The 1,153,433-nt window shown below is 46.4% G+C and overlaps 3 protein-coding genes across 10 annotated transcripts; 1 reads left to right on the top strand and 2 right to left on the bottom strand.

Moving 5' to 3' along the window:
• Window positions 1–213,838: 213,838 nt before the first annotated feature.
• On the top strand, window positions 213,839–236,392 carry LOC147117241 (cytochrome c oxidase assembly factor 1 homolog). The gene is made up of 5 exons (XM_085989353.1): window positions 213,839–213,963; window positions 233,873–234,024; window positions 234,348–234,424; window positions 234,565–234,637; window positions 236,077–236,392. The coding sequence occupies exons 1-5, from the start codon at window positions 213,870–213,872 to the stop codon at window positions 236,173–236,175; spliced, it is 495 nt and encodes a 164-aa protein (XP_085845479.1). The 5' UTR covers window positions 213,839–213,869; the 3' UTR covers window positions 236,176–236,392.
• Window positions 236,393–247,247: 10,855 nt separating this feature from the next.
• LOC147117240 (serine/threonine-protein kinase 17A-like) lies at window positions 247,248–368,012 on the bottom strand. 8 transcript variants are annotated; one of them, XM_085988052.1, is made up of 9 exons: window positions 367,708–367,796; window positions 357,808–357,894; window positions 313,899–314,111; window positions 281,137–281,181; window positions 278,051–278,195; window positions 259,821–259,947; window positions 256,903–256,951; window positions 256,633–256,812; window positions 247,248–249,508 (listed from the first exon to the last, which is right to left on the bottom strand). In XM_085988052.1, the coding sequence occupies exons 3-9, from the start codon at window positions 314,042–314,044 to the stop codon at window positions 249,211–249,213; spliced, it is 990 nt and encodes a 329-aa protein (XP_085844178.1). In that variant the 5' UTR covers window positions 314,045–314,111; window positions 357,808–357,894; window positions 367,708–367,796; the 3' UTR covers window positions 247,248–249,210. The 8 variants fall into 8 exon arrangements, with proteins under 8 accessions (XP_085844178.1, XP_085844179.1, XP_085844175.1 ...); XM_085988053.1 differs by lacking the exon at window positions 367,708–367,796 and adding an exon at window positions 362,905–362,986; XM_085988049.1 differs by lacking the exon at window positions 357,808–357,894 and having other exon boundaries at window positions 367,708–368,012.
• Window positions 368,013–369,708: 1,696 nt separating this feature from the next.
• hecw1b (HECT, C2 and WW domain containing E3 ubiquitin protein ligase 1b) lies at window positions 369,709–1,142,997 on the bottom strand. Its single transcript, XM_085988048.1, has 29 exons — window positions 1,142,937–1,142,997; window positions 1,117,480–1,117,780; window positions 1,072,697–1,072,804; window positions 964,984–965,078; window positions 895,806–895,881; window positions 884,837–885,006; window positions 872,097–872,239; window positions 827,043–827,143; window positions 822,412–823,815; window positions 774,703–774,804; window positions 709,984–710,134; window positions 666,283–666,362; window positions 663,637–663,758; window positions 643,540–643,725; window positions 638,835–638,969; window positions 637,106–637,211; window positions 636,113–636,209; window positions 609,461–609,544; window positions 563,791–563,900; window positions 562,485–562,605; window positions 561,624–561,737; window positions 556,001–556,153; window positions 481,998–482,096; window positions 447,814–447,943; window positions 433,685–433,831; window positions 423,882–423,996; window positions 412,558–412,643; window positions 411,882–411,994; window positions 369,709–374,831 (listed from the first exon to the last, which is right to left on the bottom strand). Exons 1-29 carry the CDS (start codon window positions 1,142,961–1,142,963, stop codon window positions 374,720–374,722), a joined length of 4,788 nt encoding a protein of 1,595 aa, XP_085844174.1. The 5' UTR covers window positions 1,142,964–1,142,997; the 3' UTR covers window positions 369,709–374,719.
• Between the last annotated feature and the right edge of the window lie 10,436 nt (window positions 1,142,998–1,153,433).

Here is a 1,153,433-nt window from a genome sequence, read left to right as displayed (position 1 = left end):
ACATTTTCCAATAGAGCTTGCATTATAATGTACTATGTGTTGTGTTTTTGTAGCTCTGTGTATACCTGTGTGGGAGTTAATGAGAAGTGTAACCAATCATAGGAAGTTATGCTAAATCTATATAAAACACTAGTTTGGCCCCAGCTGGAGTATTGTGTCCAATTCTGGGCAGCACACTTTAGGAAGGACATGAAGACTTTTGAGAGGGTACAGAACAGATTTACTAGAATGGTTCCAGGGATGAGGGAATACAATGGATAGACTAGAGAAGTTGGGATTGTTCTCCTTGGAACAGAGAAGACTAAGAGGAGATTTGATAGAAGTGTTTAAAATCATGAAGGATCTAAATAGAGTTAATAAAGAGAAACTATTTCCAATGGTTGAAGGATCGATAACCAGAAGGCACAGATTTAAGGTGATTGGCAAAAGAACCAGAGGCGACAGGAGGAAAAACCTTTTTATGCAATAAGTGGTTAGGATTTGGAATGTACTGCCTGATAGGGTTGTGACTACAGATTCAATAGTAGCCTTCAATAGGGAATTGGATAAATGTTGAATGAGAAAAAAATCATATGGATATAGGGAAAAGGCTGGGGAGGTGGGGGACTAACTGGATTGCTCTTTGAAAGATCCAGCACAGACTCAATGGGTCGAATGGCCTCTTTCTGTGCTGTACTATTCTATGATCTATGATTCTATGTGCATTATAATATTTATTCCTTTTCTATCATTGTAGGCCTGAAACAGGATCAAACCAGCACTGGCTGTTGCCCAGGACAAGAAGACACCTCATCCTACATCCCTCTGACCATTTGTGAGCAGCAGCACAGATACACACATCTTGGAGGGGGCAAATAGGGGGCTTGAAGTGTTAGCACCAGGTGAGTCACAGGTGAGACAGAGCAAGTGATGCTGACAGAGAAAGTGCAGGAATCTGGTGCCTGGATGGGCACACTGTCATTATTAGTGACTGTTCTGCTTCGAGAAAGACAGCAGCGTGCTGCCATTGGGCAGCTTTGTCTTTCTCCTGTTGTTATTCAGTGAGAAAAGATATGGAAGGGCTGGTCATGCTGACCAGTTTATAAACCATCTGTTTGATACATCTGTGGCGGGTGATGGTGACCTTACTTCGCTACATTAGAGGCTGATTATAGCTCATGTTGCAGCTGGTAACACAGCTGTGGAACTGGCTTAGTGGTGACCTGAAGCCAGTCATTGCCATGGAGATGTGCCAGAGCCTGTAGATATGGTTGGTGTAGAGCAGGCAGTCCCACTCTGGTACCTGTTGATCTCCCTCGTTTGCCTTCCTTCATCTTGTGCCATTACAGCCATGAAATAATGCAGATGGGGTGCTTTCAAAACAATCCGCAACATTCATTTTAACTTGTGCTGCCAACTAGCAGGGGTCTCTGCAGCTTGAATTAGATAGTTTCTTGTTCCCTGAGCTGGAGTGAATAGGGTATTGTAATTGATCCTTTTCACATCTGCTCTTCTACCATTTTCCTGTTGTGCTATTGGAAAAGCTTCAATAACAACAGGCTTCCTGTGGACTTTGCAAAAAGTATTTGAATTATTTTCCCCCCACAGAAAAATTCTAACCATGTTCTGATGCCCAAATACGAAGCAAAAAACAAAACACACTGTGAAAAAAAGACAAATCGAAAACAGCAGTAAAAACCAGGAAAAAATCAATTCAAAACGCCTCGACCCTTCAAGCGCTCCTGGACATATCAAGCACCTCTTTATGCCCTCTACAGAAGAGTGAGCTAAGCACACAGTGGGTTCACATAAATGATGAGAAATTGTGGGTGCTTCATTTACATATATTATAGGCTCACTAAATACTCAAATTAAATTCTCATACAAAATGTGCAAGATCGATCAGTGTAGGTATTAAGTCTGAATGGAAAGTCGCAGGCAACAGGATTCCAGCAGGGACCAAGTGGGAATTTTTTTTATTGCTGAATTCCCTGGACCCCACCCACCTGATTCCACTGACCGGAAAATCTCTCCTAGGATAACCAAACTTCATCATGATGCAGATGCAAAATATGTTGATGCAAAAGCACATGCTAAGTGTTGTGTGTCTATTCGGCTATATCAAAGAAATACAATTCAGCTTGGAACCTGCCTGTAATTTGAATTTAATATTAATATTTCATGATCTATTTATATTAATTTTTGTAGCTACTTTGTGCTATACAATTGCCTTTCAAAAGAACCAAATGAAAGTGCTGTTTAAGACAATTGTTAAACCACAATATCAATAAATATCAATCATTAAACTAATTCATCAATGGGCCATAACGTGCTGTGCCAGGACACCTAACGCTGTCGACTGTTAATTAGACTGGCCCTTGCACGTTTAGGTTTTTAACATTTTTTGCGTGGCAAGTTGCTGAAAGTGCGAGCTGGATGGCGCAATGAGGGAGACCGGGCATCTGGGACCTGAGTGAACAGGCCAAGCAACCGTGTATCTCCTTAACCAATCAGAGTGAATGATTGTGAAATCACTAGTGCACAGACTGAGAAGGAAGTGTAAATTAGAGTGGGTGAATTCAATGTCAAATCAGGTAAAGAAAGAGAAATAAAGGGAGGAAAAGAAAGATTGGATTAAGAGAGAGAGAGAGAAAGACAGAAAGTAATAGTAAAAATAAAATTACATTTTAATTTTTAAAATCTTCAACAACAATGAGAGTCCACACTTGTAATAGTTAATTTTCAGTGCCAGAGAGATTGACTGGCAGTAATGAACACTTATCACACCATTAAAAGGGTACTTAGATCGCAATGGACTTTCTGTGGCGAGTTTAGTTCATATCTACCGCGCAAATACAGTAACGTCACGCCACTCAATGCATTTCAGTGGTGAGCCAAATGCTTAGATGCTGTTTCCTCAAAGCTAATGGCGGAGAGGCGCATCTCGGACAGCAACCTCTTGATTTCTGCGTTTAATTGCGCATCTGCCCTTGACCGAAGTTGCTGTAGCATTTGCACATAAATAACAGGAGGCACCATTCGTCTAACCGTTACTTTGACAGCAAATTATAGGCCATTAAATCTTTTAAGTAGTAACATCCTAGTTTGTGAATAAATTTTGCAACAGTAGTTTTATTGTGTGAATTGGAATAACAGATTAAAGAGGCAATATTCTTCATTTATGGATTACAATGTGGCTTATAACAGATGCATTGTCCACAAGTAAAGCAGCCAAGAATCTCACATCCACATCTGTTTCTCTTGTGAAATGAATATGATTTTCAGAAACACTTAAAGACCATTGGTTACAAAGATTAGATGGTGTTTCTTGGCACACTTTTACAATAATGTAGAGCAGTATTTAGTAATTCACAATACAGCTGGAAGACATTAACCCTTGAACATCCCCCTGTGGAGTTTGAGCAGGATGGCTGTTCAGATCCTTGCATTGTGCAACCATAACATTTACTCGCACTAAGGCACAAATTTTATCTACACTCTACTCTTCATTCAAAGTCGCTTAATGCAAATTATCCTATAAATCAAATGTACAGCATTAAATTCTTACTTTGCTCTGTTGGTTTACAGTGCTTAATTTAATTTATTAATTCAAATCTTTTTAGTGCAAAAAACAACTTTGTATTATTAGGTGTAGACTATAGTGGAATGAGCAGTCTGCCAGGTCAGTTCTTTGTGGTTTTGTGGCAAAGTGCAAAATAGGCACTGACGCCTTCCTGAAACTCTAAGGTACAATGATTGAATTTGCCTGTGACAGTTTTCCTGATTGAAATGCTATTCGAAGAATTAGCCTCCTTTTCAACTCCAGGGCTTCACTGTAAAATGTTACTTGAATGGCTACCTCATAAATGCCTTGGAAATGTGGATATGAGCAACTACCTCAAGAATATTTCATTTGCACTGTAATTCGTACAAAATTGGCTGAAGTGCACCATTACCTACAACAAAAACAATTTATTTATTTATTTTTTAAAATATCACTGCATTTTTAAATATTACCTTGCTAAAAAAAAAAACTAACATGGTCATCTATGGCCAGTACAGTAGAAGGAATTTGGCTGCACGTTTCTTTCTGATGACTTTCAATGATGTTTCATGATCGGCCACTAAAAGTACTATTTGGTTACAGTTTTCTGAGGCCTCACACTGCTGGTGGGGTTTCAAACACCACCGTCAACCATCAGAAAGTCAGGCCTGGTACCTAGAGCACTGGATGAGCTGTGTGACTGATTTTCTGATTTGAAATTTAAGATTTTTTTTTGGAGGCCATGTGATGGACTCTTAATTGCATGTAATTGAGGGCTCATTGAGCTCTAGCATGATTTATTGACTTCAGGTGAGGCTCTGCTTCCAACGTGAAACTAACCCAGAACAATTGGGTGTAGAGTATCTGAAACTGGCAAAGAAGTCACAGCAGGGGACGTATATCATGCCAACCAGTCTGCAGTCCATTCTTATAATGAGCTGTTCATCCATTTCCAAGTAGATAGGAGCAGCAATTGGAGAAAGTGCAGTAGTTTCCCCTGAGTCCAGAGCACTATAGCTGCTACCCACGTAGTCATCATGGTTCCTCACTTGAACCCAACTGCCGACATCAACACAAAAGGCTGTCATTCCCTCAATTTGTGCATTGTGTCTGATCACCAGAATGTCATCCTACATGTAAATACACAGGGGGTGATTTTAGTGTCACTGTTTGTGTCTAAAAATGGGGCAGTAGCGGGGCCAAAATGGTGAGGGAAACAGAAATACTGACTTACTGGCAAGTTCCCACTCAGTTTTTCCCACTCAATCCTGGTGGCCAGAGCTCTAACTGGAAACAGGCACGAGCTTAATGAATATATGTTAATCGGGGTCAAATGATGTAGTTATGACCCCCAATGCCATTTTTATTTCTGCCTGTCAGATTACCACCAGTTCCTGCTCCTGCCCAACAAACATCGACAGTACAAGTCGGGAGGTAATCATTTTGAGCTTCCATTAAAGAGATCCTCAGCTACATTCAGGGAAAGCTGGAAGGAGGTTTTGCACACTTTCTTTAATGCTAGTCACTTGTGCGTTTTGAAGCTTAAACGCTTCCACATTTAATGTCCTTGCTCTGTAGGCACTGCAAAAATGTTGCCTGCTGCTCGAAACTAGTGCTTCCTTTCACTCCCGATGCTTCCACCCCTCCTTTTTAAGGTCCTGCTGTAGGCCCTTCAAATTCAGCTGCCCCACCCGATTTCCTGCCTCCGGATTGGCGAGCTTCCTGTACGGAGCGCGTTTCATGCTGGCAGCTCACCAAATGAATGCAAATTAGGTCTGACCATGAAAATGGCATGGGCTCAAACTGACTCCTTCAGGTTGGTGCAGCACATGCCTCATCCAATATACGCTCCACTTGAAAATCGGCTCAACGGTTTCCAGGAAGCATGCACAATGCATTCATTCTTCAGCAGTCTGCAGTGCCTGCATTATTTGAAAGGACATAGCCTGGTCTTTGTGGAGGGTGCAGTGAGAGACAACAGGGCTTGCAAGTGTATGTTGGAATGGAACACTGTGAAAGGGAACTGCACCTTGTCTAACATGCAAGAGAGCTGTGGAAAAGGCCAGAAACGTTATTAATGCTGCACCTCTGGGAGGCCAAATTGTTAATACATCTTGTGTGCTATGCCTTCCATAGAGAAAGAAGCAGCATGTGAGGAAACATGAATGCCTATATCTTGACATTTTGACATACGGCAGAAAGCCTTTTCTGCATCTGCTCCAAGCTTGCTGGACTCGGGAGAATTCATTGACGCACACACCCTTCCATGGAACTTGCTCACTGAGCTTGACAGGAGGGTGGCTCTTTGCCCCAAACAGAGCCATCCTCCTTTGGTGTATCTGAGCAAAACTTCTAGGGCTTCTTCATTGAAAGGGGCAGCCTTGGGCTCATTGCTCCTTCTAACCATACTTCCTCACTCCAACTGTTGCTTCTGACAGCTAAAAAGAATCTCCCCTTTGAGGATTCACCAGAATGATACTCGGGCTTAAAGTGTTAATTTTTGAGGACAGGTTGCATAAACTTCTTTTGTACTCCCTGAGTTTAGAGGGTTGAGGGGTGCTCTAACTGAGCTCCTTAAAAATCATAAAGGGGTTCAATAGGATAGATATAGAGAAACTATTTTGTCTGGTGGGGGAATCTAGAACAAGAGGGCATATTCTTAAAATTGGAGCTAAGCCATTTTGGAGTGAAATCAGGAAGAATTTTTGCAGACAGGGGTAGTGGAAATATAAAAATTGCTCCCACAAAAGAGTGTAGATACTGGGTAAAATTATATTTTCAAAACTGAGATCGACAGATTTTTGTTAGGTAAGGGCATCTCGGGATATGGAGAAAAGGTGGGTAAATGGAGTTGACGTACAGATCAACTATGATCTAATAGAATGGTGCTACAGGCTCAAGGGGCTGAATGGCCTAATCCTGTTCCTATGTACTCATGAGGCTGAGCATCCTTTCTTTAAATGCAGCTGGCCAACCCAATTTTGTGATTGACAACCAATCAGCTTTCAGGCCTGACTCCCTGCATGCATTTTTTTTGCCTTATGCTGAGAACTTAGTCATGGGAGGGGTAAAGTCTGTCTTGGAACCTGTGACGCAGACTGCCTCTGTGTTATGGGTGTGGGAGTGCCTGTACCACAAGCACGTGCAGCCTACATATTTGTGTTAATGGAAAACTGTTCCCAAGCTTACTCTACAAGATAAAATCTTGTGGAATTAGTGGGAAGCTGCTACAGTGGATTAACAATAGACTGCATGCCTGTAGGCAGCGAGTTATTATCAATGGCTGTGGATCTGTTTGGAAACTGGTAACCAGTGGTATCCCACAGGGTTTAGTGTTAAGGCCTTTGATGTTTACTATTTTGATTAATGACCTAGGGGGAATTTCAACCTAAAAAACAGGTGGGGTTGGAGTGTGGGGGCAGTTAAATTGTTAAAAATGAGATTCCCGACCTGATCCCACCTCCAACCCGCCCACTTCCGGTTTTAACAGAGGCGGGACGGGGACAGAACAGGAGGGGGGGAGCGGGCAACCAACCCGCTTCCAGGGGGCGGAACATCAAGTTAAATATTATAATGAGGCTGGATGCCTCTTTTTTCTCCTCCATTTTGTGTTTAACTGCATGGGGACAGGTTTCACACAATTCGTGAAACCTGGCAGTTACAGCGAGGCGGGGATTGCTGGATCCAGGAGGTAAGTGGCTTTATACCTACCTCCTGGATCCAGGGTCCCTGTCTAACCCAACCCCCGCGATCGGAGACCCCCTCATGAGGCCACCGAGCACCTCTCCAGGCCTCCTCTTCCCCGCCCCCCTCCACCAGGCCTACCCCCCCCAACGATAATGCTGAGGCTGCCCACGATCCTCCGGTGGCCAGACCCGATCTACTCTTCACCTACCCCGATTATCTCTGCCCGACCCCCCAATCCTTCCCCAGCCCCTGATCCCCAGCCATCTTTCCCCACCTCCCCCACCCCAATCCACTGCCCGGCCCCAATCCCCGGTCCTCTTGTCCCCCTCCGATCCTTCGCCAGCCCTGAACATTCATCCTCTCTCCTTGCCCCCGATCCATAGCCCAGCCCCGATCCCTGGTCCTCGGTCCCCACCCCCCGATCCATAGCCCGGCCCCGATCCCTGGTCCTCTCCCCACCCCCGATCCATAGCCCGGCCCCGATCCCTGGTCCTCTCCCCACCCACCCCGATCTATTTAACGCCCAGCCCTCATGCAAACTCTCCATTTGAGCTCCGTGCGGCCGCAGGCCTACCCGCCCACAGCCAGCTAGCCTCTGAATCTGGTTGGCTGTGGGCGGAAAACCGAGGCCTCACATGCAAATCAGGCCCTGCCGTTAAAGTCGGCAGGACCTGCGGGAAACCTGGCCTCCCAGGTTTCCCGACCGCATCGGAGCCCTCCCGCCCCCAACCCGCCTTCCTCCAGAAAATTTCGGCCCTAGATGTAGGTGTTAGAGGAAGGTTCTGCAGGTTTGTGGATGATACAAAGATTTGTGCAGGTGTTAAGACTGTGGAAGAGACTAAACTACTGCAAGTAGATTTCAATGTGTTGGGGGAATGAGCTCGAGTTTGGAAAATGGTATTTAACTTAAGTGCATTCTTATGCATTTGGACAGGACCAATGCTAAACACACATACACTTTATAGGGAATAGAACAAATGTCTGTGGTGTAACAGAAAGATCTTGGTATCATAGTTCATAACTTGACCAATGCTGTGAACTATATCGAAAGCAAATATGTACTTGGCTGCATGTACAGGACTGTTCAATATAAAACAAAACATACCATTTTGACCTTGTACAGAACCTTGGTTAGGTCCCATTTAGAATACTGTGTACAGTTTTGGTTCACTCACATGTTGGATAAAGTGGAACTTTGGAAAAGGTTCAGAGAGAGGCACAAGATTGATTCCCAGTTTAAAACACCTTAGCTACCCAGATAGGCTTAAAAAGCTAGGTCTACATTCGAGAAGAGTAGACTCGGGCAATTTGATTGAGGTCTATAAAACAACGAAGGGACTAGATTGTGTGCATATTGACAATTAGATAGATTGGGGAGGATCAGGGGTGATGGAAGTTACACAAGGGTAGAACTGGGTTAGATGTCAAGTGGCTCTCCTTTTCCCAGGGAATACTAGACCTATGGAACACATTGTCAGCTTCTGCGGTGAGTACTGATTAATATATACCTTCAAGAGAAAGTTGGACCAGTTCCTGGCTGTCCATTGTAGTGGTTTAATGTAATTTTTCACTTAATTTACTTGTACCTTTTTTTCTGAGTTAGAAAGTTGTAGGTTCAAGTCCAATTCCACAGACTTGAGCACAAAGGGCTCGATTTTGTCAATGGGGAGCTTTTGGAGGCGGGACTCCCACCTTTTGGGTTGTAGTCCCGCCTCCATCGACTTGTGGCCAACCCACGCTACTTTCCCTTGATTGACCTTGTTAAGCCCGCCCAGCGGGCTCAGCAGGCCAATTAAGGGACACTTGGTTACTGGTGACGTCAGCGATTGACATTTCATCTGTCAAGAGCTTTTGACAGATGAAAAATCAGCGTTTGACGGCTCTGTGAAGCTGTCAAACACGGACAATCTGTCTTCTAACTTGAGTCCTTCTACTCAGACTCAGTTAGAGAGCTCTCCAGACCAGAAAGCAGAGGCTGCAGCTTTTGACAGTTCAGCGGCCATTCTGCTTTCTGTGTCGGTGAGCTGAGGGACTCCTGAGAACTGAAGGAAGGAAGCCTGCAGGAGAAAGTAAAGGTAAATAAAACTTATTAAAACACTTTACACTTACCTCACACACTTACCCCTGCACACACGCACCCATCACTCACCTGCACACCGGACATCTCGACCCCTCCAACCCCTGCAGACCGACGGTCCGCCTTGCTAACTTGGCGTGGTTCGGAGCCGTTGGACAGCCCACACTTCAGGGCTAAAGATAGGAATTAGGCAAAAAACTGCCTGTTAACTATCTGTTAACAGGCAGTTAATTGGCACTAATCCCCTTCCCGCCTCGGGGAGGTGGCTCCCAGCACAGGTCGGGTACCCGCCTCCTGAGACATTGGCACAGAGGCGGGTTGGGGCGGGATGGGTTCCTGCCCCCCGATTCTGCAATTTTCCCACCACTCCTGCCTCCAAATCGAGCCCAAAATGTAGGCTGACACTCCATTGCAGTACTGAGGGAATGTTTCAACAGTGACACAACCTTACACAAGACTCTCTTTGTTGCATAACCCACTAACACTGATTCCCTCCTATGCGTACTTGCCTTCATTCTTGTGCCTAGGTATTGCTGTATGTCTAAGGCCAAAATTTGACGATTCTCAATTTTCCACCAATTTCCATTCTCCATGGGGGTCCCTACTTATCATGGATAATAGATGGTCTACTGTATTTCTTCCAACCCAGTTTTACTTTGTGTTGACTCTTTTTTGATATTTCTTTTATCTCTTACCTAACTTGTCATTCATTTTGGTCCATTTTTAATTAATTACCCCATCTCTTTAGATTCATCACCATCACAGGCCATTACCTGCTAAGTGATAGCCTCCCAGGTCTCTGTGATCTTGTTTATAATAAACTGCTGGGAAGTGTGAGAAAAAAAACCCTCAAGTGACTTCATGTGACTATCCTTCAGACTTTCTTTCCCTTCATATGCAGAATTACCAGGCCTACTTATAGCCTGATGGCAGGATTGAACCTTTATCTTACCATTCTGTGGCAGTCCATCGTAACATCACCACACTGCCCGTAATTTTTTTTAAATTTCCTCACTATTTTATTTGTGCTTTGTATTTCTTTTGAAGTCTTGGTTTCTCGTGCTCAGATTTCTGGCTGGGAAAGTGCAGGTTAACAAGATGTAGACAAAGGATCTGAATTCAAAGTCAATGTATCACAGTGCATCTTGGACTCTATTCCTGCGACTGGATGTTCTACTGTGTTCACTAGGGGCACCTAACCCCAGGGATCAAAATTTGTACCATACAATGTCATTAATTCTAAGATGTACAGTAAAAAGGTAACAACTATTCTTGAATTTAGATGAGGGCTAATTAATCTAAATAAGGTTGACAGCAATTTCATTGAAATAAAATCAGAAAATGCTGGAAATACTCAGCAGGTCAGGCAGTATCTGTGGAGAGAGAAACAGAGTTAACGTTTCAGGTCGATGACCTTTCGTCAGAACTCTCTCCACAGATGCTGCCTGATTTGCTGAGTTCCAGCATTTTCTGTTTTTATTTCAGATTTCCAGCATCCTCAGTATTTTGCTTTTTTATTAGCAATTTAATTGACGTAACTGCACGTCTGAGTAAAACAAATATGTTAAAATGATTAAATTCACTTAACTGGATCCTCCTTTTAATGTTAAATTATCAAAACCTATTAATGAGAAGAGTAAGTCAGCAATTCGGTCAGAGGATTTTCTGTTCTATTATCCATCCAGCTCAACTCTAAAGTGTTGTAATCTTTCTTCAGTTACAAATATTCAGCCTCCTGATTAGATCTGAATTATTCTTCATCAAAAAAGATGGCTAGAAAAATTGGGAATCTAACTTGTCACCATTGGGAACTATAGCAAAGTGGTAATGTTACTGGACTAGTAATCCCGTAGACCTGGACTGAATGATCCGGGGACGTGAATTCAAATCCCACAGCAGCTAGGGAATTTAAGTTCAGTTAATTTGTAATAAAAATCTATCAGTATCAGTAATGGTGACCATGAAACTATCGGATCGCCGTAAAAATCCATCTGGTTTAGGATATCTGCTGTCCTTGCCTGGTCTGGCCCATATGTGACTGCACATCAATGACTCTTAATTGCCCTCTGAAATGGCCCAGCAAGCCACTCAGTTGTAACAAACCACTACGAAAAACAATAATAGGAATAAAACCGGACGTATCACCCGGCATCGACCTAGGCACTAGCTTCGGAAATGAAAATGGTACACCCAGCCCAGTCGACCCTGCAAAGTCCTCCTTACTAACATCTGGGACAACAGCCTGACATAGTCATACTCACAGAATCATACCTTTCAGCCAATGTCCCAGATTCCTCCATCACCACCCCAGAGGTGGCAGCACAGTGGTATACTGTCGGGAGGGAGTGGCCCTGGGAGTTCTCCACATTGACTCTGGACCCCATGCAATCTCATGGCTTCAGGTTAAGCATAGGCAAGGATACCTCCTGCTGATTACCACCTACCACCCTCCCTCAGTTGATGAATCAGTACTCTTCCATGTTGAAAACCACTTGGAAGAAGCACTGAGGGTAGCAAGGGCATAGAATGTACTCTGGATGGGGGACTTCAATATCCACCACCAAGAGTGGCTTGGTAGCACCACTACTGACTGAGCTGGCCGCATCCTGCAGGACATAACTGCCAGACTGGGCCTGCGGCAGGTAGTGAGTGAACCAACATGAGGGAAAAACCTACTTGACCTCATCCTCACCAATCTACCTGTCGCAGATGCATCTGTCCATGATAGTATGGTAGCAGTGACCACCGCACAGTCCTTGTGGAGACAAAGTCCCGTCTTCACACTGAGGACACCCTCCATCGTGTTGTGTGGCACCAGCACTGTGCTAAATGGGATAGATTCAGAACAGATCTAGCAGCTCAAAACTGGGCATCCATGAGGCGCTGTGGGCCATCAGTAGCAGCAGAAATGTATTCCACCGCAATCTGTAACCTCATGGCCTGGTATATCTCTCACTCTACCATTCCAATCAAGCCAGGGGACCAACCCTGGTTCAAAGAGGAGTGCAGAAGAGCATGCCAGCACAGCAGCAAATGTACCTAAAAATGCAGTGTCAACCTGGGGAAGCTGCAACACAGGACTATATTCATGCTAAACAGTGGAAGCAGCATGCTATAGACAGGGCTAAGTGAACCCATAATCAACAGATCAGATCAAAGCTTTGCAGTCTTGCCACATCCAATCGTGAATGGTGGTGGACCATTAAACAACTAACAGGAGGAGAAGGTTCCATGAATATCCCCATTCTCAATGATGACAGATCTCAGCACGTGAGTGCAAAAGACAAAGCTGAAGCGTTTGCAACCATCTTCAGCCAGAAGTGCCGAGTGGATGATCCATATTGACCACCTCCTGAGGTCCCCACCATCACAGAAGCCAGTCTTCAGCCAATTCGATTCACTCCACGTGATATAAAGAAATGGTTGAGCGCATTGGATACAGCAAAGGTTATGGGCCCTGCCAATATCTCTGCTATCATGCTGAAGACTTGTGCTTTGGAAAGAGAGGTAGAGAGGCAGAAAGGTTTAAGAAGGGAATTCCAGAGCTTAGGGCTTAGGCAGCTAAAAGCTCAGCCGCCAATGGTGGAGCGATTAAAATCGGGGATGCGCAAGAGGCCAGAATTGGAGGAACGCAGATATCTTGGAGGGGTGTAGGGTTGGAGGAGGTTGCAGCGATAAGGAGGGATGAGGCCATGGAGGGATTTGAAAACAAGGATGAGAATTTTAAAATTGAGGCATTGCTTAACTGGGAGCCAATGTAGGTCAGTGAGCAGAGGGGTGATGGGTGAATGGGACTCGGTGAGATTTAGGAAACGGGCAGCAGAGTTTTGTATGACCTTAAGTTTTTGGAGGGTGGAAAATGGGAGGCCAGCCAGGAGTGTGTTGGAATAGTCAAATCTAGAGGTAGCAAGGCGTGGATGAGGGTTTCAGTAGCAGATGAGCTGAGGTGGGGCTGAGTCGGGCGATGTTACGGAGGTGGAAATAGGTGGTTTTAGTAATGGCGCGGATATGTGATTGGAAGCTCATCTCAGGGTCAAATACCCTGGTTGCGAACAGTCTGGTTCAGCCTCAGACAGTTGCCAGGGAGAGGGATGGAGTCAGTGGATAGGGAAAGAAATTTGTGGCAGGGCCAAAGACAATGGCTTCGGACTTCCCATTATTGGAGAAAACTAGATGTCGGACAAGCAGTTAGAGACCGTGGAGGGGTCAATTCTAGGTCTAAACAAAATACCAATGGCAAAGCTTCATATATCATTCCTTCTGTCTGTAGAACCCTCTTCCAGACAATGGGCTGGATTTTCTCAATGGAGACGAGTTGGAGACGGGATTGCTGCTTGTCGGGTAAATGTCCCGCCTCCATCATCTTCTGACCAACCAGAGGGATTTTCCCCTGATTGACCTTGTTAAGCCCACCCTGCGGGCTCAGCAGGCCAAATAGGGAGGCAGTCACTGACAGAGTGCCATCTGTCAAGACTTCTTGAAAGAAGATATGTCAACACTTGACAGCTCTGTGAAGCTGTCAAACACTGATATTCTCTGTAGTTCGATGAGTCCTTAGGGGCTCAATTTTAACTCAGCCGTCAGGCGGGCTTTGAGGCGTGTGGGGGGTTAAAATCGCAAAACCTGGGGGTCAGGACCCCCACCACCTGGTTCCCGACACCTAACCATTTTAACCCAGGCGTGTCTGATGGTCCCGAATCAGTCCCGCCTCCAACAGGCGGGACTGGTCTTTAGGGCCCTTAAACAGCACTCATTGGCCTTTATAATCCCATTTTAACAGGCCCTTGCCTGGTTAACCTTGTTAGTCCTTGCGGGCTCCGTGCGTACCAGCAGCTAAGTGTTCTTTGCTGCTTGGTGCGCTCGGCTCGTTAAGGAAAAAGCATTTCACTGACTGGATTTCACTTGTTGTGTTTGGTTATGTGACAAATATAATTGAAATTGAAATTAACCCTTTTCACACGTAAAACACGCCTGGTGGGGATCACGCCTGTGAAACCTGGCGTGAGCACTATTGGCTTGCTGACTATCAGCTGCAGGTCAACCATTAAAGAGGAGATTTGATCAGTCATCATTTGCAGGTGGCAGGACTTTGTTGTCTCAGGCCTGGGGCAACTTTTACCAGGCTTAACCACACCTGTGGAAGGTTGGAGCCTCACACACTTCTCCAGTGTGACCCCTGCGAAACCCCTCTCGCCACCCTCAATCAGCGCTTCCTCAACTGAGGCATCTACCAGAAGCATGGGAGGCCTTTTTTTCCTTCCCTTCTTGGCATTAGAGGACCTCCAGCCCCATTTGCGAAATGACACATGCTACAACTGCAGAAGTTGCCATCAGAATTTTTATGCGAAACAAGCAACTGATGGCATTTTTACAAAATATACAACATTTCACCCAAGTGACTACCCTTGTGACTATTTGTGCATTATTTTCCTCTTACGCGTGCTCCTACGTAGTGGTTCCCCTGTGGCTTCAGCAGATGTGGAGGCCCCTTGCTCACTTTCCTGCTGCTCCTGTCTCGACACCTTTGGCGGGCGTCCTCTGGGGTGGCGAGCCTGTGAGGGCTCGTCAGCAGTCTGCTGCTCCTGCGGCTGTGCAGGGCTTGAGACTCCTATCTCACTGGGGTGTGGACTGCGGCGGGGCTCTGACCGAGGGCTCGCAGTAGCATGGAAGTGTGAGCACTTGGAGAGGAGCCCCCACTTCCTTGAGGTCTGCCACCAACCTCACTCTCATGGGTCAGGTCCCCCTCAGTGCCTGAAAGTGGCTGGAGAGCACCTTGCTGCACTTCAGGGGGCCCTTCCATGAAGGACTGGTTTCACTGTTCAATAAATGCCCATCGCTCCTCAAGAGATGTCACTCTATTCTGAACACTCACCATGTTTTCCATACTCTGGCGGCTAACCTCCTCCATGGCCGTAGCCCTCCTCTGCCCTACCATAGCCCTCCTCTCCCCTACGGTAGCCAGCCTTACTATGGAGGCAGCAATCATTTCCACGGAGGTAGCCAACCTTTCCATGTTGATGCGTTCATGCGCCACTGACTCCACAAAGGCTCTGCTCATGTTCGCTATGGACTCTTCCATTCGCTCCACACTCGCAGCGACCCTGGAGACAAAACCTGCCAGAGACTCCTGCATCTGTGCATGGAGTTCCATCACCTCTGAACTTATGGATGGACCCAGAGGCAAAGGGTCGACATGCAGCTGAGCCGAGCTGGCAGAGTCCTGCGCCCTCCGACGAGGACTCTCCACTGCTGTCCCTGTCTGCACAATCTGCTGATACTCACTTGTGAGCTGTGATACACCAGGTGACAACTCTACTCTATGTCCCAAAGGTCCCACCGAGGTGTGAGTGTCTGCGCTGGTGCTCGGTGCACTTATTTCTGCTGACGCTGCGCCCTCAGAGGTTGCAGATTCCTCTGAGGAGTCTGGCTTCTCAGGCTCTTCCTCCTGCAGAGTGGGGACGGGAGCTCTCGATGGTCCTGTGGGGAGTCAAGGAAAAAGTTAGAGATGTGATGCCAAGGTTACATGCACATTGCATTTTGCAGATGATCATAAGTCCATATGATATAGCTTCAGAATCATTATCAGCGACTCATGCAATGCCAATGAGAGAGATGGAAAACTATTCTGTCACCAGCTTGTGGGGATGCACCTGTCTGTCCTTCCCCAACTTCCGCATCTCTGTCAGCCCCGACAATCTCCAGGACGGCTTCCTCCCAGGGGGTGAACTGGGCTAATGAGGGCGGCCCTCCTCCTTTTCTGGCTTGCTCTCTCCTGTTGTGAGCTCTCTTTTCCTGCAATGAGGGAGACAAGTGGAGGTTGATTGAGAAGGAAGGAGTGAGTGCAGAGATTGCATAGCATAGATACTTAGAAGGAGACAAAGATGGAGTGAGGTTGCAAGACCAAGGGCCCTCCCTGTGTGTTGTCAGTTGTGTTCAAAGCATCAGAGTGAGAGGGAGTGTGAGGGCTGCATGGTGGAATAGTTATGTGACTGTGAGCATAGAGAGAGAGGGAAAGAGTAAGGGTGCATGGATGTGAGTATCAAGTGGGATGTGGAGGAAGAGATTGCTAAAGCTGAGTGCTGGTGAGGAAAGGCAATGGGGATCAGATTGAGGGTGATGGAAACTTCATACAGTACTTAATTTTCCAGTGCGATGAAGGTCATGGAATCTTTTCCTGCACTGCATCCAGGTGCGCCGTGTGAGCCCCAAGGAGTTGACTTCCCCAGCCACCTGTAGCCACACAGCCTTGGTCTGACTGGGAGGCCTCTTCCTCCCTGAAGAAGGGAACAGGACCTCCCTGTGGGCCCTAGCACCATCCAGCAATGCCTGGAGTGAAGCCTCATCAAATTTGGAGGCAGCTCTTGCCCTCCCACTGGCCGCTGCTCCTGCAGGCTCCTGTGCCATCCTAATGGTAAAGTTTGGAAGCCTGCAGAAGAAGCAAGGCTTGCTGTGGACCTTAAAAGCAGCAGCAATGATGACATCATATTCTGCGACTTTCTGACTGGAAATACTCAATTGCCAAGACTTTCCACATGTTGGAAATCAATTGGCCAATTGAGTTAAAATTGCATCAATCTCACAGACCCATTTGGATTCGTGTGGGAAACACTAAATTCGGGGAACCCGCCAATTCCCCGCACCTGAGTTAAAATTGACCCCTTGTGTTCAGGACTCATCAAACCTTTCAACTTTGTAGATTTCAGATGGCTGTTGGGTCAGAGGATCCAACAGCCAGTCTGTGAAATCGACAAGGAAGATGTCGGGTCTCCTGATCTAGGGTGGATGAAGGCTGTAGGCAAAAAACAAGGTAAGTGAACATTTTTTAACACTTTACACTCACCTTCCATACTTACCACTCCACACTTGCACCCATCACTCACCTCTACATCTTACTTTCATGTCCCTCTGACCCCTGCAGACCTCCTTCACGTCTCCTCCAACCCAGCGGGGTTCTCTGGAGTCGGGAAGCCTTCACCTGAATATTTCAGATACATATTAGTATACAGACCCGATATTAATTCATTTATTGTTTGTTAAGTATCAAGGAACATGAAACCATCATATTGCTGCCACTAATCCCAAGGTGCTCACCCACATGTAATTCATCTATCTGATCTATTTTGTTATTCATAAGTAGATCTAGCAATGTCTCTCCTCTTGTATGCATATGAGGAAAGAGTTTTGTACACAAATTAAGAATTCTATTCCCTTTTTGCTACCTAGGGGGAGTGTTTGCTAGTGCTGTTAGGGAGGGTTTAAACTAAAATGGCAGGGGGGTGGGAACTTGTGCAGGGAGACAGAGGAAAGGGAAGCAAGGATCGAAACAAAAGACAGGAAGGAAAAAAGCAAAAGTGGAAGGCAGAGAAATCAAGGGTGTAAATCAAACAGGGCCACAGTAAATAATAATTCTAAAAGGACTAAGAGTGTTAAAAAAACAAGCCTGAAGGCTTTGTGTCTTAATGCGAGGTGCATTCGTAATAAGGTGGATGAATTAGCTGCACAAATAGATGTAAACAGATTTGATATAATTGGGATTACGGAGACATGGCTCGAGGGTGACCAAGGCTGGGAATTCAACATCCAGGGGTATTCAATATTCAGGAAGGACAGGCAAAAAGGAAATGGAGGTGGGGTAGCATTGCTGGTTAAAGAGGAGGTTAACACAACAGTAAGGAAGGATATTAGCTCTGATGATGTGGAATCTGTATGGGCAGAGCTGAGAAATACCAAGGGGCAGAAAAAGTTAGTGGGAGTTGTATACAGACCCCCAAACAGTAATGCTGAGGTTGGGGATGGCATTAAATGGGAAATTAGAGATGCATGCAATAAGGGCACCGCAGTTATCATGGGTGACTTTAATCTACATATAGATTGGGCTAACCAAATTAGTAACAATACTGTGGAGGAGGAATTCTTAGAGTGTATACGGGATGGTTTCCTGGACCAATATGTCGAGGAACCAACTAGAGATCAGGCCATCTTAGACTGGGTATTATGTAATGAGAATGGATAAATTAGCAATCTTGTTGTGCGAGGCCCCTTGGGGGGGAGCGATCATAATATGATAGAATTCTTCATTAAGATGGCGAGTGAAGTAGTTGACTCAGAGACTAGGGTCCTCAATTCAAATAAAGGAAACTACGATGGTATGAGGCACGAGTTGGCTAGGATGGATTGGGGAATGTTACTTAAAGGGTTGATGGTGGATAGGCAATGGCAAACATTTAAAGATCACATGGATGAACTGCAGAATTTGTTCATCCCCGTCTGGCATAAAAATAAAACAAAAAAGGTGGCTCAACCGTGGCTAACAAGGGAAATTAGGGATAGCATAAGATCCAAGGAGAGAACATATAAATTGGCCAGAAAAAGCAGCAAACCTGAGGATTGGGAACAGTTTGGGATTCAGAAAAGGAGGACGAAGGGATTAATTAAGAGGGGGAAAATAGATTATGCGAGTAAGCTTGCAGGGAACATAAAAACTGACTGTAAAAGCTTCTATAGATATGTGAAGAGAAAAAGATTGGTGAAATCAAGTGTAGGGCCCTTGCTGTCAGAATCAGGGGAATTTATAATGGGGAACAAAGAAATGGCAGACCAAGTAAATACATACTTTGGTTTTGTCTTCACAAAGGAGGACACAAATAACCTCCCAGAGATGTCGGGGAACATAGTGTCTAATGAGAGGGAGGAACTGAATGAAATCAGTATTTGTAGGAAAATGGTGTTAGGGAAATTGATGGGATTGAAGGCCAATAAATCCCCAGGACCTGATAATCTACATCCTAGGGTACTTAAGGAAGTGGCCCTAGAAATAGTAGATGCATTGCTCCTCATCTTCCAAAATTCAATAGACTCTGGAACAGTTCCCATGGATTGGAGGGTAGCTAATGTAACCCCACTATTTAAAAAAGGTGGTAGAGAGAAAACTGGTAAGCCTGACATCGGTAGTGGGGAAAATGCTAGTGTCCATTATAAAAGATGTATTAGCAGAGCACTTGGAAAACAGTGACAGGATCGGACAAACTCAACATGTTTACAAAAGGTAAATCATGCTTGACTAATCTACTGGAATTTTTTGAGGATGTAACTGGCAGAATAGATAAGGGAGAACCAGTGGATGTGGTGTATTTGGACCTTCAGAAGGCTTTCGATAAGGTCCCGCATAAGAGATTAGCGTGCAAAGTTAAAGCACATGGGATTGGGGGTAATGTACTGACTTGGATAGAGAACTGGTTGGCAGACAGGAAGCAAAGAGTTGGAATAAACGGGTCTTTTTCCGAGTGACAGGCAGTGACTAGTGGGGTACCGCAGGGATCGGTGCTAGGACCCCAGCTATTAACAATATATATTAATGATCTAGACGAGGGAACGAGATGTAATATCTCCAAGTTTGCAGATGACACAAAGCTGGGTGGGCATGTGTGCTGTGAGGAGGATGCAGAGAAACTCCAGTATGATTTGGACAGGTTGGGTGATTGGGCAGATGCATGGCAGATGCAGTATAATGTGGATAAATGCGAGGTTATCCACTTTGGTGGCAAAAACAGCAAGGCAGATTATTATCTGAACGGCAATAGATTGGGAAAAGGGGAAGTGCAACAAGACCTGGGTGTCCTTGTGCACCATTCGCTGAAGGTAAGCATGCAGGTGCAGCAGGCGGTTAAGAAGGCAAATGGTATGTTAGCCTTCATAGCGAAAGGATTCGAATACAGGAGCAAGGATGTCTTGTTGCAGTTGTGAGACCACACCTTGAGTATTGTGTACAGTTTTGGTCGCCTTACCTGAGGAAGGATGTTCTTGCCATGGAGGGAGTGCAGCGAAGATTCACCAGACTGATACCTGGGATGACAGGAATGATGTATGAAGAGAGATTGGGTCAATTAGGCTTATATTCACTAGAGTTTAGAAGAATGAGAGGGGATCTCATTGAAACCTATAAAATTCTAACAGGACTAGACAGACTAGAATCAGGAAGGATGTTCCCGATGGCGGGTGAATCCAGAACCAGGGGTCACAGTCTAAGGATAAGGGGTAAGCCATTTAGGACTGAGATGAGGCGGAATTTCTTCACCCAGTGATTGGTGAACCTGTGGAATTCTCTACCACAGAAGGCAGTTGAGGCCAATTCATTAAATATATTCAAGAAGGAGTTAGATATATTTCTTAATGCTAAAGGGATCAAGGGATATGGGGAGAAAGCAGGGACAGGGTACTGAATTTGGATGATCAGCCATGATCTCATTAAATGGCGGAGCAGGCTCGAGGGGCCGAATGGTCTACTCCTGCTCCTATCTTCTATGTTTCTATGTTTACTCACTGTCTGTCCCACTTGATGAGTGGGTAAATAAAATCTCCTAGCATAATTGATTTTAACTCCAGGCAGATTTTGGGTGAATGGGTGGGTAGCGAAATGAATTGGAAACTCACTGGCTACTTGAGAAATGAGGCCCGGGCTATTTTAATTAATGCATCTTATTAAATGGTAATAAAACTCTGGAGGTTTTTATAATGAATATTTGATCTGCAACGGTCGACAAGTTGAAAATCTACCCCATTCTTTCTGCAGCTGGCTTAATTTCATGAGGTGTTACATATAATTAGTTAAGTGGCTGTTAAGCCACCTCAGAAGTGTGAAACCAACATTGTCAAATGCTTGGCATTCTTCTTTTAGGCAGTCCCTCGGAACCGAGGATGACTTGCTTCCACATTAAAAATGAGTTCTCAGGTGACTGATGAGTCCAATGCGGGACCTACAGTCTCTGTCACAGGTAGGGCAGACGGTGGTTGAAGGGGCGGGTGGGTGGGGTGCTTGGGTTGATGTGTGCTCCTTGCGCTGCCTGCGCTTGGCTTCCGCTTGCTCCCGGCAAAGAGGCTCGAGGTGTTCAGCGCCTTCCCAGATGCTTCTCCTCCACTTTGTGCAGTCTTGGGCCAGGGATTCCCAGGTGTCGGTGGGAATGTTACACTTTTTCAAGGAGGCTTTGAGGGTGTTCTTGAAGCGTTTCCTCTGCCCACTTGGGGCTCTCTTGCCGTGCCAGAGCTCCGAGTAGAGCGCTTGTTTTGGGAGTCTTGTATCAGGCATGCGGACAATGTGACCCGTCCATCGGAGCTGATTGAGCGTGGTCAAAGCTTCGATGCTGGGGATGTTGGCCTGAGCAAGAGCACTGACGTTGGTGCGCCTATCCTGCCAATAGATTTGCAGGATCTTGCGGAGGCAGCATTGGTGGTACCTCTCCAGTGCTTTGAGGTGCCTGCTGTACATGGTCCATGTCTCTGAGGCATACAGCGGGGCGGGTACCACTCCTGCTCTGTAGACCATGAGCTTAGTGCCGCATTTGAGTTCCTGGTCTTCAAACACTCTCTTCCTCAGGTGACTGAATGCATTAACATTAACACCAAAGTGCTGAAAGATTCCTCCCAATTGAAAACTTGTGAGATTTTACACAGAAGAACCTTGGCATTAATAAACCCAAAGAAATGAAGTTAAGCAGCTCCTAGACCCAAAAGCGGAAAACAGTTTGGCAGTGTCTTTTTTATCTGAGGGCTAAAGTGCCCTTTGAAAGGTATTATCTCTCCTTTCCTTTTCTTGGATAATTTAAAATAAATGCAGTTAATGGGAAGAACTGTTTTCTACGGAGAATTGAAGCTGCACTTTGCAGTTTGTTTAATGTGCACCAGTAAATAATTGATAAAATACTGATACCATTCATAATAGATTGGATTTTATGTTATCATCGTGCCTTCTAGTTTCAGGGTTCAAGTTTCCCAAACCAAACATAATATTAATCATGCTCCACTAACTAACGTGCAAACAGATCAACGGAGGATGCAACCACAACTGCTCTACACTCGGCTCTGAATCACTTAGATGGTAAGGAGACCTACATCAGAATGCTGTTCATAGACTACAGCTCAGCTCAGCATTCAACACTATCGTCCCCAACAAGCTGGCCACCAAACTCCAAACTCTTGGCCTGAACACTTCCCTCTGCAACTGGACCCTGGACTTCCTAACAAACAGACCCCAGTCTGTCAAATTAGGTAACCACACCTCCCCCCCCGACCCTAAACACGGGGGCCCCACAAGGATGTGTGCTGAGCCCCCTCCTCTACCCCCTCTTCACCCATGGCTGTGTGGCTGTTCATGGTTCCAACACCATCATCAAGTTTGCGGATGATACCACGGTAGTAGGCCAGATCACCAACAACGATGAGTCAGCCTACAGGGAGGAGGCCCAGCATCTCGTGAAGTGGTGCGCCGATAACAACCTGGTCCTTAACATCAAGAAAACCAAAGAAATCATTGTGGACTTCAGGAAGTCTAAAGGCGGAAGTCACACCCCCATCCACATCAATGGGGCTGTGGTGGAAAGGGTGGACAGCTTTAAGTTCCTCGGAGTCCACATCACAGAAGACCTCTCCTGGTCCCTCAATACCTCCTCTCTGGTGAAGAAGGCCCAGCAGCGCCTATATTTCCTAAGGAGGCTGAAGGGATGTAACCTGGCACCCCTGATCCTCTCTAACTTTTACCGCTGCACAAGAGAGAGCATCCTGACGAACTGTATCACAGTATGGTATGGCAGCTGTAGCTACTATGACCGGAAAGCCCTGCAGCGGGTAGTCAAAACTGCCCAACGCATTACTGGCACCCGGCTACCGACCATAGAGCACATATACCAGAAACGCTGTCTACGGAGGTCATGGTCCATTGTCAAAGACCCTACCCACCCCAGCCACAGTCTGTTCGCCCTCCTGCCATCTGGGAGACGCTACAGATGCATTCGCACCCGTACGACCAGATTTAGGAACAGCTTCTTTCCCAGGGCTGTCATCCTACTGAACTCCACAAATAAACTCTAAAGCCTGCACATCTGCCAATGCACTTTATTATGGTCATGTTTATGTTAATGTATTACAAGCCAAATGTATGTTGAATGTTTAAATGTCTTAATCTAAATGTACACTCTCGGGAGCTGCAAGCCTACGTTTCGTTGTACTGCACTTGTGTACTAACAATGACAATAAAAGTTGATTTGATTTAATGCTGTAGATTTTGGAGCTGGAGGTTTCATAATGGAGACTTCTACACATCTTAGAAAGCAGGATGTACATTACAACAGGTGGATATATTCCAGCAGTGGAAAGGCTTCTAATGTTGTGCACTGTTACCCTTTGGGAGACATAAAGAACATATCTAAAATGCACGCCACTGCAGTATTACCATTCGGGTAGTGAACTTCTTTACCAACATTCATTATTACTCATGGGATGCTGCAGTGTCAGTAATTAAGCAATACATAAGGAGACAGCAGCTCGTACAAACTGACTAAATGGGTAAACTGTAGTGAAGTGATGTTACTGAGCAACAAAGACATATAAACATGCTGCCACTCTTACCTCCACCTTGTTGCTGTGTGTTATTCTTACAAAGGCCCACAAATTAAGCCACGTGTTTTGGACGGAATGATGTGAACTCTGTACCTTTACTGATCATAGATGTCCCGGCCATCAAGTTCAAGGTTCACCAGCCATTGGGGTAAGGATGGATGACTGGAAGACACACCTCGAACCAGTAACAGGAGGACAAGAGATATCTTCACCCGGGGAGTAGAGTGAGCCAAAATGGTCTGGTATGCTGTACTGGGTTTTAACCTCAGTGGGTACCATATAGTACTGCTTCTTGTTAGCACTATGCAGGATGGTTTTTGCCGAGAAGCCAGTCAGACCAAAGAAGGGGCAGAATCTTCAAAATTCTACGTTTTAAACTGAGCAGCAGCTGTTACAGGTGCACTGTGGTCAGTCTTTTCAATGAAAGTCCAGAGAGCGATCCCATTCCAATGCCGTGAAACCCACCATTTAGAGCCACATGTGCATACTGCACGTCATACCTGCTTGGCACTGGTAGCCGCAGACAACAGAAAATGACTGAAGACCTCTTACTGTGAGTTGCAGCTCTCAGGGCTCAGGCATGACCAGGTCCTCCACTACTGCCCGTAATTAATGTGAGCGGGTTGCCAAACACCAGTGATGTATATTAAAGAGCACTGGTTATTTTGAAGCTTTGTATGTCTTTATAAAATAATGTGTTATTCTTTGGGCTCCGTGTGGATAATATTGTACCTGAGATCTGACTGTCAGAAGGCCCTCCATTATGACCTGTTTACCTGAGCTGTTTTGAATGGAAAATGAGGCCAGTCTTTCATCACCTTTGTGAAAGCTGTTCTCAAACCCCAACAGGTTTCAAAACTGCAAAAAGTACAGCCTGCTTACAATGAAGGTTGATTGCTGCTTTGTGGAAACAGAAAAAAATGGCTTCTCTTTAGTGTTAATTTGGGATTTTATTATTTCAAGTATTTTAACTCAGTACAAGAATGGCTCAGCTGTTCAAGCCCACTTTATGATTTAAGGCTATAACCTGGGCTGATACTTCAATGCAGCACTGAAAAAGTGTTATGTTGTGGAAGGTGCATTCTTTTGAAAGAGATGTTAATCTCCAGTAAGTGGTGTTTCCGGGTCCAAAAATCCTGGGCTGCGGCCTGTATTTCCTACAAGTGCCACCACTTGCTAGAAGCATCAGATTGCAGAATCAACCTTTAAAACCAAGCTTCCATGTGCATGTTCAGGTGGATGTAAAAATCCCATGCCACTGTTCAAATAAGAGAAGGGCAGTTTCCTGGTATTCTAACCAACATTTCTCCCAGCATTTCAGCAGCACCAAAAAACAGGTTATTTGGCCATTCAATCATTTGCTATTTATGGAACCTTGTTATATGCAAATTGGTTGCTCTGTTTGATTACATTTTTAACAAGTTTACATCGGCCATTTTCATTTTAAATGTGGACAAAGGAAATTATGATTGTTAATGAACAGAGAAGTGTAACTGCATTTTAAAATATAATGCATTGGTCGTAATTGGACCGGAATTTGCAGTGGATAATAACAGCAAATGAACAGCAGAAATCCTGAAGTTGCGGTCAGTCATTTACTGCTCTGACACTGGCTGTGCTGTCCCCCCTACCCCCCCCCCCCCCCTTGCAGGTAATCAGTGTAATCAGGGAAATCAGTGAAAATGATGAAAACTTGGGCTTTTCCGCAGTAATAGCGCATTTAAATACCCCATTAAAAATGAGACCCTTTTGGATTAGGTGTAACTGGGGTTTTAACAGCGTTTTGACTGCTAAGCAAACATTATGGCCCTGGAAATCTAATTTTAATTTTATGGAGTGTCAAATTTATCAATTTTTTATAAAAATAAAACATTTTAAGAAACTTAAAAGTTTTTTTTTCCAAGTTTGTTCACCTTTATTTCAAGTTTACCTTTTCCCCATGTGAGAGCCCCAATCTTTGTTTTGCTCTCTCTAACATTTTTAAAAAGTTAGAATTAAAGAAGCTTACTCACTTCCTGCTACCCGGTCCGTGAGAATTCTGCACTGTGATTGGCTGCTTAGACGCGCATTAGGGATTCCCCATTAGCTTACACTGATCTCAACTGAACGTCGGAAAAGCCGAACTTCTTGCCACAGAGATCGCGAGATCTTTGTGGGTTTGTGGGAAGCTTACTTCGGGGACAGCAGTGAATACCTTTGCTTCACTGCTGACTGCAAATTATGGGCCAATGTGCTTTGTGATGTCCTGCAAATGTGATAAGGCACTATATATCTGCAGGTTCATTTTTTCCTTTATGATTGATGTTGTGGGAACACTATATAATTCCTGAAAAAATACACACAACAAATTGGAAAAGTGTTAAATCTGAATCTCAACACAAAACCATCTCCAATCTCGGGGTGAATGATTGTTCGCTCAGTTAAAAAGGAGTGGGACCAAGGCTGGGACCATACCGTGGACAGCCTGAAACTATATCAAGTACATTCTTTTTTTCAAAAGGTACTTCACTATAAATATATTTGGATAGTTTATTACTAAAGTTTCTATGACTTGACAGAAAACTTTTCAGGAAAGTAATTTTCCCTACACAATTTGGTAATGAGGTCTAATTCAATGTGAATATTCCTGAAATGCAAAAGATCAATATCATTGTACCTGTACATATTTTTTTAAATTTGTTTTATTATGGGATGTGGGCATTGCTGGCAAGACCAGCATTTATTGCCCATCCCTAATTGCCCTTGAGAAGGTGGTGGTGAGCCGCCGTCTTGAACCGCTGCAGTCCGTGTGGTGAAGGTACTCCCACAGTGGTGTTAGGTAGGAAGTTCCAGGATTTTGACCCAGCAACGATGAAGGATCGGCGATATATTTCTAAGTCAGGATGGTGTGTGACCTGGAGGGGAACTTGGAGGTGGTGGTGTTACCATATGTCTGCTGCCCTTGTCCTAGGTGGAAGAGGTCGCGGGTTTGGGAGGTGCTGCCGAAGAAGCCTTGGCGAGTTGCTGAAGTGCATCTTATAGATGGTACACACTGCAGCCACGGTACACCGGTGATGGAGGGAGTGAATGTTTAACTTGGTAGATGGGGTGCCAATCAAGCAGGCTGCTTTGTCCTGTATGGTGTCGAGCTTCTTGGGTATTGTTGGCACTGCATTCACCCAGGCAAGTGGAGAGTATTCCATCACACTCCTTATTTGTGCCTTGTAGATGGTGGAAAGGCTTTAGGGAGTCAAGAGGTGAGACACTCGCCACAGAATACACAGCCTCTGACCTGCTATTGTTGCCACAGTATTTATGTGGCTGGTCCAGTTAAGTTTCTGGTCAATGGTGACCTCCAGGATGTTGATGGTGGGGAATTCAGAGATGGTAATGCTATTGGATGTCAAGGGGCAGTGGTTAGACTCTCGCTTGTTGGAGATAGTCATTGCCTGGCACTTCTTTGGCGCGAATATTACCTGCCACTTATAAGCCCAAGCCTGAACATTGTCCAGGTCTTATTGCATGCGGGCCTGGACTGCTTTTTTATCTGAGGAGTTGTGAATGGCACTGAACACTGTGTAGTCAAGAGCGAACATTCCTTTATATATATGCAAATCTATTTCTTATTAAAAATCTTAGGGGCTAGAAATTGCGGTCAGAGCCGTACCTCCGGAATACGGCTCTGACCTGTGAAACCTTTACGAATCTACCTCCAGGCACCCAGGCTTTGCAGATTTGCAGTCTCGGGCCTCCAGGCATACAGCAGCGTAAAGGCCCACAGATCCCAAGGATGCAGGTGGTTCAGAAGTGTCCCTGGGATCATGTGGGCCACATCCTCCAATCACAAAGGAGGATTACATAGAAACATAGAAGATAGGAGCAGGAGTAGGCCATTCGAGCCTGCTCCGCCATTCAACGAGATCATGGCTGATCATCCAAACCCTAGCACCCGGTCCCTACACCGACAGCCATCCCACCCAAGCCCTATCCCCGTAACCCCGTAACCCCACGTATTTAATCCCCCCTAACACTAAGGGTCAATTTTTTTATCATGGCCAATCAACCTAACCCGCACATCTTTGGACTGTGGGAGGAAACCGGAGCACCCGGAGAAAACCCACGCAAACACGGGGAGAATGTGCAAACTCCACACAGACAGTCACCCGAGGCCGGATTTGAACCCGGGTCCCTGGCGCTGTGAGGCAACACTGCTAACCACTATGCCACCGCTATTGCAATCATTTACGAAGGGAATCCCCTAATGATATGCCATGGAATACCCAAATAATTATACAATTTACAGAATTCTAATAATTATAAATGTACTGAATTGCAATTTTATTCATAAGTCCCTTCATTGCACCAAACTCAGTAAAAATTTACATTTTTGATAAATAATTTTAAACATCTTAATCCGGGCCAATATTTGCATAAACTCATTTAAAGTGTATGTGCATTATTTTGGATTTTTAAATGTTTTATTTAAGCCTTATATATACACTTACGCTGATGAAAGCAGGCCCTATGCCTGCTTTTACCAGTCGTAGGTGTTGTGTGGGCAATTGTTGGGCAGTTGTTGGGTAAGTAGCCCAACTCTGCACCAGCAATACTGAGTTTCCATGTGGTTCGGATGATCTGTCAATGCAAGTGCGTGCGGAAATCCGGAACTTACGGTACCTTTCAAATAGATTACGACAGCATACTCTGAGAGTACGCCATCACAGAGACCACAATTTCAGCCCACTTATCTCTGAATACAATTTCTGTCTACAAAACCTCATTTCATGTTGTCACATTTTAGTCACACTTCTCTGTCAATTAACTATCATAAATTCCTTTGTCCACATTTAAAATGGAAATGGCCTATGTAAACTTTAATTACACCCTCTCACTGGTGGTGGCAGGGCAGTACCTCAATTTTGCATCTCCCAGCCCTTCATTCTGTACTGCACAAAAGCTCCTATGCTCCAACCAAATCTACTTCTCCGCTTTCCAAATTGTGGTAACTTTTTCTATTTAACTATATATAATAATCAGCTGTATGCACTTCCTGTCTGTACAATATGATTTCCTGTTGTCAAATTTTTGTCACACTTTTTGTGTCAACTTTTTCCCATTATAAATTCCAATTTCACATTTGAATGTGTTTTGCTTATGTAAACTCGTAATTAATTGCGCAATCTGGCCACTGGGTTCCCACCAATATATATTGATATAATAATCAGCATAGTTTGGCTTATACAAGATGTTGGGGTAAATTTTCATCTTCACTACGTGAGCGGTAATCTAGCAGAGCAGATCACCTACCCAATAGCACCTATCGATTTTCATTCCATGATTAATACCCATGTACTGAAAGTGACAATTTATGCCATTATTTTTAAAGCCTAAGCAGTTGCTGCATGTTAACTTTCTGAGGACCAGTTGAAGAACAGACTTTTGGCAAACTCACTATTATGAATCTAAAATATTTATTTATAGCCACAAACTACAGCCAAATTAATGTGGAAAAATGAGTAATGTGGTTCTATTTTGTGACTATAAGATCAAATATTAAGGCCAACCAGAATTTTTTTTAAATCCACTTTTGATTAATTCCAAATGGTGCTCACAGAACATGTGGGAGTGAACTTTTTAAAGACATGTTTTATTTATTTATTCACAGGTTGTGGTCGTTGCTGGTAAGGCCATCATTTATTGCCCATCCCTAATTCCCCTTGAGAAGGTGGTGGTGAGCCACCTTCTTGAACCACTGCAGTCCGTGTGGTGAAGGTACTCCCACAGTGCTGTTAGGTAGGGAGCTCCAGGATTTGGGTTCCAGCGATGATGAAGGAATGGCAATATATTTCAAAGTCATGATGGTGTATGACTTGGAGGGGAACTTGGAGGAGGTGGTGTTTCCATTCAGCTGCTGCCCTTATCCTCCTAGGTGGTAGAGGTCGCAGGTTTGGGAGGGGCTGTCGAAGAAGCCTTGGCGAGTTGCTGCAGTGCATCTTGTAGATGGTACACACTGCAGCCACTGTGCACCGGTGGTGGAGGGAGTGAATGTTTAAGGTGGTAGATAGGGTGCCGATCAAGTGGGCTGCTTTGTCCTGGATGGTGTTGGAGCTGCACTCATCCAGGCAAGTGGAGAGTATTCCATCACACTCCTTACTTGTGCCTTTTAGGAGGCGGAAAGGCTTTGGGGAGTCAGGAGGTGAGTAACTCATTGCAGAATACTCAGCTTCTAACCTCCTCTATTAGCTACTGTATTTACATGGCTGGTCCAGTTAAGTGGTCAATGGTGACTCCCAGGATGTTGATGGTGGGGGATTCGGTGATGGTAATGCCATGGAATGTCAAGGGGAGGTGGTTAGGCTCTCTCTTGTTGGCAATGGCTATTTCCTGGTACCTGTGTGATGAGAATGTTACCTGCCACTTATTAGCCCAAGCCTGGATGTTGTCTAGGTCTTGCTGCATGCAGTCACGGACTGATTCATTATCTGATCAATTGCGAATGGAACTGAACACTGCGCAATCATGATCAAACATCCCCAATTCTGACCTTATGATGGAGGGAAGGTCATTGATGAAGTAGATGAAGATGGTTGGGCCTCGGACACTGCCGTGAGGAACTCCTGCAGCGATGTCCTGGGGCTGAGATGATCGGCTTCCAACAACCACAGCCATCTTCTCTTACATAAGAAATAGGAGCAGGTACAACAATCAATTAGGAAGGCAAATGGCACATTGGCCTTTATTGCAAGGGGGTTGGAGTACAAGAGTAAGGAAGTCTTATTACAATTTTCAGGACTTTGGTGAGATCACACCTGGAGTACTGTGCACAGTTTTGGTCTCCTTATCTGAGAAAGGACATACATGCCTTCGAGACAGCGCAACAAAGGTTCACTAGATTGATTTCTGGGATGAGAGGGTTGTCCTATGATGAGAGATTGAGTAGATTGGGCCTATATTCTCTGGATTTTAGAAGAATGAGAGGTGATCTCATTGAAACATATAAGATTCTGAGGGGGATTGACAGGGTAGATGCAGAGAGGTTGTTTCCCTAGCTGAAGAGTCTAGAACTAGGGGACATAGTCTCAGGATAAGGGGTCGGCCATTTAGGACTGAGATGAAGAGGGTGAATCTTTGGAATTCTCTACCCCAAAGGGCTGTGGATGCTGAATCGTTGAGTATATTCAAGGCTGAGATAGATAGATTTTTGGACTCAGGGGGAATCAAGGGATATATAGATCGGGCAGGAAAGTGGAGTTGAGGTCGAAGATCAGCTATGATCTTCTTGAATGGCGGAGCAGGCTCGAAGGGCCATATGGCCTACTCCTGCTCCTAATTATTATGTTTTTATGTAAACCTCAGTAGGTCAAAGGCCATAGGAGCTGAAACAAAAAGTGAGAATAAATCTTCAAAGCTGTATTGACATGATTATCGGTCATAGTAAGTTCTATACAAAGTACAATCACTGGTGGATTGAATGATTGGAATGAGGAACTATTATGTAATGTTATCTTAATAACGTAATTACGAGTCTCCCAAGCAGCTGTAGTGGAGTGCCATTTATTCAGTCCTGACTCTGTGTCTCCTAGTACAGTACCTCAAGCATGGTCAAGATGGCGTCGGATCCCGCCCCCGGATATGACGTCAGCCGTCAACCAGCTGTCAATCAAACCCCGCTGTCTTTACGGCAGCTATGGTTATCCGTACATCTTTCCCCTTCAATGAAGACATAACACAGTAACAACATAACACATAGAACATTTGTTAACATCATATAGAAACAGTCAGTGTAACTACACCGTTGAACTAATTGCAGGTAGGTATAAACCTTACCCACACCCAGGAGTCCATTAGCTGTTTACAGTCTTATCAATCCCTGTCTACAGGTCAAGTTTAACTACAGGCTTTCTGGTGCGCTGTGACCTGCGTGGCTGAACGGGTGTTTGCTGAATCACCCCAGTTGTATCCCTTAAGTTCATGTCAGTACCACACAGGTCCCTTGTCACATTATCACTACTGTGTCCTTCGTCACTTTGTGGCATTTCCCTCATCTCGTCTCTTTGTGGCATTTCCCTCATCTTGTCATCCTCTCCGTCCTCCTGAGGCTGAAAGGTCTCTGTGGTTTTCAGTAGGTGCCTCCTGTTTCTGCGAAACACATTGCCGTTCTCTGTCATGACACTGTATGATCTGGGGCCGACCTGTTGTAGAACAGTGGCTCTTTTAGGCCATGACTCAGGCCCTTCAATGCGAACTATATCTTTCTCCTGTAGAGGCACTAGTGTAGTGGCTGTGCGGTCATGAAGTGTTTTTTGTTTCTGTTGTAGTTTCCGAGCCTTGTCTGCCCACACCTCATCTCTGTGGTCAGGTGTGACAGAACTAGGAAGTCGTGTACGGATTTTCCGACCCAGTAAGAGCTCAGCTGGAGACTTGCCACTTGCTAGCGGGCCCACCTTGTACGACATCAGGGCCAGATATGGGTCAGTGTTGCTGTGTGCTGCTTTCTTTAATAGTCTTTTCACAATCTGTACCCCCTTCTCTGCTTTTCCATTAGCCTGAAGATAGAGCGGACTGGAGGTTACATGATTAAACTCATACTCTGAAGCAAATGACTGAAACTCATGACTGGCATAGGGAGGGCCATTATCAGAGACCAGGGTTAGAGGGATGCCCTGCCTGGCAAAGATTGACTTCAGGTGAGTTATCACAGCTCTTGATGTGGTACTGGACAAGAGAGCAATCTCTGGATAATTGGAATAATAATCAATAACTAACAAATAGTCTTTTCCTTCATAGTGAAATATATCAGTTCCGACCTTTTCCCAAGGTTGTGATGGCAGCTCTGTGGTAATGAGGGGCTCTTTTGTTTGCTTGTAGTGATACTCCTGACATGTAGCACACTCGCTGATCAACTGATCAATATCAGAGTTCATGTTTGGCCAGTAGAGTGCCTCACATGCTCTCCTTTTTGACTTTTCTGCACCCAGGTGCCCTTCATGTATCCTGTTGAGCATTTCTCGTCGCATAGAGGTGGGCACTACTATCCTGTCACACTTAAGCAGCTGTCCATTGACCACAGAGAGCTCAGACTGAATGTGATAATATTGTTTACATGACCCTTTCTTCCAGCCCTCTTGAAGATTTCTCATTACTTTACTCAGGACTGGGTCCTTTGATGTCTCTGTGACTATCACTGTTAGTTGTTCCTGTGTGGCGGGCAATGCTGTGTAGACCATATCCACATGAAGAGCCACATCCTCTTCTGATTCACTGTTTTGTGTGGCATATGGCGCAGCCCTGGATAGTGTGCCTGCAATGAACATTTGTGTCCCTGGCACATATGTTAGCTCAAAATCGTAATGTTGAAGTCTCATCATTAGGCGTTGTATCCGTGGTGACATGTCACACAGATTCTTCTTTGCGATCCCTAGCAGTGGCTTATGGTCCGTTTCTAGGATAACCTTGGGAAGACCATAGATGTAGGTATGAAATTTTTCACACCCAAATGCCAAGCCAAGGCACTCCTTCTCGATTTGCACGTACCGGCATTCTGTAGCCATCATGGAGCGTGATGCATACGCCACTGGTCGCCATTCTCCTTCATCTTCCTGTAGAAGGACAGCCCCTAACCCATTCTTAGAGGCATCTGTGGACACTTTTGTCCTCTTTTTAGGGCAGAAGAACTTCAGTAGGGGTTCACTTGCTAGAATGTGTAGCAGCCTCTTCCATTCTCTCTCATGTTCATGTCCCCATTGGAACTCTGTCTCTTGGTGCAGCAGTTTTCTCAGATGAACAGTTTTCACTGCTAGATTTGGAATGAATTTTCCTAGGTAGTTAACCATGCCAAGGGCCCGCTGTACCCCTTTCTTGTCCTTTGGTTTCTCCATGTCATGTATAGCCTTTACCTTTGACTTGTCTGGCTGAATCCCCTCTGTAGAGATCTTGTCTCCGAGGAATGTGATTTCATTGACACTGAACTGACATTTGTCTTTATTTAGTTTGAGTCCATACTGCTGTATTCTCTGAAGTGTTTTCCCCAGTCTGGTGTCGTGCTCCCCCTGAGTGGAGCCCCATACTACCAGATCATCCACGTACACCCGCACTCCCTCCAGGCCCTCGATGATTTGCTCCATTGCTCTGTGAAAGATTTCTGGGGCGGAGCTAATACCAAAGGGCAGACGCTGGTAGGAGTGTCGACCAAACGGGGTGTTAAAAGTGCACAGCTTAGCACTTTCTTCATCAAGTTTTAACTGCCAGAAACCATGCGAGGCGTCCATCTTGGAGAAGACTTTCGCTTCTGTCATTTTGCTGACTATTTCCTCTCTCTTTGGAATTTGGTAGTGCTCTCTTTTGATATTGGCGTTAAGGTCCGTGGGATCCATGCAGACACGCAATTTATCAGTTTTCTTTGAATTGACGCAGACCATGGAATTTACCCAGTCAGTCGGTTCCTCAATCTTCTTTATGACAGCTAGTCCCTCCATGCGGCCTAGCTCTTTCCTCAGTTTTTCACGGAGAGCCACTGGAACTCTCCTGGGTGCATGAATCACAGGTTGTGCATCCTCTCTCAGTTTGATGGAGTATGTAAAGGGCAGTGCTCCTAAACCCTGAAATACATCTGCACATTTGTGTGCTATAGTCTCATGAGTCAGATTTGTACTATCTTGGGGGGCACTCTGCACACAGTTCAGTTCATTGATAGTATAGACTCGTTTTACCAAGCCCAAATCCACACAGGCCTTATTCCCCAACAGTGACTCATGTCCTTCAGGCACTATAACAAAGGTCAAAGGGTGAATGTGATTTTTTACCTTAACATTCAGCCTACACGTTCCTTTTGTTTCAATGCTTTGTCCATTATATGCCTTCAAAGACACTGTCTTGTTCAGTATTTTAGGTCGCACTTTGAAATTCCGTGTATCACTCCAATTTATGAGGTTTGCCTTAGCACCTGTATCTAGCTTAAAGGGAACAATGGTGCCATGTACCAGCAAGGGAGCTATCCAAACTTCAGTCTTTGGTCCTACAGAGTGCGCTTCATTAGCATTTTTGCCCTGTTTTGACTCATTTTGCACCATTCCAACAAACAAAGTCTCTGCTCCTGTCTCTTCAGTCTCAATAGCATGCACTGTCTTTTTACCTTCAGTTTTCTCTTCCCAAAAACACATCTTGGCAAAGTGATTCCTGCCTTTACATTTTGCACAGTTCTTCCCATAAGCAGGACACTGTCTGGCTACGTGTTTATTACCGCACTGTCTGCATTCGTAAGGCGTCATCGTCTTGAACTCCGTGGGCCCTCTTGTGTCCCTTTTGTGTACCACATCCACCGGCAGGCTTTTCAGCCCCAGGGCGCTCCTGCCTGCTGCTGTGCTGCTCCCTTCGAAAGTTTTCGTGTACATGGCTGAGAGTTCACTAGCATGACATATTTTTACTGCTGCATCCAAATTTAGGTCATTGTCTCTAAGCATTCTCTCCCTCACCTTCTTGTCGAGTATTCCAAAAATGACTTGATCGTGTATCATCAATTCCTTCAGGTCCCTAAAGTTGCATGTTTGTGCTTTTATTTTCAAGTCCGTCAAAAAAAATCAAAGGATTCTCCTTGCTTTTGCACGCGGGAGCGAAACACGAATCTCTCATACTTTTCATTCTTTTTTGGAGTGCAGTATTCGTCGAACCGTTCTATAACCTTGTCCAGATCATTTTTATCATCTTTGGTTGCAAACGTAAATGTATTAAACAGCTCGATTGCCTGCGAGCCAGCTACTGTTAGCAACAAAGCTACTTTACGTGTTCCAGAGCTAGTCGAAGCGTCAATCGCTGTGAGGTAGAGAAGAAAGCGTTGCTTGAAGACACGCCAATTTTCATCCACATTTCCTTCTAGTTGCAGGCTAGCCGGAGGTTTTATTCCTTCCATTGTTGTAGTATGTCCTTATCGTGAGTTCTATAAATCCTGGTACCATGTAATGTTATCTTAATAACGTAATTACGAGTCTCCCAAGCAGTTGTAGTGGAGTGCCATTTATTCAGTCCTGACTCTGTGTCTCCTAGTACAGTGCCTCAAGCATGGCCAAGATGGCGTCAGATCCCGCCCCCAGATATGACGTCATCCGTCAACCAGCTGTCAATCAAACCCCGCTGTCTTTACGACAGCTACGGTTATCCGTACATATTATATTAATAATTCCTGATGATTCAAGATTTATTGTAATAGGTATATCTAGGCTATGAAGATCCAGACAAAGATAATTAGATTAACTGATTGATTCCTTGTATATATTGAGAATTTCTGTTTAAAGACTGTAAGTATTAAGTACCTTATCTGCACCTTGCCCGTTTGAAGCGTTAGAAAATTACTTGGAGGGCTTCTTTAGAGCTATAAAACACCCACCGTGTAAATGGAAACCACCAAGAAATTGTGTTCCTGCTGCAGCGCCAATAGTGCAGTTGGGTGAGACATCTGCTGCCTCATTTGCCCTCACCTTGACCCCAAATCACAGAGGCAAGCTCATTTAAATAATAGGGGTGGGAGCATGTGCCAGTACTGGCACTACTGGGATGCACGCTCCAGGGATTCACCAGGATTTCAGAGTGACACTGTGCTTGCTGGGAGGAGGCGCAGGCCAGTCTGGTTAAGGTTTAAAATGTCGCAGATCCCCCACCGATGTTGTGTTCTCACTGCTTCCGCCGCATCCAAGTGGCAATTGCTGTCTCTTGGATTGACAGCTGTTTGAATCCGGCATGTGGAGCCCACATCTGGCCCTGCTACGGAAAGTACACCTGCACGAACAAACCGCTGGCTGTACGGGAGGCAGAACTGGTGGGATTTCCAATGGAAGCCCAGGACCCTGCCAGTGCCCTGCCCTAAAGTGACGATGGGGAGATGGTGGGGAGGGCGGAGAACTGGTGGAAGAAGAACCTGCCCCCTTCTTCCGTTGGAATTTGTCTTCAGAGTTAGGGATGGAAACTAGTCGGAAACAGGTTCCGCCCAAATTCCCGCCCTTCTGCTCACTTTGCCACAGATTTCTGCCCCCAAAACAGTCCAATTTCGATTTTTTTAAGTAACTGCATCAGTCACATCTGCAGTGATGATGAAACTCTTAAATGCAGAGGTCTGGATTTCAGATACCAAAGTTACGGTCACATTGCCCTTGGCTGTACCAGCTATTTTAGCATTAACTAAAGAACAAGGGAACAGCAGCCAAAAATGTGCAGAATACAAATAGGGTCCTAAGACTGTTGCAGTAAACTGGTTATCATTAACTGATACTAGTGCAAGATAGCAGATAGCCTGCAGGACCATTGAGATTAACATTTTGCACTTGGCAGTAAGTTTAAGCCTTGATATTAGGGTCAAAAAATCGGTCCTAAGATTATAATGCATCAGCTATTAGTCATGATTGACGTAGGGTTAAATACTACTACCAAGACACTCTCACTGTGCTTGTGACCGTAGAAATATCTCATGTGAGTGAAGTGTTAAATTTGGTCTTTTTTCAGTAAAGTAGACTGGATGCAGGAAAGAGGGAAATGAGTGCAGCAGGACAGATTATTCTCTCCAGAGAATTTGCTGATCAAGAACTAGCTACTAAGCCTTGCCTGAGTTATACAGTGTGCTCTGATTTGATCTTACCATTAATGTGTGTACTGATGGCTATTACATACTAAATGACTATCTGAGATCCCTCTGACAGTCACTGCACTAGCAGGAGCAGTGAAAGTAATTACAGCTAACAATGTTTACGTTCCAAGAGCCAGAAAGGCTTACTCTATTATTGCACAGTCCACTTTGTCCCATTATAGCCAAGAAATAATAGATATTATTTTCACATGAAGAGGAGAATTCATATATTTTTCTTGAACCACAGATTGCTGGTAAACAATGCTTTTATGCAATTATTGACTTTCCACTGGTTCCGGGAGTCTTGACTCAGTTCTTTAAAGGAGGAGGACTGAGGGAGCGTCTCGTTTCTACATGATAGTAATTACTGACTTTCCACTGGTTCCGGCAGTCTTGCCTCAGTTCTTTAAAGGGGGAACTGAGTGAATGTTTGGTTTCTACATGACAGTAATTATAATCACTTGTGCATCATCCTGAAAGCCCAGAAGAGCAATTTTTCAAAGAGGTGCAGAAATCCCCTAGAACATCCACAGAGCAAACCTTCAGCATACACAAACAATTTCCGTTATCAATTTTGTCCTGGAGGTACTGATTCACACTGGGACACTGGTCCATGGCATCGGCAGCCTTCTGCTGCCATTCTTGCTGTCTCAGCTTAGACACAGGAGTGTCAGCGAGCTATTCAATGATAGTGGCATAACAGCTGAGCCCGATCCTGCCCTCCGCACAAAAGTACTTCCCAACAGAGGTTACTGGATATTGATTAGGAGTAAGAACCTGGCTGCTCTTACCCTTCCCTCAGCCAGAGGTACTGAAGATAACTGTAGTGCCCCAATTGTCACCCAAGCTAAGATCAGCTAACTCAGTGCAGATCGAGAATTAAACTTGATGCCTCCGGGCTTGATACTGTAAACACGAGGTACAGACTTTGCCCACTGTGACAGTGGGGGAGGTTTAAGTAATGAATTAAAGGTTTGGATTCCTCAGTGGCATCCTCCAATACACATTACATGCAGGTGTGCAAAATTTATATGGGAGATTTTTCTGCACCCCCCCCCCACACCACCACAATCCATTGCTAAACAAGAGCAGCACACCAAAGTACACTACTCCTGCCCAGGCCTCAGGTGTACCAGGATATCCTGTACTAAGCCATTAACATGGCCCAGAGGCACCCCTGGCAGGGCCTACAGCTGCCTGTGAGGCCACAGGGATTGGAACCTTCTGGCTGCCAATGATCCTGTTGGGGTGTTTAATGTTGCAAGAATGGATCTACCTTTTAAGTCTCCTGCCTGTCTCTGATGCCCCCACAAACTCAGCTGCTCAGTGAAGGTTTGGGGCAGGCTGCAGTGCCATGTTTTCTGGGCACCTCTGCACTGTGGCTCCCAGCAAGCGTTGGTCTCAGAAAATAAGGTGGACAGCCATGAATGGTTCCTGTTGTTTTAAACAATCTAACATTGTTCACTTGAGTAGTAACAAATACAGTTTTATGGTTACAATCACTTTATCTTTTCTACTTTAACATAAAAATAATCTAAAAGTGAAATATAATTTCTTCAGAGTATAACGCAATTTACAAGCGGAGTTTTGATAGCAGATTTGAACGTAGGTATATGTTCATCCTTGTACATTTCTCTCTTCTCAAACTTAACAAAAAAGTTTATTTTTTATACACTATTTTTCTCCTTATCAAACTGGAACTGGCATTGCCTTATCTGGTCAATGCACAGTCCTTCAGTCGATTCTTATGCACACAAGTTTACATTTCTCCACAACATACGTACATCAACAACCTTTCATGTAAGTTGCAGTGTCCTTGTTGTTGTGACCATAACAGTTATAATCTAAGCATTCTATTATGGCACTACTATATTTTGGAGGAGAGAAAACAATTCACTGCTATAAATGACCAAAAGCCCCAGAAAAGGTTTCCCTGATAGTGGCAAAAAAAAATTCATAACAATTTAATTACACTTTTAATATAAAATATGACTGCTGAAATCTACAGCTGATTCAAACCTTTAATAAACAAATGTTACCAACACATGAAATTTGAAATCCAAAGGAAACAACATAACAGCAGTCACCTTTGTTCTAGTAACGAAAATAAAAAGTATATACAGGTCAGCCTGGCCATTCTTTGTGGAGCACTGGCAGGAAAGTGTACAATACAGTGCGAGAGCCACAGGTGAAGGGATTGGACCCGCCCCGGTGCAAGTCCTACATGTACAGATGCTGAATTTGTACTGCTGCATGTAGAGAACCTACCAACTTCATCTCATGAAAGGATTCAAACACGCCTGCTATTATTGGGTTTCGCAATGTGTTTTGATGATTCCAATATTAGACCCAAGTAGGCTTGTGGAAACAGTAAAAAGTCTTACATGTGGTAAAATATAAATGAAGCCAATTTTAAAGCATAACCTGACACAGAGAGGGGATGTTAATAAAGACCTTCTTTATATACAGTAGAACTCAATCTTGATTAGGTAAAATGAGTACATATCACTAAATTAATAGAGTGGTAGATTTTTACAGCTGCATTATCTTAAAATTAAAAAGAAAATTAATTCAGAAAAATTAGTATTTTACTGTATATATAAAATGCAAATTTTTCTGAATTAATTTTAATATATATATATAATTATATAAAAATCATATATATATATATATAAATGATATAAATTATTTTAGCATCTGTTCTGAGTCAGTTGTAGCTGTGAGTGCATGTTAGTATTAGCTTTGACACTGGTCACATATACAGGTTATGTAAAATTATCCCAAATAAATTCTCTAATTTCTTTCTTAAACATTCAATGCTCACTTTGGTTTGCCTTCTTGAAATAATGTACAAATTAATTATAGAATTAAAGTACCATAATCCCCATTTCCAATGCTTTTTTAGATATGCATTAAAAATTGAAAACTCAAATATAATAGCAGTGTAGTAGCTCAGGTATAGTGCTTGACTCCCAAATGCCAGGTCAGGAGTTCAAGTGTGAAGGATGCTTGTCACTTGAATTTACTTCTTGTTCAACTGTGTGGATTTGTTGCTCCTGTCCTTCCTTAACTTCTACCTCCATATAAACTCTCATACCCAATCCTAGAACTTGCCATTTCAAGTGGCCTCTTTATTCCATCTTCTCAATTACAGGCAAGACCAGCACAGATCACTTCCTTATATCCCTCACCACTCACATCCCTCTTCCCCTTCCAACCTCACTTCCTTCTGCATCCGCCCCTTGAAAACCCTCTTCCCCAAATCATTTGCAATGGCACTTTCCAACTCCCAATTGGTTAGCCTTTGCCCTCCATTTTCCACAATACTTCTACAGCTGTCAATCTGCTCAAGCACACCCTTGGCTCCACTTTTGATGCCCTTGTCCCCAATAAAACTCTTAGGCCGCGATTTTCCCAGCGGAGCCGGGTTGGAGTCGGGTTGGAGTCGGATTGGCTGGTCAGCGGGTTCTGGTCCCGCTGCTGGTTTCAGCCATTCTGAAATAACGATTTTCATTTAACTGGGCTTATTAAGCCTGCTGTGCACGCTACCCAGCCCAATCAGTGGGTGCGGGTGTACTGCTCGCCTCTGCTGATGTCTTCGATTCAGGTGCATTTAAGGGGCCCATGTAGCCTTTGGATTTCATTTCCTTTCTGATGCTCCTGATAATTGGTCTTTGGAAGATGACTGCTGCAAGAGCAAAGGCTGCTCCTCGATTTGATGATGACTCCCTCCATGCTCTTGTGGAGGGAGTAAGAGGGTGCAAGGCGGTTCTGTTCCTTTCCAATGGCCGGAGGAAGCCTCCTCCGCACACAAAGGCAGTTTAGCTGCAAATTGCTGAGGAGGTAAGCGTTAGGTCATTGTGTTCACGCACCTGGGTGCAGTGTCGAGAAAGGGTTCAATGATCTGCTATGCTCAGCAAAAGAGAGTTTGACATCACACTTACCTTCAATCTGCTTCCCATCTCTTCTCATCACCAGCACTCTGCATTGTCAACCTACTCCTCCACATCCCAACTTACCCTTACATCCCTTGCATCCTTAACTATCCCTCTCTCTCAATGTACAGAATCACTTCACCATCCTACTATGCACCACTCACTCTCACTGTTATGCAATGACAACTAACAATGCACAGGGAGGCACCTTGGCATTGGCACCTCACTCCATCTTTGTCTCCCTCTAAGCACCTATGTTATGTAATCTTTACACTCACTCCATCAATCTCGCTGAAACCCCACTTGTGTCCCTCATTGCAGGAAAAGAGAGCCCACAATAAGAGGGAGAGGGACAGGACAGGAGGAAGCCCACCTTTGATGGTGTACTTAACAAATGCTGAGCAGGCTCCTCTCGACATTGTCGGAGGTGCAGAGGAGCTGAAAGTGGGGGACAGAGAGACGGGAGAGACATTTGCAACCCTCTCATTTAGATTTCATGAGTGACTGAGATGGCATCTGGGCCTAGAAATTCACTGGCCTTAGCGCCGCTTTTGAGGCGCTAGAGGGCCTAGCGCCGAAGTTATGGCCAGTTTAGAAATTGACAGGGGCCCTAAATCGGCGTTAGGCCGGTAGCGCTGCGCCGGCACCGATGACGTCATCGGTGTGCGCAGCGTCCCGGTTGCCATGGTAACCCGCCCGAACTCGGAAATTGAGTTGCGGCCGCCTCGCCCGTGGCAGCCGCAAGCAACGTTCTGGCAGAGGTGCCTTACAGAACTTTGCGCCGGCGCATTAAAGGCCCCGCGGCGGCCGGCCGCTTTCCCGCCGGCCGCCTGGCCGCAGCTCCCTCCCCGGACTTCCCCCCCCCTCCCCCCGGAACAGAAGCAAGCCCGGCACTTGTCCGAGGTGCTGGGCTCATTTTTAAAAAGATTATCGCGGGCCGCGGCCGGGTGCAGGCAGCTCCTCCTTAACGGAAGGAGGAGGCCTGCACTTCCCGAGCCTGCCGCACCGCAGCGGGCGCCACAGTGCCGGAATAGCGCCGCAATGCGGCGCGTGGCGCCAGTTTTGAGGCGCTGAGACCCCTCAGTAGCGCCGGCAGCCGTTTGGGCGCGGCGCTACTGAATTTTTGGCGCGCGCAGGGGGACTTAGCGCCGGCACTAACTTCTGGTGCTAAAGCCCTCGCTGCACCAAAACCGAATTTCTAGGCCCTGATGTTCATAGAGATTGACTTCTGATCATCTGCACAATAGGATGTGTCTGCTACCTAAATATCACATGTCTAACTCATGCCTTTACTCCCCAACAGGACCATCAAGTGCCCCCCTCCCCACTGTCCAGGAAGAAGAGCCTGAAGACTCCTCAGAGGAACCTGCAGCCTCTGAGGGAGCAGCGTCACCAGAAATCATTCGCGACATAGAGTAATGTTGTCACCTGGTGTATCACAGCTCACAAGTGAGCATCAGCAGATGGTGGAGACAGCGACAGCACAGGTAAGTCCTCATCGGAGGCCGCAGGACACTCCTGCCACTGATAAGCTGCATGTCGACGCTGTGCCTCTGGAGCCATCCAGAAAGAGAGCGGTTCTGGAACTCCAGGAACAAGTGCAGGAATCTCTGACAGGGTTCGCATCAACTGTAACTCCAAGTGTGCAGAGAATGGAGGAGTCCATCTCAAACATGAGCAATGCTGTGGTGCACTCAATGGCGAATGTAGGTGCCACCATGGAAAGGATGGCAATTTCCATGGAGGACATAAATCGCCAGACTCAAATGAACATGGTGACTCTTCTAAATTGATAGTCTGCTATGGAGGATAGATGGGCATCTATTGAGAAGAGGAACCAGAGGTACATGAACGTCCCCGTTATGAGGACTGTCAGTACAGAGACAAGTCCTCATGTCCCCACTGATGTGCAGCGAGGTGTTCTCCAGCCACTTGCTAGCAGTGAAGTGCGGGTGACCCATGAGAGGGACAGTGATGTACGAGCACAAGGAAGTGGGGGCTCCTCTCCAAGCGCTCACACTCCCATGCCACTGCAGAGCCCTCAGTCAGAGCCCCAGATTCCTCACCCAACTGAGATGGCTGTCTCAACCCCTGCACAGCCGCAGGAGGAGCAGACTGTTGTGGAGCCCTCCCAGGCTCCCAAACCCAGAGGACACCCGCCAAAGGCGTCTAAGCAGTGAGCAAGGTGCATCTACATCTGCTGAAGCCACAGGGGAAACACCATGATGTAGAAGCACACGTAAGAGAAATTTAACACACAAATAGTCACAAGGGTAGTCACTTGGGTGTTTTGATCTCATACAAAGTAATGCTTGTCATCGTGATTTTAAATGTATTAAAGAAATGTGATGGCAAAGATTCAAAGAGCTGGCCAATGTGTGCTCAGAAATGGAAGTTGCACAGTGAGGGCTCAGGTCGCCTTTCATCTGTAATGATGGTAGTGAGAGGGATAGGAAACCACAATTTATTGTACAGATACTGTATGGTGTGTTAAGAAGGTCGGCCAGACATTCATTTCCATGTACCAGCCACATGTGGTTGATGCATAAAGTTACACGAATCTGGCATGGATTAATGTATAATCCATGTTTCAGGGGATGGCCCTTGTCTCCAAGTTGCCATCCGGAAAGTTGGGTTGGTGGATTGAAGAGCTGAGGCACAGTAGACTACCGCAGGATGAACGAGTCATGGCAACTGGCAGAGAACTTGACGCAAACATGCATAATGCTCTTCCTGTGGTTACACACCAGCTGGACGTTAAGGGAGTGGATGCCCTTGCAATTGACAAATACAGCTGGGTTATGATGGGGTGCCCTAATGGCCACATGTGTGCAATCTACAACGCCCTGCACCCTTGGGAAGCCTACCATATTTGCAAAGCTAACATCACGTGCAGTTACACTTGCTTCATCCGTGGAGAAGTGGATGTAATTGTGCGACTTTGCAAAGAGGGCATCAGTAACCTGTGTGATGCAAGTGTGTGCGGCCAACTGGGAGATGCCGCTGATGTCTACTGATGATCCCTGGAAGGAGCCCGAAGCAAAGAAGTTGAGTGTGGTGGTGACTTTGACAGCCACTGATAAGGAGTGTCCACCCACTCCTCTGGGCTCCAGTTGTTGGTGCAGCATTGTGCAGATGTCAGCGACTACCTCTCGCGAAAGTCTCAGCCTCCTTTGGCACTGCTGCTCACTCATGTTGAGGAAGCTCATCCTCGGCCTGTAAACCCTGTGTTGGGGGTATCTCCTGCGGCGAGCTGCAGCCCTGCGCTTGTGCCTTGTGCAGCATCAGGTGGCTGAGGAGAAGGTTGGTGCTCTTGTTGTTGCTGCTGCTGTTGTGCCTAGTCCTGCTGCTGCCATGGCTGCTCTTCCTCCGATTCTGAGGACCAGGATGAGAGGGTATAAATGGTTCCCATTCTGCTGGTATATATCTCTTGCTGAACCCAACACAATCAGCTGGCGTGTTTGTTGCACAATGGGCAACATGCTGAAAATGTACTAAAATGGGAATTGTTAAATCTGTGAGTTGTTCAAGTAATTAATACTCAGACTTAATCAGTAACAATAAAACAGGACTTTACTGGTTGGAGGTAGGGACTATACGTAGGTCTTTACTTCATGCCCACAGGCGGGAACTGAGGGGAGATCAGTACCCACAGTACTATTTATACCCCTACGGCCAGGAGTGGTACTGCGTATCACTACGCCCAACAAGTAGTGCAGTCCTGTCCATAGGTTCAAAGTAGCACACATATTACATACACAACATTCCTCCCTTCCTAGCTTTACAGTCATCTCCCCATTTAACATAACGTAATAACATATATACATATATAACTTCAGGTTTACATAACAGAATAACATAGATACATAGATAACTTCATGTCAAAACAGATCACAGATTCAGTCTCTGCGGAAAACAGTTCACAGATTCAATCTCTGTGGTGGAGTCGGTTCACGTTGCTGGAGTGACTCATTCAATAGTCCTTCCATGGATTTAACAGTTTGAACTTCCGAACTGAATTGGCTCCGTTCGGAGGGACCACGTGTGTGATCTGGTAGAGGTGATAATGGTTCAGATGGGTCATCTTCTGTTTTTACTTTTCCTTTTCTGCTTCTTGGAGACTCTCTGGGCTCCATTGTCAGCTGCCACAGCTGCCAGCTGCATGCGCAGTTCCTCCTTCTCTTCCTCCTGTTTCCGTCGTAGAGCCAGCTTCTCCCGATGTTCCGTAGACTTTTGGTGCTCCTCCATGATTTCTGCACTTTGGGAGTCGAAGTTACAAGCTGGGCAGGACAGGACATCGTAATATTCGGTGTCGTCCACCAGGTCATGGTAATATTCGGTGTCGTCCTGAGCTAGACCAGTGAGAGGGTCGTCTATTTCCTCCATACCCAGCTGGACGTTAGCCAGCTCTTGTTCCAAATCCAGACATCTTTCCTGAAGAGACTTCTTCATGTGTACCTCTGCATCCAGCTTTTTCTGGGCTTTCAGCAAGTCGTTTACTAGTGACCTCATTTGTGATTTTAATACTTCAACTTCCTTTGGAGATTGATTGATCGGACTATGCAATCCCTCTACCGGAGCAGCTGTTTCAGCGGTCTGTTGTTCTACGTTGACGTGAGTCAGCGTACTTTTGGCATCCAAGGGCTGCTCTGTTGCAGTCATCTCAGTCTGTGTTGCCACCTCAGCTCTTCCAATAACCTTTGAGAGCTCCGAACCCCTTTCGTTTGAATATTGAAGTTCGTGTTCAAGTTTTTCCCATTTCAGAGTCCTGTCCTTCAGCATATGCAGGAGTTGGCTGACCGTTAACTCCTCTGACATCAGACGTTTTGTGTGCTCCTGTTCCATTTTCTCCATCAGCTGCTTCTGTTGTCTTTCCAGATTCTCCAACTCTATATCAAAGAACTCTTTCGTTGCATTCAACTCTTGCTCACAACGGCGAAGCATTTGTTCTAATTGCTGTTGTAGTTTGAAATGGAGTTGAGTTCGAGCCCGGTGTCCCTCAGAAATGGGCACATCAGTAGACTTGCCAGACTCAGAATCCACAGTTAAACTATGTTGTTGTTGCTCAGTGGAATTCTGTGCTGAAACTTTGTCTTTTGCACCTGAGTTGGGCTTACCATCATCCGTTCCAGAGTCTGGGCCGACTATCTTCACCGAGTTCTCACTCGTTATTGTTTGTAGGAAATGCCAGTCCATATTCATTTTCCTAATCCACTCCCGTCCTAGTAGTGGAGGACCTCCTTCAGATATCACATATAAGTCCATTATTTGACTGTCTTCGCCCTTGTGGACCACTGCAACCTCTATTTTCCCGATGGGGTACACTCTTTGCCCCGTGTATGTTTCCAATATAATCCCCGTATCCTGTAGGGGAATATGTTGGAATAACTTTCCGTAATCTTTCTTATTTATGACCGTCAATGCCGATCCAGTGTCCAATTCCAGTTTTACTTGGACTCCTTCTATCTGAAGAGTGACCCAAATTGTCTGGAGGTCTGCACCCTTACCAGCGTTGAGTACTCTTAAGCTAGCCAGTTCATTACTGCTAGCGTCTGAATCGGACTCCTGTTCGGTCACCTTGTGTACCTTTGCGTATTTTCCTTGCGGTGACTTCTTGTTGCTGGTCTTCTTCGCTGACCTGCATACTCTAGCTATATGTCCAAGCCTACCACAAGTTCTACATTCTTGGTTTTTAAACCAACACTGGTTCTGATCATGCGTTGTCTTTCCACAACGATAACATTTGCCAGAACTCACACCCAATTTGTGTGCACTGAGCTCCGGTGACCGTAGCTGCATTACTGCCGTGCCTCTCGCTGCGGCTTCGTGTGCTGCTGCCATAGTGACCGCCTTCTCAAGCGTCAGCTCATTCTCCTCGAGCAGTCGCTTTTGTGTATCCTGTTTAAATAAACCACACACAAATTTGTCTCGAAGTGCCTCTGTCAGTCCCGTTCCAAACTGGCAATATTTCGCTAATTTACGCAATTCCAGCAAATAATCAGCATTGCTTTCATGCTGTAGCTGCCTTCTGTCGTAAAATTTAAATCGTTCCGCTAGCATCAGCGGCGTGGGGTTTAGATGATCTTTCAGGACAGTAACAATCTCATCGAACGTCTTATCCGCCGGTTCATCTGGTGATAACAGGTGTTTCAATTGCCCGTATGTCTTCGCACCCATTAAATTTAATAATGTTAGAGCTTTATCTTGGTCACGAATTTTATTGGCCTTTTTTTTTTACTGCTATCCAAGATGGCGGCTTCCCGCTCTTGCCGTCGTCCTCCGCCCACAAAATGGCGGTTTTCCCACGCTTGGCGGTCTTCACCCGTCCCCCAACGCCGTCTCCCTTCAGCCCCCGAGTGCGGCCCTTATCTTCGCCGCGATCGCCCGAGTGCGGCCCTTATCAGCGGATGCGATCGCTGGATCGCGAAGCGGCTCTCGGCTCTTATCAGGAGATGCGATCGCTCCGTTGAAACGCCTCCCGCTCGAAGCGGCTCTCGCGCCCTATTCCTCCAGCTCCCCCAGCCCCGTTCGTGCGGCCAACGCGGTCGACTGCCTGTCGCGTTGCTGCCCGGCTCAGACAACGGCTTACCCACCACCAAGTTGGAGAAGAAGCTGACGGTCGCCGATGGAGGCTCCGAGGTCAGGATGTCTTCCAGTGGGGTGGAGAGGGTGGAAACCTCTCTGCAACGTCCTGGCTGTGGACGAAGCTGCCGTGGAGTGACTGCCGCAGGGTCCGAATCAGACTCGTCGCCAGTGTTAAATCTGTGAGTTGTTCAAGTAATTAATACTCAGACTTAATCAGTAACAATAAAACAGGTCTTTACTGGTTGGAGGTAGGGACTATACGTAGGTCTTTACTTCATGCCCACAGGCGGGAACTGAGGGGAGATCAGTACCCACAGTACTATTTATACCCCTATGGCCAGGAGTGGTACTGCGTATCACTACGCCCAACAAGTAGTGCAGTCCTGTCCATAGGTTCAAAGTAGCACACATATTACATACACAACAGGAATAGGCAGTAAAAATGGGATTATCTAGGCAGTTAACAAGCTGTTAACTGTCTTAAATGCCTCTCCCACCATTTGGTGTCGGGTCTGATCAGGACTTGCAGACCCGACACCTTGCAAAGTTACGTGGAGGTGGGATGGCGGTGGGTTCATGTGATGCCATCAATCATTTGGATTTTAACTCCTGACCCGCCTCCAAACCCGCCCTCTGAGCGCAGGCAAAATTGCGGCCTGACTCTCTCCTACCCTGGTTCCCCCCCTGGTATGGCCCCCATCTTCACTCCCAAAGTCCAAGGAATGCAGACTTGAACATATATAGCATACACTTAGTTTAGCCAGTCAGTGCCAGATCTGGCTGGACCACATCAAGCATTATCGGGCCTTGCTCTCCTCTGCCAAAACTGCACACTAGTCCAGGATCATCCTGGAATGCAAAGATATTTCCTCCTTGCTCAGCGAGCACAGGGATAATGGGTGAACAGGACTTGGTGCGGGTTCGAATAAGGGCAGCAGGTTTGGATGAGCTCAAGTTTATAGAGGGTGGAAGATGGGAGGCCGGCCAGGAGAGCATTGGAATAATTGATTCTGGAGGTAACAAAAGCAGATAAGCTGAGGCGGGCCAGAGATGGATGATGTTACGTAGGTGGACGTAGGTGATCTTTGTGATGGCAGGGATATAAGAGCCGAGCTCAGCTTAGAGGAAAGTTTGTGGCAGGAGCTGAAGACAATGGCTTTGGTCTTCCCAATGTTTAAATGTAGAAAATTGCAGCTCCTCCAGGGCTGGATGTCTGACAAGCAGTCTGACAACACAACGATAAAACCAACGATAAAAGTGAATATTCACCCCACACCTCTTTTTAATTCTGATAAAATATATTAGTTGTTGTAGTATATCAAACTTGGCTTCAGTTTAATACTGCAATCCTAAAATGGAATGTGTAATATAACACAAAAATATATTAAATCTGGTAAGCAGGTTACTGCAAATTGGGAAATTGCTAAACTTCGAGTACATCTGTAAATTTAGTGTGCAGAAAATGTACAGCTTCAAGATCACAGGGGTCACTTCCAGGATCCGCTGTTAGACAGTCGAGTTAAAAAGACAGGTCTATAAAACATTGAAATTGTAACATTTCAGTTAGAAAGAAAGAGCTTGAATTTATACACACCTTGTAATTTCTCTCAGAGACATCCCAAAGTACATCACACAGTTAAATATTTTGAAGTGTAGTTATTGTTGTTACATAGGGGAACAAAGATTCTGCGAATTTCACTAGTTTACATAAGAACATAAGAAATAGAAGCAGGAGTAGGCCATTTGGCCCCTTGAGCCTGTTCCAGTATTCAATAAGATCATGGCTGATCTGATCTTGGCCTCAACTCCACTTCCCTGCCCGCTCTCCATAACCCTTGACTCCCTTATCGTTCAAAAATCTGTCTACCTCCATCTTAAATATATTCAATGACCCAGCCTCCACAGCTCTCTGGGGAAGAGAATTCCAAAGATTCACGACCCTCTGAGAGAAGAAATTCCTCCTAATTTCCGATTTAAAAGGGTGCCCCCTTATTCTGAAATTATGCCCCCAGTTCTAGATTCCCCCATGAGGGGAAACATCCTCTTAGCATCTACCCTGTCAAGCCCCTTCAGAATCTTATATGTTTCAATAAGATCCCCTCTCATTCTTCTAAACTCCAATGAGTACAGGCCCAAGCTGTTCAACCTTTCTTCATAAGACAACCCCTTCATATCCGGAATCAACCTCGTGAACCTTCTCTGAACTGTCTCCAATGCAAATATATCCTTCCTTAAATAAGGAGACCAAAACTGTACGCAGTACTCCAGGTGTGGTCTCACCAACGCTCTGTAAAGTTGTAACAGGACTTCCATACTTTTATACTCCATTCCCTTTGCAATAAAGGCCAACATTCCATTTGCCTTCCTAATTACTTGCTGTACCTGCATGCTAACTTTTTGTGATTCATGTACAAGGTCCCCCAGATCCCTCTGTACCTCAGCATTTTGTAATCACTCCCCATTTAAATAATAATTTGCTTTTTTATTTTTCCTACCAACGTGGATAACCTCACATTTTCCCACATTAAACTCCATCTTCCAGATTTTTGCCCACTCACTTAGCCTATCTATATCCCTTTGGAGATTCTTTGCATCCTCCACACAATTTGCTTTCCCAACTATCTTTGTATAATCAGCAAATTTGGCTACATTACACTCAGTCCCTTCATCCAAGTCATTAATATAGATTGTAAATAGTTGAGGCCCCAGCATCGATCTTTGCGGCACCCCACTAGTTACAGTTTGCCAACCTGAAAATGATCCATTTATCCCGACTCTCTCTTTTCTGTTAGTTAGCCAATCCTCTATCCATGCTAATATATTACCCCCAACTCTTACCTTGTGTAGTAACCTTTTATGTGGCACCTTATCGAATGCTTTCTGGAAATCCAAATACACGACATTTACTGGTTCCCCTTTATCCACCCTACTCGTTACATCCTCAAAGAACTCCAGCAAATTTGTCAAACATGATTTCCCTTTCATAGAACCATGCTGACTCTGCTTGACTATGTTATGATTTTCTAAATGTCCTGCTATCACTTCCTTAATGATGGACTCCAGCATTTTCCCAATGACAGATGTTAGGATAACTGGTCGATAGTTACCTGCTTTCTGTCTCCCTCCTTTCTTAAATAGGGGTGTAACATTTGCAGTTTTCCAGTCCGCTGGGACCTCTCCAGAATCCAGGGAATTTTGGTAGATTACAATCAATGCATCCACTATCTCTGCAGCCACCTCTTTTAAGACTCTAGGATGCATGCCATTGGGTCCAGGGGACTTGTCCACCTTCAATCCCATTAGTTTGCCTGTTCCAGTACAGGTACAACACTGGCATCTACCCAACAATGTGGAAAACTTCCCAGCTGTCTTTTCCACAAAAAGCAGGACAAATCCAATCCAGCCAATTACCGCCCCATCAGCCTACTCTCAATCATCAGCAAAGTGATGGAAGGTGTCCTCGACAGTGTTATCAGGTGGCACTTACTCACCAATAACCTGCTCACTGATGCCCAGTTTGGGTTCCGTCAGAACCACTCAGCTCTAGACCTCATTACAGCCTTGGCCCAAACATGGACAGAAGAGCAAAATCCCAGAGGTGAGGTGAGAGTGAATGCCCTTGACGTCAAGGCAGCATTTGGCCGAGTGTGGCATTAAGGAGCCCTAGTAAAATTGAAGTCAATGGGAATCAGGGGGAAAATTCTCCACTGCTGGAGTCATACCTAGCACAAAGGAAGATGGTTGTGGTTGTTGGAGGGCAATCATCTCAGCCCCAGGACATTACTGCAGGAGTTCTTCAGGGCAGTGTCCGAGGCCCAACCACCTTCAGCTGCTTCATCAATGACCTTCCCTCCATCATAAGGTTAGAAGTGTTCCATTCCAATCGCAACTCCTCAGATAATGAAGCAGTCCATGCCCGCATGCAGCAAGTTGTGGACGACATTCAGGTCTGGGCTGATAAGTGGCAAGTAACACTCGCACCACACAAGTGCCAGGCAATGACTATCTCCAACAAGCAAGAGCCTAACCACCAACCCTTGACATTCAACGGCATTACCATCGCCAAATCCCCCACCATCAACACCCTGGGTGTCACCATTGACCAGAAGCTTAACTGGACCAGCCACATAAATACTGTGGCAATAAGAGCAGGTCAGAGGCTGGGTATTCTGTGGCAAGTGTCTCACCTCCTGACTCCCCAAAGCCTTTCCACCATCTACAAGGCATAAATCAAGAGTTTGATGGAATACTCTCCACTTGCCTGGATGAGTGCAGCTCCAACAACAATTGAGAAGCTCAACACCATCCAGGACAAAGCAGCCCGCTTAATTGGCACCCTGTCCACCACCTTAAACATTCGCTCCCTCCACCACCAGCGCACCGTGGCTGCGCTGTATACCATCTACAAGATGCACTGCAGCAACTCACCAAGGCTTTACACTAAACATCTGTAAGACAAAGGTCCTCTACCAACCTGCCCCCACCACACAGTATTGTCCCCCAATTATCAAAATCCATGACGAGCCCTTCGACAACGTAGATCACTTTCCATACATCGGGAGCCTACTGTCAACAAGGGCAGACGTCGATGACGAAGTCCAAAACCGCCTTCAGTGTGCCAGTGCAGGCTTCGGTCGCCTGAGGAAGAGAGTGTTTGAAGACCAGGACCTCAAACCCAGCACTAAGCTCATGGTCTACAGAGCAGTAGTGATACCCGCCCTCCTGTATGCTTCAGAGACATGGACCATGTACAGCAGGCACTTCAAAGCACTGGAGAGGTAACACCAACGCTTGTCCGCAGGATCCTGCAAATCCATTGGCAGGATAAGCGCATCAACATCAGTGTTCTCACTCAGGCCAACATCCCCAGTATCAAAACTCTGACCATGCTCGATCAGCTCCGATGGACAGGCCACATCGTCTGCAAGCCCGATACGAGACTCCGAAAACAAGCGCTCTACTCGGAGCTCCGACACGGCAAGAGAGCCCGAGGTGGGCAGAGGAAATGCTTCAAGGACACCCTCAAAGCCTCCTTGAAAAAATGCAACATCCCCACCGACACCTGGTAATCCCTGGCCCAAGACCGCACAAAGTGGAGGAGAAGCATACGGTAAGGCGCCGAACACCTCGAGTCTCTTCACCGGGAGCAAGCAGAAGCCAACTGCAAACAGCGGAAGGAGCACACATCAACCCAAGCACCCCACCCACCCGCCCCTTCATCCACTGACTGTCCCACCTGTGACAGAGACTGTAAGTCCCGCATTGGACTCATCAGTCACCTGAGAACTAATCTTTAGTGTGAAGCAAGTCATCCTCGGTTCCGAGGGATTGCCTAAGAAGAAGAAGCACTGCAGCAACTCGCCAAGGCTTCTTCAACAGCAACCCCCAAACACGCGACCTCTACCACCTAGAAGGACAAGGGCAGCAGGCGCATGGCAACACCATCACCTGCAGGTTTCCCTCCAAGTTACACACCATTCTGGCTTTGAAATATATCGCCGTTCCTTCATCATCGCTGGGTCAAAATCCTGGAACTCCCTCCCTAACAGCACTGTGGGAGTACCTTCACCTCGAGGACTGCAGCGGTTCAAGAAGGCGGTTCACCACCACCTTCTCAAGGACAACTAGGAATGGGCAATAAATGCTGGCCTTGCCAGCGACGCCCACATCCCGGAATGAATAAAAAAAACACATCTGCTGTTACATGCAGAATGTTCCTTTCCTATTATTGTATAACTGTAAAAATGTGAACTTCTTACATCTGCTTCTCTTCTTATAGGATAAGGTGCTGCGTTACTGCTGAGAACAGATTGGCACAGAAGGAGGACCACATAATTACCAACCTCTCAGTTCTTTGACACTCACGCTGCCTATCACAGAGTGCAATTTTGGAGCCTAGTCCCCCAAGCTGAAATGTGTACCATTTTTATCATCTGCTTTATCTCTGTGGTAAACCACTGTTTGTATTCCACTGTGTACATGTCTGTACATGCCTCGGCTGACTCCTCCCACGAGTCCAGGTATAAAGGTGACTGCTCCACAGTCCCTCTGTATTCTGGACTGGTCGACCACTCGAGGCACACCTTCATTCTCTTGTTAATAAAAGCCTGTTAGTTACTCGCTTAACCTCAGTCTTTTGAGTGATTGATAACGCATCAATTTTATTAACAAGATTTTTTATAATGGAGAAGATCCTCACACCAGCATGCCTAGACTTAGACCATCGGGAGGCGGATGCATCCACCAAGTTTGCTCACTGGCTTAGGTGCTTTGAAAAATTCCTGATCGCCTCCGCTGCAACGGTCAAATCGGATGAGGACAAACTGGATGTCCTGACCTCCAAAGTGAACCACCGAGCGTACTCGGTCATCCAGGAAGCGACCTCGTACACGGCTGCTATCAAGCTCCTCAAGGACCAGTACACGCGTCCAGTGAACGAGGTGTACGCCAGGCACCTCCTGGGGAGTCGTAAACAACAATCTGGGGAATCAACCGAGGAATACCTTCAGGCACTGTCTGTGCTTGGCCGGGCCTGTGGTTGTAAGGATGTAAAGGCCACCGTGTACACAGAGGAACTTATCCGGGACGCTTTTGTAGCGGGCCACAGGTCCAATTACACCCGACAGCGACTGTTGGAGCAGAGTGACCTCGACCTCAACAAGGCCTCTGAACTCGCATTATCATTGGACGCAGCCTACCGGGGCATGGATGCCTACTCCTCTGCACCGTGGACGCCGCGGGGAACGACAGCCTGGGACACGGTAGGACCGTCTCATAGCGCCGTGCCACCCCAGCCACATCCCAGCAACGGCCCAACTACCGCAGCAGTGTCCCAAGGCCAGAAATGCTACTTCTGTGGTCAGGCCAAACACCCCAGAGCGCGCTGCCCGGTGAAAAATGCAATCTGCTCGGGCTGCGGGAAGAAGGGACACTACGCCAGCGTCTGCAGGGCCAAAGCCACCCCGAACCCCAGCAGCGCCGCATGTGGGCCGTGCGGGCCGCTATCTTGGGCCTCCCCAGCCATGTGCGAACCACCGGAACAGCAGCCATTTTGGACGCCTCCAGCCACATGGGGATCATGGACGCTGCCATCTTGGACGCCAGCCGGGACGCAGCAGGCCCCCAACACCGCCTCATCTGATACCCGCAACGACACACCGACCCCTACACTGGCCTCCGTTACGCTGGACCAAGCGAGACCGCACCAACTGGCCCGGTCCACAATGGACATTAAGGTAAATGGTCACGAAACAATCTGCCTTTTTGACTCTGGGAGCACGGAGAGCTTCATCCACCCCGACACGGTGCGGCGTTGCTCTCTCCCAGTCCTGCCTGCGCACCAGCGGATTTCTATGGCCTCCGAGTCCCAGTCAGCGGACATTGGCGGCTACTGCGTGGTGACACTCTTAGTAGACGGGACTGTGTACGATAATTTTAAACTTCTGGTCCTGCCCCACCTCTGTGCTGCCGTTCTACTGGGGTTAGATTTTCAGTGCCACCTTAAAAGTGTTACGATGGCGTACGGTGGACCCCTCCCCCCACTCACAGTCCACAGCCAGCAGCTTCCAAATTGCCCGCCGTGCACCAGGTGCAACCTCTCCACACTCAGAGTCACCCCCCCCCCACTGTTTGCTAACCTCACCCCCGACTGTAAGCCCATCGCCACAAAGAGCAGGCGATACAGTGCTGGAGACAGGGTTTTCATTAAAACCGAAGTGGAGCGGCTCCTGAAGGAGGGGATTATTGAGGGCAGCACCAGCCCCTGGCGAGCCCAGGTTGTGGTCGTTAAGACCGGCGAGAAGCAGCGCCTGGTCATCGACTACAGCCAGACAATAAATCGCTACACCCTGCTGGACGCTTACCCACTCCCCCGCATAGCTGATATGGTCAACCAGATCGCGCAGTACCGCGTCTTCTCGACCATTGACCTGAAATCAGCGTACCACCAGCTCCCTATCCGCCCTGAGGACCGCCAGTATACTGCCTTTGAGGCAAACGGCCGCCTCTATCACTTCCTTAGGGTTCCCTTTGGCGTCACCAACGGGGTCTCCGTCTTCCAAAGGGAGATGGACCGGATGGTCGATCAAAATGCATTGCAGGCCACTTTCCCAAATCTGGACAATGTGACCATCTGCGGCCATGACTGTTAAGTCTGTGAGTTGTTCAAGTAATTAATACTCAGACTTAATCAGTAACAATAAAACAGGTCTTTACTGGTTGGAGGTAGGGACTATTCTGAATACAAGATTACTGCACAGTGCTTATATACCGGTGTGTTCACCCCCGGTATTACGTCTACAGCAGCCTGAGAAAGTAGTACATCTCTTAAGGTGGAACAGGCTTAAGCTCTCTTAAGGTGGAACAGGTTACATACACAACACTCCTCCCTTCTTAGCTTTATAGTCATCCCCCCCATTTAACATAACGTAATAACATATATACATATATAACTTCATGTTTAACGTAACATATCACAGATTCAGTCTCTGCGGAAAACAGTTCACAGATTCAATCTCTGTGGTGTAGTCGGTTCACGTTACTCATTCAATAGTCCTTTCATGGATTTAACAGCTTGAACTTCCGAACTGATTTGGCTCCGTTCGGAGGGACCACGTGTGTGATCTGGTAGAGGTGATAATGGTTCAGATGGGTCATCTTCTGTTTTTACTTTTCCTTTTCTGCTTCTTGGAGACTCTCTGGGCTCCATTGTCAGCTGCCACAGCTGCCAGCTGCATGCGCAGTTCCTCCTTCTCTTCCTCCTGTTTCCGTCGTAGAGCCAGCTTCTCCCGATGTTCCGTAGACTTTTGGTGCTCCTCCATGATTTCTGCACTTTGGGAGTCGAAGTTACAAGCTGGGCAGGACAGGACATCGTAATATTCGGTGTCGTCCACCAGGTCATGGTAATATTCGGTGTCGTCCTGAGCTAGACCAGTGAGAGGGTCGTCTATTTCCTCCATACCCAGCTGGACGTTAGCCAGCTCTTGTTCCAAATCCAGACATCTTTCCTGAAGAGACTTCTTCATGTGTACCTCTGCATCCAGCTTTTTCTGGGCTTTCAGCAAGTCGTTTATTAGTGACCTCATTTGTGATTTTAATACTTCAACTTCCTTTGGAGATTGATTGATCGGACTATGCAATCCCTCTACCGGAGCAGCTGTTTCAGCGGTCTGTTGTTCTACATTGACGTGAGTCAGCGTACTTTTGGCATCCAATGGCTGCTCTGTTGCAGTCGTTTCAGTCTGTGTCGTCACATCAGCCATCTCAATGACTTTTGAGAGCTCCGAACCCTTTTCCTTTGAAGATCGCAGCTCGTGTTCAAGTTTTTCCCATTTCAGAGTCTTGTCCCTCAGCATATGAAGGAGTTGGCTGACTGTTAACTCTTCTGACACCAGATTATGGCACGCACCTTCAGAACCTGAATCAGCTTTCATTCGTTCGGCCTCCTCGCGCAGATGGTTGGTGTGCTCCTGCTCCATTTTCTCCATCAGTTGCTTCTGTTGCCTTTCCAGATTCTCCCACTCTGTCACAAAGAACTTTTTTATTTCATTCATCTCTTGCTCAAAACGGCGAATCATTTGTTCTAATTGCTGTTGTAGTTTGAAATGGAGTTGAGTTCGAGCCCAGTGTCCCTCAAAAATGTGCATATCAGTAGACTTGACAGACTCAGAATTCTCTGTTAAACTATGTTGTTGTTGCTCAGTGGAATTCTGTGCTGAAACTTTGTCTTTTGCACATGGGTTGGTCTTACCATCATCAGTTCTAGAGTCTGGGCTGATTATCTGCACCGAGTTCTCACTCTTTATGGCTTTTAGCGAATGCCAGTCCATATTTATGTTTCTAAACCACTCCCGGCCTAGTAGTGGTGGACCTCCCTCCGGTAGCACATATAAGTCCATTATTTGACTTCCTTCACCCTTGTTGGCCACTGCAACCTTTATTGTCCCGATGGGGTACACTCTCTGCCCCGTGTAGGTTGTCAATATAATCTCCGTATCCTGTAGGGGAATATGTTGGAATAACCTTCTGTAATCTTTCTTATTCATGACCGACAATGCCGATCCAGTGTCCAATTCCATTTTTACTTGGACTCCTTCTATCTGAAGAGTAACCCAAATTGTCTGGAGGTCTGCACCCTTACCAACGTTGAGTACCCTTAAGCTAGCCAGTTCAATACTGCTTGCGTCTGAATCGGACTCCTGTTCGGCCACCTTGTGTACCTTTGCGTATTTCCCTTGCGGTGACTTCTTGTTGCTGGTCTTCTTCGCTGACCTGCATACTCTAGCTATATGTCCAAGCCTACCACAAGTTCTACATTCTTGGTTTTTAAACCAACACTGGTTCTGATCATGCGTTGTCTTTCCACAACGATAACATTTAACAGAACTCACACCCAATTTGTGTGTACTGAGCTCCGGTGACCGTAGCTGCATTACTGCCGTGCCTCTCGCTGCGGCTTCGTGTGCTGCTACCATAGTGACCGCCTTCTCAAGCGTCAGCTCATTCTCCTCGAGCAGTCGCTTTTGTGTATCCTGTTTAAATAAACCACACACAAATTTGTCTCGTAGTGCATCTGTCAGTCCCGTTCCAAACTGGCAATATTTCGCTAATTTACGCAATTCCAGCAAATATTCAGCATTGCTTTCATGCTGTAGCTGCCTTCTGTCGTAAAATTTAAATCGTTCTGCTAGCATCAGCGGCGTGGGGTTTAGATGATCTTTCAGGACAGTAACAATCTCATCGAACGTCTTATCCGCCGGTTCATCTGGTGATAACAGGTGTTTCAATTGCCCGTATGCCTTCGCACCCATTAAATTTAATAATGTTAGTGCTTTATCAGCCTCACGAATTTTATTGGCCTTACAATAATTTTAAACTCGTTCAACATATATGGCCCAATCTTCGATGTCACTATCAAAGTTGCTAATATTCCCGTGTTTAGGCATTGTAGTACTTTATCAGATTTGCAATTTCTCAGATTTTTTTTTTTTTTACTGCTATCCAAGATGGCGGCTTCCCGCTCTTGCCGTCGTCCTCCGCCCACAAAATGGCGGTTTTCCCGCTCTTGGCGGTCTTCACCCGTCCCCCGACGCCGTCTCCCTTCAGCCCCCGAGTGCGGCCCTTATCTTCGCCGCGATCGCCCGAGTGCGGCCCTTATCAGGAGATGCGATCGCTCTGTTGAAACGCCTCCCGCTCGAAGCGGCTCTCGCGCCCTATTTCTCCGGCTCCCCCAGCCCCGTTCGTGCGGCCAACGCGGTCGACTGCCTGTCGCGTCGCTGCCCGGCTCAGACAACGGCTTACCCACCACCAAGCTGGAGAAGAAGCTGACGGTCGCCGATGGAGGCTCTGAGGTCAGGATGTCTTCCAGTGGGGTGGAGAGGGTGGAAGCCTCTCTGCAACGTCCTGGCTGTGGACGAAGCTGCCGTGGAGTGACTGCCGCAGGGTCCGAATCAGACTCGTCGCCAGTGTTAAGTCTGTGAGTTGTTCAAGTAATTAATACTCAGACTTAATCAGTAACAATAAAACAGGTCTTTACTGGTTGGAGGTAGGGACTATTCTGAATACAAGATTACTGCACAGTGCTTATATACCGGTGTGTTCACCCCCGGTATTACGTCTACAGCAGCCTGAGAAAGTAGTACATCTCTTAAGGTGGAACAGGCTTAAGCTCTCTTAAGGTGGAACAGGCTACATACACAACAATGACTTGCAGGACCATGACGCAAACCTCGAAAAATTCCTCTGCACCGCCCAACTCCTGAACCTGACGTATAACAAGGAGAAGTGCATATTCCGCACAACCCGCCTCGCCATCCTTGGCTGTGTTGTGGAACACGGAGTCATCGGTCCCGACCCCGACTGGATGCGTCCCCTTATGGAACTCCCACTGCCCCACTGCCTCAAGGCCCTGAAGAGGTGCCTAGGGTTTTTCTCCTATTACGCCCAGTGGGTCCCCTACTATGCGGACAAGGCCCGTCCGCTGATCAAGTCCACCTCTTTTCCCTTGACGGCAGATGCCCGCTTAGCCTTCCACCGTATCAAGGAAGACATTGCCAAAGCCACCATGCACGCAGTGGACGAATCCATCCCCTTCCAGGTGGAAAGCGATGCGTCCGACTTTGCCCTGGCCGCTACCCTTAATCAGGCGGGGAGACCCGTGGCCTTCTTTTCACGAACCCTCCAGGGCCCGGAGACCAGACACTCCGCTGTTGAGAAGGAGGCCCAGGCTATTGTGGAGGCTGTGCGTCATTGGAGGCACTACCTGGCCGGAAAACGATTTACCCTGCTCACTGACCAGCGTTCAGTTGCTTTTATGTTTAACAACAAGCAGAGGGGCAAAATCAAAAACGACAAGGTCTTGAGGTGGAGAATCGAACTTTCCACCTACAATTACGAGATCTTGTACCGGCCCGGGAAGCTCAATGAACCCCTGGATGCTCTATCGCGTGGCATCTGCGCCAGTGCGCAGATCGATAGACTGCGGGCCCTCCACAATGACCTCTGCCACCCGGGGGTCACCAGGTTCTTCCACTTCATCAAGGCCCGCAACCTGCCTTACTCCATTGAGGAGGTCAGGACCATGACCAGGAACTGCCAAGTCTGCGCTGAGTGCAAACCGCACTTTTATAGACCAGACAGGGCTCACCTGATAAAAGCCACTCGCCCCTTCGAGCGCCTGAGCGTTGATTTTAAAGGGCCTCTCCCCTCCTCCGACCGTAATGTGTACTTCCTCAACATTATTGATGAGTACTCCCGTTTCCCGTTCGCCATCCCCTGCCCGGACATGACCAGTGCCACGGTCATTAAATGTCTGAACGACCTCTTCACCCTGTTCGGTTTCCCCAGCTATATCCATAGCGACCGGGGCTCATCGTTTATGAGCAACGAACTCCGCCAGTACCTGCTCGCTAGGGGTATTGCCACAAGCAGGACCACCAGTTACAACCCCCGGGGGAACGGACAGGTGGAAAGAGAGAATGCGACAGTTTGGAAGGCCGCCCTGCTAGCCTTAAAGTCTAGGGGCCTTCCGACCTCCCGCTGGCAGGATGTGCTCCCCGATGCGCTCCACTTTATTCGGTCACTGCTCTGCACTGCCACTAACGCCACCCCTCATGAGAAAATGTTTGTCTTCCCAAGGAAGTCCACATCGGGGACATCGCTACCGCCATGGCTGACGTCCCCAGGGCCGGTCCTACTGAGAAGACACGTGAGGACCCATAAAACGGACCCCCTGGTCGAGAGGGTCGACCTCCTCCACGCCAACCCCCAGTACGCTTACATTGCGTACCCGGACGGGCGGGAGGACACAGTCTCCATACGAGACCTCGCACCCTCAGGGGCCCCAGTAACCCACTACCCACTACCACCCCCACCACGATCCAATATCCAACCCCAGCAGACGGCACGCCTGGGCCCCGCGACCCGCTCGACACCCACGAGGACTACACACCAGTGCCCCAGCCTACGCGGGACTCGACACCGGAAGCTCCACTACCCCTGCCGTCGCCACGTCGATCACAGCGGCAGACAAGACCTCCGGAGAGACTCCAATACACAAACTTTTAATACACTTCACCCCACCGGACTCATTTTTAAACAAGGGGTGAATGTGGTAAACCACTGTTTGTACATGCCTTGGCTGACTCCTCCCACGAGTCCAGGTATAAAGGTGACTGCTCCACAGTCCCTCTGTATTCTGGACTGGTCGACCACTCGAGGCACACCTTCATTCTCTTGTTAATAAAAGCCTATTAGTTACTCGCTTAACCTCAGTCTTTTGAGTGATTGATAGCGCATCAATCTCACCCTATCTACTCCCTCACACACTGACTGCCACCAAAACATGCACATTAACACACGAATGTGTGGCAATTTCTCCTGGAGCTGCTTTCGCACGCATTTTACCCATTGATATATCTCTTCCTTCTCTAGGTGCGAAATAGGAACAATTTCACCTGGGCACTGTGCTGGTCCAGCCAAGCACTTGACAGCAACCAGTTTCACTCTGTCCTAACCTCCTAGTGCCAGCTCACATACATTCACCCCATGGGAGTTTCCTTATTGACAATGATGAAGATGTATTAAGTGACTCACAAAGCACAGGTGAGCAGGAGGACTAGTGATGGAGGCAACGGAAGAACAGGAACCTGCTGTCCAAAGGTCGAGCTTGTTTTATCCCTCAACTTAGAAGCCAAGGATTGCAGACCTCACAGGACTTGCTTTTAAAAGAAGGATGTTTTCTGATCACAGGAGCATAATACCTTCAGTGGACACTGTGCCCAGCAACCTGGAAAAGGCCACTGTAGAGGAGTCTGTAAACTGCATTTGTACAGGGATGAAGAATGCATTCAGTTCACTGCAGGGGCATCTGCAGTGCAGTCACTGCAAGTAGAAGTTTTGGGCTCCACTATACAATGGCCCGTATTTTCCGATCGCAGGCCTCTCGTGGGCAGAGGCCTGCGATCTGGAAAAATCTGCGCCCTTACCTGAGGGCTCCCGGGACTTGACAGATTCTTGACAGATTGCTGTGCATGCCTGAAACCGGCATTTCCGATGTCCCTATAGGTGGGGACACAGCACGTACACACCCGTAGGCATCAGAATATCTGGGCCAATGTGTTCTTCACTGGTTTCCAGATGCTGGCTAATTGGACTGACCAAGGTTTTGCCAAGGGCCTCATAAATCTCAATGGTGTCATCAGGTTTGCTGTCACACAGATCAGTGGGCACGATAAGCCAAGACCCAACAGCAAGAGCTTGGGTGGAGCTGGCATGGATAAAGGTGCTGTCTCTCTGGACAACTCCTTTGACCCCGCTCTGTTGACTGTGCATGTGGCAGAAAGCATGCAGCACCATATAGCCCCTACAGCCAAAGATGTTTGTAGAGCCAGTACTAGGCCAACTCAAAAGTTTTCTCATGGAGGTAGAGGACCACCTCTGTCACAAGATCTCCAATTCTGACTTCAACCACTGATAGAGTACATAAAAGAAGTCAAAGTAATGCAAGGTCACCTCATTTAAATATTCTTTGGTGCTTCTGATGCACAATGCATTTTTTCAGAGTGCTTTGGGATGTGGGGAACAAGACCCAGCATTTTGGGCCCCAATGTAGAACTGCTGGCTGCCCAAACATTGTCACTATTTTCTTTCCAATTTCAGCCTTTGGAGACTGAAGTCCCCATGAAAGAAAAAAACTGCAGCAGTAATGAAGGGTGGTTTTATTCGGGCCCACAATCAGCAATGTGATAATGACCATATAAACTGTTTTAGTGATATTGATTGAGGGATAAATGTTGGTCAGGACACCAGGGAGAACTCCCCTGCTCTTCTTCGAAATAGTGCCTTGGGATTTTTTATGTCCACCTGAGAGAGCAGACGGGGTCTCGGTTTAACATCTCATTTGAAAAACAGCACCTCCACCATGCTCAATCTATGACCTCCCTGGACTGGAGGAATTCCTGCCATGCAATAGACATTCACTGTGGAATCATACTGTTGCTGACTGTGAGGAAAATCAGTTGGCTGACTTTAGTAGTGCATCAGTCATATAGTGTATGCAGCTATGAACAGCAGACTGGCAGATGTGGGTGATGTCCTTTCTGGGCACCTGAAAGGATCCTGATGCATCAAAATTGAGGGCAGTGGTAACCTTCATTGCCACTGGCAGTGCCATGCCTGTGGAAGAGGATGGCTGGAGATCTACTTTGTCTGTCACTGTTTGTCTGCTGAAGTGCAGTCCTCTGAGACACTGTTTCTCAGGCAAATTGAAGTATGATTGCATAGTAGTTGGTGCAGTAAATGCACTTGAGGTGTAATCTGACTATCCAACTGACGCCCAGTTTGGGTTCCGCCAGGGACACTCAGCTCCTGACCTCATTACAGCCTTGGTCCAAACATGGACAAAAGAGCTGAACTCAAGAGGTGAGGTGAGAGTGACTGCCCTTGACATCAAGGCAGCATTTGATCGAGTGTGGCATCAAGGAGCCTTAGCAAAACTGAAGTCAATGGGAATCAAGGGGAAAACTCTCCATTGGTTGGAATCATACCTAGCACAAAGGAAGTTGGCTGTGGTTGTTGGAGGTCATTCATCTCAATCACATGACATCACTGCAGGAGTTCCTCAGGGCAGTGTCCTAGGCCCAACCATCTTCAGCTGTTTCATCAATGACCTTCCCTCCATCATAAGGTCAGAAGTGGGGATGTTCGCTGATGATTGCACACTGTTCAGCACCATTCGAGACTCGTCAGATACTGATGCAGTCCGTGTCCATATGCAGCAAGACCTGGACAACATTCAGACTTGGGCTGACAAGTGGCAAGGAACGTTCGCACCACACAAGTGCCAGGCAATGACCATCTCCAACAAGCGAGACTCTAACCATCTCCCCTTGACATTCAATGGCATTACCATCGCTGAATCCCCCACTATCAACATCCTGGGGGTTACCATTTATCAGAAACTGAACTGGACCAGCCATATAAATACTGTGGCTACAAGAGCAGGCCAGAGGCTGGGAGTTCTGCGGTGAGTGTCTCACTTCCTGACTCCCCAAAGCCTTTCCACCACCTACAAGGCAGAAGTCAGGAGTGTGATGGAATACTCTCCACTTGCCTGGATGAGTGCAGCTCCAACAACACTCAAGAAGCTCGACACCATTCAGGATAAAGCAGCCCACTTGATTGGCACTCCATCCACCACCTTCAACATTCACTCCCTCCACCACCGGCGCACTGTGGCTGCAGTGTGTACCATCTACAAGATGCACTGCAGCAACTCGCCAAAGCTCCTTCAACAGCACCTTCCAAACCCGCGACCTCTACCACTTAGAAGGACAAGGGCAGCAGACGCATGGGAACATCACCACCTACAAGTTCCCCTCCAAGCCACACACCATCCTGACTTGGGCCTGCATCGCCGTTCCTTCACTGTCGCTGGGCCAAAATCCTGGAACTCCCTTCCTAACAGCATTGTGGGTGTACCTACACCATATGGACTGCAGCGGTTCAAGAAGGCGGCTCACCACCATCTTCTAAAGGGCAATTAGGGATGGGCACTAAATGCAGGCCTAGCCAGTCAGCGACGCCCACATCCCATCAATGAATTAAAAAAAACTATCCTTCCTTTGCTTATCCTCCCCTTTCTCCATTCTAGCACTTTAAATGTAAGAAGTTAATAGGTGTAAATTGCACCAACCCTGAGCAAAAGGTTTGTAGAGAACAAACAACTGAAAAATATATTTTCCCAAAAATTGCTCCAAAATGCAGACGTGTCACACTGGGTATTGCAGCCTTTAAGGGAAGCCTGCACTCTCTGCTTTTCAAAATGATCAATGACATTTTCAACACGCATTGTTTACACTGAGCTTACTTTGGTGCAACATCTGGAGCTACACCTGCTGCCTTCGGCAGTCCATTATGTGACTCATGATAATTTTAAAATCAGCGTCTTGCTGATTTCAGTGAGACAGCTGAGCGTTGAATTCATGCCTGATTGAAACGGGTGGGGAATCAGTGTCTGCCCATTCTCCTGATCCCTCAGTGCTGACTTTCTCAAACAACTATTGCCCCAAATCAGGGCAGAGTCTTAAACGTAGAAGAGCGAGGGTGAAAACTGAGTTTAGGCTCTATGCAGAGGGCAGTGAACGTATACAATGCATTGACAAAAGAGGTTAATGTATCAGCAATTACCAAGGAAAATAACTGATAGAGGGGCATGACAGGTAAAGTGGGCTATGATATTTCCTAGACACTCAGACTGGCCAGATGGACCACAGTGGTCTGTTCCAGATGTGGATTGCAGTACAGCTGTGGCTCAGTGAGTAGAACTCTCACCTCTGAGTCAGTAGCGTGCCGCTGTTGACCTTTATCAGGATCACCATTGAGAGCCCCAGGAGGAAGCCTGCTGAACCCAGTTCAAGACAGGTTTTACCAGGAGAGCTGGTTGTTTGGTCACACCCAGAAGATGAGCAGCAAAATTGCTAAAAATAAATTATTGCAGGTGCTGAAAATCTGAAACAAAAACAGAAAATGCTGGAAATATACACAGGTTTGTCAGCATTTGTGAAGATAAATGAAAGGTTAATCTTTCAGCTGTAAACTCTATTGGCAGAACTGGAAGCTGAAAGATAAGCAAACCCTTTTACAGGATTGAAGAAAATGAAGGGTGGGATACAATAACAAGTATAGAATTATAGAAATCATAGCATCATACAGCACAGAAGGAGGCCATTCGGCCCATCGTGTCCGTGCCAGCTATTTGAAAGAGCTATTCAATTAGCCCCATTCCTCAGTCCTCTCGCCGTAGCACTGCAAAATTTTCCATTTCAACTATAAATTTTCCTTTTCAGGTAAAACAGTCAGGGCTAAAAATTGGATATGGCCACAAAATAGGCAGTTTCATGGGCCAACTATGTTAAGCTGCGCCAGGTCAAAATGGTCTAGGTAGCAAGCAAAATTTGTGCTCAGTCCTCATTAACATGGTTATAGTCTTGATCTTAGCGCTAAAACTGCTGCTCATTGGCTTACCGCTCAGCAGGTGGGCCAATATCGGGTCCTGTCTAATTCCCAGTCATGTTTAGCACAGACTTTATTCATTACTTAAAGGGGAGGTGCATTGATGTTACAGCACCTCATTGTCAATCCAGTTCCAACTTTACCTGAAAGTAGATGGCTGAGCCACAGCACATGTCGGGGGTGGTGTGGGGTGGCGCGTACGCCCAGTCAGTTATGCCCCTGACTGTTTATGAGTGGTTCGAATCGCTCCCATGCCCCTGGGTTCTAGACACCGGACTTAGGTACAGGCGGCGATACAGAAAAGACTCGAGTAGACAGGTGGTTTGGATGTGAGAAAACCAAGATTTTATTGAACAGAAAATAACACAATGTTACGAGAAGTTACTGGTATAAAAAATTACAGGCAAATACACATAACTATACTTATACAGGGAATGGGGAACACACAGCACATCGAGGGAAAACAATTATCTTAACAATCCCCTTATCCTTATCCCACCCCTTATACCTAACTAGATTAAGCTATGAGGGGCCAGAATTCATGCTCACCAATCAAAGATCTGCTGAATTCAAAACAGCGATGGGGCTTGGGGTTCACTCTTTGTGCTCTCTGGGGCCTGCCGTCGTCACGTGGTCTTGGGGTGCTGCAAGGGCGTCGTCCAGGTACAAGTACCCCAAAGTTAAAGTCTCTGCTTGGGTACTTTACCTCGCAGGGATGATGGTTCCTCTTCCTCGGCCGGCAGTTGAAGTTTGCATGAAGATAGTCGAAGGTCAGCTGGACTGAAGGCCCGATTATTCGAAGCATTTCTTCAATTGTCTTCCCAATTCGTCTTCCTCACCACCTCGCCTCGTCTCGTCCCGCCTCGCCTGGCCTGATTTGTCCGTGTCCGCCTGGTGCAAGGCCGGGCGTTCCTGATGAGATGGGAAAGGCACGGGCAGTGGCCAGGCAGCAAGCGCGGGACGGGGGAAGAGCAGCAGCCACGAGGGCGAGGGGCCGGTGCAGGAGCCAAGAGCAAGGGCAGAGAACAGAGAGAGAGTCAGTTGCCAGTGGGCCTCTAAAATTATACTCCTTCGGATGGCCCTTATCTGCGCGCCAAATCAGGTTAGTTCTTTAGGTCGTTTTCCGAGTGGCAGGCAGTGACTAGTGGGGTACCGCAAGGATCGGTCCTAGGACCCCAGCTGTTCACAATATATATTAATGATCTGGACGAGGGAATTGGATGTAATATCTCCAAATTTGCAGACGACACAAAGCTGGGTGGGAGGGTAAGCTGTGAGGAGGATGTCGTGAAACTCCAGTATGATTTGGACAGGTTGGGTGATTGGGCAGAAACATGGCAAATGCACTATAATGTGGATAAATGTGAGGTTATCCACTTTGGTGGCAAAAACAGGAAGGCAGATTATTATTTGAATGGCAATAGATTGGGAGAAGGGGAAGTGCAAAGAGACCTAGGTGTTCTTGTGCACCAGTCGCTGAAGGTAAGCATGCAGGTACAGCAGGCGGTTAAGAAGGCAAATGGTATGTTGGCCTTCGTAGCAAGAGGGTTCGAGTACAGGAACAAGGATGTCTTGCTACAGTTGTACAGGGCCTTGGTGAGACCGCACCTTGAGTATTGTGTGCAGTTTTGGTCGCCTTACCTGAGGAAGGACATTCTTGCCATGGAAGGAGTGCAGCGAAGATTCACCAGGCTGATACCTGGGATGACAGGAATGACGTATGAGGAGAGATTGTGTCGATTGGGCTTATACTCACTGGAGTTTAGAAGATTGAGAGGGGATCTCATCGAAACCTATAAAATTCTGTCAGGCCTGGACAGACTAGATGCAGGAAGGATGTTTATGATGGCCGGGGAGTTCAGAACCAGGGGTCATAGTCTAAGGATAAGGGGTAAGCCATTTAGGACTGAAATGAGGAGGAATTTCTTCACCCAGAGAGTGGGGAACCTGTGGAATTCTCTGCCACAGAGGGCGGTGGAGGCCAGTTCATTAAATATATTCAAAAAAGAGTTGGATATATTTCTTAAGGCTAAAGGGATCAAGGGATATGGGGAGAAGGCAGGGACAGGGTACTAAATTTGGATGATCAGCCATGATCTCATTGAATGGCGGAGCAGGCTCGAAGGGCCGAATGGCCTACTCCTGCTCCTATCTTCTATGTTTCTATGTTTTGTCCCAATCTTGGCGGGCTAGTTTAAATAATTGTAGCAATCTAAACTAACTGTTTTTAGGTGGCCGGTAATCGCACCCACTGACCCAATGTCTGAGTTGTTTTGTTATTAATACATCTTAATCAGCCTGACCAGCCTTGATGGCTTCCCTAAGCTGTTTCCGATTATTTATGCAAACAACTTGATGGCCTTAAGTATAGGCCTAACTGGTTTTGATCTGTCTCCGATTTGACTTAATGCATATTCAAAGTCCTGTCTGCTTTTCAAAACACAAAAGCCTCTCTTCACAGAAACTGCAGCTTTGGTTTTGATTTCTCCACAAGCTGCTTGTGCCACAGAGTCCAAGCTTTTTAAATCTTGCAGGCTTTTGGCCACGAGGTGCAGACGCCATCTTTGGGTACCCTTTTAAAAATGTTTATGCAGGGTCCCTTTTATTAATAATAACCTTTGGGGAAATGTGGAACTTTTGTGAATCTTACACACAGGAAGAGAACCTGCAGATTCTCAAACGCGGCTCTTGAGGCACTGGTGGTGGCCGTGGAGAGGAGGCGGGCTGTCCTCTTTCCACAGACTGACAGGAAGCCCTCACCCCATATATCTCAAATCTCTGGCAGGAGGTAACTGGCTATGTGACGGCCAGCACTGTGGTCCCCAGGTCGGCAATCCAGTGCCAAAATAAGTTTAATGACCTCACACGGCTGGTCAAAGTGAGTGAAGGCTTCAACAAATGCCTTATCCCACCATCTGCACCACAAGCCTCACACACTGCTCAATGCCACACCACCAGCACTCACCTACCAACAATCTCTACCTATCACCACTCAGACCTCACAATCATAACTTCAGTTCACCCTGACAACCTTACAACTGCAGCAAAACTCACACCCACATTTCACACCTTGCACACACTGACAGCTATTCAACTATGGCAGGCAACTCACTCAAACACATTGCACCACACTCACTCACACACATCCCTTTCTCTTGCAGGCCAAGGTCGCGCATAACAGGAGGGAGCAGTGGCAGACAGGTGTGGGGCAAACTGCCATCCAGGACCTCAGCCAACTGGAGGAGCAAGTGCTGGAGATCATTGGGTGGTAGATCATGGAGGCCGTGGCAACTGATGAGGTTGAAGCCCTTGGGGACAACAACGGTATCCTCTTTCCTAATTCTTCTCCTCACATCCCACTTCCCTCTCATCCCACAATCTCTTCTCACTTTCAAGCTGCTAATGCTGTATGCCTGCATATCTTGCTTTCCCCACCCCTCCCCCATAACCCGACTCTTGTGCCTTTTTGCTTTCAGCTAATCAAGAACAAGCACCAAACCAGCCTGTCCCCGAGGCGATGGAGGAGAGCGAGGGAGGAGAAGAAGAAGGCTCAACATCACTGCATCTGTCACTCGCAGACACCAGCTCAGAAACTGGCACTGCGCATACTTTAGAGGCTAGTGTACAAGCGGGATCTGCATAGGTGAGGCACTGGGCATGAGTGGGCTGCAGCAAGCCCAGGGGTAAAGGGTAGCTCAGGGGCCAGCTCCCCGGAGGGTGAGATCATGCGCAAGTTCTGCTGCACAGGACTCAGATGAGGACCTCGATGGGGTGGCCTTCAGAAGAAGGGTAAGGGGCATGCACACCAAATTGTTAGGTGCCATGGCAAGCCTGCCAGAGAGCCTCTTGGCAATTTCAAGGAGCATGGAGGAGTCCGCCTCCAACATTGTATAGGCCGTTGCGCAGAGCTTGGAGCCCAGGATTTCCAGGCTGGAAATGCTGGAAAACTCCCGAAGAGAGTGTGTCAACCCAGACATGATGTATGATGGGCATGTGTCGCAGCTGCCATTCCAGCACAGGTGGAAGCGACCCAACATCTTAGTGCTGCAGCGGAAGCGCAGACCGCTCTCATGCAGTCTCTGTTTGCACGTAGAGCCGTGCAATTCAGTAGTAGCGCCCCAAGCATGAGTTGGGGCACTTTCCAGTAGCGCCCCAACTCCTGCTTGGGGTGCTACTACTGAATTTACGGTGGAGGGGCACTAACTTTTTTGGGGCGCTAGCGCCCCGGCGACGTTAGTGCCCCAAAATGGGGGCCACCCAATTTTTCCCCCATAGTCCCTAAAGAGCCTCAGAGACCTCCCAGATTCAGCGATGCATGGTGAACTGGGAGATGTTAGCTATGTCTCCTGCTGAGGGGCATGGTGACCTTGAGGGCTACTGGGAGAGCCCTGGTCACTCTGGTCTTAGGCTGACAGTCTGGATGCAAGAGGTGGCAGAGTTCTGTGACCATGTCCTTAGTGAAGCAGAACTCCCTAATACACTGCTCCTGGATTAAGTGGACATAAGCGACGTGGTCTCGGAAGACCCTTGGTGGGTAACGCCTCCTGTTGAGAGCCCTCCTGGCCCTCCTCCTCCACCCTGTGTGCGCATCTTCTCATCTTCTTCGCTGCCTCCGCTCGCTCTCCCGAAGATATTCGAGAGCGAGGGGTCTGCTAGTAGAGTCCCAATGGCTGTGAACAAGTGTTGTGAGCAGAAGCCTGAAAATAAGAATGAAGGCGTTCTCCACTGCAGCAACACTTCCTGTTACCTTAGCACCTTGAAAGAAGTTTATAAAGCTGCTGGAGTTGCAGCAAGTTGCACAGACCCAGTAAAACTGCAGAAACAGGTCAGGGGCAAGTTGTTGCTGATGATCCCTTTAATGATGCAGGAGCCTCCTTCCTGCTCGTCAACGTTTGCTCAGCTGGTCGCACTTAATGCATGCCGATAAGTGGAGCGGTGAAGTCGAAACTCTCAGATCGGGCGTCAAGTGAGCGTTACACACTCACTGACATCACGATCTGGATCATCTGCATAATTTTGGTGAGCGACCTGAAAATGGCAGCCTCCGCGGGACCCACCATTTTCCCCCCCAAATCTGGTGGTAACGAGTGGCGCTAAACCCCCAAATTTTTAGCCCATAGTGTGACAGTAATGAGGTAAATGGGTAGAAAATTAGGGAAGAGGTGAAAACTTGTGGACGATGAACAAAAATCACCTTAGTGAAGCAATGAAAAGCTATTCAAAATGAAACGGTTTGAAAATGGCTGACTAGGCATGGAGTGGGAGAACCACTGTGGAAATTCAGCTCCAATATTCAAGCCTGAGAGCTGCAAAGTGTCCAGGAGAATGATGAGATTATGGGGCAAATGGAAAGTCAAGAAATTTTGTGGGGTACAAACCTGAATTTATGATCCGCACTTCTGGTAGGCGAGGTTCTCTACCAGGAGCGCTGACTTGTAAAATTAGCACTACTGTTCCTGAAGTTTGCATTGAGCCTGGTTGGAATGTTATAGGAAGCCAAGGACAGAAAGGTCAAATGGGAATGGGAAGGGGATTTGAGTTGCGAGCCATAGGGAGGCCAGGATCATATTTACCGGGAATGGTAGCATAGTGGTTATGTTACTGGGCTAGTAATCCAGAGGCCTGGACTAATAATCAGGGCAGCTGTGGAATTTAAATTCAGTTAATTAAATAAATCTGGAATAAAAAGCTAGTATCAGTAATGGTGACCATGAAACTACTGGATTTTCATAAAAATCAATCTGATTCACTAATGTCCTTTAGGGAAGGAAATCTGCTGCTCTTACCTGGTCTGGCCTATATGTAACTCCAGACCCACAGCAATGTGGTTGACTCTTAACTGCCCTCTGAAATGGCCTAGCAAGACATTCAGTTGTACACAAATTCTACAAAAACAATAAGAAGAATAAAAATGGACGGACCACCTGGCATCGACCTTGGCACCAACTTTGGACATGACAACGGCACAACCAGCCCAGCCGACACTGCAAAACCCTCCTCACTAACATCTGGGGACCTGTGCCAAAATTGGGAGAGCTGTCCCACAGATTAGTCAAGCAACAGCCTGACATAGTCATACTCACAGAATCATACCTTTCAGCCAATGTCCCCATCACCATCCCTGGGTACGTCTTGTCCCACCGGCAGGACAGACCCGCCAGAGGTAGTGGTATACAGTCAGGAGGGAGTGGGCTTGGGAGTCCTCAACATTGACTCTGGACCCTATGAAGTCTCATGGCATCAGGTCAAACATGGACAAGGAAACTTCCTGCTGATTGCCACCTATCGCCCTTCCTCAGCTGATGAATCAGTACTCCTCCATGTTGAACACCACTTGGAAGAAGCACTGAGGGTAGCAAGGACATAGAATGTACTCTGGGTGGGGGACTTCAATGTTCATCACCAAGAGTGGCTCTGTAGCACCACTACTGACCGAGCCGGCCGAGTCCTGAAAGATATAGCTGCCAGACAGGACCTGCAGAAGGTAGTGAGAGAACCAACGCGAGGGGAAAAAAAAAACTATTTGACTTCGTCCTCACTAATCTACCTGTCACAGATGCATCTGTCCATGACAATATTGGTAGCAGTGACTACTGCACAGTCCTTGTGGAGACAAAATCCCGTCTTCACACTGAGGGCACCCTCCATCGTGTTGTGTGGCTCTACCACCATGCTAAATGGGATAGATTCAGAACAGATCTAGCAGCCCAAAGCTGGGCATCCAATTGTCGCTGTGGGCCATCAGCAGCAGCAGAATTGTATTCCATTTCAATCTGTAACCTCATGGCTCGGCATATCCCTCACTCTACCATTAACATCAAATCAGGTGGCCAAACCTGGTACAATGAGGAGTGTAGAAGAGCATGCCAGGAGCAGCACCAGGCATACCTAAAAATGAGGTGCCAACCTGGGGAAGCTACAATACAGGACTACATGCATGCTAAACAACGGAAGCAGCATGCTATAGACAGTGGTCCCACAACCAACAGATCAGATCAAAGCTCTGCAGTCCTGTCACATCCAGTCGTGAATGGTGCTGCACCATTAAACAACTGACAGGAGGAGGAGGCTCCAAGAATATCCCCATCCTCAATGATGGCGGAGCCCAGCACGCAAGTGCAAAAGACAAGGCTGAAGCGTTTGCAACCATCTTCAGCCAGAAGTGCCGAGTGGATGATCCATCTCGGCCTCCTCCTGAGGTCCCCACTCTCACAGAAGCCAGTCTTCAGCCAATTCGATTCACTCCACGTGATGTCAAGAAACTGCTGAGCGCACTGGATACAGCAAAGGCTTTGGGCCCCGACAACATCCCGGCTGTCATGCTGAAGACTTGTGTACCAAAATTAGCCGTGCCTCTAGCCAAGCTGTTCCAGTACAGCTACACACTGGCATCTACCTGACAATGTGGAAAACTGCCCAGGTTTGTCCTGTCCACAAAAAAAGGACAAATCCAATCTGGCCAGTTATTGCCTCATCAGTCTACTCTCAATCATCAGCAAAGTGATGGAAGGTGTCGTCAACAGTGCTATCAAGCGGAACTTACTCACCAATAACCTGCTCACCGATGGGTTCTGCCAGGACCACTCGGCTCCAGACTTCATTACAGCTTTCTTCCAAACATGGACAAAAGAGCTGAATTCCAGAGGTGACGTGAGAGTGACTGCCCTTGACATCAAGGCAGCATTTGACTGAGTGTGGCATCAAGGAGCTCTAGTAAAACTGAAGTCAATGGGAAGCAGGGAGAAAACTCTCCACCGGTTGGAGTCATACCTAGCACAAAAGAAAATAGTTGTGGTGGTTGGTGGTCAATCATCACAGCCCCAGGACATTGCTGCAGGAGTTCCTCAGGGCAGTGTCCTAGGCACAAACATCTTCAGCTGCTTCATCAATGGCCTTCCCTCCATCATAAGGTCAGAAGTGGGGATGTGCGCTAATGCTTGCACAGTGTTCAGTTCCATTCACAGCTCCTCAGATAATGAAGCAGTCTGTGCCCACATGCAGCAAGACCTGGATGACATTCAGGCTTGGGCGGATAAGTGGCAAGTAACATTCGCACCACACAATGACCAACTCCAACAAGAGAGAGTCTAACCACCAGCCCCTGACATTTAATGGCAATACCATCGCTAAATCCCCCAACATCAACATCTTGGGGGTCACCATTAACTGGACCAGCCACATAAATACTGTGGCAAAACTAGCAGGTCAGAGGCTGGGTATTCTGCGGTGAGTGTCTCACCTCCTGACTCCCTAAAGCCTTTCCACCATCTACAAGGCACAAGTCACTGTTGTTCACAATTTACATTAACAATTTAGGCTTTGGAATCAAAAACACAATTTCTGAATTTGCAGATGACACCAAATTGGGGTGATAGTCAATACTGAGGAGGACTGCAACAAATTACATTAATAAACTTGCAGAATGGGCATATAATTGGCAAATTAAGTTCAACACAGATAAATGTGAGGTATTATATTTTCATAGGAAGAATAGGGAGGTCACTTTCCACCATCTACAAGGCACAAGTCTAGGTGGGTAGAGGAACAAAGGGATCTCGGAGTACAAATACACAAATCACTAAAAGTTGCGACATAGGTTAGCAAGGCCATAAAAAAAGCAAACCAAGCATTAGGGTTTAATTCTAGAGGGATAGAATTGAAAAGTAGGGAAGTTATGCTAAACCTGTATCAAACCTTGGTTAGACCACACTTAGAGTACTGCGTGCAGTTCTGGTCGCCATATTATGAAAAGGATATAGAGGCACTGGAGAGGGTGCAGGGAAGATTTACAAGGATGATACCAGGAATGCGAGGGTATACATATCAGGAATGGATGAACAGGCTAGATCTCCTTTCTCTTGAAAAAAGAAGGCTTGGGGTGACCTAATAGAGGTCTTTAAAATTCTGAAACATTTTGATAGAGTGGATACAAAGAGAATGTTTCCACTTGTGGGGAAGAGCATAACTAGAGGCCATCAATATAAGATAGTCACCAAAAAATCCAATAGGGAATTCAGAAGAAGCTTCTTTACCCAGAGAGTGGTGAGAATGTGGAACTCGCTACCACAGGGAATGGTTGAAGCGAGTAGTATAGATGCATTTAAGGGGTGGTTAGATAAGCATATGAGGGAGAAGGGAATAGAGGGCTATGCTGAAAGAGTTAATGAGGAAAGACGGGAGGAGGCTCGAGTGGAGCTTAAATGCCGGCATGGATTGAGTGGGCTGAATGGCCTGTTTCTGTGACATATATCCTATGTATGTAATCCTATGTAAGTCAGGAGTGTGATAGAATACTCTCTACTTGCCTGGATTAGTGCAGCTCCAACAACACTCAAGAAGCTTGAAGCCATCCAGGACAATGCAGCCCGCTTGATTGGTACCCCATCCACATTAAACATTCACTCCCTCCACTACCGGATCACTGTGGCTGCAGTGTGTACCATCTACAAGATGCACTGCAGCAACTCACCAAGGCTTCTCGACAGCACCTTCCAAACTCACGACCTCTTCCATCTAGAAGGACAAGGGCAGCAGGCGCATGGGAACACCATCACCTCCAAGTTCCCCTCCAAGTCACTCACCATCCTGACTTGGAAGTATATTGCCGATCCTTCATCGTTGCTGGGTCAAAATCCTGGAACTCCCTCCTTAACAGCACTGTGGGAGTACCTTCACCACACGGACTGCAGCTGTTCAAGAAGGCTGCTCACCACCACCTTCTCAAGGGCAATTAGGGATGGGCAATAAATGCTGGCCTTGCCAGGTATGCCCACATCCCAGGAATGAATAAAAAAAAAATTGTGGTCAGAATTGAGGTTTTTGGTTAACTGTCACCTAACTAATCTGCGGTTGGCCTCCCCAGTGTGGAAGAGACTGCACTGTGAGCATTCAATGTGGTGTACTAGGTTAGAAGTACGTGTAAATGTTTGACACCTTGGACAATGATATGGGAATGAGAAAGCATATCCTGCAGGGAATGGTCCTTCTGGGAGCAGAGAGGGGAGAGAAAGGAAGGTGAAGAGGAAGGAGATGGGTGACAGTGGAGACATGGGAAATGCAGTCAAGGACCCTGTCAATTACTGCTGAGGCAAAACCTCAGCTGAGAAAAACAGAACATTTCAGAAGCTCTGGTGTCTACAATGGAAGCATTCGAGCAGATATGATGTGTGCAAAGTTGTCCCTTTCTCATCACACCCTTTCCATCTCTAGTGTATCAGTATTGCATGGAGGAAACTTGTGGTATGTATAATGATGTGGACTGAATCTGTTCCTCTTTCAGTTTGTTGCAGGTGGAGACTGTGTGCCTTGCTTTGCTTGTCAGCAGGCAGAGCTCTTCCAAGGTCACTTTCCCAGGCTCTTTTTACTGTGTTTGTGCTTTCTAAGCATGTGGTGTTACAAATAGTGCCCCCCCCCCACCCCCACCTAGCTAGTTTTATCTTTCTTTGTGGTAGGATAGGAAGGTTTCCAGTGTGTGAGTAGTTGGGCATTTTTATCCCACTTAGCCCGAATTGACAGGAAGTGATTCCTTTGTAAGTATTGGAAGAAGGCACTTGAGTGAATTGTCTTTTAACTCTGTCATCTGTTTAGGCTTCAATGCCAATGAGTTATGTGGGTCATTAATGTCTTTGTCACGTCGCAACTTGAAGCCCCCACCCTAAGGTGCTGACAGAATGTCTGGGATGTGCCACAAATGCAAATTCTGGTGAATTATGTAATCACCGTTAAAAGGGATTTAAGTGCTAGGAAGCTGAGCATTTTCTCATTTTGGTCACACAAGTTACTCAAGGGCAAAGAAGCGATAGGTTTAAAATATTCCACCCATTAGTACCCGCAGACAATTACTACATACAAGATGGACAGACAGAGTCAATGAACCTAATAAGATTTAAATGCCTGACTAACCATAGTGTTGAATGCTTCCTTGGAGGTTTCACCATCACAATATCATGCTTTCAGTGTCATTCCATGAATGAAAGCACACTCAGGTGATCAGCCTGAATACCCTGATTAACCACAGCTGCCAAGATGCCACCATCCATATCTGCAGGCCTTGGCGAATTCAGTGTGGCCCTGTCTTCACAGTATCCAGCTCATCAGAGACTAGATGCAGAGCTGTGGCCATCTGTCTGAAGGAGGCCTGCAACTACGATGCAGCACAGAGTTGGCAGACAGTGACAGTAACGGTGGGCTGTGGCCTGAAACTTGACTCTACATCCTGGCAGGCATGATGCCATGGGACTGGTGCCATGGGAAGACATGGAGACAACCCTACTCAAAACCCTCCTCAGTGAAGGGATAATTACAAGTCCTAGCCCTGTCTTGGGCTACCCCAGATCAGGCGTATTCCCCAGACGTTCACCTTCAACTTAAGTTAGAGATAGCTGAATTCCATAAGACACTTAAATGGGTCTAAAGGTTCAGGCTATCTCTCCCTAAAGGAAAGGAATGACTGAAGACAGGAGGGAGCTGTTCCGTTGGGACGGACTCCACTTGGCCAGTGCTGGGACTAGAGTCCTGGCGAATCATATAACTAGGGCTGTTGAGAGGGCTTTAAACTAATTAGTGGGGGGGAGGTTTCTAGAGAGCAAATAACAGAAATGACAACGGAGAAGGTCATAGACTTAGGTAGCAGTGGGGAAATGAAAAAACAGAACGTGTCAGGAAGGGACAGAAGGTATGGAGTAAAAGGTAAAGTAGTAAAAGGGGAAAAAACAGGAATTAAGTGTCACAAAACATATTTGAAAGTTCTTTATCTGAATGCACATAGCATTCGTAACAAAATGAATGAGTTAACGGCACAAATAACTACATATGGGTATGATCTTGTGGCCATTACAGAAACATGGCTGCAAGGTGACCATGACTGGGAATTGAACATACCAGGTTATTTAACAATCAGGAAGGACAGGCAGGAAGGGAGGGGAGGTAGGGTGGCTATGTTAATAAAGGAAGGAATCACTATAATACAGAGAAATGATATTGGGTCAAAGGAGCAGAATAGTGAAACAGTTTGGGTAGAGATAAGGAATAATAAGGGGAAAAAAACACTAGTGGGCGTAGTCTATAGGCCTCCGAACAGTTGCAACTCTGTTGGACGGAGTATTAATCAGGAAATAGTTGAGGCTTGTAATAAGGGAACAGCTATAATTATGGGGGATTTTAACTATCATATTAACTGGACAAATCAAATTGGGCAGAGCAGCCTTGAGGATGAGTTCATTGAGTGTATTAGGGATGGGTTTCTTGAGCAGTATGTAACTGAACTGACCAGGGGGCAAGCAACCTTAGATTTGGTCCTGTGTAATGAGACAGGATTAATTAAAAATGTCCTAGTAAAGGATCCCCTTGGAATGAGTGACCATAACATGGTTGAATTCCATATTCAAGTAGAGGGTGAGAAGGTTGGATCTCAAACAAGCGTGCTGAGCTTGAATAAAGGAGACTATGAAGGTATGAGAGTGGAATTGATTAGAGTGGACTGGGAAAATAGATTAAAGGGTAAGACGGTACATGATCAGTGGTGTACATTTAAGGAGTTATTTTACAACTTCCAAAAAAAAAATATTCCACTGAGGAAAAAAGGGTGTAAAAGAAAAGATAGCCATCCGTGGCTAAGTAAAGTAATTAAGGATAGTATCCGACTAAAAACAAGGGCATATAAGGTAGCCAAATCTAGTGGGAGGATAGAAGATTGGGAAGTCTTTAAAAGACAGCAAAAAATAACTAAAAGATTAATTAAGAAAGGGAAGATAGATTATGAAAGTAAATTAGCAAAAAATATAAAAACAGATAGCAAAAGTTTTTATAGTTATATAAAAAGAAAAAGGGCGGCTAAAGTAAATGTTGGCCCCTTAGAGGATGAGACCAGGAAATTAATGGTGGGAAACATGGAGATGGCAAAAACGCTGAACAAATATTTTGTATCAGTCTTTACGGTAGAGGACACTAAGAATATCCCAACACTGGACAAACAGGGGGCTCTAGGGGGAGAGGAGCTAAATACGATTAAAATCACTAAGGAAGTGGTACTTGGTAAAATAATGGGACTTAAGCCGGATAAATCACCTGGACCTGATGGCTTACATCCTAGGGTCTTGAGGGAAGTGGCGGTAGGGGTTGTGGATGCATTGGTAATAATTTTCCAAAACTCCCTGGACTCAGCAAAGGTCCCGGCAGATTGGAAAACTGCTAATGTAACACCCTTATTTAAAAAGGGTAGTAGGCAGAAGGCTGGAAACTATAGACCTGTTAGCCTAATATCTGTGGTTGGTAAAATGTTAGAGTCCATTATTAAGGAGACAGTAACGAGACATTTGGATAAACATAATTTAATAGGACAAACTCAGCATGGTTTCATGAAGGGGAAGTCATGTTTGACAAATTTGCTTGAGTTCTTTGAGGAAGTAACATACAGGGTGGATAAAGGAGAACCAGTGGACATAGTGTATTTAGACTTCCAAAAGGCATTTGACAAGGTACCACACAAAAGATTATTGCTCAACATAAAAAATCACGGGATTGTTGGTAATATTCTGGCATGGGTGGAGGATTGGCTCTCTAACAGAAAGCAGAGAGTTGGGATAAATGGTTCATTCTCAGACTGGCAATCAGTAACTAGTGGTGTTCCGCAGGGGTCAGTGCTGGGTCCCCAACTCTTTACAATCTATATTAACGATTTGGAGGAGGGGACCGAGTGTAACATATCAAAGTTTGCAGATGATACAAAGATGGGAGGGAAAGTAGTGTGAGGAGGACACAAAAAACCTGCAAAGGGACATAGACAGGCTAAGTAAGTGGGCAGAGATTTGGCAGATGGAATACAATACTGGAAAGTGTGAGGTTATGCACTTTGGCAGGAAAAATCATAGAGCAAGTTATTATCTTAATGGCAAGAAACTGGAAAGTACTGTAGTACAAAGGGATCTGGGGGTCCTGGTGCACGAAACTCAAAAAGTTAGTATGCAGGTGCAGCAAGTGATCAAGAAGGCCAATGGAATGTTGGCTTTTATTGCTAGGGGATAGAATATAAAAACAGGGAGGTATTGCTGCAGTTATACAAGGTATTGGTGAGACCGCACCTGGAATACTGCATACAATTTTGGTGTCCATACTTAAGAAAAGACATACTTGCTCTCGAGTCAGTACAAAGAAGGTTCACTCAGTTAATCCCAGGGATGAGGGGGTGGTCATATGAGGAGAGGTTGAGTAGATTGGGACTCTACTCATTGGAGTTCAGAAGAATGAGAGGCGATCTTATTGAAACATATAAGATCGTGAAGGGGCTTGATCGGGTGGATGCGGTGAGGATGTTCCGAATGATGGGTGAAACTAGAACTAGGGGGCATAATCTTAAAATAAGGGGCTGCTCTTTCAAAACTGAGATGAGGAGAAACTTCTTCACTCAGAGGGTGGTAGGTTTGTGGAATTTGCTGCCCCAGAAAGCTGTGGAAGCTGCATCATTAATTAAATTTAAAACAGAATAGAGAGTTTCCTCGAAGTAAAGGGAATTAAGGGTTATGGGGAGCGGGCAGGAAATTGGACATGAGTCTAGGTTCGGAATGGTCATGGCCCTGTGGGTCGTGGAGCGGGCCCAGGGGCTGTGTAGCCTGGTTCTGCTCCTACTTCTTGTGTTCTAATTCTGTGTTAGATTTCAGGAGATGGTTTTATTCCTGTTCCTGTCTGGGGTGGAGATCGCCTTTACAGAAGGTAAGTACTGTAGAAAATATAGGGACAGAGTGATCTCCTGGAAGAGTTTCGATCGCCTAGATGGGTCGGAGAGGAATTTCCCAGATTTTTTCTCCCAAATTGGCCATTGGGTTTTTTATCTGGTTTTTCGCCTCTCCCGGGAGATCACATGGGTTCAGGTGGGATGGAGAGTGATAGAAGATTTGAGGTTAGGATCAGATCAGCCATGATCTTATTGAATGGTGGAGCAGGCTCGAGGGGCCGATTGGCCTACTCCTGCTCCCATTTCTTATGTTCTTATGTTGTTATGTTTACCATCCTCCAGATAGCACTTTTAATAAGTTGAACTAGACTGTAACCTTCCGGATATTATGAGGGTCCGGAATACCCCCCCAGAATTCTGCAACTCCTTACAAAAGTGTGTACAGAAATTGGGTTCGTGAGTTTATACAGAAATACTCTTTGAGACAATTCTAAAAATATATCGTTTTATTTAAGAGCCGACATTCAGTTAACAGCTGTTGAATCAGTCGCAACATTAACAATTCAAAATACAAATAGCTTACATTTCTTATTTCTCAGAGATCCTTATTCTCAAATCTTTACTTCGTTACATTTCTACATTTCTTACTTATTTCTAAATCCAGAACATCCACCAAAATGAAATTTCCTGATTACCCGAGACTCAATGTTAAAAACTTACAGATGGTGCCTGTGAAGTTAAGAAATGCTTGGCCCGTACAGTGAGTTCTGACTTTCTGTTTGAAAAGCTCTTGGCCTAGAAATTGAGTTTGCGCTGCGCCGGGGCTTAACGCAGGAAATTTAGCGCTGGTGCTAAGTCACGCTGCGCGCGCCAAAAATTCAGTAGCGCCGCGCCCAAATGGCTGCCGGCGCTACTGAAGGCTGTTTGCGCCTGAAAACTGGCGCTACGCGCCGCATTGCGGCACTATTCCGGCGCTGCGGCGCCCGATGCGGTGCAGCAGGCTCGGGAAGTGCAGGCCTCCTCCTTCAGTTAAGGAGGAGCTGCCTGCACCCGCCCGCTGGCCGGTTAAATCGCCACAAAAATGAGCCCGGCACCTCGGGGAAGTGCCGGGCTCGCAGCCGAGAAGCATCTGTTCCGCGGGGGGGGGGGTGGGGGAGTCCGGGGAGGGAGGTGCGGGCAGGCGGCCGGCGGGAAAGCGGCCGGCCGCCGCTCCACCTTTATGCGCCGGCGCAAAGTCGTGTAAGACTCTGTTGCCAGAGTCTTAGTTGCGGCTGCCACGGGCGAGGCGGCCGCAACTGAATTTCGGCGCTGGGGCCCGTCACCACGGCAACCGGGACGCTGCGCACACCGATGACGTCATCGGTGCCGGCGCAGCGCTACCGGTGTAACGCCGATGTTGGGCCCTAGTCATTTTCAAAACCGGCTGTAAGTCCAGCGCAATGCCCTCTAGCGCCGCAAAATGGCCGCTAAGCCCACTCAATTTCTAGGCCCTTATCTTTATACCCTTTTGCAGTGGTTTATTCTTTGAAGTTCTCTGCTGAAGTAAGCTAATTGTCTTTATTCGTTCCTCTGTTGAATGTTTTCTATTTTACTGTCAATTCAACTATTGCATGCATAATTATGTCTCTACCTTTAGCTGTTCCAAAAACTATCATAAAAACACTATGACAGCAATGGTTTCTGTTTGATGCCATTCTTACAAAATACTTTCATTCAATTCTTAATATTGGTTTTACTGGTTTTAGCAGACGTTGAGTGTCCTAACTACTCCAAGTTCAATACAAACACAATGTAATTGCTTGGTGTATCTATTGAAGTCATATCTTCAAAGTGTTCTTTTTGGTATCATATTTACTATGCATACATTAAAGACACTTTGACTGAGAGTTTCATTCATTTCTAGCTATCTCAATTGGTTGCATATTTAATCTTATGTTTCCTGTCTTCCAAGTTTAACGTAAAAACTATTTGACCAGCAGGTGTTTCTTTTACTTGACATCATCTTTTCAAAGGCACATGCCTCTTTTAATGTTTGTGTTTCTGTTCAATGTGTTAGCTTATAATACCTTAAACTGGGTCTTCCATTGTGTTATTCTCAAACTCCAGACCCTCTGGAATCGCCAAACTGACATTTCAATAGGGTCATTGTTTTAGTATATTTAACTAATTCCCATTTCAAAGCTTGTTTGGTTTTTACAACTTTGTTATCAAACCATCCCATCTCAGAAGCCTGTTTTCGGTTTGCAGCCTGTGTCTCCAAGGCTTTCCAGACTTTTAAAACCAGTATATCATTTATTAATAAATATCAGAATTATGGTGTATCTTTCTGAAATATGGCTTATCCCCTCACATCAGAACCCTCCTCAGCACCACTTGCATTTCATCAAACAAGGGGATTGGTGCTGGCTGCTCTGTTATTGCCTGCAGATTCACCAGCGTTGACTAAATATACTTTTGCAGATGACTTACTGGCACATAGTTTTTGCTTAATACTGCATTTTAAAATTTGTTCAGAGATCAATTGATAAACCACATTTTGGAGAGCCACAGAACTGCTGACTGACTCTCTGATATGGCATTCCGCACTTATGACAAATGAACATACTTCTAATTTCAATGTCAATCATCATGGAAATTCTGTTTTTTCACACACATTCATTTAAGTGTGAAAAAGCAATGCTTGCATTTATATAATATATTATTACATCTCTCAGAAATGTCTCACACACAATGAATATTTTTACGTAGGCAAACACAGCAGCCATTTAGCACAAAGCACGATCCCACAAACAGCAATACAATGAATAGCCAGTGAATCTGTTTTGGTGGTAATGGTTGAGGGAAGAATATTGGCAAGGACACCAAGAGAACTTACTGTTTTTCTTCAGAAAGTACCATGAAGTAGGTTGGGACCACAGTTTAACATCTCATCTGAAGAGATGGCAGTTCTGACAGTGCCATATTGGAGTGTTACTTTGGATTATAAACTCAAACTCATGGTGTAGGCCTTGTACCCACAATCTTGGCACCCAGTGGCAAGAGTGTTACCAAATAAGCTAGAAGGACATATTGGTGAGTAGTTAAACATAGAAAAGGTTCAAAAAGTGGATGGAATAACAACATTCTGCAGATTTGTAGCAAACAAAAACATGTTAGAACTGCATGACTTGTTCGTAAGAAAAAGCAACACATTTTCCAGAGCAATTGAGTGATTAAAAAATTGGATCCAGTCTGCTGCTATTTATGTTGGCTCCATATTAGATTCAGCATGATGAAAGAGTTACCCAAATATTTCCTTGTTTGGATACTGTCAAAATGCAGCTGCATCTAATTGGTCTTCAAAAGAACAATGTCCTTAAGCACCGCAGGAATGATTTTTCGTTGGAAGAGTTTGGAGCCAAACATACCATTTATAAAAAGCATTCTGCCTCACGATGAGTGGTTTGGGTCTTCATTTTCCAGCCATGAGTACTTTGAAGAACAACTCAGTGGAGGGTTACCTGCAGCATTACCTTCATGTTGCTGGAAAAAAATACTTGAATTTTGCACCCTTCCTTCTCATTAATTATGTATTTTATTATATGGAACAGTATCAATTCTCAACTTGGTTGCCAAATGCACTTGATTATATAGATTTTAATACGGTAGATATGTCTAAATTACAGCAGCAAATACTATATTGCATATTCTTTTCACTCCATTTTTATGTTGTAACAAGGATAGAAGTTGTTCTTTATTTCTTTCTTTCAGGACTGGAAACTAAATATAAGGTCTACAGGAAAGATAAGGAAAATGGCAAAGGAGGAGGAGTAGCCTTAGTGATTAAGGGTGAAATCATTTCAATGATAAGAGAGGATATAAAGAGAGGTAAGCAGGCAGTGGAGACTTAATGGGTAGAATTAAGAAAGAGGAAAGGATCTAAGACTGTAGTGGGAGTTGTGTATAGACCCCCTGGTAGCAGCTGTGAAGTGCTAGATTGTATAAATGCAGAGATTAGACAAGCGTGTAGTAAAGGCAGAGTGGTTTTAATGGGAGATTTTAACTTTCATATAGATTGGGAAAAACAGACTAGCACCTGTCAGAAAGGCAGTGAATTTCTTGAGTGTGTCCGGGATAGTTTTCTACAACAATATGTCTGAGAGGCAACAAGGTGGCAAGCCATATTAGATTTAGTAATGAGTAATGAGCCAGATTTAGTTAACAGCCTAACTGTGCATGAACATTTATCCAATAGTGATCATAACATGATCGAGTTCAACGTAGCGTTTGAAAGGGAGAAATGCGAAACAGCTACTAAGATTCTAGACTTAGGTAAGGCCGACTTAAATGGGATGAGGTGGAGACTGTTTACAGTAAACTGGGCAAATCTATTAATGGGTAAAATAACAGAAAATCAGTGGGAGATGTTTTAATAAGAATTTAATGTGATACAGAACCAGTTTATACCCCTGAGGGGCAAGAGCTCTACTTGCCAAAAAAAAACAGCCATGGACAACTAAAGGGGTAAAGGACAGCATAAAACTAAAGGGGTAAGGGACAGCATACAACTAAAGGGGTAAGGGACAGCATACAACTAAAGGGGTAAGGGACAGCATACAACTAAAGGGGTAAGGGACAGCATACAACTAAAGGGGTAAGGGACAGCATACAACTAAAGGGGTAAGGGACAGCATACAACTAAAGGGGTAAGGGACAGCATACAACTAAAGGGGTAAGGGACGGCATACAACTAAAGGGGTAAGGGACGGCATACAACTAAAGGGGTAAGGGACAGCATACAACTAAAGGGGTAAGGGACAGCATACAACTAAAGGGGTAAGGGACAGCATACAACTAAAGGGGTAAGGGACAGCATACAACTAAAGGGGTAAGGGACAGCATACAACTAAAGGGGTAAGGGACAGCATACAACTAAAGGGGTAAGGGACAGCATACAACTAAAGGGGTAAGGGACAGCATACAACTAAAGGGGTAAGGGACAGCATACAACTAAAGGGGTAAGGGACAGCATACAACTAAAGGGGTAAGGGACAGCATACAACTAAAAAAAAACATACAAAAATGCAAAAAATAGCACAGATCCTGGCGAATGGGAAAGATACAAAGAACCGCAAAGGGTCACAAAACAGATAGTATGAGCTACAAAAGAAACTTGCAAGCGATTTCAAAATCCATATGAAGAATTTTTACAATTACATTAGGAATAAAAGGATAGTCAGGAGCAATGTTGGCCCCTTAAAAACTGAAAATGGTGATATTGTCACGCACATAGGTTCTTCATGATTAATACTTTAAAGTTATCGTATACAGTTCCGTTAACGCCCAATTGTACCGTGCAGTAACCCAGAATGGTCGATGTCTGGGTTTTATCAGCCATAGAGATGGTACCCTGAGTAGGGACCACCTTTAGGGAGAGTTGTTGTGCCAGTTCAGGGTGGATAAAACTCTCCGTGCTTCCACTGTCAATTAAACATTTAACCCTGCACCCGTTTACCTCGATGTCCACCATTGATTTGGATAGCGGGTGCGGCCTGGTCTGGTCCACTGTGACCGATGCCACTGTAGGGCCCTGATCGATACAAGATGGCGTCCACGCTGTCTGCTCATAAGATGGCGGACCCCACGAGGTTGGGCAAGATGGCGTCCAAGATGGCCGCTCCCACGGCGCACACGCGGCGGTGGCGGGTTTTCCGGCGGTTGGTTTTCCGGCGGGGTTCCCTCTGCACACCTTCCCGAAGTGCCCCTTCTTACCGCACTTAAAGCAGGTGGTGCCTTTCACCGGGCACAGGTTTCTGGTGTGTTTTGGCTGCCCGCAGAAGTAGCAGTTGGGTCCCTGACGCGTCGCGGCTGTCATAGGGCTTCTGGGGGGAGAGCGGGGCCCCGCCGGTGTCGGGCTGCTGGGCGGGGAAGATGCCTTCCAAGATGGCGGCGCCCTCGGTGCACACGTGGCGGCGTGGGCTGAAGAGTAGGCGTCCGAGTTTCTCTGGGCCACATCCAGTGATCGCGCGGTGTCTGCAGCCTGTTTCAGGTCCAACCCCGTTTTTTCCAGCAGTCTTTGCTGGATGTAAGTGGAGCTGAGGCCTGTGATAAAGGCATCGCGAACAAACTCGTCAGTGTACACTGCGGCTTTTACATCTCGGCACTTGCAGTCTTTGCCAAGCATTTTCAGGGTGCTTAGGAACTCCTCCACCGATTCCCCAGGTCGCTGTGCGCGAGTAGCGAGTAGATGCCTAGCATACACCTCATTCGTAGGCTGCTGGTAATGCGCCTTTAAGATGTCGCAGGTGGCCAGGTACGTATCGGCGTCTTGGATGAGGGGGTAAACCCGGTGGCGTACCCAATTCCGCAGAATTCCGAGTCTCATCCTCGCAGCGTCCGTAGCGTCTTTGACGGCTGCGGAATTGTCCAGGAAGAATTCCATACACTCAAACCAGTGTCCGAAGCGTGCTGATGCGTCCGGAGCATGTTGATCCAAATCCAAACGTTCGGGTTTCAGGAGTTGATCCATAGTGTTGAAAAATAAGTTAATAAAATTGATGTGCCTCAATAATTCCGAGACTCGATGTTAGCGAAACAAAACAAGGCTTTTATTAACTTAGAAAGTAAAACGTAAGAGAGAGAGGTATCTTCCTTCTGGAGACTGAGGCCAGACTGAGCTAGCTTACAAAAGGGGCCAGGTATGGGCGGAGCCCTACACACACAGCACATTCCAGCACATTCCAATAAACAATACAATGAGGACTGGGGGAAGGGAAATGACACTGAAACCGACCACAGTCACAGGCAGTGATGAATGGAATATTTCATCACATTACCTGAATTGGTTCATCTGCCGCTGCGTGTTGGGTCTGCTCAGCACTGACAGACCTGCCATTGGAAAAGGCGCATGGTGGCGGGTTGACAGCGGGTTCCTAACCCGTTGTCAAAAATATCAAATTTCCCACCCGACCCGCCACCAATCCCACCCGCTGACCCTTCAGGAAATTCCGGCCGTGCTGTTCTGCAGGGATCTGTGTTGGGACCTCAACTATTCACAATATTTATTAATGACTTAGATGATGGCATAGAAAGTCATATATCAGTTAGAATTCAGTTAGAAAATCAAAAAATAAAAAGCTGGTATCAGTAAAAGTCACCATGAAGCTGTCGGAATATTCTAAAAACCCATCTGGTTCACTAATGTTAACCAACAGCCTGTTGACCATCGTACTGTCCTAGTGGAGACCAAGACCCATCTTCACTCTGAGGACAATTTGCATTGTATTGTGTGGCACTACGACCGTGCTACGTGGGATAGATTAAGAACAGGTCTATCAGCTCAAAACTGGGTATTCATGAGCTGCTATGGTTCCATCAGCAGCAGCAGAATAGTATTTCACCACAATCTGTAACCTCATGGCCCGGAATATTATCTCACTCCCCCATCACCATGAAGCCCGATGACCAAACCTGGTTCAATGAGAAGTGTAGAAGAGCATGCCAGGAGCAGCACTAGGCATTCCTGAAAATGAGTTGCCAACCTGGTGAAGCCACAACAACAACAACTTACATTTATATAGCACCTTTAACGTAGTAAAATGTCCAAAAGCACTTCACAGGACTGATTATCAAACAAAATTTGACAGCGAGCCACATAAGGAGATATTAGGACAGGTGAATAAAAGTTTGATCAAACAGTTAGGTTTTAAGGATGAGAGAGGTAGAGAGGTGGAGAGGTTTAGGGAGGGAATTCCAGAGCTTATATAATGCTTGGTTATAAATAATAGGGAGAAGTTGATATAAGTTATTTAAGCAGCTGAAGACATGGCCGCCAATGGTGGAGCAAAGAAAATCGGGGATGTGCAAGAGGCCAGAATGCCCATTTGCATGAAGTATTGAGCAGGCCCTCACTACAGGACCCAAATCCCAGTACAAATTGTTACATCCTGGAGAGAAGAGGTCATGGGAAGGTGGGAGGGGAAATGTTGGAAAAGATATTTTAAAAGTGAGTTGTCTAAAATCTTTTAGGATGATATTTCAGGAAGTTTTATTGAAAACATTTGAAAGAGACCTTTAGCAATTAACCATATTGGTAACTTTGGGAATAGATAATTTGCCAGATTAATCCGTATCAGAACAATTTAGGCCGCTGCATACTTCAATATCCATATTAGAAAGAGCCACCCTGTGGCACTGGAGGTCATCAGACCCCTCCAATCCAACTTGAATAGAAGGTTCTTTCCGAAGAGCCACCAACAGCCATTCCTTTTGGCTGCTGCTCTGAATTTCTTTCAGATGAAAACTGGTCCTCAAAAGGAAAACCAAAAATTAGTCAGATCTTAATGAGGTCTGGAACATCTCAACCTTCCGAAAGAAAATTCTGGGAATCCAAAAAGTCAGCCATCTGGCTGTAATATGACCAGTTCAGGACTAATCCATCATTGACGGGACCATTAATGGAACACACAGTTCCATGTAACATTCCAGAACAGTGGAGGGGCTGTGACCATTCTTTCTCCCAACTTTTTCCTTCCAGCTGATTGGAATGCAGCTGGTGTTTAAAGCTGTTGGGCAGGCTAAGATACGCAAATGAGGTTAGCGGCTTATCTAGACTGAAGTATCTGACTGTATTCAGAGACCACTCGTTACCTTCCCTGAAATTCACACAACATTGTTTTGAGCCTGTTCGGGTGGATTTGACTATATAGGCTTCTAAATACAATTAAATATTAGTCAGCTTTCGTGTCACAACTATTTGCCGTGCCATTGGGATTTGTAATCCTAACTCCTCACACACCACCCATAAGGTCTCCCTATACTGTGTTACAAAATTCATATGTGCAGGGAGTGAATATGTTTGCAGCTCTGCATATTACTCATTTGTTTCTTACTTTAAAAGAAAAATGCCTACATTAGCTGCTTAGCTTATGTCCACTTCTCCCCATCATTTATAACCAAGCCCACTTGTATGAAAATCAGCTTGGGGTTTTTGAAAGAAGTTTAATCTCTAGCTCAACAGTTATTCAATATTCACGTGATCTTGTTTTGCTATCAAACTGGACTATGCTAAGATTAATTCTTTATTGTGCTGTACACTTTAAATCAATGCACATGTACATGTGTTCATATTTTATATTAAATATATTGTAAAATATTTTTATTAAATTATGTAAGAGAACTTGTTTATGGAGAAGCCACCAGACAAGCAGAAATAACTTTTTTTTTTAATTGAGGAACCTAGGTGAAGGCACATAGGACAGAATGCCACCACAGAAGAGTAGGAGAGAAGATGGTAAATCAAGAAGTAGTGATTTGATGACATCAAGCCTGGGTTTTAACAGGTTCTAGATAGTAGAGAGAAGGTAAAACTGAGGGAGATGATATTGAGGGTAAATGTCATTGGCTATGTGTTAAAACAAATGGAAAGCTAGGAGCTGGGCTTCAAAGTTTAGAGCACGGTTCAGAGAATTTAACTAAGAGTTACTACTATTTCTTAATGCTATACCAACTCAAAAGCGACTGAACTTAAGTTGCAATTGGAGCTCCCGACATTTTAATTTCTTATCTCACTTTGTTTAACATTCTCTTTTGGTTCATGTAAAGATTTTGTAATAAAAACTGACGTCTTTTACCCACACTTTAGGAGTCAGGTTACTAATAAATTTGAAACAAATTGAAGATAAAGAAAGTAAAAAGAAATAAAAACAGAAAATGCTAGAAATACTCAGTAGGCCAGGCAGCATCTGTGGAGAGAGAAACAGAGTTAACGTTTCAGGTCAATGACCTTTCGTCAAAATAAAAAGAAAGTTGCCGACTACAATATATATTCAATCAATGTGAGTTAAAGAGACCACACACTCATGATCAAGAAATCTAAATTATGCAGATTTACTTCCATTTATGAAATAAACATTGTATACAATAATTTCCTTTGAATATTCTATTTTTACAACAAATGTGTCTGAATATCACATTATTTTGTTAAAAAATTGAGATAAACTTACCCTTTAATAATGAACTCTTGATCTGGAATTGTGGGCTCTTTTTGTGAACAATGTAGACCACCAGGAAGCAGTGCCATGGTTTCCAGGGTAATAGGATGATCGCAGATGGTGAAAGCCAGCATGAGGGTGCTCAACTGTGTTGGCTGTATGATGCCAGCATGCTTTGCTTGTTCTACTGATGCCAAGACAGCTCAGCGAGTAGTTATTTGGCATTACTTGTTATTGTTACAGCTGTGCAGTCATTGATGGTCGGTGCACAGCTGTTAGAATTTATTTTTAATTGCTGGTGGCTCCTAGGAAAGTAGTTCTGGTCAAGTTATTACCTTACATACATGGCGTGAATTCCATATCCCACATACATAGAATAACAACTGTTGTCCAAGTGGTGCTTTTGGTGACAGACATTGTACAACCTTTTCATTTGATTTTTAAAATGAAGATAGCTGGATAACGTTTACTGGGTGAGGGCATGATTATTAATGCAATGTAAATCAATCCTCTGAGGACTCTTTCACTAACACTTTTGAAGGTTGAATCAACTTTTCTCAAAACACAGTTTGCATTTCTAAAAATGTTGCTGAATCTTGCAGAATCATTATTGGCAAAGCTCTTATCAAAATTGTTGTAGATCTGAAGTCAGGTTGAAAAGGAATAATAATAGGCATGGTAATAATATGGAAATAACGATTCTAGAGGGACTTCTCAGATCACATAGTGTGCTGGCTTTGCTGAAATCAGCAAAATAGCTGCTGCTGAGTCCAGAGAAAGAGCAACATATTTTACAGTGATTAGTTCAATATCCTCATCTCTGAAGTCACCAGCTTCCATAATGAGCTCTTCGGCCTTGCTAATTTCAGGCCTTTTGCAGGAAGAGACTGCTGTGAGATTTTCCTGGAGATCTGTCAATAAGTCATTGCAGCCAGTCAATAAAAGAAGTCATGACAGCCAGCGAGAAAGTTAGAATGACCTGAAAAAGTGTATATGGTCAGGTCAGAAAGGGCCTACTAAAATGATTATATGATACTTTTTCACAATTTGTTAAAACAATATTTAATAATTGACAGACTACAAAACATGTTATATGAGCTACCAAACATAAGGAGCAGATAACCAGAGTGGCTAGCAATGATAAAAAGTTCATTTGTATCTACAAGTAATGAGAGGTTGGAGTGATTTCAAATTTGTGGTTGTGTGCCAAATTCTGGAAAGTTGATTTGAGACACATTTAAACAGTCCTAGGACACTGTGCTATCATTGAGAAAAATACATAGGGATCGTTCTTCTGATGAGACAACAGAAAAACATGGACACTTGGCTACTGTCAGCCATGCCACCCACAGGCAGCTGCAAGGAGGTAGAGGCAAAAACAGGAAATGAAGGTGCAGCCTTTAACTGGCTTTGACATAGTATGAATTCTTATAATGGACGAACCACGATTCTCATGAATCAATGCCAGAAGAACACTTCTGTGTCTGTGTTCCAGTTCATGAACTCTGGAACAGAATTTACTCTTGGGGATTTCCATAGCTTTTCCCAACTTGTTGCTTTCCCTGCAGTTAGTATGGTAATGCCACACAATTGGGGATGTAACCAACATCAATGCTGAACATTTTGGCCAAAGGTTGAAAACAGGCACTAAATGGGTGCAGTGCTAATAAGACTAGCTGTTTGAAAGTCTGGATTTAGCACATAATTTTAGTTCTAATTGCTGATTACCTTAATTTGAACTTGCCTAGAGGTGCTATAACAGTCACTTGCAGGTTTAGCACTCAAGTGCTGATTGGACACAATTTTCATGGAGCAGTCTATGTGGGCTCCTCGCACCCACTTCCACTGAAGGTGTGGAGTGCTCTGGCTGGTACACAGAGGTACGTTGCAGAATGGCTCAGGGACTGAGGGAGAGGGGGCACAGGATAGCCTGTACCCGCAGGGGGAGAAGGACCCCATCTCAGCCTATTCGGCCTCCTTTCCTTCTCTCCTGCAGCAGCTGGTGCTGTTCTGCCTGGCCTCATGTCCTCCTCCCATTCCTCCTCCAGATAAAGGGGGACCCCTAGCAAGATGCCCATGACCAAGCACTCCCTTTCTCCTGGTGGCTTCTATAATGTGTCCAATAAGATGGAGTAGCACAGCACTCACTTACTCTTTTTAGGTGAAGTCCTCAGAGAATTTCCGGAATGAATGTTGCTCAATTGTTGGTGAAGATTAAAGTGCCCCAGAAAGTCTTCCGCTGTGTTTCAGAGGTCCTCTTCACAGCTCCAGCAGCAAGTGAACATTAAAAGGTGAGTATCCCTTTAAGTGGTGAGTATCCCTTTAAGTAGCGCTTGAAATTGACATCAATGCCGTGTTTACTCCCAGACAGCTGGTCACTGTTAGGAGAGGGCGTTAATTGAAGCGTTAGCCACCAAAATGCCGTGCAGCCTCTCTAATGAGTGCTAGAGGCATTTTAAGTGATAATCAGCTGTTTAACAATCCTCCGTGCAGCCATGCCTAGCACTGGCTTCAACTCCTTTACCAACTCATTAAAAAAGGACAAAAAAATTATGAACAAAAAAAGTCACACAGTATAGTACTCTCTAGGGTTACTATAATAGGTAGTCATGAGTAGCAAGTGCACCTGAAGGGCTGGATTTTACCAGCCCTGAGGAGGTGGGTTTGGAGACGGGACTGCTGGCAAAATGGGAAGAATTGGGAGCGGGTCCCAACCCCGCTCCCAACCCGCCTCCAAACCATCTTCCCGGGAGGCGGGTCCCCAACTCGTGCAGGGACCCCTCTCCTCGAGGCGGGAAGGGGATTAGAGCCAATAAATTGCCTGTTAACAGGCAGTTTTGAGGCTTTTCCCCATTTTACCCCTGCAAGTGCGGGCTTCCCGACAGCTGCGAACCTCACCAGGGTCAGCGAGGCGAGCAGTGGGTCTGCGGGGGTGAGAGGGGTTGAAATGTCCGCTGTAGAGGTGAGTGATGGGTGCAAGTGTGGACAGGTAAGTATGAGATGTGAGTGTAGTGTTGGAAAAAGTTTCCTTACCTTTGCTTCTTTCTGCAGGCTTCAACCCTTGGGGATCCGTAGGTGCCTCATCTCAACGGCAGAGATGACAGAATGGCTGCTGCATTCTCAGATGCAGCAGCCATCTGCTTTCTGCTGAGGAGAGAGGTCTTGGTGAGCCTTCTGTGCAAGGGCTCACCTTAGAACAGAGATTGCCAGTGTTTAACAGCTTCTCAAAGCTGTCAAACGCTGACAATTCATCTGTCAAAAATTTTACAACAGATGAAACGTCAAATGCTGACATCCTCTGTCACCAGCTTTCCCTTAATTGGCCAGTAAGCCTGCAGGGCGGGTTTAACAAGGTCAATCAAGGGAAAATAGCGTGGGTTGGTCAGACGTCGTTGGGGGTGGGACTGAAACCCGAAAACCAGCAATCCCGCCTCCAACGCGCACCCATTGACAAAATCCAGCCTGAAGTATCTGCAATAGACACTGGGAAGTACCAGTGGCAGAGAAGATAAAGCTGCAGTTACTTTAATCACCAGGAGCAGAGGATAACTACACAGGTTAGCACTTTTGTGATCTTTACATAGACAGCAGGAAAATTGATATTATATTTAAATAAATGGTGCCTGTGATTTGCTGGCAGAGCTCAGAAAGTGACTTAGATTTATCAGTTTGGACAGAGCGCTGTTCATGTTGTCTTTTATGCCTTGTGTGAAATGAATAAGCATAAACTAATCACACACCAAGAAGTTTAAAAGGTAACATTGAGAGGCTTCACTTGCAGCCTTTGAGTCCAGTGTAATTGTCATTTTGAACTTTTATTTGTGATCACCTTTTCAATAGCAACCTTTTAAATATCTCTAACAAGCAATTCTTATTTTGCTGTTGCAAGTACAGCCCGTGAACATTGTGAGAGTACTAGCAGCAGACCAGATGAAGATCAGGTTCCATTTGCATACAAAAAAATCCACATGACACTGAACAGCAAAGCAACACCACCACCCCTCCGCCCCCCCCCCCCCCACCCAACCACCCCGACCCTTCTCGCCAAAAAAAGCCCATTGTCACGGTCAGCAGCAGCCACGTTCTCTAATTACACTTCGCACAATCTCATGTTTCCCCAGAGAAAAGAATGTTCCTGGCACCAAGACTTGCATCAAAGGGAAAACATGCTCGTACATGTGTCTTTACATAGTAAGCCTCAACATGTGTATCATCTAATAATGACACCAAAGAGGACTAGTAGCATTAATTGGAATAGCAAACAACAATATAGCAGCACATCTGACAACTGCCCTGCAAATAATTACCACTAATCCTACAATCAGATAGTTCCAAGTGTCTCTTCTTATGTTGCCAGTCACAGGTGTATCTCTTACAGAGTGGGTATGTTGTATTTGCCGGACTCTGATATAGCCACATGTCTGGTATCTGCTCCTGATGTATCTGATTGATACTGATTGGTACCATCATTCCCTGAATCCAGCATTCGCAGTATTTTGCTTTTGTATTCCCTGAATCTATTTTGCTTTTTAATGATGATTAACTTAATGCACAATTTGCATCACGGACCAACTAAAAACAATGGGGAGTTATATTTCTACCCACACAACCTGTTACTGCTGTCAGTTCCACCAATGCTAGACCTGAATTGTGGCTTGATTTGAGCACTATTTTATATTGACCATTTCAAAATCGAATGTCAAGAACAAAAACAAAGCAACATTTATTTGCACTGTAATTTTACACTTCTTCCAGATCATTTAGCTCAAGACTTTGTGCATTCCTAAGAACACCAGAACATAAAGGGTGCCTGAGAATGAAGAGTGTTAGCACCATATTTCAGAAGGTTCCATGCAAGGTTTCTCTCCAGGGAGCAGACATCCATATTGTTCAGTCACAACCTGATAGAAAAATCAAAACCAAGAAAAAAGAGAAAAATCAGAAACTTGGTTGCAGCTGTAAATTTGTAAAATAGGTTAATTCACTTTACTACTGGATCAACATTAGAGCATGCAGTGCATATCCCTCATGCATAGTTTTAAAGTCGTTAATACACAGCTGGATCAAATACTTTCTCAGTCAGTTCTTTGACTTTGTCCCATGTTGCTTGGCTCAGAGGTGAATGTATGGTTTTTGGCAACAATTGATTAAATGATGTTGGACAAATAAATCTACTTCCATATTTGTGCTGTGGCCAAACACCAGACTCAGTAGTTGAAGCTGCTGGTGCTCGAGTGGAGTAACCTGTTGGTATGATATACAGTATTGAGATAGATCCATGTCTGTAAATTTAGCCCTAATTTTAACTTAACCCGCCCAGAGGGAAGGGACAGATTTGGGTCAGATGCCCATTTTACACCCCGCCCGATTTTAAAATCCTTTGAAGCCAATGGAGCGTAAATTCAGGCCGCATAGGTTAGGTTAAAATCTGGGCTTTTATTTTTTCATGCATATTCATTCATTGTGTGTACGTGCCCACATCAGGCATTGTTTTTAGGTATATGACAGATGTGGTATGTATTTATAAGCAAACATTGCTTTTAGGGAGGGCAAGAAGGATGAAAAGGCAAGTCAGGACAATGAGCACATGTCTGCTTAGAAGTTATACTCACATGTATTTCTAGTTATCAGTACCACTGATTCTACCTGCATAATTTGGCTAATTAACAACATTTCAGCCAGTTTGGTAAATGTGATAAAGGAAAGAAATCTGAAAAAAAGCTTTGTTTTACATACAGATAGAAGTTTTCAAAATTAGTAAAGGTTTTGAGAAAATAATTAGTGAAAGTTTGTTTCCACTGGTTGGTGACTCAGTAACGAGGGACATAATTTGAGGATAATCAGCAGAAGGATTCTATTTTGTGCTATCACTTCAATTTGGTGATGCATATCATTCTCACTGCTTCATACATTTGCTCACATATTCATTGCTCTGTTAATGTCAGTGAACTTGATACATTACTAGACAAACAATGTGTTATCTAATACAGGAATTCCACTTACTTATTAAGCATAATATTGAAATGTTACCTGAGTAGCTTAGCTGAAAAATTGTACAATAAGTTGATGCTATTAAGCTTAGATGTGCCATGATTCTCATTTCTCCCTGCCCACTTCATTCATAGAATCATAGAAATTATAGTGCAGAAAAATGTCAGTCAGCCCATTGCAGCTGTGAAACTGGATCTATCTACTATAATTCCATTTTCCTGCACTTTCCTGTAACCTTTTATATTCTTTTTTTTCAAATACTTAACCCAATTGCCTTTTAAATAATGTTCTAACCTCTGCATTAGTGGCCACTTATAGTAAGTCATTTCATGTTCTGTATGAAAAAAACTCTTAAATCCTCCCCTTTGTTCTTCTGCTGATTATCCTCAAATTATGTCCCTCGTTACTGAGTCACCAATCAGTGGAAACAAACTTTCACTAATTATGTTCTCAAAACCTTTCATAATTTTGAAAACTTCTATCTGTTCTCCTTTTAACCTATTCTCCAATGTAAAAAGCCCAATTTTTTGCTTCTTTTCATAACTATAACTTTTAATTCCTGGCATCATTCTAGTGAATCTTCACTGTACCCTTTCCATGTCTCTAATATCCTTCCTGTAATGTAATCAGCGCCATATCTTGCATCCTCCTGCAGGAAATCTTGTTTATAGAAGAACCTTGTTCTTCTGTTTATTAGATGAATTGTACAAACATATTAACAGTCATTGGCAATTTCTAAATCATGATATATGTGACGAACTACAAAATCAGGCAATTGATCATTTCAAAGGTTGTGAAATTCGACACCTTAGCACCGGTTGGAGGCCGGTTTCAGAGAAAAAATGGCAGCTGCCTTACTTCTGCCTACTTCTGGCGGGTCCCACAGCAGCCACCATTTTGGGCATGTCGGCAGCCTGGTGTTGCCTGCGCTCACTGGAGAAATGGTAATGAGGCAGATTGTGATGTCAATCAGTGTGCAAATTTGATTTGACCTGTAAAGCCTGTGGGTTGTACGGTTAATAATGACACAGACTTCAGGAGTAACAAACAAACAGGTCTTTACTATTCGAAGGTCAGGGCGAATCTGCCCCAGCAATCCTGCCACAACACTTATATACTGGTGTGGTCACTATCGGTATTACAGTATACAGAAGCCAAACAAATAGTGCCACACCTAAAGTAGTTCTCTTAAAGGTGAACGGTTACATTCAATAGTTCCCTTAAAGGTAGACGGGTACATACACTACAATCCTCCCTTTTTAGCTTATTACTTACAGAGTCCCCGTTAAACATACATATCTTCAACTTCCTATAAAACAAATTACAGATATAATCTCGGTGGAGTCAATGTCATATAAAACAATTTACAGATATAATCTTGGTGGGAACAGTTCACAGGTTCAGTCTCTGCGGAAACAGTTTATAGATTCAGTCTCTGACCTTGACTTGTTCCAAACAACATCTCTTTGGTGTAGCCGGTTCACATGGCTAGCGTGACTCCTCCATAGCCTTTTTCTTGACGTAACAGCTTGAACTTTCGTCCTGTTGAACCAGCAGTGCGGACTTTTACAACCAACTGGCTGTCTTGATATTTTCCAGTTTTTCAACTAATTTAGTTCCTTTCGTAGTGTCCCGCCTGAGATGGTAGAAGTGCCAATATTTTAGACAGTTATTATCTTCTGCTTCTTTTTCTTTTCTGCCTTTTTGACACTCTCGGAGCTCCTTTCTCGGCTGCCAGCTGTAGCGCCACCAACTCTCTATGTTCCTTAGACCTTAAGTGCTTCATCCGGATTTCAGCACTTTGGGAGTTTTCATCACAAACTGAGCAGACCAGATCCTCGTAATATTCAGTGTCACTCAACAGGTCATGGTAATATTCGGGGTCGTCCTGAGTTAGGCCAGTGAGAGGCCCTTCTACTTCCTTCTTATCCATCTGGACGTTAGCCGACGGTGGTTCCTTCCCTAACCATCTTTCTTGAAAAGACTTCTTCAAACATTCATATTCATTCCGCTCTTCCGGGGATGTCTGCCATTCCTTCACTACTGGCCTCATTTGTGAGTTCAATACCTTCCCTTCCATCGGGGATTTCATTGTCAGGCTATTTAATCCTTCTACTGGAGTATCTGTTTCCACCCCCTTCTGTTCCCCTTGACGCAATTCAGCGTACTTTTGGCATCCTTGTAAAAGCTGTGTTGCCACCTCAGCTATCTCCGTGACTTTTGGAAGCTCCGAATTCTTTCCCTTTGAACCCTGAAACTCGTGTTCCCATTTTGGAGTCTTGTCCCTCAGCGTGTGTAAGAGTTGGCTGGCCGTTAACTCTTCTACGGGGACACTGTGGATTAGAGTCTTCTCCATTTCATCCACCTTTCCCTCCAATGTTTTCACCTTCCTTTCCTCCGGTACTTTGGTTTTAAGCGCTTGAAGAAGTTGCGCCTTGATGTTCTCTAACTCCTGTTCAGGGGCCATTCCTACTGTCTCTGTGATCCTTCCAGTTGCCTTTCCTTCCACTGCCCGGATTCCTAGTTGAATATGTTCTTCAAGTTGTTGAACCTCGGCCATTGCCGCCTCATATTTGTCCTGGGTTGCCTTCAATAATTTAATGAGTTCTTGGACATCTTGAATTTCATGTTCTGCTATGTCTTCCACCTCTAATTTTTCATCGATGGATGGAATCTCTACCGATGAGTCTGTCTTGGCCTGGAGCTCATCAAACATTTCCTGCAGCTTTTGTAATTCTCGCTCATGTTCAACCTTTAGCTGTTCAGATGCTTTCACTAAAACTAGCTTTTCGGAGGTTGCCGAGTTAACCCCTTCCAGGATTGTAGTCTGGGCCTGTTCATACTGTTCTTTCAACTTGTTACACTCTGCTTGCAACGAGTCGTAGAGATGAACTGGGATAAAATCCTGGCTTCCTGAAGATTCCTCTTCCTTTGGTTCGTTCTGTAAATATTCTAGTTCCTGAACAGCATCAGGGGAATGTGATTGGTATTTGGCCACGATGGCTCTATGGTCGCTCTCTGCTTGAGCTAGCTGTCTCTGTTGTCTTTCCAGGTTCTCCCATTCGGTGTCCCAGAACTTTTCCATATTTTTCATCTCTTGTACGAGACGGTCACTCAACTGTTCTAATTGTTGTCGTACTTTGACATAAGTTTGAGTCCGAACTCGGTGTTCTTCCGTCGTGGATGAATCCTTTGCTTGAACAGGCTCAGAATTCTCTGTCAACCTGGAGTTCTGCTCTGCAGCTTTATTCTTCTTGGTAACATAAGTCCTTCTGCATGTCTTCGTTTCCTTCCCCATCGTCGGCAAGTCCCTTTTAGCCTTGTCTTCCATATTTGAATTGGTCTTATCGTCATCCATTTCAGAATCTGAGCTGATAGCTTGCACCGAGTCCTCCCTCATTATGGCTTTTAGGTAGTGCCATTCCATATCTATTTTCTTAATCCACTCCCGTCCTAGAAGTGGTGGTCCTCCTTCAGGTAATACGTACAAGTTCATTCTTGGGTGTTCTTTACCCCTATCTCTCACCTTGACTCTTATTTTCCCCATGGGGTATACGTTATGCCCCGTGTATGTCTGTAATACGAACTTGGTATTTCTTAAAGGTATGTGAGAGAATAGCCGGTGGTAGTCCCTTCGGTTGATGACTGATAGAGCTGATCCAGTGTCCAGCTCCATCCTTACTTGGACTCCAGCTATTTTTAGTATGACCCAGATGGTTTGTAGATCCGTTTCTTTACCCACATTGTGGATTCTCAGACTACCCAGCTCCTGGTTGTTTGGGTCTGAGTCTGAATTCTGTTCGTCTGAACTCTTCTCAGCCACCTTGTGTACCTTGTTGTACTTTTCTTGTGGTGGCTTCCTTTGATTGTTGGTCTTCTTCCCTGACCGGCATACCTTCGCGATGTGACCCAGTTTGTCACATTTCCTACACTCTTGGTTCTTAAACCAGCATTGATTCTGGTCATGCGTTGTCTTCCCACAACGGTAGCATTTTGTTGTGCTTGAAGTAATTTGGTCCACCCCGAGTGCCGCCGCCTTTAGTTGCATTTCCGCTGTTCCTTTCGCTGCGGCTTCGTGCGATGCAGCTATAAGGACAGCCCTGTCCAGTGTGAGGTCGTTCTCTTCCAGTAGTTGCTTCTGCGTCCCTTCTTTGGACAATCCGCATACAAACTTGTCCTGCAGTGCTTCTGTCAGATTCCCTCCGAACTGGCAGTATTTCGCTAGCCTACGCAGTTCGACCAAGTACTCCGCATTGCTTTCGTCTTTCCTCTGCGTTCTTGCGTAGAATTTGAATCGTTCAGCCAGCATCAACGGTGTGGGGTTCAAGTGGTCCTTCAGCACAGCCACAATCTCTTCGAAGGTCTGATCCGCTGGTTTATCTGGTGCTATTAGATGCTTCAAGAGCCCGTATGTTTTTGCCCCCATCGAGTTTAGCAATGTTATCGCCTTGTCGTCTTCCTCTATTTTGTTGGCTTCGCAATAGATCTCTATGCGTTCCACGTACGTGGCCCAGTCTTCTATTTCAGAATTAAAGTCGTTAATATTCCCTCACTTAGGCATCTTTCTTCCCTTGGGAGCAGCACCAGTATTTCTTTAAGTATTCTTATTTATTTGTTTATTTCTAAGATGGCGGTTTTCCCGCGAAATCGGCGGTTTCCCGCTCTTTCCTTCTCTCCCCGCCCACTTCAATGGCGGTATGTCAGTTAAGATGGCGGTTTTCCCACGAAAATGGCGGTTTCCCGCTCTTCCTTTCTCTCCCCGCCCACTTCAATGGCGGTTTCCTGCTTCTGTCGTCTCCTCCACCTAATGGCGGCTTCCCGCGTTTCTTCCTGGTGGAAGGGGTATGCTTTCCCCACAGCGGACAGGTTCAGCCGCTGGGCTGGCTCTCGCACAGCTCCCCTTACTCGGCTCTGTCTTTTCCTCCCGCCCGCACGGCTCTACCGGCGCTAGGTACACCCCGTTAACGGAGAACAGTTCAGCCGCTGGACTGGCTCTCGCGCAGTCTCTCTCTCCGTACCCAGCTCTGTCGCTCTCTCTCCCGCACATTCGGTTCTACCGGCCCTGGGTACCCCGTTGGTGGAGAACAGTTCAGCCGCTGGACTGGCTCTCGCACAGTCTCTCTCCCCTTGCTCGGCTCTGTCTCTCCCTCTCCCGCACGTTCGGTTCTACCGGCTCTGGGTACCCCGTTGGTGGAGAACAGCTCAGCCGCTGGACTGGCTCTCGCGCAGTCTCTCTCCCCTTGCTCGGCTCTGTCTCTCTCTCCCACCCACACGGTTCCTGTTCGCCTCCCAGCCCTCTCGCAGACCGGTGTTTCCCTCCCCGGCTGCAGCTGGGTTTCTCTTCCCGTGCCTACTCCCAGTCTCAGCGCTTCGTGGCTGCGGTCGCTGCCCGGCTTTTCCCGCCGATTGAGGTCCGACTGTCTCACGACGCCGTTGGACCCGACTTTCTGACCGGCTCCGTTCCCCCTCGACCGTGGTCGAGTGCACAGCCCTTATCCTCCAGATATTCTCTACACCTTCCCCTACTCACAGTCTCCGCGGCCGTCTTGTTTCCTGCTGATCGGCTCACTCCGCACCGTGGTAAAAGGGTAGTCAGTGCCTGTTGTAGATGGAAGCTTTTATTGCTAAAGTCTTCCTCCTTCCTCCTGCTGCAGCCTCGTGTTTTCTTTCAGCAGCACGACGAGGGCGGTTGCCTCTCTTCGACGCTCTTCGTTGCTTTGGTAGTCTTGCCGCAGGGTACGATTGGACTCGTCGCCACTGTAAAGTCTGTGGGTTGTACGGTTAATAACGACACAGACTTCAGGAGTAACAAACAAACAGGTCTTTACTATTCGAAGGTCAGGGCGAATCTGCCCCAGCAATCCTGCCACAACACTTATATACTGGTGTGGTCACTATCGGTATTACAGTATACAGAAGCCAAACAAATAGTGCCACACCTAAAGTAGTTCTCTTAAAGGTGAACGGTTACATTCAATAGTTCCCTTAAAGGTAGACGGGTACATACACTACATGACCCACGACCGGCCATTTTGGACGTCGCCGCTCCATTCAACGCCCTCTCCAAATCACGAACAACTGAACATGTGTTCAGCAGCAGGAAGGACACCCCACCAGCAGAGGCAGCGAAGAAGAGGGCAAGGAGGAGGGGCAGGAGGGCACTCAGCAGGAGGCTTTACCCACCTAGGGTCTTCCAAGAGCACTTCTCCTACCTCCAGTTAACCCAGAAGCAGCGGATTAGGAGGTTCTGCTTCACCAAGGAGGTAGTAACAGAACTCTGCCACCTCCTGGAACCAGAGCTGCAGCCTCAGAGCAGGGTGATGATGGTGCTGCCAGTGGCCCTCAAGGTCATCGTGGCCCTCAGTTTTTTCGCCACCGGATCCTTCCAATCTGGAGCTGGGGACATAGCTAACAGCTCCCAGTTTGCCATCCATCGCTGCATCTGGGAGGTCACAGAGGCACTGTACTCCAGGAGAAGGGACATCATCGTCTTCTCTCTAAACAGGGAGAAACAGGAGGAGCGCGCATGTGGCTTTACCAGGATATTGGGCTTTCTCATGGTGCAGGGCGCCATCGACTGCACATACACAGCTATGCGGGCACCGCATATCAATCCTGAGATGTACCGCAAGCGCGAAGACTACCACTAACTTAAAGTGCAGTTGGTGCGCAACCACGCCTAGCACATCATGATGGTGAATGCCTGGTATCCTGGCAGCAGTCATGATGCCAGCAATCTTCCAGCCACCAAGTCAAACCCGAGAAACAAGGACTATCCGCTCTGCACCTGGCTGATGACTCCCCTCCACAACCCATCCACTCATGGCCAGCAATCATATAATGAGAGCCATGCTGCCGCGAGGAACCTCATCGAGCAGACCATCAGGGTTCTGGAGCAATGGTTCTGCTGCATTGACTGCTCGGGAGGAGCCCTCCTGTATTCACTGGAGCGGGTGTCCTATTTCATGGTGGTCTGCTGCATCCTCCACAACTTGGCCATCATGAGGGCGCAGCCCTTGCCACCACGGGTTCTTCAACCACCTCAAGAGGAGGAGGGAGAGGAGGAGGAGGAAGAGGAGGCAGAGGAGGAAGAGGGGAGGAGGCAGGCAGCAGATCCCCATTCCGGATGGGCTGTCCATGTGCGCCTCATCAGAATCTGGTTCCCCTGAATCAAACCCCAGATCCCTGTTGCTCATCACTTCCCCATCTTACCATCCCTCTGATATCACGGAACATCACAGCGTCTTCCTGGGCACAAAGCTGAAATGAGAGCCATCACAAAACAAACATTCCAAACATAATTTATAAATTAATCAATGCCAATCTACACAACATCAACTAATCACCATTGTGCATTTCCTTAGTATCTGCCTTTCGTGTACCTTTGCCTACTCTAGTGATCCTACACAATGCTACCTCAGTAGCTGCAGCATAGCTGGTGGAAGGTTGCTGACTTTCCATGGGGGAGACTGCAGATGGCCCTGCAGGACGACCTTGAGCAGCTCTGGGCTAGAAGGCCTGGCTGTAGACTGCACACTTCAGCGTGGGCGGCAGCAGTCTGGGCTGGCTGGCTGGCTGGCTGGCTGACAAGCAGCAGCAAGGACACTGGCGGAGTGGTAGGGATGGGAGTAGGAATGCTGGCCTTTTCCGAAATTTGGGATTTGTCACCTTGACAGCAGCAGACAGCCAATTGGCTTAGGTGGCATATATCCCTAGTGTAGCCTGTGACAAAGAAGTTGAGCGCCATTGTCATTTTAACAGATGCACTTAGTGCTGTGGCTATGTTAGATGAAGGCTGTAATTCTAGGGCACAATTCTGTTATTGTCTTTTTTGGAAACCGCAGCCTTCTGATGCACTGGTGTCTTGGCAAGTTGAGGTATGAATGCTTTGTTCAGCAGATGTGGTGCAGCAGCTATCTGCAGACTGGTGCCAACCTATGCCTATGATGGCTTACCAACCTGGCATTCCTCTGGACTTTGTAATGTATATACCTTTAAGGGGGGAACTACTTTTTACAGCTCATGTATACTGTAGTACCGGCAGTGACCACACCTGTATATAGCACTGAGTAGTAATCTGTACAGTTCAGTTCCAGAGTGAGCCACGTTGAGTAAACACCTGTTGTACCGTTCTCCTGCAGTCTTGTGTCTTACTACTGATGGACACAACATTGGTGACGAGGCAAATTGGATCCTACCTGCAACTCTGCATCACCTCCCAGGGATTCGTTCCTGGAGACCAGTAGATTGGAGGTCAAGGCCAGAGACACAGGCGTCGACCACGGGCAACCACCCAGTCATCCAGCAGAGACTCGAGAATTGTGGGGGAGGCTGCTGAGAGCCAGGCTTGGCTTTCCAGTCGTGGTGGTCCAGCGAAATGGGCTGGCAACAGGTAGTGCGCAGACCCTTCCCGGACAGCGACGGGCTAGAGCCCGACCGAGCGGCACAGCAAAGGGCCGAGCAGTGTCGACGGGAGGGAGAGAGAGAGGGCAGAGCGCACAGGGTGCAGCCGGTGTTCAGGGGCCGAGCAGCGTCGAGGAGAGGGAGAGAGACGCGCAGAAACCGCGAGGCGCCGCCATTGCCACGAGGACCGCCGAGAGCGGCGTTGGCAGCAGTGCAGGAGAAGCGCGCGAAACCTACAGGGCGCCGCCATTGCCACGAGGACCGCCGAGAGCGGCATTGGCAGCAATGGGGGAGGAAGGAAAGCGCAGGAAACGCCATTTTAAACCACACCCAAAATGCCAAAGAGTGGCAGTATCACCGCATTTGACAATGAAGTCGAAGATTGGACTACATGTGTCAAACGAATAGATGTATACTGCAAGGCAAATGAGGTGTCAGATGACAAGAAAGCGCCGGTATTGTTAAATTTAATGGGTGCAAAGACGTATGGCTTATTACGAAATCTAGTAACTCCAGCGAAGCCAGTGGAAAAGAGTTTTGGAGACATAGTGATGATACTACAGGAACATTTAAACCCCACACCGCTGCTGATAGCAGAAAGATTCAAGTTTCACAAACGGAACCAGCATAAGGATGAAAGCAATGCTGAATATTTAACAGAACTGCGCAAACTATCGAAACACTGCCAGTTTGGAACGGGACTGGCAGATACCTTAAGGGACAAGTTTGTGTGTGGGCTTCAAAGTGAAGGAACCCAGAAACGGCATTTATCTGAAAAGGACCTTACACTGGACAAAGCTTTCAGCATTGCGGTATCATATGAAGCAGCAGCACGGGGCGCTGCAGAGATACAACAGACACCGCAAGAATATGGCACAAACGAAATGTCATACAGAACAGAGAAGTGCTATCGCTGCGGCAGAACAACACACGACCACAATGATTGCTGGTTCAAAGACAAAGTGTGCAGACAGTGTGGAAAAGTAGGACACATAGCACGAGTCTGCAGGTCGGGAAAGAAAACCAGCAATAAGAAATCTCCAAAAGAAAAGTACAAGAAGGTACATAAGGTGACGGAGAATAGTTCAGATGAACAAAAGAGTGATACCGACTCTGAAAGCAGGGAGCTGAGTTGTCTGAAACTACATAATGTGATCAAAACGGAGGATCACCGAACCATTTGGGTCACTCTCAAGATAGCAGGAGTCCAGGTAAAAATGGAATTGGACACAGGATCAGCCCTAACAGTCATAAACCGACGGGACTACGAGCGGCTATTCTCACACATACCCTTGAGAGACACAAAAATTATTTTGAAGACGCACACGGGGCAAAAAGTCTACCCCAAAGGAAAAATAAGGGTGACCGTTATATATAATGGTAAGGAAACACCAAAACTAGACCTGTATGTATTGCAAGATGGAGGACCACCATTATTGGGGCATGAATGGATCCGGAAAATAGAGCTGGATTGGCATTCCATACAAGCACTGACTGTGGCTGCCAAAAAGGATGACGACGTCACGCCTGGGCAACTGTCAAAGATCCTAACCGACGCGCAAGGAGTGTTCCAGCAAGGACTCAGAACACTAAAACGCATGACAGTGACGATTAAAATCGAAGAAAACGCAAGCCCAAAATTTTTTAAGGCCAGACCGATACCTTATGCGATCCGTCCAGCCGTCAAAGCAGAGCTGGAGAGTTTGGAACGTTCAGGAGTACTGTCCAAGGTAGACTGGAGCGAGTGGGCTACACCCATCATCCCTGTGATGAAAAAGTCGTTGAGCAGCACACCTGGGGAACCAAGGAAGGTTCGCATCTGTGGGGACTTTAAGGTAACAGTGAACCCAGTCCTTCACACCATGCAATATCCACTTCTGCGGATTGAAGATATTTTCGCCTCGCTATCTGGAGGGAAACACTTCACTAAGATTGATCTGGCCCAGGCGTATCTGCAAATGGAGGTAGAAGAAGCATCAAAAAAATACCTCACAATCAACACCCATAAAGGTCTCTACCAATACAACCGGCTGGTATTCGGGGTAGCATCAGCTCCGGCTGTTTGGCAAAGGGCAATGGAACAAGTCCTGCAAGGGATCCCAGGGACCCAGTGTTATTTGGACGACATCCTGGTCACGGGCGAAAATGACAGTGATCACCTCGCCAACCTGGAGCAGGTGCTCACTAGATTGAAGGAATATGGGCTCCGAGCTAACCGCCCCAAATGCGAGTTTTTTAAAAAACAGATCTCGTATTGTGGCCACGTTATCGATAAAGAGGGGTTACATAAGTCCCCAGAAAAGATTGAGGCAGTAGCCAAGGCTCCAGCACCGGAAAACGTGTCACAACTGAGGTCGTTCCTCGGGCTGGTAAACTACTACCATAAGTTCTTGCCAAATTTGTCTACAATACTACACCCACTGAACACCCTACTGCAAACTGGAGTGCCATGGAAGTGGAGTGATGAATGTAAACGAGCTTTCCAGAAGAGCAAAACACTAATCACATCGAAAGAGGTATTGGCCCATTTCAACCCAGCACTACCAATTCGGTTGGCGTGTGAGGCTTCACCCTACGGCATTGGAGCGGTGCTGTCGCACAAATTCTCGGACGGCTCAGAGAGGCCAATTGCTTTGCGTCACGATCACTAACCTCAGCCAAGCATAACTACGCCCAGATTGACAGGGAGGCCCTCAGCCTAGTGTGGGGAGTGAAAAAGTTCAATCACTATCTGCACGGGCAGAAATTCACCTTGCTGACTGACCACCAGACTCTTGTCTCCATTTTTAATCCGAAGAAGGCCGTTCCGGTGATGACTGCGCAACGACTACAAAGATGGTCACTCTTTCTAGGGGCGCACCACTATGAGATTGAATATAAGGGCACGAAACAGCATGGAAATGCTGATGGGCTATCATGCCTGCCATTGCCTACTGCGGAGGAAGCACCAGCAGTGGATCCTGTCGAAATATTTCATTCGACTCTAGTTGAATAACTACCGGTAACTAACGCTCGTATAGAAAAGGAGACCCGAAATGACCCGACACTATCTCGGGTATATGATTTGACGGTGAAGGGATGGCCAGCACATGGCAACTCACTGTTGCCAGCATTCTCGACAAGAAGAGAACAGCTGTCAGTGTGCCGGGGGACCTTGATGTGTGGATCCCGAGTGGTAATTCCACCCAAGTTAAGGGATAGAGTGCTCAATGAGCTTCATGAGGGTCATCTGGGATGGGTAAAAATGAAAAGCCTTGCCAGGGCTTATGTGTGGTGGCTGCGAATCGATAAACAAATCGATGACCTGACCAAGAGCTGCTCAGGATGCCAGAAAGTCCGAAATGCACCACCACATGCCCCTCTACACCCATGGGAGTGGCCCTCATCTCCATGGCAATGGGTGCATATTGATTTTGCTGGTCCATTCATGGACTCAATGTTTTTAATAGCTGTGGATGCGCACTTGAAATGGCCTGAGGTCATCAAAATGTCCTCCACCACCACGGAGAAAACTATTGCAGTCCTACGGACCATTTTTGCCAGGAACGGCTTGCCAGAACAGATTTGCTCCGATAACAGACCACAGTTTGTGTCCGAAGAGTTCCGGAGGTTTATGAAGAAGAATGGGGTAAGGCATTACACATCCGCCCCGTATCATCCAGCCACAAATGGATTGGCTGAGAGGTTCGTACAAACCTTTAAGAAGGCAATAAAGGCTATGTACAATGACAACATTCCGCTGCAGCATAAGGTGGACAATTTCCTGTTCGCCTACCGGAATGCGACACATGCAGTCACCAACCAGGCCCCGGCCATGATGTTCTTTAACCGAAGGTTAAGATCTCACCTGGATTTGCTCAGACCAAACGTACGAAGAGATGTTGAGAGTAAGCAATTCCAGCACATCCATGAGAAGCCAACAAGGAGCTTCAATGTAGGGCAACCAGTCTTGGCCCGCGACTACCGAACAGAAAAATGGCAGCCAGGAACGATATGCACACAGCAGGGCCAACTAATGTACACAGTGGACGTTGGGGAAAACATCGTGAGACGCCATGCTGACCAGATCCTAGAGTCACAGGAACAAGTCAACCCCATGCCTCGCCCATACATACCTGGTGAGGAACCCGACGTACAGGTCGTATCTACCCCAGAAACAGTAGCATCGGAAGCTGATGACCCAACCGACGACAGGGTGCCAAAATCGCCTCCGCACCAAGAGCGAGACACTCAGGAAAGGCGCTATCCAGAAAGGATCAGGAAGCCTCCCCAAAGACTGAATATATAAATGGACTATTTTCAGCTAACGTTGTATGTTAAAAGTGTTAATTGTAATTAGTTTGATATTTAATTGTTAAATGAGTGTTATGGTACTGTTAATCTAAAAGGGGAGGAATTGTAATGTATATACCTTTAAGGGGGGAACTACTTTTTACAGCTCATGTATACTGTAGTACCGGCAGTGTCCACACCTGTATATAGCACTGAGTAGTTATCTGTACAGTTCAGTTCCAGAGTGAGCCACGTTGAGTAAACACCTGTTGTACCATTCTCCTGCAGTCTTGTGTCTTACTACTGACGGACACAACAGACTTCATCCACATCTTCCTCTGAACAGCAGTTTCCTGCTCTTCACCTATCACCACCAACTGCTCCAGCTATTGTCTTTGTCTCTCACAATGCACTCCCCTCTTCCTCACTGTCTAAGTCCCTGGGGTATTTGTATCTGAGTTGGTGCTTGGGAAGAATAGAGTGAGTACTTTGGACTGAATATACACCAGGATGTGAATGAAGGAACACTTCCAAGGGAAAGATGTCAATGCTAAATGTACCTTGTAGATAAGACAATAATGGAAAGCATTGAAAGCAATTTAAGTCTGAGAAGGAGTGTTAAGTGTGGTAGCTGCTTAGGATACTATATTAATGGAAGGTAACAGTACCTTGACTGATCTGGTAAGGTCATTAAAAGTCTCTTCCCATGTTGCCTCCAGGTATGTGGGATTTTCTCACATCATTCATGCTGGTTATCTCCTCATGGCATTTTTGATAAGCAGCATGCCTGTGATTTAAGGATGTGACTAAAGGAACAATTATTAAACTTAAATAATAACAGAAAATGCTGGAAATACTCAGCATGTCAGACAGCATCTAAGGAGAGCAAAATAGAGTTAATGTTTCAGATCGATGACCTTTCATCAGAACTGGAAGAAATTAGAGATGTAACAGTTTTTAAGCAGTTTGTCTAGCCACTGGATCAGTTGATAGCACTCTTGCCTCTGAGTCAGAAGTTTGTGGGTTCATAGTCCCACTCCAGAGACTTGAGCACAAAAATCTAGGCTGACGCTCCAATGCAGTACTGAGGGAGTGCTGCACCGTCGGAGGTACCGTCTTTCAGATGAGACGTTAAACCGAGACCCTGTCTACTCTCTCAGGTGGATGTAAAAGATCCCATGGCACTATTTCGAAGAAGAGCAGGGGAGTTCTCCCCGGTGTCCTGGCCAATATTTATCCCTCAATCAACATCAGTAAAACAGATGATCTGGTCATCACCACATTGCTGTTTGTGGGAGCTTGCTGTGTGCAAATTGGCTGCCATGTTTCCTACATTACAACAGTGACTATACTTCAAAAAGTACTTCATTGGCTGTAAAGCGCTTTGGGACATCCGGTGGTCATGAAAATCGCTGTAGAAATGCAAGCCTTTCTTTTTTCTTTCTTAAGCAAGTACAGAGGCAGGAAAAGAAGGGGGGGTGAAGGAGGGGAGGAAAGAACAAAAGGAAAGGTCTGTGATAGGGTGGAAGGCAGGAGAGATTAAAAGACAAAAGGGATGATGGTGCAAGGCAGAAGGAGATGGTAATGGGGCAAGTCAGAAAATAAAAGATGGGTCTAGAGGAGGTGTAAATGGTAAAAGCAGAATTATTACCAGCACCTGTAGGAGCAGTGGTTATGACCTGAGTCAGTTATTAAACTTACCCTTATCCCTTTCTTCCAAGCTCCTGTGCTGCATACTGACTGTGAGATCCATATTCTTTAAAATTAGCCTGAAAACTAGTTCCAACTGAGGCTTAGGTGTTCAAAGACTGATGCAAAAATATCAGGTACACGACATCACACATGGAGAGCCTTAGACTGATTTTTTTCAAAATCTTGTTTGATTAGATCGAGCTTTCACCCTCACTGGAAGCTGTGGTCATGATAAATGCTTATGACAAATCAGAAGTTGTTTTGATCCAGTCTCATTAATTGGTGAAGTTGCTGAAATCTGTGGGCAAATTACCTAAAATTCTATTTTCCTTCAAAGAGAAAATAGGCGCAGAAAAAATACAGCTGGAAGGTTTGCCTTGCATAACGGTTAATTTCTTTAAATCACAGTGACAGCTGAAATCAATTCCGATCAACTCAGAAAACATCAGTCAGTGATCCTCAGTGATGTGGAAACCTGCACAACAAGAAATTCAAAGGCAAGCAGTGGGCTGCCGAGGAACAGAAATGCACCAGTGCGTTCACACATCAACAACAACTTGTATTTATATAGCGCCTTTAATGTAGTAAAACGTCCCAAGGCACTTCACAGGAGTGTTATAAAACAAAATGTGACAGAGCCGCACAAGGAGATATTAGGGAGATGACCAATAGCTTGGTCAAAGAGGTAGGTTTTAAGGAGCGTCTTAAGCATTTATATAGCGCCTTTCACAACCACCGGCCGTCCCAAAGCGTTTACAGCCAATGAAGTACTTTTTGAAGTGTTGTAATGTAGGAAACGTGGCAGCCAATTTGCACACAGCAAGCTTCCACAAACAGCAATGTGATAATGACCAGATAAACTGTTTTTGTTATGTTGATTGAGGGACCATTGGCCAGAACACCGGGGATAACTCACCTGCTCTTCTTCAAAATAGTGCCATGGGATCTGAGAGAGCAGACGGGGCCTCGGTTTAATGTCTCATCCAAAAGACGGCACCTCCGACAGTGCAGCACTCCCTCAGCACTGCACTGGAGTATCAGCCTAGATTTTGTTTTGGAGGAAAGAGAGGTAGAGAGGTGGAGAGGTTTAGGGAGGGAATTCCAGAGCTTAGGACTTAGGCAACAGAAGGTGCAGCCACCAATGGTTGAGCAATTAAAATCAGGAATGCTCAAGGGACCAGAATTTGAGGAGCGCAGATATCTTGGAGGGTTGTGGGGCCAGAGGAGATTACAGAGATAGGGAGGGGCGAGGCCATGGAAGGATTCAAAAACAAGAATGAGAATTTTAAAATTGTGGTGTTGCTTAACTGGGAGCCAATGTAGGTCAGCGAGCACAGGGGTGATAGGTGAACGGGACGTGGCGTGAGTTAGGATATGGGCGGCAGAGTTTTGGATGACCTCAAATTTACAGAAGGTAGAATGTGGGAGACCGGCCAGGAGTGTGTTGGAATAGTCAAGTCCAGAGGTAACAAAGGCATGGATGAGGGTTTCAGCAGCAGATGAGCTGAGGCAGGGATGGGGTTGGGTGATGTTACGGAGGTGGAAATAGGCGGTCTTAGTTATGCTGTGGATATGTGGTCGGAAACTCATTTCAGGGTCAAATATGGCACCAAGGTTGCGAACAGTGTGGTTCAGCTTCAGACAGATGCTAGGAAGAGGGATGGAGTCGGTGGCTAGGGAACGGAGTTAGTGGCGGGAACCGAAGACCATATGGTCCCAGCAATTCGGGTCGGGGGCTTCCCGCGGGTGTAAGCCCCCGATCTGCACTTACCTTGCGCATCGGTCGTTGAGCTGTGGGCCCCCGTGGAATTCCGATCCGGGGCCTGGTCCAGCTGCCGGCGCGCAGTGTTTGCATATCCCAGGGGCGCAGTTAGTTCAATGCGTCCCCTGGGATCACATGGGCCATGGGGAACCAATCGGAGCAGGGAATGCTCCATTCATAAGCCTGACAGGAAGTGCTGTCAAGACTTATAAATACTATGGCCCCAAAACAACACTGAATCTTCAAATAATTTTTTTATTTTAATCACATTTTTTAAATCTATATATATAAAGCGGCTCTTCTGTCTGTCTGTCCCGATGTCTGTCTGTCTGTCTGTCCGCCTGGTCTCTATACGTTTGGAAGTTACAGGGCGTACCGACGCGCACGTCGCCTCAAAAGAAATCTTGTGATTCCGGACCGGTCATAGGCGTATTTACGTTTCGGCTGGACAAAAATCCCGCCCGCGGTATCCCAAAAAATTTCAGCGTTCCGCTCATTAGCATCTCATTAGCGACCGTGTGACGTCGAGGTCTTCCTACAGTTGAGTGTCGAGTGACTCGACGATTGACCAATCCTACGCTTCGGTGACCTGACCGGTCGACCAATCGGTGCGTGTGTGGGCGGGCCTTATCCTTCTGAACCGAGGTGAGTGGCCGCCATCTTGATTTTCCACGATTTTTCCCCCCACACTTTCTGTGTGTTAGGGAACTAAGGTAAATATTTCAATTATGTGTTAGGCAATTAATTAACAATTTATTTGAGTTTTATATTGTGTTTAGCAACCCCCGCCCTCACCCTCGCGCAGGGGGGACTCGGGGCCTGAAGCTGAAAAAATTTCTCTCTCTCTCTCTCTTTCTTCCCTCTCTCTCTCTCCTTCTCCTCTTCCCTCTCTCTCCTTCTCCTCTTCCCTCTCTCCCCTTCTCCTCTTCCCTCTCTGTCTCTCTCTACTTCCCCCTCTCAGGTGTCGCGGACAGAGCGCGGGCGCGCCGCCCGAAGTTTCCCGCTCGCTAACGGCCTTGCCGGCTCCTGCGGGCCGCTCGCACTGACCGCGCATGCGCCGCCCGCACTCACCGCGCATGCGCTGCCCGCCCGCCCGCAGCGGCCGTCCATCAGCCGCGCGATACGCGGGGGACCTCAGCAACGGCACCGGACCTCAGGTGCTAGGCAGGGGGAGGGGCCGGAGAGAGGGACAGAGGGGAGTGGGGGAGCGGAGGGGTGTGGGGGGAGAGGGAGACAGGGGAGGGGAGAGGGAGACAGGGGAGGGAGAGAGGGGAGGGAGGGATAGGACAGGGAGAGGACATGACACGGAGAGGGGGGACACACAGGGGCAGGGAGACCAAACGCCCCAAAATTGCCCTTGCGCCCCAAAATTGCCCTCGCAACGCGGGGCTCCCCAGCTAGTAAATTATAAATTACATGAAATAACTATTTTAAACAATAATTTAAATTTTTGAATTTTTATTTTTTATTTTCTAACGGGGCTAAAAATAAACTTACCTTGCTTAAAGTATTTAAAAATAATAAACCTGTGGGAAAAATGTTTTAATTTTAATTAATTCACCACTTGCCTTGTAAAAAGCAGGCCTTACGCCTGCTTTTTAAATGTGTAAATTCTGCAGACTTACCTTCCCGGGAAAACCTGTAAAAAAAAACGAAATTCGATGCGCATGCGCAGCCTCCCCCGTGCACGCGTTCGACCTCTGAACCTCTTCGTTCAGAGGAACTGAAGTGCCGGTTTCCCGCGCATGCGCAGTGCATGCAGGAAACTGGCACTTCCATTGGGCCTACAGGTGAGTACCCCGTGCGTACTCACCCGTGGAGACCCGAATTTCTGGGCCATTAATGACCAAAGACACACAGGTTACAATGCAACATTAGATAATAAAGAACAAATTTAGAACTACCGCTTTTTAATAAAAGATATCCTTCCAGCTTTTACAGCAACTTAGGAAAGCTAATGTGTGTCAGTCGCATACATAGAAATAATGTATCTGTAAAAAATGATTTATGGGAAAGGGGGTTTACACATCTGGTTCCTGGCACTTTGATTCATAAGTTCACAAAAGTTTCATTGTGCTGTAAATCGGAAACAGCGAGTTGTTACACAACACCCACATTTGGAAAAACAGAACAATCAATCTGAACAAGACTTGAAATCAACATACAAATGATCTAAATAATCCTGTTCAATTTAACTTTGCATTTTTTTCCTGAAATGCTGATAAAATCAACCATAGATTTTATGAAAATTAATTTATTAACTTTTTTAACATTAAACTAACCAGTGTCCATTGTCTCTATGATCCAATTGTTCATTCTGGATGGGGTCCCAATTACAACTCATGACTTGCACATCTGATGCAACCAGATCAACTTTTGACTGTTGCTCTGAGCCACATTTAAAGAGCTACTTCTCTAGCAATGATCTCAACCGCAGTGCTCTGAAAGAAAATAGTACTGACAAGAGTTACATTATATAATTTTATACTCAGCAGACTGTTTGATAATGTTGCAATAAATCCCTGAGCATAAAACAAATGATATGATTCTGAACTTCCAAATTACCATAGAATGTGTTTCACAAGATAAACATAGATGACGAATACCATTTAGCCCATCTTAGCTTATCTGTCCAAAGGAATAAATCTGCAGACCACCATCACAGCATCAACTGGCTCTTGAATGACTCTACGCTTGTCAGCTCCACGACTCTAAGTAGTTTATTCCAAGTGTTGATTACTCTTTGTGTGAAGAATCATTTCTTGACCTCAATTTTTCACCTTTCATCAGTTTGAACCTATACTCCTTGACCTGCTGTCATGGCGTATCATGAAACAGTAATCAGATTTACCTTTTTTATAATTAATATTGTACAATCCTTTAAGGCCCACTTTCTGCCACCTTTTAAGGCTAAAGCACCCAGTTCCTCCAGTCTTCATGTCTCCATTGTCTGATGTTGGGAATCAGTCGTGCGGTTTGTATATTGTTTTAAATTATACACAAGGGTGTTTATGGCAATTAATTAACTGAAGTATTTGAAACATTCTAACAAGATTACCAAGTAACCAGTAATCAATCAAAATAATGCATTGAGCAGGATTTATTCTTTAACAAATCTAAAGAAAGATATCAGAGAAATGCTGCCACCTGCCTGTAGGATTTTGATACATTGGGGAACCAGTTAATAGGACATCAGTATTGTTTAACTAGGTGTCGAAAAGATTTGGTCACCCACATTATTTTAGCGACGAGTCACCTTTTTTAGTAAATAACTTGTAGTCATTTTTGAGTCACTAATAAATGGAACAGTTGTCTAATTTTTCAAATATTTTAGGTGCATTTACTCAAAAATACTTGAAATAGCCTGGTTTGATTTAAGCCTAGATGAAAGGATAAATTCTCAGGGCATAAAATTTGGATCCGAAGTGCCTGTTTTTGGGTGCTATGAGTGCCGTTAGAGATCCAAAATGGCGTCCGCAGTGCGTGAGCATAGTCTGATGCGAGTTGCACCGGACGCCATATTGGTGAGGGCATTAGGGCTCGCGCATTGAATGCCCACCAGAAGTACGCAGAGTAGGCAGATCATGACATCAATCAGCCTGGAATGCTGATTGACACCAGCAGTGTAAGTTTGGAGCTCAACGCTCCAGCTAACACCCTCTCTTAACCTCGCAGAGCTGAACAGCCGGATCACAGGCCTGCCACAGTTAAATCCGCACAGCAGGTTAAATCAGATGCATTATAATATTTAAAGTGCCAATCCGCCTCCTGGGAGCGGGTTGACTACCCGCCCCCTATCCCGTCTCCGCTAAACCCGGAAGTAGGCGGGTTGGGGTCAGGATTCACAACCACAACCTACCCGTTTTTTGGGGTTAAAATTCCCCCCAGTGAGTCTAACCACCACCCTCTACCATTCAACGGCATTACCATCGCCGAATTCCCCACCATCAACATACTGGGTGTCACCACTGACCAGAAACTTAAACTGGACCAGCCACATAAATACTGTGGCTACAAGAGCAGGTCAGAGGTTGGGTATTCTGTGGCAAGTGACTCACCTCCTGACTCCCCAAAACCTTTCCACTATCTACAAGGCACAAGTCAGGAGTGTGATGGAATACTCTCCACTTGACTGGATGAGTGCAGCTCCAGCAACACTCAAGAAGCTCGACACCATCCAGGACAAATAGCCCGCTTGATTGGCACCCCATCCACCACCTTAAACATTCACTCCCTCCACCACCAGTGCACTGTGGCTGCAGTGTGTACCATCTACAAGATGCGCTGCAGCAACTCACCAAGGCTTCTTCGGCAGCACCTCCCAAACCCGCGACCTCTTCCACCTAGAAGGACAAGGGTAGCAGACGCATGGGAACACCACCACTTCCAAGTTCCCCTCCAAGTCACACACCATTCTGACTTGGAAATATATCACCGTTCCTTTATCTTCGGTGGGTCAAAATCCTGGAACTCGCTACCTAACAGCATAGTGGGAGTACCTTCACCACATGGACTGCAGCAATTCAAGAAAGTGACTCACCACCACCTTCTCAAGGGCAATTAGGGATGGGCAATAAATGGCAGCGATGGCCACATCCCATGAATGAATAAAAAATCTCTATTAATCTCAGCTGTGAAAATTTCATTTGACCCAGCATCCACAGCCTTTTGGGGGAGCCAGTTCCAGATTTCCAAAAACCTTTGCATGAAAAGGTGCTTCCTGTTTCACTCCTAAATGGCCTAGCTTTAAATTGTAAGATTATGCCCTCTTGTTCTGGATTCTCCCACCTGATAGGGTCTGACCAAGGCTCTATACAACTGACGCACCACTTCCTTAATTTTGAATTCCAGCTCCCTTGAGATAAAGGCCAACATTCCATTACCCTTTCTGATTACTTTTTGCGCCTGCCCATTAGATTTTAGTGGATTGGCTAAAATTAGGAACAAAGGATCGAGGAAATAAACTCACATCCCACTATTTCACAACAGTGCAAACTGGTACACTGGGTGCCACCAAGTCATCTGTATTTTAATGGCCACAGCATTAAATTGTCTACATATTAATTCTGAATCATGACATTAATGTATAATGAATTTAATGGACACAGCTAACAATCCTTGCATCTTCCTTTCCAGGTATGAGAAAGAGTGACCGTGATAAAATGGAGTGATTCCTTAGTGAAAATGTGTGTTTTAATTGTATAAAAACAGAAAATGCTGGAAATACTCAGCAAGTCAGGCAGCATCTGTGGAGAGAGAAACAGAATTAACATTTCAGGTCGATGACCCTTCGTCAGAACTGGAAAAAGCTGGAGATCGAACAGATTTTTAAGCAAGTGCAGGGGCAGGGAAAGGGGGGAGGGGAGGAAAGAACAAAAAGGAAGGTCTGTGATAGGATGGAAGGCAGGAGAGATTAAGAGACATTAAGAGATGGTGCAAGGCAAAGGGAGATGGTAATGGGATAACTTAAGAAACAAAAGATGGCTCCAGATGAAGTGTAAATGGTACTGGCAGCTGCCATGTGGGAGAGAGAAAAAAGAAATAATAATAATAATATTTCCAACACAAGTAACTTAATAAATGACTGTTTAACATTAATAAATAGTTTCTATTAAACTACAGCTTTATAAACCACTTACTGATGTTGTGTCCGGCCACGTGTAATTTCAAGGTTTTCAAAAACCTGAAGATCTGTGTAATTATCTGGCCAATTTTGAATTAACAAATGCCCTGTGAAAAGAGAAGTATATTAAAAATGAATTACATAATGTTTGTGAAATTTCATATCATGAGTACACGTTGAAGAAACGCGAGAGATGTTACTGCATCGAGCTAGAGTTCATAACCAGCTCATCACTGATCTGTGCTCTCCAGCTGGATTCCCTCTTTTCCACATTAATTTTCATTAAAAAGTAAATCAAATCCAATTAAAAATAAAATGCAGTTTTCTTAAAACTGAATCATGTAGCCAGTGTTCTGTATCCACACCTTTCAGAGAAATCTGAGATGTAACACTGTACTTTAGGAACATGGGAAGGGTGGGTGTACTTGAAGCTGGTTGTCACGGAGGAGGAAACTACTCGGGTAGGGACGGTGCTGTTTATGATGAAAAGAGAATATAAAGACATTACAAAATAGTTAAAAAGTGACACGTGTATTTTTAAATAAAGAAAGACTTGCATTTATATAGTTCATGACCTCAGGATGTCCCAAAGTGCTTTACAGCTAATGAAGTAGTTTTGAAGTATGGTCACTGCTCAGTAATGTAGGAAATGCGGCAGCCAACTTGCGTACAACAACATCCCACAAACAGCATAAGATAATGACCAGGTAATCTGTTTTAGTGATGGTGGTTGAGAGATAAATATTGGCCAGGACACCTGGGAAGAACTTCCCTGCTCTTCTTCGAAATAGTGCCAGGGGATCTTTTACGTCCACCTGAGAGGGCAGACAGGGCCTCAGTTTTAAAATCTCATCCGAAAGACAGCACCTCAGGTAATGCACCACTCCCTCAGTACTGCACTGAAGTGTCAGCCTAGATTATGTGCTCAAGTCTCTGGAATGACCTAATGCCTGCTTCAGATGAAGGTAAACAACGCCTCTTTCTTTGCCTTCACCAATATGGCGTCTGGCGTGTACCGCGCTGGAAGTGGGCGGGAGCAAGGCAGATGCCTTTTTTCCCACAAAACCGGCCTTAACAGCTGGTGCTAAGTTGCCAAATTTCAGGCCCTATATTTGAAGAGAAAGTGAATTGCACCTTTGTTATTTTGCATGACAAGGAATGTACAGAAAATATATCTCATTGTGAAAACCGTGTATTGCCATTCATCTATCTTATATAAATAAACCATTTGTTGGTTCAAAAACAATGTCTTGACTTAGTAGCGAGCTTGTCCAGTGTGCCCTCTCTAAAGAGAGGAAATTCATGTGATGCATTCCAGTCGCCAGCATATGGAATAAGGGTTCTGTTACCATCCACAGGTCATGCTTTCATTTATTTAGATACCGGGCAGAAAATGTGCACTTCAAATTGTAGGAGATGGAAGGTGCACTTATGGGAGAGACCAGTGAGTGAAGTTGTGATAACATCAAATGTAAAAACCAAAAAAAATGACAGTAACCTTTGCAGCTCTCTACTGTGCATGTAAATGCATTCAGCAAGCTTCAGATTAATTCAGTGGGCACTGCATTAATGCATTTAATATAGATTATTAACAGTATGTGTTGCATTAAATTACTATCCATTGTGATATGGTTCTTATCTCCTTAAAGCTGTGCAGTGTACTGTAGTTTGTAGCACACAAGAAATATTTCAGGACGGCCGTGCGTTCAAGTGATTTTGAATAAGGCAGGGAGTTTTGGAGCTGCAGTTGCTGAGAATTTTTGATGATGCCATAAACCATGAAAGCTGCACTCAAGCAATCTGTGAATGTCAGCAGAACCACAGGACAGAACTACTACCATAGATATACAGCTTGACATTTGTGATTTTGCAGTTTCCTTTGATCAATTTCCATTTTCCTTTCCATTTTATTTTGCCAAAATGATTGTTTTTGACTTCCTTAGCATTATTGCTGCAAAGTCTTAATGTAGCTGAAAGATTTATAAAATGAGGAGTAACACAAGGCCTGAAAGTATATGGCTGTTACATTTTTTGATCTTTTCTACCCTTCTATTCTAGATTTTTTTCAGTCTTTGTACTTTAGATCACTTTTATATGTGAGTCCCAACTCCTTATGCCTTTGGGAGGATCTTCACTAGCCTTGATATCAAGGCAAGCTTTTGGTGGCATGCCCAGGATATCGAACAGAACAACCTTTCTGATTATTTTTATGCCTTCATAGGAACTCTCTCCTGCCTTTGATGAGCGATAGAACAAAATTTGAAGTTGTGATGCTCGAAGCTTAAGTTAATAAGTGAATTTATATTACCAAAGATGAACAATGGAATAGCTAACAGTCATAACATATTATATACCTACAGCAGTAATCCTACAAAAGAAAACAATAAAAGGTCACAATTTAACACAAACTTTTCTTTTGTAGAATATGTTTATATGAAGAGTATTTCTTTCTTTGTTGTATTTTTCACCGTTGCGGGAACTGGTGATCGCTTAAAGTACTCTCTTGAAAATTCTCCTAAAAATGTAAGGAGCTGTATGATTCTATAAGGTTGATAGCTTTCTGTTACAAGGAATACCATGTGTAGCTTTGGGACTTAACTTCTTACTTTCTGATTCTAGTATTACAAAAATACAATGGCCTAGAACTTGGTGTCGGGGGCTTGCCGCGCGTGCAAGCCCCCGATGTGCACTTACCTGGCGCGCCGGCATCTGAAACCTGGCCCGCAGTGGATTTCCTGTCAGTGGCCCGGTTCTGATGTCAGCGCGCTGTGCTAACCTGACCCAGCGGCGTAGTTAGTGTGATGTGCCGGCTGGGATCAGGTGAGCACTGTTCAGCCAATCAGGGGAGGGGAAACTTCATTCATAAGTTTGAGAGTAAGAACTGTCAAACTCATGAGAAGTACTGCACCCCAAAACACTACTTAAACTTTAAATAAAATTTTAAAAAACATCCCAATCATTAAATTAAGTATAAATAAGTTAAAAAAAATAATTTAAACAATAATTTTGAAAAAAATAAATTTTTAATAAAAAGGGTCTAAAACTAAACTTACCTTATTGTAGATTCTTTAAAATAATAAACCTGTGGGAAAAAAAATTCTAAATTGCACTAAAACACCACTTACCTGTAAAAATAAATACTTACGTGTGCTTTTTACAAGCGTAAAGACCGGAGGCCTTTACACATGCGCAAATCCCCCAAAACAGAGGAAATCCAAGACGCACACGCTGCCCCCTACAGCGCACGTGCTAGCCTCTTCACCTCTTGGGTTAGAGGAGAGGAAATGCCGGTTTTCAGCGCATGCGCTGTGCATGCTGAAAACCGGCATTTCCTCCGGCCAGACGCATGAGTACCCCTTCCGTACTCACGCGTTTGGGGAGGAATTACTGCCCCAATATGAAAATCAACACAGACAAGAAACCATTTTGCCACAGTCATAATGTACGTTATACATAGCTTACCTCTATATGACAATGTCAAACTGTTTTCACTTTTCACAGTAATATCTGGCTATTTTTGGTTAATAATTGTTCTATATCAGCCTTGGCTCAGTGGTAGCACTCTTACCTTTGAGTCAGAAGGTTGTGGGTTCAAGAACCAGTCCAAAGATTTGAGCACAAAATCTAGGCTGACACTCCACCGCAGTACTGAGAGAGTGCTGCACTGTTGGAGAGGCCATCTTTTGGATGAGACGTTTAACTGAGGCCCCTTTCTTTGCATCATTGGCTCCCACATGGACCACAATGATTGGTTGCTCGCCCTCCACTTGCAAAATATTTTGCAGTCATTGCGATATGTCCCTTACGTTAGCGGCTAGGAGGCAACAAAGCATCCGGGACTGCATTCCAAAAGGATGTGTCAGTCGCTCGAATTATTGAATCCCCTATCACCTTCTGCATTTCTAGCCATGTTGCTAATCAAACCCTTTCCCCACCCAAACAATCTCCTGTTGGTTGGTGCCATTGAGATTTGCTTGATGGCTCTGCCCAGAGTTCTCATTCTTCTCTCCGGAAGCAAGCACTTAAAATCTGTTTGAGAGCATAAGTTGCTCTGGACATTCCTCTTTTAACCGTTCCTTCCTGTCTTTCCCCTCCCCTCAGATAGTCCCCCATCTTTCCATCGCCTCTACCTGCTCCCTAACTTTCATCGGTGTGGACTACTTGTGAAGGAATCAGCCATATAACCTATTCAGAAAAATACATTATCTTATGAAAGAATTTTGGCCTTATTAAAACATGACAAACTGGGTTTGGAAATTTAGAAACCTAACTATGAAATGGCTGCGAAAGCATTCTGGCTATTGAGATAAGGCAGTTGTTGACCCTGAATAAATAACCTTATTGAAACAGAAGGTGAAGGGCTCCGACAGGCTGACCTTTAGGAACAAAAACAATGGTTCACCCTGGATAAGGTGTTCTAATTTAAACTTCGTAAAGATGGCACATAAGATAAGGAACATCTGTCCTCGTAAAGATGACATAAAATAAGGAACACCTGCCTTTCACACCGTTCTATATGGTGACCCTAGAACACCTGGAGATGAGACAAGATTCTGGCTGATGTAGCAGTAAGAATTGTGGAGGTCGGCAGAAAGATGAATAGGGATAATTAACTTGCATCAACAGAAAACCTTAAAGGAAATACCACTGGAAAAGGGTATAAATATTGAACTCTCAAATGGGATATCAGACTTGCTTTAATCGGGCAAAGTGATTCTCGGCTTCAGAGGTGACTCTGTAGTCTCCAACTCTTTGTACCTTGGGGACCAAAAGTATTTGATATTGATGGATATCCTGAATAGAAACGTTTAAGAACTGTAATACTGTAGCGAAGTTAAAATTTAAAAGTAAGATTCTCTGTTAAAAAGATAGAATGTTTTCTCTTTTTAGAACTATTAAAGTTGCAATTAACTGATTCACCAACTGTAAATTGCATGTCGGTTCTTTTAATAAATCTCTATATATTTTTAGAATTGTCTCACATAAGTCTCGCGACCTCAATCTCTGTACACTCTTTGATGAAGAGTTACATTTCTGGGGGAGTTTTCCGGACCCTCATAATATCCGGGACGTTACAGTCTAGCTAAACTTATTAAAAGCGCTATCTGGAGGATGGTAACATTCTCAGGTTGTTCCTTTCCTTTAGGGAGAGATAGCCCGGACCTTTAGACCCAATTAAGCGTCTTTAGGATTCGGCTACCTGAAACTTTAGTTTTGAAAGTGAACATCTGAGAAATACACCTGATCTGGGGTGGTCCTAAAGGGGCTAGGACTAGTAAAAATCCCTTCATACTCTCAAACTCTCACTCCAAAAACTGCTTTTCCTCCCTGATGTTTTGGATTCTATCCATCTCCTTCTCAAGTTCTGAGATTTTGAGCTCAAGCAATGTGAGTTGGTGACACTTTCGACATATATGTCTGCCCAGTCAACACCTGGTGCTCAAAAATCCCACATTTTTGCAGGAATTACACATCACTGTCCTTTCCTGTGCTGAGATTTGTAGGTTTGGTTAGTTCGTTTTGCTTTAAAGTTTATATTACTTGTCTATAATTCACCTGGTTTACTTAGCACCACCTTCCCCCTCTGCAACTAATTCCCACACTTCCCATTTTAGAAGATTTTGCTCTGTCTGTTTCCACCTCACTCCACAATATGCTCTTGGGGTGACCTGGTAACGGAGTGAGGTGCTCTGGATATCTGTAAGGTGACTTATTATGCCCTTTTATTTAATTTGCAGTTTCAGAATATTATAGGTAATTTTATGAGTCCACCGATCACTTTCTGGCCTTTAACTGGGAATAGTACATTGGATTAGATCAGGTGGCCACCTATGGCAGACTGGGCCCAAATCTGGACTTCCAAATGGTTCTATGGAAATACTTAACAGGCTTAATTATACACATCCTAGTTACTTACACATTAGGTGCAAAATTCTGATCTGTAGCCCCCATTTTTTGGGCGCTATGAGTGCCCTTAGAGGTTCAAAATGTTGTCCGCGGCATGCATGCATATTTCTGGTGCAAGTTGTGCTGAATGCCTTATTGATGAGGGCGTTAGCTCTCAAGCAGTGAGCGTCCGCAGGAAGTATACAGAGTAGACAGATCATGATGTCAATCAGCGTGCAATGCTGATTTGACGCCATTGCTGCCATTTTGGAGCTCAACGCTCCAGCTAACGCCCTCTCACGCAGCTGAACACGAGTTCAGCAGCAGGAAGGACTATTAAAAAGGAGGGGGAGGAAGGGAGGAGGCAAACTAAACAGCCTCTTTCTTGCCGGGCAGTCCATGAAGAACTCATCCGACTGTGATACCAGTAAACACAACCCCAATTCCTCATTCACCAACAGTCCCACACCTTACCTTCCCATCACTGACCATCACAGCCACAATGCAAAAATAAAAGCCTGAAGGGATAATTACAGTCCTAGCCCTTTTGGGCTACCCCGATCAGGCGTATTCCCCAGACATTCACCTTCAACTTAAGTTAGAGATAGCCGAATTCCATAAGATGCTTAAATGGGTCTAAAGGTTCAGGCTATCTCTCCCTAAAGGAACGGAATGACTGAAGATGTTACCATCCTCCAGATAGTACTTTTAATAAGTTGAACTAGATTGTAATCTTCCGGATATTATGAGGGTCCAGAATACTCCCCAGAATTCTGCAACTGCTTACAAAAGACTGTACAGAATTTGTGGGTTCGCGAGTCGATACAGAATTACTCTTTGAGACAATTCTAAAAATATATAGTTTTATTCAGTTAACATCTGTTAAATCAGTCACAACATTAACAATTTAAAATACAATTAGCTTACATTTCTTATTTCTCAGAGATCCTTATTCTCAAACCTTTACTTCATTACATTTCTTATTTCTTACTTATTTCTAAACCCAGAACATCCACCAAAATCAATCACTTTGACTTCCCGAGACTCATAGTTAAAGACTTACAGAGATGCCTCTGAAAAGTTGAGAAATGCCCTGCCCGTTCAGTGTGTTCTGATTTCTGTGGTCGGTGCTGGGTCCCTTGCTGTTTGTGGTCTACATTAATGACTTGGATATGAATGTAAAGGGTATGATCAGTAAGTTCGCGGATGATACAAAAATTGGTAGGGTGGTAAATAGCGAGGAGGGTAGCCTCAGTCTGCAGGACGATATAGATGGGTTGGTCAGATGGGCGGAACAGTGGCAAATGGAATTTAACCCGGAAAAGTGTGAGGTGATGCACTTTGGGGGGACTAACAAGGCAAAAGAATACACAATGAATGGAAAGACCCTAGGCAAGACGGAGGGTCAGAGGGATCTGGGTGTGCAAGTACACAGATCCCTGAAGGCGGCGGAACAGGTGGATAAGGTGGTAAAAAAGGCATATGGGATACTTGCCTTCATTAGCCGAGGCATTGAATATAAGAGCAAGGAGGTTATGATGGAGCTGTATAAAACACTGGTTAGGCCACAGCTGGAATACTGTGTGCAGTTCTGGTCGCCACACTACAGGAAGGATGTGATCGCGTTAGAGAGGGTGCAGAGGAGGTTCACCAGGATGTTACCAGGGCTGGAGCGCTTCGGCTATGAAGAGAGACTGGGCAGATTGGGTTTGTTTTCCTTGGAGCAGAGGAGGCTGAGGGGGGACATGATTGAGGTGTACAAAATTATGAGGGGCATAGATAGGATGGATGCTGAGGAGCTTTTTCCCTTAGTAGAGGGGTCAATAACTAGGGGGCATAGATTCAAGGTAAAGGGCGGGAGGTTTAGAGGGGATTTGAGAAAGAACTTTTTCACCCAGAGGGTGGTTGGAGTCTGGAACTCACTGCCTGAAAGGGTTGTGGAGGCAGAAACCCTCACAACATTTAAGAAGCATTTGGATGTGCACTTGAAATGCCATAGCATACAAGGCTACGGGCCAAATGCTGGAATATGGGATTAGATTAGGCAGGGCTTGATGGCCGGCGCGGACACGATGGGCCGAAGGGCCTCTATCCGTGCTGTATTACTCTATGACTCTATGACTCTATGCTACCAGTCATAGTGAAAGAGGAGGTAGTTGAGATAGTGGATGGGATAAAAATTGATAAAGAGGAGGTACTATAAAGGTTGGCTGTACTTAAAAGTCACCAGGACCAGATGGGATGAATCCTAGGATGCTGAGGGAAATAAAGGTGGAAATCGCAGAGGTACTGGCCATAATCTTCCAATCCTCCTTATATACGGGAGTGGTGCCAGAAGACTGGAGAATTGCAAATATTACACTCGTACTCAAGAAAGGGTGTAAAGATAAACCCAGCAACTACAGGCCAGTCAGTTAAACCTTGGCAGTGTGGAAGTTTTTAGAAATGATAATCCGGGACAAAATTAACAGTCACTTGGACAAGTGTGGATTAATTAAGGGAAGCCAGCATGGATTTGTTAAAGGCAAATCATGTTTAACTATCTTGATTGAATTTTTTGATGAGGTAACAGAGAGGGTTGATAAGGGTAATGTGGTTGATGTGGTGTACATGGATTTCCAAAAGGCGTTTGATAAAATGCCACATAATAGGCTTGCCAGCAAATTTGAAGCCCATGGAATTAAAGGGATAGTGGCAGCATGGATACAAAATTGGCTAAGTGACGGGAAACAGACGGGAGTGGTGAACAGTTGTTTTTCGGACAGGAGGAAGATATACAGTGGTGTTCCCCAGGGATTGGTACTAGGATCACTGTTTTGCCTGATATATATTAATGATTTGGACTTAGGTGTACAGGGCACTATTTCAAAATTTACAGATGACACAGAACTTGGAAGTATAGTGAACAGTGAGGAGGATATGGATAGACTTCAGTTCCGTGGATAGACTGAAGCGGCTGGGGTTGCTCGCCTTAGAGCAGAGCAGGTTGAGAGGAGATTCAAATGTATCCCAGGCTGTTAAGCAAAGCAAAAGAGGAAATAGCATAGGCCCTGACCATCATTTTTCAATCCTCTCTGGCTTCAGGTGTGGTGCCGGAGGACTGCTAATGTGGTACCCTTCTTTAAAAAGGGAGAAAATGATAGACCGAGTAATTACAGGCCAGTCAGCCTAACCTCGGTGGTGGGAAAATTATTAGAAAGAATTCCGAAGGACAGGATAAACCTTCATTTAGAAAGACACGGATTAATCAAGGATAGTCAGCACGGATTTGTTGAGGGAAGGTCGTGTCTGACAAACTTGATTGAATTTTTTGAGGAGGTAACAAGGAGGGCAGATGAGGGTAGTGCATTTGATGTAGTGTATATGGACTTTAGCAAGGCTTTTGATAAGGTTCCACATGGCAGACTGGTCACAAAGTTAAAAGCCCATGGGATCCAGGGCAAAGTGTCAAGTTGGATTCAAAACTGGCTCGGAGGCAGGAAGCAGAGGGTAACGGTTGATGGGTGCTTTTGTGACTGGAAGGCTGTTTCCACTGGGGTTCCGCAGGGCTCAGTACTAGGTCCCTTGCTTTTTGTGGTATATATCAATGATCTAGACTTGAATATAGAGGGTATGATTAAGAAGTTTGCAGATGATACTAAAATCGGCTGTGTGGTTGATACTGAAGAAGAAAGCTGTAGACTGCAGGACGATATCAATAAATTGGTCAGGTGGGCAGAACAGTGGCAAATGGAATTCATTCCAGAGAAGTGTGAGGCAATGCATTTGGAGCGGGCTAATAAGGAAAGGGAATACACATTAAATGGTAGGACACTGAGTAGTGTAGAGGAACAAAGGGACCTTGGAGTGCATGTCCACAGATCCCTGAAGGTAGCAGGCCAGGTAGATAAGGTGGTTAAGAAGGCATACGGAATGCTTGCCTTTATTAGCCGTGGCATAGAATACAAGAGCAGGGGGGTTATGCTTCAACTGTATAAAACATTAGTTAGGCCTCAGCTAGAGTACTGCATGCAGTTCTGGTCACCACATTACAGGAAAGATGTGATTGCACTATAGAGGGTACAAAGAAGATTTACAAGGATGTTGCCGTGAGTAGAGAATCTTAGCTATGAGGAAAGGCTGGATAGGCTGGGTTTATTTTCCTTGGAACAGAGGAGGCTGAGGGGAGACGTTATTGAGGTGTATAAAATTATGAGGGGCCTAGATAAAGTGGATAGAAAGGACCTATTTCCCTTAGCAGAGGGGTCAAAAACCAGGGGGCACAGATTTAAAGTAACTGGGGGAAGGTTTAGAGGGGATTTGAGGGGAAATGTCTTCACTCAGAGGGTTGTGGGGGTCTGGAACTCACTGCCTGAAAGGGTGGTAGAGGCAGGAACCCTAACCACATTTAAAAAGTACTTGGATGTGCACTTGGGATGCTCTAACCTGCAGGGCTACGGACCAAGAGCTGGGAAGTGGGATTAGGCTGGATAGCTCTTTGTTGGCCGGCACGGACACGATGGTCCGAAATGGCCTTCTTCTGTGCTGTAACTTTCTATGATTCTATGATTTGATAGAGGTGTTCAAAATCATGAGGAGTCAAGACAGAGTAGACGGAGAGAAACTGTTCCCATTGGCGGAAGGGTCGAGAACCAGAGGACACAGATTTAAGGTGAGTGGCAGAAGATGCAAAGGCGACATGATGAAAAACCTTTTTACGCAGCAAGTGGTTATTATCTGGAATGCATTGCCTGAAAGTGTGGTGGAGGAAAATTCAATCATGGCTTTCAAAAGGGAATTGGATAAGTAGCTGAAGGAAAAAAATGCAGGGCCATGGAGAAAGGGTGGGCGATTGGGACTAGCTGAAGTGCTCTTGCAGAGAGCTGGCACGGGCTCGATGGATCAAATGGCTTCCTATTGTGCTGTAATGATTCTATGATTCTAGATAAGGACATGCAGGTGTGCCTGTCGCCCGTCAGTTAGGCCCTGCTGCCTCCGATTGTGCGCCACCTTGTCCTGCAAGAGAGAGGGAAGTGTGTCAGTGAGTGTCGTATAATCTGTTTGGGTGATGTGGCTGTCATGGATGAATAGCTGGCAGTGTGTGCAAGCTGTGAGATGTGGGTGTGAGGCTTGCAGCAGTGCTAAGTGTGTGAGGTTGAAGTGAAGCTATGAATGTTAGATATGAGTCCTGATTGATAGACATTGTTGGTAGGTGAGTGATGGTGTGGTGTATTGTGCCGTTTCTGAGACTAGTAATACAGTTGGTGGGATTTGGAATTTGAAGATGCATTCACTGACCTTGACCACTCATGTGAAGTCATTGAATATCTTGCGGCGCTGCATCCAGGTCCTTGCAGGCTTGATGCCTAGCATTGACCGCCATGGCTATCTGCTCCCACTGCCTTCTGAGTGTTTGTCTGGAGGGCCTCCTGGCACCCTATGGATACAGCACCTCTCTCCTCCTTTACACCTCATCCACCAAGGACTCCAGTGCAGCATTGGAGAACCTTGGAACCCTCTGTCACCCATGTTGTTGAGTGTTTCCTAGGTCAGAATCAGTTGAAGAATGACTTCTACCACCTAATCTAGCCACAATGCACCTCTCCCTTAAGAGGTGCAGGTTGGATTTAAGCAGTGCAGGCTAGCTTTAGATGGTGTTAACCTCTCATGATTTTGGAGTCCTACTGAGGCTGGCCGCACACTACAATCATGGAAATATGCAGGCAGCTCGAAGTTGGCATGCTGCCTGCATCACATTGAATGGGTGCGGGTTAATCACACATCGTGATCTCCGTGCCCATTTTTGGGGGGCTATCAAAATTAGCCCCCAGTATCTTTATTTCACACAAGCATCCTAAATTTCCCTTAAACGTGCTTCCATTATAGAACTGCGCTCTGCACTGTGTTTGAGAAACACTGAAATTGGCACTGCTTTCACTGTAGTACAGAGTACTTAAGGAGCTTAAACAGGTTCTCTCAGCCTAGTGTGACTCCAGCAGGATGTGATACTGTGTATACACTGGTTGTTACCAGACATCACCTGCAGAGGGCACTGGTTGACTGAAAACAAGAGTGACAATGTGACTGGGAGACTGAATGTTCAAAATTAGCAATATATTCTCTCGGCAGACATTCCCTGCCACAGTTCCAGCAGTAAGCAGCTATGAACAGGATAGCAGGCTCTGAATTAACGGTAGATGTGGTTGAAACAGAAATATAAGATTAAAATCACTACCAAACTGTGTAACATTGAAATGTTAAATCATATTCAAGTAACCTACTGTCCTTCATAAGTGTGTATTTTTCTCCTCTTATTTTTCTTCCCCCTCTCCTGAAGCCAGTGATTGGTGTTGTTGACTGTCTGCTCCCCTAGGCTCACTTACTAAACTCATACATTCTGTACGTGTGAGCTTACACAGTGTGTGTGTCTCTGGGCAATTTTTTTTATTCATTACTGGGATGTGGGCGTTGCTGGCAAGGCCAGCATTTATTGCCCATCCCTAGTTGCCCTCGAGAAGGTGGTGGTGAGCCGCCTTCTTGAACCGCTGCAGTCCGTGTGGTGAAGGTACTCCCACAGTGCTGTTAGGGAGGGAGTTCCAGGATTTTGACCCAGCTACGATGAAGGAACGGCATTATGTTTCCAAGTCAGGATGGTGTGTAACTTGGAGGGGAACTTACAGGTGGTGGTGTTCCCATGCGCCTGCTGCTCTTGTCCTTCTAGGTGGTAGAGGTCGTGGGTTTGGGAGGTGCTGCCGTGGAAGCCTTGGCGAGTTGCTGTAGTGCATCCTGTAGATGGTACACACTGCAGCCACAGTGCGCCGGTGATGCAGGGAGTGAATGTTTAAGTTGGTGAATAGGGTGCCAGTCAAGCAGACTGCTTTGTCCTGGATGGTGTTGAGTTTCTTGAGTGTTGTTGGAGATGCACTCATTCAGGCAAGTGGAGAGTATTCCAACACACTCCTGACTTGTAGATGGTGAAAAGGCTTTGGGGAGTCAGGAGGTGAGACACTCGCCACAGAATACCCATCCTCTGACCTGCTCTTTTAGTCACAGTATTTATGTGGCTGGTCCAGTTAAACTTCTGGTCAATGGTGACCCCCAGGATGTTGATGGTGGGGGATTCAGCGATTATAATGCCATTGAAAGTCAAGGGGTGGTGGTTAGATGCTCGCTTGTTGGAGATAGTCAAAACCTGGCACTTGTGTGGCGCGAATGTTACTTGCCACTTATCAGACCAAGCCTGAATGTTGTCCAGGTCTTGCTGCATGCGGGCATGGACTGCTTCATTATCTGAGGCGTTGCGAATGGAGCTGAATACTGTGCAATCATCAGCGAACATCCCCACTTCTGACCTACAATAGAGGGAAGGTCATTGATGAAACAGCTGAAGATGGATGGGCCTAGGACACTGCCCCGAGGAACTCCTGCAGTGATGTTCTGGGGCTGAAATGATTGACCTCCAACAACTACAAACATCTTCCTTTGTGCTAGGTATGACTCCAGCCAGTGGAGAGTTTCCCCCCGATTACTCTTGACTTCAATTTTGCTAGGGCTCCTTGATGCCACACTCGGTCAAATGCTACCTTGATGTCAAGGGCAGTCACTCTCACGTTACCTCTGGAATTCAGCTCTTTTATCCATGTTTGGACCAAGGCTGTAATGAAGTCTGGAGCCGAGTGGTCCTGGCAGAACCCAAACTGGGCATCAGTGAGCAGGTTATTGGTGAGTAAGTGCTGCTTATAGCATTGTCGTTTGACACCTTCCATCACTTTGCTGATGATTGAGAGTAGACTGATGGGATGGTAATTGGCCAGATTGGATTTGTCCTGCTTTTTGTGGACAAGACATACCTGGGCAGTTTGTTGTAGCTGTACTGGAACAGCTTGGCTAGATTGGCGGCTAGTTCTGGAGCACAAGTCTTCAGCATAACAGCTGGGATGTTGTCAGGGCCCATAGCCTTTGCTGTATCCAGTGCACTCAGTCATTTCTTGATATCACATGGAATGAATTGAATTGGCTGAAGACTGGCTTCTGTGATGGTGGAGGAGGCCAATAGGGATCATCCACTCAGCACTTCTGGCTGAAGATGGTTGCAAAACGCTTCAGCCTTGTCTTTTGCACTCGCATGCTGGGCTCCATCATCATTGAAGATGGGGATATTCATGCAACCTCCTCCTCCCGTCAGTTGTTTAATTGTCCACCACCATTCACGACTGGATGTGGCAGAGGTTTGATCTGATCCATTGATTGTGGAATCACTTAGCTCTGTCTGTCGCATGCTGCTTTTGCTGTTTAGCATGCATGTAGTCCTGTGTTGCAGCTTGCCCAGGTTGGCACCTCCTTTTTAGGTATGCCTGGTGCTGTCCTGACATGCTCTTCTGCACTCCTCATTGAACCAGGGTTGGCCCCCTGGTTTGATGGTAATGGTAGAGTGAGAAATATGCCGGGCCATGAGTTTACAGATTGTGGTGGAATACAATTCTGCTGCTGCTGATGGCCCACAGCACCTCATGGATGCCCAGTTTTGAGCTGCTAGATCGGTTCTGAATCTATCCCATTTAGCACAGTGGTAGTGCCACACAACACGATGGAGGGTGTCCTCAGTGTGAAGATGGGATTTCATTTCCACAAGGACTGTACGGTGGTCACTGCTACCAATGCTTGTCATGGACAGATGCATCTGCGACAGGTAGATTGGTGAGGACGAGGTCAAATAGATTTTTCCCTCGTGTTGGTTCACTCACCACCTGTCGCAGGCCCAGACCAGCAGCTCTGTCCTTCAGGACTGGTCCAGCTCGGTCAGTAGTGGTGCTACCGAGCCACTCTTGGCGATGGACATTGAAGTCCCCCACCCAGAGTACATTCTGTGCCTTTGCTACCCTCAGTGCTTCTTCCAAGTGGTGTTCAACATGGAGGAGTACTGATGCATCAGCTGAGGGAGGACGGTAGGTGGTAATCAGCAGGAGGTTTCCTTGCCAATGCTTGACCTGAAGCCATGAGACTTCATGGGGTCCAGAGTCAATGTTGAGGACTCCCAGGGCCACTCCTTCCTGACTGTACTGCCACCTCTGTGGTGGTGATGGAGGAATCTGGGGCATTGGCTGAAAAGTATGATTCTGTGAGTATGACTATGTCAGGCTGTTGCTTGACTAGTCTGTGGGACAGCTCTCCCAATTTTGGCAAAAGTCCCCAAATGTTAGTGAGGAGGACTTTGCAGGGTCGACTGGGCTGGGTGTGCTGTTGTCGTATCACGAAGTTGGTGCCAAGTGGTTCGTCCATTTCTTTTCTTATTATTGTTTTTCATAGCAGCTGTGCACAACTGAATGGCTTGCTAGGCCGTTTCAGAGGACAGTTAAAAGTCAACCACATTGCTATGGGTCTGGAGTCACATGTAGGCCAGACTAAGTAAGGACATCAGATTTCATTCCTAAAGAACATTAGTAAACCAGATGGGCTTTTATGACAATCCGATAGTTTCATGGTCACCATTTACTGATACTTGCTTCTTATTCTAGATTTATTTAATTAACTGAATTTAAATTCCCCAGCTGTTATGGTGGGATTTGAACTCACATCAGCTAGAATTATTAGTCCAGGTTTCTGGATTAACTAGTCCAGTAACATTACCACTATGCTACCGTTCCTGGTAAATGCTATCACAGAAGCTCCAAGAGCTGGGCTGGTCTGTGTCCACACACGTAAACTTCCACCAGGGGTCACTGGATGGTGATCAGAAGCCAGAAATGTGGGCAGCAGGAGGAGACCTGGTCACATGATGCAGATTGCAATGATTAAACATTGTGTGTGACAGAGTGCTATCATACTAGGCACAGTGATTGTAGACAGTATTTATGATGATGTTGGAAGAAGGGGATGTGTATGCTGAATGGGAAGGATGCTGTTCAAAATAGAGCCACCCGCTGACCGATGCATTGCATGCGTCAACAGAGCAGCTGCCTTCTATTTGGGAAATGTGATGTGGCAGATCTCCGGAATGCTGGCCCCCTACAGCAGATTTAGAATTTAACTCAACAGGTTGGAATGTCTCTTTTGAATTTTCACATTTATGGAGGGAATAAATACTGAAGTATTTAATTTCACCTTCTCTCACCCTTATTTTGATTCCTCTCTAATCAACTGCTCCAGTGGAAATCGGCTGTGCGCGGGGATGAGTTCTGCCCTTCAAGTTTGTTTCTTATGTAAGATTACAGCCAAGTCACAATACAGTAGTTTGTGATGCAGGAGGTAGAACATCTGCTGCAGTTTGAGCTAACCACTGGCCCAGATAGGGAGACTTCAATAGAATGTGTGGAGCGACCTGTTCCAGGAGTCTAACTGCTCCCCCTGGCATTGTCACTGGCACTTTAATGGGTTTAGATTCTATCTAGAGAGACGCTATTTCGGTAGAAGACTGGAATGGAATTAACACCGGTGGTCTTTCATTTTAATTTGTGTTTCACTGCAGTTTGTTTTCATCCTTTCCCTCACTCCGTAACTTCAAGTGCATCCTGATCAGCAGGGTGGGTGGGGTGCTGCAGCCTGTGGGGATCTCAACAGATGCTTCCGTCAGGGCACTTTGTGGTTGACCCCTCACGAGGTGTGTCTGAGGGGTGTGGCCCGCTGGTTGTAAAGAGCCAGCAGCAGTTTTCCTTTTTTCTCTTTGCAGGAATATTATAGATTATGACTATTCCTAGTGGCATCCTCGCTGCTTCCTGCTTCTGGGGTGTGTTGCTGCTTAACACGCATCTTAAGACCACTCTAAAGCAGGAAAGTGCTGGGCTGTTTGGCTGGTTTATTGCTCCCTCCCATGTTAATCACAAAGGATCACTTGTTGAGGATGCAGATAACAAACACTAAAGACGCAGCATTGACATCAGTGGAATTAATTCTATATTTTGTGCACTGAACATTCTGGGAGTGCCTTTGCTCAGCAGTTGCAAAGAGTACTTGTGTCCTATTAATTACACAACATTAAGCTTTGCGGCAAGGAATGGTGCTGATTAAACTAACAAGATATGTGCTACCGTTTCATTGTGACTCGTCTTTCATTATGTGAATCGACAGTATTGAAGTGTCTGAAATGTTTTGATTAATTCAAAGTAGGGCTTGGCAGTTGTTCAAGCAAACTCTTGATTGCACTTTTCATGGGTGTAGGTGGTCTGTCTAATGATGACTTGTGAAGCTTGTGTCCATAGCACCTTTTTGTGGTTCCTATCCTCACCCCCATCAGAGAAGATTTTTATCCCCCTCTGTTGCTGTTTGCATTAGGTCAACCTGGGGAGAGGAAATTCACTGCTCACTATATGTAACAAAGCCGTAAATGCCAGTGTAAAGAACGTATTTCAAATTTCACCGCGAATAATGCACAGGAGGTTCACCCCCACCTGTGTCATTCACCAAGCAAGAGGGAGATGGCAAGTCATTGTGTGGCCTCTTCCTCTTGAACCAATTCAACTAGAGAGTATACAACGGCGGTTTGAGTTAACACTCTCTCTGAAATATGAGTCTGGCCTAGATCTGAATGCTAATCCCCCGCTGCAACATTCAATCTCTTTGAGTGAGTTCCCATTTAATATTTTCATGGGTTTCTCATATTTATCCTGTGGAATGCTCATTAGGCAGTTCAAAGTGGGTGAAATTGGGTGCCTTTGCTCCTCCCGTTAGCGTCCCCAGGGGCGCTAAAGGGGGCGCAAATGGCTTTGTGACCGGATGCAGCGCTGACATTGACTCCTGCCATATTCAGCGGGAGTTTTGTGGCGGCACTATGGCGTTGCACCCCGATCTCCTTCGCCTGGAGATCGTGACGTCATCACTGTGTGCATCGCCCCGGTAGCACCCCGGACCCAAAATTGACATCCCCCCCCTGCAGCAGCGCCGGGCAAAAACACTGACAGCTGCACGAGGTGGCCGGCTGCTCCGGGGGTGATGATTAAAGGCGAGGTGGCTGAGGTAAGTGGAAAAAAACTTACCTCACCTGTTCTAGTTTTTTTCATGATTCCTGCCCGTGATCGATCAGCTCGGCACTCTGCTTGAGTGCCAGGCTGATTGCACGGGATCGCAGCTGCCTTGGTGAACAGATTGGTATGTTTATATTTCAGAGCCTGCAGCGATGGCCCTTCCCTTTAAGGGAGGGAAGGAGCCTTGGAACGCGGCAGTGATGCACGGCCCAGTGTGCAGCGCTGCCGAAGTCTCCGCCCCGCTCTCCAACATTAGTGCCCTAAGAAGAAAGTGGAGTGCTTGATTTAGCGCTCCACTTCCCTCTTGGGGTGATAAAACTCAATTTCGCAGTCGTTGGCGCTAATTAGCGCCGGGCGCTAAAGTTGGCGCCCAGGCGATGTTAGTGCCCCAAAATGGTTGATACCAAATTTTTCCCCCAAAATGTTTTCTGGATGCTCAGAACGGATGCCCGATATCGACAGTAATTGCCTGAAGTCAGGGTCGTGGCCTCACACTCTCCCCGTTAGTGCAAGATCTCTGAGCACTGCCTCAACTTGGCTGCTTTGAGTCCTGGGATGGAATTTATTATAAAATCAGAACAGAAAAATCTGGAAAACACTCAGCAGGTCAGGCAGCATCTGTGGAGAGAGAAACAGTTAATGTTCCAGGAATTTATAACACTGGCTCATACTCCACATTCCATTCCCTGTGTTGTACGCAAAATGCTTACCTTGTTGTCAGTTTGGATTGTAATTTATATGTAGTGTTTTAATTTTGATATGTTCAATCCAATTTATATCAATGTTAGCCTCCTGTTTTTATACAGCTTTGAAGCATTTACCCAAAACAAAAATGCTTCAGAATTTCAGTAATTAGCTCTGAAGGGCACAATTTCTATTGGAGTATCTGAGATTGATCTGATCCTAATTTTCGATGCTTCCTTTTCGAAAATCCTCTGTGATGGGAATTCAGCGGTAAGAGGTTTAACCTCAGGCATGCTTGGAAATCTGATTACCAGTGCTGAAGCTTCAGTACAGTATATAAAAAACCAACAGAAACCAGTGTTTCCAATGAATCTCCAAACCTCAGCCTCTCCAAGGGACATATTTGCCATTCCAGGAATACCGCAGGCCTGTGTGGGATCAGAGTGATAATATCTGGATGCTGTCTGCTTTTAGATCCTGATTTTGTTCATTGCTCTCCTCGGGCAGTATGACCTAAAGGAGACCTGCTGATCAACAACTATTCAGACATCCAGAGATTCAACTGGATTTTGTTTAGTAAACTAAAGGAATGGTCTGAGCAATATCTCTGATGTCCCTACATCATGATGAGACAATAAACCGAGGCCCCGTCTGCCCGCTCAGGTAGATGTAAAAGATTCCATAGCACTATTTTGAAGCAGAGTCAGGAAGTTCACTGAGCCAATATTTATCCCTCAACCAACATCACTACAAATTATTATCTGGTCATTATCACCTGGCTGTTTGTGGGATCTTGCTGTGTGCAAATTGGCTGCCGTGTTTCCAACATTACAACGGTGACTACACTTCAAAAAGAACTTCATTGGCTATAAAATGCTTTGGGACATCCTGATATCATGAAAGGTGCTATATAAATGCAAGTCTTTCTGTTTCTTACAATTTCTCTCCCTTCTTGTGGGGGAAGCACTCACGTTGCACTCAGTTCCCCTCTCACGCATAGCTTAACAGCTCAACGTGTTGGAGATTTTATGGGCACAAACCATCCTAGCACTAAGACACTAGGGGGGAGAAATTCATTATAGCCCAGGAATGGGCGGTAACTTCAGAAAAGTTAGTGATTTAGTGCCAGGCGCTAATGAATCATGCTGCATGCTAAATTAAGTCTCATCGCTCTAAGAAAAGATCGGAGCACTAAATCAAGTGCTGACGACCGAGCTCAGTGGCGTTAACCAATTTCAGGTGCAGTTTAATCGCAAAGTCATCATTGCCACAGGCTCTTTCCAGTTCTTAAAGGGGCAGTACGTTGATGCTGCAGAACCTCATTCTCAGCATTGCTGGCTGTGAACCTGTGTCAGCAAGCAAGAGAACACCAAGGAATCAGACGACTCACCCAGCTCTCATGATATCAGATCCACGCTCCAGGGAGAGAGCCCGCAGATTCTCGGACCAAGCATTGGAGGAGTTGGTGTCCGCTGTGGAGAGACGGAGGGCAGTCCTGTACCTGGCAAGTGACAGGAGGCCCTTGCCGCAAGTCTTCCGCGCCATGTGGAGGGAGGTTGCCCATCATGTCTTGGGCAGCACTGTGGTCCCCAGGACCCACACAGTGTAGGAAGTAGTATAACGACCTCACCCGGGTGGTCAGGGTGAGTCAGTGCCTCAACATATGCTACATACCACCGTCTGAACCACAGTCTGCACACACGGGCCAAAGCACCACACCCCCAGCACTCACCCACCAACAATCTCTACTGACCAACACTCACACCCACATCTCACACCCATATCTCACACCGTGCACACAATAACAGCTATTCAACTATGGCAGGCACATCACCCAAACACATTGCTCCACACTCTCACACACTTTCCTTTCTCCTGCAGGACAAGATGGCACATAACAGGAGGGAGCAGGAGCACACAGGCGGGGGGCAAGCCGACACCCAACCACTGTTGGAGCTCGAAAACAGAGTGTTGAACATTATTGGGCGCCAGATGGTAGGCGCCGTGGCCACCGGCGACGTTGACACCCTTGATGGCAACAATAGCATGTTCATCCCTACTCCTTCTCACATCCCACTTCCCCCTCACCCCAGAAACCTTTCGCACTTTCCAGCTAATCATGCTGTGTGCATGCCTTTCTCTATTCCTGCCCCTTTTCCCTCACCTTAAGCCAACTCCTGTGCATTTATGCTTTCAGATAATGATCAAGCACCTGAGCAGCCTGTCCCTGAGGGCACCATTGAGAGCGCGGCGGGAGAAGAGGAGGAGGAAGAACACACGTCACTGCATGTCTCACCCGCAGGCACCAGCTCAGATACTGGCACTACACATTCTTTAGAGGCTATTATAGTAATGGGATCTGCACAGGGAGATGAGTGGGCTGTAGCAAGGCCAGGAGGAAAGGGTAGCTCGGGGGCCAGCTCCCCAGAGGACACATTCGCTCATGAGTTCTGCCGCACAGGACTCAGATGAGGACCTTGATGGGGAGGCCTTTAGAATAATGGTGATGGGCATGCACACGGAGATGATAGGTGCAATGGCAAGGGTGCCCGAGAACCCGTCGGCAATGGTAAGGAGCGTGGAGCAGTCCGCCTCCAACAATGCACAAAGTTCTGCGCACACCATGGAGCCCATCATGTCCAGTCCGCAAAGGATGGTAGACTCCCAGAGAGACCGTGGTGACCCAGACCTGATGCCATGTGTGATGGGCGATCTGGCAGCTTTCATTGCAGCACAGGCGGGAGCGACACAATGTCTTAGTGCTGTAATGCTGTCTATGGTTGGTGCCATCCAATCTCAGACTGCTCTCATGCAGTCTCAGCTTGATGCCACGCAAGCTCTGACTGCTGCCATCGTGGCTGGGTCTACCACCGTCGACCGGGGCTTTCACGGTGTTGCAGCAGCCCAGCAATCTGTGCTGCAACAGATTGATAGTGATGCTGAGGTGCTGCCCCGGGGGATTGGGAGTGGGTCAGTGGAGCAGGAACCTGCTGTCCTCTTTCAGGATGACAGCATTCCTGCTCCCACCACTGGCACTCCGCCATTGCCCTTGTCACTGCCTGTCATCCAGCCAGCCCAGACTGCTGCCGCCCATGCTGAGGTGGTGCAGTCTACAGTCGAGCCTTCCAGTCCCAAAGCTGGTCGAGGGCGTCCTGCAAGGCCATCTGAAGTCTCCCGCATGGACACTCAGCAGCCTTCCACCAGCATTGCTGCAGCCACTGGGCCAACACTTCGTAGGAGCACTAGAGTAGGCAAAGGCACAGTAACGAGAGACAATAAGGGATTGCACAAGGGTGAATAGTTAATATTGGTGTTGTAAATATGTGTTAACTGATTATTGATAAATTTATTAATTCAGTTTGGATTATTTTGTGGTGTGTCTCATTTCAGCTTTGCGCTGTGAAATGGCCTGCGACAGGGATGGAATGATGGGGATGTGGTGAGCAATGGGGATCTGGGATTTAATTTATTGGAACCGCAGTCTGATGAGGCGGTCACGGACTGCCATTCCGGAAGGCTGATTGAGTGGCTGCCTCCTCCCTCGCTCCTGTTCCTCTTCCTCCTCCTTCTCCTGGTCTTTCTCTTCCTCCTTGTCCTCGTCCTCTCCATCTTCCTCCCCTGATGTGGTCCTGCAATCCCTGGTGGCAAGGGCTGGGCCATTGTGATGGCCAAATTGTGGAGCATGCAGCAGACGATGACGAAATGGGACACCCGCTCAGCCAAGTACTGGAGAGCTCCTCCTGAGCAGTCAAGGCTACGGAACCATTACTTGAGTATCCCGATGGTCTGCTCGATGATGTTCCTGATGGCGGCATGGCTCTCATTATATGAGTGCTGGGCAGGAGTGTTGGGGTTGTGGAGGGGAGTCATGAGCCAGGTGGAGAGTGGATACCCCTTGTCTCTGACCAGCCAGCCACGAGCTTCATGTAGTGGCCGGAAGAGTGCTGGCACAGGATAAAGGCATCGTGGCTGCTGCCAGGTTAGCAGGCATTCACATTGAGGATTCGCTGTCTGTGGTCGCACACCAAATGCACATTAAGTGACTGGTAGCCTTTGCGGTTATGGAAGATCTCAGGATTGTTATGCGATGCCTGCAAAGTGACGTGGGTGCAGTCAATGGCACCCTGCACCAGGGGCAATCCCGCTATCGTGACAAAGCCACATGCATGCTCGACCTGCTCCTCTCTGGTGATGGGGAAGGAAATGTAGTCCCTTCTCCTACTGTAGAGAGCCACAGTGATCTCCCGGATGCAGCAATGGATGGCGAACCATGAGGTGTTAGCTATGTCTCCTGTTGTAGACTGGAAGCATCCGCTGGTATAGAAATTGAGGACCATGGTGACGTTGACTGCCACTGAGGGAGCCGTGCTTGTCCTGATCTGAGGCTCGAGGTCTGGTTGCAGGAGGTGGAAGAGTTCTGTGATGACATCCTTGCTGAAGCGGAGCCTTCTAATACACTGCTCCTTGCTTAGTTGAAGGTAGGAGAAGTGCTGTCGGAATACCCTCGGAGGGTAAGGCCTCCTGTTGAGAGCTCTCATGACCCTCCTCCTCCCTCTGGCCACATGTTCCAACCTTTCTCGCTGCCTGCGTTCCCTGGAGGGCGATGTCGACTGCCAGTACAGCACCCAGTAATTTAACAAAGTGTAGCACTTTGATATGTTGTCAGAATAAATGTAACTAAGTTTTAGTAGACACAACACTCCGAAGACTAAGGAACCTTTAAAAGACTGAATGAAACTGTTCCACAATGTGAAACTGACCAGGAAGCAGAGAAACAGAAGTACCCTGAGAGCTGTGACTCATTACTCATAATCCCTTTAAGTAGCACCCCTGGAGCTGGCATCCACCTACTTCACGCCTCCTCACCCTGTCGCTGTCGCGGTGAGGCGCGAAGGCGGGGGCGATAATCAATTTGGCAGATCAGGCGCCCAGTGAGCGCTGCAAGCTCACTGACGTCATGATCTGCCTGGCGCTGAAGTCCCCGGCGCTAACTCGTAGTTGCGGCACTGGGGGGGGGGGGGGCTGAATTTGGCGTGTGGCACTGAATTCGCCTCATCTCAGCGCTATTGCCTCAACGCCCCATTAGCACCCCCACCAGGCCCTAACTGGAGACGCTAACCAAACACATTTTTCCCCCCTAGGAATTGCTACTCTTCAGACACTATGGCCGTGATTTGCTGACCTCGGTGGGTCCATGGCGGGTGATGTCAGTAGTGGGTCCTGACCCTGTTGCTGGCTCCATCCCGCTGTCTGAAATGAATTTACTTTGATTGGGCTTGTTAAGCCCGCCCAACGCATTTCCCGGCCAATTGGTGGAAGCGGGTCTGCTGATATAATTTGATGACATGTCATCAGCTGGTTTCCTTAAAAGGACCATGGCCAACTTTATTTTGACATTTCTGCTGTCAGTGTTCTACAGCATTGAGGTGCTGCAAGCACTGACAAGCACTGCACAGAGGTGCACGGCTGCACCCAGGCTCTCCCATGATTCCCTCCATATGCTTATGGAGGGAGTCACAGTACACAAGGAGGTCCTCTTCCCTTCCTAAGGATGGAAGAGACCTCCCCAGGAAATCAACACAACCTGGTTGCACATTAGAGAGGAAGGCATAAGCAGGGGTGTGGTCAGGAGGACCTGGGTGCAGTGCCGCAAACATTTTAATGCTCTCAGTAACAATGAAACGTTAGTACAAAGCCACGCTCAACCTCATCCTGCTATGCTACTCGTCACATCCCCATCACTCTGCCTTCCCTACCCTACTCCTGCACATCCTTACTCACACCAACTTACCTTGCACCTCCACCCATCCCTCTCTATCTATATTATCACATCCCCATCTCACTAGCCACCCCTCACACTCACCCTCATCCTAGTGCAATCATACCAACTAACAACACACAAGGGTAGGCTTGGGTGTTTTATGCAATGTTTATGTAAAGTTTCTGTTAATGTGGTGTCAAACATTGAAATCTTTATTTTCAACACTTTGCGTTCTTGGACAGATTTGTGTGCACCTTTGGAAGTGGCCTAGTGAGTTGCAGTGAATGGTAGGACGTAACGGTACCTCCCTGCAATGGCGATGAGTGTGAAAGGAATGGCTTGGGCATTGTAGGGATGCTTTATATTGTTAGTGTAGGGTGGTGCCAACCTGACGCATCATGTGGCAGCCAGGGTGCACAGCGTCAAGTGAAGTAAATTTGGCCATGGTGAGGCCATCCCTGGCCTCCCAGGCAGCAATGTTCTTGGGTGCTGATGCCCGTGTCCTGTGCAGCATCAGTTGATTGCGGAGAAGGTTGGTATTGTTGTTGGTGCTGCTGGTGTTGGGGCTGATCGTGGTGGGATTCTGAGGACCAAGGTGAGGGAGTATAAAGGGCACCCATGCTGATGAAATAGATGGTAGGTGAAGTAGAGGTGACAGAAGCGATCTGTCAATGGTGAAAGAGGTAATGAGGTCAGACTGGATGGAGACTTGTGTAAAGACTTGCAGCATGGTGAATGTGTTGTGGAAATGCTGTGAAGAACAGCTTGTGGCTGAGGGAAGATATCTCTGTAAGGTGGGAGCTATTACTTTACATTTGAAGCTGTCAACTCAACAGCTGATTCAATGGCTACTGAACTCCCGCCTCAGCTTAACAGATGTGATCCCCGAGCAGTGAGGACTCCGTGGGCGAGCATGTAAAATCAAAAGGTGAGCTCAAATGTATTCTTAGGCCGTGAATTTAATAGACCCCAGAGGGTGGGTTTGGAGGCGGGTCAGTAGCGAAAATTGGAAACGTTGACGGCAAAATGCGAACCCGCCTCTATCCTGCCCCTACGCTACTTTGGCAGGTGTTGGGTCAGCAGCTCCCGACTGGACCCAACACCAAACGGAGGGAGAGGCACTTACTGGATAATGTTATTTTAACTGCTTGATCAGATTTTGCAGCTTTTTCAACATGCCTCCCACCTTCAGAAAGACACGCCAACTGCATTGTGCCGGGTTTAGCGAGGTCCTGAATTGTTGGCAGCTGCTCGATCAGCTTAAAAGCGGTCCGGCAATCTCTCATAGTTTCAGATGCCACAACTTAGTGCTTTGAGGTTTGGGACACTTTTTGCTGCTCTACTAATCTTGTGTGTGTTCATGCTGAAATCCACCTGCAGTGTGACCTCCTAGGAAAACACTCTGGCCACTTTGTCTGAGCACAAACAACCTCTATTCCTCGACTGAGATATATACCAGCGGAATGGGATCCATTTACATCCTCTCATCCTGGTCATCAGATTTGGAGGAAGAGCAGCCGTGGCAGCAGCACAACCAGGCACAGCAGCAGCACCAACAACAGGAGCGCCAACCTTCTCCTCAGCCACCTGATGCTGCACAGGGCAGAGGGCGTCAGCGTAAGGCTGCACCTCGCCACAGGAGAAACCCCCAACACCGGGTTTACAGGCAGAGGATGAGCTTCCTCAACATGACTGAGCAGCAGTGCCAAAGGACTCCGGCTGAGACTTTCGCGAGAGGTAGTCGCTGACATCTGCGCAATGCTGCACCAACACCTGCAGCCCAGAGGAGCGGGTCGACACTCCTTTGCCAGTGGCTGTCAAAGTCACCACCGCTCTCAATTTCTTTGCTTTGGGCTCCTTCCAGGGATCAGCTGCAGACATCAGCGGCATCTCCCAGTCGGCCGCACACGCCTGCATCACGCAGGTTATCGATGCCCTCTTTGCAAAGGCGCACACTTACATCCACTTCTCAACGGATGAAGCAAGTGTGACCGCGCGTGCGATTGGCTTTGCAAATGTAGAAGGCTTGCCAAGGGTGCAGGGCATTGTAGACTGCACACATGTGGCCATTAGGGCACCTCATCACAACCCAGCTGTATTTGTCAACTGCAAGGGCTTCCACCCCCTTAACCTCCAGTTGGCGTGTAACCACAGGAACATCATCATGCATGTTTGCACAAAATACCCTGGCAGTTGCCATGACTCCTTCATCCTGCGGCAGTCTACTGTGCCTCAGCTCTTCAATCTGCCAACACAACTTTCCAGATGGCTACTTGGCGACAAGGGCTATCCCCTGAAAAAGTGGTTCATGACACCAATGAGGAGACCATCAAACGAGGCTGAGGAGCGGTACAGTTTGAGCCACATTTCCACCAGAAGCATCATCGAGCAAACCATCGGCTTGCTCAAAATGCGATTCTGATGCCTCGACAGATCTGCTGGAGCCCTGCAGTATGCACCAGTCAGGGTGTCCAGAATCATTGTCGTCTGCACAGCACGGTGGCATAGTGGTTAGCACTGTTGCCTCACAGCGCCAGGGACCCGGGTTCAAATCCGGCCTCGGGTGACTGTCTGTGTGGAGTTTGCACATTCTCCCCGTGTTTGCGTGGGTTTCCTCCGGGTGCTCCGGTTTCCTCCCACAGTCCAAAGATGTGCGGGTTAGGTTGATTGGCTATGATAAAAAAAAATTGACCCTTAGTGTTAGGGGGATTAAATACGTGGGGTTACGGGGATAGGGTGGGATATGTGTCGGTGCAGGCTCGATGGGCCGAAATGGCCTCTATCTGCACTGTGGGGTTTCTGTGATTTCTGTGATTTCTGTGTGCTGTGCCCTGCACAACATCGCACAGCAGCGTGACTTGGTGCTGTCTGAGGAACAAGTGGCTCAGCGCACAGCCTCCTCGGAAGAAAAGGAGGAGGATGAGGAGGAGGACGAGGATGAGGAGGCACGCCTTGCGGGTTAGGATGTGGCCAATGCAGCAGCACGCGACCACATTGCTGCCCGTCAGGCAAGGGATGCACTCATCCATGCCAGATTCACGTAAGCTTATGCTTCAACCACAGGTGGCTGGCATATGACTATTATTAAATCCGTGTGTTAATGGAGACACGGAATGCAGGAGTTGATTTAACAAGTCTTTACTGAATGGAGACAATCGGGGACTGAAACTACAGAAGGTTGCTAGCGCCTTTTTATACAGGGGTGGTCACTGCCGGTACTGCAGTCTGAGACCAGTTATTCTCTTAAAGGTACACATACACAACAATTCCTCCCCTTTTAGATAAACAGTACATAACATTCATTTAACAACTAAATGATAACTAATTATAATCACAATTACGGTTGCTAGATGCATTGGTTGAGGCTAATCAATTATAAGTTCAGTCTTTGAGAAGGCTTCCTGATTCTGTCTGGATAACGCCTCTTTGGGGTATCAGGTTCTTCTGGCAAGGTTGAGTTGGGATCAATGTCGTTGTTTGGTTCATCTGCTTCCAATATCACCGATTCTGCGGTAGATGCAATTGGTACTTCGGTTTCATCGCCAGGTGTATCAGATCATGGTGTGGAGTTGACGTTTTCCCGTGACTCTAGAATCTGGTCAGCATGGCATCTTACAATGCTCTCTCCAATGTCCACGGTATACATGAGAGGTCCTTGCCGTGTACAAATCGTTCCTGGCTGCCATTTCTCTGTGCGGTAGTCCTGGGCCAAAACTGGTTGACCGATCTTAAAACTCCTGGTCGGCCTTTCATTCATATTCTGAAACTGCCTGTTTTCCACATCTCTTCTGATGTTCGGCTTAACCAAATCCAAGCGGCATCATAGTCTTCGATTGAAGAACATCATGGCAGGAGTTTGGTTGGTAACTGCATGTGTCGCATTCCGGTAGGCAAACAAGAAGTTGTCCACCTTGTGTTGTAGGGGTATATCTTCATTACACATTGCCCTGATAGCCTTCTTGAATGTTTGAACAAACCTCTCGGCCAATCCATTAGTGGCTGGATGATATGGGGCAGATGTGTAATGCTTAACACCATTGTTCTTTAAGAACCTCCGGAACTCTTCAGACACAAACTGTGGTCCATTGTCAGAGCAAATTTGTTCAGGCAGCCCATTCCTGGCGAATATGGTTCGTAAGACAGTAATAGTTTTTTCTGCAGTGGTTGAGGACATTTTTATTACCTCTGGCCACTTTGTGCATCCGCTGCAATTAAAAACATCAAGTCCATGAAGGGACCAGCAAAATCAATGTACACCCTTTGCCATGGAGATGAGGGCCACTCCCATGGATGTAGAGGGGCTTGTGGTGGGGCGTTTTGGACCTTCTGGCATCCTGTACAGCTCTTGGTCATCTCTTCGATTTCTCTATCGATTCCCGGCCACCACACAAACGCTCTAGCTAAGTTCTTCATTTTTACCCCTCCCAGATGGCCCTCATGAAGCTCATTGAGCACTCTATCCTTCAATTTGGGTGGAATTACTACTCTGGATCCACACATCAAGGTTCCTCTGCACATTGACAGCTGTTCTCTTCTCGGCGAGAATGCTGGCAGCAGTGTTTCGGCATGTGCTGGCCATCCCTTCACCGTTAAATCATAGACCCGGGATAGTGTCGGGTCATTTTGTGTTTCCTTTTCTATGTTTGCATTCGTCACAGGGAGACATTCGACTATGGTCGAGTGGAATATCTCCATTGGATCCACTGCAAGTTCTTCTTCCACCATCGGCAACGGTAGGCGCAACAATCCATCAGCATTCCCATGCTGTTTAGTTCCTTTGTACTCGATGTCATATTGGTGTGCCCCTAGGAAAAGGGACCACCTCTGTAGCCGTTGTGCTGTCATTATCGGTATGCCCTTCTGAGGGTTGAAAATGGAGACAAGAGGTTGATGATCAGTTATTAGAGTAAATTGTTGACCGTGCAGGTAGTGATTGAACTTCTTTACCCCCCACACTAGGCTGAGGGCCTCTCTGTCAATCTGGGCGTAGTTACGCTCGGCTGAAGTTAACGAGCGTGATGCAAAAGCTATCGGCCTCTCAGAACCATCAAGGAATTTATGTGACAGTACCGCCCCAATGCCGTAGGGAGACGCATCACATGCCAGTCTTATCGGTAGTGATGGGTTGTAGTGAGCCAATACTTCTCTTGAAGTGATTAGGTCCTTACTCTTCTGAAAGGCCCGCTTACATTCACCGCTCCATTTCCATGCTACTCCCGTTCGTAGTAGGGCATTCAGTGGATGCAGAATTGTGGACAAATTCGGCAAAAACTTATGGTAGTAATTCACCAATCCGAGGAATGACCTCAGTTGCGACACATTTTCAGGTGCTGGAGCCTTAACTACTGCTTCAATTTTGTCAGGGGACTTATGTAACCCCTCTTCATCAATCACGTGGCCACAATACGATATCTGTTTCTTAAAAAACTCGCACTTGGGGCGATTGGCTCGCAGCCCATGTTCACGTAGTCTAGTGAGCACCTACTCTAGGTTGGCAAGGTGTTCACTGTCATCTTCACCTGTCAACAGGATGTCGTCCAAGTAACACTGAGTCCTCGGAATCCCTTGCAGGACTTGTTCCATCGCTCTTTGCCATATCGTCGGAGCTGATGCTACTCCGAATACCAGTCGATTTTACTGGTAAAGACCTTTGTGAGTGTTTATCGTAAGATGCTTCCTAGAGGATTCTTCAACCTCCATCTGCAAATATGCTTGTGCTAGGTCAATTTTTGTAAAACGCTTCCCTCCAGACAGTGAGGTGAAGATATCTTCTATCCTTGGAAGAGGATATTGTACTGTGTGAAGGACTGGGTTCACTGTCACCTTGAAGTCCCCACAGATGCGAACCTTCCTTGAGTCCTCAGACTTATTGTTTAACGTTTTCTTCATGACAGGAACGCTGGGTGTTGCCCACTCGCTCCAGTCTACCTTAGATAACACGCCTGCATTCTCCAGATTCTCCAGCTCTGCCTCAACGGTTGGGCGAATTGCATATGGTACCGGTCTTGCTTTGAAAAACTTGGGAATTGCATTCTCCTCTATTTTTATCGAGGCGGTTACGCCTTTAAGAGTGCCCAGTTCTTGTTGAAATACCTCTTTGGCGTCAGCTAAGATTGTTGACAATCGTCCAGGAGTGACGTCGTCATCATTTTTACCAGCCACCGTCAGTGCCTGAATAGAGTGCCAGTCTAAACTTATCTTTCTGATCCATTCACGTCCCAATAACGGTGGTCCACCATCTTGCAGAATGTAGAGATACAATTTCCATATTTTCTTGCCGTTGTATTCGACAGGCACCCTTATTTTTCCTCTGGGGTATACTTTTTACCCCGTATACGTCCTCAAGACAATGGATGTCTCTCTCAAGAGTATGTGTGAGAATAACCGCTCGTAGTCTCGTCGATTCATGACGGTTAGAGCTGATCCTGTATCCAATTCCATTTTGACATGGGTCCCTGCTATCGTGAGGGTGCCACATGGTTCGGTGATCCTCTTTTGCGATTACGTTGTGAAGTTTGAGACAGCTTAGTCTCTTGTTCCCAGATTCACTATCGCTCATCTGGTCTTCGGAACTACTGTCCGTCATCTTTTGTACTTTCCTGTACGGTTCCTTAGTAGCCTTTTTATTGTCGTTGGTCTTCCTCTCAGACCTGCAAACTCGTGCAATGTGTCCCATCTTTCCGCATTGCCTGCATATTTTGCCCTTGGACCAGCAGTCCTTCTGGTCATGGTTTGTTCTGCCGCAGCGATAACATTTTGCAAATCCCCGTGTCATTTCGTGGGTGCCGTATTCCTGTGGCTTTTGTTGTATTTCCGCAGCTACCCTTGCTGCTGCTTCGTATGATACTGCCACGCTGAAAGCCTTATCTAACGTCAGCTCTTTCTCTGAGAGTAACCTCTTCTGGGTTCCTTCACTCAGGAGTCCACAGACAAATTTGTCCCGTAAGGTATCTGCCAGTCCTGCTCCGAACTGGCAGTGCTTTGATAGCTTGCATAGTTCCGTAAGGTAATCAGCATTGCTCTCATTTTTATGCTGATTTCTCCTGTGGAATTTAAATCTTTCTGCTATCAGCAGCGGTGTAGGATTTAGGTGTTCCTGTAGGATAGCAACAATTTCGTTAAAACTCTTCGCCTTCGGTTTGGCTGGAGTAATCAGGTCCCGCAATAGGCCATACATTCTTGTGCCCATTACATTTAGCAATACCGATGCCTTTTTCTGCTCGGCTATTTCGTTTGCCTCGCAATATACCTCGACTCTTTCCACATACGTGGTCCAGTCTTCTATTGCATTATCAAAGGCAGTGATATCACCAGTCTTTGGCATCTTGAAAATCTAAGATGGCGCCTCCCGCGCTTTGCCTTCTTCCCCGCCGAGTTAAGATGGCGCCTCCCATGCTTTCCCGCCGCTGCCGCTGCTGTCAACGCCGCTGTCTGCGGTATTTTTATTTTTAACCGTTCCCATCGTGGAGCGGACCCTCTGGGACACTTCCCTCCCTCTTCTTAGGTCCGAACGCTGCCCGGCTGCGAAGCACCAGCCGCGCGCTGTGTGCGCCACCCTCTCTCTCCCTCTCTCTCTTCACTTCCCGACTCGCTGCCCGGCCCCGTTGCAGAGCCACCCGATTGAGCTCTAGCCCGCCGCAGCCCAGGAAGGATCAGTGCACTACCTGCCACCAGCCCGATTGGCTGGGAAACCACAGACTGGAGACCAAGCCTGGCTCTCGACAGCCTCTCCTGCACTTTACAAGTCGATGATTTGGAGGGCGGTTGCCCACGGTCGACGCCCGTTTCTCGAGTTTCTGTGGATTATTTTTTTATTTTTCTCTCTTCTGGCTTCAACCGTCAATAACGTCGTCTGAGGTGCTGCCGAGTTGCAGGTAAGTTTGTTTCTTACTCGTCGCCAGTATTAAATCCGTGTATTAATGGAGACACGGAATGCAGGAGTTGATTTAACAAGTCTTTACTGAATGGAGACAATCGGGAACTGAAACTACAGAAGGTTGCTAGCGCCTTTTTATACAGGGGTGGTCACTGCCGGTACTGCAGTCTGAGACCAGTTATTCTCTTAAAGGTACACATACACAACAACTATGAATGTGTGGACGACCTTCTTAACATGCCATACATCATCTCTGCAATAAACAGCCCTTTCCTATCACTCGCAGCACCATCATTACAAATGCAAGTCGCCCTGAGACCTCACTGTGCAACTTCCATTTCACAGAACACATAGGCCAGAATTTTAATTCTTTGACATAACGTGTGAGTGCTTGGAGAGGAGCCCACACTTCCTTGTTGTGGACCACCAACAACCCTCTCATGGGTCACCCGCACTTCACTGCTAGCAAGAGCCACTTGCTGCACATCAGTGGGGCCATGAGGACCCATCTCTTTAGTGACAATCCTCATAACGGGGACATCCATGTACCTCTGGTGTCTCTCCTCAATAGATGCCCATCTATCCTCCATAGCAGACCATCTATTTAGAAGAGTCACCATGTTCTCCTAAGTCTGGCAACTTATGTCCTCCATGGAGGTTGCCACCCTCTCCATGGCAGCACATTCATGCACTATTGCCTCCACAAGTGCAGTGCTCATGTTTGAGATGGACTCCTCCATTCTCTGCACACTCACAGTTACCCTGGATGCAAACCCTGTCAGAGAGTCCTGCACTTGTTGCTGAAATTCCAGCACCGCTCTCTTTCTGGATGGCCCCAGAGGCACAGCGTCTACATGCAACTGAGCAGAGCTAGGAGCGTCCTGCTGTTGTGTCGGTACCTTTCTACCTAGACACAATTTAGGACTCAGAACTCAGAGATTCAAACATGAAGTGCTTTATTGGAAGGAAAGGAAGTTCTGGCAAGTTCCGAACAAAGAGAGCTAAACTTAACCGAGAGAATACCCAACCATTTATCTCCTGTGACAGCACCACCACAGGTGGGAGGAGAACACACAATACATAACATTTCCTCCCCTCTTAAATGGAAGGTCCACATTATTCCTCAATAGGTAAGTTACTTTCAATACACTCAACTAACCTAGGGTAGAGGTAGACTGCCTCAAACCCTGACTTTACCCTGGGGTTTATTCTGCCCCAGTCTTGTGGGTAAGTCACTAAGCCTACAGATCCAAGCATCTTGGAGGCCGCCGCTCTCTGACAGGATACCGGCGGTCATCGCTGGCTTCCACAGCAGTAGGCATTGACACAGGTCTAAATGGAGAAGGTGCCTGTGTCAGTTGAAAGTCAGGAGTTTGCACAGGTGGAACAGTCTCTTTGACTTCCTGTGTTGGAGAAGAGCACTGTGGCAAAGGATGCTGGTTTGCAGTATCATTCGGAAACAGTTCAGGCCAACCAGCCGTTGGAGCCTCTGTGGCTGTCTCTGCTCCTAGCAACAGTTGATCTGTGTGTCTTCTCCAGACGACGTCCTCAGCAGTCTCAACCGTGTAAGACACAGGGCCCGTCTGCGCGATCACCGTAGCAGGAACCCATTTCGGTCCAGTGTTGTAGTTTCGAGCTAGGACGTGCTCTCCTGGATGAAACCGTCTATCCTTGGCTCTTTTCTCTCTCTTTTCAACTTGAGCTTGTTGTTGACGATGGACAACCTGCTCTGCCCTTGGAGGTTTGAGTAAGTCAAAACTTGTCCACAACTGCCTCTTCATCATGAGCGAAGCGGGGGAAGTTTTGGTTGTGGCATGCGGCTCGTTCCTGTAGGACAACAGGAAGCTGTTCAGACGTTGGTGGATTGAGCCCTGACCTTGCGATGCCTTCAAGGCGTGCTTCAAAGTTTGCACGAACCTTTCTGCCTGGCCGTTAGTAGAGGGATGATAGGGCGCAGACCTGATGTGTTGGACACCATTCACATGCAGGAAGGTTGCAAACTCCTGTGATACAAATTGTGGACCATTGTCACTTACGAGTTGTTCCGGTGAGCCATAACGGCTGAACATCTCACCAAGTTTCTCAATTGTTTTCTCTGCCGTGGTAGACCTCATCACAGCGACCTCCGGCCACTTGCTACTAGCGTCCACAACCACCATAAACATCTTCCCTTCGAAAGGACCGGCGAAGTCCACATGTACTCGCTGCCACACTTCTGCAGGCCAATCCCAGGGGTGTAGGGTTGCCAGCTGTGGAACATTCCGGACCCTTTGACATGGGGAACATGTTTTGGCTTTCTCCTCAATATTCCCATCGAGACCTGGCCACCAGAAGTAGCTTCTTGCCATTTCCTTCATCCGAACCATCCCACTGTGGCCTGTATGAAGTTGTTGCAGTATAGGTTCCCTCAGAGGTGGCGGAATGATGACACGGCGTCCCCAAAGAAGACAACCTGCCTGGACGGAGAGCTCATTTCTTTTTGAAACGTAAGGTTTCAAACTAGGAGAATCTCCTATCGCTCTCCCTCGAATGACATCGTCCATTACCTCAGACAGGACTGGATCGTTGTGGGTGTACCTTCGCACCTGAACTGCAGTGACAGGTGCTCCCTCCACTTGTCTAAAGTAGAAGATGTCTATCTGACGAGGCTCTGGGGGAGTAACAGGCAAGGGTAGCCTCGAGAGACCGTCTGCGTTGCCGTGCAAGTCTGATTTGCGATATTTGATGTCGTATGTGTCCTGACAACAGTAAAGCCCACCTTTGCATCCTGCTTGCAGCGAGAGACGGAATTCCGGTGTGGGGCCCGAAGATTGAAGTCAATGGACAGTGGTCTGTCAGGAGTGTGAACCTTCTCCCAAACAGGTACTGATGAAATTTTCGAATTCCAAAAACGATTCCCAAGGCCTCGTGCTCGATCTGCGCATAGTTACTCTCGGCCTTGTTCAAGGTGCGTGATGCGAAGGCGATAGGTTTCTCTTCACCCGAAGGCATGATGTGGGATATGACTGCTCCCACACCATATGGTGACGCATCACATGCTAGCTGCACGGGTAGCTTTGGGTCGAAGTGTGTCAGGAGCTCCGAATTCAGCAATGCTTTCTTTGCTTGGGCGAAAGCTTCGTTGCACAGTTCAGTCCATTTCCATGTTTTGCCTTGACATAGCAACTGATGTAACGGCTTCAGCAATGTTGCTAAGTCTGGAATAAACTTCCCATAGTAGTTAAGTAGCCCCAGAAATGAACGTAACTGGCTCACATTCTGGGGTGCTGGGGCCTCCACGGTCGCCTTGACCTTTGGCGGCGCCTTATGCAGGCCAGTAGCATCAATCACATGCCCCAGGTACTCAACTGAAGACTGAAAGAATTCACATTTGTCTTTACGAACTCTGAGTCTGTACTCTTTCAGTCGTTGTAGTGTCGCATCCAAGTTCAGAAGATGATCCTCCTCATTTGTCCCAGTGACAAGGATGTCGTCCAGGTAGCACTGGACTCCTGGCAGTCCACTCAAAATCTGATCCATTGCCCTTTGGAATAGAGCAGGGGCCGACGTAATTCCAAACGGAAGGCGGCAGTACCTGTATAGCCCCTTGTGTGTCACAATTGTCAGCAGCTCCTTTGATTTGTCATCGACATGCATTTGTAGATAAGCCTGGCATAAGTCTATTTTGCTGAACTTTGCCCTCCGGCCAGGCCCGTAAAAAGATAATCAATGAGGGGAAGAGGGTACTGTTCCACAGACAGGACCGGGTTAATAGTCACTTTAAAATCCCCGCAGATTCGAACAGATCCATCCTTTTTCAGGACAGGAACAATGGGTGTGGCCCATTTGCTCATGCTCACAGGCTCCAGGACTCCATTCTCAACTAAGGCCTCCAAGTTAGCCTCAACTTTTGGCCTAATTGCATAGGGTACAGGCCGGGCTTTGTGAAACTTCGGCTTGCTGTCAGGTTTAATGTCCAGTCTCACGCTGATCTTTTTCATGCTCCCAAGTTCCCCATTGAAGAGTTCTGCATGTTTGTTTAACACTGCAGTCAGACCTGACTCCCCTTTTGACATCATGCGGACTGCAGGCCAGTCCAGCATGATTTTCTCTAGCCACGCACGTCCCAGTAGCGATGGGTAATTTCCCTTTACCACATATAGTGGCAGTTTTGCAGTCTGTCCGTTCAATTTAACTGTCACCTCAATGATGCCTCTCATGGCCACAGGTTCGCCGGTAAACGTCTTTAGCACAATGTTTGTTGGCTGAAGGGTAAGATGTTTTAGCATTTTGTTGTAGACAGTGTCTGAAACAAGGGACACAGCCGCGCCTGTGTCCACCTCCATCCGCACTGATTGTCCCTCCACCAGTGGTGACACCCAGTAGCCATTTGAACCACCTGCAACCGTCAGTATATGCACCTCTTCCTCCTCAGAGGTGTCGCTCCCCTCTGTTTTGCTTGTTCCATCATACTGCATTGAATGAACACTCTTTTTCCTCTCTTGTCCAAATACAGACATTTTGCTTCCATGCTTCCCAGCTCTGTCTGTTCTTTTTTTACCTCTACAGGCGCGTTCAATGTGACCCTTTTTGCCACAATTTCGGCATTCCAGCTCCGTACACCAGCAGTCATTAGCGTGATGGCCCGTTTTCCCACAACGGTAACATGTGCCGTTCCGCGCACCTTTAGGCTCAGACGACACCTTGTGAACTCTCCCTGTTGAACTCAACTGGTGAGCCTCCTTTTCCGCCATCTCCATGGAGACACTAACTTCAATGGCCTTTTCAAGAGTAAGGTTGTCTTCAGTAAGAAGGCGCTTCAGTGTGGCTGCATTTTGCAGACCACACACAAGTCTGTCTCTAATGGTGTCATTCAGCACCTCCTTGAACTGGCAGTGTCCGACAACCTTTTTAAAGCAGCAATAAACATTGTCACTGATTCCCCCTCCTCTTGATTCCATTTGTGAAATCTAAATCTCTCAGCAATAACCAGAGGTTTTGGTGAAAAATGTGCTCCAAGAATTTCCACTAGTTGCTTATATGTTTTAGTTCCTGGCTTATCTGGCTGCACGAGGCTGCGAAGTAAATTGAAAGTCTTCGGCCCGATTACACTCAAAAAGGTAGGTACGACCTTTTCATTTGCCACCGCATTCGCCAATACAAAATAGTCAAAACATTCCGTATAAGCGCTTGATTGCTCCACATTTTCATCAAAATCATCAATGTTTCCTAATATAGTAGCCATCTCACGTTTCAAATTAAATTTTCTGTTTACTCACTGCACCCGTAACGTACGCAGATTCATCCGCTCCTCGTTGCCACTTGTTGTGTCGGTACCTTTCTACCTAGACACAATTTAGGACTCAGAACTCAGAGATTCAAACATGAAGTGCTTTATTGGAAGGAAAGGAAGTTCTGGCAAGTTCTGAACAAAGAGAGCTAAACTTAACCGAGAGAATACCCAACCATTTATCTCCTGTGACAGCGCCACCACAGGTGGGAGGAGAACACAAAATAGAACACACAATACATAACATTCATGTTCTCCTAAGTCTGGCAACTTATTTCCTCCATGGAGGTTGCCACCCTCTCCATGGCAGCACATTCATGCACTATTGCCTCCACAAGTGCAGTGCTCATGTTTGAGATGGACTCCTCCATTCTCTGCACACTCACAGTTACCCTGGATGCAAACCCTGTCAGAGAGTCCTGCACTTGTTGCTGAAATTCCAGCACCGCTCTCTTTCTGGATGGCCCCAGAGGCACAGCGTCTACATGCAACTGAGCAGAGCTAGGAGCGTCCTGCGACCTCCGACAAGGACTCTCCTGTGCTGTCCCTGTCTCCACCATCTGCTGATGCTCACTTGTGAGCTGTGATACACCAGGTGACAACACTACTCTATGTCGTGAAGGCCCCACCGAGGTGTGCGTCTCTGCGCTGGTGCTGAGTGCGCTGTGTCCTGGTGACGCTGCTCCCTCTGAGGCTGCAGGCTCCTCTGAGGAGTCGTCTGGCTCTTCCTCCTGCACAGTGGGGAGGGGGACTCTCGATGGTCCTGTGGGAGAGTAAAGGTATGAGTTAGACATCTGATTTTTAGATAGCAGACACATCCTTTTGTGCAGATGATCAAAAGTCAATCTCTATGAACATCATATGCCATTGCAGTCAATCATGAAATCTAAATGTGAGGGTTGAAAATCCATTCTGTCACCAGCTTTTTCTAGTGCGCCTGTCTCTCCATCCCCCACTTCCAGCTCCTTGCCACCTCCCACGATCTCGTGAGCAGCCTCCTCAGCACTTGTCGATGTCGCCAGGGTTGGTGTGCCTACTCCTGTTGATGCTCTCTCCCTCTTATTGTGGGCTATCTTTTCCTGCAAGGAGGGACACAGGTGGAGTTTCATGGAGATTGATGGAGTGAGTGTGAAGAATCCATAACATAGAAGCTTAGAGGGAGACCAAGATGGAGTGAGGTGCCAATGCCAAGGTGCCTCCCTGTGCGTTGTTAGTTGTTGTCATTGTATAACAGTGAGAGTGAGTGTGAGGAGTGCATAGTAGGATGCTGAAGTGATTCAGTACAGAGAGAGAGAGGGATAGGTAAGGGTGCAAGGGAAGTAATGGTAAGGTGGGATGTGGAGGAGCAGGCTTACAAAGCAGAGTGCTGGTGACGAGAAGAGAAGGAAAGCAGATTGAAGGTAAGTGTGATGTGATACTCACTTTTGATGATTGCAGAAGAGCACTAAACCGTTCCCGGCATTGGACCCAGGTGCGTGAGCATAAGGACCTTGCGCTGACCTCCTCAGCAATGTACAGCCAGGCTGCCTTTGTCTGCTGAGGAGACTTCCTCTGGCCATCGGGAGGGAACAGAATCTCCCTGTGCCCTCTTACTTCCTCCACAAGAGCTTGGAGGGAGTCCTCATTGAACCTTGGAGCAGCCTTGGCATTGGCAGCAGTCATTGTAGCCTGGGCCATGGTTCCTGGAACTCAGGATCCCAACAAATGCAAGGAGCATAGAAGAAGGACGAGGGGAAGAGCAAACAACCACTTACACCTGCAGGGAAATCAACAATACAAACTGCAATGTAACTGAAGAATTTGTATAGGAGAATAGTCAGAATCGGCAGCTTTTGATAAAGGGCCATTTTCTTCTCGTTTTAAAGTTATTGCAGTCTTTTTCTTCCTACCCCTCTTCTCCTTTCATTCTTTATTCTCCTGAGTTCACAGCATCATCTGTTTGCATCGACAGGAGACATGGATTGGAGATGAGGAATAGATTATCCTTGGCAGATACATTGAAACATCTAACAGGAGCACAAACAATATATGATGGTTGTATTACAAATATTTCTAATCTACCACATTGAGTCAATTGTAAAGCTAATGTAGTCCAGATTTGGTGCAAAGTCCAAACTCCTTCAATGACTTTTGAACTCAGTTGTTGTGCATGCAGTAATGCCAAATCTTGCAATTTAATCATAAGACAGGCGAGTTTTAATGAAAATTCACCCCCACCAACTCGTGATCTTGCGATTTAACTCAGAAAACACGCAAGTTGAACGGTTCACTAATTCCAAACCAGAACTTATTATTTATTGTCCATCACTAATTGGCCTTGAGAAGGTGGTGGTGAGCTGCCTTCTTGAACCGCTGCAGTCCGTGTAGTGAAGGTACAGTTCCGTACAGAATAAAAGCGAACTCTGCCTGCGTGCCCCATGCGCCTCTAGTCTATATATAATGGGTGAAAAATTGTGGTCCGCAGCATATACGCCGCCAACCTGCGAAAAGAGTATGAACCTACCTGATGAGGGTCGCCAACTTGCTGTCTGACACTCTGTACTGGAGGGCAGCGTAATGGCCCACGGATCCCAGGGGCGCAGCCTGTGCGGAAGCGTACCTGGGATCATGGGGGACTGGTCCTCCAATCAAGAAACAGATTGTCTTTCATTCATTTAAATTACTACATTACTTCATTACTACAGCCTTTAAAATACTTGCAGATTTAGCTTTTATCGTGGGAATCCAATTCATTACTCAATTCCCATTTCTAAACAAATACTGTGCACTGTGCAGAAAGTTATGAAATGTAAACCTTATTTTTTTTAAACCTGCAGCTTTAACATACACTAGGATTGCTTCTCATTAAAGCTTGTAATGTTCCTGGATGTCATTTAATTTTTAAAAAAGCATTTTTTCATTTCAGGTATCCTCTTACGCTGTGGAACCAGGCCCTGCGCCTGTGTCCACCAGCCATAAAATTTTCATACATAATTGCTGGGCAGTTGGTGGGCAATTAGCCCAACTCTGCACTAGCAATGAGGTTTTCGGTGGAGGTGCGGAAGGCCTGTCAACGTTGACAAACCATAATTTCTAGATTTAGCTGTGGATGAAGAAATCCCAAACTTGCGGTGGATTTCGGAGAGTACGCCGTCATACCCACCGCAAAATCCGGACCAGGGCTCCAATTCCAAAAGGGGACGGGCTCCCGTTACCTGGACACTAATTGATTGACAGGTACATTTCGATGGAATCTTCGCAAAGCATAAAGGAGGCGTGATCGTGCCAGTAAGACACAGACTGGTGTCAGGGGGAAGGGGGCAGGGCTAACTGCTTGTCCACTGGTTGAGGAGTTTTGATCTTTCTTATATAATAGCAAATTTTCAATGTGGGTTAAGTATGTGGCATGTAAGATGGGTGTCAGAACAGTTTGTTATGGTTCAAAACTACTAAGTGTGAAACAGAAGGGTTCCTTTAAAGCATGTGTGAAATCCAGAAACTAGGCTGTGAGGGAAGTTGTAGCAACAGTTTATGAAGGTAGGTGTAGGAAATAATAACACTAAATCCTGCACAAAGGCCACAGTATATAGAAATATTGTATTGTTCAAAGGCATCAGACATTAATTTTCTTAAATTGTCTTGACTCCATTTTGGCTAAAATTGCACAGTGTGTATTAAGCTGGTTTTTCATGGTGGGGCGAGAAGCAAGAGGTGGAGGGGCTTAGAGAGGGAGTTCCAGAGAAAGAGACAAGGCAGCTAAAGATTCTGCCACCAATGGTGAGGCGAAGGGACTGGGAACACAAAAGCCCAGAGTCAAAGGCTAAAGGATGCAGGAGGTGGTATAAAACTGGAGGAGGTTGCAGAAAGTTGGGTTAAGGTCATGAAGGGATTTGAAGAGACCGACAAAGATTCTAAATTTTAAAAGTGTTGGGGCACTCGCAGCCAAAGTTAGTTTGTGAAAATGGGGATAATAGGTGAACAGGCCTGAGTGCAGAAAAGAATAAAAGTGGCTTAGATTTTGGACGAGTCAGAAATTATGGAGGTTGGAGAGTCAGAGCCAGAAAGAGGGCAGTGGAGAAAAATATTCTGTCGGTGACAAAAGCATGGATAAAGGGTTTCAGCAGTGCAGGAGTTGAGCTAGGAGCAGAAACAGGCAGTGTTACAGAGATGGAACAAGGGGTTGTGGGGATGGGTAGGATGTGGTGTTTGGAGCTCCGCTCTGGATCAAACAGAGTCAAAGGACTCGCACTGCCTGGTTCAGCCTGACTGAGTGGCTGGGGAGGAGGATGGAGTCAGTGACAAGGAGCAGAGTTTATGGTGGTGGCCAAAAACAACAATAAAATGTATTGTTACTTCTGGACTATCTCAGACACAGCATGTATAAAAGAGTAGGTTTTGGTTTTGGTTCACAGGAGAGTTGCAGCTTGATTTTAACATCAGGCATCAAACAGGCGGGCAGTGGACGGAATGCTTGCCTCTTCCTGTTGGCAGGTGGCCCAAGCCAAAAATACATATGCTTAATTTTATAACTAATTTATATTCATCATCGCAACCTTAAACTGAGATACATGGTAGCGTGGTGATAACAGGTAGGACTTTTAAAAAGTTTTTTGTAAAGCATTTTCAGATGCAGTAATATAGTTTTTGTAAAGAGCTGTGATCTGTTAAAGATTAAAATAAAGCCACTAATGAGGTTTATAAACGAACTGTCAATCTATATTGGTTTATGTTTGAAAAAAAATAGCAGCTCATGATTTTTAAGAGTTTGTCTCATGATATATGAAACAGTGGGGTTGGCGTTTCTAGGCTAGGTCAATTGAAAGTTTCAATTGTTAGGCAAAGGTAATAAGGGTTACGGAACCAAGGTGGGTAAATGGGGTTAAGATACAGACCAGTGATGATCTAATTGAATGGCGGAACGGGCTCGATGGGCTAAATGGCCTGCTCTGGTTCCTATGATGTCTTTCTACAAGCCGTCACATCCTCTTTAACGTGGCTAGTTCCATTTGTTGCCCATCTGCCCATTGTTCTGCCCATTGTTCTTCCCATTGTTCTTCCCTTCTCTGTTGAAGGCATTGACCCTTCTTGTGTCACAGTTCCAGGGCTGTTGACTGTCCTCTGGTACCTCGCCCAAGTGGCCATTCTTCATTTTCTCATTGAAAGTGTTTCCACCTGCAATTACTTACTGGTGAACAGTTATATAACTGAAAAACAAATACAAATACAGATGAACAAAAGAAAGGTTAAGAAAATTAAAAATATCAGGAAAAAATTGGTTAGACAGAGATGTGTTTCTATGGACAACAGGTTACTCATTAAAGTCCACCCTTGCTGTTTATTGGAGGGCTTGTAGTTAAACAGGAAAATATATTCTACAGAATTTGCCCAATATCCTAAATGTTATAAAGAGAAATGCCTGTACACGTATCAGGTGCATGTCTTATGCTTTTTAACTCCTGGTTAGAGACAGTTTGGAAGCTGTACCTTATCCCTGTAACCATTTATATAGTGCCTTATCACTGTGACCATTTATATAGTGCCTTATCACTGTGACCATTTATATAGTGTCTTCTCACTGTAACCATTTATATAGTGCCTTATCACTGTGACCATGATGCATTATCAATCTTTGAGCTCACCATACTGTTTGGTACAGTTGATCATGCCATCCTCTTCCATTGCCTTCTCTGCACTGACCCACTTCGTGGAATTGCATTCACCTGGCTTCACTTATATCCTTGACATAGCAAGCACTTCACTAGAAATTGCTTCACTTCCTGCCCCTATATCACCACCTGATGTGAACCCCACACCCCCATAAGGATATTTTCTTCCTCTTCTTGCTCCTTGGTGACGTTATCCATAGGAACAAAGTCAGCTACCACATATGTGCTGATAACAGCTAGTTCTACCGCTCCACCACCTTCCTCGACTATTACACCACTTCTGTGCTGTCAGGATGGTTATCTGATACCAAGTTATGAATGAGTCGAAACTTCCAACAGAATGTTGGGATGAATGGTGGGCCAGCCGTAAACTCTGCAATAAACTCTTGCCACGACCTTCAACCCCCACCCCAGCCACTTGTTCAGACTGTAAAACTTTGGCATCCTGTTCAATCCAGTACTGAGCTTCAAACCCCACTATCCATCACCAAGACCATTGCAGTTAATGGAATGTTTCCTCCTGTTGGGTGGCTAATTTGGTTATAAAATGTTACACAACTGAAGGATCCTTTGGACATCAAACAATACAGGGAACGTATTGGTCCATTTAATTTTATGTATTTTAATTTTTTGGGTAGTTGAAATTTTGTGCTCGCTAAGGTCATTAATGCTACTTTTTGCACCCACTACTTCATATGATACAGTAAGACCAGCTCCATCCTCTGTCATGCTCCTAACTTGACTCAATCTCAGAATGGCACCTACTAAATTTCTGTTTCCAACATCAGACATTAACATTATCTTTGAGTGAGGTTGCTGATCTTGTGCCTAATTTCAAGCAGTATTTTGCTGTGGAGCTGGAGTTAAACTTCCCAAACTCATTTTACTAGGACTCGTAATGATGGCATTCCATCATGGATTGGATTCAAACTTAGGATAGTGCGCTAACCCACCGCATCATCCAATCCCTTATTGTGATTAGTTGTTTTCATGGCAAGTGACTAATTACCTACAATGCATTGCAGCCAAATTATTCATCATATTTTCTGGAACAATCTCCAGTAATATCCATGCATCTTGACCTCTAGAGATCCTATCCATGCAGCTTGACCTCTAGAGATCCTATCCATGCATCTTGACCTCTAGAGATCCTATCCATGCAGCTTGACCTCTAGAGATCCTATCCATGCAGCTTGACCTCTAGAGATCCTATCCATGCAGCTTGACCTCTAGAGATCCTATCCATGCATCTTGACCTCTAGAGATCCTATCCATGCAGCTTGACCTCTAGAGATCCTATCCATGCAGCTTGACCTCTAGAGATCCTATCCATGCAGCTTGACCTCTGGAGATCCTATCCATGCAGCTTGACCTCTAGAGATCCTATCCATGCAGCTTGACCCCTAGAGATCCTATCCATGCAGCTTGACCTCTAGAGATCCTATCCATGCAGCTTGACCTCTAGAGATCCTATCCATGCAGCTTGACCCCTAGAGATCCTATCTATGCAGCTTGACCTCTGGAGATCCTATCCATGCAGCTTGACCCCTAGAGATCCTATCCATGCAGCTTGACCTCTAGAGATCCTATCCATGCAGCTTGACCTCTGGAGATCCTATCCATGCAGCTTGACCTCTAGAGATCCTATCCATGCAGCTTGACCTCTAGAGATCCTATCCATGCAGCTTGACCTCTGGAGATCCTATCCATGCAGCTTGACCTCTAGAGATCCTATCCATGCAGCTTGACCCCTAGAGATCCTATCCATGCAGCTTGACCCCTAGAGATCCTATCCATGCAGCTTGACCTCTGGAGATCCTATCCATGCAGCTTGACCCCTAGAGATCCTATCCATGCAGCTTGACCTCTAGAGATCCGATCCATGCAGCTTGACCTCTGGAGATCCTATCCATGCAGCTTGACCTCTAGAGATCCTATCCATGCAGCTTGACCTCTAGAGATCCTATCCATGCAGCTTGACCCCTAGAGATCCTATCCATGCAGCTTGACCCCTAGAGATCCTATCCATGCAGCTTGACCTATAGAGATCCTATCCATGCAGCTTGACCCCTAGAGATCCTATCCATGCAGCTTGACCCCTAGAGATCCTATCCATGCAGCTTGACCCCTAGAGATCCTATCCATGTAGCTTGACCTCTAGAGATCCTATCCATGCAGCTTGACCTATAGAGATCCTATCCATGCAGCTTGACCTCTGGAGATCCTATCCATGCAGTTTGACCTCTGGAGATCCTATCCACGCAGCTTGACCTCTGGAGATCCTATCCATGCAGCTTGACCTCTGGAGATCCTATCCATGCAGCTTGACCTCTAGAGATCCTATCCATGCAGTTTGACCTCTGGAGATCCTATCCACGCAGCTTGACCTCTGGAGATCCTATCCATGCAGCTTGACCTCTAGAGATCCTATCCATGCAGTTTGACCTCTGGAGATCCTATCCATGCAGCTTGACCTCTAGAGATCCTATCCATGCAGCTTGACCTCTAGAGATCCGATCCATGCAGCTTGACCTCTGGAGATCCTATCCATGCAGCTTGACCCCTAGAGATCCTATCCATGCAGTTTGACCCCTAGAGATCCTATCCATGCAGCTTGACCTCTAGAGATCCTATCCATGCAGTTTGACCCCTAGAGATCCTATCCATGCAGTTTGACCCCTAGAGATCCTATGGTTCCATTGCAGAAACAATGGACATTATGCCTGCAACAGCCAGTGGTTGTACATTAATTTCAAATATAATGGTTAAGGAAGTGTAGGTGAATTCATGCTGTATTCTGTCACTTCTGAAAGGTGTTTGAGATCTTCAGTTATTTGCAACAAGGTTTTAGCTCCAGAGCAGGGCAACTTGTTTAAAATCAATTTTCTTTTGATTAAAGTATCAAACACGTATACCTTGCTCTCATTATAAAGCTCTCAGTGTAACAACAGCTTAGTTACAAAGTCTTCGCTAAGCACTTCTCCCTATTCCACTTCATGCTGTATTGTGAGGGCATTCACTTTATCACACACCTTGTTGTAACATGCAACATGTATTGCTCCTGAGGGTCTTGGTAAAATGAGGGTGGAGTATATGCGGGGAAGCAGCGTTAAGGACAAGGGTAATTTTAAGGTTTTGAACCTGTTTGAAGTTGCTATAACTACAAAGTATACACTTCACTAAATGGCACATATAGTTGGCCAGGCAGTCAGCTACAGTATAATCCCTTTCCATAGTTACAGGCTATGGGAGATTAGAAGTAAGCATTTGTCAAATTTAAGGCTATGATTTTCCGAAAATGGGAGTAACTGCAAATCATGGGTTTAAATAGCTGACTCTCAGAAATTGCTTTAAATTTGAGCACCTGTTGCAGCCGCGGAAGAAGCTGAGCTTTAATTGAGGCCTGCAGGGGGTACATCTAAAACGTAACATCATGTAATTCAGCCGCTCTGAATGTTTGTCCGTTTGATAAATTACCACAGCTGTTGGACAGGAGTAAAGCTTGCAATAACTCAGGGTTTGAAGAAACTACATCAAATCTAGTAGCTGTAGGTTGGACCTCATTGGTCGAATTTGAAACACTTGGCAATGACGTAAATTCATCGAGAGGTCTCGCATTTCTTTTGTGTGTTTTAATCTAATGAGGGTGGCCCGAGGCATTTTAGGTCCCATATAACAAAAACAGAAATTATTTAGTGGAACTAAAACAGCCTCCTAGTGCCCAGTTCAAAGTCCTTGGAGAAGCAAAGCATGCTGTCTTTGGAGTTGAAGTGACTCCAAGATGACGAGCCTGGCGATTGAAGTTCAGAAGCAAGTCAGCTCTCTGGCAGACTCAGTAGTCCAATACCTGAGCTGGGCAGGTCACCAGTATTCGAGGGCACTGCAGCTGATTGTCCAGCCAGCCTGGCTCAGTAATGGAACCAGGAGGTTTTTTGTCTGTCAATTGGGGGCTGGGATTCTTCCCATTCTACTTCAAATAACCTTACAAGCCCTCACAGCTCATGTGCTCCTGACTGGACGAGTAGTGGGAAGCTTAGCAGTGCTCTGTGCAGTTTTAGCTGGTTAAACTCCAGCAATACCCATGTGTACATTTTGGGGGGAGCCCTAAGCCTTGGATCTACCACAGCTCTCTGGACTTAGTTAAGTGCGGTGTGTCCCTATAGGGAGATATGCACTCCATATTGTGCAAACAGAAATTCTACCTGTGTGTATATGTCACAGCAGCTTCACTGTGGTGACGTGCTTGCATGTGTCAGACACTCGGCTGACCAAAATTAAAAGTTTAGAGAGGCACCGAGTACACCCCCTCAGTCAAAGGTAATGCATGACGCAGGGAGAAAAATGAAAGATGATGGAGAGAATTTAGTTTAAAGAACCAGAAAGCTTCCCTTCAAATTAAATGATAATATTGGGAGGAGATTCTTTTACAGCGCACAGTATGTTGAGGAAAAAATCTATAGCTGCAGTGGGCTTAAAGTAGCTGTCTGAATTTGCATGTTGGTAGTCAAATGTTGTTTGTCCTGAATTTCTATATATTAAAAAATGCCTTCTGGATTGCAATGTTTCGTGGATCCTGGGTACGTGAGTGAAGCTGCAGCTGTCAGTCACTGATACCACTTGTTTGCTGTTGGATGAGCTGGTGTTGCTGGAGACTCCAAAAAAAAACCCCAGAGATGGAATGTAATATCATAGCGCACAGAAGGAGGCCATTTAGCCCACAATGCCTGTGCCGGCTCTTTGAAAGAGCTATCCAATTAGTCACGCTCCCCTGCTCTTTCCCCATAGCCCTGCAAATTTTTCCATTTCAAGTATTTTGCCAATTCCCTTTTGAAAGCTACTATTGAATTTGCTTCCACCACCCTTTCAGGCAATGCATTCCAGGTCATAACAACTCGCTGCATAAAAAAAAATTCTCTTCATCTCCCCTCTGTGATATGCACTGTAAAAGGAAAGATTTATCAGCTCCCAGCTTATAGGACAGTTGACTCTATGTGAACAGTTGACTCTATGCAGTAGCTCCAATAAATGTTCAACCTCTGCAGCTGACCGCTTGTGTTTCTGTTAACGTTTTTTTTACAAAATGAAAAGCTTTAATGTAATTTATATTTTTTCCATTATCAACATTTAAAGCTGGACACCCCTAGCTACCCTACTTTTAATAAAATCCTGATACAGATGATTGAACTGAAGCAGTTGACCTGTTCAAAAACATTTCTTCCTAGAACTGTCTGCTTTGAGAGATTCACAGATGCATGTTTTCTGAAAAATTTGTTTGTAATGTAACATTATTTTTTCTGGCCTAATAATAGGGTTAATAATGAATACTTCGGAGTTGCGGGGGGGGGCGGGTCGAAGAACTGTTGTCAGTGGTAGAATATAGTCTAGATGTCGTAGACATTGTGGGGGCAATTTTCCCCAGATACTTTAGGCGTTAAAGAGCCTCTGAGGTGGCCAAGTTGGGGTCGGTGATTTAGCACAAGACGCCATCTTGGTAAAGAAGTTGAAGCACGCGTTAGGAACAGCTGCCCGGAGGATCATTAAGGGGTTGATTGACAATTAAATTGGCTGCTAGCGCTCATTAAAGAGGCTGTACAGCAGTTTGGTGGCTAGCGCTTCAATTAATGACCTCTCCTAACAGCGACTAGCTGAACAGGAGTAATCAAGTTGTTGCTGAGGATTTTGAGTGCTACTTAAAGCTATGCTCAGCTTTCACTGTTCAATTGCTACAGGAGGTTTGAAGAGGACTTTTGAGACACATCGGGAGACTTTCCGGGACACTTTGTCAAGACTTCACCAACAATCGATCAGCATTTATTCCAAAAATTCTCTGAGGACTTCATCTAAAGGGATTGACTGCTGTGCTACTCTATTAGAGACTTTATAGGAGCCACCAGGAGAAAGGGAGTGCTTGGTCATGGGCATCTTGCTAGAGCTCCGCCTTGGTCTGGAGGAGGAATGGGAGGAGGACATGAGGCCAAGCAGAGCAGCACCAGCTGCTGCAGGAGAGAGGGACAGGAGGGCGAGATGGACTCCTTCCCCCCTGTGGGTACAGGATATCCTTCCTCCTCTGGATCTCCTCCACCAGGACCTCCAGTGCTGCGTCCGAGAACCTGTGCACCCGCTCGCTCGGTCCCTGAGCCTTGCTGAAACGTTCCATTGTGTGTCAGCCAGAGCACTCCACACCTTCAGTGGAAGTGGGTGCATGGAGGCTGCAAATACAGCTTCACCAAAATTGCTTCTAACCAGCGCTTGAGTGCTAAACCTGAAGGTGCCTGTTTTAGCGCTTCCGGGCACGTTCAGGTAAATCATGGTAATCTTCAATTAGCCCCAAAGTTGAGGCTAAAAACAGACTTTCAAACAAGCGTGTCTTATTGGCACAGCATCCATTTAGCACCTGTTTTCACCCTTCCACCACAATAACCCCCTAAATCTTTCCAAGCTGGTTCCATTGGCCCCGATATGGACAGGGGCGGGTTTCGTAGGCAGGGAAGCGGAGTTTCGGATGGGAAAACCTGGATGCTGTGGAGTTTTAGCATGCAACTTTTTGTTTTAAAAGTATCCCCACTCAGATGTCAGCCTGATTGACAGTCTTGGCTTCCAGTAGGGCGGGGAGCACTCCGGAGCAGGCCGCAGGAGCAGTTAGGGAGCCTACAGCTGCTACTGGGAGTGTGGGGGTGGGGGGGGTCTGATCCCTGACCCAGGTGGGGTCTGAACCTGGGGGGGATGTGGGTCTGACCCCGGGGAGATTCTTTGTATGGTGGGGCAGTACATAAGAACATAAAAACATAAGAAATAGGAGCAGGAGTAGGCCATTTGCCCCCTCGAACCTGCTCTGCCATTCAATAAGATCATGGCTGATCTGGTCTTGGCCTCAATTCCACTTTCCTGCCCACTCTCCATAACCCTTGACTCCCTTGTAGCTCAAAAATCTGTCTATCGCCACCTTAAATATATTCAATGACCCGGCCTCCACAACTCTCTGGGGTTGGGAATTCCAAAGATTCCTGACCCTCTGAGTGAAGAAATTCCTCCTCATCTCCGTTTTAAATGGGCGGCCCCTTATTCTGAAACTATGCCCCCTAGTTCTAGATTCCCCCACGAGTGAAAACATCCTCTCTGCATTTACCCTGTCAATTCAATTCAATTCAATTCAATTCAATTCAATTCAATTCAAATCGCTTTATTGGCATGACAAGTTACATCTTATGTTGCCAAAGCATCGGAAAACATTCATGTTTGTTCACAAAAATACAGATCTATCCATACAGTGTATAAACAGATATATCCCTGAGTGTATAAATATATACTTTCATATAATTTATATGTACTCTTTTCTTATATTTACTGGTTGTCCCTCTGTTTATGGCAAGCTGTAACATAGTGTGCCGCTAGTGTTACACAATTTCTCTCTCCCCCTAGTAGGTATGGGAGTTTTTGGTCGTCATTCAAATTTCTGAATTCCGTCATATTTTTGTGAATTTTGGGTAGAAATTCTCCCTTATGCCCTGATATTTTCTACAAGCTGTGAGGAAGTGCATCTCTGTCTCCACCACTCCCTGACTGCAGTGAGAGCATATCCTGTCCTCTCTTGGTAGGCGGGTCTGTCTGTGTCTACTTTTTCGATCGCCAGGTTATGTTCACTAAGTCTGTACATTGTCAAAGTTTTTCTCAGTTTGCTATCCTTTACCATGGTCAGGTAATCAGCCATGTTGTATTGTCTGTTTAGGGCCAAGTAGCAATTGAGTTTGCTTTGGGTTTTTGTTGTTTCTGCCCAATATGACAGATATTTTTCCTTTTGCTTAGCGGCGATTGTGTTGGGTCGAATTCTTATCAGAATCTTATATGTTTCAATAAGATCACCTCTCATTCTTCTAAACTCCAATGAGTATAGTCCCAATCAGCTCAACCTTTCTACAAAAGACAACCCCTTCATCTCCGGAATCTACCTAGAGAACCTTCTCTGAACTGCCGAAGAGATCGCAAAGTCTCTGTTTGAAGAATGGACTCAGTCGAGAATATTTTTGTGGACTTTATGAGCTGAGGGTGTTTTCCGTGTGGTGGGATTGGCCTGTGCAGTTGCGTGGGGGACTGGTTTGTTAAAATTCCAGAGAACGCATGGCAGTTGGCTGTGACAAAAGAACTGTCAGTCGTCCAGAATGTATGGGTTCGCCCGACAGTCCTGGAAAAAGGAAGGGGGCCATTGAACTTGAACTTATTAGAAAGCCACTCTAATATGCAAAAGCACTTCTCACCTCCATCTCAGAAGAGAAGCAGAACAATGAACCCACTGACCTCAGCCAGCTGAAAAGGAGCCAGTTTTTTTCCCAACACAAAGACTGAAAGATATGTCCTAGATTAAGGACCATTAATCCAATCATGAAATACTCACGGGTCCGAGGATGACCCATCACTGATTAAGCACCGGAGTGCTTAGAAACAAAAGGATTTTAAAGATTGGCGGGAAAGATAGGGGTAGCCAGACTCCTATAAAAGATAAAGGCCTAGAAATTCAGTGGGCTGCGCCACCCGTTAGTGCCCAAAGAGGGCACTTAGTGGGTTTTGCGCCACTGGCCACGCCTCCCGCTAAATTTAGCGGGGCGCTAATGGCGGCGCTAGCCGTTAGCGCTGCGCCGCCACCGATGACATCATCGGTGTGCGCAGCACCCCGCTACTGCCCCGATCACCAAACTTGGTAGCGCCCCCTACTTTAACGTCGGTCGCAATTTGCAACCAGTTCAGGGGGGCCTACCTGCAGTGGTAGAGGCGCTGAGGTGCGCGGCGGCCATTTTTTTTGCTGGCCGCCTGCCAGCACCTCTTCGCACCACCGTCCCTGGCCTCCTGAGCCCCCCCCCGCGTTGTGCCGGCTGTGTCCCAAGAGCCCGGCACTTCTCCTCGGTGCGGGCTCTTTTGCCGGCACTCGCGATCACTGATCGCGCTGCAGCAGGCCCCTCCCCTTTAAGAAGGGGAGGAAGGTCTGCAGTACCGCAGCACGCCGTGCCGCAGCGTGTGGTGCTGCGGCATGTTGCGCTGCGATTTTCAGTTGCAGCGCCCCAAGAGGAATGCGGGCCGCCTCGAGTAGCGCCACGCTTCCGTTTGGGGCGCTGAAACTGAATTTTTGGCGGGCGCTCGCGACTCCTTCCGGGGCGGTACTTCCGGCGCCCTGGCGAGACTGGCGCCCCAAACTGGGCGCCACTGAATTTCTAGGCCAAATTCTTTTCCACCATTCTCTCTCGCTCCCGCTCCAACAAGTTCAACCTAACAAGACGTACCAGAGAAGCCGCCGAGCGGAGCGATCAAAACCGACCGCGTGTGGGGATAAGCATAGTCTCAAGTGTCCCAAGCCGGTAACCTGTGAGCTGTAAGGGCTCAGAGTTTTCTCAGAAGTGAAGTTTTTGGGCTATTCCGAGGGTGGGAGCTTCATTTGGTTCAGCCAGGTGAAGGGGTTTATGTGACTGGGTAATTTGTTGGTAGGGGTGGAATTAGAGTCCACCATAGCAACAAGAGAATTACTGCTTGTTATAGTCCCCAGTTTTGTACTGTATGTATGTTGTTTGTAACCTGCATTTTATTCTCCACAGAGACAGTGATTTCATTTAGTAGTGCATGTTTTAGCCAGTGTATGTTAGATGAAATAAATATAAGTATAATTTTTCACCGAAGCATTCCTGTCCGTTACTTATTTCATTTACACTCTGAATAATAATTCTCGAGTATAGAACTTTCGTAATGCGTGGGTGATTCGAACCGTCCGTCTAGCAATTGGGCTAGGATCAAAAACCGCTTTACATCTCCTCCAATGCAAGTATATCTCTCCTTAAATAAGGAGACCAAAACTGTACACAGTACTCCAGGTGTGGTCTCACAAATGCCCTGTACAGTTGTAGCAAGACTTCCCTACTTTTATACTCCATTCCCCCTTGCAATAAAGACCAACATTCCATTTGCCTTCCTAATTGCTTGCTGTACTTGCATGCTAACTTTTTGTGTTTCATGTACAAGGACACTCAGATCCCTCTGTACCGCAGCATTCTGTAGTTTCTTCCATTTAAATAATAATTAGCTTTTTCATTCTTCCTACCAAAGTGGATAACCTCAAATTTTCCCACATTATACTCCATCTGCCAAATTTTTGCCCACCCACTTAACCTATCTATATCCCTTTGTAGTTTCTTTGTGTCCTCCTCACAACTTGCTTTGCCATCTATCTTTCTATCATCAGCAAATTTGGATACCTTACACTCGGTCCCTTCATCCAAGTCATTAATATAGATTGTAAATAGTTGAGGCCCCAGCACTGATCCCTGTGGCACCCCACTAGTTACAGTTTGCCAACCTGAAAATGATCCATTTATCCCAACTCTCTGTTTTCTGTTAGTTAGCCAATCCTCTATCCATGCTAATATATTACCCCCAACCCCATGAGCTCTTAACTTGTGCAGTAACCTTTTATGTGGCACCTTATTGATTGCCTTCTGGAAATCCAAATACATTACATCTACTGGTTCCCCTTTATCCACCCTGCTCGTTACATCCTCAAAGAACTCTAGCAAATTTGTCAAACATGATGGGCTGGATTTTCATTGAGGAGTCGGGTAGGAGGCGGGACTACAACTTTCGGGGTTGTAGTCCCGCCTCCATTGAGTTCTAGCCAACCCACGCGATTTAGACTTGATTGACCTTGTTGAGCCTGCCCAGCAGGCTCAGCAGGCCAATTAAGGGCCACCCGGCAACAGGTGACATCACAGATTGATATTTCATCTGTCAAGACCTTTTGACAGATGAAATATTAGCGTTTCACAGCTGTTTAAAGCTGTCAAACACTGGCAATCTGTACTCTAAGTTAATTCCTTCCTCTCAGGATGATTTAGCGATCTCCCCGGAACAGAAAGCTGAATGCTGCAATTTTTGACAGATCGCGGCCATTCTGCATTCTGTGCCGGTGAGATGAGGGACTCCCGAGACCTGAAGGAAGGAAGGCTGTAAAGGTAAGTAAAGGTATGTAAAACTTCTTTAAACATTTTACACACACCAAACACACTTACCTTTGCACTCATGCACCCATCACTCGCCTGAACACCGGACATCTCGACCCCTCCAAGCCCTTCATCCCGACGGTCCGCCTCCTCTAACTTGGCGTGGTTTGGAGCCATCGGGAATCCCACACTTCAACATTAAAAATAGTGATTAGGCTAAAAACTGGCTGTTAACTACCTGTTAACAGGCAGTTAATTGGCACTAATCCCCTTCCCGCCTCAGGGAGACGGGTCCCAGTGCGGGGCGGGTACCCGCCTCCTTTGAAACTGGCATGGAGGCAGGTTGGGGACGGGATGGGGTCAGGACCCCTGATTTTGGGATTTTAACCCCCCACACACCTCCAATTCCGCCTCCATGGCCCAATGAAAATCCTGCCCCATTTCTCTTTCATAAAACCATGTTGACGTTGCTTGATTGTATTATGATTTTCTAAATGTCCTGCTACTACTTCCTTAATAATGCCTCCAGCATTTTCCCAATGACAGATGTTAGGCTAACTGGTCTATAGTTGCCTGCTTTCTGTCTCCCTCCTTTCTTGAAGAGTGGTGTAACATTTGCAGTTTTGCAATCCGCTGGGACCTCTCCAGAATCCAGGGAATTTTGGTAGATTGCAACCAATGCATCCACTATCTCTGCAGCCACTTCTTTTAAGACCCTAGGATGCAGGGCATCAGCTCCAGGGGACTTGTCCACCTTTAGTCCCATTAGTTTGCTTCGTACTTTTTCTCTAGTGATAGTGATTGTTTTAAGTTTCTCCCTCCCTATAGCCCCTTGATTATCTATTATTATTGGAATGCTTTTAGTGTCTTCTATCGTGAAGACCTTTATAATATATTTGTTCAAAGTCTCTGCCATTTCCCTGTTTTGAATTATTAATTCCCCAGTCTCATCCTCTAAGGGACCAATGTTTACTTTAGCTATTCTCTTCCTTTTTATATACTTGTAGAAGCTCTTACTGTCTGTTTTTATATTTCTTGCTAGTTTACTCAAATAATTTATCTTCTCCCTCTTTATTATATTTTTAGCCATCCTTTGCTGGTTTCTAAAAATTTCCCAATCCTCTGGCTTACCACTAATCTTTGCAACATTGTATGCCTTTGTTTTCAATGTGATACCATCCTTAACTTCCTTAATTAGCCACGGATGGTTCATCCTTCTCTTAGAGTCTTTCTTTTTCACTGGAATATATCCTTGCTGAGCATTAGGAAATATCTCCTTAAATGTCTGCCACTGCTTATCTACCGTCTTACCCTTTAATCTATTTTCCCAGTCCACTTTAGCCAACTCTGTCTTTATACCTTTGTAATTGACTTTATTTAAGTTCCAGGCACAAGTTTCTCACCCGCAAACTGAATTTGAAATTCTAACATGCTATGGTCACTCTTCCCTAGAGGATCCATTACTATGAGATCATTAATTAATCCTATCTCATTACACAATACCATATCTAAATTGCCTGCTTCCTGGTTGGTTCCACAATGTATTGTTCTAAGAAAACATCCCGAATACACTCTATGAACTCGTCCTCAAGGCTACCTTTGCCAATTTGATTTGTCCAATCTATATGAAGATTAAAATTGCCCATGATTTTTGCAGTACCTTTCTTACAAGCCTCCATTATTTCTTGATTTATACTCTGTCCTACAGTGTAGCTAATGTTAGGGGGCCTATAGACTACTCCCACCAGTGACTTCTTTCCCTTATTATTTCTTATCTCCACCCAAACTGATTCTACATCTTGATCTTCTGAGCCAATATCATTTCTCACTACTACACTGATCTCATCCTTTATTAACAGAACTACCCCACCTTCTTTTCCTTTCTGCCTATCCTTCTGAAATGTAAAATACCCCTGAATATTCAGTTCCCGGCCTTGGTCACTATGCAACCACGTCTCTGTAATGGCTATCAGATCATACCCATTTATTTCTATTTGTGCCATCAACTCATCTATTTTGTTATGAATGCTGCATGCATTCAGATAAAGAGCTTTTAATTTTGTCTTTTTATCATTTTTCCCTACGCTGACTTTACTTTCTGGTGCACGCTTATGTTTATAAGTTCTGTCCCTTCCTGTCACACTCTGGTTATCATTACCCCTATCGCTACCCTGCACTTTTGCCTTCTCCTTTCTCTTTGACTTTTTAAATTTCCCCTCACCTGAACCCTCTCCCCCACTATCTAGTTTAAAGCCCTATTTACAGCCCTAGTTATTCGATTCACCAGGACACTTCAAGTGAAGCCCGTCCCAACAGAACAGCTCCCTCTTTCCCCAGTACTGGTGCCAGTGCCCCATGAATCAAAACCCATTTCTCCCATACAGGCAATTAGGCCTGTTAGAAGACAGCAGGTGAGGGGGCTGCTTGTAGAAGGCCTTATCCAGCCTATAGGCTCTACAGGTCAAGGGTGAATTACCTGGATCTATCTGTGGAGCAGTGACTTCTCCAGCTAGGCTGTCACTGATTTTTTAATTAATTTTCATAATTTGGGCATCGCTGGCAAGGCTGAAATTTATTGCCTACCCCTAGTTGCCCTGAGAAGGTGGCGGGCCACCTTCTTGAACTGCATGTGGTTTGATACAACAGAGTGGTTTGCTAAGCCACTTCAGTTGCTGTGGGATTGCAGTCACATACAGGCCAGACTGGGTAAGGATGGCAGATTTCCTTCCCTAAAGGATATTAGTGAACCAGTTGGGTTTTTACAACAATCTGACCGCTTTCATGGACACTTTTACTGATCCCGGCTTTTATTTCCAGAATTTTAAAACTGAATTTATGTTCTCTGGATTATTAGTCCAAGCCTCCTGATTACTAGTCCAGTAACATAACCACTACTGACTGTAGCAATTGTAGGAGCCTCTTAGAACAAGGCCTGCTGCTTGCTGGACCAGGTAGCCTTGCTTTGGCTGTAAAAGGCTCATTCCAAGTTCCCCCTCTAATCTCTCCCTATCTGACTTGGCCACAGTTTTTCCTTTTGCCTATCTGTGAAGCACCTTTTACATTAAAAGTGCCATATAAATGCAAATTGTTATTGTTGTGGCTATACATCCCATTGTTCTATTTTTTTTTCATTGTTGTGTACATTGTCCAGATATTGTAAGTGATGAACCCATCATGACACTCGGGTTCCTCTATATATCTCCCCTTGCCAATTCAGTTCAATTCATTGCAAACTTATAATGCTCATGTTTTTGAACAATTTGCAAAACTTTACATTTATGAGCATTACATTTTATTTGCCGTTTGTCTACTCAATTGTTAATATAAATTCTCCTACAAATCTTTTGCTGCATCTCCTGTCTCTGCTGCTTTCACTATTTTTGTATCATTAGCAAATTTGACAACTTACATTTGGTTTTGAGATCCAGGTTATTAATGGAGATTATAAACAAGCACTGAATAAAACCTGAAATCCTAGCACCAATTCCCGAGGGACATTATTTGTCACTGCATAACCAGTCCAAGAATGTCCCATTTCATCCCAAATCTCTGCTTGCTATCTTCCAAACAGTTTCCTATCTCCATTTCCAGATGGCTCATTTCAGCTAGTAATCTCTTGGGCGGAGCCTTATCAGCTACCTTCTCAATATATATATATATGTCTTCCATTGATTCTAGATGAGTATTCTGTTTGCTATTAATTGACCAACTTATCCATTCCATATTCTGTCCTGGATTCCTGTAGCTGTTAGTTTTATTAGTAGTATTTCTTGTGGATTTTTTTTCTGAAAGCCCACATAAATTGTATTGTTAGGGCTTTTGTCTGTATATCCTAAAGAAGCCAAGGAGGTTTGTGAGGCAGGAGTACCCCCTTTCTAAATCCATGCTGGTTGTTACTGTTAAACATACAAATGTATCAAGTTTAACACAGTGAAGAGGGAGCCAAAGTCTGAGTCAAGTCCTTTAACTGAACAGAAAAACATTCTGTGACTGGAATTATCAGCTTCAGTGGTCAGTATCTCATACATGGTGGGAATGCCTCACTTTGCTGGAGCAAAAATCTTTATATTTTTCAAATTCCTCTTCACACATGGGGTGTTCACATGACATGTCCATCCTTGATGGCAAATGACCAAAAACTGTCTAACTCTGTTCCCCTGCATCTTTAGTTTCCTCTGTTTCTGTGATTTTCACTCTCTTCCCCCCACTGTTTGTCTGTGGCTCTGTCTCTGTGAACTTTTAAAAAAAATTGTAGTTCTCTCTATATTTCGACTGTGTGTGTATCTATGGTTTTCTCTCTCTGCCTCTATTATGTCTCTGAATTCTCTCTCTTTCTGTCCCTCAGTGTGTCTATGGTTCTCTCTCTTTCTGTCCCTCAGTGTGGCTGTGGTGCTCTCTCTCTTCCTTTTTGTATGTCTGTGGATCTATTTTTCTGTCTCTGTGTGTATCTCTTTCACTGTCCTTGTGTATGTCTGTATCGGTCAAGATGACCCTGAATGTATCGGTTATATTCTCTCTCTCTGTCTCTATGTCTGTGGTTTTCTTTCTGAAGCAACTCATGCAAGTCTTTGTCATAATACTATTTCCAAGTCTCATTACTGTCAAAATGGTGCTGCAACACTTAGTAATTCATTAGGATATGGTAGTGTAGTGGTAATGGTACTGGGCTAGCAGCACAGACATTACGGGGAGGTGGGGAAAGAGCGGGAGCAACTGTCAGCGGCCAAGAAACCCGGAAATACGGGAAAGACGGAGGTCCTGCCGAATTCAATGGCAGGGTCTCATTTGAGTTTTTGTACAAAGTTACCTGCACGGCAACCAGTCAGATTGAGAGGCTGGTTGGCTGTCGGGTGGGAAAGTCTGCTGTACAAGGCTGCAGCCAGGGACCAGAGAGGATGGAGAGGTCATGGGTTTGGGGAGGGGGGCGGGAGGTTGGGGAGACAGCAGATTACGGAGAGGGCTCTGGAGATCGTGGGGAGGGGGTTCTTGAGAAGGTGGGGAGGTTGACCAATCGCGGAGAGGGGTGTCTGGAGAAGGTGGGGAGGCTGGCCAATCGCGGGAAGTGGGGTCTGGAGAAGGTGGAGTGGCTGGCCAATCACGGGGAGGGGTGTCTGGAGAAGGTGGGGAGGCTGGCCAATCGCGGGGAGGGGTGTCTGGAGAAGGCAGGGGGGTTAGCCGATTGCGGGGAGGGACGCAGATCACAGCAGGTTAGCTTGGGCGGTCGGGAGAAAGCCCTGCTGCTCATTGTGGTCCACAAGCAGGGCTGGAAAAGCACTTATCTGCTGGATCTGACAGTTTCCGCCTCCCTTTAGCTGCCGGGTTTCCCGAGCCCTAGGAAACCCGGCCCACAGCTGTTAAATCCAAATGGCTGCTAAAATCTGAGGCACGCAGGCTCATTAACATATTATAATTACTAACCCGCCTCTCAAAAGCAGGTTACTCGCCTGACCCCAACCCATAAGAACATAAGAACATAAGAAGTAGGAGCAGGAGTAGGCCATACGGCCCCTCGGGCCTGCTCCGCCATTCAATAGGATCAGGGCTGATCCGAACCTAGATTCACGTCTGTTGTGTATGTAACCTGTACCACCTTAAGAGACTACCTTAAGAGATGGACTACTTTCTCTTGGCTACTGTATATTGTAGTACCGGTGGTGACCACACCGGTATATAAACTCTGTGTAGTAATTTGCTAAGCAGTTCAGCCCTGACCTTCGATTAGTAAAGACCTGTTTTAGTTATTCTTGTTGTCTGTGTCCAGTGATTTATATTAAGCATATTTGGAACACTCAGACTCAACAGTGGTGACGAGTCCGATCTTACCCTGCGGCAGTTTGCATCCAAGGCAGCTTCGTCCCCAGAACGGGCGTCGAGAAGAGGCATCCGCCCTCATCATCCTGCTGAGCACCGCATTCGCACGGGAGGCATCGAGAACCCAGGGAAATAACTGACCACGAAGTCCTCCATCAGCGACAGGCAGTGATCATCCTTCTACCACGGTGGTGGGTAAGCCAATCTAGCGACACGGGCAGAAAGTCGGCCGCATTGTCAGTGGAGAAGGGGAGGGAAACCGGAGGAAAAAGGGCAGAGAACTCGACCGCAGCCGGTGAAAAGGACCGGGCTGCAATCGGGGCCGAGAGGCGCAGCGACATGGGCAGCGTTAAGGCCACGAGAACCGCGGAGAACTTGACCACAGCCGGTGTAAAGGGCTGGGCTGCAATCGGGGCTGAGAGGCGCAGCAACGAGGGAAGCGTTGATGCCCACGAGAACCGTGGGGGAGCAAAAGCAGCGTCGGGGGAAAGTAAGAACCGCTGGGAGGCGAGAACGGCAACAGCGCGGTCAGCGCCATTGTAGCCAGCGGGGGAAGAAGACAAGCGCGGGACAAGCCGCCAAGCACGGGAAGCCGCCATTGTAGTCGGCGGGGGAAGAAGACAAGCGCGGGAAGCCGCCATCTTAGGAAAATAAAATAAATAAATAAATAAATAAAAATTCAAGGATGCCTAAACACGGTAACATCACTGCTTTTGATAGTGATGTTGAAGATTGGGCCACATATGTAGAACGCATTGGAGTTTATTGTACAGCAAATGAAGTACCAGATGATAAGAAAGCAATAACATTATTAAACTCAATGGGGGCGAAGACGTACGGGTTATTGAAGCATCTGATAACACCAGATAAACCGGCGGATCAGACTTTCGCGAAAATTGTTACGATCCTGCAAGAACATTTAAACCCCACGCTGCTGATGATAGCGGAACGATTTAAATTTTACAGCAGAACGCAGCTGAAAGAGGAAAGCAACGCTGAATTCTTAATTGAACTGCGTAAGCTATCAAAGTACTGTCAGTTTGGTACAGGACTAGCAGATGCTCTGAGAGATAAATTTGTGTGTGGATTATTAAAAGAAGGAACACAAAAGCGTCTGCTAGAAGAAAAGGACCTTACGCTTGAGAAAGCTGTCACCATTGCAGCATCGCACGAGGCCACAGCAAGAGGCACCGCGGAAATGCAACTAAGGTCATCGGAACTCAGCACCAATCAAATGGCATTGGGTGCAGTAAAGTGTTATCGTTGCGGAAGGACAACGCATGATCAGAATCAGTGCTGGTTCAAAAATCAGGAATGCAGAAAATGTGGCAAGCTCGGTCACATAGCTAAAGTATGCCGGTCAGGTAAGAAGACCAGCAGCAAAAAGTCACCGCAGGAAAAGTGCAAAAAGGTACACAAGGTGACAGAGAACAGTTCGGATGAACAGAAGAAGGATTCAGACTCCAGCAGTAAGGAACTGGGTTGTCTAAGAATACATAATGTGGGTAACACAGCAGACCACCAAACTATCTGGGTCACACTTCAGATAGCAGGAGTCCAAGTGAAGATGGAATTGGACACTGGATCGGCATTGACGGTCATGAATAAGCAAGATTACAAAAGGTTATTTCCACACATTCCCTTAAGGGATACAGAGATTGTTTTGAAAACATACACGGGGCAAAGAGTATACCCCATTGGAAAGATAAAGGTAAAGGTGGTCCACAAGGATAAAGAAAGCCGAGGAATGGACTTATATGTGTTACCTGAGGGAGGTCCACCATTACTGGGATGGGAATGGATCAGGAGAATAGATATGGACTGGCATTCCTTAAAAGCACTAACTGTAGATTCCGGCAAAAAGGAAGATGTCAAACCTAAACGACTGTCCAGAATATTGGACGATGCTAAAGAGGTGTTCCAGCAGGGACTGGAAACACTGAAAGGAATTACGGCAAACATCAAAGTTGAAGAACATGCAAATCCGAAATTTTTCAAAGCCAGGCCGGTACCTTATGCGATACGACCTACTGTGGAAGCTGAGCTGGAAGGACTAGAACAGTCCGGAGTACTGTCAAAGGTGGACTGGAGTGAATGGGCCACGCCCATTGTTCCCGTCATGAAGCGTTCATCGAGTAACAAACCGGGGGAACCGGGGAAGGTTCGCATCTGTGGCGATTTCAAGATCACTGTTAATCCGGTGCTTCACACGGTGCAATATCCGCTTCCACGGATTGAGGATATCTTCGCTTCGTTGGCTGGTGGGAAACACTTCACCAAGATAGACCTGGCGCAGGCGTATTTACAGATGGAAGTTGATGAAGCGTCACGCCAGTATCTCACGATCAACACGCATAAGGGCTTATATCGGTATAATAGACTGGTTTTTGGAGTAGCATCGGCTCCAGCGATTTGGCAAAGGGCCATGGAGCAGGTATTACAGGGAATTCCAGGCACACAATGTTACCTGGACGACATTCTGATTACAGGAAATGATGATGAGGAACACCTTGCAAATTTGGAACAGGTGCTCAACAGATTGAAAGAATATGGACTTCGAGTTAATCACCAGAAATGTGAGTTCTTTCAGAAGCAAATCTCGTACTGTGGTCACGTCATTGACCAGGAGGGGCTTCACAAGTCACCTGACAAGATCGAAGCAGTTGTGAAGGCTCCCGCTCCGGAGAATGTATCCCAGTTAAGGTCGTTCCTAGGGTTGATTAACTATTACCATAAGTTTCTGCCAAATTTATCCACGGTGCTACACCCGCTGAACGTTCTTTTGCAGAAGGGAGTGCCATGGGAGTGGAGCGAGGACTGTAAGCGGGCCTTTCACAAAGGCAAGGCATTGATCACCTCTAAGGAAGTGTTGGCTCACTTTAACCCAACGCTGCCTATTCGGTTAGCTTGTGATGCTTCTCCATATGGTATTGGGGCAGTGCTCTCACATAAGTTGCCAAATGGCTTGGAAAGACCAGTCGCATTCGCATCCAGATCATTGACCTCCGCTGAGCGCAACTATACTCAGATAGATAGGGAGGCTCTCAGCCTTGTGTGGGGAGTAAAAAAATTTAATCATTACCTGCAAGGGCAAAAGTTTACGCTGCTGACAGACCACCAGCCGTTGGTTTCCATTTTTAACCCTAAGAAGGGTGTTTTGGTGATGACAGCGCAGAGGCTCCAGAGATGGTCCCTTTTCCTAGGGGCACATCAATATCAGATTGAATTCAAAGGTACAAAGCAACATGGTAATGCTGATGGGCTGTCGCGCCTGCCACTAACTACAGTGGAAGAGGCACCGACAGTTGACCCTGTTGAGCTATTTCACTCGACCATCATCGAATGTTTACCAGTCACCAATGCAAGTATTGAGAGAGAAACCAGGAACGACCCGACACTGTCTCGGGTCTACGAATTGACAGTGAAAGGATGGCCAGCTCATGGTGAACCACTGTTACCGGCATTCTCAGCCAGACGAGAACAGCTGTCCGTCTGTCAAGGAACATTGATGTATGGAACACGGGTGATTATTCCTCCTAAATTAAGGGAGAGAGTTCTAAAGGAACTGCATGAAGGTCATCTGGGGGGAGTCAAGATGAAAAGCCTTGCTAGGGCTTATGTGTGTTGGCCAGGCATCGACCAACAAATAGAGGATCTGACTAAAAGCTGCTCAGGGTGCCAAAAAGTTCAAAATGCACCTCCAATTGCACCGCTGCATCCATGGGAATGGCCTTCAACCCCATGGCAACGTGTACATATTGACTTCGCAGGTCCATTCATGGACTCCATGTTTTTAATTGCGGTAGACGCACATTCTAAATGGCCAGAAGTGATTAAGATGGCGACCACTACCTCGGAAAAGACGATCGCAGTGCTAAGAATGATATTCGCAAGAAATAGATTGCCAGAATAAATATGTTCAGACAACGGACCGCAGTTCGTGTCAGATGAATTCCAGAAATTCATGAAGAAGAATGGGGTGAAACATTATACCTCTGCCCCATATCATCCGGCTACAAATGGGTTGGCTGAGAGATTTGTACAAACATTCAAAAAGGCGATAAAGGCCGTGAGCGAAGACCAGATTCCACTACAACACAAGGTGGACAATTTCCTAATGGCATATCGAAATGCCACTCATGCAGTGACAAATCAAAGCCCTGCCATGATGTTCTATAACAGGCGGTTGCGGTCCAGGTTGGACTTGTTAAAACCAAATGTGCGGAGGGAAGTAGAAAACAAACAGTTCCAGCATATAAATAACAAGACCACTCGGAGTTTCGAAATAGGACAACCAGTGTTAGCCCGGGACTATAAGAATGAGAAATGGCAATCTGGAAAAATTCGTGCCAGACAAGGACCCCTGATGTACACGGTAGATATTGGTGAAAACGTAATACGACGTCATGCTGACCAACTTGTAGAATCGAGAACAAGGGTCGAACCCATGACTACGACAGAGACACCAGTGGAAGAAGTTAGTGAACCTGAAGCATCTACCTCAGACGCCAATGTATCTGATGATGTCCAATCCATAAGAGATCAACTAGATGAGTCACCCCAGCAACGAGAACCAGAGACCCCTGAAAGGCGTTATCCAACTCGGATCAGGAGGCCTCCTCAGAGACTGAATCTTTGAACAGATTTGCATGAAGTTGTATATATGTTATCCATGTTATGTTTAAATTGGGATGTATACTGTTAAGCTAAAAAGGGAGGAATTGTTGTGTATGTAACCTGTACCACCTTAAGAGACTACCTTAAGAGATGGACTACTTTCTCTTGGCTACTGTATATTGTAGAACCGGTGGTGACCACACCGGTATATAAACTCTGTGTAGTAATTTGCTAAGCAGTTCAGCCCTGACCTTCGATTAGTAAAGACCTGTTTTAGTTATTCTTGTTGTCTGTGTCCAGTGATTTATATTAAGCATATCTGGAACACTCAGACTCAACAACGTCCACTTCCCTGCCCTCTCCCCGTAACCCCTAATTCCCTTATCTGCTAGGAAACTGTCTATCTCCGTTTTAAATCTATTTAATGTTGCAGCTTCCACAGCTCTCTGGGGTAGCAAATTCCATAGATTTACTACCCTCTGAGTAAAGAAGTTTCTCCTCATCTCAGTTTTGAAAGGGCAGCCCCTTATTCTAAGATTATGCCCCCTAGTTCTAGTCTCACCCATCAGTGGAAACATCCTCACCGCATCCACCCGATCAAGCCCCCTCACAATCTTATATGTTTCGATAAGATCGCCTCTCATTCTTCTGAACTCCAATGAGTAGAGGCCCAACCTATTCAACCTTTCCTCATACGTCAACCCCTCATCTCCAGAATCAACCAAGTGAACCTTCTCTGAACCACCTCGAGAGCAAGTATATCTTTTCTTAAATATGGATACCAAAACTGTACGCAGTATTCCAGGTGTGGCCTCACCAATACCCTGTATAATTGCAGCAAGACTTCCCTGTTTTTATACTCCATCCCCCTTGCAATAAAAGCCAAGATTCCATTGGCCTTCCTGATCACCTGCTGCACCTGCATACTAACTTTTTGTGTTTCATGCACCAGGACCCCCAGATCCCTTTGTACTGTAGCACTTTGCAGTTTCTCTCCATTTAGATAATAACTTGCTCTTTGATTTTTTCTGCCAAAGTGCATAACCTCACACTTTCCAACATTATATTGCATCTGCCAAATCTCTGCCCACTCACTTAGCCTGTCTATGTCCTTTTGCAGGTTTTTTATGTCCTCCTCACTCACTGCTTTCCCTCCCATCTTTGTATCATCGGCAAACTTGGATATGTTGCACTCGGTCCCTTCCTCCAAATCATTAATGTAGATTGTAAAGAGTTGGGGTCCCAGCACTGACCCCTGCAGAACACCACTAGTTACTGATTGCCAGCCCGAGAATGAACCATTTATCCCAACTCTTTGTTTTCTGTTAGATAGCCAATCTTCCACCCATGCCAGTATACTACCCCAATCCCATGATTTTTTATCTTGATCAGTAATCTTTTGTGTGGAACCTTGTCAAATGCCTTTTGGAAGTCCAAATACACTACATCCACTGGTTCCCCTTTATCCACCCTGTATGTTACGTCCTCAAAGAATTCGAGCAAATTTGTCAAACATGACTTCCCCTTCATAAAACCATGCTGACTCTGTCCTATTAAATTATGTTCATCCAAATGCTCTGTTACTGTTTCCTTAATAATGGACGCCACCATTTTACCAACCACAGATGTTAGGCTAACTGGTCTATAGTTTCCAGCTTTTTGTCTACTTCCCTTCTTAAATATGGGTGTTACATTTGCAGTTTTCCAATCTGCCGGGACCTTTCCTGAGTCCAGGGAGTTTTGGAAAATAATCACCAATGCATCCACAATCCCTACCGCTACTTCTCTCAAGACCCTAGGATGTAGGCCATCAGGTCCGGGGGATTTATTCACCTTAAGTCCCATTATTTTACCGAGTACCACCTCCTTAGTGATTTTAATCGTGTTTAGCTCCTCCCCCCCATTGCCCCCTGTTTGTCCAGTGTTGGGATATTTTTAGTGTCCTCTACTGTAAAGACTGATACAAAATATTTGTTCAGCGTCTTTGCCATCTCCATGTTCCCCACCACTAGTTTCCCGGTCTCATCCTCTAAGGGACCTACGTTCACTTTAGCCACCCTTTTTCTTTTTATATAGCTGCAGAAACTCTTGTTATCTGTTTTTATATTTTTTGCTAGTTTACTTTCATAACCTATCTTCCCTTTCTTAATTAATCTTTTAGTTATTCTTTGCTGGATTTTAAATGCTTCCCAATCTTCTATCCTCCCACTCGATTTGGCTACTTTATATGCCCTTGTTTTCAGTCGGATACTATCCTTTATTACTTTACTAAGCCATGGATGGCTGTCTTTTCTTTTACTCCCCTTTTTCCTCAGTGGAATATATTTTTCTTGAAAGATGTGAAATATCTCCTTGAATGTAGACCACTGCTCTTGTACCATCTTACACTTTAATCTGTTTTCCCAGTCCACTTTAGTCAATTCTACTCTCATACCTTCATAGTCTCCTTTATTTAAGCTCAGTACGCTGGTTTGAGATCCAACTCTCTCACCCTCAAACTGAATTTGGAATTCAACCATATTATGGTCACTCATTCCAAGGGGATCCTTTACTAGGACATTTTTTATTAATCCTGTCTCATTACACAGGACCAGATCTAAGATTGCCTGCCCCCTGGTTGGTTCAGTTACATGCTGCTCAAGGAACCCATCCCTAATACACTCTATGAACTCTTCCTCAGGGCTGCCATGCCCAATTTGATTAGTCCAGTCAATATGAAAGTTAAAATCCCCCAGGATTATAGCTGTTCCCTTATTACAAGCCCCAACTATTTCCTGATTTATACTCCGACCAACAGAGTTGCAACTGTTCGGAGACCTATAGACTACGCCCACTAGTGACTTTTTCCCCTTATTATTCCTTATCTCCACCCAAACTGTATCACTATCCTGATCCTTTGACCCAATATCATTTCTGACTATTACAGTGATTCCGTCCTTCTTTAACATAGCAAACCCACCTCCCTTTCCTTCCTGTCTGTCCTTCCTAATTATCAAATACCCTTGTATGTTTAGTTCCCATTCATGATCATCTTGCAGCCATGTTTCCGTAATGGCCACCAGATCATAACCATGTGTAGTTATTTGTACCATCAACTCGTCTATTTTGTTACGAATGCTGCATGCATTCAGATAAAGAACTTTCAAATGTTTTCTGACAATTTATTCCTGTTTTTACCCCTTTTTCTACTTTACCTTTATCATCATACATTCTGTCCCTTCCTGACACGCTCTGGTTATTAATTCCCCCACTGCTACCTTGCTCTATTGCCTTCTCCGCTGTCATTTTTATTTTTCGCTTTCTTAAAACCTCCCCCCCACTAATTAGTTTAAAGCCCTCTCTACAGCCCTAGTTATTCGATTCGCCAGGATTCTAGTCCCAGCACTGGCCAAGTGAAGTCCATCCCAACGGAACAGCTCTCTCCTGTCCCAGTACTGATGCCAGTGTCCCAAGAAGCAAAACCCATTTCTCCCACACCAGTCTTTGAGCCATGCATTTAACGCTCTAATTTTATTTAATAAACCGGAAGTAGGCGCATTCACGGGGGCGTTGGTTCCCCCCTCCTGCCCGTCCTGGGGGGCGGGGGGTTAAAATTCCCCTTTTTGAATTCAAATTCCACCATGTCAAGTTGTGAAATTGAATTTTAAAATCTGGTAATTTGTGGTCTGGTCCCAGAAACTGTGACCACAAGAGCTGACAGATTGTCATAACAATCGAACTGTTTTGCTAATGAACCTGCTACTCCTACCTGGTCTGGCCAACATGTGAATCTATGGCTTGACTCTTGAAGCCTCTGAAGCAAGCCACTCAGTTATACAAACATTTGCCAGCATTTTCCATGTCCCAAGAGTAGATAAAAACAAATTATGCAATATTTCAGTCAGATTGTCAATTTTGATGGTTATCACTCAGTACAGTACATACTGAACTATGCCAGAATGAAAAAATGTGAATCTTTTATCTCATCTGAAAGATGCCACCTCCAAGATTGCAGTGTTCCCTCAGTACTGCACTGAAGTGTCATCCTAGAGTATGTGCTGAAGTCCTGGAGTGGATCTTATACCTACAACCTTCTGACTCTCATAGACTGTAACAATGAAACTTAAAACAAAGATATACAGTATTCCTTAAAAGACATATGTTTATGGAGTACGGAGGATGGCAGGTGAGCATTGGAATAGTTGAGTCTGGAAGCGACAAAGCAAAGGATGAGTGTTTCAGCAGCAGATGGGCTGAGGCAGGAGTGATGTTACAGAGCTTGGAAGCTCAGCTGGGGTTGAATATGATGCCAAGGTTGCGAACAGTTTGGGTCAACCTGAGACAGTGGCCAGTGGTGAGGCTATGGAGTTTGTGGCGGGGGACGAAGACAATGGCTTCAGTCTTCCCAATGTTTAACTGGAGGAAATTGCAGCTCATCCAAGACTGGATGTCGGACCAGAAAGAAAGAACCTGCACATATATGGGCCGTCCCAAAGTGCTTTACAGCCAATGAAGTATTTTTGAAGTGTAGTCACTGTTGTAATGTAGGAAACAATTTGCACACAGCAAGGTCCCGCAAATAGCAATGAAGTAAATGACCAGCTCGCCTGTTTAAGGTGTTGGTTGAGTGATAAATGTTGGCCAGGGCACCAGGAGAACTCCCCCGCTCATCTTTGATTTGTGCCATGGCATCTTTAATGTCCACCAGAGAGGGCAGACAGCGCCTCAGTTTACCATCTGATTTGAAAAATGGCACCTCTGACAGTACAGCAATCCCTCAGTACTGCATTGATGTGTCACCCTAGATTATGTGCTCTCAAGTCTCTGGAGTGGGGCTTGAACCCATGACCTTCTGACTCAGAGGCGAGAGTGCTACCACTGGCCAAGGCTGGCACATATCAGACAAGCAGTCTGACAGCACAGAGGCAGTAGAAGGATCGAGAGAGGTGGTGGAGATCAGAGCTGGACGTTGTCAGTGTACATGTGGATGTTGCTCCCATATCTTCAGATCATGTTGCCAAGGGTCAATGTGTAGATGAAGAGTAGAAGGGGGCCAAGGATAGATCGGAAAGGTCAACATACAAAAAAAATGCAAATTTGAACAAGGATGCTCACTTATGACACATAGGAATAAAATAACTTGTATACTCTCTGTCCACGGGGTGGGGGTTCAGATTATTCCATCGATTTCTTTTGTGAATACAAGTTACTTATTTTCTAACTATTACATAGAAACATAGAAGATAGGAGCAGGAGTAGGCCATTCAGACCCTCGAGCCTGTTCCGCCATTTAATGAGATCATGGCTGATCATCCAAATTCAGTACCCTGTCCCTGCATTCTCCCCATATCACCACTCTCTGGGTGAAGAAATTCCTCCTCATCTCAGTCCTAAATGGCTTACCCCTTAACCTTAGACTGTGACCCCTGGTTCTGGACTCCCCCACCATTGGGAACATCCTTCCTGCATCTAGTCTGTCTAGTCCTGTTAGAATTTTATAAGTTTCAATAAGATCCCCTCTCTAAACTCCAGCGAATATAAGCCTAATTGACCCAATCTCTCCTCATACGTCATTCCTGCCATCCCAGGTATCAGTCTGGTGAATCTTCGCTGCACTTTCTCCATGGCAAGAACATCCTTCCTCAGATAAGGTGACCAAAAATGCACACAATACTCAAGGTGTGGTCTTACCAAGGCCCTGTACAACTGCAGCAAGACATCCTTGCTCCTGTACTCGAATCCTCTCGCTATGAAGGCCAACATACCATTTGCCCTGCTGCACCTGCATGCTTACCTTCAGCGACTGGTGCACAAGGACACCCAGGTCTCGTTGCACTTCTCCTTTTCCCAATCTATTGCCATTCAGATAATAATCTGTCTTCCTGTTTTTGCCACCGAAGTGCATAACCTCGCATTTACCCACATTATACTGCATTTGCCATGCATCTGCCCAATCACCCAACCTGTCCAAATCATACTGGAGTTTCTCTGCATCCTCCTCACAGCACACACACCCACCCAGCTTTGTGTCATCTGCAAACTTGTTTCATCTAGTTCCCTCGTCTAGATCATTTATATATATTGTGAATAGCTGGGGTCCTAGCACCGATCCCTGCGGTACCCCACTAGTCACTGCCACTCGGAAAAAGACCCGTTTATTCCAACTCTTTGCTTCCTGTCTGCCAACCAGTTCTCTATCCAAGACAGTACCTTACCCCCAATCCCGTGTGCTTTAACTTTGCATGCTAATCTCTTATGCGGGACCTTATCAAAAGCCTTCTGAAAGTCCAAATACACCACATCCACTGGTTCTCCCTTATCTATTCTACCAGTTACATCCTCAAAAAATTCCAGTAGATTAGTCAAGCATGATTTACCTTTTGTAAATCCATGTTGATTTTGTCCGATCCTGTCACTGTTTTCCAAGTGCTCTTCTATTATATCTTTTATAATGGACTCTAGCATTTTCCCCACTGCCAATGTTACCAGTCTATAATTCCCCATTTTCTCTCTACCTCTTTTTTTAAATAGTGGGGTTACATTAGCTATCCTCCAATCCACAGGAACTGTTCCAGAGTCTATAGAATTTTGGAAGATGACCAGCAATGCATCTACTATTTCTAGGGCCATTTCCTTAAGTATCCTAGGATGTAGATTATCAGGACCTGGGGATTTATCGACCTTCAATCCCATCAATTTCCCTAACACCATTTCCCTACAAATACTGATTTCATTCAATTCCTCCCTTTCATTAGACCCTATGTTCCCCAACATCTCTGGTAGGTTATTTGTGTCCTCCTTTGTGAAGACAGAACCAAAGTAAGTATTTAATTTGTCTGCCATTTCTTTGTTCCCCATTATAAATTCCCCTGATTCTGACTGCAAGGGACCTATGCTTGACTTCACCAATCTTTTTCTCTTCACATATCTATAGAAGCTTTTACAGTCAGTTTTTATGTGCCCTGCAAAATACACTCATAATCTATTTTCCCCCTCTTAATTAATCCCTTTGTCCTCCTTTGCTGAATCCTAAACTACTCCCAATCCTCAGGTTTGCTGTTTTTTCTGGCCAAATTATATGTCCTCTCCTTGGATCTTATGTTATCCCTAATTTCCCTTGTTAGCCATGGTTGAGTCACCTTTTTTGTTTTATTTTTATGCCAAACAGGGATGAACAAATTCTGTAGTTCATCCATGCGATCTTTAAATGTTTGCCATTGCCTATCCACCATCAAACCTTTAAGTAACATTCCCCAATCCATCCTAGCCAACTCATGCCTCATACCATCATAGTTTCCTTTATTTAAATTCAGGACCCTAGTCTCTGAGTCAACTACTTCACTTTCCATTTTAATGATGAATTCTATCATATTATGATCGCTCCTCCCCAAGGGGCCTCGCACAACAAGATTGCTAATTAATCCTTTCTCATTATATAATTCCCAGTCTAAGATGGCCTGATCTCTAGTTGGTTCTTCGACATATTGATTCAGGAAACCATCCCGTATACACTCTAGGAATTGCTCCTCCACAGTATTGTTACTAATTTGGTTAGCCCAATCTATATGTAGATTAAAGTCACCCATGATAACTGCTGTGCCCTTATTGCATGCATCTCTAATTTCCCATTTAATGCCATCCCCAACCTCAGCATTACTGTTTGGGGGTCTGTATACAACTCCCACTAATGTTTTCTGCCCCTTGGTATTTCTCAGCTCTGCCCATACAGATCATCAGAGCTAATATCCTTCCTTACTATTGTGTTAATCTCCTCTTTAACCAGCAATGCTACCCCAGCTCCTTTTCCTTTTTTCCTGTCCTTCCTGAATATTGAATACCCCTGGATGTTGAATTCCCAGACTTGGTCATCCTGGAGCTATGTCTCCGTAATCCCAATTATATCATATCCATTTACATCTATTTGCACAGCCATATTTACAGCAGTAGAGGAAGAAAAGTAAGGGTTCCATAGGAATGCCCAGGACAAGGCATGCAATAAAAATGTGGTTTCAGAGGACATGGACTTGGCTTTAACATACAGTGTAGATGTGGAAATATTAATGGAAACTCCTGACCATGGAAGACTTGTGTCTGTTCCTGTGTACCAAGTGTCCAGCTGGCTGTTAGTACAAGCTTACCCTTTCACCACAAAGATAGCCGGCTGGATTTTGTCAATGGGGAGCTTTTGGAGGCGGGACTCCCACTTGTTTGGTTTTATCCCTGCCTCCATCGACTTGTGGCCAACCCACGCTATTTTCCCTTGATTGACCTTGTTAAGCCCGCCCAGCGGGCTTAGCAGGCCAATTAAGGGAAAGCCAGTTACAGGTGATGTCAGCGAGTGCCGTTTCATCTGTCAAGAGCTTTTGACAGATGAAATGTCATCATTTGACAGCTCTGTGAAGCTGTCAAACACTGACAATCTGTCTTCTAAGTTGTGTCTTTACTCAAGACTCAATTAGAAAACCTTCCTGACCAGAAAGCAGAAGGCTGCAGCTTTTGACAGTTCAGTGGCCATTCTGCTTTCTGTGCCAGTGAGCTGAGGACTCCCGAGGCCTGAAGGGAGGAAGCCTGCAGGAAGAAGTAAAGGTAAGTAAAACTTATTAAAGCACTTTACACACACCTCACACACTTACCTCTACAAACATGCACCCATTACTCACCTGCACACCGGATATCTCGGCCCCTCCGACCCCCGCAGACCGACGGCCCGCCTCGCTGACCCTGGCGAGGTTCAGACCCGTCGGGAAGCCCACACTTCAGGGCTCAAAATAGGGTTTAGCCAAAAAACTGCCTGTTTACTACCTGTTAACAGGCAGTTAATTGGCATTAATCCCCTTCCCGCCTCGAGGCGGCGGGACCCGGCACGGGTCGGCTACCCGCCTCCTGGCAAGATGGCATGGAGACGGGTTGGGCACCCGCCCCCAAATTCTGACATTTTCCTGGCAGTCCTGCCTCCAAACCCACCTCCCCAGGGCTGGCAAAATCCAGCCTGTATTTGCTGGGAGTAGAAAGTTAAAACAACAGACCATTTTCTGCAGAGTTTGCAGTAAACTCTGGTTACTTACCTCTTTATGTATGACATTGTCCCCAGTACAAATGCACCTCCTGTCAGTTGAAATTATGTGTCTCCTACTTGAGGCACAATGCAACTAAATGCGAAAATGAACACTTATTTTAAAATATTTACACATGGCAAGAGCAAATTAGTTTGTCAACGATGTTAATCCTCAGCACTGTGTAGCATGATTGAAATTGGGAATCAGTATAAGGAATCTCTGGAATCCCAGCACTCCATAACACGTCCACATGGAGTATACCTGGGAGTGGTCCTCAAGTAAGGCACTGCTTACTATTGTGGTTTTCAACAATAAATGAGTGGGTTAACAGTGCTCTGTACCAGCTCTGCCCAGCACTTACAGGAAGCAGTGACACATGCTCTGGCAGGAAACAAATGTTTATCAAAACGTCATGTCTCTCAATGATTATCACTTTGTCTAAGCATTTCTAAGGGACAATCAGAATGGGTAGTTACATAATTCTGAAAGCAAAGCAATAATTAAAGGGTTGCGAACTGTGCCACATTGTTTCTGGGCATGACTGGTTTAACTGTGCCATTCAGCAGAAGAAAAGCCACAGGAAGATAAGCAGCACATGTTATACTTTAAAGTTTTCAATTTTCTAACCCTTCCAGTCAAGCGTTTTCTTAATGTATGATAAATTGAAGCTCATTTGGTCCATACTGGTAGCCATTTGCAAACGTGCATTTAGCATTCACCCGACAGTATATAGTTATATTTTATTGAGCTGACTGATGTGCAGAAATTAGTGTTATTGAGACTTGAGGGTTTACGGCCCTGATTGCTTCAGTTTTCTTGTTCTTTGAAAATCTGTAGTCTGGTTTATGAGAAAAGGGTTGGCTAGTTAACGTCGGGTGGCTGATGCCCCAACTATACTACACATTCGGCATTGGTGACATCTTTTACATTGCAGTGATTGTAATGTATATTTAAGGGGGGAACTATGTTTTACAGCTCATGTATATTGCAGTGCCGGCAGTGACCACACCTGTATATAGCACTGACTGGTAATCTGTACAGATCAGTTGCAGTGTGAGCCATGTTGAGTAAACACCTGTTGTCCCGTTCTCCGCAGTCTGTGTCTTATTATACATGGACGCAACATTGGCGACGAGGCAGGTTCGAACCTACCTGCAACTCTGCATCACCTCCCGGGGATTCGTTCCTGGGGATCAGTGGATTGGAGGTCAAGGCCAGAGAGTCGGGCGTCGGCCACGGGCAAACGCCCAGTCATCCAGCAGAGACTCGAGAATTGCGGGGGAGGCTGTCTAGAGCCAGGCTTGGCTTTCCAGTCGAGGTGGTCCAGCAAAACGGTCTGGCAACAGGTAGTGTGCAGACCCTTCCCGGACAACGGCGGGCTAGAGCCCGACCGAGTGGCACAGCAAAGGGCCGAGCAGCGTCGACGGGGGAGACAGAGAGATGGCAGAGCGCACAGGGCGCAGCCGGTGTTCAGGGGCCGAGCAGCGTCGGAGAGAGGGAGAGAGAGACGCGCAGAAACCCGCGAGGCGCCGCCACTGCCATGAGGACCACCGAGAGCGGCGTTGGCAGCAGCGCAGGAGAAGCGCGTGAAACCTACAGGGTGCCGCCATTGCCATGAGGACCGCCGGGAGCGGCGTTGGCAGCAGTGGGGGAGGAAGGAAAGCGCGGGAGACGCCATTTTAAGCCATTGGGAGACGCCAGTTTAAACCACACCCAAAATGCCGAAGAGTGGCAGTATCACCGCACTTGACAATGAAGTCGAAGATTGGACTACATATGTCGAACGAATAGAGGTGTACTGCAAGGCAAATGAGGTGTCAGATGACAAGAAAGCGTCGGTATTGTTAAATTTAATGGGTGCAAAGACGTATGGTTTATTACGAAATCTAGTAACACCAACGAAGCCAATGGAAAAGAGTTTTGAAGACATAGTAACGATACTAAAGGAACATTTAAACCCCACACCACTGCTGATAGCAGAAAGATTCAAGTTTCACAAACAGAACCAGCATAAGGATGAAAGCAATGCTGATTATTTAACAGAACTGCGCAAACTATCAAAACACTGCCAGTTTGGAGCGGGACTGGCAGATACCTTAAGGGACAAGTATGTCTGTGGGCTTCAAAGTGAAGGAACCCAGAAACGGCTTTTATCTGAAAAGGACCTTACGCTGGAAAAGGCTTTCAGCATTGCGGTATCATATGAAGCAGCAGCACGGGGCGCTGCAGAGATACAACAAAGACCGCAAGAATATGGCACAAACGAAATGTCATATGGAACAGAGAAGTGCTATCGCTGCGGCAGAACAACACACAACCAGAATGATTGCTGGTTCAAAGACAAAGTGTGCAGACAGTGTGGAAAAGTAGGACACATAGCACGAGTCTGCAGGTCGGGAAAGAAAACCAGCAATAAGAAACCTACCAAAGGAAAGTACAAGAAGGTACATAAGATGATGGAGAATAGTTCAGACGAACAAAAGAGTGATAACGACTCCGAAAGCAGGGAACTGAGTTGTCTGAAACTACATAATGTGATCACAATGGAGGATCACCGAACCATTTGGGTCACTCTCAAGTTAGCAGGAGTCCAGGTAAAGATGGAATTGGACACAGGATCAGCCCTAACAGTCATAAACTGACGGGTCTATGAGCGACTATTCTCACACATACCCTTGAGAGACACAAAAATTATTTTGAAGATGTACACGGGGCAAAAAGTCTACCCCAAAGGAAAAATAAGGGTGACCGTTATATATAACGGTAAGGAAACACCAAAACTAGACCTGTATGTATTGCAAGATGGAGGACCACCATTACTGGGACGTGAATGGATCCGGAAAATACAACTGGATTGGCATTCCATACAGGCACGGACTGTGGCTGACAAAAAGGATGATGACGTCACACCTGGGCGACTGTCAAAGATCCTAACTGACGCGAAAGAAGTGTTCCAGCAAGGACTCGGAACACTAAAAGGCATGACAGCAATGATTAAAATTGAAGAAAACGCAAGCCCAAAATTTTTTAAGGCCAGACCGGTACCTTATGCTATCCGCCCAGCCGTCGAAGCAGAGCTGGAGAGTCTGGAACGTTCAGGTGTACTTTCCAAGGTAGACTGGAGCGAGTGGGCTACACCCATCGTCCCTGTGATGAAAAAGTCATTGAGCAGCACGCCTGGGGAACCAAAGAAGGTTCGCATCTGTGGGGACTTTAAGGTAACAGTGAACCCGGTCCTTCACACCGTACAATATCCACTTCCGCGGATTGAAGATATTTTTGCCTCGCTATCTGGAGGGAAACGCTTCACTAAGATTGATCTGGCCCAGGCATATCTGCAAATGGAGGTAGAAGAAGCATCAAAAAAATACCTCACAATCAACACCCATAAAGGTCTCTACCAATACAACCGGCTGGTATTCGGGGTAGCATCAGCTCCGGCTATTTGGCAGAGGGCAATGGAACAAGTCCTGCAAGGGATCCCAGGGACCCAGTGTTATTTGGACGACATCCTGGTCACGGGCGAAAATGACAGTGATCACCTCGCCAACCTGGAACAGGTGCTCACTAGATTGCAGGAATATGGGCTCCGAGCTAACCGCCCCAAATGCGAGTTTTTTAGAAAACAGATCTCGTATTGTGGCCATGTTATCGATAAAGAGGGGTTACATAAGTCCCCAGAGAAGATTGAGGCAGTAGTCAAGGCTCCAGCACTGGAAAATGTGTCACAACTGAGGTCGTTCCTCGGGCTGGTAAACTACTACCATAAGTTCTTGCCAAATTTGTCTACAATACTACACCCACTGAACACCCTACTGCAAACTGGGGTGCCATGGAAGTGGAGTGACGAATGTAGACGAGCTTTCCAGAAGAGCAAAACACTAATCACATCGAAAGAGGTATTGGCCCATTACAACCCGGCATTACCAATTCGGTTGGCATGTGATGCGTCACCCTACGGCATTGGAGCGGTGCTGTCGCACAAATTCTCGGACGGCTCAGAGAGGCCAATAGCCTTTGCGTCACGATCACTAACCTCAGCCGAGCGTAACTACGCCCGATTGACAGGGAGGCCCTCAGCCTAGTGTGGGGAGTGAAAAAGTTCAATCACTATCTGCACAGGCAGAAATTCACCTTGCTGACTGATCACCAGCCTCTTGTCTCCATTTTTAATCTGAAGAAGGGCGTTCCGGTGATGACTGCGCAACGACTACAAAGATGGTCACTTTTTCTAGGGGCGCACCACTATGAGATTGAATATAAGGGCACGAAACAGCATGGAAATGCTGATGGGCATATACGCCTGCCACTGCCTACTGCGGAGGAAGCACCAGCAGTGGATCCTGTCGAAATATTCCATGCGACTATAGTTGAATACCTACCGGTAACTAACGCTTGTATCGAAAAGGAAACCCGAAATGACCTGACACTGTCTCGGGTATATGATTTGACGGTGAAGGGATGGCCAGCACATGGCGAATCGCTGTTGCCAGCATTCTCGACAAGGAGAGAACAGCTGTCAGTGTGCCGGGGGACCTTGATGTGTGGATCCCGAGTGGTAATTCCACCCAAGTTAAGGGATAGAGTGCTCAATGAGCTTCATGAGGGTCATCTGGGAGGGGTAAAAATGAAAAGCCTAGCCAGAGCTTATGTGTGGTGGCCGGGAATCGATAAACAAATCGAGGACCTGACCAAGAGCTGCTCAGGATGCCAGAAAGTCCAAAATGCACCACCACGGGCCCCTCTACACCCATGGGAGTGGCCCTCATCTCCATGGCAACGGGTGCATATTGATTTTGCTGGTCCATTCATGGACTCAATGTTTTTAATAGCTGTGGATGCGCACTCGAAATGGCCTGAGGTCATCAAAATGCCCTCCACCACCACAGAGAAAACTATTGCAGTCCTACGGACCATTTTTGCCAGGAATGGCTTGCCAGAACAGATTTGCGCCGACAACGGACCACAGTTTGTGTCCGAAGAGTTCCGGAGGTTCTTGAAAAAGAATGGGGTAAGGCATTACACATCCGCCCCGTATCATCCAGCCACAAATGGATTGGCTGAGAGGTTCGTACAAACCTTTAAGAAGGCAATAAAGGCTATGTACAATGACAACATTCCGCTGCAGCATAAGGTGGACAATTTCCTGTTCGCCTACCGGAATGCGACACATGCAGTCACCAACCAGGCCCCAGCCATGATGTTCTTTAACCGAAGGTTAAGATCTCTCCTGGATTTGCTCAGACCAAACGTACGAAGAGATGTTGAGAGTAAGCAATTCCAGCACATCCAGGAGAGGCCAACAAGCAGCTTCAATGTAGGGCAACCAGTCTTGGCCCGCGACTACCGAACAGAAAAATGGCAGCCAGGAACGATATGCACACGGCAGGGCCCACTAATGTACACAGTGGACGTTGGGGAGAGCATCATGAGATGCCATGCTGACCAGATCCTAGAGTCACAGGAACAAGTCAACCCCATGCCTCGCCCATATGTACCTGGTGATGAACCCGACGTACAGGTCGCATCTACCCCAGAAACAGTAGCATCGGAAGCTGATGAACCAACCGACAACAGGGGGCCAGAATCGCCTCCGCACCAAGAGCAAGACACTCGGGAAAGGCGCTATCCAGAAAGGATCAGGAAGCCTCCCCAAAGACTGAATATATAAATAGACTATTTTCAGCTAATGTTGCATGTTAAAAGTGTTAATTGTAATTAGTTTGATATTTAATTGTTAAATGAGTGTTTTGGTAGTTAATCTAAAAGGGGAGGAATTGTAATGTATGTACCTTTAAGGGGGAAACTATCTTTTACAGCTCATGTATACTGCAGTACCGGCAGTGACCACACCTGTATATAGCACTGAGTAGTAATCTGTACAGATCAGTTGCAGTGTGAGCCACGTTGAGTAAACACCTGTTGTACCGTTCTCCGCAGTCTGTGTCTTATTATACACGGACGCAACAGTGATGCCAAATTTACAGTATTATAGTCCTTCTTTTGCAGAAATCAGCAATTTGGTGCTGGTCGTAAGTCCACCAGAGAAAGGTAGCTTCTCATAAGCTGCAGAATAAACGTAGCAGGTGCTTATTTATTTTTGTTAAATAAGCTCACTGTGGCATCTTTTAATTATTAATGATTGAAAAGAGCTGTGGTCAGTTTTTTTTCTCATTTGGGACCTCGCCGGTGCTCTCTACCATTCACAGACCTCGGCCTTTCCCATCTCACAAATGAAAAGGCTCTATTTCATCAAAAGTGTAAATCCTTATTTTTGGCAGTAAAAGAAACAAGAGAGAAGAGGTCCATTATTTTTATCATAGTGATCTTATGCGAGAGATATGATGATGTTTTGGCATGTTTTATCCTATTTTGCCGCGCGCTTGTAACCAAATGAAGAAAAATTTATTGAACACATTTTTGTGAGGACGCTGCCCCTTTAAGAGTCGCTGCGCTCTAGCGCCATCAACCTGGTCTATAATGTTATAATTAAAACAGTAAGGACCACATTCAAAGAATGGGTTGCTTTTGGTTGGGATACAGCCTAAGGCCAGATACAGTCAGGGTACAGTAATGAATGAAATAACTGTAGTTGACTATTATATAATTAATAGTCTACTTGTGACCTCAATGTATTGCTTTGTATTCATGTCATGTGACTTTTATAACTGCAGGAAATTCTTTGGTATCCGACACCGACGGGACCGGCGTGTTGCTGGTTGATCAAAAATTCTGGATGACGGAGAGGGTTATCTACCGAGGCTATTTTTAACAAAGACAAATTAAAAAATCAAGAAATGTGCAGTATACAGTAATTGGGTACTCACCTACAGAATGTTGTGTTAAATGGATGGTGGAAGATGCTTGATTAAGTACAGTACTGCCAGTTGAGGGTAATGCAATGCAATGACTACCAGCAGCGTAGGAGACACACAGTACCCCTGTAAAATGGCGGATCAGAAGAGACTACCGGCAGCGCGGGAGAGTCAGACTCCTGTTATTGAGGTGTTCCAACTTCCGACAGCGCCAAGAAGCCGAGTAGTGGCAGTTTGGAGAACTACCCCCACTGACTAACTCGGTCACCGTGGGAGACTCGGACTCAGCAACATTGCCGGTTATTGAGGTGTTGTTTTCGGAGTGAGAATTTTGCCGGTTAATAGAGAATTCCGTTTAAACGAGAGTTTCCTGTATATGGTGCAAATGATTGTAAACCATTCCCGTCAACACTTTTTTTCTTGTTAATTTATTTTGGCTCTTCCTCTCCATCCCAGCTTACTATTTGTGTGTGCCTCCAGGGTAAATGGTATAGAAATTCAAAGTGTTATCAGCATAATATCATATCTATGATATGATTCTATGATATTGCTGAACATTTTGATCTCAAACCAAAAGTTGTGATTAGTTTCTTATTGAAAACAAACTGCACTGAGAAGGGGGCAGATGGTTTGGCAGTACTGGGATGGGTTCTTTGAGTTTTGCAGTCCAAGAGTATGGGAGCACTTGGAGGGAAGTCCAAAGGAGGTAGGGTCCAGGAGCCCAGGAGGACTGAGGAAGGGGGTTCTAGGAGCAATGGGAGAGCAAGAGTTTGGCAGTATTCGGAGATTGCTGGTATCTGGCAGTATTTGGAGGGGTGCTTGTGGGTTTTCACAATCCAGCAACCTTGTGGGGGAGGTGGACACAGGAGGATGGAATCCAAATCTCTTCAGACTTTTAGGCAACACTCATCACTACATTCCCACCTCTCTGTTGACCCTTTTGTACCAATAGGTAGCCCCTCTATTCTACTCTTCCTGTTGTCACTGTGTGAATTTATGCTGAAAAATTGAATTTTTATTTTGTTTAAAATATTGGTTTGAACATGAGAAACTTCAGTTACTGGGTGAAAGGAAGTGATCTGTGTGATGCTGGTTCATCGCTTTTTTCCCCCTTGGTCGGTTCTCCTGACTGATAATTAAAGCATTGGTTGTTTTCCTAAGTTCTTAGCACTTTCTAATTGGCACTTTTCTCGTCACTAACCTTGCTTTTGATTTATTGCTGTTTTACTTTGAGCCAGTCAACAGTGTGTAACAATGAAAGTGTTGATGACCAAAGCATGATGGCAAAAATGCGACTGAAAGATTGTGACACTGGAAGTAAGGTTAATGCCTGGTTGAAGCAAACTTACTTTATTTGCAGATTTCTGTATCATTGCTCCCAGTGAGTTTTGCGTAAATTGCCTGCTGGGTTTTCTATATTACAACAGAGATTACACTTCAAATGTACTTAACTGGATGTAAAGCGCTTTGGGACAGCCTAATGGGGAAAGGAGGAGTGTGGATCAATGGGTATTGGGTGGAGTTAGGGTTTGTGAAGTTGGGGGTGGGGTCACAATGTGGGTGCCAAGGTGATATGCGCGACTAATGAGGATGTAAAACTGGAGTGCGGGGTAAATGTAGGAAATGACCCCAAAGCTGATCTAGCCGTAGGAAATGGGTCAAGCAAGTGGGTCCGAGTGCTAGACTCAAGGCAATCCCACTACTCCTGAGGAAAGAAAATGAGGATGGTGGGGAGCAGGTAGGCTCTGACCCAAGATTCAGAATCAGACAGCTGCAAACAGGTCAGATGAGTAAGGGGGGACTCTGGCTGCCCTGAAAAGCATGTGAAAAACCCCAAATTGGCCAAAACACTGGTAAAATGGGCTTAAATAACACCTGAAAATCAGGTGTGAAAGATAAAATGATGGGCAGATCTGGATCACCCGGGCAGCAGTGCAACCTGGTGGAGGGAGGCTTGCAATTACAGCATGTCAGGCAATTATTGACATGATGGGGGAAAAATTGGCTCACGCCCCCTTTGGGGTGCTAACTTCACCGGGGCGCTACTTTTAGCACATCAAAAAAGTTAACCTCCCCGTGCCAGAAATTCAATGGTAGCACCCCAAGCAGGAGGTGGGGCATTACTGGAAGTGCTCCCGCTCCCTCTTCAGGCGTTCCCATTGAATATCGCGGCGGTACGTGCCGCAGCATCAGATGCGCCGGCACGTACTGCAGGTCTCCCTCCCCTGATTAAAGGGGAGGGGCCTAATGCAGCATGCACCGGGGCCCTGCTGGATCACCAGAGAGTGGGGTGCCGGCAAAAGAGGCCAGAGGGGGCAGATGCTGGCAGGCGGCCGAACAAAAAAGGCTGCCCGGCACCTGCCCTTTAATTATCGGCGCCCCTGTTGCAAACACGGCACCCTGACCCTGTCGGACATAGCATCTGACGGTAGGTCAGGGGGCGCGAGCCAAGTTTACGGTCAGGCCGCTGCGCACGGTGATGATTTCACGCCGGAGGCGTAGCACCGCTGGGTGCTACCGGCTGCCGCCGCTACTAACCTCCTGCTGAATTTTGCAGGGCGGTAACATGAGGTGCAAAGCAACCCAATTTTCCCCCCATAGACTTTTCTCATTATAAAATATTGCTCTTAGAGTTCCCCATTATAAAATGTTAAATTAACTTAAGGTTTTCCCATTATAAATATTGACATAAAAAGCGTGACTCAAAAAACTGTTGCACAGGAAGTACGGTTAATGTAGAGAAGAATTACATGCCATCTGCAAAATATTATTATAGGTATATATTCAGAAACCTTTTTATAGCATGAGGAAATCATGCTGATGCATTTTGCGACAGTTTCCACGCTACATATGCTCAAGCTGTGGCATCCTGGAGATTACAGGTATAAATGTCAGCTGACTAAGTGATACTGCAGGGAAAAGTATCAACTTCACACTCTGACCTCCAACAGGAAACATTAATGAAGGTGCTCAAAGACACAAAGGGAAATTTTATAAGTAAGTCTAGTCACAATATTGTGAAATATATCATTTAAAAAATGTTTTTTGTTATGTTAGTCGGTAACTGATGGGGGAAAATGGCGCCAAAAAGCATTTTGAGCGATTTGACAGGTTCGTTTTTCTGTTTTTGTGTGGTATAATTTCCTGTATATTCATATTTGTATTTTTTTTTAAGGTAAGCCAATCAAACAGTTCAGGTCAGTGCTATTATACCAAGAGCCAGAGAGACACTGCCACTAGCACTGTGTGGATGAGCCATTGGCACAGATTGAGGCAGACCCTGATACTGTGTTAACGGGCACTGAGGTGGAGAGACAGACACTGGGGTAGGACTGGGTGAGAAAAACAATGGATACAAAGAACTCAAGTACTGAGTGAGAGAGAGAGAGAGAAACTCTGTTACTGAGTGAGGAAGAGCCTAACACTGACATTTTGTAGAAGAGGCATAGGCATTGTGTGTAAGACCCCAACACTGGCACCTTGAGAGAGGACACCTCGATTTTAAAATTCTCATCCTTGTTTTCAAATCTCTCCATGGCCTTGCCCCTCCCTATCTCTGTAACCTCCTCCAGCCCTACAATCCTCCGCAATCTCTGTGCTTCTCCAACACTGGCCTCTTGAGCATCCCCGATTTTAATTGTTCCACCATTGGCAGCCATGCCTTAAGCTGCCTAGGCCTAACCTCTGGAATTCCCTCCCTAAACCTCTCCGTCTCTCTACCTCTCTCTCCTTCTTTAAGACGCTCCTGAAAAGCTGCCTCTTTGACAAAGCTTTTGGTCATCTGTCCTAATATCTCCTTATGTGGCTCGTTGTCAAATTTTCTTTGATAACACTCCTGTGAAGCACTTTGGGATGTTTTACTACGTTAAAGGCACTGTATAAATACAAGTTGTTGTTTTGTTGAAGTTACAATGAGTGCGAGACACCCTGCCACTGTGTGAGGGAGAGCCTGGCACTTTGTATATGTGAGCAAATCTGGAGGACATCACTACTATATATATTTAAAAAGTTGGTTTAAATTTCAGGTAGTCCTGCTTTAAGAACTGTTAAAATAATTATCTGAAAATTTATGCTATGGGCCTTGCACAGGTGACTGGCTATTGTGGCATTACCATGTATAACAAATTCTAAGAAGAACCTTTGTAACACTATAATGGTAATGGGTATTCTGATATTAGTTCATCAACAGCCCTTGCTGGAAATTGGAACCAGGTGAATTTATTTAAATTTTACATACAGAATTACATAGAATATACAGCATAGAAACAGGCTGTTCGGCCCAACCAGTCCATGCCGGTGTTTATACTCCACTCGAGCCTTCTCCCATCCTTCCTCATCTAACTTATCAGCATAACCCTCTCTTCCTTTCTCCCTCATATGCTTGTCCAGCCTCCCCTTAAATGCATCTATACTATTCGCCTCAACTACTGCCTGTGGTAGTGAGTTCCACATTCTCACCATTCTCTGATTTCTTGGTGACTCTCTTATAGTGATGGCCTCTAGTTTTGCTCTTCCCCAGAAGTGGAAACACTCTCTCTGTGTCTCCTCTATCAAAACCTTTCATAATTTTAAAGACCCCTATTAGTCACCCTTCAGCCTTCCCTTTTCAAGAGAATAGAGACCCAGCCTGTTCATCCTTTTCTGATAGGTATAACCTCGCAGTTCTGGTATCATCCTTATAAATCGTTTTTGCACCCTCTCCAGTGCCTCTACATCCTTTTTATAATAAGGTGATCAGATCTGTACACAGTACTCCAAGTGTGGCCTAACCAAGGTTCAATACAAGTTTAGCATAACCTCTACTTTTCAATTCTATCCCGTTAGAAATAAACCCTAATGCTTGTTTTTTTTTATGGCCTTATTTAACCTGCGTCGCTACTTTTAGTGATTTGTGTACTTGCACTCCAAGGTCCCTTTGCTCCTCTACCCCATTTAGATTCTTATTTTCCAAGTAATATGTGACCTCCTTATTTTTTTTTACCAAAATGTAATACCTCATCCTTATCTATGTTGAAATTAATTTGCCAATTATATGCCCATTCTGCAAGTTTATTAATGTTTTCTTATAATTTGTTGCAGTTCTCCTCGGTATTGACTATCCCCCCTTTGTGTCTAATTCCCTAACCTAAAGGTTTTGTTGCCGATCGTTACTTTTGTACCTTGTTACACCCAGTTGTGTGTGATTTAAATTAAACATGTTGTGTTTTCTGTTTCAATTTACAGATTTTGAAGAGGAATAGATTTGTAACGTGGCTGAGATACACCCTTACTTACCATCTGAAAATAAGCATTATCATTGCAGCAAAGTTTAAGGTCAGTCACTTGAAACAACACGGGTTAATTTGCATAGCTGGCGCCAGGAGTGGGACATACCCAAAGCTGTACAGAGACAAACATGGAGCCGTTTGTCAGGATTGCCCTGTACATCATTCATATGTAAATTATTTCTGACCTGAAGTTATAAAGTTCTGATGGGTAAATACAAGTCAGATAGTCACTGACAGATTCCATGGCATTGTCAATGTATGTAGATAGATAATGCCAAAACTCTGTGTAGAAACAAGAATGATTGCCCGTGCCCATAAACTTCCCATGAGCTTTTGCACGGCAAGTTGCTGTAAATTAGAGAGCCAAACAGCACGGTGCCCTCTACAGGGCATCTGGGACCTGTGTGAACAGGACAAGCAACTGTGTATCTCCTTAACCAATCAGATTGAAGAATTGTTAATGAGCTGCGCAGAGTCTGAACCAGGAAGTGTTAGTTAGAATAGTAAATTCAATGTCAAATCAGACACAGAAAGCAAAATAGAGAGCGGGAAAGAAAGATTGTATTAAGAGAGAGAGAAAAAAGAGAGAGAAAGAAAAAGGAAAAAAAGTAATTAATTAAAAAAAAAAAATCTACAACAATTAAAATCTTGTAAAAGTTAATTCTCAGTGCCAGAGAGGTTTTTGGCAGGAGGTAAGACATATCATGCCATTAAAAAGGGTACTTACACTGAAATGGACAAGCCCTAACTTTCTGAGCGAGTTTAGTCGGTATCTACCACGCAAGTGCAGGAACTTCACAGCATCAGTACATTTGAATGGGGAGCCAGACAGCAAGATGCTGTTTTCGTGCAGTTTACAAAGGAGTGGCACATCTTGGAGAGCAGTGTCCGGATTTTCGTGTTTAACTGCATATCTGCGCTTGCCTAAAGTTGCTGTCCGATTTGCGCATAAATAACAGTGACCGCCGTTAGCCTCATCGTTATTTTTACAGTAAATTCTGGCCCGATATATTGTGCTGTGTATAATTGTAAAGCTAAGACTGTGAAACGTGTAAGATGGCCACCTGGCTGCAGCATGTGTCTTTGATTTCCATACAGTATTCATGTGCTAATTAAACTAGGATGGTATTGGTTGGGTAATGTGAACAACACCCTCTTGTGGATCATTTAACCGGACTAACATTCCCTGCTATCAGGAGAAGAATCTCATTTACAAAATCAGCCTTTACTGCTGCCATTGTCCATAACCATGTGGTGTTCTGCAAATATCCTGCATGTTTATTTGTGTTGATAATGCCACCTTCCAGAGTGGCTGGGAGAGAACTACGGTTCAGCGGGTGTTTGCAATCTAGGATTTTATGAGTCCTAAAGGGTGTAAGGGGCCGAAAACCACAGGACTGCAGCTTCTGGTTTCTAGAGGACATGCAACGAGATTGTTGCAAGAGGGAAAAGCTATTAAAATACCTTAAAGTCACATCACACTGGTGGCAGCGAGTTGTGATGGAGACCCATCCTGTACCATTTGCTGGCAGTAGTTGGAGGTTATCACATACTGGCGTGAACAGGCTGTTTAAAACTAATTCAGATTATTTTATTACCAGGAGATAATATGAGCCGCACAAAAAAGTAAATAAGATACCCTGAAATTGCATTATACTAGTGAGAGTGAGCTGTCAGAGCTGCTTGTCTCATACAGTCACTTTATTTAGTGGGGTATTTGTTAGGGGAAATGAATAAGCAGGAAACGGGACAGTTTAAAAAAAAGATTTAGTAACAATATTGATTTTTGTTATATTATTGTTACAAAAGTAACACTATAGTTAATAATTACATAAGACAGGTGTCACTCATGTTATAACATGGCTAAAATATAACACGTGTATAGAGAATAATGCCATATTAGTGCTATTTGGCTACAGTTCTTTGTAATGCACATGTGTGGACAGAATCAGGCTGACTCGATTCCCTTCAGTCACACTCACTGGCTGGGCTCACACCTGAAGAATGGCTACCTGTGCAAGGTATTGGAAAGTCATTGGTCCCATTGAACCGTATTCCAGCAGGACTTAATGTCAGGTTATCGCACTTTAACGAGGTGCAAACAGCTGCTTGAACTGCCCGAAATAATCGGCGTGCTTAATACAGTTTAAGCGACACCTTTATAATTGATGCCTATGTTAATGGGAAATGGTCAATGCCATTGGCCCGATACAGGGGGCTGTCTGGGAAAAATGGGGATAGTTTAATTAGTGGGGGCTGTATTATAGCAGTTTGCTGCCAGTCCAGATAGATCATTGCCTGAATTTATATCTGCACTGATCAGCTATTTCAAATTGAAGGGAGAGGTATTGGATTTGCGCTGGGAATTGGCATGAAGTTGGCAGTGCATCTGGAGTGCATGGCCGAAGACGCGGGCTCAAGGCACACTCAAAACTGGGCCTCGGGCTTCATTTCCATAATACCAACGAGCTACAGATGCCAGTTGGGCATCCCGATGCAGCGCGCCAGTCAGGGCCTTTCCTAAATGGCCCACAGTAAGTCCGGGGTGGAGGGAGTGACTGGGAGTGAAGCGATCCACAGTACTCCTGCTCCTTCTGACGCCACAATAAGATAAGTAAAAAAACAAAAACTTGCCTGATTTTGGTGGCCTCCACCAATCCTTCGAAGGACCACTGGTTAGGCCGCATTAGACCTGGAAAATTGAGCGGATCCTGTCAGTTTTTGCTGAATTCGGCATCGAGATTCTAAAACTGGCCATAGGCCCCTGATTAACATATTCAAAAATTGCAGTAAAGCTCAGCATTTACATCATTGTTGGGTGAGGACAGAATGGGCTTGGAAATTATGTTTTCCCTGTGAATAGCTTTCCTCCATTCACTGTAAAGCTCATACACGAAAAGTGGGCACTAAGTTACGGGCAGGTGACCAACAGGCATGGAACCCTACCCATTGAAAGAGTCGATGACTTCAAGAAAGGAGGAGGTGAGAAATGCAGTGAAAAAAAGAGAAGGAAAAGGGAAAAATCAGTCTGTTAATTTTCCCCACTTGACTCATGGCCTGTTAAATGCTTTTTCTGGTTAAATTGTAGGTTTGAGGAGAGCTGACTCTATTTTATACAGCTATTTCCTTTAACTGCTTCAGGCTGTTAACAATTTTTTTTAATCTACTGAATTTGTGGGAATCTGGAAAAGTGCACACCTTGAAAACACCTGGCTATCAGAATCTTCTTGCCGGAAAATCGTAAGTCCCCTTTAAAGCCCGCCAGAACCCTGCTCTGCTGCAATCAAATAGGATCAAGTGGGCACTGGTGTAAGGTATCCATGAGGCGAACACTGCTTAAAGAAGGCACGATGGGCCGAAGGGCCTCTTTCTGTGCTGTAAAACTCTAAGGCCACTTTATTTGCTGCAACTGAAAATTGGTGTTACTTTGCCTATATATCTATCTATTTAGTGCTTTGGGCAATGCTGTTTTCCTGGTGGAAGTGAGCTACGGGTCTTCAGGTGGCAGTTGACAAACCTTCCCAATAGCCTCTTGGGGGAAGCACCGCCTTCTGAAGCAATAACATTCAGGAAAATCTCAGTTAAAACCTTCCTGGTCTGTGAAGCCTGTGAGTGGACATTTTCATGTCAGGAGGAGCATCCAATCTAGCCTCTTCCATCTCCTCATCCTCCTTTTCATAGGAAAGAGAACTCCATGTCCTCAGTCAAAAACTACTTTTTGCAGAGCTTACTAAAAGTAGCAGCAAAATTCCTGACAGAAACTCCAAAGGTGCTACTGCCATGAATGTCTTTACCACAGGATCCTTCCAGGGGCTAAAATCAACTATTGCCATATTTATTGGGCAGCAGTTCCCCACTGCATCAAGATGGCCACTGATACTCAATTCAAATCCTTCCCAATGTCCAGTTTTCCAGACTGGCAGGCTTCCTACAGGTGCAAGGAGCAATTGATGGAATACAAGTAGCACTCAAACCCCTATATGACAACCCCCTCCATTTTATGGGCAAGTAATTGTTGTGTATTTTGAATGTTGTATTTGAATTGTCCCACATAGCTTACCGTAGTTGTGATGTGCAATGCACTATGGGAAATAGAGTGCATTTAGTTGAGAAGATTCTCTGGAAAGGTGGGCTGTTAACTGAACTCTGTCTCCTGTGTACTCTTTTAATTTTTATACAAGCAAGGTTATTAAACTTTTGAGATTTAACAAAAGTGGCGACGAGGACGTCTGAACTTACGTGGCTCTGCTGTGCGGAAGATAGTCGGGTTTTACGTGTTTAAAACTGTTATTTTTGCCATGGACAGTTAATTAAAGTGAGGCTGGCTCGAGGATGAAGGAGCTTGCAATGGCGGGAAGACGAGACGGCGTATAAGGTACTAACAACTTGAGGAAGGGGAGGAAAAAGCAGTGAGTAAATCGGGAAGGACATTTATTCAACTGTGAAACGATCTGTGAATTGAAGCACTAAATAACTGATAGTGATTTTAGTTGAGTTCAACATTGGAAGGATCCTTAGTGAATGATAATTAGGAGCCTGAGAGAAGGAAAATGGCTGGAATTATCGGTAACATTGGACCGTTTGATGAGAGTGTTGAACAATGGAGCTCACAGAACGATTTGAATACTTCACACAAGCAAATGACATTGGAGGGAACAAAGTAGTACCTACATTGTTAAGTGTGATGGGACCAAAGACTTTCAATCTTTTGCGTACTTTAGTGCATCCAGATAAACCAGGGACTAAACAATATAGCGAAATTGTGGAGCTACTAAAAGGGCATTTTTCACCCAAACCCCTAGTCATAGCTGAGAGGTTTAGGTTCCACAGGCGTAACCAGGAAGAAGGAGAAACAGTGACCATGTTTGTAGCTGCACTAAAAAGACTATCAGAGCACTGTGAGTTTAATGACGTGCTAAATGATACTATAAGAGACAGGCTAGTGTGTGGTATGAGAACTGAAGCCATACAGAAGAGACTATTAACGGAGAGTAATCTGACTCTACAAAAGGCCATTGAAATCAGTATTTCCATGGAATTGGCAGCTAAGGAAGCTCAACAGTTGGGTGCAACAGAAAAAGTGCACAAAGTAAGAACAGAGAGCCAAGGGCCATGCTTCCGTTGTGGCAAAATGGGGCATCTTGCGTCTGCATGCCGGTGTGTGGACATGGGTTGCCACAGCTGTGGTAAAAAGGGACATATTCAGCACACATGCAGAAATAAAAAGGACACAGAGAAAACGTCAAAGACGGAAGGAAGAAAAAAAACATTCAGACAAAAGATAAAGAAGCATGTCCGCTCTGTAGAACAGGACAAAACAGAGGCAAGTGACACTTAGAGGAGGAACTATCACTGAACGTGTTGACTGTAGCTGGGGATTCGCATGGCTACTGGGTCTCATCCTTGCTAGAGGGGCAGCCTGTGCAAATGCAGATCGATACCGGGGCAGCAGTATCTCTTATGTCAGAGACAGTCTACAAAAAGACATTAAAGCACCTGAAAATATCAGCCAGCTGCGTTCTTTTCGAGGGTTACTGAACTATTATGGACGGTTCATACCGAACCTAGCCTCGATGTTGAGGCCGCTGCATTGGTTGCTATGTAAAGACAAGAAGTGGGAATGGACTAACAAGTGCCAGGAGGCGTTCATGACAGCAAAGGACATGCTCCTGAAGTCAGAGGCTTTGACGCATTTTAACCCTTCATTACCAATACAGTTAGCTTGCGATGCATTGTCATATGGTGTGGGAGCGGTTGTTTCTCATATCATGTCAAACGGAGAAGAGAAGCCGATAGTATTCGCATCTAGGACTTTGAACAGAGCTGAAACTAACTACGCCCAAATAGAACGAGAAGCACTGAGCATCGTTTTTGGTGTTCGCAAGTTTCCCCAATATTTGTACGGGAGACAGTTCACCCTACTAACAGATCACCGCCCTCTCACGACCATCTTCGGGCCACACACAGGGATTCCGTCACTTGCTGCGAGCAGAATGCAAAGGTGGGTGCTGCTGTTGTCTGCACACACATTTGACATTAGATATCACAAGTCTGACCTGTACGGCAATGCCGACAGTCTTTCCAGGTTGCCGCTGCCTGTCACCAAGCCTATGACGCGTAGCATGGACATTTGCTATTTTAGGCAGGTGGAGAACGCGCCTGTTACTTCGACACAGGTCCGACAAAACACCAGAAACGACCCAGTGTTGTCTGCAGTGCTGGACATTATCGTCAGGGGCAAGCTTGACAGCGATGACCCAAACCTGAAACCATATCTCTTAAGGAGAAATGAACTGTCGGTGCAGTCTGGATGTTTGCTGTGGGGGAGGAGAGTGGTTATTCCACCATCGCTACGGAAACCAGTGTTACAGCAACTACACTCCGGACACTGCGGAATGGTTCGTATGAAAGAAATAGCGAGGAGCTACTTCTGGTTGCTGGGTATGGATGGACAGATTGAGGACAAAGCTAAAACCTGTTCCTCATGTCAGGGAGTTCATAATGTGCCACAGCTTGCACCGCTTCACCCCTGGGACTTTCCGGAGGAAGCATGGCACCGCATTCATGTAGACTTTGCTGGTCCATTTGAGGAATGTTCCTGGTGGCTGTTGACGTGCACAGTAAGTGGCCAGAGGTTGTTATAATGAGGTCCACCACCGCTGAGAAGACCATCGAGAAGTTAGGTGAGGTGTTCAGCCGATTTGGATCTCTGATACAACTTGTCTCAGACAACGGTCCACAGTGGGTGTCACAAGAAATGGCTACATTCCTGCAGGTGAATGGCGTACAACATATCAGGGCTGCACCATACCACACTGCAACCAATGGTCTAGCTGAGAGGTTTGCTCAGACCAGGAAACACTCTCTAAAGGCATCGCAAGGCCAGGGAACGCTTCATCAGCGCCTGAATAATTTCCTGTTGAGTTACAGGAACACACCACACGCGACCACAAAAGCATCACCTGCCACTCTACTGCTCAAAAGAGAGCTACGAACCAACTTCAACCTGCTGAAACCGCCAAAGGTGAAAGACGTGGTCCAGTATCAGCAGGACAAGCAGATCAAGCGACCTGAACAATGCTCCAAAGACAGAGTCTTCAGTCCAGGTGAACATATGTTGGCACGGAACTACAGCGGTGGACCTATGTGGGTTCCTGCTACTGTCATTGCACAGACTGGTCCAGCATCCTACACTGTACAGACACCCGAGGACATTGTCTGGAAGAGACACACTGATCAGCTTCTATGAAGTGCAGCAACACCCACTGAACCGCCAACAGCAGTTTATCTGCCATTGGGTGACGCTGTGGGTCATCTGCCTTCTACACCGAGTGGCTCACCTTCTGAAGAAGCAGCTGCTTCAGCCCTATCTCATCAGCAAGGGAGACCTGTATACAGGTACCTCAGCCACCTACACCTGTGTTGACGTCACCTGTGAGAAACAATGAGCTGGAGAGCCAGGTTGACCGCCGGTATCCTACCAGAGAGCGGCAGGCTCCTATACGTTTGAACTTATAGTTCAGAGGCTTACCCTTTATCTGGGGCAGAATAATGCCCATGGGTATAGCCATGGTTGGAGGAAGTCTACCCTCACTTCCAGGTTATTGTGTTTTAAAAATGTTGTGGTTTTATTGGGACACCTAATGTAAGAGGGGAGGAGATGTTGTGTATTTTGAATGTTGTATTTGAATTGTCCCACATAGCTTACCGTAGTTGTGATGTGCAATGCACTATGGGAAATAGAGTGCATTTAGTTGAGAAGATTCTCTGGAAAGGTGGGCTGTTAACTGAACTCTGTCTCCTGTGTACTCTTTTAATTTTTATACAAGCAAGGTTATTAAACTTTTGAGATTTAACAGTAATGTGTAACTAGTGTGCAGTGCCAACCACGGTATCTTGCATTGAATGTCCGATACCAAAGAAGCCATTATGAAGTTTTCATCAGGCAATAATCTACCACACCAGCTCTCTTGACTCAAAGCCATGTTTCAGAATGGTTGCTTTGGTGATCAAGGCTGTCTCCTGCAGTCGTGACTAATGATGCCAATGAGGCTTCCACAGAAAAAGGGAGACAACAGATAATAGTGAGGCCCATGCAACTACTAGAAGTGTCACCTCCCTCCATATAGCCTGAAAGCCTTTTCTGGATCTTCCTAATCTCTATGCCCAAGAGTCTATCCCTTCTGGCCCTGGCTTCAGCCAGAAACTCCTCCACTGATGCATCTGAACATCTGGGAGCCTTTTTTCCCGCTGACCCCTTGGAGACTGCTGCTCCTCGAGAGATCTGGCACTCTCGGTTGCTGGTAAAAAAGACAAGCCCCTTTAACTGGCCTTTTAGAGGCTGCACTAATACTGAATATCCCTCCTTCCCAGTGGCCCACCCTGCATAGCAAATGAGGGTGGAATACCTGGCAGGTTAGCAACAGAGTCATATAGGTAAAGAAAGGAAGGAGAAAGAAAGAACTTGCATTTATGTAGTGTCTTTCACGACCTCCGGATGTCCCAAAGTGCTTTACAGTCAATCAAAGTACTTTAAGTGTAGTCACTGTTGTAATGGAGGAAAGCCTGGCCAATAATTTGTTCACACAAGGTCCCACATGCAACAATGAGACAAATAGCCAATTAAACTGTTTTAATGATGTTGGCCAGGACACTGGGAGAAATCCCCTGCTATTTTTTGATTAGTGCCATGGGATATTTTATGTCCACCTTAGAGGACGGATGGGATGTCGATTTAACACAGGCACTAGTCTTATCCTACTGCTAATTGGAGGAAAATCTAGCCCTTTATGTCTGAAAGAATATAAAATGGCTCACTGGCTTTAAACAGTGGATAGCTGAGCCTTATTGAACAGAAAGATTTGCCAAGCACTTCCAGTGAAGGTAGTGCCCTTTTAAAAGCAGTGCACACTCAGAATGGGGGGCAGTCACATTTTTATATTGCAAGTGCATTTAAAGCTTGTTCAGATTGACCTGTTTTGGTGATGTGGCAGATACTTCACTGGTTTTTACTGTGTAGCAGGCACTTAAAATATATGTTTTGCTTGAATTAAAAATACAGTCTTTATGTGTATGTGTCCATATGTTGGGTCCTCCTTCTTTCCCGTCAAGCACCAGTTTTAATGTTTGAACTGTCCATGTCCCAGAATTTCACCACAAAATCTGTAAAAGAATTTTTGGATATAAAGACATACTGGATACACTCCACAAATTTATTCCAGAGTTTTGCTCGTGCGTGGAAACACACCATCTTATTAAATCTAAGCTCGGCACCACGGGAAGGACTGTTCGCCAGCCTAAAATAAAAACAGAAAACGCTGGAATCGCACAGCATGTTTGTCAGCAGCTAGAAGAGAAAAATAGATTCATGCGTTTTATGTGATCCTTCTGCAGAATTCCAGTTCTGATGTAAGATGTGGACCTGAAAGATAACCTGCCATTTCTCTTTCCTTTACTGATGGCCCTATTGTGGATTTCCAGAATTTTCTGTTTTTATTAAATATCTAGGATTTCTTTATATCTCTGTTAATTAGCCCAAATGTGAGATTATGAATGTATCTGAACCCGTATTTTATTGCCGTGTAATTTTCCTTCTGTTAGGCTTTGTGAAGCTTGGACGATGCCAGTTTCAACGCGTGGTTTACAACAGATGGCTATATACTTGGGAATAGTGTCTGGAGGAGGGTGTGCAGTAATGTATTACCTTATGCAGCGTAAGTACACACAAACACAACTTGTTAAACCTATTTCTAATTCCAAGACCTCTTTTCCCACTTACATGCAGTAAGTATCCAGTAGACAAATACTGTACTCGTCACACGCACTGTCTATTACTTGAACCCGCCCTCCATCCTATTTGAAAATGGCCAAAACTAGATTGTAAATAATGGAAATTCTTAAACTGGCTAGAAACCAAACTTATTATTTCAATCTATTGTGATGCTATGATTGTGGTCATTTTATTCCTGTTAACATTTCTATTTGTTGTGTCACTGAGAACTGGTATTTCCTGGTTAAAGCCCAGGATCTTTGCTCTCGTATTGATTTGTAAAAGTGTCGTGTGGCACGGCATGCTCGCCTGCCAGATGGTGTACTGCGGAGTGAGAGAATGCAGCTTCATATTCACTGTAGTGTATGTAACCTGTACCACCTTAAGAGGATACCTTAAGGTGATGGACTACTTTTTGATGGCTCCTGTACATTGTAGTACCGGTGGTGACCACACCGGTATATAAACCCTGCAGAGCAAAGTGTATCCCAGTTCAGCCCTGACCCTCAATCACTAAAGACCTGTTTACTTACTTCTGTAGTCTGTGTCCTGTTATTCAGTATAACTGCAATTGAAACCACAGACTCAACAGTGGCGACGAGTCTGATCTTACCTTGCGGCAATTTGGCATCAAAGGAAGCTTCGTCCTCAGGAACAGGCGTCGAAAAAGGGCATCCACCCTCAACATCCTGCATCGCATGGGAGGCCATCGGAAACCCGGGTTGGTTTGCTGACCACGAAGTCAAGCATCAGTGAGCATCCCTTCTACGACAGCGGCGGGTAAGCCCGGTCGAGCGGCACGGGGGGGAAGTCGGCCGAATTGTCAGGGGAGAAGGGGAGGGAAAACAATGAAAAGGGCAGAGAACACAACCGCAGCCGGTGTCAGGGGCCGGACTGCAATTGGGCAGAGACGCGCAGCAGCCAGGAAAGCGTTTATGGCCACAGGGACCGCGGGAGCGGTGGGGGAACAAGAGCAGCAATGCAGGGGAAAATAAAGGACCGCTGGGAGGCGTGGACGGCAACAGCGCGGAAATCGCCATTTTGAGTCGGCGGGGGAAGAAGACAAGCGTGGGAAAAGCCGCCAAGCGCGGGAAAAGCCGCCATTTTGAAAAAAAATAAAAATAATAATAATAATATCCAAAGGGGAAGGAGAAACTCAGCAAGGATGCCAAAAATGGGTAACATCACTGCTTTTGATAACGATGTGGAAGATTGGGCCACTTATGTGGAACGCATCGAAGTTTACTGTACAACGAATGAGGTACCGGAGGATAAGAAAGCACTAACCCTATTAAACTCAATGGGTGCGAAGATGTACGGGTTATTAAGGAACCTTGTAACACCAGACAAACCGGTAGGGAAGAGTTTCGCGGATATTGTTACTATCCTGCAGGAGCATTTAAACCCCACGCCGCTGCTGATAGCGGAACGATTTAAATTCTACAAAAGAATTCAACTTAAAGAAGAAAGCAACGCTGAATTCCTAACAGAACTGCGCAAGTTATCAAAGTACTGCCAGTTCGGAACAAGACTAGCAGACGCACTGAGAGATAAGTTTGTGTGTGGGCTCCTAAAGGAAGGAACCCAGAAGCGACTGCTGGAGGAAAAGGATCTTACGCTGGACAAAGCTTTCAGCATTGCAGCATCCCACGAGGCAGCAGCACGAGGCACTGCAGAGATACAGCAAAGGCCATTGGAATTCAGCACCAATGAAATGGCATTGGGCACAGTAAAGTGCTATCGTTGTGGAAGGACAACGCATGACCAGAACCAGTGCTGGTTCAAAGATAAAGAATGCGGGCAATGTGGCAAACTTGGTCACATAGCGAGAGTATGCCGGTCAGGAAAGAAGACCAGCAGCAAAAAGTCACCGCAGGAGAAGTACAAAAAAGTACACAAGGTGACAGAGAACAGTTCGGATGAACAGAAGACGGATTCAGACTCCAGCAGTAAGCAACTGGGTTGTCTGAAAATACATAATGTGGGTAACACAGCAGGCCACCAAACTATCTGGGTCACGCTTCGGATAGCAGGAGTCCAAGTGAAGATGGAATTGGACACTGGGTCGGCATTAACGGTCATGAATAAGCAAGATTACAAAAGGTTATTCTCGCACATTCCCCTGAGGGATACGGAGATTGTATTGAAAACATACACGGGGCAAATAGTATACCCCAAAGGAAAGATAAAAGTAAACGTGGTCTACAATGGTAAAGAATTTCAGAAAATGGACTTGTATGTGTTACCTGATGGAGGTCCGCCACTACTGGGACGGGAATGGATCCGGAGAATAAATGTGGACTGGCATTCCATACAAGCACTGACTGTAGGTGCCTGTAAGGAGGATGACATCAAACCTAAATGACTGTCCAAAATCTTAGACGATGCTAAGGAGGTGTTCCAACAAGGACTTGGAACACTGAAAGGAATTACGGCAACCATCAAGGTTGAAGAACATGCAAACCCAAAATTTTTCAAAGCCAGACCGGTGCCTTATGCGATACGACCTGCTGTGGAAGCAGAGCTGGAAGGGCTAGAACGTTCAGGGGTACTGTCCAAGGTGGACTGGAGTGAATGGGCTACACCCATCTTTCCTGTCATGAAGCATTCGTTGAGCAACAAGCCGGGGGAACCTGGGAAGGTTCGCATCTGTGGCGATTTCAAGATCACTGCTAATCCGGTTCTTCACACGGTGCAATATCCGCTTCCGCGGATTGAAGATATCTTCGCTTCGCTGTCTGGCGGGAAACACTTCACTAAGATAGACCTGGCGCAGGCGTACCTACAGATGGAAGTTGATGAAGCGTCACGTCAGTATCTCACGATCAACATGCATAAGGGCTTATATCGGTATAATAGACTGGTTTTTGGAGTGGCATCGGCTCCAGCGATTTGGCAAAGGGCCATGGAGCAGGTATTGCAGGGAATTCCAGGCACACAATGCTACCTGGATGACATCCTGATTACAGGAGATAACGATAACGATCACCTCGCGAATTTGGAGCAGGTGCTCATCAGATTGAAAGAATATGGGCTCAGAGTTAATCGCCAGAAATGCGAGTTCTTTCAAAAGCGAATCTCGTACTGCAGCCACGTCATTGACCGGGAGGGGCTCCATAAGTCACCTGACAAGATCGAAGTGGTTGTAAAAGCTCCTGCACCGGAGAATGTATCCCAGTTGAGGTCGTTCCTCGGGTTGGTTAACTATTACCATAAGTTTCTTCCAAATTTATCCACGGTGTTACACCCACTAAACACTCTTTTGCAAATGGGAATACCATGGAAGTGGAGCGATGATTGTAAGCGGGCTTTTCAAAAGAGCAAAGCACTGATCACCTCTAAGGAAGTGTTGGCTCACTTTAACCCAACGCTGCCTATTCGCTTAGCTTGTGATGCTTCTCCATATGGTATCGGGGCAGTGCTCTCACATAAGTTTCCAGATGGCTCGGAAAGGCCAGTCGCTTTCGCATCCAGATCATTGACCTCCGCTGAGCGCAACTATGCTCAGATAGATAGGGAGGCTCTCAGCCTTGTGTGGGGAGTGAAGAAATTTAACCATTACCTGCAAGGCCAAAAGTTTACGCTGCTGACAGATCACCAGCCGTTGGTTTCCATTTTCAACCCTAAGAAGGGTGTTCCGGTAATGACGGCGCAGAGGCTTCAGAGATGGTCCCTTTTCCTAGGGGCACATCAATATGATATTGAATTCAAAGGTACAAAACAACATGGTAATGCTGATGGGCTGTCGCGCCTGCCACTACCTACAGTGGAAGAGGCACCGGCAGTTGACCCTGTAGAAATATTTCACTCGACCATCATCGAATGCTTACCAGTCACCAATGCGGGTATTGAGCGAGAGACCCGAAATGACCCGACACTGTCTCGGGTCTACGACTTGACAGTGAAGGGATGGCCAGCACATGGCGAACCACTGTTACCAGCATTCTCAGCCAGACGAGAACAGCTGTCCGTATGTCAAGGAACATTGATGTATGGAACAAGGGTGATTATTCCTCCAAAATTACGAGAGAGAGTTCTGAAAGAATTGCACGAAGGTCATCTGGGGGGAGGCAAGATGAAAAGCCTTGCTAGGGCTTATGTGTGGTGGCCAGGTATCGACAAACAAATAGAGGATCTGACTAAAAGCTGCTCAGGGTGCCAAAAAGTTCAAAATGCACCTCCAATTGCACTGCTGCATCTGTGGGAATGGCCTTCAGCCCCATGGCAACGTGTGCATATCGACTTTGCAGGTCCATTCATGGATTCCATGTTTTTGATAGCAGTAGACGCACATTCTAAATGGCCAGAAGTGATTAAGATGTCGATCACTACCTCTGAGAAGATGATCGCAGTTCTAAGAACCATATTTGCAAGGAATGGGTTGCCGGAGCAAATATGTTCAGACAACGGACCACAGTTCGTGTCAGAAGAATTCCAGAAATTCATGAAAAAGAATGGGGTGAAACACTATACATCTGCCCCATATCATCCGGCTACAAACGGCTTGGCCGAGAGATTTGTTCAAACGTTCAAAAAGGCGATAAAGGCCATGAGTGAAGACCATATTCCACTACAACACAAGGTGGACAATTTCCTGATGGCGTATCGAAACGCCACGCATTCAGTGACAAATCAAAGCCCTGCCATAATGTTCTATAACAGAAGGTTGCGGTCCCGGTTGGATTTGTTAAAACCCAATGTGCGAAGGGAAGTCGAAAACAAGCAATTCCAGCATGTAAATAACAAGGCCACTCGTAGTTTCGAAATAGGACAACCAGTGTTGGCCAGGGACTATAGGGATGATAAATGGCAACCTGGAACAATTCGTGCACGACAAGGACCCTTGATGTACACGGTAGACGTTGGAGAGAACGTAATACGACGTCATGCTGACCAACTTGTGGAATCGAGAACAAGGGTCGACCCCATGTCTACGGCAGAGACACCAGTTGAAGAACTTATTGAGCCTGTAGCATCTACCTCAGACTCGAACGTACCTGATGATGTTCAATCCATAGGAGATCAAGTGGATGAGTCACCCCAGCAACGAGAACCAGAGACCCCTGAAAGGCGTTATCCGGGCCGGATCAGGAGGCCTCCTCAGAGACTGAATCTTTGAACAGTTGTGTGTAAATTGTATATATGTTATCCATGTAATGTTTAATTTGGGGTGTACACTGTTAAGCTAAAAGGGGAGGAATTGTAGTGTATGTAACCTGTACCACCTTAAGAGGATACCTTAAGGTGATGGACTACTTTTTGATGGCTCCTGTACATTGTAGTACCGGTGGTGACCACACCAGTATATAAACCCTGCAGAGCAAAGTGTATCCCAGTTCAGCCCTGACCCTCAATCACTAAAGACCTGTTTACTTACTTCTGTAGTCTGTGTCCTGTTATTCAGTATAACTGCAATTGAAACCACAGACTCAACATTCACAATGTGCCCACATGATCAGTTACTGACCTCAGCTGTGGTGCCATCGTGTGGATAGGTGGCTTTTTAACGGAGTAAATTAGATGGAGATTTAATGCTCTTGCACACCTCTTAGGATCAGGGAGTGCAAGACTGCTAATGTGCAGCCTGAAGACTGACAAGTCCATGTATGTCTGAAACATACCCTGACACTTTTTGTCTGTTACTGGCCAATACAATATAATATTGGACTTTTAGACCGTGGAATGTGGTGGTGCTTATTGGGAGCTAACCTCACCAATTTCCTTCCCATGACGTTCACCCCTCCCACTACCATCCCACTAGCCTCAGCCAGCAGATCAACTATCATCCTCCTCTCTGCATTTTCCTCCAAAATGTCCTCTCACTTAAACTAGTGGAAAATCCAGAACAAGGGTGCACAATCTTAAAATTAGAGTTAGGCCATTTAGGAAGCACTTTATCACACAAAGGGTAGTGGAAACCTGGAACTCACTCTGCCAAAAGGCTGGGGATGCTGGGTCAATTGGAATTTTAAAGACCGAGATCGGTAGATATTTGTTAGGTAAGGGTATCAGGGGATTGTGGTAAACCACTGTTTGTATTCCTGTTTGTCCTGTTTGTATTCCACTGTGTACATGCCTGGACATGCCTCGGCTGACTCCTCCCACAGGTCCTAGTATAAAGGTGACTGCTCCCCAGCCCTTAGTATCATGGACCGGTCGACCACGCGAGGCAGACCTCCATTCTGTTGTTAATAAAAGCCTTTAGTTACTCTTCTAACTCTCAGTCTTTTATGAGTAATTGATAGCGCATCAATTTTATTAACAACATTTTTATAATGGAGAAGATCCTCACACCAGCATGCCTGGACTTAGATCATCGGGAGGCGGACTCATCCACCAAGTTTACTCACTGGCTTAAGTGTTTCGAAAAATTCCTGACCGCCTCCGAAGCAATCAAATCGGACGAGGACAAACTGGATGTCCTGACCTCCAAAGTGAACCACCGAGTGTACTCGGTCATCCAAGACGCGACCTCGTACGCGGACGCTATCAAGCTCCTCAAGGACCAGTACACGCGCCCAGTGAACGAAGTGTACGCCAGGCACCTCCTGGGGAGTCGTAAACAACAACCTGGGGAATCGACCGTGGAATACCTTCAGGCACTGTCTGTGCTTGGCCGGGCCTGTGGTTGTAAGGATGTAAAGGCCGCCGTGTACACAGAGGAACTTATCCGGGACGCTTTTGTAGCGGGCCACAGATCCAATTACACCCGACAGCGACTGTTGGAGCAGAGTAACCTCGACCTCAACAAGGCCTCTGAACTCGCATTATCGTTGGATGCAGCCTACCAGGGCATGGATGCCTACTCCTCTGCACCGTGGACGCCGCGGGGAATGACAGCCTGGGACACGGTAGGACCGCCTCATAGCGCCGTGCCACCCCAGCCACACCCCAACAACGGCCCAACTACCGCAGCAGTGTCCCAAGGCCAGACAGCAGTGCCCCAAGGCCAGAAATGCTACTTCTGTGGCCAGGCAAAACACCCCAGAGCGCGCTGCCCGGCGAAAAACGCGATCTGCTCGGGCTGCGGGAAGAAGGGACACTACGCTAGCGTCTGCAGGGCCAAAGCCACCCCGAACCCCAGCAGCGCCGCGTGTGGGCCATGCGGGCCGCCATCTTGGACCTCCCCGGCCATGTGCGAATCACCGGTACAGCAGCCATTTTGGACGCCTCCAGCCACATGGGGATCATGGACGCCGCCATCTTGGACGACAGCCGGGACGCAGCAGGCCCCCGACACCGCCTCATCTGATACCCGCAGCGACACACCGACCCCTACGCTGGCATCCGTTACACTGGACCAAGCGAGACCGCACCAACTGGCCAGTTCCACAATGGACATTAAGGTAAATGGTCACGATACAATCTGCCTTTTTGACTCTGGGAGCACGGAGAGCTTCATCCACCCCGACACGGTGCGGCGTTGCTCTCTCCCAGTCCTGCCTGCGCAACAGCGGATTTCTATGGCCTCCGAGTCCCAGTCGGCGGACATCGGCGGCTACTGCGTGGTGACACTCGTAGTAGACGGGACCGTGTACGATCATTTTAAACTTCTGGTCCTGCCTGACCTCTGCGCTGCCGTCCTGCTGGGGTTAGATTTTCAGTGCCACCTTAAAAGTGTTACGATGGCGTACGGTGGACCCCTACCCCCACTCACATTCCGCAGCCAGCAGCTTCCAAACTGCCCGCCGCGCACCAGGTGCAACCTCTCCACACTCAGAGTCACCCCCCCCCAACTGTTTGCTAACCTCACCCCCGACTGTAAGCCCATCGCCACAAAGAGCAGGCGATACAGTGCCGGGGACAGGGTTTTCATTAAAACCGAAGTGGAGCGGCTCCTGAAAGAAGGGATTATTGAGGGCAGCACCAGCCCCTGGCGAGCCCAGGTTGTGGTCGTTAAGACCGGCGAGAAGCAGCGCCTGGTCATCGACTACAGCCAGACAATAAATCGTTACACCCTGCTGGACGCCTACCCACTCCCCCGTATAGCTGATATGGTCAACCAGATCGCGCAGTACCGCGTCTTCTCGACCATTGACCTGAAATCAGCGTACCACCAGCTCCCCATCCGCCCTGAGGACCGCCAGTACACTGCCTTTGAGGCAAACGGCCGCCTCTATCACTTCCTTAGGGTTCCCTTTGGCATCACCAACGGGGTCTCCGTCTTCCAAAGGGAGATGGACCGGATGGTAGATCAAAATGCGTTGCAGGCCACTTTCCCATATCTGGACAATGTGACCATCTGCGGCCGTGACTTGCAGGACCATGACGCAAACCTCGAAAAATTCCTCCGCACCGCCCAACTCCTAAACCTGACATATAACAAGGAGAAGTGCATATTCCGCACAAACCGCCTCGCCATCCTTGGCTGTGTTGTGGAACACGGAGTCATCGGCCCCGACCCCGACCGGATGCGTCCCCTTATGGAACTTCCACTGCCCCACTGCCTCAAGGCCCTGAAGAGGTGCCTAGGGTTTTTCTCCTATTACGCCCAGTGGGTCCCCTACTATGCGGACAAGGCCCGTCCGCTGATCAAGTCCACCTCTTTTCCCTTGACGGCAGAGGCCCGCTTAGCCTTCCACCGTATCAAGGAGGACATTGCCAAAGCCACCATGCACGCAGTGGACGAATCCATCCCCTTCCAGGTGGAAAGCGACGCGTCTGACTTTGCCCTGGCCGCTACCCTCAATCAGGCGGGGAGACCCGTGGCCTTCTTTTCACGAACCCTCCAAGGCCCGGAGACCAGACACTCCGCTGTTGAGAAGGAGGCCCAGGCGATTGTGGAGGCTGTGCGTCATTGGAGGCACTACCTGGCCGGAAAACGATTTACCCTGCTCACTGACCAGCGTTCAGTTGCTTTTATGTTTAACAACAAGCAGAGGGGCAAAATCAAAAATGACAAGATCTTGAGGTGGAGAATCGAACTTTCCACCTACAACTACGAGATCTTGTACCGGCCCGGGAAGCTAAATGAACCCCCGGATGCGCTATCGCGTGGCACCTGCGCCAGCGCGCAGATTGATAGACTGCGGGCCCTCCACAATGACCTCTGCCACCCGGGGGTCACCAGGTTCTTCCACTTCATCAAGGCCCGCAACCTGCCTTACTCTATTGAGGAGGTCAGGACCATGACCAGGAACTGCCAAGTCTGCGCTGAGTGCAAACCGCACTTTTATAGACCAGACAGGGCCCACCTGATAAAAACCACTCGCCCCTTCGAGCGCCTGAGCGTCGATTTTAAAGGGCCTCTCCCCTCCTCCGACCGCAATGTGTACTTCCTCAATATTATTGATGAGTACTCCCGTTTCCCGTTCGCCTTCCCCTGCCCGGACATGACCAGTGCCACGGTCATTAAATGTCTGAACAACCTCTTCACCCTGTTCGGCTTCCCCAGCTATATCCATAGCGACCGGGGCTCATCGTTTATGAGTGACGAACTCCATCAGTACCTGCTAACTAGGGGTATTGCCACAAGCAGGACCACCAGTTACAACCCCCGGGGGAACGGACAGGTGGAAAGAGAAAATGCGACAGTTTGGAAGGCCGTCCTGCTAGCCTTAAAGTCTAGGGGCCTTCCAACCTCCCGCTGGCAGGATGTGCTCCCCGATGCGCTCCACTCTATTCGGTCACTGCTCTGCACTGCCACTAACGCCACCCCTCATGAGAAAATGTTTGTCTTCCCAAGGAAGTCCACATCGGGGACATCGCTACCGCCATGGCTGACGTCCCCAGGGCCGGTCCTACTGAGAAGACACGTGAGGACCCATAAAACGGACCCCCTGGTCGAGAGGGTCGACCTCCTCCACGCCAACCCCCAGTATGCTTACATCGCATACCCGGACGGGCGGGAGGACACAGTCTCCATAAGAGACCTTGCACCCTCGGGGGCCGCAGTAACCCACTACCCACTACCACCCCCCCCCCACGATCCGATATCCAGCCCCAGCAGACGGCAGGCCTGGGCCCCGCGACCCGCTCGACATCTACGAGGACGACACGCCTGTGCCACAGCCTACGCTGGACTCGACGCCGGAAACTTCACTACCCCTGCCGTCGCCACGCAGATCACAGCGGCAGACAAGACCTCCGGAGAGACTCCAATACACTAACTTTTAATACACTTCACCCCGCCGGACTCAATTTTAAACAAGGGGTGAATGTGGTAAACCACTGTTTGTATTCCTGTTTGTCCTGTTTGTATTCCACTGTGTACATGCCTGGACATGCCTCGGCTGACTCCTCCCACAGGTCCTAGTATAAAGGTGACTGCTCCCCAGCCCTTAATATCATGGACCGGTCGACCACGCGAGGCAGACCTCCATTCTGTTGTTAATAAAAGCCTTTAGTTACTCTTCTAACTCTCAGTCTTTTATGAGTAATTGATAGCGCATCAGGGATATGGAACAAAGGTAGGTAATTGGAGTTGAGGTAAAGATCAGCAATGACCTAATTGAATGGTGGAACAGGCTCAAGGGTTGAACAGCCTACTCCTGTTCAGATAGCACTTGCCATCCACAACCTTATTGTGGAAGATTATATTGACATCCTAGCAATGACTGAAACTTGGCTCAAAGATAGCCACACATTCCCTTTACTGGACGCCCACACCTAGTTATACTTTCCACCACCAGCCCTATTTAAATCACGGCAGGTGGTTGTTCCTTATCACCAACTCACACCTTGTCCTTTCTTTCTACTCCTCCAGCACCTTCTCCTTCGAGCACCTTGCTTTGTTGCACCCTTTGCACTTCTCCTTGCTGTCTACCTCACCCAAGTCACATCCTGAGTTCTGCTCCAAGAAATCCTCCCTTCTTTATTTCACGGAGTGACTTATGATCCTTGGCAATTTCAACCATTACCTCAGATCTCCTTGCCCACTTCCTCTGAATTCACCATCATTTCTTAAGCTCTCCTTTCATGTCCTGTAGACGCTAGCCCTGTGGTCCTGATCAAGGACAAGGCTAACTCTGGCCACTTCCTCACCACCCACAGTTCTTCTATTTCAACCCCACTTCTTTCAGTATCTGGCCATAGAAAAAAGCCAAAGTGCCTCCAACCATGTTTGCTAATTCCCAGCTGCCGAGCTTTTGTTCCTCCATCCTTCGTCATGATACTTCTGTAGCTGGTAATTTTCTTAATCACTCCCTTATCTCTACTTTTGATACCTTTGTTCCCTTCACTGTCTCCTATCCTGCTCCTTTCCCTGATACAGTCCCTGTCTTCACTGTCTCCTATCCTGCTCCTTTCCCTGATGATACAGCCCCTGTCTTCACTGTCTCCTATCCTGCTCCTTTCCCTGATACAGCCCCTGTGTCTCCTATCCTGCTCCTTTCCCTGATACAGCCCCTGTCTTATTGTCCAATCTGGTTTACTACAGAAAGCTCTACTGGACCTTACTGTCCTCTGCCAAAACTGCCCACTACTCTAGGATTATTCTGGAAAGCAAAGATAACCCGAGACTCCTTCTCTCTATTATTATCTGCCTCCTTAAACCCTTCTCCCTGCCTCCTCCACTCTCACCTTTAACAATGTGAGGACTTCATGGATTTCTTTGTCTCAAAGGTCAAGACTATCTACTCAGCTGCCTCAGCTGCTTTCACCTTCCGCTTGTCACCCAAGTCAAACCCCCGAGTTCCCCTTCCACTCTAGCTCTGAATTGCCGTCACTCTAGTTTTTCCTATCTCCCACATGCCCTCTCCAAGCTCATCTCGTCCACAAGACCTGCCTCCTGCTCCCCCAATCTGATTCTCACTAACTTCCTAACCACCCAACCTCCCTTCCTAGCCCCATGTTAGCTGACATTGTAAACGGTGCCCCTTCCTCAGGCATTGCACACTTTCCCCTTCCAAATTGCTGCCATCACTCTTCAAAACACACATCCTTGATCTGTCTGTTCTTGCTAACTGCTGCCCCTTCTGCAACCTCCATTTCCTTTCCAAGGCCCTGTTGTTGTCACAGGTCCATGCCCTTCTCTCCCTGTTTGAATCCCTCTAATCCAGCCTCCACCCCTCCAATAGCACCGAAGTGGCCTGCTGTAGTTTGCAGCATTTCTGCTACTGCATGGACAGTCTAATCCTGCATACCTTCGTACATATGTGATGGCATTGGAAGGGGCTTGTGGGAGGACCTGAATGTGCTGGTGATTTTAGGGACAGTCATCATCTGTACCCATTCAGCCATAACACTACTACTATTGGGTACTGCCTCACAATGGGCATGGTCTGCATGAAACCAGACCTAGTGGTCCCAAGGAGATCACTGAAGTCCTTCCTCTTTGTCTGCAATTGATCCTTAACATTGTTGAGGCTGAAAGAAGTGACCTTTTCCCATCTGGCACCCCAACCCTCTATGTGAGTAACTGTGTAAGAAGTGTCCATTGGCCTTAGGCCTCTGCCATGGTGAGGTCTATTGCAGGTGTCTCTGGAGTTGTCACATGCTCCATGGTAGACTGTAGTTTGTAAATCTGTCCTGCACGGTATTGCATATGCAGCTATTAGACTCCTCCACCTGAGCTGCCATTTGCAGCACGTGGTTTGTTATGGCCTCATTGCCTGTAAATCTTCTTATTTTAAAAGCAGGACCTGTGAGATCCAGGCTCAACAGCTGAGTCTCAATGCAAACTGACCCTCTGGACAGCAAGTTCCTCCTCGTGCTAACTGCTCCTGCTCACTCATGTTGTGTATCTTGCCCAGTGCACACCCTTCTGGTTCACATTCTAACTGCCCTGGGGTACATGTCTCTGCGCTGGCCCTTGAGAGGGATAATTTGAATGTTTGCAAGGCTGGATGGACTGAGGCCTGGCTATCCATCCTCTATTACATCTAGCAATAGAAAAGAAGAGAAAGGCAGGTTACATGGTGTCCTGATAAGCAGCCTTTATATGTAGCTCACAGTAAGAGGACTGATATGGTGTACAGCTTCAGTATATGCTACATAGATACATAGATACATAGAAGATAGGAGCAGGAGTAGGCCATTCGGCCCTTCGTGCCTGCTCCGCCATTTAATGAGATCATGGCTGATCCTTTAATTCAGTATCCCGTCCCCGCCTTCTCTCCGTAACCCTTAACCCCTTTTGCCCGTAGAAATATATCTAATTCCCTCTTAAATATATTTAATGAGCTGGCGTACACTGCCCTCTGTGGCAATGAGTTCCACAGGTTCACCACTCTCTGAGTGAAGAAATTCCCCCTCATCTCTGTCCTAAATGGTTTAGCCCTTATCCTTAAATTATGTCCTCTAGTTCTGTTTTCACCCGCCAAGGGAAACATTCCTTCTGCATCCAGTCTGTCTAGACCTGTCAGAATTTTATACACTTCTATGAGGTCCCCTCTCAATCTTCTAAACTCCAGTGTGTACATCCCTAAACTACATAGTCTCTCCTCATAGGTCATTCCCGCCATTCCTGGTATCAGCCTGGTGAATCGCCGCTGCACCCCCTCCATGGCAAGAACATCCTTCCTCAGATGAGGCGACCAAAACTGTACACAGTACTCGAGGTGTGGTCTCACCAGTGCCCTGTACAGCTGCAGCAAGGTATCCCTGTTCCTGTATTCTAACCCTTTTGCTATGAAGGCCAGCATACCGTTTGCCTTCTTGACCGCCTGTTGCACCTGCATGCTCGCCTTCAGTGACTGGTGTACAAGAACACCCAGGTCTCTCTGTACTTCCCCCTCTCCCAATCTATTGCCATTTAAATAATAATTTGCCCTCCCGTTCCTGCACCCAAGGTGGATAACTTCGCACTTGTCCACATTATAGTGCATCTGCCATTTATCCGCCCAATCGCCCAGTCTGTCCAAATCGCTCTGGAGCTTCCTGGTCTCTTCCTCTGAGTCCACCCCACCTCCTAGTTTAGTGTCGTCTGCAAATTTGGAAATGCTGCATCCGACTCCCTGATCTAGGTCATTAATGTAAATTGTGAACAGCTGGGGGCCCAGGACAGATCCCTGTGGTACCCCACTTGTTACTGCCTGCCATTCAGAAAATGAGCCGTTTATTCCAACTCTCTGTTTTCTATCTGACAGCCAGTTCCCTATCCACGCCAAAACTTTCCCCTTTATCCCATGAGCCTCAATTTTCCATGCTAATCTTTTATGTGGGACCTTATCGAAGGCCTTTTGGAAGTCCAGGTACACCACATCTACTGGCTCTCCCCCATCTATTCTACCAGTTACTCCCTCAAAAAATTCCAATAGATTAGTCAAGCACGATTTACCCTTTGTAAATCCATGTTGACTCTGTCCTATCCTGTCCCCATTTGCTAAGTGCTCCGCTATTTCATCCTTAATGATGGACTCCAGCATTTTGCCCACAACTGATGTAAGGCTTACAGGTCTGTAATTACCTGCTTTTTCCCTACCCCCCTTTTTGAATAGTGGGGTAACGTTAGCTACCCTCCAATCCATCGGCACTGTTCCCGAGTCTAATGAATTCTGAAAAATCATCCTTAGTGCATCCGCTATCTCTAGGGCCACCTCCTTCAGTACCCTAGGATGCATGTTATCAGGCCCTGGGGATTTGTCCACCTTCAATCCCTTTAGCTTCCTTAACACCATATCCTTAGAGATATTGATTTGCGTCAGTTCCTCCTTTGCCAATGTCCCTATTTTTCCCGATATCCCAGGGAGGTTTTTTGTGTCTTCCTTCGTAAAGACTGACCCAAAGTATGCATTTAGTTGATCTGCCATTTCCTTATTTCCCATTATATATTCCCCCGTATCTGACTGCAATGGACCAACTTTGGTTTTCACCAGTCTTTTCCTTTTGATATATTTATAAAAGCTTTTGGAGTTAGTTTTTATATTTTCCGCCAGCTTGTTTTCGTAAGCTATTTTGCCCCTCTTGATCATGCCCTTTGCCCTCCTTTGCTCTATCTTAAACTGTTCCCAATCTTCCGCTCTGGCGCTTTTTTTGGCTATTTTATACGCCCTATCTTTGGATTTTATGCTGTCTCTAATTTCCCCTGTTATCCACGGTTGAGTCACCTTTTTAGATTTCCTTTTATGCCAGATTGGTATAAACAATTTTTGCAATTTTGTCATTCTATCTTTAAATGTTTGCCATTGTTTATCTACCTCCAGTCCTCTCAGGAACGTTGTCCAATCAGACCTACTCAGTTCCCGTCTCATGGCATCATAATTCCCCTTGTTTAAATTCAGGACCTTAGTCTCTGAGTCAATTTCTTCGCTCTCCATTTCGAGTGAGAAATCGATCATGTTATGATCGCTCTGACCCAAGGGTCCCCGTACAACAAGATTACTGATTAGTCCCTTCTCATTGCACAGTACCCAGTCCAATATAGCCTGTTCCCGAGTTGGTTCCTCGACATATTGATCCAGATAACCATCCCTTAAACACTCAAGGAATTCCTCCTCCTCATTATTTTTACTGATTAGGCTAGTCCAATCTATATGTAAGTTAAAGTCACCTATGATGACAGCTGTGCTCTTATTGCACGCTTCTCTAATTTCCCTCGTGATGCCCTCCCTAACCTCTATTTTACTATTTGGAGGCCTATATACCACTCCTATTAATGTTTTTCGCCCCTCGCTATTTCTTAGCTCCACCCATATAGATTCTGTATTAACTGAGTTAATATCCTTCCTTTCAATTGCATTTATCCCCTCTTTTACTAGCAATGCTACCCCTCCTCCCTTTCTTTTTTGTCGATCCTTCCTAAATACTGAATACCCCTGTATGTTAAGCTCCCAGCCCTGCTCACCCTGCAACCATGTTTCCGTAATCCCAATTAGATCATAATTATTAACCTCTATTTCCACAGCTAATTCATCTACCTTGTTCCTGATGCTTCTCGCATTAAGGTATAAAACCCTCAGGCTTTTTTTATGCTCTGTTGGTACTTAGTAAACAATAGAATAGGAAGCAAAGGGCAGCAGAATGATCAATGAACCCTGACCTGTTGGCTACTCTTACCTCCCTGTCCCAAGCATCCTTGATGGCCTCCTTCCTAAAGATTTCAAGAGCTTCTTCCTCATATTGGGTAAGAGGTCAGTTGTTAGGGGGGGCTGAGGGGTGGGTGACTACCTGTTGCTCTTTTTGTTGTTGCAGTTTGTATTCTCCTTCAAGAAGAGTAAAAGAAGTAAGAATTTCAATTATTACGATAACATGCAGCAATAATCAAGTTTCCACATGCAGCCCATAGTGGATCTGAGGACATATACATGCAAAAGTCAGCGATGTTAGATGAGAGGATTTTCGTGGATTGAGTACTGTAAGGTTCGAAAATTTCTGCACAACCCTAGAACACAAGGAAAGTCATTTTTAAAATGATTTTTGGGAACATCACAGAAGAAATCTGAAAAAGGGGTAAAAGTGTGGTTGGGCCAAACAGAAGATTTCAAAGAGTTGATTAAGGAAGAGACTTTTGGACTGTTTTAAAGAGTTATTGGGCAAAAGGGATTTAAAATAAAATCCCAGGAAGTTTGGCTGGTTTAAAAAGACATGTTCAGGCTTGCAAAAAGGCTGGGACAAAGGGGAGGAGAGTGGGCCCCCCCGAGTTTGGATATTGGACTGTCTAAGGAATGTCCAGGGCCGCCTCAGTTTTACATAAGGAGAGTGAAGCCTGTTTTCCTGCCGAGAAGTCGCAGAGCCAGGTATCGAATAAACTGGACATGCCCAGGAATACAAAGGAAGGAACATTAGCCCTACAGGTTACCACAAACAAACCACAGTCCAAAGTCAATTCAAAGAGATTGACAAACGTTTTGCATTTTTAAACTGGTTTCAAGGCAATCCCGAACCAGTTAAAGGCCGATTAAGATTGGATGAGCCATCCCCTAAACTCATTAAGTTTGGATGGGTCATCCCCGAAGCTCGTTAAAGTTTAAATCACATTAAAAATAACGAACCCACCAAATTTAACAAAGAAACCCGAGATTTGGCGGTCAGATAAGCCAGGCCCCAAATTAGTATAACTGAAGCCTGCCTTTTCAGTTCAAACAGCACAAGTCGGTCAGTCAGCTCGCCAGAAGGTCAGCGAGAGCACAGTACAGCTCAAGAGAGAGATCATCATTGGAGACTCGAAGGAAGAAAGAAGAAACAGATCGCGGCAACCAAAGGCCTACAGAAACCAACAACCGTCAATATTACCACCAACCAGGTAACATTGGGCCACCGCAACCAACAAGAAACCAACCGCCGAAAAACTCACGAACCAAAGACTTGTTTCCACTCTACAGGCTAGTCTGACTTACCCCTGGGTAAGATTTGGACATAAAAGATCCTAAAACTGGCCCTAACCAAAGAAAATTGGGTACTTACCCGATAGATCCAACAGCGCGACTAACCGCATCTGCGGACAAACCCAAACTGAAGACCCAATGCAGGTGCAGTCTTCTACCACGTCCGAGGTACGGCAGGCCCCAACCGCCACAACTAAAGAGAACCCCGAAATCGCGAACCTCTACATCTGTCAAGAAAGTCATTTTGGTGAGCATTTCCTGGTCCTCTGGATTCCAGCCTAGCTAGTGTAGTGGGGTTGGGAGGGTCAGGGTTTTTTTGTGTATTGTAATTCTCCCTCGCTTATTTCCGAGTGTTCCCCACCCTTTTAAAGTATAAGTTTTATTGTATTGTATATTTTCCTGTCTCAAAATAAAGATCTGAATTCTTTTGACTAACCCAGGTGTCTGTTGCAAGTTTACTACAACCCCCAAATAAGTCCAAAGTCTCGAACAAAAGGGAGTGGGAGCAATTCAAACCGCTCAAAGGAGTCAGAGGTGAAGCTGACAAACAACACCCACACACCACCCCTTACAGTACATGTAATGATGTGCGTGAAAGCTGGGGTTAGAAAGGGCACCTGAGTGCCTCATGGGCATTAATGGTGAGGTCTGAAAGTACTTTAAGACCATGTGAGGTGGAGGTAATTGTAAATGCTGCGCATGCCTAGTTCATTGCATTAATGGAAGGTCATGGTGGGTCCTCCTACCTTGGCTAATCAGCTAAGATCATCAAACTTCTTACTGCTTCCATGGGTGCAGAGTAGGGAAGTGGCATAGACAGAAGTGGCCACTACCTCCCATTCCCCTGGGCAGTTTTTTTTATGGGAACCTACATCATGCTGCACTGAAGAGGATCTCCCTGTGCCATCTGTAAACTAGGTGTTGTCTCTACCCTCCTGCACTCCTTGCAGGCAAGGTTTATTTACTTCGTTCTTGGGAAGTGGGTGACACCGACGAGACAGTGTTTATTCGATAGCAAAATACTGCGGATGCTGGAAATCCAAAATAACAACAGAAAATGCTGGAAAAACTCAGCAGGCCAGGCAACATCCGTGGAGAGAGAAATAGAGTCAATGTTTCAGGTCGAAACCCTTCATCAGGAAAGTATATATTGCCTATCCCTAGTTGCCCTGAAGGCATTAAGGCCTAGAAATTCGGTGTGTAGCGCCAGCAGTTAGCACCTAAAGAGGGCAGTCAGTGGCTGTAGCGCCACTGGCCGCGCCTCCCGCGATATTTATCGGGGGCGCTAATGGCAGCCTTAGCCTGTAGCGCTGCGCCGCCACCGATGACGTCATCGGTGTGCGCAGCGCCCTGCTACCGCCCCGATCGCCATATTTGTTTGCGTCCGCCTCCGCTACTCTGGCCGCAAATCGCGCCCAGTTCACGGGGCCTACCTGTGGCGGGAGTGGCGCAAATTAAGGTGGAGGTGTGGGGCGGCCATTTTTTTCGGCGGCCGCCTGCCAGCACCTCCGTCCCCGGCCTCCTGATCTCCCCCCGCGGCAGTGCCGGCTGTTTTCCGAGAGCCCGGCACTTCTCCTCGGTGCCGGGCTCTTTTGCCGGCACTCGCGATCAGAGATCGTGCTGCAGCAGGCCCCTCCCCCTTAAGAATGGGAGGAAGGCCTGCAGTACCGCAGCGCGCCGTGCCGCAGCGTGTGGCGCTGCGGCACGTTGCGCTGCGATATTCAGTTTCAGCGCCCTAAGAGGGACGCGGAGCGCCTCGAGCAGCGCCCCGTGTCCCTCTTGGGGTGCACAAGATGAATTTCTGGCGGGCGCAAGCGGCTCTGTGCGCAGCGCAAATTCCGGCGCCCAGGCGAGCTTGGCACCCCGTTTGGGCCTCCACCAAATTTCTAGGCCTAAGAGTCAGTAGACTGGAGTCGCTTGTAGGCCAGATCAGGTAGGAATGTTAAGTCTCTCCCTGACAGACGTTAGTGAACCATTTGGGTTTTTCCGACAGTCCGGCAGTTTTCAGGCTACCTTTTTTTGATGCCAGCCCACAAATTTCCAGATTTATTGAATTCAGTTTCACATGCCATGGTGAGATTCGAGCTCTGGGTTGCTGTCTAGTACCATAACCACCAGGCTATTGTGCCCTAATGGTATTGAAACAACCTAGCTGTTTTTCAAAGCAATGGCATGAAGTCATGTTTTATGGCATGACGCTTTGCATCTTTGAATTTTATCGAATGTGTGTGATTAAACCTACCAAAAAGATATTTATTTCAAAGGTGAGCTATAAGGGACTCAAAAGAATTCCAAATGAAAGATGGAAACAACAGTTCATTAGAAGATTAACTAAGTGATTACAGTCAGTGATTTGATATTTGATCTTGGCAAAAATGTTAATAGCTAGAATACAATGAAGGGATGTTCAACAGTTAAAAAGATATATAAAATGAGTGAAGCCTGGAAAGTTCTAGCAAAGCAACAAAAGAAAAGAAAAAATAATAAAAAGAGGACAAGTAATGTTTGAACCATGTGAGTAGCTGAAATCTTGAGATGTTTACATTTGATTTCCAGAATGATTTTGATGCTGGACTAGGGCTCTGGACAGTGTTTGCTAAACTAGAGCACGGATTTGGTGCAGATCTTTATGAATATTTGGTTTTATAGAAAACTTTGCCAAGTCAGAATACTACAAGTTGGCAATCGAAGAACTCAACAAACATGACACAGCACTAGACGTCCTGGGAGCTCCTCCTCTGCAGGTCCGAAATATCAAACTCAGTGACAGGAACAATCGTGTGGATGGAATCAGTGCAAGGGTACAGTATTCATTTATTATTTCTTTGCTTAGCTCTGCTTTTGCACCCGAATTGTAGGTTCTTTGTATGTGGAGCAGGAATCCCATGAAGCCGTTTTCTTCTACCATGTATACATTGTAGTTTTCATATACTTTGATTCAAGCTCTCACCTTACTCAGAGTTTCCCTGTTCCCATTCATGGTGTTACATTAGGGATTACACATTCCCTTTAAAGAATAATGAATGGGGCTCTGGGTGGATGTATAATTAGAATAAATCCATGCCAGTCTATGGAATCCAGATATACCCACGCTACTAAATAATTGTGCGGCATTGGTTTACAGATCAAAATCCCAGTATGTGGAACAAAATCAGCCGGATATCTCCACACCTATTCTGTCAGAGACAGTGTACAGAAAAGGTAACCTACACACCTGTATCCAACTAATTGAATGCTGAATTGCCTTTTAAAAAATCAGCTTGAGTTTATAAATGTGTTCATTTTTTGTTCTATTTAAAAGTGTTATGATGTATGAAAAAATCTGAACATTATTATTTTAGCCATCAGCTTCAATCCATATTTGTACACATTGAGTTATCTAAGCTTCCTCAAATTGCCCTGGAAGACATAAATGTTTGATTTGAAGGAAGATACTGGCTGTATCCGAGAAGGGTGGCAGTTAACCGAATTGTTTCACTTTACTAAGGCAGGATTTAAGACACTCATTCTACTCCCCTTGGAAGAGTGAGTGGAGGACCTGAGTTATATTGGTGAGGGAAGATGTGATGGAGTTCTGCAGAAGTATATTTCAGTGTAACCACGGGCTGTGATTTACGCTGCCTCCGAAACTGTCTTTGCTTTCTTCTGCTTGAAAGTTTGAGGCGACAGAGAAACAACTTGAAAGGAATCAGAGAAGGCAGTATAATTTTAAACCACAATTATGGGTGTTATGTAGCACTTAGAATAAAACCACTATAAGATCACCTCTGGCTGCAGTAAATCTGACTTCTGTGTCAGAATAAGAACAATCAAAACATGGCAACTACCCGGTTCAAAGGTGTGATGTAACAGAGGAACTAAATAAATGTGGAATCCTGTAATATGATTGATTGGGGAAATGGAAGCATTTTGCTTATAATGGTGACCAGTCATTAGAAGTATTCAGTAAGAATTATTTGGGTGACTGAGATTTGAATGTATTTTGTAAAATAAAGTGCCAGTAGGAAGGACAAAACTCAACAATGGGAACTGAAATGTGTTTTATATTTCAGTCAAATGTCTAAAACATTTCTGGTCAAATTTTTGTATTCCATGTTATATATAGTTTACTTAAATTAGATTTTGTACAAACTGCCCGAAATTATTATTTTTATTTTTATTATGTGTGTTAGACTAAATAGTTTTCCATTTTGTCTGATTCTTTTTGAAAATCCTGTCTGTGCAAAGCAAATTGTTTTGGACCAAACATCAGTCAACATGGAGGGCTCTAAGAATTGCCTTGATGATTCATTGGTTAAGTTCACCGCATGGTGTCTGCACCTCAACTTGCCTTGAAAAAATGTATGCGGAAATTTTGTTTTTCTTGTCCATATTTCAATTCTTGTCTTGCCAAGATTTTTTTCAAAATTTTCTTTAAAAATAGCATTCAATTTCAGTCAATGACTATTTTTCTCAACACTGGACTGTGTGATACTCAGCCAGAGGTCCCAGGTTTAATCCTCAGTCTAGAGTTAGCTGATGTCAGCCAAGGCAGTTTTAAGTTCCGACCTCGGTGCTCCTGGGTGGGGAAGGGAAAAGTTAGTCAGATTCCTACTCCCTAGTCAATGGCTCCCACTGGAAAGTGTGCATGTGTGATGTCAGGGGAGGACAGGATTGAGCTTGGCTGTGGGGGCCCTCCATGGATAAATAGCCTGCTGACATTCATTCATTAAGAACAGCCACTTGGATGAGGTACCAGAGGATTGGCAACACCTGTGGCACTGTGACCCAACAAAACTCATGCTTTTGAGAGAAAGTGAGGATGTTAGGAAGGAAAGGAATTAATGACTTCTTTACCTGTGTTGTTCTTGTAGAAACTATCTAACAAAAAACAAGAAGCTGTGTTGCAATTGCTGGATGGCCAGCAAGTTTCAGTTTACCCCTCGACCAAGGATGAAGACCACCAATCTTAATAAGTGTTCAAAGGCTTCTGAAAATGCCTCTAGGACATTATCAAACCTGTACAGTCCGTAGGTCACACAAGTTGTCTTTTTCTAAAAATGACATTCTTCAAGATACAATTCAATTCCTGATGCTATTTTTAAAAACAATTTAAAAACATTGATTGGTGGAGCTTAAGCTCTCACAATTGTACCAAAATATGGTTCACCCAACAAATTCAGTAAAAGAATTGTGTGAAGATCACATTTTCCAGTCAGTTTGATGTAAGGATAGATAGATCTTGTCCTGTGCCCCCAAGCCATATGCATACCCCCCCCCAGCAACAGATGATAATTCTTGTGAAGTGCCGAAGTTACTTCAAATCAGTAAACCCAGCTATAGGTTAAACTGACTTGAGATTCATAATTATTGTGAAAATGAGAAAGTACTTCAGCGGCGTGTTAATATTGAGTGAATGCAAAGAATACATGGCTTAAAAATATGCATTTTTATTCTATTTGCAGAGAATGTCAGATTGCCTACCTGTAGTTTAACTTCCAAATAGGAAATTGTTTTCATCCTACAGGCCCCAAACATCAGAACATGGTACCTTTAAGATCTTTGGTGTGCTTGCAGCGGGTGCTATTCCTGTCACCATATATAGGCCTAGAAATTCAGTATAGCCACGTTCGGGGCGTTAAAGTCGGGCGGCCGCTAAAGTTTGCGCCCGGCGCAAGTTCGCGCCACCTTCGCCGATATTCAGTCGCATCGCCCCAAGAGGTTGCTGCTGCGCTAAAACAGGCGATGCACGACTATCATTAGGCGCTAAGCCGGCGGTCCGGGGCGATACCCCCGAGGGCGGGCGCAGCGCCGGTGCGGCGAGTTGCTGATTGACGGCAGACACTCTGGCACCGGTCAGCTCTTAAAGGGGGAGGGTGGATTTGTTTGCCTGCCACGCCCTGCACACTGCAGCCCTCAAGCTAGGCCTGACCACTTCTGCTTCATCTGTGCAATGCCCAGGGCTATGGAGAAGGCCAGGGAGAGAGTGCAGCGCTTCAGCGAGGGCGACCTGAGGGTGCTGGTTGGCGGAGTGGAGCGCAGGCGCCATGTTCTGTTCCCTGAAGGTGGCAGGAGGCCGCTGCCCAGCGCCTACCGGAAAGCCTGGAGGGAGGTCTCAAACAGGGTGACTTCCAACAGCATGGTTGCCAGGACTCCTGTGCAATGCCGGAAAAAGTTCAACGACCTCACTCGGGTTGTCAGGGTGAGTACCCTTTCCAGTGTCCTCCTCATCCCTGCATATGCACCTCAGTTTATGGGCAAAGGGACCTGAAAGCCCTAATGGCCAGCCCTCATCCAGCAGCTATGGGACTGTCATGAAAATCACTTGCACATTCAGCACTTTACACACTGTACAAGCTATTCCATCATGGGAGGCAGTGCAGCCAAGATCAGGGCTTCACACTGTCAGGGCCAGTCCACCATGGGAGGCAGTGCAGCCAAGATCAGGGCTTCACACTGTCAGGGCCAGTCCACCATGGGAGGCAGTGCAGCCAAGATCAGGGCTTCACACTGTCAGGGCCAGTCCACCATGGGAGGCAGTGCAGCCAAGATCAGGGCTTCACACTGTACTTAGAGGCCGTCCTTACTCTTGCAGGCCAAGGTGGCGCACAACCGTAGGAAGCAACGTGAGACCGGGGGAGGCCGTCCTGACGTCAAAGAGCTCTCCAACCTCGACCAGCGTGTGGAGCGCATTATGGCAGGACGGCTGATTGGCCCCATCGCCAGTGGAGATGCCGACCCTGTTCTGGGCACCAATGGTAAGGGCATCACCTTTTTGACCTCTCTCTTTCCACTTGCACCTCAGATCAGCATCCTTTGCCACTGTCCGACCAATGCAGTGCATGGCAGCACTCATGCCTCCCTCGCTGCCGCCCTGTCCTCACTCTAAAGCAACTCTTGTGCCTCCCTGCTTTCAGATGGTGAATCGCCAGGTGAGGAGGCAGGCCCTCAAGCTGCCACTGTCAGCGATTCCGAATTCGAGGAGAAGGAAGAGGAAGCCGGCCCATCAGTGCCACCCTCAGCCGCGCCAGCCCATGGCAACGAAGGAGACACGTCTTCCCTGGAGGGGAGCCGGGGGGAAGGGTCGGAGGAGAGTGAAGCTCCGGGGCCCAGCGGCCTGCAACAACGCGGGAGGGGTGGGGAAGCTCGGCGGACTTCTCCCCAGAGGGTGAGTGCAGCCTCCAGTCCTGCGACGGTGAGCGCAGAGGAGGTGCGGCTCCTGGAGGAAATGGCCGTCCAGGCTGAGCGCAGGCACAATGAGCTCATGGCTGCAGTGGCAAGGATGCCTGACTCCATTGAGTCTCTGTCAAGGAATGTGCAGGAATTCGGAACAGCACAGGCCAGGAGTCTGCAACAATTCAGTGCAGCACAGGCCGGGAGTCTGGAACAATTCAGTGCAGCACAGGCCAGGAGTCCGCAGGACTTCGCGGCAGCACAGGCGGCTTCTAGCCAAGTGCTCAGTCGTGCCGTTCATTCACTGGCTGGTGTCATGCGGACACAGGCCAGGGCCACACGGGCACTAACTGCTGCCACCCTCGCTGGATCGGCCAGGCATCGCCAGGGCACTCGCCGCGCAGCAGCAGCCCAGCAGTCTGTTCTTCAGCTGTTTGCTGCGCATGCTGCAGTGCTGGCCCGTGCGAGTGCCAATGTCTCAGGCGACCAGGGAGTACCTGCGATCTGTCAGGTTGGCACCATTCCTGCAGCCGACACTGCCACTCTGCCATTGCAGCTGCCACGAGCCGCTGGACAGACTGCTGCCGCCCAAGCAGAGTTGGAGCAGTCAGCAGCCGGCCCCTCCAGGGCCAGAGCTGGTGCAGGCCGACCCCCAAGGGCATCTGCCGTCTCGCCATCTGACCCTCAGCAGCCTTCCCCCAGCCTTGCTGCAGCCACTGGGGTCCCATTGAGGAGGAGCTGCAGGGCGGGCAGGGGCCAGTCACGGATGCGAAAGGCATCGCCCTCGCAGGGCAAAAAGTAGAAGGTCTGGCCAAATGCTTTGTGTTTGTTGAAAGGCCGAGACTGGTGTAGTTGTGTTTTTGTAAGGCCGAGACTGGTGTCTTTCTTTTTTTGATAAGGCCGAGACTGGTGTCTTTCTTTGTTTTGTAAGGCCGAGACTGTTCGTTTTGTGTTTTTGGAGGGGGCTTCTCTCCATTAGTTTGTAATGTGGGAAGGGCAGAGGTTTCCAAGTAATAAATGTTCTTAAATCGCACTGCTTATGCTTTATTTTGCAAGTCCTGGTTGCCCTGCTCGGCTGAGGGCTTGTGGAGCGGCTACATTCATTTGGTGACATTGGCACAAGCCATTCCCTGAGAGGGGGCCTAGAACCGACGTTCAATAAGCCGCTGACGGGCGGCCCTTGCACTTTCTGCCTCCCTCCTGTGCTGGTCCTCCAATCTCTGGTGGCAGTGGCTGAGTCCTGCGGATAGCCAGGTTGTGCAGCATGCAGCACACGACCACGCAATGGGAGACTCGCTGCAGCGAATATTGTAGGGCTCCACCGGAACGATCCAGACAGCAGAACCGTTGCTTCAGGACGCTGATTGTTTGCTCAATGATGTTCCTGGTTGCTTGATGGCTGTCATTGTATCCCTCTTCAGCAGGGGTGATGGGCGCACGGAGCGGGGTCATCAGCCAGGTACAAAAAGGATAGCCTTTGTCCCCGAGAAGCCATCCTCGTGGGTGAGGCTGGGCCTGAAACATGTCTGCCACAGAAGTCTGGGGCAGGATGAAGGCATCGTGGCTGCTGCCTGGAAAGCGGGCATTGACAGCTAGGATGAGCCGCCTGTGGTCACACACCAGCTGAACGTTGAGCGAATGGTAGCCCTTCCCGTTGCGGTAATCCTCAGCATTCTCCAGAGGTGCCCGCAAAGCCACATGCGTGCAGTCAATGGCGGCCTGCACCATGGGGAAGCCCGCGAATGCTGCAAAGCCCATTGCACGCTGTTGCTGCTTGACAAGGGCCATGGAGAAGGAGATGAACTGACGTCTCCTTCTGAAAAGGGCATTGGTCACCTGGCGGTTGCAGCAATGCACGGCGAACTGGGAGACGTTGGAAATGTCCCCAGTAGCAGATTGGAAGGAGCCGGTGGCATAGAAGTTGAGAGCCACCGTCACCTTCACTACCACCGACAGAGATGTCCTGCTCCTCAGACGTGGCTGCAGATCACCGACAAGCAGGTGGCAGATCTGAGTGACCACCGCCCTTCGGAATCGCAGCCTCCGAACACACTGCTCGTCAGACATGTTCAGATAGCAGAACTGCTGGCGGTATACCCTGGGTGGGTAAGGCCTCCTTTCCAGACGCCTGTTGCCCCCTCTCCGTCTGGCCAGGACTGCCACTCTCTCACGGCATCTGTGAGCCCTTTGAATGCAATGGAGAAGGCCAGCGTTTGCACCAATTGCAGCCCCCATTATATGTTTGCAAACAATATGACACTGAAGACAAAGACAAGTGGAAAGCTGTGGCCTGAAGCCACAAGTACCTGTCCGAGTGTTGAGCCAAAGCAGAAAGCTCTCTACCTTTGTCTCTCTGCAAAGATCCGTCTCTCAAAAAGGAGTGCTGCGAAATGGCAGCCTTTTCTACTGCAGGAGATGTGCCCTTTAATTTGCGCCCCCCGCGCCCTGCATCGACTGAGAACTGTTCCCCTCTACCAGTCGCTAGGGGCGCCAGGCGCACAATAGGGCGTCGCCACTGAATTTCCGGTTTGGGGCGCACAAAGGGCGTTGCGCGAGGAAATTACGTCAGGATCTGCGCGCGCAGCTGAGCGCGCGCAAAAACTTTGCACCGCCGCTAAATCTTGAGTGAAGTTGGGAGAGGCGCAGATCGCGCTGCGCCCGGCCGCTAGCCGCCTAGCGCCCAACATCTCCTCCTCCTAAGGCGCTACCGGCTGGCGCAAGCAACTGAATTTCTAGGCCATAATGCCTTGTTGTGAGCTCTATCCTTAGTTGCTGACTGGAGGGGTAGCAGAAACATTTGAGTATTAAATAACAAATTCAAATTTAATAAAGTTTCAGGCAGCATCAGATTCAAAGAGGAGAAAGCATGGGACGTTTTCATGTGGAGGTGAACTACACATATAGAATGAGATTTTCCTAGTCTACATAGATAATCCAACATTCATTCAACTCCAGATATAAACACCCGATAGATTCTGGCAATAGGATTCTGAATACTCATTTGTGCAGATCAGTTTGGAGCACAGCACGACAGCAGCATTTGTTAGACCGAGCCGCCAAATTAAGATGCTAATGCTTAGTGAAAGCATACTAAGTTACTCCATATAGCAGCACAATGCCTCTTATTCTTGTGGAAGAGACCCATCAGTCTGGGTCAACTTGAGCAGTAGAGTGATAGCTGTTTCAGCCAAAATAGTTACAATCTGATGATGTTAATGGAGGCATTTGAACTGATTAATTTCCCCATTTAAAAAAAATTCTCAGGATGTAGGCAATACTGGTGTCCATCATCTCTAGTTGCCCTGAAAAGGTAGTGGTGGGCGTTCTTGAACCGCTGCAGTCGTCCTTCTGATCGTACGCCCACAATGGTATTAGATAGGGAATTTCAGGATTTTGACCCTGTAACAATGAAGGAGTGACAATATATATCCAAGTCAGGATGATGTTGAACTTGGGATGATGTTGACATTACTGCTTTCGTCCTTCTTGGTAGGGGTTACAGGGCTGGAAGGTCCTGTTACAAGTTAAGTCGATACGTTTCTTTAGTGTATCTGTAGATACAACCACAGTACACCCGTGTTAGGGAGCTCAGTCCTAAAGGATGTTGAGATATAGGTTGAACAGAGAGAGGACATGATGTCAGCTAACTTCTAGATATTGCTTGGCCGATGATGAGACAGTTACAGTTCTGAAAGAGTGCTGACAAACTGGGGTCTCTTGCTCTACAGTCAAGTTGGTAATCTGATCAGAGCTGAAGTATTGAGTACAGTAGTACTTGCAGCAATCTGTGTCATTTGAAGTATATGCCCAAGCATTGCTCAAAGAATTCAATATTTGTCACCTGGGATATTCTGGTGTTGGTTAGCTTCAATTGTTGCTGGAACTCTGCCTGGCCCTGATGCAAGGTTTACAGGCGAATCCTCTGTAGGTCACTCCTGAGAACAAACAGCAACCTGAAACTTTCTGACCTGGAACTGAAGATCTGCTGCTCATGGTTTTTTGTTAAGGCAAATTGAGTTAGGATACAAGCCTTTTAAATTCACACAGACTTTACAGGGCTGGAAATTGTGGAGACAGGTCACATTTAAAACACACCTGGTGACAAGGTGACAGCAGCAACCCTATTCCAAGTTTAGTCAACAGAGGATCCACAGTAGAAGCCTTGATAGAATGTTACAGGATGGTGAGCACACACCAGCTGGTCAGTTGTGGGAGATCATTTTGACTTTGGGGGGATAGTGTAAAATGGCCAATATTGGTTCAGCCGCCTGTTATCCATCTCTCCCAATTTTCATTTCATTTGACTTGAGGGAGATAAAATTGCGGGAGAACAGAAGGAATGCACCTTCTATACGGCTCTTCTGTGTTGAAATCGAGAAGCACCTGATGCATGCAAAGGGTCAGTGCTCCAATGTTTTCCCCATATGATAACACATAAGAAATAGGAGCAGGAGTAGGCCAATCGGCCCCTCGAGCCTGCTCCACCATTCAATAAGATCATGGCTGATCTGATCCTAACCTCAAATCTTCTATCACTCTCCATCCACCCGAACCCATGTGATCTCCCGGGAGAGGCGAAAAACCAGATTTAAAAAAACCAATGGCCAATTTGGGAGAAAAAATCTGGGAAATTCCTCTCCGACCCATCTAGGCGATCGAAACTCGTCCAGGAGATCACTCTGTCCCTATATTTTCTACAGTACTTACCTTCTGTAAAGGCGATCTCCACCCCAGCCAGGAACAGGAATAAAACCATCTCCTGAAATCTAACAGAATTAGAACACAAGAAGTAGGAGCAGAACCAGGCTACACAGCCCCTGGGCCCACTCCACTACCCACAGGGCCATGACCAGTCCGAACCTAGACTCATGTCCAATTTCCTGCCCGCTCCCCGTAACCCTTAATTCCTTTTACTTCTAGGAAACTATCTATTTCTGTTTCAAATTTATTTAATGATGTAGCTTCCACAGCTTTCTGGGGCAGCAAATTCCACAAACCTACCACCCTGAGTGAAGAAGTTTCTCCTCATCTCAGTTTTGAAAGAGCAGCCCCTTATTTTAAGATTATGCCCCCTAGTTCTAGTTTCACCCATCATTGGGAACATCCTCACCGCATCCACCCGATCAAGCTCCTTCACAATCTTAGATGTTTCAATAAGATCGCCTCTCATTCTTCTGAACTCCAATGAGTAGAGTCCCAATCTACTCAACTTCTCCTCATATGACCACCCCCTCATCCCCGGGATTAACCGAGTGAACCTTCTTTGTACTGACTTGAGAGCAAGTATGTCTTTTCTTAAGTATGGACACCAAAACTGTATGCAGTATTCCAGGTGCGGTCTCACCAATACCTTGTACAACTGCAGCAATACCTCCCTGTTTTATATTCTATCCCCCTAGCAATAAAAGCCAACATTCCATTGGCCTTCTTGATCACTTGCTGCACCTGCATACTAACTTTTTGAGTTTCGTGCACCAGGACCCCCAGATCCCTTTGTACTACAGTACTTTCCAGTTTCTTGCCATTAAGATAATAACTTGCTCTATGATTTTTCCTGCCAAAGTGCGTAACCTCACTTTCCAGTATTGTATTCCATCTGCCAAATCTCTGCCCACTTACTTAGCCTGTCTATGTCCCTTTGCAGGTTTTTTGTGTCCTCCTCACACTACTTTCCCTCCCATCTTTGTATCATCTGCAAACTTTGATATGTTACACTCGGTCCCCTCCTCCAAATCGTTAATATAGATTGTAAAAAGAGTTGGGGACCCAGCACTGACCCCTGCGGAACACCACTAGTTACTGATTGCCAGTCTGAGAACGAACCATTTATCCCAACTCTCTGCATTCTGTTAGAGAGCCAATCCTCCACCCACGCCAGAATATTACCCCCAATCCCGTGATTTTTTATCTTGAGCAATAATCTTTTGTGTGGCACCTTGTCAAATGCCTTTTGGAAGTCTAAATACACTGGCCTAGAAATTCACTATAGCCACGTTCGGGGCGCTACAGTCGGGCGGCCGCTAAAGTTTACGCCCGGCGCAAGTTCGCGCCACCTTCGCCGATATTCAGTGGCATCGCCCCAAGAGGTTGCTGCTGCGCTAAAACAGGCGATGCACGACTATCATTAGGCACTAAGCCGGCGGCCCGGGGCGAAACCCCCGAGGGCGGGCGCAGCGCAGGTGCGGTGAGCTGCTGATTGACGGCAGACACTCTTGCGCCGGTGAGCTCTTAAAGGGGGAAGGTGGATTTGTTTTTTTGAAAGGCCGAGACTGGTCGATTTGTGTTTTTTGAAAGGCCGAGACTGGTCGATTTGTGTTTTTTGGGGGGGCTTCTCTCCATTAGTTTGTAATGTGGGAAGGGCAGAGGTTTCAAAGAAATAAATATTCTTAAATCACACTGTCCATGCTTGCTTTTGGAAGTCCTGGTTGCCCTGCTCGGCTGAGGGCTTGTGGAGCGGCTACATTCATCTTGTGCCATTGGCACAAGCCATTCCCTGAGAGGGGGCCTAGAACCGACGTTCAATAAGTCGCCGACGGGCGGCCCTTGCACTTTCTGCCTTCCTCCTGTGCTGGTCCTCCTCCTCCTCCTCCTCTGGTGGTCCTCCAATGTCTGGTGGCAGTGGCTGAGTCCTGCAGATAGCCAGGTTGTGCAGCATGCAGCACACGACCACGAAATGGGAGACTCGCTCAGGCGAATGCTGTAGGGCTCCTCCGGAACGATCCAGACAGCGGAACCGTTGCTTCAGGACGCCGATTGTTTGCTCAATGATGTTCCTGGTTGCTTGATGGCTGTCATTGTATCCCTCTTCAGCAGGGGTGCTGGGTGCACGGAGCGGGGTCATCAGCCAGGTGCACAAAGGATAGCCTTTGTCCCCGAGAAGCCATCCTCGTGGGTGAGGCTGGGCCTGGAACATGTCTGCTACAGAAGTCTGGCGCAGGATGAAGGCATCGTGGCTGCTGCCTGGAAAGCGGGCATTGACAGCTAGGATGAGCTGCCTGTGGTCGCACACCAACTGCACGTTGAGCGAATGGTAGCCCTTCCGGTTGCTGTAATCCTCGGCATTCTGCAGAGGTGCCCACAAAGCCACATGCGTGCAGTCAATGGCGCCCTGCACCATGGGGAAGCCCATTGCACGCTGTTGCTGCTTGACAAAGGCCATGGAGAAGGAGATGAACTGACGTCTCCTTCTGAAAAGGGCATTGGTCACCTGGCGGATGCAGCAATGCACGGCAAACTGGGAGATGTTGGAAATGTCCCCAGTAGCGGATTGGAAGGAGCCGGTGGCATAGAAGTTGAGAGACACCATCACCTTCACTGCCACCGACAGAGACGTCCTGCTCCTCAGATGTGGCTGCAGATCTCCGCGAAGCAGGTGGCAGATCTGAGTGACCACCGCCCTTCGGAATTGCAGCCTCCGAACACACTGCTCGTCAGACATGTTCAGATATGAGAACTGCTGGCGGTATACCCTGGGTGGGTAAGGCCTCCTTTGCCGACGCCTGTTGCCCCCTCTCCGTCTGGCCATGTCTGCCACTCTCTCACGGCGTCTGTGAGCCCTGTGAATGCAATGGAGAAGGCCAACGTTTGCACCCATTGCAGCCCCCATTATATATTTCCAATCAATGATATGGCTCTGAAGTTAAAGACAAGTGGAAAGCTGTGGCCTGAAGCCACAAGTACCTGTGTGAGTGTTGAGCCAAACCAGAAAGCTCTCTACCTTTGTCTCTCTGCAAAGATCCGTCTCTCACAAAGAAGGAGTGTTGCAAAATGGCTGCCTTTTCTACTGCAGGAGGAGTGTCCTTTAATTTGCGCCCCCCACGCCCCGCAGCGACTGAGAACCGTTCCCCTCTACCAGTCGTTAGGGGCGCCAGGCACACAATAGGCCGGCGCCACTGAATTTCTGGTGTAGGGCGAACAAAGGGCGTTGCACGATGAAATGATGTCAGGATCTGCGCGCGCAGCTGAGCGCGCGCAAAGGCTTGGCGCCGCCGCTAAATCTTTACTGAAGTTGGGGAGAGGCGCAGATCGCGCTGCGCCCGGCCGCTAGCCGCCTAGCGCCCAACATCTCCTCCAAAGGCCCTACCGGCTGGTGCAAACAACTGAATTTCTAGGCCACTATGTCCACTGGTTCCCCTTTATCCACCCTGTATGTTACTTCCTCAAAGAACTCAAGCAAATTTGTCAAACATGACTTCCCCTTCATGAAACCATGCTGAGTTTGTCCTATTAAATTATGTTTATCCAAATGTCCCGTTACTGTCTCCTTAATAATGGACTCTTAACATTTTACCAACCACAGATGTTAGGCTAACAGGTCTATAGTTTCCAGCCTACTGCCTACTACCCTTTTTAAATAAGGGTGTTACATTAGCAGTTTTCCAATCTGCCGGGACCTTTGCTGAGTCCAGGGAGTTTTGGAAAATTATTACCAATGCATCCACAATCCCTAACGCCACTTCCCTCAAGACCCTAGGATGTAAGCCATCAGGTCCAGGGGATTTATCCGCCTTGAGTACCATTATTTTACCAAGTGCCACTTCCTTAGTGATTTTAATCGTATTTAGCTTTCCTGTTTAGATGTGGAATTGAACAAAGTAGGAAATGACAATTAACCAGATGCAGGTGTGGACAATACAGTAGGATTTCTTTTAAAGAATCATGTATTAGCTTGAATTAGTAAACACCACTGATTATAAAATGCATTATATTGGATACCTATGCTTTTTACGCTATAGCCTAATCATAAATGGCACTAAGGTATAAGTCACACCTTCTGGTTTGTAGGAATGTTAGAAACCACATATTATGGACCAATCCCTCAAAGTTGAAGTTTGGTCATTTACTCAGCAATGATCCTAGAGTACAAAATCAATAAGCAAGCATCCAGATATGTTTAATAAAGGAATTATGTACATCTTTATGATAAAGGATACAAAAACTGTTTTTTCCCTGGTGGAATAAGGTGTATACAGCATCCCAGGTAAAAGCCAGCAGTTGTTAATTTTACAGTATAGTCCTGAAAACAAAGGCAACACTGTCAAAAGTTCAGTTTAAGATCATTTAGAGAAAGGTACATTTCACAATATAATTAAGAAAACATGGCTATCTCAAACTCACCAGAGGGAAATTTACATCAAAAACACTGGCTAACTTTTTAAATACAGAAACAAGCGAGAAATATCTTTTCAGTAGCTACAGGATTGCTCTTTTAACTGACATTGCATTCCATTTAGCACCATTTGCAGGTGAATCCTGCAGACTGGGTGAAGAAAAAACATACTCCTGATAAAGTTCTTTCTGGGCTTTGAAGCAGGTTAAGCATTACTTTTATCTAATACCCCCCATTAAGCCTTTAAAGGGCTAGTAATATCGGTGTTAACTGGATGGAGTTGCTTTCTTTCAAAAGGTTAATATTTGCATGAAATTGTGCAGTAATTTATTGGGGGGGGGGGAAAAGAGAAGAAATCAAAAGAAAACTGTGTGCAAGATAAACTTGAGATACAAGACTAAGATTACTTTTTAAAAAAAACTTTACTTGGTAAAAACAATTATAACTAAAATATATACGTATGACAACATTCAGGGATCCCTGAGTTAATTTGTTTTAAAAAGGGAGATTTTTGTCCTGCAAACATTTACACTTCTGTGCCGTAGAATTACAAATTGGTGTAAATTCTGAATACAACAATCAGCATGAACACCAGCTGCTGTCCAGAACTTGGTTCTGTTCTTCGATTACAAAACGTTTGTTCTAATCCCTCGAGACAACCCACAGTGCAGCGACTCTGTTGCACATTACAACAAAATACAGCCCTCTATTCTACTGACTGCACACTGCGATATGGATCGTTGTCCCCCAGCATTCAATTTTAAATAATTGTTTTATAAATGGATTTACAAAAATGTCATTTTATAGCAGCTTTTTAACTAGTCAGAAAGCCAACAGAATTTGTTTACCGTTACAAAAAGTTAACCAGGTTATCAATATTAAAAAAAGAATTCCTGTACATTTAACTAAATTAATTTTGCAGTCCTTTGCATAATGAATTCTATATAAATTTCTAATCTGTAAGGCACAAAAAGAGTAACATCTATCACTGTCCATTGTGCAGCAGTTTTACTGAACGGGTTAATCCCATTCTGGGAATCTTAAGCAGTTATTTCTGATCACAAAAATACTCACATGAACATATAAAATACATATACAAATACAATATAATTATTCAAAAATAGTGAAATAAATCAAGTATGACAAAAGCTATCGAGAAAAACAACTTTTGACTTGTATAATTCATACGTTTAAAAAAAAGGAATGTTGCAAATAATTCTAGATAGCAATAACAAACTCAAACATGTGCATTATTTGTGAATAAAGGCTGCTGTAATTTGTTGGGGGAAACAGGTATTTTCAGATTCTAAACTAAATGTCAAAGTGCATTATTCATAAGTACTGCACATTTTAAATTTATTGCTGACAGTACAATGGCTTAAAGGATCAATTCAGAACTAAAGAGCTTCCCCCCCCCCCCCCCCACCCAGTGTGCAAATAAAACTGATATTCCCCAATAATGAAACAAATATCGGCTCGGAACTGTGTACTGAAGGAATGTACTTCAATTATCACGACCCTTTACTGCTCTCTGCTTGGCTTAAGTTTGAACATTGTTCACACATTGAATCCAGAAGCTTGGCACAACAGCTCCTGGCATGGAGACATTAAACTGTTTCTATTTGAATATCTGTAGAGGAAATAGAGGCTCACAAAACAATTGTTTTTTCAGTGTCCATTAATAAAAAAAAACTCTGTAAAATGTAGTGTGTTTCCATCCCATAATTCAATAGATAAACTCTCCTGAAATCTCCTGTAAGGTGTTGAAGGGCTCTTCAAATTTGAAGCGTTTGGAGATGGCCTTTTGGTCAGTTTTTAGGTTTTCTTTCTCAGACTGTCTGCACTGTCCCAATGTATATGATGCCATGACAATGAGCTCCTCTGTTTCTTGGCTTTGCTTTTCCGATTCTTCTGAAACTGTAGATTCAAGGGTGTCGGTTGAGGTTTCAGTGACAAATTCGGTTTCATCGCATTCATGTGCCAACCACGGGTGCCCGAGACACTCCTCAGCTAAAGCTCGTTCTCTGCCAAAGAAAGCAGATAATTTACTAAATAATGGTAGCATGGGCAAAAATCCCTTTAAATTAAACCATGCTACAGCCACTGGGTGTGTAAATTCAGGCGTATGGGATGAGAAAATGTAGCAGCATGACAGACATGAAACAAAGTGGGTGGTCACTATATGGCTGTTGCTTAGACTGGAGAAGGGTTGGCAAGGACCAGTACGGAGATGATTTGGATTTGAGCATAGGGAACAATCTTGAAATTTGCTAATGACACAAAAGTAGGAGGTTTGGTAAACAGTGAGGAAGACTTTAAAAGACTCCAGAAAGACAAGGACAGGTTAATGTGGGAAGACAGGGGACAGGTGCAATTTAATGTTGATATAGGAGAGGTAATACATTTTGGGAAGAAAAATAAGGAATGACAATACACTCAATGAAATGGTGTGGAAGAAGAGAGAGATCAACGAGTTCAAATACATAATTTCCTGAAAGTGCAAGTAGATAAAACCATAATAAAAGCTAACAGCATTTTATGTTTTATAAACAGGGGGAATAAATTACAAGATTAAAGTAATGATAAATTTGTACAAAATATTAGTTAGGCCACAGTAAGAATTATGCGCAATTATAGGGCACTCCATTATAGAAGGATTAAAGCCATTGAGAGCATACAGCGTAGATTCATCAGGATGATGCCAAGGATGACAAACTATAGTTATGAGGATAGTTGCGAGATACTGGGATTATTTCCATTGGAGCAGAGAAGGCCAAGAGAAGATTTCAGAGGTTTTTGAAATTATGAAGGGTTTTGAAAGAGTGCATAGAGAAAGTCTACTTCCCCTGGTCAGTGACAGGGGATCAACAATTTAAAATTCAGAGAATCATAGAAATTTACAGCACAGGAGGCGGCCATTTGGCCCATTTTAGCCATGCTGGCCGACAAAGAGCTGTCCAGCCTAATCCCACTTTCCAGCACTTGGTCCGTAGCCTTGTAGGTTATGGCACTTCAAGTGCCTATCCAAGTACTTTTTAGAAACATAGAAGATAGGAGCAGGAGTAGGCCATTCAATGAGATCATGGCTGATCATCCAAATTCAGTACCCGGTCCCTGCTTTCTCCCCATACCCCTTGATCCCTTTAGCCTTAAGAAATATATCCAACTCCTTCTTGAATATATTTAATGAATTGGCCTCTACTGCCTTCTGTGGTAGAGAATTCCGCAGGTTCACCACTCTCTGGGTGAAGAAATTCCTCCTCATTTCTGTCCTAAGTGGCCTACCCCTTATCCTTAGACTGTGACCCCTGGTTCTGGACTCCCCGACCATCAGGAACATCCTTCCTGCATCTAGTCTGTCCAGTCATGTCAGAATTTTTAAGTTTCAATGAGATCCCCTCTCATTCTTCCAAACTCCAGTGAGTACAAGCCCAATCGTCTCAATCTCTCCTCATACATCATTCCTGCCATCCCAGGTATCAGCCTGGTGAATCTTCGCCGAACTCCTTCCATGGTAAGAACATCCTTCCTCAGATAAGGCGACCAAAACTGCACACAATACTCAAGATGTGGTCTCACCAAGGCCCTGTACAATTGCAGCAAGACATCCTTGTTCCTGTACTCAAACCCCCTCGCTACGAAGGCCAACATACCATTTGCCTTCTTAACCACCTGCTGCACCTGCATGCTTACCTTCAGCGACTGGTGCACAAGGACACCTAGGTCTCATTGCACTTCCCCATCTCCCAATCTATTGCCATTCAGATAATAATCTGCCTTCCTGTTTTTGCCACCAAAGTGGATAACCTCGCATTTATCCACGTTATATTGCATCTGCCATGCTTTTGCCCAATCACCCAACCTGTCCAAATCATCCTGGAGTTTCTCGGCATCCTCCTCACAGCACACACGCCCACCCAGCTTTGTGTCGTCTGCAAATTTGGAGATATTACATCTAGTTCCCTTGTCTAGATCATTAATATATATTGTGAATAGCTGGGGTCCAAGGACCGATCCCTGCAGTACCCCACTAGTCACTGCCTGTCACTCGGAAAAAGACCTGTTTATTCCAACTCTTTGCTACCAGTTCTCTATCCAAGTCAATACCTTGCCTCCAATCCCATGTGCCTTAACTTTACACGCTAATCTCTTATGCGGGACCTTATCAAAAGCCTTCTGAAAGTCCAAATACACCACATCCACTGGTTCTCCCTTATCTGTTTTACCAGTTACATCCTCAAAAAATTCCAGTAGATTAGTCAAGCATGATTTACCTTTTGTAAATCCATGTTGACTTTGTCCGATCCTGTCACTGTTTGCCAAGTGCACTGCTATTACATCTTTTATAATGGACTCTAGCATTTTCCCCACTACCGATGTCAGGCTTACCAGTCTGTAATTCCCCGTTTTCTCTCTACCACCTTTTTTGAATAGTGGAGTAACATTAGCTACCCTCCAATCCATGGGTACTGTTCCAGATTCCATCGAATGTTGGAAGATGATCAGCAATGCATCTACTATTTCTAGGGCCACTTCCTTAAGTACCCTAGGATGTAGATTATCAGGCCCTGGGGATTTATCGGCCTTCAATCGCATCAATTTCCCTACAAATACTGATTTCCTTCAGTTTCTCCCTTTCATCAGACCCTATGTTCCCCGACATCTCTGGTAGGTTATTTGTGTCCTCCTTTGTGAAGACAGAACCAAAATATGTACAGGAAACTTTGTGCTATCCGGAAGTTGCATGTCCGGCAACTTTGATCTAACGGCAGAAATCAGCAGCCATTTTGGTTAGGTTTTTTTTCTGCTTTTCACAGGCAGGCTCTGGAAAGCATCTTTGTCGCTTAGCAACAGCTTCAGAGATGCTTCCAAGCTACTGGGCCGAGTGTTTACAAGCTGTTGCTGAGCAACAGTGTTTGTGGTCAGACATGGCAGGCTCTAGAAAGCGTCTCTATCTTAGCAACAGCTTCAGAGATGCTTCCAAGCCATGGGCCGAGTGTTTAAAAGCTGTTGCTGAGCAACAGTGTTTGTGGTCAGATACTGCGATGAAAAGCTCCTATCTGTTAACATTGACGCTGGTCTATCCGGAGCTTTTAAAAAAAAAAACGGCAGTAGCTCGGTCCCATGGGTGCCGGATAGCACAAAGTTTCCTGTATTTAATTGGTCTGCCATTTCTTTGTTCCCCATTATAAACTCCCCTGATTCTGACTGCAAGGGACCTACGCTTGACTTCACCAATCTTTTTCTCTTCACATATCTATAAAAAGCTTTTACAGTCAGTTTTTATGTTCCCTGAAAGCTTACTCTCATATTCTATTTTCCCCTTCTTAATTAATCCCTTTGTCCTCCTTTGTTGAATCCTAAACTGCTCCCAATCCTCAGGTTTACTGCTTTTTCTGGCCAATTTATATGTCCTCCATTTAAATGTGATGAGGGTCTCTGCCTCCACCACCCTTTCAGGCAGTGAGTTCCAGGCCCCCACCACACTCTGGGTGAATGAAATTCTCCTCAAATCCCCTCTAAACCTCTGACCAATTACTTTAAATCTATGCCCCCTGGTTATTGACCCTTCTGCTAAGGGAAATAGGTCCTTCCTATCCACTCTATCTAGGCCCCTCAATTTTATACAGCTCAATTTGGTCTCCCCTCAGCCTCCTCTGTTCCAAAGAAAACAACCCCAGCCTATCCAGCCTTTCCTCATAGCTAAAATTCCCCAGCCCAGGCAACATCCTCGTAAATCTCCTCTGCACCCCCTCTAGTGCAATCACATCCTTCCTGTAATGTGGTGACCAGAACTGCACACAGTATTCTAGCTGCGGCCTAATTAGTGTTTTATACAGTTCAAGCTTAACCTCCCTGCTCTTATATTCTAAGACTCGGCTAATAAAGGCAAGTATCCGGTATGCCTTCTTAACCACCTTATCTACCTGTCCTGCTACCTTCAGGGATCTGTGGACATGCACTCCAAGGTCCCTCTGATCTTCTGCACTTCTCAGTGTCCTACCATTATCAACCACACGGCCAATTTTTGTATCATATGCAAACTTCTTAATAATACTTCCTACATTCAAGTCCAAATCATTGATATATACCACAAAAAGCAAAGGACCCAGTACTGAGCCCTGTGGAACCCCAATGAAACAGCCTTCCAGTCACAAAAACACCCTTCGACCATTACCCTTTGTTTCCTGCCTCTCTGAGTCAATTTTGGATCCAATTTGCCACTTTGCCTTGGATTCCATGGGCTTTTACTTTCGTGACGAGTCTGCCACACGAGACCTTATCAAAAGCCTTGCTAAAATCCATATAGACTACATCAAGCGCACTACCCTCATCGACCCTCCTTGTTACCTCCTCAAAAAGTTCAATCAAGTTAGTTAGACACGACAATCCCTTAACAAATCCATGCTGACTGACCCTGATTAATCCGTGTCTTTCTAAATGAAGATTTATCCTGTCCCTCAGAACTTTTTCAATAATTTTCCCACCACCAAGGTTAGGCTGACTGGCCTGTAATTACTCAGTCTATCCTTTCTAAACAACGGTACCATGTTAGCAGTCCTCCAGTCCTCTGGCACCACATCTGTAGCCAGAGAGGATTGGAAAATGATGGTCAGAGCCTCTGCTAGTTCATCTCTTAGTTCTCTTAACAGTCTGGGATACATTTCATCCAGGCCTGGGGACTTATCCACTTTCAAAGATGCTAAACCCCTTAATACTTCCTCTTTCACCATGTTTATTTCATCTAATATTTCACACTCCTCCTCCCTGATTGCAATTTCTGCATCATCCCTCTCTTTTGTGAAAACAGACGCAAAGTATTCATTAAGAACCATACCCTTGTCTTCCGCTTCCACACACAGGTTACCTTTATGGTCCCTAATAGGCCCTACTCTTACTTTAGTTATCCTCTTGCTCTTAATGTATTTATAAAACATCTTTGGGTTTTGCTTGATTTTACTTGCCAATATTTTTTCATGCCCTCTTTGCTTTCCTAATTTCCTTTTTAATTTCACCCCTGCACTTTCTATACTCCTCTCGGCTTTCTGCAGTATTGAGTCCTCAGTGTCTGTCATAAGCTACCCTTTTTTTCTTTATCCTACCCTGTATGCCCCTTGGCAGCCAGGGAGCTCTAGATTTGTTGTCATTAAGAGAGTAAGGAGAGAAGCTAGCAGACATTTCTTTATATGGATTTGTTGGTATATGAAGTGCTTTGCTTTAGGGAGTGGTTAAGGCAGAGACTGTCGCATCTTTTAAGGGAAAAAATTGGATAAATATTTGAAGCGGAGGAGGATACAGGATTATGGGGAGACAGCTGGGCAGTGGGATTAGTTTTGGAATCCTCTAGTCAGCACAGACCTCCTTCTGTAGAGTAAGGTTCTAGCTAGAATGTGTAAATAAGCTATTCAGATTCTTACTGATACCTGAAATTGCAACACACGTGAACATAGGAACGTGGTAAAAGCTGCTCGACAGCTTCAAAAAAAGCTGACACAGGTCCCTAAAAGCTGACAACTGGAGAACAGCCCTTGTGTGAAAACAAGTAGTTACTTGGGCTTTGTACCTTAAGCAGTCAGTATACACAATACTGCTTCACTTGTATTGGAGGAAAATAAATAATGGGGCAGATTTTGCGGTCGGCGGCATTCCTACGGAGTACGTTGCCGGTATCCGAATAGAATACGATCTTAGCTGATGGAGTCTCTCCTTCGTGAACTTGCTGTCTGACGCTGCGTACTTGAGGGCACCATAATGGCCCACGGATCCCAAGGCACAGTATGTGTGGAAGTGTACCTGGGATCACGTGGGCCGGTGCTCCAATCAGTATACCGAAGGAAAACTGTCTACCGCCAATATAGGTAACGTTCTTACTTGCATTTCAAGAGAAAGTTCCTGCTTACAGGTATTTTTCCCCCACATCAGTAAAATTAGCTTCCCTAAGTTAGAATCTTCAGCATTCATTTATACAGAATGTTGAAAATGTCATTACTTTATTAAAATCAAAGGCTAAATTATGTTAATTTTGAATCACAACAAAATTGCACTTTTGCTAGAAATTAATAAACTTCTCTTTCCACCCTCTACAGAAAACCACCTTATCTCCTAAAGTTTCATCCAGTCAGATATCAAATATACATAAAAATATTAAAGATCCATCCTGTTTGCACCATGAGGCAGCTTCCTGCTTGGACGTATCGCTGAAATTCAAGCATACGGATGGAAAATTCCCCAAAGTCTATGATAATGATCTAACAGTGATGAAGATGATCTAAATCTTCAATTGGTTCCTACAAAAGGGACACAGATTCAAGCTCAGAAGGGGGAAGGTGAACAGACAGTTCAGATTTAACTACCGTACACAGAGGGTGGTCAATACATGGAGCAGATTTCTGGGGAAGACAGTTGGGGTAGATAATGTTGGCAAATTCTAAGGGGGACCTGGATAAATATTTGGCAGAGAATAGGTTTGAGTGGTGCGAGAAATACGACAGGTTTTGAACTGTTGGCTTTCTGACTAGTTAAAAAGCTACCATAGTCTTGTCTGGTCCTGAACATTTCTGTGAATACTGCAGATGCACAAGTTTAAAAAGAGTTGAAAAGGTGACTAATGTCTAATGATTAATTAATAAAACAATCAAGTTATTTAGTACTAATCAAGGTAACAAATTAGTCATTCCATTACAATGAAGACACACAAAACTCAGATTTAGAAATACCTGTGGCACTCAGAACAATTAGAAACACCAATTACAAAACCCAAGTCCCAAACGATGGACAGCAAAAAAGACAGAACAGACATGGTGAAGGAAAAAATATTTATAAAAGAATTGTATAATGTCGGTTTAAAAAGGTAATTATTATGAAAATGCAGTCTGAGGGAACACCCTCCAATTCATTAAAATATATACACAAGCAAAAACAAATTCAGCCATAGCTTTACTTGATCTACATATGCACAAGATCAAGGAGTTTAAACATTTTGAACTTGCTGGCTCAGCCTTTTAACAGTAATATCAATCCATCCCATGACCAGGAGATGCAAAATACAAAATAAGCATCAGAAGTTACTAATGACCAAGATGGCCTCTCAAAGTTTTGCAGTGAGATTAGTAAATAAATAGGAAACAAGATGAAATCAGCAACTTACTCAGGCTCCTTAACAAGAAGTGACTTAATGAAGTCTATGGCCTGTTTGGAGATGTTGTCAAAATCTTCTTCTGTGAAGCTGAGATTTATCTGAGAAATGTTGAGGAAAGTTTTTTGTTTGTCATCACCCAGGAAAGGAGATATCCCCGTCAGCATGACGTACGCAAGGACACCTATACTCCTAAACAGAGAGGGAAGTCGATGTAAGAAGCTGTTCCAACCAATTTAATTGCAGCACTGCTGTTAAAAGGACACACCTGGATTAACTTACCACATATCTGTTGCTGTGCTGATTGGCTCATAATTTAAAATTTCAGGAGCTGAAAAAGGAAGAAATTAATATACATTTAAAGGTGAATTTATTGGTCATCACAAATAGCCATGGTGCACTGCATGCATCAATGACCTTCCTAACAATATTCCACAGAAACCAATATTAGTCTTAGAGAAGTATGTTACCAAATCTCTTGAATTTAAAACTTACTGTTATCTTTCCATAGGGTATTTTTTTTCCCCCAAAGTTGGTATACTCTGGGTAACTGGACTGTGGTGCTGTCTCCAGGGCAGGCACAGTTTTAGAGGTGTGACTGTGAAGTCTGATCACATAGGACAGATTTCCTTGAAACTAAACCATACTATACATAGAAAAGGAGGGAATGTGTGTCTCAGGCCACCAATGTTGAAAATAGACCAGCTGCTAGTGTAGCTGCAGCAATTGCTGGTTCGAAGGAAAATTTAGGAGCACTTGGAAATCATCAACTAGTGGTAGTTAGTAAACCACAATATCATAATTCTGGTACATTAAAATTAATCAATCCTGCTTAAATATACTGGTCCTTTATTCCAATGATGACAATTTAGTCTATAAATAATGAGTTAAAGATATAGAAGGTTGCTCAAAGTAAAAAAAATGGTTTGTATAAATAATGGGTTTCTTAAATCTCATTGGGCCAACATTTGCGATTGGAGGCTTCCTGTGGGCGGATGCCTCCGACCTGCAAAATTTCTACAAAACTGGTGGCCCGAGAGGTACGGAGGCTTGCGATCCTGGGCCTCTCCGGGTCTGCACGGGCAGAGCCACGTAGCCCAGGGGTGCCTGTGGTTCATAGGCGCTCCTGGGATCACGTGGGCTGGCCCAACCAATAAAAGAAGAGAATCCCCATTCATACTTTTGACAGGTCCGTATGTACAGAACTGTCAAAAGTATGAATGGGGATCACTTAAAAAATACACCAACACATGAAATAAATGTTTTTTAAATTACATTTAAAATGCCATTTAATTAAATATTTTAAATATTTAATTTTTTTGAAGAAAAAAGTTAAATGATTTTACAGGGCTAAAAATAAACTTACCTTTTTGAAGAATATTTTTAATTTATAAATGAGTGGTAACATTTTATTTTTCTATTTTTTAAAACTTATGCTGGTGAAAGCAGGCCTTACCAGGTGCAAGAATTTAACAGGCTTTCAGTGGGCGGAAGTTGTGCAAATAGCGCAACTCTTCACCCGCAGAGGCACTTTTCTTGGGCATGCGGAGGATCTGTCAAGAGAATTCTTGAGTGCCGGGTTTCAACGCATGCGCTTCACACGCCTAAACCCGGCATTTGCACGGCCCCTACGGGCACTTACACACCTCGTACTCACCCGTAGGGGTTGCAAAATATGGCCCATTAACTTTGCTAACCACGCCAGGCCAAGTCAGATTCAATGTACAGGCAGCTTGGTAGCTGTCATTAAATTTAAACAGGATGATTTGAGGATTTGAATCCCCGCCTTGACTAATATTCAAACTATTTTTCACCGAGAGCCTGGCTGCACATTAGAATTAGTTCCAGCCTGGAGAACTGCAGCTCTGTTTGGCTGGTCACCAAGCAGCACTGAAAACAGCGGAGAAAACCCTTCAGCCCAGACCATAGGAAAGGACAGATGATACAAACCTCAGAAACGGAGTAAACAATGAGGAGGATAGTAACAGACTTCAGGAGGACAGACAGACTGGTGAAATGGGCAGACACATGGCAGATGAAATTTAACATCGAGAAGTGTGAAGTGATACATTTTGGTTGGAAGATTGAGGAGAGGCAATAGAAAGTAAATAGTACAATTTTAGAGGGAGTGCAGGAACAGAGAGTCCTGGGGGTGTATGTACACAAACCTTTAAAGGTGGCAGGACAAGTTGAGAAGGCTGTTAAAATGCATATGGGATCCTTGGCTTTATTAATAGAGGAATAGAGTACAAAAGCAAGGAAGCTATGCTAAACCTTTATAAAACACTGATTAGGCCTCAGCTGGAGTATTGTGTTCAATTCTGGGCCCTATGCTTTAGGAAGGATGTGAATGCCTTAGAGAGGGTGCAGAAGAGATTTACTAGAATAGTACCAGGGATGAGGGACTTCAGTTATGTGGAGAGACTGGAGAAGCTGTGTTTGTTCTCCTTAGATAAGAGAAGGGTAAGAGGAGATTTAATAGAGGTGTTCAAAATCATGAATGGTTTTGATAGAGTAAATAAGGAGAAATGATTTCCAGTGGCAGACGGGTCGGTAACCAAAGGACACAGATTTAAGGTGATTGGCAAAAGAACCAGAGGTGACATAAGGAAACTTTTTTTTTTTTTTTTTATATAAACATAGCGAGTTGTTGTGATCTGCAATGCACTGTCTGAAAGAGTGGTGGAAGTAGATTCAATAGTAACACTCAAAAGAGAATTGGATAAATACCTGAAGGGAAAAAAACACAGGATTATGGGGAAGAGCAGGGGAGTGGGACTAATTGGATAGCTCTACCAAAGAGCTGGCGCAGGCATGATGGGCCATATGGCCTCCTTCTGTGATGCATCATTCTATGATTCCATGACAGAAAGAAATATAAAAAGAGAAAAATGTGAATAATGATCAAGTAATGCTATAATGATATAGCGAACAGAAATGGGACTATTCAGATCCTGTGAACTGCAACACCTTAAAATCACAGAACCTTTTAATAGATATCGACATTACCATCACAGATTTAAACCCTGCTAGCGAGATATCCTGTTGGATTTGGAATTTCTTTTAAAAAGCACATTATAGGAGATGCTCATTTATTGGTACCCATTGTGAGATTTTGCAAAATTCACACATTCTTCTCAGAGTTATGCAGCTTTAAAACTAAACAAGTTCAAATAGGAGTGAAACTTCAGATTACCTACCCACGTATTCAGGTGTCCCCATGATTTCTCTTAGCTCTTCGTTATTATTGACTCTTCTAGAAAGGCCAAAGTCAACTATCTTAATATCTCCCAGAGGTGCCTCATTCGTCAGAAGAATATTTTGTGGCTGGGATGGAAACAAAAAACAGAATCATCAGGCAGTGGTCATGAGACGATTACCTGTACTAACAGAAACACAACAACAAATGGTACAGGAAACTTTGGTTTATCCGGAGGTTAACTGTCCGGAATGCTCGAGCCACCGGCAAAAATCAGGAGCCGTTTCGTTAGGTTTTTTTTCTTTTCATAGGTTTTTTTTCTTTTCGTTGCTTTTTCTTTCCACCAGTCAGGCTCTGCAAGGTCTCGCTGAAGCTGTTGCTAAGCTACAGAGACGCTTGCAAGGTACGGCCGACTGTTTAGAAGCTGTTGCTAAGCAACAGGGTTTGTTGCCAGATACGGAGCTCAAAATCTCCGTATGTTTCAACATTAGCGCTGGTTTGTCTGGCAGTTTTGATGGGACGGCAACAGCTCGGTCCCGTCGGTGCCGGATAGCACAAAGTTTCCTGTATTCATTTTACAGCTGTACTTTAATTATACAATATCTAAAGTCAGTTTAGCATAGCATGCTATAGCATAAGCCAAAATGAACTGAACGCTGAAAGCAAGTTTAACTTTGTCACATCACCACAATTTAAGAAATATTATCAGTCTCTTTTTTATGAAAAGCAGGCCTGAAAGGCCCAGCCATAGCTGGCTTCTAATCAATATAAATGGAGAATGTTGTTACATTATTTCTTCTGAGTGTGTCTTGTCAGGAGGATTTGGAAGCTTTATTGTATAAATACTCCTTGGAATCACTGCTGAATTAAAATATCTCTGCTATCGTTATTTTTCCCAAAATGCATTTGGAATATGGTTCTCTGGTCTCCTCCTACCCCCATTCAAATTCAGAAGTTCTGGACATTGATTGGCTCTACTACAAACCAGCAATGTAAATTGGTTAGTCTACTGAACCTAGCCAAGGATTTATTTCACTGCTAAGCCCAGATTAAAGTGCCTGGACTGAGAAGATAATGACTGCGCTTTACATACACAAAATGTACATATAAAGCACACTGCATAGCAACTATGGCATATACCTAGGTTTTACTACAGCTTAGAAACTTCTTTCACCACTGACACTAGATACTGGCAGATATTCCTTTGGAGAAGATTATCTAAAGTTATAAATAGATTCTTGGTATTTTTAAGTAAATACTTTGCTTTGAGAACATGACTATGGAGATACTTTACTAATTTCCACTAAATCATCCCAAATAAATTGCATCACTGACTTCTATACGCATTTTTTTCCTCAGTTCTTAAACTTAAGCTTCACGGAGGACCTCAAAAGTGACAGTGACTGACAGTAGATGCCAACAGCAACCAAGCTAGCTTCCCTTGGAATGTGACATTTATATTCATGTCTTTTAGTGACATCAAATGAGATGAGTCTATTGTCAGAACTTAAATGTACTTTTAAAAAAAAAGGGGCTTAGCAATTTGATTTTGTTGGGTTCTACATGCTTGAAGTGTACAAAAAAAATCTACTTAAAACAAAAAAGATACAAGCAGTCTCTGAGTGCTAAAGAATATGCATCAGAGATCCTGTTAGAAGACTGAAGCTCAATCGATAGTTTACAGTATCATGGGCATAATATGCCAAGTGTGTGCTGGTGTTGGGGAACCTTGCCCGTCACCAATATATGCGGAAAATTATCCCCGAATCCCATCCCATCTCCAGTGTATGCTGGAGGTGGGGGGAAAGAGTTAGAGAAGATGGGTAAAGGAGGGAAAGGAGACATATAAAGTGGCTTAAATTGATAACCTTTTCTTCTTCCCTTTTATGTGCTATAACGGAGTATTCCTGTAACAGCTGATCTTGCGATATAATGCAAAATCAGTTAATGTCAATAAATTCCATGTGCTCCCGGTGTTCAGTAGCTGAATCACTGCCAGTGGCTTTTGAGGTGAAAGCTCAGAGATGTGCTGTAGTGGCCCAGGGTAACTCTCCTTGAACAGGAAAGTCTCTAACCTCCACTCTCTGCCCAACCTGATCCTATGATGTATACCAAGCACATCAGGCCCAACACACCATATAGTCAACTTTGCACTCAACCTGATATATGCCTCAACAATAGTGCAAGACACTATTATCAGGCCTTGCTAACAGTTTTGCATACATACACACACATTATAAAGCCAATGGGCTAATTGCCAGATTCATGCCAGAGAAGTGACTTTTCATAATGGTTAGGAGGGGTTTACATTGTCAGCTTTTTCTGGAATGGAATTGCTAGATCGTTCAGTATACAATACATGGCTCTGTATAAGGGCTGGATTTTATCAATGGGGGCGTACCGGAGGCAGGATTTCTGGTTTCCGCGTTTCAGTCCCTCCCCCAACGACGTCTGACCAACCCACACTATTTTCCCTTGATTGGCATTGGTAAGCCCACCTACCGGCCAATTAAGGGAAAGCCAGTGACAGCTGATGTCAGCGTATGATGCTTCATCTGTCAAAGCATTTTTGACAGATGAATTGTCAGCTTTGAGAAGCTGTCAAACACTGACAATCTCGGTTCTAAAGGTTAGCCCTTGCACTGAAGGCTCACCAAGACCTCTGTCCTCAGCAGAAAGCAGATGGCTGCTGCATCTGAGAATGCAGCAGCCATTCTGTCATCTCGGCCATTGAGATGAGGCACCTCCAGATCCTCAGAGGTTGAAGCCAGCAGAAAGAAGCAAAGGTAAGGAAACTTTTTCCAACACTTTACACTCACCTCTCATACTTACCTGTCCACACTTGCACCCATCACTCACCTCTACAGCTGACATTTCGACCCCTCTCATCCCCGCAGACCCACTGCTCGCCTCGCTGACCCTGGCGAGGTTCGCAGCCATCAGGAAGCCTGCAATTGCAGGCATAAAATGGGGAAAAGTCTCAAAGCTGTCTGTTAACTACCTGTTAACAGGCAGTTAATTGGCTCTAATCCCCTTCCCGCCTCGAGGAGATGGGCCCCTGCGCGACTCGGGGGCCCGTCTCCCGGGAAGGTGGTTCGGAGGCGGGTTGGGAGCGAGGTTGGGACCCACTCCCAATTTTTCCAGCAGTCCCACCTTCAAACCCACCTCCTCAGGGCTGGTAAAATCCAGCCCTAAGCATTGATAACATAGATTTTAAAGTTTTGCTGCTTTATAAAGGCTCAAAGGACAACACAAGAACTAGGACAGATTTGTCATGGCCTGAACTTAGAAAAACAAATAACCTCGTAGAAACCTACTCAATAACTGAAAAAACAAAACCAGGGCTTGAATCTGGCCCATATTTATAGGATGAAAGCTTGTTCTGGTTCTCTCAGCAGTAAGTGAAATGAGTCGGAATACTCTTGAGGGGTCAATAACGAGGTACCAGTTGCAAAGAGCCGGGATCACTAGCTGTGACTGCAGGGCAAACAGCTGACCTTGCGATATAATGCAAGGTCCGTTAATTTAAATAAATTCCATGTGCTCCCGGTGTTTAACATCTGAATCACTGAGAATGCATCATGACAGGGGCTACATAATGAAGCACAACCCAGCAGACCTTAAAGACTGCTAGAAAAACAATTGAAAGGGATGCAGAATCTCTCTTTTAAATTTCTTTAAATGTTTTCCTTCATATTGGTCAGCCTTTCCAAATGCTGCATGTGGGGAGGCAAAAAAAGTGGCAAGGGGACAAAAACAACCCAGTATTAAGGCACAAAACAAAATCTATGGGCAAGAGATGGAGCAGCGCTGACCCCAACTCCCAGTTTGACGGCAGGCACAGTGGACATGAGGAGAATGTGAGGTGGTCACTTCAGGACTCAGGAGATCCTCCCAACAAGACTGCAGTCCACCATGCCTGGCAGAAGGTGCAGACAGGCTGAACATTGCATACAATGTCTGCAGGACCCAGGAATAGATGTGGGAGAACATGGCATACTATAAAAGGAACCTGACATGGCAAGACAACCAACATTACCATGTACCAGGCTGATGATGAATGATTACATGCCACAAAACATTGCCTTTCAACCTGCAACACAATCTCTCCACAATCGTACAGCCCTTTCTTTGCATTTCATGCACACCCCTTCAGCAGGGCACACATTCAAACTGCAAATCTTCCAAGGGCTTCGCTACCAGAAATGTGGTCATGTACTGCCACCCAGGATGGGTTTCAGGTCAGGCATATGGCTGCCATTATTAACCTCTTGTACCCAGGGAAATGAAGCAGTACGGTGACATTCGGCAGCTGTGTCACTCCATACAGTGGAAAAGGAGATGAACGTGCAGGCCATGCTGACCAATGCATCAGGAGCCTGTGATCTGTGAGCAGCACTTTAGCTGATATTGCAGTGCTGAATGAGAATGAGCCACAAGCATCACCATTAATGGAAGTGCCCCCCTGCCCCCCCACCCCCCCCGCATGTTACAATTTGCCTGCAGGTGTGCTCACTACAGATGACAAAACTGGTACCCTGCAGACCCACAGAATTTGAGGCTGTTTGCCGTGGTCCTTGATGGGTAAGCATGCCAAGGTCTGCACAGATACCCTGGGACTTGCTGATGCCAGGCATCCTTCGTTTATCTTATACCATCTAAACCACTAAATACTGGGGTAGAATTGTGTCTTCACTGCCTGGGTGGTAATCTGTCAGGGTAGTTCACACGCTCTTGAAAGAACCCGTCTGATTTTTATTCCATTGAAATTAATCTAATGAAAGTCAGGCGAGCTCTATAAAGGGCGTGCAAAAGACACATACAGAAGAGAAATAAAGCAACAAAGAAGGAAAACGATGAAAGGGAAATGAAGCAGAGAGACTGCCATTTAATACGATAGCAAAATACTGCAGATGCTGGAAATCCGAAACAACAGAAAATGTTGGAAAAACTCAGCAGGCCAGACAACATCCGTGGAGAGAGAAATAGAGTCAACATTTCCGGTCGAAACCCTTCGTCAGGACTGAAAAAGCACAGGAAATGAAACAGATTAAAAGGCCAGTTTGGGGGCTGGGAAATGGGGATGAGAGAACAAAAGAGAAGTGAAGAGACATTAAGAGGTATTCAAAACGAGACGAGATGGTGATAGGACTAGTGGAGAGACAAAAGACGGCTCTGGATTAGGTGTGAAATGCGCTGGCAGAGAGACAGCTGCCATGTGGGAGAGAAAAAAGGGGGGGGGGGGAAGGGCCAAAACAAAGGTGTGGATAAAAAATATATGTAAAAATGTAATAGGGGCCAAGGCTATGATCTGAAATTGTTGAACTCGATATTGAGTCCGGAAGGCTGTAAAGTGCCTAATCGGAAGATGAGGTGCTGTTCCTCGAGCTTACGCTGGGTTTCCGTGGAACAATGCAAGAGCCCGAGCACGGTGAGGTCAGAGTGGGAATGGAGCGGTGAATTAAAATGACAGGCGACCGGAAGCTGGGGTCACCCCTATGGACTGAACGGAGGTGTACCGCAAAGCGGTCACCCAATCTGCGTTTGGTCTCCCCAATGTAGAGGAGACCACATCGTGAGCAGCGAATACAGTATATTAGATAGCAAAAAGTACAAGTAAATCGCTGTTTCACCTGGAAGAGGTGTTTGGGGCCCTGGACAGTGGGAAGGGGGGTGGTATAAGGGCAGGTGTTGCATCTCCTGCACTTACACGGGAATGGTTTAAAAAGGAAATACAGGTTCAGATTGTGGGAAAAGAAAAGCCTTTAATGGCTCTTTTTAATAGAAGTGTCCCAAACTCTGCATTCCAAACAGCATCAGAGACGGACATGCTTGTGTACTCCATGGACTGCTGAGTCTCCTGTGCCTATCTCGTAGGTGTGCATACATGGCTCGGAGCGTCCATGTGATGATATGTCCATTTGCAGGTCAATGCACATCATGTTGATACATAATATGTACAAAGAATGATTTAGAAATCAGTGTATCACAACATAATAGTGCATCGCAACACATGCATATCTAGCTTTCCATATTTATATGCATATATCATAATTCCCAGGCCTTTCTGTTTTATGGTACATAGGTGATCACATGAAGCTATGGCTGGTACAAACATTGTAAAGACACAACAATCTTCTACTAGAGTGTAATTGTTTCTGATCAACAAAAGGTATAGGATTATGGGATAACTAATCTTAGGGCTGAATGTTATTACATTATGACACAACCAAATTCATGCATGCCCAGTCAGGAAATCTGTGGACATGGGCAATGCACAGGTTTTCAAGCAGAACTGAAAACACCAATGGAGCAACAAGAGAAGTGGCAGTTTGCAAGGTAAATCAGGGGAAGTGACACAGGTCAGTTAACATAAAAGTGCCCTGTAATACACACAGCATCGATCCTCGCACTCTGATTTATAAAGGAAAATACAGGTTCAGATTGTGGGAAAAGAAAAGCCTTTAGCTACCTGGTACTCATAGGCAGAAGTTTATAAGCACATGTACCTGTAAAGTACACAGCACACATAGCTAGTAAATATCCTGAGGTCTGCTATAAATTAATCTGACTTAACAGTCCCAACAAGATAACGGTCAGTGTCCATTGCATTTTAAAAGGCCAGGACTAATTAAGGAATACAACTGCTTCTGTGGTGCGTCAATTCAAGTAACAACTGGAAGGTTTATTTAAAGTTAAAATGGCAAGGAGAGAAACAAAATACATCCTTTAAATTGTAAACCTTTCCTCCTCATTGGAAATGTTCTCATGTTCACCTAGCCCCAAGAAAAATGATGCTCTTCCTGTTGTAACTACAGTCCTATTGCTCTTATACTGGCACTTTCTAAAGTTATGGAAGCAACTGTTTACTGCCAAATTATCCATCATCTCAAAAGTTCTTGTCTAATCCAGGACAGTATGATTTTTGACATGGTGGCTCCACTGGTGATCTTGTTGCCTATGTAATGCACTCCTGTAATTTCAAAGATTCTATACTGCTGAGACTGTGTGGCCAGCACAAGTGACTCGGGTATAACAAACCACTCAGTACATCTTTAATACACCCAGGTGTATAGTTTATTCTTCCACTAATAGCTTTTGAAGTGCACTTGTTGTATTGTCTACAATTGCATTTTCTACATTTTGTATAATAACTTGGAAGATACAGTATTTCACATACCAAATTTGCTATCAAACCCTAAAGCTCCAAGACATTCAATCACTTTATTGAACTGGATAGTATAGCAGCATAACACAGTTAATTTGAACTTTAGAAGTTCTTCTCGATGTCTACCTCGACAGACAATTTAAAAATTCAGTCAAAGGAGCATTTCTTTCTTGGGTCCTTCTTAGACCAGTAGAACAAGCTGTTGGAACAGATATTAAACTTTTTCCATGCCCAGATTCATCTTTACTACCCTCAAAACAAGAGAGACTTGATATATGGAGCAAATGCACCTTCATGTTAAATGGTAATTTCCACAACCATTAAAAACAAGAAAAAGGCTTGTAGCAATTATACATCATTCACTAAGAAACACAAGGCAATTAAATGCTCTCATCTGTAAAAGGATTTCTCGTCTGGCCCTTTTGTTACAATAGATGTTGGCCTAGAAATTCAGTATAGCCACGTTTGGGGCGCTACAGCCTGGCGGCCGCTAAAGTTTGCGCCCAGCGCAACTTCGCGCCACCTTCGCCGATATTCAGTGGCATCGCCCCAAGAGGTTGCTGCTGCGCAAAAACAGGCGATGCACGACTATCATTAGGCACTAAGCCGGCGGCCCGGTGCGAAACCCCCGAGGGCGGGCGCAGCGCAGGTGCGGCGAGCTGCTGATTAACGGCAGACACTCTGGCGCCGGTGAGCTCTTCAAGGGGGAGGGTGGATTTCTTTTTTTGAAAGGCCGAAACTGGTGTATTTGTGTTTTTTGAAAGGCCGAGACTGCTCGATTTGTGTTTTTGGGGGGGGGGGGGGGGGTTCTCTCCATTAGTTTGTTATGTGGGAAGGGCACAGAGGTATCAAAGTAATAAATGTTCTTAAATCGCACTGTCCATGCTTTCTTTTGGAAGTCCTGGTTGCCCTGCTCGGCTGAGGGCTTGTGGAGCGGCTACATTCATCTTGTGCCATTGGCACAAGCCATTCCGAGAAGGGGCCTAGAACCGACGTTCAATAAGCCGCCGACGGGCGGCCCTTGCACTTTCTGCCTCCCTCCTGTGCTGGTCCTCCTCCTCCTCCTCTGGTGGTCCTCCAATGTCTGGTGGCAGTGACGGAGTCCTGCGGATAGCCAGGTTGTGCAGCATGCAGCACACGACCACGAAATGGGAGACTCGCTCAGGCGAGTACTGTAGGGCTCCTCCGGAACGATCCAGACAGCGGAACCATTGCTTCAGGACGCCGATTGTTTGCTCAATGAGGTTCCTGGTTGCTTGATGGCTTTCATTGTATCCCTCTTCAGCAGGGGTGCTGGGCGCACGGAGCGGGGTCATCAGCCAGGTGCACAAAGGATAGCCTTTGTCCCCGAGAAGCCATCCTCGTGGGTGAGGCTGGGCCTGGAACATGTCTGCCACAGAAGTCTGGTGTAGGATGAAGGCATCGTGGCTGCTGCCTGGAAAGCGGGCATTGACAGCTAGGATGATCTGCCTGTGGTCACACACCAACTGCACATTGAGCGAATGGTAGCCCTTCCGGTTGCGGTAATCCTCGGCATGCTCTAGAGGTGCCCGCAAAGCCACATGCGTGCAGTCAATGGCGCCCTGCACCATGGGGAAGCCCGCTAATGCTGCAAAGCCCATTGCACGCTGTTGCTGCTTGTCAACGGCCATGGAGAAGGAGATGAACTGACGTCTCCTTCTGAAAAGGGCATTGGTCACCTGGCGGATGCAGCAATGTACAGCAAACTGGGAGATGTTGGAAATGTCCCCAGCAGCGGATTGGAAGGAGCCGGTGGCATAGAAGTTGAGAGACACCGTCACCTTCACTGCCACCGACAGACGTCCTGCTCCTCAGTTGTGGCTGCAGATCTCCGCGAAGCAGGTGGCAGATCTCAGTGACCACCGCCCTTCGGAATCGCAGCCTCCGAACACACTGCTCGTCAGACATGTTCAGATATGAGAACTGCTGGCGGTATACCCTGGGTGGGTAAGGCCTCCTTAGCCGACGCCTGTTGCCCCTTCTCCCTCTGGCCATGACTGCCACTCTCTCACGGCGTCTCTGAGCCCTTTGAATGCAATGGAGAAGGCCAACGTTTGCACCCATTGCAGCCCCCATTATATGTTTCCAATCAATGCTATGGCTCTGAAGTTAAAGACAAGTGCAAAGCTGTGGCCTGAAGCCACAAGTACCTGTGCGAGTGTTGAGCCAAACCAGAAAGCTCTCTACCTTTGTCTCTCTGCAAAGATCCGTCTCTCACAAAGAAGGAGTGTTGCAAAATGGCTGCCATTTCTACTGCAGGAGGAGTGCCCTTTAATTAGCGCCCCCCCGCGCCCCGCAGCGACTGGGAACCGTTCCCCTCTACCAGTCGCTAGGGGCGCCAGGCGCGCAATAGGCCGGCGCCACTGAATTTCCGGTTTGGGGCGCACAAAGGGCGTTGCACGATGAAATGACGTCAGGATCTGCGCGCGCAGCTGAGCGCGCGCAAAGGCTTTGCGCTGCCGCTAAATCTTTACTGAAGTTGGGGAGAGGCGCAGATCGTGCAGCGCCCGGTCACTAGCCGCCTAGCGCCCCACATCTCCTCCTCCTAAGGCGCTAGCGGCTGGCGCAAACAACTGAATTTCTAGGCCGTTATCTTTTGCGTGATTAATATTGTACCCATAAACGTGAGACGTGTCAGTTCTGGGAATAGAAGGCTTTTCTTTCTGGGGGCTAAGTGCCAACAGTCCCAGGTGAGATATTATTCTCAAATAAACACACAGAAGCGTGCCCCAATTGCATCAATGTGAATTCTTCAATTTCCAATGGCCTCAGTGCCGATTGGTGCAAAATTATAGCAATTTTGTACAGTGTACTTAACGGAACAAGGAACTAGATTGAGACCCCTCAAATATATTTCACCCAAGATCTTGATGGCCAATTACAGGCATCAAACTGGGCCACAGCATAGGGCTGGCATACCAGACAGAGTAAAAGTAAGCCGTGCCCTCAAGTCCTCTTTCTTTACCTCCTTTCAGACATGCTGCAGGAGCAAAGGTTCACTAGATTGGCAAGCAAGTCCACCCTCTGGCTACCACCTCAATCTGTACCATGTCTACTTTGCTGGCCATCAAATAAGGGGTTGGAGCGTTGTGTCACCATCATTTGGCCATAGACTCTGTTTTCTGCCTCCATATTTGCTTTTGCCAGGTAGTTTTGTTATTCAAACAATTAAACTATATGCAAAGGTTACTGACATTTTTATCCCCATATCTTTAAGTAGCTGCATCCCTTTATGCTTAACTCGTCACCTCTTGTAAGAAACCCTTGAGGGCTGATTACACACAAGTTCCCATCCACTCTAGTGATCTCCCAACACCAAGCCCTATATGGGATGGGAGCACACCCACACTATATAAATGAAACTAATGCCACAAAAATACTAATGGTCGGGTGGTGCTAATAACTCACCATCTGACTAACCCCCAAACAGAAAATTTACACCTTGAGTTGTTCAGATACTTGGGTGGCACATGTTAACACAGTGCGTGGACTCTGGCAGTGGTTCTGAGGAAACATGCAGATGGGTATTCTTAATCGGAAGATTGGGGTCACGTGGAATGGTGTTGAGCTAATTCTTCAGCTCCTGGTTAGTCAATTCATACTGGCATATAACTCACGGTGTCCTATTGTGATTTATTTGGGGGGGGGGGGGTGAGAGGAAGAATGGGGGGATGATTCTTCTCACTACTTGCAGCATAAGCTGTTTTCATCTGTCTGTCATGGGAGTGTTATATCTTCCTGCTAAAGTACACAGTCAGGATGGGATGGGAAGAGAACAAAGGCATTTATGGTCTTTGCAATTTACAGGGCCATCATCTTTGGATGTGGAGGCATGACAAGTGCAGCAGTACATGCTTTTGGCTATAGCCCGCCAATATCCTCACCCCTGCTCTCCCCCACCCACCCCTCCCATTCTCATGAGTTCTCTCGTGGCATGTATTGCCAGCAGTTCACAATTGCACTAGCTAGTGGAACAATCCATCGTACCAATGAGGTTCCTAGTACTAAGGGCTGCTCTCGTCTGCTTTAGGCAGGCTGTTGGGGAAAATGGGAAATTGTAGAAGTAGCTGCAGCTCAGCAGTTAGTCAAGAGTTTGTGGGGAAATCACAAAAAAAATCCAGATTTGCTCCATTACACAGCAGTGTCCGAGTTTGAGAAGCCAAAGCTTCCTCCTTGCATACTTGTGGTCCTTTGCCGGCATATAAAACATATAAGATGGGTTAAAGTCTCTAAACTTAGTAGTCAGGTACAAAAAAAAATCAAAAAGGCTAATGGAATGTTGGCCTTTATAAGAACATAAGAAACAGGAGCAGGAGTAGGCCATATGCCCCCTCAAGTCTGCCCCATCATTCAATAAGATCATGGCTGAGCTTCTACATCAACTCCACTTTCCCACCCTATCCCCATATTCGGATTCCCTTGGTGTCCAAAATCTATCAATCTCAGTCTTGAATATGCTCAATGACTGAGCAATCACAGCCCTCTGGAGTAGAAAATTTCAAAGATTTATAACCCTCAGTGAAGAAATTTCTCCTCATCTCAGTCCTAAATGGCCAATCCATTATCCTGAGACTGACCCCTAGTTCTAGACTCTCCAGGGGAAACAGCCTCTCAGCATCTACCCTGTCAAGCCTTATAACTAGAAAACTAGAATATAAAGCAGAGGAAGTTTTGCTACAGCTATACAAAGTCCTGGTTAGACCACATTTGGAGTATTGTGTATAGTTCTGGTCACCCCACCTTAGAAAGGACATATTGGCCTTGGAAGGAGTGCAGTACAGATTCACCAGAATGTTACCAGGGCTCCAAGGGTTAGATTATGAGAAATACATAAACTAGCTATATTCCCTGCAATATAGAAGGTTAAGGGGTGATTTGATTGAAGTTTTTAAGCATTTCAAAGGAATTTATAGGGTAAATAGAGAGAAAAAAGTTTTGCTGGTGGGGGAGTCAAGGACAAGGGGACATAACCCTAAAATCACAGCCAGGCCATTCAGGGGAGAAGTTATGAAACACTTCTTTACGCAATGGGTGGTAGAAGTGTGGATCTCTCACAAAAAGCAGTAGATGCTAGCTCAATTAATAATTTTAAATCTGAGATCGATAGATTTTTGCTAGCCAAGGGTATTAATGGATATGGAGCCAAGGCGGGTGGATGGAGTTAGGATACAGATCAGCCATGAGCTCATTGAATGGAGGAACAGGCTCGAGGGGCTGAATGGCCTACTCCTATTCCTATGTAACTGTTGTGTCCTGATGTGGGTGAATAGCACATAGCGATTCAAGCAGAATTTTTCAAGAGGGAGTACTCAACATCCACCCCTGATGCTTTCATATCCTTTAATCCTAGCCTATGTTTCTTACTCACACAATGTAAAAATGCTATCTCTTCTCTTTTCCCTCCCACCCCTCACAACTCCCACCCCCATAACAGCTGAACTGGTGGAAAATGAAAAACTAGAACTTTTTATGGTATTTATAGGCTTTTAATTCCGATTTGCCATCACAAAATGTATCTTCTGTAGGTAAAGTTTAAAAAATGTGCTAATGATGAATTTGTCCTGAAAGCTTGACAATTTTCTGGAGCAAACAGAAAAACACTACATACTTCATTATTTAATCATTTTGTACCTTATCCTACTATTTCAGCAGTTTATAATTAGCAATATTGAATTAAATGCTTCATGTTAATGACTGCATTCTGCAGAGAAAAACAATATAAATACAAGGATAAATATGACTGTTGAAAACCATTTCTAAGAAATGCATAAATCAAGTCAGAAGATTTGCACTTGGGCTACAGAAGACTACACTTAGTAATTTTGTGTTTGATTAAGAGTTGGGACTCAAACTTAGTGTGGGAAAGGAGAGAGAGTGCGCAGCAGGAACTAGGAGCTTTCCAAGCTGTGAACTTTTCAGCATGCCCAGGTCTCTCTCTGCCAAGAACCCAGCAGCATGTTAGGGCTGGAATGCTGTACGAGGGCATTCTGGCCTATTTTAACCATTGGCAACTTACAAAAGAGACAACAGAGGCAGAAGAGTACTTTCACTTGTATTGAATTTGCTTTTCCCAGACCAAATGTGGACAGCTTATTCCATGTGTTTAATTTCGGGTATAGTTTGGATGGTGGCAGGGAAGGTGCAAGAGATGAAAGTTTGTTTTTTCTGGGCTGCGAGTTTAGGTGTTACACTTAGGTACTTGAGGCCAGTTTCTGACTTCACAAGCTTCATGAAAAAAATCTCTATATTTATGCAGCGGTCTCACAGGCAAGGGATATGGTCATTATAGAATGATTATGTTTATATTCCCAGTCAGCCAAATTCCTGAAGATTTTGGAATATAGAGAAATTAGTCACTTACTCAGATCATCCGTGAAGCAATATTGTGTATATGGTTTCACCAGCCTGCACTCTATGAGCATTAGGTTTGCTCTTGTAGTCACCACCAGAGACTCCAATACCAAGTTGAAGAATTTTAGAATCACAGATTATTATAGAACAGAAACAGCCTGTTCAACCCATCAAGTCTGCCAATGTTTTTCTCTACATGAACCACTTCATCTAACTCCTGCTCACTCTCCACACCCTTAAATGTTCTCTTTTTCAAGCAAGTATCTAATTCCATTTTCAAACAAGTTATTGATGTTGTTTCTATAACTGCGGCAGAGAATTTCACATGCTAACCACTTTGTGAAAAACATTTTCTTCTAACTCTGATTATCTTAAATTGGTACCCTCTTGTTAACCAGTGAAAACAATTCAGCACTATTTACTTTATCATAACCCTCAATAATCTCAAAGACCCCCATCAGCTCCTCCTTAACCTTCTCAGATCTAGCAAAAAAATCCCCTACTTAATTTTCTCTTCATAACTATAACTCCTCTTATTGAATCTATGCTGTATCTTTTCCATTGTATTATTTCCTTTCTATGATGGGATACACAAAACTGTACACGGTGCTTGAACTGTGGCCTAACTAAGAAAGAAAGAAAGAAAGAACTTACATAGCACCTTTCACGACCTCAGGACATCCCAAAGCGCTTTACAGCCAATAAAGTACTTTTTGAAGTGTAGTCACTATTGTAATGTAGGAAACGCAGCAGCCAATTTGCACACAGCAAGCTCCCACAGACAGCAATGAGATTAACGACCAGACTGTTTTAGTGATGCTGGTTAAGGGATAAAAATGGGTAGGACACCAGGGGGCAGTTCCCTGCTCTTCTTCGGATAGCGCCATGTGATCTTTGACAACCACCTGAGAGCAGGCGGGGCCTCGGTTTAATGTCTCATTCAAAAGGTGGCACCTCCAACAGTGCAACACTCCCAGCTGGAATTTGTACTGACGTCTCTGGAGCGGTGCTTGAACCCACAACCTTCTGACTCAGAGGCAAGAGTGCTACCAACTGAGCCATGGGCGACACCAAGTTCTTGCACAAGTTTAATATTTCCTCCTTACAAGGGAGAGGCTCCTCAATGGATTAGGCGCATTGTTGGTAGAGGTGTGGTTAATTAAGTGTCTCCTGTGAACTATCTTGTTACTGTCCCACAATAACACAAAGGATAGCAGGGACTGGATTCTTTTTGTGGAACGGGAGAAGCTGTGACTGTAGGAAGGTTTGGAAGTCCAAGTCACCAAAGAGGGAGAAATTAGGGGATCAACATCTGGGTGATGGGATAGATTGTTCAGGGAGAGCTCAAGGTTAATGGTGTATAAGGTCTGTTGTTACAGTTCTCCAGCCTTGAAAGGTGTGGTTACTTCAAGAGGCAGTTATGTACTCTGGATTATGTGGGTTTGCGAAAAATGTGAAGGGTTCTTAGCCTTAATTATCCAAAAAGACTGGCTCATTGTTAATGAATTGTTGTTCCTGAATGTTTAAAGTTATTTGCAGACTCGCACTCACTTTCATCTCATAACTCCAACCTGACAGATTTCTCTCTATTTCTAAAACAGTATTCTTCCCTGTCAGCTTGCTGCAAAGAAAACCCTCCTGTCAACCAAAATTGTATTGCATTCCTGTGATGTAACACTGGTTAGCATTGGATTTCTCCTCAGATAGCAACCAGACAACAGTAAATGTTTGGGGGGGGGGGGGGGGGGGAGAAATTCAGTATCGCCCCGTTTGGGGCGTGATTATCGGCTGTGCGCAAAGTTTAGCGCCTGCCGCTAATTATCACCTCCGACTGCAAACTTGGCTTTTATCGCCCCTGGAGGTGATTGGAGCGCTAAATCAGGCACTGCACACCTGTCTTAAGGTGCAAAGGCCGAGGAGCGAGGCGCTAACTCAGAGCGCTGGCAAAGCTCATGTGATGTCAGTTAGCAATGGAACACAGACACACTGGTGCTGGCCAGTTCTTAAAGGGGAGGGTCAATCTTGCTCTCCATCCACACCCTGCTCATTGCAGCCTTGAATCTAGGCCTGGAGAGACCTGTACATCAAATCTGTTGGAAAGAACAATGGAGAGGCCCAGGGAAAGAGCTCAGAGTGTAGCCCCCATAGTCTCTTCTAAATCGATGCAAGGAAAATTAAATAAAAAAGAACCTGCAAAGTGCTGCTCAGTACCCAAAACACCTCAACACAGCTTTGAATATCTCCTGCAGTCTCTCTCTCTCTGAATTGTGGTGAAACAATTGCACCGACAAAAAAGGCAGGAAGCGGTTGCCTTTAAATAGCACTCCCCCAGCCCCTTCCCGACTGCAAAACGCTCCCATCAACCTGTCGTTGCTAGCAGCAGGCGGTAAGACAAGGGGCGCCACTCAATATCCGGCCCAGGGCACTACACGCTCGACTGACGTCATGATCTGCGGGCGCAGGAGAGCTGCCACAAAATGTCTAGTCAATTTCGTGAGCGGTGCAAACATCACCGCGCGCGGGTGCTAGTTGCTTTGTGCCCCATTAGTGCCCTCTTAAGGCGCTAACAGGAGGCGCAAACCAACCAAATTTTTCCCCCTTGATGTTTAAAAATGTAAAAAGAGCAGTCAGATAACAATGGGTTCGTTTCCCACAACGGAGGTCCAACATGTTTCAGAATTTAGACTGAGTGTATATGGCACACAACTCGTTGAACCATCCACTGCCAGATCTGGCTGGACCACATCAAGTGCTATTGAGCCTCCCTCTCCTCTGCTAAAACCACCCACTACTCCAGGATTAAGCTGGAGAGCAAAGAAAACATTTTCTTCACCACCAACAATCTCCTTAAACCTCTCTCTCTGCCACCTTCAATAGCTCTATCCTTGGCTCCCTCCTCTTCATCTTGCCCCTTGGCAACATCATCTGAAAACAGGGTGCAAACCTTGACATGTACACTGACTACATCCAGCTCTATCTTTCCACCATCTTTCAACCCTTCCACTGCCTGTGTTGTCAGACCACTTGTTTGATATCCAGTCTTGGATCATCCGCAAAGACCTCCAGTTAACATTGGGAAGATCATAATCATTGTCTTTGGCCTCTGCCACAAACGCCATACCCTCACCAACGATTCCATCCCTATATCCAACCTGTCTTAAGGTTGAACTACACCATTTGCAACCTTGGCATCCTATTTGACCCCAAGCTGAGCATCCAACCCAACATCCTCGCCAACTCCATAACCGTGCCTGCTTCTCCCCATCTGCTGCCGAAACCCTTGCACTGTTAATCCTCGCAAAGGTTTTTAATTTTGAAAAACTCTTTATTAGCACCCCCTTCGATATTCTACTGAAAAAAGCCCCAATTTTGTGAAGCATCAATCCCAGCTTCGTTCTACTGAATCTTTGCTGTACCTTTTCCATGGATCCTATATCCTTCCTATAATGGAGGGCCCACAATTGCATGCAATACTCCAACAGCGGATTCACCCATATCTGGCATAAATTCAACATCACTTCCTTGCTGTTAAATGTAAAAAACGTCGATTGCCATTTGTCTTTTTATGGCCTTTTCTACTTACATGCCCCTTGAAAATCACTGTTCCTCCACTCTTAAAAATCTGAACATTTAGCATATACTTCCTTTCACGGTTCTGTTCCCCAAAATTTACTACTTTGCATTTTCTGTATCTGCTACCTATCTGCCCACCCTATTAACCTGTCTATGTCCACCTGCAATCCTTCTCAGCTTGCCATGCCCCAAACTTCAATATTATTCCTCTTATGCCATTGTCCAAATCATTTATATAAATGGAAAACAAAGAGGTCATTGTACAGATCTCTGAGGTACACTAATGCTCATCTGAAATGTATATACCCTTACTCTTTGCTTTGTCGCCTAACCAACCTTCTATCCAGGTTCCTTTAATACCATATGCATCAATTTCCATAACAAGCCTCTTATGTAGCAAATTATCAAGTGGCTTCTGAAAGTCCATGTCTATAACACCGTATACCCTTTATCTACACACTTATTTAACTGAATTTTTGAGAAAATAAGTCAATCCCAGCCTACTCTATACAAATCGATGTTGATTGTCCCTTTCTACGTGTTAACTAATTTCATCCTGTATTGTGGACTCTAGAAATTTATCCACAATGGGGATAGGACTAACCAGCCTAAGATTTATTTACTTATCGCTCTTTCCCCATCCTTGAACAAGGTGCAATATTTACCACCCTCCAATTCTTTGGCATTCTTCCCATTTAATTATGTTTAGTGCCACCGGTATCTCCTCCCCGACTAAGGAGACTTTAATTTCCATTAGTCTGGGCTACATTCAAATTCAGCTCTTAGATGTGCAAGGAAAGTTACCATCGAAATCACACAAGGGCGAAATTTTAAGAGGGATCGGAGCTCCATAGCTATATCTGACCCATGTAACACTGGACAGTAATTGGTGCTGGATATGAACAACTTATCTATAAAGGAAAAATTTTCATTCACAAAAATGGCTATTCCTTATCTTGATAGAGATATATATTACACATACCACATAAAAAGCCAAGTGACTTTTAATGTGAATTCGCTGCACCCTGTTCAGCTGCCATCCAACTTCCTGGTATGTAACAACTGTTAAAATGGAAAGGGTATTATACAATTTTAAAACAAGAACACGTAACACTTACTTTTAAATCAAGGTGGACTATGTTATTTCTGTGCAAGAAAGCAACACCCTCTAATATCTGCCTCATGAGCCGTTTGACGTCTTTTTCTTTGAAGGCCTCTTCCCTCTCAGCTACACATTGGTTGAAAATCTCACCACCAGCAGCACTGTGGATGAGAGAGTGGAAATTAATGTAACACAGTTTAAATATGTTAGTACTGATCGAAGCCACAGACACTAAATGGTTCCAAAGGTTGCTCCGCACTTCCTTTGCTGAGCCCAAAAAGATGCACTTCAGAATAAAGCCCCACCATGGCCTTATGGAGTATTATTGTAGAAAATCCCATTTTCCTTTACAGTAACAAAAATGATCATGTAATGATTGTTCTCTCAATTGGGCACACCATGATCATAGGCCTGAAACATGACACTACTTCTTTGCACTTTATTCCCAGCCAAAAAAAAACCACTAAAGAATGATTGTTTTCCATGGTGTGCATATATAATCTACATACACACGAGGAGAGGACCAGTGTGGAAACTTACAATTGTAACCTGCCCTTAAAAAAAATACTAAGCTAAATATAGAAACAAAATAATTTACAATGTCTTTTGGCAAAAGTTTCAAGTTAGTCGCGCTTTTATCATTTGCAAGCAATCCAACGCCATAAGCTGTATTGAAAATAGATCAGTGCATCATTTGACTGACATCCTAGCAAAAGCTGTGCACTACTCTTCTTCCACAAACCAAAAGGGTTTGCAAATTCCTTTTTCATGATGGCGGTGTGTCCCTTTAAACTACATTACATGATGATGCCTGGTGCAATGTAGCACTAGATTTCTAACTTGAGTTTCAGCAATTATTGACATCATCATACATTCTCATCTGCTTCCAATTACAAACATCTACATATTGAATTCAAAATATTTAAACTAAAAAAAATTCATAAAGCTAACCGCACCTCTCCATTATGCACAATATGTGTGAGGAATAAAGATTGGTTTGTGGAATTGAATAGTAAATCAAAATTGATTCCATCTTTTTTACTTTGTCTACTGCGATACTGTTACACTGGCATGAATAAGAATAAGCAATGATATATACATGAAAAGGATCTACTGTTTAGGCTACTGACTACATCAGTGATTGTGTCAGAGGGAATACTGGGGGAAGTGGGGGAGGGGGAAGAAGATTTACTATGCAAGTTTAAATGCACTAGATGAATGTTAAAATTCAAATTGTGTTTTTAAATTTCTGCAGCCCGATATGAATGTCAGTAAAGTAGGTTTCCATTTATATTGCAACAAGTGACCAAACCCATAATTTGTACAAAAACTGAAGTAACATCCTATTTAAATTTTAGAATAGCTGCACAGTTTTTTTTGTGGGTTTGCAGTTACCTTTCAGAAGCCCAATCATGTGCTTACGACCTTAAGCAAGGAAAATGCAAACTAGCCTATTTAGGAACAAGTCTTGCTGCAAATTCTGCCAAAAGTTCAGAGGAATGTAACAGTACTGACTTATTCAAATAAAAAAGTAAATTCAAAATTATATTCAAATACACATTCACAAATAAGATACAAGCAAAATTCAATTCATTCCCAATTCAGTACTGCTGCATAGAAATTACAATATGGAAACGCAGCCCAACCAGTCTCTGTTGGTGTTTATCTTCCACATGAGCAGCAGTCCTAATCCCATCTTCCTGCTCTCTTTTCATATCCCTTTATTCCCCTTTCCTTCAACCACCTATCTAACTTATTGTTAAATGTGGAGATGGTCTCTGCTTCAATCATGAATTCTGGTAATGCATTCCACAGCCTCACAACTCTTGATGTAAAAAAAAGTTTCTCGCTCTTGGTTCTAAATCCCTCATCCACTGGAAACAGTCTGTTTCTATCTACACGGTCCCAGCCCATCATAATTTTAAACACCTCTATCAAATCACTCTGCAATTTCCTCTGTTCGAACAAAAACAGCCCCAATTTTTCAAGTCTTTCTTCATATTTGGATTTTTTCCACCGGCAGCATCCTACTGAATCCATGCTGTAATCTCTCTATTGCCTCAACACCCTTCCTATAATGTGGAACCAAAAACTGCACATAGTACTCCAACAAGCATGTCCCCACTTTTTCCTTCCATTGTGCAAGATCTTGCACTTATCTGCATTGAGTTTCACCTGCCATAGTTCTGTCCACTTGTGTCCATTGTCTAGCCACTTCTACAACTCCTTTGCTGCTCCGTCGGACTTTCCTGCTTCCACTCCCTGCTATCCTTTATGTAACCACAAGGAGACACAGAATAGTGACCCAGTGATGAGATTTGCCTCCAGTTTTTTTTTTGTTCCTCCTGTAGGAAGCTGCTGAGTAGAGATCACAAATTCAGAAGAACAGAAGAGAACTAAACAGGCACGCCTCCATTCTGTGGTACTACATGCTGGAGCCCCAACGTGCTGAACCACTGTGCATTTTAAAATCTTAGGACAAAAAAATACCGGTGCCCTCAAAGTATTAATAGATAGCTATGGTGGATCCAAAATCCAAAAATTGTAGAATGAACTGACCATTTAGCTGGACTTTCTCAGATTAAAATTTAAATAGACATTTACCATACAGTGAATTATGGCTGAAGAACTGTAGTTTTTCCTTTTCAATAATGCTCCCAAGTAAATAATTCCAGTACTGTATTGGAAGTGTTTTACTATGTTAAATATCCATTAGAAACTGTAACATTCAAGTAGTGAGTGAGTTCTGCCTTTTAATAGACTTTCGGTACATGTTTCTTTAAACCTGAATATAGACATTTTAGACAAGCTGTTGAGTAAAGTGGAACAAAGGACAAAGGTTATGACCCTGTTATCTCTATGGGACAGGCACAGTTACAGTAAATGCAGCAGGCATGATTTTTAATAGTTCCTGGAACTGCTGGTTTTGAAAACTGCTGTAGCAGTGGCCACTTTGACAAGCCAATGTTGCAGAGGATCTATTACAGTAATAATTTTCTGTTTTTTTAAAAATATGTTTTATACTGTTATTGAAAAATAAATTTGAAAAACCAAAAAGAGCTACAAGAAGTCATCATAGCATCTTTGTTCTTTTCTACTTACCAATGTGCTAAATGATCCGAGATTAGGCACAGAATGAGACTGCCACTTGCAATATAAAATGTAAAAACAAAAATCATGTTTGCTATTTACAAACATACATTACATTTAAAGAAGCAACTTACATTTATACACCACCTTGCACATCTTCAGGATATTTAAAAGGTGCTTCACAGCCTATGACTTATTTTGGAATGTAGGCAAATTCTGCAGCCAATTTCACATAGTGAGGTTCTATGAACTGCAAACGAGATAAATTACGTTAATCTGTTATGGTGGTGTTTGTGGAGGAAGGGATTTTGATCAGGACACAAGGAGAACACCCTGCTGTTCTTTAAATAGTGCCATGGGATCTTTTATGTCCACCTTAACAGGCAGATAGGGTCTCAGCTTAATGTCTCACCATAAGCAAGAGAAACGGGAATTCAGTACAATAACTCGCCTCTTTGGGTGCATCAAAACCTCCAAATGCTGTTCACAATAAACGCTCTCATAACGGAGGTGTCTGAACCACACAGCACATTAGCTCCATTGAATAAGTTGGTTACAAAACTGTGAAGTGGCTTACACTAGATTCTTTTTAAAAATAGAATTGTATTAGCCGTGTGATTTATCTTGTAGCTGGCACATGGTAAATTTTTCAAAACATGTTGAAAATACTCCAAAAAAAATTGCAGTCATTTACATAAACTGTACTTCTTTAAAGTATGATATAACAGCAGATTCCATAGTCTCACTGGTCACTTAGAAATTTACTGCACTGCAATTCTCTCTAAAATACTGCAGCAATGAAAAACTGTCCAATGCTATGCAGCCTGTTTTTTGGACGAGACATTAAACTGAAGACTGTCTGCCTTTTCAGGTGGACATAAAAGATCCCATGGCACTATTCGAAGAGTGGGCAAATTTTCCCAACATTTATCCCTCAACTAACATCACTATATTGCTGCCGCTTGTGAGTTCTCGCTGTGTTTGCCTACCTATCAACAGTGACTACACTTCAAAAGTAATAAATTGGCTGTGAAGTGCTTTGGGACATCCTGAGGATGTGAAAGGTGCTACATCAATGCAAGTCCATGCCTTTCCTTTAACCTGAAATGAGATAAAACCAGTATCACTGCAGCGCAGATTATGTGATAAAACTGTGGAAATTCAATATCCATTGCTCTGTAGGGCACATGTAGCAAAAAAAATCTTGCTAAAGACAGAACAAGACTGGCCCCATGAATTCCAACTGGTTTGTAATGTCATCTGAACTTCTCAATACATTATTTTATATCACACCCCACAGATCTAATGCTGGTGGTTTACTGTTGAAACCGGTTATGTTTGATGACTAAAATCGCACGTTACATGATGTGTGCGCATGCACACATCCAGTATTAGTTGCCTTTTAAACTCTCCTCCCTTATGTGAATTTTTTTTTTTTTATAAAACAGTTATAATTCTTGAAGCTTTAAAAAAAAAGTGCCTGCTCTTTTCATAATGCTCTGTGGTATGCATACAAGCCAGTTTGTCTTCACATTGAACTGTCAAACAACCTCAGTCATGGTACATCAGCTATAACAGAACATGCAACAACCTTCCACCACAGAATGAAGACATATGTTATCTCACAATGTGGTGTATAAACCAGATACACAGCAGGACTTAAATAGCAGCAGCAATGGCCTGGGGTTGATTGCTCACACACTCTGCTTGCGAGTCTCTTTCCTTACCCCTTTAGTGTGTCCTCTATGCTATGCACCCAACCCAATGTATATTGAATATTTTCCACAGCAAATTGTCAACTCACAGTAAGCTACAATGAAATGCTAAAAATAATTTCCAACAATAAATATTTCCTTCAGAACATAAGTTTCAGTACTTTAGCCAAACCCACACTAAAATATAGCATAAACCTTGCAATTGCTCACATTGGAAACACACCAGATACTCAACCACATGACAGACACAGCTGTATACAATTTAAGGCTGCTTAGATATATTCTTTGGATTTTTAATAAACAGCTGACATTAACTAGGCCTATGTTTTTGCTCCCCAAAGGCTTAGCTGTATACGACCTTGAGTAGCTGAGTCTTACAGACCAGGAAGATGCCAGGTTTGACTTCTGGTTAAGTTCGATCTTAGGCAGCAATTGAGGTGCCATGAATGGGTAGGGGCGGAAATAGTAAGGGGCGGAAAGGAAAAGGTCCATGGTTTCCAATCCCGACACTACTGAAAGTGTGTAGGTGTAGATGTTGGATTAGAACAAGATTGGGCTTGGACTCTGGCTCAGTTGTGATGTCGCCACTGTTGAATAGTCTACCAACAATGCCATCGAGGCTCACCTTTGAACATTGGCTATTTGTGCAAGGCTCCAATGGGCTCCCATAGAATTGTATCCAGCAAGGAGTGGATTAATTAAGGAAAGCCAGCATGGATTTGTTAAAGGTAAATCATGTTTAACTAACTTGATTGAGTTTTTTGATGAGGTAACAGAGTAGATAGAGAGAAGCTGTTCCCATTGGCGGAAGGGTCGAGAACCAGGGGACACAGATTTAAGGTGATTGGCAGAAGAACCAAAGGCGACCGGAGGAAAAACTTTTTTACGCAGCGAGTGGTTAGGATCTGGAATGCAATGCCTGAAAGGTTGGTGGAGGCAGATTCAAATCATAGCTTTCAAAAGGGAGTTGGATAAGTACCTGAAGAAAAAAAAATTTGCAGGGCTATGGGGAAAGGGCAGGAGAGTGGGACTAACTGAAGTGCTCTTGCAGAGAGACAGCACAGGCTCGACAGGCCGAATGGCCTCCTTCTGTGCTGTAACCATTTTATGATTCTATTCAGGAGAAGAGCTTGGTTGTGGGGGAAATTAGTGGAACAGAAAAAACAGGTATCCTGTATTTTAATTCCAACAGGAAAAATAGCCTAAAAATGCCCCTAGATAACATAACAGTTAAATAAGGAGTGAAAAAGCTAATTTCGGCCTATCACCCCTCTATTGCTTTAACTCTCCTATCATAGCTTCAAATTGTATCAATGAGCCCTTCCCTGAACTATCTTCTTCGCAAACTGTAAAGCCTAAGTTCCTCTAATCTTTCCTCTTCCCTCCTCTCTCTTTACACTTGGGATCAGTATTACTGCCCTTTGCTAATCTAAGTAGGAGATGATTTATCTGTGATGTTTCCAGGAATACCCATTTCCTGGGTGGAAAGCTCAGGGGAAAATGGAGTTACACCGAGTCTCTACCCCTTTCAGGTTGCCCCAGGATTGCCAGGGCTTCCCGGGGGGTGGGGGTTGGGTTTTGGGTGGAGCTGGCTTCACGCCTGCAATGCTTGCTGCGACACATAGGGAGCAGCACTTCAGTTTAACCTAGATTCCAAGGAACACAAATTAATCAGGTTGTTGTGTTTGGTACCCAGTCAATGGAAGGGAAGAATGGACGGCTGGAAAGAAAGAAGGAAGGAAGGTTGGAAAAAAAATCACTGGCCCAGATAGTTATTTGGGCCGGGAAAGATTTTCAGATGGGCAACCACGATTTTCAGACGGGAAAGTATGACGTCCTGCAGAAAGTAACATTATTAAAAGGTTTCCCGACCGACAGCTAGCCAGATCTCTTATCGGGCTGGAAAGCACCCAGGGAGTGGATGCCAGGTAAGTCTGATATTGGGGAGGGAGGGGGGGGGGGGGGGGCAGGGGCAAATTAAACAAAACTTGTTGGGCTTGGGGAAAACATTCCTGCACCTCCTGGCCCACAAGCAGTGCAATAAAGGCATTTGCCTCATGGATCCAGCCCTTCTCGCCTCCTTTTACCTGCTGATATTCCCGAGGCCTGGGAATCCCAGCCTCTGTTTTAAAAATAAAAATCCAGTTCAAATGGAGACACGCAGCCGCCTTAAATGATTTCAGGGACCAACCCGCCTCCCGAGATCGGGATAATCAGAACCATAACAACATAAGAATTAGGAGTAGGCCAAATGGCCCTTTTAGCCTGCTTCACCATTCAATAAGATCATGGCTGATCTTCGACCTCAACTCCACTTTCCTGCCTTATCCCCATATCCCTTAATTCCTCTGGAGTCCAAAAAATCTATCTATCTCAACCTTGAATATACTCAACAACTGAGCATCCACAGCACTTTGGGGCAGAGAATTTCAAAGATTCACAACTCTGAGTGAAGAAAGGTCAGCCCCATATGCCCCCTAGTTCTAGACTCTCCAGCCAGGCGATACAATCTCTCAGCATCTACCCTGTCAATCCCCCTCAGAATCTTATATGTTTCAATGAGATCACCTCTCATTCTTCTAAACTCCAGAGAGTATAGGCCCAATCTACTCAATCTCTCCTCATAGGACAACCTTCTCATCCCAGGGACCAATCTAGTGAAGTTTTGTTGCACCACCTCTAAGGCAAGTCTATACTTCCTTAAATAAGGAGACCAAAACTGTGCACAGTACTCCAGGTGTGGTCTCACCAGAGCCCTGTAGAATTGTACTCCAACCCTCCAGCAATAAAGGCCAGCATGCCATTCGCCTTCCTAATTGCTTGTTGTACCTGCATGCTAACTCTCGTTTTTTGTACTAGGACACCCAAAACTCTCTGAAAACCAACATTTAATAGTTTCTCACCATTAAAAAAAATTCTGTGTTTCTAATCTTCCTACCAGTGAATAACCTCACATTTCCCCACATTATACTCCATCTGCCACCTTATTGCCCATTCACTTAACGTGCCTATATCCCTTTGCAGGTTCTTTGCGTCCTCACAGCTTACTGTCCCACCTAGTTTTGTATCATCAGCAAACTTGGATACATTGCACTCAGTCCCTTCATCTAAGTCATTAATATAGATTGTAAATAGCTGAAATAACAACAGAAAATGCTGGAAATACTCAGCAGGTCAGGCAGCATCCGTGGAGAGAGAAAAGCAGAGTTAACGTTTCAGGTCTGAGAACCTTCGTCAGACCTGAAACGTTAACTCTGTTTTTCTCTCTCTATGGATGCTGCCTGACCTGCTGAGTGTTTCCAGCATTTTCTGTTGTTATTTCAGATTTCCAGCATTCACAGTATTTTGCCATTGTAAATAGCTGAGGCTCAAGCACTGATCCTTGCGGCACCCCACTAGTTACAGCCTGCCAATCTGAAAATGACCAGTTTATCCCTATTCTCTGTTTTCTGTCAGTTAACCAATCCTTTATCCATGCTAATACCTTACCCCCAACCCCATGTACCCATATCTTGCTTAACAACCTTTTATGTGACACCTTACCAAATGCCTTTTGGAAATCCAAATATACTACATCCACTGGTTCCTCTTTACCTACCCTCCTAGTTACATCCTCAAAAGCTCTAATAAATGTCAAACACAATTTACCTTTCATAAAACCATATTGACTCTGCCTAATCATATTATGGTTTAAGGACCCTGTTACCACTTCCTTAATAATGGATTCCAGCATTTTCCCGACGACTGATGTCAGGCTAACTGGCCTGTAGTTCCCGGTTTTCTCTCTCCCTCCTTTCTTGAATAGAGGGGTTACATTTGCTACCTTCCAATCCGCTGGGACCTTTCCTGAATCTAGGGAATTTTGGAAGATCACAACCAATGCATCCACTATCTCTGCAGCCACCTCTTTTAGAACCCGAGGATGTAGGCCATCATTTTCAGGGGATTTGTTGGTTTTTAGTCCCATTAGTTGCTCAAGTATTTTTCTCCACTGATATTAATTACATTAAGTTCCTCGTTCTCATTAGGCCCTTGGTTCCCCACTATTTTTGGTATACTTTTTGTGTCTTCTACTGTGAAGACAGATACAAAGGCCGGGATTTCACCTACCTCGGCGGGTCCGGTGTGGCCGGGGTGCGACCCCATTACTGGTTCCAGTCCGCGCTGTGAAATGATTTTACGCTCATCGGGCTTGTTAAGCCCACCCAGCGCGTTTGCCAGCCAACTGAATGATGCGGGTCTGATGGCGTCACTTGATGATGCGTCATCAGTCGTTTTCCTTAAAGGGACCATGCGCAAATTGATTATGATAGTTGTGGTGTCAGTGTTCTACAGCATTGAAGTGCTACAAACAATGACAAGCACTGCACAAAAGTGCATGGCTGCAGCCAGGCTCTCTCATGACTCCCTCCAATCATACCAAGTAAAAACACACAAGGGTAGGCAACTTGGGTGTTTTAGCCAATGTTCATGTGAAGTTTCAGTTAATGTGCTGTCAAACATTTAAGTCTTTATTTTCAACACTTTGCATTCTTGGACAGATTTACGTGCACCTTTGGAAGTGGCTTAGTGAGTTGCAGTGAATGGTGAGACATAATGGTACCCCCACAATGGTGATGAGTATGAAAGGAATGGCTTGGGCATTGTAGGGATGCTTTAGGATGTTGGTGTGGGGTGGTGCCAACCTGGCACATCATGTGGCAATCAGGGTGTACAGCGTCAAGTGATGTAAATCTGGCCATGGTGAGGCCGTCCCTGGCAGCAATGTGGTCGGGTGCTGATGTCCTGTGCAGCATCAGTTGATTGCGGAGAAGGCTGGTGTTGCTGGTGATGGGATTCTGAGGACCAAAGCAAGATAATTTCAAGGGCACTGATGCTGATGGAATAGATGGCAGGTGAAGTTGAGATGACAGAAGCGATGTCAACTGTGAGAGGTTGTTCCAATAAGGTGACACTGGATAGAGAGTTTGCTCCAAACACTTGCAACCTGCATAAAGCTCAATCTGTCTTCCAAACGCAGTAAACAACAGTTTCGATCCTTGGAAAGTGAACAGCTATGAAATGGGAGCTTTTATACACCATTTGTAGCTGTCAAGTTAAGAAATCATCCTATGCTGACATAACTCCCGACCTCCTTACCTGACCTGATTCCCCGAGCAGCGGGGAAGAGGTGGGCGAAGTCTTAAAATCTAAAGCTGAGCTTAAAATAGTTTTTTAAGTGCCTGTTATCAAGCACTTAATAATCTAAATTGCCTCCCCCGCCACTTGATATCGGGTCTGTTCAGCGATGACAAACCCGACATCTGGGAAACTAGCGTGGAGATGGGTTGACAGTGGGTTCCCTACCCGGTCCAAAAAAAATATTTCGCACCTGACCCGCCACCAAACGCACCTGCTGACCCTCTGAAAAATTCCCCCCAAAATATTTGTTTAAAGCCTCTGCCATTTACTTGTTCCCCAACATAATTTCTCCTTGACCCGCCTCCTGAGATCGGATTGGTCACCTGATCCGCCTCTGTTAAAACCAAGTGGGCAGAAGAATTTTTACATTTCCATCTGCCCTTGGGGGTTAAATTTCCCCCACTGTGTTGCAACACACTGATTTAGGTATTTATAAAGAGCTTTAACAATTTCAAGCATGAAGCTAGTTTAGAATTTAGGTAGGTAAATCTATTACGGCAAGTGCAAGGAGTCCACACAGGAGCTACAAACACATGTGCCATCAGACTGCTCAGTAATGAATACAAAGGACATACTGTGGGATAGCAGTTGGATAGGAGGTCAGAGTGTACCGTATTCAAATACACCTTGGAGAACTGAACATCTAACTAACTGTTTTTAAGCTAAAACACTCGGGATGGGGAGGGGTGTAATTTTAACTCAACCTGTCTGATTGTTCGAATTGGCCTTCTGTTTTACACCCCGCCTGATTTTCCTCTTCGTTGAAGTCAAAGGAAAGTGAAATGGAGTGGGTTGTAAAAAGGGCGTCTGATCTGAACCGCCCGTTTCCTGCTCGACAGGTTTGGTTAAAATGATCCCCTTTGTTTCGGCACAATTAAAATTCTGAAGATGTCAGGCACCTCCTTTTCTAAAGAGTTTTTTTGAAGTAGAATTCATGTGCCATCCAAATGATTAAGTAATAGAGCTAGGAGCAGCTGGGAAGGGGCAGGGCTTGAAAGAGAACACTGACACTTATCTCACTAAGAAATGTATAATCTGAAGCCTACAGGACATGGAATTTTAATCTGTGCAGTTTCATTTGTTGAGTCATCTTCAATGTTTCTGGAGAGATGAAATCTCTTTCTGTGATCAGAATGGAAGAACACATCTCCCTGTGTCATGACGGGTGAGGAGAATAGGAGCATAGCAATTGCTACACAAATAAAGACCAAGGTCCATCTAGTTTGCCTTCTACCATCCTGGTAGTCGCATGATTCAACAATAATGGAGTGGTTGACTAATCATAGGAATCAATCGCTATCAATTAGTCTACAACAGACCCAGAAATGATACGAGGAAAAGCCCAGTGGTGAAGAACTTTCGGAACCATAGGTCTAAAGTCAATTTTTTCCCTCCCAAGCATGCTACACTTACCACATCATGTCTCAAATTACTCATATACTGCATCCCAAAATGTTATTTTCTGAAAAAAAATCTATCCAATTTGCATTTGGATCAATACTAACTGCTTCCACTGTCTCCGAGTCTGCTCCATAGATTGACTGCTCCCTCACTGAAATATTGTTTCCACAGATTAGTTTTGAACTTGCTCCCCTTCAAGCGCAGGCCGTGTCTTCCTGCTGCATTAAAATGAAATTTATCTCACCAGTTTTAGTAAAGTACGTTTAAACAACAAATTTATATCCCAAAAGCTTTCTGGCAACGATGGACACAAAACTACACATGAATCACTCAAATACTCAAATTATAGGTTGTAGAGACCATACGATATAGTTCAGTAAACCATAAAACACACAAGTGCAAATAAACACATGAAAAATAAATGAGGAAATATAAATCACAAGGGAGCAGGAGGGTGAAAATTACCTCATGTGAAATTCGATTTCATTTGAAGAAAAACTACATCTAAAAGGCACAATTTTCCTTCACTTTACTGGAAGGTACTACTATAATGATTCCACAGTACTGCCTCACAGGGAGTATGGAGGATGTGTCTGTCTAGGATCAATAGCAAAGCTGTGCACTGCTCTCTTCAATTACACCTCTGAGCCGAGGCAGTGGCAATTGCTGCAAATTTGCAATTTACTCCAAGTAGCTGCACTCTTGATATCTTGGAATACCACTTGCACAAGATTAGTCCAGTTTGTCTCTACTGTTGGAGTAGGGAGCCCTATCAAGCCAGCTTCTTAAAAAATGTTCTTGGCATGTAAGCTATGCTGGCAAGGCAGCATTTATTGTCCATCTCTAGTTTCTCTGAGAAGGTGGTGATGGGCCTTCTCCTTGAACAGCTGCTGTCCTTGGGCGGACAGTGCTCCCATAAGTTAGGTAAGGAATTCCAAGATTGTGATCCAAACAATGAAGGAATGGCTTTTGTACAACCTGGAGGGGAAACTGAAGGTGATTGCGTTCCCACAATATTGCTGCTTTTTTGGAAATTTCTGGGGGGGCATTTTCTTCTTGGTGGTAGAGGGAGCAGAGGAGGAAAGTGTTGTCAAAGTAAACTTGGCAAGTTGCTGCAGTGCACCCTGTAGATTATACATACTACAGGCACAGTAGCAGAGGCACCAATCATTCAAAATATTCTGTCCTGGATGGTGTCAGGCTTCTTGTGTGTTTGCGGCCACACCCAACCAGGTGAGTGGTGAGTATTCCATCATCACTCCTGACTGGAGTCTTGTAGATTGGTGGAGAGGCATTGAGGGGTTAGGAGGTGAATACACAGCCTCTACCCTGATCTTGTATTCAAGGTGTTGATATGGTCAACCCAGTTCAGCATCTGGTCAATGATGACCCACTGATGGTGGGGGACCCAGCAATGGTGGTGCAAATGAAAGTACAGGTGGGATGACTGGGCTTTCTCTTGAGATGGTCACTGCCTGGCACTTATGTAGTGCTAATACCATCTGTCACTTGTCAACCCAAGCCTGAATGTTATCTAGTTACTTCTGTAGCCTGGCATCGGCTGCTTCATTATTGGAGACGTTTTGAATGAAATTGAACCGCACCAGCCCTATGCCTGATCTTATGATGGAGGGTGATGTGCCTCAATAAATCCGAGACTCGATGTTAGCGAAACAAAACAAGGCTTTTATTGACTTAGAAGGTAACACACAGAGGAGAGGTATTTTCCATCCAGAGGTCTGCCGTACTGGATGTGATGCAGGCTGGGCCAGCTTACATAGGGGCCAGGTATGGGCGGAGCCCTACACACAGTACAATACAATGGTGAGGAAACGGAACTGAGGTAAGGGAAATGAAACTGAAACCAACCACAGTCACAGGCAGAGAATACCAATGAGTGATGAATGGAATATTTCATCACATTCACCCCTTCTATAGATTTAGTCTGTTCGGGGGTTTGATAGTCCTCTGCGACCGACGTGGCTGTTGTGGTGCCGCGGGTGTCGGCTGGGTGTCCCCGGTGGCCTCCTGGGTCTCTGCCGGGGGTGCCGCCAGGGTTGTTGAAGGGGTAGTTGGTGGGGGTACCGTTGGTCGATGTTCTTCCGGGGGTGATGAAAGAGTAGTGGGTGGGTAAGAGTTGCTGTGATCGTTGTTGCTGCTGTTGTCGTGGTTGTTGTCGTTACCGGCTTGGGCGACATCTTTTATGGACACGGTGTCCTCCCTTCCGTCGGCGTGCCGGACATACGTGTATTGGGGGTTGGCGTGGAGTAGGTGCACTGACTCCACGAGAGGGTCCGTCTTGTGGCCTCTCACATGCCTTCGCACGAATACCGGACCCGGGGTGGAGAGCCATGACGGCATGGATACGCCCGAGGTGGATTTCCGGGGAAAGACAAACATTCGCTCATGAGGCGCGGCATTAGTGGCAGTACACAATAGCGACCGTATCGAATGGAGCACATCTGGGAAGACTTCCTGCCAGCGGGAGATAGGGAGGCCCTTGGTCCTTAGAGCTAGAGTGACTGCTTTCCATACTGTCCCGTTCTCTCGCTCCACTTGACCGTTACCCCGGGGGTTGTAGCTGGTGGTACGGCTTGTGGCGATCCCCCTGGACAGCATGTACTGGCGTAGCTCTTCACTCATGAAGGACGCCCCCCTATCCGTATGGATGTAGCTCGGCATACCGAACAGGCAGAACAGGCTGTTGAGGCATTTAATGACCGTGGCGCTGGTCATGTCTGGGCAGGGGAGGGCGAATGGGAAACGGGAGTATTCGTCCACAATGTTCAGGAAGTAAACATTGCGGTCGACGGACGGGAGGGGGCCCTTGAAATCTAAGCTGAGCCGCTCAAAGGGCCGTGTAGCTTTGATTAAGTGGGCTCTATCTGGGCGGTAGAACCGAGGCTTGCACTCGGCGCAAGTGCGGCAGTTCCTGGTCAGGGACCGAACTTCCTCAATCGAGTAGGGTAAGTTGCGGGACTTTATGAAGTGGAACAGCCGCGTGACCCCTAGGTGGCAGAGGTCGTTGTGGAGGGTCTGTAGCCGATCCCCGGTGGCGCTGGCACACATCCCTCGTGAGAGGGCGTCGGGGGATTCGTTAAGGGCCCCTGGCCGGTAAATGATGTCATAATCGAAGGTGGAGAGCTCGATCCGCCACCTAAGAATCTTATCATTTTTAATCTTCCCCCTCTGTTTATTATTGAACATAAACGCTACCGACCGCTGGTCGGTAAGTAGGCTGAAGCGTTTGCCGGCTAGGTAGTGGCGCCAGTGGCGCACTGCCTCCACGATGGCTTGGGCCTCCTTTTCCACGGAGGAGTGTCTGATCTCGGGCCCTTGGAGGGTCCTCGAGAAGAAAGCTACGGGCCGCCCCGCCTGGTTGAGGGTGGCCGCCAAGGCAAAGTCAGATGCATCACTTTCCACTTGAAAGGGAGTGTTCTCGTCCACTGCCTGTAGCGTGGCCCGCTCAATATCCCGCTTAATGCTTTTGAAGGCGGCGTGGGCCTCAGCAGAGAGCGGAAAAGAGGATGCTTTCAAGAGGCTTTGTCGGAGTAGTTGGGGACCCATTGGGAATAATAAGAAAATAACCCCAGGCACCTTTTCAGGGCTTTGGGCAGGGGCAGCTCCCGTAGGGGGCGCAATCGGTCGGGGTCTGGTCTGATTTCCCCATTCTCCACCACGCTGCCTAGTATGCAGAGGCGCGTGGTGTTGTAAACGCACTTGTCCTCGTTGTAGGTGAGGTTGAGTTTTTGTGCGGTTTTCAGGAACCTCTCGAGGTTCGAGTCGTGATCCTGCTGGTTGTGACCGCAGATGGTGACGTTGTCGAGGTAGGGGAAGGTTGCCTGCAAGTGGTGGTCATCGACCATGTGGTCCATCTCCCTCTGGAAGACCGAGACCCCATTCGTCACCCCAAAGGGGACTCTGAGGAATTGGTAGAGGCGTCCGTTCGCCTCGAAGGCGGTGTACGGGCGGTCCTCTGGTCCGATAGGGAGCTGGTGGTACGCTGACTTGAGGTCGATGGTGGAGAACACCCGGTATTGGGCGATTTGGTTCACCATTTCTGATATGCGGGGTAGCGGGTAGGCATCTAGTTGGGTGTACCTGTTGATCGTTTGGCTATAGTCGATCACCATCCGTTTCTTCTCGCTACCCCTTACCACTACCACTTGGGCGCGCCACGGGCTGTTGCTGCGTTCAATAATGCGCTCTTTCAGGAGCCTGTCTACCTCGGTCACGATAAACCGCCTGTCCTCCCAGCTGTACCTCCTGCTTTTGGTCGCTATTGGCCGGCAGTTAGGGGTAAGGTTCGCGAATAGCGAAGGCGGCTTTACCTTCAGGGTAGCCAGACCGCACACTGTGAGGGGTGGCTGGGACCCACCGTAATTGAGCGTGATGCTTTGGTGGTAGCACTGGAAATCCAGGCCCAAGATCACGCTCGCACATAGATTCTTCATGATTAGTACTTTAAAATTATCGTATACAGTTCCGTTAACAGACAATTGTACCGTGCAGTAACCCATAATGGTCGCTGTCTGGGTTTTATCAGCCATAGAGATGGTACCCCGAGTAGGGACCACCTTTAGGGAGAGTTGTTGTACCAGTTCAGGGTGGATAAAACTCTCCGTGCTTCCACTGTCAATTAAACATTTAACCCTGCACCAGTTTACCTCGATGTCCACCATTGATTTGGATAGCAGGTGCGGCCTGGTCCGGTCCACTGTGACCGATGCCACTGTAGGGCCCTGATCGAGACAAGATGGTGTCCACGCTGTCTGCTCATGAGATGGCGGACCCCACGAGGTCGGGCAAGATGGCGTCCAAGATGGCCGCTCCCACGGCGCACACGCGGCGGGTTTTCCGGCGGGGTTCCCTCTGCACACCTTCCCGAAGTGCCCCTTCTTACCGCACTTAAAGCAGGTGGTGCCTTTCGCCGGGCACAGGTTTCTGGTGTGCTTCGGCTGCCCGCAGAAGTAGCAGTTGGGTCCCCGACGCGTCGCGGCTGTCGTAGGGCTTCTGGGGGGAGAGCGGGGCCCCGACGGTGTCGGGCGGGGAAGATGCCTTCCAAGATGGCGGCGCCCTTGGTGCACACGTGGCGGCGTGGACGGCGCGGGCTGAAGAGTAGGCGTCCGAGTTTCTCTGGGCCACATCCAGGGATCGTGCTGTGTCCGCAGCCTGTTTCAGGTCCAATCCCGTTTTTTCCAGCAGTCTCTGCTGGATGTAAGTGGAGCTGAGGCCTGTGATAAAGGCATCGCGAACAAGCTCGTCAGTGTACACTGCGGCTTTTACATCTTGGCACTTGCAGTCTTTGCCAAGCGTTTTCAGGGTGCCTAGGAACTCCTCCACCGATTCCCCAGGTCGCTGTGCGCGAGTAGCGAGCAGATGCCTAGCATACACCTCATTCGTAGGCTGCTGGTAATGCGCCTTTATAGATGTCGCAGGCGGCCGGGTACGTGTCGGCGTCTTGGATGAGGGGGTAAACCCGGTGGCTTACCCAATTCCGCAGAATTCCGAGTTTCATACTCGCAGCGTCCGTAGCGTCTTTGACGGCTGCGGAATTGTCCAGGAAGAATTCCATACACATAAACCAGTGTCCGAAGCGTGCCGATGCGTCCGAAGCATGCTGGTCCAAATCCAAACGTTCGGGTTTCAAGAGTTGATTCATTGTGTTGAAAATTAAGTCAATAAAATTGGTGTGCCTCAATAAATCCGATACTCGATGTTAGCGAAACAAAACAAGGCTTTTATTGACTTGGAAGGTAACACACAGAAGAGGTATCTTCCATCCAGAGGTCTGCCGTACTGGATGTGATGCAGGCTGGGCCAGCTTACATAGGGGCCAGGTATGGGCGGAGCCCTACACACAGTACAATACAATGGTGAGGAAACGGAACTGAGGTAAGGGAAATGAAACTGAAACCAACCACAGTCACAGGCAGAGAATACCAATGAGTGATGAATGGAATATTTCATCACAAAGGGAACTGTTGTGTCCATCAGTAGTAAGACACAGACTGCAGGAGAATGATACAACAGGTGTTTACTCAATGTGGCTCACTCTGGAACTGAACTGTACAGTTTTTACTCAGTGCTATATACAGGTGTGGTTACTGCCGGTACTGCAGTATACATGAGCTGTAAAAAGTAGATCCCCCCTTAAAAAAGGTATATACATTACAATTCCTCCCCTTTTAGATTAACAGTACCATAACACTCATTTAACAATTAAATATCAAACTAATTACAATTAACACTTTTAACATACAACGTTAGCTGAAAATAGTCCATTTATATATTCAGTCTTTGGGGAGGCTTCCTGATCCTTTCTGGATAGCGCCTTTCCAGAGTGTCTCGCTCTTGGTGCGGAGGCGATTCTGGCACCCTGTCGTCGGTTGGGTCATCAGCTTCCGATGCTATGGTTTCTGGGGTAGATGCGACCAGTACGTCGGGTTCCTCACCAGGTACGTATGGGCGAGACATGGGGTTGACTTGTTCCTGTGACTCTAGGATCTGGTCAGCATGGCGTCTCACGATGTTCTCCCCAATGTCCACTGTGTACATTAGTGGGCCCTGCCGTGTGCATATCGTTCCTGGCTGCCATTTTTCTGTTCGGTAGTCGTGGGCCAAGACTGGTTCCCCTACATTGAAGCTCCTTGTTGGCTTCTCATGGATGTGCTGGAATTGCTTACTCTCAACATCTCTTCGTACGTTTGGTCTGAGCAAATCCAGGAGAGATCTTAACCTTCGGTTAAAGAACATCATGGCTGGGGCCTGGTTGGTGACTGCATGTGTCGCATTCCATTAGGCGAACAGGAAATTGTCCACCTTATGCTGCAGCGGAATGTTGTCATTGTACATAGCCTTTATTGCCTTCTTAAAGGTTTGTACGAACCTCTCAGCCAATCCATTTGTGGCTGGATGATACGGGGCGGATGTGTAATGCCTTACCCCATTCTTCTTCATAAACCTCCGGAACTCTTCGGACACAAACTGTGGTCCGTTATCGGAGCAAATCTGTTCTGGCAAGCCGTTCCTGGCAAAAATGGTCCGTAGGACTGCAATAGTTTTCTCCGTGGTGGTGGAGGGCATTTTGATGACATCAGGCCATTTCGAGTGCGCATCCACGGCTATTAAAAACATCGAGTCCATGAATGGACCAGCAAAATCAATATGCACCCGTTGCCATGGAGATGAGGGCCACTCCCATGGGTGTAGAGGGGCATGTGGTGGTGCATTTTGGACTTTCTGGCATCCTGAGCAGCTCTTGGTCAGGTCCTCGATTTGTTTATCAATTCCCGGCCATCACACAATCCCTGGCAAGGCTTTTCATTTTTACCCCTCCCAGATGACCCTCATGAAGCTCATTGAGCACTCTATCCCTCAACTTGGGTGGAATTACCACTCGGGATCCACACATCAAGGTCCCCCGGCACACTGACAGCTGTTCTCTTCTTGTCGAGAATGCTGGCAACAGTGAGTTGCCATGTGCTGGCCATCCCTTCACCGTCAAATCATATACCCGAGACAGTGTCGGGTCATTTCGGGTCTCCTTTTCTATACGAGCGTTAGTTACCGGTAGGTATTCAACTATAGTCAAATGAAATATTTCGACAGGATCCACTGCTGGTGCTTCCTCCGCAGTAGGCAGTGGCAGGCGTGATAGCCCATCAGCATTTCCATGCTGTTTCGTGCCCTTATATTCAATCTCATAGTGGTGCGCCCCTAGAAAGAGTGACCATCTTTGTAGTCGTTGCGCAGTCATCACCGGAACGCCCTTCTTCGGATTAAAAATGGAGACAAGAGGCTGGTGGTCAGTCAGCAGGGTGAATTTCTGCCCGTGCAGATAGTGATTGAACTTTTTCACTCCCCACACTAGGCTGAGTGCCTCCCTGTCAATCTGGGCGTAGTTACGCTCGGCTGAGGTTAGTGATCGTGACGCAAAGGCTATTGGCCTCTCTGAGCCGTCCAAGAATTTGTGCGATAGCACCGCTCCAATGCCGTAGGGTGACGCATCACACGCCAACCGAATTGGTAGTGCTGGGTTGAAATGGGCCAATACCTCTTTCGATGTGATTAGTGTTTTGCTCTTCTGGAAAGCTCGTTTACATTCGTCACTCCACTTCCATGGCACTCCAGTTTGCAGTAGGGTGTTCAGTGGGTGTAGTATTGTAGACAAATTTGGCAAGAACTTATGGTAGTAGCTTACCAGCCTGAGGAACGACCTCAGTTGTGACACGTTTTCCGGTGCTGGAGCCTTGACTACTGCCTCAATCTTTTCTGGGGACTTATGTAACCCCTCTATCGATAACGTGGCCACAATACGAGATCTGTTTTTATAAAAACTCGCATTTGGGGCGGTTAGCTTGGAGCCCATATTCCTTCAATCTAGGGAGCACCTGCTCCAGGTTAGCGAGGTGATCACTGTCATTTTCGCCCGTGACCAGGATGTCGTCCAAATAACACTGGGTCCCTGGGATCCCTTGCAGGACTTGTTCCATTGCCCTCTGCTAAATAGCTGGAGCTGATGCTACCCCGAATACCAGCCGGTTGTATTGGTAGAGACCTTTATGGGTGTTGATTGTGAGGTATTTTTTTGATGCTTCTTCTACCTCCATTTGCAGATACGCCTGGGCCAGATCAATCTTAGTGAAGTGTTTCCCTCCAGATAGCGAGGCGAAAATATCTTCAATCCGCGGAAGTGGATATTGTACGGTGTGAAGGACTGGGTTCACTGTTACCTTAATGTCCCCACAGATGCGAACCTTCCTTGGTTCCCCAGGCGTGCTGCTCAACAACTTTTTCATTACAGGGACGATAGGTGTAGCCCACTCGCTCCAGTCTACCTTGGACAGTACTCCTGAACGTTCCAAACTCTCCAGCTGTGCTTCGATGGCTGGGCGGATCGCATAAGGTACCGGTCTGGCCTTAAAAAATTTTGGGCTTTTGTTTTCTTCAATTTTAATTGTTGCTGTCATGCCTTTTAGTGTTCCGAGTCCTTGCTGGAACACTTCTTGCGCGTCGGTTAGGATCTTTGACAGTCGCCCAGGTGTGATGTCGTCATCCTTTTTGGCAGCCACAGTCAGTGCTTGTATGGAATGCCAATCCAGCTGTATTTTCCGGATCCATTCACGTCCCAGTAATGGTGGTCCTCCATCTTGCAATACATACAGGTCTAGTTTTGGTGTTTCCTTACCATTATATATAACAGTCACCCTTATTTTTCCTTTGGGGTAGACTTTTTGCCCAGTGTACGTCTTCAAAATAATGTGTGTGTCTCTCAAGGGTATGTGTGAGAATAGCCACTCGTAGTCCCGTCGGTTTATGACTGTTAGGGCTGATCCTGTGTCCAATTCCATTTTTACCTGGACTCTGCTATCTTGAGAGTGACCCAAATGGTTCGATGATCCTCCGTTTTGATCACATTATGTAGTTTCAGACAACTCGGCTCCCTGTTTTCGGAGTCAGTATCACTCTTTTGTTCATCTGAACTATTCTCCGTCACCTTATGTACCTTCTTGTACTTTTCTTTGAGATTTCGTATTGCTGGTTTTCTTTCCCGACCTGCAGACTCGTGCTATGTGTCCTAGTTTTCCACACGGTCTGCACACTTTGTCTTTGAACCAGCAATCATTGTGGTCGTGTGTTGTTCTGCCGCAGCGATAGCACTTCTCTGTTCTGTATGACATTTCGTTTGTGCCATATTCTTGCGGTCTCTGTTGTATCTCTGCAGCGCCCTGTGCTGCTGCTTCATATGATACCGCAATGCTGAAAGCCTTGTCCAGCCTAAGGTCCTTTTCAGATAAAAGCCGTTTCTGGGTTCCTTCACTTTGAAGCCCACACACAAACTTGTCCCTTAAGGTATCTGCCAGTCCCGTTCCAAACTGGCAGTGTTTCGATAGTTTGCGCAGTTCTGTTAAATATTCAGCATTGCTTTCATCCTTATGCTGGTTCCGTTTGTGAAACTTGAATCTTTCTGCTATCAGCAGCGGTGTGGGGTTTAAATGTTCCTGTAGTATCGTCACTATGTCTCCAAAACTCTTTTCCACTGGCACCCATTAAATTTAACAATACCGGCGCTTTCTTGTCATCTGACACCTCATTTGCCTTGCAGTATACCTCTATTCGTTCGACATATGTAGTCCAATCTTTGACTTCATTGTCAAATGCGGTGATACTGCCACTCTTCGGCATTTTGAGTGTGGTTTAAAATGGCGTCTCCCGTGCTTTTCTTCCTCCCCCGCTGCTGCCAATGCCGCTCTCGGCGGTCCTCGTGGCAATGGTGGCGCCCTGTAGCTTTAGCGCACTTGTCCTGCGCTGCTGCCAACGCCGCTCTCGGCGTTCCTCGTGGCAATGGCGGTGCCTCGCGGGTTTCTGCGCATCTCTCTCCCTCTCCTCGACGCTGCTCGGCCCCTGAACACCGGCTGCGCCCTGCCCTCTCTCTCTCTCTCTCCTGTCGATGCTGCTCGGCCCTTTGCTGTGCTGCTCGGTCGGGCTCTAGCCCGCCGCTGTCCGGGAAGGGTCTGTGCACTACCTGTTGCCAGCCCGTTTCGCTGGACCACCTCGACTGGAAAGCCAAGCCTGGCTCTCAACAGCCTCCCGCGCAATTCTCGAGTCTCTGCTGGATGACTGGGCAGTTGCCCGTGGTCGACGCCCGTGTCTCTGGCCTTGACCTCCAATCTACTGGTCTCCAGGAACGAATCCCTGGGAGGTGATGCAGAGTTGCAGGTAGGATCGAATTTGCCTCGTCGCCAATGTTGTGTCCGTCAGTAGTAAGACACAGACCGCAGGAGAACGGTACAACAGGTGTTTACTCAACGTGACTCACTCTGGAACTGAACTGTACAGATTACTACTCAGTGCTATATACAGGTGTGGTCACTGCCGGTACTACAGTATACATGAGCTGTAAAAAGTAGTTCCCCCCTTAAAAAGGTATATACATTACAGGAACGTTATTGATTAAGCAGCCGAATGTGGTTGGACCGAGGACACTTAGGAACATAGGAACAAGAATAGACCATTCAGCCCCTCAAGCCTGTTCCACCATTCAATTAGATCATGGCTGAGCTGAATCTCAACTCCATCTACTCGCCTTGGTTCTGTAACATTTAATACCCTTGCCTAATTTCCCTGACGAACTCTTGCAGTGATTAGCTCTGGCTACAATAACTAGTCTCCAACAACCACCTTCCTTTGCGTCAGGTATGACTCCAGCATTGAGTTGAGTGAATTCTGTTCGGGCTCCTTTGTGCCATACTCAGTCAAACGCTGCCTTGATGTCAAGGGCAGGTCCTGCCATACCAGCTGATGGAATAGCAGGAAGCACCTAACCAACAATTGAGTTCCAAGAATGATGGCTTGTGTTCTTCCTGGCAAAATTCCAATGACTTAAAAAGCAGAATGACTAGGAGTTGCACTTAGTGACCATCGGTAGTCAAGAGGGGTTAACTAAAGCCAATGCAAAATCATAAACCTGTATTAAGAATGGCCAGAGAATTGCAAATACAGAAAAGAAAACATTACGGGCAGGTTACTAATTAAGGGTTTTGTGCAGCACAAGTCGTGGTCTCGACTCTCACGTTATCTTTTCACAAGGAATCCACACACAGAGTTTGAAGTCAGAGGTACGCAAAGTGCATTCAAATTCTGCAACAAAAAGACAAAAGAAAATCCCAAAGGGCACCATTCCCACACATCTGTTTCATTTGAACTTCTGGCATAATTGCTCTCAAACACATTGGATTCTAACCTTTCTGATCAACTATATTCCTGTTAACTACGCAACTGAAGTAAATTATGTGAATAGGCTGTTGACGTCATGCATGATTACTCAGTCACTGATGAAGAATGGGATTGAATAGTAAGTGAAAGCAAACAGTTTTAAAAAGGTGGCGGGTGACAGCCTGAACAGAAACTAAACTAAAGCAGAAGAGTAATGGATCACAGCAGTAGAAAATAAAGCATTCTGATCGGCTGAGTGGCATGTTTAAATTTGATTCAAGTCTGTCAGTCCAATTGAGGACAGCCTCTTGGACACTACAACAAGGAATTGCAACAACCAATGGCCCATGTTACATTGACGGCATAACGGAGAGTTGAGAGTTAAAAAATTGATTTTATCCAAAAATTTGTATTTATATTCCAGGAAGTCCCCATTACTTATCTACAAAATATTGTGACTGAACACGATTATTAAGCAGGTGTTCTGGGAAAAGCATATCAAATGAGTTTTACAACTAGTAACATAATCGTCTTAATATACTGGATAAATAATTAATTCCCAATTTTTACTAATTCAGAATCCATTTTGCCATCATCAGTGGATTTGTGTTTGCCTTGATCAAATTTACAAAATGCTCTTCAAATGTGAAACATAATCCAATAGCGAAAGAGAATACACAAACCTATTGAGATTTTCTTCTATGGGTTTTATTGTCTACGCTTTAAAAAGTGGTCCTTTAATCACAAATTGGGTAATCCAGAGTCATTGATCATACAACGCAGATTCCAAAACAAAAAGGTTTGCTCATTTTGGCATGAATTAAGAACTGAACTCTAATTCTATAAAAGTAGCCCTCACAAACCCACTGTGGAAAAATAAAATCTAACTTCCCCTTATGAAAACAATTTGCACTCAAGTGAAAGTTTTACTATGAATAGCATCCTGCCCTAACTAAACAGTGAGCCCCTGGTAACTGAAGGGTCCTCTTTAGTCAAAGCAGCTTTAGGCCATGAACAAGGACCGTCACGTGCAGCTGAAAGCACAGTGACATAAATGAATTCACAGCAGGAAACCAGTGAGCAATGAGGCCAAGTTTATGTGCCAGATGTAATGCTACTTTTGATCTCCAAACAGCCATTAAACTACATGACTGTGCTGTCTAATTCCTCTATAAAATCTATTACTAGTCGAGTAGACTCAATGGCTTAAACGGGAAGAGATATTTTCCATGCTTTCCGTTATAATTCTGTGCAGGGTCCTGCAAATACAAAAGCTGCATTATTCATTGTAAATATCCAAAAAGATATTAACTAAACTCTACACAATACATTTATTACACTTCAGACCGACTACAAAGTTTGTTAATGAAAAGACATGTTTTGTGCCTTTTGTTTTTCTGCAGGAAAACTTCTGACAGGGCTTCCTCAATCCTAAAATAATGTGAACAGAGGCTTATGCAAACAATCTGGTTAGCTGCAGCCTCCATTTAAATGAAGAGTGGAATTAACCCATTTCTCACCCACCCTCCCCTCAAAGAAAAATCAGCCGTACCACTGCTGCTACAACATATGAGACACCAAGAAATCAAGCCCTGTCCACAGTGCTCAAACAATGAACGCTTTGAGCATTTATCAATTTAATCCCCATGGAGATGGGGTAATAAACTGTGAAAGGAGTTCTTACAATACACATCAGCAAGCACAAACAACACAGCAGAAAACCTCATGCAACCACATTATGATTAAAACATATTTTCAAATAAATGCGTCATGTTTATGCAGAAAACACTCAGGAGAAAACTCATGACTTGTTTGCACAATTAAATGTTGTTCAGTACATCAGGTCGTGTTTGCATGAGTATTGTTGCCAATTCCCTTCACACTCAGGCTTTTCCAAAGTTTTACTTTTTTTTGTTAGCTGCACACGGCATGCTTTATTCAAATTATCTCAATTCAAATTTTACTAAGTTCCAACTTTGCTGTGTTACTTATATTGCTGAATTCAAATGATTGGATAACTGAATTTGTTTAGTGCCAAAAAAAGGGCTTCAAATTATGAGTAGACTATGCTCATACTTTTTGCTTACACATTTTACCATACCAATGGGACAAATATTTTCCAGTTACAACTAAGCTCCCGACACATGTAAAGCAACTGCTTAACCTGTCCAGAATTTTTTTAGTGCTGGCATTCAGTTTAAATAATCAATAAAAGAAAAAAAAACTTTTGATGCACTGACTAAACATTACTTGTGGACAGGACAGAATATAATGCCGTATAACATTACAATTCTTACTCGGACAAACTGTACCTGCTCCCACAAAGTTGTATTCTGGGACCATTTCACCTGGGAGGTACTCAGTAGCCAAGGAATGCCAAAAAAGGGTACTTAGGTGCAAAAAAAAAGTCTTAATTTTAACCTCACCAATCCTGGTAGGAAAGTGACAGGATCAGATCGGCTGCCCAATTTACACCAAGTCAATGGAAAGTAAATCAGGGCAGGGTGTAAAACGGGCGACTGATCCGATTACTTCAGTTTCTCGCCAGGCGGGTTAGGTTAAAATTACTCCTGAATTCTATGTTGCCTTGGAGGGGGAAATCCTTCGGAATGACCAACACATTTTTAGGGAAATACTGTAGGAACGTGGGTTCCTAACTAAAAGACTGAGTTCTACTCAGGCGATCAAACAAAACGAACTTTAATGAAACAAACAGGTTTTAACAAGAAACTGCAGGATAACATCGAATGTAGGTCTGCTCTCTTCGGAGGCTCCACGAGGACTGCCCCGGCAGTCCCGTGGCTGACGTCATGACATCATCACGTTTTCCCGCCAGTGGGGAATCACGTGATAAACGGCGTGACGTTATCATGTTTTAGCCGCGCTGTTAAAGTAACCACGCTCTGTACAGTTAAACAGCATAAATAAAGATACAGACTCAGGCTGCAGCTAACATGTTGTTAAAGGAATTATATACAAACGATCTGAGTCCTTTGGTGGCTCCGCCACATGCGCCCCCCCCAGAATTGTCTTTAACAGCAAAAATAAGGCGTCGAGGAGGCCTGACAAATTTGTCCGAGCGACTTCGGTAACCCTGCAGAGGAAGCTGATGGACGGTGGTCGAGCTGGCGGGCGGCTGTGGTTGAGCTGGCGGGCGGCTGCGGTTGATCTGGCACGGCAGCTGCGGGCGGTCAGCCATGTTTCGGCGGTTGAGCGATGACGACTGGGCGGTCCAGGTCCAAGTGAGCCGGCTTCAACTGGTCCACCGAAATGTGATCCGGCTTTCCTCCGATGTCGACCGAAAAGGATTTGTCTCCCGATTCGATGACGCGGAAAGGACCAGTGTAAGGGGGCTTGAGCGGATCCCGGTGAGCGTCGTGGCGGATAAATATGTACTCGGCGTTCTTCAGCTCAGCCGGCACGTGGGAGCTCTGTAGGCCATGATTTGATGTAGGCACCGGAGCGAAGCATCTGGCCACTTCCTGGTGGCTGACGAGTTGCTGGGAGGCGGACCATGGCTCTGGGAGAAGGGAGGAAATCCCCTGGTACTTGGAGCGGCTGGCCATAAAGCGCTGGAAAGCCTGTGCTGCGTTCTTCAAGCCAAACGGCATCCGCAGGAACTCAAAAAGGCCAAAAGGGGTGATGACTGCGGTTTTCAGGGCGTCTTGCGGGTGCACGGGAACCTGGTGATACCCCCGGACGAGGTCGACTTTTGAAAAGATGGAATGTCCCGCCAAATGGGCTGAGAAATCCTGAATATGCAGGATCGGGTACCGATCAGAAGTACTGGCGTCGTTCAGGCATCAGTGGTCACCGCATGGCCACCAGCCACCGCCCGGTTTCGGAACAATGTGGAGAGGCGAAGACCAGGGACTATTCGACCGGTGAATAATCTCCAGCCGCTCCATCGTGTCAAACTCCACTTTCGCAGACGCAAGCTTGCCGGGTTCAAGCCTTCTAGCCCGTGCATAAACCGGGGAGCCAGTAGTGGTGATATGATGTTCAACACCATGCTTCGTGGCCAAGGAGAAAGTGGGCCTGGTCAGCTCCGGGAACTCTCCGAGGAGCCGAGTGAAGTCATCCGGAGATGGGAACGCGCAGGCGATAGAGCGCGACACGGTGGTACCGTGGTGGCACGGAATCGAGTGGAAGGTGGCCGCGTTGATCAACCGGCGGTGCCGGACATCGACGAGGAGGCCGTTGGCACACAGAAAATCCGCCCCTAGGATGGCCTGCGAGACTGTGGCCGTGACGAATCCCCAATGGAAGCGCTGACCGCCGAAACACGCTTGGACCCACCGCTTTCTGAAAGTTTGAATGGCTGCGCCATTAGCCGCCACGAAGGAAAAACCGTGGTCCCCAGCTTGCATATCGAGATTCGACGCAGGTAGGATGCTACACTGCGCCCGTGTCACAAAGGAAACGTTGGCCCGATAGGGAGTCGGTGATGTAAAGAAGTTTCCCCGAAGATCCGATGGCCGTCGCAGCCGCGGAGCGCCCGTTAGACCCGGTCTTCCTTCGCCAGGAACGCTGCAGGAGCTTTGTTTTTTTTGGGGCGAAAAGCTGCAGGGAGAGCGGCAGCATCGTGCTTTCGCGCCAAAACAGGCGCGGTAGGAGCACCAGCCCGCTGCAAGAGGAGCTGGAGCCGCGTCTGTGGGGGATGGGCGTCTCATGGCAGCGCAGCACTGCTGGGTTACTGTGAAAATCTTAACTGCTTCGGCAGCAAGCTCTGCGCAGTCTGTGACCTCGGACCTGGCTGGGGCAGCCTGTACCTGCTCCGGCAGTTGGCAGAGGAATAGCTCCCGGAAGAGGAAGCATTCCGGTTCAGCACCTAAGAGCGTGAGCATTTGGCTCATGAGCTCGGGCGGTCTGGAGTCCCCGAGGCCGGGCATAGCGAGAAGCCGGCGAGCGCGTTCTGACTTCGAGAGCCCGAAGACTTGTAGCAACCGCGCCTTTAACGTATCATACTTGCGGTCAGTAGGAGGACTACCGAGGAGGCTGACGATCCGCGAGGCAGTGGCGCTATCGAGGGCGGAGACCACATAGTAATAACGGGTCTGATCCGCGACGATGTTCCTGATGGCAAACTGGGCTTCAGCCTGGATAAACTACGCGGCTGGTTGTTGCTCCCAGAACTGTGGCAGTTTCAGAGTCACGGCGTTCGTTTCCATGCTGAAGATCTTCTGCGAAAACCGTTCGCGAAAGTCGGGGTCACCAATGTAGGAACGTGGGTTCCTAACTAAAAGACTGAGTTCTACTCAGGCGATCAAACAAAACGAACTTTAATGAAACAAACAGGTTTTAACAAGAAACTGCAGGATAACATTGAATGTAGGTCTGCTCTCTTCAGAGGCTCCACAAGGACTGCCCCGGCAGTCCCGTGGCTGACATCATGATGTCATCACGTTTTCCCACCAGTGGGGAATCACGTGATGAACAGCGTGACGTCATCACGTTTTAGCCGCGCTGTTAAAGTAACCACGCTCTGTACAGTTAAACAGCATAAATAAAGATACAGACTAAGGCTGTAGCTAACATGTTGTTAAAGGAATTATATACAAACGATCTGAGTCCTTTGGTGGCTCCGCCACAATACCATCAAAACAGAAACCCTCTTGACAAATCACACATCGCCAACGGATTGGCAATAATCTATGCCCACTGCCCGTTAGTTTTCAGCTATGAAGTTGCTGTGGTGGAAGTCTTAATGATTGAATCACAGAATATTACAGCACATAAAATAGGCCATTCGGCCCACCAAGTCTGTGCCAGAGTATTTCTCCACATGAGCCTCCTTGTTTCATTCCACTCTCCCCACACTAATAGTCCTCTTCTCCAGCAATTATTTAATTCGATTTCTAATGCATTTATGAATATTGCTCCAGTTTGTGGCAGTGAATTCCACATTTTATCCACCCTCTAAGTAAAGAATGTTCTGTAACTTCCCCATCAATTCTTTGTGATTCACTTAAATTTGTACCCTCATCACTATGTCACCAGCCAGTGGAAATAAAACATCACCAATTGCCCATTCATAATCTTTAATAATCTTGAAGCCCTCCATCAAGTTGCCCTTTAACCTTTTCAGCTCTAGTGAAAGGAAAAAAACATATTTCTCAAGTCTCTCTTCATTTCTGGTAATATCTTGGGTTAATCTACACTGCACATTTTCAATTTATTTTATGTCATTCCTAAAATGTATAGCTATTGCCGATGTGCACTTATAATGTTACCTGCACAAAGTGAAGCTATGTGAAGCCTGATGAGAAGGTGCCCTTAGTCATTAGGGGGAAACTGCATTTCTACCTGTCCATCCTTGTTCTTTTATGGCCTGGTACATTGACAACTGCTGTCAAAATTTGCTGGCTCAGTTTGCATTTGGTGGGTACCAATAGGCAAACCTATCAACCTTGCTTGAACATCCTAAATACATTAAATTATAAATAGTTAGCGGCATGGCCTGGCTTGAGCACCTAATCTGAAACCCAATTTGCAGATAAAACTTTATTGTTTTCACAGCATTTAAAAGGTGAAACAGGCAATGCTCAACACCCAAGTGGTAAAGACAAAAATCTACAAGGCTGTTAAGATGAAAGAAACTGAAGGCGTATCTGCATGGAAGATTTTAGCACTTTTTATTTCAACTAAGTGAAATATTAGAGATGCCACAATTATTAACTTTCACCCCACCTATTGTGGAATAGTTTCATAGCTGGAATGTTGTGATTTCTGCTAAAGGGGTATCACATACTCGGATAGAAAGACGAAAAACCAGATTCAAGGAACTTAGAAACTTAATTATATCCAAACAAATTTTACTAATGATCATCTTCTACACTTACATCAGAACCAATTTCAAGACGACTGTGGGGGGAATTTAAACCCCAAAAAACTGGTTGCCTTACAGACATAAGCGAAAAAAATCTTTATTTCCCTCCATTCTGTAATTTAGAATGCTCCACTAGAATGTGACCTCGGTCAAAAGTAATGTTAAGATGTATGAGAGGTATCGATAGGGATAATGACAGAGAAAAGATGGAATGCACATAACAAGCTGTGTAGATAACCTGGCTTCTAATTTTGGTGAATTGTTTCCTTTGATTATCAAACACAGTGGTTTCCAAGTATTTCTTCAGAACACACTGCCAGAAACCCCTGCCTTAAGTTCCAAAATACAGTACAAGCCACCAAAAGATAAACAGTGTTATTGCAGAAAAATTACTTTTAATTGTATGCAGCAACAGAAATATTTACCAGTAAGTCAACATATGCATAAAAATACAGAAATGAGATGACCTTCTCCTCCCCCCCCCCCTCCCCTCGAAGTGGAAACTTCAGAAAACATCAAACATTCCTGCCAATTAGTGCACACAGATTTGTTCCCCCTCTATCTTTCCTTTCCACTCCAACACACCCAATTTTTCATTTCCCCCCACTTTAGGTCATTCAAGGGCAGGGGAAAGAGAGTAGAGGAAGTCTATAGCACAGACTTACCTCCACAAGCACTAGTTGACAGGTTCGGTTTTTTCTAAAGGGCGTAGTTTCAATGCAGTAGCCCACAATTACACTGTGCTGTTACCATATCATACCAGTACGAGAAACAGCCAGGGAAATGAATTCGCATAATTGCTAGGAGAGGGTTTCTCTGCCAGGTTTTTTGCTGGAATGGAGTCAATATGTCATTCAGTATAGAATCATAGAATGGTTACAGCACAGAAGGAGGCCATTCATAGAAACATAGAAGATAGGAGCAGGAGTAGGCCATTCGGCCCCTCGAGCCTGCTCCGCCATTCAATGAGATCATGGCTGATCATCCAAATTCAGTACCCTGTTCCTGCCTTCTCTCCATATCCCTTTAGCCTTAAGAAATATATCCAACTCCTTCTTGAATATATTTAATGAATTGGCCTCGACTGCCTTCTTTGGTAGAGAATTCCACAGGTTCACCACTCTCTGGGTGAAGAAATTCCTCCTCATCTCTGTCCTAAATGGCTTACCCCTTATCCTTAGACTGTGACCCCTGGTTCTGGACTCCCCGACCATCGGGAACATCCTTCCAGCATCTAGTCTGTCTAGTCCTGTTAGAATTTTATAAGTTTCAATGAGATCCCCTCTCATTCTTCTAAACTCCAGCGAGTACAAGCCCAATCGACCCAATCTCTCCTCATACGTCATTCATGCTATCCCAGGTATCAGCCTGGTGAATCTTCGCTGCACTCCTTCCATGGCAAGAACATCCTTCCTCAGATAAGGCAACCAAAACTGCACACAATACTCAAGGTGTGGTCTCACCAAGGCCCTGTACAACTGCAGCAAGACATCCTTGTTCCTGTACTCAAACCCTCTCGCTACGAAGGCCAACATACCATTTGCCTTCTTAACCGCCTGCTGCACCTGCATGCTTACCTTCAGCGACTGGTGCACAAGGATGCCCAGGTCTCGTTGCACTTCCCCTTCTCCCAATCTATTGCCATTCAGATAATAATCTGCCTTCCTGTTTTTGACACCAAAGTGGATAACCTCGCATTTATCCACATTATATTGCATCTGCCATGCTTCTGCCCAATCACCCAACCTATCCAAATCATACTGGAGTTTCTCGGCATCCTCTTCACAGCACACGCGCCCACCCAGCTTTGGCCCGTCGAACCCACACTTTTGTCCTCTATACCTCTATTCATGAAGCCCAGGATCCCGTAAGCCTTTTTAACTGCTTTCTCAACCTGCCCCGCCACCTTCAACGATTTGTGCACACATACCCCCAGGTCTCTGTTTGTGCACCCACTTCAGGATTGCACCATTTAGTTTATATGTCCTCTCCTCATTCTTTCTACCAAAATGTATCACTTCACACTTGTCGGCGTTAAATTTCATCTGCCACGTGTCCGTCCATTGCAGCAGCCTGTCTATGTCTTCCTGAAGTCTATCACTCTCCTCCTCACTGCTCACTATACTTTCAAGATTTGTGTCATCTGTAAATTTTGAAATTGTGCTCTGTACACCCACATCCAAGTCATTAATATACATCAAGAAAAGTAGTGGTCCTAGAACTGACCCCTGGGGAACACCACTGTAGTCCTCCAGTCCAAAAAACAACCGTTCACCACTGCTCTCCGTTTCCTATCACTTAGCCAATTCCGTATCCATGCTGCCACTGTCCTTTTTATTCCATGGGGTTCAACTTTGTAGTACAGGGTCTGGCTGTGTTATGGTGACATACTGCATTGCCAAAGCATTCTATTTTCTCAGATCCTTTTTTGTACTGATAATAAGTTCAAGGGCTTTGACAAGGCTCACACCATAAGAAAATAACTGGGACAGGGTTGGCAGGAGCCAGAAGCGGAATAATTCATGCAAGATCAGAGCAATAGAGGACATGCTATTGAGACTGGGGGAAACCAAAGGAGTTTTACTCTTCACTTATCCGCTGTGCTATCCATAGGCTGAAAGCACTTGATGCCGATACTGGGTGATAAAAGTGGAGAAGTATTTCATGGCCCACCAATGGTATCTTTCACCTTAACAGCACAAAAATATCACTAAAAGAAAAGTAATAACCCAAGTAAAGGACAGCTTACGGAGTGTGCTATATATGTTGTTTGTTGTTTTAACAATCTTAGTCCCGAGAAACTTGGGACAGAAATGGATAGCAATGTTCATGAACTGATTAGCAAGAGTTAACTGGGTAGGGGGGGGGGGGGGGGGGAAGGGGGGGGATTTTGACTCCTCAATAATGAGTGGGTTTGGGTCAGGTGGGATGTGAAAATTTAAAAAATCTCAAACCTGAACCCAACCCACATTGAACCCACCCACTTTCAGTTTTAACAGAGGCAGAGTGAGGGGGGCGGGCAACCAACCCATTCCCAGGAGGCGGGTTGGCCATTTAAATATTATACTGAGGCTGCATACTTCAGATTTTATCTGTTGTCCAGGTTGAACCCTGGCCGGCCTGGTTTCCTGGGTCTTGGGAAACCTGGTAGCTAAAGGGAGGCGAGGACAGCTGAGCGGAAAAGTTAAGTGCCTTTCCAGCACTGCTTGTGGGCCAGGAGGAGCAGGAGTGCTTCCTCCCCAGCCCCCGGAGCTAACCTGCTTCCCCCCTCCTCCAAGATTCAAACCCAACCCCACCCTACTGCTAGCCCAGCTGCAGGCTCCCAGCTGCTCATGGGCTGCGGCCTCCTCTGGAGCGTTTCCAGCCCAACAGGGAGCCAAGCCTGTCAAATCAGACTGGCTTCTGGGTGGGGAACCTGCTGGAAAAAAGAGACACGCTGTGAAGTTAAAACTCCACAGCGCGCGGGAACCCGAACTCCCAGGTTTCCCGACCTCAACTCCTCCCCACCCACTCGGAAAACCCACCCCAGTCAAGATCGGGGTCAATGTCTTCAAATTAATTTTTAATACAGATAATGACCTTTAACGCAACTTATTTTTATCCTACACAACACTTACAAGAAGTGTGCAACACCTGCTTCATACAAAATTCATTCATTCCAAAAGCTTTTTAACAATTAGCCGATTTTAACTGGGATTGAAATATCCCGAGTTCAGATTTGGTTGGACCACAGTTATAACAATGAAACAAAGCCAATACTCCAGTAGTTAGAAAAGAAAACATTTAACCTATACTTAGTGAAATCAGTTGAGGCATTTTTGACAGTCCCTTCCAAAGAGAAAGTTCAGGAAAGAGACTGTAGGACTGTTAACAACTCACAAAATAGTCAAGGTTTATAAGATGATTCAGAGGGTTCTCTCTCAAGGGATGGAAATGCCATGTTCCCAGTATTCATTCAGCTGATTAAAATCTAGACCATGTGTACAATTGGACAATATTTACATTGGGAGAAGCCAAAGAGTTACAACAGACAAAAATAGAACACTCATGGATAGATTGAATAAAAATTTCTCAATTTGATCAAACACCAACATTAACCTAAAACCATCTTACAGTTAAACAGAAAATGCTGGAAAAACTCAGCAGGCCAGGCAACATCCGTGGAGAGAAAATAGAGTCAACGTTTTGAGTCAAACTCTTTGTCAAGACTGGAAAGGCACAGGAAATTAAATAGATTGAGAGGCCAGGCTGGGAGAGAACAAAAGAGAAGAGACATTAAGAGGTATTCAAAACGAGACGAGATGGTGATAGGACTAGTGGAGACAAAAGACGGCTCAGATTAGGTGTGAAATGTTCTGGCAGAATGAGAGACAGCTGCCATGTGGGAGAGAAAAAAAGGGGGGGGGGGAAACCCAAAACAAAGGTGGGGATAAAATATAAGTAAAAATGTAATGGGGGCCGAGGTTATGATCTGAAATTGTTGAACTCAATATTGAGTCCGGAAGGCTGCAAAGTGCCTAATCGGAAGAGGAGGTGCTGTTCCTCGAGTTTACACTGAGCTTCCGTGGAACAATGCAAGAGGCCGAGGACGGTGAGGTCCAAGTGGGAATGGGGCGGTGAATTAAAATGACAGGCGACCGGAAGCTCGGGGTCACCCTTACGGACTGAACGGAGGTGTTCCGCAAAGTGGTCACCCAATCTGCGTTTGGTCTCCCCAATGTAGAGGAGATCACATCGTGAGCATCGAATACAGTATACTAGATTGCAAGTACAACAAGTAAATTGCTGTTTCACCTGGAAGGGGTGTTTGGGGCCCTGGACAGTGGGAAGCAGGGAGGTATAAGGGCAGGTGTTGCATCTCCTGCGCTTGCACGGGAAGGTGCCGGGCGAAGGGGAAGGGGTGCTGGGGGTGATAGAGGAGTGGACTAGGGTGTCTCGGAGGGAGCGGTCCCTACGGAATGCTGAAAGGGGAGGGGAGGGGAAGATGTGTTTGGTGGTGGGATCACTTTGGAGGTGGCAGAAATGGCGGAGTATGATCCGTTGAATGTGGAGGCTGGTGGGGTGAAAGGTGAGGAGAAGGGGAACCCTATCGTGGTTCCGGGAGGGAGGGTCAGGGGTGAGGGGAGAAATGCGGGAGATAGAACGGACACGGTCGAGGACCATGTCAACCACGGTAGAGGGGAATCCTCGGTTGAGGAAAAAGGAAGACATGTCGGAAGCACTGGTGTGGAAGGTGGCATCGTCGGAGCAGATGCGGCGGAGACGGAGAAACTGGGAGAATGGAATAGAGTCCTTACAAGAGGCGGGGTGGGAGGAAGTGTAGTCCAGGTAGCTGTGGGAGTCAGTGGGCTTGTAGTGAATGTTGGTCAATAATCTATCCCCAGAGATGGAGACGGAGAAGTCGAGGAAGGGAAGGGAAGAGTCAGAGATGGGCCATGTGAAGGCGAGAGAAGTGTGGAAATTGGAGGCAAAGTGAATGAAATTATCTAGTTCAGGGCGAGAGCAGGAAACGGCACTGATAGTCATCAATATACCGGAAAAAGAGGTGAGGGAGGGGACCCGAGTAGGACTGGAACAAAGAGTGTTCCACATATCCCACAAAAAGGCAGGCATAGCTAGGACCCATGCAGGTACCCATAGCAACACCTTTGATTTGGAGGAAATGAGTGGAGTCAATGGAGAAGCTGTTCAATGTGAGAACAAGTTCAGCCAGGCGGAGGAGGGTGGTGGTGGATGGGGACTGGTCGGGCCTCTGTTCAAGGAAGAAGCGAAGCGCCCTCAGGCCATCCATTACAGTTACACACCTCACATCTACACAGTGCTAAAATCAGAATGAAGACAGTGACCGATTTAAAATGCTTAACATGCTAGAGTTAAAAATAAAATCAGGAGAAAAGTTAGGGGTAAAAAAAAAAGAAAATTATACTTACTATTCCAAAATCAAGATCATTTCTGATGCTGTCTCATACACCTCATACAGGTTGATGACCCAAGGATTGGATTTAGCCAATTCTAACACGGCAATCTCATGAATAATTTCCATTCGGCAGTCTTGACCCTTCCTTCTTTTCCTCATAAATTTGGCAGCATACTCTTTCCCTGTAGCCTTTTCGGTGCATTTTTTCACAACTGCAAATTTACCTCTGCAAACAACCACCAAAAGTTTCCGTATTTTAATGGACAGCACTCATTCAAGACTTCATTATATCTCCAGATACTTTAAATAGTTAATCTGTTCACTTAATCCTAATCCAAAGCAGCAATTAAAATAGTTAGCAAAGGCAATTTCAGAAAATACTTTTCACTGCTTAAAACCTGGGATCAAATCCAGGAATCAGAAAAAGTTGGGCATACAACCAACAATTGGGGTTAATTTTTTTTTTGTTGCTCTCCATTTAGTTTCCAGAGAACATAGGTTCAAAACATCAAAGTATGGCCTGCTTAATATTTAACAGTCATAGCTCTGCAAACTATAGTAATGGGTGAAATTAGCAACATGATGGACCTTTCCCAATGGCTAGCACAGAAGGTGTATTAACACAACAATGACCTGGTGCAGTAATGTTGACAACAACCACTGAATGGAATATTTTAAATGAGTACAGTTCCTCTCTCTGTTGCCATCATTCTTCGCCTTCAAATAAATTTAAGTAAGCTATACACAATATTGAAAAAAGGTAGAGATTTGGGATTATAACAAACTACAATTAAAAAGAATTCTGTTTGCAATTTAGGTCGCAATTTAAATTTAATGAGCACAAAATATTCCGTATTACAGCCCTTAGGTCTAGTTTAAAATCTGTGCTAAAATGACAAAGTATATAACCCCTTATCAAGTGAATTCGAAGCCATTATAGAATATGACTTGTGGGAACCCATAATTAATCTACACAGCAGCATCTGTGAGTGGCAACTGGGCATAGGAAGAGAGACACACAAAAATATGAATCTAGAGGCATTCAGGTTAATGATCATTGAAGTAATTGATCAGCTAGCCACAATACAATTCTTTTAAAAACTGGAAATTTAAATGGAAGTTAAAAGTGAACACATTTACTAACAACTGCCAAGACTGTATTTCATGATGTACTCTTCGGACTTGGAACCCAAAATGTACATGCAGTTGCAATTACTCAGATTGACAATTTACAAAAAGCTGCAAATGCTTGGATTTTCCTGTTTAGATCACTTCCCCCCAGGGAGTACTTGTGCAATAGTTTTAAAGCAGTGACCAGGTTAGCAGCTTAACATCACAATTGTGCTCCACATCCCTGACTACCTGTGAGCAACACTGTGGGAGAGCGACTAGCAAATCTAAAAGAAAACTTCTGTTACACCCCATGGCTTTATTTAATTCAAAAAGCTGAACATTCTTGGTCTTCTGGAAGATGGACCAAGATTTACTCTGGCATAGCTAAATACAGCTGCAAACAATTTAGCTTTGTTTTTCTGCCACTGAGACTCCTTTTTTGCAAAATAGTTTCTGACCACATCTGAATAGTTAGCTGAATATTTTCTGTATTACTTAGAGTGGAATTCACTAGGTTTCAATCATAAGGAGAGGAAAGAAAAAAGAGAAGTTTGGTACATGGATCATAAACCGCATTTTCCAAATTTAAATTTCCCATGTGTTTATTGCATTACTATACTTTCCTAATATAGTCTCATGAGATGGAGTAATGGACTCAATCACTGGGACTTATGTCATGACAGGATGGTGCTCTGCTTCTCAATTATGAGCTCATTTCCCATCTTGGCACGTTATCAAAAGGAAATGGACTACCAGGCTGAGAACAACATTGACAATGTGGACTAGCCTTGTTTTTAGATACCAGTCCAACTGGAATGTCATTTTCCACTGTCAATCATGAGGATTGTAACCAAATTGCCTCGAGACCAGAGTCCTTAAAAAGGTGCAACAATGGTCTTTTCACAACTGTGGTATTATTGTTGGCAGACGCCAATAACAGAAACATGGGGACTGAACAATTCTTTCAGTCCAGACTGGCTCAAATGATCCTTTGAAGGTGAACTTTATCAGTAAAAATTCTAAGTACATGAAATAAATATATAAAATTCATGAGAGCGGGCATGTGTGTATGCACAGATCTCCTGTGGCATTGCTTAGTGAGTCAGTGGATATGTTTTACCATAAATAGGGGTATTATACCAGAAGGTATTACCATAAATAGATATTATACCAGAAGGAGCGGACCTGAGCAGGAGCGAATCGAGAGCTGAGTGGGGATAAAGAACACAGCGAGAGCAGGCACGAGACCAGAAGGAGCGAACCTGAGCGGGAGTGGAGCAAGAGCTAGGAACAACTCAACACAGGCAAAATTTGAAAGAGTGACGTCAGAGTAAAAAACCTAAAGTGATGTCAGCACAAGGGAAGGAGCTGATTTAACTACTCACCAGAGAGTTTTTTTTAAAAGTTTATTTCTGCTAAGTTCTGCTAAAGAGCGCGGTCAGAGGGGGGCTCTTCAATATAGGGGCCGGGGTTAAATAGCTGGTTAGGGATAAAGCAGGAGTTTGGAGATTAGTAACTGTTAATACTATATTAAATTAGTAACTGTTAATCTATTATATTAATAACTTGAATTAGATACATCTTAGTCGTAAGTTTCTGAAAAGTTAGTTAATAGTCGAATAAATAAAGGCATGGCAACTCAGTCCCGCGGAATGTGCATCCTGTGCCATGTGGAAAATCCAGGATGCTTCCAGTGTCCTGGACAACCACGTGTGCAGGAAGTGTTTTTTTGTATTTGTTCATGCGATGTGGGCGTCGCTGGCAAGGCCAGCATTTATTGCCCATCCCTAATTGCCCTCGAGAAGGTGGTGGTGAGCTGCCTTCTTGAACCGCTGCAGTCATGTGGTGAAGGTACTCACACACTGGTGTTTAGGTAGGGAGTTCCAGGATTTTGGCACAGCAACAATGAAGGATCGGCAATATACTTCTAAGTCAGGATGGTGTGTGACTTGGAGGTGGTGATGTTCCGATGCGCCTGCTGCCCTTGTCCTTCTAGGTGGATGAGGTTGTGGGTTTGGGAGGTGCTTCCGAAGAAGCCTTGGTAAGTTGCTGCAGTGCATCTTGTATATGGTACACACTGCAGCCATGGTACACTGGTGGTGGAGGGAGTGAATGTTTAAGGTGGTGGATGGGGTGCCAACCAAGCGGGCTGCTTTGTCCTGGATGGCATCAAGCTTCTTGAGTGTTGTTGGAGCTGCACTCATCCAGGCAAGTGGAGAGTATTCCATCACACTCCTTACTTGTGCCTTGTAGATAGTGGAAAGGCTTTGGGGAGTCAGGAGGGGAGACACTCGCTGCAGAATACCTAGCCTCTAACCTGCTCTTATTGCCAAAGTATTTATGTGGCTGGTCCAGTTAAGTTTCTGGTCAATGGTGACCCCCAGGATGTTGATGGTGGGGGATTTGGCGATGGTAATGCAGTTGAATGTCAAGGGGAGGTGGTTTGACTCTCGCTTGTTGGAGATAGTCATTGCCTGGCACTTCTGTGGCGTGAATGTTACCTGCCACTTATCAGCCCAAGCCTGAACGTCGTCCAGGGCTAGTTGCATTCAGGCATGGGCTGCTTCATTATCTGAGGAGATGTGAATGGCGCTGAACACTGTGCAGTCATTAGAGAACATTCTCATTTCTGACCTTATAGTGGAGGGAAGTTCATTATGAAGCAGCTGAAGATGGTTGGGCCTAGGACACTGCCCTGAGGAACTCCTGCAGCAATGTCCTGGGGCTGTGATGATTGACCTTCAACCACCACAACCATCTTCCTTTGTGCTAGGTATGACTCCAGCCAGTGGAGTGTTTTTCCCTCGATTCCCATTGACTTCAGTTTTACTAGGGCTCCTTAATGCCACACTTGGTCAAATGCTGCTTTTATGTCAAGGGCAGTCACTCTCACCTCACCTCTGGAATTCAGCTCCTTTGTCCATGTTTGGACCAAGGCTGTAATGAGGTCGGGAGCCGAGTGGTTTTGGCAGAACTCAAACTGGGCATCAGTAAGTGCCGCTTGATAGCACTGTCGATGACATCTTCCTTCACTTTGCCGATGATTGAGAGTAGACTGATAAGGCGGTAATTGGCCAGGTTGGATTTGTCCTGCTTTTTGTGGACAGGGCATACCTGGGCAATTTTCCACATTGTCAGATAGATGCCAGTGTTGTAGCTGTACTGGAACAGCTTGGCTAGAGGCACGGCTAGTTCTGGAGCACAAGTCTTCAGCACGATAGCTGAGATGTTGTCGGGACCCATAGCCTTTGCTGTATCCAATACGCTCAGCCATTTCTTGATATCACGTGGAGTGAATTGAATTGGCTGAAGACTGGCTTCTGTGATGGTGGCGACCGCAGGAGGAGGCCGATATGGATCATCCACTCGGCACTTCTGGCTGAAGATGGTTGCAAACGCTTCAGCCTTGTCTTTTGCACTCACATGCTGGGCTTCACCATAATTGAGGATGGGGATATTCATGGAGCCTCCTCCTCCAGTTAGTTGTTTAACGGTCCACCACCATTCACGACTGGATGTGTCAGGACTGCAGAGCTTTGATCTGATCAGTTGATTGAGGGATCACTTAGCCCCATCTATAGCATGCTGCTTCCACTTTTTAGCATGCATGCAGTCCTGTGTTGTAGCTTCCCCAGATTGGCACCTCATTTTTAGGTACGCCTGGTGCTGCTCCTGGCATGCTCTTCTACACTCCTTATTGAACCAGGGTTGGTCCCCTGGCTTTGTGGTAATGGTAGAGTGAGGGATATGCCGGGCCATGAGGTTACAGATTGTGGTGGAATACAATTCTGCTGCTGCTGTTGGCCCACAGCACCTCATGGATGCCCAGTTTTGAGCTGCTAGATCTGTTCTGAATCTATCCCGGTGAACGGTGGTAGTGCCACACAACACAATGGAGGGTGTCCTCAGTGTGAAGATGGGACTTTGTCTCCATAATGACTGTGCGGTGGTCACTGCTACCAATACGGTCATGGACAGATGCATCTGCAACAGGTAGATTGGTGAAGACGAGGTCAAGTAGGTTTTTCCCTCATGTTGGCTCTCTCAGCACCTGTCGCAGGCCCAGAGTGGCAGTTACGTCCTTCAGGACTCGGCCAGCTCGGTCAGTAGTGGTGCTACCGAGCCACTCTTGGTGATGGACATTGAAGTCCCCCACCCAGAGTACATTCTGCACCCTTGCCACTCTCAGTGCTTCTTCCAACTGGTGTTCAACATGGAGGAGTACTGATTCATCAGCTGAGGGAGGGCAGTAGGTGGTAATCAGCAGAAGGTTTACTTGCCCATGCTTGACCTGAAGCCATGAGACTTCATGGGCTCCGGAGTCAATGTTGAGGACTCCCAGAGCCACTCCTTCCTGACTGTATACCACTGTGCCGCCACCCCTAGTGGGTCTGTCCTGCCGGTCAGTGGGACAGGACATACTCGGGGATGGTGATGGAAGAGTCTGGGACATTGGCTGAAAGGTATGATTCTGTGAGTATAACTATGTCAGGCTGTTGCTTGACTAGTCTGTGGGACAGCTCTCCCAAATTTTGGCACAAGTCCCCAGATGTTGGTGAGGAAGACTGTGCAGCGTTGACTGGGCTGGGTGTGCCGTTGCCGTGTCCGTAGCTGGTGCTGAGGTCGATGCCAGGTGGTCCGTCCGGTTTATTCTTATTATGTTTCGTAGTGGTTAGTCACAACAGAGTGACTTGCTAGGCCATTTCAGAGGGCAATTACGAGTCAACCACATTGTTGTGGGTCTGGAGTCACATATAGGCCAGACCAGGTAAAGACGGCAGATTTCCTTCCCTAAAGGACTTTGGGGAACCAGATGGTGTCGTCAGCTGGAGGAGCTCGAGCTTCGGAGATTGAGCAGTAGCTGACATCACTGTGGTGTATTCACAACGCTGAGAGCTACGTGAATAGCACGTTTCAGGAGGTGGTCACCCCGCAGCTAAGGAGTGTGCAGGCTGAGAGGGAATGGGTGACCGCCAGACAGAAGGAGGAGGACCAGGCAGGTAGTGGGGTGGGGCGGTAGGAGGAAGATAGGGAAAGCAATAGTGGAAGGGGATTCAATAATGAGGGGAGCAGACAGGCGTTTCTGCGGCCGTAGACGTGACTCCAGGATGGTATGTTGCCTCCCTGGTGCCAGGGTCAAGGATGACACCGAGCGGAGGCAGGACACTCAGAGGGAGGGTGAACAGCCAGAGGTCGTGGGTCATATCAATATCAACAACATAGATAGAAAGATGATGAGGTCCTGCAGGCAGATTTCAGAATGCTAGGAAAGAGATTAAAAAGCAGGACCTCAAAGTTAGTAATCCCAGTGCCACACGCGAGTGAGTATAGAAATAGGAGGACAGAGCAGATGAATGCATCATTGGAGACATGGTGCAGGAGGGAGGGCGTCAGATTCCTGGGGCATTGGGGCTAGTGGGACCTATACAGGCCGGACAGGTTGCACCTCAACAGAGCCGGTACCAATATCCTCGCGGGGAGGTTTAAACTAAGTTGGCAGAGGGATGGGCACCAGGATGTAGCATTAGAAAGGAGAAACAAAGGGCACAAAGGATTGGGAGAGACAGATAGCACTAAAGTAAGAAATAGTAAGGTATTAGGTGGGGTCAGACTAAGAGAATACAGGATGGTCTAAGATAGGTTTACAGTGTATGTATGTGAACGCACGAAGCATAGTAAGCAACATTGGTGAGCAGCAGGTGCAAATAGCTACATGTGAACATGATGTTGTAGCAATAACAGAGGCCTGGCTCAGAAAAGGGTAGGATTGGGTATTAAATATTCCTGGATACAAGGTGGTCAGGAAAGGTAGGGAAGGAAAAATAGGAGGTGGTGTGGCAGTATTGGTTAAGGAGAATGTTACAGTGCTGGAGAGAGAGGATGTCCTGGAGGGGTCAAGGACAGAATCTATATGGCTAGAGTTCAGAAAGAATAGAGGTACCATTACACTACTAGGTGTATTCTATAGACCACCAACTAGTGGGAAAAATATGGAGGAGCAAATTTGCAGAGAAATTACAGAGAGATGCAAGAACTACAGAGTAGTGATAATGGGGGACTTTAACTATCCTAATATGGACTGGGATAGTAATAGTGTAAAGGGTAGAGAGGGGGAAGAATTTCTGAAGTGTGTTCAGGAGAACTTTCTTGATCAGTATGTTCCAGCCCAACGAAGAAGGAGGCATTACTGGATCTAGTTCTGGGGAATGAGGTGGGACAAGTGGAGCAAGTTTCAGCAGGTGAACATTTAGGGAACAGTGATCATAGCATCATAAGGTTTAGATTAGCTATGGAAAAGGACAGGGAGCAATCTAGAGTAAAAATACTTAATTGGAGGAAGGCCAATTTCAGTGGGATGAGAACGGATCTGGCCCGGGGATATTGGAATCAAAGATTGGCTGGCAAAACTGTAATGGAACAATGGGCTGCCTTTAAAGAGGAAATAGTTTGAGTACAGTTGAGGTACATTCCCACTAGGGGGAAAGGTGGGGCAACTAAAGTCAGAGCTCCCTGGATGATGAAAGAGATAGAAAGATGAAGCAGAAAAAAGAGAGCGCGTATGACAGATGTCAGATCGAGAATACATCTGAGAATCAGGCTAATTATAGAAAGTTCAGAGGAGAAATGAAAAAGAAAATAAGAGGGGCAAAGAGAGGGCATGAGAACAGAATGGCAGCTAACATAAAAGGTAATCCAAAAGTCTTCCATAGGCATATAAATAGTAAACGAGTAGTAAGAGGAGGGGTGGGGCTGATTAGGGATCAAAAAGGAGACCTATGCTTGGAGGCAGAGGGTATGGTTGGAGGTGCTAAATGAGTACTTTGCATCTGTCTTCACCAAGGAAGATGCTGCCATAGACATAGTGAAGGAGGAGGTAGGGGAGATACTGGATGGGATAAAAATTGATAGAGGTACTAGAAAGGCTGGCTGTACTTAAAGTAGATAAGTCACCAGGACCAGATGGGATGCATCCTAGGACGCTGAGGGAAGTGAAGGAAGAAATCACGGAGGTACTGGCCATAATATTCCAATCCTCCTTAGAAACGGGGGTGGTGCCAGAGGACTGGAGAATTGCAAATGTTACACCCTTTTTTGAACAAGGGTGTAAGGATAAACCCAGCAACTATAGCCTAGTAGGTTTAACCTCGGTAGCGGGGAAGCTTTTAGAAACAATACTCAGGGACAAAATTAACAGTCACTTGGACAAGTGTGGATTAATTAAGGAAAGCCAGCACAGATTAGCTAAAGGCAAATCGTGATGAGGTAACAGAGAGGGTTGATGAGGGCAATGCGGTTGACATGGTGCACATGGATTTCCAAAAGGCATTTGGCAAAGTGCCACATAATAGGCTTGCCACTAAAGTTGAAGCCCATGGAATAAAAGGGACAGTGGCAGCATGGATATGAAATTGGCTAAGTGGCAGGAAGCAGAATGTAGTGGTGAATGGTTGTTTTTTGGACTGAAGGTATACAGTGGTGTTCCCCAGTGGTCGGTTCTAGGACCACTGCTTTTCTTGATATATATTAATGACTTGGATGTGGGTGTACAGGGCACAAAATTTGCAGATGATGCAAAACTTGGAAGCATAGTGAACAGTGAGGAGGATAGACATAGGGCTGGATTTTGTGAATGGAGACATGTTGGAGGCGAGTGTCAGTCCCATCATGTTCTGGCCAACTGGAGGAATTTTCCCGATTGACCTTGTTAAGCCCGCCCTGCGGGCTCAGCAGGCCAATTAGGGGGAAGTCACTGACAGAGCACGCCAACGTCTGATGTGCCATCTGTCAAGACTTCTTGAAAGAAAAAATGTCAGCGTTTAAACACTGACATTCTGTGTAGTTTGAGGAGTCCTTGTGTTCAGGACTCATCAAACCCTTCAACTTTGTAGAAAGCAGATAACTGTTGGTTCCGAGGATCCAACAGCCAGTCTGTGAAATCTACAACGAAGATGTCAGGACTCCGGAACCACCGCAGCTGAAGGCTGTAGGCAGAAACAAAGGTAAGTGAACATTTTCTAACACTTAACACTCACCTCACATACTTACCACTCCACACTTGCACCCATCACTCACCTCTACATCTCACTTTCAGGCCCCGCCAATCCCTGCAGACCTCCTACTCGACTCCTCCAACCCGGCAGGGTTCTCAGAGGTCAGGAAGCCTTCACCTGAAAAGGTAAAATGGGACTAATCCTTTTTTCTGCCAGTTAACTACCTGTTAACAGGCAGTTAAAAGGATTTAATCCCTTTCCCGCCTCGAGGAGACGGGACCCGGGGCAGGACGGCTTCCCGCCTCCTGGCAAAAGGGTACAGTGGCGGGATGGGGGCGGGTTTGCCAACTGCCTTCAAGAGGACATAGACAGGCTGGTGGAAAGGGTGGACACATGGCAGATGAAATTTAACGCAGAAAAGTGCAAAGTGATACATTTTGGTAAAAAGAATGGAGGGGAAATATAAACTAAAGGGTACAATCCTAAAGGGGGTGCATGAACAGAGAGATCTGGGGGTATATGTGCACAAATCGTTGAAATTGGCAAGGCAGGTTGAGAAAGCAATTAAAAAAGCTTATGGGATCCTGGGCTTCGTGAATAGAAGAACAGAGTACAAAAGCATGGAAATGATGGTGAACCTATATAAAAAAAAACTAGTTCAGCCTCAACTGGTGTATTATGTCCAATTCTGGGCACCGCACTTTAGGAAGGATGTGAAGGCCTTCGAGAGGGTGCAGAAAAGATTTACGAGAATGATTCCAGGGATGAGGGACTTCAGTTACGTGGATAGACTGCTCTAGAAACAACCCCAGTTTCTCCAAAGAAGATGGAGAGGAGATTTGATAGAGGTGTTCAAAATCAGGAGGGGTCTGGACAGAGTAGATAGATAGAAACTGTTCCCATTGGCAGAAGGGTCAAGAACCAGAGGACACAGATTTAAGGTGATTGGCAGAAAAATCAAAGGCAACATGAGGAAAAACTTTTTTACTCAGCGAGTGGTTAGGATCTGGAATGCAAAGTCTGAAAGGGTGGTGAAGGCAGAATCAATCACGGCTTTCAAAAGGGACTTGGATAAGTACCTGAAGGAAAAAGATTTGCAGGGCTATGGGGAAAGGGCGCGGGAGTGGGACTAGCTGAAGTACTCTTGCAGAGAGCTGGCACGGGCTCGATAGGCCGTATGGCCCCCCTTCCGAGCTGTAACCATTCTACGGATTCTATGCTACGTAACGTTCCATGTGTTATCATGGCCACCGATGTATAGTGACTGAAGAAGTCAAATTCTGCTCTTACTGCATCGTACTCTGGCATTATCAGTGTTTGAGGATCGAGTTCCAAAACTGTTCATTTTTTGTTAAATTGTCACTCAGCAGCCTTGATTATTATACTGATAAATGAGTGGCCTTATGTATTTTACTTTTATCCTGTACCTTTTTAAAAAAAAAAAAAGCTGAGGATACAATCTATATTAACGATTTGGAGGAAGGGACCGAGTGCAACATATCCAAGTTTGCCGACGATACAAAGATGGGAGGGAAAGCAGTGAGTGAGGAGGACATAAAAAACCTGCAAAAGGACATAGACAGGCTAAGTGAGTGGGCAGAGATTTGGCAGATGCAATGTAATGTTGGAAAGTGTGAGGTTATGCACTTTGGCAGAAAAAATCAAAGAGCAAGTTATTATCTAAATGGAGAGAAACTGCAAAGTGCTACAGTACAAAGGGATCTGGGGGTCCTGGTGCATGAAACACAAAAAGTTAGTATGCAGGTGCAGCAGGTGATCAGGAAGGCCAATGGAATCTTGGCTTTTATTGCAAGGGGGATGGAGTATAAAAATAGGGAAGTCTTGCTGCAGTTATACAGGGTATTGGTGAGGCCACACCTGGAATACTGCGTGCAGTTTTGGTTTCCATATTTAAGAAAAGATATACTTGCTCTCGAGGTGGTTCAGAGAAAGTTCACTCGGTTGATTCCAGAGATGAGAGGGTTGACGTAGGAGGAAAGGTTGAGTAGGTTGGGACTCTACTCATTGGAGTTCAGAAGAATGAGAGGCGATCTTATCGAAACATAAGATTGTGAGGGGGCTTGATCGGGTGGATGCGGTGAGGATGTTTCCACTGATGGGTGAGATGACAACTAGGGGGCATAATCTTAGAATAAGGGGCTGCCCTTTCAAAACTGAGATGAGGAGAAACTTCTTCACTCAGAGGGTAGTAAATCTATGGAATTTGCTACCCCAGAGAGCTGTGGAAGCTGCAACATTAAATAAATTTAAAATAGAGATAGACATTTTCCTAGCAGATAAGGGAATTAGGGGTTACGGGGAGAGGGCAGGGAAGTGGACGCGAGTCTAGATTCAGATCAGCCATGATCCTAATGAATGGCGGAGCAGGCCAGAGGGGCCGTATGGCCTACTCCTGCTCCTATTTCTTATGTTCTTATGATACACGGCAAGATACTCCAGGCTAGAGGTACACAGGGGAGGAATTGGGACTATGGGGCTTAGCAGCACTGTGGGCGGCCATAGAACCTTAGAATGATTGGCCACTTTATGTGCGCGTTCAGCCCATCGTGCCTGTGCTGGCCCTTTGAAAGAGCTATCCAATGAGTCCCACTCCCCCGCTCTGTCCCCATAGCCCTGCTAAATTTTCCTCTTCAAGTATTTATCCAGTTCCCTTCTGAAAGTTATTATTGAATCTGCTTCAATCACCCTTCAGGCAGTGCATTCCCGATCATAACAAATCGCTGCATAAAAAAATGTTTCCTCATGTCACCTCTGGTTCTTTTGCCAATTACCTTAAATCCATGTCCTCTGGTTACCAACGCTTCTCCCACTGGAAACAATTTCTCCTTATTTACTCTATCAAAACCATTCATGATTTTGAACATCTCTATCAAATCTCATTTTAACCTTCTCTGCTATAAGGAAACCAATCCCAGCTTCTCTAGTCCTAGCCTTTGGTGGCAGGGAAGGAAAATGGGTGGGTTCCTGGAGCTTCATAGAAATTGGCTGGAAGGCTTAGAATGGTGTATCCTGTGGTTTGTCAGCACAGTGGAAGGGGAACCTGGGGCTTGGCAGAGGGGTTTGGAATGGGAGATTTGGTTCATTGATGGAGTCTTGGCGTCTGTTCAGGAGTGGGGAGAAGAAAGGCAACAAGCTGACAGCATTGGGAGAGGATGGCTCTGGGAGCACTGGTTTGTACTTACCTGGCAGAGCTCTGCAAACATAGAACTGTTTTATGATTGGCTCCTGGAAAATACCATTTTCTTTTGATGTACAAGAGTCTTACGCATTACATCTGAATGTAATCTTCCTGACAAATTTTTTCATTATAAATTGCTATGTTCATATTTATAATGGAAACTGCCTGCGACAACATCACGAGGTAATTAAACTCTCCAGGCAGTGGTGGTACTAAATATTTTTTTAAAGGAAATATATAAAGAGACAGAATGAATATCTAATATGGGCACTGAACTCAGTCTGCATGCTCTGGTTTAATTTTCCCCTGATCTGTAACCCTGCTTCATCTGAAGGCTAAACATGGGCTATTTTAATAAAATGTTATTTTTATATTCCACTCAGTCATTTTTGTATCTCTTGGAAAGTGCATGGAAGGGGGTGGGGCTTACAACCAACATCCTATGTATATGGCTAGTGTTCCTGTAAATCAAACATTTTCAGAAAACCTACTCAAATTCATTGTCTAGTTTGTATTCAAATCACTTCAAAAACAAACTGAAATACTATTCTGCACAGCGACACAATGTCTTCAACAAGTGTGTAATCAGTCGAGTCCAATCTATTTGGAGTCGGTTTTCACAAGCATGTGCGTGCACACACTCACACAAACAGCTTCTGTGCTTTAAAAAGAAAACTATGTAAACTGAATAAAGCTTTTTAAAATTTGTCTTCTAATTTTTCTTCAAATAATTTTGAAAAACAACCATAGTGTTGGAGGCTGAAGAGAAATATTTTTGTAGTTGGTGTAATTTTATTGCATTATTACTGATGTGTCTTGGGGAAACTATACACACTGCACATGCTCAAACTGCAGAATCTGTCTTCTGTTGTCCTGCACTGCCCATGGAGTGGTGTGGTCAGGCTCCCCAGTTGATGCCACTTTTAACAGGCCTCATCTCTCTCCCTATCTCCTTTGACTCTGGTTTGGACTCGGGCTCTGTGTGAAGACGCCACCTCGGACCTGGGAGTTTCAGTCGGAGCAGATCTGTACTTGGACTTCACACCTCAAACCTGGCTGGCATAACCAAACCAAGGGATTGCACAAAGGACAACGGGCTCGCTGCTTGGGGCACTTCTCACAGGACACATTGTCCTAAACTCAGCTCAACATCATTTCTAAACTGTTCTCTGGGACTCAATAAAGAAAAATTTTCATAGAAATTACAGCACAGAAGTAGGCCATATGATGCTGACGCTCTCTCCTGTAACCCCTTTTCCTCCCAGATGCTTTTCCAAATACTTATCCCATTTCTTTTTAAATGAGTTTCCAGTGTCTGCCTCCATTGCCACCTGTGGTGATGCATCCCAAGGTCTAATAGCTCTCAGTGCAAAATCCTTCCTTCCCCCCCCGCCCGGTTCATCCAGCGAAAATCCTCGGTCTTCATCCCCTTGTTCCCCATGTGGAAACAATCTTTCACTATTCACCCAGAGTAAAGTCCCCAGGTTTGACTCTCCAGTTTACGGGCTGCTCCTCTCGGTGCCACTCCCACTCACCACATTGCTGCTGCTCCCGGCTCTGCAGGAAATGCGGAGTTTCACGCCCACCCCATTTAAAGGGCAAAGTTCTCCAGGGCTTCAAGCAGCAGTGCCTGGACAATCCAAGAGGGTTGGCAACCCTAACTGAAGGGGAAAGGGTGTTTTTAAAAACCAAACTAAGTTAGAACTAGGTATGTCAGCCTTCAAATAAAATTCAGACCTCAAATACAGTAAATAGTTGCAGTGAGCTAAACAAACTGATGCTAGTATGAAACTAAGACGCAAGCCAGGGTGAGGGGCAACTGGGTCAGCCCTCAGTATTGCCTGATTTCCTCAACAAAAATGAGGCGAACTGTGTTAGATCCGTGGTTCAGTGGATAAATAATTACACGGATGCTGTACATAAACAAATAACAGGTCTTTACTGGAGGAGGGTCATCTCTAGACTGGGGTACAGAGGCATGCGCACAGCTTATATACCGGTGTGGTCACTGCCGGTACTACAGTATACAGGAGCTGTAAAAAGTAGTTCTGACTTAAAGCACATACACTACAATTCCTCCCTTTTTAGATTAATACCCCCTTAATATTCAAATAACAATTACATTTTTACATGTACATTCAATAACAAAAGTCCATTTATAGATTCAGTCTTTGGGGCGGCTTCCTGACCCTTTCGGGATAGCGCCTTTCCGGAGGTTCTTGTTCTTGGTGCAGAGGCGATTCTGATCCCCTTTTCATCGGGTAGTTCATCAGGTTCCACTGCTACTGGGTCTGAAGTAGATGCTACCAGTATGTCGGGTTCATCCCCAGGTACTCGAGACATGGGGTTGACGCCTTCCTGTGACGCTAAGATTTGATCGACGTGGCATCTCACAATGTTCTCCCCGACATCCACTGTGTACATTAATGGCCCTTGCCTTGTACATATCATTCCGGGTTGCCACTTCTCTGTTCGATAGTCACGAGCCAAGACTGGTTGCCCTACACTGAAGCTCCTCGTCGGCTTTTCGTTGATGTGCTGGAATTGTTTGTCCTCAACATTTCTTCGCACATTTGGTCTGAGCAAGTCCAGACGAGATCTCAACCTTCGGTTAAAGAACATCATGGCCGGGGTCTGGTTGGTAACTGCATGTCTCGCATTTCGGTAGACTAATAAGAAATTGTCCATCTTATGCTGTAGTGGAATTTCCTCGTCGCACATGGCCTTTATCGCCTTCTTAAAGGTTTGTACGAACCTCTCAGCCAATCCATTGGTGGCTGGATGATACGGGGCGGATGTGTAATGCCTTACCCCATTCCTTTTCATGAATTTTTGGAACTCGTCGGACACAAACTGTGGTCCATTATCAGAGCAGATCTGCTCTGGCAAACCGTTTCTGGCAAATATGGTCCGTAGGGCTGCAATAGTTTTCTCTGTAGTGGTTGAAGACATCTTTATCACCTCAGGCCACTTTGAATGAGCATCCACTGCTATTAAGAACATTGAGTCCATGAATGGACCAGCGAAATCAATGTGCACCCGTTGCCATGGAGAGGAGGGCCACTCCCATGGGTGTAGAGGGGCATGTGGTGGTGCATTTTGGACCTTCTGGCATCCTAAGCAGCTCTTAGTTAGGTCTTCGATTTGTTGATCGATTCCCGGCCACCACACAAGCCCTAGCAAGGCTTTTCATTTTCACTCCCCCCAGATGACCTTCATGTAGCTACTTTAGCACTCTCTCCCTTAACTTGGGTGGAATCACCACTCTGGATCCACACATCACTGTCCCCTGGCATACTGACAGCTGTTCTCTTCTGGATGAGAATGCTGGCAACAGTGAGTCGCCATGTGTTGGCCATCCCCTCACCGTCAATTCATATACCCGTGACAGCGTCGGATCATTGCGGGTCTCCTCTATATCCGCGTTTGTTACTGGCAATCGTTCAATTATCGACGAATAAAATATCTCGATAGGGTCCACTGCTGGTGCTTCCTCTACCGTAGGCAGTGGCAGGCACGATAGCCCATCAGCATTCCCATGCTGTTTCGTGCCTTTATATTCTATTTCATATTGATTCGCCCCTAGAAACAGGGACCATCTTTGTAACCGCTGTGCAGTCATTATTGGCACGCCCTTCTTAGGATTAAAGATGGAGACAAGTGGTTGGTGGTCAGTCAGCAAGGTGAACTTCTGCCCATGCAGATAATGGTTGAATTTTTTTACTCCCCACACTAGGCTGAGGGCCTCCCTGTCAATCTGGGCGTAGTTGCGCTCGGCTGAGGTTAGTGACCGAGACGCAAAGGCTACTGGCCTCTCCAACCCGTTTGGGAATTTGTGCGACAGCAGCGCTCCAATGCCGTAGGGTGATGCATCACATGCCAAATGAATTGGTAGTGCTGGGTTGAAATGGGCCAACACCTCTTCTGATGTGATCAATTCTTTACACTTCTGGAAAGCTCGTCTACGTTCGTCATCCCACTTCCATGGTACCCCTGTTTGCAGTAGGGTGTTCAGCGGGTGTAATAGCGTAGACAAATTTGGTAAGAACTTGTGGTAATAGTTTACCAGCCCGAGGAACGACCTCAGTTGTGACACATTTTCCGGTGCTGGAGCCTTGACTACTGCCTCAATCTTTTCAGGGGACTTATATAACCCCTCTTCATCGATGACGTGGCCACAATACGAGATCTGTTTCTGGAAAAACTCGCACTTGTGGCGATTAGCTCGTAGCCCATATTCCTTTAATCTGGCGAGCACCTTCTCCAAGTTAGCAAGGTGATCACCGTCATTTTCGCCCATGACCAAGATGTTGTCCAAATAACACTGGGTCCCTGGAATCCCTTGCAGGATGTGATCCATCGCTCTTTGCCAGATAGCCGGAGCCGAGGCTACTCCAAACACCAGCCGGTTGTATTGATAGAGACCTTTATGAGTGTTAACATAAGAAATAGGAGCAGGAGTAGGCCAATCGGCCCCTCGAGCCTGCTCCGCCATTCAATAAGATCATGGCTGATCTGATCCTAACCGCCAATCCACTATCCCAGAACCATCTCCTGAATCTAACAGAATTAGACACACGAAATAGGAGCAGGATCAGGCTACACGGCCCCTGGGCCCGCTCCGCTACCCACAGGGCCATGACCAATCCGAACCTAGACTCATGTCCAATTTCCTGCCCGCTCCCCGTAACCTTTAATTCCCTTTACTTCTAGGAAACTGTCTATTTCTGTTTTAAATTAATGTAATGATGTAGCTTCTACAGCTTTTTGGGGCAGCATATTCCATGGACCTACCACCCTCTGAGTGAAGTAGTTCCTCCTCATCTCAGTTTTGAAAGAGCAGCCCCTTATTCTAAGACTATGCCCCCTAGTTCTAGTTTCACCCATCATCGGGAACATCTTCCCCGCATCCACCCGATCGTAAGGTAATGTTTCAAAGCTTCTTCTACCTCCATTTGCAAGTACGCCTGAGCTAGATCAATTTTGGTGAAGCGTTTACCACCAGATAGCGAGGCGAAAATATCCTCAATTCGTGGAAGCGGATATTGCACCATGTAAAAGACTGGGTTCACCGTCACCTTAAAATCCCCACAGATGCGGACCTTCTTTGGTTCCCCAGGCGTATTACTCAACGAACTCTTCATTACAGGAACGATGGGTGTAGCCCACTCGCTCCAGTCCACTTTGGACAGTACTCCTGAACGTTCCAACCCTTCCAGCTCTGCTTCAACCGCTGGTCTGATCGCATAAGGCGCTGGTCTGGCCTTCAGAAACTTTGGGCTTGCATTATCCTCTATTTTAATTGTTGCTGTTATTCCTTTTATAGTGTTTCTAGTCCCTCCTGGAACACTTCTTTTGCGTCAGTTAGCATTTTTGACAGTCGTCCAGGTGTGACGTCGTCATCCTTTTTGGCCTCCACCTTCAGTGCCTGTATGGAATGCCAATCTAAATGTATCTTCCGGATCCATTCACGTCCTAGCAGTGGTGGTCCTCCATTTGGCAATACATATATATCCATTTTAGGTATTTCCTGACCTTTATATGTCACTTTCACCCTTATTTTTCCTTTGGGGTAGACTTTTTACCCCGTACACGTCTTCAAGACAATCTCTGTAGCTTTCAAGGGTATGTGTGAAAATAGCCGCTTATAGTCTTTGATTTATGACCATTAGAGCTGACCCTGTGTCCAATTCCATTTCCACTTGGACTCCGTCTATCTTGAGTGTAACCCAGATAGTCTGGTGATCCTCCATTTCGGTTACATTATGTAGTTTCAGACAACCCAGCTCCTTGCTTCCGGAGTCTGTCTCACTTTTCTGTTCGTCTGAACCACTGTCCATCACCTGGTGTACCTTTTTGTACTTCTCCTGTGGAGATTTCTTACTGTTGATTTTCTTCCCAGACCTGCAGACTCTTGCTATGTGTCCTGCTTTCCCACACTGTCTGCACACTTGGTCCTTGAACCAACAATCTTTCTGGTCATGTGTTGTTCTGCCGCAGCGATAGCACTTCCCTGTTCCATAGGTCATTTCGTTGGTGCCATATTCTTGCGGTCTCCGTTGTATCTCTGCAGCGCCCCTTGCGGCTGCTTCGTGTGATACTGCCATATTGAAAGCTTTGTCCAGCGTAAGGTCCTTTTCTGATAGAAGCCATTTCTGGGTTCCTTCACTTTGTAGCCCACACACAAACTTGTCCCTTAGCGTGTCTGCTAGTCCCACTCCAAACTGGCAGTATTTCGATAGCTTGCGCAGTTCAGTTAGGTACTCAGCATTGCTTTCGTCTGTGTTGGTTCCTTTTATGGAACTTAAATCGTTCTATCAGCAGCGGTGTGGGGTTTAAGTGGTCCTGTAGGATTTCTACTATGCTTTCAAAATTCTTGTTTACCGGCTTCTCTGGGGTTATTAGATTTCGCAGTAACCCATAAGTTTTTGCACCCATGGAATTTAACAGAACCAGTGCTTTATTAGCATCTGGCACTTCATTCGCCCTGCAGTACACCTCAATACGTTCCACATATGTCGCCCAATCTTCGACTTCATTGTCGAATGTAGAGATACTACCACTCTTCGGCATCCTTGGTTGTGCGTTAACTATCCCCAATGGCACCTCCCCTTCTTCTCCGCTGGCACAAAATGGCGTCTCCCGCGCTTTCCTTCCTTCCCGCGCTCGCCCATCTTCTCCGCTGCGGCTTCGCAAAATGGCGTCTCCCGTGCTCTTCCTTCTTCTCCGCGGCTCAATGGCGCCTCCCGCGCTCTCCCTGCTTCTCCGTGGCTCAATGGCGCCTCTCGCGCTCTCCCTGCTTCTCCGCAGCTCAATGGCATCTCCCCTTGCTTCGCCCCGCGGACCCTGATCAGCCCGTGATCCCTGGCCGTGCTCTGCGCGTTCTTCTCTTGATATTTGCCGACGCCGCTCCGTCTAGAACCCGGCTGTTTCTTACCCTCTCTCTCTCCGGTTTGCAGTATTTTTCCTCGACGCTGCTCGGTGATCAACCCCCGGCTGCGCCCTGCTCTCTTCACCCTTTCTTACCCCGTCGACTCTGCTCGGCTCTCTCTCTGCCGTCGGTTGGCTCCAGCCGCCGCTGCTCGGGAAGGGTCTGCTTTGGACCCGTCGTCGGTCTCTTACTGCTCGTTGTGGCTGGGGAACCAAGCCCGGCTCTCCACAGCCTCCCCAGCGAAGTTGGATCTCTGCCTGACTGCTGGGCGGTTGCTCACAGTCGACGGCCGTGTTCCTGGACTCGACTATATATATTTTTTATGTTGCAGGTAGATTCGCATCAACACTCGTCGCCACTGTTAGATCCGTGGTTCAGTGGATAAATAATTACACGGATGCTGTACATAAACAAATAACAGGTCTTTACTGGAGGAGGGTCATCTCTAGATTGGGGTACAGAGGCATGCGCACAGCTTATATACCGGTGTGGTCACTGCCGGTACTACAGTATACAGGAGCTATAAAAAGTAGTTCTGACTTAAAGCACATACACTACAAACTGCAGGTTACAAACAACAAAAACAACTGAACCGCAACACAGTTGCTGATGACACATTTTACAATGGGATGACAAGAGTTGTACTTCTGCAGAGCAGAAATGCTCCTTCTACATTTTCCCCCAAAGATCATTTACCTTATTCATCCCCCCCAAAAAATGTATCTCTAGTTTATTTACTGGGACTGGGGCCAATAGGGATTAGAAGGGGGAAATGGCAAGAGCAGTAGAGTGAACGCAAGCACACAGTGCACCCATTTGGTCAATTCAAATCCGTGAGTGGACAAGCAGCTGCGAAGTACTGATACATAAGCTTCATAATAGTACAGCACATTACTTAATCCGCTGAGATGGATTGCGTTCCAAGTAAATCCCTGCTGTCAAGTCATGTATTCTACAGTCAAATTAGCAGCAGAGGTTTGCTTAACGGCATCAAGAGGCAGAGGACAGAACTGAATACTTTTCACCGATACAGACAGTACATGGATCCAAATGCTCAGAGTTTCCTGGTGTGAAGGCAAATCATTTCCTGGCCTGACTTGAACTCGAGGCCACCAGCTGGATGCAGTAACGTGCTGTTGCCCTGAATCTAATTTTAACATGTACCCTCCCAAAAAAAATTCTAAATCAATTCTTTTATGTGACTACATTGCTAACAGATGAAGTCATTCTCACACTGCACTTCTCTCTTTCTACCTCTCCCCAGCCAAATACAGTGACCCATTATGTGAACATATATATATATATAGTCGCAAGAGGGTTTGACGAACATGGTGACAAAAAAAAAAAGTTTATATATCTATCACATAAGTCTAAAAGGGGGAAAAAAATGTTCCCTTTGAACATATTCAGGTTTCATTGGACAGGTTACTTCTCCCTAGACAACAATCACCAGCCTATATATAGTAGTATGCATTCAATTTGCTTGTACATTGAATTAAAAGCTGTCAGCTAAAGCAGGTGGAGTGAACAAGTCTGCACTTCAGTTTTTCCTAGGACTGCAAGCTGGAATAAAGGAGTTGAGTTTTGCAGTAAAATGCTGGTACTGGCTCCAAAGTCTGAACTAAAACAGCATCAGTATAACGGCAACTTCATTATACAGGATAGTAATACAAGTCACGGAAATATGTGAAAGTACCGAGCAACTCCCCATACTGAAAAAAATCCATCTGCAGCAAAAGAAAACTCGAACCACAAATTGCAAACAAACGTAGAATGTGTGTTAATTATAGAGACAATTCAACACCACTGTGAAAAAGAAAACCCACAAAAAAGAGAAGCCATGATCGTAGTCTTTGCAAGAGAACCAACTACAAAAGTAAAACGGATGAGGAAAAGATTGCATAAAGCGTTGCATGCCCCGTGACTAAATTAAATCTGTCAATGGACAGATTAATACCTCTACCTGTCAAACAAGAGATCAAAATAAATATAGAGCAATAGCAACAAGACTACACAGTCAGAAATATTAATACTTCCTTTAGTTCCTGCAGAACTGCTTCTATAATGTGCTGGGGCTCTCACTGCTGTGTAAACTGCCCAGTTTACCTTGCAGGGCAAATTCCACAACAGTCAACTATAACAAGCAACTATGCATGTGCAGATATTTAGAAAGGCTGTTTTTATTTTCCAGCCATGGATCTGGCCTGATGACTGGGGAAGGTTCTTGCAGAACAGCAAGTAGGAAACTGCATTGTTGGACTTGAGTACTGGAGTCAACCTGCGGTCAGCACCGCTTTTTAATTTGCCACCCATGACACAACTGCCTCCAAAAGGAACCTTGGAGAAGCAACTTACAAAGTTGCTTCGGTCACGTCTGGTGGCAGTGACACTACCTCGCTCAACATAACCGCACTGCATCAGGGTTGGGATTACTGTTCGCACAAGTGCCGCAATATAAAACGGTGGCATTAGCGTTCCTCCTCAACCACTGAACTGGATTCTTCCACAATGGATAGCAGGCAGGGAATGTAAACAATCAGCACTTCACCAAGAAAAACATAAATATTCCTGTGAAGTGGTCTAGATTTACCAACGATATGATTCTATGAAGAAGCTGAGTGAATGCCAACATGGAGCAAGAAACAAAGTCACTATCAATCTAACATTCACATCACGAGAACTGCGCGTTCCCCAAAAGGAAGGGATTCCTACCTTTGGAACAAAGTGATTGACATGGCTAGACTTATTCTTCTCTCATTCAGAAGTCTGCAAAGACTGCTGGCTAAGACCAGATGGTTCTGTTGATTTGCATACGAATCAAATCGTCGTCAACAATAGGGACCACAAACTTTCAATACTCGAGAAGGCTCACATAAAAAATATATATTTGCGCGCTTTAATTCAGTCAGTCACTAAAGGCATATATTGCAGCAGTTCAGCACTGCTGCCAATGAGGTCCTAAAGCGTGGGTCTTGTGCAGCCACCTGCAAGGCAAATGTTAAGCTGCCAGGAGGCCCCATTTTCCGTGGATCTTCCAGGCCACTGTTTTTAAAGAGTCCTGGCCTGTAGTTGGCCACACAGGACTGGTGACACTTCATAAAAATCACCTTAAGCGGCTTCCATAAAAAGATAGTAGAATCATAGAATGGTTACAGCACAGAAAGAGGCCATTCAGCCCATGCCAGCACTCTGCAAGCACACTTCAGCCAGTTCCACTCCCCTGCCCTTTCCCTGTAGCCCTGGAATTTTTTTTCCCTTCAGGTACTTATCCAATTCCCTTTTGTAAGCCACGATTGAATCTGCCTCCACCACCCTTTCAGGCAATGCATTCCAGATCCTAACCACTCGCTGCGTGAAAAAGCTTTTCCTCATGTCGCTTTTGGTTCTTCTGCCAATCACCATAAAAATTTACTACCGTGTTGTTTCAGTTTTATTGGTCACTAAGGGCTGTACTTAGCAACCGAGATTACAATTGCTAGTCTTCCTGTATTTGGAAATGAGATGGGAGTACAGGATGCTGAGTTCTCGTATTACAAACTTCACTGCTGAGCTAATAGATGAACTAAAATAAAATACAAGACAAGTTACCCATCCATTGGAGGGTCCTTTTTAATTTTTCATCACATAGAAAGAGTAAAGTTCTCCACTGGGACACCAGTATATTGCATCCATAAGCCACTGCTCATTTAAAGAACAGAGTCATCACAAGGAGTAATTAGTAAGGATTTAGAAACAACAGGTCATGGCTCACTAATCTAATGGAATTTTTTTGGAAGAGGCAGCTAAACTAGTGTTTGGTGGATATCCACTGAATAGAAATTGCTTGGATTTTCAGGAGGCAGTTGATGAGATTTCGTAAGTGAGACTGAAGAAATTTATGGCTCATGGAATGAATCTCAAATTAGCTAGCTGGGTTCAAAACTGCTGTACAACAGGAAACAGATGATGATAAAACAAAAATGCTTCTTGGGATTTCAGAGACATTGGTTTTGGTGCTCTGTTGTTCACACTATTCACAACTAATATTGAAAAAAAGTACTGCTTTTAATATAAACTTTGCAGCGATTACAAAATATGACAGGTGACAAGTATATGGCAGATTGAAAGCAATCAAAGAAATCTGAATTAATTGCACAGATGGACTTTAAATGTAGGTGATGTAGTGTCCGCGCCTTAATAATACACGGACTGCAGGAGAACAATAAAACAGGTATTTACTGAACAGAGGGTAACTTAAGACTGAAGTACAGAAGCCTGCTATGGCTTTATATACAGGGGTGGTCACTGCCGGTACTGTAGTATAGAATCAGTTCTTCTCTTAAAAAGGTACATACACAACAATTCCTCCCCTTTTAGATAAACAGTACATAACATTCATTTAACAACTAAATAATAACTAATTACAATTACAATTTTCTCTGTACTATATACATCAACTGAAATAATAATTTAAAGGTCAGTCTTTGAGGAGGCTTCCTGATCCTGACTGGATAGCGCCTTTCTCGAGTGTCCTGTTCTTGCGGCGGAGTTGATTCTGGCTCATTGTCATTGGTTGGTTCGTCAGCTTCCAATACCACTGCTTCTGAGGTAGACACAATCTGTACTTTGGGTTGATTACCAGGTGCACCTGCTCATGGTATGGGTTTGGCTTGTTCCTGTGACTCTAGAATCTGGTCAGCATGGCGTCTCACGATGCTCTCTCCAACGTCCACTGTGTACATTAGTGGTCCCTGCTGTGTGCATATCGTTCCTGGCTGCCATTTTTCTGTTCGGTAGTCGCGGGCCAAGACTGGTTGCCCTATCTTGAAGCTCCTGGTTGGCTTCTCATTTATGTGCTGGAATTGCTTATCCTCAACATCTCGTCTTATGTTTGGTTTGAGCAAATCCAGGCGACATCTTAGCCTTCGGTTGAAGAACATTGCGGCTGGAGCTTGGTTGGTGACTGCATGTGTCGCATTCCGGTAAGCAAACAAGAAATTATCCACCTTGTGTTGTAGTGGTATGTTGTCATTATGCATTGCCTTTATGGCCTTTTTAAAGGTCTGAACAAACCTCTCAGCCAATCCATTTGTGGCTGGGTGATATGGGGCAGATGTGTAATGCTTCACCCCATTATTCCTCAGAAACCTCCGGAAATCCTCTGACACAAACTGTGGCCCATTGTCGGAGCAAATCTGTTCTGGCAAGCCATTCCTGGCGAAGATGGTCCGTAGGACTGCAATAGTTTTCTCCGTGGTGGTGGAGGACATTTTGATGACCTCTGGCCATTTCGAATGGGCGTCCACGGCGATTAGAAACATTGAGTCCATAAATGGACCAGCAAAATCAACGTGTACCCGTTGCCATGGAGATGAGGGCCACTCCCATGGATGTAGCGGGGCCTGTGGTGGAGCGTTTTGGACCTTCTGGCATCCTGTGCATCTCTTGGTCATATCCTCAATTTCTTGATAGATTCCCGGCCACCACACAAACGCCCTGGCTAGGCTCTTCATTTTTACCCCTCCCAGATGACGCTCATGAAGCTCATTGAGCACTCTACCTCTCAACTTGGGTGGAATTACCACTCGGTATCCACACATCAAGGTCCCCCGGCACACTGACAGCTGTTCTCTCCTTGGTGAGAATGCTGGCAACAGTGAGTCGCCATGTGCTGGCCATCCCTTCACCATCAAATCATAGACCCGAGAGTGTGTCGGGTCATTTCGGGTTTCCTTCTCTATACTTCAGTTTGTAACAGGTAGACATTCGACTATGGTCGCATGGAATATCTCAACAGGGTCCACTGCAGGTGCTTCCTCTACCGTAGGCAACGGTAGGCGCGACAGCCCATCAGCGTTTCCATGCTGTTTTGTACCCTGGTACTCTATGTCGTACTGATGTGCCCCTAGAAAAAGTGACCATCTTTGCAGCCGTTGCGCCGTCATCACCGGAACGCCCTTCTTTGGGTTAAAAATGGAGACCAGGGGCTGATGATCAGTCAGTATGGTGAATTTCTGCCCGTGTAGATAGTGATTGAACTTCTTCACCCCCCACACCAGGCTGAGGGCCTCCCTGTCAATCTGGGCGTAGTTACGCTCGGCTGAGGTAAACGAGCGCGACGCAAAGGCTATTGGCCTCTCTGAACCGTCAAGGAATTTGTGTGACAGCACCGCTCCGATGCCGTAGGGAGACGCATCACATGCTAACCAAATCGGTAGTGTTGGATTGTAGTGGGCCAATACTTCTTTTGAAGTGATTAGGCATTTACATTTCTGAAAGGCACGCTTACACTCATCACTCCATTTCCATGTTACTCCAGTTTGCAGTAGGGCGTTCAGTGGGTGCAGAATTGTAGATAAATTCTGCAAGAACTTATGGTAGTAGTTCACCAACCCGAGGAACGACCTCAGTTGCGACACATTTTCTGGTGCTGGAGCCTTGACTACAGCCTCAATCTTGTCCGACGACTTATGCAACCCTTCCTCATCAATCATGTGGCCACAATACGAGATTTGTCTCCTGAAGAACTCGCATTTGGGGCGGTTGGCTCGTAGCCCATATTCCTGTAATCTCGTGAGCACCTGCTCCAGGTTGGCAAGGTGTTCAGTCATTTTCGCCCGTAACCAGGATGTCGTCCAAATAACACTGGGTCCCCGGGATCCCTTGCAAGACTTGTTCCATCGCCCTCTGCCAAATAGCCGGGGCTGATGCTACCCCGAATACCAGTCGATTGTACTGGTAAAGGCCTGTGTGAGTGTTTATCGTGAGGTATTTCCTAGATGCTTCTTCCACCTCCATTTGTAGATAAGCTTGGGCCAGATCAATCTTTGTAAAGCGTTTCCCTCCAGATAGTGAGGCGAAAATATCTTCTATCCGTGGAAGTGGATATTGTACTGTGTGCAGGACTGGGTTCACAGTTACCTTGAAGTCCCCACAGATGCGAACCTTCTTCGGCTCCCGAGGCGTGCTGCTCAATGATTTCTTCATTACAGGAACGATAGGTGTGGCCCACTCGCTCCAGTCCACCTTGGACAGCACACCCGAACGCTCCAGACTCTCCAGCTCTGCTTCAACGGCTGGGCGGATCGCGTAAGGTACCGGTCTGGCCTTAAAAAATTTTGGGTTTGCGTTATCTTCGATTTTTATCGTTGCCGTTACTCCTTTTAGAGTCCCAAGTCCTTGTTGGAACACCTCTTTTGCGTCAGTTAGAAGTTTTGACAGTCGTCCAGGTGCGACGTCATCATCCTTTTTGTCAGTCACAGTTAGCGCCTGAATGGAATGCCAATCCAATTGTATTTTTCGGATCCATTCATGTCCCAATAATGGTGGTCCTCCATCTTGTAGTATATATAGATAGAGTTTGTGTGTTTCCTTGCTGTTGTATTCAACTGGCACCCTTATTTTTCCTCTGGGGTAGACTTTTTGCCCCGTGTATGTCTTCAATCCAATGGATGTGTCCTTCAAGGGTATGTGTGAGAATAGCCGCTCATAGTCTTGTCAATTCATAACAGTTTGGGCTGATCCTGTGTCCAATTCCATCTTTACTGGGGACCCTGCTATCATGAGGGTGACCCAAATAGTTCGGTGATCCTCCTTTGCGATCACGTTGTGTAACTTTAGACAACTTAGTATCCTGCTCCTGGAGTCCTTATCACTCTCCTGATCTTCCGAACTACCTGATCTTCCTGATCTGTCAATTTCTTTACTTTCTTGTACTTTTCCTTAGTAGTTCTTGTAGTGTTGGTTTTCTTTCCTGACCTGCAGACTCTTGCTGTGTGTCCCATTTTCCCACATTGCCTGCATACTTTGTCCTTAAACCAGCAGTCCTTCTGATCATGGGTTGTTCTGCCGCAGCGATAGCACTTTTCTGCTCCATACGCCATTTCGTTAGCGCTGTATTCTTGTGGTTTCTGCTGTATTTCCGCAGCTCCCCATGCTGCTGCTTCGTAGGATACTGCCACGCTGAAAGCCTGTTCTAGCTTCAGGTCCTTTTCCGAAAAGTAGCCGTTTCTGGGTTCCTTCACTCTGGAGCCCGCAGACAAACTTATCCCATAAGGTGTCTGCCAGTCCTGCTCCGAACTGGCAGTGCTTCGATAACTTGCGTAGTTCCGTAAGATAGTCAGCATTGCTCTCATCTTTGTGCTGGTTTCTTTTATGGAACTTGAATCTTTCTGCTATCAGCAGCGGTGTAGGGTTTAGGTGTTCCTGCAAGATATTAACAATCTCTTCAAAATTTTTCTCCATTGGTTTAGCTGAGGTAATTAAATTCCGCAATAGGCCGTACGTTCTCGCGCCCATCAAATTTAATAATACCGACGCCTTCTTTCCATCAGCCACCTCATTTGCCTTGCAGTACACTTCAATTCTTTCCACATACGTGGTCCAGTCTTCTACCTCGTTGTCGAAAGCAGTGATACTGCCACTCTTCGGCATCTTGGGTGATTTAAAATGGCGCCTCCCGCGCTTTTTCTTCTTCCCCAATGGAATAAAATGGCACTTCCCGTGCTTTTCCTTCTTCCCCAATGGAATAAAATGGCGCCTCCCGCGCTTTTCCTTCTTCCCCTTGCTGCCACGCTGCTCCTAGCGTTCTGCAGGGTAATGGCGGCGACCCGCGGCTTCGGCACGTCTCACTTTTCCTTCCCCTGGTTTTATTTTCGCTACGCTGCCTGGTTCTTGAGCACCGACCGCGCCCTGCGCGCTCCACCCTCTCTCTCTTTTTCCTCCCGACGACGCTGCACGGCCCCTTTGCAGAGCCGCTCGATCGAGCTCGAGCCCGCCGCAGTCCAGAAGGGTCAGCGCACTACCTGCTACCAGCACGATTTGCTGGAACACCTTGACTGGGGAGCCAAGCCCAGCTCTCCACAGCCTCTCCTGCAACTCTCCGAACTCCGAGGGATCCTTGGGCGGTTGCCCGCGGTCGACGCCCGTTGCTCTGACTTCGACCTCCAAGAAGCTTCTTCTCAGGGAAAGATCCCCGTGAGGTGATGCAGTACTGCAGGTGAGTTCGAACCTGTTCGTCGCCACTGTAGTGTCCGCACCTTAATAATACACCAACTGCAGGAGAACAATAAAACAGGTATTTACTGAACAGAGAGTAATTCAAGACTGAAGTACAGAAGCCTGCTATGGCTTTATATACAGGGGTGGTCACTGCCGGTACTGCAGTATAGAATCAGTTCTTCTCTTAAAGGTACATACACAACAGGTGAATGTAGGATATTGTACATTGGAGGAGGAAACTTTAAGAGTGTGCATGATGAATGGATCCTATTTGAAATAGACCAATAAATGTAATTACTAAACAAAAATGTCAACAAAGTTAGTCAAATACTAATATGCATCTCAAAGGGATTTGACTACATGTAAAAGCAAGTTATTCTAACCTTATATAGACCAGTTAGTCCATATTTAGCATATTATGGTCAATTTTGCCAGACCTTGCACCGTTGCTGGGACCTCACACAGCCAGTGTGCTGCGGTTTTCCAAAATACAATGATTACATACCAGGCTCAGCTGGAAGTGCAAGGTCTTGCAACATTTATCTTATTGTGTGCATTTTAGGCAATTTCCCTTCAAAAGAATTGTAACACATTGGAAAGGATTCAGAGAAATGTAACAAGGATGATTCTAGGACTTGGGATTCCAATTTATGAAGAGAAACTCACGGAACTGAACTTGGGAAGAGAAACACAATCCAAGTTTTTAAAATGCTCAATGACATAGATGATGCAGATGTCAGCAGGTTACTTGATTTGGACTGAGCACAGCACTAGAGGATACAGATTTAAAAATCAACAAGCCCCTTGCAAAATTAGAAGAATTTACCCCCACGACCCTTCAAAAAGGAAAATCCGGAGCAGGCTCCCAGCAAGTCCAGATTCCCTGCATGCTAAATTGACACGTTTTAAAGTTGTAAACAAGCTGTAGACTTAGTGGCCTAACATATTCCTATCTAGCATTGCAGGGGATTACTACAAAGTAGGACACACCTGGCAGCATAATTCCACTAAGTCAACAGGAGACAAACACAACCACTCAGTAACAGCACTGATGACAAAACAGCTTTGAAATCGCATTATATAGAATAGCCCTTGGAACATACACAGGCACCAATTGCAAAATCCATTGGCAGTTTAGAAACTGAATGTGTTCTGTCAAAAGAATACTGTCAGTTATTAAAAAGCACACAGCCGGGGGGGGGGCTCAGCTCTGCAGCTCCTCAACCTACACTGCAGAGAAACGCCTAGGTTCCAACCAACTCTACTTTTCTGCTTCCTAAATTGAAGTTGCTATTTAACTATAAATCAAATGAAATCAAATCAAAGTATTACATTAAATGAAGGACAGAATATATAACTTTAAAATGGGGACTGAATTACATCTGCACACCTTGGTCCAATTATCCCTCACCTGAAGACTAAACCTCATCTTGGCTCCCCATGTGGAAAACCATGGGAGATTAATTGAATGATCTCAAGTTAGAACAAGCAGATTTTTTTTTTTTTTAAATCTACACCGTATGAATTCAAATGTCCCTTCTGCACTAAAATCTATATTTTTAATTACCAATTGATTTCTTCATCTGTGCACTCAATTTGCTACAACACTGGCCGTATTTAGGATAAGAAAACAACGGGAAAAATTACTTTCCATGCCCCCCCCCCACCACCCCCCCTCAATTTTCTCTTCTCCCGAAGGCACTGGCTACGTTCCAGTTCCCTACCAAATCAACTATTCTTTATTAGCAACTCTCAACAGTAAGTGTTAAATTAAATGAGAGTGCATTGCAGAGGAGCTCCATCCAGTCCTCACCCAATGTCCACATCTAGCAGGTCACTGGATAGCAGTCAGTAGTGAAAACCCTGGGTGATTTTCAACTCCTTTCTAACCCAGGGCCACTGAGGCAATTGCAACAGTTCCATTAATTACTGTGCTAGCTGACATCCACTAACTCAGCACAGGCAAAAGGACTGAAGTTCGGTCCTTCCTGGGCTACATGGATCTGCATTGCATCAAGCAGTGCATTTCCCAACTGATCGGCGGGAACTCAGCGGCAGCAGCAGGGCTATAAAAGTCCCAGAGACCAGGTAAGGTGTACCAATCTCCAGTCTGGGAACTCGGAGGGAAGGAGGTGTAAAAAGTAATCCAAGTGTGACATCACCAGAAAGCGGGTAAGTGATTGGTTGGTAAGTATTTCTCTCTAAGCTTAAATCTCTTTGGTTTATAGTTTCTAAGGTGTGATATTCACCATCTAGAATTGGGGCAGAGGGTATTTAAGAATAATATTAATAAATTTAATTAATTACATAGAATGGGAGATCAGGTGATGTGTTGCTGCTGCAATATGTGGGAGCTGGTGAACACCATTGATGCTCACGGTGATCACATTTGCAGTAAGTGTTGGCTGCTCGAGGAATTCTGGCTCCGTGTTGAAGAGCTGGAGTCCGAATTTCAAACGCAGACACATCAGGGAGGGGGAGAGTTACCTGGACTCTGTGTATCACGAGGTATTCACACCAATTAGATTAATTAATTCAGATGTAGTCCGTGGCCAGGGTCAGGATGGTGTGACTAGAAGTGAGGCAGGTACGGGGATCCAGGAGGTAGTGTTGGAGGAGCCGCAGCCCTTGCACTTGTCCAACAGGTTCGAGGCTCTTACTCCCTGTGAGGATGGGAACAGGGACTGCGGGGAGGATGAGCAACCTGGCCACAGCACCGTGGAGCAGGGGGCCATTCAAGTTGGGGGGGGGGGGGGGGGGGGGGAGTTAAAAGAAATGTTGTAGTGATAAGGGATAGTATCGTTAGGGGGATAGATAGAGTTCTTTGCAGCCGAGAGCAAGAGTCCCGAAGGCTGTGTTGCCTGCCCGGTGCCAGGGTTAAGGACATCTCCTCTGGACTGGAGAGAAACTTGGAGTGGGAGGGGGAGGATCCAGTTGTCGTGGTCCATGTTGGTACCAACGACATAGATAGGACAAGGAAGGAGGTTCTGCTGAGGGAGTTTGAGCAGCTAGGGGCCAAATTAAAAAGCAGAACCACAAGGGTAATAATCTCTGGATTATTACCTGAGTCACGAGCGAATTTGGCTAGGACAAATAAAATTAGATAGTTAAATGCGTGGCTCAAAGACTGGTGTGGGAGAAATGGGTTTTGCTTCCTGGGACACTGGCACCAGCACTGGGGCAGGAGGGAGCTGTTCCGTTGGGACGGGCTTCACTTGGCCAGTGCTGGGACTAGAGTCCTGGCGGATCATATAACTAGGGCTGTAGAGAGGGCTTTAAACTAACTAGTGGGGGGGGGGGGCGGGGGGAGGTTCCTAGAGAGCAAATAATAAAAATGACAACAGAGAAGATCATAGACTTAGGTAGCAGTGGGGAAATTAAAAACCAGAGCGTGTCAGGAAGGGGCAGAAGGTATGGAGTAAAAGGTAAAGTAATAAAAAGGGCAAAAGCAGGAACTAAGTGTCACAAAACATCTTTGAAAGTTCTCTATCTGAATGCACGTAGCATTCGTAACAAAATAGACGAGTTAATGGCACAAATAACTACATATGGGTATGATCTTGTGGCCATTACAGAAACATGGCTGCAGGGTGACAATGCCTGGGAATTAAACATACCAGGTTATTTAACGATCAGGAAGGACAGGCAGGAAGGAAGGGGAGGTGGGGTGGCTATGTTAATAAAGGAAGGAATCACTGTAATACAGAGAAATGATATTGGGTCAAAAGATCAGGATAATGAAACAGTTTGGGTGGAGGTAAGGAATAATAAGGGGAAAAAAACACTAGTGGGCGTAGTCTATAGGCCTCCAAACAGTGGCAACTCTGTTGGATGGAGTATCAATCAGGAAATAGTTGAGGCTTGTAATAAGGGAACATCTATAATTATGGGGGATTTTAACTATCATATTAATTGGACAAATCAAATTGGGCAGGGCTGCCTTGAGGATGAGTTCATTGAGTGTATTAGGGATGGGTTTCTTGAGCAGTATGTAACTGAACCGACCAGGGGGCAAGCAACCTTAGGTCTGGTCCTGTGTAATGAGACAGAGTTAATTAAAAATGTCCTAGTAAAGGATCCCCTTGGAATGAGTGACCATAACATGGTTGAATTCCATATTCAATTAGAGGGTGAGAAGGTTGTATCTCAAACAAGCGTGCTAAGCTTGAATAAAAGGAGACTATGAAGGTATGAGAGCGGAATTGAGTAGAGTGGATTGGGAAAATAGATTAAAGGGTAAGACGATACATGATCAGTGGTGTACATTTAAGGAGTTATTTTACAACTTCCAAAAATATATATTCCACTGAGAAGAAAAGGGTGTAAAAGAAAAGACAGCCATCCGTGGCTAAGTAAAGAAATTAAGGATAGTATTCGACTAAAAACAAGGGCATATAAGGTAGCCAAATCTAGTGGGAGGATAGAGGATTGGGGAAACTTTAAAAGACAGCAAAAAAATAACTAAAAGATTGATTAAGAAAGGGAAGATAGATTATGAAAGTAAATTAGCAAAAAATATAAAAACAGATAGTAAGAGTTTTTATAGTTATATGAAAAGAAAAAGGGTGGCTAAAGTAAATGTTGGTCCCTTAGAGGATGAGACCGGGAAATTAATGGTGGGAAATATGGAGATGGCAAAAACACTGAATGAATATTTTATATCAGTCTTTACAGTAGAAGACACTAAGAATATCCCAACACTGGACAAACAGGGGGCTAAAGTGGGGTGGAGGAGCTAAACACGAACAAAATCACTAAGGAAGTGGTACTTGGTAAAATAATGGGACTCAAGGCGGATAAATCACCTGGACCTGATGGCTTACATCCTAAGGTCTTGAGGGAAGTGGCGGTAGGGATTGTGGATGCATTGGTAATAATTTTCCAAAACTCCCTGGACTCGGCAAAGGTCCCGGCAGACTGGAAAACTGCTAATGTAACACCCTTATTTAAAAAAGGGCAGTAGACAGAAGGCTGGAAACTATAGACCGGTTAGCCTAACATCTGTGGTTGGTAAAATTTTGGAGTCCATTATTAAGGAGACAGTAACAGGACATTTGGATAATCATCATTTAATAGGACAAAGTCAGCATGGTTTTATGAAGGGGAAGTCATGTTTGACAAATTTGCTGGAGTTCTTTGAGGAAGTAACGTATAGGGTGGATAAAGGGGAACCAGTGGACGTAGTGTATTTAGACTTCCAAAAGGCATTTGGCAAGGTGCCACACAAAAGATTATTGCTTAAGATAAAAAATCACGGGATTGGGGGTAATATTCTGGCATGGATAGAGGATTGGCTATCTAACAGAAGGCAGAGAGTTGGGATAAATGGTTCATTCTCAGACTGGCAATCAGTAACTAGTGGTGTTCCACAGGGGTCAGTGCTGGGTCCCCAACTCTTTACAATCTATATTAACAATTTGGAGGAGGGGACCGAGTGTAACATATCAAAGTTTGCAGATGATACTAAGATGGGAGGGAAAGTAGTGAGTGAGGAGGACATAGAAAACCTGCAAGGGGACATAGACAGGCTAAGTAAGTGGGCAGAGATTTGGCAGATGGAATACAATACTGGAAAGTGTGAGGTTATGCACTTTGGCAAGAAAAATCGTAGAGCAAGTTATTATCTTAATGGCAAGAAACTGGAAAGTACTGAAGTACAAAGGGATCGGGGGTCCTGGTGCACGAAACTCAAAAGGTTAGTATGCAGGTGCAGCAAGTGATTAAGAAGGCCAATGGAATGTTGGCTTTCATTGCTAGGGGTATAGAATATAAAGATAGGGAGGTATTGCTTCAGTTGTACAAGGTATTGGTGAGACCGCACCTGGAATACTGCGTACAGTTTTGGTGTCCACACTTAAGAAAGGACATACTTGCTCTCGAGTCAGTACAAAGAAGGTTCACTCGGTTAATCCCGGGGATGAGGGGATGGACATATGAGGAGAGGTTGAGGAGATTGGGACTCTACTCATTGGAGTTCAGAAGAATGAGAGGTGATCTTATTGAAACATAAGATTGTGAAGGGGTTGGATCAGGTGGATGCGGGGAGGATGTTCCCGATGATGGGTGAAACTAGAACTAGGGGGCATAGTCTTAGAATAAGGGGCTGCTCTTTCAAAACTGAGATGAGGAGGAACTACTTCACTCAGAGGGTGGTAGGTCCATGGAATATGCTGCCCCAAAAAGCTGTCGAAGCTACATCATTACATAAATTTAAAACAGAAATAGACAGTTTCCTAGAAGTAAAGGGAATTAAGGGTTATGGGGAGCGGGCAGGAATTTGGACATGAGTCTAGGTTCGGATCGGTCATGGCCCTGTGGGTATCGGAGCGGGCCCAGGGGCCGTGTAGCCTGATCCTGCTCCTATTTCGTGTGTCTAATTCTGTTAGATTCAGGAGATGGTTCTGTGATAGCGGATTGGCGGTTAGGATCAGATCAGCCATGATCTTATTGAATGGCGGAGCAGGCTCGAGGGGCCGATTGGCCTACTCCTGCTCCTATTTCTTATGTTCTTATGAACCTTCAAAAGGAGCACTTGGAAAAAATAACTTGTGCAAAACACTAAACATTTAGCTGGATAAGTTATTTCAGTGTATCGAGTTGCTCATTAGTTGGGGGCTTGAATGTGCACAATTGACCACTCATTCATCTGTAATTCATCCCAACTTAGTATTCAGGAGGATTCTGTTTAGATATACTAATTCCTTCACAGAAACATTATAAATTTACTGTGTGTTCTGTCACTTACTAAAATAATCACTTACGATATTCACACAAAAGCAGCACTGAAGGCTTGTGAACTTGTGCAGTGGTCATGCATGCAAGCTCAGTGCAGTTGAATTCATGGCCATGGGTCATGAATTGCTGATCTGTGATCTAGAAACTCCATTCCATGTTCTCTTTAATTGGGTCGCCTCCAGTAATAAGCAGTGATCTGGAAACATTACATTTTATAATGAAGCAGTGTAGCGCTTAAAGCAAAACATGAGTTTTAAAGGACAGCAGAAGGCTGATCTGATAAATGCTGGCAAGGCTACTGCCTCCAGTGATTCCCTGCGGCTGTGTCCTGACACAACACAGTAAGCCACTAAAGGTCTTTCGTCCAAAACCAGGTCAATTAGTACCAAACTAGACTGCGATGATTTTCATTATCGAATGTCTAAGGTTTTGACAATTACGCTAAATGCTTTTCAAGGTTAAACTATAGACCCAAGAGATGTACACACAGAAATATACAAGATTGCATTATATTCCTATGATTAATTACCTTAATGTCAGAATGTGTCATTTTCAACTTTATTCCTAGCTCCTGGATTATGCCGGTTTAGATCATATAGAAACGAGGGTTTATGCCTTTATCAGCAACCCAATCATCCTACTGGTTATACTGGTGTCCTTACACATGTCCTAGCAATGCAAAACCAAGAATATCTGGAAGAACTTGTCACAAATGAACAGTTAACCACAGCAGAAAGTCAATCAGAAGCAACCGTATCTTGGAAAACCATAGAATATCAGGTTTTTTTGGTCACCTGACCTACTTTTCTTCAGTCGGAGGTTAGTGCACCTGAATTGAGCAATTAATGAAGTAATATTTGGAGTGCATAGTTGCTCAGCAGTACTGTAACATGCAAGATCATACCTGTAACTCTGCACAAAGTCCCAGTCATGTATAATTGTGATAAAGCTCAAAGTACAGGCCAGGTGCTTCCATGCAAAATTGGAAAAAGTTACTGCCAGCTGCTCTGATGCACCTCCAAGCAGCTGGTTATACAGAAAAATTGGCAGAAGCCTGGGATTAAATTACTTGCCAATTCTCCATGGCTAGGAATGTGTATGGAGGCTACAGTGAAAAATTCCTTACAAAAAATGTTTATTGTATCTGTAGACTGGTCTCAAGCAGAAGTCCTATCCACAAAAACAGTTTAGCTCCACCCCAGGCAATTACCATCCTATCAACCACCTAAATACTGGAAGGAGTCATCAATAGTGCCATCAAGTGACATCTACTTCCCAATAAACTGCTCACTAATGCGCAGTTCAGGTTTTGCCAGAACCACTTGGCTCCAGATCTTATCACAGCCTTGATATTAGCACAAGTGTGGAATGCCAAAGGAGAAGTGCAAGTAGCTGCCCTTGATGTCAAGGCAGCATTCAACCTAGTATGGCAGCAAGGAGCCCTTGCAAAACAGAATCTAAAGGGGTCTGAAGAAAACTCTGCAGTGGCTGGAATCAAACCAAACATACATACAGCTATGATTGTTGGAGGCCAATAATTGCAGCCCAGGGACATTGCTGTAAGAGTTCCACAGACTGTGTCCTATGTTTAATCAGTGACCTCCCCTCTATCAAAAGGTCAGGAGTGAGGCTACTTGTTGACGATTCCAGTGTTCAACTCCATTCAAAACTGATAATGAAGCAACACATGTTAGCCTACCACAGGATTTGAACAACATCCAGGCTTGTGCTTTTAAGTGGCAAGTAACATTCATGCCACGCAATGACCATCTCCAATGACATAAAACCCACCCACCTCTCTTCAGTGGCACTTCTATTGCGGATTCCCCGACCATCAACATCTTGCAGGTCACAGAGACCAGAAGTTTAAATTAAACCAGCCATTTCAACACCTTGGCTACAAGAGCACCGCAGAGGATGGGTACTCTGCCACAAAAAAACTCAAGTAACTTCACACCATCCAAGACAGGGCAGTCCATGGTCTCCACCACCAGAACATTGTGGCTGCATAATGTACTATCGACAGGATTCACTGCAGCAACTCACTTACTTTGGCAGCACCTCCCTGCCCTGTGACCTCTACCACCATAAAAAAGAGCAGCGACATCATGAGAACATCACCTCCTCCAGGTTACATACCAACCCGACTTGGTCATATACCACCATTTCATCAATTCTCTACCTATCACCATCAGGGACCGCCATCACCACAAGAACTGCAGTGGTTCAAGGAGAAGGCCCATCACCACTGCCTTCTCAGGGCAACGAGGAATGGGCAACAATTGCAGCCTTGCCAGCATCACCCGCAACCCAAGCAAACATTTAAAATAAAATCAATTTTGTAAAGGCCAGAGGAGTAGTGCACAAATGACTTAATTAATTAACACATATGCTGCTGCAGTGGAATGCCTACGTAGCGGCATGCTTGCCTGGCTTCTAACTCTCTGGAGTTATCATTCCCACTCATTTTCTGTGGCCCTGAACTAGACTATATTAGCATAGCCTCATAACCTGGAGAACGCTAGTTATAATCTGAAGTTTGTGCCATCAGCACACAACCAAACTCAGTTCTGCTGCCCCCAGACATGGCTAATGGCGAAACTATTCATTTTACTTTTTTTTCAGTCCATTGCTGTGCAATGCCTACTGCACTGTTCAGTGTTATATTCAATTTTAAAAAAATATTATAATGGAAGGACAAATTGATCCTGTATGTGCCAAGGTCCAGCTTAGCAGTGAACACATTCATGCTTTGCTATTCACAATATATTTAAAAAAAATTAAACACAGCAGGACTAAATTGGTTTCCCCACCATCCCCTACCCCCCTGTAACCTACAGATACGTTGGAGGACAACAAGCTACAAATATGCTAGGAAGTAAAAGACTCGATCCTACCAGGGTGCCTGTGAAAATAACCGGCATTCTAAATCAGTTGGGGAATTCATTACTTCACAATTAACAAAATGAACTACCTAGCAGCTATAACTGACTGACATGATGATACTATTCAAAGCAGTCAAGTGTAGAGATGCACCTGTATACATTCTCAGGCAGTATGTTGACAGCATCTTTTCCTACTGATCTCAGCATTTCAAAGGAGCACTCGTCTTGTGACTTTTCATATTAAACATAGTTCAGTACAAGCCCAGAAAACATACCACAGAAAGCAGAGTTAACTTTAGTGGCATAAAAACAAATCAGTCTGTATTGACTTGTAGTTTGATGGTCCACAGACGAGGGATGTTAAAGGGGCATGTCACTGCTATCACCAACAGCATAAATATTGCATTTAGTACCATTCAAAAAAATTCCCATGATCCACCTACCTTTAAGTGGTCAGCCAATTTCAATATCTTTCTTTCTATGCCCAAGTCCAAATCATCTATATATCGAAAACACAAGTGGACCTAGTAGTGACCCCTGGAGTACACCACTTCCAACCCTTCTCCAAACCGAACACTCATTTACCCTAGCTCTTCACTTGCTGTTAGCTAACTTTCTATCCCTGTATTTCCTCTTATACCATATGCCTGAATATTTGTAACGAGCCTCCAAGACACTAGTTGAAATATCATCTGAAAATCCACATATTCTACATCTAATTCAAAAAATTCTATTAAATTTGTCAAACATGACTTAGCTTTAGGCTGGCAGTGGTTGACTATCTCAGGCATTGTTAAATACTTCCTGATACTCACCATTCCAGTCATGAATGGTGGTGGACAATTAAACAACTAACGGGAGGAGGCGGCTCCATGAACATCTCTATCCTCAATCATGGCGGAGCCCAACACGCGAGTGCAAAAGACAAGGCTGAAGTGTTTGCAATCATCTTCAGCCAGAAGCAGTCCATACCCGCGTGCAACAAGACCTGAACGACATTCAGGCTTGAACTGACAAGTGGCAGGCAACATTCGCGCCACAGAAGTGCCAGGCAATGACCATCTCCAACAAGCAAGAGTCTAACCACCGCCCCTTGACATTCAACGACATTCAACAACATTACCATCGCCGATTTGTTAAAGCTAAGTCATGTTTGACAAATTTAATAGAATTTTTTGAATTAGATGTAGAATATGTGGATTTTCAGATGATATTTCAACTAGTGGCTTGGAGGCTTGTTACAAATATTCAGGCATATGGTATAAGAGGAAATACAGAGATAGAAAGTTAGCTAACAGCAAGTGAAGAGCTAGGGTAAATGAGTGTTCGGTTTGGAGAAGGGTTGGAAGTGGTGTACTCCAGGGGCCATTACTAGGTCCACTTGCGTTTTCCATTTATGTCCTGTCCACAAAAAGCAGGGCAAATCCAATCCAGCCAATTACCGCCCCAGCTGTCTACTCTCAATTATCAGCAAAGTGATGGAAGGTGTCGTCGAAAGTGCCATAATGCAGCACTTACTAACCAATAACCTGCTCATCAATGCGCAATTTGGATTTCGCCAGAACCATTCAGCACCAGACCTCATTACAGCCTTGGTGCAAACATGGACAAAAGAGCTGAATTCCAGAGGTGAGGTGAGAGTGACTGCCCTTGACATCAAGGCAGCATTTGACCAAGTGTGTCATCAAGGAGCCCAAGTAAAATTAAAGTCAATGGGAGTCAGGGGGAAAAGTCTCCACTGGCTGGAGTCATACCTAGCACAAAGGCAGATGGTTGTGGTTGTTGGAGGCCAATCATCTCAGCCCCAGGACATCGCAGCAGTTGTTCCTCAGGGCAGTGTCCTAGGCTCAACCATCTTCAGCTGCTTCATCAATGACCTTCCCTCCATAAGGTCAGAAGTGGGGATGTTCTCAGATGACTGCACAGTGTTCCGTTCCATTTGCAACTACTCAGATAAAGCAGTCCATGATCGGATGCAACAATACCTGGACAACATTCAGGCTTGGGCTGATAAGTGGCAAGTAACATTTGTGCCATACAAGTGCCAGGCAATGACAATCTCCAACAAGCGAGAGTCTAACCACCACCCCTTGACATTTAACAGCATTACCATCGCCAAATCCCCCACCATCAACATCCTGGGGGGGGGGGGGGGTCACCATTGACTAGAAACTTAACTGGACCAGCCACATAAATAGTGTGGCTACAAGAGCAGGTCTGAGGCTGGGAATTCTGTGGCGAGTGTCTCACCTCCTGACTCCCCAAAGCCTTTCCACCATCTACAAGGCACAAGTAAGGAGTGTGATGGAATACTCGCCACTTGCCTGGATGAGTGCAGCTCCAACAACACTCAAGAAGCTCGACACCATCCAGGACAAAGCAGCCCGCTTGATTGGTACCCTATCTACCATCTTAAATATTCACTCCTTCCACCACCGGTGCACTGTGGCTGCAGTGTACACCATCTACACTGCAGCAACTCGCAAAGGCTTCTTCAACAGCACTGCCCAAACCCGCGACCTCTACCACCTAGAAGGACAGGGGCAGCAGGCACATGGGAACACCACCACCTCCAAGTTATACACCATCTTGACTTGGAAATATATCACCATTCCGTCAAAATCCTGGAACTCCCTCCCTAACAGCACTGTGGGAGTACCTTCACCACAGGGGCTGCAGCGGTTCAAGGCGGCGGCTCACCACCACCATCTCAAAGGTAATTAGTGATGGGCAATAAATGCTGGCCTTGACAGCGACGCCCACATCCCAGGAACAAATTTAAAAAAATGATTCATCTCAAATTATAGATTCTATAAAAGAGTATGCCCACAATTGACATTAGACTAACTAGTCAAGAGTAACCCGGTTTAACCTTTTCTCCCTTCTGGAAGAGAGGTAGTGTGTCCCTGGCATAATTTGCATATCTCCTCTCTACATTCTTTAAACAGTCTAGGGTTTTGAGATCAAGACCCAGCAACTTATTCACCGAGTTCTGCTATTCCTTCAGAAGCAATTCTTTTCCTAGTTACCTCTTTTTAAAAAAAAACATCATGTCCTGTTGTACTAAACCTCACTTCCATCATCATTTGTAAAATCTAAGGCAATATATTGAATCTTTCTGTTGTAGCTTCATCCTCCACAACTGGAGTTCGCCCTTCATCTACAGATAGCTGATTTGTACCACAAATCCATTTACTTGTCTTTGCTCCATATCCCTTAATATGCTTAGCAAACAAGAATCGATCAATCTTAGTGTTGAATTTTTCAATTGACCTAGTCTCAACTGCTTTTTGAGGGAGTGTCCTAGATTTTACTACCCTTTGTATGATGAAGTGCTTCCTGACATCAACCCTGAACTGCATAGCTCTAATTTTAAGGTTATGCCCTCTTGTTCTGGACTCCACAAGAAATAATTTCTAGTATCAAATTCTTCAATCATCTTAAACATCTTAATGAGATCACCCCTTAATCTTCTATACTTGAGGGAATACAAGCCTAGTCTATGCAACCTGTCCTCATAATTTATCCTTTTTAGCCCGGTATCATTCTGGTGAATCTGCGCTGCACCCCACTCAAAGGCCAATATATCCTTCCCGAGATGCGGTGACCAGAACTGAACACAGTCCTCCAGATGGGGTCTAACCAGAGTTTTATACAACTGCAGCATAACCTCCACCCCTTTGTATTCCAGCCCCCATAAGATAAAGGCCAACATTCTATTGGCCTTTTTAATTATTTTTCGTACCTGTCTACTAGCTTTTGGTGATTTCTGTACCGGTTTCCTAAATCATCCTACCATTTAGAAAATATTCTGTTCTATCCTTCTTGGGTCCAAAGTGACCTTACACTTTCCCACATTGAACTCCATCTGCCACAGTTTCGTCCACGCGCTTACTCTATCAATGTCCCCTTCATTTTTTGGAATGAACAAGTGATAGAACTTGACATAAATGTCTCTCAAACTACATGCCCAAGGATAACAAGTAATTTTATAACCATCTAAGAATAACCAAAGTACCTTGTGAAGTACTAAGTGTACCCAAACAGTACTGTAACATTGGGCAAGTAAACATTTAGTGATCTGAAGACTGAAAGCAGTAGTTCTTGGATGACAGGACATGTACAGGAATGTGCTGGATTTGTACTTATTAGTAAAAGAGAAGAATTTGCATTTCTGTAGCACCTTTCATGCCTTGTGACGTGCTTCACAGTCAATGAAGTACTTGTCAAATGTAATCACTGCTGTAATGTAGGGAATTGAGCAATAAGTTGAATATCAATATACAAAGTTCACCTCGGACAATGCTGCTGGTGTTAAGGACACTGGTATAAATTAGCTTTAAAATCTCCATACAAGGCACTTACTCATCAATTATTCTTTAGAGTTGATTTACTCCATCTGAGCAATTCCAATATATTGATCCATAGCTTCAAGTAGAAACAACAGATCACACAAAATTTCAGTTATACTGAATTTAGAAATATTTCTAAACCAGATCCTCTCACATTACTTCAACTGGCCTCTAAAATATTCATCATTATATCTCACTACATTTACAGTCAAATATAAACATGACTACAGTCTTAATTTGAAGTTCCTTTATTTGAATTAATTATCTGTTAATTCAAATTATGCAAAAATAAACTCCCGTTGAACAACGGTTGCTTACTTTGAACCTCTTAATACAAATTATTGGTCCAATTTGAATTTGAATTCCTACCATAAATGGGTCCTGACCAGCAAAATCTACTGCTCAACTCAGATTCAACCTGGTTCAAGCAGTCCGGAGCAGCTAACCTTCCTGCGATAGCTGATCATCTCTCGCTGGAAAGGCAAATTCATTTACCAAAGAAATTAAAACTGATCTTGTTCCTGCATCGTGGATCAGAATATTCAAAAACCATCGTGCAATCAAGTCCAAGTACAAAAAAAGTGTCACGAACTGGGTATGTGATAAAATTCCTGAAGTTTTATCTGATTATAAGCTTGAAGACATCTTTTAACTGCTGGTGAAACTGGCCTTAGTTTACAAGCTGCACCCAAGCAGAATGCTAGCTTTCATCAACAAAAAACGGTCAGGTGGGTAAACAGCTAAGCAGCAAATCGCCGTCATGGTTTTGCACCAGGTTGACTGGCAATTCTAGAAACTGCAGGTTTTTGTGATGTCGTTACTCTGCCTATAATCAACAGAAACAAAAATCATGATGGCTGCTGATCCTTTCTGGAGGACTGGCTGAGAAACTCGGACTGAAGCGTGCAAGGCAGAAGAGGTGCCAGTTTCTGGCATGGTAAATTCATCCCACCAGCAGAGGCTACATCTAACACGGTCAAGGATCCCACAACCAAGTCTGGGGGCGTGAACGTCTGAGCGCGAGAGTTCACTGCCAGGAGACATGACGCTTGAATCCAAGGTCAGCATTGATGAGGACGTTCTGATGTCCAGACTGCTGACTGACATGGAAATTGTTGATGTTGTGCGGGAGTATGCTGCCACTAGTGAGACCGCAAGAATGAGGAAAAGGCTGCAGCGACTGGATCCAGCAGACGGATGAACCAGCCCCCACCGCGGCCATGGGATTCAATTCTGTGCAATTACTTAGGAAGTGGCTGACAACCAAGCCAGATGTCCAATGAAACTTTCACTGCGCTGAATATTGTATGATTTTTGAATTGAATCCTGCCAACGGGATTGTAGGGCAGGCTTGATTGACCAGCTGCTCTTTTCCTGCCCGTCATTTTTGTCTGCTCGTATGTTCATAACAGCACATTCGTCCAAAGTATTTTGTGAAATAACAGCTTTGCGTTGTGCAGCTCAGCTCAAGTTTTGATCACAAGAATATAAAGAGTTGCCTTCATCGTTTATTGCTGTTTTAAGTGTTCCTTTTGCTGTGCTATTTCATTAAATTGCTTCATTTGCATGGCTGTATAATTCTAATTCTTTTCAAGCAGAAACAGCTTTGAATTGACAATAGGCAGCAGTAGACTGTACTGAATAGTACCTCAAGGAATCAAAATTTTAATTACATCAGCTGCTAACTTTTTGGGCCAAAAAGAGTGACCCCCTTTTTAGAACATGTGGAAAACTCACTTTTTTAAAAACAGAAACAGCTCGCAGTCTAGCCTTCACTACTTTTCAATCAGCTATTCCACTGTTGCCACCAGTGTCACACTCAGCCTGCAACATACAAACAGAAGTTCATTTGCTTCATACAATATGTAAAAATGCTTACAGTCTGACAACACAAGTTGACTGTAGTTCCGGGTTGTTCAATACATTAGCCACTTGCCACAAGTGGCTAAATGCATTTTTGATTAGTAAGTTAAAAATGAGCTTCAGATACCGTTGTTGGGCATGTGGTGTCAATGCTCATATTCGCACAGCCTATGCATGCATACTTTTTAACCTTTTGTATGTCTGTTGGTATAATGGTAAGATGAAACACAGAGTAGGTGAGTGCTTTTTGACTGTTGGGTGTGTTTTACTCCCTTGGTTCCTGCTTATTGGTTATCTGCTAAGATGGTGTTTAACACGGCTGAAACGCCAGACTTCAGTGCCATGGAAACACCAGCAACATTGTATGGAGACGGGAGCGGTCATCATGGACAGCTTGACCAATCAGAATAACCGCTGCAGGGTAGCAGAAGAAAGCAAGTCGAACCAATAATGAGCAACTCCAACAGGGCACATCATGGCAAAGAGCAAGCGGCATACAATCACGATCTGGGTGGTGATCAGTGGCGGGTCTGGCACAAGCCAAGGTATCGCTCGCAACTGCTGGGCAAAACCCTAGAAGCTGCACTAAGATGTGCTGTTCCTGATAAATTCATGCCTGAATTCCAAACTTTGGTGAAAGAGAAAGACAGCAAAGTTTCATACTGAAGAATGGTAGATGTTGGTTAAGTAAATAGACAGGTGAAGTACATTTACCGGCATTGTGTGCAAGGCATTTTCTACTAAAGTTAGTTCCTGTGGCTAAAATGGTGTCACCATAGTTAGTCAGCGATTTCTAATGCACAACGCTTACTGTAGTTATCAATTTTGATTTTTATTGGCAGAATTGAAGGTGCTGTAAAACTGCAAAAATTCACATTTATATATATTTTTTTAAAAGCCCAGAGAGGTCGTTGCTAGATATTCAAAAGCACTTAGGCTCATCAGTGTAAATAATGGCAGTAAAGTGGTAAATGCACCGACCCGGGAAAACACAATGGCCTAGAAATTGGGTTTTGGCGCAGCGACGGCTTTAGCGCCGGAAGTTAGTGCCGGAGTTGAGTCGCGCTGGGAGGGCCAAAAATTCACTAGTTCTGCGCCCAAACGGCTGCCGGCGCTGCTGAAAGCTGTTTGCGCCTGAAAACTGGCGCTACGCGCTGAATTGCGGCGCTATTCCGGCGCCCGCTGCGGTGCGGCAGGTTCGGGAAGTGCAGGCCTCCTCCTTCCCTTAAGGAGGAGCTGCCTGCACCCGGCCGCGGCCCGCGAAAATCATTGTAAAAATGAGCCCAGCACCTCGGACAAGTGCCGGGCTTGCATCTGTCCCGGGGGGGGGGGGGGGGGGGGGGGGAGAAGTCCGGGGAGGGAGCTGCGGCCAGGCGGCCGGCCGCCGCGGGTCCTTTAATGCGCCGGCGCAAAGTCCAGTAAGGCACCTCTGCCAGAACGTTGCTTGCGGCTGCCACGGGCGAGGCGGCCGCAAGTCAATTTCGGAGTTCGGGCGGGTTACCATGGCAACCGGGACGCTGCGCACACCGATGACGTCATCGGTGCCGGCGCAGCGCTAACGGCCTAACGCCGATTTAGGGACCCACTCAATTTCCAAACTGGCCATAACTCCGGCGCTAGGCCCTCTAGCGCCTCAAAAGCGGCGCTAAGCCTACCGAATTTCTAGGCCACGAGGTTACACTCAGACTCCAGCTCTGCACCACTTTGAGAGAAATTAGCTGCCCCACCCCCATCACTTTGTCACTTCACACAAGGCTATGGACGGAGCCCTGGTTACAATGTATCATGATTTCTCTGACTCTGTTTACTGTACAGGAATTCATGATTCATTTGCCTTTTTTCTGAATCATGCTTGTCTTTTTTTTTAAATAGTACTTGGTCTCTCAACATTAGCAATTGCCTGCTTGCTTACTGCTTTATCTCTTGCGTTTGCATTTACTGTAGTATGTTTCTTTTAAATGATTGTGAAGTTGGATCAAGAAGGAAGCCAATTGGAGTTTGAACATCCCACAGTACAGCAAAGGGTGTCATTTTTTTAATTTTTTTATTTGGCGCATAATGAAATGAAGACCAAAATTTTGCTTTTGTCTTGACTAAATAAAAGGTAATGTGTATAACCATACATATGAAGCTAATGATCACAAACTAAGGGGGAGGGGGATCAGCCAGTTGTCGTGGTACATGTAGGTACCAACGATGTAGGTAAAAAGAGGGAGGAGGTCCTACAAGCTGAATTTAGGGAGTTAGGAGCTAAATTGAAAAGTAGGACCTCAAAGGTAGTAATCTCTGGATTGCTACCAGTGCCACGAGCTAATAAGTTTAGAGAGAGTAAGATAGATAAGCTAAATACGTGGCTTGAGCAGTGGTGCAAAGGAGAGGGATTTAAATTCCTGAGGCATTGGAACCAGTTCTTGGGGAGGAGTGACCTGTACCAAGGGGACGGTCTACACCTGAACTGTGAGGGAGCCGATGTCCTCGGGGTAATATTTTCTAGGGCGGTTCGGGAGGATTTAAACTAATTTGGCAGGGGGATGGGAACCTAGGTAGTGGAAAAGAGGGAAGTCATATGAAGTCAGAAATAGATGGTAGAAAGGTGAGAAGCAATAAGCAAAGGAGAGAAACACAAAGGGCCAAACTAATTCATAATGAGAGTGTGAAAAAAGCAAGTCTGAAGGCTTTGTATCTTAATGCTAGAAGCATTAGGAACAAGGTGGATGAATTAGTTGTGGAAATAGAGGTAAACAAGTATGATTTGATTGGGATTACAGAAACGTGGCTGCAGGGTGGGCAAGGCTGGGAACTTAACATCCAGGGATATACAATATTTAGGAAGGATCGGCAAAAAGGTAGGGGAGGTGGGGTAGCATTGCTGGTAAAGGAGGGGATTAATGCAATGGAAAGGAAGGATATTAACTCGGATGAAACGGAATCTGTATGGGTAGAAATGAGAAATAGCAAGGGGAGGAAAACGTTAGTGGGTGTGATATATAGGCCTCCAAATAGTAATATGGAGGTGAGGGAAGGCATAAAAAGGGAAATCAGAGAAGCGTGCGATAAGAGCACAGCTGTCATCATGGGTGACTTTAATTTACATATTGATTGGACTACCCAAATTAGTAAAAATTCTGAGGAGGAGGAATTCCTGGAATGTTTTCGGGACGGTTATCTGGACCAATATGTCGAGGAGCCGACTCGAGATCAGGCCATTTTAGACTGGGTATTGTGCAATGAGAAGGGACTTATCAGCAATCTTCTTGTACGAGGCCCCTTGGGTCAGAGCGATCATAATATGATCGAGCTCTCAATCGAGATGGAGAGTGAGGAAATTGAATCAGAGACTAAGGTCCAGAACTTAAATAAAGGGAATTACGAGGGTATGAGACGGGAATTGGGTAAGATTGATTGGGTGGTGTTTCTGGGGGGATTGACAGTGGATAGACAATGGCAAGCATTCAAAGATAGAATGGAAGAATTCCAGAACATGTTTATACCGGTTTGGCATAAAAATAAACCTAAAAAGGTGACTCAACCGTGGATAACGAGGGAAATTAGGGACAGCATAAAATCAAAAAAAAGGGCATATCAACTGGCAAAAAAAAGCACCAGACCGGAAGATTGGGGGCAGTACAGGATACAGCAAAAGAGGACAAAGGGATTAATCAGGAAGGGGAAAATAGAATACGAAAGTAAACTTGCAGCAAACATAAAGACAGACTGCAAAAGCTTTTATCGGTATATCAGGAGGAAAAGACTGGTAAAATCCCAAGTCGGTCCCTTGCAGTCCGATTCGGGAGAATATATAATGGAGAATAAGGAAATGGCAGACCAATTAAACTCATACTTTGGTTCTGTATTCACAAAGGAGGACACAAATAACCTCCCAGGAATATCGGCAAACATAGGGACTAATGAGAGGGAGGAGCTGACAGAAATTAGTATCTCTAGGGATATGGTGTTGGGTAAGTTGAGGGGACTGAAGGCCGACAAATCCCCGGGGCCTGATAAACTACATCCTAGGGTACTTAAGGAGGTGGCCCTGGAGATAGCAGATGCTCTAAGGATCATCTTCCGGAACTCCATTGACTCGGGAACAGTACCCGTGGATTGGAGGGTAGCTAATGTTACCCCAATATTTAAAAAGGGGGGTAGAGAGAAAGCAGGGAATTATAGACCAGTAAGCCTTACATCGGTTGTGGGCAAAATGCTAGAGTCCATTATTAAGGATAAAATAGCGGAGCACTTGACAAATGGGGAAAGGATCGGACAGAGTCAACATGGATTTACAAAGGGTAAATCGTGTTTGACTAATCTGCTGGAATTTTTTGAGGAAGTAACTGGTAAAATAGATGGGGGAGAGCCAGTGGATGTGGTGTACCTTGACTTCCAGAAAGCCTTCGATAAGGTTCCACACAAAAGATTATCATGCAAAATTAAGGCTCATGGGATTGGGGGCAAAGTATTAACGTGGATAGAGAACTGGCTGGCGGATAGAAAACAGAGAGTTGGAATTAACGGCTCGTTTTCGGAGTGGCAGGCAGTGACCAGCGGGGTGCCGCAAGGATCTGTCCTGGGACCCCAGCTGTTCACAATATATATAAATGATCTGGATCAGGGAATTGGATGCAATATTTCCAAATTCGCTGACGACACTAAACTAGGAGGAGGGGTGGGCTCTGATGAGGATGTCAGGAGGCTACAGTGCGATTTGGACAGGTTGGGGGAATGGGCGGATACGTGGCAGATGCACTATAATGTGGATAAATGCGAGGTTATCCACTTTGGGGGTAAAAACAGGAGGGTAGATTATTATCTAAATGGCAATAGATTGGGAGATGGGGAAGTGCAGAGGGACCTGGGTGTTCTTGTGCACCAGTCACTGAAGGAGAGCATGCAGGTGCAACAGGCGATTAAGAAGGCAAATGGTATGTTGGCCTTCATATCAAGGGGGTTCGAGTATAGGAATAGGGATACCTTACTACAGCTGTACAAGGTGCTGGTGAGACCGCATCTGGAGTATTGTGTACAGTTTTGGTCGCCCCATCTGCGGAAGGATGTTCTTGCCATGGAAAGAGTGCAACGGCGATTCACCAGGCTGATACCTGGAATGGCGGGAATGACCTACGAAGAGAGATTAAATAGTTTGGGCTTGTACTCACTGGAGTTTAGAAGATTGAGAGGGGATCTCATCGAAACATATAAAATTATGGCAGGCCTGGACAGGCTGAATTCAGAGAGAATGTTTCCAATGGCCGGGGAGCACAGAACCAGGGGCCACAGTCTAAAAATAGCGGGCAAATCATTTAAAACAGAGATGAGGAAGAATTTCTTCACTCAAAGAGTGGTGAGCCTGTGGAATTCCCTGCCACAGAGGGCTGTGAAGGCTAATTCAATAAATATTTTCAAGAGAGAATTGGATATATTTCTGAAGGCTAAGGGGATTAAGGGTTACGGAGAAAAGGCGGGGACGGGGTACTGAACTGGTAAGATCAGCTATGATCTCAGACGAAGATCAGCCATGATCTCATTGAATGGCGGAGCAGGCTCGAAGGGCCGAATGGCCTACTCCTGTTCCTATCTCTATGTATCTATGTATAAGTTACGAATGTCAATCAAGTTTGTTGCAGTACCTTAGCACGCTTAATTGAAATTGATCCAGTAACCTGCTGTAATTGTAACACAAGGGGGAGGTAATAAAGATGCTCGAGAAGAGATACAGCAGGCCAAAAAAGAAACACCTTGAAAGATGCAGAAAATAAAATGAGGACTGACTATAATTAAAAAAACATATAAAGCTGATAATTACAATACATACAGTCAGCTCTCAAACATTGTAAAAACATTCAACATGTGAAGTATTTTACTCAGGTAAGCTAAAAAGCAGCATGTAATAGAAGGCAACAAATGCAGTCAGGCAGTCAAGATGGATGGCAATAATGGATGTGAATAGCTGGGAGCTAGTACACAGCATAGGTGACATGCACATTGGAAGGAAGTTTATACACTCCTGTTTGACAATTAAAATGACCTATCTTGGCTACGCAATTATATTTCAGCAGATGCAAAACAGAAATTGTGCTGGACTGCAAAATGTACTGTATTATCCGAGCAGTCACAAGATGCCCAAATGTGCACATATACTTACTTTTCTTCTTGTTACACATACGCTAGAACCCCAGGAGCAGCAACAAGCCTCACCACAGCCAACCAACAGCATCACTACTTAAGCAGGCACCAGTCCAGAGACACACATTTGAGTGTTTTACTGATTTAAAGAAAAAACTTGCATTGATAAAGTGGATATCAGAAATGTCCCAAAAATTATGTTTTTGAAGTGCAGTCACTTGCATGGGCAAACACTGCAACCATCTTGCACCGAGCAAAGTCCCACAGACAGCAATGAGATGAATGATTAGTTGAATCTATTTTTGTATGGCGTTAGCCGTGGGAAAAATGTTGGGCCGAACACCATGAGAACGCCCAACTCTTCTTCAAATAGATCCATGGAAATGAGTATTTACCTAAATCACTGGAACAGGCAAATGGAGCCTCAGTTTAATGTCTCATCTGAAAGACAGCAATGCAGCGCTCCTTCAGTATTGCACCAAAATGTCAGCCTAGATTATCTCCTCAACTCCTTGAATCCGTGACCTCCTGAGTAACAATGTTAACAAGTGAGCCAAGCTGACACTTGGAGAAGGGAGAAGCACAGGGTACAGCACTCCAAACAGATGTGAACGGGGCAGAGGTGGGGTTAAAGAAGGACTGGTTGTTGCCAAGTGCTCATGGTTCACATCTCATGGGACTAGCTATGAAACAAAGGCTACTTTAGCAACACAAAAAAAATCACTTTCCTCCTTGCAGAGAATGATGCAACAAGAGTTTGCTACAGTTAATATCTAACTGGGCAATGGCAGGCAGCACAGGCTCTCTGTTCTGTAGACTGGCATTTAGTGGAATGCACCAGGGGATTGGCAGGGGGAACCTTAGGCATGCAGGCACTGAGCACAGTTGGAGCATCTCCCAGGAATGCTCCCACTCATGTTGTTGAGATCCAAAATCTGGAGCACAAGACAAAAGATCTCCAGTGAACCGTGAGTGAGGGATTCAGAGACCCTGTGGCAGTGCACAGGTCTGTGCTTAAGCAAATCTGTGGCCAGCACGAGGACTTGGCCTGCACCTGGATGAGAAACAGCAGAAGTCTGCCAAAGCTAGCAACCCCTGCAGCCACAATAGAACAGGCTATTTCTGGCACACAGGCAACATGAATGAAACAGGCAGAAATAAGCAGCCATCTGAGTAACAAGCAGGCCTCTCAGGAAACCTCCATACCTATTCCTGGGAGGGATAGGAGGTGGGAGTGGAAAGAAAATTTAGCAAATGCTCAGTCAGTTACTGCTAAAACAAAATTCCCACACAAACATATAGCGGAATCTGCCTCCTTAAAGAACTTTACTTACAGAAGAGGAACAGCAAGACATTACTAACTGACCACAAGAGAAAATGATTAAACATATTCTGTGGTTGCAATACAGGAAGATTGGAAGGATCACCTGGATAAAATATTCATAGCAAACAAGGACATTCCACCTCGACAGTCGAGTCGTTGCCAGTGGAGTTGCATATTGGCACTACACTTCACTGGTTAAACATCAATTCTTGAATAAACATTATTTGATGAACTTTCAACTTGATATTGAAGAGCCATACTTCATGAAATCAAACCAAACAATATATTTGCCTGCACTGAAGTGTAAATGTGAAGAACCTTGTATGTTTTCCTGTCAAATCTTTGCATCTTGTTATAACAGACAATCTGCAGTACACAGAGTACTGTAGCAACACACACTTATTTCATGATTAAGTAGTAATTGCCAGTCTGAATCAGAGGCACAGTGACTTTGCTGCCCCAAGTGGGCTTACTATATACTAACTGAGCAATGCTTCAGCACACCATCATGCAGTAAATTCACTGAAAGTAGGGCTTATACTTGTAAGGGGACGCAGTCCAGGAGTAAGATGAAGATTTTTTTCAAATTGTTGTAGTACAGCTGAGCAAAGACATCAAAAAGAGGAATAAAACCAAATAAATGATCTTTAGCTTAAGAAGCTTTGGCTCAAAAATGTTATTTGAATGAGTTGGGCTCATTTTGCATGAGCCTAAGATACTGATATACAAGCGAGTGCTTTTAACCAGGCCACGATAGTAATATATTCTACTTCATTGGCACATATTTAAATAAATGATTAAGTGTACGTAAGGCACAGCCTTTCCGTCCCACCCAAGTTTGCTAAATTAAATATAAAATTGATGCCTCTCATTTCCCAAGGACTTTAACAGGCTTTGATTCATTAACCTTTAATGAAGTTATAGTTTCCTAAATCTTTGAATGGGTGGGTGGTGGAAGCAATATTTAATTTCAAAACAAAGTTATATATTGCAACAGAACAATTTCACTTTTTAAAAAAAAGTTAAATATTTGGTCAGTTTCAGAAATTAATATCTAATGAATAGTTGTAAATAGATTAAAATGTTACATTTTGGATGTTTTGTTAATTTTCTCTTGTCCCATCTGGATTTAATTTACATAAAAGTGTTATTCCACCAACTAAAAGTAGGTGGTCTTGGGAGCTACAAAAAATGTTTACGTCAGAAACTCCAGCTTTACTTACCAGAATGTGTCAATGTCAGACAATTTACAGGATTCCCTTTTCTGTTTAACAAGCAAAAGTGTTTAAATATAGGTGAAAGCAACCAATCCCTGACTGAGGTTTCTTAAGCCTGTTTTGTGCAAGAGGTGCCAGGGCATCCAAGAGTTACTTACACATTCATTGTGTACAACTAGAATCACTTTACTAGCACCAAATCTGGAAAAAGTAGGACTTGGCAAAAGAAGTATTCACATCACAGAATTTACTGCAATTCACAATCAGTTGCTTTTTCCACTAGTGAAAGTTTTATAAGAGGTGTGTGAAATATCACCAGCCCAAGAAAGTATGGGTTTCCATTAAAGTTTCTAATAAATTACCAGGTTTTGTTTATACAAAAAAACTAAGTGATAAATATAGTACACTAAATGCTTTGCCAGAGGTGCATTTAAAAAACTGTAAAAACAATTACAGGGGATATACATTTACAGTGAAAAGTACCAATGCTCCAAATATCAGCAATTTTATTTCATCTGATCTCCAAAATCATGATTTATCAATAATTTAATAAATAACACCCCAGGACTTATAATTTCTATTGTGGAATTAAACGTAGTGAACAGATAAACTCTCAAAATAGCAACGGATCGCCCAGATATGCAGAACAAGCCTCTCAGGATATCTGCCTCAGTCACAGTCTCCCTCGCTGACGAACTGTCTTCCCTCAGTCACCGTTAGGGTTTCTGTTCCACGGGTCAGTCTGTTCCTCAACTGTGTAGGTCACTATATAAGATTGTCAGCTTCGAAAGAGGCAACAGAATCTCTTCCTTCCTCACCCCATCTCAACATTGAGAATTTCCCTCAGTAATACTGTTTGCAGTTGGGGGTACATTTCTCCCTATTTCACTATGTGGGGGAATACCCTCAATCACTTTGTATGTCAGTCACACTGTGTGTGTGTCTCTTCACCTCACGTGTCCCTCACGCTATTACCGTGTACAACAACAACCTGCATTTATATAGCTCAGTCTTTTTTGTGTGAAAGGATCTCTCTCTTTCTCTTCCCCGGCCGTCTCTCTGTTTGCGCCTCTCCCTGGCTGTCTCACTGCCCGAGTCTCCCTCTGTTACCTGCCGAGCTCTTTGCCCACCAGTGTGTAGCAGTTGCTGAAATTGTCGCTGCAGATTCGGGTCTGGATGTCCGACAGCAGCCCGCTCCGTGGTTGGGTCATGGTCGGTACAACGCGCCCGGGGCTCGCCTGTCTGCTCCGGACCAGGAGGAGGAAGAGGAGGCAAGTGGTTCCGAGCCGGCGGATCTAGGTGCAGCGCTGTCTCTGCTCAACCGCTGCCGGCTCTCAGCAGCGCACTCCTCCGCTCGGCTCATTCACAGCCAGCCCCGCCACACCGTCACCATGGAGACTCCCCGCTGATTGACAGCTCGGAGGCAGTGCACCCTGCCAGTTCAAACGGCAATGGCTGAATATTCTTAAAAAGGCAACACAAGGGCATTTACAGATGAAGGTCAATTCACTGGGTTTTTCTCCCTTTCACCAGCTCCCTGGAAATAATTCACGCTCTTTATTAAATTAAAATTTTACACTGCTCAGAAGTGAAGACATGCAAAAAAGATATATAGAGGCACTGGAGAAGCTGCAAAATAGATTCGTCTGAGGTCGTGAAACTTCTTTGGGCACTGGAGCCAGTCCTGGGGGTGACACTGCTGGCAGTACCAGCCTCGGTGATCTAGTCCCACATCTTTCTGGAGGGCCTCCCGGCCCCCTATGGGTAGAGGACCTCTCTTCCAGTGTTGACCCCTGCACAAAGCTTGAGTGCTGCGTTCGAGACCCTTTCCCTGGCCTATTGAGCCATTTGTGATAGTGTTGAAGCACTTTTAAATTTTTGATCAGCAGAAGGCTGCTCACCTTTAAGAGGTGCAGACTGCCTAGTGCTGAAGCACTTTAACATTTTTTTTATTTTAACACAAGTTAATGTGCTGCCTGTGCTTTTTGAACGGCGCGGGCATATCTCACAAAGCAGTGCTCACGCCCGTTTTCTTGTGCTATCAAATTTCTAGGCCAAAGTATCTTATTTCTCTTTATCATGCTAATAATTAAATCTGGATATCACAGCAGTTTGTGGAACACACTTAGAAACCTGCCACAGGTTTTTCCAAATCCAAGTGGTAACAATCACTTAAGAAATGTCAAAATAAAGAATAAATCCTTAAATTTGTTTATATTACAAAAAATACACAGTTTGGACAAAATTTAAAAGTAATAATCTCAGGATCAAGATGACATTAATAAACTGCTCAAGCTTCTAATTACATATATTACTATTAATATCTTTTCATTTTTTAAAATGTTTCCTGTTTCCGTCTTACAGTAATGAATCAATCCCTCAGGAGTTGGTTTGAAATGTTCTCTTCAGAGTTCATTGGTGGAAGAAGAAACATAAATTCAGATTTTGCACGACTGACAAAATCTATGCTGGGAATGCCTGCAAGCCGAGCCCCGGCCAAACTGGCCCACAGCACACTGAACTGTCTGTGCCTCGTTTTCTGAGGTCATCTCATCTGAATAATTAGTATAAGCTCTCAGCACAGCTTTGGCCTGCACTGGCAAATAGACTAATGGGGGTGAGCAAAATCTAGCAACAGCTTTAAAGAGATGCGCATGCTTAAACGTAAGTGGCTGCATATTGAGCCAAGTATTTCTTCAGCTTTTATAAAGCTTCCAAATGGATGTTAAGTAGGGGTTGGGAGGAAGAAGTGCCAGGCAAAAATTAAGTGAAAGGAGGCATGACATGGAGTTTTTGGGCATGCGGTGGGGCAGTGCAACACGAGATACCCTTTTTGATGACCAGCCAGGTATATGTAGTACTGCATAGGCTGGATGCGGGGAGTGTTGTCCAGTGTGGCGCTGCATGGCACCATTTCCAGAGGGCAGCAGTGCATCTTGTCTCATCAGGAGGTGCAGTACATGGGTGTCCGCATTCCTGAGAAAACTGGCACCTGGGAAACTCTATCTGCCCCGGCGAGCTGATGGCTCCTTCCCACAGGGAAAGTAATGCTTTGTGCAAATGGTTATACATGGGCAGAAGACTGACTAAATTAGCACATGAGGTCTTGGAATGATCTGGTGACATAAAAGTTTAATACCTATCCTTGATTTTTTTCTGTCTGGGAGTCAATCCAACTATGTGACAGCCTCTCTTGCGAGGTGGAGGTGACAGATTTCCTGTGACATGGCAGGTAGGTGTGGCAAGGTCTGTAAAAAAACAACCTTTAGGTAGTGACAGGAGTAGACAAAATGGTTTCTTGGCACCTGCATTTGTTACCCCCTTGTAAAATGGTGTTCTGCATCATGATATTGGACCCCCAAAGGAATTCCCATCTCACACACTTTGTTTGAAATTATTTAAATTGCAGCAGCAACCAACATTCCTGAAGGAAAACATTTTCAAAATGAGACAAAAATGCAAAAAGGGCACATTTTGCAGCAATTACAACAAGCACATGGAGCAAAAATGCAAATAAATATAAATGCTAACTGAAAACAATTTCAGTAACAGATATCTCCCTTTAAGAAAACTACTTGACGTGGCCAGGTCACAGGATCAGTCATGTGGCCATTTTACATGGTATGACCAGCATCAAGGCTAGAGATTGCCCCCAAAAATGTAAACTCACTATACAACCTCTCCAACATCCTGAGATTTCTTTGTTGCAAAATGCAGCAAGGCTGATTCTCAGGGGCTGGTCCGATTTTACAGTTCTATCAATGCCACTGCAAGGCTCCATCCAGGGAGCAAAGACTCGCAAAATCAGCCTTATGAGGTGTCCTGCAATTGAGCCAGGCTTACATCCACATATGAGAGTTATGTTTTCCTGTTGGCTGCTACAATTAGAAAACACGGCAGCAAGAAGTAAATGGTGCTGTGACATTGTGGTTCCAGTCATTTGTGTCTTTGCACAGAGGTGAAATGGCTACAAGAACAAATGTTTGAGTAAAACAAAATATCCAAAGATTTTAGACAAATAGGCTGGTGTGTCTGACCTTTCTAAATAGCTCTGTGCTAGTTTCCCAGTACTAGGGCTAGTAGAGGGAGAAAAGTTCAAATTTTAGCATTAGTGCTAAGACAGAGTATGAATGCTTTTGTGACCAAGAGAACATCAGGTACTTTGTATGAATAGGCCTGGTCACAGCTGGTAGCTTACTTCAATTTACTTTTTACTCGAGTTATCACTTTATAGAGAAACATTAGATTACAGTAAAAGAAAGTAAGAGCTTGTGATGCCTTTCACATCCTCAGGATGTCCCAAAGTGCTTCACAGTCAATGAATTACTTTTTGAAATGTGCTCACTGTAGACAAACATGGTAGACAATTTTCACACAGCAAGGTCTCACAGATAACAGTGACATAAATGGCCAAATAACCTGTTTTGGTGGTGTTATTTGAGGGATGACAGTTGGCCAAGATACTAGAAGTACTCCCTGCTTTTCTACAAATAAAAGTGCCATGGGATCTTTTACATCCACCTGAACAGGCAGCTGGGAGCCTAGGTTTAATGCCTCATTCAAAAGGCAGCACCTCCTACAATACAGCGCTCCCTCAGTACTATACTGCAACCACCAGCCTGGAAGATGTGCTGCAGTAGGGCTTGAACCCACAGCTTTGCTCATTCAGAGGTGAACCTCTGAGCCAAGTAGTCTCCTTGCAGATCCCAGTAAATTCCAAGTTACTGAAGGTTGCCTAATTTTTCTGATATTTGAGCCTGAAACAGTATTGTCATTGGCTGCAAATCAAGAATAAAACATGAAAGATTTATATTAATTATTCTATATTCATATCTATATTCAAATTTGTGGGATTTTGATTACCACCATGCTACAAATGCCCAATATTTTGATGTACTGCTATTTTAACCACAGATAGTAAGTCAAGTCACCCAATAAGAAATTAGTTGAACTTACTCAAATTTTCATCAGTCAAACATGAGCCACTTGATCTATTTAATGATAATGGCTTCCAGCCATATTCTGATGATAAAAGGAAGAAAATGACAAACAAAGCAAAGGTAGAGTACAGCAAATGAATGGTATCTATTGGCAAAACATACATAAAGATTCTTTTTCAGTATCACAAACAATGTTGGCTGGAACAGAGTGCTGGCCTATAATTGTACCTGTAGGTCTCGAACCTTACAATTAGAGCTAGGCCATTCAGGGGTGATGTCAGAAAACACTTCTTCACAAAGTGTAGTGGAAATCTGGAAAACTCTCCTCCAAAAAACTGTTGACGCTAGGTCACTCGAAAATTCCAAAACTGATATTGATAGATTTTTGTTATGTAAGGGTATTAAGGGTTATGGAACCAAGGCGGGTAAATGGAATTAAGATACAGAGCAGCCATGATCTAATTCAATGGCCTATTCCTGTTCCTATGATGCTCAGACCTGCAGAGAATGAATCAATTATTTGAAGGATGTTCCTAGTCTAAAATAGCACATGCTGGAAATAGATCACTGATGGGTAAAGAATTCTTCCAAAAAAATAACAGACGTGAGTAGAAACCAAAATATCCAACCTGGTATCACATCCTGGGACATGGAGAGGACACAACCTCTTTTGACGCACTAAGTTCTTCCAAATGGCGCAGTTTTAAAACAAAGTTGGAAATAATGAATAGCAGCAATTTTCACTATTCATTCAATAGTATGCTTGCCAATTAAATTTAATAATTTACAAATCTCACATTTGATATTCATTATCCATAGAAATTTGGTGTGTGCGAAGTAAACTAATTAAATATCGGTTCCCTTTCTTGAGGCCAGCATCCAAATTCCACTGTGACTGAAGTGGCACTTCATCCAGAGAGTGACCCTACAGCCTGAATGTTCCACTGCCCACCGTCCGTTGTAGTGGTGTTCATTAGATTTGTACATATTTTTAAAGTGGTGCACGTCTTCATTTCAAATATTACAAAGATATTAGTGACCATTTATGTTTATTTCATGTTAGAAGTTAATTACATTTTATGTGACTATGTTTTAAATGCAAGATTTATTTACCTGTTAAATATAGTATCGTATTATTTGCCATGGTTTTTTTTCTGTCTCTTCTTTGTCGAGTGCTTTGTACATCTTTCATGTTAGTTGTCCTTTATCATTTCATATATAGGAAAGAAACCTGCAGTCTACTGACACTTTATCCTCCTAGGTGAAATTCTAATGGCATCTTCTGTCACATGTGACACTCTTTTATCCTCCAGTTCCTGTTTTCATGGCTTGTACCAGTTAAACCATATACATTTAAGGAGTTATTCAATGGTCCCTTGCTCCGAATGGGGATCCACACTCTCAGGACATGTGTTGGAGATAGGGCTACAACACTGCAGCCATGATTCACTCACCCGTGCTCCCTGCAAGTGAAACTCCATTCTGGAAGTACAGAACCATGGAATCACCCCTTTGCTTTCTCTCCAAGGCCTTGGTTCAGTGGTAGCACTTTCATCTCTGAGTCAGAGGGTCTTGGGTTTAAGCCTCACTCCAGAGACTTGAGCACATAATCCAGTGCCATACTGAAGGAGTGCTGCAGTGTCAGAGGAGCTGTCTTATGGATAAGATGCTAAACCGAGGACTCATCTGCCCTCTCAAGTGGACGTAAAAATCCCTTGGCACTATTCGAAGTAGAGTAGGGGTGTCTCCCAGTATTCTGGTCAACATTTATCCCTCAATCAGCACCACCAGAAACAGATTATCTGGTCATTTATCGCATTGCTATTAGAGGGACCTAGTGTGCAAATTAGCTGCCGCATTTTGCTACATTACAACAGTGACTACATTTCATACAACACAATTGATTGGCTATGAAGTACTTTGAGACATCCCAATCATGAAAAGCACTATATAACTGAAAGTTCTTTCTTATTTTCTCTACAAAAAGTATTTCCATTGCAAAGTTTGTCTATTCAGAACACTGCAAGAATACAATATAATGTTAACATATCCATTAAATGTATTAGGCTAAAAAACGATGTTGGAAAAATCATTTACAATATTTTATGATGAATTATAACACATCAGTAAGGCTAAAAAGTCATTCTATATTGCAAATTAGTCATACTAAATAAATTGCCTCTGTTGATAGTATAAAAGCTTGTTTGAATTAAAATAAAGGCACTGCTTACATAAAATAATGGAAAATAGTGAACCAGTTTAAGTACACTGGCTACCCTAGTGACTTTGGTTCAACAGCTGGAAACTTTTAGTTCAATGCTAAATCCACATCAGAAAATAGGATGTAGAAATGTGGTGCAACAAAAAATATTAAACAAGCAGCTCTTTCAGTAAAGCCAATAATAAATAGAACAGAACAGTTTTTGATAATATGTATCTTAATTCCCATTGTAGTTTTTAAAGCAATAATTTTCTAGTGCGGTCTGCAATGACCCAACATCATCATTGTCTGTCTGTACCTGACATTGATAATAGCCATTGCATAGGCAACTGATTAGGACAATTTGAGGAGGGACTGCCTAACGAGAAGACCATAAATATTGTGGCATAACAAATTAGTTTTATTGACATTCTTATACAGCAGCATGATTGTACAGGAAGTGCAGCCTGAGTATCATGTGACTTTCAAACCAGCCAATCAGCTAATTAATATGTACTTGTCCGACAGTGAAATTCCATAAAATATTTCACAAATCAAAGGTAGATCCTCTTTGTGAATTTGCAATTGAATCTGAATACAATCCATGGCTCTTACACATTAATTTGTGAAAATGTGCTAATGAGGTTACATTAGTTGCCTTTAACATTAAGTGGCCCTGCCAAGAAAAAGATGGCTTTAATTACATGAGATTGTCTATAGTCCATTCATTTGGGAGAAATGTTTATTTACAAAAATTAAAAAAAATGAAACCAAGCAGGAAATAGTTACAATGGTTCAACATCAATGTTTTTTTTTCTTCCTTTCCCAGTCAATTCAGAAATCAGGAAGTGCTGTCCATAATACTTTACATATGAGGCATCCTCTTTGCACATGCACATTTTGTGCTTCTCATGTTGTACAGACAAGGATGCCCCTTGTTCACTGCAGTAGTGCAACTCCTCATGAGAAGTGACCGTTTCTTTCACTCAAGTCCAAAAGTGCTGGTTTCTTCCACTGCCGTGAGCAGCTTTTCATATAGCATAGAATACGATGGATATGGTGGGAGGTCCAAGCGATTGAAACATGTGTGTGCCCTGGAACAGTACAGTAAAAAAAAACAGTATTAACAATATTAACATATTCTTACATATCAGTCAGTAGCACATTCTAGAGATAATGAAAGTACACTTCCCACTCTCCCAATAGCCTAGTATTGTCATAGTGTTATGTCATTGGGATAGGCACTGACCTGCATATAACAAGCAGCGCCACCCCATTTGGCTGAGAAAACCCAAGGCGCAGGAACTAATGGGGCAGAGACCCAGCATAACCAGGTCCCACCCTTCCACCTCTGCCCGTCACTATTGCGCCCACCACATATGCCCTGAAAGCACTGTGGGGAATAATTTCTTCAGGGGTTCCATTGGGAATCAGCAAGGTTCCCATTGATTCTGGTATTTCCCAGTCAACCTTGTAAGGGGCAGAACCATGCCTACCTTTTACAAGCACAGTAATGCTGGGGATGGCCCTAGGGGTGGACCTGGGGGAGCGTTTCCCTACATGGGGAGCTCCCACTTCCTCTGCTTATTCGGACTCGGCATGCTACTGGAGGCTCATACACAGAGAGATGAGGTGTACGAGATTCCAGCAGGCCACAAATGGCTTCCTCTGGAGGATCCAGATGAGGGGAGTGGCCTGGACCCCAAAGAAAAGGCATGTCTTTTTTTATTATTGAGATTGACCCCATTACACTGGGGCCTGAGGGGTGCATTATGGGGCCTCAGGAGGTGGGAGTTTGGTCACCGCCATGTTGATGGTGTGCAGTCACTGGGTTTTACAGCCACATGCGGCAGATGACCACCAGAGATCCACCCGTTTTGGCACCGGTACCCACTGACCCCATATAAAAAATGTGCCCTTCCGCTGTGACTCTGCCATCTCCAGCGTGGTCAGTGATGGAGGGCACCGGCAGAAACAATCCTGGTGTAACCACCTGGTTTTCAGCCTGCTGATTTTTGGGGTTTTTGGGGCCTCTTATTTGAAGGCAGATTCCAACAGATTTTCATACTACCTGTAACATCATTTTATAACACTTCAGTTTTATTATTAAGTTCCATGTGTTTTGAAGTTGATCCACAGATTATTATTTTTTTTTTCTTCCTTCATTTTCTGATAATTTTCTTCTCTTGGTTTTTCCACTCCTTTAAAGCCTTAACTTCTGCTGGGCTCTGGTTCCACATCTGCTGGGCATCTACTCAAGTAAATGTTCTTCATGTGTGAGCCTCCAGAAACTGTTAGCAGGCCACTTGACCATGAGAGCATAATAACTGAGCATGATCCTGTCCTCAACAGATGTTCACATACACAAAGAAAGAGCAGCTTGTATTTATACAGTGCCTTCACAACCTCAGGACGTCCAAAATTGCTTTGCAGCCTTCCAAAGTTGGCGTCGGTCGGATCAGGGGCAAGAAAAGGGCGTCAAGCTTTTCCCCACTATTTTAGGGGTGCTAGTGTCATGTTTCTGCCCAGCAGCATCAGTAAAAATCTAACCTCAGGAGTGGAACTCTGATGGATAAGTGATAGGTCGGAGAGACCCCAGGTAAATGATGTAAACAGTGCTCCATTTATCTTTACAACATTAGACTAGTTGAATCGTTTTGACTACATACAGTAAGTACTTAGATGTAAGCACATGTTATTTCACCTAAATTATATGTCCAAACATCTGTTTAACGTTTAGTCTACTCATGTCGAATTTTACTAGGTATTCAAATGTATTTTCAGCAGGCTAAGGCCAAAGGAGTGCTCGGCCTTCACTGCTGTCATCAGCAACAGAACCAATGGGCTGGATTTTGTCGGCCCCGAGGAGACGGGTATGGAGGCGGGATTGCCGGTAAAGTTGCAGAATTTGGGGGCGGGTGGCAAACCCACCCCCATCCCGCTTCTGTGCCCTCTTGCCAGGAGGCGGGAAGCCGTCCTGCCCTGGGTCCCGTCTCCGCGAGGTGGGAAAGGGATTAAAGCCTATTAACTGCCTGGATTATCCCCATTTTTCATTTCGATGTGCAGGCTTCCTGACCTCAGGGAACCTCGCCAGGGTGGAGGAGCTGAGTAGGAGGTCTGCGGGGGTTGGAGGGGTCTGAAAGTGCAATGTAGAGGTGAGTGATGGGTGCAAGTGTGGAGTGGTAAGTATGTAAGATGAGTGTAAAGTGTTAGAAAATGTTCACTTACCTTTGTTTCTGCCTACAGGAGTCCCGACATCTCCATTGTAGATATCACAGACTGGCTGTTGGATCCTCTGATTCAACAGCCAGGTGATTTCTGCAAAGTTGAAAGGTTTGATGAGCCCTGAACACAAGGGCTCATCAAACTACAGAGAATGTCAGTGTTTGACAGCTTCACAGAGCTGTCAAACACTGACATTTCTTCTTTCAAAAAATCTTGACAGATTGCACGTCAGACGTTGACGTGCTCTGTCACAAATTGGTTGGGTCGAAAGCCCTGCTTCCATGCTGTAATTTTTTTTAAAGAAGTACTTTAAAGTTTTCTTTTAAGCAATTCTTCTTAAGTTTAATCTTGTAGACTGAGCCTTAACAACCGTTGGGACCTCCCATAGGCTTTCACCCATTCGCTTGCTTTGAGAAGGATGAATAGAAAGATCAGGGGGGAGAAATTCGCTATTGCCCCGCTTGGGGCGCAATTATCGGCCGGGCGCAAAGTTTAGCGCCTGGCGCTAATTATTGCCTCTGACTGCAAACCTTGCTTCTATCGCCCCTGGAGGTGATTGGAACGCTAAATCAGGCACTACACACCTCTCTTAAGACGCTTATGCCGAGAAGCGAGGCGTTACTTCAGAACGCTGGTGAAGGTCATGTGATGTCAGTCAGCAATGGAACACAGACACACTGGTGCCGGCCAGTTCTTAAAGGGGAGGGTCGATCTTACTCTCCATCCACACCCTGCTCATTGCAGCCTTGAATCCCAGCCTGCAGAGACCTGTACATCAATTCTGCTGGAAAGAACAATGGAGAGGCCCAGGGAAAGAGCTCAGAGTGCAGCCCCCATAGTCTTCTAAATCAATGCAAGGAAGGTCAAATCAAAATGAACCTGCAAAGTGCTGCTCAGCACCCAAAACTCCTTCACACAGCGTTGAATCTCTCCAGAAGTCTCTCTCTCTCTCTCACTCAGAATGCATGGTGCAAAAATGTCGCCAACAAAAGAAGGCAGGAAGCGACCACCTTTAAATAGCGCTCCCCCATCTCTTCCCGACTGCAAAACGTTCCCCTCTATCTGTTGTTGATAGCGGCAGGCAGAAAGGCAGGGGGCACTGTGGTGTATGTGCCTTTAAGAGCAATTATGGTGTATGTGCCTTTAAGAGCCCCAGGTGTGCGTAATGCCGGTAATTGCCACTTGGGCTATATAAGCCTGTGTATTGTGTATATCCTTTAGAAACCCCCCCCCAGACTTGCTTAGTAAATACCTATGAACCAACTCCTGTCTTCAGTGTCTTTATCTACACACGGACACTACAGTGGCGACGAAGTGGAAACGGACTTACCTGCAATTCGGCAGCACCTCAAGGACATCGATTCCTCCAGCGTCCAGAAGACTCAAGGAAGTAAGAGAAACTGTGGTTTCACCAGCTGGCCAAGCTGGTGACAGGTACTGCGCTAATCCTTCCTGGGCGTCAGGCTGGAGCTCCAGCGGTGGGCTCTACAGCTGAGACAGGCAGCGAAATCGGAGGCAAGCAATAACGGACTGGGAGGGTGCACTCGAGAGACGGCCGGTGCGGCAAGCAGGTCAGCGTTTAGACCTGCGTCGGGAACGAGTCTCCAACAGTGAATAAACGGAAACCACAGTAAAACAGCGTTGTTATCGGTAGCAGCGGCGGGAAAGCGCGGGAAGCGCCATATCGTTGCTACAGAGAGAAAAAAAAAGCGCAGGAAGCGCCATATCTTTTCTGAAATGCCTAAATCTGGTAATATTGAGGCTTTTGATGGTGAAATAGAAGATTGGACCACATACGTGGAAAGAGTAGAGGTTTATTGCACTGCAAATGGAATAACAGATGAAAAAAAAGCTTCAGTACTTCTGAACTTAATGGGCGCGAAGACATACGGGCTGTTACGAAATGTAATCACTCCAGCCAAACCAAAGGACAAGACTTTTAAAGAAATTGTTGATACACTGCAGGAGCATTTAAACCCAACACCGCTGCTGATAGCGGAACGATTCAAGTTCTTCAAGAGAAATCAACACAAGAATGAAAGTAATGCTGATTACCTAAATGAATTAAGAAAGCTATCAAAGTACTGCCAATTCGGAGCAGGACTATCGGATTATCTTCGGGACAAATTTGTTTGCGGTCTCTTAAGTGAAGGAACACAAAAAAGACTGCTTTCTGAAAAAGATTTAACATTGGACAAAACTTTCAGTATGGCTGTATCATACGAAGCAGCAGCAAAAGGAGCTGCAGAGATACAACAAGAGACACAGGACTTCGGCACCCATAAAATGACACAGGAGTTCGGAAGATGTTATCGCTGCGGCAGATCCACCCATAACCAGAGGGACTGCTGGTTCAAGGGCAAAGCATGCAGGCAATGTGGTAAGATTGGACACATTGCACGGGTATGCCAATCTGGACAAAATAAATCCACTGACAGAAAACAAAAAATCAATAAAGAAAAGTACAGGAAGGTACAAATGATGACGGACAATAGCTCCGAAGACCAGAATAGCGATAGCGACTCCGGAAACAAGAGACTAAGCTGTCTCAAATTACATAATGTACTTGCCAAAGAGGATTACCAAACCATTTGGGTTACCCTCACAATAGCAGGGTCCCCAGTTAAAATGGAGCTAGATACAGGATCAGCTCTAACCGTAATAAATCGACGAGATTACGAGAGGCTATTTTCGCATATACCTCTAAAAGACACATCCATTATCTTAAAAACATATACGGGGCAGAAAGTCTACCCCAAAGGAAAAATAAGGGTGCCTGTGGTATACAACGGCAAAGAAATACAAAAGTTGTATTTATACATTCTACAAGATGGTGGTCCACCGTTGTTGGGACATGAATGGATAAGGAAGATACGTTTAGACTGGCACTCCATTCAGGCACTGACGGTGACCAGTAAGGAAAAAAACAATGATGACATCATACCTGAATGATTAAAAGACATCTTGGCCAACGCCAAAGAAGTGTTTCAAGAGAAACTAGGAACCTTGAAAGGCATCACCGCCTCAATAAAAGTGGAAGATACAGCAATTCCAAAATTTTTTAAGGCAAGACCGGTGCCATACGCAATACGTCCGGCAGTCAAGGCAGAGCTGAAGAATTTGGAAAAGGCAGGCGTATTATCCAAAATAGATTGGAGCAAATGGGCAACACCCATCATTCCAGTCATGAAAAAAACATTGAAAAATAACTCTGAGGAACAGAAAAAAATTCGCATCTGTGGGGACTTTAAGGTGACTGTAAACCCGGTCCTTCACACGGTACAGTATCCTCTTCCGAGGATAGAAGATATTTTCGCCTCACTATCCGGAGGGAAACGTTTCACAAAAATTGACTTGGCACAAGCATATCTACAGATGGAGGTTGAGGAGACCTCTAAAAAGTATCTCACAATAAACACACACAAAGGCCTGTACCAGTACAATCGACTGGTTTTTGGAATAGCATCAGCTCCAGCTATCTGGCAAAGAGCTATGGAGCAAGTCCTGCAAGGGATTCCGGGGACTCAATGCTACCTAGACGACATCCTTATAACAGGAGAAAACGACAACGAGCACCTTGCCAATTTGGAGCAGGTGCTCACTAGGCTGAAAGAACGGGGCCTACGAGCAAATCGCCCCAAGTGCGAATTTTTCCAAAATCAGATATCATATTGTGGCCACATAATTAATAAGGAAGGGTTGCATAAGTCACCTGAAAAAATTGAAGCAGTTATAAAAGCCCCAGCACCTGAAAATGTATCACAATTAAGGTCCTTCCTGGGATTAATAAATTACTATCATAAATTTTTACCGAACTTATCAACTATTCTACACCCTCTTAATGATCTTCTACAGACAGGAGTGATTTGGAAATGGAACGAAGACTGTAAACGTGCCTTCCATAAATGTAAAGACTTAATCACATCCGAGAAAATTTTGGCTCATTACAACCCATCACTACCAATCAGACTGGCGTGCAATGCATCCCCTTACGGCATAGGAGCAGTATTGTCCCATAGATTCCCTGATGGCTCGGAACGGCCGATAGCTTTTGCGTCACGCTCATTGAACTCAGCTGAGCGTAACTATGCCTAGATAGACAGGGAAGCACTCAGCCTGGTATGGGGAGTGAAGAAATTCAACCATTACCTACATGGACAAAAATTTACCTTGCTGACTGACCATCAACCCCTCATCTCCATATTCAACCCTAAAAAAGGTGTCCCCATTATGACGGCACAAAGACTACAGAGGTGGTCCCTTTTTCTAGGGGCACACCAATACAACATTGAATACAAAGGGTCAAAACAGCATGGGAATGCTGACGGTTTATCACGCCTACCGTTGCCAACGATAGAAGAGGCACCTACAGTAGACCCAGTAGAGATATTCCACTCTACCATAGTGGAATGTCTACCGGTGACAAATTCTGCCATTGAAAGGGAGACAAGAAATGACCCTACTCTCTCACGGGTCTACGATTTAACAGTGAAGGGATGGCCAGCACATGGCGAACCACTGTTGCCAGCATTCTCGCAAAGAAGAGAACAGCTGTCAGTGTGCCGAGGAACCTTGATGTGTGGATCCAGAGTGGTGATTCCACCAAAACTCCAGGATAAAGTACTAAAGGAGCTTCACGAGGGGCATCTGGGTGGAGTGAAAATGAAGAACCTAGCTAGGGCCAGGTATCGATGGAGACATCGAAGACATGACCAAGAGCTGCCTAGGATGCCAGAAGGTCCAAAATGCTCCGCCACATGCCCCTCTACATCCATGGGAGTGGCCCTCATCTCCCTGGCAAAGGGTGCACATCGACTTTGCTGGTCCATTTATGGACTCAATGTTCTTAATCGCAGTTGATGCACACTCCAAGTGGCCGGAGGTAATAAAGATGTCCTCCACCACCACGGAAAAAACCATCACAGTATTAAGGACCATATTTGCCAGGAATGGGCTGCCGGAGCAGATATGTTCTGATAATGGACCGCAATTTGTGTCCGAAGAATTCAGAAAGTTCTTAAAGAACAATGGGGTAAAGCACTACACGTCCGCCCCATACCATCCCGCCACCAATGGATTGGCTGAAAGGTTTGTCCAGACCTTCAAGAAGGCCATCAAGGCCATGGGTAATGAAGACATAAAACTTCAGCACAAGATGGATAACTTCTTATTTGCATATAGGAATGCAACGCATATGGTTACTAACCAAACTCCCGCCATGATGTTCTACAATAGAAACCTAAGATGCCGGCTGGATTTGGTCAAGCCCAACATCCGAAGGGACGTGGAGAACCGGCAGTTTCAGGGCATGAATGAAAGGCCAACTAGGGCCTTCCAGATAGGCCAACCGGTTTTGGCCCGGGACTACCATACCGAGAAATGGCAGCCTGGAACTATCTGCACATGATTAGGACCACTGATGTATACCGTGGGCATCGGAGACAGCATAATAAGGTGCCATGCTGACCAAATCATCAAGTCATCCGAAAAGGGACAACCTACACCACCACTCTATACATCTAACGATGAAGTAGAGATACCCATATCTACCTCCGATCCGGTGATACTGGAGCCCGATGAACCCGACACTGGCCTTCAAGCCGAATCAGCCTTGCCAGAAGAACCTACTACACCACCAGAAACTACTACACCCCCGAGGCGTTATCCGGACCGAGTCAGGAAGCCTCCTGAGAGACCAACTTATAATTAATTAATACAGCAATGTATATTATTTTGCATATAACATGTAATTAATAATTACTTAAAATATGATGTACTAGTTAGCTAGAAGGGGAGGAATTGTGGTGTATGTGCCTTTAAGAGCAATTATGGTGTATGTGCCTTTAAGAGCCCCAGGTGTGCGTAATGCCGGTAATTGCCACTTGGGCTATATAAGCCTGTGTATTGTGTATATCCTTTAGAAACCCCCCCCCCCAGACTTGCTTAGTAAATACCTATGAACCAACTCCTGTCTTCAGTGTCTTTATCTACACACGGACACTACAGGCACCACTCAATATCTGGTCTGGGGCGCTACCGGGGCGTTGCATGCTCGACTGATGTGACGATCTGCGGGCGCAGGAGATCGTGGCGGTAGTGTTTAGCACCGCCGCAAAATGTCTGGTCAATTTCGTAAGCAGTGCAAACATTGCCGCGCCCGGATGCTAATTGCTTTGCCCCTCATTAGCGCCCTCTTAGGGTGCTAACGGGAGGCGCAAAGCAACCAAATTTCCCCCCCCAGATAGCCACTGCAGGGATTCCAGGCTGAACAAGCACTGTAGGCAACCTCTAACCACATGGCCACTGGTACTCATGCCTCCCTGTCTGCAGATCCAGGCACAAATACTTCATCATGACACACCCACCCCTGCAATGCTCGAGAAGGCTGCACTTCCCAAAGCAATAGCCCAGCTGCCTGACAGCTGCGGGCACAGCTCATAAATGAGACTTTCAGCTGATCTCAGCCCACTGCCAAGTGTGCCTTCCCATCATGATCCCCTTTCAGCAACATACTCAACTCAGTTGCTTGCTGACATTGAACTTTCCTCTGCAACTGCGAAAGCCTCCATTTGGAGATCATTCTGCTTTGTGCAGGCACCCTGCCACCTGGCTCGAAATGAATCTGCACCTGTCTCATCAAGTGAAAAAACAATGGGTCGGACTTTGCAGGTGCATGTGGAAATCCCGAAGTTTCAGTCTGTCAATGACAGCTCCGAAACTGGCTGGCCGCAAATTCCGGGCCATTATCACTGACAACAAATTTGACAACTTTCTTTCAGAAGGCATTATTTAATGGGGGTGGGGGGAGGGGGGGGAGATGGTACTCACTACCAAGGCCTTTTCCTTCCATAGGCTAAAAAGCTGGGCCCTCCTTTGCTAATTTACAATTAGTAATACCTCAATTGAAGAATCTTTAAATTTGGATGTTTAGTGCCCTGAAGAAGCGCAAGCCTCAGACATTGCTGTGAGCCACACTGATACTGATACAAAAAGGCAGTCTTGGCCCTTCTGGCTGTTGCAGCAGCTCTGAATTTCCCCCCCCCAGCTTTTAATTATTACCTGAGTTTTGTTGATAGAAAATGTAAAAATTCTAATTACCGATTAAGACAGACAGAAAGAAGCAGAGAGAGAAAGATGAGAGAGACAAAAGACAGAGAAAGAGACTTACAGGGGGGAATTTAAACAGGTGGGTTGGGGTCAGGTGGGAGGTTAAAGTGTTAAAACTGAAGCCTGACGCCAACCCGCTCCCTTCTGGTTTTAACGGGGGGGGGGGGGGGACGGGCAGCCAACCCGCTCCCAGGAGGCGGATTGAATATTTAAATATTATAATTAGGCTGGCGTGCCTCATGGTGATCCACCATTACAAATTTAACTCTGGCTGGTCAGGTTTCCCAGGCTTTGGGGAACCCGCCAGCTAAAGTAAGGCGAGGACTGCTGGATCCAGGCGGTAAGTGTCTTTACACTTACCTGCTGGATCCAGCATCCCTGCCTCACCCACCTCCCACCATCAGACAACCCCCCCAGCCTGAGGCCTCCGAACCCCCGCCGAAGCCTCCGATCTCCCCCATGCCCTTCCCCCCAGTCCTCCGATCCTCGCCGCGAGACCCCTGACCTCCCCCCCCCACCAACCTCCTCCCCCGACCCCGAGGCCTCCCATCCCCCCATTGGCCCCTGATCACCTTCCCGGACTCCTCCCTCTAGCTCTGATGCTCCTCCGGCTCCCTAGTCCCAAACAACACCCCCCACCCGGATGCTCCTCTTGCTCCCGATGCTCCTCGGCCCCCAGGGCCACAATCACCCCACAAACCCCACCGATGCTCCTCGGGCTCTCGAGTCATGACCACCCCCCTCCTGATGCTCCTCCTGCTCCTGAGTCATGACCACCACCCCCCGTGATGCTCCTGCAGCTCTCGGCCACCCCCTCCTCCGATGCTCCTCCATCTCCCAAGTCACAACCATTAAATTCGGCAGGGCCTGCTGGAAGCCTGTTCTCCCGGGTTTCCCGACCACTTTCTAGCCCCCCCCAACTCCCAACCCGCCTCCAGATTAAAATTCCAGCCAGAGTTTCTTTCCTTGTCTTTGTTTGAGTTCTTTATTTAAAAAACCTAGAAGTTGATTTTGAGAGCAAATAAAGCCTCTAATCACCTTGTAATATTTTGTTTCTCCTCACAGTGGAAAAAGAGGCTATTAAACCATAGGTACAGAGAAGACTGAAGATGAGCAAATGGGAAAATATCCGGGAATTAGTATATGAACAGAAACATTGGATAAGGCCACAAATTTTAAGAGGAAGTCCAATCAAAGAATAATTGACACACCAGTCTTCCTGACTGCACATCTCATGCATTTTGGGTTCCTCATCTCCTTCCTCCTCTTTGAATGATTACACTCTGAGACTTCTGGCTGAAAGGTTGTCCCTCTTTGTGTTGGAAAATTTGCAGGATACAGCAGATTCTGATAAGTCTCACAGCCATAAAGCTAAATCTCTGTTTCAATTATGTATTCCACCAGGATTCAGGTAGAGGCATGAGCCTCATTTCATTTCCTTTCAGCCTCTGTTCAGGGTGCCGCACTGGCATTAATATCCAGAGCTCCAGGAAGTAGCCCTGGTCCCCTAGCATCCAGTCTGCCTGTTCCCTTGAAATAATGGACTGGTGCAAAGATATTGTGGCTATTCCTGAGGTATTACACATTGACCTACATCAATAAGTCCCTGCAATTCAGGGAAGCTTAGCACCTGGCAATAGTGCTGCACTCTTTGGTGCTTATTTTCTATTACCTGCGGTGTCCTAGCCAATATTTATCCCTCAACCAACATGACAAAAACAGATTATCTGGTCATTGTAACATTACTGCTTGCTGTGTGCAAATTAGCTTCAGCGTTTCCCACATTAAGGGTTGGATTTTGCCGGCGCTCAGAGTGTGGGTTTGGACGCAGGTCCACTGTCAAAATAACAAAGATTGACAGCAGGTAGGAAACCCGCTGTCAACCTGCCTCCACGCGAGTCTCCCAGGTGTCGGGTCTGTCTGCGCAGAACTGACCCGACACCAAGCGGCGGGGGAGACAATTGAGCTCATTAAATGGCTTGTTAACAGCCAATTTAATGATATTTTGAGCCTACCTTCTAATTTTACGTGCTCCCCCATGGGTTACCCGCTGCTCGGGGAACACGCCAGCTCACCCTGTCATGAGTTGAGTCTGCTTTGATTTATTTGATAACCTGACAGCTGCAGAAGTGGTGTAAAGGATGCCATGTTGCAGCTGTTCAGTTTCAGAGCTCAGAAACTGTTGGTTACTGCATTTGTAAGACATATAGAGATTTCTTTAGCTTGCAAGTGTTTAGAGCCAACTGTATATCTAGTGCCACCTCATTGGGAGAACCTCTCTCACCATTGACAGCTCGCTTCTGTCACCTCACCTGCAGCTGCCATCTATTCCAGCAACATCGGCGCCCTTCAAAATATAAGACCTTGGTCTTCTGAATCCTTCCATGATCAGCCCCAACACCAATATCATCAGGCACACCAACGTCACCAACAGCATCACCAACCTTCTCCACCATCACCTGATGCTGCACAGGGCATCAGCCCCTGACAACATTGCTGCTCGGGAGGCCAGCGATGGCATCACCATGGCCAGATTTACTTCACTTGATGCTGTACACCCTGGCTGCCACATAATGCACCAGGTTGACACCATTCCACACCAGCACCGTGAAGCATCCCTTTAATATCCAAGCCATTCCATGCACACTCATCACTATAGCGGGGTTGGGAGGGGGCGTAAGTTATGTCTCAACATTCACTGGAACTCAGTAAGACATTTCTCAAGGTGCGCACAGATCTGTCCAATAAGGTGAAGTGTTGAAAATATAGATTTCATTGTATGACAACACATTACCAGAAACTTCACATGAGCATTGGCTAAACCTCTCAACTGCCTACCCTTGTGTGTTGTTAGTTAGTATGCTTGCAGTAGGATGAGGGTGAGTGTGAGTGGTGGCTAGTGAGATGGGGAAGTGATAATGTAGATAGAAAGGGATGGGTGGATGTGCAAGGTAAGTTGGTGTGAGTAAGGATGTGCAGGAGTAGGGTAGGGAAGGCAGACTGATGGGGATGTGATGAGTGGCATAGCAGGGTGTGTTTGAGTGTGGCATTGCAGTAACGTTTCGTGATCTACTGAGATCATTGAAAGGTTGGTGCCACTGCAGCCAGGTCCTCCTGATAACATCCCTGCTTGTGCCCTCCTGTGCAATGTGCAACCAGATTGCATTGATCTCCTGGGAAAGGTCTCCTCCACCCATGGGAAGGGAAGAGAATCTCCCTGGGTGCTTGAGTCATGCATGAGCCTGGGTGCAGCCGTGCACCTTTGTGCAGTGCTTGTCAGTGTTTGCAGCACCTCAATGCTGCAGAGCACTGACAGCACAACTGTCAAAATCAATGTGGCCATGGTCCCTTTAAGGAAACCGGCTGATGACGCGTCATCAAATGACGTCATCTGATCCGCTTCCTGTTAATTGGCCAGGAACCCCGCAGGGTGGGCTTAACAAGGCCAATCTACGGAATTTTTTTTGAGAGAACAGCTGCAGATGGGAGCGGGACCGGAACCTGGAAACCAGATCTCCCGCCGCCATCCCGACTCTGCAGGGAAAATCCAGCCCTAACACAGTGACTGCACTTCAAAAGGGCATCATTGGCTGTAAAGCGCTTTGGGATCTCCTGAGGTCATGAAAGGTGCTATATAAAGGCAAGCTCTTTCTTTCTTTCTATTTATTAACAAGAATGTTCCCACAGGGGAAAAAAACCTTCTCACAGCTGCTTTACGAATCAGCAGACCAATCCTGACCAATGTGGCAAATGTCACCAGCGATGATTTGAAAGCAACCAGTGGCTCTGGTGACATTCACAGCAACGGCAGAACTGTCCATCTGAGATTGCGTCTGTAGATTAGACTCCAATAGATGGCATAACTTGGTGACACCCTTCCTTGTGAACTATAGTTGACAGAGACAGTTCTCTTGGACACGTCCAAGTAGGTGTGCTTGGGTCTGAATATATGAGCCCTGGGCTGAGTTTCAGTGGGTTCCAGACTCCTGAGGTGCATGCGCGTCTGCCTTTTTTTTCTTTGTCTAAATTCCTCTTTCTCCTCCAAATCCATAATGGTCATTGGCAGTCCAAGTGGAATGTCCGTGCTAAGCACTGTGGTCACTGGTGAGGAAGCAGCTGTTATATCAGCAGCAGTGCTATGGGAAAACGTCTCTTTCAGAATGCGTCTTATGTTTCTGAAAGGCATAGGTAACAGCAGCAGACAGTAATGCAAAAAGATCATGCATAAACAAAGAAACCAAACACATTCACACTTCCAAAGCTATCTCAATTGTCAATCACACCTTTAGGAATTCTAATTCTTAAACGCAAAGAACAGAAGTTCAGAAGCAACCATTTTTTCTGGGCAAGCACCTAGTGTGCACAATTAGGCAACCATCTGTGTAGATTTGGGTTCTATTCCCTGTAGATAAGGAGGTAAAGGAGTAATCCGACTGAAATGTTTAAAACAAGAAGAGAATTTGGTGGGATAATTAAGGGATATGGAAAGGCTGAGGAATTGGAACCAAATGGTTAGAGATGCTGTGACCAACAAAATTGTAGCCAACATTGTTGGCATGCAAGGCCTACTCCTGTTCCTATGTTCCTAACTCTGTAGCTAGATAGAAAAAGCTTTCTTTTGATCCTTGTTGCTGCAATCAATACTCCTTCCTATTACTCAGGAGAATGGGACTGAAGCCAGGACAGTGAGGCTCACATCAATAAAATAAGCAACAACAGGGAGAGAAAAACAGAAGCAGTTGCCAGGACAGAGAGCCACATGCCAGGAGAGTGAGACATAAGACACAAGATTGAGACACAAACCACAGGAATGAGGCACAAGCCAAAGAAATGAGTCAGACCTGTAATGCAACACCTGTCAGGACAGCAAGACATAAACTGGGAAAGGGAAAAGTAATGTTGCTGTCTTTGGTAATGACAGCACCCACTGCTGAGTGGTTACCCTTCCACCCACCATTTGATAATTAAGCAACAACTGAATCACTACACGACGATATAGACAGAACAGATCTATCAGTGGAGAAGTGATGTCTTAGGTTCAGCACTGAGAAGATCAAGTCAATAACTTAAGAAATATTTGCATGAAGCTACCTAACCATTGCTGCATTATAAAGCTTGCCATCTCTGTTTGGATACCAGTATTTAGCTCAGCTTAGAAATGGGGGTAGAAGTCCTGAAGAGTTCTTCCCATTATCTGCCGTAACTTCAGAGGAGTATCGGTGGAAACCCTGCAGAAACGGTGGAAACGGCTGTTAAGGCCGAATATTGGGAATACCCCTGCCAAAATTCCAGGTGCAGATCCCATTCACACTGTAGCAAACAATCGGCAAATGCCACCAGAAAAGCTGGTAGAAGAGGGGTTATGATAGAGTAGATCTGGAGAAACTGTTTCCACTAGCAGGAAGGTTGGTAACCAGAGGACACAGGTTTAAGAGAATTGGTAAAAAAAGCTAGGCAGGAGATAAGGAGAAATATTTTTACTCAGTGAGCTGTTATGATCTGAATGCACTGCCTGAAAGGCTGGTGGAAACGGATTTAATAGTAACTTTCAAATGGGAAGTGGATATAAACTTAAAATTTGCAGGGCTACGGGGAAAGAGCAAGGGCGCGGGACTAATTGGATAGCTCTTTCAAAGAGCCGGCAAAGGCACAATGGGCCGAATGGCCTCCTTCTGTGCTGGATGATTCTATGATTCTAAGAGTGAGAATGATCAAAGCTTGGGCTTATTGTCACCACTGGCAACTATGTTCTACCATGCCTGTGTCTGTTCAGTGACACAATATTGTAATCCTGTTTGGCAGGTTGCGCAGGAAATCCATCGACTGGTCTTGGACTCAATATTATGTTCGTGGATCCGATAGGATGGCGTACTGCAATCCAGGGTCCATCCTCCCTAATCCTGAAGAGATAGGCTGGAGTATTCTATGATTCTATCTCTTCAATAGTGGGACAAGAAATGTCAAATAAAATTTAAAAAATTCAATTAATTTGAAAGAGAGAATTGGCACCTCTCTACATGATCTATCCAAGTCCAACCCCACTCCCCATAACTTTTAATAGTCCTCTTTTTCAAGCAACTATCAATTTTCCTTTTGAAAGAATTTATGGACTGTTTTAGCAATGATTTGTGTCAGAGAATTCTACATCCTAATCATCCTCTGGAAAAGGATTTTTTTTGATCCTTCCCTTTAATTCATTTTGTGATTATCTTAAATTTATGCCCGCTCCTAACTGGCTTGCCAAACAATGGAAACAATCTATTAATATTTACCTTCTTGTAACTTTTCCTAATGACCTCTTATCAGGTCACCACCCGACAAGACTAACAACTTCTATTTATACAGAATAACAACAGAAAATGATGGAAAAACTCAGCAGGCCAGGGAACATCCGTGGAGAGAAATTAGAGTTGACGTTTCGGGTCGTGTGATGAAGTAACTGTGTTCTGATATTTGTACTTGCACTTGTAATGTCTGGAATTCACAGACCTAGTTCACAGAAACCCCACAGTGCAGATAGAGGCCATTTCGGCCCATCGAGCCTGCACCGACACATATCCCACCCGATCCCCGTAACCCCTACACCAACACATATCCCACCCTATCCCCGTAACCCCACGTATTTAATCCCCCTAACACTAAGGTCAATTTATCATAGCCAATCAACCTAACCCGCACATCTTTGGACTGTGGGAGGAAACCGGAGCACCCGGAGGAAACCCACGCAAACACGGGGAGAATGTGCAAACTCCACACAGAATGTTCCACTAGGGGGAACCACTAATGCTCCTCCCTGGCCCCGCCCCTCTTCTGGTGTGTTCTACCAAGGGCTCGGTCGATGATGGACTCTGTTAACTCTGCCATGATTCTTATTTAATAAAAGGCTTCAGTCTTAAGCTTTAACTTCGGATTCGGGCAGTTATTTGGCACATCAATTTTATTAAATAACTACTTTTGGAAGATGGATCGATTTTTGAAACCAGAGCGTCTGGATATCGATCCCCATTCGGCAGATGCGTCGAAGAAATTTACGCATTGGCTCCGATGTTTTGAACACTTCATCGCATCATCGACCGATCCGACAGTTAACAAGTTGGGTCTTCTAACCAACTTGGTAAGTCATCAAACTTACTCTATAATTGAAGATATTACTACATATGAAGAGGCCCTCGCAGCTCTTAAAGCCCAGTACCTTAAGTCGGTTAACGAAGTATATGCCAGGTATCTCCTGTCTACTCGCAGGCAATTACCCAAGGAATCTCTGGACGATTTCCTGCAGGACCTTAAGGCTTTGGCTAAGGGTTGCAACTACAAGGCTGTCTCTGCCATAGTGTATCAGGAAGAAGCCATCCGCGATTCTTTCATATCTGGCCTCCGATCTAATTATATTAGACAGAGACCCCTCGAGAATGACTCGTTAGTTTTAAAAACGGTTGTCGCTGCTGCTCGATCGTTAGATGTAGCCCAGAAGAATTCAGAAGTGTATGCATCAGCCCATGCATCTCTCTCAGCCTCGTGTGTTCCGAGTATGGAGGCATCCATAACACCAATGGAGCCCCCACTTAATCCTATTGTTGCGGCTGTGCCCCATGGGTCTAAGTGTTATTTTTGTGGCCAATCTAAACACCCCAGGCAAAGTTGCCCAGCCAGAGAGGCTACCTGTTTTAAATGTAAGAAACGGGGACATTTTAGTAAAGTGTGTAAGGGTAATCCTGTACCCGATGTCATCTCTGCTGCCGCCTATCGTTTTACTCTAGCCTCGGCTACGGTTGACCAGACCATACCGTGTTCCTTGTCAAAATCTATGATGGACATTAAGATTAATGGTCGTCCTACTGGGTGTTTGATAGACTGTGGCAGTACTGAAAGTTTTATACACCCCAACCTTGTTAACTCCTGTTCACTGAAGGTGTATCCTACTCGAAGTGAAATTGCGATGGTGTCCAATCCCTTACTTCAGAGGTAACTGGATATTGTAAAGTCACATTGACCGTTAAGGATATGGAGTATAAGGATTTTAAACTCCTCATATTACCTCAGTTGTGTGTGAACTTAATATTAGGCTTGGACTTCCAGTGTCAGCATGAGAGCGTTACCCTTAAGTATGGTGGATCCCAGCCTCCGCTCACAGTCTGCGGCCTTTCTACTTTAAACGTAAGCCCGCCTTCTTTGTTTGCGAACCTTGCTCCTAATTGTAGACCTATAGCGACTAAGAGTCGACGGTATAGTTCAGAAGATAAAACATTTATAAAAGAGGAAGTGGAAAGGCTTCAACGGGAGGGAATCATCGAACACAGTGGTAGCCCGTGGCGTGCCCAGGTGGTGGTGGTTAAAACTAATGAAAAGAAAAGACTTGTGGTCGATTATAGCCAGACTATAAACTTGTATACCCAATTAGACGCCTATCCTTTGCCTCGTATTTCTGAGATGGTGAACCAGATAGCTCAGTACCGCGTGTTCTCCACCATTGATTTAAAGTCTGCCTACCATCAACTCCCCATCAAAATAGAAGACCGACCTTATACGGCCTTCGAAGCTAATGGGCGCCTGTTCCAATTCCTTCGGGTGCCCTTTGGAGTGACGAATGGGGTATCCGTCTTCCAACGGGAGATGGATCGTATGGTGGATGAATACACGTTGGAAGCAACATTCCCGTACCTGGACAATGTTACCATCTGTGGGCGTGACCAACGGGAGCATGATCAAAATCTCGCGAAGTTCCGAGAGACTGCAAAGAGGTTAAACCTGACCTACAACGAAAACAAGTGTACCTTCAATACTACACGTTTGTGTATTCTTGGTTGCGTTGTGGAGAATGGGGTAATCGGGCCAGACCCTGAAAGATTGCGCCCACTTAAGGAATTACCTTTACCTCACACTGTAAAAGCCTTAAGAAGGTGTCTGGGATTCTTCTCGTACTATGCCCAGTGGGTGGCTAGCTACTCAGATAAAGTCCGACCTCTTATTAAGTCGACGTCTTTTCCGCTATCGGTGGAAGCTCAGGAGGCTTTCCTTAATATCAAACGGGACATTGAGAAGGCAGTGGTATGTGCCGTGGATGAGAAGATCCCTTTTCAAGTGGAAAGTGATGCATCTGATTTTGCGTTGGCAGCAACTCTTAACCAAGCTGGTAGACCAGTAGCCTTCTTCTCTCGTACATTGCAAGGACCAGAAGTTCGACATTCTTCAGTGGAAAAGGAGGCACAGGCAATTATTGAAGCAGTCAGGTATTGGAGACATTATCTCGCTGGCCAACGTTTTACGCTCATTACTGACCAGCGATCTGTGGCCTTTATGTTCAACACTAAGCAGAGAGGCAAGATCAAAAATGATAAGATTTTAAGATGGCGAATAGAACTGTCAACATATGACTATGATATTCAGTACAGGCCTGGAGTATTTAATGAGCCATCGGATGCTTTGTCACGAGGAGTATGTGCTAGTCTAGGTACAGATAAGCTTCAAAGTCTCCACGACGCACTCTGCCACCCTGGGGTTACCAGAATGAACCACTTCATTAAGTCCCACAATCTACCCTACTCTATTGAGGAGGTCCGGACAATGACCAGAACCTGTCATGTTTGTGCTGAATGCAAACCCCGCTTCTATAAGCCGTCCGAGCCAGCTCATCTTATTAAAGCAACTCAACCATTTGAGCGTTTGAGTCTTGATTTTAAAGGTCCCCTTCCATCGAGCGACCGTAATGTCTATTTTCTTAATATTATAGACGAGTACTCTCGGTTCCCTTTTGTTATCCCCTGTCCGGATGTGACTAGTGCTGTTGTAATTAAATGCCTCTGCCAACTGTTTTCCTTGTTCGGCATGCCTAACTATATACATAGTGATAGGGGTTCTTCCTTTATGAGCGAAGAATTACAACAGTTTTTGCTATCGAAGGGGATTGCAACGAGTAGAACTACCAGCTATAACCCTCGTGGTAATGGGCAGGTCGAGAAAGAAAATGCGACAGTGTGGAAGGCTATCGTACTGTCTCTGAAGTCACGAGGCCTGCCGACCTCTCGCTGGCAGGATGTCCTGCCAGACGTGCTGCATTCCATAAGGTCTCTTTTGTGTACAGCGACGAATGCCACCCCTCATGAAAGGATGTTTAGTTTTCCAAGAAAAGCTACTAATGGAGTATCGTTACCCACATGGTTGACGACCACGGGCCCTGTGTTGTTGCGCAGACATGTGAGAGGCCACAAGACTGATCCACTGGTGGAGGAAGTACAACTCCTCCATTCTAATCCCCAGTATGCGTATATTCAATATTCGGATGGGCGAGAGGATACGGTCTCTATTAAAGATCTTGCACCTGCTGGAGCTCGAAAAGAGTTTGACTCTGAGAGTAGAGTTTTCAATCGTGGTATTGGACCTTCAGAGACACAAACCCTCAGTGTGGAAAATACTGATGATTCTGGGAATTCGAATGAACCGGAGTTAGTACTCCGGGAGGAGCCTCAGCAAGAGTTACGTCGTTCCCAGAGGATTATCAGACCACCTGACAGACTGAATCTATAGCAGGGGGTGAATGTGATGAAATAACTGTGTTCTGATATTTGTACTTGCACTTGTAATGTCTGGAATGTTCCACTAGGGGGAACCACTAATGCTCCTCCCTGGCCCCGCCCCTCTTCTGGTATGTTCTACCAAGGGCTCGGTCGATGATGGACTCTGTTAACTCTGCCATGATTCTTATTTAATAAAAGGCTTCAGTCTTAAGCTTTAACTTCGGATTCGGGCAGTTATTTGGCACATCAGGTCGAAACCCTTTTTCAAAACTGGAAAGGAAATAAAATAGATCGAAGGCAGGGCTGCGTTAGAACAAAAGAAGTGAAGAGACATTAAAAGGTATTCAAAACCAGACGAGATGGTAATAGGACAGTGGAGACAAAAGACGGCTGAGATTAGGTGTGAAGTGTACTGGCAGGATGAGAAACAGCTGCCATGTGGGAGAGAAAAAAAAGGAAAGGGGGGGGTGCGAAGGGAAGACCCAAAACAAAGGGGTGGAAAAAAATAGAAGTAAATATGTAATAGGGGCCGAGGTTATGATCTGAAATTGTTGAACTCGATATTGAGTCCGGAAGGCTGCAAAGTGCCTAATCGGAAGATGAGGTGCTGTTCCTCGAGTTTACGTTGAGCTTCCGTGGAACAATGCAAGAGACCAAGGACGGTGAGGTCTGAGTGGAAATGGAGCGGTGAATTAAAATGACAGGCGACCGGAAGCTCGGGGTCACCCTTACGGACTGAACGGAGGTGTTCCGCAAAGCGGTCACCCAGTCTGCGTTTGGTCTCCCCAATGTAGAGGAGACCGCATCGTGAGCAGCGAATACAGTATACTAGATTGCGAGAAGTACAAGTAAATCGCTGTTTCACCTGGAAGGGGTGTTTGGGGCCCTGGACAGTGGGAAGGGGGGAGATATAGGGGCAGGTGTTACATCTCCTGCGCTTGCACAGGAAGGTGCCAGGCGAAGGGGAAGGGCTGTTGGGGGTGATAGAGGAGTGGACTAGGGTGTCTCGGAGGGAGCTGTCCCTACGGAATGCTAAAAGGGGAGGGGGGGGAGGATGCATTTGGTGGTGGGATCACTTTGGAGGTAGCAGAAATGGCGGAGGATGATCCATTGAATGTGGAGGCTGGTGGGGTGAAAGGTGAGGACAAGCGGAACCCTATCGTGGTTCCGGGAGGGAGGGGCAGGGGTGAGGGCAGAAGTGCGGGAGATAGAACGGACACGGTCGAGGGCCGCGTTATACAGGACCTAATGACCTCTACCGCCTTGAAGGACAAGGGCAGCAGGTGCAGGAGAACACCATCACCTCTAATTTGCCCTCAAAGTCACACACCATTCCAACTTGGACATATATCGCTCTTCCTTCATCGTCACTGGGTCAAAAACCTGAACCCCCTAATGAACAGCACTGTAGGAGTACCTTCACCACATGGATTGGAGCAGTTCAAGGCGACGGCTCACCACCACCTTCTCATGGGCAACTAGGGATGGGCAATAAATGCTGGTCTTGCCAGCGATGCCGTATACCAGGATTTTTTTCAATCACTGAGAATTGCTTGATTTGGGGAAGAGAAACGGGAACACATCTTGGTCGGTAAGTCAACGTAGGGTTTATGGAAAATAAGCATTTTAAGAGCTGCATAGAGAATGGAAGAAAGTGAGGTGCTCAAAAGAGAAGACTATTCCAGAGTAGTCGGGTGAGAGGCCAAGGTGAGATATGGTGATGAGGAACTTGCATCGTCACACTGGTGTTGGCAGGGCTTGTGGTGAAAAATATAGCTAGTTGGAGAAGCTTCTGTAGGAAGGAAGGAGTTATTGGTCAAGAGCTAAGTTTCTGCCAATGTCAAGATGTCATCTTCTAGAATTAACCTGCTCAGCAGCAGCAAACAATACCCTAGCTTATCAGGTCTCTTCACATTCCTGGTAACAACCTAGTGAATCTATGCTGCACATTTTTCATTACTGTAATGGGATTTTCAAAATTCTACACAATACTCCAAGTTCATCATTACCTTCTTTTATATCCTATGCCTCCAGATACGAAACAAAAGATTCCACTTGTCTTTTTTCTGGCATGATTTACTGCCACCTTCAATGGCCTGTTTATCTGCACACCAAGGACTCTCTGTTCCACGAGCTCATTTCAAATGTTCAAATTCTCCATTGAGCCTCAACTGCCTGCCCTGCCTATCTATGTCCCCAAGCAGTCTTTTGCAACCTCTGTCACAATTTTCCATCCACCTCAGTTCGATGTCATCAGCAAATTTTGATATTGTATCCTCAATTATTAAGTCCAGAACATTTATGTATATATAGTATATAGTAAATAGAAGCAGCCTCAATATAGGCACCCGTGGAGCAATGCTTACCACATCTTTCCATTCCATGAAGCTTGCTTTTACCTCAATGTTTAGCTTTCCATTTCTATCCACATGGCCACATTTCCAGTAATGCCATTTGCCATTATGTTTGCTATAAATTCTTATATAGTATTTTATAAAATGCTTTTTGAAAATCCATATAAAGCACACATATTGTACTTCCTTTATCTATCCTTTGTTATTTCTTCAAACAATTCTATAATGTTGGTCAAGCACAATCTGTTTTTTAGAAATCTATGCTGACACCCCTAATTAGCTCATGTTTCTCCAAAGGCTTGGTAATTTATCCCATATTTAACCCTAGCGTCTGGATTTTTCTGGTAATACTGCCAATTATCCCTGTTCAATTTTATGGCCATCCAATTTTCAGCTATCATTTCTGACAGATGACAGAAGCACCCTGCTTAAAATGGGCAACATATTTAACTGAAATGATAATGACATGGTGACGTCACATGTACCGTTTTCTGTCACAACCACCTAATTTCTATTGGACATAGGAACATAGGAATAGAAGTAGGCCATTGAGCCCCTCGGGCCTGTTCCACCATTCAATGAGATCATGGCTGATCTGCGACCTAACTCCATATGCCTTTGCCCCATATCCTTTGATATATTTGATTAATAAAAATCTATCATCTCATATTTAAAATTAACAATTGATCTAGCATCTTTGCAAAACAGAGCCCAAAACTTCTACCACTCTTTATGTGTAGAAGTGTGTCCTAATTTCACTACTGAAAGGTCTGATTCTAATTTTTAGACTATGTCCCCTAATCCTAGACTCCCCAACCAGTGGAAATAGTTTTGCTCTATTTACCTTTCTGTTCCCTTTAATATCTTGAAAACTTCAATCAATTCACCCCTTAACCTTCTAAATTCCAGGGAATACAACCCTAGTTTGTGTAATTTCTCCTCGTAATGTAACTCCTGGAGTCCAGGTATCATTCTGGTAAACCTACGCTGCATATCCTTCCTAAGGTGTGGCGCCCAGAACTGCTCACAGTACTCCCGGTGTGGTCTAACCAGGGCTTTGTATAGCTGCAGCATAACTTCTGCCCCCTTGTACTCTAGTTCTCTAGATATAAAGGCCAGCATTTCATTAGCCTTTTTGATTATTTTCTGTACACATTCATGACATTTTAATGATCTATGTACCTGGACCTCCAAGTCTCTTTGGTCATCCACTGTTTTTAGCTTTTCACCATTTAGAAAGTATCCCGTTCTATCCTTTTTAGGTCCAAAGTGGATGACCTCACATTTGCCTACATTGAAATCCATTTGCCACAGATTTGCCCATTCACTTAATCTATCAATATATCTTTGTACTTTTATGCTTTCATCTACACTGCCTACAATGCCACCTATCTTTGTGTCATCGGTAAATTTGGATATGTGGCTTTCTATGCCATCATCTAAGTTGATAATATTGTGAATAGTTGAGGCCCCAGCACAGATCCCTGTGGGACACCACTAGTCACATCCTGCCAATTAGAGTATCTACCCATTATCCCTACTCTCTGTCTCCTGCCGCTCAGCCAATTTCCTAACCAGGTCAATAATTTGCACTCAATTCCGTGGGCTTCTACCTTAGTTAACAGTCTCCTATGAGGGGCTTTATCAAATGCCTTCTGGAAGTCCATATAAATAACATCCATAGACATTCCCCTGTCCACTACTTTAGTCACCTCTTCAAAAAATTCAATTAGGTTCGTCGGGCATGATCTACCTTTTACACATCCATGCTGGCTCTCTCTGATCAACTGAAAATTTTCAAGGTGTTCAGTCGCCCTATCCTTAATTATAGACTCTAGTAATTTCCTGACAACAGATGTTAGACCAACTGGTCTATAATTCCCTGGTTTCCTGCTCTCACCATTCTTAAATAGCAGAGTGACACGTGCAATTTTACAATCTAAAGGAATGTTCCTTACATCATACCCATATAAATGGGTCTGTAGCATTTCTAGGCAGTGAATCAGATGTAGAAGCTAATTTTAAAGAAGATCGGGGCCAGGACCAGCATGGGGAAGGGGGTTGGGTGAAGCTCAGGGGCCGGAGGAGCGGAGGTGGGAGAGTCGTTGAAGATCAGGGGCCGGAGGAGCATGGGGGCAGGGGAGGCCTCGTGGGGGGATTGTAGGCCTGGGGGGGTTGGGGGGGGTCTCTGATCACGGGGGTGGTTTAGGCAGGGACGCTGGATCCAGGAGTTACGTGTAAAGGCACTTACCTCCTGGATCCAGCACTCCTCATCTTGCATTAGCTGACAGGTTTCACAAGGCCTGCAAAACCTGCCCAGCTAAAGTTAAATACAAAATGGAGGTTAAAGCAGAGGCTCATTATAATATTTAAATAGACAACCCGCCTCCTGGGAGCGGGTTGGCTGCCCGCCCCCCTGTCCCGCCTCCATTAAAACTGGAAGTGGGCGGGTTGGAGGTGGGTTCTGGTCGGGATTCAGATTTTTAACACTTTAACTTCCCACCCGACCCAAATGCATCCATTTTTAAAAATTAAAAGTTCCCACTAGATCTTTTCATTGGGAACTGCTGGCGTGACATTGGCCATCTCAATTTCTCTGCTCCCCTCACTCACTCCAACCTACCTCCCTCTGAACTTGCAGCACTCCATTCTCTCAGGTCCAACCCTAAAGTTGTCATTAAAGTTGCTGACAAGAGTGGTGCTGTTGTTGTTTGATGAACCGACCTCGACTGTGCAGAGGCTGAACGCCAACTCTCTAACACCTTCTCCTATCTTCCCCTGGACCATGACCCCACCACTAAACATCAAGCCATCGTTTCCCAGACTCTCAATGATCTCATCTCCTCTGGAGATCTTCCCTTCACGACCTCCACCCTCATAGTCCCTCAACCCTGCATAGCCTGCTTCTCTCTCCTTCCCAAGATCCACAAACAGGGCTGCCCTGGTAGACCCATCATTTCAGACTGTTCTTGCCCCACGGAACTGATTTTCTCCTATCTTGACTCTATTTTTTCTCCCCTTGTCCAGCCTCTTCCAACTTACAACCGCGACTCTTCCAATGCCCTCTGCCACTTTACCAGTTTCCAGTTTCCTGGCCCTAAGCATCTCCTTTTCACCATGGATGATCAATCCCTCTACACCTCCATCCCTCACCAGGACGGCCTGAGGGCGCTCTGCTTCTTCCTTGAACAGAGGCCCAACCAGTCTCCATCCACCACCACCCTCCTCCGCCTGGCTGAACTTGTTTTCACATTGAACAACTTCTCCTTTGACTCCACTCACTTCCTTCAAATAAAAGGTGTTGCTATGGAAACCCACATGGGCCCTAGCTATGCCTGCCTTTTCGTGGAATATGTGGAACATTCTTTATTCCAGTCCTGCTCTGGTCCCCTCCCTCACCTCTTTTACCGGTACATTAATGAAGATATTGCTGCCATTTCCTGCTGTCGCGCCAAACTGGAAAATTTCATAAACTTTGTTTCCAAGTTCCACCTTTCCCCTGCCTTCACATGGAACATCTCTGACTCTTCCCTTCCTTTCCTTGACTTCTCTATCTCCATTTCTGGGGATAGGCTATCGACCAGTATCCACTATAAGCCCACTGACTCCCACAGCTACCTGGACGACACTTCCTCTCACCCTGCTTCCTGCAAGGACTCTATTCCATTCTCCCAGTTTCTCCATCGCATCTGTTCTGGTGATGCCACCCTCCATACCAATACTTCCGATAGGTCTTCCTTTTTCCTCAACTGAGGATTCCCCTCCACTGTGGTTGATAGGGCCCTTGACCGTGTCTGTTCCATTTCCCGCACTTCTGCTCTCACCTTCCTCCCAGAACCACGATAGGGTTCCCCTTGTCCTCAGCTTCCGCCTCACCAGCCTCCACATTCAACGGATCATCCTCTGCCATTTCCGCCATCTCCAGCGTGATCCCACCACCAAACACATCTTCCCCTCCCCACCTCCTTTCAGCATTCCGAAGGGACTGTTGCCTCCGTGACACCCTGGTCCACTCTTCAATCATCCCCAACACCCCCTCCCTTTTGCCTGGCACCTTCCTGTGCAAGCGCAAGAGATGCAACACCTGCCCTTTTACCTCCTTCCTTACCACCGCCCAGGGCCCCAAACACTCCTTCCAGGTTAAACAGCAATTTACTTGTACTTCTTGCAATTTAGTATACTGTATTCACTGCTCACAATTCGGTCTCCTCTACATTAGGGAGACCAAATGCAGATTGGGTGATCGCTTTGTGGAACACCTCCGTTTAGTCCACAAGCGTGACCCCAGGCTTCTGGCCGCCTGTCACTTTAAGGGCTAGATCTTCGGGGAGCCGTCAGGCGTGTGAGGGGGGAAAATCCCAAATTTGGGGGTCCCAACACCATCCCGCCCAAAACCCCGCCCAACGTAAGTTTCAGGGGTGGCGGGTACCCGCCCCGCACTGGGACCCGCCGAAACCAGGCGGGAAGGGATTCGTGCCAATTAACTGCCTGTTACTTACCTGTACTTAGCTTAACAGCCTTTCTTCCTGTAGCTGTCGGGAGCGCATCACTCAGCCGGAACTGAAAGCTGAACGGCTGCGATCTGTCAAAAGTGACAGCCTTTAGCTTTGAGTGCCGGTGAGAATTCTAACTGAGTCTGTGCAGAATGACTCAGCTTAGAACTCAGAGTGTCAGTGTTTCACAGCTTCAAACAGCTGTGAGACATTGATATTTCATCTGTCAAGAACTCTTGACAGATGAAATTTCAGTCTGTGACGTCACCTGTTGCCGGGTGGCCCTTAATTGGCCTGCTGAGCCCGCTGGGCGGGCTCAACAAGGTCAATCAAGGGAAAATCACGCGGATTGGCCGGACGTCGAAATAGGCGGGTCAGAAACCTGAAAGGGGAAGTCCCGCCTTCTTCCCGACAGGTTCGGCAAAATCTACCCCTAATTCTCTGCTTCACTCCCACTCTGACCTCTCTGTCCTCGGCCTCTTACACTGTTCCAATGAAGCTCAACGTAAGCTTGAGGAACAACACCTCATCGTTTGATTAGGCACTTTATAGCCTTCCGGACTCAACATCGAGTTCAACAATTTCAGATCATAACCCCTGCCTCATTTTTTCCAGACAGCAGCTGTTGATGATTCTGCTGTTCCCATTTACACCTCCTCTAGAGTCAACTTTTGTTTCTTTTCTTGTCCCATTACCATCCCCTTTTGCCTTGCATGATCATCCGTTTTGTCATTTAATCTCTCATGCCTTCCACCCTATCACAGACATTCCCTTTTGTCCTTTCCTCCCTGTAGTGTATGTACCTTGAAGAAGGAACTATATTCTGCAGCCCCTGTATACTGCAGTACCAGTAGTGACCACCCCTGTATATAAGCCTGTGTAGTAACTTTGTATAGTAGTTCCAGTTTTGTCTCCATTCAGTAAACACCTGTTATAACCAACTTCTGCAGTCCGTGTCTCAATTACACATGGATGTTACACTGGCGACGAACAGATTCGAACTTACCTACAGTTCTGCACCACCTCACGGGGATCCATCCCTGAAGTGAAGTTGTTAGAGGTCGAGGCCAGAAGGAAGAAATCCAAAAAGATTTTTAAAAAACAAACAGAAGAAACGGGCGTCGACCGTGGGCAACCGCCCTCTGATTCATCGAATTCGAAGATTTGCAGGAGAGGCTGTCGAGAGCGGGGCTTGGTTATCCAGTTTATGGTGTTCCAGCTAATCGGGCTGGTGGCAGGTAGTACACTGATCCTTCCTGGGCTGCGGCGGGCTAGAGCTCGATCGGGTGGCTTTTCAACGGGGCTGAGCAGCGTTGTTGGGAAGAGGAGAGAGAGAGAGAGGGTGGAGCACACAGGGCGCGGCCGGTGGTGTGAAGCCGGGCAGCGTACAGACCCGAGAAGAGGGAGGAAAGTGTCCCATAGGGTCTGCTCTGACGACGGGAACAGTAATTAAAATAAAAGAAATTAGAAGTGCAGAAAGCCGCGAGGAGCTGCAGTTTGCCACGGGGGCCGCGGAGAGCGGCGTTGGCAGCAGCGCGGGGGAAGTGCGCGAAGACCATAGGGCGTCGCCATCAAGGCATAAAAATGCCAGCAACAGCGCTGGCAGCAGCGAAAAAGGCAGAAAGCGCGGGAGGCGCCATCTTAATCCAGCGGGGAAGGCGGCAAAGCGCGGGAGGCGCCATTTTGTTCAATCGGGGAAGAAGGCAAAGCACGGGAGGCGCCATCTTAGATCTTCAAGATGCCGAAGACTGGCAATATCACTGCCTTCATAATGCAATAGAAGACTGGGCCACGTATGTGGAAAGAGTCGAAGTATATTGCAAGGCAAATGAAGTAGCCGATGAGAAAAAGGCATCGGTACTACTAAACTTAATGGGCGCAAGAACGTACGGCCTATTGCGGAACCTGATCACTCCAGTCAAACCGATGGAGAAGAGTTTTAATGAAATTGTTGATATCCTACAGGAACACCTAAATCCTACACCACTGCTGATAGCAGAAAGATTTAAATTCCACAAGAGAAATCAGCATAAAGATGAGAGTAATGCTGATTACCTTACGGAACTACGCAAGCTATCAGAGCACTGCCAGTTCGGAGCAGGACATTCAGATACCCTACGGGACAAATTTGTCTGTGGACTCTTGATTGAAGGAACCCAGAAGAGGTTACTCTCAGAGAAAGAGCTGATGCTAGATAAGGCTTTCAGCGTGGCAGTATCATACGGAGCAGCAGAAAGGGGAGCTGTGGAAATACAGAAAAAGCCACAGGAATACGGCACCCATGAAATGACACGGGGATTTGAAAAATGTTATCGCTGCAGCAGAACAACCCATGACCAGAAGGACTGCTGGTCCAAGGACAAAACATGCAGGCAATGCGGAAAGATGGGACACATTGCACGAGTTTGCAGGTCCGGGAAGAAGACTGAGTTTGCAGGTCCAGGAAGAAGACTAACGACAACAAAAAGACTACTAAGAAAAAGTACAGGAAAGTACAAAAGATGACGGACAGTAGTTCCGAAGACCAGAAGAGCGATAGTGAATCCGGGAACAAGAGACTAAGCTGTCTCAAACTACACAACGTAATCACAAATGAGGATCACCGAACCATTTGGGTCACCCTCATGATAGCAGGGTCCCAAGTCAAAATGGAATTGGATACAGGATCAGCCCTGACCGTCATGAATCGACGAGACTACGAGCGGCTATTCTCACACATACCCTTGAAAGACACATCCATTGTCTTGAAGACATATACGGGGCAGAAAGTATACCCCAGAGGGAAAATAAGGGTGCCTGTCGAATACAACGGCAAGGAAATACAGAAATTGTATCTGTACATACTGCAAGTTGGTGGACCACCGTTATTGGGACGTGAATGGATCAGAAAGATAAGTTTAGACTGGCACTCCATTCAGGCACTGACTGTGGCTGGTAAAAAGGATGACGACGTCACACCTGGACGATTGTCAAAAATCTTGGCTAACGCTAAAGAGGTATTTCAACAAGAACTGGGAACTCTTAAAGGCGTAACCGCCTCGATAAAAATAGAAGAGAATGCAATTCCCAAGTTTTTCAAAGCAAGACCGGTACCGTATGCAATTCGCCCAGCCGTCGAGGCAGAGCTGGAGAATCTGGAGAATGCAGGCGTGTTAACTAAGGTAGACTGGAGCGAGTGGGCGACACCCATCGTTCCTGTCATGAAGAAAACGTTAAACAATAAGTCTGAGGAGCCAAGGAAGGTTCGCATCTGTGGGGACTTCAAGGTGACTGTGAACCCAGTCCTTCACACAGTACAGTATCCTCTTCCGAGGATAGAAGATATTTTCGCCTCACTATCTGGAGGGAAATGTTTTACAAAAATTGACCTAGCGCAAGCATATTTGCAGATGGAGGTTGAAGAATCCTCTAGGAAATATCTCACGATAAACACTCACAAAGGTCTTTACCAGTATAATCGACTGGCATTCGGAGTTGCATCAGCTCCGGCTATATGGCAAAGAGCGATGGAACAAGTCCTGCAAGGGATTCCGGGGACTCAGTGTTACTTGGACGACATCCTAGTGACAGGTGAAAATGACAGTGAACACCTTGCCAACCTAGAGCAGGTGCACACTAGACTAAGAGAACATGGGCTACGAGCCAATCGCCCCAAGTGCGAGTTTTTTAAGAAACAAATATCGTATTGTGGCCACGTGATTGATGAAAAGGGGTTACATAAGTCCCCTGACAAAATTGAAGCAGTAGTTAAGGCTCCAGCGCCTGAAAATGTGTCGCAACTGAGGTCATTCCTCGGATTGGTTAATTACTACCATAAGTTTTTGCCGAATTTGTCCACAATTCTGCACCCACTGAATGCCCTGCTACAAACTGGAGTAGCATGGAAATGGAGCGATGAATGTAAGTGGGCCTTTCAGAAGTGTAAAGGCCTGATCACTTCAAGAGAAGTATTGGCTCACTACAACCCATCACTACCGATAAGACTGGCGTGTGATGCGTCTCCCTACGGCGTTGGAGCAGTACTGTCACAAATCCCTTGATGGTTCAGAGAGGCCGATAGCTTTTGCGTCACGCTCGTTAACTGCAGCCAAGCGTAACTACGCCCAGATTGACAGAGAGGCCCTCAGCCTGGTGTGGGGGGTGAAGAAGTTCAATCACTACCTGCACGGACAGAAATTTACTCTACTAACTGATCATCAACCTCTCGTCTCCATTTTCAACCCTAAGAAGGGCGTCCCGATAATGACAGCACAACGGCTACAGAGGTGGTCCCTTTTCCTAGGGGCACACCAATATGACATCGAGTACAAAGGAACTAAACAGCATGGGAATGCTGATGGATTGTCGCGCCTACCGTCGCCGACGGTGGAAGAAGCACCTGCAGTGGATCCTGTGGCGATATTCCACTCAACCATAGTCAAATGTCTACCTGTGACGAATGCAAACATAGAAAAGGAAACACGAAATGACCCGACACTCTCCAGGGTCTATGATTTAACGGTGAAGGAATGGCCAGCACATGGCGAACCACTGTTGCCAGCATTCTCGCCGAGAAGAGAACAGCTGTCAGTGTGCCGAGGAACCTTGATGTGTGGATCCAGAGTAGTAATTCCACCCAAATTGAAGGAGAGAGTGCTCAATGAGCTTCATGAGGGTCATCTGGGAGGGGTAAAAATGAAGAACTTAGCCAGAGCGTTTGTGTGGTGGCCGGGAATCGATAGAGAAATGGAAGAGATGACCAAGAGCTGTACAGGATGCCAGAAGGTCCAAAACGCCCACCACAAGCCCCTCTACATCCATGGGAGTGGCCCTCATCTCCATGGCAAAGGGTACACATTGATTTTGCTGGTCCATTTATGGACTCAATGTTTTTAATTGCGGTGGATGCACATTCAAAGTGGCCAGAGGTAATAAAAATGTCCTCAACCACCACAGAAAAAACTATCACAGTCTTACGAACCATATTCGCCAGAAATGGGCTGCCTGAACAGATTTGCTCTGACAATGGACCACAGTTTGTGTCTGAAGAGTTCCGCAGGTTCTTAAAGAACAATGGTGTTAAGCATTACACATCCGCCCCATATCATCCAGCCACCAATGGATTGGCTGAGAGGTTCGTTCAAACATTCAAGAAGGCTATCAAGGCAATGTGTAATGAAGACATACCCCTACAACACAAGGTGGATAACTTCTTGTTTGCCTACCGGAATGCGACACATGCGGTTACCAACCAAACTCCAGCCATGATGTTCTTCAATCGAAGACTAAGATGCCGCTTGGATTTGGTTAAGCCAAACATCAGAAGAGATGTGGAGAACAGGCAGTTTCAGAATATGAATGAAAGGCCAACCAGGAGTTTCAAGATAGGTCAACCAGTTTTGGCCCGGGACTACCGCACAGAGAAATGGCAGCCAGGAACGATCTGCACACGGCAAGGACCTCTAATGTATACCGTGGACGTTGGAGAGAGCATTGTAAGACGCCATGCTGATCAGATTCTAGAGTCACTGGAAAATGTCAAATCTACACCACGACCCTATACACCTGGTGATGAAACCAAAGTACCAATTGCATCTACCTCAGAATCGGTGATATTGGAAGCAGACGAACCAAACAATGACGTTGATCCCGAATCAACTTTGCCAGAAGAACCTGATACCCCAAAGAGGCGTTATCCGGACAGAATCAGGAAGCTTCCTCAAAGACTGAATTTATAATTGATTAACTTCAGCTAATGTATATAGCAACTGTAATTGTAAATATGTTATTTAATTATTAATCGAATGTTATGTACTGTTTAGCTAAAAGGAGAGGAATTGTCGTGTATGTACCTCGAAGAAGGAACTATATTCTGCAGCCCCTGTATACTGCAGTACCAGTAGTGACCACCCCTGTATATAAGCCTGTGTAGTAACTTTGTATAGTAGTTCCAGTTTTGTCTCCATTCAGTAAACACCTGTTTTAACCAACTTCTGCAGTCCGTGTCTCAATTACACACGGATGTTACACTCCCCTCCCCACTTTCCCTGCCTCTGTACTTGCTTAAAACCTATTACCTCCAACTTTTTCCCATTCTGATGATAGGTCATCGACCTGAAAGTTAAAAGTTAACTTTGTTTCTCTCGTCACTGATGCTGCCGGACCTGCTGAGTATTTCCAACATTTTCATTTTTATTTCAGATTTTCAGCATCTGCAGTATTTTGCTTTGGTATTTTATTATATTGTTTTCCTAATATATTATATATACAGTTCATATCATACAGATAAGTGCACTTCTATATATTATCTAATTTATCAAAACGCTGATAAATGATATTCAAGTTCCACTAAATGATTGCGCACACAAATCTCTACAGTCTTACGTTTCCTTTCTGAAAAATGTGAACTCTGATCCTTTTAATCCAATCAGCCACATACCTGGCGCACTCATCCCCAGCAGCCCCACTTTCTTGCTTGTTCTGTCTTGTTTTTCTGCCTCACTTTTAGCTACTTCAGCTCATATATCATTACTCAGGTACTGTTGGTGGTAGAGGAGGAGGGTTCACAGTATTCACTATGACCACAATACTTTATGGATCAGTTGATATGTCTGCTTGCAAACCAGCAGCCAACTGATAGCTCCCCACATGTATGTTTAGCAGATTTGGGTGTTAGCTTTAATCCACACCTAGTGCTGCAAAACAAGACTCTTAAGGCACTTCTACATTATTGTTGTTTTGTCATCTCCTGACATGCAGGTTTTGTGCAGTAGACAGCACTAGCAAATCTGAAAGTTTCAGGGGAAGAAATACGCCAATGACCATTTTGGGTCGTTACTATCGCCTGGGTGCTAAATTTAGTGCCCAGCGAAAAATAGCGCAGGCAATCACTAAATTCAGTTTTAGCAACCCAAGAGGGAGGTGGAGCGCTAATTGAAGTGCTCCACTTCCTCCTTAGAGCGCTAACCCCCAATATCGGGGTGGTGCGTTCTGCAGCGCTACGCACTGGGCCATGTAGCGCTGCCGCATCGAAGGCTCAAGCCCACAACTCTGCAGGGCCCTACCTGGACCACCGGAGAGCAAGGGGCTGTGCCAGCAGCCTGGCACACAAGAGGAGTGCCGGGCTGCCAGATCGCGCCATGGACCCTGTGTTCAAAGGCGCAACGGGACAAGTAAATTGGCTGATTTTTTTCCCTGCCCACTACCTCCCCTTTTCTTAGCGTCCCGCGAGCCTCCTGCTGCTTCGTTCCCGCCCCCTGAATCGGTTGCTGTCATCACCCAGCGCAGATTCTGGGGGCGCGGGCCAGCCAATTTTGCAGGTGGGGCGAAAATCGGGCGCAGTGCACGGTCATGACATCGTCATCGCCTGCGGAGTGGGGCACTACCGGCTTACCGCCGCCACTAAACTCCCGTTGAATTTAGCGGGAGCCGCTAACGGCACCGCGCCCAGGCCAAAAGACGGCGGCGCTAACGAGAGGCGTAAATGCACCAAATTTCTAGCCCTGATCAGCCTCCATTCAGCTGATGGCCTACATTTTGCCGGGTCTTCTCATCTGCTGCTAGACCTACAACCTCCCCCCCCACCCTCCATTGGCCTTTATACAGCGCTCGCTCAGTACAGTACACTAGTGTGCTTATGTCGTGACACAAAGTAACTCCCTGATGCAAGCCTGCTATTGCATGGGACTGGCTCAGTGTCAGAAGTTCCCATCCATGCAGGAGCAGTGCTGAAAAGGTCACAGTGTCAGTACACTCTGCCTGCTGGAGCCAGTTTACATGAGGCCAGAATCGCTGAGTAAATACAGGAGAGTGTTGCACTTAGGTTGCTCTTCCAAGATGTGGACCTGGATCTGCAGTAATGTAAAAGCCCCTTTTAAGCACTAAATACATGACTTTCTGCATGATTTTCTCCTATTTATTCATCCCTTCAAACTATCTCTGCCCACACATAACCAAAAGCAATTGCTTCTATCACTTCAGCTGCATCTTATCTGCTCTTTGATGGCTTCCTTCTTTTGACTGCTGTATGTGTCCTGTTCTAGCTTAACTGCCAACCCTCATACTGTGAACATATAGTTTCGATATATTTAACTCTTTGGACTTCTCTACAGTAATTATATCAGCTTTTGAAATAAATACCTCTGATCTTTCATATTAAAACTACAGGGTCAAAATTCTTGGGTTGGAGAGGGCAGAAAAAGTGCTGTCATCCTGGGAAGAGCCGGATCTGCTAGATCTTCATCCCATCTTTTGCTTTGTACCAAATTCTGGCTGGAAGCCTGCTCGCTCCTTTTCCATACGACAGAAACTTTGGGATATGTCTGGGGGCATTCCCCGAGGCCTGACACAGGTTCTGTACTGGGCCTTAAGAAGGTCCCAAGACTGCTGTGACACTAAGGTAATTGATATCAGAGGGGATCGATTACCTTTAAAATGATGGCACTTCTACAAAAGAATTTGCCAGTTATCTTTGGCCCTTCCAGAGTCCCCATCATTGTGACTGGCACAATGGGGTGAGCACCTCAGATGCACCTGTACAGGTGCAGGCCGCCTGGCTTGACTATGGAAATGCCGCCTCCCCTGCGCTTTGGCTGATGGTGCACAGGAGTCCCGCTCTGCCACACTTCTGGAGACAGAGCTCAGACCCTGGAATTTCAAATGTACAAAGCAGAGTTGGAAAAATTAACAGAACCTTAGCATATGTTTCTAAAGTGTTAGCAATCTTGATTAAAACAAAAAAAATACTTCCTTATACTTCTAATTTAGCTACGGAAATGCTACTGTGATCAGTGAAGGCTTAGCAGTTTTATATGTATTTTGAAATAAGCCATACTCTTATGTCCCACCCTGTAAAATGCTGGTGCTTTAATTAAACATTTGTCATTTTTCAAACATAAAAGCCATGTATTTGTATTAGTCAGCATTTAGTTATGAGGCCATTGCATGTGCAATATTGTTTACTGTGTTCCATGATCCTTAGCTGCTTGTGGGGTCTGGTTCTTCAAACTCAATTTCGGTATCATTTAATTTCCTCAATTTGTTCTGCTCTGTAAACCTGAATAAGTAGCTGTCATCTCTCAGTAATCTTTTCCCTCTTTCAGTCATTGTCTTAATCCCTGTGCAACTGCCAATGGAGATTAGCAAGTGCACTCAGCATACAGAAAAGCAAACTCCAGCCTAGATTTACAATTTGTTGTAAATGAGAAACTAAAGTCTAATTTGCCTTCAGGTTTTACTTTTAAATTAAAACAAAAACAATTCTGTACTAAAAGCTTGAAAACTGGTGGTGCAAGTGCAGTGGAATGGAACTGCCCCCCCCCCATCCCACCCCATCCACTCAAGCACCAAAATGTACTCCCCATCCAAAATTACAAGCACAGTGTCATTTCAATGGTAGGCTGCCAACACTTGTAAGGGTCCTTCACTGGCGTCGTCAAGATCCCACAGCCATTCCATCTGAGGTACCCACAGGCCAAAGAAAAGTGTTTAGCTTCGCCAGGAAACATTCCGCCTCTGGACAAAAGGTATCTGTCCCGTCTGGGATCAATGACTTTAGTTGGGCCAACCTGCTGGCCCCCATCTCCTTGCTGACATAAGGCCATCAGTTTGAGAGATGGGACTTCCACTTTTACCCGTCCACTGCAGGAATTCCCACAGTGATGTCTTCGAAGTGGAGACTCGGTATTTATAAATCCTGCCTGATTATCTGCAGCGCTGGTCCCATCCCTTTAACATCAGAACTCTGCCCCAGGCCCTAAGGAAATTGCGGGTCCATTTATTGATGTTCTTAAGATATTTACTTGTATTTCTCCTTTGATTTGAAGATTTAATGAAGACTTAAGATGGTCACTGATGCAACTGATACTGGAACTTTCTAGGGATTTAATTACTATTTTTTGTGTGCTGTTTGATGGGTTTGTACTAAATTCCCATTTGTACAATTTTAATGTAGCCATTAAGCCATTTATTCTAAACAGATTTCCAACTGTGTTAAAAATAGTGCAGGGAGGGACTTAGTGCAGATGTGTTAACTCATTCACTAAAAATAGGGCACAGTAGAAATTAAATTGCGCATCTCGTTAAAATTAGTCGTCATATAGCTGTTACTTTTTCTGTAAACTTGCAAAAGTCAGTTCTTGCAATAAACCTAAAAGATCTGTTGCTTTTCTTCCCTACTTATTTCAAGACCATTGAAAAGCAAATTGGTTAAATGGCTGATTGGAATCAGTCCTGGGCACAGACTACAATTCCTTCTTGGAGGGAGAGGGAGGGACGGGGGGACAAGGAACCAATATTGTGCAAATCATGTCTCCCAGCAAATAAATACAAGCAGCACTGATTCAGGGCTTCAAGAAGTCAGTAGCTCTTATCATCTCGCCCATACAGCTGAATTCTGAAGTGCAAAGCACCCGGGTTATTGCTACACATTGAAGAAATATCTGTTCATTTATTTCTTGTTATTCCCTGACAAATACCTTGGCAGTGATGTCACTTTGCCCCATTTCTCGATGCAGAATCGCCTCAGTCCATTGCTCCCTCTGAGTGCAGCAAAGCCTTCATAAGGTATGCTGGATGTCCCCGTCACAAACTGTTAAAGAAAAGAAAGAACTGTCTCCCAAATAAACCAAGCACACATATATTTCTGCTATGAAAACCATGGCGGCTTGCAATGTGTAAAATCTGCTTAATGGGCTGGATTTCATTATAACTTCATTTTGTACAACTGAAGGGTCTGTCTGCATGGCATCATCTTGCACTGATATTCAGACAGACCAGAACTGGTCTCGAGTCAATATTTCATGTTGCTTTTTATTTAATAATTGTAAAATGTTCTAATCAGCAAACATTTTTTTCTGTTGTAATCTATGGTATATTGTGATTGTGCCTTAACATTCTAGGCTACAAATTACCATTGGCGATAAGAGTGGACAAATATTTATTGCATTCTTATAACATCCTTCGATCCGTTTCTTTAACAGAGGTGCTAACCTGTTTAAAATAAGCAGATTATTGCCTCTTTTAAAAAGAACTATAAGAAAGTTATACAAATGCATTAAAAGCATCTGTCGGCCAATATTACCAACACTAATCTTCAACCTTCTGAGACATGTGATATTAAAGAAAGATTTTGCAATTATCAGTATTATCTACCTGTAAAAGCCGGAGCCGCTGCTCATTGTTGAAGTGCTCCACAGCTGTCCAGAACCACTTTATTACGATGTGACCATCATGGTAACCTGAGGAAAGGGCACAATCATTAAACACAAGAGCAGATTGTCTACAACTACACTTTGTAGCATCAATCAGCAGGGTTGTCCTGGTAGACCTGAGCTTTAACAACAGTCTTGACTAACATTTCCACTTGGGGTTTTCCTAAGAGGACTGAGTTGGCATATGTGTGAGGGACAGAAGATTCTAATGTAAACAAACCTATATGCTGTTTTGTACAAGAATAGATTTAATTGATAATAAACCTATACTAGATGCTTAGGAAAATTAATTAAATCAAAACATTATGGGGGAGAAATTGAGTATAGCCCCGTTTGGGACGCCAGCCTCGCCAGGGCGCTAAAAGTAGCGCCCCGGAAACATTCACGCCCCCGCACCGGAAATTGAGTGGTTGCGCCCCAAAGGGAAATGCGGCGCTACTGGAGGTGCCCCGCATCCCTCTTGGGGCGCTGCGAGTATTGCAGGCCTTCCTCCCCTTCTTAAAGGGGAGGGGCCTTGTGCAGCGTGATCTGGGGCCCAGCTGGGCCCCCGAGGATCGGGAGTGCAGGCAAAAGAGCCCGGCACCGAGGAGAGATGCCGGGCTCTTGGAGCGCAGCCGGCACTCCGCGGGTGGGGGGGGGTTCAGGAGGCCGGGGACGGGAGCGCAGGCAGGTGCTGGCAGGCAGCCAACAACAAAAATGGCCGCCCCGCACCTCGCCTTTAATTTGCGCCTCCCCGGCCGCAGGTACGCCACCCTGACCCTGTCGGACATAGCATCCGGCGGTAAATCAGGGGGCGCTGCCAAATATCGCGGCCGGGGCGTCAGCGGGGCACTGCGCACACTGATGACGTCATCAGTAGCTGTGCAGCGCTAACGGTTAGCGCCACCACTAACGTCCTCTTAAGGCGCTAACGGGTGGCGCAGCCAACTGAATTTCTCCCCCTATAGATCCAAACAACTACATTTTATGTGTCAATGGAAGTAATTTAGGCATCTTTATTACAGAGTATGCGTTTCAGGGCCAGCACGAGAAGGATGGCAACTTGCTAAAATAGCAGCATAATCCCCTCACAGCAAAAGACTTGCCGTGATGGTGATGACTCATGGGATTAAGAGAGATGTAGCAAACATATCATGAAAGAGAAATCAATGTGGTGAGTGGCAATGGCCATTATACTGTGGAGATACAGAAGAATTAGTATTACTGTATGTCCATTGCTCATCCTGCCTCTGTTAATCATCATGAAAATGAGGTAGCAGTAAGTTGGTTATCAATTTGAGAGTAAATTGTGTAGAAAGCCATAATATATTGCAGATACAGTTGCTATTTAGAAGATCTAGTGAGATTGAGCACTTGAGCAAATAATTGGTAAATTACCTTTAATATAGGGGCGAGTTGGCTAAGGTAGATTGGGAAACTACATTAAAAGGTATGATGGTAGAGAAGCAATGGCTAGCATTTAAAGAATTAATACATAATTTACAACAAATATACATTCCTTTAAGGTACAAAAACCCCACAGGAAAAGTGGTCCAACTCTGGCTAACAAGAGAAGTTAAAGATAGTATTAGATCAAAGGAAGAGGCGTATAATGCTGCCAAAAAGAGTAGTAAGCCTGAGGATTGGGAGGATTTTAGAATTCAGCAAAGGAGGACCAAGAAATTGATAAAGAAAGGGAAAATAGAATATGAGAGTAAACTAGCGAGAGACATAAAAACAGACTGGAAAAGCTTCTATAGGTATGTAAAAGGGAAAACATTAGCGAAAGTAAATGTGGGTCCCTTACAGGCTGAGACAGGAGAAATTATAATGGGGAATAAGGAAATGGCAGAGAAATTAAACAAATACTTTGGGGGCGATTTTGCCAGCCCTGGGGAGGTGGGTTTGGAGGTGGGACTGCCGGGAAAATGGCAGAATCTGGGGGCGGGTACCCATCGTCCATCTTCCCAGGAGACGGGTACCTGACCCGCACCAGATCCCGTCTCCTGGAGGCGGGAAGGGGATTACAGCCACTTAACTGCCCATTAACAGGTAGTTAACAGGCAGTTATGAGGATTATCCCCATTTTTCCATCATAGGTGCGGGCTTCCCGATGTCGGGAAACCCCGCTAAGGTCAGCAAGGTGAGCAGTGGGTCTGCGAGGGTCGGAGGGGTCCAAATGTGCGCTGTGGAGGTGAGTGATGGGTGCAAGTGTGGAGAGGTAAATATGTGGGGTGAGGGAAAAGTGATAGAAAAAGTTTCCTTACCTTTGTTTCTTCCGGCAGGCTTCAATCGTTGGGGATGCGGAGGCTCCTGCATCTCAATGGCAGAGATGACAGATGGCTGCTGCATTCTCTGATGCAACAGTCATCTGCTTTCTGCTCACAAAACAGGTTTGGTGAGCCTTGAGTACAAGAACTCACCAAACAATGGAGAATGTCAGTGTTTGACAGCTTCTCAAAGCTGTCAAATGATGACAATTCATCTGTCAAAAATTTTTGACAGATGAAACGTCATACGCTGACGTTCTCTGTAACCGGCTTCCCCTTAATTGGCCTGCTAAGCCCACTGGTCAGGGTTAACAAGGTCAATCAAGGGAAAATAGCGTGGGTGGGCCACAAGTCAATGGAGGTGGGACTAAAACCCAATAAGCAGTAGTTCCGCCTCCAACCCGCCCCCATTGGCAAAATCACCCCCTTTGTGTCTGTCTTCACGGAAGTTGCAAAAAACTTCCCGGAAGTAGTGGAGAACCAAGGCTCTAGTGAGAATGAGGAACTGAAAGAAATTAGTATTAGAAAAAAAACAGTACTGGAGAAATTAATGGGACAGAAAGCCAATAAATCCCATGGACCCGATGGCCTACATCCTAGGGTTTTGAAAGAGGTGGCTATAGAGGTAGTGGATGCATTGGTTGTCATTTTCCAAAATTCCATAGATTCTAGAACAGTTCCCGTGGATTGGAAGGTAGCAAATGTAACCCCACTATTTAAGAAAGGAGGGAGAGAGAAAACGGGGAACTACAGACCAGTTAACCTGACATCACTAGTAGGGAAATTGCTAGAATCTATTATTAAGGACGTGGTAACAGGGCACTTAGAAAATAATAATAGGATTGGGCATAGTCAACACGGATTTATGAAAGGGAATTCATGTTTGACGAATCTGTTAGAGTTTTTTGAGGTTGTAACTAGCAGAATAGATAAGTGGGGAACCAGTGGATGTGGTGTATTTGGATTTTCAGAAGGCATTCGATAAGGTGCCACACAAGAGGTTATTAAATAAAATTAGGCTCATGGGATTGAGGGTAATATATTAGCATGGATTGAGGATTGGTTAACGGACAGAATACAGAGAGTAGGAATAAACAGGTCATTTTCGGGTTGGCAGGCCCTAACTAGTGGGGTACCGCAAAGATCAGTGCTTGGGCCTCAGCTATTCACAATCTATATCAATGATTTGGATGAGGGGACCAAATGTAATATATCCAAGTTTACCGATGATACAAAGCTGGGTGGGAATGCAAGTTGTGAGGAGGATGCAAAGAGGCTTCAAGGGGATATAGACAAGCTAAGTGAGTGGGCAAGAACATGGCAAATGGAATATAATGTGGAGAAATGTGAAGTTATCCACTTTGGCAGGAAAAATAGAAAAGCAGAGTATTTTTTAAATGGTGAGAGATTGGGAAATGTTGGTGTTCAAAGGGACCTGGGATTCCTTGTACGCGAATCACTGAAAGTTAACATGCAGGTACAGCAAGCAATTAAGAAAGCAAATGGTATGTTGGCCTTTATTACAAGAGGATTTGAGTATAAGCGTGACGTCTTACTGCAATTATATAGGACCTTGGTGAGACCACACTGGGAGTATTGTGTACAGTTTTGGTCTCCTTACCTAAGGAGGGATATACTTGCCAAAGAGGGAGTGCAACGAAGGTTCACCAGACTGATTCCTGGGATGGGGAGATTGTCCTATGAGGAGAGATTGAGTAGACTAGGCCTATATTCTCAAGAGTTTAGAAGAATGAGAGGTAACCTCATTGAAACATACAAAATTCTTACAGAGCTTGACAGGGTAGATGTTTCCCCTGGCTGGGGAGTCTAGAACCAATGGTCACAGTCTCAGAATAAGGGGTCAGTCATTTAGGACTGAGATGAGGAGAATTTTCTTCACTCAGAGGGTGGTGAATCTTTGGAATTCTCTACCCCAGAGGGCTGTGGAGGCTCAGTCGTTGAGTATATTCAAGACAGAGATCGATAGATTTTTGGATATTAAGGGAGTCAAGGGATATGGGGATAGTGCAGGAAACATAGGAACAAGGAAGATAGGAGCAGAAGTAGGCCATTCGGCCCCTTGAGCCTGCTCCACCATTCAATGCGATCATGGCTGATCATCCAAATTCAGTACCCTGTCCCTGCTTTCTCCCCATATCCCTTGATCCCCTTAGCCTTAAGAAATATATCTAACTCCTTCTTGAATATATTTAATGAATTGGCCTCAACTGTCTTCTGTGGTAGAGAATTCCACAGGTTCACCACTCTCTGGGTGAAGAAATTCATCCTCATCTCAGTACTAAATGGCTTAACCCTTATCCTTAGACTGTGACCCCTGGTTCTGGACTCTCCCACCAACAGGAACAGCCTTCCTGCATCTAGTCTGTCTAGTCCTATTAGAATTTTATAAGTTTCAATGAGATCCCCTCTCATTCTTCTAAACTCTAGCGAATATAAGCCTAATCGACCCAATCTCTCTTCATACGTCATTCCTGCAATCCCAGGTATCAGTTTGGTGAATCTTCGCTGCACTCCCTTCATGGCAAGAACATCCTTCCTCAGAAAAGGCGACCAAAACTGCACACAATACTCAAGGTGTGGTCTCACCAAGGCCCTGTACAACTGCAGCAAGACATCCTTGCTCCTGTACTCGAATCCTCTCACTATGAAGGCCAGCATACCATTTGCCTTCTTAACTGCCTGCTGCACCTGCATGCTTACCTTCAGCGACTGGTGCACAAGGACACCCAGGTCTCATTGCACTTCCCCTTTTCCCAATCTATTGCCGTTCAGATAATAATCTGCCTTCCTGTTTTTGCCACCAAAGTGGATAACCTCGCATTTATCCACATTATACTACATCTGCCATGCATCTGCCCAATCACCCAACCTGTCCAAATCGTACTGGAGTTTCTCTGCACCCTCCTCACAGCACACACGCCCACCCAGCTTTGTGTCACCTGCAAACTTGGAGATATTACATCTAGTTCCCTCGTCTAGATCATTAATATATATTGTGAATAACTGGGGTCCCAGCACTGATCCCTGCGGTACCCCACTAGTCACTGCCTGCCACTTGGAAAAAGACACGTTTATTCCAACTCTTTGCTTCCTGTCTGCCAACCAGTTTTGTATCCAAGTCAGTACCTTACCCCCAATCCCATGTGCTTTAACTTTGCATGCTAGTCTCTTATGCGGGACCTTATCGAAAGCCTTCTGAAAGTGGAGGTGAGGTAAAAGATCGGCCATAATCTTAGTGAACAGCGGAGCAGGCTCGAGGGGCCGAATGGCCTACTCCTGCTCCTATTTCTTATGTTCTTATAGATAATTGCACGGCAAAATAAAAAGCATATTTCAGCTTGCAACTTTAAAGATGATTATGCAATATCGTGGGAGGAGAATTTCTTTCAGAAGGTGGAATATAAATTGGGTTTGGCAACCAAGTTGGAAATTGAAATGATCTCACCCATATCATTTAGCAATAACTAAAGACTTTACCTTACCACGTCTCTTAGAAACATCCTAAAGCGCTTCACATACAAAGAATTACTTTTTGAGTGGAGTTACATTTATTGACCAGGTAAACGCGGCAGCTATTTTGCGGATAACAAGATCTCGTGAACAGCATTGAGATAAATGACCAGTTAAACTGATTTGGTTGAGGGAGGAATATTGGCCAGGACAGCAGCAGAACTCTGTGCTCTTCTTCAAATAGTGCCATAGGATCTTTAACATTCACATGAACTAATGGAACAGGCAAACGCAGTCTAGGTTTAATGTCTCAGCAAAGGACAGCATTTCTGACAATGCAGCAGTTTCTCACTACTGCACTGCAGTATGAGGTACGGGAGTGGGACGTGAATCCATTCTGATTCAGAGGTGAGTGAACTACAAACTAAAAAACTGAAGGAGAAAACACAAAGTGAAGCACTAGGTTTAAGTCCAAATAAGATATGGGACCAATGGAGCAGTTGGCTAGAACAATATCCTTTCATTTCTAGGACATGTGTGCTAATCCAGCCAGTCTGACCGGTTTAAAGTTGCCACTCTCTCTTTGATACTTAGTGGATCCTACATAAAATGTTGGGCAGTCTCAATCTGGTTCCTTTGGATATGAATCCACAGGACAAAATCTGGCACAAATTCATATTAGATGAAAAGAAGAAATGTGCAAGTGGTGGAAATGGAAAATGCTAAAAATGCAGGTCTATCAACAACTGAAAAAAGTGAATGTTTCATGTGACGACCCTTCATCAGAACCAAAATGAAAACGGAGACAGGGTGGGAAACAATGGGTGAAGGTTGTGGGCAAATATGCTAAATTCTAATACTTTCCTGTTTTGTACTCAGCAAATTTTCATTAAAATTAGCAACAGGAAGAATTTCACCTCCTTAGTTTTCAAATTTTGCGAGGGGTCAGCGGGTCTGATCGGTGGCGGGTTGGGTGGGAAAGTGTTTTTTTCCCCAGCGGGTCGGGACCCCGCTGTGACCCCACCACCACATGCCTTAACCAAATGTTGGGTCTGTCAGCGCTGAGCCAACATGACACGCAGCGGCGGGGGAGGCAATTCAGGTCAGTATGACCTTGTTTGGAGATCATTAAGAATACATTTGAGCTCTCCTTTTGATTTTATGTGCTCGCCCACAGGGTCCTCGCTGCTTTGGGAGCACTTCTGTCAAGCTGAGGTGCGAGGTCAGTGGCCATTGAATCAGCTGTTGAGTTGACAGCTTCAAATGTAAAGTAAAAGCTCCCACCGTACAGAGATATCTTCCCTCAGCCACAAGCTCTTCCTCACTGCATTTCCACAACAGATTCACCACGCTGCAAGTCTTTACACAAGTCTGCATCTAGTCTGAGCTCATTACCTCTCTCACCATTGACAGATTGCTTCTGTCATCTCTACTTCATCTGCCATCTATTCCATCAGCATGGGTGCCCTTTATACTCTCTCACCTTGGTCCTCAGAGTACCAGGCACACCAGCAGCACCAACAACACAACCAATCTTCTTCGCAAGCAACTGATGCTGCACAGGACACAGGGCATCAGCACCCGACCACACTGCTGCCCGGGAGGCCAGGCACAGCCTCATCATGGTCAGATTTACTTCACTTGACGCTGTACACCCTGGCTGCCACATAACGCGCCAGGTTGGCACCACTCCACAACAACGACATAAAGCATCCCTACAATGCCCAAGCCATTCCTTTCACACTCATCACAATTGCAGGGGGTACCATTATGTCTCACCATTCACTGCAACTCACTTCCAAAGGTGCACACAAATCTGTCCAAGAACGCAGTGTTGAAAATAAAGGTTGCAATGTTTGATACCACGTTAACAGAAACTTTACATGAACATTGGCTAAAACACCCAAGTGCCTACCCTTGTGTGTTGTTAGTTGGTATGATTGCACTAGGATGAGCAGGCCAGACTGCCGCCGCCCAGCCTGAGGTGATGCATTTTACAGCCCGGCCTTCCAGGTTCAGAGCTGGTCGAGGGTGTCCTGCAAGGCCATCTGTAGTCTCTGGCACAGACACTCAGCAGCCTTCCACCAGACCTGCTGCAGCCACTGGGGACAGACTACGTAGGAGCAGTAGATTAGGAAAAGGCACTGTAAAGAGGGGAAGTTAGGGTTTGCACAAGGGTTAGTAGTTAATATTGTTGTTTTATATATGTGTTTATTGAATATTGATAAGTTTATTAATGGAATTTTGCTGATTTTGTGCTGTCTGTCATTTCAGCTTTGCGCTGTGATATGGCAAGTGAAATGGATGGAATGATGGGGATGTGGTCAGCAACTGGGATGTGGGGTAGAATTTATTGGAACTGCAGTCTGATCAGGCAGTCATGGACCTTCCAGAAGGCCAATTGAGTCACTGCCTCCTCCCTCGCTTCTGTTCCTCCTCCTCTCACTCTTCCTCCTCCTGAAGTGGTGCCGCTATGCCTGGTGGCAATGGCTGGGCCCTCATGATGGCCAAGTTGTGCAGCATGCAGCACACCACGACGAAAAGGGACACCCGCTCAGCTGAGTACTAGGGGGCTCCTCACGAGCAGTCAAGGCAGTGGAACCGCTGCTTAAGCGCCCCGATGGTCTGCTCGATGATGTTTCTGGTGGCAGCATGTCTCTCATTATATGAGTGTTGAGCAGCAGTGTTGGGGTTGCGGAGGGGAGTCATGAGCCAGGTGGAGATCGGATAGCCCTTGTCTCCGACCAGCCAGTCACAGGCTTGGTCTGGTGGCTGGAAGAGTGGTGGCACACTGGTCTGGCACAGGATGAAGGCATTGTGGCTGCTGCCAGGATAGCGGGCATGGACGGTGAGGATTCGCTGTCTGTGGTCGCACACCAACAGCGTATTAAATGAGTGGTACCCTTTGCGGTTATGGGATACCTCAGGACTGATACGGGATGCCTGCAAAGCCACGTGGGTGCAGTCAATGGCGCCCTGCACCATGGGGAAGCCCTCTATCCTGGCAAAGCCACATGCATGCTTGTCCTGCTTCTCTCTGGTGATGGGGAAGGAAATGTAGTCCCTTCCCCTTCTGTACAGAGCCTTTGTGACCTCCTGGATGCAGCAATGGACAGCGAACTGCAAAATGTTAGATATGTTTCCTGCTGCAGACTGGAACAATCCGCTGGCGTAAAAATTGAGGGTGACGGAGACCTTGACTGTCACTGAGAGAGCCGTGGTGGTCCTGATCTGAGGCACAAGGTCTGGTTGTAGGAGGTGGCAGAGCTCCTTGCTGAAGCAGAGCCTTCTAAGACACCGCTCCTCAGTTAAATGTATGTAGGAGAAGTGCTCCCGGAATACCCTGGGAGGGTAAGGCCTCCTGTTGACAGCCCTGTTGGCCCTCCTCCCTATGGCCACGTTGTCCGATCTTTGTCTCTGCCTCTGATGCCTCAGACGTTGATGCTGGCGGGTGAGGTCGACTGCCAGTACAGCCCCCATTAACGTATCCAAGTGTAGGAGTCCAAAATCTCAGCACAATGAAACTGACAAATTTTTAGCAGGCAGAACGCTCCTGAAAGTAAGAAATGTTTAACTCACTGAAAACAGCTGTTTCCCTGTATCAAACTGAGAAGGCAGCATTGATTGGCGACTAAAATGAAACCGGATGTTGATCTCTTTAAATACCGCTCTGACAGCAGCCATCCGACTGCATCATGCCTCCTCTTCCTGCCGTTGTTCACGCCAGGTACTCAGGCAGGGTGGCGGTAGTCAATTTTGCATCTGGGCCGTTAATGGGCCATTCCACATGCGTTGACGACACGATCTGGCAGCCACTAAAGGCATAGGCGCTAAATGTTATTGGCAGCGCTAAATCCCGGGTGAATGTCGCATGTGGCGTTAGATTCGCCGCGCCAAGCCGCAAACCCATTCGCGCCCCCACACGTGCTAACGGGAGGCGCTAAAATGCCAAATTTCTCCCCCATTTTGAGCCGTGTTACACCCATTTATCAAGTGGGAAATCAACATTGGAGAGAATGAAATTCGGCACCCAATCTCCTGACGAATTGTGGTGACTGATAATTTGATGACTTCCAAATGTCCAGGGTGCCAGCCTGAAACAGACATTAAGCCTGTTGAGTGTGCTAATCAGGGCCTAATGTGGCATAAGCCGTGTGGAGCATGTGCCAAGCATGCTCTGCTCAGTTTTTCCAGGTTTACTGAGACCTAACCAGTGGTCCTTAAAGGGACCACTGGAGGCTGTCGAGAAAAATTAAGTAAAATCCTCCTGGCTCCACAGCAATACTGCGGGCTACTGTTGGTGCGGGCTCGGCCCCAGGACTTACCTGAGGGCCTCAGAGCCAGACGAATTTTCCAGGGTCCCAACCAGCAACCTACATCGAGATGCTTGATTGGTGTCTGCAGCTCACCGGTTTTAAGTAGATGAGTCGTCAGACCCAATTTTCAGCAAACCTCGGACCAGAGTCTTCGCATGTGCATTGCAGGCCACTTCACGCAGTGTTCCGCCGATAGGCCAACTTCTGCCCCTTTCTGAACTCAAGGGCTCGATTTTAACTCATGGGTGAAAACCTGGCAAAGCAAGCGCCATGCCAGTCTGGGAATGGCAGCAGGCAGGCTCAGCCAGACCTCATTAGAATGCCGCTTACCAACTTCCCAACCAAAAAGGCTACAAGTTTGGAACTCACTGCCTGAAAAGGTGGAAGAGGCAGAAAACCTCAACGCATTTAAAAAGTATTTGGATATGCAGTTGAAGTGCTATAACCTACAGGGCTACGGACCAAGAGCTGGAAAGTTGGGCTAGGCTGGATAGCTCTTTCGGTCGGCACAGATACAATGGGCTGAATGGCCTCCCCGTGTCGTAAATTTCTACGATTCTATAATTAAATCTTCTCCGACCTAAGTTTAGTTTCCACTGAAACAATGATGGTTTCAACATCCATGAATCTCCTCCGAAGCTCCTGCCCATTACTGGCTCAGTCTACCTCTGTCCAAACCACGAAAGAAAGTTCACCTGAAAGGGTACTGAAGAATTGTGAAGTCGTCCGTCAGTTAAATGCGCACTTTGGCAAGAACAGACTGCTACATTCCTATTCCCATGTGGGAAAAGAACAAAAATGAAGGGACCTTTATTGCAATATTCATATATTTTTGCTGTGCCCTGAATAATGCGCCTTGGCCTTTCACCTGGTTTCTCAAAATAGATACAACAGAGATGATTTCCTCTGGTCTCTATTGGTAGTGAAATCATAAACCTGTTCTCCATTCACATGTTTATGATTTTGCTACAAATAGCAAATAGAAGAAATGTTCCTGCAATGTTTCATCAAATCTGTCCTCTAAATTATTGTTACTTTGCAAACTTTTATGATCGCAGCTTCCCCAGAAGAAGAAATCAAGTGTATAAGTTTATATCTTGCATTTTGTTAAGTTTGCATTGTACAATATAAAACTGCTGGAATTAGTGAGCTGCTGAGTTGAATGTATTGACTAGAAAAAGAGTGTTAACTGTTGCCTCCTAAGGACTGAGAAACAAAGTAATACTCACCACTTCGGTACTCTGTATTATTGCGCCAGTCATTCAGGTCAATCTCTGCTGTGCCTGCGATAACCAGTTCTAGCTCTCGGGCATCAAATACTGATACTAGCCGTGAATCCACCACCTGTAACACAAATTAACTATTAGCTCCCTGGAAATCTTTAATAGCAGGTTTGCACCACATGCGGCAACTTTAGCAGTTCATCAGTGGAGAATTATTTTGCACTCTCAATCAAAGTAGAATTGCAAAAAATTATGTATAGGACATAGCTCATTAAATATGACGTGACTGATTTTGCAAGTGTAATACTTATGATTTGATTTGTAGAATCAGAGAATTTTGCAACACAGAATGAGGCCATTCAGCCCATTGCCCTTGTGCTGGTTTTCATGAAAGAGCTACCCACTTAATCGCATTCCCCTGCTGCCTCCCCATACCCTTCAAAACTTTTGTTTTTCAAATATTTATCCACTTTGCTTTTAAAAACTATTATAGATTCTGCTTCCACCATTGTTTCTGGCATTCCACGTCCTGGCCTTCCCTTGCATAAAAAGTTCTCCTAAATGCTACCTTCATTCTTAAATTTATCCCCTCTGGTTACTCAGTTAACTTTCTGCTCCTAGACCTCGAGTTGGAAGAACTGGGAAAGTAACATGGGTTGATTCACTTTCACCCTAGGGTGAGGGGAAATCATCTTGTCTCTGTTTGGCATTCCATCATGACAGCCAGGCTGATATTAGGAATTCATTATGTGGGAACCATGGGCTTGAAACAACATCCTACTCCGTCCTCAAAAGATAAGTTTGAATTAATTCAATAAATCTGGTCATTTGTGGGCGAGCAGCAGAAAAATCTGGCTGTAAAAGCATAACATAACAACCCAATTGTTTCACTAATATCCCTCAGAGAAGGGAACCTGCCACCCCTGCCCAGCTTGGCCTACATGTGACTGTAGTCCCACTCAACATGGTTGACGCTTAATGTCCTCAAGGCAACTAGGGATGGGCAATAAATATTGCTTTGCCAGTGTCACCCACATTGCAAGAACGAATTTCTAAAAAAGAATAAGACTGAGGCTAGAAATTGCCTTGGAGCTGCTCCTGCGCTGCTGCCGTAACCTCACTGGAAATCATAGAATCATAGAATGATGCAGCATAAGGAGGCCATTCAGCCCATCGTGCCTGTGCCGACTCTTTGAAAGAGCTATCCAATTAGTCCCATTCCCCTGCTCTTTCCCCATAGCCCAGCTAATTCTGCCTTTTCAAGTATTTATCCAATTCCTTTTTGGAAGTTGATGGGCCTTCAATAACCACAAAACTAGAAGTTATAGACTTAACCAAGTTGGCTTTTAATCACTAAGATCAGAGCTAACATCTCAACACGCCGACTGGTTCACAGGAATGAGTCATACAGATCCTGGGATCTTTATGTGAGAGAAGTCAGGGGCGGAGCCAAGAGCTAAGACCTGGAACCTCCCAGGTTAGTCGGGAAAGAGGAAGTGAAACTATACACAGTGGGGGAGGGTAATATACATGAGTGCAAAACGAATACAGGATCAAGACAAACAGATTTCATTACATTCACCCCTTCTATAGATTTAGTCCATCGGGGTGATGTTTCTTAAAAGTTGGTATAAGTGAGTCTATCAGGAGGTTTTGCAGTTCTCAGTGATCGGCGCAAAGCCGGTTGGGGTGCCTCTAGGGGAGTGGATTCTGGTTCCTCCGCTGTCCGGGCCTCCGCAGTGTCTGCCAGGTTATCTGCAGTGTCCTCCAGGTTAAAGTTGGGTATTGATACCTCTGGGCGTCCTGTCTCTTTGTAGTGTAGGTCTTCATCGGGTAGTCTCCCATCGTTCTCTCCGCTCCCCGAGGGAGCGAGGTCTTTCATGGAAACAGTGTCCTCTCGCCCGTCAGAGTATTCGATATAGGCGTACTGAGGGTTTGCATGGAAGAGCTGTACCTTTTCCACAAGGGGGTCCGTTTTATGGCCTCTCACGTGCTTCCGCAATAGTACTGTCCCCGGAGACGTCAGCCACGCGGGTAGAGATATGCCCGAGGTGGATTTCCGGGGGAAAACGAACATCTTTTCATGAGGGGTAGCGTTAGTGGCAGTACATAACAGAGACCTTATGTAGTGGAGCACGTCTGGGAGGACTTCCTGCCAGCGGGAGGTCGGAAGGCCTTTTGACTTTAAGGCTAACGTGACAGCCTTCCAAACAGTAGCATTCTCCCTTTCCACTTGCCCATTACCCCGGGGGTTGTAGCTAGTGGTTCTGCTAGTGGCTATCCCCTTCGAGAGCAAGAGCTGGCGCAGCTCGTCACTCATGAATGACGTCCCCCTATCGTTGTGTATGTAGTTCGGCATGCCAAACATGCAGAATAGATTACAGAGACACTTGATGCCCGTGGCACTGGTCATGTCTGGGCAGGGAATGGCGAAGGGGAAGCGGGAATATTCATCAATGATATTGAGGAAGTATACGTTACGGTCGGCAGAGGGAAGGGGTCCCTTGAAGTCCAGACTTAGGCGCTCGAATGGCCGTGTGGCTTTGATAAGGTGTGCACGGTCAGGCCTGTAGAAACGAGGCTTGCATTCCGCACAGATGCGGCAGGCTCTGGTCATTGCCCTGACCTCCTCGATGGAGTGGGGCAGATTGTGGGACTTTATAAAATGGTATAGTCGGGTGACAGAGGTCGTTGTGGAGACCCTGTAATTTGTCCGTATGAATGCTGGCACACATTCTCCGCGATAGGGCGTCTGGGGGTTCATTAAGGGCTCCCGACCTGTACATAATATCACAGTCGAACGTGGATAGTTCGATCCTCCACTTGAGTATTTTGTCATTCTTGAATTTCCCCCTTTGTTTGTTATTAAACATGAAAGCCACCGACCGCTGGTCGGTGAGCAGGGTGAAACGTTTGCCGGCTAGGTAGTGTCTCCAGTGCCGCACTGCCTCCACTATAGCCTGTGCCTCCTTCTCGACAGAAGAGTGCCTGATTTCCGGTCCCTGAAGGGTTCGGGAGAAGAAGGCCACAGGTCTCCCAGCCTGATTGAGGGTTGCAGCTAAGGCAAAGTCTGACGCATCGCTTTCGACTTGAAAGGGAATGCATTCGTCCACTGCACACACTGCAGCCCTTTCAATGTCCTGTTTAATACTGGTGAAAGCCTCCCGAGCTTCAGCTGATAGTGGGAAGGACGTCGATTTAATGAGGGGTCGGGCCTTATCAGAGTAATTGGGCACCCATTGGGCATAATACGAAAAAAATCCCAGGCACCTTTTTAAAGCTTTGGGATTGTGTGGCAGGGGCAGTTCCTTTAGGGGGCGTAATCGGTCAGGGTCCGGTCCAATTACCCCATCTTCCACCACACAGCCGAGGATACAGAGACGGGTTGTGTTGAAGACACATTTGTCTTCGTTGTAGGTTAGATTCAGCTTTAGGGCAGTTTTTAAAAATCTCGCGAGATTTAGATCGTGGTCTTGCTGGTTGTGCCCGCAGATAGTGACATTGTCCAGATAGGGGTAGGTAGCTTGTAGTTTATTCTCGTCAACCATGCGGTCCATCTCACGTTGGAAGACCGAGACCCCATTTGTTACCCCGAAGGGCACTCTGAGAAAATGGTAGAGGCGCCCGTTCGCCTCAAAGGCGGTGTATGGGCGGTCCTCCGTTCTAATGGGGAGCTGGTGATACGCGGATTTGAGGTCGATAGTCGAGAAGACTCGGTATTGCGCAATCTGGTTGACCATTTCTGATATGCGGGGTAAAGGGCAGGCGTCCAGCTGGGTACAAATATTAACAGTCTGGCTGTAGTCAATTACCATCCGTTTCTTTTCGCTATTTTTAACTATGACTACTTGGGCACGCCACGGGCTGGTACTGCATTCAATAATGCCTTCCCGCAGGAGTCTGTCCACTTCCGCCTTAATAAAGTGTCTGTCTTCCAGACTGTACCGTCTAATTTTGGTCGCTATGGGCCTACAGTTCGGAGCGAGATTAGCGAATAAAGAGGGCGGGCTGATTTTTAAGGTTGATAGGCCACAGACTGAGTGGCGGCTGGGACCCGCCATATGCTAGCGTGACACTTTCATGGTGGCACTGGAAGTCCAGGCCCAAGATTACATTAACACAGAGTTCTGGCATCACGAGGAGTTTAAAATCCTTGTAGTCCGTGCCTTTTACAGTCAGTGTTACCACACAGTAGCCCAAAATGTCCGAAGTGTGGGGCTTAGCAGCCATAGCAATTCTGCTCCGTGTAGGGGTTACCGTTAATGAGTGCCGCCGTACCAGGCTAGGGTGGATAAAACTCTCGGTACTCCCACAGTCAATTAAACATTTCGTTAAATTCCCGTTTACCTGTATGTCCATCATGGATTTTGTCAACGGGTGTGGCCTGGATTGATCCACCGTGATCGAAGCCACTGTTGGGCCCTGGGCGGCCGTTGAGTCGGGAAAAGATGGCGGATCCCAAGATGGCGGCCCGCACAGCACGCACGAGGCGGTGACGGAGTTGGAAATCGGATTCCCCCTGCAGACTTTGCTAAAATGCCCCTTTTTCTTACATTTGAAGCATGTAGCGTCCTTCGCTGGGCATCGTTGTCTGGGATGCTTGGCCTGGCCGCAGAAGTAGCATTTCGGGCCTCGAGACATTGCCGCTGTAGTAGGACTCCTGGGTGAACTTCTGTGTGGGGACTCCGGCGGCGTAGAGCTGGTCTGAGACCTGGATGGGGAAGATGGCTGATTCCAAGATGGCGGCCCCCTCGGTGCGCACGAGGCGGTGAAGGCCGCATGGCCGGAAGAATAAGAGTCAGAGTTTCTCTGGGCCACGTCCAGCGATCGCGCAGTGGCCACTGCCTTTTTTAAGTCCAGGACCTCCTTCTCCAGCAGTCTCTGCCGGATATAATTCGATTTGAGGCCCGTGATGAAGGAATCGCGGACCAATTCGTCAGAGTACACGTTGGCCGTCACGGCCTTGCAGTTACAGTACCGGACCAGGCCCTGTAAGAAATCGTCTATTGATTCCTCTGGTCACTGCCTGCGTGTAGCCAGCAGATGTCTGGTGTACACTTCGTTTACCGGCCTCTGGTATTGGGCCTTCAGGATAGTGATGGCCTCCGTGTAAGAGGTGGCGTCCCGGATGAACGAATAAATCCGATGAATTACGCGAGTTTATCTACCTCGCTAGCGGATGAGGCCCCCGCGAAGAGTTCGAAGCATTTGAGCCAGTGTCCAAATTGATTTGATGCTTCAGCAGAATGTGGATCCAAGTCCAGACGCTCTGGTTTTAGTAGTCGATCCATCCTAGTATTCTTTAGTGATTAAAATTGATGGGCCTTCAATAACCACAAAACTAGAAGTTATAGACTTAAACAAGTTGGCTTTTAATCACTAAGATCAGAGCTAACATCTCAACACGCCGACTGGTTCACAGGAATGAGTCATACAGATCCTGGGATCTTTATGTAAGAGAAGTCAGGGGCGGAGCCAAGAGCCAAGACCTGGAACCTCCCAGGTTAGTCGGGAAAGAGGAAGTGAAACTATACACAGTGGAGGAGGGTAATATACATGAGTGCAAAACGAATACAGGATCAAGACAAACAGATTTCATTACAGAAGTTATTATTGAATCTGCTTCCACCACCCTTTCAGGCAGAGTTTTCCAGATCATAACAACTCACCTCTGGTTCTTTTGCCAATTACCTTAAATTTGTCCTCTGGTTACCTTCTGCCACTGGAAACAATTTCTCCTTATTTACTCTTATCAAAACCCTTCAAAATTTTGAACACCTCTATCAAATCTCCCCTTAACCTTCTCTGCTCTAAGGAGAACAACCCCAGTTTCCCTAGTCTCTCCGAATAACTGAAGTCTCCTCGTACCATTCTAGTAAATCTCTTCTGCACCCGCTCCTGTGATGCCCAGAATTGGCCACAATACTCCATCTGGGGTCTAACCAGTGTTTTATAAAGGTTTAGCATAATTTCCTTACATTTGTACTCAATTCCTCTATGTAAAGCCAAGGGTCCCATATGTCATTTTAACAACCTTCTCAACTTGTCCTGCCACCTTCAAAGGCTTGTTTACGTAGACCCCCGAGTCTCTCTGTTCCTGCACCCCCTTTATAATTGTGCCATTTAGTTTATATTGACTCATGTCATTCTTCCTACCAAAATGAATCACTTCACACTTCAAATTTCAGCTGCCAAGTGTTTGCCCATTTCACCAGTCTGTCTATGCCCTCCTGAAGTCTGTTACTATCCTCTTCATTGTTTACTATGTTTTCAAGTTTCGTATCATCTGCAAACTTTTAAATTATGCTCTGTCATTAATATATCATTAATATATCAAAAGGAAATGTGGCGGAAACCCCCCCCCCACCGCCATGTACATGTGTAAACAGATTTTCTACCACAATTCCGGCAAAATAATGGTGGTAGAGCGGGAGTAGCTCCAGGAAAATTCCCAGCATAGGATGCTATGAATGAATAATCGAATTAAATTTAAATCTAAAAAAAATGTGCTTATGTAGGATTGGAAGCTGGCAAATATAATTATTCGCTTCTAATAAGGAGTTGTAGATAAACCAGAAAATCATCGTCCAGATTTTGGTAAATTACAAAACCTAGATTCCCCTCTTTTGGCATAGTTTCTATCAGAATGGCGATTGGAGGGTTTTAGATGGACTCAACTGTGGGCTGTTTCAATTCTGCCAGGTCAGCTCAATAGCATAACTTTAAGTGTAGATTTAGATGGATCTAAAGAGCAGACCAATGGTGGAAGTGGAACAACAGGAGAGGCAAAAATTTGACAAACCATTGAAGAGCCTCTGAAGGGTTCTATATCCACTAGCAGCCTTTGCCAAAGCTGAAGGAGCAAAGGACTAAGGAAAGACCGGCAAAAATGAGATAGTTAAAGGACAGAAAGCAAAGGATGGGAGTAAAAGACAGTTTCTCGGATTGGAATATGTGATGAATGGTATTCCACATGGGTCTGTGTTGGCGCTGCTCTAATTTACTATGTACATAAATGAACTAGAGCTAGGAATTGAGGGAACAATATTGACATTTGTTAATGATACCAAATTGGCAAATGATAACTTGCATCAAGGATTGTGAAAAAGTGCAAGAGGACATAGATAGGCTAGTGGGATCGACAAATAGGTGGCAGATGCAATTGCATGCAGAACAAATATGCAATAATATGTATCATTCTATTTCCATTCACATAATGGAGGGAAGGGGTTAGCTACAGTAGATGTGTGGGGACTGCCAAAGAGTAGGCATTCACCTCAGGGTAGTAACTGTGATTGATAGCTCAGTGGACCGAGTCCCCATTTCATTGACTTAAGGGATGGAGGAGGGCAGTTCCCAGAGAGCTTGCCTTTTCTCTCTTGGACACAGATGCTGATCTGTGTTCCTGCAGCAACAGCAAGAAGCTGTCTCTGTTTTAAGTGTCTGGACCAGCTTCCGAATCTGATCTAGAGAAGGTGAGCCCTTGTTCAAAAGCTAGTGAGTTAGGCCTTTATTGTTTTACATATTTGTGACGTGTAGAGAAATTGATTGTTCTCACTGTTGAATCTGTAATACTCTCCATTCATGTATTTTATATAAATAAACAAGTTGATGGTTTGAAGCTGGGCCTTATCTTGGTAAAGTACTATTGCAGCCCACCTTCCGTATAAAGATGAGAATTCATGTAGGTCATGCTATCGGGCAGAAAAAAGTTGCACTCCAGATCGTAGGAGACGCAAGGTTCCCTTACAGGAGCAACTGGTGACACTGAACCCAAGAGATTTTCTTGCAGAAAAAAAACGGGAAATTGTGGCAATGCGTGTCTGCTCATTAAAGCCTTAAGGCTGTCACAGCCAGAAACAGACCCCGTTAACTCTGGTCTCCAGCTGATACCATGGCTTCCTTTACCTTGATTACTGTCTGTTATTTCTGTTCCTTCAGCTTTGGCAAAGGGTTGAGTGCCTTCTGAACTTTTCTATAGCCGTTTGGAAATTTTGACACACTATCTATTTTTTGAGAGCATTTGTTACATGGCTCAGCACTATCTATAAAAAAAACTGGTAATAAAAGTAGCAAATCATATGACGCAACTCCCAGACTTGTTGGAGTGTTACATTTTTAAATATTTCATGTTTTTACGTTACAATCGTATAACATCATGTCAAAGAAAACCACCAAAGTGAATTGATAGACTGATGCACTTTGTGTCAGAAATTCACTTGTGATTCATAACTTCCATTAGTCATAACTGTCATTAGATCACCACACAATCAACTTCAGAATTCCGAATGGGAATCGCTGCATTATAAAACATTTTGGGGTAGATTTTCATAAAGCTGTCGGGAAGGAGGCGGGACTACAACTTTCGGGTTTTAGTCCCGTCTACATTGACGTTCGGCCAATCCACGCAATTTTCCTTGATTGACCTTGTTGAGCCCGCCCAGCGGGCTCAGCAGGCCAATTAAGGGCCACCCGGCAACAGGTGACGTCACAGCCTGAAATTTCATCTGTCAAGAGGTCTTGACAGATGAAATATCAGTGTTTCACAGCTGTTTGAAGCTGTCAAACATTGACAGTCTGACTTCTAACCTGAGTCCTTCTACACAGACTCAGTTAGAAGTCTCACCGGCAATGAAAGCTGAAGGCTGTCACTTTTGACAGCTCGCAGCCATTTTGCTTTCAGAGCCGGCTGAGTGATGGACTCCCGAAACCTAGAGGAAGAAAGGCTGTTAAGGTAAGTACAGGTAATTTAAACTTCTTTACACACTTTAGACACACCAAACACACTTGCCTTTGCACTCATGCACCCATCACTCACCTGAACACCGACATCTTGACCCCTCCAAGTCCTTCAACGTGACGGCTCGCCTGCTATAACCTGGCGTGGTTTGGAGCCGTCGGGAATCCCACACACCCCTCAAAATAGGGATTAGGCTAAAAATTGCCTGTTAACTACCTGTTAACAGGCAGTTAATTGGCACTAATCTCTTCCCGCCTCGGGTCGGCGGGTCCCAGTGCAGGGCGGGTACCCGCCTCCCCTGAAACTTACGTGGAGGCGGGTTTTGGGCGGGATGGTGTTGGGACCCCCGAAATTGCGATTTCCCCCCCCCCACACGCCTGAAACCCCGCCTGACGGCTCCAGGAAAATCAACCCCTTTGTTTAACATTGACGTTTTCACTTAGAAGTTGCTTTACAAATCATTTTTTCCTCTCTATTCCCACCATAAACTGACTGAGAGGACTGCTGGCAACCTGCTGCTGATCCTGGATAACTGAATGCCTGAAGGTTCCAGGCCCAGTCCTTGGTTTGTGCTGCATTACCTGATCACAGTCAAGACAGCAGTTAGCCTCTGTGTCCCTGGGGAAGGGTGGGGATAAAAACCAGGCTGGATTCCTGCACCTGATTCCTATCCAGTGACACCCGTTGGATCACACAATAAGAACTTGGTCGAGGGACTGAAGGGCAGCCAGTGCCTGTGGAACTGTACCACCCAGGAGGAAATGCCTTCAGAAAAGGAGGACATCGTTGGGGTCGGGGGGGGGGGGGGGCGGGTGCGGGTGCGGGTGGCAGTTGGAAAAAAAACCTCAAATAAAAATTAGAATATCCTCAATCATAGAAGAGATTATGTTAGCAATCACAACTGTATTCAATAAAACAAAAAGCAAAATACTGCAGATGCCTAGAAATCTGAAATAAAAATAGAAATTTCCAGAAGCACTCAGCAGGTCAGGTGGCTGCTATTGCTTTTCTGATCCATGCAGCTTTACACGCAGGTATTCAAATTACTAGTCTGGAGACTTCCATCTACCTCATAGAAACCTCGGACCAAGGCTTCAGTCTGCTGAACGACACCTCTTTCCACTCTCCACTTCACCATACGCTCGATGTATTCCTTTTTGTTTTTCTCTGATACTTGAATATTGGCCCCACCTGTCTTGAGTTCTCGTTCTGTGACCTATGAGAAGCAGATTTATTACTTAAAGAAAACAGTGCCAACAATGAGGGAAAAACAATCAGCATTGTTTGAATTTGTAATAACAGAATCAAAACTTGATTCTGTATCATTAAGAGTTTGTCTGTGTATTTCTAATAAATGGGGTTTTCTTATTCTGATGGCTCCTTAGGGCCGCAGCTGCCCTTTCCTCTTTAATTGTTGGCATGGTAAAAGTATATTCCCATGATGCATTGCAGGAGTGGAGTGTGACGGCTCCGTTAAGTCACCAGAAGGGGAGCAGCGGAAGACAGAACTGCCCCCGGGGAGTGATTATTGTGGGCAGCTTTGCCACCATACTAAGTACCGTTGAAGAAATTGAGTCAGATTGTGCTGATGCTGGATCACACATCAGCTGCTATTCCCTGCTGGCAAAGGTTCAATTGCATTTCTGAAGTTCTGGACCATGCCACTTGCATGAGTGACAGAAAGAATGTGAGTGAGACAGTGTGAAAAAAGGGACTATGTGTGAAAGAGAGAAAGATAAAAGAACAAAACAACATGTTGGCCCGGAATTTGCAGTCAGCAGCCAAGCGAAGGCGTTCGCCGCTGGCCCCGATGTACGCTTCGGCCAAGGATCTCGTGATGCCTGTGTTGGGAACGTCGGGTTTTCCGACATTCAAATCAAATCAACAAAGTATACTATGGATCTCCTTGTGCAAGCTGCTGTGACATCAACAGGCTTCTCACAGAATTCTCACAGACAGCGAACAAGAAAGTGGGCAAGCTCTTAAAAATCTAACATTTTGAAAATGTTAGAGAGAGCAAAACAAAGATTGAGGCGCTCAGATGGGGAAAAGGCAAATTTGAAATAAAGATGGGCAAACTTTAAAAAAATGAAAAAAATTTTTTTTGGAAACGTTTCTTAAAAAGGTTATTATTTATTAAAATGGACACATTTCACACTGCACAAAATTAAAATTAGTTTTCCAGGCCCGTAACATTTGTTTAGCAGTAATAACACTGTCAAAACCCAAGTTACACCTAATCCCTTTGGGTCTAACTGTTAGTGGGGAATTTAAGAGTGTAATTACTGCAGAAGAGCCAAAGTTTTCATCAGCTTCCCTGATTTGAGTGAATACAGATTGCTGGCTCTGCAGTGGGGTGGGGATGCGGTCACAGCGCAGCCTGTGTCAGAGCTGTCAATGACAGACCGCAACTTCAGGATTTCCGCATGCGCCTGTATATGCACCAAATCCCGAAGTTGCGGTCAGTTTCAAAGGTGGAATGATAGCGAACGCAGCCAGTTCGCCGTCATCCTGACCGCAAATACAGGGCCGTTGTGAAAGGGAGCTCCTCCTTGTCAGAGACTCCCTAATAATGCAGCATTACCTCTTTTATTTTCACAGTGATGAGTAAAAAGGAGGCCAAAAGAAATAAGAAAGCTCCGAATTGTTTCAATAGTGATTGAATCTCAGCTGTGTGCACCAGACCTTTAGAAAGATCTCCGCAAAACTTTTCAGACAACACGAAAGTGTCTGCCGCACAGCAGTTGTGAGCATTTGTAACAGGTAACACACAAGTGAACACTGGATTTTACGGCCTAGATTTTCCATTGCTGCAGGGCTTCCACCCACCACAAAGATGTGGCCCTGATCTCAACTGATTCTCCTGCCTCAAGGTCATTTGAATATTGGAGGCAGGTCACCTGGCCTCCGCTGGGGAGTCCCTTCAAAAGGTGGGGTGGGTGGTGGGGGTAAAGAGATCTTGAACATGAGGGTGCAAGCAGCCTTTGTGCTGCCTGTGAAATGCACAATTTTTTAAGCATAAATTTTCAACTTACCTTTTGCACCTGTGCACTCCATTGCCCTACGAGCGATTGCATTGGTCTTATCATCTTATCTCCCCCACCAACCTTAGAATGCTACGGCCTGGAATTTCTACTCTGGGTGCACCACAGAAGTTAGACCTAAAAGTGCGCCTATTCCGTGCCCGTTCTGCCAATGTCAAGTTACGCTCAAATTTCCTTACAAATCTCATTACAATACGCCAAACATAAAATGGGCGGAAATCAGCGTAAACAGTTGGGGCTCAAGGAAAGCGCTGAACTCACACCATATATTTCTTTTTTAAGTAAGAAAATTAAAGTTTCAATTCATTTAACCATCATTTATGCACATCTGGGGTGTTGTGTATGTACCTTTAAGAGAGAACTGCTTTTATACTGTAGTACCGGCAGTGACCACACCTGTATATAAAGCCGTAGCAGGCTTCTGTACTTTCAGTTCCAGCATACCCTCTGTTCAGTAAACACCTGTTATTATTGTTCTCCTGCAGTCCGTGTGTTATTGATACGCGGACACTACACTGGCGACGAGCAGGTTCGAACTCACCTGCAGTACTGCATCACCTCACGGGGATCCATCCCTGAAAAGAAGCTTCTTGGAGGTCGAAGTCAGAGCAACGGGCGTCGACCGCGGGCAACCGCCCAGTGATCCATCGGAGTTCAGAGAATCGCAGGGGAGGCTGTGGAGAGCTGGGCTTGGCTCCCCAGTCACAGTGTTCCAGCAAATCGTGCTGGTAGCAGGTAGTGCGCTGACCCTTCCGGACTGCGGCAGGCTTGAGCTCGATCGAGCAGCTCTGCAAAGGGGCCATGCAGCGTCGTCGGGAAGAAAAAGAGAGAAAGAGGGTGGAGCGCACAGGGCGCGGTCGGTGCTCAAGAGCCGGGCAGCATTAGAGAAAATAAAACGAGGAGAAGGAAAAGAGAGACGCGTCGAAGCCGTGGGGCGCCGCCATTACTCTTTAGAACGCTAGGAGCAGCGTTGGCAGCAAGGGGAAGAAGGAAAAGCGCGGGAGGCGCCATTTTATTCCATTGGGGAAGAAGGAAAAGCGCAGGAGGTGCCATTTTAAACCACCCAAGATGCCGAAGAGTGGCAGTATCACTGCTTTCGACAACGAAATAGAAGACTGGACCACGTATGTGGAAAGAATTGAAGTGTACTGCAAGGCAAATGAGGTGGCCGATGGAAAGAAGGCGTCGGTATTATTAAATTTGATGGACGCGAGAACGTACGGCCTATTGCGGAATTTAATTACCCCAGCTAAACCAATGGAGAAAAGCTTTGAAGAGATTGTCAATATCTTACAGGAACATCTAAACCCTACACTGCTGCTGATAGCAGAAAGATTCAAGTTCCATAAAAGAAACCAGTGTTGAGATACCGCGGCAAGCGTGGGAGTCGAGACCAGAGTTGATGGAACACAACTGCTTTAATTTACATCATGGCAAAACAAGTGGTGAAAAGCCCGCGCAACCACTTAAATACTCCCCAGACAGGAAGTGCTCCCGGCAGCCTGTCCCTACGGGAAACAAGCTGCCGGAGGAAAGGGCCCACAGCTGGGGGCGGCTGCTGCCGGCAGTGCGTCTGCGTAAACTGTCCGTGCCGCCGTGAGCGGATTATGTCCAATGGTGGCATGTCGCCACAGAGCTCCCCCCAGAATCCGCTTAGGAGGAGTAGACGAGTCGTGACGGTGGTCTAATGGTTCTGCCGGAGCGGCTCTGAGTGGCCGCCGGTCTAGTTGGTGGGGCCGGGCGGTTCGCCGCCGGCTGTGCTAGCTTGCTGGCGGGACGGCCTCTAGTTGGAGGTCGGGCCAAGGGGACCTGTTCCCCTGGTTCTGTGTGTGCTGGTTTGAGTCGGTCGATGGAGACCATTTCGACCCTGTCGCCGAGTCGCAGCTTAAAGACCTTGTCCCCGGTTTGTAGTACCTTGTACGGTCCATCGTACGGGGGTCGCAGGGGTCCGCGGTGTGCGTCGTGTCGCACGAAGACGAAGCGTGCCTGCTGTAAGTTTGGTGGGACGTAAGGTGCAAGTTCGTTGTGTCGGTTGACCGGAAGTGGGGCGAACTGTTGAGCGGAAGAGAAAGAATTGAGCCGCTGCTGTTCGGCCAACCAAGGCGTGGTAGCCTCCGGAAGGAATTCGCCTGGTACGCGCAGCGGTTGTCCGTAGACTAACTCCGCTGCTGAGGACTGGAGGTCTTCCTTGACCGTGGTACGTAGGCCTAGTAGCACCCACGGTAGGTGGTCAGTCCAGGTACTGTCCTGCAGGCTGGCGCAAAGTGAGGCCTTGAGTGACCTGTGGAAGCGTTCACACAGCCCATTGGCCTGCGGGTGGTACGCCGTGGTTCGGTGGAGCGTCACCCCAAGGTTGCGTGCTGTGGCCATCCAAAGTTCGGAGGTGAACTGGGCGCCTCTGTCGGAGGTTATGTCGGCCGGTACGCCGAACCTCGTGACCCAGGTGTTAACGAATGCCCTGGCGATGTCGGCTGTGGTGGTGGAGGTCAGCGGCACTGCCTCAGGCCAGCGTGTGTAGCGGTCGACCATCATGAGAAGATAAGTTTGACCTTGCGATGGCGGCAGAGGACCGACGATGTCGATGTGTATGTGGTCGAAGCGGCGGCTGGGTACCTCGAAGTCTCCCAGGGGTGCTTTTGTGTGCAGCTGCACCTTAGCCCATTGGCAGGCGAGGCAGGAGTTGGCCCAAGTCCGAACATCTTTGCTGAGGCCGCGCCAGACGAAGCGCTGGGAGAGGAGTTTAACGGATGCGCGGGAACCCGGATGGGAGAGCCTGTGGAGCGCGTCGAAGATGCGGCGGCGCCAGGTTGCAGGGACAACCGGCCTGGGTTGGCCGAGTGAGACTTCGCAAGTGACTGCCGTGGCTTCAGGCCCGTGCGCGACCTTGGCTAGGCGTAGCCCTGGAAGGCTGGTAGCCGCTGAGAGGAGGTCTGGGTCCGTGAGCTGGGCCGCTGCTAGGTGCGCGTAGTCAACCGCTAGGTGATTCGCGCAGATGGCAGGACGGGAAAGGCAGTCGGCGACAATGTTGTCTCTACCGGAGACGTGCTGGATGTCCGTGGTAAACTTGGACACGGCCGCGAGCTGGCGTTGCTGCCTAGCGAACCAGGGGTCGGTGTTCTTGGCCATCGCGTATGTGAGCAGCTTGTGGTCCACGTACGCGGTAAAGGGGCGGCCCTCCAGGAGGAACCTGAAATGGCAGACCGACAGGTGGAGCGCGAGGAGCTCGTGGTCAAAAGTAGAGTATTTGACCTCCGGGGGGCGCAGTTGGCGGCTGTAGAAGGCAAGTGGCTGCCACGCACCATTGACCCACTGCTCGAACACGGCTCCGACCGCATGGTCGGAGGCGTCGGTGGTGAGCGCGACCCGGGCATCAGCCCTTGGGTGCGCGAGCAGGGTGGCGTCGGCGAGCGCGTTTTTAGTGGCATCGAAGGCGGCTGACGTGTCCGCGGTCCAGGCTACGGCCATCTTGCCGGATTTACCTCGGAGGGAATCGTATAGGGGCTTCATGAGGGCTGCAGCTCTGGGGATGAACCTGTTGTAAAAGTTCACCATCCCGAGGAACTCCTGGAGGCCCTTGATGGTTTTAGGGCGGGGGAATTGCTGGACGGCCTGCACCTTGTTAGGCAGGGGGACGGCCCCAACAGGAGTGATGTGGTGGCCGAGAAAATCGATCTTGACTAGGCCGAATTGGCACTTCACCGGGCTGAGGATAAGCCCATGTTGGGCTAAGCGCCCGAACAGGATGCGAAGGTGTTCGAGGTGTTCCTGTTTGGAGGAGCTGGCCACGAGAATGTCGTCTAAATAGACGAATAGAAAGTTCAGGTCCCGGAGGACTGAGTCCATAAGGCGCTGAAAAGCCTGGGCTGCATTCTTGAGGCCGAAGGGCATCCTCAGGAACTCGAACAGGCCGAATGGGGTGATGACGGCCGTTTTGGGGATGTCCGCGGGGTGTACGGGGACTTGGTGGTAACCGCGCACCAGGTCGACCTTGGAGAAGATGGTTCGTCCGGCCAATCGGGCCGAGAAGTCCTGGATGTGCGGCACCGGGTATCGGTCGGGGGTGGTGGCATCGTTGAGGCGGCGGTAGTCCCCGCAGGGGCGCCAGCCTCCGCCTGGCTTGGGGGCGATGTGGAGGGACGAGGCCCAAGGGCTGCTGGAGCGGCGGGTGATGCCGAGTTGCTCCATGGTGGTGAACTCGGCCCGCGCGATTTCCAGCTTGGCCGGGTCGAGTCTGCGGGCGTGGGCAGCGACCGGGGGGCCGGTGCTGGGGATATAGTGCTCCACACCGTGTTTGGCGGCTTTGGCCGAAAAGGTCGGGTTAGTGAGGGCGGGAAACTCGACTAGTAGTGCCGAGCAGTCGTCCGTGGCTCTGGCGAGGCAGTAGGTCGTCAGGCCAGCCGAACGGCCCGGGGTGACTGCGCCAGGGATGGGGGCCATAGTGTTGATGTCGACGAGGCGGTGCCTCGGAATGTCGACAAGGAGGCCGTGGGCGCGTAGGAAGTCGGCGCCGATGAGTGGGCAGAGGACCTTGGCTGTGAGGAACTCCCAGCGGTAGCGGCGGCCTGCGAGGTTGAGCGTGACCATGCGGGTGCCGTATGTGCGGATGTCAGAGCCATTGGCTGCAGGCAGCGTAACACCCCGTGCACCGCGTTGGATTTCGAGGGCGGAGGCGGGGGTGATGCTGTGCTGGGCTCCTGTGTTGCACAGGAATCGGCGGTTGGTGCTATCGTCGATGACGTACAGTAGGGGCCCCTTTTGCCCTGCGGTCATCGTGGGGGCCGGTGCAGGGAGGGGTTTGAAAGTGCACGGTAGCGTGCAGCATTGGGCCCTAGTGCCAAAACGGGTGTGGTAGTAGCAGTGACCCGGAGTGGAAGGGCAGTCGGGCCTAGTGAGCTGGGGGGACCGCGTGGTCATTGCCGTGAGGTCGGGCGCGACGTCGCGGGCGGTCTGCGCGGAGAGCAGCCGGTCGGCCTTTTCGGCTATCTCGTTCAGGTCCATGGAGCCAGACTCCACAATGAGCGGGCGGATGCTGGTGGGGAGCTGCCGAATGAAAAGCGTGCGAAAGAGGGCGCCGGGTTTTTTGTCGTCCGAGAGGGACAGCATGTGGGAAAGCAGGTCTGATGGTGAAGCGTCACCAAGGCCTGGAAGGTCGAGGAGTTGGCAGTTGCGCTGGTAAGAGGACGCCTGAAATTTTTTAAGGAGCGCGGCCTTCAGATGTTCGTACTTGCCTTCCTCTGGTGGATCCTGCAGCGCTGCCCAAACCTTAGGGACTGTGGCGCAGGTGAGAGAGGCGACGAGGTAGTCGTACTTCGTAGCGTCGACTGTAATACTTCTCAGCCAGAATCTGGACTCGGCTTGAATGAACCAGGCCTCAGCCAGGTTCTCCCAAAAGTCCAGTAGTTTAACCGTGACTGCGTTTGTATCCGCCATGCTAGCTTAGGATTCGTCCTGAGCGTCGGGGTCACCAGTGTTGAGATACCGCGGCAAATGTGGGAGTCGAGACCAGAGTTGATGGAACACAACTGCTTTAATTTACATCATGGCAAAACAAGTGGTGAAAAGCCCGCGCAACCACTTAAATACTCCCCAGACAGGAAGTGCTCCCGGCAGCCTGTCCCTACGGGAAACAAGCTGCCGGAGGAAAGGGCCCACGGCTGGGGGTGGCTGCTGCCGGCAGTGCGCCTGCGCAAACCGTCCGTGCCGCCGTGAGCGGATTATGTCCAATGGTGGCATGTCGCCACACCAGCACAAAGATGAGAGCAATGCTGACTATCTTACGGAACTACGCAATTTATCGAAGCACTGCCAGTTCGGAGCAGGACTGGCAGATACCTTAAGGGATAGGTTTGTCTGCGGGCTCCAGAGTGAGGGAACCCAGAAACGACTACTTTCGGAAAAGGACCTGATGCTAGAACAGGCTTTCAGCGTGGCAGTATCCTACGAAGCAGCAGCACGGGGAGCTGCGGAAATACAACAGAAACCACGAGAATATAGCACTAACGAAATGGCATATGGAGCAGAAAAGTGCTATCGCTGCGGCAGAACAACCCATGATCAGAAGGACTGCTGGTTTAAGGACAAAGTATGCAGGCAATGTGGGAAAGTGGGACACATAGCAAGAGTCTGCAGGTCAGGAAAGAAAACCAACACTAATAGAACTACTAAGGAAAAGTACAAGAAAGTAAAAAAAATGACAGACAGTAGTTCAGAAGATCAGGAAATTGACAATGACTCCGGGAGCAGGAGACTAAGTTGTCTAAAGTTACACAACGTGATCGCAAAGGAGGATCACCGAACCATTTGGGTCACCCTCATGGTAGCAGGGTCCCAAGTAAAGATGGAATTGGACACAGGATCAGCCCTAACTGTCATGAACCGACGAGACTATGAGCGGCTGTTCTCACACATACCCTTGAAGGACACGTCCATTGTATTGAAGACATACACGGGGCAAAAAGTCTACCCCAGAGGAAAAATAAGGGTGCCCGTTAAATACAACGGCAAGGAAACACAGAAACTGTATCTATATATACTACAAGATGGAGGACCACCATTATTGGGACGTGAATGGATCCGAAAAATACAATTGGATTGGCATTCCATTCAGGTGCTAACTGTGGCTGACAAAAAGGATGACGACGTCACACCTGGACGACTGTCAATAATTCTAACTGACGCAAAAGAGGTGTTCCAACAAGGACTTGGGACTCTAAAAGGAGTAACAGCAACGAAAAAAATTGAAGATAACACAAACCCAAAATTTTTTAAGGCCAGACCGGTACCGTACGCGATCCGCCCAGCCGTTGAAGCAGAGCTGGAGAGTCTGGAGCGTTCGGGTGTGCTGTCCAAGGTGGACTGGAGCGAGTGGGCCACACCCATCGTTCCTGTAATGAAGAAATCATTGAGCAGCACGCCTGGGGAGCCGAAGAAGGTTCGCATCTGTGGGGACTTTAAGGTAACTGTGAACCCAGTCCTGCACACAGTACAATATCCACTTCCACGGATAGAAGATATTTTCACCTCACTATCTGGAGGGAAACGCTTTACGAAGATTGATCTGGCCCAAGCGTATCTACAAATGGAGGTGGAAGAAGCATCTAGAAAATACCTCACGATAAACACTCACAAAGGTCTTTACCAGTACAACCGACTGGTATTCGGGGTAGCATCAGCCCCGGCTATTTGGCAGAGGGCGATGGAACAAGTCCTGCAAGGGATCCCGGGGACCCAGTGTTATTTGGACGACATCCTGGTTACGGGCGAAAATGACAGTGAACACCTTGCCAACCTGGAGCAGGTGCTCACTAGATTACAAAAATATGGGCTACGAGCCAACCGCCCGAAATGCGAGTTTTTCAGGAGACAAATCTCGTATTGTGGCCACATGATTGATGAGGAGGGGTTACATAAGTCCCCAGACAAGATTGAGGCAGTAGTCAAGGCTCCAGCACCAGAAAATGTGTCGCAACTGAGGTCGTTCCTCAGGATGGTGAACTACTACCATAAGTTCTTGCCGAATTTATCTACAATTCTGCACCCACTGAACGCCCTACTGCAAACTGGAGTAACATGGAAATGGGGTGATGAGTGTAAGCATGCCTTTCAGACATGTAAATGCCTAATCACTTCAAAAGATGTATTGGCCCACTACAATCCAACACTACCGATTCGGTTGGCATGTGATGTGTCTCCCTACGGCATTGGAGCGGTGCTGTCACACAAATTCCTTGACGGTTCAGAGAGGCCAATAGCCTTTGCGTCGCGCTAGTTAACCTCAGCCGAGCGTAACTACGCTCAGATTGACAGGGAGGCCCTCAGCCTGGTGTGGGGGGTGAAGAAGTTCAATCACTATCTGCACGGGCAGAAATTCACCCTACTGACTGATCATCAGCCTCTGGTCTCCATTTTTAACCCAAAGAAGGGCGTTCCGGTGATGACGGCGCAACGGCTGCAAAGATGGTCCCTTTTTCTAGGGGCACATCAATACGACATAGAGTACAAGGGTACGAAACAGCATGGAAACGCTGATGGGCTGTCGCGCCTACCGTTGCCTACGGTGGAGGAAGCACCTGCAGTGGACCCTGTTGAGATATTCCATTCGACCATAGTCGAATGTCTACCTGTTACAAACTCAAGTGTAGAGAAGGAAACCCGAAATGACCCGACACTCTCTCGGGTCTATGATTTGACGGTGAAGGGATGGCCAGCACATGGCGACTCACTGTTGCCAGCATTCTCACCAAGGAGAGAACAGCTGTCAGTGTGCCGGGGGACCTTGATGTGTGGATCTCGAGTGGTACTTCCACCCAAGTTGAGAGATAGAGTGCTCAATGAGCTTCATGAGGGTCATCTGGGAGGGGTAAAAATGAAAAGCCTAGCCAGGGCGTTTGTGTGGTGGCCGGGAATCGATAAAGAAATCGAGGATATGACCAAGAGATGCACAGGATGCCAGAAGATCCAAAACACTCCACTACAGGCCCCGCTACACCCATGGGAGTGGCCCTCATCTCCATGGCAACGGGTACACATTGATTTTGCTGGTCCATTTATGGACTCAATGTTTTTAATCGCCGTGGATGCACATTCGAAATGGCCAGAGGTCATCAAAATGTCCTCCACCACCACGGAGAAAACTATTGCAGTCCTACGGACCATCTTCGCCAGGAATGGCTTGCCAGAACAGATTTGCTCCGACAATGGACCACAGTTTGTGTCCGAGGATTTCCGGAGATTTTTGAGGAATAATGGGGTAAAACATTACTCATCTGCCCCATATCATCCAGCCACAAATGGATTGGCTGAGAGGTTTGTTCAGACCTTTAAAAAAGCAATAAAGGCGATGTATAACGACAACATACCACTACAACACAAGGTGGATAATTTCTTGTTTGCTTACCGAAATGCGACACATGCAGTCACCAACCAAGCTCCAGCCATAATGTTCTTCAACCGAAGGTTAAGATGTCGCCTGGATTTGCTCAAACCAAACATAAGACGAGATGTTGAGGATAAGCAATTCCAGCACATCAATGAGAAGCCAACCAGGAGCTTCAAGATAGGGCAACCAGTCTTGGTCCGCGACTACCGAACAGAAAAATGGCAGCCAGGAACAATATGCACACAGCAGGGACCACTAATGTACACAGTGGACGTTGGAGAGAGCATCGTGAGACGCCATGCTGACCAGATTCTAGAGTCACAGGAACAAGTCAAACCCATACCACGAGCATGCGCACCTGGTGATGAACCCGAAGTACAGATTGCGTCTGCCTCAGAATCAGTGGTATTGGAAGCTAACGAACCAACCAATGACAATGAGCCAGAATCGACTCCGCCGCAAGAACAGGATACTCGAGAAAGGCGCTATCCAGTCAGGATCAGGAAGCCTCCTCAAAGACTGAATTTATAAATGATTACTTCAGTTGATGTATTTAGTACAGAGAAAATTGTAATTGTAATTAGTTATTATTTAATTGTTAAATGAATGTTACGTACTATTTATCTAAAAGGGGAGAAATTGTTGTGTATGTACCTTTAAGAGAGAACTGCTTTTATACTGTAGTACCGGCAGTGACCACACCTGCATATAAAGCCGTAGCAGGCTTCTGTACTTTCAGTTCCAGCATACCCTCTGTTCAGTAAACACCTGTTATTATTGTTCTCCTGCAGTCCGTGTGTTATTGATACGCGGACACTATATGGGGCATCGTGTTTAAGATGATTGGAGAAGCTTTTCAATTTTTAAAGTGGCTTATAAGGGGTGCTAATGGGGTGCAGAGCAACTAGCGTCCAGGCACAGTGCCACTAACGCCTCCCGAGAAATTCAGCGGGAGGTTAGCAATGGCGGTAGCTGGCAGTGCCCCGCGGCGCTGCCCCTCCAGCGATGACATCATCGCCATGCGCAGCACCCACCTTGTGCCCCAGCTGCAAACTTGGCTCGCGCCCCCTGACCTACCACTGGACGCTATATCCAATAGGGTCAGGGTGGCGTTTTTGCGGCCGGGACAGCGATAATTAAAGGGCAGGTGCCGGGCGGCCATTCTTTTGGGGGGCCGCCTGCTAGCACCTGCCCCCTCTGGCCTCCCCCTGCGGGGTGCTGGCCACGATCCGTCAGCCTGGCATACCTCTTGAGTGCCGGGGTCTTTTGCTGGCACTCCATTCCCTTGTGGTCCAGCAAAGCCCCGGTGCGCGCTGCGCTAGGCCCCTCCCCTTTAATCAGGGGAGGGAGGCCTGCAGTACCGTGGTGCTACCATTGAATTTCGGACACGGGGGCACTAAATGTAGGTATTGCCCCAAAGGGGGCACAAGCCAATTTCCCCCCCCACAAATGTTTGTTCCAGGCAGACGCCTGCACACCTAGAAGTTGCCCGTTTCCAATTTGGTAGCCAGCACACTTTTGGGGACATCAGCCGCAGGAGTTCACAACCCAAAATTTACCCAAAATGTTGATGTAATGCATTAAAAATGGATACAACACTGATGATTTTTCTCCATTTGTCAGTTTTACATTTCCCTTATAGATTCAGTATTCTTGTGTTTATATTTTCCGCAAACTTTTTTTCAAAACAGTTTTCTAAGTGTTACTGTGGTTTTAGTGCAGTACATCCCCGAGGAAATCCAATTTTGCATTAGGACCAACCCATCATCAAGCCAAATTTCTCTGTACTGTGATAAATTTGACACACTATTAGGTTTTAACATTGTAACAAAAGGAATTTCTGATTGCTGTTGCTGCTTTAATAGGAATGCATCCTGTAGGAAAAATGAATTGTGTTGAATTTTGTAACTTATAATGGCCCAGTAATTCGGGTCCCAACGCGTGAGTACGGACGGGGTACTCACGCGTGGGCCCGATGGAAGTGCCGGTTTTCAGCATGCACAGCGCATGCGCGGAAAACCGGCATTTCCTTTCCTCTGAACCAAGGGGTTCAGAGGTCGAACGCGTGTGCGCAGGAGTCTGCGCGTGCGCGCTGAAATTCCTTCTTTTTTTAAGCTTCGCCCGTGCGTGAAGGCCTCCGGTTTTTACGCGTGAAAAAAGCAGACGTAAGGACTTAGTTTTAAAAGGTAAGTGGTCTATTAATTAAAGTTAGAACATTTTTTCCACAGGTTTATTATTTTTAAAGAATTTACAGTAAGGTAAGTGTATTTTTAGACCCGATTTGTTAAAAAATTATTTTTTTCAAAAATTTGAATAATTGTTTAAAATAATTTTTTACAGTTATTAATAGTTCATTTAATTAGTGGGATTTTTTAAAACTTTTATTTGAAGTTTAAGTACTGTTTTGGGCACCCGGAGTTTTCATGAGTTTGACAGTTCTTACTATCAAACTCATGAATGAACTTTTGCAACCTCCGATTGGTTGCCCAGTGCTCACGTGATCCCAGCCGGCTCATCGAACTAACTACGCCGCTAGATCATGCAAGCACAGCGCGCCGGGAGCTGAACCGGGCCACAGAGAGGAAATCCACGCAGGGCCAGGCTTCAACTGTCGGCGTGCTATGTAAGTGTCGGTCAGGGCCTTGCACCCGCGGGAAGCCCCCGACACCAATTTCTGGGCCATTATATTTCTACTGTTAGAAACAGCATGCGAAGGATTTATATCAGCATTACTAAAGGCACTTCAGAAAGGAGAACAAATCAATTCAGTCCCAGACATATGGGCAAAAGCATTTCTTACATATGTAGATTGATAAAAATGAGAATAATAGGACACTTCAGGGTAACGGTCACATTCATTGGCAAACATCTTAGGCCATTAAAAGGGATTACTTTCTTTCAACATTGATGAATGGTGAATTTGGTTTAATTATTTAATGAGTGGTATCTTGTCCACTGCCTTTGTTTCAAGATTTGTAGTGAGGTGTTCAGAAACCCCCTGCTCATAGTTCAAATGGTAGTGACTTTGTCGATTATTTTTTGAGTTATTTGAAAAGAGGGCAGGGTTCCTTATTGATTAGAGCCTATCTGAAAATGTAGGGGCACAAATAATTTTAAAATGACAACTATAATTGAACATTATGTACTAGCTGTGAGACTCTAAATTACATCAACTTATTGAGCTATACATAAAACTGTCTCCCTTTCAGTTCTTAATAATACCTTTGTGTTTTACTGGTTTAGGCTTGTTACTGCTTTAAGACAAACCACACAAACCTGCCCAAACACCTCCTCGTTAACTGTAAAGGTGAGGTCGAGAATATCAGTGATGTCATTGTCCTTCATCCACTGTAGACTCTGGTGGAACTCTTCATCCAGATATTCCAGGTCACTCAGGTCACATGGTCTGAAAGGAAATAGCAAATAATTGAAATTACCTTGCTGTTGGTTAACCCTCAGAATAATTTATGATTACATTTTACCACTTGTAAATCTGTTTTAGAAACGTGGAAAGTACAGGACCAGAAAGAATATGCAGTTCATCTGTTTGGTCCCTGAAGTTAATACGTGTTAATCGTCTACCTCCTCAAATATCTGTCCAATTCTCCCTTAAATTTTTCCTCACTATCTGCCTTCACTGTCTCCCTGGGCAGCCTGTTCCACACGCTGTGTAAAGTTGTTAAATCTAAACTGTCTGTGTGCCTTCCCTCTTCTGAGTTTGAGCCAGTTCTTGAGTAAGTAGCAATCTCAAACATCATCAGGATTCAAATGATTTATTGGCATGTATTATCCGATCAGAGGCTTCCTGTGTGCAGAGGCCTCCGATCTGGAAAAAAATCTACGGACTTACCTGAGGGCTCCCGAGGTGCATATACTTCCATTCCTGGGCCTCTCCAAACTCGAAATGTGCAGGGCCCAGGTATTCCAGGGGCGCATACGGTTCGCAAGCGTCCCTGGGATCACGTGGGCCATGGGGAGCCAATAGGAGAAGGGAATCTCCCTTCATACACTTGACAGATAGACCCCAAAAACACTGAAACATTAAATATTATTTTAAATCACATTTTTAAAATGAGTTGAAATTACAATAAATTAAATATTTTAAACAAAAATTTAATTTTTTGAAAAAATAATTAAAGTTTTTTACAGGGCTAAAAATAAACTTACCATTTTTAAAGTATTTTTAAATGATAAATAAGTGAATTTTTTTTTTTTTACTTTTTTCAACTCTTATCCTGGTAAAAGCAGGCCTTACGCCTGCTTTTACCAGGCGTAAGATTTCTATGAGTTTTCTGCGGGCGGAGGGTCTCCAGAAAACGGAACTATCTGCCCACAGAGGCCCTTCTCTAGGGCAGGCATCCGATCTATCGAGAGCATTCTTGACAGATCAGAAATGTCAGTTTTCAGCGCATGCACTGTGCATGCCTGAAACTGGCATTTATGATGTCCCTACGGGTATGTACACAGCACGTACACACTCTTAGGGATCGGAATATACGGCACATTGGCCTAGAAATTCAGTTGCGTTCACCAGCCGTTAGCGCCATAAGAGGAGTAGATTTCGAGCGCTAGGCACTTAGCGCCCGGGCGCAGACCGATCTGCGCCTACGCCCAACTTCAGTTGACATTTAGCGCCGGCGCAAAGTGTTTGCGCGCGCTCAGCTGCGCGCGCAGCTTATGATGTCATTTCGTCGTGCAACGCCGTTTGTGCACCCCAAACCGGAACTTCAGTGGCGCCCGCCCAATGTGGGCATGGCGCTGTTAAGAACTGTGAAGTGGAACGCAGCAGAGGCCCTGCGGGCCTCGGGGAGCGCTAATTAAAGGGCACTTAGACTGAACTATAAAGGCCAGCCATTTTGCTGCAATGACTTTAGTGCTACGGATTTCTGGACAGAGACCAAGGAAGAGACCTTACTGATTTGGGCCAACATAGGAGAGGTATTTTTGGCTTCTGGCCAGAGCTTGGAAATTTGACTCATTGTGATTTCACTGTTTGCAAGTATATTATGGGGGCTGCATGGGGTTCCAACCCTCAGTTCCAGCATTATGTGCGAAGGGCTCGCAGACGCTGTGTGAGAGGGGCAGCCATGCCTAGACGCAGAGGGGCCATCAGGCGTCGGCAACGTAGGCCTTACCCACTCAGGGAATACCGCCAGCAGGTGTCCTATCTCACCATGACTGCCGCGCATTGTGTTAAGAGGCTGCGCTTCAGAAGGGAGGTGGTTGCAGAGATCTGCCAGCTGCTTCACAGAGATCTGCGTCCACAGCTGATGTGCAGGACGTCTCTGTCGGTGGAAGTGAAGGTCACGGTGGCTCTGAACTTTTATGCAAGCGGCTCCTTCCAAGCCGCTGCTGGGGACATAGCGAACATCTCCCAGTTCGCCGTGCATCGCTGCATCCGGCAGGTCACCGATGCCCTTTTCGCAAGGAGACACCAATTCATCTCCTTCCCCATGACCCTAGAGAGGCAGGAGCAGCGTGCAGTCGGATTTGCCAGGATCGCCGACTTCCCCATGGTGCAGGGCGCCATTGACTGCACGCATGTGGCTATGCGGGTACCTATCGACAATGCCGAGGATTACCGCAACCGGAAGGGCTACCATTCCCTCAATGTACAGCTGGTGTGTGACCACAGGCAGCGCATCCTAGCTGTCAATGCCCGCTTTCCAGGCAGCAGCCATGATGCATTTATCCTGCCCCAGACTACTGTGGCTGACATGTTCCAGGCACAGCCTCCCCCAAGAGGATGGCTTATCGGGGACAAAGGCTATCCTTTGTGTACATGGCTCATGACCCCGCTCCGCGCGCCCAGGACCCCTGCTGAGGAGGCATACAACGAAAGCCATCAAGCCACAAGGAACATCATAGAGCAAACGATTGGCGTCCTCAAGCAACGGTTCCGCTGCCTGGATCGTTCCGGCGGATCTCTACAGTATTCGCCGGATAGAGTCTCCCAGTTCGTCGTCGTTTGCTGCATGCTGCACAACCTGGCTATCTGCAGGACTCAGGCACTGCCACCTCACGTTGGACCACCACCTCAGGAGGATGAGCAGGAGGACCATGAGGAGGAGGAGGAGGAGGAGGAGGAGTACCAGCCCAGGAGGGAGCCACAAGGTCCAAGGGCCGTCCGTCGGCGGCTTATTGAACGACACTTCTAGGCCCCCTGTCAGGGAATGGCTTGTGGCAATGAAGGCACATGAATGCAGCCGCTCCGCAAGCCCTCAGCCGGTTAACGCAACAACCACTTGAAACATCACACATGGACAAGCTGAATAAATAAAAAGCTTTATTGAACAAACTCAGGGCCCTTCCCACATGAAACCCAAAAACAGACAAGACCCCCAAAAAACAGTCAAAAACATATCTCACTCCCACAACCTGGGGAGGAATAACAAAACTTGTCCATCCAAATGGCCTTCATCCTCGGCCTTACCAAGACAAACCCCCCCATACAGAACACAAACACCCCCATATAAAAAAACATTTGCCTTCATCTTCGGCCTTACCAAAATAAACCCCCCCCCATACAGAACACAAACACCCCCATATAAAAAAACATTTGGCAACACACTCTACTTTGTGTGCCGAGAGGGCGAGTCCTTGTCCAGGCTTTTCCAGCCCCTGGCCGACCTGCTGCTCCGCCTCAACCTGGGCCCTGTGGGTGTTGCAAGGCTGGGGGAAGGCTCCTGAGGGGCACAATGCGTGACGGCGGATGCCCTTGGGGGTCGGCCTAGACGAGCTCCGGCCCTGGAGGGGCCGGCTGCTGACTGCTGCAGCTGTGGCTGGGCAGCATCAGTCTCTCCAGCAGCTCGTCGCAGCTTTGCTGGGGGAGTGGCAGTGGCGGCTGCAGCAATGGGGGCAAGCTGGCTGATGCCAGGCGCTCGCTGGTCGCCAGAGACACTGGCAGTCGGCCGGGCTGGCACTGCAGCAAGCGCAGCAATCTGGTGAAGGCCAGACCGCTGTGCTGCAGCAGCGCGGTGGGTGCCCTGGCGATGCGTGCCTGACACAGCGAGTGTGGCAGCAGTGAGTGCCCGTACTGCCCTGGTCTGTGCCCGCATCAGACCAGCCAGTGACTGCACGGCACCACTCGTCAACTCTCCACTCGCTGCCTGTGCTGCCCTGAATTCGGACCGACTCGCGTCCTGTGATGCCCTGAATTCTGCCCGACTCGCGTCCTGTGATGCCCCAAATTGTTCGAGACCCCTGGCCTGTGCTGCCGCGAGTTGCTCGAAACCCCTAGCCTGTGAGGCCCTGAAATCGGCCACACTATGAGCCAGGGACTCAATGGCCTCAGGCAACCGTGCCACAACCCCCATGAACTCGGTGTGGCGACGATCCGAGTCCGCGGACATTTGATCAAGGAGGCGCACCTCCTGGGCGAGGACCGTCTCCGGACTGGAGGCCGGACTCTCCCTCTGGGGAGAAGGCCGCCGAGCTGGCCGACCCTTCCCGCGTGGCTGGACGCCCCTGGGCCCAGCAACTGCACTCCCCTGCAACACTTCCCCCCTCTGGGGAGAAGGCAGCCATGCTGCCCGACCCTTCCCGCGTGGCTGGACGCCACTGGGCACAGGAGCTACACCCCCCTGCAACACTTCCCCCTGGCTCTCCTCCAGGCAAGACGTGTCCCCTCCATTGCCATCCCCTGGCGCGGATGAGGGTTCCCCCGATGTGCCGCCTTCCTCTTGCTCCTCGTCGTCCTCCTCTTCCGAGGGACTGACACTCGCAGCTTCAGGGACCTCCTCCTCACCAGCTGAAAGCAGGAAGGCACAAGAGTAGCTTTAGAGTGAGGACAGGGCGTCAGCGAGGGAGGCATGAGTGGTGGCATTATGCGCATTGGTCGGACAGTGGCAAAGGATGTAGATCTGAAGCGCAAGGGGAACGAGAGAGGTCCAAACGGTCATGTCCTTACCATTGGGGCCCAGCACAGGGTCGGCATTTCCAATTGCAACGGGGCCAATCACCCGGGCACCCATGAGTCGACCCACGCGCTCCTCCAGGTCACTGAGCTCCTGGAACTGGGCACGGCCTCCCCCGGTGACAGTCCGGCTCTTCAGATTCTCGGCCAGCTTGGCCTGCAAGAGAAAGGACGGCTTCTAAGTACAGTGTGGTGCCCTGTTGTTGTGTGCACTGCCTCCCATGGTGGAATAGCTTGGCCAGTGTGGTGCCCTGTTGTTGTGTGCACTGCCTCCCATGGTGGAATAGCTTGGCCAGTGTGGTGCCCTGTTGTTGTGTGCACTGCCTCCCATGGTCGAATAGCTTGGCCAGTGTGTAAAGTGCAGAAAGTGCTATTGATGTTCATGTGAGTGCCATAGCTGCTGGAGGAGGGCTGGCCATTAGGCCTTTGAGGTCCCTTTGCCCATAATGTGAGGTGCACATGCAAGGATGAGGAGGACACTGGAAAGGGTACTCACCCTGACCAACCGAGTGAGGTCGTTAAACTTTTTCCGGCATTGGTCACCAGTCCTGGGGACATCGCTGTTGGCTGTGACCCTCTGGCCGATTTCCCTCCAGGCTCTCCTGTACAGCCTCTTGGGAGCCTTCTTGCCACTGTCCGGGAACAAGATATCTCTTCTCCTCTCCAAAGCCCTAACCAGCACCTTTAAATCATGGGCAGAGAAGCGCTGCGCTCGCTCACGGGCCCTCTGCATCCTTGCTGGCGCTATTTCTCTCCAGCAGCAGTGTTTAGGCCTAGCTGGAGGGCTGCAGTTTCCAGGGCGTGGCAGCAGACCAAGTCGACCCTTCCCCCTTTAAGAGCTGGCCGGCGCCAGGGTGTCTGCTGTCAATCAAAACATGACCGCACCTGCGCTGCGCCCGGCCTCGGCGGTATCAGTCTGCACCGCCGGCTTAGCGCCTAAAGATAGGGGTGCAACGCCAGTTTTAGCGCTCGAGCAAACTCCTTGGCCAAAACTACTGAATATCGGCGAAGTGGCCTCCACTTTCCGGTGGGCGCAAACTTTAGCGCCCGCCCGACTTTACCGCCCCAAAAGTGGCTATACTGAATTTCTAGGCCATTGTCTTTAGTGTCTTGAATATTTCAGTATCTCCTGAGCCTTCTCTTCTCCGCAATAAACAATTCTAGTCTCTTCAGCATCTCCTTAAAGCTAGGTATCAGTTTAGTTGTCCATTTCTGCAATTCCTCCAAGCCTCGATTTCCTTGCTGTACAGTGCCCAGAAATGTACACAGTACTCCAGGCACAGCTACACCAGTGTCTTGTCAGACTCACTATCACTTTCTGGGGTTTATGTTCTATCGCTCTGGCTATATATCCCAGGTTCAGACAGTTTTTCTTATGGCTGTTGCGCAATGGGGAGCCTTGCCTGCTGGTTGTGCTGATAGATGTGGCTACCCACCAACAGCACGTACTTGGACATTAGCCACTCATTAGCCCACCTTCCAAACCTATCCAGATTTTTGTACTTGTACCCTTCCCTACTGTTTGAATGCCTCCCATAAGAAAAGAGCCGGCCCAGAAACGATGGACTGGATGATATCGTTCTATGCTGTGGTTCTATGATTCATAAACCTATAAACTATTGATTCTCTCTTACCATACCATACCTAACCCTTCTTTAGAATATCTTCTAAAACTTTACCTGCAATGGATGTTAGGTTTGTTGGCCTGTAATTTCCTGGGTTGACCCTGCATCCCTTTTTAAAGATTGATATTACATCTATATATATAAAGCGGCTCTTCTGTCTGTCCCGATGTCTGTCTGTCCGTTCTCTATACGTTTGAAAGTTACAGAGCGTACCGACGTGCGCGTCACCTCAAAAGAAAGCTTACGATTCCGGCATATTTAGGCATATTTACGTTTCAGCCGGACAAAAATCCCGCCCGCGGTATCCCAAAAACGTTCAGCGTTCCGCTCATTAGCATCTCATTAGCGACCGTGTGACGTCGAGGTCCACCAATCTATTCCACAGTTGAGTGTCGAGTGACTCGACGATTGACCAATCCTACGCTTCGGTGACCTGACCCGTGTGTGGGCGGGCCTTATTCTTCTGAACCGAGGTGAGTGGCCGCCATCTTGATTTTTCACAATTTTTTCCCCCACACTTTCTGTGTGTTAGGGAACTAAGGTAAATATTTTAATGATGTGTTAGGGAATTAAATAACAATTTAATGGGGGGGGGAGAGACTTGGGAAATCGCGCGGGGGGGGGGGAGAGCCTCGGGAAATCGCGGGGGGGGGGAGAGCCTCGGGAAATCGCGGGGGGGGGAGAGCCTCGGTAAATCGCGGGGGGTGGCGAGCCTCAGGAAATCGTGGGGGGCTCGCGCCGCCCGCACTGACCGCGCATGCGTCGCCCGCCCGCCCACAGCGGCCGTCCATCAGCTGCGCGATACGCGGGGGACCTCAGCTCCGGACCTCAGGCGCTAGGCAGGGGGAGGGGCCGGAGAGAGGGACAGAGGGGAGTGGGGGAGGGGAGGGAGTGGGGGAGGGGAGGGGGTGGGGGAGGGTAGGTGTGGGGGTGGGGGAGGGAGGGAGGGAGACAGGGGAGGGGAGGGAGGGAGAGGAGGGGAGGGGAGGGAGGGAGAGGAGGGGAGGGGAGGGAGAGGAGGGGAGGGGAGGGAGAGAGGGGAGGGGAGGGAGGGATAGGACAGGGAGAGGACATGACAGGGAGAGGGGGGACACACAGGGGCAGGGAGACCAAGCGCCCCAAAATTGCCCTCGCAACGCGGGGCTCCCCAGCTAGTTAGCTATATTCCAATCGTCAAGCACTAATTCCATTTCTTGTGATTCCCTAAAGGTTGTAGCAAGGACATTACCGATTTCACTGGACACTTCTTAAAATACTCTTGCACGAAATGTTTGGTGGCTTGTCTTCATCTTCTCAGGCTACCAGTGACTGCCTTATCTGAAATTTTAATTCTTTAAATACTTTTGCTTTTTAAAGATGTTTTTTCCCATTAAGTTTATGTACTGATTTTCCATAAATGGCTTAGCCAGTTCAACCTCTGAGTAGCTAAACCACACAGATCTAGAATGTACCAGATTTGATCCTCAATATGTATCGAGTCAGATGATCTCAACAGTGATAACAGTAAATGTACTACAATTGGCTTAATTGGCAGTAGATTGAGGAGAGGGAAATTGCCATGGTATGTCTACCGAATGATGTCCAACAACCCATGCTGGGAATGAGTGCATATCAATATGAAACTGCTCCTCCCCCAAGAACCCCTACTAAGGTTACAGCTGTCAAGGGTAAAACTGCCCCTCCTCCCATCACAGCTGTTTTTCCCCAAAGGCTGTCCCATACAGCCACGAAGGTTTTGGTAAATGGACACATTTTGAGCGCACTAATCGACTCATGCAGCTCTGACAGCTTCATTAGTGAGCTGGCTGTCAGTAAGTTAAAACTGCGTATTTACCCCTCAGACAGGGAAATTGCAATGGCTTTTGTCTTGTCGACCTTATTCTCAATGGCCGCACTTATTTCTCCACCCGGCTCGGGGTGCTCAAAAACCTATGCAGTGATGTGTTCCTGGGACAGGATTTCCAGAAACAACACAAAAGACTCACTTTCGAATTTGGAGGGTCAAAGCCGGAGCTTACTATTTCCAAAGTACCATTTTGTGCGCTTTCGGCGGCTTCGCTCGACGAGCCCTCCTTGTTTGCCAATCTTTACCCCCGATGTAAGCCCATAATCACTAAATCACGACGTTTCAGCCAAGATGATCGATCCTTTATCAAGGCAGAAATCTCTCTCCTTCTAGCTGATGGTATCATTGAGCCATGTTCATCTTCCTGGCGGGCTCAAGTCGTCGTAGTTAAAAATCCTCTGAAGCAACACAAGAAACGTCTTTGCATCGATTACTCACAAACTATTAACCAGTATACCGACCTGGATGCCTACCCACTACCACGCATCGATGACATGGTCAATAACCTTTCCAACTACAAGGTATTTTCAACTTTTGATTTAAAGAATGCATATCATCAAGTACCGTTAAAGGACTCTGACAAAAAGTATACGGCCTTTGAGGCCAATGGTCGGCTTTACCAGTTTTGTCGCCTTCCATTTGGGGTCACCAATGGGGTGGCCGTCTTTCAACGGGCAATGGATAGCCTCGTCAAACAGGAGAACTTAACGGACACTTCCATATCTGGATAATATTACCGTTGCTGATCATGACCAGAAGGAGTATGAAGCCAATCTCCAGAATTTTTTTGACGTTCTCTGTCATCTCAATTTAACCTTAAATGAGTCCAAATCTGTGAAATCAGTACCATCAGTCAACATCCTTGGCTACTGGGTGGGCAACGGTGTCATCAAACCGGATCCGGAGCGACTACGTCCGCTTCAGGAACTCCCTCCCCCTACGAATCTCGGCTCTCTTCGTCGGGCACTCGGCATGTTTGCCTATTATGCGAAATGGATGCCCCGCTTCTCCGACAAGATCCAGCCCTTGCTTCACGCAAAATCATTTCCATTGGAGGCAACGGCTATTTCAGCTTTCAACCTCCTCAAGCGACAACTGGAAAAAGCCACGCTTCGTTCCATTGATGAAAATCTTCCCTTCGTGGTCGAGTGTGATGCATCGGATGTGGCGATCTCTGCTACCTTGAATCAAGGTGGTCGACCCGTTGCATTTCTGTCCAGAACTTTGCAGGGTAGCGAGCTCCATTATCCTCCTGTCGAGAAGGAGGCTACGGCCATGATTGAAGCTGTACGTAAATGGAGTCATTTTCTCGCTCGTCACCATTTCACACTTATAACTGATCAGCGCTCCATGGCCTTTATGCTGGATAACTGGAAACGCACTAAGATCAAGAATAACAAAATACAACTCTGGAGGATGGAATTGGCTGCCTTTGGATACACCATACATTATCGATCCGGCAAAGAGAATGTGGCCCCGGATACCCTCACGCAGGCATTCTGCTCTTCTATGTCAACTTCGACTCTTGCGGATCTTCATACTGACTTATGCCATCCTGGCGTTACCCGTATGTTGCACTTTGTGTGATCTAAAAATCTCCCATTTTCTACGGAAGATGTGAAAAGAACATGCTCCTCCTGTAGAATTTGTGCGGAATTAAAACCGCAATTCTTCCGTCCATCGGATGGTTCGCTCATACACGCTATGCAGCCTATGCAGCGACTCAGCATTGACTTTAAAGGGCCATTGCCTCCCTCAACACGAAACACCTACTTACTTACTATCGTGGACAAATATTCACGCTTTCCCTTTGCTTTCCCCTGTCCCAATATGCTTACTTCCACAGTGATCAAATGCCTTGATCAAGTCTTTTCCCTTTGCGGTACGGCCAATTTTATCCACTCTGATCGTGGTCCCTCCTTCATGTCAAGCGAACTCAAAAGTTATCTTTCCCAACAGGGAATCACCACAAGTAAAATGACACCATACCATCCCATCGGTAACGGACAGGTTGAGAGATACAACACTATCATTTGGAACGCTGTTCGTCTTGCACTCAGGTCACGCAACCTACCAGACCAGCAGTGGGAAACTATGCTCCCTGACGTGTTGCATTCCATCAGGTCTCTTCTTTCTACGTCCACCAATGTCACACCTCACGAGCGATTCTTCAGTTCCCAGCATCGCTCCACTCATGGGACGTCCCTACCGGCATGGTTGGCAACTCCCGGCCCCGTGCTGCTCCGAAGATTCGTCCGATCTTCTAAAAACGATCCCCTCATCGACGAGGTAGAACTCACGGACATCAATCCCACGTACGTGCATGTGCGGTACCCTGATGGCCAGGAGTCCACCGTTTCGCTCCGGGACCTGGCTCTCTGTCCAGCCGGTTCCACGGACCCAACTGATAGAGGGGCCCACGGTGATGATGCCGACACTCTGCGCTCCCTCGAAGATGACGCCCTACCTGGAACATCGAGAGATCTGCTGGTTGCTCCTCCAGATCCACTTGGGGAGCTGAGCGCTCCCCGTGGGATGGCCACCCGAGGCCAGGACGCCGGTCAATCCCCAGCTATCCAACAGGATGAAGCCAGTTCTGCACCTGTGCGGGGACCCACACCCGGAGTCACGATCTCCCCAGTCTCCCTCGGGTCGATCAGGGCAACACGGACCCTGTCAATCCACCGGTACGGATCAAGTGGCCCAGGGACCAAGACACAGTCCGGGGAGATGTGCCTTCTAGCCATAAACAAAGCTCTAAAAGACTGTGGCTATTCATGGTCCGCCTAATCCGTTAAGAGGAAGTTGTTGGACTTCCAAATCTTTTAGGCAGGAAGAATGTTATAAATCTCATCATCATAAAGAAACTACTCATGAAATAACACTGGATGGCCAGCTGGTGGCGCCGTCCAAGGAGTATAAATACTTGGGCGTGGGCCCAGCTTACCAGGGACATTTTGTAAGACAGGAGCTAGTGAAGTACTACTAGACCTCCATGTTCTGAAACAAGTTGATTAAAGCCTTGCTTTATACTCAAACCAAGTGCGTAGTGAGTTTGGCTTCCCCAAATTGTCTAGTGTAACTTCAGTGGAAGAGGCACGGAACTCCAAGAAAAACAACATAAACAGTGTTCTTGCCATTTTTCTGGCAGATGAATGGCAGAGGCCCTGTGGAAATTCAGCCGTATGGTGCCTTATTATATCTCTTAGAAATATCCCAAAGCACTTCACATACAATGAATTCCTTTGATGTGAAGTTATTGTTGCTATATATGTGCATGGAGGTGTCTTCTTGCACATAGCAAGGTACTACAAAGAGCAAGGAAATTAATGAGCAGAAAAATTTTTTTTTTTGGTGAGTTTACTGAGAGAGGAATATTGACCGTAACAAACCAGAAGAACTTCTTTCTTTTCGTCATCCAGTGCAATGAAATCTGTAACATCCACCGTAACAGTGGAGCCTCATGTGAAGGAGAGCACTTCCTACAGCACATCACCCCCTCAGACCTAAAATGAAGTGTCAACATAGGCAATGTGCTTAAGACCTGGACTGGGGCTTGAATTCACAACCTTATGAATCAGAGCTGAATCAAAATGGAACATTCAAAGTGGAAGGTAGAGTTAACTTACTTTTTGTTTCTATTTACAATTGCATTTCCTTTAAAATAAATAGTAACAGCCATGCTACAGCATAGTAGGATGTCAGCTGATCCTCTTTAATATTGTGAGGCCACCCAGACAGTAGTTAGGGAAAATCAGAGGAGGAATTAATTCACGGAGTTCTTGTGCACTCGGTTGGGAGGGTCAGGGTGAATGCGAGCAAACCCCCTCCCACGTTCTGTCCCACCAACGGCATCCTTGTTTCCTTCCTCCTCCTTTTCCTCCATACATGCCAAGTACAGTGGTATACCTAGAGGGAGCTCCATAGTGAAAAGGGTAGGCAGCTTGCAAGAGTGGCCTCACTGCTGCAAACCCCCGTCACACACTGATGCCTTTAATTGTCACAGAAACAATTATCTGTAGTCAAAAAATGCAATGTTCAACAGTGCCAGCCATCTGCTGCTGGACTATTTAAGAAATGTTAGGTTTAAATCTGAGTTAAGCAGATGCTCATGGTTTGTGGGCAGAATGAGGAAATGGTGTATTGAGAACATAAATGACACAAATTTGCATCAATGTGTTAAAGATGTCACTTAACCCTACACATGAAGCTCCCGCTTGCTTTGGAATGGTGCTTCCTCCACCTGCCCCGAAGCCCAGGTGGAAATCAGGAGGGAATTTCTCCACAAGTTATGCCTTGTGTGAGCCTGAAGTTGACATGTAACAGATACCAAAATTAGTCAATTCAGTGCAATAACATGAATTGCATCCAAAGGCATTATCAGGTCACCTGCATGTGAGATCTCAGTGACAAACAGTACAAGGAGAAGATTGCCTGTTTGCTTTTTGCAGTAAAATCATAGTGAAAGAGTTTATAATATCACCTCGAATAACAAAGAGAGGAAATCTTACCCCAATGTTTCTTTTGGCTCTTCTCCAAACAAAAATAAATTTGCCAAACAGTTTTTAATGAAGATTTCAAGAAGGTCACGTGATATCACATCAGATGTGGGACGTCATTCTGACAATCTTAATTTATCCAACAACAGCAACAAAAACTTGTATTTATATAGTGCCTTTAACATAGTAAAACGTCCCAAGGTGCTTCACAGGTGTGTTATAAAACAAAATTTGACACTGAGCCATATAAGGAGATATTAGGGCAGATGACCAAAAGCTTGGTCAATGAGGTAGGTTTTAAGGAGTGTCTTAAAGAAGGAAAGAGAGCTAGAGAGATGGAGAGGTTTAGGCAGGGAATTCCAGAGCTAAGGGCCATGGCAGTTGAAGGCACGGCCACCAATGGTGGAGCAATTAAAATCAGGGATGCTCAAGAGGCCATAATTAGCGGAGCGCAGATATCTCAGAGCATTGTCGGGCTGGAGAAGATCACAGAGATAGGGAGAGGTGAGGCCATAGAGAGATTTGAAAACAAGGATGAGAATTTTAAAATCGAGGCGTTGCTTAACCGGGAGCCAATGTAGGTCAGTGAGCACAGAGGTGATGGGTGAATGGGACTTGGCGAGATTTAGGACACAGGCAGCTGAGTTTTGGATGACCTCAAGTTTACAGAGGGTAGAACGTGGGAGGGCAGCCAGGAGTGCGTTGGAATAGTCAAGTCTAGAGGTAACAATGGCATGGCTGAGGGTTTCAGCAGCAGATGAGCTGAGGTGGGGCGGAGTCGGGTGATGTTCCAGAGGTGGAAATAGGCAGTCTTAGTGATGGCACAGATATGAAGACAGAAGCTCATTTCAGGGTCAAAGAAGACACCAAGGTTGCAAACAGTCTGGTTCAGCCTCAGACGGATGCCAGGGAGAAGGATGGAGTCCTAAGGAATGGAGTTTGTGGCAGGGACTGAAGTACTTGTCTGACATCCAGTACTGGATGTCGGACAAGCAGTCTAACAATTTAGAAACAGTGGAGGGTTTATGAGAAGTGGTGGTGAGGTAGGGCTGGGTGTCGTCAGCGAAACTGACTCTGTGTTTTCGGATGATGTTGCCGAGGGGCAGCAGGTAGATGAGAAATAGGAGGGGGCCAAGGATAGATCCTTGGGGGACACCAGAGGTAATGATGTGGGAGGGGGAAGAGAAGACATTGCAGGTGATTCTCTGGCTATGATTGGATAGATAAGAATGGAACCAGGCGAGTGCAGTCCCACCCAGCTGGACGATGGTGGGGAGGTGTTGGAGGAGGATGGTGTGGTCAACCGTGTCAAAGGCTGCAGACAGGTGGAGAAGGATGAGGAGGAATAGTTCACCACTGTAACAGTCACATAGGATGTCATTTGTGACTTTGATAAGAACCGTTTCAGCACTGTGGCAGGGGTGAAAACCTGATTGGAGGGATTCAAACATGGAGTTCCGGGAAAGATGGGCACGGATTTGGGAGGCGACAACACATTCAAGGACTTCGGAGAGTAAAGGGAGGTTGGAGATGGGACGGTAGTTTGCAAAGATGGAGGGTCAAGGGCTGTTTTTGTGAGAGGGGTGATGACAGCAGATTTGAAGGAGGGGAGAACAGTACCTGAGGAGAGAGAACCGTTATCAATGTCAGTAACATGGGAGCCAGAAAAGGAAGTTGGGTGGTCAGCAGATAAGTGGAAATAGGGTCGAGGGAGCGGGAAGTGGGTGTCATGAACAAGATGAGCTTGGAGAGGTCATGAGGGGTGATTGGAGAGACAATGGAGAAAGATGTGAGTTCAGGGCTAGGGCAGGAGAGAACCTTAGAGGAAGTTTGGCCTGGTGGACTAGGGGAAAGAAGTGAAGTGGCAGAGACAGCTGATCGGATGATCTCAATCTCTCCAAAAAAATTCCTCCCCACTGTTCATCTAATTGGATGTTTCATAAATCTAAAGGTTTTGCCTCCACTACTTAATTTGGAACATTTCAAGTGTTTTTGACTTTTTGTGTGATACCTGTCCTAATTTGTCCTTTCATCAGTTTTAACCTCTACGTTCTTATTCTAACATTTTGTTTTACCTGAACTAGTGCTCTCTATTTACCGTATCTATTCCACTTAATATCTCGTCCCCAATTTAGAACCGTCTGTGAATTTAAGCAATCCACATTTGGTTCTGAATCCAAGTTGTCAATGTTGATTAGAAATTGTTAGGCTCCCAGCAGCAATCCCTGGGCTTGCCACTCACCCTTCCTCCCACCCAACATCATTTCTCTAACAAGTACCTTCTGCTTCCTTTCCTTCAGCCAACTTCTGATCCATTTCCAGGTTTTACTTTGAATTCCCACTGGCTCTAGTATCAGTAGTAGACTTTTGTGAGTAATCGCATGCACTACAGCTGATTATAGACAATGAATATTATCCATCTTACTTTACAATATATTTTTGGCATGCACCGGCAAATGCATTTATTATTTCTTAAGGCATTCTTTAAAAACACAGGGGGAGAAATTCAGTATCGCCCCGTTTGGGGCGTAAGTATCGGGTGGGCATGAAATTTTGCGCCCGGCGCAAATTATCGTCACCTACTAGTAAATTGGTCTGCTTCACCCCAGGAGGTGCTTGGAGCGCTAAAGCAGGCGCTGCACGACTGTCTTAAGGCGCTAAGCCGGAGGAGCGAAGCGCTACCTCCGAGGGCGGGCGCAGCGCAGGTGCGGCCAGTTAGCGATTGGACACAGACACACTGGCGCCGGTCAGCTCTTAAAGGGGAGGGTCGATCTGGACTTGCAGCCACACCCTGTGCTTCGGAGCGCTGAATCTCAGCCTGGACAGACCTGTTGCCACATCCTTAAGCCAAGGACCATGGAGAGGGCCAGGGAGCGAACGCAGCGGTTCAGCGAGGGGGCCTTGGAGGTTCTGGTTGGCGCGGTGGTGCGCAGGCGATCTCTCCTGTACCCAGACAGTGGCAGGAGGCCGCTGCCCAGCGAATATCGAAAAGCTTGGAGGGAGGTGGCTCACAGAGTGACCTCCAGCAGCATGGTGCCTAGGACCCCTGTGCAATGCAGGAAGAAGTTCAATGACTTCACTCGGGTCGTCAGGGTGAGTGCCCTTTTCAGAATCCTCTTCATCCCTGCATGTTGACCTCACTTTATGGCCAAAGGGTCCTGAAAGCCCCAATGCCTAGCCCTCATCCAGCAACTATGGCCCTTTCAGGAAACTCACACGCACTTTCAGCACTTTACACACTGTAAGGGCTATTCCACCATGGGAGGCATTGCAGCCAAGATCAGGGCTGCACACTGTAAGGGCTATTCCACCATGGGAGGCATTGCAACCAAGATCAGGGCTGCACACTGTAAGGGCTATTCCACCATGGGAAGCTTTGCAGCCAAGATCAGGGCTGCACACTGTACTCAGAGCCCGTCCTTTCTCTTGCAGGGCAAGCTGGCGCATAACAGGAGGCAGCAGCAACGGACCGGGGGAGGCCGGCCTCACCTTCAAGCCCTGACCGATCTGGAGCAGCGAGTCTAGCGGATTATGGCAGGCCGGATGATTGGCCCCGTCGCCACTGGAGATGCCGACCCCGTTATGGACAGCAATGGTAAAGTCATCACCATTTTGACCTCTCTCCTTCCACTTGTTCCTCACACCAGCATCCTTTGCCACCTTCGAGCCAAATCAGTACATTGCAGCACTCATGCCTCCCTTGCTGCCACCCTGTCCTCACGCTAAAGCCACTCTTGTACCTCCCTCCTTTCAGATGCTGATTCACCAGGTGAGGAGGCAGGCCCTGAAGCTGCCACGGTGAGTGATTCTGAAGGCGACGACAAGGAGGAAGCCGGACCATCAGTGCCACCCTCAGCCGAGGCAGCCCATGGCCATAATGGGGACACGTCTTCACTGGAGGGGAGCGGGGGGAATGGTCTGATGAGGGTGAAGCTCCAGGACCCAGTGGGCTGCAGTAACGCGAGGGGGGTAGGGAAGCTCGGCGGCCTTCTCCCCAGAGGGAGAGTCTGGCCTCCAGTCCTGCTACAGTGAGCGCAGAAGAGCTGCAGCTCCTCGCTGAAATGAACACCCAGGTGGAGCACAGGCACACTGAGCTCATGGCTGCAGTGGCAAGGATGCCCGAATCCATTGAGTCACTGGCAAGGAGTGTCCAGGACTTCGGCGCAGCACAGGTAAGGAGTCTCTAGGACTTCGACACAGCACAGGCAAGGAGTCTCCAGGACTTTGGCGCAACACAGACGGCTGCCACGCAATTGCTTAGTGCTGCAATGCAGTCAGTGGCTGGTCTCATGCAGACGTAGATTGAGGCCACACGAGCACTGACTGCTGCCACCCTCACTGGATCGGGCAGGATTCGCCAGGGCCCTCATTGCGCCGCAGCAGGCCAGCAATCTGTGCTTCAGCAGATTGCTCCGCATGCTGCAGTGCTGCCCCGTGGGAGTGCCAGTGTGTCGGTCGAACAGGGAGTTGCTGTCCTCTCTCACGATGACAGCATTCCTGCTGTCAGCACTGTCACTTCTCCACTGCAGCTGCCAGCACCTGTAGGACAGACTAGTGCCGCCCATGCAGAGTTGGTGCAGTCAGCAGCCGGGCCCTCCAGGCCCAGAGCTGGTCCAGGCTGTCCCTCAAGGGCATCTGCAGTCTCAGTTTCTGACACTCAGCAGCCTCCCCCCAGCCTTGCTGCAGCCACTGGGGTCCCATTGCGGAGGAGCTGCAGGGTGGGAAGGGGACAATCTCGAAAGCGAAGCAGATCACCCTCAAAGGGCAAAAAGTAGGAGGTGTGGCAAAATGTTGTTAATTGTTTAATTGAAGGCCGAGGATCGTGGTCATATTTTTGTTACTGTTTTGATCATTGTCTCCAGGTTGTGAGAGCCAGTTATGTGACTGACTGTTTTTTTGGGGGTTTCTCTCTGTTACTTTGTCATGCGGGAAGGGCACATAGTTTGTTAAATAAAGAAGTGTCTTTATTCAGAATGTGCATGTTTGCTCTTTGAACTATTTGTTGCCTTGACCGGCTTAGGGGTTGCGGCACGGTTCCATTCATGTTCTTTGAATGGCAGAAGCCATTCCCTCAGAGGGGGCCTAGAAGTGACTTGCTATAAGCCGCTGACAGACGGACCATGCACTTTGTGCCTCCCTCCCGTCTTGGTGCTGCTGCTCCTCCTCCTCCTCCTCCTCCTCCTCCGCTGCTGGTGCTCCAATGTCTGGTGGCAGTGGCTGAGTCCTGAGGATTGCCAGGTTATGCAGCATGCAGCACACAACGAAATGGGAGACTTGCTCAGGTGAGTACTGAAGGGCTCCTCCGGAATGGTCCAGACAGCGGAACCGTTGCTTGAGCATGCCGATTGTGTGCTCAACGATGTTCCTGGTAGCTTGATGGCTCTCATTGTATTGTTCTTCAGCAGGGGTGCTGGGTGCACGGTGCGGGGTCATCAGCCAGGTGCACAGAGGATAGCCCTTGTCCCCGAGAAGCCAGCCTCCTGGGTGAGCCGGGGTCTCAAAAAGGTCTGCCACTGAAGTCTGGCGCAGAATGAAAGTGTTGTGGCTGCTGCCTGGAAAGCGGGCATTGACAGCGACTATCAGCTGTCTGTGGCCACAGACCAACTGGACGTTCAACGAATGGAACCCCTTCCGGTTGCGGTAATCCTCGGCATTCTCTTGCGGCGCCCGCAAAGCCACATGCGTGCAGTCAATGGTGCCCTGGACCATGGGGAAGCCCGCTATTCTTGCAAAGCCCATTGCGTGCTCTTGCTGCTTGTCCAGGGTCATGGGGAAGGAGATGTACTGACGTCTCCTTTTAAAGAGGGCATTCGTGACTTGATGGATGCAGCAATGCACAGTGAACTGGGAGATATTGGCAATGTCCCCAGTAGCGGATTGAAAGGAGCCGGTGGCATAGAAGTTGAGAGCCACTGTTACCTTCACTGCCACCGACAGAGACGCCCTGCTCCTCAGTTGAGGCTGCAGATCTGGCTGAAGCAGGTGGCAGAGCTCAGTGACCACCTCCTTGCTGAATCGCAGCCTCCGAAAACACTGCTCCTCAGACATATTGAGGTATGAGAACTGTTGGCGGAAAACCCTAGGATGGTAAGGTCTCGTGTGCCGACGTCTGTTGGCCCTCCTCCGTCTGGCCATGATTGGCACTCTCTCTCTGCACCTTCTCAATTTAATGGAGAAGCCCAACGTTCGCACCCATTGCAGCCCCCATAGTATGTGGCCACTCAAGGTTATGCCGGTGAAAAAGCAAAGCAACTACAAAGTTCTGGTCAGAAGCCAAAAGTACCTCAGCGAGCACTGACTCAATGCAGAAAGCTCTCTCCCTTTGTCTCTCTGCAAATCTCTCTCTCTCTCAGAAGGAGTGGTCCAAAAATGGCTACCACAAAGAAGCCAGGAAGAGCCCCCTTTAAATAGCGCCCCCCCCCAGCCCCCAGCGACTGGGAACCGTTCCAGTCAACCAGTCGTTGGGAGCGACAGGCGGAAAGGAGGGGGGCGCCACTGAATTTCCGGTCCGGGGCGCCCCAAGGGCGTTGCACTCTGAAATGACGTCAGGATCTGCATGCGCAGCTGAGCGGGTGTTGCGGTTTAGCGCCGCCGCTAAATGTCCGCTCAATTTCGTGTGAGGCGCAGGTCTCGCTGCGCCCGGGCGCCAGCTGGCTCGCGCCCCACTTATCGCCCCCTTAAGGTGCTAACGGGTGGCGCAACCAACTGAATTTCTCCCCCACAGTCTATAAAACTTACCAGAATGGGAGGTGTTGCAGGAAATGTTGGCTACCTCACAAATAAGATGAAAAAAGTGGCTATTCTCATCACGTGTCAGATTTAAAAAAAATATAACATTTGGGTGTTTGCTTTCACTGATGCCCTTTTTTTTATTAGAAGCACCCTTGATGAGAACCATACACTCGAGGTTAATTATTTGTTTTGTGCAGTCCTCTATATCACACGTGGCTTTGAAAATGACAAAAAAATTCCAGGCTTTCTAGCAGGGTTATGTGGTTGAGAGCTTTGTTGGTTGTGCCAACAAATGTATTTGATAATTTTGATAAATTCTTTAACAAGAAGATGCAACTGCAACTCTGTTAAAAATGTTGACTTGCTTCCAAGTTGTTATTTTCTGATGTTTACCGCCAAAGCTTAATAAGTCTCAAGTTCCATTCGCAAAGGTCAAGCAGCCTAAAGCCAGTTGTTGGAGTTAAATGTAATTAATTCCAACTAAAATTAAAATAATTTAAACTTACCTATCAATAACTTAACTTTCCACTGCTGGTAAATGGATGCACAATATTGAAGAAAATAAAGCGTAGATTATTTTAGGGTCTTAATGTTGAAGTAATTACCTTAAGGCATATTTATTGGAAAATAGACCCCTGTAAAGTTAGGTGGAAACATCTTCATAATAAAGAGATTTTAAAATCAAATGGTTCATTTCCATCCCAAGGTACTTTAGCCTTAAATTCTAAACAATTAACAAAAAAGACTTAATATTAGTTTTGTGCAAACTGCAGAATCCTTAAAGGAATACTCCAGGAATAGGCTCTTTAATGGCTTTATTTGACTTTCCTAAAGAATTTTATAGCCTGTAATAAATTATATAAAAGATGGCTGAATTACACTGGATTCAAAAGGGGAGTCTATATTTGGACTGTCAGTAATTTTTATGTCAATCTGCTGTGTGGTAGAACAGATGTTACAGATAGTTTTAGTGGGACTTTAAAAATATTTTTAAAGATTTTTCCTTAAAAAAAACTTTTAGATAGCAACATCCAATGGATTAAATGTACAAATTGAGCTAATTATTCGAGGGTGGATCTAATTGAGTGAAGTCATGCTAAACTTTGAAATGGCACAATTCATCAGTACTGTAAGTGTCATTCAAACCGCTCTATACTATCACATAAGGACTTATGCTAATAAGGCTCAAGTCTTCGTTCAATGTCTGAAAAAATCTGTACTATAAAATGAATACATACGTTATGCTGAAAAATTTTACAGGTAAACAAAATGTTTTAAAACCAACATCCATATCGGTATAATTATATTCACTGCAATATTTGTTGTGAATAATTGGAAGAAAAATAAAGAGACATTTTGTGGCTGAAATTCCAACTCCGCCAGAGGATGTGTGGCAGAGTAGGCCTTGAATCTGCCGATCCCATATCACATTGTGGGGGCATGGACGATAGCATAGTTGGGGCTGGCTACTGGCGCCTGCAACGGCACTTCAGTGGCACCCGCCCTGAACTACCCTTGAAAGGCAGAGCTATCCACAGTCGCTGCACCATAAGCTTCCCACTTTCCTGGGCCTAAAAAACAGTCGTGGAACAAATATTCTACTCCAAAGGGAGCCATTTGCAGGCACAACAAATGTAATTGATCCCCTCTGGCATCAATCACCCTCATATGCAAAGCTTCTGAGCCTTTCTAAAAGCCTCAACAGAACAACTCTCAACTGAGTAGAAGATCCATCTATGCCACTCTCCCCCCCCCCCAACCCCCCAATGCAAAATGGCAGGACCTAAGAGACGGGATGGAATCCTGTGGGAATTGAGTTCTACCCTTTTCCTGCTTCTTGATCTGGAGAGCCATTGGGTTTCCACGTCGACCCTGACTGTAATTTTGTGGCCTTTTTGCATAATATTTGCAATGCCACAGTAATTCTGTTCTGAACTGGAACAATATATGCAATAGTAAAAGAGTTATTAACAAAACTAGAATACTGTTTCATCAATTTATGTTTAAGTATGATTCATGTTTTAAAACTGTTATTTTGTTCTAATCACAGATTTGCTTTAAGTATCCACCACAGAGCAGTAGTCTGGAGCAAGAGCCACCTCAACCATTGGAGAACCTGATACTTATACCAGAGAAAGTTCCTCTGAGGACTCAACTGAGCTTGAAATGGGAACGTACTGTTGGGAACGGTAGTATAGTGGTTATGTTACTGGGCTAATAATCCAGAGGCCCGGACTAATGATCCAGAGATGTGAGTTCACATCCCACCAGCTGGGGAATTTAAAATCAGTTAATTAAATAAAAAATCTGGAATATAAAGCTAGTATCTAGTACCAGTAATGGTGACCATGAAACTATCGGATTGTCGTAAAAACCCATCTGATTCAATAATGTCCTTTAGGGAAGTAAATCTGCCGTCCATACCTGGTCTGGCCTTTACATGACTCCAGACACACAGCAATGCAGTTGACTCTTAACAGCATGAAATGGCCTAGCAAGCCACTCAGTTGTAAACAACCACTACAAGAAATAATAATAAGAATAAAACCGGACGGACCACCCGGCATCGGCTTCGGACACGACAATGGCACATCCAGCCCAGTCGACCCTGCAAAGTCCTCCTCACCAACATCTGGGGGCTTGTGCCAAAATTGGGAGAGCTGTCCCACAGACTAGTCAAGCAACAGTCATACTCACAGAATCATACCTTTCAGCCAATGTCCCAAACTCCTCCATCACCATCCCTGGGTATGTCCTGTCCCACCGGCAGAACAGACCCACCAGTGGTATACAGTCAGGAAGGAGTGGCCCTGGGAGTCCTCAACATTGACTCTGGAGCCTATGAAGTCCCATGGCTTCAAGTCAAGCATGGGCAAGAAAACCTCTTGCTGATTACCACCTACTGCCCTCCCTCAGCTGATGAATCAGTACTCCTCCATGTTGAACACCACTTGGAAGAAGCACTGAGAGTAGCAAGGACACGGAATGTACTATGGGTGGGGGACTTCAATGTCCATCACCAAGAGTGGCTCGGTAGCACCACTACTGACTGAGCTAGCCGAGTCCAGAAGGACATATTGCCACTCTGGGCCTGTGACAGGCGGTGAGAGAACCAACACGAGGGAAAAACCTACTTGACCTCGTCCTTACCTGTTGCAGATGCATCTGTCCGTGACAGCATGGGTACCAGTGACAACCACACAGTCATTATAGAGACGAAGTCCCGTCTTCACATTGAGGACACCCTCCATCGTGTTGTGTGGCACTACCGCCGTGCTAAATGCGATAGATTCAGAACAGATCTAGCAGCTCAAAGCTGGGCATCTTCAGCTGCTTCATTAGTGACCTTCCCTCCATCATAAGTTCAGAAGCGGGGATGTTTGCTGATGACTGCACAGTGTTCAGTGCCATTCGCAACTCCTTAGATAATGAAACAGTCCATGCCCGCATGCAACAAGACCTGGATGACATTCAGGCTTGGGCTGATAAGTGGCAGGTAACATTTGCGCCACACAAGTGCCAGGCAATGACTAGCTCCAACAAGCGAGAGTCTAACCACAGACTCTTGACATTCAACAGCATTACCATCACCGAATCCCCCACCATCAACACCTTGGGGGTCACCATTGACCAGAAACTTAACTGACCAGCCACATAAATAGTGTGGCAACAAGAGCAGGTCAGAGGTTAGGTATTCTGCGGCGAGTGTCCCACCTCAAAATGCACTGCAGCAACTCACCAAGGCTCCTTCGGCAGCACCTCCCAAACCCGTGACCTCTACCACCTAGAAGGATAAGGGCAGTAGGCGCATGGGAACACCACCACCTCCAAGTTCCCCTCCAAGTCACACACCATCCTGACTTGGAGGTATATCGCCGTTCCTTCATCGTTGCTGGGTCAAAATCCTGGAACTCCCTCCCTAACAGCACTGTGGGAGTACCTTCACCACACGGACTGCAGCGGTTCAAGAAGACAGCTCACCACCACCTTCCCAAGGGCAATTAGGGATGGGCAATAAATGCTGGCCTTGCCAGCGACACCCAGATCCCATGAACGAATATAAAAAAAATATATCAGGGGAAGTGCTGTTGGTTTTGCGCATGAGTAGATTGACAAGAGAACCAATCTGCTCCACCCACTGTGTCCAACTGGATTGCATACTATCCAGTGTACATCTGGGATTTCTAGCCTGGACATTTGCAGGACGTTTCAATGACCTGATGAAGAAGGTGTGTACCCTCCCTATGCAGATTTAGGATGGTGTTGTTGGTGTTAGAAGTCTTATGTGGTTAGTTGAAGCTGACCCTGCAGCTTCAATGGTATTCACCAGGGGAGGCTCAATGGAAGGGCCAGGGACAGATGAAGAGTTTTTCCACCACCTGGAGGCACAGTGTGCATTAGTAGCATATCTTCAGTTGCAACTGTTGATTTCCACATCCCTAGTAGATTTTGTGTCCTCCAGCTCCCCATCATTGTTATCTGAGATGATAATTGCTTCAGAGTTGGATTCATCAAGTCTGGGTGAAGATGACTTATCTGTGAAGATAAAAAGGACACTGTCCGATTAGTGACTTTGGACTACACATCCATTGCAAATGCAGAAAGCTTACTGCAGTCGCCAAAAAGACATTGAATAATTTATGACATTCAAGTGCAGCACAGGAATATGGAAACTTGGTATCAGTTTACAAACTGATATTTGCAAGCAGATTAAGCAAGAAATTATGAATAGTACCATAATACCACTGCTGAGTTATGAGATAATCTATTGTATATATTAAAATCCGTAGGTGAGTCTCCGCATTTTTTTCAATTGCACTGAAAACTCCTATGTCGCCTGATCTCAATGCGAAAATTAGTAAGTGTTCACGTGCACTTGCCTGTAGATGCTGTGACAGGCATTTAAAGTGTTAAGAACATAAGAACATAAGAAATAGGAGCAGGAGTATGTCATTCAGCCCTTCGAGCCTGCTCCACCATTCAATGAGATCATGGCTGATCTTCTGCTTCAACTCCATTCACCGGCCCTGTTGCCATATCCCTTGATGCCCTTACTAGTCAGCAATCTATTGACTTCTGTTTTGAATATACCCAATAACTGAGCCTCCACAGCCCTCTGGGGTGGAGAATTCCAAAGATTCACCACCCTCTGTGTGAAGAAATTTCTTCTCATCTCAGTCCTGAATGGCCTACCCATTATATTGAGGCTGTGGCCCCTGGTTCTAGACTCCCCAGCCAAGGGAAATATTCTCCCAGCATCCACCCTATCAAGCCCTGTAATAATTTTGTATGCTTCAATGAGATCCCCTCTCATTCTTCTGAATTCAAGAGAATACAGGCCTAGCTTACTCAATCTCTTCTCATACGACAGTCCCGCCATCCCAGGAATCAATCTCATGAACCTTCATTGCACTCCCTCTATGGCAAGTATATCCTTCCTTAGGTAAGGAGACCAAAATTGTACACAGTACTCCAGGTATGGTCTCACCAAGGCCCTATATAATTGGAGTAAGACTTCTTTACTTCTATACTCAAATCCTCTTGTAATGAAGGCCAGCATATCATTTGCCTTCCTAATGGCTTGCTGCACCTGCACATTCACTTTCAGTGACTCATGTACAAGGACACTCAGGTCCCTTTGAGCATCTGCATTCCCCAATCTTTCACCATTTAGGAAATACTCTGCCTTTCTGTTTTTTCTACCGAAGTGGATAACTTCACATTTATCCACATTATATTCCATCTGCCATGTTCTCGCCCACTCACTGAGCCTGTCGAGATCCCCTAGAAGCCTCTTCACATCCTCTTCACAACTGACACTGACACCTAGCTTTGTATCATCAACAAATTTAGAAATGTTACATTTGGTCCCCTCATCCAAATCATTGATATAGATTGTGAATAGCTGGGGCCCAAGCACCGATCATTGCGGTAACCCATTAGTCACAGCCTGCCATCCTGAAAAAGACCTGTTTATCCCTACTCTTTGTTTTCTGTCTGTTAACCAATTCTCAATCCATGCTAGTATATTACCCCCAATTCCATGTGCCCTAATTTTGTTCACCAACCTCTTGTGTGGGACCTTATCGAAGGCCTTCTGAAAATCCAGATACACCACATCTACCAGTTCCCCTTTGTCTACTCCACTAGATACATCCTCAAAGAACTCCAATAGGTTTGTCAAACAGGATTTCCCTTTCATAAATCCATGTTGACTCTGCCCAATCTTACTATTAGTTTCCAAGTGCCCAGTTATTGCATCCTTTATAATAGATTTCAACATTTTCCCAACTACTGATGTGAGGCTAACAGGTCTGTAGTTCCCCGTTATCTCTCTCCCTCCTTTCTTAAACAGCGGGGCTACATTTGCTATCCTCCAATCTGCAGGAACCGTTCCAGAATCTATAGAATTTTGGAAGATGACAATCAATGCGTTCACTATCCCAATGGCCACCTCTTTCAAAACCCTAGGATGTAGGTCATCCGGTCCTTGGGGTTTATCGACTTTTAGTCCCATTAATTTTGCTAGTACTTTTTTTTACTAATAATAATTTCTTTAAGTTCCTCATTCTCACCACACCCTTGGTTTTCTCGTATTTCTGGGAGGTTTTTTGTGTCTTCCTCCGTGAAGACAGAAACAAAGTATTTATTTAATTTCTCAGCCATTTCCTCATTCCCCATTATAAATTCTCCCGTAACTGACTGTAAAGGACCTACATTTACCTTGGCCAGTCTTTTCCTTTTCACATACCTATAGAAGCTTTTACAATCGGTTTTTATATTTTTCGCTAGTTTGTACTCATATTCCATTTTCCCTTTCTTTATCAATTTCTTGGTCCCCCTTTGCTGATTTCTAAAAAGATCCCAATCCTCAGGCTGACCGCTTTTTCTGGCAATTTTATAAGCTTCCTCCTTTGACTTAATACTAGCTTTAATTTGTTTTTAGCCATAGTTGGATCACTTTTCCTTTTGGGTTTTTATGCCCTAGAGGAATATATGTTTGTTGCAAATTATGCATTATTGCCTTGAATGTTAGCCATTGTATGTCCACCTTCATACCTTTTAGTGCAGTCTCCCAATCTACCATGGCCAACTTGTCCCTCATACCCTTGTAGTTTTCTCTGTATAGATTGAAGACCTTAGTTTCAGTTTGGACTACATTACTCTCAAACTTAATGTAAAATTCCATCATATTATGGTCACTTGTCCCTAAAGACCCCTTTACCACAAGATTATTGATTAGCCCTTTCTCATTACACAGTACCAGAATGAGTAACTGTTAGTTCCAGAAACAATAACTGTCACTATATATAGTGAGCCAACATGCAGTGACACACAGAAACTATTACATGCCTTTTCAGCAATATCATGTTCTATATCCAAAAGCAACTGATTTGTGAGCACCATTCATAAGTCAAGTATCAATTATAGTAAACAATTTTGGGGCACGCGGTCTCCCTGCCCCTGTCTGTCCCCCTTCTCTCTCCCTCTTCCCCTCTCCCTGTGCTGTCCTCTCCCTCCCATGTGACACGCGCTGTCTGCTTGTACGTGGATAGTTATTTTGGTGCGGCACCCTATGCTTGAGACCATTGTGGTGATTATTCTTGTTTTATAAGAAGCATTGTAATTGGTTGCCTGTTTTCCTGCCTTGAGATATATGCTGTAAACTTATTGGTTAGTTGATTCCATGTGACCTGTGGTGGCCATCTTAAATTCAGTTCTCTACAGTTTGGTTGAGACTGGGTGCTTAACATGTACTGCTGGTTTTTTAAGGTTAATAAAGCCTAGCTTTTGAAAGGCAAGCTACTCTTTATTTCAATTTATTAACCTTTTGCTATAATGGAACGATATCTTCGACCGGAACGATTTAATGCTGACCCTAATTCTGCAGGAGTGGATGATCAATGGAAACATTGGTATCGTACATTTAAAAACTTTTTGGGCGTGTTGGATCAGCAATCTCTGAATAAGTTGGATATACTAATCAACTACATTGCTCCGGATGTGTATAAGTATATTTTGGGCTGTGAAACTTATGAATTGGCTATTGCTACGTTGGAAATTTTTTTTGTTAAACCCAAAAATGAGGTATTTGCACGTTACCTTTTATCTGCCCATAGGCAGCAGGCGGGAGAATCCTTGGATGCTTATTTACAAGCACTCCGGCGCCTTGGTGCTAATTGTAATTATAAGGCCGTGTCTGCAGAAGAACATAAGGAAGAGTCGGTACGGGATGCATTTATTAATGGATTACTGTCTAGATCAATTCGTCAGCGGATATTAGAAAATAAGACCTTGGATCTTAAGAGTGCTTTTGAGCAAGCCTCTACATTGGATTTGGCTCAGAGAAGTTCGGATTCTTATGCTCTTTTTGATCGGCCTGCGACCGTGGTTTCGGCAGTTCCGGATGAAAGGGAGTCACGTGGATTTAATAGGAGTGGTTTATCAGATTCCGAAACAGTTTCTACTTTGGCAGCTGTTGCCTCTAGGATTCAGAAGTGTTATTTTTGCGGGAACGCCCGGCACCCCCGTCTGAAGTGCCCTGCCCGGGAGGCTGTGTGTAGTAAATGCGGCAAGAGAGGTCATTATGCACGTGTTTGCAAATCGGTTGCCTCCTCTGCGACCATTCAGCCTTTAGATAGGGCGTTTATTGCATCAGTTTCTGCCGCCTTTTCCCATGGCCTAAACAAAGCTATAGTTATGGCCCAAGTTAATGGGTTAGAAGTGAAGGCCCTTATAGATACGGGCAGTACTGAGAGCTTTATAAGTCTTCAGTTTGTGAGGGAGAAGCATTTGAAAATTTCGCCTGCTTCCTATCAGGTGTGTATGGCTCAGACGACTCTCACCTCACAAGTAGCTGGTTGTTGCCTTGTGAAATTAATTCTCCTAGGTAATATGTATACTGATATACGCCTATCCGTTCTGCCTAATCTCTGTGCGGACATTTTGATTGGTCATGATGTGCTTCAATTACATGAGTCCCTCAGTCTTTCTTTCGGAGGAACTAAGCCACCTTTGTCTATTTGTGGATTAACTTCTTTATTCATTTCTCCATTATCACTTTTTTCCAATTTGATGCCGGACTGTAAGCCAATTGCTACCAAGTCAAGAAGGTATAGCAGTCAGGATAAAGAATTTATTAATTCTGAAGTTCAACGTCTTTTATCGGAAGGAATCATTGAACCTAGTTTTTCGCCCTGGCGGGCACAGGTAGTTGTCACCACTAATGAGAGACATAAGAAGCGAATGGTGATAGACTACTCTCAAACTATTAACAGGTATACTCAATTAGATGCGTACCCCCTGCCTAAGATTGATGAGCTTATCAATAAAGTATCTCAATATAAGGTTTTTAGCACTATTGACCTAAAGAGTGCTTATCATCAGATTCCTATCGTTAAGAGGGACAAACCATATACGGCCTTTGAAGCTGGCGGAAAACTGTACCAGTTTTGCCGAGTACCATTCGGTGTTACTAACGGTGTCGCCTGTTTTCAACGGGCAATGGATGCTTTTATAAGTGATAACTCTCTCTCTGACACCTTCTCATATTTAGGTGACATCACGGTGTGTGGCAAATCAAGGGTGGAGCACGATTTTAATCTAGAAAGATTCCTTCAAGTTGCGGAAAAAGTTGGCTTAACTTTCAATAAAGAGAAGTGTATCTTTTCGACCACCGAGGTAAATTTACTGGGGTATATTATCTCGGGAAACAAGATTAAACCAGATCCAGAATGGCTGCGACCACTGATTGAGTTACCTTGCCCTACTAATTCTAAGGCCTTGCAACGAGTTGTTGGACTGTTTTCTTATTATTCTAATTGGATTGCAAATTTCTCGCAGAAGATCCGGCCCCTTATTCGGGTTACGACATATCCTCTATCATGGGAGGCCAGGATGTGTTTTGATAATCTTAAAAAGGATATCCTTGGAGCAGTTGTGCATGCTATTGATGAGCAGGTTCCCTTTGTGATTGAGACGGACGCTTCCGATTTTGCAATTGGGGCTACCCTGAACCAAAATGGAAGACCTGTGGCCTTTTTCTCACGTACTCTGAGCAATAGTGAGCAGAGACATTCATCAATAGAGAAAGAGGCGTACGCAATAGTAGAAGCACTGCGTAAATGGAGACATTATTTATCTGGGCGACATTTTACGTTAGTAACTGACCAAAAATCTGTGTCCTTCATTTTTGATATCAAACATTTCGGAAAGATTAAGAATGATAAAATAATGAGGTGGAGGATCGAGTTGGCATGCTATCATTTCGATATAGTCTATCGTCCGGGGAAGGATAATGTTGCCGCTGATGCGCTGTCGAGGGCTTATTGTTCTGTGCTTCACGGAGATACGCTTATTAATCTTCATAATGCTTTGTGCCATCCTGGTGTTACGAGGATGATACACTTCGTACGCAGTAAGAATTTGCCCTTTTCAGTTGAAGACGTCAAACGGATGACTTCATCATGCTCTGTCTGCGCCCGGTGTAAACCAAATTTCTTTAAGCCTCAACGAGCTCATCTTATAAAGGCTACTTCTCCCTTTGAACACCTGAGCATTGATTTTAAGGGGCCTCTTCCTTCAACGACTCAGAATCGATATATATTTACTGTTGTGGATGAGTTTTCAAGGTTCCCTTTTGCTTTTCCTTGTGCAGATGTATCAGCTGCTACAGTTATTAAATGTCCGACTCAACTTTTTGTCATCTTTGGGATGCCTGCGTATATCCATTCGGATCAGGGAAGTTCTTTTATGTCTTCCCAGTTGAAGGAATACCTCCAGAGTCGGGGAATTTCTACTAGCAGAACTACCCCGTATAATCCCCAGGGTAATGGACAGTGCGAACGATACAATGGGGTGATCTGGAAGGCAGTTACGTTGGCTTTGACATCCCGGAACCTTAAGAATACACAGTGGGAAATGGTACTGCCTGATGCACTGCATTCCATTAGATCATTGCTTTCAACGGCTACTAATGTGACCCCCCATGAAAGGCTCTTCAACTATCCGCGGAGATCCTCTACGGGATATTCGGTACCTTCATGGCTTACTATGCAGGGACCTGTGCTGCTCCGACGCCATGTTAGACTGTCAAAGTATGATCCTTTAGTGGAGGAGGTGGAGCTATTGGAGGCAAATTCCCAATATGCTCATATTCGATTCCAAGATGGGAAAGAAAGTACGGTTTCAGTTAAAGACTTAGCTCCTTGTGGTGGCCAGCCCTCTCCTGAGGACATTAATAATAGCCATAATTCAGATAATGTTGATGTCGTCACAGATACTACGAACATTTCCAATCCTATTGCAGACACTTACAATTCTCTCAGTCTGCCCCCGATGGATGTTCATGACCCTCCCAGTCTACCTTCTAATGGGACTTCCAATCCGGAAACCGTTGATAATCGGGATATTGATAGCCTCCCTGCAGAAGATATTTCTGTGTCTCCTGGTGTGGGAGGGCAAGGAATTCCACCAAGGCTAAGAAGGTCGACACGAACAAGATATCCGGTCGACCGATTAAAAATGGACTTTTAAAATAATTAATAATTTAATAGTAAAATTTTAAAATTGTTGAAGGCATTATACGTGTATTGCTCTAGTCATAAATAACTAATTGTAAACTGTAAAGGCTACCTAGGTTGAAGTATATTTTAAAAGGAGGGGTGAATGTGGTGATTATTCTTGTTTTATAAGAAGCATTGTAATTGGTTGCCTGTTTTCCTGCCTTGAGATATATGCTGTAAACTTATTGGTTAGTTGATTCCATGTGACCTGTGGTGGCCATCTTAAATTCAGTTCTCTACAGTTTTGTTGAGACTGGGTGCTTAACATGTACTGCTGGTTTTTTAAGGTTAATAAAGCCTAGCTTTTGAAAGGCAAGCTACTCTTTATTTCAACCATGCACTAGCAAAGCAAAGTAGGGTATGAGAATAAGCGGCCACAAAATGTTAAAAAATAAGAAAAATGACTGTATATCACACTTACTTGGATTCCGAGGAGGCATTTCTCTCTTGTTGAGTAGAGTGGAATGTTTGGTAATCATCTTCTCAGGTGAACAAATGTATTTTTAAAGACTTCACGGCTTGCTGTGATGTAGACCATTTGTTATTGTATTCCACCATCACCTTTGACACTCTTTTGAAGTCACGGGTTTGGTAAGCTTGTGCACTTTGTGGAATTGTTGAATTCATACGTGCTATTGTAGGCTGAGCCTTCCTGTGTTCTTCATGAAGTTCATTTTGTGGTAAAAATGCATCATTATGACAATAATTACCACTCATATTCAATAAAACCCAGGTACCTTTGCACTTTCACCTTGATCTCCATGTTCTGCCTTTTATGACATCATATTCAACAGCAAAGGATAAACATCTTGGGCTAGAAATTCGTGACCATAGCGTCACTCCGTAGTGCCATTAAATGGCGGTAAAACGGCCGCCACTGCTCTTTTGCAATCTACTGGCAGTTCCTGCGGCAGCCGTCGTTTTGTCCTTACCTTTGCACTGCTGGTAACTGGCAGCCCATAAATTGGTGTGCAACACTGACTTTACATCACAAGCGTGAACTTTGACCCTCGCGCTGAATTCGCCGCTGAATTCCAGGTTAACCTGCCGTGCAAGCAGGCTGACAGTGACGATGTCAGCACCTCTTAAAAAGACACACATCATTCAGGTAATTTTGAACATAAGGGGTTTGGACTGTTTTTTTTTATTTTATTGAAGTGGTGGATTGCTGCAATAGATGTGAAAAGTTTTTTAAGTGTGTAAGGAGTGATGCTGGACGCTTGCAAGGGCTCGGACGGTAAATGAAAGCCTTTGAGAAGTCAGAACATGCTGAGAATATTCAGCAGGTCACGCAACATCTGTGGAGAGTTCACGTTTCAAGTGGACATGCTGCCTGACCAACTGAGTTTTTCCAGCATTTTATGCTGTCATTTTACATTTACAGCATCCACTTGCAGAGGGAAGAGGAAGATGCAGAAGAGGAGGAAGCCGAAGAGGAGGTATCAAATGGAAGGATGCATCCCAGACAGCCCCTTTGTGGCCGGAATATCCAGGATGGAATCATCCGCCTGCAATCTGCCTCTCCTTGTTGACCCACTGGGCAGGCTGCATTTCTTGGTGTGTGTGAAAAGAGGATGGCACAAGGGTGGAGTTGTGCTAGCGGGAGGGCTGGAAAGTATGAGGTGCATGCCAGAAGGAGGATAACGTACGAGGATACCAACAACTTGTATCCTTTCAGCCCTGCCGCTGGCCAAGGGCTCAACCATGCCCCTGCCAAGAATGGCCTGCACCGTCTCCTCCAAGTGGATGAGGTGAGGCTAGGAATGGGAGATGTGCCTCGTCATTGGTCCAGATTGTTGGTAGGTGAGTCATGCATTGAGCAGTGTGTGAGGCTAGTGGTGCAGTTGGTAGGAGATGGCTTTTGAAGATGCATTCACTGACCTTGCCCAGTGGTCTGACGTCATGTAGCTTCTTTGGGCACTGGATCCAGGTGGTGGGGGCAATACTGCTGGCAGTGATGGCCTTAGTGATGTACTCCCACATTGTTCTCTCTGGAGGGCCTCCTGGCCCCTGTGGGTGGAGGGCCAGTCTTGCAGTGTTGACCCCCTGCACAAAGCTGGAGTGCTGCATGTGACACCCCTTCCCTGGCTTGCTGAGCCATTTGTGTTAGTGCTGAGGCAGTTTTCCCATTTGTTGAGGTTAGGAAGGTAATTCAGCTTTAACAGCTGAATATTCACATTTGGAACTTCTTTTAAATGTTGAATATTTTTTAAAAGGCAGAAAGGGTTGAAAAATGTATTGATTCACTGCATTTTATTTTATATTGCTTCAGTGTGCATGGCCCCTTTAAATCACACACCTCGTCATTACCCACAATTCCCTGTGAGCACCACAGCTTCACTCCCAGAGGCTGTGGGAAGCTGCAACGCCGCACCTGGACACAAACTTTGTCCCGGATCCCTCCAGCAACACCACAGGACGATGTTGCACGACAGGTTAGCGCTGTGCCACCTAGCTCCATGTCCCCCAGACCAATTTCACTTGGTTAGCATTGCAGCCATTTCCAGAGGCCATTAACTGTAGTTTCTGGTGAACACACATTCTTTCCCCCACTTGTTTCCACTCACTACTGAGGCATATTTGAATAATTTTTTAAAAATCTGACTGTGTGTATTAATGTACTGCTGGCAGTTAGTTAAAATGCCATGGACTATAATACTCAGTGCTCATGGCTTTGAGTGGTAAACTCATATACGTTCTGCTGTTTAACTGTTCAAAGTGACTTAACTTCAAAACAGTCCAACACAGCCCCCAAAGAATGATTAAAAATTAAGTTGCAGTATTCACTCAGTCACTAAAGTCATCATGACAAAATCTTATAAACCTGCAAGTCCTTAACCTTCTGATTCCATAAAAATTATTATGCCAGTGGGATTCTTTATAATAGTAATTGATGCAACTCTGAGTTATGTCCTACTTGAAGAACCTCATGGTGGTTCTGAGGTACTCCATGTGTAACACTGAACAGCAGGGCAGACTGGGAACTGGAGGCATTGCAATGTTAGCGGTAGACTTTACATTCTGTGGAATCACAGAAATGGCACCTTTGATCTGGTTAGCCTCAAGCAATGGAATTTTTATGGTTTTAAAAGTCATAAAGACTCATTCTGAAAAAATACATTTGAGGGCTATAATTTTCACAAGATGACTATAATGTCATCAAGGAACCTTACTCTGAAGTATATTCCGATAATATTTATTCTGAAGCAATATGTGAGCAGTGCAATGGTACATAAATCTGGCAGCCGTGTATGCAGTTTGGAAGAGTTGTACACTTACAGCCTTAGTAGTGCCTTATAGAATGGTCTGGTGAAGAAGGCATCTAACAGGTACTGGTGAATCAGAGCAAGACCCAGGATACGACCACTGAACCTGAACCTGAAAGGAAAATAATATTTTCTGTGAGAAATGAAATGGGTTTCATAAGTAACCAGTTTAAGTACCATCTGTTAATGATAGATTAACCACTTCTGCCATTCACAATTTGCCAATTTAATCTAAATTAAAAAGCTACCCCTATTATCATTGGCACTTCAAAAATGTTGGAGTGGCATGATATGGGTTTGTTCCTAATCAACCATGCTATCGGGGAATGCACAGAATAGAGGCCCTGCGCCTCCTACAGAGAGCGAGGAGACAAACAGAGAGGGGCCTCTCACTCCAGGTTATTCTTATGGACCTACTAGGTTTGAACAAAGAATGGCATTTGGGGTGACCTGAAAGTTGGTTTGCTTTCCATCCTCTTGGCCTGAAGCTGGCTGGAGAGCTAGAGAGGTAGAGAGGCTTAGGGAAGGAATTCCAGAGCTTAAGGCCCAGGCTGCTGAAGGCACGGCCACCAATGGTGGAGCGATTAAAATCGGGGATGCACAAGAGACCAGAATTGGAGGAGTGCAGAGGTCTTGGAGGGTTGTAGGGCTGGAGGAGGTTACAGGGAGGGGCACAGCCATGGAGGGATTTGAAAATAAGGATGGAAATTTTAAAATTGAGGCGTTGCTGCACCAGGAGCCAATGTAGGTCAACAAGCAGAGGTTTTTCAAAAAATTCATTTTATGGGATGTGGGCATTGCTGGCAAGGCCAGCATTTATTGCCCATCCCTAAATGTCCTTGAGAAGGTGGTGGTGAGCTGCCTTCTTGAATCACTTCAGTCCGTGTGGTGAAGGTACTCCCACAGTGCTGTTAGGGAGGGAGTTCCAGGATTTTGACCCAGCGACGATGAAGGAACGGCGATATACTTCTAAATCAGGATGGTGTGTGACTTGGAGGGGAACTTGGAGGTGATGGTGTTCCCATGCGCCTGCTGCCCTTGTCCTTCTAGGTGGAAATGGTCGCGGGTTTGGGAGGTGCTGCCGAAGAAGCCTTGGCGAGTTGCTGCAGTGCATCTTGTAGATGGCACACACTGCAGCCACGGTACACCGGTGATGGAGGGAGTGAATGTTTAAGGTAGCGAATGGGTTGCCAATCAAGCGGGTTGCTTTGTCTTGGATGGTGTCAAGCTTCTTGGAGCTGCACTCATCCAGGCAAGTGGAGAGTATTCCATCACACTTCTTATTTGTGCCTTGTAGATGGTGGAAAGTCTTTGGGGAGTCAGGAGGTGAGACACTTGCTGCAGAATACCTAGCCTCTGACCTGCTCTTGTTGCCATAGTATTTATGTGGCTGGTCCAGTTAAATTTCTGTTCCATGGTGACCCCCCAGGATGTTGATGGTGGGGGATTCGGCGATGATAGTAACGTTAAATGTCAAGGGGAGGTGATTAGGTGATGTGTGAAAGGGATTTGGTGCGCGTTAGGATATGGGCTTGAGAGCTTTAATGAGTTCATGTTTACGGAGGGTGGAAGATGGGAGACCAGCCAGGAGAGCATTGGAATAGTCAAGTCTGGAGGTAACAAAGGCATAAATGAGCTGAGGCAGGGGCAGAGACGGGCAATGACGGGGAGTAGGCAGTCTTGGTGATGGAGCAGATATGTGGTCGGAAGCTCATCTCTGGATCAAATAGGACTCCCTAATGTTTTCCTTAAAAATGTAATGAAGGTAGGTGAAAGTACAGTAGTGTTCCCACCACTTTGCCATATTTCTGATGTGGGTGAGCTCAGCAATCTGTTTTTGTCCCTCTCTATGTCAGACAGGACAGAACTAACGCAATAGACTCACTACTCCATCAGTTACTGGAACTGGCCAGGTGACTGGACAGAAGCTGATAGAGCTAGCTGAATGGATACGGCATTATTTAAAAGAAAAAATCATTTGAAGGCTTTGATGAATATTCTTGTCAGAGTATTTATACTAGTGCCCTTATCAGATTAGGGAAATTCCTGCGAAAATGTTATCCTTAGTGTCTGTGCTCAGCAGGATAAAGGGTTAAAACCCCAATGAATGAATGCCATGTGTGAAATACATAGCACAATAAGACACGGTTTAATATAAGAAAGGAAAATTGTCTAGAAGAAGGGTTTTCCAATCAAAATATATAAAAATAAATGGAACATATATCAGGAATAAATGGTTCATGAAAAAGTACAATATTCCTGTCTGGATGGGTTGAGAAAAAAAGTTGTGTTGAAGGCTCAATGAAAATATGAACCACCAAAATAAACACACGTGTTGTACAAAACATATCGGTGTTTTTTTGTGTGGCGGGTAAACGCTGCCACAGACTGGTTGGGCCAAATGGCCTGTGTCCATGTTGCAAATTCTATGTATTTCTATGAGTCATGCAGGTCTGTGTAGACAGTAGCCAACTTCATAACACCATCTACATCATTGAGCTGGAAAGTGGCATGGCCACATATATTAACTAGTAACTTTACACCATGCTGATAATGGGGACATTGCAGTGAGATGCATGCTATGGCAATGTCCTGTGGAGCGTTTTAGTAAGTACAATGTTATAGGATGGATGGACTCCACGTAAACAGCTTGTAATTCATCTGTATGAGACAGAGCTGCAGAAAAGGGTGTGCTCTAGTGACATTTATGAGAAAAAATCTGTGTGAAAACACAGATGAATCATTTTTTTTGAGTATTTACAATCATAGAAAAATCTAAAGCATCATCATAGAAGGCGAAGCAATAATTGCAAAATTGCAGCATAGCACTTTCTAACTTGCCGTTTCTAGTTTTAGTTCACACCAGTAGAATGAACTACAACCAATCCTATAAAATTGAAAGCAAGTTAATAGGAAACTTTTAAATATTTGCTTTCCTTGTATTACCTTAACACGCCACACGTAATTCAATAAAAGAGTTAATAATAACTTTTATCCCACTGGTGTGAAACCATATGACAAGCACAAGCGCTAAGACTAGAACTTTTAAGAGGTAATTTTACAAATTCGAGTTCCTTACATGGTGCTTTGCCCGCTGGGATGTAAGCTTCTCAAAATTCCCACATTCCCCAGAGTTATTAATAAAGGGACCCTGAAGGACGAAGTTATAAGGGTACCCTAAACAAAATGGCTTCTGGACCTCGTGGCAGAAGCCTGCAAGATTGAAAAAAAACAGGTCCCTGCAAAACGGCAGGTCAGATGACATGCCTGGGTCTGTGAGGGACTTGTTATTTCTGAAGCCAGACATTAGATAATGCAGAATATGCATTCTTCGTTTTGAAACCAATCAACTCAGGAAACATAGAAACATAGAAACATAGAAGATAGGAGCAGGAGTAGGCCATTCGGCCCTTCGAGCCTGCTCCGCCATTCAGTGAGATCATCGCTGATCATCCAAATTCAGTACCCTGTCCCTGTCTTCTCCCCATATCCCTTGATCCCTTTAGCCTTAAGAAATATATCCAACTCTTTCTTGAATATATTTAATGAACTGGCCTCCACCGCCCTCTGTGGCAGAGAATTCCACAGGTTTACCACTCTCTGGGTGAAGAAATTCCTCCTCATTTCAGTCCTAAATGGCTTACCCCTTATCCTTAGACTATGACCCCTGGTTCTGGACTCCCTGGCCATCATAAACATCCTTCCAGCACCTAGTCTGTCCAGGCCTGACAGAATTTTATAGGTTTCGATGAGATCCCCTCTCAATCTTCTAAACTCCAGTGAGTATAAGTCCAATCGACACAATCTCTCCTCTTACGTCATTCCTGCCATCCCAGGTATCAGCCTGGTGAATCTTCCAGACTTAATCTTCAACCCATCAAACCTATTGCATAAATAATTGGTTACAGTTCGAAGTAGCCACCAAGCCAGGAAAACGCCGATTAAACATGATGAATAACAAACACCGAGACATTAAGGAACATTTAACAACGGGGCAACCACCCAAAAAGCAGTTAAAGTGAACGACTATAATCACTTTAACAAGCCCGCCAAAATTAGACAAAGAACTAACCCTGACTTGGCGCGCAGATAATGAACCTCCGAAATAGTATAATTGTAGGCCCACCGGTAACCGAAAATGGAACAGGACTCAAGACAGGACTCAAAACACGCAGGACAAACGGGGCAACAAGCGGGCAGGCGAGATGAGGCGAACGGCAAGGCCGATAAGCAGTGAAGGGCAGCGTAGAGAAGCGTTGGGGACAAGCGGGCACACACCCCGGTCCAGGCATAAGCTGACGTACAAAGCAGGGGTAGAAGAAGAAGCCGACGACCACGAGCACCGCGGTAACAAAGGGCCGGGTAAACTATACCTTCGGATCATTACCACTGCACAGGTAATGATCTAGGCCACCGCGACCAAACCAACACCGAACCCCAACTGCAACAAAAACTTCGACGACCAGACCACCACCAGAAGAACAAAACCCGAAGTTTCCATTCTGCAAGGTAAAGTACCCAACAAAGACTTTACTCCCTATCCTAATGGAGGAAAAGAGGGTACTTTACTCAGACGACTCCACCGCCGCGCCCTGGGACCACGTGACGATGGCAGGCCCCAAAGGACACCAAGAGCGAACCCCAAAACCCCAACCGGCCCAATCGACAGGATTCGACCTGTCCAGAAACCCTTATTGGTGAGCATAATCCCTGGCCCCTCACAGCACAATTAGTTAGATATTGGGGGTGGGACAAGGTTAAGGGGATTAATACTGTGATTTTTCCCTCGATGTGCCGTGTGTTCTCCTTCCCTAATTAAGTGTACTCTTGTATGCCTGTAGCTATTCCAGTAATTTTTCCAGTGTTGTAATTTTATTGTGCCTTTTAATAATAATACGGTTTTCTTGTACCAAACCAGTTGTCTACTCCAATTCTGTATCACCGCCTGTACCTATGTCCGGTGTCTAGAACCCAGGGGTGTGGGAACGATTCGAACCACTCGGGAACCCAGTCAGAGGCGAGCTGACTGCACACACGCCACCCCCTACAGAAATGGCGACTGCGGCAGGACTCCGGCAACAGGGGTGCGATACAGTAGACACTGATTCGGGAGAGCAAACCGTAATGGACGAGAGGATTTCTGACTATGTATTCAGTAAAGTGAATATCACTAAGAAGTGGATCACTAATCTGTTAAAGGCTGGGTGTCCGGTAGATGCTGCAGCTAAATGGACAGAAGGGAAGGATCATAGGAAATCCATAGAAAAGGCAGTCTGGCTGATGTGCTTCAAGAAACAGATCCAGCTTCTGGACAGGCTCGTTGAAACACAGGCAGCCGAGATATGGGAGTCAGCCCTGGAAGTCCAAGACAGGACTCTAGCAGGGGAGAAGTTACTGGTAGCATTGCAGGCCCTGAATCAGGAAAGGGTACAGTTAATGGGGGAGCTTAAGGCCAGGCTGGAATATCTACAGTGCCAGGTCACCGAAGCCAAGAGCAATGAGCTGAGATTGCTGGAGAAGAATGCCCGCCTCGCGAGGCAAATAAGAGAGCAGGAGGAGAAAGTAAAAGACATAAAGGCAGCCTATAAGTTAGCAAGCGAACAGGGGTTTGAAGACGCAGATCATGGCCCCTGCAAGGAACAGATAGAGAATCTGAGCCTTGCACTAAGGAAGGCAAAGGGCATGGTGTGCCTCATAAGCCCGAAGGCAGCCCAGGTCGACTTTACAGGGAACCTGGGGAGAACGGTTCAAACACCACTGGTAGTGCCAAGGGACGACCCAGTTGAGGAGCAGGAGGTCCCACGACCACCACCCGTAGTGCCAGGTTTCAGCGAGGTCTGGCAGCAAAGGTGGGTGGAGCTAGGGGTAGAAGCGGAGATGGAACAACCCCCGCAAGAGAGGCTGGAACCGGGGCCGATGTGCCCGGCCCGGTAGCGAAGGTTGGGCCCACCCGCTCGTGATGGGGAGGAGGGACCCCATCAAAACCAGTTCGTAGTTCCCTACGGCACCCAACAGCTTAGGGCCACGGTAAGCCATATACCAAAGCTCGCAGAGAATGGGGACCCCTCGGTCCACTTCAGGGAAGTGGAGCAGGCAGCCAGCATCAACGAGTGCGATGATGCTGAACAGGCCAAAATGCTGCTATTTTCCCTGGAAAGTAAGCTCCTCCAGTCCCTTTCTGACCAGTGTAAGAAGGGACAGTGTGAGTATGGGGAACTTAAGGAGGAAGGTCTTGAGGCCATGGGGATGAATGAGGGAAGTCCTTTCTCCCCAGTGGAGAAGACAGTGCAGATCGCAGGGGAAACCCCGCAGGCTTTCGCGGATTGGTTTTGGCCGGTGTATAGGAGTGCCTGCACAGGGGCACCTAACCGGGCGTTCCTGGACCAGGATCAGCTGGCCCACTGGCTCCGTTGCCTGGTGGCAAACAGCTTGCCACAAGTCAGGGCCAAGGCGGAAGTCTGGTTTGACCCTAAGAATCCCCTGACCACCGAACTCACGGTGATCAGACAGTTGACCCTAGCCTACAGGAATGGTAGGGGAACCGATGCACACCCACCTAAGGGGAAGGTGCATGAAGCAAAACCCGGACAGGATAGGAAGGAGTGGCATCAGGAAGGGAATAACCCTTCTGGCACAAAGTTTAATTGTTACGGGTGTGGGAAGGATGGACACTGGAGGAAGGAGTGCAAAAACCCTCGGCAGGATAACAAGGGAAAGAATTCCTCAGCCCCAGCCCAAAAGACAGAGTTAGGGATCCCTCCCACCACAGTCGAGTCATTTTTGGACGCAATGAGGACCCTATTGACTGGCCCTGGGAGGGTAGCAGCCACTACAGGTGCGCTGACCCCCCTCAGCCCCATCCAACCCACAGCCCTGACTAGAGCCAGCGCAGCTTGTTTAACTATGTTCCCTGCAGTACGACTTATGGAAGAGACCCCTCATCGAGATGGAGGTAGAAAAGGTAAAGGGGACCTATCTGTTGGATACGAGGGCATCATGCACCATGATCCATTCAGATAACCCCACCACCTCACCTCTATCTAGCGGGGTCCCATACAGTCTGTCGGGATTCACAGGTAAAGAACAGGCTGGCTCATTTTCCATCCCGCTGTCCATTCATTTGGGTACACTCCACTCTAAGTGGACCTGTATCCTAATGAAGTGGGAAGTGGAGGGTGGAAAAGGGATCCTGGGAGCCGACTTTATTGTAGGCCACGGGATCCTGGTGGATTTAAGGAATCATTGCCTATGGGGGGCAAGTACAGGAAAGGAAGGCGGAGTAGTAGTCATCCCAGGGAAAGAGGGGAAGGGGACCCTGTGCACCATGAAGCCTAAAGATGGTTATAACCTCGAGCTCATGGTCAGTAACACCCCAAAGGAGTTCCAGGCATTTGTGCAAGCCCACCTAGCCACATTTGCCACACACAAGCACGACTGTGGGAGGGTCAACGGGTTTGAGGTCAGCGTAGACGGGGACCCCATGGCCCGACCACAAAAACAGTATAACTTCCCCAGGGAAGCGGAGCCAGACATGGAAGCAGCCATGTCCTCTTTGGTACAACACGGGGTCCTGAGACCGATAGCCACCCACGTAAACTCTCCACTGTGGCCAGTTAGAAAGCCGGACAACTCCTGGAGGGCCACGGTGGACTATCGGGTGCTCAACAGTAACATCCCAGCCTGTGCACCCAGGGTAGCAGCAGTTGCCGACCTGATAGGAAGTATCCCAGCATCCGCGACCACTTTAACGGTGCTGGATATTTCCAACGGGTTTTGGTCCATCCCTTTAAGGAGGAAGAATCAGTACAAGTTTGCCTTTACATTTAAAGGGCAACAGTACACCTGGAACTGTTTGCCTCAGGGCTTCCACAACAGCCCTAGCATTTTCCATCAATGCATGGCAAACAATTTAAAGGGCTTCAACCAGCCCAGGCAGCTGGTACAGTATGTGGATGAACTGCTCCTGTTCATGGATTCAAGAGAGGAGCATGGCCCTATTATGTCCGTGTATAATTAAGACACGGACTGCAGGAGTTGATTATAACAAGTCTTTACTGAATGGAGACAACCTGGAAACTGAAACTACAGAAGCCTGCTAGGGCCTTTTATACAGGGGTGGTCACTGCCGGTACTGCAGTCTGAGACCAGTTATTCCCTTAAAGGTACATACACAACAATTCCTCCCCTTTTAGATAAACAGTACATAACATTCATTTAACAACTAAATAATAACTAATTACAATTACGGTTGCTAGATACATTGGTTGAAGTTAAGCAATTATAAGTTCAGTCTTTGAGGAGGCTTCCTGATTCTGTCTGGATAATGCCTCTTTGGGATATCAGGTTCTTCTGGCAAGGTTGAGTCGGGATCAATGTCGTTGTTTGGTTCGTCTGCTTCCAATATCACCGATTCTGCGGTAGATGCAATGGTACTTCGGTTTCATCGTCAGGTGTATCAGATCGTGGTGTGGAGTTGACGTTTTCCAGTGACTCTAGAATCTGGTCAGTATGGCGTCTTACAATGCTCTCCCCAACGTCCACGGTATACATTAGAGGTCCTTGCCGTGTACAGATCGTTCCTGGCTGCCATTTCTCTGTGCGGTAGTCCCGGGCCAAAACTGGTTGACCTATCTTAAAACTCCTGGTTGGCCTTTCATTCATATTCTGAAACTGCCTGTTCTCCACATCTCCTCTGACGTTTGGCTTAACCAAATCCAAGCGGCATCGTAGTCTTCGATTGAAGAACATCATGGCTGGAGTTTGATTGGTAACCGCATGTGTCGCATTCCGGTAGGCAAACAAGAAGTTATCCACCTTGTGTTGTAGGGGTATATCTTCATTACACATTGCCTTGATAGCCTTCTTGAATGTTTGAACAAACCTCTCGGCCAATCCATTAGTGGCTGGATGATATGGGGCGGATGTGTAATGCTTAACACCATTGTTCTTTAAGAACCTCCGGAACTCTTCAGACACAAACTGTGATCCATTGTCAGAGCAAATCTGTTCAGGCAGCCCATTCCTGGCGAATATGGTTCGTAAGACTGTGATAGTTTTTTCTGTGGTGGTTGAGGACATTTTTATTACCTCTGGCCACTTTGAATGTGCATCCACCGCAATTAAAAACATCGAGTCCATAAAGGGATCAGCAAAATCAATGTGCACCCTTTGCCATGGAGATGAGGGCCACTCCCATGGATGTAGAGGGGCTTGTGGTGGGGCGTTTTGGACCTTCTGGCATCCTGTACAGCTCTTGGTCATCTCTTCGATTTCTCTATCGATTCCCGGCCACCACACAAACGCTCTGGCTAAGTTCTTCATTTTTACCCCTCCCAGATGAACCTCATGAAGCTTATTGAGCACTCTATCCTTCAATTTGGGTGGAATTACTACTCTGGATCCACACATCAAGGTTCCTCTGCACACTGACAGCTGTTCTCTTCTCGGCGAGAATGCTGGCAGCAGTGGTTCGCCATGTGCTGGCCATCCCTTCACCGTTAAATCATAGACCCAGGAGAGTGTCGCGTCATTTCGTGTTTCCTTTTCTATGATTGCATTCGTCACAGGGAGACATTCGACTATAGTCGAGTGGAATAACTCCACTGGATCCACTGCCAGTTCTTCTTCCACCGTCGGCAATCCATCTGCATTCCCATGCTGTTTAGTTCCTTTGTACTCGATGTCATATTGGTGAGCCCCTAGGAAAAGGGACCACCATCTGTAGCCGTTGTGCCGTCATTATCGGTACGCCCTTCTGAGGGTTGAAAATGGAGACGAGAGGTTGATGATCAGTTAGTAGAGTAAATTTCTGACCGTGCAGGTAGTGATTGAACTTCTTCACCCCCCACACTAGGCTGAGGGCCTCTCTGTCAATCTGGGCGTAGTTACGCTCGGCTGAAGTTAACGAGCGTGACGCAAAAGCTATCGGCCTCTCTGAACCATCAAGGAATTTATGTGACAGTACCGCCCCAATGCCGTAGGGAGACACATCACACGCCAGTCTTATCGGTAGTGATGGGTTGTAGTGAGCCAATACTTCTCTTGAAGTGATTAGGTCCTTACTCTTCTGAAAGGCCCGCTTGCATTCATCGCTCCATTTCCATGCTACTCCCGTTCGTAGTAGGGCGTTCAGTGGATGCAGAATTGTGGACAAATTCGGCAGAAACTTATGGTAGTAATTCACCAATCCGAGGAATGACCTCAGTTGCGACACATTTTCAGGCGCTGGAGCCTTAACTACCGCTTCAATTTTGTCAGGGGACTTATGCAGCCCCTCTTCATCAATCACGTGGCCACAATACGATATCTGTTTCTTAAAAAACTCGCACTTGGGGCGATTGGCTCATAGCCCATGTTCACGTAGTCTAGTGAGCACCTGCTCTAGGTTGGCAAGGTGTTCACTGTCATCTTCACCTGTCACTAGGATGTCGGCCAAGTAACACTGAGTCCCCGGAATCCCTTGCAGGACTTGTTCCATCGCTCTTTGCCATATCGCCGGAGCTGATGCTACTCCAAATACCAGTCGATTATACTGGTAAAGACCTTTGTGAGTGTTTATCGTGAGATACTTCCTAGAGGATTCTTCAACCTCCATCTGCAAATATGCTTGTGCTAGGTCAATTTTTGTAAAACGCTTCCCTCCAGATAGTGAGGCGAAGATATCTTCTATCCTTGGAAGAGGATATTGTACTGTGTGAAGGACTGGGTTCACCGTCACCTTGAAGTCCCCACAGATGCGAACCTTCCTTGGCTCCTCAGACTTATTGTTTAACATTTTTGTCATGACAGGAACGATGGGTGTCGCCCACTCGCTCCAGTCTACCTTAGATAACACGCCTGCATTCTCCAGATTCTCCAGCTCTGCCTCAACGGCTGGGCGAATTGCATATGGTCTTGCTTTGAAAAACTTGGGAATTGCATTCTCCTCTATTTTTATTGAGGCGGTTATGCCTTTAAGAGTGCCCAGTTCTTGTTGAAATACCTCTTTGGCGTCAGCTAAGATTGTTGACAATCGTCCAGGAGTGACGTTGTCATCCTTTTTACCAGCCACCGTCAGTGCCTGAATGGAGTGCCAGTCTAAACTTATCTTTCTGATCCATTCACGTCCCAATAATGGTGGTCCACCATCTTGCAGAATGTAGAGATACAATTTCTGTATTTTCTTGCCGTTGTATTCGACAGGCACCCTTATTTTTCCTCTGGGGTATACTTTTTGCCCCGTATACGTCCTCAAGACAATGGATGTCTCTCTTAAGGGTATGTGTGAGAATAGCCGCTCGTAGTCTCGTCGATTCATGACGGTTAGAGCTGATCCTGTATCCAATTCCATTTTGACTTGGGACCCTGCTATCGTGAGGGTGACCCAAATGGTTCGGTGATCCTCTTTTGCGATTACGTTGTGAAGTTTGAGACAGCTTAGTCTCTTGTTGCCGGATTCACTATCGCTCATCTGGTCTTCGGAACTACTGTCCGTCATCTTTTGTACTTTCCTGTATGGTTCCTTAGTAGCCTTTTTGTTGTCGTTGGTCTTCTTCCCAGACCTGCAAACTCGTGCAATGTGTCCCATCTTTCCGCATTGCCTGCATATTTTGTCCTTGGACCAGCAGTCCTTCTGGTCATGGTTTATTCTGCCGCAGCGATAACATTTTGCAAATCCCCGTGTCATTTCGTGGGTGCCGTATTCCTGTGGCTTTTGTTGTATTTCCGCAGCTCCCCTTGCTGCTGCTTCGTATGATACTGCCACGCTGAAAGCCTTATTTAGCGTCAGCTCTTTCTCTGAGAGTAACCTCTCCTGGGTTCCTTCACTCAGGAGTCCACAGACAAATTTGTCCCGTAAGGTATCTGCCAGTCCTGCTCCGAACTGGCAGTGCTTTGATAGCTTGCATAGTTCCGTAAGGTAATCAGCATTGCTCTTATTTTTATGCTGATTTCTCCTGTGGAATTTAAATCTTTCTGCTATCAGCAGCGGTGTAGGATTTAGGTGTTCCTGGAGGATAGCAACAATTTCATTAAAACTCTTCGCCTTCGGTTTGGCTGGAGTAATCAGGTCCCGCAATAGGCCGTACGTTCTTGCGCCCATTAAATTTAGCAATACCGATGCCTTTTTCTCATCGGCTATTTCGTTTGCCTCGCAATATACCTCGACTCTTTCCACATACGTGGTCCAGTCTTCTATTGCATTATCGAAGGCAGTGATATCGCCAGTCTTTGGCATCTTGAAAATCTAAGATGGCGCCTCCCGCACTTTTCCTTCTTCCCTGCCGAGTTAAGATGGTGCCTCCCGTGCTTTCCCGCCGCTGCCGCTGCTGCCAACGCTGTTGCTGGCGATATTTATTTTACTACCCTGTAATGGCGACACCCTATGGTCTTCGCGCCTCCCCGATCGCTGCTGCCAACGCCGCTCTCCGCGGTATTTTTATTTTTCTATCGCGCTTCAATATTTGCTCCGTTAATTGAAGAACCGTTCCCGTCATGGAGCGGACCCTCTGGGACACTTCCCTCCCTCTTCTTAGGTCCGAACGCTGCCCGGCTTCGAAGCACCAGCCGCGCCCTGTGTGCTCCACCCTCTCTCTCTCTCTTTGCTTCCTGACTCGCTGCCTGGCCCCGTTGCAGAGCCACCCGATCAAGCTCTAGCCCGCCGCAGCCCAGGAAGGATCAGTGCACTACCTGCCACCAGCCCGATTAGCTGGGAAACCACAGACTGGAGAACCAATCCGGGCTCTCGACAGTCTCTCCTGCAACTTTTCAATTCGATGATTTGGAGGGCGGTTGCCCACGGTCGACGCCCGTTTCTCGAGTTTCTTTGGATTATTTATTTATTTTTCTTTCTTCTGGTTCTGACCTTCAATAACGTCGTCGGAGATGCTGCCGAGTTGCAGGTAAGTTCGTTTCTTGCTCGTCGCCAGTATTTTGTCCGTGTACAATTAAGACACGGACTGCAGGAGTTGATTATAACAAGTCTTTACTGAATGGAGACAACCTGGAAACTGAAACTACAGAAGCCTGCTAGGGCCTTTTAGACAGGGGTGGTCACTGCCGGTACTGCAGTCTGAGACCAGTTATTCCCTTAAAGGTACATACACAACAGGCCCACTACTGGCCGAACTGCTGGAACTGCTCAGGTAGGAGGGTTTTAAAGTAAACCCAAAGAAAGCGCAGATCGGCCAGCAGGAGATGAAATTCCTGGGCCTGACCGTATGCGCTGGGGAAAGAGCCATAGACAAAGCTAGAAGGGAAGCGGTACAGGAGTTACCAGTCCCCAACACAGTCACGGGAGTGCGATCTTTTCTAGGGCTAACCGGGTACTGCAGAGATTTCATTGAGGACTATGCAGCCACAGCAGCCCCTCTGCTCCGACTCCTACACAAGGGAGTGGAGTGGGCTTGGGATGAGGGTTGCCAGGCAGCATTTGTCAGGCTCAAGGAAGATCTGCAGACCGCACCAGCTCTAGGGGCTATAGATGGGGGGAAAGAGTTCTTCCTGGAGGTAGCAGCCAGCGGGGACAGCCTGAGTGCTGTGCTGCTCCAAGAGCGGCATGGCAGGCTGAGGCCGGTGGTCTACTCCTCCAGGATACTCATGGATGTGGAGAAGAGCTACTCCAATTGTGAGAGGCATCTTTTGGCCACACATTGGGCTGTGAAAAGATCACCTCTCCCATCACCCTCCTCACCCATCACACGCCCACCCAGATGCTCCTGGACGGGAGAATCAAGGATGGGACAGTGAGCAGTGCCCGCATTGCTCGCTGGACCCTGCTTCTCTCACAGATGGACATAAAGGTGAAAGGTCTCTGTGAGCTAAGGCTCGCAGCTAACCTGGGATATCCTGGAACAGTCCACCGGTGTTCCATAGAAGGGGTTTGGGAAGTGGACATAGGTTTGTGGGCCGGGATACACCCCACAGGCCGCGAAATCTATGTGGACGGCTCCAGTACGGTATCTGCTGGCGAGCGAATCATGGGGTGTGGAGTTTATGACCCAGCGGCAAACATTGCCCTGGCAATTAAGCTCCCCAACACCATGAGCGCCCAGCAGGCTGAACTGTCTGTGGTAGTGTACGTCGTTACACACCCCGAAATCATCCCCACCCCATACACGATTTGCTCGGACAGCATGTTCACGTGCAATTCGTGTACGGAGTACCTGGCCATCTGGTCCCGCTGCGGATACACCTCCGCTGACGGGAGACCCCTCACAGTGAAACCCCTGCTGGAGAAAATCTTAGCAGCAGTGGGGGAGGAAGGGGAGTTTTTCATCCATAAGGTGAAAGCCCATTCCTCCGCAGAACCCCGTAGTCAGGGCAACCAGCAGGCCGATGTGCTAGCTAAGGAGGGTGCCCACACAGGCACTTTCTGGGACCCATATGGGTCCAGTCCTATAGCAGCAGTCAGGGTTAGGAATGGGACACAAGGGAGTGCAGGGGTAGCTTTAGCCCCGGACCTTAAGATGGTCCAAATCCAAGACCCCGTCCTCAAGGCAGTCCTCAGTGCAGTGACAGGGAAAAAGGGTAGAGGGCCCTTACGGCACAGCAGCTCTCTCCGTCAAGGAAGGCATGCTGTTTAGGGGAGAACAATGGGTGGTACCACAGCAGCACCGAAGGGAATTCCTTTAACTGGCCCATGAGGGTCCAGGAGCGGGGCATCCTGGGCATGAGACCACCTGGCAGCGGGTGGAACAGGCGGGATGGTGGCCAGGACTCAGGGAAGATGTCCGCGAGTTCTGCGTCAGCTGTCTGGTGTGTGCTGCTAACAAACCTGACCCCAACAAAAGGAAGGTACCTATGGGACACATCAGGAGGGTAGAGGGACCATGGCAGTCGATCCAGGTCGACTACATCGGGCCCCTACCCACCGCCCAGGGAGGCTATAAATACTGCCTAGTCCTGGTAGATGTGTTCATGAAATGGGTAGAAGCCTTCCCCTGCCGAACAGCCACAGCTCTGGGCACAGCCAGGATCCTGGTCAGGGAGGTGTTCTCGCGATGGGGGCTACCACTGTTATGTCCGTGTATAATCAGACACAGACTGCGGAGAACGGTACAAACGGTGTTTACTCAACGTGGCTCAGACTGCAACTGATCTGTACAGATTACTACTCAGTGTTATATACAGGTGTAGTCACTGCCGGTACTACAGTATACATGAGCTGTACAAAGCAGTTCCCCCCCTTAAAGGTATATACATTACAATTCCTCCCCTTTTAGATTAACAGCACCATAACAATGATTTAACAATTAAATATCAAACTAATTACAATTAACACTTTTAACATGCAACATTAGCTGAAAATAGTCTATTTATATATTCAGTCTTCGGGGAGGTTTCCTGATCCTTTCTGGATAGTGCCTTTCCCGAGTGTCTTGCTCTTGGTGCGGAGGCGATTCTGGCCCCCTGTCGTCGGTTGGTTCATCAGCTTCCGATGCTACTGTTTCTGGGGTAGATGCGACCTGTACGTTGGGTTCATCACCAGGTACATATGGGCGAGGCATGGGGTTGACTTGTTCCTGTGACTCTAGGATCTGGTCAGCATGGCGTCTCACGATGCTCTCCCCAACGTCCACTGTGTACATTAGTGGGCCCTGCCATGTGCATATCGTTCCTGGCTGCCATTTTTCTGTTCGGTAGTCACGGGCCAAGACTGGTTGCCCTACATTGAAGCTCCTTGTTGGCTTCTCACGGATGTGCTGGAATTGCTTACTCTCAACATCTCTTCGTACGTTTGGTCTGAGCAAATCCAGGCGAGGTCTTAACCTTCGGTTAAAGAACATCATGGCTGGGGCCTGGTTGGTGACTGCATGTGTCGCATTCCGGTAGGCGAAGAGGAAATTGTCCACCTTGTGCTGCAGCGGAATGTTGTCATTGTACATAGCCTTTATTGCCTTTTTAAAGGTTTGTACGAACCTCTCAGCCAATCCATTTGTGGCTGGATGATACGGGGCGGATGTGTAATGCCTTACCCCATTCTTTTTCCAGAACCTCCGGAACTCTTCAGACACAAACTGTGGTCCGTTGTCGGAGCAAATCTGTTCTGGCAAGCCATTCCTGGCAAAAATGGTCCATAGCACTGCAATAGTTTTCTCCGTGGTGGTGGAGGACATTTTGATGACCTCAGGCCATTTCGAGTGCGCATCCACAGCTATTAAAAACATTGAGTCCATGAATGGACCAGCAAAATCAATATGCACCCGTTGCCATGGGGATGAGGGCCACTCCCATGGGTGTAGAGGGGCCTGTGGTGGTGCATTTTGGATTTTCTGGCATCCCGAGCAGCTCTTGGTCAGGTCCTCGATTTGTTTATCGATTCCCGGCCACCACACATAAGCCCTGGCTAGGCTTTTCATTTTTACCCCTCCCAGATGACCCTCATGAAGCTCATTGAGCACTCTATCCCTTAACTTGGGTGGAATTACCACTCGGGATCCACACATCAAGGTCCCCCGGCACACTGACAGCTGTTCTCTCCTTGTCGAGAATGCTGGCAACAGTGAGTCGCCATGTGCTGGCCATCCCTTCACCGTCAAATCATATACCCGAGACAGTGTCGGGTCATTTCGGGTTTCCTTTTCGATACAAGCGTTAGTTACCGGTAGGTAGTCAACTATAGTTGAATGGAATATTTCGACAGGATCCACTGCTGGTGCTTCCTCCGCAGTAGGCAGTGGCAGGCGTGATAGCCCATCAGCATTTCCATGCTGTTTCGTGCCCTTATATTCAATCTCATAGTGGTGCGCCCCTAGAAAAAGTGACCATCTTTGTAGTCGTTGCGCAGTCATCACTGGAATGCCCTTCTTCAGATTAAAAATGGAGACAAGAGGCTGGTGATCAGTCAGCAAGGTGAGTTTCTGCCCGTGCAGATAGTGATTGAACTTTTTCACTCCCCACACTAGGCTGAGGGCCTCCCTGTCAATCTGGGCGTAGTTACGCTCGGCTGAGGTTAGTGATCGTGATGCAAAGGCTATTGGCCTCTCTGAGCCATCCGAGAATTTGTGCGACAGCACCGCTCCAATGCCGTAGGGTGACACATCACATGCCAACCGAATTGGTAATGCTGGGTTGTAATGGGCCAATACCTCTTTCGACCTGATTAGTGTTTTGCTCTTCTGGAAAGCTCGTCTACATTTGTCACTCCACTTCCATGGCACCCCAGTTTGCAGTAGGGTGTTCAGTGGGTGTAGTATTGTAGACAAATTTGGCAAGAACTTATGGTAGTAGTTTACCAGCCCGAGGAACGACCTCAGTTGTGACACATTTTCCGGTGCTGGAGCCTTGACTACTGCCTCAATCTTCTCTGGGGACTTATGTAACCCCTCTTTATCGATAACGTGGCCACAATACGAGATCTGTTTTCTAAAAAACTCGCATTTGGGGCGGTTAGCTTGGAGCCCATATTCCTGCAATCTAGTGAGCACCTGCTCCAGGTTAGCGAGGTGATCACTGTCATTTTCGCCCGTGACCAGGATGTCGTCCAAATAACACTGGGTCCCTGGGATCCCTTGCAGGACTTGTTCCATTGCCCTCTGCCAAATAGCCGGAGCTGATGCTACCCTGAATACCAGCCGGTTGTATTGGTAGAGACCTTTATGGGTGTTGATTGTGAGGTATTTTTTTGATGCTTCTTCTACCTCCATTTGCAGATACGCCTGGGCCAGATCAATCTTAGTGAAACGTTTCCCTCCAGATAGCGAGGTGAAAATATCTTCAATCTGCGGAAGTGGATATTGTACGGTGTGAAGGACCGGGTTCACTGTTACCTTAAAGTCCCCACAGATGCGAACCTTCCTTGGTTCCCCAGGCGTGCTGCTCAACGACTTTTTCATCACAGGGACGATGGGTGTAGCCCACTCGCTCCAGTCTACCTTGGACAGTACACCTGAATGTTCCAGACTCTCCAGCTCTGCTTCGACGGCTGGGCGGATCGCATAAGGTACCGGTCTGGCCTTAAAAAATTTTGGACTTGCGTTTTCTTCAATTTTAATCGTCGCTGTCATGCCTTTTAGTGTTCCGAGTCCTTGCTGGAACACTTCTTTCGTGTCATTTAGGATCTTTGACAGTCGCCCAGGTGGGACGTCGTCATCCTTTTTGTCAGCCACAGTCAGTGCCTGTATGGAATGCCAATCCAGTTGTATTTTCCGGATCCATTCACGTCCCAGTAATGGTGGTCCTCCATCTTGCAATACATACAGGTCTAGTTTTGGTGTTTCCTTACCGTTATATATAACGGTCACCCTTATTTTTCCTTTGGGGTAGACTTTTTGCCCCATGTACGTCTTCAAAATAATTTTTGTGTCTCTCAAGGGTATGTGTGAGAATAGCCGCTCGTAGTTATAGAAACATAGAAGCAGGAGTAGGCCATTCGGCCCTTCGAGCCTGCTCCGCCATTCAACGAGATCATGGCTGATCATCCAAACCCTAGCACCCGGTCCCTACACCGACAGCTATCCCACCCAAGCCCTATCCCCGTAACCCCATAACCCCACGTATTTAATCCCCCCTAACACTAAGGGTCAATTTTTTTTATCATGGCCAATCAACCTAACCCGCACATCTTTGGACTGTGGGAGGAAACCGGAGCACCCGGAGGAAACCCACAGAGAATGTGCAAACTCCACACAGACAGTCACCCGAGGCCGGATTTGAACCCGGGTCCCTGGCGCTGTGAGGCAACAGTGCTAACCACTATGCCACCGTGCTGCCGTTGGTTTATGACTGTTAGGGCTAATCCTGTGTCCAATTCCATCTTTACCTGAACTCCTGCTATCTTGAGAGTGACCCAAACTGTTCGGTGATCCTCTATTGTGATCACATTATGTAGTTTCAGACAACTCGGTTCCCTGCTTTCAGAGTCATTATCACTCTTTTGTTCGTCTGAACTATTCTCCGTCATCTTATGTACCTTCTTGTACTTTTCTTTGGTAGGTTTCTTATTGCTGGTTTTCTTTCCCGACCTGCAGACTCGTGCTATGTGTCCTACTTTTCCACACTGTCTGCACACTTTGTCTTTGAACCAGCAATCATTCTGGTCGTGTGTTGTTCTGCCGCAGCAATAGCACTTCTCTGTTCTGTATGACATTTCGTTTGTGCCATATTCTTGCGGTCTCTGTTGTATCTCTGCAGCACCCCGTGCTGCTGCTTCATATGATACCGCCATGCTGAAAGCCTTTTCCAGCGTAAGGTCCTTTTCAGATAAAAGCCGTTTCTGGGTTCCTTCACTTTGAAGCCCACGCACAAACTTGTCCCTTAAGGTATCTGCCAGTCCCGCTCCAAACTGGCAGTGTTTCGATAGTTTGCGCAGTTCTGTTAAATAATCAGCATTGCTTTCATCCTTATGCTGGTTCCGTTTGTGAAACTTGAATCTTTCTGCTATCAGCAGCGGTGTGGGGTTTAAATGTTCCTTTAGTATCGTTACTATGTCTTCAAAACTCTTTTCCATTGGCTTCGTTGGGGTTACTAGATTTCGCAATAACCGATACGTCTTTGCACCCATTAAATTCAACAATACCGACGCTTTCTTGTCATCTGACACCTCATTTGCCTTGCAGTACACCTCTATTCGTTCGACATATGTAGTCCAATCTTCGACTTCATTGTCAAATGCGGTGATACTACCACTCTTCGGCATTTTGGGTGTGGTTTAAAATGGCGTCTCCCAATGGCTTAAAATGGCATCTCCCGTGCTTTCCTTCCTCCCCTGCTGCTGCCAACGCCGCTCCCGGCGTTTCTCGTGGCAATGGCGGCGCCGTGTAGGTTTTGCGCGCTTCTCTCTCTCCCTCTCTCCGACGCTGCTCGGCCCCTGAACACCGGCTGCGCCCTGTGCGCTCTGCCCTCTCTCTCTCTCCCCCGTCAACGCTGCTCGGCCCTTTGCTCTGCCGTTTGGTCGGGCTCTAGCCCGCCGCTGTCCGGGAAGGGTCTGCGCACTACCTGTTGCCAGCCCGTTTCGCTGGACCACCTCGACTGGAAAGCCAAGCCTGGCTCTCGACAGCCTCCCCCGCAATTCTCGAGTCTCTGCTGGATGACTGGGCGGTTGCCCGTGGTCGACGCCCGAGTCTCTGGCCTTGACCTCCAATCCACTGATCTCCAGGAACGAATCCCCGGGAGGTGATGCAGGTGACATGGGGGACCGTACAGCTGACTGGGTACGACTAGGTTCGAACCTGCCTCGTCGCCAATGTTACGTCCGTGTATAATCAGACACAGACTGCGGAGAACGGTACAAACGGTGTTTACTCAACGTGGCTCAGACTGCAACTGATCTGTACAGATTATTACTCAGTGTTATATACAGGTGTGGTCACTGCCGGTACTACAGTATACATGAGCTGTACAAAATAGTTCCCCCCCTTAAAGGTATATACATTACAACCACAGTATGTGGAGCCCGACCAAGGGAGTCACTTTACCGGACAGGTCATGCAGAATACCCTTATGGTGCTCGGCATTGAGGGGAAGTGGCACGTTGCGCACAACCCACAGTCCTCGGGGATTGTGGAGAGGATGAACAGGACCTTGAAGGAAAGGCTGAGGAAAGAGACGGTGGACTCACCTAGAAAATGGGCAGAGGCCCTACCGTTGGTCCTGATGGGGATCCGAGCCAGCCAGTAAAAAGCACGGGGTTCTCCCCGCACGAGCCGATGACTGGCAGAGTTATGCGGATCCCCACCCATGTACTAGCCCCGGTGCTCACGGAAGGTCAGCTCAGGGAGGTAAACCGGAACAGGTTCGCCAGGAACCTCTTCGAGCACCTTAAACAGGTCCGTGAGCAGGCGGCTGGGAATATGGGAAGGCATCGTCGGAGTAATCGATTGCTGTTAGAACCTCAAAAACACCACGAGTGGGAGCTAGGGGATCAGGTTATGGTGAGGAATTTTGCTCGGGTAGGAAGTCTAGAACCGTTATACATGGGGCCCTACAGCATTGTAGACAAGGCCAGCCCCATGGTATATGCCATAAAGATGCCTCGGCGCATCAAATGGTTCCATATTAATCAATGCAAATTGTTTAAGCCCGAGAAAAGAGAACAGCCAGTTGGGGCAAGGTCTGAGGACAGAAATCCTCAGCCTGCAGCAGGGGAAAACCCAGAGACTGCACAGGCAGGTGCAGTGGCTTGTTTTAGGGGAGGAGCCATCCCGCCCACCATTTGGGACACTCCCCCACTCCTCTGGGATTTAGAGGAGGTGGGACCTGAGGGTGAAGACCCTGCCCCGTACCCAGATTTGGGACCTGAGGGCGAGGACCCTCAGCCTGCAGCAGCAGGCTGCGAAGAGTTGCCTGCCCCTAGCACAGGTTTAGGAGAGGAAGAGCCTGAGGATAAAAATCCCCAGCCAGCGGCAGTGGAAAGCCCACAGACCGCACCGGAGGGGGCAGAGGCTCGTATTAAAGAACCACCAGCCAGAAAAACCCCACCAGCCAAAGTCCGTAGAAGGTCCCCACGAACGCCACGGCCAAGAAAACCCTGGTCACCGGCTCCCCAGTTTAAAAGGGCAGCCTCTAAGGTCAGGGATCGGTCTGAGGACAGAGGTCCCCAGCCAGCAGCCACAGGCTGCGAGGGACCAAAGGGACAGGACAGAGCAGCCACACCGAAGGGAGTAGTGTGCTGCAGCCCGAACAGGGATTAGCCTGGCCGCCCAGAGACGGGCGGCGGATGTACATAGCTTCTGTAATGTAATTTTAGTTTAAGTTAAGTTTGGGTGTTTTAGTTTAATTTAAATAAGGTGTTTGGTAGTTTAAGTGTTATTGTTAAAGAGTGTTTGTATTGAGTCGAGATCACAAGACTCGACTATGCTTCACCCAAGCCAGAGAATCTTCTCGGGACATGGCTATATGCTCTTGTGTCTCTTTACGGAAGGGATTTCGAGATGAAGGGGGGCGTACTCCTACTCGCCCTGATAGGGATGAGCACTGGGAAGCGAGGTGACGTGGAGGACTCCCACATCTATGGGTGTTCAGGAGAGAGAGCACCGGTTGTGACTGCTGGGGGCGGCGAACGAGGCGTGGAGGAGCTCGCTATCTATTCCCATGAGGGAAGATGGCCAGGGTGGCTGGGATCAAACTCCACCCGGTACTCCAGCCAGACCGGGTTCACCTACGGGGAGGCCTCCCTCCCCTGCCCCAGCATACAGGTTGTGGCCTCACGGGTCGGGGTCACTGAGGGGAAACGCGTGTGCCTGACTTGCAGAGGACAGATTCCCCTGGGAAGGTGGTGGTGGCTCAGAAAGCTGAGCAAAGACATGGGGGACCGTACAGCTGACTGGGTACGAATAGGGAACTGTACTGTATGTGCCTTTAAGTCAGAACTACTTTTTACAGCTCCTGTATACTGTAGTACCGGCAGTGACCACACCGGTATATAGGCTTTGCGCATGCCTCTGCACCCCAATCTAGAGATTACCCTCCTCCAGTAAAGACCTGTTATTTGTTAATGTACAGCATCCGTGTGATTATTTATCCACTGAACCACGGATCTAACAGTGGCGACGAGTGTCGATTCGAATCTACCTGCAACATAAAAGAAAAAAAAAATAGTTAAGGCCAGGAACACGGGCGTCGACCACGAGCAACCGCCCAGCAGTCAGGCAGAGATCCAACTTCGCTGGGGAAGCTGTGGAGAGCCGGGCTTGGTTCCCCAGCCACAACGAGCAGTAAGAGACCGACGACAGGTCCAGCGCAGACCCTTCCCGAGCAGCGGCGGCTGGAGCCAACCGACGGCGGAGAGAGAGCCGAGCAGCGTCGACGGGGTAAGACAGAGGGTGAAGAGCGCAGGGCGCAGCTGGGGGTTGAACACCGAGCGGCGACGAGGAAAAATAAAGCAACCTGAGAGAGAGAGGGTAAGAAACAGCCGGGTTCTAGACTGAGCGGCGTCGAAAAATATCAAAAGAAGAACGCGCAGAGCACAGCCAGGGATCACGGGCTGATCAGGGTCCACGGGGTGAAGCAAGGGGAGGCGCCATTGAGCCGCGGAGAAGCAGGGAGAGTGCGGGAGACGCCATTGAGCCGCGGAGAAGATGGAAGAGCGCGGGAGATGCCATTTTGAGAAGCCGCAGCGGAGAAGAAGGGTGAGCGCGGGAAGGAAGGAAAGCGCGGGAGACGCCATTTTGTGCTAGCGGAGAAGAAGGGGAAGCGCGGGAGGCGCCATTGCTGATAGTTAACGCACAACCAAGGATGCCGAAGAGTGGCAGTATCTCTACGTTCGACAATGAAGTCGAAGATTGGGCGACATATGTGGAACATATTGAGGTGTACTGCAGGGCGAATGAAGTGCCAGATGCTAATAAAGCACTGGTTGTGTTAAATTCCATGGATACAAAAACTTATGGGTTACTGCAAAATCTAATAACCCCAGAGAAGCCGGTAAACAAGAATTTTGAAAGCATAGTAGAAATCCTACAGGACCACTTAAACCCCACACCGCTGCTGATAGCAGAACGATTTAAGTTCCATAAAAGGAACCAACACAAAGACGAAAGCAATGCTGAGTACCTAACGGAACTGCGCAAGCTATCGAAATACTGCCAGTTTGGAGCGGGACTAGCAGACACGTTAAGGGACAAGTTTGTGTGTGGGCTACAAAGTGAAGGAACCCAGAAACGGCTTCTATCAGAAAAGGACCTTACGCTGGACAAAGCTTTCAGTATGGCAGTATCACACGAAGCAGCCGCAAGGGGCGCTGCAGAGATACAACAGAGACCGCAAGAATATGGCACCAACGAAATGACCTATGGAACAGGGAAGTGCTATCGCTGTGGCAGAACAACACATGACCAGAAAGATTGTTGGTTCAAGGACCAAGTGTGCAGACAGTGTGGGAAAACAGGACACATAGCAAGAGTCTGCAGGTCTGGGAAGAAAACCAACAGTAAGAAATCTCCACAGGAGAAGTACAAAACGGTACACCAGGTGATGGACAGTGGTTCAGACGAACAGAAAAGTGACACAGACTCCGGAAGCAAGGAGCTGGGTTGTCTGAAACTACATAATGTAACCGAAATGGAGGATCACCAGACTATCTGGGTTACACTCAAGATAGACGGAGTCCAAGTGGAAATGGAATTGGACACAGGGTCAGCTCTAACAGTCATAAATCAAAGAGACTACAAGCGGCTATTTTCACACATACCCTTGAAAGCTACAGAGATTGTCTTGAAGACGTGTACGGGGCAAAAAGTCTACCCCAAAGGAAAAATAAGGGTGAAAGTGACATATAAAGGCCAGGAAATACCTAAAATGGATATATATGTATTGCCAAATGGAGGACCACCACTGCTAGGACGTGAATGGATCCGGAAGATACAATTAGATTGGCATTCCATACAGACACTGAAGGTTGAGGCCAAAAAGGATGACGATGTCACACCTGGACGACTGTCAAAAATGCTAACTGACGCAAAAGAAGTGTTCCAGGAGGGACTAGGAACACTAAAAGGAATAACAGCAACAATTAAAATAGAGGAAAATGCAAGCCCAAAGTTTCTGAAGGCCAGACCAGTGCCTTATACGATCAGACCAGCTGTCGAAGCAGAGCTGGAAGGGTTGGAACGTTCAGGAGTACTGTCCAAAGTGGACTGGAGCAAGTGGGCTACACCCATCGTTCCTGTAATGAAGACGTCTTTGAGTAATACGCCTGGGGAACCAAAGAAGGTCCGCATCTGTGGGGATTTTAAGGTGACAGTGAACCCAGTCCTTCACACGGTGCAATATCCGCTTCCACGTATTGAGGATATTTTCGCCTCGCTATCTGGTGGTAAACACTTCACCAAAATTGATCTAGCCCAGGCGTACTTGCAAATGGAGGTAGAAGAAGCTTCGAAACATTACCTTACAATCAACACTCATAAAGGTCTCTATCAATACAACCGGCTGGTGTTTGGAGTAGCCTCGGCTCCGGCTATCTGGCAAAGGGCGATGGATCAGGTCCTGCAAGGGATTCCAGGGACCCAGTGTTATTTGGACGACATCTTGGTCACGGGCAAAAATGACGGTGATCACCTTGCTAACTTGGAGAAGGTGCTCACCAGATTAAAGGAGTATGGGCTACAAGCTAATCGCCACAAGTGCGAGTTTTTCCAGAAACAGATCTCGTATTGCGGCCACGTCATCGATGAAGAGGGTGTAATGATATCAGCAAATAGAGATGGTATTTGCCTATTCGATTATGATGCCTTAATAGCATGTTTGCAGGTATTGATTGCTTGTGCCTGACCAGCAGAGGTCATGTGACCGAGACAAGCAAGGCAGTGCAGTTTAGTTTCAGTTTCATTCTAGATGCATCACTAGCATAATGGTGTCCCCTGAATGCTGTATAAAGAGTTGAACAGACTTTAGATTAAAACTCATTCTCTTTCATAAATGTCTCATCATTGAACCCACAAAGAAATCAAAACAGAGGGGTTACATAAGTTCCCTGACAAGATTGAGGCAGTAGTCAAGGCTCCAGCACTGGAAAATGTGTCACAACTGAGGTCGTTCCTCGGGCTGGTAAACTATTACCACAAGTTCTTACCAAATTTGTCTACGCTATTACACCCGCTGAACACCCTACTGCAAACAGGGGTACCATGGAAGTGGGATGACGAACGTAGATGAGCTTTCCAGAAGTGTAAAGAATTGATCACATCAAAAGAGGTGTTGGCCCATTTCAACCCAGCACTACCAATTCGTTTGGCATGTGATGCATCACCCTACGGCATTGGAGCGGTGCTGTCGCACAAAATCCCAGATGGGTTGGAGAGGCCAGTAGCCTTTGCGTCTCGGTCACTAACATCAGCCGAGCGCAACTACGCCCAGATTGACAGGGAGGCCCTCAGCCAATATGAGGAGTAAAAAAATTCAACCACTATCTGCATGGGCAGAAGTTCACCTTGCTGACTGACCACCAACCACTTGTCTCCATCTTTAATCCTAAGAAGGGCGTGCCAGTAATGACTGCACAGCGGTTACAAAGATGGTCCCTGTTTCTAGGGGCGAATCAATATGAAATAGAATATAAAGGGACAAAACAGCATGGGAACGCTGATGGGCTATCGCGCCTGCCACTGCCTACTGTGGAGGAAGCACCAGCAGTAGACCCTATCGAGATATTTTATTTGTCGATAATTGAACGATTGCCAGTAACAAACGCGGATATAGAGAAGGAGACCCGCAATGATCCGACGCTGTCACGGGTATATGAATTGACGGTGAGGGGATGGCCAACACATGGCGACTCACTGTTGCCAGCATTCTCATCCAGAAGAGAACAGCTGTCAGTATGCCAGGGGACAGTGATGTGTGGATCCAGAGTGGTGATTCCACCCAAGTTAAGGGAGAGGGTGCTAAATGAGCTACATGAAGGTCATCTGGGGGAGTGAAAATGAAAAGCCTTGCTAGGGCTTATGTGTGGTGGCCGGGAATCGATCAACAAATCGAAGACCTAACTAAGAGCTGCTTAGGATGCCAGAAGGTCCAAAATGCACCACCACATGCCCCTCTACACCCATGGGAGTGGCCCTCCTCTTCATGGCAACGGGTGCACATTGATTTCGCTGGTCCATTCATGGACTCAGTGTTCTTAATAGCAGTGGATGCTCATTCAAAGTGGCCTGAGGTGATAAAGATGTCTTCAACCACTACGGAGAAAACGATTGCAGTCCTACGGACCATATTTGCCAGAAACGGTTTGCCAGAGCAGATCTGCTCTGATAATGGACCACAGTTTGTGTCCGACGAGTTCCAAAAATTCATGAAAAGGAATGGGGTAAGGCATTACACACCCGCCCCATATCATCCAGCCACCAATGGATTGGCTGAGAGGTTCGTACAAACCTTTAAGAAGGCGATAAAGGCCATGTGCGATGAGGAAATTCCACTACAGCATAAGATGGAGAATTTCTTATTAGCCTACCGAAACGTGACACATGCAGTTACCAACCAGACCCCGGCCATGATGTTCTTTAACCGAAGGTTGAGATCTTGTCTGGACTTGCTCAGACAAAATGTGCGAAGAAATGTTGAGGACAAACAATTCCAGCACATCAATGAGAGGCCGACAAGGAGCTTCAATGTAGGGCAACCAGTCTTGGCCCGTGACTATCGAACAGAGAAGTGGCAACCCGGAACGATATGTACAAGGCAGGGGCCATTAATGTACACAGTGGATGTCGGGGAGAACATTGTGAGACGCCACATCGATCAGATCTTAGCGTCACAGGAACGCGTCAACCCCATGTCTCGAGTACCTGGGGATGAATCCGACCTACCGGTAGCATCTACTTCAGACCCAGTAGCAGTGGAACCCGATGAACTACCCGATGAAAAGGGGTCAGAATCGCCTCTGCACCTAGAACAAGAACCTCTGGAAAGGCGCTATACCAAAAGGGTCAGGAAGCCGCCCCAAAGACTGAATCTATAAATGGACTTTTGTTGTTTAATGTACATGTAAAAATGTAATTGTTATTTGAATATTAAGGGGGTTATTATTAATCTAAAAGGGGAGGAATTGTAGTGTATGTGCCTTTAAGTCAGAACTACTTTTTACAGCTCCTGTATACTGTAGTACCGGCAGTGACCACACCGGTATATAAGCTTTGCGCATGCCTCTGTACCCCAGTCTAGAGATTACCCTCCTCCCCTAAAGACCTGTTATTTGTTAATGTACATGTGGTAAACCACTGTCATACCTGTCTGTGTCTGTATGTGTATTCCACTAGGTACAGGTCTGGACATGCCTCGGCTGACTCCTCCCACTATTCCAGGTATATAAGTGACTACCTCCCAGTCCCTTAGTATTCTGGACGGGTCGACCACTCGAGACAAGACCTTCATTCTTTAGTTAATAAAAGCCTGATTGTTACTCGCTCAACTTCAGTCTTTTGAGTAATTGATGGCGCATCAGTACAGCATCCATGTAATTATTTATCCACTGAACCATGGATCTAACAGGAACGACACCTACCGGACGGTCACAGGGACCCAAGGGGGGACTAGAGTATGCTGGGATAAGTGGTGGGAGTCGGAACAGGGAATTTATGTCTGCATGTGGGGGTCGCAAAGGGCCTGCCCCACAGGCATATCCATCATCTTCTCCGCATCATGGCAGGATAAGGGGGAGGGGGTGGAATGGGATTCCCACCTACACACTTGCATAGTCCCACGCTCTCCTGCTCCAGTTAAAGCCACTGAACTAGTGGCATGCGCCCGAAAGCCCCTGCCCATGACTCAGGCAGCAAGGACACACAGAGAGGGGTGCCCTGCCACCACCAAGTGACCAGGGAATGGGCTAGAACTAGTGCCGGCGGAAAAGGTGCTATACCAGGGGGTACACTACGCAGTAGCTTCCGTGATCCTGAACCTCACCGAGGTACACTTACCGGAGTGGTGCCCCAGAGAGACAGAGGAGCTATACCAGGCCCTGTTAAAAGAAATGTTTAGGAAATTCTACTAGTTCGATTTTGCCAATGTAGACAAAACCGAACTGTGCACTACACAGTGAGTACTTTAGCAACACGGGGAGACAAAGAAGGGGAGCCTGGAATGATGTTTTCACAGCGTTTAACACAGGGTCCTCTGTCATCAACAGCCTGGATGACATAGAATTACAGACACAGATAAACAGTTTGAAAACGCAGTTGCGAAAAATCTTAATGGATGAAAATACAGTAGTAGGCTCAGAGTTGCATGAGTACCAGGCTATGATGGTCCATTTAAAAGAGATAATTGCTGAGCTGGAGAAGCATGCAAAGACTGTAAATGCCCTCATAAGAGAGGACAGAAATGCTTCAGACCAGGCTGCACAGAACGAGGTGTGCGTACTGTACGGGGCATGGTTGCTAGGCGAGGGCCGCAATAACCTGGAGGATTTAAAACAGGGTTTAGTCCCCTCCTGGATCAGCAACAAGCACCTCGCAGCCCTCCATCCATGCATTGAGCCCGTGTCAACTCCGGCTAGCTTCTGAGGCCTACCCTGTCCCAGTAGATTGTGGGCGTTCTAACCACACTATCATGGGGATAGTAGTGAGGATGCCGGTCATGGGTGGAACAGCCTGACCCGCACCGGTATACAGGATAGAGAACATTGGAGTCATTCAAGGGGGTGCACACATCTGTTTCATAGCGGTCCCACCTTATGTCATAAAGTGGGAGCACGCTATGACAGGTACTGACCTCTCAGGGTGCCGGAGCCGGGGAGCACACATAATACTGTCTCCCCAGCACTTGAATGCCTATTCAAAACCACAGTGCGGGTTTAACGCTGCAGGCGCAAAACCTATAAACTGTACCATGGAGGTAATGGCACAAGACCATGTTCCCCCACAGGTAGCATAGATAGGAGGTGGGACATATTGTGTCACCACAGGTGCGCCCCACTACCAGCATGGACAGCATAGCTGGTGTCCGGTAAGTGACAGCAGTTTCTGTTTTAAACCCGAGGCAGAAGTTCAAGTGGCCCAGGAATGAATTGTCCCCATTCCTGAACCTTCCACTGTTCACCTCACTGTAAAAGAGAATTTCACCAACCTGCCAAAATATGTAGCACATTTCAGCTACGAAATCCCCCCTCTCCCAGAACATCTGACCAAGATACTAAAAGCAGTAATCGTCTCACAAAAACATTTCTACACGTTAGAGCAGAAGACAGTAGAGATAGGGGCCAAGATATTGGACATTGCAGTTCCACCTTGGTGGGACATTTTTGAAAATATAGAGGTCCCTTCATGGGTTAGAATGGCTTCCCACATCCTCGTGGTTTGCCAGCTGGGAATAGTATTGTACCTAGTGTGCACTCAGTGCAAGGGAAAAGGCCAAATACTAGAATTCCGAAACCAAAGGATGTGAAAAGAGCATTATGTTAAGGTGGAGGGAGATACACCTGTTTGAGTCTTTTATTTTGTATTTTTGAATAAAGATTGTCGTTTTTTTGTGTTTTTGTTATTTTTTTTAATAAAGGTTTTGACGTGTTCTTTTTAATAAAGATGTGTATGTACCAAGTGGTGCAGGGGTGTGGGAACCCCTCCATGCTTGGATGTGTGTAAATAATTGTATTTTTGCCTATGTATGTTTATGTACACTACATTTTCGAAGAATGGGAAATGCGTGTGTCATGGGATTATAGATAAGTAATTACGGGGAAGATTGGCTGTGGAGGGTCGGAATTTTGCTCGCCTTCGTAGCTATGATACTTAAAGTGAGTTTAGTATCAACAGGGGGGAGTGTAGGGTTCTCAAAATTCCCACATTCCCCAGAGTTATTAATAAAGGGACCCTGAAGGACGAAGTTATAAGGGTACCCTAAACAAAATGGCTTCTGGACCTCGTGGCAGAAGCCTGCAAGATTGAAAAAAAACAGGTCCCTGCAAAACGGCAGGTCAGATGACATGCCTGGGTCTGTGAGGGACTTGTTATTTCTGAAGCCAGACATTAGATAATGCAGAATACGTATTCTTCATTTTGAAACCAATCAACTCAGGAAAGACTTAATCTTCAACCCATCAAACCTTTTGCAAACATAATCGGTTACAGTTCGAAGTAGCTACCAAGCCAGGAAAACGCCGATTAAACATGATGAATAACAAACACCGAGACATTAAGGAACATTTAACAACGGGGCAACCACCCAAAAAGCAGTTAAAGTGAACAACTACAATTACTTTAACGAGCCCGCCAAAATTAGACAAAGAACTAACCCTGATTTGGCGCGCAGATAACGAACCTCCGAAATAGTATAATTGTAGGCCCACCGGTAACCGAAAACTGAACGGGACTCGAGACACGACTCAAAACATGCAGGACACACGGGGCAGCAAGCGGGCAGGCGAGATGAGGCGAACGGCAAAGCCGATAAGCAGAGAAGGGCAGCGTAGCGAAGCATTGGGGACGAGCGGGCACACACCTCGGTCCAGGCATAAGCTGACGTACGAAGCAGGGGTGGAAGAAGAAGCCGACGACCATGAGCACCGCAGTAACAAAGGGCCGGGTAAACTATACCTTCGGATCATTACCACTGCACAGGTAATGATCTAGGCCACCGCGACCAAGCCAACACCGAACCCCAACCGCAACAAAAACTTCGACGACCAGACCACCACCAGAAGAACAAAACCCGAAGTTTCCATTCTGCAAGGTAAAGTACCCAACAAAGACTTTACTCCCTATCTCTAAAGGAGGAAAAGAGGGTACTTTACTCAGACGACTCCACCGCTGCGCCCTGGGACCACGTGACGATGGCAGGCCCTAAAGGACACCAAGAGCGAACTCCAAAACCTCAACCGGCCCAATCGACAGGATTCGACCTGTCCAGAAACCCTTATTGGTGAGCATAATCCCTGGCCCTTCGCAGCACAATTAGTTAGATATTGGGGGTGGGACAAGGGTAAGGGGATTAATACTGTGATTTTTCCCTCGATGTGCCGTGTGTTCCCCATCCCTAATTAAGTGTACTCTTGTATGCGTGTAGCTATTCCAGTAATTTGTCCAGTGTTGTAATTTTATTGTGCCTTTTAATAAAATTACGGTTTTCTTGTACCAAACCAGTTGTCTACTCCAATTCTGTATCACCACCTGTACCTAAGTCCGGTGTCTAGAACCCAGGTGTGTGGGAGCGATTCGAACCACTCGGGAACCCAGTCAGAGGCGAGCTGACTGCACACACGCCACCCCCTACAGGAAGAACATATTGAGAATTTTGGTGCCATTTTAATAGATGGAGAATGGTGGGGAAGGAGTGCCAAATTCCCAATACGTGCTCCTGGTGGGCAAAACCCTGTGGCAAGAGGGCAAATCTGAAAATGATCCCTTCATTATTTTAAGAGTTAGAACAAACTATTGCCACAGTTAGTAGAATTTTAAAGGCAAAGCGTTGTGCTTGATGTTTGTGTAGAGAAAACATCATCATTCATTTGACTGCCCCAAACTCCCCGCCACACACCGGTTCGACTGCACCTCCAACACTTCAGATTCCAACAGTGACTAGTGAGATTGGCTACCAGAATTCTTGTTCATTGATCTCATATGGTCCATGACAAATTATGTGACTTATGGTACAGAATTTTAAAAAACTAAAATCACTATTTAAATTGTTCAAATCTGTGCAGTGTCAAATACCTTATTCATAAGCAGAAAGGCATGCTTCATACTCTGACTCACTTTCATTGCACTGTGAGGAAGGATCACTCCACTAATTTCAAACAACATTTATTGTACTTCTAGGCCTAGAAATTCAGTTGGCTGCGCCAGCCGTTAGCGCCTTAGGAGGAGTAGATCTCGAGCGCTAGGCGCTTAGCGCCCGGGCGCAGCACGATCTGCGCCTCGCCCCAACTTCAGTAGACATTTAGCGCCGGCGCAAAGTCATTGCGCGCGCTCATCTGCGCGCACAGATCATGATGTCATTTCGTCGTGCAACGCCCTTTGTGCGCCCGGAACCGGAACTTCACTCGCGCCGCCCCATTGTGCGCCTGGCGGCCCGAACGACTGTGAAGTAGAACGGTACACAGCCGAGGCGGGCCACGGGGAGCGCAAATTAAAGGGCACTCCTGCAGTAGAAAAGGCAGCCGTTTTGCAACACTTCTTCTTTGGGAGGAGGAGGAGGAGGAGGAGGAACAACAACAAAGTGATGGAGAGAAGCCCTCCCCAAAAACACAAATACACTAGTCTCGGCCTGTCAAAAAAACAAATCCACCCTCCCCCTTTAAGAGCTCACCGGAGCCAGAGTGTCTGCCGGCAATCAGCAGCTCGCCGCACCTGCCCTGCACCCAACTTCCGGTGTTAACGCCCCGGGCTGCCGGCTTAGCGCCTAATGATAGTCGTGCATCGCCTGTTTTAGCGCAGCAGCAACCTCTTAGGGCGATGCAACTGAATATCGGCGAAGTGGCCTCGACTTTGCGCCGGGCGCAAACTTTAGCGGCCGCCCGACTTTACCGCCCCAAAAGTGGCTATAATGAATTTCTAGGCCCTAGTCTCTAAAATAGTCTCAAAGCAAATTCACCAAAAATCTGTGCAAGAATATTTTCCCATATTTGTATTATTCTGACCTCCTGCGATCCTTTTTCACAAACACAGTATCACAGTTTCACCAATGTATGCAAGGAAAGGAAAATGTTGGACAAAATGCTGTTGGGATTCATTAACCCACCCACCTCTCTCTGCAATGGCAGTGGTTTATTATTCATAATCGTTCGAAGTTCCCCACCCCCAAGTAATGTGTTCAACAGTATGTTATGTAATCATAGACGCACCTAGGAAAGGCAACAAAGAGACTTTTGATGCTGTGACTAATAGGTGGTGAATAATGATTCCAACAGCACATGCCAATCATTTCATTATCTGTTCTTGGGCACAACAGAATGTGGGAAAGACAGTGGATCAGCTTTGTACATGACTTTGGAAGTTTGCAAAGAAGTATGAGTTTTAGAATGTGGATTGTGAGGTCCGAGTGAAGGAAATCTGCAATCAGATCAGAGAGATAAGTCGGAATAACAAAATTATTGTTCTGGGAGATTTTAATTATCCACTTATCGATTGGGACAGAGAGGGAGCAAATGGGGGAAAAAGAATGGAATTCCTATAATGTGTACAGGACTCCTTCCTCAAGAAGTGTGTTAGTCGGCCTACGCGGACGGAAGCATTGCTGGATCTGGTTATGAGTGATGAAATAGATCAGGTAGATGAGCTAAATGTGGGTGAGCACCTTGGGAGCAGTAACCACCAAATTATACAGTTTAGAAAGAGAACTAGGCAGTTCAAAAACTGGAACACAAAATTGGACTAGGGTAGATTTTAGAAAGATGATGCATGCGCTCCGGTGAGGTTAAGGGAGAAATTGGCCCACAGGACTGTGGAGTGAGACGTTTTAAAAAAAAGGGATTGCAAGGGTACAGAATAATAAATACACTCCATTAAAAAAAGAAACAAGCAGTTTTAGGATGCCATGAATAAATAAAAAAAGTTGGAAACCAATTAAATTTGAAGAAGGGGGTCTATAAATTTTAAGAATAATGAGAAAAAAAGGAAAATATAAGAAAATAAGAGGTTAAGAGTAGGATAAGGAGAGCTAAGGGGGAACATGAAGCAAACAGTTCAAAAAACATCAAAAGGAGCAGTGAAGTCTTTTACAGTAAAAAGAGAATTGTTAAAACAAGGTGAGACCCCTGAAAGGAGATGATTGTCAATTTGCAGATGATGATCAAAAAATGGCAGAGAAATTTCATAAGTGCTTTGCTTTGGCCTTTAATGAAACGAAGGATATCGGAGACGAGGGGCTTGATTTTAACTCAGCCGTCAGGCGGGCTTTGAGGCGAGTGGGGGGTTAAAATTGCAAAACCTGGGGGTCGGGACCCCCCCGCCTGGTTCCCGACACCTAGCCATTTTAACCCAGGTGTGTCTGATGGTCCCGAATCAGTCTTGCCTGCAACAGGCGGGACTGGTCTTTAGGGCCCTTAAACAGCACTCATTGGCCTTTATAATCCCATTTTAACAGGGCCTTGCCTGTTTATCCCTTTTCCCACGTAAAACACGCCTGGTGGGATCATGCCTGTGAAACCTGGCGTGAGCACTATTGGCTTGCTGACTATCAGCTGCAGGTCAACCATTAAAGAGGGGATTTGATCAGCCATCATTTGCAGGTGGCAGGACTTTGTTGTTTCAGGCCTGGGGCAGCTTTTACCAGGCTTAACCACACCTGTGGAAGGTTGGAGCCTCCTGCGAAACCCCTCTCGCCAGCCTCACTCAGCGCTTCCTCAACTGAGGCATCTACCACAAGCATGGGAGGCCTTTTTTTCCTTCTCCTCTTGGCATTAGAGGACCTCCAGCCCCATTCGCGAAATGACACATGCCACAACTGCAGAAGTTGCCATCAGAATTTTTATGCAAAACAAACAACTGATGGCATTTTTACAGAATACACAACATTTCACCCAAGTGACTACCCTTGTGACTATTTGTGCTTTATTTTCCTCTTACGCGTGCTCCTATGTAGTGGTTCCCCTGTGGCTTCAGCAGATGTGGAGACCCCTTGCTCACTTTCCTGCTGCTCCTGTCTCGACACCTTTGGCGGGCATCCTCTGGGGTGGCGAGCTTGTGAGGGCTCATAAGCAGTCTGCTGTTCCTGCGGCTGTGCAGGAGTTGAGACGTCTATCTCAGTTGGGTATGGACTCTGGTGGGGCTCTGACCGAGGGCTCTGCAGTGGCATGGAAGTGTGAGCGCTTGGAGAGGAGCCCCCACTTCCTTGAGGTCTGCCACCAACCTCCCTCTCATGGGTCAGGTCCCCATCAGTGCCTGCAAGTGGCTTGAGAGCACCTTGCTGCACATCAGTGGGGCCATGGGGACCCGTATCTGCAATGGCAGTCCTACTCAGAAGGACTTCCATGAAGGTCTGGTTTCTCTGTTCAATGGATGCCCATCGCTCCTCAAGAGATGTCATTCTATTCTGAACAATGACCATGTTTTCCATACCCTGGCGACTAACCTCCTCCATGGCCGTAGCCCTCCTCTCTTCTACCGTAGCCAGCCTTACCACAGAGGCAGCAATCATTTCCACGTAGGTAGCCATCCTTTCCGTGTTCATGCATTCGTGCGCCAATGACTCCACAAAGGCTCTGCTCATGTTCGCTATGGACTCCTCCATTCGCTCCACACTCGCAGCGACCCTAGAAACAAAACCTGCCAGAGACTCCTGCATCTGTGCCTGGAGTTCCATCACCTCTGATCTTACGGATGGACCCAGAGGCAGAGGGTCGACATGCAGCTGAGCCGAGCTGGCAGAGTCCTGTGCCCTCCGACGAGGACTCTCCACTGCTGTCCCTGTCTCCACAATCTGCTGATGCTCACTTGTGAGCTGTGATACACCAGGTGACAACTCTACTCTATGTCCCGAAGGTCCCACCGAGGTGTGAGTGTCTGCGCTGGTGCTGGGTGCGCTTATTTCTGCTGACGCTGCGCCCTCAGAGGTTGCATAGCATAGATACTTAGAAGGAGACAAAGATGGAGTGAGGTTGTAAGACCAAGGGCCCTCCCTGTGTGTTGTCAGTTGTGTTCAAAGCATCAGAGTGAGAGGGAGTGTGAGGGCTGCATGGTGGAATAGTTATGTGAATGTGAGCATAGAGAGGGAATGGGTAAGGGTGCATGGATGTGAGTGTCAAGTTGGATGTGGAGGAAGAGATTGCTAAAGCTGAGTGCTGGTGAGGAAAGGCAATGGGGATCAGATTGAGGGTGATGGAAATTTCATACAGTACTTACTTTTCCAGTGCGATGAAGGTCATGGAATCTTTTTCTGCACTGCATCCAGGTGCGCCGTGTGAGCCCCAAGGAGTTGACTTCCCCTGCCACCTGTAGCCACACAGCCTTGGTCTGACTGGGAGGCCTCTTCCTCCCTGAAGAAGAGAACAGGACCTCCCTGTGGGCCCTAGCACCATCCAGCAATGCCTGGAGTGAAGCCTCATCAAATTTGGGGGCAGCTCTTGCCCTCCCGCTGGCCGTTGCTCCTGCAGGCTCCTGTGCCATCTCAATGGTGAAGTTTGGAAGCCTGCAGAAGAAGCAAGGCTTGCTGTGGGCCCTAAAAGCAGCAGCAAAGTCATATTCTGCGACTTTCTGACTAGAAATACTCAATTGCCAAGGCTTCCCACACGTTGGAAATCAATTGGCCAATTGAGTTAAAATTGCATCAATCTCACAGACCCACTTAGATTCGTGTGGGAAACACCAAATTCGGGGAACCCGACAATTCCCCGCACCTGAGTTAAAATCGAGCCCGAGGTGAATCCTGAAGTGGTTGAGAGCAAGTTGAACGATACTTTGATGATAAAAGGAAAGTTTTAAATAAGTTCGTTAGGCTCAAGAAAGAGAAAGCACCAGAGCCCAATGGGATACAGCCTAGGATAATGAGGGAGGAAATTGCTGAGGCCATAGAATGATAGCACTGATTTTAACTTGGGATGTGAAGCGGGCAGGCGGAGGGCAAGGTGGCAATATGAGGCCTGGGCGATTCTTGGGCCTCATCTGCATGCCGCCAGTCATTTTCCCACCCGAGTCTGGGTGGCAGGAGGCTGCTGCCGAAGGAACGGTCCCTGGCACTCAGGTAATTCATGGCGAGGGGGTTTCAGGAGGTTCTTGCGATTGGTGGGGAAGGGGAGCGTGGGGCAGGGGAGGCCTAAACTTTCCTTTTGGGGCCCAGAGGAACAATCCTGCTCCTGCTGTCCCCACAAAGAAAGTCATAAATGTTTAAAGAATGTATCCCTTTAGGCCTCTTCTGTCCCCGGCGCCTCTTTCCACTAGGTTGATCTGGCTGGAAAGCCACGACTGCTTCCGCATTCAGGCCCATGGTTAAAATAGCAGCTGGACCTCGATGATTTAATCGGAGCCAATTTACATATTTAAAGAAGGACCCTACCAATTTCCAGCAGGTGTCCTTCTTGCCTGCTCAGAAGAGCAGGTTAAAATTGTAACCTGCAGGAAGAGAGTGGGCCATCAATGAGCCCCAGGGGTGATTTCAACTGCTCATCCGTCCAGTTTCTGCCAGACGGGTAGGGTTAAAATCGCTTCCCATATTTCAGGGCCCTAGCTTCTGTTGATGTGTGCCAGAGGACTGGAAAGTGGCCAGCGTAGTGGCCATTTTAAAAAAGAGAGACAGAGCTAATCCAGGTAATTACAGCCAGTTAGCTTAACATCTGTGAAAGGGAAATTTTAGCGTCTCTAATTAAGGATGAAATTATTGTGTATCTAGATGAAGAGAAAATAGTTAGAAATAGTGAAGAAAGATTTCAAAAGGGAAGATCGCTCATGACAAAACCTCATAATTTTTTGTGGAGATAACAGACATGGCGGATGGGGTAATTGCAGTGGATGTGGTTTACACGGAGGTTAGGAAAGCCTTTGAGAAGTTAACTAGAGAAGATTATGCGGTATGTAATTGGGGGAAGATAGCAAGGTGGATTAGCAATTGGTTAGAAGGGAGTAAAGAGAGAGTTGAGGGCCCATTTTAACCCTTGCACCCGACGAGAACGGTGCTCTTCCGTTTGGCTGCACAAAAATCAGTGGCACAACTTTGGTTTAGGGGTTTTCTGAGCTGCCTGCAGCAGTCCATTTAAGTGCCGTTGGTTTGGCCGCTCATCACTCAACTCCATCAAAATTGCATCGGGGTCCTACACAAGGCACAGGACCTCGGCTTAAATACTTCAATGAGGCCTGTTTCGGGCAGTGGCGCCAGAAGCTTATTTCGGGGCCCGCTCAAAAATTGAGTTTGGCGGGTTTCGAGCAGCAAGTGTGCAGCAGGTTTTTAAAAAAATTGTCTGCCTACTGTCCCGTTCACGCTGGGAAAGGGGGGCGGTAGACAGAGAAAAGTCACCCCTGCTGTTTTTATAAAGCTCGAGTGTCAAATATGTTTAGAGGTTTTGAAGTATGTTGCTATAGCTTTCAGCACAGACTTCCTCCAGTGACCAATAATTGAATTTAGCATCAGACAATGGGAGATTCTGAATTCCAATCTCAAATCCAATCTTGCTAATCATTCAGACTCAGTTCCCCTCACTGACTAAGTTTTGTCAGCTTTTTGGCTGTGTTGCCAGATGGAGCCCTTCATGGGACTGACATTTTGGGTAGGGAGAGGGAGGGAGGAAGAAGAAAAAGACTGAATAGGGAGTATCAATTGACTATTGAATGAGAGTTTACCACCTCCTTGGTGAATTGCTGGTCAGGCTTAGATCTTGAAGCAGACAGCTCCATAGGCGAGCTGCCATGGTGCGAGCTGGTGCTGTAGAAGACACTTTAACTCAAGAGCTAGCTCCTTTAAAATAGAATTAAAATAAAATATTGTTAAGTCCTTCAATATACTTCTCAATCTATATGTTATCTAGCTGCAATCTAATTGTAAGCTACTTTTAGAAAAGTGTTGTGGCTGAAAGCCATGTTCTAACAGTGGACTTATTGTGCTGGCCGTACAGCTGTTTCCATGTTGGCAACAAAGAGTAGCTGTTGAACACATTTAAACTCTCATATATGCGCTTGTGTTGAAGTGCGATTCTTTCAGCAACAAACGGTTAGACGGAAACCATCTCAATAGGCGTACAGTACAAGCCTTCTCAAGCTAGACAAGTGAAAATGCTTCATGAGCTCAGCGTGGATTCCGTGCCTCTCCAACATGCTGCTGACATCTTTGTCTGAGACGCTCCTTATGCTGAACTGCAATTTTTTGTATCCTTTTAAAAAAGGAAGCAAAATAAAAACAAAAAAAACAAAAGCGCACACACACAGAAGCTCGAAACATGCTGTGACGTTCTTTTTTCAACTTAAGAGCAATTGCAATTTAAATCATTTTGGATTTGCTGCCTAAATTATTACTGTCCTGAAAGTGAAAGTTAACCTGCAGGTACAGAAAGCAATTAGGAAAGCAAATGGTATGTTGGCCTTTATTACAAAAGGATTGAAGTATAAGAGTAAAGACGTCTAACTGCAATTATATAGTGCCCTGGTGAGACGGCCGCCAATGCTGGAGCGATGGAAATCGGTGATGCTGTAGAGGCCAGAATTGGAGGAACGCAGATTTCTTAGCGGTTTGTAGGGCGGGAGGAGGTTACAGAGATATTTGGAGAGATTTGAACACAAGAATGAACATTTTATATTTGAAGTGTTGGTGAACCGGTGGCCAATATAGGTCAGCGAGCACAGGGGTGATGGGCAATGTTCCTTGTGACTTTTTTTGGGCTGCGCAGCCCATTTAAAATTCTGTGCATGTGCGGTTTTTCTATTTAAAAGCCGGCACACCGGCGGCGCGGAACCTCCAGAGTGCTGCACGGTCGCACACCCCGCGCAGCTTAAAGGAAACATTTGTGATGGGCGAACCGGACTTGGGGTGTGTTAGGATACGTGTGGTGTATGTAACCTGTTCCACCTTAAGAGAACTTAAGCCTGGTCCACCTTAAGAAAGGTACTACTTTCTTTGGCTGCTGTATACGTAATACTGGTGGTGACCACACCGGTATATAAGCACAGTGTAATAATATTGTATCTATATATATAAATCGGTCGGTGTGTCTGTCTGTCATTCTGTCTGTCATTCTGTCATTCTGTCATCGCGTGTGCGTCTGGCGAGCTATGCGCTCGAAAGTTACAGGGCGTAACGTGTTACCTCCAAAGAAAGCTTACGCTTCCGAGACGGTTTTAAGCGTATTTACGTTTCGGCCGGGCTAAAATCCCGCCCGCGGTATCCCAAAAACCTTCAACGTTCCGCTCATTAGCATCTCATTATCCGCTCATTAGCGACAGAGTGACCTCGAGCTCGACCAATCGTATGCTGGGTTGCTGGCGTGTGCCGCCGGGCCAATCGGTGCACGTGTGGCCGGGCTTTATCGTTCTGAACCGAGGTGAGTCGCCGCCATCTTGATTCCAAACTTTTCCTTTCTTTTTCCCGCTTTCTGCGTCTTAAAAAAAACCGTTGCTTTTAAAACACATATTGTTTTTAAAAAAAATGATTTACAAAGTGATAAACTTATCTAATCTCATTAATTTTCCTACCTTTCCCCGTTTTTCCAGGTAGGCCTAGAAGCCTCGGCGTCTCCTCCGCACCCATGCCCGAGCTAGGCACCTCCCGGCCCCACTCGAAGGCTGGAGGGCCGAGCCTCAGCCCAGCGCCGCTAGGGTGCGCGCACAGCAGGAGCTGAGACGCGGCGTATCGCTCTGGCTAGCGTCCAGCGTTACCCTGGCAAACGGGCCCGCCGGACGTCTGGCACAGCCGCAATCGGCGGTCTTCACCTCGGGGGGGGGGGGCCGCGACCTTCGGGGGGGGGGGCCGCGACCCTCGGGGGTGGGGCCGCGACCCTCGGGGGGGGCCGCGACCCTCGGGGGGGGGGCCGCGCGCGCAGCAGGAGCAGCTGAGACGCGACGTCTCTCTCTCTGCTCGGCCGGGGGGCGGGGCTTGGTCAGCGTCACGGTTACCCTGGCAACCGGGCCCGCCGGCCGAGCCAGAGACGCCGCGTCTCAGCTCCTGCTGCGCGCACAATCGGCGGTCTTCACCTCGGGGGGGGGGGCCGCAACCCTCGGGGGGGGGCCACGACCCTCGGGCGGCCACGACCCTCGGGGGGGGGCGCGGCCCTCGTGGGGGGGGCCGCGACCCTCGTGGGGGGGGCCCCGACCCTCCCTCCCCCGCTCCCTTCCCCCCTCCCTTCCCCGCCGCCCTCCCTTCCCCCCTCCCTTCCCCCCGCCCTTCCCCCCTCCCTTACCCCCCTCCCCTCCACCCTCCCTTACCCGCCCTCCCCTCCCCCCCTTCCCCCCTCCCCCCCTCCCCTCCCCCCCGCCCTCCCTTCCCTCCCCCTCCCCCCCTCCCCTCCCCCCTCCCTCCCCCCATCCCCTCCCCCTCCCCCCCTCCCCTCCCCTCCCTCTCTTCCCCCCAGTCGCTCTCTCTCTTCCCCCCAGTCGCTCTCTCTCTTCCCCCCAGTCGCTCTCTCTCTTCCCCCCAGTCGCTCTCTCTCTCTCTTCCAACAACAACATGCCCTCGAAAAAGCCTCGGCACCGCCGGGCACTTCAGCTAGTTCAGTATAGTCCGACCTCCAACCAGTAAAGACCTGTTGAATTTACTCTTGTGGTCTGTGTAGTAATTCTCACTATAACACACAGACTTAACAGTGGCGACGAGTCCGATTCTTACCCTGCTGCAGTAATTTCCACGGCGACTTCGTCCACAGACAGGACGTCGAAGAGAGGTTTCCACCCTCATCACCTACGGGAAGACACGTCGAGCGGCAGGCATCGAGCAACCAGAGTGCAGAAGACATCCTGACCTCGAAGCCTCCATCAGCGACTGTCAGCTTCTTCTACTACCTCGTGGTGGGTAAGCCGGGCAGCGACGCGACAGAAAGTCAACCGCGTTGGCTGTACAGACGGGGCTGGGAAGACGGAGGAATAAGGGCGGTGAGGTCGATCGCGACCAGAGATAAGGGCCGGGCCGCTTTCGAGCGAGAGGCGCAGCACGGGACATCGATCGCGACCGGAGATAAGGGCCGCATTCGGGCATAAGGCGCAGCGTCTGGGGAAACTGAAGGTGCGAGAGCCGCGGTGAAGCGGAGACAGCGTCGGGGGACGGGTGAAGACCGCCAAGCGCGGGAAAACCGCATTTTGTGGGCGGAGGACGACGGCAAGAGCGGGAAGCCGCCATCTTAGATAACATTAAAAATACGATAAATTGCTACGATGCCTAAACATGGGAACATTAATGCCTTCGACAGTGATATAGAAGACTGGGCTATGTATGTAGAACGCATACAAAACTATTGTAAGGCAAATAAAATTCCTGAGACAGATAAAGCACTAACATTACTAAACTTAATGGGTGCGAAGACATACGGGCAATTGAAACACCTGTTATCACCAGATGAACCGGTGGATAAGACGTTCGAACAGATTGTTACTGTCCTAAAAAATCATCTTAGCCCCACGCCGCTGATGCTAGCGGAACGATTTAAATTTTACGATAGAAGACAGCGGCAAAATGAAAGCAATGCTGAATATTTGATGGAATTACGTAAGCTAGCAAAATATTGTCAGTTTGGAACGGGACTGACAGAGGCACTTCGAGATAGATTTGTGTGTGGTTTATTTAAACAGGATACACAAAGGCGACTGCTCGAGGAGAATGAGCTGTCTCTCGAGAAGGCGGTCACTATGGCAGCAGCACACGAGGCCGCAGCGAGAGGCACGGCAGTAATGCAGCTACGGCCACCGGAACTCGGTACAAACAAATTGGGTTTGAGTTCTGTCAAATGTTATCGTTGTGGAAAGACAACGCACGATCAGAACCAGTGTTGGTTTAAAAACCAAGAATGCAGAACGTGTGGCAGGTTTGGCCACATAGCTAAAGTATGCCGGTCAGGAAAGAAGACCAGCAATAAAAAGTCACCGCAAGGAAAATATGCAAAGGTACACAAGGTGACAAAGAACAGTTTGACTGAACAGAAGTCAGATTCAGATGCTAGCAGTAATGAACTGGATAGCTTAAGAATACACAACGTTGGTAAGGATACAGACCTCCAGACAATTTGGGTCACTCTTAAGATAGCAGGAGTCCAAGTAAAAATGGAATTGGACACTGGATCGGCATTGACAGTCATGAATAAGAAAGATTACAGAAGGTTATTCCAACATATTCCCTTACAGGATATGGAGATTATATTGAAAACGTACACGGGGCAAAGAGTGTACCCCATCGGAAAAATAGAGGTAGAAGTGGTCCACAAGGGCGAAGGAAGCCAAGTAATGGACTTATATGTGCTACCTGAAGGAGGTCCACCACTACTAGGACGGGAGTGGATTAGGAAAATGAATATGGACTGGCACTCCTTGAAAGCACTAACAGTAGATTCCGGGGAAACAGCTGTCAAACCTAAACGATTGTCCAGAATATTGGATGAGGCTAAAGAGGTGTTCCAGCCGGGACTGGGAACACTGAGAGAAATTACGGCAAACATCAAGATTGATGAACATGCACAACCAAAATTTTTTAAAGCCAGACCAGTACTCTATGCAATACGACCTGCGGTTGAAGCGGAGCTGGAAGCACTAGAATGTTCAGGGGTACTGTCTAAAGTAGATTGGAGTGAGTGGGCTACGCCCATTGTTCCCGTTATGAAATGTCCTGCGAACAATAAGCCAGGAGATCCAGGGAAGGTTCGCATCTGTGGAGATTTCAAGATCACCGTTAATCCGGTGCTTCACACGGTGCAGTATCCGCTTCCACGGATTGAGGATATTTTCGCTTCACTGTCTGGCGGGAAACACTTCACCAAGATAGACCTGGCGCAGGCGTACTTGCAGATGGAGGTTGGAGAAGAGTCACGCCAATACCTCACGATCAACACGCATCGAGGGTTGTACCGGTACAATAGGCTGGTTTTTGGTGTGGCATCGGCTCCAGCAATTTGGCAGAGGGCCATGGAGCAGGTATTACAGGGAATTCCAGGCACACAATGTTACCTGGACGACATTCTGATCACAGGTGATGGTGATGAACAGCATCTCGCTAACTTGGAACTGGTGCTCAACAGACTGAAAGAGTATTGACTTAGGGTAAATCGGCAGAAATGTGAGTTCTTCCAGAAGCGGATCTCGTACTGTGGTCATGTCATTGACCGGGAGGGGCTTCATAAGTCTCCTGACAAGATAGCGGCAGTTGTAAAGGCTCCCGCTCCGGAGAATGTCTCTCAGTTGAGGTCGTTTCTAGGATTAATTAACTACTACCATAAATTTCTGCCAAATCTATCCACGATGCTGCATCCGTTGAACGCTCTTTTACAGAAAGGGGTACCATGGGACTGGGGCGAAAACTGTAAGAAGGCATTTTGCAAAAGCAAAGAATTGATCACCTCAGAGGAAGTGTTGGCTCACTTCAACCCGACACTGCCTATTCGGTTGGCTTGTGATGCTTCTCCATATGGTATTGGGGCAGTACTCTCACATAAATTGCCAAATGGCACGGAAAGGCCAGTCGCGTTTGCATCCAGATCATTGACCTCCGCTGAGCGCAACTATGCGCAGATCGATAGGGAGGCCCATAGCCTTGTATGGGGAGTGAAGAAGTTTAATCATTACCTACAGGGCCAAAAATTCACACTTCTGACGGACCATCAACCGTTGGTGTCCATTTTTAACCCTAAGAAGGGTGTTTCGGTGATGACAGCACAGCGTCTCCAGAGATGGTCTCTTTTCTTAGGGGCACATCAATATCAGATAGAATTCAAAGGTACGAAACAGCATGGCGATGCTGATGGCCTGTCGTGCCTGCCACTACCTGAAGATGAAGACACGACGGAAGTTGACCCTGTTGAGTTATTTCATTCGACCATTATCGAGTGTTTACCTGTCACCAACGCAAGTATTGAAAGAGAAACCAGGAACGACCCGACACTGTCCAGAGTCTACGAGGTGACAGTGAAAGGATGGCCAACACGGGGTGATCCTCTGTTACCGGCATTCTCGGCAAGGCGAGACCAGCTGTCCGTCTGCCATGGTACTTTGATGTACGGGACAAGAGTGATTATTCCTCCCAAGTTAAGGGAAAGAGTTTTAAAAGAACTACATGAAGGTCATCTGGGGGGAGTTAAAATGAAAAGTCTTGCTAGGGCTTACGTATGGTGGCCGGGTATTGACCAACAGATTGAGGAGTTAACGAAAAGCTGCGCTGGGTGTCAAAAAGTGCAAAATGCACCTCCGATAGCACCGCTACACCCATGGGAATGGCCTTCAGCCCCATGGCAACGTGTACACATTGACTTTGCTGGTCCATTCATGGACTCCATGTTCCTAATCGCGGTGGACGCACATTCCAAATGGCCAGAAGTCATCAAGATGAATACCACTACTTCAGAAAAGACAATTGCGGTGTTAAGAACAATATTCGCAAGGAACGGATTGCCAGAACAGATCTGTTCGGACAACGGACCACAGTTTGTGTCGGAAGTATTCCAACAATTCTTAAAGAAGAATGGAGTTAAACATTATACCTCTGCCCCATATCATCCGGCGACAAACGGGTTGGCTGAAAGATTTGTCCAGACATTCAAAAAGGCTATTAAGGCCATGAACGATGATCAGATTCCACTGCAACACAAGGTCGACAAGTTCCTGATGTCATATAGAAACGCCAATCATGCAGTGACTAACCAAAGTCCTGCTATGATGTTTTATAACAGGAGGTTGCGGTCCAAGTTGGACTTGTTAAAACCAAATGTGCGGAGGGAAGTGGAAAACAAACAGTTTCGGCATATTAACAGCAAGACCACTCGAACTTTCGACGTAGGACAACCAGTGATGGCAAGGGGCTATGGAAACGACAAATGGCAGTCCGGAACAATCCGGGCCAGACAAGGACCTCTGATGTACACCGTAGATATTGGTCATAATGTGATAAGGCGTCATGCGGATCAACTGGTAGAGTCGAGAGCAAGGGTCGAACCCATGGTTGTGACAGAGACAGCTGTGGAAGACGTTCATGAACCTGAAGCATCTACCTCGGCCGAGAATGTATTTGATGATGATGACACCCAATACATTGGCAACCAACTAGAGGAGGCACCTCAACAACAAGAATCAGAGACCACTGAAAGGCGTTATCCAAGCCGAATCAGAAAGCCTCCTGAGAGACTGAACCTTTGAACTGTTATACCTGAAGTTATATATGTATATATGTTGGCCTAGAAATTCAGTATAGCCACTTTTGGGGCGGTAAAGTCGGGCGGGCGCTAAAGTTAGCGCCCGCCGGAAAGTGGAGGCCACTTCGCTGATATTCAGTAGCTTTGGCCAAGGAGTTTGGGCGAGCGCTGAAACTGGCGTTGCACCCCTATCTTTAGGCGCTAAGCCGGCGGTGCAGAGTGATAATGCCGAGGCCGGGCGCAGCGCAGGTGTGGTCATGTTTTGATTGACAGCAGACACCCTGACGCCGGCCAGCTCTTAAAGGGGGGAAGGGTCGACTTGGTCTGCTGCCACGCCCTGGATAGTGGAGCCCTCCAGCTAGGCCTGAACACTGCTGCTGGACCCAAATAGCGCCTGAAGCCATGCAGAAGGCCCGTGAACGAGCGCAGCGCTTCTCAGAGCATGCTTTGAGGGTGCTGCTTAGGGGTTTGGAGAAGAAAAGAGATATCTTGTGCCCGGACAGTGGCAAGAAGGCTCCCAAGAGGCTGTACAGGAGAGCCTGGAGGGAAATCGCCCAGAGGGTCACAGCCAACAGCGATGTCCCCAGGACTGGTGACCAATGCCGCAAGAAGTTCAACGACCTCACTCGGTTGGTCAGGGTGAGTACCCTTTCCAGTGTCCTCCTCATCCTTGCATGTGCACCTCACATTATGGGCAAAGGGACCTCAAAGGCCTAATGGCCAGCCCTCCTCCAGCAGCTATGGCACTGGCATGATCATCAGTAGCACTTTCTGCACTTGGCACACTGGCCAAGCTATTCGACCATGGGAGGCAGTGCACACAACAACAGGGCACCACACTGGCCAAGCTATTCGACCATGGGAGGCAGTGCTCACAACAACAGGGCACCACACTGTACTTAGAGGCCGTCCTTTCACTTGCAGGCCAAGCTGGCGCAGAATCTGAAGAGCCGGACTGTCACCGGGGGAGGCCGTGTCCAGGAGCTCAGTGACCTGGAGGAGCGCGTGGCTCGACTCATGCATGCCCGGGTGATTGGCCCCGTTGCTATTGGAGATGCCGACCCTGTGCTGGGCCCCAATGGTAAGGACATGACCATTTGGACCTCTCTCGTTCCCCTTGCGCTTCAGATCTACATCCTTTGCCACTGTCCCACCAATGCGCATAATGCCACCAGTCATGCCTCCCTCGCTGACGCCCTGTCCTCACTCTAAAGCTACTCTTGCGCCTTCCTGCTTTCAGCTGGTGAGGAGGAGGTCCCTGAAGCTGCGAGTGTCAGTCCCTCGGAAGAGGAGGACGACGAGGAGCAAGAGGAAGGCGGCACATCGGGGGAACCCTCATCCGCGCCAGGGGATGGCAATGGAGGGGACACGTCTTGCCTGGAGGAGAGCCAGGGGGAAGTGTTGCAGGGGGGTGTAGCTCCTGTGCCCAGTGGCGTCCAGCCACGCGGGAAGGGTCGGGCAGCACGGCTGCCTTCTCCCCAGAGGGGGGAAGTGTTGCAGGGGAGGGCAGTTGCTGGGCCCAGTGGCGTCCAGCCACGCGGGAAGGGTCGGGCAGCACGGCTGCCTTCTCCCCAGAGGGGGGAAGTGTTGCAGGGGAGGGCAGTTGCTGGGCCCAGTGGCGTCCAGCCACGCGGGAAGGGTCGGCCAGCTCGGCTGCCTTCTCCCCAGAGGGAGAGTCCGGAGACGGTCCTCGCCCAGGAGGTGCGCCTCCTTGATCAAATGTCCGCGGATTCGGAGCGGCGCCACACCGAGTTCATGGGGGTTGTGGGACAGTTGCCTCAGGCCATTGAGTCCCTGGCTCATAGTGTGGCCGATTTCGGGGACTCACAGGCCAGGGGTGTCGAACAACTCGCGGCAGCACAGGACGCGAGTCGAGAGTTCATGAGTGGTGCCGTGCAGACACTGGCTGGTCTGATGCGGGCACAGACCAGGGCAGTACGGGCACTCACTTCTGCCACACTCGCTGTGTCACGGACGCATCGCCAGGGCACCCGCCGCGCTGCTGCAGCACAGCGGTCTGGCCTTCACCAGATTGCTGCGCTTGCTGCAGTGCCAGCCCGGCCGAGTGCCAGTGTCTCTGGCGACCAGCGAGCGCCTGGCATCAGCCAGCTTGCCCCCATTGCTGCAGCCGCCACTGCCACTCCCCCAGCAAAGCTGCGACGAGCTGCTGGAGAGACTGATGCTGCCCAGCCACAGCTGCAGCAGTCAGCAGCCGGCCCCTCCAGGGCCGGACCTCGTCTAGGCCGACCCCCAAGGGCATCTGCCGTCACGCTTTGTGCCCCTCAGGAGCCTTCCCCCAGCCTTGCAATACCCACAGGGCCCAGGTTGAGGCGGAGCAGCAGTTCGGGCAGGGGCCGGAGAAGCCTGCACAAGGACTCGCCATCTCGGCACACCAAGTAGAGTGTGTTGCCAAATGTTTTTTTATATGGGGGTGTTTGTGTTCTGTATGGGGGGGGGTTTATTTTGGTAAGGTCGAAGATGATGGCAAATGTTTTTTTAGATGGGGGTGTTTGTGTTCTGTATGGGGGGGTTTGTCTTGGTAAGGCTGAGGATGAAGGCCAATTGGATGGACAAGTTTTGTTATTCCTCCCCAGGTTGTGGGAGTGAGATATGTTTTTGGCTGTTTTTTGGGGGTCTTGTCTGTTTTTGTGTTTCATGTGGGAAGGGCCCTGAGTTTGTTAAATAAAGCTTTTTATTTATTCAGCTTGTCCATGTGTCATGTTTCAAGTGGTTGTTGCGTTAACCGGCTGAGGGCTTGCGGAGCGGCTGCATTCAGGTGCGTTCATTGCCACAAGCCATTCCCTGACAGGGGGCCTAGAAGTGTCGTTCAATAAGCCGCCGGCGGACGGCCCTTGGACCTTGTGGCTCCCTCCTGGGCTGGTACTCCTCCTCCTCCTCCTCCTCCTCCTCATGCTCCTCCTGCTCCTCCTCCTGAGGTGGTGGTCCAACGTGAGGTGGCAGTGTCTGAGTCCTGCGGATAGCCAGGTTGTGCAGCATGCAGCAAACGACGACGAACTGGGAGACTCTATCCGGCGAATACTGTAGAGATCCGCCGGAACGATCCAGGCAGCGGAACCGTTGCTTGAGGACGCCAATCGTTTGCTCTATGATGTTCCTTGTGGCTTGATGGCTTTCGTTGTATGCCTCCTCAGCAGGGGTCCTGGGCGCGTGGAGCGGGGTCATGAGCCATGTACACAAAGGGTAGCCCTTGTCCCCGATAAGCCATCCCCTTGGGGGAGGCTGTGCCTGGAACATGTCAGCCACAGTAGTCTGGCGCAGGATAAATGCATCGTGGCTGCTTCCTGGAAAGCGGGCATTGACAGCTAGGATGCGCTGCCTGTGGTCACACACCAGCTGTACATTGAGGGAATGGTAGCCCTTCCGGTTGTGGTAATCCTCGGCATTGTCGATAGGTGCCCGCATAGCCACATGCGTGCAGTCAATGGCGCCCTGCACCATGGGGAAGTCGGCGATCCTGGCAAATCCGACTGCACGCTGCTCCTGCCTCTCTAGGGTCATGGGGAAGGAGATGAATTGGTGTCTCCTTGCGAAAAGGGCATCGGTGACCTGCCGGATGCAGCGATGCACGGCGAACTGGGAGATGTTCGCTATGTCCCCAGCAGCGGCTTGGAAGGAGCCGCTTGCATAAAAGTTCAGAGCCACCGTGACCTTCACTTCCACCGACAGAGACGTCCTGCACATCAGCTGTGGACGCAGATCTCTGTGAAGCAGCTGGCAGATCTCTGCAACCACCTCCCTTCTGAAGCGCAGCCTCTTCACACAATGCGCGGCAGTCATGGTGAGATAGGACACCTGCTGCCGGTATTCCCTGAGTGGGTAAGGCCTACGTTGCCGACGCCTGATGGCCCCTCTGCGTCTAGGCATGGCTGCCCCTCTCACACAGCGTCTGCGAGCCCTTCGCACATAATGCTGGAACTGAGGGTTGGAACCCCATGCAGCCCCCATAATATACTTGCAAACAGTCAAATCACAATGAGTCAAATTTCCAAGCTCTGGCCAGAAGCCAAAAATACCTCTCCTATGTTGTCCCAAATCAGTAAGGTCTGTTCCTTGGTCTCTGTCCAGAAATCCAAAGCACTAAAGTCATTGCAGCAAAATGGCTGGCCTTTATACCTCAGTCTAAGTGCCCTTTAATTAGCGCTCCCCGAGGCCCGCAGGGCCTCTGCTGCATTCCACTTCACAGTTCTTAACAGCGCCACGCCCACATTGGGCGGGCGCCACTGAAGTTCCAGTTTGGGGCGCACAAACGGCGTTGCACGACGAAATGACGTCATAAGGTGCGCGCGCAGCTGAGCGCGCGCAAACACTTTGCGCCGGCGCAAAATGTCAACTGAAGTTGGGCGTAGGCGCAGATCGCTCTGCGCCCGGGCGCAAAGTGCCTAGCGCTCGAAATCTACTCCTCTTATGGCGCGAACGGCTGGATGGCTGCAGGATGAATTTTTTGGAAACTGGCATCTAAATGTCGATACAAGGCTTCAAGGGGATATAGACAGGCTAAGTGAGTGAGCAAGAACATGGCAAATGGAATATAATGTGGAGAAATGTGAAGTTATCCACTTTTGTAGGAAAAATAGAAAAGCAGAGTATTTTTTAAATGGTGTGAGATTGGGAAATGTTGTTGTTCAGAGAGACCTGTATGTCCTTGTACACAAATCACTGAAAGTTAACATGCAGGTACAGCAAGCAATTAAGAAAGCAAATGGTTTGTTGGCCTTTATTACAAGAGGATTTGAGTACAAGAGTAAAGACGTCTTATTGCAATTATATAGGGCCCGTGGTGAGACCACATCTGGAGTATTGTGCACAGTTTTGGTCTCCTTACCTAAGGAAAGATATACTTGCCATAGAAGGAGTGCAACGAAGGTTCACCAGACTGATTCCTGGGATGGGGGGATTGTCCTATGAGGAGAGATTGAGTAAACAAGGCCTATATTCTCTAGCGTTTAGAAGAATGAGAGGTGATCTCATTGAAACATACAAAATTCTTACAGGGCTTGACAGGGAGGATGTTTCCCCTGGCTGGGAAGTCTAGAACCAGGGGTCACAGTCTCAGAATAAGGGGTCGGTCATTTAGGACTGAGATGAGGAGAAATTTCTTCACTCAGAGGGTGGTGAATCTTTGGAACTCTCTACCCCAGTGGGCTGTGGAAGATCAGTCGTTGAGTATATTCAAGACAGAGAGCGATAGATTTTTGAATATTAAGGAAATCAAGCGATATGAGGATAGTGCAGGAAAGTGGAGACGAAGTGGAAGATCAGCCATGAAGGGCCAAATGACCTACTCCTGCTCCTAGTTCTTATGTTCTTATGAATTTCCTTCCCATATTGTCAGTTCTGGCCAACTGTGTATTTACTGCCATACCAGGTACACATTTACAGCATTGCACAAAAGTGTATTCTAGGTATCCCTTACGTTATCAGTATGAAATGTCATCCCAGTGTGATCCAATTTGAACATTAAAACCTCCCTGAGGAATGATAGTTGAACTTCATTTCAATGATCTGGAGGTGGTGTAGGGTGTGGGAACTCAGGCTGACTTTTTCCTTTTCTTAGACTAGGTATGTTGAAACCAATTATTTTTAACATTCCCACTGCCACCCTGGCTGAGATCAGCTGATTCATCACACACCAGGATCCTGGTCTGTATGACTCAGTCCCACACACTCAGCACAGCTACTGTTGGGGAGTGAATGTGAAATTTGTCGCAACTAATGAATCATAAAATTACAACAGGAGATTTTATAATTCATAAATAAAAACCACACACCATTTCCCACCACTGGTTGTCATGTGTATATAAAATATAAAGGGGGAGAAATTTGTGTGTTTAGCGCCATACGTTAGCGCCATGAGATGGCGCTAAAATGCCATTCAGAGCTCTACCATCAGCTGATGGTACTTCCAGCACCACACGCCATATCCGTCTTGCCGGTAGCGCTGCCGGTAAACTCAATCACCAGGGACATCGAAATCACGAAGATCATGACGTCAGCGAGTGTGTAACGCTCACTTGACACCCGATTTCCCAACTTCATTTTGGCCACTGAAATTATCAGCTGGAGAAAGCAACGACAGGTTAGCAGGAAGCCAGTTCCAGCAACGCTTTTGCCAGATTTTTGTTTTCATGTGGCATGCCAAGGAGCTAACCTGATGGGACTGGATCTTTTCACTGACCTGGGTTTTTCTCTCTTGGACACCGGCGGGTCTGCGATTCTGCACGTCGCCTCACTGTGGCGCCAAACATGGCCAGCACTCTTCGAGGGTCTGGGCTGCCTGACTGCCTTCACCCACCAGCCCATGGTTGACTCCACCGTTACCCCTGTCATTCAGCCACTGCGCCGCATCCCACTTGCTCTCCGTGACGGGGTCACAGCTGAACTAAAGCAGCTACTGGAAGCCGGCATCATCGAACCAGTTGATGCCTCCCCATGGGTCTCCAACCTGGTGGTTGCAACGAAAAAGTCAGGTGGTCTATGCGTCTGTGTCGATCTTCGAGCAGTGAATAAGGCCGTAATCCCTGACAAGTATCCACTGCCCACGTCAGAGGAACTCACAGCGCAGTTCTATGGTTCCATCCTATTCTCGAAACTGGACCTTTGACAGGGCTATCTACAGGTTCCCCTCCACCCCAGCAGCAGGGACCTCACTGCTTTTGTGACACATGCTGGCATCTTTCGGTACACCAGGATGCCATTTGGACTTAGCTCTGCACCCAGCTGCTTACAAAAGGTGATGTCCTCTGTGCTTGCGGGCATTCCTGGGGTGGCCATCTACCTGGATGACATCGTCGTGCATGGGCCTTCGACCTCCACCCACAACGAATGCCTTCACAGAGTTTTCACGGCTCTAGCAAAACACAAGCTCACACTGAATGGCGAAAAGTGTGTCTTTGCTGTTTCAGAGATTGAATTTGTGGGGTTTCGGTTGTCGGCTGACGGTATATCCCCACTCCAGTCAAACGTGGATGCCATTCACAGCATCCCAGAACCCAGCTCTGCAGCACAGGTTGCCTCCTTCCTTGGCATGACTGGGTACTACTTGAAGTTTTTGCCCCAGTACTCAGCCACCACAGCCCCACTGCGCCAGCTCCTGCGAAAGGATGAGCCCTGGGTGTGGTCACAAGCCTGTACGGAAGCTGTTCGCCTCCTCAAATCACAGCTCACGTCACCTCTAGTGTTGGCTCACTTTGACGTCGCCAGCCCCACCCTCATCACCTGCGACGCGTCCGCTGCAGCTGTGGGGGCGGTATTATCGCAGATACAGAATGGAGTGGAGAAACCAATCGCCTTTGCCTCCCGAGCCCTTAGCCCCACCGAACAGAAGTACTCAGTAGGCGAGTGTGAGGCGCTGGCTTGCGTCTGGGCATGTGAGCGGTGGCACCTGTACACGTATGGCCGTGCCTTCACCCTGCGAACCGATCACCATGCTCTCACTGCCCTGCTGTCGACATCCGGCACGGGCCACAGACCACTGCATCTACACCGCTGGTCTGACCGCCTCCGCCAATACAATTTCAGTCTCCAGTTCACACCAGGACATGACAATGTTGTTGCAGATCTGCTCTCCCACACTGTCTCTGCCCCAGCCCAACTTGTCGGGTCTGAACATGTGGAACAGGATATCGTCCAGATGCTGCACATGCCTCTCCAAACCACAGCCTCTCTCCAAGAGCTCAAAGAGGCCTCTGAACAGGATCCGGCCCTCTCCCAGCTGTGCACCTTCATCAGAGATGGCTGGCCTCGCAAGGTGCCTGAGGAACTGTCTGCCTACTCCAGAGTTAAAGAGGAGCTCTCCTGCTGGAATGACTCCTGTGTTGCACGTGGGCTCTGCACTGTGGTCCCAACTGCCCTTCATGCACGTGTTTTATCCATGGCGCATGAGGGCCACTTGGGCATAGTGAAGCTCAAACAACGGTGCCGAGACCTAGTGTGGTGGCCGGGTATCGACAGGGAAATCGAGGCCCTGGTCAAGGACTGTGCAGCCTGCCTTGTAAGTGGCAAGACTGGCCACCAAGCTCCCCCACCCCTGCAACCCCTTGCCTGGCCCTCTCAGCCCTGGGAGCACCTGCAGCTGGACGTCTGTGGGGAGATCCATGGTGTCCCCCACCATCAACGGTTCCTAGTGGTGACCTATGACCTGCACTCAAAATGGCCAGAGGTCACTGCCGTGGGCTCCGTCATTTCTCGGGTCATCATTGATATCCTTGAGTCCCTCTTTTCATGCTGGGGGCATCCAAAGGCCATCACCACAGACAATGGCCCCCAAATGTTCTCTTCGGAACTCTTCTCTTGCCTTGAGAGCAAGGGCATCTGTCACGTACTACCACCCCGAGTCAAATGGGGGGGTAGAGCGTTTTAACCAGTCACTGAAAAATGGCCTCAGAGCACACCTATCCCAGGGGTGTGCGTTTGACAAGGCCCTCCTCCACACACTGCTGCACTACAGAGCCTCCCAGCATTCCACTATAGGGGTCTCACCTGCATCCCTCATGCTAGGCCGTGAGCTCATGCTGCCCCTTGGCAGGCTCCGCCCCTCGCTAGCTCAGAGCCCTGCTCCACCGGCTCAAGCCACAGTCGTTAGACAGCAGGAGAAGATGAAACTCCGCTTCGACCAGTCGAAGAGGGCCAAGGCGCCCAACATCTCAGTCTCCGATTGGGTCAGAGTCCGCAGGCCTCACCGCAACAATAAGATGGCATCATTCTGGTCCTCCCCTCTCCAAATCAGCCGCCAACTTGGACCAGCCACTTTCTGCCTCACTGACGGCTCTCGGTGGCATGCCAGCCGCCTTCGGAAGGTGCCAGCACCCCCTGATGCGGGATTATACGGACCTAATCCCCAAGCCTTACCCCCAGAGTGGCGGGATGCACATGTGACTCAGCCAGCCAACCCCCAAGCAGATGTTGTGCCTCAGCCTGCTCCTCAGCAGTCCCCACTTCGGCCTGTTCGTACACGTTCTCGCCCTGGCCACCTACAGGACTTTGTCACTACATTTCATGTTTGGAATTCTGTGAGGGGGGAGGAAATGTTATGTCTGACATTGGTGATAGGTACTCGATTGCCTTGGCCTGAGCACATGGAGTTTGATAATGCTGTTATCATTGTATTGTGTATAGGTATTCGATTGCTTTTGCCTGGGAGTGTCTGTGTGTGGCAGCCATTAAAAAAGCAACATGAACTGAACTCTGCTTACGGTCTCTGGATTATCTTTGCAAACGCAACAACTTGCTAAAAGTCATGGTGGCTGTACTGGCAGTGGACCTCGCCCTCCAGGATCTATGGTGGAGGGAGCGGAGGCTGTGAGACAATCGGCCTTCCAGATGGGCTGTCCGTGACTGGCCCATCAGACTCTGATTCGCATGAATGAAACCCCAGATCCCTGTAGCTCACCACATCCCCATCATACAATCCTTGTCTCACGCCATATCACAGCGTCCTCCTGGGCACAAAGGTGAAATGAGAGAGACCACAAAATATTCCAAACACACTTAATAACTTTATCTATAAACATATCACACATATCACATGAATTCTAATAACTAATGACCCTTGTGCCTGCCATAGTTGAATAGCTGTCATTGTGTGCAAGGTGTGAGGTGTGGGTGTCAGTGTTGATAGGTAGAGATTGTTGGTGGGTGAGTGATGGGGGTGTGGTGCATTGAGCAGTGTGTGAAGCTTGTGGTACAGATGGTGGTATGTAGCATTTGTTGAAGCCTTCACTCACCCTGCCCACCCGTGTGAGCTCGTTAAACTTCTTCCTGCACTGTATGTGGGTCTTGGTGACCACAGTGCTACCCATGATGTGGTGTGTCATCTCCCTCCACATAGTCTGACAGACTTGTGGCGAGGGCCTCCTGCCAGTTGGCGGGTACAGGACCGCCCGCCTCCTCTCCATTGCTAAAACCAATGCCTCCAAAGCTTCATCCAAAAACCTCCGGGCTCTCTCTCTGGGGCGGCGATCTGCCATCAGGATTTGTAAATAAGTGCTCCTTCTCTTTGTCCTTCTTCTTATGGTTGTTGAAGCAGCTGCACAGCCAACAATGCTGAGAATGAGGTGCTGCAGCATCAATGAACCTCTCCTTTAAGCAGTGAAAAAGTCTGTGGCAATCATTACAGGTAGACTACCCTTTATCCGGACTTCCGAAAACCGAAACCCTCTAAAAACCGAAGGTTTTTTTGGTCAGCGTAAGTCCAGCGTAAGTCGGGCGCACAACCCCCCGCGGACCCCCGCCGGCCCCGACCCCCGCGGACCACCCCGCGGACCCCCGCCGGCCCCGACCCCCGCCGACCCCCCCCCGGCCCCGACCCCCGCCGACCCCCCCGCGGACCCCGCCGGCCCCGACCCCCGCCGACCCCGACCCCCGCCGACTTACGCTGAGCGTCAGCGTAAGTCGTGCGCCCGACCCCCCGCCGACCCCCCCGCGGACCCCCGCCGGCCCCGACCCCCGCCGACCCCCCCGCGGACCCCCCGCCAACCCCGACCCCCGCTGACTTACGCTGTCGGCGGGGGTCGGGGTCGGCGGGGGTCCGCGGGGGTGTCGGCGCCGGCGGGGGTCCGCGGGGGGGTCGGCGGGGGTCGAGGCCGGCGGGGGGTCCGCGGGGGGTCGGCGCCGGCGGGGGTCCGCGGGGGGGTCGGCGGGGGGGTCGGGGCCGGCGGGGGTCCGCGGGGGGGTCGGCGGGGGGTCGTGCGCACGACCCCCCGCGACCCCCCCGCGGACCCCTGCCGACCCACCTTCCGAAATCCGAAATTCTCCGAAAACCGAAACACGGCTGGTCCCGAGGTTTTCGGATAAAGGATAGTCTACCTGTACTTGCATTTAGACTGCCCCCGATATTGATCCATCTTTTCAGTGTAGCACTAATGAACTTGAGTTTTTAGACTAGATTTATGGCTCCAATCATTTTAATGAGGAGTAAGAATGAATTTTGTGTGCAGCCTAGATGATTTTCAACTGGCGATACTTAACTATCTTTAGTCTAATCACTGCCCATTTCTTGGCTATAACGAATTTCTAGCCCTTTAAAGGATTGCTACCATCAGGAAAAAGTATTTGTCAATACTTTTTCATTGTTTCCATACAATGATCCCATTCAAAAAATAACTCACTGATATACTCCACCCTTAAAGAATAAAAACAAGTTTACTACTCACATAGATAGGAGGGTGAAATTTCCACCCAGTTCCGCCCACATTGACAGCTTAAGCAAAGATGGAGCTTGCAATTATGAGAGGACAACACTCTTGCCAGATATCTGCCCATTCAGCAGAGCCTGGCAACTTCTGGTAGCACTGATTCTGCTTACAACATCCTGTCAGGCATGTTGCCCTTCTGTCCTCTGTCTAAGGTGCCCGATTAGTGGCAAACAAGGTTAGCTGCTTGCACCTGCCTCATGGTGCGGCACCTCCATTTTGTCATTCGTCAACTAGAGGGTTTTGAATGGTGTGTAGCACCTCATCACCCAACTGCCTCTGTTTATTGACTCCACATTTACTTCCCAAGCCAATGGGTATTGCCAGATACTCTTTTGCCACAGATAACCTTTGGAAAAGTTCAAATATGCATTGAAAAGTATTGAAATTATAAAATTTGAATGTGCTGGTGCACTATTCCTCCTCGACCTCTCTGCAGCCTTTGACAGTCAACGACCCCATCCTCCTCCAACACTTCTCCTCCATTGTCCAGATCAGTGGGATCACTCTCGTTTGATTACAATCCTACCTATTCAATTGTAGCCAGAACATCTCCAGCAATGGTTTCTCTTCCCACCCCCACACTTACCTCTGGAGTTTCCCAAAGATCTATCCTTGGATCCCTCCTATTCCTCATTTACATGCTGCCTCTTGGTGAGATCATCCAGAGACATGGAGAGTAATTTTAACCCGCAAAAATGGGTGGGTTTGGGTCGGGTGGGAGGTTAAAAAGTAAAAAGTCTGAAACAGGATCACATCCCGCCTCGAATCCACTCACCTCTGGTTTTAATGGAGGTGAGACAGGGTGGACGGGTGACCAATCCACTCTTAGGGGGCGGTCAGTCATTGAAACCTTTTAAGGAGGCTGTGTGCCTTCATTTTAACAGGGTTTCTTCTTTTAACCACAGTTGGCTGGGTTTCCCGGGCCTTGGGAAATCCAGCAGGTAAAAGGAGGCGAGAAGGGTTGGATCCATAAGGTAAGTGGCTTTACAGCATTACTTGTAGGACTGCTTCCTCCCAGCCCATCAAGCTACTCTGTAAATCCCCCCCCCCGTGATCTGTCTGCTCCTCCCCCCGCAATCCCCCCCGACCACCACCTCGCCCCCCCCCCGCCCCGACCACCAGCTCGCTCCCCCCCCGCCCCGACTACCAGCTCGCCCCCCCATGATCTGTCCGCTCCTCCCCCCGCAATCCCCCCCGTCCACCGCCTCACCCCCCGACCACCACCTCACCCCCGCCGTGATCTGTCTGCTGCTTCCCCCGCAACCCCCCCCGACCAACACCTCAGATCCCCTGACCACCACCTCCCCCCCCGACCACCACCTCGCCCCCCCCAACCACCACCTCGCCCCTCCCGACCACCACCTCGCCCCCCCCGACCACCACCTTGCACCCCCCCGTGATCTGTCCGCTCCTCCCCCCGCAATCCCCCCCGACCAACACCTCAGACCCCCCGACCACCACCTCGCCCCCCCCTCGACCACCACTTTGCCCCCCCAACCACCACCTCGCCCCCCCGACCACCACTTCGCCCCCCCCCTGTGATCTGTCCGCTCCTCCCCCTGCAATCCCCCCTGACCAACACTTCCCCCCCGACCACCAACTCGCCCCCCCCCGACCACCACCTCGCCCCCCCCCCCGACCACCACCTCAGACACCCACCCCCCGACCACCACCTCGCCCCCCCCCCACCCCGACCACCACCTCGCTCCCCCACCCCCCCCCCGGCCCCGACCACCAGCTCGCCCCCCCGTGATCTGTCCGCTCCTCCCCCCCGCAATCCCCCCCGTCCACCACCTCACCCCCCGACCACCACCTCACCCCCCGACCACCACCTCACCCCCCATGATCTGTCTGCTCCTCCCCCTGCAATCCCCCCCGACCAACACCTCAGACCCCCCGACCACCACCTAGCCCCCCCCGACCACCACCTCGCCCCCACCCGTCCACCACCACCTCGCCCCCCCTCGCCCACCACCACCTCGTCCCCCCTCACCCACCACCTTGCTCCCCCCCCGCCCCGACCACCACCTCGCCCCCACCCACCCCCGACCACCACCTTGCCCCCACCAGTCCACCACCTCGCTCCCACCCCGCCCTGACCACCACCTCGCCCCCACCCACCCCCGGCCACCACCTCGCCCCCCCGACCACCTCAGATCCCCACCCCCCGACCACCACCTCACCCCCCCCGACCACCACCTCGCCCCCACCCACCACCTCGGACCCCCACCCACCCCCGACCACCACCTCGCCCCCCCCAACCACCACCTCGCCCCCCCCAACCACCACCTCACCCCCCCCAACCACCACCTCGCCCCCCCCCCGCCCCGACCACCACCTCGCCCCCACCCACCACCTCGGACCCCCACCCTCCCCCGACCACCACCTCGCCCCCCCCCGACCACCACCTCGCCCCCACCCATCCACCACCTCGCTCCCCGCCCCGCCCCGACCACCACCTCGGACTCCCACCCACCCCCGACCACCACCTCGCCCCCCCCGACCACCACCTCAGACCCCCACCCCCCGACCACCACCTCGCCCCCACCCGTCCACCACCTCGCCCTCCCACGACCACCACCTCAGACCCCCACCCTCCGACCACCACCTCACCCCCACCTGTCCACTACCTCGCTCCCACCCCCCCTCGTCCACCACCTCACCCCCACCTGTCCACCACCTCGCCCCCACCCCCCTTCATCCACCACCTCACCCCCACCCACCACCTCGGATCCCCACCCCCCCTTGTCCACCACCTCGCCCCCACCCACCACCTCGGACCCCCACCCCGCCGTCCACAACCTCGCCCCCACCCCACCCCCCCGTTCACCACCTCGCCCCCCACCCCCGACCACCACCTCGCACCCCAGCCCCCGTCCACCACCTGGTCCCCCCACTCACCCCTGACCACCACCTCACCCCCCCAACCACCGTCTTCCCCCCTACGTAATCTCATCCCCCCCACCCTTACTAGAGCTCCCTGACCACATTCTCTCTCTCTCCCTACCTGCTTCTCCACTGCATCCTTCTGTTGCAGGCTTTTCCGCTCGACTGGCAGCCAGCCTGTCAATCAGGTTGGCTGTCGGGCGGGAAACATGGAGAAAATTTTTTTTGAAGACCGTACTTACGGGTTTCCTGCCCATAACTCCTCCCCAACCCCCCCTCCACTCCAAACGTGCAGCCATGGTGCCAGGTACCGCATATATGCTGATGAAACCCAGCTCGACCTCTCTACCACCCCTCCACTGCCTCTGTGTTGTCATGCTGCTGGTCATTCAGCCCTGGGAGAGCCAAAATTTCCTCCAGTCAAGCATTGGGAAGATCAAAGCTGTTGTCTTCAGCACCCGCGCTCTCCACCTCCCATAAACTCCGTCACTTGCCACCAATTCCATCTCCCTCTCCAGCCATTGTCTCAGGTTGAAGCCAACTGTTTGCAACCTCAGCTATTTGACCCCGAGCCGAGCTTCCAAACCCCATATCCTTTCCATTCAAAGACTGCTTACTTCTACCTCTGTAACATCGCCCACCTCTTTATTGAAACTGCACAGAAACTGATATATGAAGAAAATGTAGAGCATTTGAAACTGAAACAGGTTTCATTTTTCCCAAGAATGTTTCCATGCTTTGGGCTGCAGGTTTCTTTTGCACCATTGCCACTAACACTCCACATTGCCCATCAGAGAGTGTGGTTCAGGCCAGGTGAGTAGACAATACTACTTCCCTTCCACTCTACCCACACACTCTCGTGCCTTGGCTCTATTTGATGCTCTATCTACAGGCCAGTCTAAGAAATAAAACTTAAGCAACAAAGGTGAGTGAGCTCAAGAGTGAGGGAGAAGCTGTTTAATGATTAGATAGATAAATAGATTTTTGGGCTCTAGGGGATTCAAGGGATATGGGGATCAGGCGGGAAAGTGGAGTTGAGGTCGAAGATCCGCCATGATCTTATTGAGTGGCGGAGCAGGCTCGAAGGGCTATATGGCCTACTCCTACTCCTAATTGTTATGTTCTTATGTTCTTATATTTTTACATGTATGGAATGCAACCAGATTAAAAAGGAGGAAACAACTGCCTAGAAATTTGAAACAACATTCTTCATCAGAAGTTCTTCATCAGAACTGCCAATTCCGAGTATCTCCACCTGAAATGTTAGCCTATCTTTTCAGAGAGCAATGGACCTGCTGCCTATTTCCACGATTCGTAGCTTTTCTTTTAATATGGAATCAAATGTTCATATCTCTTGCATTTTCATTTTTAGAAAATTATCGCCTACATACGCCATTTCAAGTTATGCTCAGGAGAAACTGGATAATTCTAAATCAAGACCAGGCATAGATAGTGACATAATTTAGTCTGGTGGCTGGGGACAGATATAAATCAGCTTTTTGTGAGGGAGTGATCAGTGGAAATGCTGTTTAAAACAAAATGGAGTCCACAACCCCCAGAAGGCCTTAGTGAGACATCAGTAAAGGCCTCTGTTTCTTTATCTTGATCATATATAGTATACAGAGGCCAGACCATTCTTCAAATTTCCAGGAAAATTGTTGTTTATTTAAAAGAGACTCGCAATTATCTTAAAAGGTCAGGTTAAATTCCCTGTCAGGGGACTGGAATTTTTGACATCTGTCATCCATTTCTAAACATTCTGAAAACTTGAACTGTGAAGACAAGTACTCATTTCCAGCACCACTGCCTAATTAGTTACTGGATAGAGAGATTGAGGCCTTTATTCCCAGTTTCTTGATTCTGAGTAACTTCGTATTTAGAGCCATTGAATGGGCTGCACTGGAATGGCGCTATCAGGAAACACTCGACAGATGATGGTCAGCTATTTGATTTGAGTCTGAAGAGCACCTTCCATCCTGTCTCTCTATTAGTGGCTCTGAGCTTGTGAGCTGTTAGAATTAGGGCAAGATTTGCTGATCATGGCTCAGGTGATGAATTTCATAAGTAAACTTTATTTTACAGTACTATATAAAGGGGTACTATCATCAAAGGTTTTGTATACATGTATTAATAGTTATGTCATCTGCAATGCAGCAACACCATTTTGTTCACTAATTCTGTCTCTCAGACACCTCGGGGGGAAAATTGAGTCATGTCCCCTTTGGGGTGCTAACTTTGCCGGGTTTTGGCGCCCTGAATAAATTAGCGCCCATGCGGCCGAAATTCATTGGTAGCGCCCCAAGAGGGAAGCCGGGTGCTACTGGAAGCGCCCTGCCTCCCTCTTGGGGTGCTGTGAGGGAATATCGCAGCGCTACGTGCCGCAGCATGTCGCACCGCGGTACTGCAGGCCTTCCTCCCCTTCTTAAAGGGGAGGGGCTTTATGCAGCGCGACCTGGGGCCCAACTGGGCAAACAGGGATCGGAGTGCCGGCAAAAGAGTCGTCGGACATAGCGTCCAGCAGTAAGTCAGGGGGTGCTACCGAAGATTGCGGCCGGGGTGCTGCGCATGGCGATTACGTCATTGTCAGGGGTGCTAACGGTTACCACCGTCGCTAACCTCCCGCTGAATTTCGCGGGAGGCATTGGCGGTGCTGCGCCCGGGCACTAGTTGCTTTGCGCCCCGCTCGCGCCCTCTTTGGGTGCTAACGGCAGGTGCAAAGCAACCGAATTTTTAAGGCCCTCCTTTCTCGGCTGCAAAGCCCGTCACTCTAGTTGTTCTTCATATCTTGGATTCCTGAACCCAAGGATCAGCCTTGTGTCTTTGCGACCATAACAATGACAACTTGCATTTATATAGCGCCTTTAACATAGTAAAACTTCTCAAAGCGCTTCACAGGAGCTTTATCAGACAAAATTTGACACCGAGCCACATAAGGAAATAATAGAACAGGTGATCAAAAGCCTTTAAGGAGGAGAGAGAGGTAGAAAGGTGGAGAAGTTTAGTGAGGGAATTCCAGGGCTTAGGGCCCAGGCAGCAGATGGCACGGCCACCAATGGTGGAGCGATTAAAATTGGGGATTTGCAAGAGGCCAGAACTGGAGGAGTGCAGAGATCTCAGAGGGTTGCAGCTGGATGCAGTACTCAAGGTGTAGTCTGATCAGAGCACTGTACAGTTTGATCATGATTTCCTCTGGCATATATTCAACAGCTATTTAGTTCAACGTTCTATTCACTTTGTTGATTGTTGCTCTGCATTGGTTGTACATGCTGAGCATTGAGTCTACTCAGAATCGTGGATCTCTTTTCACTTTATCCTTAGCTATTTCCAAACCATTCATGGACTATGTGTTCCTTATTTTTCCTTTCTAAGCACAGTACTTTGTATTTATCTGCATTACTATCAGCTGCCATTGATCTGCCCACATAGTTAATTTTGTGCAACTCACTCTAATTTTTGAGCTGCTTCCTCTGATTCCATTGCTACTCTCATTAAGTATCAGAAAATGTAATCACTTTGCATTGAGTTTCTGAGTCTAGGTCATTTATATAAATGGGAAACAGCAGTGGTCCCAGCACTGAGTCCTGGTAAGTATTTTACTTTTAAAAGTGTTGATGAACTAACTAGGCCAATCTATCTGCTTTAGTTGTTCCCTGAATTTCAATGAATTTTAAAGTTATATGCCAGGCTTCTGGCATTGGGTATATCTTACCCCCAGATCATGTTAAGCATTATAATACTCTGTTTGCTATTCTCCAGAGAGTGCTGCAACTTCCATTTCCTGTACATTATCTAGAACCATTACAAATTCCAGGTCAAGATGAGCACTGCCTCTTGCTGCTTCCTTGATGCACTGAGTCATAAAACAGTGGTGTATTCCATTTATGAACTCTGAATCTAAAGTACTTGGGTTTCCCTAGTTAATATCTGGCTGATTGAAATCTCCTTTTCAAATAACTGTCCTGATCTCTCACCCCCTTCCTATCTCTTCACAGAGCAATTTGTTCTCCTTCTGATGCTGGCCTTGGAGTCTGCAGCATGCTCCTAGTGTTAGGTTGGATTTCTTCCGCACTAGAGGTCAAGTACAAATAGCTCTGCCGCACCCTGCTGCTGTAGTACCTGCCTCATTTATTCTGTGGAGCAGATCACAGAGCGACAGACAAATAACTGCCCTTGCGCAAGCTTGTACATATATAAAGTTGTCCCAACCCGTGACTTCATTTCTGGCTACTGACCTCCCGGATGGCTGAGTGAAGTCAGTACAAGCCAAAGCTGCATGGGCCCAAAATAATGGCAGTGGGTAGTAATTGCATTTCCTGCCACTGTCAGCAGTGCTGCCTCTGGAGGCACCAGAGGAAACCATCTCCGCAGGAGGTGTCAGCACCTCAAGAGGTAGTAGTGTTAGCTTGTTTATTTTACAGCGCTGCTGCCAAATTTGAAGCTGATGTCAACACAATCACCGTCATGTAAAAAGGAGCCTTAAGATTTAAATGGGAACAAATAGTACTTCCGGCACAGCCACCATCTATTACTGGTATGTGCTGAATGCTTCTATTTATAGGAACACCTGGGCCATGTAACAAAATGCACTGGACAACAGTTCTTTTATTTTACAAAACCCGAGACAGAAATCTGAAATGTCACCAAATCTCTGAAATGGCAGAAAAGTCTCTGAATAAATTTTTTCAACATAAATAATAAAAAGCCTGCCTCTCCTTTATTTAAACTGACCTCCATATTAGAATAATTCAATATTGCAGCTATGTAATGATTAAAAGACTGTCATAAGAGAATTCTCTTATTGGGCGGAAGTGACTCACAGGGGTGAATTTTCCTGCGTCTGATTCTATCAGATGGGAAGCTGGCATCATGAGCACGACCAAAGGGCAAGACCCGAACCATTTCCATGGGTGGGTCTCATTTGAATTACCTTGCTGAGCTGCCAGTGCTGAACCAGCTCTGACAGGCAGCTCGTGATCGGGGGACGAGAGGCAGGAAAATTCAATGATCCTTTGGAGAGCCGAAGCCAGGTGCGGAGCCATCAGCCAGGAGGAGGGGGGATTTATGTGGGGCCAGGAGTAGCATTAATGATCTTCCCAACCACACAAAAATCATTTTAATAACTTTTACTCCATTTTTTTTTGAGTGGCCTGCAGTGGTCCCTGTAAGGGCGCTGGTTAGGCTGCTCTACGCCAAATACCAATGAGCACGCACTGCACCCACTGGTACCTAAATATTGCATCAGAGTCCTATGCACATGTCCATAGGTCCCCGATTTGCAAACCTTATGGTAACTGCCTGAAACAGATGGGCAGTCTAGTGGTTGGGTGGAAATGGTGGTGGGAAAATCGGCAGTGGGAACAAGGCAATAAGTAGTGCCATGTTCCCTGTGCTACCTCCCTGTTCCCGCACAAAATCGAGGATGAAAATCAGTCCCATAGTTTGTTTGTGACTGAACTCAACCCTACATCTCACAAAACTGTCTTTCTTCAGGAAAGTAAGGGCCTAATACACATTGATGTTCCTTGTATCAAGGGTGGCTTGATCATCAGAAGTTTCTCAGGTCTTGGTGATTAATAAACCTGATGCCAAAACACATCTTGTGGCATTGGGCCTAGCATAAGATGGTCTGGCTGAAGGCAGGCGGTAGTGTGGTTTTGCAGGTCGCTACCTTTCTGCTTAACTTTGACAGGTATTCGTTTTTGAAATGAGGGACACCAGGACACAACAAGGTGTATCATCATGGCTTATCCAGGGCCACAACATCCGATTTATCAGTTGAAATGCTGCATTCCTTGTTTTTAAGGTGTTGTTGTACGACTACTTCTGCCTACCACAGGTACACTTCCTGCTTTTACCTCACAGTAGAACACTTGCTTCAGAAGCCTACTATCTGACATCCAAATGATGCGACTGTACCAGTGAAGTCTGGTTTGCTGAACATCACTTAAATGCAGTTGTACTGGCCCTTGGCAGGACTTGGTATTGGTGGTTCTATTTTGTCACTTAAAGGCCTACAAAGAGACGGTGTTGTGTATCATATTTCATGCCCACAGCAAAAGTAACCAGCTGTTGAAGTGATAGTAAAGCAATGTTGACTTCAAAATTGCTTGCTTCTTAAGACATTACAAAACCTGACTTCTTACAATAATACAGAGTCTGGAGAAGCAAAACTCAGGATACCTAAATGTCAGAAAGCATGGAGTGAAAAATGGCCTTGTACAACAACAACTTGTATTTATATACTGCCTTTAACGTAGTAAAATATCCCAAGGCGCTTTACAGGAGCGTTATCAAACAACATTTTGACACCAAACCACATAAGGAGATATTAGGGCAGAAAAGAGGTAGGTTTTAAGGAGTGTCTTAAAGGAGAAGAGAGGCAGAGAGGTTTAGGGAGGAAATTCCAGAGCTTAGAGGCTTGGCAGCTGAAGGCACGGCCACCAATGGTGGAGCAATTAAAATCGGGGATGCTGAAGAGGCCAGAATTGGACAAATGCAGTTATCTCGGAGAGCTGTAGGGCTGGAGGGGATTACAAAGATAGGGAGGGGCAAGGCCATGGAGGAATTTGAAAACAGGGATGAGACTTTTAAAATCGAGGTGTTGCTTAACCGGGAGCCAATGTAGGTCCGTGAGCACAGGGGTGATGGGTGAACAGGACTTGGTGTGAGTTAGGATATGGGCAGAGGTTTGGATGACATCAAGTTACGGAGGATAGAAAATGGGAGGCCAACCAGGAGTGCGTTGGAATAGTCAAGTCTAGAGGTAACAATGGCATGGATTAGGGTTTCAGCAGCAGATGAGCTGAGGCAGGGGCGCAGAATGAGGCCATGTGAAAGCTACCCTTTCATGGACTCTACTCCACCCATTTAATCTCCTGTGGAAATGTTCTGTAGAATTACTCCCCGATCCCAAAAGTAATAGCAAGGCTCCAGAATATTCATCAATCCTCACATCGCCACTCTTCAACCCTGAACATCTCAGCCATTTGGTCATTCTAGCAAAGAAGCACAAACATCCTCTACCATTCCATGGACTCATCGACCATAAATTCAGTGGTGAACACACAGCGCATCAATCCTCATTACTAAGAACTTGCAATTTTCACAAATGAAAAAAATCAATTTAAACACGGGTGGCACCACATAGGGAATGCAGTTGACAATTCCAACTTAAGAATATTCCAAAAATAAATACAATAGCGTGCTCCTAAGCTTTTGTTTTCAATTGACTTGGAAATCAGCTAATTTAGAGTTGCTGCTTCAGTGACATGTAGGAGGCAAACTAGCAGCATACTGTGATCTCAGGCCAAAGACACGAACATCAGTGTGGTTTGCTCAGCAGCTTGGTAATCACAGAGCTCTGTTTTCTTCTTAGTAGCCAAGAGCTACAGTACAAATAAACAGAGGAAAAAGAGGACATGGATTTGTAAAGTTCAGAAAAGAGTCTCAAATGAGTTTTATCACCTGTTATGATGTGATAAATGTGCTTTCGCTGGCTCATCTTTAAAAGCCATTTCACATGACTCCACAGAGTATTAAAGTATTCACTGGTCTTAAGATAGTTCTGACTAACTGTGAGTAGAAAAATATTTTTAAAACAAATACTTTAATGCAATACCAATTTAATCTGCTTACGAGGGTGACCTTGATGAATCATTCAGGTCTTTACTTTTCATGTGGAACGCAGTTTACCTCACTCATGGGGCAAATCAGTCTTCTGTGATTATTGAAGTAGTTGGGAAATCTGAATGTATGTGTACTCCGTACTTTATTTTAGTTAGCTGCCAAGAACCTCATAGGTTAAGGCCCGATCTGTAGGGCAACCAGCAGATGGTGAAACTGAACACTGACTAATATATTGAGGTTAAAATAAATATATATATTTAAGAAGTCCAAAGCTGTCAAAACCTTTGAAGTCTTTGTTTTCAAATCTCTGGTTCTGCAACAAAAATTTATTTTAAAACTTCCTTCTCTCGAACCCCTAAAACCTAGCGGGAGCGACTTCCTGTTCAGGTTTTCCTGTAACTTCGGCACGCGAACAGCAGAAACCCCGTACACGGCATTCCCACCATTTTCCTGGGGTTACTGCAGCTCTTCCGCCAAAGTTACAACAAACTATCGGGAGTACCCCCGCCGAAATTCACCCCCATAAGTTTATTCCAAAAATTAACAGCACTCTCAAAATGACATGACACATAAAAGTGACTCAAACCTAGCCTATTTTGAGTTTAAATTAAAGTACTAATACTGAGGAGATTGTAATGTATATACCTTTAAGGGGGGAACTATCTTTTACAGCTCATGTATACTGCAGTACCGGCAGTGACCACACCTGTATATAGCACTGAGTAGTAATCTGTACAGACCAGTTCCCGTATGAGCCACGTTGAGTAAACACCTGTTATACCGTTCTCCTGCAGTCTGTGTCTTATTATACACGGACACAACATGGGCGACAAGGCAAGTTCAAACCTACCTGCAACTCTGCATCACCTTCCGGGGATTCGTTCCTGGAGATCAGTGGATTGGAGGTCAAGGCCAGAGACTCGGGCGTCGACCACAGGCAACCGCCCAGTCATCCAGCAGAGACTCGAGAATTGCAGGGGAGGCTGTCGAGAGCCAGGCTTGGCTTTCCAGTCGAGGTGGTCCAGCGAAACGGGCTGGCAACAGGTTGTGCGCAGACCCTTCCCGGACAGCGGCGGGCTAGAGCCCGACCGAGCGGCACAGCAAAGAGCCGAGCAGCATCGACGAGGGAGAGAGAGAGAGGGCAGAGCGCACAGGACGCAGCCGGTGTTCAGGGGCCGAGCAGCGTCGAAGAGAGGGAGCAAGAGATGCGCAGAAACCCGCGAGGCACCGCCATTGCCATGAGGACCGCCAAGAGCGGCGTTGGCAGCAGTGCAGGAGAAGCGCGCGAAACCTACACGGCGCTGCCATTGCCACGAGAACCGCCGGGAGCGGCGTTGGCAGCAGCGGGGGAGGAAGGAACGCGCGGGAGACGCCATTTTAAGCCATTGGGAGACGCCATTTTAAACCACACCCAAAATGCCGAAGAGTGGCAGTGTCACCGCATTTGACAATGATGTCGAAGATTGGACTACATATGTCGAACGAATAGAGGTATACTGCAAGGCAAATGAGGTGTCAGATGACAAGAAAGCGTCGGTATTGTTAAATCTAATGGGTGCAAAGACATATGGTTTATTACGAAATCTAGTAACCCCAATGAAGCCAATGGAAAAGAGTTTTGAAGACATAGTAACGATACTACAGGAACATTTAACCCTACACCACTGCTGATAGCAGAAAGATTCAAGTTTCACAAACGGAACCAGCATAAGGATGAAAGCAATGCTGATTATTTAACAGAACTGCGCAAACTATCGAAACACTGCCAGTTTGGAGCGGGACTGGCAGATACCTTAAGGGACAAGTTTGTGTGTGGGCTTCAAAGTGAAGGAACCCAGAAACGGCTTTTATCTGAAAAGGACCTTCCGCTGGAAAAGGCTTTCAGCATTGCGGTATCATATGAAGCAGCAGCACGGGGCGCTGCAGAGATACAACAGAGACCGCAAGAATATGGCACAAACGAAATGACATATGGAACAGAGAAGTGCTATTACTGCGGCAGAACAACACACGACCAGAATGATTGTTGGTTCAAAGACAAAGTGTGCAGGCAGTGTGGAAAAGTAGGACACATAGCATGAGTCTGCAGGTCGGGAAAGAAAACCAGCAATAAGAAACCTACCAGAGAAAAGTACAAGAAGGTACATAAGATGACGGAGATTAGTTCAGATGAACAAAAGAGTGATAACGACTCCGAAAGCAGGGAACTGAGTTGTCTGAAACTACATAATGTGATCACAATGGAGGATCACCGAACCATTTGGGTCACTCTCAAGATAGCAGGAGTCCAGGTAAAGATGGAATTGGACACAGGATCAGCCCTAACAGTCATAAACCGACGGGACTACGAGCGGCTATTCTCACACATACCCTTGAGAGACACAAAAATTATTTTGAAGACGTACACGGGGCAAAAAGTCTACCCCAAAGGAAAAATAAGGGTGACCGTTATATATAACGGTAAGGAAATACCAAAACTAGGCCTGTATGTATTGCAAGATGGAGGACCACCATTACTGGGACGTGAATGGATCCGGAAAATACAACTGGATTGGCATTCCATACAGGCACTGACTGTGGCTGCCAAAAAGGATGACGACGTCACACCTGGGCGACTGTCAACGATCCTAACTGATGCGAAAGAAGTGTTCCAGCAAGGACTCAGAACACTAAAAGGCATGACAGCGACGATTAAAATTGAAGAAAACGCAAGCCAAAATGTTTTAAGGCCATACTGGTACCTTATGTGATCCGCCCAGCCGTCGAAGCAGAGCTGGAGAGTCTGGAACGTTCAGGTGTACTGTCCAAGGTAGACTGGAGCGAGTGGGCTACACCCATCGTCCCTGTGATGAAAAAGTCGTTGAGCAGCATGCCTGGGGAACCAAGGAAGGTTCGCATCTGTGGGGACTTTAAGGTAACAGTGAACCCGGTCCTTCACACCGTACAATATCCACTTCCGCGGATTGAAGAAATTTTCGCCTCGCTATCTGGAGGGAAACGCTTCACTAACATTGATCTGGCCCAGGCGTATCTGCAAATGGAGGGAGAAGAAGCATCAAAAAAATACCTCACAATCAACACCCATAAAGGTCTCTACCAATACAACCGGCTGGTATTCGGGGTAGCATCAGCGCTGGCTATTTGGCAGAGGGCAATGGAACAAGTCCTGCAAGGGATCCCAGGGACCCAGTGTTATTTGGACGACATCCTGGTCACGGGCGAAAATGACAGTGATCACCTTGCCAACCTGGAGCAGGTGCTCACTAGATTGCAGGAATATGGGCTCCAAGCTAACCGCCCCAAATGCGAGTTTTTATAAAAACAGATCTCGTATTGTGGCCACGTTATCGATAAAGAGGGGTTACATAAGTCCCCAGAGAAGATTGAGGCAGTAGTCAAGGCTCCAGCACCGGAAAATGTGTCACAACTGAGGTCGTTCCTCGGGCTGGTAAACTACTACCATAAGTTCTTGCCAAATTTGTCTACAATACTACACCCACTGAACACCCTACTGCAAACTGGGGTGCCATGGAAGTGGAGTGACAAATGTAGATGAGCTTTCCAGAAGAGCAAAACACTAATCACATCGAAAGAGGTATTGGCCCATTACAACCCAGCATTACCAATTCGGTTGGCATGTGATGCGTCACCCTACGGCATTGGAGCGGTGCTGTCGCACAAATTCTCGGATGGCTCAGAGAGGCCAATAGCCTTTGCGTCATGATCACTAACCTCAGCCGAGCGTAACTACGCCCAGATTGACAGGGAGGCCCTCAGCCTAGTGTGGGGAGTGAAAAAGTTCAATCACTATCTGCACGGGCAGAAATTCACCTTGCTGACTGATCACCAGCCTCTTGTCTCCATTTTTAATCCGAAGGAGGGCGTTCCGGTGATGACTGCGCAACGTCTACAAAGATGGTCACTTTTTCTAGGGGCGCACCACTATGAGATTGAATATAAGGGCACGAAACAGCATGGAAATGCTGATGGGCTATCACGCCTGCCACTGCCTACTGCGGAGGAAGCACCAGCAGTGGATCCTGTCGAAATATTCCATCCGACTATAGTTGAATACCTACCGGTAACTAACGCTTGTATCGAAAAGGAAACCCAAAATGACCCGACACTGTCTCGGGTATATGATTTGACGGTGAAGGGATGGCTAGCACATGGCGACTCACTGTTGCCAGCATTCTCGACAAGGAGAGAACAGCTGTCAGTGTGCCGGGGGACCTTGATGTGTGGATCCCGAGTGGTAATTCCACCCAAGTTAAGGGATAGAGTGCTCAATTAGCTTCATGAGGGTCATCTGGGAGGGGTAAAAATGAAAAGCCTAGCCAGGGCTTATGTGTGGTGGCTGGGAATCGATAAACAAATCGAGGACCTGACCAAGAGCTGCTCAGGATGCCAGAAAGTCCAAAATGCACCACCACAGGCCCCTCTACACCCATGGGAGTGGGCCTCATCTCCATGGCAATGGGTGCATATTGATTTTGCTGGTCCATTCATGGACTCAATGTTTTTAATAGCTGTGGATGCGCACTCGAAATGGCCTGAGGTCATCAAAATGTCCTCCACCACCGCGGAGAAAACTATTGCAGTCCTACGGACCATATTTGCCAGGAATGGCTTGCCAGAACAGATTTGCTCCGACAACGGACCACAGTTTGTGTCCGAAGAGTTCTGGAGGTTTTTGAAAAAGAATGGGGTAAGGCATTACACATCCGCCCCATATCATCCAGCCACAAATGGATTGGCTGAGAGGTTCGTACAAACCTTTAAGAAAGCAATAAAGGCTATGTACAATGACAACATTCCGCTGCAGCACAAGGTGGACAATTTCCTGTTCGCCTACCGGAATGCGACACATGCAGTCACCAACCAGGCCCCAGCCATGATGTTCTTTAACCGAAGGTTAAGATCTCGCCTGGATTTGCTCAGACCAAACGTACGAAGAGATGTTGAGAGTAAGCAATTCCAGCACATCCATGAGAAGCCAACAAGGAGCTTCAATGTAGGGGAACCAGTCTTGGCCCGCGACTACCGAATAGAAAAATGGCAGCCAGGAACGATATGCACATGGCAGGGCCCACTAATGTACACAGTGGACGTTGGGGAGAGCATCGTGAGACGCCATGCTGACCAGATCCTAGAGTCACAGGAACAAGTCAACCCCATGCCTCGCCCATACGTACCTGGTGATGAACCCAACGTACAGCTCGCATCTACCCCAGAAACAGTAGCATCGGAAGCTAATGAACCAACCGACGACAGGGGGCCAGAATCGCCTCCGCACCAAGAGCAAGACACTCGGGAAAGGCGCTATCCAGAATGGATCAGGAAGCCTCCCCAAAGACTGAATATATAAATAGACTATTTTCAGCTAATGTTGCATGTTAAAAGTGTTAATTGTAATTAGTTTGATATTTAATTGTTAAATCAGTGTTATGGTACTGTTAATCTAAAAGGGGAGGAATTGTAATGTATATACCTTTAAGGGGGGAACTATGTTTTACAGCTCATGTATACTGCAGTACCAGCAGTGACCACACCTGTATATAGCACTGAGTAGTAATCTGTACAGACCAGTTCCCATGTGAGCCACGTTGAGTAAACACCTGTTGTACCGTTCTCCTGCAGTCTGTGTCTTATTATACACAGACACAACAGAGATGTTGACCATCTGAGCTGACTGATATCTTTCTCAAATGGCATAGGTGGATATTACCCCAAAGGCAATATGACAGGTCACCCCTCCACCACAATCCCCCACTCCCACAGCCAGACTGTTCAAGGCAGCATAGGCAGGCAGACTGACAACCTCCCTCAGGTGGGTACCAGTGCATGGAGCAAGGACAGCTGAAGAGATTAATGAGAACAGAGGAAACGTCTATATAATTTTTTTTGGTTAAAAAGATGCTCTTATGTAAGAAGAATGGTCAATGGGGCGTCACCCTGGAGGGGCTGCCACTTCCCTGAGCATGAGTCACAAGATAAATCAGAGGGAGAACTGGAAGAATAAAAAAAGGATTCTCACCATCTGTTCACAATGGATATTTAAAGGTGGCTGTCAATCATATTGTAGTTAATTATTCACCAGTGACATTTTTTGAGTACAGTTACTTTCTACAATAAACATTGTGGGAAGCGTAACTTTAATGGCATTTTTCTTGGAAGCAAGCAGGGGGCAGAAAGGGTGAAAATTACCATTCCAGATGATTTTCTACAAATGCTGACATCGGACTGATCTGCACAGTATAGGTGTCATTGGCTGAGTACTCAAACAAGCCGTAGTAGGGATTGAAAAGTTCTTGCGACAAGAGGAAGAAAAACTCTCTTGATGGTCCACTGTAATCCAGACTGCAAAAGAAATAAACAAAGAAATAAAGCATAATATACAGGTAGGAGGAAACATACCGTAGTAGTCACACATTCAATGAGTTTAAATGCTAAACATAAAGCTGGGTGTTTCACAACTTGCAAAGATGTATTATTAAGAGAGTAACAGTAGAACCCATGACAGGGCAGATTGTACATGGTCTGTGGAAGATGTGGGCTTGATGGGCCAAATGACCTTTTCTCTTTCCAGGCTTTCTTATCATCTTAAAGCGGTATTGTAGAAATGCCATCATAATCTAGCTGAAGAAACTCACAGCAAGTTCTTTTTAATCAATCACAGGACCAAAACTTGATGCCATTTCTATGTTACTGCTTTCTATGGCAACAAACTCAGTAACACAAGCTGCAGTTGGCCAGTGTTCTGCCTTCCATCAAAGGTTCCCTTTTAGCTATTTTAAAACCCTATGGCACTGTTGATGTCACATCAACCATTAGTCAAAATGATTCAAACTTTTACAGATAAGGTAAGATGTTTCTGTCTACATACTGGCCTATAGATGATATTTTCTATAATTTTTTTTACAAAAGCACATGTATGTAGCACCTTGTCACATCCTGGAAACATCTCAAAGTGTTTCACATGACAAATACTTTTGAAATGCAGTGACGGTTGTCACATAGTTAAATGTAGCTGCCATTTTCACACATCAATTCGAATGGAGGGTTTTGACTGATTTCTGTTTGTTGATTAACTGTTTGCCACAGCCTTATTCAATTCATCTGGAACATTTTCTTAAGTACTGTAGTTGGCAGTGAAATATTAATGTGTGTTTGTGTGTGTGTCTCCTGTATGAACATTTCTGAAATAACTGTAATTTCAATGATGATTCAATATGCAGTCGAAGGCAGTTAAACGCACATTTTATGTTACATAATTCTGAGGTAGACACAAAATTTCTCTGTGCTAAATCACTTATCATTCTTTCATATTGAAATACCTAATTCAAGCACATCACCCAAATGCAAATTCCTAATTCAAGTACAGGTAGACTATCCTTTATCCGAAAACCTCGGGACCAGCCGTGTTTCGGTTTTCGGAAAATTTAGGATTTCAGAAGGTATTTTATAAGACTGGGAAATTTGTCGGGGGTCGGGGTCGGCAGGGGGGTCGGCAGGGGTCGGCGGGGGTGGGTCGGGGTCGGCGGGGGTCAGCATCGGCGGGGGAGTCGGCGGGGGTCGGGTCGGCGGGGGTCGGCGTCGGCGGGGTGTCGGGGTCGTGCGCACGACTTACGCTGAACGAAAAAACTTTCGGTTTTCAGAGGATTTCGGTTTTTGGAAGTGCAGATAAAGGATACACTATCCCTTATCCGAAAGGGTGGGGGTCGGGGGGGGGAGAAAAGAATATCAGACAGGCCGCTGCAGCTATTGGACGGGCCACTGTATTGTTGGGTTCACTCTCCTGGTATACCTCCTTCACACTGCCCGGCTCGGCCTGCAATCTCCTACCCAGGAGGGAACTCAGTGACCCTCTGCCCTGCTCAGCGTAAGTCGTGCGCCACTCTGGTCATGTCGTGCGCACGGCTTACGCTGAACGAAAAAACTTTCGGTTTTTAGAGGGTTTCAGTTTTCGGAAGTTCGGATAAAGGATAGTCTACCTGTAGAAGATAGCCTGCTCATCTTCTATAAAATACTCTGCACATTGTAGAATACAATGGTTTGTTAAAATTATTCCAGTTTTTTGCCTCTACTATTATATCTGGAAGTCTATTTCACATGCTGGTCACTCTTATCGTACAGAAGAATTTCTTGATAATCTGTCTTAAATTTACCGTTACTAGTTTGAACCTGTGTCTCCTTCTTCAACTCTTGCAATTTAATTTAAAGTCATATTCTGGGTTTACTTTTTCCATTCCCTTAACAATCATATATTTCTACAAGATCACCTCTCAGATGTTTACTTTCGAGGCTGAAAAGCCCAACTTTCTCCAGTCTTTCCTCGTACCTCAGACAGGAGAGTTCAGCCTCACGGTTCTTCTCTGTACTGCCTGCAGCACTTGAGTATCTCCCTTGTGCCTCAACCACCAGAACTGAAGGTAGCATTCAAAGTCTGGTCTGACCAGAGTACTAGAACATTTGTTCACTACCTTTTCTGATTTACATTCTACTCTTTTGGCCATGGAGTTCAATATTCTATTGGCTTTGTTGATTGCTGCTCTTCATTGGTTGGGCATGATTAGCATGAAGCCTACTAAGACTCTTTCAATTTTGTCCTTAGCTATTTCAACACCTTTCATGGGGTATGTGTGCTGCCTATTTTTTCCTGCTTTGTGCACTACACTGCACTTGTCTGCATTTTGTCCAACACATTCTGTAATTTCTGAACTGCCTCTTCCAATTTCACTGCCACTTAGTTTCTGAATCCAGGTCATTTAGGAAGATTTGAAACATTTGTGATCCAGCACTGGGCCCTAAGGTGCCCCACACAGTACCACCCCTCACCTTGCTATGACTCTTCCAGTGAATACTCATTGGACTGATTCTTAACTCCCAAAAATGGGTGGGTTGGGGTAGGGTCAAAGGTTAAAATGTAAAAAGTCTGAAACAGGAACACAACCTGCCTCGAACCCGCCCACTTCCGGTTTTAACGGAGGTGGGATGAGAGGCAAGTGACCAATCTGTTCAAGGGAAGCGGGCTGTTCATTTAAATATTATAATGAGGCTACCTGCCTTCATTTTAACAGTCATTCTATTTTTAACTCATTTCGGCCGGGTTTCCCAGGCCTCGGGAAACCCGGCAGGTGCAAGGAGACGAGAAGGGCTGAATCCACGAGGTATATGCCTTTACAGCACTGCTTGTGGGCCAGGAGAAGCAGGAGTGTTTCCTCCCAGCCCAACAAGCTACTCAGTAAATCCCAACCGCGCCCCCACCCTGCGATCTGTCTGCTCCCCGCGACCGCCATCAGACACCACTCCCCCCCACCATCAGGATCCCCCACACAATCTCTCTCAGTCCCCCCACTACACCTACCTGTTCTCATAGGTTGCAGCCTTATGAAGCAGGCTTCCCGCCCAAAAGGCCTCTTGCCTGTCAAGCAGGCTGCCTATGGGCTGGAACCCGACAGGAAACAATTTAAAGGCGCCTTGCAATTAAAAACTGCAGGTCATTTGGGAAACCCGTTCTTCTGGGTTTCCCAACCTCACAACAATGCCCCCATGGAACTCGGCTACAGGCTAAATCCAGGGCATTGTTTTCTACCCCTTCACCATTCCCAAGGTTCACTCTGAATCCAGCTTTGAGTTTAACTATTAGCTATTCATATGGAATTTTGTAAAAAAACACATCATAAGGCTTTCCACAGTCCAGTTGGGTTGTCACTTCCTCAAAGTTGAGGAGGTGGGTCAGGCAGGATCTACCCCTTCTGAATCAATGTTGACTTCTGTTTACTAGCACTGGAATTTCCTTGGGGTTTCTCCAGCTCCACTGCCGTAACTTCGATGGAAGTTTGCTAAACCTCCACCAAACTTCAGGTGACAGAGCGGGAGAAGCACCAAGGAAATTCTTGGCACAGGCTATTATTGTAGCGATAATGTTCAATTTACTTCGGATAACCAATTCCATTATTTCACCTAAGGGGCCTATAGTTGCCTCTGGCTGTTTCGACATTCGTATTGAAGATTGGCACCATGTTGGCATGTTTTCAATTGTGAGATATGATACAGCAATTTGTCAAATGACTACTTTTATGTGCAATTTGCAGATCCAACCAAAATATTTATCGGTGAAGTCATTTTGCATTTCTCATGATTAAACTGTGCTCAGGATGTTCCTATTGGTGCCATTTTTACATTACCGAACTAATTCAAGTGGGAGCATGACATGCTGGGCCTCCCGGTGCTATGCAATCTGCCACATTTACAGTGCACCAGTAGCAACATTAAAGAAAAGTGCACAGGTACAATTGTTGGAAAGCTGCAAATGTGACTTGCATTTCTAGTCAGCGAATGATCACTGGTGGTTGAGAAATGTCAGCGCAAGTCAGCAAATAGAAAATGGTACAGGATGCCTGGGCATTCAGCTCGCCTGCAGTCTGCAGAAATGCTGGACTGCACTGCTAATGGAGCAGGCATACATCACCTCTTGCCATTTACATTACAGCACTGGCACTAAAGTCTGGGCTGTCAATGGCAGTAGCATTGTAATGTAAGGAAGGTAGGTGCATTGCCCTGAAATTCTTTGGCACGTGATCCCGTGGTTGGACCAGGACTGCGCCTGCCAGTGCCCTCCTGCACTGACCCTGCCGGAGTTTGTGGGCTCCGTCGTAACTTACCTAATTTGTATGAGGCAGGCGGGTACAAGTGCCACTACAAGCATGTGCCTGCCCCAAGTGGCTGGCAACTCTAGTGCCCGCCCCATTTGGGGGGATTGCCCAGGTCCTTTCCTGACCCTGTCGGCCCTCTGTGAAAGGGGGTCAATCTGTTTGTTCTTAAAAAAAATAAGCTCTTTCTTTGGAAGTCCAGGTTACTTCATTGGACCCCACCACTGTTGTTCATGTGGAGTCTGGTACACTTCAACACATTCGGCCTACAGGCCTCCAGAGATATGCTGGGTCCCAACTCAGCCAGAATTCTCAGCATAGGGAATCCCCAGACTTGCTCTACTCCCTTTATAAAGGGTGGCCAGAGGTTCCATACCTTACAAGGCAAATTGGACACTCCCATAATCAGCAGAGACCCGGTACAACCAGGTCACCAACACTTCCCAAGAAGGGGGGCTGCTGCTGGTTTCCTGCCAGAGTTACAGTTACCGATGGAACTTGAGTGAAATTTCGGCCCCAATGTCTCCAGCAAGAGAAAATATTTCCATTTGATGCAAAAGGTCAGGAAAGGTTACAAAAAAAGTCTCTTAGAACCAGACTTTATAAAACAGGACTAGCTTTGACCAATCATTAATGCACAAGGAGTAAACTGTTAAAAATCTGCTGATATCAGGAGAATACGGGAATGAGACTGCATGCCTGTGGATTTGTCTGGAATTTATATTATAATGAATGGATTTATAAAGTATATAAACTGTTCAATTATAAAGTATATAAACTGTTCAATTATAAAGTATATAAACTGTTCTGTTATCTCAACAGAACTTCTTGTTATTTGGTCAATTTCAAATCATATTGTACACTGAAGCTGTACAAAGCATGCTGTGTAGAATGTGTATTAATATGATTAGACACATAATGAGGGCATAAAGTGTTTTCTTACTGGGAATTTGCAACCTTTATCAGGAATCAAATGGATTAATCAGTCTTAGGAACACTTTGCAATAGGGCTTTAATGATTAAAATCAGCTTTTCTATAAAAATTACTTTGACAAGCTGACTGTAGCTTTCCCTAAGTAATGGTTAACGAGGGAATCAGTCAGTGTTTTTGGTATAAGGCAAGGGGGAACTGAACAATATCCAATCAGCATCAAACACATGGAGAAACTCCATACCCTTCTTCTCCCACGAACGTGACATACAGCTTGTTTCGTTGCAGATCTTTGCGTGAATAGGCCATAACCTGATTGAAGGTACCTTCCAGCAAGTGGTCCCGGCGTATAATTAACCTGCAAAGGATAGAGCGGAGTTAGAGTGAGGCAGCAGAGGCAGCTGGATGGGCTGCAGTGCTGCCAGCTGGATTTTTATGCAAGGAACTTTGTTTTTGTAATTGAAAGCACATGTAAACTATATTTAGGAAGTCCCAAATTATTTTTCTTGGAGAATACGTGTACATTTTTGAATCGGGTTATTCACTTACTAACAAGTCTCTTAAATGGGCCTCATCTTCACAAGACACTGTTATTTTTGGAAATACACAACACAATGGCCTAAACCACAATAAAATGCATCATTGTGTCATTAGTTGTGATGGAATTGAGGCATCTTTTTTCTCTTTCCCTGAACAAAATGCTTTTTCAGCAAGGGAGTGCCTTTTTGGAAAGGAAGAAAAAATATGCTTTCATGTCGCATCTTATCATGCCCTCAGGATGTCCAAAAGGGCTTTACAACCAATGAACTAAATTATGGTTATTCATGTGTTCAGTCTATAGGGCAGATTTAACAAATTTGTGCTCATGCCAAGGAGCTTGTGTGCCGGGAGCATATATCAAGAATTTGGGTGGAAAGGCCAGCTGCTATACAATATTTTCCATCCATTAATTTTCATGTACAGTAAATCCTGTGGGCCCCATTGACCTTCATGCCCAAATTTCTATGTGGTTCTGGTTCGCGAAGCTCTCATGTTGCTGGTGCGAGTTAGTAAAATGTATTTAATTGGCAATATCATGAAGAAATTATAAAAACGGTCTCCTTACTTGATTTTTCCTGGTCCTTGCCCATAACCTTTGGCCTCAAGCTTTCTGTAAAAGTTTCTCAGCTTAGCTTCAAAATCTCTCCTGTATGGTGCAGGAGCCCTTGCACTTGCTCGCTGCATGCCTATCAAACAAAAGTGTGATCATGATGAATATATTCCTGAAAAATTCATTTGCAGTGCAGTTTTTGAAAAACCTTTCAGATTACGACACTGACTAAAATCAGTTCTTTCAGCACAGGCCTTCCTCGTCTGCGTGTCGCAGCCACTGATGGTGCTCTGTCTGTGCTGCAACCTTGAATGCGGGACAGACTGCAATAGACAACACAACTCCATCATGTGAATTGAAGCCTTTCTACAAAGAGAGTCTTAGACAAATCCAAGTAAGGGCAGCTCTGCTGGTGTTAGTGGGTGTGAACGGTAATGTTAATTGTGAACAGTCCTCAAGTGCCTGGCATCCCTCTTCCCTTCTCTCAAAGACATCAACATTGCAAGTTTCCAACAGAGAAGCCCATTGTTCACATTTCCAGAACCAATGCAAAAGATGACAGTGACGTATGCTATGGAACAAAGTTTTACCTGCAACTAAGTGGTTTCAAAACTTTGAACAGAAAAAAGTAAAAATCTTCATAATTGTTTCAAAACCTGCACTTTGCAGTCCCCTGACCCTTTCTCTGCTCCAGGACGCCCATTGTGTGTGGGAATTGTTAGGAATCCATTTGGAACCAGTGCAAATGACCCAGAATCATGGGGATGCTGAAATGATGCTATTTGTACCCCATTAAAATCATAATGAAGCACCTGCTGGAAATAAATGTAAGGGGCAAAATGGATGGAGGTCCAGTGTCACTGATCTCTAACCACCTACGTACTCGGTTATGCCGCAGGTGTGTCTATTTATGGGGTGTAATCGAGACAAAAATCAGCCTATTTGGGTTAACCAGGAGTTTATGGCATCATTTTAACCAATCACAGTACTGGTATGAATCCCTCAATCTCACTCACCATGAGCTATGTGAGTTTTGATACTGAGAAAGGATAACTGCAATTTTTGGCACAGTCTTCTACTGGACAAAACCAGCCGAGGCTGCAGAGTTCCAGCTGAAAGGCAAGATGGTCCCTTTATTAAGGGTTGGTGATTTTCTTTTAACAGAAAATGACCAGCTTGAATGCAAGGTACTTTTCCGATTGCTTTTAGAACTCACTCCAGCAGTCTGACCTCTGCTGGGCTATTTGTCTCAGGTTACATTAATGATAGAATAAGATTCTATGCAGTTCTAATGCTAAGCCCAAAGGTCAATCCAATTTACCTGGGGAGTTCTGAGGTGAAGACCCAGGGGAGCAGCGGGGAGAGTAGCTGTATCCCGGGTGAAATGAAGCATGTATTGGAACGTAGGACATAATCTCATCTTCAAAGAGGCTAAAAGAAAATAGAGCATGGTAAGTAAATGCTTGATCGAGTTGGCAACCAATGGCAGGAAAGAGTCCGCATTACAGTGACCTGGTTAATATTGACTAAACCATTTTCTTTTAAGCATACAGTATGACCTTTAAACTGGATTATCATGAAAGATTTCATACTCAGAAATATAACTGAAAGAGACTGTCTTCTCAAAGAAATGCTTGCCAGACCTTTCTCTCATATTTGCAAACATAAAATGCGATGATGCATCATTGCGCTCTTGCATGTGCTGTCACTCTGATGCAAATGATGTATGTCTCCTCCCTCCCAAAATAAAGCTTTCCAATTACTTATTAATAAAGAAAATTCTCCTTTAAATTACATTATATGGTGACTATAAAACAGATGTCTTTATTTCAGTACAAGAAAGTATAATTTTTATTTATTAAAATAATATATCACTTAGGGTAGGAGGGGAAAGAAGATCCATGAACAGCTTTATGTGATGATGGCCCGGCACGGGCTCAATGGGCCGAATGGCCTCCTTCTGTGCAGTAACCATTCTATGATTCTATGATAACATATAGCGGTTGGATTTTCTAAATCATATTTAATCTGATTGCGTGGGGGCTGCAAATAGCAACCAGGTGGTTCCAGGGATGCACACCGAAAATGAAATAGGTTAGAAACATTTGCTGTATTCCAGCTTTGCAGTATTCGATATTGCCATCTTACTGCATCGTATCGCAGAACTTTACAGCAACAGGCCATTTGGCCCATCAAGTCGCAGTTTTCAAGAGTCTTTTACTTCTGGACGAAAATTACTACCATTGATGAGTTTTCACAATGTCAACTATTGTAACATACTATATATTTATTTTATTATTAGGCAAAACAAATAAGAACAATTGAAATTAAAAGCACTGGGGTTATGACTGCACAAAATGCAACCAACAGCAATCTCTCAAACTGCAATTACAAATTGGTTTCAGATTTTAGATTAAATTCCATTATGCATTAATTAGGACAACAAGAATATTTACACAAGTGGTCAGAAAAATAATCAAACTCAAATTTATACAAGAGAGGGGCCCTAAATTCTCCCAATCACCTGCTGGAATTTGTGAAAGGTCAGTAATTGGTTGGGAGGTAAGGGACAGAGAGTAGGGGTAAAAGCTTAATTCTCTGATTGACAGGATGTGACAAGTGGTGTTCCCACGGATCTGTACTGGGACCTCAGCTTTTCATCATATATATTAATGGCTTGAATGAAGAAATAGAGATTTGTACACCCAAGTTTGCAGATGAAGTTACGTTAGGAGGCACAGTAAATTGTGTGGATGGGAGCAGGAAGTTACAAAAGGACATAGACAGACTAAGTGAGTGAGAAAATTTGTAGCAGGTGGAGTTCAATGTGAGGTCATCCATTTTGGATCGGAGAAAGACAAATCGGGATATTTTCTTAATGGCGAGAGGCTAAGAGCAAAGGGATTTAGGTGTTCATGTAGACAAATCATTAAAAGCTAGTGCACAGGTACAAAAAGTAATCAAAAAGGCAAATGGAATGTTGGCCTCTATCTCAAGGGGGCTGGAATTCAAATTGAAGAAGTGATGCTGCAGTTGTACAGAGCTTTGGTCAGACCCCATCTGGAGTTTTGGGCGTCGAACCTCAGGAAAGATATATTGGCTTTGGAAGGGGTGCAGTGCAGATTCACCAGAATGATACTAGGGCTTAAAGGGTTAAATTATGAAGACAGGTTGCATAAACATGGCTTGAATTCCTTTGAGTTTAGAAGTTTGAAGGGTGATCTAATTGAGGTAAATAAAGTGATTAAGGGATTTGATAGTGTAGATACAGAGAAACTATCTCCTCTGGTGGGGGAATCCAGAAGAAGCAGGTATAATCTTAAAATTAGAGCTAGACCATTTAGGAGTAACATCAGGAAGCACCTTTTCCACACAAAGGGCAGTGGAAATCTGGAACTCGCACCCCCAAAAGGCTGTGGGTGCTGAGTGAATTGAAATTTTCAAGACGGATTAATATATTTTTGTTAGGTAAGGGTATCAAAGGATATAGAAAAAAGGTGGGTAAATGGAGTTGATCTACAGATCAGCCATGAGCTAATTGAATGGTGGAACAGGTTTGCGGGGCTGAATGGCCTACTACTATCACAGAAATCACAGAAACCCCACAGTGCAGATAGAGGCCATTTCGGCCCATTGAGCCTGCACCGACACATATCCCACCCGATCCCCGTAACCCCTACACCAACACATATCCCACCCTACCCCGTAACCCCACGTATTTAATCCCCCTAACACTAAGGGTCAATTTATCATAGCCAATCATCCTAACCCGCACATCTTTGGACTGTGGGAGGAAACCGGAGCACCCGGAGGAAACCCACGCAAACACAGGGAGAATGTGCAAACTCCACACAGACAGTCACCTGAGGCCGGATTCGAACCCGGGTCCCTGGCGCTGTGAGGCAACAGTGCTAACCACTATGCCACCGTGCTGCCCATGTTTCTAATTTGGATGGGAGATCAAGGGAAACCCTGGAGAAACAGCGTAAACGCCCATTTTCAGCCATTAATGCCACTTGTCAGGATTCTGCTGATCAGAAGATCAGGATCTTTATCTGTTTTAAAACAAAATCATCCAGAACCCTCTTAATTGTTAAATTTAGAAAAAAATATATACAACAGGAACCATTTCAAAATTAACACATTTTTCCCCAAAGTGTAACCTATGTGCACAATCACGTGTATTCCATTACTCACAAAATGCTTTCAATGCGTATTTCCTTTGGTATTAATAAACCACACTTGGAATGCTTCCAGAAAAGACCACCATTGTTGAATTGAAGAATTTCCATGTAATTAGCCATTTTTTTCTATGTTGAATATTTTGAACAATGAGAACAGTTATACTAGTCTAATCCTACCTTCGTGCTCAGTCTCACCATCCTTTAATATTCCTATTTTTCAAGCTTCTTTTACTAATCATCTTTTAAAATAATTTGGGGACTCTGCTTCAACAATGGTTTGAAGGTGGTTTCTTTCCCCACCCTCTGTGTAAAGAACATCTTTTCAATCTCCCTCCATTTATTTTTGTGATTCTCTTAAACATGTTCCCTCTCTTCACTCTCTTGCAAACCAGTGAAAACAGTTTATTGCTATATACCTACCTCTTTGTTATGACTTTGGAGAACAGTCCACACAGAAGAGGTTATGCAATCTATCTTTCTGAAATAAATTTTTTGTGGGGAAGGATTCCTTTTCTATGCCACTGTGACACCCTGACTCATCTCAGTATAGCTCTTGTGGGCTGAATGAGAAGGGGACCAGTAACTACTTTCAATCTTGTTCTTTTTTTCCATCTGGTTCTGGGGAATGGGGTGGGTCAGGTGGATTACGTTTCAGTAGGGGATCATTTAGGGAACAGTGAACCTAGCATCATAAGGTTTAGGTTATCTATGGAAAAGGACAGGGAGCAATCTAGAGTCAAAACACTTAATTGGAGGAGGGCCAGTTTCACTGGGTTGCGAATGGACCTGGTAAATTGAAATCAAAGATTGGCAGGCAAAACTGTAATTGAACAATGGGCTGCCTTTAAAGAGGAGATGGCTCAGGTACAGTTGAGGTACATTCTCACGGGGGGGGGAAAGGTAGGGCAACCAAAACCGGAGCTCCCTGGATGACGAAAGAGATAGAGAGTAAGATAAAGCAGAAAAAAGGGGCGTATGACAGATGTCAGGTTGAGAATACAAGTGAGAACCAGGCTGAACACAGAAAGTTCAGAGAGGAAGTGAAAATGAAATAAGAGGGGTGAAGAGGGAGTTTGAGAATAGACTGGCAGCTAACATAAAAGGGAATTCAAAAGTCTTCTATAGGCATATAAAAAGTAAAGGGGTAGCAAGAGGAGGGGTGGGGCCGGTTACGGACCAAAAAGCAGACCTACGCATGGGGGCAGAGGACATGGCTGAGGCACTAAATGAGTACTTTGCATCTGTCTTTACCAAGGAAGAAGATGCTGCCAAAGTCATAGTGAAAGAGGAAGTTGTTGAGATACTGGATGGGATAAAAATTGATAAAGAGGAGGTACTAGAAAGGCTGGCTGCACTTACAGTAGGTAAGTCACCAGGACCAGATGGGATGCACCCTTGGATGCTGAGGGAAATAAAGGTGGAAATTGCGGAGGTAATGGCCGTAATCTTCCAATCCTCCTTCAATACGGGATGGTGCCAGAGGACTGGAGAATTGCAAATGTTACACCCTTGTTCAAAAAAGGGTGTATGGATAAACCCAGCAACTACAGGTCAGTCAGCTTAACCTTGATGGTGGGGAAGCTTTTAGAAATGATAATCCAGGACAAAATTAAGAGTCACTTGGACAAGTGTGGATTAAGGGAAGCCAGCATGGATTTGTTAAAGGCAAATCATGTTTAACTAACTTGATTGAATTTTTTGATGAGGGAACAGAGAGCGTTGTTGAGGGCAATACGGTTGACGTGGTGTACATGGCCTTCCAAAAAGCATTTTTGATAAAGTGCCACATAATAGGCTTGCAAGCAAAGTTGAAGCCCATGGAATAAAAGGGATAGTGGCAGCATAGATACGAAATAGTGACAGGAAACAGGGAGCAGTGGTGAACGGTTGTTTTTCGGACTGGAGGAAGGTACACAGTGGTGTTCCCCGGGGTCGGTACGAGGACCACTGCTTTTCTTGATAAATATTAATGATTTGGACTTAGGTGTACAGGGCGCTATTTCAAAATTTGTGGATGACACAAAACTTGTATAGTGAACAGTGAGGAGGATAGGGATAGACTTCAAAAGGACATAAATAGGCTGGTGGAATGGGCGGACACGTGGCAGATGAAGGTTAACGTAGAAAAATGCGAAGTGATACATTTTGGTAGGAAGAACAAGGAGAGGCAATATAAACTAAAGGGTACAATTTTAAAGGGGGTGCAGGAACAGAGAGACATGGGGGTATATGTGCACAGATTGTTGAAGGTGGCAGAGCAGGTTGAGGAAGCGGTTAAAAAAACATACTGGATCCTGGGTTTTATGAATAGAGGCATAGGGCAGAAATATAGCAACATAGAAGATAGGAACAGGAGTAGGCCATTCGGCCCCTCGAGCCTGCTCCGCCATTCAATGAGATCATGGCTGATCATTCAAACTCAGTACCCTGTCCCTGCCTTCTCCCCATATCCCTTGATCCCTTTAGCCTTAAGAAATATATCTAACTCCTTCTTGAATATATTTAATGAATTGGCCTCAACTGCCTTCTGTGGTAGAGAATTCCATAGGTTCACCACTCTCTGGGTGAAGAAATTCCTCCTCATCTCTGTCCTAAATGGCTTACCCCTTTTCTTTAGACTGTGACCCCTGGTTCTGGACTCCCCCGCCATCGGGAACATCCTTCCTGCATCTAGTCTGTCTAGTCCTGTTAGAATTTTATAAGTTTCAATGAGATCCCCTCTCATTCTTCTAAACTCCAGCGAGCATAAGCCCAATCAACCCAATCTCTCCTCATACGTCATTCCTGCCATCCCAGGTATCAGTCTGGTGAATCTTCGCTGCACTCCCTCCATGGCAAGAACATCCTTCCTAAGATAAGGCGACCAAAACTGCACACAACACTCAAGGTGTGGTCTCACCAAGGCCCTGTACAACTGCAGCAAGACATCCTTGTTCCTGTACTCGAAACCTCTCACTACGAAGGCCAACATACCATTTGCCTTCTTAACCGCCTGCTGCACCTGCATGCTTACTTTCAGCGACTGGTGCACAAGGACACCCAAGTCTCGTTGCATTTCCCCTTCTCCCAATCTATTGCTGTTCCGATAATAATCTGCCTTCCTGTTTTTGCCACCAAAGTGGATAACCTCGCATTTATCCACATTATACTGCATCTGCCATACATCTGCCCAATCACCCAACCTGTCCAAATCATACTGGAGTTTCTCGGCATCCTCCTCACAGCACACACACCCACCCAGCTTTGTGTCATCTGCAAACTTGGAGATATTACATCTAGTTCCCTCGTATAGATCATTAATATATATTGTGAATAGCTGGGGTCCTAGCACCGATCCCTGTGGTACCTCACTAGTCACTGCCTGCCACTCGGAAAAAGAGCTGTTTATTCCAACTCTTTGCTTCCTGTCTGCCAGCCAGTTCTCTATCCAAGTCAGTACCTTGCCCCCAATCCCATGTGCTTTAACTTTACACGCTAATCTCTTATGTGGGACCTTATCGAAAGCCTTCTGAAATTCCAAATACACCACATCCACTGGTTCTCCCTTATCTATTCTACCAGTTACATCCTCAAAAAATTCCAGTTGATTAGTCAAGCACGATTTACCTTTTGTAAATCCATGTTGACTTTGTCCGATCCTGTCACTGTTTTCCAAGTGCTCTGCTATTACATCTTTTATAATGGACTCTAGCATTTTCCCCACTACCGATGTCAGGCTTACCGGTCTATAATTCCCCGTTTTCTCTCTATCACCTTTTTTGAATAGTGGGGTAACATTAGCTACCCTCCAATCCATGGGAACTGTTCCAGAATCTATAGAATTTTGGAAGAGGATCCATAGAATTTTGGCAGGATTTTCATTGGGCCATGGAGGCGGGATTGGAGGCATGTGGGGGTTAAATCGGGGGGCACAAACCCATCCCGCACCCAACCCACCTCCATGCCAGTTTCAAAGGAGGCGGGTACCTGACCCGCACTGGGACCCGCCTCCCCGAGGCGGGAAGGGGATTAGTGCCAATTAACTGCCTGTTAACAGGTAGTTAACAGACAGTTTTCAGCCTAATCCCTATTTTTAATGTTGAAGTGTGGGATTCCCGATGGCTCCAAACCACGCCAAGTTAGAGGAGGCGGACCGTCGGGATGAAGGGCTTGGAGGGGTCGAAATGTCCGGTGTTCAGGTGAGTGATGGGTGCATGAGTGCAAAGGTCAGTGTGTTTGGTGTGTGTAAAGTGTTTAAAGAAGTTTTACATACCTTTACTTACCTTTACAGCCTTCCTTCCTTCAGGTCTCAGGAGTCTCTCATCTCACCGGCACAGAAAGCAGAATGGCTGCGAGCTGTCAAAAATTGCAGCATTCAGCTTTCTGTTCCGGGGAGATCTCTAAATCAGCCTGAGAGGAAGGAATTAACCTGGAGTACAGATTGTCAGTGTTTGACAACTTCAAATAGCTGTGAAACGTCGATATTTCATCTGTCAAAAGGTCTTGACAGATGAAATATCAATCTGTGATGCCACCTGTTGCCAGGTGGCCCTTAATTGGCCTGCTGAGCCCGCTGGGAAGACTCAACAAGGTCAATCAAGTCAAAATCGCGTGGGTTGGCTAGAACTCGATGGAGGCGGGACTACAACCCCGAAAGTTGTAGTCCCGCCTCCTACCTGACTCCTCAATGAAAATCCAGCCCATAGAGTACAAAAGCAAGGAAGTTATGATGAACCTTTAGAAAACACTGGTTCGGCCACAACTGGAGTATTGTGTCCAATTCTGGGCACTGCACTTTAGGAAGGATGTGAAAGCTTTAGAGAGGTTGCAGAAAAATTTACAAGAATGGTCCCAATGATGAGTGATTTCAGTTACGTGGATAGACTGGAGAAGCTGGGGTTGTTCTCCTTAGAGCAGAGAAGATTGAGAGGAGATTTGATAGAGGTGTTCAAAATCATGAGGGGTCCAGACAGAGTAGATAGAGAGAAACTGTTCCCATTGGTGGAAAGGTCGAGAACCAGAGGACACAGATTTAATGTGATTGGCAGAAGGTCCAAAGCCAACATGAGGAAAAACTTTTTTATGCATTGAGTGGTTAGGATCTGGATGCACTGCCTGAAAGGGTGGAGGAGGCAGATTCAATAGTGGCTTTCAAAAGGGAATTAGATAAGTACCTGAAGGAAAAAATTTGCACGGCTATGGGGAAAGGGCAGGGGATTGGGAATAGCTGAGGTGCTCTTGCAAAGAGCTGGCATGGGCTCGACAGGCCAAATAGCCTCCTTCTCTGCTGTAATGATTCTATTCAATAATTCTTTACCCCTTTCCCTTTTCAGTCTAGTTGCCTGCAATATTGGTCTCTCACCTCCTTCCTGAAGTTATTCATGTTTTTGGATTTTCATTTAGGTGCATGGCCGCTTCTCTTTTCATATTTTAAGAAAGTTTTTCTCAATTTATGGTGGGTATGAGTTTGGCCTGGGCCTCAGTTGGTTCGTAATCCTTGCTTCCTTGTTGTTCTGAGGACCCTATAGCCTAATCTTCGATGCTCGCTGGCTACTGCTTCAGGCCTGATAAGTTTAGACAGTAATCAATTTAGACCAGTCTGTTTTTATGACTTCAAGTTCTGAATTCTGTTCTATGTCTATCCTGCAATTCGTCGGTACAAAGTAGGAATGTGTGTTACCATGACGACCAACATAATTAAATGAAAGTAAGACCCTATATTCAGTTTTACGGTTAATTTTTTTCAGCACTTAAGGGTAAGGCAAATAAAAACATTAGGGGCATATTAAAAGTTGTTCAAGGGAAAATGAAACATGTCAGCAATAAGAGGCTCATAAAGTGAACTGGGCTCACAGTTTAAATTCTGATCTGTCACGGAACTACTGATATCAGCATATAGAACTTCTCAAAACAACTCAGAAGGAATCAGTTACAAATTACATCGTTTTGTGAGGAAATAAATGGAGTTGATACAGAAGAAAAGCACCTCATTGTGTCATTGTCTGATCAACCTGAGCTTCCTCAGAGTAGTGAAAATCTGGAACTCTTCCCCCTCAAAAGGCTGTGGATGCTGGGTCAATTGAAATTTTCATCCTGAGATTGATAGATTTTTATTAGCTGTGGGTATCAAAAGATATGGAGAAAAGGCAGGTAAATAGAGTTGAGGTACAGAGCAGCCATGATCTAATAGAATGGCGGAACAGGCTTGAATGGCTGAATGGCTTACTCCTGTTCCTATGTTTCAACATCTCCCAGTTTGTTAATACTCGCTACCTATGGGGAATATCATGTTTTGTGGTCTGACCAATGTTCATATCATAAAAAAGGGTTTGATCTGAAGTATTCAAGTTGGCAGCATTATTTTTTTTTAAATGTATGTGCTGGTGGCACAGTGGATCAATCTATTGGGAGTCCAACAGCTATGTGGTCAAATTATACATCATCTGTTCATATCACGAGGAGGCACAGAGTCAAGGCCAGGTGTTGGCCCACAGGAAATTGAAGGAAGAGTCGCTCAGGCTACTCTTCAGCACTATTGGCTGGTTACAGAGCATTATTAGTGGAGCAGCGTTACTGGCCAGGGTGTAGTGTATATTATGGGGAGATTTTAAGGATGGGGAGTAAATGAGAACCAACTTTCTTACACTTTCCTGGATGAGTGCGGCTCCAACAACACTCAAGAAGCTCGACACCATCCAGGACAAAGCAGCCCGCTTGATTGGCACCCCATCCACCACTTGAAACATTCACTCCCTCCACCACCGACATACCGTGGCTGCAGTGTGTACCATCTACAAGATGCACTGCAGCAACTCGCCAAGGCTTCTCCAAAAGTACTGTCTACGAGAAGTGGTGTGGCAGCTGCTGAAGGACTTTATCCTGACTTCAAGGCTTCTGCACAAACCACTTGCTCCCAAACATGAGTGCACTAGTAGGCATTCCCCTTGGAATCCAGCATGACTGGGAGAATGAGCAGAGGTGACACAGAACAGGGCAAGCTGCTAGAAGAGGGAGGAGGAGGAGGGGAGAAAAAAAAAGAAAGACTTGCATTTATATAGCGCTTTTCACAACCACTGGATGTCCCGAAGTGTTTTACAGCCAATGAAGTACTTTTTGTAGTGTAGGCACTTGTAATGTAGGAAACGCGGCAACCAATTTGCACACAGCAAGCTCCCACAAACAGCAATGTTATAATGAGCAGATAATCTGCTTTTAGTGATGCTGATTGAGGGATAAATATTGGCCAGGACACCGGGGAGAACTCCCCTGCTCTTCTTCGAAATAGTGCCATGGGATCTTTTACGCCCACCTGAGAGAGCAGGCGGAGCCTCGGTTTAACATCTCATCTGAAAGATGGCAGCTCTCAGCAGGAGGCCATATCCACCCAGGTGTTCAGGGAGCAATTCTCCCACCTGAACCTCAGAGAGGAATGGTGTGTGAGACGTCTGCACTTCAGTAAGGACATTATCATTGAAATCTGCCACCTGCTGCAGCCACAACTGCAAACTTCAAGCAGGGCGAGGACCATATTGCCAGTGGCTGTGAAGGTGACCACGATCATGAACTTTTATGCGTCAGGCTCTTTTGAGGCTGGAGCAGGAGATATTTTCAACCTCTCGCAGTTTGTCATCCACTGTTGCGTAAGGGAGGTCACCGAGGCTCTGTATGTAAAGAGAGCTGACTACATTTAATTCCCAGAAAGCAGCAGGCAGAGCGAGCACGTGGCTTCACGAGGATTGCAGGCTTCCCCATGGTGCAGGGTGCCATTGACTACACGCACATTGCTTTGAGGGTGCCTGCATGTCAACTCTGAAAGGGATTCCACACCCTCAATGTTCAACTGGTGTGTGACCACAGGCAGAGAATCATGCAGGTCAATGCCCGGCATGCTGGCAGCAGTCATGTTGCCTTCATTCTGCAGCAGTCTGCTGTGCCATCTGCATTTGAGCCACCACATCAAACCAGAGGGTGGCTACTGGGCGACAAGGGCTATCCGCTGACGACGTGGCTCATGACTCCGGTGCATAGCATGCATACAATGAAAGCCATGCTGCCACATGAAATGTGATAGAGCACACCAGTGGCGTGCTGAAACAACGTTTCCACTGCCTGGACAGCTCTGGAGGAGCCCTGCAGAACTTGGCAGAGCGGCTGTCAAGATTCGTGGTGGTCTGCTGCATGCTGCACAACTTCACCATCATGAGGGCACAGCCCTTGCCACCAGCTATATGGTGAGCAGCTGAGGAGCCGAAGGATTAGCAGCAAGAGGAGGAATGGAGGAGGCAACCTAGACAGCTCTTTCTGGTTGGGCCGTCTGAAGAACTCATCCAACTGCAACCCCAATTCCCCATTCACCAACAGTCCCACACCTTGCCTTCCCTCTGTCACTGACCATCAAGGCAATCAGTTGGAGGACAGATTGCGGAACTGCTGTGATACCCTGCAAGCCCCTTTGAACACTGGCATCCGCAACCATGATGGCATCAAGCTGCACTTGCATGTGAGCAATCTGAGTTTGCATGCAGCAAGCTGACCTTTCATTACAGAAATCTGAGCTTCTACTGTAGTACCCAGATGTTGGGTGACTTCTGCTTGTGCTGCAATGGAAGCTGAAATATCAGCTATCAGATACATCATGGTTGAGTCCAAAAGTGTGCTCATGGAGTTGGCTACCACTTCTGGAAAGGATGGGCTCCAAGCTCTGCACAAAGCCCTGTGCAAAGTTAGTGCTGGCCTCCTCCATGCTCCTTGACATTACACGTAGGCTTTCTGGCAGGTTTGTCAGCACCAAGTATCTCATTGTGCATATGCATCAGCCTTCTTCTGTAGCCCACCCCATCAAAGTGCTTATCTGAGTCCTCTGCAGCAGAACTCATGTGAAACCTTGCCCTCCGGGGAGCTGGCACCTGCACTACCCTTGCCCCCTGCCCTAGCTGCAAGCCACTCATGTCTGTGTCTCACTATATGCAGATCCCACTTCTAAGCAACCCTCTAAATTAGTGTCTGTATCAGAGCTGGTGACTGCGAGAGTGAAATCGAGTGATGGTATTTCTCCATCATTGCTGTCTTCTTGCTCTTCAACCACTGCCGGGCCAGATTGCAGTTCTTGGGCATCTAAAAGGAGAAAGGCACAAGGGTCGGGTTGTGTTGAGTGAGGGTGGGCGTGGGAGGAGGTAACAGTTGCATGCTTACACAATCTGCAGCTTGTAAAGCAGAAGAGATTGTGGGATGAGGGGGAAGCGGGATGTGAGAAGGAGGATTAGGTATGAGGATACTGTCGCCTTCTATCATTTCAGCCCCACCGTTGGCCCCGGCCTCAGCAACGGCCACTCCAAAAACGTTGAGCACCGTCTCTTCCATGGGGTAAGGACATGCAGGAGTGCCTGCCCCCTGCTGGTTAGCTCCAGCTGCCTCTGGTTGTGTGCCACATTGTCCTGCAAGAGAGAGGAGAGAGTGTCAGTAAGTGTGGTGCAATCTGTTTGGGAATGTGGCTGTCATGGCTGAATGACTAGCAGCGTGTGCAAGCTGTGAGATGTGGGTGTGAGGCTTGCAACAGTGCTAAATGTGTGAGGCTGACTGAAGCTATGAATGTTAGGTCTGATTGATAGAGATTGTTGGTAGGTGAGTGATGGTGTGTGGTACAGTGAGCAGTTGCTGAAGCTAGTGGTGCAGTTGGTAAGATATGGCATTTGAAGATGCATTCACTGACCTTGACCACTGTGTGAGGTCATTGAACTTTATGCGGGGCTGCATCCAGGTCCTCGGGGCTTGACCCCTGGTTTTGACCACCATGGCTATCTGCTCCCATTGCCTTCTGAGAGTTTGGGGGAATTTTCCAGGGAGTCAACGGGCACGATCGGTGGTGGGTCGGATGGGAAAGTGTTTTTTTTTGACAGAGGGTCGGGACCCCGCTGTCAATCCTCTACCACGTGCCTTTACCAAATGTCAGGTCTGTCAGCACTGAACAGACCCGACATGCAGCAGTGGGGGAGGAAATTCAGGTCAGTATGACATTGTTAACTGAGGATTAACAACAATTTTGAGCTCACCTTTAGAATTTACCAGCTCGTCAACGGGGTCCACGCTGCTCGGGGAATCACGTCTGTTAAGCTGGGTGGGAGTTGAATGGCCATGGAATCATCTAATTATTTGACAGCTTGAAATGTGCTATAAAAGCTCCTGTCTCACAGCTGTTTACTTTCCAAGATTAGAAGCTGTTGCTTACTGCATTTGGAAGACAGATTGAGCTTTAGGCAGGTTGCAAATGTTTGGAGCAAACCCTTTATCCGGTGTCACCTCATTGGAACAACCTCTCTTACCATTGACAGATTGCTTCTGTCATCTCAACCTCACCTGTCATCTAATCCATCAGCATGGCTACGGTTTATACTCTCTCACCTTGGTCCTCAGAATCTGACCATGATCAACCGCAATACCAGCAGCACCAAGAACCACACCAACCTTCTCCGCAATCACCTGATGCTGCACAGGACAGAGGGCATCAGCACCCGACCACACTGCTGCCCGGGAGGCCAGGGATGGCCTCACCATGGCCAGATTTACTTCACTTGATGCTGTACACCCTGGCTGCCACATGATGCACCAGGTTGGCACCACCCCACATCAACACCATAAAGCATCCCTACAATGCCCAAGCCATTCCTTTCACACTCATGACCATTGCAGGGGGTACCGTTATGTCTCACCATTCACTGCAACTCACTAAGCCACTTCCAGAGGTGCACACAAATCTGTCCAAGAATGTAAAGTGTTGAAAATAAAGATTTCAATGTTTGACAGCACATTAACAGAAACTTCACATGAACATTGGCTAAAACACACAAGTGCCTACCCTTGTGTGTTGTTAGTTGGTATGATTTGACTAGGATGAGGGGGAGTGTGAGGGGTGGCTAGTGAGATGGGGAAGTGATAATGTAGATAGAGAGGGATGGGTGGAGGTGCAAGGTAAGTTGGTGTGAGTAAGGATGTGCAGGAGTAGGGTAGGGAAGGCAGAGTGATGGGGATGTGATGAGTGGCACAGCAGGGTGAGGTTGAGTGTGGCATTGCAGTAACGTTTCGTGATCTACTGAGATCATTGAAATGTTTGCGCCACTGCAGCCAAGTCCTCCTGATGACATTCCTGCTTGTGCCCTCCTGTGCAATGTGCAACCAGGCTGTGTTGGTCTCCTGGGGAGGTCTCTTCCACCCATTGGAAGGGAAGAGAACTTCCCCGTTTGCTGTGACTCCCTCCATAAGCATATGGATGAAGTCATGGGAGAGCCTGGGTGCAGCCATGCACCTCTGTGCAGTGCTTGTCAGTGTTTGCAGCACCTCAGTGATGTAGAACACTGACAGCTCAAATGTCAAAGTAAATTTGCGCATCAAGTGACGACATCAGACCCGCTTCCTTCAATTGGCCAGGAAACTCGCTGGATGGGCTTAACAAGCCCAATCAAGGGAAAGTCATGTCGGAGGCCGAGATAGAGCCAGCAGCGAGGCTGCGACCCGCCACCAACCTTGCCCGCCACGGACCCACCGAGGTAAGCAAAATCGCAGCCATTGTGTGGCGGTCCTGCTGGCTTCCTGTGGATAGAGCACATCTCTCCTCCTCTCTACCTCCTCCACCAAGGCCTCCAGTGCAGCGTTGGAAAATCTTGGAGCCCGCTCTCTTCCATATTGTACAATTATTACGTCTTTTTCCACATCAGAATGAATTCCACAACGACTTCCACCACCTGCTCCAGCACCTCACCTTTAAGAGGTGCAAGTTGACTTTAATTAGTGCAGAATAGCTTTGAACCTCTTGCAATTTTGGACCCCCCTGCTGCGGTATGCAGCCACTCAACAGTTAGCGCTGGCTGCATATAATTACATGTAGACTCGAAATAGAACGGTGGGAAAGCTGAGATGCATTGCCTGCAATTCCTGCGCCATTTGGGAACTCCAGAACACTTCAAATGTCCTGGATAACCACGCATGCAGGAACTGCCTCTGGCTGCTCGAGCATAGGGTTTCTAAGCTTGAAGAGCAGCTGGAGTCGCTGCAGGATATATGGGAGGCTGATAATTTCTTTGATCATATGTTCCAGGAGGTGGTCAGCCCACCGCCACAGGGAATCCTAGGTTACTGAGGGAAGCAAAGGTGGAAATTGCCGAGGCTCTGACCACAATCTTCCAATCCTCCTTAGATATGTGGAAAGTGCCAGAGGACTGGAGGATTGCAAATGCTACACCCCTGTTCAAAAAAGGGGAGAGGGATGAACACAGCAATTACAGCAGCCAGCCTAATGTTGGTGGTGGAGAAACTTTTAGAGGCAATAATCCAGGAAAAAATTAATTGGCACTTGGGAAAGTATGGGCTAATAAATGAAAGTCAGCAGGGATTTGTTAAATGTAAATCGTGTTTGACTAGCTTTGTTGAGTTCTTTGATGAAGTAATGGAGAGGGATGATGAGGGCAGTGCGCTTGATGTGTATATGGACTTTCAAAAGGCATTTGAATAAAGTACCACATAATAGACTTGTTAGCAAAATAAAGCCCATGGGATTAAAGGGACAGTGGCAGCATGGATACAAAATTGGTTAAGGGACAGAAAGCAGAAAGCAATAGTAAACGGTTGTTTTAATGACTGGAGGGATGTATGCAGTGGTGTTCCCCAGGGGTCAGTATTAGGACCACTGCTCTTTTTGATATACATTAATGACCTGGACTTGTGCATACAGGGCATAATTTCAAAGTTTGCAGAAGATATGAAACTCAGAAATGTCATTAACAGTGAGGAAGATAGTAACAGACTTTAGGAGGATATAGACAGACTGGTGAAATGAGCAGACACATGGCAGATAAAAATGAAAAAAAGTGATACACTTTGGTAGGAAGAATGAGGAGAGGCAATATAAACGAAATGGTACAATTTTAAGTGGGTGCAGGAACAGAGAGTATACAAATCTTTGAAGGTGGCAGGACAAGGTGAGAAAGCTGTTAAAAAAGCATATGGGATCCTTGGCTTTATAAATAGAGGCATTGAGTACAAAATCAAGGAGGAGTATTGTGTTCAATTCTGGGCCCCACATTTTAGGAAGATGTCAATGCCTTAAAGTGGGTGCAGAAGAGATTTACTAGAATGGTATCAGGGATGAGGGACTTCACTTGTGTGGCGAGACTGGAGAATCTGGGGTTGTTCTCCTTAGAGCAGAGAAGGTTAAGTGGAGATTTGATAGAGGTGTTCAAAATCTTGAAGAATGTTGATTGAGTAAATAAGGAGAAATTGTTTCCAGTGACCAGGGAACGCAAAATTAGGAAACATTTTTTTATGCAGTGAGTGACGTAATAAAACTCACTACGCACTTGGTTTGAGCATAAAGCAAGGCTTTAATCAACTTGTTTCAGAACATGGAGGTCTAGTTGTACTTCACTAGTTCCTTGTCTTACAAAATGTCCCCGGCAAGCTGGGCCCACACCCGAGTATTTATACTCCTTGGACGGCGCCACCAGCTGGCCGTCCAGCATTATTTCATGAGTAGTTTCTTGATGATGAGATTTATAACAGTGAGTTGTTGTAATCTGGAATGCATGCCTGAAAGGGTGGTGGAAGCAGATGCAATAGTAACTTTCAAAAGGCAATTGGATAAATACTTGAAGGGGAAAAAAAAGTTCAGGGCTATGGGGAAAGAGCCGGGAAGTGGGACTAATTGGATAGTTCTACCAAAGAACCAGCAGAGGCATGATGGGCCGAATGGCCTCCTTATATGCTGTATCATTCTATGATTCTATGATAATACTTGTGTGAAGCACCTTGGGACATTTTTCTACATTAAAGGCGCCATATAAATGCAAGTTGTTGTTGTACAATATCAGGCATTTTCAGTCAAATCAATGCAGTCAAAATCTGTGTGATGAAAGATAGATTTTTTTCCAGGCAGGATTTAGTCTAATCACATTTAAAGCCCTGCTTAGAAAGCTGTGGTCATAAAACCCTCCCGTGTTATTCTTAAGGTCACAGCGCTGCATTCTGATAACAAGGTGGGTTGAGCCAACACCAGGCTCTCAGTTCTGCTGTAGCGAGTATGAAAAGCTTGTTTTAGTAACTGATGAATCGAGAAGCCACTCACTTAAGAGTGATCATAGAGAAGAGTCCCCTCAGTCAACTAGTCCTGGGACTCAGTGAAGTAACTACCAGCACTCCTAATAATAACCAGCCCCAGGACAGTGACATCCTAGCACAGAGAATTCGACCCAACACAATTATCACTAAACAGAAGGAAAAATATTTGACCTATTGGACAGAAATGACAAAGACCCAAAACAAACTCGATTGCTATTTGGCCCTAAACAGACAATACACCATGGCTGAATACCTGACCATGGTAAAGGATAGCAAACTGAGAAAAGCCTTGACAATGTACAGACTTAGTGAACATAGCCTGGCCATCGAAAAAGGCAGACACAGGCAGACCTGGCTGCCCAGAGAGGACAGGATATGCTCTCACTGCAGTCAGGGAGTGGTGGAGACAGAGATGCACTTCCTCACAACTTGTGGAAACTATCAGGACATAAGGGAGAATTTCTACCCAAAATTCACAAAAATATGCCCTGAATTCAAAAATTTGAATGACCACCAAAAACTCCCATATCTATTGAGGGAACAGAGAAAATGTGTAACTATAGTGACAAACTATGTTACAGCTTGCCACAAGGAGAGGGACAACTAGTGACCATTAAATCTAAGAAAAGATTATATGCATATTATATGTGTGTATATCTATGTATACATGGGTATACTTGTCTATACACTGTATGTCTAGATCGGTGTTTATGTGGTCAATCATACATGTATTTCTGTGCTTTGGCAACATAAGATGTATCTTGTCATGCCAATAAAGCAATTTGAATTGAATTGAATTGAATTGAGTGCCCTCTACTGGCTGACCCCAGTCAGTTATCAGTCATTATATCTTGTGCTTGTTTATTATCATATCTCTTTTCATCCAGTCTGGAAAAGCAAAAAAAAAATCTGTGGGCTAGAGAAAGGGAAAGCACGTTCTTGCCTTTACTGTGTTGATTCAGGTCAGGTTTTATCACTGTTGGCTTGGGAGCCCCAGGATTGATATCTGGACTAACGACATGGGTAGGAAGAGGGATGAGGTCCTGCAGCAAGAATTTAGAGAGCTAGGTAGCAGATTAAAGAGCAGGACCTCAAAGGTTGTAATCTCTGGATTACTCCCGGTGCCACGTGCTAGTGAGTATAGGAATAGGAGGATAGAGCAGATGAATGCGTGGCTAAAGAGTTGGTGCAGGAGGGAGGACTTTAGTTTCCTGGATCACTGGGTCTGCTTCTGGGGAAGGTGGGACTTGTACAAGTCGGACGGGTTGCACCTGAACCAGAACGGGACAAATATCCTTGCGGGGAGGTTTGCTAGCACTGTTGGGGGGGAGGGGTTTAAACTAACTTGGCAGGGGGGTGGGATACAGAGTGGAGCTATAATAGGGGGTGATGTCAGCTTGGAAGGCAGAGCAAATGTGTAACAGCACAAGGGAGTAGGGCAAGGCTGGATGGCATTTATTTTAATGCAAGGAGTCTTGCGAATAAGGTGGATGAACTGAAGGTGTTGAAGAACACATGGGAATATGATATTGTTGCTATCACGGAGACATGGTTGAGGGAGGGGCAAGACTGGCAGCTCAATATTCCAGGGTATAGAATCTTCAGGCGAGACAGGGGGGGGGGGGTAAAAGAGGAGGGGGTGTCGCAATATTAATTAAGGAGTCAATTACTGCTGTAAGGAGGGATGATATATTAACAGGTTCCTCTAATGAGGCCATATGGGTAGAACTTAAAAACAAAAAGGGGGCAAGCACTTTGCTGGGAGTGTACTATAGGCCCCCAAACAGTCAGGGGGAAATAGAGGAACAGATATGTAGGCAAATCACAGAGAAATGTGCAAATAATAGGGTAATAATAGTGGGGGATTTCAACTTCCCCAATATTAACTGGGATAGTCAGAGTGTGAAAGGTTTAGAGGGTGCAGAATTCTTAAAGTGCATCCAGGAGAGCTTTTTGAGCCAGCATGTAGAAAGCCCTACCAGAGAGGGGGCGGTACTGGACCTAATTCTAGGGAATGTGGCCGGGCAAGTGGTAGAAGTGTTAGTAGGTGAGCACTTTGGTGACAGTGACCATAATTCAGTGAGATTTAAGGTAGTCATGGAAAAGGACAGAGATGGACCGGAAATAAAGGTTCTAAATTGGGGGAAGGACGATTTTAATATGATAAGGCAGGATCTGGCCAAAGTGGACTGGGAGCAGCTACTTGTAGGAAAGTCCACATCGGAGTAATGGGAGTCTTTCAGAAAGGAAATTGAGAGAGCACAATGGCAACATGTTCCCGTAAAGGTCAAGGGTGGGACCAACAAGCCCAGGGAACCTTGGATGTCAAGGGATATACGAGAATGGATTAGGAAAAAAAGGGGGGCTTTTGGCAGATACAAATGACTAAAGAAAGAGGAAGCCCTAGAGGAGTATAAAAAGTGCAGGGGGATATTTAAAAAGAAATTAGGAGAGCGAGGAGGGGCCATGAAATAACACTGGCGAGCAAAATAAAGGAAAATCCTAAGGTGTTTTATAAGTATATTAAGGGCAAGAGGATAGCTAGGGAAAGAGTCGGGCCCATTAGGGACCAAAGTGGCAATCTGTGTGTGGAGCCAGAAGATGTAGGTGGGGTTTTAAATGAATTTTTTGCATCTGTGTTCACTATGGAGAAGGACGATGTAGACATAGAAATCGGGCAGGGGGACTGTGATATACTTGAACATATTAGCATCGAGAGGGAGGAGGTACTAGCGGTTTTAGCAGGCTTAAAAGTGGATAAATCCCCAGGCCCGGACGAGATGTATCCCAGGCTGCTGTGTGAGGCAAAGGAGGAGATTGCAGGGGCTCTGACACAAATTTTCAGAACCTCTCTGGCCACAGGGGATGTGCTAGAGGACTGGAGAACAGCTAACGTAGTACCATTATTCAAGAAGGGTAGTAGGGATAAACCAGGGAATTACAGGCCAGTGAGCCTAACATCAGTGGTAGGGAAATTATTGGAAAAAATTCTGAGGGACAGAATTAGTCTCCACTTGAAGAGGCAAGGATTAATCAGGGATAGTCAGCATGGCTTTGTCAAGGGAAGATCATCTCTGACCAATTTGATTGAATTTTTCGAGGGGGTGACTAGGTGTGTGGATGAGGGTAGTGCAGTGGATGTGGTATACATGGATTTCAGTAAGGCTTTCGATAAAGTCCCGCATAGGAGACTGGCCAAGAAGGTAAGAGCCCATGGGATCCAGGGTGCCTTGGCACATTGGATCCAAAACTGGCTTAGTGGCAGAAGGCAGAGGGTGATGGTCGAAGGTTGTTTTTGTGACTGGAAGCCTGTGTCCAGTGGGGTACCGCAGGGATCGGTGCTGGGTCCCTTGCTGTTTGTGGTCTACATTAATGATTTGGATGTGAATGTAAAAGGTATGATCAGTAAGTTCACAGATGACATGAAAATTGGTGGGGTGGTAAATAGCGAGGAGGGTAGCCTCAGTCTGCAGGACGATATAGATGGGTTGGTCAGATGGGCGGAACAGTGGCAAATGGAATTTAACCCTGAAAAGTGTGAGGTGATGCATTTTGGAGGGACTAACAAGGCAAGGGAATACACAATGAATGGTAAGACCTTATGAAAGACAGAGGATCAGAGGGACCTTGGTGTGCATGTACATAGATCCCTGAAGGCAGCAGAACAGGTGGATAAGGTGGTTAAAAAGGCATATGGGATACTTGCCTTCATTAGCCGAGGCATAGAATATAAGAGCAGGGAGGTTATGATGGAGCTGTACAAAACGCTGGTTAGGCCACAGCTGGAATACTGTGTGCAGTTCTGGTCACCACACTATAGGAAGGATGTGATTGCTTTGGAGAGGGTGCAGAGGAGATTCACCAGAATGTTACCTGGGCTGGAGCGCTTCAGCTATGAAGAAAGACTGGACAGGCTGGGGTTGTTTTCCTTGGAGCAGAGAAGGCTGAGGGGGGACTTGATTGAGGTGTACAAAATTATGAGGGGCATAGATAGGGTAGTTAGAAAGGAACTTTTTCCCTTAGTAGAGGGGTCAATAACAAGGGGGCATAGATTCAAGGTAAGGGGCAGGAGGTTTAGAGGGGATTTGTGGGAGAACTTTTTCACCCAGAGGGTGGTTGGAATCTGGAACTCACTGCCTGAAAGGGTGGTAGAGGCAGGAACCCTCACAACATTCAAGAAGCATTTGGATGAGCACTTGAAATGCCATAGCATACAAGGCTATGGACCAAATGCTGGAAAATGGGATTAGATTAGACAGGGCTTGATGGCCGGCGTGGACGCGATGGGCCGAAGGGCCTCTCTCTGTGCTGTATAACTCTATGACTCTATGACTTGGCAGATTAGGTTAAACAAAGGAATATATACCAGCTAAATGAAAAATTAAGCACATTTCCTGATTCCTAAGACTTTCAATCCCATATTTCTGCCAAGAAGAAAATTGCACTTAAGTGGTACTTTCAGCAGTGCTACTGTCACTGTGCATATTTGAACACAGGTTTACCACAGCAGTAAATGATTACTAGTGAAATAAAAACACCAGTTTAGCTAATTATTAATGGATGGGTTGCATTGATTTTACTCTCTGGCACATTATGGTATGAAAAACCCCTGGTACCACAATATTATGAACCACAATCCAAACAGCTTTTATCACTATTAACAGACTTAAGTCAATAGGTTTACAAAAAATGACAGAACTTTCAATATGAAATATTTAAACCTTATAAATGATGAAGCAGTGTTTTTTTTTTACTTTGCCATGTGGTTGAATATGGTTACAGTTCTACTAGCATTACAATACACCGGTTCATTGCCCGTTATGACCAATTTTGTGGGGGAAGCCACACCACCTTCTACATGAATATACCAGTAGTAAATTGAGAAGCAGTGGATCTGAATATTGGGCACTGGTGGTTCAACAGCAATTGAATGGAGTTCATGCCCATTAAGTGCCTTTACACCCATAGATCAGCATAGTGACTTTCTACAGTGGTTGCACAGTCCAATTTTAAAATGTTGTGGTCAATTTTCCTAACATTTGCTCCTGGGAAATGTCCATTCCTCAGAAGCAATGGTTAGTCGAAAAGAAAATTAGTCCCATAATATTTGGAGTGAATTTTAATGTTCATCAAGGTGATTGATATTATAAGTGGGCAAATGTTATCTCCATTTTTTGAACCCAGTGTAAACACCCAGTAATCAAGCACTCCCAGATCAGATAGGACTTGGTATTCGGGGCATAGAAAAACCTCTTCTAATGTGCCAGAGCTTCAGTTTCAATTTCAGGAGAGCCTATTATATTAGTGAGCACTCTGCCACTTCCCATGATAGCTTGGGAATATAGATTCTTTGAAGCAGACTGACAATTTAGTGGTGATTTCCATCAGATTATGGTAACTCCGTGGACTAATCCCAAATTCATTTCATGTAGGAGATTTACAGCCAGCAGAGAATAAAAAACTTCAAAATAACAACAGAAAATGCTGGAAAAACTCAGCAGGCCAGGCAACATCCGTGGAGAGAGAAATAGAGTCAACGTTTCAGGTCGAAACCCTTCAATAGAAAACTTCATCCTGGGCAGGATTTGAACCTAGTCCCAGAGGTGAAAGGACACTGCTACATCCAATCCCCTGATCATGGGGTGTTCTTAAAGTCAACTGCAGACAGGCACAAGAAAGCCATTGCAGTCAGCACAATGATAGCAATTTTACAAACTAAACTTTTCTTATGGGTACCATCCAGGGATTAGCATTAGAAGGACATTTTTATTCTGTTCCAGAATCGGTCACATCATGGGACCATTTTCTAGATCATTCCTCAGTAAAGTTGAATTTTCATGATGTTCTCACTCAGTGTAAATGTGATTTCCAGGATTGTCAGTCACATCGCAATCAGTCTGCACCTCCAGAGGAAAGTTGACAGCAACGTGGAACCAAGCTAAGTAGCTGCAGTGTGGCAATGTTTAGACTGCCTATGGAATGGACTGAGCTGTAGTAGCTTTGATTCAATAGTGTACGTGCTCCTCTTGGCCCACATTCTGCTCTGGAAAGTGAGCTGGAACAGGCAATGGTGACAAGGAAACTAACATCATCATAGTTATGGAGATAGTGGCTGCAGGTGAGGGATGGTTAACTGTGGGTTGACTAATGTGCATTATAAATGCTTTCAGTGTGGGAACTGAGTGACATATTCACACAAGATAATTAGTCATGAATCATAAAATCATAGAATCATACAGAGCAGAAGGAGGAAATTGGGTAAATTGTGCCTGTGCTGGCTCTTTGAAAGAGCTACCCAATTATTCCCACTCCCCTGTGCTTTCCGCATAACCCTGCAATGTTTTCCTTTTCAGGTGTATAATGTAATCGTAATTATATTTTGAGCACCCTGACAAGAGTATGTGAAAGATCAATGTGCGGTATTACTCATCAGACAACTAAATTTTACTTGCAAGACTGATTACATTACACTGCACTTAAAAAATTATAATTAACTGTTACTTAAGCAGCATTATAGAATTAATCTTTGTCCATTGTTCATTGATGCGCCTTAGGGAAGGGAGCATCGTCCTTCATACACTGTCATTTTAAGCTCCTCGAAAGTAGTTCATTGTCTTGGTAAACTTTCCCATTGCATCTCATATTTCATGGTAGACTCTACACAGGTACCCTGAATCCATCTAGATAGCAATGTTATTATACAACATATCAAAACACTTCAAAACTAAATGGTGACAATAAGAGCATAGGCATCACTAAAGGCAAGCTCTAGAATTGCCTTTGACCAATTTAGTAAGGAAGCAATTCTGCACACCTTTAGAAAAACACACACTAATTTAGGTTTTCATCCCCCATGATTAACGTTCTAGCCATTTTACAGGCCTCTCTGATTGTGCAAAAACATTTCCCTGTCCTTCCTTTCCTCCTCTACAGCAGCTCCATAAAAAGCCTTGAATTTATAAAGCACCTTTTACATCCTCAGGATGTCCCAAAGCGCTTTACAGACAATGATGTACTTTTGAAATGTATTCACTGTTGTAATGTAGGAAACAGTAATTAACAATTAAGTTACTGTATTAATTAATAATTCTGTCCTCTTGTGCATCCCTGATTTTCATCGCTCTATCATTGGTAGCCGTACCTTCAGCTGTCTAGGCCTTAAGCTCTGGAATTCCTTCCCAAAACCTCTCCTCCTCTCTATTTCTCTCTACTTCTTTAAGTCGCTCCTTAAAGGTTACCTCTTTGATCAAGCTTTTGGTCCCCTGTCCCAATGTGGCCCGATGTCTAATTTTGTCTGATAATCGTTCCTGTGACACAACTTGGGATGTTTTTACGATGTTAAAGGCACTTTATAAATGCAAGTCTTTTAGCTGTATTCACTGTCTCTGCTGCATCATATAACTCACTTATCTATACAATTAAAAGTCTTGTGTATTACTATCACAAGATAATTACAGATGAGGAAAGGCATTCAGCCCCTCTTAGCTCATTAATCCATATTGGCCCTAAAGTCTCCCACTGCAGCAACTTAAATGATTCCAGGGCTCTTGCCTCCACTGCTTCCTCTGGGATTACTAAATGTGTGGGTACCACATTAAATCTATCTGTAATGAAAATAATCAAGTGTCACACTTCTCATTGGTTCAAATAAGCAACTTAAGCATCTTGACTCAATGAGATATAGACAGGCAAAGATCTCATGGAAATCCACTGAAATGTAACTAATTGAAAGTTAGAAGGGCCACCCGAATTTCAGCAGGCAGGCAGCCGCTTCCTGATCAATTCCCGCCTGGGATGGGCAGGCTGTCGGCCAGTGGCATATTAATGAGGCCTGTTGTTTAATGGCAGCTGGGGGATTTAAAGTCAATTAATTAAATAAATGTGGAATTAAAAAAGCTAGTATCAGTAATGGTAACCATGAAACTATTGGATTGTCGTAAAAGCCCATCTGGTTCACTAATGCCCTTTAGGGAAGGAAATCTGCTGTCCTTACCTGGTCTGGCCTATATGTGACTCCAGACCCACAGCAATGTGGTTGACTCTTAACAAGCCACTCAGTTGTAACACAATAAGAATTAAAAAAATGGACGGACCACTCGGCACCGGCTACGGACGTGACAATGACACACCCAGCCCAGTCAACCCTGCAAAGTCCTCCTCACCAACATCTGGGGACGTGTGCCAAAATTGGGAGAGCTGTCCCACAGATTAGCCAAGCAACAGCCTGACATAATCACACCTTTCAACCAATGTCCCAAACTCCTCCCACAGGCAGGACAGACCCACCAGGGGTGACAGCACAGTGGTATACAGTCGGGAAGGAGTGACCCTGGGAGTCCTCAACATTGACTTCGGACCACATGAAGTCTCATGGCTTCAGGTCAAGCATGGGCAAGGAAACTTCCTTCTGATTACCTCCCTCAGCTGATGAATCAGTACTCCTCCCTGTTGAACACTATTTGTAAGAAGCACTGAGAGTAGCAAGGACACAGAATGTACTTCAATGTCCATCACCAAGAGTGGCTTGGTAGCACCACTACTGACCAAGCTGGCCGATCCCTGAAAGACATAGCTGCCAGTCTGGGCCTGCGACAGGGGGGGAGAGAACCAACACGAGGGAAAAACCTACTTGACCTCGTCCTCACCAATCTACCTGTCGCAGATGCATCTGTATTGGTAGCAGTGACCACCGCACAGTCATTATGGAGACGAAGTCCCTTCTTCACACTGAGGACACCCTCCATCGTGTTGTGTGGCACTACCACCGTGCTAAATGGGATAGACTCAGAACAGATCTAGCAGCTCAAAACTGGGCATCCATGAGGTACTGTGGGCCATCAGCAGCAGCAGAATGATATTCTGACACAATCTGTAGCCTCATGGCCCGGCGTATGCTCACTTTACCATCAAGCCAGGGGACCCAACCCTGGTTCAATAAGGAGTGTGGAAGAGCATGCCAGGAGCAGCACCAGGCGTACCTAAAAATGAGGTATCAACCTGGGGAAGCTGCAACACAGGACTACATGCATGCTAAAAAGCGGAAGCAGCATGCTATAGACAGGGCTTAGCAATCCCACACTCAATGGACCAGATCAATGCTCTGCAGTCCTGCCACATCCAGTCATGAATGGTGACGGACCATTAAACAGTTAATGGGAGGAGGAGGAGGCTCCATGAATATCCCCATCCTCAATGATGGTGGAGCCCAGCACGTCAATGCAAAAAACAAGTCTGAAGCATATGCAACCATCTTCAGCCAGAAGTGCCGAGTGGATGATCCATATCGGCCTCCTCCTGAGGTCCTCACTATCACAGAAGCCAGTCTTCAGCCAATTTGATTCACTCGCTGTGATATCAAGAAATGGCTGAGCGCACTGGATACAGCAAAGTCTATGGGCCCCGACAACATCCCAGCTGTCGTGCTGAAGACTTGTGCTCCAGAACTAACCGCGCCTCTAGCCAAGCTGTTCCAGTACAGCCACAACACTGGCATCTATCCGACAATGTGGAAAACTGCCCAGGTATGTCCTAGAAAGAAGAATCAGTGAAAGTTACAGCATGGAAGGAGGCCATTTTGGCCCAATGTGTCCACGCCGGCCAACAAAGAGCTATCCAGCCTAATTCCACTTCCCAGCTCTTGGTCCATAGCCCTACAGGTTAGAGCATCCCAAGTGCACATCCAAGTACTTTTTAAATGTGGTTAGAGTTCCTGCCTCTACCATTCTTTCAGGCAGTGAGTTCCAGACCACCACAACCCTCTGGGTGAAGAAATTCCCCTCAAATCCCCTCTAAACCTTCCACCAATTACTTTAAATCTGTGCCCCCTGGTTTTTGACCCCTCTGCTAAGGGAAATAGGGCTAAAACTTCGGTGGCGCCGCGTTTGGGGCGCCAAGCTCGCCTGGGCGCCGGAATTTGCGCTCCGGCCAGAGCCGCTTGCGCCCTCCCGATATTCAGTGGGAGCGCCCCAAGAGGGACTTGGGGTGCTGCTCGAGGCTCCCCGCGTCCCGCTTGGGGCGCTCAAACTGAATATCGCCGCGCTACGTGCCACAGCGCCACATTCTGTGGCACGGCGCGCTGCTGTTGTGGTGTATGTAACCTGTTCCACCTTAAGAGAACTACCTTAAGAGATGTACTACTTTCTCTTGGCTGCTGTATACTGCAGTACCGGTGGTGTAGTGATTTACTGGGCAGTTCAGCCCTGACCTCCGAATAGTAAAGACCTGTTAAAAGTTATTCTTGTGGTCTGTGTCCAGTGATTTATAATAAGCATAACTGGGACACACAGGCTTAACAGTGGCGACGAGTCCGATCTTACCCTGCGGCAGTTTTACATCCAAGGCAGCTTCGTCCTCAGAACGGGCGTCGAGAAGAGGCATCCGCCCTCATCATCCTGCTGAGCACCATCGCACGGGAGGCATCGAGAACCCAGGTTAAAAAGAAAAATTCTGACCACGAAGCCCTCCATCAGTGACAGGCAGTGATCATCCCTTCTACCACGGTGGTGGGTAAGCCGATCAGCGACACGAGCAGAAAGTCGGCCGCGTTGACTGTGGAGTGGGGGAGGGGAAACGGAGGAAAAAGGGCGGAGAACTCGACCACGGCCGGTGAAAAGGGCCGGGCTGCAATCGAGGCCGAGAGGCGCAGCGACTGGGGCAGCTTAAGGCACGAGAGCCGCAGAGAACTCAAACGCAGCCGGTGTAAAGGACCGGGCTGCATGCGGGGCTGAGAGGCGCAACAGCAGGGGAAGCGTGAATGCCCACGGGAACCGCAGGGGAGTAAAAGCAGCGTCGGGGAATTGAGAACCGCTGGGGAGGCGAGAACGGCAGCAGCACGGCAATCGCCATTGCAGCCAGCGGGGAAAGAAGGCAAACGCGGGAATCCGCCATTGTAGTCGGCGGGGGAAGAAGACGAGCGCGGGAAAGACTGCCAAGCGCGGGAAGCCGCCATTTTAGTAGGCAGGGGAAGAAGACAAGCGTGGGAAGCCGCCATTTTGAGAAAAAGAAAAATTTAAAAACTTGCAAGGATGCCTAAACATGGGAACATTAATACCTTTGATAGCGATATTGAAGATTGGACCACGTATGTAGAACGCATGGAAGTTTATTGTAAAGCAAATAAGGTACCAGATGATGAGAAAGCACTAGCCTTATTAAGCTCAATGGGTGCGAAGACATACGGGCTATTGAAGCACCTTCAATCACCAGATAAACCGGCGAATCAGACTTTCGCGAATATTGTTACTGTCCTGAAAAATCATTTAAACCCCACGCCGCTGATGATAGCAGAACGATTTAAATTTTACAGAAGAACGCAGCTGAAAGACGAAAGCAACGCTGAATTTTTAATTGAACTGCGTAAGCTATCAAAGTACTGTCAGTTTGGAACAGGACTAGCAGATGCGCTGAGAGATAAATTTGTGTGTGGATTGTTAAAAGAAGGAACACAAAAGCGACTGCTTGAGGAGAATGATCTTACGCTTGATAAAGCTGTCACTATTGCAGCATCGCACGAAGCCGCAGCGAGAGGCACTGCGGAAATGCAGCTACGGTCACCGGAACTCAGCACCAATCAAATGGTCTTGGGTACAGTAAAATGTTATCGTTGTGGAAAGACAACGCACGATCAGAACCAGTGCTGGTTCAAAAATCAGGAATGCAGAAAATGTGGCAGGCTTGGTCACATAGCTAAAGTATGCCGGTCAGGAAAGAAGACCAGCAACAAAAAGTCACCGCAGGAAAAGTACAGAAAGGTACACAAGGTGACAGAGAACAGTTCGAACAAACAGAAGTCAAATTCAGACTCCAGCAGCAATGAACTGGGTAGTCTAAGAGTACACAATGTTGGTAATGAAGCAGACCTCCAAACAATCTGGGTCACACTTCAGATAGCAGGAGTCCAAGTGAAGATGGAATTGGACACTGGATCGGCATTGACGGTCATGAATAAGCAAGGTTACAAAAGGTTATTCACACATATTCCCCTACGGGATACGGAGATTGTATTGAAAACATACACGGGGCAAAGAGTATACCCCATCGGGAAGATAGAGGTAAAGGTGGTCCACAAGGGCAAAGAAAGCCGAGGAATGGACTTATATGTGCTACCTGAGGGAGGTCCACCACTACTGGGACGGGAGTGGATTAGGAAAATAAATATGGACTGGCATTCCTTAAAAGCACTAACGGTAGATTCCGGTAAAAAAGATGTCAAACCTAAACGATTGTCCAGAATATTGGACGATGCTAAAGAGGTGTTCCAACAGGGACTGGGAACACTGAGAGGAATTACGGCAAACATCAAGGTTGAAGAACATGCAAACCCGAAATTTTTCAAAGCCAGACCGGTACCTTATGCGATACGACCTGCTGTGGAAGCTGAGCTGGAAGGGCTAGAACGTTCAGGAGTACTGTCTAAGGTAGACTGGAGTGAGTGGGCCACGCCCATTGTCCCCGTCATGAAGCGTTCATCGAGCAACAAGCCGGGGGAACCGTGGAAGGTTCGCATCTGTGGAGATTTCAAGATCACTGTTAATCCGGTGCTTCACACGGTGCAGTATCCACTTCCGCGGATTGAGGATATCTTCGCTTCGTTGTCTGGCGGGAAACACTTCACCAAGATAGACCTGGCGCAGGCGTACTTACAGATGGAAGTTGAGGAAGAGTCACGCCAGTATCTCACGATCAACACGCATAGAGGCTTGTACCGGCATAATAGACTGGTTTTTGGAGTGGCATCGGCTGCAGCAATTTGGCAGAGGGCCATGGAGCAGGTATTACAGGGAATTCCAGGCACGCAATGTTACCTGGACGATATTCTGATTACAGGAGATGATGACGAGGAACACCTTGCAAATTTGGAACTGGTGCTCACCAGATTGAAAGAATATGGACTTCGAGTTAATCGCCAGAAATGTGAGTTCTTTCTGAAGCGGATCTCGTACTGTGGTCATGTCATTGACCAGGAGGGGCTTCATAAGTCTCCTGACAAGATCGAAGCTGTTGTGAAGGCTCCCGCTCCGGATAATGTACCCCAGTTGAGGTCGTTCCTAGGGTTGATTAACTATTACCATAAGTTTCTGCCAAATTTATCCACGGTGCTGCACCCGCTGAACGCTCTTTTGCAGAAGGGAGTACCATGGAAGTGGAGCGAGGACTGTAAGAGGGCCTTTCGCAAAATCAAGGCATTGATCACCTCAGAGGAAGTGTTGGCTCACTTCAACCCAATGCTGCCTATTCATTTGGCTTGTGATGCTTCTCCATATGGTATTGGGGCAGTACTCTCACACAAGTTGCCAAATGGCCTGGAGAGGCCAGTTGCGTTCGCATCCAGATCATTGACCTCCGCTGAGCGCAACTATGCTCAGATAGATAGGGAGGCTCTCAGCCTTGTGTGGGGAGTAAAGAAGTTTAATCATTACCTGCAGGGCCAAAAGTTTACGCTTCTGACAGACCACCAGCCGTTGGTATCCATTTTTAACCCTAAGAAGGGTGTGTCGGTGATGACAGCACAGAGACTCCAGAGATGGTCCCTTTTCCTAGGGGCACATCAATATCAGATCGAATTCAAAGGTACAAAGCAGCATGGTAATGCTGATGGGCTGTCGCGCCTGCCACTACCTACAGAGGAGGAGGCACCGACGGTTGACCCTGTTGAGTTATTTCACTCGACCATCATCGAATGTTTACCAGTCACCAATGCAAGTATTGAAAGAGAAACCAGGAACGACCCGACACTTTCCCGGGTCTACGAAGTGACAGTGAAGGGATGGCCAGCACATGGTGATCCACTGTTACCGGCATTCTCAGCAAGACGAGAACAGCTGTCCGTCTGTCAAGGAACATTGATGTATGGAACAAGGGTGATTATTCCTCCTAAGTTAAGAGAGAGAGTTCTAAAGGAACTGCATGAAGGTCATCTGGGGGGAGTCAAGATGAAAAGCCTTGCTAGGGCTTATGTGTGGTGGCCGGGTATCGACCAACAGATAGAGGATCTGACGAAAAGCTGCTCAGGGTGCCAAAAAGTGCAAAATGCACCTCCGATTGCACCGCTGCATCCATGGGAATGGCCTTCAACCCCATGGCAACGTGTACATATTGACTTTGCTGGTCCATTCATGGACTCCATGTTTTTAATTGCGGCGGACGCACATTCTAAATGGCCAGAAGTGATTAAGATGACTACCACTACCTCGGAAAAGACGATTGCGGTGCTAAGAACGATATTTGCAAGAAATGGATTGCCAGAACAAATATGTTCAGACAACGGACCGCAGTTCGTGTCAGAAGAATTCCAGAAATTCATGAAGAAGAATGGGGTGAAACATTATACCTCTGCCCCATATCATCCGGCTACAAACGGGTTGGCCGAGAGATTTGTACAAACGTTCAAAAAAGCAATAAAGGCCATGAGCGAAGATCAGATTCCACTACAACACAAGGTGGACAAATTCCTACTGGCATATCGAAACGCCACTCATGCAGTGACAAACCAAAGTCCTGCCATGATGTTCTATAACAGGAGGTTGCGGTCCAGGTTGGACTTGTTAAAACCAAATGTGCGGAGGGAAGTTGAAAACAAACAGTTCCAGCATATAAATAACAAGACCACTCGGAGTTTCGAAATAGGACAACCAGTGTTAGCCCGGGACTATAAAAACGAGAAATGGCAATCTGGAACAATTCGGGCCAGACCAGGACCCCTGATGTACACGGTAGATATTGGTGAAAATGTAATACGGCGTCATGCTGACCAACTGGTAGAATCGAGAACAAGGGTCGAACCCAGGGTTACGGCAGAGACAACCGTGGAAGAAGTTAGTGAACCTAAAGCATCTACCTCAGAAGTGAATGTACCTGAGGATGATGTCCAATCCATAAGAGATCAACTAGATGAGTCACCCCAGCAACGAGAATCAGAGACCCCTGAAAGGCGTTATCCAACTCGAATCAGGAGGCCTCCTCAGAGACTGAATCTTTGAACTGTTTTGCATGAAGTTGTATATATATATATCTATATATGTTATTATGTTATGTTAAATGGGGATATAACTGTTAAGCTAAAAAGGGAGGATTGTGGTGTATGTAACCTGTTCCACCTTAAGAGAACTACCTTAAGAGATGTACTACTTTCTCTTGGCTGCTGTATACTGTAGTACCGGTGGTGACCACACCGGTATATAAGCGTTGTGTAGTGATTTACTGGGCAGTTCAGCCCTGACCTCCGAATAGTAAAGACCAGTTAAAGTTATTCTTGTGGTCTGTGTCCAGTGATTTATAATAAGCATAACTGGGACACACAGACTTAACAGCTGTACTGCAGGCCTTCCTCCCCTTCTTAAGGGGGAGGGGCTTGCACCAGTGCGATCACCGATCGCGAGTGCCAGCAAAAGAGCCCGACACCGAGGAGAAGTGCCGGGCTTTTGGGACACAGCCGGCACTGCCCGGGGGGTGGATCAGGAGGCCGGGGAGGGCGGCGCGAGGAGGTGCTGGCAGGCGGCCACCGAAAAAAATGGCCGCCCCGCACCTCCACCTTAATTTGCGCCACTACCGCCACAGTTAGGCCCTGTGAACCGGTCGCGATTTGCGACCGGCGTTACAGAGGCGGGCGCGACCAAATATCGCGATCGGGGCGGGAGCGGGGCGCTGCGCACACCAATGATGTCATTGGTGGCGGCGCAGCGCTATAAGCTAACGCCGCCATTAGCGCCCCGCTAAATATCGCGGGAGGCGTGGCCAGTGACGCTAAAGCCACTGAGTGCCCTCTTTGGGCGCTAACTGGTGGCGCAGCCCACTGAATTTCTAGGCCATAGGTCCTTTCTATCGACTTTAACTATGGCCCTCATAATTTTATACACCTCAATAAGGTCTCCCCTCAGCCTCCTCTGTTTCAAGGATAACAGACCCAGCCTATCCAGTCTTTCCTTATAGCTAAGATTCTCTACTCCCAGCAACATCCTTGTAAATTTCATCTGAACCCTCTCTAGTGCAATCACATCTTTCCTGTAATGTGGTGACCAGAACTGCACGCAGTACTCTAGCTGAGGCCTAACTAGTGTTTTATACAGTTGAAGCATACCACCCCCCCCCCATCTTGTATTCTATGCCATGACTAATAAAGGCCTCCATTCTGTATACCTTCTTAACCACCTTATCTATCTGGCCTGCTACATCCAGGGATCTGTGGACATGCACTCCAAGGTCCCTTTGTTCCTCTACACTATTCAGTGTCCTACCATTTAATGTGTATTCCCTTTCCTTGTTAGCCCTCCCCAAATGCATTACCTCACACTTCAACGGATTGAATTCCATTTGCCACTGTTCTGCCCACCTGGCCAATTTATTGATATCTTCTTGCAGTCTACAGCTTCCTTCTTCAGTATCAACCACACAGCCAATTTTAGTATAATCTGCAAACATCTTAATCATACCCCCTATATTCAAGTCTAGATCATTGATATATACCACAAAAAGCAGGACAAATCCAATCCGGCCAATTACCACCCCATCAGTCTACTCTCAGTCATCAGCAAAGTGATGGAAGGTGTCATCGACAGTGCTATCAAGCAGCACTTACTCACCAATAACCTGCTCACTGATGCTCAGTTTGGGTTCTGCCAGGACCACTCGGCTCCCGACCTCATTACAGCCTTGGTCCAAACATGGACAAAGTAGCTGAATTCCCGAGGTGAGGTGAGAGTGACTGCCCTGGACATCAAGGCAGCATTTGACCAAGTGTGGCATCAAGGAGCCCCAGTAAAATTGAAGTTAATGGGAATCGGGGGGGGGGGGGGAACTCCCCACTGGCTGAAGTCATGCCTAGCACAAAGGAAGATGGTTGTGGTGGTTGGAGGTCAATCATCACAGCCCCAGGACATCGCTGCAGGAGTTCCTCAGGGCAGTGCCCTAGGCCCAACCACCTTCAACTGCTTCATCAATGACCTTCCCTCCAACATAAGGTCAGAAATGGGGATGTTCGCTGATGACTGCACAGTGTTCAGTGCCATTCACAACTCCTCAGATAATGAAGCAGTCCAAGCCCGCATGCAACAAGACCTGGATGACATTCAGGCTTGGGCTGATAAGTGGCAGGTTAACATTCGCGCCACACTAGGCAATGACTATCTTCAACAAGCGAGAGTCTAACCGCCACCCCTTGACATTCAGCGGCATTACCATCGCCGAATCCCCCATCATCAATATCCTAGGGGTCACCATTGACCAGAAACTTAACTGGACCAGCCACATAAATACTGTGGCAACAAGAGCAGGTCAGAGGCTGGGTATTCTGCAGCAAGTGTTTCACCTCCTGACTCCCCAAAGCCTTTCCACCATCTACAAGGCACAAGTCAGGAGTGTGATGGAATACTCTCCACTTGCCTGGATGAGTGCAGCTCCAACAACACTCAAGAAGCTCGACACCATCCAAGACAAAGCAACCTGCTTGGTTGGCACCCCATCCACAACCTTAAACATTCACTCCCTCCACCACCAGCATACCATGTCTGCAGTGTGTAGATACAAGATGCACTGCAGCAACTCGCCAAGGCTTCTTCGGCAGCACCTTCCAAACCCGCGAAGCAGAAGGCACCCAATGTCTGAGTGCTGCAGTGGAAGCTTAGACATCTGATGCAAGCTCAGACTGCTGCTATTGTGGCTTTCCCTCTCCAGTGTGGAAAGGGGCTTGCAGGGTGTCACAGCAGTCCTGCAATCTGTCCTCCAAAAGATTACTAGGAATGCTGAGGCACCACCTCGGGGGAGTGGCAGTGGTTCTGTGGAGCACAAACCTGCTGATCTCTCTCTGTATGACAGCATTCGTCCTCCCCCCACTGCCACTCCACCAGCGCCCTTGCTGTCAGCCAGCCAGCCAGCCCAAACTGCTGCCACCCATGCCAAGGTGGTGCAGCCTACAGCTGGACTGCATTTCTAGGCCCAGAGTTGCTCGAGGTCATCCTGAAATGCCATCTGCAGTCTCCCCCACTGAAAGTCAGCAGCCTTCCACCAGCCATGCTGCAGCCACTGGGGTAACACTTCATAGGAGCACTAGGACAGGCGAAGCCACACTAAGGGAATGCACAAGGGTGATTAGTTGACTTTGTTATGTAATATAGGATGGATTGATGTATAAAGTTGGATTGGAATGTTTATTTTGGGGTGGCTTTAAATTCAGCATTGTGGCCAAGAAGACGCTGTGATGGTCAGTAACAGAGGGAAGGTAAGGTGTGGGGCTATTGTTGAATGGGGAATTGGGGTTGCATTCACTGGTACCGCTGTCGGATGAGTGAATCACGGACAGCCCGGGGAGAAAGGGGCTGTCTGCGTTGCCTCCTCCCTTCCACTTCCCCCTCCTCCTCATCCTCTTCCTCCTCATCAGCTAGTCGCTGTATGCCTGGTGGCAAGAGCTGTGCCCTCATGATGGCAAGCTTGTGGATCATGCAGCAGACCACGTTAAATCTTGAGATGTGCTCTGGTGAGTACTGCAGGGTTCCTCCAGAGCGGTCCAGACAGCAGAAGTGTTGTTTAAGGATGCCAATGGTCTGCTCTATCAGATTCTGTGTGGCAGTATGGCTTTCGTCATATGCATGCTGCCCAAGTGTGATTGGGTTGCAGAGCGGAGTCATAAGCCAAGTGGTCAGTGGATAGCCATTTTCGGTCAGTAGGCACCCTCTGGTTTGTCGTGATGGTTCAAAGACTGAGGGAGCAGCAGACTGGCACAGAATAAAAGCATCTTGACTGCTGCCAGGATACTGGGCATTCACCATCATGATGTACGCCATCATGGTCGCGCACCAACTGCACGTTCAGCAAGTGGTAGCCTTTGCGGTTGTGGTATATCTCAGCATTTAGATGTGGCGCCTGCAAAGGCACGTGAGTGTAGCCGATGACGCCCTGCACCAAGGGGAAGCCTGCTATCCTGGCAAAGCCACGTGTACAACCCGCCTGCTTCTCTCTAGTCAGAGAAGAAGACAATGACCACCCCTCTCCTGGCATAAAGAGCGTCTGTCACCTCTCTTATGCAGCAGTGGATGGCGAACTGGGAGATGTTACAGACGTCGCCCCCACTCTAGCCTGGAAGGATCCAGATGCAAGGAAGTTGAGGGCCACGGTCACCGCCACAGCCAGTGGCAGCACTGTCCTTGTCATGGAGGGAGGCTGCAGGTTTGGTTGCAAGAGGTGGCAGAGTTCTGTGAGCACCTCCTTCGTAAAGCGTAGATGCCTCACACACGGCTCCTAGCTCAGGCTGAGGTATAAGAATTGCTCTCGAAAGACCCTAGTTGGGTAAGGCCTCCTGCTGAGAGCCCTTCTCCCCCTCCTCCACTTCCCTCTGTGAGCAGCTTATCCTCTTCTTTGCTGCCTCTGCTCCATCTCCCTGTCATGTTGCAGGCCAAGGGGTTAACAACTAGAGCACCCATGACTGGGAGCAAGTGGTCTGACCAGAACCCTTAAAGTCAGAACCAAGGCCTTCTCCACTTATAGCATCACTCCCTGTCACCTCACCAACTTTAAACAACTCTGGAAAGCTCCAAATACTTCCATAAAGTTAAACAGAGCCAGTAGAAATTAATCAGCAACTAACCTTAGAGTGGTTGCTGATCCCTTTAAATATCACTGTTGGGGGGTCCTTGCTGCTGCTGAATGCATGTTCAGCTGTGCGAGGTTAAGACAGGGTGTTAGCTTCAGCGTTGAGGAGGAAAATGGTAGCACTGGCGTCAAATCAGTGTTGCACGCTGATTGATGTCACAATCTGCCCACTCAACTTACTTCTAGCGCACGCCCCTAACGCCCGCCCTACTACCCTCATCAAGATGGCGTCTGGCGTGGAATGCGCCAGAAGTGCATGCGGCGGCGCGGATGCCATTGTTGTCGCAAAGTGGCACCCATAGCACTGAAAAATTGGGCATTACGGCGCTGAATTTCTAGCCCTCACTGTTTCCCTGAACGTCCAGAGGCAATAAGCAATTTGTAATCTTGCTTTAGACTATCAGTAGACTATCTATGTGAAATGGTATTCTTGGGTACCTAGCATGGTGGCTGTCTGCTGAGATTACACCCTGGGGAAAGAGGTAGCTGGTTTGGGTTACAGACACACTGGCGAAGACCTGAATAGAGAACAATAGCAAAATACTGCGGATGCTGGATATCTGAAAGAACAACAGAAATGCTGGAAACACTCAGCATTTTCTGTTGTTGTCACACTGCTGCCTGACCTGCTGAGCGTTTCCAACATTTTCTGTTGTTATTACCTGAATAGAGAAATTAGCCTTTCTATTTCCTGGAAACACCAAAAAAAAGAAAAAAAGCTCACATATAATGTCAGTCAGCCCAGTGAGTTCTGGGCAGGGGTGCTTGGCCTACCGAGGGAGAAATCACTCATCATGCTTGACTAATCTACTGGAATTTTTTGAGGATGTAACTGGTAGAATAGATAAGGGAGAACCAGTGGATGTGGTGTATTTGGACTTTCAGAAGGCTTTCGATAAGGTCCCGCATAAGAGATTAGCATGTAAAGTTAAAGCACATGGGATTGGGGGTAAGGTACTGTCTTGGATAGAGAACTGGTTGGCAGACAGGAAGCAAAGAGTTGGAATAAACGAGTCTTTTTCCGAGTGGCAGGCAGTGAATAGTGGGGTACCGCAGGGATCGGTGCTAGGACCCCAGCTATTCACAATATATATTAATGATCTAGACGAGGGAACTAGATGTAATATCTCCAAGTTTGCAGATGACACAAAGCTGGGTGCGAGTTTGTGCTGTGAGGAGGATGCAGAGAAGCTCCAGTATGATTTGGACAGGTTGGGTGATTGGGCAGATGCATGGCAGATGCAGTATAATGTGGATAAATGCGAGGTTATCCACTTCGGTGGCAAAAACAGGAAGACAGATTATTATCTGAACAGCAATAGATTGGGAAAAGGGGAAGTGCAACGAGACCTGGGTGTCCTTGTGCACCAGTCGCTGAAGGTAAGCATGCAGGTGCAGCAGGCGGTTAAGAAGGCAAATGGTATACTGGCCTTCATAGCGAGAGGATTCAAGTACAGGAGCAAGGATGTCTTGCTGCAGTTGTACAGGGCCTTGGTAAGACTACACCTTGAGTATTGTGTGCAGTTTTGGTCGCCTTATCTGAGAAAGGATGTTCTTGCCATGGAGGAAGTGCAGCGAAGATTCACCAGACTGATACCTGGGATGGCAGGAATGACATATGAGCAGAGATTGGGTTGATTAGGCTTATATTCGCTAGAGTTTAGAAGAATGAGAGGGGATCTCATAGAAACTTATAAAATTCTAACAGGACTAGACAGACTAGATGCAGGAAGGATGTTCCCGAACAAATATTTTGTATCAGTCTTTACAGTAGAGGACACTAACAATATCCAACACTGGACAAACAGGGGGCAATGGGGGGGGGGGGGGGGAGGAGCTAAACATGATTAAAATCAGTAAAGAGATGGTACTCAGTAAAATAATGGGACTTAAGGCGGATAAAATCCCCCGGACCTGATGGCCTACATCCTAGGGTCTTGAGAGAAGTGGCGGTAGGGATTGTGGATGCATTGGTGATCATTTTCCAGAACTCCCTGGACTCAGGAAAGGTCCCGGCAGATTGGAAAACTGCTAATGTAACACTCTTATTTAAGAAGGGAAATAGGCAAAAAGCTGGAAACTATAGACCAGTTAGCCTAACATCTGTGGTTGGCAAAATGTTGGAGTCCATTATTAAGGAAACAGTAACAGAGCATTTGGATAAACATAATTTAATAGGACAGAGTCAGCATGGTTTTACGAAGGGGAAGCCATGTTTGACAAATTTGCTCAAATTCTTTGAGGATGTAACATACAGGGTGGATAAAGGGGAACCAGTGGATGTAGTGTATTTGGACTTCCAAAAGGCATTTGACAAGGTTCCACACAAAAGATTACTGATCAAGTTAAAAAATCACGGGATTGGGGGTAATAGTTTAAACAGGAAGTAGAATCCAGGTATAAAAGGGGAGGGGCTAGTGCGGTGCACGGAGTGCTTTGTGCATTGAGTGCTGCTGGAGTTTTGCTAAGTGGGAGAAAAATCATTTAAGTGTATTTTGTGAATTTTAGTGTGTTAAGAAGTCAATTATTTGAAGTAAGTTTAATTTTTTAAGGGTTTTTTAAACTCTTGGGCAGTTTAAACAGGAAGTAGAATCCAGGTATAAAAGGGGAGGGGCTAGTGCGGTGCACGGAGTGCTTTGTGCATTGAGTGCTGTTGGAGTTTTGCTAAGTGGGAGAGTTCGGATAAGTGGGAGGTGAGGGTGTGTTTTTTGCTCTGTTTTATTCCCCACTCCCAGGCTTAGACAGCACTGCGGAGGCGGAGCAGCGAGACGAGTCAACCAAACAGGCTCCACAGACAGTATTCAAGGAGGAGGTTGGTGATCAGCTGGTTGGTTGGTTTTCTTCCTTCTCTTCTCTTTCATACCTTTAAGTTGGTAAGTCCTATTGAATAGTGGTGTGATATTATCATATATATCCGGGCAGGGTCTTCATAACTAATAATAAGAAATTTAATTAATTATATAGAATGGAGCAGGTGATGTGTTACTGTTGCGAGATGTGGGAGCCGGTGAACCCCATTGAGGCTAACGGTGATTACATCTGCGACAAGTGTTTGCTGCTAGAGGAACTCAAGTTCCATGTTATGGAGCTTGAGACCGAGCTTCGGACACTGCGACACAACAGGGAGGGGGAGAAGTTCCTGGACTCTATGTTTCAGGAGATGGTCACACCTATGAAGTTAATTACTGCAGATGTAGTCCGTGGTCAGGGACAGGACGGTGTGACTACGAGTGAGGAAGGTACAGGGATCCAGGATGTAGTGTTGAAGGAGACGCAGCCCTTGTTCTTGTCCAGCAGGATCGAGGTTCTTACTCCCTGTGAGGGCGGGAGCGGGGACTGCAGGGAGGATGAGCAACCTGGCCACAGCACCGTGGTACAGGGGGCCATTCAAGTGGAGGGAGTAAAAAGAAATGTTGTAGTGGTAGGGGATAGTATCATTAGGGGGATAGATAGGGTTCTCTGCAGTCAAGAGCGGGAGTCCCGAAGGCTGTGTTGCCTGCCTGGTGCCAGGGTTAAGGACATCTCTTCTGGGCTGGAAAGAAACTTGCAGTGGGAGGGGGAGGATCCAGTTGTCGTGGTCCATGTTGGTACAAACGACGTAGATAGGACAAGGAAGACGGTTCTGTTAAAGGAGTATGAGCAGCTAGGGGTCAAATTAAAAAACAGAACCTCAAGGGTAATAATCTCTGGGTTATTACCTGAGCCACGAGCGAATTTGGCTAGGATAAATAAAATTAAAGAGTTAAATGCGTGGCTCAAAGACTGGTGTGGGAGAAATGGGTTTTGCTTCTTGGGACACTGGCACCAGTACTGGGACAGGAGGGAACTGTTCTGTTGGGACGGACTCCACTTGGCCAGTGCTGGGACTAGAGTCCTGGCGAATCATATAACTAGGGCTGTAGAGAGGGCTTTAAACTAATTAGTGGGGGGGAGGTTTCTAGAGAGCAAATAATAGAAATGACAACAGAGAAGGTCATAGACTTAGGTAGCAGTGGGGGAATTAAAAAACAGAATGTGTCAGGAAGGGACAGAAGGTATGGAGTAAAAAGTAAAGTACTAAAAAGGGAAAAAACAGGAACTAAGTGTTACAAAACATATTTGAAAGTTCTTTATCTGAATGCACGTAGCATTCGTAACAAAATGAATGAGTTAACGGCACAAATAATGACATATGGGTATGATCTTGTGGCCATTACAGAAACATGGCTGCAGGGTGACCATGACTGGGAATTAAACATACCAGGTTATTTAACAATCAGGAAGGACAGGCAGGAAGGGAGAGGAGGTGGGGTGGCTATGTTAATAAAGGAAGGAATCACTATAATACAGAGAAATGATATTGGGTCAAAGGAGCAGGATAGTGAAACAGTTTGGGTGGAGGTAAGGAATAATAAGGGGAAAAAAACACTAGTGGGTGTAGTCTATAGGCCTCCGAACTGTTGCAACTCTGTTGGACGGAGTATTAATCAGGAAATAGTTGAGGCTTGTAATAAGGGAACAGCTATAATTATGGGGGATTTTAATTATCATATTAACTGGACAAATCAAATTGGGCAGAGCAGCCTTGAGGAAGAGTTCATTGAGTGTATTAGGGATGGGTTTCTTGAGCAGTATGTAACTGAACCGACCAGGGGGCAAGCAACCTTAGATTTGGTCCTGTGTAATGAGACAGGATTAATTAAAAATGTCCTAGTAAAGGATCCCCTTGGAATGAGTGACCATAACATGGTTGAGTTCCATATTCAATTAGAGGGTGAGAAGGTTGGATCACAAACAAGCGTGCTGAGCTTGAATAAAGGAGACTATGAAGGTATGAGAGCGGAATTAATTAGAGTGGACTGGGAAAATAGATTAAAGGGTAAGACGGTACATGACCAGTGGTGTACATTTAAGGAGTTATTTTACAACTTCCAAAAAAAATATATTCCACTGAGGAAAAAAGGGTGTAAAAGAAAAGATAGCCATCCGTGGCTAAGTAAAGTAATTAAGGATAGTATCCGACTAAAAACAAGGGCATATAAGGTAGCCAAATCTAGTGGGAGGATGGAAGATTGGGAAGTCTTTAAAAGACAGCAAAAAATAACAAAAAGATTGATTAAGAAAGGGAAGATAGATTATGAAAGTAAATTAGCAAAATATATAAAAACAGACAGTAAAAGTTTCTATAGTTATATAAAAAGAAAAAGGGTGGCTAAAGTAAATGTTGGTCCCTTAGAGGATGAGACCGGGAAATTAATGGTGGGAAACATGGAGATGGCAAAAACACTGAACAATTATTTTGTATCAGTCTTTACAGTAGAGGACACTAAGAATATCCCAACACTGGACAAACAGGGGGCTCTAGGGGGGGAGGAACTAAATACGATTAAAATCACTAAGGAAGTGGTACTTGGTAAAATAATGGGACTCAAGGCGGATAAATCCCCTGGACCTGATGGCTTGCATCCCAGGGTCTTGAGGGAAGTAGCGGTAGGGATTGTGGATGCATTGGTAATAATTTTCCAAAACTCACTGGACTCAGCAAAGGTCCCGGCAGATTGGAAAACTGCTAATGTAACACCCTTATTTAAAAAGGGTAGTAGGCAGAAGGCTGGAAACTATAGACCTGTTAGCCTAACATCTGTGGTTGGTAAAATGTTAGAGTCCATTATTAAGGAGACAGTAACGGGACATTTGGATAAACATAATTTAATAGGGCAAACTCAGCATGGTTTCATGAAGGGGAAGTCATGTTTAACAAATTTGCTTGAGTTTTTTGAGGAAGTAACATACAGGGTGGATAAAGGGGAACCAGTGGACGTAGTGTATTTAGACTTCCAAAAGGCATTTGACAAGGTGCCACACAAAAGATTATTGCTCAAGATAAAAAATCACGGGATTGGGGGTAATATTCTGGCATGGGTGGAGGATTGGCTCTCTAACAGAAAGCAGAGAGTTGGGATAAATGGTTCGTTCTCAGATTGGCAACCAGTAACTAGTGGTGTTCCGCAGGGGTCAGTGCTGGGTCCCCAACTCTTTACAATCTATATTAACGATTTGGAGGAGGGGACCGAGTGTAACATATCAAAGTTTGCAGATGATACAAAGATGGGAGAGAAAGTAGTGAGTGAGGAGGACATAAAAAACCTGCAAAGGGACATAGACAGGCTAAGTAAGTGGGCAGAGATTTGGCAGATGGAATACAATACTGGAAAGTGTGAGGTTATGCACTTTGGCAGGAAAAATCATAGAGCAAGTTATTATCTTAATGGCAAGAAACTGGAAAGTACTGTAGTACAAAGGGATCTGGGGGTCCTGGTGCACGAAACTCAAAAAGTTAGTATGCAGGTGCAGCAAGTGATTAAGAAGGCCAATGGAATGTTGGCTTTTATTGCTAGGGGGTTGGAATATAAAAACAGGGAGGTATTGCTGCAGTTGTACAAGGTATTGGTGAGGCCGCACCTGGAATACTGCATACAGTTTTGGTGTCCATACTTAAGAAAAGACATACTTGCTCTCGAGTCAGTACAAAGAAGGTTCACTCGGTTAATCCCGGGGATGAGGGGGTGGTCATATGAGGAGAGGTTGAGTAGATTGGGACTCTACTCATTGGAGTTCAGAAGAATGAGAGGCGATCTTATTGAAACATATAAGATTGTGAAGGGGCTTGATCGGGTGGATGCGGTGAGGATGTTCCCAATGATGGGTGAAACTAGAACTAGGGGGCATAATCTTAAAATAAGGGGCTGCTCATTCAAAACTGAGATGAGGAGAAACTTCTTCACTCAGAGGGTGGTAGGTTTGTGGAATTTGCTGCCCCAGAAAGCTGTGGAAGCTACATCATTAAATAAATTTAAAACAGAAATAGATAGTTTCCTAGAAGCAAAGGGAATAAAGGGTTACGGGGAGCGGGCAGGAAATTGGACATGAGTCTGGGTTCGGAATGGTCATGGCCCTGTGGGTAGTGGAGCGGGCCCAGGGGCCGTGTAGCCTTGTTCTGCTCCTACTGTGTTCTAATTCTGTTAGATTTCAGGAGATGGTTTTATTCCTGTTCCTGGCTGGGGTGGAGATCGCCTTTACAGAAGGTAAGTACTGTAGAAAATATAGGGACAGAGTGATCTCCTGGAAGAATTTCGATCGCCTAGATGGGTCGGAGAGGAATTTCCCAGATTTTTTTCTCCCAAATTGGCCATTGGGTCTTTATCTGGTTTTTCGCCTCTCCCGGGAGATCACATGGGTTCGGGTGGATGCAGAGTGATAGAAGATTTGAGGTTAGGATCAGATCAGCCATGATCTTATTGAATGGTGGAGCAGGCTCGAGGGGCCGATTGGCCTACTCCTGCTCCTATTTCTTATGTTCTTATGTTCTTAATATACTGGCATGGGTGGAAGATTGGCTATCTAACAGAAAACAAAGAGTTGGGATAAATGGTTCGTTCTCAGGCTGGCAATCAGTAACTAGTGGTGTTCCGCAGGGGTCAGTGCTGGGACCCCAACACTTTACAATCTATATTAACAATTTGGAGGAAGGGACCAAGTGCAGCATATCCAAGTTTGCCGACGATACAAAGATGGGAGGGAAAGCAGTGAGTGAGGAGGACATAAAAAACCTGCAAAAGGACATAGACAGGCTAAGTGAGTGGGCAGAGATTTGGCAGATGCAATATAATGTTGGAAGTGTGAGGTTATGCACTTTGGCAGAAAAAATCAAAGAGCAAGTTATTATCTAAATGGAGAGAAACTGCAAAGTGCTACAGTACAAAGGGATCTGGGGGTCCTGGTGCATGAAACACAAAAAGTTAGTATGCAGGTGCAGCAGGTGATCAGGAAGGCCAATGGAATCTTGGCTTTTATTGCAAGGGGGATGGAGTATAAAAACAGGGAAGTCTTGCTGCAGTTATACAGGGTATTGGTGAGGCCACACCTGGAATACTGCGTGCAGTTTTGGTTTCCATATTTAAGAAAAGATATACTTGCTCTCGAGGCAGTTCAGAGAAGGTTCACTCGGTTGATTCCAGAGATGAGGGGGTTGACGTATGAGGAAAGGTTGAGTAGGTTGGGCCTCTACTCATTGGAGTTCAGAAGAATGAGAGGCGATCTTATCGAAACATATAAGATTGTGAGGGGGCTTGATCGGGTGGATGCGGTGAGGATGTTTCCACTGATGGGTGAGATTAGAACTAGGGGGCATAATCTTAGAATAAGGGGCTGCCCTTTCAAAACTGAGATGAGGAGAAACTTCTTCACTCAGAGGGTAGTAAATCTATGGAATTTGCTACCCCAGAGAGCTGTGGAAGCTGCAACATTAAATACATTTAAAATGGAGATAGACAGTTTCCTAGCAGATAAGGGAATTAGGGGTTACGGGGAGAGGGCAGGGAAGTGGACGTGAGTCTAGATTCAGATCAGCCATGATCCTATTGAATGGTGGAGCAGGCCCGAGGGGCCATATGGCCTACTCCTGCTCCTATTTCTTATGTTCTTATGATGGCGGGGGAGTCCAGAACCAGGGGTCACAGTCTAAGGATAAGGGGTAAGCCATTTAGGACAGAGATGAGGAGGAATTTCTTCACCCAGAGAATAGTGAACCTGTGGAATTCTCTGCCACACAGGGCAGTTGAGGCCAATTCATTAAATATATTCAAGAAGGAGTTGGATATATTTCTTGAGGCTAACGGGATCAAGGGATATGGGGAGAAAGGAGGGACAGGGTACTGAATTTGGATGATCAGCCATGATCTCATTAAATGGCGGAGCGGGCTCGAGCGGCCAAATGGCCTACTCCTGCTCCTATCTTCTATGTTTCAATGTTTCTATCTTAAGCTAAAGGCCAGTGAGAACCGACAGAATGACCAGGAAACGTTAAACTAGCCCCACTAACGAGGGATAGTGTGGCATGGTTTATTACTTATTTTGCTTCTTCGATAGGAGGGGTTTTAAGTTAAGTGAAACAAGTGAGTTTTGATTATAACTCTTACTTTATATGTTCACCTGCTATCTGTAAAATAAAGCAGCTTAAGGATTTATATCGCACCCATTTTCCTCAGATAATATTTAATATATTCCTGTACATGGTGCATTCACAGAACTGTGTCACTTCCCTATAAAGGTGTGATCAAACAAAAAAAGACTAAGGGAAAATAAATAGATTTTAAAAAATTGCTTTACCTCAACAAAATAACCAAATCTGCATCACACGACAGCTTTTCAAGGCCAAGCGTTCCTTCTGTCCGAATATAATGGATTTTCTCCCTGAAATCAAAAAATACAGAAATACAAAAATTTGTAAAGGAACTCAATAACTTACTGTTTTCAGGTACATTTCCCATTAAAGAGGTTTACCCTTTCCAACCTATTACAGATAGACTATCCTTTATCCGCACTTCCGAAAACCGAAAACCTCTAAAAACCGAAAGTTTTTTCGTGGAGCGTAAGTCATGCGCACGACATGACCCGAGTGGCACCAAACATGACAGGAGTGGTCCGGGAGCTCTGCATTTCCCTGTGAGCAGGGCAGAGGGTCACAGAGTTCCCTCCTGGGTAGGAGATTGCAGGCTGAGCCGGGCAGTGTGAAGGAGGTACCGGGAGAGTGAACCCAACAATACAGTGGCCCGTCCGATAGCTGCAGCGGCCCGTCCGATAGCTGCAGCGGCCCATCCGATAGTCTTTTCTTCCCCCCCCCCCGACCTGATTTGCGGGCCAGCTTAGTGTAGGAGTCAGCCGATATCCAGCTTTCCCACAACTGGCGGTGGCAGTCTAGCCCCAGACCCCCGCTAAGTCAAGGAATTCAGATACGGAGCAGGGGGAGCCGGAAACCTCGATCTAATGGCAGAAATCAGCAGCCGTTTTGTTAGGTTTTTTTTCTTCCCCAAGCATTTTTTTTCTTCCCTTAGCAGTTTTTTAAACAGTCAGGCTGTGGAAAGAGTCTCTGTAGCTTAGCAACAGCTTCAAAGACGCTTCCAAGGCAGGGCCCGAGTGTTTACAAGCTGTTGCTAAGCAACAGTGTTTGTTGTCAGATACGGAGATGAAAACCTTCTGATATCCGAAAAATTCTGAAAACCGAAACACAACTGGTCCCAAGGTTTTCGGATAAAGGATAGTCTACCTGTAATGGAAAACTAGCTTTAATTAACTGCGATACACATTAGAGGTAATTCTCTAAATTTGAGCTACTGGCGGGGATCCTCACTCAGAAGTAGCACATACTAGAAATTTGGTAGCATATATCGGAAACTCAGGCATGCACATAGTCAGAAAATGACCTGCATTTTCCCCATGGTATGGAATGGCCCAAGGTTTCTATTTCCTGCTTGTGATCTAAGTGCATGTGTAAATATATAAATATATACACAATATTAATGGGCCAGAAATTCGGGTCCCCACGGGTGAGTACGCGCTCTGTACTCACCCGTAAGGCCAATGGAAGTGCTGGTTTCGTGCATGCACTGCACATGCGCTGAAAAACGGAACTTCCGTTCCCTTGAAGGAAGGGGTTCACAGGTCAAAGGCGAGCACCGGAGAGGCAGCGCGTAGACCTGGAACTTCCGATTTTTTTTTTTACAGGTTTCTCCGTGAGGGTAAGTCTCTAGCAGCTTCGCGTGAAAAAAGCTGGCGCAAGGCCTACTTTTAACAAGGTAAGAGGTTAATTAAGTAAAATTAAAACATTTTTTCCACAGGTTTATCATTCTAAAATTCTTTAAAGAAAGGTAAGTTTATTTTTACCCCCGTTAAAAATTTTAATAAATTTTTTCAAAAATTTAAATTTTTGTTTAAAATAGTTAATTATGTAATTTATAGTTCTTTTAAAACTGTGATTTAAAAATTTTTTATTTGAAGTTTTACTTAGGTTTTGGGGCCAATCTCTATTCATAGATTTGACAGGTCTTCCTGTCAAATCTATGAATGGAGATTCCGTATTCTGAAGGCTCGCCATGGCCCACATGATCCCAGGGGACGCTGTGAACTAACTTTGCCACTGGGATACGCATGCCCTGCACACCGGCAGCTGGAGGCGGCCCAGGATCAGTGTAGTGTATGTGCTTTAAGTCAGAACTACTTTTTACAGCTCCTGTATACTGTAGTACCGGCAGTAACCACACCGGTATATAAGCTGTGCGCATGCCTCTGTACCCCAGTCTAGAGATTGCCCCCCTCCAGTAAAGACCTGTAATTTGTTTATGTACAGCATCCATGTAATTATTTATCCACTGAACCACGGATCTAACAGTGGCGACGAGTGTTGATGCGAATCTACCTGCAACATTAAACAAAAAAAAACAAAAAAATAGTCGAGTCCAGGAAGATGGGCGTCGACCGCGAGCAAATGCCCAGCAGTCAGGCAGAGATCCAACTTCACTGGGGAGGCTGTGGAGAGCCGGGCTTGGTTCCCCAGCCACAACGAGCAGTCAGAGACCGACGACAGGTCCAGAGCAGACCCTTCCCGAGCAGCGGCGGCTGGAGCCGACTGACGGCAGAGAGAGAGAGCCGGGCAGCGTCGACGGGGTAAGAAAAAGGGTGAAGAGAGCAGGGCGCAGCCGGGGGTTGATCACCGAGCGGCGTCGAGGAAAAATACTGCAAAACCGGAGAGAGAGAGGGTAAGAAACAGCCGGGTTCTAGACTCAGCGGCGTCGACAAATATCAAGAGAAGAATGCGCAGAGCACAGCCAGGGATCACGGGCTGATCAGGGTCCGCGGGGTGAAGCAAGGGGTACGCCAGAGAGCCGCGGAGAAGCAGGGACAGCGCGGGAGACGCCATTGAGCTGCGGAGAAGCAGGGAGAGCGCGGGAGGCGCCATTGAGCTGCGGAGAAGAAGGAAGAGCGCGGGAGATGCCATTTTGCGAAGCCGCAGCGGAGAAGATAGGCGAGCGCGGGAAGGAAGGAAAGCGCGGGAGACGCCATTTTGTGCCAGCGGAGAAGAAGGGGAAGCGCGGGAGGCGCCATTGGTGATAGTTAACGCACAACCAAGGATGCCGAAGAGTGGCAGTATCTCTACGTTCGACAATGAAGTCGAAGATTGGGCGACATATGTAGAACGTATTGAGGTGTACTGCAGGGCGAATGAAGTGCCAGATGCTAATAAAGCACTGGTTCTGTTAAATTCCATGGGTGCAAAAACTTATGGGTTACTGCGAAATCAAATAATTCCAGAGAAGCCGGTAAACAAGAATTTTGAAAGCATAGTAGAAATCCTACAGGACCACTTAAACCCCACACCACTGCTGACAGCAGAACGATTTAAGTTCCATAAAAGGAACCAACACAAAGACGAAAGCAATGCTGAGTACCTAACGGAACTGCGCAAGCTATCGAAATACTGCCAGTTTGGAGCGGGACTAGCAGACACGTTAAGGGACAAGTTTGTGTGTGGGCTACAAATTGAAGGAACCCAGAAACGGCTTCTATCAGAAAAGGACCTTACGCTGGACAAAGCTTTCAGTATGGCAGTATCACACGAAGCAGCCGCAAGGGGCGCTGCAGAGATACAACGGAGACCGCAAGAATATGGCACCAACGAAATGACCTATGGAACAGGGAAGTGCTATCGCTGCGGCAGAACAACACATGACCAGAAAGATTGTTGGTTCAAGGACCAAGTGTGCAGACAGTGTGGGAAAGCAGGACACATAGCAAGAGTCTGCAGGTCTGGGAAGAAAACCAACAGTAAGAAATCTCCACAGGAGAAGTACATAAAGGTACACCAGGTGATGGACAGTGGTTCAGACGAACAGAAAAGTGAGACAGCCTCCGGAAGCAAGGAGCTGGGTTGTCTGAAACTACATAATGTAACCGAAATGGAGGATCACCAGACTATCTGGGTTACACTCAAGATAGACGGAGTCCAAGTGGAAATGGAATTGGACACAGGGTCAGCTCTAACAGTCATAAATCAAAGAGACTACAAGCGGCTATTTTCACACATACCCTTGAAAGCTACAGAGATTGTCTTGAAGATGGATACGGGGCAAAAAGTCTACCCCAAAGGAAAAATAAGGGTGAAAGTGACATATAAAGGTCAGGAAATACCTAAAATGGATATATATGTATTGCGAATTGGAGGACCACCACTGCTAGGACGTGAATGGATCCGGAAGATACATTTAGATTGGCATTCCATACAGGCACTGAAGGTGGAGGCCAAAAAGGATGACGACGTCACACCTGGACGACTGTCAAAAATGCTAACTGACGCAAAAGAAGTGTTCCAGGAGGGACTAGGAACACTAAAAGGAATAACAGCAACAATGAAAATAGAGGATAATGCAAGCCCAAAGTTTCTGAAGGCCAGACCAGTGCCTTATGCGATCAGACCAGCGGTTGAAGCAGAGCTGGAAGGGTTGGAACATTCAGGAGTACTGTCCAAAGTGGACTGGAGCAAGTGGGCTACACCCATTGTTCCTGTAATGAAGAGGTCGTTGAGTAATATGCCTGGGGAACCAAAGAAGGTCCGCATCTGTGGGGATTTTAAGGTGACAGTGAACCCAGTCCTTCGCACGGTGCAATATCCGCTTCCACGAATTGAGGATATTTTCGCCTCGCTATCTGGTGGTAAACGCTTCACAAAAATTGATCTAGCCCAGGCGTACTTGCAAATGGAGGTAGAAGAAGCTTCGAAACATTACCTTACGATCAACACCCATAAAGGTCTCTATCAATACAACCGGCTGGTGTTTGGAGTAGCCTCGGCTCCGGCTATCTGGCAAAGGGCGATGGATCAGGTCCTGTAAGTGATTCCAGGGACCAGTGTTATTTGGACGACATCTTGGTCATGGGCGAAAATGACGGTGATCACCTCGCTAACTTGGAGAAGGTGCTCGCCAGATTAAAGGAATATGGGCTACGAGCTAATCGCCACAAGTGCGAGTTTTTCCAGAAACAGATCTCGTATTGCGGCCACGTCATCGATGAAGAGGGGTTACATAAGTCCCCTGACAAGAAAGAGGCAGTAGTCAAGGCTCCAGCACCGGAAAATGTGTCACAACTGAGGTCGTTCCTCGGGCTGGTAAACTATTACCACAAGTTCTTACCAAATTTGTCTACGGTATTACACCCGCTGAACACCCTACTGCAAACAGGGGTACCATGGAAGTGGGATGACGAACGTAGACGAGCTTTCCAGAAGTGTAAAGAATTGATCACATCAAAAGAGGTGTTGGCCCATTTCAACCCAGCACTACCAATTCGTTTGGCATGTGATGCATCACCCTACGGCATTGGAGCGGTGCTGTCGCACAAATTCCCAGATGGTTTGGAGAGGCCAGTAGCCTTTGCGTCTCAGTCACTAACCTCAGCCGAGCGCAACTACACCCAGATTGACAGGGAGGCCCTCAGCCTAGTATGGGGAGTAAAAAAATTCAACCACTATCTGCATGGACAGAAGTTTACCTTGCTGACTGACCACCAACCACTTGTCTCCATCTTTAATCCTAAGAAGGGCGTGCCAGTAATGACTGCACAGCGGTTACAAAGATGGTCTCTGTTTCTAGGGGCGAATCAATATGAAATAAAATATAAAGGCATGAGACAGCATGGGAACGCTGATGGACTATCGCGCCTGCCACTGCCTACTGTGGAGGAAGCACTAGCAGTGGACCCTATCGAGATATTTTATTCGTCGATAATTGAACGATTGCCAGTAACAAACGCGGATATAGAGAAGGAGACCCGCAATGATCCGACGCTGTCACCGGTATATGAATTGACGGTGAGGGGATGGCCAACACATGGCGACTCACTGTTGCCAGCATTCTCATCCAGAAGAGAACAGCTGTCAGTATGCCAGGGGACAGTGATGTGTGGATTCAGAGTGGTGATTCCACCCAAGTTAAGGGAGAGAGTGCTAAATGAGCTTCATGAAGGTCATCTGGGGGGAGTGAAAATGAAAAGCCTAGCTAGGGCTTATGTGTGGTGGCCGGGAATCGATCAACAAATCGAAGACCTAACTAAGAGCTGCTTAGGATGCCAGAAGGTCCAAAATGCACCACCACATGCCCCTCTACACCCATGGGAGTGGCCCTCCTCTCCATGGCAATGGGTGCACATTGATTTCGCTGGTCCATTCATGGACTCAATGTTCTTAATAGCAGTGGATGCTCATTCAAAGTGGCCTGAGGTGATAAAGATGTCTTCAACCACTACAGAGAAAACGATTGCAGTCCTACGGACCATATTTGCCAGAAACGGATTGCCAGAGCAGATCTGCTCTGATAATGGACCACAGTTTGTGTCCGATGAGTTCCAAAAATTCATGAAAAGGAATGGGGTAAGGCATTACACATCCGCCCCGTATCATCCAGCCACCAATGGATTGGCTGAGAGGTTCGTACAAACCTTTAAGAAGGCGATAAAGGCCATGTGCGACGAGGAAATTCCACTACAGCATAAGATGGACAATTTCTTATTAGCCTACCGAAACGCGACACATGCAGTTACCAACCAGACCCCGGCCATGATGTTCTTTAGCCGAAGGTTGAGATCTCGTCTGGACTTGCTCAGACCAAATGTGCGAAGAAATGTTGAGGACAAACAATTCCAGCACATCAACGAGAAGCCGACAAGGAGCTTCAATGTAGGGCAACCAGTCTTGGCCCGGGACTATCGAACAGAGAAGTGGCAACCCGGAACAATATGTACAAGGCAGGGGCCATTAATGTACACAGTGGATGTCGGGGAGAACATTGTGAGACGCCACGTCGATCAGATCTTAGCATCACAGGAATGCGTCAACCCCATGTCTCGAGTACCTGGGGATGAACCCGACATACCGGCAGTATCTACTTCAGACCCAGTAGCAGTGGAACCCGATGAACTACCCGATGAAAGGGGATCAGAATCGCCTCTGCACCAAGAACAAGACCCTCAGGAAAGGCGCTATCCCGAAAGGGTCAGGAAGCCGCCCCAAAGACTGAATCTATAAATGGACTTTTGTTATTGAATGTACATGTAAAAATGTAATTGTTATTTGAATATTAAGGGGGTATTATTAATCTAAAAAGGGGGGAATTGTAGTGTATGTGCTTTAGGTCAGAACTACTTTTTACAGCTCCTGTATACTGTAGTACTGGCAGTGACCACACCGGTATATAAGCTGTGCGCATGCCTCTGTACCCCAGTCTAGAGATTGCCCTCCTCCAGTAAAGACCTGTTATTTGTTTATGTACAGCATCCGTGTAATTATTTATCCACTGAACCATGGATCTAACAATTAGAATCCCATGCGGGCCCACAGCACAACAGCAGGCGCACTATGTAAGTGCAGGTCGGGGGCTTGCGCCCGTGGGAAGCCTCCAACCCAAATTTCTGGCCCATTGTCTAATCAGGAGACTAGAGACTATAAATTAGCATTGATGATAATGGATGAATGCTTAATGTGTTCATATGATATTCTTCTGTCTGATGGTCTAACAAAGGGAATAACGGATTTATAAATTGGTTAACACCTCCGTTACATTTGTAGACAGAGGAATGTCATTCAAGCATAGATTAAGGTGTAAGACGGTACATGAGCAGTGGTGTACATTCAAGGAGATATTTCACAACTTTCAAGAAAAATATATTCCACTGAGGAAAAAGGGGCGTAAAAGAAAAGACAGCCATCCATGGCTAAGTAAAGTAATAAAGGACAGTATCCGACTGAAAACAAGGGCATATAAAGTAGCCAAATCTAGTGGGAGGATAAAAGATTGGGAAGCATTTAAAAGCCAGCAAAGAATAACTAAAAGATTAATTAAGAAAGAGAAGATAGATTATGAAAGTAAACTAGCAAAAGGTATAAAAACAGATAGCAAGAGTTTCTACAGTTATATAAAAAGAAAAAGGGTGGCTAAAGTGAATGTTGGTCCCTTAGAGGACGAGACCGGGAAATTAGTAGTGGGGAGCATGGAGATGGCAAATACGCTGAACAAATAATTTGTATCAGTCTTTACAGTAGAGGACACTAAAAATATCCCAACAACTGGACAAACAGGGGGCTATAGGGGGGGAGGAGCTAAACATGATTAAAATCACTAAGGAGGTGGTACTCGGTAAGATAATGGGACTTAAGGCGGATAAATCCCCTGGACCTGATGGCTTACATCCTAGGGTCTTGAGAGAAGTAGCGGTAGGGATTGCGGATGCATTGGTGGTAATTTTCCAAAACTCCCTGGATTCAGGAAAGGTCCCAGCAGATTGGAAAACTGCTAATGTAACGCTCTTATTTAAAAAGGGAGGTAGACAAAAGGCTGGAAACTATAGACCAGTTAGCCTAACATCTGTGGTTGGTAAAATGTTGGAGTCCATTATTAAGGAAGCAGTAACAGGACATTTGGATAAACATAATTTAATTGGACAGAGTCAGCATGGTTTTATGAAGGGCAAGTCATGTTTGACAAATTTGCTCGAATTCTTTGAGGACGTAACAAACAGGGTGGATAAAGGGGAACCAGTGGATGTGGTGTATTTGGACTTCCAAAAGGCATTTGACAAGGTGCCACACAAAAGATTACTGCACAAGATAAAAAATCACGGGATTGTGGGTAATATACTGGCATGGGTGGAAGATTGGCTATCTAACAGAAAACAGAGAGTGGGGATAAATGATTCATTCTCGGGTTGGCAATCAGTAACTAGTGGTGTTCCGCAGGGGTCAGTGCTGGGACCCCAACTCTTTACAATCTATATTAACGATTTGGAGGAGGGGACCAAGTGCAACGTATCCATGTTTGCCGACGATACAAAGATGGGAGGGAAAGCAGTGAGTGAGGAGGACATAAAAAATCTGCAAAAGGACATAGACAGGCTAAGTGAGTGGGCAGAAATTTGGAAGATGGAATATAATGTTGGAAAATGTGAGGTTATGCACTTTGGCAGAAAAAATCAAAGGGCAAGTTATTATCTAAATGGAAAGAAACTGCAAAGTGCTACAGTACAAAGGGATCTGGGGGTTCCTGGTGCATGAAACACAGAAGGTTAGTATGCAGGTACAGCAGGTGATCAGGAAGGCCAATGGAATCTTGGCTTTTATTGCAAGGAGGATGGAGTATAAAAGCAGGGAAGTCTTGCTTCAGTTATACAGGGTACTGGTGAGGCCACACCTGGAATACTGCGTGCAGTTTTAGTTTCCATATTTAAGAAAAGATATGCTTGCTCTCGAGGCAGTTCAGAGAAGGTTCACTCGGTTGATTCCGGAGATGAGGGGGTTGACTTATGAGGAAAGGTTGAGTAGGTTGGGCCTCTACTCATTGGAATTCAGAAGAATGAGAGGCGATCTTATTGAAACATATAAGATTGTGAGGGGGCTTGATCGGGTGGATGCGGGGAGGATGTTTCCACTGATGGGTGAGACTAGAACTAGGGGGCATAATCTTAGAATAAGGAGCTGCCGTTTCAAAACTGAGATGAGGAGAAACTTCTTCACTCAGAGGGTAGTAAATCTATGGAATTTGCTACCTCAGAGGGCTGTGGAAGCTGCGACATTAAATAAATTTAAAACGGAGATAGACAGTTTCCTCGCTGATAAGGGAATTAGGGGTTACGGGGAGCGGGCAGGGAAGTGGACGTGAGTCTAGGTTCGGATCAGCCATGATCCTATTGAATGGCGGAGCAGGCCCGAGGGGCCGTATGGCCTACTCCTGCTCCTGCTTCTTCTGTTCTTATGTTCTTATGTTAAACTTTTGCTTGCTACTATTTCCAGTGGTAATTTTAGTTTCATATTTTTGCTAAAACGATATGGCCACCAGAAAACTATGTTCACTATTTTGTGTTTACTCCATTCAACTTTTTAATTAAAATAAAAACAAAATTTCCCCCCTCCTTCCGTTTGAAGATGTTGGCTCATGTTGGAGTATAGCTGCAAAGCATTCTTCTGTATCTCTTCCAAGTGCCTATACTTTATTGTAGTGCTGAAAGTTTATTCAGCCTTGGCGTCCAGCCCACCTGAGTAGATCCTGTCCTTACAGACCACCAGAGAATCATAGAAATTTATGGCACAGAGGGAGACCATTCGACCTATTGGGCAGGATTTTCATTGGGCCGTGGAGGCGGCATTGGAGGCGTGTGGGGGGTTAAAATCCCAAAATCAGGGGGCACGAACCCATCCCGCACCCAACTCGCCTCCATGCCAGTTTCGAAGGAGGTGGGTACCCGACCCGCACTGGGACCCGCCTCCCCGAGGCGGGAAGGGGATTCGTGCCAATTAACTATCTGTTAACAGATAGTTAACAGGCAGGTTTTAGCCTAATCCCTATTTTTAATGTTGAAGTGTGGGATTCCCGATGGCTCCAAACCACGCCAAGTTAGAGGAGGCAGACCATCAGGATGAAGGGCTTGGAGGGGTCGAGATGTCTGGTGTTCAGGTGAGTGATGGGTGCATGAGTGCAAAGGTAAGTTGTGTTTGGTTTGTGTAAAGTGTTTAAAGAAGTTTTACATACCTTTACTTACCTTTACAGCCCTCCTTCCTTCAGGTCTCGGGAGTCCCTCATCTCACCGGCACAGAAAGCAGAATGGCTGCGAGCTGTCAAAAATTGAAGCATTCAGCTTTCTGTTCCGGGGAGATCTCTAAATCATCCTGAGAGGAAGGAATTAACCTGGAGTACAGATTGTCAGTGTTTGACAGCTTCAAACAGCTGTGAAACGCTGATATTTCATCTGTCAAAAGGTCTTGACAGATGAAATATCAATCTGTGACTTCACCTGTTGCTGGGTGGCCCTTAATTGGCCTGCTGAGCCCACTGGGTGGGCTCAACAAGGTCAATCAAGTCAAAATAGCGTGGGTTGGCTAGAACTCGATGGAGGCGGGACTACAACCCCGAAAGTTGTAGTCCCGCCTCCTACCCGACTCCTCAATGAAAATCCAGCCCATTGTGTCTGCGCCGGCCGAAAAATAGCTATCCAGCCTATTACGGCTTTCCAGCTCTTGGTCGGTAGCCTTGTAGGTTACGGCACTTCAAGTGCACATCCAAGTACTTTTTAAATGCGATGAGGGTTTCTGCCTCTACCACCCTTTCAGGCAGTATGTTCCAGACCCCCACCACCCTCTGGGTGAAAAAAAGTTCTCCTCAACTCCCCTCTAATCCTTCTAACAATTACTTTAAATCTATTCAGGCCATTGTCGGGAGCGGTGAGAGCAGAGTTTCAGTGAGTATTTAAATCACTTTTGGGGACATTTTTACAGAGGCCATTGTCAGGAGCGGTGAGAATGGAGTTTCAGTGAGTATTTAAACTCACTTTCGCGGGCTTGTTTTCACAGGCCATTGTCGGGAGCAGTGAGAGCGGAGACTCATGAGTATTTAAACTCACTTTCGCGGGCTTTATTTCACAGGCCATTGTTGGGAGCGGTGAGAGCGGAGTTTCATTGAGTATTTAAACTCACCTTCGCAGGCTTTTTTACAGAGGCTTACCAATCTCAGACCGGTGGCGGCGTTCCAGAGCCAAGTCACAATTCAAAACGTGATGCGGGCAGGAGGAAGCAGCTGATTGGGTGAGTACGGCCAGGTGAGTATTTATACTACACTATAGTTTCACCGTTAAGGTTCATAGTTTATAAAGTTTAGAAGGTCTTAATTTTGTGGTTATAGTTTCTAAGGTCTCTGTTGTGTAGCAGGGAGTGCTAGGAAACAAGGTATTGAATTAATTTAAATTAATTAAAGGGTAAGTCATGGCAGCAAAGCTTGGCCCCGTGGCATCCTCCTCCTGCACTATGTGGGAAATCAGGGACACTTCCTGTGTCCCTGATGACCATGTGTGTGGGAAGTACATCCAGCTGCAGCTACTGGCAGGCCGCATTGCAGCGCTGGAGCTGCAAATGGATACATACTGGAACATTCGCGATGCTGAGGACGTCATGGATATCACGTTTAATCAGTTGGTCACACCGCAGGTAAAGGCTGCACAGGCAGGAAGGGAATGGGTGACCACCAGGCAGAGTAGCAGGCGCAGGCAGGTAGTGCAGGGATCCCCTGTGGCCATCCCCCTCTCAAACAGATATACCGCTTTGGATATTGTTGGGGAGGATGGCTTATCGGGGTAAGGCAGGAGCAACCAACTTCCTGGCACCATGGGTGGTTCTGCTGCATGGGACAGGAGGAAAAAGAGCGGGAGAGTTATAGTGATAGGGGATTCTATTGTAAGGGGAATAGATAGGCGTTTCTGCGGCCGGAAACGAGACTCCAGGATGGTATGTTGCCTCCCTGGTGCAAGGGTCAAGGATGTCTCAGAGCAGCTGCAGGGCATTCTGGAGGGGGAGGGTGAACAGCCAGTTGTCATGGTGCATATAGGTACCAACGTATTAGGTAAAAAATGGGATGAGGTCCTAAAAGCTGAATATAGGGAGTTAGGAGGTAAATTAGAAAATAGGACCTCAAAGGTAGTAATCTCTGGATTGCTACCAGTGCCACGTGCTAGTCAGAGTAGACATAGAAGGATATTTCAGATGAATACGTGGCTAGAAGAATGGTGCAAAGGGGAAGGATTCAAATTCCTAGGACATTGGAACCGGTTCTGGGGGAGGTGGGACCAGTACAAACTGGATGGTTTGTGATGTAAGAAAAAGGAGACTTACCATCAAGTAACTTTAAAGTAAGCTTTAAGTAACTTATAAACACACTATATACAAGAGAGGTCTTTACCATGCCTCTGGTAGAAGCCTCTTACAATACTGAACAGACCAGTATTTATACCAGTCCAACAGGAAGTCACATATGACAGGAAGTGAGGTATGTACACAGTTCATAGTTCATAGTTCATAGTTCACAGTTCACAGGAAGTGATGACATAACTTCCCGGAAGTTATTATTTTTATCACATTCTTCCCTCCTGCAGGATTAGGAGGCTGTGGTCTACCTTTTGGTCCGCAGCCGCCGAACAAGGAAGAGTCGCACCCGTTTGGATTCCCATCGTAGAGGGTCGCTGGTCCGCTTACATGCGGTTGGCCATTGGTCAGAGTCTGTGTGGCCTGGATTGCCCTGTGAAGGGTCGGGGAGATCATGGCTTCGAGTACGAGCCCCAATAGGTTCCAAGTCGGACTGCCTCTGTTCAGAGGGAGGTGCAGAGCTGGTCTGTGGCGGATCAGTACTTTCATGCGCGGTACTGGGAGGGTCGCAACCTTGAGCACGGGGTTCTACCGGCACCAAGCTAGTTGGTGTCCGATCAGGATCCTGGAGAGGGGTACCCGATAGGTCCCAAGAATTTCCTGGTGAAATGCCATCACCCGATGTCCCACTAGGTCCTGGTGGGCAGGGAGCCAGATCCCGTAATGATACGGTAGATTCTCGGCCGTCGGAATATCGTATGTTTGCATAGGTGGGGTTGGCATCGGTTAGTTCGACCTCGTCTACAAGAGGGTCATTTTTAGACGTCCGAACGTATCTTCGGAGTAATACAGGTCCAGGAGTAGTTAGCCATGACGGGAGTGATGTCCCATGAGATGAGCGACGCTGGAATCCAAAGAACCGCTCATGAGGTGTAGTATTTGTGGCTGTAGAAAGCAGGGACCGTATAGAGTGCAATGCATCCGGAAGCACTGTTTCCCATTGCTGGTCTGGTAGGCCCCGAGATCTTAAAGCGAGACGTACGGAATTCCAGATGATACCGTTATACCTCTCTACCTGCCCATTTCCGATGGGATGGTATGGTGTTGTTTTGCTTGTAGCAATTCCCCGTTCTGAGAGGTAGTCCTTGAGTTCCCTTGCCATAAAGGATGGACCCCGATCTGAGTGAATATAAGCCGGCATGCCACAGAGAGAAAATACCTGCTCAAGGCAGCAGATTACTGTGGACGCCAGCATATTGGAGCAGGGGAAGGCAAACGGAAAACGTGAATATTCGTCGATCATGGTGAGCAAATATGTGTTCCGAGTTGAAGAGGGCACTGGCCCCTTAAAATCGATGCTAAGTCGTTGCATCGGTTGGGTTGCATGTATGAGTATACCATCTGAGGGGCGGAAGAACTGAGGTTTTAATTCCGCACAAAGCCGGCATTCTGAGCATATTTTCTTTACATCTCCAGTGGAAAAAGGGAGATTCCGTGATCGTACGAAATGTAGCATGCGCGTAACGCCAGGATGACACAAACCATTGTGGACATCCATGAGAGTGGAGGATGACATAGTGGAGCAGAATGCCCGTGTGAGGGTGTCCGGGGCCACATTCTCCTTGCCAGGCCGATAGAGAATGGTATAACCAAAAGAGGCCAGTTCCATCCTCCAAAGTTGTATTTTATTATTCTTAATTTTGGTTCGTTTTCGATTATCGAGCATGAAGGCGACTGATCGTTGGTCCGTGATCAATGTAAAGTGCTGGCGAGCTAGAAAATGGTTCCACTTCCGTACTGCCTCTATGATGGCTGTGGCTTCTTTCTCAACCGGAGGATAATGTAGCTCGGCACCTTGTAAGGTCCTGGACATAAATGCTACAGGACGACCTTCCTGATTCAGAGTAGCCGAGATCGCCACCTCCGAGGCATCACATTCAACCACGAACGGGAGATTCTCATCAATGGAGTGAAGAGCCGCTTTCTCCAACTGTTTTTTGAGAAGGTTAAAGGCTGCAACAGCCGCTGTTCCCAGTGGAAATGATCTAGCATGCAGCAAGGGTTGGATTTTGTCCGAAAAATGAGGAATCCATTTAGCGTAGTATGCAAACAGACCGAGAGCCCGACGTAAAGAAGCTGGATTCTTAGGTGACGGGAGCTCTTGGAGCGGGCGAAGTCTTTCTGGGTCTGGCTTAATGATACCATTGCCTACGCAGTAGCCAAGGATGTTGATGGTCGGTTGCGACTCAACAGATTTGGATTCATTCAGGGTCAAATTACGGCGATGGAGGGCATCCCGAAATTTTTGGAGGTTGGAGTCGTGTTCCTGTCGATCGTGACCTGCAATGGTAATGTTATCAAGATAGGGAAAAGTGTCCCTTAGGTTTTCCTGCTTAACCAGGCCATCCATTGCCCGTTGAAAGACAGCCACTCCATTAGTAACCCCGAATGGGAGGCGACGAAATTGGTACAGCCGTCCATTAGCCTCAAAGGCTGTGTACTGCTTATCTGAGACCTTCAAGGGTAACTGATGATAGGCACTTTTTAAATCGTAAGTTGAGAACACTTTGTATTCGGCCAGTTTATTAACCATATCATCAATGCGTGGCAATGGGTAGGCGTCCAAGTCGGTATATTGATTGATGGTTTGCGAATAATCGATGCATAGTCGCTGTTTGTGAGGTTTTAGAGGGTTCTTGACAATGACGACTTGAGCCCGCCAGGGCGACGAATATGGTTCAATGATATCCTCTGCTAGAAGTCGAGAGATTTCAGCCGCAATAAAAGATTGGTCTTCCTGATTAAAGCGCCGCGATTTCGTTATTATCGGTTGGCATTGAGGCGGAATACTGGCAAATAATGAGGGTTCATCAAGTGAAGCTGCTGATAATGCACAAAATGGTAATTTAGACGGTATATTAGAAATAGTAAGTCCGGGTTTGGATCCACCAAACTCAATGGTGAGTTTCTTATGCTGTTTTTGGAAGTCCAGCCCTAAGAGGAGATCACTACATAAGTCTTTGAGCACCGAAAGCCGGGTGGAGGGATACATACGACCATGAAGTGTCATATCAACAACACAAAAGCCGGAGATTCTGGTATTAAGTGATGACTGGGCCATCGCAATTGCCTGGTCCGATGGGAAGACATGTAGTTTCAATTTCGCAACAATCTGTTCCTTAATGAAACTATCAGTACTTCCTGAGTCAATTAAGGCATCTAAGGTATGCCCTTTAATTGAAATTTTTGTGGCTGCCTGAGACAGGTTCTGTGGGCAAGCAGCTGTAATTGGTGTCGTTGCACAGAGAGTGGCTAAAACTCTCGGTGTGCTTCTTCGGGAGAGAGCTCGAGAGGAAGCTTGATAGGTCCTAGCTGGAGCATCTTGATAGGCCCTAATTGGGGCAGTTCGGTAGGCCTTAGCTGGATTGGCCCTCGTAGAGGCCCTTGATAGGCAAACTTTAGCAAAGTGTCCTTTTTTCCCGCAATAACTGCAGATTGCATTGCGAGCAGGGCAGGTTTTCCTAGGGTGAAAAGCATCTCCACAAAAGAAGCATTCCTTCCTAGATTGCCAAGAGGCTGCTAAAGTGGGGTCGTCCTCCTCTTCTTCATCAGAATTATCAGAATTAGATTCCCCCATGATAGGGTTCACCTGAGACCGCTTGAATTGTCTGGTTGCAGCTACAGCAGCAGATCGAGATCTGGGCAGCTGATAGAGGTCTGCATTTCTCTTTGCCAAATCCAGTGAACAAGCTAGGTCAAAAGCTTTTTGTAGCTCAAGTGTTTTACTTTCTAGTAGACGCTGGCGTATAAATGGAGAGGCAATCCCGCAGATGAAAGCATCACGAATCATTTCTTGGCGGTACAGCTCAGCTGAGGCTGCCTGAAAGTTACAATCTACGCTGAGCCTGCGAAGTTCTTGCAGGAATTCGTCAATTGATTCCCCTGGCCCTTGTCGGGCTGTGGCCAGTAGATGTCTAGCATAGACCTCATTTGGGGTCTTCGCATACAGTTTCTTAAGTGCCCGAATCACCTCTTCGTAATTATCCCATTCATCAACATATTCGAACACTTTTGGGGTCACATAATTGACAAGTATCTTCAATTTAGCAGGAGCATCCACTTTACATTCATCCAGAAAATTCTCAAAAGTACGATACCAATGCTTCCATACCCTGCCAGCTGCTGGTGTATTCGGGTCCAAGTCCAGACGAATAGGTCTAAGGATTTTCTCCATGATGGGTGGTTCCCTGGATCCTTAACTTCCGAGTTTGTCTGAAGGTCTAGTATTTGTCAGTGTAAATACTAAGTTACTTAAATTGATGTAAGAAAAAGGAGACTTACCATCAAGTAACTTTAAAGTAAGCTTTAAGTAACTTATAAACACACTATATACAAGAGAGGTCTTTACCATGCCTCTGGTAGAAGCCTCTTACAATACTGAACAGACCAGTATTTATACCAGTCCAACAGGAAGTCACATATGACAGGAAGTGAGGTATGTACACAGTTCATAGTTCATAGTTCACAGTTCACAGGAAGTGATGACATAACTTCCCGGAAGTTATTATTTTTATCACAGTTTGCATCTGGGCAGGACCGGGACCGATGTCCAAGGGGAGTGTTTGCTAGTGCTGTTGGGGAGGGTTTAAACTAAAATAGCAGGGGGTTGGGAACCTGTGCAGGGAGACAGAGGAAAGGGAAGCAAGGATAAAAACAAAAGACAGGAAGGAGAAAAGCAATAGTGGAAGTCAGAGAAATCAAGGGTGTAAATCAAACATGGCCGCAGTAAACAATAATTCTAAAAGGTCGAGGAGTGTTAAAAAAACAAGCCTGAAGGCTTTGTGTCTTAATGTGAGGAGCATTCATAATAAGGTGGATGAATTAGCTGTGCAAATAGATGTAACGGATATGATATAATTGGGATTACGGAGACATAGCTCCAGGGTGACCAAGGCTGGGAATTCAACATCCAGGGGTACTCAATATTCAGGAAGGACAGGCAAAAAGGAAAAGGCAGTGGGGTAGCATTGCTAGTTAAAGAGGAGATTAACACAATAGTAAGGAAGGATATTAGCTCTGATGATGTGGAATCTGTATGGGTAGAGCTGAGACATACCAAGGGGCAGAAAACATTAGTAGGAGTTGTATACAGACCCCCAAACAATAATGCTGAGGTTGGGGATGGCATTAAATGGGAAATTAGAGATGCGTGCAATAAGGGCACAGCAGTTATCATGGGTGACATTAATCTACATATAGATTGGACTAACCAAATTAGTAACAATACTGTGGAAGAGGAATTCCTAGAGTGTATACGGGATGGTTTCCTGGACCAATATGTCGAGGAACCAACTAGAGATCAGGCCATCTTAGACTGGGTATTATGTAATGAGAAAGGATTAATTAGCAATCTTGTTGTGTGAGGCCCCTTGGGGAGGAGCGATCATAATATGATAGAATTCTTCATTAAGATGGAGAGTGAAGTAGTTGACTCAGAGACTAGGGCCCCGATTTTCGGGCAGCTGTCGGGCGGCTTTTCATGCAGCCGTGGTCCGAAAATCGCGGAAAAAGTGGGTCGGGACCCCCCCCCCGCCTGATTCCCCACCCTGTCCGACTTTCGGACCGCCGTTTCCACGCGCCCCGCTTCAGTCCCGCCCGCCGCTGGCGGGACTGTTCGTCGGAGCACTAATCACCAATGATCACCTTGTTAAGGATGATTTTCCCGTGCCGTTGCGACTTTGGGGCTTTCCCCACCTGAAACCCACCTGCGGGGAACCCCGCCGATGAGAGCTGGCGTGAAAACAGCTGGCTTGCTTGCTTGCAGCAGCAGGTCGCTGAGGGCTGAAGAGATTTAAAGAGGCAGCATTTGCAGGCTGCAGGACCTTGTTGATCAAGGCTTGGGGGAACTATTTGAAGCCTTAGGAGCAGCTGCAGAAAGTTGGAGCCTCACACACTTCTTCAGTGTGAGCTCCTGGGAAGCCCCTCTCACCACCCTAACTCAGGACCTCCTCAACCGAGGCATCTGCTAGAAGCATGGGAGGCCTTTGGCACCTTCCCTTCCTGGCATTAGAGGATCTCCAACAGCAGAGGTGGCAGCAGCAGAACCAGGAACAGCAGGATGATTACCAGGAGCACCAGGCTGCTGCTCACTCACCTGAAGCTGCACAAGCCAGAAGGGGCCAGCGCTTGGAAGTGGCTTGAGAGCACCTTGCTGCGCTTTAGGGGGCCAGTGGGACCCGTTTCTGCACTGGCAGTCCTACTCAGAAGGACTTCCATGAAGATCTGGTTTCTCTGTTCAACAGAAGGCCAACGCTCCTCAAGAGATGTCATTCTCTTATGAGCACTCACCATGTTTTCCGTATGCTGGCGAGTTATCTCCTCCATGGAGGTTGCCAACCTTTCCATGGTGCTGCGTTCATGCACCAATGACTCCACAAAGGCTCTGCTCATGGTCGCTATGGACTCCTCCATTCGCTCCACACTCGCAGCGACCATGGAGACAAAACCTGCCAGAGACTCCTGCATCTGTGCATGGAGATCCATCACCTCTTCTCTTGCGGATAGACCCAGAGGCAGAGGGTCGAGATGCAGCGCAGCTGAGCTGAGCTGGCAGAGCCCTGCGCCCTCCGACGAGGACTCTCCACTGCTGTCCCTGTCTCCAGTATCTGCTGAGGCTCACTTGTCAGCTGTGAAACACCAGGTGACAACACTACTCCATGTCCCGAAGGTCCCCCCGAGGTGTGAGTGTCTGCGCTGGTGCTGGGTGCGTTTACTTCTGCTGACGCTGCACCCTCAGAGGTTGGAGCTTCCTCTGAGGAGTCTGGCTGCACAGCCTCTTCCTCCTCCACAGTGAGGACGGGGGCTCTGGATGGTACTGTGGGGGAGTGAAGGAAGGAGTTACAGATGTAATGCCAAGGTTCCTCTGGTGACTCCCAGCGAGTTGGCATCTGCTGACACCTGCATCCATGCAGCATTGGTCTCAGTGGGAGGCCTCTTCCTCCCTGACCTAGGGAAGAGGACCTCCTTGTGGGCCCTAACCCCATCCAATAATGCCTACAGTGAAGCCTCGTCGAATTTGAAGGCAGCTCGGGGTCTGGCACTGGCCACAGCTGCTGCAGGCTCCTCTGCCATCCTGTATGGTTCATTTGGAAGCCTTCAGAGGATGCAGTGCTTGCCATGGACCTTGAAAGCACCACGAATGATGACATCATACTGTGGGGATTTCTGACTCGATTTAGACAATTAGCAAGGCTTCCCACATGCTGGGAATTAATTGGCCAATTGAGGGAAAATTGCGTGGGGCTGGCTGACACTTTTTTATGTGTGTCAGAAACCCCACATTCGGGGAAATCCGACCATTCCCCACACAAGCCGAAAATCGGGGCCTAGGGTTCTGAATTTAAATAAAGGAAACTACAATAGTATGAGGTGCAAATTGGCTAGGATGGATTGGGGAATGTTACTTAAAGGGTTGACGGTGAATAGGCAATGGCAAACATTTAAAGATCGCATGGATGAACTACAGAATTTGTTCCTCCGTTTGGCATAAAAATAAAACAAAAAAGGTGACTCAACCGTGGCTAACAAGGGAAATTAGGGATAGCATAAGATCCAAGGAGAGGTCATATAAATTGGCCAGAAGAAGCAGCAAACCTAAGGATTGGGAGCAGTTTAGGATTCAGCAAAGGAGGACAAAGGGATTAATTAAGAGGGGGAAAATAAAGTATGAGAGTAAGCTTGCAGGGAACTTAAAAACTGACTGTAAAAGCTTCTATAGATATGTGAAGAGAAAAAGATTGGTAAAGTCAAGCGTAGGTCCCTTGTAGTCAGAATCAGGGGAATTTATAATGGGGAACAAAGACATGGAAGACCAATTAAATACATACTTTGGTTCTGTCTTCACAATGGAGGACACAATTAAACTCCCGGAGATGTCGGAAAACATAGGGTCTAAAGAGAGGGAGGAACTGAATGAAGTCAGTATTTGTAGGGAAATGGTGTTAGGGAAATTGACGGGATCGAAGGCCGATAAATCCCCAGGGCCTGATAATCTACATCCTAGGGTACTTAAGGAAGTGGCCCTCGAAATATTAGATGCATTGCTGGTCATCTTCCAAAATTCTACAGACTTTGGAACAGTTCCCATGGATTGGAGGGTAGCTAATGTAACCCCACTATTTAAAAAAGGTGGTAGAGAAAAAATGGGGAATTATAAACTGGTAAGCCTGACATCAGTAGTGGGGAAAATGCTAGAGTCCAATATAAAAGATGTAATAGCGGAACATTTGGAAAACAGTATGTTTTGGATCAGACAAAGTCAACATGGATTTACAAAAGGTAAATCATGCTTGACTAATCTACTGGAATTTTTTGAGGATGTAACTGGTAGAATAGATAAGGGAGAATCAGTGGGTGTGGTGTATTCAGAAGGCTTTTGATAAGGTCCCGCATAAGAGACTAGCCTGCAAAGTTAAAGCACATGGGATTGGGGGCAAGGTATTGACTTGGATAGAAAACTGGTTGGCAGACAGGAAGCAAAGAGTTGGAATAAACGGGTCTTTTTCCGAGTGGAAGGCAGTGACTAGTGGGGTACCGCAGGGATCGGTGCTAGGACCCCAGTTATTCGCAATATATATTAATGATCTAGACGAGGGAACTAGATGTAATATCTCCAAGTTTGCAGATGACACAAAGCTGGGTGGGCGTGTGTGCTGTGAGGAGGATGCAGAGAAACTCCAGTATGATTTGGACAGGTTGGGTGATTGGGCAGATGCATGGCAGATGCAGCATAATGTGGATAAATGCGAGGTTATCCACTTTGGTGGCAAAAACAGGAAGGCAGATTATTATCTGAACGGCAATAGATTGGGAACAGGGGAAGTGCAACGAGACCTGGGTGTCCTTGTGCACCAGTCCCTGAAGGTATGCATGCAGGTGCAGCAGGCGGTTAAGAAGGCAAATGGTATGCTGGCCTTCATAGCAAGAGGATTCGAGTACAGGAGCAAGGATGTCTTGCTGCAGTTGTACAGGCCTTGGTGAGACCACACCTTGAGTATTGTGCAGTTTTGGTCACCTTATCTGAGGAAGGATGTTCTTGCCATGGAGGGAGTGCAGCGAAGGTTCACCAGACTGATACCTGGGATGGCAGGAATGACGTATGAAGAGAGATTGGGTCGATTAGGCTTATATTCGCTAGAGTTTAGAAGAATGAGAGGGCATCTCATTGAAACTTATAACATTCTAACAGGACTAGACAGACTAGATGCAGGAAGGCTGTTCCTGATGGCGGGGGAGTCCAGAACCAGGGGTCACAATCTAAGGATAAGGGGTAAGCCATTTAGGACTGAGATGAGGAGGAATTTCTTCACCCAGAGAGTGGTGAACCTGTGGAATTCTCTGCCACAGAAGGCAGTTGAGGCCAATTCATTAAATATATTCAAGAAGGAGTTGGATATATTTCTTAAGGCTAAGGGGATCAAGGGATATGGGTAGAAAGCAGGGACAGGGTACTGAATTTGGATGATCAGCCATGATCGCATTGAATGGCGGAGCAGGCTCTAGGGGCCGAATGGCCTACTCCTGCTCCTATCTTCTATTTTTTTATTCTCCCTGATTATTGACTTCTCTGCTAAGGGAAATAGATCCTTCCTATCTCGACCCCTCATAATTTTATACACCTCAATTAAGTTTCCCCTCAGCCTCCTCTGGGCAGCACGGTGGCATAGTGGTTAGCACTGTTGCCTTACAGCGCCAGGGACCCGGGTTCAAATCCGGCCGCGGGTGACTGTCTGTGTGGAGTTTACACATTCTCCCCGTGTTTGCGTAGGTTTCCTTCGGGTGCTCCGGTTTCCTCCCACAGTCCAAAGATGTGCGGTTTAGGTTGATTGGCCATGATAAAAAATTGGCCCTTAGTGTTAGGGGGGATTAAATACGCGGGGTTACGGGGATAGGGTTTGGGTGGGATGGTTATTGGTATAGGGACCGGGTGCTAGGGTTTGGATGATCAGCCATGATCTCATTGAATGGCGGAGCAGGCTCGAAGGGCCGAATGGCCTATTCCTGCTCCTATCTTCTATGTTTCTAAAACAGCCCCAGCCTATCTAATCTTTCCTCATAGCTAAAATTCTCCAGTCCTGGCAACATCCTTGTAAATCTCCTCTGTACCCTCTCTAGTGCAATCACATTTTCCTGCAATGTGGTGACCAGAACTGTACGCAGTATTCTAGCTGCGGCCTAATTAGTGTTTTATACAGTTCAAGCATAACCTCCCTGCTCTTGTATTCTATGCCTTGGCTAATAAAGGAAAGTATCCCATGTGCCTTCTTAACCACCTTATCTACCTGGCCTGCTACCTTCTCAGTATCCTACCATTTATTGTGTATTCCCTTGCCTTGTTGGATCTCCCTAAATGCATGACCTCACACTTCTCCAGATTGAATTCCATTTGCCACTTCTCTGCTCACCTGACCAGTCCATTCCTGTAGTCTACAGCTTTCTTTCTCACTATCAGCCACACGGCCAATTTTTGTAATTCTGCAAACTTCTTAAACATGCCCCCTACACTGAAGTCTAAATCGTTGATGTATACCACAAAAAGCAGGGAACCTAGTATTGAGCCCTACAGAACCCCACTGGAAACAGCCTTCCGGTCACAAAAACACCCGTCGACCATTACCCTTTGCTTCCTGCCACTGAGCCAATTTTGGATCCAACTTGCCACTTTCCCTTGGATCCCATGGGCTGTTACTTTTCTGACCAGTCTGCCATGTGGGACCTCGTCAAAAGCCTTGCTAAAATCCATGTAGACTACACCAAATGCCTTTTTAAATGACGATTAATACTGTCCCTCAGAAGTTTTTCCAATAATTTGCCCACCACCGTGATTAGGCTGACTGGCCTCTAATTACTCGGTCTATCCTTTTCTCCCTTTTTCAACATCGGCACAACATTAGCAGCCCTCCAGTACCACACCTGTAGCCACAGAGGATTAGAATACAGACTTTCCCACAGGGCTGACTGGATGGGGATAAAGAGTGGGAACTCTTCTTCAGTTTTTGCTTCTTAACCCAGAATAGTGAAACTCATTGTAGCATCTCTGGTTGATCAAGTTTACTCAGCACAGTCCAGGGATTGGGCCTGGGTCCTTCTTAGCCTGTTCCACAGCCCATGGATCGGACCAGGGTCCTTCCTAGCGGTACCACTCAGTACCAGAACTGGTGACACATTTACTCACGGAGCTATTGTGTGAATTATGAGACAAAGCCTTAACATAGGGTTAATTTCTCTAATTTAAAATGATTAGAATTTGTAATTTCTGCCCCATGGCTTCAGTAATGGTTACAGTTAGTCAGAGAATGTGACTATCATATCCGATTAAGATGCAGTATGAATAGTTTTTTTAAATAAAGAAAACCAATCATATTTAAAGTTAGAAAATTGATTTACCTCCTGTGCTTTCTACATGCCTTACATTCATAAGTGCCAAGTGGCCACCATGATACAAGGATTTAAATCAGCCTATTTTTCACACATTGCGCTGGTGGAGGAGACATGAGCTAAAGATGATTGCTGGTCTGCGACTCACACGGAGCAGCCATCAGTAAAGGGGGGGCGGGGTTGGTAATCAGCTTTGTTACTTCTTCAGTCAAAAGCCTCAACCAATGAAAAATAACCACAAAATGAACCTTCAAACAAATTCAGAGAAGCAGACTTCGGGGCTTTTTGTACTTTTCAAACTAAAAACAAATGGCAGGAACATGACCCAGTGATGGCAGGAACAGATATCAGCCATCTCTTGAGAGCGCTCTATAAAATGAACACAACATGTGGATTCAAGCAGCGTTTGTTAGAGTCTGGAGGCAATCAGTGCAGTGGTGTTGCTGGATATTACTGTCAGTCAGTGCAATAAAACAGCAGCATTTGGGGAAGAAATCAAATGAAACACGGGTTCTCTTCTGGTCTCAGAATAACAGATAAATCATCCTTTCCCAGCTTAGCTGATGCCCCCTTTTTAAAAGCATTCCATTTATTCAGAGCAATCCGTCTCTCTCCATTTCCCCGCTGGTGATTTGTTTCTGTAATATTTAGTGCATTTTGACTCAACAGTTTACAATTTCCTAAACTGAAACAGACAACCATTCAGATCAAATCTGAGATCATTCTGTTTTGCAGCAGCTACCATAGTCCAGTTACTTAAAAAAAAGTCATTGAGACCAGCATCAAAATATCATGGGCTCCACCTCCCTCCCCCATCAAATGCAGTGAACAGCAAATCAGATGTTGTACAGTCTGTCATTTACAAGGTGCTGGGAGATTAGCCTTTACTTGCATCTTTAAAATATCTAGTTTAGCATTAATGAGGGGGTCCTGCATGTTTAGAAAAATAAAATGTTTCTGATGCTGGTAAAGAGGGCAAGACTCTTATTTCCTTACTCAACACATCGACCGGGAATTCCCTGGGAGCTGCTCCCGCTCTGCCGCCGTTACTTCACTGGAAACCCAGCATGTAAACTGGAAACCCAGCATGTAAAGAGAGTTTCGGCCACGCCTCCGGAAAAGGTACAGCGGTGAAGCAGGAGCAGCACCAAGGGAATTCTCGACCGTAGCTGATGGCTTATTGTTTCGCTGGGGATGAGCAATTCTGTAAAGTGGATTCAAAAGAGAGAGGATATCCTTTTATTATAAATAGTTTTAGAAAAAAAAATTCTTGCCAAATTTCCTCCTTTCCTCTCCACACCAGTTCGATGGTCACTGGTCAATTTGGTACTTAGGAACAGTAAACTTCTTGAGCCTGTTCCACTATTTAGTTCGATCATGGTTGATCTGTATCTCAACTTCATTTATTCGCCATGGTTCCGTATCCCTTAATACCCTTACTTAACAAAAGTCTATCAATCTCAGTTTTGAAATTATCAATTGACCTAGCCTCATTTTCACCCAAGTAGCCATTATTCTTGTATGGGCCATGACAGCAATTTTCATAAGGTTGCTCAACTGCAGGAGGGGTCAGAGTTGAGCCTGATTCTGTCTTCAGACAACATCCACACATGTACACTTCTGCAGGTGTCGCTGAATACGGATCAGGAGCAGGATCCCTAGCTGATGTTTCCTCTTTGTAACGCAGGCACTGAGGTCAACTGCAACATCCCACCACCGCCCTGGTTGAGATCAACTAACTAAACACAGGCCAGGAATCAAACCTGTGACCTTTCTGCTCTGTAAACATCAGTCACTTACTGCCTAAACTTACTGAGCCACTGGGGGCAAATATATATTTTCACAGAAAATTATTTTTGCAGATGTTGCTGAATATGACTTAACACACGTGTCTTGAAAACTGCAAAGTCCATTCAAAGGTTAAGATATTTTTCAATAAGATCAGTATTACTGTTGTCCATTCTTCAGTTACTTGTACTGCACTTTGCTGCTTAAAATTCTTTTTCGTTAAATGGAACTGATCTTATGCAGTCACATGATGCAGCTGATAGATTTTGCGCTCTCACGTGATCGCACTGGGATTCATCTTTTGGTCAGGATCAATACTCTGCAGGTTTTCTAAGATTGTCTACAGGTCAGGATTCTGTATTAGTGCAGCCTAATTCAATTTCAAAAATGGGGAAAAGCAAAGGCTGGTTGAAGAATGGATGCTCACAGGAATGCATAGTAGAGTATGGTAGTGCAGCAGTTATTTTACTGGACTAGCAATCCAGAGGCTTGGGCTAATAATAATAATAAAGTATGGGCAGGCTCAGCTCTGATGGCCCTCTTGGCCAAATTGCCCACCGACAGGCAAGGTGCAGCCCTGGAATAGTACTGCCATGTGTGGGACCATAGCCATCAGAAGATAGAGGGATAATGGGGGCAATTTTAACGCTACTCGCTCAGCAGAAACCTGGCGGGTGGGCAGTTAATATCGCCCTGGCTCTTACCTGTCTGAAAGCCACAATGATTGGAACATCTGCAATTTTAACCTGCTCTCCTGAGAAGGCAGCAAGGACACACACCCGGAGCCAACAGGGTCCTTCTTTACATATGCATGTTGCGGCCTGATGACATCATTGAGCTCTAACTGTAATTTTAACTCAGGCCTGAGCGGGGAATCCACTTGGATTTAAAATCGTCGCCAATGGGAGGGAAAACTAAATGTACCAAGTCACAAAAGAAACCCTTACCTCCTCAATGCAGTAATTTCAGTCTCTTGACCAGTAGGGCAGACCTTGGCTGCTTGTATTTTGTAAATCTAGGATAAACATCAATCTCTCCTATGTTGTGAAATAAAAGCCATGAGTGAACTCAGCTGATGAAGTGTGCATTACCTGAGCGTATGATTTCGTCCTAGGCTGGGCTGTCGCTCTTGAAGCGTTTCAAATATGTTTGACTGGCGGAGGAAAGCTACAATCTTGTCATTGTATGCTGTAATTGGGAAATAAATTACAATGACAAATGAGCGTTACAATCTTTTTGTTGGCTGATTTGTAGGTTTGCTCTTTCTTCCAACTTTTTTTTCCAGAAGGCACTAACACTTGATGGAGCACGTGTCCACGAGTACTGACAGCCCTTCCACACCTCACCCAGGAGGCCATTCTTCACTCATGTGCCTCAACAGTGAATGTTAACAGTCGATTCATCAGTGGGGCAGGGGTGTCACAGCCAGGCCTGATCATGTTCTCGCCCACTGTCCGCACACAAATGCACTTTCCAGCAGCACACACTGGATAGCAATCAGGAGCACAAATACTGACTGATTGTTCACCTTTTTAATCGTAGGCCCCTAGTAATGGCCCTGCTGTTGCCCTGATTGAGATGAGCTAACCCAGCACGGGCTGGATATTGAAGCTGGACCCTTCTTGGCCTGTATTGCTCAGTACCACCATGAGATGGTGAAAGGTTTGCTTTTTTGGCAATTTTTGTTCAATTGAAGGCTATGCTTAAGATTTTTTGGGACACCAAAAACTTTAGGGAAATTCAGGACCCAGCATAATGGTAGGTTTGTGGTGGAAGGGCTGCAGATTTCCGCCCTCCCCACACCCTGGCTTGCTTATTGAACAACACTGGTTCCCTCCTAAATCCAAGTTTTTACAAAGGATTTCACATCCCCAAAATCTTTACAATGGCACCAAACAGACTCTCCAAATGGCACCGTGGAACCCCAAAAATTGAAGCTAGGGCCCATGGTTATATTTGGCTGCAGAAATGCATGGAAAGCTCATTGAAAATCAGAATAATCTTTCACAACATGCTTTAGGCAGTAACCATTGTGCTTCTTGTTACACCAAAAAAAAATTAAAAAATAATCGTCATCTTCTTACCCACTGGCACGGCATCTTGTTGGTGTTGACTGCGAATGGCTGCCACCAGAGTGTTGGTGGGTCTGGCAAGCAGTGAGGATCCCCGGACACGTGAAACATCAGAAGCCTGCGACAGCAATGCATGGAATAGTGTTTAATCACTGGGATTGGCAACACTTTGGATTTTAGTGACTCTGTTGTCCAACAGAAATTGTTGACTAACCACAGGTATGGCTACAGCATCACAGTTTTAACCACATGCACTACTTTTAGTAGAGAATTTTGTATGCACAATACAGGTAAAATGTACCTCAATGTATATTTACTTTAACAAACATCTATCACCATTCAGTAACAAGGGGAGTAAAACACTCACAATGATACAAAACACTTGCACACTGCTTTTCATCTTACCATTTTACCAACAAATACACAGAAAGGTTAAAGTACACGTGCATAGGCCATGTGAATGTGAGTACTGAGATCACATGCCCAATGACTGTGCCTATTACTCATTTTTTTCTTTACTAATCAGAAAAGCAATTAACCACATCTAAATTCTTAATTAGCTGCTTGTGCCAAGGAAGTAAATTGTAATTTCTTCAGTTTAATACATCCTTGCTAGCTTTTTCAGAGAAGGGAGTAAGGTCCCATCAAGAACAGTGTAGTGAGAGAGCTTGGAATCGAGCAATACTTTGTTTGGAAATAACAACAGAAAATGCTGGAAAAACTCAGCAGGCCAGGCAACATCCATGGAGAGAAAATAGAGTCAACGTTTCGGGTCAAACCCTTTGTCAAGACTGGAAAAGCACAGGAAATGAAATAGATTAAGAGGCCAGGCTGGGAGAGAACAAAAGAGAAGTGAAGAGACATTAAGAGGTATTCAAAACGAGACAAGATGGTGATAGGACTAGTGGAGACAAAAGACGGCTCTAGATTAGGTGTGAAATGCGCTGGCAGAATGGGAGACAGCTGCCATGTGGGAGAGAAAATAATGGAGGGGGAAAAGGGCCAAAACAAAGGTGTGGATAAAAAATAAGTAAAAATGTAATGGGGTCCGAGGTTATGATCTGAAATTGTTGAACTCGCTATCGAGTCCGGAAGGCTGTAAAGTGCCTAATCGGAAGATGCGGTGCTGTTCCTCGAGCTTACTTTGTTTACTTTGTTTGGGCCTGGCCCAAAGCAAACTGATACATTCAGATTCCTGCTCTGGCACTGCGCTTAGCTTTAAAATTTACAGCTCATTTCCACAGGTGCCCAGGGAAGAAGCAAGTGACAGCGCATTCTTATTTTCAATAGAACTGCTTCATCTCAATCTTGTTCCAACTGCCTCCAACCACCCCTCTCCCCATTATAAATCCTTGCAGAATCTGTTTAGAAATTTATATAATGTAGCATTGCTACCATAACTCCAATATGGTCAGTTTGCTCAGAACAGACTGGACAATGAGCCCAAGATCATCTGGTCTGTATACCTCGGTTCCACACTGGCCAGTGCACTTATGGACTCAGCCCCTGGGGAGCCTTTACTTGTGGTTTTGTTACCTGTGAGTTATACTTTTGTGGAATATAAACTGTAGCGGTCGAGTTCTCATGCCCTCTACAGTACTGATCTGGCCTTGGCTGTGCTGAACAGTTTAATACTGCACAGCCACCTGCACCTGTCCCATTTCACAACACTAACTATATTCTTACAAATTGCTTATAATAGTTCTCCATAATTATGTATAGAAGTCCAGTACACACTTACCTCCCCTGCACTGTAACTGCGCAGACGCTGCAGATGTTGTCTATGTGTTAAATGGTTCGGCAGACGACCATTTTGCAGTGGAAGCCTAGGATCAATAAATGTTGTTGCACGACTGTTGTGATCAACGAAAAATGACTGGAATAGAGAATATTTCCATTAGGAGAGCGGTATTCCTCATCAACAAACCGCCCATCATATTAATTCAGATATGTTACATAGTATGGAACCCACAATATTCAGAAAAACATATAGGCCCAGAAATTAGGTTCGGGGGCTTGCCGCGCATGCAAGCCCCCGATGTGCACTTACCCGGCGCGCCGACAGCTGAAGCCTGGGCCTGCTTGGAATTCCTGTCACTGTCCCGGTTCAGCTGTCGGCGCGCTGTGCTTGCCTGATCCAGCGGCGTAGTTAGTTCGATGTGCCGGCTGGGATCAGGTGAGCACTGGGCAGCCAATCAGGGGAGGGAAAACTTCATTCATGAGTTTGATCGTAAGAACTGTCAAACTCATGAAAACTACGGGCGCCCAAAACACTACTTAAACTTTAAATAACATTTTAATAAACATCCCACTAATTAAATGAACTATAAATAACTTTAAAAAACTATTTTAAACAATTAATCAAATTTTTGAAAAAAATAATTTTTAAAGAAATCGGGTCTAAAAATAAACTTACCTTACTGTAAAGTCCTTAAAAACAATAAAGCTGTGGAAAAAATGTTATAATTTTAAATAATAGACCACTTACCTTAAAGAATCAAGTCCTTACGTCTCCTTTTTTCATTTCTAAAATGTTGAGGCCCTTGCACACAGGCAAACCTGTCAAAAAGAAGGAAGTTCAACGCGTGCGCGTAGAGTCCTGCGCGCACGCGTTGGACCTCTGAACCCCTTGGAGGAAATGCCGGTTTCCCGCGCATGCGCTGTGCATGCTGAAATCCGGCACTTCCAACGGGCCCGTCCGTACTCACGTGTTGGGACCGGAATTACTGGGCCATAATTTCTTTAAACCATCACAATATATCAAGATGCATTTTTCATATGTAATTTTTGTTATGGCAGAATACGCATTAATTTAGAGGTGGAGAGAAAGAAAAGCAGACAGAAAATTTGAATTTGGAAATAGTGAGCAATGTTATTGTATGCATGCTCAAGCCTTTATCAAATTCCTCTTTCAGCCATTATAACGGAGGAGTTAACCTGTTTGAAATAAGTGGATCAAAGCCTCTGTTAAAGTAACAGAAAGAGGGGTATCATATGAATGTGATAACATTGCACAGAGTTAATACAGAGAATTACATATTACATAACATTTACAGCACAGAAATAGGCCATTTGCCCCAACTGGTTTATGCTCCACACGAGCCTCCTCCCACCCTACTTCATCTAACCCTTTCAGCATATCCTTTTATTCCGTTCTCCCTCATGTACTTATATAGCTTCCCCTTAAATGCATCCAAGCTACTCACCTCAACCACTCCATGTAGTAGCAATTTCCACATTATAACTTAGTCTTAGGAGCATCAACGCTCATCAACTTCCCTAGATTTTGGTCTACTTTGTGTAGTTTGGGTTAATATATACATATCTAGACATTTGCATATACACACATACAAGTATGTATGCACATACATATATACATTCTATAAATCCTTTCCCATTTAAACTCCTCTCAGATGTGTTCTACCAATCTATCCAAGATACCACATTATCACTGCCCGATACACCTCTTTAACTGTCTGCAGCGTTTCTCTTCAGTTTTTTTCCCCAAATAATTTGATGGCATGTAAAGGGCACCCTATACTACAGCATGCCCTTTTTATTCCTTAGCTGAATCCACAGAGACTGTATGCTGAAAACCCTTCCTTATTAACAATTATGATCCCTCTGTTTTTGGTTTCTAAATTCTTCTAAAAATGTTATAACACAGAGGGCTCGATTTTCCAAGCCCCGAGGAGGCGGGTTTGGAGGTGGGAGTGGTGGGAAAATTGCAGAATCGGGGGGCAGGAATCCATCCCGCCCCCAACCCGCCTCCATGCCAATGTCCCAGGAGGCGGGTATCCAACCTATGCTGGGAGCCGAGCCGAGGTAGTTAACAGGCAGTTTTTTGCCTAATCCCTATTTTTGGCCCTGAAGTGTGGGCTGTCCGACGGCTCCGAACCACGGCAAGTTAGCGAGGCGGACCGTCGGTCTGCAGGCGTTGGAGGGGTCGAGATGTCCATTGTGCAGGTGAGTGATGGGTGCATGTGTGCAGAGGTAAGTGTGTGAGGTAAGTGTAAAGTGTTTTAATAAGTTTCACTTACCTTTACTTTCTCCTGCAGGCTTCCTTCCTTCAGTTCTCGGGAGTCTCTCAGCTCACCGGCACAGAAAGCAGAATGGCCGCTGAACTGTCAAAAGCTGCAGCCTCTGCTTTCTGGTCTGGAGAGCTCTCTAACTGAGTCTGAGTAGAAGGACTCAAGTTAGAAGACAGATTGTCTGTGTTTGACAGCTTCACAGAGCCGTCAAACACTGATTTTTCATCTGTCAAAAGCTCTTGACAGATGAAATGTCAATCGCTGATGTCACCAGTAACCAGGTATCCCTTAATTGGTCTGCTGAGCCCGCTGGGTGGGCTTAACAAGGTCAATCAAGGGAAAATAGCGTGGGTTGACCACAAGTCGATGGAGGCAGGGCTACAACCCAAAAAGTGGGAGTCCCGCCTCCAAATGCTCCCCATTGACAAAATCGAGCCCAGAATGTTTAGTTTCCAGTCACGCTCTGGGTGGAGCCAAGCTTCATTTAAATCAGTGATATTATTCTACTGCAGTCATTGCTGTTAGCTTCCCAATTTCATTTGTTATGCTTCTTGTATTAGTGTACATAGACTTTAGCCCTTTTTCTTATTTGCAGACAGTATCCTTCACTACTTCTCTTCTTTTTCTACTGTCATTTCCCCCCTTCCCTTTGTTGCTCGTGAAGCCTTTTTCAAAATCTAAAGTTAACATCTTGGGAGCATCAATGCTCATCAACTTTCCTAGTTTTTGGTCTACTTTGTGTGTCCTCTCTCCTTCCATACAAGTTTAAATCTTCCTCCTCCCTCCAATTAAACCTCTCCACAAAAAGAACATTGGTGCAATTTCAGTACGGGTCACCTCTGTACAGCTTTTGCCTTTCACAGGATTTTCCCAGTACCCCAGAAATCCAAAATCCTCCATTCTTCATGATTTCTTAAGGCATGCATTTATGCCTCTAATCTTCCTCTCCCTAATTACCCTTGAAGTTTTACTCTTCAGCTTTGATCCTAACTACTCAATCCCTACGTTGCACTCGTTCTTCTGTCATTGGTTCCAACATGCACCGTGGCTTCTGGCTGGTCATTCACACTTTCCAAAAGCTTTCCTGGAAGCTCCATATGTCCCTTACTCTAGCAGCTGGGAGGCAACTCACCTTTGGGATTCCCTTTTGTGGCTGCAAAATAGGCCATATATTTCCTAATTATATAATTGCCCCACCACTACCACTCACCTGTTCTCTATTTTCTCTATTCGCCCTGGGTAACAACTTGTGTCATGGTTTTATTGTGGCAACCCTACCCTTCTTAGTTCACCTCAAGGATGTCAAGTACAAGGTACTTATTAGACAAATCAAGACTTACAGTAAAAGTCAGTAAAATGAATCAAGGGTTCATTTTACTGACTCCCCCTGCAGTTGATCACCCATTTCTCTACTTCCCTTATCCTCGCAATCTCTGAAATGTACATCTGTGGGACCTTTCCTTCTCCTGTGCACACTGTGGAGTGTGGTTAATGGGCCAAACTTCCCTTACTTGTCTTACACATTTGTCTTTTAACCAAAAAATAATAATAAAAAGGCGAGAAAAAGAATTCAGCAATGGATTGTTGGAGATTTAGCAAAGAAAAAAAAGTCACTTTGCCTGCCCTTACCTTCTGCTCACTCTGATTCCTTATACAAATTATGCAAGCAAGCTATTTGAGTGTTAAGGAAAAATTCCAGCATTCATCTACTCAGCTCCTGTCAACCCTGGAATAAGACTACAGGAGGGTGAAATTAATCTTCAGCGACAGTGCAAAATGGGCAATAGCGAATCTGCAGCCCGTTTTACATGCTGCCTGGTTTTCTTTTCCATTGAACAGCAGGGTGTAAAGCAGGCTGCCGATACATTATCACCCATTTTGTGCAATCATAGAAGACCAATTTTACCCCCAGATCTTTTTACCATTTGACTAAGTGATTCCTTATGCAAGTTTTGTAAATGAGATTTCTGAATGCTAAAGGTAAAGTGCAGCATTCATCTGCTCTTAAATCCTGTCCAACACAAGACAAAAAAGTATATGAATACCATGGGAGAGTCAGAGGATCACTATCTGCAAAGTAGCAAGGTTAAGCTAAAATTGTACAATTTATCTGCACTGTGAGTCATGCAGTAAGGTAGCACCGTCGACTGAACTGCACCAGAGAAGGAGTTACGCACTATCTGGATTTTAAATTGTAAAGATGTCACACTCTTAGTGAATGCAGAAATATGGTGGAAATTAAACTTTTTGAAAGAGCGGTTTGAGTAGGGGGAGGCAAATTAGACACTCTGAGGCTCTTTGTTGCTTGATTGGGTAGCAAAATTACAATGAATAATACAAAAAATATATCAGCTATTCATTTACTGACACTGACCTGAAGAAATATTCCATTCTCTTGTGCCTAGCCTTTCTTACCTTGCCCTGTTGATCTGTTTTTATCTCCCATCCTCGAGGAAGTTCTAGCTGTGTATCTGCAAACATGTTCAGGAAAGTCACCAAGTCCCTATTATGCTGATACCGCTCAAAATTCCGGGCATCCCTGCGGATCTTCAGTATCATATGCTTCAGGCAAGTACTGTTGGTAAACATTCGATAGGCACTCTGCGAATGGAAGAAGAAGTTTGAGCAGGTCTATTTATGTTACTCTCTGAGGGCAATAGCAAATCATTACGGTGGTGTACTGTCAAATCATGTTCATTTTCCAGAAGATAACAGATGCTTAGGAGTGTTTTATGTAGAGAACAACATAAATTTTGGGATGTGTTATATGGCAATAAGGTAATATGGTTTAAGAAAGATAGGAAGAACTTGCATTTACATAGTACCCTTCATGTTCTCATGACGTCCCAAAATGTTTCACAGTCAATTGAGTACTTCTGTAGCCACTGTTTTAATGCAGGAAAATGTGGCAGCCAATTTACGCACAGCAAGGTCCCACAAACAGCAATGAGATAATGACCAGATAATATGTTTTGACTTTGGTTAAGGGATAAATGTTGGCCAGGACACCGGGAGAACTCATCTTCATGAGTCACAGTGCGGAGCTTGTCTACCATGTGATTCAGGCTACAGAGGTACTGTACTGCATGATTTGTCTTATCAATTTTTAGCATCATTACAGGAAAATATCATACTTTGTTTATATTATCTGGGGAACAGAAGATGGTAGGTGTCAGGTGAAATAAAGTGTGAGCAGTTTCTGAATATTATCTGAGCCCAGAGATGTGTTACAGTCTCAAAGCACTGTGCTGTTTTCTATTCTATTTGATATACGTGACCACCAGATGTGTTGCTTTTGGCTGATGAGGTACTGGTGAACATAACTGAAAGCAAATAGCAGTCAGGAACTAACTGGGCACAATGGGAGACGGGGACAATCTGGACATTGCAGTGTAGGAAGGGATTAACTAACTGTACTATGTCACAATCTAAACCCAGCATGCCATTTGTGATAAGTGCCCATAGGAATGGTAATGGGTTTATTGGGAGAAGGGGAAGTGCAAAGAGACCTGGGTGTTCTTGTGCACCAGTCGCTGAAGGTAAGCATGCAGGTGCAGCAGGCGGTTAAGAAGGCAAATGGTATGTTGGCCTTCGTAGCGAGAGGGTTCGAGTACAGGAACAAGGATGTCTTGCTGCAGTTGTACAGGGCCTTGGTGAGACCGCACCTTGAGTATTGTGTGCAGTTTTGGTCGCCTTATCTGAGGAAGGATGTTCTTGCCATGGAAGGAATGCAGCGAAGATTCACCAGGCTGATACCTGGGATGGCAGGAATGACGTATGAGGAGAGATTGTGTCGATTGGGCTTATACTCACTGGAGTTTAGAAGATTGAGAGGGGATCTCATCAAAACCTATAAAATTCTGTCAGGCCTGGACAGACTAGATGCAGGAAGGATGTTCCCGATGGCCAGGGAGTCCAGAACTAGGGGTCATAATCTAAGGATAAAGGGGTAAGCCATTTAGGACTGAGATGAGGAGGAATTTCTTCACCCAGAGAGTGGTGAACCTGTGGAATTCTCTGCCACAGAGGGCGGTGGAGGCCAGTTCATTAAATATAATAATGATAATAATAATAATCAACTTTATTGTCATTTTTAGTGCACAAGTGCAGCACAACGAAATGTAGGCTTGCGGCTCCCGAAAGTGTACATTTAGATTAAGACATTTAAATATTCAACATTCATTTGGCTTGTAATACATTAACATAAACATAACAAAGTGCATTGGCAGATGTGCAGGCTTTAGAGTTTATTTGTGGAGTGCAGTAGGATGACAGCCCTGGGAAAGAAGCTGTTCCTAAATCTGGTCGTTCGGGTGCGAATGCATCTGTAGCGTCTCCCAGATGGCAGGAGGGCGAACAGACTGTGGCTGGGGTGGGTAGGGTCTTTGATGATGGTCCGTGACCTCTGTAAACAGCGTTTCTGGTATATGTGCTCTATGGTCGGTAGCCGGGTGCCGGTAATGCGTTGGGCAGTTTTGACTACCCGTTGCAGGGCGTAGCTACAGCTGCCATACCATACTGTGATACAGTTCATCAGGATGCTCTCTATTGTGCAGCGGTAAAAGTTAGAGAGGATCAGGGGTGATAGGTTACATCCCTTCAGCCTCCTTAGGAGGAGTTGGATATATTTCTTAAGGCGAAAGGGATCAAGGGATATGGGGAGAAGGCAGGGACAGGGTACTGAATTTGGATGATCAGCCATGATCTCATTGAATGGCGGAGCAGGCTCGAGGGGCCGAATGGCCTACTCCTGCTCCTATCTTCTATGTTTCTATGTTATGTTCCTGTAGCCCTTGATTGGAGTTCAGTGCAGGGCAGTGGCACTCAGCATCATTAATGGCAACCTTCTACACACACATATAGGTTTAAAGGGTCCTGCATAATGCTGGAGTCTTACCCTGAGAGATACTGCACTACAGCCATGTTAAATAAAAGCAACAGGATGTCATTTACTTTTTATTTTTTTAAATGGTGATTCTGTTCTATGTTTTACTATGGGGCCAAGTATTCCGCTATAGATGTGCCAACAGAATGCATTTTTCAGAAATTAAATACTTGAACACTGCTGGCAGTAAAATTTAAATTACCCTGATTCACTACCCTAACAAGAGAATCAATGTAACAGAGCAAATATATAGGTAACAGGTACTCTAACTCATCTTGGATGATAGCTGGCATTTATAAATACTACATTGCAAAATGTATAATGGGTCAGCATTAAAGGGATGAGCTCAATTTATTTTAATTTCTTGAATGGGATTTTGCCTTGTTTAGAAACATAGAAACATAGAAACATAGAAGATAGGAGCAGGAGTAGGCCATTCGGCCCTTCGAGCCTGCTCCGCCATTCAATGAGCTCATGGCTGATCATCCAAATTCAGTACCCTATCCCTGCCTTCTCCCCATATCCCTTAATCCCTTTAGCCTCAAGAAATATATCCAACTCTTTCTTGAATATATTTAATGAACTGGCCTCCACCGCCCTCTGTGGCAGAGAATTCCACAGGTTCACCACTCTCTGGGTGAAGAAATTCCTCCTCATTTCAGTCCTAAATGGCTTACCCCTTATCCTTAGACTATGACCCCTGGTTCTGGACTCCCCGGCCATCAGAAACATCCTTTCTGCATCTAGTCTGTCCAGACCTGACAGAATTTTATAGGTTTCGATGAGATCCCCTCTCAATCTTCTAAACTCCAGTGAGTATAATCCCAATTGACACAATCTCTCCTCGTACGTCATTCCTGCCATCCCAGGTCTCAGCCTGGTGAATCTTCGCTGCACTCCCTCCATGGCAAGAACGTCCTTCCTCAGGTAAGGTGACCAAAACTGCACACAATACTCAAGGTGCAGTCTCACCAAGGCCCTGTACAACTGCAGCAAGACATCCTTGTTCTTGTACTCGAACCCTCTTGCTATGAAGGCCAACATACAATTTGCCTTCTTAACCGCCTGCTGCACCTGCATGCTTACCTTCTGCGACTGGTGCACAAGAACACCCAGGTCTCTTTGCAATTCCCCTTCTCCCAATCTATTGCCATTCAAATAATAATCTGTCTTCCTGTTTTTGCCACCAAAGTGGATAACCTCACATTTATCCACATTATAGTGCATTTGCCATGTTTCTGCCCAATCACCCAACCTGTCCAAATCGTACTGGAGTTTCCCGACATCCTCCTCGCAGCTTACCCTCCCACCCAGCTTTGTGTCATCTGCAAATTTGGAGGTATTACATCCAATTCCCTCGTCCAGATCATTAATATATATTGTGAACAGCTGGGGTCCTAGGACCGATCCTTGCGGTACCCCACTAGTCACTGCCTGCCACTTGGAAAATGACCCGTTTATTCCAACTCTTTGCTTTCTGTCCGCCAACCAGTTCTCTATCCAAGTCAATACCTTGCCCCCAATCCCATGTGCCTTAATTTTGCACGCTAACCTCTTATGCGGGACCTTATCAAAAGCCTTCTGAAAGTCCAAATACACCACATCCACTGGTTCTCCCTTATCTATTTTACCAGTTACATCCTCAAAAAATTTCAGTAGATTAGTCAAGCATGATTTACCTTTTGTAAATCCATGTTGACTTTGTCCGATCCTGTCACTGCTTTCCAAGTGCTCTGCTATTACATCTTTTATAATGGACTCTAGCATTTTCCCCACTACCGATGTCAGGCTTACCGGTCTATAATTCCCCGCTTTTTCTCTGCCACCTTTTTTGAATAGTGGGGTAACATTAGCTACCCTCCAATCCATGGGTACTGTTCCAGAGTCTATCGTGTTCTGGAAGATGACCAGCAATGCAGCTACTATTTCTAGGGCCACCTCCTTAAGTACCCTGGGATGTAGATTATCAGGCCCTGGGGATTTATCGGCCTTCAGTCCCATCAATTTTCCTAACACCATTTCCCTACAAATACTGATTTCTTTCAGTTCCACCCTTTCATCAGACCCTATGTTCCGCGGTATTTCTGGGAGGTTATTTATGTCCTCCCTAGGGTTGCCTACTTTCATGGATTGTGTTGGAGTATCCCGGAATTACAGATAAATCTCCCAGAGACTCCTGCGAGCAATCTGGTAGAAAAACCATAAGGATATTTTCTTCTCCCATTTCACTCCGGCCGGACTCTCAATAAACATCAGGTCCGCAATGTGTTCAGGATGTATTACAACATTACAACAACGCCTACACGTCAAAAAGTATTTCATTGCCTGTAAAGCGCTGTGGGACGTCCTGAGGTCATGAAAGGCACTATATAAATCCAAGTCTTTCTTTCTTCTTTCTTTCTAGTGTGGCCCTGGCAAAATCACACAACGTAGAGTGGTCTCTGGAGTGCGGAGGATTGTGGGCATCTTGGTCGCCGTTATTGACCAATTGCCACGAGGATTGACATGTTGGGTGACCAATGGCGGGAGCATGGGGGTGAGGCAATTGGAGGTGGGAGGTCATGTGATGAAACCTCCCAAATACGGTCCGATCAGGGTTGGCAACCCTCCCTGTTTACTCTACCTAGTGCCAATATCTAAAGGGCTTTGTCAGGAAATTATGGGACAAACAATATTAATCATATCTCAGTGAGTGTGTACATATGAATTTGAAAGATAACATTCAAATGCTCTTTTGAAGGTATAGCAACTAACAACTGGATTCCAAAACAGCAGCATAGCTTAGAAAACAAGCTGTGGGATTTTTGGCAGGATCATATTGTGCACTCCTGGTGGTGCCACTGTCTGAAGGGATAATTCAATTGATAAGATTGATTTTACTTCAGTGATTAAAGATTTAGAAAGATGAACCCTTGTCTGAAACGTAACTACCTTTTTGAAGGACATGGGACACTGTAGGATATTTTCCAGTCAGTTCTTCTGGTCCAAATTTAAAAAAAACATTTTTGAGCTCGTCACTTAAGTAAAACATCTGACACTATCAGTTTTAAACTAAACACATATGTATCTTTATTGTATACAGTCAATTTTGGGATATTAGGTTTTAACATTGAAGCGAAAAACAACCTAAGCCTGACAGACTTCAAGTTTAACTTACAATTCTCACATTTAAGTTTATCTGTTGGCAATAACTGGCTTTTGAATGATATGCACAGGGACATTATGCTTGATCTGTATCGATTGAGAATGTAAAGGGGTATTCATGATTATAAAGAGCTCTGACAAATATCGGTCAATTGTTTTCACTTGTTGGCAAGAGCTAACAAGAAGCCACAAATTTATCACTACAAGGATAATTAGTGGGGAAGTTAGAAACAAATCTTGGTTATAATGTGGCATTCTATGCAACAGACAATCACTTAGGCAGAATTCATCAAATCTTTTAAAAGGAATTTACATAGTTGCTTGAAAAGAGGAATATTAAAGAGTAAGGTGTGGGGGACTACGGTCTCCCGCATAAAGAAATAGGCAACACAGCGAGCTACAAGAAATAGGTCTTTACTCCAACTCTCACAATACAGTACTGAATTTGTGAAGCCCGCGAACCTGTGATGACTCACGGATTGGTCACCTGCTGGAACCTGATTGGTTTTCCTTCTATCAGCAGCAGGCAAGTCTGAACGTGCCTTATTCCTCTCAGCTTGCAACTGTCTTGCGGGGGGAGGGGAATACAGCAGTTAAAAGGGGATTATACAGGTTTATCTACATACACACAGTGTTTCCCCAATGTGGCAACGCCACATACGCCCCCCCAGAATCCTCGTTAACTGTAAAAGTCAGTCTCTGCGGAGGTTTGACCAAGTGGTCGTAGCGGCTGTAGTAGCCATCTGGCGTGTGAGGAGGGCTGTCTGGGAGGTCGACCGGTTGGTTCGTCGGCTGGTCTGGCGGCTGGTCTGCCGGTGGGCTGGCTGGACGGGCTGCCGGCGAAGGTGGGGCGGCGGCCGGAAAGTAAGGTTCTGGCGTGTCTTGGTCCTCTTGTGGGGCCGCCGCCAACGTGGGAGGTCTGCCCCGCCGTGGGGGAAGAGCCGGCCGAAATGGGAAGCTAAGGTCCAGGTGCGCCGGTTTGAGGCGGTCTACTGAAATAAGGTCCGGCTTCCCGCCGACATCGATAAGAAAAGCTTTGTCCCCCGTCTCCAATACTGGGAAGGGGCCGGTGTATGGTGCCTGCAGCGGGCCTCTGTGCGCGTCCCGGCGCACGAAGACGAACTCCGCATGTCGTAAGTCTCGAGGCACGTAGGACGGCTGCGGGCCGTGTTGCGAAGTGGGCACTGGACGGAATTGCTGGGCCGCGTCCTGGTGCAGGGAAAGCTGTCTGGCGGCCGACCACGGCTCCGTTGTCAGGGGGAGGAAGTCGCCTGGTACTCTGAGTGGTTGGCCACAGACCTCGGCCGCAGAGGCACGGAGGTCCTCTTTGGGCGCGGTATGCAATCCCAGGAGAACCCAGGGTAGTTTGTCGATCCAGCTGGTATCGACCAGGCTGGCGCAGAGAGAGGCTTTCAAAGAACGATGAAAGCGCTCGCAAAGCCCGTTGGCCTGCGGGTGGTAGGCTGTTGTCCTGTGCAACTTGGTGCCGAGGCCGGCGATGATGGCATTCCACAAGTGGGAGGTGAACTGGGGGCCTCTGTCCGAGGATATGTCGGTCGGCACGCCGAACCGGGCCACCCATGTCGAGACGAATGCTCGCGCGACGTCGGTCATGGTGGTGGAGGCGAGGGGAACCACCTCGGGCCATCTGGTGGTGCGGTCGATGATCGTGAGCAGGTGTGTAAAACTGTGCGACGGCGGCAAGGGGCCTACCAGATCGACATGGACGTGGTCGAAACGCCTCTCGGGCACCGGGAAACACTCCAATGGCGCCTTGGTGTGCTGCTGGTCCTTAGCGCGCTGACACGGCACGCATGTGTTGGTCCAGTCTCTCACATCCTTGTGGAGTCCAGGCCAGACAAACTTGGCGGACATAAGTTTCTGAGACGCACGCATCCCTGGATGTGAGAGGCCGTGGATGATGTCGAAAACTCGCTTGCGCCAGGTGGATGGAACGACCGGCCTAGGTGAAGGGACTGAGACGTCGCACAGGAGGGTTGTGCCGGCTGCGTGGAAGTGGATGTCGGCCAGGGTGAGACTGGTAGTTGACGTCCTGAGGGCCTGGATCTCCGCGTCGGCAGCCTGGTCTCTCGCCATGCTGGCGTAGTCGACGCCCAGGTGCACTGCGTGGAGCGAGGGTCTTGAGAGGCAGTCGGCCACCAAATTATCCTTGCCGGCGACGTGGCGGATGTCCGTAGTGAACTCCAAGATGAAGTTGAGTTGGCGCCGTTGGCGCGCGGACCAGGGTTCGGTTACTTTGGCCATGGCGAAAGTGAGCGGCTTGTGGTCCACGAATGCGGTGAACGGCCAGCTTTCCAGAAGGAAACGGAAGTGCCGGATTGCCAGGAACAGGGCCAGGAGCTCTCTGTCGAACGTGCTGTAAGCCTGCTCGTTCTTGCGCAGCTGTCGGCTGAAAAATGCCAGTGGCTGCCACGCGCCTTCGACCCACTGTTGCTGGACGGCGCCGACGGCGTAATCCGAGGCGTCCGTGGTGAGGGCGGTCTTGGCGCCCGGGATGGGGTGGGCCAGTAGTGTGGCGTTGGCCAAGGCGCTTTTGGTCTGGTGGAAGGCTGTCGCCATCTCGCTGGACCAGGTGAGTTGCTCTTTGCCCGTTTTGCCCCTGGTGGCTTCGTAGAGGGGACGCATGAGTGCGGCGGCCTTGGGCACGAACCGATGATAGAAATTGACCATCCCCAAAAATTCCTGCAGCGCCTTAACCGAGGTGGGCTGGGGAAAGTCCGCCACCGCCTGCACCTTGGAAGGTAGGGGAATGGCTCCCCTTGGCGAAATTCTGTGGCCGAGAAAGTCAATTTGGGCTGCTCCGAACTGGCATTTGGCCGGGTTGACAATTAGCCCGTGTTGGCTGAGGCGCTGGAAAAGGGAGCGCAAATGCGCGATGTGCTCGGCCTTGCTGGTACTGGCCACGAGGATATCGTCCAGATAGACGAACAGGAAGCTCAGGTCCTGTAGGACGGAGTCCATGAGCCGTTGGAAGGCCTGTGCGGCGTTCTTAAGCCCGAAGGGCATGCGCAGGAACTCAAACAGTCCGAAGGGGGTGATGACCGCCGTCTTCTGGATGTCTGCGTGGTGGACGGGGACCTGATGGTAGCCGCGAATCAGGTCGACCTTGGAAAAGACGGACTTTCCTGCTAGGTGTGCCGAGAAGTCTTGGATGTGCGGAATGGGGTATCTATCGGGCGTGGTGGCGTCATTGAGCCATCTGTAGTCGCCGCAGGGGCGCCAGCCACCGCCCGGCTTGGGCACAATATGGAGGGGGGACGACCAAGGGCTGTTCGAGCGGCGGATGATGCCCAGTTTTTCCATCATGGCGAATTCTTCCTTGGCCACCGCCATCTTGGCTGGGTCCAGGCGTCTGGCTCGAGCGAACACTGGTGGTCCCATAGTGGCGATGTGGTGCTCGACCCCATGCTTGGCTGCCGCGGCTGAGAAGGTCGGTTGTGTGAGCCTCGGGAAATCTGCGAGTAGGCAGGCGTAGTCGTCATGTGCCGGGGCGGAGCAGGACCCGACGAGGGCCGGGCTGTTGCTCTGCTGGCAGGCCAGTGAAGCGAAAGTTGCTGCGTCGATCAGGCGCCTGTCGCGGACGTCGACCAGGAGTCCGTGGGCGCAAAGAAAATCAGCGCCCAGCAAAGGATGTGCCACCGAGGCCGTCACAAAATCCCACGTAAATCGCTGGCCATTGAAACAAACCTCGGCCCGTCGCTTTCCAAAAGTAGCGATGGCTGCGCCATTTGCTGCCACGAGGGGTGGGCTGTTGCGGCCTGCCTGGATGTCGAGCTGGGAGGCAGGAATTATGCTGCATTGGGCTCCAGTGTCGCAAAGGAATCTGCGCCCTGAAAGAGAGTCGGTTATGTACAGCAGTTTACCTGCGGTGCCAATGGCCATCGTGGCGGCGGGGGTGCGGTCAAGCGGGCCTAGGCGGCGGCGCGGGGCTGGTGCGTTGGGCCGGGCGGCCATCTTGGTTTGATCGAAAGAGCAGGGTGCTCTGCAGCATTGGGCCTTGTGGCCGAAACGCGCGTGGTAGTAGCATAGTTCTGCGGCCTGGCATGACGGCGCGCGCTCGGTGGTGTCGGGGAGCCTCGCGGCTGCACAGCCGAGTTGGGCGACGGTGAAAACTTTGTCCGCGGCGGCTGCCAGTTGTACGCAGTCCGTGATCGGGGACCCCGCGAGGGCAGTCTGTAGCTGCTGAGGAAGCAGGCTGAGGAAAAGGGCCCGAAACAAAAAGCACTGCAGTTCAGAGCCCAGGAGCGCAAGCATCCGGCTCATCAACTGGGTCGGGGTAGAATCGCCGAGGCCTGATAGTGAGAGAAGCCTGTGGGCCCTCTCCTCCTTGGACAGGCCGTAAGCTTGCAGCAAGCGGCCCTTAATGGTTGAGTACTTGCCGGTCTGTGGTGGGTTCCCCAGCAGGTCGAGAACTTCGGCGGTGGTAGAGCTCGCTAGTGCTGAGACTACGTGGAGGTACCTTTCTTCATCGTCTTGAACCTTGCGAAGGGTGAATTGGGCCTCCGAGTGCGTGAACCAAGCTGGTGCTTGGTGTTCCCAGAAGGTGGGGCGCTTCAAGGACGCGGCGCCGACCGACATCAAGCTGCTGCTGGTTGCCATCAGGTCATTGCTGGCCTCTGTAGGGCTGCGTGAGTCGGGGGCTTCGGCCACCGACATTCGGGGTCACCAATGTGGGGGACTACGGTCTCCCGCGTAAAGAAATAGGCAACACAGCGAGCTACAAGAAATAGGTCTTTACTCCAACTCTCACAATACAGTACTGAATTCGTGAAGCCCGCGAACCTGTGATGACTCACGGGTTGGTCACCTGCTGGAACCTGATTGGTTTTCCTTCTATCAGCAGCAGGCAAGTCTGAACGTGCCTTATTCCTCTCAGCTTGCAACTGTCTTGCGGGGGGAGGGGAATACAGCAGTTAAAAGGGGATTATACAGGTTTATCTACATACACACAGTGTTTCCCCAATGTGGCAACGCCACAAAGGTGAGCGAGCAGGAGAGTGGGATTAGACTAGGTGGCTCCTGTGGAGAAAAACCCCGGTGCCAACTTGATCGGCCACATGGTCTATTTCTGTGCTGTGACATTCTATGATTCAATGATTTGATTTACAATAGACCTAATGTGTGCCTTGTTACAGTTACAGGGTCACATGCTGTGGTGCAAACCAGAATGGTCAATACGTATTTTACCCAGCAACACAATTATCAGCTTCCAGGCCTGACGTGTGATCAGACCCCTGCTGGTAAGTAGCTTGGATGGTTTCATTACACTTCTTAATGTTGAATGCCGTGATGTGTATTGGTTTCTAAGGTGCTAAGAGGCTCCAGCTGTTGCATCCCAGTACAGAGTCATCTCCAATTTACTCCATTCTATATCAAGAGTTTGCACTGATTTTACACTGTTATAGAAGTAAATTCAACAAGAAAATCTACCACAGCAGAAAATTAAACAAAAACTTGTAATAGCATTACACTTGAGAATCCATTATCAAACTAAATTTTAATATTTACGTTATATTCCCCTGAAATATTGTTTTAATCCAGTGCCCCCTTGACTGGGGGCGACATTCCTACATATTTCCAATGCGATGGTTTGAGATATATGGGGGGAAAATTTTGAAACTTTGCCCAAAACAGGTGCAAAGTGTATGGGGCGTCCGCTGCACTCGCCCGATGGTTGCAGCAAGGTGATTATTTTTCTTTATTTATCCTGATGTATTTATCATACCGTGTCCTTTAAGCTGTTTTGAGCTATGATTATCTAATATTTGTTTACTGTTTCCCATTGCTTGTTATAGTGGCCCTTTTCTTCCCTCTTTGCTTCAGGTTTCCCCTCTGCTTCAGTTTTTCTCTGTGGTTGTTTTTTCTCTCTCCTGCTTTATTTACACTCTTTTCTTTCCTTCATTTTGCCGTCTTTCCCTTTAGTATTTCTCTCCCCCTCCTATAAATTATCCTATTGTATATTTTCTCTGAATTTTTTGGTAGCTGTCATATTAAAAGCTCTCATAAGGCACGCAAGTGGGGACAACATTTTCAAGCGCCTTTATTACAGTCTCCAAGGAAAAAACAGTTCTGGAGACAGCCAGAATAATTTCAATGCATGCAGATCTAGATTAGGCCTTATGGTAAAAGCAATAGGAAACCCGATAAGAAAGAAACTTTCAACATCTCATTTGTTTTAACAAAGCTGGTATCAGAGAGGTCACTTGTAAGTCATTTCTTTATTGAGATTATAAGTCAGCGTTAATTAGCACAAAAGCATAAGTATCATCGAGATCACTTATCAAATGAACTTCACAGTTTGACGGTAAAGAGTTTCTTAATAGAAATGGTTTGTCAACGACCAGAAAGACCAGAGAGCACAGGAAAGGACAGAACATGGGAATGCAGAGAAGAATGTAAAGAAAACAGCACACAGGTGCAAAGGACGTGTAATATTGAGAATGCAGTAAAGATCAGAGCAAAGCAATGCAGAATGTATTATAATACAAAAGGTGCAACAATGTTGTAGTGTATGTACCTTTAAGAGCCCCTGTGTACTGTAATACCGGTAGTGACCACTCGGGTATATAAGCCTGTATAGCGTCTTGTATCTTTTAGTTCACCTTCAGACTTTGTTCAGTAAACACCTGTTAAACCAACTCCTGCATTCCGTGTCTCCATTAACACACGGATACAACAGTGGCGACGAATTGGAAACGGACTTACCTGAAATTCGGCAGCACCTCAAGGAGATCGATTCCTCAGACGAAGGTCGAAGAAAAAAAAAAGAAAGAAAAAACTGTGGTTTCACCAGCTAGCCGGGCTGGTGGCAGGTACTGCACTAATCCTTCCTGGGCGGCGGGCTGGGGCTCGATCGGGTGGCTCTGCAGCGGGGCCGAGCAGCGAGTCGGAAGGCAGAGGCAAACAGAGACGGAGGGTGGAGCACTCGGGAGATGGCCGGCGCTGCAAAGCAGGTCGGCATTCGGACCAAGCAGAGGGAGGGAAAAGACCCAGAGAGTCCGGCGGGAATGAGTCTCCAACGATTAAAAATATCTGTGTAAATAAAAACCGCGGAGAACAGCGTTGTCAGCAGCGGCAGCGGTGGGAAAGCGCGGGAGGCGCCATTTTTTCTCGGCAGGGAAGAAAGGAAAGCGCGGGAGGCGCCATTTTTGATTTTCAGGATGCCTAAGACTGGCAATATTACTGCTTTCGATAGTGATATAGAGGATTGGACCACATATGTGGAAAGAGTGGAGGTATATTGCACAGCGAATGAAGTAGAGGATGATAAAAAGGCATCGGTACTTCTAAATCTGATGGGCGCAAGGACATACGGGCTGTTACGAAACTTAATCACTCCAGCCAAACCGATGGACAAGAATTTTAAGGAGATTGTTGATACCCTACAGGAGCATGTAAACCCAACACCGCTGCTGATAGTGGAACGATTCAAAGTCTTCAGGAGGAATCAGCACAAGAATGAAAGTAACGCTGATTACCTCACCGAATTAAGAAAGCTGTCAAAGCACTGCCAATTTGGGGCAGGACTGGCAGATTCTCTACGAGACAAATTCGTCTGCGGTCTCCTAAGTGAAGGAACACAGAAAAGGCTACTTTCTGAGAAAGATTTGACACTGGACAAGGCTTTCAGTGTGGCTGTATCATACGAAGCAGCAGCAAGAGGAGCTGCAGAGATACAGCAAAAGCCACAGGACTTCGGCACCCATGAAATGACACGGGGTTTCGAGAGATGTTATCGCTGCGGCAGATCCACCCATGACCAGAGGGACTGCTGGTTCAAGGACAAAGCATGCAGGCAATGCGGAAAGATGGGACACATTGCACGTGTATGCCGATCTGGAAACAAAAAATCCACTGACAGAAACAAAATCAATAAGGAAAAGTACAGAAAGGTACAAATGATGACGGACAGTAGCTCCGAAGACCAGAAAAGCGATAGCGACTCCGGAAACAAGAGACTAAGCTGTCTCAAATTACATAATGTAATTGCCAAAGAAGATTACCAGACCATTTGGGTTACCCTCACGATAGCGGGGTCCCCAGTTAAAATGGAGCTAGATACAGGATCAGCTCTGACCGTCATAAGTCGACGGGATTACGAGCGGCTATTTCCGCATATACCTTTGAAAGACACATCCATTATCTTGAAGACATATACGGGGCAGAAAGTATACCCCAGAGGGAAAATAAAGGTGCCTGTTGTATACAACGGCAAGGAAATACAGAAGTTGTATTTATACATTCTGCAAGATGGTAGTCCACCGTTGTTGGGATGTGAATGGATCAGGAAGATACGTTTAGACTGGCACTCCATTCAGGCACTGACGGTGACCAGTAAGAAAAAAAATGATGATGACGTCATACCTGAACGATTAAAAGACATCTTGGCTAACGCCAAAGAAGTGTTTCAACAGGAACTAGGAACCTTGAAAGGCATCACCGCCTCAATAAAAGTGGAAGATGCGGCAATTCCCAAGTTTTTTAAGGCAAGGCCGGTGCCATACGCAATTCGTCCAGCAGTCGAGGCAGAGCTGGAGAATTTGGAAAAAGCAGGCGTGTTATCCAAGGTAGATTGGAGCGAGTGGGCAACACCCATCGTCCCAGTCATGAAGAAAACGTTGAATAATGATAAATCTGAAGAACAGAGAAAAATGCGCATCTGTGGGGACTTCAAGGTGACTGTAAACCCGGTCCTTCACACGATACAGTATCCTCTTCCAAGGATAGAAGATATTTTCGCCTCACTATCCGGAGGGAAACGTTTCACCAAAATTGACTTGGCACAGGCATATCTACAGATGGAGGTTGACGAGGCCTCTAAAAAGTATCTCACGATAAACACACATAAAGGCTTGTACCAGTACAATCGACTGGTTTTCGGAGTAGCATCAGCTCCAGCTATCTGGCAAAGAGCTATGGAGCAAGTCCTGCAAGGGATTCCGGGGACTCAATGCTACCTAGACGACATCCTTGTAACAGGAGAAAACGACAACGAGCACCTTGCCAATTTGGAGCAGATGCTCACTAGGCTGAGAGAATGGGGCCTACGAGCAAATCGCCCCAAGTGCGAATTTTTCCAGAAACAAATATCATATTGTGGCCATATAATTAACGAAGAAGGGTTGCATAAGTCACCTGAAAAAATTGAAGCGGTCATAAAAGCCCCAGCACCTGAAAATGTCTCACAATTAAGGTCGTTCCTGGGATTGATAAATTACTATCATAAATTTTTACCGAACTTGTCAACTGTTCTGCACCCTCTTAACGCACTGCTACAAACGGGAGTAATTTGGAAATGGAGCGAAGACTGTAAACGTGCCTTCCATAAATGCAAAGGCTTGATCACGTCCAAGGAAGTGTTGGCTCATTACAACCCATCATTGCCAATCAGACTGGCGTGCGATGCATCCCCTTACGGCGTAGGAGCGGTATTATCGCATAGATTCCCTGATGGCTCGGAGCGGCCGATAGCTTTTGCGTCACGCTCATTGAACTCAGCTGAGCGTAACTATGCCCAGATCGACAGGGAAGCACTCAGCCTGGTGTGGGGAGTGAAGAAATTCAACCATTACCTACACGGACAAAAATTTACCTTGTTGACTGACCATCAACCCCTCGCCTCCATATTCAACCCTAAAAAGGGCGTTCCCATTATGACTGCGCAAAGGCTACAGAGGTGATCCCTTTTCCTAGGGGCACACCAATATGACATAGAATACAAAGGATCAAAACAGCATGGGAATGCTGACGGTTTATCGCGCCTACCGTTGCCAATGGTAGAAGAGGCACCTACAGTAGACCTAGTGGAGATGTTCCACTCAACCATAGTAGAATGTCTACCAGTAACAAATTCTACCATTGAAAAGGAAACAAGAAATGACCCGACTTTCTCACGAGTCTACGATTTAACGGTAAAGGGATGGCCAGCACATGGTGAACCACTGTTGCCAGCATCCTCGCAAAGAAGAGAACAGTTGTCAGTGTGCCGAGGAACCTTGATGTGTGGATCCAGAGTGGTGATTCCACCCAAACTCCAGGATAAAGTGCTAAAGGAGCTTCACGAGGGGCATCTGGGTGGAGTGAAAATGAAGCACCTAGCCAGAGCGTTTGTGTGGTGGCCAGGTATCGATGGAGAATTCGAAGAAATGACCAAGAGCTGTCTAGGATGCCAGAAGGTCCAAAACGCCCCACCACAAGCCCCTCTACATCCATGGGAGTGGCCCTCATCTCCATGGCAAAGGGTACATATCGACTTTGCTGGTCCATTTATGGACTCAATGGGCTGGATTTTGCTAGGGCCGGGGAGGCGGGATTGGAGGCGTGTGGGGGATAAAAATCGCAAAACTGGCATGCGGGCCCAAACCCGCCTCCATCCCGCCTCCACGCAATTTTCCTAAATTCGTGTCTGCTGGTCCCGACTCCGTCCCGCCTCCAGGAGGCGGGATAGGCCCTTAAGGCCCTTAACAAACCCTCAATTGGCTCTATAATCCCATTTTCCTAACCAGTTGCAAGTTTAATCATTTTCCGACGTGAAACACGCCTGGTGGGAAACACACATCTGAAACCTGGCGGGAGCACAACTGGCTTGCGGAGTAGCAGCTGCAGCTCAACCATTAAATGGCAGATTTGAACAGGCTTTAATTGCAGGTGGCATAACTTTGCTCTCTCAGGTCTGGGGGATCTTTCAGAAGGCATACCCACAGCTCTGGAAGTTTGCAGCCTGACAACCATCTCCAGTGTGACCTCCTGGGAAACCCCTTTCGCCACCTTCACTGAGCGCTTCCTCAACTGAGGCATCTACCAGAAGCATGGGAGCCATTTTTGTCCTGCCCTTCTGGATATTACATGAGGCCGCCCAACAGCAGCAGCAACAACAGTTGCGCCAAGCTGCTGCTGCCCCACCTGAGGATGCACAGGCCAGAAGGGGCCAGCGCATGGAAGGCCGTCGGCGCAGGAGATACCCCCCAAACAGGGTCTACAGACGCAGGGTCAGCTACCTCAACATGTCTGAGCAGCAGTGCCAAAGGCGGCTCTGACTTTCGCGAGAGATAGTGGCTGACATCTGCGCAATGCTGCAGCAAGACCTGGAGCCCAGAGGAGCAGCTGGACACCCCTTATCAGTGGCCGTCAAAGTCACCATCGCACTCAACTTTTTTGCCTCAGGCTCATTCCAGGGATCAGCGGCAGACATCAGCGGCATCTCCCAGGCGGCCGCACACACCTGCATCAAGCGGGTAACCGATGCCCTCTTTGCCATCGCGCACAATCACATCCATTTCACCAAGGATCGAGCAAGTGTCATGGCGAGAGCGGTTGGATTTGCTAATCTTGCAGGCTTTCCAAGGGTGCAGGGCATCGTTGATTGCACACATGTGGCCCTTAAGGCTCCCCATCGCAATCCTGGTATTTTTGTCAACCGCAAGGGCTTCCACTCCCTCAACGTTCAGCTGGTGTGTGACCACAAGAAGGAAATTTTGCATGTTTGTGCCAAGTACCCTGGCAGTTGCCATGACTCCTTCATACTGCACCAGTCTACTGTGCCTCCGCTATTCAGTCCGCCACACCAACTTAACGGATGGCTACTTGGAGACAAGGGCTATCCCTTGAGGACGTGGCTATTGACGCCACTGAGGAGGCCAGCCAACGCAGCTGAGGAGAACTACAACTCCAGCCACCTTTCCACCAGAGCCATGATCGAGCAGACCATTGGTCTGCTGAAGATGCGCTTCAGATGCCTGGATAGATCAGGTGGAGCCCTGCAATACTCAGCAGCCAGGGCCTCCAGAATCGTTGTGGTTTGCTGTGTGCTTCACAACATGGCACAGCGTCGTGGCTTGCAGATGGCCGAGGACCAAATGGCTCCTGACATATCCTCCTCAGATGAGGAGGAGGAGGAGGGGGAGGAGGAGAGCGAAGACGAACATCTTGCAGAGGCTCATCAACCAGCGGCAGCAGTGCGTGAGAACATTGGTGGCCGGTATGCAAGGAACGCGCTCATATTGGGCAGATTTGCTGAGCCTCGCCCATGAGGGACTATTGCCTCGCATCCTTTTACCTGAGCACTGACAATAGCCAGGAACCAGCTGACTTCTAGCGATGTGACCACCATACTGACCTCAAAGTGAAAGTCCCATTCGCGAAATGACACACGCCACAACTACAGCAGTAGCCAACAGATGATTTATTACCATTATTCTGATGGCTTTCAACCATAACACATTAAATTCCACCCAAGTGACTACCCTTGTGACTATTTGTGCAGTTTCTTTCTCTTATGCGTGCTCCTATGTAGTGGTTCCCCAGTGGCATCAGCAGATGTGGAGGCCCCTTGCTCACTTCCTTGCTGCTCCTGTCTGGACACCTTTGGCGGGCGTCCTCTGGGATTGCGAGCCTGTAAGGGCTGCGCAACAGTCTGCTGCTCCTGCGGCTGTGCAGGGGTTGAGACGCCGATCTCACTTGGGTGCTGACTCAGGTGAGGCTCTGACCGAGGACTTGTCAGTGGCATGGAAGTTTGAGTGCTTGGAGAGGAGCCCCCACCTCCTTGTTCTCTGCCACCATCAGCCACACAGCCTTGGTTTGCTGGGGTGGCTTCTTCCTCCCCGAGGAGGGGAAGAGCACCTCCCTGCTCTCTGTCGCTCCCTCCGCCAATGCCTGGAGGGCTGCCTCGTCAAATCTGTGGGATGCCTTACTCCGATGTGTCGCCATGATTGATGATGGTAGCAGCAGCTGCCAGGGCCAGAAGCTTGGCAGTCTGCTGAAGTGAGCGAGGCTTGTGGAAGCCCTTAAATGAAGCAGCAGTGATGATGTCATCGGAGGCGAGCTTCCCACCTGAAAAGCTCTCCGGCTAGGGGTTCCCACACGTGAGGAATCAATTGGGCTATAAAATCAAAATTGCATCAATTTCCCACATCGTTCAGGATTCGTGTGGGAAACACGAAATGTGGGGAACATGACCCCAACCCGCCCCCGTAGCAAAATCCAGCCCAATGTTCTTAATCGCGGTTGATGCACACTCCAAGTGGCCGAAGGTAATAAAGATGTCCTCCACCACCATGGAAAAAACCATCACAGTATTAAGGACCATATTTGCCAGGAATGGGCTGCCTGAACAGATCTATTCTGATAATGGACCGCAATTTGTGTCCGAAGAATTCAGGAAGTTCTTAAAAAACAATGGGGTTAAGCACTACACGTCCGCCCCATACCATCCCGCCACCAATGGATTAGCTGAAAGGTTTGTCCAGACCTTCAAGAAGGCCATAAAGGCCATGGGTAATGAAGACATAAATCTACAACATAAGGTAGGTAACTTCTTGTTTGCATACAGGAATGCAACACATGTGGTTACAAACCAAACTCCCGCCATGATGTTTTTCAATAGACGACTAAGATGCCGGCTGGATTTGATCAAGCCAAACATCAGAAGGGACGTAGAGAACCGGCAATTTCAAGGCATGAATGAAAAGCCAACTAGAACCTTCCAGATAGGTCAACAAGTTTTGGCCCGGGACTACCATACTGAGAAATGGCAGCCTGGAACTATTTGCACACGACTAGGACCGCTGATGTATACCGTGGACATTGGTGAAAGCATAATAAGGTGCCATGCTGACCAGATCATAGAGTCATCCGAAAAGGGACAACCTACACCACAACTCTATACGCCTAATGATGAAGCAGAGATACCCATAGTATCTACCTCCGATCCGGTGATACTAGAACCAGATGAACCCGACACTGGCATTCAAGCCGAATCGACCTTGCCAAAAGAACCTACTACACCACCGAAAACTACTACACCACCGAGGCGTTATCCGGACCGAGTCAGGAAGCCTCCAGAGAGACTGACTTATAATTGATTAACTGCAGCAAATGTGTAGATTATTGTTCTTGTAAACATGTTAATTAATGATTACTTAAAATGTTATGTACTAATTATCTAAAAGGGGAGGAATTGTAGTGTATGTACCTTTAAGAGCCCCTGTGTACTGTAATACCGGTAGTGACCACTCGGGTATATAAGCCTGTATAGGGTCTTGTATCTTTTAGTTCACCTCCAGACTTTGTTCAGTAAACACCTGTTAAACCAACTCCTGCATTCCGTGTCTCCATTAACACACGGATACAACAAATGTAGCAACACAAAAGTAAGGAGAAAGAGCACAGCAATGTAAAGCACAATGATATGGAGGAAACAATAATGCAGAGAACATGGATGTAGAATGGACAGCACAGTGAATTTAGATCATATGGGAAAGGAAAGCATGGACCACTAGGAATTTAGATCATACAGGATAGGAAACCATAGAACAATCCAAGAGAGCAATGCAGAAATCATAAGACAATTATGAGCACAGCAATGCCAAACAATGCAGAACCATTATATGTAGGTATTTACTGCTTTTCTGAGTTTTAAGTTACCAGGAATACCAACAAGTGCAAGGATTAAAAAGGGTACTTACATTGTTTGAATGTAGCACAGTGAAGAACTCAGGGTTTGTGATAAATTTGACAGTCGGAGACTGCAATAACATGTTAATTTTCTGAGTATTCACTGGAGACAAAGAGCCTTCCCGTCTCAGTTCTAGTAAAAATGAGGAGATAAGATATTATTCCTTAAGTACAACATCAATGAGAAATCTATTCATTTTGAAGATAAAAGGATTTTAAATTAATAAAATGTATCTGCATTTTATTTTAAGGTACTGGGTGTGTATAAGATAACCTAACTTTACATCCAAACTCATGGGGTGTTTCTTGAGCAGGCAAAGGGTCATAGCTTTCCCTGGAAGCAAAAGCAACTTTCATTTACAACAAAGGTGGGGAACACCAGCTAAAGGGGACTTTGCCGCTTTGTGTTTTATTGCTGGAGGAGGTTTCTTTTCACTCAGTCTTCACACACATCACTCTGATTGCAGAAACTTAAAACAGGTCAATAATCTACAATTAGTATGTGAGAAATCTGTCACTGCTCATTTGATCTGAACAGAGCCTGCCTGTGCTTAACCTTCTACCAGATCAGTGGTTCCAATAATGTAAGGAAGAGGCAATTCTTAAAGGGACCACATCACTAACGTCAGAAGTGGGGATGTTTGCTGATAATTGCACAGTGTTCAATATGATTCACAATTCCTCAAATAATGAAGTGGCCCGTGCCCGCATGCAGCAAGACCTGGACGACATCTAGGCTTGGGCTGATAAATGGCAAGTAACATTCGCGCCACACAAGTGCCAGGAAATAACCATCTCCAACAAAAGAGAGTCTAACCGCCGCCCTTTGACATTCAATGGCATTACCATCGTCAAATCCCCCACCATCAATATCCTGGGGATCACCATTGACCAGAAACTTAACTGACCAGCCACATAAATAGAGTGGCTACAAGAGCAGGTCAGAGGCTGGGTATTCTGCAGTGAGTGTCTCACCTCCTGACTCCCCAAAGCCTTTTCACCACCTACAAGGCACAAGTCAGGAGTGCGATGGAATACTCTCCACTTGCCTGGATGAGTGCAGCTCCATCAACACTCAATAAGCTCGACACAATCCAGGACAAAGCAGCCCGCTTGATCAGCACCCCATCCATCACCTTAAACATTCACTCCCTCCACCACTGGCACACCGTGGCTGCAGTCTGTACTGTCTCCAAAATGCACTGCAGCAACTTGCCAAGTCTTCTTCGACAGCACTTCCACCACTTAGAAGGACAAGGGCAGCAGACGCATGGGAACACCACCTCCTCCTATTTCCCTTCAAGTAATTAGCATCTATTCAGGACAAACACTTACAGCTGACCAACAGTTAACTGCCACTGGCAGGCAGTTTCTGTTAGCTACAGATTTTAAAGTTCAGTTAAATTCAAAATGTTAAACTAAATTTCACTTTTACAGCTAATATTTACCCAGCAATTACCAGAGACTCCATCTACCACCTTAAATTTTGACACCCCATCTACCACCTTAGACATTCACTCCCTCCACCACCGGCGCACCGTGGCTGCAGTGTGTATCATCTACAAGATACACTGCAGCAACTCACCAAGGCTTCTTCGCCAGCACCTCCCAAACCCACGACCTCTTCCACATAGAAGGACAATGGCAGCAGGCGCATGGGAACACCACCACCTCCAAGTTCCCCTCCAAGTCACACACCATCCTGACTTGGAAATATATCACCGATCCTTCATCGTCGCTGGGTCAAAATCCTGGAACTCCCTCCCTAACAGTAATGTGGGAGTACATTCACCACACGGATTGCAGCAGTTCAAGAAGGCGGCTCACCACCACCTTTTCAAGAGCAATAAATGCTGGCTTTGCCAGCGACGTCCACATCCAATAAATAAATAAAATACAATGGAGATTTTTCAAACAGGTTGTGTGCTTATGGAAAAATCAAAAATAAAAATGCATTGAGAAAGATTCACACTGTACCAGATAAAATATTTGTTGGGTCAAGCACTTACTACAGATGCCAACATAGTGTGATGTTTGGAGCCCTAACTCCCTCATGAATATGTATCAACCTTTTACACATTAACATTTCTGCAGATCAGTTCTCTGCTCTGTGCTCTATGTATCTAGCACCTTTGTACCAATCAGTATTCAAACGCTTCAGTCATCAGTACATATGTTACAGGGTGTAAGACAGCTCTGAAGCATCTATAGAGACTGTAAAATGCAAGTGATTGATTCCAACTGCTGCAGTTCCAGGCCTGTCAGTATGTGCACTAACCCACACGAGGTACTAAGAGAAACAAGCAGCTTACATTTCCCCTGTGATCACTTTGATCTTTTTGTCCATTCTGTTTCCAAGCCTGCAGTAGTACTATTTTTCTTTCCAACCCAGCACTGTCTTTTGGTAATTAACACAGTTTTATTGATTTCTTCACATAACGGTGAGTTACTTTTATGTAATGAAGATTTAGAGAAAAAAAATCAGATAAAAATACTGTTAATTACTTCAAACAATCAAATGAAAGATCACAACAGCCACAGCAAAGGGTCTTGTGAGATTCCAACTGATGCCTGAGGGAATAAGGTATCTGGATGTTATGCTTGGAGTTGTGTCAAGGCTTTGCTCTCACAAATATATTTCTGATAAATGTACAAACCTGTATTTGATTGTGAAATCTCTGCAGTGGCCTCATCTTCTGACCTGTCTGTTGCAATTGTCCGCTGGATGTTCTGATATCTGTTATCAAAGCAGAATGAAAAATGGTTACATTGAAATGCTGAAGGTCTAACCGTATGATATGTTATATCATGGAGTGAGAAGAGAAATAGTGTCATTTCAGTAACAGCTTGGAACAAATTAAACCATTACCATGGCAACATAGTCTGTGTTGTAAATCATAGATAACACTGGTGACTGAAGCAGTAACCATCATAGAAATGTATTTCAGCATTGATTGAGCAAGTAATTTCGCCTGCCTTTGACATAGTGTCGGCAGGCAGGGGACATGCTCCCAAAACTCTGCTATTTCTGCTTTTGAATCAATTATTAAGGGATGCACAAGAGCAGAAGAGATTAACCCTTCTCTGATTCCTTTCTCTCTTTCCTAGGCACTCCTATTTAGTCTAAATAAAATGAGAGTGAGAGTGTATGTGCTTTCCCTCTTAGCCCACATATTTTTTGTCTTCACTAATTTCACACATACACGGTTGAAATCCCGGTCATTTTTACCAAGGACTCTTTTGATCTTTGATCCTTTAGACTAGATTTAAGCTTGAATCTTCAGAGGTGAAAGGCAATGAGAATTGACAATCCCTTGTAAAAGCACAGGATTTGAGAACAGTCATAAATTGAGTCCAAGTCACTCCTATTCACATTCAAAAGGGTAAATAATGTTTTGATCTTCATTGCCTTTCATCTCCAGAGACTCAAGCTTAGATCAACCACAGGGCCTGACAGTGAAGACCACATGTCACTTTGCAAGGAGAACAGATTATTAGCTTTCTTAGCCTTTCCCACGTGCACAATGTGCCTCCGACTTTTTCCCTGAAATAAAGCCTTTTCATTCTCAAAGATGTTTAATGCTTTAAGAACCGTTAAATAATTAAACCATTACCAAGATGTTGAGTTACGCCACATCTATTTGTTTTGACAATTTCCCTTGAATTTTTAAACAATACGTGCTCATAATATAGATGAGTTGAGAAGTTCTAAAGTACGAGGGAGCTGAAGTAAGAAATACATGTTGAACCACGCTTTGGTTTATGTCTGTGTCTCTACTAATGACAAATCAGCTCCCTAAAAGTCAACCCTCAGTAATTCCTTTGAGCCAGCACCCCTGATGATACTGGCTCAGATTTTGCGGTCAGCGGACAACGAAGGGCGCCAGCCGTTCATTACACTTACATTTGCCCACAGACTTTCTATGAGCTTTTGTACTGGAACTTGAGGTGATTAGAAATCCATTTCGGCACAGCACCCTCTACAGGGGGATCTGGGGCCTGTGTCAACAAGGCAAGCAACTGTATATCTCCTTAGCCAGTCAGATTGAAGAATCCATACTGAGGCACGCAGTCTGAACCAGGAATGTAAGTTACAATAGTTAATTCAATGTCAAATCATGTATAGAAAGCAAAATAAAGAGAGGGAAAGAAAGATGGGATTAAGAGAGAGAGATAAAAGAAAGAGAAAGAAAAATTTAAAAAAAATCTCCAACAATAATTAATTAAAATCTGAAAGAATGAGGCTCCACATTTGTAAAAGTTAATTTTCAGTGCCAGTGAGGTTGTTTGGCAGTCTTCTTCTTCTTAGGCAGTCCCTCGGAACTGAGGATGACTTGCTTCCACATTAAAAATGAGTTCGCAGGTGACTGATGAGTTCAATGCGGGACCGACAGTCTCTGTCACAGGTGGGGCAGACGGTGGTTGAAGGGGCGGGTGGGTGGGGTGCTTGGGTTGATGTGCGCTCCTTGCGCTGCCTGTGCTTGGCTTCCGCTTGCTCCCAGCGAAGAGACTCGAGATGTTCGGCGCCTTCCTGGATGCTTCTCCTCCACTTTGTGCGGTCTTGGGCCAGGGATTCCCAGGTGTCGATGGGGATGTTACACTTTTTCAAGGAGGCTTTGAGGGTGTCCTTGAAGCATTTCCTCTGCCCACCTGGGGCTCTCTTGCCATGTTGGAGTTCCGAGTAGAGCGCTTGTTTTGGGAGTCTTGTATCGGGCATGCGGACAATGTGACCCGTCCATCGGAGCTGATTGAGCGTGGTCAAAGCTTCGATGCTGGGGATGTTGGCCTGAGCAAGAACACTGACGTTGATGCGCCTATCCTACCAATGGATTTGCAGGATCTTGCAGAGGCAGCGTTGGTGGTACCTCTCCAGTGCTTTGAGGTGCCTGCTGTACATGGTCCATGTCTCTGAGGCATACAGCAGGGCGGGTATCACTGCTGCTCTGTAGACCATGAGCTTAATGCCGGGTTGGAGGTCCTGGTCTTCAAACACTCTCTTCCTCAGGCGACCGAAGGCTGCACTGGCACACTGAAGGCAATGTTGGACTTCGTCGGCGACATCTGCCCTTGTTGACGGTAGACTCCCAAGGTATGGAAAGTGGTCCACGTTGTCCAAGGCCTTGTCGTGGATTTTGATAATCGGGGGGCAGTACTGTTTAGTAGTAATCAAGACTTATCACACCATTAAAAATTTACTTACACCTGAATGGACAAGCCCTAATTTTTTCTGGCGAGTTTAGTGTGTATCTATCACGCAAGTACAGCAACATCACGCCGCTCCATGTGTTTCAATGCCGAGTCTCTCGGCGAGATACTGTTACAGCGAAGCTTCTTGAGGAGCAGGACAACTTGAACAGCAACTTACTGATTTCCACATTTAACTGCACATGTGCAGTTGCCGGAAGTTGCTGTCCAATTTACACTTTAATAACGGTGAGTTGATAGCCTCACCTTTATTTTTACCGCAAAATCTGGGCTATTATCAATGTTTAGGCTAAATTTTAAAAACAAATACAGAATTGGACAAAACAAAAGAATTTAATGGTCAAAATAATTCTTTACAGCTCCTTTCTTTTGACGAAGGTGCTAACTTATTTTTGAGTTCTATATTGATCTTACCACCTGGCCTATCATTTCTGGCATTCTTTTCATACATCTAGCTCAATTCTCACTAGGATCGAAAACAAATGAGGATGATTCAATTTCCCAGACAGAAAATCATGGACTGTGTGCCCATGACTTCCTGTGATACACTTCCTGTGACCGCCACACCCACCGGGAGCACAGGAGCAGGAAATTGGCCTTCATATATCTATTTCTTCCTTAAATAGCTTAATATATCATATTCAAGTACACATCTAGAGTTACAATGTATTATTTGCTAACGTATTCATATACCATTGATTATCCTGTTTCTGTCTACATTTCCTGCCAATTTTAAGTACAGTAGATTGACATATGCACCAGCAACATTATCATGTCAATAGTTCAGAAAACACACTTAGGACTCTCCAAGTTAAACCAAAGTTTTACAATATTCCGTTATTAGCTACAAAGAAAAGACTTAATTGTAAAAATTCATGCCTGTATCCAATAATTATTTGAGGAGTTTTGAATTTATTGAAGCGGTGAATATTGTGTGATTTTTGATTGCTTTTGATATAAATGTGGAATATTTTGCAAAACAAAATTTATTTACATGATATTAAAACAGATTTTACCAGAAAGATTAATGAACTGATAAATGTTAGTGATTATAAGCATTTTATTTGCTAACTTAGATAATTTAATGTTTCAAATATGATCAGCACAGTTACAAATAAACGTAATTGTTCATAATTGGACTTTGATAACCTACTTGGTTGAAATATTAGAAATTTGAATTTCATGGAAAGAAATTAATGATTTTGAATTTGTTCAGGATTACTCAACCCTCACAAAGCCATCTGGGTAGGTTCCAAGGGACAGAACATGCCAACGTTTCTTATGTATTTATACAGTCTGGAAATTATGTACTAATCTCCCGAGGAATTCTGAGACAGAGTATAAAAAGCAGCCTGGATCTGTTACAATACACTGAGACTAAGATAGTCATTAATAGTCTTTACATTCTGCAGATAATTCAAAGCGGAAACCCTGGGATGCAGGAACATATTCAAAAGTTCGCGTTAATGGAAGTTTCCACATTAGAAGTTAAGGAACTTTGAAGTGGAATTCCACTGAGAAGGGAGGAATTCCACAAATTCTAAATAGTGTTCTGCAGTTCAATAGAGGAAGTGGGAAGTGGAAAATATGAGCAGCCAAGGGCTTGGTGCTTTGTGTCTAATTAGACCGATGAAGACATTCAGCTTCAGCAAAGTCTCTCAACTCAGAAACATTTCACAGATATATAAAGTTATATTTTTAACTGCTGAAAAGTTTGGTTGGAGCTTTTTGTATCATCACTTTAATTTGGGGTTATTATTAAGGTTGTACTTTTAATGATATTGATTAGTTATATAAACTTAACACTGTCTAGCTAATATTCTGTGATCAAAAGGCTTTCTCTCAAATATTAGAAAACAGCCAGCCTTTAGACCTCAGTTTATTAAAGGGGACCCCACCATAGTCAATGATAGTTGTGTTTGCAGTTTTAGTACCATTTCAATTGCCGTGGAAATACTGGACAGAAACTGTTTGTTAATGCAGCTTGCACAGCTCTGTATTCCCTAATCTACCATTTTATAATTCCATCAGGGAAGAATTGTTTTAGGAATCCCTGTTAGTAAAAAGGTCAATCCCCTTAAATTACTTTTGTTGCTACAAAATAAATGAGGCCTAAAGTTAAAAAGCCCAGAAATTACTGATGATGATATTAGTGGAAGAATGCTTCATGGGTTTGTATGACACTTCTTTGCTATTTTAGTGGAGGCGTTAACCCATTTGAATACACAGATTAAAATAGCAGACAAAGAAACATCATACAGATGCGTTAAACATTTGTCACCTAATATTGCCAACAATAATTCCTAGACTTGTATCAATGTCTATCTCTTATCTAATTCTACAAAAAGGGAACCAAAGACTAATAACACAGTCATGCCCATCATTACTTCTCACATCAAGAAACGGCTGAGCACACTGGATACAGCAAAGGCTATGGGCTCCGACAATATCTCAGCTATCGTGCTGAAGATTTGTGCTCCAGAACTAGCCGTGCCTCTAACCAAGCTGTTCCATTATAGCTACAACACTGGCATCTACCCGACAATGTGGAAAACTGCCCAGGTATGTCCTGTCCAGAAAAAGCAGGACAAATCCAATCCGGCCAATTACCGCCCCATCAGTCTACTCTCAATCATCAGCAAAGTGATGGAAGGTGATCTCGACAGTGCTATCAAGTGGTACTTACCAATAATCTGCTCACCGATGCTCAGTTTGGATTCCGCCAGAATCACTCGGCTCCAGACCTCATTACAGCCTTGGTCCAAACATGGACAAAAGAGCTAAATTCCAGATGTGAGGTGAGAGTGACTGCCCTTGACATCAAGGCAGCATTTGACTGAGTGTGGCATCAAGGAACCCTAGTAAAATTGAAGTCAATGGGAATCAGGGGAAAGACTTTCCACTGGCTGGAGTCATATTTAGCACAAAGGAAGATGGTTGTGGTTGTTGGAGGTCAATCATCTCAGCCCCAGGACATCGCTGCAGGAGTTCCTCAGGGCTGTGCCCTAGGCCCAACCATCTTCAGCTGCTTCATCAATGACCTTTCCTCCAGCATAAGGTCAGAAGTGGGGATGTTCGCTGATGACTGCACAGTGTTCAGTTCCATTTGCAACTCCTCAGGTAATGAAGCAGTTTATGCCCACATGCAGCAAGACCTGGACGACATTCAGGCTTGGGCTGATAAGTGGCAAGTAACATCCGTGCCACACAAATGCCAGGCAATGACTATCTCCAACAAGAGAGCATCTAATCACCACCCTTTGACATTCAACGGCATTACTATCGCCAAAACTCCCACCATCAACATCTTGGGAGTCACCATTGACCAGAAACTTAACTGGACCAGCCACATAAATACTGTAGCGACAAGAGCAGGTCAGAGGCTGGGTATTCTGCGGCGAGTGTCTCACCTCCTGACTCCCCAAAGCCTTTCCACCATCTATAAGGCACAAGTCAGGAGTGTGATGGAATACTCTCCACTTGCCTGGATGAGTGCAGCTCCAACAACACTCAAGCTTGACACCATCCAGTACAAAGCAGCCCACTTGATTGGCACCCCATCCACCACCTTAAACATTCACTCCACCACCGGCGCACAGTGGCTGCAGTGTGTACCATCTACAAGATGCACTGCAGCAACTCACCAAGGCTTCTTCGACAGCACCTCCCAAACCCACGACATCTACCACCTAGAAGGACAAGGGCAGCAGGTGCATGGGAACTCCATTACCTCCAAGTTCCCCTCCAAGTTACACAACATCCTGACTTGGAAATATATCGCCGTTCCTTCATCGTCGCTGGGTCAAAATCCTGGAACACCCTCCCTAACACCACTGTGGGAAAATCTTCACCACACGGACTGCAGCGGTTCAAGAAGGTGGCTCACCACCACCTTCTCAAGGGCAATTAGGGGTGGGCAATAAATGTTGGCCTTGCCAGCGATGCCCACATCCCCAGAACGAATAATAAAAACAATTTAACTGCCTCTGCATAAAGCTCATGTATAAAACTAATAATTTATGACCTCATCTGGGGCTAAAATGAGAGAAGGTTCATCTTACATACAAGGTCATACCCACCCCCAGGTTTCCTTAGTAAAGCAATTCTGCCAGAGAAGGCAATCCCAGCAACAGTACCATATCAGTGCATTCAAATTAGCCATTGGAGTTCTTTGTTGCTCTACTTCTCCAGCACTGTGATATTTAAATGGTAACTTTCCCTCCCAACTCCTGACTTCAATCCAAGCTTACACTGCTGATTAAGGTCAGAGACATCGCAGAAGGATAGATACTGAGAGATGAGATCTGAGGTGTAATTTTCTGACTTTGTGCTACTCGTGAAAGGCTACACTCGCCAGGAGCTCATAGCAGAAAGTTGGATGTGCGCTGTGCTTGATTTTCTGACCATTTACACTAATGGTTGAAAAATCATGCGTGCCGCTACCCAAATTGCTGCTGTGTGCAGTGGGAGCAAACCAACATGAAGGTGAGAGTTGTGGTGAATAGAAGTGCTGTAATGCTAGCCCTCATATGAGAATCATTTTTTGGAGTGAAATCTTGGAGTGCTGCAGTTACCTTATTTCTGGGCTGTCTTAAATGTGAACAAATACAGTTGCCCTAATTCTGTGATTCAAATAAATCTGAAGCTGCATGTGTGCTGGTAGTTCAGTGGGGGAGGAAAGTGGGCCATGCCAAGGTTTGCACTCCAAGGCTCAGTCTTTAATTTGCATGTGTGCATGGCGTCAGGCCTGCAAGCTGATTGTCTGCCAGTCCCAAAATCTAGCCAGCCAGCAGCATTTAAAAACAGGATGCTTGCCCTTAAAGCAACACATGACTGCAAGGAACAACCTGGAACAAAATTAATTCTTTAGCTGACAAAGCCCTAGATGTCCTGCTGCAGAACGTCCAACAAAGATGGGTAGATCCTGCAAACATGGTAGTGCAAAAAGGTGGCAGAGCCTGTCAACGTGGCCTATCCGGTTCAGTGGAACTGGGAGCACAGGCATTCACGTAAGTGCCAAGATAAGCGGACTCTCCTTTGCCAGCATGCTACCTCATCTCTCCATGGAAGGCTGGTACATAGGATTTGGTGGTTCCTGCCTCCTCAGGGATACAAGGATGAAGAGAACATGTCTTCCTTCATACAGGGAACAACTGTAGTGCAGCATCATTACATCTTTCACTTAGTCCTTACAAGTTTTGCTCTAACTCGGAACTGCCACCATGGAGAGCATGCTACCTCCTTTGGAAAAGGTTGGCCCTAGGAGGAAGACATTATGGTTATTTGATGCTGTTTGAAGGCCTGTATTATTTGCTCTAACGATCTTCACTTGGTTCTAATAGCATAACAATTGGACAGGAGAAGGACCCGGTAACCCTCAGTTCCTATAAGGAACGACTCAGTCTATTCCACACAAAAGTGTAAAAGGCATTGTGGAGACATGGTGCCATTAGCCAGAGCATCCTTCATTTTTCAGCTCTTTCTTATATTCCCTGTCTTCCTCCTCCCGAGGCTACACTTACCAAATATCTGTATCATGCTCTTAAGAGTCTTGGAATTGTAACATGCTATCCTTTCCTCGTCCTGTTCCCTAGCCACCAACTCCATCCTCTCCCTTGTCACTGTCTGAGGTTGCACCAGACTGTTCGCAACATTGGCAGCCTATATGACCCCGAGATGAGCTTCCAACCACATATGAGCTCTATCACCAAGACTGCCTACTTCCATCTCCGTAACATCACCCTTCTCCACCCCTGCCTCAGCTCATCTGCTGCTGAAACCCTCATCCATGCCTTTGTTACCTCTAGACACGACTATTCCAATGCTCCCCAGGCCAGCCCCCCATCTTCCACACTGCATGAACTTGAACTCATCCAAAACTCTGCTGCCTGCATCTTAACTCCCACCAAGTCCCACGTCCCACTCACTCATCACCCCTGTGCTTGCTGACCTACACTGGCTCCCGGACCGGCAACACCTTGACTTTAAAATTCTCATGCTTGTTTTCAAATCCCTACATGGCCTTGCCCCTCCCTATCTCTGTAAATTCCTCCGAGATCTCTGCACTCCTCCAATTCTGGCCTCTTGTGTATCCCCGATTTTAATAACTCGACCATTGAAGGCCGTGCCTTCAGCTACCTGGGACTAAGCCTCTCTACCTCTCGACCTCGCTTTTCTCCTTTAAGATGCTCCTTAAAATCTACCTCTGTCCTAATATCTCCTTACATTTTTTTATTCATTCATGGGATGTGGGTGTCACTAGCAAGGCCAGCATTTATTGCCCAACCCTAATTGCTCTTGAGAAGGTGGTGGTGAGCCGCCTTCTTGAACCGCTGCAGTCCGTGTGGTGAAGGTACTCCCATAGTGCTGTTAGGGTGGGAGTTCCAGGATTTTCACCCAACAACAATGAAGGAATGGCGATATACTTCCAAGTCAGGATGGTGTGTGACTTGGAGGGGAACTTGGATGCGGTGGTGTTCCCATGCGCCTGCTGCCCTTGTCCTTCTAGGTGGAAGAGGTCGCGGGTTTGGGAGGTGCTGCCGAAGAAGCCTTGGCATGTTGCTGCAGGGCATCTTGTAGATGGTACACACTGAAGCCACGGTACGCTGGTGGTGGAGGGAGTGAATGTTTAAGGTGGTGGATGGGGTGCCAATCAAGCGGGCTGCTTTGTCCTGAATGGTGGCGAGCTTCTTGACTGTTGTTGGAGCTGCACTCATCCTTATGTGGCTCGTTGTTTGAAAACGTTCCTGTGAAGCACCTTGGGATGTTTTACTATGCTAAAGGTGCTATATCAATGCAAATTGTTGTTGTTGTAGGTGTGTGCTGAGAAGAGGACCCAGGAGCACCACGATCTCACGCATATCATATTACATTGTGTCCAACATGCCCAATGCCCCAGCACCAGCCCATCTATCAGCACCCCACAGCTGGCAATTAGTAAGTTTGGGTGAAGCATTATTCACTGGTGAGCAGACGCAAGTGCAGGAGAAGAAGAATAAATATCTGGCTCGGCTGCAAGCCCACACCATGGCCGTGATTTTCCCAACCTGGGCGGGTCTGGTGCCCTCGGGGTCCGTGGTGGGCCACGAGCCTGTTGCTACCTGCATCCTGCTGCAAAAAATGAATGTTCGATAATGGGGCTTGTTATGCATGTTACCCGGCTCAATTAAAAGGTATAGGTCTGGTGACGTCAGCGATGGCGCGTTTGGTGCCGGTATATTTAAGAGAGACATGGCCACATTGCATTTGAAGGTTCATCTAGGAGTGTGGACGCTATCTTTCACCCTTTGGTGCAGATGAGTTCCCACAGGCAGTGGGCTGCACTCAGGTTCTCCGATGACTCCCTCCATTTGCTTGTGGAGGGAGTCCGAGCACGCAGGGAGGTCCTCTTCCCTGCCAGTGGCCGCAAGAGACCTCCTCAAGACACCAAGACAGCCTGGCTCCAGATAGCGCAGGAGGTGACCAGCAGATCTGTGGTGATGAGGACCTGGGTGCAGTGCCGCAATCGCTTCAATGATATTGTGAGATCAGGAAAGGTGAGTCAAAAACCACGCTCACCCTCATCCTGCTGTGCCTATCATCACATCCCCATTACTCTGCCTTCCCAGCTCTACTGCTGCACATCCTTACTCACACCAACTTACCTTGCACCTCCACCCATCCCTCTCTATCTACATTATCACATCCCCATCTTACTAACCACCCCTCACACTCACCCTCATCCTAGTGCAATCATACCAACTAACAACACACAAGGAAGCCACTTGGTATTGCCACCCCACTCCATCATAGTCACCCTCTACACATGTAACACTTACATTCCTTACACTCATTCCATCACTCTCACTCAACCTTCTCTTCTTTCTCTTCTTTCCCTCCTTACAAGAAAAGAAAGCCCACACACGAGGGAGAGGCAGAGAATGGGAGGAGGGCCTCCATCACTTGCGACCCACGCCAGTGCAGAGGAGACTGCCCTGAAGGTCTCTGGAGCGGGTGACCAGCTGGCAGTGGGGGATGGGGAGAGAGGCTCATTACAATAACCTGGTGACAGAATCCGTTTCATGGCATTCATCAGTCACTCCTATGGGGGCTGATGTCAGGAGACATTGAATGCTCATCATGTGCATAATGGTATCTGTATGCAATCTACATATGATATATCTAACTGATCTCTTTACTCTCCCACAGGTCCATCAAGAGGCACCCCCCCCCTCCTCCCACTGTTCAGGAGGAAGAGTAAGATGACTCCTCAGAGGAGCCTCCAGGCTCTGAGGGAATAGCATCACCTGAGACAAGGCCAGCCAGTACCAACACAGAGAGGTACACCTCGGTGGGGCCGTTGCGAGATAGAGTAGTGTTGTCGCCTGGTGTCTCACACAGCACACGTGAGCAAGAGCAGATAGTGGAGACGGGGTCAGCAGTGAAGACTCCTGGTCGGAGGGTGCAGGAGTCTCCTAGCTCTACTCAGCTGTATGCAGATGCTGAGCCTTGGGGGCCATCCAGAAAGAGGGCGATCCTGGAGCTGCAGGAACAAGTGCAGGAGGCTCTGACAGGTTTTGTGAGTGCGGTGACTGCGAGTGTTCAGAGAATCGAGGAGCCCTTCTCCACATGAGCACCACAGTGACGCAGGCAATCACGACTGTAGGTTCCTCCATGGATAGGATGGCCACCTGCATGGAGGACCTAATGCGCCAGTCGCACGAGCATATGTCTATGCAAAATAGATAGGGATCTATGGAGGATAAAAACCAGAGGCTCATAGCCGTCCTTTCTAGGAGGGATGTCAGTGTAGATGTGGGTCCTCATGGCCCCACTGATGTGCAGCAAGGTGCTCTCCAGCTCATTGCTAGCAGGGAAGCGCGGGTGGCCCATGAGAGGGATGTTTTTGGAAGGGGACATGGAAGTGGGGGCTTCTCTCCAAGCACTCACACTTCTTCCCCCTTGCCAACCCCTCAGTCAGAGTCCCAGATGCCTCCCCTGACAGTGATGGCCAAGTCTGCCCCTGCACAGTTTCAGGAGGAGCAGACTTTGGCGGGGCCCTCACAGGTTCCAAAACCCAGAGGGTGACCGCCAAGAGTGTCTAAGCAGTCACAGCAGGGAAGTGAGGAGGCTGCCTCTACCTCTGCTGAAGCCACAGACGTACCACCATGTAGAAGCACACAGAAGCGAAAGAAGCCACACGAGTAGAGTCACAAGGGTAGTCACTTGTGTGGTGTATGTAACCTGTTCCACCTTAAGAGAACTTAAGCCTGTTCCACCTTAAGAGATGTACTACTTTCTCTGGCTGCTGTATACGTAATACCGGTGGTGACCACCGGTATATAAGTACTGTGTAGTGATATTGTATTTAGTATAGTCCTGACCTCCAACTAGTAAAGACCTGTTGAAACTTTATTCTTGTAGTCTGTGTCAGTAATTAATCTTAATACAACTGGAACACACAGGCTTAACAGTGGCGACGAGTCCGATTCTTATCCTGCGGCAGTTTATATCCACGGCGGCTTCGTCCATAGAACGGGTGTCGAAGAGAGGCATCCACCCTCATCACCCTGCTGGAAGACACGTCGCGCGGCAGGCATCGAGAACCCGGAGTGCAGAAGACATCCTGAACTCGAAGCCTCCATCAGCGGCAGTCAGCTATCTTCTTTCTACCTCGGTGGTGGGTAAGCCGGTCAGCGACGCGAGCAGAAAGTCGGCCGCGTTGGCTGTACAGACGGGGAGAGGAAGACGGAGGAATAAGGGCGGTGAGATCGATCGCGACCGGAGATAAGGGCCGGGCCGCTTTCGGGCCAAAAAGGCGCAGCGTCTGGGGCGACTGAAGGCGTGAGAGCCGCGGTGAAGGCGAACGCAGCCGGTGCTAATAACCGGGCTGCAAGAAGGGCTGCGAGGCGCAACATCGGGGAAGCGCGAATGCCCGAGGGAGCCGCGGTGAAGCGGGGACCGCGTCGGGGGAGTTACTAACCACTGGGAAAGGGGAGCAGCAGCGGCACGCCAAACGCCATTGCAGCCAGTGGGTGAAGACCGCCAAGCGCGGGAAAACCGCCATTTTGTAGGCGGAGGACGAAGACAAGAGCGGGAAGCCGCCATCTTGGGATAAAATTTAAAAAAATAAAAAATAAAAAAATTAAATAAATTGCAACGATGCCTAAACATGGGAACATTAATACCTTTGATAGCGACATCGAAGATTGGGCCATGTATGTAGAACGCATACAAAATTATTGTAAAGCAAATAAAATCCCAGATGCAGAGAAAGCACTAACTTTATTGAACTTAATGGGTGCGAAGACATACGGGCAATTGAAACACCTTTTATCACCAGATGAACCGGCGGATAAGACATTCGAGGAGATTGTTACTGTCCTGAAAAATCATCTAAACCCCACGCCGCTGATGCTAGCGGAACGATTTAAATTTTACAGCAGAAGGCAGCTGAAGGATGAAAGCAATGCTGAATATTTAATGGAATTGCGTAAGCTAGCAAAGTACTGTCAGTTTGGAACGGGACTAACAGACGCGCTAAGAGATAAATTTGTGTGTGGATTATTAAAAGAAGATACACAAAAGCGACTGCTCGAGGAGAATGAGCTGACGCTTGAGAAAGCGGTCACTATGGCAGCAGCACACGAAGCCGCAGCGAGAGGCACGGCAGTAATGCAGCTACGGTCACCGGAACTCAGTACAAATAAATTGGGTTTGAGTACTGTAAAATGTTATTGTTGTGGAAAGACAACACACGATTAGAACCAGTGTTGGTTTAAAAACCAAGAATGCAGAACGTGTGGCAGGCTTGGCCACATAGCTAAAGTATGCCGGTCAGGAAAGAAGACCAGCAACAAAAAGTCACCGCAAGGAAAATACATAAAGGTGCACAAGGTGACAAAGAACAGTTCGAACGAACAGAAGTCAGATTCAGAAGCTAGCAGTAATGAACTGGGTAGCTTAAGAGTACACAACGTTGGTAAGGATGCAGATCTCCAGACAATTTGGGTCACTCTTCAGATAGCAGGAGTCCAAGTAAAGATGGAATTGGACACTGGATCGGCATTGACGGTCATGAATAAGAAAGATTACAAAAGGTTATTCCAACATATTCCCCTACGGGATACGGAGATTATATTGAAAACATACACGGGGCAAAGAGTGTACCCCATCGGAAAGATAGAGGTAAAAGTGGTCCACAAGGGTGAAGAAAGCCAAGTAATGGACTTATATGTGCTACCTGAAGGAGGTCCACCACTACTGGGACGGGAGTGGATTAGGAAAATGAATATGGACTGGCACTCCTTAAAAGCACTAACGGTAGATTCCGGGGAAACAGATGTCAAACCTAAACGATTGTCCAAAATATTGGATGGTGCTAAAGAGGTGTTCCAGCAAGGACTGGGAACACTGAAAGGAATTACGGCAAACATCAAGATTGATGAACAAGCACAACCAAAATTTTTCAAAGCCAGACCGGTACCCTATGCAATACGACCTACTGTAGAAGCGGAACTGGAAGCGCTAGAACGTTCAGGTGTACTGTCTAAGGTAGATTGGAGTGAGTGGGCTACACCCATTGTTCCCATTATGAAACGTCCTTCGAGCAACAAGCCAGGAGAACCAGGGAAGGTTCGCATCTGTGGAGATTTCAAGATCACCGTTAATCCGGTGCTTCACACGGTGCAGTATCCGCTTCCGCGGATTGAGGATATTTTTGCTTCGTTGTCTGGCGGGAAACACTTCACCAAGATAGACCTGGCGCAGGCGTACTTGCAGATGGAGGTTGAAGAAGAGTCACGCCAGTACCTCACGATCAACACGCATAGAGGTTTGTACCGGTATAATAGGCTGGTTTTTGGAGTGGCATCGGCTCCGGCAATTTGGCAGAGGGCCATGGAGCAGGTATTACAGGGAATTCCAGGCACACAATGTTACCTGGACGATATTCTGATTACAGGTGATGGTGATGAAGAACACCTCGCAAACTTGGAACTGGTGCTCAACAGACTGAAAGAGTATGGACTTAGAGTTAATCGGCAGAAATGTGAGTTCTTTCAGAAGCGGATCTCGTACTGTGGTCATGTCATTGACCGGGAGGGGCTTCATAAGTCTCCTGACAAGATAGAGGCAGTTGTAAAGGCTCCCGCTCCGGATAATGTCTCTCAGTTGAGGTTGTTTCTGGGATTGATTAACTATTACCATAAGTTTCTACCGAATCTATCCATGGTACTGCACCCGCTGAACGCTCTTTTACAGAAGGGGGTACCATGGGAATGGAACGAAAACTGTAAGAAGGCATTTCGCAAAAGCAAAGAATTGATCACCTCAGAGGAAGTGTTGGCTTACTTCAACCCGACACTGCCTATTCGGTTGGCTTGTGATGCTTCTCCATATGGTATTGGGGCAGTACTCTCACACAAGTTGCCAAATGGCACGGAAAGGCCAGTCGCGTTTGCATCCAGATCATTGACCTCCGCTGAGCGCAACTATGCGCAGATCGATAGGGAGGCTCTCAGCCTTGTATGGGGAGTGAAGAAGTTTAATCATTACCTGCAGGGCCAGAAATTCACACTTCTGGCAGACCATCAGCCGTTGGTATCCATTTTTAACCCTAAGAAGGGTGTTTCGGTGATGACAGCACAGCGACTCCAGAGATGGTCCCTTTTCCTAGGGGCACATCAATATCAAATAGAATTCAAAGATACAAAGCAGCATGGCAATGCTGATGGGCTGTCGCGCCTGCCACTACCTGAAGCGGAAGAGACGACGAAAGTTGACCCTGTTGAGTTATTTCATTCGACCATCATCAAGTGTTTACCAGTCACCAATGCAAGTATTGAAAGAGAAACCAGGAACGACCCGACACTGTCCTGAGTTTACGAGGTGACAGTGAAGGGATGGCCAACACATGGTGATCCTCTGTTACCGGCATTCTCGGCAAGGCGAGACCAGCTGTCCGTCTACCATGGTACTTTGATGTACGGGACAAGAGTGATTATTCCTCCCAAGCTACGGGAAAGAGTTCTAAAGGAACTGCATGAAGGTCATCTGGGGGGAGTTAAGATGAAAAGTCTTGCTAGGGCTTATGTATGGTGGCCGGGCATTGACCAACAGATAGAGGAGTTGACAAAAAGCTGCGCTGGGTGCCAAAAAGTGCAAAATGCACCTCCGATCGCACCACTACACCCATGGGAATGGCCTTCAGCCCCATGGCAACGTGTACATATTGACTTTGCTGGTCCATTCATGGACTCCATGTTCCAAATTGCGGTGGACGCACATTCCAAATGGCCAGAAGTGATCAAGATGAATACCACTACTTCAGAAAAGACAATTGCGGTGTTAAGAACAATATTCGCAAGGAACGGATTGCCAGAACAGATATGTTCGGACAACGGACCACAGTTCGTGTCGGAAGAATTCGAAAAATTCTTAAAGAAGAATGGGGTGAAACATTATACCTCTGCCCCATATCATCCGGAGACAAACGGGTTGGCCGAGAGATTTGTCCAAACATTCAAAAAGGCAATAAAGGCCATGAACGATGATCAGATTCCGTTACAACACAAGGTGGACAATTTCCTAATGGCATATCGAAACGCCGCTCATGCAGTGACTAACCAAAGTCCTGCCATGATGTTTTATAACAGAAGGTTGCGGTCCAGGTTGGACTTGTTAAGACCAAATGTGCGGAGGGAAGTGGAAAACAAACAGTTCCGGCATATTAATAACAAGTCCACTCGAAGTTTCGATGTAGGACAACCAGTGTTGGCAAGGGGCTATGGAAACGAAAAATGGCAGTCCGGAACAATTCGGGCCAGACAAGGACCTCTGATGTACACAGTAGATATTGGTAACAATGTGATAAGGCATCATGCGGATCAACTGGTAGAATCAAGAGCAAGGGTCGAACCCATGGTTGCGACAGAGACAACTGTGGAAGACGTTAATGAACCTGAAGCATCTACCTCGGCAGGGACTGTACCTGATGATGACGTCCAATACATAGGAAACCAACAAGAAGAGTCACCTCAGCAACAAGAATCAGAGACCACTGAAAGGCGTTATCCAAACCGAATCAGAAGGCCTCCTGAGAGACTGAACCTTTGAACTGTTTATACCTCAAGTTATATATGTATATATGTTATTATGTTATGTTAAATGGGGATATGACTGTTAAGCTAAAAAGGGAGGATTGTGGTGTATGTAACCTGTTCCACCTTAAGAGAACTTAAGCCTGTTCCACCTTAAGAGATGTACTACTTTCTCTGGCTGCTGTATACGTAATACCAGTGGTGACCACCGGTATATAAGTACTGTGTAGTGATATTGTATTTAGTATAGTCCTGACCTCCAACTAGTAAAGACCTGTTGAAACTTTATTCTTGTAGTCTGTGTCAGTAATTAATCTTAATACAACTGGAACACACAGACTTAACAACTTGGGTGTTTTGTTCAATGTTATTGTTAAGTTTACGTTGAAATAACCTTTTGTATAAAATCATTTATTTTCAAAACTTGAAACATGAAAATTTGTGTGCACAATTGGAAGTGGCAGAGTGAATTGTCAGAGCTACCTTAAGTTCTAGCAATGATGGTGATTGTGAAAAGAATGGACTGGTCATTGTAAGGATGCTTTATGGTATGGATGTGGGGTGTAGCCAACCTGGCGACGCATGTGCCAGGCACATGGCTGTGCTGCGTAAAGTTAAGTAAATCTGGCCACGATGAGGTCATCCCTGGCCTCACAGGCAGCACTGTGCTCGTGTACTGGTGGCATCTAGATCACCTGCTCCTCCAGGTCTTCCTCATCCTCATCTTCCACCTGATGTTGCTCCTCCTCCTCCTCCTCCTCTGAAGAGGCTGTGCGCACTGCGCCTTGTTCCTCATGCAGTGCTAATCCCTGCTGATGCACTATGTTGTGCACGGTGCAGCAGACCACTACGATTTTGGAGACCCTGGCTGGTACGTACTGAAGGGCTCCTCCAGATCTGTCAAGGTCTCTGAACAAGCCTATTGTCTGCTCTCTGACACATCTGGTGGAGATGTAGCTTTCGTTATAATGTTCCTCAGCCTCATTACTTGGCCTCCTCAAAGGTGTCATGAGCCACGTCTTCAGTGGATAGCCCTTGTCTCCAAGCAGCCAGCCAGTAAGTCTGTTTGGCAGTGCGAAGAGCTGAGGGAGGGTGGACTGTGTCATGAGCCACGTCTTCAGTGGATAGCCCTTGTCTCCAAGCAGCCAGCCAGTAAGTCTGTTTGGCAGTGCGAAGAGCTGAGGGAGGGTGGACTGGCGTAGGACGAAAGAGTCATGACAGCTGCCGGGGTACTTGGCGCACACATGCATGATGAACCTCCTATGGTTGCAGACTAGATGCACATTGAGGGAGTGGAAGCCCTTGCGGTTGACAAAAGCTCCTGGGTTTTGATGGGGTGCCCTGATGGTCACATATGTGCAGTCGATGATGCCCTGCACCCGTGGGAAGCCAGCCAGAGAGCGCACGCCCAGCAACATTGGCTTCATCGGTGGAAAAGTTGATATCATTGGCTGACTTGTCAAAGAGTGCATCGGTGACCGGTGTGATGCATCTGTGGGCAGCCGACTGCGAGATGCCGCAAATGTCTGCTGCAGATCCCTGGAAGGAGCCTGAGGCGAAGAAGTTGAGGGCAGTGGTGACTTTGACAGCTGTCCAAAGGCGTGTCCACCCATTCCTATGGGCTGCAGGTCTTCCTCCAGTAATGTGCAAATGTCTGCGACGAACTGGCATGATAGCCTGAGCCTCCTTTGGCACTGCTGCTCAGTCACATTGATGAAGCTCATCCTCTGTCTGTATACGCTGTGTTAGGGGTATTGCCTCCGGCGCGGTGCAGTCCTGCGCTGATGCCCTCTGCCCTGTACAGCATCAAGGCATTGAGGAGAAGGTTGTTGGTGTTGCTGATGTGCCTGGTGCTGCTGGTGTCAGGGCTGATCATGGTCAGATTCTGAAGACCAAGATGAAACAGTATAAACGGTACCCATGCTGATGGAATAGATGGCAGGTGAAGTTGAGATGACAAAAGCAAGCTTCCAATGGTGAGAGAGGTTGTTCCAATAAGGTGGCACTGAACACTTGCAGCCTACATAAAGCTCAATCTGTGTTCCAAATGGAGTAAGTAACAGCTTCTGCGCTTAGAAAGTGAACGGCTGTGAGGTGGGAGCTTTTATAGCACATTTCAAGTGGTCAACTAATCAGCTGATTCAATGGCCATTCAACTCCTGCCTCAGGATTACAGATGTGGTTCCCGGGCAGCGTGGACCCCATGGCAGTTAAAGTGAAAAGGTAAAGTTAAAATCATTATTAAGGGTCTGTCAACAACCCAATAATTGATTTAATTGGGCCATCCGGCTCTGCAGGTTGGATCGGAGATCACACATGTGCCATTGGGAAAGGCGCGTAGCGGTGGGTTGACAGCGGGGTCCCAACCATCGCCATCGACCTTGCCCGCTGACCCCCCGGATAATTGCCCCCCGTGTCTCCAGTGCATTGGCAAAGGATTGGCATGCTACTGGACCTGCCTTTAGACACGAGTTGATGCCGGAACACAAGGCATTAGTTTCATACTTAGTGTCTTCCATGAGCAGCACAGCACCTTGGACATTACTTAGAATCATAGAATAGTACAGCACAGAAGGAGGCTATTCGGCCCATCGAGTCTGTGCTGGTTCTCTTGAAGACCAATCCAGTAAGGCCCACTCCCCCTCTCTTTCCCCATATCCCTGTAATTTTTTCTCCTTCAAGTATTTATCCAATTCCCTTTCGCAAGCTACTACTGAATCAGTTTCAATCCCATCAGGCAGTGCATTCCAAATCCTAACGACTCATTGCCGAAAAAAGTTTTTCCTCATGTCGCCTCTGGTTCTTTTGCCAACCATCTTAAATCTGTGCCTTCTGATTAGCAACCCTTCAGCCATTGGAAACAGCTTCTCTTTATTTACTCTATCTAAATCCTTCATGATTTTAAATACCTCTATCAAATCTCCTCTTTGCCTTGTCTGCTCCAAGGAGAACAACCCCAGCTTCTCCAGGCTATCCACATAACTGAAGTCCCTCATCTCTGGAACTATTCTAGTAAATCTCTTCTGCACCCTTTGTCTCTTTTGAGACAAAGGCCTAGAAATTCGGTGGGCTGCGCCACCAGTTAGCGCCCAAAGAGGGCACTTAGTGGGTTTAGCGCCACTGGCCACGCCTCCCGTGAAATTTAGCAGGGCGCTAATGGCGGCGTTAGCCTGTAGCGCTGCGCCACCACCGATGACGTCATCGGTGTGCGCAGCACCCCGCTACCACCCCGATCGCGAAATTTGGTAGCGCCCCCCGCTGTAACGCCGGTCGCAATTTGCGACCGGTTCAGGGGGGCCTACCTGCGGCGGTAGAGGCTTTCGTTTGGGGCGCTGAAGCTGAATTTCTGGCTGGTGCTCGCGGCTCCTTCCGGGGCGGTACTTCCGGCGCCCAGGCGAGACGCGCCACCGAATTTCTAGGCCAAAGCCTTCACGTCCTTCCTAAAGTGTGGTGCCCAGAATTGGACACAATACTCCAGCTGGGGTCAAACTAGTGTTTTATAAAGCTTTAGTATCACTTCCTGGATTTTGTACTCTATGGGGGAAAAATTCAGTATCGCCCCGTTTGGGGCGCCATTATCAGCCGTGCGCAAAGTTTAGTGCCTGGCGCTAATTATCGCCTGACGGCAAACTTGGCTTTTATCGCCCCTGGAGGTGACTGGAGCGCTAAATCAGGCGCTTCACACCTGTCTTAAGGCGCACATGCCGAGAAGCGAGTCGCTACCTCAGAGCGCTGGCGAAGCAAGGAAAAGCAAATCAAAATGAACCTGCAAAGTGCTGCTCAGTACCCAAAACACCTTCACACAGCGTTGAATCTCACCAGAAGTCTCTCTCTCTCTCTCTCTCTCTCAATGCGTGGTACAAAAATGTCACCAACAAAAAAAGGCAGGAAGCGGTCGCCTTTAAATAGCGCTCCCCCAGTCCCTTTCTGACAGCAAAACGCTCCTCTCAACCTGTCGTTGCTAGCAGCAGGAGGTAAGGCAGGGGGCGCCACTCAATATCCGGTACGGGGCACTACCAGGGCGTTGCGCACTCAACTGGCATCACGATCTGCCGGCGCAGGAGATCGTGGTGGTAGTCCTTAGCGCTGCCGCAAAATGTTTAGTTAATTTCGCGAGCAGCGCAAACATTGCCGTGCCCGGGCACGAGTTGCTTTATGCCCCATTAGCGCCCTCTTAAGGCGCTAGCTGTTGTATCCGTGTGTTAATAGAGACACTGAAGGCAGGTGTTAGTTTCACAGGTGTTTACTGAACAAAGTCTGGAGGTGAACTAACTGATACAACACAATATACATGCTTATATAGCCCGAGTGGCCATTACCGGCATTACAGTACACAGGGGGCTCTTAAAGGCACATACACTACAATTCCTCCCGTTTTAGCCAACCAGTACATAATATTTTAAGTAATCATTAATTACATGTTACAAAAACAATAATCTACACATTGCTGCAGTTAATCAATTATAAGTCAGTCTCTCTGGAGGCTTCCTGACTCGGTCCGGATAACGCCTCGGTGGTGTAGTCGTTTCTGGTGGTGTAGTAGGTTCTTTTGGCAAGGCTGATCCGGCTTGAATGCCAGTGTCGGGTTCATCTGGTTCCAGTATCACCGGATCGGAGGTAGATACTATGGGTATCTCTACTTCACCATTAGGCGTATAGAGTTGTGGTGTAGGTTGTCCCTTTTCGGATGACTCTATGATCTGGTCAGCATGGCGCCTTATTATGCTTTCTCCAATGTCCACGGTATACATCAGCGGTCCTAGTCATGTGCAAATAGTTCCAGGCTGCCATTTCTCGGTACGGTAGTCCCGGGCCAAAACTTGTTGACCTATCTGGAAGGTTCTAGTTGGCCTTTCATTCATGCCTTGAAATTGCCAGTTCTCCACGTGCCTTCTGATGTTTGGCTTGATCAAATCCAGCCGGCATCTTAGGCTTCTCTTAAAGAACATCATGGCGGGAGTTTGGTTTGTAACCATATGTGTTGCATTCCTGTATGCAAACAAGAAGTTATCTACCTTACGCTGAAGTTTTATGTCTTCATTACCCATGGCCTTTATGGCCTTCTTGAAGGTCTGGACAAACCTTTCAGCCAATCCATTGGTGGCGGGATGGTATGGGGCGGACGCGTAGTGCTTAACCCCATTGTTTTTTAAGAACTTCCTGAATTCTTCGGACACAAATTGCGGTCCATTATCAGAACAGATCTGTTCAGGTAGCCCATTCCTGGCAAATATGGTCCTTAATACTGTGATGGTTTTTTCCGTGGTGGTGGAGGACATCTTTATTACCTCCGGCCACTTGGAGTGTGCATCAACCGCGATTAAGAACTTTGAGTCCATAAATGGACCAGCAAAGTCGATGTGTACCCTTTGCCATGGAGATGAGGGCCACTCCCATGAATGTAGAGGGGCTTGTGGTGGAGCGTTTTGGACCTTCTGGCATCCTAGGCAGCTCTTGGTCATTTCTTCGATGTCTCCATCGATACCTGGCCACCATACAAACGCCCTAGCTAGGTTCTTCATTTTCACTCCACCCAGATGCCCCTCGTGAAGCTTCTTTAGCACTTTATCCTGGAGTTTGGGTGGAATCACCACTCTGGATCCACACATCAAGGTTCCTCGGCACACTGACAGCTGTTCTCTTCTTTGCGAGAATGCTGGCAACAGTGGTTCGCCATGTGCTGGCCATCCCTTCACTGTTAAATCGTAGACCCGTGAGAGAGTCGGCTCATTTCTCATTTCCCTTTCAATGGCCGAATTTGCTACTGGTAGACATTCCACTATGGTAGAGTGGAACATCTCCACTGGGTCTACTGTAGGTGCCTCTTCTACCGTTGGCAACGGTAGGCGCGATAAACCATCAGCATTCCCATGCTGTTTTGATCCTTTGTATTCTATGTCATATTGGTGTACCCCTAGAAAAAGGGACCACCTCTGTAGCCTTTGCGCTGTCATAATGGGAACACCCTTTTTAGGGTTGAATATGGAGATGAGGGGTTGATGGTCAGTCAACAAGGTAAATTTTTGTCCGTGTAGGTAATGGTTGAATTTCTTCACTCCCCACACCAGGCTGAGTGCTTCCCTGTCGATTTGGGCATAGTTACGCTCAGCTGAGTTCAATGAGCGTGACGCAAAAGCTATCGGCCGTTCCGAGCCATCAGGGAATCTATGCGATAATACCGCTCCTACGCCATAAGGGGATGCATCGCACGCCAGTCTGATTGGCAGTGATGGGTTGTAATGAGCCAAAACTTCCTTGGACGTGATTAAGTCTTTGCATTTATGGAAGGCACGTTTACAGTCTTTGCTCCATTTCCAAATTACTCCTGTTTGTAGCAGTTCATTAAGAGGGTGCAGAAGAGTTGATAAGTTCGGTAAAAATTTATGATAGTAATTTATCAATCCCAGGAACGACCTTAATTGTGAAACATTTTCAGGTGCTGGGGCTTTTATGACCGCTTCAATTTTTTCAGGTGACTTATGCAACCCTTCCTTATTAATTATGTGGCCACAATATGATATTTCATTCTGGAAAAATTCGCACTTGGGGCGATTTGCTCATAGGCCCCGTTCTCTCAGCCTAGTGAGCACCTGCTCCAAATTGGCAAGGTGCTCGTTGTTGTTTTCTCCTGTTACAAGGATGTCGTCTAGGTAGCATTGAGTACCCGGAATCCCTTGGAGGACTTGCTCCATAGCTCTTTGCCAGATAGCTGGAGCTGATGCTACTCCAAAAACCAGTCGATTGTACTGGTACAGGCCTTTGTGTGTTTTTATCGTGAGATACTTTTTAGAGGCCTCTTCAACCTCCATCTGTAGATATGCCTGTGCCAAGTCAATTTTGGTGAAACGTTTCCCTCCGGATAGTGAGGCGAAAATATCTTCTATCCTCGGAAGAGGATACTGTACCGTGTGAAGGACCGGGTTTACAGTCACCTTGAAGTCTCCACAGATGCGAATTTTTCTCCCTTCTTCAGATTTATCATTATTCAACATTTTCTTCATGACCGGGACGATGGGTGTTGCCCACTCGCTCCAATCTATCTTGTATAATACGCCTGCCTTTTCCAAATTCTCCAGCTCTGCCTCGACTGCTGGACGAATTGCGTATGGCACCGGCCTTGCCTTAAAAAACTTGGGAATTGCCGCATCTTCCACTTTTATTGAGGCGGTGATGCCTTTCAAGGTTCCTAGTTTCTCTTGAAACACTTCTTTGGCGTTGGCCAAGATGTCTTTTAATCGTTCAGGTATGGCGTCATCATCATTTTTTTTCTTACTGGTCACCGTCAGTGCCTGAATGGAGTGCCAGTCTAAACGTATCTTCCTGATCCATTCACGTCCCAACAGCGGTGGACCACCATCTTGTAGAACGTATAAATACAACTTCTGTATTTCCTTGCCGTTGTATACAACAGGCACCCTTATTTTTCCTTTGGGGTATACTTTCTGCCCCGTATATGTTTTCAAGATAATGGATGAGTCTTTTAAAGGTATATGCGGAAATAGCCGCTCGTAATCCCGTCGATTTATGGCGGTCAGAGCTGATCCTGTATCTAGCTCCATTTTAACTGGGGACCCTGCTATCGTGAGGGTAACCCAAATGGTCTGGTAATCTTCTTTGGCAATTACATTATGTAATTTGAGACAGCTTAGTCTCTTGTTTCCGGAGTCGCTATCGCTCTTCTGGTATTCGGAGCTACTGTCTGTCATCATTTGTACCTTTCTGTACTTTTCTTTATTGATTTTTTTTTTCCTGTCCGTGGATTTTTTTTTTCCAGATCGGCATACCCGTGCAATGTGTCAACTCTTTCCGCATTGCCTGCATGCTTTGTCCTTGAACCAGCAGTCCCTCTGGTCATGGGTGGATCTGCCGCAGCGATAACATCTCTCGAAACCCTGTGTCATTTCATGGGTGCCAAAGCCCTGTGTCTTTTGCTGTATCTCTGCAGCTCCTCTTGCGGCTGCTTCGTATGATACAGCCATACTGAAAGCCTTGTCCAGTGTCAAATCTTTCTCAGAAAGCAGCCTTTTCTGTGTTCCTTCACTTTGGAGACCGCAGACGAATTTGTCTCGAAGAGAATCTGCCAGTCCTGCCCTGAATTGGCAGTGCTTTGATAGCTTTCTCAATTCGGTGAGGTAATCAGCGTTACTTTCATTCTTGTGCTGATTCCTCTTGAAGAATTTGAATCGTTCCGCTATCAGCAGCGGTGTTGGGTTAAAGTGCTCCTGTAGGGTATCAACAATTTCCTTAAAATTCTTGTCCTTTGGTTTGGCTGGAGTGATTAAGTTTCGTAACAGCCCGTATGTCTTTGCGCCCATTAGATTTAGAAGTACTGACGCCTTTTTATCATTTTCTATTCCATTTGCTGTGCAATATACCTCCACTCTTTCCACATATGTGGTCCAGTCCTCTATATCATTATCAAAAGCATCAATATTGCCAGCCTTAGGCATCCTGGAAAAAAATGGCGCTTCCCGCGCTTTCCTTTCTTTCCTGCAGAAAAAATATGGCGTTCCCCGTGTTTTCCCACCGCTGCTGCTGCTGACAACGCTGTTTTCTGCATTTTTTTTTTTTACAGGTGGAGACTCGTTCCCGCCGGACTCTCTGGGACTTTTTCCCCCCTCTCTGCTAGGTCGGAACGCCGACCTGCTTTGCAGCGCCGGCCGTCTCTCGAGTGCTCCCCCCCGTCTGTTTCTGCTTGCCTCCGCCTTCGCTGCTTGGCCTCGCTGCAGAGCCAGCCGATGGGGCCCCAGCCCGCCGCCCAGGAAGGATTATTGCAGTACTTGCCACCAGCTCGGCTAGCTGGTGAAACCACAGTTTTTTTTTGGTTTTTTTTCTTGCTTTTCTTCGACTTTGGACGTCTGAGGAATCGATGTCCTTGAGGTGCTGCCGAATTGCAGGTAAGTCCGTTTCCAATTCGTCGCCACTGTTGTATCCGTGTGTTAATAGAGACACTGAAGGCAGGAGTTAGTTTCACAGGTGTTTACTGAACAAAGTCTGGAGGTGAACTAACTGATACAACACAATATACAGGCTTATATAGCCCGAGTGGCCATTACCGGCATTACAGTACACAGGGGGCTCTTAAAGGCACATACACTACACTAACGGGAGGCGCAAACAACTGAATTTTTCCCCCATGCCTCTAGATATAAAGCCGAGGATCCCATATGCTTTATTAATTGCTTTGTTAACCTGTCCTGCCACGTTCAAAGATATGTGCACAAACACCCAAGGTCTCTCTTTTCTTGCACCTCCTTTAAAATTGTGCCATTTAGCTGAATTGTATCTCTTCATTCTTCCTACCAAAATGTATCACATCACACTTTTCTGCGTTGAATTTCATCTGCCATGTGTTCAACATTCCACCAGCCTGTCTATGTCCTCTTGAAGTCTATTACTATAAGAACATAAGAAATAGGAGCAGGAGTAGGCCATACGGCCCTTCGAGCCTACTCTGCCATTCAATAAGATCATGGCTGATCTTCGACCTCAATTTCACTTTCTCACCAGATCTCCATATCCCTTGGCCCTGATTTTCCCCCAGCCGTCGGGCGGGGTTTCAGGTGGGCGGGGGCTGAAAAATCGCAGAAATAGGGGGTCGCGACCCCCCGCCGCCCGATTCCCCGTCCCGCCCGACTTTCGCCCCCGTGTTTCAGCGCAACCCGAATCAGTCCCGCCTGCAGCAGGCGGGAAAGGTCGGCAGGAGTCTAATGATCAATAATTGGCATGTTTAATCCTATTTTCAGGGTCCCTTGGAATTTTCAGCCTTTCCCCACGTAAAACATGCCTGGTGGGAACACCGCTGATGAAACCTGGCGTGAACAAAGTTGGCTTGCTTGCTTTCAGCTGCAGGTCAATCAGGACTGAAGAGATTTAATCAGCCAGCATTTGTAGGCTGCAGGACCTTGTTGCTGAAGGCTTGGGGCAACTTGTTGAAGGCTTAGGCACAGCTGTGGAAGGTTGGAGCCTCACACACTTCTCCAGTGTGAGCTCCTGGAAAGCCCCTCTCACCACCCTAACTCAGCGCCTCCTCAACGGAGGCATCTGCCAGAAGCATGGGAGGCCTTTTGTTCCTTCCCTTCCTGGCATTAGAGGATCTCCAACAGCAGAGGAGGCTGGAGCAACTCCAGCAACAGCAGCTCCAGCAACAGCAGCAGCACCAGCAACAACAGCAGCACCAGCAACAACAGCAGCACCAGCAACAACAGCAGCACCAGCAGGAGCGATAGGCTGCGGCTCAGCCACCTGAGGCAGCACAGGCCAGAAGGGGCCAGCGCATGGAAGGCCGTTGGCGCAGGAGGTACCCTCCAAACAGGGTCTACAGACACAGGGTGAGCTACCTCAACATGACTGAGCAGCAGTGCCAGAGGCGGCTCCAACTTTCGCGAGAGGTTGTGACTGACATCTGCGCAATGCTCCAGCAAGACCTGGAGCCCAGAGCACCAGGTTGACACTCCTTACCAGTGGCCATCAAAGTCACCACCATGTTAAGTCTGTGTGTCCCAGTTATGCTTATTATAAATCACTGGACACAGACCACAAGAATAACTTTAACAGGTCTTTACTATTCGGAGGTCAGGGCTGAACTGCCCAGCAAATCCCTACACAGCGTTTATATACCGGTGTGGTCACCACCGGTATTACAGTATACAGCAGCCAAGAGAAAGTAGTACATCTCTTAAGGTAGTTCTCTTAAGGTGGAACAGGTTACATACACCACAATCCTCCCTTTTTAGCTTAACAGTTATATCCCCATTTAACATAACATAATAACATATTATAGATATATATATATATACAACTTCATGCAAAACAGTTCAAAGATTCAGTCTCTGAGGAGGCCTCCTGATTCGAGTTGGATAACGCCTTTCAGGGGTCTCTGATTCTCGTTGCTGGGGTGACTCATCTAGTTGATCTCTTATGGATTGGACATCATCCTCAGGTACATTCACTTCTGAGGGAGATGCTTCAGGTTCACTAACTTCTTCCACGGTTGTCTCTGCCGTAACCCTGGGTTCGACCCTTGTTCTCGATTCTACCAGTTGGTCAGCATGACGCCGTATTACATTTTCACCAATATCTACCGTGTACATCAGGGGTCCTTGTCTGGCCCGAATTGTTCCAGATTGCCATTTCTCGTTTTTATAGTCCCGGGCTAACACTGGTTGTCCTATTTCGAAACTCCGAGTGGTCTTGTTATTTATATGCTGGAACTGTTTGTTTTCAACTTTCCTCCGCACATTTGGTTTTAACAAGTCCAACCTGGACCGCAACCTCCTGTTATAGAACATCATGGCAGGACTTTGGTTTGTCACTGCATGAGTGGCGTTTCGATATGCCAGTAGGAATTTGTCCACCTTGTGTTGTAGTGGAATCTGATCTTCGCTCATGGCCTTTATTGCTTTTTTGAACGTTTGTACAAATCTCTCAGCTAACCCGTTTGTAGCCGGATGATATGGGGCAGAGGTATAATGTTTCACCCCATTCTTTTTCATGAATTTCTGGAATTCTTCTGACACGAACTGCGGTCCGTTGTCTGAACATATTTGTTCTGGCAATCCATTTCTTGCAAATATCGTTCTTAGCACCGCCATCATCTTTTCCGAGGTAGTGGTAGTCATCTTAATCACTTCTGGCCATTTAGAATGTGCGTCCGCCGCAATTAAAAACATGGAGTCCATGAATGGACCAGCAAAGTCAATATGTACACATTGACATGGGGTTGAAGGCAATTCCCATGGATGCAGCGGTGCAATCGGAGGTGCATTTTGCACTTTTTGGCACCCTGAGCAGCTTTTTGTCAGATCCTCTATCTGTTGGTCGATACCCGGCCACCACACATAAGCCCTAGCAAGGCTTTTCATCTTGACTCCCCCCAGATGACCTTCATGCAGTTCCTTTAGAACTCTCTCTCTTAACTTAGGAGGAATAATCACCCTTGTTCCATACATCAATGTTCCTTGACAGACGGACAGCTGTTCTCGTCTTGCTGAGAATGCCGGTAACAGTGGATCACCATGTGCTGGCCATCCCTTCACTGTCACTTCGTAGACCCGGGAAAGTGTCGGGTCGTTCCTGGTTTCTCTTTCAATACTTGCATTGGTGACTGGTAAACATTCGATGATGGTCGAGTGAAATAACTCAACAGGGTCAACCGTCGGTGTCTCCTCCTCTGTAGGTAGTGGCAGGCGCGACAGCCCATCAGCATTACCATGCTGCTTTGTACCTTTGAATTCGATCTGATATTGATGTGCCCCTAGGAAAAGGGACCATCTCTGGAGTCTCTGTGCTGTCATCACCGAAACACCCTTCTTAGGGTTAAAAATGGATACCAACGGCTGGTGGTCTGTCAGAAGCGTAAACCTTTGGCCCTGCAGGTAATGATTAAACTTCTTTACTCCCCACACAAGGCTGAGAGCCTCCCTATCTATCTGAGCATAGTTGCGCTCAGCGGAGGTCAATGATCTGGATGCGAACGCAACTGGCCTCTCCAGGCCATTTGGCAACTTGTGTGAGAGTACTGCCCCAATACCATATGGAGAAGCATCACAAGCCAAATGAATAGGCAGCGTTGGGTTGAAGTGAGCCAACACTTCCTCTGAGGTGATCAATGCCTTGCTTTTGCGAAAGGCCCTCTTACAGTCCTCGCTCCACTTCCATGGTACTCCCTTCTGCAAAAGAGCGTTCAGCAGATGCAGCACCGTGGATAAATTTGGCAGAAACTTATGGTAATAGTTAATCAACCCTAGGAACGACCTCAACTGGGATACATTATCCGGAGCGGGAGCCTTCACAACAGCTTCGATCTTGTCAGGAGACTTATGAAGCCCCTCCTGGTCAATGACATGACCACAGTACGAGATCCGCTTCAGAAAGAACTCACATTTCTGGCGATTAACTCGAAGTCCATATTCTTTCAATCTGGTGAGCACCAGTTCCAAATTTGCAAGGTGTTCCTCGTCATCATCTCCTGTAATCAGAATATCGTCCAGGTAACATTGCGTGCCTGGAATTCCCTGTAATACCTGCTCCATGGCCCTCTGCCAAATTGCTGGAGCCGATGCCACTCCAAAAACCAGTCTATTATACCGGTACAAGCTTCTATGCATGTTGATCGTGAGATACTGGCGTGACTCTTCCTCGACTTCCATCTGTAAGTACGCCTGCGCCAGGTCTATCTTGGTGAAGTGTTTCCCGCCAGACAACGAAGCGAAGATATCCTCAATCCGCGGAAGCGGATACTGCACCGTGTGAAGCACCGGATTAACAGTGATCTTGAAATCTCCACAGATGCGAACCTTCCCCGGTTCCCCCGGCTTGTTGCTCGATGAACGCTTCATGACGGGGACAATGGGCGTGGCCCACTCACTCCAGTCTACCTTAGACAGTACTCCTGAACGTTCTAGCCCTTCCAGCTCAGCTTCCACAGCAGGTCGTATCGCATAAGGTACCGGTCTGGCTTTGAAAAATTTCGGGTTTGCATGTTCTTCAACCTTGATGTTTGCCGTAATTCCTCTCAGTGTTCCCAGTCCCTGTTGGAACACCTCTTTAGCATCGTCCAATATTCTGGACAATCGTTTAGGTTTGACATCTTTGTTACCGGAATCTACCGTTAGTGCTTTTAAGGAATGCCAGTCCATATTTATTTTCCTAATCCACTCCCGTCCCAGTAGTGGTGGACCTCCCTCAGGTAGCACATATAAGTCCATTCCTCAGCTTTCTTTGCCCTTGTGGACCACCTTTACCTCTATCTTCCCGATGGGGTATACTCTTTGCCCCGTGTATGTTTTCAATACAATCTCCGTATCCCGTAGGGGAATATGTGGGAATAACCTTTTGTAATCTTGCTTAGTCATGACCGTCAATGCCGATCCAGTGTCCAATTCCATCTTCACTTGGACTCCTGCTACCTGAAGTGTGACCCAGATTGTTTGGAGGTCTGCTTCATTACCAACATTGTGTACTCTTAGACTACCCAGTTCATTACTGCTGGAGTCTGAATTTGACTTCTGTTCGTTTGAACTGTTCTCTGTCACCTTGTGTACCTTTCTGTACTTTTCCTGCGGTGACTTTTTGTTGCTGGTCTTCTTTCCTGACCGGCATACTTTAGCTATGTGACCAAGCCTGCCACATTTTCTGCATTCCTGATTTTTGAACCAGCACTGGTTCTGATCGTGTGTTGTCTTTCCACAACGATAACATTTTACTGTACCCAAGACCATTTGATTGGTGCTGAGTTCCGGTGACCGTAGCTGCATTTCCGCAGTGCCTCTCGCTGCGGCTTCGTGCGATGCTGCAATAGTGACAGCTTTATCAAGCGTAAGATCATTCTCCTCAAGCAGTCGCTTTTGTGTTCCTTCTTTTAACAATCCACACACAAATTTATCTCTCAGCGCATCTGCTAGTCCTGTTCCAAACTGACAGTACTTTGATAGCTTACGCAGTTCAATTAAAAATTCAGCGTTGCTTTCGTCTTTCAGCTGCGTTCTTTTGTAAAATTTAAATCGTTCCGCTATCATCAGCGGCGTGGGGTTTAAATGATTTTTCAGGACAGTAACAATATTCGCGAAAGTCTGATCCGCCGGTTTATCTGGTGATAGAAGGTGCTCCAATAGCCCGTGTGTCTTCGCACCCATTGAGCTTAATAAGGTTAGTGCTTTCTCATCATCTGGTACCTTATTTGCTTTACAATAAACTTCCATGCGTTCTACATACGTGGTCCAATCTTTGATATCGCTATCAAAGGTATTAATGTTCCCATGTTTAGGCATCCTTGCAAGTTTTTAAATTTTTCTTTTTCTCAAAATGGCGGCTTCCCGCGCTTGTCTTCTTCCCCCGCCTACTAAAATGGCGGCTTCCCGCGCTTGGCGGTCTTTCCCGCGCCCGTCTTCTTCCCCCGCCGACTACAATGGCGGATTCCCGTGTTTGCCTTCTTCCCCCGCTGGCTGCAATGGCGATTGCCGTGCTGCTGCCGTTCTCGCCTCCCCAGCGGTTCTCAATTCCCCGACGCTGCTTTTACTCCCCCGCGGTTCCCGTGGGCATTCACGCTTCCCCTGCTGTTGCGCCTCTCAGCCCCGCATGCAGCCCGGTCCTTTACACCGGCTGCGTTTGAGTTCTCCGCAGCTCTCATGCCTTAAGCTGCCCCAGTCGCTGCGCCTCTCGGCCTCGATTGCAGCCCGGCCCTTTTCACCGGCCGTGGTCGAGTTCTCCGCCCTTTTTCCTCCGTTTTCCCTCCCCCACTCCACAGTCAACGCGGTCGACTTTCTGCTCGTGTCGCTGATCGGCTTACCCACCACCGTGGTAGAAGGGATGATCACTGCCTGTCGCTGATAGAGGGCTTTGTGGTCAGAATTTTTCTTTTTAACCTGGGTTCTCGATGCCTCCCGTGCGATGGTGCTCAGCAGGATGATGAGGGCGGATGCCTCTTCTCAACGCCCGTTCTGAGGACGAAGCTGCCTTGGATGTAAAACTGCCGCAGGGTAAGATCGGACTCGTCGCCACTGTTAAGTCTGTGTGTCCCAGTTATGCTTATTATAAATCACTGGACACAGACCACAAGAATAACTTTAACAGGTCTTTACTATTCGGAGGTCAGGGCTGAACTGCCCAGCAAATCCCTACACAACGTTTATATACCGGTGTGGTCACCACCGGTATTACAGCAGCCAAGAGAAAGTAGTACATCTCTTAAGGTAGTTCTCTTAAGGTGGAACAGGTTACATACACCACACACCACACTCAACTTTTATGCCTCAGGCTCCTTCCAGGGATCAGCAGCAGACATCAGCGGTATCTCCCAGGTGGCCGCACACACTTGCATCACGCAGGTAACCGATGCCCTCTTTGCCCTCGCGCACAATCACATCCATTTCACCAGGGATCGCGCAAGTGTGAGGGCGCGAGCGCTTGGATTAGCTCAGCTGGCAGACTTTCCAAGGGTGCAGGGCGTCATTGACTGCACACATGTGGCCCTTAGGGCACCACACCGCAATCCAAGAGTTTTTGTCACCCGCAAGGGCTTCCACTCCCTTAACGTTCAGCTGGTGTGTGACCACAAGAAGGTGATTTTGCATGTTTGTGCCAAATACCCTGGCAGCTGCCATGACTCCTTCATACTGCGCCAGTCTACTGTGCCTCCGCTATTCAGTCCGCCAAATGAACTTCAAGGATGGCTACTTGGAGACAAGGGATATCCCCTGCGCTCTTGGCTAATGACGCCGTTGAGGAGACCAGCCAACGAAGTGGAGGAGCGCTACAACTGCAGCCACATTTCCACCAGATGCATTATCGAGCAAGCCATTGGATTGCTGAAAATGCGCTTCAGATGCCTCGATAGATCAGGTGGAGCCCTACAATACTCATCAGCCAGGGTCTCCAAAATCGTCGTGGTATGCTGTGTGCTTCACAACATGGCAAAGTGTCGTGGCTTGCCGATTCCGCAGGACCAAGAGGCTCCTCACAGAGCCGCATCGGATGAGGATGATGCTGAGGATGATGCTGAGGAGGAGGAGGAGGAGGAGGAGGACGGAAACGAGCATCCTGCAGAGGCCCGCCAACCAGCGGCATCAGTGCGTGAGAACATTGCTGGGCGGAATGCAAGGAACGCACTCATCCTGGGCAGATTTGCGTAGCCTGGTACATCAAACACTGCAGCCTCAATGTTTCTTAACTGACCGTGGACAGTGGCCCATGCCTGCGCATTCCTACCTACTTGACCAGCTTGCTGACATCTGCAAGTTATCCTAAGGCCTCTATGTGATATCCCCATTCGCCAAATGACAGATGCCATAACTGCAGCAGTTGCCACCAGATTTTTAATGTACAGGAAACTGAAGGCATTAAAACTATTTGCAAGACTTTTCACCCAAGTGACTACCCTTGTGATTGGTGGTGCTTTATTTTTCTCTTACGCGTGCTCCTACGTAGTGGTGCCCCTGTGGCTTCAGCAGATGTGAAGGCCCCTTGCTCATTTTCCTGCTGCGCCTGTCTCGACACCTTTGGCGGCGTCCTCTGGGGTGGCGAGCCTGTGAGGGCTCGCCAGCAGTCTGCTGCTCCTGCGGCTGTGCAGGGCTTGAGACTCCTATCTCACTCGGGTGTGGACTCTGGCGGGGCTCTGAGCGAGGGCTCTGAAGTGGCATGGAAGTGTGAGCGCGTGGAGAGGAGCCCCCACTCCTTGAGGTGTGCCAACAACCTCCCTCTCATGGGTCAGCTCCCCCTCAGCGCCTGCAAGTGGCTGGAGAGCACCCTGCTGCACATCAGGGGGGCCATGGGGACCCGTCTCTGCACTGGAAGTCCTGCTCAGAGGCACTTCCATGAAAGTCTGGTTTTGGTGCTCAATAGATGCCCATCGCTCCTCAAGAGATATCATTCTATTCAGAGCACTCACCATGTTTTCAATACCCTGGTGACTAAGCTACTCCATGGCCGCAGCCCTCCTCTCCTTGGCCTCAGTCCTCCTCTCCTCGGCTGCAGCCCTCCTCGCCTCGGCGGTAGCCAGCCTTACCACGGAGGTAGCCATCCTTTCCGTGGTGATGCTTTCATGCGCCAATGACTCCAATAAGGCTCTGCTCATGCTCGCCATGGACTCCTCCATTCACTCCACACTCGCAGCGACCCTGGAGACAAAACCTGCCAGAGACTCCTGCATCTGTGCATGGAGATCCATCACCTCCTCTCTTGCGTATGGACCCAGAGGCATAGGGTCGACATGCAGCTGAGCTGAGCTGGCAGAGGCCTGCGCCCTCCGACGAGGACTCTCCACTGCTGTCCCTGTCTCCACAATCTGCTGATGCTCACTTGTGAGCTGTGAAACACCAGGTGACAACACTACTCTATGTCCCGAAGATCCCACTGAGGTGTGAGTGTCTGCGCTGGTGCTGGGTGCGCTTACTTCTGCTGACGCTGCACCCTCAGAGGCTGGAGCTTCCTCTGAGGAGTCTGGCTGCAAAGCCTCTTCCTCCTCGGCAGTGGCGACAGGGGCTCCGGATGGTCCTGTGGGGGAGTAAAGGAAAGAATTAGAGATGTGATGCCAAGGCTACTTGCACATTGGATTTGGCAGATGCTCATAAGTCCAAATGATGTGGCTTCAGAATCATAGAAACATAGAAACATAGAAGATAGGAGCAGGAGTAGGCCATTTGGCCCCTCGAACCTGCTCTGCCATTCAATGAGATCATGACTGATCATCCAAATTCAGTACCCTGTCCCTGCCTTCTCCCCATATCCCTTGATCCATTTAGCCTTAAGAAATATATCCAACTCCTTCTTGAATATATTTAATGAACTGGCCTCCACCGCCCTCTGTGGCAGAGAATTCCACAGGTTCACCACTCTCTGGGTGAAGAAATTCCTCCTCATCTCAGTCCTAAATGGCTTACCCCTTATCCTTAGACTATGACCCCTAGTTCTGGACTCCCCGGACATCGGAAACATCCTTCCTGCATCTAGTCTGTCCAGGCCTGACAGAATTTTATAGGTTTCGATGAGTTCCCTCTCAATTTTCTAAACTCTAGTGAGTACAAGCCCAATCGACACAATCTCTCCTCATACGTCATTCCTGCCATCCCAGGTATCAGCCTGGTGAATCTTCGCTGCACTCCTTCCATGGCAAGAACATCCTTCCTCAGATAAGGTGACCAAAACTGCACACAATACTCAAGGTGCGGTCTCACCAAGGCCCTGTACAACTGCAGCAAGACATCCTTGTTCCTGTACTCGAACCCCCTTGCTATGAAGGCCAACATACCATTTACCTTCTTAACCGCCTGCTGCACCTGCATGCTTACCTTCAGTGACTGGTGCACAAGAACATCCAGGTCTCTTTGCACTTCCCCTTCTCCCAATCTATTGCTATTAAAAAAATAATCTGCCTTCCTGTTTTTGCCACCAAAGTGGATAACCTCACATTTATCCACATTATAGTGCATTTGCCATGTTTCTGCCCAATCACCCAACCTGTCCAAATTGTACTGGAGTTTCATGACATCCTCTTCACATCATACCCTCCCACCCAGCTTTGTGTCGTCTGCAAATTTGGAGATACTACATCCAATTCCCTCGCCCAGATCATTAATATATATTGTGAACAGCTGGGGTCCTAGGACCGATCCTTGCGGTACCCCACTAGTCACTGCCTGCCACTCGGAAAACGACCCGTTTATTCCAACTCTTTGCTTTCTATCTGCCAACCAGTTCTCTATCCAAGTCAATACCTTGCCCCCAATCCCATGTGCCTTAATTTTGCAAGCTAATCTCTTATGCGGGACCTTATCGAAAGCCTTCTGAAAGTCCAAATACACCACATCCACTGGTTCTCCCTTATCTATTTTACCAGTTACATCCTCAAAAAATTCCAGTAGATCAGTCAAGCACAATTTACACTTTGTAAATCCATGTTGACTTTGTCCGATCTCATCACTGCTCTCCAAGTGCTCTGCTATTAGATCTTTAATAATGGACTCTAGCATTTTCCCTACTACCGATGTCAGGCTTACCGGTCTATAATTCCCCGCTTTTGCTCTACCACCTTTTTTGAATAGTGGGGTAACATTATCTACCCTCCAATCCATGGGTACTGTTCCAGAGTCTATCGAGTTCTGGATGATGACCAGCAGTGCATCTACTATCTCCAGGGACACTTCCTTAAGAACATAAGAACTTAAGAAGTAGGAGCAGGAGTAGGCCATATGGCCCCTCGGGCCTGCTCCGCCATTCAATAGGATCATGGCTGATCCGAATCTAGACTCACGTCCACTTCCCTGCCCTCTCCCCATAACCCCTAATTCCCTTATCTGCTAGGAAACTGTCTATCTCCATTTTGAATTTATTTAATGTTGCAGCTTCCACAGCTCTCTGGGGTAGCAAATTCTATAGATCTACTACTCTCTGAGTGAAGAAGTTTCTCCTCATCTCAGTTTTGAAAGGACAGCCCCTTATTCTAAGATTATGCCCCCTAGTTCTAGTCTCACCCATCAGTGGAAACATCCTCACCGCATCCACCCGATCAAGCCCCCTCACAATCTTATATGTTTCGATAAGATCGCCTCTCATTCTTCTGAACTCCAATGAGTAGAGGCCCAACCTATTCAACCTTTCCTCATACGTCAACCCCCTCATCTCCGGAATCAACCGAGTGAACCTTCTCTGAACCGCCTCGAGAGCAAGTATATCTTTTCTTAAATATGGAAACCAAAACTGCACGCAGTATTCCAGGTGTGGCCTCACCAATACCCTGTATAACTGCAGCAAGACTTCCCTGTTTTTATACTCCATCCCCCTTGCAATAAAAGCCAAGATTCCATTGGCCTTCCTGATCATCTGCTGCACCTGCATACTAACTTTTTGTGTTTCATGCACCAGGACCCCCAGATCCCTTTGTACTGTAGCACTTTGCAGTTCCTCTCCATTTAGATAATAACTTGCTCTTTGATTTTTTCTGCCAAAGTGCATAACCTCACACTTTCCAATATTATATTCCATTTGCCAAATCTCTGCCCACTCACTTAGCCTGTCTATGTCCTTTTGCAGGTTTTTTATGTCCTCCTCACTCACTGCTTTCCCTCCCATCTTTGTATCGTTGGCAAACTTGGATATGTTGCACTCGGTCCCTTCCTCCAAATCGTTAATATAGATTGTAAAGAATTGGGGCCCCAGCACCGACCCCTGCGGAACACCACTAGTTACTGATTGCCAGCCCGAGAACAAACCATTTATCCCAACTCTTTGTTTTCTGTTAGATAGCCAATCTTCCACCCATGCCAGTATATTACCCCCAATCCCATGATTTTTTATCTTGATCAGTAATCTTTTGTGTGGAACCTTGTCAAATGCCTTTTGAAAGTCCAAATACACTACATCCACTGGTTCCCCTTTATCCACCCTGTTTGTTACGTCCTCAAAAAATTCGAGCAAATTTGTCAAACATCACACTTCCCCTTCATAAAACCATGCTGACTCTGTCCTATTAAATTATGTCTATCCAAATGCTCTGTTACTGTTTCCTTAATAATGGACTCCAACATTTTGCCAACCACAGATGTTAGGCTAACTGGTCTATAGTTTCCTGCTTTTTGTCTACTTCCCTTCTTAAATAAGGGTTTTACATTAGCAGTTTTCCAATCTGCCGGGACCTTTCCTGAGTTCAGGGAGTTTTGGAAAATAATCACCAATGCATCCACAATCTCTACCGTCACTTCTCTCAAGACCCTAGGATGTAGGCCATCAGGTCCGGGGGATTTATCTGCCTTAAGTCCCATTATTTTACTGAGTACCATCTCCTTAGTGATTTTAATCGTGTTTTGCTCCTCCCCCCCCCCCATTGCCCCCTGTTTGTCCAGTGTTGGGATATTTTTAGTGTCCTCTACTGTAAAGACTGATACAAAATATTTGTTCAGCGTCTTTGCCATCTCCATGTTCCCCACCACTAGTTTCCCGGTCTCATCCTCTAAGGGACCAACGTTCATTTTAGCCACCCTTTTTCTTTTTATATATCTGTAGAAACTCTTGCTATCTGTTTTTATATTTTTTGCTAGTTTACTTTCATAATCTATCTTCCCTTTCTTAATTAATCTTTTAGTTATTGTTTGCTGGCTTTTAAATGCATCCCAATCTTCTATCCTCCCACTAGATTTGGCTACTTTATATGCCCTTGTTTTCAGTCGGATACTATCCTTTATTACTTTACTAAGCCATGGATGGCTGTCTTTTCTTTTACTCCCCTTTTTCCTCAGTGGAATATATTTATCTTGAAAGATGTGAAATATCTCCTTAAATGTAGACCACTGCTCTTGTACCGTCTTACACTTTAATCTGTTTTCCCAGTCCACTTTAGTCAATTCTACTCTCATACCTTCATAGTCTCCTTTATTTAAGCTCAGTACGCTGGTTTGAGATCCAACTCTCTCACCCTCAAACTGAATTTGGAATTCAACCATATTATGGTCACTCATTCCAAGGGGATCCTTTACTAGGACATTTTTTATTAATCCTGTCTCATTACACAGGACCAGATCTAAGATTGCCTGCCCCCTGGTTGGTTCAGTTACATACTGCTCAAGGAATCCATCCCTAATACACTCTATGAACTCTTCCTCAAGGCTGCCATGCCCAATTTGATTAGTCCAGTCAATATGAAAGTTATATCCCCCATGATTATAGCTGTTCCCTTATTATAAGCCCCAACTATTTCCTGATTTATACTCCGACCAACAGAGTTGCAACTGTTAGGAGGCCTATAGACTACGCCCACTAGTGACTTTTTCCCCTTATTATTCCTTATCTCCACCCAAACTGTTTCACTATCCTGATCTTTTGACCCAATATCATTTCTGACTATTGCAGTGATTCCATCCTTTATTAACATAGCAACCCCACCTCCCTTTTCTTCCTGTCTGTCCTTCCTAATTGTCAAATACCCTTGTATGTTTAGTTCCCAGTCATGATCATCTTGCAGCCATGTTTCCGTAATGGCCACCAGATCATACCCATGTGTAGTTATTTGTACCATCAACTCGTCTATTTTGTTACGAATGCTGCGTGCATTCAGATAAAGAACTTTCAAATATGTTTTCTGACAATTTATTCCTGCTTTTACCCCTTTTACTACTTTACCTTTATCATTATACATTCTGTCCCTTCCTGACACGCTCTGGTTTTTAATTCCCCCACTACTACCTTGCTCTATTGCCTTCTCCGCTGTCATTTTTATTTTTCGCTCTCTTAAACCTCCCCCCAACTAATTAGTTTAAAGCCCTCTCTACAGCCCTAGTTATTCGATTCGCCAGGATTCTAGTCCCAGCACTGGCCAAGTGAAGTCCGTCCCAACGGAACAGCTCTCTCCTGTCCCAGTACTGATGCCAGTGTCCCAAGAAGCAAAACCCATTTCTCCCACACCAGTCTTTGAACCACGCATTTAACTCTAATTTTATTTACCCTAGACAAATTTGCACGTGGCTCAGGTAGTAATCCAGAGATTATTACCCTTGTGGTTCTGCTTTTTAATTTGGCCCCTAGCTGCTCAAACTCCCTCAGCAGAACCTCTTTCCTCGTCCTATCTATGTCGTTGGTACCAACATGGACCACGACACTTGGATCCTCCCCCTCCCATTCCAAGTTTCCTCCAGCCCAGGGGAGATGTCCTTAACCCTGGCACCGGGCAGGCAACACAGCCTTCGGGACTCTCGCTCTCAGCTGCAAAGAACCCTATCTATCCCCCTAACGATACTATCCCCTACCACTACAACATTTCTTTTAACTCCCCCCACTTGAATGGCCCCCCTCCATGGTGCTGTGGCCAGGTTGCTCATCCTCCCCACAGTCCCCGTTCCCATCCTCACAGGGAGTAAGAGCCTCATACCTGTTGGACAAGAGCAAGGGCTGCGGCTCCTCCAACACTACCTCCTGGATCCCCGTACCTGCCTCACTTCTAGTCACACCATCTTGTCCCTGGCCACGGACTACATCTGAATTAATTAATCTAATTGGTGTGACTACCTCCTGAAACACAGAGTCCAGGTAACTCTCCCCCTCCCTGATGTGTCTCGGTGTTTGAAGCTCGGACTCCTAGGATGTAGATTATCAGGCCCTGGGGATTTATCGGCTTTCAGTCCCGTCAACTTCCCCAACACCATTTCCCTACAAATACTGATTTGTTTCAGTTCCTCCCTCTCATTTGTCCCTATATTCCCCGACATCTCTGGGAGGTTATTTGTGTCCTCCTTCGTGAAGACAGAACCAAAATATGTATTTAATTGGTCTGCCATTTCTTTGTTCCCCATTATAAATTCCCCTGATTCTGACTGTAAGGGACCTACGCTTGACTTCACCAATCTTTTTCTCTTCACATATCTATAAAATCATATCAGCAACTCATGCTATGTCAATGAGAGAGATGGGAAACTATTCTGTTAGCAGCTTGCGGGCTTACTCCTGTATCTCCTGCCCCAGCTTCCACAGGCACGTCAGCCCCAGCAATCTCCATCACAGCTTCCTCCCAGGGGCTCAGGTGGGCGATTGAGGGTGGTCCTCCTCCAGTCCCCGCATGCTCTCGTCTATTGTGAGCTCTCTTTTCCTGCAATGAGGGAGACAAGTGGAGTTTGAGTGAGAGTGCAGGAGTGAGTGTAAAGATTGCATAGCATAGATACTTAGAAGAAGACAAAGATGGTGTGAGGCTGCAAGACCAAGGGCCCTCCCTGTGTGTTGTCAGTTGTGTTCCAAGCATCAGAGTGCGAGGCAGTGTGAGGGCTGCATGGTGGAATAGTTATGTGAATGTGAGGATAGAGAGATAGGGAATGGGTAAGGGTGCATGGATGTGACTGTGAAGTGGGATGTGGAGGGAGAGATTGCTGAAGCTGAGTGCTGTTGGGGAAAGGCAATGGGGATCAGGTTGAGGGTGATGGAAACTTCATACTTACTTTTCCTGTACGGTGAAGGTCATGGAAGCGCTTCCTGCACTGTATCCATGTCCGTCGGGTGACTCCCAGAGAGTTGACCTCTGCAGCCACCTCCATCCAGGCAGCCCTGGTCTCTTTGGGAGGCCTCTTCCTCCCTGAGCTAGGGAAGAGGACCTCCCTGTGGGCCCTTACCCCATCCACCAATGTCTGGAGTGACGTCTCATCGAATTTGGTGGCAGCTCGGCCTCTGCCGCTGGCAGCAGCTGGTGCAGGCTCCTCTGCCATTCTGTATGACTGGTTGGGAAGCCTGCAGAGGTTGAAAAGCTTGCTGGACACTTTAAAAGCACCACGAATGATGACATCATACTGTGGGGCTTTCTGACTGGAAATGGACAATTAGCAAGGGTGCCCACACGCTGGAAATAAATTGGCCACTTGAGCGAAAATTGCGTGCAGCTGGCTGACCCATTTAGATTCGGGTCAGAACCCGACATTCGGGGAATCCGACAATTCCGCGCATCTTCGGGAAAATCGGGGCCCTTGATTTCCCTAGAGTCCAAAAATCTATCTATCTCAGCCTTCAATATACTCAAAGTCTCAGCATCCACAGCCCTCTGGGGCAGAGAATTCCAAAGATTCACAATCGTCTGAGTGAAGGAATTTCTGCTGGAGTTCTTTACTGTTTACTACACTTCCAAGTTTCATGTCGTCTGTAAATGTTTTGCTAATGGAGGGATTTGTACCAATGCAGAGTGCCATGGAGTGAGTGGCACCTTCACAGCCAACAGCAGGGGAGCCCCAAAGCAGTGAGGGACCAATCATAGAACAGCATTCTCTTACAAATTTTCTGACTGCTGCCTTGAAGAAATTGGGCACAAGTCCATCATTGCTGCCTTCGAAAAAATAGGAGATGGTTTAGAGAGAGTAATGTCCACACGCTTCACCCACATTTAATATGTACATTTTACATTTGTTCCTGTTTCTCTGACCTCATCACTGTGCTGATTGTTTAGATGATTTAGGTTCTAATTGTATCTACTTGCTGAGAACATGGGGTAAAATTTACACAGTGGTTCTCCCAACCACACGTAACTTCAGCAGAAACCCCAGAAGAATGGCCAAAGCCAAGGCAGGAGATCAGGAGAACTCCGGCGGAAGTTTTACCTTTGTGTGTACATCATGTTGCCATGGACCCACAGCTTCTGCATAAGGCCAATTCTGTGATAATGTTTCAATTGAGATGTTGAAGCTGATAATCCTGAATAGAGAACCACTATTCAATTAGCACTCATAATATAGGTCAGTTGTGGCTTGCCTCCGATTCACATGTAGCCTTGGCAGACTTGATGCACCTTGTGTCTCTGAGCATTTACATCCTGTTTGGCTACCAAATGCTGACAGATCTGGAATTCAATGCTGTTCCCTTTCCTTCTCTTGCTCCCCAGTGAAAGCAGGGGATGGTATTCGGAGGCAGTTGACTACAGTATCTACAGAACAAGTTATATTGCTGTATGGAAACCATAGAATCTATCATTCTAATTTATCCTGTAGTGCTTTTTTCTCTTCCTGTGAGAAGTGCCTAAGCCTGCTGTAAAACAATGGCCCAGAAATTCGGGTCGGGGGCTTCCGCGGGTGCAAGCCCCCAACCTACACTTACATATCGCGCTGACATTTGAAGACTGGGCCTGCGTGGATTTCCGGTCTGTGGCCCGGTTCAGCTCCCAGCGCGCTGTGCGTGCGTGATCCAGCGGCGTACTTAGTGCGATGAGCCGGCTGGGATCACGTGAGCACTGGGCAACCAATGGGAGTTTACAAAAGTCCATTCATGAGTTAGACATAAGACCTGTCAAACTCATGAAAACTCCGGGTGCCCGAAACACTACTTAAACTTTAAATAAAAGTTAAAAAAACATTCCAATAATTAAATTAACTATTAATAACTTTAAAAAACTATTTTAAACAATTATTAAAATTTCTGCCAAAATTTTTTTTTCAAGAAATCGGGTCCAAAAATACACTTACCTTACTGTAAATTCTTTAAAAATAATAAACCTGTGGAAAAAAAATTCTAACTTTAATTATTAGACCACTTACCTTTTAAAACTAAGTCCTTACGTCTGCTTTTTACATTCGTAAAAAGTGGAGGCCTTCACGCACGGACAAACCTGTCAAAAAAACCGAAGTTCAACGCGTACGCGCTGCCTGAAATGTCGCAGGCGAACCGCCTCTTAACCCCTTGGTTCAGAGGAGAGGAAATGCCGGTTTTCCGCGCATGCGCTGTGCATGCTGAAATCCGGCACTTCCAACGGGCCCACGCGTGAGTACCCCGTCCGTACTCACGCGTTGGGACCGGAATTACTGGGCCATTAAGTGTTAAACTGTGGATGTAGAACTCATCACTCTGGTGCAGAAGAGTGACCTGTAAACAAGATATTGCTTAGCATTGAAGCCCTCAAAAAAAGTTAGTGACTTACACTGCTCCCTCCACTCAGTGAAAGAAGCAATTGCCATAAATAAGTACGCACAGTGTTTTGACCAGAGAAACAATAAATACTCAAAAGCAGTCACAAGAAAAGAATGAAAGACTTTTCAGTCATATTTCTCTCTTAACATATTGCACCGCCCTCATGCCGATTTAGATGGGTAGACAACTTTTGCCAATGCCCCAATTGAATGTATCACGTACCGTCGGTTAAGTTGTTCCATTTGCTGGATGGAGCTGGACCGGCGCAAACCATCAAGTGTAGCAGCCGCTGTAGGTCGCTGCCATGTTGTTGTGCGGTTTACGTGATCCACGTAAAAAACTCTCCCATGACTATCAATCCGTGCTTCCCAGTCTGGAATTCAACAAGATGTATCGTTAGCTTCCAACTACGGAAATCTAAGAATTTCACTTTCATGGACAAATAAAACTGGAAGATCATAAAAGCGTGACATTTTGTGGAAGTCTAGTTGGTTTGTAAATGTTAGTAGTATGAGAGGTAACATTGTAAAATGCCACAGAGAGCAAACATTAAGATTGTAAGAAAGGGGGCATTTTCAATGGAAGAGAAACAAATCAAACATGAGCCCAGATTTTCCAATCGCTGTTATTTTAATGCTGCTGGTAAAGCTCCAAAAAACATAACTTACTGGCAGCATTAAAATAATGCTGATCAAAAAAAATCTAGGCTTAGTCTTTTGAATAAGATGCTACTGTAGTAAGTTACTTTGTCAATGGAGGAAGGTTTTAAATAGGCCATGAAACAGGGTGCACAAAGTCCTATATTGCACAACTGGGGCCAAGAAGCTCATTGGAGAAATACATCTTGCTGCTCGGTTATGGATTTTATTTCCTTTCTCCATTGCTGTGGTGATGTCCTTTGGGAGATGTAGTACAGGAGAATAAATCCCTGTCCTGATAAGAGTCTGATTGGAATCCCAGAGTACAGTCTGATGGAAGAACCCAGAGTACAATATTGCAAATACACTTTCAAACTCATGACTCTTTCTTCTCACTCGCTCTGCTCTGCGACAACAGCCTCCAAAATTGGTTTCTAGAATGGAAACAGCAGAGGCAGACCAAGCATCTGCTATGGGCAGAGCTTAGGGTGGGTGTGGGGTGGGGGGGGGGGGCGGGGGGTGTGAAATGAGAGAAAGCCTGGTCATTGAGGTACACTTACACACCTCTAGCAGGTTTCAAAGCAGGGTGTCCATCATCTTGGCCACAGCAAGTATGTGGCTTCGGGAAACCAGAAGAAGGGTACAAAAGCAAGGTAAACAATTAGACGCGTAACATACCCTAAAAACACATGAATTAAATCAGGATACAGGAGTATGAATCAGTAGCACAGCTGATAAAGGTTCATGGACATATGTGATGAGCCAATTCAACCCTATTAATTTGAATGGTCTTAAAAGCCATTTGTTTCCTTTAATACAAAAAATACAAGGGCAGAAATTCAGTTGTTAGCGCCACCCGTTAGCGCCATAAGAAGGCAATAAGTGGGGCATGATGCGACTAGCGCCTGGGCACGGCGAGACCTGCGCCTCTCGCAAAATTGAGCGGTCATTTAGCGGCGGCGCAAAACTGCAACGCCCGCTCAGCTGCGCGTGCAGATCCTGATGTCATTTCATGGTGCAACGCCCTTGGGGTGCCCCGAACCGTAACTTCAGTGGTGCCCCCCTCCTTTCCGCCTGACGCTCCCAGCGACTGGTTGACTGGAACGGTTCCCAGTCGCTATGGGGCTGGGGGGCGCTATTTAAAGGGGGCACTTCCTGGCTTCTTTGTGGTAGCCATTTTTGGACCACTCCTTCTGTGAGAGAGAGAGAGATTTGCAGAGAGACAAAGGGACAGAGCTTTCTGCATTGAGTCAGCTCTCGCAGAGGTACTTCTGGCTTCGGCCCAGAACTTTGTAGTTGGTTTGATTTTTCACTGGCATAACCTTGAGTGGCCACATACTATGGGGGCTGCAATGGGTGGAAACGTTGGGTTTCTCCATTGCATTGAGAGGGCTCAGAGACGCCGAGAGAGAGTGCCAATCATAGCCAGACGGAGGAGGGCCAACAGGCGTCGGCACACGAGACCTTACCGTCCCAGGGTATTCCGCCAACAGTTCTCATACCTCAACATGTCTGAGGAGCAGTGTTTTCGGAGGCTTCGATTCAGCAGGGAGGTGGTCACTGAGCTCTGCCATCTGCTTCAGCCAGATCTGTAGCCTCAACTGAGGAGCAGGACATCTCTGTCAGTGGCAGTGAAGGTGACAGTGGCTCTCAACTTCTATGCCACCGGCTCCTTCCAATCCACTACTGGGGACATTGCCAATATCTCCCAGTTCGTGGTGCATTGCTGCATCCACCAAGTCATGAATGCCCTCTTTAAAAGGAGACGTCAGTACATTTCCTTCCCCATGACCCCGGACAAGCAGCAAGAGCACGCAATGGGATTTGCAAGAATAGCGGGCTTCCCCATGGTCCAGGGCGTCATTGACTGCACGCATGTGGCTTTGCCGGCGCCGCAAGAGAATGCCGAGGATTACCGCAACCGGAAGGTGTTCCATTCGTTGAACGTCCAGTTGGTCTGTGACCACAGACAGCTGATACTAGCTGTCAATGCCCGCTTTCCAGGCAGCAGCCACGAAGCCTTCATCCTGCGCCAGACTTCTGTGGCAGACCTTTTCAAAGCCCCGGTTCACCCAGGAAGCTGGCTTCTCAGGGACAAGGGCTATCCTCTGTGCACCTGGCTAATGACCCCGCTCCGTGCGCCCAGCACCCCTGCTGAAGAAGGATACAATGAGAGCCATCAAGCGACCAGGAACATCATTGAGCACACAATCGGTGTGCTCAAGCAACGGTTCCGCTGTCTGGACCATTCCGGAGGAGCCCTTCAGTACTCACCTGAGTGAGTCTCCCATTTCGTTGTAGTGTGCTGCATGCTGCATAACCTGGCAATCCTCAGGACTCAGCCACTGCCACCAGACATTGGAGCACCAGCAGAGGAGGAGGAGGAGGAGGAGGAGGAGCACCAAGACGGGAGGGAGGCACAAAGTGCAAGGGCCGTCCGTCAGCGGCTTATTGCAAGTCGGTTCTAGGCCCCCTCTGAGGGAATGGCTTGTGCCATTGAAAGAACATGAATGGAACCGTTCCGCAACCCCTGAGCCGGTCAAGGCAACAAATACTTTAAAGAGCAAACATGCACAATCTGAATAAAGACACTTCTTTATTTAACAAACTGTGTGCCCTTCCCGCATGACAAAGTAATAGAGAGAAACCCCCAAAAAAGCAATCAGACACATAACTGGCTCTCTCAACCTGGAGACAATGAACAAAAGAGTAAACAAAAAATGACCACGATCCTCGGCCTTCACTAAAAAAATTAGCAGCATTTTGCCACACCTCCTACTTTTTGCCCTTCGAGGGTGATCTGCTTCGCTTGCGAGATTCGCCCCTTCCCACCCTGCAGCTCCTCCGCAATGGGACCCCAGTGGCTGCAGCAAGGCTGGGGGAAGGCTGCTGAGTGTCAGAAACTAAGTCGGCAGATGCCCTTGAGGTACGGCCTGGACCAGCTCTGGGCCTGGAGGGCCCGGCTGCTGACTGCTCCAACTCTGCATGGGCGGCACCAGTCTGTCCTACAGGTGGTGGCAGCTGCAATGGAGAAGTGACAGTGTTGGCAGCAGGAATGCTGCCATCCTGACAGAGGACAGCCACTCCCTGGTCGGACGACACACTGGCACTCCCACAGGGCAGCACTGCAGCATGCGGAGCAATCTGCTGAAGCACAGACTGCTGGCCTGCTGCGGCGCGGCGAGGGCCCCGGCGATTCGTGCCCGATTCAGCGAGGGTGGCAGCAGTCAGTGCTCATGTGGCCTCAATCTGCGCCTGCATCAGACCAGCCACTGACTGCATTGCACCACTAAGCACTTGCGTGGAAGCCGCCTGTGCTGCCTGTGCTGCACCGAAGTCCTGCAGACTCCTTGCCTGTGCTGCACCGAAGTCCTGCAGACTCCTTGCCAGTGCTGCGCCAAAGTCCTGGACACTCCTTGCCAGTGACTCAATGGATTCAGGCATCCTTGCCACTGCAGCCATGAGGTCAGTGTGCCTCTGCTCCGCCTGGGCGCCCATTTCAGCGAGGAGCTGCGCCTCTTCTGCGCTCGCTGGCAGGACTGGAGGCCAGACTCTCCCCCCGGGGAGAAGGCCACCGAGCTTCCCTACCCCCCCCTGGGTTGCTGCAGCCCACTGGCCCCCGGAGCTTCACCCTCCTCAGACCCTTCCCCCTGCTCCCCTCCAGACGTGTCCCCATTATGGCCATGGGCTGCCTCAGCTGAAGGTGGCACTGATGGTCCGGCTTCCTCTTCCTCCTCACCTTCAGAATCACTCACAGTGGCAGCTTGAGGGCCCGCCTCCTCACCTGGCGAATCACCATCTGAAAGCAGGGAGGTACAAGAGTTGCTTTAGCGTGAGGACAGGGCAGCAGCGAGGGAGGCATGAGTGCTGCAATGCACTGTATTGGTTCGATAGTGGCAAAGGATGCTGGTGTGAGGCACAAGTGGAAGGAGAGAGGTCAAAAAGGTGATGACCTTACCATTGCTGTCCAGAACGGGGTCAGCATCCCCAGTGGCGACGGGGCCAATCATCCGGCCTGCCATAATCCGCTGGACTCACTGCTCCAGATCGCTGGGGTCTTGAAGGTGAGGCCAGCCTCCCCCGGTCCATTGCTGCTGCCTCCTGTTATGGGCCAGCTTGCCCTGCAAAAGAAAGGACGGGCTCTGAGTACAGTGTGAAGCCCTGATCTTGGCTGCACTGCCTCCCATGGTGGAATAGCCCTTACAGTGTGAAGCCCTGATCTTGGCTGCACTGCCTCCCATGGTGGAATAGCCCTTACAGTGTGAAGCCCTGATCTTGGCTGCACTGCCTCCCATGGTGGAATAGCCCTTACAGTGTCAAGCCCTGATCTTGGCTGCACTGCCTCCCATGGTCGATTAGCCCTTACAGTGTGTAAAGTGCTGAATGTGCGTGTGAGTTTCATGAAAGGCCCATAGGTGTTGGATGAGGGCTGGGCATTGGGGCTTTCAGGACCCTTTAGCCATAAAGTGAGGTGGACATGCAGGGATGAAGAGGATACTGAAAAGGGTACTCACCCTGACGACCCGAGTGAGGTCGTTGAACTTCTTACTGCATTGCAAAGGGGTCCTAGGCACCATGCTGCTGGAGGTCACTCTGTGAGCCACCTCCCTCCAAGCTATGCGATAGTCATTGGGCAGCGGCCTCCTGCCACTGTCCGGAAACAGGATAGATCGCCTGCACTCCAGTGCGCCAACCAGAACCTGCAGGGCCCCCTCACTGAACCGCTGTGCTCGCTCCCTGGCCCTCTCCATGGTCCTAGGCGTTAGAATGTGGCAGCAGGTCTGTCCAGGCCGAGAATCAGGGCTCCGATGTGCAGGGTGTGGCTGCAATCCAAGATCGAACCTCCCCTTTAAGAGCTGACCGGGGCCAACGTGTCTGCGTGCAATCGCTAACTGGCCGCCCCTGCGCTGCACCCGCCCTCGGTGGTAGCGCCTCGCTTCTCCGGCTTAGCACCTTAGGACAGTCATGCAGCGCCTGTTTTAGCGCTCCAAGCACCTCCTGGGGCGAAGCAGGTCAATTTAGCAGTAGGTGGCGATAATTTGCGCCGGGCGCTAAATTTCACGCCCGCTCGAGTATAACGCCCCAAACGTGGCGATAATGAATTTCTCCCCCACAGACTCTTGTTAAACACCAATTAGCTTCTTAGCAGCTTTATATACTGATTTCCACACAAAGGAGAAGCCAGTACTGGATTTTACAAAACAGGACGTGTGGTTCAGAGCCTTTCTGCATAATTGCAGATTAGGAATTAAATCGCTTTGCACAAGCCTTACGTAAGATTAGTGTGGTGCATTTAATAAAAAGCTACTTCAACCTGAAGCAGCAAAATAATTTTGCCATATTCTCGTACTTGAGAAATAAAGTTCACCTATTTCTGTTTGCAGGCATCACCTGTCCATCAACATAAGAGCATAAGAGATAGGGGCAGGAGTAGGCCATTTGGCCCCTCGAGCCTGCTCCGCCATTCAATAAGATCATGGCTGATCCTCTAACTTAACTCCACTTTCCTGCACTATCCCCATATCCCTTGATTCCCTTAATATCCAAAAATCTATCGATTTCTGTCTTGAATATACTCAATGACTGAGCCTCCACAGTCATCTGGGGTAGAGAATTCCAAAGATTCACCACCCTCTGAGTGAAGAAATTTCTCCTCATCTCAGTCCTAAATGTCCGACCCCTTATTCTGAGACTGTGACCCCTGGCTCTAGACTCCCCAGCCAGGGGAAACATCCTCCCTGCATCTACCCTGTCAAGCCCTGTAAGAATTTTGTATGTTTCAATCAGACCACCTCTCATTCTTCTAAACTCCAGAGAATATAGGCCTAGTCTACTCAATTTCTCCTCATAGGACAATCCCCCATCCCAGGAACCAGTCTGGTGAACCTTCATTGCACTCCCTCTATGGCAAGTATATCCTTCCTTAGTAAGGAGACCAAAACTGTACACACTACTCCAGGTGTGGTCCCACCAGGGCCCTATATAATTGCAGTAAGACATCTTGGGGGAGAAATTCGGTTGGTAGCGCCAGCGATTAGCGCCTAAAGAGGCCGAGAAGTGGGGCGTTAGCCAATTTTCAGCCGGGCGCAGTGAACCCAGCGCCTCCTGCCATATTGAGTGGGTTTTAGCGCCGGCGCTAAATCTTAGCGCAGGCAGATCATGACGTCATTTCAGTGTGCAACGCCTTTTTGGCGCCCCGGACCGGAAATTCAGTGGTGCGCCCCTTTGTTCCGCCTGGCGCTAATAAGGACAGCTTACTGGAACGTTCCCCAGTCGCTCTTGGGCTTAGGGGGGCGCTCTTTAAAGGGGACTGCACTGGTATAAAAGCGGCAGCCATTTTGGGAGCACAACTTCTTTGAGATTTTCACAGAGTTGCAGAGTTGCACTCTGAGAGCCATATCACTAGTGACCCAGCGCTGCCAGAGGACCTTCAGCGTTCAGACCATCACCCTGCTGCTGGTGAGCGTTTACACCCTGTATAATTTCTTGTTACCTATTATTATGGGGGCTGCTTTGGAGGGGAACGTCCTGCTGCTCAACCATCTGGAAAGGGCACAGAGACGGAGGGAGAGAGGGCCAGGAATGGCCAGACGGAGGAGAGGCCAACAGACGTCACCACACCAAACCTTACGCTGCCAGGGTATTCAGGCAGCAGTTCTCTTACCTCAACATGTCGGAGGAGCAGTGTCTTAGGAGGCTGCGATTCAGAAAGGAGGTGGTGACTGAGCTGTGCCATCTGCTTCAGGCAGATCTTCAGCTGCAGATAAGGTGCAGGACCTCTGTCGGTGGCTGTCAAGATTACAGTAGCGCTGAATTTCTATGCGACCGGCTCCTTTCAGGCAGCAACTGGGGACATTGCCTACATCTCCCAGTTTGCGGTGCATAGCTGCATCCAGCAAGTAACAGATGGCCTGTTAAAAAGGCGGCGGCAGTACATCTCCTTCACTGCGACACCGAAGAAGCAGCGGGAGCGCGCAGAGGGCTTCGCGGCAACAGCGGACTTCCCCATGGTGCAGGGCGCCATTGACTGCACGCACGTGGCTTTGCGGGCACCTGTTTTGAATCCTGAGGACTTCCCCAACCGCAAGGGGTTCCACTCCTTGAATGTGCAGCTGGACTGTGACCACCGGCAGCTGATCCTCGCGGTCAATGCTCAGCTCCCAGGCAGCAGCCATGGCGCATTCATCCTGCGCCAGACTTCAGTAGCAGACCTATTCGAGGCCCCGGCTCACCCAGAAGGCTGGCTTCTCAGTGACAAGGGCTATCCTCTGTGCCCATGGCTGATGACCCCACTCCGTTCGCCCAGCACCCCTGCAGAAGAGCACTACAACGTCAGCCATCAGGCAACGAGGAACATTGTGGAGCACACAATCGGTGTGCTGAAGCAGCGGTTCCGCTGTTTGGACCACTCGGGAGGCGCCTTGCAGTACTCACCAGAGCGAGTCTCCCACTTCGTCGTTGTCTGCTGCATGCTCCATAACCTCGCCACCCTGCGCACCCAGCCAATGCCAGCAGACATTGAAGGACCAGCAGAGGAGGAGGAGGAGGAGGAGGAGGAGCAGGAGGAGGAGGAGGACCAAGACGGGAGGGTCCCAGAAACTGGAAGGGCCGTCCGTCAGAGGCTGATAAGGAGTCGGTTCTAGGCCCCTCTCACGGAATGCTTGGTGCCAATCGAAGACCAGGAATGGAACCATTCGGATAAGCCAAAGCCTATGAAGGCCAGTATGAATGTAAATAGCAGACATGGCCAATGTCAATAAAATAATTTGTTTATTTTGAAAACTGTGCTTCCTTCCAACATGACAAAGCAATGGCACCAGAAAGCTTAACTAACAAACTAACACATAAGTGGCTCGCACACCCGGGAGACTATCCAAAACATTACTAACATTCAGACCAAGTGTTTCGCACACCCGGGAGACTATCCAAAACATTACTAACATTCAGACCAAGTGCTTCACACACCGGGGAGACTATCCAAAACATTACTAACATTCAGACCAAGTGTTTCGCACACCCGGGAGACTATCCAAAACATTACTAACATTCAGACCAGCATCCACGGCCTTGATTTCTAGAAATAAGACGTCTCAGCAGCACCTTCTACTCTTTCCCCTTTGATGGTGATCTACTTCTCTTGCGAGAACGGCCCCTTCCCTCCCTGCAGCTCCTCCGTAATGGGACCCCAGTGGCTGTATGAAGGCTGGGGGACGCCTGCTGACTGTCCGAAAGCGCAGATGCCCCTGAGGGACGGCCTGGACGGACTCTGGGCTTGAAGGGCCCGGATGCTGACTGCTCCAACTGGGCATGGGTGGAAGCAGTCTTTCCTGCAGGTGATGGCAGCTGCAGTGGAGACGTGCCAGCAGTGGCATCAGGAATGCTGACATCCTGAGAGCGGACACCTGCTCCGTGGTCGGCCGACACACTGGCACTCTGACGGGGCAGCACCGCAGCATGCGAACCAATCGGCTGGTCCACAGATTGCTGACCTGCTGTAGTGCTGCAAGGGCCCCAGGTAATCCTGCCTGATCCATCGAGGGTGGCAGCAGTCAGTGCTTGCGTGGCCTCAATCTGCCTCTGCATGAGGCCAACGAGTGACTGCGTGGCAGCACTCAGCACTTGCGTGGCAGGTGCCAGTGCTTCGGTGAAGCCCTGGACAGTCCTTTCCAGTGCTTCGGTCAAGCCCTGGACAGTCCTTTCCAGTGATGTACCGAAGCCCTGGACAGTCCTTTCCAGAGATGTACCGAAGCCCTGGACAGTCCTTTCCAGTGATGTACCGAAGCCCTGGGCACTCCTTTCCTGTGCTGCCCCGAAGCCCTGGGCACTCCTCGCCTGTGCTGCCCAAAGTCTTGCACACTCCTTGCCAGTGTCTTGATGGATTCAGGCATCCTTGCCACTGCAGCCATCAGCTCAGTGTGCCTGAGCCGAGCCTGGGCGCTCATTTCTGCGAGGGAACGCACCTCTTCTGCGCTCTGTGCAGCAGTCATCGTGGCCTGACTCGCCCTCCAGGGAGACGGCTCCCGAGCTTCCCTACCCCCCTTGCGTTGCTGGAGCCCGCTGGTTCCTGCAACTGGTTCCTCTTCAGAGCCATCCTCCCCGCTCCCCTTCAGGGAAGCACTATCCCCAGTCTGCAGATGGGCTGGCGCGCCTGAGGGTGTTACGGATGGTCCGGCTTCCTCCTGCTCGTCGCCTCCGGAGTCAGTGTCCCTGGCAGCTTGATGGCCCGGCTCCCGAGCTGGTGATGCAGCATCTGAAAGCAGGGAGGTTGAAGAGTGGCTTTAGCGAAAGGACAGGGTGGCAGCAAGGGATGCAAGAGTGCTGCAATGCTCTGACATGGATCCAGAGTGGAAAAGCATGCTGGTGGGGAGAACAAGTGGAAGGAGGCAGTTCAAAAAGGTGATGACCTTACCATCGCTGTGCACAATGGGGTCGGCAGCTCCAGTGGTGGCAGGACCACTCATCCGGCCTCCAACAATCTGGTGGACTCTTTCCTCCAGGTCCGTCAGTGTCTGCAGCTGAGGAGGGCCTCCTCCAGTACGAATCTGTTCCCTCCGGTTCCTGGCCAGCTTGGCCTGCAGGAGAAAGGACGGGAAGTGATGAAACATGCTGCCCTGAGTTGTCATCTCATGCCCCCCATGGTGGAACAGCCATTACAGTATGCCCTGAGTTGTCACCTCATGCCCCCCATGGTGGAACAGCCCTTACAGTATGCCCTGAGTTGTCATCTCATGCCCCCCATGGTGGAACAGCCCTTACAGTATGCCCTGAGTTGTCATCTCATGCCCCCTATGGTGGAACAGCCCTTACAGTATGCCCTGAGTTGAATGTGCATGTGCGTTCCCAGAAAGGGCCATGGGTGCTGGCTGACAGATGGCCATTGGGGCATCGCGCACCCTCTGGCCATAAAGTCAGGTGCAGATGGAGGGATGAAGAAGATTGCCAAAAAGCCACTCACCCTAACGACCCGAGTGAGATCGTTGAATTTCTTCCTGCATTGCACAGGAGTCCTGGGCGCCACGCTGCTGGATTTGACTATTTGCGAAACTTCCCTCCAAGCTCTGCAGTACTCGTTCTGATGAGGCCTCCTGCCATTGTTAGGGTACAGCACTGCTCGCCGGCACTCCACTGCACCAACCAAAGTAGCCAATGCCCCATCGGCAAAGCGCTCCGCTTTCTGCCTCACCCTCTCCATCTGGTCAAAGTTTGTAATGCCACAGAATGCACAGCGCCAATTTTGAGGCCTACAGGGCGATGAGTGTGGCTGCTGATCCTAAATGACCCACCCCTTTAAGAGCTGGCCGGCGCCAGCATGTCTCGTGGTCATCGATTATTGACAGCGCCTACGCTGCGTCCGGCAGCCCAGATATTGAGTAGCGCCTTAGGAGTCCCGTGCAGTGCCTGATTTTACGCCGCAATCACCTTTAGGGGCGATGCAACCCAATATCGCTCGAGGTGGTGATAAGTTGCGCCTGGCGATAGAATTTGCGCACCGCCAATTCTAGCGCCTCAAGCAGGGCTATACCCAATTTCACCCCCCTTTACTCTTATACTCAAATCCTCTTGTAATAAAGGCCAACATACCATTTGCTTTCCTAATTGCTTGTTGTACCTGCGTGTTAACTTTCAGTGATTCGTATACAAGGACATCCAGGTCCCTCTGAACACCAAAATTTCCCAATCTCTCACCATTTAAAAAATACCCTGCTTTTCTATTTTTCCTGCCAAAGTGGATAACTTCACATTTCTCCACATTATTTTCCATTTGCCATGTTCTTGCCCACTCACTTAGCCTGTCTATATCAGCTTGAAGCCTCTTTGCATCCTCCTCACAACTTATATTCCCATCCGCCTTTGTATCATCAGCAAACTTGGATATATTACATTTGGCCCCCTCATCCAAATCATTGATATAGATTGTGAATAGCTGAGGCCCAAGCACTGATCTTTGCGGTACCCTGTAAGAATTCGCAATAATTTACAGCTCCGAAGATTAATTTCTTTGATTAAAGAATCCCTGGGTTATGTGCCTTTAAAAGATTTCAAGGATCAAAAATGGCCGTCAGACTGCATGGCCGAAGACAGGACTTGGAAAACAGCTTTCTGTGTCTGTGAAGAAAGGGTCAATGGCAGTCAAATCTGTCAATCAAAGGGGAGTTTCCCCCGCCCTGCAGCAGGACAATCGATGCCTGTTTACAGAACGTTCTACAATGTTGACTCTAAGATCAAGTGCTTGAAACTGCCAGCATGAACAAAGGAACTTTGTTTGCTAAGCACTCAAGACTGTCAATCAATTGCGGTTCCAGATGACCACAGGACAATGCTTTGTTTACAAAGAAATTGAATGCTATTAGCATTTGTTTGTATATCAAGTGGACACATCCAAACTGAGGAGAAACTGTTTAAATGAATGGGAGAACACATTCAAACCCATTACTGGACAATGGGGCAGTTGGATCCCTTTTGTTTTAGCCCAGAAACATCCAGATCTGGGCGGGCCCCAAAAGGGGGTATAAAAGATAGCTTCCCAGAAGCATCTCTCTCTCTGGCCTCGCCTCCGTGTCCCTCTACAGCGTGGGAGTCTGCCTGTAGAAGCGAAACACCAGCAGTTTACTTTTAAAACACTGGGGTGTTTTTCACTTCGGGGCAGTGAAGATCTAAGTTCACAGGACATGGAGCAGGCATTTCCAGTGGTGAGCATACGTTTTTCTGGTCTTCCACAAGGCAACTTAGAATAGGTATAGGGGTGGGAGTAAAGTGGGAATTTCGTTAGAATTGTGACTTTAGTCGATTTCCTTCGTTGTGTCCATTTCTCCTCCCCTATTTAAGCAAGACAGTGTTGCACCTAGCAGAGAAGTGCAATAGTGAACATTGAATTCTGTATTTAAAACTGTATTAAAAGGAGTAGCTGTTTTAAAGTATTGTATTTAAAACTGTATTAAAAGGGGTGTTGCATCAAGCTAAGTGCTGTGGTGAACACTGTTAGCTGTTTTTAAAGTAACTGTATTAAAGTGCTGGTTTTAATGTAAAAGCCACTAAGCAAGAGTTGCTGTAGTGAGCAAGGGGTTTCTATTTTAAAAGTGCTGGATTTTAAAATAAGGTAGTGTTGCACTGAGCAGGGAGCCCTCTAGTGGACACTAAGTGTACTGCATTTAAGCAAAAGTGTTGTACCAGGCATAAGAGCTATATCGATTTTTCTAAGTTGTTTCTTTCTTTTGTTTTTAATAAATACTGGTCTGTTTTGCACCCAAACCATGAGTCACGTTGTTTTCTGTCTACATCACTACCGAATAAGTCCGACGGTCAGAACTCAAGAATAGGGGAGCGCTTCGAAACCGCAAGGGGGTCCTTGGAGCAGCTCAGAGGCTTCTGACTGGCCAGAGACAAATAACCCCAACCCCGCTAGCATGTGTGGCTAATTCCTTACAACCCTACTAGTTACAGCCTGCCAAACCGAAAATAACCCGTTTATTCCTACTCTCTGTTTTCTGTCCGTTAACCAATCCTCAATCCATGCTAGTATATTACTCTCAATCCCATGAGCCCTAATTTTGTTTAATAACCTCTTGTGTGGCACCTTATCGAATGCCTTCTGAAAATCCGAATACACCACATCCATTGGTTCCCCCTTATCTATTCTGCTAGTTACAAATTCAAAAAACTCTAAGAGTTGTCAAATACGATTTCCCTTTCATAAATCCATGTTGACTCTGCCCAATCCTATTATTATTTTCTAAGTGCCCTGCTACAGAATGGGACTGACTGGATTGCTGTACAGAGAACTGGCACAGACTCGATGGGCTGAATGGCTGCCTTCTGTGCCGTATGATTCTATGACTCTATGTTACCATGTCCTTAATAATAGATTCTAGCATTTTCCCTACTAGTGATGTCAGGCTAACTGGTCTGTAGTTCCCCATTTTCTCTCTCCCTCCTTTCTTAAATAGTGGGGTTACATTTGCTACCTTCCAATCTGCAGGAACTGTTCTAGAATCTATGGAATTTTGGAAAATGACAACCAATTTATCCACTATCACTATAGCCACCTCTTTCAAAACCCTAGGATGTAGGCCATCAGGTTCAGGGGATTTATCGGCTTTCAGTCCCATTTATTTCTCCAGTACTATTTTTTTCCTGATGGGACAGCCGGGCCCCGTGATATGCTCCTCCTGCGATATGTGGGAACTCAGGGACACTTCCTGTGTCCCTGACAACTACATGTGCAGGAAGTGCATCCAGCTGCAGCTACTGACAGACCGCATTGCGGTGCTGGAGCTGCGATTGGATGCATACTGGAGCGTTCACGATGCTCAGGACATCGTGAATAGCACATTTACGGAGTTGGACACACCGCAGGTAGAGGTTGGACAGGAAGAAAGGGAACGGGTGACCAACAGGCAGAGTACTAGGCACAGGCAGGTAGTGCAGGAGTCCCCTGTGGCCATCCCCCTCTCCAACAGATACACCACTTTGGGTACTGTTGGGGGGGATGGCTTATCAGAGGAAGGCAGCAGCAGCCAATTTCCTGGCACCAGGGGTGGCTCTGCGGCACAGAATGGGAGGAAAAAGAGGGGTAGAGCTATAGAAATAGGGGATTCAATTGTAAGGGGAATAGACAGGCGTTTCTGCAGCCGCAAACGAGACTCCAGGATGGTGTGTTGCCTCCCTGGTGCAAGGGTCAAGGATGTCTCCGAGTGGCTGCAGAACATCTTGGAAGGGGAGGGTGAACAGCCAGTTGTCATGGTGCATATAGGCACCAACGATATAGGTAAAAAGCGGGATGAGGTCCTAAAAGCGGAATATAGGGAGGTAGGAGATAAATTAAAAAACAGGACCTCAAAGGTAGTAATCTCAGGATTGCTACCAGTGCCATGTGCTAGTCAGAGTAGAAATAGAAGGATACTTCAGATGAATACGTGGCTAGAGGAATGGTGCCAGGGGAAGGGATTCAAGTTCCTGGGACATTGGAACCGGTTCTGGGGGAGGTGGGACCAGTTCAAACTGGACGGTTTGCACCTGGGCAGGGCTGGATCCGATGTCCTAGGAGGAGTGTTTGCTAGTGCTGTGGGGGAGGGTTTAAACTAAAATGGCTGCGGGTTGGGAACCTGAGCAGGGAGACAGAGGAAAGGGAAACAAGGATAAAAGCAAAAGATAGGAAGGAGAAAAACAAAAGTGGCAGTCAGAGAAATCAACGGTTTAAATCAAACGTGGCCACAGTAAATAATAATTCTAATAGGTCTAAGAGCATTAAAAAAACAAGCCTGAAGGCTTTGTGTCTTAATGCGAGGAGCATTTGTAATAAGGTGGATGAATTGGCTGCGCAAATAGAGGTAAACAAATACGATTTGGTTGGGATTACGGAAACGTGGCTCAAGGATGGCCAAGACTGGGAACGCAACATCCAGGGGTATTCAATATTCAGAAAAGATAGGCAAAAAGGAAAGGGAGGTGGGGTAGCATTACTGGTTAAAGAAGGGATTAACACAATTGTAATGAAGGATATTAGCTCTGATGAGGTGGAATCTGTATGGGTAGAATTGAGAAATACTAAGGGGAAAAAAACGTTAGTGGGAGTGGTATATAGACCTCCAAACAGTAAGGCGGAGGTTGGGGATGGCATTAAAAGGGAAATTAAAGAAGCGTGCAATAAGGGCACAGCAGTCATCATGGGTGACTTTAATCTACGTATAGATTGGGTTAACCAAATTAGTAACAATACTGCGGAGGAGGAATTCCTGTAGTGTGTACGGGATGGTTTCCTGGACCAATATGTCGAGGAACCAACCAGAGATCAGGCCATCTTAGACTGGGTATTATGTAGCGAGAAAGGATTAATTAGCAATCTTGTTGTACGAGGCCCCTTGGGTCGGAGTGATCATAATATGATTGAATCAGCAGCGGGGAGAGAGGTAAAACGTAATCCGAGTGTGACGTCACCAGGGAGCAGGTAAGTGATTGGTTGGTGAGTATTTCTCTTTTTTAAACTTAACTCTGTAGTTTATAGTTGCTAAGGTCTTTTCTGGTGTAGCAGGGACTGTTGGTAAACCATACAAGCGCCTTAGAGTTTATCTTTAATTGGTGATAGTGAATTAATTTTAATTAATTAAAGGGTAAGTCATGCCAGGAGAGCCCAGCCCCGTGTTATGCTCCTCTTGCTCTATGTGGGAATTCAGGGACACTGCCGGTGTCCCTGATGACCACGTGTGCCAGAAATGCATCCAGCTGCGGCTACTAGCAGACCGCATTGCAGTGCTGGAGCTGCGGATGGATGGGCTTTGGAGCATTCATGATGCTGAGAGGGTCGTGGATAACACGTTTAGTGAGTTGGTCACACCGCAGGTAAGGGCTGCACAGGTAGAAGGGAAATGGGTGACCATCAGGCAGAGCAGTAGATGCAGGCAGGTAGTGCAGGGGACCCCTGTGGCCATCCCCCTCTCAAACAGGTATACCGATTTGGATACTGTTGAGGGGAATGACTTACCAGAGGAAGGCAGCAGCAGCCAACTTCCCGGCACCAGGGGTGCTTCTGCTGCTCAGGAAGGGAGGAAAAAGAGTGGGAGAGCAATAGTGGTAGGGGATTCTATCGTAAGGGGTACAGATAGGCATTTCTGTGGCCGTAGACGTGACTCCAGGATGGTTTGTTGCCTCCCTGGTGCCAGGGTCAAGGATGTCACTGAACGGCTGCAGGGCATTCTGAAGGGGGAGGGTGAACAGTCAGAGGTCGTGGTTCACATTGGGACCAATGACATGGGTAGGAAGAGGGATGAGGTCCTGCAGCAAGAATTTAGGGAGCTAGGTAGCAGATTAAAGAGCAGGACCTCAAAGGTTGCAATCTCTGGATTACTCCCGGTGCCACGTGCTAGTGAATATAGGAATAGAAGGATAGAGCAGATGAATACGTGGCTAAAGAGTTGGTGCAGGAGGGAGGGCTTTAGTTTCCTGGATCACTGGGCCTGCTTCTGGGAAAGGTGGGACTTGTACAAGTCGGACGGGTTGCACCTGAACCAGAGCGGGACAAATATCCTTGCGGGGAGGTTTGCTAGCACTGTTCGGGGGGGTTTAAACTAAAATGGCAGGGGTTTGGGAAGCTGAGCAGGGAGACGGAGGAAAGGGAAACAGGGATAAAAGCAAAAGATAGGAAGGAGAAAAACAAAAGTGGCAGTCAGAGAAATCAACGGTTTAAATCAAACGTGGCCACGGTAAATAATAATTCTAATAGGTCTAAGAGCGTTAAAAAAACAAGCCTGAAGGCTTTGTGTCTTAATGCGAGGAGCATTTGTAATAAGGTGGACGAATTGGCTGCGCAAATAGAGGTAAACAAATACGATTTGGTTGGGATTACGGAAACGTGGCTCAAGGATGGCCAAGACTGGGAACGCAACATCCAGGGGTATTCGATATTCAGGAAAGATAGGCAAAAAGGAAAGGGAGGTGGGGTAGCATTACTGGTTAAAGAAGGGGTTAATACAATTGTAATGAAGGATATTAGCTCTGATGATGTGGAATCTGTATGGGTAGAATTGAGAAATACTAAGGGGAAAAAAACATTAGTGGGAGTGGTATATAGACCTCCCAACAGTAAGGCGAAGGTTGGGGATGGCATTAAAAGGGAAATTAAAGAAGCGTGCAATAAGGGCACAGCAGTCATCATGGGTGACTTTAATCTACATATAGATTGGGCCAACCAAATTAGTAACAATACTGTGGAGGAGGAATTCCTGGAGTGTTTACGGGATGGTTTCCTGGACCAATATGTCGAGGAACCAACCAGAGATCAGGCCATCTTAGACTGGGTATTATGTAACGACAAAGGATTAATTAGCAATCTTGTTGTACGAGGCCCCTTGGGTCTGAGCGATCATAATATGATTGAATTCTTCATTAAGATGGAGAATGAAGTAGTTGACTCAGAGACTAGGGTCCTCAATTTAAATAAAGGAAACTACGATGGTCTGAGGAGCGAGTTGGGTAGGATTGATTGGGGAATGGCACTCAAAGGGTTGACGGTGGATAGGCAATGGCAAACATTCAAAGACCGAATGGATGAGCTACAGACTTTGTTCATCCCAGTTTGGCATAAAAATAAAACAAAAAAGGTGACTCAACCGTGGCTAACAAGGGAAATTAGGGATAGCGTAAGATCCAAGGAGAGGACATATAAATTGGCCAGAAAACGCAATAATCCTGAGGATTGGGAGCAGTTTAGGATTCAACAAAGGAGGACAAAGGGATTAATTAAGATAGGGAAAATAAAATATGAGAGTAAGCTTGCGGGGAACATAAAAACTGATTGTAAAAGCTTTTATGTGAAGAGAAAAAGATTGGTGAAATCAAGCGTAGGTCCCTTACAGTCAGAATCAGGGGAATTTATAATGGGAAACAAAGAAATGGCAGACCAATTAAATTCATACTTTGGTTCTGTCTTCACAAAGGAGGACACAAATAACCTCCCAGAGATGCCGGGGAACATAGGGCCGATGAAAGGGTGGAACTGAAAGAAATCAGTATTTGTAGGGAAATGGTGTTAGGAAAATTGATGGGACTAAAGGCCGATAAATCCCCAGGGCCTGATAATCTACATCCCAGGGTACTTAAGGAAGTGGCCCTAGAAATAGTAGATGCATTGCTGGTCATCTTCCAGAACTCGATAGAGTCTGGAACAGTACCCATGGATTGGAGGGTAGCTAATGTTACCCCACCATTCAAAAAAGGTGGTCGAGAAAAAGCGGGGAATTATAGCCTGACATCGTTAGTGGGGAAAATGCTAGAATCTATTACAAAAGATGTAATAGCAGAGCACTTGGTAAGCAGTGACAGGATCGGACAAAGTCAACATGGATTTACAAAAGGTAAATCATGCTTGACTAATCTACTGGAATTTTTTGAGGATGTAACTGGTAAAATAGGTAAGGGAGAACCAGTGGATGTGGTGTATTTGGACTTTCAGAAGGCTTTCGATAAGGTCCCACATAAGAGGTTAGCGTGCAAAATTAAGGCACATGGGATTGGGGGCAAGGTATTGACTTGGATAGAGAACTGGTTGGCGGACAGAAAGCAAAGAGTTGGAATAAACGGGTCATTTTCCGAGTGGCAGGCAGTGACTAGTGGGGTACCGCAAGGATCGGTCCTAGGACCCCAGCTGTTCACAATATATATTAATGATCTGGACGAGGGAATTAGATGTAATATCTCCAAATTTGCAGACGACACAAAGCTGGGTGGGAGGGTAAGCTGTGAGAAGGATGTCGTGAAACTCCAGTACGATTTGGACAGATTGGGTGATTGGGCAGAAACATGGCAAATGCACTATAATGTGGATAAATGTGAGGTTATCCACTTTGGTGGCAAAAACAGGAAGGCAGATTATTATTTGAATGGCAATAGATTGGGAGAAGGGGAAGTGCAAAGAGACCTGGGTGTTCTTGTGCACCAGTCGCTGAAGGTAAGCATGCAGGTGCAGCAGGCGGTTAAGAAGGCAAATGGTATGTTGGCCTTCGTATCAAGAGGGTTCGAGTACAGGAACAAGGATGTCTTGCTACAGTTGTACAGGGCCTTGGTGAGACCGCACCTTGAGTATTGTGTGCAGTTTTGGTCGCCTTACCTGAGGAAGGACGTTCTTGCCATGGAAGGAGTGCAGCGAAGACTCACCAGGCTGACACCTGGGATGGCAGGAATGACGTATAAGGAGAGATTGTGTTGATTGGGCTTATACTCACTGGAGTTTAGAAGATTGAGAGGTGATCTCATCGAAACTTATCAAATTCTGTCAGGCCTGGACAGACTAGATGCAGGAAGGATGTTTATGATGGCCGGGGAGTCCAGAACCAGGGGTCATAGTCTAAGGATAAGGGGTGAGCCATTTAGAACTGAAATGAGGAGGAATTTCTTCACCCAGAGAGTAGTGAACCTGTGGAATTCTCTGCCACAGAGGGCGGTGGAGGCCATTTCATTAAATATATTCAAAAAAGAGTTGGATGTATTTCTTAAGGCTAAAGGGATCAAGGGATATGGGGAGAAGGCAGGGACAGGCTACTGAATTTGGATGATCAGCCATGATCTCATTGAATGGTGGAGCAGGCTCGAAGGGCCGGATGGCCTACTCCTGCTCCTATCTTCTATGTTGGTATGTTTCTAATTCTTCATTAAGATGGAGAATGAAGTAGTTGACTCAGAGACTAGGGTCCTCAATTTAAATAAAGGAAACTACGATGGTCTGAGGAGCGAGTTGGGTAGGATTGATTGGGGAATGGCACTCAAAGGGTTGACGGTGGATAGGCAATGGCAAACATTCAAAGACCGAATGGATGAGCTACAGAATTTGTTCATCCCAGTTTGGCATAAAAATAAAACAAAAAAGGTGACTCAACCATGGCTAACAAGGGAAATTAGGGATAGCATAAGATCCAAGGAGACGACATGTAAATTGGCCAGAAAAAGCAATAATCCTGAGGATTGGGAGCAGTTTAGGATTCAACAAAGGAGGACAAAGGGATTAATTAAGAAAGGGAAAATAGAATATGAGAGTAAGCTGGCAGGAACATAAAAATTGACTGTAAAAGCTTTTATAGATATGTGAAGAGAAAAAGATTGGTGAAGTCAAGCGTAGGTCCCTTGCAGTCAGAGTCAGGGGAATTTATAATGGGGAACAAAGAAATGGCAGACCAACTAAATACATATTTTGGTTCTGTCTTCACAAAGGAGGACACAAATAACCTCCCAGAGATGCCGGGGAACATAGGGTCTGATGAAAGGGTGGAACTGAAAGAAATCAGTATTTGTAGGGAAATGGTGTTAGGAAAATTGATGGGACTGAAGGCCGATAAATCCCCAGGGCCTGATAATCTACATCCCAGGGTAATTAAGGAAGTGGCCCTAGGAATAGTAGATGCATTGCTGGTCATCTTCCAGAACTCGATAGAGTCTGGAACAGTACCCATGGATTGGAGGGTAGCTAATGTTACCCCACTATTCAAAAAAGGTGGTAGAGAAAAGGCGGGGAATTATAGACCGGTAAGCCTGACATCGGTAGTGGGGAAAATGCTAGAGTCCATTATAAAAGATGTAATAGCAGAGCACTTGGAAAGCAGTGACTGGATCGGACAAAGTCAACATGGATTTACAAAAGGTAAATCATGCTTGACTAATCTACTGGAATTTTTTGAGGATGTAACTGGTAAAATAGATAAGGGAGAACCAGTGGATGTGGTGTATTTGGACTTTCAGAAGGCTTTCGATAAGGTCCCGCATAAGAGATTAGCGTGCAAAATTAAGGCACATGGGATTGGGGGCAAGGTATTGACTTGAATAGAGAACTGGTTGGCGGACAGAAAGCAAAGAGTTGGAATAAACGGGTCGTTTTCCGAGTGGCAGGCAGTGACTAGTGGGGTACCGCAAGGATCGGTCCTAGGACCCCAGCTGTTCACAATATATATTAATGATCTGGACGAGGGAATTGGATGTAATATCTCCAAATTTGCAGATGACACAAAGCTGGGTGGGAGGGTATGCTGTGAGGAGGATGTTGTGAAACTCCAGTACGATTTGGACAGGTTGGGTGACTGGGCAGAAACATGGCAAATGCACTATAATGTGGATAAATGTTAGGTTATCCACTTTGGTGGCAAAAACAGGAAGGCAGATTATTATTTGAATGGCAATGGATTGGGAGAAGGGGAAGTGCAAAGAGACCTGGGTGTTCTTGTGCACCAGTCGCTGAAGGTAAGCATGCAGGTGCAGCAGGCGGTTAAGAAGGCAAATGGTATGTTGGCCTTCGTAGCAAGAGGGTTTGAGTACAGGAACAAGGATGTCTTGCTTCAGTTGTACAGGGCCTTGGTGAGACCGCACCTTGAGTATTGTGTGCAGTTTTGGTCGCCTTACCTGAGGAAGGACATTTCTTGCCATGGAAGGAGTGCAGCGACGATTCACCAGGCTGATACCTGAGATTGCAGGAATGACGTATGAGGAGAGATTGTGTCGATTGGGCTTATACTCATTGGAGTTTAGAAGATTGAGAGGGGATCTCATTGAAACCTATAAAATTCTGTCAGGCCTGTACAGACTAGATGCAGGAAGGATGTTTCTGATGGCCGGGGAGTCCAGAACCAGGGGTCATAGTCTAAGGATAAGGGGTAAGCCATTTTGGACTGAAATGAGGAGGAATTTCTTCACCCAGAGAGTGGTGAACCTGTGGAATTCTCTGCCACAGAGGGCAGTGGAGGCCAGTTCATTAAATATATTCAAGAAAGAGTTGGATATATTTCTTAAGGCTAAAGGGATCAAGGGATATGGGGAGAAGGCAGGGACAGGGTACTGAATTTGGATGATCAGCCATGATCTCATTGAATGGTGGAGCAGGCTCAAAGGGCCGAATGGCCTACTCCTGCTCCTATCTTCTATGTTTCTATGTTTCAGTTCCTCATTCTCGCTGGAGTCTTGGTTTTCAACTATTTTCGGGGAGTTTTTTGCATCTTCTTCTGTGAAGACAGACACAACAGGCTGCATTTTCTCTGCTCCGAGGAGGCTGGTATGGAGGCAGGACTGCTGGGAAAGTTGCAGAAATTGGGGGCAGGTGGAAAACCTTCCCCCAACCCACCTCCATGCCCTCTTGCCAGGAGGTGGGAAACAGCCCTGGCCTGGGTCCCATCTCCTTGGAGGCGGGAAGGGATTAAAGCCTATTAACTGCCTGTTAACAGGTAGTTAACAGGCAGAGAATAGGATTACCCCTATTTTTCATGCTGATGTGCGGGCTTCCCAACCTGGGTAAACCCCGGCGGGGTGTAGGAGGTGAGTAGGAGGTCTGCGGGCGTCGGAGGGGTCTGAAAGTGCGATGTAGAGATGAGTGATGGCTGCAAGTGTGGAGTGGTAAGTATGTGAGGTGAGTGTAATGTGTTAGAAAATGTTCACTTACCTTTGTTTCTACCTACAGCCTTCAGCTGCTGTGGAGCCATAGTCCCCGACATCTCCATTGTAGAGATCACAGACTGGCTGTTGAATCCTCTGATCCAACAGCCAGCTGATTTCTGCAAAGTCGAAAGGTTTGATGAGTCCTGAACACAAGGACTCATGAAACTACACAGAATGTCAGTGTTTGACAGCTTCACAGAGTTGTCAAATGATGACATTTCTGCTTTCAAAAGTTCTTGACAGATGACATGTCATACGTTGACGTGCTCTGTCACTGACTTCCCCATAATTGGCCTGCTGAGCCCGCCGGACGGGCTTAACAAGGTTAATCAGGGGAAATTCCTGCTGGTTGGCCAGAAGCTGATGGAGGCGGGACTGAGACCCGGCACACAGTAGTCCTGCCTCCAAAAGCTTCCCAATCAGCAAATCCAGCTCAAAGTATTTGTTTATTTTCTCAGCCATTTCCTTATTCCCCATTATAATTTCTCCTGTCTCAGTCTGTAAGGGACCCGCATTTACTTTCGCTAATCTCTTCCTTTTTACATACTTATAGAAGCTTTTACAGCCTGTTTTTATGTCTCTCGCTAGTTTACTCTCATATTCTATTTTCCCTTTCTTTATCAATTTCTTGGTCCTCCTTTGCTGAATTCTAAAATTCTCCCAATCCTCAGGCTTACTATTCTTTTTGGCAACATTATAAGCCTTTTCCTTTGATATAATATTATCTTTAACTTCTCTTGTTAGCCACGGTTGGACCACTTTTCTTGTGGGGCTTTTGTGCCTTAAAGGAATGTATATTTATCGTAAATGATGTATTAATTCTTTAAATGCTAGCCATTGCTTCTCTACCATTATACCTATTAATGTAATTTCCCAATCTACCTTAGCCAACTTGCCCCTCATACCTACATAGTTTGCTTTGTTTAGATTTAAGACCCTAGTTTTGGATTTAATTAATCACTTTCAAACTCAATATAAATTCTATGATATTATGGTCACTCTTCCCTAAAGACCCTTTTACTACAAGGTTATTAATTAACCCTTTCTCGTTGCACAATACTAGATCTAAAATAGCCTGCTCCCTAGTTGGTTCCTCAACATAGTGATCTAGAAAACTATCTTGCATACATTCCATGAATTTGTCCTCCACTCCATTACTGCAAATTTGGTTTGCCCAGTCTATATGTAGATTAAAATCCCCCATGATTACTGTATTACCCTTGTTACATGTGCCTCTAATTTCCTGATTTATACTTTGCCCTACATTATAACTACTGTTTGGGGGCCTATAAACAACTCCCACCAATGTTTTCTGCCCCATGCTGTTTCTTAGCTCCACCCAAACTGATTCTACTTCTTGATTTTCGGAGCTAAGATCCTTCTTCTCTATTGTCTTTATCCCATCCTTTATCAGAGCTACCCCTCCTCCTTTTCCATTTTACCTATCTCTTCTAAAAGTTAAGTATCCTGGAATATTTAGTTCCCAACCTTGGCCACATTGCAAACACATCACCGTAATGGCTATTAGATCAAACCTATTAATTTCTATCTGTACTATTAATTCATCTATTTTGTTGCGAATGCTTTGTGCATTCAACTATAATGCCTTTAGCTTTGACTTACTTTCCCTGATGTCACTTTAGTCACTGATGTCTTATTACCTTTGTTACTCTCTCTGTCCCTTCTTGACCCACTCTGCTTATTTTTACCCAAAACTCTACTCTGCTCTAGAGCCTTGACATTTCTCTCGCTGCTTTTAAATTTACTCTTTCCTGAATCCTCCCACCCCCCCTTCATTTAGAGCCCTGTCTACTGCCCTAGTTATTCGGTTCGCCAGCAACTTGGTTTCCTCTGACAGATTTGTGTCCTGAAAATTTGATAATTTTGCTCAGCTGAAATCAATCAATCATTGCGTATCTGTAGTGTCAGCTGTGGCTCAGTGGGTAGCACTCTCGCCTCCGAGTCAGAAGATTGTGGGTTCAAGTCCCACTCCAGAGATTTGAGCATGAAAATCTAGGCTGACACTCCAGTGGAGTGCTGCACTGTCGGAGGTGCCGTCTTTTGGATGAGATGTTAAACCGATGCTGTCGCAAGTGGATTTAAAAGATTGTGTGGCACTATTTTGAAGAAGAGCAGGGGAGTTGTCCCCGATGTCCTGGCCAATATTTATCCCTCAACCAACATTACAAAAACAGATTGGCCTAGAAATTGGGTTTTGGCTTAGCCAGGGCTTTAGCGCCGGAAATTAGTGCCGGCGCTAAGTCCCCTGCGCGCGCCAAAAATTCAGTGGCGCCGCGCCCAAACGGCTGCCGGCGCTACTGAAGGGTCTTAGCGCCTGGAAAAGGGCGCTAACTGCCGTTTCGCGCCGCAATTCCGGCGCTGCGGCACCCGATGCGGTGCGGCAGGCTGGGGAAGTGCAGGCCTCCTCCTTCCGTTAAGGAGGAGCTGCCTGCACCCGGCCGCGGCCCGCGCAAATCTCCTCAAAAATGAGCCCGGCACCTCGGACAAGTGCCGGGCTTGCATCTGTTCCGGGGGGGGGGGGGGGGGAGAAGTCCGGGGAGGGAGCTGCGGGCAGGCGGCCGGCGGGAAAGCGGCCGGCCGCCGCGCCTCCTTAAAGCGCCGGCGCAGACTCCGGCAGCACTCGTTTGCCGGAGTCTTAGTTGCGGCTGCCACTGGCGAGGCGGCCGCAACTGAATTTCGGCTTGGGGCCGGGTTACCACGGCAACCGGGACGCTGCGCACACCGATGACGTCATCGGTGCCGGCGCAGCGCTACCGGTCTACCGCCGCGGAAGGGCCCCAGGCAATTTAGGAACCGGCGCCAATTGCAGCGCTAGGCCCTCTAGCGCCGCAAAATCGGTGCTAAGGGCACTGAATTTCTAGGCCATTATCTGGTCATTATCACACTGCTGTTTGTGGGAGCTTGCTGTGCGCAAATTGACTGCCACGTTGATATGCCTATCAATTAGTCCAATAAAAGGCGACGAGTTAAGAACGTAACTGAAGGTTTTTATTGGCTAAATAACAGAGCCCACCCTCGTGGGTGATCCGATCCAACAGGGAGGAATACTAGCCAGTCAGCTACCTTTATACCTGGGCAGGTAATGGGCGGAGTCGGAGGTGGTCAGCCCAGGTATAACAGTGCGACAAGAGGCGACCTCGTGTAGTGATGTGACAGTGAGAACAGTGAGAACAATATACAGTGATAACTATAACAGTGGTTTACCACATTCACCCCTTGTTTAGATTAGAGTCCGGCGGGGTGAAGTGTATTACCAGCTCTGGTATGTCAGTCTGTCCGGAGGCTTCGTTAGCCTCTCCGATCGTCGCAGCGGCGGTGTTACATTATCCGGTGTTAAAGCTGGTGTCTGTGTAGTCGGCAAAGGCTCGTGGGGTTCCGGCATGCCGTCTACCTCGGCTGGACTCGGGGGGTTGGGAGGGGGGGGTGAGGGTGCGAGGTCTCGTAAGGAGACAGTGTCCTCCTGTCCGTCTGGGTAAGCCACATAGGCGTACTGGGGGTTGGCGTGCAGGAGGTTCACCTTCTCGACCAGGGGGTCCGTTTTATGGGCCCTCACGTGCTTTCGCAGCAAGAGGTCAGCCAGGTTGGTAGGGTGGTTCCCGTAGTCGACTTCCTGGGGAAGACAAACATTCGGGCATGGGGGGTGGTGTTAATGGCAGTGCAAAGTAGTGACCGGATGGAGTGCAGCGCAATCGGGAGGACCTCTTGCCAGCGGGAGGTTGGGAGGCCCTTAGACTTTAAGGCTAAGAGGGTGGCCTTCCATACCGTCGCGTTCTCTCTTTCCACCTGGCCGTTCCCTCGGGGGTTGTAGCTGGTGGTCCTGCTTGCTGCAATACCCCTCTCCAATAGGAACTGACGGAGTTCCTCGCTCATGAAGGAGGCGCCCCGGTCACTATGTATATAGTTCGGGAACCCGAACAAGGCGAAGAGTTTGTTCAGGCATTTAATGACCGTGTTACTGGTCATGTCTGGGCAGGGGAAGGCAAAGGGGAAACGGGAGTACTCATCAACGATGTTGAGGAAGTACACATTACGGTCGGATGACGGTAGGGGCCCCTTGAAGTCGATGCTCAGACGCTCGAAGGGGCGGGTGGCCTTGATCAGGCTTGCTCTGTCCGGCTTATAGAAGTGCGGTTTGCACTCAGCACAGATCTGGCAGTTCCTGGTCATGGTCCTGACCTCCTCGATGGAGTATGGCAGGTTGCGGGCCTTAATGAAATGGTAGAGTCTGGTGACTCCGGGGTGGCAGAGGTCATTGTGGAGGGTCTGAAGTCTATCACTTTGCGCGCTGGCGCATGTAATGCGTGAAAGAGCATCAGGGGGGTCGTTCAGTTTACCGGGCCGGTACAAGATCTCATAATCATAGGTGGAAAGCTCGATTCTCCACCTCAAGATTTTGTCGTTCTTGATCTTGCCCCTCAGCTTGTTATTAAACATGAAGGCAACCGAGCGTTGGTCGGTGAGGAGGGTAAATCGTTTGCCTGCCAAGTAGTGCCTCCAGCGCCGTACTGCCTCCACAATTGCCTGGGCTTCCTTCTCGACCGACGAGTGTCGGGTCTCGGGGCCCTGTAGGGTCCTTGAGAAGAAGGCTACCGGCCTACCCTCCTGGTTAAGGGTAGCGGCTAGGGCGAAGTCGGATGCATCGCTCTCCACTTGGAAGGGGATTGACTCATCCACTGCGTGCATTGTGGCCTTGGCTATGTCTCCCTTAATGAGGGAGAAGGCCGCGCACGCCTCTTCCGTGAGGGGGAAGGATGTGGTTTTCAGGAGGGGTCTGGCTTTGTCCGCATAATTGGGTACCCATTGGGCATAGTAGGCGAAAAGCCCCAGGGTTCTCCTAAGTGCTTTTGGACAGTGGGGGAGGGGTAGCTCCATGAGGGGCGCATTCTTTCGGGGTCGGGGCCGATGACTCCGTTCTCTACTACACAGCCAAGGATGGCAAGGCGCGCTGTGTTAAACACGCATTTCTCCTTATTGTAGGTGAGGTTCAGCCGTTGGGCCGTACGGAGGAATTTCTCCAGATTCACGTCATGGTCCTGCCGGTTGCGGCCGCAGATGGTGACGTTATCGAGATAGGGGAAAGTGGCCTGTAGTCCGTTCTGGTCAACCATCCGGTCCATCTCCCGTTGGAAAACCGAGACCCCGTTGGTGACACCAAAGGGGACCCTAAGGAATTGGTAGAGGCGGCCATTCGCCTCGAAGGCGGTGTACTGGCTGTCCTCCGGGCTGATGGGGAGTTGGTGGTAGGCCGACTTGAGGTCGATGGTCGAGAATACGCGGTATTGTGCAATCTCATTGACCATGTCCGATATGCGGGGGAGGGGGTATGCGTCCAGCTGGGTGTATCTGTTTATGGTCTGGCTGTAGTCGATAACCAGGCGATTTTTGTCGCCGGTCTTGACTACCACCACCTGGGCACGCCAGGGGCTGCTGCTCCCCTCAATAATGCCCTCTTTCAGGAGTCGCTGCACCTCAGAGCTAATGAAGGCTCTGTCCCCAGCGCTGTACCGCCTGCTCTTAGTAGCGACAGGTTTGCAGTCGGGGGTGAGGTTAGCGAACAGGGAAGGTGGCGGTACCTTGAGGGTGGATAGGCTGCAGGTGTTACGCGGTGGGCGGTTTAACTTTCGCTGGTTGTCGACTGTGAGTGGGGGGAGGGGTCCACCGTATGCTAGGGTTACACTTTGGAGGTGGGATTGGAAGTCCAGCCCTAGTATGACGGCAGCGCACAGCTGGGGGAGTACGAGGAGTTTAAAATTTTTATACTCTGTCCCTTTAACCGACAATGTCACGACACAGTAGCCGCTGATGTCTGTGGCGTGCGACCTCGATGCCATCGAGATGCGGCTGCGCGTTGGCAGGACGGGGAGGGAGTAGTGGCTCACCGTGTCTGGGTGGATGAAGCTCTCCGTGCTTCCGCTGTCGAACAGGCAGGTCGTGGCGTGGCCGTTGACTTTGATGTCCATCATTGAGCTGGCCAGGTGGTGCGGGCGGGCTTGATCCAGGGTCACGGAAGCTAGGGTGTAGATGAGCGCGTCGTTGTCATGACAAGATGGCGGCGAAGATGGCGGCCCCCGTAGTTCACATGAGGCTCTGTTTAAATCGTTTGCCCCGCACAAAGATGGCCGCCCCTGCTGTTCCCATGAGGCTCTGCAGGCTTCGGCTGCCCCGCACAAAGATGGCCGCCCCTGGTTTTCCCATGAGGCTCTGCAGGCTTCGGCTGCCCCGCACAAAGATGGCCGCCCCTGGTTTTCCCATGAGGCTCTGCAGGCTTCGGCTGCCCCGCACAAAGATGGCCGCCCCCAGGGTTCGCATGAGGCACTGCTGGCTTCTGAGGATTTGCTTCTGCAGGCCTTGGAGAAGTGGCCTTTCTTGAGGCAGGTTTTGCAGGTCGAGTTTTTGGCTGGGCAGCGCGACCTCGGATGCTTCTCCTGGCCGCAAAAGAAGCAGCCAGCGGCCCGATCGGGGTTGCCTGATGTCGGGGCCGGTACCGGGGCTAGCGGGCCCGGTCGGATCCGTGATGCAGACGCTGAGGTAGGTCCCGGGGGCAGCGCTGTGAAGGGTGGTGGGGTGGGGGTCGGGCCCGAGTCCCAGGGTCGCGAATAGTACCTGGCAAACGCTTCCTGGTCTTGCTGGGTGGCCTCTAGGGTGAGGGCGAGGGCTTCGGCCTTGTCCAGGTCTATGTCCTTAGCTTCAAGCAGTCTTTGCCGTGTGTAGTCGGAACGTAGGCCTCTCACCAAGGCGTCGCGGACATTGTCTTCCATGTTCGCAGTAGCCGTCACCGCTTTAAAGTCACAGTTCCTGCCGAGTTGTCTCAGCGCTCGTGAAAATTCAGCTATCGATTCTCCTGGCTGTTGCTGGCGAGATCTTAAGAGATGCCTAGTGTACATGTAGTTTACCGGGCTCCGGTACTGCTGTTTCAGTAGGTTGATGGCGTCGTCGTACGTAGTCATGTCCTGGATGAGTGTATATACTCTCGGGCTCGCTTGGGCTTTCAGGACTCTTAGTTTGGATCTCTGAGGGACGACGGCTTCCTCCAGGTACGATTCGAAGCAGTCCAGCCAGTGTTTGAAGTCGTTGGCTGAGTTTGGTGCCTGTGGGTTTAGATCCAGGTATGGTGGTTTCAAGGCTTGCAGCCAAGCCGGCTGGTGTGGCCCGTTGTCTGGAGGCTGCTGTTGCTGTGCTGCTGGGTGAGCTCCTTGCTGTTGCTGTTCATTATCAGACATCTTTAAAATTTAGTCAATAAAATTGATATGCCTATCAATTAGTCCAATAAAAGGCGACGAGTTAAGAACGTAACTGAAGGTTTTTATTGGCTAAATAACAGAGCCCACCCTCGTGGGTGATCCGATCCAACAGGGAGGAATACTAGCCAGTCAGCTACCTTTATACCTGGGCAGGTAATGGGCGGAGTCGGAGGTGGTCAGCCCAGGTATAACAGTGCGAAAAGAGGCGACCTCGTGTAGTGATGTGACAGTGAGAACAGTGAGAACAATATACAGTGATAACTATAACAGTGGTTTACCACACACGTTTCCTACATTGCAACAGTGACTACACTTCAAAAATACTTCATTGGCTGCAAAGCACTTTGGGATGTCCGATGGTCGTGAAAAACGCTATATAAATGCAAGTCTTTCTTTCTAAGGTTCATATTTATACTTCAAAAATGGAGTTAAATATACACCATTCCTTCAGAACAGATAGTGCAGTGAGGTACAGTAATCAGAATGCACAGGGAAGAAATACTTACACTGCTGGGAAGGCCTGGTTTTCGAAATGTGGTCTCACTATATTATTAGAAAGAAGTACCATGACTTAAGGATTGTAGCCAAGGTAATGAAGAAACGGAACTGCAAATTCTGCAGCCTTTAGTATGGACTATATGCAAATAGTTGAATGTAGCAACTTAAGGTATTTCAGATTTTGCTACTGGAAGTCGTGCTTAGTTCATTACTGACACACATATAATTGTGCAAAGCTGTCCTAATCAAAATGTTGTTTTTTTAAAAGTGGTCTCACCACATTTATACAGTGCATGTCATGATAATACAGAAAAAGCTAATGCAACATTAGTATAGTTTAATTAAACAGATCCTGCCATAAATTTGCTTTAAGGAAAGAGGGCGCATTGAGTAACAGGGTCCACAATGACACTGGAGGAGAAGTGACACAATGAAATTCCTGACAACCTTGTACTTCTTGCAATCTAGTATACTGTATTCGCTGCTCACGATGTGGTCTCCTCTACATTGGGGAGACCAAACGCAGATTGGGTGACCGCTTTGCGGAACACCTCCGTTCAGTCCGTAAGGGTGACCCCGAGCTTCCGGTCGCCTGTCATTTTAATTCACCGCTCCATTCCCACTCGGACCTCACCGTCCTTGGCCTCTGGCATTGTTCCACGGAAGCTCAACGTAAACTCGAGGAACAGCACCTCACCTTCCGATTAGGCACTTTGCAGACTTCCGGACTCAATATCGAGTTCAACAATTTCAGATCATAACCTCGGCCCCTATCACATTTTTACTTAATTTTTTTCCCCACCCCTTTGTTTTGGGTTTTCCCTCCCCCCCTTCCTCTTTTTTTTACATGGCAGCTGTCTCTCATTCTGCCAGTACATTTCACATCTAATCTGAGCCGTCTTTTGTCTCTTTACTAGTCCTATCACCATCTCGTCTCGTTTTGAATACCTCTTAATGTCTTCACTTCTTTTGTTCCCTCCCCAGCCCTGCCTTTCAATCTATTTCATTTCCTTTCCAGTTTTGAAAAAGGGTTAGACCCGAAACGTCGATGCTAATTTCTCTCCACGGATGTTGCCTGGCCTGCTGAGTTTTTCCAGCATTTTCTGTTGTTATTTCGGATTTCCAGCATCTGCAGTATTTTGCTGTCGTTTGAATAAATTATGCTGACCTTCATCGACATGGTGACAGTCAAAATCAGGAGGCAAGAGGGAGGCACATACCAGCTGGTATGTAAAAGATTCATGCTAAGTTCTCCACATTGGCAGAGCAGGTAAGATGAATGGGTCTGTGCTCTCACACCAAGAACCACAATTTTGCAGATCATTGCAATAAAGAATTGGAGAAGTGCAGTAATGCATTCATAAATGTACCTTCTGCTCTCCTTACAGATGATGATGCAGGAACCAGGGATCCACAGTGAGGTTCAGACCAGAGAGTAGACTGGAGCACTAATGTCATTACTTACACTGAGCTCCAGACCAGAAGCTAGCATTTTGGAATTAACAAAGAGCAATGGGGCATGAGGAAGAACTTGGTGTCAAAAAGCAGTGGTGAGAAGTGGCAGAAGAAATGGGGATGAACCAGGGGCCAGCCAAGTGTAGTGACAGTTGTCCCTGTCTCGGGTTCTCGGCTGCAGTGTTTTATCTTCTTGCATTGAATACTTGGACAGTGTGGAGATTAAAATAGATTTTCAGTAAGTAATACATATAAATATTAAGTTATATGAACAAAGTAATAAATATAAGTAATAACCACACATTATTGGAATTTCTATAGGAATCATATTCAACTCTTCAATTGCTGATGCAAAGACAATTTGGCCGTACCACAGAAATGCCCATTGTGCTCCTAACTGTCATAGGGTTTAAATGATAGGATATAGCCAAATTACAACATGGCAGACATTTTAGTGTGACATGGGCTCTTGCTTTGTACTGCAGTAAACATGGGGAAGGGGAGATTTTTGCAGCAAAATCTGAACTTACTACAAATAACAAATAGAACCAATCTTCCAAGCATGTCTGAATTATAGAAAACTCTTAAGAGGTAGTGATCGAGGAAGAACAAACACATTTCCCACAATATACGTTATCAAATGGTATTTCTACTGAAGAATCTAGGATTGCATTTAAATATGAACAAACAGAGATATCGCACAAGAGAGTTCCACCGACTGAAAAACAATGGACATGCTGGGAATCTTTTAACATCTTCTGCCTTATGTTTTGTTGCTGCTTGTCCCATACGTTTGGATGAGAACGAAGCAGACTGCGTAACGGCTATTGAATGCACACAGACTACTAACTTCAGTCTATCTCACCAATTCAAGTTGCAGCACCATAAAATTCTGTCAAAACTAAATTTATGTAGTTAACATTTGAGGTGAAATGGACCGGTGGCTTTGTAAATGGAGTAATATTTGATTGCATATAGCTTGAGTCTAAGAAAACCTCCCACTGGGGTCTTACAGATCTGGCCTTCTGTATATTATATTGTCTTTGGCAATCTCTCAAATCTTTTTACTTTACAAATTTAGCTTCTTGTACATTTATTAGGTTCTAAGAGATTTCCATGAAAGTATTTAGTGAAGAAGGTTTATGATGATGATCTCATCTGGGCTCAATGGCACATATTATGTTAAGGATTTGTAGATTCTTTCCACATACCTTAGCCATTAGAAGAACTTTAACTAGTTCCTTATGGTAACACGTACTCAAATGGTAATCCCACCTGCAGGTTAGAGACTTGTACAAGAGTGTGTGACTAATTGCAAAGATGTTCCTTAAGCAACATTACCACTGATCCTTTAGTAGCAAAAGCAGTTAGAAGAGGTTAACAAATATAGAGTGAGTACGAGTATGGTGTGAAAAGGAGACAACAGTATTTTTGGAGACGAGATTCTAGGAAAAAGGTTATCAAGTGTATATCTCAATTATTTTTATATTGCACTATTTAATTTCTGTCACTGCACACACACCAGCATCTATTTCTGACAAAAGGTCATCGACCTGAAACGTTAACTCTGTTTCTCTCTCCACAGATGCTGTCTGACCTGCTAAGTATTTCCAGCATTTTCTGTTTTTATTTCAGATTTCCAGCATCCACAGTATTTTGCTTTTGTATCTATTTCCCAGTTGGTTTCATCAACAGATCACAAATCTAGATATTCCAATCAAGTCAAAATTTATACCTCACCCATTAAGTTCTTATCCCATAGTGCATATCACCATGCAAAATGATAATACATAAAGGGCATGACGTAGCCATTACAGAGACCTGGCTAACCCCATAGCATAATTGGGAGCTAAATATTCCAGGCTATAGGATCTTTAGAATGGACAGGGAAATTTAGAAAGGAGGGGGAGTAGCAATATTGATAAAAGACACAATTATCGCAGTAGAAAGAAAGGATTTTAGTAAGGGTGATAAGGCAGTGGAAACAGTATGGCTACAGTTAAGGAATAGTAAAGGATTCAAGACTCTGGTAGGAGTTGCCTACAGCCCTCCTGATAGTCATGATGTAGTGGGAGGATCTATAAATATGAAAATCAGGGATGCATGAAGCAAAACCAACGTGGTTATAATGGAAGATTTTAATTTTCACATAGACTGGAGAAGCATAATCTCTCAAGTAGTAAAGGCAAGGGGGGAAAAATTTGATTGCTTTGCGCCTCCCGTTAGCGGCCGGCGATTGACCGGGGCAGGGGGCGGGCTGGGGGCCGGCCTCATCATCATGGTTGTGGGGGGAGGCCTGGGGAGTGATCAGAGGCCTTGTGGTGGGGGGGGTCTCCAATCGTGGAGGGTGGGTTAGGTAATGACCCTGGATCCAGGAGGTAGGCATAAGCCACCTGCCTCTGTTTATCTGCCGGGTTTCACGAATTGTGTGAAACCGTCCACAGGCAGTTAAACACAAAATGAATGGGGAAAAAGAGGCTTTCAGCCTCATTACAATATTTAAATTGAGGTTCCGCCCCCCCTGGGAGCAGGTTGGTCGCCTGCCCCCCGTCCCGCCTCCGGCAAATCGGAGGTGGGTGGGTTGAAGGCGGGATCAGGTCAGGAATCCCATTTTTAATACTTTAACTGCCCCCACGCTCCAAACCAACCTTTTTTTTTAGGGGAAAATTCTGGCCAATGTTTTAGAATCAACAAGGGAACATACTGGAGATAGTGATGAGTAACAACCCAGAATTAGTTAACAATCTGACGGTAAGAAAAAAATCTTGCGACTAGTGACCATAATATGATTGAATTTGATATTAGGTTCAAGAGGGAGAAGGGAGAGTCACAAACCAAATTTTTAAATTTAAGTAAGGCAAATTTCGAAAGGATGAGAAATACATTGCCCACAGTAAACTGGGCTCACCTGTTAATGGGTAAACCTACAAACATTGGGAAGTATTCAAATAACTATTTGGTATGATACAAAACCAGTACATACCCCTAAAAGGTAACGGCTCAATTTCTGCAATTAAGCAACCATGGTCAACAAGTGAGGCAAGAGACAGTATCAAGCTAAAAGAAAAGACTTGGGCAAATACAAGGAAAAGTAGAAATCCAATGCACTGGGAGAGCTATCAAAAGCAACAAAGGGATACAAATAAAATAATAAGAAGTGCTAAAAGGGAATATGAAAAAAATTACAAGAGAGCGATCAAAGCGAACAGTAAAAGTTTTTATAAATACTTTTAGGGAAATAGAGTGGTAAAGAGGAATGAGGACCTATTAATGATGGATGCAGGCAAGATTATAATGGATAATAAGGAAATGTCAGACTTGTTAAATGAGTATTATGTATCCATTTTCACAGTGGAGGAATAGAACCAAATACCAGGGGTACAAGGGAACCTAAAAAATAAATCAAGGGGGGGAACTTAGTGGGTTTGATACAAGTGAAAAAAAAGGTAATGCAGAAAATAATGGGACCTAAGACAGAAAAATTTCCAGGACCTGAGAGTTTCCACCCCAGGGCATTATAGATGCATTAGTCATAATTCTCCATAACTCTCTAGATTTGTTAATTGTGCTTTAGCACTGGAATATTACAAATGTCACAAGTTACTGGAACCTATAATCAGAGACAAGGGGGTCAAATTTCCTGGAGCCGTCAGGCAGGGTTTCAGGCGTGTAGGGGGGGAAAATCCCGATTTCGGGGGTCCCGACACCATCCCGCCCAAAACCCGCCTCCACGTAGGTTTCAGGGGAGGCGGGTACCCGCCCCGCACTGGGACCCGCTGACCCGAGGCGGGAAGGGATTAATGCCAATTAACTGCCTGTTAACAGGTAGTTAACAGGCAGTTTTTAGCCTAATCCCTATTTTGAGGGGTGTCGTGTGGGATTCCCGATGGCTCCAAACCATGCCAGGTTCGAGGAGTCGGGCCGTCGGGTTGAAGGACTTGGAGGGGTCGCGATGTCGGTGTTCAGGTGAGTGATGGGTGCATGAGTGCAAAGGTAAGTGTGTTTGGTGTGTCTAAAGTGTGTAAAGAAGTTTAAATTACCTGTACCTACCTTAACAGCCTTTCTTCCTCTGGGTTTCGGGAGTCCATCACTCAGCCGGCACTGAAAGCAAAATGGCTGCGAGCTGTCAAAGGTGACAGCCTTCAGCTTTCATTGCCGGTGAGACTTCTAACTGAGTCTGTGTAGAAGGACTCAGGTTAGAAGTCAGACTGTCAGTGCTTGACAGCTTCAAACAGCTGTGAAACACTGATATTTCATCTGCCAAGACCTCTTGACAGATGAAATTTCAGGCTGTGACGTCACCTGTTGCCGGGTGGCCCTTAATTGGCCTGCTGAGCCCGCTGGGTGGGCTTAACAAGGTCAATCAAGGGAAAATCGCGTGGATTGGCCGAACGTCGATGTAGGCGGGACTAAAACCCAAAAGTTGTAGTCCCGCCTCCTTTATGAAAATCGCCCCAATGACTGGGCACTTGACAAGCCTCAGCTGATCAAAGAGAGTCAGCATGGATTGGTGAAGGGTGGGTCATGTCTGACTAAACTGTTTGATTTTTTTGTGGATGGTGGATAGGGGCGTGTTATGGATGTTGTCTATATGGACTTTCAAAAACAATTAGTAAAGTTCCAGAAAATAAATTATTCGCAAAAGTAAAAGCGCATGAAATTGGAGGTAACCATGTGACATGGATCGGTAATTAGTTGGGAAGTAGAAGACAGAGATCAGAGATTGGCCCTTAGTGTTAGGGGGGATTGGTTACGGGGTTACGGGGATAGGGCTTGGGTGGGATGGCTGTCGGTCTAGGGACCGGGTGCTAGGGTTTGGATGATCAGCCATGATCTCGTTGAATGGCAGAGCAGGCTCGAAGGGCCGAATGGCCTACTCCTGCTCCTATCTTCTATGTTTCTATGTAAAGGGAACATTCTCGGATTGGTGAGATGTGACAAGAGTGTTCCCCAGGAATCTGTACTTCAGCTTTTCACCATATATATATTAATGATTAGATGAAGGAATAGAGAGTTAGTATCCAAGTTTTTAAATGACACTATGTTAAGAGGTTCAGTAAGCTGTGTCGATAGGAGGAAGATGTTACAAAGGGACATAGACAGACTAAGTGAGATTAGCCAAAACTATGGCAGGTGGAGTTCAATGTGGGAAAGTGTCGGGTCATCCACTTTGGATTGAAGAAAGACAAATTGGAATATTTTCTTAATGGCAAAAGACTAGGAGCTGAGCAAAAGCAAAGAGATTTAAATGTCCAGGTACTCAAATCACTAAAAATGAGTAGGTAGGTACAAAAAGTAATCAAAAAGGCTAATGGACTGTTGGCCTTTATCTCAATGGGGTTGGAATTCTAAAGTGAGGAAGTTGTACAGAGCCTTGGTCAGGCTGCATTTGGAGTACTGCATTCAGTTTTAGGCACCGCACCTCAGGAGAGATATATTGGCCTTGGAAGGGGAACAGCGCAAATGCACCAGAATATCGGGGTTAAAGGATTAAATTATGAGGACAGTTTGTATAAATTTGGTTTGTATTCCATTGTGTTTAGAAGATTGAGGGGTGCTGTAATAGAGGTGTTCTAACTGATTAAAGGATTCAATAGGGTAGATGCTATTACTGGAGAGAAACTATTTCCTCTGGTGGGGGGTATCCAGAATAAGAGGGCATAATCTCAAAATTAGACTTAGGGCATTTAGGAGTGAAATCAGGAAGCATTTTTTCATACAAAGGGTGGTTAAAATCTGCCCCAGAAGAATCATAGAATCATACAGCACAAAAGGAGGATATCCAGCCCATTGTGCCTGTGCTGACTCTTTGAAAGAGCTGTCCAATTAGTCCCACTCCCCTGCTTTTTCCCCATAGCCCTGCAAATTTTTCCTTTTCAAGTCTTTATCCAATTCCCTTTTGAGTGTTATTAATGATTCTGCTTGCGTCACATTTTCAGGCAATGTATTCCAAAGCGTAACAGCTCGCTGCGTTAAAAAAAAATTCTCTTCATCTCCCCTCTTGCAATAGTGGCTCAAACTTTCTTTGTAGGGCCTGGAGGAGGACTCCTGCTCCACATGGTCCCACAAAAATAAAGCCCCCACTTCTTGCCCGCCAGGTTTATCGGAGTGGGCATCCGCAATGGACACGCCACCCAATAGGCCATTAAAATAGCTTTGGGATCCTATTTACATCATAGGACCCCAATTTACATGTACTCATGACACTCCTGTCTGATACAGGTGGGTGCCTCAACTCCCCAAGAAAACAGTGGTGCTAAAATGGCCAAGGGCTGGTCAAAGAACAGTAAATGTACATCTTGGATTTTAACTCCTGCTCTGCCTGGTTACTGCTGGGCAGAGGTAGTTAAAATTCCCACTTAATCTCAGCTGATCAGTCAGCTGTGAAGTGACTCATCACTCAGGTTCCCTCACCCCAGCTGCATTAAGAATAGTTTCACATTTCTGTTTTTGAAGCAGCTCATTAGCTGCTTAAAAAGTGTGGCATTATTGGCCAATTTTCAGTCGTTACTACTTATGAATTCACAAATGAATCATGCAAAAGAGCAAAATGACCGGTAACCACCTTTTTAATTCACAGCCATTAAATTATAAAGGAGAAAAAACATTACTTTTCTTCCGCTTAAGATCAAAACACTGCTAGTGAAAATCACTGGGTCTCCATGAACAACTATTGCAGGTTAATGGTAAATAAAGTGTTTTGTCGCACAGCAAAATGTTTGAAACACACTCCCTCTTGTTCAAATTTTTATCAGCTCTTGGGAAAGCCCCATTATTGTTTCTTTACTTTGATCAAACTGTCTTTTAAGCATGGTATGTATAGGAATTCTAATACTGTGATTACTTTCTGAATGCAACCATAGAAACGAAATGTATCGATAAATAAATCCATCAGTATTTACATTTTGAACTGTGGTATGAAATGAGGAAATTATCTTCTCCATTCGATGGAATACGAATCAAAACTTCAGTTTTAGGTTTGTATCGACACACTACTGAGGATGCAGATCAATGAATAGTTTGACTCGTGCAAAGGTATGAAAATAACCTCATCAACTGGGAAATAATGCGAACACCATCTTGCTTTTCCAACTCCTCCAAATCTACTGTGCAAAGCTTATTTAGCAAAAAATAGGTTAATGAATGTTGATGACTGCCACTATTGTTACTGCTCTCACTGACACTGTGCTGAATTTTACTGTGCTAAGCACCGACATAAGCCAATACTGGCTAAAACTCGACTAGCTGTTGCTCAGTTCTCCATCCTGGTCCTGTGCATCCTACCTGTACGTACCTGTACTGTGAGCGCCGTCAGCAACATCATTCTGGCTGGTCATGTCTTTGCTGCTCACTGTGCAGTTTGTGTCTGAATCGTCAATGCAGCTGAGATCTTTACCAGGGAAAATTGTCTGTTGATCTAACAGCGCTGACAGAAAATAATGTGGCAGACACACAGACACTGCATACCTAATCAAAATACTGCAGACCAGCAAAATACGGCACACCTTATTAATGGAACATTTAGCAGAGATGGGAACTGAAGATGCCCTCTGGTGGACATAAATTGTCAGAACATTTTTGTTTCATTATTTGCTCTTCAGAAAGTATGTAAAAGAGGGAAAATGTCTAAATGACAAATGGAGGAGTGTGTCCAGCTGGCACTGCTAACTGCTGTATTCAGTGTCCATGTGCAAAATTATTAATGCCACAGCCCCAGTTAACTTGTTTGGATAGCTTCTTCCCTTTGCTAGTCTTTGGCCAAGTAAAGCAAAACTGGCCTGTTGAATTATTTCTGGATTTTCAAATGGAAGCGACATTGGTGCCCAGATGCCCAGAATAAAGAAGCACTGGTTGGTAACTATAAACTGCCTGGAAGCAGGAAAAGAGCAGCTCAGTGGTGAGGACAGCAAGAATAGTGGGACATTGTCTTCTGATAGATCTGCTGCCTTTGGTGAATTGGGGCACATCTCCAGCAGGGCAGAACTTCCATTTGCCACAGAAATGTGCTCCTGACCTCGACTGACCTCTTGGCTTCAGCATCATGTAAGTATTCACACCAGAGTCCAGCCAGATTGGGGCAGGGTTTTGCTGCAGGAGGTCGCAGAGGTCTGCCACAGTGTCGTGGTACAGGCAGCCTCAGCTTTTGTCTTTGGCCTGAGCAATTCATTGCTCTGCTTTTGAAATTAAAAAAAAAATTGGTGGCTTGGCTCTGCAATTAACTGCACAGGCTTTGGGGATTTTAATATGTTAAACCCACCCTCCCACCTGCTAGCAGAGTAATGCTAGATGAACAAGTATCTCCTGCGTGTAATGTTGCTGTGGGTCAGGGAGGGAGGGCGGAAGATCCTGGCCTGTATGTTCATACACAGACATTCACTAAATGAATACCGAGGTGCATCTCTGTTCATAATAGGAATATTTTGGTGACCGGATGCTCATGATTTGGATTTTGTTCCAGTGTTAACGTAGTAAAACGTTCCAAGGTGCTGCACAGGAGTATTTTAAGACAAAAAAAATGATACCAAGCCACATAAGAATAAATTAGGACAAGTGACCAAAAGCTTTGTCAAAGCGGTAGGTTTTAAGGTGCGTCTTAAAGGAGGAAAGAGAGGTAGTGAGGCGGAGAGGTTTACGGAGCAAATTCCAGAGCTTAGGGCCTAGGCAACAGAAGGCACGACCACCAAAGGTTGAGCGATTATCATTAGGGATGCTCAAGAGGGCAGAATTAGAGGAGCGCAGATATCTCGGGGTGGGGGGGGGGGCGTTGTGGGGCTGAAGGAGATTACAGAGATAGGAAGGGGCGAGGTCATGGAGGGATTTGAAAACAATGATGAGAATTTTGAATTCAAGGATCTGCTTAACCGGGAGCCAATGTAGGTCAGCAAGCACAGGGGTGATGGGCGAACGGGACTTGGTGCAAGTTAGGACACAGGCAGCTGAGCTTTGGATCACCTCAAGTTTACATAGGGTAGAATGTGGGAGGCCAGCCAGGAGTGTGTTGGAATAGTCAAGTCTAGAGGTAACAAAGGCATGGATGAGGGTTTCAGCAGCGGATGAGCTGAGGCAGGGCGGAGACAGGCGATGTTATGGAGGTGGAAGTAGGCTGTCTTTGTTATGCTGTAGATATGTGGTCGGAAGCTCATTTCAGGGTCAAATATGACACCAAGGGTGCGAACAGTGTGGTTCAGCCTCAAACAGATGTTAGGGAGAGGGATGGAGTCAGTGGCTAGGGATCGGAGTTCGTGGCGGGGACCGAAAACAATGGCTTCGGTCTTCCCAATATTTAATTGGAGAATATTTTTGCTCATCCAGAACTGTATGTCGGACAAGCAGTCTGACAATTTAGACACCGTGGAGTGGACGAGAGAAGTAGTAGTGAGATAGAGCTGGGTGTCGTCAGCATACATGTGGAAACTGATGCTGTGTTTTCGGATGATGTCGTCAAGGGGCAACATGTAGATGAGAAATAGGAGGGGCCAAGGATAGATCCTTGGGGGACACCAGAGGAAATGATGTGGGAGCGGGAAGAGAAGCTGATGCAGGTGATTCTCTGGCTACAATTAGATAGATAAGAATGGAACCAGGCGAGTGCAGTCCCACCCAGCTGGACGATGGTGGAGAGGCGTTGGAGAAGGATGAAGTGGTCAACCATGTCAAAGGCTGCAGACAAGTCAAGAAGGACGAGGAGGGATAGTTGACCTTTGTCACAGTCACAAAGAATGTCATTTGTGACTTTGATGAGAGCCGTTTTGGTACTGTGGCAAGGGCGGAAACCTGATTGGAGGGATTCAAACATGGAATTGCGGGAAAGATGGGCACGGATTTGGGAGACGACAACACGTTCAAGGACTTTGGAGAGGAAAGGGAGGTTGGAGATGGGGTGGTAGTTTGCAAGGACGGAGGGAGCAAGGTTTGGTTTTTTGAGGAGAGGGGTAATGACGGCAGATTTGAGGGAGAGGGGGACAGTACCTGAGGAGAGAGAACTGTTAACAATATCAGCTAACATGGGAGCCAGAAAAGGAAGCTGGGTGGTCAACAGTTTGGTGGGAATAGGGTCGAGGGAGCATACCTCGGGAGCCTACTGTCAACAAGGGCAGACGTCGATGACGAAGTCCAACACCGCCTTCAGTGTGCCAGTGCAGCCTTCGGTCACCTGAGGAAGAGAGTGTTTGAAGACCAGGACCTCAAACCCGGCACTAAGCTCATGGTCTACAGGGCAGCAGTGATACCTGCCCTGCTGTATGCCTCAGAGACATGGACCATGTACAGCAGGCACCTCAAAGCACTGGAGAGGTACCACCAACGCTGCCTCCACAAGATCCTGCAAATCCATTGGCAGGATAGGCGCACCAACGTCAGTGTTCTTGCTCAGGCCAACATCCCCAGCATCGAAGCTCTGACCACGCTCAATCAGCTCCGATGGACGGGTCACATTGTCCGCATGCCCGATACGAGACTCCCAAAACAAGCGCTCTATTCGGAGCTCCGGCACGGCAAGAGAGCCCCAGGTGGGCAGAGGAAACGCTTCAAGGACACCCTCAAAGCCTCCTTGAAAAAGTGTAGCATCCCCACCGACACCTGGGAATCCCTGGCCCAAGACCGCACAAAGTGGAGGAGAAGCATCCGGGAAGGCACCGAACACCTCAAGTCTCTTCGCCGGGAGCAAGCGGAAGCCAAGCGCAGGCAGCGCAAGGAGCGTACGTCAACCCAAGCACCCCACCCACCCACCCCTTCAACCACCATCTGCCCCACCTGTGACAGAGACTGTAGGTCCCGCATTGGACTCATCAGTCACCTGAGAACTCATTTTTAATGTGGAAGCAAGTCATCCTCGGTTCCGAGGGACTGCCTAAGAAGAAGAAGAAGGGTCTCATGGACAAGATGAGTGCAGAGAGGTCATGAGAGGAGATCGGAGAGAAACTGGAGAAAGATGTGAGTTCAGGGCTAGGGCAGGGGGAACCTTAGAGGTAGTTCGGCCCGGTGGGCTAGAGGAAGGAAGGGAAGTGGCAGAGGCAGCTGAACGGATGGTCTCAATCTTAGAGACAAAGAAGTCCATGAGCTCCTCACACTTGTTATTGGAGGTGAGGGTGGAGGAGACAGGGGAGAGAAAACGGTTAAATGAATAATGATTTTTCCAAGTAATTTTATTTATTTAGCCGTCTATTCTTTTATCTGTTTTAACTATTTTATCAAGTTTGACAAGAAGCTAACAATGGAAAGCAAACTGGATTACAATCCTGTAAAAACGGTTACACGGTTGTTATGTAGGGAAAAGTGTATTATATCATTTGCTTCATTACAATATTCAATAAATCTTTAAAGATGGACTTATGAAATCTTTGTAAAAAGTGACCTTTAAAAACAGATTAATCACATTTAGCAATGCCGCACAGTATTTAACAGTTACTCATTAATATGGGTTAGAAGCAGCACAAAGCTTGATCATTAACACCTCATGAGGCGGTTTTCACACCGAAACAAAAGCACTCGTCACATTGATTGCCAAAGTGCTTGACCCTCACACCTGGTGAGGTGAAGACTGAAACTTTGCTGAGTTGGTTACTAGGAAATTTTCACACCTAGCCAACAACACTTGTAAAGAACTTAACACATTGATTGGCAAAAAGAGTTCAACACGTCGGCTTTAGTGAGGCAATACAACGCTTAAATGAATAAATCCAGACTTTATGCAATTCATTTAAACGTTTTATTTCTTTAACGGCTATTCATTTAATAAGGACAGCTATCGTTGGAAAAGATAAAAAAGTGATTTGTGCATGGAGATTTTATTCTCTTAAATATTTATTGTTTGATCAGTTACTTATGCAAGTGGGCTTGACTATACCAGCTTTTTATTTCCAACTGAAATCAAATTGTCAAACGACCATAGTGGGATTTGAAATCACATTCACTGAGTGCGAACAAGGGGCTTTTCCCGACCTGAAACATTATTCCTCAGGGTGTGGTATAATGGTAAACAAACAGCAGTTCTTGTGATAGGAATCGTATGTCCTCACCCAGGTGCAAGATGGGGAAAGAGAAACAAAAATCATCAAAAAGGGAAAGAATAGAGTGAAGGTAGAAATGAAGCGAAGGAGAGGAAAACAAAAAAAAAGGTAAAAGAGGGAAATGGTTGTAAAATAAGGAATGTTTTTTTTTAAAAAGCTACATGGGAGAGGTTCCGTAACTGTAGAAAGTCCTCCTGCATCAGTTCCTTTTTCACTACTTTAGCTGCTTTAGTCACTCCAAGTACATTAATTTGCTTTAGAAATGGAATTTGCCCAATGGCTAGTGTAAAATATAAGGGGGGGAAAATTCAGTTGGTTTGCGCCTCCCGTTAGCACCTTAAGAGGGCGATAATGGGGCGCAAAGCAACTAGCGCCCGTGCAAATTAACTAGACATTTTGCGGCGGCACTAAACACTACCGCCACGATCTCCTGCACCGGCAGTTCGTGACGTCAGTCGAGTGTGCAACGCCCCGGACCGGATATTGAGTGGCGACCCCTGCCTTACCGCCTGCCGCTGGCAACGACAGGTTGAGGGGAGCGTTTTGCAGTCAGGAAGGGACTGGGGAGCGCTATTTAAAGGCGACCACTTCCTGCCTTCTTTTGTTGGTGACATTTTTGCACCACGCATTCTGAGAGAGAGAGAGAAACTTCTGGAGAGATTCAATGCTGTGTGAAGGAGTTTTGGGTACTGAGCAGCACTTTGCAGGTTCATTTTGATTTGCCCTTCCTTGTATCGATTTAGAAGAGACTGTGTGAGCTGCACTCTGAGCTCTTTCCCTGGGCCTCTCCATTGTTCTTTCCAGCAGATTTGATGTACAGGTCTCTCCAGGCTGAGATTCAAGGCTGCAATGAGCAGGATGTGGATGGAGAGCAAGATCGACCCTCCCCTTTAAGAACTGGCCGGTGCCAGTGTGTCTGTGTTCCATTGTTGACTGACATCACATGAGCTTCACCAGCGCTCTGAGGTAACGCCTTGCTCCTCGGCTTTTGCGCCTTAAGAGAGGTGTGTAGCGCCTAATTTAGCACTCCAATCAACTCCGGGGGCGATAAAAGCCAAGTTTGCAGTTGGAGGCGATAATTAGCGCCAGGTGCTAAACTTTGCGCACGGCCGATAATCGCGCCCCAAACGGGGCGATATTGAATTTTTCCCCCAAGAAGTTAACCAATTGCTTCTGATGTTCACAGCTGCTTCAAGTTCATACTGTGTATGTGAAAAAATAAGTAATTAACAAAATAAAAATAGCAGACCGACAGGCATCTAGGTAACCATGGCCCAAAATTTGCTGCAACGAGGCATCTCGCAGCATACCCCATTAATTAGATTATTCCCTCACCCTTCAGCTCGAACATTTGGTGAATGACGGGACCAAGAGTCGATCTCCTTAACCAATGAGATTTAAGCATAGAGGAAAGAAACAAAGGCAGAGGAATGACGGAGAAGAAAATAGAGTTCATTGGAGTCAAATACTGAAAGAGAAATAAAGAGGAGGAAAGGCAGGTTGGATTGAGAGAGAGATAAAATAAGACACAGGAAAAGTAAGAAAAAAATCTCCTCCTCGCCATGAATGACTGGGTTATTTCTACACTAATAACAGTGTGCACATTAAACTTGCAGTTATTACCCCAGCAAATTCTGGGCCAATATGTACTGCTGTAACTGCTGGACTCTTCAAATACCCTCAAATCATGGTTCAGAGATGGAACAATAAATCACTAGTCCTGAAATTTAAAAAAGTCAGTCGAACTGTACAAAAGATGTGACACAAGCGTTCGCATTGGACAGCTAACATGTAAAAATGATGTTCCTCCCGAGATTAAAGAACACTACCGTTTCCGAGCTTAACTGCCTGTTCAAGATTAGAAACTGTTCAAAGGGTCATCATCCCTTGAGACAGGAGGACGGTGGCATAGTGGTTAGCACTGTTGCCTCACAGCGCCAGGGACCCGGGTTCGAATCCGGCCTCGGGTGACTGTCTGTGTGGAGTTTGCACATTCTCCCCGTGTTTGCGTGGGTTTCCTCCGGGTGCTCCGGTTTCCTCCCACAGGCCAAAGATGTGCGGGTTAGGTTGATTGGCTATGATAAATTGACCCTTAATGTTAGGGGGATTAAATACGTGGGGTTACAGGGATAGGGTGGGATATGTGTTGGTGTAGGGGTTATGGGGATCGGGTGGTATATGTGTCGGTGTAGGCTCGATGGGCCGAAATGGCCTCTATCTGCACTGTGGGGTTTCTGTGATTTCTGTGATTGTGACACAGATATACGGAAAATTAACTCTATCCATATTTGGGTTGAAGAATGTCTTACAAAGCCAAAAGATACTGGGCAGCATGAGTTCTGAAATAAAAGGCAGCGGGCTAAATTTTCTGATTAAACCCCACCATTGATGGGGCATTGCATGCAGTAGAAGGCGTATTGGAAATTGTGCTGTATCGCAATCCTCTATCCATTGAAGTCCATGAATGCATTTTCTGATAAGCTCCCGGCTGAATGGAAAGCCCTGTGAGTGTCGTGCAGTCTCAGAACATTTCACCCTACATCTCTTCATGTGGTATTTGTATTATCCATCGCTATTCATAGATCATGAAACCACAGAGGGAACAGTGACTTAAGTCCTGAAACCAAGAAAACTCAAAAGGGCTGGGTTTTGACACAGTTACACCCCATGTGCAACAGTTTAGGAGACAAGTAAGGCCAGAAAAGGGTGGAGAACTGAAAACCAGGGGGTAGGTATGACCCATCTGGCAGCACACTGCCAGAGTGCGGCCAGGCCTCATTAGCATCAGGCTGGTGGGCTGCACGTGCAAATCTAGCACCCTGGGGCAGGCCACTGACTCCAGGCCATCACATGATCGAGTGCCCAAGCCAGCCTCCGGGCCAGAAGGATATAGGTCCCTGGGAACTCTGATCTTGGGAGTGGGGAGGACCCCGAGTGGCAGCGGCCCAGTCCTGTTCCTCTCGGTCCCACAAAAATAAAGACAGATATACCTGTGGGCTCGTCTTTGGCTGGACTGTCAACTGACACTGGTAGGAGCGTGCACACTCCGCCCTGTACATCCCTAAAATGGCAATAAGATTTGCCTGTCTCGACCTTCTTCCAGCCATGCTATAATCCTATTAGTTCCTGGAATCTGGGCGTCACTGGCAAGGCCAGCATTTATTGCCCATCCCTAGTTGCCCTTGAGAAGATGGTGGTGAGCCGCCTTCTTGAACTGCTGCAGTCCGTACTCCCATAGCACTGTTAGGGAGGGAGTTCCAGGATATTAACCCAGCGACAATGAAGGAACGGTGATATATTTCCAAGTCAGGATGATGTGTAACTTGTAGGGGAACTCGCAGGTGATGGTGTTCTCATGCGCCTGCTGCCCTTGTCCTTTTAGGTGGTAGTGGTCACGGGTTTGGGAGGTGCTGCTGAAGAAGCCTTGGCGAGTTGTTGCAGTGCATCTTGTAGATGGTACACACTGCAGCCACGGTGCACCAGTGGTGCAGGGAGTGAATGTTTAAGGTGGTGGTTGGGGTGCCAATCAAGCGGGCTGCTTTGTCCTGGATGGTATCAAGCTTCTTGAGTGTTGTTGGAGCTGCATTCATCCAGGCAAGTGAAGAGTATTCCATCACACTCCTGACTTGTGCCTTGTAGATGGTGGAAAGGCTTTGGGGAGTCAGGAGGTGAGTCACTCCCCATAGAATACCCAGCCTCTGACCTGATCTTGTGACCGCATTATTTATGTGGCTGGTCCAGTTAAGTTTCTGGTCAATGATGACCCCAGGATGTTGATGGTGGGGGATTCGGCGATGGTAATGCCGCTGAAGATCAAGGGGCAGTGGTTAGACTCTCACTTATTGGAGATAGTCATTGCCTGGCACTTGTGTGGCGCAAATGTTGCTTGCCACTTCTCAGTCCAAGCCTGAATGTTGTACCGGTCTTGTTGCATGCGGGCATGGACTCCTTCATTATCTGAGGAGTTAAGAGTGGAACTGAACACTGTGCAATCATCAGCGAACATTCCCACTTCTGACCTTATGATGGAGGGAAGGTCATTGATGAAGCAGCTGAAGATGGTTGGGCCTAGGACACTGCCCTGTGGAACTCCTGCAGTGATGTCCTGGGGCTGAGAGGATTGGCCTCCAACCACCACAACCATCTTCCTTTGTGCTAGGTATGACTCCAGCCAGTGGAGAGTTTTCGCCCTGATTCCCATTGACTTCAGTTTTACTAGGGCTCCTTGATGCCGCACTCGGTCAAATGCTGCCTTGATGTCAAGGGCAGTCACTCTCACCTCACCTCATCATGGGGTGACAAACAAGGTGATTCTCTCACAACCAACTCATGTAGCACAACCTTCACTTCAGCAGTCATCAAATTGGGGGAGGGTGCTGGCCTGCTCTGTCATTTGCCTGCAGATTCATGCCTGCACTCTTGGGTTTCCTTCCTCCTCAATTTTTCCTGTCACTTCCTAGCCTTGGTTCTAGCTGGAAGTCACAGGCTTTGTCAGCCCTGTTTTGCACCTTAACCACAGGTCTCCTTGTAGCAGATCAAATAGCTCTGTTTCTGCTTCTCTGTGCACCTGGAGCCTGTGGATATTATTTCCCATGGCTGGGTACCAGGAAGGTGTGCCAATGCCTATGGATAAAATTGGCAACAGCTCGACGGTTGTGGCCAATCAGGCTATGTTGATTGATGATCATCCTGGCATGCCTTCTTTCATGCACTACCGATGAAAGCATGATATACATTGAGGTGCCAATTATTAGCCACATAGCATTCGGGTTAGTCTAACTGGGGATGGTGAGAAAAAAAATCTCAGAACAATTGGCACAAAGGCTCATGAGAACCTAAATGCCACCAGAAAAAAGACCAAAAAAATGCAGAAATGACTTTAAAACTGTTGAGTGAATCTTTTCATTAGTCCAGTTATACTTATTTCTGTATAGCACTCAGCACCCAAGAACCCTGGACATCAATTCCATGCGGGTATGATGAGGAACAAATGTGGTCATGCTATAAACCATACAAAATCACCTAGATGTCTAAATGATTTCACTTACTGCTCATTTGTATGTAGCTCCTGCCTGCTTAGAGCAGGAGCTTATGTCGCCCATGCAACGTCCCACAGAAACTCAGGAAGTGCGCAAACTGGGTGGAGAACATTTGGGAATGACTATTCTTCCACCAGTTCTTAACCATTTAGAACAGAATTACACCAGGATAGAAAAAGTCAGGAATCACCACTATCTCAAATAAAAGAAGAGATAATCAAGAGATAGACTGATCAAACCTCGGGCAATTGTGCTCAGATTAATATACTATCGAAAAAGGAAGTAATTCTAAAGCAACTTGTAGCTCTCCTGGCAAAACCTCCATATATTGGGGGTTTGTTTCCCTAACGTACTGAGCTACCAATAGGAATTTGCTAAGATCAAGCAAACCTTTAGTGAGGAGGCCAACGATATGCTATGTTTTATCCTGTATGTCTCTGTATTGATCACCTAAGTGATCTAAGTGCGGTTTCCTTATTTCCTTGGGACATTTTCTACATTAAAGGTAATACAAAAATGTAAGTTGTTGTTGGATTGTTAGTTAAATTGATATGGCAGTTCTTTATCTAATGGGAAAGGCATTATTATGGTTAATAAGATATACTGGTTTGTTGTAATACTGTTGATATCTTTGATATGAGAAGACAAAAAAGAGAATTTTGATATTAAAAAAAGTACAGTACAACATTTGTGGGAGTTTGCAAATTTACTTTCAAGCCTAAGGTATCCTTACAGTTTGTTGTTAGTGCCTAACACGTAGTGTAATCTTATACTTGGCTTTACTCTGCTTCTGTCATGTAAGAACATTTCTCCTGAACAGCTGTAGACTTGCATTTTTCTGTCCTGGCTAGATATCCTACTATTCCATTAATGTTTTAATTCTTTGTCTGGACAATTCAAGTGTTGTATTTGCTGGCATTCCCCATTCCCTTTCTAACCCTCTGTACTAATTTAATTAAATTAATTCTATACTTATGTCCCACATTTTTTACCCATGTGTAATGTTTCACATTCAGTGGTGTTAATTTTCATTTATGTTCACCCAATTGCAGAACCAATTTAAATTCTTTTGAAAATCTTTAGCTGTATCCTTTATTGAGCATACCTCAGCAGATAAACAGGGCCACGACATTCCAGTCTGCCCTTTCAGCTGGTACACCCATTACGTTAATAAAATTTGACTCTCCCACTTCTATCTCTGACCTTTCTCTTGTTCTGGCCCCATGAAAATGTTTTACAACAATTGCATGTGATGATTTCAAACGCATTCTTAATCCTCGGCTGGATAAGTGGCCCAGCATCATGGCTCCTCACTCTCAAAAGGCTCTGGCTTTATGTCACAAATGTAAGGATTTAAGTGTTGGTAAAGGTGTGCTGAAGGTTTAGCCTGACACCTTCGGATTACACGGTTTATTCTAATCCCCTCTACCAAGGACTGAATTTCTTTTATTCCTGAGCTTCTGATTTCTGAGGTACAACTGCAGCAAGCACCCTTGCTTTGTTCATACAAATGCCATCATGAGGGAAAAATATTTGGAAGGGGACATTATTAAGTAAGATAAGATGAGACAGTCTATTTGAGATAAGACTGTAGGGATGTCAAAGAGCCAGAGATCATACAAAAGACCATAAATAGAACATTTATGGTTATGTCCTTGCGAAAAACACAAAACTGGCAAACTACTTAATTTATACACAGGACATAGCTGCCTGTGTCAAACCAAACTAAAGGCAAAAATTAATTATTTGTTTTTGTGGGAAAATAAAGGGGATTAACTGAAGACAGATATAGTGAGGAGACAAGGGATACAAACACACCATCAAAAGTATGTATCAGCTACACCTTTCTCCAAGTCACTGATGAGATGGAATTTCTTAGAGCTGAGACAATCTAGATAAATGGCTGTCAACAATCAGACCCAAGAAATATTTCTCCCTTTGCAGCTGTGGCTCAGTTGGTAGCACACTCGCTTCTCAGTCAGAAGGTTGTGGGTTCAAGTCCCACTCAAGAGCACAAAAATCCAGCCTGACTCTCCAGCGCAGTGCTGCGGGAGTGCTGTACTGTTGGAGATGCTGTCTTTCAGATGAGATATCCCTGTCTGTTCTCTAAGGCACTATTTCGAAGAAGAGCAGGGGAGTTATTCAGGAGAACTTTCTTGATCAGTATGTTTCTGGCCTGATGAGGGGAATGAGGTGAAAATTTAGGGAGCAGTGATCATAGTATCATAAGGTTTAGATTAGCTATGGAAAAGGACAGGGACCAATCTAGAGTAAAAATGTTTTACTGCCAATTTCAGTGGGATGAGAATGGATCTGGCCTGGGTAAACTGGAGTCAAAGATTGGCAGGCAAAACTGTAGTGGAACAATTTAAAGAGGAAATAGTTCAGGTACAGTTGAGGTACATTCCCACTAGGGGGAAAGGCAGGGCAACTAAAGTCAGGGCTCCCTGGATGATGAAAGAGATAGGGAATATGGTGAAGCAGAAAAAGAGTGTGTGTGCATATAACAGATGTCAGGTTGCAAATATATCTGAGAATCAGGCTATATATAGCAAGGTCAGAGGAGAAGTGAAAAAGAAAATAAGAGGGGCAAAGAAAGGGTATGAGGATAGAATGGCAGCCCACATAAAAGATAATCTAAAAGTCTTCTATAGGCATATAAATAGTAAAAAGGTAGTAGGAGGGGTGGGACCAAAAAGGAGACCTACGCATGAAGGCAGAGGGTATGGCTGAGGTACTAAATGAGTACTTTGCATCTGTCTTCACCAAGAAAGAGGATGCTGCCATAGACATAGTGAAGGAGGAGGTAGTGGAGATACTTGATAGGATAAAAATTGATAAAGAGGAGGTATTAGAAAGGCTGGCTGTACTTAAAGTAGATAAGTCACCAGGAATGGATGGGATGCATCCTAGGATGCTGAGGGAATTCAGGGAGGAAATCACAGAGGTACTGGCCATAATATTCCAATCCTCCTTAGATACGAGGATGGTGCCAGAGGACTGGAGAATTGCAAATGTTGCACCATTGTTCAAAAAAGGGTGTAAAGATAAACCCAGCAACTACAGGCCAGTCAGCTTGACCTTGGTAGTGGGGAAGCTTTTAGAAACAGTAATCAGGGACAAAATTAACAGTCACTTGGACAAGTGTGAATTAATTAAGGAAAACCAGCACGGATTTGTTAAAGGCAAATCGTTTTTAACTAACTTGATTGAGTTCTTTGATGAGGTAACAGAAAGGGTTGATGAGGATAATGCGGTTGATGTGGTGTACATGGATTTCCAGAAGGCATTTGGCAAAGTGCCACTTAATAGGCTTGTCAGCAAAGTTGCCCATGGAATAAAAGGGACAGTGGCAGCAAGGATACAGAATTGACTAAGTGACAGGAAACAGAGAGTAGAGGTGAACGGCTATTTTTCAGACAGAAGGACAGTATATAATGGTTTTCCCCAGGGGTCGGTTCTAGGACCACTGCTTTTCTTGATATATATTAATGACTTGGACATGGGTGTACAGGGCACAATTTCAAAATTTGCAGATGACACAAAACGTGGAAGCACAGGCTTCTCAAGGGCAATTAGGGATGGGCAATATTGCTGGTTATGAGATCTTAATTTACACAAATTGGCTGCCATGGTTGTCTACACAATAGCAGTTTCTGCATTTCAAAAGTAAGTGAGAAGCGCTTTGAAATGTTTCTGAGAGACATGATGAGGTGCTACAAACACCTTTTTTGCTATGGATGGTTTAGCATTGCAATGGGCGATATATAAGCAAGCAATGTGATTTATCCAGCTTTAATTCCAATTGAAGACCCAATTGGCATCACAATACTGAGTGGCACTGCACCATTGACCTTGCTAATATGCATTGTCCATTGTTCACAAAGCTGGGAAAGCGTTCAGTGATAATGCTTCTTTAAACTATTCAAAGTGAAGACCTAAATAACAACAGAAAATGCTGGAAAAACTGGCAACATCCGTGGAGAGAAATTTGAGTTGACGTTTCGGGTCAAAACCCTTCTTCAAAACTGGAAAGAAAAGAAAATAGATCGAAGGCAAGGCTGCGATCGAAAACTGATCCAACCGAATGCAATGAAACTAAAAGCAGTCGCTGAACTGAGATACTGCTGGCTGTCATCTTGTAGTTGATAAATAAGAAACAGGATGTGACTTCTACAGCTCAACAGACTATGTGATCTGGACAAGAATCAAGAGCAATGAGATGTAAGCCTGAAGGTGATTGAGGACTGGAATTTAGTTTTTTTGCTCCGTGTTTTACATAAACTGAATTAAGGAAGGAAATCTGGCCTAGAAATTCGATAAGGCCCAAAAATGGGCGGTGCCACCGCAGGGCAAGATTTGCTCGTACCAGTAAAAAGATCACAGGCTGTACCGTTATTTTGGTGCTGCCTGCTGATTTCAAGGATTGTAGCACACAGCCGAGTGACCAACGTGCTCTTCAGGCTGTGCACTCAGCAAGAGGCCCAATTTAGCGTTCCTGTATGAAAACACAGCATCAGCTTCCACATATAAGCTGACAACACCCAGCTCTACCTCACCACCACTTCTCTCGACCCCTCCACTGTCTCTAAATAGTCACACTGCTTATCCGACATCCAGTACTGGATGAGCAGAAACTTCCTCCAACAAAATATTGGGAAGACGGAAGCCATTGTCTTCAATCCCCGCCACAAACACCGTTCCCCTAGTCCCCAACTCCATCCCTCTCCTTAGCATCTGTCTGAGACGGAACCAGACTGTCCGCAACCTTGGTGTCATATGTGACCCTGAAATGAGCTTCCGACCACTTATCCATGCCATAACTAAGACCGTCTATTTCCACCTCTAACATCGCGTGACTCCGCCCCTGCCTCAGCTCATCTGCTGCTGAAACCCTCTCCATGCCTTTGTTACCTCTGGACTTGACTATTCCAATGCACTCCTGGCTGACCTCCCACATTCTACCCTACGTAAACTCTGCTGCCCGTGTCCTAACTTGCACCAAGTCCTGTTCACCCGTCACCCCTGTGCTTGCTGACTTGATTTTAAAATTCTCATCCTTGTTTTCAAATCCCTCCATGGCCTTGCCCCTCCCTATCTCTAATGTCCTCCAACCAACCCCCCCCCCCCCACGAGATATCTGCGCTCCTCTAATTCTGGCCCCTTGAGCTTCCATGATTTTAATCGCTCAACCATAGGTGGCCATGCCTTCAGCTGCCAAGGTCCAAAGCTCTGGAATTCCCTCCCTAAACCTCTCCACCTCTCTTTCCTCCTTTAACACACTCCTTAAAACCTAAATAACAACAGAAAATGCTGGAAAAACTCAGCAGGCCAGGCAACATCCGTGGAGAGAAATTAGAGTCGACGTTTCGGGTCTAACCCTTTTTCAAAACTGGAAAGGAAATGAAATAGATCGAAAGGCAGGGCTGGGAGAGAACAAAAGAAGTGAAGACATTAAGAGGTATTCAAAACCAGACGAGATGGTGATAGGACTAGTGGAGATAAAAGACGGCTCAGATTAGGTGTGAAATGTTCTGGCAGAATGAGAGACAGCTGCCATGTGGGAGAGAGAAAAAAAAGGAAGGTGGGGGGAAGGGAAAAAACAAAACAAAGGGATGGATAAAAATATAAGTAAAAATGTAATAGGGGCCGAGGTTTTGATCTGAAATTGTTGAACTCGATATTGAGTCCGGAAGGCTGCAAAGTGCCTAATCGGAAGATGAGGTGCTGTTCCTCGAGTTTACGTTGAGCTTCCGTGGAACAATGCAAGAGGCCAAGGACGGTGAGGTCCGAGTGGGAATGGAGCGGTGAATTAAAATGACAGGCGACCGGAAGCTCGGGGTCACCCTTACGGACTGAACGGAGGTGTTCCGCAAAGCGGTCACCCAATCTGCGTTTGGTCTCCCCAATGTAGAGGAGACCGCATCATGAGCAGCGAATACAGTATACTAGATTGCAAGAAGTACAAGTAAATTGCTGTTTCACCTGGAAGGGGTGTTTGTGGCCATGGACAGTGGGAAGGGGGGAGATATAGGAGCAGGTGTTACATCTCCTGCGCTTGCACGGGAAGGTGCCAGGCGAAGGGGAAGGGGTGCTGGGGGTGATAGAGGAGTGGACTAGGGTGTCTCGGAGGGAGCGGTCCCTACGGAATGCTGAAAGGGGAGGGGAGGGGAAGATGCGTTTGGTGATGGGATCACTTTGGAGGTAGCGGAAATGGCGGAGGATGATCCGTTGAATGTGGAGGCTGGTGGGGTGAAAGGTGAGGACAAGGGGAACCCTATCATGGTTCCGGGAGGGAGGGGCAGGGGTGAGGGCAGAAGTGCGGGAGATAGAACGGACACGGTCGAGGGCCGTGTCAACCACGGTAGAGGGGAATCCTCGGTTGAGGAAAAAGGAAGACATGTCGGAAGCACTGGTGTGGAAGGTGGCATCGTCGGAGCAGATGCGGCGGAGACGGAGAAACTGGGAGAATGGAATAGAGTCCTTACAGGAGGCGGGGTGGGAGGAAGTGTAGTCCAGGTAGCTGTGGGAGTCAGTGGGCTTGTAGTGAATATTCTCTTCACTTCTTTTGTTCTCTCGCAGCCCTGTCTTTCGATCTATTTCATTTCCTTTCCAGTTTTGAAAAAGGGTTAGACCCGAAACGTCGACTCTAATTTCGCTCCACGGATGTTGCCTGGCCTGCTGAGTTTTTCCAGCATTTTCTGTTGTTATTTCGGATTTCCAGCATCTGCAGTATTTTGCTATCTCCTTAAAACCTACCTCTTTTGCCCTAATTTCTCTTTATGTGCCTTGGTGACAAATTTTGTTTTATAACACTCCTGTGAAACACCTTGGGATGTTTTACTACGTTAAAAGCGCTATATAAATACAAGTTCTTGTTGTTGTTGTTGTAGCGTCCCTGGAGTGAGGCTGCTTTTACCTAAAGCAAGGCTGTCATTTTAGAAAGCAGCCACGAGCCCTTAAAGGGGAAATGCCCCCTGAAAAAAATTAAATATCATTTAAAAATAGGCAGTCTCTAGCCCTTAGAGCTCAACTGCCTTCTGAAAAAAAAAATCATTGCAAACTAGGAAGTCTTCAGCTCTTAAAGCTGATCTGCATTCTGCACATGAAAAATGGAAAAAATGCTTCAGCACTAACACAAATGACTCAACAGGCCAGGGAAAGAGCATCCAGCTTTATCCAGGGCATCAAAAGTGGAAGAGAGGTTCTCTACCCATAGAGGGGACAGGAGGCCCTCCAGAAAGAAGGATGTGGGACTGGATCGCCGAGGGTGCACTGCCAGCAGTGTCGCCTCCAGGACCTGGCTCCAGTGCCCAAAGAAGTTTTAGGACCTCAGACCAGTAGTCAAGGTCATTGAATACATCTTCAAAAGCCGTCTCCTATCAACTGCACCACTAGCCTCACACACTGCTCAATGCACGACCCGCTCTCCACCACCCGCTTCCCCCCCCCAATCACTCACCTATGAACAATCTTTACCAAACACAAGGCACACCTCCCATTCCTAGCTTCACTTCACCCCCTTGGAGGAGACGGTGCTGGCCATTCTTGGCAGGGGCATGGCTGAGCACTTGGCCAGTGGTGGGCTGAAAGAATACAAGACGCTGATATCCTCGTACGTTATCTTCCTTCTCACATCCCATTTCCCCCTCATCCCACAATCTCTTCTGATGTACAAGCTGTGCATGTTGTAAGCATTTATCTCTTGCTTCCCTGGTTTCCCCTCACACAACTCTACCCTTGTACCTTTGTCACTTCAGACACCCAAGAAATCCAGCCTGCCCGGCCAGTGGTTGACCAAGAAGGAGAGGAGAGTGAAGAAGAAACACCGTCATTCGATTGACACTCCCATCCTTGAGGTCATCCTGCAAGGCCATATGCAGTGTCCCCCACTGAAAATCAGCCGCCTTCCACCAGCAATTCTGCAGCCACTGGGGTAGCACTGCGTGACATCACTTGGATAGGCAAAGGCACACGCAAGACGGTCACTAAGGGAATGCACAAGGGTGATCAGTTGATGTGTTGATGTCATATTGGATGCATATATGCATAAAGTTGGATTGGAAAGTTTGCTTTGTGGTGGCTTTTATTTCAACATTGATCCCGGATATTATGGCCAGAAAGGGGCTGTCTGGGTTGCATCCTTCCTTCCACTTCCTCCACTTTTGCGTCTTCCTTGTCTGCTTCTTCATCTCCCCTCTGCGAGCAGCTTGTCCCCTTTGCTGCCTTTGCTTCATCTCCATGTGCCCCACCAGGACTGTGAGCAAGTGGTCTTCTCAGAGGCAAAATGCTGCAGATCCTAGGAATCTGATGTAAAGACAGAAAAATTTGGAAGTACTCAGCAGGTCAGGCAGCATCGTGACCTGAAACGTTAACTCTGTTTCTCTCTCCACCGATGCTGCCTGACCTGCTGAGTATTTCCAGCATTTTCTGTCTTCTCAGAGGCCTTCCTTTAACATCCAAAGGAGAGGACGTTATGGCGTGCAGCGACATCCAAAATCGAAGCATGTGTCAATTCAGGCATTGCATGCTGATTGATGTCACGATCTGCACATTTGCATTTGAGAGGCGAGCGCTGGCAATGGCAGCGCTATTGACCTCTCCATAATGGTGGCCATCGTGTCCCATGCCAGAAGCGGGCGTAAGGGAGGCGGCCACCATTTTTTTGCAAAAATATGGCATTAATGGTCAGCAGTAAGGTGGGGAATTTTCCAGCCTAAGTTTCTCATTAAGATTTAATGGTTAAAATTAACAGGCTTGTTGCAGTGAGGTATGTGTGGCTCAAACACTGCAAATAGCTACAGAACATTTTTAGTTTTTCCGTTCTCGTCACTGACATAAATTTCAACCTTTTATCTTGCTTCATATCAGTTTAAAAATGTTTGCTGCGTGATTTTCTAAATGTATTTTATTCCCTAATAAACCTGCTCAAAGCAAAGTTAGCTGAAAGAGCGTAGTGTTCTAGAGCGGTTAGTGGCTGTTAACTGGTTTGTATAAGTTTATGGGATCAAAAGCACAGTATAAAACTCTCACAGCTAATCTTTTTAGGTTGGCAGAGATATTAAACGTTTATATTTGTCAAAAGTCAATTAAACATCAAACAATGTTTCTGAATGAGGTTTCAACTGCATGAATAGAACTTCAATTTAAAATGGGGGGATGTAAAATTGAAAAGAACTCCTACTCACTCCCAAAGAAGATGCTTATGGAATGTATTGTTCCCATACATGCCAGCTTGCAAAACTCATAAAAGGATTCATATTACAGACAGCTCCAAAAAAACAGCCCTGAATATAGGATTATGACTAAGGTCACTGCTTTAAGGCGATTGAATAAGGTAAATTCATTTTTATTATATTGGATTTCAAGATTTGTATTAGTCTTTTGGGATCGCAGTTCACAATCAGTTTGAGTTCTTGTGTTAGACTGAATCTCAGTGGGCCTCACAATTGACATATGAAAAGAAGTAGGTACAATGGGAGTGGTGCAGGACAAGGACTTGCCATGACTAAGCTGTAGGTACAGCCAGTATTCCATCAGTTGTATTATAGGATAAGAAACTAAGGTACAGAAAAGTGTCATTTTTGTAGTGTCTTACACAGGAAATCAAAACACTAATACAAATTTTGAAATTTGAAATTTTTGAAGGGAAAGTGAGCATTAATGTCATGCTACCCTCCCTCCCACCGAACCCGCAGCATGCTTTGTTTTTTTTTTACACTTTTTCAGTGCATTTTCCAGCATTTTGTAGTCTACTAAAATTCTGCCTTTGAAGCAAAAACTGATGGTGAGTAGAGCACCCAGATCCGCAGAGAAAGTCCAACCACCACACATTGCCATCTGTGACAAGGAGCACATTTCAGAAATTACCAGCACTCTGAGGCCTTCGCTTACGATGCCATCTAACGTATGATTGATGAAGACCTTGAATAGGATGGGTAACAGTGGACAACCTTGTAACAATCCTCCTTTGAGAGAGATAGGTTCAGTGAGTCTCCCATCTACCCTTGTATGGGTATAGATGTTAAATCTTTAACTTCTTCCAGTTCTGATGAAAGGTCATCAACCTGAAACGTTAGCTCTGTTTCTCTCTCCAAAGATGCTACCTGACCTGCTGAGAATTTCCAGCATTTTCTGTTTTTCTTACCCTTATATTGGTCTGAGAGCTGGAGTAGACATCTGAGAAAAAATCCAAAATTTGGCCATATACTCCCACATCAGTTAGGATCTCCATGAGGCACCAGATCAAAAACCTTACAAAAATCAATGGAGCTAATCTGAAGTAATGTAACTGGTTTCCCGAGCCTTACGACACTACAATCCCATATAAAACCACAATCTGCTTTGCACATTCCCCAATCTTGTATTTAGATATTGTGTGGTACGAGCACGTCTCTCAATGTAAAACATTCAGACCACTTACATGAGTGACCTGTACCTGAGAATATCTCGGTTTTGTAACAGGAGGTGCGATATAATCGTATTAACAGAGTTATGGCTTTGGCTAGGCAGGACTGAGAACTGAACATACACAAATCTTCAAAAGTGGAAGGACAAGTTGATAAAGCTGTAAAAAAAATTATGGGATCTTAGGCTTTATAAATAAGGGCATAGAGTACAAAACCAAAGAGGTAATGCTAAACCTATACAAATCATTGGTTAGGCTTAGTGAATATTGTGTTCACTTTAGGAAGGATGTCATGGTGACAGAGTGCAGAGGAGAGCCATTTCTGTAGGATGGTAGGGGCCAGAAAATATCTAGAAAGGGGGCTAGAAAATACCAGGAGGACAGGCACAGACCTGGTGTAGGAACAGGATATAAAATTTGCTGCTGCTTAAAGGTGCAATAGCACCACTGGAAGAAGCAGGCAATCGGGGCACAATGGATGGTAGCCAGATCAAAGAAATGAGTGGCAAACCTCAGAGAGTCAGACCTGCATGTCCTTGTAATAGAGATATGGAGTAGGAGAGTCAGCTTGTTTGGGGCAAAGTGCTGGAGACCCGCCAAACATGTGGTACTCACTCTGTGGAGGAAGGTGGCTGTGGCAGCGAGTGTCACCTCCTTGAACTCCAGGACTCATTTTCAGTGCAGGAAGAGGTTTAATGAATCCACCACAGCACATAAAGTAAGCTACCTGCACCCCCTGACCCTTCCTGGCAGTCTCTTTATACTTGTGGCACTTCTTTATTCATTACCATCATGGTGCCAGAGATACGCGAGGTGAAAGTAAGTCTGACAGTGAGATGAGGAACATCCACAGAAATCAGCCCCTGGCTCCCAAGCCTAGGCTCTATAAGTAACTGCATGCAGTACAAAACCAAAGAGGTAATGCTAAACCTATGCAAATCATTGCTTAGGCTTAGTGTATCTTGTTTTCACTTTAAAAAGGATGACCCTTCCTGGCTGTCTCAGATCTCTGGGGTCCTGCTCTAAAAAAAATACTGGATGAGCATTACAGTCACTGAGAATCTTCTCAGTGTCAGGATTCAACACAATGCAGCATTACCAAGAGTGGATAGTGGCACCATGAACGTTTGCATCTATGCCTCTTGATAGAGGGGCCTCCAATAAGTCAGTGCATCCAAAGTGGATCCTTTGACTACTAGCCTTCAGGCTTTGGGAGCCCTGTTTGGAGACAACAATGGAAAATGGCTATCTAGAACTTCAGGGGGGTCATCTCCCAGGGTTTGCAGGAACAAACTGATACCATCAGTGGGAACTCAGATCCAGGACCCAGCACAAGTGGCATGGCTAGAATCTGCCATCATGGTACTGTTTGCTCTCCTGGTGATGGATCATGTGACTTTTCCAGACAGCCCCCTCCGATATCCACTCAGGTAAATATCAGAATGCAGGACCAGGTTGTCTACACACCTGCAGTGGCGATGCTACCTGCTGAAGAGTTCTCCAGGGACTCAGTACCCCCGGGAAAAGAGCCACCTCAGTTCCACGACACTCTTGATACCACAGCACAGCCAAGTACTACTGGTGTGCCTGGCCAACATCTTTTGGACTGGGTCATGTAGGACAGTTCAAAGTGAGCTAATTTAGACATCATATATGAAACCCTAGACATAAATGGTAAATTCCAATCCATTTTCCTGATGTATAGTGGTGAAAGGAAAGAAGGTATGTTTTATACCCTTTAAGAAATATTGAGGATATACTAGAATTAAAAATTAATTTTCCTACACAGTGAGTGTCATTCTGGTTTTTTATGATTCAATTTTTCCTATATTGTGAGCACAGAAATACATCAAAGTTGCAACACAGAAACAGGGCATTCGGCCCAACCAGACTGTGTCAGCCTTTACCTTTACACGAGAAAATAGTTCTAATCGCATTTATCCACCCTGTTCTCATATCCCTTCAACCCATTTTCCTTCATATGCCTATCCATAGATTCTGCCTCAACCATTAACCCTAGAAGTGAAGTTCACAGTCTCACAACTCTTTGTGTAAAGAGATTCCTCCTGCCCTTTGTTCTAAATCTCTTGTATTTAATCTTGTATAAAAGGCCCCTTATTCTTGACCTCTCAACTATTGGAAACAAGTGTTTCCATCTACAATGCCCATCATTTCATAATTTTAAACACTTTTATCTAATCACCCTTAATCTGCGTTGTTCTAATGAAAAACACCCAATTTTTCAAATCTTTTTATTTGTATTTCCTCATACTAGACAGCAGCAGTGAGTCTGTGCTGTAACCCTTGCTAAAGCTTCATAGGAACAGGAGTAGGCCATTCAGTCCCTCAAGCCTGTTCCGTCATTCAATTAGCTCATGACTAATCTGTATCTTAACTCCATTTACCCGCCTTGTTTACATATTCCTTAATACCCTTACCTAGCAAAAATCTATTAATCTCAGTTTTGAAATTTTCAATTGACCTAGCCTCAACAGCTTTCTGGGCTGAGAGTTCCAGACTTTCACTACCCTTTGTGTGATGAAGTGCTTTCTGACATCACCCTTGACCAATCTAGCTCTAATTTTAAGGTTATGCCCCCTTATTCTGGACTTCCCCAGCAGAGGAAATAGTTTTTCTCCATCTACCTTAACAATTCCTTTAATCATCTTAAACACCTCAATGATATCACCCCTTAATCCTCTATACTCAATATCTTAAATATCCTTCCTACAGTGTGAAGCCCAATACTGCATAAAACTGAAGTCTTATTAAAGTTTTATACAGGCTCATCATTAGCTCTTGAAATTTATATTCCATGGGCTAGAAATTTGTTATAGCCAAGGAATGGGCAGTGTTAGGACAAAAGATGGTGAATTAGCACCAGGCGAAAATGCACACAAAATTCATCTTCACTGCTCAATAAAATGATTGGAATCTTAAATCAAGTCTAAAAACCCAAGCTGATTGGCATTACACTTAAAGGCTGGACCAATATCGGGTGCAGTCTATTCGCAACTCATGATTGCCACAGGCTTTTTTTGCTACTTAAATGGGAGGTTCATGATGCTGCAGCACCTCATTTTCAGCATTGTTGGCTGTGCAGCTGTCTCAACAACCATAAGAAGAAGGATAAGGAGAAGGAGCACTTATTTACAAATCCTCACGGCAGATCGCCGCCCCAGGGAGAGAGCCCACAGGTTTTCCCATGAAGCTTTGGAGGTATTGGTTTTAGCACTGGAGAGCAGGCGGGCAGTCCTGTACCCACCAACTGGCAGGAGGCCCTCGCCACAAGTCTGCTGTACTACATGGAGGAAGGTGGCACACCACATCACAGACCACCCATCTGGAAGCCCGATTGTCCGACTGCCTCCTCCCTCCCTCCTGTTCCTCGTCTTCTTCCTCCTTGTCCTCCTCCCTCTGTGCACATGTTCCCATCTTTCTCGCTGCCTACGCTCCCTCTGCCGTAGATCCTGGCGGGTGAGGTGGCATGCCAGTACAGCCCCCATTAATCTTACCAAGTGTTGCAGTTTGAATCTTTGAAGAATAAATGTAGCTACTTTGCACTTGCCACAAGACTCCTGATACAGAAGAACTTTGAAACTACTCAATGAAACTGTTGCAGTAGCTGAAACTAACAAAAAGCCACTGAAGCTGCACTAATGTGACAGGTGTGAGTGATTATTGATGATCCCTTTAAATAACGTCCCTGCAGCTGGCTTCCTGGTGCTGCACGCCAGCTCTCCTTGTCAGTGTTTACTCCAGGTGGTGAAGTAAGTGGCTAAAAGCAATTTGGGAAATCGGGCATTCAGTGAGCATTGCATACTCACTGGTGTCCTGATCTCCGTGGCGTTGAGGTCCCCGGCGATAGCTGTTACCGGCAGCACTACGGGGGATCCTGAGTTGGCATGCGGCGCTGGATTCGCCTCGCCCTGTTGGTAGTGGTCTCAACACTGCATTAGCACCATCTACTGGCACTAATGGGTGCCTCTAGGGCACTAATTTTTCTCCCTATATCTCGTGATAAAACCTAGAATTCCATTCGTATTTTTTACACCCTGATCAATCTGAGGTGCTACCTTTAATGTCCAATGTACCTGTACCCCCAAAACATTCTGCTCTTCCACAACACCGAGCCTACTTTAAGTCAGGATTTAGCATTCTTAGTTCCTACACTGTGAATTCTTAAATGCCAGTCTACAAAACTCAGAAAAGCCAATGAACAGCTTCAAAAAGTCCAACACCAAAATGATGACAGCTCAATAAACAACGTACTACTGAAAAACAGCTCTGAATAAAGGAACATGGCCAATAAAACTTCTTCAAGGTGACTGAATAAGTTAAAATCCTTTTGATTACATTGGATTTCAGAATTACTATTAGTGTTTTGGAATCAAATTCCACAATTCAGTTTGTTTTTCTGTGAAAGTGGAAACCATGTAGCCTTGTGTATGGCATATAAAAATAAATGCTGTAGTTAGAGTGAGAGTGCAATGGGACATAAACTTGTCATGACTTAAACTGCAACTACACCCAATATTTAATCAATTATATGATGGGGTAAAAACTGAAGTACATGAAAGTGTATACCTGTAGTTGCATACTGTCCACTTTTGAACCATTTTTTTGTGCTACTGTTTGCGCCACTTGCACAACGTCTACTAAAATAGCTTTTCTGACTCCGGTTGACTATCCTGGAGAGAGTGGTTTTTGACACGTAGGAGAATGTGGGTAACATAAGTTGCCATTGTTCCCCATTTTAAAATGCCAAATGTTGAATGGCAGCTGGAATCCTCCAATCCGGTGAGGCAGGGGTGTCTGTTTGGCTCGGATTATAGAGGCACATTGTCAGTCAATGGATGGTGAGGTGCAGCAATGCACAGGTCAGGTGAGGGCCATGGGGGGTTAAATTTTCAGAGCCTCTGGGAAAGTGACTGAGTGAACCAAGTCCTGGGATACAATTAGAGACAGACCAGGAGAATGAATGCACCAGGTTACCTCTTAATCAACAGTAGCAGCCAGTCCAAGATTCAAAGGTTGAATCATACAATCATAAACAAGCTCATTCATGCTGCTCCCCCTGAGCGTATCTCTCAAACTAGCAATAAACCATGCAGTGAAATGAAAATATATTTCACATGCCGTTACCACATGGAGATCTAAGCAAACCATGCCTATTCTAGTGATCTCTACTGAGTAAAATAAATTACCAGCTAGGCTTCCAACTTCTGAAGATTCAGGGCCAGAGTAATGCTTTGCTAGCTTGAGAACAGAATACTGTTATGAATTGGATTCATTGTTGAACTCCAGGGGCCTGTGTAAATGTGATCACCATGTAATGCGGAACAGACTAATTCATCTTGTGTGTACATTTTTTCACAATTTGTCAAACTGCCCAGTTTGCAAATCAAACAGCCACTTTTGCACATTTTACTCATTTTGTTTGTGAAAATGTGTTGCTGTTTGCCAAACAATTTGATATTCTGCGCATAACACACATCTTCATATGTCTGATATTCTGATGTATTTGATGAAAGAAATGGAGATCCCTTACTCAACGTTGGTCTTCGCTCGAATCTATCTCTTGTAAAGAACTGCAAGACGTTTTCTTCATCATTTTCTAATTAACCAGTTCAAACGATCATCTCTTGATGAGTTGATTCTGAACTAATAAGCTCAATATGTTTCCTGCACTGACAACACAACAGAATGATTTCAAATAAAACAAAATCTTACTGGGAGGAAGGGGCTCATCGATGGTAGGGTAACGGTTGGTGTCTTGTCTCAAAGAGGGCAGCTGACTTATTGTCTGAGCACAGCGTGGTAAAGGGTTATCACCTACAAGAGGAAAGATGTATTTAAAAGAAATCAATCATTTTGTTTTACATTACAGCAATAAACAACTAAAAATTTTCTCTGTCCCACTAATGTTATTAAAAAAAATTGATGCGAGTGCAAATCTGGGAAACCATATTCATACTGAATATTTGCTAACATTAGCGAGCAAAGGAAAGCATACCCTAATATCGCAAATCGGCAGCATTTCAATGTTTATTTTAATTGACATGGGACTCATAATCTTAGAATTAAGGGAAAATGGGCAAGCAAACTTATATACAGTGCAAACACTGATAGTCACAGTCTATATTGGGCCAGAGTCCATTATCTATTATAGGCCTAAACCTGTTCATAGTCAAACATTCTAATGCTGTGCTAGTCAGCTGGGCTTTGCAGAGAGAAAATCAAATGGTAGACAACATAGGATATCTTTCATATACCTCCAAGCAGTAATTTCCATACTGGCACCGATAGGAGACTACAAGTAGCTTACATGCCTAGTCTCTTTACAGGAAGATGGCACAGGAAGACCAAATGATAATCAATAATATTATTTTATTCTATTTGAACAATTATTTAAGTATTTAAATATCTTAAACTATATTAAAAATGAATTAAGTGGGGGAGAAATTGGTCCCCATTACACCTGTATTTTGGCAGAAAATTTAGCGTTGGGTGGGAAGCAGTTTCTGGGCTGGATCTTTCACACCTGATCTACTCCGGAAGACGGCCAAATTGGAATCCACCGACTTTAAAGTGTCCAGGGCAGCTGTTTGAAACAGGCATTGGGCCCCCTGAATATACAAATTAGAGTCCTAACGCCACTTTTAGAATTCCTCAACTGATTGGAGCATGCGTGGCCAACGTCTTCAGGTGCAAGTTCCAGGGAGCCAGTTCAGGGCACCCCAATATTGAAGAGGTGGCATAAACAGGCGGTAGGCCCCTTATTTGAAAAGACAAAAGGCCTAACTTGCTTTTCACAGCACCTTTAAAGCAGAAAAATTTGCAAATGCATTTTCCTGGGATGAAAAATAGACAGTGAATCGGAGCAGAAGAGTTAGGGGAGGTGAGCAAAAGCAAGATTGAAGAGTTAAGTTTCAAAGAGGCTTTTGAAGGTGGTAGAGAGGTAGCAAGGTGGAGGAATTTAGTGGGAGAGACAGGCAGCTGAAGGTTCTACCACTGATGGTGGAGTGAGGGTGGGGAGACACAAAGAAGGCCAGTCAGATGAAAGGAGGACATATTGCTGACATTAAGGAATGGAGGAAACTGCAGAGCTAGAAAGGGGTGAGATGTGGAGAGATTTGTAAGCAAGGGTAATTATTTTGAATTTAATACATTGGAGGACAGGAAATCAATGGAAGTTGGTGAGAATGAACATAGTGAGGGAGATTACACTGGATGGAATTTGCGAGGCTGGCGAGGACAGCGTTAAAAACGGTGTGCTTGGAAATTGATGAGGGTTTCAGCAGTGGTGGGGGGTTCAGGGCAGATGTAGGTGATGTTACAGAGCTGAAAATAGGTGCTGTTGGTACTTGGGGTGTTTTACTACGTTAAAGGTGCTATATAAATGCAAGTTGTTATTTTTGGATAGGATATGTGGTTTGAAGCTCAGCTCTGGGTAACAGAAGGCTGCACACTGTTGGTTTTAGTCCGAACGGGGTTCTGATGAAGAGCTCTACCCCAAACGTTAATCTGTCTTTTCTCTCTACAGCTGCTGTCTATTTCCAGCATTGTCTGTTTTTGTTTTAGATTTCCAGCATATGCAGCTTTTCTATCTTTATTTAATTGGATCATAGATTAGTAATAGTGGAGGGTCCTGCAAAACGTGCTTTATTGATGCTTTTTTCACAGGGACAAGTTTAAGATACTCTTCTTGGAGAAACTGGTCTGTTATGTTCACAAGTGTAAGGTGGTTGTAACATAGAATCGAAGAATAGTACAACACAGAAGGAGGCCATTCGGCCCATCGCGTCTGCGCCAGCTCTTTCAAAGAGCAATCAAGTCAGTCCCACTCCCCCTCTCTTTCCCCATATTCCTGCAATTTCTTTCCTTCAAGTATTTATTCAATTTACTTTTGAAGGCTCCTATTGAATCTGTATCCACCACCCTATCAGGCAGTGCATTTCTAACTACTCGTTGAGTAAATTCTTTTCCCTATCACCTCTAGTTCTTTTGCCAATCACCAGAAATCTGTGCCCTCTGGTTATCGACGCTACAGTCATTGGAAACGATTTCTCTTTAATCCTTCATGATTTTAAACACCTCTATCAAATCTCCTCTTAGCCTTCTCTGCTGTAAGGAGAACCACACCAGCTTCTCTATCCATGTAACTGTAATCCCTCATCCCTGGAACCATTCTATTAAATCTCGTCTGTACCCTCTCCAAAGCCTTCACGTCCTTCCAAAAGTATGGTACCCAGAATTGGACACAATACTCCAGCTGAGGCCGAACTAATGTTTTATTTAGGTTTAGCATAACTTCCTGGCTTTTGTACTCTATGCCTCTATTTATAAAATTCAGGATCCCATACGCTTTATTAACTGCTTTGTTAACCTGTCCTGCCACCTTCAAAGATTTGTGCACAAGCACCCCCAGGTCTCTCTGTTCTTGCACCCCCTTTAAAATTGTACCATTTAGTGTGCATGGTCTCTCCTCATTCTTCCTACCAAAATGTATCACCTCACATTTCTCTGCGTTGAATTTCATCCGTCATGTGTCCACCCATTCCACCAGCCTTTCTATGTCTTCTTGAAGTCTATTACTATCTTCCTTACTGTTTACTACACTTCCAAGTTTCGTGTCATCTGCTAATTTTGAAATTGTGCCTTGTACCCCAAAGTCTAAGTCATTAATGTATATCAAAAACAGTAGTGGTCCTAGTACCAAAACTTGGGAATGTCACTGTGTACCACCCTCCAGTCCGAAAAATAGCCATTCACCACAACTCTCTGTTTTCTATCCCTTAGCCAATTTTGTATCCATGCTGATACAGCAACCTAGGTTGCATCCCATCTGGTCTGGGTGGCTTATCCATTTTAATTACCACCAGCCTTTTCTAGTACCTCCTCTTTATCTATTTTTATTATCTCATCAGTATTCCAGCAACCTCCTTGTTTACCATTGCTTTGGCAAAGTCCCCTTCCTTGGTAAACACTGATACAAAGTATTCATTTAGTACCTCCTCAATGCTGTCTGCCTCCAGCAATAATTCTCCATTTTTGTCCGTCATCGGCCCCACCGCTCCTCTGACAACCCTTTTACTGTTAATATACCTATAGAAGACCTTTGGATTCCCTTTTGTGTTAGCCGCCAATCTATTCTCATACTGTCTCTTTGCCCCTCTTATTTCCTTTTTCACTCCTCCTCTGTACTATTATATTCAGCCTGATTTTCCCTTGTATTATGAAGCTGACATCTGTCATTTTTCCGCTTCATCCTACTCTCCAATTCCTTTGTCATCCAGGGAGCTCTGGCTTTGGTTGCCCTCCCTTTCCCCCCCTGTAGGAATGTACCTAGACTGTACCTGAACCATCTCCTCTTTAAAGACCGCACTTTGCTCCATTATATTTCTGCCTGATAGTCTTTGACTCCAATTTAGCCGGGCCAGATCCCTCCTCAATTCGGTGAAATTAGCCTTCCTCTTGTTTGTTAGAATCACGAGTGACATAACATAGAATATGTTCTCAATTAATTTTGAATCAATCAACCTCATCTAGCCAGTTGAAGGAATTTCATTGAAAATTGTGATAAATATATTTGTTTGTCAGCATCACACTACTTCCCAGCACAACCTGCAGAGTGAAAACGCAACACACCGACGGTTTACCCATTGCATTGCAGGTGAAATGCAGACCATGACATCTTGTGACAATGACTTGCTGGACAAGACAGATTATGTGATGTGGCACAACCAACGTCCTGAACTCTCTCATGTCAGTACTATTATTGAGCTCTCGAAGGCAGATTTTTAAGAGTATATGAAGCACTTGATATCCCCAAGCAGAGTGCCATAAAGCTCACAATAGCCCGATTAAATTTCAGACTTGTGGCTCACTTACCGGATTTCCTGCCCATAACATTAAGTGGTCTCATAATAGTAAATGTAGAAGGGTACAAAAAATGAACTGAATTAACAACTTGCACTTATATAGCATCTTTACAGTAGGAAAACATCCCAAGGCGTTTTCACAAAACTGTTTTAAATGAGAAGAAAATAAAAGGCTCCCTGATGGTTTAGTGAGTAAATATAATGGGCCAGTAATTCCGGTCCCAACGCGTGAGTACGGACGGGGTACTCACGCGTGGGCCCGTTGGAAGTGCCGGATTTCAGCATGCACAGCGCATGTGCGGGAAACCGGCATTTCCTCCAAGGGTTTCAGAGGTCCAACGCGTGCGCGCAGGACTCTGCGCGCACGTGTTGAACTTCCTTCTTTTTGACAGGTTTGCCCGTGTGCAAGGGCCTGAACTTTTTACACATATAAAAAGGAGGCGTAAGGAGTGGATTCTTGAACGTAAGTGGTCTATTAGTTAAAATTATTACATTTTTTCCACAGCTTCATTGTTTTTAAGGACTTTACAGTAAGGTAAGTTTATTTTTAGACCCGATTTCTTAAAAAAATATTTTTTTCAAAAATTTTATTAATTGTTTAAAATAGTTTTTTAAAGTTATTTATAGTTTATTTAATTATTGGGATGTTTTTTAAAATTTTATTTAAAGTTAAACTAGTCTTTTGGGCGCCTGTACTTTTCATGAGTTTGATAGCTCTTACTATCAAACTCATGAATGAAGTTTCCCCTCCCCTGATTGGCTGCAGAGTGCTCACCTGATCCCAGCCGGCACATCGCACTAACTACACCACTGGATCAGGCAAGCACATCGCGCCGACATCTGAACCGGGCCAGTGACAGGAATTCCAAGCAGGCCCAGGCTTCAGATGTCGGCGTGCCGGGTGAGTGCACATCGGGGGCTTGCACGCGCGGCAAGCACCCGATCCTAATTTCTGGTCCATTGTATGGTGTGATACAGAGCTATACTCATAAGGAAATCCTTGGCTTAACCTTCGTCTAAACTGTCTATCTGAACTCAGCTCAGGGGGTCAAGAATTGACCTTAGCATGCCGGAGATAGGAAAAGGAAAATATTAATCATAATAACTCCTGCTGATCACTATCCAGGGCAGGGAAATGCATGTTCTTGGGTGTCAGGCAATGGTCGGATCAGGCTTGGCTGGTGATCCCCTCCACAATCGAATGGCCTGCCGACACTCCCTGACTAGACTCATTAGGCTCATCAGGAATGGCTAATTGGATGAAATACCAAAAGCGGTGGGTGCTCATGGAACCATAGTCTCAGCATGATTTATTGCCTTCAGTAGAGTAGGGAAGAAAAATTGAATGGGAGGGAAGCATGTAATAATGTTTGTGCACCCGAACCAACAGGTGAGGATTACCAGTTACAGACCAGAATTTAGTTGGACTTACCAGTTTTAGTCTTATGTAAAAGACTGAGGAAAATGTTCTATTTTGTTGCAACAAATGTGTGACTGGAATTTCCGAGGGGTTCCCCGATTTTCAGCGGAAACCATGGAGAAGTGATGTAAATGGTCATTTACATCATTCCTCTGGGGTTTCTGCTGACCTTCCGCCGAGATTGAAATAGGAGACCTGGGAACCCATGAGGGAATTCTACCCTATGATGTGCAATAAAAATATTCTGCTGACTAAGGAATACTTTCATAATAAAGAGTAAAAAGACTTAGGAACCAATCCAGTATGACTTAAAATATTACACGCCAAGGATAATTTTTGAAATCCTTTCCATTTTATATTTTTATACAGCACTCTTGGGGCAACATTTGCTCCCTTCTGCACCAATACCAAGTCTAGTTAGTATAACAATGTCTAAATTTAGGGACTTTACAGTTTGCAGAGACAAGAGGTGTACATGGCTTTTTAAATTAGTAAGAATTCTTTTTGTGTGTGCTCATTAAAGAACGAAAGAAATACTTGCATTTATATAGTGCCTTTCATGACTTTAGGATGTCCTGAAATGCTTGGCAGCCAATTAAGTACTTTTTGGAAGTACAATCACTGTTGTATTGTAGGAAACAAGGCAGCCAATTTGTGCAGAGCATGCTCCCACAAACAGCATTGTGATAATGACCAGATCATCTGTTTTAGTTACATTGATTGAGGGATAAATGTTGGCCAGGGCTCAGTGAGAACTCCCTTGCTCTTCTTCGAATAGTGCTGTGGGATATCGTCCAACTGAGAGGGCAGATGGGGCCTCGATTTAACGTCTCATCTGAAAGACGACACCCACAACAATGCAACACTCCTTCAATAGTGCATAAACATGCCAGCATAGGTTATATAGGCCTAGAAATTCAGTATAGCCACGTTTGGGGCACTACAGCATGGCGTTCGCTAACTTTTGCGCCCGGCGCAACTTAGCGCCACCTTCGCCGATATTCAGTTGCATTGCCCCAAGAGGTTGCTGCTGCGCTAAAGCAGGCGATGCACGACTATCATTAGGCGCTAAGCCGGCGATCCGGGGCGCAAACACCGAAGGCAGGCGCAGCGCAGGTGCGGCGAGTTGTTCATTGAGGGCAGACAGTCAGGCGCCGGTCAGCACTTAAAGGGGGAGGGTGGAATTGTTTGGCTGCCACGCCCTGCATACTGCAGCCCTAAGGCAAGGCCTGAACACTGCTTCTGGAACTGCTCCACGCCCAGGAGAGTGGAGAAGGCCAGGGAGAGAGCGCAGCGCTTCGGCGAGGGTGTCCTGAGGCTGCTGGTTGGTGCAGTGGACCGCAGCGCCATATCCTCTTCCCTGAGGGTGGCAGGAGGACGATGCCCGCCGAATATCGGAAAGCATGGAGGGAGGTGGCAAACAGGGTCACGTTCAACAGCGTGGTTGGCAGGACACCAACCCAATGCCGGAAAAAATTCAACGACCTCACTCGGGTTGTCAGGGTGAGTACCCTTTCCAGTATCCTCCTCATCCCTGCATGTACACCTCACTTTATGGCCAAAGGGGCCTGAAAGCCCTAATGGCCAGCTCTCATCCAGCAGTCAAAGGACTGTCATGAAAAGCACTTGCACATTCAGGACTTTAGACACTGTCAGGGCTATTCGACCATGGGAGGCAGTGCAGGCGAGATCAGGGCTTGACACTGTCAGGGCTATTGACCATGGGAGGCAGTGCAGGCGAGATCAGGGCTTGACACTGTCAGGGCTATTCAACCATGGGAGGCAGTGCGGGCAAGATCAGGGCTTGGCACTGTACTTAGAGGCCATCCTTTTTCTTGCAGGGCAAGCTGGCACATAACAGAAGACAGCAGCGACAAACCGGGGGAAGCCGTCCTGACCTGAAACAGCTGAGCGACCTCGAACAGCAAGTGGAGCGGATCATGGCAGGCCGGCTGAGTGGCCCCGTCACCACTGGAGATGCTGACCCTGTTCTGGGCACCAATGGTAAGGTCATCACCTTTTTGACCTCTCTCTTTCCACTTGCGCCTCACACCAGCATCCTTTGCCACTATCGAACCAATGCAGTGCACAGCAGCACTCATGCCTCCCTCGCTGCCGCCCTGTCCTCAGTCTAAAGCAACACTTGTGCCTCCCTGCTTTCAGCTGGTGACTCGCCAGGTGAGGAGGCAGCCCCTCAAGCTAGCTCTGTGTCCGAGTCAGACATAAAGGAGGAGGAAGAGGAAGCCAGCCCATCAGGGACACCCTCAGCTGAGGCAGCCCATGGCCATGATGGTGACACATCTTCCCTGGAGGGGAGCAGGGGGGAAGGGTCGGAGGATAGTGAAGCTCCGGGGACCAGCGGGCTGCAGCAACGCGGGAGGGGTGGGGAAGCTCGGCGGCCTTCTCCGCGGAGGGTGAGTGCGGCCTCCAGTCCTGCTACGGTGAGCGCAGAGGAGGTGCGGCTCCTAGCGGAAATGGACGCCCAGGCTGAGCGCAGGCACACTGAGCTCATGGCTGCAGTGGCAAGGATGCCTGACTCCATAGAGTCACTGGCAAGGAGTGTGCAGGAATTCAGGGCAGCACAGGCCAGGAGTCTGCAACAATTCAGTGCAGCACAGGCCAGGAGTCTGCAGGACTTCGCGGCAGCACAGGCTAGGAGTCAGCAGGACTTCGCTGCATCACAGGTGGCTTCTAGCCAAGTGCTCAGTTGTGCTGTGCATTCACTGGCTGGTGTCATGCAGACACAGACCAGGGCCACACAGGCACTAACTGCTGCCACCCTCGCTGGATCGGCCAGGCATCGCTGGGGCACTCGCCGCGCCGCAGCAGCCCATCAGTCTGTGCTTCAGCAGATTGCTGCGCATGCTGCAGTGCTGGCCCGTGCGAGTGCCAATGTATCAGCCGACCAGGGAGTGCCTGTGATCTGTCAGGTTGGCAGCATTCCTGCAGCCAACACTGTCACTCCTCCATTGCAGCTGCCACCAGCCGTTGGACAGACTGATGCCGCCCAAGCAGAGTTGGAGCAGTCAGCAGCCGGCCCCTCCAGGCCCAGAGCTGGTCCAGGCCGACCCCCAAGGGCATCTGCCGTCTCACCATCTGACCCTCAGCAGCCTTCCCCCAGCCTTGCTGCAGCCACTGGGGTCCCATTGAGGAGGAGCTGCAGGGCGGGTAGGGGCCAGTCATGGAAGCGAGACGGATCACCCTTGCAGGGGAAAAAGCAGAAGGTGTGGCCAAATGTTTTGTTTTATTTATAAAGGCCGAGACTGCTGTATTTGTTTCAGATATAAAGGCCGAGACTGGTGTATTTCTTTTATATTTAAAGGCCGAGACTGGTATATTTGTTTTATATTTAAATGCCGAGACTGGTATATTTGTTTTATATTTAAAGGCTGAGACTGGTATATCTGTTTTATTTATAAAGGCCGAGACTGGTGTATTTTTGTTTTTGGGGGGGGTTTCTCTCCATTAGTTTGTCATGTGGGAAGGGAACAGAGGTATCACAGTAAAAAAAATTCTTAAATCGCACTGTCCATGTTTTCTTTTGGAAGTCCTGGTTGCCCTGCTCGGCTGAGGGCTTGTGGAGTGGCTACATTCATCTTCTGCCATTGGCACAAGCCATTCCCTGAGAGGGGGTCTAGAACCGACTTGCAATAAGCCGCCGACGGGCGGCCCTTGCACTTTCTGCCTCCCTCCCGTGCTGGTCCTCCTCCTCCTCCTCTGGTGGTCCTCCAATGTCTGCTGGCAGTGGCTGAGGCCTGCGGATCGCCAGGTTGTGCAGCATGCAGCACACGACAACGAAATGGGAGACTCGCTCAGGTGAGTACTGTAGGGCTCCCCCGGAACGATCCAGACAGCGGAACCGTTGCTTCAGCACGCTGATTGTTTGCTCAATGATGTTCCTGGTTGCTTGATGGCTGTCATTGTATCGCTCTTCAGCAGGGGTGCTGGGCGCACGGAGCGGGGTCATCAGCCAGGTGCACAAAGGATAGCCTTTGTCCCCGAGAAGCCATCCTCGTGGGTGAGGCTGGGCCTCGAACATGTCTGCCACAGAAGTCTGGTGCAGGATGAAGGCATCGTGGCTGCTGCCTGGAAAGCGGGCCCTGACAGCTAGGATGAGCTGCCTGTGGTCACACACCAACAACACGTTGAGCGAATGGTAGCCCTTTCGGTTGCGGTAATCCTCAGCATTCTCTAGAGGTGCCCGCAAAGCCACATGCGTGCAGTCAATGGCGCCCTGCACCATGGGGAAGCCCGCTAATACTGCAAAGCCCATTGCACACTCTTTCTGCTTGTCCACGGTCATGGGGAAGGAGATGAACTGACATCTCCTTCTAAAAAGGGCATTGGTCACCTGATGGATGCAGCAATGTACCGCGAACTGGGAGATGTTGGAAATGTCCCCAGTAGCGGATTGGAAGGAGCCAGTGGCATAGAAGTTGAGAGCCACCGTCACCTTCATTGCCACCGACAGAGACGTCCTGCTCCTCAGCTGTGGTTGCAGACCTCCGCGAAGCAGGTGGCAGATCTTAGTGACCACTGCCCTTCTGAATCGCAGCCTCCGAACACACTGCTCCTCAGACATGTTCAGATATGAGAACTGCTGGCGGTATACCCTGGGTGGGTAAGGCCTCCTTTGCCGACGCCTGTTTGCCCTTCTCCGTCTGGTCATGACTGGCACTCTCTCACGGCATCTCAGAGCCCTTTGAATGCAATGGAGAAGCCCAAAGTTTCCACCCATTGCAGCCCCCATTATATGTTTCCAATCAATACTATGACACTAAAGTTAAAGACAAGTGCAAAGCTCTGGCCTGAAGCCACAAGTACCTGTGCGAGTGTTGAGCCAAACCAGAAAGCTCTCTACCTTTGTCTCTCTCCAAATATCCGTCGCTCACAAGAAGGAGTGGAGCAAAATGGCTGCTATTTATACTGCTGGAGGAGTCCCCTTTAATTAGCGCCCCCTGCGCCCTGCAGCGACTGGGAACCATTCTCCTCTACCAGTCGCGGGGGGCGCCAGGCGCACAATAGGCCGGCACCACTGAATTTCCGGTTCGGGGCGCACAAAGGGCGTTGCACCATGAAATGACGTCAGGATCTGCGCGCGCAGCTGAGCGCACGCATGGGTTTTGCGCCGCCACTAAATCTTAACTGAATTTCGCGAGAGGCGCAGATCGCGCCGCGCCCGGGCGCTAGCCGTTTAGCGCCCCACTTCTGCTCCTCCTAAGGCGCTAGCGGCTGGCGCAAACAACTGAATTTCTAGGCCTATGTGCTCAAATCTCTTGAGTGCGGCTTGAAGCCATAACCTTCTGACTCAGAGGCGAGAGTACTACCACTGAGCCAAGGCTGACACCTACATTAGAGTCATAGAGTCATAGAGTTTTACAGCGCAGAAAGAGGCCCTTCGGCCCATCGTGTCTGCGCCGTCCATCAATCCCTGTCCAGTCTAATCCCATTTTCCAGCATTTGGTCCATAGCCTTGTATGCAATGGCATTTCAAGTGCCCATCCAAATGCTTCTTGAATGTTGTGAGGGTTCCTGCCTCTACCACCCTTTCAGGCAGTGAGTTCCAGCTTCCAGCCACCCTCTGGGTGAAAAAGTTCCTCCTCAAATCCCCTCTAAATCTCCTGCCCCTTACCCTGAATCTATGCCCCCTTGTTATTGATCCCCCTACTAAGGGGAAAAGTTCCTCTTTATCTACCCTATCTATGCCCCTCATCATTTTGTACACCTCAATCAGGTCCCCCCTCAGCCTCCTTTGCTCCAAGGAAAAAAACCCCAGCCTGTTTAGTCTTTCTTCATAGCTGAGGCGCTCCATCCCAGGTAACATCCTGGTGAATCTTCTCTGCACCCTCTCCAAAGCAATCACATCCTTCCTATAGTGTGGTGACCAGAACTGCACACAGTACTCCAGCTGTGGCCTCACCAGCGTTTTGTACAGCTCCATCATAACCTCCCTGCTCTTATATTCTATGCCTCTGCTAATGAAGGCAAGTATCCCATATGCCTTTTTAACCACCTTATCTACCTGTTCCGCTGCCTTCAGGGATCTATGTACATGTACACCAAGGTCCCTCTGACCCTCTGTACTTCCTAGGGTCCTACCACTCATTGTGTATTCCCTTGCCTTATTTGTCCGTCCAAAATGCATCACCTCGCACTTTTCCGGGTTAAATTCCATTTGCCACTTTTCCGCCCATCTGACCAACCCGTTAATATCGTCCTGTAGCCTGAGGCTTTCCTCCTCGCAATTTACCACCCCACCAATTTTCGTGTCATCCGCGAACTTACTGATCATACCCTTTACATTCTCATCCAAATCATTAATGTAGATCACAAACAGCAAGGGACCCAGCACCGATCCCTGAGGTACCCCACTGGACACAGGCTTCCAGTCACAAAAGCAACCTTCGACCATCACCCTCTGCCTCCTGCCACTCAGCCAGTTTAGGATCCAACGTGCCAAGGCCCCCTGGATCCCATGGGCTCTTACCTTCTTGACCAGTCTCCTATGCGGGACTTTGTCAAAAGCTTTACTGAAGTCCATGTAAGCCACATCCACAGCATTTCCCTCATCCACACACCTAGTCATCCCCTCGAAAAATTCAATCAGATTGGTCAGACATGATTTACCCTTGACAAAGCCATGCTGACTATCCCCGATTAATCCTTGCCTCTCCAAGTGGAGACTAATTTTGTCCCTCAGAATTTTTTCCAATAATTTCCCTACCACAGATGTTAGGCTCACTGGCCTGTAATTCCCTGGTTTATCCCTGCTACCCTTCTTGAATAATGGTACTACGTTAGCTGTTCTCCAGTCCTCTGGTACATCCCCTGTGGCCAGAGAGGTTCTGAAAATTTGTGTCAGAGCCCCTGCAATCTCCTCCTTTGCCTCCCACAACAGCCTGGGATACATCTCGTCCGGGCCTGGGGATTTATCCACTTTCTGGCCTGCTAAAACCGCTAGTACCTCCTCCCTCTCGATGCTAATATGTTCAAGTATGTCACAGTCCCCTTGCCCGACTTCTATGTCTACATCGTCTTTCTCCATAGTGAACACAGAGGCAAAACATTCATTTAAAACCCCACCTACTTCATCTGGCTCTACACACAGCTTGCCACTTTGGTCCCTAATGGGCCCTACCCTTTCCCTGGTTATCCTCTTGCCCTTAATATACTTATAAAACATCTTAGGATTTTCCTTTATTTTGCTCGCCAGTGTTATTTCATGGCCGCTCCTCGCCCTCCTAATTTCCTTTTTAAGTATGCCCCTGCACCTTTTATACTCCTCTAGGGCTTCCTCCGTCTTTTGTCTTTTGTAACTGCCAAAAGCCCCCCTTTTTTTCCTAATGCATTTTTGTATATCCCTTGTCATCCAAGGTTCCCTTTGCTTGTTGGTCCCACCCTTGACCTTTACAGGAACATGTTGGTGTTGTACTCTCTCTATTTCCCTTCTGAAAGCCTCCCACTGTTTTGATGTGGATTTTCCTATAAGTAGCTGCTCCCAGTCCACTTTGGCCAGATCCTGCCTTATCTTATTAAAATCGGCCTTCCCCCAATTTAGAACCCTTATTTCCGGGCGGTCTTTGTCTTTTTCCATGACCACCTTAAATCTCACCGAATTATGGTCACTATCGCCAAAATGCTCTCCTACAGACACTTCCACCACCTGCCCGGCTACATTCCCTAGAATTAGGTCCAGTACCGCCCCCTCTCTTGTAGGACTTTCTACATGTTGGCACAAAAAGCTCTCCTGGATGCACTTTAAGAATTCTGCACCCTCTAAGCCTTTCACGCTCTGACTATCCCAATTTATATTGGGGAAGTTGAAATCCCCCACTATTATTACCCTATTATTTTCACACTTTTCTGAGATTTGCCTACATATCTGTTCCTCTATCTCCCCCTGACTGTTTGGGGGCCTATAGTACACTCCCAGCAAAGTGCTTGCCCCCTTTTTGTTTTTAAGTTCTACCCATATGGCCTCATTAGAGGAACCCGCTAATATATCATCCCTCCTTACAGCAGTAATTGACTCCTTAATTAATATTGCAACACCCATTAAGGTGAGGGACATTAGTGCTGGTGAATGCTAATCATTTTGGGCACTAAGCCTCAGTATCAAGCTCTCCCAGATTAGGTATAGCACAGCCACAGGCCTCAGCCCCCCTCTCTGAAAAGTATTTCCTACCTCACCATTTCCTCCACTGGCCATCCTGTGGCCTCCAAGTTCAACAATTCATGCCAACTTTGGAACAGTTTTGTGCTGTAGGCTCATGCCCTCTAGGAATTGGATTGACACATTATAAACCCCTTTCCAGCAGCGAGAGGAAGCTTTCATCCCATCAGCCTGAACTGGAATTGAACATAGGTCTCAGAGTGAAAGGCCACTGCAAAATTAGCCTTTTTGATTACTTTTTGTAGCTGTACACTAGCTTTTAGTGATTTATCTACACGAACACCTACGTATAACTCAAAGTTAACAAGTCACCTGATCCAGATGGGATGCATCCTAGGTTGCTGAGGAAAGCTAGGGTTGAGATAGCAGAAGCTCTGACCACAGTCTTTCAATCCTCCTTAGATATTGCAGTGGTGCCAGAGGACTGGAGGATTGCAAATGTTACACCCCTGTTCAAAAAAGGGGAGACGGATAAACCTGGTAGCTACAGGCCAGTTAGTCTAACGTCAATGGTGGGAAAACTACTAGAGACTATTATCAAGGACAAAATTAATTCTCACTTAGAGAAGCATGGGTTAATAAGAGACAGCCAGCATGGATTTGTTAAAGGAAACATAGAAACATGGAGGATAGGAGCAGGAGTAGGCCATTCGGCCCCTCGAGCCTGTTCCACCATTTAATGAGATCATGGCTGATCATCCAAATTCAGTACCCTGTCCCTGCTTTTTCCCCAAATCCCTTGATCCCTTTAGCCTTAAGAAATATATCTAACTCCTTCTTGAATATATTTAATGAATTGTCCTCAACTGCCTTCTGTGGTAGAGAATTCCACAGGTTCACGGCTCTCTGGGTGAAGAAATTCCTCCTCATCTCAGTCCTAAATGGCTTACCCCTTATCCTTAGACTGTGACCCATTGTTCTGGACTCCCCGACTATCGGGAACATGTCTGTCTATCCTGTTAGAATTTTATAAGTTTCAATGCGATCCCCTCTCATTCTTCTAAACTCTAGTGAATATAAGCCGAATCGACCCAATCTCTCTTCATACGTCATTCCTGCCATCCCAGGTATCAGTCTTGTAAAGTCCGCGCCTCAATAATACACGGACTTCGGGAGAACAGTTTAACAGGTACTTTACTGAACAAGAGGCAGCTTGAAACTGAAACTACAGAAGCCTGCTAGGGCCCTTTATACAGGGGTGGTCACTGCCGGTACTGCAGTCTAAGACCAGTTATTCCCTTACAGGTACATACACAACAATTCCTCCCCTTTTAGATAAACAGTACATAACATTAATTTAACAACTAAATAATAACTAATTACAATTACAATTTTCTCAGTAATATATACATCAACTGAAATAGTCATTTATAAGTTCAGTCTTTGAGGAGGCTTCCTGATCCGGACTGGATAGCGCCTTTCTCGAGTATCCTGTTCTGGCGGTGGTGTCAATCCTGGCTCATTGTCATTAGTTGGTTCGTCAGCTTCCAATACCCCTGCTTCTGAGGTAGATGCAATCTGTACTTCGGGCTCATTACCAGGTGCACATGCTTGTGGTACAGGTTTGGCTTGTTCCTGTGACTCTAGAATCTGGTCAGCATGGCGTCTCACGATGCTCTCTCCAACGTCCACTGTGTACATTAGTGGTCCCTGCTGTGTGCATATCGTTCCTGGCTGCCATTTTTCTGTTCGGTAGTCGCGGGCCAAGACTGGTTGCCCTATTTTGAAGCTCCTGGTTGGCTTCTCATTTATGTGCTGGAACTGCTTATCCTCAACATCTCGTCTAATGTTTGGTTTGAGCAAATCCAAGCGACATCTTAGTCTCCGGTTGAAAAACAGTACGGCTGGAGTTTGGTTGGTTACTGCATGTGTCGCATTCCGGTAAGCAAACAGTAAGTTATCCACCTTGTGCTGCAGTGGTATGTTGTCATTATACATTGCCTTTATGGCCTTTTTAAAGGTCTAAACAAACCTCTCAGCCAATCCATTTGTGGCTGGATGATGTGGGGCAGATGTGTAATGTTTCACCCCATTATTCTTCAGGAACCTCCGGAAACCCTCAGACACAAACTGTGGACCATTGTCGGAACAGATCTGTTCTGGCAACCCATTCCTGGCGAAGATGGTCCTTAGGACTGCAATAGTTTTCTCCGTGGTGGTGGAGGACATTTTAATGACCTCTGGCCATTTCGAATGGGCGTCCACAGCGATTAGAAACATTGAGTCCATAAATGGGCCAGCAAAATCAATGTGTACCCGTTGCCATGGAGATGAGGGCCACTCCCATGGATGTAGCGGGGCCTGTGGTGGAGCGTTTTGGACCTTCTGGCATCCTATGCATCTCTTGGTCATATCCTCGATTTCTTTATCAATTCCCGGCCACCACACAAACGCCCTGGCTAGGCTCTTCATTTTTACCTCTCCCAGATGACCCTCGTGAAGCTCATTGAGTACTCTATCTCTCAACTTGGGTGGAATTACCACTCGGGATCCACACATCAAGGTTCCCCGGCACACTAACAGCTGTTCCCTCCTTGGCGACAATGCTGGCAACAGTGAGTCGCCATATACTGGCCATCCCTTCACCGTCAAATCATAGACCCGAGAGAGTGTCGGGTCATTTCGGGTTTCCTTCTCAATACTTGCGTTTGTAACAGGCAAACATTCGACTATGGTCGCATGGAATATCTCCACCGGGTCCACTGCAGGTGCTTCTTCCGCCGTAGGCAACGGTAGGCGCGACAGCCCATCAGCATTTCCATGTTGTTTCATACCTTTGTACTCTATGTCATACTGATGTGCCCCTAGAAGAAGTGGTGGTGGTGTGGAGATGCCGGAGTTGGACTGGGGTGGACAAATGTAAGAAGTCACACAACACCAGGTTATAGTCCAACGGCTTTATTTGAAATCACAAGCTTTCGGAGCGCTGCTCCTTCTTCAGGTGAAGTGGAGAAATGCATAAAGACACAGCTTATATAGTCAGAGAATCATGTCAGATGTTTACAGGTAACCTTTCCAACTGCCATTTATCACACCTCGGCAGAGAGATAATCACAGCAGTCAAAGGTGTGAATGGTGTCCAAACAGGTCAGTCAGGGAAACATTACATCAAAGAACAATGAGGTGGGGTCACAAGGGGTCAAATATTGCAGATGCTGGGGTCTGTATGAAAAACAAAAAAACAGACAAAAAACATTTTTTTTGGCTGGAAATCACAGCAGGTCCGGCCGCATCTGTGTAGAGAGAACAAGCCAATGTCGACTCGAGTCTGGATGACCCTGCGTCAGGTGGGGTTACATGTAGCGTGACATGAACCCAAGATCTCGGTTGAGGCCGTCCTCATGGGTGCGGAACTTGGCTATCAGTTTCTAGAAGAAGTCTCCTAGAAGAAGTGACCATCTTTGCAGCCGTTGCGCCGTCATCACCGGAATGCCCTTCTTTGGGTTAAAAATTGAGACCAGGGGCTGATGATCAGTCAGTAGGGTGAATTTCTGCCCGTGCAGATAGTGATTGAACTTCTTCACCCCCCACACCAGGCTGAGGGCCTCCCTGGCAATCTGGGTGTAGCTACGCTCGGCTGAGGTTAGCGAGCACGATGCAAAGGCTAGTGGCCTCTCTGAACCATCACGGAATTTGTGTGACAGCACCGCTCCAATGCCGTAAGGTGACGCATCACATGCCAACCGAATCGGTAGTGTTGGGTTGTAGTGGGCCAATACTTCTTTTGAAGTGATTTGGCATTTACATTCCTGAAAGGCACGCTTACACACATCACTCCATTTCCATGTTACACCAGTTTGAAGGAGGGCGTTCAGTGGGTGCAGAATTGTAGATAAATTCGGAAAGAACTTATGGTAGTGGTTCACCAACCCGAGGAACGACCTCAGTTGCGACACATTTTCTGGTGCTGGAGCCTTGACTACAGCCTCAATCTTGTCCGGCGACTTATGCAACCCTTCCTCATCAATCATGTGGCCACAATACGAGATTTGTCTCCTGAAGAACTTACATTTGGGACGGTTGGCTCGTAGCCCATATTCCTGCAATCTCGTGAGCACCTGTTCCAGGTTGGCAAGGTGTTCATTGTCATTTTCGCCCGTAACCAGGATGTCGTCCAAATAACACTGGGTCCCCGGGATCCCTTGCAGGACTTGTTCCATTGCCCTCTGCCACATAGCCGGGGCCGATGCTACCCCAAATACCAGTCAATTGTACTGGTAAAGGCCTTTGTGAGTGTTTATCGTGAGGTATTTCCTAGATGCTTCTTCCACCTCCATTTGTAGATACGCTTGAGCCAGGTCAATCTTTGTAAAACGTTTCCCTCCAGATAGTGAGGTGAAAATATCTTCCATCCGTGGAAGCGGATACTGTACTGTGTGCAGGACTGGGTTCACAGTCACCTTGAAGTCCCCACTGATGCGAACCTTCCTTGGCTCCCCAGGCGTGCTGCTCAATGCTTTCTTCATTACAGGAATGATGGGTGTGGCCCACTCGCTCCAGTCCACCTTAGACAGCACCCCCGAACGCTCCAGACTCTCCAGTTCAGCTTCCACAGCTGGGCGTATCGCGTATGGCACCGGTCTGGCCTTGAAAAATTTTGGGGTTGTGTTATCCTCAATCTTTATGGTTGCCTTTACTCCTTTTAGAGTCCCAAGTCCTTGTTGGAACACCTCTTCCGCATCAGATAGAATTTGTGACAGACGTCCAGGTGTGACGTCATCATCTTTTTTGTCAGTCACAGTTAGTGCCAGAATGGAATGCCAATCCAATTGTAGTCTTTGGATCCATTCAAGTCCCAATAATGGTGGTCCTCCATCTCGTAGTATATACATGTATAGTTTCTGTGTTTCCTTTCCGTTATATTCAACTGGCACCCTTATTTTTCCTCTGGGGTAGACCTTTTGCCCCGTGTATGTCTTCAATACAATGGACGTGTCCTTTAAGGGTATGTGTGAGAATAGCCGCTCATAGTCTCGTCGATTCATGACAGTTAGGGCTGATCCTGTGTCCAATTCCATCTTCACTGGGGACCCTGCTATCATGAGGGTGACCCAAATGGTTCGGTGATCTTCTTTTGCGATCACGTTGTGTAACTTTAAACAACTTAGTCGCCTGCTCCCGGAGTCCTTATCACTCTCCTGATCTTCTGAACTACTATCTGTCAGTTTCTTTACTTTCCTGTACTGTTCCTTAGTAGTTCTTGTCATGTTGGTCTTCTTTCCCGACCTGCAGACTCTTGCTATATGTCCCATTTTCCCACATTGCCTGCATATTTTGTCTTTAAACCAGCAGTCCTTCTGCTCATGGGTTGTTCTGCCGCAGCGATAGCACTTTTCGGCTCCATACGCCATTTCGTTAGCGCTGTATTCTTGTGGTTTCTGTTGTATTTCCACAGCTCCCCGTGCTGCTGCTTCGTAGGATACTGCCACGCTGAAAGCCTGTTCTAGCGTCAGGTCCTTTTTTGAAAGTAATCGTTTCTGGCTTCCTTCACTCTGGAGCCCGCAGACAAACTTATCCCGTAAGGTGTCTGCCGGTCCTGCTCCGAACTGGCAGTGCTTTGATAACTTGCGCAGTTCCGTAAGATAGTCAGCATTGCTCTCATCTTTGTGCTGGTTTCTTTTATGGAACTTGAATCTTTCTGCTATCAGCAGTGGTGTAGGGCTTAGATGTTCCTGTAAGATATGAACAATCTCCTCAAAACTTTTCTCCATTGGTTTAGCTGGGGTAATTAAATTCCGCAATAGGCCGTACGTACTCGCACCTATCAGATTTAATAATACCGATGCCCTCTTTCCATCAGCCACCTCATTTGCCTTGCAGTACACTTCAATTCTTTCCACATACGTGGTCCAGTCTTCTACCTCGTTGTCGAAAGCAGTGATACTGCCACTTTTCGGCATCTTGGCCGATTTAAAATGGCGCCTCCCGCGCTTTTGCTTCTTCCCCAATGGAATAAAATGGCGCCTCCCGCGCTTTTGCTTCTTCCCCTTACTGCCACACTGCTCCTAGCGTTCTACGGGGTAATGGCGGCGACCCGCAGCTTCGGCGCGTCTCGCTTTCCTTCCCCCCCCCGTTTAGTTTCTCTCCGCTGTCCTGTTCTCGAGCACTGACCGCTCCCTGTGCGCTCCACCCTCTCTCTCTTGTTTTCTTTTCCCAGCGACGCTGCGCGGCCCGATTTGTAGAGCCGCTCGATCGAGCTTGAGCCCGCCACAGTCCGGAAGGGTCAGCGCGCTACCTGCTACCAGCATGATTCGCTGGAACCACAGCCTCTCCCGCAATTCTCCAAACACCGATGGGTTCTTTGGGCGGTTGCCCCACCACAGTCTCTCCCGCAATTCTCCAAACACCGATGGGTTCTTTGGGCGGTTGCCCTCGGTCGACGCCCGTTGCTCAGACTATGACCTTCCAGGACCTTCCTTTCAGGCGAGATCCCCGTGAGATGATGCCACACTGCAGGTGAGTTCGAACTTACTCGTCGCCACTGTAAAGTCCGCGCCTCAATAATACACGGACTTCAGGAGAACAGTTTAACAGGTACTTTACTGAACAAGAGGCAGCTTGAAACTGAAACTACAGAAGCCTGCTAGGGCCTTTTATACAGGGGTGGTCACTGCTGGTACTGCAGTCTAAGACCAGTTATTCCCTTAAAGGTACATACACAACAAGTCTGGTGAATCTTCGCTGCACTCCCTCCACGGCAAGAACATCCTTCCTCAGATAAGGCGACCAAAACTGTACACAATACTCAAGGTGTGGCCCTGTACAACTGCAGCAAGACATCCTTGCTCCTGTACTCGAATCCTCTCGCTATGAAGGCCAACATACCATTTGCCTTCTTAACCGCCTGCTGCACCTGCATGCTTACCTTCAGTGACTGATGCACAATGACACCCAGGTCTTGTTGCACTTCCCCTTTTCCCAATCTATTGCTGTTCAGATAATAATCTGTCTTTTGTGTTTTTGCCACCAAAGTGGATAACCTCGCATTTATCCACATTATATTGCATCTGCCATGCAGCTGCCCAATCACCCAACCTGTCCAAATCATACTGGAGTTTCTCTGCATCCTCCTCACAGCACACACGTCCACCCAGCTTTGTGTCGTCTGCAAACTTGGAGATATTACATCTAGTTCCCTCGTCTAGATCATTAATATATATTGTGAATAGCTGGGGTCCTAGCACCGATCCCTGCGGTACCCCATTAGTCACTGCCTGCCACTTGGAAAAAGACCCGTTTATTCCAAATCATGTCTGACTAACCTGATTGAGTTCTTTGATGAAGTAACAGAGAGGGTTCACAGAAAGAATCACAGAAACCCCACAGTGCAGATAGAGGCCATTTCGGCCCATCGAGCCTGCACCGCCACATATCCCACCCGATCCCCGTAACCCCTACACCAACACATATCCCACCCTATCCCTGTAACCCCACGTATTTAATCCCCCTAACACTAAGGGTCAATTTATCATAGCCAATCAACCTAACCCGCACATCTTTGGACTGTGGGAGGAAACTGGAGCACCCGGAGAAAACCCACGCAAACACGGGGAGAATATGCAAACTCCACACAGACAGTCGCCCGAGGCCGGATTCGAACCCGGGTCTCTGGCGCTGTGAGGCAACAGTGCTAACCACTATGCCACCGTTGATGAAGGTGGTGTAGTAGATGTTATATCTATGGACTTTCAAATGGCATTTGATAAATTACCACATAACAGACATTCAGAAAATAGAAGCATATGGGATTAAAGGGACGGTGGTAACTTGGGTACGGAATTGGCTAAGGGATAAGAGGCAGAGATTAGTGCTGCTGGATGTTTTTCTGACTGGAGAGAAGTATGCAGTGGGGTCCCTCAGGGTCAATATTAAAACCATTGCTTTTCTTATTATATATAAATGACCTGGACTTGGATATAGGGAGTACTATTTTGAAGTTTGCAGATGATACAAAACTTGGAAACATAGTAAATAGTGAGCATGATAGCAGCAGACTTCAGAAGGGCATAGACAGACTGGTGAAATGGGCAGACACATGGCAGATGCAATTTAATGCGTATAAATGTGAAGTGATGCACATGGAGAGGCAGTATAATCTAAATGGTACTATTTTTAGCGGGGTGCAAGAACAGAAGGACCTGGGGCTGCATATTCACAAATCTTTGAAGGTGGCAGGGCAAGTTGATAAGGTGGTTAAGTAAGTGTATGGGATAGTTGGCTTTGTAAATAGGGGCATTGAATACAAACCAAGAATGCAATGCTAAACCTTTACAAATCACTGTTTAGACCTCAGCCGGAGTATTGTGTACAATTCTGGGCACCACACTTTAGGAAAGGTGTCGAGGCCTTAGAGAGGGTACAGAGGAGGTTTACTAGGATGATACCGGGGATGAGAAACTTCAGTTATGTGGAGAGATTGGAGAAGCTGGGATTGTTCTCCTTAGAGCAGAGAAGGCTAAGGGGAGACCTAATTGAGGTATTCAAAATTATGAGGCATTTTGATAGAGCAAGTAGGGAGAAATTGTTTCCTCTGGCAAGTGGGTCAGTAACCAGAGGTCATAGATTTAAAATAATTGGCAAAAGAACTAGAGGGGAAATGAGGAGGAATTTCTTCACACAGAGGGTTGTTAAGATCTGGAACACACTAGTTGAAAAGGTGGTGGAATCAGATTCCATAGGAACTTTCAAAAGGCAATTGGATATGTACTTGAAGAGAAAAGAAAAAAGACTTGCATTTAGCACCTTTCATGACCACCGGATGACCCAAAGTGCTTTACAGCCAATTAAGTACTTTTTGAAGTGTCGTCACTGTTGTAATGTAGGAAATGCGGCAGCCAGCTTGTGTACAGCAAGCTCCCATAAACAGCAATGTGATAATGACCAGATAATATGCTTAAGTGATGTTGGTTGAGGGATAAATATTGGCCAGGACACCGGGATAACTTCCCTGCTCTTCTTTGAAATAGTGTCTTGGGATCTTTTACGTTCACCTGAGAGGGCAAACGGGGCCTCGGTTTAACGCCTCATCCGAAAGATGGCACCTCCGACAGTGCAGCTCTCCCTCAGCACTGCACTGGAATGTCAGCCTAGATTGTTGCACTCAAGTCCTGGAGTAGGACTTGAACCCACAATCTTCTGACTCAGAGGTGTGGACTAATTTGCAGAGTTATGGGGTCAAAACTGGGGTGTGGGACTAAATTGGGCAGATTTTCAAAGAGCCGGCACAGGCACAATGGGCCAAATGGCCTCCTTCTGTGCTGTAAGGTTCTATGATTCTATCCCTTTGCTCCTCAACAGTTCCTAGTCTCTCACCATTAAGAATATTTCCGATTTGTCTTTCTCAGATCCAAAATAGAGGACCTCACACTTCACTAGTTTGAGCTCCACTTGCCACAGTTTTGCCAACTCACCTAGTCTGTCTGTCCTTTTGTAACTTCCTACTCCCATTTACACAACTTACTGTGCCGCCTAACCTGGGGCATCTGTAAACTTGGATATACAACTCTCATGTCATTAATATATGTAGTGGAAAGCTCAGGCCCCAGTGCAGATCCCTGGGGAACATCACTTGTCACATCCTGCCAATCAAAGAATGTTCCCTTTATCCCTACACTTTGTCTCCTATCTCCCAACCAATTACCAACCCGTGTCAGAAGGACCAATTACTGACCCATGTCACAAGGAGGAGGACAACATGAGCTTCTATTGTCTTAGATAAGGTTAATCCCAATCATTATTTCAAGGTATTCAAGGATAATAAAACAGGGTGGCAAGTTAAAATTTAACACAATATTAGGTAGAACTTCTTCAGATAAAGAGTGCCATGTGTATCACAAGAGGTTACTGGGGCTGTCCTGCGAGCAGTTTGGCAGTGCCGCTGTTTCTGCCCCTCCCCAATGGGCATCCATGACATGCCCATATTGGCATGGGTGCTGCCAAAGATATTTTCATGAGGTAACTCCACCCTGATCCTGGATAGTTCAGTAGGGTCAGATGCAGAGGTTGCAAGTACCCACATAGGTTGGCAGAGCAGGGCCAAGGATGTTCAGGTCCCTGTGTCTAGCGTGTCTATAAGGAGTGGGAAAGTTTCCTGCACACCTCAAATTGTTATAATTAAAAATGTCTTGTCACATTTGCTAAGTGACTGTCATGTTTATAAAAAAGCAACAAATCACTGTTACCTGAATGATAACGATTGCAGCAAATGGCAAAACAAGAAAAATACCAACTAACCAGGAATAAGCAAGTGAAAGAGGTCGGAAGAATCAGCTAGCACCAAATAAAATCCATCAATAAAAAACTAACAAGTAGGAAATAGGCAACCGATAGAAACACACAAAATATATTTTGAAAATGCTTTTAGCCACCCATCATTGTTCCTCAATAACCCAAGGGTATAATGCTAGAAATTAAATTTCTAATATATTAATTACGTTAAAAAAAAATCCTGAAAAGCCTATTAAATTTGAAATTCCTCTCCAGAGTCTTGTGCTCTTCTCTGGGGCCTAAAGCTTGAGTTTTGCTATGCTCCCAGAGCTTGCATTGTCTTCCCTGTTGATTTTGAGGCTCAACCAGATAGTGGTGTACAACTCTCCGTATCACACTGTACACGACAACTCCCAGAGTGTACCACTGTCACTCTACACTACAACTCCCAGAATGCACTTGTCTCTTCTAAGCCCATCACCCTAGTGGGAATAATTCTCAGAATGCAAATAAGGCTCCACCTTGTGCTCGTACTGGACAGAGCACAAGGCTTACAATCTAGAATGGGAGCCAAACTTTTTAAAATGTAAAACACATTTTTGAGAGGTGAATAAGACACCAGAGTTCTTTGTGATTAACACCAAGTCTGGTTACTCAAAAAACATGCTGGGACTTTCTGTTTGTAAGTGCTGCCCCCTATCCAGTTCAAGCTCATGGAGTACAGACTGGGTGTGCCATCAATATACTTAAATTAGCTGACCTCGCATTATGGGGCAAGGCCAGCTTGGAGTCCCACAGGTGCACCTGCACGGAAACCACATCGTCAACCATTTAGTTACAAGAAGAGACATCTTTTTTAAAAAGTTTTGTTTGGGATATAATTTATATACCACCCTATGTGTCAATGGACATGCTCATGTGTGTATATAAGATATATAATAATATAATAATGTACTGTATAATAACGCTCTCATTATAAAATAGCAGATTCACCAACTCATCGCGAATGACACACAGGAGATATGCTTGTATACAGTGAAAACACATGCACTGGTAGCAGGATCTGGATCACTACATGATTTACACCTTCAACCATACCACATATATTATTTAAAGTAGAGAGTGCAAATCCGAGATAGCCCATTCTCTGACCCGCACTATCTACAAGTGTGGCTTAACTTTGGGAGCACAGGAGTGCTGAATTTACCTGTACTTGTTTACGGACTATTGATGCAAAATTGGGATCGTTAGCACACGTTTTTTTTGGGTGCTACGCGTGCACTTAAAGCTCCAAAATGGCATCCATGTCACGCGCACATCTGTGGGGCAAATCGCACTGGACGTCATATTGGTGAGGGCATGCGCCGTGAACGTCTGCTGGAAGTGTGCAGAGCAGGTAGATCATGACTTCAGTCAGCATGTAACACTGATTTGGCACCAGTGCTGGCATTTTGGAGCTCAGCACTTCTGCTAACGTCCTCTGTTAACCTCACATAGCTGAACACATGTTCAGCAGCAGGAAGGAGCCCACACCAGTGCTAATTTAAAGGGATCATCAACGACTTACAGGTTAGTTGCTGGTTAATTTCTTCTGGCTGTTGGTACAATTCTACAAGTGTTTGATACTTTCTCGAGTACTTTAAAATTGCAAAAGTGTACAGGGAGTGGTGTGGCAGGTGCTGAAAGACTTTTTGCTGACTTCAAGGCTTCTGCAGAGACAACCAATTGTTGCCAGACATGGGTGCACTTGTAGGAATTCCCCTTGAAATACAGCATGACTGGGAGAATGAGTAGAGGCCACGGAAAGAAAGACAAGCTGCTAGAAGAGGGAGGAGGGGGAGGGGAGAAGGGCTCTTAGCAGGAGGCTATATCCGCTCAGGGAACAAATCTCCTACCTGAACCTCAGCGAGAAACAATGTGTGAGCTGTCTAGTCTTCAGTAAGGACATCCTCACAGAAATCTGACACCTGCTACAGCCCGAACTGCAACCTCAGAGCAGGGCAAGGATCGCATTACCAGTGGCTGTGAAGGTGACCATGGCGATGAACTTTTTAGCATCGGGCTCCTTTCAGGCTGGTGCTGGAGATATTTGCAACATCTCGCAGTTTGCTGTGCACTGTTGCATAAGAGAGGTCACTGAGGCTCTGTATTCACAGAGAGCTGATTACATTTCATTCTCTCTTGCCAGAGACCATCAAGCGGAGCGAGCAGACGGTTTCACTAGGATTGTAGGCTTCTTCATGGTGCAGGGTGCTATTGACTGCACACACATTGCTTTGCGGGCGCCGCATGTCAACTCTGCCATGTACCGGAACTGAAAGGGATTCCACTCCCTCAATGTCCAGCTGGTGTGTGACCATAGACAGCGAATCATGCAGGTCAATGCCCGGTATCCTGCCGGCAGTCGTGATGCCTTCATTCAGTGGCAGTCCGCTGTGCCAGCTGCATTTCAGCCATCACGGCAAACAAAAGGGTGGCTAATGGGCGAAAAAGGCTATCCACTGATGTGGCTCATGACTCTGGTGCGCAACCCACATACAAGTGCGCAGCATTCATACAATGAAAGCCATGCTGCCACACAAAATGTGATAGAGCAGACCATTGGCATGCTGAAACAACACTTCCTCTGCTTGGACCACTGTGGAGGAGCCCTGCAGTACCCAACAGAGCGGGTGTCAAGATTCGTGGTGGTCTGCTGAATGCTGCACAACCTCCCCATCATGAGGTCACAGCCCTTGCCACCAGCTATAAGGCAAGTAGCTTTTTTTTAATTAGTTCTTTATAGGGTGTGGGCGTCACTGGCAAGGCCAGCATTTATTGCCCATCCCTAATTGCTCTTGAGAAGATGGTGGTGAGCCGCCTTCTTGAACTGCTGCAGTGCGTGTGGTGAAGGTACTCCCACAGTGCTATTAGGTAGGGAGTTCCAGGATTTTGACCCAGCAACATACTTCTAAGTCAGGATGGAGTGTGACTTGGAGGGGATCTTGGAGGAGGTGGTGTTCCCATGCACCTGCTGCCATTGTCCTTCTAGGTGGAAGAGGTCGCGGGTTTGGGAGGTGCTGCGGAAGAAGCCTTGGTGAGTTGCTACAGTGCATCTTGTAGATGGTACACACTGCAGCCGCAGTAGGCCAGTGGTGGATGGAGTGAATGTTTAAGGTGGTGGGTGGGGTGCCAATCAAGTGGGCTGCTTTGTCCTGGATGGTGTTGAGCTTCTTGAGTGTTGTTCGAGCTGCACTCATCCAGGCAAGTGGAGAGTATTCCATCACACTTGTTACTTGTGCCTTGTAGATGGTGGAAAGGTTTTGGGGAGTCAGGAGGCGAGTCACTCGCTGCAGAATGCCTAGCCTCTGAGCTGCTCTTGTTGCCACAGCATTCCTGGTCAATGGTGACCCCCAGGTTGTTGATGGTGGGGGATTTGGCGATGATAATGCCATTGAATGTCAAGGGGAGGTGGTCATTGTTGGAGATAATCATTGCCTGGCACTTGTGTGGCATGAATGTTTCCTGCCACTTATCAGCCCAAACCTGAACATCATCCATGTCTTGTTGTATGCGGGAATGGACTGCTTCATTACCTGAGGAGGAGCGATCATAATATGACAGAATTCTTCATTAAGATGGAGAGTGAAGTAGTTGACTCAGAGACTAGGGTCTTGAATTTAAATAAAGGAAACTATGATGGTATGAGGCGCAAGTTGGCTAGGGTGGATTGGGGAATGTTACTTAAAGGGTTGACGGTGGATAGGCAATGGCAGGCATTTAAAGATCGCATGGATGAACTACAGAATTTGTTCATCCCTGTCTGACATAAAAATAAAACAAAAGAGGTGGCAAATCCGTGGCTAACAAGAGAAATTAGGGATAGCATAAGATCCAAGGAGCGGACATATAAATTGGCCAGAAAAAGCAGCAAACCTGAGGATTGGGAGCAGTTTAGGATTCAGCAAAGGAGGACAAAGGGATTAATTAAAAGGGGGAAAATAGAACATGAGAGTAAGCTCGCATGGAACATAAAAACTGACTGTAAAAGATTCTATAGCAGAGAAAAAGATTGGTGAAGTCAAGCGTAGGTCCCTTGCAGTCAGAATCAGGGGAATTTATAATGGGGAACAAAGAAATGGCAGACCAATTAAATACATACTTTGGTTCTGTCTTCACAAAGGAGGACACAAATAACCTCCCAGAGATGTCGGGGAACATAGGGTCTAATGAGAGGGAGGGACTGAATGAAATCAGTATTTGTAGGGAAATGGTGTTAGGGAAATTGACGGGATTGAAAGCCGATAAATCCCCAGGGCCTGATAATCTACATCCTAGGGTACTTAAGGAAGTGGCCCTAGAAATAGTAGAATGGAAATAGATGCATTGCTGGTCATCTTCCAAAATTCTATAAACTCTGGAACAGTTCCCAATGGGTTGGAGGATAGCTAATGTAACCCCACTATTTAAAAAGGGTGGTAGAGAGAAAACGGGGAATTATAGACCGGTAAGCCTGACATCGGTAGTGGGGAAAATGCTAGAGTCCATTATAAAAGATGTAATAGCAGAACACTTGGAAAACAGTGACAGGATCGGACAAAGTCAACATGGATTTACAAAAGGTAAATCATGCTTGACTAATCTACTGGAATTTTTTGAGGATGTAACTGGTAGAATAGATAAGGGAGAACCAGTGGATGTGATGTATTTGGACTTTCAGAAGGCTTTCGATAAGGTCCTGCATAAGAGATTAGCGTGCAAAGTTAAAGCACATGGGATTGGGGATAAGGTACTGACTTGGATAGAGAACTGGTTGGCAGACAGGAAGCAGAGAGTTGGAATAAACGGGTCTTTTTCCGACTGGCAGGCAGTGACTTGTGGGGTACTGCAGGGATCGGTGCTAGGACCCCAGCTATTCACAATATATATTAATGATCTAGACGAGGGAACTAGATGTAATATATTTAAGTTTGCAAACGACACAAAGCTGGGTGGGCGTGTGTGCTGTGAGGAGGATGCAGAGAAACTGCAGTATGATTTGGACAGGTTGGGTGATTGGGCAGATGCATGGCAGATGCATGGCAGATGCAGTATAATGTGGAGAAATGCAAGGTTATCCACTTTGGTGGCAAAGAGGATGGCAGATTATTATCTGAATGGCAATAGATTGGGAAAAGGGGAAGTGCAATGAGACCTGGGTGTCCTTGTGCACCAGTCGCTGAAGGTACGCATGCAGGTGCAGCAGGCAGTTAAGAAGGCAAATGGTATGTTGGCCTTCATAGCGAGAGTATTCGAGTACAGGAGCAAGGATGTCTTGCTGCAGTTGTGCAGGGCCTTGATGAGACCGCACCCTGAGTATTGTGTGCAGTTTTGGTCGCCTTATCTGAGGAAGGATGTTCCTGCCATGGATGGAGTGCAGCGAAGATTCACCAGGCTGATTCCTGGGATGGCAGGAATAACATATGAAGAGAGAGTATGAAGACAGAGGCTGGTGTCAGGGGCAGTGAGACCGGAGATCCAGTGAGTATTTAAACTCACTTTCGCAGGCTTTCATTAAAGAGGTTGGTGTCGGGAGCAGTGAGACTGGAGACCCAGTGAGTATTTAAACTCACTTTCGCGGGCTTTCTTTACAGAGGCTTGTGTTGGGAGCAGTGAGACCTGAGACCCAGTGAATATTTAAACTCACTTTTGCGGGCTTTCTTTGCAGAAGCTGGTGTCGAGAGCAGTGAGACAGGAGAACAAGTGAGTATTTAAGCTAATTTCGTGGGCTTTCTTTACAGAGGCTGGTGTCAGGAGCAGTGAGACCGGAGACCCAGTGAGTATTTAAACTCATTTTCGCGGGCTTTCTTTACAGAGGCTGGTGCCGGGAGCAGTGAGACCGGAGACCCAGTGAGTATTTAAACTCACTTCCGCGGGCTTTCTTTGCAGTGGCTGGTGTCGGGAGCAGTGAGACCGGAGACCCAGTGAGTATTTAAACTCACTTTCGTGGGCTTTCTTACCAATCTTAGACCGGCGGCGGCATTCCAGAGCAACGTCACGATTCAAAATGTGACGCGGGCAGGAGAGAGCAGCTGATTGGGTGAGTACGGCCAGGTGAGTATTTATACTATATAGTTTGACAGTTAAGGTTCATAGTTTATAAAGTTTAGAAGGTCTTAATTTATTTGTGGTTATAGTTTCTAGTGCTAGTAACCAAGGGCCCTTGAGTATATCATTTAATTGTAGTGTAATTGGTGGTATTGATTTGATTTAAGTTAATTTAAATTAATTGAAGGGTAAGTCATGGCAGGACAGCTCGGTGCCATGGTATGCTCCTCCTGCACTATGTGGGAAATCAGGGACACTTCCTGTGTCTCTGACGACCATGTGTGTGGGAAGTGTATCCAGCTGCAGCTACTGACAGACCGCATTGCGGCACTGGAGCTGCGAATGGATACATACTAGAACATTTGCGATGCTGAGGACATCGTGGATATCACGTTTAATCAGTTGGTCACACCGCAGGTAAAGGCTGCACAGGCAGGAAGTGAATGGGTGACCGCCAGGCAGAGTAGTAGGTACAGGCAGGTAGTGCAGGGGTCCCCTGTGGCCATCCCCCTCTCAAACAGATATACCGCTTTGGATATTGTTGGGGGATGGCTTATCGGGGGAGACAGCAGCAGCCAACTTCCTGGCACCATGGGTGGTTCTGCTGCACAGGAGAGGAGGAAAAAGAATGGGAGAGCTATAGGAATAGGGGATTCTATTGTAAGGGGAATAGATAGGTGTTTCTGCGGACACAAACGAGACTCCAGGATGGTATGTTGCCTCCCTGGTGCAAGGATCAAGGATGTCTCGGAGCACTTACAGAGCATTCCGGAGGGGGAGGGTGAGCAGCCAGTTGTCGTGGTGCAAATAGGTACCAACAATATAGGTAAAAACCGGGACGAGGTCCTAAAAGCTGAATATAGGGAGTTAGGAGGTAAATTAAAAAATAGGACTTCAAAGGTAGTAATCTCAGGATTGCTACCAGTGCCACATGCTAGGCAGAGTAGAAATAGAAGGATATTTCAGATGAATACATGGCTAGAGGAATGGTGCAAGGGGGAGGGATTCAAATTCCTGGGACATTGGAACCGGTTCTGGGGGAGGTGGGGCCAGTACAAACTGGATGGTTTGCACCTGGGCAGGACCGGGACTGATGTCCTAGGGGGAGTGTTTGCTCGTGCTGTTGGGGAGGGTTTAAACTAAAATGGCAGGGGGTTGGGAACCTGTGCAGGGAGACAGAGGAATGGGAAACAAGGATAGAAGCAAAAGACAGGAAGGAAAAAAGCAAAAGTGGCAGGCAGAGAAGTCAAGGGTTTAAATCAAACATGGCCACAGTAAATAATAGTTCTAAAAGGTCTAAGAGTGTTAAAAAAAACAAGCCTGAAGGCTTTGTGTCTTAATACAAGGTGCATTCGTAATAAGATGGATGAATTAGCTGCGCAAATAGATGTAAATGGATATGGTATGATTGGAATTACGGAAACATGGCTCCAGGGTGACCAAGGCTGGGAACTCAACCTCCAGGGGTATTCAATATTCAGGAAAGACAGGCAAAAAGGCAAAGGAGGTGGGGTAGCATTGCTGGTTAAAGAGGAGATTAACACAATAGTAAGGAAGGATATTAGCTCTGATGATGTGGAATCTGTATGGGTAGAGCTGAGAAATACCAAGGGGCAGAAAACGTTATTGGTAGTTGTATACAGACCCCCAAACAGTAATGCCGAGGTTGGGGATGGCATTAAACGGGAAATTAGAGACACATGCAATAAGGCACAGCAGTTATCATGGGTGACTTTAATCTACATATAGATTGGGCTAACCAAATTAGTAACAATACTGTGGAGGAGGAATTCCTGTAGTGTGTACGGGATGGTTTCCTGGACCAATATGTCGAGGAACCAACTAGAGATCAGGCCACCTTAGACTGGGTATTATGTAATGAGAAAGGATTAATTAGCAATCTTGTTGTGCGAGGCCCCTTGGGGCGGAGCGATCATAATATGATAGAATTCTTCATTAAGATGGAGAGTGATGTATTTGACTCAGAGACTAGGGTCCTGAATTTAAATAAAGGAAACTACGATGGCATGAGGTGCGAGTTGGGTAGGATGGATTGGGGAATGTTACTTAAAGGGTTGACGGTGGATATGCAATGGCAAACATTTAAAGATCGCATGGATGAAGTACAGAATTTGTTCATCCCTGTTTGGCATAAAAATAAAACAAAAAAGGTGACTCAACCATGGCTAACAAGGGAAAATAGGGACAGCATAAGATCCAAGGAGAGGACATATAAATTGGCCAGAAAAAGCAGCAAACCTGAGGATTGGGAGCAGTTTAGGATTCAGCAAAGGAGGACAAAGGGATTAATTAAGAGGGGGAAAATAGATTATGAGAGTAAGCTTGCAGGGAGCATAAAAACTGACTGAAAAAGCTTCTATAGATATTGTGAAGAGAAAAAGATTGGTGAAGTCAAGCATAGGTCCCTTGCAGTCAGAATCAGGGGAATTTATAATGGGGAACAAAGAAATGGCAGACCAATTAAATACATACTTTGGTTCTGTCTTCATAAAGGAGGACACAAATAACCTCCCAGAGATGTCGGGGAACATAGAGTCTAATGAGAGGGAGGAACTAAATTAAATCAGTATTTGTAGGGAAATGGTGTTAAGGAAATTGACGGGATTGAAGGCCGATAAATCCCCAGGGCCTGATAATCTACATCCTAGGGTACTTAAGGAAGTGGCCCTAGAAATAGTAGATGCATTGCTGGTCATCTTCCAAAATTCTATAGATTCTGGAACAGTTCCCATGGATTGGAGGGTAGCTAATGTTACCCCACTATTCAAAAAAGGTGGTAGAGAGAAAACGGGGAATTATAGACTGGTAAGCCTGACATCGGTAGTGGGGAAAATGCTAGAGTCCATTATAAAAGATGTAATAGCAGAGCACTTGGAAAACAGTGACAGGATTGGACAAAGTCAACATGGATTTACAAAAGGTAAATCGTGCTTGACTAATCTACTGGAATTTTTTGAGGATGTAACTGGTAGAATAGATAAGGGAGAACCAGTGGATGTGGTGTACTTGGACTTTCAGAAGGCTTTCGATAAGGTCCCGCATAAGAGATTAGCGTGCAAAGTTAAGGCACATGGGATTGGGGGCAAGGTATTGACTTGGATAGAGAACTGGCTGGCAGACAGGAAGCAAAGAGTTGGAATAAATGGCTCTTTGTTAGAATAAATGGAATTCTCTACCACAGAAGGATGTTGAGGCCAATTCATTAAATATATTCAAGAAGGAGTTAGATATATTTCTTAAGGCTAAAGGGATCAAGGGAAATGGGGAGAAGGGAGGGACAGGGTACTGAGTTTGGATGATCTGCCAGGATCTCATTGAATGGCGGATCAGGCTCGAAGGGCCGAATGGCCTAATCCTGCTCCTATGTTTCTATGTTTCTATGAGTGTGTCGATTAGGCTTATATTCGCTAGAGTTTAGAAGAATGAGAGGAGAACTCATTGAAACTTATAAAATTCTAACAGGACTAGACAGACTACATGCAGGAAGGATGTTCCCGATGGCTGGAGAGTCCAGAACTAGGGGTCACAGGCTAAGGATAAGTGGTAAGCCATTTAGGACTGAGATGAGAAGGAATTTCTTCACCCAGAGAGTGGTGAACCTGTGGAATTCTCTACCACAGAAGGCAGTTGAGGCCAATTCATTAAATATATTCAAGAAGGAGTTAGATATATTTCTTAAGGCTAAAGGGATCAATGGATATGGGGAGAAAGCAGGGACAGGGTACTGAATTTGGATGATCAGCCATGATCTCATTAAATGGCGGAACAGGTTCGAGGGGCCGAATGGCCTACTCCTGCTCCTATCTTCTATGTTTCTATGTGAAGGGTGGGTAATGTCTGACTAAACTAATTGATGTTTTTGTGGATGGTGGATAGGGGAGTGTTATGGATGTTGTCCATTTGGACTTTCAAAAACATTTTGTAAAGTTCCGGAAAATAAATTATTTGCAAAAGTAAAAGCGCATGAAATTAGTGGTAACCATGTGACATGGATCGGTAATTAGTTGGGAAGTAGGAGACAGAGATCAGAGATAAAGGGAACATTCTCGGATTGGTGAGATGTGACAAGAGTGTTCCCCAGGAATCTGTACTTCAGCTTTTCACCATATATATATTAATGATTAGATGAAGGAATAGAGAGTTAGTATCCAAGTTTTTAAATGACACTATGTTAAGAGGTTCAGTAAGCTGTGTGGATAGGAGGAAGATGTTACAAAGGGACATAGACAGACTAAGTGAGAGTGGCCAAAACTATGACAGGTGGAGTTCAATGTGGGGAAGTGTAGGGTCATCCACTTTGGATTGCAGAAAGTCAAATTGGAATATTTTCTTAATGGTGAGAGACTAGGAGCTGACCAAAAGCAAGAGATTTAGATGTCCAGGTTCTCAAATCACTAAAAAGTAGTAGGTAGGTACAAAAAGTAATCAAAAAGGCTAATGGACTGTTGGCTTTTATCTCAATGTGGTTGGAATTCTAATGTGAGGAAGTTGTACAGAGCCTTGGTCAGGCTGCATTTGGAGTACTGCGTTCAGTTTTAGGCACCGCACCTCAGGAGAGATATATTGGCCTTGGAAAGGGAACAGCGCAAATGCACCAGAATATCGGGGTTAAAGGATTAAATTATGAGGACAGATTGTATAAATTTGGTTTGTATTCCATTGTGTTTAGAAGATTGAGGGGTGCTCTAATAGCGGTGTTCTAACTGATTAAAGGATTCGATAGGGTAGATGCTATTACTGGAGAGAAACCTTTTCCTCTGGTAGGGGTATCCAGAATAAGAGGGCATAATCTCAAAATTAGAGTTAGGGCATTTAGGAGTGAAATCAGGAAGCATTTTTTCATACAAAGGGTGGTTAAAATCTGGAACTTGCTGCCCCAGAAGAATCATAGAATCATACAGCACAAAAGGAGGATATCCAGCCCATTGTGCCTGTGCTGACTCTTTGAAAGAGCTGTCCAATTAGTCCCACGCCCCTGCTTTTTCCCCATAGCCCTGCAAATTTTTCCTTTTCAAGTCTTTATCCAATTCCCTTTTGAAAGTTATTAATGATTCTGCTTGCGCCACATATTCAAGAAGGAGTTAGATATATTTCTTAAGGCTAAAGGGATCAAGGGATATGGGTAGAAAGCAGGGACAGGGTACTGAATTTGATTGATCAACCATGATCTCATTAAATGGCGGAGCAGGCTCGAGGGGCTGAATGGCCTACTCCTGCTCCTATCTTCTATGTTTCTATGTTTCTATGAATGGTGCTGAACATTGTGCAGTCATTAGCGAACATCCCCATTTCTGACCTTATGTTGGAGTTTAGGTCATTGATGAAGCAGCTGAAGATGGTTGGGCCTAGGACACTGCCCTGAGGAACTCCTGCAGTGATGTCCTGGGGCTGTGATGATTGACCTTCAACCACCACAACCATCTTCCTTTGTGCTAGGTATGATTCCAGCAAGTGGAGAGTTTTCCACCCAGTTCCCATTGACTCCAATTTTACTAGGGCTCCTTGATGCCACACCCAGTCAAATGATGCCTTGATGTCAAGGGCAGTTACTCTCACCTCACCTCTGGAATTCAGCTCCTTTGTCCATGTTTGGACCAAGGTTGTAATAAGGTCGGGAGCCGAGTGGTCTTGGCAGAACCCAAACTGGGCATCAGTGAGCAGGTTATTGGTGAGTAAGTGCTGCTTGATAGCACTGTTGATGACACCTTCCATCACTTTGCTGATGATTGAGAGTAGACTGATGGGGCGGTAATTGACCAGATTGGATTTGTCTTGCTTTTTGTGGACAGGACATACCTGGGCAGTTTTCCACATTGTCGGATAGATGCCAGTGTTGTAGCTGTACTGGAACACCATGGCTAGAGGCGTGGCTAGTTCTGGAGCACAAGTCTTTAGCACGATAGCCGGGATGTTGTCGGGGCCCATAGCCTTTGCTGTATCCAGTGCGCTCAGCCTTTTCTTGATATCACGTGGAGTGAATCAAATTGGCTGAAGACTGGCTTCTGTGATGGTGGGAACCTCAGGAGTAGGCCAATATGGATCATCCACTCAGCACTTCTAGGCTGAAGATGGTTGCAAGTGCTTCAGCCTTGTCTTTTGCACTCGCCTGCTGGGCTCCACCATCATTGAGGATGGGGATATTCATGGAGTCTCCTCCTCCCATTAGTTGTTTAATGGTCCACCACCATTCACGACTGGATGTGTCAGGACTGCAGAGCTTTGATCTGATCCGTTGATTGTGGGATCACTTAGCCCTGTCTTTAGCATGCTGCTTCTGCTTTTTAGCATGCATGTAGTCCTGTGTTGCAGCTTCCCCAGGTTGACACCTCATTTTTAGGTATGCCTGGTGCTGCTCCTGGCATGCTCTTCAACACTCCTTATTGAACCAGGGTTGGTCCCCTGGCTTGATGGTAATGGTAGAGTGAGGGATATGCTGGGCCACGAAGTTACAGATTGTGGTGGAATAAAATTCTGCTGCTACTGATGGCCCACAGTGCCTCATGGATGCCCAGTTTTGAGCTGCTAGATCTGCTCTGAATCTATCCCATTTAGCACGGTGGTCGTGCCACACAACACGATGGAGGGTGTCCTCAGTGTGCAGATGGGACTTCGTCTCTGCAATGACTGTGCGGTGGTCACTGCTACCAATACTCTCACGGACAGATGCATCTGCGACAGGTAGATTGGTGAGGACGAGGTCAAGTAGGTTTCTCCCTCGTGTTGGTTCCCTCACCACCTGTCGCAGGCCCCGACTTACAGCTATGTCCTTTAGGACTCAGCCAGCTCGGTCAGCAGTGGTGCTACCTGTTGTGTATGTACCTTTAAGAGAGAACTGTTTTACAGCTCCTGTATACTGTAGTACCGGCAGTGACCACACCTGTATATAAAGCCGGAGCAGGCTTCTGTACTTCAGTCGTGAGACTACTCTACTCTCGTAAACACCTGTTGATTGTTAAGTTACAGCCTCCGTGTAGTTCTTGGGGAAACATCCTATTTAAAGAATCACGGATCTAACAGTGGCGACAAGGTTGATTCGAATCTGCCTGCAACTCTGCATTTCCCGTCAAGGAGTCGCTCCGGGAGGACGGTGGAAGAAAGTCGAGGCCAGAAGCACGGGCGTCGACCACGAGCAACCACCCAGTCATCCGGCAACAAGTGAACATCGCAGGAGTGGCTGTTGAGAGCCACGATGATCCAGCAACCGACTGGCAACAGGTGCAGTGCACACCCTTCCCGGACAGCGGCGGCGGGAGCCGACCGATGGCGTAGAAAAGCCGAGCAGCGTCGACGGGGTAAGAGAGAGGGTGAAGTGCACAGGGCACGGCCGGGGGTTAAAGAACCGAGCGGCGTCGAGGAAAAACAAGCAGAGAGAGAGAGAGAGGGTAACGCAGCAGCCGGGTTCAGGTCCGAGCGACGGCAACGGGAAAGGCACACAGGAGAACACGCAGAGCACAGCCAGGGCTCAAGGGCTGAACCACATCCGCAGGGAGAAGAAGGGAGAGCGCAGGAGACGCCATTGAGCCGCGGAGAAGAAGGCAGAGCGCGGGAGACGCCATTTTTTTTGAAGCCACAGCGGAGAAGAAGGGCGAGCCCGGGAAGGAAGGAAAGCGTGGGAGACACCATTTTGTTCCAGCGGAGAAGAAGGGAGAGCACGGGAGACGCCATTTAGACAGTTAAATTACACCCAGGGATGGCGAAGAATGGCAGTATCACAGCGTTCGACAATGAAGTCGAAGATTGGGCGACATATGTGGAACGCATTGAGGTGTACTGCAGGGCGAATGAAGTGCCAGATGCTAGGAAAGCACTGGTTTTGTTAAATTCCATGGGTGCAAAAACTTATGGTTTACTGCGAAACCTGATAACCCCAGAGAAGCCCATGGAGAAGAATTTCAAAAGTATAGTAGAAATCCAACAGGACCACTTAAACCCCACACCGCTGCTGATAGCAGAAAGATTTAAGTTCCACAAAAGGAACCAGCATAAAGACGAAAGTAATGCTGAGTACTTAACGGAACTGCGCAAGTTTTCAAAACACTGCCAGTTTGGAATGGGACTATCCGATACGTTAAGGGACAAGTTTGTGTGTGGGCTTCAAAGTGATGGAACCCAGAAACGGCTTTTATCAGAAAAGGATCTTACGCTGGACAAGGCTTTCAGCATGGCAGTATCACACGAAGCAGCCGCACGGGGCGCTGCAGAGATACAACGGAGACCGCAAGAATACGGCACCAATGAAATGTCATATGGAGCAGGGAAGTGTTATCGCTGCGGCAGAACAACACACGATTGTTGGTTCAAGGACCAAGTGTGCAGACAGTGTGGAAAAACAGGACACACAGCAAGAGTCTGCAGGTCAGGGAAGAAAACCAACAGCAAGAAATCTCCACAGGAGAAGTACAAAAAGGTACATAAGGTGATGGACAGTAGTTCAGACGAACAGGGAAATGATACAGACTCCGGAAGCAAGGAGCTGGGTTGTCTGAAACTACATAAGGTAACCAAAATGGAGGAAGCACCAGCAGTGGACCCTATCGAGATATTTTATTCGTCAATAATTGAACGATTGCCAGTAACTAACGCGGATATAGAGAAGGAGACCCGCAATGATCCGACACTGTCTCGGGTATATGATTTGACGGTGAGGGGATGGCCAACACATGGCGACTCACTGTTGCCAGCATTCTCATCCAGAAGAGAACAGCTGTCAGTATGCCAGGGGACAGTGATGTGTGGATCCCAAGTGGTAATTCCACCCAAGTTAAGGGAGAGAGTGCTCAATGAGCTTCACGAAGGTCATCTGGGAGGGGTAAAAATGAAAAGCCTTGCTAGGGCTTGTGTGTGGTGGCCGGGGATTGATCAACAAATCGAGGACCTAACCAAGAGCTGCTCAGGATGCCAGAAGGTCCAAAATGCACCACCACATGCCCCTCTACACCCATGGGAGTGGCCCTCCTCTCCATGGCAACGGGTGCATATTGATTTTGCTGGTCCATTCATGGACTCAATGTTCTTAATAGCAGTGGATGCACACTCGAAATGGCCTGAGGTGATAAAAATGTCCTCAACCACTACAGAGAAAACGATTGCAGTCCTATGGACCATATTTGCCAGGAACGGCTTGCCAGAGCAGATTTGCTCTGATAATGGACCACAGTTTGTGTCCGAAGAGTTTCGGAAATTTATGAGAAGGAATGGGGTAAGGCATTACACATCTGCCCTGTATCACCCAGCCACAAATGGATTGGCTGAGAGGTTCGTACAAACCTTTAAAAAGGCGATAAAGGCCATGTGCGATGATGAAATTCCACTACAGCATAAGGTGGACAATTTCCTGTTAGCCTACAGAAATGCGACACATGCAGTTACCAACCAGACCCCGGCCATGATGTTCTTTAACCGAAGGTTGAGATCTCGTCTGGATTTGCTCAGACCAAATGTGCGAAGAAATGTTGAGGATAAACAATTCCAGCACATCAATGAGAAGCCGACAAGGAGCTTCAATGTCGGACAACCAGTCTTGACCCGTGACTACCGAACAGAGAAATGGCAACCCGGAACGATATGCACATGCCAGGGGCCATTAATGTACACAGTGGATGTCGGGGAGAACATTGAGAGATGCCACGTCGACCAGATCATAGCGTCACAGGAACGAGTCAACCCCATGTCTCGCGTACCTGGGGATAAACCCAACATACCGGTAGCATCTACCTCAGAAACAGTAGCAGTGGAAACTGATGAACTAACTGACGAAAGGGGGCCAGAATCGCCTCCGCACCAAGAACAAGAACCTCAGGGAAGGCGCTATCCAGAAAGGATCAGGAAGCCGCCCCAAGACTGAATTTATAAATGGACTATTTTCAGTTAATGTTGCATGTTAAAAACGTTAATTGTTAAATGAGTGTTATGGTACTGTTAATCTAAAAGGGGAGGAATTGTTGTGTATGTACCTTTAAGAGATAACTGTTTTACAGCTCCTGTATACTGTAGTACCGGCAGTGACCACACCTGTATATAAAGCCGGAGCAGGCTTCTGTACTTCAGTCGTGAGACTACTCTACTCTAGTAAACACCTGTTGATTAAGTTACAGCCTCCGTGTAGTTCGTGGGGTAAACATCCTATTTAAAGAATCACGGATCTAACACTACCGAGCCACTCTTGGTGATGGACATTGAAGTTCAACACCCAGAGTACATTCTGTGCCCTTGCTACTCTCAGTGCTTCTTCATGGTGTTCAACATGGAGGCGTACTGATTCATCAGCTGAGGGAGGGCGTTAGGTGATAATCAGCAGGAGGTTCCCTTGCCCATGCTTGACCTGAAGCCATGAGACTTCATGGGATCTGGATTCAATGTTGAGGATTCCCAGGGCCACTCTTTCCCGACTGTATACCACTGTGCCGCCATCCCTGGTGGGTCTGTCCTGCCACCAGGGCAGGACATACCCAGGGATGGCGATGGAAGAATTTGGGACATTGGCTGAAAGGTATGATTCTGTGAGTATGACTATGTCAGGCTGTTGCTTAACTAGTCTGTGGGACAGCACTCCCAATTTTGGCACAAGTCCCCAGACGTTGGCGAGGAGGACTTTGCAGGGTCGACGCCAAAAAATCTTTTGATGACACACAGTATTTAAAGGGTAGTAGCCCCAACAGCACTGTGCCAGGATTGCATTATTGGTCCCATGGTGCATTTGCTTCAACATTGTGGGGCACACACTTTAATGGGCAGAAAACAGAGCGTAGGAATAAACAGGTGATTATCGGGTTGGCAGGCTGTAACTAGTGGGGTACCGCAAGGATCAGTGCTTGGGCCTCAGCTGTCCACAATCTATATCAATGGTTTGGATGAGGGGACCAAATGTAATATATCCAGGTTTACTAATGATACAAAGCTGGGTGTTAAGTCTGTGTGTTATATTGATAATTACTACACAGACCACAAGAGTAAAACTTAACAGGTCTTTACTGGTTGAAGGTCAGGGCGGATCTGCCCAATAAATCATTACACAGCACTTATATACCGGTGTGGTCACCACCGGTATTACAGTATACAGCAGCCAAGATAAAGTAGTGCAACCCTTAAAATAGTTCTCTTAAAGGTGGAACGGTTACACACACTACAATCCTCCCTTTTTAGGTTAACAGTATATATTCCCATTAAACATAACATCATAACATATATACACAACTTAATGTAAAAACAGTTCACAGATTCAGTCTCTCTGGAGGCTTCCTGACTCGGTCCGGATACGCCTCGGTGGTGTAGTAGTTTTCGGTGGTGTAGTAGGTTCTTTTGGCAAGGTCGATTCGGCTTGAATGCCAGTGTCGGGTTCATCTGATTCCAGTATCACCGGATCGGAGGTAGATACTATGGGTATCTCTGCTTCATCATTAGGCGTATAGAGTTGTGGAGTAGGTTGTTCCTTTTCGGATGACTGTATGATCTGGTCAACATGGCGCCTTATTATGCTTTCACCAATGTCCACGGTATACATCAGCGGTCCTAGTCGTTTGCAAATAGTTCCAGGCTGCCATTTCTCGGTATGGTAGTCCCGGGCCAAAACTGGTTGACCTATCTGGAAGGTTCTAGTTGGCCTTTCATTCATGCCTTGAAATTGCCGGTTCTCTACGTCCCTTCTGACGTTTGGCTTGATCAAATCCAGCCGGCATCTTAGTCTTCTATTGAAAAACATCATGGCGGGAGTTTGGTTCGTAACCGCATGTGTTGCATTCCTGTACGCCAACAAGAAGTTATCTACCTTATGTTGTAGATTGATGTCTTCATTACCCATGGCCTTTATGGCCTTCTTGAAGGTCTGAACAAACCTTTCAGCTAATCCATTGGTGGCGGGATGGTATGGGGCGGACGCGTAGTGCTTAACCCCATTGTTTTTTAAGAACTTCCTGAATTCTTCGGACACAAATTGCGGTCCATTATCAGAACAGATCTGTTCCGGCAGCCCATTCCTGGCAAATATGGTCCTTAATACTGTGATGGTTTTTTCCGTGGTGGTGGAGGACATCTTTATTACCTCCGGCCACTTGGAGTGTGCATCCACCGCGATTAAGAACATTGAGTCCATAAATGGACCAGCAAAGTCGATATGTACCCTTTGCCATGGAGATGAGGGCCACTCCCATGGATGCAGAGGAGCTTGTGGTGGGGCGTTTTGGACCTTCTGGCATCCTACACAGCTCTTGGTCATTTCTTGTTTCTTTTTCGATCGTAGAATTTGTTACTGGTAGACATTCCACTATGGTTGAGTGGAACATCTCCACTGGGTCCACTGTAGGCGCCTCTTCTACCATTGGCAACGGTAGTCGTGATAAACCGTCAGCATTCCCATGCTGTTTTGATCCTTTGTATTCTATGTCATATTGGTGTGCCCCTAGGAAAAGGGACCACCTCTGTAGCCTTTGCGCTGTCATAATGGAAACGCCCTTTTTAGGGTTGAATATGGATACCAACGGCTGGTGGTCTGTCAGCAGTGTAAACTTCTGGCCCTGCAGGTAATGATGAAACCTCTTTACTCCCCACACCAGGCTGAGAGCCTCCCTATCTATCTGAGCATAGTTGCGCTCAGCGGAGGTCAATGATCTGGACGCAAATGCGACTGGCCTTTCCGAGCCATTTGGCAACTTGTGTGAGAGTACTGCTCCAATACCATAAGGAGAAGCGTCACAAGCTAAACGAATAGGTAGCGTTGGGTTGAAGTGAGCCAACACTTCCTCTGAGGTGATCAATGTCTTGCTTTTGCGAAAGGCCTTCTTACAGTCCTCGCTCCACTTCCATGGTACTTCTTTCTGCAACAGAGCATTCAGCGGGTGCAGCACCGTGGATAAATTTGGCAGAAACTTATGGTAATAGTTAATCAACCCTAGGAACGATCTCAACTGGGATACATTTTCCGGAGCAGGAGCCTTCACAACAGCTTCGATCTTGTCAGGTGACTTGTGCAGCCCCTCCTGGTCAATGACATGACCACAGTACGAGATCCGTTCCTGAAAGATCTCACATTTCTGGCGATTAACTCAAAGGCCATATTCCTTCAACCTGGTGAGCACCAGTTTCAAATTTGCAAGGTGTTCCTCATCGTCATCTCCTGTAATCAGGATATCGTCCAAGTAACATTGAGTGCTTGGAATTCCCTGTAATACCTGTTCCATGGCCCTTTGCCAAATTGCCGGAGCCGAAGCCACTCCAAAAACCAGCCTATTATATCGATACAAGCCTCTGTGCGTGCTGATTGTGAGATACTGGCGCAACTCTTCCTCAACTTCCATCTGTAAGTACGCTTGCGCCAGGTCTATCTTGGTGAAGCGTTTCCCGCCAGACAATGAAGCAAAGATATCCTCAATCTGTGGAAGCGGATATTGCACTGTGTGAAGCACCGGATTAACTGTGATCTTGAAGTCTCCACAGATGCAGACCTTCCCCGGTTCCCCTGGCTTGTTACTCGATGAACGCTTCATGACGGGCACAATGGGCGTGGCCCACTCACTCCAGTCCACCTTAGACAGTACTCCTGAACGTTCCAGCCCTTCCAGCTCAGCTTCCACAGCAGGTCGTATCGCATACGGTACCGGTCTGGCTTTGAAAAATTTTGGGTTTGCATGTTCTGCAATCTTGATTTTTGCCTTAATTCCTCTCAGTGTTCCCAGTCCCTGTTGGAACACCTCTTTAGCCTCACCCAATATTCTGGACAATCGTTCAGGTTTGTCATCTTTCTTTCCGGAATCTACCGTTATTGCGTTTAGGGAGTGCCAGTCCATATTTATTTTCCTGATCCACTCCCGTCCCAGAAGTGGTGGACCTCCCTCAGGTAGTACATATAAGTCCATTCCTTGGTGTTCTTTGCCCTTGTGTACCACCTTGACTTTTATCTTTCCGATGGGGTATACTTTTTGCCCTGTGTATGTCTGCAATACTATCTCCGTATCCCGTAGGGGAATATGTTTGAATAACTTTTTGTAATCTTGCTTATTCATGACCGTCAACGCCGATCCGGTGTCCAATTCCATCTTCACTTGGACTCCTGTTATCTGCAGTGTGACCCAGATAGTTTGTCGGTCAGCTTCCTTACTCACGTTGTGAATTCTTAGACTACCCAGTTCCTTGCTGTTGGAGTCTGAATCTGAATTCTGTTCATCCGAACTCTTCTCAGCCACCTTATGTACCTTTCTGCACTTTTCCTGTGGTGGCTTTTTGTTGCTGGTCTTCTTCCCTGACCGGCATACTTTAGCTATGTGACCAAGCTTGCCACATTTTCTACATTCCTGGTTTTTAAACCAGCATTGGTTCTTATCGTGTGTTGTTTTCCCACAACGATAACATTTCGTTGTACCCGAAGCCATTTGATCTACGCTGAGTACCGCTGCCTTCAGCTGCATTTCCGCGGTGCCTCTCGCTGCGGCTTCGTGCGATGCTGCAACAGTGACAGCCTTATCAAGTGTAAGATCATTTTCTTCAAGCAACCGCTTTTGTGTTCCTTCTTTCGACAATCCACACACGAATTTGTCTCTCAGTGCCTCTGTCAGGCTTTCCCCAAACTGACAGTAATTCGCTAGCTTGCGCAGTTCAATTAAATACTCCGCGTTGCTTTCCTCTTTCAGTTGCGTTCTCGCATAAAATTTAAATCGTTCCGCTAACATCAGCGGTGTGGGGTTCAAATGATCCTTCAGGGCAGCAACAATATTAGCGAAAGTCTGATCTGCCGGTTTAGCTGGTGATAGAAGATGCTTCAATAGCCCGTATGTCTTCGCACCCATTGAGTTTAGTAAGGTTAGTGCTTTATCTTCATCCGATATTTTATTTGCCTTACAATATATCTCTATGCGTTCTACATATGTGGCCCAATCTTCAACATTGGGGTCGAAATCATTGATGTTACCACGCTTAGGCATCCTCGCGATCTTCTTGAGAAACAAAAGAATTATTATTTTTTTTTTACAAAATGGCGGTTTCCCGCGCTTGTCTTCTTCCCCCGCCTCCAAAAATGGCAGCTTCCCACGTTTGCCTTTCTCCCCCGCTGGCTGTAATGGCGATTGCCGATTTGCTGCGTTCGCCCTCCCCCAGCGGTTTTCAAATCGTGCCTCCCAGCCCCTCTTGCAGTCCGGTCCTTTCCCCCCGGCTGCGGCTGAGTTCTCCGTGGTTTTTTTAAAATTTTCTCCCGCGCCTTACGCTGACCCGGTCGCTGCGCCTCGCGGCCTCGGTAGCTGCCCGGCCTTTTTCACCGGTCGCGGTCGAGCTCTCTCTCGACGCTGTTGCGTCTCCCAGCCCGCTTGCAGCCCGGTCTTTCGCACCGGCTGCGTTTGCATTCACCGCGGCTTCTGTGCCTTACGCTGCCCCCGTCTCAGCGTCTCTGGCCCCGACTTCTGTCCGGCTCCTTTCCCCGGCCGTGGTCGAGTTCTCCGCCCTTATATCCTCCGTTTTTTTTTAAATTTTCTCCCCTACTCACAGTCAACGTGGCCGACTTGCCTCTCGTCGCTGATCGGCTCACCCACCACCATGATAGAAGGGACGATCACTGCCTGTTGCTGATGGAAGGCTTCGTGTCAGAATTCTTCCTTCTTCCTTTGCTCTGCAGACCCGAGTCTTTTCTCAGCAGAATGATGAGGGCGGATGCCTCCTCTCGACGCCCGTTAAACTGCCTTGGATGTGTCTCTGCCGCAGGGTAAGATCGAATTCGTCGCCATTGTTAAGTCTGTGTGTTATATTGATAATTACTACACAGACCACAAGAGTAAAACTTAACAGGTCTTTACTGGTTGAAGGTCAGGGCGGATCTGCCCAATAAATCATTACACAGCACTTATATACCGGTGTGGTCACCACCGGTATTACAGTATACAGCAGCCAAGATAAAGTAGTGCAACCCTTAAAATAGTTCTCTTAAAGGTGGAACGGTTACATACACTACACTGGGTAGGAATGTATGTTATGAGAAGGATGCAAAGCGGCTTCAAGAGGATATAGACAGGCTAAGTGAGTGGGCAAGAACATGGCAAATGGAATATAATGTGGAGAAATGTGAAGTTAGCCACTTTGGAAGGAGAAATAGAAAAGCAGAGTATTTTTTAAATGGTGAGAGATTGGGAAATGTTGGTATTCAGAGGGACCTGGGTGTCATTGTACATGAATCACTGAAAGCTAACATGCAGGTATATCAAGCAATTAAGAAAGCAAATGGTATATTGGCCTTTATTACAAGAGGATTTGAGTATAAGAGTAAAGACGTCTTGCTGCAATTATATAGGAGCATGGTGAGACCACTCCTGGAGTATTGTGTACATTTTTGGTCTCCTTACCTAAGGAAGGATATACTTGCCATAGAGGGAGTGCAACAAAGGTTCATCAGACTGATTTCTGGGATGGGGGGATTGTTCTATGAGGAGAGATTGAGTAGACTAGGCCTATATTCTCTGGAGTTTAGAAGAATGAGAGGTGATCTCATTGAAACATATAAAAAAACTTACAGGGCTTGACAGGGTAGATGCAGGGAGGATGTTTCCCCTGGCTGGGGAGTATAAAACCAGGAGTCACAGTCTCAGAATAAGGGGTCGGCCATTTAGGACTGAGATGAGGAGAAATTTCTTCACTCAGAGGGTGGTGAATCTTTGGAATTCTCTACCCCAGAGGGCTGTGGAGGCTCAGTCATTGAGTATATTCAAGACAGAGATCGATAGATTTTGGGATATTAAGGGAATCAAGGGATATGGGGATAGTGCAGGTAGAAGATCAGCCATGATCTTATTGAATGGCGGAGCAGGCTCGAGGGGCTGAATGGCCTACTTCTGCTCCTATTTCTTATGTTTATGGTGAAGTATTTAAGTCTGTTTCTAGACTTCTTCATCAAAGAGCAATTTTCTTCCTATGAAAATTCAATTTCATTTGAGTAGGTGAAAATGATGCAAAAGTCCTTTATTTATGAATAATAGCATTTGTAATTGTACTGTGACAGTGGCAGACTTGGGAACTATGAAACATATCAAGTTGAGGCAGCACCTGGGAAGTTCACAGGGGCTTCTTGGGTTAACCTCACTGCTGTCAACTCTTCCCTCTCTATTGTTATGTACTTTACTCTGTGCACGATTGAGAGGATCACTTTTTATTGTATTTTGGGCAGAAATAGCTACCCGCCATACCATTCATCAATAATAAACCCCACCAGTAGTTCTAACCATTCAGTAACTTGTCAATTCAGTTACAGGTTATCTACTCCAGAACTTATTAAACATAGCAACAGAAAATGCTGGAAACACTCAGCAGGTCAGGCAGCATCCGTGGAGAGAGAAACAGAGTTAACGTTTCAGGTCAACCTGAAGAGTCATCGACCTGAAACATTAACTCTGTTTCCCTCTCCACGGATGCTGCCTGACCTGCTGAGTGTTTACAGTATTTTCTGTTGATATTTCAGATTTCCAGAATCCACAGTATTTTGCTATTATATTAAACATAACCCTTAGCATCCTGTTAAAAAGCATTTTTCTTGTATTATTAATAATAGGAAAAGGGAAAGGGAGAGAAAAGAGGTGTAAATGTTTTACACAGATTTATAAACTGGCTCCTTATTGCCCAGACTTAAATGGCCAGTGTTAGCATTAAAATGTTGTGGGATTTACAGGTTACTATTCAATGTACGTATACTGTATATCTGTGACTCTAACCTTCTGTTCTGCTGCTCTGTCCTGCAGCTGGCTCTTCATTTACCACTGCCCTTTCTGGTGCTTGGGCCGCAGGCTCTTCTGGCCACTGAATGGCGCTGTCTGCTTGTTCCCTCTCAAAGTACTCAGGGCTATGTCCTGAATCTGGCACTGACTCAAATGCACTGTTTTCATCCTCCTCTTCTTCTTGTGAAGAGAAAACTGTACTTTCAGAAAGCCGTGCACTGTCAATTGAGGGGAACCTTGTATGGCTTGAGGAGAAGTGATTTGTACTATCATGGCAGGAAGTGCTTTGGCAGGAAGTGCTGTAACAGGATGTACTGTAACAGGACGTGCTGTAACAAGAAGTGCTGTAACAGGAAGTTCTACAACATGGTGTATCACAGATGTCCCACTCATTATTTACCTGCTGTGTAGCATTTGTTTCAGCCTTGCTTTGATTTTGTTGCTGATGTTTCTCTAGGATCTGATTTAACTCAGAAAGATGTTCAACTGATGCACTGCGAGGCAGCATCCTTCGCCCAGCATTGCTGGGTTCACTTGAGACACAACTAGTCTGAGGCTCTGTTGTATCTGTTTCACTAGGTGCATTCGTGTCCTCAGTTTCTTTTTCCAGTGGTTCGAAGGAAGCAAAATGGTTACTTGTCTCTTCCTGTGCATCATCATCATCCAGTTGAGCGGAAGGCAAGCTATGGAGCAGCCGATGCAGTGTAATGTAGTGGGTCCGAGGGGTTTCCGGCTCCCCTGAGCCACAAGCTGAGGCAATCACGGATTCCAGCTCGGACACTGGCAGTGAGAACGGCCTAACTTTCCTCCTTACTGTTCTCCTCAATATTAATGTACAGTCTTCCTGCTGAGACGAAGCTTCACCGTTGTCGACAACAGTCTCATTCCGTTCTACTTCACAGATGTCTTCAGCAACAGCTTCGACATCAAGTACCGATTGACTAGAACACACATCTTCTCCTTGAGTGACAGTGCAATCCTCTGCCCTTTCAGTCTGTGAACTTCCATCCAAAACCGAGTCAACTTGAGGTTGGGATAAATCAGTAAGGGATGGCTGAGCTACTTTTGGTGTAGACTCCCTGAGATTCAATGTATCTGTTGGTAAAGGATTCTCTTCGTTGTGCTCATCATCTCCATTCTCATTTTCAATGGTTTGGTCTAATTCACTGAGTGGTGAGGGGCTACTCACATTCACAGCATTCGTATTGTTGTCTGGGCTCCTTAAATCCACACCATTCACATTACTTTTACTTTCATTCAACTGATCAACCTCTTCCGTTGCAATATTTGTAGCACCAGCACTCTGGGACCCACAACGGGCCTGCTCGCGTAAATCCGTCATCTGATTTTCTTGCCGTTCAGCTGATCCTGCTTCGTTACTGGCTGAAATATCTTCATCATCTAAAAAGTGTCAGATAAAAAGATTAGCAAATGAAAGCACCTCAACTTAGACTGCTCCATATGAAGCCTATACATTTCTTTTTAAAAACAACGAATACTGGAAATACACAGCAGGTCATTAAGCATCCAGAAAGAGGAAAGGCAGATCATGACGGTGATCTTTAACTGATGGCCATCCGTTATTTGCCTGAAGGCAACCGGCAGTTGACCCATTGATGCCCAAGGCCTGTCTGATGCAATTTTTAGGCGGGCCTGTAAACGAGCGAGCAGCATGCCCGCCTGTTACAAACTGGGTTCCTATGCTGGTTGTAGCACCCCATTTGTGATTTTCAGGTACAAATGTGTGGAACATGGTGGCCACTCAGGAAAAGACTCAGAATATTTTGGGAAAACATTTTTGTGGGGCCAGGAGGAGCAGGAGTGTGCAATTTATCAGAACTTGGACTCTAATCCAACTATTTTCTGAACCACTGGGGAGGAAATGAGGCAGATGTGTTCACACCCCTTCCAAATTTTTGGCCTATGGATTATGCCCCACTCTCCCACCTCACTCCAAATAAAGGAATTATTTCGACCAACCTCTCCCCAACTCTTGAGACCTAGTTACACCTCTGTCCTGATGGAAGGTTCTGCATAAATACTCCCTAATCCAAAGATCGTTCATTCAGAGACACATCTCCATTAGTCAACTCTGACCTCCTTCTCTCCATAAAGAATATTGCCCACACATCTCAGCAGCACAGGAACCATCGTGTCCCATGCGGTATTTGATCATTTCTACATCTATCCCTATAACCTTGAACACCAATATTTACAGCTTTAGGACATGGGCCCCAAGGAAGGGCTGGAACCATCTCGCTGCCACTTAACATTACTGGTTCACTTAGTAAAATGCTGTGTTGTAGAACATTTTCAAAGTATGCTAGAAGCATTTAGTAGCAATTACCGGGTACAGGAAGAGGGTGCTGAGTAATAATCAATCATCTAATAATCACTCCTATACCTACTATCAACATTTTCTTTCCTATTTTGAGAACATAAGAACATTAAAAAAGCATAGAACAGGAATAGAGCATTAAGGCCCTTCCACCACCATGTATAATCAGCTCTATCATAGACTCTACCCAACTCATTCAATCTTCTGATCATCATACTGATCTCAGCTGATTCATTGTTTTTGTTTCCTGAGAACATGCGCTGTAGATTTTTGGCATCTATTCCATGAAGAAAGATGAAGTGATCTGCAGATCGGGCAGAACGCAGCCAATAATTCTCTTTCAAATACTTCTACAAAGCTTTTTCTGCTTTCATAAAAATTAAACTAAATTAAATTAAATCACTTTATGACTTAGATGATGGCATAGAAAGCCACATATCCAAATTTGCCAATGACACAAAGATAGGCAGCAGTGTAGGCAGCAGTGTAGGCAGCAGTGTAGGCAGTGTAGGCAGCAGTGTAGGCAGTGTAGGCAGTGTAGGCAGCAGTGTAGGCAGCAGTGTAGGCAGTGTAGGCAGCAGTGTAGGCAGCAGTGTAGGCAGTGTAGGCAGCAGTGTAGGCAGTGTAGGCAGTGTAGGCAGCAGTGTAGGCAATGTAGGCAGCAGTGTAGGCAGCAGTGTAGGCAGCAGTGTAGGCAGTGTAGGCAGTGTAGGCAGCAGTGTAGGCAGTGTAGGCAGCAGTGTAGGCAGTGTAGGCAGTGTAGGCAGTGTAGGCAGCAGTGTAGGCAGCAGTGTAGGCAGTGTAGGCAGTGTAGGCAGTGTAGGCAGCAGTGTAGGCAGTGTAGGCAGTGTAGGCAGTGTAGGCAGCAGTGTAGGCAGTGTAGGCAGTGTAGGCAGTAGTGTAGGCAGCAGTGTAGGCAGTGTAGGCAGCAGTGTAGGCAGCAGTGTAGGCAGTGTAGGCAGTGTAGGCAGTGTAGGCAGCAGTGTAGGCAGTGTAGGCAGTGTAGGCAGTGTAGGCAGCAGTGTAGGCAGTGTAGGCAGTAGTGTAGGCAGCAGTGTAGGCAGTGTAGGCAGCAGTGTAGGCAGCAGTGTAGGCAGTGTAGGCAGTGTAGGCAGCAGTGTAGGCAGTGTAGGCAGTGTAGGCAGCAGTGCAGGCAGCAGTGTAGGCAGTGTAGGCAGCAGTGTAGGCAGCAGTGTAGGCAGTGTAGGCAGCAGTGTAGGCAGTGTAGGCAGTGTAGGCAGTGTAGGCAGCAGTGTAGGCAGTGTAGGCAGCAGTGTAGGCAGTGTAGGCAGTGTAGATGAAAGCATAAAATTACAAATGGATATCGACAGATTAAGCGAATGAGCAAAACTGTGGCGAATGGATTTCAATGTAGGCAAATGTGAGGTCATCCACTTTGGACCTAAAAATGATAGAACGGGGTACTTTCTAAATGGTGAAAAGCTAAAAACAGTGGAGGTCCAAAGAGACTTGGGGGTCCAGGTATATAGATCAGTAAAATGTCATGAACAGGTACAGAAAATAATTAAAAAGGCTAATGAAATGCTGGCCTTTATATCTAGAGGACTAGACTACAAGGGGGTAGAAGTTATGCTGCAGCTGTACAAAGCCCTGGTTAGACCACACCTGGGGTACTGTGAGCAATTCTGGGCACCACACCATAGGAAGGATATATTGGCCTTGGAGGGAGTACAACATAGATTTAGCAGAATGATACCTGGACTCCAAGGGTTACATTACAAGGAGAGATTACACAAATTAGGGTTGTAGAATTTAGAAGGTTAAGGGGTGATTTGATTGAAGTTTTCAAGTTATTAAAAGGAACAGATAGGGTAGATAGAGAGAAACTATTCCCACTGGTTGGGGAGTCTAGAACTAGGAAGCATTGTCTAAAAATTAGAGCCAGACATTTCAGGAGTGAAATTAGGAAACACAAAGGGTGGTAGAAGTTTGGAACTCTCTTCTGCAAATAGCAATTGATGCGAGATCAAGTGTTAATTTTAAATCTGAGATTGATAGCTTTCTGTTAACCAAAGGTATTAAGGGATATGGGCCAAAGGCGGGTATATGGAGTAAGGTCGCAGATCAGCAATTCATTCACTGAATGGCAGAACAGGCTTGAGGGGCTGAATGGCCTACTCCTGTTCCTATGTTCCTACATTCACTTTCTCCCAATAGCGACTGGATATATTGTGATGTTTGTCTTGTCTCCTGCTAAAATCAGGTTAGTTCCTGTAATCAAAAGGTGTTTTTAGATTTTTGATTAATATGTCAATAAACAAACAGCAACCTTGGTGGATTGAAGGTGTTATCTCAAATCGGAACTGCAGCTGTCCGCTGACATGGTCTGTTGGCAGCCTTCGGCCTAGTGTATAGCTCACCACCCTATCCCTGAAAGAAAACAAACATGATTATAGGACTCTCCCCAAATGAATAATAAAACAAGATTTTGACATTTACTACAGCAGCTTGAAACTAGGCCAAAGATTTATTATGATTCAAAGCATGCAGCAGAGAAACTTAGTACATTCACATGGAATGTGTTTTTTTGGTAGCCGTCGGGAAGGTATAGGATGACCAGCTGTTACATAAACTACCGTTAAAGCTCTGCTTCGATCGATAGCTACCAAATCAGCTGTTAACCCAACCAATTGAGCGGATGGGCTACATAATTCACTCAATAGGTTTCTTGCCAATGGAATTGGCAGGAAAACCCCATTGTCATTTTTTTTTCCTATTACATGACAGATATGGAAAATGTCCTCCATGGACTGTGCACTGCAGCAGCCATTTTACACTCCCATCTGGGCCTTGCACTGCCTCACAGAGCACTGCAACCAAAAGGGGGAAATTCAACAGTCGGTCCTTAGTGTGGTGCATGTTTACTCATGATGTATATTTGGAAAATCACATTTGTATTTCTGTTTGTAATTTAAATAGTTTACCTCAGAGTAATACTTACATGTGACTGCACATCGAGAGGGTACCTAAAATAAGACTGTTGCTTCCAGCAGGCCCAGAAGAACACTTATAGTAGCCTATAATAACAGTTTCATTTTTTAATCAGGAAAAGCTCTTTTTGTGCTTATTTTGTTTGCAACTGTCCTTCAAAATTACTTGAAAAACCCACGACCTAGCTGCAAGTCAAATTTTGTGTGCAAAAGTTTGGCAGCTTTTGAATTACGTGAGGTTATCAAGCAAACTGATTACAGCAACCAGAACTGTGAGTTATGAATGAATACAAAAGCACAATAGTTATAAATATTGCGAAGAAGTCAAAACGCTTGCAGTTTCATGTCACATGATATGTAAATTGTGAGCGCTCAGCATTTTGTATAAAAACTTCCAGCTAGCACCGCTGTGGAAAGGTTACCACTCCATAACATAGAAACATAGAAACATAGAAGATAGGAGCAGGAGTAGGCCATTCGGCCCTTCGAGCCTGCTCCGCCATTCAACGAGATCATGGCTGATCATCCAAACCCTAGCACCCGGTCCCTACACCGACAGCCAACCCACCCAAGCCCTATCCCCGTAACCCCATGTATTTAATCCCCCCTAACACGAAGGGTCAATTTTTTTATCATGGCCAATCAACCTAACCCGCACATCTTTGGACTGTGGGAGGAAACCGGAGCACCCGGAGAAAGCCCACGCAAACACGGGGAGAATGTGCAAACTCCACACAGGCAGTCACCCGAGGCCGGATTTGAACCCGGGTCCCTGGCGCTGTGAGGCAACAGTGCTAACCACTATGCCACCGTGCTGCCCGCATCTGACAGTATTGCCCCCTTCTCCATAACTGCATTAGAGACGGATTGCTTGTGTCACCAGGCAAATTGATCTAATCTAGTAACTGTATAGGTTTGTAGCCTATTTGAACAACAACTCTCAGAAGACATCTACAGCTGCTTCAAACTTTAAGCAAAATGTCTGCTTCCTTCTTGGTGCACATGGTGTTTATATATCAATCCCATCACTGACTACATACATCCTTAATACATCATTACAGTTCCCCTTCGTCTGGGAAACTTTTTTAAACTGAACTCAAAATTCATCTAATTGCAAAATTAAACATGGGAATTATGATTAGATAATCATATTAGGACGATATAGACTGTGTGGAGGATAAATGCTAACACGGGCTGGTTGGGCAGAATGATTTCCGTGTTGTAATTTCTATGTATTTCTACATTATTGGACAGGTAAATTATAAGTCTAATCTATCAAATGGCTTTCTGACTCTGTTTTGGTATCTCCATTCTGGTTTGCTCTTCCTAATTTCAGGTTTAGTTTGTTGTTTTGTTTCACTAGTCTCAGGTTAAGTCTGTTGTTCCAGTGTTTTAGTTTCTTCAATTGGCTCTTCTGCCACTGGCTCCATCCTTTTTTATGTTTCGATAAGATCACTTCACTTCCTTCTCAATTGTTAATGATTTGCTGTTGTAACATTAGACTTTGGCACCTTACAGAACAATTGCTGGTTTCCATTCATTTTGTTCAGGTAAATGCACTCTGACTGGATCTTCCAGAAGCTGTATTTTTAAAGGAAAAGAACCTTGATCCTATGCATTGTTTGCTTAGTTACTGACATTTGGCTCAGTTGCCATTGAGTCAAAGGTTGTGGGGTCAAGCCGTACTCCAGGACCTCTGCGTGTAATCTAGACAGACACTTCAGTGCAGTACTGAGGTAGTGCTGCATTGACCAAGGTGCCATCTTTTAGATGAGATGTTAAACCGAGGCCCTGTCTGCCTGCTTAGGCGAATGTAAAACATTCCACGCTGTTAGAAACGCAGGGAGTTCTTCTGGTGTCCTGGCCAACATTATCCCTCAACCAACATCAGGAACAAAATAGGTTAACCAGATATTTATCAACGTTACTGAGGTAGGACTTTGCAAATTGGCTGCTGTGTTTCTTACAAGAAAACAGTTGACTGCATTCCAAATATAATTAATTGGCTGTGAACTGCTTTGAGGATGTGAAAGGCACGACATAAATACAAGTACGATAGCAAAATACTGCAGATGCTGGAAATCCGAAATAACAACAGAAAATGCTGTAAAAACTCAGCAGGTCAGGCAACATCCGTGGAGAGAAATTAGAGTCAATGTTTCGGGTCAAAACCCTTTATCAAGATAAATACAAGTCCCTTCTTCCCTTTGTTTATTTAAGCTGTTGTGAAACACCTTTCATGATTTTTAGCTTGAGCAGTACTGAGAAATACTAAGGGGAAAAAAACATTAGTGGGAGTGGTTTATAGACCTCCAAACAGTAAGGCGGAGGTTGGGGATGGCATTAAAAGAGAAATTAAAGAAGCGTGCAATAAGGGCACAGCAGTCATCATGGGTGAATTTAATCTACATATAGATTGGGCCAACCAAATGAGTAACAATACTGTGGAGGAGGAATTCCTGGAGTGTTTACGGGATGGTTTCCTGGACCAATATGTCGAGGAACCAACCAGAGATCAGGCCATCTTAGACTGGGTATTATGTAACGAGAAAGGATTAATTAGCAATCTTGTTGTAAGAGGCCCCTTGGGTCGGAGCGATCATAATATGATCGAGTTCTTCATTAAGATGGAGAATGAAGTAGTTGACTCAGAGACTAGGGTCCTCAATTTAAATAAAGGAAACTATGATGGTCTGAGGAGCGAGTTGGGTAGGATTGATTGGGGAATGGCACTCAAAGGGTTGACGGTGGATAGGCAATGGCAAACATTCAAAGACCGAATGGATGAACTACAGAATTTGTTCATCCCAGTTTGGCATAAAAATAAAATAAAAAAGGTGACCCAACCGTGGCTAACAAGGGAAATTAGGGATAGCATAAGGTCCAAGGAGAGGGCATATAAATTGGCCAGAAAAAGCAATAATCCTGAGGATTGGGAGCAGTTTAGGATTCAACAAAGGAGGACAAAGGGATTAATTAAGAAAGGGAAAATAGAATATGAGAGTAAGCTTGCAGAGAACATAAAAACTGACTGTAAAAGCTTTTATAGATATGTGAAGAGAAAAAGATTGGTGAAGTCAAGCGTAGGTCCCTTGCAGTCAGAATCGGGGGAATTTATAATGGGGAACAAAGAAATGGCTGACCAACTAAATACATATTTTGGTTCTGTCTTCACAAAGGAGGACACAAATAACCTCCCAGAGATGTCGGGGAACATAGGGTCTGATGAAAGGGTGGAACTGAAAGAAATCAGTATTTGTAGGGAAATGGTGTTAGGAAAATTGATGGGACTGAAGGCCGATAAATCCCCAGGGCCTGATAATCTACATCCCGGGGTACTTAGAGAGGTGGCCCTAGAAATAGTAGATGCATTGCTGGTCATCTTCCAGAACTCGATAGATTCTGGAACAGTACCCATGGATTGGCGGGTAGCTAATGTTACCCCACTATTCAAAAAAGGTGGTAGAGAAAAGGCGGGGAATTATAGACCGGTAAGCTTGACATCGGTAGCGGGGAAAATGCTAGAGTCCATTATAAAAGATGTAATAGCAGAGCACTTGGAAAGCAGTGACTGGATCGGACAAAGTCAACATGGATTTACAAAAGGTAAATCATGCTTGACTAATCTACTGGAATTTTTTGAGGATGTAACTGGTAAAATAGATAAGGGAGAACCAGTGGATGTGGTGTATTTGGACTTTCCAAAGGCTTTCGATACAGTCCCGCATAAGAGATTAGCGTGCAAAATTAAGGCACATGGGATTGGGGGCAAGGTATTGACTTGGATAGAGAACTGGTTGGCGGACAGAAAGCAAAGAGTTGGAATAAACGGGTCATTTTCCGAGTGGCAGGCAGTGACTAGTGGGGTACCGCAAGGATCGGTCCTAGGACCCCAGCTGTTCACAATATATATTAATGATCTGGACGAGGGAATTGGATGTAATATCTCCAAATTTGCAGATGACACAAAGCTGGGGGGGAGGGTATGCTGTGAGGAGGATGTCGTGAAACTCCAGCACGATTTGGACAGGTTGGGTGATTGGGCAGAAACATGGCAAATGCACTATAATGTGGATAAATGTTAGGTTATCCACTTTGGTGGCAAAAACAGGAAGGCAGATTATTATTTGAATGGTAATAGATTGGGAGAAGGGGAAGTGCAAAGAGACCTGGGTGTTCTTGTACACCAGTCGCTGAAGGTAAGCATGCAGGTGCAGCAGGCGGTTAAGAAGGCAAATGGTATGTTGGCCTTCGTAGCAAGAGGGTTCGAGTACAAGAACAAGGATGTCTTGCTGCAGTTGTACAGGGCCTTGGTGAGACCACACCTTGAGTATTGTGTGCAGTTTTGGTCGCCTTACCTGAGGAAGGACGTTCTTGCCATGGAAGGAGTGCAGCGAAGATTCACCAGGCTGATACCTGGGATGGCAGGAATGACGTATGAGGAGAGATTGTGTCGATTGGGCTTATACTCACTGGAGTTTAGAAGATTGAGAGGGTATCTCATCGAAACCTATAAAATTCTGTTAGGCCTGTACAGACTAGATGCAGGAAGGATGTTTTTGATGGCCGGGGAGTCCAGAACCAGGGGTCATAGTCTAAGGATAAGGGGTAAGCCATTTAGGACTGAAATGAGGAGGAATTTCTTCACCCAGAGAGTGGTGAACCTGTGGAATTCTCTGCCACAGAGGGCGGTGGAGGCCAGTTCATTAAGTATATTCAAGAAAGAGTTGGACATATTTCTTAAGGCTAAAGGGATCAAGGGATATGGGGAGAAGGCAGGGACCGGGTACTGAATTTGGATGATCAGCCATGATCTCATTGAATGGCAGAGCAGGCTCGAAGGGCCGAATGGCCTACTCCTGCTCCTATCTTCTATGTATCTATGTATCTATGTGGGAAATGCTGTTTTCTCTCTATGATCGATCAAGAATTGCACTCATTGGGGGGGGAATTTGTCTCCTTAGCGCTGCCCGTAGATGGCGCTACTGCGAATTGAGAGCTCCTGTTGTATCTAGCACCGCACGCCAAATTGGGACCCCCCATAGTGCTGCCAGTAACAGCAATCGCCGGGGCCTTCAACGCCAGGGAAATCGTGACATCAGTGAGAGTGCAATGCTCAATATTCCAAACTCTATTAATAAATTTATGCATAAACATACCACACAGTGCACATGCATTCTAATAACTAATGATTCTGTGCCTACCAAATTTGAATAGTTGTCATTGTGTGCAAGGTGTGAGATGTGGGTGTGAGTGTTGGTAGGTAGAGATTGTTGGTGGGTGAGTGCTGGGGGTGTGGTGCATTTTTTGAAGCCTTCACTCACCCTGCCCACCCGTGTGAGCTTGTTAAAGTTATTCCTGTACTGGGTGTGGTCCTGAGGACCACAGTGCTGCCCATGATGTGGTGTGCCACCTCCCCCCACATAGTACAGCAGACTTGTGATGAGGGCCGCCTTCTCTCCACCACTAAAATCAATGCCTCCAAAGCTTCATGGGAAAACCTCCGGGCTCTCTCCCTGGGGCGGCGATCTGCCATCAGGATTTGTAAAGAAGTGCTCCTTCTCCTTGTCCTTCTTCTTATGGTTGTTGAGGCAGCTGCACAGCCAACAATGCTGAGAATGAGGTGCTGAAGCATTATGAACCTCCCCTTTAAGTAGTGAAAAAAGCCTGTGGCAATCATGACTTGCATTTAGACTGCTCCCGATATTGGTCCATCTTTTCAGTGTAGCGCCAATGAGCTTGGGTTTTTAGTCTAGATTTATGGCTCCAATCATTTTAATGAGGAGTGAGGACAAATTTTGCCTGCAGTCTAGACGATTTTCACCTGGCGCTAATTCACCATTTTTAGTCTAAACACCGCCCATTCCTTGGCTATAAAGAATTTCTAGCCCTATATGATATTACAACAATCGACCTTCTCTGAGCACTTGGGGGGAAAAATTCGGTTGCTTTGCGCCTCCCGTTAGTGCCCCTAACGCCTCCCATGAAATTTGGTAGCCGGCAGCCGTCATCGCCGTGCGCAGCACCCCGCCCGCGCCCTGGCTGCAAACTTGGGTCGCCCCCCCTGACCTACCGCCAGACGCTATGTCCGACAGCATCAATGGGGCGTACTTGCGGCCGGGGTGGCGATATTTAAAGGGGAGGTGTCGGGCGGCCATTTTCTTTGCGGGCCGCTTGCCAGCACCTGCCCCCTCTGCCCTCCTCCTGTGCGATGCTGGCACCCCGCTCCCTGGTGGCCCAGCAGTGCCCCCGGTTCGTGCTGCGCTAGGCCCCTCCCCTTTAATCAGGGGAGGGAGGCCTGCAGTACTGCAGCGCGATGTGCCGGCGTGCGTGGCGTTGTGACACATAGCGCTGCAATATTGAACTGGAGCACCCCAAGAGGGAGGGGGAGCATGTCCAGTAGTGCCCCATCTCCTGCTTGGGGCGCTACCATTCAATTTTGGGCGTGGGGGTGCTAACTTTTTCGGGGCACTGAAAGTAGCGCTCCGGCGAAGTTAGTGCCCCAAAGGGGGCATGAGCCAATTTTTCCCCCTTGGTATTTATATATCATCCCCTCTCTGACCACTAGAGGGCTGCATGCAACTTCTAGACATCATTACACTACAGGAAACTTTGTTATATCCGGCACCGACGGGACCGAGCTGTTGCCGATCTATCAAAACTGCCGGACATACCAGCGTTAATGTTGAAGCATACGGAGGTTTTCATCTCCATATTTGACAACAAACACTGTTGCTTAGCAACAGCTTCAAACAGTTGGCCCGTACCTTGGAAGCATCTCTGTAGCTTAGCAATAGCTTCAGAGAGACTTTCCAGGGCCTGACTGTTGGAAAAAAAAGCCACGAGAAGAAAAAAACCTAACAAAACGGCTCCTGATTTCTGCCGGTAGATCGAGGTTTCCGGACATACAACCTCCGGATAAACCAAAGTCTCCTGTACTTATAGTTTACTGTCCGAAACAGGGATTAAGGCTGAACTTAGTCTGGTTGAGGACCCAAAACATTTTACAGTGCTGTTTATTTTCAAGATAGAGAGGAAATTGCGATTTACCCTGAGGTGACTGTAATAGATGGGTTGGTCATTTCATCAACTCTTCTTCCTATGGATTAACCGACAGCACTCTATTCTAAGCCCTGTGGTAGCTTGGAAACCTGATGGTGATTCGATTTCCTCACAGTTGAATGGTAAATCCTCCCCACCGTTGGTAGGACTGCTTCCTACTTAGAATCATAGAACCATAGAAATTTATGGTACAGAAGGAGGCCACTCGGCCCATCATGTCTGTGCAGGCCGAAAAAGAGCTATCCAGCTTAATCTCACTTTCCAGTTCTTGGTCCGTAGCCTTGCAGGTTGCGGCACTTCAAGTGCATATCCAAGTACTTCTTAAATGCAATGAGGGTTTCTGCCTCTACCACCCTTTCAGGCAATGCATTCCAGACCCCCACCACCCTCTGGGTGAAAAAAGCTCTCCTCAACTCCCCTCTAATCCTTCTACCAATTACTTTAAATCTATGCCCCCTGGTTATTGACCTCACTGCTAAGGGAAACGGGTCCTTCCTATCCACTCTATTTAGGCCCCTCATAATTTTATACACCTCAATTAGGTCTCCCCTCAGCCCCCTCTGTTCCAAAGAAAACAACCCCAGTCTATCCAATTTTTCCTCATAGCTAAAATTCTCCAGTCCTGGCAACATCCTCGTAAATCTCTTCTGTACCCTCTCCAGTGCAATCACATCTTTCCTGTAATGTGGTGACCAGAAAGTCATGCCCAAGTATGATGCTTTCTAGAAAAATTAAACTACTTTTTCTCCTACTGGGGAGCACATATGCAAAAATACAATTTTTAAAATAAACCTCTGCAATCATCAGGCGGGTCAGGTGCGGGCCGTCGACGTGGCGGGTCGCGACCCTGTTCCTCATTTCATGCCGCTCCTCAGAACAACTTTCCCTTAATGAGGGCTATTAAGGCAAGCTTGCGCGTTACCCGGCTCTATTAAATGGTGCGGGTCTGACGACGTCATCGATGACTCATTTCCAGTTGAGATATTTAATGGCGCCACGGCCGCATTGCATTTCAGGGTTCACCTAGGAGTGTACAGGCACTGTACTGGTGAAAGGATTTGCAAATTTCATGTCTCCCTGAGGAATTACTTTTGGGTTATTAAAGAACCCGAGGTTAGAAATCCTCAGCCCGCAGCGGGTACGCGCACGCAGGCTGCACACGCAGGCGCAGTCGCGTGCATCAAGGGAGAAGTTCCCCAGCACTTTGTACAGACCACTCCCCCTCTCCTATGGGATTCCGAGGAGGAGGAGCCTGAATCAGATGGCCCCGCCCCCAAACCGGGTTTTGAACCTGGAGGGGAAGACCCTCAGCCACCGGCAGCCGGTGGCAAGGGATTGCCCGTCCCCAGTTCAGGTTTGGGAGGGGAGGAACCCGAGGGAGAAGGCCCCCAGCTAGCGAGGACTGTGACCCGAGCCAAGGGTCCGCTCGCCAGGGTAGCCCCACCGGTAGCACTCCCTAGGAGGTCTCCTCAGCCACCCCAGCCCAGAAAAGTATGGTCACCGGCTCTTCAGTTAAAAAGGGCGGCCTCCCGTGTCAGGGAGAAGCCGAAAGACAGAGGTCCCCAGCCAGCAGCCATAAGCTGCGAGGGACTAGAAGTGGAGATCAGTCCAGCTTTGCCGCAGGTAGTAGCCTGCAACAGTCCTAACAGAGATTAGGCTGGTCGCTCGGAGACGGGCGGCAGGTGTACATAGCTTTGTTTAAGTTTAGTAATGTGTATAAGGTTAAGTTAGGGTGCTTTCATTTAATTCTATGTAAGGAACCGGTAGTCTATAAGTTTTAAGTATGGAACCGTTCCAGAGTGCTGTCTACGTGAGCCGAGGTCGCGGGACCCGATCACACTTCCCCCGAGCCAGGGAGCCTCCAGGGAACCTGGCTAGATGCTTTTATGTCTTTTTCAGAATTTCGAAATGTGCGGAGGCATAATCCTACTCACCCTGTTCGGGCTGAGCCTCGCGAGAAGGGGCGATGTCGAGGACCATCATATTTTCGGATGCTCGGGGAAGAGAGCGCCCCTAACACACGACGGAAGTGGTCTACGGGAGGCGGATGAAATCACCTCGTATGTCCATGAGGGGTGCTAGCCAGGATGGCTGGGATCCAATTCGACCCAGTATTCTAGTGAGACCAGCTTCACGTATGGGGAGGCCTCCCTCCAGTGCCCGAGGATACGAATTGTCACCCCAAGGATTAGCGTCGCCGTGGGCAAAAGAATATGTTTGACGTGTAAAGGGAACGTTCTCCTGGATAGGTGGTGGTGGCTCAGAAAGTTAAGCAAAGACATGGGGAACCCCAGGGTAGAGTGGGAAAGGTTAGGGAATAACACTCACAGGACCATTACAGGGACCCAGGGAGGGTTAAGTGTGTGCTGGGATAAATGGTGGGAACCGGAACAGGGGATCTACGTCTGTATGTGGGGATCAGAGAAAGTCTGCCCCACAGGCATTCCCATCATTTTCCGCAGCCAGTGGCAAAATAACGGGAGGGAGATGGACTGGGAGTCTCGCCTGGACGCATGCGCGATCCCATACTCCCCAATCTCGGTTAATGCCACTGAACTAGTGACCCGCCCCCGACAGCCCCTGCCCACGACCCCGACGTCACGGACAGTAGCAGAGGGATGCCCCGCCACCACCAAGGGACCAGGGAATGGCCTGGTGCTGTATCAAGGGGTGCATTACGCGGTGGCCTCAGTGATTTTAAACCTCACTGAGGTACACTTACCCACGTGGTGCCCCGCAGAGACTGCCAAATTGTATCAAGCCCTATTAACAGAGATGTTTCGAAAATTCCATGAATTTGACTTTTCGGAGGTCAATAAGACCGAATTGTATACTCACCACGAGATTTGGGACGGGATTGGGAGGCAAAGAAGGGGTGTTCTTAATGATGTTTTAACTGGTTTTAACATGAGGTCTTCGGTCATCAACAGTTTGGATGACGGAGCTGCAGACCCAGATTAATGGTCTAAAAACACAATTAAAGGGTATTTTAACTGATGAGAATAAGATGGTAAGTTCTGAGTTGCATGAAGACCAGGCCATGACACTCCACTTAAAGGAGATCATAACGGAGCTGGAAAAACATGCAAAGATGGTAAATGCTCTCATCAGGGAGGACAGAAACGCTTCTGACCAGGCTGCGCAGAATGAAGTGTGCGTGCTGTACGGGGCATGGTTGCTGGGCGAGGGCCGCAGTAATCTGGAGGATTTAAAACAAGGTTTAGTTCCCTCCTGGATCAGCAACAAACACCTCGCAGCCCTCCACCCTTTTGAGAATGCATTAAGCCCGTGCCAGTTCCGGCTAGCTTCGGAGGCCTACCCAGTCCCAGTGGACTGTGGGCGGTCCAACCACACTGTCATGGGGGTAGTTGTAAGAATGCCGGTCATGGGCGGGACAGCCCGACCCGCACCGGTATACAGGGTGGAGAACATTGGAATCATTCAAGGGGGTGCACACATTCGTTTTGCAGCGGTCCCGCCCTATGTCATAAAGTGGGAGCACGCTATGACGGGTATTGACCTCTCAGGGTGCCATAGCCGGGGAGCACACATCATCCTGTGTCCCCAGCACTTGAATGCCTATTCGAAACCACAATACGGGTTCAGAGCTGCTGACGCGAAACCTATAAATTGTACCATGGAAGCCATGGCACAAGGCCATGTTCCCCCACAGGTAGCATATATAGGGGGTGGGACATATTGTGTCACCACAGGAGCATCTCACTACCAGCATGGACAGCACAGCTGGTGCGTGGTGAGTGACAGCAGCTTCTGCTTCAAACCCGAGGCAGAAGTTCAAGTGGCACAGATACGAATTGTCCCCATTCCTGAACCATCCACTGTTCACCTCACTGTGGAGGAGAGTTTTACCCACCTCCAGAAATATGTCGCCCACTTTGGTTACCCGATTCCCCCTCTCCCAGAGCACCTTACCAAATTATTAAAAGCCATTCTAGTATCACAAAAGTACTTCTACACTTTGGAACAGAAGACTGTACAGATAGGGTCCGACATTTTAGATATTACGACCCCGCCCCGGTGGGACGTTTTTGAAAGTATAGAGGTCCCCTCCTGGATTCGAATGGCGTCCCACATCTTAGTAGTCTGTCAGCTAGGGATCGTCCTCTACCTGGTTTGTGTCCAGTGTAGGAGAAAGGGTCCCGGGGTAGAATTTAAAGCAAAAAGGTTGTGGAAGGACCAATATGCCTGGGTGGAAGAAGAAACACCCGTGTGAGCTTTGTGTCGTATCACTACCGACTGATGGCAGACTCGTTTGTTATTTTTAATAAAGCTCGTTCCTTCCGTTCGTTAATTTTAATAAATATGGTTTTGGCCTGATGTTGATTTTATTAAAGATTGTGTGTTGTAATAAAGTTTTATGATGTGCCAAGTAGTGCAGGGGTGTTGGACCCCCTCCGTGCTTGGATTATTGTAACAGATCATATTTGCTATCAATAGATGCCTGCCGTGCACTGCGGTTTTCTCTAAGTAAGGGGAATGTATGTGTCGGGGGATCATGAATATATAAATATAGGGGAAGGTTGTTTGTGGGGGGGGTCAGAAATTTTGCTCACCTTGATTGGACACTTCAAGCAAGTTTCAGTATCCTAGGGGGGACGGAAAGGATTCGCAAATTTCATGTCTCCCCTGAGGATTTACTTTTGGTTTATTAAAGAAGCCCTGGTTGGACTGAGTTTGGAATCCGGGGCTCAACAAGATGGCTGCAGTCAGCCTCATGGCCAAAGCCTGTAAGTTTCAGTTTGGACTGACAAGCTTGTATTCTGATGACTGTGAGAAGGAACTTTCCAGAACTTGAATGCAGACAGACCTTCTGCATTTATGCATGAGAAACAAACCCAGTGGCATTCGGGCCTCTGATTAAAAGCCAACAAGGTTGTTTGCACAAACAATCAAGAGCAGACAAGGCCTATTCAATATGTAGTGGGACAAGCTCAGCTGCATTCAGGCCTTCGTTTAGAGGACGTCAACATTGTTTACCCAAGTGCTTCAAAACGATCAACGGGGCATTCGGACTGGAATGGCCCTATCATGAAACCAGTTGGACAAAGGGGAACACTGATGAGGCGTTTAAAACCGATTACCGGCCATCCAGGTCGATGGGCCCAGATCGGTACCTTTTGTATGAGTTTCAATACGTCCAGATTAGTCAAAAGAAATGAGCTGATCTGGCGGGAGATAAGGGCTACCGGGAAGGGTATAACTAGTCCCTCAGGAGGCCATTTCTCTTTCTCTCCTGCCTCGCCTCCGGTGCCCTGCCTTACCATCAACCCAGCAAAAAGGACTGTCGATGAAAAGCCCGTCCAGGGAAGTAGAATACCCGCAGTTACGTTTAAATTACTGGGGTATCTCTGCTTTGGGGTGGTGAAAACCTAAGACATCGGCAGGCAACAGGGCACGGAGCAGGCATTTCAACATCCTAGACTGGTGAGCATCAATTTTCTGGCCCATCACAAGATAACCTAGATAGGTGTAAAGGGTGGGAGTTAAGGGGAATTGCTAAAGTGTCATTCTAGTCATTTTCCCTTGATGTGTCCATTTCTCCTCCCCCATTAAGTGTAATTGTGCTGCATCCATAGTGATTTTCTCTGTATAGTAATTGTTCTCTATTTTAATAAACGTTGCACCGAACCACTGGTCTCATTTGTCTATATCGCTACTTGTAAATAAGTCCGGTGGTCAGAACCAAAGGGGAAGCGATTCGAACCGCACGGGGCTGGGGCAGCTCAGGCACACGGCTGACTGACCAGACACAAACCCCAAACCAAAACCCCCTACACTGGAGCATTTGGGTGCTGCTAAGCCTCAAAAACATGACTGCACAGAGGCAGAGGGCTGCACCCAGGTTCTCAGATGACTCTCTCCATCTGCTTGTGGAGGGAGTGAGAGCACGCAGGGAAGTCCTCTTCCCTTCTGATGGGCGCAAAAGACCTCCTCAGGAGACAGAACAAGCCTGGCTTGAGATAGCAGAGGAGGTGAACAGCAGGGATGTTGTGAGGAGGACCTGGGTGCAATGCCGGAAGCGCTTCAATGATCTTATTAGGTCAGGAAAGGTGAGTGCAAAGCCACACTTAACTTCATCTTGCTGTGCCTCTTATCACATCCCCATCACTCTGCCTTCCCAAGCCTACTCCTGCACATCCTTACTCACACCAGCATACCTTGCACATCCACCCATCCCTCTCTCTATCTACATCATATTCCCATCTGATTAACCACCCCTCACACTCACCCTAATGCAATCATACCAACTAACAACACACAAGGAGGCCGCTTGGCATTGGCACCACACTCCCTCATAGTCACCCTCTATAGATGTAACCCGTCCATTCCTTACACTTCTTCCATCACTCTCATTCAAACTTCTCTTCTTTCCCTCCTTGCAGGAGAAGAGAGCCCACGATAAGAGGGAGAGGGAGTGAACCAGAGGTGGCCCTCCACCATTGGCCACCTTAACTGCAGCAGAGGAGGTCGCTCTGGATGTCTCAGGAGTTGCAGAACAGCTGGAGGTGGGAGACAGAGAGAGGAGGACATCTCAGCAACCTGGTGACAATTACATATCATACAGCTACATGGAATACAACAGTCACTCACATGGGGACTGATGTCAGCAGCCAGTGAATGTTCATCATGTGCATAATGTTATCGGTACCCATTCTTGATATGACATTTCTAAATCATCTCTTTCTCTCCCACAGGTCCATCAAGAGCCCCCGCCCACCCCACTGTCCAGGAGGAATAGGAAGACGACTCCTCAGAGGAGCCTCCAGCCTCTGAGGGTGCACCGTCAGCAGACATAAGCGCACCCAGCACTAGCTCAGATACGCACACCTTAGTGGGTCCCACGCGAGATAGAGTAATGTTGTCACCTGGTGTGTCATAAGTCACAATTGAGCAAGAGGAGATGGTGGAGATGGGAACAACAGTGAAGACTCCTTGCCGGAGGGTGCAGGACGCGCTCAGCTCTGCTCAGCTGCATGCAAACGCTGAGCCTCGGGGGCCATTGAGAAAGAGGGCAATCCTGGGGGTGCAGGAAAAAGTACAGGGGGCTTTGACAGGTTTTGCGACCGCGATGTCTGCAAATGTGCAGAGAATGGAGGAGTCCATCTTCAACATAAGCACCACCGTGTCGCAGGTGATGGCGACTGCAGGCTCTTCCATGGCAAGGATGACCACTTGCATGGAGCAGCTAATGTGCCACTCACATGAGCACATGCTATCTATGAAGAATAGATGGCAGAGGCTCATAGACCTCCTCTCTAGGAGGGATGTCGAAGTAGACTTGGGTCCTCATGGCCCCACTGATGTGCAGCAAGGTGCTCTCCGGCTCCTTGCTAGCAGGGAAGTGCGGGTGGCCCATGAGAGGGATGACGGTGAGAGGGGACATGGAAGTGGGGGCTCCTCTCAAAGTGCTCACACTTCTCCCCCCTTGCATCCCCCTCAGTCAGAGCCCCACATGCCTTCTGGGATGGCAATGGCCGAGTCTGCCCCTGCACAGTTGCTGGAGGAGCAGACTTTGGCGGGACCATCACAGGCTCCAAAACCCAGTGGGTGTCGGCCAAATGTGTCTATGCAGTCGCAGCAGGGAAGTGAGCAGGCTGCCTCTACCTCTACTGAAGCCACATGGGTAGCACCTCATAGAAGCATGCGTAAGAGAAAGGTGACACACAAGTAGATGCACAAGAGTAAGCACTTGGGTGTTTTAATAACTATTTGTGTTAAGCTTCTGTTACTCTTATGTCACAGATAAAACTATTTATTTTCACCACTTTCCAGTCATGGTCAATTTTGTCTGCAACTCTGGAAGTGGCTTAGTGAGTTGGAGTGAATGGTGAGACATAATATTACCTCCAGCAATGGTGGTCAGTGTGAAAGGAATGGCTTGGTCATTGTAGGGATGCTTTATGGTGTTGCTGTGGGGTGGTGGGAACCTGGCGCAGCACGTGGCAGCCATATGGGTGTAATGCCTGAATTTAAGTAAATCTGGTCATGATGAGGTCATCCCTGATCTCCTGGGCAGCAATGTGCTTGGGTGCTGGTGGGATCTGGACTGCAGGTTCCTCCTGCTCCTCCTCATTTTCCAGCTGATGCTCCTCCTGCTCCTCCTTCTCCAAAGAGGCTGTGCACTCAGAGCCTTGCTCCTTATGCAGCGCTAATCCTCGCTGCTGCGCGATGTCATGCAGCGCACAGCAGACGATGGCGATTCCTGGCTGGTGCATACTGAAGGGCTCCTCCAGATCGGTCAAGGCATCTGAAATGCATTTTCAGCATGCCTATTGTCTGCTCTATGACACATCTGGTGTACATGTGGCTCTCATTATATCTCTCCTTGGGCTCAGTACTTGGTCTCCTCAAGGGTGTCGTGCGCCACGTCTTCAGTGGATAGCCCTTGTCTCCACGCAGCCAGCCAGTAAGTGTGTTTGGCGGTGCGAAGAGCTGAGGGAGGGTGGACTGGTTGGACTGGTGCAGGTCGAAAGAGTCATGACAGCTGCCAGGGAATTTGGCACACACATGCATGATTAGATGAGCTGCACATTGAGGGAGTGCAGGCCCTTGCGGTTGGCAAAGACTGCTGGGTGATGATGACCACATGTGTGCAGTCGATGATGCCCTGCACCCGTGGAAAGCCTGCCAGAGCGGCAAAGCCGAGTGCCCGCTGAGTAACATTGGCGTCATCAGTGGCAAAGTTGACTTGTCAAAGAGGGCATCGGTGACCTGCGCTGATGCCCTCTGTCCTGTGCAGCATCAGGTGGTTGGGGAGAAGGTTGGTGGTGTTGTTGGTGCTGCTGGTGTGCCTGCTGCTGCTGGTGCTGGGGCTCATTATGGTCCGATTCTGAGGACCAAGGTGAGACAGCATAAACAGCACCCATGCTGAAATAGATGGCTGGTCAAGTATAGATGAGAGAAACAATCTGTCAGTGGTGTGATAGGTTGTAGCAATGAGGTGACAGTGGTTCCTGAATTTGCTGAAAACACTTCCAACTTCCAGAAACCTAAATCTGTGCTGACAATGCACTCAGTAACAGCATCTGCCTGAGCAAAGTAACCAGGTGTCAGGTGGAAGTATTTATTGTGCTTTCCATGCTGTGCAGTATTGAGTTCCATCAATGGCCACTGAACTTCCGCCTCAGGTTCACAGACATGGTACCCGAGCTGCGTGATTCCTGTGGTCATGCAGTGAAATTCTAAAGGTAAGGTTAAAAGGACGCTTAAGGATCTGACAACAATCTCATAATGATGTAAATTAGGTCCCCCGCCTCTGCTGTACGGGTCGCGGCCGCTCTGGCAAAAGTGCCCGAATAAAAGGCGCGAGTAGGCGGGTTCCCGATCCGCTCCGCTTTAGTTCACTCCACACCCTTCTCCAATCCCACATGCACGGCAGCGGGAAAATCCAGCCGTATTGTTTGTCAATCGCAGGGCCTTCAGGAAATCCGTCCTCCCAGGTTTCCTGACCGCCGCGAAGTCCCACACCCCCAACCCACCTTCTCCATTAAAATTCAGCCCAATGTGTTTATAATGGGTTACTTAGTCAAAAGAATGTGCTTATTTTACTCATGGTTATGACCCACACTGGACTGGACTGCGCTTTGCTGTCTCATAGGTAAATTGGATGTTGGATTCAGTCTTGTGCCTGACAGCTTTGAAAACCACTTGCTCATCCGACAACCAATTCTGTAGAGGTCAATTAGGCAAAAATGTGGATGTCCTCCTCAGTAGGTTTCCCTTTCATGTGGCAAGTTCAACTGGTGGCAAAAAAATGAATTTTGAAAAAACAGCTAAAAATCCCAGTGTGCACGTGAGCATTGTACATAAATATATGCATATTACTGAGAGGGAGGAACATATGCACAGTGATTTAAAAAAAATTACATTTCAGGTTTCTTAGGCTAGTCCCCACAGAGTGACCAAAGTAAGTTGTGATATGACTGCAGCATTGTTCAGCCTGACCTTACGGTGCTATTTGCTTCTGTTTACAGTCTCAGTATTTCTGTGTGTCATTGACTGTGATTGTGAAAAGACATTGATTAAATTGGAGATGCATTTCATGTAGCTGTAAAATATATTCTACTAAAAGTTACCATAAAATCCAGTGTGCAGATTACTCTCTTTAATGATTGTTGATATGAATAATACCCATTATATTGCTTGTTATGTAAGTGAGATGATATTCCGACTGTCTTCCTTGATATCGAAGGACGCATGATGGGAAAAAATGTATTTGTGAAGTATATTTTAGTGTATTATTCTTTGGCATAAGGATTAGTAAGTGAATATTTTGCCCATGGTCCCTTACTTGTTTTTTACTTGCTACTCAATTTAAATTAATGCTCAAATATCACCGCTGCAGGAATTTCATGACCAAAATGTTTGTGGGAGCTTATGGAGAAGATTTAACCTACGCCCTCCACACCCCACCGCTCCCCCTCCCCGGACGGGAAACTGATGGGATGGGAGGGGACTGGCCACCCGTTTTACATCTGCACGATTTTAATTTCCATTAGGGCTGGTTAGGTTACATAGAAGATAGGAGCAGGAGTAGGCCATTCGAGCCTGCTCCGCCATTCAATGAGATCATGGCTGATCATTCAAATTCAGTACCCTGTCCCTGCCTTCTCCACATATCCCTTGATCCCTTTAGCCTTAAGAAATATATCTAACTCCTTCTTGAATATATTTAATGAATTGGCCTCAACTGCCTTCTGCGGTAGAGAATTCCACAGGTTCACCACACTCTGGGTGAAAAAATTCCTCCTCATCTCTGTCCTAAATGGCTTACCCTTTATCCTTAGACTGTGACCCCTGGTTCTGGAATCCCTGGCCATCAGGAACATCCTTCCTGCATCAAGTCTGTCTAGTCCTGTTAGAATTTTATAAGTTTCAATGAGATCCCCTCTCATTCTTCTAAACTCCAGCGAGTATAAGCCCAATCGACCCAATCTCTCCTCATACGTCATTCTTGCCATCCCAGGTATCAGTCTGGTGAATCTTCGCTGCACTCCCTCCATGGCAAGAACATCCTTCCTCAGATAAGGCGACCAAAAGGCCCTGTACAACTGCAGCAAGACATCCTTGTTCCTGTACTCGAACCCTCTCGCTACGAAGGCCAACATACCATTTGCCTTCTTAACCACCTGCTGCACCGGCATGCTTACCTTCAGCGACTGGTGCACAAGGACACCCAGGTGTGGTTGCACTTCCCCTTTTCCCAATCTATTCCCGTTCAAATAATAACCTGCCTTCCTGTTTTTGCCACCAAAGTGGATAACCTCGCATTTACCCACATTATACTGCATCTGCCATGCATCTGCCGAATCACCCAACCTGTCCAAATCATACTGGAGTTTCTTGGCATCCTCCTCACAGCACACACGCCCACTCAGCTTTGTGTCGTCTGCAAACTTGGAGATATTACATCTAGTTCCCTCGTCTAGATCATTAATATATATTGTGAATAGCTGGGGTCCTAGGACCGATCTCTGCGGTACCACACTAGTCACTGCCCGCCACTCGGAAAAAGACCAGTTTATTCCAACTCTTTGCTTCCTGTCCGCCAACCAGTTCTCTATCCAAGTCAGTACCTTGCCCCCAATCCCATGTGCCTTAACTTTACACGCTAATCTCTTATGCAGGACCTTATCGAAAGCCTTCTGAAAGACCAAATACACCACATCCACTTGTTCTCCATTACCTATTTTACCAGTTACATCCTCAGAAAATTCCAGTGGATTAGCCAAGCACGATTTACCTTTTGTAAATCCATGTTGACTTTGTCCGATCCTGTCACTGTTTTCCAAGTGCTCTGCTATTATATCTTTTATAATTAGCATTTTCCCCACTACCGATGTCAGGCTTATACCGGTCTATAATTCCCCGTTTTCTCTCTACCACCTATTTTGAATAGTGGGGTAACATTAGCTACCCTCCAATCCATGGGAACTGTTCCAGAGTCTATAGAATTTTGGAAGATGACCAGCAATGCATCTACTATTTCTAGGGCCACTTCCTTAAGTACCCTAGGATGTAGATTATCAGGCCCCGGGGATTTATCGGCCTTCAATCCCGTCAATTTCCCTAACACCATTTCCCTACAAATACTGATTTCTTTCAGTTCCTCCCTCTCATTAGACCCTGTGTTCCCCGACATCTCTGGGAGGTTATTTGTGTCCTCCTTTGTGAAGACAGAACCAAAGTATGTATTTAATTGGTCTGCCATTTCTTTGTTCCCCATTATAAATTCCCCTGATTCTGACTGCAAGGACCTACGCTTGACTTCACCAATCTTTTTCTCTTCACATATCTAATATGAAGATTATAAAGATCCTGTTGTTGTTCAGAATAAAATATTCTTAATATGAAAATATTTTAATCACAAAATCATTAAAGCTGAATATAATGCTGGAAATAGTCACTTAATCCAATCAAGAAGGCAGCTTGCTTTCATCCACTTATATTCAGACAGTATCAATGACCTAAAACAGAGACACTGGGGGGTGGGTGGGTGGATGGGGGGGAGTTTTAAAAATCTCAAACCCGATCCCAACTCACCCACTTCCGTTTTTCACAGAGGCTCTCCAGAGGCGGGTCATTCAGTAAAAGTTTCTAAGGAGGCTGTGTGCCTCCATTTTAACAGGATTTTTATTTTTAACCCATGGAAGCCGGGCTTCCCAGGGCTCGGGAATCCCGGCAGGTAAAAGGAGGCGAGAAGGGCCGGATCCTTTACAACACTGCTTGTGGGCCAGGAGGAGTGTTTCCTCTAGCACATCAGTAAGATTACAGCAGACACAATGGGGGGAATTTCATCCCCCAAGAATGGTAAAATCCTTTTACGCTTGTGATAAAGCAGCATGAAATATGCAGAAAGAAAACAGTGACTGTAAAAAAGACAAAGATGAGGAAGGCCATTCGGATCATCTTAGCTGCTCTTCCAGAAAGACTTTAAGGCATCAAACTGTTTCTTCAATGATCCCAAGTTTTTACCCACATTAACCTACTCATAAATCCATTCCATGTATCAATCACTCTGTGTGGACAAATGTTTTCTGTTTGCTATCTTATATACATTTATAAGGTCAGCTTTCCGTCTCCTCCTTTCAAGGATGAAAAGCCCTGATTTCTCAAGTCTTTCCTCATATTTCAGTATCTGACACTAGGGAAGAGTCTGGTGGAATACACCCTTTAAAGACTTCAGCTGGGATCTTGCCAGCGAAAGGTCTCAGAACTCTTGCAGCCAAAGGTAATCAAAGCCTGGAGGGACTGAAGATTTAAAGATCTCCCTTTTACCTTGGGTCTGCCTCTGAGTTTGCTGCCGACAGTTCAGGGCAGGCCACCCACCCCGAATATACAAATTACTCAGCCCCTATAATTTGCGATAGGTTTTGGGGCTCCTGACTTAGGCAGACTTGGGGTCTGCTCCACTGTTTTACTGCCAGCGGAGAAGCCCTTTGGATTTTCGAGCTCTTTACTTTTATGTTGGCCTTGACCAATTTAAAGCTACATAAATTGAGATCTTTTGTGTTTGTCAGGCAATTTTTCAAATATCAGGGAACTTAATAAAATCTGACACAATGGGCTGAATTTTAACACCAAAAAACAGGTGGGTTGGGGTTGGGTCAGAAGTTAAAATTTTAAAATCACAAACCTAACCCCAACCCACCTACTTCTGGGTTTAACTGATGTGGGACAAGGGTCAAGCAGCCAACCTGATCCCAGGAGGCGGGTTGGCAGGTTAAATATTTTAATGAGGCTGGCAGCCTCTGATTTAAGGTTCCAGGTTATACAGTGGCCTGCCAGGTTTCCTAGGCCTCAGGAAACCCAGCAGCCGAAAAGAAAGAAAGAAAGACTTGCATTTATAAAGCGCCTTTCACGACCACCGGACAACTCAAAGCGCTTTACAGCCAACGAAGTACTTTTTGGCGTGTAGTCAATGTTGTAATGTGGGAAACGCGGCAGCCAATTTGCGCACAGCAAGCTTCCACAAACAGCAATGTGATAATGACCAGATAATCTGTTTTTGTCATGTTGGTTGAGGGATAAATATTGGCCAAGACACCAGGGATAACTCCCCTGCTCTTGTTCGAAATAGTGCCATAGGATCTTTTACATCCACATGAGAGAGCAGATGGGGCCTCGGTTTAACGTATCAACTGAAAGATGGCACCTCCGACAGTACAGCACTCCCTCAGCATTGCACTGGAGTATCAGCCTAGCTTTATGTGCTCAAGTCCCTGGGGTGGGACTTGAACCCACAACCTTCTGACTCAGAGGTGAGTGTGCTACCAACTTTTTTTTATATATTATACTTTATTGAACATTAAGAACATTTACAACATCATGATCATTACATTGTATGATACAAATCAATTCCACCGCTCTGCACAGCAATTCCGCCACCACATTTTGACATCAAAACCTGAAGTTTAGTTTGTCACCTGTAACATATATTAATCGATTGTACTTTAAAAATTGGTTGTAAAATACTGTCCTTAAATTCCTTTCTGAATAAAACATCCACAGAGCCTTATAATGATCTTTTAGCTTATATTTAAAATACTCTTTCAGATTGATTCTCCTCCCCTTAAAAAACAGAGCATTCCTTCTTTGCACAATCACAAATCTAGCCAAACTGACCATTACATTAATTGCTGCTCCGCTAGACTCTGGCAGACTCTCCTGCAATCCCCATCTCAAAATTGAGTCCCACGGGATTCCCATTCTCGCTCTTTGGTCCCCACCCAGCAATAAAGCTTCACACAACTGTCGAACATAGTACTTAAAGTCTTTTAACTGCGGACATAACACCAGTAAATGGGACAGAGTCTCATCCCGTGTCCCACACACTGGGCAAGTTGCTGCCTCCACTCATCCAATCTTGCACAAGACCGTCATGGTAAAAATTCGGTTATGAGCCAATTTGAAATCCAGTTCAATCCATTCTGGGCATTTAAAATTCGCCCACACTCCCTTCCAAATCCTGTTGAAGGCCAGCTGTGGGTATATACTCTGCCAAAACTCCTGACCAGCAGGTGTCTTGAATCTCCATTCTCTGAATTCCTCATAGAAATCTCGAGTATTACAGTTGTCAAATTGGACCAACTCTCCCCCTTTCTCCAGTACAAAGCTTGGAAAAGCAGGATGGATTTTACTTCCTTTGGAGATTTCCGCATTTATTTCTTCCATCCAATCCTGTGGCATTGCCCTCACAATCTTCTCATACATGATTCCTATTTCTTTTCCTTCTACCTCCTGATCCTCCTCCCACACCATGTCCCTCACTATCGCTTCCGCCAACCAACCTGGAATTACCTCGTATAATACATCTTTCACAGATATAATCCCAGCTTTTATAAAAGCTTGATTAAATAAAACCTCTCCTTCGATGTTGACCCACCTGTTCAAAAATAAGGGCTGTTCTAAAAATTCCTCAGCCCCCTTGGGCATAAGCTGCACACCCTTTAAAAATTGGGCCCAAGTCTCTACAACCCCCTTATAAAACCTAGGGAGAAGTTTAATCGATTTCAAAAACATATTATTGTATTCCATACACAATATCCCCTGCCCTCCTATCCCACTTCGTTTAAAAAAATGCTCAAAACAACTCTTCCAAAAACTTGTATTTGACTTCTGAAGAAATCTCTTCACCCATTTGATTCTAAAGGATTTCTTCTTCAAATCAATATCTGGAAAATTGAGTCCTCCCTGATTTCTCCGTCCAATGATGGTATTGTATGCCACCAAGGCTGGTTTCCCTTCCCATAAAAACCTCACACAAGCCTCTCGGATGGACTTTTCCACACACTCAGGAATATCCTCCACCGTCAATAAGGGCCATAGCTTCGATAGCATGAGAGCAGACACAACTGTTGCTCTTCCTTGCACTTTCAACCACCTTCTTTCCCATCTTCCCAAAATCTTTTTAATTTTTGTAACCTTCGGTTCCCAATTCAATCGATCCACTTCATCCCTGTCTTTCTTGCACCCCATATGCACCCCCAGAACTTCCAAAACCTCCACCACCTTAAAGGGACATTCCCCCAACCATTCCCCCCTACCCCTCTCTGCAACCAGGCATTGGGGCTTACTATAATTCACTCTGGCTCCTGAAGCTCCACAATATTCCTCCACTACATCCATAGCTTTCCTCACTGACTCCCCATTTCACAATGTTAAGGTTGTGTCATCTGCATATTGGTGTATCACCGACACCAGCCCAGAACTGGGGACCACAATCCCAACTACACCTTGTTTCTTTCGCATCATGTAACCTAATGGTTCTGCTACCAATGTGTACAACAATGGGGACAGGGGACAACCCTGTCTCACTGATCTCTGTATCAGAAAATACTTGGATAAAAAACCATTACATTTAACGCAGCTAAATATGATTGAATAAAAAATCCTTATCCACTGAATGAAATTTTCCTTGAAACCAAATGCTTCCAAAACCTTCAATAAAAACTCATGAGAGACCCTATCAAAGGCTTTCTCTTGATTTATCTTTAATACATAAGCCTCCCTCCCACTCTCTTCCATGAGCTCTATCGCATCTCGGATTGAGACCACAGAGTTTGCGATGTCCCAGCCTATGACTCCATAGGACTGAGAGGGCCAAACTATCTCCGGTAACACCTCCTTCAAACAATTTGCCATAACAATCTTATAATCCACATTTAATAATGTGATGGGCCTCCAATTCTTCAGATCCCGTCTATCCCCTTTATTTTTATATAAGCTAAGCTTATGATACCTCTCCTCATAGATGGGGCCAGGCTTCCCTCAATTTTAATTTCCTTTAAAACTTCTAAGAGCAATGGACTTAAAATCTTGAAAAATTCTTTATAAAATTCTGCACTTACTCCATCGGACCCTGGGCTTTTCCCCCCTTCATTCCACTTATTGCTACTTTTATTTCCACTAATCCTACTTCTTTGTCACACATGCTTCCCTCATCCTCCTTTAAACCCTCTTCAATAAAAGCAGTAACCTTCTCCATCGCCAAATTGGAAATGTCTTCTTTTGTATATAACTCTTGATAAAAGCTGCTAGCCGCCTCTAAAATCTCCCCACTTTCATGAATGATCTTCTCCCCAACCTTCAACTCTTCAATTAACGATAATCTCTGTCGCAGCTTCTCTTGCTCTAGAAAATATCTAGTGCATCTTTCGCCCTCCAATGCATCTCTAGCCTTTGCACGGAGAATGGCCCCCTTGCATTTTTCAGCTTGCAATAATTCCCACTCTTCCTTTAGCACCCGGAACTTAGTCTCAGCTCCCTTATCCTCTCCGTCAACTGCTTTACAGACATCTGTAAACCTTTTGTTTATATTCTCTTCTCGATGCTGGTTAGCTGCCGCCCTCTTTTTCCCATAACGTACCGAAAAAACTTTGACCTCATATTTGAAATTGTCCCACCAAACTCTTCTTTCTTTCAAGAACAAAGGTTCCTTCCGAGCATTCTTTATTATATTTATAATCCCTTCTTTATAAGCAATTTCTTTCAGGTATTGACTGTTTAAAATCCACACCCCTGAACCGATCTTAACTCTGCTGTTCCTATTTCTAAGAACCAAAGCCGAGTGATCACTAAAAAATACTTTTTTATAATAAATCTCCATCACCTCCGAACTTAACCCTTCCTGCATTAACACAAAATCTATTCGGCTCTGTTTTAAAACATCACCCACCCAACCTGCTCTGGAGAACTCCCTTTTTATGTGGTTCTGGTCCCTCCATAAGTCTCTCAAATTTAAATTTGCCATCATTTTTACAATCATCCCTCTGGAGTTATCATCCTTAAAGGTCATCTGGGCTGAAATGTCCATCCGAGATAAAAATACATTAAAATCCCCCACTATACAAGGATTTCCCACCTCTGCCGCTTCAGTGAATAACCCCCGAAAAAACTCGTGACGCTTGCAATGGTTGTTCGGTGCATAGATATTAAAGAGATCGCAATTAAATCCCTCCATTTCACCTTTAGCCGTAAAAATCTCCCCTCAGTGTCCTTGTCCACCAAGGCAACATTCTCTTTCATGGACGGACTCACCAAAACAGCCACCTCTCTACAGTTATTGTTTGCACAACTTGCAAACACCTCTCCCTTCCAAACCTTCTGAACTCTTTCTAAAATATCCTCATCCCAAAAGGTTTCTTGCAGCCACAACAAGTCCGAACCTTTAAAACCCTGCAACAACTGCTGCAATTTCTTCTCACCCCTCAGTCCGTTCACATTAATCGAGACCAATGTAATCATGGCTCCAAAGAAGGGAAGTATGCCCGATAATCTCCCCATCATTTAATCTCTGGCTCCTCCCTCCTCACATGCTCCTTTTCAACATTTCGGGCAGCTGTTGCTTTTTCCTGCAGCCTCCAGCTCTTTTTCACCTCCTGTTTGACCCCTCCCTGCTGTTTCAGCCTCTTCCTTGCATTAAGTTTGGGCCCAGGAGCTGCCCTTTCTCCCTCCTTCTGCACCTCACTAACCTTTCCCTTTCCACATGATGCCACCCCACCCCCGACTTCCATGTCTCTGTCCCCCTCTAATTCCTCACACTCAAGCTCTTCTGCCACCCCCTGTGCCTGCTCCCGTCGGATACATAATTCTGCTCCCCGTCAGATACTTCACCTCCCATAGAGAGTCTTCCTGCTATCGCAGTTTCTCCCACTGTGCCGCTCCCTTCGACCACATCTCCACCTCTGACCCTTGTACCTTGTTCCCTCACTCCATGGGACAATGGCGCACCTAAATTGTTCCCTTCTGACGTCTCTATCTCGCCGATCCCATCCTGCTATCCCTTTAAGGCTCCTGCCTCTTGCACCCTCTCCCCGTCCTGCCCCCTCCCGCTCACCAAGATATCCGACTCCCCACCTCTCCAAAGGAGTACCCACATCCACCACACACCCCGCTCCCGCCTCCTCTCCCCCCGCAGACACCAGACTCCCCAGGGGGAGCCGAACTGCACTAAGGCTCGAGTCTGCACTCGACCTTTGCTGCCCACTGCTGTCTTTGTTCCCCTCCACAGCACTCAGCGTGTTTTCCACCATCTCCATCCCATTCTCCGCTCCGCCATCCTCTGCCTCTTCCTGTGCTCCTTTCTCCTTCACTTTACCGGCTGTGTCCTCCGACTGCACCGCTCCTCCGGCCATTCCACACTCATCTCCTGCTCCTCTCCCATCTCCTCATCACTCATATCACTCCCTTCTGCCACACACTCACAGCGGGTGGAGCCTTTATGACACACCCCACAGCTCTCCGCCTTACAGCTCCGAGCAATGTGTCCCAACTCACCGCAATTGTAACAATACAGGTCTGGACAGTTTCTTACAAGATGGTCATGTCCAAGACAATAATAGCACACCTTTACTTGGTTATCATGCAGCACACGAAAGTACTGCACTCCTTCCAGGGTCTCGAACTTCATACTGTACGGCAATGACCTCACCCCCTTTGGGAACCGCACCTTTACATACCGGGTTCCGTCTGCTACCCATGTTCCCGGATAATACCTCCTCTTTATTGCAGAACATATTTTTATGTCCCATGACTCCAACTTCTTGCCAATACTTCGTCCTCAATGTAAACTGGCAAGTTTAAAAATGAAACCACCACCTCCTTCGAATATAGCAGAGTCACCTCCAAGAATTTCTCACCAACTTTCAGACTGAGTAACAGTCTTTCCACCTCCTCATGACCACTGACCGTCACCTCGAATCCCACATTTGGCTTAGGTCGGCAGGCATAGCAGCTTCCCTCGCCACAGTCCTCATGAACCACCTGGATAATATCCCAAGCTCGAATCTTCTTATCTTCACACTGCACCACCACCGTGTTTTCTTTACCAAACCTCCTGAGGTCGCGGCCCAAATCTTTGGGCCTTTTTTTTCCTTTCCCACCACAGTTTCTTCCCTAATTAAATTCCTCTCGGGAACATTGTCCTCTGAGGGGCCCGGCACTCCAGACCCCTCAGCAGTCATCTGGCTGTTTTTGTGGGCCCAAAAGGCCCTAAAACCTGAAAACCAAACCCCAAAACCCACCACCAACTTTTTACAAAACTCCCTCCAACTCCTAGCTGCAATCAGGCAACCAGTAACACCTGGCTCACTCTTAGCCCCTCCCACCTAGAGAGTGCCACCCACTGAGCCACGGTTGACACAGTCAGGGAGGGAGGCGAGGACAGCTTTGGGGAGAAGGTAAGTGCCTTTACAGCACTCCTTGTGGGCCAGAAGCAGAAGTGTGTCCCCCCAGCCTCCCAAGCTCCCCCTCCATCAGACCCAGCTTCCCACTGAGAACACTCTCCATCGTGTTGTGTGGCACTACCACTGTGCTAAATGGGATAGATTCAGAACAGATCTAGCAGCTCAAAACTGGGTATCCATGAGGTGCTGTGGGTCATCTTCAGCAGAAGAATTGTATTCCACCACAATTTGATATATTCCTGGTATATTCCTCACTCTACCATTGCCATCAAGCCAGGGGATCAACTCTGGTTCAATGAGGAATGTAGAAGAGCATGCTAGGAGCAGCACCAGGTGTACCTAAAAATGAAATGCCAACCTTGTGAAGCTACAACACAGGACTACATACATGCTAAATAACAGTAACAGCATGCTATTGACCAGACTAAGTGTGCCCCCAACCAACGGATAAGAGTAAAGATCTGCAGTTCTGCCACATCCAGTTGTGAATGGTGGTGGACAATTAAACAACTAATGGGAGGAGGAGGCTCCATGAACATCCCTATCCTTAATGATGGCAGAGCCCAGCATGTGAGTGCAAAAGCCAAGGCTGAAGCATTCGCAATCTGCTTCAGCCAGAAGTGCCAAGTGGATGATCCACCTCAGCATCCACCCAAGGACCCCACCATTACAGAAGCCAGTCTTCGGCCAATTCGATTCACTCCATGTGATATCAAGAAATGGCTGAGTGCACTGGATGCAGCAAAGGCCATGGTCCCGACAACATCCCGGCTGTCGTGCTGAAGACTTGTGCTCCAGAACGAGCCGTGCCTCTAGCCAAGCTGTTCCAGTACAGCTATAACACTGGCATCTACCCAACAATACGAAAAATTGCCCAGGTATATCCTGTCCACAAAAGCAGGACAAATCCAAACCGGCTAATTCCTGCCCCATCAGTCTACCCTCAATCATCAGCAAAGCGATGGAAGGTGTTGTCGACAGTGCTATAAGCAGCACTTATCACCAATAACCTGCTCACTGATGCCCAGTTTGGGTTCCGCCAGGACCACTCAGCTCCAGACCTCATTACAGCCTTGGTCCAAACATGGAAAAGAGCTGAATTCCAGAGGTGAGGTGAGAGTGACTGCCCTTAACGTCAAGGCAGCATTTGACCAAGTGTGGCATCAAGGAGCCCTAGTAAAACGGAAGTCAATGGGAATTGGGGGAAACTCTCCACTGGCTGTAGTCATACCTAGCATGAAGGAAGATGGTTGTGGTTGTTGGAGGCTTATCATCCCTGCCCCAGGACATCACCGCAGGAGTTCATCAGGGCAGTGTCCTAGGCCGAAACATCTTCAGCTGCTTCATCAATGACCTTCCCTCCATCATAGGGTCTGAAGTGGGAATGCTCCCTGATAATTGCACAGCGTTCAATTCTATTCACAACTCGTCATAATGAAACAGTCCATGTCTGCACGCAGCAAGATCTGGATGACATTCAGGCTTGGGCTGATAAGTGGCAAGTAACATTCTCGCCACACAAGTGCCAGGCAATGACTATCTCCAAGAGAGAGTCTAACCACCGCCCCTTGACATTCAATGGCATTACCATTGCCGAATTCCCCACCATCAAATCCTGGGGGTCACCATTGACCTCCTGACTCCCCAAAACCTTTCCACCATCTACAAGGCACAAGTAAGGAGTGTGATGGAATACTTTCCACTTGCCTGGATGGGTGCAGCTCCAACAACACTCAAGAAGCTCGACACCATCCAGGACAAAGCAGCCCACTTGATTGGTACCCCAACCACCACCTTAAACATTCACTCCATTCACCACTAGTGCACCGTGGCTGCAGTGTGTACCATCTACACGATGCACTGCAGCATCCTGCCAAGGCTTCTTCGACAACACCTCCCAAACCTGCGACCTCTACCAACTAGAAGGACAAGGGCAGCAGGTGAATGGAAACACCATCACCTCCAAGTTCCTCTCCAAGTCACACACCATCCTGATTTGGAAATATATTGCCGTTCCTTCATTGTCGCTGGGTCAAATTCCTGGAACTCTCTCCCTAACAGCACTATGGGAGTACCTTTACCATTAGGTCTGCAGCGGTTCAAGAAGGCAGCTCACCACCACCTTCTCAAAGGCAATTAGTGATGGGCAATAAATGCTGGCCTTGCCAGCAACGCCCACTTCCTATGAACGAATTAAAAAAAAGAACCCTCATAAAAGACCCCTGGGGTCAGGGATTAGACCCCCCCAGCCAGGATCGTGGATTGGACACTGCCCTCCACCCCCCTCCCCGGGGGTCGTGGATCAGACGTACCTGGTCCTGCAGATGCTCCGGAGTCCTCCCCACCCTTGACTGAAAGCCAAACCTGTCAATCAGGCTGACCTCCGGGTGGGGAACCTGTCAAGTACAAAAGTCGCATGCTGCTGGGAAACCTTCCGGGTTTCCCATTCGAAACTTCGCTCACCCCCTGCCTACATAACCCACCCCTGTTAATACCCAGGCCTACAGAGCCAATTAATGCATTAGCCACCTCCCATTGGGCTGATAGTGCCTCTCTGTGTTATCGGACCTGGAGGCCCACCTTGTGCCCTTCGAATCCCAATGTGGGCAGCCAGCCTGTAGCAAGCTGGGAGCTCATGCACAATGTGTGTATGAGGCTCATGAAAGCTCGCCAATGTATTTAAATTAATGAGCCACCCTGTAATGTGACTGGAGCACCTGAGCAGTGCTGCAATACAAAATGACCCAGCAGCAGATCAAAACAAAGAAAATGGTGACACTGTACAGACAGCTAGTAGCCTTTCACCAGCCTCTGGGCCACATAGTGCTCCCAACCCATTATGAGCTGTGCTGTGGCAATGTCGCTAAAATATTTAACTGAACAGTGGGAGCTTGCTGTGTGAAAATTGGCTGCCGCTTTTCCTACCTTACAACAGTGAATACACTTAAAAAATACTTCATTGGCTATAAAGCGCTTTGAGATGTCCTGAGGTCATTAAAGGCGCTATACAAATGCAAGTGTTTCTTTCTTTTGAACTGATTATGTGGCAATGTCAGTTCATTCATGTTAGATCGGTGATTCTGAGAGTATGCTGTTTTTCAATAACCACACGGATGCTGTAACTTAACGATAAACAGGTATTTACTGGAGGAGGGTAGTCTCAGGACTGGGGGTATAGAGGCATGCGCAAGGCTTATATACAGGTGTGGTCACTGCCGGTACTACAGTATAGAGGAGCTGTAAAAGTAGTTCTGTCTTAAAGTCACATACACTACAATTCCTCCCCTTTTAGATTAGTAGTACCCCTAATATTCAAATAACAATTAACACTTTAACATGTACATTAAACAACAATAGTCCATTTATAGATTCAGTCTTTGGGGCGGCTTCCTGACCCTTTCGGGATAGCGCCTTTCCTGAGGGTCTTGTTCTTGGTGCAGAGGCGATTCTGACCCCTTTTCATCGGGTAGTTCATCGGGTTCCACTGCTACTGGTTCTGAGGTAGATGCTACCGGTATGTCAGGTTCATCCCCAGGTACTCGAGACATGGGGTTGACGCGTTCCTGTGACGCTAAGATCTGATTGACGTGGCGTCTCACAATGTTCTCCCCGACATCCACTGTGTACATTAATGGCCCCTGCCTTGTGCATATCGTTCCGGGTTGCCATTTCTCTGTTCGATAGTCACGGGCCAAGACTGGTTGTCCTACATTGAAGCTCCTTGTCGGCTTCTCATTGATGTGCTGGAATTGTTTGTCCTCAACATTTCTTCGCACATTTGGTCTGAGCAAGTCCAGACGAGATCTCAACCTTCGGTTAAAGAACATCATGGCCGGGGTCTGGTTGGTAACTGCATGTGTCGCGTTTCGATAGGCTAATAAGAAATTGTCCATCTTATGCTGCAGTGGAATTTCATCGTCGCACATGGCCTTTATCGCCTTCTTAAAGGTTTGTACGAACCTCTCAGCCAATCCATTTGTGGCTGGATGATACGGGGCGGATGTGTAATGCCTTACCCCATTCCTTCTCATAAACTTTTGAAACTCTTCGGACACAAACTGTGGTCCATTATCAGAGCAAATCTGCTCTGGCAAACCGTTTCTGGCAAATATGGTCCGTAGGACTGCAATCGTTTTCTCTGTAGTGGTTGAGGACATTTTTATCACCTCAGGCCACTTCGAATGAGCATCCACTGCTATTAAGAACATTGAGTCCATGAATGGACCAGCAAAATCAATATGCACCCGTTGCCATGGAGAGGAGGGCCACTCCCATGGGTGTAGAGGGGCATGTGGTGGTGCATTTTGGACCTTCTGGCATCCTAAGCAGCTCTTAGTTAGGTCTTCGATTTGTTGATTGATTCCCGGCCACCACACATAAGCCCTAGCAAGGCTTTTCATTTTCACTCCCCCCAGATGACCTTCATGTAGCTCATTTAGCACTCTCTCCCTTAACTTGGGTGGAATCACCACTCTGGATCCACACATCACTGTCCCCTGGCATACTGACAGCTGTTCTCTTCTGGATGAGAATGCTGGCAACAGTGAGTCGCCATGTGTTGGCCATCCCCTCACCGTCAAATCATATACCCGAGACAGCGTCAGATCATTGCGGGTCTCCTTCTCTATATCCGCGTTCGTTACTGGCAATCGTTCAACTATTGACGAATAAAATATCTCGATAGGGTCCACTGCTGGTGCTTCCTCCACAGTAGGCAGTGGCAGGCTCAATAGCCCATCAGCGTTCCCATGCTGTTTCGTGCCTTTATATTCTATTTCATATTGATTCGCCCCTAGAAACAGGGACCATCTTTGTAACCGTTGTGCAGTCATCACTGGAACGCCCTTCTTAGGATTAAAGATGGAGACAAGTGGTTGGTGGTCAGTCAGCAAGGTGAACTTCTGCCCATGCAGGTAGTGGTTGAATTTTTTTACTCCCCATACTAGGCTGAGGGCCTCCCTGCCAATCTGGGTGTAGTTGCGCTCGGCTAAGGTTAGTGACCGAGACGCAAAGGCTACTGGCCTCTCCAACCCATCTGGGAATTTGTGCGACAGCACCGCTCCAATACCATAGGGTGATGCATCACATGCCAAACGAATTGGAAGCGCTGGGTTGAAATGGGCCAACACCTCTTTTGATGTGATCAATTCTTTACACTTCTGGAAAGCTCGTCTACGTTCGTCATCCCACTTCCATGGTACCCCTGTTTGCAGTAGGGTGTTCAGTGGGTGTAATACCGTGGACAAATTTGGTAAGAACTTGTGGTAGTAGTTTACCAGCCCGAGGAACGACCTCAGTTGTGACACATTTTCCGGTGCTGGAGCCTTGACTACTGCCTCAATCTTTTCAGGGGACTTATGTAACCCCTCTTCATCGATGATGTGGCCACAATACGAGATCTGTTTCTGGAAAAACTCGCACTTCTGGCGATTAGCTCGTAGCCCATACTCCTTTAAGCTGGTGAGCACCTTCTCCAAGTTGGCGAGGTGATCACTGTCATTTTCGCCCGTGACCAAGATGTCGTCCAAATAACACTGGGTCCCTGGAATCCCTTGCAGGACTTGATCCATTGCCCTTTGCCAGATAGCCGGAGCCGAGGCTACCCCGAACACCAGCCGGTTGTATTGATAGAGGCCTTTATGAGTGTTAATCGTAAGGTATTGTTTCAAAACTTCTTCTACCTCCATTTGCAAGTACGCCTGGGCTAAATCAATTTTGGTGAAGCGTTTACCTCCAGATAGCGAGGTGAAAATATCCTCAATTCGTGGAAGCAGATATTGCACTGTGTGAAGGACTGGGTTCACTGTCACCTTAAAATCCCCACAGATGCGGACCTTCTTTGGCTCCCCAGGCGTATTACTCAACGACCTCTTCATTACAGGAATGATGGGTGTAGCCCACTCGCTCCAGTCCACTTTGGACAGTACTCCTGAACGTTCCAACCCTTCCAGCTCTGCTTCGACAGCTGGTCTGATCGCATAAGGCACTGGTCTGGCCTTAAGAAACTTTGGGCTTGCATTTTCCTCTATTTTAATCATTGCTGTTATGCCTTTTAGTGTTCCTAGTCCCTCCTGGAACACTTCTTTTGCGTCAGTTAGCATTTTTGACAGTCGTCCAGGTGTGACGTCGTCCTCCATTTTGGCCTCAACCTTCAGTGCCTGTATGGGATGCCAATCTAATTGTATCTTCCGGATCCATTCACGTCCTAGCAGTGGTGGTCCTCCATCTGGCAATACATATATCTCCATTTTTGGTATTTCCTGGCCTTTATATATCACTTTCACCCTTATTTTTCCTTTGGGGTAGACTTTTTGCCCCGTATACATCTTCAAGACAATCTCTGTAGCTTTCAAGGGTATATGTGAAAATAGCCGCTTGTAGTCCCTTTTGGTTTATGACTGTTAGGGCTGATCTTGTGTCCAATTCCATTTTCACTTGGACTCCGTCTATCTTGAGTGTAACCCAGATAGTCTTGTGATCCTCCATTTTGGTTACCTTATGTAGTTTCAGACAACCCAGCTCCTTGCTTCCGGAGTCTGTGTCACTTTTCTGTTCGTCTGAACCACTGTCCATCACCTGGTGTACCTTTTTGTGCTTCTCCTGTGGAGATTTCTTACTGTTGGTTTTCTTCCCAGACCTGCAGACTCTTGTTATGTGTCCTGCTTTTCAACACTGTCTGCACCCTTGGTCCTTGAACCAACAATCCTTCTGGTCATGTGTTGTTCTGCCGCAGCGATAGCACTTCCCTGTTCCATAGGACATTTCATTGGTGCCATATTCTTGCGGTCTCCGTTGTATCTCTGCAGCTCCCCTTGCAGCTGCTTCGTGTGATACTGCCATACTGAAAGCCTTGTCCAGCGTAAGATCCTTTTCTGATAGAAGCCGTTTCTGGATTCCTTCACTTTGTAGCCCACACACAAACTTGTCCCTTAACGTATCTGCTAGTCCCGCTCCAAACTGGCAGTGTTTCGATAGCTTGCGCAGTTCCGTTAGGTACTCAGCATTGCTTTCGTCTTTGTGTTGGTTCCTTTTATGGAACTTAAATCATTCTGCTATCAGCAGCGGTGTGGGGTTTAAGTGCTCCTGTAGGATTTCTACTCTGCTTTCGAAATTCTTGTTCACTGGCTTCTCTGGGGTTATTAGATTTCGCAGTAACCCATAAGTTTTTGCACCCATGGAATTTAACAAAACCAGTGCTTTACTAGCATCTGGCACTTCATTCGCCCTGCAGTACACCTCAATACGTTCCACATATGTCGCCCAATCTTCGACTTCATTGTCGAACGTAGAGATACTGCCACTCTTCGGCATTCCTGGGTGTGATTTAACTGTCAAAAATGGCGTCTCCCGCGCTTCCCCTTCTTCTCCGCTGGCACAAAATGGCGTCTCCCGTGCTTTCCTTCCTTCCCGCGCTCGCCCTTCTTCTCCGCTGCGGCTTCTAAAAATGGAGTCTCCTGCGCTCTCCCTTCTTCTCCCCATGGACACTGTTCAGCCCTTGAGCCCTGGCTGTGCTCTGCGCATTCTTTTTTTTATTTTTCTCGACGCCGCTCGGTCCTGAACCCGGCTGTTGCTTTACCCTCTCTCTCTCCGTTTTTTTTTTTTTTTCTCTCGACGCTGCTCGGTTTTCAACCCCCGGCTGCGCCCTGTGCACTTCACCCTCTGTCTTACCCGGTCGACGCTGCTCGGCTTTCTCTCCGCCGTCGGTCGGCTCCCGCCGCCGCTGTCCGGGAAGGGTCTGCGCTGGACCTGTCGTCAGTCTCTTGCTGATTGTCGTGGCTGGGGAACCAAGCCCGGCTCTCCACAGCCTCCCCTGCGATATTCACTCTCTGCTGGACGACTGGGCGGTTGCTCGTGGTCAACGCCCGTGTTCCTGGCCTCAACTTTTTTTTGTTACACCGCCCTCCCGGTGCGAATCCTCGAAGGGAAATGCAGAGTTGCAGGTAGATTCGAATCGACACTCGTCGCCACTGTTAGATCCGTGATTCTGAGAGTATGCTGTTTTTCAATAACCACACAGATGCTGTAACTTAACGATAAACAGGTATTTACTGGAGGAGGGTAGTCTCAAGACTGGGGGTACAGAGGCATGCGCAAGGCTTATATACAGGTGTGGTCACTGCCGGTACTACAGTATACTGGAGCTGTAAAAGTAGTTCTGTCTTAAAGGCACATACACTACAATTCAGGCACAGCCAGTGCCTCAGCAGCAGTGATCCCAGTGCAGAAAGTGCAGAGCAGTTGGGATCACATTTTGTTTTTAGACAATTGATAATTTAAGTTACCCTAAAGCAAGAACAATGAGCGCGTCTTACTGTACAATGTATTTAGGCTACTTATCATTATTTCAGCATAAGCATAATTAGAGTATTTACATTACACACAACGTAACGTTTGCATCCATTTATTGGAAAGCTCAGTATTTATTATCCACCTCTTTCTTCTTGTTTATAGGTGCCAGACTTTAAGCCAGATATTTAAGCACTGTCCAATTATTTACAAGTACTGCAAATCTGTCATGACTATTCATTTTATTATGGTCCTGGCTACACCTGCTACAGCATAGTGAGAGTTAAAAATGTTTGGGCGAAAAATTCGGGGGCTTTATGCCACCCGTTACCATCATGGTGGCGGGTCCCACGGCATCTTCCATTTTGGTCCTTTGGTGCATTTGGTATTAGCGCCCTGCAAACAAAATGGTGGCGTGGTGACATCAATCGGTGTGCATTTGAATTTGTACTAGTTCTGTGTGCATTGCCCCTTTAATTTTTGAGCTACAGGGGAGTCAAGGATTATGGGGAACTGGCAGAAAAGTGGAGTTGAGGCCAAGATCACATCAGCCATGATCTTATTGAATGGTGGAGCAGGCTCGAGGGGCCGAAGGGCCTACTCCTTCTCCTATTTCTTATGTTCTTATGTTCTTAATTCATAGCCCTTTTAATTGCCCACAATTCCTTGCGAGCCTTCTCTCCCAGAGTCTGTGCGAAGCTCGAATGCCACTTCAGGACGGAAACTTCACCTCAGAGATCTCCACTAATGCCACCAGGAGGGCATTGAGAAGGTTAGTGCTGCACCGCCAATCTCCAGCGATGCGGTCATTTTCAGCGGCCGTTAACTCCAGTTGCCGGTGACATAATGTGTTCAGAACTAGTACTAATTAAAATGCAGTTTTCTGCCCTTACTGCTGTAGTGTATGTACCTTTAAGAGAGAACTACTTTTACAGCTCCTGTATACTGTAGTACCGGCAGTGACCACACCTGTATATAAGCCTTGAGCAGGCATCTGTACTGTTAGTCTTTAGACTACCCTCCTCCAGTAAACACCTGTTGATTGTTAATCTGCAGCCTCCGTCTAGTTATTGAAGAACACCACACTTTAAGATTAACGGATTCAACAGTGGCGATGAGGTCGATTCGAATCTACCTGCAACTCTGCATTTCCTTCCAAGGATTCGCTCTGGGAGGACGGTGGAAGAAGGTCGAGGCCAGAAGCACGGGCGTCGACCACGAGCAACCGCCCAGACATCCGGTAGAGAGTGAACATCGCAGGGGAGGCTGTTGAGAGCTGGGCTTGGTTCTCCAGCCACGACGATCCAGCAACAGACTGGCAACAGGTACAGCGCAGACCCTTCCCGGACAGCAGCGGCTGGAGCCGACCGACGGCACAGAAAAGGCCGAGCAGCGTCGACGGGGTAAGGGAGAGGGTAGAGCGCACAGGGCGCAGCCGGGGTTTGAAGACCAAGCGGCGTCGACGGAAAACAAAAAGAGAGAGAGGGTAAAGCACAGCCGAGGTTCAGGACTGAGCGGTGGCAATGAGAGAGGCGCACAGGAGAATGCGCAGAGCGCAGCCAGGGCTCAAGGGCTGAGCAGCGTCCGCGGGGAAAGAAAGGGAGCGCGGGAGACGCCATTTGAGCTGCGGAGAAGAAGGGAGAGCGCGGGTGACGCCATTTTTGAAGCCGCAGCGGAGAAGAAGGGCGAGCGCGGGAAGAAAGGAAAGCGCGGGAGACGCCATTTTGAGCCAACGGAGAAGAAGGGAGAGCGCGGGAGACGCCATTTTAGAAAGTCTAACCACACCCAGGGATGCCGAAGAGTGGCAGTGTCACTGCGTTCGACAATGAAGTCGAAAATTGGGCAATATATGTGGAACGCATTGAGGTGTACTGCAAGGCGAATGAAGTGCCAGATGCCAGGAAAGCACTGGTTTTGTTGAATTCCATGGGTGCAAAAACGTATGGCTTACTGCGAAACCTAATAACCCCACAGAAGCCAGTGGATAAGGATTTCGAAAGCATAGTGGAAATCCTACAGGACCACTTAAACCCCACACCGCTGCTGATAGCAGAAAGATTTAAGTTCCACAAAAGGAACCAGCATAAAGACGAAAGTAATGCTGAGTATTTAACGGAACTGCACAAGCTATCGAAACACTGCCAGTTTGGGATGGGACTAGCAGATACGTTAAGGGACAAGTTTGTGTGTGGGCTTGAAAGTGAAGGAACCCAGAAACGGCTTCTATCAGAAAAGGATCTTACGCTGGACAAGGCTTTCAGCATGGCAGTATCACACGAAGCAGCCGCACGGGGCGCTGCAGAGATACAATAGAGACCGCAAGAATATGGCACCAATGAAATGTCATATGGAGCAGGGAAGTGTTATCGCTGCGGCAGAACAACACATGACCAGAAGGATTGTTGGTTCAAGGACCAAGTGTGCAGACAGTGTGGAAAAGCAGGACACATAGCAAGAGTCTGCAGGTCAGGGAAGAAAACCAGCAGCAAGAAATCTCCACAGGAGAAGTACAAAAAGGTACATAAGGTGATGGACAGTAGTTCAGACGAACAGAAAAGTGATACAGACTCCGGAAGCAAGGAGCTGGGTTGTCTGAAACTACATAAGTACATAAGGTAATCAAAATGGAGGATCACCAGACTATCTGGGTCATGCTCAAGATAGACGGAGTCCAAGTGAAAATGGAATTGGACACAGGATCAGCCCTAACAGTCATAAACCGAAGGGTCTACAAGCGGCTATTCTCACATATACCCTTGAAAGCTACAGAGATTATCTTGAAGATGTACACGGGGCAAAAAGTGTACCCCAAAGGAAAAATAAGGGTGAACGTGATATACAAAGGCCAGGAAATACCAAAAATGGACCTATATGTATTGCCAGATGGAGGACCACCACTACTAGGACGTGAATGGATCCGGAAGATACAATTAGATTGGCATTCCATACAGGCATTGAAGGTTGAGGCCAAAAAGGATGACGACGTCACACCTGGACGACTGTCAAAAATGCTAACTGACGCACAAGAAGTGTTCCAGGAGGGACTCGAAACACTAAAAGGCATAACAGCGACGATTAAAATAGAGGAAAATGCAAGCCCAAAGTTTTTTAAGGCCAGACCAGTGCCTTATGCGATCCGACCAGCCGTCGAAGCAGAGCTGGAAGGGTTGGAACGTTCAGGAGTACTGTCCAAAGTAGACTGGAGCGAGTGGGCTACACCCATCGTTCCTGTAATGAAGAGGTCGTTGAGTAATACGCCTGGAGAACCAAAGAAGGTCCGCATCTGTGGGGATTTTAAGGTGACAGTGAACCCAGTCCTTCACACGGTACAATATCCGCTTCCACGGATTGAAGATATTTTCGCCTCGCTATCTGGAGGTAAACGCTTCACTAAGATTGATCTGGCCCAGGCGTATCTGCAAATGTAGGTAGAAGAAGCCTCGAAACAGTACCTCATGATCAACACTCATAAAGGTCTCTACCAATACAACCGGCTGGTGTTCGGGGTAGCATCGGCTCCGGCTATTTGGCAAAGGGCAATGGATCAAGTCCTGCAAGGGATTCCAGGGACCCAGTGTTATTTGGACGACATCCTGGTCACGGGCGAAAATGACAGTGATCACCTCGCCAACCTGGAGAAGGTGCTCACTAGATTAAAGGAATATGGGCTACGAGCTAATCGCCACAAGTGCGAGTTTTTCCAGAAGCAGATCTCGTATTGTGGCCACGTTATTGATGAAGAGGGGTTACATAAGTCCCCTGAAAAGATTGAGGCAGTAGTCAAGGCTCCAGCACCGGGAAATGTGTCACAACTGAGGTCGTTCCTCGGGCTGGTGAACTACTACTATAAGTTCTTACCAAATTTGTCTACAGTATTACACCCACTGAACACCCTACTGCAAACGGGGGTACCATGGAAGTGGAATGACGAATGTAAGCGAGCTTTCCAGAAGTGCAAAGAATTGATCACATCAAAAGAGGTGTTGGCCCATTTCAACCCAGCGCTACCAATTCATTTGGCGTATGATGCATCACCCTATGGTATTGGAGCGGTGCTGTCGCACAAATTCCCAGACGGGTTGGAGAGGCCAGTAGCCTTTGCGTCTCGGTCACTAACCTCAGCCGAGCGCAACTACGCCCAGATTGACAGGGAGGTCCTCAGCCTAGTATGGGGAGTAAAAAAGTTCAACCACTATCTGCATGGGCAGAAGTTCACCTTGCTGACTGACCACCAACAACTTGTCTCCATCTTTAATCCAAAGAAGGGCGTTCCGGTGATGACTGCACAACGGCTACAAAGATGGTCCCTTTTTCTAGGGGCGAACCAATATGAAATAGAGTATAAGGGCACGAAACAGCATGGAAACGCTGATGGGCTATCACTCCTGCCACTGCCTACTATGGAGGAAGCACCAGCAGTGGACCCTATCGAAATATTTTATTCGTCGATAATTGAACGCTTGCCAGTAACTAACGCGGATATAGAAAAGGAGACCCGAAATGATCTGACACTGTCTCGGGTATATGATTTGACGGTGAAGGGATGGCCAACACATGGTGACTCACTGTTGCCAGCATTCTCATCCAGAAGAGAACAGCTGTCAGTATGTCAGAGGACAGTGATGTGTGGATCCCGAGTGGTAATTCCACCCAAGTTAAGGGAGAGAGTGCTAAATGAGCTACATGAAGGTCATCTGGGGGGAGTGAAAATGACAAGCCTTGCTAGGGCTTATGTGTGGTGGCCAGGGATCGATCAACAAATCGAGGACCTAACAAAGAGCTGCTCAGGGTGCCAGAAGGTCCAAAATGCACCACCACATGCCCCTCTACACCCATGGGAGTGGCCCTCCTCTCCATGGCAACGGGTGCATATTGATTTTGCTGGTCCATTCATGGACTCAATGTTCTTAATAGCAGTGGATGCGCACTCGAAATGGCCTGAGGTGATCAAAATGTCCTCCACCACTACGGAGAAAACGATTGCAGCCCTACAGACCATATTTGCCAGGAACGGCTTGCCAGAGCAGATTTGCTCTGATAACGGACCACAGTTTGTGTCCGAAGAGTTTCGGAAATTTATGAGAAGGAATGGGGTAAGGCATTACACATCCAGCCACAAATGGATTGGCTGAGAGGTTCGTACAAACCTTTAAAAAGGCAATAAGGGCCATGTGCGATGATGACATTCCACTACAGCATAAGGTGGACAATTTCCTGTTAGCCTACAGAAATGCGACACATGCAGTTACCAACCAGACCCCGGCCATGATGTTCTTTAACCGAAGGTTGAGATCTCGTCTGGATTTGCTCAGACCAAATGTGCGAAGAAATGTTGAGGATAAGCAATTCCAGCACATCAATGAGAAGCCGACAAGGAGCTTCAATGTAGGACAACCAGTCTTGGCCCGTGACTACCGAACAGAGAAATGGCAACCCGGAACGATATGCACACGGCAGGGGCCACTAATGTACACAGTGGATGTCGGGGAGAACATTGTGAGACGCCACGTCGACCAGATCCTAGCGTCACAGGAATGAGTCAACCCCATGTCTCGCGTACCTGGGGATGAACCCGACATACCGGTAGCATCTACCACAGAAACAGTAGCAGTGGAAACTGATGAACTAACCGATGAAAGGGGGCCAGAATTGCCTCCGCACCAAAAACAAGACACTCAGGAAAGGCGCTATCCAGAAAGGATCAGGAAGCCGCCCCAAAGACTGAATCTATAAATGGACTATTTCAGTTAAATGTGCATGTTAAAGTGTTAACTGTTATTTGAATGTTATGGGTACTGTTAATCTAAAAGGGGAGGAATTGTAGTGTATGTACCTTTAAGAGAGAACTACTTTTACAGCTCCTGTATACTGTAGTACCGGCAGTGACCGCACCTGTATATAAGCCTTGAGCAGGCATCTGTACTGTTAGTCTTTAGACTACCCTCCTCCAGTAAACACCTGTTGATTGTTAATCTGCAGCCTCCGTCTAGTTATTGAAGAACACCATACTTTAAGATTTACGGATTCAACAACTGCTTTTCAAAAAAAAATTAACATTAAAGAGTCCCAGATGTGATTATTCAGCTCTTAATGCTGAATTCCTTTCCGAACCTCAAAAACTGGGAAAATGCTTCAGCACTAACCCAAATAGCTCAGCAAGCCAGGGAAGGGGCACCCAGGGTCTCACACGCAGCACTCCAGCTTTGTGTAGGGGTCAACACTGTAAGACAGTTCTTCTACCCACAGGGGCCAGGAGGCCCTCCAGAAAGAAGGATGTGGGACTACATCACTGAGGCCGTCACTGCCGGCAGTGTCACCCCACCACCTAGCTCCAGTGCTCAAAGAAGCTTCATGACCTCAGACCACTGATCATGGTCAGTGAATGCTTCATAAAAAGCTGTCTCCTACCAACTGCACCACTAGCCTCAGACATTGCTCAATGCATGACCCCCACCCCAATTACTCATCTACCAATGATCTGCACCAATCACTAGGCACATCTCCCATTTCTAGCCCCACCTCACCCCCTTGGAGAAGATGGTGCTGGGCATTCTTGGCAGGGGCATGGCTGAGCCCTTGACCAGTGGCAGGGCTGAAAGGATAATAGATGCTGGTGTCCTCGTATGTTATCCTCCTTCTGGCATGCACCTCTTGCTTTCCTGCCCTCCCATCACCACAACTCCACCCTTGTGCCTTCCTCATTTCACACACCCAGGAAATGCAGTTTGCCCAGCCAGTGGTTGACCAAGAAGAGGGAGATGGTTGACCAAGAAGAGGGAGAAGAGAGTGAAGAACAAGAACAAGAAACAGCGTCACTTGATTTCGCACTCCCAGCCACCAGCTCCTCAAGGTGAACCAGCAAGGCCATCTGCAGTGTCTCCCACTGAAAGTCAGCAGCCTTCCACCAGCCAGTAGGATAGGCAAAGGCACATACATGATAGTCACTAAAGGAATGCACAAGGGTGATTAGTTGATTTCTCGATGTCATATTGGATGCATAAATGGATAAAGCTGGATTGGAAAGTTTGCTTTGTGGTGGCTTTCATTTCAGTATTGTGGCCAAGAGGACGCTGTGATGGTCAGTAACAGAGGGAAGGTAAGGTGTGGGAGTAATGTTGAAAGAGGAATTGGGGTTGTGGTCACTGGGACCGCAGGTGGATGATTCCATCCTGAATATCCTGGCCACAAAGGGGCTGTCTGGGATGCATCCTTCCGTCTGCTTCCTACTCTTCGGCTTCCTCCTCTTCTGCGTCTTCCTCTTCCCTCTGCGTGCTGATGCTATAAATCTGAAATGCCAGCATAAAATGCTGAAAATACTCAGCTGGTCAGGCAGCATCTCGACCTGAGACGTGAACTCTGTTTCATTCTTGGCGGATGTTGCCTGACCTGCTGAGTATTTGCAGCATTTTCTGTTTTCTCAGAGGCTTTACTTTACCATCCGAGGCCTTGCAAGCGTCCAGCAGCGCTCCCTACACACTTTTAACATCTATTGCAGCAAGCCACTACTTCAATAAAATTAAAAAAATCCAGTCCAAAAGCTTAGATGCAAACTTACCTGAAAAATGTGTGTGTCCCTTTAAGAGGTGCTACAGCACCTCTGTCAGTCTCTTTACCTCTGGGTTTCCCTGGCATGGTTATGACCCAGCGGTTAGGAGTTGAAATCACATTGTGCCATGTTGTGAAATTGAACTTGGTCATTTGTGGACTAGCATCAGAAAAAAATGACCATGAAAACCACTGGATTGCCATTATAGCCCAACTGGTTCACCAGTGTCAATTTTGGCCGTGGTGATGTTAAGTCGGTGTGCACATCACCAATCTGCTTTGTTTTTGCAGGGCGCTAATATTTACCGGCAGTATTACAGAGAGGAGCAAAATGGAGGACGCTGTGGGACCCACCACTCTTTCACCATTTTTTGCCGGTAACGGATGCCATTAAGCCCCAGAATTTTTAGCCCTAAATGTTATGCGTATAAATGTAAATGCAAATCAAAGATGGCTGGGAAAAGACTATTACAGTCTGTAACTTAATCTTCAAGCTTTTACAGAAATATAAGAAACTTAGCAGTGCCGAGTACAGTAGCCCAGTAGTTATCGTATTATACCAATGGCCCAGCGGTTAGGAGTTGAAATCACATTGTGCCATGTTGTGAAATTGAACTTGGTCATTTGTGGGCTCGCATCAGAAAAAAATGACCATGAAAACCACTGGATTGTCATTATAACCCAACTGGTTCACCAGTGTCCTACAGGGAAAGGAGTCAGTCACCCTCCCTGGTCTGGCTCACAGAAACTCCAACCCCACACTTGAATGTTAACGTGCTCAGGGCAATAAATGCTGCCTTGTCAGTGTCGTCCACTTCCCAGGAGAAAATTAAAAATAAAACAAGGTAGAGGTTTTTCCCACCAGCATTGGGATACAAACTGGGATAGCATTTGACTACATTTTGGCAGAATCAGAAAGCATGTATTCTGAGCAACATCTTTAGCATATCAAAGTACATGACAAAAGTAAAAACAAAAATTGTGGAAATGTACGACAGGTCAACCAACATCTGAAAGAGAGAAACAGGTTTACAATGAAGGTGGCTCCCGTCATCGGTTATTTTAGATATTGACTTATTGCCGCACATTTCCAGCATTTTCCGTTTTATTTCTGACTTCCTGGATTCACAGGTTTTTTTTTAGATCAATGTTTGACAAAGTAAACTCATATATTAAATTGTCTTTCCCTGCTACAGAATTGATATTTTTACTCCACATAATATTAAAATATATTCTTCAACACGGAAAATATAAATAGTTCTGGTCTCACAGAGAAAATATATAAAGACTTACCCTATCGCATGCCTTTCCAATAATCGCTGGACTGGCATTGAAAGCTTTCCTAGAAAGCGCTTTATAATGGGACGACTCTTTGCAAACTTGTCCTTGACCTCAATTTCAAGAACATCCGTAGGGAGAGAAACAAAACCGTGCTGCTGCAAGAGAGAGAGGGAAACATCATCGTTTAAATTACAAGGTACTTGCAAAATTAACAAATAGCCCGGCCTGAACGCGCAGTGTGGACCCTACCAGTAATATACATGATCCAAATTCCTAATCATTACTCCACTGAACAGCATATACCCTCTGAATGGATCCAAACTAGGTTTTGAGTCTCATTTCTCTTCTTGTTTGACATTGTGGCAGAATACCGAAAATGCACCGATCATGGCTAGGTGCTTTTTTTTTTACAGTAGTACCTCAGTGTTGCAAAATATTTAAATAGTAATGCAAAAAACTTCACACAGCTAAAGCTTAAAGGAAAATAATAAATTATTTACAGCGTATAAGTCTGTAGATCAGTCAGCTCTGAATATTAAGATTCCTGTCTCCAGGGTAAGACTGTGCTGCAGCATGCACTGGGTCTACTGCAGTGCAAATATCTGGAATCTTCTTTTCAGTCTGGAGTTCAGATTCACAATGCTTTGCAGGTGCAGACATGATAAGGTGATATGCCATCGATGTATTATTTATAAAGCTTCTAAAGAATCTTTAAGGACACCTTAACAGACAACAATACTCCTTTCAAGCTTTGAATCCTTTTATCATGGGTATCAGTGTTTTCGACACCAAGTACAAGCCTTTATTAGACAGAAAATGGTGCTGCATATGGAAAATAACACCATATTCAGTAATTTCATATTAGTTCTAAAGAATTCTGCTCAGTAACATTTCATACACCGTTAGCGGGGAGTGGTCCTTATGGGTGGCACATCACATAAGAACATAAGAAACAGGAGCAGGAGTAGGCCAATCAGCCCCTCGAGCCTGCTCCACCATTCAATAAGATCATGGCTGATCCAATCTTGTCCTCAACACCACTTTCCCGCTCTCTCCCCATACCCCTTGACTCCCTTGTAGTTCAAATGTCTGTCAATCTCCGCCTTGAATATATTCAATGACTCCGCCTCCACAGCTCTCTGGGGTAGGGAATTCCAAAGATTCACGACCCTCAGAGAAGAAATTTCTCCTCATCTCCGTCTTAAATGGGCAACTCCTTATTCTGAAACTATGCCCCCTAGTTCTAGATAACCCCACAAGAGGAAACATCCTCCCTGCATCCACCCTGTCAATCCCCCTCAGAATCTTATATGTTTCAATAAGATCCCCTCTCATTCTTCTAAACTCCAATGAGTATAGACCCAACCTGCTCAACCTTTCGTCATACGTCAACCCTTCCATCCCAGGAATCAACCTAGTGAACCTTCTCTGCACTGCCTCCAATGCAATCACAAGATATTGTGGGTGGACAGCCTGTGATTTTCTGTCCAATCATTTTAAAAGATGGGCTAGGTGCCCACGATGAGCGCCCCGTGAGCACCACACCCTGCTCGGAGTGTGGAGCTGGCCCCAACATCCTGTGTTGTTTATTAGGCGATGGCACTACTGGAAATTCTGAGCCCAGGTACCTACTGGTATAGCTTGTACATATCATCAGCCTTAAAATACAATAAAGAATAAAAATCAAATACATAGGTAAAGAAATATATATGAAGTAAAGGCCACTCATTTACTGCTTTTACAGGAAAGTGAAAAATCCCCAAAACACAGATAAAAATCCCATATAATAATCCCATATAATAATAATACAATTTCACTTATTCAGTCCCTGTGATCAGTGGCCCTGGTAAGTAATTGTACATTATATAACACCCCTACTGCTATAAGACAACATATCCTCCGAATAACAGTGAGTTTACATTTACTTAAAATTGTTTTAAGACACATCTGTCGCAATTTATGTGTGACACATGTAAATTTGTGTCACACTTATTTCCTTAAAAAAAGAGGCAGAAAGACCCAGATATTGGATCATTCCAAGCTTAATTTAAAGCTAAACTTAAAATTAATCCAAATGGTCATTCTTAACCCAGTAACACAGAACAGCTAGTTAAAACAACTGTTACCCATTTTACTTCAGTTTTACGCCTATTGTTGCATCAATATTTTGGTCAGACATATTGAAAAAATGGCTAGGAGATCTTTTGATAACTGTGTTTATCTCGCAAGAAAAACCCTGCTTCATCTCTGTCATACCAATACAGTGCCTATTCCTCTCAGTCCCACTAATTTGCTCCCTTGTTCTCCAAGGCTTGATTACATGATTTCCATTTTCCCCAGACATTCTTCCTTGTCTTCACTCTTACCACCAACCTTTTGTCTCATTCTCCCAACTCACTGACCATTTGCTGTATCCTCCTACAAGGAACGGAGAGGAGGATTGAAGTAAAAGGACACCTGATAAGAAATAAAGGGATAAGCTCCTCAAATCATTCAGGGCTGGATTTTCATTCAGCAGTTGGGAAGGAGGCGGGACTACAACTTTCGGGTTTTAGTCCCGCCTCCATTGACGTTCGGCCAATCCACGCGATTTTCCCTTGATTGACCTTGTTGAGCCCACCCAGCGGGCTCAGCAGGCCAATTAAGGGCCACCCGGCAACAGGTGACGTCACAGACTGAAATTTCATCTGTCAAGAGGTGTTGACAGATGAAATATCAATGTTTCACAGCTGTTTGAAGCTGTCAAACACTGACAGTCTTACTTCTAACCTGAGTCCTTCTCCACCGACTCAGTTAGAACTCTCACCGGCACTGAAAGCTGAAGGCTGTCACTTTTGACAGATTGCAGCCATTCTGCTTTCAGTGCCGGCTGAGTGATGGACTTCCGACGTCTGGAGGAAGAAAGGCTGGTAAGGTAAGTACAGGTAATTTAAACTTCTTTACACACTTTAGACGCACCAAACACACTTACCTTTGCACTCATGCACCCATCACTCACCTGAACACTGACATCGCGACCCCTCCAAGTCCTTCAACCCGACGGCCCGCCTGCTCTAACCTGGCGTGGTTTGGAGCCGTCGGGAATCCCACACGACACCCTTCAAAATAGGGATTAGGCTAAAAACTGCCTGTTAACAGGCAGTTAATTGGCACTAATCCCTTCCCGCCTCGGGTCGGCGGGTCCCAGTGCGGGGCGGGTACCTGCCTCCTTTGAAAGTTACGTGGAGGCGGGTTTTGGGCTGGATGGTGTCGGGACCCCCGAATTCAGGATTTTAGCCCCCCGCACGCCTAAAAGCCCGCCTCACAGCACACTGAAAATCTAGGCCTCACTGTTTAAATGCATCCCATGGTGTGGTACATTTCATGCTGTCTTTAATGTCCAGCGTTGATCCCTTGTCTGTGCTGAGTTAGTTAACCTCGGGCAGGATAGGAGTAAAGGCCTTTGTGTTCCTGAGCTAAGGAGGGGGAGAAATCAGGCATGGTTCATTTCCATTCAGGGACTCCAGCTTCAAAATGCATGTATGTGGACATTGGGTGAGGACAGAATCAAGCTTGGCTCAAAGACAGGATAGCCTGTTGCCACCCATAGGTGGTGAAATTGGTTTTGGTCAGTTGCGCAAAATAGGCAATAGCAAATTGGCAACCTGCTTCTTAAAATAGAATTGGGCGGCGTATAAAATTGGCTGCCAATTTGCTAGTACTCATTTTGTGCTACCGCCGAAGACCAATTTCACCCCTGTTATCTCAACTGACATCTGAAGAATGCTCAGATGACGGCTAGCACTCATGGAATTACACCGAGGCACGAATCACTACCTTCAGATGACAAGGAGGGAAAATTGACAGGATAAAACCGCATTACAGAGACAAGGTTGGAGAAACTGGCCAATACATAAAGCTCATTGGAACCCATGTACAAGGTGTGGGGATTTTTATCCCCAGACAGTATATGAAAAAAACAATTACGGTTACTTTTGACTCAAAAGCTCGTTAAAAGGATAATTTTCCAAGCCAATTTTTCATTCTTTATAGCTTATTTTAATGCCCACAATTGACAAATATTCGCTCATCCCCAATTAAATTAGCAGAGTGTCCTTTCACAACAGTCTCTTGCTTAATAAAAATTGAAGTGCCAGATATAATTAAACCCTTTGTATGATGCATGGAGTGCCTAGTTTCCTAGTTTATTAAATATTTAGTGTTGTTTCTGTCCCACTTATTATATCTCGCATGTTTTCTTATGTCCCTTGATGCACACACTACTTAACATGTCTCTGCTAGGTTGCCATGGTGTACTGCAACACAGCAAGTAAATTATGTCTGTATAAATCACATTTCTAAAGTAGACTGAGACTACAAATTATTTTTTTAATGTAATGGGAAATAAGTGCTTTTCACCTTATAAAATGACTACAGTTCATTAATAATCTTTTCAATCCAATCTGGTCTGGCTCCCTCATTCTTGAACCTTTCAGGAATATCACTAGTTACAGATTCAAAAAACAACTCAATTTTTGAAACCTAATTAGTGTGAGAGAGAGAGAGAGAGCCAAACACACACACACACACATTCACAGACCATTTAACTGTACTTATTATGGATCATAATATCTTTCTTTTCTGTGTCCTCTGTATTTTCTTAGTACCGATATTCACAAAATTACATTGAAACATTGCTGATCAAAAATGATGATTATAAGAATCAGTACTACTGGGGGGAAACCTCATCCATTGGCCGCGCATATCGGAAATTCAGGTGGGCATTGCCAGCATGTGCCAGTGTTCCTAATATGCACTACCAGCAGGCAAGGTCCCTTGTTAGCGGCACAGAGTCTTAAAATTACCCCTAGGATCGAAGAAACATTAGCTTATCCAAAATTGACGTGGCAGATCCTTAATCGGTTTTGTACTCTATTAACTGTGCCTAATTAATTCACTGGTAACAGACTGTAATTTTCAAATGTATGTACATCACATTAGTACTTTTATTCACAAGCATTACCTTGTTGCATCAACATGTTTTTATTTGTTTGTGGGATGTGTGCAACACTGGCAATGCCCATTAATTTCCCATCTCCAGTTGCCGTAAGATGCCTTCTTGCTTCACAACAATTGCTTTTACAAGTGAGTGGATTGTTAGATCACTTCAGATGGCATTAAGTGCATAGGACTGGAGTCATGTATAGGTTCAAACCAGGTAGAGATGGCAGGTTCCCTTCTCTGAAGGACATCAGTGAATCCCTTTGTGTTTTACACCAATCTAACAAGTTGTTTTGCCATGTTGGGATCTGAACTCATGACCTCCAGGTTGCTCGTCCAGCATCATAACCACTACACAACCATATACTCACTAAAGCCTGGTTTTGAGAGTTTGGCAAAAAATAAGATTAAACTGGCCCTGTGGGGTAGCTCAGAGGAAAGGTTGCACCAAATTTTGAAATGGGAGTCCCTCCCCCCTCCCCCTCCCCCACCCCTCAAATTTGAATAGGCTGCTGGAACATAAAGAGCTTGCCCAGAGACCTTAACCCGTAACACACTTGGCGGGGAAGCATAAAATATAGTGTGGCAGCAGCTCTTAAAGAACTGCAGCCACTATTAAGGGAGAAATTGTGGTGGTGAAGAAAATGGACTAACAGTTTACAATGGCACATTGGAGATATGGGAGCAAAACTGCTGCCACTGGTGCTGAAGAGTTGGAAGTCCTGCTGCAAGAGATGCACCAAAGGAGGCTTGCCCTCCTATAAAAGCAGAGGCGCAAACCACAAAGAGGGAGATCACCAATCTTGATCACCCAGGTCCAAGGAGGTAACCTTGTGTCATGGGTCAGTAATTGGTTGGGAGGGTGGAGACAGAGAGTAGGGATAAAGGGTTTGTTCTCTGATTGGCAAGATGTGACAAGGGATTTTCCCCAGAGATCTTTTCTGGTCTTCAGCTGTGTGGTAAACCACTGTTGTTAGTATTGTTGTTCACCACTGTTGTTAGTACTGTTGTTCACTGTTAGTACTGTTGTTCACTCTTGCATATTGTTGTACTTGTCTGTGCATGCCTCAGCTGACTCCGCCCCTGGCTCCACCCTCATGGCTGGGTATAAAGGTCGCTGCTCAGAAGCCTCCGGCCCTTTTGGATACCAGGCGACCACAAGAGGCATGCTCTGTTCTTTGGTAATAAAAGCCTGTTTATTACTTTCTCAATCTCCAGTCTTTTGTAGCAATTGATAGTGCATCAAGCTGTTCACCATATATATCAATGACTTGGATGAATGATTAGAGAGTTGTATATCCAAATTTGTAGATCACACCGAGTTAGGAGGCACAGTAAATTATGTGATGGGAGTAAGGAGTTACAAAGTGACATAGGCAGACTAAGTGAGTGGGCAAACCTATTGCTGATGGAGTTCAATGTGGGCAAGTGTGAGATCATCCACTTTAGATCTGAGAAAGACAAATCGGAATATTTTCTTAATGGCGAGAGACTATGGGCGCGATCTTGCCAGCCCTGGGGAGGCAGGTTTGGAGGCGGGACTGCCGGGAAAATGGCAGAATCTGGGGGCGGGTGCTCAACCCGCCCCCAACCCGCCTCCGTGCCATCTTCCCAGGAGGCGGGTAGCCGACCCGCGCCAGGTCCCATCTCCTTGGAGGCGGGAAGGGGATTAGTGCCACTTAACTGCCTGTTAACAGGTAGTTAACAGGCAGATAAGAGGATTATCCCCATTTTGCCCACACAAGTGCAGGCTTCCCGAAGGCTCCGAACCCTGCCAGGGTCACCGAGGCGAGTAGTAGGTCTGCGGAGGTCGCAGGGGTGCAAAAGTGCGCAGTGAAGGTAAGTGATGGGTGCAAGTGTGGAGAGGTAAATATGTGAGGTGAGTGGAAAGTGTTAGTAAAAGTTCACTTATATTTGTTTCTTCCTGCAGGCTTCAAGATTTGGGTATGCGGAGAGTCTCGCACCTCTGCGGCAGAGATGACAGATGGCTGCTGCATTCTCCAATGCAGCAACCATCTAATTTCTGCTAAAGGAAGAGGTTTGATGAGTCTTGAATTCAAGAACTCATCAAACTACATAGAATGTTAGTGTCTGACAGCTTCACAGAGCTGTCAAACGATGACAATTCCTGTCAAAAACGTTCTATGTAACCGGCTTTCCCTTAATTGGCCTGCTAAGCTAGGGTCAATCAAGGGAAAATAGCGTAGGTTGGCCAGAAGGTGATGGAGGCGGGACTAAAACCCGACAAGTGGGAGTCCCGCCTCCAAAAGCTCCCCATTGGCAAAACCCAGCCCTAGGAGCTGTGGAGGAGCAAAGGAATTTAGGTGTCCATGTACAAAAATCACCAGAAGTTACTGAAATGGTACAAAAAGTAGTTAAAAAAGGGTATGGGAATGTTGGCTTTTATCTCAAGGGAGCTGGAATACAGTGAGGAAGCGATGCTTCAGTTGTACAGAGCCTTGGTCAGACGCTGTCTGGAATACTGCATTCATTTTTGGGCACAAAAACTCAGGAAAGATATAATGTATCATAATGAAGGAGTACAGCACAGATTCAACAATATGAGACCAGGGTTTAAAGAGTTAAATTATGAGGACAGATTACATAATCTTGGTTTGTATTCCCTTGAGTTTAGAAGGTTGAGGGTAACTAACCAAGGTAATTAAAGTGATTAAGGGACTCGATAGGGTAGATACAGAAAAACGATTTCCTCTGGTTGGGGAATCCAGAATAAGGGGCATAATTCTAAAATTAGAGCTAAGCCATTTAGGAGTGAAATCAGGAAGCACTTTTTCACACAAAGTGTATGGAAATCTGGAAACTGCTTCCCCATGCTGGATCAATTTTCAAGACTGAAGTTGATAGATTTTTAATAGGTAAAGGTATCAAGGGATATGGAATAAAGGTGGTTAAATGGAGTTGAGATGCAGACCAGCCATGGTCTAATTGAGTGGTGGAATAGGAACAAAAGGCTGAATGGCCCGTTTCCTGTTCCTATGTTCCTTGAAGTTTGCGACCATCAGGAGAAAGGTGAAGGCAAACCATTCACAACACCATGTACTCAGGCAAACCCCATCACCCAGTGATAGCTGTGCACCCGTCTGGCTGATGCCTCCTTTTGACAGGAAAAATGATCAATGTGTTGTTGTCCTTTGCAAACTCATCATTAGGCACAGTCTTGATTTAGTGTAGATGTCCCATGTGTTGGATTGGAAATATGCACTGGCATGAATGCTTCATGCTCTGGTAACCTTTCATTCTTTTCTCATTTTTGTGCTCGTCAAGGTAAGTGATCTTAGTAATGTGTATTAAAAATCTTCCCATTTCAAGCACTCCTAAATCAGACATAGCACAGCAAAGCTCCAGTATTCTGTCCCAATAATGAGCCCCTGAAGAGCACCCCTATTGCACTAGTATGCAATAATGCAGTATATACAGTACTGCCCTGAATTTGGTTGGGCTAATGGTGGAAGTCCAGCAGTCCCGACATGGCAGGGGTAGAAAATGACGCACGACACAGTAATGCTGGATCTCTGCCTTAAGTATCTGGTCACATAAGTTTCCTGTGGGAGCAATGGCAAGTGGAAGTTCTGCCTCCTGGAGGTCCATTGGCCGTGCCTCCTGAGCCCCTATTGTAGACGTCAGCAAGACATTGGTATCTAATACAATGGAGTAGCAGCAGTGGGGTCGATAGTGGTTTCCAGGTCAGGATCATGGCCTGGAATACTACAGAAGATTGCAACTGGTACTTTTAAAATCAGGTCTCTGCTAAAATGGGCCAATTTCACAGTCTCCACCTTGTTTTAGCCAGTTCTACTGGCTTTGCCTTTACAAGGCATTTTGTACTCCCCCGCTACGGGGGCCCAGAATACACCCATACTGGTGCGAGCACCCGCCTGTTTTATTTAAATGGCTTGATCCTGCTCCCTGACCTTGGAAGTTCCGGTGACGTCAGGCTCTCTTCAGACCGGCAGATTGCGATTTCCGGTCTGCCACACTTATGGGGGTCTATTTTAACTTGTGGGAAGCCAACTGGTGGAGTGCATTGGTTGGCCGGCCGACCAGCCGGTTACCGACCCCATTTTGAGGTAATTACTGCCGCGTTAACACCAGGCGAAGGCTGTGAAAATCGACCCCATGGTGATGGAACATGATTGCAGGTATTCGGCTCTTTATATTATTTTCTTGACTTTCCTCTGCTGTTAAATAAAACTTAATTCGCGATGGCCCAGATTTTGCATTAAGAATAACGGTGAGGCCAATAGCGCTCACCATTATTACAGGGTAAATCGGACAGCAACTTCTGGCATCTGCACATACGCAGTTAAACATGGAAATTCAAAAGTGGCTGTCAGAGATATCCCGCTTCTCCACAGGCTGCACTGTAACAGTCCCTGCCAATAGACTCGGCACTGGAATCAATGTAATGGTGTGAAGTTGCGGTACCTACCCACCAGTTACCCACTAAACATGGCAGAAAAAGTTAGGGCTGGTGCATTCAGGAGCAAGTGAATTTTTGAAGGTGTGATAAGTGATAATTACTGCCAAACAACCTCTCTGGCCCTGAAAATTAAATTTTATAAGTGTAGAGTCTCATTCCTTCAGACTTGAATTAGTGTTGGAGATTTTTAAAAATTAAAATATTTTTTTTTTACTTTTTCTGTAGGTCTCTTTTATATATTTTTTTATTCGTTCATGGGATGTGGGCATCACTGGCAAGGCTAGCATTTATTACCCATCCCTAGTTGCCCTTCAGAAGGTGGTGGTGAGCCGCCTTCTTGAACCGCTGCAGTCTTAATCCCATCTTTCTCTCCCAATCTTTATTTCACTTTCTGTACATGATCTTACATTGAATTAAATCTAATTTATACTTCCTGGTTTATACTTCCTGGTTTAGATTCTGCGTGTCTCAGTGAGGATTCTTCAATCTGATTGGTTGAAGAGCCTCGCTCACAGACGCCACAGATCGAGGGCGCCGCGCTAGAATTGATCTCTAAATAGCGCAAGCTGCCACTCAAAAGCTTGCCAAAAGTTTGTGGGCAGATGTCAGTGTGATGAATGGTGACTACTGTTCCATTTGTCACTGACCGCAAAATCCGGGCCAATATTATACTACTCGTCACATGTTCTCACATACCTCTAGGTCATATGCCAAGTTCACCTAGATTATCCTGTCATGTTATGCCACCGCTACCATGTTCAGTATGCCGACTGCATAACGACTTAAGGCTGTAATATAATTTTGGGGTTCCACTGATGTTTACATACCACTGGAGCTTTACTCTATGTTTCTGACTGGTTTGCTCAATTGAATTACTTCCTTGTAAAACATCTATTCTCTCACATTTATGCTGTCAGTAACAGTATTACCAATAATGGAGAAAGAGAGACTTATCTTGTCATCACCAGATGATAGCACAAGGTGGTGCTCATCTCTGTTTCTACTGCCAAGACCTAGGAGTGTCTGAAGGAATACTTATGACAGTGTGGCAAACATTGTGCAGTCACTGCAGCCTCCTCTTCTCCTCCACATCCTAAGGTGGGGTTGATCATTTTATGCACAATGGAAAGTGGAAAGGCTGGGTGAACCCTGCCAGAATTCAAACCTTGCACTTTCTGACCCTTAGTCCAGCGTGCATGATCCATAATAACAGAGCCTTGAAATGATGCTGCAACAGATACCAACGCTTAATATGTTAGTCTGAAACGCCTCTCTCATCCATTTTAACATTTATTTTAAATGGGTTTGTGTTTCTGTTTAGATAGCACAGAAAGGGATTATAGGCATTTTAAATGTTCAGATTTATTAACCTTCAGCAGAATTTCAAAACTAGAGCCTTTTTCTGCATACTATTTTGATATAGAAAGAAATAACTTGTATTTATATAGCGTCTTTCATGACATCAAGATGTCCCAAAGTGCTTTACAGCCACTTTTTGAAGTGTAGTCACTGTTACAATGTAGGAAACGTGACAACCAATTTGCACACAGTAAAGTCCCACAAACAATGATAATGACCAGATAATTTGTTTTTTAGTGATGTTGGTTGAGGGAAAAATATTGGACTGGCAAATTTGCAGAGCTCTGTATTAAGTACACTGGATGGCTTCAGCTTCCTCATTTATTTATTTTTACTTGTTCTTGGGATATAGGCAATGCTGGCAAAGCAGTATTTATTGCCCATCCCTGGTTGTCCTGAGGACATTATTGGCTGGATTTTCTCAGCCCCGAGCAGGCAGGCATGGAGGCGGGACTGCCAGTAAAGTAGCAGAAAGTGCGGGCGGATAACAAACCCGCCCCCATCCTGCCTCCGTGCCCCTTTGCCAGGAGGCGGGAAGATGTGCTGCTTCAGGTCCTGTCTCCTGGAGGCGGGAAAGGGATTAAATCCTTTTAACTGCCTGTTAACAGGTAGTTAACAGACAGAAAAAAGGATTAGTGCCATTTTGCCTTCTCAGGTGAAGGCTTCCCGACCTTGGAGAACCCCGTCGGGTTGGAGGAGACGTGAAGGAGATCTGCGGGAGTCGGAGGCACCTGGAAGTAAGATGTAGAGGTGAGTGATGGATGCAAGTGTGGAGTGGTAAGTATGCAAGGTGAGTGATAAGTGTTTAAAAATGTTCACTTACGTTGTTTTCTTCCTACAGCCTTCATCCACCCTGGATCGGGAGACCTGACATCTTCCTTGTCGATTTCACAGACTGGCTGTTGGATCCTCCGAACCAACGGCCATCTGAAATCGACAAAGTTGAAAGGTTTGGTGAGTCCTGAACACAAGGCATCATCAAACTACAGAGAATGTCAGTGTTTGACAACTTCACAGAGCTGTGAAACACTGACATTTCTTCTTTCAAGAAGTCTTGACAGATAGGGCAGCACGGTGGCATAGTGGTTAGCACTGTTGCCACACAGCGCCAGGGACCCGGGTTCGAATCCGGCCTCGGATGACTGTCTGTGTGGAGTTTGCACATTCTCCCCGTGTTTGCGTGGGTTTCCTCCGGGTGCTCCGGTTTCCTCCCACAGTCCAAAGATGTGCAGGTTAGGTTGATTGGCTATGATAAAAAAATTGACCCTTAGTGTTAGGGGGATTAAATACGTGGGGTTACGGGGATAGGGTGGGATATGTGTTGGTGTAGGGGTTACGGGGATTGGGAGGGATATGTGTCGGTGCAGGCTCGATGGGCCGAAATGGCCTCTATCTGTACTGTGAGGTTTCTGTGATTTCTGTGATAGCACTTCAGACGTTGACGTGCTCTGTCAGTGACTTCCTCCCTAATTGGCCTGCTGAGCCCGCAGGGCGGGCTTAACAAGGTCAATCAGGGGAAAGTCCCTCTGGTTGGTCAGACAATGATGGAGGCAGGACATTGACATGACAAGCAGCAGTCCCGCCTCCAACTCATCTCGATTGAGAAAATCCAGCCCTATGAGTCGGCTACGTAGTGTTGGATTGGAGTCATGCGTAGGCCAGATTGAGTAGGGGTGACAGATTCCCTTCCCTGAAGGACATTAGTAAACCAGTTGGGTTTGCACAACAATCCAGCAGCTTTCATGGTAATTGTACTGGTTAGCCCACAAATTAGCATAAAAATGACCATGAAAGTTGCCCAACCCATCGTCAAAATCCAATTGGTTAAAAAATACCAAGCTGATCTCATCACATTTCTTCAAACGATAATGAATCACCAAAGTTTCCAAGATCTTGGTTCAGTTTACAGAATTATCTGTTTTGTGCATGAAGAATGCCCCCTTCCTCCTGATATGTATCTCCCTCTCCCTACCTCTCTCTGCCAGACAGGGTTGATGGTGTTAAAAGTAATCCCGGTGCGTTTCTCTTGCCCATGGTGTGGTAATACGGGGAAGATGCTGTGTTTTCCTGGCTGGATGGAAATCTTCAGGTAAGGATCAGGGTTAAAGAACATCCCCTTCTTCAGACCAACAGCTTGAAAACCTAACCAAGGTAAGCAAAAAAGATTTATAAATATGTAAAAGCATGACATCTGTCCAAGAAACGTCAGAATTTTACATTGTGGAAGTAAACTGATTGATTGCAGAGTAGGGTCACCAGCTGTGAATTTCCAAATATTTGAGATCTAAGAAATAATCATGATGTTCACATCAAATGACATTCACAAATTAGCATCAATGAGGAACTGAAAATAACATAGCAGTATTAATTCAGAAAACGTGAGTTGCATTTAGTACGGAGGATCAATTTACTGTACATCAACATTACAGATGTTTTAGAGTTTCAGCACAGTGAAACCAGTCTTAAAGAGTGCTGTCTTTGTGAAGAAGTACTTGGCAAAGCTTTTTTTATGTGTTTACAAACATATGTTAAAACAGGATCTAAATGTACATTGCAATATATGCCCATTACTTCTTGTTTTAAAGAACAAGAGTATAAGGAGAGAACCTCCTGAAAAAGGTCAGTCTAAAACTACATTAGTAAATTATGATTTATACTCATATTAGGAGATGACCAAGAAGAGCTGATGTCTATTCCCAAGTTGACCATTAAGAACATAAGAAATAAGAGCAGGAGTAGGCCATTCGGCCCTTCGAGCCTGCTCCGCCATTCAATGAGAGCATGGCTGATCATCGACATCAACTCCACATTCCGGCCTGATCTCCATAACCCTTGATTCCCCTAGAGTCCAAAAATCTATCTATCTCAGCCTTGAATATGCTCAAAGACTCAGCATTCATAGCCCTCTGGGGTAGAGAATTCCAAAAATTCACAACCCTCTGAGTGAAGAAATTCTCCCTCATCTTGATCTTAAATGGCCTACCCCTTATTCTGAGACTATGCCCCCTAGTTCTCAATAATGGTTAAGCTGCAATTAGAATGTTATGTCCAGTTTTGGGTACCCTACCTTCGGAAACTTGTGGAGAGGGTGCAGAAGAGATTCACTAAGTTGATGAGAGGCTTTAGTTCTGAGCAGAGATGGTAGCTTCATTTCAATATGTTAACGCTGTCTTGATGGCATAATTTAAATGTTCCCAACACTCACACCTAACTCCAATTCATCTACGCACCTATATAAAATGTGTTTGGGAGCCTTTGTGACAATTGTTGTGGCACCTTAACTGTGAAGGTCACAGTAACCTTTAATTTCTATGCCTCTGGGTCATTCCAAAGTGCCACTAGCGACATCACATATACTAGTCAAGCTGCCGGAAATAGATCTATAGAGCATGGGCTAGAAATTCATCTACTTACCACCAGTCCGTAGCGCCATGAAACGGTGAAAAAATGGCAACCACTGCTCTTTCACCAGCTGGCGGGGGATCTTGCGGCGGACGCCATTTTCCTCCGACCCTTCACGCTGCCAGTAACTGGCAGCACCCAGGAAAAAAATTAGTGGCATGGTGATGTCAATCGGTGCACAATGCCGACTTAACGTCACCACTCCGAACTTCGACACTAGCACTGAATTCAGCGCTGGGTCCTAAGGATGCCAGGTAAACGTGGCATGTAAGCAGGCATCAGTGGTGATGTCAGCACCTCTTAAAGGGACACACACATCTTTCAGGTAAGTTTGAATTTAAGCTTTTGGACTGGATTTTTTTGATTTTATTGAAGTAGTGGCTTGCTGCAATACATGTTAAAACATTTTTAAGTGTGCAGGGAGTGCTGCTGAATGCTTGCAAGTCCTCAGATGGTAAAGAAAAGCCACTGAGAAGACAAAAAATGCTGCAATGACTCAGCAGGTCAGGCAACATCCGTCGAGAGTTCACGTCGCAGATGCTGCCTGACCAGCTGAGTATTTCCAACATTTTATGCTGTCATTTCAGATTTACAGCATCTGCTCGCAGGGGGAAGAGGAAGACACAGAAGAGGAGGAAGCCAAAGAGGTGGAAGCAGAAGGAAGGATGCAGCCCGGTAAGCCCCATTCTGGCCGGGATATCCAGGATGGAATCATCCGCCTGTGGTACCAGTGTCCACAACCCCAATTAACCTTTCCACATTTGTCCCACACCTCACCTTCCCTCTGTTACTGACCATCACAGTGTCCTCTTGGCCACAATGCTGAAATAAAAGCCACCACAAAGTAAACCTTCCAAACCCACTTTATACATCTATCCATCCAATATGACATCAAGAAATCAACTCATTGCCATTATGCATTCTCTTGTGGGTGCCTTCGCCTATCCTACTGATGTCACGCAGTGCTACCCCAGTGGCTGCAGCATGGCTGGTGGAAGGCTGCTGACTTTCAGTGGGGGACACTGCAAATGGTCTTGCGGGTTGACCTTGAGCAGTTGGTGGCTGGGAGTGTCAAATCAAGTGACAGTGTTTCTTATTCTTCTTCTTCACTCTCCCGCTTCTTTGTCAACCACTGGCTGGGCAGGCTGCATTTCTTGGGTGTGTGAAATGAGGAAGGCACAAAGTTAGGGTTGTGGTGAGGGGAGGGCGGAAAAGCAAGAGGTGCATGCCACAACGAGGATAATGTATGAGGATACCAGCATCTTTTATCCTTTCAGCCCTGCCACTGGTCAAGGGCTCAGCCATGTCCCTGCCAAGAATGGTCAGCACGGTCTCCTCCAAGGGGGTGAGGTGAGGCTAGGAATGGGAGATGTGCCTTGTGATTGGTGAAGATCGTTGGTAGGTGAGTGATTGGGGTGGGGGTCATGCATTGAGCAGTGTGCGAGGCTAGTTGTGCAGTTGGTAGGAGACAGCTTTTGAAGATGCATTCACTGACCGTGACCAGTGGTCTGAGGTCATGAAGCTTCTTTGGGCACTGGAGCCAAGTTGTGGGGTGACACTGCTGACAGTGACAGCTTCGGTGATGTAGTCCCACATCCTTCTTTCTGGAGGGCCTCCTGGCCCCTGTGGGTAGAGGACATACCTTGCAGTGTTGACCCCTGCACAAAGCTGGAGTGCTACGTGCGAGACCCCGGGTGCCCCTTCCCTGGCTTGCTGAGCCATTTGTGTTAGTGCTGAAGCACTTTTCCCATTTTTTGAGTTTCGGAAATGAATTCAGCTTTAAGAACTGAATAATCACATTTGGGTCTTCTTTTTCCACTGCATTTTAATTTGTATTAGTTCTGTGTGCATTGCCCCTTTAATTTATAGCCCTTTTAATTGCCCCCAATTCCTTGCGAGCTCCACAGCCTCGCACCCAGAGGGTATGTGAAGCTCAAATGCCACTTCAGAACAGGAACTTCGCATCGGAGGTCTCCACAGAAGGTTAGCCTATTCCACCGATCTCCAGCACCCCCCCCCCAGACAAATTTATTCTCCTTGGCGTTGTGGCCATTTTCAGCGGCCGTTAACTCCAGTTGCTGGTGACACTGGGAACTTTCGTGGCGAACACGAATTTCTAGGCCCAAGTGTCTAACAAGAGAGCATCTAACCACCTCCCCTTGATCTTCAGCGGCATTACCATCGCCGAATCCCCCACCATCAACATCCTGAGGGTCACCATTAACCAGAAACTTAACTGGACCAGCCACGTAAATACTGTGGCTACAAGAGCAGGTCAGAAGCTGGGTATTCTATGGCGAGTGACTCACCATCACAGTTAAGATGCCACAATAACTGTCACAAAGGTTCCTGTATCGACTTGTAGGTGGGTTCAATGACGACACATTCATGAAAGAGATGTCTTTTTATCTAAAGTTTGTTCAACTCAGTTAACAGCATTACAGGAGACACCATCTTAGAGATCTATCTAAAACGAAAGTAAAACTAAACTGCTTGTCTCTCACATGCCCTCTGCTGGTCAGGCATAAGTAATCAATCAGGCAAACATGCTGGTAAGGCATCATAATCAAACAGGCAAATACCATCACTATTTGCTGATATCATTACATCTCCCTTTCTTAAAACAAAAGTATTTTACTTTTATCTAACAACATGTTTTCTTTGTATTACTCTTCATTTTAACTGTAACACTTAATTAACTTACATTATCATTATCATTATCAAGGTTTTTTAACCTTGCTTTGTGTGTTCACATGAAATATGTCAATACACTAGAACTTGAAGAAAGAATAAGATAACATTACTTCCTTCTATAACAATAGTCCTTAAATTTGCTCAATGAGTCTCTCAGGAGGCTTCACGTGTCTTGAGGATTTTCTGATTGATTGTCCTTGAATCTGAGTTGTTGCCTCAGATGATGGTTTCTCAGCTGTGTGATCAGGTTGTTCAACAGTATCAGTCTTTTGACCTACTGTGTGATCAGGTTGTTCAACAGTATCAGTCTTTTGACTTGCTGTGGCTGGTCCCATGAGAAGATCTCGACGATTTCTTCACAGAACAGCACCCTCATCTGTCTGAATGGTGTATGAGCTTGGTTGAACTTCACTCAGGACAGTTCCCTTCTGAGTCCATATGTTTGTTTTGTCTTTGAACCTTACTTGGTCACCAATGTGGAGTTCAGGTAGGTTTTGTGTTCCTCTGTCATAGTAGTACTTTTGCTTTTCTTTCTCTTGTTCTTTGAACTTCCTCGCTTTCTCCCCCTCTTTTGTTTTCAGGAGGTTCTCTGGGATGGGTAGGTTTGACCTTAGCCGACATCCCATAAGGAGTTGGGCTGGTGACATACCACACTCGAGCGGCGTTGTGCGGTATACAAGCATGCTTTGGTAGAAGTCAGTTCCACTGTCTCTTGCCTTGTACATCAACCTTTTCACTGTCTGGACTGATTTTTCCACTAGTCCATTGGACTGTGGAAAGTGAGGACTTGACGTTGTGTGGACAAAGTCCCACTCTTTAGCAAAGTGTCGGAAACTTGCATTGTAAAACTGGGGTCCGTTGTCTGTGAAGACCTCGCTTGCCACACCATGTCTGGAGAATATGGCTTTCATACATGTTATCACAGCATCTGCAGTGGTGGTGTACAGTCTACAAACCTCTGGATACAGGGAGTAATAGTCTGTGACTACAAGATAGTCCTTCCCTTGACATACGAATAGGTCAGCGCCTACCTTCTGGTAAGGTCTGTCTGGCGCTGGGTGTGGCTTTAGTGGTTCTATCGGATTGCTTGCTCGATATTTCAGGCATATTGTGCAGTTTGACACCTCATTTGTCACATCTTGGTTGATTTGTGGCCAGTACATCACCTCTCGTGCTCTTTTCTTACACTTTTCGATTCCCAGATGTCCTCCATGGATCCTTTTTAGCATCTCTTTTCTCAGACTCTTTGGGATAACTATTTTACTTCCTTTGTAGATGATGTCTTCGACCACTGATAGTTCCGCCCTGCAGTTCCAGTACTCTGCCATGTCAGGTGAGCAGTCTTGCTTCATGTTGGGCCATCCATCCAAGATGCTTTTCCTCAGTCGTCTCATTGTTTCATCTTTGTTTGTCTCAGTCTTTATGAGCTCCATTTTTGCATCTGCTATGGGCAGTGCACTTGTGATCATGTCCACGTAGGCGTTCACTTTTTCATCCATTTTGGTGTTTGCGGGCTCACTTGGGTCAACAGCTCTGGACAACGTGTCTGCTGTATACATCAGCTTACCCGGTGTGTATGCAACATTCAGTGTATAGCGTTGCAGCCTGATCATCATTCTTTGTATTCTAAGCGGACAGCTATTTAGTGGCTTTTGGAACAATGCAATCAAGGGCTTATGGTCAGTCTCTACATTGATTGCTTGTCCTGCCACAAACTGGTGAAATCTTTCACAGGCGTATGTGATGCTGAGCAGCTCCTTTTCTATTTGAGCATATCGCGTCTCCGCGTCTGTCATTGAGCGCGATGCATATGCAATAGGTTGCCAGTAGTCATATTTTTGCAGAAGAACGGCACCGAGCCCACTCTGTGATGCATCTGATAATATCTTGATGGGTCTCGCTGGGTCATAAAACCTCAGAACTGGTTCCTCTGTGAGCAGTTTCTTTAGATCGCTCCATGACTTCTCATGCTCAAGGTTCCATTCCCATACTATGTTCTTTTCAGTTAGTCTTCTCAGTGGTGCCATCTTTTCTGAGAGGTTGGATGTGAATTTACCCATGTAGTTGATCATTTCATTAAACCTCTGCACGTCCTTTTTGCATTGTGGCTTTGGCATATTCTCAATGGCGGACACCTTTCTGGGATCTGGTCTGATGCCCTCACTGCTAAGGATATCTCCCACGAATGTCAGTTCTGTCACCCCGAGCTGGCATTTCTCTCTATTCAGCTTCAGGTTTGTTTTCCTTGTTGCTTCCAGCACTTTTTTCAGTCTCTCGTCATGCTCAGTTCTCGTGGTTCCCCATACTATGATGTCATTCATTGATGTATCAACTCCCTCCAGATGCTCATAGATCATATGGATAGTTTTGTGATACACTTCAGGAGCTGAGGCAATGCCAAATGGTAACCTTAGGAATCTGTATCTGCCAAATGGACTGTTGAACGTGCACAGTCTTGAACTTGCCTCGTCCAATTTCATCTGCCAAAATCCTGATGATGCATCTAACCTGCTGAAATACTTTGCATTTGCAAACTGTGACATGATTTCCTCACGTGTAGGAAGCTTGAAGTGCTCTCTCTTTATTGCTCTGTTTAGATCTCTTGGATCCAGGCAAATTCTGAGCTTTCCATTCTTTTTGTCCACTACGACGAGGGAACTCACCCACTCAGTTGGCTCATCTATCTTCTGAATCACGTTCAGGCTTTCCATCCTGTCCAACTCTGCCTTCAGTTGCTTTTGAAGAGCAAACGGAACTTTTCTGCATGGATGTATAACCGGTGTCATACTTTTATCTACTCTGATCGTGTGTTCTCCTGGAATGCAGCCTAGACCCTTAAATAGGTCGTTGTACTCTTTCATGAGTTCATCATAGACTCTCTCTCCTTCGCTTTCCACAACGAGGACTCTCTTTACCAGGTTCAGTCTCTCACAGGCTTTTAAACCTAGTATGGCTTGCACATCCTTTGGCACCATGATTAATGCTAGCGTGTGCTCTCTGTCCTTGTGTGTTACTTTGACAATGCGTCTTCCTTTCACTGATATATCAGTACCTGAGTATCCTGTCACTTTCACTTTTATTCCATGTATCTTTGGTCTGGGTCTAATTTTCTTAAAATCAGTCTCTGATATCACATTAACTTGTGCTCCAGTATCCAATTTAAATGGAATATGTATGTCATTCACTTTTAGTGTCAACATCCAGTCTCTTTTTTCTTTTTTGTTTTCAGACACAACATCTACATAGAACTCCTCTATCTCGCTTTCATCTACTGCATGGACCTTGCTTTGTTGCGCTTGGTTCTTACAGCAATGGGCATAATGGTTGTTTTTGTTGCAACTATTGCATTTTTTACCATATGCTGGACACTTTTTTGGTGTATGCTGTGTACCGCATCGACCACATGACTTTCGATTGCCCCTTTCATTTTTGTTCGCTGGCCACGCCTCTTTTTTCACATTGGCGCTCTTTTTGTTAAACGGTTTGTGTCCGTTCTTACTCACTGCACCCACGTTGCAGCTACTGTCACTGAACAGCTCCTTTGCCTGCGACTTCACAGTCTCTGTAACCCTACACAGTGCTATGGCTTTTCCCAGGTCTAGATCTTGCTCTCTTAGCAGTCTTTCCCTTAGACCATTATCTGGAATACCACACACCAGTCTGTCTTTTATCAGCGAGTCTGTCAGTCCCCCAAATTCACATGTTTTGCTTCGGTTTCTCAGTTCAGTCACATACTGATCAATAGTCTCACCCGTTTTCTGTACACATGTGAAAAATCTGTGCCTCTCAAACGTCACGTTACGTTTAGGTATGCAGTAGGCCTCAAACTGTTCCATTATTTTATCTAGCATCATTTTGTCTCCATCAGCAGCGAATGTGAAGTTATTATACACCTCCAGCGCTTCATCACCCACGACATGTAAGAACACTGACGCTTTCATTTTATCACTTTTCTCGTCAGCTCCGATTGCTGATAAATACAACTCCAAATGTTGTTTGAACCTCCTCCAATTTTCAGCCACATTACCTGTCAACTGAAGCTTCGCCGGTGGGTGTAAACCTTCCATTTTTTCACTTCGTTAGCTATTCTCCAATGGTAAGCAACGATGTTCTCTTTTGGCTTGCTAATATGTGGAGAGCTGATTTAACTTCAGATTTTTCCTCTTCATCTCTTTCAATCACTTCTGACACCATGTATCGACTTGTAGGTGGGTTCAATGATGACACATTCATGAAAGAGATGTCTTTTTATCTAAAGTTTGTTCAACTCAGTTAACAGCATTACAGGAGACACCATCTTAGAGATCCATCTAAAACGAAAGTAAAACTAAACTGCTTGTCTCTCACACGCCCTCTGCTGGTCAGGCATAAGTAATCAATCAGGCAAACATGCTGGTAAGGCATCATAATCAAACAGGCAAATACCATCACTATTTGCTGATATCATTACAGTTCCCAAACACATTTTATACGGGTGCGTAGATGAATTGGACTTAGGCGAGTGCATCGGGAACATTGAACTTATGCCATCAGGACAGCATTAACATATTGAAATGAAGCTACCATCTGTTTTACGATGGAGTTTCCTGTACTCATCAAATTGAGCACTGGAAATTTGAGAGATGCCTTAAATGGGCAGAGATCCTGACTCCCCAATCCCTTTCCACCATCTACAAGGCACAAGTCAGGACTGTGATGGAATACTCTCCACCTGCCTGGATGAGTGCAGCTCCAACAACACAAGAAGCTCGACACCATCCAGGACAAAGCTGTCTGCTTGATTAGCACCCCATCGACCACCTTAAACATTCACTCCCTCCACCACCGGCATACTGTGGCTGCAGTGTGTACCATCTACAAGATGCACTGCAGCAACTTGCCAAGGCTTCTTTGGCAGCATCTCCCAAACCCACGACCTCTTCCACCTAGAAGAACAAGGGTAGCAGGCGCATGGGAACACCACCACCTCCAAGGTCCCCTCCAAGTTACATACCATCCTGACTTGGAAATATATCACCGTTCCTTCATTGTCGCTGGGTCAAAGTTCTGGAACTCCCGACCTAACAGCACTGTGGGTGTACCTTCACCATGAGGATTGCAGCGGTTCAAGAAGACGACTCACCACCACCTTCTCAAGGGCAATCAGGGTTGGGCAATAAATGCTGGCCTTGCCAGCGACGCCCACATCCCGTGAATGAATTTTAAAAATGCCTTGTTTACTCGAGTTACCAATTTCATCTCCTTCTCTTGGGCAACTGGCAACAGCATAAGAGAGCAGTGCAATTTTACCGAATGACAGGATTTCTGAAGGTCCAGGGGGGTTATAAATTGCACCCATTTAACCTTGCATGCTCCATTGCACAGTATACAGCTCATTTGCAACCATTAGCACCAGATTATACACGCAATGCTTCAGCTCATCCAAATCTCTGCTGCCTATACTGTATCCAACACAACCACCACTCCTCTGTGTGCTGACCTACATTGGCTCCCAGTCACTCAACGCATTCAATTTAAAATTCTCACCCTCATGTTTAAATCCCTTCATGGCCTTACCCCTTGTTATCTCTGTAAACTCTTTGTTCCTCCAACTGTGACCTCTTGGTGCAACCCCCCTCCCTTCACCCCACCATTGGTGATTCTGCCTTCAGTGACCTAGGCCCCATGCTCAATAATTCTATCCCTAAACCCATGCTCCCCTCCACCTCCTGCTCCTCCTTTAAGATCCCCCTTATAACCAACCTCTTTGACCAAGCTTTTGGTCACAGCTCCAAAACTTTCCTCTTTTGGTTTGGTGCCTATTTTTTTATTACACATATGTGAAAGCTTTGGGATATTATTCTATGTTAAAGGCACTATATATGTGCAAATTATGGATATTGGATAAATTAACATTCACTGACTGGCTTCCTCATCTGTAATTAATTTGTGATCTGGCGACCACTCAGATGAATGGTGTTACAAGTAGGGCAGAAGCAGAATGCCAGCTGAGAGAATTTCAAGTTCTAGTCTAATAAAGAAATCTAAATGTGGGCTGTAACAAAAAGGTGCCTGGAATTTCTGTGGGCTTCTCTCGATCTCTCACCTTAACAGCGGCAGAAACTCTGGAGAAATGGCAGAAACAGCCATTTGTGCCATTTGTCCAGATATTTTGCCGAGATCGGGAGAACTCTGTAGAAATTTTACCCCAGGAATTTTATCAAAGGTCAGATTCCTTTTGTGGCCATATATTTATTGTTCTATTAACCTCTAAGTTAGCTGTGCTCGTGGATGTCAACCCACTCCAGTTCTGAATAAAAAAAAGAAAATTGCATTTGCCTATATTACTATTACTTTCAATATTAACATTTGATAGATGTACATATTTATTTATATATAAATAACTAACACCTACAATGAGCTATGCTGATAGCATCTTTCTTTACAATCAATTGCACATAGTCGCAAAATAAATTGTTCATATTACAAGTTATAATGATCAGAAACTAATGCAATCAGGTAAATATATTTTTTTCTTAATATTACATTGATATGAGGTAAGCTTGTAAACTGGGCAGACTTCACAATTACTAACTCCACTCTTTTATTTTTTTTGACATTTCAAGGCTGATGGCATATAGTACTAGAATGTAAGGAAGGATCTGCATAGGTGGCTGCAGAGATAGTGGATGCATTGGTTGTGATCTTCCAAAATTCCCTAGATTCTAGAATGGTCCCAGCCAATTGGAAGGTAGCAAATGTAACCCTGCTATTCAAGAAAGGAGGGGGAGAGAAAATCTCTACAAAGACAATCGTTGCTCTGAGGTTGAAGGTTAGAGGTGGGTGTACTTTAAAGATCACCGTACCTGACAGTGTAAAACTGATCAGTCTCCGACTTCCCTGACCTTGAACAGCTTCTTCATTGGAAATTGTTTTAAAAACCTGCTCGGGAGAAAAAAAAGAAAAAATATATTCAATAACGAGATTCTTCCTCAAGGGACTCAAGGCACAGAAAGTAACGAAAACTCAAATGAACAGATAGAAACCAGTGAAAAAATCAGCAGTGTGCTCTCATTAGGAAAGTATTGATAATGCATTGAATGTCAAATCCTGCCAGACGAATGGGAAGAATCTCTGCCAACGAGTTACCTCAACAAAGAAATTACAAAGGAAATGAAATCCTTGGTAACAAAGATTATCTGAACAGAAACAGAACACACATTTACTAGAGTATACAATGATCTGTTTAGCTGAAGACATGTTATTTAACCTTTTGAATGTTGTACTTACGTCAATGTACAGTCAGGACCATCCACATAGCTATCTCCACAAGGCTCAAGTGACTAAATGGGCTCGATTTTCATTGAGCCGTGGAGTCGGGCTTGGAGGCATGCGGGGGGTTAAAATCGCAAAAACTGGTGAGCGGAACCCACCCCTCGCGCCTGGTTCCTGACTCCGAGCAATTTTAACTAAGGCGTATCTGATGGTCCAGACTCCGTCCTGCATCCAACAGGCGGGACTGGTCTTTAAGGCCCTTAATAACCACTAAATGGCCCCTATAATCCTATTTTAAAAGGCCATTGCAAATTTAACCCTTTTCCCACGTAAAACACGCCTGGTGGGAAACACGAATGTGAAACCTGGGAGCACTATTGGATTGCTGACTATCAACTGCAGGTCAACCATTAAAGAGGAGATTTGATCAGCCATCATTTGCAGGTGACAGGACTTAAGTGGTCTCAGGTCTGGGGCAACTTTTAGAAGGCTTAACCATACCTGTGGAAGGTTGGAGCCTCACAGCCATCTCCAGTGTGACCTGGGAAACCCCTCTCGCCACCTTCACTCAGCGCTTCCTCAACAGAGGCATATACCAGAAGCATGGGAGCCATTTATTTCCTTCCCATCTGGGCATTAGAGGAAATCGAGCACCAGCCCTGGCACCAGCAGAACCAGGAACAATAGCAGCACCAGCAACAGCAGCAGCAGAAGGGGCCAGCACCTGGAAGCCCGTCGGCGCAGGAGATACCCCCCAAACAGGGTCTACAGATGCAGGGTCACCTATCTCAACATGTCTGAGCAGCAGTGCCAAAGGCGGCTCCGACTGTTGCGACAGGTAGTGACTGACATCTGTGCAATGCTGCAACAAGACCTGCTGCCCAGAGGACCAGGTGGACAAGCATTACCAGTGGCCGTCAAAGTCACCACCGCACTCAACTTTTTTGCCTCAGGCTCATTCCAGGGATCAGCAGCAGACATCAGCGGCATCTCCCAGGCGACCGCACACACTTGCATCACGCAGGTAACCGATGCCCCCTTTGCCCTCGCGCACAATCACATCCATTTCACCAAGGATCGAGCAAGTGTCACGGCGTGAGCAGTTGGATCAGCTCATCTGGCAGGCTTTCCAAGGGTGCAGGGTGTCATTGACTGCACACATGTGGCCCTTAAGGTACACCATCGCAATCCAGGTATTTTTGTCAACCGCAAGGGCTTCCACTCCCTTAACGTTCAGCTGGTGTGTGACCACAAGAAGGAAATTTTGCATGTTTGTGCCATGTATCCTGGCAGTTGCCATGACTCCTTCATACTGGGCCAGTCTAGTGTGCCTCCGCTATTCAGGCCGCTAGACCAAATTAACGGATGGCTACTTGGAGACAAGGGCTATCCCCTGAGGACTTGGCTAATGAGGCCGTTGAGACCATCCAACGATGCTGAGGAGAGCTACAACTCCAGCCACATGTCCACCAGAGCCATAATCGAGCAAACCATCGGTTTGCTGAAGATGCGCTTCAGATGCCTGGATAGATCAGGTGGAGCCCTGCAGTACTCAGCAGCCAGGGTCTCCAGAATTGTCGTGGTTTGCTGTGCACTTCACAACATGACACAGCGCCGTGGCTTGCAGATTCCTGAGGACCAAGTGGCTCCTCACATATCCTCCTCAGATGAGGAGGAGGAGGAGGAGGAGGAGAGCGAAAACGACCATCCTGCAGAGGCCGATCAACCAGCGGCAGCATTATGCGAGAACATTGCTGCCCGGGATGCAAGGAACGCACACATCCTGGCCAGATTTGCTTAGCCTAGTCAATCAAACACTTTTGCCTCGCAGCTTCTTAACAGAGCATTGACAATGGCCAAGAACCAAAGGATTCCTAGCACTCCGACCACCATACTGACAGTTGCAAGTATATCTAAGGCCTCAATGTGGAAGTCCCAATAGCGAAATGACAGATGCCACAACTGCAACATTTGCCATCAGCATTTTTATGTACAATTACGACGTGATGGCATTTTTACACTAAACACAAAATTCCACCCAAGTGACTACCCTTGTGACTACTTGTGCTTTATCTTCCTCTTGCGCGTGCTCCTACATAGTGCTTCCCTGTGGCTTCAGCAGATGTGGAGGCCCCTTGCTCACTTTCCTGCTGCTCCTGTCTCAATACCTTTGGCGGGCGTCCTCTGGGATTGCGAGCCTGTGAGGGCTCATCAACAGTCTGCTGCTCCTGCGGCTGTGCAGGGGTTGAGACGCCTATCTCACTTGGGTGTGGACTCCGGTGGGGCTCTAACCGAGGGCTCTGCAGTGGCATGGAAGTGTGAGCGCTTGGAGAGGAGCCCCCACTTCCTTGAGGTATGCCACCAACCTCCCTCTCATGGGAGAGGTCCCCCTCAGCGCCTGCAAGTAGCTGGAGAGCACTTTGCTGCACATCAGAGGGGCCATGGGGACCCGCATCTGCAATGGCAGTCCTATTCAGAAGGACTTCCATGAAGGTCTGGTTTCTCTGTTCAATAGATGCCCATCGCTCCTCAAGAGATGTCATTCTATTCTGAACAATGACCATGTTTTCCATACCCTGGCGACTAAGCTCCTCCATGGCCATAACCCTCCTCTCCTCTACCGTAGCCATCCTCTCCTGTACGGTAGCCAGCCTTACCACGGAGGTAGCAATCGTTTCCACGGAGGTAGCCACCCTTTCCGTGGTGATGCGTTCATGCGCCAATGACTCTACAAAGGCTCTGCTCATGTTCGCTATGGACCCCTCCATTCACTTCACACTTGCAGCAACCCTAGAGACAAAACCTGCCAGAGACTCCTGCATCTGTGCCTGGAGTTCCATCACTTCTGATCTTATGGATGGACCCAGAGGCAGAGGGTCGACATGCTGCTGAGCCGAGCTGGCAGAGTCCTGCTCCCTCCGACTAGGACTCTCCACTGCTGTCCCTGTCTCCATAATCTGCTGATGCTCACTTGTGAGCTGTGATACATCAGGTAACAACACTACTCTCTGTCCCCAAAGTCCCACCGAGGTGTGGATGTCTGCGCTGGTGCTTGGTGCACTGAATTCTGCTGATGCTGCACCCTCAGAGGTTGCAGCTTCTTCTGAGGAGTCTGGCTGCTCAGCCTCTTCTTCCTGGCTAGGGGGGATGGATGCTTGTGATGGTCCTGTGGGGGAGTAAAGGAAAGTGTCAGAGATGTGATGCAAAGGCTACATGCACATAGCTTTTTGCAGATGCTCATAAGTCCATCTGTTAGAGCTTCACAATCATTATCAGCGACTCATGCAATGTCAAAGAGAGAGATGGGAAACTTTTCTGTCACCAGCTTGCTGTGTTCCACCCGTCTGTCCATCCCCCACGCGCGAATCATCCTCAATGCCCATAATTTCCAGGACGGCCTCCTCCCAGGGGGTCAGGTGGGTTAATGAGGCTGTCCCTCCTCCTGTCCTGGCTCGCTCTCTCTTGTTGTGAGCTCTCTTTTCCTGCAATGAGGGAGACAATTGGAGGTTGAGTGAGAATGAAGGAGTGAGTGTAGAGATTGCATAGCATAGATACTTAGAAGGAGACAAAGATGGAGTGAGGTTGCAAGACCAAGGGCCCTCCCTGTGTGTTGTCAGTTGTGTTCAAAGCATCAGTGATAGGGAGTGTGAGGGCTGCATGGTCGAATAGTTATGTGAATGTGAGCATAGAGAGAGAGGGAATGGGTAAGGGTGCATGGATGTCAGTGTCAAGTGGGATGTGGAGGAAGAGATTGCTAAAGCTAAGTGCTGTTGAGGAAAGGCAATGGGGATCAGATTGAGGGTGATGGGAAATTCATACTCACTTTTCCAGTGCACTGAATGTCATGAAATCTTTTCCTGCACTGTATCCAGGTTCTGTGGGTGACTCCCAAGGAGTTGACCTCCTCAGCCACCTGCATCCACACTGCCTTGGTCTGAGTGGGAGGCCTCTTCCTCCCTGTTGGCCCTAGCCCCTTCCACTAATGCCTGCAGTGCCACCTCGTCAAAGCGAGGAGCTGATCTTGCCCTCCCGTTTGTCATTTTTGCTGCAGCTCCCTCAAACTGCACACTCAAGAAGCTTGGCCGTCTGCAGAAGAAGCAAGGTTTGCTGTGGACCTTAAATGCAGCAGCAATGGTGACGTCATCGGAGGGGACTTTCCGTCATGAAAAAACCCATTTGCAAAGGCTTCCCACACATTGGAAATCAATTGGCCACTTAAGTTAAAATTGCATCAATCTCCCACATCCATTCATGTGGGAAACACGAAATTCGGATAACACGACACCAGCCCGCACCTGAGTTAAAATCCAGCCCAATGTATATTTACTGAAGGCGAAGCGGGGGTTGGGGGAATGGGGAGGGGAAATATGATACAGATCTTCAAAATAATGAAAAGTATAGATGAGGTGGAAGTAAACAAGCTCTTTATCTTGGACAATGAGTTTGAGGACTGGAGGATAAAATTACAACTCTCACAAGCTTCAAACAAATTGCATTTATACAACACTTTAAAAGTAAAAAATATTCCAAGGGGCTTCACAGATCTGTGCAAGGAAAGTCAATGCCAAACCAAGGAAGGAGAAACTAGGAGGAGTGACCAAACCTGGGTCAAAAAGATGGGGTTCCAGGATGGTTTTAGGGAAGTGAGTGAGGTGGAAAGGTGGGATGGTTTAGGGAGGAATTCCATACTGTAGGATCCAGGCTGCTGAAGATTCTGTCGCCAAGGATTGGGTGAAGGGGTTGGGGTGGGGGCGTAGGTGAAGAGAATAAGAGATTTGAAGAAAAGAATGGGGATTTTAAATTTGAGTCATTGGTGGACAAGGAGCCCATGCAGGTCAGTGAGGACAGGGATGATATACCACTAGGACTTAGTGCAGGATAGGATAAGCTGGAGATTATGGAGGTTGGAGAATGAAGTTTTAGAACCTTCTTTTCCTATAGCACAGTGGACATGTGGAACACATCCCCAGAGAAGGTAACTGATTCCAGGTCAACCGGCATCTTTAGAAATGAGCGCCATCAATATCTGTTGAAAAGAGGGGTTGAGAGTTCGAGATATTATCAGGGGAGGTCAGGGAAGGAAATGAGTATTTGCTAAAGTAAGAGCTCAGCAGGTGATCTGGGTGGAGAGTCCAGGCAGGGCAGGCTTTATGGACTGAATGTGGCCTTTTCTGGCTCTGGATTTTTTAATGTTCTTTTTATTTGTGTAAATGGTTAACTTACAAGTGACAAGACTGCACAAAGGTTAAGCTTAGCCCCATAACAGTGATCATATCACATGAATGAGCATGACATATGTGATTCATAACACCTGTAATACTGAATAATTATTTTTGATATATTTTTCAGAATACAATAAACAATTCAACAAAGTGGTGCATGGAAATATATGCATTATATATTAAAAATGTTGAGTGGGTTACAACATCCCATTTCAAAACTTCTATGTCATGCTTTATCTATGGACAAACCCATTATAAAAATTTTAGCTGTAGTATCAGTTACACCTGAAGGGTATATAGGGATTTCAATGTTAAATATCACATAACGTTAGCTGTTAAAACAATAGCTAATAGATGGTATACTGGGAGTTCATGGCCGAGTAATTCCGGGCACAACGCGTGAGTAAGGATGGTGTACTCACGCGTGTGCCCGGAGGAATTGCCGGTTTTCAGCATGCACAGCGCATGCGCTGAAAACCGGCATTTCCTGTCCTCTGACCCAAGGGGTTAAGAGGCTGAACACGTGCGCGGTATCGGGCAGCGCGTGCGACTTGGATTTCCTCTATTTTTAGAGAGTTGCGCGTGTGTAAAGGCTTCCGGTATTTACGCATAGAAAAACCACACGTAAGTACTTAGTTTTACAGGTAAGTGGTCTATTATACAATTGAGAATTTTTTTTCCACAGGTTTGTTATTTTTAAAGAATTTACAGTAAGGTAAGTTTAGTTTTAGCCCCGATTTTTTATAATTTTTTTTTTTCAAATTTTAAAATTATTGTTTAAAATAGTTTTTCAGAGTTCTTTATGGTTCATTTAAGTAGTGCAATGTTTTTTTTAATTTTCTTTCAGGTTTAAGTAGTGTTTTGGGGCCAGGAATTTTCATGAGTTTGACAGCTCTTACTGTCAAACTCATGAATGAACTTTTGCAACCTCCCATTGGTTGCCCTGTGCTCACGTGATCCCAGCCGGCTCATCGCACTAAGTACGCCGCTGGGTCATGCACGCACAGCGCGGCAGTACCTCAAGCGGGCCAGTGAGAGGAAATGCAATGCGGGCCAGAATTAAAATGTCAGCGCGCCGGGTAAGTGAACATCGGGGGCTTGCACGCGCGGCAAGCTCCTGATCCTAATTTCAGGGCCCATGTTACAAAAAGGTTGAGTCTGCATGCAGTTTCAGGCTTTGTCCAGTGAGTGTCACTGTTGAACAGCCTAAGGGGGAAAAATTGGTGAAGGCTAACTTCAGCGCCCTGAAAACGTTAGAGCCCCTGCGCCGTAAAATCAGTAGTAGTGTTCCAAGCAGGAGGCAGGTCACTACAAGAAGCACTGCCCATCCTTCCTGGCGCACCACCACTAAATATCGCAGCGCTACGTGCAACAGCGATTAAACGGGAGGGGTCTAGCGCTGCGTGCACCGGGGCCCTGCTGGACTACCGGCGAGCGGGGTGCCAGGAAAGCAGCCTGTCACTCAAGAGGAGTGCCATGCTGAGCAATCGTGGTCGGCACCCCAAATGAAAGAGGGGAAGGGGGCAGGTGCTGGAAACAGCCAGAAAAAACAATGGCCACCTGACACCTGCCCCTTTAAATGCCGCCGCCGCGGCTGCACTGACGCCACCCTGACCCTGTTGGACATATCGTCTGCCGATAAGTTAAGGGGTGCAGCCAAAGTTTGCAGCCGGGGCGCAAGTGGGGCGCTGCGCACGGTGATGATGTCATCGCAGGAGGCGCAGTGCCACGGGGCGTTACCAGCTACCGCCACCACTAACCTCCCACTTAATTTCGCGGGAGGCGTTAGTGGCGGTGCACCAGGGTGCTAGGTGCTAGGTGCTTTGCACCCCATTAGCGTCCCCCGGGGGCGTTAACAGAAGGTGCAAAGCAACCCAATTTTCCCCCCTAAATCTCTTGTGTTAGCCAGCAGCCATGTTGGTATTGGATAAATAAGAAGGTAAATAATTAGGTATAAATACAAATGTAATTTAAAAAAAATACTGCCACCTATTTGCTCTCCCCAACTTACTTTCACGCCATCCAGCAGCCTATTTTTTTTCCTGGTCCTCTCTCTCCAATAAAACATCATACTCCGAATCACCTTTTCTCCTCCTCCCACTTGCACACCTGTCTGCCAACAAAGAGACCTAGGGGTGTACGTGCACAACTCTTTGAAGGTGGCAGGACAAGTTGAGAAGCCTGTTAAAAATGCATACAGAATCCATGGCTTTGTAAAGACCTTAGAGAGGGAGCAGAGAGGAGATTTACTAGAATGGTACCAGGGATGCGAGACTTCCGATATATGGAGGGACTAGAGAAGCTGGAGTTGTTCCCCTTAGAGCAGAAAAGATTAAGAGGAGATTTGATAGCGTTATTCAAAATCATGAAGTGTTTTGATAGAGTAAATAAGGAGAAACTGTTTGCAGTGGCAGAAGGGTCAGTAACCAGAGGACACAGATTTAATGTAATTGGCAAAAGGACCAGGAGCGAGATGAGGAGAATCTTTTTTACACAACAAGTTGTTATGATCTGAAATGTACTGTCTAAAAGGGTGGTGGAAGCAGATTCAATAATAACTTTCAAAAAGGAATTGGATAAATACCTGAAGGGGAAAAATTTGCAGGGCTACGAGGAAAGGGTAGGGGAGTGAAACTATTTGGATAGCTCTTTCAAAGAGCCAACACAGGCACGATGGACTGAATGGCCTCCTTCAGTGCTGTATCATTCTATGATTCTATGATACTTCTCTATTCTTCACCTTTCCTCCCCCGCCCCCTCTGCCTGCCCTCTTCTCCCTCAACCCTGCTTTTTCCTTCCCATCTGCCTCCTATTCTGAGTGGGTGGGTCCAGTTATTCCCACCCACTAACACTGCTTGACCTGAATACTGCACTTACTTTTGAATACCCATGTGCAACACCACAGAGATCGACTAGTGATACTAGAAATGGCCAGCCGTGGCATCAGTGGTGGGGCTTGATAATATTCTTACATCAAGAACCAATGGCAAATGATAGTGTAAACCCATATCAAAGAATTCAACCGAGTCTGATTCCTAAAGTCACTTTATCACTCTTATGTAAAAACTGGAAATATGGAAATATTTTAAATTGCCCACAGAAATCTGATAAAATTATTTTCTGAATTTAAGGCTGGAATTTTCTGTACCTGGGCAGGTCGGGTGCAGGCAGTCACCGTATCGGGTCGCGACTCCATTCTTAATACCATGCCACTCCTGAGATCGACTTTCCATTAATGGGGCCTATTAAGGCAGCCCTGCGCGTTACCCGGCCCTATTAAATGGTATGGGTCTGATGACATCTGCGATGACACGTTTTCAACTGGTAGATTAAAGGGAGCCATGGCCACATTGCATTTGAAGGTTCATCTAGGAGTGTGCAGGTAGCACACTGCACAATGGGACTGCTACAAAGAGTGCCAAACATGACTGCACAGAGACAGAGGGCCACACCCAGGTTCTTCGATGACTCCCTCCATATACTTGTGGAGGGAGTGAGAGCACACAGGGAGGTCCTCTTCCCTTCTAATGGGCAGAAGAGACCTCCCCAGGAGACAAAATTAGCCTGGCTCCAAATAGCAGATGAGCTCTACAGCAGGGATGTGGTCTGGAGGACCTGGGTGCAGTGTTGCAAACGTTTCAATGATCTCATTAGATCAGGAAAGTTAAGTACAAAGCCACACTCAACTTAATCCTGCTGTGCCTCTCATCACATCCCCATCACTCTGCCTTCCCAATCCTGCTGCTGCCCATTCTTACTCACACCAACATTACTTGCATATCTACCCATCCCTCTCTCTCTAACTACGTTATCACATCCCTATCTGACTAGCCACCCCTCACACTCACCCTCATCCTAATGCAATCATACCAACTAACAACACACAAGGAGGCCACTTGGCATTGCCACCCACTCCATCATAGTCACCCTCTACAGATGTAACCCATTAATTCCTTACACTCATTCCATCGCTCTCACTCAACCTGGTCTTCTTTGCAGGAAAATAGGGCCCACAATAAGAGGGAGAGAACCAGAAGTGGCAATCCATCATTGGCAACCCTAACATCAGCAGAGGAGGCTGCCTTGGAAGTCTCTGGAGTCGCCGAGCAGCTGGAGGTAAGAGACGGAGAGGGGGGGGGACATCTCAGCAACCTGGTGACAGAATTACATATCATACAGCTAAATGGCATACATCAGTCACTCACATGGGGAATGATGTCAGCAGCCAGTGAATGTTCATCATGTGCATAATGGTATCTGTACCCATTCTTCATATGACATATCTAACTCATCTCTTTACTCGCCCACAGGTCCATCAAGAGCACCCATCCCCCTCTTCCCCCGCACTATCCAGAAGGAAGAGGAAGACGACTCCTCAGAGCAGCCTCTGAGGGTGCACCATCACCAGACATAAGTGCACCCATCACCAACGCAGATACTCATGCCTCGGTGGGTCCCACGCAAGATAGAGTAGTATTGTCACCTGGTGTCTCACAAGTCACAAGTGAACAAGAGCAGATGAAGGAGATGGGAACAGCAGTGGAGACTCCTCGCTGGAGGGCGCAGAACGCTCCCAGCTCTGCTCAGACACTGAGCCTCGGGGGCCATCCAGAAAGCGGGCGATCCTGGGGGTGCAGGAAAAAGTGCAAGAGGCTACCATGATGTCTGCAAATGTCTAGAGAATGGTGGAGTCCATCTCCAACATGAACACTACCATGTCGCAGGCGATGGCGACCATAGGCTCTTCCATGGATAGGATGGCCACCTGCATGGAGCAGCTAATGTGCCACTCACAGAAGCACATGGTCTCTATGGTGAATAGATGGCTATCTATGGAGGATAGATGGCTATCTATGGAGAATAGATGGCAAAGGCTCCCAGACGTCCTCTCCAGGAGGGATGTCAACATAGACGTGGGTCCTCTTGGCCCCACTGCTGTGCAGCAAGGTGTTCTCGAGCTCCTTGTTAGCAGGAAACTGCGGGTGGCCCATGAGAGGGATGATGATGAGAGGGGACATGCAAGTGGGGGCTCCTCTCAAAGCACTCACACTTACCTCCCTCCCCCACCCACTCAGTCAGAGCCCCAGATACCTCCTGGGATCGTGATGGCCGAGTCTGACCCTACACTGTCGCGGGAGGAGCAGACTTTGGCAGGGCCATCACAAGCTCCAAAACCCACAGGATGTCCGCCAAGAGTGACTAAGCAGTCACAGCAGGGAAGTGAGGAAGCTGCCTCTACCTCTACTGAAGCCACAGAGGTAGCACCTCATAGAAGCACGCGAAAAAGAAAGATGAAACACAAGTAGATTCATAAGGGTAGCCACTTGGGCATTTTATTAAAGGTTTCTGTAAAGTTTCCGTTACTGTGATGTCACAGATAAAAATCTTTATTTTCACCATTTTGCAGTCATGGACAAATTTGTGTGCACCTTTGGAAGTGGCTTAGTGAGTTGGAGTGAATGGTGAGACATAACATTACCTCCAGCAATGGCTTGGTCATTGTAGGGATGCTTTATGGTATTGGTATGGGGTGGTACCAACCTGGCACAGCATGTGGCGGCCATATTGTTGTAATGCTTAAAGTTAAGTAAATCAGGCCAAGATTGTTTTTTATTCATTTATGGGATGTGGGCATCGCTGGCAAAGTCAGCATTTATTGCCCATCCCTAGTTGCCCTTGAGAAGGTGGTGGTGAACCACCTTCTTGAACAGCTGCAGTCTGTATGGTGAAGGTACTCCCACAATGCTGTTAGGTAGGGAGCTCCAGGATTTTGACCCAGCGACAATGAAGGATTGGCAATATACTTCTAAGTCAGGATGGTGTGTGACTTGAAGGGTAACTTGGAGGTGGTGGTCTTCCTATGCGCCTGCTGCCCTTGTCCTTCTAGGTGGAAGAGGTCGCAAGTTTGGGAGGTGCTGCCGAAGAAGCCTTGGTGAGTTGCTGCAGTGCATCTTGTAGATGGTACACACAGCAAGTGGAGAGTATTCCATCACATTCCTTACTTGTGCCTTGTAGGCCTCATTACAGCCTTGGTCCAAACATGGACAAAGCAACAGAATTCCAGAGATGAGGTGAGAGTGACTGCCCTTGACATCAAGGCAGCATTTGACTGAGTGTGGCATCAAGGAGCCCTAGTAAAACTGAAATCAATGGGAATCGGGGGGGGGAAATGCTCCACTGGCTGGAGTCATACCTAGCACAAAGGAAGATGGTTGTGGTGGTTCAAGGTCAATCATCACAGCCCCAGGACATCGCTGCAGGAGTTCCACAGGGCAGTGTCCTAGGCCCAACCACCTTCTGCTGCTTCATCAATGACCTTCCCTCCAACATAAGGTCAGAAATGGGGATGTTCGCTGATGACTGCACAGTGTACAACGCCATTCACAACTCTCTGTGATGACCTGGTGCGATAGCCTGAGCCTCCTTTGGCACTGCTGCTCCATCGTGTTGAGGAAGCTCATCCTCTGCCTGTATACCCTGTGTTGGGGGTATCGCCTCTGGTGAGGTGCAGCCCTGAGCTGATGCCCTCTGTTCTGTGCAGCATCAGGGGTTGAGGAGAAGGTTGGTGCTGTTGTTGTTGGTGCTGCTGGGGTTGGGGATCATCATGGTCCAATTCTGAGGACCAAAGTGAGACAGTATAAATGGCACCCATGCTGATGGAATAGATGGCAGGTCAAGTAGAGATGACAGAAGCAATCTGTCAATGGTGTGATAGGTTCTACCAATGAGGTGACACTGGATGCAGAAGTTGCAGGAAACACTTGCAACCTTTAGAAAGCTAAATCTCTGCTGCCAATGCAGTCAGCAACAGCATCTGCTTTAGGAAAGTGATCAGCTGTGAGGTTGGAGTTTTTATTGTACTTTTCATGCTGTGTACTAATGAGTTGGATCAATGGCCACTCAATTGCCACGTCAGGCTCACAGACATGGTTCCCAAGCTGCGTGATTCCCTTGCTCATCCAGGGAAATTTGAAAGGTAGAGTGAAGAAGGCACTTAAGGGTCTGACAACTACCTGGGTAATGATTTCAATTAGCTCGCCTGCCTCTGCCGTTCGGGTCGCTGCTGCGTGGACAAACCCGCCCGAGGGAGAGGCACATGGGGGCGGGATGACGGCGGGTTCCTGACCCGCTGCAAGATATTTCAAATTTCCCACCCGACCCGCCTCCAAGCGCACCCGCATGAACCCCAGAAAATTCCGGCTGAAGTGTTCATTTTGACTCAAAGGGGTAAAATTGGTTAAGTCTCATTTTTGATGTCCATAACCAGTGGCGTGCCAGCAGGGATCGCCCCAACCCGGAATGCCCGAGGCCGGCCCAAAGCTTGTCCTCAGGGCTTATTGTCTGTCGCGCCTCCATGGGCAACTCACGCATTTCTTCAGCAGCAGTCCAAAGTAAGTCCCAGGACGGGGTCAAGGGTGGGGGTGCTAGAGCAGCATTGGGAGAGGATGGTGGGGGTGGTGGGGGGGGGGCGCCGTTGAGAGGATGGTGAAGTCGGGAGCGCATCCTACCCCTCCTGGGATGTTTCTTCGTTATAAATTTTTTTAAACGTACCCTTTTGGTGGCAGTCGCTTATGTACACACCAATTTCTGCAGCTAGCCTAAAACAGGTGCTGGACACATTATTTACATACATGGGGCATAATACCTGTTTTGCACAGCCACCCAGAACACCTATAAAGCCGCCTTTACCAATATGGTGGCACCCATAACGCATTCGCAGTTTGAGTGTGGGACGTTGCACCCCAACATTCTTTTTGTCTGTTTTCCACTTGGAAAATGGGTGCAATGAGGACCAATTTCTACCTCATATTTAATTTCTCTAAAATACAGTGACAAATCCATATTTCACCAGAACTGTGGTGTTTTCTGTTCAGTGCATCATAATTGGCATTCGACTAGGTAACATCTGTGATATGTTTCAAATTGTACAAAACTAAGTGTAATTTTGGGTGCTAAGTTGAGGAAAATTAGTATTTTAAATGTCACAGCGAAATGATTATTACATAGGGAACAAGTGACACATTTTGGGAGGAAGAATGAGGAGAGGCAATATGAACTAAATGGTACAATTTTAAAGGGGGTGTATGTACACAAATCTTTGAAAGTGGCAGGACAAGTTGAGAAGCTAGTTAAAAAAAAGCATATGGGATCCTTGGCTTTAGTAATAGAATCACAGCGTACAAAAGCAAGGAAGTTATGCTAAATCTTTATAAAACACTGGTTCGGCCTCAGCTGGTGTATTGTGTTCTATTCTGGGCCCCACACTTTAGGAAGGATGTCAAGGCCTTAGAGAGGGTGCAGAAGAAATTTACTAGAATGGTATCAAGGATGAGGGACTTCAGTTACATGGAGAGACTGGAGAAGCTGGGCTTGTTCTCCTTAGAGCAGAGAAGGTTAAGATGAGATTTGTTAGAGGGATTCAAAATCATGAACAGTTTTGATAGAATTACTAAGGAGAAACTGTTTGCAGTGGCAGAAGGGTCAGTAACTAGAGGACACAGATTTAACGTAATTGGCAAAACAACTAGCGGTGACATGAGGAAACATTTTTTTACACAGTGAGCTGTGATCTGGAATGCACTATCTAACAGGGTAGGGGAAGCAGATTCAATGTAATTTTCAAAAGGTAATTGAATAAATACTTGAAGGGGAAACATTTGTAGGACTATGGGGAAAGAGCAGAGGAGTGGGACTAATTGGATACCTCTACCAAAGAGCCATCACAGGCATGATGGGCTGAGTGGCCTCCTTCTGTGCTGGATCATTCTATGATTCTATGATAAGTGAAAGGACATTACACAGCCACACCCTGATCCACACTGAGAAAGGCTGTAAACGTAACTATGATCTGTCACACTGATGTCATTGTCTGAATATTGCTATGCTATGTATGGCTCTTTTCCACAAGTGGGCATCCTGTCAGGGTTCATTGTTAGTGTTAGACAACATTAATGCAGGAATTCTACAACAATGTATATGAAAGTGGTTTTTTTTAAGCAAACAGACTGCTTTTAAAAAGTTCAAAAGGAAAAAGAACTCTTGTCTTTGAGCCAGATCTGGTGACATGGACCTGAGCCAGAGAAGGGAGATTCCCTTTTGCACTCCCAACCATTCGTTGTCAAATTATGTTCCCTAGTTACACATCATAGATGAAGAGATGCAATAAGACTATGGCCTTAATTTTACCTTAGAGTATGTGGGTATCGGAATGGTTTAGAAATTCACCCATGTCACCAGAAAGCAGACCCAGGGAATTTAACTACCAAAGCCTCATTATAATCTCACAGATGGGTCTCTCACTTGATTGGCTGACACAATGGGGGAACCCATCCATTTTTGGAGCGGGTCAGCCAGAGGCTTATTTAAAGCCTCACAGCGAGGTTGCATTCACTTCTGCAAGATTGCGCTTTGGAGTGGTGGACAAAGAAACTGCTGAAAGATGAGTCACAGGCAAGCCCCCAGGTTCTCTCAGCCTCTCTGGAGGTCCTGCTGGAAGAAGTCAGGGTGAGGAAGGAAGTTCTCTTTCCAGCTGGTGGGCAAAGGATCCCGAAAAATCAAGTGCACCAGGAATGGAGAGAAATTGCGGAGATTGGCAGTTCCAGGAACATCTGGACCTGGATGCAGTGCAGGAGGCACTTCAATTACCTCAAGAATAGCAACTCTCCAATTCTACATATCTGTCAACAACACACGGCAACAGTCCTTTGCTTCCTCCCTTAGCACTCGCAACAATTCTCTCCCATCCATCACCACCCAGTACAAGGGCACACTATACCAACTCTCATTCTCATTCCAAACACACTCACCTCTCCCTTGCAGCAGCCACTTGCAGCATTCTCTACTCATTTGGTACACTTTGCAGAAACAAGAACTTCCCTCATGGCAACTTCCTCATTTTGCATTCTAGACATGGGTTTTCCATTCAAAACATTCTTATCCTGATTCCATTTTGCTTCTTTTCACAAGCAAAAGCCCCACACATCTGCACTCTCGTTTGTAGGAGACACTCACTAACAATCTCCCCCACCCCCGCTCTCTCTCTCTGCAGGACAAGATATCACACAACACCAGGGAGAGGAGTAAGACTGGGGGATGACCAGCCAACATCATGAACCTCTCTGAGCTGGAGCAGCAAGTGCTGGAAATCAGTGGTCCCTCCAGAGATGTTAGAATAGGAGATTTTGAGGCTGTGAGCTTCTCTGAACAGGGTCTCTTGACTATTACTTGGAGCCCTTCATCTACCTTAGAAAAACACACTACATCAAGCTGCATTTTGATGCCTGTCACCTGCTATTGTCCAGCGTCTCAGTGCCATCCTAACTCTTATCCCTTTTATCTTTCCTCTCAGTCCTTCTCAGGAGCTGCACCCACAGAAAAAGACACCTCAGACAAGGAGAACCCTTCGGAGGAGGCATGGTCACACGCTGAATCACTCCCAAACACCAGCGAAGAGACCGGCATCCCGGCTGGGTTACAGAGTGTTTTAGAGGTGTCTGCATTTGGTGAAACAGCCGACAGATAGTGGTGGCAGGGACAGCCCAGGAAGACAGCTTGTCAGAGGGTGGGCATCTCTCCCAGCTCTGCTGAGGAGGATGGAGATATGGACTTCGGAAGCCCAGCTATGAGATGAAAACCACTTGCTTCACACAAGCAGCTATACCAAGTATTTCAAGGCCTGCCAAGGAGTTTCAGTATCATGGATGGAAGTATGGAGGAGTCCGATTCCGGCCTGTGAGGAGTCATCTCCCATGGCATCAGCACTTTGCAATCTACCTTGGAGAGTGTGGCCATCTCCAGGGTCGCTGTAGCTGGGCTCTCACACCATGAGGCAATGTTCATAGCCTTTGCACCTTGGATGGAAGCCTCAGAGGGAAATGTCTGGGTTTCTTTCTCTTTTTGTAATGAATGGAATGTTCAATTGCACTTGCTCACATTCTGATAATGCAAACAATTCCTTAAATAGTGACATTTTCCTAAGTAAGTCCACTAATATCCACATTGTTTAACAGCTAACATGTCCAAGTCTGTCTAATGGTGCAGTTTCTACTGGAGTTGACACAATTTGTCTAAATCTTGACTGAATCAGTTCCAATGTCATTGTTCAGCTCAGTTTGTATTTATGTTTCAGGAAATATGATAAATTGATGAATGAAAGGGAACAAAGCTGAGCTAAAAACAAATTGCCAGTTAGTTTACCATACAAATGATACATTATTGTATTTTTTCCCCACATTTTGGTGCACATTTTGCACTATTATAAAAACAATGGGAATATGCTGTGTTAAGATTGTTATATTGATTAAGTATGTATATTGTAACGATCAATAACATGTCATTCTATAGTGGACACTAGGTGGAGCCGTAGAGCTGTATATAGCTGTATGTATAAGACTACACTACCCAGCTGTATGATATTAAGACTACATTACCCATGAGGCACTAGGCTACCCACAAGGCAGCAGTCAAGATGGAAGCCTCCACAGATACAGTACCTAGTCCACATGTGCTCAATAAAAGTAGCTAGCAAAAGCTAGCTGTGTTCATAATAAGAATGTCTATTTATTAATCAACATAACATGGTACCAGGGTGGTGAAGATCTGCTGAAAATTGTGAAAAGCGACATGGAGAATTTGAAGCCACCAGAGCGTTTGAATCTCACAGAAAAAATCGACTACAATTGGCAGACTTTTAAACAACAATTCGAACTCTACATTGCAGCCATCGGATTCGGTACGAAGCCAGACGCAAGGAAGATAGCGTGATTGAGGACACTGATTAAAGTGAGACATTTTTTGTAGGAATGGTGTCATGTGACGATATCAAAAAAATACGGAAAATGTGCAGCCCTCAGAAATGGACAATGCTGAACATAAAGTCAATGCAGTAAAAGTGGACAAATGGATGATCCCACTGCAGATAAATGGAGCATTAGTTACATTGAAACTGGACACTGGGGCAAAAGCAAACTTAATCAGTATGAGTGACATAAAAAATATGAAAGAAAAGCCCAAAATACAGAAAAAGTCAGTACTACTGAAGAGCTATAATGGACAGAAAATAGATAGCTTAGGTGTATGCAGACTTAAAGTGACAGTCAAAGACAAAGTGCATCATCTCATGTTTTCTGTTGTGGCTGAAAGACTTGATTCACTATTAGGTGACAAAGCTTGTGAAGATTTAGAACTGGTCAAGAGAGTCTACCGTATAAACTGTGCCATAAGCAGACCAGATGACTCAGGTGATGAAGCAGAGAGCCCATCAAGGATGAAAAGGCCAAAGGGTATCCATGTCTTCAAAAAGCCTAGTTTCTCCAAGAAGAAAGAAAAAGACTTTAAGGTCAAAGAGAAGCCAAAGGAAGAAAAGCACAAAGAGGAAAAACACAAGGAGAAAAAGTCCAAAGATATAACCGCAGCAGATGTTGTTAAGCAGTGGAAAGAGAAAAAGAAAAAGAAGAAGCCTGCACCAGAGCAGGAAGCAGTTCCGGTGGATACTCCTTCCCTCAGGCCAATCTTTGGTGTTCCATTAGCCGAGGCTGCTGAGAGGACTATGCTGTATGATGGGATCCAGCTGCCAGCAGTTTTTCGAGAGTGCATTGACTACATTGAGAGTTATGGCATGAAGAGTGAAGGAAACACTGAAACCCTCTCCAAGCAAAGATCGCAAGGAGACCTCAATCTATACAAGAGCAGATTGATGACAATGCCGCAACTGCATCTTGTCATTCACCGCCAGAACAATATCATGAAGACACATCAGACTTACCCGTGTTGAGAAGATCCACACGTGAAGTAAAAGAGCCTGATAGACTTAATCTTTGAGTACAATGTAAAGCTTTGAAAATGTGTTGACTGTTTTGAAAATGTTTATGTTTATAGAGCACTAACAAAAGTGTTACTGATATTATCTTTATTGTTTTCTTGAAAGTTGATTGATATTGATTTTGTTAAACCTCAAAGAAAGGGGGATTAACGATCAATAACATAACATTCTATAGTGGACACTAGGTGGAGCCGTAGAGCTGTATATAGCTGTATGTATAAGACTACACTACCCAGCTGTATGATATTAAGACTACATTACCCATGAGGCACTAGGCTACCCACAAGGCAGCAGTCAAGATGGAAGCCTCCACAGATACAGTACCTAGTCCACATGTGCTCAATAAAAGTAGCTAGCAAAAGCTAGCTGTGTTCATAATAAGAATGTCTATTTATTAATGAACATAACATATATCAATAGCAGTGATGTACAGCACTAATAGTTGTAGCATTGCCGCTGGTTATCAGCAGTAAGAAAATCAAGCTCATACTATAGTTACATTATGGAAAGAACTGATCTTTTCCCAGTAAGGGATTGACACAAAAGGAGCAGGAGTAGGCCATACGGCCCTTCGAGCCTGCTCCGCCATTCAATAAGATCATGGCTGATCTTCAACCTCAACTCCACTTTCCTGCCCAATCTCCATATCTCTTGATTCCCCTAGAGTCCAACAATCTATCTGTCTATCTCGGCCTTGAGTATGTTCAATGACTCAACATCCACAGCCCTTTCAGGTAGAGAAGTCCATAGATTTACAACCCTCACATTCCCCATTTTCCCATGCACATTCAATGGGGACAGTAGCATAGTGGTAATGTTACTGGGCTAGTAATCCAGTATGCCCAATGATCTAGAAATATGAGTTCAAATCCCACCATGTCAGCTGGGGAATTTAAATTCAGTTAATTAAATAAATTTGAAATGAAAAGCTAGTATCTGTAATGGTGACCAGAAAACTATTAGATTGTTGTAAAAACCCATCTGGTTCACTAATGTCCTTTAGGGCCTAATGCTGAGGATGGGAGAGGCGCTATATAAATGCAAGTTGTTTCTTCTTTCCTTCCACTAAAATCTGTGGAAATTGCACTTTTCCAATAAGGTTTTGTTTATATTTCTTATTGCAATTATTTTTGATTGCAACACTATGGCCTAGGTTACATTCATCATCTACAAAGTGGAGTGAGTTTACTGAGTGACTTTGCTTGTGAATGACCCTGGAGATTATTTTTAGGGTCAACAGTGGTAGTTGTTTGCATGCAACAGAGCCGGGACCAATATTCTCACGGGGAGGTTTGCTAGTGCTGTTGGCGAAGGTTTAAACTAGCTTGGCAGGGGGATGGGCACCAGCATCTCGGAGTAGAAAAGAGGAATAAAGTGTATAAAAGAGTGAGTGTGTTGGCTAGTACTAGAGGCGGAGGTAGTACCACATTAGATAGGAGCAGACTAAGAAAGACTACGAAAAATTCAAAAATGGTTTTAGAATGTATGTACGCAAACGCACAACGTGTGGTGAATAAGGTTGGTGAGCTACAAGCACAATTAGCCATGTGGCAATATGATGTTGTGGGGATAATGGAAATGTGGCTTAAAAAGTGAGGACTGGGCACTTAATATTCAAGGGTACAAGGTGTTCAGAAAAGATGGGGAAGGAAAAAAGGGAGGTGGGGTGGCAGTGCAGATTAAGGAAGACATTGTAGTGTTGGAAAGGGAGGATGTTCTTGAGGGGACAAGGACAGAATCCATTTGGTTAGAGTTGAAGAGCAAAAAGCATATGATCACGCTACAGGCCTCCAAATAGTGAGAGGGAGGTAAAGGAGCAAATCTGCAGGGAAATCGCAGAGATGTGCAAGAGCTAGAGAGTGGTGATATTGTGGGAATTTAATTACCCAAATATCGATTGGGATAATGCTAGGGTAAAGGGAAAGGAGGGGAAGGAATTTCTGAAATGTATTCAGGTGAATTTCCTTAACCTGTATGTTCTTGGCCCAACTAGGAAGGAGGCATTGCTGGATCGGGTGCTGGGGAATGAGGTGGGCCAGGTCGACCAAGTGTCTGTGGAAGAACACTTGGGTATGAGTGATCATCGTATCATAAGATTTAGATTAGCAATGGAGAGGAGCAAGGAATGATCTAGAGTGGAACTTCTAAACTGGAATAGGGCTAACTTCAATGGGATACAAAAGGATCTAGCCAGAGTAAAATGGAACCAAAGACTGACAGGAAAAACTGTAACGGAACAATGGGTGATTTTAAGCTGGAGATGTTCCAAGTATAGGCTAGTTACATTCCAACAAGAGGGAAGGGTAAGGGAACCAAAGCAAGAACTCCTTGGATGACGAGTGAGATAGAAAAGATGATGAAATAAAAAAAGAGGGTGTATGATGAATGTCAGGTGAATTCTTCAAGGGAGAATCAGACCAAATACAATAAGTTGAGAGGGGAAGTGAAGATGAAAATAAGATTGGCAAAGAGCAAATGTGAGAGTAGAATGGCAGTTAACATAAAAGGGAATCCCAAAATCTTCTAATGGCATGTAAACAGTAAGCGGTAGTAAGAGGCAGGGTGGGGTCTATTAGGGACAAAGAAGGTGATATATGCTTAGAGGCGCAGGGCAAGGCTAGAATATTCAATGAGTACTTTGTATCGGTGTTTACTAAGGAGGTGGATGCTGACAAAATATCAGTAGAAGTGGAAAAGGTAGAAGCAATGGAAGGGATGAAAATTGATAGACAGTATGCTTAGAGTGGATGAGTCACCTGGTCCAGATGGCTTGCATCCCAGGTTGCTAAGGGAATTGGGGGAGGAGATAGCAGAAGGGCTTGCCATAATTTTCCAATCTTCCCTAGATGCGGGGGAGGTGCCCGAGGATTGGAAAGTGGCAAATGTGACACCATTGTTCAAGAAAGGGTGTAAGGACAATCCTAGTAACTACAGGCCGATCAGTTTAACATCAGTGATGGGTAAAGTTTTAGAAACAATAATCAAGGAAAAAATTAACAGGCACTTGTAGTGGTTTAAGCTAATTAAGGAGAGCAACACGGATTTGTAAAAGGCAGATCGTGTTTGACTAATCTAATTGAATTTTTTGATGAAGTAACAGAGAGGATTGATGAAGGGAATGCATTGGATGTTGTCTACATGGATTTTTGGAAGGCGTTTGACAAAGTACTACATAGAAGGCTGGTTAACAAAATTGAGGCTCATGGAATAGGTCGGTCTGTGGCAGCTTGGATAAGGAATTGGCTTATGGACAGAAAACAGTGAGTTGTGGTAAATGGCTGTTTTTCAGGCTGGAGGATGGTAGACAGTGGTGTTCCCCAAGGGTCAATGCTGGGGCCACTGCTTTTTTTGATATATATAAATGACCTGGATATTGGAATACAGAGTAGAATTTCTAAATTTGCTAATGACACCAAACTCGGGGGTGTGGCAAACAGTGATGATGATATCAATCGACTGCAACAGGACCTAGAAAGGCTAGCAGAATGAGTAGACAAGTGGCAGATGGAATTTACAGGAAACTTTCGTTTAACCGGAGGTTAAAAGTCCGGAAAGCTCTATCTACCGGCAAAATTCAGGAGCCGTTTTCTATAAGTTTTTTTACTTCTCGTTGCTTTTTTTCCCAGTCAGGCTCTGCAAGGTCTATAGCTAAGCAACAGCTTCAGCTAGAGACGCTTGCAGCTGCAGCCAACTGTTTTGAAGCTGTTGCTAAGCAACAGGGTTTGTTGATTCACACGGAGCTGAAAAGCTCTGTATGTTTTAACATTAGCGCTGGTTTATACGGCAGTTTTGATCTAACGGCACCAGCTCGGTCCCGTCAGTGCTGGATACCAGAAAGTTTCCTGTAATACAGAGAAGTGTGAGATGATGCATTTTGGCAGAAGAAACAGGGAGAGGCAATATACACTTAATGGCACAGTTTTAAAGAGTGTGCAGGGACAGAGGGACCTGGGAGTTAATGTGCATAGGTCCCTGAAGGTGGCAGGACATATTGAAAGAGTGGTTAACAAAGCATATGGGATCTTGGGCTTCATAAATAGAGGTATTGAGTACAAAAGTAGAGAAGTTATGCTGAACCTTTATAAAGCGCTGATTAGGCCACAACTGGAGTATTGCGTCCAGTTCTGGTCACCACACTTTAGGAAGGATGTGAAGGCACTTGAGAGGGTGCAGAGGAGATTTACCAGAATGGTTCTGGTGATGGGGGATCTTAGCAACAAGGGCAGGTTGGAGAAGCTGGATTTGTTTTCATTAGAGCAAAGGAGGTTGAGGGGTGATTTGATAGGTGTACAAGATTATGACGGGTTTGGATAGGCTAGACGGGGAAAGGCTGTTCCCACTTGTTGATGGTATAAGGACTAGGGGACACAGATTTAAGGCTTTGGGCAAGCGATACAGGGGGGATGTGAGGAAAAACTTTTTTACACAGCGAGTGGTGAAGACCTGGAACTCGCTGCCGATGGAAGTGGTGGAAGCGGACACACTAAATGTTTTCAAGGGGAGACTGGATAGGCACTTGAGGGAAATAAACTTGCAGGGCTACAGGGATAGAGCGGAGGAATGGGACTGACTGGATTGCTCTACAGAGAGCCGGCACCAACTCGATGGGCCGAGTGGCTTCCTTCTGTGCCGTTATGATGCTATGCTCTGCATGCCACTGTGAGGTCTTAGAGGGGACTAAGGGAGTAGGGGGTAGGTCTCACGTTAGATATGAACTTGGAGGGAGCAGTGAGACAGAAACTACAGATTAACAAGGAATTAAGGTAGGGTGAGTGAAGGGCTGGGGGGTGGTCCAGGGCAGGGAGGAGAGGAGGCTAAGGTAGCATCAGCAGGAGCTGCACAGATCATCTCAACCTTAGAGATGAAGAATTTCATCAGCTTTTCACACAGAGTTGGAAGTGAGAGTGGAGGGGAACGGGAAGGGCCAGCTTTCTCCAAGTGGATTGGTATGGAGAATAGGAGACTTGGTTTGACATCGCCTTAAGAGAGGTTGTTGCAGGGGCAGGATGTCAATAGGTTCCTCTAAAGGTGATGAGAGCCTTTCTAAAAAGTGAGTGAACACTCTGGAGGGCAGTGCAGAGTGCAAGAGTAGTTGATAATCCACTGGCGGGGTCAGATTGGGGTAAAAAGAGGAATGCAGATTGGGTTAGAGAGTATATTTCCCAAGCATGGTTGCGGGAAACTAAGGATGAGACCGTTGGGATTTCTATGCTGGGAGAACCAGTGATGGGTGTCACAGTGGATGTGGTGGAAAATAACAAGAAAGACACAGGGGGAAGCCGTAGGCTCATTCAAGAGGGAGTCAAGTCTGGGATGGCAGCAGAAGAGAAGGTAAGCCAGCGAGTATTGAGTGGGAAGGGGTTTGAGGGGATCAGGGTGTTGGAGAAGGGAAGGTGCAAAGGGACATGGTTGCAGAAGATGAAAAGGTGAAGAGAGCAAAAATGGACTAAGAAACAGCCAAAAGAAAAAGTGGATGAGGGTGTTCAGATGCAGGGCATTGACCAACAGCTGTACTAGAGTGGACTGAGAGGGAGGCTGTAGATTGAATGGACCAATGGCAGAGAGCATGGCATGAAAAGGAAGGTTCTTAGGGCAGGGTCTTGATATAAGGGGTCACCAGCACAACATCTTGAGAGGCTGTCTTGAGTTTTACATACAGAAAAGTGATACTGTGGCACTGAAGCTATTCCCACAATGACAGCTAAAATTTATATCTAAATCATTTAAGATTAGAACCAAACTCTCAGTGAAGTACAGTTACTCACCTTTTTAATCTAGATGCAATGTACTTATTTGAAAAAGAAAAATGAGAAGGAAACGTTTTAAGATTTTCAGCAAATTGATGTGGTCGAAGCTGAAAAATGGTTTATATGCATCAAGCAGCAAAGAATAAAATATCATAATTATAAGCTCAGAAATTATTAAAGAATCAGGGTAACTTGATGATCTAGTGCTCTCAGCGGGCAACAACATTTAAAGGGAGCGCCTCTAATGATATCATAGGAAGACGAGTAGTTCATTCAGTCCCTCGAGTCTGCTGTGCCACTCGATTAGATCATGGCTGATCTGTACTTTAACTCCATTGATCCATATCCCTCGATACCCTTACCTCAAAAATTTATCGATCTCAGTCTTGAAAATTTTAATTGAGCTAGCATCCACAGCCTTTTGGGGAGAGATTTCCAGAATTCCACCACCCTTTGTGTGAAAAAATGCTTCCTGATTTCATTCCTTACTGGCCTAGCTCTAATTTTAAGATTATGCTCTCTTGTTCTAGATTGCCTTACCAGAGGAATTTGTTTCTCTGTATCTACCTTACTGAATCATTTTAATGACTTCGATTATGCAACTTATGCAACTAATAATGAAATCCTTTAAGCCTTGATATCATTCTGGTGAATCTACACTTCTTCTCCAAAGCAAATATATTTTCCTGAGGTTTGGTGCCCAAAACTGAATACAGTACTGCAGATGGAGTCTGACCAAATCTCCTACAACTGAACCAACACTTCCTCACTTTTGTAGTACAGTCCTTTTGAGATAAAGGCCAACATTCCATTAGCCTTTCTGATTACTTATTGTACCTATGCACTAACTTTTATCGTGTTTTGTGTACCTAAATCCCTTTGCTCCTCCAGAGCTCCAAGCCTCTCACCATTGATGGGAACAGTAGCACAGTGGTTATGTTACTGGAGTAAAAAAAATTCCAATTTGTCTTCATGGATATCGTCACATATTGAAGTCCATCTTCCATAGTTTTGCCCACTCACTTAGTCAAGGGCACACTCCTGCCATTTTCCACCCATTAAGGTCTGGATGCATTGGATCATGGAATTACTCCTCTCATCTCCTGTTGCTAATCTATAGTATAAAATGTCACTGATCTATAGAACCTTTTAAGAAGGATAGAAGTTATTTTATTTTATTGCAACCGGTTTCCTCCCACAGTCCAAAGATGTGCAGGTTAGGTTGATTGGCTATGATAAATTGACCCTTAGTGTTAGGGGGATTAAATACGTGGGGTTACAGGGATATAGGGTGGGATATGTGTTGGTGTAGGGGTTACGGGGATTGGGTGGGATATGTGTCGGTGCAGGCTCGATGGGCCGAAATGGCCTCTATCTGCACTGTGGGGTTTCTGTGATTCTGTGATTCTATTTTTTCCCCTCGAGGCACTGACTGCTTACTGGGGCATGGTAATATGTGCACCACTAGCCCTCCAGTACCTCACCCAAGCAGTCATTGTTCACGTGTGAGCCTTGAAAGCGAGTGTTGCCAGGTAATTTGATTATGGGCGGCATCACAGCTAAGTCCAATCCTGTCCTCATCTGATCTTCATACACACATACTTCCAGTGGAGTCACAGGATAACCATCAAATGATTCCTCTTCAAGTACGTGTCCAATAGCCTTTTGAATGTTCTTATGGAATCTGCTTTCACCACCCTATCAGGTAGTGCGTTGCAGATCTTAACAACCCTCTGTGTGAAAACAATTTCCCTCTAATTCATTTGCCAATTATTTTAAATCTATGACCTCTGATTACCGATCCACTTGCCAGAGGAAACAGTTTTTCCCTATTTGCTCTATCAAAACCCCTCCTAATTTTGAATACTTCTATTTGGTCTCCCTTAACCTTCTCTGCTCTACGGAAAACAATTGCAGCTTCTCCAATCTCTCCACATATCTGAAGTCCCTCATCACTATTATCATCCTGGTAAACCTCCTATGTACCCTCTCCAAGGCCTTAACATCCTTCCTAAAAAGTGTGGTGCCAAAAATTGTACACAATACTCCAGCTGAGGCCTAACAAGTGGCTTGTAAAGGTTTCCTTGTTTTTGTATTCAATTACCCTGTTTACAAAGCCAATTTTCCCAGACGCTTTCTTAACCACCACTGCCACCTTCAAAGATTTGTGAATATGTACTCCCAAGTCCCTCTGTTCTTGCAGCCCCCTCAAAATAGTACCATTTAGATTATACTGCCTCTCCATGTTGTTCCTCCCAAAGTGCATCATTTCACATTTATCCACATTAAATTGCATCTGCCATCTGTCTGCCCATTTCACCAGTCTGTCTATGTCCACCTGAAGTCTGCGACTATCCTGCTCATTACTTACTACATTGTCAAGTTTTGTATCATTCGCAAACTTTGAAATTGTACTCCCTATACCCGAATCCAGGTCATTTATATATAACACGAAAAGCAATGATTCTAATATTGATCCCTGGGGGACCCCACTGCATACTTCTCGCCAGTCAGAAAAACATCCATTCACCATTACTCTATGCTTCCTATCCCTTAGCCAATTACATACCCAGGTTACCACCGTTCCTTTAATCCCAAGTGATTCTATTTTTCTAACAAGTCCGTTACGTGGTACTTTATCAAATGCCTTTTGAAAGTCCATATATACAACATCTACTGCACAACCTTCATCAAAGAACTCAATCAGGTTACTTAGACACAAGTTGCCTTTAACAAATTTGTGCTGGCTGTCCCTTATTATCCCATGCTCCTCCAAGTGAGAATTAGTTTTGTCCTTGACAATGGTCTCTAGTAGTTTTCCTACCGCTGACGTTAGACTGACTGGCCTGTAGTTACCAAATTTATCCCTCTCCCCTTTTTGAACAGGGGTGTAACATTTTCAATCCTCCTGTCCTCTGGCACCACTCCCACATCCAAGGAGGACTGAAAGATTGTGGTCAGAGCTTCTGCTATCTCTACCCTTGCTTCCCTCAGCAACCTATCTAGAGACCGGGTGACTTGTTAACAATGAATAATGCCAACCTATTTTGCACCTCCATTCTATTTACTTTTATCTTATCCAATATCTCTATTGCAATATTAACTTCACAAAAGAAGAGGCTGAAGACAGAGGCAAAGTACTCATTCAGTACCTCAGTATTAGCCTTAGCCTCTGCAAGAAGATTTCCTTTTTTGTCCCTAATCGGTCCACCATTCCTTTAACTATCCTTTTACTTTGAATATGTTTACAAAAGATTTTTGGGTTCCCTTTTATGCTACCCGCTAATCTTTTCTCATATTTTCTCTTTCACCTTATATCTTTTTTCAATTTGCCCCTACACTCTCTTTATTCTGTACCTGACATTTGTCGTAATCTCCTTTTTCTGATTTATTTTAACCTCTATTTCCTTTGTCATCCAGGGAGTTCTAGCTTTGGATGCCCGATCTTTCTTCCTTATGGGAATATTCTTGGTTTATACCCAAACTATCCACCTTGAAGGCCTTCCTTTGCTCATTTACTGTTTTCCTGGCCAATCTTTGATTCCAGTCCACCTGTGCTAGATCCCTTCTCAAATCACTGAAATTTGCTTTCTTCCATTTGGGCATTTTTACCTTTGATTTTTCTTTGTCCCTTTCCATAGCTACGTTAAATCTAATTATATTATGATCACTATTACCCAGATGTTCTCCCACTGAAACACCTTCCACTTGCTCTACTTCATTTCCCAGAACTAGATCCAGCAGTGCTTCCTTCCTCATTGGGCTAGAAACACACTGATTCAGAAAGTTATCCTGTACACATTTTAGGAATTCTTCACCCTCCTTGCCCTTTACATTGTTCCACCACCCCCCCAGGTCTATATTAGGGTAATTGAAATCCCCTACTATTACTGCTCTATTATTTTTGGATTTCTCTGAAATTTGCCTACAGTTTTGATCCCCTATCTCCTTCTCTCTATTTGGGGGTCTATAGTAAACACTCTGCAATGTAACAACTCCTTTTCTGTTCCTCAACTCTAACCAATAGATTCAGTCTTTGAACCCTCTAGTATACCATCCCTCTGTAGAACTGTATTATCCTTGATCAATACTGCCAACCCCACCCCTTTCTTTTTTCCTTCCTGTGTAAATTGTAGCCAGAAATGTTTCGTTTCCATCCCTGCCCATGTTTAAGCCAGGTCTCCCTTATAGCCATGATATCATAACCCTGTAGTGTATGTGCCTTTAAGAGCCCCTGTGTACTGTAATACCGGTAGTGACCACTCGGGTATATAAGCCTGTATAGCGTCTGGTATCTTTTAGTTCACCTCCAGACTTTGTTCAGTAAACACCTGTTAAACCAACTCCTGCATTCCGTGTCTCCATTAATACACGGATACAACAGTGGCGACAAATTGGAAACGGACTTACCTGCAATTCGGCAGCACCTCAAGGAGATCGATTCCTCAGACGAAGGTCGAAGGAAAAAAAAAACTGTGGTTTCACCAGGTAGCCGGGCTGGTGGCAGGTACTGCACTAATCCTTCCTGGGCGGCGGGCTGGGGCTCGATCGGGTGGCTCTGCAGCGGGGCCGAGCAGCGAGTCGGAAGGCGGAGGCAAACAGAGATGGAGGGTGGAGCACTCGGGAGAAGGCCGGCGCTGCAAAGCAGGTCGGCATTCGGACCAAGCAGAGGGAGGGAAAAGTCCCAGAGAGTCCGGTGGGAACGAGTCTCCAACTATTAAAAATATCTGTGTAAATAAAAACCGCGGAGAACAACATTGTCAGCAGCGGCAGCGACAGGAAAGCGCGGAAGGCACCATTTTTTATCGGCAGAGAAGAAAGGAAAGCGCGGGAGGCGCCATTTTTGATTTTCAGGATGCCTAAGACTGGCAATATTACTGCTTTCGATAGTGATATAGAGGATTGGACCACATATGTGGAAAGAGTGGAGGTATATTGCACAGCGAATGAAGTAGAGGATGATAAAAAGGCATCGGTACTTCTAAATCTGATGGGCGTAAGGACATACGGGCTGTTATGAAACTTAATCACTCCAGCCAAACCAATGGACAAGAATTTTAAGGAGATTGTTGATACCCTACAGGAGCACTTAAACCCAACACCACTGCTGATAGCGGAACGATTCAAATTCTTCAGGAGGAATCAGCACAAGAATGAAAGTAATGCTGATTGCCTCACCGAATTAAGAAAGCTGTCAAAGCACTGCGAATTCGGGGCAGGACTGGCAGATTCTCTACGAGACAAATTCGTCTGCTGTCTCCTAAGTGAAGGAACACAGAAAAGGCTACTTTCTGAGAAAGATTTGACACTGGACAAGGCTTTCAGTGTGGCTGTATCATACAAAGCAGCAGCAAGAGGAGCTGCAGAGATACAGCAAAAGCCACAGGACATCGGCACCCATGAAATGACACGGGGTTTCGAGAGATGTTATCGCTGTGGCAGATCCACCCATGACCAGAGGGACTGCTGGTTCAAGGACAAAGCATGCAGGCAATGTGGAAAGATGGGACACATTGCACGTGTATGCCGATCTGGAAACTAAAAATCCACTGACAGAAAAAAAATCAATAAGGAAAAGTACAGAAAGGTACAAATGATGACGGACAGTAGCTCCGAAGACCAGAAGAGTGATAGCGACTCCGGAAACAAGAGATTAAGCTGTCTCAAATTACATAATGTAATTGCCAAAGAAGATTACCAGACCATTTGGGTTACCCTCACGATAGCGGGGTCCCCAGTTAAAATGGAGCTAGATACAGGATCAGCTCTGACCGTCATAAGTCGACGGGATTACGAGCGGCTATTTCCGCATATACCTTTAAAAGACACATCCATTATCTTGAAGACATATACGGGACAGAAAGTATACCCCAGAGGGAAAATAAAGGTGCCTGTTGTATACAACGGCAAGGAAATACAGAAGTTGTATTTATACGTTCTGCAAGATGGTGGTCCACCGTTGTTGGGACGTGAATGGATCAGGAAGATACGTTTAGACTGGCACTCCATTCAGGCACTGACGGTGACCAGTAAGAAAAAAAATGATGACGTCATACCTGAACGATTAAAAGACATCTTGGTTAACGCCAAAGAAGTGTTTCAACAGGAACTAGGAACCTTGAAAGGCGTCACCGCCTCAATAAAAGTGGAAGATGCGGCAATTCCCAAGTTTTTTAAGGCAAGGCCGGTGCCATACACAATTCGTCCAGCAGTCGAGGCAGAGCTGGAGAATTTGGAAAAAGCAGGCGTGTTATCCAAGGTAGATTGGAGCGAGTGGGCAACACCCATTGTCCCGGTCATGAAGAAAACGTTGAATAATGATAAATCTGAAGAACAGAGAAAAATTCGCATCTGTGGGGACTTCAAGGTGACTGTAAACCCGGTCCTTCACACGATACAGTATCCTCTTCCAAGGATAGAAGATATTTTCACCTCACTATCTGGAGGGAAATGTTTCACCAAAATTGACTTGGCACAGGCATATCTACAGATGGAGGTTGAGGAGGCCTCTAAAAAGTATTTTATGATAAACACACACAAAGGCCTGTACCGGTACAATCGACTGGTTTTCGGAGTAGCATCAGCTCCAGCTATCTGGCAAAGAGCTATGGAGCAAGTCCTGCAAGGGATTCCGGGGACTCAATGCTACCTAGACGACATCCTTGTAACAGGAGAAAATGACAACAAGCACCTTGCCAATTTGGAGCAGGTGCTCACTAGGCTGAGAGAACGGGGCCTACGAGCAAATCGCCCCAAGTGCGAATTTTTCCAGAAACAAATATCATATTGTGGCCATATAATTAACGAAGAAGGGTTGCATAAGTCACCTGAAAAAATTGAAGCGGTCATAAAAGCCCCAGCACCTGAAAATGTCTCACAATTAAGGTCGTTCCTGGGATTGATAAATTACTATCATGAATTTTTACCGAACTTGTCAACTGTTCTGCACCCTCTTAACGCACTGCTACAAACGGGAGTAATTTGGAAATGGAGCGAAGACTGTAAACGTGCCTTCCATAAATGCAAAGGCTTGATCACGTCCAAGGAAGTGTTGGCTCATTACAACCCATCACTGCCAATCAGACTGGTGTGCGATGCATCCCCTTACGGCATAGGAGCGGTATTATCGCATAGATTCCCTGATGGCTCGAAGCGGCCGATAGCTTTTGCGTCACGCTCATTGAACTCAGCTGAGCGTAACTATGCCCAGATCGACAGGGAAGCACTCAGCCTGGTGTGGGGAGTGAAGAAATTCAACCATTACCTACACGGACAAAAATTTACCTTGTTGACTGACCATCAACCCCTCGTCTCCATATTCAACCCTAGAAAGGGCGTTCCCATTATGACAGCGCAAAGGCTATAGAGGTGGTCCCTTTTCCTAGGGGCATACCAATATGACATAGAATACAAAGGATCAAAACAGCATGGGAATGCTGACGGTTTATCGCGCCTACCGTTGCCAACGGTAGAAGAGGCACCTACAGTGGACCCAGTGGAGATGTTCCACTCAACCACAGTAGAATGTCTACCAGTAACAAATTCTACCATTGAAAAGGAAATGAGAAATGACCCGACTCTCTCACGAGTCTACGATTTAACGGTGAAGGGATGGCCAGCACATGGCGAACCACTGTTGCCAGCATTCTTGCAAAGAAGAGAACAGCTGTCAGTGTGCTGAGGAACCTTGATGTGTGGATCCAGAGTGGTGATTCCACCCAAACTCCAGGATAAAGTGCTAAAGGAGCTTCACGAGGGGCATCTGGGTGGAGTGAAAATGAAGAACCTAGCCAGAGCGTTTGTGTGGTGGCCAGGTATCGATGGAGACATCGAAGAAATGACCAAGAGCTGTCTAGGATGCCAGAAGGTCCAAAACGCCCCACCACAAGCCCCTCTACATCCATGGGAGTGGCCCTCATCTCCATGGCAAAGGGTACTTATTGACTTTGCTGGTCCATTTATGCACTCAATGTTCTTAATCGCGGTTGATGCACACTCCAAGTGGCCGGAGGTAATAAAGATGTCCTCCACCACCGCGGAAAAAACCATCACAATATTAAGGACCATATTTGCCAGGAATGGGCTGCCTGAACAGATCTGTTCTGATAATGGACCGCAATTTGTGTCCGAAGAATTCAGGAAGTTCTTAAAAAACAATGGGGTTAAGCACTACACGTCCGCCCCATACCATCCCGCCACCAATGGATTAGCTGAAAGGTTTGTCCAGACCTTCAAGAAGGCCATAAAGGCCATGGGTAATGAAGACATAAATCTACAACATAAGATAGATAACGTCTTGTTTGCATACAGGAATGCAACACATGTGGTTACAAACCAAACTCCCGCCATGATGTTTTTCAATAGAAGACTAAGATGCCGGCTGGATTTGATCAAGCCAAACATCAGAAGGGATGTAGAGAACCGTCAATTTCAAGGCATGAACGAAAGGCCAACTAGAACCTTCCAGATAGGTCAACAAGTTTTGGCCCGGGACTACCGTACCGAGAAATGGCAGCCTGGAACTATTTGCACACGACTAGGACCGCTGATGTATACCGTGGACATTGGTGAAAGCATAATAAGGCACCATGCTGACCAGATCATAGAGTCATCCGAAAAGGGACAACCTACACCACAACTCTATACGCCTAATGATGAAGCAGAGATACCCATAGTATCTACCTCCGATCCGGTGATACTGGAACCAGATGAACCCGACACTGGCATTCAAGCCGAATCGACCTTGCCAAAAGAACCTACTACACCACCGAAAACTATTACACCACTGAGGCGTTATCTGGACCGAGTCAGGAAGCCTCCAGAGAGACTGACTTATAATTGATTAACTGCAGCAAATGTGTAGATTATTGTTCTTGTAAACATGTTAATTAATGATTACTTAAAATGTTATGTACTAATTATCTAAAAGGGGAGGAATTGTAGTGTATGTGCCTTTAAGAGCCCCTGTGTACTGTAATACCGGTAGTGACCACTCGGGTATATAAGCCTGTATAGCGTCTTGTATCTTTTAGTTCACCTCCAGACTTTGTTCAGTAAACACCTGTTAAACCAACTCCTGCATTCCGTGTCTCCATTAACACGGATACAACAAACCCCATGTGGCAACTTGTGCCTGCAGCTCATCAATCTTATTTGTAATACTCCTCGCATTAACACACATCCATTCCAACACCAGGCTAGTCTGCTTTGCTTTTTTCCTCCATCTAATTCCTGCTCTTTTAACACTATTCTTTGTTTTGTTGCTGTTTGTCCCTCCTAGTTTTCTATGCACCTTTTCTCTCCTCTCTACTGCTACATCCTGGTGCCCCTAACCCTGCCAAATTTGTTTAAATCAGTTAGATCAGCTAACTCAGCACAGGTTTGGTATCAAACAACAACACTGATCTGTCCAAGCTAGCCAATGGTAGGAAACAGTCATTTCAGATATTGATTTTACTTTTAGATGGAATGATAAAATGAACTAGTGTTCAGAATATAGATATTTTAGAAGTGTACTAGGCACTAAATAGAAGCTACTTGGAATCTGAAATATTCCTTTCCAATACCCAGCAATAATGATGACATTTCCCTTCCACGAAAACAACTTGATGTATTTGACAAAAATCGAAGGTTCGGCTTTCTATCTCCCAGCATTAGCTCTCTAGCATTACCACTAGATCAATTATCAGGTATATTACTAAATGAACAGACCACTAAAGTGGAGTGTCTGACAGCTAGTAACCGATTGTGCAATAATAATCAGCCATGGCTCAGTTGGTACCACTCTTGCCTCCGACTCAGAAGGTTGTGGGTTCAAGTCCCACGCCAGGGTCTTAAACACAGAATCTAGGCTGACACTCGAGTGCAGTACTGAGGAAGTGCTGCACTATCAGAGGTGCTGTCTTTTGCATGAGAGATTAAACTGAAACCCTATTTGCTCTCTCAGGTGGATGCAAAAGATCACATGATTGTAGTGTCCGTGTGTAGAGAAAGACACTGAAGACAGGAGTTGGTTCATAGGTATTTACTAAGCAAGTCTGAGGGGGGGGGTTCTAAAGGATATACACAATACACAGGCTTATATAGCCCAAGTGGCAATTACCGGCATTACGCACACCTGGGGCTCTTAAAGGCACATACACCACAATTCCTCCCCTTCTAGCTAACTAGTACATCATATTTTAAGTAATTATTAATTACATGTTATATGCAAAATAATATACATTGCTGTATTAATTAATTATAAGTTAGTCTCTCAGGAGGCTTCCTGACTCGGTCCGGATAACGCCTCGGGGGTGTAGTAGTTTCTGGTGGTGTAGTGGGTTCTTCTGGCAAGGCTGATTCGGCTTGAAGGCCAGTGTCGGGTTCATCGGGCTCCAGTATCACCGGATCGGAGGTAGATATGGGTATCTCTACTTCATCGTTAGATGTATAGAGTGGTGGTGTAGGTTGTCCCTTTTCGGATGACTTGATGATTTGGTCAGCATGGCGCCTTATTATGCTGTCTCCGATGTCCACGGTATACATCAGTGGTCCTAGTCGTGTGCAGATAGTTCCAGGCTGCCATTTCTCGGTACGGTAGTCCCGGGCCAAAACCGGTTGGCCTATCTGGAAGGCCCTAGTTGGCCTTTCATTCATGCCCTGAAACTGCCGGTTCTCCACGTCCCTTCGGATGTTGGGCTTGACCAAATCCAGCCGGCATCTTAGGTTTCTATTGTAGAACATCATGGCGGGAGTTTGGTTAGTAACCATATGCGTTGCATTCCTATATGCAAATAAGAAGTTATCCACCTTGTGCTGAAGTTTTAGGTCTTCATTACCCATGGCCTTGATGGCCTTCTTGAAGGTCTGGACAAACCTTTCAGCCAATCCATTGGTGGCGGGATGGTATGGGGCGGACGTGTAGTGCTTTACCCCATTGTTCTTTAAGAACTTTCTGAATTCTTCGGACACAAATTGCGGTCCATTATCAGAACATATCTGTTCCGGCAGCCCATTCCTGGCAAATATGGTCCTTAATACTGTGATGGTTTTTTCCGTGGTGGTGGAGGACATCTTTATTACCTCCGGCCACTTGGAGTGTGCATCAACTGCGATTAAGAACATTGAGTCCATAAATGGACCAGCAAAGTCGATGTGCACCCTTTGCCAGGGAGATGAGGGCCACTCCCATGGATGTAGAGGGGCCTGTGGCGGAGCATTTTGGACCTTCTGGCATCCTAGGCAGCTCTTTGTCATGTCTTCGATGTCTCCATCGATACCTGGCCACCATACAAACGCCCTAGCTAGGTTCTTCATTTTCACTCCACCCAGATGCCCCTTGTGAAGCTCCTTTAGCACTTCATCCTGGAGTTTGGGTGGAATCACCACTCTGGATCCACACATCAAGGTTCCTCGGCACACTGACAGCTGTTCTCTTCTTTGCGAGAATGCTGGCAACAGTGGTTCGCCATGTGCTGGCCATCCCTTCACTGTTAAATCGTAGACCCGTGAGAGAGTAGGGTCATTTCTTGTCTCCCTTTCAATGGCAGAATTTGTCACCGGTAGACATTCCACTATGGTAGAGTGGAATATCTCTACTGGGTCTACTGTAGGTGCCTCTTCTATCGTTGGCAACGGTAGGCGCGATAAACCGTCAGCATTCCCATGCTGTTTTGACCCTTTGTATTCAATGTTGTATTGGTGTGCCCCTAGAAAAAGGGACCACCTCTGTAGTCTTTGTGCCGTCATAATGGGGACACCTTTTTTTAGGGTTGAATATGGAGATGAGGGGTTGATGGTCAGTCAGCAAGGTAAATTTTTGTCCGTGTAGGTAATGGTTGAATTTCTTCACTCCCCATACCAGGCTGAGTGCTTCCCTGTCTATCTGGGCATAGTTACGCTCAGCTGAGTTCAATGAGCGTGACGCAAAAGCTATCGGCCGTTCTGAGCCATCAGGGAATCTATGGGACAATACCGCTCCTATGCCGTAAGGGGATGCATCGCACACCAGTCTGATTGGTAGTGATGGGTTGTAATGAGCCAAAACTTTCTCGGATGTGATTAAGTCTTTACATTTATGGAAGCCACGTTTACAGTCTTCGTTCCATTTCCAAATCACTCCTGTCTGTAGAAGATCATTAAGAGGGTGTAGAATAGTTGATTAGTTCGGTAAAAATTTATGATAGTAATTTATTAATCCCAGGAATGACCTTAATTGTGAAACATTTTCAGGTGCTGGGGCTTTTATAACTGCTTCAATTTTTTCAGGTGACTTATGCAACCCTTCCTTATTAATTATGTGGCCACAATATGATATCTGATTTTGGAAAAATTCGCACTTGGGGCGATTTGCTCGTAGGCCCCGTTCTTTCAGCCTAGTGAGCACCTGCTCCAAATTGGCAAGGTGCTCGTTGTCGTTTTCTCCTGTTATAAGGATGTCGTCTAGGTAGCATTGAGTCCCCGGAATCCCTTGCAGGACTTGCTCCATAGCTCTTTGCCAGATAGCTGGAGCTGATGCTGTTCCAAAAACCAGTCGATTGTACTGGTACAGGCCTTTGTGTGTGTTTATTGTGAGATACTTTTTAGAGGTCTCCTCAACCTCCATCTGTAGATATGCCTGTGCCAAGTCAATTTTTGTGAAACGTTTCCCTCCGGATAGTGAGGCAAAAATATCTTCTATCCTCGGAAGAGGATACTGTACCGTGTGAAGGACCGGGTTTACAGTCACCTTAAAGTCCCCACAGATGCGAATTTTTTTCTGTTCCTCAGAGTTATTTTTCAATGTTTTTTTCATGACTGGAACGATGGGTGTTGCCCATTCGCTCCAATCTATTTTGGATAATACGCCTGCCTTTTCCAAATTCTCCAGCTCTGCCTCGACTGCCGGACGTATTGCGTATGGCACCGGTCTTGCCTTAAAAAATTTTGGAATTGCTGTATCTTCCACTTTTATTGAGGCGGTGATGCCTTTCAAGGTTCCTAGTTTCTCTTGAAACACTTCTTTGGCGTTGGCCAAGATGTCTTTTAATCGTTCAGGTATGATGTCATCATTGCTTTTTTCCTTACTGGTCACCGTCAGTGCCTGAATGGAGTGCCAGTCTAAACGTATCTTCCTTATCCATTCACGTCCCAACAACGGTGGACCACCATCTTGTAGAATGGATAAATACAACTTTTGTATTTCTTTGCCGTTGTATACCACAGGCACCTTTATTTTTCCTTTGGGGTAGACTTTCTGCCCCGTATATGTTTTTAAGATAATGGATGTGTCTTTTAGAGGTATATGCGAAAATAGCCTCTCGTAATCTCGTCGATTTATTACGGTTAGAGCTGATCCTGTATCTAGCTCCATTTTAACTGGGGACCCTGCTATTGTGAGGGTAACCCAAATGGTTTGGTAATCCTCTTTGGCAAGTACATTATGTAATTTGAGACAGCTTAGTCTCTTGTTTCCGGAGTCGCTATCGCTATTCTGGTCTTCGGAGCTATTGTCCGTCATCATTTGTACCTTCCTGTACTTTTCTTTATTGATTTTTTGTTTTCTGTCAGTGGATTTATTTTGTCCAGATTGGCATACCCGTGCAATGTGTCCAATCTTACCACATTGCCTGCATGCTTTGCCCTTGAACCAGCAGTCCCTCTGGTTATGGGTGGATCTGCCGCAGCGATAACATCTTCCGAACTCCTGTGTCATTTTATGGGTGCCGAAGTCCTGTGTCTCTTGTTGTATCTCTGCAGCTCCTTTTGCTGCTGCTTCGTATGATACAGCCATACTGAAAGCTTTGTCCAATGTTAAATCTTTTTCAGAAAGCAGTCTTTTTTGTGTTCCTTCACTTAAGAGACCGCAAACAAATTTGTCTCGAAGATAATCTGATAGTCCTGCTCCGAATTGGCAGTACTTTGATCGCTTTCTTAATTCGGTTAGGTAATCAGCGTTACTTTCATTCTTGTGTTGATTTCTCTTGAAGAACTTGAATCGTTCCGCTATCAGCAGCGTTGTTGGGTTTAAATGCTCCTGCAGGGTATCAACAATTTCTTTAAAAGTCTTGTCCTTTGGTTTGGCTGGAGTGATTAAATTTCGTAACAGCCCGTATGTCTTCACGCCCATTAAGTTCAGAAGTACTGAAGCTTTCTTTTCATCTGCTATTCCATTTGCAGTGCAATAAACCTCTACTCTTTCCACGTATGTGGTCCAATCTTCTATTTCGCCATCAAAAGCCTCAATATTACCAGATTTAGGCATTTCAGAAAAGATATGGCGCTTCCCGCGCTTTTTTTTTCTCTGTAGCAACGATATGGCGCTTCCCGCGCTTTCCCGCCGCTGCTACCGATAACAACGCTGTTTTACTGTGGTTTCCATTTATTCACTGTTGGAGACTCGTTCCCGACGGAGGTCTAAACGCTGACCTGCTTGCCGCGCCGGCCGTCTCTCGAGTGCACCCTCCCAGTCCGTTATTGCTTGCCTCCGATTTCGCTGCCTGTCTCAGCTGTAGAGCCCGCCGCTGGAGCTCCAGCCTGACGCCCAGGAAGGATTAGCGCAGTACCTGTCACCAGCTTGGCCAGCTGGTGAAACCACAGTTTCTCTTACTTCCTTGAGTCTTCTGGACGCTGGAGGAATCGATGTCCTTGAGGTGCTGCCGAATTGCAGTTAAGTCCGTTTCCACTTCGTCGCCACTGTAGTGTCCGTGTGTAGAGAAAGACACTGAAGACAGGAGTTGGTTCATAGGTATTTACTAAGCAAGTCTGGGGGGGGGTTTCTAAAGGATATACACAATACACAGGCTTATACAGCCCAAGTGGCAATTACCGGCATTACGCACACCTGGGGCTCTTAAAGGCACATACACCATAATTGCTCTTAAAGGCACATACACCACAATGATGCTATTTGAAGAAAAGCAGGGGAATTTTCCCCGATAGCCTGACCAATAATTATCCCTCAACCAACATCACTTGTCATGTATCTCACTGACGTTTTAGTGACCTTGCTGTCTGCAAATTGGCTGCCCAGTTTCCTACATTACAGCAGTGACTACACTTCAAAAGTATCCCGTTGACTGTAAAGCTCTGTGGGACGTCGAGATGGTGAAAGGTGCTATATGAATGCAAATTATTTCTTTCTTTTCTTTCTTAATGTACTTGGATTTTTTTCTGTTAAATAAGGTGAGAGCATTTAGGTGTTTTTGCATAACATAGTAAAAAGAGATAGGTATCTGTTTTATATCACTTTCAATTCAATGAATCCATGCACCATAAATGTGTCCGAGCAGTTATTTGAAACTGACTCTGTCAGTAGTTTGCTTACCCCATGGACCTCTTAACAGCAACAATTTTAGGCTTCACCCTCTATAAAATGTCTGTTATCACAGAGATCACAAGTTGGACTAATCTAGCTGCTTGGAATCACCATATTCTAAAATGACAGATCTGATAATATGAAGGAGAAACCAAACCAAGGAAATAAATAGTTTAAACTAACTTCTATAAGTAAAAGTCCTCATCATGCATAGTGTAGGTAGGGTCGGAATGTTATTGTGCTAAAATATTATTGAATTTTAATGGAGATATGGGGCTAAATTTTGATCTTCACCCCATGAGCGGTAATCTGGCGGAGTGGATCACCTGCCCGTTAAAGATCCCACCTGATCCACTCTACTGGAGGAGGAAAACACATATTTCTACAAATATGTAAAGAATGCAGTTCTTATTCTTTAACAAAGTCTATATTTTATGTACACTCAAACATTAGAAAGACAGTCTTGCATTTATATAGCGCCTTTCATGACCTCCCAAAGCACTTTACAGCCAATGAAGTACTTTTGAAGTGTGGTCACCGTTGTAATTTAGGAAATGTGGCAGCCAATTTGCACACAGCAAGCTCCCATAAACAGCAATGTGATAATGAGCAGATAATCTGTTTTTTAGTGATGTTGGTTGAGGAATAATCATTAGACAGGACACCAGGGAAAATCTCTCTGCTCTTCTCTGATATCTTTTACATCCACCGGAGAGGGAAGATAGGGCTTAAGTTTAACATTTCATCCAAAAGACAGCACCTCCGATAGTGCTCCCTCAGTATTGTTTAGATTTTTTGTGCTCAAGTCTCAAATGGAGCTTGAACCCACAACCTCTTGACACAGAGGCGAGAGTGCTACCCACTTTTTTTTAATATACTTTATTGAACATTAAGAACATTTACAACATCGTGATCATTTCATTGTATGATACAAATCAATTCCGCCGCTCTGCACAGCCATTCCGCCCCCACATTTTAACATCAAAACCTAAAGTTTAATTTGTCTCCTGTAACAGATATTAATCAATTGTACTTTAAAAATTGGTTGTAAAATACTATCCTTAAATTCCTTTCTGAATAAAACATCCACAGAGCCTTATAATGATCTTTTAGCTTATATTTAAAATACTCTTTTAGATTGATTCTCCTCCCCTTAAAAAACAGAGCATTTCTTCTTTGCACAATCATGAATCTAGCCAAACTGAACATGAAATTAATTGCCGCTCCGCTAGACTCGGGCAGACTCTCCTGCAATCCCCATCTCAAAATTGAGTCCCACGGGATTCCCATTCTCGCTCTTCGGTCCCCACCCAGCAAAAAAGCTTCACACAACTGTCGAATATAGTACTTAAAGTTATTTAACTGTGGTTATAACACCAGTAAATGGGACAGAGTCTCATCCCGTGTCCCACACACTGGGCAAGTTGCCGCCTCCACTCATCCAATCTTGCACAAGACCGTCATGGTAAAAATCCGGTTATGAGCCAATTTGAAATCCAGTTCAATCCATTCTGGACATTTAAAATTCGCCCACACTCCCTTCCAAATCCTGTTGAAGTCCAGATGTGGGTATATACTCTGCCAAAACTCCTGACCAGCAGGTGTCTTGAATCTCCATTCTCTAAATACCTCATAGAAATCTCGAGTATTACAGTTGTCAAATTGGACCAACTCTCCCCCTTTCTCCAGTACAAAGCTTGGAAAAGCAGGATGCATTTTACTTCCTTTGGAGATTTCCGCATTTATTTCTTCCATCCAATCCTGTGGCATTGCCCTCACAATCTTCTCATACATGATTCCTATTGCTTTTTCCTCTACCTCCTGATCCTCCTCCCACACCATGTCCCTCACTATCGCTTCCGGCAACCAACCTGGAATTACCTCGTATAATACATCTTTCACAGAGGTAAACCCAGCTTTTATTAAAGCTTGATTAAATAAAACCTCTCCTTCGATGTTGATCCACCTGTTCAAAAATAAGGGCTGTTCTAAAAATTCCTCAGCCCCCTTGGGCATAAACTGCAAACTTTTTAAAAATTGGGCCCAAGTCTCTACAACCCCCTTATAAAACCTAGGGAGAAGTTTAATCGATTTCAAAAACATATTATTGTATTCCAAATACAAAATCCCCTGCCCTCCTATCCCACTTCATTTTTAAAAATGCTCAAAACAACTCTTCCAAAAACTTGTATTTGTTGTATTTGACTTCTGAAGAAATCTCTTCACCCATTTGATTCTAAAGGATTTTTTCTTCAAATCAATATCTGGGAAATTGAGTCCTCCTTGATTTCTCCGTCCAATGATGGTATTATAAGCCACCAAGGCTGGTTTCCCTTCCCATAAAAACCTCACACAAGCCTCTCGGATGGACTTTTCCGCCCACTCAGGAATATCCTCCACCGCCAATAAGTATCATAGCTTAGATAGCAGGAGAGCAGATACCACTGTCGCTCTTCCTTGCACTTTCAACCACCTTCTTTCCCATCTTCCCAAAATCTTTTTAATTTTCATAACCTTCGGTTCCCAATTTAATCGATCCACTTCATCCCTGTCTTTCTTGCACCCCATATGCACCCCCAGAACTTCCAAAACCTCCACCACCTTAAAGGGACATTCCCCCAACCATTCCCCCCTACCTCTCCCTGCAACCAGGCATTGGGACTTACTATAATTCACTCTGGCTCCTGAAGCTCTACAATATTCCTCCACTACATCCATAGCTTTCCTCACTGACTCCCCATTTCTTAATGTTAAGGTTGTGTCATCTGCATATTGGTGTATCACCGACACCAGCGCAGAACTGGGGACCACAATCCCAACTACATCTTGTTTCTTTCGCATCATGTAACCTAATGGTTCTGCTACCAATGTGTACAACAATGGGGACAGGGGACAACCCTGTCTCACTGATCTCTGTATCGGAAAATGCTTGGATGAAAAACCATTACATTTAACACAGCTAAATATGTTTGAATAAAAAATCCTTATCCACTGAATGAAATTTTCCTTGAAACCAAATGCTTCCAAAACCTTAAACAAAAACTCATGAGAGACCCTATCAAAGGCTTTCTCTAAATCTATCTTTAATACAAAAGCCTCCCTCCCACTCGCTTCCATGAGCTCTATCGCATCGCGGATTGAGGCCACAGAGTCTGCGATGTCCCGGCCTATGACTCCATAGGGCAAAACTGAGAGGGCAAAACTATCTGCGGTAACACCTCTTTCAAACGATTTGCCATAACCCTCACCAAGATCTTATAATCCACATTTAATAATGTGATGGGCCTCCAATTCTTCAGATCCCGTCTATCCCCTTTATTTTTATATAAGCTAAGCTTATGATACCTCTCCTCACAGATGGGGCCAGGCTTCCCTCAATTTTAATTTCCTTAAAAACTTCTAAGAGCAATGAACTTAAAATCTTGAAAAATTCTTTATAAATTCTGCACTTAGTCCATCGGACCCTGGGCTTTTCCCCCCCTTCATTCCACTTATTGCCACTTTTATTTCTGCTAATCCTACTTCTTTGTCACACATGCTTCTCTCATCCTCCTTTAAACCCTCTTCAATAAAGGCAGTAACCTTCTCCATCGCCAAATTGGAAATGTCTTCTTTTGTATATAACTCTTCATAAAAGCTGCTAGCCACCTCTAAAAATCTCCCCACTTTCATGAATGATCTTCCCCCCAACTTTCAACTCTTCAATTAATGATAATCTCTGCTGCAGCTTCTCTTGCTCTAGAAAATATCTAGTGCATCTTTCGCCCTCCAATGCATCTCTAGCCTTTGCACGGAGAATGGCCCCCCTTGCATTTTTCAGCTTGCAATAATTCCCACTCTTCCTTTAGCACCCGGAACTTAGTCTCCGCTCCCTTATCCCCTCCATCAACTGCTTTACAGACATCCGTAAACCTTTTGTTTATATTCTCTTCTCGACGCCGGTTAGCTGCCGCCCTCTTTTTCCCATAACGTACTGAAAAAACTTTTACCTCATATTTGAAATTGTCCCACCAAACTCTTCTTTCTTTCAAGAACAAAGGTTCCTTCCGAGCATTCTTTATTATATTTATAATCCCTTCTTTATAAGCAATTTCTTTCAGGTATTGACTGTTTAAAATCCACACCCCTGAACCGATCTTAACTCTGCTGTTCCTAATTCTAAGAACCAAAGCCGAGTGATCACTAAAAAATACATTTTTATAATAAATCTCCATCACCTCAGAACTTAACACTTCCCGCATTAACACAAAATCTATTCGGCTCTGTTTTAAAACATCACCCACCCAACCTGATCTGGAGAACTCCCTTTTTATGGGGTTCCGGTCCCTCCATAAGTCTCCCAAATTTAAATTTGCCATCATTTTTACAATCATCCCTCTGGAGTTATCATCCTTAAAGGTCATCTGGGCTGAAATGTCCATCCGAGATAAAAATACGTTAAAATCCCCCACTATACAAGGATTTTCCACCTCTGCCGCTTCAGTGAATAACCCCCGAAAAAACTCGCAACGCTTGCAATGGTCGTTCGGTGCATAAATATTAAAGAGATCGCAATTAAATCCCTCCATTTTTACCCTTAGCCGTAAAAATCTCCCCTCAGTGTCCTTGTCCACCAAGGCAACGTTCTCTTTTATGGACAGACTCACCAAAACAGCCACCTCTCTACGGTTATTGTTTGCACAACTTGCAAACACCTCTCCCTTCCAAACCTTCTGACCTCTTTCTAGGATATCCTCATCCCAAAAGGTTTCTTGCAGACACAACAAGTCCGTACCTTTAAAACCCTGCTACAACTGCTGCAATTTCTTCTCACCCCTCAGTCCATTCACATTAATCGAGACCAATGTAATCATGACTCCGAAGAAGGGAAGTATGCCTGATAATCTCCCCATCATTTAATCTCTGGCCCTTCCCTCCTCACATGCTCCTTCCCAACTTTTCGGCCAGCTGTTGCTTTTTCCTGCAGCCTCCGACTCTTTTTCACCTCCTGTTTGAACCTTCCCTGCTGTGTCAGCCTCTTCCTTGCATTCTTTGGGCCCAGGAGCTGCCCTTTCTCCCTCCTTCTGCACCTCACTAACCTTTCCCTTTCCACATGATGCCACCCCACCCCCCGACTTCCATGTCTCTGTCCCCCTCTAATTCCTCACTCTGAAGCTCTTCTGCAACCCTGTGCCTGCTCCCCATCAGATACATAATCCTGCTCCCCGTCAGATACATCATCTCCCAAAGAGAGTCTTCCTGCTATCGTGGTTTCTCCAACAGTGCCGCTCCCTTCGACCTCATCTCCACCTCTGACCCTTGCTCCCTGATCCTTCTCTCTATGGGACAATGGCGCACCTATATTGTTCCCTTCTGGCGTCTTTGTCTCGCCGATCCCATCCTGCTGCCCCTTTAAGGCTCCTGCCTCTTACACCATCTCCTTGTCTTGCCCCCGCCGGCTCACTGAGATGTCCGACTCCCCATCTTTCTTTGGAGTACTTACATTTACCATGCACTCCTCTCCCCCCACAGACACCAGATTATTTAGGGACAGCTGAACCGTATTAAGGCTCGAGTCTGCACTCGACCCTTGCTGCCCGCTGCTGTCTTTGTTCTTTTCCACTGTACTTGGTGTGTTTTCCACCATCTCCATCCTGTTCTCTGCTCCGCAATTTTCTGCCTCTTCCTGTGCTCTTTTCTCCTTCAAATTACCAGCTGTGTCCTCTGACTGCTCTGCTCCTCCAGCCATTCCACTCACATCTCCTGCTCCTTCTCCCATCTCCTCATCACTCAGAGCTTCCTTCTGCCTCACACTCACAGCGGGTGGGGCCTTTGTGACACACCCCACAGCTTGTCACCTTGCAGCTCTGAGCGATGTGTCCAGACTCGCCGCAATTATAACAGTACAAGTCTGGACAGTTTCTTACAAGATGGTCATATCCAAGACAATAATAGCAAACCTTCACTTGGTTATCATGCAGTACTCAAAAGTACTGCACTCCTTCCAGTGTCTCGAATTTCATGCTGTACGGTAATGACCTCACCCCCTCTGGGAACTGCACCTTTACGTAACGGGTTCCATCTGCTACCCGTGTTCCTGGATAGTATCTCCTCTTTATTGCTGAGCAAATTTTAACGTCCCACGACTCCAACTTTTTGATTAGAACATCGTCTCAATATAAACTGGCAAGTCTAAGAATGAGACCACCTCCTCTTCCGAATATAGTAGAGATACCTCCACCACGAACTTATCGCCAACTTTCAGACTGAGTAAAAGTCTTTCCACCTCCTCTCGGCCACTGACCGTCACCTCGAACCCAACATTCGGCTTTGGTCGGCAGGCAAAGCAGCTTCCCTCGCCACAGTCCTCATGTACCGCTTGGATAATATCCCAAGCTCGTATCTCCTTATCCTCGCACTGAACCACCACCGTGTTTTCTTTTCCAAACCTCCTGGGGTCCCGACCCAAAGCTTTGGGCCTTTTTCTTTCCCTTCCAACCACAGTTTCTTCACTAATTAAATTCCTCTTGGGAACACTGTCCTCTGAGGGGCCCGGCACTCCGGACCCCTCAGCAGCCATCTGGCTGTTTTTGTGGGCAAAAAAGGCCATAAAACTTGAAAACAAATCCCCCAAAACCCACCACCAACTTTTTACAAACTCACTCCAACTCCCTGCTGCAATCAGGCAACCAGTAACACCTGGTTCACTCCTAGCCCCTCCCACCTAAAGAGTGCTACCCACTGAGCCACAGCTGACACAGCAGGAACAGCAACTCATCTTTCTATTAGGCATTTTACAGTCTTCCGGCATGAACAGTGAGTTAAACAACTTTAGATCTTAAACACCGCTCCAATTTTCTTGGACAGCTGGTGCTGGTAATAGAGGATGACTGCACCACAGCCATTGAGATTGGAGAAGGTGTGGGCTGGTGCTTGGGGTGGGGACCAATATTGGTACACGGTATACTTTTTCTGCCACATAGCTGGGCCACAGGAGCTTTCTCCTCCTTGCCAGATCTTCCATGCTTCCCTTCCCTTTTTTTCCCCCCAGAGGCCGGTGTCGGGAGCAATAAGAGAGAACAGTGAGTATTTAAACTGACTTTCGCAGGCTTTCTTTCAGAGGCTTACCAATCTTGCAGACCGGTAGCGGCATTCCAGAGCCACGTCACGATTCAAAAAGTGACGCAGGCAAGAGGAAGCAGCTGATTGGCTGAGTACGGCCAGGTGAGTATTTATACTACTATATAGTTTGACGGATAAGGTTAATAGTTTATAAAGTTTAGAAGGTCTTAATTTTTGTGGTTATAGTTTCTAAAGTCTCTGTTGTGCAGCGGGGAGTGCTAGTAAACAAGGGCCCTTGAGTATATCATTTAATTGTAGTGTAATTAGTGGTATTGATCTGATTTAATTTAATTTAAATTAATTAAAGGGCAAGTCATGGCAGCAAAGCTCGGCCCCGTGGCATGCTCCTCCTGCACTATGTGGGAAATCAGGGACACTTCCTGTGTCCGTGACGACCATGTGTGCGGGAAGTGTATCCAGCTGCAGCTACTGGCAGTCCGCATTGCGGCACTGGAGCTGCAAATGGGTACATACTGGAGCATTTGCAATGCTGAGGACATCCTGGATAGCACGTTTAATGAGTTGGTCGCACCGCAGGTAAAGGCTGCACAGACAGGAAGGGAATGGGTGACCGCCAGGCAGAGTAGTAGGCGCAGGCAGGTAGTGCAGTGGTCCCCTGTGGCCATCCCCCTCTCAAACAGATATACCACTTTGGATATTGTTGGGGAGGTTGGCTTATCGAGGGAAGGCAGCAACAGCCAACTTCCCGGCACCATGGGTGGATCTGCTGCACAAGACGGGAGGAAAAAGAGCGGGAGAGCTATAGTGATGGGGGATTCTATTGTAAGGGGAATAGATAGGCGTTTCTGCGGCCGCAAACGAGACTCCAGGATGATATGATGCCGCCCTGGTGCAAGGGTCAAGAATGTCATGGGGCGACTGCAGGGCATTCTGGAGGGGGAGGGTGAACAGCCAGTTGTCGTGGTGCATATAGGTACCAATGGTATAGATAAAAAATGGGATGATGTCCTAAAAGCTGAATATAGGGAGTTAGGAGGTAAATTAAAAAATATGACCTCAAAGGTAGTAATGTCAGGATTGCTACCAGTGCCACGTGCTAGTCAGTGTAGAAATAGAAGGATATTTCAGATGAATACATGGCTAGAGGAATGGTGCAAGGGGGAGGGATTCAAATTCCCTGGACATTGGAACCGGTTCTGGGGGAGGTGGGACCAGTACAAACTGGACGGTTTGCACCTGGGCGGGACCGGGACCGATGTCCTAGGGGGAGTGTTTGCTAGTGCTGTTGGGGAGGATTTAAACTAAAATGGCAGGGGGTTGGGAAACTGTGCAGGGAGACAGAGGGAAGGGAAGCAAGGATAGAAACAAAAGACAGGAAGATGAAAAGCAAAAGTGGAAGTCAGAGAAATCAGAGTGTAAATCAAACAGGGCTGCAGTAAATAATAATTCTAAAAGGACTAAGAGTGTTAAAAACAAAAGCCTGACGGCTTTGGCCTAGAAATTCGGTGGCGCACGCAGCGCCAAGCTCGCCTGGGTGCCGGAAGTTCCGCCCCGGAAGGAGCCGATTGCGCCAGCGCGATATTCAGTTTCAGCGCCCCAATTGGAAGCGGGGCGCTGTTCGAGGCACCCCGCGTCCCTCTTGGGGAGCTGAAACTGAATATCGCAGCGAAACGTGCTGCAGCGCACGCTTCAGCACGGCGCGCTGCAGTACTGCAGGCCTTCCTCCCCTTCTTAAAGGGGAGGGGCCTGCACCAGCACGATCAGAGATCATGAGTGCCGGCATAAGAGCCCGGCACCGAGCAGAGGTGCTGGGCGCTTGGGACACAGCTGGCACTGCCCGGGGGGGGGGGTGCTCAGGAGGCCGGGGACGGCGGCGCGAGAAATGGCCGCCCTGCACCTCCCCTTTAATTAGCGCCACTACCGCCGCAGGTCGGCCCCCCTGACCCGGTCGCAGATTGCGGCCGGCGTTACAGCAGGGGGCGCGACCCAATATCGCGATCGGGGCTGTAGCTGGGCGCTGCGCACACCGATGACATCATTGCTGGTGGCGCAGCGCTAAAGGCTAACGCTGCCATTAGCGCCCCGCTAAATTTCACGGGAGGCGTGGCCAGTGGCGCTAAAACGACTAAGTGCCCTCTTTGGGCGCTAACTGGTGGGACAGCCCACCAAATTTCTAGGCCTTTGTGTCTTATCGCGAGGAGCATTCATAAGGTGGATGAATTAGCTGCGCAAATAGTTGTAAACGGATATGATATAATTGGGAATACGGAGACATGGCTCCAGGGTGACCAAGGCTGCAAATTCAACATCCAGGGGTATTCAATATTCAGGAAGTTCAAGGCAAAAAGGAAAAGGAGGTGGGGTAGCATTGCTAGGTAAAGAGGAGATTAACACAATAGTAAGGAAGGATATTAGCTCTGATGATGTGGGATCTGTATGGGTAGAGCTGAGAAATACCAAGGGGCAGAAAACGTTAGTGGGAGTTGTATACAGACCCCGAAACAGCAATGCTGAGGTTGGGGATGGCATTAAATGGGAAATTAGAGATGCGTGCAATAAGGGCACAGCAGTTATCATGGGTGACTTTAATCTGCATATAAATTGGGCTAACCAAATTAGTAATAATACTGTGGAGGAGGAATTCCTAGGGTGTATACGGGATGGTTTCCTGGACCAATATGTCGAGGAACCAACTAGATATCAGGCCATCTTAGACTGGGTATTATGTAATGTGAAAGGATACATTAGCAACCTTGTTGTGCGAAGCCACTTGGGGAGGAGCGATCATAATATGATAGAATTCTTCATTAAGATGGAGAATGAAGTAGTTGACTCAGAGACAAGGGTCCTGAATTTAAATAAAGGAAACTATGATGGTATGAGGCGCAAGTTGGCTAGGATGAATTGCAGAGCGTTACTTAAAGGGTTGATGGTGGATAGGCAATGGCAAACATTTAACGATAGCATGGATGAACTACAGAATTAGTTCACCCCTGTTTGGCATAAAAATAAAACAAAAAAGGTGACTCAACCGTGGCTAAAAAGGGAAATTAGGGATAGCATAAGAAAGAAGGCGAGGACATATAAATTGGTCAGAAAAAGCAGCAAACCTGAGGATTGGGAGCAGTTTAGGATTCAGCAAAAGAGGACAAAGGGATTAATTAAGAGGGGGAAAATAGATTATGAGAGTAAGCTTGCAGGGAACATAAAAACTGACTGCAAAAGCTTCTATAGATATGTGAAGAGAAAAAGATTGGTGAAGTCAAGCGTAGGTCCCTTGCATTCAGAATCAGGAGAATTTATAATGGGGAACAAAGATATGGCAGACCAATTAAATGCATACTTTGGTTCTGTCTTCACAAAGGAGGACAAAAATAACCTCCCAGAGATGTCGGGGAACATAGGGTCTAATGAGAGGGAGGAATTGAATGAAATCAGTATTTGAAGGGAAATGGTGTTAAGGAAATGATGGGATTGATGGCAGATAAATCCACAGGGCCTCATAATTTACATCTTAGGGTACTTAAGAAAGTGACCCTAGAAATAGTAGATGCATTGCTGGTCATCTTCCAAAATTCCATAGACTCTGGAACAGTTCCTATGGATTGGAGGGTAGCTAAAGTAACCCCACTATTTAAAAAAGGTGGTAGAGAGAAAACGGGGAATTATAGACCAGTAAGCCTGACATCAGTAGTGGGGAAAATGCTAGAGTCCATTATAAAAGATGTAATAGCAGAGCACTTGGAAAACAGTGACAGGATCGGACAAAGTCAACATGGATTTACAAAAGGTAAATCATGCTTGACTAATCTATTGGAATTTTTTGAGGATGTAACTGGCAGGATAGATAAGGGAGAATCAGTGGATGTGGTGTATTTGGAATTTCAGAAGGCTTTTGATAAGGTTCCGCATAAGAGATTAGTGTGCAAAGTTAAAGCACATGGGATTGGGGGCAAGGTACTGACTTGGATAGATAACTGGTTGACAGACAGGAAGCAAAGAGTGGCAGGCAGTGACTAGTGGGGTACCGCAAGGATCGGTGCTAGGACCCCAGCCATTCACAATACATATAAATGATCTAGACGAGGGAACTAGATGTAATATCTCCAAGTTTGCAGACGACACAAAGCTGGGTGGGCGTGTGTGCTGTGAGGAGGATGCAGAGAAACTCCAGTATGATTTGGACAGGTTGGGTGGTTATACTGCATCTGCCATGCATCTGCCCAATGTGGATAAATGAGAGGTTTTCCACTTTGGTGGGAAAAACAGGAAGACAGATTATTATCTGAATGGCAATAGATTGGGAAAAGGGGAAGTGCAATGCGATCTGGGTGTTCTTGTGCACCAGTCGCTGAAGGTAAGCATGCAGGTGCAGCAGGCAGTTAGGAACACAAATGGTATGTTGGCCTTCATAGCGAGAGGATTTGAGTACAGGAGCAAGGATGTCTTGCTGCAGTTGTACTGGGCCTTGGTGAGACCACATCTTGAGTATTGTGTGCAGTTTTGGTCGCCTTATCTGAGGAAGGATGTTCTTGCCATGGAGGGAGTGCAGCGAAAATTCACCAGACTGATACCTGGGATGGCAGGAATGATGTATGAGGAGAGATTGGGTTGATTAGGCTTATATTCGTTAGAGTTTAGAAGAATGAGAGGGGATCTCATTGAAACTTATAAAATTCTAACAGGACTAGACAGACTAGATGCAGGAAGGACGTTCCCGATGGCAGGGGAGTCCAGAACCAGGGGTCACGTCTAAGGATAAGGGGTAAGCCATTTAGGACTGAGATGAGGAGGAATTTCTTCACCCAGAGAGTGGTGAACCTGTGGAATTCTCTACCACAGAAGGCAGTTGAGGCCAATTCATTAAATATATTCAAGAAGGAGTTAAATATATTTCTTATGGCTAAAGGGATATGGGGAGAAAGCAGGGACAGAGTACTGAATTTGGATGATCAGCCATGATCTCATTAAATGGCGGAACAGGCTCAAGGGGCCGAATGGCATACTCCTGCTCCTATCTTGTATGTTTCTATGTTTTCCATCTGCTATTCTGCAGTTACACCTCTGGATCCATCTTTGTCTTGTCCTATTACCACCCTCTTTCCCTTGCACTATCATCTCTTTTGTCATTTAATCACTCCTGCCCTCCACCCCATCACAGACCTCTCCCTATTGTTCTTGCCCTCCCCCACAACCACGGCCTTTTCCTGGCACGGGAATCACGCAGTACAGGAACCACGTCTGTGAACTTGAGGCAGAATGTGTGTGGTATTGATCCACCTCATTATTGCACAGCATGAAAAGTACAATAAACTTCCCACTTGACAGCTGGTCACTTTCCTAAGGCAGATGCTATTGCTGAGTCCATTGGCAGCACTGATTTAGCTTTCTAGAGGTTGCAATTCTTTTCAGCAATGTCAGGATCCACTGTCACCTCCTTGGTACCACCTATCACACCATTGATAGGGAGGTGGTGAATCAGCCCGGGTTCCTGCTCCTGATCCCTGTCCAGTGACCCCTGGGTTAGGGTGAGGTAGTGAATCAGCCCGGTTTATTTACAGAAGGATATACTTGCATTGGAGGCAGTTCAGAGAAGGTTCACGTGGTTGATTCCGGAGATGAAGGGGTTGTCTTATGAAGAAAGATTGAGCAGGTTAGGCCTATACTCATGGGAGTTTAGAAGAATGAGGGGGGAGCTTATTGAAACATATAAGATTCTGAGGGGCTTTGACGGGGTAGATGCAGGGAGGATGTTACCCCTCATGGGGGAATCTAGAACTAGGGAGCATAGTTTCAGAATAAGGGGGCACCCTTTTAAAACGGAGATGAGGAGGAATTTCTTCTCTCAAGAGGGTCATGAATCTTTGGAATTCTCTACCCCAGAGAGCTGTGGAGGCTGAGTCATAGAAACATAGAAGATAGGAGCAGGAGTAGGCCATTCGGCCCCTCGAGCCTGCTCCGCCATTCAATGAGATCATGGCTGATCATCCAAATTCAGTACCCTGTCCCTGCCTTCTCCCCATATCCCTTGATCCCTTTAGCCTTAAGAAATATATCTAACTCCTTCTTTAATATATTTAATGAATTGGCCTCCACTGCCTTCTGTGGTAGAGAATTCCACAGGTTCACCACTCTCTGGGTGAAGAAATTCCTCCTCATCTTTGTCCTAAATGGCTTACCCCTTATCCTTAGACTGTGACCCCTGGTTCTGGACTCCCCGGCCATCGGGAACATCCTTCCTGCATCTAGTCTGTCTAGTCCTGTTAGAATTTTATAAGTTTCAATGAGATCCCCTCTCATTCTTCTAAACTCCAGCGAGTATAAGCCCAATCGACCCAATCTCTCCTCATACATCATTCCTACCATCCCAGGTATCAGTCTGGTGAATTTTCGCTGCACTCCCTCCATGGCAAGAACATCCTTCCTCAGATAAGGTGACCAAAACTGCACACAATACTGAAGGTGTGGTCTCACCAAGGCCCTGTACACCTTCAGCAAGACATCCTTGTTCCTGTACTCGAACCCTCTCGCTATGAAGGCCAACATACCATTTGCCTTCTTAACCGCCTGCTGCACCTGCATGCTTACCTTCAGTGACTGGTGCACAAGGACACCCAGGTCTCGTTGCACTTCCCCTTCTCCGAATCTATTGCTGTTAAGATAATAATCTGCCTTCCTTTGTTTGCCACCAAAGTGGATAACCTCGCATTTATCCACATTATACTGCATCTACCATGCTTCTGCCCAATCACCCAATCTGTCCAAATCATACTGGAGTTTCTCGGCATCCTCCTCACAGCACACACGCCCACCCAGCTTTGTGTCATCTGCAAACTTGGAAATATTACATCTAGTTCCCTCATCTAGATCATTTATATATATTGTGAATAGCTGGGGTCCTAGGACCGATCCCTGCGGTACCTCACTAGTCACTGCCTGCCACTTGGAAAAAGAGCCGTTTATTCCAACTCTTTGCTTCCTGTCAGCCAACCAGTTCTCTATCCAATTCAGTACCTTGCCCCCAATCCCATGTGCCTTAACTTTACACGCTGATCTCTTATGCGGTGAATATATTCAAGGCGGAGAGAGACAGATTTTTGAATAACAGGGAAATCAAGGGTTATGGGGAGCGGGCAGGAAAGTGGAGTTGAGGCCAAGATCAGATCAGCCATGATCTTATTGAATGGTGGAGTAGGCTCAAGGGGCCGAATGGCCTACTCCTGCTCCTATTTCTTATGTTCTTATTTCTTATGTTGATCTCTACTTGACCTGGCATCTATTGCATCAGCATGGGTGCCGTTTATACTGTCTCACCTTGGTCCTCAGAATCAGATCGCAATGAGTCCCAGCACTAGCAGCACCAACACCACCACCAACCTTCTCCACCACCACCTAATGCTGCACAGGACAGAGGGCCTCAGCACATGGCTGCACCGTGCCAGAGGCGAGACCCCCAACACAGGGTATACAGGCAACATGATGGAGCAGCAGTGCCAAAGGAGGCTCAGGCTATCACACCAGGTCATCGCAGACATTTGCAGATTGCTACAGCAAGACCTGCAACCCAGAGGACCTGGTGGACACACCTTACCCGTGGCTGTCAAAGTCAGCAGCACCCTCAACTTCTTCATCTCAGGCTTCTTCCAGGGATCTGCAGCAGACGTTTGCAGCATCTCGCAGTTGGCCGCCCACAGATGCTTCACACAGGTCACCGATGCACTTTTTGACAAGTCAGCCAATTATATCAAGTTTGCCACTGATGAAGCCACTGAGTGGGCGCTGGCCTTTACCGCTCTGGCTGGCTTCCCATGGGTGCAGGGTGTCATCGACTGCACACATGTGGCCATCAGGGAACCCCATCATCACCCAGGAGTCTTTTGTCAACCGCAAGGGCTTCCACTCCATCAGCTGGTCTGCAACCATAGTAAGATCACCATGCAAGTGTGTGCCAAATTCCCTGGCAGCTGTCATGATTCTTTCATCCTGTGCTAGTCCACCCTCCCTCAGCTCTTCACTCCTCCAAACAAACTTTCCGGCTGGCTGCTTGGAGACAAGGGCTATCAACTGAAGACATGGCTCATGACACCCTTGAGGGAGACATATAATGAAAGCTACATTTCTGCCACGTGTCATAGAGCAGACAATAGGCATGCTGAAAATGCGCTTCAGATGCCTTGACAGATTTGGAGGAGCCCTTCAGTACGCACAAGCCAGGGTCTCCAGAATCAGCGTATTCTGTTGCGCCCTGCATAACATAGCGCAGCAGCGGGGATTAGCGCTGCATGAGGAGCAAGACACTGGGCGCACAGCCTCTTCAGAGGAGGAGGAGGAACATTAGCTGGAAGACGAGGGGGAGCAAGAGCTGGAGGAACCTGCGGTCGAGTTCCACCAGCACCCGAGCACACTGCTGCCCAGGAGGCCAGGGATGTCCTCATCATGTCCAGATTTACTTAACTTCTGGCATTACACCCATATGGCTGCCACATGCTGCGCCAGGTTCCCACCACCCCACAGCAACACCATAAAGCATCCCTACAATGACCAAGCCATTCCTTTCACACTGACCACCATTGCTGGAGGTAACGTTGTGTCTCACTATTCACTCCAACTCACTAAGCCATTTCCGAATTTGCACACAAATTTAGTCATGACTGGAAAGTGGTGAAAATAAATATTTTTATCTGTGACATCACAGTAACGGAAACTTTACAGAAACATTTATGAAAACACCCAAGTAGTTACCCTTGTGGATCTACTTGTGTTTCATCTTTCTTTTATGCATGCTTCTACGAGCTGCAACCCCTGTGGCTTCAGCAGAGGTAGAGGCAGCCTGCTCACTTCCCTGCTGCGACTGCATAGACACTTTTGGGGGATGCCCGCTGGGTTTTGGAGCCTGTGATGGCCCTGCCAAAGTCTGCTGCTCCAGCGACTGTGCGGGAGCAGACTCAGCCATGGCGATCTGAGGCAGCATCTGGGGCTCTGAGAGGGAAGGGGGGGTGAGCAACGGAGGAGAAATGTGAACGCTTTGAGAGGAGCCCCCACTTACATTTCCCCTCTCACCATCATCCCTCTCATGGGCCACCCACACTTCCCTGCTAGCAAGGAGCTGGAGAGCACCTTGCTGCACAGCAGTGGGGCCATGAGGACCCACGTCTACTTTGACATCCCTCCTAGAGAGGAGGTCTAGGAGCGTCTGCCATCTATTCTCCATAGAGACCATGTGCTCCTGTGTGTGGCGCATTAGCTGCCCCATGCAGGTGGCCATCTTATCCATGGAAGAGCCTACAGTCGCCATCACCTGCGACACGGTGGTGCTCATGTTGGAGATGGACTCCTCCAATCTCTGCACATTTGCAGACATTGCGGCTGCAAAACCTGTCAGAGCCTCCTGCATTTCTTGCTGCCCCTCCAGGATCACCCTCTTTCTGGATGGCCCCAGCATGCAGCTGAGCAGAACTGGAAGCGTCCTGTGCCCTCCGGCGAGGAGACTCCACTGCTGTCCCTGTTTCCACCATCTGCTCTTGCTCACTTGTGAATTGTGAGACACCAGGTGACAACATTAATCTATCTCGTGTGGGACCCACTAAGGTGTGCGTATCTGCGCTGGTGCTGGGTGCGCTTATGTCCAGTGACGGTGTGCCCTCATTGACTGGAGGCTGCTCTGAGGACTCGTCTTCCTCTTCCTCCTAGACAGTGGCAGGGTGGGGGGAGGCTCTTGATGGACCTGTCGGAGAGTAAAGAGATGAGTTAGATATGCCATATCAAGAATGGGTACAGATACCATTATACACAGGATGAACATTCATTGGCTGCTGACATCAATCCCCACGAGTGACTGCTGTATGCCATGTGGCTGTACGAGATGTAATTCTGTCACCAGGTTGCTGAGATGTCCCCCTCTCTTCGTCTCTTACCTTCAGCTGCTCGGTGACTCCAGAGACTTCCAAGGCAATCTCCTCTGCTGCTGTTAAGTTGCCAATGATGGACTGCCACTTCCAGTTCTCATCCTCTTATTGTTGTGCAGTTTGAGTGAGAGTGATGGAAGAAGTGTAAGGAATGGATGGGTTACATTTTTAGAGGATGACTATGATGGAGTGGGGTGGCAATGCCAAGTGGCCTTCTTGTGTGTTGTTAGTTGGTATGATTGCATTAGGATGAGGGCGAGTGTGAGAGGTGGTTAGTTAGATGGGAATGTGAATATGTAGATAGAGAGGGATGGGTGGACGTGCAAGGTATGTTGGTGTGAGTAATGATGTGCAGGAGTAGGGTTGGGAAGGCAGAGCGATGGGGATGTGATGCGAGGCACAGCAGGATGAAGGTGAGTGTGGCTTTGCACTCACCTTTCCTGATCGAATGAGACCATTGAAATGCTTATGGCACTGCACCCAGGTTCTCCTGACAACATCCCTGCTGTTGACCTCCTCTGCTATTTGGAGCCAGGCTCCTTTGGTCTCCTGGGGAGGTCTCTCCTGCCCATCGGAAAGGAAGAGGACCTCCCTGCATGCTCGCACTCCCTCCACAAGCATATGGAGCGAGTCATCTGAGAACCTGGGTGCAGCCCTCTGTCTCTGTGCAGTCATGTTTGCTAGTCTTTCCAACACTCCAATGGTGCAGTGCAGTGGCTGCACACTCCTAGATGAACCTTCAAATGCAATGTGGCCATGGCGCCTTTAAATATCCCAGCTGAAAATGCCTCATCGATGACATCATCAGACCCGCACCATTTAATAGGGCCGGGTAATGTGTAGGGCTGTCTTAATAGGCGCCATTAATGGAAAGTCGATCTCAGAAGCGGGGTCGCGTCTTGCCACAGCGACCACCCGCACCCGACCCACCCAGGTATAGAAAATTCCAGCCGTTAACTCTGTTTCTGTCTCCACGGATGCTGCCTGACCTGCTGAGTATTTCCAGCATTTTCTGTTTTTATTTAAGTGAATCACTTCCTGGATTATCCGAACTGATATATTGGCTTCTACTGTTATCCCTTCGTATACTCAGCAAAATGTCTTCTCACTGCAATACTCCGGGCAAAGCAAATGTAAAGACAGACCCAATTCCCAAGATATTTCAACAGCATTCTAAAACATAAATACAAGTTGCCCATCAATTTTATTTTAGCAGCACTAAGGTGTGTTCTCAGTTGGGAGGGGAGTGGTCACTGTATGATGGGATTTGGATGCTGAACCCCTATGCGTTGTCTAATATTGTGGAAATGTTCCCTTTATGGAAGGAAATATGTCGTCAATGGAGTCCTGGGTGAAGAAAAAGCTATTGGCCCAGAAATTCGGGTCGGGGGCTTCCCGCGGGTGCAAGCCCCCAACCTACACTTACCTAGTGCGCCGGCAGTTGACCTCTTGGCCTGCGTGGAATTCCTCTCCGAGGCCTGTCCCAGAGGCCGGCGCGCCCCAGGGGCGTAGTTAGTGCGAAGCGTCCCCTGGGATCACGTGAGCAACAGGCAGCCAATCGGAGCAGGGAATGCTCCATTCATAAGTCTTGACAGATAGACCTGTCAAAACGTATAAATGCTGAGGCTGTAAAACTGTACTTTACCTTCAAATAAATTTTAAAAAAACATCACACTTTGTAAATAAACTATAAATTACATTAAATAACTATTTTAAACAAAAATTTAAATTTTTGAAAAAAATAATTTTATAAAAAAACAGGGCTAAAAATAAACTTACCTTGCTTTAAAGTATTTAAAAGTAAAAAACCTGTGGAAAAAATGTTTTAATTTTAAATAATTGACCACTTACCTTTGAAAATGAAGTCCTTACGGCTGCTTTATACATTTCTAAAATGTACAGACTTACCCGCACGTTAAAACCTGAAAAAAAAAGGAAGTTCAACGCGCACGCGCAGACTCCCGTGCACACGCGTTCAGAGGATCGGAAGTGCCGGTTTCCCACGCATGCGTAGTGCATGCAAGATTCCGGCACTTCCATCGGGTACTCACGCGTTGGGACCCGAATTTCTGGGCCTATGGCTGTTATGTGGCAGCAGGGGATTAAATGGCTGTATGTACTAAAGCCCAGGATCACAGCTGAAAATGCTTACAGGCAGCATTAGATTTCCCAATCATGAAGTAAACAGCTTTTCCATCAGCTGGAGTTTCAGTGCACAAACTGAAAGCTTTAATTGAGCTTTAGTTTAGGCTATGGATCAACCCAAACTGAACACAGAAAAGACAATGGAGAAATCACACAGGGGAAACATTTCTATAATCAATCCATTTGGTGGGGGGGCGGGGGGCGGGTGGAATCTTAGAAACCGGGCATGAGTGACCTGCTCCATCCCCAATAGGTTGTGATTTTAAAATGCCGATTTTTCAGGCATATGAGGCGCCTGCCTGCATCAGGCGAGAGCCTCACACATTTATGCCAATAGGGGTCCTATCACTTCAACATCTCAACCAGGAAGTCAGCAGGGCATCCGCAGCACCACCCCAACAGGAAGAGTGTGGTCAGACCTCACAGAGACCCGCCCGGTAAGGCAAGTTCAAAACTTTCCCTTGTGGGGCCAGGAGGAGGAGGAGGGATCCACCGAGCCCCGCAAGAGAAGTGTAGGCCTCCCCTATCCAGAGTACCCCTGCTTCCTGTAACCCTGAGTGCTCCAGGACCCCTGTGCTCCCACCGCCTGGGGTCCAGCGGGCTGCCTCTGGGTCGCCTGATTTTCCAGCACTTCCCACCAGACTTACTGGCTCTGTTGGTCATGAATATGGCCAGCGGCATGTTAATGTGGCCCAACTGTTAAAATTGTCTGGGCTCCCGCTGCTGTTCCTAGGCAGGCAGGCTGATCACTAGGCTGCTTTCCCACCCGGGAGTTAAAATTCCCACCGCTGAGATTGATTACTGATCATTTGCACTTTAAGTCGACCTCTGATCTTTTAGATTCTGCATCCACGACCCAAGTCCCATTTACAAAAGTTCACCATTTTGTGTAAAGTTGCCTATTTACTGGAGAATTTTTGAGAGATTCTTTAAAATTGCCACTTCAAAGAACTGATGGATCTCTTGTGGCATTATACAGGATGAATTAGAGGATACACTATTTTATGATGGCTGCAAAGAACATTATAAAATACAGTTACCTTCCTGTACCTCTGCTCCTGGAAAAAACTAATTTGTCTCCAAATCTATTTTTCACTCTGTCTTTCATTGTTTGTGCAGTATGTTTTTGCTGTGTTTCCTCTCTCTTCTGTACCCCTCCCAAGCTATCTTTATGGCCCTCACCAATGTTCTTTTATTTATTTTAAAGTTTGTAGCAATATAGTAAGCAACACGTACTGGGTTGAAAGTGGGTGCTGAGGTTGGGCATGGAGAGGCTGTCTGGGAGATGGTGGAATACATGCAAGTGAGAGAGAAAGTGGGAGGTGAGAAGATTTGAGAGCCTGTGTGGGTTGGGAGCACGCAGTGAGGCTGATGCATGGGGCCACTTGAAAGATGGGGGTGGAGGAGGCTGCAGTGTCTGGTCAGTCAGTACTCAGTAGGAAGGCACTTGGGATGTAAGAGTAATGGAGGAGTCTTGGAGAACGGGGGTAGGGGCAGAGAGAACTGTGGGAATTGTTATGTTCATAAATAAATAGACGTTTTCATTATGAACAGCTAGCTTGAGCTAGTCATTTATTCAGCCATGTGGACTAGTGTACAGGCATCCATCTTGACTACTGCCTTGTGGGTAGCCCCCTACTAAACATACAGCTCCACCTAGTGTACCATTCTAGAATGACATGTTACTGATCATTACATCCCCCTTCCTTAGAGGTTAAACAAAATCAATATCAATCAATCATAACGACATAAACATCTTCACAACAGTCAACACATTTTCAAAGCTTTGCTTTATGAACTCTAAGCTTTTCATTCTTTTGTTATAGTTTTCTTTGTACTCAAAGATTAAGTCTATCAGGCTTTTTTACTTCACGTGTGGATCTTCTCAGCACAGGAAAGTCTGATGTGTTTTCATGAGAGCCTGTATGTGTGTTTGTGTTAGATTGTTCTGGTGGTGAGTGACAAGATTCAGTTGCGGCATTGTCATCGATTTGCTCTTGGATAGTTTCTTGTGTTTTCAGGAGGGAACGGCAGTTCCTCCTGAGAATCTGTCCTTCCTCAGTTCTAACAGTGTATGACCTTGGTCCTACTGTTAACCCCTCGCTTCTGTGAGGAGGATCTACCCCTAACTTGGGGGATCAGGGTTCGCTGCTTTAGGAGACTAAACATGCCGGTCAGTCTATCACTTTCTCAGTAATACACAAAGTCAGAAACTGTAAAATAAGTAGTTTTATTAAGGTACCCGGACTTCACTCTGAGAAACCCTTTATGTCTACACACAAGTATGCCTCCCAAACAGTGAGCCCCGAGACTCACGGGGCTACAATATTTATACATTTTCATAAATTGCAAGTCATGGAAAACAGCAAACTAGGCGATCACGCGCTCCACGAGTCACTTGTTTTTTTACAGAGTTTTGCTTAAGTTTCACATTTAACTTTCAACAAATAGTGACCATGAGACTGCTACACCAGTTATCTTATGTCTCCTTGAGTGTGGTTAGGGAGTAGAACATGCTGCTCCTTCTGTTCCTTCTTATCTACTTCCACTGCATTCTCATAGTCCTGCATCAGTTTTTTTTACATTTAAACTTTTAACCCATGTCAACTAGTCCATCATGCTTTGCAAGGCATTTGTAAAGCAGTATGTGATTTGCTTAGCTTATCATTACTTCCTCAAGAACTGTAGCTTTCCTGTTCCATGCATCTGGAGCCTCAATCCTGACAACCATCCCTTGTCAATGGTTTCAGAGTTTTGGATGACTTGTCATAGTGTGATTTCTGTTTCAGCTTTAACAGTTGAAGTCTCTGTCTCAGTTCCTTACTCTGCTTTTCTTTTGCACAGCAGGGTAGCGTGGTGCGCAACTTGCGACCCATTAGGAGCTCAGCAGGTGAAGAACCAGAGTCTAAAGGGGAGGCTCGGTAGCTTAGCAGGGCGAGATAAGGATCAGACTTGTTTTCTGTTGCTTTCTTCAGTAGCTGTTTGAGAACTTGAACACCTTTCTCTGCCTTACCATTCGACTGAGCATACAGAGGACTGGATGTGATGTGTTGAAAGTCATAATGTGCTGCAAACTGTTGCCACTCCTTACAGTTGAAGCATGGACCATTGTCGCTAACGGCAATCCTGGGAATTCCATGTCTGGCGAAGATGGATTTAACATGCATTATGACACTGCTTGCTGATGTGCTTGAGAGCAGCGCTATCTCAGGATAGTTAGAATAGTAGTCAATCACTATTAGATAGTCTTTACCTTTCAAATGAAAGAGGTCCATACCAACCTTTTGCCATGGTGCTGTTGGTAAGTCAGCTACTATCATTGGTTCCTTTGCTTGTTTGTTTTGGTGTTTTTGACATGTCTCACATTTGCCTATCATGTTCTCAATGTCCTTATTTATGCCAGGCCAATAAACAGTGTCTCTTGCTCTCCTTTTGCATTTTTCAATTCTGAGGTGTCCCTCATGAATCCTTTTGAGCATGTCTTGATGTAGAGCCTGTGGAATGACTATTCTGTTCTGTTTTAGTAATAGTCCACTTGCGACACTTAACTCTGACCTGATGTGATAGTACTTTGGACAGGAACCTTTTGGCCAACCATGATGAATGTTATCTATTACTGTTTGTAACACTTTATCTTTGACTGTTTCTTCTGCTATTTGCTTTGATTTTGTGTCTGACACGGGCAGCGCAGCAGTGACCATACTCACATGAACATCCACGTCTTCCTCGGTAGAGCTCACATGACTCATTGTGGGTGCTCGGGATAGTGCATCTGCTAACACTATGTGTTTGCCTGGTGTGTAGATCAGTTCAAAGTCATATCTTTGCAGCTTCATCATGAGTCGTTGAATCCTTGGAGACATCTCATTCAGATTTTTTTTTATGATGGCAACCAGTGGGCAGTGGTCTGTCTCAACTGTGAAGGTGGGAAGTCCATATATGTAGCCATGGAACTTTTCTAGTCCAACTACCAAGCCTAGACATTCCTTTTCAATCTGGGCGTATCGACACTCAGAATCAGTCATAGACCTGGAGGCATAGGCAACAGGCTTCCAATCACCCTCTGCTTGTAGCAAGACCGCGCCTAGGCCATCTTTTGATGCATCCGTTGACACTTTGATTCTCTTTGTTGGGTCAAAGAAGGTGAGTACAGGTGTGGTTGTCAGCACTGTTTTGAGGTTCATCCACTCTTGTTCATGTCTTTCTGTCCATGCAAACTCATTTGTTTTATGTAGCAGGTCTCGCAGACAGGCTCTCTTGGCTGACAAGTTAGGAATGAACTTTCCAATGAAGTTTATCATCCCCATGATGCGTAGCACTCCTTTTTTGTCAGTGGGTCGGGGCATGTTGAGTATGGCATTTACTTTTTCCATATCTGGCTCTATTCCTTTACCAGATAGATTATCTCCTAGGAAAGTGACTTCCTGGATGCCAAACTGACACTTGGCTTTGTTGAGCTTCAGTCCATTCCGGCGTATGCTCTGTAGCACTTTAGTCAGTCTCTCATTGTGTTCTTTCAGTGTGGAGCCCCAGATGATGATGTCTTCAACATAGACCCGAACTCCTTCCAGGCCTTCAATTATGTGTTCCATTGCTCTATGAAAGATTTCAGATGCAGATATTATCCCGAAAGGCATTCTGAGGAAACAATACCTGCCAAATGGTGTGTTGAATGTACAGTATTTGGTGCGCTCTTCATCCAGCTTTAGTTGCCAAAATCCTTGTGAGGCATCGAGCTTTGTGAAGTATCTGGCACCTGACATTTCACTGGTGATTTCTTCTCGCTTGGGAATCTGGTGGTGTTCACGTTTTATGTTTGCATTTAAGTCCTTTGGATCCATGCATACTCTTAGGTCATTGTTCTTTTTCTTTACACATACCATGGAGTTAACCCAGTCTGTTGGCTCTTCGACTTTCCTGATGACTCCTAGTGTGGTCATTCTGTCCAGTTCTTTCTTGAGCCAGTCATGGAGGGGTGCGGGGACTCTCCGTGGAGCATGTACCACTGGCTGAGCATCCTCCTTTAGCTGGATCTTGTAAGTGAATGGTAGAACTCCAAATCCTTTGAACACATCCTGGAAATTACTCACTACAGAATCCACTGAGTCATCTGGTCTGCTTATGGCACAGTTTATACGGGAGACTCTCTTGACCAGTTCTAAGTCCTCACAAGCTTTGTTACCTAGTAGTGAATCAAGTCCTTCAGCCACAACAGGAAACATGAGATGATGCACTTTGTCTTTGACTGTCACTTTAAGCGTGCATACACCTAAGCTATCTATTTTCTGTCCATTAAAGTTCTTCAGTAGTACTGACTTTTTCTGTATTTTGGGCTTCTTTCATATTTTTAATGTCACTCATACTGATTAAGTTTGCTTCTGCCCCAGTGTCTAGTTTCAATGTAACTAATGCTCCATTTACCTGCAGTGGCATTATCCATTTGTCCTCTTTTACTGCATTAACTTTATGTTCAGCATTGTCCATTCCTGAGGGCTGCACATTTTCTGTATCCTTTTCTATATTGTCACATGACACCATTCCTACAAAAAATGTCTCACTTAAATCAGTGTCCTCAATCACATTGACTTGTTGCCCTTTCTTTGTTTTTACTTTTGAAAAGCATTGTTTGGCAAAGTGATTCTTTCCATTACATTTTGTGCACATTTTTCCAAACGCTGGGCATTGTCTTGACTGGTGCTGGTAACCACAGCATTTACAATTAAAAATTCCATCCTCCAATTGCTTTGCATTTCTGTTCTGCCCACGTTTCTTCCCCTTGTAGGACACAGCACCGACAGCAGCATTATCACTTACTACGGTCGCATTATTATTAATTTCACTGACAGTCTTTGCGTGCTGTTGAGCTAGCTCACTGGCATGGCATATTTTCACAGCTTTCTCCAATGTTAGTTCAGTTTCTCTCAACAAACGTTCCCTGATCTTTTTATCATGAATACCAAACACAATCTGGTCACGAATCATGGATGATTTCAGTTCAGAGAAATTACATGTCTGTGCTTTCAGTTTCAGATCGGTCACAAAGCTATCAAAAGTCTCATTTTGCTGCTGTGTCTGTGAACGGAACACGTACCTCTCATAGGTCTCGTTCTTTTTGGGAGAACAATGTGTATCAAACTTCCTTAGCACATCGTCCATTTTTTCTCTGTCCTCCTCATGTTCAAATACAAACGTATTAAATACCTCTATCGCCTGCGGGCCTGCAACCGTGAGCAGTAACGCTATTTTCCTTGCGTCTGGCTTCATACCGAACCCGATGGCAGCAATGTAGAGTTCAAATTGTTGTTTGAAAGTCCGCCAATTGCAGTCGACATTCCCCATGAGTTTCAAACCCTCCGGTGGCTTCAAATTCTCCATGTTGCATTTCACAATATTCAGCAGATATTACCAATCCTGGTACCAGGTTATGTTCATAAATTAATAGACATTTTCATTATGAACAGCTAGCTTGAGCTAGTCATTTATTCAGCCATGTGGACTAGTGTACAGGCATCCATCTTGACTACTGCCTTGTGGGTAGCCCCCTACTAAACATACAGCTCCACCTAGTGTACCATTCAAGAATGACATGTTACTGATCATTACAGGAATGTCTGGGTTTGGCTTCTTAAGGGGCTATGAGATCTGTAGCACCCAACTACTTCCTGGTCCACCAGTCACAATGCTACTCAGCTAGCCCAACTCACTCACTTTCCTCCCCAAAATGGTTTTGTCTACCTATTTATTCACTTGCCCTGAGCCCACCCACTCGATTGCCCACCCCAAGTGTCTCTTAGAACACCTAGGGCTAAAAATTGAACACCTAGTGCTACTTTTAGTGCCCTGGAAAAATCAGCGCCCCCATGCCGTAAATTGAGTGGTTGCGCCCCAAGAGGGAAGCAGGGTGCTACTGAAGCGCTCCGCATCCCTATTGGGGCACTGCGAGTCAATGTCACGCTGCGGTATTGCAGGCCTTCCTCCCCTTCAAAAGAAGTGCCGGGCTCTTGGAGCGCAGCCGGCACTTCGTGGGGGGTGGCCGTTCAGGAGGCCGGGAACGGGAGCGCAGGCAGGTGCTGGCAGGCAGCCAACAACAAAAATGCACCTCACCTTTAAATAGCACCTCCCTGGCCGCAGGTAGGCCCCCCCAGCCCCGTCAGACATAGCGTCCGGCGGTAAGTCAGGGGGCGCTCCCGAAGATCACGGCCAGGGCGTGAGTGAGGCGCTGCGCATGGTGATGACGTCATACTGGTTAGCGCCGCTGCTAACCTCCCGCTGAATTTCACGAGAGGCGTGGGCGGCGCCGCGCCTGGGCGCTAGTTGCTTTGCACCCCGTTAGCGCCCTCTTAGGGCGCTAACAGGAGGCACAAAGTAACCCAATTTTTCCCCACTGCTCTCCGTCCATCCTAACTGCTCTCCATCTGCTCACTAGCAGTTTGCTCAGAGTGCTTCCCGGCCTACCTGCATTCCCATCCTCCCGTCCACAAAGCTTCCTGTCCAAGTCTTGCCCCACCCACTGGTATCTGTGTACTTGTGATAAAGCCAGCATTGTAGCTACATCCAGCAAGTAAGGGACGAGAGTCAAACATGACCTGCCCACTCTCCCATCTACTCAGCTTGAATGATTCCAGGCCTACCTGCATCCCGGCTTGCCCACCCATTTTCTGCTGAATATTTTCCAGCCCGCCCACTTGCTCGCTAACCCACCTAGAGTTTTTTTCTGGACCTCCTGCTCAGAGTGCTTCAAACCTGGTCCTTCTCCACCTGCAGCTTTTCTTCTACGCTCTCACTGTGCTCAGCTCTGTACTTGTGTTGCTGCAACTCAACCCAATATCACAGCTAGAGTCTGCAAATAAAGTATAAAAGCCAATCATAGCAAATCCCAGATTTCCTGCTCACTGACCCATATTCCGCTATAGATGCCATAGCCTAGCCACCTCCAAAGTTCTCACAGGCCTCAGACCTCAATTCTACTGAGTGTTCACATATCCTATCCACTCATACTCCCAGGTCCACCTCTGCCCTCCCCACTCCGCCCCAGGCTGGCCCACACTCTGTCCCATGTTCAAACTCCAATGCCTTGCTTCCTCCTGTCCATTCTTCCTCCAAGACCCACCTCATCTCACTGCCCAGGTAAGACTTCTCCAGTCTCTCCCTGACCCAGCTCCTATCTGGTGTATGCTGCATCCCATCTTCCTGGGTACCCTAGGACTTTATTTAAAAAATGATGAGAAAGGTATTGAGCTCATCAAAAAAGAAACATATATGAGAACCACATTGGACCAGGAGAGAGGAGGAGAGACCTACAGAAAAAGTGAGGCAGGAACAATGAGAAAGACAGTCAGCCAGTGGGGCAATGAGAAAAGTGTGTGTTTGAGAGACAGGGTGAAGGAAGCAGTGAGACAGTCACAGGAAGAGACATGAACTGCATTATGATACAGCATGTGTTACCTGGTATAACACTCCTGATATTATAAAATAGTGTATCCTCTGACTCACTGGGAGCAACACCATGGGGGATCTGGTATGTTTACATGGGTTACCATCTGCCACTCCAAACATTTTACTGCTGTTGACAATTTTGCACACATGTGGTACAAATGTTTAATGTTTCAGACTTATTTTGAAGATTTGGCAATTGCCACAGTTACTGTGTATATTTATGTAGCTGCACAATATAAATAAGGAATGATCTCACATAAAACTGCAGTGAATGGGAACTAAATTACATGGTCATAGTGGCCGCTTTAAGACACGGCATTCAAAATGAAGAAATCTAGGGGGTAATTTTAATTTAACTCACCCAGTGGGAAAGTAACGAGATCAGATTGGAAAGCCGTTTTACAAACCGCCCAATTTACTGCCCAGATCATAATTCTTTGGCTGTAAAGCAATCACAACTGTAGGAGTTTCCAACCTTTCATTTATATCATGTCAGAACTCCGATGTGTTTTCTATTTAAAGCATCAAAAAGAATTACATTGTTTTCTTTGTTATAACTTACCCAATATTTATTACGGACAAACTGTACATATTAGGAATAGTACTGCAAGGTATATGATGTTGTTGCCAAAACTACTCCTTATTACTGAAATGGCTCATTAGTAAATTGGACGCATAAAATATTTACAGACAGCTACCATATGACATTACCAAGAAATTGTCAGCTCTATACTTATGGGCTCAATTTGTGCATTCTGCGATATGAATATTCTATTTCAGAAAATTAATACCATGCTCTTGACTGGTACTAAGTTCTCTGATTTGCTGTGCAGCAAACAGTAATATTTTCTATTTAGCACCAAGCAGTCAGTCTCCTTGGAGTTTTTTAAATGAAAACACTAATCTAAAAGCTTTCTCATGGCTCAGTGAGTTTATCCAGTAAATAGCTGAACCATACAGACCAGGAAGGCCCTGGATTGATACCTGGTTTGGATGTAGTTAGCTGGTCTCAGTTAGGGCAGGGGTCAAGATGCCACAATTGGCCTCAGGGGCCTGGTTTCTGGAGGGGGAACGAATCAGCCAAAGTTCCTACTGTGAATTGCTGATGACGGTGTAGATTTTGACTTTGTGTGATAGTGTAAAACGGGTGATAGCGAGTCGGCAGCCCATTTTACATCTCACCTGATTTTTATTCCCATTGATGTCAATGGAAGTAAAAATCGGGAGAGATGTAAAACAAGCTGCCGATTCACCACCACCCGTTTTATCCAGTATATCAAAATCTACCCCAACAAGTACATGTGTGCGGCCATGAGGTGAGGACAGAATTGAGCTCGACCATGATTCCCCCATAATGAAAATAACTTAGACACCCAAATGTTGGCTCAATGTGAATAATAGTCAACCTGGATGAGATACCAGACCCCACCAAGAAACACTTACAGGGGAGGAGGAGGAGGTAAGGAATGGCAAAAAAGCCTCTTTAATGAAAAACAGTAATCCATTAACTATCTGAATAATGAGTCTGATATTTATTTCATCATATTGTAAATAAATAAAACACTAGGGAACCAGTCTCTCCGTGAAAATAAGCACCAACTTGCATTGTCTTACAGGCAGATGAAATATTAATGATATTTAAATCTTTATGTTAGTATAACATGAGAATGCACACGCACTTTCATCAGCAGCATTTTATAAATGATGGACAAGAGTAAGACCTTCATGGAGCCAATTCTTAGGTAAGCTGCCATCTCTCCCACTATTTAACGCATAAAGTAAAATGTTAAACAGTCTGGAAGAACCACAAGTAGATTTTTTTTTTAAATAACTTATTAGATCAAGTGTAGAGATAAGGTATATTTTATTGCAAAAAGCACCAAAGTACTCTGTATAGACCTCAACATGTGAAAAAAGATGCTTGGAGAAAGGGACACTGCCATAATGATGTTATTGTATTGCAGCAAATCACAATGCCATCTGTTGTCTTTCAGGGACTACAGACCATGGTGAGAAAGAGGACAGATTCTATTTTTATTTCTACCTTTAGTCAGATGTAAGCTTGCCAGCACAGAGCTGGAAAATTGATGTAGGCAATTATCTAATGGTATCTATATATTGTGTATATGTAAGCACAATGCAGTAAGGAACTCACAGGAGCAGAAGGATTTCTCACACTGATGCTTGGTGTTGTTGCTCGAAGTGCTCCACTGGCTCCGTGGTAATACTTAAAGCAGATTTTTGTTTCAGCTGAAAGACAGATTAAGGTCATATTAAAGCTTCAAGAGCTCACCACATGAGACATTACAATTTGTTACAACAACAACAATTTGTATTTATATAGCACCTTTAACGTAGTAAAACAACCCAAGGCGCTTCACAGGAGTATTATAATACAAAAAATTTGACACTGAGCCACATAAGGAGATATTAGGGCAGGTGACCAAAAGCTTGGTCAAAGAGGTAGATTTTAAGGAGCGTCTTAAAAGGAGGAAAGAGAGCTAGTGAGGCGGAGAGGTTTAGGGAGGGAATTCCAGAGCTTAGGGCCTAGGCAACAGAAGGCACGGCCATCGATGGTTGAGCGATTATAATCAGGGATGTTCAAGAGGGCAGAACTAGAGGAGCACAGATATCTCAGGGGTTTGTGGGGCTGGAGGAGATTACAGAGGGGCGAGGCCATGGAGGGACTTGAAAACAAGGATAAGAATTTTGAAATCGAGGCGTTGCTTAACCAGGAGTCAATGTTGGTCAGCGAGCTCAGGGGTGATGGGTGAACGGGACTTGGGTGGGAGTTAGGACATGGGCAGCCGAGTTTTGGATTGTCTCAAGTTTACATAGGGTAGAATGTGGGAGGCCAGCCAGGAGTGCATTGGAACAGTCAAATCTAGAGGTAACAAAGGCATGGATGAGGGTTTCAGCAGCGGATGAGCGGAGGCAGGGCGGAGACGGGCAATGTTACGGAGGTGGAAATAGGCAGTCTTAGTTATGCCGTGGATATGTGGTCGGAAGCTCATTTCAGGGTCAAATACGACACCAAGGTTGCGCACAGTCTGGTTCAGCCTCAGACAGATGTTAGGGAGAGGGGTGGAATCAGTGACTAGGGAATGAAGTTTGTGGCAGGGACCAAAAACAATGGCTTCAGTCTTCCCAATATTTAATTGGAGAACATTTCTGCTCATCCAGAACTGGATGTCGGACAAGCAGTCAACAATTTAAAGACTGTGGAGGGGTTGAGAGAAGTGGTGGTGAGGTAGAGCTGGGTATCGTCAGTGTATATGTGGAAACTGTCGCTGTGTTTTTGGATGATGTCGCCAAGGGGCAGCATGTAGATGAGAAATAGGAGGGGCCAAGGATAGATCCTTGGGGGATACCAGAGGTAACTATGCGGGAGCGGGAAGAGAAGCCGTTGAGGTGATTCTCTAGCTATGATTAGATAGATAAGAATGGAATCATTCGAGTGCAGTCCCACCCAGCTGGACGATGGTGGAGAGGCGTTGGAGAAGGATGGAGTGGTCAACCGTGTCAAAGGCTGCAGACAAGTCAAGGAGGACGAGGAGGGATTCATTTTAGAAATTTAAAAACAAATTTCTCACCAATTTTCTCTCCTCCAATCTTTTTTTTAAAATTGTGTTGTTTCCTTAGGTGGAATGGTTCCACAAGTGCCAGTCACCTTCCGGTACATCACCCAAGTGGCCATTATTCACGTGTGAACCTTGACAGCAGGTGTCAATGGGGTATTCGACTGTGTAGGCATCACAGTCGAGCACAATGCTGTTCTCATGCAACATCCACACACGTACACTACCAGTAAGGATCACTAGGTAGCAATGAGGTGCAGGAACCCTGGTAATTTCCTCTCTCTAACCTGCAGTGAATGTGTTCATTTCAAAGAAGCAATAACATGCCAATCACAAAACATTGTGAAGAAACTCATTACGCACAACGGAAGAACAGAATTTATTTGTCGATGTTTTCATTTAAATCAACCACTTCTTGTGACACTAAAGCAACCTAATCTTTTTCAGATCCATTTGCACAAGCATTGAATTTAAGTGACTCCATAAGATTTGTTTCATGTGTGTAGAAACATGCATACACATTTACAGCATGGTCAATTGTAACAGAATTCTACACCATGCTTACATTAGCCCACTCAACATCAGGTCTGAGCTTAATCCAAAAAAACAGTTTGGCAGAAGAAGAACTTATACTTACTTAAAAAGGAATCCTACTGTGAATACAGTTTATCCTTTTTAATCTTACAGGGTTTGTTCCAGAAACAAGATATGCTGCTGTATTCGAGACTGGGGATTTATGAGGGAACAATCCCATAAGTATGAATTCCCAGAAAAAAAAACATAAATGGAAAAGCAATTGTACCGGGATATAGTCCTTTCTCACACTGACTGGAATGAAGCCCTTAAATTGTTTTCTGCCCTTATTACACTGTGTTAACTTCTGACCCCAGTGGTAAATGCTCAGCATTAAGGATTACACTAAGCTTTTCACCTGAGGCATACTTACTCAGTATCAGTGTCTTAATCCCCTTCACTCCCAGTGGATCAATTCCATTACATAGATGGTCCTCTGCTGCAATCAAGATTAAGCCCGCTGGCAGGTATGTAAAGTGCAGCAGGAGTGTTCTACTTTATGGGCAGATTTGGAAAGATCATGTGTGTGTTTGTGTAGTAAAATATTCCTGTTGTTTTCTCACAACAGAATAAAGTTTTGTTTTGAAAGGTAACTATGAATATTTTTAATTAAATATATTCACAAATATGTTATTTCTAATTGTAAAAGGAAGAGCTTGCATTCATATAGTGTCTTTCATGCCTTTTGTGCCCTCAGGACTTCCCAAAGCACTTCACAGCCAAAGAAGTACTTTTGAAGTGTAGTCGTTATTGTAATATAGGCAAATCCAGCAGACAATTTGTACATAACAAGGTCCCACGCAAACAGCAGTGAGATAAATGACCAGTTCATCTGTTTTTGCCGGTGTTGGTTGAGGGATAAATATTGGGCAGGACACTGGGAGAACTCCCCTGCTTTTCTTTGAATAGTGCCGTGGGATCTTTTACATGCACCTGAGAGGGCAGACTTAGTTTAACGTCTCATCCGAAAGGTGGCACCTCTGACAATGCAGTACATAATCATACCCTTAAGAATCCATATTTAGCTTTCTTTAGTCTTTAAAACTTTAATATCAAGCATCTTTGTTAAAAGCAAAATTATTTCATTCATAATTAATGTAATGATAGGTTTGATGAAATGCTAACACAGCCAGTGTTTGCCCTAAGTAAGTATCTTCCTTCAGCATCAGTGCTTCAGGCTTGCTGCAGTTCTAAATCATATCTTGTTTCTATGAAACTCTGCTGTGCAATGTTAGCTACAGAATCTGCTGTCTAATTCTGTGTTCAATCCCCATCAGTGAGGCAGCAATGAACACTATACTGACACAAAAGGAAAGACACTTAAGAGCTTCTTCAAAACATAACATTTGAGTGCCTTAGACAGGATCAAGAAGCCTTTTAAAAAAAAATTCACATATCGACACAGGGGCCTAGAAATTTGTTGACACTGCACCCATTTTACAGGCATAAAAAGAGCCACCTAAGCGTCCAACATGCGAGCGCACATTCTATCATGGAAGTGCACCACCTTAGTAAAGATTCCAATATAGGCATCCCAGACTCGCGCCTGAAACCGGTGTTAGGCCCCTTTGCATATATAAATAGGGGACCTAAAGCCTGTTTGAAGCACCTTTCCTGAAATTGGGATGCCCTGAATGCAGCTGGTGCCAGGGCTGCTGTGTTCGGAATAACGTGGTATACCTGCAGACTAACCAACAGTCCTTATAGGAAATGCTAGAGGGCGCCACCAATAAGGTAAGGTTTTTAAAAAATAGTTACCTGAATGTGGAGCCAGAAGGAGCAGGAGTGCGCCTCCCATCTCTACAGCAGTCCCGATGACCATTGGCTGGCCCAACCCCCACTCCTGATTGCCCCCTCCCTTCCTGCCGATCACCCGCTTCCCCCTCAGGATCTACCTGAAGGGCCGTTGCCTCCAACTTTGTCCTAATGAAACCACCAGCTGCCTCTGGACACCCGTTTTGGCATCTGTGGTTGAGCCTCTGGTTTCTGGCACGTACACCCAGCACGCCGCCTATTTCCACCCCAGCATCTTTAAGGTTGCAAAAAAATGTGGAATAAAAACATTTCATCTTTTTTCTTAAGAGACCAGAGAGTGAAGAAGTGAGTCACATTGATTCTTAAACCAAGCTGCTACAGACCCCAGGACCATGCCTGGAAGAAATGTTCTGGTCTCAGGAAGGTTGCGAAGATAAATGCTGCACACACTTTGCTTCCTTTCAGAATGTTGCCCCACACTGCACCTTACCAGGCCCATCTTTTTCCAGGGCACACTGCATTGCTGGTAGAACAAGGTGTTTGCTCCAGGGCCCATGAAATGAGGTAAACACCAAACACAAAGGCCGGAATTTTGCCAACCTCGGCGGGTCCGGTGCAGGCGGTTGGCATCGCGGGTCACGATCCTGTTGCTGGCTCCATCCTGCTGCTGAAAATTACTTTCCCTTAATGGGGACTATTAAGCCCGCCCAGTGCATTACCCAGCCCAATTAAATGGAGCGGGTCTATGACGTCATTCATGACACATTTTCAGCGGAGATCTTTAAAGGGGCTATGGCCACATTACATTTGAAGTTTAATCTAACACAGTGCTGTCAGTGTTCTACAGCATTGAAGTGCTGCAAACACTGCACAGAGGCAGAGGGCTGCACCCAGGTACTCCCATGACTCCCCCCATATGCTTATGGAGGGAGTCAGAGCACGCAGGGAGGTCCTCTTCCCTTCCAATGGGCGGAAGAGACCTCCCCAGGAGACCAAAGCAGCCTGGTTGCACATTGCACAGGAGGGCACAAGCAGGGATGTGTTCAGGAGGACCTGGGTGCAGTGCCGCAAACATTTCAATGATCTCATTAGATCAGGAAACATTAATACAAAGCCACACTCAACCTCATCCTGCTGTGCCTCTCATTACATCCCCATCACTCTGTCTTCCCTGCCCTACTCCTGCACATTCTTACTCACACCAACTTACCTTGCACCTCCACCCATTACCTCTATCTACATTATCACTTCCCCATCTCACTAGCCACCCCTCACACTCATTCTCATCCTAGTCCAATCATACCAACTAACAACACACAAGGGTAGCCACCTGAGTGTTTTATACAATGTTCATGTAAAGTTTCTGTTAATGTGGTATCAAACATAAAAATCTTTATTTTCAACACTTTCAGGTCTTGGACTGATTTGTGTGCACCTTTGGAAGTGGCTTAGTCAGTTACAGTGAATGATGAGACATAACGGTACCCCCCGCAATGGTGACGAGTGTGAAACAAATCGCCTGGTCATTGTTGGGATGCTTTATGGTGTTGGTGTGGGGTGGTGCCAACCATATGGGTGTACAGTGTCAAGTGAAGTAAATCTGGCCATGATGAGGCCATCGTTGGCCTCCCGGGCAGCAATCTGGTCGCGTGCTGATGCCCTTTGTCCTATGCAGCATCAGGTGATTGCGGAGAAGGTTGGTGTTGTTGGTGCTGCTGAATTGCCTGGTGCTGCTGGTGTTGGTTCATCGTGGTCCAATTCTGAGGACCAATGTGAGACAGTATAAATGGCTCCCATGCTGATGGAATAGATGGCAGGTGAAGTACATTCTATCAATGGTGAGAGAGTTCTTCCAATGAGGTGAGACTGGATAGAAACTTTGCTGGAAAGACTTGCAGCCTGCAGAATCTGTGCTGAAAATGGACTGAGCAACAGCTTCTGCCTGAGGAAAGTGATCATCCATCAGGTGGGAGCTTTTACTGCACACTTGATGCTGTCAAGTAATCAGCTGGAGCAACGGCCACTGAACTCCTGCCTTAGGTTGACAGACGTGCTTCCCGAATAGCGTGGTTCCTAGGTTATGCAGTTAAATTTGAAAAGTAAGTTACTAAAGCCTGTTAAGGGTCTGACAACTAGCTGTTACACATCTCAATTGGGTCGCCCACCGCTGGAAAATTCTGGCCAAAGTATACTTTCCACACCGAATACCTATAGCCTGCATAGTCGCACACTCACGCAAGGTGACTACAGGGCTTGGCACTTGGGTCACACATATCTTCTCTCTCAGTTTTTATAGCAGTATATCTCCCTGTTCTATGTGTTTTCAAGAAAAGGATGCACATAGTTGGCCAGCATCTACAGACAGGCATCTGAATCTGTGACATAGGAACATAGGAACAGGAGCAGACCATCAGCTCCTTAAGCTTGTTCAATTAGAGAGCTTGGCTGATCTGTATCTTAACTCCATCTATCTCCCTTAGCTCCGTAACCTTTGGGCGATACGCTTGCCTAAGAAAAATCTATCAATCTCAGTTTTGAAATTTTCAATTGACCCTCCATTCCTTATGAGGAGAGGGCCTTGCAAGTTCTGGATATGGAAGCAATTGTAGGCATAGGGGAATGTGAGCTGGGTAGCCTCCCCAAAGTCAATGGCAGGTATCACTCTTTGCTTTTCGTCCCTTATATCTTTATTTACTCTGTGGTGTATGTAACCTGTTCCACCTTAAGAGAACTTAAGCCTGTTCCACCTTAAGAGATGTACTACTTTCTCTGGCTGCTGTATACGTAATACCGGTGGTGACCACCGGTATATAAGGACTGTGTAGTAAGATTGTATTTAGTATAGTCCTGACCTCCAACCAGTAAAGACCTGTTGAACTTTAATCTTGTAGTCTGTGGGTTATTAATTACAACTAGAACACACAGACTTAACAGTGGCGACGAGTCAGATTCTTACCCTGTGGCAGTTATATCCACGGCGGCTTCGTCCACAGAACGGACGTCGAAGAGAGGCTTCCACCCTCATCACCCTGCTGGAAGACACGTCGCGCGGCAGACATCGAGAAACCAGAGTGCAGAAGACATCCTGAACTTGAAGCCTCCATCAGCGGCTGTCAGCTATCTTCTTTCTACCTCGGTAGTGGGTAAGCCGGGCAGCGACGCGACCAGAAAGTCGGCCGCGTTGGCTGTACAGACGGGGAGGGAAGACGGAGGAATAAGGGCGGTGAGATCGATCGCGACCGGAGATAAGGGCCGGACCGCATTCGGGCCGAAAGGCGCAGCGCGGGGACATCGATCGCGGCTGGTGATAAGGGCTGGGCCGCATTCGGGCTAAAACGGCGCAGCGTCTGGGGGCAACTGAAGGCGCGAGAGCCGCAGTGAAGCAGAGACAGCGTCGGGGGACGGGTGAAGACCGCCAAGCGCGGGAAAACCGCCATTTTGTAGGCGGAGGACGAAGACAAGAGCGCGGAAGCCACCATCTTGGATAAAAATAAAAATAAATTAAATTGCAACGGTGCCTAAACATGGGAACATTAATACCTTTGATAGCGACATCGAAGATTGGGCTATGTATGTAGAACGCATACAAAATTATTGTAAAGCAAATAAAATCCCAGATGAAGAGAAAGCACTAACATTATTAAACATAATGGGTGCGAAGACATACGGGCAATTGAAACACCTTTTATCACCAGATGAACCGGCGGATAAGACGTTCGAGGAGATTGTTACTGTCCTGAAAAATCACCTAAACCCCACGCCGCTGATGCTAGCGGAACAATTTAAATTTTACAGCAGAAGGCAGCTGAAGGATGAAAGCAATGCTGAATATTTAACGGAATTGCGTAAGCTAGCAAAGTACTGTCAATTTGGAACGAGACTGACAGAGGCGCTACGAGATAAATTTGTGTGTGGTTTATTAAAAGAAGATACACAAAAGCGATTGCTCGAGGAGAATGAGCTGACGCTTGAGAAAGCGGTCACTATGGCAGCAGCACATGAAGCCGCAGCGAGAGGCACGGCAGTAATGCAGCTACGGTCACCGGAACTCAGTACAAATAAATTGGGTTTGAGTACTGTAAAATGTTATTGTTGCGGAAAGACAACGCACGATCAGAACCAGTGTTGGTTTAAAAACCAAGAATGCAGAACGTGTGGCAGGCTTGGCCACATAGCTAAAGTATGCCGGTCAGGAAAGAAGACCAGCAACAAAAAGTCACCGCAAGGAAAATACATAAAGGTACACAAGGTGACAAAGAACAGTTCGACCGAACAGAAGTCAGATTCAGACGTTAGCAGTAATGAACTGGGTAGCTTAAGAGTACACAACGTTGGTAAGGATGCAGATCTCCAGACAATTTGGGTCACCCATCAGATAGCAGGAGTCCAAGTAAAGATGGAATTGGACACTGGATCGGCATTGACGGTCATGAATAAGAAAGATTACAAAAGGTTATTCCAACATATTCCCCTACGGGATACGGAGATTATATTGAAAACATACACGGGGCAAAGAGTGTGCCCCATTGGAAAGATAGAGGTAAAAGTGGTCCACAAGGGCGAAGAAAGCCAAGTAATGGACTTATATGTGCTACCTGAAGGAGGTCCACCACTACTGGGACGGGAGTGGATTAGGAAAATGAATATGGACTGGCACTCCTTGAAGGCACTAACGGTAGATTCGGGGGAAACAGATGTCAAACCTAAACAATTGTCCAGAATATTGGATGATGCTAAAGAGGTGTTCCAGCAGGGACTGGGAACACAGAGGAATTACGGCAAACATCAAGATTGATGAACATGCACAACCAAAATTTTTTAAAGCCAGACCGGTACCCTATGCAATACGACCTACTGTAGAAGCGGAACTGGAAGCGCTAGAACGTTCAGGTGTACTGTCTAAGGTAGATTGGAGTGAGTGGGCTATGCCCATTGTTCCCGTTATGAAACGTCCTTCGAGCAACAAGCCAGGAGAACCAGGGAAGGTTCGCATCTGTGGAGATTTCAAAATCACCGTTAATCCGGTGCTTCACACGGTGCAGTATCCGCTTCCGCGGATTGAGGATATTTTTGCTTCGTTGTCTGGCGGGAAACACTTCACCAAGATAGACCTCGCGCAGGCGTACTTGCAGATGGAGGTTGAAGAAGAGTCACGCCAATACCTCACGATCAACACGCATCGAGGTTTGTACCGGTACAATAGGCTGGTTTTTGGAGTGGCATCGGCTCCAGCAATTTGGCAGAGGGCCATGGAGCAGGTATTACAGGGAATTCCAGGCACACAATGTTACCTGGACGATATTCTGATTACAGGTGATGGTGATGAAGAACACCTCGCAAACTTGGAACTGGTGCTCAACAGACTGAAAGAGTATGGACTTAGAGTTAATCGGCAGAAATGTGAGTTCCTCCAGAAGCGGATCTCGTACTGTGGTCATGTCATTGACCGGGAGGGGCTTCATAAGTCTCCTGACAAGATAGAGGCAGTTGTAAAGGCTCCCGCTCCGGATAATGTCTCTCAGTTGAGGTCGTTTCTAGGATTGATTAACTATTACCATAAATTTCTACCAAATCTATCCACGGTACTGCACCCGCTAAACGCTCTTTTACAGAAGGGGGTACCATGGGAATGGAGCAAAAACTGTAAGAAGGCATTTCGCAAAAGCAAAGAATTGATCACCTCAGAGGAAGTGTTGGCTCACTTCAACCCGACACTGCCTATTCGGTTGGCTTGTGATGCTTCTCCATATGGTATTGGGGCAGTACTCTCACACAAGTTGCCAAATGGCACGGAAAGGCCAGTCGCGTTTGCATCCAGATCATTGACCTCCGCTGAGCGCAACTATGCGCAGATCGATAGGGAGGCTCTCAGCCTTGTATGGGGAGTGAAGAAGTTTAATCATTACCTGCAGGGCCAAACATTCACACTTCTGACAGACCATCAGCCGTTGGTATTCATTTTTAACCCTAAGAAGGGTGTTTCAGTGATGACAGCACAGCGTCTCCAGAGATGGTCCCTTTTCCTAGGGGCACATCAATATCAAATAGAATTCAAAGGTACGAAGCAGCATGGCAATGCTGATGGGCTGTCGCGCCTGCCGCTACCTGAAGAAGAAGAAACGACGAAAGTTGACCCTGTTGAGTTATTTCATTCGACCATCATCGAGTGTTTACCAGTCACCAATGCAAGTATTGAAAGAGAAACCAGGAACGACCCAACACTGTCCAGAGTCCACGAGGTGACAGTGAAAGGATGGCCAACACGTGGTGATCCTCTGTTACCGGCATTCTCGGCAAGGCGAGACCAGCTGTCCGTCTGCCATGGTACTTTGATGTACGGGACAAGAGTGATTATTCCTCCCAAGTTACGGGAAAGAGTTCTAAAAGAACTGCATGAAGGTCATCTGGGGGGAGTTAAGATGAAAAGTCTTGCTAGGGCTTATGTATGGTGGCCGGGTATTAACCAACAGATAGAGGAGTTGACGAAAAGCTGCGCTGGGTGCCAAAAAGTGCAAAATGCACCTCCGATCACTCCACTACACCCATGGGAATGGCCTTCAGCCCCATGGCAACGCGTACATATTGACTTTGCTGGTCCATTCATGGACTCCATGTTCCTAATTGCGGTGGACGCACATTCCAAATGGCCAGAAGTGATCAAGATGAATACCACTACTTCAGAAAAGACAATTGCGGTGTTAAGAACAATATTCGCAAGGAACGGATTGCCAGAACAGATCTGTTCGGACAACGGACCACAGTTCGTGTCGGAAGAATTGGAAAAATTCTTAAAGAAGAATGGGGTGAAACATTATACCTCTACCCCATATCATCCGGCGACAAACGGGTTGGCCGAGAGATTTGTCCAAACATTCAAAAAGGCAATAAAGGCCATGAACGATGATCAGATTCCGCTACAGCACAAGGTGGACAATTTCCTAATGGCGTATCGAAACGCCGCTCATGCAGTGACTAACCAAAGTCCTGCCATGATGTTTTATAACAGGAGGTTGCGGTCCAGGTTGGACTTGTTAAAACCAAATGTGCGGAGGGAAGTGGAAAACAAACAGTTCCGGCATATTAATAACAAGTCCACTCGAAGTTTCGAAGTAGGACAACCAATGTTGGCAAGGGGCTATGGAAACGAAAAATGGCAGTCCGGAACAATTCGGGCCAGACAAGGACCTCTGATGTACACAGTAGTTATTGGTAACAATGTGATAAGGCGTCATGCGGATCAACTGGTAGAATCAAGAGCAAGGGTCAAACCCATGGTTGCGACAGAGACAACTGTGGAAGACGTTAATGAACCTGAAGCATCTACCTCGGCAGGGACTGTACCTGATGATGACGTCCAATACATAGGAAACCAACAAGAAGAGTCACCTCAGCAACAAGAATCAGAGACCACTGAAAGGCGTTATCCAGACCGAATCAGAAGGCCTCCTGAGAGACTGAACCTTTGAACTGTTTATACCTGAAGTTATATATATGTATATATGTTATGATGTTATGTTAAATGGGGATATGACTATTAAGCTAAAAAGGGAGGATTGTGGTGTATGTAACCTGTTCCACCTTAAGAGAACTTAAGCCTGTTCCACCTTGAGATGTACTACTTTCTCTGGCTGCTGTATACGTAATACCGGTGGTGACCACCGGTATATAAGCACTGTGTAGTAAGATTGTATTTAGTATAGTCCTGACCTCCAACCAGTAAAGACCTGTTGAACTTTAATCTTGTAGTCTGTGGGTTATTAATTACAACTAGAACACACAGACTTAACATACTCAATCAATTACTCCATCACACAAGCATGTGCATTGCTATACTGCAGCAGAACAAATTACATTTTCTTGCCATGTAAAATTCTATTTTAAGGGCTGCCTCACTACTAGCATTCTAAAATACTTCCTTCTTCTGCTCCTCTCGGTGTCCAACAGTAGAAGGTCATTGAGCCCAATGATTCACCTCAACCACGCACCTCATGGCAGCCTGCATCACCCGCAAGCACCAGCATAGTTCCATCCACACCAGGGGGTCAGTTAGTAAGCCGCATGAGGCAGTACCGGGAGAAGCAGAGAGCATGAATGAGGAAGCGTAAGTGCAGAACCAAAACACTCCTTTAACTGCTGAGCCCAGTGACTCATGTCTCACAGGGCCTGCTCACAAATGCACTTTAGTAACTCAGCAAGAGCAATTCATGTAGTGATTTGAGAGTGTGGCAAGCAGCCTGTATAGTTTGAGGGCTTCTATGAAAGAGTCCACAAACCGCATTTGTGTAAGTGTTGCATGCCTGCTTGACCAAACTGCTGCTCACCATGGTGAAAGTGGCTCCTTCAGGATCCTCTGAAGTCACAAGCTCCCCCTCCCACCCCCCCACCACCCCCAGCTGAGACCCTATGTTCAGGCTTTCATCACAAATGTTTTGGCCACGTAAGTGCCATCAATAACATCCTTCACTTTGTGGAATCAGGCCAGATAGTGAAAGGGCAGGGCTCTTTTGTGTTGCTGCATGTTTCCATGGGAAACTAGATGAAAGGAGTAGTTACTCAAGTAAGGCACCTGTAACTTGCATGATGCAACCGTGTAGTACAGGTTAGCAGCACTGGCAGTTACCGCCTGCTGTTGCTTTGAAAGACCCAATGGCATAAAAGATCAAAGCAGCTGTGACCTTCATGTTCCTCTAACACTTATTTTTTACTTTTAGCTGCATTGCTCCTTTGAGATTTATACTTTCCCCATGCAGGTGTTGTTGGTTATGACGATGCACGATTTTCCGGCCCTGAATATATGGGTCACCGCGTAGGAGCAGGTTCTAACTCAGCTCTAAGATTGCAACGCACCTGTCTGACAAGCTGCTTCAGTTCCTCATTGTCCTTCTTCAAAGCTGGCAACTACAGAGTGATACCCGTAAATTCAGCACAGTATAAAATATCCCTGGGGAAACAGGCCAAGTTGCAAGATGTTGCCAGTTTAGTTGCTATCTGCAGCACAAGTACAGCAACTTCACATCATTCAATGCAGGTCAATGGTGAGGCAGACAGTGAGATGGCGTTTTCACAAAGCTAACAGCGAAGCAGCGCAACTTGGACAGCAACTTTTGGATTTCCGCGTTTAACTGCATTTGGGGAGAGCTAACAAGGAAAGGGAATACACAATGGCCCAGAAATTCAGGTCGGGGGCTTCCCGCGGGTGTAAGCCCCCGATCTGCACTTACCTTGCGCGCCGGCCATTGAGCTGTGGGCCCCTGTGGATTTCCGATCCGGGGCCTGGTCCAGCTGCCGGCGCGCAGTGCTTGCGTATCCCAGGGGCGCAGTTAGTTCGATGTGTCCCCTGGGATCACGTGTGCCATGGGGAGCCAATCGGAGCAGGGAATGCTCCATTCATAAGTCTGACAGGAAGTGCTGTCAAGACTTATAAATACTACGGCCCCAAAACATCACTAAATCTTCAAATAAATGTTTTAAAAAATCACATTTTTTAAATAAACTATAAATTACATGAAATAACTATTTTAAACAATAATTTAAATTTTTGAAAAAAATAATTTTATTTTCTAACGGGGCTAAAAATAAACTTACCTTGCTTTAAAGTATTTAAAAATAATAAACCTGTGGAAAAAATGTTTTAATTTTAATTAATTCACCACTTACCTTGTAAAAAACAGGCCTTACGCCTGCTTTTTACATTTCTAACTTCTGGAGACTTACCCACTCGGGAAAACCTGTAAAAAAAAAACGAAGTTCGATGCGCACGCGCAGCCTCTCCCGCGCACGCGTTCGACCACTGAACCCCTTCATTCAGAGGAATGGAAGCACCGGTTTCCCACGCATGCGCAGTACATGCAGGAAACCGGCACTTCCAGTGGGCCTACGGGTGAGTACCCCGTGCGTACTCACCCGTGGAGACCCGAATTTCTGGGCCAATAAATGGGAGGACACTGAGAAGTGCAGAGGATCAAAGGGACCTTGGAGTGCATGTCCACAGATCCCTGGAGGTAGCAGGACAGGTAGATAAGGTGGTTAAGAAGGCATACGGAATACTTGCCTTTATTAGCCGAGGCATAGAATATAAGAGCAGGGGGGTTATGCTTCAACTGTATAAAACACTAGCTAGGGCGCAGCTGGAATACTGCGTGCAGTTCTGGTCACATTACAGGAAAGATGTGATTGCACTAGAGAGGGTACAGAGGAGATTTATGAGGATGTTGCCTGGGCTGGGGAATTTTAACAATGAGGAAAGATTAGGTAGGCTGAGGTTGTTTTCTTTGGAACAGAGGAGGCTGAGGGGAGACTTAATTGAGGTGTATAAAATTATGAGGGCCTTAGATAGAGTGGATAGGAAGGACCTATTTCCCTTAGCAGAGGGGTCGATAACCAGGGGGCATAGATTTAAAGTAGTTGGTTGGAGGTTTAGAGGGGATTTGAGGAAAAAAGTTTTCAGCCAGAGGGTGGTGCGCTTCTGGAACTCACTGCCTGAAAGGGTGGTAGAGGCAGAAACCCTCATTACATTCAAAAAGTATTTGGATATGCACTTGAAATGTCATAACCTACAAGGATACAGACCGAGTGCTGGAAAGTGGGATTAGGCTGGATAGCAATTTGTCAATCAGCACGGACAAGATGGGCCGAATGGCCTTCTTCTGCGCTGCAAATTTCTATGATTCTATGAACTGCAAATCTGCCCCTTGCCTGAAGTTACTGTAACATTTGCTCATAAATGACGGTGAGCTCAATTAGCCTCAGCGTTATTTTGACAGCCAAATATTTGCAATCTTGGTCTTCAATGTGCTTTAACCAACATGCCTAAAATTGGGTATTCCTTCTCATTCTGAAGGATCTGTTCTTAATCTTTTTATCCTTCTTACACAGATTAAATATGTAGCTCATCTTTCTACTCACAAGTGGACTAAAATCCGATTACTGCTACCTCGAATATTCATTTAGGTCTGATGGATGCAATTATGTAAGCGCCTATTGATAATAAATTAATAAATGTCTATAGTGTGGCGACACGCCACCATTGGACATAATCCGCTCACGGCGGCACAGATAGTTTACGCAGGTGCACTGCCGGCAGCAGCTGCCCCCAGCCGGGGGCCCTTTCCTCCGGCAACTTGTTTCCCACAGGGACAGGCTGCCGGGAGCACTTCCTGTCTGGGGAGTATTTAAGTGGTTGCGCGGGCTTTTCAAGCTCTCTCTTTGCCATTTTGTAGATTAAAGCAGTTGTGTTTCACCAACTCTGGTCTCGACTCCCATGTTTGCCGCGGTATCTCAACACTGGTGACCCCGACGCTCAGGACGAATCCTAAGCTAGCATGGCGGATACAAACGCAGTCACGGTTAAACTACCGGACTTTTGGGAGAACCTGGCCGAGGCCTGGTTCGTTCAAGCCGAGTCCAGATTCCGGCTGAGAAGCATTACAGTCGACGCCACGAAGTACAACTACCTCATCGCCTCTCTCACCTACGCCACAGTCCCCAAGGTTTGGGCAGCGCTGCAGGATCCACCAGTGGAAGGCAAGTACGAACATCTGAAGGCCGCGCTTCTTAAAAAATTTCAGGCGCCCTCTTACGAGCGCAACTGCCAACTCCTCGACCTCCCAGGCCTTGGTGACGCTTCACCGTCGGACCTGCTTTCCCACATGCTGTCCCTCTCGGACGACAAAAACCCCGGCGCCCTCTTTCACACGCTTTTCATTCGGCAGCTCCCCGCCAGCATCCGCCCGCTCATTGTGGAGTCTGGCTCCACGGACCTGAATGAGATAGCCGAAAAGGCCGACCGGCTGCTCTCCGCGCAGACCGCCCGCGACGTCGTGCCCGACCTCACGGCAACGACCATACGGTCTCCCCGGCCCACTAGGCCCGACCGCCCTTCCACTCCAGGTCACTGCTACTACCACACCCGTTTTGGCACTAGGGCCCAACGCTGCACGCCACCGTGCACTTTCAAACCCCCCCCCCCCCCCGCACCGGCCCCCATGATGGTCGTGGGGCAAAAGGGGCCCCTACTGTATGTCACTGATGACAGCACCAACTGCCGATTCCTGTGCAACACAGGAGCCCAGCACAGCATCACCCCCGCCTCCGCCCTCGAAATCCAACGCAGCGCACGGGGTATCACGCTGGCCGCAGCCAATGGCTCTGACATCCGCACATACGGCACCCGCATGGTCACGCTCGACCTCGCAGGCCGCCGCTACCGCTGGGAGTTCCTCACAGCCAAGGTCCTCTGCCCACTCCTCGGTGCCGACTTTCTACGCGCCCACGGCCTCCTTGTCGACATTCCGAGGCACTGCCTCGTCGACATCAACACTATGGCCCCCATCCCTGGTGCATTCACCCCGGCCCGTTCGGCTGGCCTGACGACCTACTGCCTCGCCAGAGCCACGGACGACTACTCGGCACTTCTAGCCGAGTTTCCCGCCCTCACCAACCCGACCTTTTCGGCCAAAGCCGCCAAACACGGTGTGGAGCACTATATCCCCACCACCGGCCCCCCGGTCTCTGCCCACGCCCGCAGACTCAACCCGGCCAAGCTGGAAATCGCGCGGGCCGAGTTCACCACCATGGAGCAACTCGGCATCATCCGCCGCTCCAGCAGCCCTTGGGCCTCGCCCCTCCACATTGCCCCCAAGCCCGGCGGAGGCTGGCGCCCCTGCGGGGACTACCGCCACCTCAACGACGCCACCACCCCCGACCGATACCCGGTGCCGCACATCCAGGACTTCTCGGCCCGACTGGCCAGACGAACCGTCTTTTCCAAGGTCGACCTGGTGCGCGGTTACCACCAAGTCCCCGTACACCCCGCGGACATCCCCAAAACGGCCGTCATCACCCCATTCGGCCTGCTCGAGTTCCTGAGAATGCCCTTCGGCCTCAAGAATGCAGCCCAGGCTTTCCAGCACCTTATGGACTCAGTCCTCCGGGACCTGAACTTCCTATTCGTCTATCTAGACGACATTCTCGTGGCCAGATCCTCTCAACAGGAACACCTCGAACACCTTCGCATCCTGTTCGGGCGCCTAGCCCAACACGGGCTCATCCTCAGCCCGGCGAAGTGCCAATTCGGCCTAGCTGAGATCGATTTTCTCGGCCACCACATCACCCCTGCTGGGGCCGTCCCCCTGCCCAACAAGGTGCAGGCCGTCCAGCAATTCCCCCGCCCCAAAACCATCAAGGGCCTCCAGGAGTTCCTCGGGATGGTGAACTCCTACAACAGGTTCATCCCCAGAGCAGCAGCCCTCATGAAGCCCCTATACGACTCCCTCTGAGGTAAATCCGGCAAGATGGCCGTAGCCTGGACCACTGACACGTCAGCCGCCTTCGACGCCACCAAAAACGCGCTCGCCGACGCCACCCTGCTCGCGCACCCAAGGGCCGATGCCCGGATCGCGCTCACCACCGACGCCTCCAACCACGCGGTCGGAGCCGTGTTCGAGCAGTGGGTCAATGGCGCGTGGCAGCCACTTGCCTTCTACAGCCGCCAACTGCGCCCCCCGGAGGTCAACTACTCTACTTTCGACCGCGAGCTCCTCGCGCTCCACCTGTCGGTCTGCCATTTCAGGTTCCTCCTGGAGGGCCGCCCCTTTACCGCGTACGTGGACCACAAGCCGCTCACATGCGCGATGGCCAAGCACACCGAACCCTGGTCCGCTAGGCAGCAACGCCAGCTCGCGGCCGTGTCCGAGTTTACCACGGACATCCAGCATGTCTCCGGTAGAGACAACGTTGTCGCCGACTGCCTTTCCCGTCCCGCCATCTGCGCGAATCACCTCGCGGTCGACTACGCACAACTAGCAGCGGCCCAGCTCACGGACCCAGACCTCCTCTCGGCGGCCACCAGCCTGCCAGGGCTACGCCTAGCCAAGGTCGCACACAGGCCCGAAGCCACGGCAGTCACTTGCGACGTCTCACTCGGCCAACCCAGGCCGGTCGTCCCTGCAACCTGGCGCCGCCGCATCTTCGACGCGCTCCACGGGCTCTCCCATCCGGGTTCCCGCGCATCCGTCAAACTCCTCTCCCAGCGCTTCGTCTGGCGCGGCCTCAGCAAAGATGTTCGGACTTGGGCCACCTCCTGCCTCGCCTGCCAACGGGCTAAGGTACAGATGCACACAAAAGCGCCCCTGGGAGACTTCAAGGTACCCAGCCGCCGCTTCGACCACGTACACGTCGACATCATCGGTCTTCTGCCACCATCGCAAGGCCAAACTTATCTCCTCACGATGGTCGACCGCTACACACGCTGGCCTGAGGCAGTGCCGCTGACCTCCACCACCACAGCCGACATCGCCAGGGCGTTCGTTAACACCTGGGTCACGAGGTTCGGCGTACCGGCCGACATAACCTCCGACAGAGGCGCCCAGTTCACCTCCGAACTCTGGACGGCCACAGCACGCAACCTCGGGGTGACGCTCCACCGAACCACGGCGTACCACCCGCAGGCCAACGGGCTTTGTGAATGCTTCCACAGGTCTCTCAAGGCCTCACTCCGCGCCGGCCTGCAGGACAGTACCTGGACTGACCGCCTACCGTGGGTGCTACTAGGCCTACGCACCGCTGTCAAGGAAGACCTCCAGTCCTCAGCAGCGGAGTTAGTCTACGGACAACCGCTGCGCGTACCAGGCGAATTCCTCCCGGAGGCTACCACGCCTTGGTCGGCCGAACAGCTGCGGCTCAACTCTTTCTCTTCCGCTCAACAGTTCGCCCCACTTCCGGTCAACCGACACGGCGAACTCGCACCTCACGTCCCGCCAAACTTACAGCAGGCACGCTTCGTCTTCGTGCGACACAACGCGCACCGCGAACCCCTGCGACCCCCGTACGACGGACCGTACGAGGTACTACAAACCGGGGACAAGGTCTTCAAGCTGCGACTCGGCGACAGGGTCGAAACAGTCTCCATCGACCGGCTCAAACCAGCACACACAGAACCAGGGGAACAGGTCCCCGTGGCCCGACCTCCAACTAGAGGCCGTCCCACCAGCAAGCCAGCACAGCCGGCGGCGAACCGCCCGGCCCCACCAACTAGACCGGCGACCACTCAGAGCCGCTCCGGCAGAACCATTAGACCACCGTCATGACTCGTCCACTCCTCCTAAGCGGATTCTGGGGGGAGCTCTGTGGCGACACACCACCATTGGACATAATCCGCTCACGGCGGCATGGACAGTTTACGCAGGCGCACTGCCGGCAGCAGCCGCCCCCAGCCGGGGGCCCTTTCCTCCGGCAACTTGTTTCCCACAGGGACAGGCTGCCAGGAGCACTTCCTGTCTGGGGAGTATTTAAGTGGTTGCGCGGGCTTTTCAAGCTCTCTCTTTGCCATGATGTAGATTAAAGCAGTTGTGTTTCACCAACTCTGGTCTCGACTCCCACGTTTGCCGCGGTATCTCAACAATAGCACTCCTTACCTACAAGCAGGCATGGGATATAAATGGAGCAATAAATGTTGGCACATGTTTCACTGAAAGAAATAAAGAGAATTTATCAATATGTTACTGTGGCCTCCTCAGCTAATCCCTATTAATACCTAGGTTAGCAGCTCCTGATAATCCTAGTGATTTGGACATAGAGATGACTATATAGTGAATCACCACATCCCTTGGACTGCTCCTGCTCCACCATTCTAACTTTGCCAATGGAAATCCTGTTTACACACATAAACGGGGATTTCCACTGCATTTTGGCGATGTTAGGGTGACAGATCGGGAGCAGCTCTGAAGAAATTCCCCATATAGCTCCAGCAGATCTATTGTGGATTCCCATCAAGGCACATCAGGGTAATTGAAAGCTTAGTATCAACCAGGACTTGGGCAGTGTTTAGTGTTCCAGTTGGTTCTCTGTTCCCTGTGCTACACCTCAGAATATTCATTAAAACTTTATTGCTGAAGTAATCCTTTTCAAGGCATCACATTTCTCTCCATTTAACAATTGTGAATGTGGCTCTCTTCTGTTTATTTTTCATTTGGTCAAAAATACTCACACCTTTAAATTGCCATTATATCCTTTCTGTACTAAGAATGACATAATCAGTGTTTTATTGGTCCTGTGTAAAGCCTGCATTTGACACTTGTGAAATCAATACAAGAACCATGAGACTACAGTAAAAAAATTACCTTTCATTTTTAACGGAAAATAAATGAAACAACAACGCTGGGGGTTCTGTCTCAGAGTGATTCAACAGATACTGATGAGAAATATTTACAGTATCTCAATATAGAGAAGAGAATGAAAGCTTTTGTTCTAGCTGCCTTCAGTGTTTAACTATTTCAGCACATTTAAAAGAGGCTTTAATAAACCTAAAGCCAATTAATATGTCTAAATGTTTACATCGAAAATAAATTGGAAATATAGTAATGAAGTGAGATCTATAATTTATATTTTTTGTGACAAAGATGTCATGAAGGTCCTCTACACATGGAATAAACTATAGGGGTGAAAATACAGCCCCAGCACATTGCTGTGCAAGTATTGCATGCACCTGTAACATTGCCAGATAAGGCGAGGTCAGCTCATTTGTATAATTTCCTGCCATTCTGGGTGTGTTGCTTATGGGAGCACCCTAGAATCTTAGGTGGCAGAGGCTAGGCTGTTGGTACCTATTGCAGGCCAGGCAATCTGTTCCAGAATGTGAGCGAGGGTCTCCAGGTAAGGACATGGGAGGTAGGGGTGACTGGGAAATTGTTTTTTTAATGTAATGCTGCCTCTCTCTCAGTTTGAAATGGGCACTAAGCAGCTAGAGTGCTGCTCAGGTACTCCATTATAGGGTGGCTGCCTAATTTAAGTAAAAGTCAGGGGCCTAACAAGCTTTGTGCGTGGCTTATGCGCAGCCATTTAGCTCACTTTGCACTCGATGCCCGCATTGCACACAGATTGGGTATTTGCTTTCCATATTCCAATGTATCGTGCTATTCTCATATTGTGTCTCCTCTGTGTAACCTAACAATCTTTTTCAATGATACATTGTACAAACAAGGCGATGAATTACATAGAGCTATATTTCCTCTGATAATTTTAGTGAAACGTAAGTGTGAGTAAAAAGGCATTACATAGGTTAAAAAGCGCTCACAGTCTATTTGTCCGTGTTCAGCATTAGTCTCCGAAAAATGGGGTAATGAGCATTCGCAACTAGCGAGAAAAATACCCAGTTGTTACTCATTAAAGCCCTGTTAAGGTCATTAATGAGAAACGTGCATTCTTTATAAATGGGTTTATGATTTTGTTATACATAACACATTTGGCAATCTTCTCCCAACATGATTATGCTGCTACCGAGTAAGCATTTCTATTTTTAACACCTCATCTATTTCTGAAATCGGAGCGAAGCATTTTTGCCGATTGCTTGAAACCAAGGCATTGTCAGTCTTGATGTGATAAATTTCCACTGTAACAACATTTCAACAGTTATCAGTTTCCAATATATTTTACCCACCCATTCAGAAACAACAAATAAAATTCAAATAAGAAATGCATTTGCTACACATGAATGGTGAAGTTAATTCCAGCTCTCTCAAGCTGCATTTTGCTATGGTGCAGCTTTCCACCTTTCCTAATATTTTATATGCATTTAGTGGCCCATATATCAGTATCCTGTGATTTGCCATTAGTATTAATGCAATAATAACATACGCATGCTATTCCTATGATCCATTACAGGGTCATTAATCTGGGCTGTTGTCATCTATCTGGACCAACATTTCATAACGATGTAACCACTCACCAAGATTTCCTTTTTGGTATGCTTACTCCTGTAATGTGCAGTGCTCATTTTTAAAGTACTTTGCATGTTCTCCGACCATGTTCCCAAAGGTCTCACTAATCCATTGTTAATAGTTCTGAGTCTTAAACATCAATATTTTATCTTTCAGATTATATTTACCTCCAATTTCTTCTTCTTCCCGTGTGACATAAATCATCATTTTGCTGCCCCTTCTCTGGGTTAGCGCCTCTCCTTCCTGATGGCAGAGGTGAGACTTAGGAACGCTTAATTCGGGGAATTGCAGATGTTAAACTGCATCCTACTACAGTACTAAGAAACAAACCACAATGGTAACCAATGTGCCGCACTAAGGAAATTGGTACAGCAGTGGGGAATCACATTAGATCTTTCAAGAGCACATATATCCAAGTAATGCAGCCTCATTCTTCCTATTACCATTACCAGCCCCTTTTGCTTTGAACCATCATTCCTTTTATCATTTAATCACTCCTGCCTTCCACCCTGTCACAGACAAAAAATTTTGACAGATGGAATGTCATACGCTGATGTTCTCTGTTACTGGCTTTCCCTTAATTGGTCTGCTTAGCCCGCTGGGCTGGCTCAACAAGGTCAATCAAGGGAAAATAGCGTGGGTTGGCCGGACGTCGATGGAGGCGGGACTGAAATCCGACAAGCAGCAGTCCCGTCTCCATCACGTCCCCATTCACAAAATCACCCTCCACAACTCTGTTTCTCTCTCCATAGATGCTGCCTGACCTGCTGAGTGTGTCCAGCATTTTCTGTTTTTAATCTCATTTTTCCTATCTTCTTCAATGCCTACTCCACCCATGTAGTGTGACTCTGGGACCCAGTTTCCATCGTCTCCCAGTCCCTTACTTCCCAACATTATAGGCGAGCTCCAGGTTACAATTCAGTCTCAGCCTCCAAATCTTCTGCTCTCTCCCTGCATCCTGTGCCATCCTAGCCCAGTCCTTGCCCCCTCTGCTCCTTCCTGACACCCACTGCCTGCCCAACGATGGCCAGAAGCCCCAGCCTACCATTTCCTCCCAGACCCTTCACTGCTTCAAGTCAATCGAAGCGAATTTTGGGCAGAGTATAAAATGGGCTGGCCGTTTTGCGCAACCACCTAAGGCAAATTTCACCCACATAGAGAAATGAAGAAGAGTATTTAAGAGTGAAAGTCATAAAGAAAGAAAGTGAGAGTTACATATAGAGAGAGTGGGAGACTTACAGGGGAGAGAGTGGGAAGGAGAGAATTACAGAAAGAGAAAGAGTGAACAAAGAGTCAGAGACAGATCATGATAATTAAAAGTCAAAAAAAAACTATGACGAGAAGCATAGAGTAAAAGGCAGAAAGAGTGCAAGACTACCAGAACGACTGAGAGAAATGTAGTGTATGTACCCGTCTACCTTTAAGAGAACTATTGTATGTAACTGTTCACCTTTAAGAGAACTATTTTAGGTGTGGCACTACTTTGTTTGGCTTCTGTATACGGTAATACCGACGGTGACCACACCAGTATATAAGTGTTGTGCCAGGAGTTATTGGGCAGATTCGCCCTGACCTTCGAATAGTAAAGTCCTGTTTTAAGTTACTCTTGGAGTCTGTGTATTAATTAACTAAACAACCCACAGACTTTACAGTGGCGACGAGTCCGATCGTACCCTGCGGCAACAATAATTCCGAAGCAGTTAACGAGCGTCGAGAAGAGGCAACCGCCCTCGTCATTCTGCTGGGAGAAAACTCGAGTCTGCAGAGCTGGAAAGGAGGAAGAATTCAGAGACAAAGACTTCCATCAGCAACAGGCACTGACTGTCCCTTCTGCCACGGTGAGGAGTGAGCCGATCAGCACGAGAAGCAAGGCGGCCACGGTGACTGTGAGTAAGGGAAAAGTAAAAAGAATAACCGGAGGATAAGGGCGGCGCACTCGACCACGGTCGAGGGGGAAAGGAGCCGGACAGAAGTCGGGCCCAGAGGCGCTGAGACTGGGGCAGCGTGGAGCAAGGAAGCCGCGGTACAGACAGGCTGGGGACGCAACGGCGTCGTGAGACAGCTAGACCGCGACCGGCGAAAAAGGCCGGGCAGCGACCGAAGCCACGAAGCGCTGCGACCGGGAGCGTAGGCGCGGGAAGATATAAAAGCTCAGCCGCAGCCGGGGAGGGAAGCACCGGACTGTGAGACGGCTGGGAGAGGCGTTTGGGAGCCGAGCGAGCGGGAGAGGCAGAGCCGACCAAGGGAGACTGCGCGAGAGCCAGTCCAGCGGCTGAAACTGTTCTCCGTCAACGGGGTGTACCCAGCGCCGGTAGAGCCGAGCGAGCGGGAGAGGCAGAGCCGACCAAGGGAGACTGCGCGAGAGCCAGTCCAGCGGCTGAAACTGTTCTCCGTCAACGGGGTGTACCCAGCGCCGGTAGAGCCGAGAGAGCGGGAGAGAGACCGAGCCCGAGCAAGGGGAACTGAGCGAGAGCCAGCCCAGCGGCTGAACCTATTCGCTGTCAACAGGGTGTACCCAGCGCCGGTTGCCTTGCCGAGAAAAGGGAAAGCACTGAAGCCGACGCGCAGGCTGTGAATCTGAAAACCAGCGGCCGTCGCCTGTGGGGGAAAGGGTACCCCTCCCGCTAGGGAAGAAACGCGGGAAGCCGCCATTAGGCGGGGAAGAAGACAGAAGCGGGAAACCGCCATTGAAGTGGGCGGGGAGAGAAGATAAGCGCGGGAAACCACCATTTTCGCGGGAAAACCGCCATCTTAGAAAAAAAAAATAAGTTAAAGAAATAATTCGGGGTGTTATCAGAAAGAGAGGAAGATGCCTAAGCGTGGTAACATCAACGATTTTAATGCCGAGGTAGAAGACTGGGCCACGTACGTGGAATGCATCGAGATCTATTGTGAGGCCAATAAAATAGAAGAAGATGACAAAGCTATAACCTTGCTAAACTCGATGGGCGCGAAGACATACGGGCTCTTGAAGCATCTACTATCACCAGCTAAACCGGCGGATCAGACTTTCGATGAGATTGTGACTGTTCTGAAGGATCACTTGAACCCCACACCGTTGATGTTGGCGGAACGATTCAAATTCTATGCGAGAACGCAACGGAAAGACGAAAGCAACGCAGAATACTTGGTCGAACTGCGTAGACTAGCGAAATACTGCCAGTTTGGAGGGAATCTGACAGAGGCATTGCGAGACAAGTTCGTGTGCGGTTTGGCAAAGGAAGGAACGCAAAAGCGACTACTCGAAGAGAACGACCTTACACTTGACAGGGCTGTCCTTATTGCAGCATCGCACGAAGCCGCAGCGAAGGGAACTGCGGAAATGCAGCTAAAGACAGCAGCACTAAGTGTGGATCAAATTACCTCGACAACAACAAAATGCTATAGTTGTGGGAAGACAACACACGACCAGAACCAATGCTGGTTTAAGAACCAGGAATGTAGGAAATGTGGCAAACTGGGTCACATAGCTAAGGTATGCCGGTCAGGGAAGAAGACCAACAACCAAAGGACCAACAACCAAAGGAAGCCATCACAGGAAAAGTACAACAAGGTACACAAGGTGGCTGAGAAGAGTTCAGACGAACAGAATTCAGACTCAGACCCAAACGGCCAGGAGCTGGGTAGTCTGAGAATTCACAATGTGAGTAAGGAAGCTGACCTACAAACTATCTGGGTCATGCTAAAAATAGCTGGAATCCAAGTGAAAATGGAGTTGGACACTGGATCAGCTCTATCAGTCATAAATCGAAGGGATTACCACCGGCTATTCTCACATATACCCTTAAGAGATACCAAGTTCGTATTGCAGACATACACGGGGCATAAAGTATACCCCATGGGAAAGATAAGAGTCAAAGTGAGAGATAGGGGTAAAGAACACCCAAGAATGAACTTATACGTACTACATGAGGGAGGACCACCACTTCTAGGATGGGAGTGGATCAAGAAAATAGACATGGAATGGCACTATCTAAAAGCCATAACGTGTGAGGACTCGGGGCAGACAATCAGCTCAGATTCTGAAACGGATGACGATAAGACCAACCCAAATATGAAAGACAAGGCTGAAATGGACTTGCCGACAAAGGTTGGAAAAACGAAGGCATGCATAAAGGCTTATGCTCCAGAGAAGAACAAAGTTTCAGAACAGAACTCCACCGAACAACGACAACCTAGTTTGACAGAAAATTCAGAGCCTGTTCAAGTTACGGACATATCCATGACGGAAGAACACCGAGCTCGGACTCAAACTTATTTCAAATTACGACAACAATTAGAACAATTGAGTTACCGTCTCGTACAAGAGATGGAAACAATGAAAAAGTTCTATGACACCGAATGGGAGAATCTGGAAAGACAACAGAAGCAGCTAGCTCAAGCAGAGAGCGACCATAGAGCCATCGTGACCAATTACCGATCACATCTCCCTTATGCTGTTCAGGAGTTAGAATATTTGCAGGAAGAAGCAAATGAAGAGGAATCTTCAGGAAGCCAGGATTTTATTCCAGTTCTTCTCTACGACTCCTTACAAGCAGAGTGTGAGAAGTTGAAAGAACAGTATGAACAGGCCCAGGCTACAATTCTGGAAGGGGTTAACTCGGCAACCTCCGAAAAGCTAGTTTCAGTGGAAGCATATGAGCAACTGAAGGTTGAACATGAGCAAGAAGTCCAAAGGCAGCAGGAAATTCTTGATGAGCTCAAGGCCAAGACAGACTCATCGGTAGAAGTTCCATCCATAGATGAGAAATTAGAGGTGAAAGACATGGCAGAACATGAAAGACAAGATGTACAAGAACTCATAAAAATATTAAAGGAAACCCAAGACAAATATGGGGCGGCAATGACCGAGATTCAACAACTTGAAGAACAGATTCAACTGGGAATCCGTCCAGTGGAAGAAAAGGGAACTGTAAGAAACACAGAGGCTGTAAGAATGGCCTCTGAACATGAGCTAGAGAGCATCACGGTGCAACTTCTCCGAGCGCTGGAAGCCAAAGTACAAGAGGAAAAGAAGGTGAAAGCATTGGAGGAAAAGGTGGATGAAAGGGTGAAGACTCTGACCCACAGTGTTCCCGTGGAAGAGTTAACGGTCAGCCAACTCCTTCATATGCTGAAGGACAAGACTCTACAATGGGAACAATCTGAACACGAGCTTCAATCTTCAAAGGGAAGGAGTTCGGAGCTCTCAAAAGTTATGGAAATAGCTGAGGTTGCAACACAGATTTTACAGGGATGCCAAAAGTACGCTGAATCACGTCAATGTGAACAGCAGAATGTTGAAACAGCTGCTCCAGTAGAAGGATTGAATAGCCTGATCAATCAATCCCCGAGGGAAGGGGAAGTATTGAAATCACAAACGAGGTCATTAGTGAAGGATTTGCAGGAAACCCAGGAAGAGCGGGATGAATATGAACGCATGAAGAAGTCTCTTCAGGAAAGATGTCTAGGGAGGGAACAACAGTCGGCTAACGTCCAGTTGGGTACGGAAGAAGTAGCAGGCCCTCTCGCTAGACTAGCTCAGGATGACACCGAATATTACCATGACCTGTTGAGTGACACGGAATATTACGATGACTTGGTCTGCCCAGCTTGTGATGAAAACTCCCAAAGTGCAGAAATCAGGATGAAGCACTTAAAGTCTAAGGAACATAGGGAGATGGTGGCACTACAGCTGGCAGCGGATAAGGGAGCCCCGAGAGTCTCCAAGAAGCAGAAAAGAAAAAGACGAAGCAGAAGACGATAACCATCTAAATCATTATCACTTCTATCAGATCATGCACGTGGGCCCCATGAAGGGGGGCCAAATCAGTTGGAAAGTAGGAAAAATTACCAAGGCAGTCCAGCTGTTTGTAAAAGTCAGCACTGCTGGTTCAGCAGGACGGAAGTTCAAGCTGTTAAGCCAAGGGAAAGACTATTGGATGAGTCACGCTAGAAATGTGAACCGGCTACACCACAGAGATGTTGTTCGGACCGAGTCAAGACCAGAGACTGAATCTGTGAACTGTTCCCGCAGAGACTGAATCTGTGAACTGTTTCCAGCAGAGACTATGGCCTAGAAATTCACTGGCCTTAGCGCCGCTTTTGAGGCGCTAGAGGGCCTAGCGCCGAAGTTATGGCCGGTTTAGAAATTGACAGGGGCCCTAAATCGGCGTTAGGCCGGTAGCGCTGCGCCGGCACCGATGACGTCATCGGTGTGCACAGCGTCCCGGTTGCCATGGTAACCCGCCCGAACTCGGAAATTGAGTTGCGGCCGCCTCGCCCGTGGCAGCCGCAAGCAATGTTCTGGCAGAGGTGCCTTACAGAACTTTGCGCCGGCGCATTAAAGGCCCCGCGGCGGCCGGCCGCTTTCCCGCCGGCCGCCTGGCCGCAGCTCCCTCCCCGGACTTCCCCCCCCCTCCCCCCGGAACAGAAGCAAGCCCGGCACTTGTCCGAGGTGCCGGGCTCATTTTTAAAAAGATTATCGCGGGCCGCGGCCAGGTGCAGGCAGCTCCTCCTTAACGGAAGGAGGAGGCCTGCACTTCCCGAGCCTGCCGCACCGCAGCGGGCGCCGCAGCGCCGGAATAGCGCCGCAATGCGGCGCGTGGCGCCAGTTTTGAGGCGCTGAGACCCCTCAGTAGCGCCGGCAGCCGTTTGGGCGCGGCGCTACTGAATTTTTGGCGCGCGCAGGGGGACTTAGCGCCGGCACTAACTTCCGGCGCCAAAGCCCTCGCTGCGCCAAAACCGAATTTCTAGGCCACATCTGTGAATTGTTTTACATGAAGTTGATTATATGTTATGTTTAATGGGGAATAATTATGTTGTAAGCTAAAAAGGGAGGATTGTAGTGTATGTACCCGTCTACCTTTAAGAGAACTATTGTATGTAACCGTTCACCTTTAAGAGAACTATTTTAGGTGTGGCACTACTTTGTTTGGCTTCTGTATACGGTAATACCGACGGTGACCACACCAGTATATAAGTGTTGTGCCAGGAGTTATTGGGCAGATTCGCCCTGACCTTCGAATAGTAAAGTCCTGTTTTAAGTTACTCTTGGAGTCTGTGTATTAATTAACTAAACAACCCACAGACTTTACAAGAAAGACAGGAAGAATTTCAATCCTTCAAATTCTCTACCCCAAAGGGCTGTGGATGCTCAGTCATTGAGTATATTCAAGGCCGAGATAGATAGATTTTTGGGCTCTAAGGGAATCAAAGGATATGGGGATCGGGCGGGAAAGTGGAGTTGAGGTCGAAGGTCAGCCATAATCTTATTGAATAGTGGAGCAGGCTCGAGGGGCCGTATGGCCTAATCCTGCTCCTATTTCTTATGTTCTTATGTACTTAATTAGAGAATGGGAGACAAACAGACAGTTAGAAGAAGAGGGAGAGTCACTATTTTTGATTGAACAATGGTGTGGGTGATCAACAAATAAATTTTAAAAATAGCTGCAATAGAACCCAAGTATATTACTTGGTTACAGCAATCTATTTTCAGAGGTGAGAATTACAGGCTTGGCTATTACAGTTTACCTTCCTCCAAAGAAATAAACACATTGCCACACTTCCAGATCCAGTATGGAAAACAGTAACAGCAATATTAAAAGATGTAATTCCAAGATTAACTCAATCTGCTTGCCTATATTGAGCACAAACAGGAATTCTATAATTGAGCACCACAGACCAATTTGCAGGACTCAGAGTTGACATTTTTCATTACATTCTATGACAGTTAAGCACAGTCTTTGAATGAATTACATGCAATTTATATTCACATTTCAATTCCTTTTAGTCTTCCCAGTTTCAATACCTGTTACAGGAGCAATTGAATGTTTCTTTGCAAGATGCAGACAAAAATAGAAACATAATAGATTACCTTGGAGCAGTTGCTACACTTCCTACTCCCTATATTTTGTAGAATGTGTGAAGTCTACAGGCCAGCCTTTGCCCGTCAGCCAAATTAATGCCGTACCAATAACCTGTGCTAAGTAGCAAAGTAGTCGATTTAGAAAATGGGCAGAGTTTCACAAATTTGGGCCTCAAACAAACTTTTTTTGTTGTCAAATGCGAAGAATCTCTTCTTGTAACTGTCTCCCTGTTGCCCATTTTCTAATTCTTTCTGCCTCTCCCGGTCTTTCTGGTTGTCTTCCAATCTTTCTATCTCTCTCTCTCTATGCTTCTCACAAGGTTTCACTGATACTTTTCTCATTATCTCTCTGACTTTTTGTTCACTCTTTCTCTCGTCTTTCTATAAATCTCTCCTTCCCACTCTCTTCTCTGTTGGTCTCCGACCCTCTATATGTACGTCTTTCTTTCTGAGTAACAAATTGTAATTCTTAAGTTCCTTGACTATCTGCCAAGGTTAGCGAATCACAGCAGAGCAACGATTATCACTATTGAGCATCTTAACAAGCACTAAATGAGTTTCTTGTCCCTATATAAAAAGAGAGCAGCTGAAATTCTGCTAATGGTGTAATTCAGGTTTTTGTGCTATATTGCCAATGGAGCAGTTCACTGACTGCTCCGAAATATTCGGTCCAGCTCATTAGAATAATTTAGCATAGTTGCAAATACAGCTTTGCCATTGTGCAGGTGCAAGTGGAATGTCTGGCCAGCAGTTCCAAATTAAAGGGATGTGCGCCCTTAAGATAATGCCTATATATGGGGACAAACACTTATTTCATTCTTTATCACGCTTTGTATTGCATTTCAGATGTAAACCATGGTCAAGGCAAGGGGGAGGGGGAGGAGATATAAAAGGAATGAAAGGAAACCCTATGTGATGCATCAGACAGATTTTGTGGGTAAATTGCAGCATGGTACAACACCTGGCCTCCTATTTCAGTGATGATTAAGTGGAGGTGGAACTTTATGAGGTGGGTGCGAAGAGGGTTTCCCAATGTGGCACTTCAGGGGGTCCTGCCTAGAAGACAGCAGAGCACCATTCCTGGTATCAGGTGGTAAGAAGGCTCCATGCTGTGTACACTACCTGTGGGGGCTGGGAACAGGTGGGGAAGAACATGGCACACTTAATGGAATCTGGCAGTGAAACAGCATCCAACAATACTATTTATCTCTTGGATGGCCTTAAGATTGCTTTCCGCAAAGTATTATAGCAAAATACTGCAGATGTTGGAAATCCGAAATAACAACAGAAAATGCTGGAAAAACTCAACAGGTCAGGCAACATCCGTGGAGAGAAATTTGAGTTGATGTTTCGGGTCGACCCCTTCTTCAAAACTGGAAAGAAAAGAAAATGGATCGACAGCAGGGCTGCGATCGGACAAAAGAAGTGAAAGAAACAAAAGAGCGAGACGAGATGGTAATAGGCTGGGATTAGGTTTAAAGTGTACTGGCAGGGCAAGAGATAGCTGCCAGATGTGAGAGAGAAACAAAAGGAAAGGGGGGGGGAAAAGGAGTGGAAAAATTACAAGAAAAAATGTGTAATAGGGGCCGAGGTTATGATCTGAAATTGTGGAACTCGATAGAGTCCAGAAGGCTGCAGAGTGCCTAATCGGAAGATGAGGTGCTGTTCCTCGAGTTTACGTTGAGTTTCCGTGGAACAATACAAGAGGCCAAGGACGGTGAGGTCCGAGTGGGAATGGAGCGGTGAATTAAAATGACAGGCGACCGGAAGCTCGGGGTCACCCTTACGGACTGAACGGAGGTATTCCGCAAAGCGGTCACCCAATCTGCGTTTGGTCTCCCCAATGTAGAGGAGACCGCATCGTGAGCAGCGAATACCGTATACTAGATTGCGAGAAGTACAAGTAAATCGCTGTTTCACCTGGAAGGGGTGTTTGGGGCCCTGGACAGTGGGAAGGGGGAAGGTATAGGGGCAGGTGTTACATCTCCTCTGCTTGCACTGGAAGGTGCCAGGCGAAGGGGAAGGGCTGTTTGGGGTGATAGAGGAGTGGACTAGGGTGTCTCGGAGGGAGCGGTCCCTACGGAATGCTGAAAGGGGAGGGGAGGGGAAGATACGTTTGGTGGTGGGGTCACTTTGGAGGTAGCGGAAATGCCGGAGGATGATCCGTTGAATGTGGAGGCTGGTGGGGTGAAAGGTGAGGACAAGGGGAACCCTATTGTGGTTCCGGGAGGGAGGGGCAGGGGTGAGGGCAGAAGTGCGGGAGATAGAACTGACACGGTCGAGGGCAGTGTCAACCACGGTAGAGGGGAATCCTCGGTTGCGGAAAAAGGAAGACATGTCTGAAGCACTGGTGGAGAAGGTGGCATCGTCGGAGCAGATACGGCGGAGACGGAGAAACTGGGAGAATGGCATGGAGTCCTTACAGGAAGCGGGGTGGGAGGAAGTGTAGTCCAGGTAGCTGTGGGAGCCAGTGGGTTTGTAGTGAATATTGGTCAATAATCTATCCCCAGAGATGGAGACGGAGAAGTCGAGGAAGGGAAGGGAAGAGTCAGAGATGGACCATGTGAAGGTGAAGGAAGGGTGGAAATTGGAGGCAAAGTGAATGAAATTGTCAAGTTCGGGGCGAGAGCAGGAAACGGCACCAATACAGTCATCAGTGTATTGGAAAAAGAGGTGAGGGAGGTGACCCGAGTAGGACTGGAACAAAGATTGTTCCACATAGCCCACGAAAAGGCAGGCATAGCTAGGCAGGCAAAGACTGGTGTGGGAGAAATGGGTTTTGCTTCCTGGGACACTGGCATCAGTACTGGGACAGGAGAGAGCTGTTCCGTTGGGACGGACTTCACTTGGCCAGTGCTGGGAATGGAGTCCTGGTGAATCGAATAACTTGGGCTGTAGAGAGGGCTTTAAACTAATTAGTGGGGGGGAGGTTTTAAGAGAGCGAAAAATAAAAATGGCAGCGGAGAAGGCAATAGAGCAAGGTAGCAGTGGGGGAATTAAAAACCAGAGCATGTCAGGAAGGGACAGAATGTATAATGATAAAGGTAAAGTAGTAAAAGGGGTAAAAGCAGGAATAAATTGTCAGAAAACATATTTGAAAGTTATTTATCTGAATGCACCCAGCATGCGTAACAAAATTGACGAGTTGACAGTACAAATAACTACACATGGGTATGATCTGGTGGCCATTACGGAAACATGGCTGCAAGATAATCATGACTGGGAACTAAACATACAAGGGTATTTGACAATTAGGAAAGACAGACAGGAAGGAATGGGAGGTGGGGTTGCAATGTTAATCAAGGATGGAATCACTGCAATAGTCAGAAATGATATTGGGTCAAAGGATCAGGATAGTGAAATAGTTTGGGTGGAGATAAGGAATAATAAGGGGAAAAAGTCACGAGTGGGTGTAGTCTATAGGCCTCCTAACAGTTGCAAGTCTGTTGGTCGGAGTATAAATCAGGAAATAGTTGGGGCTTGTAATAAGGGAACAGCTATAATCATGGGGGATTTTAACTTTCATATTGACTGGACTAATCAAATTGGGCATGGCAGCCTTGAGGAAGAGTTCATAGAGTATAGTAGGGACGGGTTCCTTGAGCAGTATGTAAATGAACCAACCAGGGGGCAGGCAATCTTAGATCTGGTCCTGTGTAATGAGACAGGATTAATAAAAAATGTCCTAGTAAAGGATCCCCTTGGAATGAGTGACCATAATATGGTTGAATTCCAAATTCAGTTTGAGGGTGAGAGAGTTGGATCTCAAACCAGCGTACTGAGCTTAAATAAAGGAGACTATGAAGGTATGAGAGTAGAATTGACTAAAGTGGACTGGGAAAACAGATTAAAGTGTAAGACGGTACAAGAGCAGTGGTCTACATTCAAGGAGATATTTCACATCTTTCAAGATAAATATATTCCACTGAGGAAAAAGGGGAATAAAAGAAAAGACAGCCATCCGTGGCTTAGAAAAGTAATAAAGGATAGTATTCGACTGAAAACAAGGGCATATAAAGTAGCCAAATCTAGTGGGAGGATAGAAGATTGGGAAGCATTTAAAAGCCAGCAAACAATAACTAAAAGATTAATTAAGAAAGGGAAGATAGATTATGAAAGTAAACTAGCAAAAAATATAAAAACAGATAGTAAGAGTTTCTACAGCTATATAAAAAGAAAAAGGGTGGCTAAAGTGAACATTGGTCCCTTAGAGGATGGGACCGGGAAACGAGTGGTGGGGAACATGGAGATGGCAAAGACGCTGAACAAATATTTTGTATCAGTCTTTACAGTAGAGGACACTAAAAATATCCCAACACTGGACAAACAGGGGGCAATGGGGGGGAGGAGCTAAACACGATTAAAATCACTAAGGAGATGGTACTCAGTAAAATAATGGGACTTAAGGCGGATAAATCCCCCGGACCTGATGACCTACATCCTAGGGTCTTGAGAGAAGTGGCGGTAGGGATTGTGGATGCATTGGTGATTATTTTCCAGAACTCCCTGGACTCAGGAAAGGTCCCGGCAGATTGGAAAACTGCTAATGTAACACCCTTATTTAAGAAGGGAAGTAGACAAAAAGCTGGAAACTATAGACCAGTTAGCCTAACATCTGTGGTTGGCAAAATGTTGGAGTCCATTATTAAGGAAACAGTAACAGAGCATTTGGATAAACATAATTTAATAGGACAGAGTCAGCATGGTTTTATGAAGGGGAAGTCATGTTTGACAAATTTGCTCGAATTCTTTGAGGATGTAACATGCAGGGTGGATAAAGGGGAACCAGTGGATGTAGTGTATTTGGACTTCCAAAAGGCATTTGACAAGGTTCCACACAAAAGATTACTGATCAAGATAAGAAATCACGGGATTGGGGGTAATATACTGGCATGGGTGGAAGATTGGCTATCCAACAGAAAACAAAGAGTTGGGATAAATGGTTCGTTCTCGGGCTGGCAATCAGTAACTAGTGGTGTTCCGCGGGGGTCAGTGCTGGGACCACAACTCTTTACAATCTATATTAACAATTTGGAGGAAGGGACCGAGTGCAACATATCCAAGTTTGCCGATGATACAAAGATGGGAGGGAAAGCAGTGAGTGAGGAGGACATAAAAAACCTGCAAAAGGACATAGACAGGCTAAGTGAGTGGGCAGAGATTTGGCAGATGCAATATAATGTTGGAAAGTGTGAGGTTATGCACTTTGGCAGAAAAAATCAAAGAGCAAGTTATTATCTAAATGGAGAGAAACTGCAAAGTGCTACAGTACAAAGGGATCTGGGGGTCCTGGTGCATGAAACACAAAAAGTTAGTATGCAGGTGCAGCAGGTGATCAGGAAGGCCAATGGAATCTTGGCTTTTATTGCAAGGGGGATGGAGTATAAAAACAGGGAAGTCTTGCTGCAGTTATACAGGGTATTCGTGAGGCCACACCTGGAATACTGCGTGCAGTTTTGGTTTCCATATTTAAGAAAAGATATACTTGCTCTCGAGGCGGTTCAGAGAAGGTTCACTCGGTTGATTCCGGAGATGAGGGGGTTGACGTATGAGGAAAGGTTGAGTAAGTTGGGACTCTACTCATTGGAGTTCAGAAGAATGAGAGGCGATCTTATCGAAACATATAAGATTGTGAGGGGGCTTGATCGGGTGGATGCGGTGAGGATGTTTCCACTGATGATTGAGACTAGAACTAGGGGGCATAATCTAAGAATAAGGGGCTGCCCTTTCAAAACTGAGATGAGGAGAAACTTCTTCACTCAGAGGGTAGTAAATCTATGGAATTTGCTACCCCAGAGAGCTGCGGAAGCTGCAACATTAAATAAATTTAAAATGGAGATAGACAGTTTCCTAGCAGATAAGGGAATTAGGGGTTACGGGGAAAGGGCAGGGAAGTGGACGTGAGTCTAGATTTGGATCAGCCATGATCCTATTGAATGGCGGAGCAGGCCCGAGGGGTCGTCTGGCCTACTCCTGCTCCTACTTCTTATGTTCTTATGACCCATGCGGGTGCCCATGGCAACACCTTTGATTTGGAGGAAATGAGTTGATTTAAAGGAGAAGTTGTTCAATGTGAGAACAAGTTCAGCCAGGCGGAGGAGGGTGGTGGTGGATGGGGACTGGTTGGGCCTCTGTTCAAGGAAGAAGCGGAGCGCCCTCAGGCCATCCGGGTGGGGGACCTCTACCTAGCGGAAGCTGAACGCCAACTCTCCGACACCTCCTCCTACCTCCACCTGGACCATGGCCTGACTACCGAACATCAAACCACCGTTTCCAAGACTGTCACTGACCTCATCTCCTCTGGAGATCTTCCCTCCGCTGCCACCAACCTCATAGTTCCCCAACCCCGCACAGCCCGCTTCTACCTCCTTCCCAAGATCCACAAACAGGACTACCCTGGTAGACCCATCGTTTCAGCCTGTTCTTGCCCCACGGAACTTATCTCTTCCTATCTTGACTCTATCTTTTCTTCCCTTGTCCAGTCTCTTCCCACCTACATCCGCGACTCTTCGGACGCCCTCCGCCACTTTAACAGTTTCCAGTTTCCTGGCCCCAACCACTTCTTTTTCACCATGGATGTACAATCACTCAACACCTCCATCCCCCACCTGGATGGCCTGAGGGCGCTCCGCTTCTTCCTTGAACAGAGGCCCGACCAGTCCCCATCCACCACCACCCTCCTCCACCTGGCTGAACTTGTTCTCACATTGAACAACTTCTCCTTTAATTCCACTCATTTCCTCCAAATCAAAGGTGTTGCCATGGGTACCCGCATGGGTCCTAGCTATGCCTGCCTTTTCGTGGGCTATGTGGAACAATCTTTGTTCCAGTCCTACTCGGGTCCCCTCCCTCACCTCTTTTTCCAATACATTGGTGACTGTTTCGGTGCCGTTTCCTGCTCTCACCCCGAACTTGACAATTTCATTCACTTTGCCTCCAATTTCCACCCTTCCCTCACCTTCGCATGGTCCATCTCTGACTCTTCCCTTCCCTTCCTCGACTTCTCCGTCTCCATCTCTGGGGATAGGTTATCGACTAATATTCACTACAAGCCCACTGACTCCCACAGCTACCTGGCCTACACTTCCTCCCACCCCGCTTCCTGTAAGGACTCTATTCCATTCGCCCAGTTTCTCCGTCTCCGCCGTATCTGCTCCGACGATGCCACCTTCCACACCAGTGCTTCAGATATGTCTTCCTTTTTCCGCAACCGAGGATTCCCCTCTACCGTGGTTGACACTGCCCTCGACTGTGTCAGTTCTATCTCCCGCACTTCTGCCCTCACCCCTGCCCCTCCCTCCCGGAACCACAATAGGGTTCCCCTTGTCCTCACCTTTCACCCCACCAGCCTCCACATTCAACGGATCATCCTCCGGCATTTCCGCTACCTCCAAAGTGATCCCACCACCAAACGTATCTTCCCCTCCCCTTTCAGCATTCCGTAGGGACCGCTCCCTCCGAGACACCCTAGTCCACTCCTCTATCACCCCAAACAGCCCTTCCCCTTCGCCTGGCACCTTCCCATGCAAGCGGAGGAGATGTAACACCTGCCCCTATACCTCCCCCCTTCCCACTGTCCAGGGCCCCAAACACCCCTTCCAGGTGAAACAGTGATTTACTTGTACTTCTCGCAATCTAGTATACTGTATTCGCTGCTCACGATGCGGCCTCCTCTACATTGGGGAGACCAAACGCAGATTGGGTGACCGCTTTGCGGAACACCTCCGTTCAGTCCATAACGGTGACCCCGAGCTTCCGGTCGCCTGTCATTTTAATTCACCGCTCCATTCCCACTCGGACCTCACCGTCCTTGGCCTTTGTATTGTTCCACGGAAGCTCAACGTAAACTCGAGGAACAGCACCTCATCTTCCGATTACAGTCAGAATCAGGGGAATTTATAATGGGAAACAAGGAAATGGCAGACCAACTAAATACATACTTTGGTTCTGTCTTCACAAAGGAGGACACAAATAACCTCCCAGAGATGCCGGGGAACATAGGGTCTGATGAAAGGGTGGAACTGAAAGAAATCAGTATTTGTAGGGAAATGATGTTTGGAAAATTGATGGGACTGAAGGCCGATAAATCCCCAGGGCCTGATGATCTACATCCCAGGGTACTTAAGGAAGTGGCCCTAGAGATAGTAGATGCATTGCTGGTCATCTACCAGAACTCGATAGACTCTGGAACGGTACCCATGGATTGGAGGGTAGCTAATGTTACCCCACTATTCAAAAAAGGTGGTAGAGAAAAAGCGGGGAATTATAGACCGGTAAGCCTGACATTGGTAGTGGGGAAAATGCTAGAGTCTATTATAAAAGATGTAATAGCAGAGCACTTGGAAAGCAGTGACAGGATCGGACAAAGTCAACATGGATTTACAAAAGGTAAATCATGCTTGACTAATCTACTGGAATTTTTTGAGGATGTAACTGGTAAAATAGATAAGGAAGAACCAGTGGATGTGGTATACTTGGACTTTCAGAAGGCTTTCGATAAGGTCCCACACAAGAGATTAGTGTGCAAAGTTAAGGCACATGGGATTGGGGGCAAGGTATTGACTTGGATAGAGAACTGGTTGGCGGACAGAAAGCAAAGAGTTGGAATAAACGGGTCGTTTTCCGAGTGGCAGGCAGTGACTAGTGGGGTACCGCAAGGATCGGTCCTAGGACCCCAGCTGTTCACAATATATATTAATGATCTGGATGAGGGAATTGGATGTAATATCTCCAAATTTGCAGACGACACAAAGCTGGGTGGGAGGCTAAGCTGTGAGGAGGATGTCGTGAAACTCCAGTACGATTTGGACAGGTTGGGTGATTGGGCAGAAACATGGCAAATGCACTATAATGTGGACAAATGTGAGGTTATCCACTTTGGTGGCAAAAACAGGAAGGCAGATTATTATTTGAATGGCAATAGATTGAGAGAAGGGGAAGTGCAAAGAGACCTGGGTGTTATTGTGCACCAGTCGCTGAAGGTAAGCATGCAGGTGCAACAGGCGGTTAAGAAGGCAAATGATATGTTGGCCTTCGTAGCAAGAGGGTTCGAGTACAGGAACAAGGATGTCTTGCTACAGTTGTACAGGGCCTTGGTGAGACCGCACCTTGAGTATTGTGTGCAGTTTTGGACATCTTACCTGAGGAAGGACGTTCTTGCCATGGAGGGACTGCAGCGAAGATTCACCAGGCTGATACCTGGGATGGCAGGAATGACGTATGAGGAGAGATTGTGTCGATTGGGCTTATACTCACTGGAGTTTAGAAGATTGAGAGGGGACCTTATCGAAACCTATAAAATTCTGTCAGGTCTGGACAGACTAGATGCAGGAAGGATGTTTTTGATGGCCGGGGAGTCCAGAACCAGGGGTCATAGTCTAAGGATAAGGGGTAAGCCATTTAGGACTGAAATTAGGAGGAATTTCTTCACCCAGAGAGTGGTGAACCTGTGGAATTCTCTGCCACAGAGGGCGGTGGAGGCTAGTTCATTAAATATATTCAAGAAAGAGTTGGATATATTTCTTGAGGCTAAAGGGATCAAGGGATATGGGGAGAAGGCAGGGACAGGGTACTGAAATTGGATGATCAGCCATGATCTCATTGAATGGCGGAGCAGGCTCGAAGGGTCGAATGGCCTACTCCTGCTCCTATCTTCTGTTTCTATGTTTCTATGATTAGGCACTCTGCAGCCTTCCGGACTCAATAACGAGTTCAAAAATTTCAGATCATAACCTCGGCCCCTATTACACATTTTTTCTTGTAATTTTTCCACTCCTTTCCCCCCCCACCCCTTTCCTTTTGTTTCTCTCTCACACCTGACAGCTATCTCTTGCCCTGCCAGTACACTTTACACCTAATCCCAGCCTATTACCATCTCGTCTAGCTCTTTTGTTTCTTTCACTTCTTTTGTCCGATCGCAGCCCTGCCTTCGATCCATTTTCTTTTCTTTCCAGTTTTGAAGAAGGGTTCGACCCGAAACGTCAACTCAAATTTCTCTCCACGGATGTTGCCTGACCTGCTGAGTTTTTCCAGCATTTTCTGTTGTTATTCCGCAAAGTATTGCCTGTTCCACATGTCCTTCTCCCCCATGCCAAGCCCTCACCCAACCTTGCAGCTCAGTCTTTGCATCTCATGCACACACATACTGTAGGAAGACAGATCTACAAGATGCATTTTAGAATTGAAAACCTAGTCACACGAGCCTTCTCCCACCTTATTTCAGCTCACCCTACTGGCATAACCTTCTAATCCTTTCTCCCTCATGTACTTATTTAGCTTCCCCTTAAATGCATGTATGAAATGAACCAAAATGGTGCATTTCATTGGTGCAGTGGTGAATTTGATTGCCAGAACTATTGGCTAGGAAGGCAGCAATATTCAATGCTGCAGCACATCCTGATTTATAAACAAGAAAGCAAGCCTAGGACAAGATCATCAACTGAGATATAGGAGTTCTGATACAGGGCATACACTCAAAACATGAGTTAATGGGCCTGGTGTGATACCAGCATTTTCTGTTTCAATTTCTGTACAAAGCAGCAGGAGGTCACAAAGAGAATTTGTGATGTCAAGGAAAAGAAAGGCTAGTTTTCAATCAACAGGCACACAAGTGAAGGAGGTGGGACATAGAACCTTACTCCAATATGAGTTATGTCGTGAGGAGAAAAGGGATGGGGCTGATTGAAGCTGATTTTCCTCTCCCTATCGCCCTGTGTGCATTAGTTCCTGGTAGGTTAGGGCAGGAAATCGGAGCGGAGACCCATAATGCTGGGTCTCCGCCCAGTTTGCGCATGACAGGCATTTTCTGAGGCCAAACAGGCTGGATCACTTAAATCTAATAGAAGTGACTTCACACCTTCAGCATGATTTTACAGGGATACTGCTAGGCAGATACCTGCCCTGAAAACCGCCTATGAAAGCTGGATGGTAGGACCCGTGGGGCTGTGCCCTCAGATTGGCTTACCTCATGGAAGTCAATTTTTCCAATTTTTTTTCTCAATGCAGCTGGGCGGCACTGGATGTGCAGAGGTTTGGCTGCTGCTTCTGGTCAAAATATAGCTGGGAATTTATGCTGCCTTTAAAAGGATCCAATATCACACAATTTCCCACCTCTGATTTGCAGCGAGCATCACTTCTGATGCAGTAATCCCACCTGGCGCTCAGCCAACATTTAAATGAGTTGAACCCAGAGAAATCATTGGCTTCACCAGAAGTCAATTTGAACTTATGCAAAAAAACTGGGAGAGGAGGAGGAAGGAAAAATCAGCCTCATTATGAGTATCTCAAGTTCATTTCAAGGTACTTGAACATTTTATTGTATCCTTAATATTAAAAAGTAGCTGTGAATGATTGAAAATCTCTCAAAATATTTTAAGTTTAGATTGAGAATGTCAAACAATTCTAAAATGAATGTGAAAATGGTCTAAAAATAGTGTACAAAACAGAGAACATTAACAACTTGAAGCATCCTTTATTGGAAGATAACTCAAATCAACCTGACATATCTCAAAATCATCTGTCATGTTCCTTGAACCATGACAAGCTGCCAAAAAGTATGTCTTCTCAACATTCATAGAACCAGTTTTAAGCTATTTTAATTAACTGTTATAGGGTGCTCCTTCCCACAGTTGAAAGGACTGTTAAAAGCTATGCTGAGAAAAGCCTGAGTTAGTTGTGGAATAATCTAGTTAATTAAAGCCCAGTTCTGGTAGTTCAGATGCACAATTACTCTCAAGAAGCCTTTATTGTCTGCCTGCATTATAAGAGCTAACCAGTCTACATAAGTGACACTCAATAACATTGCTATTTTAAAGTTGTTCAGGGCCTTGGTGAGAATACATTTGCTGGAGTATTTTGGTTCCACTGCCTCAAAAAGGATTCAATGAAGGGCTACAAGATTAATACCAAAACTCAGAAAACTGTGCTATGAAGTGCAATTGTACATGCTGGGATTTTTCTCTCTAGAAGAAATGACAAACTTTAAGGGGGAAAAATTTGGTTGCTTTGCGCCTCCCATTAGCGCCCTAAGAAGGCGCTAATGGGGCGCAAAGCAACTCGCGTCCAGGCGTGGCACCGCCAACACCTCCCATGAAATTAAGCTGGAGGTTAGCGGCGGTGCTAACTGTTAGCGCCCCATGCGCAGCTGTAAGATTCGAAATTTTCCGCAAAAATCACGCAAGAAAACTGGATGAAATAAGACTGTTTATTGACCAAAGTAAGCTTGCACAGAAAAACCTTTGATAAAAGGGCATACAAAATGGCCGCCAGGCCCCGTGATCAGTTTCTGAACCATTTTATTTCTGTTACTGCAAGCCAGACAGGCTTGTGGATTGAAGACAGTAAGCCCGCGAAAGCCAGTATCTGGGAACTGAAACTCAGAGAAACAGCATACATATTCAATGGATTCTAAGTACAGGATGGGGCCCATCAAGATATGGGCGGACAATGCAAAAACACTTATACCCATTTATTGTACAAAGGAAAAACCGTTTAGCAGCCATCAAGGAAAATCTCCGGACCGATCAATATGCGAACCGAGCCGCGGTGACAATGAAAAAGACATTAAAAGACATTATCGGCCAGGAAGGCCAGTTTAAGTTATCACCGGCTCCGTTACAAGACAAAGCGCCCCTGCAGAGATTTCTGCCCGCCAAAATTAATACAAAGACAGGACTATGATTTGGTGGGAGATAAGACTGTCCCAAAAGAGTATAACTATGGATTGAAAGTCCATCTAAGTTACTTCGGACTTCGGACTTGAAAGACTTCGGACTTCGGGTTACTTGAGAACTACTTCGCTTCTACTGGAACAACTTCGAACTTGACTTTTCTTCAAGGACTTCTCCTACAAGGAACGAACGAAGGACGGACGGTGCCAGGATCGGCGCCTCTTCCACTTCGGCAGATGCAGAATCGATGAAAACGCTTTCGTCTTTTTAAAGACGGACGGTTTCGGTGAAAAGACAACGTGGTCGGTGTTCAGCCAAACAAGGCTCGGCCACGACGAGAAGACGACGAGGGTGGCCCGGGTACTGAGGTCTGGAGATCATCGACGACCCAGGCCGAAGGAGAAGACACCCTCAGGAAAACCGACGATCCAGGCCAGAGAGAGGACATTCCGGGCCTGACACTTCCGCGTCTCAACATCCCATTGGGTTGTTGTTCTACTCCATGAACAAAAATCCACGACAAATAGTGGATCTCAACCTTGACGAGCGCTCATCGAGGCTGTGTCTACCCCACCGCCTCGAGGGAGGGAAAATATCGACTGCGCCAGAAGCTTCCAAATCCACGTGACGACGGAAAACGGTGCCAAAAGGCTGCGAACCCCCTTTTTCGCGATTTCGAGAGTGGTGAGCATGATCCCAAGTTCCCCAGGTCGAAACTTAGTCTAGGTATAGGGGAGGGAGTTAAGGGTATTCGTAATGTGTTTCCCCTTTTACGATGTGCCGTGTGTTCCCCATTTCCATAGAGTTAAGTTCATAAATTTGTGTATGATTGTGGTAACTTTAATCTGTGCCTATGACATGTATTTTGTAATGCTTCAAACTGTTTAAAAATAAAAGCATCCATTTCGTGCTATTCAACCTGGTCTATTGAGTTCTTTCTCTGCACTACTGTTCTCTGCATCTAAGTCCAAGGTCTAGAACCGTAGGGGGAGTGGGTCGAACCACTCAAGGGTAATTATTGCACGAAACCTGGCAGGAGGCCAGAACGAGCAAGAGAAACCCCCTACAGAAATGGCGACCGCGGCAGGACCTTGGCAGCAGGAAAGTAGTGTGTTAGATCAAGGTCTGAATAAACGAGATGTGATGGACGAAAGAATAGCCGATTATGTTTTTGGAAAGGTTAACCTCACAAAGCAGTGGATATCTGACCTGTTGAGAGATAGGCGCCCGCTAGACGCAGCCATCAAGTGGACAGCGGGTAAAGAGCATAAGAAATCTGTAGAGAAGGCGGTCTGGCTGATGTGCTACAAGAAGCAAGTCCAGCTTTTGGACCAGGTCGTTGCAGCACAGACAGCCCAGATCAACGGTTTGCTTAAAGACGTAGAGGAGAAGGTTGCGGGAGGGCAGCAACTGATTGAAGCGCTTAACGCGCTGAATCAGGAACGCCACTCCATAATTCGCTGCCACGAGACCCGGGTAGAATATATAAAATGTCAGGTCATTGAAGCCAAGGCCAGTGAAGGTAGAATGAGAGAGAGGTGTTTCCGTCTAGCTAAGCAAATAGAGGCCCAAGAGGAAAAACTTCTGGGAGCCAGGGCAGCATATAAGATGGCCATGGAGGATAGATCTGAGAGCACCGACCACAGCGCTTGCCGCCGGGAGCAAGAGGACCTGAGAACGGCCCTAGCCAAGGCAAACGGGTTGGTGTGTCTCATAAATCCACCAGCGAGTCAGCTATTGCTAGCCAAGGAATCCAAAAGACCGATCCCACAAGAGGCAGTTGGGGTACGAACTCCCGAACCCTCTGCGCCTCCTGCTTATGATGAGTCTTGGACTCCGGGAAAGGAGACGGAGACGGTAGAGGAAGAGAGTTCTGAGGTAGAGCAACCCCAGATAGTAGAGTCAGGGCCGGCGCCGATGTGTCCAACGAGACACCGGAGGCTCGGTCCAAATGAAGCGAATGGCGATGACGGACCCCTTGAGAGTCAGATCGTAATGCCCCATAGCGCACGACAGCTAAGAGAAATGATAAGTCACATCCCAAAACTCTCCGAGTCAGGAGATCCCTCCGTGCATTTCAGGGACGTGGAGCAGACCGCAGCAGTCAATGACTGCGACGGGGTTGAACAGTCTAAAATGCTGCTGTTCTCCCTGGACAGTTCGTTCCTCCAGTGTCTCCCTGACGAGAGCAAGAGAGGGCACAGGGACTATGAGTTGCTACGGGATGAGATTCTGGAGATCATGGGAGAGGGGGACGGAACTCCGTTCCTCCGTTTAGAAAAGACAGTGCAGCTAGAGGGGGAACCCCCACGGGTTTTCGCCGACAGGTTGTGGCCAGTGTATCGGCGCAGCTGCCCGGGCGGGCCGGCCCGGGCCGGGCTGGATGGTGAACAGAGAGCTCATTGGCTTCGATGCCTGGTAGCAGGTTGCTTGCCAGTAGTAAGGGAGCAGGCCAAAGCATGGTTTGACCCCACTAACGCCCGCTCCACGGAGGATCTAGTATTAGACCAGCTCACGATCAGTTATAGAAACAACAAGGGCAAGAAAACGCCTGTTGTAAAAGGAAAGGTGCATGAGGTGAGGCCCGCAGCCTCTGCTAAAAGGGAATGGCGTCAGGAGGGAAATCGCCCTCCCCAAGCCAACAGCAGTTGTTACGGGTGTGGGAAGGAGGGTCATTGGCGCAAGGACTGTAGGAATCCATGGAAGGATAAGAGAGAGAGAGCGTTCGCCGCAGCCCAAGATCGAGCCCAAGCCCAAGTCGCCCACGGTCCGATCGTTTACCCAGCACCAGCACAAGCACAAGTGCAGACCGCTGCCCCAACACCAGTCCAGAACCCGACCGTGGCCCCCGCCCCAACCAAAGGGGGTGGTGCGGTTGTGGATCCCGCTGCGATCGAGTCAGTCTTAGAGGCTATGCGGTCTCTGATGACCTGGCAGGGGAAGGTAGCGGTTGCCAACAGCCCTATCGCTCCCGAGACCCCAACTGAAGCACCTAAATGACTGACGCCCGCGCAGCCCATCTACTTGTGTCCGCTCCGCTATGATGCCTGGAGAAGACCTGTGGTGGAGATGGAGGTGGAAAGGCAAAAGGGTAGTTACCTGTTGGATACGGGAGCTTCGTGTACCGTGATCCACACAGATAAACCTTTCGCCTCACCTCTGTCCGCCCAGGCTCCATACTCAGTAGCGGGTTTCACAGGCAGAGAACAGGCTGGCGCGTACTCCATCCCGCTCTCCATTCAGTTGGGAGCACTCCACACCACATGGACGTGCATCCTATTAAAGTGGAAGGAGGGGGGTGGAAAAGGCATCCTCGGGGCTGATTTCTTGGTGGAACACGGGATCCTCGTGGACCTGAGAAATCACTGTCTCTGGGGAGCCGAGAGCGGTTTAGGTAAGGTAGTCGTTATCCCAGGGAAGGAAGAAAAGGGGGCCCTATGTACCATGAAGCCGTCAGGAGGTTACGATCTCGAGCTCATGGTAACGAACGTCCCAACGGACTTGCAGGCGTGTGTGTCGGAAAATCTGACCGCGTTTGCCACCCACAAGCACGACTGTGGGAGAGTCACTGGGTTTGATGTCAGCGTAGACGGGGACAACATGATCCGACCCCAAAAGCAGTATAATTTCCCCAAGGAGGCAGAACCCGACATGGAGACAGCAATATCTTCATTGGTGCAGCAGGGCGTATTGAGAACGATAGCCACTCACGTGAACTCCCCATTATGGCCGGTAAAGAAGCCGGACAATTCCTGGAGAGCCACTGTGGACTACAAAGTCCTCAATAGTAACATCCCAGCCTGCGCGCCCACGGTAGCAGCAGTTGCAGACCTAATAGGGAGCATTCCAGCATCGGCGACCACGTTCACGGTGCTGGACATCTCGAACGGTTTCTGGTCCATCCCGCTGCGGCGGGAGGATCAGTACAAGTTTGCCTTTACTTTCAAAGGGCAACAGTACACTTGGAACTGCTTACCACAGGGTTTTCACAACAGCTCCAGCATTTTCCATCAATGCATGGCGGGGAGTTTAAAAGAGTTTAGCCAGCCCAACCAGATAGTACAGTATGTGGACGACTTACTCTTGTTCACGGACTCAAGGGAGGAGCACGGCCCACTATTAGCCGAATTGTTGGAACTGTTAGAAAGGAAGGGTTTCAAAGTAAACCCAAAGAAAGCCCAGATCGGCCAGCAGGAAGTCAAATTCCTAGGTCTGGCCATCCGCGCTGGAGAAAGAGCCATAGATAAGGCCAGAAGGGAATCAATACAAGATCTGACGATTCCCAACACAGTAATGGGTGTAAGGTCCTTTTTGGGATTGACCGGGTACTGCAGAGATTTCATCGAGGACTATGCTGCCACAGCAGCCCCGCTACTCCGACTCTTACACAAGGGAGTCGAGTGGTCTTGGGATGAGGGGTGCCAGGCAGCATTCGAGAAGTTGAAAAGGGATCTGCAGACCGCGCCAGCCCTAGGGGCCATAGATGGGGGAGAGGAGTTCTTTCTGGAGGTAGCCGCTAGTGGGGACAGCCTGAGCGCAGTGTTGCTCCAGGAGCGGCACGGCAAGCTGAGACCAGTAGTTTATTCCTCCAGGGTGCTCACGGATGTGGAGAGGAGTTTCTCCAATTGCGAACGGCATCTCTTGGCCACGCATTGGGCTGTGAACAGATCAGTGATCTTCACAGGAACCTCTCCCATCACGCTCCTCACCCATCACACCCCCACAAAGATGCTTCTGGATGGAAGGATTAAGGATGGGACCGTAAGCAGCGCTCGGATTGCGCGCTGGACCCTCCTCCTTTCCCAGATGGATCTCAAAGTTAAAGGCCTCTGCACGCCAAGGCTCGCAGCCAATATGGCATATCCCGGGACAGCCCATCGATGTTCCGTAGAAGGGGTATGGGAAGTCGACATAGGTTTACGGGCCGGGATACATCCCACAGGCCATGAAATCTACGTAGACGGTTCTAGCACTGTATCTGACGGCAAACGACTCACAGGGTGTGGAGTTTATGACCCTGTGGCAAACATTGCCCTGGCAATTAAGCTCCCCAGCACTATGAGCGCACAGCAGGCTGAACTGTCCGCGGTGGCGTACGTGGTTACCCACCCCGAGATTTTCCCAACCCCATACACGATTTGCTCAGACAGCATATTCACCTGCAATTCGTGTACAGAGTACCTCGCCATCTGGTCCCGACGCGGGTACGTCTCCGCGGACGGGCGGCCTTTAACAGTTAAGCCCTTGCTGGAAAAGATCCTAGCAGCTGTGGGGGAGAAAGGGGAGGTGTTCATCCATAAGGTGAAGGCTCACTCCACCACAGAACCCCGCGGCCAGGGCAACCAGCAGGCGGATGCGCTAGCCAGGGAGGGTGCCCGCAACGGCATTCTCTGGGACCCCTATGAACCCGGACCCGTGGCGGCGATCCAAGGCAGGGAGGGAATTCCAGGGAACACAGGGGTGACACCGCCCCCAGACCTAAAGACCGTCCAAACCCTGGATCCCGCCCTAAAAGCAGTCCTAAAAGCCATCACAGAAGGCAAGCAGGTAGAGGGTCCGTACAGTGCGGCGGCCCTCACAGTCAAAGAAGGTATGTTGTTCCGAGAGGAGCAGTGGGTTGTGCCGCAGCAGCACCGGAGGGAATTCCTGCAACTGGCCCACGAGGGTCCAGGAGCGGGACACCCCGGGCCTGAGGTCACCTGGCAACGGGTAGAGCAGGCGGGATGGTGGCCGGGACTTCGGGACGATGTCCGCGAGTTCTGCACAAGCTGTCTTGTGTGCGCTGCTAACAACCCAGACCCCCACGAAAGGAAGGTGCCCATGGGGCATCTCAGGAGGGTAGAGGGACCATGGCAGTCGATTCAGGTCGACTACATAGGGCCCCTGCCCGCCGCCCAGGGAGGCTATAAGTACTGCCTTGTCCTGGTAGATGTGTTCACCAAACGGGTAGAAGCTTTCCCGTGCAGAACAGCTACGGCACTGGGTACTGCTAAAATCTTGATTCGGGAAGTGTTCTCACGGTGGGGACTCCCCCGTTTTGTAGAGTCCGACCAAGGGAGTCAGTTCACCGGTCAAGTAATGCAGAACGCCCTCATGCTCTTGGGCATTGAGGGGAAGTGGCACGTAGCATACAATCCCCAGTCATCCGGGATTGTTGAACGTATGAATCGGACCCTCAAGGAAAAGCTGAGGAAAGAGACAATGGGCTCGCCCCAGAAATGGGCGGAGGTCCTGCCTTTAGTCCTCATGGGGATCCGAGCCAGCCAGTCCAAAAGTACGGGGTATTCCCCGCACGAATTGATGACGGGAAGGATCATGCGAACACCCACCCATGTACTAGCCCTGGTGCTCACTGAGGGCCAGATCCGAGAGGTGAAACGAGACAAATTCGTCCAAAACCTTTTTGAGCGCCTGAAACAGATTTATGGGCAGGCGGCTGGGAACATGGGAAGACAGCACCAGGGAAATAAACTGTTATTGGAACCTCGTAAACAACAAGAGTGGGTAGTCGGAGACCAGGTCATGGTCCGAAACTACGCCAGGGTAGGGAGTTTTGAACCACTGTACATGGGGCCTTACAGCATTGTGGACAAGGCCAGCCCCATGGTTTATGCAGTGAAGATGCCCCGACGTACCAAATGGTTTCACATCAACCAGTGTAGACTGTTTAAACCGGGTGCACAAGGGCCATCAAAGGGGAACAGGTCTGAGAACAAAGATCCTCAGCCTGCAACAGAGTCACAGACCACACAGGCTGGAACAGTAGCCTGCGTGAAGGGAGAGGCCATCCCATTGGAGTGGGAGGTCTCACCTTTTGAATGGGATTTAGGCAGGAGAGAGCACGAACAGCTCGACCTCGCCTTAGACCCAATCACGGAGGAGGAAGAGTCAGAGAACGACGATCCCGCCCTCGACTCAAGCTTGGGGGAGGTAGGGAATGGGGGCGGAGACTCACTACCTGTAGGGACAGGTGAGGTGGAGTCGGAAGCCACAGATTCCGACCCCGGGGGGGCGGAGCCTGAGGGAGGGGAGCTGGAGCCGGCAGCTGTGGAGGAACCACAGGCTGTGACGGTAACAGTCCCAACCCCCGGTCCATCAGCCCCGGGAGCCCAACCCAAAGCAGCCCCTCGTAGGTCGGCTCGAGCGCCCCAGCCCAGAAAGTTTTGGCCAGATTCTCCCCATTTTTCCCAACCACGGCTTAGAGCAGCCCCAGGAAGGCATGGTCCCCGTTCAACAGCGACAGGCTGCGGGGGATCAAAGCCGAAGGTCAGTGCAGCCCCACCGCAGGGTGTGGCGCGCGACAGCCCTCACAGGGATTAGGCAAGCCGCCCCGCGGAGGGCGGCGCTGTACATAAGTTAAGTTAGGTAATTATGGCGATAATTTAAGGAAATGTATATAGCGTTAAGATGTGTTAAGAGTACGATTTTCAAAGTCTGCCCGGTATGTGTGTTTGTTTGGGAGCGGGGTCCAGGAACCCGCGCGTCCATTTAATTAGGCCAGCACCTACTGGGAGCCCGGCTACATCATTTTATTGGTTACAGAAACCTGGGATATGATGGAAAAGATTCTCATCGCGTTCATGGCGATCGGGTGCGGGTGGGCCTACCGAGGCCGCACCAAGGACGTCATCATCTTCGGGTGCTCCGGGGACACGGCCCCCATCGCAACGGATGGGACAGGGGAGCGAGAGGTTGAGGAAACCGCCATCTACTTCCACCAAGGGAGATGGCCAGGTTGGCTGGGAACGAATTCTACGGAATATTCCAGCAATTTCGGTTTTGCCTACCAAGAGACTTCGTTAACGTGCCCTCGGGTGAGGATCCTTGCACCCAGAGTCAGCGTTACCGTGGGAAAGAGGATTTGTCTGGTGTGCAACGGGAACGTACCACTAAGGCGATGGTGGCTACGAAAGCTGGGAAAGGACATGAGAAACTCTACGGTCGAGTGGGAGCGACTGGGTAATAATACCCATCGGACTATTACGGGGACTCACGGACAATTACGTGTGTGTTGGGACAAATGGTGGGAACCAGATGAAGGAGTATATGTCTGTATGTGGGGTTCGAGACACGTCTGCCCCAAGGGCGTATCCATCTTCTTCCAGAGGCAGTGGCAGGATGAAGGAAAGGGGATGAGATGGGATGTCAGCACTCGAGCGTGCAGAGCACCATACTCCCCTATTCCGGTAAATGCCACTGAACTTATCACCCGCCCACGCAAACCCCTACCCACGCTTCCGGTAGCACTAGCCCAGAAAGGAGGGTGCCCAACCACCACCAAGGGACCCGGGAACAGTTTAGTATTGGTACCCACCGGTCAGGTGCTGTACCAAGGGGTACACTACGCGGTGGCCTCAGTGATTTTAAATCTCACTGAGGTACGATTGCCGGAGTGGTGTCCCAAAGAAACGGAACAATTATACCAGGTCCTGTTAACCCGAATGTTTAGACAATTTTACAAATTTGACTTTGCCGACATCGGCAGAGACAAATTATACACCACACCGCCAGAAGTCTTGGATCGAGTCGGGAGGCAAAGAAGGGGTACTGTAAATGACATATTCACTGCTTTTAATACCGGGACATCTGTCGTCAACGCTCTAGACAACGTGGAGCTGCAGACACAGATCAACGGTTTAAAAGCCCAGTTAAGGAACATACTGACAGACGAAAATAAGGTAGTGGGTTCTGAATTACATGAGGACCAGGCCATGACACTACACTTTAAGGATATAATCGCTGAGCTGGAGAAACACGCGAGAACGGTAAATGCGCTCATTAAGGAGGATCGGAATGCGTCCGATCAAGCTGCGCAAAACGAGGCCTGTGTGCTGTACGGGGCGTGGTTACTGGGCGAGGGCCGCAGTAATCTTGAGGATTTAAAACAGGGTTTGGTCCCGTCCTGGATCAGCAACAAGCACTTGCAAGCGCTCCACCCCTTTGAGAATGCATTAAGCCCGTGCCAGCTCAGACTAGCCGCAGAAGCATACCCAGTCCCAGTGGACTGCGGACATTCAAATCACACTATCATGGGAATAGTAGTAAGAATGCCGGTGTTGGGTCCCGCAGCAAAGCCCGCCCCGGTATACAGAGTAGAGAACATTGGAGTCATTCAGGGGGGCGCACACATTCGTTACGCAGTGGTCCCGCCTTACGTCATCAGATGGGAGCGTACGATGACAGGCACCGACCTCTCAGGATGTCGGAGCCGGGGAGCACACATCATCTTGTGTCCCCAGCACTTGAATGCCTTTTTGAAACCACAGTACGGGTTCAGAACTGCTAGCGCGAAGCCGGTAAATTGCACCATGGAGGCCATGGCAGAGGACCATGTGCCCCCGCAGGTAGCGTATATCGGGGGTGGGACATACTGCGTCACCACTGCAGCGCCTCAGTACCGATACGGACAACACGAGTGGTGTTCGATCGGTGATAGCAGTTTCTGCTTCAAACCCAGGGCCGAGGTTCAAGTGGCACAACAACGAATTGTCCCCATTCCTGCGCCCTCCACCGTTCACATCACTATCAAAGAGAATTTCACAGACTTACAGCGATTTGTCGCGCATTTTGGTTATGTCATTCCCCCTCTTCCCGAACACCTCACAAAGATTTTAAAAGCCGTTATAGTTTCACAGAAACATTTCTACACACTGGAGCAGAAGACTTTAGAGATAGGAAAAGACATATTGGACATAACCATCCCACCATGGTGCGACTTGTTCACCAACATAGAGGTCCCAGCCTGGATTAGAATAGCATCCCACATCCTAGTAGTGTGTCAGGTTTTAATTGAGATATTTTTGCTCTTCGTGCATTGCAAGAGAGGCAAACGCCTCCAGAGGCACGAGAACGCAGGAGAATGGAGAGAACGCTATGTACGAATGGGGGAAGAAGACACCCCACTTTAAGCTGCTAGTATAAGATTAAGCATCCCTCCATTTAAAAAATTTTTTTTTTTCTCTTTTCTGACCATTCGCGTTTTCTTTTGTGTTTGTTTTGGGTTATAAGGAAATAAGTATTGTTATGTTATTAGTCGTTCTTAAGTATTGTTATGGATTAATAAAAGGTGTATACAGATGACGCAAGGGGGTATCAACCCCCGCACATCTGACAGATGAATGTGTTATAGTTTAAGGTATGCTGTCTATGATAGTCTAAATGTGCAAAAGGTAATTTTCGTTTTCTTCGGAAATGGGAACTGCATGTGTCGTGAGGGTCATAGATAGTTAAGTGCCAGGAATGTTTGGATGTGGGGAATCAGGGAAAATTTGCTCACCAAGGATTATTGATAAGGGGGGCCTGTAAGATTCGAAATTTTCCGCAAAAATCACGCAAGAAAACTGGATGAAATAAGACTGTTTATTGACCAAAGTAAGCTTGCACAGAAAAACCTTTGATAAAAGGGCATACAAAATGGCCGCCAGGCCCCGTGATCAGTTTCTGAACCATTTTATTTCTGTTACTGCAAGCCAGACAGGCTTGTGGATTGAAGACAGTAAGACCGCGAAAGCCAGTATCTGGGAACTGAAACTCAGAGAAACAGCATACATATTCAATGGATTCTAAGTACAGGATGGGGCCCATCAAGATATGGGCGGACAATGCAAAAACACTTATACCCATTTATTGTACAAAGGAAAAACCGTTTAGCAGCCATCAAGGAAAATCTCCGGACCGATCAATATGCGAACCGAGTCGCAGTGACAATGAAAAAGACATTAAAAGACATTATCGGCCAGGAAGGCCAGTTTAAGTTATCACCGGCTCCGTTACAAGACAAAGCGCCCCTGCAGAGATTTCTGCCCGCCAAAATTAATACAAAGACAGGACTATGATTTGGCGGGAGATAAGACTGTCCCAAAAGAGTATAACTATGGATTGAAAGTCCATCTAAGTTACTTCGGACTTCGGACTTGAAAGACTTCGGGCTTCGGGTTACTTGAGAACTACTTCGCTTCTACTGGAACAACTTCGAACTTGACTTTTCTTCAAGGACTTCTCCTACAAGGAACGAACGAAGGATGGACGGTGCCAGGATCGGCGCCTCTTCCACTTCGGCAGATGCAGAATCGATGAAAACGTTTTCGTCTTTTAAAAGACGGACGGTTTCGGTGAAAAGACAACGTGGTCGGTGTTCAGCCAAACAAGGCTCGGCCACGACGAGAAGATGACGAGGATGGCCCGGGTACTGAGGTCGGGAGATCATCGACGACCCAGGCCGAAGGAGAAGACACCCTCAGGAAAACCGATGATCCAGGCCAGAGAGAGGACATTCCGGGCCTGACACTTCCGTGTCTCAACATCCCATTGGGTTGTTGTTCTACTCCATGAACAAAAATCCACGACAAATAGTGGATCTCAACCTTGACGAGCGCTCATCGAGGCTGTGTCTACCCCACCGCCTCGAGGGAGAGAAAATATCGACTGCGCCAGAAGCTTCCAAATCCACGTGACGACGGAAAGCGGTGCCAAAAGGCTGCGAACCCCCTTTTTCGCGATTTCGAGAGTGGTGAGCATGATCCCAAGTTCCCCAAGTCGAAACTTAGTCTAGGTATAGGGGAGGGAGTTAAGGGTATTCGTAATGTGTTTCCCCTTTTACGATGTGCCGTGTGTTCCCCATTTCCATAGAGTTAAGTTCATAAATTTGTGCATGATTGTAGTAACTTTAATCTGTGCCTATGACATGTATTTTGTAATGCTTCAAACTGTTTAAAAATAAAAGCATCCATTTCGTGCTATTCAACCTGGTCTATTGAGTTCTTTCTCTGCACTACTGTTCTCTGCATCTAAGTCCAAAGTCTAGAACCGTAGGGGCAGTGGGTCGAACCACTCAAGGGTAATTATTGCACGAAACCTGGCAGGAGACCAGAACGAGCAAGAGAAACCCCCTACACAGCGCCCCACTCGCGTTCCAGCTGCGATCTTTGGTAGTGCCCCCTGACTTACCGCTGCACAATATGTCCGATGGGGATGGGGGCCCGACCTGCGCCCGGGGCATGCTATTTAAAGGCGAGGTGGTGGGTAGCCATTTTTGTTGCTGGCCACCTGCCAGCACCTGCCTCCACTGCCATCCCCGACCTCCTGAGCACCCACCCCCCCGTGGAGTGCCGGCTGCTCTCCATGAGCCCGACACGTCTCTTGAGTGCGGGGCTCTTTTGCCGACACTCCCGATCCCCAGGGGCCCAGCTGGGCCCCGGATCGTGCTGCTCAAGGCCCCGCCCCTTTAAGAAGGGGAGGAAAGCCTGCAATACTGCTGCTGTGGCACGTAGCGCCACGATATTTCCTCGCAGCACCCCAAGAGGGAGGCGGGGCACTTCCAGTAGCACCCCGCTTCCCTCTTGGGGCGCTACTACTCAATTTCGGACACGGGGGCGCTACTTTTTCCAGGGTGATAAAAGTAACGCCGCGGTGAAGTTACCACCCCAAAGGGGGCGCGACTCAATTTTTCGCCCTAAGATTATGAAGGAGTTCGATAAACTGGTGAAACATAAGATTCCCGAAGTTTTGTTCTCTTTTCACAAGGTACATTTTGCAGAATCAGCAACTTCTCATGGTTCCTTCCTCATGTCACACTCTAGACACGTGCTTTCCATTTAACATCTCCTCATCCTGCTTGCATCTCTCTCAGCGTGTGCAGAATGAGCAGTGGCGTCACACATCTGCACTCTCCTTTGTAGTAGCCACTCACTAACTCACACCCTCTCTTTCTGCAGGACAAAATGGCACACAACACATGGGAGAGAAGTAAGGCTGGGGGGAGGACCTGCAAACATCATGAACCTCTCTAAACTGGAGCAGTAAGCGCTGGAAATCAATGGCTCCTCCAGAGCTGTCAGAATAGGAGATTTTCTGAACAGGGTGTCTGACTATTATTTGCACCCCTTCATGAACCTCAGAAATACAGACTACATCAAGCTGCATCATGATGCCTGTCATCTGCTACTGTCCAGCAACTCAGTGCCATCCTAACTCTTGTCCCTTTTTTCTTTCCTCCAAGTCTTTCTTAGCAGTCGCAGCTCACAGAAGAAGTCACCTCAGAGAAGGAGAAACCTTCTGGAGAGCCACTGTCACATGCTGCATCACTCCCACAAACCAGCACAGAGATTGGTGCCCCGGCTTTGGCAGAGAGTGAGTTAGAGGGGGCTGCACATGGTGAAAGACTTAGCACTAACAGGAGTAGGTAGTGATGATAGGGACAGCCCAGGAGATGACTTGCCAGAGGACAAGGTCCTCTCCCAGCTGTGCTGAGGACAGTGATACTGACTTCAGGCACTCAGCTATGAGATGAAAACAAATTACTTCACACAAGCAGTTATTCCAGGTATTAGAAAGCCTGCCAAGTAGTTTCAGCATCATGGATCAAAGTATAAAGCTTCCAGCCTGTGTGGTGTCATCTCACATGACATCAGCACTCTGTAGTCTACCTTGGAGAGTGTGGCCACCTCCAGGGCCGCTGCAGCTGCCATTTAGACTCTGGGCTCCATTGTGGATAGAAAAATGTCTACCTTGGAGAGACAGGAGGACCACATGGATAGGGGCTTTCAAGGAGTCACTCACATTCTACAGTGTACTCTCCCACAGGTCCACGGAAGTGATGAGCTACAGCCCTATGGAAGTGACAGTGGTGCTAGCAGAGAGGCACGTACTGCCCTTTCTCAGGATCTCAGCACATCTGCTTCCCCGCCAGCCTCTCAACCAATACAAAGCACGGGGCCAGACAGCCAGCTGCGCCAGATTGCCCGGCAGCAGCCGAGCTGCAGAAGTCTGCAGTCGGGCCCTGAAGCTCGAGCTCCCAGAAGTCACTGACCACGAGCATCTCCAGGGTCCCCGTGAGCAACAGCAGCCTTCCACCAGCTCTGCTGAAGCCACTGAGGGAGCATCTCATAGGAGTAGTTGAGTTAGAAAACCTTTTCAGAAAAGCACTATGGGTTGATCATTTAGGTAAACAAAAATATTGAACATTGATGGGGTGGAAGCGATTCTTGTTGGCTCATCTTCTAGTACCTTGTTAGCTAAAGGAATGCAGTCTATTATGCCCTAGACATGAGAGAACCAGCTACTGCTGCAATGTTAAGAGCTCTCTCATTCTTTCTGTCGGTGTCCATTGGAAAGGTAATGTACTGGTTTGCTGTGGCAAGGATGGCATTGGTGACCTGTTTGATGCAGCCGTGCCCGGCAGACTGGGAGATCTGAGTGATGTCCCTGTAGCAGCCTGGAAGGAGCCTTTGGTAAAAAAAGTTAAGGGTGGTGGTGACTATGACAGTCACTGGCAAAGCACGGCCTCCTGGTTAAGCAGGCAGCAGGCCCGTCTGCAAGAGGCTGCATAGATCAGCAACAGCCTACTTGGTGAAGCGCAACCTCTTCTTACAGTGCTCCTCAGAGATATAGAAGAAACTAATGCCTGGCCCATAGGTGCTATGGCCAGATAAGACCTTCTATAAGCAGCTCCCCTCACCTGCTGTCTTCTAACAGGCCACCCTGCTGCTTGTCTTGGTTATTAAAGCTATTACTGTTGCACTTCTTCCAACTGTTCATCTATCCAAAGGAATAAAGCAGAAATGGCACCCCTGATAAGCTGCAAGTGCTTAATCTGGGTAAGTAAGGGAAATAAAGTGTCCTTTTAAAAACAGCTTCCAGTCATAACAGTCAGTTTGTGGAGCCAATCCCACTAGGTTGTAGCCAACGGGTTTAATCTCGTTGGGATCCTGATAATGTCATAGGACCTCGAAATGCATTTATTACCGAGACACCCGCTTGCTTCCAATGGGTGCACTTGTCACCTGAGTCAGCTCCTGAATTAAAATGACAGTCGGTGGGTTTTCAGCGGGAACAGTGCAATCAGTCGATTTCCACTATTTTACCGGCTCATCCGCCCCATTCCTGTCTGGCGGGTTGGGTTAAATTAAGTTCCACTAACTTTACTAAGTACATTTAATGGCAGGGTCTGATTTGCATTTCAAAGCTCTGTTTCCCACCCGCAGCCAGCCAGATGGAGAGGCTGGCTGGCTGCAGGCGGGTAGGCCTGCGGCAGTAGGCCGCAGAGAGTAGTGAGGGAGGGATCGGGTATGCGGTGGTCGGGGCTGGAGGAGGATCAGGGCCAGAGGATTGGGGCCCAAGGAGCATTGGGTGGGGTGGGGGGGGTTGGTCATGACTTGGGGGCCAGAGGAGCATTGGGGCTGGAGTGGGGTATCTGGGTAGGCGGTCAGGGGCCAGAGGGGGCAATCGGAGGGCTCATGCTGGGGATTGGAGGTGTGTTGGAGGGGGGGGGGGTAACCGTGGTCTTGTGGTTGGGATCGGCAGCCTCATGGGGGGGGGGGAAATCAGAGGTCTCGGGGGTGGGGGAATTGGAGGCCTGGTGGGGGGGGTCTGATCAGGGTGGGTGGGTGAGGCAAGGACGCTGGATCCAGCAGGTACGTGTAAAGGCAGTTATCTCCTGCATCCAGCAGTCCTCGCCTTACTTTAGCTGGCGGGTTCCCTGAGGCCTGAGAAACCTGACCAGCCAGAGTTAAATTTGAAATGGTGGTTAAATCTGAGGCACGCCAGCCTCATTATAATATTTAAATAGGTGACCTGCCTCCTCGGAGCGGGTTGGCTGCCTGTCCCCCGTTCCGTCTGTTAAAACTGGAAGTGGGCGGGTTGGAGGCGGGGTTCAGTTTTTTTTTTTAACACCTAGCTGAGCCAAACCCACCTGCTTTTTGGGGTTAAAATTCCCTTTAGAGTTCCAAAAGACAGCTTCACATATTTACAAGCACACACGTACCCTGCTGCTCTACAGTAGCAGATTTCATTTCTGTGTACATTTTCCTTAATTCTTTTCCAGAATACCAAGATACAACCAAAGCTTGTTACAAATTGCCTTCCTCTAAAATGTGTGCGATCTCCCAGGATTTGTTGGCAGCGCTGTAGTGCACAGCCCACACTTGCTTTTGAGACAATGGTAAAATGTTTAAAAGCACAATTAGCAAAATCGCAAAGCACATATTAATAGACAAAGGCAGGCACCCTAACGTGACTACGTGGGTTAAATGTTACATTTGATAGTATGAGCAGTAATGATAACTCTGTGAGATTGTGGCAAATTGAAGGAGGAGATTAATTATGAGGAGCATTCTTCACAAATAAATAATTACGGGGTCTCTGTCACATCAACCACCTTACAAATAGACATGTACCTGATGACTTAAACAGATGTGAATTCATCCGACAACTAATATTTTTAATAACTGGTGTTTTGCTTTTTTGCAGCAAGCAATCTTAAGATAGAAATTGCAAGAGAAAAGGCTAAGGTGACTAATCCTCTGATTTTACCTCTGTCCTCTTCCCTTGGCTTAGAGAGGGAGCTTACTGTGAGGGGAATCATGGACACGAACATAAACATACACCCTTACATTGCACCACATATTAGCCTGCGACGGCACTGTACCACCGAGCTGTCCACTTCAACTTCCACCTTCTGATCATTGAAAATAATTGTCAGTGCAGTGGCCTCAAGCTCTTTTTGAGCTCCTCCTATCAGGCATGCCAAGAACAGATAACCTGCCCATCCTCTGTGCATGCTGTGGGGACCTATGTAAAATGATTCATTTTATAGAAGGGAAAAGACAGAAATAAGCAGAAAAGTAGAACTGTTATACTTGTGTATGTAACAAGGATAGAGAAAAATTCCATTTTCATACCACTTCAGTGGATAACGACTTAAATACAATTCCCTATAGTTTATGGAGAAGTAAGAATAGGCACCTCTTGACAAAGAAGAATGATGTAACAGTTGTTTCCTGATGCCCCAAATCTTCACAATGTTAGGCTGCAAACTGAAACTTAACGTTTGCCTTCAAGCTACTTTATACAATACAATGGATCAAAATGCTCCACATGTTCATATTATAAGACATTTCAAAATGTTAAAAGCATGAATCAGGTGCTCCAATGTGTGCTGATACCATATTAAGTGATGTGTGTAGCTTTTGTTGAGTTAGTGTCTCTACAGAGTGTATTGATTTCTTTATGGGTTCAATGACGAGACATTTATGAAAGAGAATGTCTTTTAATCTAAAGTCTGTTCAACTCTTTTAACAGCATTTACAGGAGACATCATGCGAGTGATGCATCTAGAACGAAACTGAAACTAAACTGAACTGCCTTGTTTGTCTCTGTCACATGCCCTCTGCTGGTCAGGCACAAGCAATCAATACATGCAAACATGCTGTTAAGGCATCATAATCGAACAGGCAAATACCATCTCTATTTGCTGATATCATTACATCTCCTTTTCTTAAAACAAAAGTATTTTACTTTTAACTAACAACATGTTTTCTTTGTATTAATCTGCATTTTAACTGTAACACTTAATGAACTTACATTATCATTATCATGATCAAGGTTTTTTACCTTGCTTTGTATGTTCACATGAAATATGTCAATACACTAGAACTTGAAGAAAGAATAAGATAACATTACTTCCTTCTATAACAATAGTCCTTAAATTTGCTCAATGAGTCTCTCAGGAGGCTTCACGTGTCTTGAGGATTTTCTGATTGATTGTCCTTGAATCTGAGTTGTTGCCTCAGATGATGGTTTCTCAGCTGTGTGATCAGGTTGTTCAACAGTATCAGTCTCTTGACCTGCTGTGGCTGGTCCCATGAGAAGATCTCGACGATTTCTTCTCAGAACAGCACCCTCATCTGTCTGAATGGTGTATGATCTTGGTTGAACTTCACTCAGGACAGTTCCCTTCTGAGTCCATGTGTTTGTTTTGTCTTTGAACCTTACTTGGTCACCAGTGTGGAGTTCAGGTAGGTTTTGTGTTCCTCTGTCATAGTAGTACTTTTGCTTTTCTTTCTGTTGCTCTTTGAACTTCCTCACTTTCTCCCCCTCTTTTGTTTTCAGGAGGTTCTCCGGGATGGGTAGGTTTGACCTTAGCTTACATCCCATAAGGAGTTGAGCTGGTGACATACCACACTCGAGCGGCATTGTGTGGTATACAAGCATGCTCTGGTAGAAGTCAGTTCCACTGTCTTTTGCCTTGTACATCAGTCTTTTCACTGTGTTTGCAGGCTCTCCTGGGTCAACAGCTCTGGACAACGTGTCTGCTGTATACATCAGCTTACCCGGTGTGTACGCAACATTCAGTTCATCATAGACTGTCTCTCCTTCCACAACGAGGACTCTCTTTACCAGGTTCAGTCTCTCACAGGCTTTTAAACCTAGTATGGCTTTGCACATCCTTTGGCACCACGATTAATGCTAGCGTGTGCTCTCTGTCCTTGTGTGTTACTTTGACAATGCATCTTCCTTTCACTGGTATATCAGTACCTGAGTATCCTGTCACTTTCACTTTTATTCCATGTATCTTTGGTCTGGGTCTAATTTTCTTAAAATCAGTCTCTGATATCACATTAACTTGTGCTCCAGTATCCAATTTAAATGGAATATGTATGTCATTCACTTTTAGTGTCAACATCCAGTCTCTTTTTTCTTCTTTGTTTTCAGACACAACATCTACATTGAACTCCTCTATCTCGCTTTCATCTACTGCATGGACCTTGCTTTGTTGCGCTTGGTTCTTACAGCAACGGGCATAATGGTTGTTTTTGTTGCAACTATTGCATGTTTTACCATATGCTGGACACTTTCTTGGTGGATGCTGTGTACCGCATCGACTACATGACTTTCGATTGTCCCTTTCATTTTCGTTCGCTGGCCACGCCTCTTTTTTCCCATTGGCGCTCTTTTTGTTAAACGGTTTGTGTCCGTTCATTCTCACTGCATCCACGTTGCAGCTATTGTCACTGAACAGCTCCTTTGCCTGCGACTTCACAGTCTCTGTAGCCCTACACAGTGCTATGGCTTTTCCCAGGTCTAGATTTTGCTCTCTTAGCAGTCTTTCCCTTAGACCATTATCTGGAATACCACACACCAGTCTGTCTTTTATCAGCGAGTCTGTCAGTCCCCCAAATTCACATGATTTGCTTCGGTTTCTCAGTTCAGTCACATACTGATCAATAGTCTCACCCGTTTTCTGTACACATGTGAAAAACCTGTGCCTCTCAAATGTCACATTACGTTTAGGTATGCAGTAGGCCTCAAACTGTTCCATTATTTTATCTAGCTTCATTTTGTCTCCATCAGCAGCGAATGTGAAGTTATTATACACCTCCAGCGCTTCATCACCCACGACATGTAAGAACAGTGACGCTTTCATTTTATCACCTTTCTCGTCAGCTCCGATTGCTGATAAATACAACCCCAAACATTGTTTGAACCTCCTCCAATTTTCAGCCACATTACCTGTCAACTGAAGCGTCGCCGGTGGGTGTAAACCTTCCATTTTTTCACTTCGTTAGCTATTCTCCAATGGTAAGCAACGATGTTCTCTTTTGGCTTGCTAATTTGTGGAGAGCTGATTTAACTTCAGATTTTTCCTCTTCCTCTCTTTCAATCACTTCTGACACCATGTATTGATTTCTTTGTGGGTTCAATGACGAGACATTTATGAAAGAGAATGGCCTAGAAATTCAGTTGGCGCCACGCCAGGGCTTTAGCGCCGGAAATTTAGCACCAGCGCTAAGTCCCCCTGCGCGCGCCAAAAATTCAGTAGCGCCGTGCCCAAACGGCTGCCGGCGCTACAGGAGGGTGTCAGCGCCTCGAAATGGGCGCTGACTGCCGCATTGCGGTGCAATTCCGGCGCTGCGGCACCCGATGCGGTGCGGCAGGCTGGGGAAGTGCAGGCCTCCTCCTTCAGTTAAGGAGGAGCTGCCTGCACCCGCCCGCTGGCCGTTGAAATCTTGAAAAAAATGAGCCCGGCACCTCGGAGAAGTGCCGGGCTCGCAGGCCAGACGCATCTGTTCCGCGGGGGGGGGAGGTGGAAGAGTCCAGGGAGGGAGGTGCGGGCAGGCGGCCGGTGGGAAAGCGGCCGGCCGCCGCGCGACCTTAATGCGCCGGCGCTAACTCGCGTAGGACTCTGCTGAAACATCGTTAGTTGCGGCTGCCACGGGCGAGGCGGCCGCAACTCAATTTCGGCGTTGGGGCCCGTCACCACGGCAACCGGGACGCTGCGCACACCGATGACGTCATCGGTGCCGGCGCAGCGCAACCGGTCTAACGCCGATGGCAGGGCCCCACTGAATTTACAAACCGGCCATAACTCCAGCGCTAGGCCCTCTAGCGCCTCAAATGGTGCGCTAACCCTACTGAATTTTCAGCCCAATGTCTTTTAATCTAAAGTCTGTTCAACTCTTTTAACAGCATTTACAGGAGACATCATGCTAGTGATGCATCTAGAATGAAACTGAAACTAAACTGAACTGCCTTGCTTGTCTCTGTCACATGCCCTCTGCTGGTCAGGCACAAGCAATCAATACTTGCAAACATGCTGTTAAGGCATCATAATCGAACAGGCAAATACCATCTCTATTTACTGATATCATTACACAGAGTAGCAATACAAGCTTGAATTTTCCTATCGGGCAGCCCCAGTCAGAAAGTTGGGTGGAACAGTTATTCCGGATCTCCACCTACTTTGCATCATGCGCTATTTCCAGTGGTGGAACGCCGACGGGGGAAGCGCTGCTTCCAACAGGAAAGGGCTTTATTTAAATATTAATTTTGGGGTGGGGATTTATTGCATGTCATCTCCCACTGTTCTGGCATGTAGGATATCAGTCACAAATCATAACCATGTAAAAAGGGCAAGTTGTGAACAGTTGATTTAAAGCACACAGTAAGTAAATTTGTTCAGCTGTTAGAAGGCATTTTTAACTGCTTTTCTTCATTTTTTGTGGGGGGGGGGGTTTCTGCTGGCACTGTGGTTTTCATTAGATACCCCCCAACACACCATCACAGGATTCATGTTTCCTGCGTCATTTCATTAACGAAGAAGAAAGAAGGTTAGCAGCCAGCGAGCCCTGATTGGCCATATCCACGAGGATGCCACCAACCTTATCTGCAGGCCCCGGCACACCTAGTTGGCAACAACCACAAGAAATTGTCGTCACAAGTTCCGGATCAACAGAAGGGCAGATGTTGTGCCATTTGCTTCAAGGGCACTTGTAGCAACATGAAACACAGGGCTGCAATTCCAGTGACAGTGATGGTCAGCTGGTGCCTGAAACTCGACTCCACCTCCTCGCAGGTACCCTTCAATGCTGACCAGGGAGTGGCAAAGAGGGCAACCCTGCTGACAACCACCACATGCAGCACCAACTCCACTTCTGCAGCCATCCAACAGGGAGTTGTCACTTCCCTGCAGGTTTTTGGCTGCACCTTGAATTTCTTCTCTTTATTTTTGCCTGTCACTGCTTTGCCCCATTTCCACTCCCCCACCCCCGCCCCTTCCAACACACATCCATATCTGGACCTGAAGCTGTAACTAACTATGATAATGAGCAAACATCAAAAAATGGAGTGTAAAAGTACACTTCCAGTCAGTATCAAACCATTGGGACCAACGACATGGGTAGGAAGAGGGATGAGGTCCTGCAGCAAGAATTTAGGGAGCTAGGTAGCAGATTAAAGAGCAGGACCTCAAAGGTTGTAATCTCTGGATTACTCCCGGTGCCATGTGCTAGTGAGTATAGGAATAGGAGGAGAGAGCAGGTGAATGCGTGGCTAAAGAGTTGGTGCAGGAGGGAGGACTTTAGTTTCCTGGGTCACTGGGTCTGCTTCTGGGGAAGGTGGGACTTGTACAAGTCGGACGGGTTGCACCTGAACCAAAACGGGACAAATATCCTTGCGGGGAGGTTTGCTAGCACTGTTGGGGGGGGGGGTTTAAACTAACTTGGCAGGGGGATGGGATACAGAGTGGAGCTATAATAGGAGGTGATGTACAGCCAAATACAGAGGAAAAAACAAGTCAGCTTGGAAGGCAGAGCAAATATGTAACAGCACAAGGGAGTAGGGCAAGGCTGGATGGCATTTATTTTAATGCAAGGAGTCTTGCGAATAAGGTGGATGAACTGAAGGTGTTGATGAACACATGGGAATATGATATTGTTGCTATCACGGAGACATGGTTGAGGGAGGGGCAAGACTGGCAGCTCAATATTCCAGGGTATAGAATCTTCAGGCAAGACAGAGGGGGGGGGGGGGTAAAAGAGGAGGGGGTGTCGCAATATTAATTAAGGAGACAATTACTGCTGTAAGGAGGGATGATATATTAACAGGTTCCTCTAATGAGGCCATATGGGTGGAACTTAAAAACAAAAAGGGGGCAAGCACTTTGCTGGGAGTGTACTATAGGCCCCCAAACAGTCAGGGGGAGATAGAGGAACAGATATGTAGGCAAATCTCAGAGAAATGTGCAAATAATAGGGTAATAATAGTGGGGGATTTCAACTTCCCCAATATTAACTGGGACAGTCAGAGTGTGAAAGGCTTAGAGGGTGCAGAATTCTTAAAGTGCATCCAGGAGAGCTTTTTGAGCCAGCATGTAGAAAGTCCTACAAGAGAGGGGGCGGTACTGGACCTAATTCTAGGGAATGTGGCCGGGCAAGTGGTAAAAGTGTTAGTAGGTGAGCACTTTGGTGACAGTGACCATAATTCGGTGAGATTTAAGGTAGTCATGGAAAAGGACAGAGATGGACCGAAAATAAAGATTCTAAATTGCGGGAAGGCCAATTTTAATATGATAAGGCAGGATCTGGCCAAAGTGGGCTGGGATCAGCTACTTGTAGGAAAATCCACATTGGAGCAATGGGAGTCTTTCAGAAAGGAAATTGAGAGAGTACAATGGCAACATGTTCCCGTAAAGGTCAAGGGTGGGACCAACAAGCCCAGGGAACCTTGGATGTCAAGGGATATACGAGAATGTATTAGGAAAAAAAGGGGGGCTTTTGGCAGATACAAAGGACCAAAGACAGAGGAAGCCCCAGAGGAGTATAAAAAGTGCAGGGGGATACTTAAAAAAGAAATTAGGAGAGCGAGGAGGGGCCATGAAATAACACTGGCGAGCAAAATAAAGGAAAATCCTAAGGTGTTTTATAAGTATATTAAGGGAAGAGGATAACTAGGGAAAGAGTAGGGCCCATTAGGGACCAAAATGGCAATCTGCGTGTAGAGCCAGAAGATGTAGGTGGGGTTTTAAATGAATTTTTTGCATCTGTGTTCACTATGGAGAAGGACAATGTAGACATAGAAATCGGGCAGGGGAACTGTGATATACTTGAACATATTAGCATCGAGAGGGAGGAGGTACTAGTGGTTTTAGCAGGCTTAAAAGTGGATAAATCCCCAGGCCTGGACGAGATGTATCCCAGGCTGCTGTGTGAGGCAAAGGAGGAGATTGCAGGGGCTCTGACACAAATTTTCAGAACCTCTCTGACCACAGGGGATGTGCCAGAGGACTGGAGAACAGCTAACGTAGTACCATTATTCAAGAAGGGTAGTAGGGATAAACCAGGGAATTACAGGCCAGTGAGCCTAACATCAGTGGTAGGGAAATTATTGGAAAAAATTCTGAGGGACAGAATTAGCCTCCACTTGGAGGCAAGGATTAATCAAGAATAGTCAGCATGGCTTTGTCAGGGGGAGATCATGTCTGACTAATTTGATTGAATTTTTCGAGGGGGTGACTAGGTGTGTGGATGAGGGTAGTGCAGTGGATGTGGTATACATGGATTTCAGTAAGGCTTTTGCTAAAGTCCCGCACAGGAGACTGGTCAAGAAGGTAAGAGCCCATGGGATCCAGGGTGACTTGGCACATTGGATCCAAAACTGGCTTAGTGGCAGAAGGCAGAGGGTGATGGTCGAAGGTTGTTTTTGTGACTGGAAGCCTGTGTCCAGTGGGGTACCGCAGGGATCGGTGCTGGGTCCCTTGCTGTTTGTGGTCTACATTAATGATTTGGATGTGAATGTAAAAGGTATGATCAGTAAGTTCGCAGATGACACGAAAATTGGTGGGGTGGTAAATAGCGAGGATGGTAGCCTCAGTCTGCAGGACGATATAGATGGGTTGGTCAGATGGGCGGAACAGTGGCAAATGGAATTTAACCCTGAAAAGTGTGAGGTGATGCATTTTGGAGGGACTAACAAGGCAAGGGAATACACAATGTGTAAGACCCTAGGAAAGACAGAGGATCAGAGGGACCTTGGTGTGCATGTACATAGATCCCTGAAGGCAGCAGAACATTTGGATAAGGTGGTTAAAAAGGCATATGGGATACTTGCCTTCATTAGCCAAGGCATAGAATATAAGAGCAGGGAGGTTATGATGGAGCTGTACAAAACGCTGGTTAGGCCACAGCTGGAATACTGTGTGCAGTTCTGGTCGCCACACTACAGGAAGGATGTGATTGCTTTGGAGAGGGTGCAGAGGAGATTCACCAGGATGTTACCTGGGCTGGAGCGCTTCAGCTATGAAGAAAGACTGGACAGGCTGGGGTTGTTTTCCTTGGAACAGAGAAGGCTGAGGGGGGACCTGATTGAGGTGTACAAAATTATGAGGAGCATAGATAGGGTAGATAGAAAGGAACTTTTTCCCTTAGTAGAGGGGTCAATAACAAGGGGGCATAGATTCAAGGTAAGGGGCAGGAGGTTTAGAGGGGATTTGAGGAAGAACTTTTTCACCCAGAGGGTGGTTGGAATCTGGAACTCACTGCCTGTAAGGGTGGTAGAGGCAGGAACCTTCACAACATTCAAGAAGCATTTGGATGAGCACTTGAAATGCCATAGCATACAAGGCTACGGACCAAATGCTGGAAAATGGGATTAGATTAGACAGGGCCTGATGGCCGGCGCGGACGCGATGGGCCGAAGGGCCTCTTTCTGTGCTGTATAACTCTGGCCTAGAAATTCGGTGGCGCCCCAGCTCACCTGGGTGCCGGAATTACCACTGCGATTGGAGCCGTTGCGCCCGCCGAAAATTCAGTTTGAGCGCCCAAAGAGGGACGCGGGGCGCTGCTCGAGGCGCCCCGCGTCCCTCTTGGGGTGCTGAAACTGAATATCGTAGCGCAACATGCCGCAGCGCCATAAGCTGCGGCACGGCGCGCTGCGGTACTGCAGGCCTTCCTCCCCTTCTTAAGGGGGAGGGGCCTGCACCAGCACGATGACCGATCGCGAGTGCCGGCAAAAGAGCCCGGCACCGAGGAGAAGTGCCGGGCTCTCGGGACACAGCCGGCACTGCCCGGGGGGGGGACCAGGAGGCCGGGGATGGAGGTGCTGGCAGGCGGCCACCGAAAAAAATGGTCGACCCACACCTCCACCTTAATTTGCGCCACTACCGCCACAGGTAGGCCCCATGAACCGGGTGCGATTTGCGACCGGCGTTACAGAGGCGGGCGCGACCAAATATCACGATCGGGGCGGTAGCGAGGCGCTGCACACACCGATGACGTCATCGGTGGCGGTGCAGTGCTACAGGTTAACGGCGCCATTAGCGCCCTCGCGGGAGGCGTGGCCAGTGGCGCTAAAGCCACTGAGTGCCCTCTTTAGGCGCTAACTGGTGGCGTAGCCCACCGAACTTCTAGGCCTATGACATTTGATGTAAACTGCACCCATGTGGGAAAATCTACGTCGGGCAATAGGCCAAGTTTGAATAATAGACATATGGGAATGGATAGGTATTTTTGAGTTTTACCTGACTATATTTGGTGATCAGAGAATAGTTCTGCAGTACTATTACTCAGCATTTTAAATGGGTGGAGTAGATTATTCATGGTCTGCGGAAGGACTGCACTTGATTGGCTGATTCCCAGCTTTTTAATACTCTTAAACTGTATTATTACTTCAACCACCCACCCAAACTTGATGAGGTAACATGCACATGAAAGCCCTATGTGCATCCACATGAAACCTGATGGCATTCACAGCTCTCTTATGCAGTATTGGTGCAACAAGATTTTTTTCATCGCACCAAGATTTTTTTCATTGCATCAAATGCAAAATGTAGCTTAATGCTAAGGAATAAGCAATTTGGCATTGGCAATCAGTCTAGCCAAGAAAGATGGTCTTGGAGTGCTGGCACTATGCATCAGCTACACTATAATTGCAGCCAGTGCACAGTTTGTTAATGGCCAACATGAGCTGACAGAATAGTCACGTCTTTTATATCATTAAAAATATCAATAGTAATAGGACATTACTTTGTGCATACATTTGAGGACCCATGCATGAAACTCTACCTTCTTCCACTCAACAACAATGCGAGTAGAAGAATAACAACATCTCTGCTTGCATAACTGATCAAATCCCGCACTGCTTGGCCTAGCACATTTTGGGGCAGTAGGCTCCAATAAATACTGCATACAGGAACTTAGCTGTGTAATATAAATGTAATATATTCATCACAATGAGTGATCTCAATCAATATCTGCTGAGCAGGTGAACATTTTTAGCCATTAATTGGACAGTATTATTTGAATTTTCTGTCTACGAACCTTAAAGCTCTGTTTTGTACAAATGTAGTCATTTTTTATTGACGCTTAGAGTGCAGCCTGTCTAGGCAGTGACAGACAGCACAAATTGATGTCATTTTTACATGAAATATAACTTAAGAGTAGGCTAAAACATTTACTGAAATATGCAAATTCAGCCAAGTAATGTGAGCTGAGGGCAGCTTATACCATTGGGACTGAACGAGCTTGTCATCAGAAGCACAGCCCTAGCTACTTTCCCCCCATGAGACTTCACTATTTTCTCCAATGGGGAATGAAACCTTGGAAAATTATTCAGGATGCTCAGAACAACTGGCTGGCCTAGATTGTCCTGTTGTGGAAGCCTGGAGTGCCACTGGTATTCATGAGTGGTAATTTTCCAATTTAGCTTTTCCATTGGGGGAGCCTCGCCTGCTAGGAGCCCGTATCAGAAACTTGAGTGTGTGCAGCTCACGATTTTACAACTATTTAAATTAAATTAATGGTCAGACAAATGTACGCAGCGTGCCCAAATTTTGAATCTGTGCTCCCAGTGGACAACCTGTCCTGCAGTTGGGAAGATACCCCTGTGATATCTACAAAGGAAACCTTGAGGGGAAAACTGAAAAGGAGTACAAAACAGAAAATGTTGGAAATGCAGAACAGGTTAGTCAGCAGATGAAAGAAAGAGATATAAATAAAAAATAATTGCAAGCGCTAGAAATTTGAAAGAAAATCAAAATGCTGGAAATATACAACGGGTTTGGCAGCACCGTAACAAGAAAAGATGGGTTAATGTTTTAGGTGCAGACGACTTGCCAAAACTCGAGGGGGGTAACTTTGACTTTGCACGATGAAGTAAAACACATGATATTAGCTCGACCACCTGTTAAACACCTCTCCTGATTTTCATTCTCTTTGACGTCATTGGAAAGGAAAATCAGGAGAGGGGTTTAACGGGTGGCTGAGCCAACATCACATGTTTTACATTATTGTCCAAGGTCAAAATTACTCTCAAGGACCCTGAAATTTTTGGGGAGGACATAAACTCTAATTTCCATTGGGGCAGGCGTGGCGGGAGGTGGGGAGGGGAAGGAGTTTGGGGTGGAACTCGATTACATTGGGATTCCGACTTATTTGCACCGACCCTTTAAATTCTAGGAAGGGGGCCTGTAGATAGATCTTCCGCCCGCCCCCTCCATGTCAAAAAGGGAATGTCAGGGGAGCTCCCGCGCTGCCCAGGCACATGCAGCCCAGTCCACCCTTAAACGCCTCAGCGGAACGCACATCTGCCAAACGCTGGAGAGAGTTACCACTGTGGCACCAAAAGCCCCCGTCTGCAAGTCCCCTCCCACCCCCACCCGGAACAAAAATCCCCCATACTTTTCTTTGGCCCAAGAAGGGCTTTGCTCTGACATTCGCTGGTGGATCAGGGTGAACGTATTTGATGAGCCTTTGCAGGTGTGATGTACCCACCCCATTCATTGAAATTATGCTGTTCCTGGGATTTGGGGTCGTGTCCGTATCCTCAGCTTCAGATGGACAGGGGTTCCACTCCGCTACACCTGCACCAGTGGAGGAGAGCCTTTACAGATCATGATGATCCTGCTGTATACTTTCACCATTTTCTGTTTTAGATTTAAGGGAAGACCCTTTCTCAGATTGATGTGAGGCAGGTAAGAGAGCCCATTTGTGTAAAGTGACCTAAACAAATAGGAGGAGAGAACAACAGGTATAGGCCAAGAATACCGATGAGCTAATTAGTCACACAAAGAAGCAGCTAAAGGGCTGGATTTTCATTCAGAAGTCGGGAAGGAGGCGGGACTACAACTTTCGGGTTGTAGTCCCGCCTCCATCGAGATGCGGCCAATCCACGCGATTTTCACTTGATTGACCTTGTTGAGCCCGCCCAGCGGGCTCAGCAGGCCAATTAAGGGCCACCCGGCAACAGGTGACGTCACAGACTGAAATTTCATCTGTCAAGACGTTTTGACAGATGAAATATCAGTGTTCCACAGCTGTTTGAAGCTGTCAAACACTGGCAGTCTTACTTCTAACCTGAGTCCTTCTACACAGACTCAGTTAGAAATCTCACCGGCACTGAAAGCTGCAGGCTGTCACTTTTGACAGCTCGCGCCCATTCTGCTTTCAGAGCCGGCTGAGTGATGGACTCTCGAAGCCTAGAGGAAGGAAGGCTGTAAAGGTAAGTACAGGTAATTTAAACTTCTTTACACACTTTAGACACACCAAACACACTTACCTTTGCACTCATGCACCCATCACTCACCTGAACACTGACATCTCGACCCCTCCAAGTCCTTCAACCCAACGGCCCGACTCCTCTAACCTGGTGTGGTTTGGAGCCATCGGGAATCCCACATGACACCCTTCAAAATAGGGATTAGGCTAAAAACTGCCTGTTAACTACCTGTTAACAGGCAGTTAATTGGCACTAATCCCTTTCCGCCTCGGGTCAGCGGGTCCCAGTGCAGGGCGGGTACCTGCCTCCTTTGAAACTTACATGGAGGCGGGTTTTGGGCGGGATGGTGTCGGGACCCCCGAATTCGTGATTTTAGCCCCCCGCACGCCTAAAAGCCCGCCTCGCGGCACACTGAAAATCGACCCCTAAGAGTCTAAAAATCTGTAAATAGATTTAAAATGTTATGAGGTCTAAAGAGTTGTATGCCATACAACTTTTTCCTGTAACTCAGGGATGTCAAAAGATATTGGAAAAAGGTTGGATCGAAGATGGAAAAGAAAGCATTGAAATGTGAATGGAAGAATTCAGCAGGAAAATCTTGGATCGGGTGCGAGGGAGGAAGCTAGGATGTGAAGTTTTTGCAATCAGTGTTCAGACCATAGGGCTGAAGAATGCCCTAAAGGAATTTATGTTGCTGTTTCTGAAGCCTGGGATGACTTGTTTACAGAGTATAATAGCCCAAAGTGAGAATGGGATGGAGAGTTTAAGTGGCCATAAGGAGATCAGAACATGCTCATGGACAGAAAGAAAATATTGAGCAAAGCAGTCACTCAGTGTACAATGTATCTCCCCAGTTCAAAGTTGACCTCATATACTGGGTTGGAGGAAGGATATCTTAAATGAGCAAGGAACCAAGTAAAAGTTGACATTTCACTGCTGTGCGTGTTATGGGCATCCATTAGAGGGAAGCTTGGATCTTTGGTACTGGAATACTACATCCATAATATCATAAGAAAGGCATAGAATGACAAAAGGACAATCTGCCCATCAAGCCCACTTTATCCATAGACCATGTACAATAATCCTCATCATGGCCACAACCTCATTGTTGTAACCAGCAGAGGGCAAATGATATCCAAGCAAAACTCCAGCTACACTTAACTAAAAAGAGAAAATGCCAGAAATACACAACAGGTCAGAAGCATTCATAAAAAGAGGAGACAGGTTAGATAGTGTTTTATCAGAACCAAGAGGTTAAAGATGTACAGGCATTTTGGTAAAGCTGGGAAAGATGGAGAGAAAAAAAGAGGAAGAACCTGTTTAACAGATAGACCAATCACAGAGAGAGGTGGATTAAATGTCCTGCAAACTGCTGAACAGAAACCAATTACATAATATAAAAGGTCATCAGTGAAATGATGCACAGATATAAAATGTGCAAATGATGAGGGTGAGAGTTTGGGAGGTGAAAAGACACAGAGGTGGTCCATAGAAATAAAAGCATGAGAAAATAAATATAAAAGTACACCTATATCTCAGTTATTTATCTCTAACCAATTCCATCATCTCCAACTAATTATCAAGAAAACCTTCAATTCTATTTTTAGACAGATATTTATCCAGTTTTCATTGAAATAAATGAATGAACATTGCTTTTTCTAGGACTCTATTCCACATATCCACTACTCTGGGCGGGGGGACCTTCTAATTCAGAGACGTTTAGCACATTTATTTGGGTTGTGGGCTGGAAATATACTGAGCAATGGTAGCAGATATATCTGGATCATTTGTAACTGGTGTGCCAGCTACATTGACTGAGGGGGGAAAAAAAACATGAGCACAAGTCAGTGAATGCTTGAGCTCTGTGTCAAGTGAAGCCAAAAGAGAAATTACCAAAGGAGGAAATCTGGAGCAGAAGAATTAGTCATCAGATGAGATGCAAGCAATGGACCCAAAGTCTATGACATAACCTATCATAGTTATTACATTATGCTGTTCCTGTAGCTTTGATTAGATACCAGAGTACAGTGTGTTATATTTAGCAGTAGAAAAGGTGAAGATTTTAGATGCCTTTAGATAGCAACAGCAAAGGAAATGTCTAGAAAGGGAGAAATGTAGTTCTCCCTTTCATTTTAATTACATTGAATTACATAGAATATGTAGCACTGAAACAGACCATTCAGCCAACTAGTCTGTTCTGGTGTTTATAATCCACACCAGTCTCCTCCCATTCCATCTACCTCATCTCAGCCTTTCAGCATTTCTTTCTATTCCCTTTTCTCTCATGTACTCGTCTAGTTTCCTTTTGAAAGCATCTAGTCTATTTGCCTCAACCACTTCCTGTGGTAGCGAGTTCCACATTCTAACCACTCTGAGTAAAGAAATGTATCTTTATTTCCCTATTGGATTTATTAGTAACTATCTTGTATTTATGATTGATGGTCCTGATGAAAGGTCATCATCCTCAAAAGTAACTCTGTTTCTCTCTCCAACAGATGCTGCTTGCCCTGCTGAGTATTTCCAGCATTTTCTATTTTTATTTCAGATTTCCAGCATTTGCAGTATTTTGCATTTGTGTTGTATTTATGGCCCCTAGTTTTGGATTCTCCCACAAGTGGAAACATTCTCTCCACATCTAACCTGTCCAAAATATTCATAATTTTAAAGACCTCTATCAGGTCACCTCTAAGTCTTCGCTTTTCTAAAGAAAAATGCCCCAACCTGTTCAATCTTTCCCTATAGCTATAATCTCTCAGTTCTAGTACTATCCTTGTAAATCTTTGTACTTTCTCCAGTGCTTCTTTGTCCTTTTTATAGTATGGAGACCAGAACTGTGCCCAGTATTCTAAGTGCGGCCTGACCAGGGTCCTATACATGTTTAGCATATCTTCATGACTTTTGAATTCTATACAACTAGTAATAAATCCATGTGCTTTGTTTGCATTTTTAATTGATTTGCTGACCTGTGATACTGTTTCTAATGATTTGTTCACCTGTGTTCCTAGATCCCTTTGCTCTTCTACCCCATTCAGTTGCTTATTTTTTAAGGTGTAGGTGATGTTTCTATGTTTCCTACCAAAGTGTATCTCCTCACATTTATCTATGTTAATGTTCGATTTCCACTCAACTGCCAAATCTGCAAGTTTTCCAATGTCTTCTTGTATTATGTTGTATTCTTCCTCAGTGTTAGCAATACCCCGCCCCCGCACCACCCCTTCCCCACCTTACCCAGTTTGGTATCATCTGCAAATTTTGATATTAAGTTACTTATTCCTAAGTCCACATCAATGGTAGCATAGTGGTTATGTTACTGGACTAGTAATCCAGAGGCCTAATTATCTGGAGACTGAGTTCAAATCCCACCATGGCAGCTGAGGAATTTAAATACAATTAATTAAATAAATCTGGAATAAAAAGCTAGTATCAGTAATGGTGACCATGAAACTATCGGATTGTCGTACATACCCATCTTGTTCACTAATGTCCTTTAGGGAAGGAAATCTGCCGTCTTTACCTGGTCTGGCCGATATGTGACTCCAGACCCACAGCAATGTGGTTGACTCTTAACTGCGCTCTGAAATGGCCTAGCAAGCCACTCAGTTGTAACAAACCACTACAAAAAACAATAAGAATAAAACCGGACGGACCACCCAGCATCGACCTCGGCACCGGCTTCGGACACGACAACAGCACACCCAGCCCAGTCGACCCTACAAAGTCCTCCTCACTAACATCTGGGGACTTGTGCCAAAATTGGGAGAGCTGTCCCACAGACTAGTCATGCAACAGCCTGACATAGTCATACTGACAGAATCATACCTTTCAGCCAATGTCCCAGATTCCTCCACCACCATCCTGTCCCACTGGATGGACAGATGCACCAGAAGTGGCGGCACAGTGGTATACAGTCGGGAGGGAGTGGCGCTGGGAGTCCACAACATTGACTCTGGACCCCATGAACACTCATGGTTACAGGTAAAGCATGGGCAAGGAAACCTCCTGCTGATTACCACCTACCACCCTCCCTCAGCTGATGAATCAGTACTCCTCCATGTTGAACACCACTTGGAAGAAGCACTGAGGGTAGCAAGGGCACAGAATGTACTCTGAGTGGGAGACTTCAATGTCCATCACCAAGAGTGACTCGGTAGCACCATTACTGACCGAATCCTGAAGGACATAGCTGTCAGAATAGGACTGCGGCAGGTGGTCAGAGGACCAACATGAGGGAAAAACCTACTTGGCCTCATCCTCACCAATCTATGTGTCGCAGATGCATCTGTCCATGGCAGCATTGGTAGCAGCGACCACCGCACAGTCATTGTGGAGACAAAATCCCATCTTCACACTGAGGTCACCCTCCCAGCAGCAGCAGAATGATATTCCACCACAATCTTTAACCTCATGGCCCGGCATATCCCTCACTCTACCATTACCACCAAGCCAGGGAACCAACCCTGGTTCAATAAGGAGTGCAGAAGAGCATGCCAGGAGCAGCAGCAGGCATACCTAAAATGAGGTGCCAACCTGGGGAACCTGCAACACAGGACTACATGCATGCATGCTAAAAAGCGGAAGCTAACCGATCCCACAATCAACGGCTCAGATCAAAGCTCTGCAGTCCTGCCACATCCAGTCATGAATGGTGGTGGACAATTAAACAACTAATGGGAGGAGGAGGCTCCATGAACATCCCCATCCTCAATGATGACGGAGCCAAGCACGCGAGTGCAAAAGACAAGGCTGAAGCGTTTGCAACCATCTTCAGCCAGAAGTGCCGAGTGGATGAGGTCCCCACCATCACAGAATCCAGTCTTCAGCCAATTCGATTCACTGCAGGTCATATCAAGAAATGGCTGAGTGCATTGGATACAGCAAAGGCTATGGGCCCTGACAACAACCTGGCTGCCGTGCTGAAGACTTGTGCTCCAGAGCTAGCCACGTCTCCAGCCAAGCTGTTCCAGTACAGCTACAACACTGGCATCTATCCGACAATATGGAAAACTGCCCAGGCATGTCCTGTCCACAAAAAGCAGGCAAATCCAACCCAGCCAATTACCGCCCCATCAGTCTACTCTCAATCATCAGCAAAGTGATGGAAGGTGTCGTCAACAGTGCTATCAAGCGGCACTTACTCACCAGTAACCTGCTCACCGATGCTTCGTTTGGGTCCTGCCAGAACCATGTGGCTTCCGACCTCATTACAGCCTTGGTCTAAACATGGACAAAGGAGCTGAATTTTAGAGGTGGGATGAGAGTGACCACCCTTGACATTAAGGCAGCATTTACGGAGTATGGCATCAAGGAGCCCTTGTAAAATTGAAGTCAATGGGAATCAGGGGGAAAGCTCTCCACTGGCTGGAGTCATACTTAGCACAAAGGAAGATGGTTGTAGTTACTGTAGGACAATCATCTCAGCCCCAGGACATCGCTGCAGGAGTTCCTCAGGGCAGTGCCCTAGGCCCAACCATCTTCAGCTGCTTCATCAATGACCTTCTCTCCAACATAAGGTCAGAAGTGGGGATGTTTGCTGATGATTGCACAGTGTTCAGTTCCATTTGCAACTCCTCAGATAATGAAGCAGTCCATGCCTGAATGCAGCAAGACCTGGATGACATTCAGGCTTAGGCTGATAAGTGGGAATAACATTCGTACCACACAAGTGCCAGGCAATGACTATCTCCAACAAGCGAGAGTCTAACCACCGCCTGTTGAATCCGTGGTTCAGTGGATAAATAATCACACGGATGCTGTACATTAACAAATAACAGGTCTTTACTGGAGGAAGGCAATCTATAGACTGGGGTACAGAGGCATGCGCAAAGCTTATATACCGGTGTGGTCACTGCCGGTACTACAGTATACAGGAGCTGTAAAAAGTAGGTCTGACTTAAAGGCACATACACTACAATTCCTCCCCTTTTAGATTAATAATAACCCCCCTTAATATTCAAATAACAATTACATTTTTACATGTACATTAAATAACAAAAGTCCATTTATAGATTCAGTCTTTGGGGCGGCTTCCTGACCCTTTCGGGATAGCGTCTTTCCAGAGGTTCTTGTTCTTGGTGCAGAGGCGATTCTGACCCCTTTTCATCGGGTAGTTCATCGGGTTCCACTGCTACTGGGTCTGAAGTAGATGCTACCGGTATGTCGGGTTCATCCCCGGGTACTCGAGACATGGGGTTGACGCGTTCCTGTGAAGCTAAGATCTGATCGACGTGGCGTCTCACAATGTTCTCCCCGACATCCACTGTGTACATTAATGGCCCCTGCCTTGTACATATCGTTCCGGGTTGCCACTTCTCTGTTCGATAGTCACGGGCCAAGACTGGTTGCCCTACATTGAAGCTTCTTGTCGGCTTCTCATTAATGTGCTGGAATTGTTTGTCCTCAACATTTCTTCGCACATTTGGTCTGAGCAAGTCCAGATGAGATCTCAACCTTCGGTTAAAGAACATCATGGCCGGGGTCTGGTTGGTAACTGCATGTGTCGCGTTTCGGTAGGCTAATAAGAAATTGTCCATCTTATGCTGTAGTGGAATTTCCTCGTCGCACATGGCCTTTATCGCCTTCTTAAAGGTTTGTACGAACCTCTCAGCCAATCCATTGGTGGCTGGATGATACGGGGCGGATGTGGAATGCCTTACCCCATTCCTTTTCATGAATTTTTGGAACTCATCGGACACAAACTGTGGTCCATTATCAGAGCAGATCTGCTCTGGCAAACCGTTTCTGGCAAATATGGTCCGTAGGACTGCAATCGTTTTCTCTGTAGTGGTTGAAGATATCTTTATCACCTCAGGCCACTTTGAATGAGCATCCACTGCTATTAAGAACATTGAGTCCATGAATGGACCAGCGAAATCAATGTACACCCGTTGCCATGGAGAGGAGGGCCACTCCCATGGGTGTAGAGGGGCATGTGGTGGTGCATTTTGGACCTTCTGGCATCCTAAGCAGCTCCTAGTTAGGTCTTCGATTTGTTGATCGATTCCCGGCCACCACACATAAGCCCTAGCAAGGCTTTTCATTTTCACTCCCCCCAGATGACCTTCATGTAGCTCATTTAGCACTCTCTCCCTTAACTTGGGTGGAATCACCACTCTGGATCCACACATCACTGTCCCCTGGCATACTGACAGCTGTTCTCTTCTGGATGAGAATGCTGGCAACAGTGAGTCGCCATGTGTTGGCCATCCCTTCACTGTCAATTCATATACCCGTGACAGCGTCAGATCATTGCGGGTCTCCTTCTCTATATCCGCGTTTGTTACTGGCAATCGTTCAATTATCGACGAATAAAATATCTCGATAGGGTCCACTGCTGGTGCTTCCTCCACAGTAGGCAGTGGCAGGCGCGATAGTCCATCAGCGTTCCCATGCTGTCTCATGCCTTTATATTCTATTTCATATTGATTCGCCCCTAGAAACAGGGACCATCTTTGTAACCGCTGTGCAGTCATTACTGGCACGCCCTTCTTAGGATTAAAGATGGAGACAAGTGGTTGGTGGTCAGTCAGCAAGGTGAACTTCTGCCCATGCAGATAGTGGTTGATTTTTTTTACTCCCCACACTAGGCTGAGGGCCTCCCTGTCAATCTGGGCGTAGTTGCACTCGGCTGAGGTTAGTGACCGAGACGCAAAGGCTACTGGCCTCTCCAACCCGTCTGGGAATTTGTGCGACAGCACCGCTCCAATACCATAGGGTGATGCATCACATGCCAAACTAATTGGTAGTGCTGGGTTGAAATGGGCCAACACCTCTTTTGATGTGATCAATTCTTTACACTTCTGGAAAGCTCATCTCCGTTCGTCATCTAACTTCCATGGTACCCCTGTTTGCAGTAGGGTGTTCAGCGGGTGTAATACCGTGGACAAATTTGGTAAGAACTTGTGGTAATAGTTTACCAGCCCGAGGAACGACCTCAGTTGTGACGCATTTTCCGGTGCTGGAGCCTTGACTACTGCCTCAATCTTGTCAGGGGACTTATGTAACCCCTCTTCATCGCTGACGTGGCCGCAATACGAGATCTGTTTCTGGAAAAACTCGCACTTGTGGCGATTAGCTCGTAGCCCATACTCCTTTAATCTAGTGAGCACCTTCTCCAAGTTAGCGAGGTGATCACCATCATTTTCGCCCGTGACCAAGATGTCGTCCAAATAACACTGGGTCCCTGGAATCCCTTGCAGGACCTGATCCATCGCCCTTTGCCAGATAGCCGGAGCCAAGGCTACTCCAAACACCAGCCGGTTGTATTGATAGAGACCTTTATGAGTGTTGATCGTAAGGTAATGTTTCGAAGCTTCTTCTACCTCCATTTGCAAGTACGCCTGGGCTAGATCAATTTTGGTGAAGCGAGGCGAAAATATCCTCAATACGTGGAAGCGGATATTGCACCGTGTGAAGGACTGGGTTCACTGTCACCTTAAAATCCCCACAGATGTGGACCTTCTTTGGTTCCCCAGGCGTATTACTCAACGACCTCTTCATTACAGGAATGATGGGTGTAGCCTACTCGCTCCAGTCCACTTTGAACAGTAGTCCTGAATGTTCCAACCCTTCTAGCTCTGCTTCAACAGCTGGTCTGATCGCATAAGGCACTGGTCTGGGTTTAAGAAACTTTGGGCTTGCATTTTCCTCTATTTTAATCATTGCTGTTATGCCTTTTAGTGTTCCGAGTCCCTCCTGGAACACTTCTTTTGCGTCAGTTAGCATTTTTGACAGTCGTCCAGGTGTGACGTCGTCATCCTTTTTGGCCTCAACCTTCAGTGCCTGTATGGAATGCCAATCTAATTGTATCTTCCGGATCCATTCACATCCTAGTAGTGGTGGCCCTCCATTTGGCAATACATATACAGGTAGACTACCCTTTATCTGGACTTCCGAAAACCGAAACCCTCTAAAAACCGAAGGTTTTTTCGTTCAGCGTAAGTCGTGCGTACGACTTACGCTGAACGAAAAAACCTTCGGTTTTTAGAGGGTTCCGGTTGCGGAAGTTCGGATAAAGGGTAAGTCGTGCGCACGACCCCCCGCCGACCCCCCCGCCGACCCCGCCAGCCCCGACAACCGCCGACCCTGCCAGCCCCGACAACCGCCGACCCCGCCAGCCCCGACAACCGCCGACCCCCCCGCGGACCCCGCCGGCCCTGACAACCGCCGACCCCGCCAGCCCCGACAACCGCCGACCCCCCCGCGGACCCCGCCAGCCCCACCAACCGCCGACCCCGCCAACCGCCGACCCCGCCAGCCCCGACAACCGCCGACCCCCCCGCGGACCCCGCCAGCCCCGACAACCGCCGAGCCCCCCCGCGTACCCCGCCGGCCCCGACCCCCGCCGACCCCGACTGACTTACGCTGAGCGTCAGCGTAAGTCGTGCGCACGACCCCCCGCCGACCCCCCCCGCGGACCCCCGCCGACCCACTGTCCGGAATCCGAAATTCTCCTTTATCCGAAACTCGGCTGGTCCCGAGGTTTTCGGATAAAGGATAGTCTACCTGTATATCCATTTTAGGTATTTCCTGGCCTTTATATGTCACGCTCACCCTTATTTTTCCTTTGGGGTAGACTTTTTGCCCATATACATCTGTAGCTTTCAAGGGTATGTGTGAAAATAGCCGCTTGTAGTCTCTTTGATTTATGACTGTTAGAGCTGACCCTGTGTCCAATTCCATTTCCACTTGGACTCCATCTATCTTGAGTGTAACCCAGATAGTCTGGTGATCCTCCATTTCGGTTACATTATGTAGTTTCAGACAACCCAGCTCCTTGCTTCCGGAGTCTGTGTCGCTTTTCTGTTCGTCTGAACCACTGTCCATCACCTGGTGTACCTTTTTGTACTTCTCCTGTGGAGATTTCTTACTGTTGGTTTTCTTCCCAGACCTGCAGACTCTTGCTATGTGTCCTGTCTTCCCACACTGTCTGCACACTTGGTCCTTGAACCAACAATCTTTCTGGTCATGTGTTGTTCTGCCGCAGCGATAGCACTTCCCTGTTCCATAGGTCATTTCGTTGGTGCCATATTCTTGCGGTCTCCGTTGTATCTCTGCAGCGCCCCTTGCGGCTGCTTTGTGTGATACTGCCATACTGAAAGCTTTGTACAGCGTAAGGTCCTTTTCTGATAGAAGCCGTTTCTGGGTTCCTTCACTTTGTAGCCCACACACAAACTTGTCCCTTAACGTGTCTGCTAGTCCCGCTCCAAACTGGCAGTATTTCGATAGCTTGCGCAGTTCCGTTAGGTACTCAGCATTGCTTTTGTCTTTGTGTTGGTTCCTTTTATGGAACTTAAATCGTTCTGCTATCAGCAGCGGTGTGGGGTTTAAGTAGTCCTGTAGGATTTCTACTATGCTTTCAAAATTCTTGTTTACCGGCTTCTCTGGGGTTATTAGATTTTGCAGTAACGCATAAGTTTTTGCACCCATGGAATTTAACAGAACCAGTGCTTTCTGTTCACTCGCCCTGCAGTACACCTCAATACTTTCCACATATGTCGCCCAATCTTCGACTTCATTGTCGAACGTAGAGATACTGCCACTCTTCGGCATCCTTGGTTGTGCATTAACTATCACCAATGGCGCCTCCCGCACTTCCCCTTCTTCTCCGCTAGCACAAAATGGCGTCTCCCGCGCTTTCCTTCCTTCCCGCGCTCGCCCTTCTTCTCCGCTGCGGCTTCTCAAAATGGCATCTCCCGTGCTCTTCCTTCTTCTCCATGGCTCAATGGCGTCTCCCGCGCTCTCCCTGCTTCTCCGCGGCTCAATGGCGTCTCCCGCGCTCTCCCCGCCTCTCCGCGGCTCAATGGCGCCTCCCGCGCTCTTCTTTCTTCTCCGTGGCTCAATGGCATCTCCCCTTGCTTCGCCCCGTGGACCCTGATCAGCCCGTGATCCCTGGCTGTGCTCTGTGCGTTCTTCTTTTGATATTTTTCGACGCCCCTCAGTCTAGAACCCGGCTGTTTCTTACCCTCTCTCTCTCCGGTTGCTTTATTTTTCCTCGACGCCGCTTGGTGTTCAACCCCCGGCTGCGCCCTGCGCTCTTCACCCTCTGTCTTACCCCGTCGACGCTGCTCGGCTCTCTCTCTGCCGTCGGTCGGCTCCAGCCGCCGCTGCTCGGGAAGGGTCTGCTCCGGACCTGTCGTCGGTCTCTTACTGCTCGTTGTGGCTGGGGAACCAAGCCCGGCTCTCCACAGCCTCCCCAGCGAAGTTGGATCTCTGCCTGACTGCTGGGCGGTTGCTCGTGGTCGACACCCGTGTTCCTGGCCTCGACTATTTTTTTAATTTTTTATGTTGCAGGTAGATTCGAATCGCCACTCGTCGCCACTGTTGGATCCGTGGTTCAGTGGATAAATAATCACACGGATGCTGTACATTAACAAATAACAGGTCTTTGCTGGAGGAGGGTAATCTCTAGACTGGGGTACAGAGGCATGCACAAAGCTTATATACCGGTGTGGTCACTGCCGGTACTACAGTATACAGGAGCTGTAAAAAGTAGTTCTGACTTAAAGGCACATACACTACACCGCCCCTTGACATTCAACGGCATTACCATCACCGAATCCCCCACCATCAACATCCTGGGGGGAGGTCACCATCGACCAGAAACTTAACTGGACCAGCCATATAAGTACTGTGGCTATAAGAGCAGGTCAGAGGCTGGGTATTCTATGGGGAGTGTCTCACCTCCTGACTCCCCAAAGCCTTTCCACCATCTACAAGGCGCAAGTCAGGAGTGTGATGGAATAATCTCCACTTGACTGGATGAGTGCAGCTCCAACAACACTCAAGAAGCTTGACACCATCCAGGACAAAGCAGCCCACTTGACTGGCACCCCATCCACAACCTTAAACATTCACTCCCTCCACCACCAGCGCACCGTGGCTGCAGTGTGTACCCTCTACAAGATGCCCTATAGCAATTCGCCAAGGCTTCTTCGGCAGCACCTCCCAAACCCACGATCTCTACCACCTAGAAGGACAAGTTGAGCAGCCACATGGGAACACCATCACTTGAAAATTCCCCTCCAAGTTACACACCATCCAGACTTGGAAAATATCACCGTTCCTTCATCGTCACTGGGTCAAAATCCTGAAACTCCCTCCCTAACAGCACTGTGGGAGTACTTTCACCACACAGACTGCAGCAGTTGAAGAAGGCAGCTCACCACCACCTTCTCAAGGGAAATTAGGGATGGGCAATAAATGCTGGCATTGCCAGCGATGCCAACTTCCAAGGAACAAATAAAAAATGTAAATGATGAATACAGCACTGATCCTTGTGGAATTCCGTTTGAGGAAAAAATAATACATGGTCAAGTTCAAATTAACACTAGAAATTCTATTAAAAGGGCCACTTAAACAGGGGAAATGGCACACATAAGTGTGGACATTTTTACATTGGGATTACCAAATTAACTGTTTACATAGTAGTTTTCAATAGAGTGTGTGACCCATGTTTAACTTTTAATGTGAGATAGGTATAGATAGATGTCATTGCCTGGCACTTGTGTGGCGCGAATGTTACTTCCCATTTTTCAATGTGACCACAGCAAACTCTGGATTTTTTGATATGGTAAGAACTCAACCGTAAATAGAGTTGAGCATGATTTGTGCTTGGCATTATGATCACTGATCTTGCCTGAATTTCTGAAGTCAGCCTCAGTAGAACCTTTTTCGGCTGGGAGCTCACCCATTTGAGGCAGGAAGTAGCAGGCAGCAACAGAATTTAAAGGGATGTATCTGCTTAATTATGTAGCATGTCATTACAGTTTCTGAGATAGTAGAATGGCTGTCAGGTCTGCAGGATGACAAAAGGCCACAGTTTCCATCATGGGACAGTGGAAATACCACTGCAGAAAATGAGACAAAAGAGAGAGGTGCTCTGTGGCACTGAGTGTTGCAGCAGCCCAATGAGCTCAATGGCAGAAGCTGATCAGGGAGTAAACATCAACACTACCACTCTTTGTTCAGCCAGAAGGTGCCAGAAGGTAAAAGGGAATTGGATATATACTTGAAAAGGAAAAATCTGCAGGGCTATGGGGAAAGAGCAGGGGAATGGGACTAATTGGATAGCTCTTTCAAAGAGCTGGCACAGGCACGATGGGCCAAATGGCCTCCTTCTGTGCTAATGATCTTACCAAGGCAGACATGGTTAGAGAAACCACCCACCTTCCAAGAATGCACTTTGCCAAACATGTATGCCACTTACAATGACCTCTTAAAGTTCTTTAACAGTTGGTCATTAATACCTATGCGCCATGCCCTTCACATCCTCGGCCCTCATCTGGCAACGTTCCTTCACTCACTTCACAAAAGTTTTACACAGAATGTGCCTTTTGTATGCACCTTCATCACACCCATAATGGGCTGCTTGAGTTTTAATGCATGTTGCAGTAACACAAGGTAATTGTTATTTTGTTTTCCTTTTCAAGAAGACGACAGACCATGACAACAAAGAAAGAAAGAACTTGCTTTTCTACAGTGCCTTTCAAGACTTTAGGATGTCCCAAAGTGCTTTACAGACAATTAAATACATTTTGAAGTGTAGGCACTGTTGCAATTTAGGAAACATGGCAGCCAATTTGCACACAGCAAGCTCCCACAAACAGCAATGTGATAATGACCAGATAATCTGTTTTTTAGTGATACTGGTTGAAGGATAAATATTGGCCAGGACACTGGGGGGAACACCCCTTCTCTTCTTGGAAATTGTGCCATAGAATCCTTTCCGTCCACCCAAGAGGGCAGATGAGGCCTTAGTTTAATGTCTCATACGAAATACAACACCTCATACAGTGCAGCACTCCCTCAATACTGCACTGAGACAGAGTTGTGACACATAGTAATTGGAGTTTCAACCCTAATGGGAAATACGTGCCAGGAGGAGCTGCTGGTGACACATGAGGAGGAAGATGTTACTGGCCAATAGATTCAATTGTGTAACCCTTTGGCTGAAGAGCCTGGGAATCAGGAGCTCATAGGTTCAACTTTTAAAAGAACAATGCCTACAAATTATCAAGCAGACACTGCATGCTATGATAAACAGTGTGCTGCAGATAGCTACTGAGAGGGAAGAGTCCTCTAGCAGCATTCGCTGGACATTTGAGGAGTGCTTTGTAACTCTCACTCTCCACTGCACCTTGGAACATATGGCAGCTCCAAGGACTTGTATACTATTGCCCTTAACTCAATTATTGCCTACACAAGGTGGTCTATCCTTCTAAGGACATACTTTTAGTATATACTGCATAATTCCATAACCCTCAAAGTGGGTGTAGGGGTAGTATTTTTTCAATATAAGAACATAAGAAAGCAAGGACTAAGAAAAGGTCATTCAGCCCATTCTTCTCTGCAATCAACTGATGCTGCACAGGACACAGGGCATCAGCACCCGATCACATTGCTGCCTGGGAGGCCAGGGATGGCCTCATCATGGCCAAATTTACTTCACTTGATGTTGTACACACTGGCTGCCACATGATGCGCCAGGTTGGCACCACTGCATTCCAACACCATAAAGCATCCCTACAATGCCCAAGCCATTCCTTTCACACTCATGACTATTGCGGGGGGATACCATTATGTCTCACCATTCACTGCAACTCACTAAGCCATTTCCAAAGCTGCACAAAGATCTGTTCACGAACGCAGAGTGTTGAAAATAAAGGTTTCAATGTTTGACGGCACATTAACAGAAACTTTACATAAACAATGGATAAAACACACAAGTGCCTACCCTTGTGTGTTAGTTGGTATGATTGCACTAGGATGAGGATGAGTGTGAGGGGTGGCTAGTGAGATGGGGAAGTGATAATGTAGATAGAGAGGGATGGGTGGAGGTGCAAGGTAAGTTAGTGTGAGTAAGAATGTGCAGGAGTCGGGTAGGAACTTTTCGTGATCTACTGAGATGATTGAAAGGTTTGCGTCACTGCAGCCTGGTCCTCCTGACGACATCCCTGCTTGTGCCCTCCTGTGCAATGTGCAACCAGGCTGCATTGGTCTCCTGGGGAGCTCTCTTCCATCCATTGGCGAGCCTGGGTGCAGCCGTGCAACAGCTGTGCACTGCTTGTCAGTGTTTGCAGCACCTCAATGCTGTAGAACACTAACAGCACAACTGTCAAACTAAATTTGCGCATTGTCCCTTTAAGGAAACCGGCTGATGACGCATAATCAAATGACATCATCAGACCCGCTTCCTTCAATTGGCCAGCAAATGTGCTGGGCAGGCTTAACAAGCCCAATCAGGGGAAAATCATTTTGGACAGCAGGCTGGAGCCGGCAGCGGGGTCAGGACCTGCCACCAATGTCGCCCGCCACAGACCCGCTGAGGTAGGGGAAATCACAGCCAACAGTTCAGATTAGAGAGTTGCAGCATGCCTAGGAAATATTCGAGTAAATTTAGCAATCCTACACACCCAGAGAGGAGACATGCTTGAAGCGAGTGTGAATAGGAGGATTGGTGCTGCAGTTGTATTCCTATCTCTGACCCATGCACCACAACATACGGAGACCACTCTGATAACAGCGAATACAATATATTAGATTGGAGGAAGTACACATAAATTGCCTTCTCACATGGGAAGAGTGTTTAGACCGCTACACAATGGTGTAGGTAGAGGTGAATAAACAGGTGTTACATCTGCTGCAGTGTCATGGGAAAGTGTCATGGAAAGTTAGGCAAAAGGTGGGTGATGGAAGAATGAAATAGGATCTCCCTGAGGGAATAGTCCCTCCAGAAAGCAGAAAAAGAATGGGAGGTAATGGGAAGAATATTTATCATCCACACAAGTCCAACATTTAACCTGTCTATAGACTCAACTTCCCTTTCCACTGCCCTCTCCTCTCCCTTTCCCTTTCCTTTCCCTTTCTTCCTCTCCACCTCTTTCCTAATCACAGGAACAATTAAGTATTTCATCATTGCAATTATACATTTAAACTATAATCTTTAATGACAGTCCCATCAAACACTTATCCAGCTCGTTTGAAGGAGTTAAAATAAATTGCGATGTAACATTTGGACAGAGGCATGTTGAGCTATTTCTCGGATTTCAGATTTTTACTATGCATCAGTGCTTGGTCTGTTAGCCAACAAGGCAACAAAAATTCATAACGTACTTACTGCTGATCTATAGTAAACTAATTGGGGACTTCCAAGCTGCTCATATGCACACATAAAAGCTTTTGTTAATGGAAGACTTCTCAGTTTTAATGAGCAACACTGCAGAGCTGTAGACCACATGCTGAGAAACAGTCTGAACTGAGTCATGGGATATTGGAGCAGCAAAGTGAATTCCCACCGTCTTGGGTACCTGTATCAGAAGGTTACAAGTATTGAAGGAGCCAAAGGTAATCATATCATACAAGGGCTGATTCTGCAATCGGCCCAAAAAATGGGCTGTGCTCAGAGTGCTCGTGGACGCACCTATGCTGGTTGCTTAGTGACCCAACCCTGCCGGATTCCACAGGACCATCTAATTTAAATAATGGCCCAGAAATTCAGGTCGGGGGCTTCCCGCGGGTGCAAGTCCCCGACCTACACTTACATATCGCGCTGACATTTGAAGACTGGGCCTGCGTGGATTTCCGGTCTGTGGCCCGGTTCAGCTCCCGGCGCGCTGTGCGTGCGTGATCCAGCGGCGTACTTAGTGCGATGAGCCGGCTGGGATCACGTGAGCACTGGGCAACCAATGGGAGATTGCAAAAGTCCATTCATGAGTTAGACATAAGACCTGTCAAACTCGTGAAAACTCCGGGCGCCCAAAACAGTACTTAAACTTCAAATAAAAGTTAAAAAAAATCCCACTAATTAAATAAACTATTAATAACTGTAAAAAACTATTTTAAACAATTATTCAAATTTCTGCAAAAATTTTTTTTTCAAGAAATCGGGTCCAAAAATACACTTACCTTACTGTAAATTCTTTAAAAATAATAAACCTGTGGAAAAAAATTTCTAACTTTAATTATTAGACCACTTACCTTTTCAGGGAGCGCCAACTTACGGGGGGGGGTGTGGGGGGCGGTGGTTGGAGAAAGAAGGGTGCTGCTGCAGGTAAAGGGAAGCACAGCTTGATTTTACTGGAGACTGACTGCTGGTGTTGAAGATGAAGGGACACCAAGAACTGCACTTTGACTGAAGCCAGCCCGACAGTTCAACTGGAGGGAGTGGCATTTGGGAAAATGGTCATTTTAGGGACAGAGAGGGAACTTGATGATTAGAGCTATTGGGCAGCAAGCATGCCTGGAGGTGGTGGACAGTCTCTCATGCCCATAAATTGTGGGAGGAAATGCGCAAAAAGTTCTCAGGACTGAGGAAGAGTGTAAAGTAAGCTTCAATAAATACTGAAAGGAAAGCCTGTATATGTACGTGCCAAGCAATCATCCCACAACATGGTGCCACATAACCATGCCACCTGCAATGTACTGGCCCTAATCCTCACATCTCATCACCATGTCAGTGAAAGTGCATGCCAACTTGGTGGTAGATGAAGGCCAAGGCTTCGTTTCACTCACAGAACTGTTGCAAGTTTATTCACTACGGCTCCTCAACTACTTGCATTCTCTCCACTCTTCCTTTCACACCAGGTAGAATGTAGGTTGAACATGGGGCTGCACCTACTCATTAATGCTAATACAGAAATTCTCTATTAGCTTGGTTTTGGTAGGAGAAGGCTGCAAATAAGCTGCATGCACTGGCAGCTGAAACCACAAGCTGTACAGCCTCTACCAACATGAAGAGCAGGCCCTCCAAATATTTTTTTCAAAATTTGTTCTTGGGATGCGAGCAGCACTGGCTAGGCCTTATTTATTGCCCATCCCTAGTTGCCCTGAGAAGGTGGTAGTGGGCCTTCTCCTTACACTGCTGCAGTCCTTGTGCTGATGATGCTCTCACAATGGTGTTAGATAAAAAATTCCAGAATATTGGTATGTGATATGGAGGGGAGCTTTCAGGTGACGGTGTTCCCATTACATTGATGCGCTTGTCCTTCTTGGTTGTAGAGGTTGCTGTGCTGGGATATGCTCCCAAAGTAAGCATGGAGTTGCTACATTGCATCTTATAGAGTCATAACTGCACAGAAGGAGGCCATTCGGCCCATCGAGTCCGTGCCGGCTCTCTGTGGAGCAATCCAGTCAGTCCCATTCCCCCGCTCTATCCCCGTAGCCCTGCAAGCTTATTTCCCTCAAGTGCCTATCCAGCCTCCCCTTGAAAACATTCAGTCTCTCCGTTTACACCACTTCCATCGGTAGCGAGTTCCAAGTCATCACCATTCGCTGCGTAAAAATGTTTTTCCTCACGTCCCCCCCGTATCGCTTGCCCCAAACCTTAAATCTGTGTCCCCTAGTCCTTGTACCATCAACTAGTGGGAACAGACTTTCCCCGTCTAGCCTTTCCAAACCCGTCATAATCTTGTACACCTCTATTAAATCACCCCTCAACCTCCTTTGCTCTAATGAAAACAAATCCAGCTTCTCCAACCTGTCCTTGTAGGTAATATCCCCCATCCATGGAACCATTCTGGTAAATCTCCTCTGCACCCTCTCAAGGGCCTTCACATCCTTCCGAAAGTGTGGTGACCAGAACTGGATGCAATATTCCAGTTGTGGCCTAACCAGCACTTTATAAAGGTTCAGCATAACTTCACTACTTTTGTACTCAATACCTCTATTTATGAAGCCCAAGATCCCATATGCATTGTTAACCACTCTCTCAATATGTCCTGCCACCTTCAGGGACCTATGCACATTAACTCCCATGTCCCTCTGTCCCTGCACACTCTTTAAAACTGTGCCATTAAGTGTATATTGCCTCTCCCTGTTCCTTCTGCCAAAATGCATCATCTCACACTTCTCTGTATTAAATTCCATCTGCAACTTGTCTGCCCATTCTGCTAGCCTTTCTATGTCCTGTTGCAGTCGATTGATATCATCATCACTGTTTGCCACACCCCCAAGTTTGGTGTCATCGGCAAATTTAGAAATTCTACACTGTATTCCAATATCCAGGTCATTTATAAGAATCAAAAAAGGCAGAGGCCCCAGCACTGACCCTTGGGGAACACCACTGTTTACCATCCTCCAGTCTGAAAAACAGCCATTTAACACAACTCGCTGTTTTCTGTCCTTAAGCCAATTCCTTATCCAAGCTGCCACTGACCCACCTATTCCATGAGCCTCAATTTTGTTAACCAGCCTTCTATGTGGTACTTTGTCAAACACCTTCCAAAGATCCATGTAGACAACAGCCATTGCATTCCCTTCATCAATCCTCTCTGTTACTTCATCAAAAAATTCAATTAGATTAGTCAAACACGATCTGCCTTTTACAAATCCGTGTTGGCTCTCCTTAATTAGCTTAAACCTCTCCAAGAGCCCGTTAATTTTTTCCTTGATTATTGTTTCTAAAACTTTACCCACCACTGATGTTAAACTGACCGGCTTGTAGTTAATCTCTCTTAATCTCTCCTGCCTTCCATCCTATCACAGACCTTCCCTTTTGTTCTTTCCTCCCCTCCCCCCTTTCCCTGCCCCTGCACTTGCTTAAAAACCTGTTCCATCTCCAGCCTCTTCCAGTTCTGACAAAGGGTCATCGACCTGAAACGTTAACTCTGTTTCTCTCTCCACAGATGCTGCCTGACCTGCTGAGTATTTCCAGCATTTTCTGTTTTTATTCCAGATTTCCAGCATCCGCAGTATTTTGCTTTTTGCATTCATTATATGTTCTGTTAAATAAATATAATGAATTGATTTTACTCGATATACAATGAATTTATTGTACTCAACATATAATGAAATAACATGGAAGGTGGCATTGTCAGAGCAGATGCGGCAGAGATGGAGAAACTGGGAGAATGGAATAGAGTCTTTACAGGAGGCGGGGTGGGAGGAAGTGTAGCCCAGGTAGCTGTGGGAGTCAGTGGGCTTGTAGTGAATGTTTGTCATAACCTGGCCCCCATCATATATATATTTTTTATCCACACTTTTTGTTTGTGCCTTCTGTTCTTCTATCCCACATGGCAGCTGTCTTTCATTCTGCCAGCGCAGTTTATACTTTAACTGGAGCCATCCTTTGTTTCTTAACCTGTCCCATTACCATCTCCTTTTGCCTTGAATATCTCTTAATGTCTCTTAACCTCTCCTGCCTTCTATCCTATCACAGACCTTTCCTTTTGTTCTTTCGTCCCCTCCCCCATTTCCCAGCCACTACACTTGCTTAAAAATCTGTTCCATTTCCTGCTTTTTTCCAGTTCTGACGAAAGGTCATCGACCTGAAACATTAACTCTGTTTCTCTCTTCACAGATGCTGCCTGACCTGCTGAGTATCTCCAGCATTTTCTGGTTTTATTATATAATGAAATAAATTCATTTTATATTCCTGGATGTATAATCAGACTTTCCTACTTCATCAGCACAAACCTATTCATCAATTTAAGCAAAACACTTTCTGCATTATACGGACCGATGTATTGGCTTCTGCTATTTTCCCTTCGTATACTCAGCAAAATGTCTTCTCACTGCAATACTCCGGGCAAAACAAATGTAAAGACAGACCCAATTCCCAAGATAGTTCAATAATATTCTAAAACATAAATAAAACTTGCCCATTATTTAAAATGCCAGAGCCCAGTATAATAGACGGCCTTAATTGATGTTCATGCTCAATTATTCTTCTCAGTGGGAAAGTTTTGTTGGCCTTAGCCAAGTTGCCAGTTGGAGGACTTCATGTAAATCTTTTTCTATCCTCAGTTCATGGAGATTTGTCCTTACTTTGCTAAGTGTTTGTGCCTCCTGTCAGCTAATTATGAATTGATAATTAATAACAGATGGTCAGGGTTATCTGAACTTACAAGTACCAGCTAAATTTGGATTTTATTATTGACTTTATTATCTAACTGAATAGATAGACCCACATATCCAACCAAATTACCAGACAAATCACTAATCTGTTTGCAGGTTAAAATGAAAAACTGTAGATATCTTCAATACAGAAAACGACTGCAAACAATATTGAGTTGTTATGTGTGAATCATGCGGTAAGCCTCAATGCTTTTATTGTAGCGGTTCGTGTAGATCGCCACTAAATAAGAGAGTTTGACTTCGACGAACTATAAATAAGTTGTTTATTTACAGGAACAGGCTAATTACAGCAGGTAAGATAGCAGGTAAGATGGCTGACTGTAGGAGCACCGTGGTGTAGGTCTTGTCCCAGCGGGGACTCCACGAGGACTGAGTTCGCAGTCCTGTGGGGAGCGTGATGACATCATCACGCTCTGCTGTTTGTTCCCGCGCTTTGGGCGTCACGTGATGCACGTTGTTGCGTCGCTGGCCGTTGAGGCCGAAGTCGGGAGGCCGGGCTGTGCCGGTGCTTGCTGCAGGAGCGGAAGATCGCGTTGCTCCTGTCGGCTGGCCATTGAGGCCGAAGACGCTTGGCCGGACTGTGCCGGCGCACGCACATCACGTCGTACGTGACGTGACGTCAGCGCGCTAGGGCGCGCCTTAAAGGGGCAATGGCCCCAACAGGTAAGTTAAAAGGGCAACGGCCCCAAAAGGTAAGTTAAACATACAGTAAGGTAAGTTAAAGGGAATTATGTGTCTCAATGTAAGGGACAACCAGTGGTACCGCCACACAGGCCCCCCCAGAATTCGCTTTAACGAAAGTCCAAGGATGAGATGGTCTGACGAGCTGGTGGTCGTGCTGTCTCGGCTTGGTAGGCGAGGTATGAAGATGCTGCTCGTGAGCGGATCCTTACGCGCGTCATGGCGAATAAAACGTATCCGTCAGGCGAAGGACCGTGGAGACGTGCGAAACAGTAGGCCTTGTCAGAGTGACGGGCAGATTGGGCGGACGCGGGCGATGTCTCCGTTGGCTGGTGAGCGAAACCTTCGGGAGGCTGGAACGCACGGAACGGTGCGTGCCATAGTGCTACGACGTGAACGCAACGGAGGGTGAAGAGTTGCTGCGTTGATCTGTGATCGGTGAGGCTAGCAACTTTCACATGGCTGATTGCAGCCGCAGGATGCCCGTTGGACCCGTCCTCGATGTGTGCAGCTTCAGTAGACGTTTGCGTTTGTTAAAGGGAAAACTGGAGAAAGGGCGGCATCGGTCCAGGTTGTTGTTGCTTGCAGGAGGGGTTAACTCTGCCTGGAGGGCGGCAACACTTGTAACAGTTGTAGATTCAGGAGAAAACAGCCGGGAGGGCGGCACGCTTTTTGTTCACGCCGAATCGTGTAGTAGGTAACACAACCAGCAGGCTGAAGGGCTGGTGCGTCATCGGCGGGGAAGGAGTCGTCGATGTTCACGAGGGATGGGTTCTCGTGGGCGAGGAGTGCGTCCTCGTGTTTTGCGGGGGTGAGTCCTCGTGGTATCCCCGCGGGGTGCGCGCCGATCTTGTGGGCCCAAACATGCTGTACCCCGCGCTTGGAGAGATGTATACTTGCTGTTGCTTTGGATGTAGAGGCGGACGATCCATGTGGCGGTAGAAGAGTCGAATACGGAGACCGTGAGCACGTGCGTGGTCTGTGCTGCATCGATGTTCTCGGCGAACAGGGCTTCTACCTGCATAAAGCACGAGGGAGACCGTGGCTCCCTGGAATGCGGTAGCGACAGCAGAACGGCTGATGCTTCCATAGCGTGCTTCGTTTGTGAAAGACGTTCACAAACCCACCAATTGTAGCGCTGGTAGATGACGGTTGCCGTTGGTCGTGCTCTACCTCTGTGAAATCGTTCGTGAAAAACGGGCTCACCTCCAAGCTGCGCTTCCATTGCGAATACGTACGCAAAGACGGGGTCGCTTTTGGTGGAATCGGTGTTAGGCGGTTGCTGTTCCGTGGTTGTTCGTCGGTTGTGCGTTGGTCGTCTTGAGTGAAGACGAGGTTCAGGCGCGCGTTGCTACCGTGAAAATCATTCATGGATACGGGTTCACCAATTGTAGCGTTGGAATTGATGAGCTCCCGTACTCACGTCGTGGGGTCACCAATGTAGCGGTTCGTGTAGATCGCCACTAAATAAGAGAGTTTGACTTCGACGAACTATAAATAAGCTGTTTATTTACAGGAACAGGCTAATTACAGCAGGTAAGATAGCAGGTAAGATGGCTGACTGTAGGAGCACCGTGGTGTAGGTCTTGTCCCAGCGGGGACTCCACGAGGACTGAGTTCACAGTCCTGTGGGGAGCGTGATGACGTCATCACGCTCTGCTGTGTGTTCCCGCACTTTGGGCGTCACGTGATGCACGTTGTTGCGTCGCTGGCCATTGAGGCCGAAGTCGGGAGGCCGGGCTGTGCCGGTGCTTGCTGCAGGAGCGGAAGATCGCGTCGCTCCCGTCGGCTGGCCGTTGAGGCCGAAGACGCTAGGCCGGGCTGTGCTGGCGCACGCACATCACGTCGTACATGACGTGACGTCAGCGCGCTAGGGCGCGCCTTAAAGGGGCAATGGCCCCAACAGGTAAGTTAAAAGGGCAACGGCCCCAAAAGGTAAGTTAAACATACAGTAAGGTAAGTTAAAGGGAATTATGTGTCTCAATGTAAGGGACAACCAGTGGTACCGCCACAATATCATAAAAGAGTTGACCTTTAGCTTCCAGTCACAAACGGAATTATTTCCTGAGAATTTTAAATCATTTTGACCAATAATTATTTAAAATTCTACAAGGAGAAATTAACATAGCAATACACTCTCATAATTTGTTACATCATCATAACAATCAATATGTTATTGCCCTTCCCAGGTATCAATGATCTTATAATTTATTTTGAAACATGATTTATATCGCCACTCACATATCACAAAGGGCCTGTGTCATTGAGTGCAAGATGGGAGTGTGGCTGCACTCTGAAGTGACTTCAAACATTTTGTAGTACTGGCTGTTAACTGCAGTCTGACTGAATATCATTTCATGCCTTACCCTGAATAGTCTGAAATTCTAATGTAAGGATTCACCAGGCACCAACTTCCACTGGCTGTGCCTGCTACGTAGTTTTGTTTTAACCTTTTCTAATGTAAAGACAGCAAGTATTGCAAAGCCTTGCTTCTCTTCATTTCCAGTCCTATGGTGTAAACCAGCCCCTCTGAACTCCTTGCAAAAATGCATAAAGCAGAACACACAGAATTAATGAGTGCACCCAGGGGGCTGTGCAAAAATGCCTCTTTTGTGAAATGCATTCATGCCACAAAACTTCACTTTTTTTCCCTAACTTGAGCTTTTGCCTGGCCTGGACTCCTGTGATGGGGACCACATACACCTTTATGTATGCCAGTATACCTCCAACAACTCAGCACATCTCCTCCACTGTTCAGTACGAGGAGTGGGAACAGCAGGCTTAGGGAGTACCCATCTCTAGGACTGTCCTTGGCCATCAGAACAGAGGTTCTGCCCTTTACAAAGGAATCAATAAACCTCTGGAAATGAAGACTGGAGCAACTGTGTCTTCTCCCTTTTCCTGGGGAGAGCTCCACTGTCGGAGGTGCCGTCTTTCGGATGAGACATTAAACAGAGGCCCCGTCTGCCCTCTCAGGTGGACGTAAAAGGTCCCATGGCATTATTTTGAAGAAGAGCAGGGGGGTTATCCTCGGTGTCCTGGCCAATATTTATCCCTCAATCAACATCACTAAAACAGATTATCACATTGCTGTTTGTGGGAGCTTGCTGTGCACAAATTGGCTGCCACGTTTCCTACATTACAATAGTGACTACACTTCAAAAAGTACTTCATTGGCTGTAAAGTCTGGTGGATGTGAGAGGCACTATATAAATGCAAGTCATTCTTTTCTTTCTTTCAGTTCCCGAATTATGCAGGAGTTCAGCAAGTAAGGAGCTGTGCTACAGAACAGCATGGGCAATTCATCATGAGATCAATTTACATTCATCAAAATAATGTTATAATGAGGCCAGCACCTCTGTGGAATTAGGAGTTCAACATGAGTGTGCCGAGGCCTAGCTTCCAGGTTCCACGGGCCTTGTGCGCTGCTAATGACAGGTTGCTCACCAAGTACAAAATCGAGGAATCAATCCTATAATTTCTGGGAAGCTATCTCAAAATATTAGTCATATAAAATAAAAATGGAAAAGACATAAAGGGCTGGAAGGCCACATGATAGAATATGAAAGGAGGCTGTGGATTCTGTACTGACTCACCCTGAAAATTTACAGCCCTTCCTGCGTACTCTCGGTATCCGATTTCTGCAGGGCCTTGTTTGGGCCAGATGCTCCACCCACCTCAAACATTGGCCCTACATCAGAGGGGCCATGGCCGAGGCTCCCAGACTAGACGTTTCCTTGGTGCCAGCCTGGGAGAAGAGCAGCAGTTGTTATGTCAAATCAAAGGCGACATACCAGCTGCCAGAGGAACAGACATAGGGATCGCCTGGAGATACCCAGTCTAGGATCATGGGTTGGAGCCCCAAAGCAAAGATTAGCAAATTTTTAATTTCACAGCCCTCTTCAAAACGCCCCCAGGCTCCCGAGAGGTATTCATAGTGGCCTGGGCACCCACCATTCCCATTCTGATCAGAAATCCTCCCCATACTCTTGAAAGTCCGGCAGAGAATCCCACCCGGCACATCCAGTGTAAGTGCTGGGGTGGTGGAACCATGTAAATTCAGGCCCCGCTATCTTCAGGGTAGCCAATTGGTGAACTGTTCTACATTCTTACATGGTGCACCAGATACTGGCTAACTATCTTAAATAGAAATTCTTACTTGTGATGGAGCCATTGGCCTGCTGTTCGCCACAATACCATACAAACATTTACCGCATTTATGTTCCGTTAATTTGTCCACTCTTTTAAAGGAGACATTAACCAATTATTTTAATGAAATGGGGACTATAGAGATGGAATTGTGGTTGAGGTTAGAATAAGCAGTCAGTCAACATAGTGTAACCACTAATTTTCTGACATCACTATTGCTTATCTCTTACCTCAACAGATGATTTATTTTCTCCAGTGAAAACTGACAAGACCAGAATCAAGGCAATACAGAAGCACATCGGTTGTATTTAAAAGCTCTGGTCCTGAAATTCCTATCGGGGTCAAGGCATACATGTGGTGGTTCCCCAATTGGGAGACAGGAAAATGGGGTAGAAACTGAAATGGAGGTGCAGTAAAAAAAAAAGACTACCAGAGCAATTACCACAATAGCTCATGAAAGCTTAGGACTAAGTGGCAGCAGAAAAAAAAATAAGAATTAAGCAAAATGATGCAGAATTGGCATTAAGACTGTTGTTTAATCATTTTACTATGCCCTTTAAATGAACTTTGCTTGCAGCTGATCCCTTAGCAACCCTGGACTCCCATTATACAAGGCCATGATTATGATCTGGCACTGGCAAAAGACACAGGAGGTGTTATGATGTCACTCACACATCATTTGAATAAAAGAAAGGAAGACTTGCATTTATATAGCGCCTTTCATGACCAACAGATGTCCCAAAGTGCTTTACAGCCAATTAAGTACTTTTTGATGTGTCGTCACTGTTGTAATGTAGGAAACATGGCAGCCAATTTGCGCACAGCAAGCTCCCACAAACAGCAAACTGAATATTTTAATGAGGGTTGCCCACAGGCCCATCGAAAATGCACATCAGTTCTGATGGGATGTGAACACAGCATTTTGGGTTTCTGCCACTTTTTTCAGTCCATATGCCCATGACTGGCACACATAATGGACATTAAAATTGGCTCCCTTGGAAGCTGTTAAGGCCGTTTTAGTACCCGTAAGCATTGTGTAAGTTGAAAACAGTGGACGGCACAGTAGTGCTATGCTCTGTTAGCACAGTTATGTGTGGTTCAGGTTTGATGCCCAACTGTTACTCAGCCACACGGCTATGGGGGAGGCACTGACAGAGGTTGTTTATCTCCCTGCAAGATAGAGGAACGTCAGGTGGGTTAAATCCATTATGTTGCTTTCATATGTCTTCTGACAATTCATTTAGAACAGCATTAGCGGGGGCCTCAGAAAACCAGTTGGCAAATGCAAGGGAGCATATCAACCAAGGAACCCAGAGAAGCATAACATTTGGGGTGGGGACAGAAACAGCTCAAAGAAGAGTAGGGACCCACAAAAAACATTCATTGACTTAATTTAATGAAAGATTGGATGGCACAGTGAGCTGGCACAGTGCCCTTTTACTTATGTACTAAACAGTTAGAAATGAAGGATTTGCCAGGACTCGCTGTTTAGCTGAAATGTGTCAAATTAAAATCACTTCTTTCTTGACCCAAGCAACTTTGAAACAGGGTTTTCCATTTCTATAGAGGAGCCCCTTAGGTCACATGCAAGTAAGAGAATAATGATGGGAAATGTGGTGCATGATGTCACTCCGTCATTAGGCCCTCTTTTGAATCTTTCTGCCGGTGTGTGAGCCAGCACTTCTTATGCCCCACATCACTTCTGGCGGAATATAGAATATAAGCAAAAATGATCAGGGATGAAACAAAGCGTGCCCCCAAACCATTCTCTGCACCCACTCGCTCTGGTTATGCTGAAAAGTTGGCGAAGTAACATCTGAAAATCTAGACCACTGAGCCCCTCCTCAGGAGGAAGTTTCCCTGACTGGCTCCAACACCAGGATGTTGGCAGTGGCAAAAGTAAACAAATGACAGTAACAGGACTTGCATTAGATCTGCTGTCTTAGCTGTGGTCAAGGATGCAGAGCAGTCATCCATGTGCTTTTCATGGGAACAGTGGCAACATGGGGGGAACGTTCCAGCCAGAATGAGAAAGTCATAAATGTGACATTTTATTTGCATGCTCAAATAGAAGACGAACTTGCATTTATAGAGCACTTTTCACAACCGCAGGACGTCTTAAAGTGCTTCACAGCCAATGAAGTACTTTTAAAGTAGTCATGGTTGTAATGTAGGGAAACTCTTGCGCAGGTGCAGTTGTTTCATGGTCAAATATGCTCCAAAGCATAAATGGAGTAGATTCAGCAGTAAGGTAACTAGGCTGTATTAAAAAAAAACACTATATAAATGGGGCAGTATGCTTGATACTGACACTGGGTGGTAAAATTGGAAAGTGCTCCACTTCCTAGCAAAGACAACCCTCAATAGCACAAGATTCAATCCCTCTCGCACACCCTGCAGTTTAGTTAGGAAATTATTTAACTGTTACATCTCATTAAATAAAACGAAAGTAACAAATGGAAAATGCATCTTCACATCGATATTTCATTGATTTACTAATAGTGCATGTAATTAGGGTCGAATTTTCAAGGAGACTCATCAGTGATTGTTTCACAATTACTGAGCTTCCCTGTAATCTGAGTAGAGGTATAGCTCCTGCAGCAGCAGTAAATGTAACAAAAACACAAGTGTCAATATATTGTGTCAGAAAGAGAAGCAATACTTTCACAGGATAGTGCACACTGTATAGACATATAAATATGATCAATACAACTGGGTAGATTTTCATGTGACCGCTTTCATTGGCAGGAGGAGGGCAGAGCAAGCCCGCTGCCCGCACGATAGAACTGGTTTGAGGCTCGTCCCACATTCATTGGGGAAAGTAAAGACATTCCGGGGGAGAGTTACCATGAAGATATTAAGGGGTCGATTTTGCCGAAGCTGTCGGTAAGAAGGCGGGACTTCCCCTTTCGGGTTTTTGACCCGCCTACTTCGACGTCCGGCCAATCTGCACGATTTTCCCTTGATTGACCTTGCTCAGCAGGCCAATTAAGGGCCACCCGGCAATAAGTGGCGTCACAGACTGCAATTTCATCTGTCAAGAGTTCTTGACAGATGAAATATCAGTGTTTCACAGCTGTTTGAAGCTGTGAAACACTGACAGTCCGAGTTCTCACATGAGTCATTCTGCACAGGCTCAGTTAGAACTCACACCGGCACTCAAAGCTGAAGGCTGTCACTTTTCACAGATCGCAGCCATTCAGCTTTATGTTCCAGGTGAGTGATGGACTCCCGACGCCTACAGGAAGAAAGGCTGTGAAGGTAAGTACAGGTAAGTAAAAGTTCTTTACACACTTTAGACACACCAAACACACTTACCTTTACACTCATGCACCCATCACTCACCTGAGCACCGACATCGCGACCCCGCCAACTCCTTCAACCCGACGGCCCGCCTGCTCTAACCTGGCATGGTTTGGAGCCGTCGGGAAACCCACACGAAACCCCTCAAAATAGGGATTAGGCTAAAAACTGCCTGTTAACTACCTGTTAACAGGCAGTTAATTGGCACTAATCCCTTCCCACCTGGTTTCGGCGGGTCCCAGTGCAGGGCGGGTACCCGCCGCCCCTGAAACTTACGTGGGGTGGGGTTTTGGGCGGGATGGTGTCGGGACCCCCAAATTCGGGGTTTCCCCCCCCCCCACACGTCTGAAGCCCTGCCTGACGGCTCCACGAAAATCTAGCCCTAAGAGTGAGAGGCTTTATTTACGAGGAGAGACTAGACAAACGGGGACACTTTTTACTGGAGCAGAGGCGGTCAAGAGGAGATTTGATAGAGGTGTTCAAAATTCTGAGGGGATTTCGATAATACAAATAGGGAGAAACCAATTCCACTGGTTGGTGAGTCAGCAACTAGAGGGCATAAATTTAAAATTATCAGCAAAAGGGAGAGGTTAGGAGAACACTTCTGATGCAGAACATTGGTAGGACATGGTATGTGATGGAAACAGAATCCATAAAGAGCTTTTAAAAGAGAAGTGGATAAATATTTGCAAAAGAAAAAGTTCCAGCGATATGGGGAAAGAGCAGTAGAATGGGACTAAGTGATAGCTCTTTCAGAGAGCCAGCACAGGCACGATAGGCTGAATGGTCTCATTCTGTGTTATAAAATTCTATGGGTAAGTAGGCTGTCCTGTGTACTACTGAATCATACAGACCAGGAAAGATCTCAAGCTGGATGCCTGGCCTGTACTGAGTTGGTTGATAGCCGAGATACCAGTTGGGTTGCTACTATTGGCCTTATTGCTACAAGTGCAGAGGGGGTAAAAATCAGCCAGGGTTCCTCCTCCTGATGACAGGAGAGTGACTACTTTAGGTAAAAGTGCATGCATGTGTGGACAACAGATCAGGACAGGATCGGGCCCAGCTGTGATGCTTTACACAGTTGAATAGCCTGCCATCATTCACTACCTATGCTCATACATAGAAGACATCTGCTTGGTTGAGGTACTGGAATACAACTGGCATACATTGCTCCAACACCAGGCAGAGTCAGCATCTTAGGAGATAAGAGAAGTAAGGGGAACAAATTGATTACTAAGGTTTTTTTTTTACAAATTTCAACTATTTTTGTTTTAATAAATGTAAGAAATCACACAACACCAGGTTATAGTCCAACAGCTTTATTTGAAATCACAAGCTTTCGGAGCGCTGCTCCTTCGTCAGGTGAAGTGGAGAGATGCATAAAAACACAGCTTATATAGTCAGAGAATAATGTCAGATGTTTACAGGTAATCTTTCTAATGCCACTTATCACACCTCGGCAGAGAGATAATCACAGCAATCAAAGGTGTAAATGGTGTCCAAACAGGTCAGTCAGGAAAACATTACATCAAAGAGCAATGCGGTGGGGTCACAAGGGGTCAAATGTTGCAGATGCTGGGGTCTGTATGAAAAACAAAAAAACAGACAAAAAACATTTTTTTTGCTGGAAATCACAGCAGGTCCGGCCGCATCTGCGTGGAGAGAACAAGCCAACGACGACTCGAGTCTGGATGACCCTACGTCAGGTGGGGTTACATGTAGCATGACATGAACCCAAGATCCCGGTTCAGGCCATCCTCATGGGTGCGGAACTTGGCTATCAGTTTCTGCTCGATGATTTTGCGTTGTCGTGTGTCTCGAAGGCCGCCTTGGAGAATGCTTACCCGAAGATTGGAGGCTGAATGTCCTTGACTGCTGAAGTGTTTTTTGTCTGTTTTTTTGTTTTTCATACAGACCCCAGCATCTGCAACATTTGACCCCTTGTGACCCCACCTCATTGCTCTTTGATGTAATGTTTTCCTGACTGATCTGTTTGGACACCATTTACACCTTTGATTGCTGTGATTATCTCTCTGCCGAGGTGTGATAAATGGCAGTTAGAAAGATTACCTGTAAACATCTGACATTATTCTCTGACTATATAAGCTGTGTTTTTATGCATCTCTCCACTTCACCTGATGAAGGAGCAGCGCTCCGAAAGCTTGTGATTTCAAATAAAGCTGTTGGACTATAACCTGGTGTTGCGTGATTTCTTACATTTGTCCACCCCAGTCCAACAGCGGCATCTCCACACCTTTGTTTTAATAGATATTATCACTGAAAATCATAGGTTTACAGGTGGAGTAGGTTGTCAAGATAAATTTTATAAATACATTTTATACATACAGATTGAGGAATTAAGAAAGTAGCATGGTAAATTTTACAAATTATTACTTTGATGATGTCATTGACTTAATATGCCCAATTAATATGAATGGACAAAAGATTGTATGCGTTACGAATCGCCTGTGCTGACCTCTGCACCCGATTTTCTCAACATTCACTGCATTGATAAAGTTCTGCGCTGGGAGCTTTAAAATGTAACGTTTACCCCATTCTGAACAAAGGGCACAATATTGCTAGATATTCATCCTTCCCTTTGCTATCCAATTGAGCAATCTAGCTTTGTCCTGTCAAAACAGCCTGGGGGAAAAATTCGGTTGGTTTGTGCCTCCCGTTAGCACCTTAAGAGGGCGCTAATGGGGCACAAAGTAACTAGCGCCCGGGTGCGGCGATGTTTGCGCCGCTCACAAAATTGGCTAGACATTTTGCGGCGGCGCTAAACACTACCGCCACGATCTCCTGCGCCCGCAGATCGTGACGTCAGTCGAGCGTGCAACGCCCCGGTAGCAACCCGGACCGGATATTGAGTGGCGCCCCCTGTCTTACCGCCTGCTGCTAGCAACGACAGGTTGAGGGGAGCGTTTTGCAGTTGGGAAAAGACTGGGGGAGTGCTATTTAAAGGCGACCACTTCCTGCCTTTTTTTGTCAGCGAAATTTTTTCACCACGCATTCTGAGTGAGAGAGAGAGACTGCAGGAGATATTCAAAGCTGTGTTGAGGAGTTTTGGGTATTAAGCAGCACTTTGCAGGTTCTTTTTTATTTGATCTTCCTTGCATTGATTTAGAAGTGACTATTGGGGCTGCACGCTGAGCTCTTTCCCTGGGCCTCTCCGTTGTTCTTTCCAACAGATTTGATGTACAGGTCTCTCCAGGCCTAGATTCAAGGTTGCAATGAGCAGGGTGTGGATGGAGAGCAAGGTTGACCCTCCCCTTTAAGAACTGGCCACCGCCAATGTGTCTGTGCTCCATCGCTGACTGACCATCACATGAGCTTTGCCAGCGCTCTGAGTTAGCGCCTCGCTCCTCGGCCTTTGCGCCTTAAGACAGGTGTGCAGCACATGATTTAGCACTCCAATCAACTCCAGGGGCGATAAAAGCCAAATTTGCAGTCGGAAGCAATTAGTGCCCGGCCGATAACCGCACCTCAAACTGGGCGATACTGAATTTCTCCCCCCTCTGAGTTCCACAAGTTAGCCAATTCATTTCTGCTCCTCCAAGTTGAGACTTGTTATTTTATGTTATTGCTTTCATTCACCCAAAAAACAAACAAATCCTGAATCCCTGATGTAATCTTCAGAAGCACATAAGAACATTAAGGTTAACAAACCTTCACTTGTTGAACACAGATAAGGCTATCAGGCATCTGAAGTCAAGTAATAAAGTGACTTTAAAACATCAAAGCTGGCACCCTTAACCCACTAGCTCGGCTATTTTATTTTCCCAGAAAAAAAGATTGGTATTCAAGAGATCATCACCTTTTGTTTTTATTTTTGCAAGCTAGTATGTTGAGGACAGTGACTCTCATAGGAGTGACATCTGCACTGTGATAGTGCATCCGTATCAAACACCAATTTCTAGTCGTATTCCACACAGAGACACTAAAAGACAATAATTGCATTGGTACTCCGAAATTCTCTACCAAAATCACACTGCCTTGTTACCTTTCTTGCTGCCTTCGAAGCCCTCCTAAAGAGGCATGTGCATCTTTGATTGTGCCTCCCGTACCCCTAAATTTTCTGTTTCAAGTTCCCCTTTTCACCTTGTAAAGTGCTGAGAGACTTTCTTTTATGAGAAGCACGACATAAAAACAAACTGTTGTACCAGTTACCCAGCTTTAATTAAAAAATAGACAATGCACTTGGTCATAATATTGTAATGTAACAGGCAGATGGACCAAGTAAAATGGCCTCGAAAACTCACCGGTTGTAAATGCCAGGATCTGCCTGCCGGTGACCTCTGGCGCCGATAGTGCCAAAATATGCAGGGTCAGGGGGAGGTCACCTAATTTCTAATGACAGAGGTCTTTGGTGCCTGCCTGTCTGCAAGGAGAGGCTGGAAATTACGGTCTACAGTTTTGGGTGCAGGAGGGATGTGCCATCAGCCTCCTTTATAGCAATCAATTGTTTATATATGTTTGATTGTTAAAAGGGGTCCTGATGGCAAGACACTTGGTTTAAAACTGTGTTGTGCAATATCAGCTCTCTGTCTTTAAAAAAGACCCAGTAGCCCTTGGGGGCCTGTTTTCTGGAAGATATGCTTTCTGCCATCACCCATTAGGTCATCCTGTTTACCGACACCACCAGCCATCAGTGTTTTGCAGAGATACTAGTGTATGTCACAGTATAAGTAAGTCCTAGAAATTCTCAGGTGAGGGGTGGATAATAATTCACAGACTCCAAAGAAAAAAAATCACAAATTTGAAGGAAGCAGTGAATATGCTTTTGTGGCAATTACGTAGATTAAATTTTCTAATTGTGTGAAATTTACCAACGGACAATTTTTCCCTCACAGATTTTTTAACACAAGTATTTTTCAAAAGCATATTTGTCATCCTGATGCGTAGACATTTTAAGATTCCAGCAAAATTGTGTGTCAGCTGTGGCTCAGTTGGTAGCACACTTGCCTCTGAGTCAGAAGGTTGTGGGTTCAAGTCTCACGCCAGGGACTTTGAGCAGATAAAGCTAGGCTGACGCTTCAGTGGAGTGCTGCATTGTCGGAGGTGCTGTCTTTGGGACAAGATGTTAATCTGAGGCCCTGTCTGCTTTCTCAGGAGGGTGTAAAAGATCCCATGGTGCTATTTCAAAGAAGAGCAGGGGAGATATCCCTGGTGTCCTAGCCAATATTTATCCCTCAATCTGGTCATTATCACATTGCTGTTTGTGGGAATTGGCTGCTGTGTTTCCCACATTACAACAGTAACTACACGCCAAAAAAATACTTAATTGGCTGTAAAGTACTTTGAGACATCCGGTGGTCGTGAAAGGTGCTATATAAATGCAAGTCTTTCTTCTTTTCTTTAGTGATTAGTCAGTTGGACTGAAACATCCTAACACCAGACTAGGTTTTAAAAAAAACAGAAGGAACCGAACAAGCTAAAGTCAGTCAGGCTGCAATAAAAATGGAATGCAGGAGAAGAGAGTTAGAAAATTAGCTTCAAGCCAAGGAAGACAACCCACTGAATTGTGGTATCACAGAGTGCTTGTTATTTTTATGTCATTACGCAAAGCTAAGTTGTATTGATGGAAATGAGTAAACCTGATTGTAACAGTTGTTCTGGATGTTCACCTAATCATAAATAAGGTAGGTAATGATTCATATCAAGTGACATCTCATTGCGTGTTTGTCTGGTCTACCTTTAGAAAAATTGAAGAAATACATGTATCTTGTCTAGATCACAAGGGGATGCTATTGTTACATATTTGGGTTATGTTCTTGTACATATAGATAAGGGGCAGTGTGAATCAACTCCCATAAAAGTAAAATGCTCAGACCACTTAAGGGAGTGAGTGACACCATTGAACCAGAGATCGTGTCTCTGCAGACTCGAATCTGTAATGCCCCTCCTATTTTGGACAGACTATAGACACAGACAAAGCTTGCCCAGAGAACTTGGTCTGCAGCACGCTTAGCTGGGACCACAAAATCTGTTGAAGCTGCAGCCATTTACAGGGCTGTAACTTGCCATAAAAAAGGAAGTTGCGGTGGTGGCACAAAAGTGGATTAATTATTCACAATAGCACAGTGGAGACATGTAGGTAACATGACCCCCTTTGATACCGAAGAGTTGGAGGTCCGCTACAGGAAATGCAACAAGAGAGGGTGGCCCAATTTGGGCTGAAGGCCACCCTCCAGTAAAAGCACAGGTGCCAGCTGAATGGAGGAAGGATACTGACCGAGTCAATGCAGTCACCCAGCTCCTTCATACCTGGCTGGTATCAGGAGTTAGGTAAAAGATTAGTGTGCTCCTCATTTCTGCATACATTTCTTGTCAGGCCTATTAAGCATGGCACAAAGAGTTACAGTCCCACACCCTCTGGAAGGTACTATTTCAAGCATTGTACAAAGCCATTGATCTTGTTCACACATTCCTTCACTGTGCTCTAGCTGCTTGGTACACTTTTGTTGAAGATGGAAGGTGGCAGGAGAGGAACAGCAAACAGATGCTGGGATGTCCAGTCCAAGGTGCTCCTCTACTATTTAGTGGTTTTGCAGTAGACTCGAGAGCTATGCATACAGAGGATAGCCCTGCTCTCCCAAGAGCCTTCAACCCAGTGCTTCTGCTCTTTTTAATAATGCATGTACTGTGGAACATTGCCCAATAAGTGCATCATGCCTGCTTCCTAGGGACCAACTACTGACATGCACAGTCATGTATTTGCTGGTCAAATGCCACCTGAACATTAGTGCAAACCTTTCTTTTCATGAAGACCATGGGGATAATATGAAAAGCCCCGATGACCACATGGTACCATGCACTCTGTGAAACCCGTGCAGCCTGTCCAACTGCTGCCTCCTTTCCACAGAAAAAATGCCATGCAGGAATAACATCCCCCTAATTGTTATTAAATTGATGCCCCCACCTGTTTGAGGTGAGTGCTTTTACCAATGCCCATGGGACAATGTGTCTGGATGCAATCCGGGGGCATTTCCATCAGAGTGGAACCTCAAGCGATTCTCCACATCCGCCACTGCAATACTGTGAACGGGTAGGAAAATCTTGGCTAAAATATTGAACTTCCAAACATTTCCTGGCAGTGTTTATACTCTGGTGTGATTGTGTCATTTAAATAAGGCCGATCAGCAATAGGAACATAGGAATTGCTAGATCAAATATGATTAAGGTCCACCTAGTTCACCTTCTTCTATCCTAGTAGTCACATGATACAATGATAAGGGAGTTGTTGATTAATCATAGCAATTAATCTCTGCCAATTAGTCTACAACAGATCCAGAAATAACACAAGCAATGCAAACAAATTCCTGTAGTCAAGTATTTTTTTAAAATTCCCCAGTGCATGCAGTAACATATTCAGCAACAGCACCCAGATCAAGAAAGATGAGTGTGCAAAAATGACAAAATTAGCCCAAAATGTTGCACAGAGCTGGGCCTGCTTGTACCACAAAACTGCATTCACAACTTCCCACTGTTCTTTGATTTGCGACCCGACAGATGCTGCTGGTAATTTAGCAAATCTGACACAGCACATATTGCTCCAGAAAATCGCTCTGCACCCCCAGCACCTCACTTCATTCAGTTCTGCTGTGTGTGGTGAAAACCTGCCCCTAGCCGCTGAAGGGATGACAGAGACCGAGAGTGTTGGAAGGAGCACTGAGTTAGCAGAATACGTAAAGCAGTGGGCTGCAGCATGCGGGGAAGACCAGGGTTCACCACTGAATCGCACGCCTAGTGCTGGAGCCACTGCTAAATCACAGAAGACTGCAGTGGCCGCAGCAATCATCTTTGGTTCTGCTCATTGCATTTTTGGTTTTGAAGTATCATCGTGTCCTGCAGAATTCAGTATGATCAATGCTGTGTCCCTGCTCTCGACAAATGAAATGCACACACTCTAAATCTCTCTGACCAGGCATTCATTATAATGAAATATGGACAGCCTCGGGCAACTGAAGTGACGAATATGTTATGCAACAATTTTTTTCTACTTGATAAAGCCAACTTATCTAATTTTTTTTTAAAAGCAGAAGAACATTTACTCTTCATTTTTGTTGTGGCATGTCAGACACGGGCAATCTATTGATATTTTCGTTACACAAACTGCGTCAATGCACTGAGTGTTCTATTAACAAGTAAAAAATAAAGATTGTGCCCCTTTAAAATGGCCAGCGTAGCTAAATATTTTACTTACGCTCCACAAAATAGGAACTTGGCTCAATTTTCCAAATGATCTGTCCTCGGTGTGAACCATTAACCCCACGGTTTTTGTAGTCCAGAAAGTTTTCAGACAGAACCTCGTCTGTGATTGAAAAAACAAAGCACAAAATTTGCAATGTTATTATACGAAGGTAACATTTTAATCGCAGTACTTTAAAAAAAATATTTGTTCCTGGGAATGTGGGCATCGCTGACGAGGCCATCATAGTCATTGCCTGGCACTTGTGTGGCATGAATGTGACTTGCCACTTATCAGCCCAAGCTTAAATGTTGCCCAGGTCTTGCTGCATGCGGGCATAAACTGCTTCATTACCTGAGGAGTTGTGAATGGAACTGAACACTGTGCAGTCATCAGCGAACATCCCCACTTCTGACCTTATGCTGGAGGGAAGGTCATTGATGAAGCAGCTGAAGATGGTTGGGCCTAGGACACTGCCCTGAGGAACTCCTACAGCGATGTCCTGGGGCTGAGATGATTGGCCTCCAACAACCACAACCATCTTCCTTTGTGTTATGTATGACTCCAACCATTGGAGAATTTTCCCCCTGATTCCCATTAACTTCAATTTTACTGGGGCTCCTTGATGCCACACTCGGTCTAATGCTGCCTTGATGTCAAGAGCAGTCACTCTCACCTCTGAAATTCAGCTCTTTTGTCCAAGTTATGTATAGTTGGCTTAAAGGGAATGTGGGAACCATGGCAGCTTCAGGTAGAGAACAAAAAAAAGAGAAGTAAATGACTGCAAGGCCGTAATCTGGTTGAGGGATTGAGGTGACACCAGAATCTAGGAGAATGAAATTTGAGCAGTTGTTGGTATAGTTTGAACACCGAGGTTAGATTACAGCCTGACATCACCCCTTGTTATTTAATTTATAATATACACTGACTTGATAGCATGTGGGGTTGGGGAGTTATCTTGTTTTTAGTCAGGTATGGCAGTGACTGGTAGTGCAGGTGCTCACTGCGTCCTCCGTTTCCTTGACGTGCAATGATTACGGTAGTATAGTGGTTATGTTACTGAACTAGTAATCCAGAAGGCCTGGACTAATGATCTTGAAACAAGAGTTCAAATCCCACCACAGCAGCTGGGGAATTTAAATTCAGTTAATTAAATAAACCTGGAATCAAAAAGCTAGTGTTAGTAATGGTGACCATGAAACTGCCAGATTGTCACAAAAACCCATCTGGTTCACTAATGTTCTTTAAGGAAGAAAATCTGCCATCCTTACCTGGTCTGGCCTATAATGTGACTCCAAATCCACAGCAATGTAGTTAACTCTTAACTGCCCTCTGAAATGGCCTAGCCAGACACTCAGTTGTACCAAACCGCTACAAAGAAGCATGGACTGCAGCGGTTAACGAAGGCGGCTTACCACTACCTTCTCAAGGGCAATTAGGGATGGGCAATAAATGCTGGCCTTTGCAGCGACGCCTACATCCCAGGAACAAATTTTTAAAAAGTGACATGATTACTGCACATTTATTAAAAAATAATCTTTGGTTGATCACCATGAAATTCTTTGTCCAGCATATGCAATAACCAAATAACTTGCAGCACTTATCTTTCTGTAAGTTATGGTACCAGTTATGTTTGAAATAATATTTTTTCAGTCTTTTGAAACGGTTTACAGATTACGAACTGATTTTTCCCTTCTCTGATTTTCTCTTCATACCATCGTTTCTGGACGTCTGTGACTTGTACCTTAGCCCAGTTCCATAAGTGATGGTACATCTGGGCTACCTCACTCAAGCGATTACTCTACATGTCTGCGCTTGGACAGTGACCAACGGTGAGCCGCTCCGTCATGAGAATCATCACAGCTGAGTATGGCTCCGTCCTCACCCAACATCCAAGCTCACACTTCCAGCAGGGGTCAGTAGATAGTGATCAACAGCAGGAACTCTCGTTTATTTTTATTTTCTTTAATCCAGGGATTCCAAGTCACTTTTAATGCCCTCATCACTATCCTAACTGATTCAGCACAGCCCAAGGATTGCTTCCTTATCTCTATGGCACAGCTGTACAGCACTAAGCCCATTAAAAATAAATCCACAGGCTATCCTTAAAGTGTGGTGATTCCCAGTAAGGCTGAAGATATTCTATGGAATGTGATGCCTGGACTGCGGGCTGGAATTATATGACTGATGCCCTTTGCAACAGAGGTCATCCACAAAGGTGTTCTGCACACTCAGCCTGCCTGGCTAACTTTAATTGTTAGGAAAGCACGGGGTGCGGAGGGGGTGGGCCATGTCCACCTTCTGTTAATGTTTAAAAGATGCCTTACAAAGGTTCAAAAATTCTCAGGTGATCCAACAGACAGCTTGGACATTTTGACACCAGGCTGAGTGATGATAACTTGAAGTGCGGGATGTGCTTCTAGAGACACCCTCCACGGAAGACTGAGTCACTTTTATGTGCTCAAGAGTCAAATTAGGATCTAATTCATGGAAGCACGCCATCAGTCATGCACCCAAAAAAGGGCCATAACAAATTTTTACCCCCAAGATTCCATTTCGCTATGGAAGCAATGGTGTTACAGCCTAATGGGTAAAATTATGCTCAACAATCAAAAAAAATTAAGCAATTTTTTTTTTTAAGAAGTCAACAGCATTTGTAAGCAACGTCAGTCATAGGTAAGTTACTGGAAGGAATTATTAGAGATGTGCTGTACGATTGCTTGGAAACAGTAAAGGTTATTAAAGAATGCCAACATAGTTTTAGAAAATGGAGGTCTCATTAGCTTGGTCAGATTTTTGATGAGGCGATGTTGATAGCCTGGTGGATATTGTGCACCTTCATTTCAAAAAAGCCTTTGATAAAGTGCTGCATAAAGGGCTGTTAAATAAGGTTGCATCCTGTGAGATTAGATGCCAGTTTTTAAGCTGGATAGTGAAACGGTTGCATTTGCGTAGGCAGAGCGCAGTTATCAATAGTAGCAGCTCTGTGTGGGATCCAGTCACTAGTGGAATCCTGCAGGTATCAGTGCAAAGACTGTTGCTCTTCAATATCTTTATCAATGATGTGGATGAAGGCATCAATAGTTCCTTCCTCCTCGTACTTGTTGTTGGAGGTGAGGGTGGAAGAGGCAGGGGAGAGGGGACGAAGAAGAAAGTTTGTATGGAGAAGAGAAGCTGGGGGTTATCTTTGTTTTATAGGATGATCCTGGAATAGTGAACAGTTTGGACAGAGGAGATCAGGACCTACTAGTGCTTTCTGTGGTCCAGCCAGATCTGGCAACGTCTTGATTTTAAAATTCTCATCTTTGTTTTCAAATCCCTCCATGGCCTCGCTCCTCCCCATCTCTGTAACCTCCTCCAGCCCTACAACCCTTTGAGATCTCTGCGCTCCTCCAATTCTGGCCTCTTGAGCATCCCCAATTTTAATCAATCCACCATGGGTGGCCGTGCCTTCAGTTGCCTTGGCCCCAAGTTCTGGAATTCCTTCCCTAAACCTGTACATCTCGCTTCTCCTTTAAGATGCTCCTTAAAATCTACCTCATCTGTCCTAATATCTCCTTATGTGGCTCGGTGTCTGATAATGCTCCTGTGAAGCACCTTGGGACTTTTACTACATTAAAGCTACTATGTAATAAATGCAAGTTGCTGTTGTAGATAGGGAATGGAAGGACAATGTGGCATCAGCTTTAAATTTAAAAACATAAAGCATGGAGGTACAGTGAACAATGAGGAGGAGAGTGATAGACTTCAAGAGGACATAGACAGGCTGGTGGAATGGGCGGACACGTGGCAGATGAAATTTAATGCAGAAAAGTGTGAAGTGATACATTTTGGTAGAAAGAATGAGGAGAGGCAATATAAACTAAAGGGTACAATCCTAAAGTGGGTGCATGAACAGAGAGACCTGGGGGTATATGTGCACAAATTGTTGAAGGTGGCAGGGCAGGTTGAGAAAGCGGTTAAAAAAGCTTATGGGATCCTGGGCTTCATGAATAAAGGTATAGAGTACAAAAGCGTGGAAATTATGATGAACCTGTATAAAACACTGGTTCGGCCTCAACTGGAGTATTGTGTCCAATTCTGGGCACTGCACTTTAGGAAGGATGTGAAGGCCTTAGTGAGGGTGCAGAAAAGATTTACGAGAATGATTCCAGGAATGAGGGACTTCAGTTACTTGGATAGACTGGAGAAGCTGGGGTTGTTCTCCTTAGAGCAGAGAAGGTTGAGAGGAGATTTGTTAGAGGTGTTCAAAATCATAAGGGGTCTAGACAGAGTAGATAGAGAGAAACTGTTCCCGTTGGCAGAAGGGTCGAGAACCAGAGAACACAGATTTAAGGTGATTGGCAAAAGAACCAAATCAACGCAAGAAAAAAAAATTTACTCAGCGAGTGGTTAAAATCTGGAGTACACGGTCTGAAAGGGTGGTGGAGGCAGCTTCAATCACTGCTTTCAAAAAGGAGTTAGATAAGTATCTGAAAGAAAGAAATTTGCAGGGCTACAAAGAAAGGGCGGGGGAGTGGGTCTAGCTGAAGTGCTCTTGCAGAAAGCCGACACAGGCTCAACGGGCCAAATGGCCTCCTTCTGTGCTGTAACCATTCTATAATTCTATGATTCTATAGGGTAGATGGCAGGAAGTATTTCTTTTCACAGCAAATCAACAACCTTTGGGATAGATTGCCAGAACATATGTTAAGTATGGATCTGCTACAACCCTTTAAAAGGGACCTGTACCCCATGTGCATATTTCAACATATTTCACCCATTCATAGGCCTAGATGAAAACTGCGAGAAACTGGCAGCCGGAAGTTAAAAACTGCCTCTCCTGCTCCCCCCCACCATTCCCCCCGCCCCACCCACTGAGATTGGGCATTGCACAATGTGCTGTGGCTTAGATCACCACATGTGTGTAGTGTAATGTCCTTTCATTCTAAGGAAGCCATTACAACTGTTATGTTGTAAACATCCCTTCTGTTGCTGCTGCCAATTCTTGCTATAGTATCAGAAAAGGACATTTGGGACCTTCCGGATGCTGCAATGGACTTTTCTACCCCCTCTGCTTAATTTTTGGGCGATATTGTGGCAGCTAGTTGCCGATAATGGCCAGAAGTCCCGCTCCACCAGAAGTATGCATGTTTGTGTCCTGCCACATTTTTCGGTGGGCAGGACCAGTAGCTATAGAAATGTCTCATTGAACAAGCAGAACCTTCACTTTAGTATTCATTTCAGGGTATGATGGTTTTGTACACTGTAGGTAGGAGATAGAGGGGGGAATTTTTACTTAGCTGCACACTGGGAGTGGGGTGGGGGGGATGTGGTGTCCGGTAGCATGTGGGTTCCCCACCCGGAAGTCAGCCTGATTGACAGGCTTGGCTTCCAGTTGGGTGGGGAACGCTCTGGAGGAGGCCGCAGGACCAGGTAGGTCTGATGCCTGACCCCAGAGGGGTCCAATCCCCGACCCCGGGGAGGGGGGTGGGTGGTCCAATCGTGGGGGGGGGTCTGATCCTGCGGGGGGGGGTTGTATGGGAGGGGTGGTCTGATGGTGGGGGAGATTGGGGTGCAGGGAGGAAGCACTCCTGCTCCTCTTAGCCCACAAGAAGTGCTCCCTGAAGCTGACCTCACCTCACTGCAGCTGCCAGGTTTCCCGAGGCTTGGGAAATCCAGCAGGCCACAGCAAAACCTGCACAGCAGGCTAAATCCGAGGCTTCAAGCCTACTTAACATATTTAAAACGCCAACCCGCCCCTTGTCCCGCCTCGGGTAAAACTCGGAATTCAGCATGTTGGAGCCGGCTTCCAAACACGCCTCGAATTTTTGTCTCTTTAACCCCCCACCCGCACCCACTCCCACCCGCTCACAAATGTTAAAACTCCCCCCAGAGAGTGGGAATAAAAGGCATGTACTCAAATTGGCAGGATGTGACAAGTGGTGTTCCTTCGGGATCTGTTCTGGGTACTCAACTATTCACCATATTTATTAATGACTTGGATTAAGGAATAGGGAGGTGTATATCCAAGTTTGCAGATGACACTAAATTAGAAGGGACAGTTAGTAGTGTAGATGGGAGCAGGAAGTTGTAAAGGGAAATTGATAGATTAAGTGAGTGGGCAAAACTGTGGCAGATGGAGTTCAATGGAGGGATAGATCAGAGTATTTTCTAAATGGTGAGAAACTAGGAACTTTAGAGGAACAAAGAGATTTGGGAATCCAAGTACACAATTCACTTAAATCTAGTAGACTGATGCAAAAAGCAATCAAAAAGGCTAATGAAATGTTAACCTTTATCTCAAGGGGTCTGGAATGCAAAGGGGAGGAAGTGATGTTTCAGTTGTATAGGGCCTTGGTCAGACCCCATCTGGGGTACTGCATTCAGTTTTGGGCACCGTACCCTCCCCCCCCCCACTCCCCGACCCCCATTTGGCAAAGTACCTGTCACCGCTTGATCAGTGCTGGCAGTTCACTAATCAAATTAAAATGAGGCCTGCCCATAGGGACAGGAGTAGGTCATTCAGCCCCTTGAGCCTGCTCAGTCATTCAATTAGATCGTGGCTGATCTGTACCTTAACTCCAGTTACTTGCCTTTGCTCCATGTCCCTTAAAACCCTTGCCTAACAAAAATCTATTGATCTCAGTTCTGAATTTTTCCAATTGACCTAACCTCAACAGCTTTTTGAAGGAGAGAATTCCAGATTTCCACTACCCTATGTGTGAAGAAGTGCTTCCTGACATCACCCCTGAACAGCTTAGCTCTAATTTTAAGATTAAGTCTACATAAATATAATTACTAAAAATCATATACCGTGAAAATAATTTAGGCCTTTAGTTGGTGTCATCGGACAGGCAGTGCGATCACTCTGCCCACCGCCCACACAATGTGCAACCCAAAGGAAAATTGCTTCCCCCCACCCCGTTAATGGTCTCAATCCCTTTAAACTTGACTTGCACATAATTTTCTGCTCCCTAGATCTATAAATTTGCACCTGAAGTTATGTTAATGGCCTGACCCCTAGAAGGAATGGGTATAAACATCTCACTTCCATTGCTGTTCATCTATAACATGCCAATAGACATTCTGGGAAAAATAATGGCAAAAGATGACAATCTAGGTTACTGATTCTGAGCCCTGTAGCTACCTGGGAAGCACAGAGGTGCTTAAATTTGGCGCAATTGTCACTTCCACTGATGTAATCCTGGTGCTTAGCTGTGCCTTGAGGTCAGGCTCCAGGAGCTGCCATAGCTCACAATGGTTGCCTCGGAGTCTTCTGAGGCATGGGTCCTTGGATTGACAGTCATGGCTCTGGTTAGTACACCACCTCTGAACCATCAAAATCTTTCTTATTTAAATTAAAACTGTGTTTGCCTACATACCAACAGTGACTGCATTTCAAAAGTAATACGTTGATTGCAAAGCACTTTTGAGTGTGCAGTGGATGTGATGAGAGGCTACATGAATAAGAGTTATTTCCATCGCTAAGCCATAAAGGGGGAAAATTTGTGTTCGCCAACAAACTTGCCAGTGCTACCGGCAACTGCAGCTAATGGCTGCTGGAAATGGCCGCAACACTAACCGAGTGACATGGAGATAGGTGGCACAGCGCTCACCTTCCGTGCAACGTCATCCTGGTGGCGTTGCTGGAGGGATCCGGGATGAAGTTTGTGTCCAAGTGTGGCGTTGCAGCTTCCCACAGCATCTGGGAGTGAAGCTATGGAGCTCGCAAGGTATTGTGGGCAATGAAGAGGTCTGAGAATTAAATGGTGTCAAGCACACTGAAGCAATACAAAATAAAATGCAGTGAATCAATATATTTTTCAGCCCTTTCTGCCTTAAGAAATATTCAATATTTAAAAGATATATGAATATTCAGCTGTTAAAGCTGAGTTACCTTCCTAAACTCAACAAATGGGTAAACTGCCTCAGCAGTATCACAAATGACTCAGCAAGCCAGGGAAGGGGCACTGAGGGTCTCACACGCAGCACTCCAGCTTTGTGCAGGGAGTCAACACTGCAAGAGCGGCCCTCCAGAAAGAAAGATGTGGGAGTAAATCACTAAGGCCGTCACTGCCAGCAGTGTCGCCCCCACCATCTGGCTCCAGTGCCCAAAGAAACTTCATGAGCTCAGACCACTGGTCAAGGTCAGTGAATGCATCTTCAAAAGCTATCGCCTACCAACTGAACAACTAGCCTCACACACTGCTCAATGCACGGCCCCCAATCACTCACCTACCAACAGTCTGCACCAATGACAAGGCACATCTCCCATTCTTAGCCTCACCTCACCCCCTTGGAGGAGACGATGCTGGCCATTCTTAGCAGGAGCGTGGTTGAGCCCTTGGCCAGCGGCGGGGCTGAAAGGATACAAGATGTGGGTATCCTCATAAGTTGTCCTCCATTTGGCATGCACCACTTGCTTTCCCACCCTCCCGTCAGCACAACTCCACCCTTGTGCCATCCTCATTTCACACACCCAAGAAATGCAAGAAACTCAGCTAGTGGGTCAACAAGAAGAGGCAGCCTGCCCAGCCAGTGGGACCACAGGCGGATGATTCCATCCTGAATATCCCGGCCATAAAGGGGCTGTCTGGGATGCATCCTTCCATCTGATTCCTCCTCTTCGGCTTCCTCCTCTTCTGCTTCTTCCTCTTCCCTCTGCAAGCGGATGCTGTAAATGTGAAATGACAGCATAAAATTCCGGAAATACTCTGTTGGTCAGGCAGCATGTTGAGCTGAGGCATGAACTCTGTTTTTCTCTCCACTGATGTTGCGCGACCTGCTGAGTGTTCGCAGCATGTTCCGTCCTCTCAAAGGCCTTCATTTACCATCCGAGCCCTTGCAAGCATCCAGCAGCACTCCCTACACACTTAAAAAACTTCTCATATCTATTGCAGCAAGCCACCACTTCAATAAAATCAACAACAAAAAGTCCAAACCCTTAAATTCAAACTTACCTGAATGATGTGTGTGACCCGTTAAGAGCTACAGACATCGCCACTGTCAGCCTGCTTGCATGCCAGGATGGCGTTGCACGGAAGGTGAGTGCTGCGCCACCTATCTCCATGGCCCCCAGACCAATTTCACACTGTTATCGTTGCAGCCATTTCCAGCGGCCGTTAACTGCAGTTGCCAGTAACACCGTGGCCATTTTTTTCACCCCAGGGCACTGCCAGTTACCGGCAGCGCAAAGGGGGAGAGGAATATAGCAGCCGTCGCGGGACCTGCCACCAGCTGGCAAAAGAGCGGCGGCTGCCATTTTATCGCACTATGGCGCGTCAGTAAGTAGATGAATTTCTAGCCCAAAGAGTAGGAAGGTTTGATCTCCAGTTTGTACTAAGATATCAGTTGGTGAGTGATCTCAGTGCAACTGTGTTAACGAGGGGAAATCAGTCTGCGATCCTGAACCCTACATAATAGGCCTTGTTATGTGGACAAAGGATTGGGCTTGGCTGGGATGTCCTCCACAGTCAGACGGCCTGTTGCATTTATATCAGTACTTACACATGAATAAAAGGCAGTTGAGTGACCGGTGCCAGTAGAACTGAACCCCAGTGACAAAGTCGATGCTTTCAGGAAAGGTGGGGATACTTTCATCCTGTCTTTTCTCTTTCAGATGTTAACATTTCCAACATTTTCTGTTCTTATTTCAGATTTCCAGAATCCATGGCTTTTTTGTCTCTTCTATTATTTGATTTATTTTTGCTGCTACAGAATAAACATTTTGCACTACAGAAGCTCCTTCAGATTTAAATGTAGTCATCCACAGAACAAGGTAGTTATACGTGAAACAAACAAGAAAAGTACAAGACAAAAGGAAAGTACAGGGTCTGCTTAGGAGAGGATTTTTAGGTTAGGAGAAAGTAGCTTCAAAGCAATGGAGCCTTGCAACAACCATAATGAACTAAATTAAATCGAATCTTGCCCCAAAAATGTATCAGTGATAAATGTAAGGCTCGCAAAATTATACAAATTCCCCCAAAGTAAGAAAAGAAGAGATATTGGACTGTTTGAAATAATATTGGGCCACAGGGGACCAAAAACCAAAACCCCAGGAAGATTTGGCTAGTTTAAAAGGCATGTTCAGGCCTGTGGAAAAAAACTGCGACAAAAGGAGGTGGGATAGGCCCCCGAAACACAGACAGTTTGAGTATTGGAAAGGCCAGATCGTCTGGGAATGTTCTGGGCCATCCCAGCCATTCTACATAAAGACAATAAGCCCATGGAAAAGACTGTTTCCGCCAAAACCAAAGGGCCATTAAGAACATGAATAATCCAATACATGCCAACAGTCAACAAAAGAGAACCTGGCCCCAGCAGGAAAGGGACAATCAAACAACAGTTTAAAACGAATCAGAAAGATTTCCAAAACACTTTACACATTTTAAACTGATTTCAAGGCAATCCCAAAACCAGTTAAAAGCCAATTAAAAATAGATGGGACCATCCCCGAAACTCGATGAGAATTAAAACATATTAAAAATAACGAGCCCGCCAAAATTAACAAAGGACCAGAGATTTGGCGGTCAGATAAGTATAATTGAGGCCTGCTTGCTCAGTGAAACAGACAGTACGGTAGGACAACATGGCACAGACGTTGCATTGGAGATCAGTTGAGAACATCCAGGAGAGACTAAGATCATCGCTGCGAGGAACAAGGTGGCGGCGAGGTTAAAAGCGGTGGCGAGGCTCAGGTAGGCCTCAAAGCAGCAGCGGTGGCGGACCTGCGAGGATAGAGGCGGCGAGGTTAAAAGCGGTGGTGAGGCTCAGGTAAGCCTCAGAGCGGCGGTGGACCTGCGAGGAACGAGGCGGCGGTGGCGAGGTTAAAAGTGGCGGTGAGGCTCAGGTAGGCTTACCAATCTCCAATCTCAGAGCTCCGAGCTCAGAGGGAGGGAGAGAAGTCAAAAGTAATCAAAGTGTGACGTCACCAGAAAGCAAGTAAGTGATTGGTTGGTGAGTATTTCTCTCTTTTTAAACTTAAACTCTGTGGTTTATAGTTTCTAAGCTCTCTGTGGTGTAGCGGGGACTGTTGGTAAACCAGGGTCCTTAAGTATATCATTTAACTGTAGTGTAATTGGTGGGATTGATTTGATTTAATTTAATTTGAATTAATTATAGGGTAAGTCATGGCAGGAGAGCTCAGCCCTGTGGTATGCTCCTCCTGCGCTATGTGGGAACTCAGGGACACTTCCTGTGTCCCTGACAACCACGTGTGCAGGAAGTGTTTCCAGCTGCAGCTACTGGCAGACCGCATTGCGGCCCTGGAGCTGCGATTGGATACATACTGGACCATTCGCGATGCTGAGGACGTCGTGGATATCACGTTTAAGTAGTTGGTCACACCACAGGTAAAGGTTGTGATGTGCCTCAATAAATTCGAGACTCGATGTTAGCGAAACAAAACAAGGCTTTTATTGACTTAGAAGGTAACACACAGAGGAGAATGTATCTTCCATCCAGAGGTCTGCCGTACTGGATGTGCTGCAGGCTGGGCCAGCTTACATAGGAGCCAGGTATGGGCGGAGCCCTACACACAGTACAATACAATGGAAATGAAACTGAAACCAACCACAGTCACAGGCAGAGAAATACTGATGAGTGATGAATGGAATATTTCATCACATTCACCCCTTCTATAGATTTAGTCTGTTTGGGGGTTTGATAGTCCTCTGCGACCGACGTGGCTATTGTGGTGCCGCGGGTGTCGGCTGGGTGTCCCCGGTGGCCTCCTGGGTCTCTGCCGGGGGTGCCGCCAGGGTTGTTGAAGGGGTAGTTGCTGGGGGTACCGTTGGTCGATGTTCTTCCGGGGGTGATGAAAGAGTAGTGGGTGGGTAAGAGTTGCTGTGGTCGTTGTTGCTGCTGTTGTCGTGGTTGTTGTCGTTACCGGCTGGGGCGACGTCTTTTATGGACACGGTGTCCTCCCTTCCATCGGCGTGCCGGACATACGCGTATTGGGGGTTGGCATGGAGTAGGTGCACTGACTCCACGAGAGGGTCCGTCTTGTGGCCCCTCACATGCCTTCGCACGAATACCGGACCTGGGGTGGAGAGCCATGATGGCATGGATACGCCTGAGGTGGATTTCCGGGGAAAGACAAACATTCGCTCGTGAGGCGTGGCATTAGTGGCAGTACACAATAGCGACCGTATCGAATGGAGCACATCTGGGAGGACTTCCTGCCAGCGGGAGATAGGGAGGCCTTTGGTCCTTAGAGCGAGAGTGACTGCTTTCCATACTGTCCCGTTCTCTCGCTCCACTTGACCGTTACCCCGGGGGTTGTAGCTGGTGGTACGGCTCGTGGCGATCCCCCTGGACAGCATGTACTGGCGTAGCTCTTCACTCATGAAGGACGCCCCCCTATCCGTATGGATGTAGCTCGGCATACCGAACAGGCAGAACAGGCTGTTGAGGCATTTAATGACCGTGGCGCTGGTCATGTCTGGGCAGGGGAAGGCGAATGGGAAACGAGAGTATTCGTCCACAATGTTCAGGAAGTAAACATTGCGGTCGACGGACGGGAGGGGGCCCTTGAAATCTAAGCTGAGCCGCTCAAAGGGCCGTGTAGCTTTGATTAAGTGGGCTCTATCTGGGCGGTAGAACCGAGGCTTGCACTCAGCGCAAGTGCGACAGTTCCTGGTCAGGGATCGAACTTCCTCAATCGAATAGGGTAAGTTGCGGGACTTTATGAAGTGCAACAGCCGCGTGACCCCTGGGTGGCAGAGGTCATTGTGGAGGGTCTGTAGCCGATCCCCGGTGGCGCTGGCACACATCCCTCGTGAGAGGGCGTCGGGGGATTCGTTAAGGGCCCCTGGCCGGTAAATGATGTCATAATCGAAGGTGGAGAGCTCGATCCGTCACCTAAGAATCTTATCATTTTTAATCTTCCCCCTCTGTTTATTATTGAACATAAACGCTACCGACCGCTGGTCGGTAAGTAGGGTGAAGCGTTTGCCGGCTAGGTAGTGGCGCACTGCCTCCACGATGGCTTGGGCCTCCTTTTCTACGGAGGAGTGTCTGATCTCGGGCCCTTGGAGGGTCCTCGAGAAGAAAGCTACGGGCCGCCCCGCCTGGTTGAGGGTGGCCGCCAAGGCAAAGTCAGACGCATCACTTTCCACTTGAAAGGGAGTGTTCTCGTCCACTGCCTGTAGCGTGGCCCGCTCAATATCCTGCTTAATGCTTTTGAAGGCGGCATGGGCCTCAGCAGAGAGCGGAAAAGAGGATGCTTTCAAGAGGGGGCGGGCTTTGTCGGAGTAGTTGGGGACCCATTGGGAATAATAAGAAAATAACCCCAGGCACCTTTTCAGGGCTTTGGGAGTGTTGGGCAGGGGCAGCTCCCGTAGGGGGCGCAATCGGTCGGGGTCTGGTCCGATTTCCCCATTCTCCACCACGCTGCCTAGTATGCAGAGGCGCGTGGTGTTGTAAACGCACTTGTCCTCGTTGTAGGTGAGGTTGAGTTTTTGTGCGGTTTTCAGGAACCTCTCGAGGTTCGAGTCGTGATCCTGCTGGTTGTGACCGCAGATGGTGACGTTGTCAAGGTAGGGGAAGGTTGCCTGCAAGTGGTGGTCATCGACCATGCGGTCCATCTCCCTCTGGAAGACCGAGACCCCATTCGTCACCCCAAAGGGGACTCTGAGGAATTGGTAGAGGCGTCCATTCGCCTCGAAGGCGGTGTATGGGCGGTCCTCTGGTCTGATAGGGAGCTGGTGGTACGCTGACTTGAGGGCGATGGTGGAGAACACCCGGTATTGGGCGATTTGGTTCACCATTTCTGATATGCGGGGTAGCGGGTAGGCGTCTAGTTGGGTGTACCTGTTGATCGTTTGGCTATAGTCGATCACCATCCGTTTCTTCTCGCTACCCCTTACCACCACCACTTGGGCACGCCACGGGCTATTGCTGCGTTCAATAATGCCCTCTTTCAGGAGCCTGTCTACCTCGGTCGCGATAAACCGCCTGTCCTCCCAGCTGTACCTCCTGCTTTTGGTCGCTATTGGCCGGCAGTTAGGAGTAAGGTTCGCGAATAGCGAAGGCGGCTTTACCTTCAGGGTAGCCAGACCGCACACTGTGAGGGGCGGCTGGGACCCACCGTAATTGAGCGTGATGCTTTGGTGGTAGATCTGGAAATCCAGGCCCAAGATCACGCTCGCACATAGATTCTTCATGATTAATACTTTAAAATTATCGTATACAGTTCCGTTAACGGACAATTGTACCGTGCAGTAACCCATAATGGTCGCTGTCTGGGTTTTATCAGCCATAGAGATGGTACCCCGAGTAGGGGCCACCTTTAGGGAGAGTTGTTGTACCAGTTCAGGGTGGATAAAACTCTCCGTGCTTCCACTGTCAATTAAACATTTAACCCTGCACCCGTTTACCTCGATGTCCACCATTGATTTGGATAGCGGGTGCGGCCTGGTCTGGTCCACTGTGACCGATGCCACTGTAGGGCCCTGATCGAGACAAGATGGTGTCCACGCTGTCTGCTCATGAGATGGCGGACCCCACGAGGTCGGGCAAGATGGCGTCCAAGATGGCCGCTCCCACGGCGCACACGCGGCGGTGGCGGGTTTTGCGGCGGGGTTCCCTCTGCACACCTTCCCGAAGTGCCCCTTCTTACCGCACTTAAAGCAGGTGGTGCCTTTCGCCGGGCACAGGTTTCTGGTGTGCTTCTGCTGCCCGCAGAAGTAGCAGTTGGGTCCCCGACGCGTCGCGGCTGTCATAGGGCTTCTGGGGGGAGAGCGGGGCCCCGACGGTGTCGGGCTACCGGGCGGGGAAGATGCCTTCCAAGATGGCGGCGCCCTTGGTGCACACGTGGCGGCGTGGACGGCGCGGGCTGAAGAGTAGGCGTCCGAGTTTCTCTGGGCCACATCCAGGGATCGTGCTGTGTCCGCAGCCTGTTTCAGGTCCAATCCCGTTTTTTCCAGCAGTCTCTGCCGGATGTAAGTGGAGCTGAGGCCTGTGATAAAGGCATCGCGAACAAGCTCGTCAGTGTACACTGCGGCTTTTACATCTTGGCACTTGCAGTCTTTGCCAAGCATTTTCAGGGTGCCTAGGAACTCCTCCACCGATTCCCCAGGTCGCTATGCGCGAGTAGCGAGCAGATGCCTAGCATACACCTCATTCGTAGGCTGCTGGTAATGCGCCTTTAAGATGTCGCAGGCGGCCGGGTACGTGTCGGCGTCTTGGATGAGGGGGTAAACCCGGTGGCTTACCCAATTCCGCAGAATTCCGAGTTTCATACTCGCAGCGTCCGTAGCGTCTTTGACGGCTGCGGAATTGTCCAGGAAGAATTCCATACACATAAACCAGTGTCCGAAGCGTGCCGATGCGTCCGAAGCATGCTGGTCCAAATCCAAACGTTCAGGTTTCAAGAGTTGATCCATTGTGTTGAAAATTAAGTCAATAAAATTGATGTGCCTCAATAAATCCGAGACTCGATGTTAGCGAAACAAAACAAGGCTTTTATTGACTTAGAAGGTAACACACAGAGGAGAATGTATCTTCCATCCAGAGGTCTGCCGTACTGGATGTGCTGCAGGCTGGGCCAGCTTACATAGGAGCCAGGTATGGGCGGAGCCCTACACACAGTACAATACAATGGAAATGAAACTGAAACCAACCACAGTCACAGGCAGAGAAATACTGATGAGTGATGAACGGAATATTTCATCACAGGTTGCACAGGCAGAAAGGGAATAGGTGACCAACAGGCAGAGTAGTAGGTGCAGGCAGGTAGTGCAGGAGTCCCCTGTGGACATCCCCCTCTCAAACAGATATACCACTTTGAATACTGTTGAGGGGGATGGCTTATCAGGGGAAAGCAGCAGCAGCCAACTTCCTGGCACCAGGGGTGGTTCTGCTGCACAGGACGGGAGGAAAAAGAGGGGTAGAGCTATAGTAATAGGGGATTCTATTGTAAGGGGAATAGATAGGCGTTTCTGCGGCCTCAAACGAGACTCCAGGATGGTGTGTTGCCTCCCTGGTGCAAGGATCAAGGATGTCTCAGAGCAGCTGCAGAACATTTTGGAAGGGGAGGGTGAACAGCTAGTTGTCGTGGTGCATATAGGTACCAACGAAATAGGTGAAAAATGGGATGAGGTCCTAAAAGCTGAATATAGGGAGTTAGGAGGTAAATTTAAAAAAAGGACCTCAAAAGGTGGTAATCTCAGGATTGTTACCAGTGCCATGTGACAGTCAGAGTAGAAATAGAAGGATATTTCAGATGAATACTGTAATGTATATACCTTTAAGGAGGGAACTATTTTTTACAGCTCATGTATACTGCAGTACCGGCAGTGACCACACCTGTATATAACACTGAGTAGTAATCTGTACAGATCAGTTGCAGTGTGAGCCACGTTGAGTAAACACCTGTTGTACCGTTCTCCGCAGTCTGTGTCTTATTATACACGGACGTAACATTGGCAACGAGGCAGGTTCGAACCTACCTGCAACTCTGCATCACCTCCCGGGGATTCGTTCCTGGAGATCAGTGGATTGGAGGTCAAGGCCAGAGACTCGGGCGTCGACCACGGGCAACCGCCCAGTCATCCAGCAGAGACTCGAGAATTGCGGGGGAGGCTGTCGAGAGCCAGGCTTGGCTTTCCAGTCGAGGTGGTCCAGCGAAACGGGCTGGCAACAGGTAGTGCGCAGACCCTTCCCGGACAGCAGCGGGCTAGAGCCCGACCGAGCGGCACAGCAAAGGGCCAAGCAGCGTCGACGGGGGAGAGAGAGAGGGCAGAGCGCACAGGGTGCAGCCGGTGTTCAGGGGCTGAGCAGCGTCGGAGAGAGGGAGAGACGCGCAGAAACCCGCGAGGCGCCGCCATTGCCATGAGGACCACCGAGAGCGGCGTTGGCAGCAGCGCAGGAGAAGCGCGCGAAACTTACAGGGCGCCGCCATTGCCACGAGAACCGCCGGGAGCGGCGTTGGCAGCAGCGGGGGAGGGAGGAAAGTGCGGGAGACGCCATTTTAAGCCATTGGGAGACGCCATTTTAAACCACACCCAAAATGCCGAAGAGTGGCAGTATCACTGCATTTGACAATGAAGTCGAAGATTGGACTACATATGTCGAATGAATAGAGGTGTACTGCAAGGCAAATGAGGTGTCAGATGACAAGAAAGCGTCGGTATTGTTAAATTTAATGGGTGCAAAGACGTATGGTTTATTACGAAATCTAGTAACCCCAACGAAGCCAATGGAAAAGAGTTTTGAAGACATAGTAACGCTACTAAAGGAAAATTTAAACCCCACACCGCTGCTGATAGCTGAAAGATTCAAGTTTCACAAACGGAACCAGCATAAGGATGAAAGCAATGCTGATTATTTAACAGAACTGCGCAAACTATCGAAACACTGCCAGTTTGGAGCGGGACTGGCAGATACCTTAAGGGACAAGTTTGTGTGTGGGCTTCAAAGTGAAGGAACCCAGAAACGGCTTTTATCTGAAAAGGACCTTACGCTGGAAAAGGCTTTCAGCATTGCGGTATCATATAAAGCAGCAGCACGGGGTGCTGCAGAGATACAACAGAGACCGCAAGAATATGGCACAAACGAAATGTCATATGGAACAGAGAAGTGCTATCGTTGCGGCAGAACAACACACGACCAGAATGATTGCTGCTTCAAAGACAAAGTGTGCAGACAGTGTGGAAAAGTAGGACACATAGCACGAGTCTGCAGGTCGGGAAAGAAAGCCAGCAATAAGAAACCTACCAAAGGAAAGTACAAGAAGGTACATAAGATGACGGAGAATAGTTCAGACGAACAAAAGAGTGATAACGACTCCGAAAGCAAGGAACTGAGTTTTCTGAAACTACATAATGTGATCACAACGGCAGATCACCGAACCATTTGGGTCACTCTCAAGTTAGCAGGAGTCCAGAAAAAGATGGAATTGGACACAGGATCAGCCCTAACAGTCATAAATCGAAGAGACTACGAGCGGCTATTCTCACACATACCCTTGAGAGACACAAAAGTTATTTTGAAGACGTACACGGGGCAAAAAGTCTACACCAAAGGAAAAATAAGGGTGACCGTTATATATAACGGTAAGGAAACACCAAAACTAGACGTGTATGTATTGCAAGATGGAGGACCACCATTACTGGGATGTGAATGGATCTGGAAAATACAACTGGATTGGCATTCCATACAGGCATTGACTGTGGCTGACAAAAAGGATGACGACGTCACACCTGGGCAACTGTCAAAGATACTAACTGACGCGAAAGAAGTGTTCCAGCAAGGACTCGGAACACTAAAAGGCATGACAGCGACGATTAAAATTGAAGAAAACGCAAGCCCAACATTTTTTAAGGCCAGACCAGTACCTTATGCTATCCGCCCAGCCGTCGAAGCAGAGCTGGAGAGTCTGGAATGTTCAGGTGTACTGTCCAAGGTAGACTGGAGTGAGTGGGCTACACCCATCGTCCCTGTGATGAAAAAGTCGTTGAGCAGCACGCCTAGGGAACCAAGGAAGGTTCACATCTGTGGGGACTTTAAGGTAACAGTGAACCCGGTCCTTCACACCGTACAATATCCACTTCCGCAGATTGAAGATATTTTCGCCTCGCTATCTGGAGGGAAACGCTTCACTAAGATTGATCTGGCCCAGGCGTATCTACAAATGGAGGTAGAAGAAGCATCAAAAAAATACCTCACAATCAACACCCATAAAGGTCTCTACCAATACAACCGGCTGGTATTCGGGGTAGCATCAGCTCCGGCTATTTGGCAGAGGGCAATGGAACAAGTCCTGCAAGGGATCCCAGGGACCCAGTGTTATTTGGACGACATCCTGGTCATGGGCGAAAATGACAGTGATCACCTTGCCAACCTGGAGCAGGTGCTCACTAGATTGCAGGAATATGGGCTCCGAGCTAACCGCCCCAAATGCGAGATTTTTAGAAAACAGATCTCCTATTGTGGCCACGTTATCAATAAAGAGAGGTTACATAAGTCCCCAGAGAAGATTGAGGCAGTAGTCAAGGCTCCAGCACCAGAAAATGTTTCACAACTAAGGTCATTCCTTGGGCTGGTAAACTACTACCATAAGTTCTTGCCAAATTTGTCTACAATACTACACCCACTGAACACCCTACTGCAAACTGGGGTGCCATGGAAGTGGAGTGACGAATGTAGATGAGCTTTCCAGAAGAGCAAAACACTAATCACATCGAAAGAGGTATTGGCCCATTACAACCCGGCATTACCAATTCGGTTGGCATGTGATGCGTCACCCTACGGCATTGGAGCGGTGCTGTCGCACAAATTCTCGGGCGGCTCAGAGAGGCCAATAGCCTTTGCATCACGATCACTAACCTCAGCCGAGCGTAACTATGCCCAGATTCACAGGGAGGCCCTCAACCTAGTGTGGGGAGTGAAAAAGTTCAATCACTATCTGCACGGGCAGAAATTCACCTTGCTGACTGATCACCAGCCTCTTGTCTCCATTTTTAATCCGAAGAAGGGCGTTCCGGTGATGACTGCGCAACGACTACGAAGATGGTCACTTTTGCTAGGGGCGCACCACTATGAGATTGAATATAAGGGCACGAAACAGCATGGAAATGCTGATGGGCTATCACGCCTGCCACTGCCCACTGCGGAGGAAGCACCAGCAGTGGACCCTGTCGAAATATTCCATTCGACTATAGTTGAATACCTACCGGTAACTAACGCTTGTATCGAAAAGGAAACCCGAAATGACCCGACACTGTCTCGGGTATATGATTTGACGGTGAAGGGATGGCCAGCACATGGCGACTCACTGTTGCCAGCATTCTCGACAAGGAGAGAACAGCTGTCAGTGTGCCGGGGAACCTTGATGTGTGGATCCCGAGTGGTAATTCCACCCAAGTTAAGGGATAGAGTGCTCAATGAGCTTCATGAGGGTCATCTGGGAGGGGTAAAAATGAAAAGCCTAGCCAGGGCTTATGTGTGGTGGCCGGGAATCGATAAACAAATCGAGGACCTGACCAAGAGCTGCTCAGGATGCCAGAAAGTCCAAAATGCACCACCACAGGCCCCTCTACACCCATGGGAGTGGCCCTAATCTCCATGGCAACGGGTGCATATTGATTTTGCTGGTCCATTCATGGACTCAATGTTTTTAATAGCCGTGGATGCGTACTCGAAATGGCCTGAGGTCATCAAAATGTCCTCCACCACCACGGAGAAAACTATTGCAGTCCTACGGATCATTTTTGCCAGGAATGGCTTGCCAGAACAGATTTGCTCCGACAACGGACCACAGTTTGTGTCCGAAGAGTTCCGGAAGTTCTTGAAAAACAATGGTGTAAGTCATTACACATCCGCCCCGTATCATCCAGCCACAAATGGATTGGCTGAGAGGTTCGTACAAACCTTTAAGAAGGCAATAAAGGCTATGTACAATGACAACATTCCGCTGCAGCACAAGGTGGACAATTTCCTGTTCGCCTACCGGAATGCGACACATGCAGTCACCAACCAGGCCCCAGTCATGATGTTCTTTAGGTGAACGTTAAGACCTTGCCTGGATTTGCTCAGACCAAACGTACGAAGAGATGTTGAGAGTAAGCAATTCCAGCACATCCATGAGAAGCCAACAAGGAGCTTCAATGTAGGGCAACCAGTCTTGGCCCGCGACTACCGAACAGAAAAATGGCAGCCAGGAACGATATGCACACAGCAGGGCCCACTAATGTACACAGTGGACGTTGGGGAGAGCATCGTGAGATGCCATGCTGACCAGATCCTAGAGTCACAGGAACAAGTCAACCCCATGCTTCGCCCATACGTACCTGGTGATGAACCCGACGTACAGGTCGCATCTACCCCAGAAACAGTAGCATCGGAAGCTGATGAACCAACCGACGACAGGGGCCCAGAATCGCCTCTGCACCAAGAGCAAGACACTCGGGAAAGGCACTATCCAGAAAGGATCAGGAAGCCTCCCCAAAGACTGAATATATAAATAGACTATTTTCAGCTAATGTTGCATGTTAAAAGTGTTAATTGTAATTAGTTTGATATTTAATTGTTAAATGAGTGTTATGGTACTGTTAATCTAAAAGGGGAGGAATTGTAATGTATATACCTTTAAGGAGGGTACTATTTTTTACAGCTCATGTATACTGCAGTACCGGCAGTGATCACACCTGTATATAACACTGAGTAGTAATCTGTACAGATCAGTTGCAGTGTGAGCCATGTTGAGTAAGCACCTGTTGTACCGTTCTCCGCAGTCTGTGTCTTATTATACACGGATGTAACAAATATGTGGCTAGAGGAATGGTGCAAGGGGGAGGGATTCAATTTCCTGGGACATTGGAACCGGTTCTGGGGGAGGTGGGACCAGTACAAACCGGATGGTTTGCACCTGGGCAGGGCCAAGACCGATGTCGTAGAGTCATAGAGTCATAGGCCTAGAAATTGAGTGGGCTTTGCGCCCATTTTGCGGCACTAGAGGTCATTGCGCTGGACTTACAGCCGGTTCAGAAATTCCCTGGGGCCCTACCATCGGCGGTAGACCGGTTGCGCTGCGCCGGCACCGAAGATGTCATCGGTGTGCGCAGTGTCCCGGTTGCCGTGGTGATGGGCCCCTGCGCCGAAATTGAGTTGCGGCCGCCTCGCCCGTGGCAGCCGCAACTAAGACTCTGGCAACCAAGTCTTACAGGAGTTTGCGTCGGCGCTTTAAGGTCGCGCGGCGGCCGGCCGCTTTCCCGCTGGCCGCCTGCCCGCACCTCCCTCCCCGGACTCCTCCACCCTCCCCCGTAGAACAGATGCTTCTGGGCTGCGAGCCCGGCACTTCCCCAAGGTGCCGGGCTCATTTTTGTGAAGATTTTACCGGCCAGCGGGCGGGTGCAGGCAGCTCCTCCTTAACTGAAGGAGGAGGCCTGCACTTCCCGAGCCTGCCGCACCGCATCGGGTGCCGCAGCGCTGGAATAGCGCCGCAATGCGGCAGGTAGCGCCCATTTTCAGGCGCAAACACCCTTCAGTAACGCCGGCAGCCGTTTGGGCGCGGCGCTACTGAATTTTTGGCGCGCGCAGGGGGACTTAGCGCCGGCGCTAACTTTCCGGCGCTAAAGCACTGGCGCGGCGCCAACTGAATTTCTAGGCCATAGAGTTTTACAGCACAGAAAGAGGCCCTTCGGCCCATCGTGTCTGCGCCGCCCATCCATCCCTGTCCAGTCTAATCCCATTTTCCAGCATTTGGTCCATAGCCTTGTATGCAATGGCATTTCAAGTGCTCATCCAAATGCTTCTTGAATGTTGTGAGGGTTCCTGCCTCTACCACCCTTTCAGGCAGTGAGTTCCAGATTCCAACCACCCTCTGGGTGAAAAAGTTCCTCCTCAAATCCCCTCTAAATCTCCTGCCCCTTACCCTGAATCTATGCCCCCTTGTTATTGACCCCCCTACTAAGGGGAAAAGTTCCTCTTTATCTACCCTATCTAAGCCCCTCATCATTTTGTACACCTCAATCAGGTCCCCCCTCAGCCTTCTTTGCTCCAAGGAAAACAACCCCAGCCTGTTTAGTCTTTCTTCATAGCTGAGGCGCTCCATCCCAGGTAACATCCTGGTGAATCTTCTCTGCACCCTCTCCAAAGCAATCACATCCTTCCTATAGTGAGGCGACCAGAACTGCACACAGTACTCCAGCTGTGGCCTCACCAGTGTTTTGTACAGCTCCATCATAACCTCCCTGCTCTTATATTCTATGCCTCGGCTAATGAAGGCAAGTATCCCATATGCCTTTTTAACCACCTTATCTACCTGTTCCGCTGCCTTCAGGGATCTATGTACATGTACACCAAGGTCCCTCTGACCCTCTGTACTTCCTAGGGTCCTACCACTCATTGTGTATTCCCTTGCCTTATTTGTCCGTCCAAAATGCATCACCTCGCACTTTTCAGGGTTAAATTCCATTTGCCACTTTTCCGCCCATCTGACCAACCCGTTTATATCGTCCTGTAGCCTGAGGCTTTCCTCCTCGCAATTTACCACCCCACCAATTTTCGTGTCATCTGCGAACTTACTGATCATACCTTTTACATTCTCATCCAAATCATTTATGTAGATCACAAACAACAAGGGACCCAGCACCGATCCCTGAGGTACCCCACTGGACACAGGCTTCCAGTCACAAAAGCAACCTTCGACCATCACCCTCTGCCTCCTGCCACTCAGCCAGTTTAGGATCCAACGCGCCAAGGCACCCTGGATCCCATGGGCTCTTACCTTCTTGACCAGTCTCCTATGCGGGACTTTGTCAAAAGCTTTACTGAAGTCCATGTAAACCACATCCACAGCATTTCCCTCGTCCACCCCCCTAGTCACCCCCTCGAAAAATTCAATCAGATTTGTCAGACATGATTTACTCTTGACAAAGCCATGCTGACTATCCCCGATTAATCCTTGCCTCTCCAAGTGGAGACTAATTTTGTCCCTCAGAATTTTTTCCAATAATTTCCCTACCACAGATGTTAGGCTCACTGGCCTGTAATTCCCTGGTTTATCCCTGCTACCCTTCTTGTATAATGGTACTACATTAGCTGTTCTCCAGTCCTCTGGTGCATCCCCTGTGGCCAGAGAGGTTCTGAAAATTTGTGTCAGAGCCCCTGCAATCTCCTCCTTTGCCTCCCACAGCAGCCTGGGATACATCTCGTCTGGGCCTGGGGATTTATCCACTTTTTCGCCTGCTAAAACCGCTAGCACCTCCTCCCTCTTGATGCTAATATGTTCAAGTATGTCACAGTCCCCTTGCCCGATTTCTATGTCTGCATCGTCTCTCTCCATAGTGAACACAGATGCAAAAAATTCATTTAAAACCCCGCCTACATCATCTGGCTCTACACACAGATTGCCACTTTGGTCCCTAATGGGCCCTACCCTTTCCCTGGTTATCCTCTTGCCCTTAATATACTTATAAAACATCTTAGGATTTTCCTTTATTTTGCTCGCCAGTGTTATTTCATGGCCCCTCCTCTCCCTCCTAATTTCTTTTTTAAGTATGTCCCTGCACTTTTTATACTCCTCTAGGGCTTCTTCTGCCTTTAGTCTTTTGTAACTGCCAAAAGCCCCCCTTTTATTTCTAATGCATTTTTGTATATCCCTTGTCATCCAAGGTTCCCTTTGCTTGTTGGTCCCACCCTTGACCTTTACAGGAACATGTTGGCGTTGTACTCTCTCTATTTCCCTTCTGAAAGTCTCCCACTGTTTTGATGTGGATTTTCCTATAAGTAGCTGCTCCCAGTCCACTTTGGCCAGATCCTGCCTTATCATATTAAAATCGGCCTTCCCCCAATTTAGAACCCTTATTTCCGGGCCGTCTTTGTCTTTTTCCATGACCACCTTAAATCTCACCGAATTATGGTCACTGTCGCCAAAATGCTCTCCTACTGACACTTCCACCACTTGCCCGGCTACATTCCCCAGAATTAGGTCCAGTATCGCCCCCTCTCTTGTAGGACTTTCTACATGTTGGCTCAAAAAGCTCTCCTGGATGCACTTTAAGAATTCTGCACCCTCTAAGCCTTTCACACTCTGACTATCCCAATTTATATTGGGGAAGTTGAAATCCCCCACTATTATTACCCTATTATTTTCGCACTTTTCTGAGATTTGCCTACATATCTGTTCCTCTATCTCCCCCTGACTGTTTGGGGGCCTATAGTACACTCCCAGCAAAGTGCTTGCCCCCTTTTTGTTTTTAAGTTCTACCCATATGGCCTCATTAGAGGAACCCGCTAATATATCATCCCTCCTTACAGCAGTAATTGACTCCTTAATTAATATTGCAACACCCCCTCCCCTTTTACACCCCCCTCTGTCTCGCCTGAAGATTCTATACCCTGGAATATTGAGCTGCCAGTCCTGACCCTCCCTCAACCATGTCTCCGTGATGGCAACAATATCGTACTCCCATGTGTTCAACAACAACTTCAGTTCATCCACCTTATTTGCAAGACTCCTTGCATTAAAATAAATGCCTTCCAGCCCTGCCATATTCCCTTTTGCCTTCACATATTTGCTCTGCCTTGTTTTTTCCTCTGTATTTGGCTGTAAATCACCCCCTGCTATAGCTCCACTCTGTACCCCATCCCCCTGCCAAGTTAGTTTAAACCCCCCCCAGCAGTGCTAGCAAACCTCCCCGCAAGGATATTGGTTCCCCTCTGGTTCAGGTGTAAACCGTCCGACTTGTACAAGTCCCACCTTTCCCAGAAGCAGACCCAGTGATCCAGGAAACTAAAGCCCTCCCCCCTGCACCATCCCTTTAGCCACGCACTCATCTGTTCTATCTTCCCATTCCTATACTCACTAGCACGTGGCACCGGGAGTAATCCAGAGATTACAACCTTTGAGGTCCTGCTCTTTAATCCTTCACCTAGCTCCCTAAATTCTTGCTGCAGGACCTCATTCTATCATATTATGATCGCTCCGACCCAAGGGGCCTCGTACAACAAGATTGCTAATTAATCCTTTCTCATTACATAATACCCAGTCTAAGATGGCCTGATCTCCGGTTGGTTCCTCGACATATTGGTCCAGGAAACCATCCCGTAAACACTCCAGGAATTCCACCTCCATAGTATTGCTACTAATTTGGTTAGCCCAATATGTATGTAGATTAAAGTCACCCATGATGACTGCTGTGCCCTTATTGCACACTTCTTTAATTTCCCTTTCAATGCCATCCCCAACCTCCGCATTACTGTTTGGAGGTCTATATACCACTCCCACGAACGTTTTCTGCCCCTTGGTATTTCTCAGTTCTACCCATACAGATTCCACATCATTAGAGCTAATATCCTTCCTTACAATTGTGTTAATCCCAACCTTTAACCAGCAATGCTACCCCACCTCCCTTTCCTTTTTGCCTATCTTTCCTGAATATTGAATAACCCTGGATGTTGAGTTCCCAGCCTTGGCCACCCTGGAGCTATGTTTCCATAATCCCAATCAAATCATATTCATTTACTTCTATTTGCACAGCTAATTCATCCACCTTATTACGAATGCTCCTCGCATTAAGACACAAAGCCTTCAGGCTTGTTTTTTTAACGCTTTTAGACCTATTAGAATTATTATTTACTGTGGCCATGTTTGATTTAAACCATTGATTTCTCTGACTGCCACTTTTGTTTTTCTCCTTCCTATCTTTTGCTTTTATCCTTGTTCCCTTTCCTCTGTCTCCCTGCTCAGGTTCCCAACCCCCTGCCATTTTAGTTTAAACCCTCCCCCAGAGCACTAGCAAACACTCCCCCTATCCCTATTTGGCATAAAAATATAATAAAAAAGGTGACTCAACCGTGGCTAACAAGGGAAATTAGGGATAGCATAAGATCCAAGGAGAGGACATATAAATTGGCCAGAAAAAGCAGTAAACCTGAGGATTGGGAGCAGTTTAGGATACAACAAAGGAGGACAAAGGGATTAATTAAGAAGGGGAAAATAGAGTATGAGAGTAAGCTTGCGGGGAACATAAAAACTGACTGAAAAAGCTTTTATAGATATGTGAAGAGAAAAAGATTGGTGAAGTCAAGCATAGGTCCCTTGCAGTCAGAATCAGGGGAATTTATAATGGGGAGCAAAGAAATGGCTGACCAATTAAATACATATTTTGATTCTGTCTTCACAAAGGAGGACACAAATAACCTCCCAGAGATGTCGGGGAACATAGGGCCTGATGAAAGGGAGGAACTGAAAGAAATCAGTATTTGTAGGGAAATGGTGTTAGGGAAATTGACGGAATTGAAGGCCGATAAATTCCCAGGGCCTGATAATCTACATCCTAGGGTACTTAAAGAAGTGGCCCTAGAAATAGTAGATGCATTGCTGATCATCTTCTAACATTCGATGGAATCTGGAACACTACCCATGGATTGGAGGGTAGCTAATGTTACCCCACTATTCAAAAAAGGTGGTAGCGAGAAAACAGGGAATTACAGACCGGTAAGCCTGACATCTGTAGTGGGGAAAATGCTAGAGTCCATTATAAAAGATGTAATAGCAGAGCACTTGGAAAACAGCGACAGGATCGGACAAATTCAACATGGATTTACAAAAGGTAAATCGTGCTTGACTAATCTACTGGAATTTTTTGAGGATGTAACTGGTAGAATAGATAAGGGAGAACCAGTGGATGTGGTGTATTTGGACTTTCAAAAGGCTTTCGATAAGGTCCCGCATAAGAGATTAGCGTGTAAAGTTAAGACACATGGGATTGGGGGCAAGGTATTGACTTGGATAGAGAACTGGTTGGCAGACAGAAAGCAAAGAGTTGGAATAAACGGGCCTTTTTCTGAGTGGCAGGCAGTGACTAGTGGGGTACCGCAGGGATCGGTCCTTGGACCCCAGCTATTCACAATATATATCAATGATCTAGACAAGGGAACTAGATGTAATATCTCCAAGTTTGCAGACGACACAAAACTGGGTGGGCGTGTGTGCTGTGAGGAGAATGCCGAGAAAGTCCAGGTTGATTTGGACAGGTTGGGTGATTGGGCAGAAGAATGGCAGATGCAATATAACATGGATAAATGTGAGGTTATCCACTTTGGTGTCAAAAACAGGAAGGCAGATTATTATCTGAATGGCAATAGATTGGGAGAAGGGGAAGTGCAATGAGACCTGGGTGCCATTGTGCACCAGTCACTGAAGGTAAGCATGCAGGTGCAGCAGGCGGTTAAGAAGGCAAAAGGTATGTAATAGCAAAATACTGCGGATGCTGGAAATCTGAAATAACAACAGAAAATGCTGGAAATACTCAGCAGGCCAGGCAGCATCCGTGGAGAGAGAAACAGAGTTAACGTTTCAGGTCTGGGACCCTTCATCAGAATGTTGGCCTTCATAGCGAGAGGGTTTGAGTACAGGAACAAGGATTGCTGCAGTTGTACAGGGCCTTGGTGAGACCACATCTTGAGTATTGTGTGCAGTTTTAGTTGCCTTATCTGAGGAAGGATGTTCTTGCCATGGAGGGAGTTCAGCGAAGATCCACCAGGCTGATACCTGGGATAGCAGGAATGACGTATGAGGAGAGATTGGGTCGATTAGGCTTATACTCGCTGGAGTTCAGAAGAATGAGAGGGCATCTCATTGAAACTTATAAAATTCTGACAGGACTGGACAAACTAGATGCAGGAAGGATGTTCCCGATGGTCGGGGAGTCCAGAACCAGGGGTCACAGTCTAAGGAGAAGGGGTAAGCCATTTAGGACAGAAATGAGGAGGAATTTCTTCTCCCAGAGAGTGGTGAACCTGTGGAATTCCCTACCACAGAAGGCAGTAGAGGCCAATTCATTAATTAGATTCAAGAAGGAATGGGATATATTTCTTAAGGCTAAAGGGATCAAGGGATATGGGGAGAAAGCAGGGACAGGGTACTGAATTTGGATGATCAGCCATGAGCACATTGAATGGCGGAGCAGGCTCGAGGGGCCGACTGGCCTACTCCTGCTCCTATCTTCTATGTTTCTATGTTTCTGCGTTCGAAAGACAGTACAGTTCAATCGGAGACTTGAAGAAAGAAGAACGAAACAGAAGGAAAAGGGAAATCGCGGCAACCAAAGGCCTCAAGAAACCAATAACTAACAATATTACCACCAACCAGGTAATATTGGGCCACCGCGACCAACAAGAAACCAACCAACGAAAATTCAAAAATTCACAAACCTGTTTCCACTCTACAAGCTAGCCTGACTTACCCCTGGGTAAGATTTGACACAAAAGACTCTAAAAGCTATACCTAACCAAAGGAAATTGGGTACTCACTCGATAAATCCAACTACGCATCCAACCGCATCAGCGAAGACTGAAAACCCAACGCAGGTGCAGTCTTCCACCACGTCCGGGGTACGGCAGGCCCCAACCGCCACAACTAAAGAGAACCCCGAAATCGCGAACCTCTACAATCTGTCAAGAAAGTCGTTTGGTGAGCATTTCCTGGTCCTCTGGAATTCAACCTAGTTAGGATAGTGGGGTTGGGAGGGTAAGGTATTTTTGTCTATTGTAATTCTCCCTCGCATATTCCGAAGTGTTCCCCCTTTTAGAGTATAAGATTTATTGTATTGTATATTTTCCTGTCTCAAAATAAAAATCTCAATTCTTTTGACCAACTCAGGTGTCTGTTGCAATTTCATTACAACTCCCAAATAAGTCCAAAGTCTAGAACCAAGGGAGTGGGAACGATTCAAACCACTCAGGGAGTCAGAGGTGAAGCTGACCACAGACACCACCCCTTACAGAAAGATTGTCTGAAGATGCTGGGGAAGGATGTGAAAATTGAGTAACTTGTCGATATCCATTTAATTGGCTGGTATGTAAATAATATCCATCATTAATGTAACTGGATGAGATTCCCCAATGACCTTAGCGGGTAGCTGACCAGGACAAATACTTGCATTTATATATTGGTTTACCATGTCATCAAACTATTTTAAACTTTCACACAAGTGGGAGTAGATCTTGACTTTGTGCGATAGTGTAAAACGGGTGGTAGTGAGTCGACAGCCTGTTTTACATCTCACCTGCTTTTTATTCCCACTGACTTCAATGGAAATAAAAATCGGGAGAGATGTAAAACAGGCTGCTGATTCACCATCACCCATTTTACACTATTGCACAAAGTCAAAATGATCCCCGTTACTTATTTATAGTTTTGCAGTGCACTCCAACAAAGGTAATCATGCGAATTATGTCATACAAATGTCAGTATTTGTACTGGTCAGTTATGTGGCCAATATAGCAGCCATCCTGCACCAGCAACATCGGCCAAGTAATCGGTTCTCTCACTGTTACTGGTTGAGGCTGGAACACTGGCTTGATGGTGCTCCCTGCTCTTTAACAACCATCTGAAAAGGTGCAATCTAAAGGTCAGCACCGCTGACAATGCAGCACTCCCTCAGTACTGCAGCACACAGTCAGCCTAGCAGATGAGTTTAATTCCTGCTATGGGGCTTGGACTTACAACCTTCTGACTCAGAGGTGAGAGTGATACCAAATGAGATAAGCTGACACATAGAAGATCCTAGGTTTCATTTTCAGTTTGTTTCAAGTGAATTGTTTTCAGCCAGGCCAGCAGTAGGGGAACAACTCGCCTCAGAACCCCCCACTTCTGGCAGCTAAGAAGAAAAGCCAGGGGTGTGTAGCCTATAGGGAGGGATTTCCTTCCTTTGATGACTCAGGTAATTGGCAAAAGAACCAGAGGTGAGATGAGGAGAATTTTTTTTTTTTTACGCAGCGAGTTGTTAGGATCTGGAACCCACTGTCTGAAAGGGCGGTGGAAGCAGATTCAATAATAACTTTCAAAAGGGAATTGGATCAATACTTGAAGGGGGAAAGTTTACAGGACTATGGGGTAGGGTAGGGGAGTGGGACTAATTGGATAGCTCTTTCAAAGAGCTGGCACAGACACGATGGACTGAATTGCCTCCTTCTTGCAGTATGATTCTATGAGTGGGTGAGCTTCAGTCTTATACTGATCCACATAGATCAGAAAGGCCCCAGGTTCAAGTCCTGTGCCGGAAATTTCCTCGCTGGTTCTCCTGATCGGCCACCGTAACTTTAGCGCCGATTGGCGGAAACCCCACTTGCACATCTGTCCAGGGTTTCCGCTGATCTTCCACCAGCCAATTGGGAGAACCACCGAGGAAATTTCCAGTGCTGATCTCTGCAGGGACAATACTGCAGGAGCAACAACTGGCCTCAGCACCCTGGGCACAGGGAGAGGAAAATCTGCCAAGTTCTTGACCCTGATTCCTATCCAATGATCCCTTCTGAGAAATTCACACTTTGTGGGCAATGAGTGCGTGGAGCCTCAGGCTTGGCTTTTACACCCTGAAAATCAAATAGCCTGTGCAGACACAAGTGGAGTGACTCATGGGCAAAGTATTGGGGGGCTATTTGTGTCCATGGAACTGTACTCAGCATCAGTCACCACCTTTAATATTGAGCGAAAAAAGAAACTACTTAGAAATAATTTCAACAGTCAAGGGAAAATTCAACTTTATCGGGGCACAAAATGGGTGGTAACAAATCATCTGGCCATTATACACCCTGCTCGATTTTCCTTTCCATTGAAGTCAATGGTAATGAAAATTAGGCGAGGTGCATAGCAGGCAATTGATCCGCTATCATCAAAGTTGAAATTTTCCCAATTATTGCTCACCACCACAGTGCATTAGCTGTCAGAGAGTTGTCAGGATTTTAGAATCAATAAATGCAATGCCTTTAAGGTATGATTTAATCATGCTCTTAGTTTTCCAGTTTTTCCTCAATTAGGTAAGGCAGTGCCCATTAAACACTGCAATGCTGAGCGCACAGCTGCTTGAAGAGATCTGCCCATAGTATTCCATCAGTAAAACATTGCTGTCATATTAGGCAGAGTTTCCATCTATATTCATTTGATCATGCCAAAACTCTTGACTGTAAAAATACTTCAGAGGCAACGGCTATGAGTCATGAATGTTTTATATGCGCTTTTATTATTTAATGCCTCAGCTACAACTTAGAATGATTTTTGAGCTGCATTACTGTATGCATTTTTTCAGGAATAATATCAACTACATAAAATAAAACAGATTAGAGTAAGAACTTAAATATGAGCATCAGCAAGTTACAGTGGTTAGTTACACAGTGAATTAAAATACAACACATTTCTAAGTTTTATATTGCATACGCAAATCATAGCATCTAGCGTGCTGTTTATCTGTCACACTTGGGCATTATATTTGTGTAAATGCAAATTTCTGTCTCATGCTTAGACTGTTCTGTATTCATAAAGAAAAAACAAATCACAACTGAAGAGGAAGGAATGGACTAATCAAAAGTAGGCAACATAGCTAGAAAAACTACCAGTAAGGAACAATTAAAGACATATGATGATACAAAAACAACAAATCAAACACTGGGGTCGATTTTGTCTAACCTGTCGGGAAGAAGGCGGGACTTCCCCTTTCGGCTTTCTGACCCGCCTACTTCGACGTCCAGCCAATCTGCGCGATTTTTCCTTGATTGACCTTGTTGAGCCCGCCTAGCAGGCTCAGCAGGCCAATTAAGGGCCACCCAGCAACAGGTGACGTCACAGACTGAAATTTCATCTGTCAAGATTTCTGACATGAAATATCAGTGTTTCACAGCTGTTTGAAGCTGTCAAACACTGACAGTCTGATTTCTAAGATGAGTCCTTCTACGCAGACTCATTTAGAAACCTCAGCAGCACTAAAAGCTGAAGGCTGTCACTTTTGACAGATCGCAGCCGTTCAGCTTTCAGTTCCGGCTGAGTGCTGCGCTCCCGACGGCTACAGGAAGAAAGGCTGTAAAGGTAAGTAAAGGTAAGTAAAAGTTCTTTACACACTTTAGACACACCAAACACACTTACCTTTGCACTCATGCACCCATCACTCACCTGAGCGCCGACATCGCGAGCCCTCCAACTCATTCAACCCGACGGCCCGCTGCTCTAACCTGGCGTGGTTTGGAGCAGTCGGGAAACCCACAAGAAACCCCTCAAAATGGGGATTAGGCTAAAAACTGCCTGTTAACTACCTGTTAACAGGCAGTTAATTGGCACTAATCCCTTCCGGCCTGGTTTCGGCGGGTCCCAGTGCGGGGCAGGTACCCGCCGCCCCTGAAACTTACGTCGGGCGGCGTTTTGGGCGGGATGGTGTCGGGACCCCCAAATTCAGGAATTCCCCCCCCCACACGCCTGAAACCCTGCCTGACGGCTCCCCGAAAATCTAGCCCAGAGAGTCACAATGGTCTACCAATGAAAGAAAGCTGATGATACCATTCCACATAATTCTCATCTATGCAGAGGATTTATCACTGGAAATAAATACATTTCAATTGCTAAATTTAATCATGTAGTGATATATGTCGTTTTTAATTTTGTCTAAAACCTTATTTTGGATATTAGATATTTCAGTTACTGGCACATATTTTTTTCTTTTGAAAACGCATTTTGAGTGATTCAATTGGTTTATCAACAAACCATGATGGTGAAAGTTGACACAGCAACATTGAAAAGGGGAACATAACATTCATTTATAATGGGAGATGTTGACACAAAAGTGTGACCAAAAATCATGGCAACAGGAAGGAGGGGTTGTTGTGCATGAAGGGCATGCTTTTTACTAAGATATTGGGCTGGATTTTACGACCCCCACGGGTGAGTACGAGGTGTGTACGCACCCGTTGGGGCCTCGCAAGTGCCGGTTTCAGGCCTGCGAAGTGAATGCGCTGAAAACCGGCACTTGTGATCTGTCCAGAATTCTCTTGACAGATCCTCCGCCTGCCCGGGAGAAAGGCCTCCGCGGGCAGAGAGTTCCGCTTGCTGCACAACCTCCGCCTACTGAAAACCTTTAAAAACACCTCCGTTCAGTCCGTAAGGGTGACCCCGAGCTTCCGGTCGCCTGTCATTTTAATGCTGAGTTTTTCCAGCATTTTCTGTTGTTATTTAAAAATCTTATGCCTGGTAAAAGCATGTGTAAGGCCTGCTTTTACCAGCATAAGAGTTTTAAAAAAAAATCACTCATTTATATTTTAAAAATACAGTAAAAAAAGGTGTTTTTTAGCCCTGCAAAAAACTTTAATTATTTTTTCAAAAAATTAAATTTTTGTTTAAAATATTTAATTTAATGTAATTTTAACTAATTTTAAATATGTGATTTAAATTTTTTTAATGTTTAACTGTTTTTTAAGTGATTCCCATTCATACTTTTGACAGATCCGTGCATAGAGACCTGTCAAAAGTGTGAAGGGGGATTCCCTTCTTTGATTGGTTCCCCATGGCCCACGTGATCCCAGGGACGCTTGCGAACCATATGCGCCCCTGGGATACCTGGGCCTCTGTGCATTTCGTAGAGCAAAGGCCCAGGCTCGCAAGCCTCAGGACCTACAGAGCCAGCAGGTAAGTGTGTAGATTTTTTCCGATCGGAGGCATCCGCTTGCAGGAAGCCTCCAATCAGAAAATCCAACCCATTATCATGTGGCATTGTACACAGGAAGTTAAGCCCAAGTGTAGTCTTCAGGTGTAGAGGCTGGGTATAATTGGACTAATATGTGCTGATGTAATTCAATCCACATTTTAAAGTCATGCATTTTGTCCTTATTTTTAGATTTCCAGTATAAACATCGATATCCATATTTATATTGGAAACTGCCTTAGTAAACTGCAACACCTCCACCGGGGAGAGTGTAATTACAGTGAGACAAGTTTACATAGACAGTTATAGACATAGGGGGAGAAATTGGGTGAGTAGCGCCACCTGTTAGAGGCAGTCAGTGGCTGTAGCGTCACTGGCTGCGTCTCCGGCGATATTCAGTAGGGGCGCTAATGGTGGCGTTAGGCATTTGCGCTGCGCCGCCACCGATGACGTCATCGGTGTGCGCAGCGCCCCATTCGTGCCCCGTTCGCGATATTTGGTAGCAAACGCCGCAGTTGCGCCGCTCGCTACCCGCGCCCAGTTCACGGGGCCTTACTGTGCCGGCAGCGGCGCAAGTTAAGGTGGAGGTGCGGGGCGGCCGCTTTTTCGGCGGCCGCCTGCCAGCACCTCCGTCCCCGGCCTCCTAACCACCCCCCCGCAGCATTGCCGGCTGTTTCCCGAGAGCCCGGCACTTCTCCTTGGTGCCGGGCTCATTTGCCGGCACTCGCGAGCGGGGATCGTGCTGTTGCAGGCACCTCCCCGTTAACAGTGGGAGGAAGGCCTGCAGTACCGCAGCGTGCCGTGCCGCAGCGTGTGGCACTGCGGCACGTTGTGCTGCGATAATCAGTTTCAGCGCCCTAAGAGGGACGCGGCACGCCGCGAGCCTCGCCCCGTCTCCCTCGAGGGGCACTGAAACTGAATTTCTGGCGATCGGTATCACTCCGATCGCTGCACTAAATCCTGCGTTCAGGCGACTTTTGCGCCACTTTGGCGCCCCAACCCAATTTCTAGGCCATAGGATATTATATGAGAAAAGTTGACAGGAAATGCATGCAGATAGGCAGGAATGTGGAGTAATCAGATCAGCCATAATCTTATTGAATGGTGGAGCAGGCTCGAGGGGACAAGTGGCCTACTCCTGCTCCTAATTCGTATGTTCGTATGTAGATGGAAGATTTTTAGCATGCACGCACGCACTCATGCTTAAATAACAGTGAATGTCATCGACCTGCAACTCTCCGATAATCCAGGTTGGCAGTTCTCACTGGCAACAAACTTTAAGGCTGCGATTTCGCAAGCCGCAGTGAGTTCGGTGCGGCCGGAGCCAACAGCAGCCACAAACTCCGCACTCGTCTTCATCCAGCCTCCTCCGAATGATTTTCCCCTGATTGGGCTTGTTAAGCCTGCCCTGCGAGGTTCCCGGCCAATTAAAAGGAAGCGGATCTGATGATGCCATCTGATGACATGGCATCAGCTGGTTTCCTTAAAGGGGCCATGCCCAAATTCATTTTGACAGTTTGTGCTGTCGGTGTTCTACACCATTGAGGTGCTGCAAACACTGATGAGCACTGCAGAGGTGCACAACTGCACCCAGGCTCTCCCATTACTCCCTCCATATGCTTATGGAGGGAGTCACAGCACACAGGGAGGTCCTCTTCCCTTTCAATGGGCAGAAGAGACCTCCCCAGTGTACGGATAACCGTAGCTGTCGTAAAGACAGCGGGGTTTGATTGACAGCTGGTTGACGGCTGATATCATATCCAGGGGCAGGATCTGACACCATTTTGGCCATGCTTCAGGTACTGTACTGGAGACAGAGAGTCAGGACTGAATAAATGGCACTCCACTACAACTGCTTGGGAGACTCGTAATTACGTTATTAAGATAACATTACATGGTACCAGGATTTATAGAACTCACGATAAGGACATACTAAAACAATGGAAGGAATAAAACCTCCAGCTAGCCTGCAACTAGAAGGAAATGTGGATGAAAATTGGCGTGTCTTCAAGCAACGCTTTCTTCTCTACCTCACAGCGATTGACGCTTCGACTAGCTCTGGAACACGTGAAGTAGTTTTGTTGCTAACAGTGGCTGGCTCGCAGGCAATCGAGCTGTTTAATACATTTACGTTTGCAGCCAAAGATGATAAAAATGATCTGGACCAGGTGATAGAACGGTTCGACGAATACTGCACCCCAAAAAAGAATGAAACATATGAGAGATTTGTGTCTCGCTCCCGCGTGCAAAAGCAAGGAGAATCCTTTGATTTTTTTTGACGGACTTGAAAATAAAAGCACAAACATGCAACTTTAGGGACCTGAAGGAATCGATGATACGCGATCAAGTCGATTTTGGAATACTCGACAAGAAGGTGAGGGAGAGAATGCTTAGAGACAATGACCTAAATTTGGATACAGCAGTGAAAATATGTCAAGCTAGTGAACTCTCAGCCATGCACACGAAAACTTTCGAAGGGAGCAGCACAGCAGCGGGCGGGAGCGCCTTGGGGCTGAAAAGCCTGCCGGTGGATGTGGTACACAAAAGGGACACAAGAGGGCCCACGGAGTTCAAGACGATGACGCCTTACAAATGCAGACAGTGCGGTAATAAACACGTAGCCAGACAGTGTCCTGCTTATGGGAAGAACTGTGCAAAATGTAAAGGCAGGAATCACTTTGCCAAGATGTGTTTTTGGGAAGAGAAAACTGAAGGTAAAAAGACAGTGCATGCTATTGAGACTGAAGAGACAGGAGCAGAGACTTTGTTTGTTGGAATGGTGCAAAATGAGTCAAAACAGGGCAAAAATGCTAATGAAGTGCACTCTGTAGGACCAAAGACTGAAGTTTGGATAGCTCTCTTGCTGGTAAATGGCACCATTGTTCCCTTTAAGCTAGATACAGGTGCTAAGGCAAACCTCATAAGTTGGAGTGATGCACGGAATCTCAAAGTGCGACCTAAAGTACTGAACAAGACAGTGTCTTTGAAGGCATACAATGGACAAAGCATTGAAATAAAAGGAACGTGTCGGCTGAATGTTAAAGTAAAAAATCACATTCACCCTTTGACCTTTGTTATAGTGCCTGAAGGACATGAGTCACTGTTGGGGGATAAGGCCTGTGTGGATTTGGGCTTGGTAAAACGAGTCTATACTATCAATGAACTGAACTGTGTGCAGACTGCCCCCCAAGATAGTACAAATCTGACTCATGAGACTATAGCACGCAAATATGCAGATGTATTTCAGGGTTTCGGAGCACTGCCCTTTACATACTCCATCAAACTGAGAGAGGATGCACAACCTGTGATTCACGCACCCAGGAGAGTTCCAGTGGCTCTCCGTGAAAAACTGAGGAAAGAGCTAGACCGCATGGAGGGACTAGCTGTCATAAAGAAGATTGAGGAACCGACTGACTGGGTAAATTCCATGGTCTGCGTCAATTCAAAGAAAACTGATAAATTGCGTGTCTGCATGGATCCCAAGGACCTTAACGCCAATATCAAAAGAGAGCACTACCAAATTCCAAAGAGAGAGGAAATAGTCAGCGAAATGACAGAAGCGAAAGTCTTCTCCAAGATGGACGCCTCGCATGGTTTCCGGCAGTTGAAACTTGATGAAGAAAGTGCTAAGCTGTGCACTTTTAACACCCCATTTGGTCGATACTCCTACCAGCGTCTGCCCTTTGGTATTAGCTCCGCCCCAGAAATCTTTCACAGAGCAATGGAGCAAATCATCGAGGGCCTGGAGGGAGTGCGGGTGTACGTGGATGATCTGGTAGTATGGGGCTCCACTCAGGGGGAGCACAACACCAGACTGGAGAAAACACTTCAGAGAATACAGCAGTATGGACTCAAACTAAATAAAGACAAATGTCAGTTCAGTGTCAATGAAATCACATTCCTCGGAGACAAGATCTCTACAGAGGGGATTCAGCCAGACAAGTCAAAGGTAAAGGCTATACATGACATGGAGAAACCAAAGGACAAGAAAGGGGTTCAGCGGGCCCTTGGCATGGTTAACTACCTAGGAAAATTCATTCCAAATCTAGCAGTGAAAACTGTTCATCTGAGAAAACTGCTGCACCAAGAGACAGAGTTCCAATGGGGACATGAACATGAGAGAGAATGGAAGGGGCTGCTACACATTCTAGCAAGTGAACCCCTACTGAAGTTCTTCTGCCCTAAAAAGAGGACAAAAGTGTCCACAGATGCCTCTAAGAATGGATTAGGGGCTGTCCTTCTACAGGAAGATGAAGGAGAATGGCGACCAGTGGCGTATGCGTCACACTCCATGACGGCTACAGAGTGCCGGTATGCGCAAATCGAGAAGGAGTGCCTTGGCTTGGCATTTGGGTGTGAAAAATTTCATACCTACATCTATGGTCTTCCCAAGGTTATCCTAGAAACAGACCATAAGCCACTGCTAGGGATCGCAAAGAAGAATCTGTGTGACATGTCACCACGGATACAACGCCTAATGATGAGACTTCAACGTTACAATTTTGAGCTAACATATGTGCCAGGGACACAAATGTTCATTGCAGACACACTATCCAGGGCTGCGCCTTACGCCACACAAAACAGTGAATCAGAAGAGGATGTGGCTCTTCATGTGGATATGGTCTACGCAGCATTGCCCGCCACACAGGAACAACTATCAGTGATAGTCACAGAGTCATCAAAGGACCCAGTCCTGAGTAAAGTAATGAGAAATCTTCAAGAGGGCTGGAAGAAAGGATCATGTAAACAATATTATCACATTCAGTCTGAGCTCTCTGTGGTCAATGGACTACTGCTTAAATGTGACAGGGTAGTAGTGCCCACCTCTATGCGACGAGAAATGCTCAACAGGATACATGAAGGGCACCTGGGTGCAGAAAAGTCAAAAAGGAGAGCACGTGAGGCACTCTACTGGCCAAACATGAACTCTGATATTGATCAGTTGATCAGCGAGTGTGCTACATGTCAGGAGTATCACTACAAGCAAACAAAAGAGCCCCTCATTACCACAGAGCTGCCATCACAACCTTGGGAAAAGGTCGGAACTGATATATTTCACTATGAAGGAAAAGACTATTTGTTAGTTATTGATTATTATTCCAATTATCCAGAGATGGCTCTCTTGTCCAGTACCACATCAAGAGCTGTGATAACTCACCTGAAGTCAATCTTTGCCAGGCAGGGCATCCCTCTAACCCTGGTCTCTGATAATGGCCCTCCCTATGCCAGTCATGAGTTTCAGTCATTTGCTTCAGAGTATGAGTTTAATCATGTAACCTCCAGTCCGCTCTATCCTCAGGCTAATGGAAAAGCGGAGAAGTGGGTACAGATTGTGAAAAGACTATTAAAGAAAGCAGTGCACAGCAACACTGACCCATATCTGGCCCTGATGTCATACAGGGCGGGCCCGCTAGCAAGTGGCAAGTCTCCAGCTGAGCTCTTACTGGGTTGGAAAATCCGTACCTGACTTCCCAGTTATGTCACACCTGACCACAGAGATGAGGTGTGGGCAGACAAGGCTCAGAAACTACAACAGAAACAAAAAACACTTCATGACCGCACAGCCACTACACTAGTGCCTCTACAGGAGAAAGATATAGTTCGCATTGAAGGGCCTGAGTCATGGCCTAAAAGAGCCACCGTTCTACAACAGGTCGCCCCCAGGTCATACAGTGTCATGACAGAGAACGGCAATGTGTTTCGCAGAAACAGGAGGCACCTTCTGAAAACCACAGAGACCTTTCAGCCTCAGGAGGGCAGAGAGGATGACAAGATGAGGGAAATGCCACAAAGAGACGAGATGATGGAAATGCCACAAAGTGACGAAGGACACAGTAGTGATAATGTGACAAGGGACCTGTGTGGTACAGACATGAACTTAAGGGATACAACTGGGGTGGTTCAGCAAACACCCGTTCAGCCACGCAGGTCACAGCGTACCAGAAAGCCTGTAGTTAAACTTGACCTGTAGACAGTTAATGGACTCCTGGGTGTGGGTAAGGTTTATACCTACCTGCAATTAGTTCAACGGTATAGTTACACTGACTGTTTCTATATGATGTTAACAAGTGTTCTATGTGTTATGTTATGTTGTTACTGTGTTATGTCTTCATTGAAGGGGGAAGATGTACGGATAACCGTAGCTGTTGTAAAGACAGTGGGGTTTGATTGACAGCTGGTTGACGGCTGACGTCATATCCGGGGGCGGGATCCGACGCCATTTTGGCCATGCTTCAGGTACTGTACTGGAGACACAGAGTCAGGACTGAATAAATGGCACTCCACTACAACTGCTTGGGAGACTAGTAATTATGTTATTAAGATAACATTACACCCAGGAGACCAACGCAGCCTGGTTGTACATTGCACAGGAGGGCACAAGCAGGGATGCCATCAGGATGACCAAACTGCAGTGGCACAAACCTTTCAATGATCTCAGCAGATCACGAAACGTTACTGCCAAGCCACACTCAACCTCATCCTCATGTGCCACTCATCACATCCCCATCACTCTGCCTTCCCTACCCTACTCCCGCACATCCTTACTCACTCCAACTTACCTTGCACCTGCACCCATCCCTCTCTGTCTACATTATCACATCCCCATCTCACTAGCCACCCCTCACACTCACCCTCATCCTAGTCCAATCATAACAACTAACAACACACAAGGGTAGGCACTTGAGTGTTTTAGCCAATGGCCGTGTAAACTTTCTGTTAATGTTGTCAAGCATTGAAATCATTATTGTCACCGCTTTGCCTTCTTGGACAGATTTGTGTGCACCTTTGAAAGTGTCTTAGTGAGTTGCAGTGAATGGTGAGACATAATGACCCCCCCACTGCCACCGCCCCCTCCCCTCTCCCCTAATGGTGATGAGTGTGAAAGGAATGGTTTGGACATTGTAGTGATGCTTTATGGTGTTGGTGTGGGGTGGTGCCAACCTGGTGCATCATGTGGCAGCCAGGGTGTACAGTGTTAAGTGAAGCTAATCTGAACATGGTTAGGCTATCCCTGGCATCAATGTGCATGGGTGTTGATGCTCTGTGTCCAGTGCAGCATCAGTTGATTGCGGAGAAGGTTGGTGTGGATGTTGGTGATGCTGGTGTGCCCGGTGCTGCTGGTATTGGGGCTGATCGTTTTGGGATTCTGAGGACCAAGGTGAGATTTTTTCAAGGACACCGATGCTGCTGGAATAGATGGCAGGTGATGTTGAGGTGACTGTTGAGCTAGGTTGTTCCAAGGCGGTGACAGTGGATAGAGAGATTACTCCAAACACTTCAAAAGTGCATAAAGCTCAAAAGTGGTTTCCTACATTACAACAGTGACTACACTCGCAAAGTACTTCATTGGCTGTAAAGTGCTTTGAGACATCCAGTGGTCGTGAAAGGCGCTATATAAATGCAAGTCTTTCTTTCTTTCTTCCTAAATACTAAAGGCTGAAACTTCCGAGATTGCAAACTGACCAGCTGTAAAATGGCAGGTTTTAAACCACTTTTGCAGCTGTCACTTATTGAAAGAAATGGAGAGTTGTTCAGAACCCGACATATTACCTGGCGCGATCCCTGAGCAACAGGAACCTCGTGGAAAACTTGGCAAAATGCTTTGGAGCTGGGAAAATGGGGATTTAATTACTTTAATCACCCTCCTAACAAACACAATTGAATGGAGAGCGGGATACCGGCCTGCTGTCAATCTTTTTGATTTTGACAGCGGACCCACCTCCAAACCTGCCCTCTGAGCCCCATCAAATTTCAACCCTAAGTGTGTCTTGCTGAGCATTGCACTTGAGTCTTTTATAGCCCTCAAGAGAGAATAAATTAAAATTTATGTTTGGCTTTTCCAAGTCATTCCATTACTTGACTATGCTACTTTGATTTTATATTAAACCAAACAAATAGCCTAATTTTATTTTCATAATAACTATTATTTTAAATAATAAAGTCATTTCTTGGGCCAAGCTTTGTTTAGTGCCAGGGAATTTCCTCAACCTAAGCACTAGACTGGGTTCCCCCATTTACTGCTGTTTTAACGTGTGGCTATCTCTTTTCCCATCTCTATTTTATTTAACTCTATTTCCCTTTCAACTTCTTTTCTGTTTACATTATGTATATATATTCATGTTTCCAAGCACAAAGAGAGAAAAGGAAGTGAAAAACATTAAGACAGTGGAGAGAAGAAGAATACATTAATGCCACTTGTACACTCCCTCAGGCCCATGTGCTCAATACAGCAAATTTAAAAATGGTGGAAAATGTTCAGATTTTCCTGTTCCTACGATTGATCTTTATTGGTCATAGATTTTGGTAGTAGATGTCTGCTCTCAGGTGGTCGTAAAAGATCCCAAGGCACTATTTCGAAGAAGAGTTAGGGGAGTTATCCCTGCTGTCCTGGCCAATATTCATCCCTCAATCAACATCACTAAAAACAGATTATCTGGTCATTATCACATTTCTGTTTGTGGGACCTTGCTGTGCACATCTTTGGCTGCTGTGTTTCCTACATTACAACAGTGACTACACTTCAAAAGTACTTCATTGGCTGTAAAGCGCTTTGGGACATCCTGTGGTCATGAAGATGCTGTATAAATGCAAATCTTTCTTTCTTTTATATTTGTGTTGATTATTTTTGAGAAAATATATCTGTATATCTTGTTTTAATCCAAGCTACCGATCATTTACTCTTCCCAATATCTCCCCCATCCCATTTTTGTCCATTGTTTACATTTTCTGGCTTCTGCTCTATCTCTTTGCAGTCTATCATTCTCTTTTCCTGGTCTCTCGCCGGTCCATTTTTTGCTGTATAATTGACTGTGGATGGATGAATTTAAGCTGATAGTTTGGAGCATTAACACAACAGCAGACAAAAACTATAATGTATTTTGAAAATCACTGTTTCTAAAAATAATTTCTGGTGTTGAAAGGCAATAGATTGTGAAAGATAAACAGAAAACACAATTTATTGCTTGTTACTGGCAGTAATCTTGCGGGCACACCAGCATCACCAACATCCACATCTTGTAATCCTGTTAGCCAGGAAATTGAGAGAACTCCCTGCTCTTAAAACCACATATGTTTACAGGAAAAAGGAGGACATTGGTCCCGATATTTATTCGGAGGCAGGGAAAGAGCGGGAAGTGCGGTTGCGGGGAGTGGGGGGGACCCGGAAATCCTGAGGGACACTTAATCGAACAACTTCTGAAAATCCAAATGCATTCTACTGCATTCTCCTTACCTACATGATGAGCAACTTCTGCAGAAACTTTATTAAGCTGCCCAAGCACGACTTGCCTTTAACACATCCCTGCTGCCTGGTTATCCCATGCATTTAAGAGCTTGTCCTCAACTGACATTAGGCAAACCAGGCTTTGGTTGTCCAGTTTATCTATATCTCCATTCTTTATAACACCCATCTGAACTATCAGAACAGGGAGATAGAGCCTCTTTTTAACATCTTGTACAAAAGGACACCACTTCCAATAATGCAACATTACCTCCATAGTGCACTGGAGTTTCAGTCTAGACTATATGCTCAAATCAAGGTGTGGGGTTTGAACCTATAATTTTATGATCCAGAGGAGAGAGTACTATTAACTGAAACAAACTTTAAAGTGTTTAAGAGATGTAATTAATAGGACTGAAATGACTAGATTTGATTTTGGTGAATTTGCATTGATTAATTTTGAAGATGATGTGAGGATGAGAATTTGAGCTTCTTTGGCATCCAGATTTAAAAAGGCTTCAAAATTGGTTATTCACAGCATCCAAAGTCAAGGCCACAGCATGGTAGGGGACTTCATAATGACAGTGATAGTCACCCGTAATCTTAGCTTCACTGCATCCTGCCAGCTCAGACCCACATTGCTTATCCGATCACCGGGCATTGGGTGAATATATAGCGCTAGACCACTAAGAAATGCAGGCTTATCTTCATCCCTATTAAAACTGTGAAAGAGTCCATGGAGATTAGATTGGACAATGACATCTTTCTGAAAGAGGCAGGTGGATGAAAGCCTAGAATGACCCAATTCAGGCCACTGATGTTTTCAGTTCAGCTCACGATTCAATATAGTAAGTGCAATTTTTACAATTAGAAATGTTCCAGTTTATTATTGTGAAAAATTAAGAACATAGCCATTGCAATGCTGTCATCAACTTTGTAGAAGCCAGAAGCTATCAGACATCAGTCTTTAATCCAGCTAATTCGTGATGGAGGCTCAGTAATGTGGAAGTTAAAAGATCTGCTCTAGTTGTAGACGACATGTCAAATATGGCTGGTGCCAAGTAAACACATTTAATCATTGAAAAGGAAAAGGAACTATCTGATCCTACAACAAATAATAGTGAGCCTCTTACTGTGAAATAGTGGACTGAGGCAATGGGGTTATAAACTCTGGAAAAACAACCAGAATTAGAATTTCCACAAGGGTTCCCCGATCTCCTGCCTTAATTTCAACAGAGGATCAGTGGAAAGCCCAGAGAGACAGGGTAAATGGCTGCTTACACCATTTCTCTGGGGTTTCCACTGAATGGCGGACGATCAGAAAAATCCTCATGGAAATTACTGTCATTAGTTTCTAAGTAAGAGCACATTATTCTCACCAATTCTTTATCAATCTTTCTTGAATTATGCAATGCTATTTCATATTTAATATTTATATGAAATATGCACATTATATGGATAACTGGAAGCCCAGCATGAGTGCTTGGAACAAATTATTATTCTCAAGTCAGTTTGTCATCTGTTTGATGTTACCATGTTAATGCAAGACATTTGGAGAAGTGCATGACAAGAAAATATGGAATATTTAAAATAAAGGATCAATAACTATAGACGTGATTGACTACACATAACTAACAGACTAATCCTCCAGACAAATAATCAATGATTGGAAACAGTCTTACCTACAAGATACATTCCGATCCAATCCCCAGCATCTACCTCCTCCTTGATGTCCCAACAGATGACGAGGTCCTGCGACTGACCAATGGTGTAGCGGGAGCTGCTGACCATCAGGGTGGAGCGACTGCCTGAATTCACCAGGTTTGTATCGCTGTTTGCTCTTGGGATGGTGACGGCCATGTTGCGGAATTGCTCAGGGTTGTAGCTGTACCGGAGGGGATCTTTGCATCGACGGCGGTTCTGAGAGTTTCTGGAAGGCGACGCCATGGCTGCCAAACCCAGAAACCTATTCTGGTATAAATTCTGAAATAATATAAATAGATTTTTAATACCATATCAGGATTCTGGACCCAAGTTGCCATGCTTATCTAGAATAACTAGGGTTATGGAAAAATGAATGATGATAGCATGAGAACCTATATATTTATCAAAGATATTTTTCAAAGTTAATATAATCGCCATGATCAGTCACACATACAATACTTTGTTAATTATCATGTTTCAGAACAAGTAATTATTCTTTGGAAAATGAATGAAAGTGCAACACTCATGAAATACAATGAGATTAGGTGGCATGCTGCATTAAGCATTTCTTCTCACTAAAAGCATATTTTAAAATTAATAATGGTACCCTAGGTTATTACAGGAAGGCAAAGAGTTGGAAAATCTTTCAAATACTGTATTTATAATGACAAAATGTGTTCATGCCTCGCCATTCGTGTGCTTAAATAAGAATTTAGCTTTACTCAGAAAGTAAAATTCTAATTTATTCACCAAAACATTCAATATGTGCCACTCTGTTAGAGAAAGTCATGTTACCATATATTTTGACATCATTACCACTATAGCAGTTCCATTCCATCCCCTCTGACAATGCTGCCTGGGTAAATGATATCATTCTGGATAGCTATAGTACATTACCTTACATGGAAATTGGTGAAAAAAGATATCTACTAACCTTACTAAAGTAAAACCTCAGGTATAAAAAGAGACCTCTTGGCTTCAAGTTTAGTTATCAATTGCATCATAATCAGATTTTAAAAATATTTTTCAGAAGATTTTACAAAAAAGCAGAATTTGCTGTTATTGAACTGTAGTACCCATAATTGTTCATTATTTCCCATCGCATCTTCTTCCAAAATGGCTGTCAAAAGACATATTGGCTCACTTAGATAATGCTATGCTTTTTTCCCATGCATACACTTACAAGTCGTAATTAAAATCCGTGCTGATTGGATCAAGATAATTTAACAATTGGCCTGTTTCAAAAAAACTTCTGAAAAAGAATTGCACATCCACACTAAAAATTTATGCTGACATTTCACTGTTTCTGCAGCAGTTTTAACGAGAGAAATGGTTTTGATGCCCCCAGATATGTTAACGGACCACTAATGAGGTTCTCACAAGTGACAGCTAGGCAGCTGAGGTGATTTGAACTAAAGAGCCATCCATGAGCATGTGCTATAGTCCCTTATCTCAAGTTCAATTTAGTGTAAGGGAGCTGTCATAGATTTAGACACAGCAAAAGGTACAAAAGGGTTTAAAATAAGGTTTCAGTGGATCTCAACCATCAGTCCTGAAATGAGGCAAACCTCTCGTATTGAAAATGACATAGGAATGAAAATATATAAAACCAATCGCACTTCATCTGTGATTTGTAAATGACTTGTGACTTCTCAAGTCTTTAAAAATTAGTCCAAAACCTTGTTGCCTCTTATTCTTAACTTTAAATCTTTCCACTAGAATATTTGCATACCAGTGAAGGAAATATCTTGATCAACATTAATGTGAACTTGAAACAATAAAGAAGTCAAAAAAGTGAAACTAAAGTAGGCAAAAGAAAAACCCAAGGTTACAAATTTAGAGAAAAAAAAAGTACTGCAGGAAAAATAAGCAGCACCACTTTTTCAGCATGTAACATTTCAGTATACATTTGCAATTAGAAAAAAATTAGATTATTGCTCAATTTAAGATTATTTTAACAGTTATACACTTATAAGCCAAGCTTCCAAATAACAAACAAACCAGACAGAAAACCAGCCAGTCCACAATGACATTATCTAGCCCAGATAACCTTGCAGTAAGGAGAAAGAATATAGCTATCCCACAGGGCAAAATGTTCATGGATACAAATGAGTTTTGCCAGTCTCACTTTGCATGGTTTAGAATACACGACAGGGCCTGTGTTGATGAATGAACCACTGTCTTTATAAAAAAAAAACTTCTGTTCTCCTTTCGCTTTCTATTATTCACCTTCACAATTTTTTTTATATAAGTTTCTAATCTTTGCTCAGAAGCTCCATTCTTACCTCACTCCCTGCTGACGCGAAAGTTCCACTGTGGAACAGGGCCTTGAAGCCACAGGTTAATCAACTCGATTCATACAACAGAACTCTGAGTCCTGCCAATACAATCAGCAGGGAGAGAGGTAAGTATGGAACTTGTAAACATATTCTAAAATCAGTGCTTTATCATTGTAAGTGTGTGTGTGCTGGATCTACATTGGAAAGTGGTTGCAGATTGACTACTCCGAGTGGTGCAGTGGATTGAAACACTGCCGCTTCATCTCTGGGATTTAGGTGCGAATCCTGTTCAGACTGATGGAATGAAAGTCTCCTCTCTGCCTGTCAGCTGTTACTACTTGAAATGAGTTTGCGCAATCTTAATCAAATACCATTAAATCATTAAAATAGCAGACATACATCCATGGCATGAAACTGGCTATAGTTTGGCACTCAATTGACATCCTCACTTAGCAGTCACTGGGGTAGGAAATGGAAGCATTAGAGAGGGGTTTTCTGAGGATTGGCCAAGGGGCTTTACTGTGTATCTAACCCCAGCTATACCTGACATGGGTGCAGCTGATGCTGATACTGGATAATGTAAGTGAAAAATCATTTCATTTCCTAGAACTGGCATTCCTCAACCTTAATGAGCACATTTCCTTTTTAAAGATTGCCTGCTGACCTAGGCATTAGATCAGGAATGAGTGAGATAATGGCTTATTGACATGATTTACTCCACTCTAGCTTTCAGATGAATGTTGTACAGTACAATTAGAAAAATATCTGAAAATATTTCTGTAATCTACTTATACTTTCTATTTTGGTAGCTAGGTGCTTTGCTAGTCCTCAAAAGGTAAATACTGTTTAAAAAAAATAAGCTGGCTGTTATTCACATAGAGGTGCACTGACTAAATTATTCTGATTATTGTGTCTGTAACTGAGATGGATAATAGTCACAAATTAAAATTAATATATTTGATATTGTTCAAAGGTTAGAAGCTTAAATGACTTTATTTTTACAATATTGGTTGAAAATATTAGACACTGCAATATAGCTAAAGCTTAAGCACACGTGTTTATGCCTCATCTACAGTGCAAGAGGCTTTAACACAGGCCTTATGATAGTCTTAATCTACATAGGATTACATAGAATATACGGCACAGAAACAGGCCATTCAACCTAACCAGTCCATGCCAGCATTTATGCTCCACTCGAGCCTCCTCCTGTCTTTCCTTATCAGCAGAACCCTCTCTTCCCTTCTCCTTTGTGTGCTTATCTAGCCTCCCCTTAAATGCATCTATATTATTCGCCACAACCACTCCCTGTGGTAGCGAGTTCCACATTCTCACCACTCTCTGGGTAAAGAAGTTTCTTCTGAATTCCCTATTTGATTTGTTAGTGACTACCTTATATTGATATTTAGTTATGCTCTTCCCCACAAGTGGAAACACTCTCTCTTTATCTACTCTATCAAAACCTTTCATAATTTTAAAGACCTCTATTAGGTCACCCCTCAGCCTTTTTTCAAGCAAAAAGAGACCCAGCCTGTTCATCCTTTCCTGATATGTATACCCTCACATTTCTGGCATCATCTTTGTAAATCTTCTCTGCACCCTCTCCAGTGCCTCTATATCCTTTTTGTAATATGGTGACCAGAATTGTACGCAGTACTCCAAGTGTGGTCTAACCAAGGTTCGATACAAGTTTAGCATAACCTCACTACTTTTCAATTCTATACCTCTAGACATAAACCCTAGTGATTGGTTTGCTTATTTTATGGCCTTGTTAACCTGTGTTGCTACTTTTAGCAATTTGTGTATTTGTACTCCGAGATCCCTTTGCTCCTCTACCCCACCCAGACTCGCACCCTCCAAGTAATAAGTGACCTCCCTATCCTTCCTACCAAAATGTAATACCTCACATTTATCTGTGTTGAAATTCATTTGCCAATTATATGCCCACTCTGCAAGTTTATTAATGTTCTCCTGTAATTTGTTGCAGTCCTGCTCAGTATTGACTATCCCCCCCCAAAAAATTTTGTGTCTTCCGCAAATTTAGAAATTGTTTTTTGATTCCAAAGTCTAAATCGTTAATATAAATTTTGAACAACAATCTAATCTATTGTTCTGCTTCTTTATTTATTTTGTCTTTTATACTGAAAGGAATTTTTATTTATCACATCACTGCCCAGGTTTTGGTTATGGTAATGTACATTACAGGGAGAAGACTAAACATAGGGAAGGTTACTGTTCTGTAACAGATATGTCAATGCTCATGTCATCAAACACTGATCTAGAGACAGTTACTTCCTTCTGGCTGATGGGGCTGAATTCTTGATCAGGAAGAAGACCACTTTTATCACATACACTGACTTTCACCAGCTGATAGTAACCTACCACTCATCTAAAAGAATCCAAAAGCCATTGATCAATGAATTTATCAGGAATTCAACATATTCTAATTAGTTATTGTGAGCCAAGTATCAGCAATAATTCTAAGTACATGTGTTAGAGTACATTATGTATATTTAAAAAAAACAAATCAAAACAAAGCAAGGGACCACAGGATTTGGAACATGGAGTACCAAAATAGAACCTGATATGAAGGTTCTTTAAAATATCTCCATGCAGCAAAAAGCTAAAGCATTATCAAGAGGAATGTGTTTGCTATATTAAACATAAAAATGTATGCAGTGGAGCCAGGGCTAGCTAACGTGTTGTAAAAGGCATAAGAGGGGTTGTATTCCATTCATATCTAAGCTGCCTGTGAGAGAATCTTACTATTTTCTAATTGTTATTTCATTATGAACTTAAATCAGAAATTTGGGACAGTATCTATCAAAGGGAAAATTAATTTTACAAGAGTGTCTGCTGATAGCAGGTTATGGACTGTTGTAATGGTAACATAGCTGCTACCAGTTTGTAGCATAAACTGTTAACACTTTCCTTCAATATTTCAGTGACTTCTGCCACTTGCAAAGAAAAGCATCAACTGTTTGATGCGCTATCAATTACTCATAAAAGACTGAGAGTTAGAAGAGTAACTAAAGGCTTTTATTAACAACAGAATGGAGGTCTGCCTCGAGTGGTCGACCGGTCCAGGATACCAAGGGCTGGGGAGCAGTCACCTTTATACTAGGACCTGTGGGAGGAGTCAGCCGAGGCATGTCCAGGCATGTACACAGTGGAATACAAACAGGACAAACAGGAATACAAACAGTGGTTTACCACACTGTTTACTTTTTCCATTCAGAAAAAATAATGTCTGAAAATGTTGTTTTATTGTCAATCTTATTCCCCTCAGTAGTACTGACTGAATAATTCACAAGTACCAAAGCAATTAATGACTTGTGATCAACACCAATAGTGAAAAGAAATAAAAACTATAATACAGTACAGGGTCATTTCTGTAAACTACAATTTTAACGTTAACTTTAAAATTAAAGCATTCGGAACTGAACCAATCTGATAGGTCAGCAGTGACAGTGGTAACCTTGGTGACAATATGGAAGGAAGCAGCAGACTGAAGCTGGAAACGGCAGGGCCAACATTGGAATGGGAAAGGGAACTAGTTTTCAAAATGTTGAAACTACTTGGGAGATGGGGAACGTGAGCAGGGGAACAGACAGGCGATGGTGCACACTGTACTAGGCGAGTAAAGCACTGTGTTGTGTTTGGTTCTGTAAACAGCGGCATGATATAACTTATTAATAAAGGAAACTGTATGAGTCAGTTGAAGGTTCTTCACATGTATAATAAATAAATGGACAGGGTATTTCATTGCTGACTGTCTGTAACCTCTATATACTTGATATGTGCCACCAAAATTATTTGATATCCAGCAGGGACATTATTGCAGTCAGCTCAATGTTCAGTGGTGAAGGAGTTTCACAGAATGTGTAAAAATAAGACAGCTGTTTTTATTTGATTAATTCCTGATTTTTAAAAGAATTGAAATTAAAATAAATGTCTTGATTTTTTTGAAAAATTAAAAGCAGAAGATACTGTAAATATATGCACAATATTTTTTTTACCACAATGAATAATGATATGGAGCGCTTTGGAATTATAGAGAAGTAATTGTTTTTTTCTGCAACAGATGCAGGTGATGAGGTGAGTAGCTATGTAGAGTAGTGGAATATGATATTATAAATCACCGCTCTCAAGGAAGGGAATTTTCTTTGGTCAGACTGCCAACCTCGATACATGTTATGTTGATGCTGTCCGTATATCAAGGAAAAGGCTGGAGTATTGAAATAATACAAAGTTTGTTAAGCAATCTGTAACAAAGGTCACATCAAATGTCATACAGTCCAATAGCAAAAAAAGTCTTTTGGAGCCGTGAGGAAAAGGCATTACAATGTGGTTAGCTCAATGGAGCCAAATTATTTCGAGAAGCTCAGTTTATCTACTGCTGGTAATAAGACTTATGTTAGCCTGAAGAGTAGATTGGTAAGCAAATTCTTTTTAAAATTTACATAACTCAGAAGGGCCGCATCAGTACTTTACTTCAAAATATAAATTTATTAGGTGCTACGAAATTAGCCAGATATCGGCAAGACCTTAATTACAATAAGCCAGATAGTTAATTATTAATTGAAACAAAGCCCATCTCAGGAATATGCATCAATTGCAATAGCTCATTTGGGGAGAAGATTTGCTGAGGTTTGCAAATCCCCTCTGCAAAAGGCTGTTTATTTTCCCTGTTAGCAAATTGTATCAAGGAAGTGATTGCGTTTTTTTTAGAGGGACCAGAGATTAAAATAAAAGATCACGACAGCTTGCCCAATTGCTCCATTAGAAACTTCCTTGCCCAGCGTGGAACTTGGCCATTCAGACTAGGAAGGTGCCAGTTTGGATCTCTGGTCTATGCTGAATAAACTGATTTCAACAATGGCAGCATCAGGGCACTACAACTGACTTAGAAGCACCTATGCATTAAGGAAGGGGGAAAAGATCAGCCAAGGTTCCTGTCCCTAATCATTATCTAGCAATTCTTGCTAGAAAATGCAGGTGAAAACATGATCGGCCGTGAGGCCCTCCAACGTGGCGTAGCCTACTGACATTACTCATGTATGAAGAACGGCCACTTTGACAAGATGCCAGAGGATCCAGCACGTGTAACCATACCCCAGAAGGAGTCAAAGCCATCAGGAAAAGAGGAGCGAAAATTGGAGAAACAAAAAGTACATCATATTAATGAAATACTTGACATGTTGGATGACTAAAAAAGGTTAAAAAATGTAGGAACTATATGCAAACTCGAGGAATAATTAGGAATATATCTATAAATGTTCGATGTGGGTGAAATATATGGATATACTGGTGATCTTCAGAGAGAACTGTGACCTAATAGAGATGGTCTGTACATACCAAATAAATGATGGAACAATTCTGAAGAAAGCTGGCCACAAAAGCAAAACTTCATGTACTAAGAAATAAAGGTGTTCGTATAAAGGGCCACATATTAAAAAAACAACAGCTAGTAAGCATCAAACACTTTGCATAAAAAAAGTCAATTTAATTTTTCTTGGTTTAAAAGAGTTTGAGTGACAGAGCATTACTCCAAGTCTATGGGGTCAATTTTACTAATGGATATAAAATCATGGTGAGCAGTCACCTGAATTCCTGCTGTGCTCTTGCCAGGCGAAACTCCCCAACTCGTAATTTGTAACTTGTGACTTGTAAAACCAGCCCACCTGAAGCTCAAATGATAGCCATTTTATAGCAAACGAGTATTAATATTGAAATTACTGAAATTAAAATCAAAAAATACTGAGAATCACCAGCCAGGTAGTGTCTGAAGAAATAACAACAGAAAACACTGGAAAAACTCAGCAGACCAGGCAACATCCGTGGCGAGAGAAACAGAGTCAATGTTTCAGGTCAAAGACCCTTCGTCAGGACTGAGAAAAAAGCAGGAAATGAAACAGACTAAGAAGCAAGTTTGGGGGCTGGGAAATGGGGGAGGGGATGAAAGAACAAAAGGGAAGGTCTGGGAGGGGTGAAGAGACATTAAGAGATATTTAAGGCGAGACGAGATGGTAATGGGACAAGTAAAGAGACAAAGGATGGCTCTAGATGAAGTGTGAAATGCGCTGGCAGAATGGGAGACAGCTGCCATGTGGGAGAGAAAAAAAAAGGAAAAGGCACAAACCAAAGGTGTGGATAAAAAATATATAAAAATATGATAGGAGCCGAGGTTATGATCTGAAATTGTTGAACTCGATATTGAGTCCGGAAGGCTGTAAAGTGTCTAATTGGAAGATCAGGTGCTGTTCCCCAAGCTTACGCTGAGCTTCCGTGGAACAATGCAAGAGGCCGAGGACGGTGAGGTCTGAGTGGGAATGCAGCGGTGAATTGAAATGACAGGCGACCGGAAGCTCGGGGTCACCCTTATGGACTGAACAGAGGTGTTCCGCAAAGCGGTCACCCAATCTGCGTTTAGTCTCCCCAATGTAGAGGAGACCGCATCGTGAGCAGCGAATACAGTATACTAGGTTGCAAGAAGTACAAGTAAATCGCTGTTTCACCTGGAATGGGTGTTTGGGGCCCTGGACAGTGGGAAGGGGGGAGATATAAGGGCAAGTGTTGCATCTCCTGCGCTTGCACGGGAAGGTGCCGGGCGAAGGGGTGCTTGGGGTGATAGGGGAGTGGACTAGGGTGTCTCTCGGAGGGAGTGGTCCCTATGGAATGCTGAAAGGGGAGGGGAGGGGAAGATGCGTTTGATGGTGGGATCACGTTGGAGGAAGCGGAAATATTGGAGGATGATCCGTTGAATGTGGAGGCTGGTGGGGTGAAAGGTGAGGACAAGGGGAACCCTATTGTGGTTCCGGGAGGGAGGGGCAGGGGTGAGGGCAGAAGTGCGGGAGATAGAATGGACACGGTCGAGGGCTGTGTCAACCACGGTAGAGGGGAATCCTCAGTTGAAGAAAAAGGAAGACATGTCGGAAGCACTGGTGTGGAAGGTGGCATCGTCAGAGCAGATGCGGCAGAGACGGAAAAACTGGGAGAATGGAATAGAGTCCTTACAGGAGGCGGGGTTGGAGGAAGTGTAGTCCAGGTAGCTATGCGAGTCAGTGGGCTTGTAGTGAATGTTGGTCAATAACCTATCCCCAGAGATGGAGACGGAGAAGTCGAGGAAGGGAAGGGAAGAGTTGGAGATGGACCAAGTGAAGGTGAGGGCAGGGTGGAAATTGGAGGCAAAGTGAATGAAATTGTCTAGTTCAGGGCGAGAGCAGGAAATGGCACCGATACAGTCATCAATGTACCAGAGAAAGAGGTGAGGGAGGGAACCCGAGTAGGACTGGAACAAAGAGTGTTTCACATATCCCATGAAAAGGCAGGCATAGCTAGGACCCATGCGGGTACCCATAGCAACACCTTTAATTTGGAGGAAATGAGTGGAGTCAAAGGAGAAGTTGTTCAATGTGAGAACAAGTTCAGCCAGGCCGAGGAGGGTGGTGGTGGATGGGGACTGGTTGTTCAAGGAAGAAGCAGAGCGCCCTCAGGCCATCCTGGTGGGGGATGGAGGTGTAGAGGGATTGTACGTCCATGGTGAAAAGGAGGCGGTTGGGGCCAGGAAACTTGTTTGTGCCTTTTCCTTTTTTTTTCTCCCACATGGCAGCTATCTTTCATTCTGCCAGCGCATTTCACACTTCATCTAGAGCCATCCTTTATCTCTTTACTTGCCCCATTACCATCTCGTCTCGCCTTGAATATCTCTTAATGTCTCTTCACCCCTCCCAGACCTTCCCTTTTGTTCTTTCATCCCCTCCCCCATTTCCCAGCCCCCAAACTTGCTTCTTAATCTGTTTCATTTCCTGCTTTTTTCTCAGTCCTGACGAAGGGTCTTCGACCTGAAACATTGGGGCTGATTTTCCCGCAGGTGCGGGGAATTGTCGGGTTCCCCGATGTCAGGGTTCCCACACGAATCTAAATGGGTCTGCCAGCTGGATGCAACTTTCCCTCAATTGGCCAATTCATTTCCAGCATGTGGGCACCCTTGCTAATTGACTATTTCCAGTCAGAAAGCCCCACAGTATGATGTCATCATTCGTGGTGCTTTTAAAGTCTATAGCAAGCATTGCAACCTCTGCAGGCTTCCCAACGAGCCGTTCAGTATGGCAGAGGAGCGTGCAGCAGCTGTGGCCAGTGCCAGACCCCGAGCTGCTGTCAAATTCGATGAGTCGTCACTACAGACATTATTGGATGGGGTTAGGGTCCACAGGGAGGTCCTCTTCCCTAGGTCAGGGAGGAAGAGGCCTCCCACTGAGACCAAGGCTGCATGGATGCAGGTGGCAGCAGATGTGAAATCTCTGGGAGTCACCAGAAGAACATGGATGCAGTGCAGGAAGCGATTCCATGACCTTCACCGTACAGGAAAAGTAAGTATGAAGTTTCCATCACCCTCAACCTGATCCCCATTGCCTTTCCCCAACAGCACTCAGCTTCAGCACTCTCTTCCTCCACATCCCACTTCACAGTCACATTCATGCACCCTTACCCATTCCCTCTCTCTCTATGCTCACATTCACATAACTATTCCACCATGCAGCCCTCACACTCCCTCTCACTCTGATGCTTGGAACACAACTGACAACTCACAGGGAGGGCCCTTGGTCTTGCAGCCTCACACCATCTATGTCTCCCTCTAAGTATCTATGCTATGCAATCTCTGCACTCACTCCTGCACTCTCACTCAAACTCCACTTGTCTCCCTCATTGCAGGAAAAGAGAGCTCACAACAACAGAGAGCGAGCCAGGACTGGAGGAGGATCACCCTCAATAGTCCACCTGACCCCCTGGGAGGAAGGAGTGCTGGAGATTGTCGGGGCTGATGTGGCTGCGGAAGCTGGGGAAGGAGAGACAGGGGCAGTCCCGCAAGCTGGTGACAGAATAGTTTTCCATCTCTCTCATTGACATAGCATGAGTCGCTGTTATGAATCTGAAGCTACATCATTTGGACTCATGAACATCTGCAAAATCCAATGTGCATGTAGCCTTGGCATCACATCTCCAACTCCTTCCTTGACTCCCCCACAGGACCATCCAGAGCCCCCATCCCCACTGTGGAGGAGGAACAGGCTGTGCAGCCGGACTCCTCAGAGGAAGCTCCAACCTCTGAGGGTGCAGCGTCAGCAGAAGGAAGCGCACCCAGCACCAGCGCAGACACTCACACCTCGGGGGGACCTTCGGGACATAGAGTAGTGGTGTCACCTGGTTTTTCACAGCTCACAAGTGAGCATCAGCAGATTGTGGAGACAGGGACAGCAGTGGAGAGTCCTCGTTGGAGGGCGCAGGACTCTGCCAGCTCAGCTCAGCTGCATGTCGACCCTCTGCCTCTGGGTCCATCTGCAGGAGAAGAGGTGATGGATCTCCATGCACAGATGCAGGAGTCTCTGGCAGGGTTTGTCTCCAGGGTCGCTGTGAGTGTGGAGCGAATGGAGGAGTCCATAGTGAAGATGAGCAGAGCCCTTGCAGAGTCATTGGCGCATGAACGCGTCACCATGGAAAGGTTGGCAACCTCCATGGAGGAGATAAGTCGCCAGGGTATGGAAAACATGGTGAGTGTTCATAATAGAATGACATCTCTTGAGGTGCAATGGGCATCTATTGAACAGAGAAACCACACCTTCATGGATGTCCTTCTGAGTAGGACTGCCAATGCAGATACGAGTCCCCATGGCCCCCTGATGCGCAGCAAGGTGCTCTCAAGCCACTTCCAAGCGCTGGCCCATTCTGCCCTGTGCAGCTTCAGGTGAGTGAGCAGTAGCCTGTTGCTGACGCTGCTGTTCCTGGTTCTGCTGTTGCCACCTCTGCTGCTGGAGATCCTCTAATGGCAAGAAGGGAAGGAAAAAAAGGCCTCCCATGCTTCTGGTAGGTGTCTCCGTTGAGGAAGCGCTCAGTGAGGGTGCTGATGTGCCAAATAATTGCCTGAATCCATGAGGTTAAAGCTTAAGACTAAAGGCTTTTATTAAGTAAGAACATGGCATCAAGTTAACACAGTCATCACCGACCCAGCCCTTGGTAGAACATTCCAGAAGAGGGGCGGGGCTAGGGAGGAGCATTAGTGGTTACACTGGTGGAACATTCCAGACATTAACAAGTACAACAACAACAATACAAATGCCAGAACACAGAGTTATTTCATCACATTCACCCCCTGCTATAGATTCAGTCTGTCAGGAGGTCTGATAATCCTCTGGGAACGACGTAACTCTTGCTGAGGCTCTTCCCGGAGTACTAACTCCGGTTCATTCGAATTCCCAGAATCATCAGTATTTTCCACACTGATGGTTTGTGTCTCTGAAGGTCCAATACCACGATTGAAAACTCTACTCTCAGATTCGAACTCTTTTCGAGCTCCAGCAGGTGCAAGATCTTTAATAGAGACCGTATCCTCGCGCCCATCTGGATATTGAATATACGCATACTGGGGATTAGCATGGAGGAGTTGTACTTCCTCCACCAGTGGATCAGTCTTGTGGCCTCTCACATGTCTGTGCAACAACACAGGACCCGTGGTTGTCAACCATGTGGGTAACATTACTCCGTTAGTAGCTTTTCTTGGAAAACTAAACATCCTTTCATGAGGGGTGGCATTCGTCGCTGTACACAAAAGAGACCTTATGGAATGCAGCACGTCTGGCAGGACATCCTGCCAGTGAGAGGTCGGCAGGCCTCGCAACTTCAGAGACAGTACGATAGCCTTCCACACTGTCGCATTTTCTTTCTCGACCTGCCCATTACCACAAGGGTTATAGCTGGTAGTTCTACTCGTTGCAATCCCTTTCGATAGCAAAAACTGTCGCAATTCTTCGCTCATAAAGGAAGATCCCCTATCACTATGTATATAGTTAGGCATGCCAAACAAGGAAAACAGTTGGCAGAGGCATTTAATTACAACAGCACCGGTCACATCCGGACAGGGGATAACAAAAGGGAACCGAGAGTACTCGTCTATAATATTAAGAAAATAGACATTACGGTCGCTTGATGGAAGGGGACCTTTAAAATCGAGACTCAAACGCTCAAATGGTTGAGTTGCTTTAATAAGATGAGCTGGCTCGGATGACTTATAGAAGCGGGGCTTGCATTCAGCACAAACACAACAGGTTCTGGTCATTGTCCGGACCTCCTCAATAGAGTACGGTAGATTGTGGGACTTAATGAAGTGGTTCATTCTGGTAACCCCAGGGTGGCAGAGTGCGTCGTGGAGACTTTGAAGCTTATCTATACCTAGACTAGCACATACTCCTCGTGACAAAGCAGCCGATGACTCATTAAATACTCCAGGCCTGTACTGAATATCATAGTCATATGTTGACAGTTCTATTCGCCATCTTAAAATCTTAGCATTTTTGATCTTGCCTCTCTGCTTAGTGTTGAACATAAAGGCCACGGACCGCTGGTCAGTAATGAGTGTAAAACGTTGGCCAGTGAGATAATGTCTCCAATACCTGATTGCTTCGATAATCGCCTGTGCCTCCTTTTCCACTGAAGAATGTCGAACTTCTGGTCCTTGCAATGTACGAGAGAAGAAAGCTACTGGTCTACCAGCTTGGTTAAGAGTTGCTGCCAACGCAAAATCAGATGCATCACTTTCCACTTGAAAAGGGATCTTCTCATCCACGGCACATACCACTGCCTTCTCAATGTCCCGTTTGATATTAAGGAAAGCCTCCTGAGCTTCCACCGATAGCAGAAAAGACGTCGACTTAATAAGAGGTTGGACTTTATCTGAGTAGTTAGCCACCCACTGGGCATAGTACTAGAAGAATCCCAGACACCTTCTTAAAGCTTTTACAGTGTGAGGTAAAGGTAATTCCTTAAGTGGGCGTAATCTTTCAGGATCTGGCCCGATTACCCAATTCTCCACAATGCAACCAAGAATACACAAACGTGTAGTATTGAAGGTACACTTGTTTTCGTTGTAGGTCAGGTTTAACCTCTTTGCAGTCTCTAGGAACTTCGCGAGATTTTGATCATGCTCCCGTTGGTCGCGCCCACAGATAGTAACATTGTCCAGGTACGGGAATGTTGCTTCCAACACGTATTCATCCACCATACGATCCATCTCCCGTTGGAAGACGGATACCCCATTCGTCACTCCAAAGGGCACCCTAAGGAATTGGTACAGGCACCCATTAGTTTCGGAGGCCGTATAAGGTCGGTCTTCTATTTTAATGGGGAGTTGATGGTAGGCAGACTTTAAATCAATGGTGGAGAACACGCGGTACTGAACTATCTGGTTCACCATCTCAGAAATACGAGGCAAAGGATAGGCGTCTAATTGGGTATACAAGTTTATAGTCTGGCTATAATCGACCACAAGTCTTTTCTTTTCATTAGTTTTAACCACCACCACCTGGGCACGCCACGGGCTATTACTGTGTTCGGTGTTTCCCTCCCGTTGAAGCCTGTCCACTTCCTCTTTTATAAATGTTTTATCTTCTGAACGATACTGTCGACTCTTAGTCGCTATAGGTCTACAATTAGGAGCAAGGTTCATGAACAAAGAAGGCGGACTTACTTTTAAAGTAGAAAGGCCGCAGACTGTGAGTGGAGGCTGAGATCCACCATACTTAAGGGTAACGCGCTCATGCTGACACTGGAAGTCCAAGCCTAAAATTAAGTTCACACACAACTGAGGTAATATGAGGAGTTTAAAGTCCTTATACTCCGTATCCTTAATGGTCAATGTAACTTTACAATATCCAGTTACCTCCGAAGTAAGGGACTTGGACGCCATCACAATTTCACTTTGAGTAGGATACACCTTCAATGAACAGGAGTTAACAAGGTTGGGGTGTATAAAACTTTCAGTACTGCCACAGTCTATCAAACACCCAGTAGGACGACCATTAATCTTGATGTCCATCATAGATTTCGTCAACCGTAGCCAAGGCTAGAGTAAAACGATGGGCAGCAGCAGAGAAGACATCGGGTACAGGATTACCCTTACACACTTTACTCAAATGTCCCCATTTCTTACATTTAAAACAGGTAGCCTCTCTGGCTGGGCATCTTTGCCTGGGGTGTTTAGATTGGCCACAAAAATAACACTTAGACCCATGGGGTACAGCCGCAACAATAGGATTAAGTGGAGGCTCCATTGGTGTTATGGATGCCTCCATACTCGGAACACACAAGGCTGAGAGAGACGCACGGGCTGATGCATACACTTCTAAATTCTTCTGGGCTACATCTAACGATCGAGCAGTAGCGACGACCGTTTTTAAAACTAACAAGTCGTTCTCGAGGAGTCTCTGTCTAATATAATTAGATCGGAGGCCAGATATGAAAGAATCGCGGATGGCTTCTTCCTGATACACTATGGCAGAGACAGCCTTGTAGTTGCAATCCTTAGCCAAAGCCTTAAGGTCCTGCAGGAAATCGTCCAGAGATTCCTCGGGTAATTGCCTGCAAGTAGACAAAAGATACCTGGCGTATACTTCGTTAACCGACTTAAGGTACTGGGCCTTAAGAGCTGCGAGGGCCTCTTCATATGTAGTAATATCTTCAATTATAGAGTAAGTTTGATGACTTACCAAGTTGGTTAGAAGACCCAACTTGTTAACCGTCGAATCGACCGATGCGATGAAGTGTTCAAAACATCGAAGCCAATGCGTAAATTTCTTCAACGCGTCTGCCGAATGGGGATCGATATCCAGACGCTCTGGTTTCAAAAATCGATCCATCTTCCAAAAGTTGTTACTTAATAAATTTGATGTGCCAAATAACTGCCTGAATCCATGAGGTTACAGCTTAAGACTAAAGGCTTTTATTAAGTAAGAACATGGCATCAAGTTAACACAGTCATCACCAACCCAGCCCTTGGTAGAACACTCCAGAAGAGGGGCGGGGCTAGGGAGGAGCATTAGTGGTTGCACCGGTGGAACATTCCAGACATTAACAAGTACAACAACAACAACAACAACAACAATACAAATGCCAGAACACAGAGTTATTTCATCACAGGTGCCGAGAGGGGCTTTCCAGGAGCAAGTTGCCCCAAGCCTGAATCCGCAAGGTCCTGCAACCTACAAATGCTTTCTGATTAAATATCTTCTTTCCTGATTGACTTGCAACTGCTAGTCAGCAATCCAATATTGTGCACGCCAGGTTTCATCAGCGGGGTTCCCACCAGGCGTGTTTAGCGTGGGAAAAGGCTGAAAATCGCAAGGGCCCCTTAAAATGGCATTATAGATGCCAATTATTGGTGATTAGGCTCCCGACGACCAGTCCCGCCTGCTGTGGGCGGGACTGATTCGGGTCGGATAGAAACGCCTGGCTGAAAGTCGGATGGGGCGGGGAATCAGGTGGGGGGGGTCGCGACACCCTATTTTTGCAATTTTTTTCCCCCCCACACGCCTGAAACCCCGCCTGACGGCTCCAGGAAAATCGGCCCCATTGACTCTGTTTCTCTCTCCATGGATGTTGCCTGGCCTGCTGAGTTTTTCCAGCATTTTCTGTTGTTATTTTGGATTTCCAGCATCCGCAGTATTTTGCTATCGTATTAGTGTCTGAAGAAAAGTGGATTGGTCAGTACTTCAAGGAGCCAATGAAATTATCTGACTCTTTCAGATGCTGAATGACCTGCTGTCTATTTCTAACATTTTCCACTTTTACTTCCACTTTATGGCATTCATTATTTTTCTTTGTATCTCTGATTATAATTTTATTTAGAAATTAAAACTGTTAACCCAACCATGTCTCATCCTATTTATAGAACAAAGATCTGGCCCGGGGAGAAGGGGACAAAGATTTCCTCTGATCGCTATTTCTACCAAAATCTGATAGAATGCTTTTACGATTTCATTAGAGATAGTGAGGAGAGAAAATTGTGTTTATGATGTAGATGCCACACCGCAAAGAGCTCTCCTCCCCAGAGTCCATTTGTAAACTACACTTGATGAACGATATCTAGGATGCTTCAAAGCTCACTTAGTAAGCAGCTGATAGACATGGGGTGATTAATTCAAGCAAGTTCATTATCCGGGTGTGTTTGTTGCATGTAGCTGCCAGATCATTAGAATCCTGTCAATGAAGAAAGAGAAATCCCTTGGGTAATCATAGTGAAGTCATTCTGGTAACAATAGGTGGCATAACATTTAATGCATAACTTACTTAGCCATTTATAGTCTGTTTCTGACTTTTTGTTTTAGTGGAGCCCAGTTCTTTAAAATCATACTTTTGCCCGTCATTAATTAGTTTAGAATAATATTCCAAATCATGAGAATTTCTTATTTATAATTCGGGATTTTAATCAATTTTTTGCTTTGAACAAAAGAACTTGCATTTTTATAGTGTCTTTCATGAAGTTAGGTTGTCTCAAAATGCTTTACAATGAATGAAGTATTTTTGAAGTTTAGTCACTGTTGTAATGTAAGGAAATGCAACAGCCAATCTGTGCACAGCAAGCTCCTATAAACAGCAATGAGATACATGACCAGGTAATCTGTTTTAGTGATGTTGGTTGAGGGATAAATATTTGCCAAGAGACCGGGAGAATTCCCCAGCTCTTCTTTAAATAGTGCCAAGGGATCTTTTACATCCACCTGAGAGGGCAGACTGAGCCTTGATTTAACTTTCATGATAACACCGCCGACGTTACAATACTCACTCAATACTGCACTGAAGCCTAAATTATCTAAAGTATCTTGGGAGTGTGGTTGAACCCATAACCTTCTGACTCAGGTGAAAGCACTAGTGAGAGTCACAGTTAACAGTGCAAGCCTACGTGTAAATTCTTAGCCTAGCTGATCTGCCATTTTCTTCACATCTAACAACTTTTCAGCATTTTCATCTGCTTTTGATGTATGAAGTAATGGGTCGGATTTTGTGGTAGGAATAACAGTGGGGCCATCAGCACTCAGTGTTAATATGGTATAAATCAGACAGCAACTTCCGACATCCGCACATCCGCAGTTAAACGCGGAAATCAGGAAGTTGCTGTCTGAGTTGCTCTGCTCCTCCAAAAGCATCGCTCTAACACTATCTTGCCGAGAGACTTTGTATTCATATACATGGAAGGGCCAGGAGCTACCCACTAAACATGTTTGAAAAAGTTAGGGCTTGTCCATTCAAGAGTAAATAAAGTTTTAACGGCGTGGTAAGTCTTATTACTGCCAAACAATCTCTCTGGCACTGAAAATTAACTTTTACAAGCATGGAATCTCATTCTGTCAGATTTTAATTATTGTTAGAAATTTTTTTTAATTAAAAAAATGTTTAAACTTTTTATTTCTGTCTCTTTAATCTCTCTCTCAATCCCATCTTTCTTTCTCTCTCTCTCTTTATTTTGCTTTCTGTACATGATTTTATATTGAATTAAATATTTTAACTTACACTTCTTGGTTTAGACTCTGTGGGGGGGATGGATTTTCACATTAAAAAACGGGTGGGTTGGAGGCAGGTGGTAGGGGGGTGGTGGGGGATGGGGGGTTGGAAATGAAGTTGTAAAAATCTAAAACCCAAACTGCCCACTTTCACGTTTTACTTAGGCGCGATGGGGAGCGGGCAGCCAACCGGCTGCCAGGAGGCAGGTTGGCATTTTAAATATTATAATGAGGCCTGAAACCTCTGCTTTAACCTGCTGTTAACCCGGGGATCGCAATTCAGCCCCAGGGTCAGGGATCGGACTTCCCCGGGCTTGGAACACCACCTCCCCCCACCCCCGGGGCTTGGAAACCCCCACACAGGCTTGAAATGCACACCCCTCCACCTTGGGCCCAGCACCTACCTGTTGCTGCGGCACCCTGACCAGCCAGCATTCCCCGTCCGATTGGAAGCCAGCCTGTCAATCAGGCTGGCTTCCGGGCAGGGAACCCACCCATTATACCCAGTCTATCGGGCACACACTGCACCCCCCCCACTCCCCCCCCCCCCACCAGCTCTGGGCAGGTGGGATACAGGAAAATCCAGGCCTGCGTGTCTCAGTAAGGATTCTTCAATCTGATTGGCTAAGGAGGCACGCCGTTGCTTGCCCTAGTCACACAGATCCCAGATTTTTTTTAAATTTATTCCTTCCTGGGATTTGGACATCACTGGCAAGTCCAGCATTTATTGACCTTCCCTAATTGCCTTTGAGAAGGTGGTAGTGAGCTGCCTTATACAACTGAGTGGCTTGCTCGGCCATTTCAGAGGGCAGTTAAGAGCCAACCAATAGCTGTGGGTCTGGAGTCACATATAGGCCAGACCAGATAAGGATGGCAGATTTCCTTCCCTAAAGGAAATTAGTGAACCAGATGGGGTTTACGACAATCCGATAGTTTCATGGTCACTATTACTGATTCTAGCTTTTTTTCCAGATTTTTTTAAATGTAATTAACTGAATTTAAATTCCCCAGCTGTTATGGTGGGATTTGAACTGCACATCTCTAGGTCATTATTCTAAGCTTGTGGTTTATTAGTCCAGTAACATAACCACTATGCTACCGTACCCAAGCCCCTGTAGAGGGCACCTCGCTGTTTCGGCTTTCTAATTATTGCAAATTACATTGCAAACACCCACAAAAAGTCTGTGGACAAGTGTATGTGTAATGAACGGTGAGCGCCATTCGTTCACTGCTGACTGCAAAACATGGGCCCATGTGTTTGTAAGCCTGAACACTCCATCTAACCTCCTTATTGTACATTACTGTTTTAATTTTTTTTCTATTCCCCATCCTTCAATGGTTTCATAAGCCTATTTAATATTAATATCATACATGCTCTTTACTCCACCTATAAGCCTGGAAATTATTGTCAACATATGATACCGTAGGTTGTGCTATCATCTGTTGTGATTGTACATTATTATCACGTTATGTTTTACATTATGTTATTGTGCATTATGTTATTGTACATTGTTTTCGTGTTTTATATTGAGCATTATGTTGTGTTATATTATTGTACATTATTGTATTATTGTACATTGTTATCACATGTTATGTTATACATTATGTTGTGCATTGTTATTGTGTGTTAGATTATTGTACATTATGGTTATCGTATGTGGTTATCATATGAACACTTAACACGTCCCTATCAAATTCCTCTCTCCAGAGGAATTTTATTTTAAGGAGGACTTATATCATTTAAAATAAATAATTTTAAAGAGAGAGTGGAATTTGCTACAAATGCAAAGGGGCTGATTTTAATGTTGGAATCAGCATTAATGAGGCATTAACAGCCTCACATTGGGGTCGGTAGACTTACCGCCTGTTTAAGGACAACTCTCCGGCCGTCGCCAATGTTATGTGGGCATCCCGCTGGGTGACCGAAGTGCCTGCTGGTTTCAGGCTTCTATGGTAAATCAGGGTCCTATGATATGCATAGGAGCCCAATTGCCATTTTAGGACAGATTTGGTCAGAGCGTGTGCTGGTGGTACAGCCAAAGAGACCCCAGGAGGAGCGAGAGTACTCTTCCAGGTCCCACAAAATAATCAGGGCCACTGTCACTCCGGGCTCCCCACCCTCAGTGATTGCGACCCCCCTCCCCAGGACTTGCCTTGCTGCTAGCCAGGTGGCCTCTGGGCTGCCCGATACTGCACCAGCCTTAACCTTGCAAGCTGCATCGGGACATCCGTTTGGCACCTGCAGCTTGCTGGTTCTATTTAAGTGAGACCTGGGCCTCAAAATGGCTTCCGCCTCTTCGTTGCCGGAAGGGTTGGTGGCCGGTACGCTCTACCGGTCATTTCCCCAGAAGATAAAATCTACCTCATGTTCAGACATTAACATTGCAAACAGCACTAATACCTAGAGAGGAGTCAGGTTTCACCATGGCATTTTTTTTAGTTATTTCTTTGTCCCTCCAATTTTCCCCCTTCCTCTCCTGATGGCACAGACTCGTGCTGGGTTCCAGTTTGACGGGCACCACCACCTTGTGGGGAGGAGCATAACTAGTGGCCATCAATATAAGATAGTCACCAGGAAATCAAATAGGGAATTCAGAAGAAACTTCTTTACCCAGAGAGTGATGAGAATGTGGAACTCACTACCACAGGGAGTGGTTGAAGCAAATAGTATAGATGCATTTAAGGAGCAGTTAGATCAGCATATGAGAGAGACGGGAATAGAGGGTTATGCTGATAGGGTTAGATGAGGAAGAACGGGAGGAGACTCAAGTGGAGCATAAATGCCGGCATGGACTGGTTGGGCCGAATGGCCTGTTTCTGTGCTGTATATCCTTTGTAATCCTATGTAACCTTTTGCGGTTTTGGCCGAGTGTTAAATCTTTATATTTGTGGTTGGTCAATGAGTTTCAACAGAATATGCAACTATGGAAGAATAATAACTAAGGCAGGTCCTATCCTCACATGATTCCCATACAAAAGTGGTCACTGGATAGCAATCAGGATGGAAACCCTGATTGATTTTGCCTTTCGCAGTTTAAGGGTGCAGAGATCAGTTGTAACACCTCAGCTAACTCAGCACAGACTAGGCTTGACCTCGAGCCTTTCTGTTCTACATCACTTAATCCCACCCTGGGTGGCAAATTTCTCAACTGTGCCATTTGTAATCCTTACCGTGAAACTTAACAACTGCTTCCACATCTAGGTGATAACACGAACAATTGGGCTACTTCTTAGATATCAGAAAAATGCCACTCTGCCCATCAAGTCTGCACCCATGTTTTGGTATCCACATCAGCTACAAGTCCGGATTCTTCAATCTGTTATTTTATCATCAGGGTAATGCACCAGTGGCATTAAAGTAATGTAGATCTGAAAATTTAGCCTAATTCCACTCTCCTGTTCACTCCCCATTCCCCTTAATTTTCCTATTTTTCAAGCAACTATCCAATTGTTTTTTTTAAAAACAATTTATGGACTATGATTCAGCAACAATTCGAGACAGAGAATTCTAAATACCCTTTGTACCCTTTTTTTCTAACCTCCCCTTTAATTCCTTTTGTCATTATCTTAAATTTGTCCCTTCTTGTAATTGCCAATTAAATCCAATTCACGATTGACTACTGCGCAGTAAATGGAGCTGCTCTGAAGCTGCGTCAAAAGCCTGTACTTAGAAATATTGAAAGAGTCTTTGTTCAGACTGTCTGATTTTCTTGTATCTCCTGAAGCACCCGTTGCTGTAATAGTGTCACGTGTAAATTAGCAATACAAGTGTGACTGCGGGAGGTGATAGTTCTGGAAAAAACCAGAATGATACGATTGGTAACTGAGCCTTTCTTAGCTGCTTGTGCAATTACTGAGTCTTGTTATCTCACTGCTGTAACATCCATTGAGATGTTAATAAAAGATTGAGGTTTCAATAGATGACAGGCAGTATTTTTTATTTAAATATATTTTCCAGTTTATTTTCACATTAAAAAAGGAGAAAATTTTTCCACAAAAAAAATGAAACTTGAGCATCCATTGTTATACCAGGTTCAGTCATTTTACATTATGTTCACACGGCACTTCATACATTTGGTAATGTGTGAGGCCAGCATGTAAACAGCAACAGCCATACTAGCAGTACAGAGGGCGGTATCCAGAGCCTTGAGATGTTTCACTATGTTAAAGGCACTATATAAATGCAAGTTGTTTTTGTTGTATCAACTCACATACAGCCCTGTGTGAACTGTGGCTGAGCTTGAGAAGGGGCAAGGGTGGCAGGTGAGCGCAAGAAAAGAGTAGGTAGCAAGAGCACAGGAAAGGAGGAGGCTGCTGGGACATGGTGCGATGGCAGGAGAGTGAGATACATCGCACTGCTCCTAAGAGGCTGCTGCATAGAGAGAAAGAGACAGAGACATGGCAACTATGGCATAGAGAGAGATTGGTTAAAAAACATCAAGGAATAAACTAAACTCTTGAGTAATTAGCAGAAAAGAACGCTACTAGAAATAATAATAATTAGAAACAGAGCGATTGAGCCTGACATGGAAAGAAACTCAGGAACTGAGGAAAGCAGCCTGAATAACTCTGCTGGAATTTGTCCAAGTTCAAAGAGGATGCCAACTAATCAGGTCACCAGGTCATCAGATAATGGGGACAATCTGTGCGACTTGAAACCTGCATATATGGAGAAGGGGAGGAGGTGTTCACCAAGCCCAGAACCAGGGCATTTTGAAGAGGAGCTGTGTATAACTTTGTAAAATAAATTGTAATGATTAATGCTATGATATAACAAGAAGCTGTATGATAATATACTGAGAATTCAAGCTATTGTATTACTGCCCTGGACACTAATGTGATTCACACCCACCTGCGCTCAGCAACATTCTCCGCCCATAGTTCTTGACCAGTCGTTGGCTAGAGATCTTAATAACCAGGGGAAGATGAATGCCCCTACAGGCTACACACTGATATCTTACAGGTTGTACATATTTGTGTGGCACTTTGTGTAAGGGGATCAGAGCAGATCTTTGAATCTGTTGTTGCAATTAATAATGCAATTAACCATGAATACACTCTCAATTACGTTTAGAAAGATCTGTTAATGTTATTCTTTGAAACATGAGCCATTGTTAACACCTCACTGATACCACACAGGCATAGAAACTAATAACAAAAGTGAAAAATTTAACAGAGTAAAGTTCAAGTTACAATTTGGGCCAGAAATTCGGGTCCCCACAGATGAGTACGCGCTGGGTACTCACGTGTAGGCCCAACGAAAGTGCCGGTTTCGTGCATGCACTTCGCATGCGCGGGAAACCAGAACTTCCGTTCCCTTAAAGGAAGGGGTTCACAGGTCGAACGCGTGCACCGGAGAGGCAGCACGGACGCCTGGAACTTCCGTTTTTTTTACAGGTTTCTCCGGGAGGATAAGTCTCCAGCAGCTATGCTTTTAAAAAGCAGTTGCAAGGCCTGCTTTTAACAAGGTAAGTGGTGAATTAAGTAAAATTTAAACATTTTTTCCACAGGTTTATTATTTTTAAATATTTTAAAGAAAGGTAAGTTTATTTTTAGCCCTGTTAAAAACTGTAATTAATTTTTTCAAAAATTTAAATTATTGTTTAAAATAGTTATTTTATGTAAGTTATAGTTATTTTAAAAATGTGATTTAAAAAAAAAATTATTTGAAGTTTTAGTTATGTTTTGGAGCCGAACACTATTCATAGATTTGACAGGACTTCCTGTCAAATCTATGAATAGAGATTCCCTGCTACGATTGGCTCTCCATGGCCCACGTGATCCCAGGGGACGCTTCGAACAACTGCGCCCCTGGGATACGCAAGCACTGCGCGCTGGCAGTTGGAGGAGGCCCAGCATCGGAATCCCACGTGGGCCCACAGCACAACGGCCGGCGCGCTAGGTAAGTGCAGGTCGGGGGCTTGCACCCGCGAGAAGCCTCCGACCCGAATTTCTGGCCCATTAATGTACAGGGTGTACAGATTTAATCTCTTTTGAAAAGCTATGCAATTGGGTTATTTATGTTGTGGCTGTAACACATCTAATGAATTGTAATAAAGCGACTTCACAAACACAAACAAAAGAGGAATTTTAAGAAGCCATTTGGTTTGGCCCGCTTTCTCCAATTTAAATCATTTTTTTCTAGAGCAGCATTTCATCCATCTCGCCTGAGCAATGAATCTTTATCCCTCTTTAATCAGGGACTTGTCCATTTATTTCTTAAAAAGAATCCAGTGATTCTGCATTCACCACACTTAGTACCTGTATGGCAAAGCCTCAGCATTAATGGGAGTACTGTAAATGCATTAGAATGCAAAGGAATTTCTTTATTTTTTGATCAAATCAAAGTTGCTGTGAATCTGCAAACGATTCTGTGATATTCTCAGGAGTGAATAAATCGGTTGATTCATGGCTTGGATTTTAATAGTTCAGGAACCTCTGTCATATGAGCTCACTTTCCGTGCTATCTGGTTGATCTTTGCGTGGAACACGCCTGATGCCTGTTAGAATTTTACACCTTTGCCTTTTTACTATATTGCATACATTGACTAAGTCAGTCCAGCTCAGTGAATTGTCATTTTCAGTACATGCCATGATGTGGTGCAGATTTAAGTGTTTCTATAAGAAAACATTATACATCTTTGAAACAAATATACTTGCATGTACTTACCTGTGATGTGGGTACCTTTAAATATCATAAAGCTTTAATTACACACACACAAATTACCAGAAATTCTTAACTATCAATATATTGGGGTGCATTCCATTGTCAATGATGGTGTATTGTGTAATGGATAGTAATGAGTGACAAAAGCAAGAAAAGACACTAACCTTAACACTACACAGATGCAGCAGCATAATGACTCACTAACTGCAAGCACATCAAATCCTGGGAAAAGGTCAATGAAATTACTTAGCATTGCTTCCATGACACAGATTATAGAAATTACATTTATAAGCATCTTGTACACATAATTCATACACAAATTGCTTTTAGATTTGTAGTTTGCAAAACACATTTACAATGAATAAGCAATAAAATTCAACATTGCAGGCAGTACATTTTTCATTAGAATATCGTTTCACAATAAGCAGCCTTTTCCCGCAGGTGCAGGAAATTACATAATTGGGTAACTGGGTCCCCAAAATATTTAATCATAAATAAAATAAAGTTATCGTGAGCCTGAATTATAACACGTTTATGTAGCACACCATAACACAGCGAGCAGCACAACCGTTAGAGAGGGGCCAATTCTTTTTGAGAGGAAAATGACAGACTGAGGATACAGACTCCTATTAACGACAGAGTAAGTATCTAAAATAAATGCACTTGTTGCCAACTTTGCTTTTGAAAAATGGCTATATCCTAAGTTAATTATATTCTGCTCATGTGGTAAAGGATTAACAGAATCTCTGGCCGCGATTTTGCCGACTGAGGCGGGTCCGGGGCAGCCAGGGTCAGTGTCGTGGTCCCAGCCCGCTGCCTGCTGCAGTCCTGCTCTCTCCAAGTGATTTTATGTTAATTGGGCCTGCTCTGTGAGGTTCCCAGCCAATTAATAGGAAGCGGGTCTGATGATGTCATTTAATGATGCATCATCAGCCGGTTTCCTTAAAGGGGCCATGTCCAAATTGATCTTGACAGTTGTGCTGTCAGTTCTACAGCATTGAGGTGCTGCAAACACTGACAAGCACTGCACAGAGGTGCACGGCTGCACCCAGGCTCTCCCATGACTCCCTCCATATGCTTATGGAGGGAGTCACAGTACGCAGGGAGGTTCTCTTCCCTTCCAATGGGCAGAAGAGACCTCCCCAGGAGACCAACGCAGCCTGGCTGCACATTGCACAGGAGGGCACAAGCAGGGATCTCGTCATGAGGAACTGGCTGCAGTGGCGCAAACCTTTCAATGATCTCAGTAGATCACAAAACATTACTGCAAAGCCACACTCAACCTCCATGTGAAGTTTCTGTTAATGTGTTGTCAAACATTGAAATCTATATTTTCAACACTTTACCTTATTGGACAGATCTGTGCTCACCTTTGGAAGTGTCTTAGTGTGTTCCAGTGAATGTTGAGACATAACTGCCCACCCATCCCCACCCCAATTGTGATGAGTGTGAAAGGAATGGCTTGGACATTGTAGGGATGCTTTATGGTGCTGGTGTGGGGTGGTGTCAACCTGGCGCATCATGTGGCAGCCAGTGTGTGCAACGTCAAGTGAAGTAAATCTGGTCATGGTGAGGCCATTCCTGGCCTCCCGGGCAGCAATGTGGTCGGGTGCTGATGTCCTGTGCAGCATCAAATGATTGCAGAGAAGGTTGGCGATGTTGGTGTTGGGGCAGATCATGGAGGGATTCAGAGGAGCAAGGTGAGATTTTTTCCAAGGGCACCGATGTTGCTGGAATAGATGGCAGTTAAAGTTAAATTTCCCACAATATTTCAGTTTAATTTATTTGTATTTACTGTACAATAGTCCATTCATATGCAATAAATGACTTATGACAATATTGACAAATAGATTTGGAAGAAGAAGGCCCTTCAGCCCATTTCCTTCCATAATATCAACCTTACATACTACATTACAGCATCTAGTTGTTTCCTAAATGAGTCCAGATTCTACATTTAACCATTCGTCCTAGTAATGTGTAATTCTCTGTGTAAAGAATATTTTCTAAAGTCTGTCCTAAATTTCCCTTTCACAGCTTTGAACCTGTGCCCACTTGTTCTGCTGCCCAGCATATTTGAAAGCAAAACATTATTGTTCTTAATCTGTTTAAAGTCCAGCCTGCCAACCATACATTACATTGATAGTAATACTCTAAACACTATGCTATGGGGCTTTTGACCCCAAAAGGTGTAGGCGAAGGAAAATTTAACAAAAACAAGGTTTCCACTCAAAGTGCTTCTCTGTGTATCTCCTTCCCATTCTGCCTCCATGTCACTCTTCCACCTAATATGCTGACCTCTTTCTTTCCCCCTCATATATCCACCCATCCATCTCCCTGAGTCTGCTCACTCCTCTCTTCCCATGATCTGCTCATACATCCTTCTGTCCCCTGCCCTGTCTGCTCATCCCCCCTCCCACTTGATCTGCTGGCCTGCCTCTCTCCCATCTAATGTGCCTCTCCCTTCCCTCTCCCAGCTGATTTACAGACTTCTTCCTATCCTTCCTGATCTACCTGCCCGTCAAGCTCTCCCTGACCTGCATGTCTGTTCCTCTCGCTTCGGATTTGCTTGCCCGTCCATTTCCTGCCTGGTCCACCCACATGACCTTGGGCCTGACTAGGTACATGCCTGCCAACTCCTTCTCTCCCAGTGAGTCACACTACTGAAGGGCAAGGCTATCCCAGAGGTGTAACTATTATTTTTATTTTGAGACTGGGCTAGTCTCGCCACTTGCACTTCATGACTTGCTATGAGAAAAGCATTGAGCAGGCACATCATAGAATCATAGAATGGTTACAGCACGGAAGAAGGCCATTTGGCCCATCGAGCCCATGCTGGCTCTCTGCAAGAGCACCTCAGCTAGTCCCACTCCCCCGCCCTTTCCCTGTAGCCCTGCAAATGTTTTTCTTTCAGGTACTTATCCAACTCCCTTTTGAAAGTCGTTATTGAGTCTGCTTCTACCACCCTTTCAGACAGTGCATTCCAGATCCTAACCACTCACTGCGTAAAAATGTTTTTTCTTATGTCGCCTTTGGTTCTTTTAGCAATCACCTTAAATCTGTGTCCTCTGGTTCTTGACCCTTCCGCCAATGGGAATAGTTTCTTTCTATCTATTCAGTCCAGACCCCTCATGATTTTGAACACCTCTATCAAATCTCCTCTCAAGTTTCTCTGCTTCACGGAGAACAACCCAAGCTTTTCCAGTCTAACCACGTAACTGAAGTCCCTCATCCCTGGAATCATTCTCGTAAATCTTTTCTGCACCCTCTCTAAGACCTTCACTTCCTTCCTAAAGTGCAGTGCCCAGAATTGGACACAATACTCCAGTTGAGGCTGAACCAATGTTTTATAAAGGCGAGTGCGGTGGCGTTGAGTGGAGCGAGAGTTTGGTAAGTGGGAGAAAAGTCATTTAAGTGTATTTAGTGAATTTAAGTGAGGGGAAAAGTTAATTATCTAAAGTAAGCTTAAAATTTTTTAGAGTAAGTAAAGCTGTTGGGGAGTTTAAACCGGAAGTAGAATCCGGGTACAAAAAGGGGCGGGCCTAGTGCAGCAGCGCGAGTGCGGTGGTGTTGAGTGGAGCGAGAGTTTGGTAAGTGGAAGAGTTCAGGCAAGTGGGAGGTGAGGGGGTGTTTTTGCTCTGTTTTGTTCCCTACTCCCAGGCTTAGACAGCACTGCGGAAGCGGAGCAGCGAGACGAATCAACCTAACAGGCACCACAGACAGCATTCAAAAGGGAGGTTGGTGATCAGCTGGTTGGTAGGTTCTCTTCCTTCTCTTTTATACCTTTAAGTTGGTAAATCCTATTAAATAGTGGTGTAATATTATCATCTATATCCGGGCAGAGGGTCTTCATAACTAATAATAAGAAATTTAATTAATTACATAGAATGGAGCAGGTGATGTGTTACTGTTGCGAAATGTGGGAGCCGGTGGACCCCATTGAGGCTCACGGTGATTACATTTGCGACAAGTGTTTGCTGCTAGAGGAACTCCAACTCCATATTGAAGTGCTTGAGGCTGAGCTTCAGACACTGCGACACATCAGGGAGGGGGAGAAGTTCCTGGACTCTATGTTTCAGGAGGTAGTCACACCTATGAAATTAATTAATTCAGATGTAGTCCGTGGTCAGGGACAGAATGGTGTGACTATGAGTGAGGCAGGTACAGGGATCCAGGAGGTAGTGTTGAAGGAGCCGCAGCCCTTGCTCTTGCCAAACAGGTTCGAGGTTCTTACTCACAGTGAGGGCGGGAGCGGGGACTGCAGGGAGGATGAGCAACCTGGCCACAGCAACGTGGAACAGGGGGCCATTCAAGTGGGGGGAGTAAAAAGAAATGTTGTAGTGGTAGGGGATAGTATCATTAGGGGGATAGATAGGGTTCTCTGCAGTCAAGAGCGGGAGTCCCGAAGGCTGTGTTGCCTGCCTGGTGCCAGGGTTAAGGACATCTCTTCTGGGCTGGAAAGAAACTTGGATTGGGAGGGGGAGGATCCAGTTGTCGTGGTCCATGTTGGTACAAATGACGTAGATAGGACAAGGAAGAAGGTTCTGTTAAAGGAGTATGAGCAGCTAGGGGTCAAATTAAAAAACAGAACCTCAAGGGTAATAATCTCTGGATTATTACCTGAGCCACGAGCGAATTTGGCTAGGATAAATAAAATTAGAGAGTTAAATACGTGGCTCAAAGACTGGTGTGGGAAAAATGGGTTTTGCTTCTTGGGACACTGGCACCAGTACTGGGACAGGAGGGAGCTGTTCCGTCGGAACGGACTTCACTTGGCCAGTGCTGGGACTAGAATCCTGGTGAATCATATAACTAAGGCTGTAGAGAGGGCTTTAAACTAATTAGTGGGCGGGAGGTTTCTAGAGAGCAAATAATAAAAATGACAACGGAGAAGGTCATAGACTTAGGTAGCAGTGGGGGAATTAAAAACCAGAGCGTGTCAGGAAGGGACAGAAGGTATGGAGTAAAAGGTAAAGTAGTAAAAGGGGAAAAAGCAGGAACTAAGTGTCACAAAACATATTTGAAAGTTCTTTATCTGAATGCACATAGCATTCGTAACAAAATGGACGAGTTAACGGCACAAATAACTACATATGGGTATGATCTAGTGGCCATTATGGAAACATGGCTGCGAGGTGACCATGACTGGGAATTAAACATACCAGGTTATTTAACAATCAGGAAGGACAGGCAGGAAGGAAGGGGAGGTGGGGTGGCTATGTTAATAAAGGAAGGAATCACTGTAATACAGAGAAATGATATTGGGTCAAAGGATCAGGATAGTGAAACAGTTTGGGTGGAGATAAGGAATAATAAGGGGAAAAAAACACTAGTGGGCGTAGTCTATAGGCCTCTGAACAGTTGCAAATCTGTTGGACGGAGTATTAATCAGGAAATAGTTGAGGCTTGTAATAAGGGAACAGCTATAATTATGGGGGATATTAACTATCATATTAACTGGACAAATCAAATTGGGCAGAGCAGCCTTGAGGATGAGTTCAGTGAGTGTATTAGGGATGGGTTTCTTGAGCAGTATGTAACTGAACCGGCCAGGGGGCAAGCAACCTTAGATTTGGTCCTGTGTAATGAGACAGGATTAATTAAAAATGTCCCAGTAAAGGATCCCCTTGGAATGAGTGACCATAACATGGTTGAATTCCATATTCAATTAGAGGGTGAGAAGGTTGGATCTCAAACAAGCATGCTGAGCTTGAATAAGGGAGACTATGAAGGTATGAGAGCGGAATTGATTAGAGTGGACTGGGAAAATAGATTAAAGGGTAAGACGGTACATGATCAGTGGTGTACATTTAAGGAGTTATTTTACAACTTCCAAAAAATATATATTCCACTGAGGAAAAAAGGGTGTAAAAGAAAAGATAGCCATCCGTGGCTAAGTAAAGTAATTAAGGATAGTATCCGACTAAAAACAAGGGCATATAAGGTAGCCAAATCTAGTGGGAGGATAGAAGATTGGGAAGTCTTTAAAAGACAGCAAAAAATAACTAAAAGATTGATTAAGAAAGGGAAGATAGATTATGAAAGTAAATTAGCAAAAAATATAAAAACAGATAGCAAAAGTTTCTATAGTTATATAAAAAGAAAAAGGGTGGCTAAAGTAAATGTTGGTCCCTTAGAGGATGAGACCGGGAAATTAGTGGTGGGAAACATGGAGATGGCAAAAACGCTGAACAAATATTTTGTATCAGTCTTTACGGTAGAGGACACTAAGAATATCCCAACACTGGACAAACAGGGGGCTCTAGGGGGGGAGGAGCTAAATACGATTAAAATCACTAAGGAAGTGATACTCGGTAAAATAATGGGACTCAAGGCGGATAAATCACCTGGACCTGATGGCTTACATCCTAGGGTCTTGAGGGAAGTGGCGGTAGGGATTGTGGATGCATTGGTAATAATTTTCAAAAACTCCCTGGACTCAGCAAAGGTCCCGGCAGATTGGAAAACTGCTAATGTAACACCCTTATTTAAAAAGGGCAGTAGGCAGAAGGCTGGAAACTATAGACCTGTTAGCCTAACATCTGTGGTTGGTAAAATTTTAGAGTCCATTATTAAGGAGACAGTAACAGGATATTTGGATAAACATAATTTAATAGGACAAAGTCAGCATGGTTTTATGAAGGGGAAGTCATGTTTGACAAATTTGCTTGAGTTCTTTGAGGAAGTAACATACAGGGTGGATAAAGGGGAACCAGTGGACGTAGTGTATTTAGACTTCCAAAAGGCATTTGACAAGGTGCTACACAAAAGATTATTGCTCAAGATAAAAAATCATGGGATTGGGGGTAATATTCTGGCATGGGTGGAGGATTGGCTATCTACCAGAAAGCAGAGAGTTGGGATAAATGGTTCATTCTCAGACTGGCAAGCAGTAACTAGTGGTGTTCCGCAGGGGTCAGTGCTGGGTCCCCAACTCTTTACAATCTATATTAACGATTTGGAGGAGGGGACCGAGTGTAACATATCAAAGTTTGCAGATGATACTAAGATGGGAGGGAAAGTAGTGAGTGAGGAGGACATAAAAAACCTGCAAAGGGACATAGACAGGCTAAGTAAGTGGGCAGAGATTTGGCAGATGGAATACAATACTGGAATGTGTGAGGTTATGCACTTTGGCAGGAAAAATCATAGAGCAAGTTATTATCTTAATGGCAAGAAACTGGAAAGTACTGTAGTACAAAGGGATCTGGGGGTCCTGGTGCACAAAACTCAAAAAGTTAGTATGCAGGTGCAGCAAGTGATCAAGAAGGCCAATGGAATGTTGGCTTTTATTGCTAGGGGGATAGAATATAAAAACAGGGAGGTGTTGCTGCAGTTGTACAATGTATTGGTGGGACCGCACCTGGAATACTGCATACAGTTTTGGTGTCTATATTTAAGAAAAGACATACTTGCTCTCGAGTTAGTACAAAGAAGGTTCACTTGGTTAATCCCGGGGATGAGAGGGTGGACATATGAGGAGAGGTTGAGTAGATTGGGACTCTACTCATTGGAGTTCAGAAGAATGAGAGGCGACCTTATTGAAACATATAAGATTGTGAAGGGGCTTGATCAGGTGGATGCAGTGAGGATGTTCCCAATGATGGGTGAAACTAGAACTAGGGCACATAATCTTAGAATAAGGGGCTGCTCTTTCAAAACTGCGATGAGGAGAAACTTCTTCACTCAGAGGGTAGTAGGTCTGTGGAATTTGCTGCCCCAGAAAGCTGTGGAAGCTACATCATTAAATACATTTAAAACAGAAATAGACAGTTTCCTAGAAGTAAAGGGAATTAGGGGTTACGGGGAGCGGGCAGGAAATTGGACATGAGTCTAGGTTTGGAACGGTCATGGCCCTGTGGGTAGCGGAGTGGGCCCAGGGGCCGTGTAGCCTGGTCCTGCTCCTACTTCTTGTGTTCTAATTCTGTGTTAGATTTCAGGAGCTGGTTCTATTCACAGGGATTAGTGGAGACCTCGGGAACAGGCTGCCAGCTAGGAGACCTTCAAGAGTAAATGGGGCCTGTTCCTGGCTGGGGTGAGATCACCTCTTACAGAGGTAAGTACTGTTGGAAATACAGGGACAGAGTGATCTCCTGGACGAGTTTCGATCGCCTAGATGGGTCGGAGAGGAATTTCCCAGATTTTTTCTCCCAAATTGGCCATTGGGTTTTTTATCTGGTTTTCCGCCTCTCCCAGGAGATCACATGGGTTCGGGTGGAATGGAGAGTGATAGTAGATTTGAGGTTAGGATCGGATCAGCCATGATCTTATTGAATGGTGGAGCAGGCTCGAGGGGCCGATTGGCCTACTCCTGCTCCTATTTCTTATGTTCTTATGTTCATCATAACTTCCTTGCTTTTGTACTCTGCCTCTATTCATGAAGCCCAGGATTCCATATGCTTTTTTAACTGCTTTCTCAACCTGCCCTACCACCTTCAATGATTTGTGCACATATACCCCCAGGTCTCTCTGTTCATGCATCCCCTTTAGGAGGCAAAGCATGAAGAAGTGGAAGAGGAGAGAGGCAAATCGGACATGTGGAGCGGAGGAGCCGGTGAGAGAAACTGGGAAAGAAACAGCAAACTAGTTTGGCCAATGGATGAATTCTCAAATGTTTTTCTTCGACAATATCTTAAACACTGTGTTATAAAAATTGATCAAAGATCAAGAATATACAGAAATCTAGTGATACTGAGGGAGACATTAACGATGTTAAAATTCCCAGTATGCAGAAAATTGCCTATTCCCAGATTGAGTTTATCTATTCAGAAATTAACCACCTAGCCATCTCTTGTGTATTTAATCTAGAATCCTTGATTCTAAAAAAGTGGCACTGAATGATTAAAGAGAAGCCAATGTAATAATGTGCCATGTTTCAATAAATCATGAAGGGGCTTATGGGTAAAACCTCAATTGTTTTATTCAGCCATTTTGCACATATATAGCACACTGTACACTTGGGTACCAAAAATGTCATTATTGTAAGTGTAACATGATTGGCCTTTTTTTGCCATACTTCCCAATGAGCCATGAGCTTCTGTCAACTTGTCACTGGTTGTAATGATTAAAAAGGGTTTGTGACCATTTTTTAAAATAAACATACCCCAGAGTGTCCATGTTTCTCTTTCACAGCTCAATTGCTTTCCTTGTCTATTTTCTTTCCCAATATTTTAGCTCCTAGCTTTATATTTGCTTTGTCACAGTTTTGCTTACTCTGTCCCTATGCAGTATTACTTTCTATTCTTGCACCAAATGAAAAACAGAATTAAAAAAAATAAATGCTTTAAAAATTGTTTTGTATAAATCTAAGCATTCATTAGTTGTTTGTTTGATTTGATTTTTCCAGAGAGTGACGCATGAGCTAAACAAAAAAGGGTCAATCACAGACCCCCAGACAGTCAGAGGGAGATAGAAGTGCAAATATGTAGGCAAATTTCTGAGACATGCAAAAATAGGGCAGTAATAGGAGGGGGTTTTAACATCCCTAATATAAAATAGGGCAGTAATAGGAGGGGATTTTAACATCCCTAACATGAACTGGGATAAAATTAGTGTGAAAGGTATAGAGGGAGCAGAATTCTTAAAATGCATCCAGGAGAATTTCTTTAGCACATACCAAGCCCAACAAAAGAGGGGGCGGTTCTGGGCCTAGTTATAGGGAATGAAGCTGGGCAGGTGGAAAGAGTATCAGTGGGAGAGCATATTGGTGGTAGTGATCATAATTCAGTTAGATTTAGGGTAGTTATGGAAAAGGACAGGGATAGACCAGGAATAAAAGTCCTCAATTGGGGAAAAGCTAATTTTACTAAGCTGAGATGTGATTTAGCCAATGTGGACTGGAGACAGAGGCCTAGAAATTGGGTTGGGGTGCCAAAGTGGCGCAAAAGTCGCCTGAGCGCAGGATTTAGCGCAGCGCTCGAGGCTTTAGTGATCGTCAGATATTCAGTTCCATTGCCCCTAGAGGGAGATGGAGCGAGGCTCGAGGCGCTCCGCGTCCATCTTAGGACGCTGAAACTGAATATCGCAGCGCAACGTGCCGCAGCGCCACACGCTGCGGCACGGCACGCTGCGGTACTGCAGGCCTTCCTCCCATTGTTAAGGGGGAGGGGCCTGCAACAGCGCGATCCCCGCTCACGAGTGCTGGCAAATGAGCCCGGCACCAAGGAGAAGTGCCGGGCTCTCGAGAAACAGCTGGCAATGCCGCAGGGGTGGGGTCAGGAGGCCGGGGACGGAGGTGCTGGCAGGCGGCCGCCGAAAAAGGCGGCCGCCCCGCACCTCCACCTTAACTTGCGCTGCTGCCGGCACAGTAAGGCCCCGTGAACTGGGCGCGGGTAGCGAACGGCGCAACTGCGCCGTTTGCTACCAAATATCGTGAACGGGGCACGAACGGGGCGCGAACAGGGCGCTGCGCACACCGATGACATCATCGGTGGCGGCACAGTGCAAATGGCTAACGCCACCATTAGCGCCCCTGCTGAATATCGCGGGAGGCGCAGCCAGTGGCGCTATAGCCACTGACTGCCTCTTTAGGCACTAACAGGTGGCACTACTCACCCAATTTTTCCCCCAGAAACTTGAAGGTAAATCAGTGCCAAGCATTCAAGGAGGAGATAGTGAGGGTTCTGAGCAAGTATGTTCCCTTAAAGGAAAAGGGTGGGACTAAC

This window comes from Somniosus microcephalus, chromosome 5, assembly GCF_052327205.1.
Source record: "Somniosus microcephalus isolate GS21.2 chromosome 5, FLI_Smic_1.0, whole genome shotgun sequence".
NCBI lineage: Eukaryota > Metazoa > Chordata > Chondrichthyes > Squaliformes > Somniosidae > Somniosus > Somniosus microcephalus.
This window is presented reverse-complemented; position numbering and strand designations above follow the sequence as displayed.

What these genes read in the sequence shown, in the direction of transcription:
- LOC147117241 (XM_085989353.1), top strand. Translation starts at nt 213,870, where the DNA reads ATGCCAGTTTCAACGCGTGGTTTACAACAGATGGCTATATACTTGGGA. An exon ending in AATGTATTACCTTATGCAGC is followed by an intron (nt 213,964 to 233,872) that starts GTAAGTACACAC and finishes TTGGTTTTATAG; the next exon opens with AAAACTTTGCCAAGTCAGAA. An exon ending in TGGATGGAATCAGTGCAAGG is followed by an intron (nt 234,025 to 234,347) that starts GTACAGTATTCA and finishes ATTGGTTTACAG; the next exon opens with ATCAAAATCCCAGTATGTGG.
- LOC147117240 (XM_085988049.1), bottom strand. Translation starts at nt 367,808, where the DNA reads ATGACCCAACCACGGAGCGGGCTGCTGTCGGACATCCAGACCCGAATC. An exon ending in ATGATCTTGATTTTGGAATA is followed by an intron (nt 281,182 to 313,898) that starts GTAAGTATAATT and finishes TTATATTGCAAG; the next exon opens with TGGCAGTCTCATTCTGTGCC. An exon ending in TAGTCCACCTTGATTTAAAA is followed by an intron (nt 259,948 to 278,050) that starts GTAAGTGTTACG and finishes TTTCCATCCCAG; the next exon opens with CCACAAAATATTCTTCTGAC.
- hecw1b (XM_085988048.1), bottom strand. Translation starts at nt 1,142,963, where the DNA reads ATGCTGCTGCATCTGTGTAGTGTTAAG. An exon ending in ACAGAGCAGCAGAACAGAAG is followed by an intron (nt 774,805 to 822,411) that starts GTTAGAGTCACA and finishes TTCCTCTTGTAG; the next exon opens with GTGATAACCCTTTACCACGC. An exon ending in ACAAGATGCCGTGCCAGTGG is followed by an intron (nt 636,210 to 637,105) that starts GTAAGAAGATGA and finishes TCCCAATTACAG; the next exon opens with CATACAATGACAAGATTGTA.